General features: G+C 42.9%; 2 protein-coding genes and 1 long non-coding RNA gene across 4 annotated transcripts; 2 read left to right on the top strand and 1 right to left on the bottom strand.

Moving 5' to 3' along the window:
• Positions 1 to 51,946: 51,946 nt before the first annotated feature.
• LOC146776459 (solute carrier family 66 member 2-like) lies at positions 51,947 to 224,495 on the bottom strand. Its single transcript, XM_085638538.1, has 5 exons — positions 224,361 to 224,495; positions 186,114 to 186,350; positions 169,800 to 169,933; positions 74,667 to 74,883; positions 51,947 to 53,200 (listed from the first exon to the last, which is right to left on the bottom strand). The coding sequence occupies exons 2-5, from the start codon at positions 186,317 to 186,319 to the stop codon at positions 53,026 to 53,028; spliced, it is 732 nt and encodes a 243-aa protein (XP_085494664.1). The 5' UTR covers positions 186,320 to 186,350; positions 224,361 to 224,495; the 3' UTR covers positions 51,947 to 53,025.
• LOC146776458 (uncharacterized) lies at positions 136,663 to 540,977 on the top strand. 2 transcript variants are annotated; one of them, XR_014972211.1, is made up of 4 exons: positions 136,663 to 136,891; positions 519,976 to 520,161; positions 524,081 to 524,161; positions 540,833 to 540,977. It is a non-coding gene; the product is annotated as an uncharacterized LOC146776458 (long non-coding RNA). The 2 variants fall into 2 exon arrangements; XR_014972212.1 differs by having other exon boundaries at positions 136,673 to 136,891; positions 540,829 to 540,977.
• A 91,652-nt stretch (positions 540,978 to 632,629) lies between these two features.
• On the top strand, positions 632,630 to 644,472 carry HSBP1 (heat shock factor binding protein 1). Its single transcript, XM_085638537.1, has 4 exons — positions 632,630 to 632,805; positions 639,475 to 639,541; positions 642,968 to 643,062; positions 644,218 to 644,472. The coding sequence occupies exons 1-4, from the start codon at positions 632,761 to 632,763 to the stop codon at positions 644,236 to 644,238; spliced, it is 228 nt and encodes a 75-aa protein (XP_085494663.1). The 5' UTR covers positions 632,630 to 632,760; the 3' UTR covers positions 644,239 to 644,472.
• Positions 644,473 to 1,019,940: the final 375,468 nt, after the last annotated feature.

The raw sequence follows: 1,019,940 nt of genomic DNA, 5'->3' as shown, positions 1-1,019,940 counted from the left end.
TTTGTCATTGACTTTGTCTCTAAGAAGAAAAAGCGTTTTCTTCAGAAGCAGAAAACTACGTTGGCTCATATTAAATCTTTGGAACATAGGTTTTACACTTCTCCCAATAATCCCGTCCCCCCGATCTTATTCGTGCCAAGCTCGAGTACAATAAGTTTTCTACTGACAACGCCTCATCGATGCTTCTTCGCAGTAGTGCGCGTTATTATGGTGGACGCAATAAGGCAGGTAAACTTCTTGCCAACTATCTTAGGTCCCGCAAGGAGCGTTCCTTTATTGATTCCATCTACTCATCTGAGAACACCTTATTACATAAACCTCAGGATATTCTGGACCAATTTCAATCCTTTTACTCTGCGCTTTATACTCCGGAAACTTCTCCCCCTCCCTCTTTAGTCCAGGCTTATTTTGATAAACTTCCTAAACTGTCACACTCTCATCTCAACCTCCCAGATTTGGATGCGGATCTCTCTTTACAAGAGCTATCTACGGCTTTGAATATTCTTACCAAAGGCAAAACCCCAGGTCCTGACGGTTTTTCGGTTGAATTCTATCTACACTTCTCTGATCTCTTACTCCCAAAACTTCTTTCTCTTTTTCAATCGTTTTGTTTGTTGGGTAAGGCTGAGGGTACATTCCAGGAAGCCACCATTTGTCTCATTCCTAAGGATGGTCGCGATCCCAAATTTTGCAAGAACTATCGTCCGATCTCTTTGGTAAATGTGGACTACAAGTTGTTTGCTAAAACTCTTGCGTTGCGGCTTGACCCCCTTATGCCTCATCTTATTGGGAAGGAACAATGCGGTTTTGTCAAAGGCAGACTTACCTCCGATAATTCTCGTCTCTTTCTTAATGTTTTAAATAAAGTCCCATCTCTCTCTATCCCCTTGGCGGCTATTTCTGTTGATGCAGAGAAAGCCTTTGATAGAGTTGATTGGTCTTTCCTTTTTGCTTCCTTGCGTTGGTATGGTTTTGGCCCTCGTTTCATCTCTCTCATTTCTCTCTTGTACTCCTCTCCCAAAGCTGCCGTCCTGGTTAATGGTCAAGTCTCTTCGTACTTCCCTTTACAGCGGGGTGTCCGTCAAGGTTGCCCCTTATCCCCTCTACTTTTTGTCCTGGCCCTTGAACCCTTTTTATCCTCCATTCGTAATAACGACTCTATTCTTGGCTTTCCATATGGGACCAGTCAATTGAAGCTCTCTGCTTATGCGGACGATATCCTTCTTTTCATTTCTGCTCCGGAAACCTCTATCCCCCCTTTACTGTCTGAGTTTGATTCCTTTTCCCAGGACTCGGGGTATAAAATTAATTCGGATAAAACTGAGATTCTCCCTCTTACCAAATTTTGTACTCCTTCTGTATTTTCTTCTACTGGATTTGCTTCGAATAGTTCCAAAATTAAGTACCTAGGAGTATGGTTTTCCAACTCTATTTCCTCCTCTATTTCTTTAAATATGTCTGCGGTTTTATCTCGTATTGATCATTTGTTTTCCACCTGGAATCCCCTCTTTCTTTCTTGGTGGGGACGTATGGATTCAATCAAGATGATGATAGCTCCCATTTTAATTTATATTTTGTCTATGTTGCTTGTTCATATTCCCGCAATTTATTTTAAACGCATCGACTCTTGTTTGTCGAGATTTCTTTGGGGTAAGAAGAGGGCTAGAATCTCATTAGCGTGTCTTCGTAAGTCCAAGTCCAATGGTGGGACTAATTTCCCAGATTTTCGTCTCTACCATAAATCTTTCTCTCTCCGCCAGGCTTCCAGGTGGCTGCCTTCTACTCCCTCTCCTCTTGCTCCTCTGTGGCTGCATATTGAACAGGCATTGTTGCTGCCTTTTTCTTTTATGGAGACTATTCGTTTCTCTGCCAAGGCTCCGCACTCGTCACTCCCTTTATTCAAACATACCTCTTCTCTTTTAAAGCCTCTCTTTCACCCGTTACCTCCTACTCGGGAATCTTTTCTGGACTCCACCGTTTGGTATAATTCACTTATTCTTATAAGGAATAGACCCATTTTTTGGAAGGTTTGGAGGTCTAAGGGCATCATCTGGGTGAATCAATTCTTTGACGGTCTTTCTCCCTGTTCCTTTCCTCAATTTCAGAGGTCTTTTTGCTGTCCTCGCTCTTTTTTGCACAAGTTTGTCACTCTAATGACACTTATTCTTGATGTTTTCTACTCTCTCCCTTCTTCCCCTTCTTCTGCTCCCGGCGCTCCTCTTCTTAAGGTGCTCTCTATCCTCCCCAAGGCTTCTCTCATCTATAAATTCTTTTCCGCTCCTAACCCGGATCGGCCTAAATCTAAATTGGAGCTTTCCTGGGAGGCGGATTTGGGTTGTGTTTGGTCCGTTGCTGTGTGGGATAAACTCTGGTCCAGATCTCTAAAAAATTCTCGTTCTGCTTCTCTCTCTCAATCTCTCTTTTATCTGTATCATAGACTATACCTTTCTCCACTCTCTCTTGCCCGTTTTTCCTCCTCTTCTGTTTCTCTCTGTTGGACATGTTCTTCCCCCGATGCCAACCTTTTTCATCTCTTCTTCTTATGTCCCTCTGTTTCTCACTTTTGGGACTCTGTTGGCTATACATTTCTCGCATTTTTGATATTTCATCTCAATACTCTATACCTATTCTTTTTCTCGGCAGTTTATCAGACCTGCTAGTTCTCCCACCTCACTCTCGTGGTCTTTTTGACCTCATGCTTGCATTAGCCTTTCAACATATTTCTTCCAACTGGAAGTCCCTCACTAAAGTCTCCATACGCTGCTGGTGGAACTCTTTATGTCACTTCCACAGACTTGATACCGCTTTTGCTTCCTCCTGTAATCCCTCCCATAATAGGGATCTCTTTTGGTTACCCCTTACCTCTTATCTGGATCGGATGGTTCGTAAGGAACTATCATGCACCAATGCAGAAAATTTTGACCCGCCTTGAGGAATTTACATCTTCTTTGCTTGCAATTTCACTACAGGATTTATTTCTTGTTATATTTGCTCTTGTATTTGCTATTTTGATTATTGTTTTCACTTACAGCATTTACTTTTTAACCATGTTATTGTATTTTCCTATTGTATTGCATTATTTCCCTTTTCCTTCTCTCTTCTTTATTTCTTTCTCCCTTCCCTTTTTCCCCTTTCCCCTGTTTTTCCCTTAAAAACTCTCTATAAAATGCTTTTGCTCATTGTTTATGATGTTGGCTTTTTTCATACCATTGGACTGTATTTGTACTGTTGCTGATATCTTTGTACTACTATTTTCCTGAAATAAAGCTTTTCAAACAGAAAAGACCAGTCAAGCTAGATCTCAAAATCCTCATGTGGAATGCCCACAGACTGGGGCACAAGGTGAAGCATGGGTTTGTGATGAAATTCATGGTCCACCATGACTCGGATTTGATACTGCTTCAGAAAACACACCAGGTGAACAACAAATGTGAGTTCTTGGGTAGACAGAGGTATAGAGTTCTGGCTCACTCAGATTTTACCTTCTGTTTGTATGGGGTGGGAATCATGGCCCATAGGTCTCTCCCCTTTACAGTCATACAAATATGGTCTGAAACTGGGGATGTTACATGTCTGGTGACTGGAATGGGGAGAAGATTCTAGTGACCTCTTTGTACTTCCCCTACTTCTCCTATTGAGTTCCAGTCGCTGATTCTAGAGAGAATGGGAAAATGGATCACATAATCCCGAGATGGCATCCTGGTCCTGGGAGGGGACCTCAACCTTACAATGCAAGCAGACATAGACAGGATTTGACCTGTTGCACATCCAGCGAAAGAGAACAGGAAGATCTTTACCCTTACCAGTGCCCATGGTTTGATGGACCTCAGGTGATGGTCCCCACAATGGTCCTGACAATACTCATATGTCTGTGGGGGACTGCGCTGTTGCTATAGGCTGTACTACATTCTCGTGCTGCTGACAGGAAGGGAGATATGTGGAAACGCACTCCCTGCCAAGACTTATCTCTGACCATTCCCCATCATTGTTTACTAGTTTGATAAACAATAAGCTTGTGTAAAGGGTTGACTCGAGGCTTAACTACTGGTTTTTGAAAGATTGGAATACAAGGAGGTGCCTGGTCACCACCACAAAACAGTACTTTGTAGAGAACAAGGGAATGGTTGATTCAGAGGTGTCATTGTGAGAAGAATATAAAACGATGATCAAGGGACACCTCATAGGCAACTTGATGGGGAAGCATAGGGAAATGGATGACAGGTTACACAATGTAGAACAAATGTTTGGCAAACCTTGAGCTACGAGATCGCCCATAATGTAACCATGGTACAAGAAGAATATAGAAAGGATTCAAAGAGGAGTGGACTAGACGACTGCAAAAATCAAAGGCGAGTGGATTGCCCCAGAAAACTCTTATTGGACTTAGAATCACTTAAGAGTTTTTAAGAGACCTTCACCCACCAGAGTTCTCCAGTAGAATGCTACATTATCAGGTCAGCACTCAGGCACCTAATGTGGCTGAGTTGGCTCACCCACCTCAAGTTGAGAGCACTTCTAAATGGAATTATTAGTGGTATCTGTGTGTTAAAATTACCTCCCATATCCCAATCCAGTTTTATTGTGTATCTGGGAATTGGGGTAAGGTTTAAAAAACACAAGAGTTGTGCTTAGGGGTGTTAACGATCCCTGACATCATATAGGCTGTCACCCTTGACAAATGTGTGACTACAAGGTTGGCCTACCTCTAAGTTGCCCTATGGGCCCCAATTAGCCCCATTAGAAGGTACAGGGCCAGCATACCCAGGAATTCTGTTAGTCAGTGACTTGCATGAATTATTAGGTTCACTTTGCACACTTACACTTTATAAGTAGTCATTTTTTAACACCCAATACAGGATAGTGTCCACTTTTTTCTTGATATATTGGGATCTGTCACAGTAAGATCCTGCGGAAAGCCATGAGAGACGTGGTTTGAGCCTAGGTGGCTGAAACATGTAGATGAAGATCACATAGATGAGTAGAGAAGGGTCTGCAAGACGTTTAGGGGATTCTTGACTCCCAGGAAAAACACTAGGAAAAAGAGGAAAACTCCAATGGGATGAAAATACTATCGTAGACACAAATGGGAGAAAAAGTGGCTAGAAGAAATGCCCATGCCTGCCTCTTCGTAAACACTCTAAACATAAAAATGGAGTGATGCCCTCTTGCAGTGCATAGGAACCTGAATCCCTAGCATTACTTATGTACTCCTTCCTACTTACTGGTAGTGTCCCTAAGGAAAAAAAAATGCAAATCCAAGAATTGGAGGAGGTGGGCTTACTCATGTAATGTAACATGCTTCATCATAGGCCACCGCATCCCACCCTGGTGAGATAGTACTACCAGCGCTGACTCAACCTCGGAGGGGGGGGGGGGCTGGCCTGATGGAGTTCTTAGAAATTAATTTTTTCTCTGGATAAAATACTTGGATCCAGTTAGTGTTAAAAAACAAAACCTTAGGGTAAACCACAAAGTGTCCTTCATCCCAGTGGTACCCTAGGCTTAGATGTAGAATCCATAAGGTAGTCTCAGAGGACTTTCGTGGTTACTATGAGACTTACGTACCTCTGAGGCGCCGTGCCAACATGTTTCTGCTCTTTCAATAAAGCCTAAAAAAGGTATTTGGCATTCGTCAGGGCGGAAAATATGTAACCCTAGAACTTATTATTTCTAGTGAGAGATACAAGCGTAAATGTAGAGAGGACCTACCTCTTTTCAAGCAGTTACAAGATCATAGTACCTTGTTGGGCGCATGGCCAAAGTTCAGCCGAATGCAAGGTGATCTTTGGGTTTGAGTGTGTGATACCTTTTCTCCTCTCCTCCATGAAATCTCAAAGAAAAAATAAAAATAAAATAACTGCAAGAGCTCCCTCCTTGTTCTCCATTTCCTCTACCCCCCCCCCCCCACAAGATGAGATGTGGACACTAGGCAGTCAGTATCTTTTCCCTTTTTTTCATGTGTACATGAACAGCAACAAGCTGTACTATGGGGTGTAAAATCTAAACCTAACGAGCACCCAAAGAAAGGTACTCCTGTCAACACTATGTACCACCAGTATTGAAAAGTCATGTGTAAATACCTAAACGAGTGGGTGAGGCTCACTAACGTGGATGGTAAGAAGTCCTTTTCTGAACACATTCCCTTGATATAGGATTAGGAAATTTTAAAAAAATCTGAAGGATTCCAAAACAAGAAAAAAGAACAGTAAGTGGCCACTTTTTCTTTGGTGACATAAGACAGCAAAGACCCTCGGGAGGGGGATTTGCTGGAAATGCTCCCCAAAACAGCCAAGGAGGTCGGGGGTGCAGCCGCAGATGTACTTGAAATCAGAGCAGAATAGAGGACAGAGAGATAACATGCAAGTACTGGGATTTGAATTTCGAAGGGTCAAGCACCGAGGAGATTGATGTGAGTGACCAGACAAGACAACGATTTCACTACTATGGATCAGTCCAGAGAAAGAGTGCAATCCATCCTGTGGGACTGTGATTGGTCAAGAGAAAGAGCGCACTTCATCCTGAGGGACATACAGATTTCTTAGAGTGCTGCCCAACAATTACAACATAAAGCTTAAGATGGACAGCAGATTGACTGGGTAGGAAACATTTCCCCTAACCTTATTTTATTAACGCAGATGATGAGGAGTGCTCTCCATCTGTTCCTGACACTTTTCTGCCATTGAAGGACTACCCCACTGTGGGGTAGATTTACAATCCATGTCCCTTGCACCCCCTTTGATTTGATGAGTATTAAAAAATTGTCACCGAATATGGGAGAGAAGACAACATTGTTGTGAAGAGAATTACAAAGTGTGATCGAACTACCTAGACCTAATTGGGTGGATTTGAGCCAGTTGTTACAATTTGTGGCACCAAGTCAAGTGAGGGGTTGGTCGGTGGAGAAGCCAGTATGACCTAGACTGGACCCCACAAATGAAGGCGCATTGATAACAGCTAAGAACACGTTATTAAATGTGATGGCAGATGTGTGTAAGGTGAAAACAGATTGAGCTAAGACGTCAAATTGCAAACAAAACAAGGGCGAGTCACCCACAGATTACTTAGACAGGCTTAAGAATGTGTTGGAAGGTATTCAGGAATTGGCACCCAACGGAAATGGCTCATGAAGCTGTAGTTGCTGCTTTTGTACAGGGATTCTTCCAGAATGTGAGAAGTCAGTTGATGACAATATGCACTGGATGCAAACAAACAAGTTAGCTGAGTTAGTAATGGTTAGGAATCATTGTGTATCTTTGCAAGTAAAAAAAGAAAGAGAACATTGATTCAACATTGATATCATTCAAACTGCAAAACATGCAACGAACAGTAAAGGGAAGAGGGTGGGGACGCCCTCAAAGGGGATCCAATGGGGAGGTGAAGGGAGCACTGGATGGAGGGAGAGCAAGAAGGAGCAAAGAAAGAGGCAGAAGAGAGGCCCAGGGAACTGGAGAATCTTGCTCTGCATGCATGCTTAAATAGAGGGTTTAGATGCCTATTGTCAGTAGGTGTAATACCCCAATTATGTCAATACAGAAGGCAGATAAGGCCAACATTCACAAGGTGATACAAGCCCTGCAACCATGCAATCATGGAACCATGCGGTTATCTCTAGCTTCTCTATGGTCCCCAGCCCTGACACCGTCCTTTCCTGCGTCCAATATGAATACCAAATGGTTTACAGCAGTAGACCTCTGTTCTGCATTCTTCTCCATCCCCTTACATGCAGAGAGTCAGTTCTTTGCATTCTCACTTCGGGGGTTTTAACTTTCATGGCAGAGGCTTCCTCATGGATTTACGGGGTCTCCGACAATCTTTCCCAAGAGTAAAAGAAGAACTTGACATTCTGAGTTTTCCTCAGGGTTCTACTTTTTTCAGTATGTTGATGGCTTACTCTTGGCATTTGTTAATTTAGATCACTGCAAGGTAGAATGATTCTGGTTACTCACCAAATTGACTAAAAAGGGGCACAAAGCTTTAACCCAAAAACCGCGATTTTGTGACCCCGGTGTGTGATACATTGGCCTCAAAAAGTCTGCTGGTGACCACAACCTGTCACCACATTGAACCCATTCATAAGTTGCCCTGTTGCTCTGTAGACAAAGAATCCTGGGCTATGCTGCTATGCAAAGTCCTTGCAAGACTATGCCAGAAAAGACACCCCTGAATCCTTGCAGTGGTTTAAAAAGGCCAAAAATGCAGTTGGACAAATCAAACAGGCATTAACTTCTGAACCTGCTTTGGGGCACCATGGTTATGCTAAACCATCTATTTTATATTGTCATTAATGTAATGGTTTTGACCTTGGGTCCCGGTCCATGACCACAAGGATTAGAAAAAAAGCCTGAAGTCAATTATTCTGTAGCCTTAGACCCAGTCACTTCTGGGCTCCCACCATGTCTCTATTCTGTGACTGCTGATGCACAAACAAAGGTGACCCAATAACCCTTTGAGGGCTTGAGTATCAGTATATGCTGAGGTAAATGGCCAACAAGGAGGCAATTTACGAAGATGCTCAAGAATTACTTCAGGATTTATTATGTTTCTACATATTTATACAGAATCAATCAATCAATGTTAGTATGAATACGAGTAGAGCAATAGGTGTACAAATGAAAACATGTTTAATAAATAAACTTCAGGATTATAGCAAAGAACAAGCAAATAATTAAGAGGTACATATTCTTCATTGCAACATACACCTGTTCTAAATTATAAGACAATACATTGAGGAATCCAAGTTAAATTTGACAATGTGCATGATGATCCACTCTTGTTGAAAAAACAGTCTGTAGAATAAATCACATGGGTTATGGGTGGTCATTTGATGTCGCTTTAATTTAGACACGAAGTGAAATAACAGTTGACATTTCGGTTTCTGACATAATGGATAAATGAACCATCCTCAAGACGGTATTGCATAAGGTGCGGATGATTGACTCCTAAATATTCTTAAGGAAAAGAAAGATATTTATATGTACACCTAATATTAAAATTGTCGAATGGTGGGATTACTCTGCAAATGTGAGCAGGACACTGCAGCATAATAATATAAGTGCAGTGTTCACAGTGAAAAAGGATTTATAAATTAGTAGCTCACCGTACAAATTCAAGCATGAGATAAAAAAAACATTATTCAAAATGTGCAAGCATTTATTCTGTTAAACATCAGGTTTTGTAGTAGAGAATTACATACCAGTGTCATTAGAATAGTGTAGCTCAATTGATTAGCTTCACTTTATGGGAAGCCCCCTCTGTCAACCATTACTTGCATCCAAATCACAGAGGAAAAGGTAGGTAGTTGAGGTAACCAAAATGACTTCATGCAACAACGTTGACTACCTTGTCTCGGGTTCATGAAAATAAATAGATTAATAAATTAAACAGTGTTGTTAAAGATCTTAATGTTGTGGCAGAGTGGTCTTCTGGGTGGATTTCATAGAGTACTCCAAGACAGCACTGGGTGGGTGGGTGAAGGGCAGTAATGTGGGCAATTATGGAGAGCTGTACAATCTATTTCTCAGAGGACGCATGTTCACTCCTTGTTTTACAGAGCTGCATTTTTTTCCAACCTCACTGTTTACAGGGAGTTTGCAAAGGAAGCAGACTTCTGGCTCAGCACCAGGGTCCACAAGAAGGTACCTGGGAGTGACCCCAAGAAATATGGTTCAGGTTCCCCCCAGCAAATTTAACGGAAGTTCCAAGGTGACACAAACAGTTCCCAGAATAAGGTGGGAGGAAAGGGTTCCCATTCCCATTCTGAGAAACAGGGAGGATTCTGGTGGGCAGTGGCCCAGAGCACCCCATTTCCAACCCCGGTACTTTGATTGTTTCCAGTTAGGAATCAAGCTGCGGGACCCTGTATGTACTAAGAAACCATCTACTGGTCGGAACTCCAAAAGGGTGGCCAGTGTGGCATTAGAGGAAGTAGACCCCAGGAGCAAAGAGTGGAACATGCCAAAGTGTCCCTTAGTTGGGAGGTAGACTCAGAGGGTAACTTGTGATTCCTGAGGGTGGGAGTCGTCACTTCCATTAGATCACTGGTTAGCAGTGGTAAAGTGCACAGAGTTTTAGGGCCAGCAAAAACTAAGTCAGCAAAGCAGGTGGTCTGAAGGCAAAAAGATAGCAATAAATCCACACCTAGGATGCCAGGTCTAAAAGTTGCCAAATGCCTGTAAATTTGATTCTTGCAGGAAACTCATGCCAAGGTTAAAAATAGATAGAAACCACAGGGAAAACAATGGGCTCTGGGTTTTCATAAGGTCAACATGTTTCTTGCCTGGTATGCTCAGAAAGGCTCGATGAATTTTTTTTAGGACCTGATTAGATGCCCTAATCTACTTTTGCTTTAGAAATGCTAGTCGAGTGTGTGTAATCTTTGTGCCCACAGGCCATGTGGTGATAGTTTGGTTTGGTGGATTTTTTTACTCTCTGCACATTCTACCTGCTAACCAGAAGTAACGTGCTTGTGCTCTCCCTTATAAACATGGTAAAATTGTCCCACATCTGATTGCTATATTTAAATTACTTGTAGATCTCTAGTATATAGTACCACCTGTACCCCGGCCCGTAAATGAAATGTTAAAAGTGGGCAACAGCGCTTATTGTGCCACCGAGTAAAACAGCCCTTTTAAAACATGTCTCAGGTCTGCCACTGCAGCTTGTAGCACAGTTTTAAACTACCATTTTGACCTGGCAAAATAAACCTTTAGCCAGGCCTAAACCTTTATTTTTAGGTCGAGCCTGAGCCAGCGCGCATGTGCTGCTCTGGCGATCTGCTGTAGTAGAGTATGGAAGAGAAGCCCTGCCCATATTTGTCATTAACTTCTGTGTTTGTCTGTCATAAATGCAGGCTTCTGATTCAGTAATCGGCTTGTTAGTCCCTCCTTGGTACTGCATTTTCTTTATTTGTAACCTCCCATGGCTACTGGCCTCTTTACTTCGGTTGTTACACTGTACGTGTTATTTAGTCTTGTGAGCACTATTTTGTTAATTGAGTTTCTTTATTTATTTATTTATTTCCACGGAGGTACCAATGACAATACCGATTAAATTCATACAGTTAGTACAATTATGAAAATAACAATTGGGTTCATACAATTGAAACAGTTGTGAATAAGACAAAATAAAACACAGGAGGCATCTTTAAGGGACAATACGATTCAGTAATCATCAAACATTTGGCAATTGAAGTAAAATATTAAGTACTACTAGGCTCATCATGCCTCCAAATAATCTGTGAAAGCACCCCAAATTAACAAACCAATTTGTTTCTTCCTGGCCCCCTTCAGAGCATATAAACTCCATTCCATTTCATAAATATTGTAAAGCTTGGCCCTCCAAAATTCAAATGTCGGAGCCTCCGGCAATAACCATTCCGTTGCAATACATAAACGCGCTACAGTCATTGCCAGAAATAGAAAATATTTGTGCTCACCTAATGTAGGATCGTTACATACATTTTGTCCTACTCCCAATAGCATAAGTGCCGGAGAAATCTTAAGCGGACAATGCAGCACCGTTGAAATAAATGTCTCAATGCTGGTCAAAAAATGCGACAACTTAGTACAATGAAAAAAAATATGCGGCATATCAGCATCCGGGTCACCAAAGCGGAATCATTTCCCGTCGTATTTATTACCCCAGGTTGCCATCCGCTTAGGAGTATAATATAACCTGAAAACCGTCTTATAAATTTGAGCTTTTAAATTAGCAGCCAGACATATCTCCTTAGCCATACATAAAGTGTCTTGAATATCCGATTCAGAATCTCCTAACTGATTTTGCCAGTAGAGGTTGTATTTTTGCATGTCATCCTCTCTAAGCTCCATCAAAATCAAGTAAAGTGAACCTATCCTTTTTTTAAGACGAATCCCCTCCACTAATATATTAGGAGAAGACTTGATCTGTTTTTTTAAACAAAAGTCTCGCATTTGAAGGTATTTAAAAAACGATGATTGGGGCAGCTTATATTTGTCTACAAGTTTTCCATATGTAACAAATATTGCATTTATATCATATAAATCTCCAATTTTGCATACCCCTTTTTTTGACCAGCACTTTGCCACATTGTCCCAAAAAACAGAAGGGAGTATTTTATCAGCACTGAAAGGGGTATAATATGTAATTCTTCCCAAATTTATTAGTTTCCTAACACTTCTCCATACTTTAAAAGCTGAATCTAATACCTTGAAGCGGGTATGCTTGTAATAATTGCCCTCCAACTCCTTTAATAAACATCCTTTTGCCTGTTCTCCTAATAGCAAAAAACAAACATAATAATAAAATAAAAAATCCGGTAAACCACGTCCACCCCTTTCTTCAGGTAGCGTCAGCCATTTCATAGCTCGTCGAGTTTTTCCCGGGGCCCAAAAAAATTTCAAACACATGGACTGAAGTTGTTGTATATATTTTGATGGAAATTCCAGTGGAATGCTCCGAAATAAATATAATATCTTAGCAAGAACGTTCATCTTAATGATGTTCCCTCTTCCTATTATAGATAATTGCAATCGCCCCCATCTCTCTAGTGATTGCTTAACTTGATATGTTATCTCTTCCCAATTAGTGTCAACTATCTCTTGCATTTGAGTTTTAATTTTTATACCTAAATATGTGACCTCAGTTGTTACCCTTGAATCATTAAGTTGTATATTCTCTGTGCACAGAACTTGAGTTTTTGCTGAATTTAATTTATAGCCAGACATGGCTCCAAAGTCTCTAGCTAATTGTTCAATCTCCCCTATTGCCTCTCCAGGATCGATTGTTGCTATCGCAATATCATCCGCATATGCGAATACTGAATATGCGATTTCTTTAACTACAAATGGTTTGATATGAGTTGAATTTTGCAAACTAATGATAAAAGGATTAATAAATAAGGCAAAAAGCAATGGGGAACACGGACAGCCTTGCCGTGTCCCTCTCGTTATGATAATCTTTTCAGATTTTAAGCCCATAGCAATTATTCTAGCGTTGGGTGTCTTATATAGAACCTGAATTGTAGTCAAGAAAGCTTTCCCAAATCCCATCCTTCTCATCACTTCCCATAAATATACCCACTCCACACGATCGAAAGCTTTCTCAGCATCAAGCAATATCAACGCTAGATCTCTTTTTTCCACTTCCGCTATATCAAATAAGGTGACAACCCTGTTAATATGTGTAACCGTGCCTCTTTTTGGAATACAACCATGTTGATTTATTGCTACAAGTGGTGTTATGACCTTAGATAACCGGTTCGCAATCATTTTTGAATACAACTTGCTATCACAATTAAGCAAAGATATTGGGCGGTAAGATCCGGATAACTCCGGAGGCTTCCGTTTTTTACTACATACAACAATTGAAGCATCATTCCATGTGGTTGGAGCTTTCCCCCTTTGTGCCATTCTGAAAGTCTCCAGCATAACCCTTTTCAATGGTTCAAAAAAACATTTATACACTTCTCCAGGAATAAAATCAGGGCCTGCCGCCTTACCATTCGGTATACTTCTAACTGCCACCTCTAATTCTTCCATAGAGAAGGGGCTGTCCAAAAATTCCGCCTCACTATCATTTAATTTATTAAACATGCCCTCTTCCCATTCCTGACCTGCTGCAGAGTTTGACGGATGAGTATATAGTTCCGTGTAGAACTGCTGGAGTATATCTAATATTTCCCCCGACTCCTCATGAATCACCCCAAACTGATCCTGTAGTTTGGGGATCAAACGAGAGGTCACCTTCATTTTTAATCTTAAAGCCAGGGACCGGCCAATAGACTGTCCATATTCATGAGTATGTCTTCTATTTACTAAATATTTCCGCGCTATCTCTTCAGTCCATACCCCAGTTATACTCGCCCGACATCGTGCTACTCTGCCCTCCTCCTCAGATATATTCAGTAAATTATCCTTTTTCCCAATTTCTTTAATCAGCTCTTCTTCCGCTGCCCTTAAGCAGTTATACAGCTCCCGCATTTGAAAGCGTAGTTTATTTTGATGATACAGCCCATAACTCACCGCCTCCCCTCTAAAACAAGCCTTAAATGTGTCCCATACCGTTTCAATATTGGCCGAGCCAAGATTAATATTGAAAAATTCTACTATCCACTTATTCATATGTGTTCTATACTGTTCATCAAGACAGAGATTCCTATCGTATGAAAAGCTCCTTAAACAATCTATCTCTTTTGGGATTGGACACTCAATTAGAATTGGGGAGTGGTCCGATGATACTCTAGGGAATATCTGTATCTTTGTCCCACAATGAATAGATGTAGAAGTTAAAAAATAGTCCAACCGGACAAATTTCTTGTGCGGAGCTGAATAGTAGGTGTATCCTGGGAGTGTCGGGTGATTTTTACTCCAGATATCTACCAGACCGTGATCAGTAACCAAGTTATGTAAGGCTTTAAAAACTCGTGGTTTGCGGCCCCTATAATTTTCTAAGCCTGCAGCTAACTCCGTGGTATTTAAGTTGATGTTCAAATCTCCACATATAATTAAAGGAGATCTCCAATTGGCAAGTTCTGTATTTAACCATCCCAAAACCTCGGCCTCATCCATGTTAGACCCATAAATTGAACATATTGTAAAAAATCCACCTCCCACTTTTAATTCTGATATTGCCCATCTACCCCACTTGTCGGTTAAATTGCAAACAGCAGTACAGTAACCCGGTCTGGACAAAATCATTACCCCTCTAGTCATATAAGTTTGTTGAGAGGCGGCAATTAAAGTGTACCCTAAGTCTATTATGAGCTTACTTTTGTCCCATGCCAAATGGGTTTCTTGTAGACAAAGGATATCTGGTTGAATAAAGCGGATTTCAGCTGCAATTCTCCTCCTTTTATTACCATAATTGAGCCCGGATACATTAAATGAACAAATTTTAATATTTTGTGACATACACTATTAATGTCAAAATCCTCCGATCAGTATTAATTCTACCTAAACACGTGTGTGTTAATTTAATTAGATTACTTAGAATAATGTCCCTATACCGGCAATATATATTTTTTTCAGTATTGCCACCCGAAGTCTCCGTGGATTTTTCCCCTTTTACCCCCTCTACCCTCGGTACCCTCCACCATCTACCTCCCTTCCTACCCCTCACTCCCTCCCCCCCTTTTTTTTTATATGTTCATCTTGACTTTTAGCTTTTCTGCCAGCCCTCTATACTCATACAACAACTAAATCATATTAAACTAAGAGCCTAAACGAGAAGAAAAAAGGCATTATTAATACAACAATAACAATGATATAGTTCATATAATTCATATGGCTAATTCTATATTAACTAGTGTTCCAATTTAATGAACCTGAGAAGCTAAGAGTCCTTTATAGACTGCAAATGTTCCTTTGCTGCCGCAACATTAGTGAAGAACTGAACATTCTCCTTATAGATCACTTTAAGTTTCGCCGGGTTCATAATATAGGCTTGAGCACCCTTTATTTGAAATTGATTCACCAGCTGTCGCAGCTGCCCGCGATTGTCCATTGTATATTTAGAATAATCTGGTGTAGCAAAGAAGGTAAACCCTTCAGCCATAGATTTACTGTTTGGTTGAGTATGCATATATACATCTTCTCTGTCACGAAAGTTGTTGAAGGCCACAAGAAAAGGTCTAGGTTTAGTGGCATTCTGCCCAGATCGAAGATGGATATTAAAAGGATATCTATGGGCCCGCTCAATCTCCCGCTCCCAATCCCATTTGCTCAAATCCGGAAATGCCTTCTGAAATAATTGCACTATAAATTTACGTGGATCTTGCCCTTCTTTACCTTCAGGAATTTGCATCAGTCTTAAATTATTGCGCCGAGCGCGGTTTTCGAAATCGGCCATTTTCCATAATAAATCCTCTTTATTAACACTTAAGGTCTCTGTGACCGCTTTCTATTTTCCCAGTTCATCCTCAATGTTAGAAACTCTGGTTTCCACCTCAGTGAACTTTTCTCCGAAATCAGACTGTGCCTTTGCTAGCCTCCGAATGGAACCTTGCAGCTTTCGGCAGGAGTTCTGAATTTTGTGACTTTCTAGCTCGGTTTTGTCCATATGGCTCAAGATGGTCTGATACATCGTAGCTAGAGTAATATTGTCCGACAGACCTTCTTGAAACCCTCCAACCACCCCCTCTATCATAGACAGATCCCCTCCACCCCTCACTGTAACCAGGCTTTCCTCTTCACCAACTTCACCAATGAAATGTTAAAAGTGGGCAACAGCGCTTATTGTGCCACCGAGTAAAACAGCCTTTTTAAAACATGTCTCAGGTCTGCCACTGCGGCTTGTAGCACAATTTTAAACTACCATTTTTTTTTTTTTTTTGAAACCGTTTATTACAATCTCAAAGAGTTACAAGTATGGGCCTACAACCGTCTGGCCGGCCGCTAGAGTGGCAGTAGCATATGACATACATACAGAAAAATCTCTTGGCGGTGCAAAAAGGGTAAATCAGGAGATATCAGTAGTGCAGGCCACATAACTCCAAACCAACAATACGGTTTCCTTTTGTCAAAACACAACAACACAAAAACAACCACACCCGCAAGGCAACCCGCAATCCCAAGTGACAGCACGCGCTCCTTAAGTGGGGGACCCCAACCAATCGCCAAACTCTGAAGAGGGGAATGAGAATAGACCAGGGACTGGGGAACCACGTGCCCATGGCTGGGGGAGGGGGTCGGCTAGGGGGACGGAGCTGGTGAAGCAGCCGGCAGCAGCGGCGGCTCGCAAATACCCCCGCGATAGGCGTTCCAGGGGCCCCAGATTTTCACCCACGCCCCAGGCTTACCCCTCGCAACATACACCACCTTTTCACGAAACATACACCAATCCATGTGTTCTTTCCAGGCCGACACCGCCGGAGGCCTCTGGGATCCCCACAATTGAGCAATGTCACGCTTAGCGATCATGTATCCCAGAGTCACCCACCGCGTCTGCGGAACCGAGTAGTCAGTTGACTCCCACACATTCAGCAAGCATCTCCTCGCTTCAGGCAACAGCACGACACGCGTAACCACTCGCAGGACCTCATGCACACCACGCCAGAATCGCTCCACCTTTGGGCATTCCCACAGAATATGCAAGAAAGTTGCCAAAGCACCACAGCCACGCTTACACAGTCCATCCTCAGCTAAGCCCATACGTAGAAGCCTTGGCCCCGTCACGTAAACCCGGTGGAGGATCTTAAGCTGGACGAAGCGAAGGCGAGCCGGGATGGCCACCTCCTTCGGAGAGGCCACCGCGGACATCCAGTCCTCGTCGTCCAACTCCAGCCCATCGGCAACCCAGGCCTCGCGGAGGCCAGTCAGCAGGCCCGATCGGTCGTTAATCAGTTTTTTATATATAAGGGAGATCGTGCTGTCTGGGACATGGCCATCCAGCACTCTGTCCTCCAGGGGGAAAGACTCCGGAATGGACGCGACATCCGGGAAGACGGAGCCCAGCGCGTGGCGGACTTGTAAGTACCGGAAGTACTCACTGCCTTGCAACTGAAACTCCGTCTGCAGCATCTCGAAAGTTTTGAATCCCCCCCTCGTCCAGAGATCTCCCACTGTGCTGATGCCGATCGTGTCCCATTTCTCGAAGCCCTTCGAGGTCCACAAGGAGCCCAACCTCGCCGATGCATATAGCGGTGACGCCCGGGTCAAACGGTCCTTCCACCCCATAGCTGCGTTAGCCGCGTGCCATACACGCACCATGACACGCGTCGGTCCCGTCAGGCGAGGGTCCGGCGCGCCAGAGTAGAGCGCCCGATTGTAGTCGCCACCGGGCAGGAGCATCTTGTCCATTTCAAATGCCGGGTTCAGGGCGGGCCCGTAAAGGCCATGATTAATCGCAGCTAGCTGGGAGGCCCAGTAATACCGTTTAATATCCGGGAGGGCAACCCCCCCATCGTACCACGGGAGCGTCAATTTAGCCAAGGCGATACGTGGCCTCCCGTCCCAGAACAGGCGACGCTGCAAACTCTCCACCTCTCGGAAGTAGCGCGCCGGAACCAAATCCATAGTGTTCTGGAGAGCGTACAGAAAGCGCGGCAACGACATCATCTTAAACAAGGCCGCTCGGCCAAGCGGCGAAAGCGGCAGACGCCGCCAACGCACCACGTCCTCCTGCAAGCGCTGGAGGGGGGGCAGCAAATTCCACTCGTAGCGGGCCTCCGGGTCCAGAGTAATATATATACCCAGGTACCGAAACCCCTGGGAGGCGACCTGGATCGGACAGTCCCGTGGTAGGACCGGAGCCTCCCCGGCAAGCACATATACACAGGATTTCGCCCAGTTGATGACGAGGCCTGAGTTGCGACCGAATGAGCGCAAAACATCAACTAGGATGATCAGTGATTTACGCGGGGAGGCGAGATATAGAAGGATATCATCAGCGTAGAGGGACACACGGTCCTCATGCTCGGGGGTCCAACGGAGACCACGGATGGAAGGATGCCACCGCAGCCACTCCGCCAGGGGCTCCAGGGCCAGTGCAAACAGGAGAGGCGACAGGGGGCAGCCCTGTCGCGTACCCCGTCCCAGTGCGAATGGGGCCGAAACTCGTCCATTCACCACCACCTGCGCCAATGGGCCGGAATACAACAACTTGACCCAGCTGATGAAGCCCGGTCCGAAGCCAAACTTCGCCAGCATCGCCCAAATGTATGGCCACTCAAGCGTATCAAACGCCATGGTGGCGTCCAAGGACGCCAAGATGGCCGGTTCCTGCACGAACGGGACACGCGCGAGCACCCCGTGCAAGCGTCGCAGATTAAGGGCCGTGTTACGATGGGGTATGAAGCCGGACTGGTCTTGGTGGACCAGGTCGCCCACCACGCCGACCAGCCGGTTGGCCAGCACCTTGGCGAGGATTTTGGGCTCCGCGTTCAAGAGCGAGATAGGCCTATAGGATGTGACCCGCTCACGGGGTCTCCCCTCCTTGTGGATCACCACGATCGTGGCCAGACGCTGGTCCGGCGGAAGGGAACCCCGCGAGCAGGCCGCCAGAAACATCGCGCGCAGGTGGGGCGCCAGCACATCCGGTCGCAGCTTGTACAGCTCGATAGGAATGCCATTGGGGCCCATGGCCTTGCCAGCTGCGACCGAGCGGATAGCAAGGGCAATTTCGTCCGAGGTGGGAGGAGCGTCCAGCGAATCCCTGTCCTCCACCGAAAGGGAGGGCAGCGCGATGTCCCGAAGCAGGGCATGGGAATCCTCCTCCGAGCAGGGAGAAACCGGGGAATATACCTCGCGGAAATAATCCGCGAAGCAGGAGACAATGGCGTCCGGCTCGGTGACACATACACCATCCATCCTCTCGATCAACGGAACCACACGACTCGCTCTCTCCTTTTTATCCAACCACGCTATCAATTTACCAGCCTTATCACCCACATCATACAGTCGCCCCTGTTGCTCTCTACTGAGGCCCCTGGCCGCCTCCGTGACGAGGGCCCTATAGGCCGCCTGCTTGAGGTGTAGAACATGCAATGTGGCATCCGTCACCCCGCTCCCCAGGTCACCCTCTAGTTCAGTAATTTCGGCCTCCACCCGGGTTACCTCCTCCCGCTCGCGCCTCCGGGCATGGGAGATAAAGGAGAGGGCCTCCCCCCTAAGAACTACCTTAAAGGCCTCCCAAAGGGAGATGGCAGAAGGGACAGACCCCACATTCTCCTCAAAGTACCGCTGCAAGGATTTGATCAATTCGGCTCGAATAGTGGGGTCGCGCAGGTACCAGGCATTGATTGGGGCTACCCTGCCCTCCCCCCTCGGGAAGACACCAAGATGCAGCAGTAGTGGGGAGTGATCTGAAATACCCCGCGCCAAATGGCGCACCTCTCCCACCCTCCCAGCATAGGCCGCAGGAACAAGGATATAATCAAGCCGCGAGAGGCTACCATGGGCACCCGAGTGGAAGGTGTATTGCAGCTGCGCGGGATGCTTTAGTCGCCAGCAATCCACCAATCCTAGTGCATCTAAGAGGCCGGGCAGCCACGCCTGTGCCCGGGGGAGGTCCCTGGGGGGATGACGATCCATAGACCCTGAAGCCACCGCATTGAAGTCCCCCCCAACTACCAGAAGCCCATCCGGGAGGTCAAGGAGGAGGCGCCCCAGGTCCGCAAACGTGGTAGATTGCAACCCCGGCGGAATGTACACTGATACAAAAACGACCACTCTGCCCTCCATTCTACCCACCAAGACAGTGTAACGTCCCCTCTCATCATGGCGCACCTCATCAATCTCCAATGGGAGCGAGTTCTTAATCATGATGCCCACCCCCCGCGAGCCCGAGGTGAAGCCCGAATGGGCCACCAAGCGATAGCCTCTCCGATTCATGGCATGAAAGGAATTACCTATAAGGTGTGTCTCCTGCAGGAAGATCACATCTGGTGAAATTCGTTTCAGATACTGCAGGACCACACCACGCTTAATCCTATCCCCCAGTCCGTTAACGTTCCATGATAACACAGTCAGATCCCTACCCCCCATCATACATGGAAGCCATCAATCGTCCCCCAAAGAGCATCTCAAAAACAACAATACAGTAAAGGGTTCGCCTTGCGGTGCAAACAAACAACACTCCACCCCCACCCACCCATCCCAACAGAACTCCCCCCTCCCTGCACCCCTGCATGAGCCCAGACAGCCCCCCCAAAGTGCAGTGTGCCTGTCGCCCCATAGATGAAAAACTAACTAGTCCCCCAGAGGAGGAGGGAAAGCCCCCAACGGACCCCGTACGACCTCCATAGGAGGGGAACATACACGATCAGTGAATGGTAACCAAAATGTTGTCCAGAGCAAGGCCTACTATTCACCCCTCAGTTCTGATCCGGCGGGCCCTCCCCGCCAACCGCACCCCCCCCACCCCTCCGGCCCCGATCCCCAGGCAGAGTATCCAACCAGTCCCCAGCCGCCTCGGGACGGTCAAAAAAGTGCGTGCGACCATCCACCTCCACCCTCAGCTTAGCTGGAAAAAGCATTGAGTACTTAAGGTTCATGTCCCGTAGGCGACGTTTAACTCCGAGAAAACTCAGTCTCTGCTTTTGGACCGTCGGAGTAAAGTCAGGGTAGAAATTCACGTCCATATTATCAAGCTTGACCGGTCCCTGTAGCCTGGAAGTCTGCAAGATAGCGTCTCTGTCCCGAAAGTTAAAAATCCGGGCAATGAGAGGCCGCGGCGGAGCTCCGACCTTAGGTCTTCCTCCGGGGACCCTGTGAGCACGTTCCACCGCAAAAAGTTTACTCAGCCCCCGGGGCTGAAGATGGGTGAGGATCAGGTCTTCCACAAACAAATCTGCCGCCTCCTCCTCCCGTCCCTCCGGCACCCCGACAATACGAACGTTGTTCCTCCGGGCCCGACCCTCGGCGTCCTCCAATCGACGGTCCATCATGGCGCTCGCCTGGCCAAGCCGGTGCACCTCCTTTTGAAGGGCCGCCACGTCTGTAGTGAGACTTGAGGTGGTGTGGGCCAGGGAATCGACCCGGTCATTTGTCTTAGACAAGTCGGCTCTCACCAGGCCCACCTCCACCAGGGCCGAGTCTATCTTCTGCGCCAGAGTATCAAAGCGCTGGTCCACCGAGGCCTTCATCTCGGCAATGGCGCCCATGACGTCCCGGAGGGTCAGATCCGCGGGTGGAGCAGACGCCTCAGCCGGGCCCGCGGGGGATGTACGCTGTGCCTCTGGGGATCCCTTCTGGAGGGTGTAGCGGTCCATACTGTTTGACTGATGTGCCGGGCCGCGGCGGGTCGATTTCACCTTGGCCCGGTCGCCATCTTGCTTTGTGGACATGTCGCACTCCCAAAGTCGTGCCAATCTCCTCGAAAGGGCCGATAAACCAGTTCACGGGTTCCGGGGGGGGGGTGACCACTGGACCGCAGGACAACTCACAGCCGGCGGGTCAGCCGGGCACAGGGACAAGGCCACACCACCGCACCCCGCTCCGCAACCCTACCTCGCTTGAGGGCAAGGAGGGCGCAAAAGCGAAAGTGAAAGCGCGGGGTACACGAGTCGCCCAGCCCTGCCCGCCGCTGTTGTTCGCTTTGTCCCCGGATCGCCCCACAACTCCAATCCGGGGGGCCGGCGCGGAGAAGGCCGCAATCTTCGATCGGTGCTCCCACCAGTGTCCGGGGTCCGAATCGAAAACGGAAAACGGGTGCCGCCTCAGCTCGGGTACACAGACACAGTCCCCTCGTCAAAGACTGGATATAATCAGGATTAATTCAGGAGGTCGCGGAGGTCCTCGGGAGCTTCGCACCTACGCGGCCATCTTGGTTGCGCGCTAGGCTCCTCCCTTAAACTACCATTTTGACCTGGCAAAATAAACCTTTAGCCAGGCCTAAACCTTTATTTTTAGGTTGAGCCTGAGCCAGCGCGCATGTGCTGCTCTGGCGATCTGCTGTAGTAGAGTATGGAAGAGAAGCCCCGCCCACTCTTTGCCCATATTTGTCATGAATTTCTGTGTTTGTCTGTCGTAAATGCAGGCTTCTGATTCAGTAATCGGTTTGTTAGTCCCTCCTTAGTACTGCTTTTTCTTTATTTGTAACCTCCCATGGCTACTGGCCTCTTTACTTCGGTTGTTACACTGTACGTGTTATTTAGTCTTGTGAGCACTATTTTGTTAATTGAGTTTCTCTTACTGCAGGCACGACGTGCTTTTCAAGCATCCAGGACAATGTATTTTTTTAACATGGCCCCTGCTTCACCTGGCAGCCATGCATTTACTGGGGGCCGCACTTTTTTCACCATTGCTGCTTGACCTAAAATTTAAATCAGTGTGGCGCCGATTTTACAAGCGCCGTTCTTTCATTTTATTTACAGCTTCAAAGCGCCGCACTTTCATTTTATTGCGTGCGCTGCGCTTTTTTCACCATTGCTCGCCGACCTCCAATTTTAAAAGGCTCAAATTTAAATCAGCACGGTGCCGATTTTACAAGCGTTGCGCTTAAATTTTATTTGCCATTAGAGATAATGGGGTAACCCAGTAACCCTCAGAACCTGGGTGAATGCACTAAAGAAAACAGTGATTCTGTCGGGTAGATCAACTGATTTGCACCAGGTATTTGATACATTAAAAGGAAAATATGCCTTAGTCATATAAACAAGTAACACACCAAGAAAAACCAACTTGTTTATACAAAAAAAACAATTTCTTTACTTTATATTTATATATTTTCAAATCGTTGAAATGGCTGTCTGTGACATAAAACACATACGGTGAAGAAACCAATGGCTATGGTGTATAATTAGTGACTGGTAGTGATATTTGACAAAGTGCTATACAGAGGAGACATAAATAACATATATATAACACAGAGCGGTATTTAGCTTTCAAGTCCAGAACTCAATGCATAAATCCCAACAGTAGATATGATTTTTGTTCAAGTCAGGGAAATTGCGTGGACTAATTGAGACAACAACGTCGACGTTTCGATCCTTAACAGTTGTGCAGATTATTAGGCATCAGAGGCGGGTCTTCATCAGGACGGGGGGGAAAGAAGTGACAGCCTGTTGAATAAAATATATAAGTGAGAGGTGTGTGTACTTGGTGTGAAGAAAGCAAGAGGTGCAGTAGCAACATCATGCTTACCAACAACTTGGGGTCCTAATTTATGCGCATCCAACTTTGCAGCAATATGCAGGAAGGTGTCAGCCGACACCTCCGACTCACATCTGTGGATTGTGGTCTGGAAATAATGCACAGCATTAATCAAATGTGGTACAGGGTCCTGTGCCACAATGCATGTCAGTAACTGTATATTGTTAGAAGAGGCACTGTCAGATGCCTACATCCCTGTTTAAAAACATATAATTCTGTCTTCACCAGCCGGTGGGAATAATTAATGAGAAGCCGCCAATGCGATCAAGTGACTGTGGAGACAAAGGAAGCAATCAGTACAGTGACTGGACGGCTTGTTGATAACAATACTGTTTCTCACACCCGTGTTATTATAATGAAGGCAAGAGGAGTGTGCCGTCGGTCTGCACCAATGAATGCCAAGGAGATTAAAATAGAGGCGAATACCTAGTGCGCAAAAGGCCTTAAAAGGAAGGGGTCAACTGTTACACAAAAGTGAAATGCGAACCCGACTACTGAACGGGTTCAACTAAGGCACCTTACAAAGTGGCAGTGATGGCATATATGAAGCGAACGGTCTTAATAGAACCGGGAATCATTAAGGAATAATTGCAGTGAAATAACGTGAACGGGTTGCTTCTATGGGCGAAGGTTCCAGGAGTCGACCAAGGTCAATTTCATGAATAAACGAAGAAGCGCAGTGGAACATTGTGATATGCGATCCATACTCGCAAAAACGAGGCTTACGCTGCTTCTAGAAAGGTGGGGCGGGCATCAGACCCGCCGATAATATGACGGTCCTGCCGGCCTCCGACGATTCAATGGAGGCAGGCCTGTCGCGCACAGTAGTGCCCCAATGGGCGAATCAGGTCGTGGCCCGGAAGTGGAAGTAATCACTTCCGGGTCACGCAAGTCGTCAGCTCCCGCCCCCTCTGAGGGGCTAGTACTCGCCCCGAATAAAAGGCTGGGGAGCAGAGGAATCTTCCTCTTTGCCCTTCGCGCTCCCCAGCCTTGTCGTGCGACCTCATTAGGAGGTTAATATTTGCCCACCCACCATCCCGTAGAGCAAAAGTCGTCTTCTTTTTTCATCCCAGGTTGTGATGTGTAATAACTTGTTTTTTCCAAAATGTTCTTTTTCATATTTGAAAGTAAGATTGTCGTATTTTAGTGCGATTCCGTGGTCAGGCGGTAAGGTCATGATTGGTGAGCAGTAAATTTAAGGTCCTTAGGGGGCGGCGCCATTTCTTGAATGGGGTCGCCCAAGGGGGAGGGACAAGTCGTCCCTCCTAGAACTCTCCAGGGGCAATTATAGCCATTGTGGCTGTATGGGTGCGGGGGAGGGGGGAGTTACGCTTTTCCTAGGCTGGTTGGCCACCCCGCACGTGCATAATCGCACCAGTAAAGGGTGCAGAACTGCAAGGGCCCCCGGTGGAGATAGTATACAGGGCGTACGGGGGTAACTGGGGGAGGGAAGCACCCTCACGGTGAACGGGCCCCCTGCGCATGCGCACTCAGGTGGGAGGGCGGGGTTTAATTGATAAGGATCTGACACCAGTTATTGACCTTGTCGTAGGCTCAAACATGGATACGCAGAAAATAATTGCCATGATGATTATGAATGATGTTATGCTTCGATTCGGATAGGAATAACTTGTATTAGAGTTATGTTAAGGATAACCATCTGAAATCTGTTCATGTCAAATGTCAATTATATGATTATCTGCGTAATTTTTGTAAAATTAATATTCACTGGTTGATTAATTTTGTTAATAAATACGGCCGGGGGTTATCTACAACCCCCTTTTCCAATTAAACTCTTGTTCCTGATATTCTGTGGATCTGAACAAGGGAGGAGGGGGTATAGGTAGTACCAGGCCATATACACTGAGCGGAGGGGCCGAAATGGCGTGCCAGCTTACTTGAAAGAGATTCGGTAGAGACGTCCTCGTTCGTCCATATATCAACCGCGTACGTGCCAGAGTTAGCGTGCCGGCAGGTGCAGCAGCTAAGGCTTATGGTGTGTCTCGAAAGTACAAAACATGGCATGGATTCCATTGGCAGTGGAATGGAGGCCCCGGGTTATATCTCACACTCAAAATTACTAAATTTACCATGCGGGAAAGACATAATACACATACTACGGATAATCAGAGAATCGTTGTACACTTGGACCTTAAAACATAGTATACATACTACGGATAATCAGAGAATCGTTGTACACTTGGACCTTCAAACAAACATTGTAGCCGTATTTCTAGCCCTACATTTGGTAGGAAGTTTTAACATAGGGCACATTAGTACAGCATTATACATACACAGTGAAACCTAGCTCGGATATCGTGGAGTGCAATCGAGGCACCGGGTTCATATTCCGCATTCAAAATTACATTCTTCCATACGAGAAGGAAATAGTGCACATTTGCTCTTCTGAACAACAAAATAGCCACTTGTTAGGTAGTAAGTTTTAACGTTGGACACATTAGTGCAGCATTATATATATACAGTGAATCCGAATGTGTACCGATATCTTCTGTGATAGCGTCATCATTCTCTTATATGTATACAGAGATGTGTATGTTTCAGGCTGGACAAGGGACATTGATATAGATGTATATATTTAGATTGATCAGTTATTCATATATAGATCAAAGTTTTAACTGAAGGTGATGAAATGTAGGTATCACGAAAGGAAACATGGGTTCATCAGCAGGTACAGGATGTGTTAGGCTATGGGTTATAACCTGCCCATCTGTTTACATGTTTCCTCATGCTCATTAAGACCTCGGCTCAAAGCATCTAGGATATGGATCCAAGGGCACTCTTTGTAGTCCAAAGTGGTGGTAATACTACCTCCCCTAGGATGTCGGGTGAATCTTTTCAGAACCCACAATTCAAGATTGTCAGCAGTATGTCCCGCACTCGAATAGTGTTTGACCAATGGGGCTCCCTGAACTTTGCATTTGATTCTGCTGGTATGTTGCAAAATCCTGTTTTTAACCTTTTGTGTGGACTGTCCCACGTAGATCTTTTGGCAGGGGCATCTGATAGCATAAATGACATTCCAGACTGCATAAGCCGCCTTGAGTATCTTAAATTTATTTTTTTTAAAGTAACTGGGCTCAATTACCTTAACTAAGCAACCATTCATCTCTTCTCCCAACCCAAATTCGTAAATTGATGGTCTATGAAAAAAGGGGATCTCAGCTTTAGTCTCAACTACTAAGGGCCCCATATATTGCATCAGAGCTGCCCAATAATACATTATAAAATGTGGAATGCCCCAGCCCACCTGATATCTAGGTAAAACCATTTTCTTATATGCCCTTCTCTGTCTTCGATACCCCCACAAAAATCTAGAACATATCCTCTCAAATTTAATAAAACACGACAAGGAGAACTCTAAAAGGATTGTTCTAAACATATCTAAAAATTTCGGAAGAACCAGCATTTTTAATACATTACATCTACCATGGAGGGATAGATGAAGATGATCTACCCTTTCCAGGGTAGCGTTCACCTTCTTCATCACAGGGAGAATATTCAAATTGGGGGTCTTATCCACCACAGATGTGATTTTTATTCCCAAATATGTTGCTTCAGGAACAATTGACATATCTGCCGGGGGATCCTTACTTGAATAAAGTACCTGAGTTTTTTCTACGTTCAGTTTATAACCAGAAAAACAACCAAACTGAACAGCCAATGATTTAATTGCAGGAAGGGCGGTAACAATATCGCTAGAAACTACAACTATATCATCAGCATAAGCTAATGCTCTGTACTCAATATTACGAAAACTGACCGGTTTAATACCTATGTGCTGGTTTAGTTTATTCAAAAATAAATCAATAAATAATGCAGATAAAAGAGGGGAGCACGGGCACCCCTGCCTTGTGCCCCTGCTGATATTAAATAAGTCTGACTCTTATCCGGATATACGTATATTGGCTACCGGGCGTATATATAGGGTCTTAACTGCTTGTATAAACTGAGAGCAAAAACCTTTCCATCGCAAAACCTACCACATATATTGCCAGGAGACCCTGTTGAACGCCTTCTCGGCGTCCAACAGGATCACCCCCATGTTGCAATTCATGAATTGAGTAAGGTCATATGTTTTTCCAAGGTGCGTGAATGTGGATTCCTGTTAGAGTGAATTGGCACGCCTTGCAATGGCCACATCTATGGTGGCCTGTCACTGGGGGTAAACTTAATTGCTGTCTGATGTCTGGTGCAGATGGTGTATCTAAATACGAGGAGACCACATAGTCTTTGACATTGTTGGCACATTTAAAGGAGAACATAGGTTCTTCTGTCATGTTGATTTCGGTTCCAACAAGAATCCAGTGTTTTTTGATTACTTTTTTAATGTCATGACTTCTGATATTAAAGGTGGTCACACATATTAGTTTGTCTAATTTTTCATCACGAGTTTGTACTTCCAGAAGGGATTCTCGGGGTCTGTACCATGCCCTCTTCCTTGCTCTGTTAAGCTGTCCCTTTGGGTATCCTCTATCTCTCATTTTGGAGATTAAGATGTTAGTTTTTTTAAATAAATTGGTACGTCTAGAGCAATTGCTGTGCAATCGTAAGAATTGCCCATAGGGCAAATTATCTCTGAGATTTCTCGGGTGATGTGAGTCATATTTTAGGAGGGTATTGTGGTCTGTTGGTTTCTTGTACAGGTTCATCACAATTTTGTCATCTTCAATTTCCAGTGTAAGGTCCAAGAAGGGCATTGAGTCTCTATTGTAAGACATAGTAAATTGGATGTCCTGTGAGCATGCATTCAGCCATGTTATAAAATCGGTCCGTTGATTTTCCGGGCCTGTCCATATCATCAAAATATCAGAACCACTGTTTTCGTTAGTAAATTTTATTTGCAGCTTCAAAGCTGCATCTGCTCCCCCTCCAGCCACCAAAAATAGGCTGCCCATTTGACGCTCCTCCTACGTCTTCATCAGTGGCAAAAGCCTCTTCCGGCCATAGTGATCAGCCGCTGAGCCGGGCTCCGACCTGCCCGCCTCCCCTCCTCCCCTGCAGCAGCTGATCAGCAGCCCACAACACCAGAACGAGTTGTGTGGCTGCCAGGAACCCGATACATGTGAGTACTGCTTTTGTTAAATACATCTTTAAAATATCAACTTACTTACCGTGTGACATTGTCCCTTATTTTAAATAAGGGACTTAACTTCCCCTCTGCCTGGTTTTCATTGTGTCAGAACAGACTATGTCACTCAGTGAGTAAGTTGATATTTTAATGAGATTTATGCCGTTATAGTGCAACGGCATAAATGATCCATTTTTCATCTCTCCCCTCAGCCCCCACCTCCTGTGTTTGTGTGGACGCGATGCGTGGCAGGGAGCGAAGCCTCTTAATTTTCCCTTTCAGACATTCTGTGCTCTGTTTAAAATTCATTTTCCACAGCATGATTGTGTTGCAGTTTTTTATATATATATCGCAAACTGCCTGCTTCGCTGCACCTAGGGGCCTTATGTAGGTGGGCTGGCATTTACCACTTCATAAATACCGAATCATACCGATTCGGTATTTATGAAGTGGTAAATGCAATGTAGGTAATGAGTCGGTAAATATTACCGAATCGGAAAAAATCGGTAATTACCGAATCGGTAATGAGGCATACCTTCCCATTGATGGGAAGGTATGCCTCATTACCGAATCGGTAAATACCGATTCGGTAATGGGGGAGCACATGCAAGGGTGGCAGGGTATCACATTGACACCCTGTTGCACCCCTGATTCGGCCATGTGTGCACATGTGGCGCACATACATGCCCTAAGGGCATGTATGTCTGCCACATTGCACACTTAAACGTGCACAAAAATGCTTTTTTACACATATTCGTCATTTACCACCAACCTTTAGTTGGTGGTAAATAACGAATCCCCACACCCACCACACACTCCCCCTACATCTCATTTCATGATTCGGTATTTACCGAATCGGTAATATTACCGAATCGGTAATATTACCGATTCGGTAATTTTACCGATTCGGTAAATACCGAATCATGAAATTCTCCCCTACATCTCAAAAGCCAAAATACCGGTCGGTAACGGTATAATTACCGAAAATCGGCCGTTACCGACCGGTAATTGGCTTCCTACATGAGGCCCCTAGTGTTTTACTTCTCTCTCCTGCAGCCCGTGTTCTGCCTTGCCCCAGGGCTGACAGGTCCTCTTCCTCCTCCTTTTAGACCATCATTTCCAGTCCTGTTATTTTAGCATTTTCTATCTCTCTTTCTTTAGACTTCTTTAAAAGTTTGTTATTTGTTGTTGTCTTGCTGGCTGTGTGTTCAAATATAAGGAGTAGCAGAGCCTTTCTTTTCGGTACAGCTTTCCAAATACTCCATCATGCAAGCAGCCGCAGCACTTGCTTCCGTACTACTAAGCAATGAAGGGAGTTGCAGTCCTTTCACGCTACTCTCTTCACATGATCTCCAGTCTTAATCCTGGCCACACTCAAATCCTTTCTTTCTTCTGTAATTGTTGACCTGTCCATGTTCACTGTGCCATTCTCAGGGATCACAATGAGACATTTTGTTGACAAGGATATTCTGTGCAAAATGCGGGCGGGCGGGCGGGCTTGGCTGTTGTCACAGCCAGCAGGGCGAGGAGTGTTTGGTGCACCTGAATGCGTATGACAGTTTGGCTGCCCGTCTTGGGCTGGCCAAACAGTCATGCGCACTGTTCTCCACCCGGCTGTAATACACAGCCTTGGGCGGAGAACATGCACAGGCTCCCACTCCCTGTCTGAGCTCCACACCAGGCCGCTAAGACCAATCACAATGCTGCTGTGATGCTGGTAGCAGCAGCCTCGTGATTGACTTAGGGGAGACTGTGTGCTTCCTGCTTCCGTGAAGCGGAGGAGAGACAGCAGCCATGCAGAGGACGTGAAATGTTCTTTTCTTTTCACCCCCGCCCAACCACCTGTGTTCCGTACCAGCCGCCATTGCTTTCTTCCTGCTGGATTTGCTATCACTTGCATGCTTACGTTGGGAAAGTGTTCTTTTGATCGCAGTACTCATCAATAAAAACAAAACTCGCCTTGATTTATTCTATCATGGGCACAGACTGTAAAAATATGCTAACCTCTCCCCCCACCCTTCCATTACCGACTTGATTTTACTCACCTTGCCTCATCAAAGAAGGGATTGGTTTTTGAGCACCACAGAGCAGAGAGCTGAAGTGCCTTCAGGGTCTGGAAAGAGTGTGATACTGTTGTAGAGACCAAAAGCTTGGAGTCACGACTTATGACGACAGACTCCCTGCTGGTATAGTGTTTCACAACGTGTAAAGAAACTGCATTAAATTAAAAATGAATTTGATTTCAACCTGAGTGGCGTCTGGTCTTGGGTGTCTACAATATTTAGGAATGAAGACTTTTTAAATGGTGATTGCAATAATTATGATTGTGCTTACCTTATATGTATTAGTCAAACTAATGATGTGAGTAATTAATGCTCCTGCAATAATAAAGGCTTGGGGCCAGATGTACGACCTGCCACATAGAGACTCACAAATTGCGTTGCTTTTGCGACTCGCAATTTGCGACTCATAATTTGTGACTCGCTATTTGGCATGTACAAAAGTATCTTGGGCACTGTTTACGATTCCCAATGGGGTCGTAAATGCAAGGCTCATGAATATTAATGAGCCACTCGCATTTTGCGACCCCATTTGGAATGGCTGGCCCTCCCAGGGATGGTGGCCTGCTGGGCTCAGAAGACCACCATGTCTTGGACTGCTTTTAAATAAAGCAGCTTTTTTTTTAAATGCAGCCCGTTTTCCTTAAAGGAAAACGGGATGCATTTAAAAAAAAAAGAAAATGAAATGTTTTCATTTCATTTCTTAAGGGCAGGCAGTGGTCCCTGGGACCACTGTCTGCCCTTAAAAAATGATTTTGCATGCATTTGCAAAGGGGGAGGGGTCCCATGGGGACCCCTTCCCATTTGCGAATGCATTATCACCTACTTGAAGTAGGTGGTAATTTGCGAGTGTTTTGCAACCGCAATTGCGGTCACAAAACATTCGTACATGGCTATGGAGTCGCTATTTGGGAGGGAACGCCCCTTCCAAATACCGAGTAGCAAAACAGTATTTTGCGAGCTGCAATTTATTTGCGACTCGCAAAATACTGTTTGTGATTGGGCCCATGGTTTTTAACGTGCGCAAACGGGTCTAAGACCGGTTTGCACACGCTAAAAACCGTCGTACATGTGGCCCTAAGTCCATACTTATCTGCTAATACATTTGAGGATGATGAAGATAGTGGCAATGAATAAATCAATACTGACATTATTGTCAGTAAGGGAGGCCTGAGAAAGTAGATTTACTTCTATAAGTGCCATAATACTGCTATGTGAATTACAAAAAGGCCAATGGACATATTATTATTGAATTGCCTTGTTGTTTCTGTATCAGCTTAAAGACCACTACAATCCTCGTATGTTTTTGCATTCCTATATGCACCACGACCATTTTATTTCATGCTTTATAACTGCACATTTTCTGCACTGTGTAGTGCGCCTAGCTTCATTCTGAGGATTGGGACAGCGAAGCAAGAATTTCCATAAGTACTGACATCACCTCCAGACTGTGCCTTCTGTATCATTCTGTCAAGGTTTTCTCACATTCTTACTCATGAGAAGAATTTGGCACCCGCATATAAATGAATATTAGTTAGGTTTATTCTCAATCACATGTTCCCACTTCCATTCTCTTGTACTTGTAAAATTGTATAATTACAGAAAAGTAATCAATAAAGTCTATCATTAAATGCTCCAACTGGTTAAGGGTGGAAGCTTAGGTCTGCTGAAACGACCATTTAATTTTGCTCGCCTAGCGGCCATTTTCCATTAAACTCTTTGGACTTTATAGGCTATCCCAAATGTAATGAAGTACAATTAATCATAGCACAAAACTAGATCAAAACCAAGGTGAAAATGATCAGAAATGCAATCGATCGCACAGGAAAAAAAACAGATTAAAGACCCACATGAAATTGTGGCACAACCACAATTAAACGCAGAGTAAATTAAATCACCACAATTATAAATGTAATCCAAATGTAATTGATCATAGTACAAGTCATAACGAAAGAGTACTAGGAGGAAAATGGCGTGACATTATCCGGCAGCTATTAAAGCAAAGATGCAGGTGCACGCACGGTGAGTACAAAATTGTGAATAAGATGCTATTACTTCCTGTAGTCAGATCATCATTAGACGGCCTGGCCTTTACCTTGCTCAAATGTTATATTACAGTAATTACATGAAAGGTGTACTCACATATGGCGCTGAAGGAGCTTTGGGGCTGGCCCAGGCCCCAACTATTGCTCGAGCAGGCCCATAGTGGTGTGGTTGGAAATATCTGAACCTTTTCATGAATGGGATCTGGCTTTTGGTGCAACCTGGACAAACCTGAGGTGCTCAGTTTTACTTTAAAAAAAGCTCCAGAAATACTTTCATGCAAAAACCCACCAGCCAGATTACAAAGATTCCACGAAAGGTAAAGTTAATGGTAAATTTAACATACCGGTTCGTCTTTTGAACACAACCACTGTTTGTCCTACCTTTGCAGCTTGTTCCTCGAGTGCTGCCATATCACCAGTTCCTGCCGCCTCCTCCCTCCCGCCGCCGCGTTTCCAACCCCGCGGCCGCAGTGTGGAGGGAGGTTGAGACTACAATACCCAGGCTCCCTCCTTGGTCCCACCCCGGAAGCAGCGCAAAGCCATCTCCCGCGCCCGGAGGAGTTTAAAAAACGGACACCACCTCGGCAGAGCGGGCGTCTTTTGAACACAACCACTGTTTGTCCTACCTTTGCAGCTTGTTCCTCGAGTGCTGCCATATCACCAGTTCCTGCCGCCTCCTCCCTCCCGCCGCCGCGTTTCCAACCCCGCGGCCGCAGTGTGGAGGGAGGTTGAGACTACAATACCCAGGCTCCCTCCTTGGTCCCACCCCGGAAGCAGCGCAAAGCCATCTCCCGCGCCCGGAGGAGTTTAAAAAACGGACACCACCTCGGCAGAGCGGGCGTCTTTTGAACACAACCACTGTTTGTCCTACCTTTGCAGCTTGTTCCTCGAGTGCTGCCATATCACCAGTTCCTGCCGCCTCCTCCCTCCCGCTGCCGCGTTTCCAACCCCGCGGCCGCAGTGTGGAGGGAGGTTGAGACTACAATACCCAGGCTCCCTCCTTGGTCCCACCCCGGAAGCAGCGCAAAGCCATCTCCCGCGCCCGGAGGAGTTTAAAAAACGGACACCACCCCCGCGACACGGGACCGCGCGCGGGCGGCGCCGGGCTGAGCCCGGGCAGAGGGCGGGCCGTCTGTGGCCGTCAGGGGCCAAGGGAGGCCAGGCCGGGCCCCCCCCCCTTGCTCTGGAATTGTGGACTGAATGCAACATCGATAGTAAGACTTATCCATCTTTGCCATAATATCCATACTGCTATTTACGATTATTTGCCATTTTGCTTATAGATTTTGCAAGTTGTTGCCACTTACCAATTCCACTCTGCCTGTTACACATCCTAAAATGGCCCTTAAAGCGCCTGATAATGTAACTAAAGTGATATCTCCCCTACTAGGACCTCCACGGAAAGGTACTCTTGATCATTTTTTAGCAAAGGCTGTCTCGAAACTAGACCATCAAATAGCGGACACAGAGCGGCGTCTGTCGCTCGGCCCATTTCCTAATAAACGTTCATCGCTAGGTCCCACTCAAACAATTCCCTCCCCCACACTACTACCTACGACCAATACCTCTATCCAAATAAGCGATCCAGGCATTCCCTTGCTTCTACAAACTCAGCCATTGATAGCGGATACTCCAACAGAACCTGTGATCATTAATACTAACTTGGGCCCCTCTGTATATTCCACTCCGTCAGAGGCCCCACTCATCATACCACCCAAAGAACAATCAAAACCTAATAATCCTCAAATTAAATTAGGACCTGGGGCAACAACAAAGAGAAAGCGGGGGGGCGAGGGTATGAAAGGCAACCGACCAAAAACACCAAGACTATACCCTGCACAAGCCATTAAGGACCAACCATCTGCTGTCCCTGACTTAAATGACGATCTAATTAAGAGGATCGAACATTTAGTTAAATCCTTATTACTCCCACTTTCTGAGAGACTTAAAAGGCTAACCGAACAATTAGACACTTTAGCAGCAGCATCCTCCTCAAATACAATCCTTTTGAAAGATCTTGCAACCTTTAAAACAACTGATACTCATAAATCCCCTGCTACTATGAGCCCAAGGGACCCTCCACCATCACCTAAAGCTAACGCACATCCCCTGCCTAAACCTAGAACCGTATTAGGCACCACAGCAGAAGGGAAACAAATACCCCCATCCAATACCTTAGGCTGTGAGCCCACTAACAATATTAGGGTAGTTCCTCCGATTAAGTCTCCAAAAAGAACGGACGTGCGTATAGATCTGCCACCTGAGGCGGCACCTTATGCCGCTATATTGACAGGAGTCCCAAAATTAGCATCGGGTAAGAAAGAGGGGTTCATAGAACTTAAAAATAAAGTAATTGATTGGTTAAGCAAGCATAGGCCTTTGCCTCCAGATATCGGTGAGATATTACATGTGAGAAGGCTGTCCTGGCTGGGATGTAGGCCCAAGGACATAGAGGGTGACATCATAATTACTAACTTTAAAGATCCAAGAGCAGTAACCCACATAGCGAACTGGTTCTCAGAGAGAGGAAGGGAAGGAATATCAACCCGCGTTTTGAGTTATTTCTATCCCCAATCTCTTCTCACCCCTTGTAACAATGAATTCACCTCTAAACCACTTAGAAACGTGAGACATTCGTCATTATCTCAACATCTTAATACAACAAGACAGTGGACGGACCACTTTCCCCCCCCACTCCTCCCACACAGGTCTTACTCTTATCAATATCTAAACACCTGTAATCCACCTCAATATCCCTTATGGCCTGTCCCTATTACTAATCGCTTCGAAGTACTGACAGACTTAGACGATCCGGACTGACAGTTGGAAGTACTCCCGGAAACTCACTCTTATGAACAGTCTTTTGTGAATCCCAATCTCTACCCAAACATTGGAAGCCCTGATTTGGACGCCTACAACCAGCGTGCTCAGGGAATTTTAATTAAAGAGGCAGCCAATGACCAGATTCATACCGATTCTGATAAACCTCCTTTGGAAGTTATTCCCCAACTGGATCTTATCATTGAGCCTAGTTCCCTTACAACTTTAAACCCTACATCTAGAGATGAAATTATCAATGATTCCGTCACAAAGAAGCCACTGCTGGCTCATAACATTATCTCATGGAACATTGCAGGTCTCAGTAACAAAATATCCCATCAACCCTGGCTAGACATCGTATCTACTTTTAGTATCATCTGCCTCCAGGAAACGTGGGCTGCTGATGAACTCCACATATTGGGATACCAGACCCTTCATGCACCTGCACAATTCACCCCACAGGGGAGAAACAAAGGAGGCCTGGCCATATATCTCTCTACGACACAGGATATAAAAGTTGTTAAATATTCATTTACTGATTTCTATCAGATTTTAGTTATTAGTTGGGGCCACGTAAAATCTGTGACCCTTATTAATTTTTATAATAATATCCCAATTAACAGCCTAGAAAGCCAGATCGATATACTTATTCAGAGTATAAATATTACTAAGACCCAGAAAGAAGACGACTCGTTACTAATTTGGGTGGGCGACTTCAATTGTACAATCTGCCCTTATGGATCCAAAGGCATTTGCGGCCTTGGTCAACACAAGGACGATAACCCAACCCATTTTGTGCACTCTAAACTGGGAAATCTTCTTAATAATGCGTTTTTTCATTTTAACTTGTCTTTTATAAATGAACTATGTACCCCAAACATCCCCTTTCAACCCACTTTTCAAGGGCGGGGTTGTAGCTCAATTATTGATTTTACTCTTATTTCCTCACCCAACGCAGGGTCAATTGTAGATTGGGTAACACATGATGCCCTTTTTGGCGATCATTACCCGATCTCCTTCAATCTAAAAATCAAAAATAAACATCAGACCTTCACAGAGAAGTTTACTTATCACCCTAACATTAATTTAGCCACAAAAAATGGCTACTCGATAAAATGGGAAAGGGTAAATCCCGTAGATTTCCTTTATAAACTAATGGAAATCTCCCGAAATGACATATCTGTCTGCTTAACAGAAAAAGAGGAGTCACTAGTTATTATGACCTCCTTCTCAAAAATCCAACTCGAGCTTAAAAAACTGCTAACCAGAGAATATCGTTCCAACCCTAAAAACAGCCACGGCTGGTTTGATAAAAATTGCACTAGAGCTCTTCAAGCTCTCAAAAGGGCGCTACATGAAACAAACAAATCTCCAGTCGAGATTCGCAGCTGTAGAAAAGTATATAATTTGGCTGTAAAATCGAGGAAACAAACACTACGTAAAGAGGCCTGGTTGGCTCTAACTGAAGCCTCTAAAGCTAAGGACAACACTGCTTTTTGGAAAGCTGTCAATGCTCCTTACCTACGAAATAACCAGTCAGATATTATAGACATAGCCATTAATGGGGAAACCTGGGTGAATCATTTTAAACTTCTATATGATAAACATGAAGATCTCAATTATAGCAATTTACTGGCGGATGGGTTACATATCCAAAAACCTACAATTTTATCCTCCTCATTTCCTATAGACATAACCTTTTCCAGCCTGGAGATCACAAAGGCAATTAAAGATAGCCCCTCAGGCAAAGCTCCAGGTCCCGATGGCGTTCCGACAGATGTGTACAAAGCCGAACCTGACTTGTGGGGCCCCCTGCTAACAAATGTCTTAAACCATTCTAATCGACATGGGTTCCCACTGTCTTGGTCTGAAGCCATAGTCGTTCCGATTTTCAAGAAAGGAGACAGAGACGACCCCACCTGTTACCGGCCAATATCGCTTTTAGACGCATTAATGAAGGTAGCAGCTCGGGCAATTTTAGACAGAATAAAACTCTGGGCGGAAGAGAACAAGATAGTGTCACACTTACAGTACGGATTTAGCCCTGGTAAAGGTACTATAGAACAGAGCCTAAGTTTGGCCTTAGTTCTATCAAAATATAATCAGGCAAAAAAGGGAAAACTTTTTGTTACGTTTGTGGACCTGAGTTCCGCTTTTGATTGCGTGAATCACGAGATACTATGGTCCATTTTATCAGAGATGGGTATAGATTCAAATATTTTACACTTTATAAAAGCACTTTATAGCGACGCAGGAGCCAGGGTACGCTTTGGAAATAAAGGGGAGTGCTCTGGCAAATTTCCTATTAAGAGAGGGGTGAGACAGGGGTGCATTTTAGCCCCCCTCCTTTTCACCCTATACATAAACTCCATTGGCAAACACTTAATGGAATCTCAGTATGACTATCCAACAATTCTGGGCACTCCTGCTCCATTATTTCTTTACGCTGATGACGCTGCCATCATGTCTCGAACTAACATCGGCCTCCAGAGGGCCGTTCAGAAATTTTCTAATTATATGAAAGAACGAGGGCTAAAAATCAATATTTCAAAAACCTTCACGATGGCCTGTGGACCTGACACAAAGAAAATGTCCTGCCCAATCTTCTTAGATAATAAGAGGATAGAGACCACAGACCAATTTTCTTACCTAGGTATAAATTTTGATAGGAAAGGAAACTGGCTAGCAGCAATTAATGCCAGAAACTTAGCCTTCACTCGAGAAATAGGCGCCCTAAAAAAGTTCTCCTCGAAAATAGGTGGCAGGCCAGTGAAAGAGCTGATTGAAATCTACAAAGCTAAATGCGTTTCTACTGCCACCTATGGAGCAGGCCTTTGGGGGATTGAAAATCCAGCTTTGATACAACAAACAGAAAATCAGTTTTTACGTTACTTACTTGGAGTCCCTAAATCAACATCAACTTATTTTATACATATTGAGTTGGGCATGCTGTACATCTCAGATGTTATTAAAATTGCGCCCATACTCTTGTGGCATAAAATCTGGGTTACTCCAGAGACCTCATTAAATAGAGATCTAATTACTGACTGTTTTAGCCTCGATGGTCTGACAAACATTAAATGGCTTGCATATGTAAAAAATATGTTGATCGATCTTGGCCATTTGGAGTTTTTTGTGAGGCCATCAAGCATGGAAATGGTGCCCAGAAAAACTCTAAGAAAGTTGGCTCTCAACCATCTAATTTCTAAGAGATGGACTTTAGAAAAAACCAAAACTACAGTCACTGATTTCCAAAAAGTAACTATCAACGAAGGCCCTCAAAGGTACCTCTTAACTCAGCCAAACTGCTATGCCCGAACGCTATTGACCCGTCTTAGATTTGGCAACTTTTTTCGCATGATTACATTCCCTGTCTGTAACCTCTGGTCTAATGAAATTTTATTGTGCCCTTGTGACAATATTTCTGCCCAATCAAATATACATTGTATTCTATTTTGTAAATTTTATCAGCTGCCCAGAGGAGCCTTCCTAAAACCGATTTTAAAAGCCTGGGGAATCCGTACCTGCAGACCTGCCATGATTAGGCTCCTACAATTAGAAGATGAATGTGTTACTTCTGCAGCATCCAGTTTTTTAAAACTGGTCATCAAATTTCGGAACTCAATGCAACCATCCTAAAAACCATATTATGTCTTTTTATCCTTTTTAATTGCTCTTATCTGTTTTAAATATGCAATGTATCTTTATTTATATGTATGTACGCTTTTATGATTTTACTCTGAAAATCGAATAAAGCTTTCATGACTGACTGACTGACATACCGGTTCCAGTAGGGTTCCAGGCATTCCATTATGATCTTCCAGTTGAGACATAGCTCTTTTCGAGACCAGCTAATGACCCAGATGTTTGCAACATTGTCAGATCAGGGGCAGATGTAGTAGTGGTTCAATACACACTATGGCTTTCTCAGGGCTACCAAATATCTACCACATATCTCAAAAACGACTTTAATAAATTGGGTTGTTAGTTGAGAGTGGTGAGTGCCCCACTCAAGTAATAACCACAATCCTTGTCAGGATGAACCACAAAGGTCACTCAATAAATCTGGTAGCTTGGCACTAAACAATCATGCTTAACGTAGAGACAATATGTAAAGTATTTATGCAAAACTTAAACAATAGTAAAGTGAAAACACAACACATGCAAAATTCCAAACCAATTAAGAAAATTAAAGTAAATTCCAATAAATAAAATGACACCAAACACAAAAATCCAATAAGTAGAACCAGAGATATAAATTTTTAAAGTTTTTGTCAGTATAGCGCCGAGAGGGAAAAAGCCCTGATTGCAGTTATCTGGTCGCATTGTACCAGGCCAAAGTCAAAAGTTCATGCCAACAGAGATGAAGTGTGAGTCAGATACAGACAACAGGTTTTGTCCTGGTGGAAGATTACCTTCTAACTTTGTCTAGTTCCACTTGAGGAGCCTCTGTCAGAGCTTCATGTTAGAGGTTCAGTTGTTGTCGGTGGTATGGGCTGGGCCCCAGTCAGAGCTATGCGTTGAAAGAAAACACAGGGCTGTTATTGTTGAAGCGAAGAGCACTGTGCAGGTGCAGTACGGAGTATGTAGCCATGAGGGTCGCGTCACCAGTAGGATGCAGCTCCTCTGTCTGCCTCAGAGAAGTCCTCTTGTTTTCATGAGGAGACCAGGGACAGTACTTCTCCGGTGTGAAGAGCTCAGCACCTCTGGATTTTTACCCAGAATCCAGTTCTTGCATTTGCAGGCCATTCTGCTCAAGAGAAGAGCATCCCCCCACAGCCAATGCTGTTTTGCACCCTATTTGGAAGGAATACACGTCAGACCACAGGAGACCCAATGATGGTAATGTGACCCAGGGCACTGACATAGAGCCACATTTGGTTTAGCCAGGAAAATGCCAACTTTCTAAAAGTGGTAATTTCAGATTAGTAATGTAAAATCCACTTTACCAATAAAGAAGATTTTAAATTACAAATCAAATGAGTTGAAGACGTATTTCTCTAGCTGCTCCCAAACTGAAGGTATCACTTATTAAGAGTAATAAGGTAACACAGTGATATTCTACCCCTGCTACAGTGGAAAAACGACCTTCAGAGTTTTTCACTGTTAGGACAGGTAAAACAAGTACACATTTTCTATTTTTTAAATACCATGCGTCCAGTCCTAGAGCATTTAGGGTGATGTATAAGTATTAATAAAAAAGAAGGCTTAAGCATGGCAAAGGTCGAAAGAGCAGTTTAAAAAATCACTACAGGATGCAGAGGTAGGCCTGAGACCTGTTTTATAATGTTACGTTAGGAGGTGACACAATGAGTGGTGCTGCCCACTTGTGCCATTTAATTATCAGGCCCTGAATGCAGGTAGTACCATTTACCAGGGACTTATAAGTAAATCAAATATGCCAATTAGGTGTATACCAATTGTTCTGGGTTTGGGAGGGAGATCACAATCACTTTACTGCTGGCTAGCAGCGTAAAGTGTGCAGAGTCCTAATGCCAACAAAAACGGGTTCAGCCAAATCCAGGGCAGTGAAGGCAAAACATCTGAGGGAATACCACGCCAAAGGTTGGTAGGTCTAAAAATGCCCAGCACAAGTCAACATTTTCCAGTAGCAGTGGCACCTACAGGACAGGGAGCACTGTCTGCAACCTAAGGATCTGAACATTAGGCTTAAGAACAAATTATGACCTTAAATGTTGATGTCTCTGTTGCAATAAGAGATAGAAAGATGGTTCAAATGGTTCCAGGAATGGGATGACCAGCAAAGGCTCGGTCCAGGTAAAAACCTGCTCTAACCTGTTGTTTGGAGTCATGTTGATGTCCATATGAAGTTCTTGGCCAGAAAACCAGTTTTTATTAACCCCGGGCCTAATACTCCGCTCCGCCAGTGGGGTTTGTGGAGTTTTACCAACTCCGCGCTCCGCTGGGAACGCTAAGTTGCGGCAAAACTCCGACTCCATGGCGGAGCGGAGTATGTGCCAGCCCCTTCAAAAAAATGTAAAGAAAAAAACACTTACCTTCTCTTCTGCCCACCCTCCTCCTCGCCGCGGTGTCTCCTTCCTTCCGTCGTCCACCTCCTTGCGTCCGGGTACGTATTACGTCTTGCATGAACTGCGCAAGACGTAATGCGTACGCGAGGAGGATGATGACGGAAAGACGGAGATACCGTGGCAAGGAGGAGGGCGGGCAGAAGAGAAGGTAAGTGGGTTTTTTTTACATTAAAAAAAACTTTGGTGGGTCTGGGGCAGAGCGGAGCGTAGTTCCACTGAGTTTTTCTAAAACTCCGTGGTACTACGTGGAGCATCACTCCGCATACTCCGCCCAGGGTTAGTTTTTATACTATTTGGAGGCTCTGATGCTGTTTTATCTAAGTGTCAAAATGTTTGCCCAATCATGTAGAATTGCACTGTGTACCTCTGTCCTTGCTTTTCATGGGCTACTGCTGTTGGTACTCTAGGTAGCTACAGGCTGAACACGTTTGAACTGTACATGGCCAGAATGCTTATTAGAGTCAAAAAGGTGTAGCCCGAATCCCCACTACTAAGTAAATGCCAACAGCACACTGAAAATGGCCAAGAAAAAGTTTCACTAAGAAGAATAAAACTTAGCCTGAGTAGTGGAAGAGATGGGTATCATTCCCCATCTCCTCCAACAGGCAACTCCAGTTTGAAGGAAAGGGGGTTAGAACAGAACAAGTATGGGCTATAATGTCCACTATGGAATAGACAGTCTGGAAGACCGCCATCACATTGTGTACCTGTCTATGGTGCCCCCACTGACACCCACCATTCATTCCATACAGTGAAGCACTCATATCTACAACACACACACACTACCTACACACGCAAGGCTACACAAATTGTATCTATACCCCATAGGGTATGAGTAAGAAGAGCTAAATATCTGGAATATCAGTCAGATGCCACTGTCATCAGTCTCCATTTAGCAGGCATAGGGATACTCTGTTCTGAGGGCACTTTGAGTTTACTGTGACATCAGAGCCTCACTCTGCTGAAAATGGCAGTGTTACAATGGGGAGTCCCTCTAAGAGAGTTCAACAAAGAAAGGCTGATTTTACAGCTGAATTTCCTGCACAATGACTGGCCAAAATTCAGTAGGTGGATCCTTCATTCGTGTCAGCATTTTCCTCCTGCAGTTGGAGGATTTTCCATTAGTACCGAACTCCACTTCAAGTCTTTTTTCCATGTTGTTTTTCCCTCAAGCAGAAGCTGGGGTCAGTGGGGCATAGTTACTTTAGTTTTCAGCGTTTGTTATTCAGTTTATTTCATGGTATTTTGTCAATTGTAGTTCAGTTTGGCATGCAAGGCATTGCTGACAGTCAATGGCTGGTATTCTTTCTTTGCATTACACTGCTTCTGGGGTGTTTGGTTGAGGCTCACGGCATATTGTTTAGACTTTGTACTGTCTTCCCCTTCTAGTATATGTACGGTTTATATTTTCAGCAAAACCTGTTCTTTCTGTAATGTTTTATGGCATGCAAACAACAGGCTTCTTTTAAACCCATGGAATGTTAGAACAATTGTTAAACATTCTGAATGGTGCAGATGATTTTGTTGGGGTATGTTACTTCATTTAAAATGTATTATTCGCTAATCAACATTTTCCAAAGTATTTTTACATAAACCTTCTCATCTGCATGTAGCCTTCTTTTGATGCTATAGTGAGCATGCATTGATGTCCTTAGAATTTCAAAGGGTGTTCTTTGAAAATCTCTGGACATCAATGCATGCTGACTATAGCATCAATAGCTTTTATTTACCCTTAGGAAAATGAATTTCAGTTCAGAAGTGCTTTGAAAAATTGTTTTGCTGAGTGTGCTGGATCAGAAATTCAACAGAACAGTCTGCCACTGTCCTGCAGGGACAGTGGAATCTGAAGCAAATTTCCACAAAGAGAATTTCAAGCACTCCCTGGTGCGTTTTGACCTCATCGCTAGGCTTCAGATCGAGCTATCAAATCCTAGCACACGTGAAAAGCTCCAAGTGTATGTCTAGCATTGCAGAGGTACATGCTTTTCTATACAGTGTCTGTATCAGGGAGATTGCATAGAATTATCATCTTTTCAGCTCCTTCTGGGAAGTGATGGGGTGGGTATATGACACAAAGTCTGAGTCCCTGTGGGGATAATGGGAGGTGTCTATGTGAAAGTATCCAACCTCATGGTGACCTGGATGTGATATTATTTTAAATGAGTCCTTATCAGATCTTCTCTGACACAAACGAGGCGGGTCAAGGGTGATTTGTCTAGGGCATCTAAATTAAGGGTGTATAAAATTACACCTTTGCAAAATGCATCATATCAATGTCACTTGAGTTGTTTTTAAACAAAAAGAGTACATGCTTCATGAGTGGGTCTCAGAATAGGCCCATGGCAACCTAGAATTTTAGTATTACTCTTGACATTTGATCAAAGACGGATCTTGCCAATGACCAATAGCAGCAGTTCTTCTCTGAAACCCGTTGATCATGTGTTTTGTTTGTTCACAAAACTTCACCAGAGTAACTAATTTAGCACAGGTGTAATTTCACATACTCATGATATAGAAGTCTTCGACATATCATCTCTCACCCTACTCCTCCTCTTTCCTATACTACAAAGGTGTAAGCTGTTGCCTTTCTCACTAACCAGACTTTGCACAATCTTGACAGCCCGATGATGGACTGCATTTATTCATTCTAGAGATGTGGCCTCCAATTGATATGATACTTTTCTGGTAGTTACACCTCATTTAATCTCATTTTAGCATTGCCCTTGTTACATCATGTGGCTTTTCAAATGCCTGTATTTATGAGGTCAATACATTGACTACACTTCATAGGGCGCCACTGGAATGATAATGTTATGGTTCAGGAGTTTTGATGAGAGTTAAAGTAAGGACATTAGTTTCAGATTGGGGCTTAGGGTGAGGGGCAGGGTTATGGGTTAGCGCACAGGGTGGTTTTAAGATTAGAGTATTGGTTAATTTTAGGATTAGCATAAGGTTTAGGGTTAGTGTTAGACTAACTGCTTTTTTTTTTCTTCAGGAAGGGCACATTTATACAGTAAAACATAAACTGGAGGTTTAGGATTTATACATCAGGCAAAAGCCATAAAAATGAAAATTACAAAAGAGGAGAAGTCATAGGAGACGCAAATTATTTCATATAATACTAACAAATACTAAGTTATTCCATCCAAAACCATAGGTCTCCATAGCGCTTCTAACTTGGCTAAGGAGCGAATTCCCCTTGCCTTCGCCAAGGCTGCCTCTAAGCCATAAATTTCTCTAATGATAGCCCAGCATTCCTCGACCGAGGGCGGTGCCGAGGAGACCCATACCCTGGCAATAGCCAGTCTAGCAGAAGCCATCAGGATTGAGAAGAGGGGTGCGGCAGCTGGATTACCCTCCTTATACCCCAACATAATTTCAAGATCAGTAAGTGGATGATCCAGCCCAAGTTTAGACAGGAGTAGATGTTCCATTTTTTGCCAATAACACCTCAATACTGGGCATGCAAAAAACATATGTAGCAGATTAGCAGCATATAGTCCACATTTAGGGCAGTTTATCTTATCCCCCGTCATATTACCCTGAGCCCATTTAGCTATTTTAGCCTGGGAATAATACAGCATACAGGTAGTACGAAGTTGCTGAAGTTGCAAACTAGCAGAGTGAACCGAATCCTTAACGTAACCTAAGGCTTGTTTGATCATTCTAGATGAAACCGCTATACCCAGGGTTTGGCTCCAGCGCTCTGCTAATTTCTCGCTACCATCTGATCTAAAACTATGTAAATATTCATACATTAGCCCTATCAAAGATTTGGTTTTCCCTCCATATATACAGTCCCAGATGCTTGAATGCATTATTTCTGTTACTGCCAAATTAGGAACCAAATAATCTCTAATCTGTAGATATTTAAAGAAAAAATGAGCAGGAAGTTTATATGCTAGGCGCAAATTTTCGAATGATTTGATTCCTCTCTCATTGTACATTTCTCCCAAGCAAGTAACTCCATACTTCACCCAAGATTTGCCTGCTTGGTCCTGAAACACCTCAGGGAGCAGAGGATTCCCCCATAATGGAAATTTTTCGTGGAATATTGGTAATTTCCACCTAGCGGCCATATCTCTCCAAATATATACGGTATCTCTGACAGTCTTAAACTTCACTCCCTTGAAATAGTTTGGGTCCCTTATTCCATATAAAAACATGTCCCTCTGGTTTCCTAAAATGAAATCAAACACTGAGTCTGTCTGACCCAGACCCAGCAGACAACGGAAACGACCCGTAAAGGAAGCCCAGAAATACATTTTTAAATCCGGAAAGCCAAGTCTGCCTTGTTCAAATGGAGATTTCAGCAGCTCAATTGCTCTCCTAGGTTTTTTATAGCCCCAAATAAAGCAGCTACAAATCCCCTCAAGTTTAAAAAAATATATATTAGGAACTTTTAAAGGAATCGATCGAAACAAATATTTGAACTTAGGGAGTATTTTCATTTTAATTAAATTACATCTGCCAAGCAGTCCTAGAGGAAGCCTATGCCAAGTTTTGAACAGTTTGATAGTTGCATTTACGAGTGGTACGTAATTTAAGTCAACGATCTGATTAACTTTGGCTATTATCTTTACCCCCAAATACGTCACAGTTGTACAAGCCCCAGTAATAGATTTTTGAATCCTGGCCGTAGTAAGTACCTGAGTTTTGTTAGCATTCAATTTACAGCCTGAAACATTGCCATATTTCTCAGCTTCTTCCTTAATCCTTATCACGGCCTCGCTTGGATTGATTGCATAAACCGCTGTATCGTCAGTGTATGCCGTGATCTTAAGTTTGGAAATCCCAGATTCCAGTGGTTTAATATGCGTGCAGGATTGTAAGGTGCGTAAAAATGGCTTTATGTATAGGGCGAAAAGTAACGTTGACAGGGGGCATCCCTGCCTAGTTCCACACAATATCCGAAATGGTATTGATCGGGACCCCATATAAGACAACTTGGCCTGAGGGTTACAGTATAGAGCCTGTACCCAGGACCGAAACTGTACCCCTAAACCAATCTTAGCCAATACGGCCCATAGGAATTCCCACCTGACGCGGTCAAACGCCTTTTCGGCGTCTAGAAGGATCATTCCGAAGTCAGTTTTGTTTTTCTCTGCGAAATCGAATGCTCCAATAGCCATTTTGACGAGGGTTAGACTAACTGCTATGGAAAGTGTGAGGATGAGGATCAGGATTAGGGTAAGGGTAGGTTTGGAGTTCTTTTAAGGAGCGATATGGGTCTAATAATAATTTAGTACTGTTGATGTATTAGTTAAATACACTGTATACATAATTAATAAATAGAATTCTAGGTCAAAGAAGTGGTGTCAACGTAGCGGTATGTTGGTGCAGTAGTATTTTAAAAATAACATACAACAATCTTGCTAATTTACTATTAAGTACAGTGAAAGATATTTAAAAGAAAAATGCGTACTGCAGTAGAGAACACAAATAAGCATAGAATTATCTTTTATTTAACACAAAGGTTAACACTGATGGAAACACATCCTATGAGCAGATTAATAAATTATTAAAAATACAATTAGAAAGTGACCTATTATTTAACCATGAAGCAGAAACACACTGAAGAGAGGAAGTGAACTGAACAAACGCAGCAGTTTCCCATTATCTCCCACAAGAAGATTCTCACTGGTGAATGCTGCTCTTACATCGCCTCCAATTATACTCCTTACAATCCCAAATACAATATAGTTCTGGGGAGTTTGTCAAATCGCGGCAGTAAGCTATGGTAATCAATGCAGGCATCAGTACATGAGATCCTATCTACATTTGTAGATAATTTAATTCCATAACCATTTGCACTTGGTTGAATTCTATAGATGTTGGCACTTAATAGCATTCTATAAAAAATGGTACATGATGGCTTTCACTTGCTATTGGTACATGATTGCATGACATAGACACTGCTTCACAAATGTTTCATTTCATTGGTTCACAGTGGTAAAAATTGAACTTTTCACCCCTGCCAGTAGCCACAATTAAGCAATGGAGTGTTAGATGATAAAGGCACGTCTTTTACACGTTTTGAGATACATTGTGTACATTTGGCTTGACATAAATCTTATAACATTCAGTGTCTGTATTTGATAATAGTACAAAGGAAAATATTTTTGTTTTAAATAAATAACACAAATTGAAGATATTACACATACGCATAAAGTCATAGCTTGTACTGATAGTGTAAACTAATCTAACTTTGATGCCCTAATTTGGCTGCATGTTATCACAGCAATCATTAATCCTGATAAAATGCATGTTTTATGGTATAGTTATAAATTACATCTTACGTTGTTTGTGAAGTAAATAAACAATAAGAGACCTATTTCATCACAGCCATCAACTATCTACACACAATTATATGATTTATGGTAAAATGTCAAAGAAACATACTACTAAACTTATTTTACTGCTACGTCTAGGTAAACTATGGACAACAGCAAATGGAGAAAGAGACAGAAATTCATCATTATACAGAAGATCAGGTAAATCATGGACTGCAACAGTGCTCCCCTATACAGTTTGATTGGAATAGAATTCAACAGACCATGTCATGTCGAGATGAACAGTTAAAGACGTGGGGCTACAAATGTGTTTCAGGTCTTGCATTTGCAGGTTAAAGGGACTTCACTTTGGTCCTGAACTTGGATAACTGAGGACAATGTTCCTAATGGCAAGTGTGATATCAACAGTTCTAATCGCATTCCTGGCTCCAGTGGATGGTGTTGCTTTTTCTGGCCAGTCTAGTGAGCCTATCAGTTGAGTTGACTATGGACATACAGCAGAACAGGTGTTATACCTACTATTGAAGTGTCAGCACTGTTGCAGCCCCTCATACCATCCGGTCTATTTGATTGCCTTGCTGGGATCAGGCACAGATGTCTTATATAATGACCAATTTTCCAGACTTGAGAGTGGAGATCTGGCACTTTAACTTGACAACAGATCAATTATATCACTCAACTACAGATGATAACCTGGGCTTACCGTATAGCAATTGTGAGTGAGAATTTTAACATATAGACAAGTTGAACTGAAAACAGCGAGCTACGACTTTCTAAACCTGCAGAAAATCGGTCAGGCACACAAAAACTGCACATTTCTGGTTGTGACACAATAAATTACATTTTAATGTACTGCTTCTCTAATATCACCTACACCTCACAAGAGGCAGTAGCATTTAATACGTTTGGTTTTAATTTAATAGCATTAGTGAATATTTGCAAACAACACTGCAGAAAGAGATATATATTAATCTCTCTTGAAAAATAACAATTCGTTATAGATTGCTTTTACCCAAAGCCATTTGCATAGATATACATTATATGAGCAATGTGTTCTTTGAGTTCTATGTGTGATGGTTCAATTTTGAACTCATAGACTCGATTTTGACCTGATTAGGACATATGCATGAAATCAGTGACGAGTGTAAGAGTCGGTGTGTTAAATATCATTTTAGAAAAACAGTATCCATAAATTTCATGGATGAATTTAAATGAGCCTATGAAGTTTAAGCAATGACCTTATCTGATGAAGTTGGGTTCTGAACCTTTTTCTTCCAACATGTCAAACACTGTAGAAAACAGGTTCACATCATGTTTTTTGATTGAGGATGGTGGGGAGGAAGGGTCTTGAGGGTGAACGGGTATGGTATGTAAAATGAAGACGATAGAAAGAGGAAGTATAACAAAATCCCGAATAGATTTTACATGTCAAAAGCACATTCTTGAAAGAAATTCTGGTAACTCATAGATCATAGAATGTTATCCACATTTTCTGTGATGTGAAATTATGTCTCCCCAAGGGGTACCATAGATTCATAAATATGAGATTTCTCTGATATCTGAAGTTGATTTCCAGGCAAAATAGCAACAATTAGTAGCATGATCTCCCTCAATCCAAAATCCAGCTAAAGCAATATTGTATTTATCTGTTTTAAAAATTCCTGCAGTAGCAATCGCAAACATTTTCTGGTCACGAACCTCACTTTGTGAACTTACACCTACTCTGACCAAGTTGAAATATTGGGTCATTTAAAGTTATTCTCACTTGAATAACTTGTCCCTATGAACTACCTTACCAATAATATATTTATTTAGGCATATTGTATTCACTGATGGGGTTTAATGCACATCATTAGGTTTAAGTATTGTATTTTCTGACAAAATTCTTTACATTAGGCTTGAATGTTGTGCAACTGCAGATTTTTTGAAGATGTATGTTTTCAGTAGTTACATTATTGCCAGCAGGCGTTCAATAATAATATATGGTGGGATGGAGATACAGAGCAGGAACGTGGACTTTTAAGGAACTAGCTTTTCTTTCTTTAGCTTAGGGCTCTTATCTGAGTGATAGGTTTTTAACGCGGGTGAGTTTTTGCACAATACCTGCATGTAAGCTTGTCTTCCAGAAAAAAGTATTTTCATGCACAAGGGTTTGTGGCAATTGGTGGGTACTCACACATTATGTTATTATATTATGTAAAGTGCGCTCCTGCCAAATTAGTCATCCTGTCACTAAGACTGAATGTATGTACCAATGGATAAAACCCTCCAAAGCTGCAATAAACCATTAAGTACTACACAATATCCTGAATATCAAGTGATCCTCAAAATTCTGAACTTGGCTAGGGAATGCATTGCAAAGAGTAAATGCTGCATTAAAAAATGCTATTTTCACCCCATTCCTTTCTGGTGATTCTCATCGATATTAGTCTACAATACATGGCTTTATGGCAAATACACAAGGATATAAAGTTGGCAGCCAAAGAAGTTAGACAAGATGATGTGACGCCAAAATGGAACGGAAATTCTCAGCATCACTCTGAAGCTCCAAAGTTTGGATAGTATAAAGCTTTTTCGATGTACCTTTTGGCAAAGCAAAATGTAAGGTGTTGCGGTAATCAAGGTGAAAGACCACTATTGCTCCGATGACAGCAAACGTTTGCTCACCCGGTAAGAAACGTAATATTTTACGCAAAACTTGTAAAAGCAGAAAACAGGTTGCAGGCAATTTTGCTATTTGGCTGTTATAATCAAAGTTGTTGTCACAAATGAAGCCCAGGACTCTGATTTCCTTTACTGGATCTGGACATTTTCTTAAGGGGGTTGGCCACCAATACTGCAATCACATTGTTCTTTCTTCCCCTAAGGAGACCTCTACCTTATCGGCACTTATCAGAAGACAGTTGGTTCTCATCCAGGAGACTACTTCAGCAAGTGCTAAAATTTAACCTTGCCATGTCTGAGTCACCACTCACAATGAAAATAATTTGATGGTCATCCACATATGTCATACATTAGAGCTACTAAGATCTTATTAAATGGGTCAGAATTGCAACATAAATGTTAAACAATGATGGCCCATACAGAACTTTACACTCAATATTAACAAACTTAGAAGTGTAGAGAGGTAGAATGACCGTCTGATCACGACAATCAAGAACGGAGGTGAGCCATACTAAGCCTTGATCTCTTAGTCCAGTGTTCTCTAGCTGTAAAACTAATATCATATTGAAACTGTGTCAAATGTTGCAGATAAATCTAACAGGACAAGGGCAACAAATCCTCCCTTGTCCTGACTCAGTCTCAACATATTGGCCACGGCTGCTGCCATGAAATGCACAGAACCTGCCTGATTATCATCTAGCCTGGCATAGTCACTGATGAATTTAATAATTTGGTTGTTCACCACTCAAATGCTTTATTTGACTGTGAGCCGGTGTAGTCATGCTGGTTATTTGTATAGCGTTTTGTGCTAATCTCGGGTCACCCCAAAACAATGAGAAGGAACAGGAGAGATGTAAAAGAGAGAAAAGAAGCTGGGAAAGCAAGGTTACAAGATGAGGGAATGAGAAAGGAGGTCTGCGGATGGAATTGTTACCAAAATAATCTAGCACCTCATCAGACAGAGTGATAGTGCATTGTTGTTAGACAATCTGTTTCATCTGGTTGGCAGGTAGGGAGGGAGGGAGGAAGGTAGCATGAGTGGGAAAGAAAGTTGCGAAAGCATGAGATTTAAAAATGAAAAGGAAGAAGACAGATGTGAGGGAGTCGACAGTGTGTCGCATCTGAGAAGAACTAAGGCTTGACAGTTATAAATCGATGCACCCTTTTTGAGAGATGAGAGGAAAGGCCAGGGAAAGTCTCTCAGTGGTATATGACTATCTCCACTCCTATCTACACAATGTCTACAGCTAAGATCTCATGCATCCTCTCTCTAACAGGTGCCTCTCTCTAACAGGTTTATGTATTCATATGCCAACAGCCAAAGCAGGTGCTGGAGAGGAACACTCAAAGGGCTTTTCATTGATAAATGCTTTGGCTTTTGGAAGAACAGATGTTAAAGTTTTGAAGATGTGCCTTCCAAAGAGGACTGAAGGTTTGGCCTTACAATTTGCAGACCTTAGTGTGGCCTGTCTCAGGCATTTTGGCATTTAGTACCTTGCTATAAGTTGTTTGGATAGGCATTCCAGTAAGGCACAGTGCTCTTTGCCTGATAAAAGTTGAGTTGGAAAGGGCTGGAGGTTCATATTTGAGATATGTGGTAGACTTAGGGTCTAGGGCCATGTGCGTATGAACAAGAATGACTGGGGCACCAGCAAAAAGAAAACATTTGCTGTTAATACAAGGCAAGGAAGGTGTGATCTCAAAGAATGACACTGACTATAACCAACTGATCATGAGCCTTATGAATGAAGTTGAAAATGTGTATGAGGATTTGAGAGCTGGTGGTTAAATGTGGACCTATCGCTGCAGCATCACACTATCCTATACACATCCTTGATTGATGCAGACTAAACAGGTAAAGCAGGTGGGCTGATGGGTGAGACCACTGAAGTGAAAGTGGTAAAAAAGAGGGCGTCATTACCCAGAGAGAGGGAATGAACCAGTGTATCTTTCATTAATCTAGTGTTTATACACTAGCAGAAAAATACCTGTATATTATATATATATATATGTTGAACCATATAACTCTATCAAGTGCCTTTCTAATGCCTGGTTCTAATATGAGAAAAGGAAGATGAAATATCTTCTCAGAAGAATGATATCTTGCCTGAATTTCAAACTGTATTATGCACGTACTGATAATGTTCTGCTACGAAGGATGGTAAGGCAACAAGGGCATGGTGGTCCAACCATTAGGGGAAAGACTGTATTACTTAAAGATGGTAGATTTAGAACTTGAGAAATAATGAAACTGAGAAAAATATAAATTAATAAAATACAATATAATATACCAAAGTGTTGACCTATCAATCTGACATTTGACCGTCTTTCCTTTTGGGAACCAGGAAATACACATAAATAGTAGTGCTAGAAACATGCTCCTGGTGGTCCATCTCTGGCTTTTTCGGGCGGCTTGGAAGGATTCCGTCCACCCTCCCTAGCCATATTTGGAATGTGTCTGGAGATCGTAGGCATAAACCTGGATAAGTATTGCAATGTCGATACAAATCTGCAAAGTACCGCAGAGCCAAAACTGGGCTGGAGATTCGTTGATGATGAAGTAGGCTGTCTTGAAGGTGTCCCCCGCTGTCCACAAGAGCACCATTGCCACACTGGGGGAACAAAAAAGGAGACAAATAAACATATTAGGTCATTTGCCATTCATTCATCTGGATAAAAACAGTGTGTACAAATCAATTGAGGGTGCACTTAAAACACAGATAAAACATTTTCATCTTTAAGAAGGAATTATACCTCAGGCATGCAGGTGCCCACTGTCAGCTTTAGGACAGGCATGGGCATATTTTTAGACTTAAGTATTTTATTAATCTGCTTATGTAATCAGTGTTGACGTACTAATGTACCCCATTCACCTTTGTTGTCCTCCTGATTGCAAGCTTCTGTTGTGCCCTAAGAATTTCACATACTAAACAACTAACACTACCTCTTTGTAAATGTATTATGCCTGGTGCTTACCACAGAACAATGCCAATAAGAATGCAGAACTGGCTAATGTACATGTTGCAGAGACAAGCATGTGTTCGGCAGGTCTTAGATGACAACTTCATTATGATACTTCAGTGGTTCTTAAGCTGTGGTCCGTAAAGCCTATTCAGGGGGTCGGCTACTTGGAAAATTAAATAATATGAACAGATTAATGAAGTGTATATTAATAAAGAAGCAAAATATATACATTTTAAAATATTCTGTAAATGCAAAGGAATTTCAGATTGGAGGCTAAGAATTAAGTTAGGTTCCTCAGATTGAATAATGGGAGCACTGCAAGTGCATGAAACAGAATACAGTATGGACAATGATTGTCCTCAATTAAATTTAGAAACACTCCAACCTTCCAATTGAAATAAACATTTTAATTTGTTTTATATTTGTTTGGGAATTAAAAAATATATTTTGTCATTTGTGTCTTTGTTTGATGACTGTTTGCTCTGTATATTTTGTGTATTGTTTTCTGGTTCAAATCAACAAAAACGATTAAACTGTGGTTCTTGACTGCCTGTAATCACTCAACGGGGGTCCCTGGGTTCCAGTAATGATCCAGTGGGGGTCCCTGTGTTCCAATAATGATTAAGTAAGGATCCACAGAAGTCAAAAGGTTAAGAAACACTGGGATATGTCAGTTAGTTAATACTGTGTCACATGGAAGGTCATCATTGAGTAACATTGACAGATATTGGCTTACGCTAGATTTAGGTCTGCTAAGAGGGACCGGTAGAAATCACCGTAAGTTAAAAATTGGTTGATTCGGCAAAGCTAAGCACAGTACCCATTTAAGGCTTCGGACTTTTTGCAAATAGTTCAGTTTTGATGTACATTTGCACGTAGCACTTAATGTAACTTTACGGGTGGCACATTACTGTAGGGCCATTGGTCTCTACTCTGCTACCTCCTATATCATATAGTCAGGGCCACTTGAATTATGCAATTCTGCGGCTGCGGCGATTTTCGCATAGTTATAGATTTGCTGCATTTTCCACATTATTCCATCATCTGCTGCATAATCTGCATCTTAAGCTAGAAACAAAATATTTGTTAAGTTACAAATGGTTCAAAATTTTGTAAAAACACAGCGGCACATGTTGCAGCGCAGTGGAAGGCCTTTTGCAAAGGAGGACTGGTCACCTTTCTGTTGCTTATTGCTATATTTGGGTGTTAAAATGGCTAGACAGTGTTAACAAGTGTAAAAAGTACAAAATAATTAAGTAATACTGCATAATTTGGCCCTCACCTGCCACATAATTCCAGTGGCCCTGCACATAGTTTAACCTCCCTTGAATCCATCTCTTCATCCTTAAGATTCCCCAAAATCCCACTACCTGCTTATCACTAATTTCTCCACCAACTACCCACCCTCAGAAGGGTATAATTCAATGATTCATCACCAACCTCACTGCATTGTATGTCCTAAGACTCACAGCTGGTGGACAGTTTTCTACATCTTTTTCAGCTGGCATCAAGACCGCCACGAACACCCAATGACCTAAGTTTCATGTCCTTTCCTTGCTTGAATGGGTATGTAACACGCAACTCACTCAATACCCTTTTATTGGTGATTTTCACTAATGGACTGGTAGGAAATCTGTGTATCTATAATGTAATGTTTGAGTATCCCCTTTATTTGGCTCTAAATTGTTTTTCTCAAAACACACACAACTAATTATAAAATTAAATCAGTTCATCTATCTCAACTCAACAAGAAATCTCAGAAGTAACACACGACCCTAAAACAACAGCACACATCAGACACAGCCAAGGACACTATAATGCATACAAGACTGCTTCAAGCCATATATGTGGATATGTGTTATTATTACACCCTTAACCACCAAATTAACCATTTATGTGGTTCCTATTGCTCTATGACCATCTGCTTTACAGGCTGAGACTTGTACAACTAATCAAAGAGTCAATCCCATTGTGGTAAATAAATTAATTACCAGATCGGAATTTCTATAAATTAACAATACCAATAAAATAATGAACTGAGGAGTCCGTGGTGTGCGAGTTAAATGGGCCTTTATTCATTAACTCGAGTTAAGGGAGAGCTCCATCACCTCAGCAGGTTCAGGAGTGGTCTGAAGCTTTATTCACAGAGTACAGCTTTTATACATTTACACAGCATTTTGCAAGTCATTGGGAGGAGCACTCCTTCTTCGTAGCAAATGTCTTTGCAAATCAGCATTGCTCAAGGCGCATAAGCAAAACACAGATAGCACATACTTTTCAAGGATGTAGTTTGAGGGGAGGCTATCAGAGGGTGGGGGAGCTTGTGTGCCTGAGAGATAAGGGTGTGGTGTGTGGGTCATGAACAGACAACCTTGGAGGGAACTGAAATATGTGACAATCTGCGTGGCCCCAGTGAGTCTTAGGCCAGCTGGCTTCGGAGAGATACGAGATAAACTTCTTTTCTCAGAAAAAGGGAAGACTGGTGGGCCATTTCTCAGAGTCGGCCTAACCACAAAAATGCATGGGTGTAACTGACTGAAAACAAGGGGCAGCTTGAGGAGATACGTGAACTGGCTGACCCTGGGCAAACTGAAGTGAATTCTAAAATGGATGCTGTGTCTAAGATGGATGCTGTATAGAATTGTTTTTAGAACAGCAGAGAAAGGAAAGTGTGCGAGGGGACAGAACCGGGAACGCGATCTTTTAATTAATTAATTTAATTTTTATTTTCTCATTCCCTCCTTGTCCCCAAGCGCAGCTTATTTTCTTTTTAGGCCACTTCTATGGCCATGAGACCGTCCACATGGGCTTGCAGCATCATTTTCTCATTTTCTCCAATGCTATCCTTAATTTAGTCTTGACAATCAGCACCAACAATGGCTCTAACATCTTAATGGAGACTACTAACTTGTATGTCAGTTAGAAAATACGTCAACATCCATAGACTTAACATCGTCCCTATGTCTAAACACCATTAATCTACAGTTTGTAGTTTGCCATTTACCCATACTCCAGATATCAGCTTTACAAACATGCAAGGCTGTAACAAACGGCCAGGTGGTAATCCTAAATAACACTCACATTGTGAGATGAGCAATTTACGATGTATCTACTTTAATAACATTAAACCCATCTGTAGCATGCATTCAATAATCTCTGTCATATTAAAGGGAGGGCTTAATGAAGTTTATTTTTTCTCCAAATGAGACTGGTTCCTAAATTAGAAATTTAGGAAAGACTGAAGCCCTCAAGAGGCTCAAATCCTTGGGGAAACGTAACAATTAGCTGTTTGGGTCAACTTTCTAAACTCAGTTATAAAAATACAATGAAACATGCTCATAGGGGACGAAAACATATTCTCTCAATCCAATATTCTTAAATCCAGACCAACATTACTCTTGCCATGCTGCCTACTGTTGATGCATATTGTAAGGAAATAACTCTTTTTGCATGATCACCCCCAAAGTTTTGGACTGATGCTGCTGGGAGTACACCAAGGCCTGCAAACCCGACCTAAGTGCCAGTGTTCCTAACCCTTACAAAGTGTATGATGAATTGGCTACTCCCAATTGGTATTAGCTGACTTACTTATAAGTCCCTAGTATTTGGTACCAAGGGTACCCAGGGCATGTAAGACAGGGTGCCCTCCCAGGGCTGCAGCACTGGTTATGCTACCCAGTGTGGGACCAAGTACAAAATCACTCCCAGCATGTCACTGAGGCCCTTAAACTAATGGCAAAGCCCACACGTCTCTTAATAATAAATGAAAGTCTACCCTATGGAAGGCCCATGGAACCCTGAGACAAGGACCCTATATATTATTAAGTATGACACATGCTTTTAATCTGCCCTGACAGCAACACTTCCAAACAGTTGTTTTAATGTGGAAAAGTTAGTAGCCCGATTGGTTATCACAGAGTTACCGGGGTCAGAGCTACCGGCTAACCCCTCACTTTAGAATGGACTTCTAAAATGGGTACTTCAATAAATCAAATTAATCGTGGAATTAAGCCAGACTTGATGTCCCGGTCGAATTTAATGTCACTTTTTTAAAGAAAGGCAACTTTGAGAAAGTTGCCACACTGTAGCCCAGCTTGTCCAGTGACCTCACACGGTTGCTGGTCACCAGACAGCTTTTTGCTCTCCTGGGGAGTAGTGTGAATGACCACCAGAATTAGGAACATTAGTAGCCTGCAAAAGAGGGAGGTCTTACCTCCCCCTTGCAGCAAGCCACTCAGGGTGGTGGCCCAAAAGGTGAGCTTCAAAGGTGAAGCTGCCTTCAGTGGGCAAGTAGAGTTGGGGCAGATTAGTTGCCTTATCAGTCTCTCCCTTGTTGGAAACAACACTAGAAATTTGACAAGTCGAGGTAAGGTGGAAACCTTATGGTGCCACCTAATTTTGGCAACAAATTACAAAAAACACCATGAAATTCCCAATTCTTCAGTTTAAGGAGAACACACCCAACTGGCAAAAATGATATTAATGCAGTTATGCTGAAAATCTTTGCACAGTTTCTGCATGGAAATGGCTGTCACGCAGCTGAAGGAGCTATTTAGAAGCATTGACATTTCAAGGCACCGCTTAACAAAAGCGTCCCTTCGTGTTCAATGAAACAGTCTTTCCTCTCCTGCTGTAGTTGCAACTTTAATTCATCATATGACTTGAAGACACTAGGGGCAATATTTGTGCCAGAAAAAAACCCAAGAAAAAATACATTTCCACAAATGTATCCTCTTAGGCTCCCAATACAAGTGGCCTCTTAATTCCGAGGGGGCGGGTAACAGCAGTTAGAGAACTAATTTATTATTAGAGGACCCGAAAAATTAGTTAAGATTGAAGGTAGGGCACTTAGATTTGAGTTTCCACCAGTTCCAGAGAGTCGGAGAGAGGCCTTCTCAATATATGGGAATGCATCTGCACAGAAAAAAGGGCTAAATGGCCCAGAACTATGCTCACTCAAGTCACCACCATGCATCTTCTTCAAGGGCCTCCAGATCCTGTACCATCCCTGCAGGTTCGGAAGTAACTGAAACTGATTACAAGTTATTTTAATTTTTGACCAACTAAATTCTTGCAAGACAGTAATGTATGAGGCAATGCAGGTTACCACTATAGGGCCCCTAACATAATGGGCTGGCCCCGAAATAAGTAGGATACTATTCCTATGTCAAGTGAATACGGCATACAGACAGGTTGCAAGCCAAAGTTTTTCTCACAGGGGTGGTAGGAATTACCACACATTTTAATGGATCTGGGAGAGACACAGTAGGGACAAGCCCTCACACATAACCCACATAATCCTGACATTGTGGAACGTCTCTTGTCCACACCCTAGGTAAAGTAATTAAGCCACCTAGGATCCATTTTGAGGGTCCCTGTCCCAATCGATGGGAGAAGATCAGTAAAATAACTTCATCCTTGAAAGAAGCAGAGTCACTAGTGACAGATCTGATTTTGAGAATGGATGTCTGCTTACTTGTGTGGCTGTTTCATCTGTGGCAGGACTCAGCAATACAGATGGCCGTGCTGTGTAAATATATAGCTGGGTTGACTATCTCCAAGGGGACAGTCAGATGGCGTAAGCTAATCTTAAACTTCATCACTGCCCCAGTTGTAACAATAAAGACAAGTGTGGCACGTAGCCAAACTCCTGTCTTTATTGTATAGAGATGTCCGTGTGGCTGGTGGAATTTACTGCCTCTTCTCCGCCTGCTAAATTTATATATGCCCACCAGCCCTATGGTACTCTCTACAGATTGGTAGGAATTGCCATCATGGCGGTTCCTGTCACTACAGGAAAAGTTTGATGGGTGGCTTTGTCAAACATGACTTCTGGCCATTAAACTTTTCCAAAGTTTCTACTGTTCAAAACAAACTCCCAAAGCGTGGGTTTGTTTTTGAAGAAACAAAAAACGAATGATACCCACACCATGGGTGTTTTCTCCCTTGATGTTTGGGTAATTTTTTTTTTTTTAATGTCCCTCACCACCAGGTATATCCTGGCAGTGAGGGAAAGTAAAACAAAAGCCATCTGACAGTTCTCTGTAAATAGGGTAGATGGTTGGATGGTAGCATCTACTCTGTAGGCCTGTTGGCGAAATGTTACACCAACAGTAAACTTTACTCTATTAAAAATTGCATTCTGCCTGACTCAAATTCGGGCTGGCTAACCTTGAGTTTGGTAGACGGGGTACTGTGTTAGCATTCCAATCGAGTATTTGTATGTCAAACTCTAAATCAGCTCCAGAGGCCCACATAAGTACTGACTCTGGTTATCATGGGAACAGCCTGTCCAAACCTTGATCACCTCACACATTCACCCTGTTGCCCACTGCTTTTTTGGCTGGGAAATTTGAGATTCACAGCCTCCGGAATCTCATTGACTAAGCAACACACCTGTGAATGCTAGAAGGGACAAACCAACAAACCATGGTGACACACATAGATATTTTTAATAGAGTTGAAAAAGTCTGGGGAAGAAATGCAGACCAGATGAAATACTATCATAGCCTCAAATGAATAGTATACATGTTGCCATACTTCATATTTTTCAATAATAATTGTGATGTCGCCATGGACTCCTGATGATACTGGGTAAATAGCCAGGATATAAACCAACACAAATACCGGTCACACCAAAAATGGAATTATAACTGAATGTGTACATAGCAAACAAAGTAAGATCTGCATAGAGGAGCAGAGTAAACACAATCTGAATCCCTTCTGTCAATCCCTGTTCAATAAAACACTGTAGAGTCAGACTGACAAAATAATTTGCACAAAAGAAGAGGGGCCGTAATATGGATAAAGCACACTATGCCACTTTGTGCAGCAGCACTCACTTAAATCGGTTCTCTGGGCACAGAGTCGGATATTGTGGCATATTATAACAAATGTGCTCTTTCCAGTGCAGGTGCGAACCTAAGCCTGCTTTGGGAACAGCGCATTAGTGAGAGGCAGAACAGCTGTTTGAAGCCGACTACCTACCTTTCACTACACACTTCAACTCAACCTCACATTTCAATGGGCAGTAGACATCATCCTGGAAGTGGGTGCTGTGAGATACTACAGGCACCGGCAGGGGGAATGCCTGAAAGTACCCTGGGACCACCTTTCCCCTTTTTCAAGGGGTACCCTCATGGGGGGCACAGAAAGTAAGACTCCTCAATGGAGTCCTACATTTGTAATACAACACAAAAAGATGATAAGCAGAATGTTGAACATTGTCATACAGAGATCTCAGCCTAGATCCCTCATTTGTTTGCTCACCATGTCATTCCATTTTAGACCCAGCCATATGGAAATCAGTCTTGACCCTGCTTCTCATGGAAACAGTCCAACCCGAACTGCCAGGCCAGGTCCTGCCTGGACCGGAAACAAGCATCCTGCGACCGGTTTCAAAATAGCGCTCCTAAGTGTGGCTCAATGGTTAGAGCGGCAAACCCTTATGCAGAGGTCTGGCCCAAGACAAGGGTTCAATTCCCGCTTCGGCGGGTCTTGGGCTTAATTTCCTCGGACCTGATATTTCTCATCTCGGTACGTATTCTAATCATGGGTCCCACTCTGCAACTCTGGGCAATAGCTTGCCCCAACAGCGCAGGGGATGCCTGGCTGCACCTTGGGGGTGCCCAGGAGTGGACACTTCACAGGGAAAGCCAGGATGGGTTCCTCTGCGGTATAAGTACAGCGCCGGGACACCTCCGTTGGTAGGTAGCTGCGCGCTTTACAAATGCCAGATTATTATTATTATCAGACAGGCTAGCTTGAATCCAGTGGCATAGTGAGCAAGGGACACACGGCTTGGCATACTCTTCCCACTTAGGGCGACTATAACAACACAAAAAGATGATGGACAGAATGCTGAACATGGCCAAACATTCACCCCAATACAGAGATCTGGGTATAAATAATTTTCTTTTTGCTCACCATGCCATTCCAGATTGGACCCAGCCATATGCAAATCAGTCTTGACCCTGCTCCCCATGGGAACAGTACAGTCTGAACTGCCATGCCAGGTCCTCCCTGGACCAGAAACAAGTATACTAGGAACTGTTTCAAAGTATTTTCCCTCATCAGCAAGGCTAGCTTGAATCTAATGGCATAGTAAGCACAGGACCCACGTCTGGACATACATTTTCCACCTAGGGTGACTATAGCAATACAAAAAGATGATGGACGGAATGCTGAACATTGCCAAACATTTACCCCAGTACAGAGATCTGGGCCTAAATCCATTATTTTTTTGCTCACCATGCGATTCCAGCTTGGACCCAGCTGTATCCAAATCAGTCTTGACTCTCAATCAATCAATCAAATGCTTGTCAAGTGCGGCTATTCACCCGTAATGGTCTCAAGGCACTGGGTGAGGTGGGGGGGGGGCTGTTGATCTCTCTAGGCACTGTGGTTCAGTCAAAGAGCCAGGTGCTGAGGTCCTTCCTGAATTGGGGCAGTGACGGTGATTGCTTGAGTTGGAGAGGCAGGGTTTTCCAGGTCTTGGTGGCGATGTTGGAGAAGGACCTTCCTCTGTCCCTGGTCTTATGGATCCATGGGATAGTAGCCAGGGCCTGATGGGTGGAGCGGAGGTGTCTAGTGGGTGCTCAGAATAAGAAGTGGTTGTTGAGGTATGCAGATCCTGCATCATGGACAGCTTTGTAGATGTGTGTGAGGAGCTTGAAGGGGACCCTTTTGTTGACTAGGAGCCAGTGGAGTTCTCTCAGATGTTCAGTGATGTGGCTGGGGCGGGGGTGTTGAGGACGAGTCTGGCTGCGGCGTTTTGAATGTTCTGCCGTTTCTTGAGGAGTTTCTGGGTGACTCTGGCGTAGAGTGTGTTGTCATAGTCGAGTCTTCTGCTGATGAGTGCGTGGGTGACCGTCTTTCTGGAGTCGGTGGGGATTCACCAGAAAATATTTTGAAGCAGGCGAAGTGTGTGAAAGCAGGATGAAGAGACAGCATTGATCTGGCAGTTCATGGTGAGCGAGGAGTCCAGTATGATGCTGCAGTTTCGTGCATGGTCCGGGGGTGTTCTTAGTGCGGCAGACCACCAGGAGTAGTCCCAAGTGGAGGGGGTGGGACCCAGGATGATTAGTTCGGTTTTGTCTGAGTTGAGCTTGAGGCAGCTGTCTCTCGTCCAGGGGGTAATGGCCTTCGTCCCATTGTGGAAGTTGCTACTGGCGAGGGAGAGGATCAGATGGGTGTCATCGGCGTAAGAAATTATGTTGAGTCCATGGTTCCTGACAGTGGCTATGAGCGGGCCATGTAGATGCCCCATGGTAACAGTCCAACCCGAACTGCCAGACCAGGTCCTCCCTGGAAAGGAAACAAGCATCCTGGGATCAGTTTCAGGGTATCACCCCTCATCAGCCAGGCTAGATGTGGGTCCCTTGATTGCTGTGCCACTGGAATCAAGCTAGTCTGGCTAATCAGGGGTGATACCCCCTGAACCAGTCCCAGGATACTTGTTTCCGGTCCAGGGAGAACCTGGCTTGGTATTTCAGGCTAGACTGTTCCCATGAGGAGCAGGAAAAAGACTGATTTGCATATGGCTGGGTCTAAACTGGGGTGGCATGGTGAGCAAATGAAAGATGGATTTAACCCAGATCTCTTGAATGGGGGTGAATGCTTGATTTCTCAGCATTCCATCCATCATGTGTTTGCGCTACATTTCTAATACAGCGTAGGAGCAAAAGCAAAAGATTCAATTGTTTGCGTGGGACTAAACCTGCATGGAAATAGGGGAATGCCCTGTTGAGATCATGGCAAAACATATTTTGTCCCAGCAAGATCTGTATTACAGAAGGGGATGCACAAGCATCCGCAGTCTCTTTTCATAACCACAACTGCCCTATGAGTGCCAAAAGTTGGGGCACATTCTGGTTGCATACCCTGGGGACTTTCTATAATACAGCTCAAGATGCACACATACAAAATGCACCATGTATGAGCTATTACTTCTGCTGTTAGGTCACCTAAATATTTATTACGGCACTGATGGCTGAATAAAATGGGGGAAAATTCATTCTAATTCTGTTTGACAATCTATTTACCACTAAGCCTGAGCAGAATGTAAATTACATTGGCAAAAAATTGTGTAATTCCCGAATTTTATGTTTCATGGAATTTGGAAAAGTACTCACAATTTGGAATACTTTTTGTATGCTAGAGACTTGCTTGATCAGAAAATATCTTGCCGAGAAACTTTCTGCTTTAACCAGTCTCCAGCTCCTATCTTGCAAGACTTTTACCCAGAGTGGGGGCTGATGTACAAAAAAGGCACACATTATACCAGCGAACTAAATCTCACTCAAATAATCTAATTTTGCATAATTTTGTGAATTTTTGTGAAATTTCATAAAATCTCAAATAAAAATATTCAATTTTGCACACTACAAGCAGCCTTTTATCATGGAATTTCACTCCAGAATTAAGACACAAGAATGATCTCTGGATGTGAAAAACAGAATTGTTTTAGCTAAAATGAGTTCAGCTCAGAACAATATTCTAGAACAGTAATTTTGAAATGTCACTTTTTCGAATCAAAGACAGACATCCCCTAGAGAGGGCAATATTCATAAATACTGTGACATGTTAAAAAAACAGGCCAATAGTATGTATTCTACTGTATCTGCAATGCAGGACAGAAGGACATGTTTAGATGAGTCTACTGGACTGCAGGCGCTGGTACATGTCCAACGTTTTGCGATTCCTTCTCATTAAACAGGGAATAGTGTATTTGTGCAAATTTCTCGTTCCTTGGGGGCCAACAGGGTTGTAAAATCTCTGATGTGGTTATCTACCTCAAAACATTCTGACATTACCTTGTGCAGCCTCAGGTTTGCAATGGAAACCGGCTTCATGAATCTGTCCTAAAATTCCAAAAATGAAAACCAATTGTCCAGCAGCAAAATGTCACCTACCCACGCATAAGGGTGTTCTTGGATCACTAGCCGGCTCATCAGAGGTCTCGTGCAAAAGCCATGTCTGAGCCACAAGCAGGTCAAAGGTAAGTGGCCCTGATGACAATGGAGCAATGTTGATAAATGAATGCGGCACCTGAAAGTGTACGGTGAGTGTGGCATATATGTCATGGTGGCAAGAACACATGCAAACTTACATAATGGTGCCTGCAAAATGTCCCAGTGAGTTACTTGGAAAGATCAAGATGGACTTCCGGCCTTCCACAGTGGGTAAACTGAGCACCATCACAATGGAGCATAGAAATGCCTGTTGTTAGCACCACTTAAACCAGTTCCCAAGGATGTCTTTATCAACTTATGCAGTCTAGCCTATAAGCTTGTTGTGAGATAAATCCATTCAGTTTGAGGGTTAAGGAAAATGCTCTATCTACACTTTTGGCTGGACAGCGAGCTCACCACAGCCGAGTCACTAAAGAATGTCCTTTTTCAAATTCACAGGCTAAGGGTAAATTGGAAAAGAAAAATGTGGCAGCTGATCACATGTGGGCAAACCTTAGGAACTGGTGTAGGTGGGTGCAAAGAAAAAGGTGTTTCTTACTTACGTTATTTTTACCCAGTAAAACCTGGTGCATGCACATCGTGTAGGCAAATATCGCAAATCTCGAGATGGTACACCTCGGAATAAGGAATAATGCACCTTATTAGCGTCTTTTCCCCATTCTGTGATGTGTAAATTGAATAGGGTGTAAATTGCTCAACCAGAAAACACTGGACCCATGCTGTTGGTAAATACTGGATGCGCAATTTGTGTCATGGATTAGGCCAACTGAGAAAGAGGTTTACCCTCAGAAATGATTACCTCAAAAGTCATCTGTGGTATTGTTTCGAACAACTGTCAAGATGAAATCAAGGTCTATGCTGAGGACTGTGATAGAAAGGTCTTACATAGTTTGCAATGTCCAATAGTAATTTACTTTGTCTAGGGAAGATGATAATTCTGGAATATGCAGGTATCTAGCTTCTGGAATCATCTGCCAGACAGGGTGAGATTACAATAAAGCATCATAGCTTGTAGAGGTTGCTACAAACATCGCCTACTTCCTCCTTCTGTCCTCTGCCTCACCTTGTAAGTGAAGGAGGCCTATGCAGAAAGGTAGCGAGGCACAACATGAATGTTTTCACTCAATGAGTGTTAGAGGGACCCCTTTGCTTGTGAATGGAGGACACAGTAACGGTGCAGTGACAGTGGAGGTGAACTGCTGGTCAGTATCAGATACAAAGACAGCGAAGGGTCTGGGAGGATGCAAGGCGTTGTACCAGGGTTGATTAAAGCATAAGCCCAGCCCCAAATTCCATCAGGTGTTATCTCGTTCGTTTGATTTCAAGATAGGAAAACCAGATTGACTGAATATGCTCCACTTAGGTGATGATCGGTTCTATAAAACTCAGAGGGTGCTGTGTGGTTTGGGGAATCGGTTATTTGAGGCTGGCACCATTTCCACTGTTGCATCATTCTTTCTACTGCATTATTTCGTTTAGCACTTTAGAAATAAAGTGTTTTAATTTCGATATGCTGGATTGGATATTTTTTTGTTGCATCTTTTATATAGCGCGAACTCGACCCGAAGGTATTGGAGCGCTGTACATGAGCACCGTATTTACATTACATATTCAGGCACAGGGAGATTAAGTGATTTGCCCAGAATTACAGGACGTGGACGCGACCTCGAGGTTCGAACCCTGGTTTCCTGCACCAAAGTCGGCAGCGCAGAATGATGCAACAGTGGAAATGGTGCCATCCTGTTCCGTACAGCACATTCCTTGGCCATCCTGTGCAGTATTTTTGGCGCCATGCAGCGCCAGTGGGACTCGTTCTTCAAAAGGCAAGTCTAAGGCTGCACCCTGGAGGGCTGGCAGGTAATGTTCACGCTGGTAGACGTTGTGCTCGGTCAATCAACACAACAAGATAGCTCTGGATTTCTTTTGCAAAGCTCTCTTCAGCTTCCCTGCCATGCTGCTTCTCTCTGGGAGGCCGCCATGTCAGCATCTCACGACAAATCGTGAACCTGCAGAGTACTGACAGAGAACTAGCAGTTGCAAGAAAGATGGGAGGGCAGCTTGCTGATGGCCATACCTCGGCCTCTGAGACATGCTGTGGTGAATGTTAGTCTGCAAGAGAAGGTTTACCTTCCACTAGAACTTGGAAAATCATGAGCTGATATCATTAGACTTGCCAATGCTTTATCTTATTGTAACTCTAATCTGATTAATACTGATGTCGCGAAACCAGCTCAACGAAGAAAACATTTTGATGAAAATCATTTCACAGGGAAAGTTATGCTGTTGAAAAACCTATTTTTTGTCATTAAAAAAGCCAATTGTGGGTTTTGAATCTGGGATGTAAACCGTTTTTTAAATAAAAGCAAAGACCTAATCAGAAAGCTTGCAGTATAAGGCTGGGTAAGAGGCATTAATTTAAAGAAAAATAAACATGGGAGACTACAGTAAAAAAAAAAATATATAAGAACCCAGGTTTGTGGTAGTCTGTTTTTCATTTCTACAACAAATGGCACGACAATGACAAACTACTAGGAGCCAGTGCAGGAAGGACAGGAAGTGCAAAGGTTAAGACAGGCAAGGACAGGCATGGGTAGGTTTTAAGGGGACATAAAAAGTAAATAGTAAGAAGTTTGGAAAGAGGTACAAATGGAGAGATAGGTGGGGGGAGGGGGAGAGGATGTGGTCTAATGGCTAGAGCGGACTACGTCAAAGCTGGGGAACCAGGTTTGAGCTTAGGCAGGGACACTCAACATCCTGTGATTCTGGGCAATTCACATAATCTCCCCATGTGTAACAAAATGAATGTGTCCTTCTGTAGCAACTAGTGCTCATGTAAAGCGCTCCAATACCTTTGGGTCAAGTTCACACTATATAAAACTCTAGAATAAAATGTGGAAATATGAAGGAAAATTAGAGTTTAAGCCTTCTTATTGGTCAGGACGCTACTGGGCCTTCATTAATCTAAAGAAAACATTGCCTTAAGGCAAAAAAAATTGGGACTCAAAAAAGCATAAATTACCATAGTCCTTTTTGGCACTGAAGGGAACTACTTTGTATGTGGATGTGCTTCTTGTGAAAGGGCTGCATGCCATAACTCATAGGGAAGTTAGACAATGGCTGAAGTGGGCTTACCTATTACCCTTTGATGCATACTGGACACGACCACAGCCTAATGGATGAAGTTTGAACACCCCTTTCAGTTACTATGTCATACACATAATTTTAGTAAAATCAAAAGGTCTTAACTAGCACAGACCTGAAAACAGCCAGTCGTTCTGCCATTGGGGATGGGTTGGAGGGAGGGAGGGAGGGAGGGAGGGAGGGAGGGAAGGAAGGAAGGAAGGAAGGAAGGAAGGAAGGAAGGAAGGAAGGAAGGAAGGAAGGAAGGAAGGAAGGAAGGAAGGAAGGAAGGAAGGAAGGAAGGAAGGAAGGAAGGAAGGAAGGAAGGAAGGAAGGAAGGAAGGAAGGAAGGAAGGAAGGAAGGAAGGAAGGAAGGAAGGAAGGAAGGAAGGAAGGAAGGAAGGAAGGAAGGAAGGAAGGAGGGAGGGAGGGAGGGAGGGAGGGAGGGAGGGAGGGAGGGAGGGAGGGAGGGAGGGAGGGAGGGAGGGAGGGAGGGAGGAAGGACAACAGCTGGAAATTAAACACAATAGATACTGTTTTTTCCCTGGGAGAATTGTATTAAGGAACCATTGGTGAAACTGAGTCCAGAATAAACATGATCTGAAGAACTGCCCGCTAATGACAGTTTTGAATGGACAGAATTAGGTGTGCTGTGACATAGATAAACAAAGGACACCCCAATAGCATTTTACAAGAGCATTGGCAGGAAACAGGAACTAATAATGCAGAAATGTGCCCACCGCTCACTTCTGGTAGAAAGCTCCTGTTATCACATCAGACTCTATACACAAAGGCAACACTAAAGCAATTATAAAGTAAAAACAAAAACACAGGCACAGAAGGGAACTATGTTCTGTGCAGATCTGCTCATTGTGAGAGAGCAAAATGCTATCACTCAAAGTAAAACTAAGCAGTGGCTTTATTGTTAATAATAAACGTTACTGATGGTTATGCCACAGGTATGTTAAATGTTGACTAGTGTTGTCCTGCATGAATTTCTGATAGCTATAAAGGCATCCTTCAAAGGGCATTTTGGAGCCAGGTAGGAGCAGAGTTTCTGGTGTGATCATGGAATGTTGGGCGGCCAATCTCAAATCTTGTAATGAGGCAACTGCTTAGAACTGTTTGAAGTTACAACTGTCTAATACCTTAGTTGACTACCAACTTCTTCAGATGCTTGAGGAAGCAGAGAAATAGGTAGTTTAACTTATGGCATGTGAACAGCAGTGGTTGTTTTCATTTATAAGGATGCAAATCCAAACCAACTGCGACTCATACAGAGCAAGTTCTTCATTAAACTTTAAAAATAAGATTCTAGCCAAAATGGTAATGGTTTAACTCATGTAGTGATAGATCAAGTGGTCGGTAAGAATGATTCACGAGTGATGCCCTACATGTGCACTAGACATAACCTCAGACATGTGTATGAGTGTAAGGAACATATATGTGGGAGGATGTAGCCAAGCTCAGTTCTGTCATTAGAAGCTGCCTCTGCCATGAACTCAGTTTAATAGTCCTATATGCAGAGAGTTTTGGAGGAGATCGGCCTCTGCCCATATTGTTTACTCTTAGATTAAACTTCTTTACACCACCTCTTTGGTAATAATGTTGGTGAATAGGGTCCTGCGGATCTATTTGCCCCTTAAAGGGGCTAACTGAGAAAATAATGCTCAATTAGAACCCTGTTCTTGTTTTTAAATATGCCCATGCTACCCTGTCAATAAAGAGTCATTCTTTTTGGGTATACATCGAGCCACTTTTAAGATTCTTTTTTCAACTGGATCTCTGCTTTATCCAGGAAGATACCTTATATGAGAACTCCCATTACTGGTTGGTCCACCCTGGTGCCACTATTTAGAGGGTGAGGCATCTACCCCAAAATCTTTGGATATCCCAGGAGGCCCTCCAAGCGGTTTTCATCCCCTTTCTTGTAGAGATGCAGTCAGGTACTGCCTTGTAAATTGGCACAAAGTCATGAACTGTAATGCTTTCACAATGGGAAGACAGTGCAGTATTTTCAGGTCCAGAGCGATATGATTGCATCATCTCATGCCAAATAGAAGCATGAGGACGTAGCCAATACAGATGACATTAAAGTAGTTCAGACTACAGAACACCACAGTGATTGTATGGAGGGGTGCACTGGGATTACTTGCAACCGCGAAGGTGGAAAATGCAGTAGTTATTTCCACAGTAATGCTACTAGTACTAAGCTTTCTAAGCCCCCAATTCCGTACTTTTGATTCTAGCAATTCTCAACTGAGAAGCAATTTCAGTGAATTCCATACAGTTCTTCCACACACCTGTTTGGGAAGCGAAGGTTAGCAAATACTCCAAACAGGCATAATTTAACTAAAGGCATTGTCATAAATTCAGAGTCATAAATTACACTTGTTGTAAGTTGGGGCCATAGTGTTTTAATCCCTCAGACCGTCTGATTCGCCTGCTGTGAGCACTTATGTCTGTTAAAGCAGTGTTCTACTGAAACTAAACTTATGTACATACATTACAGCTTAGAAGAGCCCTCAAACACTATGCAACCTATTCCTCATAAGGTCCACGATAGTTTATTGGTCGGCTATCAGTAACACTCTCTGCTTCAACGTACAGGATCCTATCACTCTATTGCGCATCTAACACCATAATGAAATGACCCAATCTTCGCATAAAATGCCACAATCCGCTGATTATGCTTCCCTGTGCTATTTTGATCCATGAGTTATTGGGCAATGATTTCACTGCCTCCTAGTCATAGTCATAGTCATAGAATTTTATTAAGCACAACATATCACCAAAGGGTCTCGAAGCGCCAGCGAAAAACCGGTGAAGGGAAAGAAGGACAACAACAGTAGAAGGAGAGTTATCAGAAGAGCCAGGTTTTTAACCTCTTCCGAAACTGTTTGTGATCGATGACCATACGAAGCTGCAATGGAAGCTCATTCCAGAAAGCAGGGTCCAGATAAGAAAAGGATCTACCGCCATTCCTGGAGGTACGAATCCTGAGGGGAGTGAGAAGATGATTGGTTCCTTACCTAAGGGTCCTATTAGGTAAGTACCAGTTTAGTTTTTGGGCAAGGTAACCCGGCCCGTTTCCACACATGGTCATATGTACCAGACAGATGATCTTAAAATGGATTTATTTCCTGACGGGAAGCCAGTGTAGAGCTTTCAGTCTAGGTGTCAACACGGACCGTGAAGGGAGATTTAGCACCAGTCTAGCGGCAGTGTTCTGTAAGACTTGATTGATTAATTGATTCAACTGGGATCTATTGAAAGATCTTAAGTAGGCTTCACATTAGTCCATAGCAAGTGCCCGTTATATGGTTTATGTGATCTTTCATAGACAGCTTATTGTCGATCTTCACTCCAAGATTATGTACCATGGGTTTAGGAGAAGGACACGGACCAAGACTCTGAGGCCACCAGCCACAAGACCAGAATTCATGACCTTCCCGAAAAGGATGATCTCTGTCTTGCGGGCATTAAGTTGAAGGTGGTTGGTTTGCATCCAGAAGTTAATGTTGACCATGCATTTTATAAATCTGAGTCTAGTGTTGTATTGGGACCAAGAGTGATCAATAGTTGTGTGTCATCAACATATGACACTGTGTTGAATCCATAGGATCCGAACACCTTGGCCAAAGGTGACACATAGAGGTTAAAAAGCATGGGACTTAGAATGGATCCCTGGGGGACTTCCTTATCTACCGACCGGCTGTGAGAGACCAGGGTGCCCAGTTGTACCGTTGAAGTTTGGTCAGTTAGATAGTTATTAAACCAGTCTAGGGCCGTTCCCCTGATTCCCATCTTCCACAGTCCATGCTCTAAAATCCTGTTGGAGATGGTGTCAAAAGCAGCCGACAGGTCTAGTAGGACAAGCATTGTTGACTGCCTGCTGTCCTAGGCAAGTCTTATATTGTCGACTACTACCTCCACCAGCTATGTTTCAGTGCTGTGGGCAGCCCTAGACCCTGACTGGGAGGGGTCCAACAATTTGTAGCTTTCTAGATAGGTTGTAAGTTGCTTGTTGCCCAGGGACTCGTGTACCCTTCCAAAGTGAGGAAGAAGAGAATTGGGGCATTAGTTGCTAGGTTCCTTGGGTTCTGTGGAAGGCTTTTTCAAAATTGGCTTGACCCTGGCTGCTTTCCATTTTATAGGGATTGTTGCTCGGTTTAAGGACAAGTTAAAAAGGTCAGTGAGACTCTTGAGGAGTGCGGGGGCAATGGTGGACAGAATATGAGGTGAAACTGGTTCGACCGGGGAATCCGAGTTGACCTTGGAGAGGGCAGTGCTAACATCTTCTTGAGTGAGTATGGTGAACTCTTCTAGGAGTGTAGTAGCAGATATCTGATTACTGTCGGGTTCATTATAATGATTTTCGTTAGTATGATTGAGAAAGGAGTTATGAATAGTGTTGATCTTGTCCTCAGGTGGATAATGTGTCCATCCAGTCTTTTGAAGAGGGATTATCGGACTGACAGGAGGGAGGGTTGGTAAATTCTTTCAGTATTATATAAAGCTCCTTATTTGAGTTAGTAGTATTGTTGATTCTATTACTAATATACGTTTTTTTGGCTAACTTGATATTATCTAGGAAACGTCTGTAGATGAGTTTGTACGTCTGTCTATCTTCAGTGCTTTTGTTTTCCTCCATTTGTGTTTGGCTTTCCTACTGGCTAGTTTTTCGGATTTTAGGGATTAAATAAACCAAGGTGACACTTTGGACTCAAGCTTGACCCTTGACAAAGGTGCAGAGATGTCGAGGGCCTGGGTGATTGCCTTCTCAAAGGCGTCCACAGCGTGATCTATATTATCGGTGCTTGTTAGGAGCGTGGGGCTGAAGTAGGGTGAAAAGATAGCTAAACTGATTTTCCTCCAGGGCCTGCTCCATTTCTGTTCACTATTAGGATTGTTTTAGTAGTAACTATTTGTAAAGAATATATCCACTGATGAAGTAAGAGACATTGACCTTCTGACACGTAAAGCCAACACTATCTTGTATGATTTATAGTCAGAAATACTAATTTAAAAGGAACAATAAGATTTGCAATGTATTATGAAACAAGGAAGCCCAATGACTATAATGGGACAATGGGAGGTGGAATGACCAGTTCGGCCCTGTTGACATGTTCAGTTACACAATATCTAGGGAACGTCCAACGGTCTTGTGCGGCTTCCTGGTACCTTCAATCAGTGGTGTAGCATGGGTTGCCAGCGACCAGGGCAAGGCAAGTATCCTTCCACTTTTCTTTTCAAATTTTGCACCCCTATTGAAATTTCGCACCCCTAACAATGCCCCTAAGAATTTTGCTTCTGGGACAACCGCCCCTGTTGCCCCGCCCATGCTAATCTACTGCCTTCAATGGCCATACACGAGCCATCTAGTTTTCAGATAACATCAGCTCTAGAAGTCTTTGATGTGGTCACAAATGTTATAGTTATTATAATCTGTGCCAAAGAAGAATTCTTCCTTTGTAACTTTGGTAAAATTATTGTACTAATTTTTTGGGCAAGCGCAGAGTGGTATAATGCTACACAAGCACCAAGATATAAAAAAATAAAAGAGATAAGTGATGTTACTGTTAAATATACTGGTGTTCATGGTGTTTCATTACAAGAAACACCTTCAACACCAGGCTTTACTATTACCCAACTCACAGGACATCTGAGGATGGAAGGCTAAGTGAACCTGCTGGGACTGAAACATGTGACTTACTGGGTGGATCACTACTTAGCCCCCAGGATATCCAACAGGTTTTTACCTTCCCTAGAGCCTACAAGTGAGAATCCAGGGTTTGGTTTCTCTGCTCTAAAAGGATGAATAATTTCAGCTTCCCTATGGAACTCAGCAGAGGGCTGTATCTATAATTCATTCCATCTGTGCCAGCCTTTTCATTTTGCAGTTGATGTAAACTTTTGGTAGAAATAATTCTTTGTAGTTGCCATCCTTTCTTTGACACAATGGCACAGTTAATTTCATATTTTACTTCAGCACCTTTTTATTGCTGTTATTGATGCCACCTATGTATAATGAGCATCAAAATATTCCAACATCTGAGTTTTGGTTCAAAATGCTTTGCTGCAGTGATATGCATACATTATGCCAGGGACGAAACAGTGCATGCAGCTACACGGTGCTGCAATGTTGCAATTGTCTCTTTGGGGTTGCTGTTTTCACCTGCTGGAATGCTTGTGGCATACATGCAATCACAAATGAAGCTTGCCATGATTCGGAGGAGGGTAACTTACAAAAGGACTCCACATCATGATATTCTGGTATAGGCATTCATTTAACTACTCAACCTTGCATTGTCTTTGTGCACAGCAGCAGCTCCTCCACCAAGGTGGATGAGCATCAACCCACTTCTCTAAGAACAGTGCAAAGGAAAAAATAAAATTATAATAACCCCGAACATTATTATCATTTTATTTTTAGTCTGGCTGCAAGCTCCATGCTAGGGCGGGCAGAGCTGGGTTCCCATGACTCAGAGAGAGGAGGAGTGGCTGGTGCACCTTAAGTGCGCACGGCGGTTCGGCCCGCCCAAGACGGCCAAACCGCCATGTACACTTTGCATGTTCTCCTATATTGTACAGCCTGGGTGGAGAACATGCACAGCCTCCCAGTCCCCATCTGAGTGCCGAATCACGGTGCTCAGACCAATCACAACACTGCTGTAAGGCAGCGTCATCATTGGCTAGTTGAGTCTAGGAACCTGGGTGCTTTCTGGGAGGCAGAAAACAGCAAGGACGAGGAGAGGCGGTGGCTGGCAACCCACAGGTAAGTTCTATTTTTATTTTTTACGAACCCTCCCGTCACTGCCCCCCGCCACCGTCCCCAACCAGCCGCAACGGTTTGTGGAACAACTTTAACTGGAACATGTGTCCATCACAACACATCTAGCAACCTTACTGTAGGCTAACATTCTCCTATGCACACGGCCAGACTACACATCATTCATAATGTCAACTGGTCAAGGATGAGATTTGCAAAGGATCCCCACAAACACAAAAGTTAGCTTACCTCATGCCCTGCGTAGAGCGCTTCTGGAAATTCTGCCAGAGCTGAGGAACGCCCAGCATGGCCTCCATCAACACCGCCACAAAGCCGAGTCCTTCCACAAAGATGGCAGAATCTATGAAGATATAGGTGACCAATGTGCACACAATGCTTACAAAGAGGCAGAACTGGAGATAATCCACAAATCGACTCCATTTCCAGAAGTATTGAAGATCAAAATCTGATAGAAAAAACATAAAATAAATTTCCAAGCCAGTGAATATTGTAAGCCATTGATTTATAACTTTAGCATTTCACTAAGCATAATTCACGATAGGGTAAACCACCTAATTCCAGGTCAATACTGCCACCAGACCTACGTTTTTCACATACAAATCATTGTTTTCAGGTGTGTTAGTCTATTAAGTTTAATGAAAGCAAAACAAAACTACAACACTCAGAATGCATTTGGCTGAAAAATAGAAGCCCTGAACTGGAAACAGCGTCCATACTGACATGGGGAATTTCGACTTTATTAATTAATTTAGGCCTCATCTGATGCCAACAATTCTTTAAAAAAAACATGCAATAAACAAGGAGGGATTAAATCTCCTTCAAAATTGAAACCACATTATTGAAAAAATACTGCAATACATGAACATTTTCAAAAATAAAACATTTATATAAACTACAGCACACTTGTTCAAATTCGTAAAAGTAACACACTAATTTTATAGATTTTATGTTATACTTTAGAATCACTGCACATAAATATCATCATAGCAAAACATGTAATGCTGGACAGGTATAAAGCACATTTAAGCCCTAAATACCACCTTGACAGATAAGACAGGTATAATAATTGTGTGATTGACCTGCCCACTTCCTGGTAAATACCATTAGCTGCAAATTACGTGTTTAAAGTAAAAATCTACTTTTTCTTGCAATATGCTCTAAAATGTATGAAAGGTTGGTTGGGCCTCCATGTCCAGTACTCTATCTGGGAAAGTATTACGTTTTTGGGAATTTATACAGTGCTCACTATCATATTTAAAACTATTTAATGAGGATGTTCTCTTTAAAAATAATCACAGTGACCTGGAGACAATTCTGGAGCTACTCAGTGCTGAAATCACACCTTTCCACTTCATAGTAGACATTAGCTGCAAGAGTATCTTGTTTACCAGCCATGCTAGACATGTCATACTTCAAACATTATTTAAAGGATCTGCCTGGGTTATTAACTAAATGGTAGCCCCTTTAAATACCTTGCAAGTGCCTGGATTTAAGTGCTACATAGGACAAATTCAAGAGGCAAAACTTGCACTGGAACACAGCAACCTAAGGAACAGAACTTTCAAAGGACCGTACTTTCATATTTATTTAATGAGGACCAAGTATTAAAAAACTTAAATTCTAAACTATAGGTTAGAGTCAATGTTATTATGGTTATATAGATTTCTAAGAAATATTTAAAATGTCTCCTGTTTGAAGTGGAAGATCTAAAATAACTTGTAGAAAAGAATGGTCGATGTAAATTGAACCACAAAGCATAATTCAGAGATCATTGTGAATGGCTGATAGGTGGCAAATACATAGTCAATTATTGGTGTTCCATAATTGCCTTTTCCAGTTGGGAGGGTGGGTATATCAGATTTAATATGGCCATTAATCACCACAATACTCATTGCTCTTAACTGTTCCAGCAAGAGAACTTCAGTTTATCAGCTATACTGTTCCTTTTTAGGTCTCGCCTGGCGAACGCAGCGCGAAGCACTGCTGTCCGCCAGCGAGATCTATTGTTGCTGACTTGCCTCGGAAGTGGGGCAGGAGATGGGCACGCACAGGCTTTTGGCGGATTTGAGTTAGTGTACGCGCACGTGAACACGCACGCCCACACACGCGATGTGCACATCTCCTGTCCCTTTCCGTGGCAAGTTGGAGCGGCCCTCTGCAAGACTGGGCTGCTCAGAATGCTAAAAGGACACTGTGCCTCGATGAGGCACCAACAATAGCCCACACGGAGCCCCCCAGCTGTAGCACTTCTCTTGCGGGGGTTCCCTGCACTCCTGGGAGCCCCGCGCTGCCGTGGGCTGCCTCGGCCACCGCACTCTTCACCCGGGCCCCCTCCTGGGACCCGGGTCTTCTCTCCAGTCCGGCCGCCACCGTGGGGCTCTCCCTTCAGCATGGGAGCCCCGCGTTAGCACGGCACGCCGGTTTATGTTTTGCCGGAGCAGGCCCCGCCCACTTCCTGGCCAAGGGCGCCTGACTTCCGGCTTGTTTATGTCAGATCCTCTAAGGGTGGCATGCACATCTATCTGGATCCGTTTTTGTGTCAGAGCCCTCAAGAGTCACTTGTCCAGGCTTGTTATATTACTGGGGACGACTAGGGCTTACACCCACCGAAGAACCCAGCGTGTTGACGAGATTTGCAGAGACATTTATAGTGAAGGTTAGTATTCATTGTTGTATTGTCCAGAAAGTGGTGAGACCCGTGTATGGTGCTTAATATAAGTTATGCCGGACTGAGAAGACCGAGCGGGGGAGTTTTTGACTGAATTTGAGGTGAAATTGGAACTTTGTCTCGCTGTTTGGCCACAGTTTGCTGTTTGGTGCACACACTGCCGTTAAGCGCATGAGCAACGCATTTAAAGGAAAGCTTTCCGTGAGGCTGATTCCAGCGAGCAGGCATAGTTAGACGCGCGGAGTTGGGCGCGAGTAGTTGCTGAGTCTATACAGAGACGCGCTCACGATGCGTGCGCACAAGTGAACGGAAGGGAATGATGCATGCATGTTTAATGTGCCGACGAAAGAGAATAGACTGGGAATCACAGTCTAACACCAACGCACAGGACGTACGAAAGAATGAGGAACTTCACGCTGTGTTTCCAGCTTTGAGGCATCGCAGTGTCACTCGAGTCCTCTGAGTGTGTAACTCGAGACATACCATAGTGCTGTTATCAGTGTGCTACATCGGCACAATAAAAAACAAGCATTTGCAATGCAATAGGTCTTGCATTTACGCGAGTTTGAGCTATTGACATTGCAAATGACAATGCCTTTTATTTTTGTTTTCGTTTTTAAAACATAAATAAAAGGCATTGTCATTTGCAATGTCAATAGCTCAAACTCGCATAAATGCGAGACCTATTGCATTGCAAATTCTTGTTAAATAATGTTTCTTCTAATTCCATTTTGTTCTATGCTTGTATAGCCTCACTAGAAAGATGTGCATTAAAATCCCCTACAATTAATACCAACTGAGCTTTAATTTTATCAATAGCTCCATGAATAAAATCAAAGTAGCGAATTAGGTAGGAATGATTTTGCTATCCCGAAAGGATTTATATAATAAAAAGCAAGAGAGAATGTTCCACTAAAAATCTGATGCCAAAGAAAAATCAATCCCAATACACTGTAGAACATCACTAGAATGGAGAGCAATCTCATACTTCCAAGTAAAACTCGTTAATATGTCTATTGCTAATACTCCTTTTGCATAAACCTTTTTGGAACTTTTGGCTGGTCATTTATTACATAGTGGTTTTCTACTAAAACATTTTAAGTTTCCCGTATACATATAATGGAAATCCTTAGATTCATTACACATTTAATTTTATTGAAATTAGTTCCATCTGAGTTCCAAGAAATTATTTGAAATTTTTGCTTAATTTAAAGGTCTAGTTTGCATGCATAATTTGTTTTAGTTTAATTCTTTTTCCAAGAAGGTCCAGGATTCTTCTTTATTTAATGTGGATGGGATGGGTTATGACAAGATCGTAACACTACCATCTACAGGTGTTTAAAAATTCATTTTCCTTGGAGTAATTATTTGAGATTTATTGAAACCTTTTTTACAGAAGAAATCACAGTTTAAGCCAAATTCATTATGAAACATAATTAATGTAATATTGGTAGAAGACAGTAATAACTATTGAAGGTGTATATGTGTGAGACTGAGTACTGTATATCTGTGGAATGGGCAGATATCAGCAGAAAAACATTGTCAAACTCAATAAGTGGAAAAGTGAAAGGGCGAGACTTAATGGATGTGACAAGTGAAAATCTGTGACAAGTGAAATCTGATGCCTCGCATTCCATTGATAAACGGTAGGACCTTTCACATGCCACTGCTGCCGCTTCACCTGCAGCTCAGAACCTCCGGTCATCACGGAAACCCTCACCACACCCAACTCACCGACCACAACTGCCCCAGAACTACTCCACTGAGACCTTCTCAATGCCTGATCGCTCTGCAAACACACAAGCAGAATTTGCGACACCATCACCACCCTCACCACGACGTAATCTTCATTACAGAGACCTGGCTCAATCCCACATCCACCCCTGACATCGCCATCGCCACTACGATGCCCATCGGCTGCAAGATGATACACCAGGACAGTAGCAACTACCACAGAATTGGCATCACCATCATCCACAAAGAAATCATATGCTGCACCTCTACCGAAGACGACACTACACCAATCATGGAACACCTCAACTTCCAACTTCAATTCGCCGGCAGAACTACCATCAGAGGCACCGTTGCCTACAGACTCCAAGTGCCATTCCCAATTTCATCGCCCCCAATTGCCATTGACTCCAAGCACTACATCCTCCTCAGTGACCTCAACTTCCACCTCGACAACCCCAAAGACGGGAACACTGGCAAACTCCAGGAAAGCATGAGCAATATCCGCCTCACTCAACTGGTCACCAACTCTACACACGGCTCAGGACACCAGCTTGACCCAATCTTTACGTCCGACAGATTAAAGTACAGTCATGTCAACAAACTCACCTAAACCGACAACGCCACTGTTCACTTTGCCATGACAGGATCCTCAAGCACCACCACCAAGCCTCCCAGTTCCTCCCACCACAGCTGGAACAAAGTGACAGAGTCCCAACGGATGAACACCCCTAACACCAACCAACCTTGAACAGGCTGTCAAGAATCTTTCCGGCTGGATCGATTCTTGACAGCCTGTTCAAGGTTGGTTGTGGAGTCGGGATGGATGGTGTTAAGGGTGTTCATCCATTGGGACAGAGTCACCCCTATCAATCCCACCATGGCCAGAAGACCCACTAAATAAGCCAGCTGGTATACACCAGAACTCAGGACAATAAAAAGCAACTGCAAGCGGCCAGAAAAAAGAAGTCAAATTAGCAAAGATCCCAAAGACCTAGCCACCTTCAAATCTGCCCCCAACAAATACCACCATCTCCTAAAGGACACAAAAAGAGATGCCCTGACAGACCACATCGAAACCAGCTCCAGCCATAGCAATGGAATCTTCAGCATCGTCAGAGAGTTCTCCTGCCCGCCAGCCACCGAGAACACGATTGCCCCTTTTCAGGAACTCTGTGACATCTTGACAGGCTACTTCCACAACAAGATATCCACCATCTACAGAAACTTCAAACTCTAACTCACCAACCTCTACAACCTTCTAACACCAATGGGCACCACTCACAACCACCCACTTACCGCACAGGAACAACTCACCACACAGAGACCTCAGCCATCATGATCTCCATCATGGACCCTTGCCCCCACCACTTCTTCAACTTTGAGTGCAAGGAAATCAGCTGCAAGCTCACCTCCATTCTTAATGCATCCATCACCACAGCCACCTTCCCTGACGAATGGAAACACGTAGAGGTCAAACCCCTCCTCTAGAAACCCTCCGCCGACCACAGTGAACTCAAGAACTACCACCCCATTTCTCTTCTCCCCTTCCCCGCCAATGTCCTCAAGAAAGACATCAACCAGCAACTCACCGAACACTTGTAGAGAAACACCCTGCTGGACAAATCCAAATCTGGTTTCCATACCAACCACAGCATCAAAACCGTCCTGATCGATACCATCAACGACATCAGAACCCTCCTTGACTGGGGGGGAAACAGCAGTCTTGATCCTCCTCGACCTCTCAGCAGCATTCGGCACTGTATCCCACCACACCCTCAACAAGAGGCTCCACCACATCGGGATCCAGGGAGACACCCTCAGATGGATAACATCCTTCCTCACAGGACGAACCCAGAGAATCCGCCTGCCACTTTTCACCTCGGAACTCAAGCGTCACTTGTGGTGTGCCTCAAGGTTTATGCCTCAGCCCTACTCTGTTCAACATCTATATGATGCCCCTGGCCAACATCTTCAGAACCCATGGCTTCAGCATCATATCCTATGCAGACGACACCCAGCTCATCTTCTCACTCTCAGAAGACCCCTCTACCTCTAGCACAAACTTCCACAACTGCATGACGAGTGTCTCTGAGTGGATGAAGACCACCGGTCTAAAGCTCAACACGTACAAGACGGAAGTGCTGATTTTTGTGAAGGACACCTCTCCGTGAAACGACCCATAGTGGCCCTCAGAATCCGGTCCCACACCGACAGACCATGCCCACAACCTTGGCATCATCCTGGACAGAAAATTTACCATGAAATGCCAGATCAATGCAGGCTACTCCACCTGATTTCACACCTTCCGTATGCTCTGAAAGATCTTCAGATGGCTCCCAGTCAACACCAGGAAAAAAGTCACTCAAGCCCTAGTCACGAACAGGCTCGACTATGGCAATGCGCTCTATACTGGACTTTTCAACCAATTCCAGAAAAGGCTCCAGACGATACAGAACTCTTCTGCCAGACTCATCCTCGACCTCCCCAAACGAACCTATATCACCTCCAACTCAGGAACCTCCACTGGCTCCCCATCCAGAAAAGATGACAATTCAAGATGCTGATACATACCTTCAAAGCCCACCACAACCAAGGACCAGCATAGATCAACCACAGTCTGAACTTTCACTAACCCACCATACACCTGAAGTCTGCCCCCACACCCTCCCATACACTCCCTGCATTTGCTGAAGTTACAGTGGAGGATGCTCCTTTTCCTAACTCGCCGCCAAGTCCTGGAACGACTTTCTCCTCCACCTGCAAACATCATCCTCTCTCTAGGAATTCAGAAAGGGACTCAAGACCTGGCTGTTCGACTGATCCCTGCAAGAACCTAGCCCCTGGATACCCTCATCGGCGACAAGCCAGACTTTACAAATCCTGACTGATTTATTGATTGATTAATTTATTGAACAACATTAATAAAATGAGGTCTTGCCTGAACTTGCAATTATTTATTTCCGACAATAAGTGAACACTGACTCTGAAATTCAACAGCCAATTGATTATGCTCTTTATCCTTAGAAAAGGGTTTTACAGTCCTTTTGAGGCTTTATTGGTGCAAGAGGATTACGCTTGAGTCTATATATAATATCATATCAGAGAGCTCAGATACTTGCTGTTCCAGAATTAACATAACATATCATGAACATATTTTGTTATTCTGTATTTCTTTAATCTTCCTTTCTTCTTTTGGATATTTACTTGTTCTTTTCCTCTATGTTTTATTTTCTACTGTAGGGAAGATTCAGGTAAGGTTTGTGGCATACCTTTAACTTATTTATTAAAAATAAGAAAACGCTGAAAGGGAACATTAGGTTCTATAAAGGAAATGTATTTGTTTTTAATTGATCTTCTGTAAATACATTTCACAATTAGCATTCTTCTGTTCCTTATTTTTCCTCATTGCTGCATTCCCAGTCTGAATACTTCTATATGTACCTTTTTAATATACTAATTCAGTAAACCTTATCTTGTGTTTTGGGGTCAGCATAAGCTTGAACATAAGGTTCTATAAGCTTTCATGAAAAATTAGGCCAGTTAGCAAGTGTAACTAATATTGTAGATAGGACTTCAAAGATGTGATCTGAGCTAAGTGTCATGTGCTCCAGGAGATTTAAAAGGGAGTCAAGTATTTTCTATAATATCTGTTGATCCTCTGATAACTGAAGATAGTTCCCTGGGAGATTTGAAGAAACATTTAAGGGGAAGACCAGAGTATTACATACTTCTTCTTTAGGGAGTTGGATATCACTAGGAGTACTGTTGAAGAGCCCTAATGTTTCTTGTTTCTAATAGGTACTAAGGGTTTTGGGAGATTTAACTTAACATCCCGAAAAATAAATTCCATTGAAATTGGAGACAGCATAGCAAACTCGTTAGCATGCATAGGCATCTTAAGTGGGGCCAAATGTATGAAACAATTTTGCATTTGAAAATGGTGCGAATCGCACAATTTGGCTGATTGCGAATGAAAAATTGCCTTTCATGATGTATGGAAGGCTTTGCAGTTGCATATTTAGGTAATCTCTATTCTTTACGATTACCTAAAATTGCAAATGTAAATGGGGACTCACAATTTGCTATTCTGTAAGCACATGTATGAAGCATTTTCCAAATGCAAACTGTTCATGTAGGAAAATGCAATTACCATCGACTTCAAGTCGATGGTAACAATGTGCAAACTTTGAAAAATGCACAAAACTAAATTTTTCAAAGTGCCATGTACCGCACACATGCCCCTAGGACAGGTGTGTGCTTTACATGTGCATGTTTATTTTGGGGGGGGGGGTGCTGTAGAGGGGCCTTAGGCCCCTGGGCACCATTTGCTTTGCATTCGCTAATTTGTGATACCAATCAGCCCATAGGAATAAATGGAGTACTATTACCTAATAGCGATTCGCTAATTACCAAATCGCTATTAGATAATATTAAGGAATCACAAAATCTTTGCGATTTCTCACATACATTGCATTTTGCGATTACCAAATAGCGATTTGGTAAACATCTCCATTTGGTAATCACAAAATACTATTTTAATACATGTGGCCCCAAGTGAGGAGACTACAATTCCATCTGCCATTGGCAAAAGTTGAAATGTCAATGTTTGTGTAGACACTATACAGCTTTATGGCAGATGCCTAAAAATAATCTAGGACAGTTGTCATTATTCCCTTACGTTCATCAGGGTTGTAGTAGTAGAAACAGAATCAGAATTCTCTTTATTTGGCTGCAAACAACCATAACAGCATGCAAGATGTGCAAAATAGCAATAGAATGCATACAGATTAATTAAAACATGCAGATAAAATAAATAAAATCATCAGGTTTAGGATATTAATGACAAACAATCTAAAAAGAAAACAGGCTGGGGTGAGCAAAACCATGATTAGGACTGAGGTGGATACTAATTAATTAATTAATCTAAACATATCGACCTTTTGGAGTGGACTGCGGCTTTGAGAAATAGTCATATGTCCACACGTTTCATCACCTGCTAATGCCAGGAAAAAATTATATGCTTGCATACAAAGCAGTAGAAAAATGGTATGAGGACATTTTTGGTATACATTTTATAATATTCACAAAAGACAAGAAAATGTACCATAGTTTGCATGTGCAAATTAGTACAAGGGCATTCTCTAGAGTCGAACTGCAGTTGGTGTTCATCCAGAAAACTAAGAAAATATTTCACTATACCAGCCCGAACTCTGTACAAAAAAAAAAGCCTTTCCTAGGTCTTATTAGTATTCTGCAGGTAGTTCGTAGAATGGCCCCGGGATAAAGATATAAATAATGCTTAACACTTGATTTTTGTCTTTCAGCCCTCGTCCTCTCTTCTTTAGCTCGCTCTAGCAACAAAATTTGCATTTGCTCTCTGACGGGGCTACCCGCGGCGTTCTATCTAAAAACATATCGGCCAATCCAATAGCTTGCAGAGATTTTTTGAGGTGAGCTATCCAGGGCATCAAAAAACTCTAATCACATTCCAAACAGTCTAAAACTATCTCTCTGGTTAATTTTGCTTCTTCTGAGGTCCAGAGAGATAGCCACAAGAGAATTGACCGGCTACAAATAGAATCTCTCAGTAAGTCTAATCCTAGTTTATTGGGGCAAATAAAGCTAGTGGTTGTAGTAGCAGTAAGTGTACCCACTCTAACTTGGAAAAGAACATAAGGATTGTGAGCCACCACAAATGGATTTTTTCTAGTACCCTTTTGTCTGCTTGAGACGTTGTCTGATTTTTAAGTAAAATAGTTCTGCAGCACAATTTTTTATTAGTCATGTTTATATGATCTATTAGTCCTTAAATAACAAGAGCTGTTTCTTATCCCCAATAACAACTAAAATTAATGTCAAAGCTTATAGGAATTGCTGTGTTTCAAAAGAAAAATACCAGCCAACGCCCAGTTTTATTACCCAGTAATAACAATAAAAATATTTATTTCCTTAAATACTATAATACTTCCATGAGAGTCCACCATTTCCAAATAGAAGTGCCAGCGATTACCACTTTCTTACTTTCTCTACCAAATGCCAGCTTCACACAACACTACAAACTAAGTAAATACCACGAGGACGGCCAGTTGTTTTGTCCCTTTTGTTAGCAGCAGTTCCTCTGTACCTTGACGATTCAAATTATCCAAAAGCACAGCAAATAGCAAACAGTTGTGTTAAACGCCAAGGAAAAGAGAAGGAAAAGGTAGTTTCCAATGACCCCATAAGTTAAAGGGATGCCTTGCTGCATGCCCACCGGTGCCGACTCCTCAATGCGGGCTAACTCACTGGCATTGGAGCCTTGGGTACAGAGGGGCCTCATAATCTAAGTAGCCCCCTGAATGAGCACTGGGGATAACAAATGGCTATGGATAATAGTGCTGCTCTGCTTGGATCCACTTTGATCCTTTCAATCAGAGCCTTCCCAATCATAGACAAATAAATCACAAAGTCCCACCGCCCACCTCCACGGTCTGCAAAAGCAGTGGATTAATAATGTAAGGACTTGGACATCAATACAATCACCACAGCACCCAACAGCAACTCTAGTTGCTCAGTCAAAATAGACCAGCAGAATCCGCAGCAAAATTGAAGGCTGGCCTCAGGCATCAAACATAAGACATAACAAACATAAAAAGTTCAATGATGAAACACTGGGTGCTAGCGTTAGCACTTTGAGGGCATGAGAACATTTGGCGGAAGGAGCCAAAAACCATTCTACATCACCACAGTTACCTGGAGCCTTCAACCACCCCCACCAGCTGTCAGTTGAGCAATCACCCTATTTCAAGGTAACTTTTTCACAAGTGTTGTACTAAAAAAAAAGAGTGGCTTGTAACCAGTAGCATGAGAGTGACTCAGTGCAGGAACTATGCTCTCAGCAATGTTCACAAATATAGTAAAAGTGCTAGTTGTTGCTAGTGAATGGGCTCATAATGAATTGCCAGATTAACGCCATATCCTCATCATGACATTCAGATGGATCCCCACCGAATCCAGAAAGACAGTCACCCATGCACTCATCACCAGCAGCCGCGACTATGGCAACGCACTCCACGCTGGTGTCACACAGAAACTCCTCAGGGCACTACAGAATGTTCAAAACACCACAGCCAGACTGGTCCTCAACATACCCCGCCGCAGCCACATCACTGAACACCTTTGAGAACTACACTGGCTCCCAGTCAACAAAAGAATCAATTTCTAGCTCCTCACACATGCCTACAAAGCCCTCCACGATGCAGGACCAGCATTCATGAACCACTGCCTCTCATTCCACGTACCTGCCAGACACCTTTGCTCTGCCGAACTGTCCATGGCCATCGTCACACAGATCCACAAGATCAGAGTCGGAGCAAGATCCTTCTCCTACCTCGCCGACAAGACCTGGAACATCCTATCTCTCCACCTCAGGCAATCCCTGTGGCTAACCCAATTCAGGAAGGATCTCAAGACCTGGGTCTTCGACTGAACCTCTGCACGCAGATGGATCAGCAGCCCCCACCCCCTCAACCCCCACAGTGCCTTGAGAACCTTACGGGTGAGTAGTCGTGCTATATAAACCCCTGAATGATTGATTGAATGGAGGATTTCTCACTTTTGCAGTTTGCTTTTTAAGTTTGCAAATAGCAATTCACATTTTCATAGTTTGCAAAATGAAACTGAATTTGGCTTTGACCAAAAACCAGTGTTCCTAGTTTCTTGGCTTTAGCAACTCTGTGAAGGCAGCCTTTTTGGCTCAATGCCAATTTATTATTTTTTTTTAAATTTTCTTAAAACAAACTTCATTTTTTTAACTTTATCCAAAATATTCCCAAGACTAGAGTTAGAATACTATAAAAGCCTCCCAGAATATGTGAGGAAAGTTATATTTTCCCCAAATATTCTAAGACTGGAGTTAAAGTAGTAAATCTGACCTCTGAGTGTCCCCCACACCCACTGCTGACCTGAGGGTGCAACTCAAGAAGATATGAGCACAACTCAAGGCAAGCATTTTCACTTCAACGGTTGGAGGTTTTTCAGGTAAGCTAACCATGCCTACTCGAGGACTAATTTTGACTTCAAATGTGTCAATTTAGCCGTCAAGTCAAGTCAAATGATCTTTATTCGGTTTAGCTGTCAGTTTATTTATTCTATGTATTTTTGTTATTTTTTACTGGGACAAACAAGACGCCAGAGGTGTAAGAGTGCCCTACTGTATTTTGATACAAAGGTGTAGCAGCAAGAATCATCATTGAGGCAGCCCATAATGAGTTTACAAATAACCGATTAAAGGAATAATACAGTAAAACATATAATGGGAAGTCTTTACAACAGTACAATTGAAGAATAACCAAGAACATTCAAAGATGGAATTGTTTACTTACATCATCAACACCGATTAGATGAGGAGCTATATTTCCACAGCTAAAGTCTGGGTTCAGCTTCAAAACCTGTGCAAACAGAAGTCTGCAGAGCGAACAGATTTGCTAACTGTTTGATAAGTATTGCAGTCCCAATGATTTCCCCTGACAGATTCCAGCATGTCGAACCGCAGACTTTTATTGGGGGGAAAAGGCACAGAAATTGGCAAAGCATGCAAAATTCAGTGCTTTAAATATTGACTTTCCACATTGTGCCTCGTTTCCAAATGAAAAACTTGGATTAGGAGCTATTTGCCATACCCAGTAAATACCACACCCTGGATTAATGGTATTTACCAGGTGCAGTAACCACCTCACCAAATTCCCACCCAATTGATGTTGGCCCTTGGCCCTTGGTCTTATCCTGGATTCCCACACACTTGAAATGGCATTAGTAAGCATTCATTTAATAAATTTATTTTTATGTCTGCTCTTGTCTATGGCCGGCAGAATTGCCATTATTAAAATAAAGATTCTCCCCTTTTTTTCTCTTTGCCAACATTCCCATCTCATAGGTAACATGATTATGCAGAATTTACTGCGATGTACCCCACTATGCGATTATTAGTGCTTGTAATTCCCAGTAGCATAGTGGTTAGTACTTGAATTGATTCACATAACTGCATGGGATTTGGAAACGATACTAATGTTTGGTCTGTTACACCATATTGGACTTACGCAAACCCCAATAAGTAATGTACTGCTTTAATAAGAGTATGTGATGAATACAAAATGAGACGTCAACTGTCAATAGGAATGTGTCATTAATATTATCATCTTCTAATTGTAATACACTGTTGGACTCAACGAATGTGTTTATATGCTAAATTGATTTGGTAGGATGCAATTGATCCTTTGACCGTTCAAAGATGGCGACCATGTAAGGGGATAGCCTTTGGACGTATAGTCCTTTGTTTATTTCATTGACATTAAGCTTATGTGCAACTTTATTTAAATGTTTGGTGTTGAGTGTTCACTTTACACGTGATCAAGGCTTTTGCCGAAACGCGTAGTGTAAATAAATATTTGGACCTGGATACGTGGCTGCCGTGCCTCTTTTCCTGAGAGCATACTTTATCGTATTGTATTTGGGACATATATATATATGTGTATATATATATATATATTTATTTATTTATTTATATTTTATAACATCAGTTAGGGTCAGTATGCAGAGTAATCATTATAGGTCCCATGTTTAAATTAAAAAAAATAAAAAGGTGTTTTGTATTATTTATTGAGTACTTTTGTGTACCACACAATTTAAGTAACTTCGGAGCGCTAGACAGTGCTAAAGGAAAAGGATACCGACTAAGCCTGGGTGGAGTTCGCTGAGTTCCGTGTAGCGGAACTCCGCGAAGTAAAAAAAAAAAACTCTGCCTAGCTACGCAGAGCTACGCGAGCAGCGGAGTGCATTAGATAAATGCCATTCGCAGTGATTTTCAGTGCCAGGTGCTTGTCCGCACTGTGCAATCATTGTTAACGGCACCATGCACAGCATTGTTGATCACTACCCGGTACTAGGTAAAGAAAACATTTTTTTTTTTTGGGCTGTGGTGTCGGCCCCCTTTACTTTCTTGCACTTTTGACTTGCAACCACATTGGATACTCACCAAGATGATGTCAAAAGAGGCACCCACAAGATCTGAAAGGCTTTTTATCTCTCTAGTAAATCAGTGAGATATCAGAAGCTTGTCCTCATTATCATGTAGACCGTTCATGTGACTGCCAAGGAGACCTAATATATCTGGATTTAAACGGCCAGAAACCAGGTACTAAACAGGATTGAGAAGGAGAGTGTTGATAAATGTATGTGACCGAAATGATCCCATTACAGCATGTCTAGTCTTTTCTACTCGAACGAAAGGCACAATGTGTTCGAACTCCTAAAATATAAAAGGAAAAATGGAGTCAATGATTAGAAAGTTAAAAGTTCCAACGGTAATCAAAATCTTTATCTTATATGCTAGTGAGGGGATATTTTACCTCCTTTCCTTTCCCTTAAACAAAATAAAGTTGCCGGTGCTTTCTATTTTTAACACAACTTATGTGATCAGGACGATCTTAATGAAACAATTATTGGAATGTAGCCCATTGGCAAAACATTAAGTCACTGAGACGCATAAACATATTTCGGTAGATTGTTGTCCAACCCCGTTACTGCATGCCACGTCCTTTAAATAAAGGGGGGAGGGGGGACTTGCAGTGGGCGCCTACCTGGGAGTTCAGTGGTGATTTTGACTTGTGAATCTTGCTACCCCAGCCTGAGTCTCAACGATGATAAATGTCTGTTTTTCTCCTCAACTGAGTCTTTGAGGTGCAGAAGGTGTTTCGAGGTGCTTGGGTGCCAATCCTGTATCCGCGTATGCAGTCACTTATTGCACAGTGTTGGTATCGGTTCAAGAGTATTGAATCAAGGAAGGGTGAAGTCTGAGGCTGGGACATGCAGCAGCATCCTTGGTGTCTTTCTTCTTACAATCCAGGTCCAACTTTGCTACCAACAAACAAATGATGGACGGAATGCTGACAATGCAGACATTCTCCCCCAGTCAAGAGATCTGGGTTAAATCCATCGTTCTTTTGCCCACTACGCCACCCCAGTTCAGACATGGCCATATGCAAATCAGTCTTGACCCTGTGCCTCATGGGAACAGTCCAGCCCGAACTGCCAAGCCATGTCTTCCCTGGACCGGAATCAAGCATCCTAGGACCGGTTTCTGGCTATCAGCCGTCATCAGCCAGGATAGCTTGACTCCAGTGGCGTAGTGAGCACGGGTCCCACGTCTGGGAATACCCATCCCACTTAGGGCAAAAAGCGTTACAACAAACAAAATGATGGACGGAATGCTGACAATGCAGACATTCTCCCCCAGTCAAGAGATCTGGGTTAAATCCATCGTTCTTTTGCCCACTACGCCACCCCAGTTCAGACATGGCCATATGCAAATCAGTCTTGACCCTGTGCCTCATGGGAACAGTCCAGCCCGAACTGCCAAGCCATGTCTTCCCTGGACCGGAATCAAGCATCCTAGGACCGGTTTCTGGCTATCAGCCGTCATCAGCCAGGATAGCTTGACTCCAGTGGCGTAGTGAGCACGGGTCGCACGTCTGGGAATACCCATCCCACTTAGGGCGAAAAGCGTTACAACAAACAAATGATGGACGGAATGCTGACAATGCAGACATTCTCCCCCAGTCAAGAGATCTGGGTTAAATCCATCGTTCTTTTGCCCACTACGCCACCCCAGTTCAGACATGGCCATATGCAAATCAGTCTTGACCCTGTGCCTCATGGGAACAGTCCAGCCCGAACTGCCAAGCCATGTCTTCCCTGGACCGGAATCAAGCATCCTAGGACCGGTTTCTGGCTATCAGCCGTCATCAGCCAGGATAGCTTGACTCCAGGGGCGTAGTGAGCACGGGTCCCACGTCTGGGAATACCCATCCCACTAAGGGCGAAAAGCGTTACAACAAACAAATGATGGACGGAATGCTGACAAAGCAGACATTCTCCCCCAGTCAAGAGATCTGGGTTAAATCCATCGTTCTTTTGCCCACTACGCCACCCCAGTTCAGACATGGCCATATGCAAATCAGTCTTGACCCTGTGCCTCATGGGAACAGTCCAGCCCGAACTGCCAAGCCATGTCTTCCCTGGACCGGAATCAAGCATCCTAGGACCGGTTTCTGGCTATCAGCCGTCATCAGCCAGGATAGCTTGACTCCAGTGGCGTAGTGAGCACGGGTCCCACGTCTGGGAATACCCATCCCACTGAGGGCGAAAAGCGTTACAACAAACAAATGATGGACGGAATGCTGACAATGCAGACATTCTCCCCCAGTCAAGAGATCTGGGTTAAATCCATCGTTCTATTGCCCACTACGCCACCCCAGTTCAGACATGGCCATATGCAAATCAGTCTTGACCCTGTGCCTCATGAGAACAGTCCAGCCCGAACTGCCAAGCCATTTCTTCCCTGGACCGGAATCAAGCATCCTAGGACCGGTTTCTGGCTATCAGCCGTCATCAGCCAGGATAGCTTGACTCCAGTGGCGTAGTGAGCACGGGTCCCACGTCTGGGAATACCCATCCCACTTAGGGCGAAAAGCGTTACAACAAACAAATGATGGACGGAATGCTGACAATGCAGACATTCTCCCCCAGTCAAGAGATCTGGGTTAAATCCATTGTTCTTTTGCCCACTACGCCACCCCAGTTCAGACATGGCCATATGCAAATCAGTCTTGACCCTGTGCCTCATGGGAACAGTCCAGCCCGAACTGCCAAGCCATGTCTTCCCTGGACCGGAATCAAGCATCCTAGGACCGGTTTCTGGCTATCAGCCGTCATCAGCCAGGATAGCTTGACTCCAGTGGCGTAGTGAGCACGGGTCCCACGTCTGGGAATACCCATCCCACTTAGGGCGAAAAGCGTTACAACAAACAAATGATGGACGGAATGCTGACAATGCAGACATTCTCCCCCAGTCAAGAGATCTGGGTTAAATCCATCGTTCTTTTGCCCACTACGCCACCCCAGTTCAGACATGGCCATATGCAAATCAGTCTTGACTCTGTGCGTTACAACAAACAAATGATGGACGGAATGTTTCCAGTCCAGGGAGGACCTGGCTTGGCAGTTCGGTCTGGACTGTTCCCATGAGGCACAGGGTCAAGACTGATTTGCATATGGCTGGGTTCAAACTGGAACGGCATTGTGAGCAAAAAAACGATGGATTTAGGCCCAGATCTCTGTACTGGGGTGAATGTATGACATTGTTCTACATTCTGTCCATCAATTGTTATTTTTGCATTTGTCACCCCGAGTGGAAAGGGGAGGCCCAGACGTGGGTCCCTTGCTCTCCATGCCACTGAAAATCAAGCAAGCCTGGCTGAAGACGGCTGAAATGCCAGAAACCGGTCCTAGGATGCTTGTTTCCAGTCCAGGGAGGACCTGGCTTGGCAGTTCGGTCTGGACTGTTCCTATGAGGCACAGGGTCAAGACTGATTTGCATATGGCTGGGTTCAAACTGGAACGGCATGGTGAGCAAAAAAACGATGGATTTAGGCCCAGATCTCTGTACTGGGGTGAATGTATGACATTGTTCTACATTCTGTCCATCAATTGTTATTTTTGCATTTGTCACCCCGAGTGGAAAGGGTATGCCCAGACGTGGGTCCCTTGCTCTCCATGCCTCTGAAAATCAAGCAAGCCTGGCTGAAGACGGCTGAAATGCCAGAAACCGGTCCTAGGATGCTTGTTTCCAGTCCAGGGAGGACCTGGATTGGCAGTTCGGTCTGGACTGTTCCCATGAGGCACAGGGTCAAGACTGATTTGCATATGGCTGGGTTCAAACTGGAACGGCATGGTGAGCAAAAAAACGATGGATTTAGGCCCAGATCTCTGTACTGGGGTGAATGTATGACATTGTTCTACATTCTGTCCATCAATTGTTATTTTTGCATTTGTCACCCCGAGTGGAAAGGGTATGCCCAGACGTGGGTCCCTTGCTCTCCATGCCACTGAAAATCAAGCAAGCCTGGCTGAAGACGGCTGAAATGCCAGAAACCGGTCCTAGGATGCTTGTTTCCAGTCCAGGGAGGACCTGGCTTGGCAGTTCGGTCTGGACTGTTCCCATGAGGCACAGAGTCAAGACTGATTTGCATATGGCTGGGTTCAAACTGGAACGGCATGGTGAGCAAAAAAACAATGGATTTAGGCCCAGATCTCTGTACTGGGGTGAATGTATGACATTGTTCTACATTCTGTCCATCAATTGTTATTTTTGCATTTGTCACCCCGAGTGGAAAGGGTATGCCCAGACGTGGGTCCCTTGCTCTACATGCCACTGAAAATCAAGCAAGCCTGGCTGAAGACGGCTGAAATGCCAGAAACCGGTCCTAGGATGCTTGTTTCCAGTCCAGGGAGGACCTGGCTTGGCAGTTCGGTCTGGACTGTTCCCATGAGGCACAGGGTCAAGACTGATTTGCATATGGCTGGGTTCAAACTGGAACGGCATGGTGAGCAAAAAAACGATGGATTTAGGCCCAGATCTCTGTACTGGGGTGAATGTATGACATTGTTCTACATTCTGTCCATCAATTGTTATTTTCGCATTTGTCACCCCGAGTGGAAAGGGGAGGCCCAGACGTGGGTCCCTTGCTCTCCATGCCACTGAAAATCAAGCAAGCCTGGCTGAAGACGGCTGAAATGCCAGAAACCGGTCCTAGGATGCTTGTTTCCAGTCCAGGGAGGACCTGGCTTGGCAGTTCGGTCTGGACTGTTCCCATGAGGCACAGGGTCAAGACTGATTTGCATATGGCTGGGTTCAAACTGGAACGGCATGGTGAGCAAAAAAACGATGGATTTAGGCCCAGATCTCTGTACTGGGGTGAATGTATGACATTGTTCTACATTCTGTCCATCAATTGTTATTTTTGCATTTGTCACACCGAGTGGAAAGGGTATGCCCAGACGTGGGTCCCTTGCTCTCCATGCCACTGAAAATCAAGCAAGCCTGGCTGAAGATGGCTGAAATGCCAGAAACCGGTCCTAGGATGCTTGTTTCCAGTCCAGGGAGGACCTGGCTTGGCAGTTCGGTCTGGACTGTTCCCATGAGGCACAGGGTCAAGACGGATTTGCATATGGCTGGGTTCAAACTGGAACGGCATGGTGAGCAAAAAAACGATGGATTTAGGCCCAGATCTCTGTACTGGGGTGAATATATGACATTGTTCTACATTCTGTCCATCAATTGTTATTTTTGCATTTGTCACCCTGAGTGGAAAGGGTATGCCCAGACGTGGGTCCCTTGCTCTCCATGCCACTGAAAATCAAGCAAGCCTGGCTGAAGACGGCTGAAATGCCAGAAACCGGTCCTAGGATGCTTGTTTCCAGTCCAGGGAGGACCTGGCTTGGCAGTTCGGTCTGGACTGTTCCCATGAGGCACAGGGTCAAGACTGATTTGCATATGGCTGGGTTCAAACTGGAACGGCATGGTGAGCAAAAAAACGATGGATTTAGGCCCAGATCTCTGTACTGGGGTGAATGTATGACATTGTTCTACATTCTGTCCATCAATTGTTATTTTTGCATTTGTCACCCCGAGTGGAAAGGGTATGCCCAGACGTGGATCCCTTGCTCTCCATGCCACTGAAAATCAAGCAAGCCTGGCTGAAGACAGCTGAAATGCCAGAAACCGGTCCTAAGATGCTTGTTTCCAGTCCAGGGAGGACCTGGCTTGGCAGTTCGGTCTGGACTGTTCCCATGAGGCACAGGGTCAAGACTGATTTGCATATGGCTGGGTTCAAACTGGAACGGCATGGTGAGCAAAAAAACAATGGATTTAGGCCCAGATCTCTGTACTGGGGTGAATGTATGACATTGTTCTACATTCTGTCCATCAATTGTTATTTTTGCATTTGTCACCCCGAGTGGAAAGGGTATGCCCAGACGTGGGTCCCTTGCTCTCCATGCCACTGAAAATCAAGCAAGCCTGGCTGAAGACGGCTGAAATGCCAGAAACCGGTCCTAGGATGCTTGTTTCCAGTCCAGGGAGGACCTGGCTTGGCAGTTCGGTCTGGACTGTTCCCATGAGGCACAGGGTCAAGACTGATTTGCATATGGCTGGGTTCAAACTGGAACGGCATGGTGAGCAAAAAAAACGATGGATTTAGGCCCAGATCTCTGTACTGGGGTGAATGTATGACATTGTTCTACATTCTGTCCATCAATTGTTATTTTTGCATTTGTCACCCCGAGTGGAAAGAGTATGCCCAGACGTGGGTCCCTTGCTCTCCATGCCACTGAAAATCAAGCAAGCCTGGCTGAAGACGGCTGAAATGCCAGAAACCGGTCCTAGGATGCTTGTTTCCAGTCCAGGGAGGACCTGGCTTGGCAGTTCGGTCTGGACTGTTCCCATGAGGCACAGGGTCAAGACTGATTTGCATATGGCTGGGTTCAAACTGGAACGGCATGGTGAGCAAAAAAACGATGGATTTAGGCCCAGATCTCTGTACTGGGGTGAATGTATGACATTGTTCTACATTCTGTCCATCAATTGTTCTTTTTGCATTTGTCACCCCGAGTGGAAAGGGTATGCCCAGACGTGGGTCCCTTGCTCTCCATGCCACTGAAAATCAAGCAAGCCTGGCTGAAGACGGCTGAAAAGCCAGAAACCGGTCCTAGGATGCTTGTTTCCAGTCCAGGGAGGACCTGGCTTGGCAGTTCGGTCTGGACTGTTCCCATGAGGCACAGGGTCAAGACTGATTTGCATATGGCTGGGTTCAAACTGGAACGGCATGGTGAGCAAAAAAACGATGGATTTAGGCCCAGATCTCTGTACTGGGGTGAATGTATGACATTGTTCTACATTCTGTCCATCAATTGTTATTTTTGCATTTGTCACCCCGAGTGGAAAGGGTATGCCCAGACGTGGGTCCCTTGCTCTCCATGCCACTGAAAATCAAGCAAGCCTGGCTGAAGACGGCTGAAATGCCAGAAACCGGTCCTAGGAGGCTTGTTTCCAGTCCAGGGAGGACCTGGCTTGGCAGTTCGGTCTGGACTGTTCCCATGAGGCACAGGGTCAAGACTGATTTGCATATGGCTGGGTTCAAACTGGAACGGCATGGTGAGCAGAAAAACGATGGATTTAGGCCCAGATCTCTGTACTGGGGTGAATGTATGACATTGTTCTACATTCTGTCCATCAATTGTTATTTTTGCATTTGTCACCTCGAGTGGAAAGGGTATGCCCAGACGTGGGTCCCTTGCTCTCCATGCCACTGAAAATCAAGCAAGCCTGGCTGAAGACGGCTGAAATGCCAGAAACCGGTCCTAGGATGCTTGTTTCCAGTCCAGGGAGGACCTGGCCTGGCAGTTCGGTCTGGACTGTTCCCATGAGGCACAGGGTCAAGACTGATTTGCATATGGCTGGGTTCAAACTGGAACGGCATGGTGAGCAAAAAAACGATGGATTTAGGCCCAGATCTCTGTACTGGGGTGAATGTATGACATTGTTCTACATTCTGTCCATCAATTGTTATTTTTGCATTTGTCACCCCGAGTGGAAAGGGTATGCCCAGACATGGGTCCCTTGCTCTCCATGCCACTGAAAATCAAGCAAGCCTGGCTGAAGACGGCTGAAATGCCAGAAACCGGTCCTAGGATGCTTGTTTCCAGTCCAGGGAGGACCTGGCTTGGCAGTTCGGTCTGGACTGTTCCCATGAGGCACAGGGTCAAGACTGATTTGCATATGGCTGGGTTCAAACTGGAACGGCATGGTGAGCAAAAAAACGATGGATTTAGGCCCAGATCTCTGTACTGGGGTGAATGTATGACATTGTTCTACATTCTGTCCATCAATTGTTATTTTTGCATTTGTCACCTCGAGTGGAAAGGGTATACCCAGACGTGGGTCCCTTGCTCTCCATGCCACTGAAAATCAAGCAAGCCTGGCTGAAGACGGCTGAAATGCCAGAAACCGGTCCTAGGATGCTTGTTTCCAGTCCAGGGAGGACCTGGCTTGGCAGTTCGGTCTGGACTGTTCCCATGAGGCACAGGGTCAAGACTGATTTGCATATGGCTGGGTTCAAACTGGAACGGCATGGTGAGCATAAAAACGATAGATTTAGGCCCAGATCTCTGTACTGGGGTGAATGTATGACATTGTTCTACATTCTGTCCATCAATTGTTATTTTTCCAACTTTGCTACCAGCCATGAAAGTATGTCACTGTCAATGTAAAGAGGAAGAGGCAGTTAGCAGACCAATCCGATATGGCTGCTCTGCTGTGCAGTGCTCATGACAGATTTGCATTAAGCACGGTGGTAGAACGTCCTGTACTTCTGTAATGATTCGTTCCGAGTGCTTTCGTGTCCACCACTAGGAGACATTCTTAGCGGGCTTTTCAGTGCTCAACTAAGCTCTGAAGTATGATTTATCTGCATACAGATTTCTAGCCTCTAGGACAATATTCTCAATTTACCTTTTATTTCAGATACAAGTGAGGTTTTGTGATAACCAAAATTATATTTTTCCCAAAGACTAAATATCCTACAAGCCTTGACTTTGGGGGTATATCCCAGAATTGATTTTCCAGTTCCTGAAAAACTTTCCGAACTCCACTTACATTCAAGATCAATGATATGTTTGGTGTTTTTCTTACCAAAGCCTCCATTTCATAGAAATACCTGCTCACTGCTTTCTATGCACACATGCAGGCAATGGATGGAGGAATCAGCACATATGTGACTGGTCCTAGCTTGATCACACCTGAGGAGTGCAATCATTAAAGAGTTCTTTAAATGCCTTATTTGCTTTAGTCCAGCGATGGTCATTGGTGCAGTGTTCCTGTTTAGCTGACACGCTGTTTCCAGAAGAATATCCGATTCCTGAAAAAGAGCAAAATCCTGTTCTTTGAACTAGCACTGCAGTATTTCCTTGTTTCCAGAGCTAGCGCTTATTTAGTGCTTCCTTGTTTCTTGAACTTCTTCTTTTTGAGCAGTTACACTTTTCCCAATTCCTACCTTGCTTTCCCTCTTCATTAATTCCTGTTTCCAGAATGTTGCCTTCTTATCTCTGATGACTTAGCTGCCAGTTTACTTGTGTGATTTCTTTAACCTATGCTTTCCCCTCTCTCCTGATAACCAATTTCCTTTCTCACTCCTTGTCTATTGTGGCTGTGCATCTTAGAGCTCAACACTTGCTGTTATTGCCTTTCATAATCCTGTGTGATTGCCAGTATATGTGGACACAGCCAACAACCTGAGGTGATGGTTCTTGTCTATTGTGAGTGTTGTCTTTATGTTACCTTTATAACATAACCATAGGCATCAGATCCGAAAGCCCGGTCTTTGCATGTATACCCTACATGCAGATAGTTTGCAGTCAGTATCAGGTGTTGAGGGTGAGGAGGCTCAGTCTCAGCACATGGAGATCCTCAGTGCTTTGCCCCAGATTCCTCTCACTAGGGATCTTGTGATCTGTATGTCTTGCAGACCATGGGTGCTACTTTTTCTGATGTTGAATTGCCTCTTTACGCTCCTTTACTTTCTGAGCTTAAATTTTCTTTGTTACCTTGTGCAGAGCTTCACATTGGATCCCTTTTCACATTTGACTCCCAGTATGATATTGGGTAGTTGTGTAGCCAATATTCACTTCACTTGCCTACCCTGCCGCCAGCCCTTGCCACATACCTGAACCTTCTCGTCCGATTCCTTCAAACACACATATCCTGTCTGCCATATATAAGGGGCTGAGATATTGAGAAAAATATGCCACAACACAGTCATAAGTATTGTGTGGTGGAACCATCATCCCTTAAGTTTTCTATTTTGGTCCATTTTTCTCCATTCTCCCTTAGGATTCCCAGCAAGCTTTCATCCTGCCCCTCATCAGCACTCTAGCAAGCCGAACAAAAGAAATAGGAACAACCATTATGTTCAGCACTGTGACAATTACCATTAGGTTCAGGAAGACTCTATTCTCTGTCACGGGAGCTCATCAAATTTTGTCAATTCGCCAGACCTTCACTTCCTCCACGCAGTCACTGCACGGGCCCTGCCAACCTTGAATAATCCACCTTCAAATAGCCATGGAGAAATTCTAGGAGTGTGTTCCTGTGGCCTCTCTGTGTGAGGAGTCCTGCATATTGAACTCTTATGGTCTCACAGATAGGTGCAGGGGGCCTGTTTCAAAATTACCTCCACAAACGTTAATGCTCTGAGATCATTTAAACAAATTCCATCTTCTGACATCTCTGAGAAAGAAGCTCACTGATGTCCTTGGTCCTCTTATCCTGGCCAGCTAATTACAAATTCTTGGTGTTAAACAATGGAGCGTAGGAAACTAAGTGGCATTGCAGACCCTGGTTTATGGGCACTAAAATAGGCATGTACCTTTCTTATGTGCCCCTGCTCTCCGCCATTTGGAGAACATACATTTTTACCACACACACTTTGCACCTACACCTTGCTGCTCTGCTCAATGTAGGCACCATCGGTCACAATTGTGGAAGTTGCTACGTCACCTAGAATTGCTATGGCCTGCTACATAGCAAACAGGTTCCAGCCACCATCACTCCTATAGACAAAAGAAACCCAATGAAAAGAAAATATGCACAACTAATTTAAGGATAAGGGTCTCTCACCTTTTAGCAGTGGCAGAAGATGATTTTTGAACGTGGTGGGGCGTAATACTTGCTTAGAATTCGAGCAAGCAAAGAAAATGAGCCCATCTTCTTTCTAGGAGGGCTTCGGTGGGATTTAATGCCAAGAATCACCTCAATCACACAAGCATCAATATATTTGCCACTGATGTCACACACACACACACCAAGAATTACTTCTAAAGTGACAGCAGTAGCATATTCCATGGGTGCCCCTAACGCCAAGAATAGCCTCCAATATTCCAGCACAAGCATTTTGCCATGGCTGCCCTAAATGCCAGGAACGGCCGCTAGTACGCTAGTGTATGTATTTTGCCATGGGTATCTCATAAGCCACAAATGACCTCCAGTATGCCAGTGCCAATGGCAAACTAACAAGCTTAACACACTCACATGCACTCATTTGAACTTGCTTACATTCACTCACTTTCACTCATTCTCATTCACAGTCACACACTCATTCTCACTTTCTCACATTCACTTATTTCCAAACATTCATTCTCACACACTGATTCTCACCCACTTATACTCCCTTTCTCTCACACACTCACATTCATCCTCACTTACTCGGTCCTTACTTTGCTTCCAGAACAGTGCACCAATAACAGTTAGAACTAAAATCCCTGCATCCCAAAGATCGCCTCATCTGAAACCATCCGATTGGCCTAGAATCCTCAGCACATCATCCAGCCTGATGGAAAGAACACCTGGGTGCTGTGTTGACACACACTAAATACATACTCCTGCAGCCGAAAGAAGAAGACAAAGGGGCATTTAGAGTTGGGCAGTAAAGGGGCATTAGCCAAAGATTGTGAGATGCCCAGTGCATCCACCTCTTGGTTCCCCTCCTTTATAGGTGGAGGAAGTGATGTGCTTTTGAGTCACAGCAAGCTGTACTGTAGAAAACATCTAGTCCATGCAGTACTTTCACTATCAAATACATTGCCAGGCCCACCGCTGCAGAGCAGGCCTTCCAATGATACTCCACCCGCCATTTTTTTCTGCCTGGGACTGCCATTCACTGCCCTGATCATGGGCAGGAAAAAAGGAAAATATTCCACAGCACTGGGAGAAAACTTCCAGCGTCAACAATATTGCTTTTTTTATTTTCCAAAAAGAAACTCATACTTTGGGGAGTTTTCTATGAAAAATAATAATCGCGTTCCAACCCACCATGCCTACATTGCGTTACTTTGCTGAAAGGTCCGGTGCCCTGTTTGGCGACCAGCCAGTAGACCTATAAATGAGGTCCATAGTCTCTTAACCGAAATTAAGATCTTAACACAATAGTCATAACACATCCTCACACGATGGAAAAAACACTTGAGTTAGCAATGGTAACTAGACTCCCAAATGTGATTTGCGGCCATACCAGGGGCAGAATGTGTGCTACTGAAATAATGCACAGCATACTGTAACATGATACAGAGAAGGAAAAGAAGGGTCTTCTTTCTGTGATGATGCTCACCTCAGAAAAATGTCACTTTGTAGGTTTTTGAAGTAGCTTTCCAAGACCTCAATCTTCATTTTGCCATTAAAAGCAGCAAATATGTGGGAGGGGGTGGGTACATGAATTGGGAAATTAGGCAGAGATAAAGCTGGAAAGAGGGAACGAATCCCTCCTTTATTTAATGACTCTGATCCCCTCCTAGAGCAGGTCAATAATGGCTATTAATTACACGTCGTGCTTATTATTCAACCTCAGCATAAATACTTTTTTAGTTTCTTCTTAAGATCTTCCATTTCCTTATCAAATGGTAACTCCCTTAAATACTAATTAAAATGGTTTGTTTTAGTTTAAAAACACCCTCAAGCGATCCAGGGGGTGTAAGAGCTTTGCCCCGCCCTTCTGATGGCATGTAGCCATTCATGGGCGTGGCTGGGATGTTGCCAAGCAACAAATGGGAAAAAAGTGAGGTTCACAGCCAACAGGTTTCCATTGTTGAAGCAGCTGATTTAAGCTCACGCATCTTCTTTTTGGTTTCCACGTGTGTGTACCCCGGTACCCAATTTAGAAACCAGCCACAAATACTTGCATCTCACGTCACAGATCTTTGAAGGCATGAGAGGGCATCATACAAGGCCTCTTTGCTGTTTGCATCCCGTCACATTGCATTTCAGCTGCTGTATTTGCACAGACACGCTGACAAGCCGTGGCCTGCCAACAAAAGCATGCCAACCCTAATCCTACCACAAAGAGCAGATGGCTCACTAACACGAGGCTGTTTCTGTGCAATAATGGAGTCAGCACGCCTTCAGGGAACAAGTCACCGAGCCCCTGCACGTGCCGCGCCTTTGAAATGTATGCATCATTTTTTATGGGTGTCACCACTTCTTATGAAAGCACAGTGGAGTGGTGCAACGCTGTCTTCTCTGCAACAGCTATATGGGTCTGCTATGAAAATGCTATGAAAATGATTGTTAATCGAAAAATAATTGAGGAGAAAGCCGGCTCGATGGTATTCTCGTTACCGTGTGCTAATGTGACGTTTAGGCAGTGATTAATTAAAACAAAATGTGTAGGAGACCAAAGTTTGCCTTGGGATCCCGCCACTAATACTACCCAATGTGGGGTTAACGAATACCATGGCTGCCTAGGCTAGGTTGGACCTTGCGACTCTTTACCCTATACTTCTTGTCCAATTACCTCACTTTTGCAGAGCACCCTTTCCTCCCTATTTTCTCACCTTGTTACTGCTGTCCTTTCTCTTCCTTATTTTTTCTCTTCCTTCCTTCTCTTTTTCTCTGCTTTTATTCTCTTTCTTCTGCCTCCCTCTCTCTGGCTCTGGGCCAAATTCTAATGATAAGTAGCAGATCATCAGCAAAAGAGTCGACTACGGAAACACACTCTATGCCGGCGTCACCCAGAAACTCCTCCGGAACCTCCAGAACGTTCAAAACGCCGCAGCCAGACTGGTCATAAACATCCCCCGCCACAGCCACATCACACAACCCCTGCGTGAACTCCACTGGCTCCCAGTGGACAAAAGAATAAACTTCAAGCTCCTCACCCACGCATACAAGGCCCCCCACAATGCCAGACCAGCATACCTGAACCACTGCTTCTCATTCCACGCACCAAACAGACCCCTCTACTCCATACAACTGCCACTGACCACCATCCCACGGATCGGCAGGACCAGACCAGAGGAAGATCCAATCCTACCTCGCCGCCAAGACCTGGAACACCATTCCTCTCCGCCTCCAGCAATCCCCATTGCTGCCCCAATTCAGGAAGGACCTCAAGACCTGCCTCTTCGAATGAACCCAGCGCCCAGATGGAGCTGCAGCTCCCCTCCCCCAGTGCCTTAAGACACTCACGGGTGAGTGGAGGTGCTTTACAAACCCCTGATTGATTGATAAAAAAGACGTTATTTGGCACCTGCAGACACCAGAACAAATTACGCACTGGGGCCTAGATTTGCTGATATTTAACTGAAGGCAGCACAGCAGACCGAGTTACTGAGCTCCCTTCAGTCATAGGGAGAGTGAAAAAAATGTGCCACACTTATTAAGATATGATGCATTTTTTCGCCCCAGTGCACTTTTGGCTGCTATGCAGTAACCCACAAACCCTTCTGCAATGGTACACAGGCATGTGCGTGGTCTAAAGCATAGATTTTGTATTGGAAGGGATCCTTCCAGTACAATAAACTATCCGTTAATACTTTTCCCACTTTGTATGAGTGCTGCACAATTTAGCACACATGCAAATTTGGAAAAATAAGGAGAAATGAAAACATTTCTCCTCGTTACACCTGCCTGGAGGAGCAAACCTCTTTCTACTAATGTAAGTGGATAGGTATTTGAAAAAAAAAAACATGGGTTGTTGCATGGGAACACCCTTGTACCTCCCATGGAGCGGTAGCGTGGAGATGCTTACCCCGCAGGAGGAGTGCAGGGAGCCCCCGATCGCAGCTGAAGTATGACCGCGATGGGAGAGCGAGCCTGCACCTGCCGAGGGCAGCCTCTAAGTCCATGTGCAGCCGACTCACCTAATCAGGACTTAATCCACTGCCAGCACCCTCAGACAGGTACATTCTAGGACTCTATACACTTCACTCCTACCGGAGCAGGGGAGACTTGTTTCGGACACTTGTGACTTAGATTTAAGAGTCAGAATAGACTATCGCTAAAGAGGGAGTTCGGAGAGGAAACTGCCATTGAAATACTAGAGCCCCAAACTTGAGGAATATTGTGGAATTGTTTAAGAATGTCATATTTTTCCTTTGCGTGGGAAGTGGATACTGATTAACTGCTGCTGCAAGCATTTGGAGGTACGAGCCTGTGTTCACTAATGTGTAGTCACTCCCCCCCCCCCCCCCCCGCGGTAGCCTTGGACTGCTCTGACCATGCAACCCTGAGAATCAAGTGCAGAAGAGGTAGTTGACCCAGTTACTCAGACTTCATAGCAGGTCTGGCTCCAGGATGTCAGAAGTAAAAGGCCATATCTCCATGTTGACCCTGAATGCCCCTGGCCCTTTGAAAGGGGTTTTTGACAAAGACGACTTGTCAAACATAAGTTCTTTACCCACCCTACCCACAGAAAGATCATACACGCCCCCACCCCTCCACCCATAGTCTATAAAATAGTACTGGGGACATAATATAAATTGTGCCGGGGGCACAAAGGGTGTGTGCCCCAGCTTTGTGCGTCGCCTGGGCACACTGGCATTACTGAAGGGGCCGCAGATGCTTGTGCATCCCCTTCTACAATACTGATAGCGCTGGTGCACATCTAGTGCTAGGGCTATCATGAAAGGGGGCTCCCTTATTTGTATAGGGGTGTGGCCCCATGCAAATGAGGAAATCTCTTTGCCTCTTTGACAGCGGTGTATTACCAATGCAGGCACAGAGGCAAACATGCCTTTAGGAGGCGCTCTGAAAGTACATCACAAAAAGGTGGTGCACTAAAAGTGTGCCTCCTAAAAGCAGACCTCTGGAGGGGAGAAGGGGGTCCCATGGACCCCCACACAGTCCCCTGCTGGCAGGTGCAGTCAATCGCTGCACCTGCCTGCAAGGGGATCTCTCTCTCCTCATGCAGCCTGCACTGTGAAACACTGAGTTATGCAGCGGCTCTGTATTTCACTTGAATGCACTGCCCCCCGCACAGCATAAGTTAGTGGCTACTCTAAGGCAGCGCTTTCTGCAATATAAGGCACACGTTCCATGTTTGCACCAGGATTTATATATAAGGTTTCCAGTCTACTTCATATGCCTTTAAATTATTTTCCATCACTAATGCTATTTTTGCTATAGCCAGGACATCCGATATCTGGGTTATCCATGCAGAGAGTGTACGTGCAGTTGCTTTGCCCCAGAGTGCTAGGAGGTACTGTCTCCCTGCTGCTATGGCCATGGCTAGCTGCCTATCCCTGAGGGAATTTAGGGATCTTTGTGTGTCATAGGGATGACCTAGTAGAATAACACTTGGTTCCTTCGGGATCTGGGTTTCAAGCGCTTTATTCAGTTTGTTAATGATTTTCACCCAATATCGCCCCAATTGGGGATCTGGGTTTCAAACACTCTATTCAGTTCGCTAATGATTTTATCTCAATATCTCTTCAATTTGGGACAGTGTCAAAGTAAGTGGAGTACAGTACACAATGAGCTGCACGCCCTCCAACATCTATCACATGTGGATACATCCCACTTAGCACTCTATTCAGGAGCGCAATACCAGCATGTCAAAATTGTATTTTACTTTTCAACCCAGCAGCAGGGCCGGCTGGCATGGATGAGTGTGAGGGACGTTGACCTACAACTCTGGGGGACTAACAAGAGGATGAAAAGAACTCAGAGCAGCTGGAAACAAATTGCATTTGCTGCTCAGAGACAAAGTGGACTGAATCTAAGGTATTTTGGGAGGTGGGAGGTGGGAGTTGGGAGAGGAGGCCGGGTTGGAAGGATGGCCTCCTGCACATTCACTGTCACTGGCTGGTTGAGATCTCCCTCACCCAGGACAAACTAGCTACAGCAGTAATGTTGTAGTGGTGGGTTTCACTGTTAAGTATGGGGTTTCATTTTTGGGTTTAACATGAATGGCCTAGGGCGGAACTGCACAACTGCATTAAACAAAAGGTTGGGGTGGAGCTGGTGGAGAGATAGAATATTAGAGTGGGTGAGGTGTCAGTGACCTCTGCTCTGCCTGCTTCATGCTGTTGTTGCTTATTGAAAGGTGAACTGGAGTTTGGGGGAAGAGACCACGAGGTTCAAAGAGAAAGTTACTGCATGTTTTTCAGGGCACACAGTTGAACGCACACGTTCCAGACCTGGCTGGATGGAACACGTGAAGGGAAGGGCAGGGCAGAGTTGATCCCTCTGAGTCTCTGCCAGTTCTATCACCTCAAAGGTGATTTCCCAGTCTGGAGGGGCTGTGGGTCGTGGTCTCCCAGCTTGAGCAGCCTCATGCTCGGCCTGGTCTGCTAGAGCTACAAAGGGATGGGTGTCTGGGACCCTGATGTCCTACCCTTCCAGAGGCGGCTCCTCCGATGGAGCGGAGGAGTGAAGCCCACTTAAAAGCCCCCCAAAGCCCCAGAGATTACAAATAAAATGGTAATTTATTACAATTTTATTTTTCATCCACTTCTCCCGAACAGAGAGTCAGGACAGGACAAGGCTTGCTGAGTGACAGCAGCAGGGAGGAGGATGGGCTGTCTGTGCACTGTTTAAAGTGCACCTGGCTTCTTGCGACGGCCAGCCAAACATGCACACCTTACACATCTCAAGCCCAGCTGTCTTAAGATAGCTCGGTTAGAGAGCAAATGCAGGCCTTCAGTGCACTGGGGAGTGCCAAGTGAGGCCACTACCTCCAATCAGGGTGCTGCTCTTATGCTGTGAGCAGCAGCAGGATTGGTCAAGGGAGGTGCAACATCCAGTTCTAATTCCTGTAAAAAAGAGGTCCGGGCGGAGAAAGTCGCATTCGTTTTCAGTAAGTGCTTTTAAAAAATATATTATTTACGTGTGCGCCCACCCCCCTCCCCGTAGATGCCAGCTGCCACTGGTCACTACTGCAATCTGGAATTTAGCGCTGTCTTCCCCGTCACTTATCTAAATGGGGTGTGGACACTGCACTATTTTGAAGTACCACAGCAACTCTCTCCAACTGGCTTTCCCCTGAGTTAAATACTGCCTTTCGGTGCTTACCTTCCCCGTGTTATTTTGTTTCATTTTTTAATTGTAGCGTTTCCAGGGGAGGGTGATGCCTTTCTCTCTTGCATTGTAGGCCATTAGCTAGAGGGAATCTCAGCCCTGTTTGTTGACATTGGCAACACAACAAAGGCTGCAATTTTGTTATTCATATGCACACTGGCACTGCTGCATGGAATCGATGGCATCTGTGAGCAATTTCTCATTCACAATTGTAACAAGATTAACGGTGGAGGCGAGTATTTGTTAGGGATTTAGTAGAGGGTTACCAGTGTGAGTAAATGCACTCAACAGTCCCAGATAATGGATTTAGGGTTTCCCACACAGCAAGACGTGTTAATTGCCATTATGCTCTCCGTAGTCTCCGATTATGCCGTACAATGATGTGGACCCCTCACGCCCCTAGGGCCTAGGCCTGAGTACCACTGTATCTGTTGCAGAAACTTTAGGCACACCACCTAAAACCACGTATAATTCAAGGAAACCAGGTCACCAAATATTTCTCGATGCTTTTTAGGTGAGCCTAGGCAGCACGCATGCACTGTCTGCAAGACCTACAGTACTCAGTAAAGGACTTTACTCCCCCTTCTGCTGCTGACTTGTTCAGTCCAGTGTGGTTCTTATTTGCTGTCTCCTTACTGGTTCAGGAAGGGATAAGTTACTTTTATTTTTGCTCACAGGCACACAAGCCAAGTACTGTTTTTTTACACCTGCATTGGTCTTTTCGGAGAAATGTTTTTGCTTTTGTGCCCATCACTTTTTGCCCGTGGCCTCGCTTACTCCCTCTCTCCCACAGCTGTCCCTTCTGTGTCACAGCATTTGATGCAGAAACTTTAGGCACTCCACCTAAAACCGCGTATAATTCAATGAAACCAGGACAACGAATATTTCACAACCCTTTTTAGGTCTTGCCTGAGCCAACGCATGCGCTGTCTCAAGCAAGACATTTAGTAAGCGGGTTTTGAAAGTGCTACCCAGAGGCTGCCGGCCACCAGCTTGCTGTTACGCGGACAAGCGCGCGCAATGCGCACAGTTGCCGTCGGGCTTTTTTTTTCTTTTCGCGTGCTTGTTTAAAGTTGCTGAGAGTACAGAAGCCATTAAAACGTCTTTTTCTGTGGAAAATTCAACATTGAGCCATAGGAGGGCAGCAGATAATCAAACATTTCTATTGCGGAAAACTTCAAACAACACTAAATACACGTGTTCAAAAAACAGTGCCAAGCCCCTCTTACCGTAATACAGGAAGTGTTGCGAACTGATGCAGAAGCAATGTTATTTACTTTAGTTAACATACACTCCTTTCTTCCATTCCACAAAGGGCATATTGAGCAGGCAACTGTTCATACTTTATAAAAGAACTACGCAGACTATAAAAACTACCAGCCAAGCGAGCACGCAGAAGCCCAAACTTTAAGTCAATAACAACATTTGATTACACATCGCTTTAACCCATATTAGCAGTTAGAACACGGTCTGGGTCGCTGACTAAGCAAAGCAGCATAGTTAGTATTCTAGGATGAAATCTACTACTTTACAGCACTTTTGGGTTACCCGAAATGAAGTAAACGAGGTAAGTGGGCATGTTCATCTACTTGAACTAAGGCTGCTCAACTGAGAACAAGCGTTGGCATAGCCAATAAGTCTCGCCTATTGGATGCTAATGCAGACCTACTAGATTTGCCATTGTTTTTTGACGATATTGTTCATCATGAGCATGTAATTATAAGCTGGGGAGGTGGAAGAAACGGCAACCTAGAACGAGCAAATGCATTACTAACTTATTATTTAACCCTATACTGCATCTTTAAAATTCCATGCAAGAAGGGTTGTCTTTAATCCGGAATGTAAGTGGAAGCACTATGCTATGAATGGTGTTCTTATATTTTGGCGGAGAGTTGGGTGAAGGACTTTATCACCACAATAGGATTGTCGGAAACCCACAGATGTATTAAACAAGCATTGGCATAGCCAATAGGTCTCGCTTTTGGGACCTTATAAATATTTAGTTATGCAGCACAATATCCTTGGTGCAACAACATCAACTGTTGCATGGCTAAACACTTATAAGTTCCCAAAGGTGAGACCTATTGGCTATGCCAATGCTTGTTACCTTTAATATTACTACACAATACAGCTTATGTTTCTCTCACCAATAGCAGCAACATATCTATTTACTAGACAATGAGTCAGTATTCCCTCACTAATTTTGGATTTCTAATTCAAGTTCGGACTGAGACAGAAATTCGGTACAAAGCAAAATTCAAAGTGTTCCCAATTAGCAACAATCAGATAGCTAAATATAGTAGTCCACATTTACAAATCAGGGCAGTTTTAAACATCTAAATGCAAGCTGTATTGTATAGGTATTTTGTAAAGGATTGGAGATGGAATGTATTTGTGGTTGCTCCGTTGCTGCAGACAATGTTTGTGGCAATATACGAGAAATCAAAAGCAATAAAAACCGTCTCACCAGACCATAAAAACAGGCTAACGAACAGCCAAAACAACAGCCTATACATTGCTCTGTCAGACCGGACTCTCAGGCACTGCCAGACAAGTTTCGATTGGGATACAAAATAGGCCCAGGCACAGTAAAATAAAGTGGCCCAAATTTGCGAATTGAGCCTTTTCGCAGAACATTGCTTCAGTGTTTTAAGTATTATGAAAAGAGGGAGGGGGAAGATTCTCTAAAACAGCCATGTTTCTTAACTTTGCTGGAACAAAAAAAAAGCAAATATTGCCCTTGCTCTGTGCACGGATTAGTTCACAATGGTGAACCATATCTAAATATAAGTGAGGCCACTTCTACACAGGCCCCCTTCCCCTGCTCAATCTGCATACATAAATCGGCCGGCCCAGCGAGAGATTGGGAATGACACCTCCACCCCCTTGGTAAAGGAGGTAATAGAGGCCCATCTGGCTCCGGAAAGGCCTACATGATGCCCAGAAATGCAGCCCACAGCTTCCACTCAGATGCCGGACCATGGCCCAAATGCCCACCTTACCAATCCAACCCTGCTGCCAGATTGCCCTATAGGCCAGTCCTATTATAGTGTAATTTCTTCAATTATATTTTACACTCTGTTTTGTTGAAGCCCTAATCATTATGGTGAATATATTTTTTTGCCCTGCCCATCTGCAGTCTAAAGACAAATATCGACTCAATTTGTGATAGAATCCCAAAAAATCCATCTATAAAATTCAAAAGGACACACAATAAAAGCAAAAAGTGCTTGCGTATGTTACTTTGATACCGAAAAAATCTCAAAATGTTCAGGCTCTTGAAAATAGTTTAAATATATTTTATGTGAAAGAATATTTAGACCTCGCGTCCCACCTACAAACTTTTAAGTGTTGGCTCTTTAGGGCAAATAACTTTGAGAGGCAACTTCATCCAGAACAGACCATGTGCCCTTTTGCAGCAGTGACCACTGAGGCATCTGGTCTTGGAGAGGAAGATTAGTTCAATATCAGAACCCCCACAACCCCCTTGCACACTCCGTTTTCAGTTCCGGCCCACTTGATGTGCTCACTTATGCATTAAAGTCATATCTAAAAATGTTCACCTCACAACTTTTAAAATACACCAGCCTCCACTGGCCAGTAGCAAATGTTCCTGCCCTATCAGAGCTTGCCCCACACTTTTAAAATGATTTCCTGCCCCAGTTCTCGCCCCCATCGCTTTTGCCATGTTGTTTTAGGACAGCTGGCGGATTCGGTGGGAAATGTTTGGCGAGAGGAGATCAGGGCTCTGTCATGTGTTTCATCTTTGATTCATCTATCTAGTCCATAAGTGGTCTGGATGCTCTGTGCTGCTTGATTGCAAGCTTTTATAGGCAGTGTCAGAGTGAAGTATAAGCAAATCTCTCCAATTCCGGATGGCTGAATTTTTGTTTGAGATCTTCGAACTGGAGTATCTATTGGTTTCAAAGATGGAGTTGACCTTAGACATTTTCCTTCTCACCATACCTTGAATTGGTGGAGAATAAGTGCAGGTGTAAAGTCAGTGTTATATGAGATAAATGTAAAAGGTCACAGGAAACACGTGAACCTTTATCTCCCACACACTCTGTCCCAGATTGCCAGAGTAGTAACTGTAGTCACCGGTGACGTATAAAGGCCCACACTGCATTATAATCTCTTCAACCATGGAACTTGCCAGAGAGATATGCATGCTATGATATTTTCTCTGAAGCAACACTGTTTGAATGTTTCTTTTTTCTACCATTCTATGATGAAGCGGAGTTGGGTGGCCTGGAAGAATGAGGTGATGAGAGATACTGCCAATCTACCCCATGCCACTGGTCTGTAGAGTATCTTACTTGCGATCCACGTGGGTTTGTTTTGTCGAATGATAGAACTGATTAGTCTGAAGCTGTTGAAGTACCAGTATCACTGGAAGTGCCACCATTTGGAATAAGTAATGATTCTGGGGTAGAACCCTCATTTTTATAATCGCTATTCTCCCTAGCCATGAAAACTGATTACTGACCCATTTCTGGAGTTCTTTTTTTAGGTCTCAAATGAGTGTAGAGTAGGTTATGGCTACTAAGTGGAAGGTGGTGCAACCATTAAAATACCCAGATACTTTATCTTGTCCGAAGGCCAAGAGATAGGGATTAGTCACTGCAATTGGTCTATTTCCCCGGGACACTTCATGGAATTCCGTTAATTTTTCCAAGATCCATGGAATGGAGTTCAGAAGATCCATAAGTGAAAGCAAGATACTGTCTGCAAACGTGGTGAGTTTTGCCAGTGTTTAAGCCCTTGATAACATCCCTACTTCAAATCACATTGGCAAGGAGTTCTAATGTTATGGCACAGATGGATGAGGAGAGTGGACATCCTTGTTTAGTTCCTCTCTCCATTAAAATTGGGAGTGAGAGTATCACATTTACTCTTATTCTCGCTATAGGTGTCTGGTGGTTCACCATGGTCCATCTAAAAATCACATGGTCCCAGGCAAGGTGTTGTAAGACAACTCCTATATAGGTTCAATCTATGTTGCCTAACACATTTTTGGCATTGAGGGAATGAAGGAGAATGTTCTTTTGTTTGGATCGCTGTTGAGTGGGGTAGAAAACAACGAAAGTAGTGGTATCAGTGCGGTACTTTACATGTTAGAGACACTTTTCATTTCTGGCTTAGCAAGGAGCATTTCATGCAGAGGGCAGTTGCGAAAACTGACATAACTTTGGTGCTAGTTTTGATGAGTCAGGTGTTGATTTTGGCCAGGCGGTAGTGCCGTACATGCTGGGGACACGTGTGACTATGGTGTGGTTGTTGGTTTTTTTACTGGATCTTTATATAGACACTGGGTTCATCACAGTATCTTTATCATGATGGATGACATATACTGTCTGACGCCAAAGCCTGTAAGACTAGTAACTTGAGTATGGCTTTTATATGAGGCAAGGATTCGTTTGAAAATTGTTGGCATGACCCATAAAGCCATACATTGCAACACTCCAAGATACCATGCAAAAAAACTAGAGCTGTCAGGCAGCGTCAGAGCATCTAGAGGCACTAATTCCCTACTGCTGAAACCACCCAAATTTTACAGAAAGAAAACATATAACTGAGCCTTCTCACGTATGGCTGCAAAAATCTGGAACGCACTTACCCCTAAAATCAGAATGGACCCCTCAACTGCTTCATTCAAGAAATAAGTTAAAAGGCTCGTGATGGATACATTCATACCACTGCATCATCTGACACCTCTTTTACTATACCGATCCCCAAAAACAAGGCTTTCTAAATTCTTCCCTCTGACTTTTCCCCTCCACAACCCTTTTTACTTATCCCAAGCCTCCTCCTGCTGCTATGACCTCCAAAACAAATGAAAAAAAAGTGTAAATCCTTCCCTCTTCTATCCCCCCACTATCCTTTTCAATCAAAATAACAGACTAATATGTCCACTTCTCAAATTTCATATTTTACTATACTAATTCACCACTAATCCTTTATGGGTTCCAGAGTAGCATGCTACTCACCAAAACAGCGCTTCAACATCTCGTCAGGGATAGCAAGCACTATATAAATGCAAACATTTTCCCTCTTCTATCCCTCCGCTACCCTTCTCTATTCAAATAACTGAATAACATATCCACCACTCAAATTACTTTCATATTTCACTATACTAATTCAACACTAATCCTTTATGGGTTCCAGAGTTGTGTGCTACTCGCCAAAAAAGCGCTTCAACACCCCATCAGTTGTAGCAAGGGCTATATAAATGCAAACCTCTTTCCCTCTTCTATCGTTCAGCTATCATTCTGAATCGAAATAATTGACTAACATATCAATCACTCAAATTACTTTCATATTTCACTATACTAATTCAACACTAATACTTTATAGGTTCCGGAGTGGCGTGCGACTCACGAAAAAAGCCCTTCAACACCCCATCAGGGGTAGCAAGTGCTATATAAATGCAAACCTCTTTCCGTCTCCTATCCTTCTGCTATCCTTCTGAATCCAAATAATTGACTAACCTATCCACCACTCAAAGTACTTTCATATTTCACTATACTAATTCAACACTAATCCTTTATGGGTTCCGGAGTAGCATGCTACTCGCTGAAAAAGCACTTCGGCGCCTCGTCAGGGGTAGTAAGCGCTATATAAATGCAATTACAATACAATACAATAGAACACAGTAACTGTATTCTGGGGCAGGATTTACCCCTTAGCTTGCACCCATACCTATTTCTCGTAGAGTAGAAGCAAATTCTGTTTTACTGGTTGTTGTCTACCTAGAACCTGAGCTTTTCTCTCTAGAGATTCGCTTTGTTCATTGTAATGTGCTCTGTTACCCCGCAAGGGCCATGTTCGCGTTATATAAAACTTTATAAATAAATAAAATAACAAGTGATCTGGGTCAGTTCTAGTATCCTCAACAGCCCCTGGCACAGTGATTAGCCTCCTGACCCAATGAGAAACGCTGACCTATTGGAACATCAAAGACCTTGACAGCTGACCATCACTATTTAATATTTGATCCGCATACTGTGTAGAGTAGCACCTTTTGCGACACGTTGTAAATAGCACCCTGAAATACTTGACACCACAAAATCAAAAATGGCCACGCTTTAGCACTGCCCTCATAAGCACAGCCTGTACCCCAAACATTAATGGCATAAACCTGGAATATATTAGTATCAATTGAGACAGTGTTTAATTTCCAGGTAGAGAAGATAAGATGAAGTTCTACCTGGCGCTAAGTACAGAAACACCCATATGACCCGAAAGGTATTTAATAACATCTTGTGTCTCCTGGCGAAGTATTATCAAACAGCATGTTTTTTTTTCCACTGACTGAGTACATTGTTTCCCTTAGGCACTACGATTCAGGTAGCATAAAAACCTGCACTGTCATCTCAAAGGTAAATTATTTAATGCAAGTGCCTTCAGGTAGCAGCCAGTCTCATCCCAAAACTCGTGTAAAATGTTCTCTTTTTGCCTCTCTCCTCGGGCTCTTTTAACAGATCCGCGGAGCTTTGATGGGCGTAAAATCACTCTAGCACATTGGCCCAGGACACTGGATGAAACCCATTTATTAAGAAATTACACGGAGTCCGCTGACGTCCAGCCACTTTGTTGATTACAATTGGCAGCGCTGGCAGCTTTTCAAAAACTCCATTAGAATGTTTGCTCGCCGCTGGATTTTGCGCAAAGAAGTGGGTTAGGAAGCAGCGCACACACGTCAGCGTGACGGCATGCCGTGAGAGTGGAGGAGACGCTTGCCAAGCCCAAGTGAATTGATGCTAAATCTCTCCTGCCCTCTCTTTTTCGTGTAAACATGCACATCAGTGCCAGTAATGATTCTGTAACAAGGTCATTACTGGTGTTATGGGCTGTCAAGGGGGAAAGGCAGTGGTGAGGAACAGCTGCCATCAATGTCACATCACTGAACTCATGGAATGGTGAAAAATCCTGGTGTCACTCAAATACCAAGGCCCTGATATGAGTTAATAGGAATCAAGGGCCATATGTATCAAGCAAAATTGCGATCGCAAACGCCGAAATTCGCCGAATTTCGGCGTTTGCGATCGCAATTTTGCTAAGTGGTATGTATGAAGGCAAATCTGCGTGCAAAATAAGGAATCGTATTGCATTTAAGGAATCACAAATTTTGCGATTCCTTAAATGCAATGTAAGAAGCACCAAAAAAGTGCAATTTGGCCTTAAGGAATCGCAAATTACCACTAACTACAGGTTAGTGGTAATTTGCGATTTCTTTCAAAAATGCATATTTTTGCATTTTTCAAAGTGGCATGTGGCGCACACACATGCCCTTAGGGCATGTATGTGCACCACATGTGCACCCATGCTCATTTCAGGGGTGTCCGTTTGACATCCTGGCACACTTGAAATTGCATTCTCAATTTGCGATTCTCTAATTGAGAATCGCAAATTGAGAATGTCTTCCCATTCATTCCTATGGGCCTCTAGGCCCATATGAATGAATGGGGAGGTATTCCTTAATTGCGAATTGCAATTTGCAATTCGCAATTAAGGAATATGTAGGACTCGCAAAATGTATTGCAAATCCTACATACATAGCGTTTTGCGATTCTCAAATAGCGATTCTCAGAAATTTGCTATTTGAGAATCGCAAAACCTAACATTGATACATATGGCCCCAAGGTGCTATTTATTGCATCTCATAAATAACCATAACTCGAGGTACATTATTTATCGGGATGCGATTATTAGAGCTTATTCCGAGTTTTGGGGAAGTAAGTGCATATCAAAGCTTAAAGAACCAAAAAATGCACATGGTATGGTAAATACTGTACACTTTCCATTGTTAAATCGCGCTAGGCTTAACGTATCGAGATATAATGAAGGGTGAGATAATGAACCCAGTGATTACTGGGTGCTTTATATAACATCCAACTCGGAAATCTGACCCATGTGCGAAAAAGAGTTTGCGCAGGGGATGGAAAACACCAACGCACTCATAATCTGAGCCAAAGTGTTGAAAATGAGCCATCCCGTTTCAGCAAGAGAGTGGTAAGGGTGTAGCTGGTGGTGCCTTTTGGAGCACACTGTTGCAAATATATTACTAAAGCATGGTGTATTAGCACACTGTCATTTACAGACAGCACATTCTCCATTGAAATGGCCACTTAAATTGTACAGATGCATTTTACTAATAAAAATACACAGTGCAAATATTTGTAATTTGTGCAACACTAAGTATAGTGCCTTGAATTGTTTTGATTCTATTCAAATCTCTGTTTCCATCACACTTCAGAATGACAAAAAAAATCTTAATTTGTGGTTTCGTGGCTCCTGGCACATTTTGAAATATGCAGAGTTATATATAGGTATTTACATCTCTGTGTTTGAATGAAAAGACACCCTATCGATTTTTCTTTTACACCAGCAAGATTGCCACATAGCTCACATTTCAAGATCCTCTCACTTTGCAGTCACACAAAGAAAAGCAAACATCAATCCATATGTTAAAATTAAAAACAGCAAATTTTCAGACGGCATAGCCTGACATTTGAACTCTGTCTTTCAAATAATAGCAATTGTGACAAGATAAAACTAACATTTAGAGGCATCTCCATTGCTTATTCACCTTTGGAACTCCAGCCCAGATGTTTTGGGGATGTTCCAGCACCTTTCCTCCAACACCTACTTCCCGAGACTATGGGAATGATGGATACCAATATCTTAAAGCCCTCCCAGGGAAATTTAGGCATGGGCAGGTGCGAAAAATGCACGAGAACACACAATTTTACCAGGTGAGGGTCGTAGATCTCCTGTTTTCATACTTCAGAATTTGAAATATAGTTAGACAAGCATTGGCATAGCCAATAGGTCTCGCCTTTGGGACCTTATACGTGTTTAGCCATGCAGAACATTATAAGACTACCCAATGCATAAAAAAAAAACTAAAATAATTCAATGAAAAACGTCTGATAATCATCATCTACCTTCCGGGGAAATCCTGGACCGCGTAATGAGCTTGTGGCATACTCCAAAACAATCGAAAGTATGTGTTGCAGGTTATACCCATGCAAACGTGAGAGCAACACGGTAGTCACAGTGAGGTTTAATCTGCACAAACACACTACTTACATTTTACTCTCCATGTCAAGCCACTAACAAGAAGCACAGTAAGTGGGACAAAAAGGCCCACCATGCACTACTTCGCTACCAAATAATCAGCCCACAAACTAGCTACCTTTCCTATCCCCGATTGACTTTGACAATGTGCAGCACTCTGCTGCCCTTTGGCTAGGATAGCACTAACGAGATACTACATACACACACACAAAGCAAGAAACACAAGATGAAAACATTCGAATACCAGCTTATAGCCCTTCCAGAATCGCAGAACACGTACAAATGGGCAATACATTTCTCTAAGAAAGTGAAAACTTTCTGATCCTCTGCCAGAAGTGGTACGTTTCCAGACAAGCTCATCTTCCTGCCAGGGTTACCATAGCACTTCATATATGCCACACAATAAATGTACGTATTCTGTAATTTGCCAAACTTGTACATTCTGTGAGCTTTAGTTGCTACAAACATTTGGGGAAATGTGTATGCATATTAACATACTTATGAACTCGAATGTGCGCTTGCATATGAGTATGTAGAGGAGCAGCCATGCAGCTACCACACTTAAATGCATGCTTGGATACCAACACACAAAAATGCACAAACATACACACACAGTTACAGACACAATTATATATATCCACAGGTAAAAACATAAGTACACGCAGGCACATGCAAATTTGCAGACACAATTACCTATAATTAGACAGAGAAGCAGACAAAATAAACCTGGCCTAAAGAAACATTCTTGATTATTTGCCCATGAGTGGTACTTTCGGTTTACAAAGTTCGTTTTTCCTGTAGGCACATATGTAAAACTATACCCATTTAATTAAAAAAACTCACCAGCAAGGCAAAAAAATACCCCAAAATATAGACAAGTACCTCCGCCGCTGAGTGACACACTTGCTTGGTGTAGAATCCGAACCCATCGTTCTTTTGCTCACCATGCCACCTCAGTTTGGACCCAGCTATAGGCAAATCGCCTTGACCCTGCTCCTCATGGAAACAGTCCAGCCCGAACTACCAAGCCAGGTCCTCCCAGAATCGGAACACAAGAAACTGAGGGCCGGATTCCCACTAATTATGGCCTCATCCGCCGGGTACAGCTTGGTTCCAGTGACACAGTGAGCATGGGCCCCACATCTGGGTATTCCCATGCCACTTAGGGCGTACCATCAAACACACAAAAGGTGATGGGAGGATGGCTTGCAATTTGTCTAACTACTGGCAATTGCTCGGGTAGCATCTGAACCCAGTAGTTGAACTTATTTTCAAGCAGCCTTCCATCACCTTTTGTGTGTTTCATGTACCACCCCACACTCACTGTGCCACTGGAACCAAGCCGTACCCAGCTGATGAGCCAGTAACTAAGGCAAAACCAGTTCTGGGTTGCTTGTCTTCTGGTTCAGAGAGGACCTGGCTTAGCGAACTGCTGGACAGTTCCCATGAGGAACAGGGTTTAAAACATGATTTGCATATGGCTGGGTCCAAACTCAGGTGTCATGGTGAGCAAAGAAACAAATGATTGGAATGCTAACCGAGCGATTCCCAGTGGTTAGACTTCTTGTAAGCAGCCTCCCATCACCTTTTGTGTTTCATGCTAACATTCTTATACCATGCTACTTGTGACTAATTCCATTGCAAGTGTGGTCTGTGCATGGTTCTGAATATATACCTACAATGACATGGTTTTGTAAAGGGACTCGTCCTTTGAAAGAGCAAAATCCCTGGAAAATGAGTAATCAATTTTTATTCAGAGCGCAGTCTTAAACAGGCATAGCCAAGCAGGAGGCGTCAGTAAAAGATGATGTTTAAGACCAAGAGCAAAAAAAAAATTGTTCCATTGTAATTATTTTTGTTGATTAGTGACCAGCACCATTCAGGTAATGAATGGAAGGCGTGAATAAATTACACACTGGCTAGGCAGAGTATACAGCCAACACGAGACAGCTTTGACAGTAGTGGCACAGAATGCAGCACACGTACCTTAGTACCTTCAAGAGAAAGATGTTCAAAGAAACCAGTTTTTCACCAGGAATGAAGATTGCTTTATTTCCATATGCATAGTGAGAAAGCTCACGACCAAACCATTAATACTGGTGACAACACTCTTGCCATGAAGCCACCCTGGTATGAAAGTGGCAAGTCAATTTGATGGCAATGAGAGTAGACCGATGTATGAGTTGGAAAGAGTTGGGAAAATAGCATGCAGTCACTATGCTACATGAATACGTGAGAGAATAGAAGCCTTCACTAGCTCTGGAAAAGGGAAGTAATGGAAAAGGGAAACTGGGGGAATGCTATCAGTCAAAAAAAGGTAAAGGTGCCTACAAGGGATTCATTTAAAAGATATACTTTCAAATCATTTTCGAATAGAGGTTCCACTCTGTTTGGATTCCCGCTCTGTGTTCTTGAGACAGACGCTAAGGCAATGTAAAACAAGGAATTTATTTCCTTGTTCTACGCAAGAGGCCAATTTATTTCTTTGAAAGATTTGCCCTCATCTGCTTTTTGAAGAAATCAACTGTGAAAGAATAAATTCTCACTCGATCCTTTAAAAGGGGTAAAACAACTACAAAAGTTCAACGTTTGCCCTGAAGATGGACTCACTGACTTGACACAATGAAGACGGAAACATTGACGCCTATCCCATCCTTCTTCTTGAGTCATTGTTAATTACTCTTTCTTGAGTTTTGAATCCTGTGTTTAGGAGAGACTCATCACATTACCTAATGAAGATGGGCAGGCATACACTGACAATTAGGATATTTCTGTATGTTTCACTTACATGTTGTCTGTTATCAATGTATGTTTTATATTGTACTGATGTTTCTGTACCCCTATTTTTATGCTTTTTTAAATATAAACTTGTTTATCCTTTTTGATACACCCGGCTGTAATTAATTTATTGCTTAACCCTGCTAGAGCTGTTTTGAATTATTTCCATAAGTGTCATTAGATGTCACTATTTATACAATATAAAATGGTTCGAAATTATATCTTTTAAATGAATCCCTTGTAGGCACCTTTACTTTTCTCACTTTATTACCCAAGCCCACAACGGTCGAGTGGGTTGCCCATCTTTTTGTTATATCAGTTAAACTATCTAGGCAGTACCATAAAAGACACACGAGGAATAGGCAACAGGAAGAAAAAAGCAAATAAGAGGACGAGAAATGCTACCTGTTCCAACACTTCATAAATGAAGCGCAAAGACATACACAGCCATCAGTACTGTAAGTAGGTGGTAGACAGTCGCTTAAGGGCGAGACATCACAGTTGTGCTAGATTGTGATAAAAGGAGTAGGTGATTACATAAAGTTTTATCTCTTTCTTTGTTATTCTGAGCTGCATAACTCAGAAAGATGTGGGACTACTGGATCCGGGAAATACCAAATTGTGTGGTATCTTCGATGAATTTCCCTGGTGTGGTATTACCGCACCAAAACAAAATGTGGAACTTATAATTAAAAACTTTACGTTTTTCAAGAAAAGTAATTTCCTTCACCCTGTATCTCATCCACCTCTTTCCATCAAACCTTCGGAAATAAATTAAATGTTTGATTTTTGTTCCTCTTTCTACATTTTTTCTATTAGCACCTAGAAGCATCCTGTACTTGCATTATCGCTTTAAAAAGAAATAAACAAATACATAAGGTGACTCAAAGATATCAAGGGTGGAAGTGGCTAACCAGAAATGGGCTGCACTCAGACTGCCAGAAAGAAGGTGCCATTTGGGGGTGTCCATAGATAGCATCAGCTACCCCTCGCTAACCCTTTGAAATCCCTGGCACTGCCCTTTCTACCTCTAGTGTCAAGGGCCCCGGCACCTGCAGCAGGAGGGGAAACATTACTTTATGTGGATTACATCTATGTGCTGTGATTGTGACCACGCTTCCGCTACCCCCTGCAACTTTGGTACATCCAAGTTCGTGGAAGCCACATCCCATTCCAAACATAAAGAGCTTTAACGGTTAAGAACCAGCCTGTCTTCCATTCAAGTCAAAATGTAGGCTAACATCAGCCAATTAAGCCGAACAAACGTTTTATAATGTATTGCTACTTTAATTTTCAAAATGTAAGTGTCTGGCGTGGAAATCCTGTTTCATTTTCAGACCCGAGAATGACCGGCTGTTTCTTTGACCCACAATCGAGAAATACCCGGCTCCGGCTCCACAGGGCCGGCCACGTGCGGCCTGATTACCAGAATCCCTCAGTTATTGGAACAATCTCCTTTCATCACAAAACATCTTGCTCATTAATCCCAGGAGGGATTTACAGGCGGCCATGATGCATGTGTACAAGCTGCCATTGTTGAGGGCAGTGGCGTAACACATTTCCCCTGCAAACCATGAGGTGCGGGGGGAGGGCCGAGCTGCAGGGGGCCCCCTCTGCACAGTACTCTGGCTGGAGAGTTGCTGATTAAAACTGGAGCAGGGGGCCCCTCTATGTCCCATGGGGGGCTCAAGTTTCGATACGCACGTGGTTTAGGGCATAGAGAAGTGAGCACAGTTGCACACGTTTTATGTTTTTTTAAATAACGTTATTAATTACATGGGACGAGTAGCATCCAATTTTGCACGAATGTTTCAAGATTATATATATTGCAATGGTCAAGTTGGTGCATTTCCACACATTTGCACGAACTAGAGGTGCAAAAAATGACATTTGCCCTGGCTGACCAGTGCAACAACAACAGAACGTGTATATATCAGTAAAACGCGCTTTCATTCTCCAAGGGGTCTCGTTTGCTTTTCTTAGATAACAGATTTTTATGGTTACCCGGCTCAGTGGTAAGCATATATTTTCCAACTTCCGAAGGATAAAAAGCTGAGGGTACTAGTTGGAATTTAAAACTGATACACTGTGGTCAGACAGAGATCCCTGCAGTCAACGCATGAGTCCAGAGAGCCACCAGATCTGACATAAGAACATTTTACTCAGGTTTATTGGTGCAAATATGGATGCAAAATGGCGCCATCGCTGATACTATGTAATCTATAAAATACTGGTGCATAGTGCAACGCTGCTAAGCCTGTATCTCGACCATGTACTAATATATATATTGAAAAACTATTGGACAATGCTCTGAGGCCCTGCAAAAATCCTGTCTTATCAAGCCCTCTATTTAATACCTCATCAGGGGTACCAAGCGCTATATAAATGCAAACCCTCCCCTCTTCTATCCCTCCACTACTTTTCAACCCAAATAACAGACTCACATGTCCGCCACTCAAATTAATTTCATATTTCCCTATACTAATTCACCACTAATCCTTTTTGCGTTCCAGAGTAAAGTGCTACTCAACGAAAAGTGCTTTGACACCTCATCAGGGGCAGTAAGTGCTATATAAATGCAATGGCAATGACAATGACAATTAAAACACATCGGAACAAGTTATATGAGTTAGCAAACTAGTACCCCTGTCACTAAGGGCATCATTTAAAGCTGGCTTCCATTATGTCAGACATTTCCACCTATAGTATCCCCACTTGCAGGTTAGGGGCTGCTTCGGGCAAAGAAGACCAAGGCGGTATGACATTGCAGAGGGTCATCACATATTTACGACCTGGAATAAGACCCCCAAAAGTGGGGTGTCACTTTCCATGACCGTATTACCATGACTATTATTAATTGCAAATGCTCTTCCCTGAGGTAAATAGGTGGAATAAAGTATAGTTTAGTTGCTTACCTTAAAATGTAGTGGTAGATCGATGTAGTTGATGCAATGTTACCGCCATGCCATACATCGCTTTCGATGTAACTGACCCGCACTGGGCACCATCTAAACATTGGAAGGTAACACCACCACTTGTTATTTGCAGTAAACAAGCTACAGGGACTGCTGGGAAAATATTGCTTTTCCAAACAAGGTTTGATTGAGGTGGAACCTTTCCCAAGACTGAAGAGGTTATTTTATGGAGAATTTATGCCATTGGTCCATCTCATACGTGTTGGACGTGAATTTCCATTTTTTTTACAGTTTTATATATAGCGTGAACTCGACCCGAAGGTATCAGAGCGCTGTCCATGAGCACCGGTTGCATTACAGCCGATCACGTTATTTCTAGGCACGGGGGAGATAGAGTGATTTGCCCAGAATCACATGGATGCTCGAGCCTCCCCTAGGATCGAACCGGGTTTCCACCTTCAAATTCGGCGGTTCTAGCCGTTAAGCCACATATGTTTGTATTCATGCCTATGCGCTCTGTTTCGTTTCCAAAACACTTTGTTGCCAAGAGGGGGCCCCTGGGAAAAGAAGCCCATGGCCCGCATTCTGGGTAGGCCAGGGTCAGGGATCAAGCAGCCGCCTGAGAGTAGAATCTTGCTTCAGGTTACTGTATGGCCTGTGGAATGTTTTACAGTGGTTCACACTGGCCAGTGATTGGCGCGAGGTCAGCAGACTGCAGCCATCAGCTTTAGGTGATTCACAGCAATGCACTGTGTCGAGCAAAGCCCGTGTGAAATAATAGCACAGATAGCCCTTCTCTTGATTGGAGGGCAGGCAATTTCCCAAGGACACGGCACATATTTTCCTCGAGGAGCACGTGCACGTCATTTCCTAGTTCCACGCGCCGGACGTGTCTTGATGCAACAATCTCAGGACCTTGGACAGAAACTGAAAGGGGGCAGATGCTGTTCCTTCAACCCAGCCTCTTCTGAGGAGATTGCTTCCCTCAGATTGATAGTATGGTGATTCTGTAAGTGCTCTGAACTTGCCATTCATTTATTTCAGTCTCTGAAACTGCAGTAACTTTATGACTGCACATTGTGAAAAAACAGAAGGTAAAGAATATTCGGTGAATCTGACCCAGTCAGGATGTTATTCCATGAGAAGCGGGAAAATATGCGGCTTTGCGGGCATGGCGTTTTCTGCATAGTTAAGCATTTGTCCCATTTTAATTAATGCCATCACCTACACAGAAAGAAGCACCTTTCACATCCAGGGACTGGTGGTCCGTGTTCAAATGGATCAAAAATTATAAACAAAACGTGTCACACGTAGTACAGTGCTGAACTGTTTACAAAGGGCAACTGGCCTGCTATCAGTTGCTAATTGGTGCATTCGGGTGTTGATATGGCGCTGATGAGGTGAAAGTTTTTTCCCAAACGCTATTAATGTATTATAAAATTACAAAACCGAGAAATAATTCTGTTACAGAAAGTGCTGTATTACAGAGCATAGTTTGCTTCTTCGGCCACGTAATTTAGACAACCATGCCGCATAATTTGGTCTTTTTTATTGCAATGTAATTCCAGTGGCCCTTGTTCGAACCATGCCTCTGCCAGGGTACACTATTATCTTCAGACCACCAAGAACCAGGTGGTGCATCTGCCTTAAATTCTGTTCCCGCCATCAGGTTAGATAGGGCAGGAGTGCCCCAGCTCTGGACCATGAGCCACCCCTGCGCGGACAGCTGGCGGTGCTGATGGAGATGGAGGGCTTCCTTGGGCTACCAAGGTCAAGCCCTTATCCACCCTCCACTAGTGGCGGTCCATGCAGGTAAGTGCAGGGCGGTGGGGTAGGGGTGGAGGGGGGATGGAAGTGACACACAACGGAATAGTGAAAATAAATAAATAAAACCAATTACCTTGCGCTCACCGCATCGACAACTCGGCGATGCGGCTAACGCAAGGTAAGTGGTTTTATTTTCATTATTCTGTCTTTTGTCGCTTCCACCTCCCCCGCACACCGCGCTTACCTGCACAGGCCGCCACTGCCCCCCACACTACAGTGATTGCTAGACTCTCTGAAACCATTATTGTCCCCTCCTTTTACCAGAGTAATGAGTGGGATACCCCATGACTAACAGCCCCCAAAACAGAATTACTGTATTGTATAGTTAAGTGCTTAATTTGTAAAAATGTAAGTGCCAGGGCCCTCATCAGGAGGCCACTGCAGCCTACACCACACATTGCCACTGTCAGCACTGCCAATGACAGTACCAGCACAACTACTAACCATCACACTCCTGCAAGTGTGACAATTCAGACTATTCCAGGCCGTCAATGCTATAAGATTACCCCAGGCGGCAGGTGTTAGTCATTTTTAAGTCAAATTGAATTAGTAAACAACTGTTGTTGTGCTCACTCTAAATCAGACAAACAGCTCACCATTTAGCAGACTGTTATAAGTGCCAGTGCTATCAGTGAAGTGCTGGTGCCGAGCTCCGGAAACCACGGGCTCAAATTAAGCTCTGATATAGTTGCACTCATATAGCGCTTTATACCCTATTGAGGGACTGGGATTGAAGTGCATTTTCATACTTTGGAATGCACAGTTAGCCACCATTCACCTACCTCAAAATGAGGAATACATGGGACAAACTTTCCCTCAAACTGTAAACTGGACTCATTGGCAGTGAGCCCCTCTGAATAGCTTGATCTTACATCTATTTTGCCTCTTATCTCCTCTACTGAGCTATGCTTCCATATGTTCTCAGCCACCTGACACTTGGTCCTCTTTTTAACTCTCTCGTTTCTCTAGGCTGGATACTAACATTTATGTATATTTCTCTGTAAGAGATCACCATTTCAACAACAGTCTTTTAATGCACAGAATGCTGACACCTATTTAGGCAGAGTTGATTTTTAAAGACTGCTGCACTCAGTCCATTGTGTGCCCGTGGTTTGGGGGAACAACGAAAAGGTAACACAATTTACACCTTTGGAGCAATGAATAAAATTTGCCCCAACAATCGACTTACCCTGACAATTTTCATAGCTAGATGTGCCAGTTCAACCCTACTAAGAACTCCAGTCCACTGCTATCTCAGGTCAGGGGTAACGCCCAAGATAAAACTGATGTTGAATGAAGGATTTTCATTGCTAGACAGGCCATTAATATAGCCAGGTAAATGTTTTATTGGCTGGACGTTGCCCAGCCTACGGGACTTTTCCCTCTGCTCATGTAGAGCTGTATCACATATGTGATCATTTCCTATCACCAGTTCAAGGGTTCCCACAGAAGAGACAGCACGCTCATGTTTTATTAGCTAAAGAAAAAGGGCTGCTAAAGCTAAGTTGTGGATGAGGTCTACTGTGCTTCATCACTTCTCCACACAGCCATCCCTGTAAAGTCACGGCTGACCACTCACAAGTGACTTCTACACGATAGTCCATAGTTGGGCTGCATCGGGTGGCTCAGTGGACTAATGCGTCCACTGTAGGGCCTTTGTTTGACCACATGTTAATAGGTTAAAATCCTGGTGGGCCCACTCAGCCTTTCATCCTTCTGAGGTCGATAAAATGAGTAGTGTTGAGTTGGGTAACAATAAACAGCTGTTATTCAGCGGCAAGATACCCATCTGGGTGAACCTGCACCGTACAAATACACATTATGTTAGTTGTGTTTGTGGAGAGGGATGTGGTAAGGATCACAAAACCACTTTACGGAAGTATTTTGCTTGACATGTTAGTGGCATTCCAATCAAATCTTTGGGATTCCACCCAAACCTTCATTACACCCATTGTGTGCCCATAATTATCTATCCGTATTTTTGTGGCAATTTATATCTTACGAACCCAGTCAGCATCACTGTTGCTCGAGTCCATTCACATCACACCAATAGGTATACACTCTCCTGTAGTATGTATTACTTATGTACCTTAGGCTTAGTGGAGATTCCATATTTCAAGCTTAACTGCTCGCTACTTAATTTTTTCAGCATGTTTATCTTGCATTAACAGCGTGCCACCTGTTGGAATAATCAATCCCACCTTCCCTACCAGACAGAAGCTTTTTGTAAATATTTAAACAGAGTTTTAATGTTTCATATTTCCACAGCATCACTTTTTGCAAATATATAACTTTTTCCTCTATGTACGCAGATAATGAAATCACACCTTAGGCTTTTGTCCGTATGAAGACACCAGACATCACCAATACATAGGTATTGAAACGTGTAAAATTTTCCAAGAACATTTACTTGATTTTGTACCACACAGCCTTAGAGACAACCGCACGTCATCCACATCACATTGATCCTCCAGATATGCCAATACATTATTTTACAGCATCACAGAGATTAAAGTCAACTTGGAGACAATTGTACTTGAGTCTGTCGAGAACCTTGGCCTGATCTCTGGATTGAGGGTGAACTGAGGTAAGTCATGCCAGTTCCCTCTACATCAGGAACTGAGCTGCAAATAGAAGTCCACCCTTCTCTTTTGATTTGGGCCACAGACTCCCTCAGATACCTTATGTTTTAGCTTATCAGGGGAAAAAGTGTATCCTGAAAATGTATACAATATACTGGGCCGATCAGCAAAATCAGTGTTATTTTAGGATAAAACTCCGATTTGCAGTAAATGGGAATGGTAGCCCCCACAAAGATGTTAAGCCTCCCCTAACTTCTACGCATTTTCTGCACATTACCAGTTACCCTGCAACCACCCACCTTCAATGAGCAAGAACAAACCCTCCAATAAGGAAAGATCTGGTGTAGGGACAAATGTGGGTGGGGCTTAATAAACTTAAGTTATCAGGACATAGGGAAGGCCTGGGCTACGCTGAACTTCAGTCCAAAAATGTCACAAGTGGCCATGCGGCTAGCCAATGAACTCTTTTTGGAAGTGTTGCTGCTATAGAATGTTCTGGGCTGTGAACTTAGGAGAAGTGTGGTTTGGTGAGTGGTAATGGAGGGCTCCAGGCTGGTAGAGGTAGCACATTATTCCTGGAAAAGCTGTCAAGAAAATCAACTGTAGGTTGGGATATGCAACCATGGGCACACTGTGGTCACTCCTGTGCCAACATATTCTGCAGAACAGATGTTACACCATGCCCGTACTACTGATTCTACAGACATGTGTGACTTGCATACCTCCAGTCTGTTGTCATGAACCACGGGCCTGGCACACCTCTTTGTGCTGGCTCTGCAGCAGAAGTGGATGGGGGTGTGCACAGAATGTGGCACCCTCTGGGAAAGACCCTCTAAAGGATGCACTACACGAGATGCGCAAGTAAAGAAAAGGTGGAGTACATGTCTCACAGAGCCACAGGATTCTCACAAAACTTGCAATGGTGGTGGCAATCTTGAGCTCCTAGAGTTTAGGTTCCCCAAGGCCCAGAACTGGACAATTGAGAAAAATGGTTGCTGAACCCAGGGCCTTGTTGTTAGAGTGTGAAAACCCTGCAACCTGTCCATATATTTAGAAAATGATAAAAGACTGAACTGGATCAGACACGTATCCTAGGACTACAATTGTGTGTATGGACATTAACTTCTATTTGAATGCTATTTTCAAGGGTCATCCATTGAAGATTATGAACGCTTATTTGCACTTGTTGATTTTCATGAGGAGAAAAAAGGATTCTCATCTGAGCACAGACTTTGTTAAACTTCTAAAAGGAACAATACAGTATTACCCGGCAGTGCCCATTTTATTATAATACTCCATATCCTTTTCAAACATGTTTGCACATTCAAAACTGTTTTCTTCTGTCGTTACATGGACTTTACGGAGGCAATGTTTTTAAGTAACCATGCTACAAAAGCTATTATAATTTTTTTTACAAACAGTGTGCTACTGTGGATTGGTCACTATGTCTCAAAATTGATGTAGCTGATTGCAACTAGTCAACACATTCTTCCGGAGGACCACCTTTTGAGTTGTTCCTCAAAGCCAACTTTATAGAAACTTGCACTGCCCTAGGAACTTGTAGGTGAATGGACTCCAAATTCGACATTTTGCACTTTATTACAACTCCTTTTGCGCTTTACTGCACGCACTAAATGCCAATTTTTATACTCCTCTTGTAGTTTTTTGGAATCATTGTAATTTCTCAAACTTATTTTAACTAACTCTACTTATAAAAAGGGTTGTTTTAGGCACTTTTTAAATGTAACCTACCATGCAGCTAACTGTAATGGTTTTTATCAATTAAGCATTCTTACATGTGTCGTTCTATGTAGCTGATTACAATGGTTTTTATTAACTAAACAATAAAGATTATTATTATTATTTAGGTTTTAACTGAGGTGTGGAAGTGAACACTATAATATTAAAGTGCATTTCTTATGTTGCATTTTATGGATCTGTAATCTTAAAAGTAATTCAAAGCTAAGGAGATATTCTGAAGATAGTTATCCATAGTAATAAATGGAAATTAGCTCAAAACACTCCTAACACAATTTACACAGTTTATATTGTGTTTTCAGCTATAGGAAGACAGAAGAGATTCACCAGACCACATTGAGTTGTAGATAAAGAGATTGTCACAAGGCTTATTATATGCAACACTAGCATTGATACAGGAATTAGATGTATTAGATGTAAAAGTCTGGGCAACAAGATCACTAAAGCTTTCCTATTTTCTTTACATATCCTCACCACTGCAGTCAGTGGCTGCCGGTGGGGAACAGGAGTGGCAGGGCGGGGGGATGGGGTGGAGGGTGGAAATATTAGAAAAGAAAATGTACCTTTTCTGGCGCCTCTCCATCTCCACTTCTCTTCTCCAGTTCGGTCCAGAAGAAGCTGCAGAAAGCACACAGGCTCCCCTGAGTCAATCACAACGCTGCAATGCAGTGTTGTGATTGGCCGGAGCACCAAGGATCAGTGCTCAGATCGGGACAGGGAGCCTGTGCATATTCCACACCAGGCTGTCCATTACAGCCTGCTGGGGAATATGCATAGTGCGCATGGCTGCTTGGCCAGGTCAAAACGGCCGGCTAAGCAGTCATGAGCACTTAGTGTGCACAGTCCACTCCTCCTCCCAGAGCCACCAGCCGCACCCTGCCCTAACCCAGCCCCACAACAACCAAAATTAAAATGATAATAACTTTCAGTTAATATTATTTTATTTTGCCCTCTTTCACTTGTTTAAGAGCAGTGGGGCGATGCTCCTCTGCCTTAGTGGCTGTCTGCAGTGCAGCCTGAGATTAGATGCACTATCAAGTGGTCGACCTTGAAGCTGTGGAACCAGTTCAAGTCTCAGCAGGGATGTTCAACATTCTGTGATTCTAGGCAAATCACTTAGTCTCCCCGGGGTTGGCAAAATTAACGTGTCTGTCTGTAACGCACCTGGTGCTCATGTAAAGCCCTCTGATACCTTCGAGTTGTGTTCGAGCTATATAAAACTCCCCCCCAAATTGTTTTTTGTTTTTTACATTATCTCTTTTTCTCTCGCTTATCCAATTCCCCTTTCCCCAGGTCTACTTCTAACCAACATATCATTACACACACACATTGTCCTCTTGCATCTGAATTGCAACGTTAGTGTATTCTGACAAATCAATGGTTGAGGACTACCAGGATGACTTGCTGTATGGATACTAAGAAACCAAAAACACACACTGATAGGCAAACGCTCTCTGGCTCAAAAAATAAGGACAATCACAGACACATACCAGTCACTGCTAAAAATGAAGGTTTACAGGATGAAATATTTGGGTGACATGTGAACTCTGGACATAGATGGAGAATTAGCAGATAATGCGTAGGAATCAATAGTTACACCAGGGACATACATCCGAGATGCCGCTCTGATGGTGTGGACCTGGCCCACATAGTCGGGTCACTCATGCCCAGTGGTCCAGCTCTTTTGGGCCTAAACAGGAACTACAATAGGAGACCTAACAGGCATATCAAAAATAAGTACTACAGAGATCTGCCTGCTAGGCATACTCACATGACCTCAGAAATCAAATCAGGCATCCACATTTACAGACTTGGTGTTATTGCTGAACAAACGTAGAATTTCTATGTTGTAGAAGACAATGCATATCCCACACATTCTAAGTTGGACAAGATGTGTACACATGAGGGCCTCTGCCAAGTGTACGGTGTTTCACTGTTAGGAGCGATAAGAACTCAGATGACAGGCCTCCGTGAGCAACCAAGGGACGAATATTTTCAATACAAAGAAGAATAAGTAAGCCTTAAGTGGCGACCTCCAATAAAGAAATATTTGTCCTCTCTTATGTAGAGAACCAACTAAGATGAAACTGAACCATACTTTTGGACCGTGCTACATTAAGCTTTGTACAGCAAATTCAATCTGGTTTACTAGGGTTATATATAGATACTAGGTTGGGGAGTTTTAATGTACTCTCTTGTTGTTGGGCATAATATGATGGTGTACTGTGTTTCACCTAAATCAAAATATGTGATATGTCTAAAAGTTCTTACCTATTTTACTAAATCAATACAAATTATTTAAAATAATAGAACAAAAATGCCAACTCTGAAAAAGCTTGAAGTCAACTGAATTCATTCTTGATAATACAGGATCTTTATTGGCTAATGAAAGATATATCATTAAGAGGCCAGAAGAACAGTGACAGGAACACATTGTTTGGCCATTGTTACTTCTAGAAGTAAACATTGGATATTTACCCATAAATACAAATCACCAGTCGACAGACACACAGGGATGTACTAACCAGTACATTTTTATATGTTTTCTAGGTGATGAAATGTATGAAATTGGGTTACTGGCTGAGTGAGGTGTAGAGGGGTTAAAACCCTTTTCAAGCAGCAGCCACAACTCTTGCCAGGGTGAGGCTAAATTAATCTGGGATCAACCTTCTGGTAGCTTTACACCAAGTAGTCAGGCTTCACTTAGAGGCAACGTACAAAGTATTTATGCAGCATTTCAAATTGTAATTAAGTGGAAGCACAATGCTACAAGGATCCCACACCAGATTTGGAAAATAGACTAGATTTTAATAAATAAAGCAAGACCAAAATGAAACAACTCCAATCAGTAGAAGCGGAGATATGCAATTTTAAAGATTTTAGTGGTAATAGTGCCAAAGAGAACAAAGCGCTAACTGTGGATATCCAGTTGTGCCGGACTGGGACAAAGTCACACGTTCACGCCAGCAGCGGTGGAGCATGGGCCAGCTACAGGGATCCAATTAGCCCAGCTGAACAAGAGTACCTTTAATTCTGGTTGCGGATTTTTCCACGGTCCAGCATCGAAGATGCGTCGTGCAGTCGGAACGATGCATCGGTTGTGAGGAGTTGCAAGGCTGTGATGAAAGATCCTGCAGCATTAGGGATCCCGCCGATAAGTGGCTTGCAATGCGAAATAGGGCGTTGAGGATGCATTGCACGGACTGGGCGATATGTCATTTTTGAGGAGCTGAGAAGCAGTGATGCGGAGTCCATTGTTGTCGTCAAGACTGATGTCAACGTGAGGCTTGTGATGCGAAGGCCTGCGTCGAGGATGCATTGTACAGCGGCTGTTCCAAAAAGTCTGCATGTGGTGAGGGTGATGCAGAGTCCTTGCAACTGGAAAGTCCACACAGCAGAGGCGATGCGTCGGTTCTGCTTGGGATTGCCCAGCAGACGAGATGCATCGGTCCTGCTGGATCCACAGATGTGCTTGCAGAGCACCCTGAGGCCCACTACTAAGGTCCCAGAACTGGGAAGGCACCACTTGACCAGGTAAGACTCACAATTACAGAGTCCAAGTGCAGGTTACAAGAGACTTGGCTCTTGAAGTCACTCTGGGAGTCCTAGGTACAGGTCGCAGGTCCAGTCCTTCTTACCCAGACAGGAGAGCAGCAGGCCAGCACAGCAGGGCAAGCAGTCCTACAGGGAAGCATTCCAGCACAGTGACAGACTTTGCAGCAGCACAGCTATGCTTCTTCCTGGCAGACTCTTCCACGGGTCCAGAAGTTACTGAAGAGTTGGTGTCTGAGGTCCAATATTTATACCTGGTGCCTGATTTGAAGTAAGAGAAAATTCTAGAGGGATTCCTTTGGAAGTGCTCAGGTTTCCTGCGTCCCCTGCCCTGGATCTAGACTAACTACAGGGGGTATACAGCCCTTAGTGTGAAAGCCGGACACGGTCTATTAAAGTTTTAGTAGGACTGTGCCCAGCTAAGCTCTCTATTGTGTGTGGCTGTCTAGGAGAAATACTCAAAGCCCAGTTGCCAACTACACCCAGTGATGTGACCCAGAGACAGGCTGCAGGCACTAAATTGCTAAAGTAGGAATATGTCAACTTTCTAAAAGTGTAAATTTCAAAATTGCAATTTAACATCTGACTTTACCATAAGAAAGGATTTTTCATTACAATTCCAACGACACCAGTCATATACTGGCTACTTGTTCCCATTTGAAAGTTATCACTTATTAAATGTATTAGGTAACTCCAATGTTATCCTATGGGAGAGGCAGACCTTCCAGTAGTGAAAAACTAGCAGGACATGTAAAACTTAAAGGTAAATGTTCTACTTTTCTAAATACAAGGCACTCTGCCCTGTGGGCTGTTTAAGGCCTACACTAAGGGTAACTTATGTGTATTAAAAAGCAAGGTTTGAGGCTGGCAAAACATATTTTGCAAGCTTGAGGTGGCAGTTTAAAAACTGTAGACACAGGCTGTAATGGCAGGCCTGAGACATGTTTACAAGTGCTATGTAAGTGGGTGGCACAATCAGTGCTTCAGCTCCACTAACAGCATTTAATTTGCAGGCCCTGGGCACACATAGTACAACTTTACTAGGACTTGTGAGTAAATTAAGTATGACAACTGGGAATAAGCCAATGTTACCATGTTTTAAGGAGTGAGCATATGCACTTTAGCACTGGTAAGCAGTGGTAAAGTGCACAGAGTCCTAAGACCAGGAAGAGCTGGATCAGTACAAATGGGGGAGGAAGGCAAAAACCTTGGGGGAATATCAACCTAAAGCTGACAAGTCTAACATGAAACAATTAAGATAAACTTCCCTGTCAAATATTTTCCTAGGTTATAATCCATACCAGTACAAACGGTCATTTAGGCCAGTGGATTGATTGTAGCTCCTCGCCTCTCTATTTCAATCTCTCTCATTGCCTAGGTTTCCAGTAGCAATAATCAGTTGACCTCAGCATCTCTAAGTGCTCAAGTTAACCTGAGACATCAAGGTTGCATGCACCTACTAAAATACTCCCAAACTAACTTCAGGACCCCTGTGGTCCCAACCCATGGGTGCACCAGTACCCAGGGATCAACTTTCTGGCATTTAGCTGAAACAAATGCTAAACTGTCCTGCAGAGATATCCCAGGTATTGGATTTTTGCTAACTTTTAGTTTATCTACCAACTTTATTGAGCATTTGTTCTGTATCAATCTTCAAAACAAAAGCCCAAATGCATTTTCCAGAACTGATCTCCACTCACTAGATCCTACAATTCTAGATGGGGAAATGCAGCAAATCAAATTTCTCTCTTTCTAGAAGTTAACTACCATTCACTCTCAGATTATTGATAAATTGAAGGATTTCAAGTATTCGGTGTGTAAATTACAAATCACATTAGCTTAACCTCTCCACCAAAAATATCCTCAGAGAATTCTTTGAAGTAAAACCTATTTGATATATCCTTCAACATTATCACTCTTAATCAGGGGAATACCGATAAAAGGTGAAGTATTAGCGGAGATTTAATTTATCCCAGATGGCATAAGAAACTATTTGCATAACAACAAAAAACTTTGAGTGTGGGCCAGGCTTCCTTTTATCATTGTAGCTAGCATTTTGCCCTCTGTTGTCACTCCTAGGGCTGTCTAAAACAGAACGTGAGCCTCAAATAAGCCTCCCCAATGGGTTAAACAAGGAAGAATGAACATTCCAGGTTCATGATCATCCAGCACCTGCATCAGTGTATCATGGTGCAAATTCTCCGGAATCCATGATGAAATCCCCTCTGTAGGCTATTTGACGGATGTGCAGACATGTGGTGGCTTTAGCTATCAAGTTGGTCGACAGAGGTGGGACAGCCAATGAAAGAAACAGGACCTATGATGTTAACTCAGTATTCAACCTTGACAGCTGTTAGGAGCTTATTCTAATTACCACTGACGTTTTGTTTGCTCTCAGTCTCTAAACTGTATTATCTTGAATAGAAATATATATATGTATGTGTGTGTGATCAAGACCTATCTAGGTCGACACGCGTCTTTCTTTTGCCTCAAAAAAACAATTTTGAGGAATTGCTATACTGGAGTATATATATATATATATATATATATATACACACCAAATATTAGGCTTTCCACAAGGTTTCAGAATATTATTCGATGGTCCAATAGATTCATTGCATGTTTCCAACAAATATGCTAACATTTCGTGGTTGGTCAGAATCACAAGACTTTTTTTCCAAAAGTAGATCTGACTAACTCCTAGAATTTCAGGATTCAATGTGGAAGAAGTGACACACAATAAAGGTCTTTGGAGAATACCTGCTCCTTCTTTCACAGCCGAGTGCAGTTCTTGGAAATAGAATTATTCAGTTGTAAACAGGCTCTCACAGTCATCTGCGTCATGGGAGTCAGAGCAGATGATTGGTAGGTTGCCGCCAAGCGCTGTGGATGCAGGATGATCTGTCCCTCCCGGTCCCTCATCAACCTTCCCGCCATAGCTTGAGTCCCCCCCCCCCCCCCCCCACCCCCACCTGACATGGCAAGAGCACTTTTAGCAAAATTGCTCAATGGTGGTTGGCTGAGAAACGATGACGGCATGGTGGTCTAACTTTCATTTTTTTTTTTAAATAGTGGGCTGGGGTTTAAAATGTAGTATGAGTCTCCCTCACATGCTGCGAGTTTGTTCCTGTGAGTTGGGGCCAGTGGTCTTCTTTTCCTGCCTAGGACCACCATCCTATGAGTGACATACTGTGGCAGAAGAACCCTCCGTGGAAGCCCCGCTCCATACAGGGGCCCTATGGGCCAGCAGAACTGCAGCAGTTGGCCCCTCGTGATTCTTGAAGGTTTTTCCACCGCGGGGCCAACTGGGGCTCCAGGCCCAGAAATACATCATTTACCTCTAAATCCGCCAATGTTTGGTCGACATCTGTTAAGTACCACCACCTCTAAATGAGGCCCTAATTATCCAGAAAACGAATACTTTACTACTTTGGCTGGGAGTGCTTATTTGCATGTATCCAAACAGTTTCAAAATGTGCGGTACCTCAGACTCTAAGTTTATTTTAAAATCATTACCCGGGATTAAGAAGTAAAGTCACATTAGTATTATGCTTGTCTTTGGTCACATGGAGAATGCAATATGCAATCTTTCTATCCATTATGGGATGAAAAGTGGCATTACATTTCTGGCTAAATGAACATTTTACTTAGAACTTTAAAGCATTGTTCCTGTGTGGGAGGTTGTTCCTACAGCTTTATCATGCATTCCAAAACTTCCGAATTAAACGAGAAACTCACAATTTTTAAAGCTAAAATTAGTTAATTTGAGCTTTTTCTCGACTAGAAAATATGCCACTGCAATGTAACTCAATGGGGAAATTAACACCCCCCAATTTGTTTCTAAATCTCCCACTTCTCTATTCCCACATACTGGCGTGCATGTATTCTTAGAAAGGCAAACAGACATGCACGCCTAGCACTGTCCACTTCCGCATTCCTGCAAACCACAAAGCAACCTATTGCAAACAGCATTAAAGCAAATGGATTCATAAACCACCCGACTCGTCAAGATGCAGAACAGAGAATTGGGAGATCAGTAAAAAAGCAGGCCTTCTGGGGAGCTTTGGGTGGAGTGAGGAATGACATCAAGAAACCAGTGCGAGTTGCACTACTTTCATAGCTCAATAAAGTATGTGTGCAACACGCCAATATCCCTCTGCACCCTAACTGCTCCAACTTTGTCCCTGTACTTCAATTTTGATGCGCCATTGATGCATGCCAGACTCCTCTCAGTTCAAGCTATTTTGCTTTCACGCGCCTGCGTAATTTTCTAGGCGCATGCATGCACAATGATATGTAGGGCTGAATCAAAAGAGTTTTACATTTATTTTTTAGCCATGCTGGATGCTGTGCAGCATGTCTAAAACCCATTGTCAAAGCAAATAGGTCCCAAAGATGGGACCTGCTGGCTTTGGGAATGCTTGATTCTACCGCTGAATCGAGCCTTCTGAGTTTGGAAACAAAGGATGGTTGTTGCTAGTTTCAGATTACACATCGGGCGGAAGTTGTGCATGGAGTGGACCTGCAGATTTGCACCGGAAATCCGTCTCAGTTGCAAAGAGTTCGAAATGGGGAAGCATGTTCTTACCGGTGCCACAAGTTATTCTCCAGAGTGAAGTGAGAAACTCAGATGTAGGTGGTAAAACAACACCTGGCCTAAACCGCTCGTACCTCCTCGCTCTCCCTCCAGCCGCATCTCAACCTGCAGGATGGATTGATGATTCTCACGTGCACTGCACCACCCGCCCTTCACCGCTATGTTTTACAATGATCAAGTGTGAAACGCTCCACCCCACAGAAGGGGCTAACCTGGCCACGGCTCCACCTTTCATGCACAGGTATATTTTCTATTTCCTATTGTTCTGTTCTTGCTCTGTGAAGCGCTCTGATGCCTCCGGGCTATGTCCATGCTATATAAAATCGCAACAAAAAACAAACAAAAAAAATGCCCAGTTACTTCTGTTACTTACTACACTAATGTGGTAATTACGAAAAGAGTTTGGCATTTTAAATGTCATGCTTCCAGAACTTACTAACAGCTCTTCCAGTTTCGTTCAGCTTGTATGAGCATACTGCATGCAAGCATTTTTTGCTCGTTTTTGCACATCCTTTCCAGGGCTTGGGGCAAATACTCCACATTTATCATTGCATTTTTAAATACCCAGTGCTTAATGTGTGGCTGCACGTGGTTGGCACCAACGCTCTTTTTTTATCATCAGACTTTGACAGGGAACAAGAAAGAGCAAGGCAGAAAACAGAAAGAGGAAAATGAAGCTCAACATAGAAAAACAAGCAGTGGCGGATGGTACTGAACGAGGGTGGTGAGCGGACCGGGGTTTAAAAAATAGATCTCACTTCCCATTGTCGTCTCTCGTCCACTTCTCTTTGGTCCGGAGTCATGAAGCACACAGGCTCCCCTAAGCCAATCACAACACTGCTGTTAGCAGCATTGTGATTGGTCTGAGCACCGTGGTGCGGCGCTCAGACAGGCACTGGGAGCCTGTGCATGTTCTCCACCCAGGCTGTACATTACAGATAACAGAACATGATAAGTTCGCATGACTGTTTGGCTGGCCCAAGACAGCCGGTCAAACTGTCATGCGCACTTAAGTGCACATATTTCCTCCTCCCCTGCGGGCTGTGATGACAGCCAAGCCCCGTCCCAAAACCGGCTGCAGCACAGAAAACTAAAATAACAAAATCGTGTTATCATTTTATTTTTCCTTCTTTGCACTGCTGAAAAGCAGTGGGGCGGCGCTCTGCCTTAGCGGAGGAGCCGACACTGCAAACAAGACTAAAAGGAGAAATCACAAATGCAAAAGAACCCGGAAGAGTGAAATAGACAGGTAGAGTAGGGTGGTGGAACACATGAGGCATGAGGTGGAATCAACACAGGCAGCATTCGAATTCAGCAACCTAGGCATTTAAAAACACCAGTCAAAAATATTTGGTTCCTGCAATTGCTGTTTTTGCAAACTAAGCACAGTAATTACTCTTTTTTTACAGTTTGCGGAAAGACCTCTTTTCTTTCTGCAGAGACTAGGAGAATAACAAGCTTAACATGAGCTAATTGTATCTGTGTTTGTGTCACTGCTTCTACCGAGTAGCATGTCACTCTGCTTGTAGAGTCCGCATTGCAAACTGCAAAATAGAGTTTAAAAAAATGCAACAATGTGACCTGCTTTTACAGGAATTTACTATATGTATTGGCCACCCAACCTCTCTTGTGGTCCTTTATGTGTTGCTGCATTGTTGACACATTACTCCAAACTATTTTCAAGGTCCACACCACCCTTCTAATACCACATCATTGTTGGAGGATTTAACCTCAGGATTTACCACCAGAAAAATGATGTTAACTACCATTAAAACACCCTACCACAAAAAGATGGACAAGAAAAATATGTGGTGTTTGGTGTCCATACCCAAGCGTTTTATGTATATTGTTCAAAAAGACAGTGACAATGTTTTAAAAATGTAATAGAAAGAGGCGCTAAAAAGAATTACCTCCATTTTTGGTGAAGTATAAAATAGCCTTTACAAAAAGAACATTTAAGAAAGGATCAGAATACTGCTTCTATCAAAGTTGGTCTGTTAGTCGTCCGTGGCTGCTTGACTCGGAGAAAAAGTGTAATTCAGTCCCACTCTCTTGTTCTGTTGCGGCGCCTTCTCACCCAGCTGAGCACGTATGAAGGTACGGACTCCTAACAAGTGCTTCACTTACCAACAGTGGCATAATGCATAATGATGGGGCTTCCCGCAGGATGTGATGAGGGGCCCCTGAGTCTCCCATATCTCAGAGATATTCATTGACTTTGGGCTGAATGGGCCCTCTTGAAGGGTTAGGGGCCTCCTGGAGCATTGCCTCTCCCCCGCCGCACTGCAGGGGCTGCAGCGGCTTCCGTTACGCCCCTGCCCACCAAAGCCTCAATCCTGTCAACACTCACAATGACGAAATATCTCTAACCCCCTGCATCCCCATAGATGAGATGGAAGCAGTGGCGGCTGATGATCTCTGAAAGTGGTCACATGTAAAATACCCGCCACAAACTGCAACTAGCGAATGATGTGAGCAGGCCCGAGAGGACCAGAGAAAAGTTTGAAACTCCAGCCAAATAGAACACTTTAGACGGAGCACAATGTTCAGAAGATTGCACTACTTGAATGGTGTCTCAAGCAAGCTTAACTCTTCCCAATGGGGTCTGAGGGTCTCTAACCACAAGATAACTAAGACATAGCCATCTGAGGCATAGGTTATACAGCTAATTCGGGAAAATAATATTTTACATGACCAATCTGTTTCTATAGCATCCTCTTACAATTCCAAAGTTCACTTCTGTCATTTTTCAATGGTTCCCCTTTTAGCAGATGGTCATACCTTATAACTGAAAATGTCCTTAGAATGAGCACAGAGGAACAGAATAAAAAAAAGGAAAAGAATAAAAAGAAATACAAAATCGCGCAATCTCAAGTAGCACACAACAGAGTCCGGCTCGCAGGCTCATACTGCACTGCTGTTAGTCAGGTTACAGAGATCTTACAGGTTTAGACAACTGACAGGTTGGGATTGTTAGGATTCATAGGGAGAAGTACAATCAAAGGAAAAAGTTCATTTATGCTATCAGTGTAGAGATCAACAGTGAGGTCTTATCCGACAAATTATGAGTAGTTCTGGAGAGAATACATGGAGAAGTTCGTCTAATTCTAGAGATAAAATCAAGAGATATTCAGTCTATGTCAAAAATATTATTTCAAGTTCTAGAAGTCTAATCTGATTATGGTGTCCAGTTCTAGAGGCACTATCAGAGAGACTATGGCATGTCCCAGCAAAGCATAACTGGTGTATTTTGACCATTTCAGTACAAAAATCTTGGAGAGTTGTTTCTAGCTCCAGAGACCAGAGCTTAAGATCTATGTCCACTTTGGTGTAACCGTGCACTTTAAAAGCATATGCAAATACCGTATTTTTCTAAAAATACACACATTTTTAAATAAAATTTAGTATCAAATTAAACAAGGACTGTGTGGGAACAAGTGATATGTTTGGCAGTTAGATGAAGCTGGATCAATGGAAAAGCAGAGTGGTTGGTTTTACCTATGCATGGAGAGCCCATTTAATCTTGGGTTTATACATGTGTACACACGTGTCTTCCACATTCTGTCATAAATTACATATTACCCTTTCTTTCTAATTAGATTCTTGACTATTGGTTAACAGCAGTCTCCATGTATGTATATATGTGGCATTTCTACTACGGGAGCCTAGTCAAAAGGCAGCAGAGTGCTATAGAGGGTCAAAAACATAAAGTCAATGAATAGCAGGAGAGGTAGCTTGTTTAAGGACAGTTATTGTACTAGGATGTAGTGTTCTTAAAGATGTGCATCTTCCATGACTTCCTAACTTGGAGCACTATTGGGATGGTCATGGTGGATGCAGAGATGCTGTTCTAGATCCTGGGTCCATAGAGGAAAAAGGACTGCTACCCTGTTTTTTCTTCTTTGTTGTTCTTAGTCTGCAGTCTGTTGGAGTCCTAGCTGTTGATGTGCTGATCATGATGGCTTTGTAAATGGTGCAGCTGGTTTTAAAGTTGATGAGGTTCAGCAAGGAGAGTGATGTGATGATATTGCTTCATACCCTGGAGAAAAAGGTGCTATGGCAAGTATGATGCCCTTGAGGAGTACAAGTGTGAAATCTGCGAGTCCATGGAGCAGCGCATTACCACCCTTGGTCCGAATGCCATAGTCTAACCGCCATCATCTGACCGCCATCGTCCGACCGCCACCGCCATGGGCAGGTGACCACCCGACAATATGTTGGCGATCCTGCCCACCCTGTTATGATATGACAGCTGTGCCGGCAGACGTAAAATGCATTTTTCTAATGCAGTTTCTGCTGATGCCCAGTCGCATAACAGGCCACACTAGAAAAAGGCACTTTACTAACATCCATGCACCGTGTGCCCGGCACCATGTGCATGGATGTATGCATGGGCATCACATGTGCCCCCCTGGCCACTTAGCACTGTCCCGCGGGAGACAGGGGCCCTCCTTGTGGCCCCCAAAGTCCGTTTCTGTCTGCCTTTTCATATTGGTGGGACTGTCATGAAAAGGCATTCGGAAAGGGACATTGTGATCCTGACAGCGCTGCCTGAGCAGGCACCGCATCCATTCCAGATCACGATTCCAACAGCTGCCCGACAAGATCAGTAGATCCTGTCAGAGGCGGCGGTCCGTCCCCCGAGGTTTAACGGTCCGACTGCCTGAATCGTAATGCGGCGGATGGCCCGAAGGGCTGTCTGTCGGTGGGACCGCCACAGATGGCCTGTTTGTTGCGGTTCTGCCAGCATTGTGATGATGCCCTTAATTACTACATTTAATTAACTGAATAAGTCATGCTTAGAACATGGAGAATTGTTTAGATGCCAGTGGTAAATAAAACTCCTCAAAGTGCTGGTGGAAACTCTAATTCTGATTTATAATTCCTTCTTTGATTTACCTACACTCAAGGATAATGCTGGAGAAAATTCAACCAACGGAACTTACTGATCCAGGTGGAGGATATTCAGTTATTAGTGAACCCTAAAGCTGGTCATTTCTCAGTCTTCTCGGTTTCTTAGTCAGCTACCTAACCATAACACATTATCATCATCTGCATCAAGCATACATTTATTACTAGTTTTAATTAATTAATTTACATTGTAAAAGGTACAACATGCATTTGTTCAGAAAAGCCTATAGTGCAATACACAATGAAAAAAAATATATAGAAAAATGAATGGCATATTTTCAATGCAATCCAAAACTCAAATGAGCTAATTCATATAGTCAGTAAGAACATCTTGTGTAAGCGCTTCGTGCAAGCTAAAATGTCATTTTATAGCCCTGTGAGAGAGAGATAAACAATGCTTATTTAGACCATAGTCTTTAAAACCATACACAACTATAGCCCTGTGGTTTAAGGTAAGCTCTCAATGTAGAGATTAGCACAGTTTGTAAGTTGAGCATCTCAAGTGTAGCATGCTGCACGGAAGTCTTTAATGTACTCATAAATCTCTCAACCATTCCATTGGCCTGAGGCCACAGAGGAAAGTGCGCTTTTGATGCTTTATACACGGATGCTCTAAGAATTCTTTGAACTCCCGACCATCAAGAGGTGGGCCATTGTTAGAGTTTAGGATGGCTGAGCCATGCCATGTTGCAAAGATGCCATCCAGTCTCTCAATGACTCATTCTTGAGTGGTGGATGAGAGATGCTCAATTAATAGAAATCGTGAGTATTTGTCCACATCACCATAAGGTGATGTCCGTTGTCGAGTGGACCAAAAAAGTAAATGGCTTTTCTCTCCCAGGCATGCTTGGGAGTTGTGACATGTTTTGTGTGTGTTGAATAACTTTTGTAGATAAGCAGTTGCATAAATGACAAGCTTGTAACTCCTTCTCAACTCGCTCGTAGAGATATGGAAGCCAGACTCGGTCTCAGAGAGCTTGTTTTGAGGCAACAATTCCCCTATGTCCTTTGTGGGGCACTTAAATCAAGTTCTGCCGTAGACTCACTGGAATCAAGATTCTCAACCCTTGCAATATAATTCCGTCTTGAGTTATGGACAGTTCATTTTCGACATTTCAGTATTCATGATATTCACTGGTGAGAGGTCGAGTGTGCTGGTTCCATGACTGATGTGTAATTCTATCTTTCAACGTCAGCATGTCACTATCTTGTCACGTGGCAATGATAATCTGGGCTAACGAAATGGCAGCTGGTGTGCGTCATTTTACAGTGAAGTTGATATAAGCTTCAGCTGGCTTGAATGGAGTGCCATGACCTTGAATGGGCACTCTGGGAAAATAGTTGGCAGGGTTCTGATCCTTTTCAGTATGATGCACAATGTTATATTGTACTCTTGTAGTCGTAGTCCCCAACGTTCAATGCAAGAAGGCATCTTGGACTTTGGATTGCCAAATATTGTTAGTAAATCTTGATAATCAGGTACCAGAGTAAAAAGGCATACACAAATACAGGGCAGTTTTCACATGCCCATACCACAGATAAACTTTATTTCTCAGGTTGTGAGAAAGCACGTTGTGGTTGGGACAAACTCCTAATGGCATATGCCACAATATGCCATCGAGCATTTGGGTGTCTGCTGTGCTGTGCAAGGATAGTATCTAACCCACTGGGGCTATCGTCAACAGCAACCTCTGTATGAAATTAAATTAATCAATACCACCCTAGACATATTGGTTCCTCTAAGAGTAAGCAAGAAGCCCTAATCCAGTGATAAAGCCCAGTGGTTTTCGACGGAGCTGGTTAAGTTAAAGAAAGCATGTAAGAGATCAGAGAATAAGTGGAGGACCCACTATAGCGATAGCGATAAACAGGCCTATAGACAGGCCCTGAAAATATATCAAAACACTATTCAAAGAGCCTGGTTGAATAACTTTGCAAGCAGGATCAGTCAGGCAGAGAACTCCTTCAAGGAACTCTACACTTGAACAGTTTCTGTGTAATTGTCATACAATGTCTGAACGACTTTGGTGCTGTGGCATTTAGACTTTTCTTTGTGCATGCTTTTCTGAAGTAAAATCGGCATGGCACAACCATCTTCTTCACTTTCGCTAACTACTGATATGGAGGAACTGTTAGATGATGATTTATCTGACAATCAACTTTGTTCAGAGTTGATTGGTCATACCTGACGTCTCCCCAGGGCCTTGTGGGTGTGTGCCGGGCGTTGCTTCTGGAATGTTGCAATGACCATTATGTTTTCACGCCGTGATGTACTTGTTTTTCCCATTGCTTTGCACACCGTCACAAAATTGTTCCCCTTCCCACAGCCCTTACATTTCTGTCCAATGGCGGGCATTTGTTGTTGTGTGGAAAAAAAAATCCACATCTAAAACATAACTTTTTTTAATTGTAAACATCACCTTGTGTCCTTCAGTCTTTTGCTTTGACTTGCTTTTCACACTTATGACTGATTCATTCTGGGCACCTCCGGCTTCCATATCAGCAGCTTGTCTATCGGCACGCTCTTCAGCTCTAGCAGCCATTAACACTCAATCCAGACTCAGAGTTTCTCTCAGCATTCGCTGTCTGACATTAATTGTACAAGTATCCATCAATGACCCTGACACATACGGCTTCTTCATCATTAAATTCATTAAACTTAAAGTGTTTGATGAGTGTGTCAAGTCTATAAATTCATCCAAGGTTGTGCCAACTATCTGTTGTTCTTGACTGAAAATATATCTTTCGTAATCAACATTATGCATTGGATTCATTTTATTGTCAGTTCGTGGCATTTTCTTTCTGAATGCCTTTACACCATCACCAGCAAGATTTTTGGGGTATTTGGTCATCTTTTTGTTATCAGTCTCTTCAAGTGCATCAATGAAATCTTAAAATACCTCTATTAAAGTAGTCTATCGGTCGCCAATATTTGGCTTTTTGGAGGTATTGAATGATGATGGTGGTTTCAATTCTCTTACAATGCAGCTAAGCTTTGGAACCCCCTTCCTCTTCACCTACGAAAGGAATCCAACCATCTGGCCTTCCGTAAATTGTTAAAAACCTGGCTATTCCCCTAGTCTGGTTGGTTCTCTGCTATTCACCGCTACCAGCGCTGGGATGCCTTCGGGTAGCCATGCGCTTTCCAAATGTATTTTTCATTTAATTTTTCATTTCATTTCAGTGGTGTAGACCAGTGTGGAACTTAATGAGGTGGGACGTAGAGGTCTATTGGCCACTGTTCCTAACTCATGCTCTCAGAGATCTTGTGGTGTACTGGCCTCTGGATCATCCTTAATGATAACTGGAAACTGGATTTTCTTCTTGGTCTCCATTGGAACAACAACCTGCCACTATTTCAAACCCCTCACTGACTTTCACTCTTCAGAGATCTGTGAAGTTGTTTTAAGCCCCACTCAGTGGCTTTGGTGGCTCGCCTCTTCAGGTATGGACAGCTCCGTAAGCACAAGCCCAGACACTTCTTCTGGGCGGCTTTATCCTGTGCTGCGGTATGAAGACCCTCTATAATTACTTCTGGTAAGCAGACAACCATTTCTTGCATCTAAGTTGTTTTGCTTCTGGTGTCTCGGTGCACTTGCTTACTCCTGGTTGATCTCTATTGCAACCTTATTAATCCATACTAGGTATGGCTCTATTTTGCATAGTAGCGTGATTCTGTACTTTGATGACTGCACACGTGGTAAGCACAACCAGTTTGCCTGCACCACGACAAACTTTCTGAGAGAGCACTGTCAATCTTCGGGTTACTTATCCACTATTTCTTCCCAGCCAGGGTACCCGTAAATGACTACGCTACACACGGAGCTTGATATCACACGTCTTTATTCGCCAGCGTGTAACTGCAAACCCAACATTCTAAAGCAACCTTCTATGCAGTATACTCTATCCATTACATCATAGCTCTACATAGTTCATCAGGAGCCAAAATGGTTCCGTCATTGTTAACTCGCATCACACTACAAAATGGGCTTCAAGTCTCAGAGGGCTACTGAGTGTTTAAGTCAATCTAATTGCCCAACCTGTGACTTAACCAGCTGTCATAAATTCTTCACTTGGCAAAACCATCTAATTTGACATAGGTCCACCATTCAGGTTGCTCATATTGCCTCCCAGACCGCCGAAAAAGGTTGGATGAGCATGAGAGAGAGGAAGCAGAATGCTGAGTATTCCAATACAATGATGTGGTAGGCACTTCCACCCCCTGCAGCCTTTTTCTCCACCTTGCTGGAGTGTAATTAGCTCACTTCAGATTTATTCTTTAATTTAGTTCCTTGGTCACCAGGTGAAACGCTTAAGTATGATTACTTTGACAGTTTGAAGGATAGGATATCCCGATCACCATATTGCAAGTGCCATAGGCTATAATTCACTTGTAGTACAAGCTCACCAACCTTTAATTAAGGCCCTTTGCCATGACTTCGCTCTGGTGGAACCACAGTGCCATGTGTAGATGAACTCTCCCGGCACAAGTCATCAAAACTTGCAGCCCCGGATGACTGGAAATTCTGAAGGCGAACAGCAGTCGCGTTGTTGGGTCACGGTAAGTGAGATGGCAATTAGCTAGAGTAGTGCATCCCCATTGGGAATATTCTCAGTCCCAATCCGACTAAACTTTGCTTTTAAATAGCAGCTTAAAAATAGCAGGCAAACTCTTGATAATAATTGCTGCAGTCAAAATCTAATCATCCACTCCAATTTAGCACAAGCGTAATTAGTCCTGTCTCCATGACAAATGGCACAGGTTCTTTGAATCCTAAATTAGATGCCCGCTGGAATGGTTATAATTGACTAAGAGCTTAAAGGGTATTTCGAATCTCATATCCACCATTAAAATGTCAATTAGTTATCACGTGAAACAACGATGAAAAAAGTGCACATCATATGTGAGACTAATGGGAGCACAGCAGACTACTAATACCCACTCAGCTCTTCTGTTTTCAAAATAGTCCACTTTAAGTTGTAGCATATGATGGCGAAGGGCTGGACCAATGGCCTAGGAGAGTGTCCAAGCATCAGGTAACAATCATTAAACAGAATCATATTAAACAGTAATGGACCCCCTCAGAGAACAGATATGTGATGTCAGAATTTCAGAGGGACACATACAGTGGAATGTGCATAGTGTAAAGACAAACACGCAGCAGTGTTGCAACAGCCAATTAAATTGGGTGTATAATAAGGGGCTGGCATAGCATCTTGCAAATCAATAACATGTGTTGATGTATTTGGGTTCATTTGAATGAGTGCTCATATCTCAGTGAAGCCTTGCCAGGGCTCTGGTGTAAAAAGAGGGATGGGCCACCGGGACTGAAGGTTGGCTGATGGCACACAAAGAATTCAAAATGGTGGCACCCATGTGTCAAGAGGCTATTGGCCTCTTGGGGCACCATAATGTTGGAAGAATCTTGCTAATGTAGTCAAAGATCTCCAGTTTGTTGGTAAACTGGTTGGCCGGCATCCAACAGGTTTTGGGAGGCCAGCCATAAGCATCTGGTACAAGTGGAATGCTTTGATGTGGCATGGAGTCATGGCACTACAGACGGCTTTACAAGTCAAGTTAAGTGTCTTGAAATCGAGGCAATCCTAGACCAGAAACCAGTGGAAAGTCGTGAATGCTGAAGAGATGTGACTGAGGCGCTTTAGCCCAAATATGAAGGGAGTGCTGCCCTCTGCAGCATCTGACCGAGAGATAGAATACCTTGCAACAGCCCTGAGTGATTAAAGGCTGATTTTTTGATGTTGTTGACTTGTAGTAAAACTACTTGGAAGCAATATATAAAGTTGGCAGACATCTGCCATTGTTGGACTCTAGGAGACAGGCGATCCTGTGAAGGGTAGAGGTATTCTGCACACATGCAGGGGTCAAGAGTTTTATTTATTTATTTAATTTATTTTACAGAGTTTTATATAGCGCGAACTTGACCCAAATCAGGTATCAGAGCGATTTACATGAGCACCAGTTGCATTACATGAGGACTCATTAATTTTTGTTAGGCACGGGGAGATTAAGTGATTTGCCCAGAATCACAGGATGTTCAGCGTCAGTTAGAAAGCCTTTATCATAAACTTTGTTGCCTATGCAAAACAAGAAGCATATAGGGGCAGAGCAGGACCTTTTGGAATACAGGTAGTTTCTAAGATCTGTTCTACGTTTGCTTCTTTTACTGTACAATGTATATGTAGGTCACTCAGAGGTGGACAGTAAAGTGTCACATGCCATCAACTGGCAGAAGCCCAGCCTGCCCAGTTCTTACATCCCCAACTAATTTAAAGGTCTGGGTATTGCAGTGTTCCTGATGGCAGAGGTGCCACTCGCGCTGCCATCAGGAAACCCTCTCCCTGCAAGGGAATTGCAGGTGGTCATAGGGTCGTCAACATCATGCCTTCTTGCCTTTTTCCTGCCCAGGTCCTCCATCTGCATTGGCAGTACCAGACATGAATAATGTGCAAATGTCCCAAAGGCACTGTGGGAAAACCTCCAGAGTGTCAGACCACTGTTATGGGGGTCTGTTTTAAAAAAAAATAAAAAGTGCTGGGCGGTCGGCCATGCTGCTTTGGAAGAGCGGGCAGGCTGACTGTACCGAAGCTCCTCCCACCATGGAAGCAGTAGATGCTTCACTTAAAAAAAGATACTGACGGCATTTTGAGACCCTCATGGGTGAGTAGCGTGCTTTATAAACCCCTGATTGACTGAGTGATTTACAGAGCCGCTACTTCACAGTTTGGGGATCTGGAATTATTGGAACCGGTGAAGGCGGAGTCTCTGCCACTAGAGTCCCATTTAAGGGCAGGGGTCTAATTTAGAGACCCATACGGTTTTGAAATGATGCTGTTTTTCTCCTACCCAGTTTTCTTCACTCAAACACATCACAATTACAAAAAGGTCTTTAACTTTCCCTACTAACCTTGACTCCACACTGTCCCAATTCAACTGGAACTCGCCTAATAAATACTAGGAGTCTGGCTCCTCGGCTTCTAGTTGGAAGTTGGTCTAATCTAGTCAAAAATTCACGTCTGACATCAGTAAAATGCTTTCAGTTTGCCCATTCGAAGGCAGATAATTGAACGCTGGAATTCTTTAACTTGCTGTTTCAAATGAAAAATCATTCCAGTTCAAAAAACAACATTTTAGATGAAACTGTTGTTTGTTTCCAACTTGTTTTTTTTGGAGTCTGTAATGCTTTCCATAAATTGTGCCAATGGCAATCTGTGAACTTAAAGAAACAAGGGAATGATAATATCTCCTATAGTTTGTATTGTTCTCATAAAGTGTGTCTATCTTGTAGGAACATTCAGTTAAGAAGAAATAACTACTCAACTTCGGCCAAATATTAAGGCAAATATTTGTTACTAAGTCAAATAATGATGTATGCTATTCTAAAGTCCACTACCATTTCTAAACCACCCCTAGCCCAAATATTTGCCTGCTATACATATGGAGAAATATAAATTCTCATATTGTGCAGCTGATAAAAAAGACACACAGTTCATCGAGCTCAAACTTCTAACAATTCCAGCAACTGGGCTGTGATCTAGCCCTAGAACTTCTTCAATCTTTTTCCAAAATTGAAAGCAAAGAATTACTTCAATCCCAAAGTGTTACAATCTCAAAAGTACAGGATGAGACCTTAATATTTCTAGCTAAAAAGCCATATGTGTCCTTGCATGTGCTTTAGGAGCCCCAGGCCCCTAGAGGGAAAACCTTTATGCAGGTGGAAACAAGTACTACTTCTAGAGAGAGGCCAACCCATAGTTTAATTTACTGCACTGTAAGCATTTTTTTAGGAGTACTGTAAGGTGCAGCATGTATCTTTATGCTTGCTTCATCCTCTCTGTGCAAGAAAACCGATGTCGCGGACCAGTGGTGTAGCCAGTCTCTATGGCTATGGTCCTGTGGCTACTCACTTGCTGCCTTTTCTCCACGATATTCAGGTTGTTGGGTACAGAAGGTGTTAGTGCTACCTTGATAGATAAGCAAACTCAGAGTGAATAGCAGTGCCCACTTTATTTGGATGAAGGTGGAGAGAGTTCTGTCATGTTCCACAACTAGCCAAATTACTATTTGAAATTTGAGGCTTTTAGGCCTTTCCAGAAAAAAGCCAAGACCGGCTGAAGGTGTCATGCATTTGCTTGACTGCTTCTGTAAGCCTTGCTGACTTATTTCCATTTTGTTCTAGAACATGGAGATTAAATAAAATATTTTCTGTACAGCAGCTTCATGGCAGCAGGGCTGGTGGTAGATTAAGGACATTGAGTGTGGCCGCAGAAGAAATAATTCTCTTCGGTCTATGAATAATGTTCAGTGCCAAAGAAATAGCACGGGATGATGGTTATAGGGCTCATCTGGGCATTAGTGGCCGCTTCACAAAACATTTTGCACAGGTTGGTATGTTATGATAGCCACGTTTTAGAATGTATGAGCCAACATGCGAATTCTTATTGGATCATGGTAATTTTTCATTCCCAGACATTTGCAAATCACGTACATTAAGAATCCCAAGGAAGTAGAGAACGCTTTGTCTTGTTTGCCATCAACAGTTTTCTTGTATGGTCCCTGAAGGGCACATAATCAGCTTTCTCATTATTCTGTCTAAAAAAAGATGCCAACTCAGTTTTTATTGTCTTTTTTAGATGTTTTGTAATGGTTAGGTCGAGGCTAGACAACACATGCGCTGTCTCTCGAGACATGCTGTACCTACTGTATGGGGTTTCATAGCCCCTACCTTTTGATTGGTTCCTTCAAGTGCTTTTCGAAATTTCCTTGGTTTAGTTTACAAATAGGTTACATTTGTCCTTCCTTTTGTTCTTTTGGTCACACCCTGGACACTGGCCCTGTTACATGGATCATCTCACGATCAGCCATACACGTTAGTTTTGGCACAATACTTTTTAATTTGCCTTCCCTTGTGGTTCAAGATTGTTGTGCTTAATGGTGGCCTCAGGAACCCAAGGAGCCCAAGCGCATGTGCTAATGTTAATATGCTTGCCATGTGGTTTTCCCACACCTTACTATGTGACACGTACCCCTTCGGGACTACAGTCTTCATTTAGGCACCCCACGTGTAGGTAGTTTCTTCTCAAGCTAATTCTCAGCTTGTGGACAGCACTTCATGCAAATTTGATGTGCTTCCTCTGTGAACGTACATACGCCACACAACCTATTTTCTCTTCAGGCATCCCGTAGGTCTCCTCATGACGCTGTTGTTACATGCGTCGGCCGCTGGCTCGCTTTAGCTTATGAACGACACTCGGTCGGACACAGCACTCCATTGATTTTAATTTTATTTGTAGATTTATATAGCATGGCTTATCACACGTGAGGGTATCCATGAGCTGTCCATGGGCACAGGGAGATTAACTGATTTGCTCAGAATCACTGGATGTTGAGCCGACGTGAACCCAGATCCCTAGCTCCAGAGTCAGCAGATTTGGCCACTGCGCCACATCCTCTCCCTCATTCAGCAGTCCAGTCTTTCTTGCCCCCAGCTGCTTCTGTGTACATGACCGACGCAGGCACAGATGCCTTTAATTACCGCAATCCCTGCTCGACTGTCAGCATGCAAGGACTCACAGCGGCGCTTCCGACAGTGGATTCCTTCCACTACTACGCTCCACTTTCACTCTGTGCCTCGGCCCACTGGTATTCTTACCCAGGTGAGCGAGCGACTCTCCTGTTTGGCGCTTGTAACGATCATTCACTATTGTAAGCTCTTACATGTAAGAACGCAGCAGTAGTGTCCAAAGAATGCACTGCAAATACTGTTTTTATTTGTTAAGAATGGGGAGTTTAAGTGATTTGCCCCGAGTTACAGCATGTGGAGCCAACACCGACACTCTAACCTGGTACCCGAGTTTCTTAGCAGCTAGTAGCCGTCCTCACCCCTTTCTCATGAAGCCCTAAATATGAACCCAGGCCGCTGTCAGCCCGGTATGGTGTGTGCACTGGGCACGTGAGTGGCAAATTTTATTGCATCCCCCAGATCATCCTTCTACCTCTGTTCACGGATTGCCCGCCTTCTGTTGATCGCTCTCGTTTGACATCCACATACATTGCCATATGGTACCCCTGGTATCATCCCCTGATCAACCCTGTTATTTAATTGCTCTCTGTTCCTCTTATCTGATCGACTTCCCATGGCCTTCTCCCATGGGCAATGCTGCAGCTTTGCAGATTATATGTTAATGCCCCCAGGATGTTCAAGCCAACTCTTTTCACACCCTGACAGCTTATAGGGTTTGAGGAATGCGAGATATTCAGAGATAGCGGCCAGTGGTGGCTGGTGGTTTTTAAAAGTGGTAAGACGGGAACTTTAGAGACAACTGTAATGTGCGAACGAGCGCAGAGACTGTTCCCGAAATTAAAAAGAGGAATAAGGGACTGGGACAGATAATAGGCCAGGCACCAAAATTAAAGTGCCCCCCCATTAGTGAACTAGATACGTTAAAATGTGGCCCATGTTGACAAATTGGGGCAATTTTTAACTTGTAAAGACACTATGTGTAATTGCTTTGGAAGATATAGAAGACTGCACGCATTTGTGGTTTGCTGCAGGTGGTGTTTGTTTTATTATAAGGGAAACCCCCAGTAAAAAACCTGCCCAGCAGACCATAAAACAGGACCACAAACAGACAACGAACCGACCCATACACTGACTAGTCAGACCAGCTCATTGGGCACTGCCTAATTGCCCTGTAGGCCAGCCTGTCCATGAATGGTGGATTTTAATGCATACGTTTACAACAATTTTTTGTAAACAAATGGAGATCCAAAAGGGGCATTTCACAGCACAAGTGGCAACAACACATTAGAAGCAACTTAGTGTTGCTGCTCCTCTCCGTCCCCACGTGGTTGTACAGTCATACTGCATGATGTCATAATGGATGCAGTATACTCTGTGCCTAACCTGTGTAGTGAGAATGTCTGATTTTGTAACATCTTAAAGTGTTGCTCCAATTGGTGCCCGTTACTAGTTCACCAGCTGTACTATTGATAACTGTGCTCCTGCAATAAACCAAAAGTCCACTTTCTATCTCATGAAGGGATAGAAATCGATTTCTGCATGTGCCTAAGATCAATTCACAAGAACACTGCCTTCTGTTTCAGTATGTTTGAGTGTGAAGTTTGACTCACCCCAACTGCTAATCTAGCGCTGACCCCTGCACACTGCTAATCTAGCGCTGACCCCTGCACACTGCTAATCTAGCGCTGACCCCTGCACACACTTCTGCCAGTCTACGTGTAAGTGGAGAACAGGTATAGGTCGGGCACTGCGCCCCTAAGCAGCATGCACTTCACTTATTGCGGTAATGGTAGAAGAGCAACGCTTTCCTGTTGCTCCTGGTCTGTGGTGCCTCTTTGTGGTACCTCAGAAAGGCTCAACAACATCATACCCTGAACTTGCCTTTAGTCTGTGGTGCTTTTTTTATTACCTGATTTGGTGCTTTGTTTTAAAGAACCACAGATGAATGAAAGTATGAATCTTCCCTGCAGAACACATGCTCGTCACCACTGTAGGCCATATGTTCGGCAGGGAAGACTCCTACTTTCATGGTTACAGTTGCCCGCCTCTAGTGCATTCGGCTCAGTGTGCAGTGAGCCCTGGCCCCTTCCTCCGAAAGGCCTCCCAACCCTCTGCAGCTCTCACAACCCCATCCCAGTATGATACTGTCCCGAGTGAGCAGACTAAGGCCCACATCCCCTCTTTCGCAGCCTGAGCCCTAACCTCTGTTAGGGCTCAAAGGGCCGACCAAACAGTCAGGACCCACTACAGTGGGCTAGCCACGCCTCCCCTGCTTTCCAGCAGACCTGCCCGCCAACAACCAGGCACTTCTGCTTTCTTGCAGTGCGAGAAGCAGAAACATAAAATGGTAGTTTTACCATTTTATATTTCTGCTTCTTGCACTGTGAGCAGTGGGGCACCGCCCCTTCACCCTAACGGAGGAGCCGCCCCTACCCCCACACCCTGAGACTCTCCAACTAATTCCAGACCCCCTTTCTCCCTGCCCCAAGCAGGCTGCGGTGGTGACCTCAGGGTTCTGCTCTGCTTACTCAAATGGGGGCTGTGGGCAGTGGCTGCAATACTTCACTGCAGGGAGTTGGGAAATATTTCATGTTTAGTTTATAAAAAACAGTCGGAACCCCAGTGGTTGGTAGAGCACGCTTGCCATGTTGGTCCAGTGGCATGCGTACCCCGTTTTTCACATGCATCTATCTCTGTGTATTTTTTAATGATTCTTTTTAAAAAATTTCTTGTTATTGTAACATGTGGTGCCTAGAACCCTTTATTTTCTCCAGAGACTAGCTGGTGTCTTATCTAGGACTTCAAATTCCAAAGTGTTTTCAGACAAAGAGATGTTGAAAACCCCCAGGATCCACAGTGCTGAGTAGCTGGAGATGTCTTCTCCTGTGAAGGAAACCTCCACGAGCACTTCTCTTAAAAAGGCGTTAAATACCCATCAGCAGCACTGAGGTAGAAGTGGCAGTGTTGCGTACGAGGTGTATGATTTTTGGTGAAGTGGGCTGTGTTTATGTTTTTCTGAGAAGAGGATAATGCTTCCTTGAGTAAATCTCTTGCATAACGGGGGCGTGGCCAGCTGGCAACCAAGATGGCCACATCGGAGTAGGGCTCCGAGGATCGAAAATCTTAACCCCCAAATTCCGACACATTAATCCTATTTAGCCATAACATAAACCCCCCCGTGACTCCCAACCCATCGGGAAGTCACAGACTGAAACTAACAGACTCCCGACTCGGAGGGGAAGGGCACAGCTGCATCTGGCTGCATTATCCCCGCGGTCGTAACAGCTTTTTTGCAATCAGGCAGATCTGGCTGGAGGGTGTCGCGGGAGTACCGAATGTGCACCAGACAACAGTTACGCACTCAGGGAGAAAATAGGCCCAAAGTCCCCCAGCGCGCCGCCATTTCAAGTTTGTTGGTGGAAAAAAGTCAACAAACGCCCACAGTGAATCAAGTGGGCTCAGCTAGAAGAAAGAAATCCCCACTTTATAGGACCGCCCATGTCACAAACTGGCTGAATTGAAACACCGGGACTCACTGGACGCCTTAAACAAGTGACGCTGAAATTAACACTGCGCAAGTAAAAGTGGTGTTTTGTAACAGTGACTGGCACAGTGTCGACAGTAAAAAGGCCCAAACAAACACATCAAACAAAATTGGACAAGTACGCTCATTCCAAAGCTGATGCTGCAGAGGAGAAAGATGAAGTGCAAAGCAGCACACAGAAGATGGCACCCTAACCCTACAGGATATTATGGCAGCCATACAAGGAGTCCACACAACACTAGAAAATAAAATAGAATCGGTTACAACGAAAGTGACGCTTATGCATGCAAACCTGCGAAATTTGGGTAGGAGGGTAAAGGCCATAGAAGACTCGGTCACTATGCTTCAAAAATTCTACAAAAACTTTTGAAATAACTGTTAAGAAGCTCCAAATGACGTCGGCAGACCTGGAGGCAAAGCTCAAAGACTACAAGGGGCGTGCACGGAGGAACAATGTGCGAATTTTGGGAGTCCCGGAGAGGGCGGAGGGCCAGGCCATGGACTTATTTGTAGAGGACTTGACACAGAACCACCTACAACCCCGTGCTCTCTCCCAATACTTCTCTGTGGAGCGTGCCCATCGGGTACCAGGAGGCCCACCAAGACCGGGTGCGGCCCGCGTCCTATCCTGGCCAGAATATTCAATTATAGGGACAGAGACATCATTTTACAGACAGCGCGTATGGCACCCCAACTGAAGTTTGAAAATTCTACAATAACCATTTTTCCCGGATTTCACTGTAAAGGTCTAGAAGTTGCGACGATCCTTCCTGGAGGTGAAATGAGCGCTCTGAGAGAAAAACATAAAATACGCGATGCTCTTCCCAGCCAAGTTGCGGGTGGTGGCGGGGGGGAGTCATGGTTCTTTATGACCCTAAAGGAGATCTGGGATTGGCAGGAGCATGAAAGTCGGCAGGATAACCGTGGACTTAAAGAAGGCCCAGGAAAGGAGCTGGGTCAGAATGACACTTTTAAGCAGCGGAGAGGGTCTCAGGACAATCAATGAAGTAAGACTGGTCCCAATGGGCACTGTAGACAACTGTTCGATTGGTAATGAAGATATAGGAGACTGTGAAGAATATTGAATTTGGGCGGGGAGAATAACTATTGAGAGGCTGGAACAACCAGCTTATCGTTGCTAACATAGTGCAGAGATTTGGGGAATTTTGTTCGCAATGTATTTGGTTCAAACTGATCTGATTGAAAATGTAAGATTAGGGCTTAAACGACATAGGTCTTAAGGGGATAGAGATCCTTGGCTGGGAACCGACTAGGCCACGTTCCCCTACGTTGTGTTCAATGGGCAAGGGTATACAGGCACTCTACACAGTTGGGGGGTGGGCAGTTATATACTATGTTGCAGGGAGACAGGGAGGGGGGTGGGAGTGGGTAATTACAGGCGGGACAGTTATAGAAATGTTCAATGTTTAAAGTGGTACATGGAAAAACAAGTATGCAGTGCAAAGAATGTACAGATACTAGTAGTAGGAAGACCATGATCACGAGTGTTTAGAAGAATGACTGCGATGCCGTTGGGCACTTATTGGAGGGCAAAGGTATAGAAACTTATACACATTGTCCGGAGTCTGCCGGGACGGTATTAACAACGACTGCATAACGACTCTAAGGTAACTCCACCAGTCGGCCAATTTAAAATACTTGTGTGGAATGTATGTGGGTTGGGGGACAGAATTTAATAGGGAATAGTGCTGCACTATCTGAAGTGACTGGCCCCAGATGTGGTGTTGTTACAAGAAACCCACATACAAGGAACCTCTTATAGTGCACTTAATAGATGGGTGTATATGCTGGTAGCCCACGCTGGATACACCAGGGGGTCGAGAGGGGTGGGTATTCTCCTCCATAACTCATTCCCTTATAAGTCCAAACTGTGACACATGATGCGCTGGATAGGTTTGTGACCCTGTCTGGGTCTTGGGAAGGCAGGTTGCTTAATATTACGTCTCTCTACGTGCCACCCAAACTGCATTCCTCGGCCCTGGCGGATTTAGGATTGCACAAACTTAATCTGCCCGACGAAGAGTTGTTGATAGGGGGAGACTGTAATGCAGCCCTTCACTGGGACTTGGATAGCAAAACGCCTAAACAAAAAGAGGCGTCTGGGAAGGCACTGGAGGACTTTTTGAGAGCAATGGGTCTGATGGATGTCTGGAGAGTTTATAAACCCTCAACCCTCCAATATACCTTCCACTCAGGGGTACATGGGAGTTTGTCCCGAATAGATTATATCTTTGGTAGAGCCGACCAACTCCCTATGTTTAGTGCTGTGAGGCACCTCCCTAGGGGTATCTCCGACCTCTCCATGGTGATAACAAATTATGGAGGTAATCTCTTTACAAAGTGATATGTGATGGCACTTAACCCTTGGTACTTAAAGGTACCGACTATATGGGAGGGCCTTATTGAGGCCACCACAAACTACTTTAAAGAACATGAAGGGTCCGTGGACTCAGCCATAACTTTGTGGGTAGCATATAAGACAGTGGTTAGAGGGCAGGGAGTTTCAGCGACTGCGGAACATAAGAAGGAATAAAGAAAGCAACTGCATGAAGTAGAAAATGAAATTAGCCAACTAGAACAGGAACTAATAATATCAAATTCCCCAAATACTAAACATAGATTGCAGATGAAGCAGAAAGAATATAAGGATATTGCTGAAGAAGCGGCTAAAGCTCAATACCGCGCTACTCAGCATAGAGTATATGAGACTGGTGATAAGGCGGGTAAATTGCTGGCATGGTTAGACAAGCGAGAAAAGGCCACTAGATGGGTGTTTGAGATTAAGACGAGAGATGCTACTCTACTCAAAGACAGGCAAAGCATAGCGAAGGCTTTCGCCGAACACTTTAAACAGTTTTACATGCGTGAAGGGGCACAGGAGTTGTTGGCCCCCCTCAAACTTCCTACCCTGGATAGTAAGGATATCAAAGATTTAGACTCAGCCTTGACTAACGAAGAAGTGACCAAGGTGATTGGGGTGTTACAACCCGGGAAAGCAATGGGTGCAAGTGGTCTTCCAAATGAACTCTATAAAACAAATGCATCTACAGTTGCCCCATACCTGGTTAAAATGTATGACGAAAGTATGGTGAACGGTATCCTGCCCGAAACTCAGAGACTGGCCAATATCGTTGAAATACGCAAACAAGGAAAACCTACCGAGCACTGCAGCTCTTATCGGCCTATATCCCTACTAAATCCAGAGGTTAAAATACTAGCCAAAATCCTAGCCACACGTCTGTCCCCCCCTGCTTCATAAATTGATCCACCCAGAATAATCCGGCTTTATGCCGGGTAGCAATACCGCACTTAATCTGTGATGTCTTAACGGTGTAATGGGTAGAGCCGGGACTATTAGAGAAGAGTCAGTAATAATGTCCCCCAATGCTAAAATGGCATTTGACATGATTGAATGGCCCTTCCTGTTCACGGTGCTTGAAAGATTTGGTTTTGGTGGAAAATTCTTGTAATGGGTACGGCTCCTCTACACTGGGTCCCTTGCACAAGTGACAGTGAATGGTGGACGGTCAACAGTTTTTGAACTACAGAAAGGGATGAGACAGGGCTGTCTACTTTCTCCACTAATATTCGCATTGGTTTTAGAACCTCTGGCAATCTGGATCAGAGGGGACCCCCTTATCAGGGGATTAAATTGGACGGAGGAATGGGAAGACAGAATTTCCCTATATGCCGATTATATTTTGCTCTATCTGGCCAAACCATATTCCTCAATACACAGAATCTTACACATATTTACCCTTTTCCAAAAGTATTCTGGGTACACTATTAACTGAGATAAATCACTCATATATATTGTGTGCGGTGAGTGCCCCAATCTTCCCAGAGGTTGTGGAGTTAGGATAGTTACTGAAGGATTTCGGGATCTACGTCACTGCAAATCCTATAGTATTTTATGATAAATATGTAGCCCCCCACTGCGTCGCCTACAAAACGACGTGCAGCATTGGAAGATCCTACCCCTCACGCTGCTAGGTAGAGCTGCTTTATATACAATGATGGCACTTCCCCGCTTCGTCTATGGCTTACAAAACTCGCCATATTTTGTACCGACCAAATATTTCCACACAATAAAGTCAGAAATATGAACACTTCTTTGGAATAACGGTATCCCTCGTATAGCGTTGGCCAAACTCATGAAAAGCTGGTATGATGGAGGAATAGTCCCCACAACAATTAACAGTTATTAAAGGGCATCTCAATTAGTCGTCACTAATCATTTGGTACACTGGCCAGGAACAGATCCAGCCTATAGGATGGACAGACGTAATATGACCCCTGGGAATTATTTGAGAGTAATTTACGGGGGAGAAAGAATGCGCCAAAGTATACACCAACTTCAACTGCCGTCACTTTATAGCATATGGCAATGACCGCATTGGGGTGGAAAAACACAACAACGCAGGTCACTCAACTCTTGGAGACGGACCGACTGGGACAAATGTCCATGATTTGATAAATGGGACTTGATTGGTCTTTCGAAGGTGGGTGATTTGTGGTCAGGGGGGAAGGTTGTCCCCTACAGCGACCTCCAAAGAGACTACGAACTAGGTTTAGGGGAAACTTTTCAGTACCTTCAGTTTCGCAGTGCACTACAAAGGGCAGTCCCCAGAGGTACTGAACTCCTGGTCTCTTCGTCCCTGGAGGACAGACTCCTTGATGACTATATAAAGGAAAAGGCCATTTCATTGACTTACTGGAAGATATTAAACAATACACCTGACAGACTGGGGAAAATACGGGCAAAAAAGGTGGAAGATGTGGGCGATAGGAGTGATGAAGATTGGCAAGAGACACTGGCATCCCCCCGGAAAGTGGCGATTCATTCCCGGTTTAAATTAAAACAACTGAATATTTTATATAGAGCATACTAAACCAGTATCACGCTAGTTAAAATGGGTACCCTAAGCACTTCACTGTGCCCTACGGGCTGTTGTCAGGTGGGAACGTTTATTCACCAATGGTGGGAATGTCCTATTCTCCAGGCATACCGGGGGAAAATAACAACGAAAATGTTGGCAATCTTTGGGGAAAAAAAGTGGAAGTCTCACCTCGATGGTGCCTCCTCAACGTATGGGATGCAACTGACCTTACGGCAAGGGAGATTACTTGGGTTTCCCTTGGGTGTGGGGTCGCTAAGTGCAATATTGCAAGAACTTGGAAGGGCATCACCAGGTTAAAATTCCCAGATTGGGAGACAGACATGGATTGCTCCATGCAGGCAGAGAGGGTGATATATGAAGGGAGAGGATGCCCACAAAAATAGACTAAGGGGGGCATGGAAAAAGAGTAGAGGGATGATATGTACTCCATTCATTGACTTTTCCCCACAGTAATGAAAATGATTTGGACATGGGCATGTGAATCGTGGCTGAAATTGTATGGAATGACACAGGAACATTGGTCCTTGGTGACGATATAATCACAAATTGTACAAATGCACTGTGATCGTTTGATATCAAATGTAATTGTATCGCATTTACTATTCAATAAAAAGATTACCACAAAAAAAACTCTTGCATAGAGTAGGTTGGTCTGCTGGATCTTGTGTTAGTAGCATATCGGTTTTGGGATATAGTGCAGAACAGAACAAATTGTGTGTGCTAGCTCCAAGAAAGGAAATCATTGAAGAGGTGCTAAAATGCCAAAGGAAACCAAAAATACAGTTGCTGGTACACTTGTATTAAAATTTGCCACTGGTAATTACCATTTCCAATGTATCGGGTTGTACCCTCTGCTGCTCCAGACTGAGGCCGGCCATGCACAGATCTAACTTGGTTCTATTCTAGTAAAAACTGTCCGGCATCAACTGCCAGGCCAATTTTCCTCCATACGCGGTCACCAGCAATCCCAGACAGGTGCATCGTTTTGGGTCTCCTCAGTGGAGTTTAGCTTGAGTTCTGTGGCACATTAAGCATGTACCCTGCTTCTGATCAGACCAGTCACACACACTTATGATGTCTCATATAGAAAATCCAAAAAGTGATGGGTCGAATGCTTTAATCTCAGCTACTGGTAATTTACGGTGTCCATAATCCACTTCATCATTTGATGTGTGCTATTCCACTGCAGACCAAGATCAGCCTCTGCAAATTAGATTTGGCCCTGCTGTAATTGGAATAGTGAAGCTTTAATTGCCAGGTCACATGCCTTCTAGATGGGAACACAAGTAGTCCCAGAAACCTGGTTATATGCTTCTGTTTCCTCTTCTGTGTTTGTCTTTCTGAAAATGGTGTAGCTCTAGAGTGACCTGTTGTAAACCCTATCCTCTAGGTACTGACAGCCCTCAGCCTGAACCACAGCTTCTGTTCTGCATTGGCAGTCTGTGTTCTGCTTGTATGTGCACATCTCTGCAAATAAACCTGTACCCATCTCTTCACTTCTTGTAATATGTGGGCAGGTACACTCGCTTCACATTACGTCTGTTACTATTACAAGATGTTCTACCCAGCAGCGGCTCATACCGGTAAGAGCAGTGGGGCTGGGTGGGGGGTGATTTCGACAGACAGCGACGAAGGCAAATTAATTATTTATTTAATTTTCTCTTGTGGTCGTCTGTCGGATCCCTCCCAACCCGGCCCCACTGCTCTTACCTGCATGAGCCGCTGCTGGGTAGAACATCTTGTTATAGTAACAGACGTAATGTGAAGAGAGTGTACCTGCCCACATATTACACTCTTACCTGCACGGGGGCACTCCTGGTTCTACCCACATTTCCATAGTGTAGTACCTGACCCTCGCAGCTTGTTCACTCTCTTGTGGTTCATACCCTCCCCTTCTGGCTTAATTGGCTTCTCTAGCTTAGCTCCCCTGTCCACCAGTGGCACGTGAAGTATCAGTAGAGGCTGTAGTATCCAGGATAATGCCAGCTTGACTAAATAATTACAAAGTCCCACAGCGATGCATATCGGCTATGCCAATGCTTGTTTTTATTAATCTTACAAATAAAATAAATTTGAATTTAGTTAAACTTACTAACCCTGGTTTACTTCTTTTTCTCACAAGCTAGTGCATTTATTTAGTGGAGGCATTACACATCACCTTTTCAATATGAAAAACATGACTGGAAATTTAAACAAAACCCAAACTTTAATGCTTGCTCAATACATTTCCTGGCCAGAAAAGCTCTACGCCTGCATATTAAGAGCAATTTGCATACCCAAATATCACGAGGTAAGAGCGCATGAGGTAATTTTGCATGCATGAGTCACGCATAGTCTACAACCATATGTAAATGTACAGCATATTATTTGGCACATGCCACAGTACATTAAAACCACAAGCTCACTCTCTTCATCTGGAACCCCAAAAACAACGACCAGAAATGAGCAGTATCTAAAACCAGCGAAACAAACGAGAGTAGCACTTTCAAAAGTATATCAACGCTATCAAGCTAACAAATAAAAAGCATCTGTTTACTACACAACTGCAAAATAACAACAGCAAAACATGCATGAAAATTCATAAGATTTCAAATAAAATGGATTATGGCACAATACGTGCGGGAAATGGGCAACAAGGAAATGCAAACATAAAATGGTGATTGCCATAACAAACAAGCATTTACAATGCAATAGGTCTTGCATTTACACAAGTTTAAGCTATTGGGATTGTATATGACTATGCCTTTAATTTGTTTTGAAAACCAAAACATAAATAAAAGGCATTATCATTAACAATGCCAATAGCTCAAACATGCCTAAATGCGAGATCAATTGCATTGGAAATGCAATAGGTCTCGCCTTTGCTTGAGCTATTGGCGTTGTAAATTACATTGTCTTTGGCAAGGGGCTCTCTTTATCTTGGATGGGCAGCGGTTGGAGGTGCGTCTCGGAAGGGTATCTCCACCCTGAGCCCTGTCCATTCTGAGGCCAAGGTGCTCAGATGTTGCCTTCAGCGACATGCACCGCCAGGCACGTGAATGCAATGGAAAAATGATTAAATATATAAGTAGCCTGCTACTGCAGGAAAACGAAAATAAATGTTGAAAGACAAATAAAAAAGAAGAGAGCAAGGGAAAATAATAAACTTAGCCTGGGACAGAAGGGTGGAATGAAGTGCGATAAACAATGGATATGTAAATCTTGGACAAAAGGTCAAGACAAGAGAAGGCAAAATGGACAGGTTAGAAGTAGAGAGGAGAGGAACAGACAGCCAAGTAGAGAAGAGACAGCAATGTTAGAAGGACTGGGAGCAAAGAGAGGAAGTAAGAGAGGGAATGTCTGTAAAAGCAGAGAGCTAAGTTGCAGAGAGAGGCTCACTTGTGAAGGGAGAATGGCCGTGCCAACATGTGCCTCGACAGATAAAGCGCTGTCTGCTCGTAAAAATAGTATCTGAGATGCGCTGTGCAGAGGTGTAAGGATGCGAAACGTAAACATTTGCCCACATCCTTCTGCGAACAAGCACCTGCACAAGCTGACACTTTATCAAAAATTGGCTAATGGCGGTACTCGATGTCCCAGTTTTGCAGCATTACGGTACTCTCCGGGGATGGCCTCTGCCGTCAATGCATGGCTATCTGGACTTCCAGTCCACCGTCAGCATGTACCGTGTGCTTAGACAAAGCTGATGCCTGTAAGAAGCACTAGTCAGCCAGTTGGCCACCCTGCTGCACTACACATGCTCAGGCAAAAGGGTGTAAGCATCGCACATGCGCATAAGACGGGTACACAGAGACCTTTTGGAGCGCTTGTGTGCAGATAAAATAACATCTTTTGCGCAGTCATAGTAGCACACGCTGTCGCTCAGGCTTAAAAATGACATGCATCTCTTAACCACAGAGAGCATGCTCAGTGCAGGAGGCACCAAATAATCGCATGCACAATGACAAGGTAGCCACACAGGCTAACGGTGGCTGAGCCCCTTACCTCTTTTTGCGAGACACGAGTATTGCGCCTCTGTCAAACAAGACAAGCCCTTGATGTCACCCAATATGCACACTCACTCCCGCTGAGTAAATACGAACATGTATAAATAAACAAGTGATGTGGCGTGAGGAGTGAGGGACGGGACAGGAGCACCAGGCATACGTGAGTGGGAGGGGCTGCTTTACCTCAGGGTGCCACACAAACCAGGAGCAACGCACTTATGCTCCGAGTGTTGCAAGAAGCAGAACAATGTGTAACTAAACTCCAAGGTAAACAAGCCCAATACCCCATAAAAGGAAGCCCAAAATGAACCAAATATCCTACAAAAAATGAGCCCAACTGCCATACACATCAAAAAGTGGAAAAAGGCTGAATAAATACAATCAACAGAGTGGGAGGAACAGCGAGGAAGGCAGTGCTGACACAATTGTGGCATTAAGAGGAGATGGGAGGGAGGAATGAAATATTTACATGTAAGCAGCTTTGCCTCCAAAGCTAAACACAGGCAAACAGTAACAGACCAGGAAACAAAGAAAAAAATAGTCACCCCAAGAACACATGAAGAGCCATAGCGGAATGAGACAGTACTTAGTCCCTGGTGCACAGGAGGAACAGAAGGGAAAAAAGAGGAACAAAGAGGCAGGGCTGACCACTAGCAAGCAAGGATTTCTAAAGTACACTGAAACAAGCAAATCAAAAGCAGGGTGATGGTTTTAAGCCAACATGAGAAATTATAACAGGTCCCAAAGGCTCGACCTAATGAAAGCACTCAGCAGTCAACGAGTGCTAAAGCCTAGTCGTTTGAATGCACATGAGAAGGACTTGCACCTAATGTATGACTACCAACATTCCAAGGCTGCCTTCAGAGCGAAAGCACAGTGCACAAATCATTAAAACAGTGTAGTGAGAAAAATACATAGTTTCGCAAATACAGCCCAAAAAATGAATGATTCAATCCTACAGGACTATTCTTAATTGTAAGGAACAGGCACATTGAGAACACACCAAGCATTCTCAAATACACACTAAATTAGGCAATCTTTATAACTAAGTATAACTAAAATTCACATTCTGACCACTCCTAAAAACCAGCAATCACCCTTCAAACACACCACCGACAACACAGGCGGCAGCAGAACACTTCTTTGCTTTAGGGTAAATGGTGGAGGAGGAGGATCAAGACCAAAACAAGCATTGGTTAATGCATTAGATAATGCCTTTGTGATTAATAATATATATATTTTTCAAGTTTTAGCTTGTTGAGCAGTTGTGCAATATAATTTAAAGGAACTACCAGATTATATGATTGAGGCGGCAGATAGAAATTTAGGTTGAAGAGTGAAGATATGCAGTCTATGTTAAAGGCGCGAGGGAGAGTGCATTGCGTTGATCTGCGCTACTAATGACTGTGAGTCACCTTTTAAGTAAAAGTTTGTGACAGCTGAGACTGAAGACAACTATTGGTGTTGTGTTTATTTAAATATTAATACTGCACCGAAAACGGGAGGGGAGAGAGATAGAAAGTCCTGGCTAAAGGAGAAAGAAAAATGTAGAAGCAATGAAACAGGAGTCCGAAAAAGGGGAAATTAGAGAGAGAGAGAGAAAGAGAGAGAGAGAAAGAGAGAGAGAGAGAGAGAGACATTGGGCATGAAAATGAGATACACAGGGAAGTGGAAAGTACATAAGAAATAGGACAAGAGTAAAAAATATGGAGAAAATTTGGACAAGACTGACAAATGAGAGACAAACAAAAAATAGGAAGTGATAAAATGTGAGTAAAAGATACTGCTTTGAAACAAGAAGAGAGAAAACTGGGCTATGACTTCTGGCAGAAATATAGACGGAGCACAATTGAGAGTGTTTGACACACAGAGTGATATAATGAGATGGAGCAAGAGAAAAGAGAGTGAAACAGAACGAGTGAGATTTGATGAGGAGGGAAAGAGTCCGCTTAGGCATGGAGGACAGCTGAGGGATAATCAGTTAAAAGAGCTGTCATTTGCGAATTAATTTTGTTTTGTCATCATCACACAGGTAACTAGGAAATCAGGCCTGGCACATTTATTAGAGCAATGATTAATCGGGGCAAAATTTATTTAGAATTCCGCTGATTATTGCATTTTTGACAATAGCATTTGAGCTCACGCTGTTTGAAAATATATGACTGAAGAGGCTATTCCAAGGTAGCCTAGAATGTTAATACAGTAAAAAGGTTGAAAAATGCCTCTTCATCTCGGCTCCCCTCAGGCTCGCTAGCTTGCCTTTTAGGCTTGCCCCAGCTTCACTCATGCCATTGCTCCGCAACAACGGTGCATGGATTGTCGTAAGAAAAATAGAAAAAAACAAGATGGTGGGCGCTGCTTTGGAATGTATTTTAATTGTGCGTTCCAAAGGAGTGCCAGACATCTTACATACTACACCTAATCTCTCCGAGAATGCGTCCATCTCTCATGGAAGTGGTGCTCGTATAAAGCACTCGGATCCTACTATGTCAAATGGCACAAAAGCAGAGGGGGTGGTAAAGTAACAGAAGCAAAAGAAACAGGCGTGGACACATGAAACAGTTTGTTGAAAAAGGTTCTCCCTTGAGGGGAGTTATGGAAGATTCTGCACACACTCGGCGAGTTTCCAAAAAAATGCGGCTGTGAAAGATGGCCGTAGAAAGACGAAACCCTGAAACCAGTCCTAGGATGCCTGTTTCCAGTCCAGGGAGGACCTGGCCTGGCAGTTCGGGCTGGACTGTTCCCATGAGGCACAGGGTCAAGACTGATATGCATATGGCTGGGTTCAAACTGGAATGGCATGGTAAGCAAAAACACAATGGATTTAGGTCCAAATCTCTATACTGGGGTGAATGTATGACATTGTTCTGCATCCTGTCCATCAATTGTTCTTTTTGTAGGTGATTCCTTTCAAAGCACAGTTGCATCTGGCTCCTGGAGAATTACAGGCTACGTTCTCTGTAAGTACTGACACGAGTAATTATGTATGATTAAAAAAATCTGATGATAAGTACATCACTTACTGGAGTGATCAAGATGAAGGGACTGGTGTGACGACAAAGTTCAATAGCTTTCTGAATGACGTTCCTGCATGCAGACTTCACAGGTATGCCAGCCTCCCCCACCGTGGGAGCTGGCATAATGTGACAGGAAGGTATAACACACCATCAGCATCAAAATCATTGGTGATGCAAACCTCTTTATCACATTGATGTGACCGACTTCTGGGTCCAACTTTTAATGACATGATTCCAAAAAACAGTCGGACACCATGAATACTGGTGATGCAACACCATTGTACGATATGGCACACTGACATACAATGCCCCAGTATGTGAACCAGCACATTGCAGCTGCACCCTCAGAAAACACTGGCCAGCTAGAACATTGCATGTCCCAGTCAATCACAGGCACACACAGCAATAGACTTTTAAAGGACACATTGCCGAGTGGCATGGCAAACACAATACATAGCACCGGTGCCAGGACCACTGAATGCTGGTGCTAATGCACACAAGATCCACAATGAATGTTTACCCAATGAGTTCCTTCAAAAAACAAACATTACTTAATAAATCAGAGTGCATGGCACCCATGACTTTGGTGCATCCACTTACAACAAAATGGAGAAATGTCCTTCACTAATTTCTGCAAGTGGTGTTGGACTTCGATGTCATGGTTGTTGCCCCGCTGCATCACCTAGCAATCGGCCAAGAAGAGCACCACAACATAAAACACTTAAGGAGCAGAAACATGTTGGAACACCTGGCTGTGCTGTTGAAGAACCAGCCTCACTGTCTCCAGAAGACTGGAGAACAACACAGTACAGCTTGAAAAGTGTTGTCAGATAGTGGTGCTATATTGAATGTTACCCAACATGACCATGTGACTCAGTGAACCAGCACCACATGAGAGCACCATACAAGAGGCTGTGGCTAGACCTATAGCAATTGGCTATACAGTCCGACACTTCTTTACTAATGGAAAATTATGAAATTACATTTAATGAAAAACAAATTAATGGAAATCATTCACCATTCGTCACCATTCACATTCTACTCTCTATAATCACACTACACCCAGTGAGAACAGCCTTAGCATCCTATTCGCTCACTAACTCTCCTAGTGTTTTTTCTTCTCAGAGAGAAATATTACTTCCTAACTGGCTGATCAGAAGTATGGGAAGGGGAGAGGTGAGAGACAGTCTAAGAGATCAGAGAGGGCACTTTCCCGAAGCTCTGTAGTTAATGTTTCAGATGATTGTGCTATGCCAGTACAGGCATTTGAGATCTGCTCGCTGAGGGTCATATTATGGCATGCTTTGGAGCTTAGACCCTGTGTCATTAGCTTCGAAGCATCCAGATGTGCAAGAGTGTCTTGCCCCCAGACAGATGGCACAGAACTGTCTTTAACAGCATCACTTACAGATGCTGGTTTAGCTGCTATCTTCAGAATGCTGGTATCCACCTCCCCCCATCGCCTTTCCTAAAGGCAATAGACAGATTGAATACACGTCAGGTGGGTTTTTGTCTCAGTAATGAGGTAGGTGTTAGGATGGGGGGGCGCAGAACTCCTGGACCTTTTAGACCATAGGCCAGAGACCCTTGACAAGAGGCTCTGCAGAGGCATTTTTCTCATCCTCTGCTCCCTGGCTCCACTCCCATGACCTACACAGCAGGAGAATGAGTTCTGGAGCTTTGAAGGGCTTGCGATATCTGAAGCGTGTATGGGAAAACCTGATTGAGGCCAATGTGTTGTTTGTGTAGTTCCCTACTTAATGCCCGTACATAATGGATAGGGCTGATTTTGTCTGCTATCAAACTCTCTCCTTCAGCTCCAACCCCGCTAAGTTGCTTTGTGCTGATCTCTTTGTTAGTGATGAAAAGTGCCCTCATCTACCATGGCTTGAGGGTCAAGTGAAGGGTGGAGAAGTCCTCCTGTGGCAATTGATCCCCGGTGTTGCTCAGTCCCCTTACTTAAAGCACTTTCTCCTTAAGTTGCTGCAACTCTTCTTTAGGTCATGACAGATGCAAGATGGACAACCACAGCACTGGCTTTAAACCAGTGGTAAGACTGTCAAGCCATTGACATCAAAATCCTGTTGGGTTTCCAGAAAAACCAACAGGCACACAAATGATTTCTACTAAAACATATTCTAAGTAAATTGGACTCTTACTTTTTCTCTCTGGATATCTTAAGAACCTGACAGGATGTTACTATTTAATCACTTGATCAGCCTGGCACTAACATGGGGCGTAGATGGCCAAAGAACCGGTGCCAAAGCATGGCCATCAGTGAAACCATCAGTTTCAGTTGCTTTCTGGATCTTGCGGGGGCTCAGCATTATGTCTGGAGTCGAGCATGTGATGACTGTAGAAGGATGAAGCCTAAGGTTCCGTCTTATGTGGATGACAAAAACATCTACTGCACCCAAGTTAAAGAAAGAGTAAGTCCACAGCTGGGGCTGATGTGCCTGCCCACTTCAGTACAGGCAACAGCACTTCCAGGCCAGTGCGGATTAAACACTGTGGAGGCCCATAGGCAGTCGAAATCTTATCCCACCCCCTTGCAAATTATCTCCTAATACCCAATTCACCGGATTTTTTTACAAACTGGCAGCTGCCAGAAAATGAGCTTTTAAGAGACAAACTTTTATGTAAATCTGATTTTTCTGGTTTATGTACTTTGACTTGTTAATGGGTACATTACATTAATACAGTATTGTCTCGATCGGGTCTTTAATGTAAACTTTTTGTTTCTTTGAGTTGATTCATTTTTTTCTATCTTTTGGAAACAATATTTCAGATAGCTTGATTGAAATTTTCCTTCAATATCAAATCAATATCATTTTGATCCGTTGTTGCGGGCCCCTTAAAGTAGTGGGGCCCGTATGCCGGTGCCTACTTTGCCTATTTGTTAATTTCGGAACAGCTCCAGGCTCTCTGATGCAGCGCTGTTTGCCACTGAATTAACCAGAATGTATAGAGGCCATGCTCTGTGGTTGCTCACAAACTCCAAAGCTGTTTTGTTAGGCAATCTTAGAGCCTATAAATTTATTAAAATCACATGCAAAATTTACACATGCACTTAACATTTATAATGGTAATCACAGACAAATTCAGCTTAGCATATCAAGTATCAAGTATATGTATTAACACGTTAATTTAATGTGACATGGGGGAACCCAAAACTGACAGCCTATGAACCTCTGACATTGCCATTTTCTGAAAGGTCAAATTCTTACCTGTGAAAAAGTGACTTTTTGTGGAGACCTTGTTAAAACTGTGCACGGAGCAACAGAGGTGCAGCATGGCCTGCATAGTGGCGATCATAACAATGCTCTGCAGAAGGAGTGGGAGTTCAAAAAACTTTCCACACCTAAAGGTGATGGAGAAACCAAGGATTAGAGGAAGGACATACAAAAGTCAGAATGTATACAAATAACTAAATCCTTCAGACCATTATTGTAACCGCACAGGTACTGAAACACAGGCAAAAGTAATGCAGTGCTGGCGCTTTATGAACACGTCAAACAAAAAAACTGTTTATCACTTTATCAAGGGGGCAGCATAAGGGAGTTTGGCTTTTATTCTCTTAGTAAACTCACCTCTTAGTGGTCAGATTCGTTATAACTTAGCTTTCTTTTTATTTTTCTTCTTTGTTTTAACTTGGCCTGCTTGGGCCCTGCCCTGCCCCAAGAGGCAAAGAAAAAGACACAAAAACACATGTTGTTCAGCATGGGACTGCCCTTTCTTGCTTGTTGTTTGGACGTTTCCAAAAACCCTCAGGTAAGCCTTTAGATAGTTACAGGTGAGCTCTGGCCATGTTCTCTCTGGTTTAGGCCTCTTCCTAGGTCTACTGCCCTGTCTTCTTGTGGCAGCTGATTGCCCAGTTTTTGCCTTTGATCTCCCATATGCCATACCCCACACCACCACTCGAGCTATCACCAGTGCTTAATTAGAACCGGTGGTTTCGGAGTTCGGCAGCGACACCTAATTGTCAATACCAGTACTTATGACAGTCTGCCACATGGTAATGCTGTTTGTCTAATTTAGAAACAAGCACACAACAACTGTTTATTAATTCAAGAAACTTTAAAAAGTGATTAATAGGCGCCGCCCACGCCATTCTAATAGGTTTGGGGGCCTGGAATAGTCTGTATTGTCACACTTGTATGGGTTTGATGGTTAGTAGTTGGTTTGGTGCTGTCATCGGGAGCCCTAACAGGGGCAATGGGTGGTGCAAGCTACAATGGCCTACTGACTAGGGCCCTGAAACTAATTATTTTATAAATTAAGCACAGGTTAGTTGTTTAGTGAATAATAAGAGAACATTATGTATTTATGGGGCTCAAACTAATGACAATGCCCTTTCTTGACAATTCATTTACTCTAAACAACTGTCTCCCCTAATCATCCTCATCCCTACAATGATTGCTGGTACATCATTCTGATGCCAAATACTGGCCCGGTCCGCATTATATATAAATACATAAAGTATGTGGAGTCGTTGTTTGTTTGACTTGGTAAACAGAAGCCTTATTTTTATATTTTTATGGGTGGGTTAATTTTGATATTTTGTGCCTTCCTGTGGATTTTCAGCAACTGTTTCTTAAGGATGAGTATGTCTGTTTTTAAAATTGTCTCCATGTATTCATTTTGTTGTGGTATGAAGGGATAATGTGCTCGTGTTAGGGCTCAAGCGCTGGGGGAGGTGGGGACGATTGCCCATCATGTGTAATAAACTGAACATTATATTTGTAGAGAGATTGACTACGTGTCAAATTTTGCTCATTATTCAGGTAGGGAGATAGAGAGGAAAACAGGGAAACAACATTGGAACCACAATAGACTGTTCTGTTTTTTCTAATTACACATACAACTTGTTAAACGGAGGGGGTAATCCTTTTTATTTGAAAAAGTGAGATAAGTTTGATTTTGCATTTATGAAATTAATATGAAATAGTCTTGGATTCTGAACTTTCAAATTTATTTTTTATAATATGTGTATATATACAAAACTAATGTATAATTATGGGTGGAATGTGAAAAATCATTGTGTGGGATAATTGAAAAAAAAACAAAAAATATTTCTAGATTTTGTTACAGAGAAAGAAGAAACGATTTTGAGGAAAATATGTTATTTTAACCACATGCACTGCATATCAAAGTTAAAGTATGGAGGCGTTGTGGTTGAGGTCATTTCTACAGATAAGACAAAAAAGAAAGGAGAAGCAGCTCTAAACAGTTAAGAATGTATCAATCAGCTGATAATGAGGCCTGTGACAAATTAACTTGTTAAAGAAAATTGATCTGCGTACTTAGTAAGCAGGGAGCATTTGTAGCCATAATAAAGTTGATCCCTTGCAGCATTTTCTTCCAACAAATTAAAAGGATTTAGTTCTCTAATTAACAGAATTAGTGAGGAACACAACACTAAAGTGCGTCCTGATCATGTGCTAAATCACTACATCCCAGGTCATTTGTCTACCAGTCAGAACTAAAGGAGATTTTGGGTCTCCCAGGTGTGTGTAAATTACCATGGTTTTTACATATAAGGGATGTATGCTATAGGATAGGTCTTCCAAACTTATGGAGTAACCTGGAGGTAGTGTGCCTGGTAGTTTCCCACCTAGAACTAGTAGGAGCCTATAGATCGCTCAAACTAGCTGATATCCAGGGGAACACCCAACGTGGTCACCTAACAGCTGATTTTCTAAATATTAAAGCTGAGTATAACATCAAGCCCTTTCTGGATGACATTCAACCTACCTTGGCAAGGAAGCTATAAATCCAGTTTAGAATAGGGACCTTGCCTTTTCGTGCCTTCACTAACAAATGGCTAAAGGCCTCCCCCTTGGGTGCCCCGATTGCAACTGGGTAGATGAGACTGTTATTCATGTCTTTTTCTTTTATCCTAGCTTTAAAACAGCCAGACAGCGATGGCTAGTCCCACTTTGCAGAAATCTGGGGTGTAGGCAGTCCATGGAGGCATTTAGAATATTGAGAACAGACACTCACCCACCCATTGTTTTTGCCGTTTAACGTTTTTTGAACTCCATGTGGCATAATCGCAGGGTGTTAAACTCACCACTCCAAGTATAAAACTCTCACAGAGTACATTTGGTCACATTCTAACTATTTTAATCATTTACATTTTTTTTAACTCATTCTTAACTTACTCTTTACCCTTTTTACATTCCAAAAACTAATATTATTGATGAACTGAAGCTTGACTAAATCAATATGATTTGTGGTAAATGTCAGAAGACGAGAAGAAGCTTTGAATTTTATTAACCCCCCCCCCCCCACCCTGTGATGAATTTTAAAGCTGTTTATAATTAAGTTTTGTTTGCATTTTATTTTCATGTATTGGTTTTGTCATGTGTTCTTTTTGCTATTGTTCGTACTATTTACTTTTTATGGTCTACATTGACCGAAATAAAGTTTGTTGGAATGGAATGGAAATTAATATGAAATAGTCTTGGATTCTTGACTTTCAAAATTATTCTTTATAATATGTTTATATATACAAAACTAAGGTATAATTATGGGTGGAATGAGAAAAATCATTGTGTGGGATAATTGAAAAAAACAAAAACAAAAATTCTAGATTTTGTTACAGAAAAAGAAGAAACGATTTTGAGGAAAATATGTTATTTTAACCACATGCACTGCATAACGAAGTAAAAGTATGGAGGCGTTGTGGTTGAGGTCATTTCTACAAATAAGACAAAAAATAAAAGAGAAGCAGCTCTAAACAGTTAAGAATGTATCATTCAGTTGATAATGAGACCTGTGAGAAATTAACTTGTTAAAGAAAATTGATCTGTGTACTTGGCAAGCAGGGAGCATTTGTAGCCATAATAAAGTTGAGCCCTTGCAGCATTTTCTTCCAACAAATTAAAAGTATTTAGTTCTCCAATTAACAAAATTAGTGAGGAACACAACACTAGAGTGCGTCCTGATCATGTGCTAAATCACTACATCCCAGGTCCTTATGTGACCTCCAACATGCACTGAAACATTCATACCGTCCATCATAATTTATATTTATTATTTATTTTTTTATTTTTTGCTTGAGTTTTATATAGCGCTGGCTAGACCCGGAGGTATCAGAGCACTTTACATGAGGAGAGTTACATAGGTTACAAGTTACACATTGCTACAGAAGGTACATCAATTACAAGTTGCATCCGTTGGTTCATGGCGTGTGGAAGGGTGAGGGGTAATGTAACAGGGCGATGGGAGGGAGATTAAGCAGAGAAAAGGCACAAGGATAAACAAAGCAGGCAGGGGGAGAGTGATTCAAGGGAGAGAGGAAAGAAATAGGGGAGGCAAGCAAGGAATGAAGGAAGGAAGAGGTGGGGGTAGGAGACACAGCGAGGAGGAAGTAACTGTGTCTGATGTCCGGCTGGGTGGGAGACAGCTCCCTGCGGCAAAGGGAACATTCCCAGTCTTCCATTTAGTGTGATTCCCTTCTTGCGGTGGACTCTCTCAACGGGGACGCTGAGACTCCAGGGCATAGATGCTGGATCCCTCCCCAACAAGGGGACAGGAGTGCATAGGTCACGGGCACACTTAGAAGAATGAGGGAGGGAAGAGGAGAGGGTAGAAAAACCCAGCGTGAACACAGTGTCCGACTTCCTGCAGGGTAGGAGACGGTTTCCAGTGGTAAGGGGATCAATCCCAGCACGCCACTATGTGAGACTCCCTTGTCACTGTGGACTCTCTCAGAAGGGTCTCTGAGACTCCAGGGCAAAAATGCTGGATCCGTCCCCAGCAAGGGGAGTAGGAGTGCTTTGGACAAGGGCATACAATAGGGGGCCATTTTAGGGAGTCAGGTTGGTAGGGTTACATCGGTTACAAGTTACACATTGTTACAGAAGGTACGGCAATTACGAGTTATATCCGTTGGTTCATGGCGTGTAGAAGGGTAAGGGGGTAGTGTAAAAAGAGCGACGGGAAGGGAGATTGGGCGGAGCATGGGCAAAAGAATAAACAAAGCAGGCAGGGGGAGAGAGATTCAGGGGAGAGAGGAAAGGAATTGGGGAGGAAAGCAAAGAATTAAGGAGGGAAGAGTATGGGGAGGGGGTAGGAGACACAGCGAGGAGACGAGGAAGTCCAGGCTAGACTCATACGTATCAGAGCGCTTTACATGAGGATTAGGACATGTTACAGCATTACATCAGTTACAGTTACATTAACCCCTTCCCTGCTCATGACGGAACCGTTCCGTCATGAGTCACGGTTGTCGTGTGCTCATGACGGAACGGTTCCGTCATGACAATCCTGCCGGCGGCCGCTCCGCCTGCGCGGCGCTGTTTCCCCGCCTGTGCGGGGCGACAACGCAAATGGGCGGAGTCATGACGGAACCGTTCCGTCATGAGCACAGCTCAACTGTGGCTCATGACGGAGCGGCTCCGTCATGAGCACAGGCCCGCCGCGCTGCCCCCCTGCCCCCCCCAGCGCTGCAGCGGAATGTCCGCAGCAGCGAAGGGGTTAAAGTTAAGTCCGATTGCTAGTGCATTCAATAAACATAGAAAATTAAGATTGATGGAGGGAGGGAAGGGAGCATAACGGGGAGATGAGGAAGAAGACGTTGTCTGATGTCCAGCTGGGTAGGTGCCTTCCCAGGGGGTGAACTAGAGTCAAGTTCCTCTATGGCTATATATAAAAGCTCCTTTTTGGTAAATAAACTACAATGTGACCTTCTCTACCATCCACTGACGATCGTGACAAGTGAATCAGAGAATCCACTAGCACCAATGTACTCTGTGCACTCACAATGTGAGCATCCTTCCCACACCATGCCTTCGCAGTCTTTGCCACTCTGTTGAGTATGTAGTGAATATCTGTCACCCCACTCTTGTTAAGTTTCATGTCTTCCATGGTGAAAAGCTTGCTCTAAAATCACCTTTCCAGACTCTGTGTGTCATTGTGACTTGCTGTTGTATTAAATGGTTGTTGCCCTCAGGTAGCACCCCTTTGGGAATATCTTCAGGCTCTACAAAGCTTGTGAAGTTTACATAATTTGCAGCGTTTTAAAAAGCACATAGTGCAGGAAGATATCCTGCATAAGTAGGCTTTGCATGAAAAGGCCTGTGCAAACATTCGCGTTCACCAGAAAAATATTCCTCGAAAAACACACTTATTGGCACAATCGTTGAACAAGATTCGTGAAGTTGACAAATTGTATGAAGTGTGAAGTAGGTTAACTTTGTAAAAGTGTGCTAGTGGAATTCAACTTTGCATACCTGTACCTGATCTGTGGGAAGAAAGAATAAAACATAAGCCAGCCGCCAAACCACTGGGCAGCACATTTTGGGGGCTTGTCAAACACAAATATCCAACACAGGGCTTTCCTTTGAAAAATAAAAATACAATGTCTGCAATAAGCTGGGGACCTTTTCCCAGCATGTTGGGACATTATTCAATTTTTCGTGCGTGGCACTGCCATGCACGGTGGTGGCAGGAAGGCAAAATCATGGCAGACAGGGTGTTAAAAAGCCATGCTGAGTTTTACAACAGTATTTTGCCAATGTTTACAATTTTTCCAGCAGCAGAGAAGAAAGCTCAACATTTAGAAAAACAGCATTTCTCACAAATGACTCTACCATCCAAGAGTCACTGTAGTGAGCATCTTAGATTGACAAGTACTTCCTCTATAATAATGTAATAGATTACCAAGAACTGAAATAATTTAGAAAGAAACAGCCAACAAACTTAATATACAAAGTAGGCAAACAAGTTCTTGAGTAAGTCTTGCGTGCGCTATGAGAATGAAACCGAGTGTCCAATACATACTTATAAACGAAACAGTAAAACAACCCATAGAGCAGCCATACCAATGATGTCTTAGTGCACGCATAGCTGGACTACCATAAAGGCGACCTTGATGCGTTCTCGCAAGAGTGAATGTCTTTAGAAGAAGGAAGATATTTCACTTTGCAACATTTTATAATACAGTGCACAACCCCATGAGCTATAGTTGACTTCAAAGCATTTCTCCCAGGCAAGGCATCTATAACAGTCACGAAGACCCTTTCCCTGATTCAGATGTTCATAGTATGCGCCACTGTAGAAATGAAGAGCATTTCAACATCCAGATTACAGATGGGCCACCTAGCCTTAGTGGTTGGTGAAGAGAAAAATACCTAAGACAAATTTTCTATTGGATATCAAGAGCAATGTCAACAGGAAGAATGGATGCATCTACTGACCTTTGAAAAATCAAGCATGTTTGCAGAGATTAGAAAAAAACAGAAGATCCCTAGCATGGTGGTCAGAAGTGACTGCCCTTAGAACTTTCACTTTCCACGTCATCAGTCTGAGTATATGGACACCATAGGCTCAAAGATCTTAAGGAAAGAAATGAAATCACATTAAGGCCCCATATGTGATTGTATTTATGACCTGGGTGAAGCTGGTGCACCAACAAATTGGAATACCTCCTAAAAACAGTGTTCTCAATTAAAAGATATTGTGATTAAGAATTACTGTTGCCAAAAGATAGACATTATCCTTCCTGACACAAACCATTTTTATTATCTATTGCACCGGAAATCTTTGCCCTAACTCTAACATGAAACCATACACAAACGCTCACCTTTATCAGATCCCCAAATATACTCCCAACACTTACCCATACTCTAAAACTAGACTGAAGATTATCCCTTCCACTAAACGTAGCTGAGGGCTAACCTTGACCCTAACTCAACTCTCATACTACCCCTAACGCTAATCTTTTTGTAACCTTGACCATAACAATCTACATTGCCCAAACACATATCCCTATTCTAATCCATATTTCTTACCTCTTTTTGAAAACATTTTCAAATTAAAAAAATAATAATTTCATGCTAATAGTTTCAAACTTTCAATTTTTCAGCATTTTAAATTTCAACTTTTGACCTTAAAACGCGGTACATGCTCTCCAATGGGTGAAACTTGAAAGCAGTGAATCCCAGGTATATGCACAAGAGTGGTTGGAACAGCTGAGGTTGGACCATGGCTTTTAGGGAGAGGCAACATAGGAAAAGAGAGCTCTTGGGCTGGTGAGGCCACCTGCTCCGGAGAGGGTGCATCGAGCTGTGCGCTGCTTGCACCCTTAACAGTAAGCTCCTTAGACAATCGCTTCTTGACTGACCCTTTCATGAAGGTTTCAATAAAAGGATCATATGTGGTCACCCTCAGATTACTTGAAACACAGTGGTGAATCCATGCAAATGTTGTTGCCTGACTTTTAAATGGTGGCGGGAGGATAGAAATCCCCAATGACACTGGCCCTGCTGGATGCACGGGGGAGTCTAAGAAGGCACACCTAGAGTGTATGGTGCACAAGTCAGGGGACATAAAGAAGCCTGAGAAAGATGTTGTTAAGCTGCTTCATGGCAGGATCACTGAGGATAACCCCAGGGCTCAGGTGACAAGTGGGGAGAACATCTGCATTAGTAGGTGTTAAGGGAATATATGTCGTTACTACGCATTCCGTTGCAACGCATGCCTTTACCACGCATGCGTTACAACGGAATGTTTTTTCTTCGCATTGCCCTTACCTCGATTTTGCCTTTACCCCGCCTTTTCTTTTTTGGGGGGGAGACCCCCCCAAGCCCCCTTTCTTCTTTTTTTTTCCTTTTTCTTAGGTCTTCGCCGACACTTAAGAAGGACTGACGCTTTTTTTTCCGACCAGGAAGATGTTTTTCCGTGATGACGTTGCTTGCGTGGTAAAGACGTCGTTGAAGCAATACGCTTTGTGAAGACATTTACGAGGTAAGTGTACCGTTGTAAACGTAACGCGTAGAAAATGCTTTGTGGTAAAGGCTGTTTCCCGTGTTAAGGTGCCTCACTTGTTCAGCCACATGGCAACTAATGCAAAGAAGCAATAAATGTTCGGCTTCAGTCTTGACCTCTGATAGAAGGATGGAAGAGTCAATGGTCATGACCACCGATGGAACTAGAGCTATTAGCAGATCGGCAGTAGCCATTAATCTTGCAGAGGATGAGTCTGAAAGATGCCTGCAATGCAGACTTCTTAGTCTCAGACTGCATAAGGACTTTTCCACCCTAGATGTAAGGTGCTTTTCTGAATGAGGCCCTTCAACATCCTGCCCTATTTTCAGAATCGAGGGTCATCAGAAACTGGAAGCATCACTCTATCTAAACTGAACAGTTCTTCCAAAATGATTAAAGTCTGCAAAACTCTGGTGCAGGCTTAAAAAGTTTAAGATGGTCTTTGAGATCTCCAGAATAGGGTCTTACCCGGGTGTGACTAAGTGAGTGATAGCTCGGAGCAAGCTCTCAAATAAGTCTTGTGTTTCAGTACCACTGGACAAGCTCCAGTTTAAGACTGCCTTTGTGGTTGCTCAAATAAGTAGAGGCAAGGTTTGTCTCAGTGTAGGATCTGCCCCAGAGGGTGAGGGAATTCCAGGAAAAGGACTATATCTTTGGAAACCAGCCCTTGAAAACAGGAGTCTCAATAAATTGGTATCAGCTTGCTTTACTATTGTTTATATTTGGTACATGAAAATACAACAACCCCTGTTGTAGTGGACATGGAAAGATCACAGTTTATTTCTTTATGTGGTTCATGATACCCAAACGGCAAAGGAATCACACTGAGAACAAGAGGGCATCCATTGCTCTGCCCACAAGCAATCAGGGCAATATGTTTAGAGGTGATTAAGAGTAATATGAACCACAAGATTCATATTCTCTGAATGCTGTGACCTGGGGGATAGGTGAGAGCCCATAGAGTGGGGAAGCTGAAGGGGGCATGACAATTTCACCCGAAGACCCTAATCTTGGGAATTCAGGAAGAATCTAAGAAACATGTGTTCACTTTTATTAGACCAATCAGGAAAGGGATAGGATATCGGTCTGGGCATGAGCATCATTTAGTGATGGTCTGACTTGCAATATATTCAGCTTTGTTTCAAAAAGATCCCTTTGATTCTTTCATATGTTGTACATTTTCAAAGACAAACAAGAATGTCATGGTTTCTCCAACATGCAGAATAGATCCAAATTCTTTAAAACAACTATACAGCTGACATGAATTTGCAGGACAAACCCCCACTTTTCAAGGCTGTAAGAGATTACAGTACATAGAACAATAATTGATATGCGTAAAGATCCCAATGATATAACGATAACACATATCAAATTTACTATGATACATGTTTAGCATATACTGCAGTGGTTCATACCAAAACTTATTTATTGGTGAGAGAGGATAGCTGAAAAGCTTGGCACCATTTGTAGCACAATTTACCTCAGAACCAGACACCTGTCCTTCTTAGTAAATTTATTTGCAGAAAACGTAATATCTTACTCTTAAGTGCACATTATGACTAGTTTCCTTAAAAAGGGTTCTGTAAATAGTGATGCATGGAAAATATGTGCTTGGAGTAAGAGCGCTCTGTTAGCTGTAGTACTTATGTATTAATTTCCTTGAGAGTGCTTGGAATTGTTTATATGGCAATTTCAGAACCCTTTACAGTGGTGCCTTACTAGGCGGCGTAGAGATTACACTAACCACATGTGGACAGTAACACATTGAGTGTGAAGCCTCTGCAGAATCACAGTCTAATATATGTGTGCAGTAGCAATTACTATTCTTTGAAAGTGGTAGAAATTGACCACAACCTCAAATTTGTAGTGAACATGCGTGTGAAGTTGGGACCTTACTTCTCCCCGGGCAGTTTGGAGTGTTCTCCCCTTGAAAGGACTTTGAAAATATGTCACATACATACGTAAATACATACAAATTACACAAAAATGTAGTAAAAAGTCATAGTTGTGAAATAAGACTGTTCATGATGTACCAAACAAGCTTGGCCCTCAGCAGGAGGTTTGGAAGTTTACCCACCCCAAGAAGGAAAAGTTGGAGAAAAGGAAATAAAATGGTGCATTTTCACTATTACTTCTCACATCACTAAAACAATGGGCAATGCAGGTAGTTCACAGATTTGTTTTTCAGATGGCCCGTCATTATTCATAGCACCTATCTAAACTCCTGCACTGAACTTCCTCTATTTTTTTTCCATTCTGATCCTTCCAAGTACATTCCCAATGTTATGTTATATTTATTTATAGCGCGCACGGCTACTCACCAGAGTGTCCTGGCCCGTGCAGTGGAAAAGGAAGCTAAGGCCTAGCAGAAGAGAAGGGTTTTTAGTTTTTTATTGAAGATTATAGGATCCTGGAGGCCGCGCAATGTCAGCGGCAGTGCGTTCCAGGCCAAACCAGCTATCCGAACAAAAGAGCTCCCGCCAAGCCTTTGGCGGTTAAACCTGGGGGTCTGCATCAGTAACTGAGAGGAGGAACGCAGCTGTCTCCCTGGGTTGTAAAAAGCAAATCTCTTCTGTAAGTAGATGGGGCCAAGACCATAGAGGGCCTTATGAGCAATGGTCAGCATTTTGAATTTTATCCGAGACTCCACTGGGAGCCAGGGCAGGGTGTGCAGATGTGCGCGCACACTACACCTATTCGACAGACCCAGTAGGAGTCTGGCTGCCGAGTTTTGGACAACTTGCAGTTTCTGTAGGAGGTAGCCACAAAGAGTGCGTTAGCATAGTCTAGACGGGACAAGATCAATGCACGGATCACCATTTCTTTGGCATATCTAGGGAGAAGAGGAAGAAACTTCCTCAGTGCCTTCAAGGTGCCAAAACAGGTCCCCGCCAGCTTCTTGACCTGTGTTGAAAAGTTCAAATTTTCATTGAACCAGATGCCCAGATTTTTTGCGGCATTTCTCTCTGCACTAGGCAGGGGGAAGCCAGGGCGCCACAGCCTCTCTCTAAAGTTGGCAGGAAACAAACCGTATAAGAGGACCTCAGACTTCACCTCATTGCACTTCAGCTGCGCCTGAGCGAGCCAATGAAACACAGAGGATAAGCAATGTTGTGCAGAAAGGACTGAGTCATCGTGCCTGCCCCAAGCGAACAGAAGCTGAGTATCATCAGCGTAGGCCATCACCTTAGCCCCTAGTGATTCCGCTTGATAAACCAGGGGAGTGAGATAGATGTTAAAGAGAAGGGGACTAAGGGAAGACCCCTGCGGAACACCAGTGTCCACCTGCTGAAGCACCAAGGCAAACGGAGGAAGCCAGACCAGCTGAGACCGGCCCTTCAGGAAGGATCTGATCCAGCGCAGCACAGACCCAGAAACACCTATCTATGAGAGGTGATCAAGGAGTAAGGAGTGGGGCACCTTGTCGAACGCCGCCGATAGGTCTAGCATAACTAGAGCTGCTCTCCCGCCGGCGTCCAGACACTCCCAGATCGCCTCCAACACCTCCAGCAATGCCGACTCTGTGCTGTGCAATGGCCGGAAACCAGATTGTGCCGGGTGCAGCAGACCCGATACCTCCGCATGATTGGTAAATTGATTCGTAACCACCTTTTCACAAACCTTAGCCAAGCTAGGCAGAAGCGAAATGGGACGATAGCTACTGGGTAGCAACGGGTCAAGAGATGGCTTCTTAAGAAGAGGAAGAATTAGTGCCTGTTTCCAAGACAACAGGACAACAGCCTCCCGGAGAGACATGTTAACCATTACATTGACTTCGGGATTAATGACATCCGCAGCGGCAGCCAAGAGTCTAGCAGTGCAAGGGTCATTTGGAGAGCCTGACTTCAAGCCCTTAAGAATTTTAAGTGAGCAGGCCGGATTGATTGGTATAAAAGTGGAGAGCAACTTGACAGGGGCAGCCGCCAATGGCCCCTGTGCGGCAACTGCGGACCACCTAGAAAGGGCCGCAAGAGTATCTTGAATACTGAGTATTTTATCCAGGAAAAACTCAGAAAGAGTGTTGCACCAGGACTCCGAAACTGGCGCAGCATAAGCCTGAGGAGTGGGGGACATAAAACTCTGCACGATCGCAAACGTCAATACGTGATGTATAGTATCCGCCTTTAGCGACCACAATGGCAGCTCTAAGAGCGAGTTTAGCTTTGGAGCAGTAACCACTGGAGCGCCTCGCCCTCTCCAATACTTTGCAGTCGTGTTTCAAGGCTTTCAGCTCTGGAGAGAACCAGGGTTTGGAAGGTGAATCTCTTGTCAGTTTAGACGGACGCGACGCGGATAGGGCAGATACCGAATCAGCAATCTAGTCTGAAAACCTGAACACATTCCCCTCAAGGCCTTCTTGGAGAGAGGGCCAGGAGGCAACCGAAGAACTGATGAACTGGAGAGGATCAATTCTACTATAAGTCGGACGGCGCAAGCTGCATGCCGGTTGCGCAGGCCGCGTAACTTCCCAAGAGAAAAATATAGGGAAGTGGTCCGACCAAGAGACTGGCAAGGGCTTTACAACCAGGATAGGAAAGTTCTAACAAATAGGGTCTAAAGTGTGGCCCCCTTAATGGGTAGGGTGACTAACCCTTTGCGAAAGCTGCACCGTGTGAAGAGAGTCAAGAAAGACAGCAGAGTCACACACCTCAGGTTGGTCAAGGTGATGGTTTATATCACCAATCATTTGTGCTAGCGGCTCTTTGGAAGGACAGTATAAAAAACAAAGAAAACATTATACTACCATCTTGCAATCTCATACAGTACACAGGAGAGCTAGAAAGATTTTATAGGCTCATACGGGAATTCTATTGCTCAGTTTACAGAGACCTTACAGGCTCAAGCTGCTGACAAACTGTACCATGCCTATAAGCCTGGGTCTCAGAAAGCATTGGGGATTAACACTCAAAATCAAATTTTAGATGTGGTTGAAAAGTCAAACAGATTATGCCTAACCATCAGCCTATCATTTAATAAAAAAATACACACATTTTGCAGTCAAATACAAGCTTTTAATTTTAGAAAAATAAACTCAATTTCCCAAAAGCTTAGAATTGTCATGAACCTATGTGGGAAGTCTTTTCATGTAGTGCGTGATGACCAGCAAGGTGGGGTTGCTGTGAAATGGGATGCATCCCTTAGCAGTGTGATGGATGAAGAAGTGTGAGAGACAGGCACACATGCTTTGCGCATCCCTGCAGTCGCCTTTGTGGCATTTCTTATGTTCATAGCACACTTAACTGGTTACTGTACTGGGTTGTCTGGTCTGAGAAATTTAGTTTAAAGGTAATGGTCCTGAGCAGGCATAGGTTACAATGGTGGCTTCTCCAATAAGGTGGAGGAGCGTAACCCCACTGCTCTTCCGGCAGTGAAAAAGAGAAAAATAAAATGATAATAAGAATGTCCTTATTATTTTATTTTTTGCTACTGCAGGGGTGGGTTATGGTGGGGCGGGCTGGTGGCTCAGGGAGAAGGAGTGGTTCATGCACTTACGTGAGCGTGACTGCTTGGCCAGCCGTCTTGGCCCAGCCAAACATTCATGCGCACTTTGCACATTCCCCACCAGGCTGTAATTAACAGCCTGCTGGTGAATATGCACAGGCTCCCTGTCCCCATCTGAGAGCCAATCCACGGTGCTCAGACCTGGCTCAATGGAGCCTCCGGTGCTTCCTGCAGCTTCTTCCGGACTAGAGTCGGGAAGATAAGCGAAGCAGAGACGAAGGTGAGGTGGCTGAAAAGGTAAGTGAGTTTTTATTTTATTTTTTCAATCCCCCAATTTTCCCTCACGCCTCGCCATCCACGTTCCCTCCCAGCTGCCACTGATAGGTTAAAGGGAGAAAGTGTGGAGGGATATGCTGAGATGGACTTTGTTAGCATCATCCCATATCTGATTCTGATTGCGAGATGTCAAGAAGTGGACATAGTATGTAGCTTCTTAGGACCTGCAGTGGTAGACTCAATTAAATTGTTCTGTTGGCCAGCAGCATGTTTGTGATGGGTGATTTATTTGCAGTGGACTGATACAATACTGGGTGATGAACATTAGCAGTTTTGTCTTATGTGAATGGAAGTGTTTCAAGCAGTAAAAGGAATTATTATGCAGCCTGTATGAACTACAATCGGCCGCCCAACTGCTAAGTGTTATGATATTACTATTAGTGCACGTTATATATTGTATTAGTATTGTAATTGCAGTTATAAAGTTCTAACTACCCCATAGGAGATGTCGTAGCGCTTTACGCCTGACAGCATGCTGCTCCAGATCCCAGGCCCAGGGCGAGCCTTGAGCCCCAAGACTGTCCTTTAAATCTGACACAAAAGAGCAAATGTTTCAAATGTTTCAATAAGAGAAAGTAAAGTTGCAACTGTTCTGCACTTCCTGGTGGTGGCGACAAATTACTCGAAAAAAAGTCCGAAAATTCACGTTTTAAAGGTGTATGGGGTTTTTCTGGACCGTCAAACCTAATTTTTACCTTGTATTTTCTTCCTGTGGAGGTCTACTTTAATTTTTTCCCACTCACTCACTCCTCTTTTTATACAGATCCTCAGCGCTTCCACTCAGGTCCCACTTTCCCTATGTGGCATACCTTTGCACTCACAAGTGTGCCTGATTCACATATTGAACACCACTCCTGCACTTACAAAGTGAAAGCACTGCTTTATTGAAACAGAAGTTATATGGAAAGTGAGTAAGTACAGCTTTGTGGAGAAAGTTTCAAAGGTCCATTACTGTTACTTGATTTCTTGCTAATATCCAGACTGAAAATCCTAACCTTCCCCCCTCAAGCTTGGCCCCATTAATAATTGAATGCAGAGCTCATTATGATGCCTTTCACTTGTTCCAAGGACATTTGATGGCGGAGAGACGTTTACAAGAGTTCTTTGCAGAAAGAACAAACGCCAACTTTTAGAATTCCTTTTTAATTAAATGCTGAAAGGACATTGATATTCCTCTCCTAGCAATCATTAAAAATGAATCCGGGAGAGGAGAAGCAGATTTGACTCCTCGCCAGGTCGGGTAATTTCCATCAGTGTCAGAAGATGGAAACAGACCGCTGCTGACCCTATCAGTCATTCATCGCATAAACTCCTTATTCGCGTCCCAAGTGGGGTTCAGGATAGAAGTGACCTAGAGAGAGGGGAAGATTCTACAGTAGAGAAGGCAGATTTGGGAGGGTGAGTTTAGTGTGGGGGGGGGGGGGGTTTGAGTGGACAGCAGTGCCTCTGAAATGCCCATAAGTCTGGGGCACAGCCTGGCATGAGGCAGTGGCTTAACGCAAGTTGAAGGGGCCTCCCTGCAAGTTCCATGGAGGGTCCACCTTCGGACTTCACCAGGAGGTCTCAGGCAAGGGTACTGTGCTGAAGGGGGCCCGTACAGCTCAGGGCACCCCACACTGTGTGGGCTTTGGGGGCCTGTATTATGCCACTGGCATGAGACTGATTCTATGCACCCCCATGCAACTTCTCTCTGACCCAGCCTCTCAACCTTCCACCCAATCTTAAAAAATTACCTCCCCTCAGTGGCCATCCCAGCTACGTATCCCAGGCCATCCCAGCCACGTTTCCCAGTCTGTTGCTTCTGTGATTTCTATGAATTTGTAATTTTTGTACCTTATGTGCTGTTTTTCATTCGATGTCGATGGCATTGAGAAAAATTAAGATTCTCCTAAATAAATGGCAAGAGAATCTGAATTTCATTAAAGACACGGAGCTCTGTACAAGCTTCAATAAATATATTAGTAAATAAACGAGGCAGTAAATCCTACCAGAAGAAAATCCTGAGGATGTTGGCCAAGAGCAGAACAAGACAGACCCATGTAGAGAAGCCCTCAGCGTTGTTGGTTCTCTGGATATCCTTATACTGAGGGACGTACGGAAGGACGCCGCCAAATACCATGAAACAAGAGGCCATCCATGACAGCAGTGACGGCGAGCCAGGGTCACTCAGATCTTCCATGTTCAACGTGTCCATTGCTTCATGCTGTGGTCAGGTAGCTCCTTCCCTGATAGAAAAGAAGACAATATGGTTACTAGGGAGCACCATTCTCACTCTCACAGGAAACAGTACTCTTCCATCGAATGAGAACTACGACAAAGGGGATGGAGGGCACGGGCAATGATAGCACAAAGACGGAACTGAAAGGGAAGTCTTAGGTGGCAGAACAGGAAATGACGTGAAGGGCTGACCTACATAATTTCCTACAAGGGTCAAGGACTCTGAAAGGTCTGTAAGGCCGGGACAGTCAGTCTTATGGTAGCAATGTCACTGGCTATGTCCCATGCCACAATTTTACAGAATCAATTATTGTAATGCATTACACTACTCCACAATATCAATTACCAGATTGCTTCATATTATACTGTCAGTGAATGGAATGGAATGACTCGTAATAAAACAGGATTAAAGAACTGAGATGCGCCATATTTCACAAAATGGTCGCCCAGTGACTGAAAAACTTAAAATGCCTCATATTACACGGAGGCAATTTATTTAACATCAAACGCCACACAGAATAAAAAAAATGGAGCGCCTTGCATTACACAGTATTGCTAATGGGATGACACGAGAGTCAGATTTTTATTTATTAAGATAGCTCTCATCCTGCACATACTTTGTCTTGGAATGCCTTATACTGTACATAATCAGTTATTGAAATATATAGTATTGAACGTTATCAATCATTGGAGCGCATCCCATTTCACAGTGTGAGTTACTGGAATGCCTGGCACTGCAGAGAATCTGAACACCATGCAGTGCACATAATTCAGAATTTCTGCTGCTAACCTTTCTGGGATGACTTTTGTTGCTAATAGGAATTGTTGAAATGGCACACTATGAACATATTTATTGCAGTATTATATAACAAATATACTTAAATATTGTAATGCTTCCAAATTCAAATAATTAATATCAGGAAGTCCTCATGCAGCATCTAAATAATTTTTCGAAAAGCCCACACAGACAAGTAATTATTGGAGTGCCTTATTTCATGCTTCTTAACTATAGAAATGGTGCATTATTTATAACATACTAATTAGCTGTTGGGATACCTCTTGTACCCATACTTTATTACTGGAATTTCCCATGTTACACACTGCTAATATTGTATTGCTTCGCATCCCACATAATTATTTTTTATGAGCTATCTGCACCAAATTATATCACTGCCTCATGTTTTATCTAATTAAATATTTAAATCCCTCATATTGCATATAATTAACAATTATAGAGCATCGGTTTGGATAGAATCAAGGGGCCTTATTCACAAAGAGCCTCCGCACTCGTGGCAGAGGCCCCGCAGTCGTGGTGAGTCTCCAAACTCAGGGCGGAATCTCCACAACGAGAACTCTCATTGCCAGTGCCGCATTAAACCCTGTGGAAGCCCCTAGGAAGTCGAAATTTCAGGGGCCCCCCTCACAAATTATCTTGTAATACATTTTGATTTTACCAACCAACAATTTTAATAAACCAATTTTATTACACAAAACTAAACATTAGCAATTATTAAAGTTATTAAACAAAAATCAATTGGAAATAATTTAAGAAAGCTTGATTGTAATTTTCTTTGAAGATCAAATAATATTATTTTGATCCGTTGTCGCGGGCCCTTGAAAGGAGTGGCGCCCATTGGGTGGTGCCTACTTTGCCTATTTGGTAATCTGAAACTGCTCATTGCGGAGATTCCGCCCAGAGTGCAGAGACTCCCCCACGACTGCGGGGCCTTCACTACGAGTGCGCAGATCCTTTGTGAATCAGGTCCAAGCAGTAGGTTGCCACTAGCACAAAATCAATAGCAAGCTGCTTTGTAATTCTGGTTGTGTGCATGCTCAAGTGAGGCTCTTGAGATGGTGATTTGATTATTGCAGTTATTGCATTACTTCATGAGGTCCTGCAGCAGCACTTCATGGCCATTTTCACTAAAGGAACCATCCAGTGAATGTGACAGAGTGTCACAAAATCCAATCAGACGTCAACAGACAACGAAACATTCTACCCCGCGTATTGCTGGTGATTTCCAGATTGGGTAAAGGATTGGCTACTCTAATTCTTCAGAATTCTGATACCGTTGTGGCTGTGAACTAGAAAGACACAATTCAGCGAGTGGGATCATAGGATTATAATTTTAAAACTGAGACACAGACCCAATAAAAAGACAAAACACTTGTAATCGATGCTTGAAATGGGCAGGCGCTGTCAGTTGTTAGAAGAATAAGAGTACCAGGACGCGAGAGCTGAGGTACAATACTTTGAATAAAAAAGTACCACCAGTTCTCAATAGTAAACAGGTACAGAGCCCCAGTATCTCCAAATCAGAGAGAAATAGTTGCATTTAGGGGGTCAGAACCCAGTTCTTTTTTGGCGAGGGGACGAAATACTAAAGCACCTTTCCATTGATCACCAGACAGAGTCTCTAGATTAAAAATGCAGATCTCCAGCCATTCCTCACAGAGTGGCATTTAGGGTAACTTTGACTGGGTTGCCGAAGACGAAAGCAACTCCGTCCCTTTTAGGTCTCTCCTGACCCAGCGCATGCGCTGGTCTGGCGAGACTTATTGAGAGGGCTCCAAAAAGTGCTACCAGGCCAGCCTAGAGCCACAGTGCATGGGCGCGGGCGCGCACGCCGCGCTTTACCGCGATTACTTTCACTTTCGCCGCTTTAATGTTTGATCGTGATCACGGCCGCTTTGCATAGCCAATAGGTCTCGATTTTGGGACCATATAAGTATTTAGTTATGCAACTGTTGCATGGCTAAACACTTATAAGGTCCCAAAGGCGAGACCTATTGGCTAAGCCAATGCTTGTTTTGTCTTCCTATCAAGTTTGAGCAAATATTCATTTTCCAGAATGGCTATGTGGATGCAGGAATAGCCGACGGGGGAAGCCAGGTTTCAGTAAGAAAGCATATGTCTGGCTGATGAGTGGTTCCAAGGTCACATTTTTCGGTAGTAGTTTTAGGGAGGGAATTTTGGAGTTGTGGAGCCTTTGTTTGTTCTCATTTAATAATGCTTCTCTTAGCTGACACCTGACCTCAAAAGTGTTGACTTTTGGTTAATGTTGTTGATGCCTGAACGCAGACCTGACACCCAGAGCCTGTTATTTTTTAATATACAATTCTATGCATAGCCATCCGTATGTACGTTACTTCTGGCTGCTAGAAGTGCACATCTTGTATCGTATTGTTTGTGGCGAGCTTTGTATAATGTGTAAATATTTGTGGGGGGTTTTTGCACACCAGGGACTCACACTCATTATATGCAGCTCAATTTGAAATATAAGTCCAAAGGTACACTGTAACTAGAGTCAGGCCTACAATTGAAAAAGGAAACAAAGACTGTTTGTTGACAGTCTGTAAAAATGTGTATTGGGTGGAAATCTTGATTTTGTGAACCGGGGCAGATGTTAGAATACAATGTAGCAAAGTATGTACAGTAGGAAACAGCTCAGGACACACACTCCCAGCAGGCTTGTACATTCCCAGCAGACATAGCTTACCAGGCTAGGATGCTACAATTAGGGAAGAGTGGATGCAGGTACAGATCAGGTAGGTAGGTGCATATGTTGAAATAGTTATTATCACGTAGGTCAGCATATATGTTTGGGAGTCAGTTATGTAAGCCAGTGCCCCACCAGCAGCGTGATGGTGTCAGCTCAGTTCATGGGGTGCTGCCCCTCCTTCCAGCTGACACCCACAGAATCCTGGAGACCCCTTGGCATCAGAAATAGATTCATGGAATATGTTGCATCAGGGCAAGGTAGCGAACGAGTGATAGACGCAGGACTCAACATGGAGTCATTCTGATTATTGCGCCTAAATGTGTCTACCCACACGCACACATTTGCCTTTGCGTTGTGCAGGGTTGCTTTGAAGTCCCTTTTGGAGACTGCATTAACTTCCTTCCACAGCAGAGGCTACTGTGATAATTTGGGGTGTAGCATTAGCAGCGAATGTGGGGTGTGGCACACCCCAAATAAATGCGTTCTCGGCTTGTAGTTGGGTCTAGGGGTCCTGAGTCAGGTCTGCTATGAAGTCATCCTAATTCCAATGAGGCTTTAACTTATTCATTTTTTGGATCAGCTACCGTGCCTTTACTCCGCCTGCCAAATTTCCTTGAGGACATTGGTAGAATCCACCATCATGGCGGTTTCTGTCAGTCTAGAAAATGTTTACTGAAGGGTTCCATCAAACAGTGGCTGCCAGCCAGCCAGAAAACGTTTCCAAAGTTTTTTATTTTTTAAAATAATAAACTCCTAACACCACAGTTTGTTTTTGATAAATAAAAAAACGAATGAGCTCTACACAATGGGAGAGTTCTCTCAGGGTGTAGTGGTCATTTATCTTTTTTTTTACTGTCCCTCATCACCAGGAGACACCTGGCAGTGACGGTCAGTTAAAAATAAACATCTGACCATCCACTCTAAATAGAGCAGAGGGTCTGAAGGCTTACGTATGACAGCTCCTACTCCGTTGGGCACTTGGAGGTAATTTTGCACTGACCGAGCATATTTTCCTCCATCTGCATAAAACTTATGGTCTGTCTGACTCAAAATCTGGTGGGCGGACCTTGCGTTTGGCAGACATGGTACAGTTCTCAGTCCGTCAAACTCTAAACCAACCGCAGAGGCCCTTGAAATGCAAATCAGTATCGACTCCGCTCCTCCTGGGAACACTCTATCGTTTACATTGGTCATCTCACCCATTCACCCTGTGGCCCACCCCTTTTTTAGGTAGTAAATTTGAGATTCACAACCCCAGACTAAGTTACGCCTCTAGTGATAATACCTGGGTTGGACCACCAAGGACACATGAGTAGTTTACTGTGAAATCCTAGCCTATAGGTCTTGTGTCTGTCTGCCCTTGTGAGCCTGCAAGAGTCCTGCATATTCAGAAGTCCAGACAAATTATCATTGCCAAATGTCACTCATTTGTTGAGCACCAACTGCAGGCCTGTCTTGCTGAGAAGTTGCCTCTTTGTGTTGTTATTTCTAAAAGTGAACCATCAGATCTCTTTGATGGCATTTGGGACCCAGTATCTCCTCCTTCACTGAGACAGTAGTAGCACACCTGGGCTGAAGTGCATATCAAACACACCTGAATCTGAAGAAGCTGAAGTAGCGCTTAGAAGATACCCCTAGGTTAACACTTATATAGCACTTCAGGCCACTGTGCATGAACAGCCATGAATGACCTTCTGAATGTGCTCTTAGAAAACTCTAGTATTGAATATTGGAATGTTGGCCACATCCGGAGCCCACTCGCTCCTATAATGGAAGTAGGAGCAATGAGCTGCTGTAGATAAAAACACAGGAGGAACCAATATTACAGAACTATATATCTACACTGTACAACAATCTATGAGGTTTTTGTGCTGAAGTAATTGCTTAAAGTAGAGATTCAGCATCTTGGAAGAAGCAGAAGACTTCGGTGCTGTTACAACTAAGTTTAACATAAAAGCACCAATTATAACTCCATATGGTCTCTGTTGAACCGCTAGTTAATTTGGGGTCATAGCTCTAGAAAGATATATGAGTAAATACAGACAGCACACTAATGAATCCAAGATGGCAAAAATGAGCAAGAATGAAATAGCAAAATGAGGGAAGGTTTCTTCAGTCAAAGCAAACTTCCTATTGAGTCTGGTGCAGGAAACAGGGTCAGCACACAGTTGCAGGGTGGCTTGAAGGGAGGCTGGTCCAGGCTTCTGCCACGGTCACAGTGATGTGCCTCTAAATCTTGTGTGTTCAACTTTGACAAACATTTTTCCTTCTTCTACTGGACAGGCGCATCGGCCAATATGTAGTGTGGGCCAATCATGAACTAAGAATCACCAACATGTTAGCGACAGTCGAAAGTGACATCACACAACGTTTGACCCCTCAGATGACACAAGGCAAGCTAGACCTCTTGCCTCACTCTAAATCCCTACAGAGAGTCTGGTTTGCTGTGGACAGGTTAAGGCAGGAAGGAGAGGCTGCTAGAGTAAGTAAGCAGGTTTCAAAGAACTTTATTTACATTCTGTTCATTTCGATGCCCAAGAGCTGGAGTAGTAAGGGCGATGTCAGAGATACCAAGGACAAGTCAGTGTTAGGTGCTCCTATCCCCAGCAATTTCTAATTGACGTGTATGCGTCACATCTGAGATCTTGCAGGCTTTCTGAGTTAGGTGAAGCATCTCAAAGATGGCTCTGTTTTTCCCTAGAAGCCGGTCAAAGATGTTAGGCAGATGTGTTGTGGTACCCGTGCTTCAGATGCAATATTATTCTGGCCCCTCTCATCTGGATAACTTGAAGGTGTTTTAGCTCCTTGAAGAAAATTGTAGCTACCATTGAAGTAATTTAGGCAGAATAGTATCTGTGCCAGAACATACTCAGTCCTTTGCTGAGATAACATGCAGTTATGAGCATGTGAGTGAGCACAGATAATTGTCATCATGGTTGCTTGCAGTAGGGAGGACATGGGCGGGGTCTAACTAGATTCCAAAGTTTCTGTTTCTTTGTTTTTTGTTCAAAAATGTTTAGTCTGCTTTTGCCCACAAGACAAAATATTATACATTCTACATACATATATACATACAATCATATATATATATATATATATATATATATATATATATATATATAAATATATATATATATATATATATATAGATAGATATAGATAGATATAGATATATATAGATATATATAGTTTTCTAAGCTGTGTATTATCAGACAATGTTTAATTTAATGCAGCGATCTGCAAGATGCAATTTTCTTATGTTGTAAAATAATGGGTACGAGAACACATACATCAAATGATTCACTTCCTCACGAGTGCAGTCGTCATTTGCAGGCATCGAAATCCACATAAAAGGACATTTCTACCAATGTACCTGTCACAACCTAATGTTAGAAAGGCTCCATGGGGCCATTCTACAGGGAGTTCCAGCACATAAAGTTCAGGGGCATTGTTTTATTCAACATTCTATTATGGGGTGAAAGGTTGTGAGCATCCCATGCACTTAGTTCAACACAGGGCCAACTTCTCATTTTTAACCTTTCTCGTAAAAAGAAAATAATTTTTATCAGCAGACTTATAAAATGAACAATATAAACATTTGAGAAGGAATCAATCAAGAGCAAATTAGGACTAATTGTGTGCCTAATTCATTACCATTCATCACTTTGGTCTAAAAAACTGTCCAATTGATCATAAATATACACTAATACAGTTTCCCCCTCTTCAAATGGATACTTCCTTGGAGAATATGAAAAGCCTTAAGCCTGGCTCCCCCTCGGACCCCTGCCCAGCAAATTTGCTGGCTTCGGTGGCCGAGGTCATTAATCTAGCCGCTAATCATGTCCTCAATTCCTCACTGAGGACCGGCCATGTCCCCAGCAAATGGAAAAATGCCAAAATCCTGCCATTGATAAAAAAGTCCTCAGCTGACCTCTTGGTAGCGCATCCAATTATAGACCTATCTCACTGCTCCCATGTTTTTTCTAAGACTCAAGAGAAATATGTTAACTCAGTCATTTCGGAATATGTGGAAATTAATAATCTCCTCCATCAGAGCCAGTCTGGTTTTAAATTTAATTTTAGTACAGAGACGGCTCTGCTTGAACTTTCAAGATGAGGCTGGATAAGTGGGGGAAAGCTGTATTGATTTTGCTGGACGTCTTCGCGGCTTTCGACACCTCGCCACATGACCGACTCCTGCATAGATTGCAGGAGTGTGGCCTAGGTGGCACGGTTCTAAAGTGGCTGTCCTGCTTTTTGGAGGATAGATACCAAGAGGTCTGGTCTCCCCCTTTTGCCGTTCCCATTCCTTCTATGAAGGTGGGTGTGCCTCAGAGCTCAATCCTGAGCCCCACACTTTTCAACCTTAATATGTGTCCCCTTGCTCCCTTGGCAGAAGCTTGCGGTGCTACAATAATTTCCTATGCTAACGACACGCAGCTTCTGTTCACCTGTGACAAGGGTGAGAACTTTGCTGGGGAGAAGATCAACCAATGCCTGATTGGGGTTTTTGCCTGGCTGAGGGAGAACCAGCTCAAATTCAACCCAGAGAAATCTGAGGTAATTTTCTTCGGCTCTCCACCTTTGGATGAGTGAAAACAATGGTGACCATCAGACATGTCGCCTCCCCTCTCCTCGGTTAGTACGGTTAAGAACATGGGTGTCAAGCTGGACGATACTCTGTCTATGAAAGCCCAAATCCAGTCAGTCGCAGGATCCTGTTTTGGCCTCCTGCGGATGCTCAGGAAATTTCTTCCCCTCCTGCCTCTTGCCCACAGGAAGACCATTGTCGAGGCTCTTATTATCTCGAGACTGGGCTATGTTAATGTCCTTTACCTAGGCCTCCCGGAGTACCTACTGAAGGTGGACCAGAATGCGGCTGTCAGGGCAGTCCTCCTGCTCAAACCTAGAACCCAGATCTCTCCTCACCTGAAAGCTTTGCACTGGCTTCCCATGAAGAAAAGAATTTGCTTTAAGGCATTGGTCTTGGCTTTTAAGGCTCTACAGGGTACGGGCGCACATTATCTCAGAAGGAGAGTCACACACTATGCCCCCCGCAGAACCCTGGGGTCATTCTAACTGCATCTGGCTGCAGTCCCCAAGAATTTCCGCACCCGTATAGGAGGTCGCTCTTTCCAAGTGCAGGTCGCACACGTCTGGAACCTCCTGCCGGTGACACTCAGACAAGTGATGGACCTACTTACCTTTAGGAAGCTGCTTAAAACCTGGCTCTTCCAACACTTACCTTAAGTCTCCCCCTCCCTCTAGGGTTAGCTGCAGACTAGCTCTGAGGTTCTCTAGCGCCGGGACACTCTTTCTGAGTAGCTGTGCGCTTTATAAATACCCCCTCATTCATTCATATAAGACCATTGCCTTGTGATATCTGGCTTCTGGGCTGTGTATGTTGCCTTTTGGAGTTATGTGATTTAATCTCTGAGTGTTTGCTCCAACTACTCCATACTTTTCATGTTTTTTCCATGCAACCTCTGTAATCACATGCCATTGTTTCCAAGTAAGGGAACCTGTCCATCGTTTCCCTCTAATATTTCACCGAGGTTCATCTTTGCATCACCACTGTTACACAATGTCCCTTCTAGCCACAATGAAGGACATTGCCAAGAGTCATCAAACTAACTGTGTATCTTATGTTTCTTCACGTAGTCCTAGACAGAAACATCATCTTTGCATAAGTAGTCACTCTCCATACCACCACGCATGAGATGCTGTGTAGTATCTCTTGTCAGTATTTCTGGATGTGAACTCAAGCACCCTACAAGAAAACCCTGTGGCATTATTACAGTGAATGGATCATGCATCCGTTCTGCATCCTATTACATGTACATTTCACTTTCAATATAGTCTTCAGAAAGTTGGAGACTGCCAACTCATCCTGAGATCTTTCAGAGCACTCTCAGATACAATACATTCAATCAATCAATGTCCTCTATGCAGCCAACCAATCAGTCTTGGGTGTTGTCAATTCCTCCAAAAATATATTCAAATCATGTGATGAGTTTTTTGTCACACGGCCAACTTCTAAACTAGCGCTCTAATTGTTTTTCAAAGGTGTGGTCCCTGCCTATGACAAATGGCAACTCAAATCACATTACTGTTCTGTATAAATGTCCTCAGAGATTGACATTCATTTTCTTTACATGAAAATTAGTCTGACTTAGTGGAATTGAGTACCAAAAGGGGATCTGTCCCTGTGGTAGTACTTTCAATATTCTGGTATTTATTCAAACAAAGATTACTCTTGGCGATTTTAGCATATCAGTTACCCATAGAGAAATGGGGTTGCTATTTGGGCATTTCTGGTTGGTCACCCACTACTTGATTCTGGCAAAGAAGGGTCTGGTGTCTTTAGCAAACTGTGACTGTCGGGGGTCTTAGCAACACTCTCAGATAATTCATACCATGACTTATAATTCCCTTACAAATCACTACACTCAAGAGTGTTAATCTATATGTTCTCTTCAGATCAAGAGATCAGTTGCATGGTCCTTAGTATATCCCTAGAGAATGAGAGATCCACACCAGGTATATAAGTGAGGCTCTGGCATATCTTGGATATTTTAGCAGGATCCTCACCCACAAGTACCACCTGTGGCATTCTTCATCAATGGATCCTCACCCACTGAATCTAGTGTGAGTGGTTGGGCTCAGCACAGTTTGTAATCAGAGCCAGGAACGAGGGATTATGGGTGAATTAAAAATGCCTTCTGGATCGTAACAACTTTTACTATAAATGTTCTTGAGCAGAGTTAAAACAGCGAGATGTCTCATGGGTATGATGACCCAGAGTGTCACTATGTCAACATGTAATTGCAGCTCACTTAGCACATCATTGCAGTTACAGTTCACATAGTATTCATATTTTCAACTATAATAAATATTCTTTCTAGTTGCCGCTCACTGTTAACACGTCCCTGCAGTCTCCAGTTAGAAAAGCATAGCAGTTTCCAGCTAGCACATTTTTACTGTTCCCAGTTAACACGTAGTTAGTTATATTTCCTAATTAGTACCTCATCGAGGTTCTCGGCATGCATTATAAGTCATAAGAGTAACATCATAGCAACAAATTTCCCAGTAACCTCATTTGTTGTCTGTTTCCTTATGGCCTCCACCAAATCTTTTGTGACTGCTGGAAATGGGGAGGCCAAGTCACCCAAAAGGAGGTGCTGTACTTATATGTCGCCTTCTCCCCTGGGTAACAGCAACTCATGACTTGGGAGCAGACGCCGTGTCCACGGTCTCGTGTTGTGACCCACATCATGCATCTTATTCAAAGAGGAAATGAGGGTCTAAGACTCCATTTTTAGCCCATCAACCAACCAGCAACAATGCTTATGGTTCTGTACAGTGGAAAGATGACAAACTGAACTACTTGGGGCATGGCCGGATTGTTGAGCAGCTGGCACAGCTTGAGCAGAACTTTCAACTTTCTTCTGAGTGAGACAAACCCAGTACTATTGAGCACTTCAATCATCAGAGATGCCTCTTCATGGAAAGAGTTAAACTATTAAATGAAATAAGGGGCAGAAACATATCCTGTACATTCATCAGTAGCAAAATGACCAGAGAGAGCCATGTTACCAGAACACTACACTCAAGGACTGGGCATTCCGACATCAAACCAATTCATTCTGGATAATTTGCTCTTTATTTACAATTTAACCAATTGGGCAGGTTTCATGCAGCACAATGCAATGATTTGTAAAAATATCCCAATCCAGGATGTTCAGCTGAGCAGCCAGCTGTATGCCTGTGCACTCAGTCTGAGTGAAGACCCCGTGTGCATGCCTGCAGAACAGTGCAGGGTTTGTAAATAATCACTGGGAATGCTTCATTTCTGGTGCCCACTATGGTGACCTTTGCCTTCCCCACAAACGCTCCAGCTTATTTTACCAACTCATTGAGATTGGAAGAAAAAGTGCTAGTTTGGAAGCATACACATTGATCAGCCCAGCACTCTCTGACCCCACCAGTGTCTCCATTCTGTGAATAGGTATGATGTATAATGAATGTTCCTACTATCTCAGCTTTTAATCTATTAATTATTTCTTTATCCAGAAGAAAATCACACAGTATATTTGAAGCTGCTTAATCAACCCTTTCGCCTCCCTCTTTTACAACACATGCATTGAAGCTTATTTCAATCATTCCTGTATGTCTCGCTTTGCTATAACTCTTTGAAATATGTCTGTTTTGATCAAAAAATGCCAAACCTTCTATTCCTTTCCCAGTAGCTCAGCTCAATACACCTGCAGATAATGTCTGAGGACCTGAACAATGCTTTTCAATTATCCTTTGAAGAAGTTGCACCTGTAAGAAACCAAACAAGGCCTCCAGACAGACTCAAGCCTATTTTAAATATTTCATGGGTTTCAAAAGCGAGGAATGTCCGGACTGCATCTGATTGGTCAGAAGAAAACTATGGCGGTGCAGAAGTGGGAAGAGCTACAGCTTTTGCTAAGACTTGGCACACTGCAGTTGCGGCTTGGGCCTATATATTTCTGACACTTAAAACTATAGCGATAATTACCATTTATATTAAATTAAAATCATTGTTAAGTAATATTAACTAATAAGTAATTTAATTGTAAAAATGAATGATTGATTGGGGTACTTATAGAGCGCAACTATCACCCTACGGGCATCTTGGCGCTTGCATTGGGAACCCGTCCTGGTTTTTCCCTGTAAGATAACCCATACTGGGTATCCCCAAGGTGAAAGCCAGGCATCCTGCCGCGGGGGGCCGTTGTGGAGATTAAGCAGGCTTGTTGCCCAGAGCTGCATAGTGTGAACTCATGCTTAGAGTGGGCACCGAAGCGAGAATTATCGAGTCCGTGGACAATTGGGTTCTGGACCCTGCCGCGTCGGGAATCGAACCCAGGTACCAGGCCTGATCTCTGCTTCAGGGTATGCCTCCTCTAACCAGTGAGCTACACTTCTCCAATAAATGATAAGTAATTAATTTTTAACATTAGATTAAAATAATTACTTTTGAGCAATTATTTAGTAAAACTAATTTAATTTTAAGTAACTTAACGTAAACAGTTATTATAATAAATAAACACATTTTTAGAAAATTAGAATAACATATGCTTTAACTATTTCAATTTGTTTAAATATAAAAAACAGTAGTAATGTTTTATGTAAGGTTTGGGATGGGTAATCAACAGGGATATCAAAGTGTTTTGGGGATATGGAATAGGTAGTGTATAGGGGTAGTAAGGAGTTTTTAAGGCTTAGGCATGGGTAGTGTATAGGGGTAATATGGAGTGTTTAGGGCACAGGGATTGTTACTAGGTATAGCAAGGGTTTTTAAGACTCGGGAATGCCTATAGAGTTTTTAGGGTTCAGGGATGGATAATGTGTAGGGGCAGTAAGGGTTTTAGGGTTCAGTTATGAGTAGTGTATAGAGATAAGAAGGGGGTTTAGGTTTTAGGGATGAGTGGTGTATATGGGTAGTAAATGATGTTTTGGGTTCAGTGATAGGTGTGTATATAGGTAGTAGAAAGTCTTTTCGGGTTCAGGGATGGGTAGTTCATTGGGGGGCGTAATAATGTTTTTAGGTGCAGGGGTTGATAGTGTATAGGGGTAGTAATGAGTTTTTACAGTTCAGAGATTAGTAGTATAAAGTGATAGTAAGAGGATTTTAGATTTCAGAGATGGGTAGTTTATAATTGTAGTAAGAGGTTTTTAGGGTTCCAGGAGTTGTAAATTCAAACACAATTATGATGGACGAGGCTTAGTCGTTGTGAATCGACGGGTGTGAATCTCAAATTTCCCAACTACAAAAGCAGTGGTCTGCAGGGTGACTGTGTGAGGTAACTAAGGATCGGATGGATGACCTGTTCCCATGACTTCTTAGTCAGTACTGATTTGCGTTATGTTGGCCTCTGGGGCTGATTTACAGCTTGGCTGAGGTACTTTGCTGCAAAGGCGGCGGAGTAGTCTGTCCACCGAACTCAAGGTCCACCCACCCGATTTAGAGTCCGGCATATTGCAAGTTTTACGTTGACGGAATAATATGTACTCTGTCAGTATAAAACTTCCTTCAATGGCCAGACACAGTATGTCCCATTGGAAGTAATTCACCCAGATGTCCACCCTATTTAGAGTACACAATCAGATAGCTTTTTTTCACTGTTCCTCACCCTAAATTATTGGTATTACAATTTCCTAATTTAATTGTATGAATGCCCTTTTGGGGGTTACAGTCTATGTCCCACGTTTGCAGGGTGGAGGTTCCCAGGATATAAAGTTTTGAGCAGTGAGGCCAATGATTGTTTTCTGGAACAGGCAAAGCAACTTTTAAAAGGTAGTTTTTAATCCTCACCTCGTAACAGTACACGTGAAATAGTCAAAAAACACCCAACCACTTTTCAATAAACTAAAACTCAATCCCAATGAACATACCATGTTCAGTTCAATGAACCGAGTTGTATCTGACAAAACGGTTGCTATCAGGACTGATTTGGCACCTTCCCTATAATCCCCTTATAACACTCCCAAATATCTGTGACGAATCAAACTCCTCCAAATGGTGTGCTTTCACAAATTGCCATGCACACTATCAGCAGGACACAATTTGGTGACAAAGGGGGTCATTAATAGGTTGGTAGATGGGGGGCATCTGCCAAATCGCAGCAGATGCCCTTCCACCCAATGGGATGGATATCCCATCCACCTTATTACAAGTGCATTATATATTGCGGCAGAAGGTATCTGTCATGTTGTCACGGAGTAGCCCATCTGCCAAACTCTAAATCAGGCCCATAACCTCTAGAAACAAAGTGCTCTCTCATCTAGAAATCTCAAAAATGTGGAAACGGTTCATTATTACGTATGTTTTCCTGGTAATGCAACAACAATATGGAATTAATTGGCCATCCATGTCCTACTCCTTTATTACAGACTTTTATATAGCGCGAACCTGACCCCAAGTTATCGGGTATCAGAGCGCTTTACATAGCACCAGTTGTGTTACATGAGGACACATTCCTTTTTGAGAGATTAACTGATTTGCCCAGAATCACAGGATGTTCAGCCTCATTGCCAAGACTCGAACCCCGTTCCCCAGATTCGAGGTCGACCGCCCTAGCCATTAGGCCAACTCCTCTCCGTAACACACTAAGAGAATCCAAAGGTGAAGAGTCATCTTCTACACCTGCACAATGAATGTGCTCCTCACTCAGCTCAAATATGTACCAGATTTGCTAAACCTACAATCTTTTAGGATCCACCTGTAAAGGTAACTGCCTCTAGTTTATGTGTGTTACATAGGACCATAACTTAAGTGCTCAGTAACAGCAAATTTAAAAAAAGAACTTGTATTTATTTTGTTTAGCTTGCTAGAATCACAAACACTATAGCAGAATGTTCGATTCCAATATCTTACCCAGACACTGTATAATTTCCCAAAAGACAAGTGGCCTGGTGTCGTCTAGTGGTTGAGCTGTTACCTTTACATTATATTAAAGCTGCTGAAATGGCTACTCTAATTAAAAAGTCTTCCCACTGCAGCTACTTACCACTCATGGTGCAGTGTCCCTGCGGATGAAAAGAAGGAGGCAGTCCCTGAAGAATGGCATTGGCAGTCATTCTTTTATTTCTATTATGGTCCATGGTATTAGAAAAAGAACTGCTAAGACACGTAATCAGTCACAATTCAGTGTATTGGAAATACTTAATTCCACTTCTAAATGCCACAGCGAAAATAAACTAAAACTGCCAATAAATTACTCCAGTGCATTGCCTGCTGATGTCCCACAGCACCCCCTCAGAAAATGGCAGGATGTTAGAGCAGCAGAGCTCGGCAAGAGAAAAGTGATTGCAGCTAATTAAGGACAGGCATGACTACTGCTTTCTAAAAGAACCAGGGATAGAGCCAAGAAACAGCTGTAAAGAACTTTGGGCCAGATGTATGACCTGCCAAATAGCAACTCGTAAATTGCGTCGCTTTTGCGTCTCGCAATTTGTGACCCACTATTTGGCATGTACCACAGTGTCTTGGACACTGTTTGCGATTCCCAATGGGGTCGTAAAATACGAGGCTCATGAATATTATGAGCCACTCGCATTTTGCGACCCCATTTGGAATGGCTGGCCCTTCCAGGGATGGTGGCCTGCTGGGCTCCGCAGACCACCATGACTGGGACTGATTTTAAATAAAGCAGCATTTTTTTTTTAAATGCAATCCAGTTTCCTTAAAACTAGTGTGTTATTAGGATAATGTCAATAGGTGTGCAAATCCTTAGTTGAATTTTTGTATTTTCAGTTTCTTGTCGATATATTTGCTGTTTTTGTAATTTGTATATATGTCCATTGTTTGTAAATGAGTTTTGAACAATAACGTGAAGCCCTTTATGATGACATGACTTAAATGCATCAAATATTCTTCTGAATAAGATGAAGAAAAGTGAAATAGATCACATGGGCTTGTGAATTAATTACATCGGCTCGTTTTTTGTTAACAATTTTGGATTACAAATGCAACTAGATACAAAGTGTGTATACAACTTTTAGAAAGTGGACATTTCTCTGCTCTTATCTCACCTCTGTGTGCCTGCAGCCTATCTCCAATACATGTGTGGGATGGGTGACAGCTACACTTTGTGCATTCTTTCTAGACAGCGACAAACACATCTGCATTTATCTGCATTCTGATAGTTCTTCCTGAGTAGGAAGACAGGGGGGAGCTGACACTTACACCTGAATAGGCAGTGTCATGTTTCCCACACAAGGGGGTTGATTACACCCCATAGATAGCCTGGCAGAGTGGGCTGGGATGAAAGGGGACCTGTGCACTTCAAGGACCTGCTTTGAAGTCACCCCCACTTCAAAGGCACATTTTGGTATAAGTACTGAGGCTCCCACCCTACCAAGGTAGTACATACCTGGACCTGTGAAAATCTCTGCCAGGCGTAAAGACTGCTGTGCTACAAGGATGGCCACTCTGCTTGACTGTTGCTCTAGAACTGTGTTTCTGCTTTGCTGATCTCTGCCCTGCTGAGGACAAGGACTGGACCCACCTCACTTGAACCCAGAGTGACTCGAAGGGCTTGCTTCCATGCCCCCTGTTCTGAAGTCTCAGGGCCATAAAAGACTTCCTTCAACTCTGCAAGAGCACCTGGACTCTGTCATCTGTGAGTCCTGCCCTATTAAGTGGTGCCAATTCAGTCCTGGGCACTTGAAAGGTGATTTCTGTTGTCCAGAACCATCAAAATCGATGCAATGATAACTTTGCACCGTTCAGAACTGACGCAGTGCCCTTCATTGCCAATGCAGTGCTGATTCGAGGACATCCCTGCGTGGCTCAACATCGATGTGGGACCCAGCTGCGAGGTTTGAAGACGATGCAGCACCTGCATCTTAAGGGGTTCAACACGGAGGTGGGACTTGACTGAGAGGCTCGACACAACGCATCTACCGAACTGCATGGATCGGAACCGATACATCTATTCTTCAACGCCACCACTTGCTTCATCCAAGATACTTTTCCTGAGGGCCCTGTGTGGGTCCTGTGGCCAGCCTGTCCTCTATGGCAGTCGGCCTGAACTTTGGATTTATCCTGGTCCAGCACAACCTCAAGTAACCCCTAAGCGTTATTTGACTCTAAGCACTATATTTTGATTTACTCTTTAAAAACTCATAACTCCGGTTCATTTTATTAGATTTTTGTCAATCTGGTCTTGTTTTATTCATAAAATTATAGTCAATGTTTCTAATCCTGTGTCGAGTATTTTTGTGGTGCTTTCATTGTGCTACTGTGTGTGTTTGTGTGTGTGTGTTGCACAAATTCTTTACACATTGCCTCTTTAGATAAGCCTGCCTGCTCTGTGCCAAGCTACCAGGGATGAGCACAGATTATCTTTTAGTGTGTATTTTGTTTACCCTGAATAGAATTGAGGTCCCTTCTTTGGCAGGGTGCATAACTCTGACAATTTCTAACATTAATGTTTGCACAAAAATGGCTGTGTTTCCAAAATATATGTAAAGCTGATATTCTGATATTTAAGTAATACATCATGTGGTATAGGGGAGACTTATAATTACATCGGTACCAGAGGCGATGCAGCTATGGCTACTATGTATCATGTGGCATAGATGACAATTTAAAATTATGTTGTTTCCAGGGGCATTACAGCTCTGTTTAATATATATTAACCATTTGAGCATTCAAAATTGAAACAGTATTTTTTTTTAAATACTGATGGCAAGCCTGCCTGGTACACCAAGGTGATTACTAATAGTAATCTTGCATATGGTGGCCACTGATGTAATCTTGTCTGATGTGGTTAAAACACTAATAATATTATTAGCTTAGGGTGATTTTCACTGAACATGAGTAGCTCTTAATATAGAAAAGGTAGGCGCCCCTGTTCTACATAGAGATGAAACCCACATATCCCGCTCTTGCCCTTGGGATAAGATCTCACTGGAAACAATCATTCTCTTTATTTTATTGTAGTGATCATATCTCAATCTGGTTGAAATGTCTTCCACTAGATCACAAAAAAGGACAACTTAGAATATTGGTAGCCCTTGCATACGTTTATTGCTAAAGCCCTGAGAGCCAAGAATGAAACTTAGCAGTCTTTTATAGATGCTCTCTTCTGAGGTAATGAACTGACATTTGAGGCTATATCACATCATTCTTCTAAGAATTTATTAAAATGAAATGATCGCTAGGTTGAAGTTGGTGTATTGCTTATCTATGGTATTTTTTATTGAGTTTCGGAATCATACAGCATGGCACACCAAGGTTATTTCATAGCTTTGTTTATATTGTGGATTGTATCTTATTATGTGACATAACATTAAAGACAGAGTGGCCTGCTTTGGATGACTGTTCATTATAAAATGAACAATTCTGACTCAGATTATAAAGCGCTCTGATATCCCTCGGGATCATGTTCGTGCTATATAAGACTTTATAAATAAATAAATAAATCTTGAACCGAAAATATGCCGAAGAAACATTGCATTATTTTGGGCCTTCTTAACAAAAATGCCTCAGCCTACCTAAAGTAGAAAGAAAATGATGGGTGGAATGCTTGAATTAATCCCATAATCTGGTAGTTACTCAGGCCACATTCCAGTTCATTCATTATTTTCCTACTATGCCACTCTTGAGAGTTATCAGCCATTTGCACAAATGAGAGTTGGTCCTGCTCCAACCGAAACAGTATTCCGAAGTGCAAAATCAGGCCCACTACAGATAGAAATACAAGAAACTGGGCCAAAGAATTGGCTTCACTATTTGGTTTTGGGTTACCCCGCATGGCCACATTCTGTAAATAATTTTCTTATGATTTTTTTTAACTGCTTGGGGCTGTGTGTTGATGGTACTTTTTGCATGTTTTTATCTTAAATGTTTTATTATGAATTTATTTAGTTCATGACTGTCTGAGTTTCCAACTTGTTTTTATGCTGCTTTCTATATTTGTATTATGCTTTTATGACTGTGATTTACTGCCGAAATAAAGTCTATTTGACTTGACTTGAATTTCTTATGCTTTTTCAACTCCATCACAATATAGCCACAGTGCATGTGTGCAGATGCACGGTGGTAATCTTTTTGTGGATTTACGTTGGTTGTCTTGCATTTGTGAACACGTACGACTGTCATCTTGTACTGGATTTTCTCATTTTTTGGAAAGTCAATTACAAGATTGCTACTGTGTATTGCTGTGTATGTTCATGCATGCATGACTATAATCTTGTAATGTACTTCGAAAACATAAGATAAATCATTACAAGATGGCTGCTGTGTATATGCATGCATGCAGGGCAGCCATTTTGGAATGATTTGGCTGTGCCAATGCTTGTAATGAAATTCAAGAAGCACATGCAAAACCATAACCAAGACCAGTGCTGGTGCCAGGAGCCAGGTGGCAGCCACAGACCCTAGTGATCATGAGATGTTGGGTCAGGTACAGAGACATTGTTGGAGTGAAAGAGGGCACAATGGTGGAGAGGTTGTCTTAGGAGACTATAGAAAACCCCATGTAACCTTACGAGGAATGCTATCACAGCCTACCTAGTCAATGGCCACCACAGCAAAAATTTATATATTTGTTTAGAATCCCTGGCAAAAAATGTTATGGGTCATTGAAGTTTTGAGCTGCAAATTAGTCCCTCCTGCATTGTAGCGATTTACTTCCATGGAAGAGAAACGATACATCAAACTGCCAATAGCATGAGGTGAGAGATGTTTGCTCCTCTGAGCTCACTGTATGCGTATTTTAGATGAGACGTGACAAAAGCTCTTGCCGACATATGCACTGTCAAGCCAGACCTAAAAAGTGATGGGTGGAATGCTTGAATGCTGTAATGCTTTATTTAATCGCAGCCACTGGTAATTACTCAAGGGCACTCTGTAATGTGCTTGGCAAGCACTGATATGATGGTAATGTAATTGGTCTGCTTTTTCAATTATGCACTTTCAAGAGTATTATGTCATTTTTGTCAAAGGTTGAAAACATTGTTTTAACAAGTCACTTGAGATTTTTATCATAGTTCTTAAACTTGTATCGAATTGCAGGGAATATGCCACGCAAAACCAAAACCAGGTTTCTGCGGCAATGCAAAATAATTACACTTCCTAAAGTATTATTGCTCAGTGTTCCCTTAAATACATGTTACAAAGTAGTTTAATTGGGTACTGGAAAGCATCATTATTTCTTACTCAAAATAATCTTAGGTTGAACTACCCAGCGTATGTAAGTACTGAATTCACAAACTAGAGGGCTGATCATGACTTTGGCGATATGGGAGCATTGTGGCACGCCAATGCCCCGCTCCCGCACCTCCAAAGTCGACAGCCACCCTCCCACCAGACTAGGAGTTTTCTCTGGATCTGGCGGCTTGTCATTTTGTATTCCCAAGGCTGTGCCTTTGAAAAAGGCATCACAATGGGAACGATAAAGTAAGTTCCTGCACGGCATGGACTGTTTAGTCAATGTCATGCAGAAACTGGGCGTGCATGCACACAGGGGGGGGACACCAGATGCCCCCCTGCATGCATCCCAGTGTACAGGGGCAACAGGGGACCTGTTTTCCCACCAACAGTCTTTTCATGATGGGCTCACCGTAATGAAAATGCTGGCAGTGGGGAAATTCAGAATATGCTTGGCGGTGACGCAGCGGCACTGGCAGGCATATTGTTGCCCCAGACCGCTGCACCACCACCAGGGAATGCGATTCTCTGGTGGTTGCGGCAGACCCAAAACACTCCGACTGCCGTACTTGTAATACGGCAGTCGGACAAATGTTGCGGTGGTCCCTGACGGCAACCGCACCCCCACTACGGGTTTGGCGGTCTGATGGACCCCCGAACTCGTAATCAGGCCCTAAGTTCAGAAATCGTCAACATTTAACAAAAATACTTTTTATATGATTTTATATGTTCACTGACAATACATTGTTGGACATGCCATGTTTTTCTGGTCTTTTGCGAAATAAAAGGCACTAAATTACTATGAAAGATTCTTAAATGAGACTGCTTAAAACTCTATTGAGAACAACTATCTAGGGTCTGAGCTTGAAAGTTCTGTGGGTCACCTGAGTGATAGCTCTGCCATCGGATGCCTGAACCTGAAAATTCTGTATCATCTAAAGACTGTCTCTTATGACTAAAGCAAATGTCTGGGCATTCTCTCAGTTGAAGGATAACTCTGCTGTGTGAGGCTCGCGTCTGTAAGATTCATGGAAGCAGAAATATAGGTCATCATCTAAAAGCTAACACCCATAACACTGGTTTTACAAGAAGGAAATATTTCCTGTCCACATTTACAACTGGTACATCTGTATAATATGAGCAATAGATCTTTTGTGTTAGACCTGAGCCCATAGATCCTTTGGCTCCTGCTGTAGTCATACATCAGAACATCAGAATCCATAGTAAAATTTGCTGCATTAGGACAAGCCTTAAATTCACTGATACCACATTCAATCAATAATTATTTTTTTGTGGGTAGGTGGGCAATACCACCCCTTTACATGGTGACCCTTCAATAATATTATTATTTCATATCAAAACCCCTCTTTCAAAATCTTGTTTGCCCCTGCTCACCCCTTCTATGTGTCCCTTCAAGACGTTTTTTTCATCTTCTCTTTGCTCTTCACCTACTCCTCATCGACACACCCTCTGGGGGACCTTGCCCACACCAGGTCCTCACCCACCTTGACCCTTTTCACTTTTACCAGCTAGTTTCTTGATATTGATATTCTAAAATTTGAATAATTTCCTTCAGAATTATCATTAACTCCTCGATGGAAATTTACTTCAAAGACATGATATTTAATTCAGCATTTCTGTCGTGTTTGATGAGTATTTTTCTACGAACATTTGCATTTTGCTGTTTTCTCAAATACTACATGTTTTTCAAAGCTGCTGCTGAATTGCCACAAGCCACTGTACATGGGTGTTAGGAAATCATCCCTTTGCCCTTTTCAACCCCATTTCTTGCTAAATGATATTGGTGGTAATTGACTCTGACTGTACCCTGGACTCTACTAACCAGACCCGGGGCCAGTGCTATGGTTAAAAAAGGGAAAGTATAAAAGGGTACACTTACAATTTGATATGACAGACCCTATAAGTCCCTAGTGGAAAATAGGACCAGGGGGTACAACCTACCATTAAGTCCTTAGTCTATAATAGGGTATGGAGGTTTTAGGGGAGCAGCAGATTTCCTGTGCTTGCATGTGTGTACTGTTGAAAGCCTGCTGTCATTCTAAAAGCAGCCTGGCTTTGCAGACTGTCTTTAAAAGTAAACTGTATGCAAACTCATCTTTGGTGGTATGGGCAGTGATCTGACCCTGAGTTAAGTTAGTGTTTGATTACTTAAAATCATAACAATTGTTTGGAACATAATAAATTGACAATATCAGAAAAAGACCATAAGCCAAAGTACAGTACAATGTTAATATGAGCATGAGTTCAGTATAAAAAAAGACAAAACACAGTAATTCTTATCCAATAGCTCACCCCAGCAAAGGGATATGGTTGAAGGGAATATCTTGAAAGTGCAGTGTGACTATTGCTAAGCAGATAGATTGACATTACCTTATCAACAGGATTAATACAGGTGGCAATCTAGAACCGCTGACTTGCAACCATTCATTTCTTGTCGACAGAACATGTGCAAATCTTTAGGTGTGAAATTGCATATGAGCTATTTTGCATATTATTAGGGGAGTTCTTATCTGTTACTTAGGTGGCGGAAAGATTTTTACAGCTAGCCTAGTTTTAAATGTAAAGAATCATGTACAAAGGATTACTATGGACTGAATTATTTCTCCCTCATTTCAGCCTGTTGAAACTGTACCGAAAAAAGTGCTTTGTGCAAGTGTGCGGGCTGATAATCTTGACTCTACCTGTGGGCGGATCCAAAGATGATTAAAGTACGGTGGTGCAAAATAGTGGTCTCTGGCTATCTAGTAACAAGCATTGGCAATGCAATAGGTCTCGCATTTACGCGAGTTTAAGCTATTGGCATTGTAAATGACAATGCTTTTTATTTATGTTTTGGTTTTTAAATCATAAAATAAAAGGCATTGTCATTTACAATGCCAATAGCTTAAACTCACGTAAATGCGAGACCTATTGCATTGCAAACGCTTGTTTAGGACTTGTGCCCTCACAACAAGCAAGCAGGGCATCAACCCTTGGGTTCTCCATAGTGACCATAATGCAGGGGGCACCACCTCCCCTGGGTGGAAACAGAGGAGAGGGTGTGGCTTAAGGGCTAGGGCGGCCGACTTTGAAGCTGGGGAAAGAGGATCGAGTCTGGTGGGACTCTCAAACATCCTGTGATTCTGGGCAAATCACTTAATCTCTCCGTGCCTAAAATTGAATGTGTCCATCTGTAATGCAACTGGTGCTCATGTAAAGCACTCTAAAACCTTCGGGTCAGGTTTGCGCTGTACAAAACGCAACAAACAAAAAAAATAGACAATGCAGGAAGACATTCAATGACTCGAGGCGGGGAGAACGAGGAAGCGCCATCCGTTATGTGGTATTTACTGTGCCCCAATGAAGTGCTACTACAAACCATTGCCTGCTTAACCACAAAGTGGCGCATTCGCCGGCCCCTACGCGGGTTGCACCAACCCAACCTCACATTCGTAGAGTGCTTGTCAACTACTGTTGCACTGACCAGACACGTTGTGAAAAGGAACTTAAAAATCTTGTTTTGCAGAAACACTACGATCTGCTCCCCATTGCCCATACATGCTGGGCATTTAAAAAATATATTTATTTCAAACGAGTTCCATGCCGCCATGCCACAGCGCCGGAGCGCACAGCCTGGAACGATACAACATGCACAACGCCCTTGCAGCCGGTCTCTGTAGGGTTACAACTGCAAGCATTCAGATTTGGTTGTGAACACAAAGATTTGTGTTTCTATGTCTAATGTTACTAAGTGCTCAAGTGATATTTTAACACATTGATGTTCGATCCTACCCTTTTCCTGCTTGTTCGCTCAGACAGCGTTATGAGCTTTGTGCTAGGCGAGTACTTACTTTCACTTTCATTTCTTCAGCATGGAAATCGACTGAACCATTTAATTTCAGTTTTGTAAACAAAAATATTTTACCCTGTGGAGTAAACAAAACTCTTTCCTAGATCCCCCCACCAGATCTCTTTGTGATCCATTCGCACATTGGAAGGGGAGTAAATCTCCGATCATTTCAAGGGTGGAAAGGAGTCATATCAGAGAACAGACAAATGTCCATCTTGGTGAGCCTTCTGATGCTTCCAAGGCAAACCAAGCCTGGAATGCCCCTTTCCCATCCCTTGAGTGGAATTTACAAGAGTGGCCATCTCTGCACTGGTGGCACAGATTTCTGCCCATGTAAAATGGTTTACACCGGCCCTGAACCCTCTGTGAATTCCTGGCAGGCGTAAAAAAAAGCTGTATTTTAGTATTAAACATACTTTTATGACCAACTAGTAATCTGTGAACAGGTCCCATTGAAGTTGGTCTGTTTAGTTATTTGCCTCCAAACCCCATGAAATGTATATTTCTAGAGATTCGTGAACCCTTCGATGGTTGAGAGATTGGATGACTAAAGTATCTGTGAATGACAAGTATTTTATTTCTGGACCATTCAGTGAACGGCCTTAGGGCTCTGGGTATTCATTCAGAAAAGGGTTGTCCCCTGTAGGTCCAGAAGGGATTAATTTAGGCCCGATCCAGCATTACCGCTATAAACACACCCTATTTACATTAATTGGTAACTGTCTGTACATTTATCCTAAGTGGTTATCCTGGAAGTCGTCCAAGTCCTTGATGTAGGAGGCACACAGGCTAGGCTGGGGCACTGTTTCTTCTCTACGCTCTCCCCTTTGACGCCCCCGCGCCCCACATCTCAGACACAAATTGCCTGATTTTGAAAGGACCCCACAGGTCGATCACTTAATTACCAAATGACTCCCTACGAGCCCCCACCAACCCCTTGAGTCAACTGCCAATCCCCAAAGGTCCCCAAAAGGTTGATGACTTGATGCATGCAGCACATACGGGGTCAATTACCCAATTATCGAACGACCCGAGCACTAAACTCGAAACATTCCTAAGTAGAGGGACATTAAATGTGCTAATTTGCACCGACATCCGAGGTCACGTCCAAACCACAGTGCAAGCAAACTGGCTTTAAAATTAATTGTTGGCTTAGTGTCACTGTACACGGGGTGCAGCTCGGAAAGTCCAGGAATGTACAAGGTAATATTTTTGTGCTTTCATGCTTTTTGTACCCTCACAAGTCAAACGCTAGTTTAGGTCACGGGAAACAATATAGGTCTCGGTGACATCACGGAGCGTGACATCACTCGCCGAGTGGCACATCCCTGCTAGACCCTATGCAGTAGTAGCTGAAGAGTCTTATACTACGTTCTCGACAGCGCTTCAAAATAGAAATCAGCACTAAAGCGCTAAAAAGGCATAGTAAGGCACAGGGAAAGTTCTTTCCTACTGAGGACATCCCGAGCTGAGCGTGTGTGCGCATTAACAAAGCGAAACTGCTTAAAGCTTGTGACGACGTCTGGCAACCTTGCCTGGGACATGGGTGGGGCATGGAGCGTGCGGCCGGAAGTGTCCGGGGGTCCCGTGAGCTGAGGAAGCCCCGCGTGTTGCAGCCCGCGTGTAGGAGAAGCGAGGCGGGAGCCCACCCCACAGAGGGAAGTCCGGCGGGAGCCCACCCCACCTTCGTGAATGCCGCAAGGTGTGTCCGGAGCAAGATTTCAGGCAGGGCCCTGTGAGCAAGACAGAGCCCCGCGTGTTGCTGCGCATGTGAGACCAGCCTGGGAGCAGCGCAGAGTCCCCACAAGAGCTGGCGATTGGGGTTGAGTGGGAGGCATGCTGTACGTGCCCACCGGCTATCTGATATACATGCAGCAGACAAAGGGCGCCGCGCCTGGACAGGACATGTGCACGCGTATGGTGCGAGCCGGAGTTGTGATAAAGCCGCAAGCCGTACGCATGCACATCTCCTGTCTGTTAAGCTTCGGCACAGACAGTTGATGTGCACGCGTACGGCTTGCGGCATTATTACAACTCCTGCTCGCACCATACACGTGCCCATCTCCTATCCAGGACTTGTCGTACGCATGCACAGGTCCTGTCCCCCATCGAGAGCAAGTCGACAACAATAAATCTCGCATAGCGAGCAGCGCTTTGCGCTGCATCGCTAGGCGAGACCTAAAAAAGGGTGATTAATATAGCCTGTAGACCATTCACCATATGGTTAGACGTTTCTGGATTTCAAAATGCAGCAGTCAGTTATGAGCCTTTGTGTGTAATTGACAGGTTGAGAGTCATTTGTTTGATGCTGGGGATGAGCTCTAAGTTCTTTGACGAATTTGCCACACCTTGATAAACATCTTGCATCCAATTGAGAGAAGCATATCAAGGAGGCCTCCTGGCAAGTACAAGCCCTCTTCATCAAGAAGATTGGTTTCAGAAAGAACCTTATAATGGCACCAAGAGAGGGGCAACATCACAGGAGATGTAACCAGGATTCTCGCTTAAAAATGACAATCTTCATGTCCCCTCCTTTTCTGGGTTGACCTATGCTGGGTTGAAGTCTGCTATCGAAAGACCAAGGAATGGGCAGGGGTCATGTAACTATAAGCAGGGACATTATAAAATATGTTTTATATGCCCTAGTGAGGGAAAACTGCCCATTTCCTTTTTCCCCATTGTAGATACTTACTTCGATGGGTTAACATTGCAATATTTTATTTAGGTATAACTATTACCAGGAAAGGAGTAAAACATATTATTCAAAGACTTAAAAGATTGGTCTTGATAAATTCAACAACTTGCCACTTTTGAATTTATAATAACTAGTATAGAGGAGAAGGTATAGAACGTTCTCTTCTGTAAGCCAAAATCCAGCCTTCTAGTGGACTCTGCTGATCGGTGAGCCCTAACAGGCTTAGGCAGGCTGCTTTGATTACGTGATAAGTGGCCTGGCCGGAGCAGAGGTAATCTAATAGAGAGAGCTCTGAAGCTGGATGGGTCCTACAAATCGGGGCTGGGGAAATCAAACTAAGCTCAAAGAGAGAGTAGATCAGGAAGGAATGTCAGGTGTACCTACCCCCACAACCTGTGCCGCAGCCAGATTGCAGGCTTAGGACAGGAATTTGCAGCGGTCAGGGGGAGGAGAGCTAATGGAAATTAGCCACACTGTGCATTGGTTTAGCCAGCTCTTACTCCTCTGGAGAGAAATCATCCATGTTGGAATTTGGAAGTGCAGTGCTTTGTGTGACAGGAAGATGCCACACTTTGGAGGAAGTTGTCATGCTTTTGGGTGGCACCCAGCATCTCAATGGACAGAGGTGCTCCCCCTGATTCTCGCCCCAGAACACTGAATAAATATGTGAGAGCTGCATAGTCTATCAGATCTGCTGCCTGAAACTACAAGGAGAAGAAGGACTGCCCTGATGGAATTTGGATCTGCACCCAAAGGTTTGCGCTCTGAATGACTGCACCTGCTGCACAATCTTGTAATACAGCCCTGTGGACTGTGCATTGCTTCATGAAGTATTAAAGAGTGGACTCCCTACAAGTTACAGGTTACCAGAGCCCACCTGCGTCATCTACACCAAGAGTTCCCATCCTAGAATGCATCCAGTGGACTTTTAAGGATTTGACCAGGTGCATTGTGAGAATTGTGGTTGAGACTTCCCAGAGACCATCTAGGAGATGCCAGACCTTGGGATTGGTGTTTTGGACACTTTGAACCTATAAGGATGCCTTCAGGAAGCACCTCCTGAAGTATGGAGAACTTGGGAGACACCTACTACCCGCTTGGCACTTCACTACAGGTATGCACTAGGCCTGTGTGAAATTTGAGCAATTTCCTTGGTAGAAATTAAAATACCTGAAATATTGTATGAAATATTGATTCCGCATTTTGCATCAAAACAATTGCAAAATTGCACGAGACTAATAGGTGCTTGTGTTCTGTTTGCATTGTTCCTGCACTGCAGCAATACTTTTGTCCCATTAATGACATCCCAATTACGCGATGTGTTGTATCGGTGTATGCTCGAGCATTTTGCATAGCTAGTGTAACGCAAAATGCCTTTTATTATGCAAGATTACACAAGCTTAAATGAAATTTCTCCCAGACTTAAATTGCACAAGATCCTCTCCCGGCTCCACAACCACAAACCTTTCCATAATGTTCCCCAAGAATGTTAATTAGGTGAGGTGGAAATGAGCTTATGGCAGTCAAAGCAACTTATGTTTCAGAGAAAACCCTTTCAGACTCACTACAAGAAAAGTGGTGGTAATAAGCATCAACAGAACCTACCTAGAAACCATGCATAAGCAACACACTGTATCGTAATGCATACATGTAATACGAGTTCCTTTTCTGAAAAAATGGGCTCACGTTAATCAGAAATTATGAAAAAATAATTACTTCCATTATTAGAATGCAGAAAACTATCTGCCCACAATGGAGACAAGTGATAACATCTTTTTAACACTTCCATGAAAATTATTTCTGGGGCCAGGTCACAAAACCTTTTATGACTGACACAATTTCATGTGCTCATTGTTGGTAAATTAAGGCAGTACTTGGTGCATACACTTTTTTACAACACTATTTTGGATGCAGGCTTCTAAAGGTTGCCATGTTTAACAAGAATGTGTGTGCATATTTAATGTGTGGCATTTTGTTGTGGTGATGGTGTGTACTGTTGTGGTGAAGTGTACTGTTCTTTGGCTGCTGGTTTTTGGTGGGCAGTACCACAATGTGATGTTGCTGTGTTGTAGTGGAGCATTCTGTTTTGACTGTTTCGTTGTTCTGTGCCCGGTTATATTGTGTGTTGTTATGTTGCTGTGTGTATGTTTTTGTGATATGTTCTGGTTTTTGATTATGTATGTCAACAAATGTTGTTAGATTTCGAGGCAAAAGCAGCAGATACTTTTAAAGTTCCCGTGACAAGCAACCATTTACCACTGTCTAATGTGGTAAAATATAGTTTCTGCAGATCCACAACTGATTTTAACAACAGTCCAACATCTGTGGAAGAGGCAGAGTCTTAATTCAAAACCTACAGGGCTCACTTTATGGGAGCAAAATCTTACTCCTAAAACACTGAAGTTTGGAATCTGAAGAACACTCCCAGCTTTGACACCTGGCAAAGGATGTGTGTGATTCTAGGCACATGGCTTCATCTCTCGGTGCTTTGAATTGTAAATACGACTAATCGAAGTATGTAAAAACTAACAGCGCATTGTAGGACCCCAAAGACATGTTCCCACTCATTGCCCTAATTACTGAATTCAGTCTGAATCTGACTGAATCGGGGCATTGTTCCATGTACACCGCCTCGAATTTGAGAGACTCCTGGTGCAGTACAATTGTGACTTGTACAGTGCTTTGTTTCTGTCTACATATATGAGTGGGTTGTGTCAAACACCTGAGAATTTGTTTTACACCACGTGACCCTTAAGCTCTAAACAATCTATAACCAACATTCTGGACTAAAATGCCACTTTGAAAGTCTGCACATACATAAATCTGAGTGTTAATCTTACGTTTCTCAAATTAAGGACTACAATGTTTTCTTGTACCACTGTCTTGCTTTAGTAAAGATTTAAAAAAAGATGTGCCCCTGCTGTTCGCAGCCTGGCGACTTCACAACCACAATCCTTTGCAAGCGCTGCCCGAGCTTGTTAAGCAGGTGAAGTGGGAATCACTCCAGATTGTGACAGTCCAAGCAAGTTCCAGCGTGTTCCTGTGGGAGCATGAGACATGGGTGCAATGTTTCTAACAAGAATGCAAAGGCGATAGGACAAGTACAACACTAACCAGGATTAACTGGAAAGGTTTCTCCTGTACAGATCATACAAATGGTTTGGTACTGACAGAAAAAAAATCTCTCTCTCTCTCCTGCATCTGCAGGTCTGGGTTGACAGCACAGCTGTCTAAATAGATCTGTTATTCCCAATATACACTGAGTGGGCTTTGGGCCCGCCCCATTCAACCATCGACTTTTTTTCACCAGCATCTTTCTGGTATTGGCTTTCAGACTTTATTGATCACATCTTGGCTCAGCCCAGTAGAGTACATGTCTCCTTCACCTAATGCTATTAGATGCTTACGTGTATCTTTCCACCTCCAATTAAGTGAGTGCAGGCATTGCCAGGCATGAGGGACTATTTTACATCTCCCTGTCCCTCACTCTGTTGGATTATAATTGCTAACGCATTGCTAGTGCATGCATACACAGCCATGTACAAATGCACGCTTATGCATGCCTGTCATTCTATGTGTTCGCACGTTAAACCCAGACTTATTGGCATTGCTAGTATTGGATAATGTTTTGGTTGTTTAGAAAGAGGAAGAAAGCTCCTAAAGTAGCTGCCACTGGTGTCTGGAATGCTCTACCCCACATTTGCATCCACACACAATAAATAGCATTGAATTCAGGAAACAAACAGAGAAACGCCTTATATACCATGCATATGCATGGTAAAAGGCGTTTCTCTATTTGTTTACTGAATTCAATACTATTTATTGTGTCGTGCATGCTGGGGAGCAGGGAGTGCTATGCAGGTGCTGAGTCATTTAGACCCATGCATGCTGCTAAAACAGGGAGTATGCACAGTTTGCGTCCATTTTAACATTACTGCCCATAAGGATGTGAGTGCAGATTGAACTAGCATATACCCTTACCAGTCCTCACCCAAAACTAGAACAAGCATTGGCAAAGCCAATAGGTCTGGCATTGGTTGCCAGCCTTCTGGCAATTCTTGTTTTGTTTTGTCATGGTTTTCGCAAAACCTTATTGTTTGAAAATAAGCTGGGTCCTCAACAATCTAAAAAACAATTATCTGCTAAAGACAGAAAGGTTTTTCGTTCTCAAAAAACACACATTACCATAATACTCCCTGGCACTGAAGGGAACTACTTTGTATGCGGGAGTGTTTCTTAAAAGACGGCATGGCGTAACTTGTAGTGAAGTCAGTCAGTGGCTGAAGTGAGCTAATACATTGCCCCTTAATGTATGCTGGTGTGGGTGGAAGAAAAAGCCTAATGACACCAACCACAGACTAATGAGTAATGTGTGGCTGAAACCACTATAAGTAATTGTGTTATACACATAGTTTTAGCAAAAAAAAGGTCTTGGCTAACACAGACCCAAAAAGATCAGTCAATCTGGCAGAGGCTGCAAACCTCCTGGCTTTAAGAAAGAAAGAAAGAAAGAAAGAAAGAGAAGCAAAAAAAGAAGGAAAGAGAATAAGAAAGAGGAAATGAGAAAAAGAGAGAGGAAAGGAGAAAAAGAGAAGGAAAAAAGAAGAAAAAATGCAAAAAAGAAGGAAAGACAAAAGAAACGAGAAACAAAGAAGGGAGGGAAAGTAAAAAGAGGATACGTTAATACACAACAGTTTAAAATAGACACAATCTGGTCTGGTGTGCTGTGCAATAGCAGCAGTCAGAAAAGAAAAACCCTCTGAAAGGAATTTACAACAGCATTAGCAGGAGATGGGATCTGATAAAGATGAAAACTGCATCAGAAGTATAGCTTGCCCATCGAGCTATACAGGGGCAAGGTCTGCCTCTCCTTTGGCAATTGGCTACCCTCATACCCCCAGTAGATCACTTTGATCCTCGAACCTCCATCTGACTAACACACTTCTCATTAAAAGGGTCAGAAGGCACGGTCGGTCCATCAGCTTCAATGTAGTGAAGCTCTGGAATTCTCTTCCCTTGGCCATCCGCATTATAGACACTGAACTACGGTTTCAAAAAGCTCTTAAAACTTGGCTATTTAAATAAGTTATACTCTTTAGGCTTCCTCTTTGTTTTGCATGGTGTTACCTCTAATTCAGCGCAGGGATGCCTGCTGGTTGCCATGCGCTTTACAAATCTGATAGTAGAATATAGTAAGTGTCCTGCTATCACAACCTCTAAACACAAAGGCGACACTAAAGTAATCATAAAGTAAAAACAAAAACACTGCCACTGAAGGGAATTAGCTTGTGTGTGGATAAGCTCATTGTGAGAGTGTAAAATGCAGTCACTCAAAGTGACGTTAACCAATGGCTTAAGTAGGCTGAGCCCATGCTGTAGTGGGGAAAGCAAAATGTGAATGACAGAACAGGCCAATGGATGAAGAAAGGTGGCTGTAAGCCCCAATATGTAAGGGTATTACACATAATTTAGTAAAATCAAAAGGTCTTGGCTAACGCCAATCCTAAAAAAAATCTACAATTAGAGCAATCATTTGTTTGTAATCTTCTGCATTTTGATGTGCAACTCAAGCACTAAAAACTTCAATCAACCACTGCAAATGTCAATTGCACCAGAGAGTTTCAGCACCTGCATCTACTACTCATGCCTTAATTATGTTCACAAAGGAAGAATTATCTTGGGCAATGAGTAATGACTTCAGACTGTGTTTCATGAAGAGATTAGGGAGTTGTTTCTGTTGCAAGGCCAGAAGCTGGACAAGCGGGGAGGGCCCGGAAGTGATCCTTGAATAGGTGGGTCTGTAGCGGGAAACATCATTTACATCACATGAGATATATTGCATGCCATTCCAAACCAAAAGGCATCAGCTGCAGCTATGTTTCAGCGACTGATGTATAGAATTTTCAAAGACATGGAAAACATTGTTTTCTTTCAGGATGACATTTTGGTCATGGGTTCGAACAAAGCTGAGCATGATAATACTTTGATCAAAGTTCTTGAAGTTCTAGAGCGCAAAGGATTAACTGCTGAAGAATCTAAATGTAAACTAGCAAGAAGTAATGTTACCTACTTAGGGCATGAAATTAGTAGTAAAGGAATTTTCCCGAAATCGGAACTAGTGAATGCTATTATAAATGCTCCAGTTCCCCAGAACAAAGATGAAGTCAGATCCTTTTTAGGTTTAGCCGAATTTTATTCTAAGTTTGTACAAAACTTCTCAGGAAAAATGTACAGTATTAGACAACTAATGAAGAAAGGGTGTACATTCTTTTGGTCCCCCGAGTGTCAGAGAAGTTTTGAAAGCATAAAAAAGGATATATGCTCTGCACCAGCACTCAAAGGTTTCTCCCCAGATCTGGAGAGTATAATCACCACAGATGCCAGTGGGAAAGGTTTAGGCGCAGTTTTGTCACAGATTCAAGATAATGGGAGTGAGTCTGTTGTCGCATTTGCTTCTAGAGCTCTCACTGAGATAGAAGAAAAATACTCAGTGATTGAAAGAGAGGCTTTAGGCTGTATTTGAGCTGTAAAGAATTTCAGACAGTATATTTGGGGTACTTGTGTAACAGTTAGGACAGATCACAAACCTTTAACTAAAGTCCTTACTTCAAAAGGTCTGAGCAATGTTTCACCCAGAGTTTCACGAATGTCAATTCAACTACTAGATTACGTCTACAATGTAGTGTATGTTCCAGGTGTAAAGAATAGAATTGCTGATTTTTTAAGCAGATGTCCACTTCACAATATTAATGATGATAAGAATGAATGGGATGAATGGATGGTTGCCTCTGTGTTTGGTAATGAGTTACAAAGCATTTCCTATTCTGAGTGGACACAAAGCTTAAGCAAAGATTCAAACTTGACATTAGTGGTTGAGTATGTTCAAAAAGGATGGCCAGCAAAGGCACTTATACACAATAGTCTATTTGCCTTTTGGGAGGTTAGGAATGACCTTTCAGTGGAAGAAGACTTATTACTTAGAAGTGGAAGATTGATTCCTCCCTTAGAGTTTCGCAGCAAAATCATTAACCTTTGTCATGAGGGTCACTTAGGAATCGTAAAGTGCAAGGCCAGGGTAAAGCAGTCATATTGGTGGCCTGGTCTAGATAGGGATATTGAAAAGGAAATAAGGAAATGTGTCCAATGTTCTAATTCGGACAAGAGTTTAGTGACTCCCAAAACTCCTTTACACCCCATTGTTGTTCCCCATATGTCTTGGGAAAGAATTGGCATCGATATTTTTGGCCCGGTTCAACATAACCATAACTTTTTGAAATACATTATTGTCATTGTCGATCATTTTTCAAAATGGCCTGAATATAAGATTGTAGACAAAGCTGACACTGAAGCTATACTTTTATTTCTAGCTGACATATTTGGTCGTGAAGGTCTTCCCAAGGATATTATTTCCGACAATGGAGGACAATTTGTCAGTGAATCATTTAAAAAATTTGTAAAAGAAGCAGGTATCAACCATAGAACCACCTCTCTGTACCATCCAGAAGGAAATGGTTGCGTGGAACGCTTTAATAGAGTAATCAAAGGTATTATCGAACTTTCTGGCAGTAATCATTTAGACTGGGTAGATGAACTAAGAAAAACTGTAAATGCATATAGAGTAACTCGTTGTGAGTCTTCAGGTTATGCCCCGTTTGAATTGATGAGAGGTAGATTACCACGCACAAAAGATAACATGGGTTGGTTAAAAAATACCAGATCTGTAGCCTGGTCTCCTAATATGGTAAGGAAAACTTTAGTAGATAATCAACAGAAACAAAAAGATTGCTTTGATCGCATGCATAACGTTAAAAAAGTACAACTTTGTGTGAATGACATTGTTAAAGTAAAAAAAGGAAGGTTAGTGCGTAAAGGAGAAAGCAAATTTTCGACTCCTTTAAAGGTAATTAAAGTTTTATGCAATGCTGCATTGCTTAGCGACGGAAAGGTGTGGCATGCTAGCAAGATTGCCAAATTCAGAGGTGATGTTGATTATTCTTTCATAGATGAGACTAATAGTCGTCCCATTGAGTATGATTGGATTGAGGATTGTCCCTCTGAAATTGATTCATCTCCTTGCACTACTGAAAATATCACCCACAATGTACATTCAGGTAATCCTGAACAGGCTTCTTCTGCTATAGAAGGGGAAGAGAGTGTTGATGACACAAACGCCTTATCAAACGCCTTGTCTGAAGAGTGTACCATTCCTAATTCTGATGTTACCAGAGCTGGTCGAGTTTGTGTAAAACCGCTGTATTTAAAGGATTACATTACACATATTTGTTCTTCGTGAATGAGCGTGTTATCACATACAAATTTATTCACAAAGTGTTATTCAAGCTTTATTGTTATACATGTATTGAAATTTGTATGAGAAAGAGGAAGTGTTGTGTTTGTGCTTGAAGCAAGATGACCTCATTGGGTTCCAACTAGTATATTCTGTAACTATGGAATCCAGTGAGATCACTTGCTGGCTGACCGACGCTGGAAGAGGAGTGTCCATACTGTCCTCCTCACTTCTGCTGGGTTTTACCGAATAAAGCTACTATTCACATTGGAACGTGGACCTGTCTTATGTAAGACTACCCACCCACAAGTGCGTCAGCGCCTTGTCAGAGTTGTATTGTAAAATTTCTATATTGCTTCCTGCCCTTGACATGGTCAGGCAAGAAGCTACTTTCTTTGTTGTGTGAAGTAGGTGGAGTGTGGGTTCAAAAGGAAGTCTTTAAAGGGAAGTCTATGTGGAAAAAGTTTGTGAGATATGTGGAAGTTCCGAGCTTGCTCGAAACACATGCCAAATTTTTGGCTCCGCTTAAGCATGGAGTAAAGCAGAGAAATGCAAGAGTTACAGCAATAAGGAACTGAAAGTAGGCCAGCCCGCCTCTGCAAAGGGCCTTCCACTGCGTGGGAAACACGTGTTGCTGCGGTACCAGTAACTTTGGTCAATTTGAGATGGAACTTTTTTCAATTAAAATTTGTAAATTATGTATTAGATGATGGATTATGTGACAAATGCAGCAAATTCATAATGAGGCAAAAAATGCCACAGCTCCTAAATTGTATAATTCCAGTAGATTTGTTCTTAGCCAACTGCCTAAAAATGGTAAGTACAAGCAAAGATGACTTTTATTAACTATGTTGAATCTTTGCCCAGGCACTGGCTAAGGAAACTTGAGGGTGCCCCCTGCAAGGTACTTGGAGGGTGTAAAGTGAATATCCTTGTATATAATCATGAAATAAATCCAATGTAGACTGAAGTAGATGGGCCTTGATGCTTTATTCAGGAGGCAATCAACACAGCACTGGAGTGCGTCCTCCCTATCTGAAGTACGACCGGCACCGTTCATACTTCAGAAAGAAGGTTAGACGCACGGGAATGCATCTTCGAGAGATGCTCATTTGAATAACATCAGACAGCATGCGCATGTAACCTCACCACGCGCATGCAAGTTACACGCCACAAGCTCTACAAGCAACACGAGCTCATTACAAATATAAACACATGTGAAGAATATTACAGAGGGGCTCCCTCCGGACTCAATCAGGAGCTTTCCGCCCAGAGTACTGGGCAGCGGGGCTGAGTGGGCCTGTGTTACGCCACTGTGTCCAGGCAGTGTTAACGTGTGTGACAAGCACTGGCAAAGCTAATAGGGCTCCTCACCCATGCAAGATCCATTGTCTTTCTCAATGGTTTTTTTTTTACATGTTTTACAAGAGTGCTTCTGCTGTGCAGAATGGCAGAGGGAAACAGCCTTTACAACGCAGGCATTAACACGCAATGCCTTTACCACGTATCCATTACCATGCAACGCCTTTACCATGCACACTTTGGTAAAGGCATGAGTGGTAGAGTCACGTGTTGTGTAGTCATACAACCCATGGCTGATTGTAAAAAAAAAGAAAAATCGCTATGACGCAGTTAGTGCCATAGTGCTTGTTTTAACTTTCTGTATGCACTTTTTTTGGCTTACGAAAGATTGACAAAGCCTAACAGTGGAGCTATTTGACTTTCTCCACGTTTTTTCGCCATGTTGTACAGCCGCACTGCAGCAGCTGTGCAGCATGGCTGAGAGTTAAAAAAAAAAGTTGCTTTCAGTCATGCTGCACATGTACAACATGGCTAAAAAACATGGACAAATGTAATAGTTCTCGCATAGGCGCGACCTATTGGGTTTGCCAATGCCTGTTTCCCACCATATTTTACACAAACTCTTCCATCAAGGTTCACTTCCGATATCGTCAAACCACAGCTTAAAATACCGTCCGGAAATGTCAGTGCATGAAAAATGCACTAAGAGGCGTGGTTACCCACTTGTGAAGCGATGACTAAATTTGCGGAATTCTGAATTATTTATACACCAGAAATAAATGATAGGAGATTCTGCCTGCCTGTCTTGGAACAACGCTTGCTAGCCAGACTGCTGCTAGGAGGCATTCATTCTGTGTATAAGAGTCTCAATATATGTATGTATGTGTGTATGTATGTATATGTCTATGCATGTTTATATGCATGTGTAGATTTAGCGCAGTTCTATACCGTATCGTACGTATGTTAGTGTGTATGTGTTTACATGTTGTAGTACCAGTATATTGGTGTGGTGTGTCAGAGTACGTTATATGCTCGTATGAATATGTCTATTTACAAATGTATGTGTGTACCGTATATTTGTATGGGCATATGCATGCAAACATGTGCCAAGAGAAGTATTTGCATATGTAAATTAGTATGCGGGTATATACATTTGTATATGTACCTATAAGTTTATGTCCGCATATTTAAAGTCTTTTATACATAAGTATAGGTGTATGTATATACAAGTATGTACGTGTACGAGATGCATGCACTCATATATGAATACATCCATTCAAGTATATGAGCGCACACGTGCATAAGTACAGGTTTTAAAAAGGGAAAAGGTGACAAAGAAGTAATTTCTATAGATGGTTCTGGAGGTGACGCACAGCAGCAGCCGTGCGCTCCTCCTTACCTTCCTGCTCACATGATGCCTGGCCCCTCGCTGCTATGCGGGAAGTCACAGATTAACAGGCACATCCATTACCGCACATGCCAGTCCTGAAATGCGGCATTTGGGGAGTTAATGTTTAGCAGACGCGGCAGGCAGGGGGGCAGCAGCCTCCTGGCAGCCCCAAGCCAGACCCCTCTGCTGGGAATCACTCCCCGCGGGACAGCTGGTCCCGTGTGAGCTGCTCCGCGTGTGCACCCCTCCGCCCCCCGCTCTGCTGCAGGGGTGGGGCAGCAAGGAGAGGTCACTCACTCACCTTCCTCTCGCTCTTCCTCACACCGGGGTGGTCCGATAGTAAAGGGGCGATCTGCCAGCTGAACCCGGACCCACGAGCCTGCTCTGCCCCTAGAATGGTTCCCCCAGGTTAGACAGGAAAGTATTTGGCGAAGTCTGCAGAGTAAACAGGCAGGAGGAGCAGGGCTTCCTGCCCGGGATGGAATTACACACGGGCTGCATCCTGACTCCGAGCCAGGAACCTGAGAGGGGGCAGGGAGGGGCCGCGAGGCTGCGGCAGCCGGGCAGCGAGGAAACCTGCCAAATGATTAGAGCTGCCCCGAGACCGAAGCAGCGCGCGAGCTCTGATGTATCTAATGACCATCATAATGGCCTCGGAGTATGACATCACAGGTGCCGTGTCCGTTGAGTTCTAATCTACGTCACTAGCTCTCTGCATTTAGATGGTTCTTAATAGCTTGGCTAAAGATGGCGGCGGTTCAGCACCCTGTCAAAAGTCACAGATCCATACCCACGAAGGGGAGAGCGGTGACACGGGGCCAAGATACCCTCTCTCTCAATCAATTTCCACAAAAAAATATCTGATCCCTGACATTATGGACCACGATTGTTTAAATAACCACAGGTCCAGACTGTTATCTATGTGTTAGGCTCAGGGGGTTTCCTAAAAAGTCCAAAGGCCTTCACCCACCAAGGTGACTTGCTTCCTCATTGGACTCCCTCCTCACTGCATACCCTGTGACTGGTGGGTGCAGTACGTTCCAACCGGAGCCCATTAAGAGTTTGTGTTATTTATTTGTTCTATATTGGACGCTTTCCAAATGATAAGGTGAACTGGGACCCTACTTCAACATTTAAAAAAAATGCATCGATTGAAGCTGTTTAGATGTATTGGTTCTTCTCAGATGCAGCAATAAAACCAGGATTCACAATGTAATTGTATAATGCAGGTCCGTGGTATGTTATATCGTCAACATGTTTCTGCTCATATTTGTAGGCCCATATAGGTCTTGGGCCTTCATCAGCACGAGGGTCCCTGGGGCTAATAGGTCACTTGCTGACTCACTATAGTTCCCTTATATTCCCAACAGGTCACACATCGCAGACAGGGAAAAGAATAAAAATCGTATTCCTTACTAGGTTTTCACATATTGGCAGAAGGCCTAAGGAAAATTCTCACAAGTCAATATCAAACACCACAGCCATATTGCCTTGGAAAACATGTATACACAAAGTATTAGGCCAAGTTGTGGCTCCATTGAGCCAGGTGGCTCATTTTACACTTTAGTCACACTTTAGATTAGGGGAGATGAACATTGCGGGTGTTTACAGACAGCTGAGGACTATATTACTGATAGGGACCTAAAGTTGTGTGCTGTCTGTTGTGTTTTAGGGAGCACTTGTCTGTATTTGCAGTGATTTGAGTGTTGGGTTAGTAAACACTCATGTTTGACATTGAATTTCTACTGATGTTTGATGTTGGCATGTGCCCATTCTTAACTGCCCTGTCTTCCACAGTTTCCAACCTTGTGAATAACTCAAAGCCTGAGTCCTATGTGACCCCCGACACACTCTTCTGTTCATTTGGAGAAAAGCGTCAACACAGGCAGGAAGTAGAGGTTCAGGCTATGCAGTTATTAGAGTGAGGTGCAACTCAGAAACAAAGCTCCTTATTTTATGTTTATTGTGTTCTTTTGATGCGCCCCATCTCTCTGCTTCATTCCCTTACTTAGTTTTAGCAGGGTTTCCCATTCTGCTATGCCCTCTAATTACAAACATTTTCTTTACTGTAGGAGGAGGTGAGGGATTAAAGCTAGCGTTAAGTGCATGCGCATCAAGGCACATGTAGTGAGACATTTTCCTTCATGCTCTCTGTTCATACTGAGACTACTAGTCTATGTGTTTCATGATTATTTCCTTCTCCCTGCAAAGGTGCATTCACTGTGTTCCCTTGACTGCATCTGGTCCTGATATACTACACAGTTAATATTAGCACAGAATAATATGCTGTCAGTTCTATGTGTGCTCTTGTATCCTTCCCTAGACTTTATGATTGGAGCAAGAATCGTGGTCCCTGTTGTATGACCTAACTTGTATAAATCTTCCACAATATATTAAATGTACAAGGCAGGTGTTGTCCATCAAAGGATAAGTATTCACATCTTACAGCATTGACTGTCAATGATGGCTGATAACCTGGAACACTGTCTACACAGTTAACTGCCTTTCTGGATGCAACTATAACAGGCAGTGATGATGCTGTATTACCTGGTTGGGTGGTTTACGAATTCCCCCATTCCCTGACCTTTTAATTTCTCTCCCTCTTTGGTATCCTTACAAATTAAAGGCTCCAATTTGAGTAGAAGTGTACCAGTGGTGGGTGTTGTGCCACAGAACACGAAAATCCTGCAGTTCATTATGTATCCACATATTATGAAAATATTGTTATCTTGATCCCTAATTTTTTTTAAACTTAGCCTCCCATTCTTGAATGTTTTCTTTTATTCATTTATAGAGCACATGCCTGTACAGTGGAGCAGCAGAGCAATGCACACAGTACCAGGAATTGAAGGCACAGGGCAGTGGTACCCAAAGTGTAGCTCATGAGCAACCTGTTGCTCTCAGCACCCTAAAATGTTGCTCACCAGATGATGCAAACGCAATAGTATTTTTGGTGGGTGTTACGCTGTGCAAGCATCATTTTCTCACAGACACTGGGTTGCCCTCCTGCTGCTGACTGAAACTCGCAGTGGAGGAGGCCCAACAATAGGCATCCTGTCACAGGGAGGTGTCACCACCTTCCAGACAGGATTTAGTGTATTGGGGCTGGGCTGGGTGGGTGCCCTTCTAGAGTGCTTTGAGGTCCTGCACTGGGGGAGCAGTAGGTTCCTCTGTGCATATGCCAGCTCAAACTGGTTCAGGGGCTACCTGTCCCTGATCTGGCGCAAAACTGGACAAAGGGAAGTGGGTATAACCACCCCCTACCCTGACCCTCCCAGAGGAGTGGTCATAGAGCTAGTCCCTCACCTATCTTCAGTATAAGATAGGAAACCTTGCCATTGCAAAGTAGATAACCCTGGACGACGCTTTATAAGAAGAATCCTGGTCCTTCGACGTTCCACTACCTTTGGAAGATGGAAGAATCTCCCTTGGAGTCAAGGAGTGACTCCCCTGCTTGGCAGGCACCAAAACCTGAATCAAGAGTCGCAAACTTTCCCACTTCCGCTGGAGTCCGAAGTCCCTGCAGCCCCAGAAGTGGATTTCCTGACTTCTCGACGGCCATTGTGAGTCCCCAGCAAAGCTGAGGAAAGTGGACCCCACGAGTGACGAGGAACTGCAATACCTGGGAACTGTGCACTATTGTCAAGTACAACCCCTTCACAACGTTCTACGAACTTGTGCTTTGGATAATTTGTGGCCCAAGCCTCAAGCAGGTAGAGCAGCAAAAATCAGAGGCCTACCCTGTCCCGAGTAACCGTGGGCTCCTGTGAAGCATTTCCTCAAGAGGCGTCTTCGCGATCCCTTGCCTGTTGGCTTGTGGGTCCCCTGAAGACTTTCTGAACAAACAAAAGGGTTCCCCTGGTCGCTCCAGACCTGCCCTCACTTACCCTTGCTGGGTGAGTCCCACAGACCTTGCTGGTCTGACACCATTGACTAAATTCACTTTCCACAAGACTTGCTGTTGCCAAGGCTTGTTGGCTCCAACCCAGTTGCCGACACTGCAGTCAGCTGTAGACATTGGGGGATACTCCGAATCCAGCTGCTGGTCATCGTCGATCTCTCCTGGACCTCGTGAGCGAAGAGTCAAAACACCCTTGATCACCTGAAATCACCCGACATCCGTGGGCATCCATCTTCCTGCCCTCGGGTCACTGGCAAGTGACTGTGAACACTGTCCCTTCAATTTTCAGGTCTTCTACATCTTGAATCCAGCCTTGGATTCCACCGGACACTTCTTCAGTCTTCGCAAGCAGCAAATCTTCTTTGGTCTCCATAGAAAACAGCGAAGCGACCCGACACCAAAAGACACCTATGCACCCGGCTTCCCTGGGTGAGGTAACTCGTGCACTCCGGTGCCCTAGTGTGTGTTGGCCCTCGAATTACTTACCTTGTAAGTGGCTTGCTTGTAGACTTCCTCGAAGTACCCTAAAACTTTAAAAATCAAACTGCGACTTGCTCCATTGAAATCAATAGGGAACCAGCGGCTGTGTTCACACACTGCACGCGTCTCCTGTGGGCCTGTAACTTACCTGCTATCACTGCAGTAGTGAAGCCCCAGCGATTCCCCAGGCCCTAGGCCTTGTCATTTTGCAAGTCGACATTCTTACACCATTTTTTTAGTATATGGTCTGGTACGCCTCTAGGGCTCCAGCCATATTTGTGCTTAATTTATTGTGAAACGTTGACATTGGAATGTGTATCTGGCTTTTAATCTCATAAAGAGATTAGTAGAGTGTGTCTAGTAATAAATACATATATATTTGATATATATACCTGTGTGGTGTCCTTTCATTTGGTAATTCAAGAGATTATAAGGTAAAACAAGCTGCTTTACATTCCTCTGAGACTTAGCCTGAAGGCTGCTCTCCACAGCTACCACTAGGATAGCTTTCTTTAAAAGGTTGTCTTAAACCTATCTACCATAAGAGTCGAATTAGAATGGTGCAAGGTGGCCACTATAACTAGTGACCAGCATATGCCAGGCCAACTTCTCACATGGAGGTAATCAATATAAGCTTTCCTTATTGTTCCTGGGTCTAACTCTGACGAAACAATACATAGCAAGAGAGTGGAAGGTCACAGCTCCCCGGTCCATGGCAGAATGGAAAAATAACAGATCACTGTATGGGTCATGCTGACCACAAAATAACCAGAAAATATGACAGGCGTGGGCGGATTACAGGAGCATCAAGTTTGAACCTTTCAGCTCTGAACGACAACTGGTAAAATGATTAGATTTGTCTGTTTATGGGATAAGATGGGGTCAGAAGGGAATGGACCAGGTGATCTAGTTACTGGACATACTCTATACCATATTGCTAGAATGCGGGGGTGAAATGTGCAGGCTTTTGCTTTTTCTCTGCATTCTTATTTACGCCCAGGTTTCTTTCTTTGTTGGACTCTCGGGCCGTGTATACCTTGTAAAACAATAAAATTTGATTTAAAAAAGAAAATGGGATATCCAAATATTACTGTGCTAGAGAAACGAAGCGTCAGCATTTTCAAAGATCTTGTTGTTGAATCCAAAAAAACAGAATGATTTGGCTCCCCATGAAAAAAGGGATCGAGTTTAAATCCCAATGTCTATCCTTCAAAGCTTTACATGGCTTAGGGATGCATTTTCTGAGGACGCACCAGAAATGGTATGCGCCGGCCAGAAGCTTAAGATCAGCCGATACAAAACTTTTGCAGCCACCTAAGTATAAGAAGGCCCACAGGAACTCAGTTGATAATATTTAACTCTGATTAGCAACCCATTGGTATAGTTGCTCAATGCTTCCCAACTCATTAAGTCTAAGCCCACCTTAAGATCTGCCCAATAACATATACCCCCCGATTTCAAAGGCTGACATTAGATGATCCCTAAAACATTCCGGGGTACCTGGAGAGACCCAAATCGGTGCCCATGATGAAAAATATGGGACTCTCAATGTTTTCCGCACATACATCCACGTATTTAATGCAGACTTCAAAATCTTGAGCCTCACCTTTTTAAAGAACTTTGGGTTTCCGTATTTGAAACGAAAATGAGTTTGACCTTGTGGGATATCAACTAACATTGCCTCAAAAAGTAAGCCGATCATTGGCTTATCAGTCTTGTTAGCAAGCATGCGAACATTCTTAAACTGGTTTTGAATGATTTGAACTGGTTTTGACTGGTTTGAACTAGTTTAAACTGGTTTTGACTAGTTTAAACTGGTTTAAACTGGTTTTGACTGGTTTGAACTGGTATAAACTGGTTTGAACTGGTTAAAACTGGTTTTGACTAGGTTAAAACTGGTTTTGACTAGTTTAAACTGGTTTTGAATAGTTTAAACTGGTTTTGACTGGTTTTGTTTAAACTGGTTTGAACTGGTTTAAACTGGTTTTGACTGGTTCTAGACTGGTTTAAACAGGCTAAAACTGGTGTTTGACTTGTTTGAACATGTTTGAACTGGTTTTGACTGGTTTTGATTGGAGAGCAGTTTGTGGTTTTCAGTACTACGATATCAGAGAGTTTAGGACTGAGGGGCATTGAAAGAGCGCCTGTCAATATTCACTTTCATATTTCTTACTGCGTTTTTCTGAACTGCTGACTTTTGGTTAGGCCGATTATAAGGAACAAGGAGACCCTAGGAGTCAGAAGGGACCAAGGGTGTAAACATTATTATAAAGGAACAGTGGTCCCATTCAATTCGAGTAAATTAAGGTGCCACAATTAGTACAATGAAAAATTGGGTTTTATGTTGGAAGACAATGCAGAAATAACTAGTAAATTACAGTAAATAGTGAGAAAAGTAAAACAGTGAGTGAGTTGGTGGCAGGATAATAGGAAATCAGCCGATTTCCGGTACCCAGGCAAGTGATTTAAGAGGTGACTTTTTGGTGCTCAAAGGTAATTGTTAACAAAAAGTCAGTAAAACATTTCATACTCCGACATTTCAATTTGCAATACACTGGAGTTTAGAAATGGTTGTCGACGACGTTTCGATCCCTTAACGAGTGGTGGGATCTCTTCAGGACAAGAGAATGACAATTAATTGCCTGGGAGGTAGCCTAGTGGGGAGGGGGAGAAAAATAACAATATGCAAAGTTAGGAAGGGAGCATAGGAAGAGTAAAAGAAGGCGAAGGGAGAGTGGATTAAATTAGTAATATGCGGGAAGAGAGGAGTGTCAAAAGGGTGGTGCAGAGAATTAATTCATCAAGGTGGAGGAGACTTACAGTGCCCGGAACGGGAAGAAGATGAACCACTAATGGTAGTGTGTGATGCGCAATTGCATCTCAACCAACACTAGAGAATGTTGGTGTTGAAGTCCGGAATCCGTAGAATTACGTGTAGGCGGGAAATTGAGCCTGTAGGAGAGAGGGAGAGTCAAGGCGGGGGGGGGTTGGTTAGTTCGGGGAGTGCGAGAGCGCAGGGTGCAAGTGGAAGAGAGTCGGGCTGAGGCTTACCAGAATTACGGTGAGACACTTGAATAGAAAAATTGGCCCGTCAGAAAATGTCTCAGACCGGGACTCGAAGGATGTTGCAATTCCGTGTGGGCGGAGAAGTGAGCCTGCAGGGGAAAGGGAGGGTGAGGAGGAGGTAAGGAAGTGCCTGAATGCATGGAAAAGGGGGAAAAAACGGCGGGCTAAGGCTTACCAAGGTAACGGTGGATCAATGGGAGAAGTAAAAATGGTCCGTCAGATGCGAGCCAGGTCTATGCTTGATTACGATGGGAGTTCCGAGGCAGCCGGACCGAGCGTGTAGAAGCGTTCGGAAAATTACAGCCTGTGGGGAGAAGGGAGGGATAGTGAGCAAGGAGGGGGTGGGGGGTGGAGTGATGGTAGCGGGACACGAGGAATTAAACTCACCGTGGGGCGGGAGCCCAGATAATGAAAGCATGGAAGATAGTCGATAGTTCCGTTGCAACCCGTATGATACCGCGATAAACCTGTGGGGTGGAGGGAGGGAATTGAGTAAGGATGGGCGAGTAATATAAGGGAAGGGGAAGGAAACGAGCGAGTGTGTCTCACCTGAGGAGCTTGCGAGGATCCGGCTAAGCGTCAAGGTGCGGGCTGTGTGAACGGAGCCTCAATGGGACGGAAGTGCACTAGGAAATAGAACCGCCCAGTGATCGACAGCGAAGAGGGCCACGGTGGGGTAGGATATGAAGGCGGCCATGATGGAATGGTCAAGGTCGCCCATGGAGATATGTCAATGGGAAGGAAGAACAGATAGGGAAGATGTAAGGAAGGAAAAAGATGTAAGAAGAGTGGCGCCTCAGGATGAGGGTCGAGGAACAGTTGAGAAGAGGAAGACAGGGGGGATTTGTTAGTATAGTGTTTCAATTATTCAGTTATAAAAATTAGGAGTGGAAAGAAAATTGGCATAGGGCATGGAAAAACCGGAAACATGCTCAGTTCTTGGTACATAAAATTACAGAGAACATTTCAGTCAAATAGCGCAGGGCTAAATGTACATTTTGGAGATATTCAAGGATTAGAGTAGATTAGACCAGTCCTCAAATCGGTTCAGTCCAGAGTGATGGCTATCACAGCGAATTATCCATTTGAGTTCCTCTTTGTTGAGGACAGATGCAATATTCATGTTCCTTGAGGACTGTGTGATAACGCTGATCACCTGCCATGTCAAGTCGTCCTCCGTATGATTAAGTTGTGTGAAATGTTCAACAAGAGGGGCGTTAGCCGTCTTGCAGCGGATTCTGCTTCTATGTTGACAAATGCGAATCCTGATTTTCTGCGTAGTTTGCCCCACATAGATCAAATTACAGGGGCATGTTATGGCATATATAACATTATTAGTGTTACAATTAGAAAAATTGTTCAAGGTGACGTTAATGTTAGCATGCACGAAGGTTTTAGTATCCAATGTGAGGCAGCAGACACTACAGCTTGTACATTTGAAGTGGCCCACCAGTCGTGGTAGATTGCAAAAGGTTCTGAGTGTAGAATCCCTTTTAGGTTCTGGAATTGCGGCCCTGACTAGATGGTCCTTAATACTTTTGTTCTTTTTAAATGCAAAGAGGGGGCACTCTATATGGAGATTGCCAGCATTCAGTGTTGGCCAATGTCTCTTGATACATTTTTTCACTACGCTAGAAATGGGTGTGAAAGTAGTAACACAAACAAGTTTGTCGTTCTGTTTCTTATCCTTGGGGGTGAGTAGAGTTTCCCTCGGGCAATACCAGGCTCTCTTGAGCGATCTCTTGACTAATTTACGTGGGTAACCTCTGTCAGTCAATTTTTTGAGTAGCAGGTTAGCTTCAGAAAAATAGTCTTGTTTGAAGAAGCAGTTGCGCCGTATCCGCAAGAATTGTGAGTATGGAAGTGAGTCGCGAAGGGCTCTGGGGTGGTGACTGCTGTATGCCAAAAGAGTGTTTTTCTCAGTGGGTTTGCGGTAAAGGGTGGTGTAGAGACCCTCATTGTGAGCAATGATAGTTAGATCCAGGAAGGCTATTTGTTCTTTACTGCTGTTAATAGTAAATTTCAAACCATTGCTGTGATGATTAAGCCAGTTATGGAATTGAGCGAGGTGGTCTGTGTTACTGTTCCATATAAGGAAAATATCATCGATGTAACGTTTCCATTCTTGTATGTAGGGCCTGAAGGGATTATGGGGGGATAGTATGGTATTGGTTTCTAGCCAATCCATGTACAGTATCGCGAAATTTGGAGCGAAAACTGCGCCCATACTGGTACCTTTCACTTGTTGGTAAAAGGTACCGTCAAAAAGGAAGAAATTCTTAGTGAGGCAAATTTTGAGAAGGTGAATGATAAAGGAGGTAGGGACGGAATGGGGTTGTGGCCTAGTATTGAGAGTGGATCTTATAACGTCAATGCCTTCATCATGGGGAATGTTGGTGTAGAGTGACTCCACATCGAGGGTGCAAAGGAGGTTACTGAGGGGATTAAAGGGAAGTCCCTCTATAAGATTAACCATCGCCATGGTGTCCTTAATGTAACATCGAGTGACGGGGACGAAGTCTCTGATAAAGAAATCAATGTACCTCCCCAATGGTTCCAAGATTGAGCCACAACCCGACACAATGGGGCGACCCGGGGGGGTGGTGGGGTTCTTATGTATCTTGGGTAGGGTGTAAATTACTGGTGTCCGGGGGCTTTTGGTGTTGAGAAATTGAAATTCATTCTTGGTCAGAAAGCCTTGGGCTAGGCCTTCTTCAGTGATATCAAGGATGAGTTTTTGAATTTCTATGGTGGGATCAGAGGGCAATCTCAGATAGTGATCTGTTCTAGAGAGTTGTGTCAGTATGTCCTGTTTGTAGGAGTCAGTGTTTTGAATGACAATCCCTCCTCCCTTGTCTGCTGGTTTGATGGTCAGGTCATTCATTTTCTTGAGATTCTTCATAGCTTCTTTCTCGGTCAATGAGAGGTTGTAAGGGATATACATGCGTTGGTGTTCAAGTGTGGCGATTTCGTTTAGAACCAGCTTTTCGAAAGTCAGAACTTCAGGTGGGACACTGTACAGAGGCGGGGAGAAGGTAGAGGGAGGACGAAATGTGGTAAATGCTGTCGAAGTGGTGAATGGTCTTTTCCGAACGCTTCTACACGCTCGGTCCGGCTGCCTCGGAACTCCCATCATAATCAAGCATAGACCTGGCTCGCATCTGACGGACCATTTTTACTTCTCCCATTGATCCACCGTTACCTTGGTAAGCCTTAGCCCGCCGTTTTTCCCCCTTTTCCATGCATTCAGGAACTTCCTTACCTCCTCCTCACCCTCCCTTTCCCCTGCAGGCTCACTTCTCCGCCCACACGGAATTGCAACATCCTTCGAGTCCCGGTCTGAGACATTTTCTGACGGGCCAATTTTTCTGTTCAAGTGTCTCACCGTAATTCTGGTAAGCCTCAGCCCGACTCTCTTCCACTTGCACCCTGCGCTCTCGCACTCCCCGAACTAACCAACCCCCCCCCCCGCCTTGACTCTCCCTCTCTCCTACAGGCTCAATTTCCCGCCTACACGTAATTCTACGGATTCCGGACTTCAACACCAACATTCTCTAGTGTTGGTTGAGACGCAATTGCGCATCACACACTACCATTTGTGGTTCATCTTCTTCCCGTTCCGGGCACTGTAAGTCTCCTCCACCTTGATGAATTAATTCTCTGCACCACCCTTTTGACACTCCTCTCTTCCCGCATATTACTAATTTAATCCACTCTCCCTTCGCCTTCTTTTACTATTCCTATGCTCCCTTCCTAACTTTGCATATTGTTATTTTTCTCCCCCTCCCCACTAGGCTACCTCCCAGGCAATTAATTGTCATTCTCTTGTCCTGAAGAGATCCCACCACTCGTTAAGGGATCGAAACGTCGTCGAAAACCATTTCTAAACTCCAGTGTATTGCAAATTGAAATGTCGGAGTATGAAATGTTTTACTGACTTTTTGTTAACAATTACCTTTGAGCACCAACAAGTCACCTCTTAAATCACTTGCCTGGGTACCGGAAATCGGCTGATTTCCTATTACCCTGCCACCAACTCACTCACTGTTTTACTTTTCTCACTATTTACTGTAATTTACTAGTTTTTTCTGCATTGTCTTCCAACATAAAACCCAATTTTTCATTGTACTAATTGTGGCACCTTAATTTACTCGAATTGAATGGGACCACTGTGACTTTTGGTTAGGCCGGCACTTTCTGTTCACTCTGGACATGTGCAATTCATTAAAAAAATATGTTTTCATACTTAGAAAATGCATGGGATTTGCTTACTTTCACGCAGGTATTCTCTTCCATCTCTGACTAGGAAGCCTACGTGTCTGGGCAAATATACCCATTTCCTATTTTTGGCTGTGAGAACAAAAGTGTTGCAGATTTGTCCCCTTTTAGTTTGATTTAATGTATAGTTGTTCGTCAGACCAAACAGACATTAAATCTTCTTGCCCTTGACAGAATTCAACAGGTCCCGGCCGGGCGATATGAATTCCCCGGGCCTGCTGCATGGGTATTAATGCAGCAGATATGAAGTTGTATTATCAAGAGTCGCAGCACCTGGTCACTAATTACTGGTGGTTAGATATCCAGGCCAATCTCGCCTATGCGTCTGAAAAAAGTGCGATAAAATGGAAACTGACAGTTGACACCGCTGTAGCAGGGACGCCTGCTACCTCAGGTGGCTTTATTGAGGGTTTCGAGGGATGGGATTTGATCTCAATCTCCACTCTAGGAGATATCATGAGCGGGAGAGTCCAAGTCCATTCAGAACCAGCAGGCAGAATACCAACTCCATAGTAACCTGTTTCATTGCTACCTTCAGCTCCACCATGCACTGGCCCCATATTTCGTTGCCCCATCTGACCTTCCTGAATTTAACCCTTTGAAGGGCAAACTTATTATGGGGGATCTGCACGACCACAATATTGCAAAGATTTGGTAGACGCTCTGAAATGTTCATTGCTCTCCGACGGGCTTGAAGGCTGTGGTAGGGGCTCTGGAGGATGAGGATTGGACCAAGGATCTGGGGGCACCTAGGGCTGCGGACACTGCAGCCAGACTTGGAATGATCCACCTTAAATATCTCCATAGGGTATATCTCACCCATCACCGGCTGTTGCAAATAGGGGAGACAGCCTCCCCGACATGTCACAGCTATGATGTAAGGGTGGCACATATTTGCATAAGGAATGGGGCTGTCCTGCCTTTAATTGGTTCTGGATCAGCATGGCATCCTGTTTGGGTGAGGTCTTGATCTGGATAATCCTAATGGACCTGAAACTCACACTCCTTCACATCACATATGCACCGGGGAGGTAATCAATATAAGCTTTCTGTGAGAAGTTGGCCTGGTATATGCTGGTCACTAGTTAAAGTGGCCACCTTGCACCAGTACAATTCTACTCTCATGGTAGATATGTTTAAGATAACCTTCTAAAGAAAGCTATCCTAGTGGTAGCTGTGGCGAGCAGCCTTCAGGCTAAGTCTCAGAGGAATGTAAAGCAGCTTGTTTTACCTTATAATCTCTTGAATCGCTAAATGAAAGGACACCACACAGGTAAAATATATATGTATTTATTACTAGACACACTCTACTAATCTCTTTATGAGATTAGAAGTCAAGGACATATGCACAAATCAACAGTTCACAACAAATTAAGCACTTATATGGCTGGGGCCGTAGGGGCGTACCAGGCCATATACTAAAAAAGAGGTATAAGAAGAATGACTTGAGAGGGGAGAAGGCCTAAGGTCTTCAGAAGCGCTGGGGCCTCCCTAATCCACCCAAGGCAGGTAAGTAAAGGACCCACGGGAGACGAATGCAGTGTGAGAACACAGCCGCGGATCCCAATAGACTTCAATGGAGCAAGTCGCGGTTGGAATTTTAAAGTTTTAGGATACTTCAGGAGAGTCTACAAGCAAGTCACTTACAGGGTAAGTAGTTCTAGAACCAACACACACAGGAGCACCGGAGTACCGGAGTACTTGAGTTACCTCGCCCAGGGAAGCCGGGTCGCCGCGTCGTTTTCAATGGGAGCCAAAGAAGACTTGCTGCTTGTGAAGACTGAAGAAGTGTCCGGTGGAATCCAAGGCTGGATTCAGAAGAAAGAAGACCTGAAAGCAGAGGAGACAGTGTTCAAAGTCACTTGCCAGTGACCAGGGGCCAGGAAGCTGGATGCCCACAGATGTTGGGTGATTTCAGGTTATCATGGGTGTCTTGACTCTTCAGCCACGAGGACCAGGAGGCGTTGACGACAACCAGGAGCTGGATTCGGAGTGTCCCACAAAGTCTGCAGGTTACTGATGTGTCAGCAACCGGATTGGAGCCAACAAGCCTTGGCAACAGCAAGTCTTGTGAAAAGTGAAGAAAGTCAGCGGTGCAGACCTGCAAGGTCTGAGGGACTCACCCAGCAAAGGTAAGTCGGGGCAGGCCTGGGGCAACCAGGGGAGCCCTTTGGTTTGATGAAGAAGTCTTCAGGGGACCCACAAGCCAGCCGGCAAGGGATCGCAAAGACGCCTTGTGAGGATTCGCTTCATAGGAGCCCGCGGTCACTCTGGATGAGGTAGGCCTCTGATTTTCAAGGGAAATCCTGCTGGAGGCTTGGACCACATGTGGTCCAATGCACAAGTTCGTAGATTGTCGTGAAAGGGTTGCACTTGACAATAGTGCATGGTACCTGGGTATTGCTGTTCCTCGTCACTCGTGGGGTCCACTCACCTCAGGTTTGCTGGGGACTCACAATGGCTGTCTAGAAGTCAGGAAATTTACTTCCAGGGCTGCAGGGACTTCGAACTCCGGCGGGAGCAGGAAAGTTTGCAACCATTGATGCAAAGTTTTGGTGCCTGCCAAGCAGGGGAGTCACTCCTTGACTCCAAAGGAGATTCTTCAGTCTTCCAAAGGTAGTGGAACGTTGAAGGGCCAGGATTCTTCTTCAACAGCGTCATCCAGGGATATCTAGTTTGCAATGGCAAGGGTTCCCTATGTTTTACTAAAAGAAAGGGATGGACTAGCTCTATGACCACTCCTCTGGGAGGGTCAGGGGAGTGGGTGGTTACACCCACTTCCCTTTGTCCAGCTTCGCTCCAGAGCAGGGGCTGGTAGCCCCTGAACCGGTTTGAGCTGGCATATGCACAGAGGAGCCTACTGCTCCCCCAGTGCAGGACTTCAAAGCACTCTAGGAGTGCACCCACCCAGCCCCAATACACTAAATCCTGTCTGGAAGGTGGTTACACCTCCCTGTAACAGGATGCCTATTGTTGGGCCTCCTCCACTGCGAGTTTCATTCAGCAGCAGGAGGGCAGCAGAGTGTCTGTGCTGGTGGCCTCCATTTTGTGATGCCAGTGATATTTAGGATTCTACTGTGTTTCCACAGTGGGTACATGTCTATCCCTCTAGAAGGGTGGGATCATACTCTCACACCAGTTACTGGTGTGGGGGTATGATTCCAAGGCGTTTGACACCAAACACCACATGTTTTGATGCAGCCATCCCAAAGTTAGCATTTACCGCTAGGTTATAATGCACTTAAGAGTATATGGTTTAACCGCATCCACAAACAGCTACAGAGAATAGACTCTGAGAGCTTCAGAGGGGCCCTGCTCAGGCAGAGGCACCCCCTCACATGGAAGCCAAGCACCCTGCCCTCAGGATTGATAGGGCCTACCTTAGGGGTGACTGATAGGTTTATAAGTGTGTGTAAGGTGAGGTATAGGGAACCTATACCTCAGTGAGGAGTGCTAACACTACCTCACCCAGGCTGCAGTAGCAGGCCTGTGGTGTCAGATGTAGTCTGCTTCCCAGGAGTGGCATAATACATGCTTCAGTCCTTGGGAGGCCTGTGAAGTACCTATGCCCTTGGTACCTAAGGTACCAGGTACTAGGGGCTCATAAGGTACCACAGTATCCAATCACCAGTGCATCTAATATGCACTCCAAGTTGTATAGAGAGAACAGAGAGGCTGGGGCCATGATTAGCAGGGACCCAGCCAGACTATAGCCAGAAACCAGTGTGAACATCAGAAAAAAAGTGGGGGCAACATAAGTGCAGATACTACTCTCCTACACAACCCCCCCCCCCAAACGCAGGGACACTAAACTAACCTTGACCAGTTGAGTCTTCGTGTTCTAAGTGCAAATACGTTGAGAGTCCATCTGCATTGGCATGTTGGGTCCCAGGTCTATGTTCCACTGTATAGTCCATCCCCTGTAGGGAAATGGACCATCTTAAACGTTTTGGGTTTTCACCTTTCATCTGTTTAAGCCATAGGCTTGTGGTCAGTCTGAACTATGAAGTGAGTGCCAAACAAGTATGGCCTCAGCTTCTTCAGGGCCCACACCACAGCAAAGGCCTCCCTCTCTATAGCTGACCAAAATTTCTCTCTAGGGGTCAGCCTTCTGCTTATAAAAGCTACTGGCTGGTCTTGACCTTCATCGTTCAGTTGAGACAGTACAGCTCCCACACCCAGCTCAGAAGTATCTGTTTGGACAATGAACTTGTTGGTGTAGTCTGGACTCTGTAAGATGGGGGCAGTGCACATGGCTTGCTTTAGGTCTTCAAATGCCTTTTGACAGCTAGCTGTCCACTGAACCTTTTTTGCATTTTCTTTGAGGTAAGATCATTTAAGGGGGTCACTATAGATCCATATCCCTGAACAAACCTCCTATAGTACCCAGTCAGGCCCAAAAAGGCTCTCACCTGTGTCTGGGTGGTTGGAGCAACCCATTCCATGTTGGTTTGGATTTTGCTCTGTAAAGGATGAACCTGGCCTCCACCTACAAGGTGGCCCAGGTACACAACCTGACTCTGCCCTATCTGGCACTTAGTGGCCTTGATAGTGAGGCCTGCTTTTTGCAGAGCCTCCAAAACATTTCTGAGGTGGACCAGGTGATCCTGCCAGGTGGAACTAAAGACAGCAATATCATCTAGATAAGCTGAGCAATACGTTTCCATATCTGTCAGAACTTTGTTCACCAATCTCTGAAAAGTGTCAGGTGCATTTTTCAAACCAAAGGGCATCACCACAAAGTGGTAGTGCCCACCAGGGGTTGAAAATGCTGTTTTGGCCTTGGCATCCTCAGCTAACCTGATCTGCCAGTAGCCAGCTGTTAGGTCAAATGTACTCAGATACTTGGCTGAGGCCAAAGTATCAATCAGTTCATCTGCCCTGGGAAATGGATAGGCATCAGTCCTGGTGACTGCATTGAGGCCTCTGTAGTCTACACAAAACCTCATTTCTTTCTTACCACCCTGGGTATGAGGTTTAAGCACAAGGACTACTGTACTAGCCCAAGGGCTATCTGAAGGCTCAATTACACCTAGTTCCAACATTTTCTAGACTTCAGTCCTGATACAGTCCCTGACATGGTCAGGTTGCCTGTAGATTTTACTCTTGACAGGCAGACTGTCTCCAGTGTCTACCTCATGGGTGCACCAGGAAGTCTGACTAGGGGTCAGGCTAAACATATGTCTAAACTGTTGCAAGACTTGTCTGCATTCAGTTTGCTGATGATCAGCGAGGCTGCTTGCCAAAGCAACACCATCTACTGACCCATCATCAGGGTTCTGTGAGAGCAGGTCAAGGAGAGGGTCACTCTCCTCCTCCTGTTCCTCATCAGTTGCCATGAGCAAGCCCATGTCAGCCCTGTCAACATATGGTTTCAATCTGCTGACATGGAGCACCCTAAGGGGGCTCCTGTGAGTTCCAAGATCCACCAGATAGGTGACTTCTCCCTTTTTCTCAACAATTGTATGGGGGCCACTCCATTTGTCTTGGAGAGCTGCTGGGGTCACAGGCTCCAACACCCACACTTTCTGTCCTGGCTGGTACACAGTCAGCACAGCCTTTTGGTCATGCCAAGTTTTTTGTAGTTTTTGGCTGGCCTCCTGGTTTTTAGTTGCCTTCTTCATATATTCGGCCATCCTGGAGCGGAGACCAAGTACATAGTCCATCACATCCTGTTTGGGAGGTTTGAGAGGTAACTCCCAGCCCTCCTTCACCAAACATAATGGACCTCTTACAGGATGCCCAAACAGAAGCTCAAAAGGGCTGTAACCAACCCCCTTCTGTGGAACCTCTCTGTATGCAAACAGAAGGCAGGGAAGTAAAAGGTCCTATTTTCGCCCAAGCTTTTCTGGGAGGCCTTTAATCATTCCCTTTAGGGTTTTGTTGAACCTTTCAACTAACCCATTGCATTGTGGGTGATGGGGGTAGTGAATTTATAATTTACACCACACTCCTTCCACATTGCTTTAAGATATCCTGACATGAAGTTGATTCCTCTGTCAGATATAACTTCCTTTGGGAAACCCACTCTAGAGAAAACTCCAATGAGGGCTCTTGCCACCACAGGGGCTGTGGTGGTCCGCAGGGGAATTGCTTCTGGGTACCTGGTGGCATGATCCACTACCACCAGGATAAACCTGTGTCCAGATGCTGTTGGAGGGTCGAGGGGACCAACAATGTCAATCCCTACCCTTTCAAAGGGCACCCCCACCACAGGTAGTGGTTTCAGGGGGGCCTTTGTTGTGCCACCTGACTTGCCACTGGCTTGGCAAGTGACACAGGAGCGACAAAACACATTGGTGTCCTCTGACATATGTGGCCAATGAAAATGTGGAACAAGCCTGTCCCAGGTCTTGTTTTGGCCCAAGTGTCCTGCTAAAGGGATGTCATGTGCTAGGGTCAAGAGGAACCCCCTAAACCTCTGAGGTATTACCAACCTCCTGGTGGCTCTAGGGGTTGGATCTCTAGCCTCAGAATATAGGAGTCCCTCATCCCAATAAACTTTATGGGACCCACTAGCACTCCCAGCAGCCTCAGCAGAAGCCTGCTGTCTGAGGGGTTCAAGAGAGGGGCAGCACTGTTGCTCTTTGCTCAGATCTTCCCAAGAAAGTCCCCCTGCCCCCAAGAACTCAACCTGATCAGGCTCAAGTCCCTCTGGGGCAGTTCCTTCTTCAGGATCTGCTTCTCCTCCCTCAGGAGGGGAATCTGTGATTTGAGACAGAGGGAAAGGCACTGCCTTAACCCTACTGCTCCTCCTCTTGGGTAGCATCTGGTCCATAGTTTCAGGATCCAGAGCTGGTTCAGCTTTATGCATTTTGGCCTGTGACCTGGTCACAGCAAATACCTCTGCAGGTTTGCCCAACATCTCAGCATGAGTCCATAACTCTACTTCAGACCAGGCTGAAGCCTCTAGATCATTGCCCAATAGACATTTGACAGGGGGGTCTGCACTGACTACTACCTTCTTGAGGCCAGTTACCCCTTCCCAGGAGAAATTCACAACTGCCAGACTATGGTTGGTCCTGACATTTCTTGCATTGGTAACCTGGTACATTTCACCCAGGATGATCTGCCCAGGGTCCACAGGATCCTCTGTCACCATGGTGACACTAGCACCTGTGTCCCTGAATGCCAAAGCCTGTTTGCCATTTATTACAGGCTGCTGTTTGTATTTGCCCAGATTACTGGGGCTCACTAGGAATGACATATCAATGTCTCCATCACAAATCAGCAATGCCTGAGTGGGTACTCTGACTAGGCCAGAGTCCACTTCAGAACCCAGGGTCAACCCTACTACACCCTTATTCTGATTACCACCTCCACCAGTAGCTGTACTAGGGGGAACAGTTGCCTTAGGGGCAGGAGTGGTGGTGGTTTGGTCTTTGGACTTGTTACAGTCAGAAGTCCAGTGCCCTTTCTGTTTACAGAATTTGCACCGGGGCTTCTTTTGGCCTTTCCCGTTGTTAGACTGTGAATTCCCATCAGATGCAGATTTTTGGAGCCCTTGTGAAGACTTCTGGTCTTTTGACTTATCCCCACCTTTCTTAGAGCCTTTAGGATCTTGCTTCTTAGTGCCACCCCCTTGGTTCTGGGTTTTCTGCCTCACCCTGGTTCTGACCCATTTGTCTGCCTTCTTTCCCAATTCTTGAGGAGAGGTCAGATCAGAGTCCACCAGTTACTGATGCAACAACTGGTTTGGCAATTATTAAGGATCTGTTCTCTCATCATAAGATTATAAAATCCCTTAAAATCAGTAACTCTACTACCAACCAGCCAACCCTCCAGAGACTTGGTTGCACAATCAACAAAGTCAGTCCAGTCCTGAGTCTGTGCTTTCTGGGTGTCTCTGAACCTCAACCTGTGCTGTTTAGTGGTTACGCCAAACCCATCTATTAATGCACTCTTCAGGACTTCATAATCATCAGCATCCTCTTCTCTAACAGTGGGGAGCTTGTCTCTACCTTTATCAGAAAAGGAGAGCCACAAGATTGCTGCCCACTGCTTCTGGGGGACCTGTTGTACTCCACAGGCCCTTTCCATAGCAGTTATCTATTTGTGGATATCATCCCCACTCTGGTAGGGAGGAACAACCTTGGACAGGTTCCTATGGTCTGGAATATATTCTCTACCTCTAGGGACACTGTTGCTGCCACCAGGGGGTTCTAACCCCTCTCTTCTAGAAGCTCTCTGGAGCTCAAATGCTTCTTTGTCTAATGCCAACTGCTTGGCCTTGAGGGCTACTCTGGCTTCCTCATACTGCAGCAGTTTGTACATCCTGTCAGAAGAGGTCTCTCTTCTATTAAAGTATGAGTTCCTCTGCTGGACAGATTTTCTGCCATTGATATGAGTGGTCAGATTCCCTTGAAGGGGACCTACGCCTCTCTTCCACTCTGCCAGCTCTCTTAGGGAGAATTCCTCTGTCCTTTTCAGATCCTTTGGGATCTGGCCCTTCAATCACAGAGTCCAGGTCATCTTGATTTTCATCATCTGACCCAGAGACTATGGCTGACCCACCCCCTGATCCAGATCCACTAGCTCCTAGAGCTAGTCTAAGATCATCTGCTGTCAGCAAATCTATTAGGTGTAGTGTGGAGGGACTCTGTCCTAGCTTCAGGTGTCTTGCAACACACATGGCTTTCAAGTCAAAGAAAGTCATGTCCTTATACTGAGGCTGGGTGGACCCACTGGCTCCATCCCCTGAGGACATTCTAGTGTTGTGTAGTGTTGTACTACCTACACTAGTTTGTGGCCTACTGATCCTAGCTTGAGCTGTAGCAAGGGTGTGCTACCCCTTCACAAACAGCTCTAAGTTCAGTAGAACTTGTTGATACTAAGCTTGACTTTATATGTACCTTGAGTACCTTTAGTGGTTTTCAGTTAGCAATTCAAATAGAGATTTTCTGGTAAAACAATGGCAAGCTGTAATCCCACACGCTGCCCATCAATGTGAGAAGTTGGCTTGGTATATGCTGGTCACTAGTTAAAGTGGCCACCTTGCACCAGTACAATTCGACTCTTATGGTGGATAGGTTTAGGACAACCTTTTAAAGAAAGCTATCCTAGTGGTAGCTGTGGAGAGCAGTCTTCAGGCTAAGTCTCAGAGGAATGTAAAGCAGCTTGTTTTACCTTATAATCTCTTGAATCACTAAATGAAAGGACACCACACAGGTATATACATAAAATATATATGTATTTATTACTAGACACACTCTACTAATCTCTTTATGAGATTAGAAGTCAAGGACATATGCAAAAATCAACAGTTCACAACAAATTAAGCACTTACATGGCTGGGGCCCTAGGGGCGTACCAGACCATATACTAAAAAAGAGGTATAAGAAGAATGACTTGAGAGGGGAGAAGGCCTAAGGTCTTCAGAAGCGCTGGGGCCTCCCTAATCCACCCAAGGCAGGAAAGTAAAGGACCCACGGGAGATGCATGCCGTGTGAGAACACAGCCGCGGATCCCAATAGACTTCAATGAAGCAAGTCGCGGTTGGAATTTTAAAGTTTTATGATACTTCGGGAGAGTCTACAAGCAAGTCACTTACAGGGTAAGTAGTAAGGGTGGGCAGAAATTGCGTAATCGCGTTACGCAAATCTTCGCGAAAACGCAAAAAATTATCGTGAATGTGCGGTAATATCGCGAAGACGCAGAAGTTTTTGTCCCGCCCGTTCGCGATGTTTTTTGCGTGATCGCATTGGAAATGTGTCGCCAACTTGTCCATGCGGTCGCTAATGGGTGCAGCCATCTTGTTTTCACTTGTCCCGCCCACTCGCGATGCTATTTCCTGTTCCAGGTCGCGTAATGCAAGCTCGTGCATGTTCGTGTTAGATATTTCCTGTTCGGGAACGCGTATTGCGTATTCGCGATGCTTTTTGCATGCTCGGGGGGAAAATATCTTGCGAACTTGCCCATGCGGTCGCAATGGGTGCGGCCATCTTGTTTTTCACTCTATGCTATGGTTCTGAGGCCTGCTTTTCAATCCTCCCTATATCTTTTCAATCCTTTGCTTCTGAAAACTTTTTTTTGAACTTTTTTATTTATTATCTCTCTCTCTATTTTCCTGACTCTATATTTTTTGTTTTTGTCTACTTTTTTTGTCTTTTTAACTACTTTTTCACTCTTTTTCTATTACCTGCTTTTTTCATTTCTTTTACTTACTTTTTTAATTTTTACCTTTACTTTTCCGCCCCCCGCCTATCCCAGAACCATGGCAAAGGGCAACAGGCATCGCAGCCTGAGCCGCGACCAGGCGCCCCCAAGGGGTGTAGGCACGGGCCTTATTTGGGGAGGTGGAGTTGGCTGCACTGGCTTTTTTTGTGCAGCGCCACCTCCCCTTAACCCTGGCAGCAGGCGGCAGGCCTGGTTCCGGGTACGGGCTCCAGGAGCGTCGGCAGCGGTGGGGGAAGGTGCGCCGGGCAGTGTTTCGCTGCTCGGGTGTCCGGCGCAGCCAGAACCAGCTGACGCACTGGTGGTCCGATATCCTGGACCGGGAGCAGGACCTGCTGGACCTGCTAGGAGTGGAGGTACCGGGTCTTGGTGAGTAGCTATTTAATTATTACTACTTTGTGTCTGTTCTTCTGCTGTGTTATATATTGCGAATATATTTTTTTTCCGACCAGCTAGAATGCTGCTGCTTCTGTGATTGTTATGACACTGGTGCTCTGCGCTACTAATATTGTTATTTGCACCTTTGCATTTGCGCTCGTTTTGCGTGATTAAGAGTTTATTTTAGAAAACTTAAGTTAGGTAATGCTAGAGTGACTCTGGTCCTTCCTTTGTCCTGTCACTGAGATATAGGGGTGGATTGATACTAAAGTTTGTAATTTTTTAGTGGTCTGCGACGCCCCCTCTATTACGTCACGTGCTGCTGAGTGCTGCTACTGCTTACCCCAGTCCTTAGTAGAACCTTTTGTAGTTTTTTCAGTGAGTGCTAATAGGCTTAGCACTAGCAGAACATCTGCATCAACGAACCAACAATTTTGTATATGCAAAAATACAGGCATATGTCCTCCATTTATGCATTTTTGAGGACTAAAAGAAGTGGAAATGCTTACTTAATGTACAATTGGCACACCTGGAATAGGTGGGCTCGGTCCGGTGGTACGTACTACTTAGGCTTAGTTAGTATTCTGTAATCACAATGGAACACTGGATTAGTGTAGATAAATAATAACTAGTCGGTCCGCGAATCCCAAGATACTACTTGTCGACCAGATTAGATAGGTCAATTTTATTGCAATTGTTGTTTACACAAATGTTTTTTTGACAGTCTTATAAAAATATTTTATTTGTTTCACACCAATCTTCAATGTGTGTCTCTTCCTTTCCTATATCTTTCATGATCAGCACCCAGGGGCAAGAATACGGGGGCAGAGTCGGCGGGAGCAGTTCCAGTCCAGGAGGACCAGAACGAGGGCTCTTCTGCTGGCCCCAGTAAGTCTTCCTGTTTTTAATATTAATTCTTATTCACTAACTTTTACTGCACCGTATTTTTTTTCCCGAACTATTGTTTCCGTTTCCTAATGCTATTTTTTACCAACAATTACCCTTCGCATCGATCTAGACTATCTGTTTCTAGATTCTTGTTATCCCTGCCTCTAACTGCCTCTGCTATGACTCTCTGTACTACTACTATTAGTCTGTCTGTAGCTAAGCATGCCCAGTTGGCCACTCTTGAAAAGGTTTTAAATAAAACTCTGATTCACCAGTAGCTCTAGCCATTGATGAGTCCAGTCCTTTGGGTTGTCCTCTTGTACTCCTTCTATTCTTCTTAATCTTTGAGGCTTTATTAATCTTTTTCGACAATTCCCACCAACAAAATGCCCAACCAGATTTTACTATTTTGATAGGATAGGACATACTACTACTGTTGTAGGGATTTTCCACATACAGAACATTGCAGTTGCACAAGAAAATAGGATGTTGGTGATGGGAGGTTGGACCTTCCTCACACTCACACCTCAGTCAGAACAGAACCCACCACAATCCCCTGCCCGACTAGTTATAATAGTGTTTTATTACTATTAGCTCTCCGAACCCCCCCCAATACCCAATAAGTAGACAACCCAGAACATAACACTCCCGACCTCTCAGTCGTGGAAGCAATGCACAAGCACAGTTTGCACACCCTTCCTTTCGCTCGCTCACTCGTGTAAGTCCATCCACACCAAATACCACAGAGTCTATGTAAGTTCAAAAATTATTTTATTTGCAACTGAGAAGCTATGTACGCTGTTCTATAATCAACAGCAAAATCCATAAGATTAAAACTATAAACATTATTGCACTTAGTTACACTTACAACAAGTACAAGTCCATAGAACGAAGAAAAAAAAAGCGAAATCAGGATTAATAAATAATTGAACAGTTGTAGGAATAGGAATATAGTTTATATATAAGATCAGAGCGAATTATGTGGACCCCTCACCTTAGAAGAAGCTTGTACTGGTTACATCATAATCTCTGCAAAACACTGGTTCTTAGAATGGAAACTTCCGTCTGTTAGGAGAAAAATAGTGCGCGTTAGTATATTGCAAGCATTTCTCAGTCGTGGCAAAAAGTGTAGCATTTTGGATAAGCAATATGGACTAACACCAGAACTCCATAACAAAGTGGCTTGTTTTGATTGACCTTGTACGCAGCGCTTAGACAGTAGCAGTATGAGCTCATGGGGGCTCAAAGGCGTCATTCTTTATACAACAAGCTGCGAGGTAACGACGCGTGTGCTAAAATAAAAGACACAACGGTAAAATGGTAGCATGGCTCGGGCTAACTAAGCAAAGATTAGAATGACTCTAGGGACCATATAACTAATAGTGTCTACTGTACTACTACCTGATTTGTACTAGTGATGTATGTGTGTATGCATTACTATTAACTCATTTTTCAATCTTGCTAGTGAAAAATAGGGGGAGGTGGATAATGACACCTAAAAAATGTGTCATGTTTTTTCAAGGCGCACTACCAACCACCAGTGCTAGGGCCAGCGGCGACGCGGCTGCTGACGGAGGAGAGAAGGAGGCGGCACTTCCAAGGAGGAGCTGCAGGGAGTGAGCCAGCAGCAGTGGCGGGTGGTGGTAAGTTAGATACCTAATCCTTACTTATTGACACTCACTGCAAGGGTGTACTGTATGATACTAGTGTACAGTTGACTAACTAAGTAAGAGGTTGTTATGAACAATTGAAGACACTCTTTACTTAGCATTAGTAAAAGCATTAGTGGCAGGAGTGTTGTTGAGTAACCAATGGCCTTTTCTATCTGATGATTTCAACTCAGCTGTGAAAGTTTTATGGAGAAGGCTAAAAATCAGATCAGATGACCTTGATAGATGGGTTGAACGAAAAAGGAAAGAAGAGTGGAAGGAAGAAGGATGTGCGAGATTTAAGATTTATGACTGGCAGAGAAGGATTCGTGGGATGCATGCAGTATGCATACTGGTGGCTGATAGGAATCAGATGCATGGTTGGTTGAATGCCTGAAACTCCCACAATTGTTGAAGTCCAAGAAAGTTGGAGGATAGTACATACATACCACAAATGTTATGTGCTTGCTAGTGCTACCGTGACACTATGTGTAGAAATATTTGTCTTACTGCTTTGCTAAGAGTATATTTTACAATAGTCTTGTTTTTTCTTCTTCATATATAGCTACTCCTTCCAGGGGGAAACCTGACCGGAAGGAGTTGGCAGCCAAGGCACGGCGTCGGAAACTGGAGGCAATTCAAAATGAATATCGACGGCTGGTGGTCCTGGAAGAGGAGGAGGAGGAGGCGGCAGCAGCTGCAGCCTCCTCCAATGCCACGGGCCCCAGCCACCGCCCTCCAGTGGTACGGCACCACCGTCTGGCAGCCACCCGCTGATGCCCCTCCATCAGTGCTGCCCCCCGTGGATGCAACTGCAGCGCATTGAAGCATCGTGTTGCCCGCCTGGAGGAGCAAGTTCGTGTCCTCCTGAAAAAAGCCCGCCGAACTTAGACCCCGTTCTTATTGCCCCTTTTAAAATTATTCTTGGGGTGGGTGGGATCCGGGCATTGGGTTTCCTCTTTTGGACAATGACATTTTCTTTACGGACATTGGTTGGGGTTAGGGAGAGGGTGGGTCAGTTGTGGGTTTTTTTTTTACATAGTTTATTTTTGTTAGGTACTATTAAATATATTTATACTTAAGTTTACATACGATGTTGTTAATGTTTTCTGGGTGGGGTTACTGTTTTACATCACACTGTATCCTTCTTTCCTTGCTGGCGCAGGGCCGCACACAGCCAGTGTTTGATTTTAATAATTGGATGACTTTGTAAGACAGAAACAGATAGATGCGGCACCCCTCACTGAGTGACTTGTCCTACTACTAGTACTGTCAGTCTCTTCTACTCTAGACACTCTGTAACAGGACTCAAAGGGGTGTGTGAAATTGAATTAATGAAAACATGTCCATTATTTTATTTATTTATTTATTTATTTATTTTTTTTGGAAAACCTTTATTTAAAAATCAGGACACAGCTATTCAGCCGACAGCCCGGAGGTTCGGCAGCATCGATGATTAGAAACAGTGATGCGTCCCCAGTAAAGTACAAAGAGAAGTGCAAAGGTTCAATTTTAAACAAACATAAAAAGCACAGCAAACCCCAGCAAGGCAAGAACACTAAAAAACCCATGGTGAGAGCCCCGAGGGGAGGCCAGACCCCACTCATCTACCAGTTACAAGATAGTGTAAGGAGGAAGAGGGGGGACAGCAGAGGCCCAAATAATTCACAAATCAGTCTGTGCTGGAAAGAAGGTCAGGGGGAAAGCTGTTCCTCGGGCGGTTCCAGATCAGGGGCAAGGCATATTCCCCCCCTGTATTGATTCCACCGCCCCCAGATGGCGTGCCACTTCCGGGGGCGGCCTCTAGAGCAGTAGACTGTCTTCTCCCTAAACATGCTCCAGTCCATGTTCTCTTTCCACGCAGTCAGTGTGGGGGGCCCCGAAGAGCCCCACAATCGCGCGATATCCCTCTTAGCGACCATGTTACCCAGTGTCACCCATTGGGTCCGCGCTTCATCGAGGTCAGTGGGCCCCCAGATATTCAGGAGACAGCACCGCGCCTCCGGTTGCAGAGCAATGCCTGTCACCTCCCCCATTACTGCATGGACTCCCCTCCAGAATTCCACAATGACACCGCACTCCCAAATGATGTGCAGGAAAGTACCCACCATACCACACCCCCTCCTGCACAGACCGTCCTCCGAGAACCCCATGTGGACCAGCCTTGGCCCCGTCACATACACTCGGTGCAGTATTTTAAGCTGCACCAGCCTCAGGCGCGACGGGATCGCGACCTCCTTAGGGGAAGAAACAGCTGACTGCCAATCCTCATCATCTAACTCGAGGCCATCACTAGTCCACTGGTCCCTCAGCCCCAGAAGCATGTCCGCCCGGACGTTTATAAGTTTCTTATATATGAGCGAGATCGTGCTTTCGGGCATGTGGCCATCAAGGACCCGGTCCTCCAAGGGAGAGGACTCAGGCACCTTCTCACCCTCCACGAGGACTGATCGGAGGGCGTGGCGCATCTGAATGTATCTGAAATACTCGGAGGGCCCCAGCTCATACTCAGTCTGCAACTCCTCAAAGGACTTCACCCTCCCCTTATGCAGCACATCACCCACCCTGGAGATGCCAATCAGGTCCCACTTATCAAAACCTTTTGAATGCCAAAGCCTTCCCAATCTCTCCGATTCAAACAACGGGGTAGCGAGGGTGAGCTTATCCTTCCAGCCCAGCGAGTCAGTTGCCATCTTCCACACCCGCACTGCCACAGTGGTGGGCCCCGTGAGGGACGAGTCTAGGGATCGCGAGTACAACGCCCTGTAATAGTTACCACCACGCAGCAACCACCTGTCCATGGCATACCCAGGGCTGAGAGCGGGGCCATAAAGCCCATGATTGATCGCGCTCAGCTGTGTGGCCCAATAGTACCGACGGATATCTGGGAGCGCAATGCCCCCGTCGTACCATGGAAGCGTCAGCTTTGCAATAGCAATTCGCGGCCGCCCATCCCACAGCAACGTCCGTTGGAGGCCTTCGACCTCCCGAAAGTATTTGGCCGGCACCCAATCCAAGGTATTCTGTAAGGCGTAGAGAAAGCGGGGGAGAGACATCATTTTGAACAGGGCCGCCCGCCCAACGAGGGAGAGCGGCAGCCTCCGCCAACCTTCAACATCGCGCCTCAGGCGTGCCAGGGGGGGAGCAGATTCTTCTCATAGCGCACAGCCGAGTCCATGGAGATAAAGATCCCCAAGTACACGAAACCCTGCTGGGCGATCTGTATCGAACATGTTCTAGGGATCGGTGGAACCTCGCCACTAAGAACATACAAGTACGATTTGCTCCAATTGATGACGAGACCCGAGTTCCTACCAAAAGATGTGAGTACGTCACAGACCACTATAAGTGACTTCTTGGGTGAGGCAAGATACAACAGGATATCATCGGCATAGAGCGAAATACGGTCCTCGTGTTCAGGCGACCACCGAAGGCCCCGTATATCCGGGTGCCAACGTATCCACGCAGCCAGCGGCTCAAGGGCGAGGGCGAACAACAGAGGCGACAGGGGGCAACCCTGCCGAGTACCCCTTCCAAGCTGAAACGGAGTCGACGCCCGACCATTCACCACAACACTAGCTAGCGGCCCCTCGTACAGCAACCTCACCCAGCTCACAAAACCGCTGCCAAAACCGAACTTGGCCAGCACGGCCCACAAGTATGCCCACTCCACCGTGTCAAAGGCCATCGTGGCATCAAGAGACGCCACAATAGCCGGTTCACGCAACGTTCCCGCCCTGGCGATTACGCCATGAAGACGCCTAAGATTCAGCGCTGTGTTTCGGTGCGGGATGAAGCCGGATTGATCCGGGTGGACTAAGTCGCCAAGTACCCTAATCAAACGGGTCGCCAGGAGTTTAGCCAGAATTTTCGGCTCCGCGTTAAGAAGTGAAATAGGCCGATATGAGGCGCACTTATCGCGGGGTTTACCCTCTTTGTGTATGACCACAATCGACGCCAGTCGCTGATCCAACGGGAGGGCCCCACCCCCCCGCGCCTCCAAAAACATGGCGCGCAGGTGAGGGGCGACCCTATCCGGGAACAGCTTGTACAGGTCGATCGGCAAGCCGTTCGGTCCCGAGGCCTTACCCGAGTTTAACGCGCGGATAGCCCCCGCCACCTCGTCGACCGTTATGTCACCATCCAGATCGTCCCTATCTATAGCAGAGAGGCAGGGCAACTCGATATCACGGAGGAGGTCACACGAGTCCTCGGTTGGCCTATCCGACGCAGAGGCATAAACCTTACAGAAATAGTCCGAGAAACTCTTTACAATCCCCTCAGGTTCCACAATCGCCTCTCCCCTCTCTCCCGTCAACTCTGGCACCACTCTATTGACCCGTTCTTTTTTGTCCAGCCACGCCAGGAGTTTCCCTGCCTTATCACCAACATCATACAGTCGGCCCTGCTGTTCCCTACTGAGGGTCTTAGCGGCGTTGGTCACCAGGTCTTTATACTCAGTTTGCTTCAAACAAAGCTCATGCAGTGAGGACTCTGTAACCTCCTCCTCCATCGCTCCCTCCAGAGCCGCGATCTCCTCCTCCACCTGCAGAATCTCACCATCTCTACGCCTCTTTGCAGCCACTACTAGGGAGAGGGCCTCCCCCCGAAGCACGGTCTTAAAAGCTTCCCACAGCGACACTGCCGAGTCAACGGTTCCCTGATTGTCCTTGAAATTTTTTTTACCTTCTTTACCAGGGCGCTGCGCATCTTGGGGTCTCGGAAATACCAAGGGTTGATAGGGGCCACCCTTCCTCCTCCCTCCCGACCTAGATCCAGCCGGATCCACACTGGCGAGTGGTCAGATATACCGCGCGCCATGTGCCTCGCCTCGGATACCAACGAGGCATGCGCGGCCAGAGTGAGCAAGTAATCAATCCTGGAGAGGCTACCATGTGCCCCGGAGTGGAACGTGTACTGGCTCTGTGTGGGGTGCCGGAGCCGCCAGCAGTCTATCAGGCCAAGCGTGTCTAGGAAGTCTGGAAGCCATTTCTGAGCCCCCCCTATGTCTCTGGGCGGGTGTCTATCCAGCAGGCCGGAGCAAACAGCGTTGAAATCCCCTCCCACCACAAGCATTCCTCCCGGGAGATCCAGCAGGGCCCTACCCAGATCTGCAAAAGTGGAGGCCTGCAGGGCAGGCGGGACATAAACCGAAACTAAAACCACAGTCCGTCCTTCCCACCGCCCCGCCACCGCCACAAACCTCCCCCTATCATCAATAATGGTGGAGTCCACCTCAAATGGCAACGAAGCTCTAACTAGGATGCCCACACCCCTGGACCCAGATGAGAATCCTGAATGTGCAATGAATTTATACCCCTTCCTATTCAGGGCATAGCACGTATTTCCTATAAGATGCGTCTCCTGCAGCAGGGCAACATCCGGCATTGATCGTTTCAAAAATTGCAAAACAATCCCCCGCTTAATGCGATCCCCCAACCCATTAACATTCCAGCTTATAACACTTAAGCCCCTACCCCCCATCCTCAAACGAAAAGAGGCCCACCCCACACCCGAGGAGCCACCATGGAACAGCCCTGGATATAAGCATCATGCCTTGCAGAAATAAACCCCCCAACAACAACCCCAAAATCCCTAAAACTCCCCCCACCCTGCACCCCTGCTGCAGCTTACAAAGCCCCCCCAACTTGCAGTGTGCCTGTCGCCCTACAAAAACAAAAAGTCTACAAAAAGTACCCTAAGGGAGGAAAAGAGCAACCCTCGTCCTCCCGCAACCCTCCACAGTTACTGCACTCTATGCAAGTCTTCAAGTATAGTCAAATCAAGTCAGACCGGCCCCGAGATGTCAGCCCTGCCCATCCCGGCCACTGTCTCCATCCTCGGCTGTGTCGTCCCCCGTCCGTCGCCGGGGCAAAGCGTCCAGCCATTCGTCGGCCATAACAGGAGAGTCAAAAAAGAATGTCCGATCGTCGTGCACCACCCGCAGTCTGGCAGGGAAGAGCATGGCATACTTCAGGTCTCTTTCCCGGAGCCGCCGCTTCACCCCCAGAAAGCCCTGTTTCTGCCTCTGCACCTGCTGGGTGAAGTCCGGATAGAAATTCACCGACGCGTTCTGGAAGGGGACCGGGCCCGTCACCCTCGATGCTTGCAGAATAGCGTCCCGATCTCGAAAGTGAAAGAGCCGGGCCACGATCGGCCTCGGCGGGGCACCCGCCTTAGGCCTCCCGCCCGGCACTCTATGGGCCCTTTCCACCGCAAAGAACTTCCCAAGGCCCTTGGGCTTCAGATGGTTGAGGACCAGGTCTTCAACAAGCAGGTCAACCGAAGCCTCATCCGAGGACTCCGGGACCCCGATAACGCGCACATTGTTGCGCCTGGCCCGGCTCTCAAAGTCCTCCAGCCGGCGGGCGACGAGATCACTCTCGGACCTCAGCTTACGAACCTCGGTCTGCAGTTCCGTAACATCATCAGTGAGGCCCGTGGTCTTGAGGTCCAAGTTCTTAACCCGTTCATTCGTTTTGCCCAAGTCCGCACGGATCAGGTTGACATCCACCAAAATGGCATCCACCTTATGCGCCAGGGCCTCAAACTGCCTCCCAATCGAAGTCTGCATCCCCTCGAGCGCGCCCATGACATCCTGCAGGGAGAGCTCCGGGGCCACAGGCGAGTCCTCCTTCTGGGCATCCGGCACCTGGCTCGATCCACTCGGTGATCCCTTTTGCAGAGCATATCGGTCCATGCTGTTGACTTGGGTGTAGGTTCCCCGCCTGGTAGACTTAGGCTTCTGCCGATCCCCTTCTGCTTTGCCCGACATGGTTGACTCCAAGCAGGTCGGTTCAGTTAAGACGGGTCCCTCTCAAGGAGAGGAATGAGGAGTGATCAGTTCTACCGTGGACCGCCAGAGTAGCCTACAGAGCGTCCCCGGGGTAATAAAGCCATCCAGAGCTCTCCAGTAGCAGGGCTGACAAAGGGAGCGAAATTGAAAGTGAAAGTGCGGGGACCTCCGTCCGGCAGTTCACACCTCGCCTGGCCGTTGTTGTTCAACTAGGAGTCGGGCATCCAGCCAACTCTAGCCCCTGGCTTCCCCGGGAGATAGGCCGCAGTCTTCCGCCAGGTGTAAGTCCGGTTCCCGGTGGACGATCCGACCGCGGGTAGCATCAATCGGCTCCCTGACCAATCATCTACACGATGCCATGCATGCAGACAGGATTAGAGACAGGATAGTCGACGGAGGGCGTGAGGGTCTCGGGAGCCCTAAGCTCACGCGGCCATCTTGGTCAAGCGCTAGGCTCCTCCCCAACATGTCCATTATTAATTATGCCTCCCCCAAACTTCTCTTACCATTGCTTGATATTGAACTTAGGCACATTGATGGCTGCAAGGTGATGATGATGGTTTTCTTTCCTAACATGCCATGGTTGTAGTGGTGGTAGTAGTAGACACTGGCAGCAGCATTTGCCAAAATAGAAAATGAGACAGTCAGTAGCCTGAGAGAGAGCCTTCGAGGAGAAGTAGAATGAAGTACAGTACAGAACAGAACTTACTGCCAAACAATAATATGCCCAAATACAACAAAACATAATGGTGGTGGAGATAGCCTAGTAGTAGTACACAGCAACTCTAGTTGTGTCGACTCGAGTCACTTGACTAGGCCTACAGCACACTGACACAAACGTAACTGTTAGTGTTGTGTAGGAGGATGACAACGAATGAAATCCATTAATCCAATCAATGCCGTGAATTAATCCTGATGTACTATTAGCCAGTTCCTTTGGTAAAAAAATTACCTCACAAATATACTGCTCAGGTGGGCAAGCAGAAGAAGATCCCCGCCCTGCCTTGAAATTGAAGTACTGTTGCTGTGCCACATCCGCCCCAGCAAGCGTGTAATAAATTATTGATGTAAATTTAATGTAGTCATACCTCAATAAGTCACACAGCCCGGGGGAAGAGGGTTAGGGTTTGTTGAATGGTTGGGAAGGGGGTTTTGGGGAGAGGTTCGAGAAAGAAAAACAGTATGCATGGACAAACATCAAACAACAGAATCTTTGTAGATTACCATATCCATATCAATATGTTAAGGGAGAAAAATGAAATAAGGCATGCATGATTATTGATGATAAGGAGAGACCCGGATTACATACAGTTTGTGTTCAGTGTTACCGGGCTTACTTTTACAGACAGCAAAGAAAATTTTAAAATATCTGTAGGGATGAATTATAGACAGAGAGCAAACCTAATAATAACAGTAACTAATAACAACAAGAACACAATGTTGTAATGATTGTAGACCAAAAAAATGAATCAAATTATTTAAAAGATGAAAATTGATACTGTGTTATCCGGGAAATGGTGAGTTGACTCTCGGCATTCCTCTTGGTCCTCCCTTCCATGGATGCTCCGTCCAATCTTGGGTGACGCCACTGCTTGCCTGGCAGATGTAGATTAATTGGTAATGTAAGTGTGCATTGTTGTTTTCCCAAGTATAGCACAGGGTAAGGCCCGGCCTGTAATTGTAGATGCAAAAACAAAAGGGATATTGAGATTGAAACCAAGTTGGAAAAAATAGACAAGTTAATGTTGCAGTGCAACAAGAACACTTTCCGAGGTGGCATGGATGCATCATCTCTACTCTAGTCTGTTTCCAGCATTAACCTACAATACCAACAGGACAGAGCAGGCCCACGGTGACGGCACCCTTTGCACATCCTCCATTTAGCGTACATTTTTTGAAAGAGTTGGACAAAGCAACATAGCATTTTACAATTTACCGCAGTCATACCACCGCTACACTTGACTCCACCGCTACACAGACATTTAGGTCTGCTGTGGTTGTTGTTTACTAGTTTACCTTAGATGCCACTCATGAAACGGCTTGACTTATTCCATCAATCATCTCCGATCCGTGTACTGAGTGACTGTGTGAAGAATACTATGTCACTGTGGTCACCATGATGGTGTTGTTCAACTCAGTCTGGGTGTACCGAGTGAGTCCCCTTCCTATATTCAAAATGCAATGTATCGTACTGCAGTAGAAGTACAAATTTGGTATTAAAAAAACAAGAAGGGAAAAGGGACTTGAGTTACTTTTAGTGTGTAGAATATTACATAAAGTACACAATGAAGTAACTTCATGCACAACAAACAACAACAAAATCACTCAGTCAGCGTCCAATGCATGGCATCATTCAGTACCTGTTCCTTCTCATCTTCAGTTAATGGGCAGTCTCTCTCGGATCACAAAGCAGGATAGCTATAGCAGTCATCATCAATCATGTTCCACTTATTTTGGAGGGACTTGGAAATATTTTTTCTTCTTTCTTCTATTTTGCATCATCCAATCATCATCATCTGACTTCTTGAGGGCAATGGATTTAGGGAGATTCAGGAGGATGGAGGAGCAGGATTTTGAGGAGTGTACTGTGATATATGCAGCGCAGCCAGCCGAAACTTGTATATGGCAATAAAACAATTAGAAGACGGTGTCGATGGATTTGTTGTGATTCAAAGTTTCTAACCAGAAAGATAAATACACCAATAAAAGAAAGTAAGTGAGGGAAGGGAGACAGTAAGAACTGGAAGTGCAAGCCCAATTGTCAGGGAAGTATAGCTCGTCCTCAAACTCTGGGGGTTCAACCAGAAGTACGTAATCATCATCTAACATACCAGTTCCGTCACCTGAGCCGCTGTCCTCATCTTCCTCCCTTGATTCATGTATTGTGTAATTCGGTGGTATAAAGTGCCGATTCATTTTGATCATTGTTAACCTCTCCATGTTTTTGGGGGAGAGACTGGTCCTTCTCACTGTTACAATGGAACCAGCAGCACTGAAAACACGTTCTGAAGAGACACTTGTGACAGGGCAAGCCAGATAAGTTTATCGCCAGCCTGCTGAGCACTGGCCATTGGGCCCTTTTCCCATACCAATACCTCAATGGGTTTTGATCAATGTACACCTCTGTTGGGTCGTCCAGATAGGCCTGAACCATCCGCTCAATGTTCAGGGGTGCAAAATGTTTTTCGGGCTCTTTTCTCGTTACATCAGCACTGGACTTACCAATGCCTTGCTTTAAATACCAATCCTGCAACGATTTTACTGGGCCTGAAGATACAGCTCTTGCTGTTGTAGATAGTGTTGGTGAGTGTTCTGAGCCAAACGCACTGCGCACAGGCTCCCAAGTTGAACTTGATGCTGGATGCCCTGCTGCAGTACTTGTTGTGGGTTTATCTAGCGGGCTTTTAATTAGCAGCCGTTCATTTTCCAACTTACTCGCTGACTCAGCTATCCACATTTTGTACCGGGCAACATCCATTTCTGAAAAAGGAATTAATGTCTTCAGTGCCCATTTTGTCCATGGATTCAGAATTGTGGCACAAATGTAATGTTTTTGGGACAAAATCTTATTTTGCACCCTTGTATTGTCAGCTAAGCGACGAGCTAAGCTCTCCACCAACTCATAGGCTTCTTTTTTTTCCTCTAAATCTTTGTATGCTTCTGACACCTCCTTCAGCTGATGCTCTAGCATTTGCAACAATGGGATAGCTTGGCCCATAGTACAGTCCTCCTTGCTGACTTCACGTGTGAAGACCTCGAAAGGAAGAAGCATCTCAGTCAGGCATTTAACTAGGCATCATTGGTCCATCTGAAGGCTCATGCCTTTCACAGTAGCATCCCCTCTTCGCATGACATATTCACTGATTGGCCTGTACTGCTCATATAGACAGTCAAGCATGTAATAAGTTGAGTTCCAACGTGATGCCACCTCCTGGACGAGTGCTTTTACTGGCATTCTATAGTCACGTTGAATGATCCTCAGCTGCTTCCGAGCTTTAAAAGAATGGCTAAAATGAGTGCATATTCTTCTGCAGATGGTCAATAAGTTGCTGACTATGGCTTCTTTTTTCAGAAATTCTTGAACAATAATGTTAATGCAGTGCGCCAAACACGAAACCCTGAAATAGGAACCAAGTTCCATGGCCTTAAGTACATTACTGCCATTATCCGTGGAAACAAAACCAATCATAAGCCCTCTTGGGCGCAGCCATTCAAAAACCTTGCTCTGAAACTCTTCCAATATGTTTACAGCAGTATGAGATTTCTCCATGGCGAACATGGATACAGTTGCATGTTTCCGAGTAGCTTTAAAAATCTCAGCTGCGTCAACAGCACCTTCAGATAGCTTATCTTTAACCCCCACAAATGAGACCCAGTGTGCAGTGATGCACATGTAATCAGTGTCTTGGCAACTGGTCCACATGTCTGTTGTTAGGTGGATATTGTGAACAGCACTCTGCTGCAAAGCTTGTCCAACCAATTCCAGCACATCATGATGTAGTGCTGGAACAGCAACTCTTGCAAAATAGGACCGGCTGGGAACCTTCCATTTAGGGCAGATGGTTGACACAAATTCAAGGAAACCCACACCTTCCACAAATGAAAAAGGGAGAAGGTCCAGCGCTAACATTTTAGCCAGCTTTGCATGGTACAACCGTGCCGTTGGGTGGTTGCGTTGGTACTGCCCCTACAACCTAAGCATGCTGTCAATGGTAGTCTGGATTATTTTCCTTTGTGGTGCAGTTTTCTTCAACCCAGTTAGGCTCAACGATGCACTTTGTTTCATAATCATTGCAGCACTACTTGGTCGCCTTGGTGTCTCAGCCTGACTCAGACTCTTACTGCGGTGCTACTGAGATGTTGCTGAGGAGGATGTGGGCGGTACTACTACACTACTGGGGACAGGGCTAGAATTGTCTCCCTCTTGTTCACCTTCCACCACGATAATATCGTCCCCTGATTCTTCATGCCCAACAACAATGGGTTGAGTTTTACTTTGTTCTAAGCGAAGTAGGTGAGCCTCCCACACGATAGTGTGGTGTATTTTGAGATGACTTGTTTGGCCTCCGGTACCATAGTTTGTACCAAGCTTACCCCGCCGAATAGCATGGCGACAAATTGAGCATATAGCAATGTTCTCCTCCTTACTGCTAACGGAAAAGAAGTCCCAAACTGGGGAGGAGAACTTTCTGGTGCTGCTGGATGTGCCACTTTCAATACCAGATGAACTGGAGGGTGTGCTTGGAATGTGACTCTGAGCAGCTACACTGCGACTTCTACCACTACCTACTGAGGTGGTGGTTGAGCTGGATGTAGGTCCCTGCCTTTCCTTTGCAAATGAAAATATGGAAGCTGGAGGTCGTGGTAGTGTTACCTGTGTTGGTGGTATCCGTGCTACATCCCTTGCAGCCATTTTGGATAGGGTAATAATGTTGTTCTCCATATCCTTTGGGCCGGGAGTGATGTCCGTGATGATTGGCTCGTCATCATCATCATCTCCCTCTTGTACATCTACCTCCATAACTCTAAGCCTTTCTGGAACCTTCCTTTTCACTAGCCTTATCTTGTGGCGTGCATCACTCTCAGACTGATCTGATGGCTTCCAAGTGTCATCAAGATCATCAGAAGCGGGGCTTGAAGAAGAAGATGATGGAATAACCCTCCTTTTCCTTGCTGGGGGTCTGGAAGACAATGGATCTTCAGAAACAGTGGCTTGACCCTCTTTGTCTGCAGGAAGCTCGATTTCCTGAAATGCCCCTACTTCAGGAGGAACAACTACCATTGTGGGCTGTTGTTGTGGTGGTTCTTGCGGCTGCTGCGGTTCTTGCGGCTGCTGCGGTTCTTGAGGCTGCGCCAGCTGCAGCGGTTCTTACGGCTGCGCCGGCTGCTGCGGTTCTTGCGGCTGCGCTTGCTGCTGCAGACTTATCTGCTGAGTTGCCGCATGCGTTGATTGTGTACTACTTTGCGATACTGACATTTCAACATCGCTGCTTGTTAGTAGATTGGCTACCTCTGCGACACTCACGGGCTTGGGCCTAGGTTGGTGGGGTTGGCCCGCTGGAGCGGATGTGCTGCTCCCAGCTTGGTTCCCGCTGTACAACGATGCTGCAGGCGTGTGTTTTTGGTCCCAAAAAACACTTTTGCCGGCACACCAGTCGTGGTTAGTGCCTCTTGCTTTTTCTGTTCCTTCTTCTCACTGGCAACTTTCTTGGTACTGGAGGACCTGGTACCTTTCTTTGGGCCCATTTTCTTCAGAGGTCAGACAAGACGCAGGTGCACAAGTTGCAGAGATGTCTGTGGTCACAGTTGGACGTGATGTGGTCCGCAGCAGGACTTCTGTCTGGCAGTACAATGGATGATGTTGATAGTTACCTCCTCCTGTTTCTTTTTGTGCACCTAAATGCAAATAAGCCAGGAGAAGAACATCAGTGAAACGTTGCATTTGTTTTAGTGGTTCAATTTCTACTAGTACAAACATAAAAATAGAAGATATAGTGTAGCCTTTTGTGAGACTTTCGCAACAAGGGCTATGGTATACTACTTAATGTGTACAGTATACACACACACACACTACACTCTCAGGAAGGATAGGAAAGAATAAGAACAACCACAAAAATACAAATGTAATGGAAGGGAGCTGCTGCTGGCAACGGGGATGGATGGAAGCAGTAAGCCAATAGGAAAACCATGCAGGCCCATATTAACTGCCACCAGAAAAGGCCACAAGCCACATGGACACTCACAAGCAATGAAGCAACATGTTGGAGGCCTGGCAATCAATGAACTGCCAAAAGGCCTATAAAGAAAAGAGGCAAAGAATGCATGCTAAACCACACTGCTGTGCCTTTTTAATGCGATAAAATACAAAAACGAAAATCCACAGGGCAAAACAAGGTCTGCAGGGTGCACACCGACACAACAGGCACACACACCACAAAGGCATTTCTTTAACACACCACCAAAAACAGAAATCCCCCCCAAAAAACACATTTTCCAACTCAATCCAATGCCATCCAGGCCCTACATGATGTTTAAATTCAACAGGACACACAGATAAACACTTGTTTAATGCACTTCTGGCTACCTGCTCTGAGCCTACTGAATGAAGGCAGGCCCGTGGGCAGACAAGGCCACACAAGCTTGCAGGCCTAGGCTTCAAAATGGCCACCAGCCACATGGCCAGGCCCACCCAACTACAAGAAAGAGAAGACGGACAATGTAGGCCTGTTGCAAAAAACACACTGCCTGCCTTCAAAATGGCCACCAGCCTCATGGTCAGGCCCACAACAAGCAGCCTAGGCCACAAAGGAATGCCATGCAGGCCTATATATATATGGCAAAAGCTGCACACTAATAACTCCCACCAGAAAAGGCCCACAGCCACATGCACACTCGCAAATCACAAGTAACAAGCTGGAGGCCTGGCAATCAATGAACTGTCAAAAGGCCTATAAAGAAGTCAGGCAAAAGATGCATGCTAAACCACACTGCTGTGCCTTTTTAATGCAATAAAATGCAAAAACGAAAATCCACAGGGCAAAACAAGGTCTGCAGGGTGCACACCAACACACCAGGCACACACACAACAAAGGCAATTCTCTAACACACCCCGAAAAACCGAAATCCCCCCAAAAAAACACATTTTCCAACTCAATCCCGTGTCGTCCATGCCCTAAATGATGTTTGAAAAACATTCAACACACACCAAAGGAACAGTTGCTTCATCATGCACCCACCCATGACTAGCTCTGGGCCCACTGGCTACCCCCAACAATTTAAAAAAAGAATGATAAGTACCAAAATTGTAGTTGCAGGCAGCAACTGCAATGCCCCCAATCAAAGAGACACAACACCAACTAACTTGTAAAATATCAAATTTAAAAGTCCTCAAATCCAATGATAATGATGCAGCAGACACAAAGAGTGATCCTTCCAGCTGAAATTCAAAGGCAGAATGAACAGGAGATGGACAAAGCACTGGGCGGAGCCTGATGGACAGGAACAGGCAGTTGGAGTCTCTGTGGCACTTCCTCCCTCTCCCCCCCCAAAAGTTTTTTTTTTTAAAAAGACTCCTTGCACAAAAAAGGACAGCCTAATGTCCATCATAGAGAAACGAAGCGTTAGCATTGCTGTATGCTCATGTTTGAGGGCATGTCAAAGATCATGTCTTTGAATCCAAAAAAACAGAATGATTTGGCTCCCCATGAAAAAAGGTATTGAGTTTAAATCCCAATGTCTGGCCTTTATAGCTTTACATGGCTTAGGGACGCATTTTCTGAGGACCCACCTGAAATGGTATAAGCTGGCCAGAAGCTTAAGATCAGCCGATACAAAACTTTTGCAGACACCTAAGCATAAGAAGGCCCACAGGAACTCAATTGATAATATTTAAATCTGGTTAGCAGCCCATTGGTACAGTTGCTCAGTGCTTCCCAACTCATTAAGTCTAAGCCCACCTTAAGATCTGCCCAATAACATATACCCCCCGATTTCAAAGACTGACTTAGATGATCCCTCAAACATTCCGGGGTACCTGGAGAGACCAAAATCGGTGCCCATGATGAAAAATATGGGACTCTCAATGTTTTCCGCACATACATCCAAGTATTTAATGTAGACTTCAAAATCTTGAGCATCACCTTTTTAAAGAACTTCAGGTTTCCGTATTTGAAAAGAAAATGAGTTTGACCTTGTGGGATATCAACTAACATTGCCTCGAAAAGTAAGCTGATCATTGACTTATCAGTCTTGTTAGCAAGCATGCACATTCTTAAACTGGTTTTGACTGGTTTTAACTGGTTTTGACTGCTTTGAACTGGTTTAAACTGGTTTTGACTGGTTTAGACTGGTTTAAACTGCTTTTGACTAGTTTACACCATAGTTTAAACTGGTTTAAACTGGTTTTGACTGATTTAAACTGGTTTAAACTGGTTATGTTTTCTTTAAACTGGTTTGAACTGGCTTAAACTGGTTTTGACTGGTTTGAACTGGTTTAAACTGGTTTTGACTGGTTAGAACTGTTTTTGACTGCTTTGAACTGGTTTAAACTGGTTTTGACTGGTTTAGACTGGTTTAAACTGCTTTTGACTAGTTTAAACTGGTTTGAACTGGTTTTGACTAGTTTAAACTGGTGTAAAAAGTTTTTTACTAGTTTAAACTGGTTTAAACTGGTTTTGACTGATTTAAACTGGTTTAAACTGGTTATGTTTTCTTTAAACTGGTTTGAACTGGCTTAAACTGGTTGTGACTGGTTTGAACTGGTTTAAACTGGTTTTACTGGTTAGAACTATTTTTGACTGGTTTAAACTGGTTTTGACTGGTTTAAACTGGTTTAAAATGTTTTTACCTGGTTTAAACTGGTTTCGACTGGTTTTGGACTGGTTTGAACTGGTCTGAACTGGTTTAAAATGGTATTGAATGTTTGACTGGTTTAAACTGGTTTGAACTGGTTTGAACTGGTTTAAACTGGTTTGAACTGGTTTTGACTGGTTTGGACTGGTTTTTGACTGGTTTAAACTGGTTTTGACTGGTTTAAACTGGTTTAAAATGTTTTTGGCTGGTTTGAACTGGTTTTGACTAGTTGTGACTGGTTTTGATTGGAGAGCAGTTTGTGGATTTCAATACTACGATATCAGAGAGTTCAGGACTGAGGGGCCTGGAAAGAGCACCTGTCAATATTCACTTTCATATTTCTTACTGCCTTTTTCTGAACTGCTGACTTTTGGTTAGGCCGGCACTTTCTGTTCACTCTGGACATGTGCAATTCATTACAAAAATATTTTTTCATACTTGGAAAATGCATGGGATTTGCTTACTTTCACGCAGGCATTCTCTTCCATCTCTTACTAGGAAGCCTACATGTCTGAGCAAATATACCCATTTGCTGTTTTTGGGTGTGAGAACGAAAGTGTTGCAGATTTGTCCCCTTTTAGTTTGATTTAATGTCTAGCTGTTTGTCAGAGCAAACAGACATGAAATCTTCTTGCCCTTGACAGAAATCAACAGGTCCCGGCCGGGCAATATGAATTTCCTGGGCATGCTTCGTGGGTATTGATGCGGCAGATATGAAGTCGTATTATCAAGAGTCGTAGCGCCTGGTCATTAATTACTGGTGGTTAGATATCCAGGCCAATCTCAGCTATGCTTCTGAAAAAAGGGCGATAATTGGGAAGCTGACAGTTGACACCGCTGTAGCAGGGACGCCTGCTGCCTCAAGTGGCTTCATGGAGGGTTTCGAGGGATGGGATTTGATCGCGATCTCCCCTCTAGGAGACATCATGAGCGGGAGAGTCCAAGTCCTTTCAGAACTAGCAGGCAGAATACCAACTCCATAGTAACCTGTTTCATTGCTACCTTCAGCTCCGCCATGCACCGACCCCATATTTTGTTGCCCCATATGACCATACTGAATTTAACCCTGTGAAGGGCAAACTTATTATGGGGGATCTGGATGACCACAATATTGCAAAGATTTGCCAGATGCTCTGAAACGTTCATTGCTCGTCGACAGGCTTGGAGGCTGTTGTAGGGGCTCTGGAGGACGATGATTGGACCAAGGCTCTGGGGGCACCTAGGGCTGCCGACATTGCAGCCAGACTTAGAATGATCCACCTTAAATATCTCCATAGGGTATATCTCACCTATCACCGGCTGTTGCAAATAGGGGAGATAACCTCCGCGACATGTCTCGGCTATGATGTAAGGGTGGCACATATTTGCATAAGGAATGGGGCTGTCCTGCCATGGATTGGTTCTGGTGCAGTGTGGCATGCTGTTTGGGTGATGTCTTGAACTGGATAATCCTAATGGACATGAAACTCACACTCCTTCACATCACATATGCACCAGGGAGGTAATCAATATAAGCTTTCCTTATTGTTCCTGGGTCTTACTCTGACGAAACAACACATAGCAAGAGAGTGGAAGGTCACAGCTCCCCGGTCCATGGTGGAATGGAAAAATGACAGATCACTGTATGGGTTTGGAGATAGGGGTGCATAAGGCTCATGCTGCCAACAAAATTACCAGAAGATATGACAGGTGTGGGCGGATTACAGGAGCATCAAGTTGGAACCATTCTGCTCTGAACGAAAACTGGTGAAATGATTACATTTGTCTGTTTATGGAATAAGATGGGGTCAGAAGGGAATGGACCAGGTGATCTAGTTACTGGACATACTCTATACCATTTTGCTAGAATGCGGGGGTGAAATGGGCAGGCTTTTGCTTTTATTTCTGCATTCTTATTTACGCTCAGGTTTCTTTCTTTGTTGGACTCTCGGGCCGTGTATACCTTGTAAAATCAATAAAATTTGATTTAAAAAAAGAAAATGGGGTATCCAAATAGTACTGTGCTAGAGAAACGAAGCGTCAGCATTGTGAAAGATCATGTCTTTGAATCCAAAAAAACAGAATGATTTGGCTCTCCATGAAAAAAGGGATTGAGTTTAAATCCCATTGTCTGGCCTTCAAAGCTTTACATGGCTTAGGGACGCATTTTCTGAGGACGCACCTGAAATGGTATGCGCCGACCAGAAGCTTAAGATCAGCCGATACATAACCTTTGCAGACACCTAAGTATAAGAAGGCCCACAGGAAATCAGTTGATAATATTTAAATCTGGTTAGCAACCCATTGGTACAGTTGCTCAATGCTTCCCAACTCATTAAGTGTAAGCCCATCTTAAGATCTGCCCAATAAAATATACCCCCCGATTTCAAAGGCTGACTTAGATGATCCCTCAAACATTCCGAAGGTACCTGAAGAGACCCAAATCGGTGCCCATGATGAAAAATATGGGACTCTCAATGTTTTCCGCACATACATCCACGTATTTAATGCAGACTTCAAAATCTTGAGCCTCACCTTTTTAAAGAACTTTGGGTTTCCGTATTTGAAAAGAAAATGAGTTTGACCTTGTGGGATATCAACTAACATTGCCTTGAAAAATAAGACGATCATTGACTTATCAGTCTTGTTAGCATGCATGCGAACATTCTTAAACTGGTTTTGACTGGTTTGCATGGTTTTGATTGGTTTGAACTGGTTTAAACTGGTATTGACAAGTTTAAACTGGGTTAAACTGGTATTGACTGGTTTGAACTGGTTTAAATTGTTTTAACTAGTTTAAACTGGTTTAAACTGTTTTTGACTGTTTTCTTTAAACTGGTTTGAACTGGTTTAAACTGGTTGTGACTGGTTTGAACTGGTTTAAACTGGTTTTGACAGGATAGAACTGTTTTTGACTGGTTTAAACTGGTTTTGAATGGTTTAGACTGGTTTACTGTTTTTGACTAGTTTAAACTGGTTTGAACTGCTTTAAACTGGTTTTGACTAAGCTGGTTTAAACTGGTTTGAAATGGGTTTGACTAGTTTAAACTGGTTTAAACTGGTTTTGACTGGATTGAAGTGGTTTGAACTGGTTTTGACGGGTTTTGATTGGAGAGCAGTTTGTGGTTTTCAATACTACGATATTAGAGAGTTTAGGACTGAAGGGCATTGAAAGAGCGCCTGTCAATATTCACTTTCATATTTCTTACTGCGTTTTTCTGAAGTGCTGACTTTTGGTTAGGCCGGCACTTTCAGTTCACTCTGGACATGTGCAATTCAATACAAAAATATGTTTTCATACTTGGAAAATGCATGGGATTTGCTTACTTTCACGCAGGCATTCTCTTCCATCTCTTACTAGGAAGCCTACGTGTCTGGGCAAATATACCCATTTCCTGTTTTTGGCTGTGAGAACAAAAGTGTTGCAGATTTGTCCCCTTTATTTTGATTTAATGTCTAGTTGTTCATCAGCCCAAACAGACATTAAATCTTCTTGCACTTGACAGATATCAACAGATCCCGGCCGGGTGATATGAATTCCCCGGGCCTGCTGCATGGGTATTGATGCGGCAGATATGAAGTCGTATTATCAAGAGTCGCAGCACCTGGTCATTAATTACTGGTGGTTAGATATCCAGGCCAATCTCGCCTATGCGTCTGAAAAAAGGGCGATAAATAGGAAGCTGACAGTTGACACTGCTGTAGCAGGGACGCCTGCTGCCTCAGGTGGCTTCATGGAGTGTTTCGAGGGATGGAATTTGATCGCAATCTCCACTCTAGGAGTCATCATGAGCGGGAGAGTCCAAGTCCTTTCACAACCAGCAGGCACAATACAAATCCATAGTAACGTGTTTCATTGATACCTTCAGCTCCGCCATGCACTGACCCCATATTTTGTTGCCCCGTCTGACCTTCCTGAATTTAACCCTTTGAAGGGCAAACTTATTATGGGAGATCTGCACGACCACAATATTGCAAATATTTGCCAGATGCTCTGAAACGTTCATTTCTCTCCGACGGGCTTCGTGGCTGAGGTAGGGGCTCTGGAGGACGAGGATTGGACCAAGGCTCTGGGGGGCACCTAGGGCTGCGGACTTTGCAGCCAGACTTGGAATGATCCACCTTAACTATCTCCATAGGGTATATCTCACCCATCACCGGCTGTTGCAAATAGGGGAGATAGCCTCCCGACATGTCTCGGCTATGATTTAAGGGTGGCAAATATTTGCATAATGAATGGGGCTGTCCTGCCTTGGATTGGTTCTGGCACGGTGTGGCATCCTGTTTGTGTGAGGTCTTGAACTGGATAATCCTAATGGACCTGTAAGTCACGCTCCTTCACATCACATATGCACCGGGGGAGGTAATCAATATAAGCTTTCCTTATTGTTCCTGGGTCTAACTCTGACAAAATAACACATAGCAAGAGAATGGAAGGTCACTGCTTCCCGGTCCATGGTAGAATGGAAAATAACTGATCACTGTATGGGTTTGGAGATAGGGGTGCATAAGGCTCATGCTGCCCACAAAATAACCAGAAGATATGACAGGCGTGGGCGGATTACAGGAGCATCAAGTTGGAACCATTCTGCTCTGAACGACAACTGGTGAAATGATTAGATTTGTCTGTTTATGGGATAAGATGGGGTCAGAAGGGAATGGACCAGGTGATCTAGTTACTGGACATACTCTATACCATATTGCTAGAATGCGGGGGTGAAATGTGCAGGCTTTTGCTTTTAATTCTGCATCCTTATTTACGCTCAGGTTTCTTTCTTTGTTGGACTCTCGGGCCGTGTATCCCTTGTAAAATCAATAAAATTTGATTTAAAAAACAGAACATGGGATATCCAAATAGTACTGTGCTAGAGAAACGAAGCGTCAGCATTGCTGTATGCTCATGTTTGAGGGTATGTCAAACATCATGTCTTTGAATCCAAAAAAACTGAATGATTTGGCTCCCCATGAAAAAAGGGATTGAGTTTAAATCCCAATGTCGGGCCTTCAAAGATTTACATGGCTTAGGGACGCATTTTCTGAGGACGCACCTGAAATGGTATGCGCCGGCCAGAAGCTTAAGATCAGCCGATACAAAACTTTTGCAGACACCTAAGTATAAGAAGGCCCACAGGAACTCAATTGATAATATTTAAATCTGGTTAGCAGCCCATTGGTACAGTTGCTCAGTGCTTCCCAACTCATTAAGTCTAAGCCCACCTTAAGATCTGCCTAATAACATATACCCCCAATTTCAAAGGCTGACTTAGATGATCCCTCAAACATTCCGAGGTACCTGGAGAGACCAAAATCTGTGCCCATGATGAAAAACTATGGGACTCTCAATGTTTTCCGCACATACATCCACGTATTTAATGCAGACTTCAAAATCTTGAGCCTCACCTTTTTAAAGAACTTTGGGTTTCCGTATTTGAAAAGAAAATGAGTTTGACCTTGTGGGATATCAACTAACGTTGCCTCGAAAAGTAAGCCGATCATTGACTTATCAGTCTTGTTAGCAAGCATGCAAACATTCTTAAACTGGTTTTGACAGGTTTGAACTGGTCTTGACTGGTTTGAACTGGTTTTGACTAGTTTAAACTGGTTTTAACTGGTTGAAACTGGTTTTGACAAGTTTAAACTGGTTTAAACTGGTTTTGACTGGTTTTGACTGGTTTTGACTGGTTAGAACTGTTTTTGACTGGTTTGAACTGGTTTAAACTGGTTTCGACTAGTTTAAACTGGTTTGAACTGGTTTTGACTAGTTTAAACTGGTTTAAACTGGTTTTGACTAAGCTGGTTTGAACTGGTTTTGACTCGTTTAAAATGGTTTTGACTGGTTTAAAATGGTTTTGACTGGTTTGAACTGGTTTTGACTGGTTTGAAATGGTTTAATCTGGTTTTGACTAGTTTAAACTGGTTTGAACTGGTTTGAACTGGTTTTGACAGGTTTTGATTGGAGAGCAGTTTGTGGTTTTCAATACTACGATATCAGAGAGTTTAGGACTGAGGGGCATTGAAAGAGCGCCTGTCAATATTCACTTTCATATTTCTAACTGCGTTTTTCGGGACTGCTGACTTTTTGGTTAGGCCGGCACTTTCAGTTCACTCTGGACATGTGCAATTCATTACAAAAATATGTTTTCATACTTGGAAAATGCATGGGATTTGCTTACTTTCACGCAGGCATTCTCTTCCATCTCTTACTAGGAAGGTGTCTAGGCAAATAAACCCATTTCCTGTTTTTGGTTGTGAGAACAAAAGTTTTGCAGATTTGTCCCCTTTATTTTGATTTAATGTCTAGTTGTTCGTCAGCCCAAACAGACATTAAATCTTCTTGCCCTTGACAGATATCAACAGGTCCCGGCTTGGTGATATGAATTCCCCGGGCCTGCTGCATGGGTATTGATGCGGCAGATATGAAGTCGTATTATCAAGAGTCGCAGCACCTGGTCATTAATTTCTGGTGGTTAGATATCCAGGCCAATCTCGCCTATGCGTCTGAAAAAAGGGCGATAAATGGGAAGCTGACAGTTGACACAGCTGTAGCAGGGACGTCTGCTGCCTCAGGTGGCTTCATTGAGGGTTTCGAGGGATGGAATTTGATCGCAATCTCCACTCTAGGAGCCATCATGAGCGGGAGAGTCCAAGTCCTTTTAGAACCAGCAGGCAGAATACAGATCCATAGTAACCTGTTTCATTGCTACCTTCAGCTCCGCTATGCACTGACCCCATATTTTGTTGCCCCGTCTGACCTTCCTGAACTTAACCCTTTGAAGGGCAATTTTATTATGGGGGATCTGCACGACCACAATATTGCAAAGATTTGCCAGACGCTCTGAAACGTTCATTGCTCTCCGACGGGCTTGGAGGCTGTGTTAGGGGCTCTGGAGGACGAGGATTGGACCAAGGCTCTGGGGGGCACCTAGGGCTGCGGCCATTGCAGCCAGACTTGGAATGATCCACCTTAAATATCTCCATAGGGTATATCTCACCCATCACTGGCTTTTGCAAATAGGGGAGATAGCCTCCCTGACATGTCTCGGCTATGATGTAAGTGTGGCAAATATTTGCATGAGGAATGGGGCTGTCCTGCCTTGGACTAGTTCTGGCACGGTGTGGCATCCTGTTTGTGTGAGGTCTTGAACTGGATAATCCTAATGGACCTATAACTCACGCTCCTTCACATCACATATGCACCGGGGGAGGTAATCAATATAAGCTTTCCTTATTGTTCCTGGGTCTAACTCGGATGAAATAACACATAGCAAGAGAGTGGAAGGTCACTGCTCCCCGGTCCGTGGTAGAATGGAAAATAACTGATCACTGTATGGGTTTGGAGATAGGCTCCTGCTGCCCACAAAATAACCAGAAGATATGACAGGCGTGGGCGGATTACAGTAGCATCAAGTTGGAACCATTCTGCTCTGAACGACAACTGGTGAAATGATTAGATTTGTTTGTTTATGGGATAAGATGGGGTCAGAAGGGAATGGACCAGGTGATCTAGTTACTGGACATACTCTATACCATATTGCTAGAATGCGGGGGTGAAATGTGCAGGCTTTTGCTTTTATTTCTGCATCCTTATTTACGCTCAGGTTTCTTTCTTTGTTGGACTCTCGGGCCGTGTATCCCTTGTAAAATCAATAACATTTTATTTAAAAAAAGAAAATGGGATATCCAAATAGTACTGTGCTAGAGAAACGAAGCGTCAGCATTGCTGTATGCTCATGTTTGAGGGCATGTCAAAGATCATGTCTTTGAATCCAAAAAAACAGAATGGATTGGCTCCCCATGAAAAAAGGGATTGAGTTTAAATCCCAATGTCTGGCATTCAAAGATTTACACAGCTTAGGGACGCATTTTCTGAGGACGCACCTGAAATGGTATGCGGCGGCCAGAAGCTTAAGATCAGCCGATACAAAACTTTTGCAGACACCTAAGTATAAGAAGGCCCACAGGAACTCAATTGATAATATATTTTTTTTAAAACCTTTATTTATGCCAGTCTGGAACACAGCTATTCAGCCGACATCCCGGAGGTTCGGCAGCCCATTAAGTAGAACACATGAAAGTGTCCACAGCTCTGGAACAGGAAAAACAAAGGTTCCTTTTTAAAACAAACCTAAAGTAAATAACACAAGCAAGGCAGTACACACAATGAACTCGTGCCAGTTTCCGGTGGGGGCGAGGCCCCATTCCCAAAATCAGAGCAAAGCCACCAGACGGGTGGATGAGGGAGAAGCAGAGGCGCTAACATTCAAGCATATAATCTTCATAAAAATCCCAATTTTGAAGTGAAGCTAGGGGGAAAGTTGCTCCTCTAACGGTTCAGAGACCGGGGGCAGACATATATCACCCCTATACTGGTTCCATCGCCCCCATATCTTATGCCATTTCTTAGGGCGCCCCCGGGCACTATACACCGTTTTCTCCCTAAACATGCTCCAGTCCATATTTTCCATCCATGCTTCCATAGTGGGAGGTCTCTGGGAACCCCACAATCGCGCAATATCCCGCTTCGCCACCATATTTCCTAGGGTCACCCATTGAGTCTGCGCCGCATCATAGTCAGTGGGACCCCAGACATTCAAAAGACAACGCCGTGCCTCCGGCAGCAGTGCAATACCCGTGACCTCCTGCATCACATTATGAATTTGCTTCCAGAACTCCGTGATCACACCACATTCCCATATGATATGTAGGAAGGTTCCCACCGTCCCACAGCCTCTCTTACATAAGCCATCCTCGGAGAAACCCATATGAATCAGTCGGGGCCCCGTGACATAGACTCTATGAAGCATCTTAAGCTGCACCAGCCTCAGTCGTGCCGGGATCGCGACCTCCTTAGGAGAGGAGATGGCATACTGCCAGTCCTCATCATCCAGTTCAAGGCCATCCCTAGTCCACTGATCACGCACCCCTAGGAGGAGGTCAGTCCGGACATTAACAAGCTTCTTGTAAATTAAGGAGATTGTACTCTCCGGCATATGGCCATCCAGGATCCGATCCTCCAAGGGAGAGGACTCAGGCACGGTCTCCCCCTCGACGAGGACGGACCGCTGAGCGTGGCGTACCTGTGCATACCGGAAATATTCCGTACCCTCCAGTTCGTACTCCGTCCGCAGCTTGTCAAACGATTTCACCCTGCCCTTAACCAGCAGGTCCCCCACCCTGGATATCCCAATCAGGTCCCATTTCTCGAACCCCTTCGTGTGCCAAAGTTTCCCCAATGTATCAGATTCAAACAGCGGAGTAGCGACGGTAAGCCTATCCTTCCAACCCAGCGAGTTCGTAACAGCCTTCCACACATGCACCGCCGTCTTGGTTGGCCCCGTAAGGGACCCATCCATTGACCTGGAGTACAGTGCTCTAGAATAATTACCCCCGCGCAACAACCACCGATCCATAGCGAAGCAGGGGCTCAATTGATAATATTTAAATCTGGTTAGCAGCCCATTGGTACAGATGCTCAATGCTTCCCAACTCATTAAGTCTAAGCCCACCTTAAGATCTGCCCAATAACATATACCCCCCGATTTCAAAGGCTGACTTCGATGATCCCTCAAACATTCCGGGGTACCTGGAGAGACCAAAATCGGTGCCCATGATGAAAAATATGGGACTCTCAATGTTTTCCACACATACAGCCACGTATTTAATGCAGACTTCAAAATCTTGAGCCTCACCTTTTTAAAGAACTTTGGGTTTCCGTATTTGAAAAGAAAATGAGTATGACCTTGTGGGATATCAACTCAGTCTTGTTAGCAAGCATGCGAACATTCTTCAACTGGTTTTGACTGGTGTGAACTTGTTTTGACTGGTTTGAAGTGGTTTAAACTGATTTTGACTAGTTTAAACTGGATTAAACTGGTTTTGACTAGTTTGAACTCGTTTAAACTGGTTTAAACTGGTTATGACTAGTTTAAACTGGTTTAAACTGGTTTTGACTGTTTTAAACTGGTTTAGACTGGTTTAAACTGGTTTTGACTAGTTGAATGGTTGAACGGGTTTTGACTAGTTTAAACTGGTGTACTGTTCTAGACTGGTTTGAACTGGTTTAAACTGGTTTGCACTGGTTTAAACTGGTTTGCACTGGTTTGAACTGGTTTTGACTGGTTTGAACTGGTTTTGACTAAGTGGTTTGAACTGGTTTTGACTGGTTTAAAATGGTTTTGACTGGTTTGAACTGGTTTTGACCGGTTTGAAATGGTTTAAACTGGTTTGGACTGGTTTTGACTAGTTTAAACTGGTTTAAACTGGTTGTAACTGGTTTCAACTGGTTTTGGCTGGTTTTGACTGGTTTTGATTGGAGAGCAGTTTGTGGTTTTCAATACTACGATATCAGAGAGTTTAGGACTGAGGGGCATTGAAAGAGCGCCTGTCAATATTCACTTTCATATTTTTTACTGCGTTTTTCGGAACTGCTGACTTTTGGTTAGGCCGGCACTTTCAGTTCACTCTGGACATGTGCAATTCATTACAAAAATATGTTTTCATACTTGGAAAATGCATGGGATTTGCTTACTTTCACGCAGGCATTCTCTTCCATCTCTTACTAGGAACCTATGTGTCTGGGCAAATATACCCATTTCCTGTTTTTGGTTGTGAGAACAAAAGTGTTGCAGATTATTCCCCTTTATTTTGATTTAATGTCTAGTTGTTCGTCAGCCCAAACAGACATTAAATCTTCTTGCCCTTGACAGATATCAACAGGTCCCGGCCGGGTGATATGAATTCCCCGGGCCTGCTACATGGGTATTGATGCGGCAGATATGAAGTCGTATTATCAAGAGTCGCAGCACCTGGTCATTAATTACTGGTGGTTAGATATCCAGGCCAATCTCGCCTATGCGTCTGAAAAAAGGGCGATAAATGGGAAGCTGACAGTTGACAACACTGTAGCAGGGACGTCTGCTGCCTCAGGTGGCTTCATTGAGGGTTTCGAGTGATGGAATTTGATTGCAATCTCCATTCTAGGAGCCATCATGAGCGGGAGAGTACAAGTCCTTTCAGAACCAGCAGCCAGAATACAAATCCATAGTAACCTGTTTCATTGCTACCTTCAGCTCCGCTATGCACTGACCCCATATTTTGTTGCCCCGTCTGACCTTCCTGAATTTAACCCTTTGAAGGGCAATTTTATTATGGGGGATCTGCACGACCATAATATTGCAAAGATTTGCCAGACGCTCTGAAACGTTCATTGCTCTCCGACGGGCTTGGAGGCTGTGTTAGGGGCTCTGGAGAACGAGGATTGGACCAAGGCTCTGGGGGGCACCTAGGGCTGCGGACATTGCAGCCAGACTTGGAATGATCCACCTTAAATATCTCCATAGGGTATATCTCACCCATCACTGGCTTTTGCAAATAGGGGAGATAGCCTCCACGACATGTCTCGGCTATGATGTAAGGGTGGCAAATATTTGCATAAGGAATGGGGCTGTCCTGCCTTGGACTGGTTCTGGCACGGTGTGGCATCCTGTTTGTGTGAGGTCTTGAACTGGATAATCATAATGGACCTATAACTCACGCTCCTTCACATCACATATGCACCGGGGGAGGTAATCAATATAAGCTTTCCTTAGTGTTCCTGGGTCTAACTCGGATGAAATAACACATAGCAAGAGAGTGGAAGGTCACTGCTTCCCGGTCCATGGTAGAATGGAAAATAACTGATTACTGTATCGGTTTGGAGATAGGGGTGCATAAGGCTCATGCTGCCCACAAAATAACCAGAAGATATGACAGGCGTGGGCGGATTAAAGGAGCATCAAGTTGGAACCATTCTGCTCCGAACGACAACTGGTGAAATGATTAGATTTGTCTATTTATGGGATAAGATGGGGTCAGAAGGGAATGGACCAGGTGATCTAGTTACTGGATATTCTCTATACCATATTGCTAGAATGCAGGGGTGAAATGTGCAGGTTTTTACTTTTATTTCTGCATCCTTATTTACGCTCAGGTTTCTTTCTTTGTTGGACTCTCGTGCCTTGTATCCCTTGTAGAATCAATAAAATTTGATTTTAAAAAAGAAAATGGGATATCCAAATAGTACTGTGCTAGAGAAACGAAGCGTCAGCACTGCTGTATGCTCATGTTTGAGGGCATGTCAAAGATCATGTCTTTGAATCCAAAAAAACAATGATTTGGCTCCCCATGAAAAAAGGGATTGAGTTTAAATACCAATGTCTGGCCTTCAAAGATTTACATGGCTTAGGGACGCATTTTCTGAGGACGCACCTGAAATGGTATGCGCCGGCCAGAAGCTTAAGATCAGCCGATACAAAACTTTTGCAGACACCTAAGTATAAGAAGGCCCACAGGAACTCAATTGATAATATTTAAATCTGGTTAGCAGCCCATTGGTACAGTTGCTCAGTGCTTCCCAACTCATTAAGTCTAAGCCAACCTTAAGATCTGCCCAATAACATATACCCCCTGATTTCAAAGGCTGACTTAGATGATCCCTCAAACATTCCGGGGTACCTGAAGAGACCAAAATCGGTGCCCATGATGAAAAATATGGGACTCTCAATGTTTTCTGCACATACATCCACGTATTTATTGCAGACTTCAAAATCTTGAGCCTCACCTTTTTAAAGAACTTTGGGTTTCCGTATTTGAAAAGAAAATGAGTTTGACCTTGTGGGATATCAACTAACATTGCCTCAAAAAGTAAGCCGATCATTGACTTATCAGTCTTGTTAGCAAACATATTTAAACTGGTTTTGACTGGTTTGAACTGGTTTTGACTGGTTTGAACTGGTTTTGACTGGTTTGAAGTGGTTTCAACTGGTTTTGACTAGTTTAAACTGGTTTTGACAAGTTTAAACTGGTTTAAACTGGTTTTGACTGGTTTTCACTGGTTTAAGCTGGTTTTAACTGTTTTTGGCTGAACTGGTTTAAACTGGGTTTGACTAGTTTTGACTGGTTTAAACTGGTTTTGACTAGTTTAAACGGGTTTGAACTGCTTTTGACTGGTTTGAACTGGTTTGAACTGGTTTTGACTAGTTTAAACTGGTTTGAACTGGTTGTGACTGGTTTAACCCGGTTTTGACTGGTTTAAACTGGTTTTGACTGGTTTGAACTGGTTTGAAATGGTTTTGACTAGTTTAAACTGAACTGCTTTTGACTGGTTTGAACTGGTTTTGACTAGTTTAAACTGGTTTGAACTGGTTTTGACTGGTGTGAACTGGTTTTGACTGGTTTGAAATTGTTTAAACTGGTTTTGACTGGTTTGAACTGGTTTGAACTGGTTTTGACTAGTGTGAAGTGGTTTAAAGTGATTTTGACTAGGTTAAACTGGGTTTGAACTGGTTTTGACTAGTTTGAACTGGTTTTGACTGGTTTGAAATGGTTTAAACTGGTTTGAAATGGTTTTGACTAGTTTTGACTGGTTTGAACTGGTTTTGACAGGTTTGAAATTGTTTAAACTGGTTTGAAATGGTTTTGACTAGTTTTGACTGGTTTGAACTGGTTTTGACTGGTTTGAAGTGGTTTAAAGTGATTTTGAATAGTTTAAACTGGTTTTGACTAGTTTGAACTCATTTAAACTGGTTTAAACTGGTTATGACTAGTTTAAACTAGTTTAAACTGGTTTTGACCGGTTTAAACTGGTTTTGACTGTTTTCTAAAAACTGATTTGAACTGGTTTAAACTGGTTTGAAATGGTTTTGACTAGTTTAAACTGGTTTGATCTGCTTTTGACTGGTTTGATCTGCTTTTGACTGGTTTGAACTGGTTTTGACTAAACTGGTTTTGACTGGTTTGAACTGGTTTAAACTGGTTTTGACTGGTTTGAACTGGTTTGAACTGGTTTTGACTGGTTTGAAGTGGTTTAAAGTGATTTTGACTAGGTTAAACTGGGTTAAACTGGTTTTGACTAGTTTGAACTGGTTTTGACTGGTTTGAAATGGTTTGAACGGGTTTTGACTTTTAAAAAAGAAAATGGGATATCCAAATAGTACTGTGCTAGAGAAACGAAGCGTCAGCACTGCTGTATGCTCATGTTTGAGGTCATGTCAAAGATCATGTATTTGAATCCAAAAAAACAGAAGGATTTGGCTCCCCATGAAAAAAGGGATTGAGTTTAAATCCCAATGTCTGGTCTTCAAAGATTTACATGGCTTAGGGACGCATTTTTTGAGGACGCACCTGAAATGGTATGCGCCGGCCAGAAGCTTAAGATCAGCCGATACAAAACTTTTGCAGACACCTAAGTATAAGAAGGCCCACAGGAACTCAATTGATAATATTTAAATCTGGTTAGCAGCCCATTGGTACAGTTGCTCAGTGCTTCCCAAATCATTAAGTCTAAGCCCACCTTAAGATCTGCCCAATAACATATACCCCCCGATTTCAAAGGCTGACTTAGATGATCCCTCAAACATTCCGGGGTACCTGGAGAGACCAAAATCGGTGGCCATGATAAAAAATATGGGACTATCAATGTTTTCCGCACATACATCCACGTATTTAATGCAGACTTCAAAATCTTGAGCCTCACCTTTTTAAAGAACTTTGGGATTCCGTATTTGAAAAGAAAATGAGTTTGACCTTGTGGGATATCAACTAACATTGCCTCGAAAAGTAAGCTGATGATTGACTTATCAGTCTTGTTAGCAAGCATGCGAACATTCTTAAACTGGTTTTGACTGGTGTGAACTGGTTTTGACTGGTTTGAAGTGGTTTAAACTGATTTTGACTAGTTTAAACTGGGTTAAACTGGTTTTGACTAGTTTGAACTCGTTTAAACTGGTTTAAACTGGTTATGACTAGTTTAAACTGGTTTAAACTGGTTTTGACTGGTTTAAACTGGTGTTGACTGTTTTCTTTAAACTGGTTTGGTTTAAACTGGTTGTGACTGGTTTGAACTGGTTTAATCTGGTTTTGACTGGTTAGAACTGTTTTTGACTGGTTTGAACTGGTTTTGACTGGTTTAGACTGATTTAAACTGGTTTTGACTAGTTGACTGGTTTGAACTGGTTTAAACCGGTTTGCACTGGTTTAAAGTGGTTTAAACTGGTTTGAACTGGTTTTGACTGGTTTGAACTGGTTTTGACTAAGTGGTTTGAACTGGTTTTGACTGGTTTAAAATGGTTTTGCCTGGTTTTGACCGGTTTGAAATGGTTTTGACTAGTTTAAACTGGTTTAAACTGGTTGTAACTTTTTTCAACTGGTTTTGACTGGTTTTAATTGGAGAGCAGTTTGTGGTTTTCAATACTACGATATTAGAGAGTTTAGGACTGAGGGGTATTGAAAGAGCGCCTGTCAATATTCACTTTCATATTTCTTACTGCGTTTTTCGGAACTGCTGACTTTTGGTTTGGCCGGCACTTTCAGTTCACTCTGGACATGTGCAATTCATTACAAAAATATGTTTTCATACTTGGAAAATGCATGGGATTTGCTTACTTTCACGCAGGCATTCTCTTCCATCTCTTACTAGGAAGGTGTCTGGGCAAATAAACCCATTTCCTGTTTTTGGTTGTGAGAACAAAAGTGTTGCAGATTTGTCCCCTTTATTTTGATTTAATATCTAGTTGTTCGTCAGCCCAAACAGACAATAAATCTTCTTGCCCTTGACAGATATCAACAGGTCCCGGCCGGGTGATATGCATTCCCCGGGCCCGCTACATGGGTATTGATGCGGCAGATATGAAGTCGTATTATCAAGAGTCGCAGGACCTGGTCATTAATTACTGGTGGTTAGATATCCAGGCCAATCTCGACTATGCGTCTGAAAAAAGGGCGATAAATGGGAAGCTGACAGTTGACACCACTGTAGCAGGGACGTCTGCTGCCTCAGGTGGCTTCATTGAGGGTTTCGAGGGATGGAATTTGATTGCAATCTCCACTCTAGGAGCCATCATGAGCGGGAGAGTACAAGTCCTTTCAGAACCAGCAGCCAGAATACAAATCCATAGTAACCTGTTTCATTGCTACCTTCAGCTCCACTATGCACTGACCCCATATTTTGTTGCCCCGTCTGACCTTCCTGAATTTAACCCTTTGAAGGGCAAACTTATTATGGGGGATCTGCACGACCACAATATTGCAAAGATTTGCCAGACGCTCTGAAACGTTCATTGCTCTCCGACGGGCTTGGAGGCTGTGTTAGGGGATCTGGAGGACGAGGATTGGACCAAGGCTCTGGGGGGCACCTAGGGCTGCGCACATTGCAGCCAGACTTGGAATGATCCACCTTAAATATCTCCATAGGGTATATCTCACCCATCACTGGCTTTTGCAAATAGGGGAGATAGCCTCCCCGACATGTCTCGGCTATGATGTAAGGGTGGCAAATATTTGCATAAGGAATGGGGCTGTCCTGCCTTGGATTGGTTCTGGCACGGTGTGGCATCCTGTTTGTGTGAGGTCTTGAACTGGATAATCCTAATGGACCTGTAACTCACGCTCCTTCACATCACATATGCACTGAGGGAGGCAATCAATATAAGCTTTCCTTATTGTTCCTGGGTCTAACTCTGACGAAATAACACATAGCAAGAGAGTGGAAGGTCACTGCTCCCCGGTCCATGGTAGAATGGAAAATAACTGATTACTGTATTTGTTTGGAGATAGGGGTGCATAAGGCTCATGCTGCCCACAAAATAACCAGAAGATATGACAGGCGTGGGCGGATTACAGGAGCTTCAAGTTGGAACCATTCTGCTCTGAACGACAACTGGTGAAATGATTAGATTTGTCTGTTTATGGGATAAGATGGGGTCAGAAGGGAATGGACCAGGTGATCTAGTTACTGGACATTCTCTATACCATATTACTAGAATGCAGGGGTGAAATGTGCAGGCTTTTACTTTTATTTCTGCATCCTTATTTACGCTCAGGTTTCTTTCTTTGTTGGACTCTCGGGCCGTGTATCCCTTGTAAAATCAATAAAATTTGATTTAAAAAAAGAAAATGGGATATCCAAATAGTACTGTGCTAGAGAAACGAAGCGTCAGCACTGCTGTATGCTCATGTTTGAGGGCATGTCAAAGATCATGTCTTTGAATCCAAAAAAACAATGATTTGGCTCCCCATGAAAAAAGGGATTGAGTTTAAATCTCAATGTCTGGCCTTCAAAGATTTACATGGCTTAGGGACGCATTTTCTGAGGACGCACCTGAAATGGTATGCGCCGGCCAGAAGCTTAAGATCAGCCGATACAAAACTTTTGCAGACACCTAAGTATAAGAAGGCCCACAAGAACTCAATTGATAATATTTAAATCTGGTGAGCAGCCCATTGGTACAGTTGCTCAGTGCTTCCCAACTCATTAAGTCTAAGCCCACCTTAAGATCTGCCCAATAACATATACCCCCCGATTTCAAAGGCTGACTTAGATGATCCCTCAAACATTCCGGGGTACCTGAAGAGACCAAAATCGGTGCCCATGATGAAAAATATGGGACTCTCAATGTTTTCTGCACATACATCCACGTATTTATTGCAGACTTCATAATCTTGAGTCTCACCTTTTTAAAGAACTTTGGGTTTCCGTATTTGAAAAGAAAATGAGTTTGACCTTGTGGGATATCAACTAACATTGCCTCAAAAAGTAAGCCGATCATTGACATCAGTCTTGTTACCAAGCATGCAAACATTCTTAAACTGGTTTTGACTGGTTTGAACTGGTTTTGACTGGTTTGAAGTGGTTTCAACTGGTTTTGACTAGTTTAAACTGGTTTTGACAAGTTTAAACTGGTTTAAACTGGTTTTGACTGGTTTTGACTGGTTTAGACTGGTTTTGACTGGTTAGAACTGTTTTTGACTGGTTTGAACTAGTTTAAACTGGTTTTGACTAGTTTAAACTGGTTTGAACTGGTTTTGACTAGTTTAAACTAGTTTAAACTGCTTGTGACTAAGCTGGTTTGAACTGGTTTTGACTGGTTTAAAATGGTTTTGACTGGTTTAAAATGGTTTAATCTGGTTTTGACTAGTTTAAACTGGTTTGAACTGGTTTTGACAGGTTTTGATTGGAGAGCAGTTTGTGGTTTTCAATACTACGATATCAGAGAGTTTAGGACTGAGGGGCATTGAAAGAGTGCCTGTCAATATTCACTTTCATATTTCTTACTGCGTTTTTCGGAACTGCTGACTTTTGGTTAGGCCGGCACTTTCAGTTCACTCTGGACATGTGCAATTCATTACAAAAATATGTTTTCATACTTGGAAAATGCATGGGATCTGATTACTTTCACGCAGACATTCTCTTCCATCTCTTACTAGGAAGCCTACGTGTCTGGGCAAATATACCCATTTCCTTTTTGTGGCTGTGAGAACAAAAGTGTTGCAGATTTGTCCCCTTTATTTTGATTTAATGTCTATTTGTTCGTCAGCCCAAACAGACATTAAATCTTCTTGCCCTTGACAGATATCAACAGGTCCCGGCCGGGTGGTATGAATTCCCCGGGCCTGATGCATGGGTATTGATGCGGCAGCTATGAAGTCGTATTATCAATAGTCGCAGCACCTGGTCATTAATTATTGGTGGTTAGATATCCAGGCCAATCTCGCCTATGCGTCTGAAAAAAGGGCGATAAATGGGAAGCTGACAGTTGACACCGCTGTAGCAGGGACGTCTGCTGCCTCAGGTGGCTTCATTGAGGGTTTCGAGGGATGGAATTTGATCGCAATCTCCACTCTAGGAGCCATCATGAGCGGGAGAGTCCAAGTCCTTTTAGAACCAGCAGGCAGAATACAGATCCATAATAACCTGTTTCATTGATACCTTCAGCTCCGCCATGCACTGACCCCATATTTTGTTGCCCCGTCTGACCTTCCTGAATTTAACCCTTTGAAGGGCAATCTTATTATGGGGGATCTGCACGACCACAATATTGCAAAGATTTGCCAGACGCTCTGAAACGTTCATTGCTCTCCGACGGGCTTGGAGGCTGTGTTAGGGGCTCTGGAGGACGAGGATTGGACCAAGGCTCTGGGGGGCACCTAGGGCTGCGGACATTGCAGCCAGACTTGGAATGATCCACCTTAAATATCTCCATAGGGTATATCTCACCCATCACTGGCTTTTGCAAATAGGGGAGATAGCCTTCCCGACATGTCTCGGCTATGATGTAAGGGTGGCAAATATTTGCATAAGGAATTGGGCTGTCCTGCCTTGGACTAGTTCTGGCACGGTGTGGCATCCTGTTTGTGTGAGGTCTTGAACTGGATAATCCTAATGGACCTATAACTCATGCTCCTTCACATCACATATGCACCGGGGGAGGTAATCAATATAAGCTTTCCTTATTGTTCCTGGGTCTAACTCGGATGAAATAACACATAGCAAGAGAGTGGAAGGTCACTGCTCCCCGGTCCGTGGTAGAATGGAAAATAACTGATCACTGTATGGGTTTGGAGATAGGCTCATGCTGCCCACAAAATAACCAGAAGATATGACAGGCGTGGGCGGATTACAGGAGCATCAAGTTGGAACCATTCTGCTCTGAACGACAACTGGTGAAATGATTACATTTTTTTGTTTATGGGATAAGATGGGGTCAGAAGGGAATGGACCAGGTGATCTAGTTACTGGACATACTCTATACCATATTGCTAGAATGCGGGGGTGAAATGTGCAGGTTTTGCTTTTATTTCTGCATCCTTATTTACGCTCAGGTTTCTTTCTTTGTTGGACTCTCGGGCCGTGTATCCCTTGTAAAATCAATAACATTTTATTTAAAAAAAGAAAATGGGATATCCAAATAGTACTGTGCTAGAGAAATGAAGCGTCAGCATTGCTGTATGCTCATGTTTGAGGGCATGTCAAAGATAATGTCTTTGAATCCAAAAAAACAGAATGATTTGGCTCCCCATGAAAAAAGGGATTGAGTTTAAATCCCAATGTCTGGCATTCAAAGATTTACATGGCTTAGAGACGCATTTTCTGAGGACGCACCTGAAATGGTATGCGCCGGCCAGAAGCTTAAGATCAGCCGATACAAAATTTTTGCAGACACCTAAGTATAAGAAGGCCCACAGGAACTCAATTGATAATATTTAAATCTGGTTAGCAGCCCATTGGTTCAGTTGCTCAATGCTTCCCAACTCATTAAGTCTAAGCCCACCTTAAGATCTGCCCAATAACATATACCCCCCGATTTCAAAGGCTGACTTCGATGATCCCTCAAACATTCCGGGGTACCTGGAGAGACCAAAATCGGTGCCCATGATGAAAAATATGGGACTCTCAATGTTTTCCGCACATACATCCACGTATTTAATGCAGACTTCAAAATCTTGAGCCTCACCTTTTTAAAGAACTTTGGGTTTCCGTATTTGAAAAGAAAATGAGTTTGACCTTGTGGGATATCAACTAACATTGCCTCGAAAAGTAAGCCGATGATTGACTTATCAGTCTTGTTAGCAAGCATGCGAACATTCTTAAACTGGTTTTGACTGGTGTGAAATGGTTTTGACTGGTTTGAAGTGGTTTAAACTGATTTTGACTAGTTTAAACTGGGTTAAACTGGTTTTGACTAGTTTGAACTCGTTAAAACTGGTTATGACTAGTTTAAACTGGTTTAAACTGGTTTTGACTGGTTTAAACTGGTTTAATCTGGTTTTGACTGGTTACAACTGTTTTTGACTGGTTTGAACTGGTTTTGACTGGTTTAGACTGGTTTAAACTGGTTTTGACTAGTTGAATGGTTTGAACGGGTTTTGACTAGTTTAAACTGGTGTACTGTTCTTAACTGGTTTGAACTGGTTTAAACTGGTTTGCACTGGTTTAAACTGGTTTAAACTGGTTTGAACTGGTTTTGACTGGTTTGAACTGGTTTTGACTAAGTGGTTTGAACTGGTTTTGACTGGTTTAAAATGGTTTTGACTGGTTTGAACTGGTTTTGACCGGTTTGAAATGGTTTAAACTGGTTTGAACTGGTTTTGACTAGTTTAAACTGGTTTAAACTGGTTGTAACTGGTTTCAACTGGTTTTGACTGGTTTTGATTGGAGAGCAGTTTGTGGTTTTCAATACTACGATATCAGAGAGTTTAGGACTGAGGGGCATTGAAAGAGCGCCTGTCAATATTCACTTTCATATTTCTTACTGCGTTTTTCGGAACTGCTGACTTTTGGTTAGGCCGGTACTTTCAGTTCACTCTGGACATGTGCAATTCATTACAAAAATATGTTTTCATACTTGGAAAATGCATGGGATTTGCTTACTTTCACCCAGGCATTCTCTTCCATCTCTTACTAGGAACCTACGTGTCTGGGCAAATATACCCATTTCCTGTTTTTGGTTGTGAGAACAAAAGTGTTGCAGATTTTTCCCCTTTATTTTGATTTAATGTCTAGTTGTTTGCCAGCCCAAACAGACATTAAATCTTCTTGCCCTTGACAGATATCAACAGGTCCCGGTCGGGTGATATGAATTCCCCCGGCCTACTACATGGGTATTGATGCGGCAGATATGAAGTCGTATTATCAAGAGTCGCAGCACCTGGTCATTAATTACTGGTGGTTAGATATCCAGGCCAATCTCGCCTATGCGTCTGAAAAAAGGTCGATAAATGGGAAAATGACAGTTGACACCACTGTAGCAGGGACGTCTGCTGCCTCAGGTGGCTTCATTGAGGGTTTCGAGGGATGGAATTTGATTGCAATCTCCATTCTAGGAGCCATCATGAGCGGGAGAGTACAAGTCCTTTCAGAACCAGCAGGCAGAATACAAATCCATAGTAACCTGTTTCATTGCTACCTTCAGCTCCGCTATGCACTGACCCCATATTTTGTTGCCCCGTCTGACCTTCCTGAATTTAACCCTTTGAAGGGCAATCTTATTATGGGGGATCTGCACGACCACAATATTGCAAAGATTTGCCTGACGCTCTGAAACGTTCATTGCTCTCCGACGGGCTTGGAGGCTGTGTTAGGGGCTCTGGAGGACGAGGATTGGACCAAGGCTCTGGGGGGCACCTAGGGCTGCGGACATTGCAGCCAGACTTGGAATGATCCACCTTAAATATCTCCATAGGGTATATCTCACCCATCACTGGCTTTTGCAAATAGGGGAGATAGCCACCCCGACATGTCTCGGCTATGATGTAAGGGTGGCAAATATTTGCATAAGGAATGGGGCTGTCCTTTCTTGGACTGGTTCTGGCACGGTGTGGCATCCTGTTTGTGTGAGGTCTTGAACTGGATAATCCTAATGGACCTATAACTCACGCTCCTTCACATCACATATGCACCGGGGGAGGTAATCAATATAAGCTTTCCTTATTGTTCCTGGGTCTAACTCGGATGAAATAACACATAGCAAGAGAGTGGAAGGTCACTGCTCCCCGGTCCATGGTAGAATGGAAAATAACTGATCACTGTATGGGTTTGGAGATAGGCTCATGCTGCCCACAAAATAACCAGAAGATATGACAGGCGTGGGCGGATTACAGGAGCATCAAGTTGGAACCATTCTGCTCTGAACGACAACTGGTGAAATGATTAGATTTGTTTGTTTATGGGATAAGATGGGGTCAGAAGGGAATGGGCCAGGTGATCTAGTTACTGGACATACTCTATACCATAGTGCTAGAATGCGGAGGTGAAATGTGCAGGCTTTTGCTTTTATTTCTGCATCCTTATTTACGCTCAGGTTTCTTTCTTTGTTGGACTCTCAGGCCGTGTATCCCTTGTAACATCAATAACATTTTATTTAAAAAAAGAAAATGGGATATCCAAATAGTACTGTGCTAGAGAAACGAAGGGTCAGCATTGCTGTATGCTCATGTTTGAGGTCATGTCAAAGATCATGTATTTGAATCCAAAAAAACAGAAGGATTTGGCTCCCCATGAAAAAAGGGATTGAGTTTAAATCCCAATGTCTGGCCTTCAAAGATTTACATGGCTTAGGGACGCATTTTCTGAGGACGCACCTGAAATGGTATGCGCCGGCCAGAAGCTTAAGATCAGCCGATACAAAACTTTTGCAGACACCTAAGTATAAGAAGGCCCACAGGAACTCAATTGATAATATTTAAATCTGGTTAGCAGCCCATTGGTACAGTTGCTCAGTGCTTCCCAACTCATTAAGTCTAAGCCCACCTTAAGATCTGCCCAATAACATATACCCCCCGATTTCAAAGGCTGACTTAGATGATCCCTCAAACATTCCGGGGTACCTGGAGAGACCAAAATCGGTGCCCATGATGGAAAATATGGGACTATCAATGTTTTCCGCACATACATCCACTTATTTAATGCAGACTTCAAAATCTTGAGTCTCACCTTTTTAAAGAACTTTGGGTTTCCGTATTTGAAAAGAAAATGAGTTTGACCTTGTGGGATATCAACTAACATTGCCTCAAAAAGTAAGCCGATCTTTGACATCAGTCTTGTTACCAAGCATGCAAACATTCTTTTTTTTTTTTTCTTTTTTTTTAAAACCTTTATTTTAGATCAGTGACACAGCTATTCAGCCGACAACCCGGAGGTACGGCAGCTTTAGAGATTCAACACATGCTTGCGTCCACATATCACTGACAGGAGAGCCAAAGGTTCTATTTTGCATAAAAATAAATACAACCCTAAACACAAGCAAGGCGAAAGGTACTGTAAACACCAAGAGAGGTTCCCCTCAGGGGGGACGAGCCCCATCACGTCCAACAGGCACAGATCTATAGTAAGGGAAAGGAGGGAAAGGCAGAGACTCTAGAAACAATCACATATCAGCGGGAAAGTCAGAGCCGGAAAAAGACTAAGGGGAAAGTTGCTCCTCAGGCGGATCCGGGTCGGGGGGCAGGCATATGTCCCCTCTGTACTGGTTCCATGGCCCCCACACAGCATGCCATTTCCGAGGGCGCCCCCGAGCACAATACACTGTCTTCTCCCTAAACATGCTCCAGTCCATGTTTTCCATCCACGCTGTCAATGTGGGCGGCCTATTGGAGCCCCACAGCCGAGCGATATCGCGCTTGGCTACCATGTTCCCCAGGGTCACCCACTGAGTCTGCGCCGCGTTGTGGTCAGTAGGACTCCAGACATTCAGGAGACAACATCGCGCCTCAGGCTGCATAACAATTCCTGTCACCTCCCCCATCACCTCGTGGACTCGCCTCCAGAACTCCATAATCGCACCGCATTCCCAAATAATATGGAGGAAGGTACCCACCATACCACAGCCTCTCTTACATAGGCCCTCCTCAGAGAAACCCATGTGGACCAACCTGGGCCCGTCACGTAGACCCTATGGAGTATTTTAAGCTGCACCAGCCACAGGCGCGCGGGGATAGCGACCTCTTTGGGAGAAGAAACTGCGGACTGCCAATCCTCATCATCTAGTTCAAGGCCGTCCCTTATCCATTGGGCGCGCAACCCTAGCAGAAGGTCCGCCCGAACATTGATAAGCTTCTTATAAATGAGCGAAATCACGCTCTCTGGCATGTGACCATCCAGGATCCTATCCTCCAACGGAGAGGACTCGGGCACCTTCTCCCCCTCCACAAGGACTGACCGCAAGGCGTGGCGCACTTGTGCATATCGGAAGAACTCCGTGCTCCCCAGCTCGTATTCCTTCTGCAGCTCCTCGAACGACTTTATCTTACCCTTTACCAAAAGGTCTCCAACCCTGGATATGCCGATCAAATCCCATTTCTCGAACCCTTTTGTGCGCCAAAGCTTCCCCAGAATCTCGGAGTCAAACAGAGGGGTGGCAAGGGTAAGCTTACCCCTCCAGCCCAGCAAGTCCGTCGCCACCTTCCACACATGGACGGCCACTCTGGTGGGCCCCGTGAGGGTGAGGTCCGACGATTTCGAATACAACGCTCTGTGGTAATTACCCCCACGGAGCAACCAGCGGTCCATGGCGAAGCCAGGGCTAAGCGCCGGACCATAGACACCATGGTTAATCGCGCTCAACTGGGTGGCCCAGTAATAATGTCGAATGTCTGGAAGCGCGATACCACCGTCGTACCACGGAAGCGTCAACTTAGCGACTGCGATACGCGGACGCCCGTCCCATAAGAGCGCGCGCTGGTGGCTTTCGATCTCACGGAAATAGCTGGCCGGGACCAGGTCAAGGGTATTCTGCAGGGCATAGAGGAAACGGGGAAGGGACATCATTTTAAACAGTGCAGCGCGGCCAAGGAGGGAGAGCGGCAATCGCCGCCAGCCCGCCACATCCCGCCCCAGGCGCGCCAAGGGAGGGAGCAAGTTCTTCTCGTAGCGCAAGATGGGGTCGGTGGAAATATAGGTCCCCAAATACAAAAAGCCCTGCCGGGCTATCTGGATCGAACAGTTACGCGGAACAGGCGGGACATCCCAACACAGGACATACAAGTGGGACTTCCCCCAATTAATGACTAGGCCCGAGTTTCTACCGAAAGATGTCAAGACGTCACAAACCACTATCAGAGATTTCTTAGGCGAGGCAAGATATAACAGAATGTCGTCAGCGTAGAGTGAAATACGGTCTTCGTGGTCAGGCGACCAGCGAAGCCCACGTATATCCGGGTGCCACCGTATCCACCCCGCCAACGGCTCAAGAGCAAGGGCAAACAGCAACGGCGACAGGGGGCAACCCTGCCGGGTGCCTCTCCCGAGCTCGAAAGGTGCCGACGCCCGCCCGTTCACCATGACGCTTGCAAGAGGCCCCTCATAGAGCAGCCTCACCCACCCCACGAATCCAGGCCCGAAGCCGAATTTGGCCAGCACCGCCCACAAGTATGCCCACTCTACCGTGTCAAAGGCCATCGTGGCGTCGAGGGACGCCACAATAGCCGGCTCTCGTATCGTACCCGTCCTGGCAATCACTCCGTGGAGGCGTCTAAGGTTTAGTGCAGTGTTACGGTGCGGCATAAAGCCCGACTGATCCGGGTGGATCAAGTCGCCAAGTACCCGGACCAGGCGGCTCGCGAGAATCTTGGCAAGGATTTTCGGCTCGGCGTTGAGAAGCGAGATCGGCCGGTAGGAACCACACCTATCCCGGGGCTTTCCGTCTTTATGTATTACCACGATCGTCGCCAGCTGCTGATCGAGTGGAAGAAACCCGTTCCTCCGCGCCTCCACGAACATGGCGGTCAAGTGAGGAGCAAACTTATCCGGACAAAGCTTGTACAGCTCCATCGGCAGACCATTAGGGCCCGAAGCCTTGCCGGAGCGCAACGCACGGATAGCACCTGCCACTTCGTCTACAGTGATATCACCATCGAGGTCCTCCCTATCCATGGCGGAAAGGCAGGGCAGAGCGATGTCACGCAGAAGATGACACGAGTCCTCAGTCGGTCTATCCGAGACCGAGGCGTATACCGTACGAAAATAGTCTGAGAAACACCGGACTATACAGTCGGGATCAGTGACAACCTCTCCCCCATCCATCAACAACTCCAGCACCACACGATTAACACGCTCCTTTTTGTCCAGCCATGCCAGCAATTTCCCGGCCTTATCACCAACATCATACAACCACCCCTGCTGCTCCCTGTGAAGGGTCTTGGCGGCATTTGTCACCAGATCCCTATACTCCAATTGCTTCAGGCTCAAATTGTGCAGCGTGGACGTCTCAACATCACCCTCCAAGGCCAACTCTAAAGCCGCTATCTCGTCCTCCACTTGTATCACCTCGGCGTCTCTCCACCGCTTGGCGGCCACTACCAGGGACAAGGCTTCTCCTCTCAGTACAGCCTTAGAAGCTTCCCACAAGGACACCGCGGAGTCAACTGAGCCCTGGTTTTCTCAAAAATAGTGGTCAACTGTCTTCAGCAACGCGCTGCGCAGCTTGGGGTCCCGAAAGTACCATGGGTTAACGGGAGCCACCCTGCCCCCCGCCACCCGGCCTATGTCCAAACGTGCCCATACCGGTGAATGATCTGATATGCCCCGTGCCATGTGCCTAACCTCAGTTACCAAAGAGGCGTGTGCCGCCAGAGTGAGCAGATAATCAATCCGGGAGAGACTCCCGTGGGCCCCGGAGTGGAAGGTGTATTGTCGCTGAGTGGGGTGCCGCAGCCTCCAACAATCTACTAGGCCAAAGTATCAATAAAGTCGGGAAGCCACTTCTGAGCCCCTCCGGTGTCTCTGGGCGGGTACCTATCTAGCATTCCGGAACCAACCGCATTGAAGTCCCCTCCCACCACTAGCATCCCTTCGGGGAGTTCCAACAAGGCCTTGCCCAGATCAGCAAACGTGGAGGCCTGCAAGGCAGGGGGACATAAACAGAAACCAAAACCAACGTTCTGCCCTCCCACCTCCCCGACACGGCCACAAAGCGCCCCCTATGATCAGCAATGGTGGAGTCAACCTCAAATGGTAGGGAAGCTCTGACAAGTATGCCCGCACCCCTGGATCCCGAGGAAAACCCAGAGTGAGCAATGAATTTGTAGCCCTTTCTGTTAAGTGCATAACACATATTCCCTATAAGGTGGGTCTCCTGCAAGAGGACCACATCTGGCAAGGTCCGTTTAAAAAATTGCAGGACTATCCCCCGTTTTATACGATCCCCTAAGCCATTAACATTCCAGCTGAGTACGTTTAAGCCCCTATCCCCCATCCCTGAACACAAAGAGACCTCCCCCCCCCCCCAGAGAACCACAATCGGACAATTCTGACAGTCATTGCTACGCCTTGCAAGAAAAAACAACAAACCCAAACAACAACCCCAACAACCTGAAACCCCCCCCCACCCTGCACCCCTGCGTCAGCTTACAAAGCCCCCCCAACTTGCAGTGTGCCTGTCGCCCTACCAGAAACAAATCTACAAAAAGCACCCCAAGGGAGGAAAGAGCCCCTATCTTCCCCCCGCCGCCCTCCCATTACTGCAATAAGGTGCGAGTCACTGTCCAGGGCTGAATCGAAGCAGGCCAGCACCGAAGGTATCACTTCTGTCCATCCCGGTCGCCTTCCACCCCATCCACGCTGTCCCGGCCGGGCTGTCGCCGAGGGAGTGCATCCAACCAGTCCCCTGCCATGTCCGGCGATTCGAAGAAGAAAGTCCGATCCTCATATACCACACGCAGCTTAGCGGGGAAAAGCATGGCATACTTCAGGTCCATATCCCTAAGCCGCCGCTTCACCCCCAGGAAACTTTGCCTCTATTTCTGCACCATCTGGGTGAAATCAGGGTAAAAGCTCACAGAGGCATTTTGAAAAGGCACCGGGCCTGTCACCCTCGATGCTTGCAGGATAGCGTCCCTATCTCGAAAGTGGAAGATCCGGGCGACAATCGGCCGCTGGGGGGCTCCCACTTTAGGCCTACCGCCAGGCACTCGGTGAGCCCGCTCCACTGCGAAAAACTTGCCGAGGCCCTTTGGCGCAAGATGATTCACCACCAGATCCTCGACGAGGAGGTCCACGGAGAGCTCCTCCGAAGCCTCCGGGACCCCAATAATGCGCACATTATTGCGCCGGGCCCGACCTTCAAAGTCCTCGAGCCGGCGAGCGGAGAGGTCATTCGCGGTTCGTAGCTTGCGGACCTCAGCCTGGAGTTCCGAGACATCGTCCGCGAGGCCAGTAGTCTTGAGGTCCAGGGACTTGACCCGCTCATTGGTTTTTCCCAGGTCCGCGCGAATCAAGTTGACATCGACCAAAATCATGTCCACCTTGTGCGCCAGGGTCTCGAACTGTCACCCGATCGAAGATTGCATCCCATCTATCGCCCCCTTGATATCCTGCAATGATAACTCCGAGGCTGGGGATGAATCGGCCTTCTGTGCTTCCAACGACTGTCCCGATCCACCAGGCGACCCCTTCTGCTGGGCATAACGATCCATATTGTTGGATTGGATATAGCCTCCCCGCCTGGTAGTCTTAGACTTCGACCTGTCTGCCTCCGATTTGGTCGACATCTCGGACAGCAGGACGGTCAGTCGCAAGAGGACGTCCCTCACTCAGGTAGAGGAGACAGGTACGACTAGGTCTTCTAACAGCCAGTCAGGACCGGGTGGAGGTCTTCCAGACAACAGAGGATCTGTATGACGCACTCCCAACCCGGAGCAAACAAAGGGCGAGAAAGTGAAAGTGCCACGGCATCCGTCCGTCAGTTCACACCTCCCAGGGCCGCTGTTGTTCAATTAGTGGCCGGGCATCCTGCCAACGCAAGCCCCTGGCATCCTTCGGAGGTAGGCCGCAATCTTCCGCCGTGCACAACTTCGGTCCCCGGTGGGCGATCTTGGCCCGGACAACGTCAATCGCCCCAGCTGTGACTCATCTGCAGGATTCCGTGCATGAAAATCAGGATTTAGGACAGGATGATTGCCGGAGGGCGCGAGGGTAGCGGGAGCTCAAGGCCATCTTGGTCAAGCGCTAAGCTCCTCCCCTCCATGCAAACATTCTTAAACTGGTTTTGACTGGTTTGAACTGGTTTTGACTGGTTTGAAGTGGTTTCAACTGGTTTTGACTAGTTTAAACTGGTTTCGACAAGTTTAAACTGGTTTAAACTGGTTTTGAATGGTTTGAACTGGTTTTGACTGGTTTGAACTGGTTTGAACTGCTTTAAACTGGTTTTGACAAGTTTAAACTGGTTTAAACTAGTTTTGACTGGTTTTGACTGGTTTAGACAGGTTTTTACAGGTTAGAACTGTTTTTGACTGGTTTGAACTGGTTTAAACTGGTTTCGACTAGTTTGAACTGGTTTTGACTAGTTTAAACTAGTTTAAACTGTTTTTGACTAAGCTGGTTTGAACTGGTTTTGACTGGTTTAAAATGGTTTTGACTGGTTTAAAATGGTTGTGACTGGTTTGAACTGGTTTTGACTGGTTTGAAATGGTTTAATCTGGTTTTGACTAGTTTAAACTGGTTTGAACTGGTTTTGACAGGTTTTGATTGGAGAGCAGTTTGTGGTTTTCAATACTACGATATCAGAGAGTTTAGGACTGAGGGGCATTGAAAGAGCGCCTGTCAATATTCACTTTCATATTTCTTACTGCGTTTTTCGGAACTGCTGACTTTTGGTTAGGCCGGCACTTTCAGTTCACTCTGGACATGTGCAATTCATTACAAAAATATGTTTTCATACTTGGAAAATGCATGGGATCTGATTACTTTCACGCAGGCATTCTCTTCCATCTCTTACTAGGAACCTACGTGTCTGGGCAAATATACCCATTTCCTTTTTGTGGCTGTGAGAACAAAAGTGTTGCAGATTTGTCCCCTTTATTTTGATTTAATGTCTAATTGTTCGTCAGCCCAAACAGACATTAAATCTTCTTGCCCTTGACAGATATCAACAGATATCAACAGGTCCCGGCCGGGTGATATGAATTCCCCGGGCCTACTGCATGGGTATTGATGCGGCAGATATGAAGTCGTATTATCAAGAGTCGCAGCACCTGGTCATTAATTACTGGTGGTTAGATATCCAGGCCAATCTCGCCTATGCGTCTGAAAAAAGGGCGATAAATGGGAAGCTGACAGTTGACACCGCTGTAGCAGGGACGTCTGCTGCCTCAGGTGGCTTCATTGAGGGTTTCGAGGGATGGAATTTGATCGCAATCTCCACTCTAGGAGCCATCATGAGCGGGAGAGTCCAAGTCCTTTTAGAACCAGCAGGCAGAATACAGATCCATAGTAACCTGTTTCATTGCTACCTTCAGCTCCGCCATGCACTGACCCCATATTTTGTTGCCCCGTCTGACCTTCATGAATTTAACCCTTTGAAGGGCAATCTTATTATGGGGGATCTGCACGACCACAATATTGCAAAGATTTGCCAGACGCTCTGAAACGTTCATTGCTCTCCGACGGGCTTGGAGGCTGTGTTAGGGGCTCTGGAGGACGAGGATTGGACTAAGGCTCTGGGGGGCACCTAGGGCTGCGGACATTGCAGCCAGACTTGGAATGATCCACCTTAAATATCTCCATAGGGTATATCTCACCCATCACTGGCTTTTGCAAATAGGGGAGATAGCCTCCCCGACATGTCTCGGCTATGATGTAAGGGTGGCAAATATTTGCATAAGGAATGGGGCTGTCCTGCCTTGGACTAGTTCTGGCACGGTGTGGCATCCTGTTTGTGTGAGGTCTTGAACTGGATAATCCTAATGGACCTATAACTCACGCTCCTTCACATCACATATGCACCGGGGGAGGTAATCAATATAAGCTTTCCTTATTGTTCCTGGGTCTAACTCGGATGAAATAACACATAGCAAGAGAGTGGAAGGTCACTGCTCCCCGGTCTGTGGTAGAATGGAAAATAACTGATCACTGTATGGGTTTGGAGATAGGCTCATGCTGCCCACAAAATAACCAGAAGATATGACAGGCGTGGGCGGATTACAGGAGCATCAAGTTGGAACCATTCTGCTCTGAATGACAACTGGTGAAATGATTAGATTTTTTTGTTTATGGGATAAGATGGGGTCAGAAGGGAATGGACCAGGTGATCTAGTTACTGGACATACTCTATACCATATTGCTAGAATGCGGGGGTGAAATGTGCAGGTTTTGCTTTTATTTCTGCATCCTTATTTACGCTCAGGTTTCTTTCTTTGTTGGACTCTCGGGCCGTGTATCCCTTGTAAAATCAATACCATTTTATTTAAAAAAGAAAATGGGATATCCAAATAGTACTGTGCTAGAGAAACGAAGCGTCAGCATTGCTGTATGCTCATGTTTGAGGGCATGTCAAAGATCATGTCTTTGAATCCAAAAAAACAGAATGATTTGGCTCCCCATGAAAAAAGGGATTGAGTTTAAATCCCAATGTCTGGCATTCAAAGATTTACATGGCTTAGAGACGCATTTTCTGAGGACGCACCTGAAATGGTATGCGCCGGCCAGAAGCTTAAGATCAGCCGATACAAAACTTTTGCAGACACCTAAGTATAAGAAGGCCCACAAGAACTCAATTGATAATATTTAAATCTGGTTAGCAGCCCATTGGTACAGTTGCTCAATGCTTCCCAACTCATTAAGTCTAAGCCCACGTTAAGATCTGCCCAATAACATATACCCCCCGATTTCAAAGGCTGACTTCGATGATCCCTCAAACATTCCGGGGTACCTGAAGAGACCAAAATCGGTGCCCATGATGAAAAATATGGGACTCTCAATGTTTTCTGCACATACATCCACGTATTTAATGCAGACTTCAAAATCTTGAGCCTCACCTTTTTAAAGAACTTTGGGTTTCCGTATTTGAAAAGAAAATGAGTTTGACCTTGTGGGATATCAACTAACATTGCCTCGAAAAGTAAGCCGATCATTGACTTATCAGTCTTGTTAGCAAGCATGCAAACATTCTTAAACTGGTTTTGACTGGTTTGAACTGGTTTTGACTGGTTTTGACTAGTTTAAACTGGTTTTGACAAGTTTAAACTGGTGTTGACTGGTTTGAAGTGGTTTCAACTGGTTTTGACTAGTTTAAACTGGTTTTGACAAGTTTAAACTGGTTTAAACTGGTTTTGACTGGTTTTGACTGGTTTAAGCTGGTTTTAACTGTTTTTGACTGAACTGGTTTAAACTGGGTTTGACTAGTTTTGACTGGTTTAAACTGGTTTTGACTAGTTTAAACTGGTTTGAACTGCTTTTGACTGGTTTGAAGTGGTTTGAACTGATTTTGACTAGTTTAAACTGGTTTGAACTGGTTTTGACTGGTTTGAACTGGTTTTGACTGGTGTGAAGTGGTTTAAAGTGATTTTGACTAGGTTAAACTGGGTTAAACTGGTTTTGACTAGTTTGAACTGGTTTTGACTGGTTTGAAATTGTTTAAACTGGTTTGAAATGGTTTTGACTAGTTTTGACTGGTTTGAACTGGTTTTGACTGGTTTGAAATTGTTTAAACTGGTTTGAAATGGTTTTGACTAGTTTTGACTGGTTTGAACTGGTTTTGACTGGTTTGAAATTATTTAAACTGGTTTAAAATGGTTATGACTAGTTTAAACTGGTTTAAACTGGTTTTGACTTTTTTCTAAAAACTGGTTTGAACTGGTTTAAACTGGTTTCAAATGGTTTTGACTAGTTTAAACTGGTTTGATCTGCTTTTGACTGGTTTGAACTGGTTTGAACTGGTTTTGACTAAACTGGTTTTGACTGGTTTGAACTGTTTTAAACTGGTTTTGACTGGTTTGAACTGGTTTTGACTGGTTTGAAGTGGTTTTCTGAGGACGCACCTGAAATGGTATGCGCCGGCCAGAAGCTTAAGATCAGCCGATACAAAACTTTTGCAGACACCTAAGTATAAGAAGGCCCACAGGAACTCAATTGATAATGTTTAAATCTGGTTAGCAGCCCATTGGTACAGTTGCTCAGTGCTTCCCAACTCATTAAGTCTAAGCCCACCTTAAGATCTGCCCAATAACATATACCCCCCGATTTCAAAGGCTGACTTAGATGATCCCTCAAACATTCCGGGGTACCTGAAGAGACCAAAATCGGTGCCCATGATGAAAAATATGGGACTCTCAATGTTTTCTGCACATACATCCACGTATTTATTGCAGACTTCAAAATCTTGAGCCTCACCTTTTTAAAGAACTTTGGGTTTCCGTATTTGAAAAGAAAATGAGTTTGACCTTGTGGGATATCAACTAACATTGCCTCAAAAAGTAAGCCGATCATTGACTTATCAGTCTTGTTAGCAAGCATGCAAACATTCTTAAACTGGTTTTGACTGGTTTGAACTGGTTGTGACTGGTTTTGACTAGTTTAAACTGGTTTTGACAAGTTTAAACTGGTTTTGACTGGTTTGAACTGGTTTTCAATGGTTTGAAGTGGTTCCAACTGGTTTTGACTAGTTTAAACTGGTTTTGACAAGTTTAAACTGGTTTAAACTGGTTTTGTCTGGTTTAAGCTGGTTTTAACTGTTTTTGACTGAACTGGTTTAAACTGGGTTTGACTAGTTTTGACTGGTTTAAACTGGTTTTGACTAGTTTAAACTGGTTTGAACTGCTTTTGACTGGTTTGAAGTGGTTTGAACTGATTTTGACTAGTTTAAACTGGTTTGAACTGGTTTTGACTGGTTTGAACTGGTTTTGACTGGTTTGAACTGGTTTTGACTGGTGTGAAGTGGTTTAAAGTGATTTTGACTAGGTTAAACTGGGTTAAACTGGTTTTGAATAGTTTGAACTGGTTTTGACTGGTTTGAAATTGTTTAAACTGGTTTGAAATGGTTTTGACTAGTTTTGACTGGTTTGAACTGGTTTTGACTGGTTTGAAATTGTTTAAACTGGTTTGAAATGGTTTTGACTAGTTTTGACTGGTTTGAACTGGTTTTGACTGGTTTGAAGTGGTTTAAAGTGATTTTGAATAGTTTAAACTGGTTTTGACTAGTTTGAACTCGTTTAAACTGGTTATGACTAGTTTAAACTGGTTTAAACTGGTTTTGACTGGTTTAAACTGGTTTGGACTTTTTTCTAAAAACTGGTTTGAACTGGTTTAAACTGGTTTCAAATGGTTTTGACTAGTTTAAACTGGTTTGATCTGCTTTTGACTGGTTTGAACTGGTTTGAACTGGTTTTGACTAAACTGGTTTTGACTGGTTTGAACTGGTTTAAACTGGTTTAGACTGGTTTGAACTGGTTTTGACTGGTTTGAAGTGGTTTTCTGAGGACGCACCTGAAATGGTATGCGCCGGCCAGAAGCTTAAGATCAGCCGATACAAAACTTTTGCAGACACCTAAGTATAAGAAGGCCCACAGGAACTCAATTGATAATGTTTAAATCTGGTTAGCAGCCCATTGGTACAGTTGCTCAGTGCTTCCCAACTCATTAAGTCTAAGCCCACCTTAAGATCTGCCCAATAACATATACCCCCCGATTTCAAAGGCTGACTTAGATGATCCCTCAAACATTCCGGGGTACCTGAAGACACCAAAATCGGTGCCCATGATGAAAAATATGGGACTCTCAATGTTTTCTGCACATACATCCACGTATTTATTGCAGACTTCAAAATCTTGAGCCTCACCTTTTTAAAGAACTTTGGGTTTCCGTATTTGAAAAGAAAATGAGTTTGACCTTGTGGGATATCAACTAACATTGCCTCAAAAAGTAAGCCGATCATTGACTTATCAGTCTTGTTAGCAAGCATGCACATTCTTAAACTGGTTTTGACTGGTTTGAACTGGTTTTGACTGGTTTTGACTAGTTTAAACTGGTTTTGACAAGTTTAAACTGGTTTAAACTGGTTTTGACTGGTTTTGACTGGTTTAAGCTGGTTTTAACTGTTTTTGACTGAACTGGTTTAAACTGGGTTTGACTAGTTTTGACTGGTTTAAACTGGTTTTGACTAGTTTAAACTGGTTTGAACTGCTTTTGACTGGTTTGAACTGGTTTGAACTGGTTTTGACTAGTTTAAACTGGTTTGAACTGGTTTTGACTGGTTTGAACTGGTTTTGACTGGTTTGAACTGGTTTTGACTGGTGTGAAGTGGTTTAAAGTGATTTTGACTAGTTTAAACTGGTTTTGACTAGTTTGAACTCGTTTAAACTGGTTTAAACTGGTTATGACTAGTTTAAACTGGTTTAAAGTGGTTTTGACTGGTTTAAACTGGTTTGAACTGGTTTAAACTGGTTTGAAATGGTTTTGACTAGTTTAAACTGGTTTGATCTGCTTTTGACTGGTTTGAACTGGTTTTGACTAAACTGGTTTTGACTGGTTTGAACTGGTTTAAACTGGTTTTGACTGGTTTGAACTGGTTTTGACTGGTTTGAAGTGGTTTTCTGAGGACGAACCTGAAATGGTATGCGCCGGCCAGAAGCCTAAGATCAGCTGATACAAAACTTTTGCAAACACCTAAGTATAAGAAGGCCCACAGGAACTCAATTGATAATGTTTAAATCTGGTTAGCAGCCCATTGGTACAGTTGCTCAGTGCTTCCCAACTCATTAAGTCTAAGCCCACCTTAAGATCTGCCCAATAACATATACCCCCCGATTTCAAAGGCTGACTTAGATGATCCCTCAAACATTCCGGGGTACCTGAAGAGACCAAAATCGGTGCCCATGATGAAAAATATGGGACTCTCAATGTTTTCTGCACATACATCCACGTATTTATTGCAGACTTCAAAATCTTGAGCCTCACCTTTTTAAAGAACTTTGGGTTTCCGTATTTGAAAAGAAAATGAGTTTGACCTTGTGGGATATCAACTAACATTGCCTCAAATGATTTTGACTAGGTTAAACTGGGTTAAACTGGTTTTGACTAGTTTGAACTGGTTTTGACTGGTTTGAAATGGTTTAAACTGGTTTGAAATGGTTTTGACTAGTTTTGACTGGTTTGAACTGGTTTTGACTGGTTTGAAATTGTTTAAACTGGTTTGAAATGGTTTTGACTAGTTTTGACTGGTTTGTACTGGTTTTGACTGGTTTAAACTGGTTGTGACTGTTTTCTATAAACTGGTTTGAACTAGTTTAAACTGGTTTAAACTGGTTGTGACTGGTTTCAACAGGTCCCGGCCAGGTGATATGAATTCCCCGGGCCTGCTACATGGGTATTGATGCGGCAGATATGAAGTCGTATTATCAAGAGTCGCAGCACCTGGTCATTAATTACTGGTGGTTAGATATCCAGGCCAATCTCGCCTATGCGTCTGAAAAAAGGGCGATAAATGGGAAGCTGACAGTTGACACCGCTGTAGCAGGGACGTCTGCTGCCTCAGGTGGCTTCATTGAGGGTTTCGAGGGATGGAATTTGATCGCAATCTCCACTCTAGGAGCCATCATGAGCGGGAGAGTCCAAGTCCTTTCAGAACCAGCAGCCAGAATACAAATCCATAGTAACCTGTTTCATTGCTACCTTCAGCTCCGCTATGCACTGACCCCATATTTTGTTGCCCCGTCTGACCTTCCTGAATTTAACCCTTTGAAGGGCAAACTTATTATGGGGGATCTGCACGACCACAATATTGCAAAGATTTGCCAGACGCTCTGAAACGTTCATTGCTCTCCGACGGGCTTGGAGGCTGTGTTAGGGGATCTGGAGGACGAGGATTGGACCAAGGCTCTGGGGGGCACCTAGGGCTGCGGACATTGCAGCCAGACTTGGAATGATCCACCTTAAATATCTCCATAGGGTATATCTCACCCATCACTGGCTTTTGCAAATAGGGGAGATAGCCTCCCCAACATGTCTCGGCTATGATGTAAGGGTGGCAAATATTTGCATAAGGAATGGGGCTGTCCTGCCTTGGATTGGTTCTGTGTGAGGTCTTGAACTGGATAATCCTAATGGACCTGTAACTCACGCTCCTTCACATCACATATGCACCGGGGGAGGCAATCAATATAAGCTTTCCTTATTGTTCCTGGGTCTAACTCTGACGAAATAACACATAGCAAGAGAGTGGAAGGTCACTGCTTCCCGGTCCATGGTAGAAAGGAAAATAACTGATTACTGTATCGGTTTGGAGATAGGGGTGCATAAGGCTCATGCTGCCCACAAAATAACCAGAAGATATGACAGGCGTGGGCGGATTACAGGAGCATCAAGTTGGAACCATTCTGCTCTGAACGACAACTGGTGAAATGATTAGATTTGTCTGTTTATGGGATAAGATGGGGTCAGAAGGGAATGGACCAGGTGATCTAGTTACTGGACATTCTCTATACCATATTGCTAGAATGCGGGGGTGAAATGTGCAGGCTTTTACTTTTATTTCTGCATCCTTATTTACGCTCAGGTTTCTTTCTTTGTTGGACTCTCGGGCCTTGTATCCCTTGTAAAATCAATAAAATTTGATTTTAAAAAAGAAAATGGGATATCCAAATAGTACTGTGCTAGAGAAACGAAGCGTCAGCACTGCTGTATGCTCATGTTTGAGGGCATGTCAAAGATCATGTCTTTGAATCCAAAAAAACAATGATTTGGCTCCCCATGAGAAAAGGGATTGAGTTTAAATCCCAATGTCTGGCCTTCAAAGATTTACATGGCTTAGGGACGCATTTTCTGAGGATGCACCTGAAATGGTATGCGCCGGCCAGAAGCTTAAGATCAGCCGATACAAAACTTTTGCAGACACCTAAGTATAAGAAGGCCCACAGGAACTCAATTGATAATATTTAAATCTGGTTAGCAGCCCATTGGTACAGTTGCTCAGTGCTTCCCAACTCATTAAGTCTAAGCCCACCTTAAGATCTGCCCAATAACATATACCCCCCGATTTCAAAGGCTGACTTAGATGATCCCTCAAACATTCCGGGGTACCTGAAGAGACCAAAATCGGTGCCCATGATGAAAAATATGGGACTCTCAATGTTTTCTGCACATACATCCACGTATTTATTGCAGACTTCAAAATCTTGAGCCTCACCTTTTTAAAGAACTTTGGGTTTCCGTATTTGAAAAGAAAATGAGTTTGACCTTGTGGGATATCAACTAACATTGCCTCAAAAAGTAAGCCGATCATTGACTTATCAGTCTTGTTAGCAAGCATGCAAACATTCTTAAACTGGTTTTAACTGGTTTGAACTGGTTTTGACTGGTTTAAAGTGGTTTCAACTGTTTTTGACTAGTTTAAACTGGTTTTGACAAGTTTAAACTGTTTTAAACTGTTTTTGACTGTTTTTGACTGGTTTAAGCTGGTTTTAACTGTTTTTGACTGAACTGGTTTAAACTGGGTTTGACTAGTTTTGACTGGTTTAAACTGGTTTTGACTAGTTTAAACTGGTTTGAACTGCTTTTGACTGGTTTGAAGTGGTTTGCTGATTTTGACTAGATTAAACTGGTTTGAACTGGTTTTGACTGGTTTGAACTGGTTTTGACTGGTTTGAACTGGTTTTGACTGGTTTGAAGTGGTTTAAAGTGATTTTGACTAGGTTAAACTGGGTTAAACTGGTTTTGACTAGTTTGAACTGGTTTTGACTGGTTTGAAATTGTTTAAACTGGTTTGGAATGGTTTTGACTAGTTTTGACTGGTTTGAACTGGTTTTGACTGGTTTGAAATTGTTTAAACTGGTTTGAAATGGTTTTGACTAGTTTTGACTGGTTTGAACTGGTTTTGACTGGTTTGAAGTGGTTTAAAGTGATTTTGAATAGTTTAAACTGGTTTTGACTAGTTTGAACTTGTTTAAACTGGTTTAAACTGGTTATGACTAGTTTGAACTGGTTTTGACTGGTTTGAACTGGTTTTGACTGGTTTGAACTGGTTTAAAGTGATTTTGACTAGGTTAAACTGGGTTAAACTGGTTTTGACTAGTTTGAACTGGTTTTGACTGGTTTGAAATTGTTTAAACTGGTTTGGAATGGTTTTGACTAGTTTTGACTGGTTTGAACTGGTTTTGACTGGTTTGAAATTGTTTAAACTGGTTTGAAATGGTTTTGACTAGTTTTGACTGGTTTGAACTGGTTTTGACTGGTTTGAAGTGGTTTAAAGTGATTTTGAATAGTTTAAACTGGTTTTGACTAGTTTGAACTCGTTTAAACTGGTTTAAACTGGTTATGACTAGTTTAAACTGGTTTTGACTGGTTTAAACTGGTTTTGACTTTTTTCTAAAAACTGGTTTGAACTGGTTTAAACTGGTTTGAAATGGTTTTGACTAGTTTGAACTGGTTTGAACTGGTTTTGACTAAACTGGTTTTGACTGGTTTGAACTGGTTTAAACTGGTTTTGACTGGTTTGAACTGGTTTGAACTGGTTTTGACTGGTTTGAAGTGGTTTTCTGAGGACGCACCTGAAATGGTATGCGCCGGCCAGAAGCTTAAGATCAGTCTCGGCTATGATGTAAGGGTGGCAAATATTTGCATAAGGAATGGGGCTGTCCTGCCTTGCACTAGTTCTGGCACGGTGTGGCATCCTGTTTGTGTGAGGTCTTGAACTGGATAATACTAATGGACCTATAACTCACGCTCCTTCACATCACATATGCACCGGGGGAGGTAATCAATATAAGCTTTCCTTATTGTTCTTGGGTCTAACTCGGATGAAATAACACATAGCAAGAGAGTGGAAGGTCACTGCTCCCCGGTCCGTGGTAGAATGGAAAATAACTGATCACTGTAGGGGTTTGGAGATAGGCTCATGCTGCCCACAAAATAACCAGAAGATATGACAGGCGTGGGCGGATTACAGGAGCATCAAGTTGGAACCATTCTGCTCTGAACGACAACTGGTGAAATGATTACTTTTTTTGTTTATGGGATAAGATGGGGTCAGAAGTGAATGGACCAGGTGATCTAGTTACTGGACATACTCTATACCATATTGCTAGAATGCGGGGGTGAAATGTGCAGGTTTTGCTTTTATTTCTGCATCCTTATTTACGCTCAGGTTTCTTTCTTTGTTGGACTCTCGGGCCGTGTATCCCTTGTAAAATCAATAACATTTTATTTAAAAAAAGAAAATGGGATATCCAAATAGTACTGTGCTAGAGAAACGAAGTGTCAGCATTGCTGTATGCTCCTGTTTGAGGGCATGTCAACGATAATGTCTTTGAATCCAAAAAAACAGAATGATTTGGCTCCCCATGAAAAAAGGGATTGAGTTTAAATCCCAATGTCTGGCATTCAAAGATTTACATGGCTTAGAGACGCATTTTCTGAGGACGCACCTGAAATGGTATGCGCCGGCCAGAAGCTTAAGATCAGCCGATACAAAACTTTTGCAGACACCTAAGTATAAGAAGGCCCACAGGAACTCAATTGATAATGTTTAAATCTGGTTAGCAGCCCATTGGTACAGTTGCTCAGTGCTTCCCAACTCATTAAGTCTAAGCCCACCTTAAGATCTGCCAAAATAACATATACCCCCCGATTTCAAAGGCTGACTTAGATGATCCCTCAAACATTCCGGGGTACCTGAAGAGACCAAAATCGGTGCCCATGATGAAAAATATGGGACTCTCAATGTTTTCCGCACATACATCCATGTATTTATTGCAGACTTCAAAATCTTGAGCCTCACCTTTTTAAAGAACTTTGGGTTTCCGTATTTGAAAAGAAAATGAGTTTGACCTTGTGGGATATCAACTAACATTGCCTCAAAAAGTAAGCCGATCATTGACTTATCAGTCTTGTTAGCAAGCATGCAAACATTCTTAAACTGGTTTTGACTGGTTTGAACTGGTTTTGACTGGTTTTGACTAGTTTAAACTGGTTTTGACAAGTTTAAACTGGTTTTGACTGGTTTTGACTGGTTTAAGCTGGTTTTAACTGTTTTTGACTGAACTGGTTTAAACTGGGTTTGACTAGTTTTGACTGGTTTAAACTGGTTGTGACTAGTTTAAACTGTTTTTGACTTTTTTCTAAAAACTGGTTTGACCTGGTTTAAACTGGTTTTAAATGGTTTTGACTAGTTTAAACTGGTTTGATCTGCTTTTGACTGGTTTGAACTGGTTTGAACTGGTTTTGACTAAACTGGTTTTGACTGGTTTGAACTGGTTTAAACTGGTTTTGACTGGTTTGAACTGGTTTTGACTGTTTTGAACTGGTTTTCTGAGGACGCACCTGAAATGGTATGCGCCGGCCAGAAGCTTAAGATCAGCCGATACAAAACTTTTGCAGACACCTAAGTATAAGAAGGCCCACAGGAACTCAATTGATAATGTTTAAATCTGGTTAGCAGCCCATTGGTACAGTTGCTCAGTGCTTCCCAACTCATTAAGTCTAAGCCCACCTTAAGATCTGCCCAATAACATATACCCCCCGATTTCAAAGGCTGACTTAGATGATCCCTCAAACATTCCGGGGTACCTGAAGAGACCAAAATCGGTGCCCATGATGAAAAATATGGGACTCTCAATGTTTTCTGCACATACATCCACGTATTTATTGCAGACTTCAAAATCTTGAGCCTCACCTTTTTAAAGAACTTTGGGTTTCCGTATTTGAAAAGAAAATGAGTTTGACCTTGTGGGATATCAACTAACATTGCCTCAAAAAGTAAGCCGATCATTGACTTATCACTCTTGTTAGCAAGCATGCAAACATTCTTAAACTGGTTTTGACTGGTTTGAACTGGTTTTGACTGGTTTTGACTAGTTTAAACTGGTTTTGACAAGTTTAAACTGGTTTAAACTGGTTTTGACTGGTTTAAGCTGGTTTTAACTGTTTTTGACTGAACTGGTTTAAACTGGGTTTGACTAGTTTTGACTGGTTTAAACTGGTTTGAACTGCTTTTGACTGGTTTGAACTGGTTTGAACTGGTTTCGACTAGTTTAAACTGGTTTGAACTGGTTTTGACTGGTTTGAACTGGTTTTGACTGGTGTGAAGTGGTTTAAAGTGATTTTGAATAGTTTAAACTGGTTTTGACTAGTTTGAACTCGTTTAAACTGGTTTAAACTGGTTTTGACTGGTTTAAACTGGTTTTGACTTTTTTCTTAAAACTGGTTTGAACTGGTTTGAAATGGTTTTGACTAGTTTAAACTGGTTTGATCTGCTTTTGACTGGTTTGAACTAGTTTGAACTGGTTTTGAATGGTTTGAAGTGGTTTTGACTGGTTTGAAGTGGTTTTCTGAGGACGCACCTGAAATGGTATGCGCCGGCCAGAAGCTTAAGATCAGCCGATACAAAACTTTTGCAGACACCTAAGTATAAGAAGGCCCACAGGAACTCAATTGATAATGTTTAAATCTGGTTAGCAGCCCATTGGTACAGTTGCTCAGTGCTTCCCAACTCATTAAGTCTAAGCCCACCTTAAGATCTGCCCAATAACATATACCCCCCGATTTCAAAGGCTGACTTAGATGATCCCTCAAACATTCCGGAGTAGCTGAAGAGACCAAAATCGGTGCCCATGATGAAAAATATGGGACTCTCAATGTTTTCTGCACATACATCCACGTATTTATTGCAGACTTCAAAATCTTGAGCCTCACCTTTTTAAAGAACTTTGGGTTTCCGTATTTGAAAAGAAAATGAGTTTGACCTTGTGGGATATCAACTAACATTGCCTCAAAAAGTAAGCCGATCATTGACTTATCAGTCTTGTTAGCAAGCATGCAAACATTCTTAAACTGGTTTTGACTGGTTTGAACTGGTTTTGACTGGTTTGGAGTGGTTTCAACTGGTTTTGACTAGTTTAAACTGGTTTTGACAAGTTTAAACTGGTTTAAACTGGTTTTGACTGGTTTTGACTGGTTTAAGCTGGTTTTAACTGTTTTTGACTGAACTGGTTTAAACTGGGTTTGACTAGTTTTGACTGGTTTAAACTGGTTTTGACTAGTTTAAACTGGTTTGAACTGCTTTTGACTGGTTTGAACTGGTTTGAACTGGTTTTGTCTGGTTTGAACTGGTTTTGATTGGTGTGAAGTGGTTTAAAGTGATTTTGACTAGTTTAAACTGGTTTTGACTAGTTTGAACTTGTTTAAACTGGTTTAAACTGGTTATGACTAGTTTAAACTGGTTTAAACTGGTTTTGACTGGTTTAAACTGGTTTTGACTTTTTTCTAAAAACTGGTTTGAACTGGTTTGAAATGGTTTTGACTAGTTTAAACTGGTTTGATCTGCTTTTGACTGGTTTGAACTGGTATGAACTGGTTTTGACTAAACTGGTTTTGACTGGTTTGAACTGGTTTAAACTGGTTTTGACTGGTTTGAAGTGGTTTTCTGAGGACGCACCTGAAATGGTATGCGCCGGCCAGAAGCTTAAGATCAGCCGATACAAAACTTTTGCAGACACCTAAGTATAAGAAGGCCCACAGGAACTCAATTGATAATGTTTAAATCTGGTTAGCAGCCCATTGGTACAGTTGCTCAGTGCTTCCCAACTCATTAAGTCTAAGCCCACCTTAAGATCTGCCCAATAACATATACCCCCCGATTTCAAAGGCTGACTTAGATGATCCCTCAAACATTCCGGGGTACCTGAAGAGACCAAAATCGGTGCCCATGATGAAAAATATGTGACTCTCAATGTTTTCTGCACATACATCCACGTATTTATTGCAGACTTCAAAATCTTGAGCCTCACCTTTTTAAAGAACTTTGGGTTTCCGTATTTGAAAAGAAAATGAGTTTGACCTTGTGGGATATCAACTAACATTGCCTCAAATGATTTTGACTAGGTTAAACTGGGTTAAACTGGTTTTGACTAGTTTGAACTGGTTTTGACTGGTTTGAAATGGTTTCAACTGGTTTGAAATGGTTTTGACTGGTTTTGACTGGTTTGAACTGGTTTTGACTGGTTTGAAATTGTTTAAACTGGTTTGAAATGGTTTTGACTAGTTTTGACTGGTTTGTACTGGTTTTGACTGGTTTGAAGTGGTTTAAAGTGATTTTGACTAGTTTAAACTGGTTTTGACTAGTATGAACTCATTTAAACTGGTTTAAACTGGTTATGACTAGTTTAAACTGGTTTAAACTGGTTTTGACTGGTTTAAACTGGTTGTGACTGTTTTCTATAAACTGGTTTAAACTGGTTTAAACTGGTTGTGACTGGTTTGAACTGGTTTTGACTGGTTTGAAATGGTTTTGACTAGTTTAAACTGAACTGCTTTTGACTGGTTTAAACTGGTTTGAACTGGTTTTGACTGGTTTGAAATTGTTTAAACTGGTTTGAAATGGTTTTGACTAGTTTTGACTGGTTTGAACTGGTTTTGACCGGTTTGAAATGGTTTAAACTGGTTTTGACTAGTTTAAACTGGTTTAAACTGGTTGTAACTTGTTTCAACTGGTTTTGACTGGTTTTGATTGGAGAGCAGTTTGTGGTTTTCAATACTATGATATTAGAGAGTTTAGGACTGAGGGGCATTGAAAGAGCGCCTGTCAATATTCACTTTCATATTTCTTACTGCGTTTTTCGGAACTGCTGACTTTTGGTTAGGCCGGCACTTTCAGTTCACTCTGGACATGTGCAATTCATTACAAAAATATGTTTTCATACTTGGAAAATGCATGGGATTTCGTTACTTTCACACAGGCATTCTCTTCCATTTCTTACTAGGAAGCCTACGTGTCTGGGCAAATATACCCATTTCCTGTTTTTGGTTGTGAGAACAAAAGTGTTGCAGATTTTTCCCCTTTATTTTGATTTAATGTCTAGTTGTTCGTCAGCCCAAACAGACATTAAATCTTCTTGCCCTTGACAGAATTCAACAGGTCCCGGCAGGGCGATATGAATTCCCCGGGCCTGCTGCATGGGTATTAATGCAGCAGATATGAAGTTGTATTATCAAGAGTCGCAGCACCTGGTCATTAATTACTGGTGGTTAGATATCCAGGCCAATCTCGCCTATGCGTCTGAAAAAAGGGCGATAAATGGGAAGCTGACAGTTGACACCGCTGTAGCAGGGACGTCTGCTGCCTCAGGTGGCTTCATTGAGGGTTTCGGGGGATGGAATTTGATCGCAATCTCCACTCTAGGAGCCATCATGAGCGGAAGAGTCCAAGTCCTTTTAGAACCAGCAGGCAGAATACAGATCCATAGTAACCTGTTTCATTGCTACCTTCAGCTCCACCATGCACTGACCCCATATTTTGTTGCCCCGTCTGACCTTCCTGAATTTAACCCTTTGAAGGGCAATCTTATTATGGGGGATCTGCACGACCACAATATTGCAAAGATTTGCCAAACGCTCTGAAACGTTCATTGCTCTCCGACGGGCTTGGAGGCTGTGTTAGGGGCTCTGGAGGACGAGGATTGGACCAAGGCTCTGGAGGGCACCTAGGGCTGCGGACATTGCAGCCAGACTTGGAATGATCCACTTTAAATATCTCCATAGGGTATATCTCACCCATCACTGGCTTTTGCAAATAGGGGAGATAGCCTCCGCGACATGTCTCGGCTATGATGTAAGGGTGGCAAATATTTGCATAAGGAATGGGGCTGTCCTGCCTTGGACTAGTTCTGGCATGGTGTGGCATCCTGTTTGTGTGAGGTCTTGAACTGGATAATCCTAATGGACCTATAACTCACGCTCCTTCACGTCACATATGCACCAGGGGAGGTAATCAATATAAGCTTTCCTTATTGTTCCTGGGTCTAACTCGGATGAAATAACACATAGCAAGAGAGTGGAAGGTCACTGCTCCCCGGTCCGTGGTAGAATGGAAAATAACTGATCACTGTATGGGTTTGGAGATAGGCTCCTGCTGCCCACAAAATAACCAGAAGATATGACAGGCGTGGGCGGATTACAGGAGCATCAAGTTGGAACCATTCTGCTCTGAACGACAACTGGTGAAATGATTAGATTTGTTTGTTTATGGGATAAGATGGGGTCAGAAGGGAATGGACCAGGTGATCTAGTTACTGGACATACTCTATACCATATTGCTAGAATGCGGGGGTGAAATGTGCAGGTTTTGCTTTTATTTCTGCATCCTTATTTACGCTCAGGTTTCTTTCTTTGTTGGACTCTCGGGCCGTGTATCCCTTGTAAAATCAATAACATTTTATTTAAAAAAAGAAAATGGGATATCCAAATAGTACTGTGCTAGAGAAACGAAGCGTCAGCATTGCTGTATGCTCATGTTTGAGGGCATGTCAAAGATCATGTCTTTGAATCCAAAAAAACAGAATCATTCGGCTCCCCATGAAAAAAGGGATTGAGTTTAAATCCCAATGTCTGGCATTCAAAGATTTACATGGCTTAGGGACGCATTTTCTGAGGACGCACCTGAAATGGTATGCGCCGGCCAGAAGCTTAAGATCAGCCGATACAAATCTTTTGCAGACACCTAAGTATAAGAAGGCCCACAGGAACTCAATTGATAATATTTAAATCTGGTTAGCAGCCCATTGGTACAGTTGCTCAATGCTTCCCAACTCATTAAGTCTAAGCCCACCTTAAGATCTGCCCAATAACATATACCCCCCGATTTCAAAGGCTGACTTCGATGATCCCTCAAACATTCCGGGGTACCTGGAGAGACCAAAATCGGTGCCCATGATGAAAAATATGGGACTCTCAATGTTTTCCGCACATACATCCACGTATTTAATGCAGACTTCAAAATCTTGAGCCTCACCTTTTTAAAGAACTTTGGGTTTCCGTATTTGAAAAGAAAATGAGTTTGACCTTGTGGGATATCAACTAACATTGCCTCGAAAAGTAAGCCGATGATTGACTTATCAGTCTTGTTAGCAAGCATGCGAACATTCTTAAACTGGTTTTGACTGGTGTGAACTGGTTTTGACTGGTATGAAGTGGTTTAAACTGATTTTGACTAGTTTAAACTGGGTTAAACTGGTTTTGACTAGTTTGCTCGTTTAAACTGGTTTAAACTGGTTACGACTAGTTTAAACTGGTTTAAACTGGGTTTGACTGGTTTAAACTGGTTTAATCTGGTTTTGACAACTGTTTTTGACTGTTTTGAACTGGGTTTGACTGGTTTAGACTGGTTTAAACTGGTTTTGACTAGTTTGGTTTGGACGGGTTTTGACTAGTTTAAACTGGTGTACTGTTCTTGACTGGTTTGAACTGGTTTAAACTGGTTTGCACTGGTTTAAACTGGTTTAAACTGGTTTAAACTGGTTTGAAATGGTTTTGACTGGTTTAAACTGGTTTTCACTAAGTGGTTTGAACTGGTTTTGACTGGTTTAAAATGGTTTTGACTGGTTTGAACTGGTTTTGACTGGTTTGAAATGGTTTAAACTGGTTTGAACTGGTTTTGACTAGTTTAAACTGGTTTAAACTGATTGTAACTGGTTTCAACTGGTTTTGACTGGTTTTGACTGGTTTTGACTGGTTTTGATTGGAGAGCAGTTTGTGGTTTTCAATACTACGATATCAGAGAGTTTAGGACTGAGGGGCATTGAAAGAGCGCCTGTCAATATTCACTTTCATATTTCTTACTGCGTTTTTCGGAACTGCTGACTTTTGGTTAGGCCGGCACTTTCAGTTCACTCTGGACATGTGCAATTCATTACAAAAATATGTTTTCATACTTGGAAAATGCATGGGATTTGCTTACTTTCACACAGGCATTCTCTTCCATCTCTTACTAGGAACCTACGTGTCTGGGCAAATATACCCATTTCCTGTTTTTGGTTGTGAGAACAAAAGTGTTGCAGATTTTTCCCCTTTATTTTGATTTAATGTCTAGTTGTTCGTCAGCCCAAACAGACATTAAATCTTCTTGCCCTTGACAGATATCAACAGGTCCCGGCCGGGTGATATGAATTCCCCGGGCCTGCTACATGGGTATTGATGCGGCAGATATGAAGTCGTATTATCAAGAGTCGCAGCACCTGGTCATTAATTACTGGTGGTTAGATATCCAGGCCAATCTCGCCTATGCGTCTGAAAAAAGGGCGATAAATGGGAAGCTGACAGTTGACACCGCTGTAGCAGGGACGTCTGCTGCCTCAGGTGGCTTCATTGAGGGTTTCGAGGGATGGAATTTGATTGCAATCTCCATTCTAGGAGCCATCATGAGCGGGAGAGTACAAGTCCTTTCAGAACCAGCAGCCAGAATAAAAATCCATAGTAACCTGTTTCATTGCTACCTTCAGCTCCGCTATGCACTGACCCCATATTTTGTTGCCCCGTCTGACCTTCCTGAATTTAACCCTTTGAAGGGCAAACTTATTATGGGGGATCTGCACGACCACAATATTGCAAAGATTTGCCAGACGCTCTGAAACGTTCATTGCTCTCCGACGGGCTTGGAGGCTGTGTTAGGGGATCTGGAGGACGAGGATTGGACCAAGGCTCTGGGGGGCACCTAGGGCTGCGGACATTGCAGCCAGACTTGGAATGATCCACCTTAAATATCTCCATAGGGTATATCTCACCCATCACTGGCTTTTGCAAATAGGGGAGATAGCCTCCCCGACATGTCTCGGCTATGATGTAAGGGTGGCAAATATTTGCATAAGGAATGGGGCTGTCCTGCCTTGGATTGGTTCTGGCACGGTGTGGCATCCTGTTTGTGTGAGGTCTTGAACTGGATAATCCTAATGGACCTGTAACTCACGCTCCTTCACATCACATATGCTCCGGGGGAGGCAATCAATATAAGCTTTCCTTATTGTTCCTGGGTCTAACTCTGACGAAATAACACATAGCAAGAGAATGGAAGGTCACTGCTTCCCGGTCCATGGTAGAATGGAAAATAACTGATTACTGTATCGGTTTGGAGATAGGGGTCCATAAGGCTCATGCTGCCCACAAAATAACCAGAAGATATGACAGGCGTGGGCGGATTACAGGAGCATCAAGTTGGAACCATTCTGCTCTGAACGACAACTGGTGAAATGATTAGATTTGTCTATTTATGCGATAAGATGGGGTCAGAAAGGAATGGACCAGGTGATCTAGTTACTGGACATTCTCTATACCATATTGCTAGAATGCGGGGGTGAAATGTGCAGGCTTTTACTTTTATTTCTGCATCCTTATTTACGCTCAGGTTTCTTTCTTTGTTTGACTCTCGTGCCTTGTATCCCTTGGAAAATCAATAAAATTTGATTTTAAAAAAGAAAATGGGATATCCAAATAGTACTGTGCTAGAGAAACGAAGCGTCAGCACTGCTGTATGCTCATGTTTGAGGGCATGTCAAAGATCATGTCTTTGAATCCAAAAAAACAATGATTTGGCTCCCCATGAGAAAAGGGATTGAGTTTAAATCCCAATGTCTGGCCTTCAAAGATTTACATGGCTTAGGGACGCATTTTCTGAGGACGCACCTGAAATGGTATGCGCCGGCCAGAAGCTTAAGATCAGCCGATACAAAACTTTTGCAGACACCTAAGTATAAGAAGGCCCACAGGAACTCAATTGATAATATTTCAATCTGGTTAGCAGCCCATTGGTACAGTTGCTCAGTGCTTCCCAACTCATTAAGTCTAAGCCCACCTTAAGATCTGCCCAATAACATATACCCCCGATTTCAAAGGCTGACTTAGATGATCCCTCAAACATTCCGGGGTACCTGAAGAGACCAAAATCGGTGCCCATGATGAAAAATATGGGACTCTCAATGTTTTCTGCACATACATCCACGTATTTATTGCAGACTTCAAAATCTTGAGCCTCACCTTTTTAAAGAACTTTGGGTTTCCGTATTTGAAAAGAAAATGAGTTTGACCTTGTGGGATATCAACTAACATTGCCTCAAAAAGTAAGCCGATCATTGACTTATCAGTCTTGTTAGCAAGCATGCAAACATTCTTAAACTGGTTTTGACTGGTTTGAACTGGTTTTGACTGGTTTGAAGTGGTTTCAACTGGTTTTGACTAGTTTAAACTGGTTTTGACAAGTTTAAACTGGTTTAAACTGGTTTTGACTGGTTTTGACTGGTTTAAGCTGGTTTTAACTGTTTTTGACTGAACTGGTTTAAACTGGGTTTGACTGGTTTAAACTGGTTTTGACTAGTTTAAACTGGTTTGAACTGCTTTTGACTGGTTTAAACTGGTTTGAACTGGTTTTGACTGGTTTGAACTGGTTTGAACTGGTTTGAACTGGTGTGAAGTGGTTTAGAGTGATTTTGACTAGGTTAAACTGGGTTAAACTGGTTTTGACTAGTTTGAACTGGTTTTGACTGGTTTGAAATTGTTTAAACTGGTTTGAAATGGTTTTGACTAGTTTTGACTGGTTTGAACAGGTTTTGACTGGTTTGAAATTGTTTAAACTGGTTTGAAATGGTTTTGACTATTTTTGACTGGTTTGAACTGGTTTTGACTGGTTTGAACTCAGGTTTAAACTGGTTTTGACTTTTTTCTAAAAACTGGTTTGAACTGGTTTAAACTGGTTTGAAATGGTTTTGACTAGTTTAAACTGGTTTGATCTGCTTTTGACTGGTTTGAACTGGTTTGAACTGGTTTGAACTGGTTTTGACTAAACTGGTTTTGACTGGTTTGAACTGGTTTAACCTGGTTTTGACTGGTTTGAACTGGTTTTGACTGGTATGAAGTGGTTTTCTGAGGACGCACCTGAAATGGTATGCGCCGGCCAGAAGCTTAAGATCAGCCGATACAAAACTTTTGCAGACACCTAAGTATAAGAAGGCCCACAGGAACTCAATTGATAATGTTTAAATCTGGTTAGCAGCCCATTGGTACAGTTGCTCAGTGCTTCCCAACTCATTAAGTCTAAGCCCACCTTAAGATCTGCCCAATAACATATACCCCCCGATTTCAAAGGCTGACTTAGATGATCCCTCAAACATTCCGGGGTACCTGAAGAGACCAAAATCGGTGCCCATGATGAAAAATATGGGACTCTCAATGTTTTCTGCACATACATCCACGTATTTATTGCAGACTTCAAAATCTTGAGCCTCACCTTTTTAAAGAACTTTGGGTTTCCGTATTTGAAAAGAAAATGAGTTTGACCTTGTGGGATATCAACTAACATTGCCTCAAAAAGTAAGCCGATCATTGACTTATCAGTCTTGTTAGCAAGCATGCAAACATTCTTAAACTGGTTTTGACTGGTTTGAACTGGTTTTGACTGGTTTTGACTAGTTTAAACTGGTTTTGACAAGTTTAAACTGGTTTTGACTGGTTTTGACTGGTTTAAGCTGGTTTTAACTGTTTTTGACTGAACTGGTTTAAACTGGGTTTGACTAGTTTTGACTGGTTTACACTGGTTTTGACTAGTTTAAACTGGTTTTGTCTTTTTACTAAAAACTGGTTTGAACTGGTTTAAACTGGTTTGAAATGGTTTTGACAAGTTTAAACTGGTTTGATCTGCTTTTGACTGGTTTGAACTGGTTTGAACTGGTTTTGACTAAACTGGTTTTGACTGGTTTGAACTGGTTTAAACTGGTTTTGACTGGTTTGAACTGGTTTTGACTGTTTTGAACTGGTTTTCTGAGGACGCACCTGAAATGGTATGCGCCGGCCAGAAGCTTAAGATCAGCCGATACAAAACTTTTGCAGACACCTAAGTATAAGAAGGCCCACAGGAACTCAATTGATAATGTTTAAATCTGGTTAGCAGCCAATTGGTACAGTTGCTCAGTGCTTCCCAACTCATTAAGTCTAAGCCCACCTTAAGATCTGCCCAATAACATATACCCCCGATTTCAAAGGCTGACTTAGATGATCCCTCAAACATTCCGGGGTACCTGAAGAGACCAAAATCGGTGCCCATGATGAAAAATATGGGACTCTCAATGTTTTCTGCACATACATCCACGTATTTATTGCAGACTTCAAAATCTTGAGCCTCACCTTTTTAAAGAACTTTGGGTTTCCGTATTTGAAAAGAAAATGAGTTTGACCTTGTGGGATATCAACTAACATTGCCTCAAAAAGTAAGCCGATCATTGACTTATCAGTCTTGTTAGCAAGCATGCAAACATTCTTAAACTGGTTTTGACTGGTTTGAACTGGTTTTGACTGGTTTGAAGTGGTTTCAACTGGTTTTGACTAGTTTAAACTGGTTTTGACAAGTTTAAACTGGTTTAAACTGGTTTTGACTGGTTTTGACTGGTTTAAGCTGGTTTTAACTGTTTTTGACTGAACTGGTTTAAACTGGGTTTGACTGGTTTAAACTGGTTTTGACTAGTTTAAACTGGTTTGAACTGCTTTTGACTGGTTTAAACTGGTTTGAACTGGTTTTGACTGGTTTGAACTGGTTTGAACTGGTTTGAACTGGTGTGAAGTGGTTTAGAGTGATTTTGACTAGGTTAAACTGGGTTAAACTGGTTTTGACTAGTTTGAACTGGTTTTGACTGGTTTGAAATTGTTTAAACTGGTTTGAAATGGTTTTGACTAGTTTTGACTGGTTTGAACAGGTTTTGACTGGTTTGAAATTGTTTAAACTGGTTTGAAATGGTTTTGACTATTTTTGACTGGTTTGAACTGGTTTTGACTGGTTTGAAGTGGTTTAAAGTGATTTTGAATAGTTTAAACTGGTTTTGACTAGTTTGAACTCAGGTTTAAACTGGTTTTGACTTTTTTCTAAAAACTGGTTTGAACTGGTTTAAACTGGTTTGAAATGGTTTTGACTAGTTTAAACTGGTTTGATCTGCTTTTGACTGGTTTGAACTGGTTTGAACTGGTTTGAACTGGTTTTGACTAAACTGGTTTTGACTGGTTTGAACTGGTTTAACCTGGTTTTGACTGGTTTGAACTGGTTTTGACTGGTATGAAGTGGTTTTCTGTGGACGCACCTGAAATGGTATGCGCCGGCCAGAAGCTTAAGATCAGCCGATACAAAACTTTTGCAGACACCTAAGTATAAGAAGGCCCACAGGAACTCAATTGATAATGTTTAAATCTGGTTAGCAGCCCATTGGTACAGTTGCTCAGTGCTTCCCAACTCATTAAGTCTAAGCCCACCTTAAGATCTGCCCAATAACATATACCCCCCCGATTTCAAAGGCTGACTTAGATGATCCCTCAAACATTCCGGGGTACCTGAAGAGACCAAAATCGGTGCCCATGATGAAAAATATGGGACTCTCAATGTTTTCTGCACATACATCCACGTATTTATTGCAGACTTCAAAATCTTGAGCCTCACCTTTTTAAAGAACTTTGGGTTTCCGTATTTGAAAAGAAAATGAGTTTGACCTTGTGGGATATCAACTAACATTGCCTCAAAAAGTAAGCCGATCATTGACTTATCAGTCTTGTTAGCAAGCATGCAAACATTCTTAAACTGGTTTTGACTGGTTTGAACTGGTTTTGACTGGTTTTGACTAGTTTAAACTGGTTTTGACAAGTTTAAACTGGTTTTGACTGGTTTTGACTGGTTTAAGCTGGTTTTAACTGTTTTTGACTGAACTGGTTTAAACTGGGTTTGACTAGTTTTGACTGGTTTACACTGGTTTTGACTAGTTTAAACTGGTTTTGTCTTTTTACTAAAAACTGGTTTGAACTGGTTTAAACTGGTTTGAAATGGTTTTGACAAGTTTAAACTGGTTTGATCTGCTTTTGACTGGTTTGAACTGGTTTGAACTGGTTTTGACTAAACTGGTTTTGACTGGTTTGAACTGGTTTAAACTGGTTTTGACTGGTTTGAACTGGTTTTGACTGTTTTGAACTGGTTTTCTGAGGACGCACCTGAAATGGTATGCGCCGGCCAGAAGCTTAAGATCAGCCGATACAAAACTTTTGCAGACACCTAAGTATAAGAAGGCCCACAGGAACTCAATTGATAATGTTTAAATCTGGTTAGCAGCCCATTGGTACAGTTGCTCAGTGCTTCCCAACTCATTAAGTCTAAGCCCACCTTAAGATCTGCCCAATAACATATACCCCCCGATTTCAAAGGCTGACTTAGATGATCCCTCAAACATTCCAGGGTACCTGAAGAGACCAAAATCGGTGCCCATGATGAAAAATATGGGACTCTCAATGTTTTCTGCACATACATCCACGTATTTATTGCAGACTTCAAAATCTTGAGCCTCACCTTTTTAAAGAACTTTGGGTTTCCGTATTTGAAAAGAAAATGAGTTTGACCTTGTGGGATATCAACTAACATTGCCTCAAAAAGTAAGCCGATCATTGACTTATCAGTCTTGTTAGCAAGCATGCAAACATTCTTAAACTGGTTTTGACTGGTTTTGACTAGTTTAAACTGGTTTTGACAAGTTTAAACTGGTTTAAACTGGTTTTGACTGGTTTAAGCTGGTTTTAACTGTTTTTGACTGAACTGGTTTAAACTGGGTTTGACTAGTTTTGACTGGTTTAAACTGGTTTTGACTGGTTTGAAGTGGTTTAAAGTGATTTTGAATAGTTTAAACTGCTTTTGACTAGTTTGAACTCGTTTAAACTGGTTTATCTGGTTATGACTAGTTTAAACTGGTTTTGACTGGTTTAAACTGGTTTTGACTTTTTTCTAAAAACTGGTTTGAACTGGTTTAAACTGGTTTGAAATGGTTTTCACTAGTTTAAACTGGTTTGATCTGCTTTTGACTGGTTTGAACTGGTTTGAACTGGTTTTGACTAAACTGGTTTTGACTGGTTTGAACTGGTTTAAACTGGTTTTGACTGGTTTGAACTGGTTTTGACTGGTTTGAAGTGGTTTTCTGAGGACGCACCTGAAATGGTATGCGCCGGCCAGAAGCTTAAGATCAGCCGATACAAAACTTTTGCAGACACCTAAGTATAAGAAGGCCCACAGGAACTCAATTGATAATGTTTAAATCTGGTTAGCAGCCCATTGGTACAGTTGCTCAGTGCTTCCCAACTCATTAAGTCTAAGCCCACCTTAAGATCTGCCCAATAACATATACCCCCCGATTTCAAAGGCTGACTTAGATGATCCCTCAAACATTCCGGGGTACCTGAAGAGACCAAAATCGGTGCCCATGATGAAAAATATGGGACTCTCAATGTTTTCTGCACATACATCCACGTATTTATTGCAGACTTCAAAATCTTGAGCCTCGCCTTTTTAAAGAACTTTGGGTTTCCGTATTTGAAAAGAAAATGAGTTTGACCTTGTGGGATATCAACTAACATTGCCTCAAAAAGTAAGCCGATCATTGACTTATCAGTCTTGTTAGCAAGCATGCAAACATTCTTAAACTGGTTTTGACTGGTTTGAACTGGTTTGAACTGGTTTTGACTGGTTTTGACTAGTTTAAACTGGTTTTGACAAGTTTAAACTGGTTTAAACTGGTTTGGACTGGTTTAAGCTGGTTTTAACTGTTTTTGACTGAACTGGTTTAAACTGGGTTTGACTAGTTTTGACTGGTTTAAACTGGTTTTGACTAGTTTAAACTGGTGTGAACTGCTTTTGACTGGTTTGAACTGGTTTGAACTGGTTTTGACTAGTGTAAACTGGTTTGAACTGGTTTTGACTGGTTTGAACTGGTTTTGACTGGTTTGAACTGGTTTTGACTGGTGTGAAGTGGTTTAAAGTGATTTTGAATAGTTTAAACTGGTTTTGACTAGTTTGAACTCGTTTAAACTGGTTTAAACTGGTTATGACTAGTTTAAACTGGTTTAAACTGGTTTTGACTGGTTTAAACTGGTTTTGACTTTTTTCTAAAAACTGGTTTGAACTGGTTTAAACTGGTTTGAAATGTTTTTGACTAGTTTAAACTGGTTTGATCTGCTTTTGACTGGTTTGAACTAGTTTGAACTGGTTTTTACTAAACTGGTTTTGACTGGTTTGAACTGGTTTAAACTGGTTTTGACTGGTTTGAACTGGTTTTGACTGGTTTGAAGTGGTTTTCTGAGGACGCACCTGAAATGGTATGCGCCGGCCAGAAGCTTAAGATCAGCCGATACAAAACTTTTGCAGACACCTAAGTATAAGAAGGCCCACAGGAACTCAATTGATAATGTTTATATCTGGTTAGCAGCCCATTGGTACAGTTGCTCAGTGCTTCCCAACTCATTAACTCTAAGCCCACCTTAAGATCTGCCCAATAACATATACCCCCCGATTTCAAAGGCTGACTTAGATGATCCCACAAACATTCCGGGGTAGCTGAAGAGACCAAAATCGGTGCCCATGATGAAAAATATGGGACTCTCAATCTTTTCTGCACATACATCCAAGTATTTATTGCAGACTTCAAAATCTTGAGCCTCACCTTTTTAAAGAACTTTGGGTTTCCGTATTTGAAAAGAAAATGAGTTTGACCTTGTGGGATATCAACTAACATTGCCTCAAAAAGTAAGCCGATCATTGACTTATCAGTCTTGTTAGCAAGCATGCAAACATTCTTAAACTGGTTTTGACTGGTTTGAACTGGTTTTGACTGGTTTGAAGTGGTTTCAACTGGTTTTGACTAGTTTAAACTGGTTTTGACAAGTTTAAACTGGTTTAAACTGGTTTTGACTGGTTTAAGCTGGTTTTAACTGTTTTTGACTGAACTGGTTTAAACTGGGTTTGACTAGTTTTGACTGGTTTAAACTGGTTTTGACTAGTTTAAACTGGTTTGAACTGCTTTTGACTGGTTTGAACTGGTTTGAACTGGTTTTGTCTGGTTTGAACTGGTTTTGACTGGTGTGAAGTGGTTTAAAGTGATTTTGACTAGTTTAAACTGGTTTTGACTAGTTTGAACTTGTTTAAACTGGTTTAAACTGGTTATGACTAGTTTAAACTGGTTTAAACTGGTTTTGACTGGTTTAAACTGGTTTTGACTTTTTTCTAAAAACTGGTTTGAACTGGTTTGAAATGGTTTTGACTAGTTTAAACTGGTTTGATCTGCTTTTGACTGGTTTGAACTGGTATGAACTGGTTTTGACTAAACTGGTTTTGACTGGTTTGAGCTGGTTTAAACTGGTTTTGACTGGTTTGAACTGGTTTTGACTGGTTTGAAGTGGTTTTCTGAGGACGCACCTGAAATGGTATGCGCCGGCCAGAAGCTTAAGATCAGCCGATACAAAACTTTTGCAGACACCTAAGTATAAGAAGGCCCACAGGAACTCAATTGATAATGTTTAAATCTGGTTAGCAGCCCATTGGTACAGTTGCTCAGTGCTTCCCAACTCATTAAGTCTAAGCCCACCTTAAGATCTGCCCAATAACATATACCCCCCGATTTCAAAGGCTGACTTAGATGATCCCTCAAACATTCCGGGGTACCTGAAGAGACCAAAATCGGTGCCCATGATGAAAAATATGGGACTCTCAATGTTTTCTGCACATAAATCCACGTATTTATTGCAGACTTCAAAATCTTGAGCCTCACCTTTTTAAAGAACTTTGGGTTTCCGTATTTGAAAAGAAAATGAGTTTGACCTTGTGGGATATCAACTAACATTGCCTCAAATGATTTTGACTAGGTTAAACTGGTTTTGACTAGTTTGAACTGGTTTTGACTGGTTTGAAATGGTTTAAACTGGTTTGAAATGGTTTTGACTAGTTTTGACTGGTTTGAACTGGTTTTGACTGGTTTGAAATTGTTTAAACTGGTTTGAAATGGTTTTGACTAGTTTTGACTGGTTTGTACTGGTTTTGACTGGTTTGAAGTGGTTTAAAGTGATTTTGACTAGTTTAAACTGGTTTTGACTAGTTTGAACTCATTTAAACTGGTTTAAACTGGTTATGACTAGTTTAAACTGGTTTAAACTGGTTTTGACAGGTTTAAACTGGTTGTGACTGTTTTCTATAAACTGGTTTAAACTGGTTTAAACTGGTTGTGACTGGTTTGAACTGGTTTTGACTGGTTTGAAATGGTTTTGACTAGTTTAAACTGAACTGCTTTTGACTTGTTTAAACTGGTTTGAACTGGTTTTGACTGGTTTGAAATTGTTTAATCTGGTTTGAAATGGTTTTGACTAGTTTTGACTGGTTTGAACTGGTTTTGACCGGTTTGAAATGGTTTAAACTGGTTTTGACTAGTTTAAACTGGTTTAAACTGGTTGTAACTGGTTTCAACTGGTTTTGACTGGTTTTGATTGGAGAGCAGTTTGTGGTTTTCAATACTACGATATTAGAGAGTTTAGGACTGAGGGGTATTGAAAGAGCGCCTGTCAATATTCACTTTCATATTTCTTACTGCGTTTTTCGGAACTGCTGACTTTTGGTTAGGCCGGCACTTTCAGTTCACTCTGGACATGTGCAATTCATTACAAAAATATGTTTTCATACTTGGAAAATGCGTGGGATTTGCTTACTTTCACACAGGCATTCTCTTCCATCTCTTACTAGGAAGCCTACGTGTCTGGGCAAATATACCAATTTCCTGTTTTTGGTTGTGAGAACAAAAGTGTTGCAGATTTTTCCCCTTTATTTTGATTTAATGTCTAGTTGTTCGTCAGCCCAAACAGACATTAAATCTTCTTGCCCTTGACAGATATCAACAGGTCCCGGCCGGGTGATATGAATTCCCCGGGCCTGCTACATGGGTATTGATGCGGCAGATATGAAGTCGTATTATCAAGAGTGGCAGCACCTGGTCATTAATTACTGGTGGTTAGATATCCAGGCCAATCTCGCCTATGCGTCTGAAAAAAGGGCGATAAATGGGAAGCTGACAGTTGACACCGCTGTAGCAGGGACGTCTGCTGCCTCAGGTGGCTTCACTGAGGGTTTCGAGGGATGGAATTTGATCGCAATCTCCACTCTAGGAGCCATCATGAGCGGGAGAGTCCAAGTCCTTTTAGAACCAGCAGGCAGAATACAGATCCATAGTAACCTGTTTCATTGCTACCTTCAGCTCCGCCATGCACTGACCCCATATTTTGTTGCCCCGTCTGACCTTCCTGAATTTAACCCTTTGAAGGGCAATCTTATTATGGGGGATCTGCACGACCACAATATTGCAAAGATTTGCCAAACGCTCTGAAACGTTCATTGCTCTCCGACGGGCTTGGAGGCTGTGTTAGGGGCTCTGGAGGACGATGATTGGACCAAGGCTCTGGATGGCACCTAGGGCTGCGGACATTGCAGCCAGACTTGGAAGGATCCACCTTAAATATCTCCATAGGGTATATCTCACCCATCACTGGCTTTTGCAAATAGGGGAGATAGCCTCCCCGACATGTCTCGGCTATGATGTAAGGGTGGCAAATATTTGCATGAGGAATGGGGCTGTCCTGCCTTGGACTAGTTCTGGCACGGTGTGGCATCCTGTTTGTGTGAGGTCTTGAACTGGATAATCCTAATGGACCTATAACTCACGCTCCTTCACATCACATATGCACCAGGGGAGGTAATCAATATAAGCTTTCCTTATTGTTCCTGGGTCTAACTCGGATGAAATAACACATAGCAAGAGAGTGGAAGGTCACTGCTCCCCGGTCCGTGGTAGAATGGAAAATAACTGATCACTGTATGGGTTTGGAGATAGGCTCATGCTGCCCACAAAATAACCAGAAGATATGACAGGCGTGGGCGGATTACAGGAGCATCAAGTTGGAACCATTCTGCTCTGAACGACAACTGGTGAAATGATTAGAATGGTTTGTTTATGGGATAAGATGGGGTCAGAAGGGAATGGACCAGGTGATCTAGTTACTGGACATACTCTATACCATATTGCTAGAATGCGGGGGTGAAATGTGGAGGTTTTGCTTTTATTTCTGCATCCTTATTTACGCTCAGGTTTCTTTCTTTGTTGGACTCTCGGGCCGTGTATCCCTTGTAAAATCAATAACATTTTATTTAAAAAAAGAAAATGGGATATCCAAATAGTACTGTGCTAGAGAAACGAAGCGTCAGCATTGCTGTATGCTCATGTTTGAGGGAATGTCAAAGATCATGTCTTTGAATCCAAAAAAACAGAATCATTTGGCTCCCCATGAAAAAAGGGATTGAGTTTAAATCCCAATGTCTGGCATTCAAAGATTTACATGGCTTAGGGACGCTTTTTCTGAGGACGCACCTGAAATGGTATGCGCCGGCCAGAAGCTTAAGATCAGCCGATACAAATCTTTTGCAGACACCTAAGTATAAGAATGCCCACAGGAACTCAATTGATAATATTTAAATCTGGTTAGCAGCCCATTGGTACAGTTGCTCAATGCTTCCCAACTCATTAAGTCTAAGCCCACCTTAAGATCTGCCCAATAACATATACCCCCCGATTTCAAAGGCTGACTTCGATGATCCCTCACACATTCCGGGGTACCTGGAGAGACCAAAATCGGTGCCCATGATGAAAAATATGGGACTCTCAATGTTTTCCGCACATACATCCACGTATTTAATGCAGACTTCAAAATCTTGAGCCTCACCTTTTTAAAGAACTTTGGGTTTCCGTATTTGAAAAGAAAATGAGTTTGACCTTGTGGGATATCAACTAACATTGCCTCGAAAAGTAAGCCGATGATTGACTTATCAGTCTTGTTAGCAAGCATGCGAACATTCTAAAACTGGTTTTGACTGGTGTGAACTGGTTTTGACTGGTATGAAGTGGTTTAAACTGATTTTGACTAGTTTAAACTGGGTTAAACTGGTTTTGACTAGTTTGAACTCGTTTAAACTGGTTTAAACTGGTTATGACTAGTTTAAACTGGTTTAAACTGGTTTTGACTGGTTTAAACTGGTTTAATCTGGTTTTGACTGGTTACAACTGTTTTTGACTGGTTTGAACTGGTTTTGACTGGTTTAGACTGGTTTAAACTGGTTTTGACTAGTTTGGTTTGGACGGGTTTTGACTAGTTTAAACTGGTGTACTGTTCTTGACTGGTTTGAACTGGTTTAAACTGGTTTGCACTGGTTTAAACTGGTTTAAACTGGTTTGAACTGGTTTGACTGGTTTAAACTGGTTTTTACTAAGTGGTTTGAACTGGTTTTGACTGGTTTAAAATGGTTTTGACTGGTTTGAACTGGTTTTGACTGGTTTGAAATGGTTTAAACTGGTTTGTACTGGTTTTGACTAGTTTAAACTGGTTTAAACTGATTGTAACTGGTTTCAACTGGTTTTGACTGGTTTTGACTGGTTTTGATTGGAGAGCAGTTTGTGGTTTTCAATACTACGATATCAGAGAGTTTAGGACTGAGGGGCATTGAAAGAGCGCCTGTCAATATTCACTTTCATATTTCTTACTGCGTTTTTCGGAACTGCTGACTTTTGGTTAGGCCGGCACTTTCAGTTCACTCTGGACATGTGCAATTCATTACAAAAATATGTTTTCATACTTGGAAAATGCATGGGATTTGCTTACTTTCACGCAGGCATTCTCTTCCATCTCTTACTAGGAACCTACGTGTCTGGGCAAATATACCCATTTCCTGTTTTTGGTTGTGAGAACAAAAGTGTTGCAGATTTTTCCCCTTTATTTTGATTTAATGTCTAGTTGTTCGTCAGCCCAAACAGACATTAAATCTTCTTGCCCTTGACAGATATCAACAGGTCCCGGCCGGGTGATATGAATTCCCCGGGCCTGCTACATGGGTATTGATGCGGCAGATATGAAGTCGTATTATCAAGAGTCGCAGCACGTGGTCATTAATTACTGGTGGTTAGATATCCAGGCCAATCTCGCCTATGCGTCTGAAAAAAGGGCGATAAATGGGAAGCTGACAGTTGACACCACTGTAGCAGGGACGTCTGCTGCCTCAGGTGGCTTCATTGAGAGTTTCGAGGGATGGAATTTGATTGCAATCTCCATTCTAGGAGCCATCATGAGCGGGAGAGTACAAGTCCTTTCAGAACCAGCAGCCAGAATACAAATCCATAGTAACCTGTTTCATTGCTACCTTCAGCTCCGCTATGCACTGACCCCATATTTTGTTGCCCCGTCTGACCTTCCTGAATTTAACCCTTTGAAGGGCAATCTTATTATGGGGGATCTGCACGGCCACAATATTGCAAAGATTTGCCAGACGCTCTGAAACGTTCATTGCTCTCCGACGGACTTGGAGGCTGTGTTAGGGGCTCTGGAGGACGAGGATTGGACCAAGGCTCTAGGGGGCACCTAGGGCTGCGGACATTGCAGCCAGACTTAGAATGATCCACCTTAAATATCTCCATAGGGTATATCTCACCCATCACTGGCTTTTGCAAATAGGGGAGATAGCCTCCCCGACATGTCTCGGCTATGATGTAAGGGTGGAAAATATTTGCATAAGGAATGGGGCTGTCCTGCCTTGGACTGGTTCTGGCACGGTGTGGCATCCTGTTTGTGTGAGGTCTTGAACTGGATAATCCTAATGGACCTATAACTCACGCTCCTTCACATCACATATGCACCGGGGGAGGTAATCAATATAAGCTTTCCTTATTGTTCCTGGGTCTAACTCTGACGAAATAACACATAGCAAGAGAATGGAAGGTCACTGCTTCCCGGTCCATGGTAGAATGGAAAATAACTGATTACTGTATCGGTTTGGAGATAGGGGTGCATAAGGCTCATGCTGCCCACAAAATAACCAGAAGATATGACAGGCGTGGGCGGATTACAGGAGCATCAAGTTGGAACCATTCTGCTCTGAACGACAACTGGTGAAATGATTAGATTTGTCTATTTATGCGATAAGATGGGGTCAGAAAGGAATGGACCAGGTGATCTAGTTACTGGACATTCTCTATACCATATTGCTAGAATGCGGGGGTGAAATGTGCAGGCTTTTACTTTTATTTCTGCATCCTTATTTACGCTCAGGTTTCTTTCTTTGTTTGACTCTCGGGCCTTGTATCCCTTGTAAAATCAATAAAATTTGATTTTAAAAAAGAAAATGGGATATCCAAATAGTACTGTACTAGAGAAACGAAGCGTCAGCACTGCTGTATGCTCATGTTTGAGGGCATGTCAAAGATCATGTCTTTGAATCCAAAAAAACAATGATTTGGCTCCCCATGAGCAAATGGATTGAGTTTAAATCCCAATGTCTGGCCTTCAAAGATTTACATGGCTTAGGGACGCATTTTCTGAGGACGCACCTGAAATGGTATGCGCCGGCCAGAAGCTTAAGATCAGCCGATACAAAACTTTTGCAGACACCTAAGTATAAGAAGGCCCACAGGAACTCAATTGATAATATTTAAATCTGGTTAGCAGCCCATTCGTACAGTTGCTCAGTGCTTCCCAACTCATTAAGTCTAAGCCCACCTTAAGATCTGCCCAATAACATATACCCCCTGATTTCAAAGGCTGACTTAGATGATCCCTCAAACATTCCGGGGTACCTGAAGAGACCAAAATCGGTGCCCATGATGAAAAATATGGGACTCTCAATGTTTTCTGCACATACATCCACGTATTTATTGCAGACTTCAAAATCTTGAGCCTCACCTTTTTAAAGAACTTTGGGTTTCCGTATTTGAAAAGAAAATGAGTTTGACCTTGTGGGATATCAACTAACATTGCCTCAAAAAGTAAGCCGATCATTGACTTATCAGTCTTGTTAGCAAGCATGCAAACATTCTTAAACTGGTTTTGACTGGTTTGAAGTGGTTTTGACTGGTTTGAAGTGGTTTTGACTGGTTTGAAGTGGTTTCAACTGGTTTTGACTAGTTTAAACTGGTTTTGACAAGTTTAAACTGGTTTAAACTGGTTTTGACTGGTTTTGACTGGTTTAAGCTGGTTTTAACTGTTTTTGACTGGTTTAAACTGGGTTTGACTGGTTTAAACTGGTTTTGACTAGTTTAAACTGGTTTGAACTGCTTTTGACTGGTTTAAACTGGTTTGAACTGGTTTTGACTGGTTTGAACTGGTTTTGACTGGTTTGAACTGGTTTGAACTGGTGTGAAGTGGTTTAGAGTGATTTTGACTAGGTTAAACTGGGTTAAACTGGTTTTGACTAGTTTGAACTGGTTTTGACTGGTTTGAAATTGTTTAAACTGGTTTGAAATGGTTTTGACTAGTTTTGACTGGTTTGAACAGGTTTTGACTGGTTTGAAATTGTTTAAACTGGTTTGAAATGGTTTTGACTATTTTTGACTGGTTTGAACTGGTTTTGACTGGTTTGAAGTGGTTTAAAGTGATTTCGAATAGTTTAAACTGGTTTTGACTAGTTTGAACTCGTTTAAACTGGTTTAAACTGGTTATGACTAGTTTAAACTGGTTTTGACTAGTTTGAACTCAGGTTTAAACTGGTTTTGACTTTTTTCTAAAAACTGGTTTGAACTGGTTTAAACTGGTTTGAAATGGTTTTGACTAGTTTAAACTGGTTTGATCTGCTTTTGACTGGTTTGAACTGGTTTGAACTGGTTTGAACTGGTTTTGACTAAACTGGTTTTGACTGGTTTGAACTGGTTTAACCTGGTTTTGACTGGTTTGAACTGGTTTTGACTGGTAAGAAGTGGTTTTCTGAGGACGCACCTGAAATGGTATGCGCCGGCCAGAAGCTTAAGATCAGCCGATACAAAACTTTTGCAGACACCTAAGTATAAGAAGGCCCACAGGAACTCAATTGATAATGTTTAAATCTGGTTAGCAGCCCATTGGTACAGTTGCTCAGTGCTTCCCAACTCATTAAGTCTAAGCCCACCTTAAGATCTGCCCAATAACATATACCCCCCGATTTCAAAGGCTGACTTAGATGATCCCTCAAACATTCCGGGGTACCTGAAGAGACCAAAATCGGTGCCCATGATGAAAAATATGGGACTCTCAATGTTTTCTGCACATACATCCACGTATTTATTGCAGACTTCAAAATCTTGAGCCTCACCTTTTTAAAGAACTTTAGGTTTCCGTATTTGAAAAGAAAATGAGTTTGACCTTGTGGGATATCAACTAACATTGCCTCAAAAAGTAAGCCGATCATTGACTTATCAGTCTTGTTAGCAAGCATGCAAACATTCTTAAACTGGTTTTGACTGGTTTGAACTGGTTTTGACTGGTTTGAAGTGGTTTTGACTGGTTTGAAGTGGTTTCAACTGGTTTTGACTAGTTTAAACTGGTTTTGACAAGTTTAAACTGGTTTAAACTGGTTTTGACTGGTTTTGACTGGTTTAAGCTGGTTTTAACTGTTTTTGACTGGTTTAAACTGGGTTTGACTGGTTTAAACTGGTTTTGACTAGTTTAAACTGGTTTGAACTGCTTTTGACTGGTTTAAACTGGTTTGAACTGGTTTTGACTGGTTTGAACTGGTTTTGACTGGTTTGAACTGGTTTGAACTGGTGTGAAGTGGTTTAGAGTGATTTTGACTAGGTTAAACTGGGTTAAACTGGTTTTGACTAGTTTGAACTGGTTTTGACTGGTTTGAAATTGTTTAAACTGGTTTGAAATGGTTTTGACTAGTTTTGACTGGTTTGAACAGGTTTTGACTGGTTTGAAATTGTTTAAACTGGTTTGAAATGGTTTTGACTATTTTTGACTGGTTTGAACTGGTTTTGACTGGTTTGAAGTGGTTTAAAGTGATTTCGAATAGTTTAAACTGGTTTTGACTAGTTTGAACTCGTTTAAACTGGTTTAAACTGGTTATGACTAGTTTAAACTGGTTTTGACTAGTTTGAACTCAGGTTTAAACTGGTTTTGACTTTTTTCTAAAAACTGGTTTGAACTGGTTTAAACTGGTTTGAAATGGTTTTGACTAGTTTAAACTGGTTTGATCTGCTTTTGACTGGTTTGAACTGGTTTGAACTGGTTTGAACTGGTTTTGACTAAACTGGTTTTGACTGGTTTGAACTGGTTTAACCTGGTTTTGACTGGTTTGAACTGGTTTTGACTGGTAAGAAGTGGTTTTCTGAGGATGCACCTGAAATGGTATGCGCCGGCCAGAAGCTTAAGATCAGCCGATACAAAACTTTTGCAGACACCTAAGTATAAGAAGGCCCACAGGAACTCAATTGATAATGTTTAAATCTGGTTAGCAGCCCATTGGTACAGTTGCTCAGTGCTTCCCAACTCATTAAGTCTAAGCCCACCTTAAGATCTGCCCAATAACATATACCCCCCGATTTCAAAGGCTGACTTAGATGATCCCTCAAACATTCCGGGGTACCTGAAGAGACCAAAATCGGTGCCCATGATGAAAAATATGGGACTCTCAATGTTTTCTGCACATACATCCACGTATTTATTGCAGACTTCAAAATCTTGAGCCTCACCTTTTTAAAGAACTTTAGGTTTCCGTATTTGAAAAGAAAATGAGTTTGACCTTGTGGGATATCAACTAACATTGCCTCAAAAAGTAAGCCGATCATTGACTTATCAGTCTTGTTAGCAAGCATGCAAACATTCTTAAACTGGTTTTGACTGGTTTGAACTGGTTTTGACTGGTTTTGACTAGTTTAAACTGGTTTTGACAAGTTTAAACTGGTTTTGACTGGTTTTGACTGGTTTAAGCTGGTTTTAACTGTTTTTGACTGAACTGGTTTAAACTGGGTTTGACTAGTTTTGACTGGTTTACACTGGTTTTGACTAGTTTAAACTGGTTTTGTCTTTTTACTAAAAACTGGTTTGAACTGGTTTAAACTGGTTTGAAATGGTTTTGACAAGTTTAAACTGGTTTGATCTGCTTTTGACTGGTTTGAACTGGTTTGAACTGGTTTTGACTAAACTGGTTTTGACTGGTTTGAACTGGTTTAAACTGGTTTTGACTGGTTTGAACTGGTTTTGACTGTTTTGAACTGGTTTTCTGAGGACGCACCTGAAATGGTATGCGCCGGCCAGAAGCTTAAGATCAGCCGATACAAAACTTTTGCAGACACCTAAGTATAAGAAGGCCCACAGGAACTCAATTGATAATGTTTAAATCTGGTTAGCAGCCCATTGGTACAGTTGCTCAGTGCTTCCCAACTCATTAAGTCTAAGCCCACCTTAAGATCTGCCCAATAACATATACCCCCCGATTTCAAAGGCTGACTTAGATGATCCCTCAAACATTCCAGGGTACCTGAAGAGACCAAAATCGGTGCCCATGATGAAAAATATGGGACTCTCAATGTTTTCTGCACATACATCCACGTATTTATTGCAGACTTCAAAATCTTGAGCCTCACCTTTTTAAAGAACTTTGGGTTTCCGTATTTGAAAAGAAAATGAGTTTGACCTTGTGGGATATCAACTAACATTGCCTCAAAAAGTAAGCCGATCATTGACTTATCAGTCTTGTTAGCAAGCATGCAAACATTCTTAAACTGGTTTTGACTGGTTTTGACTAGTTTAAACTGGTTTTGACAAGTTTAAACTGGTTTAAACTGGTTTTGACTGGTTTAAGCTGGTTTTAACTGTTTTTGACTGAACTGGTTTAAACTGGGTTTGACTAGTTTTGACTGGTTTAAACTGGTTTTGACTGGTTTGAAGTGGTTTAAAGTGATTTTGAATAGTTTAAACTGCTTTTGACTAGTTTGAACTCGTTTAAACTGGTTTATCTGGTTATGACTAGTTTAAACTGGTTTTGACTGGTTTAAACTGGTTTTGACTTTTTTCTAAAAACTGGTTTGAACTGGTTTAAACTGGTTTGAAATGGTTTTCACTAGTTTAAACTGGTTTGATCTGCTTTTGACTGGTTTGAACTGGTTTGAACTGGTTTTGACTAAACTGGTTTTGACTGGTTTGAACTGGTTTAAACTGGTTTTGACTGGTTTGAACTGGTTTTGACTGGTTTGAAGTGGTTTTCTGAGGACGCACCTGAAATGGTATGCGCCGGCCAGAAGCTTAAGATCAGCCGATACAAAACTTTTGCAGACACCTAAGTATAAGAAGGCCCACAGGAACTCAATTGATAATGTTTAAATCTGGTTAGCAGCCCATTGGTACAGTTGCTCAGTGCTTCCCAACTCATTAAGTCTAAGCCCACCTTAAGATCTGCCCAATAACATATACCCCCCGATTTCAAAGGCTGACTTAGATGATCCCTCAAACATTCCGGGGTACCTGAAGAGACCAAAATCGGTGCCCATGATGAAAAATATGGGACTCTCAATGTTTTCTGCACATACATCCACGTATTTATTGCAGACTTCAAAATCTTGAGCCTCGCCTTTTTAAAGAACTTTGGGTTTCCGTATTTGAAAAGAAAATGAGTTTGACCTTGTGGGATATCAACTAACATTGCCTCAAAAAGTAAGCCGATCATTGACTTATCAGTCTTGTTAGCAAGCATGCAAACATTCTTAAACTGGTTTTGACTGGTTTGAACTGGTTTGAACTGGTTTTGACTGGTTTTGACTAGTTTAAACTGGTTTTGACAAGTTTAAACTGGTTTAAACTGGTTTGGACTGGTTTAAGCTGGTTTTAACTGTTTTTGACTGAACTGGTTTAAACTGGGTTTGACTAGTTTTGACTGGTTTAAACTGGTTTTGACTAGTTTAAACTGGTGTGAACTGCTTTTGACTGGTTTGAACTGGTTTGAACTGGTTTTGACTAGTGTAAACTGGTTTGAACTGGTTTTGACTGGTTTGAACTGGTTTTGACTGGTTTGAACTGGTTTTGACTGGTGTGAAGTGGTTTAAAGTGATTTTGAATAGTTTAAACTGGTTTTGACTAGTTTGAACTCGTTTAAACTGGTTTAAACTGGTTATGACTAGTTTAAACTGGTTTAAACTGGTTTTGACTGGTTTAAACTGGTTTTGACTTTTTTTCTAAAAACTGGTTTGAACTGGTTTAAACTGGTTTGAAATGTTTTTGACTAGTTTAAACTGGTTTGATCTGCTTATGACTGGTTTGAACTAGTTTGAACTGGTTTTGACTAAACTGGTTTTGACTGGTTTGAACTGGTTTAAACTGGTTTTGACTGGTTTGAACTGGTTTTGACTGGTTTGAAGTGGTTTTCTGAGGACGCACCTGAAATGGTATGCGCCGGCCAGAAGCTTAAGATCAGCCGATACAAAACTTTTGCAGACACCTAAGTATAAGAAGGCCCACAGGAACTCAATTGATAATGTTTATATCTGGTTAGCAGCCCATTGGTACAGTTGCTCAGTGCTTCCCAACTCATTAAGTCTAAGCCCACCTTAAGATCTGCCCAATAACATATACCCCCCGATTTCAAAGGCTGACTTACATGATCCCACAAACATTCCGGGGTAGCTGAAGAGACCAAAATCGGTGCCCATGATGAAAAATATGGGACTCTCAATCTTTTCTGCACATACATCCAAGTATTTATTGCAGACTTCAAAATCTTGAGCCTCACCTTTTTAAAGAACTTTGGGTTTCCGTATTTGAAAAGAAAATGAGTTTGACCTTGTGGGATATCAACTAACATTGCCTCAAAAAGTAAGCCGATCATTGACTTATCAGTCTTGTTAGCAAGCATGCAAACATTCTTAAACTGGTTTTGACTGGTTTGAACTGGTTTTGACTGGTTTGAAGTGGTTTCAACTGGTTTTGACAAGTTTAAACTGGTTTTGACAAGTTTAAACTGGTTTAAACTGGTTTTGACTGGTTTAAGCTGGTTTTAACTGTTTTTGACTGAACTGGTTTAAACTGGGTTTGACTAGTTTTGACTGGTTTAAACTGGTTTTGACTAGTTTAAACTGGTTTGAACTGCTTTTGACTGGTTTGAACTGGTTTTGTCTGGTTTGAACTGGTTTTGACTGGTGTGAAGTGGTTTAAAGTGATTTTGACTAGTTTAAACTGGTTTTGACTAGTTTGAACTTGTTTAAACTGGTTTAAACTGGTTATGACTAGTTTAAACTGGTTTAAACTGGTTTTGACTGGTTTAAACTGGTTTTGACTTTTTTCTAAAAACTGGTTTGAACTGGTTTGAAATGGTTTTGACTAGTTTAAACTGGTTTGATCTGCTTTTGACTGGTTTGAACTGGTATGAACTGGTTTTGACTAAACTGGTTTTGACTGGTTTGAGCTGGTTGAAACTGGTTTTGACTGGTTTGAACTGGTTTTGACTGGTTTGAAGTGGTTTTCTGAGGACGCACCTGAAATGGTATGCGCCGGCCAGAAGCTTAAGATCAGCCGATACAAAACTTTTGCAGACACCTAAGTATAAGAAGGCCCACAGGAACTCAATTGATAATGTTTAAATCTGGTTAGCAGCCCATTGGTACAGTTGCTCAGTGCTTCCCAACTCATTAAGTCTAAGCCCACCTTAAGATCTGCCCAATAACATATACCCCCCGATTTCAAAGGCTGACTTAGATGATCCCTCAAACATTCCGGGGTACCTGAAGAGACCAAAATCGGTGCCCATGATGAAAAATATGGGACTCTCAATGTTTTCTGCACATAAATCCACGTATTTATTGCAGACTTCAAAATCTTGAGCCTCACCTTTTTAAAGAACTTTGGGTTTCCGTATTTGAAAAGAAAATGAGTTTGACCTTGTGGGATATCAACTAACATTGCCTCAAATGATTTTGACTAGGTTAAACTGGTTTTGACTAGTTTGAACTGGTTTTGACTGGTTTGAAATGGTTTAAACTGGTTTGAAATGGTTTTGACTAGTTTTGACTGGTTTGAACTGGTTTTGACTGGTTTGAAATTGTTTAAATTGGTTTGAAATGGTTTTGACTAGTTTTGACTGGTTTGTACTGGTTTTGACTGGTTTGAAGTGGTTTAAAGTGATTTTGACTAGTTTAAACTGGTTTTGACTAGTTTGAACTCATTTAAACTGGTTTAAACTGGTTATGACTAGTTTAAACTGGTTTAAACTGGTTTTGACAGGTTTAAACTGGTTGTGACTGTTTTCTATAAACTGGTTTAAACTGGTTTAAACTGGTTGTGACTGGTTTGAACTGGTTTTGACTGGTTTGAAATGGTTTTGACTAGTTTAAACTGAACTGCTTTTGACTTGTTTAAACTGGTTTGAACTGGTTTTGACTGGTTTGAAATTGTTTAATCTGGTTTGAAATGGTTTTGACTAGTTTTGACTGGTTTGAACTGGTTTTGACCGGTTTGAAATGGTTTAAACTGGTTTTGACTAGTTTAAACTGGTTTAAACTGGTTGTAACTGGTTTCAACTGGTTTTGACTGGTTTTGATTGGAGAGCAGTTTGTGGTTTTCAATACTACGATATTAGAGAGTTTAGGACTGAGGGGTATTGAAAGAGCGCCTGTCAATATTCACTTTCATATTTCTTACTGCGTTTTTCGGAACTGCTGACTTTTGGTTAGGCCGGCACTTTCAGTTCACTCTGGACATGTGCAATTCATTACAAAAATATGTTTTCATACTTGGAAAATGCATGGGATTTGCTTACTTTCACACAGGCATTCTCTTCCATCTCTTACTAGGAAGCCTACGTGTCTGGGCAAATATACCAATTTCCTGTTTTTGGTTGTGAGAACAAAAGTGTTGCAGATTTTTCCCCTTTATTTTGATTTAATGTCTAGTTGTTCGTCAGCCCAAACAGACATTAAATCTTCTTGCCCTTGACAGATATCAACAGGTCCCGGCCGGGTGATATGAATTCCCCGGGCCTGCTACATGGGTATTGATGCGGCAGATATGAAGTCGTATTATCAAGAGTGGCAGCACCTGGTCATTAATTACTGGTGGTTAGATATCCAGGCCAATCTCGCCTATGCGTCTGAAAAAAGGGCGATAAATGGGAAGCTGACAGTTGACACCGCTGTAGCAGGGACGTCTGCTGCCTCAGGTGGCTTCACTGAGGGTTTCGAGGGATGGAATTTGATCGCAATCTCCACTCTAGGAGCCATCATGAGCGGGAGAGTCCAAGTCCTTTTAGAACCAGCAGGCAGAATACAGATCCATAGTAACCTGTTTCATTGCTACCTTCAGCTCCGCCATGCACTGACCCCATATTTTGTTGCCCCGTCTGACCTTCCTGAATTTAACCCTTTGAAGGGCAATCTTATTATGGGGGATCTGCACGACCACAATATTGCAAAGATTTGCCAAACGCTCTGAAACGTTCATTGCTCTCCGACGGGCTTGGAGGCTGTGTTAGGGGCTCTGGAGGACGATGATTGGACCAAGGCTCTGGATGGCACCTAGGGCTGCGGACATTGCAGCCAGACTTGGAAGGATCCACCTTAAATATCTCCATAGGGTATATCTCACCCATCACTGGCTTTTGCAAATAGGGGAGATAGCCTCCCCGACATGTCTCGGCTATGATGTAAGGGTGGCAAATATTTGCATGAGGAATGGGGCTGTCCTGCCTTGGACTAGTTCTGGCACGGTGTGGCATCCTGTTTGTGTGAGGTCTTGAACTGGATAATCCTAATGGACCTATAACTCACGCTCCTTCACATCACATATGCACCAGGGGAGGTAATCAATATAAGCTTTCCTTATTGTTCCTGGGTCTAACTCGGATGAAATAACACATAGCAAGAGAGTGGAAGGTCACTGCTCCCCGGTCCGTGGTAGAATGGAAAATAACTGATCACTGTATGGGTTTGGAGATAGGCTCATGCTGCCCACAAAATAACCAGAAGATATGACAGGCGTGGGCGGATTACAGGAGCATCAAGTTGGAACCATTCTGCTCTGAACGACAACTGGTGAAATGATTAGAATGGTTTGTTTATGGGATAAGATGGGGTCAGAAGGGAATGGACCAGGTGATCTAGTTACTGGACATACTCTATACCATATTGCTAGAATGCGGGGGTGAAATGTGGAGGTTTTGCTTTTATTTCTGCATCCTTATTTACGCTCAGGTTTCTTTCTTTGTTGGACTCTCGGGCCGTGTATCCCTTGTAAAATCAATAACATTTTATTTAAAAAAAGAAAATGGGATATCCAAATAGTACTGTGCTAGAGAAACGAAGCGTCAGCATTGCTGTATGCTCATGTTTGAGGGAATGTCAAAGATCATGTCTTTGAATCCAAAAAAACAGAATCATTTGGCTCCCCATGAAAAAAGGGATTGAGTTTAAATCCCAATGTCTGGCATTCAAAGATTTACATGGCTTAGGGACGCATTTTCTGAGGACGCACCTGAAATGGTATGCGCCGGCCAGAAGCTTAAGATCAGCCGATACAAATCTTTTGCAGACACCTAAGTATAAGAAGGCCCACAGGAACTCAATTGATAATATTTAAATCTGGTTAGCAGCCCATTGGTACAGTTGCTCAATGCTTCCCAACTCATTAAGTCTAAGCCCACCTTAAGATCTGCCCAATAACATATACCCCCCGATTTCAAAGGCTGACTTCGATGATCCCTCACACATTCCGGGGTACCTGGAGAGACCAAAATCGGTGCCCATGATGAAAAATATGGGACTCTCAATGTTTTCCGCACATACATCCACGTATTTAATGCAGACTTCAAAATCTTGAGCCTCACCTTTTTAAAGAACTTTGGGTTTCCGTATTTGAAAAGAAAATGAGTTTGACCTTGTGGGATATCAACTAACATTGCCTCGAAAAGTAAGCCGATGATTGACTTATCAGTCTTGTTAGCAAGCATGCGAACATTCTAAAACTGGTTTTGACTGGTGTGAACTGGTTTTGACTGGTATGAAGTGGTTTAAACTGATTTTGACTAGTTTAAACTGGGTTAAACTGGTTTTGACTAGTTTGAACTCGTTTAAACTGGTTTAAACTGGTTATGACTAGTTTAAACTGGTTTTGACTGGTTTAAACTGGTTTAATCTGGTTTTGACTGGTTACAACTGTTTTTGACTGGTTTGAACTGGTTTTGACTGGTTTAGACTGGTTTAAACTGGTTTTGACTAGTTTGGTTTGGACGGGTTTTGACTAGTTTAAACTGGTGTACTGTTCTTGACTGGTTTGAACTGGTTTAAACTGGTTTGCACTGGTTTAAACTGGTTTAAACTGGTTTGAACTGGTTTGACTGGTTTAAACTGGTTTTTACTAAGTGGTTTGAACTGGTTTTGACTGGTTTAAAATGGTTTTGACTGGTTTGAACTGGTTTTGACTGGTTTGAAATGGTTTAAACTGGTTTGTACTGGTTTTGACTAGTTTAAACTGGTTTAAACTGATTGTAACTGGTTTCAACTGGTTTTGACTGGTTTTGACTGGTTTTGATTGGAGAGCAGTTTGTGGTTTTCAATACTACGATATCAGAGAGTTTAGGACTGAGGGGCATTGAAAGAGCGCCTGTCAATATTCACTTTCATATTTCTTACTGCGTTTTTCGGAACTGCTGACTTTTGGTTAGGCCGGCACTTTCAGTTCACTCTGGACATGTGCAATTCATTACAAAAATATGTTTTCATACTTGGAAAATGCATGGGATTTGCTTACTTTCACGCAGGCATTCTCTTCCATCTCTTACTAGGAACCTACGTGTCTGGGCAAATATACCCATTTCCTGTTTTTGGTTGTGAGAACAAAAGTGTTGCAGATTTTTCCCCTTTATTTTGATTTAATGTCTAGTTGTTCGTCAGCCCAAACAGACATTAAATCTTCTTGCCCTTGACAGATATCAACAGGTCCCGGCCGGGTGATATGAATTCCCCGGGCCTGCTACATGGGTATTGATGCGGCAGATATGAAGTCGTATTATCAAGAGTCGCAGCACGTGGTCATTAATTACTGGTGGTTAGATATCCAGGCCAATCTCGCCTATGCGTCTGAAAAAAGGGCGATAAATGGGAAGCTGACAGTTGACACCACTGTAGCAGGGACGTCTGCTGCCTCAGGTGGCTTCATTGAGGGTTTCGAGGGATGGAATTTGATTGCAATCTCCATTCTAGGAGCCATCATGAGCGGGAGAGTACAAGTCCTTTCAGAACCAGCAGCCAGAATACAAATCCATAGTAACCTGTTTCATTGCTACCTTCAGCTCCGCTATGCACTGACCCCATATTTTGTTGCCCCGTCTGACCTTCCTGAATTTAACCCTTTGAAGGGCAATCTTATTATGGGGGATCTGCACGGCCACAATATTGCAAAGATTTGCCAGACGCTCTGAAACGTTCATTGCTCTCCGACGGACTTGGAGGCTGTGTTAGGGGCTCTGGAGGACGAGGATTGGACCAAGGCTCTAGGGGGCACCTAGGGCTGCGGACATTGCAGCCAGACTTAGAATGATCCACCTTAAATATCTCCATAGGGTATATCTCACCCATCACTGGCTTTTGCAAATAGGGGAGATAGCCTCCCCGACATGTCTCGGCTATGATGTAAGGGTGGAAAATATTTGCATAAGGAATGGGGCTGTCCTGCCTTGGACTGGTTCTGGCACGGTGTGGCATCCTGTTTGTGTGAGGTCTTGAACTGGATAATCCTAATGGACCTATAACTCACGCTCCTTCACATCACATATGCACCGGGGGAGGTAATCAATATAAGCTTTCCTTATTGTTCCTGGGTCTAACTCTGACGAAATAACACATAGCAAGAGAATGGAAGGTCACTGCTTCCCGGTCCATGGTAGAATGGAAAATAACTGATTACTGTATCGGTTTGGAGATAGGGGTGCATAAGGCTCATGCTGCCCACAAAATAACCAGAAGATATGACAGGCGTGGGCGGATTACAGGAGCATCAAGTTGGAACCATTCTGCTCTGAACGACAACTGGTGAAATGATTAGATTTGTCTATTTATGCGATAAGATGGGGTCAGAAAGGAATGGACCAGGTGATCTAGTTACTGGACATTCTCTATACCATATTGCTAGAATGCGGGGGTGAAATGTGCAGGCTTTTACTTTTATTTCTGCATCCTTATTTACGCTCAGGTTTCTTTCTTTGTTTGACTCTCGGGCCTTGTATCCCTTGTAAAATCAATAAAATTTGATTTTAAAAAAGAAAATGGGATATCCAAATAGTACTGTACTAGAGAAACGAAGCGTCAGCACTGCTGTATGCTCATGTTTGAGGGCATGTCAAAGATCATGTCTTTGAATCCAAAAAAACAATGATTTGGCTCCCCATGAGCAAATGGATTGAGTTTAAATCCCAATGTCTGGCCTTCAAAGATTTACATGGCTTAGGGACGCATTTTCTGAGGACGCACCTGAAATGGTATGCGCCGGCCAGAAGCTTAAGATCAGCCGATACAAAACTTTTGCAGACACCTAAGTATAAGAAGGCCCACAGGAACTCAATTGATAATATTTAAATCTGGTTAGCAGCCCATTCGTACAGTTGCTCAGTGCTTCCCAACTCATTAAGTCTAAGCCCACCTTAAGATCTGCCCAATAACATATACCCCCTGATTTCAAAGGCTGACTTAGATGATCCCTCAAACATTCCGGGGTACCTGAAGAGACCAAAATCGGTGCCCATGATGAAAAATATGGGACTCTCAATGTTTTCTGCACATACATCCACGTATTTATTGCAGACTTCAAAATCTTGAGCCTCACCTTTTTAAAGAACTTTGGGTTTCCGTATTTGAAAAGAAAATGAGTTTGACCTTGTGGGATATCAACTAACATTGCCTCAAAAAGTAAGCCGATCATTGACTTATCAGTCTTGTTAGCAAGCATGCAAACATTCTTAAACTGGTTTTGACTGGTTTGAAGTGGTTTTGACTGGTTTGAAGTGGTTTTGACTGGTTTGAAGTGGTTTCAACTGGTTTTGACTAGTTTAAACTGGTTTTGACAAGTTTAAACTGGTTTAAACTGGTTTTGACTGGTTTAAGCTGGTTTTAACTGTTTTTGACTGGTTTAAACTGGGTTTGACTGGTTTAAACTGGTTTTGACTAGTTTAAACTGGTTTGAACTGCTTTTGACTGGTTTAAACTGGTTTGAACTGGATTTGACTGGTTTGAACTGGATTTGACTGGTTTGAACTGGTTTTGACTGGTTTGAACTGGTTTGAACTGGTGTGAAGTGGTTTAGAGTGATTTTGACTAGGTTAAACTGGGTTAAACTGGTTTTGACTAGTTTGAACTGGTTTTGACTGGTTTGAAATTGTTTAAACTGGTTTGAAATGGTTTTGACTAGTTTTGACTGGTTTGAACAGGTTTTGACTGGTTTGAAATTGTTTAAACTGGTTTGAAATGGTTTTGACTATTTTTGACTGGTTTGAACTGGTTTTGACTGGTTTGAAGTGGTTTAAAGTGATTTTGAATAGTTTAAACTGGTTTTGACTAGTTTGAACTCGTTTAAACTGGTTTAAACTGGTTATGACTAGTTTAAACTGGTTTTGACTAGTTTGAACTCAGGTTTAAACTGGTTTTGACTTTTTTCTAAAAACTGGTTTGAACTGGTTTAAACTGGTTTGAAATGGTTTTGACTAGTTTAAACTGGTTTGATCTGCTTTTGACTGGTTTGAACTGGTTTGAACTGGTTTTGACTAAACTGGTTTTGACTGGTTTGAACTGGTTTAAACTGGTTTTGACTGGTTTGAACTGGTTTTGACTGGTTTGAAGTGGTTTTCTGAGGACGCACCTGAAATGGTATGCGCCGGCCAGAAGCTTAAGATCAGCCGATACAAAACTTTTGCAGACACCTAAGTATAAGAAGGCCCACAGGAACTCAATTGATAATGTTTAAATCTGGTTAGCAGCCCATTGGTACAGTTGCTCAGTGCTTCCCAACTCATTAAGTCTAAGCCCACCTTAAGATCTTTCCAATAACATATACCCCCCGATTTCAAAGGCTGACTTAGATGATCCCTCAAACATTCCGGGGTACCTGAAGAGACCAAAATCGGTGCCCATGATAAAAAATATGGGACTCTCAATGTTTTCTGCACATACATCCACGTATTTATTGCAGACTTCAAAATCTTGAGCCTCACCTTTTTAAAGAACTTTGGGTTTCCGTATTTGAAAAGAAAATGAGTTTGACCTTGTGGGATATCAACTAACATTGCCTCAAAAAGTAAGCCGATCATTGACTTATCAGTCTTGTTAGCAAGCATGCAAACATTCTTAAACTGGTTTTGACTGGTTTTGACTAGTTTAAACTGGTTTTGACAAGTTTAAACTGGTTTAAACTGGTTTTGACTGGTTTAAGCTGGTTTTAACTGTTTTTGACTGAACTGGTTTAAACTGGGTTTGACTAGTTTTGACTGGTTTAAACTGGTTTTGACTGGTTTGAAGTGGTTTAAAGTGATTTTGAATAGTTTAAACTGGTTTTGACTAGTTTGAACTCGTTTAAACTGGTTTAAACTGGTTATGACTAGTTTAAACTGGTTTTGACTGGTTTAAACTGGTTTTGACTTTTTTCTAAAAACTGGTTTGAACTGGTTTAAACTGGTTTGAAATGGTTTTCACTAGTTTAAACTGGTTTGATCTGCTTTTGACTGGTTTGAACTGGTTTGAACTGGTTCTGACTAAACTGGTTTTGACTGGTTTGAACTGGTTTAAACTGGTTTTGACTGGTTTGAACTGGTTTTGACTGGTTTGAAGTGGTTTTCTGAGGACGCACCTGAAATGGTATGCGCCGGCCAGAAGCTTAAGATCAGCCGATACAAAACTTTTGCAGACACCTAAGTATAAGAAGGCCCACAGGAACTCAATTGATAATGTTTAAATCTGGTTAGCAGCCCATTGGTACAGTTGCTCAGTGCTTCCCAACTCATTAAGTCTAAGCCCACCTTAAGATCTGCCCAATAACATATACCCCCCGATTTCAAAGGCTGACTTAGATGATCCCTCAAACATTCCGGGGTACCTGAAGAGACCAAAATCGGTGCCCATGATGAAAAATATGGGACTCTCAATGTTTTCTGCACATACATCCACGTATTTATTGCAGACTTCAAAATCTTGAGCCTCGCCTTTTTAAAGAACTTTGGGTTTCCGTATTTGAAAAGAAAATGAGTTTGACCTTGTGGGATATCAACTAACATTGCCTCAAAAAGTAAGCCGATCATTGACTTATCAGTCTTGTTAGCAAGCATGCAAACATTCTTAAACTGGTTTTGACTGGTTTGAACTGGTTTTGACTGGTTTTGACTAGTTTAAACTGGTTTTGACAAGTTTAAACTGGTTTAAACTGGTTTTGACTGGTTTAAGCTGGTTTTAACTGTTTTTGACTGAACTGGTTTAAACTGGGTTTGACTAGTTTTGACTGGTTTAAACTGGTTTTGACTAGTTTAAACTGGTGTGAACTGCTTTTGACTGGTTTGAACTGGTTTGAACTGGTTTTGACTGGTTTAAACTGGTTTTGACTTTTTTCTAACAACTGGTTTGAACTGGTTTAAACTGGTTTGAAATGGTTTTGACTAGTTTAAACTGGTTTGATCTGCTTTTGACTGGTTTGAACTAGTTTGAACTGGTTTTGACTAAACTGGTTTTGACTGGTTTGAACTGGTTTAAACTGGTTTTGACTGGTTTGAACTGGTTTTGACTGTTTTGAACTGGTTTTCTGAGGACGCACCTGAAATGGTATGCGCCGGCCAGAAGCTTAAGATCAGCCGATACAAAACTTTTGCAGACACCTAAGTATAAGAAGGCCCACAGGAACTCAATTGATAATGTTTAAATCTGGTTAGCAGCCCATTGGTACAGTTGCTCAGTGCTTCCCAACTCATTAAGTCTAAGCCCACCTTAAGATCTGCCCAATAACATATACCCCCCGATTTCAAAGGCTGACTTAGATGATCCCTCAAACATTCCAGGGTACCTGAAGAGACCAAAATCGGTGCCCATGATGAAAAATATGGGACTCTCAATGTTTTCTGCACATACATCCACGTATTTATTGCAGACTTCAAAATCTTGAGCCTCACCTTTTTAAAGAACTTTGGGTTTCCGTATTTGAAAAGAAAATGAGTTTGACCTTGTGGGATATCAACTAACATTGCCTCAAAAAGTAAGCCGATCATTGACTTATCAGTCTTGTTAGCAAGCATGCAAACATTCTTAAACTGGTTTTGACTGGTTTTGACTAGTTTAAACTGGTTTTGACAAGTTTAAACTGGTTTAAACTGGTTTTGACTGGTTTAAGCTGGTTTTAACTGTTTTTGACTGAACTGGTTTAAACTGGGTTTGACTAGTTTTGACTGGTTTAAACTGGTTTTGACTGGTTTGAAGTGGTTTAAAGTGATTTTGAATAGTTTAAACTGCTTTTGACTAGTTTGAACTCGTTTAAACTGGTTTATCTGGTTATGACTAGTTTAAACTGGTTTTGACTGGTTTAAACTGGTTTTGACTTTTTTCTAAAAACTGGTTTGAACTGGTTTAAACTGGTTTGAAATGGTTTTCACTAGTTTAAACTGGTTTGATCTGCTTTTGACTGGTTTGAACTGGTTTGAACTGGTTTTGACTAAACTGGGTTTGACTGGTTTGAACTGGTTTAAACTGGTTTTGACTGGTTTGAACTGGTTTTGACTGGTTTGAAGTGGTTTTCTGAGGACGCACCTGAAATGGTATGCGCCGGCCAGAAGCTTAAGATCAGCCGATACAAAACTTTTGCAGACACCTAAGTATAAGAAGGCCCACAGGAACTCAATTGATAATGTTTAAATCTGGTTAGCAGCCCATTGGTACTGTTGCTCAGTGCTTCCCAACTCATTAAGTCTAAGCCCACCTTAAGATCTGCCCAATAACATATACCCCCCGATTTCAAAGGCTGACTTAGATGATCCCTCAAACATTCCGGGGTACCTGAAGAGACCAAAATCGGTGCCCATGATGAAAAATATGGGACTCTCAATGTTTTCTGCACATACATCCACGTATTTATTGCAGACTTCAAAATCTTGAGCCTCGCCTTTTTAAAGAACTTTGGGTTTCCGTATTTGAAAAGAAAATGAGTTTGACCTTGTGGGATATCAACTAACATTGCCTCAAAAAGTAAGCCGATCATTGACTTATCAGTCTTGTTAGCAAGCATGCAAACATTCTTAAACTGGTTTTGACTGGTTTGAACTGGTTTTGACTGGTTTTGACTAGTTTAAACTGGTTTTGACAAGTTTAAACTGGTTTAAACTGGTTTTGACTGGTTTAAGCTGGTTTTAACTGTTTTTGACTGAACTGGTTTAAACTGGGTTTGACTAGTTTTGACTGGTTTAAACTGGTTTTGACTAGTTTAAACTGGTGTGAACTGGTTTTGACTGGTTTGAACTGGTTTGAACTGGTTTTGACTAGTTTAAACTGGTTTGAACTGGTTTTGACTGGTTTGAACTGGTTTTGACGTTTGAACTGGTTTTGACTGGTGTGAAGTGGTTTAAAGTGATTTTGAATAGTTTAAACTGGTTTTGACTGGTTTAAACTGGTTTAAACTGGTTTTGACTGGTTTAAGCTGGTTTTAACTGTTTTTGACTGAACTGGTTTAAACTGGGTTTGACTAGTTTTGACTGGTTTAAACTGGTTTTGACTAGTTTAAACTGGTGTGAACTGCTTTTGACTGGTTTGAACTGGTTTGAACTGGTTTTGACTAGTTTAAACTGGTTTGAACTGGTTTTGACTGGTTTGAACTGGTTTTGACTGGTGTGAAGTGGTTTAAAGTGATTTTGAATAGTTTAAACTGGTTTTGACTAGTTTGAACTCGTTTAAACTGGTTTAAACTGGTTATGACTAGTTTAAACTGGTTTAAACTGGTTTTGACTGGTTTAAACTGGTTTTGACTTTTTTCTAAAAACTGGTTTGAACTGGTTTAAACTGGTTTGAAATGGTTTTGACTAGTTTAAACTGGTTTGATCTGCTTTTGACTGGTTTGAACTAGTTTGAACTGGTTTTGACTAAACTGGTTTTGACTGGTTTGAACTGGTTTAAACTGGTTTTGACTGGTTTGAACTGGTTTTGACTGTTTTGAACTGGTTTTCTGAGGACGCACCTGAAATGGTATGCGCCGGCCAGAAGCTTAAGATCAGCCGATACAAAACTTTTGCAGACACCTAAGTATAAGAAGGCCCACAGGAACTCAATTGATAATGTTTAAATCTGGTTAGCAGACCATTGGTACAGTTGCTCAGTGCTTCCCAACTCATTAAGTCTAAGCCCACCTTAAGATCTGCCCAATAACATATACCCCCCGATTTCAAAGGCTGACTTAGATGATCCCTCAAACATTCCAGGGTACCTGAAGAGACCAAAATCGGTGCCCATGATGAAAAATATGGGACTCTCAATGTTTTCTGCACATACATCCACATATTTATTGCAGACTTCAAAATCTTGAGCCTCACCTTTTTAAAGAACTTTGGGTTTCCGTATTTGAAAAGAAAATGAGTTTGACCTTGTGGGATATCAACTAACATTGCCTCAAAAAGTAAGCCGATCATTGACTTATCAGTCTTGTTAGCAAGCATGCAAACATTCTTAAACTGGTTTTGACTGGTTTTGACTAGTTTAAACTGGTTTTGACAAGTTTAAACTGGTTTAAACTGGTTTTGACTGGTTTAAGCTGGTTTTAACTGTTTTTGACTGAACTGGTTTAAACTGGGTTTGACTAGTTTTGACTGGTTTAAACTGGTTTTGACTGGTTTGAAGTGGTTTAAAGTGATTTTGAATAGTTTAAACTGCTTTTGACTAGTTTGAACTCGTTTAAACTGGTTTATCTGGTTATGACTAGTTTAAACTGGTTTTGACTGGTTTAAACTGGTTTTGACTTTTTTCTAAAAACTGGTTTGAACTGGTTTAAACTGGTTTGAAATGGTTTTCACTAGTTTAAACTGGTTTGATCTGCTTTTGACTGGTTTGAACTGGTTTGAACTGGTTTTGACTAAACTGGGTTTGACTGGTTTGAACTGGTTTAAACTGGTTTTGACTGGTTTGAACTGGTTTTGACTGGTTTGAAGTGGTTTTCTGAGGACGCACCTGAAATGGTATGCGCCGGCCAGAAGCTTAAGATCAGCCGATACAAAACTTTTGCAGACACCTAAGTATAAGAAGGCCCACAGGAACTCAATTGATAATGTTTAAATCTGGTTAGCAGCCCATTGGTACTGTTGCTCAGTGCTTCCCAACTCATTAAGTCTAAGCCCACCTTAAGATCTGCCCAATAACATATACCCCCCGATTTCAAAGGCTGACTTAGATGATCCCTCAAACATTCCGGGGTACCTGAAGAGACCAAAATCGGTGCCCATGATGAAAAATATGGGACTCTCAATGTTTTCTGCACATACATCCACGTATTTATTGCAGACTTCAAAATCTTGAGCCTCGCCTTTTTAAAGAACTTTGGGTTTCCGTATTTGAAAAGAAAATGAGTTTGACCTTGTGGGATATCAACTAACATTGCCTCAAAAAGTAAGCCGATCATTGACTTATCAGTCTTGTTAGCAAGCATGCAAGCATTCTTAAACTGGTTTTGACTGGTTTGAACTGGTTTTGACTGGTTTTGACTAGTTTAAACTGGTTTTGACAAGTTTAAACTGGTTTAAACTGGTTTTGACTGGTTAAAGCTGGTTTTAACTGTTTTTGACTGAACTGGTTTAAACTGGGTTTGACTAGTTTTGACTGGTTTAAACTGGTTTTGACTAGTTTAAACTGGTGTGAACTGGTTTTGACTGGTTTGAACTGGTTTGAACTGGTTTTGACTAGTTTAAACTGGTTTGAACTGGTTTTGACTGGTTTGAACTGGTTTTGACTGGTTTGAACTGGTTTTGACTGGTGTGAAGTGGTTTAAAGTGATTTTGAATAGTTTAAACTGGTTTTGACTAGTTTGAACTTGTTTAAACTGGTTTAAACTGGTTATGACTAGTTTAAACTGGTTTAAACTGGTTTTGACTGGTTTAAACTGGTTTTGACTTTTTTCTAAAAACTGGTTTGAACTGGTTTAAACTGGTTTGAAATGGTTTTGACTAGTTTAAACTGGTTTGATCTGCTTTTGACTGGTTTGAACTAGTTTGAACTGGTTTTGACTAAACTGGTTTTGACTGGTTTGAACTGGTTTAAACTGGTTTTGACTGGTTTGAACTGGTTTTGACTGGTTTGAAGTGGTTTTCTGAGGACGCACCTGAAATGGTATGCGCCGGCCAGAAGCTTAAGATCAGCCGATACAAAACTTTTGCAGACACCTAAGTATAAGAAGGCCCACAGGAACTCAATTGATAATGTTTAAATCTGGTTAGCAGCCTATTGGTACAGTTGCTCAGTGCTTCCCAACTCATTAAGTCTAAGCCCACCTTAAGATCTGCCCAATAACATATACCCCCCGATTTCAAAGGCTGACTTAGATGATCCCTCAAACATTCCGGGGTAGCTGAAGAGACCAAAATCGGTGCCCATGATGAAAAATATGGGACTCTCAATGTTTTCTGCACATACATCCACGTATTTATTGCAGACTTCAAAATCTTGAGCCTCACCTTTTTAAAGAACTTTGGGTTTCCGTATTTGAAAAGAAAATGAGTTTGACCTTGTGGGATATCAACTAACATTGCCTCAAAAAGTAAGCCGATCATTGACTTATCAGTCTTGTTAGCAAGCATGCAAACATTCCTAAACTGGTTTTGACTGGTTTGAACTGGTTTTGACTGGTTTGAAGTGGTTTCAACTGGTTTTGACTAGTTTAAACTGGTTTTGACAAGTTTAAACTGGTTTAAACTGGTTTTGACTGGTTTAAGCTGGTTTTAACTGTTTTTGATTGAACTGGTTTAAACTGGGTTTGACTAGTTTTGACTGGTTTAAACTGGTTTTGACTAGTTTAAACTGGTTTGAACTGCTTTTGACTGGTTTGAACTGGTTTGAACTGGTTTTGTCTGGTTTGAACTGGTTTTGACTGGTGTGAAGTGGTTTAAAGTGATTTTGACTAGTTTAAACTGGTTTTGACTAGTTTGAACTTGTTTAAACTGGTTTAAACTGGTTATGACTAGTTTAAACTGGTTTAAACTGGTTTTGACTGGTTTAAACTGGTTTTGACTTTTTTCTAAAAACTGGTTTGAACTGGTTTGAAATGGTTTTGACTAGTTTAAACTGGTTTGATCTGCTTTTGACTGGTTTGAACTGGTATGAACTGGTTTTGACTAAACTGGTTTTGACTGGTTTGAGCTGGTTTAAACTGGTTTTGACTGGTTTGAACTGGTTTTGACTGGTTTGAAGTGGTTTTCTGAGGACGCACCTGAAATGGTATGCGCCGGCCAGAAGCTTAAGATCAGCCGATACAAAACTTTTGCAGACACCTAAGTATAAGAAGGCCCACAGGAACTCAATTGATAATGTTTAAATCTGGTTAGCAGCCCATTGGTACAGTTGCTCAGTGCTTCCCAACTCATTAAGTCTAAGCCCACCTTAAGATCTGCCCAATAACATATACCCCCCGATTTCAAAGGCTGACTTAGATGATCCCTCAAACATTCCGGGGTACCTGAAGAGACCAAAATCGGTGCCCATGATGAAAAATATGGGACTCTCAATGTTTTCTGCACATAAATCCACGTATTTATTGCAGACTTCAAAATCTTGAGCCTCACCTTTTTAAAGAACTTTGGGTTTCCGTATTTGAAAAGAAAATGAGTTTGACCTTGTGGGATATCAACTAACATTGCCTCAAATGATTTTGACTAGGTTAAACTGGTTTTGACTAGTTCGAACTGGTTTTGACTGGTTTGAAATGGTTTAAACTGGTTTGAAATGGTTTTGACTAGTTTTGACTGGTTTGAACTGGTTTTGACTGGTTTGAAATTGTTTAAACTGGTTTGAAATGGTTTTGACTAGTTTTGACTGGTTTGTACTGGTTTTGACTGGTTTGAAGTGGTTTAAAGTGATTTTGACTAGTTTAAACTGGTTTTGACTAGTTTGAACTCATTTAAACTGGTTTAAACTGGTTATGACTAGTTTAAACTGGTTTAAACTGGTTTTGACTGGTTTAAACTGGTTGTGACTGTTTTCTATAAACTGGTTTAAACTGGTTTAAACTGGTTGTGACTGGTTTGAACTGGTTTTGACTGGTTTGAAATGGTTTTGACTAGTTTAAACTGAACTGCTTTTGACTGGTTTAAACTGGTTTGAACTGGTTTTGACTGGTTTGAAATTGTTTAATCTGGTTTGAAATGGTTTTGACTAGTTTTGACTGGTTTGAACTGGTTTTGACTGGTTTGAAATTGTTTAAACTGGTTTGAAATGGTTTTGACTAGTTTTGACTGGTTTGTACTGGTTTTGACTGGTTTGAAGTGGTTTAAAGTGATTTTGACTAGTTTAAACTGGTTTTGACTAGTTTGAACTCATTTAAACTGGTTTAAACTGGTTATGACTAGTTTAAACTGGTTTAAACTGGTTTTGACTGGTTTAAACTGGTTGTGACTGTTTTCTATAAACTGGTTTAAACTGGTTTAAACTGGTTGTGACTGGTTTGAACTGGTTTTGACTGGTTTGAAATGGTTTTGACTAGTTTAAACTGAACTGCTTTTGACTGGTTTAAACTGGTTTGAACTGGTTTTGACTGGTTTGAAATTGTTTAATCTGGTTTGAAATGGTTTTGACTAGTTTTGACTGGTTTGAACTGGTTTTGACCGGTTTGAAATGGTTTAAACTGGTTTTGACTAGTTTAAACTGGTTTAAACTGGTTGTAACTGGTTTCAACTGGTTTTGACTGGTTTTGATTGGAGAGCAGTTTGTGGTTTTCAATACTACGATATTAGAGAGTTTAGGACTGAGGGGTATTGAAAGAGCGCCTGTCAATATTCACTTTCATATTTCTTACTGCGTTTTTCGGAACTGCTGACTTTTGGTTAGGCCGGCACTTTCAGTTCACTCTGGACATGTGCAATTCATTACAAAAATATGTTTTCATACTTGGAAAATGCATGGGATTTGCTTACTTTCACACAGGCATTCTCTTCCATCTCTTACTAGGAAGCCTATGTGTCTGGGCAAATATACCCATTTCCTGTTTTTGGTTGTGAGAACAAAAGTGTTGCAGATTTTTCCCCTTTATTTTGATTTAATGTCTAGTTGTTCGTCAGCCCAAACAGACATTAAATCTTCTTGCCCTTGACAGATATCAACAGGTCCCGGCCGGGTGATATGAATTCCCCGGGCCTGCTACATGGGTATTGATGCGGCAGATATGAAGTCGTATTATCAAGAGTGGCAGCACCTGGTCATTAATTACTGGTGGTTAGATATCCAGGCCAATCTCGCCTATGCGTCTGAACAAAGGGCGATAAATGGGAAGCTGACAGTTGACACCGCTGTAGCAGGGACGTCTGCTGCCTCAGGTGGCTTCACTGAGGGTTTCGAGGGATGGAATTTGATCGCAATCTCCACTCTAGGAGCCATCATGAGCGGGAGAGTCCAAGTCCTTTTAGAACCAGCAGGCAGAATACAGATCCATAGTAACCTGTTTCATTGCTACCTTCAGCTCCGCCATGCACTGACCCCATATTTTGTTGCCCCGTCTGACCTTCCTGAATTTAACCCTTTGAAGGGCAATCTTATTATGGGGGATCTGCACGACCACAATATTGCAAAGATTTGCCAAACGCTCTGAAACGTTCATTGCTCTCCGACGGGCTTGGAGGCTGTGTTAGGGGCTCTGGAGGACGAGGATTGGACCAAGGCTCTGGATGGCACCTAGGGCTGCGGATATTGCAGCCAGACTTGGAATGATCCACCTTAAATATCTCCATAGGGTATATCTCACCCATCACTGGCTTTTGCAAATAGGGGAGATAGCCTCCCCGACATGTCTCGGCTATGATGTAAGGGTGGCAAATATTTGCATAAGGAATGGGGCTGTCCTGCCTTGGACTAGTTCTGGCACGGTGTGGCATCCTGTTTGTGTGAGGTCTTGAACTGGATAATCCTAATGGACCTATAACTCACGCTCCTTCACATCACATATGCACCAGGGGAGGTAATCAATATAAGCTTTCCTTATTGTTCCTGGGTCTAACTCGGATGAAATAACACATAGCAAGAGAATGGAAGGTCACTGCTCCCCGGTCCGTGGTAGAATGGAAAATAACTGATCACTGTATGGGTTTGGAGATAGGCTCATGCTGCCCACAAAATAACCAGAAGATATGACAGGCGTGGGCGGATTACAGGAGCATCAAGTTGGAACCATTCTGCTCTGAACGACAACTGGTGAAATGATTAGATTTGTTTGTTTATGGGATAAGATGGGGTCAGAAGGGAATGGACCAGGTGATCTAGTTACTGGACATACTCTATACCATATTGCTAGAATGCGGGGGTGAAATGTGGAGGTTTTGCTTTTATTTCTGCATCCTTATTTACGCTCAGGTTTCTTTCTTTGTTGGACTCTCGGGCCGTGTATCCCTTGTAAAATCAATAACATTTTATTTAAAAAAAGAAAATGGGATATCCAAATAGTACTGTGCTAGAGAAACGAAGCGTCAGCATTGCTGTATGCTCATGTTTGAGGGCATGTCAAAGATCATGTCTTTGAATCCAAAAAAACAGAATCATTTGGCTCCCCATGAAAAAAGGGATTGAGTTTAAATCCCAATGTCTGGCATTCAAAGATTTACATGGCTTAGGGACGCATTTTCTGAGGACGCACCTGAAATGGTATGCGCCGGCCTGAAGCTTAAGATCAGCCGATACAAATCTTTTGCAGACACCTAAGTATAAGAAGGCCCACAGGAACTCAATTGATAATATTTAAATCTGGTTAGCAGCCCATTGGTACAGTTGCTCAATGCTTCCCAACTCATTAAGTCTAAGCCCACCTTAAGATCTGCCCAATAACATATACCCCCCGATTTCAAAGGCTGACTTCGATGATCCCTCACACATTCCGGGGTACCTGGAGAGACCAAAATCGGTGCCCATGATGAAAAATATGGGACTCTCAATGTTTTCCGCACATACATCCACGTATTTAATGCAGACTTCAAAATCTTGAGCCTCACCTTTTTAAAGAACTTTGGGTTTCCGTATTTGAAAAGAAAATGAGTTTGACCTTGTGGGATATCAACTAACATTGCCTCGAAAAGTAAGCCGATGATTGACTTATCAGTCTTGTTAGCAAGCATGCGAACATTCTAAAACTGGTTTTGACTGGTGTGAACTGGTTTTGACTGGTATGAAGTGGTTTAAACTGATTTTGACTAGTTTAAACTGGGTTAAACTGGTTTTGACTAGTTTGAACTCGTTTAAACTGGTTTAAACTGGTTATGACTAGTTTAAACTGGTTTAAACTGGTTTTGACTGGTTTAAACTGGTTTAATCTGGTTTTGACTGGTTACAACTGTTTTTGACTGGTTTGAACTGGTTTTGACTGGTTTAGACTGGTTTAAACTGGTTTTGACTAGTTTGGTTTGGACGGGTTTTGACTAGTTTAAACTGGTGTACTGTTCTTGACTGGTTTGAACTGGTTTAAACTAGTTTGCACTGGTTTAAACTGGTTTAAACTGGTTTGAACTGGTTTGACTGGTTTAAACTGGTTTTTACTAAGTGGTTTGAACTGGTTTTGACTGGTTTAAAATGGTTTTGACTGGTTTGAACTGGTTTTGACTGGTTTGAAATGGTTTAAACTGGTTCGTACTGGTTTTGACTAGTTTAAACTGGTTTAAACTGATTGTAACTGGTTTCAACTGGTTTTGACTGGTTTTGATTGGAGAGCAGTTTGTGGTTTTCAATACTACGATATCAGAGAGTTTAGGACTGAGGGGCATTGAAAGAGCGCCTGTCAATATTCACTTTCATATTTCTTACTGCGTTTTTCGGAACTGCTGACTTTTGGTTAGGCCGGCACTTTCAGTTCACTCTGGACATGTGCAATTCATTACAAAAATATGTTTTCATACTTGGAAAATGCATGGGATTTGCTTACTTTCACGCAGGCATTCTCTTCCATCTCTTACTAGGAACCTACGTGTCTGGGCAAATATACCCATTTCCTGTTTTTGGTTGTGAGAACAAAAGTGTTGCAGATTTTTCCCCTTTATTTTGATTTAATGTCTAGTTGTTCGTCAGCCCAAACAGACATTAAATCTTCTTGCCCTTGACAGATATCAACAGGTCCCGGCCGGGTGATATGAATTCCCCGGGCCTGCTACATGGGTATTGATGCGGCAGATATGAAGTCGTATTATCAAGAGTCGCAGCACGTGGTCATTAATTACTGGTGGTTAGATATCCAGGCCAATCTCGCCTATGCGTCTGAAAAAAGGGCGATAAATGGGAAGCTGACAGTTGACACCACTGTAGCAGGGACGTCTGCTGCCTCAGGTGGCTTCATTGAGGGTTTCGAGGGATGGAATTTGATTGCAATCTCCATTCTAGGAGCCATCATGAGCGGGAGAGTACAAGTCCTTTCAGAACCAGCAGCCAGAATACAAATCCATAGTAACCTGTTTCATTGCTACCTTCAGCTCCGCTATGCACTGACCCCATATTTTGTTGCCCCGTCTGACCTTCCTGAATTTAACCCTTTGAAGGGCAATCTTATTATGGGGGATCTGCACGACCACAATATTGCAAAGATTTGCCAGACGCTCTTAAACGTTCATTGCTCTCCGACGGGCTTGGAGGCTGTGTTAGGGGCTCTGGAGGACGAGGATTGGACCAAGGCTCTAGGCGGCACCTAGGGCTGCGGACATTGCAGCCAGACTTAGAATGATCCACCTTAAATATCTCCATAGGGTATATCTCACCCATCACTGGCTTTTGCAAATAGGGGAGATAGCCTCCCCGACATGTCTCGGCTATGATGTAAGGGTGGAAAATATTTGCATAAGGAATGGGGCTGTCCTGCCTTGGACTGGTTCTGGCACGGTGTGGCATCCTGTTTGTGTGAGGTCTTGAACTGGATAATCCTAATGGACCTATAACTCACGCTCCTTCACATCACATATGCATAAGCTTTCCTTATTGTTCCTGGGTCTAACTCTGACGAAATAACACATAGCAAGAGAATGGAAGGTCACTGCTTCCCGGTCCATGGTAGAATGGAAAATAACTGATTACTGTATCGGTTTGGAGATAGGGGTGCATAAGGCTCATGCTGCCCACAAAATAACCAGAAGATATGACAGGCGTGGGCGTATTACAGGAGCATCAAGTTGGAACCATTCTGCTCTGAACGACAACTGGTGAAATGATTAGATTTGTCTATTTATGCGATAAGATGGGGTCAGAAAGGAATGGACCAGGTGATCTAGTTACTGGACATTCTCTATACCATATTGCTAGAATGCGGGGGTGAAATGTGCAGGCTTTTACTTTTATTTCTGCATCCTTATTTACGCTCAGGTTTCTTTCTTTGTTTGACTCTCGGGCCTTGTATCCCTTGTAAAATCAATAAAATTTGATTTTAAAAAAGAAAATGGGATATCCAAATAGTACTGTACTAGAGAAACGAAGCGTCAGCACTGCTGTATGCTCATGTTTGAGGGCATGTCAAAGATCATGTCTTTGAATCCAAAAAAACAATGATTTGGCTCCCCATGAGAAAATGGATTGAGTTTAAATCCTAATGTCTGGCCTTCAAAGATTTACATGGCTTAGGGACGCATTTTCTGAGGACGCACCTGAAATGGTATGCGCCGGCCAGAAGCTTAAGATCAGCCGATACAAAACTTTTGCAGACACCTAAGTATAAGAAGGCCCACAGGAACTCAATTGATAATATTTAAATCTGGTTAGCAGCCCATTGGTACAGTTGCTCAGTGCTTCCCAACTCATTAAGTCTAAGCCCACCTTAAGATCTGCCCAATAACATATACCCCCCGATTTCAAAGGCTGACTTAGATGATCCCTCAAACATTCCGGGGTACCTGAAGAGACCAAAATCGGTGCCCATGATGAAAAATATGGGACTCTCAATGTTTTCTGCACATACATCCACGTATTTATTGCAGACTTCAAAATCTTGAGCCTCACCTTTTTAAAGAACTTTGGGTTTCCGTATTTGAAAAGAAAATGAGTTTGACCTTGTGGGATATCAACTAACATTGCCTCAAAAAGTAAGCCGATCATTGACTTATCAGTCTTGTTAGCAAGCATGCAAACATTCTTAAACTGGTTTTGACTGGTTTGAAGTGGTTTTGACTGGTTTGAAGTGGTTTCAACTGGTTTTGACTAGTTTAAACTGGTTTTGACAAGTTTAAACTGGTTTAAACTGGTTTTGACTGGTTTTGACTGGTTTAAGCTGGTTTTAACTGTTTTTGACTGGTTTAAACTGGGTTTGACTGGTTTAAACTGGTTTTGACTAGTTTAAACTGGTTTGAACTGCTTTTGACTAATTTAAACTGGTTTGAACTGGTTTTGACTGGTTTGAACTGGTTTTGACTGGTTTGAACTGGTTTTGACTGGTTTGAAGTGGTTTTCTGAGGACGCACCTGAAATGGTATGCGCCGGCCAGAAGCTTAAGATCAGCCGATACAAAACTTTTGCAGACACCTAAGTATAAGAAGGCCCACAGGAACTCAATTGATAATGTTTAAATCTGGTTAGCAGCCCATTGGTACTGTTGCTCAGTGCTTCCCAACTCATTAAGTCTAAGCCCACCTTAAGATCTGCCCAATAACATATACCCCCCGATTTCAAAGGCTGACTTAGATGATCCCTCAAACATTCCGGGGTACCTGAAGAGACCAAAATCGGTGCCCATGATGAAAAATATGGGACTCTCAATGTTTTCTGCACATACATCCACGTATTTATTGCAGACTTCAAAATCTTGAGCCTCGCCTTTTTAAAGAACTTTGGGTTTCCGTATTTGAAAAGAAAATGAGTTTGACCTTGTGGGATATCAACTAACATTGCCTCAAAAAGTAAGCCGATCATTGACTTATCAGTCTTGTTAGCAAGCATGCAAGCATTCTTAAACTGGTTTTGACTGGTTTGAACTGGTTTTGACTGGTTTTGACTAGTTTAAACTGGTTTTGACAAGTTTAAACTGGTTTAAACTGGTTTTGACTGGTTTAAGCTGGTTTTAACTGTTTTTGACTGAACTGGTTTAAACTGGGTTTGACTAGTTTTGACTGGTTTAAACTGGTTTTGACTAGTTTAAACTGGTGTGAACTGGTTTTGACTGGTTTGAACTGGTTTGAACTGGTTTTGACTAGTTTAAACTGGTTTGAACTGGTTTTGACTGGTTTGAACTGGTTTTGACTGGTTTGAACTGGTTTTGACTGGTGTGAAGTGGTTTAAAGTGATTTTGAATAGTTTAAACTGGTTTTGACTAGTTTGAACTTGTTTAAACTGGTTTTGACTAGTTTAAACTGGTTTAAACTGGTTTTGACTGGTTTAAACTGGTTTTGACTTTTTTCTAAAAACTGGTTTGAACTGGTTTAAACTGGTTTGAAATGGTTTTGACTAGTTTAAACTGGTTTGATCTGCTTTTGACTGGTTTGAACTAGTTTGAACTGGTTTTGACTAAACTGGTTTTGACTGGTTTGAACTGGTTTAAACTGGTTTTGACTGGTTTGAACTGGTTTTGACTGGTTTGAAGTGGTTTTCTGAGGACGCACCTGAAATGGTATGCGCCGGCCAGAAGCTTAAGATCAGCCGATACAAAACTTTTGCAGACACCTAAGTATAAGAAGGCCCACAGGAACTCAATTGATAATGTTTAAATCTGGTTAGCAGCCCATTGGTACAGTTGCTCAGTGCTTCCCAACTCATTAAGTCTAAGCCCACCTTAAGATCTGCCCAATAACATATACCCCCCGATTTCAAAGGCTGACTTAGATGATCCCTCAAACATTCCGGGGTAGCTGAAGAGACCAAAATCGGTGCCCATGATGAAAAATATGGGACTCTCAATGTTTTCTGCACATACATCCACGTATTTATTGCAGACTTCAAAATCTTGAGCCTCACCTTTTTAAAGAACTTTGGGTTTCCGTATTTGAAAAGAAAATGAGTTTGACCTTGTGGGATATCAACTAACATTGCCTCAAAAAGTAAGCCGATCATTGACTTATCAGTCTTGTTAGCAAGCATGCAAACATTCCTAAACTGGTTTTGACTGGTTTGAACTGGTTTTGACTGGTTTGAAGTGGTTTCAACTGGTTTTGACTAGTTTAAACTGGTTTTGACAAGTTTAAACTGGTTTAAACTGGTTTTGACTGGTTTAAGCTGGTTTTAACTGTTTTTGATTGAACTGGTTTAAACTGGGTTTGACTAGTTTTGACTGGTTTAAACTGGTTTTGACTAGTTTAAACTGGTTTGAACTGCTTTTGACTGGTTTGAACTGGTTTGAACTGGTTTTGTCTGGTTTGAACTGGTTTTGACTGGTGTGAAGTGGTTTAAAGTGATTTTGACTAGTTTAAACTGGTTTTGACTAGTTTGAACTTGTTTAAACTGGTTTAAACTGGTTATGACTAGTTTAAACTGGTTTAAACTGGTTTTGACTGGTTTAAACTGGTTTTGACTTTTTTCTAAAAACTGGTTTGAACTGGTTTGAAATGGTTTTGACTAGTTTAAACTGGTTTGATCTGCTTTTGACTGGTTTGAACTGGTATGAACTGGTTTTGACTAAACTGGTTTTGACTGGTTTGAGCTGGTTTAAACTGGTTTTGACTGGTTTGAACTGGTTTTGACTGGTTTGAAGTGGTTTTCTGAGGACGCACCTGAAATGGTATGCGCCGGCCAGAAGCTTAAGATCAGCCGATACAAAACTTTTGCAGACACCTAAGTATAAGAAGGCCCACAGGAACTCAATTGATAATGTTTAAATCTGGTTAGCAGCCCATTGGTACAGTTGCTCAGTGCTTCCCAACTCATTAAGTCTAAGCCCACCTTAAGATCTGCCCAATAACATATACCCCCCGATTTCAAAGGCTGACTTAGATGATCCCTCAAACATTCCGGGGTACCTGAAGAGACCAAAATCGGTGCCCATGATGAAAAATATGGGACTCACAATGTTTTCTGCACATAAATCCACGTATTTATTGCAGACTTCAAAATCTTGAGCCTCACCTTTTTAAAGAACTTTGGGTTTCCGTATTTGAAAAGAAAATGAGTTTGACCTTGTGGGATATCAACTAACATTGCCTCAAATGATTTTGACTAGGTTAAACTGGTTTTGACTAGTTCGAACTGGTTTTGACTGGTTTGAAATGGTTTAAACTGGTTTGAAATGGTTTTGACTAGTTTTGACTGGTTTGAACTGGTTTTGACTGGTTTGAAATTGTTTAAACTGGTTTGAAATGGTTTTGACTAGTTTTGACTGGTTTGTACTGGTTTTGACTGGTTTGAAGTGGTTTAAAGTGATTTTGACTAGTTTAAACTGGTTTTGACTAGTTTGAACTCATTTAAACTGGTTTAAACTGGTTATGACTAGTTTAAACTGGTTTAAACTGGTTTTGACTGGTTTAAACTGGTTGTGACTGTTTTCTATAAACTGGTTTAAACTGGTTTAAACTGGTTGTGACTGGTTTGAACTGGTTTTGACTGGTTTGAAATGGTTTTGACTAGTTTAAACTGAACTGCTTTTGACTGGTTTAAACTGGTTTGAACTGGTTTTGACTGGTTTGAAATTGTTTAATCTGGTTTGAAATGGTTTTGACTAGTTTTGACTGGTTTGAACTGGTTTTGACCGGTTTGAAATGGTTTAAACTGGTTTTGACTAGTTTAAACTGGTTTAAACTGGTTGTAACTGGTTTCAACTGGTTTTGACTGGTTTTGATTGGAGAGCAGTTTGTGGTTTTCAATACTACGATATTAGAGAGTTTAGGACTGAGGGGTATTGAAAGAGCGCCTGTCAATATTCACTTTCATATTTCTTACTGCGTTTTTCGGAACTGCTGACTTTTGGTTAGGCCGGCACTTTCAGTTCACTCTGGACATGTGCAATTCATTACAAAAATATGTTTTCATACTTGGAAAATGCATGGGATTTGCTTACTTTCACACAGGCATTCTCTTCCATCTCTTACTAGGAAGCCTATGTGTCTGGGCAAATATACCCATTTCCTGTTTTTGGTTGTGAGAACAAAAGTGTTGCAGATTTTTCCCCTTTATTTTGATTTAATGTCTAGTTGTTCGTCAGCCCAAACAGACATTAAATCTTCTTGCCCTTGACAGATATCAACAGGTCCCGGCCGGGTGATATGAATTCCCCGGGCCCGCTACATGGGTATTGATGCGGCAGATATGAAGTCGTATTATCAAGAGTGGCAGCACCTGGTCATTAATTACTGGTGGTTAGATATCCAGGCCAATCTCGCCTATGCGTCTGAACAAAGGGCGATAAATGGGAAGCTGACAGTTGACACCGCTGTAGCAGGGACGTCTGCTGCCTCAGGTGGCTTCACTGAGGGTTTCGAGGGATGGAATTTGATCGCAATCTCCACTCTAGGAGCCATCATGAGCGGGAGAGTCCAAGTCCTTTTAGAACCAGCAGGCAGAATACAGATCCATAGTAACCTGTTTCATTGCTACCTTCAGCTCCGCCATGCACTGACCCCATATTTTGTTGCCCCGTCTGACCTTCCTGAATTTAACCCTTTGAAGGGCAATCTTATTATGGGGGATATGCACGACCACAATATTGCAAAGATTTGCCAAACGCTCTGAAACGTTCATTGCTCTCCGACGGGCTTGGAGGCTGTGTTAGGGGCTCTGGAGGACGAGGATTGGACCAAGGCTCTGGATGGCACCTAGGGCTGCGGATATTGCAGCCAGACTTGGAATGATCCACCTTAAATATCTCCATAGGGTATATCTCACCCATCACTGGCTTTTGCAAATAGGGGAGATAGCCTCCCCGACATGTCTCGGCTATGATGTAAGGGTGGCAAATATTTGCATAAGGAATGGGGCTGTCCTGCCTTGGACTAGTTCTGGCACGGTGTGGCATCCTGTTTGTGTGAGGTCTTGAACTGGATAATCCTAATGGACCTATAACTCACGCTCCTTCACATCACATATGCACCAGGGGAGGTAATCAATATAAGCTTTCCTTATTGTTCCTGGGTCTAACTCGGATGAAATAACACATAGCAAGAGAGTGGAAGGTCACTGCTCCCCGGTCCGTGGTAGAATGGAAAATAACTGATCACTGTATGGGTTTGGAGATAGGCTCATGCTGCCCACAAAATAACCAGAAGATATGACAGGCGTGGGCGGATTACAGGAGCATCAAGTTGGAACCATTCTGCTCTGAACGACAACTGGTGAAATGATTAGATTTGTTTGTTTATGGGATAAGATGGGGTCAGAAGGGAATGGACCAGGTGATCTAGTTACTGGACATACTCTATACCATATTGCTAGAATGCGGGGGTGAAATGTGGAGGTTTTGCTTTTATTTCTGCATCCTTATTTACGCTCAGGTTTCTTTCTTTGTTGGACTCTCGGGCCGTGTATCCCTTGTAAAATCAATAACATTTTATTTAAAAAAAGAAAATGGGATATCCAAATAGTACTGTGCTAGAGAAACGAAGCGTCAGCATTGCTGTATGCTCATGTTTGAGGGCATGTCAAAGATCATGTCTTTGAATCCAAAAAAACAGAATCATTTGGCTCCCCATGAAAAAAGGGATTGAGTTTAAATCCCAATGTCTGGCATTCAAAGATTTACATGGCTTAGGGACGCATTTTCTGAGGACGCACCTGAAATGGTATGCGCCGGCCTGAAGCTTAAGATCAGCCGATACAAATCTTTTGCAGACACCTAAGTATAAGAAGGCCCACAGGAACTCAATTGATAATATTTAAATCTGGTTAGCAGCCCATTGGTACAGTTGCTCAATGCTTCCCAACTCATTAAGTCTAAGCCCACCTTAAGATCTGCCCAATAACATATACCCCCCGATTTCAAAGGCTGACTTCGATGATCCCTCACACATTCCGGGGTACCTGGAGAGACCAAAATCGGTGCCCATGATGAAAAATATGGGACTCTCAATGTTTTCCGCACATACATCCACGTATTTAATGCAGACTTCAAAATCTTGAGCCTCACCTTTTTAAAGAACTTTGGGTTTCCGTATTTGAAAAGAAAATGAGTTTGACCTTGTGGGATATCAACTAACATTGCCTCGAAAAGTAAGCCGATGATTGACTTATCAGTCTTGTTAGCAAGCATGCGAACATTCTAAAACTGGTTTTGACTGGTGTGAACTGGTTTTGACTGGTATGAAGTGGTTTAAACTGATTTTGACTAGTTTAAACTGGGTTAAACTGGTTTTGACTAGTTTGAACTCGTTTAAACTGGTTTAAACTGGTTATGACTAGTTTAAACTGGTTTAAACTGGTTTTGACTGGTTTAAACTGGTTTAATCTGGTTTTGACTGGTTACAACTGTTTTTGACTGGTTTGAACTGGTTTTGACTGGTTTAGACTGGTTTAAACTGGTTTTGACTAGTTTGGTTTGGACGGGTTTTGACTAGTTTAAACTGGTGTACTGTTCTTGACTGGTTTGAACTGGTTTAAACTAGTTTGCACTGGTTTAAACTGGTTTAAACTGGTTTGAACTGGTTTGACTGGTTTAAACTGGTTTTTACTAAGTGGTTTGAACTGGTTTTGACTGGTTTAAAATGGTTTTGACTGGTTTGAACTGGTTTTGACTGGTTTGAAATGGTTTAAACTGGTTCGTACTGGTTTTGACTAGTTTAAACTGGTTTAAACTGATTGTAACTGGTTTCAACTGGTTTTGACTGGTTTTGATTGGAGAGCAGTTTGTGGTTTTCAATACTACGATATCAGAGAGTTTAGGACTGAGGGGCATTGAAAGAGCGCCTGTCAATATTCACTTTCATATTTCTTACTGCGTTTTTCGGAACTGCTGACTTTTGGTTAGGCCGGCACTTTCAGTTCACTCTGGACATGTGCAATTCATTACAAAAATATGTTTTCATACTTGGAAAATGCATGGGATTTGCTTACTTTCACGCAGGCATTCTCTTCCATCTCTTACTAGGAACCTACGTGTCTGGGCAAATATACCCATTTCCTGTTTTTGGTTGTGAGAACAAAAGTGTTGCAGATTTTTCCCCTTTATTTTGATTTAATGTCTAGTTGTTCGTCAGCCCAAACAGACATTAAATCTTCTTGCCCTTGACAGATATCAACAGGTCCCGGCCGGGTGATATGAATTCCCCGGGCCTGCTACATGGGTATTGATGCGGCAGATATGAAGTCGTATTATCAAGAGTCGCAGCACGTGGTCATTAATTACTGGTGGTTAGATATCCAGGCCAATCTCGCCTATGCGTCTGAAAAAAGGGCGATAAATGGGAAGCTGACAGTTGACACCACTGTAGCAGGGACGTCTGCTGCCTCAGGTGGCTTCATTGAGGGTTTCGAGGGATGGAATTTGATTGCAATCTCCATTCTAGGAGCCATCATGAGCGGGAGAGTACAAGTCCTTTCAGAACCAGCAGCCAGAATACAAATCCATAGTAACCTGTTTCATTGCTACCTTCAGCTCCGCTATGCACTGACCCCATATTTTGTTGCCCCGTCTGACCTTCCTGAATTTAACCCTTTGAAGGGCAATCTTATTATGGGGGATCTGCACGACCACAATATTGCAAAGATTTGCCAGACGCTCTTAAACGTTCATTGCTCTCCGACGGGCTTGGAGGCTGTGTTAGGGGCTCTGGAGGACGAGGATTGGACCAAGGCTCTAGGCGGCACCTAGGGCTGCGGACATTGCAGCCAGACTTAGAATGATCCACCTTAAATATCTCCATAGGGTATATCTCACCCATCACTGGCTTTTGCAAATAGGGGAGATAGCCTCCCCGACATGTCTCGGCTATGATGTAAGGGTGGAAAATATTTGCATAAGGAATGGGGCTGTCCTGCCTTGGACTGGTTCTGGCACGGTGTGGCATCCTGTTTGTGTGAGGTCTTGAACTGGATAATCCTAATGGACCTATAACTCACGCTCCTTCACATCACATATGCACCGGGGGAGGTAATCAATATAAGCTTTCCTTATTGTTCCTGGGTCTAACTCTGACGAAATAACACATAGCAAGAGAATGGAAGGTCACTGCTTCCCGGTCCATGGTAGAATGGAAAATAACTGATTACTGTATCGGTTTGGAGATAGGGGTGCATAAGGCTCATGCTGCCCACAAAATAACCAGAAGATATGACAGGCGTGGGCGGATTACAGGAGCATCAAGTTGGAACCATTCTGCTCTGAACGACAACTGGTGAAATGATTAGATTTGTCTATTTATGCGATAAGATGGGGTCAGAAAGGAATGGACCAGGTGATCTAGTTACTGGACATTCTCTATACCATATTGCTAGAATGCGGGGGTGAAATGTGCAGGCTTTTACTTTTATTTCTGCATCCTTATTTACGCTCAGGTTTCTTTCTTTGTTTGACTCTCGGGCCTTGTATCCCTTGTAAAATCAATAAAATTTGATTTTAAAAAAGAAAATGGGATATCCAAATAGTACTGTACTAGAGAAACGAAGCGTCAGCACTGCTGTATGCTCATGTTTGAGGGCATGTCAAAGATCATGTCTTTGAATCCAAAAAAACAATGATTTGGCTCCCCATGAGAAAATGGATTGAGTTTAAATCCTAATGTCTGGCCTTCAAAGATTTACATGGCTTAGGGACGCATTTTCTGAGGACGCACCTGAAATGGTATGCGCCGGCCAGAAGCTTAAGATCAGCCGATACAAAACTTTTGCAGACACCTAAGTATAAGAAGGCCCACAGGAACTCAATTGATAATATTTAAATCTGGTTAGCAGCCCATTGGTACAGTTGCTCAGTGCTTCCCAACTCATTAAGTCTAAGCCCACCTTAAGATCTGCCCAATAACATATACCCCCCGATTTCAAAGGCTGACTTAGATGATCCCTCAAACATTCCGGGGTACCTGAAGAGACCAAAATCGGTGCCCATGATGAAAAATATGGGACTCTCAATGTTTTCTGCACATACATCCACGTATTTATTGCAGACTTCAAAATCTTGAGCCTCACCTTTTTAAAGAACTTTGGGTTTCCGTATTTGAAAAGAAAATGAGTTTGACCTTGTGGGATATCAACTAACATTGCCTCAAAAAGTAAGCCGATCATTGACTTATCAGTCTTGTTAGCAAGCATGCAAACATTCTTAAACTGGTTTTGACTGGTTTGAAGTGGTTTTGACTGGTTTGAAGTGGTTTCAACTGGTTTTGACTAGTTTAAACTGGTTTTGACAAGTTTAAACTGGTTTAAACTGGTTTTGACTGGTTTTGACTGGTTTAAGCTGGTTTTAACTGTTTTTGACTGGTTTAAACTGGGTTTGACTGGTTTAAACTGGTTTTGACTAGTTTAAACTGGTTTGAACTGCTTTTGACTAATTTAAACTGGTTTGAACTGGTTTTGACTGGTTTGAACTGGTTTTGACTGGTTTGAACTGGTTTTGACTGGTTTGAAGTGGTTTTCTGAGGACGCACCTGAAATGGTATGCGCCGGCCAGAAGCTTAAGATCAGCCGATACAAAACTTTTGCAGACACCTAAGTATAAGAAGGCCCACAGGAACTCAATTGATAATGTTTAAATCTGGTTAGCAGCCCATTGGTACTGTTGCTCAGTGCTTCCCAACTCATTAAGTCTAAGCCCACCTTAAGATCTGCCCAATAACATATACCCCCCGATTTCAAAGGCTGACTTAGATGATCCCTCAAACATTCCGGGGTACCTGAAGAGACCAAAATCGGTGCCCATGATGAAAAATATGGGACTCTCAATGTTTTCTGCACATACATCCACGTATTTATTGCAGACTTCAAAATCTTGAGCCTCGCCTTTTTAAAGAACTTTGGGTTTCCGTATTTGAAAAGAAAATGAGTTTGACCTTGTGGGATATCAACTAACATTGCCTCAAAAAGTAAGCCGATCATTGACTTATCAGTCTTGTTAGCAAGCATGCAAGCATTCTTAAACTGGTTTTGACTGGTTTGAACTGGTTTTGACTGGTTTTGACTAGTTTAAACTGGTTTTGACAAGTTTAAACTGGTTTAAACTGGTTTTGACTGGTTTAAGCTGGTTTTAACAGTTTTTGACTGAACTGGTTTAAACTGGGTTTGACTAGTTTTGACTGGTTTAAACTGGTTTTGACTAGTTTAAACTGGTGTGAACTGGTTTTGACTGGTTTGAACTGGTTTGAACTGGTTTTGACTAGTTTAAACTGGTTTGAACTGGTTTTGACTGGTTTGAACTGGTTTTGACTGGTTTGAACTGGTTTTGACTGGTGTGAAGTGGTTTAAAGTGATTTTGAATAGTTTAAACTGGTTTTGACTAGTTTGAACTTGTTTAAACTGGTTTAAACTGGTTATGACTAGTTTAAACTGGTTTAAACTGGTTTTGACTGGTTTAAACTGGTTTTGACTTTTTTCTAAAAACTGGTTTGAACTGGTTTGAAATGGTTTTGACTAGTTTAAACTGGTTTGATCTGCTTTTGACTGGTTTGAACTAGTTTGAACTGGTTTTGACTAAACTGGTTTTGACTGGTTTGAACTGGTTTAAACTGGTTTTGACTGGTTTGAACTGGTTTTGACTGGTTTGAAGTGGTTTTCTGAGGACGCACCTGAAATGGTATGCGCCGGCCAGAAGCTTAAGATCAGCCGATACAAAACTTTTGCAGACACCTAAGTATAAGAAGGCCCACAGGAACTCAATTGATAATGTTTAAATCTGGTTAGCAGCCCATTGGTACAGTTGCTCAGTGCTTCCCAACTCATTAAGTCTAAGCCCACCTTAAGATCTGCCCAATAACATATACCCCCCGATTTCAAAGGCTGACTTAGATGATCCCTCAAACATTCCGGGGTAGCTGAAGAGACCAAAATCGGTGCCCATGATGAAAAATATGGGACTCTCAATGTTTTCTGCACATACATCCACGTATTTATTGCAGACTTCAAAATCTTGAGCCTCACCTTTTTAAAGAACTTTGGGTTTCCGTATTTGAAAAGAAAATGAGTTTGACCTTGTGGGATATCAACTAACATTGCCTCAAAAAGTAAGCCGATCATTGACTTATCAGTCTTGTTAGCAAGCATGCAAACATTCCTAAACTGGTTTTGACTGGTTTGAACTGGTTTTGACTGGTTTGAAGTGGTTTCAACTGGTTTTGACTAGTTTAAACTGGTTTTGACAAGTTTAAACTGGTTTAAACTGGTTTTGACTGGTTTAAGCTGGTTTTAACTGTTTTTGATTGAACTGGTTTAAACTGGGTTTGACTAGTTTTGACTGGTTTAAACTGGTTTTGACTAGTTTAAACTGGTTTGAACTGCTTTTGACTGGTTTGAACTGGTTTGAACTGGTTTTGTCTGGTTTGAACTGGTTTTGACTGGTGTGAAGTGGTTTAAAGTGATTTTGACTAGTTTAAACTGGTTTTGACTAGTTTGAACTTGTTTAAACTGGTTTAAACTGGTTATGACTAGTTTAAACTGGTTTAAACTGGTTTTGACTGGTTTAAACTGGTTTTGACTTTTTTCTAAAAACTGGTTTGAACTGGTTTGAAATGGTTTTGACTAGTTTAAACTGGTTTGATCTGCTTTTGACTGGTTTGAACTGGTATGAACTGGTTTTGACTAAACTGGTTTTGACTGGTTTGAGCTGGTTTAAACTGGTTTTGACTGGTTTGAACTGGTTTTGACTGGTTTGAAGTGGTTTTCTGAGGACGCACCTGAAATGGTATGCGCCGGCCAGAAGCTTAAGATCAGCCGATACAAAACTTTTGCAGACACCTAAGTATAAGAAGGCCCACAGGAACTCAATTGATAATGTTTAAATCTGGTTAGCAGCCCATTGGTACAGTTGCTCAGTGCTTCCCAACTCATTAAGTCTAAGCCCACCTTAAGATCTGCCCAATAACATATTCCCCCCGATTTCAAAGGCTGACTTAGATGATCCCTCAAACATTCCGGGGTACCTGAAGAGACCAAAATCGGTGCCCATGATGAAAAATATGGGACTCTCAATGTTTTCTGCACATAAATCCACGTATTTATTGCAGACTTCAAAATCTTGAGCCTCACCTTTTTAAAGAACTTTGGGTTTCCGTATTTGAAAAGAAAATGAGTTTGACCTTGTGGGATATCAACTAACATTGCCTCAAAAAGTAAGCCGATCATTGACTTATCAGTCTTGTTAGCAAGCATGCAAACATTCCTAAACTGGTTTTGACTGGTTTGAACTGGTTTTGACTGGTTTGAAGTGGTTTCAACTGGTTTTGACTAGTTTAAACTGGTTTTGACAAGTTTAAACTGGTTTAAACTGGTTTTGACTGGTTTAAGCTGGTTTTAACTGTTTTTGATTGAACTGGTTTAAACTGGGTTTGACTAGTTTTGACTGGTTTAAACTGGTTTTGACTAGTTTAAACTGGTTTGAACTGCTTTTGACTGGTTTGAACTGGTTTGAACTGGTTTTGTCTGGTTTGAACTGGTTTTGACTGGTGTGAAGTGGTTTAAAGTGATTTTGACTAGTTTAAACTGGTTTTGACTAGTTTGAACTTGTTTAAACTGGTTTAAACTGGTTATGACTAGTTTAAACTGGTTTAAACTGGTTTTGACTGGTTTAAACTGGTTTTGACTTTTTTCTAAAAACTGGTTTGAACTGGTTTGAAATGGTTTTGACTAGTTTAAACTGGTTTGATCTGCTTTTGACTGGTTTGAACTGGTATGAACTGGTTTTGACTAAACTGGTTTTGACTGGTTTGAGCTGGTTTAAACTGGTTTTGACTGGTTTGAACTGGTTTTGACTGGTTTGAAGTGGTTTTCTGAGGACGCACCTGAAATGGTATGCGCCGGCCAGAAGCTTAAGATCAGCCGATACAAAACTTTTGCAGACACCTAAGTATAAGAAGGCCCACAGGAACTCAATTGATAATGTTTAAATCTGGTTAGCAGCCCATTGGTACAGTTGCTCAGTGCTTCCCAACTCATTAAGTCTAAGCCCACCTTAAGATCTGCCCAATAACATATACCCCCCGATTTCAAAGGCTGACTTAGATGATCCCTCAAACATTCCGGGGTACCTGAAGAGACCAAAATCGGTGCCCATGATGAAAAATATGGGACTCTCAATGTTTTCTGCACATAAATCCACGTATTTATTGCAGACTTCAAAATCTTGAGCCTCACCTTTTTAAAGAACTTTGGGTTTCCGTATTTGAAAAGAAAATGAGTTTGACCTTGTGGGATATCAACTAACATTGCCTCAAATGATTTTGACTAGGTTAAACTGGTTTTGACTAGTTCGAACTGGTTTTGACTGGTTTGAAATGGTTTAAACTGGTTTGAAATGGTTTTGACTAGTTTTGACTGGTTTGAACTGGTTTTGACTGGTTTGAAATTGTTTAAACTGGTTTGAAATGGTTTTGACTAGTTTTGACTGGTTTGTACTGGTTTTGACTGGTTTGAAGTGGTTTAAAGTGATTTTGACTAGTTTAAACTGGTTTTGACTAGTTTGAACTCATTTAAACTGGTTTAAACTGGTTATGACTAGTTTAAACTGGTTTAAACTGGTTTTGACTGGTTTAAACTGGTTGTGACTGTTTTCTATAAACTGGTTTAAACTGGTTTAAACTGGTTGTGACTGGTTTGAACTGGTTTTGACTGGTTTGAAATGGTTTTGACTAGTTTAAACTGAACTGCTTTTGACTGGTTTAAACTGGTTTGAACTGGTTTTGACTGGTTTGAAATTGTTTAATCTGGTTTGAAATGGTTTTGACTAGTTTTGACTGGTTTGAACTGGTTTTGACCGGTTTGAAATGGTTTAAACTGGTTTTGACTAGTTTAAACTGGTTTAAACTGGTTGTAACTGGTTTCAACTGGTTTTGACTGGTTTTGATTGGAGAGCAGTTTGTGGTTTTCAATACTACGATATTAGAGAGTTTAGGACTGAGGGGTATTGAAAGAGCGCCTGTCAATATTCACTTTCATATTTCTTACTGCGTTTTTCGGAACTGCTGACTTTTGGTTAGGCCGGCACTTTCAGTTCACTCTGGACATGTGCAATTCATTACAAAAATATGTTTTCATACTTGGAAAATGCATGGGATTTGCTTACTTTCACACAGGCATTCTCTTCCATCTCTTACTAGGAAGCCTATGTGTCTGGGCAAATATACCCATTTCCTGTTTTTGGTTGTGAGAACAAAAGTGTTGCAGATTTTTCCCCTTTATTTTGATTTAATGTCTAGTTGTTCGTCAGCCCAAACAGACATTAAATCTTCTTGCCCTTGACAGATATCAACAGGTCCCGGCCGGGTGATATGAATTCCCCGGGCCCGCTACATGGGTATTGATGCGGCAGATATGAAGTCGTATTATCAAGAGTGGCAGCACCTGGTCATTAATTACTGGTGGTTAGATATCCAGGCCAATCTCGCCTATGCGTCTGAACAAAGGGCGATAAATGGGAAGCTGACAGTTGACACCGCTGTAGCAGGGACGTCTGCTGCCTCAGGTGGCTTCACTGAGGGTTTCGAGGGATGGAATTTGATCGCAATCTCCACTCTAGGAGCCATCATGAGCGGGAGAGTCCAAGTCCTTTTAGAACCAGCAGGCAGAATACAGATCCATAGTAACCTGTTTCATTGCTACCTTCAGCTCCGCCATGCACTGACCCCATATTTTGTTGCCCCGTCTGACCTTCCTGAATTTAACCCTTTGAAGGGCAATCTTATTATGGGGGATCTGCACGACCACAATATTGCAAAGATTTGCCAAACGCTCTGAAACGTTCATTGCTCTCCGACGGGCTTGGAGGCTGTGTTAGGGGCTCTGGAGGACGAGGATTGGACCAAGGCTCTGGATGGCACCTAGGGCTGCGGATATTGCAGCCAGACTTGGAATGATCCACCTTAAATATCTCCATAGGGTATATCTCACCCATCACTGGCTTTTGCAAATAGGGGAGATAGCCTCCCCGACATGTCTCGGCTATGATGTAAGGGTGGCAAATATTTGCATAAGGAATGGGGCTGTCCTGCCTTGGACTAGTTCTGGCACGGTGTGGCATCCTGTTTGTGTGAGGTCTTGAACTGGATAATCCTAATGGACCTATAACTCACGCTCCTTCACATCACATATGCACCAGGGGAGGTAATCAATATAAGCTTTCCTTATTGTTCCTGGGTCTAACTCGGATGAAATAACACATAGCAAGAGAGTGGAAGGTCACTGCTCCCCGGTCCGTGGTAGAATGGAAAATAACTGATCACTGTATGGGTTTGGAGATAGGCTCATGCTGCCCACAAAATAACCAGAAGATATGACAGGCGTGGGCGGATTACAGGAGCATCAAGTTGGAACCATTCTGCTCTGAACGACAACTGGTGAAATGATTAGATTTGTTTGTTTATGGGATAAGATGGGGTCAGAAGGGAATGGACCAGGTGATCTAGTTACTGGACATACTCTATACCATATTGCTAGAATGCGGGGGTGAAATGTGGAGGTTTTGCTTTTATTTCTGCATCCTTATTTACGCTCAGGTTTCTTTCTTTGTTGGACTCTCGGGCCGTGTATCCCTTGTAAAATCAATAACATTTTATTTAAAAAAAGAAAATGGGATATCCAAATAGTACTGTGCTAGAGAAACGAAGCGTCAGCATTGCTGTATGCTCATGTTTGAGGGCATGTCAAAGATCATGTCTTTGAATCCAAAAAAACAGAATCATTTGGCTCCCCATGAAAAAAGGGATTGAGTTTAAATCCCAATGTCTGGCATTCAAAGATTTACATGGCTTAGGGACGCATTTTCTGAGGACGCACCTGAAATGGTATGCGCCGGCCTGAAGCTTAAGATCAGCCGATACAAATCTTTTGCAGACACCTAAGTATAAGAAGGCCCACAGGAACTCAATTGATAATATTTAAATCTGGTTAGCAGCCCATTGGTACAGTTGCTCAATGCTTCCCAACTCATTAAGTCTAAGCCCACCTTAAGATCTGCCCAATAACATATACCCCCCGATTTCAAAGGCTGACTTCGATGATCCCTCACACATTCCGGGGTACCTGGAGAGACCAAAATCGGTGCCCATGATGAAAAATATGGGACTCTGATTGTTTTCCGCACATACATCCACGTATTTAATGCAGACTTCAAAATCTTGAGCCTCACCTTTTTAAAGAACTTTGGGTTTCCGTATTTGAAAAGAAAATGAGTTTGACCTTGTGGGATATCAACTAACATTGCCTCGAAAAGTAAGCCGATGATTGACTTATCAGTCTTGTTAGCAAGCATGCGAACATTCTAAAACTGGTTTTGACTGGTGTGAACTGGTTTTGACTGGTATGAAGTGGTTTAAACTGATTTTGACTAGTTTAAACTGGGTTAAACTGGTTTTGACTAGTTTGAACTCGTTTAAACTGGTTTAAACTGGTTATGACTAGTTTAAACTGGTTTAAACTGGTTTTGACTGGTTTAAACTGGTTTAATCTGGTTTTGACTGGTTACAACTGTTTTTGACTGGTTTGAACTGGTTTTGACTGGTTTAGACTGGTTTAAACTGGTTTTGACTAGTTTGGTTTGGACGGGTTTTGACTAGTTTAAACTGGTGTACTGTTCTTGACTGGTTTGAACTGGTTTAAACTAGTTTGCACTGGTTTAAACTGGTTTAAACTGGTTTGAACTGGTTTGACTGGTTTAAACTGGTTTTTACTAAGTGGTTTGAACTGGTTTTGACTGGTTTAAAATGGTTTTGACTGGTTTGAACTGGTTTTGACTGGTTTGAAATGGTTTAAACTGGTTCGTACTGGTTTTGACTAGTTTAAACTGGTTTAAACTGATTGTAACTGGTTTCAACTGGTTTTGACTGGTTTTGATTGGAGAGCAGTTTGTGGTTTTCAATACTACGATATCAGAGAGTTTAGGACTGAGGGGCATTGAAAGAGCGCCTGTCAATATTCACTTTCATATTTCTTACTGCGTTTTTCGGAACTGCTGACTTTTGGTTAGGCCGGCACTTTCAGTTCACTCTGGACATGTGCAATTCATTACAAAAATATGTTTTCATACTTGGAAAATGCATGGGATTTGCTTACTTTCACGCAGGCATTCTCTTCCATCTCTTACTAGGAACCTACGTGTCTGGGCAAATATACCCATTTCCTGTTTTTGGTTGTGAGAACAAAAGTGTTGCAGATTTTTCCCCTTTATTTTGATTTAATGTCTAGTTGTTCGTCAGCCCAAACAGACATTAAATCTTCTTGCCCTTGACAGATATCAACAGGTCCCGGCCGGGTGATATGAATTCCCCGGGCCTGCTACATGGGTATTGATGCGGCAGATATGAAGTCGTATTATCAAGAGTCGCAGCACGTGGTCATTAATTACTGGTGGTTAGATATCCAGGCCAATCTCGCCTATGCGTCTGAAAAAAGGGCGATAAATGGGAAGCTGACAGTTGACACCACTGTAGCAGGGACGTCTGCTGCCTCAGGTGGCTTCATTGAGGGTTTCGAGGGATGGAATTTGATTGCAATCTCCATTCTAGGAGCCATCATGAGCGGGAGAGTACAAGTCCTTTCAGAACCAGCAGCCAGAATACAAATCCATAGTAACCTGTTTCATTGCTACCTTCAGCTCCGCTATGCACTGACCCCATATTTTGTTGCCCCGTCTGACCTTCCTGAATTTAACCCTTTGAAGGGCAATCTTATTATGGGGGATCTGCACGACCACAATATTGCAAAGATTTGCCAGACGCTCTTAAACGTTCATTGCTCTCCGACGGGCTTGGAGGCTGTGTTAGGGGCTCTGGAGGACGAGGATTGGACCAAGGCTCTAGGCGGCACCTAGGGCTGCGGACATTGCAGCCAGACTTAGAATGATCCACCTTAAATATCTCCATAGGGTATATCTCACCCATCACTGGCTTTTGCAAATAGGGGAGATAGCCTCCCCGACATGTCTCGGCTATGATGTAAGGGTGGAAAATATTTGCATAAGGAATGGGGCTGTCCTGCCTTGGACTGGTTCTGGCACGGTGTGGCATCCTGTTTGTGTGAGGTCTTGAACTGGATAATCCTAATGGACCTATAACTCACGCTCCTTCACATCACATATGCACCGGGGGAGGTAATCAATATAAGCTTTCCTTATTGTTCCTGGGTCTAACTCTGACGAAATAACACATAGCAAGAGAATGGAAGGTCACTGCTTCCCGGTCCATGGTAGAATGGAAAATAACTGATTACTGTATCGGTTTGGAGATAGGGGTGCATAAGGCTCATGCTGCCCACAAAATAACCAGAAGATATGACAGGCGTGGGCGGATTACAGGAGCATCAAGTTGGAACCATTCTGCTCTGAACGACAACTGGTGAAATGATTAGATTTGTCTATTTATGCGATAAGATGGGGTCAGAAAGGAATGGACCAGGTGATCTAGTTACTGGACATTCTCTATACCATATTGCTAGAATGCGGGGGTGAAATGTGCAGGCTTTTACTTTTATTTCTGCATCCTTATTTACGCTCAGGTTTCTTTCTTTGTTTGACTCTCGGGCCTTGTATCCCTTGTAAAATCAATAAAATTTGATTTTAAAAAAGAAAATGGGATATCCAAATAGTACTGTACTAGAGAAACGAAGCGTCAGCACTGCTGTATGCTCATGTTTGAGGGCATGTCAAAGATCATGTCTTTGAATCCAAAAAAACAATGATTTGGCTCCCCATGAGAAAATGGATTGAGTTTAAATCCTAATGTCTGGCCTTCAAAGATTTACATGGCTTAGGGACGCATTTTCTGAGGACGCACCTGAAATGGTATGCGCCGGCCAGAAGCTTAAGATCAGCCGATACAAAACTTTTGCAGACACCTAAGTATAAGAAGGCCCACAGGAACTCAATTGATAATATTTAAATCTGGTTAGCAGCCCATTGGTACAGTTGCTCAGTGCTTCCCAACTCATTAAGTCTAAGCCCACCTTAAGATCTGCCCAATAACATATACCCCCCGATTTCAAAGGCTGACTTAGATGATCCCTCAAACATTCCGGGGTACCTGAAGAGACCAAAATCGGTGCCCATGATGAAAAATATGGGACTCTCAATGTTTTCTGCACATACATCCACGTATTTATTGCAGACTTCAAAATCTTGAGCCTCACCTTTTTAAAGAACTTTGGGTTTCCGTATTTGAAAAGAAAATGAGTTTGACCTTGTGGGATATCAACTAACATTGCCTCAAAAAGTAAGCCGATCATTGACTTATCAGTCTTGTTAGCAAGCATGCAAACATTCTTAAACTGGTTTTGACTGGTTTGAAGTGGTTTTGACTGGTTTGAAGTGGTTTCAACTGGTTTTGACTAGTTTAAACTGGTTTTGACAAGTTTAAACTGGTTTAAACTGGTTTTGACTGGTTTTGACTGGTTTAAGCTGGTTTTAACTGTTTTTGACTGGTTTAAACTGGGTTTGACTGGTTTAAACTGGTTTTGACTAGTTTAAACTGGTTTGAACTGCTTTTGACTAATTTAAACTGGTTTGAACTGGTTTTGACTGGTTTGAACTGGTTTTGACTGGTTTGAACTGGTTTGAACTGGTGTGAAGTGGTTTAGAGTGATTGTGACTAGGTTAAACTGGGTTAAACTGGTTTTGACTAGTTTGAACTGGTTTTGACTGGTTTGAAATTGTTTAAACTGGTTTGAAATGGTTTTGACTAGTTTTGACTGGTTTGAACAGGTTTTGACTGGTTTGAAATTGGTTAAACTGGTTTGAAATGGTTTTGACTATTTTTGACTGGTTTGAACTGGTTTTGACTGGTTTGAAGTGGTTTAAAGTGATTTTGAATAGTTTAAACTGGTTTTGACTAGTTTGAACTCGTCTAAACTGGTTTAAACTGGTTATGACTAGTTTAAACTGGTTTTGACTAGTTTGAACTCAGGTTTAAACTGGTTTGGACTTTTTTCTAAAAACTGGTTTGAACTGGTTTAAACTGGTTTGAAATGGTTTTGACTAGTTTAAACTGGTTTGATCTGCTTTTGACTGGTTTGAACTGGTTTGAACTGGTTTTGACTAAACTGGTTTTGACTGGTTTGAACTGGTTTAAACTGGTTTTGACTGGTTTGAACTGGTTTTGACTGGTTTGAAGTGGTTTTCTGAGGACGCACCTGAAATGGTATGCGCCGGCCAGAAGCTTAAGATCAGCCGATACAAAACTTTTGCAGACACCTAAGTATAAGAAGGCCCACAGGAACTCAATTGATAATGTTTAAATCTGGTTAGCAGCCCATTGGTACAGTTGCTCAGTGCTTCCCAACTCATTAAGTCTAAGCCCACCTTAAGATCTTTCCAATAACATATACCCCCCGATTTCAAAGGCTGACTTAGATGATCCCTCAAACATTCCGGGGTACCTGAAGAGACCAAAATCGGTGCCCATGATGAAAAATATGGGACTCTCAATGTTTTCTGCACATACATCCACGTATTTATTGCAGACTTCAAAATCTTGAGCCTCACCTTTTTAAAGAACTTTGGGTTTCCGTATTTGAAAAGAAAATGAGTTTGACCTTGTGGGATATCAACTAACATTGCCTCAAAAAGTAAGCCGATCATTGACTTATCAGTCTTGTTAGCAAGCATGCAAACATTCTTAAACTGGTTTTGACTGGTTTGAACTGGTTTTGACTGGTTTTGACTAGTTTAAACTGGTTTTGACTGGTTTTGACTGGTTTAAGCTGGTTTTAACTGTTTTTGACTGAACTGGTTTAAACTGGGTTTGACTAGTTTTGACTGGTTTAAACTGGTTTTGACTAGTTTAAACTGGTTTTGACTTTTTTCTAAAAACTGGTTTGAACTGGTTTAAACTGGTTTGAAATGGTTTTGACAAGTTTAAACTGGTTTGATCTGCTTTTGACTGGTTTGAACTGGTTTGAACTGGTTTGAACTGGTTTTGACTAAACTGGTTTTGACTGGTTTGAACTGGTTTAAACTGGTTTTGACTGGTTTGAACTGGTTTTGACTGTTTTGAACTGGTTTTCTGAGGACGCACCTGAAATGGTATGCGCCGGCCAGAAGCTTAAGATCAGCCGATACAAAACTTTTGCAGACACCTAAGTATAAGAAGGCCCACAGGAACTCAATTGATAATGTTTAAATCTGGTTAGCAGCCCATTGGTACAGTTGCTCAGTGCTTCCCAACTCATTAAGTCTAAGCCCACCTTAAGATCTGCCCAATAACATATACCCCCCGATTTCAAAGGCTGACTTCGATGATCCCTCACACATTCCGGGGTACCTGGAGAGACCAAAATCGGTGCCCATGATGAAAAATATGGGACTCTCAATGTTTTCTGCACATACATCCACGTATTTATTGCAGACTTCAAAATCTTGAGCCTCACCTTTTTAAAGAACTTTGGGTTTCCGTATTTGAAAAGAAAATGAGTTTGACCTTGTGGGATATCAACTAACATTGCCTCAAAAAGTAAGCCGATCATTGACTTATCAGTCTTGTTAGCAAGCATGCAAACATTCTTAAACTGGTTTTGACTGGTTTTGACTAGTTTAAACTGGTTTTGACAAGTTTAAACTGGTTTAAACTGGTTTTGACTGGTTTAAGCTGGTTTTAACTGTTTTTGACTGAACTGGTTTAAACTGGGTTTGACTAGTTTTGACTGGTTTAAACTGGTTTTGACTGGTTTGAAGTGGTTTAAAGTGATTTTGAATAGTTTAAACTGGTTTTGACTAGTTTGAACTCGTTTAAACTGGTTTAAACTGGTTATGACTAGTTTAAACTGGTTTTGACTGGTTTAAACTGGTTTTTACTTTTTTCTAAAAACTGGTTTAAACTGGTTTGATCTGCTTTTGACTGGTTTGAACTGGTTTGAACTGGTTTTGACTAAACTGGTTTTGACTGGTTTGAACTGGTTTAAACTGGTTTTGACTGGTTTGAACTGGTTTTGACTGGTTTGAAGTGGTTTTCTGAGGACGCACCTGAAATGGTATGCGCCGGCCAGAAGCTTAAGATCAGCCGATACAAAACTTTTGCAGACACCTAAGTATAAGAAGGCCCCCAGGAACTCAATTGATAATGTTTAAATCTGGTTAGCAGCCCATTGGTACAGTTGCTCAGTGCTTCCCAACTCATTAAGTCTAAGCCCACCTTAAGATCTGCCCAATAACATATACCCCCCGATTTCAAAGGCTGACTTAGATGATCCCTCAAACATTCCGGGGTACCTGAAGAGACCAAAATCGGTGCCCATGATGAAAAATATGGGACTCTCAATGTTTTCTGCACATACATCCACGTATTTATTGCAGACTTCAAAATCTTGAGCCTCGCCTTTTTAAAGAACTTTGGGTTTCCGTATTTGAAAAGAAAATGAGTTTGACCTTGTGGGATATCAACTAACATTGCCTCAAAAAGTAAGCCGATCATTGACTTATCAGTCTTGTTAGCAAGCATGCAAACATTCTTAAACTGGTTTTGACTGGTTTGAACTGGTTTTGACTGGTTTTGACTAGTTTAAACTGGTTTAAACTGGTTTTGACTGGTTTAAGCTGGTTTTAACTGTTTTTGACTGAACTGGTTTAAACTGGGTTTGACTAGTTTTGACTGGTTTAAACTGGTTTTGACTAGTTTAAACTGGTGTGAACTGCTTTTGACTGGTTTGAACTGGTTTGAACTGGTTTTGACTAGTTTAAACTGGTTTTAACTGGTTTTGACTGGTTTGAACTGGTTTTGACTGAAGTGGTTTAAAGTGATTTTGAATAGTTTAAACTGGTTTTGACTAGTTTGAACTCGTTTAAACTGGTTTTGACTAGTTTGAACTCGTTTAAACTGGTTTAAACTGGTTATGACTAGTTTAAACTGGTTTAAACTGGTTTTGACAGGTTGAAGCTGGTTTTAACTGTTTTTGACTGAACTGGTTTAAACTGGGTTTGACTAGTTTTGACTGGTTTAAACTGGTTTTGACTAGTTTAAACTGGTGTGAACTGCTTTTGACTGGTTTGAACTGGTTTGAACTGGTTTTGACTAGTTTAAACTGGTTTTAACTGGTTTTGACTGGTTTGAACTGGTTTGAACTGGTTTTGACTAAACTGGTTTTGACTGGTTTGAACTGGTTTAAACTGGTTTTGACTGGTTTGAAGTGGTTTTGACTGGTTTGAAGTGGTTTTCTGAGGACGCACCTGAAATGGTATGCGCCGGCCAGAAGCTTAAGATCAGCCGATACAAAACTTTTGCAGACACCTAAGTATAAGAAGGCCCACAGGAACTCAATTGATAATGTTTAAATCTGGTTAGCAGCCCATTGGTACAGTTGCTCAGTGCTTCCCAACTCATTAAGTCTAAGCCCACCTTAAGATCTGCCCAATAACATATACCCCCCGATTTCAAAGGCTGACTTAGATGATCCCTCAAACATTCCGGGGTAGCTGAAGAGACCAAAATCGGTGCCCATGATGAAAAATATGGGACTCTCAATGTTTTCTGCACATACATCCACGTATTTATTGCAGACTTCAAAATCTTGAGCCTCACCTTTTTAAAGAACTTTGGGTTTCCGTATTTGAAAAGAAAATGAGTTTGACCTTGTGGGATATCAACTAACATTGCCTCAAAAAGTAAGCCGATCATTGACTTATCAGTCTTGTTAGCAAGCATGCAAACATTCCTAAACTGGTTTTGACTAGTTTAAACTGGTTTTGACAAGTTTAAACTGGTTTAAACTGGTTTTGACTGGTTTAAGCTGGTTTTAACTGTTTTTGATTGAACTGGTTTAAACTGGGTTTGACTAGTTTTGACTGTTTTAAACTGGTTTTGACTAGTTTAAACTGGTTTGAACTGCTTTTGACTGGTTTGAACTGGTTTGAACTGGTTTTGTCTGGTTTGAACTGGTTTTGACTGGTGTGAAGTGGTTTAAAGTGATTTTGACTAGTTTAAACTGGTTTTGACTAGTTTGAACTTGTTTAAACTGGTTTAAACTGGTTATGACTAGTTTAAACTGGTTTAAACTGGTTTTGACTGGTTTAAACTGGTTTTGACTTTTTTCTAAAAACTGGTTTGAACTGGTTTGAAATGGTTTTGACTAGTTTAAACTGGTTTGATCTGCTTTTGACTGGTTTGAACTGGTATGAACTGGTTTTGACTAAACTGGTTTTGACTGGTTTGAGCTGGTTTAAACTGGTTTTGACTGGTTTGAACTGGTTTTGACTGGTTTGAAGTGGTTTTCTGAGGACGCACCTGAAATGGTATGCGCCGGCCAGAAGCTTAAGATCAGCCGATACAAAACTTTTGCAGACACCTAAGTATAAGAAGGCCCACAGGAACTCAATTGATAATGTTTAAATCTGGTTAGCAGCCCATTGGTACAGTTGCTCAGTGCTTCCCAACTCATTAAGTCTAAGCCCACCTTAAGATCTGCCCAATAACATATACCCCCCGATTTCAAAGGCTGACTTAGATGATCCCTCAAACATTCCGGGGTACCTGAAGAGACCAAAATCGGTGCCCATGATGAAAAATATGGGACTCTCAATGTTTTCTGCACATAAATCCACGTATTTATTGCAGACTTCAAAATCTTGAGCCTCACCTTTTTAAAGAACTTTGGGTTTCCGTATTTGAAAAGAAAATGAGTTTGACCTTGTGGGATATCAACTAACATTGCCTCAAATGATTTTGACTAGGTTAAACTGGTTTTGACTAGTTCGAACTGGTTTTGACTGGTTTGAAATGGTTTAAACTGGTTTGAAATGGTTTTGACTAGTTTTGACTGGTTTGAACTGGTTTTGACTGGTTTGAAATTGTTTAAACTGGTTTGAAATGGTTTTGACTAGTTTTGACTGGTTTGTACTGGTTTTGACTGGTTTGAAGTGGTTTAAAGTGATTTTGACTAGTTTAAACTGGTTTTGACTAGTTTGAACTCATTTAAACTGGTTTAAACTGGTTATGACTAGTTTAAACTGGTTTAAACTGGTTTTGACTGGTTTAAACTGGTTGTGACTGTTTTCTATAAACTGGTTTAAACTGGTTTAAACTGGTTGTGACTGGTTTGAACTGGTTTTGACTGGTTTGAAATGGTTTTGACTAGTTTAAACTGAACTGCTTTTGACTGGTTTAAACTGGTTTGAACTGGTTTTGACTGGTTTGAAATTGTTTAATCTGGTTTGAAATGGTTTTGACTAGTTTTGACTGGTTTGAACTGGTTTTGACCGGTTTGAAATGGTTTAAACTGGTTTTGACTAGTTTAAACTGGTTTAAACTGGTTGTAACTGGTTTCAACTGGTTTTGACTGGTTTTGATTGGAGAGCAGTTTGTGGTTTTCAATACTACGATATTAGAGAGTTTAGGACTGAGGGGTATTGAAAGAGCGCCTGTCAATATTCACTTTCATATTTCTTACTGCGTTTTTCGGAACTGCTGACTTTTGGTTAGGCCGGCACTTTCAGTTCACTCTGGACATGTGCAATTCATTACAAAAATATGTTTTCATACTTGGAAAATGCATGGGATTTGCTTACTTTCACACAGGCATTCTCTTCCATCTCTTACTAGGAAGCCTATGTGTCTGGGCAAATATACCCATTTCCTGTTTTTGGTTGTGAGAACAAAAGTGTTGCAGATTTTTCCCCTTTATTTTGATTTAATGTCTAGTTGTTCGTCAGCCCAAACAGACATTAAATCTTCTTGCCCTTGACAGATATCAACAGGTCCCGGCCGGGTGATATGAATTCCCCGGGCCTGCTACATGGGTATTGATGCGGCAGATATGAAGTCGTATTATCAAGAGTGGCAGCACCTGGTCATTAATTACTGGTGGTTAGATATCCAGGCCAATCTCGCCTATGCGTCTGAACAAAGGGCGATAAATGGGAAGCTGACAGTTGACACCGCTGTAGCAGGGACGTCTGCTGCCTCAGGTGGCTTCACTGAGGGTTTCGAGGGATGGAATTTGATCGCAATCTCCACTCTAGGAGCCATCATGAGCGGGAGAGTCCAAGTCCTTTTAGAACCAGCAGGCAGAATACAGATCCATAGTAACCTGTTTCATTGCTACCTTCAGCTCCGCCATGCACTGACCCCATATTTTGTTGCCCCGTCTGACCTTCCTGAATTTAACCCTTTGAAGGGCAATCTTATTATGGGGGATCTGCACGACCACAATATTGCAAAGATTTGCCAAACGCTCTGAAACGTTCATTGCTCTCCGACGGGCTTGGAGGCTGTGTTAGGGGCTCTGGAGGACGAGGATTGGACCAAGGCTCTGGATGGCACCTAGGGCTGCGGATATTGCAGCCAGACTTGGAATGATCCACCTTAAATATCTCCATAGGGTATATCTCACCCATCACTGGCTTTTGCAAATAGGGGAGATAGCCTCCCCGACATGTCTCGGCTATGATGTAAGGGTGGCAAATATTTGCATAAGGAATGGGGCTGTCCTGCCTTGGACTAGTTCTGGCACGGTGTGGCATCCTGTTTGTGTGAGGTCTTGAACTGGATAATCCTAATGGACCTATAACTCACGCTCCTTCACATCACATATGCACCAGGGGAGGTAATCAATATAAGCTTTCCTTATTGTTCCTGGGTCTAACTCGGATGAAATAACACATAGCAAGAGAGTGGAAGGTCACTGCTCCCCGGTCCGTGGTAGAATGGAAAATAACTGATCACTGTATGGGTTTGGAGATAGGCTCATGCTGCCCACAAAATAACCAGAAGATATGACAGGCGTGGGCGGATTACAGGAGCATCAAGTTGGAACCATTCTGCTCTGAACGACAACTGGTGAAATGATTAGATTTGTTTGTTTATGGGATAAGATGGGGTCAGAAGGGAATGGACCAGGTGATCTAGTTACTGGACATACTCTATACCATATTGCTAGAATGCGGGGGTGAAATGTGGAGGTTTTGCTTTTATTTCTGCATCCTTATTTACGCTCAGGTTTCTTTCTTTGTTGGACTCTCGGGCCGTGTATCCCTTGTAAAATCAATAACATTTTATTTAAAAAAAGAAAATGGGATATCCAAATAGTACTGTGCTAGAGAAACGAAGCGTCAGCATTGCTGTATGCTCATGTTTGAGGGCATGTCAAAGATCATGTCTTTGAATCCAAAAAAACAGAATCATTTGGCTCCCCATGAAAAAAGGGATTGAGTTTAAATCCCAATGTCTGGCATTCAAAGATTTACATGGCTTAGGGACGCATTTTCTGAGGACGCACCTGAAATGGTATGCGCCGGCCTGAAGCTTAAGATCAGCCGATACAAATCTTTTGCAGACACCTAAGTATAAGAAGGCCCACAGGAACTCAATTGATAATATTTAAATCTGGTTAGCAGCCCATTGGTACAGTTGCTCAATGCTTCCCAACTCATTAAGTCTAAGCCCACCTTAAGATCTGCCCAATAACATATACCCCCCGATTTCAAAGGCTGACTTCGATGATCCCTCACACATTCCGGGGTACCTGGAGAGACCAAAATCGGTGCCCATGATGAAAAATATGGGACTCTCAATGTTTTCCGCACATACATCCACGTATTTAATGCAGACTTCAAAATCTTGAGCCTCACCTTTTTAAAGAACTTTGGGTTTCCGTATTTGAAAAGAAAATGAGTTTGACCTTGTGGGATATCAACTAACATTGCCTCGAAAAGTAAGCCGATGATTGACTTATCAGTCTTGTTAGCAAGCATGCGAACATTCTAAAACTGGTTTTGACTGGTGTGAACTGGTTTTGACTGGTATGAAGTGGTTTAAACTGATTTTGACTAGTTTAAACTGGGTTAAACTGGTTTTGACTAGTTTGAACTCGTTTAAACTGGTTTAAACTGGTTATGACTAGTTTAAACTGGTTTAAACTGGTTTTGACTGGTTTAAACTGGTTTAATCTGGTTTTGACTGGTTACAACTGTTTTTGACTGGTTTGAACTGGTTTTGACTGGTTTAGACTGGTTTAAACTGGTTTTGACTAGTTTGGTTTGGACGGGTTTTGACTAGTTTAAACTGGTGTACTGTTCTTGACTGGTTTGAACTGGTTTAAACTAGTTTGCACTGGTTTAAACTGGTTTAAACTGGTTTGAACTGGTTTGACTGGTTTAAACTGGTTTTTACTAAGTGGTTTGAACTGGTTTTGACTGGTTTAAAATGGTTTTGACTGGTTTGAACTGGTTTTGACTGGTTTGAAATGGTTTAAACTGGTTCGTACTGGTTTTGACTAGTTTAAACTGGTTTAAACTGATTGTAACTGGTTTCAACTGGTTTTGACTGGTTTTGATTGGAGAGCAGTTTGTGGTTTTCAATACTACGATATCAGAGAGTTTAGGACTGAGGGGCATTGAAAGAGCGCCTGTCAATATTCACTTTCATATTTCTTACTGCGTTTTTCGGAACTGCTGACTTTTGGTTAGGCCGGCACTTTCAGTTCACTCTGGACATGTGCAATTCATTACAAAAATATGTTTTCATACTTGGAAAATGCATGGGATTTGCTTACTTTCACGCAGGCATTCTCTTCCATCTCTTACTAGGAACCTACGTGTCTGGGCAAATATACCCATTTCCTGTTTTTGGTTGTGAGAACAAAAGTGTTGCAGATTTTTCCCCTTTATTTTGATTTAATGTCTAGTTGTTCGTCAGCCCAAACAGACATTAAATCTTCTTGCCCTTGACAGATATCAACAGGTCCCGGCCGGGTGATATGAATTCCCCGGGCCTGCTACATGGGTATTGATGCGGCAGATATGAAGTCGTATTATCAAGAGTCGCAGCACGTGGTCATTAATTACTGGTGGTTAGATATCCAGGCCAATCTCGCCTATGCGTCTGAAAAAAGGGCGATAAATGGGAAGCTGACAGTTGACACCACTGTAGCAGGGACGTCTGCTGCCTCAGGTGGCTTCATTGAGGGTTTCGAGGGATGGAATTTGATTGCAATCTCCATTCTAGGAGCCATCATGAGCGGGAGAGTACAAGTCCTTTCAGAACCAGCAGCCAGAATACAAATCCATAGTAACCTGTTTCATTGCTACCTTCAGCTCCGCTATGCACTGACCCCATATTTTGTTGCCCCGTCTGACCTTCCTGAATTTAACCCTTTGAAGGGCAATCTTATTATGGGGGATCTGCACGACCACAATATTGCAAAGATTTGCCAGACGCTCTTAAACGTTCATTGCTCTCCGACGGGCTTGGAGGCTGTGTTAGGGGCTCTGGAGGACGAGGATTGGACCAAGGCTCTAGGCGGCACCTAGGGCTGCGGACATTGCAGCCAGACTTAGAATGATCCACCTTAAATATCTCCATAGGGTATATCTCACCCATCACTGGCTTTTGCAAATAGGGGAGATAGCCTCCCCGACATGTCTCGGCTATGATGTAAGGGTGGAAAATATTTGCATAAGGAATGGGGCTGTCCTGCCTTGGACTGGTTCTGGCACGGTGTGGCATCCTGTTTGTGTGAGGTCTTGAACTGGATAATCCTAATGGACCTATAACTCACGCTCCTTCACATCACATATGCACCGGGGGAGGTAATCAATATAAGCTTTCCTTATTGTTCCTGGGTCTAACTCTGACGAAATAACACATAGCAAGAGAATGGAAGGTCACTGCTTCCCGGTCCATGGTAGAATGGAAAATAACTGATTACTGTATCGGTTTGGAGATAGGGGTGCATAAGGCTCATGCTGCCCACAAAATAACCAGAAGATATGACAGGCGTGGGCGGATTACAGGAGCATCAAGTTGGAACCATTCTGCTCTGAACGACAACTGGTGAAATGATTAGATTTGTCTATTTATGCGATAAGATGGGGTCAGAAAGGAATGGACCAGGTGATCTAGTTACTGGACATTCTCTATACCATATTGCTAGAATGCGGGGGTGAAATGTGCAGGCTTTTACTTTTATTTCTGCATCCTTATTTACGCTCAGGTTTCTTTCTTTGTTTGACTCTCGGGCCTTGTATCCCTTGTAAAATCAATAAAATTTGATTTTAAAAAAGAAAATGGGATATCCAAATAGTACTGTACTAGAGAAACGAAGCGTCAGCACTGCTGTATGCTCATGTTTGAGGGCATGTCAAAGATCATGTCTTTGAATCCAAAAAAACAATGATTTGGCTCCCCATGAGAAAATGGATTGAGTTTAAATCCTAATGTCTGGCCTTCAAAGATTTACATGGCTTAGGGACGCATTTTCTGAGGACGCACCTGAAATGGTATGCGCCGGCCAGAAGCTTAAGATCAGCCGATACAAAACTTTTGCAGACACCTAAGTATAAGAAGGCCCACAGGAACTCAATTGATAATATTTAAATCTGGTTAGCAGCCCATTGGTACAGTTGCTCAGTGCTTCCCAACTCATTAAGTCTAAGCCCACCTTAAGATCTGCCCAATAACATATACCCCCCGATTTCAAAGGCTGACTTAGATGATCCCTTGAACATTCCGGGGTACCTGAAGAGACCAAAATCGGTGCCCATGATGAAAAATATGGGACTCTCAATGTTTTCTGCACATACATCCACGTATTTATTGCAGACTTCAAAATCTTGAGCCTCACCTTTTTAAAGAACTTTGGGTTTCCGTATTTGAAAAGAAAATGAGTTTGACCTTGTGGGATATCAACTAACATTGCCTCAAAAAGTAAGCCGATCATTGACTTATCAGTCTTGTTAGCAAGCATGCAAACATTCTTAAACTGGTTTTGACTGGTTTGAAGTGGTTTTGACTGGTTTGAAGTGGTTTCAACTGGTTTTGACTAGTTTAAACTGGTTTTGACAAGTTTAAACTGGTTTAAACTGGTTTTGACTGGTTTTGACTGGTTTAAGCTGGTTTTAACTGTTTTTGACTGGTTTAAACTGGGTTTGACTGGTTTAAACTGGTTTTGACTAGTTTAAACTGGTTTGAACTGCTTTTGACTAATTTAAACTGGTTTGAACTGGTTTTGACTGGTTTGAACTGGTTTTGACTGGTTTGAACTGGTTTTGACTGGTTTGAAGTGGTTTTCTGAGGACGCACCTGAAATGGTATGCGCCGGCCAGAAGCTTAAGATCAGCCGATACAAAACTTTTGCAGACACCTAAGTATAAGAAGGCCCACAGGAACTCAATTGATAATGTTTAAATCTGGTTAGCAGCCCATTGGTACTGTTGCTCAGTGCTTCCCAACTCATTAAGTCTAAGCCCACCTTAAGATCTGCCCAATAACATATACCCTCCGATTTCAAAGGCTGACTTAGATGATCCCTCAAACATTCCGGGGTACCTGAAGAGACCAAAATCGGTGCCCATGATGAAAAATATGGGACTCTCAATGTTTTCTGCACATACATCCACGTATTTATTGCAGACTTCAAAATCTTGAGCCTCGCCTTTTTAAAGAACTTTGGGTTTCCGTATTTGAAAAGAAAATGAGTTTGACCTTGTGGGATATCAACTAACATTGCCTCAAAAAGTAAGCCGATCATTGACTTATCAGTCTTGTTAGCAAGCATGCAAGCATTCTTAAACTGGTTTTGACTGGTTTGAACTGGTTTTGACTGGTTTTGACTAGTTTAAACTGGTTTTGACAAGTTTAAACTGGTTTAAACTGGTTTTGACTGGTTTAAGCTGGTTTTAACTGTTTTTGACTGAACTGGTTTAAACTGGGTTTGACTAGTTTTGACTGGTTTAAACTGGTTTTGACTAGTTTAAACTGGTGTGAACTGGTTTTGACTGGTTTGAACTGGTTTGAACTGGTTTTGACTAGTTTAAACTGGTTTGAACTGGTTTTGACTGGTTTGAACTGGTTTTGACTGGTTTGAACTGGTTTTGACTGGTGTGAAGTGGTTTAAAGTGATTTTGAATAGTTTAAACTGGTTTTGACTAGTTTGAACTTGTTTAAACTGGTTTTGACTAGTTTAAACTGGTTTAAACTGGTTTTGACTGGTTTAAACTGGTTTTGACTTTTTTCTAAAAACTGGTTTGAACTGGTTTAAACTGGTTTGAAATGGTTTTGACTAGTTTAAACTGGTTTGATCTGCTTTTGACTGGTTTGAACTAGTTTGAACTGGTTTTGACTAAACTGGTTTTGACTGGTTTGAACTGGTTTAAACTGGTTTTGACTGGTTTGAACTGGTTTTGACTGGTTTGAAGTGGTTTTCTGAGGACGCACCTGAAATGGTATGCGCCGGCCAGAAGCTTAAGATCAGCCGATACAAAACTTTTGCAGACACCTAAGTATAAGAAGGCCCACAGGAACTCAATTGATAATGTTTAAATCTGGTTAGCAGCCCATTGGTACAGTTGCTCAGTGCTTCCCAACTCATTAAGTCTAAGCCCACCATAAGATCTGCCCAATAACATATACCCCCCGATTTCAAAGGCTGACTTAGATGATCCCTCAAACATTCCGGGGTAGCTGAAGAGACCAAAATCGGTGCCCATGATGAAAAATATGGGACTCTCAATGTTTTCTGCACATACATCCACGTATTTATTGCAGACTTCAAAATCTTGAGCCTCACCTTTTTAAAGAACTTTGGGTTTCCGTATTTGAAAAGAAAATGAGTTTGACCTTGTGGGATATCAACTAACATTGCCTCAAAAAGTAAGCCGATCATTGACTTATCAGTCTTGTTAGCAAGCATGCAAACATTCCTAAACTGGTTTTGACTGGTTTGAACTGGTTTTGACTGGTTTGAAGTGGTTTCAACTGGTTTTGACTAGTTTAAACTGGTTTTGACAAGTTTAAACTGGTTTAAACTGGTTTTGACTGGTTTAAGCTGGTTTTAACTGTTTTTGATTGAACTGGTTTAAACTGGGTTTGACTAGTTTTGACTGGTTTAAACTGGTTTTGACTAGTTTAAACTGGTTTGAACTGCTTTTGACTGGTTTGAACTGGTTTGAACTGGTTTTGTCTGGTTTGAACTGGTTTTGACTGGTGTGAAGTGGTTTAAAGTGATTTTGACTAGTTTAAACTGGTTTTGACTAGTTTGAACTTGTTTAAACTGGTTTAAACTGGTTATGACTAGTTTAAACTGGTTTAAACTGGTTTTGACTGGTTTAAACTGGTTTTGACTTTTTTCTAAAAACTGGTTTGAACTGGTTTGAAATGGTTTTGACTAGTTTAAACTGGTTTGATCTGCTTTTGACTGGTTTGAACTGGTATGAACTGGTTTTGACTAAACTGGTTTTGACTGGTTTGAGCTGGTTTAAACTGGTTTTGACTGGTTTGAACTGGTTTTGACTGGTTTGAAGTGGTTTTCTGAGGACGCACCTGAAATGGTATGCGCCGGCCAGAAGCTTAAGATCAGCCGATACAAAACTTTTGCAGACACCTAAGTATAAGAAGGCCCACAGGAACTCAATTGATAATGTTTAAATCTGGTTAGCAGCCCATTGGTACAGTTGCTCAGTGCTTCCCAACTCATTAAGTCTAAGCCCACCTTAACATCTGCCCAATAACATATACCCCCCGATTTCAAAGGCTGACTTAGATGATCCCTCAAACATTCCGGGGTACCTGAAGAGACCAAAATCGGTGCCCATGATGAAAAATATGGGACTCTCAATGTTTTCTGCACATACATCCACGTATTTATTGCAGACTTCAAAATCTTGAGCCTCACCTTTTTAAAGAACTTTGGGTTTCCGTATTTGAAAAGAAAATGAGTTTGACCTTGTGGGATATCAACTAACATTGCCTCAAAAAGTAAGCCGATCATTGACTTATCAGTCTTGTTAGCAAGCATGCAAACATTCTTAAACTGGTTTTGACTGGTTTGAAGTGGTTTTGACTGGTTTGAAGTGGTTTCAACTGGTTTTGACTAGTTTAAACTGGTTTTGACAAGTTTAAACTGGTTTAAACTGGTTTTGACTGGTTTTGACTGGTTTTAACTGTTTTTGACTGGTTTAAACTGGGTTTGACTGGTTTAAACTGGTTTTGACTAGTTTAAACTGGTTTGAACTGCTTTTGACTAATTTAAACTGGTTTGAACTGGTTTTGACTGGTTTGAACTGGTTTTGACTGGTTTGAACTGGTTTTGACTGGTTTGAAGTGGTTTTCTGAGGACGCACCTGAAATGGTATGCGCCGGCCAGAAGCTTAAGATCAGCCGATACAAAACTTTTGCAGACACCTAAGTATAAGAAGGCCCACAGGAACTCAATTGATAATGTTTAAATCTGGTTAGCAGCCCATTGGTACTGTTGCTCAGTGCTTCCCAACTCATTAAGTCTAAGCCCACCTTAAGATCTGCCCAATAACATATACCCCCCGATTTCAAAGGCTGACTTAGATGATCCCTCAAACATTCCGGGGTACCTGAAGAGACCAAAATCGGTGCCCATGATGAAAAATATGGGACTCTCAATGTTTTCTGCACATACATCCACGTATTTATTGCAGACTTCAAAATCTTGAGCCTCGCCTTTTTAAAGAACTTTGGGTTTCCGTATTTGAAAAGAAAATGAGTTTGACCTTGTGGGATATCAACTAACATTGCCTCAAATGATTTTGACTAGGTTAAACTGGTTTTGACTAGTTCGAACTGGTTTTGACTGGTTTGAAATGGTTTAAACTGGTTTGAAATGGTTTTGACTAGTTTTGACTGGTTTGAACTGGTTTTGACTGGTTTGAAATTGTTTAAACTGGTTTGAAATGGTTTTGACTAGTTTTGACTGGTTTGTACTGGTTTTGACTGGTTTGAAGTGGTTTAAAGTGATTTTGACTAGTTTAAACTGGTTTTGACTAGTTTGAACTCATTTAAACTGGTTTAAACTGGTTATGACTAGTTTAAACTGGTTTAAACTGGTTTTGACTGGTTTAAACTGGTTGTGACTGTTTTCTATAAACTGGTTTAAACTGGTTTAAACTGGTTGTGACTGGTTTGAACTGGTTTTGACTGGTTTGAAATGGTTTTGACTAGTTTAAACTGAACTGCTTTTGACTGGTTTAAACTGGTTTGAACTGGTTTTGACTGGTTTGAAATTGTTTAATCTGGTTTGAAATGGTTTTGACTAGTTTTGACTGGTTTGAACTGGTTTTGACCGGTTTGAAATGGTTTAAACTGGTTTTGACTAGTTTAAACTGGTTTAAACTGGTTGTAACTGGTTTCAACTGGTTTTGACTGGTTTTGATTGGAGAGCAGTTTGTGGTTTTCAATACTACGATATTAGAGAGTTTAGGACTGAGGGGTATTGAAAGAGCGCCTGTCAATATTCACTTTCATATTTCTTACTGCGTTTTTCGGAACTGCTGACTTTTGGTTAGGCCGGCACTTTCAGTTCACTCTGGACATGTGCAATTCATTACAAAAATATGTTTTCATACTTGGAAAATGCATGGGATTTGCTTACTTTCACACAGGCATTCTCTTCCATCTCTTACTAGGAAGCCTATGTGTCTGGGCAAATATACCCATTTCCTGTTTTTGGTTGTGAGAACAAAAGTGTTGCAGATTTTTCCCCTTTATTTTGATTTAATGTCTAGTTGTTCGTCAGCCCAAACAGACATTAAATCTTCTTGCCCTTGACAGATATCAACAGGTCCCGGCCGGGTGATATGAATTCCCCGGGCCCGCTACATGGGTATTGATGCGGCAGATATGAAGTCGTATTATCAAGAGTGGCAGCACCTGGTCATTAATTACTGGTGGTTAGATATCCAGGCCAATCTCGCCTATGCGTCTGAACAAAGGGCGATAAATGGGAAGCTGACAGTTGACACCGCTGTAGCAGGGACGTCTGCTGCCTCAGGTGGCTTCACTGAGGGTTTCGAGGGATGGAATTTGATCGCAATCTCCACTCTAGGAGCCATCATGAGCGGGAGAGTCCAAGTCCTTTTAGAACCAGCAGGCAGAATACAGATCCATAGTAACCTGTTTCATTGCTACCTTCAGCTCCGCCATGCACTGACCCCATATTTTGTTGCCCCGTCTGACCTTCCTGAATTTAACCCTTTGAAGGGCAATCTTATTATGGGGGATCTGCACGACCACAATATTGCAAAGATTTGCCAAACGCTCTGAAACGTTCATTGCTCTCCGACGGGCTTGGAGGCTGTGTTAGGGGCTCTGGAGGACGAGGATTGGACCAAGGCTCTGGATGGCACCTAGGGCTGCGGATATTGCAGCCAGACTTGGAATGATCCACCTTAAATATCTCCATAGGGTATATCTCACCCATCACTGGCTTTTGCAAATAGGGGAGATAGCCTCCCCGACATGTCTCGGCTATGATGTAAGGGTGGCAAATATTTGCATAAGGAATGGGGCTGTCCTGCCTTGGACTAGTTCTGGCACGGTGTGGCATCCTGTTTGTGTGAGGTCTTGAACTGGATAATCCTAATGGACCTATAACTCACGCTCCTTCACATCACATATGCACCAGGGGAGGTAATCAATATAAGCTTTCCTTATTGTTCCTGGGTCTAACTCGGATGAAATAACACATAGCAAGAGAGTGGAAGGTCACTGCTCCCCGGTCCGTGGTAGAATGGAAAATAACTGATCACTGTATGGGTTTGGAGATAGGCTCATGCTGCCCACAAAATAACCAGAAGATATGACAGGCGTGGGCGGATTACAGGAGCATCAAGTTGGAACCATTCTGCTCTGAACGACAACTGGTGAAATGATTAGATTTGTTTGTTTATGGGATAAGATGGGGTCAGAAGGGAATGGACCAGGTGATCTAGTTACTGGACATACTCTATACCATATTGCTAGAATGCGGGGGTGAAATGTGGAGGTTTTGCTTTTATTTCTGCATCCTTATTTACGCTCAGGTTTCTTTCTTTGTTGGACTCTCGGGCCGTGTATCCCTTGTAAAATCAATAACATTTTATTTAAAAAAAGAAAATGGGATATCCAAATAGTACTGTGCTAGAGAAACGAAGCGTCAGCATTGCTGTATGCTCATGTTTGAGGGCATGTCAAAGATCATGTCTTTGAATCCAAAAAAACAGAATCATTTGGCTCCCCATGAAAAAAGGGATTGAGTTTAAATCCCAATGTCTGGCATTCAAAGATTTACATGGCTTAGGGACGCATTTTCTGAGGACGCACCTGAAATGGTATGCGCCGGCCTGAAGCTTAAGATCAGCCGATACAAATCTTTTGCAGACACCTAAGTATAAGAAGGCCCACAGGAACTCAATTGATAATATTTAAATCTGGTTAGCAGCCCATTGGTACAGTTGCTCAATGCTTCCCAACTCATTAAGTCTAAGCCCACCTTAAGATCTGCCCAATAACATATACCCCCCGATTTCAAAGGCTGACTTCGATGATCCCTCACACATTCCGGGTTACCTGGAGAGACAAAAATCGGTGCCCATGATGAAAAATATGGGACTCTCAATGTTTTCCGCACATACATCCACGTATTTAATGCAGACTTCAAAATCTTGAGCCTCACCTTTTTAAAGAACTTTGGGTTTCCGTATTTGAAAAGAAAATGAGTTTGACCTTGTGGGATATCAACTAACATTGCCTCGAAAAGTAAGCCGATGATTGACTTATCAGTCTTGTTAGCAAGCATGCGAACATTCTAAAACTGGTTTTGACTGGTGTGAACTGGTTTTGACTGGTATGAAGTGGTTTAAACTGATTTTGACTAGTTTAAACTGGGTTAAACTGGTTTTGACTAGTTTGAACTCGTTTAAACTGGTTTAAACTGGTTATGACTAGTTTAAACTGGTTTAAACTGGTTTTGACTGGTTTAAACTGGTTTAATCTGGTTTTGACTGGTTACAACTGTTTTTGACTGGTTTGAACTGGTTTTGACTGGTTTAGACTGGTTTAAACTGGTTTTGACTAGTTTGGTTTGGACGGGTTTTGACTAGTTTAAACTGGTGTACTGTTCTTGACTGGTTTGAACTGGTTTAAACTAGTTTGCACTGGTTTAAACTGGTTTAAACTGGTTTGAACTGGTTTGACTGGTTTAAACTGGTTTTTACTAAGTGGTTTGAACTGGTTTTGACTGGTTTAAAATGGTTTTGACTGGTTTGAACTGGTTTTGACTGGTTTGAAATGGTTTAAACTGGTTCGTACTGGTTTTGACTAGTTTAAACTGGTTTAAACTGATTGTAACTGGTTTCAACTGGTTTTGACTGGTTTTGATTGGAGAGCAGTTTGTGGTTTTCAATACTACGATATCAGAGAGTTTAGGACTGAGGGGCATTGAAAGAGTGCCTGTCAATATTCACTTTCATATTTCTTACTGCGTTTTTCGGAACTGCTGACTTTTGGTTAGGCCGGCACTTTCAGTTCACTCTGGACATGTGCAATTCATTACAAAAATATGTTTTCATACTTGGAAAATGCATGGGATTTGCTTACTTTCACGCAGGCATTCTCTTCCATCTCTTACTAGGAACCTACGTGTCTGGGCAAATATACCCATTTCCTGTTTTTGGTTGTGAGAACAAAAGTGTTGCAGATTTTTCCCCTTTATTTTGATTTAATGTCTAGTTGTTCGTCAGCCCAAACAGACATTAAATCTTCTTGCCCTTGACAGATATCAACAGGTCCCGGCCGGGTGATATGAATTCCCCGGGCCTGCTACATGGGTATTGATGCGGCAGATATGAAGTCGTATTATCAAGAGTCGCAGCACGTGGTCATTAATTACTGGTGGTTAGATATCCAGGCCAATCTCGCCTATGCGTCTGAAAAAAGGGCGATAAATGGGAAGCTGACAGTTGACACCACTGTAGCAGGGACGTCTGCTGCCTCAGGTGGCTTCATTGAGGGTTTCGAGGGATGGAATTTGATTGCAATCTCCATTCTAGGAGCCATCATGAGCGGGAGAGTACAAGTCCTTTCAGAACCAGCAGCCAGAATACAAATCCATAGTAACCTGTTTCATTGCTACCTTCAGCTCCGCTATGCACTGACCCCATATTTTGTTGCCCCGTCTGACCTTCCTGAATTTAACCCTTTGAAGGGCAATCTTATTATGGGGGATCTGCACGACCACAATATTGCAAAGATTTGCCAGACGCTCTTAAACGTTCATTGCTCTCCGACGGGCTTGGAGGCTGTGTTAGGGGCTCTGGAGGACGAGGATTGGACCAAGGCTCTAGGCGGCACCTAGGGCTGCGGACATTGCAGCCAGACTTAGAATGATCCACCTTAAATATCTCCATAGGGTATATCTCACCCATCACTGGCTTTTGCAAATAGGGGAGATAGCCTCCCCGACATGTCTCGGCTATGATGTAAGGGTGGAAAATATTTGCATAAGGAATGGGGCTGTCCTGCCTTGGACTGGTTCTGGCACGGTGTGGCATCCTGTTTGTGTGAGGTCTTGAACTGGATAATCCTAATGGACCTATAACTCACGCTCCTTCACATCACATATGCACCGGGGGAGGTAATCAATATAAGCTTTCCTTATTGTTCCTGGGTCTAACTCTGACGAAATAACACATAGCAAGAGAATGGAAGGTCACTGCTTCCCGGTCCATGGTAGAATGGAAAATAACTGATTACTGTATCGGTTTGGAGATAGGGGTGCATAAGGCTCATGCTGCCCACAAAATAACCAGAAGATATGACAGGCGTGGGCGGATTACAGGAGCATCAAGTTGGAACCATTCTGCTCTGAACGACAACTGGTGAAATGATTAGATTTGTCTATTTATGCGATAAGATGGGGTCAGAAAGGAATGGACCAGGTGATCTAGTTACTGGACATTCTCTATACCATATTGCTAGAATGCGGGGGTGAAATGTGCAGGCTTTTACTTTTATTTCTGCATCCTTATTTACGCTCAGGTTTCTTTCTTTGTTTGACTCTCGGGCCTTGTATCCCTTGTAAAATCAATAAAATTTGATTTTAAAAAAGAAAATGGGATATCCAAATAGTACTGTACTAGAGAAACGAAGCGTCAGCACTGCTGTATGCTCATGTTTGAGGGCATGTCAAAGATCATGTCTTTGAATCCAAAAAAACAATGATTTGGCTCCCCATGAGAAAATGGATTGAGTTTAAATCCTAATGTCTGGCCTTCAAAGATTTACATGGCTTAGGGACGCATTTTCTGAGGACGCACCTGAAATGGTATGCGCCGGCCAGAAGCTTAAGATCAGCCGATACAAAACTTTTGCAGACACCTAAGTATAAGAAGGCCCACAGGAACTCAATTGATAATATTTAAATCTGGTTAGCAGCCCATTGGTACAGTTGCTCAGTGCTTCCCAACTCATTAAGTCTAAGCCCACCTTAAGATCTGCCCAATAACATATACCCCCCGATTTCAAAGGCTGACTTAGATGATCCCTCAAACATTCCGGGGTACCTGAAGAGACCAAAATCGGTGCCCATGATGAAAAATATGGGACTCTCAATGTTTTCTGCACATACATCCACGTATTTATTGCAGACTTCAAAATCTTGAGCCTCACCTTTTTAAAGAACTTTGGGTTTCCGTATTTGAAAAGAAAATGAGTTTGACCTTGTGGGATATCAACTAACATTGCCTCAAAAAGTAAGCCGATCATTGACTTATCAGTCTTGTTAGCAAGCATGCAAACATTCTTAAACTGGTTTTGACTGGTTTGAAGTGGTTTTGACTGGTTTGAAGTGGTTTCAACTGGTTTTGACTAGTTTAAACTGGTTTTGACAAGTTTAAACTGGTTTAAACTGGTTTTGACTGGTTTTGACTGGTTTAAGCTGGTTTTAACTGTTTTTGACTGGTTTAAACTGGGTTTGACTGGTTTAAACTGGTTTTGACTAGTTTAAACTGGTTTGAACTGCTTTTGACTAATTTAAACTGGTTTGAACTGGTTTTGACTGGTTTGAACTGGTTTTGACTGGTTTGAACTGGTTTTGACTGGTTTGAAGTGGTTTTCTGAGGACGCACCTGAAATGGTATGCGCCGGCCAGAAGCTTAAGATCAGCCGATACAAAACTTTTGCAGACACCTAAGTATAAGAAGGCCCACAGGAACTCAATTGATAATGTTTAAATCTGGTTAGCAGCCCATTGGTACTGTTGCTCAGTGCTTCCCAACTCATTAAGTCTAAGCCCACCTTAAGATCTGCCCAATAACATATACCCCCCGATTTCAAAGGCTGACTTAGATGATCCCTCAAACATTCCGGGGTACCTGAAGAGACCAAAATCGGTGCCCATGATGAAAAATATGGGACTCTCAATGTTTTCTGCACATACATCCACGTATTTATTGCAGACTTCAAAATCTTGAGCCTCGCCTTTTTAAAGAACTTTGGGTTTCCGTATTTGAAAAGAAAATGAGTTTGACCTTGTGGGATATCAACTAACATTGCCTCAAAAAGTAAGCCGATCATTGACTTATCAGTCTTGTTAGCAAGCATGCAAGCATTCTTAAACTGGTTTTGACTGGTTTGAACTGGTTTTGACTGGTTTTGACTAGTTTAAACTGGTTTTGACAAGTTTAAACTGGTTTAAACTGGTTTTGACTGGTTTAAGCTGGTTTTAACTGTTTTTGACTGAACTGGTTTAAACTGGGTTTGACTAGTTTTGACTGGTTTAAACTGGTTTTGACTAGTTTAAACTGGTTTGAACTGGTTTTGACTGGTTTGAACTGGTTTTGACTGGTTTGAACTGGTTTTGACTAGTTTAAACTGGTTTGAACTGGTTTTGACTGGTTTGAACTGGTTTTGACTGGTGTGAAGTGGTTTAAAGTGATTTTGAATAGTTTAAACTGGTTTTGACTAGTTTGAACTTGTTTAAACTGGTTTAAACTGGTTATGACTAGTTTAAACTGGTTTAAACTGGTTTTGACTGGTTTAAACTGGTTTTGACTTTTTTCTAAAAACTGGTTTGAACTGGTTTAAACTGGTTTGAAATGGTTTTGACTAGTTTAAACTGGTTTGATCTGCTTTTGACTGGTTTGAACTAGTTTGAACTGGTTTTGACTAAACTGGTTTTGACTGGTTTGAACTGGTTTAAACTGGTTTTGACTGGTTTGAACTGGTTTTGACTGGTTTGAAGTGGTTTTCTGAGGACGCACCTGAAATGGTATGCGCCGGCCAGAAGCTTAAGATCAGCCGATACAAAACTTTTGCAGACACCTAAGTATAAGAAGGCCCACAGGAACTCAATTGATAATGTTTAAATCTGGTTAGCAGCCCATTGGTACAGTTGCTCAGTGCTTCCCAACTCATTAAGTCTAAGCCCACCTTAAGATCTGCCCAATAACATATACCCCCCGATTTCAAAGGCTGACTTAGATGATCCCTCAAACATTCCGGGGTAGCTGAAGAGACCAAAATCGGTGCCCATGATGAAAAATATGGGACTCTCAATGTTTTCTGCACATACATCCACGTATTTATTGCAGACTTCAAAATCTTGAGCCTCACCTTTTTAAAGAACTTTGGGTTTCCGTATTTGAAAAGAAAATGAGTTTGACCTTGTGGGATATCAACTAACATTGCCTCAAAAAGTAAGCCGATCATTGACTTATCAGTCTTGTTAGCAAGCATGCAAACATTCCTAAACTGGTTTTGACTGGTTTGAACTGGTTTTGACTGGTTTGAAGTGGTTTCAACTGGTTTTGACTAGTTTAAACTGGTTTTGACAAGTTTAAACTGGTTTAAACTGGTTTTGACTGGTTTAAGCTGGTTTTAACTGTTTTTGATTGAACTGGTTTAAACTGGGTTTGACTAGTTTTGACTGGTTTAAACTGGTTTTGACTAGTTTAAACTGGTTTGAACTGCTTTTGACTGGTTTGAACTGGTTTGAACTGGTTTTGTCTGGTTTGAACTGGTTTTGACTGGTGTGAAGTGGTTTAAAGTGATTTTGACTAGTTTAAACTGGTTTTGACTAGTTTGAACTTGTTTAAACTGGTTTAAACTGGTTATGACTAGTTTAAACTGGTTTAAACTGGTTTTGACTGGTTTAAACTGGTTTTGACTTTTTTCTAAAAACTGGTTTGAACTGGTTTGAAATGGTTTTGACTAGTTTAAACTGGTTTGATCTGCTTTTGACTGGTTTGAACTGGTATGAACTGGTTTTGACTAAACTGGTTTTGACTGGTTTGAGCTGGTTTAAACTGGTTTTGACTGGTTTGAACTGGTTTTGACTGGTTTGAAGTGGTTTTCTGAGGACGCACCTGAAATGGTATGCGCCGGCCAGAAGCTTAAGATCAGCCGATACAAAACTTTTGCAGACACCTAAGTATAAGAAGGCCCACAGGAACTCAATTGATAATGTTTAAATCTGGTTAGCAGCCCATTGGTACAGTTGCTCAGTGCTTCCCAACTCATTAAGTCTAAGCCCACCTTAAGATCTGCCCAATAACATATACCCCCCGATTTCAAAGGCTGACTTAGATGATCCCTCAAACATTCCGGGGTACCTGAAGAGACCAAAATCGGTGCCCATGATGAAAAATATGGGACTCTCAATGTTTTCTGCACATAAATCCACGTATTTATTGCAGACTTCAAAATCTTGAGCCTCACCTTTTTAAAGAACTTTGGGTTTCCGTATTTGAAAAGAAAATGAGTTTGACCTTGTGGGATATCAACTAACATTGCCTCAAATGATTTTGACTAGGTTAAACTGGTTTTGACTAGTTCGAACTGGTTTTGACTGGTTTGAAATGGTTTAAACTGGTTTGAAATGGTTTTGACTAGTTTTGACTGGTTTGAACTGGTTTTGACTGGTTTGAAATTGTTTAAACTGGTTTGAAATGGTTTTGACTAGTTTTGACTGGTTTGTACTGGTTTTGACTGGTTTGAAGTGGTTTAAAGTGATTTTGACTAGTTTAAACTGGTTTTGACTAGTTTGAACTCATTTAAACTGGTTTAAACTGGTTATGACTAGTTTAAACTGGTTTAAACTGGTTTTGACTGGTTTAAACTGGTTGTGACTGTTTTCTATAAACTGGTTTAAACTGGTTTAAACTGGTTGTGACTGGTTTGAACTGGTTTTGACTGGTTTGAAATGGTTTTGACTAGTTTAAACTGAACTGCTTTTGACTGGTTTGAACTGGTTTTGACTGGTTTGAAATTGTTTAATCTGGTTTGAAATGGTTTTGACTAGTTTTGACTGGTTTGAACTGGTTTTGACCGGTTTGAAATGGTTTAAACTGGTTTTGACTAGTTTAAACTGGTTTAAACTGGTTGTAACTGGTTTCAACTGGTTTTGACTGGTTTTGATTGGAGAGCAGTTTGTGGTTTTCAATACTACGATATTAGAGAGTTTAGGACTGAGGGGTATTGAAAGAGCGCCTGTCAATATTCACTTTCATATTTCTTACTGCGTTTTTCGGAACTGCTGACTTTTGGTTAGGCCGGCACTTTCAGTTCACTCTGGACATGTGCAATTCATTACAAAAATATGTTTTCATACTTGGAAAATGCATGGGATTTGCTTACTTTCACACAGGCATTCTCTTCCATCTCTTACTAGGAAGCCTATGTGTCTGGGCAAATATACCCATTTCCTGTTTTTGGTTGTGAGAACAAAAGTGTTGCAGATTTTTCCCCTTTATTTTGATTTAATGTCTAGTTGTTCGTCAGCCCAAACAGACATTAAATCTTCTTGCCCTTGACAGATATCAACAGGTCCCGGCCGGGTGATATGAATTCCCCGGGCCCGCTACATGGGTATTGATGCGGCAGATATGAAGTCGTATTATCAAGAGTGGCAGCACCTGGTCATTAATTACTGGTGGTTAGATATCCAGGCCAATCTCGCCTATGCGTCTGAACAAAGGGCGATAAATGGGAAGCTGACAGTTGACACCGCTGTAGCAGGGACGTCTGCTGCCTCAGGTGGCTTCACTGAGGGTTTCGAGGGATGGAATTTGATCGCAATCTCCACTCTAGGAGCCATCATGAGCGGGAGAGTCCAAGTCCTTTTAGAACCAGCAGGCAGAATACAGATCCATAGTAACCTGTTTCATTGCTACCTTCAGCTCCGCCATGCACTGACCCCATATTTTGTTGCCCCGTCTGACCTTCCTGAATTTAACCCTTTGAAGGGCAATCTTATTATGGGGGATCTGCACGACCACAATATTGCAAAGATTTGCCAAACGCTCTGAAACGTTCATTGCTCTCCGACGGGCTTGGAGGCTGTGTTAGGGGCTCTGGAGGACGAGGATTGGACCAAGGCTCTGGATGGCACCTAGGGCTGCGGATATTGCAGCCAGACTTGGAATGATCCACCTTAAATATCTCCATAGGGTATATCTCACCCATCACTGGCTTTTGCAAATAGGGGAGATAGCCTCCCCGACATGTCTCGGCTATGATGTAAGGGTGGCAAATATTTGCATAAGGAATGGGGCTGTCCTGCCTTGGACTAGTTCTGGCACGGTGTGGCATCCTGTTTGTGTGAGGTCTTGAACTGGATAATCCTAATGGACCTATAACTCACGCTCCTTCACATCACATATGCACCAGGGGAGGTAATCAATATAAGCTTTCCTTATTGTTCCTGGGTCTAACTCGGATGAAATAACACATAGCAAGAGAGTGGAAGGTCACTGCTCCCCGGTCCGTGGTAGAATGGAAAATAACTGATCACTGTATGGGTTTGGAGATAGGCTCATGCTGCCCACAAAATAACCAGAAGATATGACAGGCGTGGGCGGATTACAGGAGCATCAAGTTGGAACCATTCTGCTCTGAACGACAACTGGTGAAATGATTAGATTTGTTTGTTTATGGGATAAGATGGGGTCAGAAGGGAATGGACCAGGTGATCTAGTTACTGGACATACTCTATACCATATTGCTAGAATGCGGGGGTGAAATGTGGAGGTTTTGCTTTTATTTCTGCATCCTTATTTACGCTCAGGTTTCTTTCTTTGTTGGACTCTCGGGCCGTGTATCCCTTGTAAAATCAATAACATTTTATTTAAAAAAAGAAAATGGGATATCCAAATAGTACTGTGCTAGAGAAACGAAGCGTCAGCATTGCTGTATGCTCATGTTTGAGGGCATGTCAAAGATCATGTCTTTGAATCCAAAAAAACAGAATCATTTGGCTCCCCATGAAAAAAGGGATTGAGTTTAAATCCCAATGTCTGGCATTCAAAGATTTACATGGCTTAGGGACGCATTTTCTGAGGACGCACCTGAAATGGTATGCGCCGGCCTGAAGCTTAAGATCAGCCGATACAAATCTTTTGCAGACACCTAAGTATAAGAAGGCCCACAGGAACTCAATTGATAATATTTTAATCTGGTTAGCAGCCCATTGGTACAGTTGCTCAATGCTTCCCAACTCATTAAGTCTAAGCCCACCTTAAGATCTGCCCAATAACATATACCCCCCGATTTCAAAGGCTGACTTCGATGATCCCTCACACATTCCGGGGTACCTGGAGAGACCAAAATCGGTGCCCATGATGAAAAATATGGGACTCTCAATGTTTTCCGCACATACATCCACGTATTTAATGCAGACTTCAAAATCTTGAGCCTCACCTTTTTAAAGAACTTTGGGTTTCCGTATTTGAAAAGAAAATGAGTTTGACCTTGTGGGATATCAACTAACATTGCCTCGAAAAGTAAGCCGATGATTGACTTATCAGTCTTGTTAGCAAGCATGCGAACATTCTAAAACTGGTTTTGACTGGTGTGAACTGGTTTTGACTGGTATGAAGTGGTTTAAACTGATTTTGACTAGTTTAAACTGGGTTAAACTGGTTTTGACTAGTTTGAACTCGTTTAAACTGGTTTAAACTGGCTATGACTAGTTTAAACTGGTTTAAACTGGTTTTGACTGGTTTAAACTGGTTTAATCTGGTTTTGACTGGTTACAACTGTTTTTGACTGGTTTGAACTGGTTTTGACTGGTTTAGACTGGTTTAAACTGGTTTTGACTAGTTTGGTTTGGACGGGTTTTGACTAGTTTAAACTGGTGTACTGTTCTTGACTGGTTTGAACTGGTTTAAACTAGTTTGCACTGGTTTAAACTGGTTTAAACTGGTTTGAACTGGTTTGACTGGTTTAAACTGGTTTTTACTAAGTGGTTTGAACTGGTTTTGACTGGTTTAAAATGGTTTTGACTGGTTTGAACTGGTTTTGACTGGTTTGAAATGGTTTAAACTGGTTCGTACTGGTTTTGACTAGTTTAAACTGGTTTAAACTGATTGTAACTGGTTTCAACTGGTTTTGACTGGTTTTGATTGGAGAGCAGTTTGTGGTTTTCAATACTACGATATCAGAGAGTTTAGGACTGAGGGGCATTGAAAGAGCGCCTGTCAATATTCACTTTCATATTTCTTACTGCGTTTTTCGGAACTGCTGACTTTTGGTTAGGCCGGCACTTTCAGTTCACTCTGGACATGTGCAATTCATTACAAAAATATGTTTTCATACTTGGAAAATGCATGGGATTTGCTTACTTTCACGCAGGCATTCTCTTCCATCTCTTACTAGGAACCTACGTGTCTGGGCAAATATACCCATTTCCTGTTTTTGGTTGTGAGAACAAAAGTGTTGCAGATTTTTCCCCTTTATTTTGATTTAATGTCTAGTTGTTCGTCAGCCCAAACAGACATTAAATCTTCTTGCCCTTGACAGATATCAACAGGTCCCGGCCGGGTGATATGAATTCCCCGGGCCTGCTACATGGGTATTGATGCGGCAGATATGAAGTCGTATTATCAAGAGTCGCAGCATGTGGTCATTAATTACTGGTGGTTAGATATCCAGGCCAATCTCGCCTATGCGTCTGAAAAAAGGGCGATAAATGGGAAGCTGACAGTTGACACCACTGTAGCAGGGACGTCTGCTGCCTCAGGTGGCTTCATTGAGGGTTTCGAGGGATGGAATTTGATTGCAATCTCCATTCTAGGAGCCATCATGAGCGGGAGAGTACAAGTCCTTTCAGAACCAGCAGCCAGAATACAAATCCATAGTAACCTGTTTCATTGCTACCTTCAGCTCCGCTATGCACTGACCCCATATTTTGTTGCCCCGTCTGACCTTCCTGAATTTAACCCTTTGAAGGGCAATCTTATTATGGGGGATCTGCACGACCACAATATTGCAAAGATTTGCCAGACGCTCTTAAACGTTCATTGCTCTCCGACGGGCTTGGAGGCTGTGTTAGGGGCTCTGGAGGACGAGGATTGGACCAAGGCTCTAGGCGGCACCTAGGGCTGCGGACATTGCAGCCAGACTTAGAATGATCCACCTTAAATATCTCCATAGGGTATATCTCACCCATCACTGGCTTTTGCAAATAGGGGAGATAGCCTCCCCGACATGTCTCGGCTATGATGTAAGGGTGGAAAATATTTGCATAAGGAATGGGGCTGTCCTGCCTTGGACTGGTTCTGGCACGGTGTGGCATCCTGTTTGTGTGAGGTCTTGAACTGGATAATCCTAATGGACCTATAACTCACGCTCCTTCACATCACATATGCACCGGGGGAGGTAATCAATATAAGCTTTCCTTATTGTTCCTGGGTCTAACTCTGACGAAATAACACATAGCAAGAGAATGGAAGGTCACTGCTTCCCGGTCCATGGTAGAATGGAAAATAACTGATTACTGTATCGGTTTGGAGATAGGGGTGCATAAGGCTCATGCTGCCCACAAAATAACCAGAAGATATGACAGGCGTGGGCGGATTACAGGAGCATCAAGTTGGAACCATTCTGCTCTGAACGACAACTGGTGAAATGATTAGATTTGTCTATTTATGCGATAAGATGGGGTCAGAAAGGAATGGACCAGGTGATCTAGTTACTGGACATTCTCTATACCATATTGCTAGAATGCGGGGGTGAAATGTGCAGGCTTTTACTTTTATTTCTGCATCCTTATTTACGCTCAGGTTTCTTTCTTTGTTTGACTCTCGGGCCTTGTATCCCTTGTAAAATCAATAAAATTTGATTTTAAAAAAGAAAATGGGATATCCAAATAGTACTGTACTAGAGAAACGAAGCGTCAGCACTGCTGTATGCTCATGTTTGAGGGCATGTCAAAGATCATGTCTTTGAATCCAAAAAAACAATGATTTGGCTCCCCATGAGAAAATGGATTGAGTTTAAATCCTAATGTCTGGCCTTCAAAGATTTACATGGCTTAGGGACGCATTTTCTGAGGACGCACCTGAAATGGTATGCGCCGGCCAGAAGCTTAAGATCAGCCAATACAAAACTTTTGCAGACACCTAAGTATAAGAAGGCCCACAGGAACTCAATTGATAATATTTAAATCTGGTTAGCAGCCCATTGGTACAGTTGCTCAGTGCTTCCCAACTCATTAAGTCTAAGCCCACCTTAAGATCTGCCCAATAACATATACCCCCCGATTTCAAAGGCTGACTTAGATGATCCCTCAAACATTCCGGGGTACCTGAAGAGACCAAAATCGGTGCCCATGATGAAAAATATGGGACTCTCAATGTTTTCTGCACATACATCCACGTATTTATTGCAGACTTCAAAATCTTGAGCCTCACCTTTTTAAAGAACTTTGGGTTTCCGTATTTGAAAAGAAAATGAGTTTGACCTTGTGGGATATCAACTAACATTGCCTCAAAAAGTAAGCCGATCATTGACTTATCAGTCTTGTTAGCAAGCATGCAAACATTCTTAAACTGGTTTTGACTGGTTTGAAGTGGTTTTGACTGGTTTGAAGTGGTTTCAACTGGTTTTGACTAGTTTAAACTGGTTTTGACAAGTTTAAACTGGTTTAAACTGGTTTTGACTGGTTTTGACTGGTTTAAGCTGGTTTTAACTGTTTTTGACTGGTTTAAACTGGGTTTGACTGGTTTAAACTGGTTTTGACTAGTTTAAACTGGTTTGAACTGCTTTTGACTAATTTAAACTGGTTTGAACTGGTTTTGACTGGTTTGAACTGGTTTTGACTGGTTTGAACTGGTTTGAACTGGTGTGAAGTGGTTTAGAGTGATTGTGACTAGGTTAAACTGGGTTAAACTGGTTTTGACTAGTTTGAACTGGTTTTGACTGGTTTGAAATTGTTTAAACTGGTTTGAAATGGTTTTGACTAGTTTTGACTGGTTTGAACAGGTTTTGACTGGTTTGAAATTGGTTAAACTGGTTTGAAATGGTTTTGACTATTTTTGACTGGTTTGAACTGGTTTTGACTGGTTTGAAGTGGTTTAAAGTGATTTTGAATAGTTTAAACTGGTTTTGACTAGTTTGAACTCGTCTAAACTGGTTTAAACTGGTTATGACTAGTTTAAACTGGTTTTGACTAGTTTGAACTGGTTTGATCTGCTTTTGACTGGTTTGAACTGGTTTGAACTGGTTTTGACTAAACTGGTTTTGACTGGTTTGAACTGGTTTAAACTGGTTTTGACTGGTTTGAACTGGTTTTGACTGGTTTGAAGTGGTTTTCTGAGGACGCACCTGAAATGGTATGCGCCGGCCAGAAGCTTAAGATCAGCCGATACAAAACTTTTGCAGACACCTAAGTATAAGAAGGCCCACAGGAACTCAATTGATAATGTTTAAATCTGGTTAGCAGCCCATTGGTACAGTTGCTCAGTGCTTCCCAACTCATTAAGTCTAAGCCCACCTTAAGATCTTTCCAATAACATATACCCCCCGATTTCAAAGGCTGACTTAGATGATCCCTCAAACATTCCGGGGTACCTGAAGAGACCAAAATCGGTGCCCATGATGAAAAATATGGGACTCTCAATGTTTTCTGCACATACATCCACGTATTTATTGCAGACTTCAAAATCTTGAGCCTCACCTTTTTAAAGAACTTTGGGTTTCCGTATTTGAAAAGAAAATGAGTTTGACCTTGTGGGATATCAACTAACATTGCCTCAAAAAGTAAGCCGATCATTGACTTATCAGTCTTGTTAGCAAGCATGCAAACATTCTTAAACTGGTTTTGACTGGTTTGAACTGGTTTTGACTGGTTTTGACTAGTTTAAACTGGTTTTGACTGGTTTTGACTGGTTTAAGCTGGTTTTAACTGTTTTTGACTGAACTGGTTTAAACTGGGTTTGACTAGTTTTGACTGGTTTAAACTGGTTTTGACTAGTTTAAACTGGTTTTGACTTTTTTCTAAAAACTGGTTTGAACTGGTTTAAACTGGTTTGAAATGGTTTTGACAAGTTTAAACTGGTTTGATCTGCTTTTGACTGGTTTGAACTGGTTTGAACTGGTTTGAACTGGTTTTGACTAAACTGGTTTTGACTGGTTTGAACTGGTTTAAACTGGTTTTGACTGGTTTGAACTGGTTTTGACTGTTTTGAACTGGTTTTCTGAGGACGCACCTGAAATGGTATGCGCCGGCCAGAAGCTTAAGATCAGCCGATACAAAACTTTTGCAGACACCTAAGTATAAGAAGGCCCACAGGAACTCAATTGATAATGTTTAAATCTGGTTAGCAGCCCATTGGTACAGTTGCTCAGTGCTTCCCAACTCATTAAGTCTAAGCCCACCTTAAGATCTGCCCAATAACATATACCCCCCGATTTCAAAGGCTGACTTCGATGATCCCTCACACATTCCGGGGTACCTGGAGAGACCAAAATCGGTGCCCATGATGAAAAATATGGGACTCTCAATGTTTTCTGCACATACATCCACGTATTTATTGCAGACTTCAAAATCTTGAGCCTCACCTTTTTAAAGAACTTTGGGTTTCCGTATTTGAAAAGAAAATGAGTTTGACCTTGTGGGATATCAACTAACATTGCCTCAAAAAGTAAGCCGATCATTGACTTATCAGTCTTGTTAGCAAGCATGCAAACATTCTTAAACTGGTTTTGACTGGTTTTGACTAGTTTAAACTGGTTTTGACAAGTTTAAACTGGTTTAAACTGGTTTTGACTGGTTTAAGCTGGTTTTAACTGTTTTTGACTGAACTGGTTTAAACTGGGTTTGACTAGTTTTGACTGGTTTAAACTGGTTTTGACTGGTTTGAAGTGGTTTAAAGTGATTTTGAATAGTTTAAACTGGTTTTGACTAGTTTGAACTCGTTTAAACTGGTTTAAACTGGTTATGACTAGTTTAAACTGGTTTTGACTGGTTTAAACTGGTTTTTACTTTTTTCTAAAAACTGGTTTAAACTGGTTTGATCTGCTTTTGACTGGTTTGAACTGGTTTGAACTGGTTTTGACTAAACTGGTTTTGACTGGTTTGAACTGGTTTAAACTGGTTTTGACTGGTTTGAACTGGTTTTGACTGGTTTGAAGTGGTTTTCTGAGGACGCACCTGAAATGGTATGCGCCGGCCAGAAGCTTAAGATCAGCCGATACAAAACTTTTGCAGACACCTAAGTATAAGAAGGCCCACAGGAACTCAATTGATAATGTTTAAATCTGGTTAGCAGCCCATTGGTACAGTTGCTCAGTGCTTCCCAACTCATTAAGTCTAAGCCCACCTTAAGATCTGCCCAATAACATATACCCCCCGATTTCAAAGGCTGACTTAGATGATCCCTCAAACATTCCGGGGTACCTGAAGAGACCAAAATCGGTGCCCATGATGAAAAATATGGGACTCTCAATGTTTTCTGCACATACATCCACGTATTTATTGCAGACTTCAAAATCTTGAGCCTCGCCTTTTTAAAGAACTTTGGGTTTCCGTATTTGAAAAGAAAATGAGTTTGACCTTGTGGGATATCAACTAACATTGCCTCAAAAAGTAAGCCGATCATTGACTTATCAGTCTTGTTAGCAAGCATGCAAACATTCTTAAACTGGTTTTGACTGGTTTGAACTGGTTTTGACTGGTTTTGACTAGTTTAAACTGGTTTAAACTGGTTTTGACTGGTTTAAGCTGGTTTTAACTGTTTTTGACTGAACTGGTTTAAACTGGGTTTGACTAGTTTTGACTGGTTTAAACTGGTTTTGACTAGTTTAAACTGGTGTGAACTGCTTTTGACTGGTTTGAACTGGTTTGAACTGGTTTTGACTAGTTTAAACTGGTTTTAACTGGTTTTGACTGGTTTGAACTGGTTTTGACTGAAGTGGTTTAAAGTGATTTTGAATAGTTTAAACTGGTTTTGACTAGTTTGAACTCGTTTAAACTGGTTTTGACTAGTTTGAACTCGTTTAAACTGGTTTAAACTGGTTATGACTAGTTTAAACTGGTTTAAACTGGTTTTGACAGGTTGAAGCTGGTTTTAACTGTTTTTGACTGAACTGGTTTAAACTGGGTTTGACTAGTTTTGACTGGTTTAAACTGGTTTTGACTAGTTTAAACTGGTGTGAACTGCTTTTGACTGGTTTGAACTGGTTTGAACTGGTTTTGACTAGTTTAAACTGGTTTTAACTGGTTTTGACTGGTTTGAACTGGTTTTGACTGAAGTGGTTTAAAGTGATTTTGAATAGTTTAAACTGGTTTTGACTAGTTTGAACTCGTTTAAACTGGTTTTGACTAGTTTGAACTCGTTTAAACTGGTTTAAACTGGTTATGACTAGTTTAAACTGGTTTAAACTGGTTTTGACTGGTTTAAACTGGTTTTGACTTTTTTCTAAAAACTGGTTTGAACTGGTTTAAACTGGTTTGAAATGGTTTTGACTAGTTTAAACTGGTTTGATCTGCTTTTGACTGGTTTGAACTAGTTTGAACTGGTTTTGACTAAACTGGTTTTGACTGGTTTGAACTGGTTTAAACTGGTTTTGACTGGTTTGAACTGGTTTTGACTGGTTTGAAGTGGTTTTCTGAGGACGCACCTGAAATGGTATGCGCCGGCCAGAAGCTTAAGATCAGCCGATACAAAACTTTTGCAGACACCTAAGTATAAGAAGGCCCACAGGAACTCAATTGATAATGTTTAAATCTGGTTAGCAGCCCATTGGTACAGTTGTTCAGTGCTTCCCAACTCATTAAGTCTAAGCCCACCTTAAGATCTGCCCAAAAACATATACCCCCCGATTTCAAAGGCTGACTTAGATGATCCCTCAAACATTCCGGGGTAGCTGAAGAGACCAAAATCGGTGCCCATGATGAAAAATATGGGACTCTCAATGTTTTCTGCACATACATCCACGTATTTACTGAAGACTTCAAAATCTTGAGCCTCACCTTTTTAAAGAACTTTGGGTTTCCGTATTTGAAAAGAAAATGAGTTTGACCTTGTGGGATATCAACTAACATTGCCTTAAAAAGTAAGCCGATCATTGACTTATCAGTCTTGTTAGCAAGCATGCAAACATTCTTAAACTGGTTTTGACTGGTTTGAACTGGTTTTGACTGGTTTGAAGTGGTTTCAACTGGTTTTGACTAGTTTAAACTGGTTTTGACAAGTTTAAACTGGTTTAAACTGGTTTAGACTGGTTTAAGCTGGTTTTAACTGTTTTTGACTGAACTGGTTTAAACTGGGTTTGACTAGTTTTGACTGGTTTAAACTGGTTTTGACTAGTTTAAACTGGTTTGAACTGCTTTTGACTGGTTTGAACTGGTTTGAACTGGTTTTGTCTGGTTTGAACTGGTTTTGACTGGTGTGAAGTGGTTTAAAGTGCTTTTGACTAGTTTAAACTGGTTTTGACTAGTTTGAACTTGTTTAAACTGGTTTAAACTGGTTATGACTAGTTTAAACTGGTTTAAACTGGTTTTGACTGGTTTAAACTGGTTTTGACTTTTTTCTAAAAACTGGTTTGAACTGGTTTGAAATGGTTTTGACTAGTTTAAACTGGTTTGATCTGCTTTTGACTGGTTTGAACTGGTATGAACTGGTTTTGACTAAACTGGTTTTGACTGGTTTGAACTGGTTTAAACTGGTTTTGACTGGTTTGAACTGGTTTTGACTGGTTTGAAGTGGTTTTCTGAGGACGCACCTGAAATGGTATGTGCCGGCCAGAAGCTTAAGATCAGCCGATACAAAACTTTTGCAGACACCTAAGTATAAGAAGGCCCACAGGAACTCAATTGATAATATTTCAATCTGGTTAGCAGCCCATTGGTACAGTTGCTCAGTGCTTCCCAACTCATTAAGTCTAAGTCCACCTTAAGATCTGCCCAATAACATATACCCCCCGATTTCAAAGGCTGACTTAGATGATTCCTCAAACATTCCGGGGTACCTGGAGAGACCAAAATCGGTGCCCATGATGAAAAAGATGGGACTCTCAATGTTTTCCGCACATACATCCACGTATTTAATGAAGACTTCAAAATCTTGAGCCTCACCTTTTTAAAGAACTTTGGGTTTCCGTATTTGAAAGGAAAATGAGTTTGACCTTGTGGGATATCAACTAACATTGCCTCAAATGATTTTGACTAGGTTAAACTGGTTTTGACTAGTTTGAACTGGTTTTGACTGGTTTGAAATGGTTTAAACTGGTTTGAAATGGTTTTGACTAGTTTTGACTGGTTTGAACTGGTTTTGACTGGTTTGAAATTGTTTAAACTGGTTTGAAATGGTTTTGACTAGTTTTGACTGGTTTGTACTGGTTTTGACTGGTTTGAAGGGGTTTAAAGTGATTTTGACTAGTTTAAACTGGTTTTGACTAGTTTGAACTCATTTAAACTGGTTTAAACTGGTTATGACTAGTTTAAACTGGTTTAAACTGGTTTTGACTGGTTTAAACTGGTTGTGACTGTTTTCTATAAACTGGTTTAAACTGGTTTAAACTGGTTGTGACTGGTTTGAACTGGTTTTGACTGGTTTGAAATGGTTTTGACTAGTTTAAACTGAACTGCTTTTGACTGGTTTGAACTGGTTTTGACTGGTTTGAAATTGTTTAATCTGGTTTGAAATGGTTTTGACTAGTTTTGACTGGTTTGAACTGGTTTTGACCGGTTTGAAATGGTTTAAACTGGTTTTGACTAGTTTAAACTGGTTTAAACTGGTTGTAACTGGTTTCAACTGGTTTTGACTGGTTTTGATTGGAGAGCAGTTTGTGGTTTTCAATACTACGATATTAGAGAGTTTAGGACTGAGGGGTATTGAAAGAGCGCCTGTCAATATTCACTTTCATATTTCTTACTGCGTTTTTCGGAACTGCTGACTTTTGGTTAGGCCGGCACTTTCAGTTCACTCTGGACATGTGCAATTCATTACAAAAATATGTTTTCATACTTGGAAAATGCATGGGATTTGCTTACTTTCACACAGGCATTCTCTTCCATCTCTTACTAGGAAGCCTACGTGTCTGGGCAAATATACCCATTTCCTATTTTGGTTGTGAGAACAAAAGTGTTGCAGATTTTTCCCCTTTATTTTGATTTAATGTCTAGTTGTTCGTCAGCCCAAACAGACATTAAATCTTCTTGCCCTTGACAGATATCAACAGGTCCCGGCCGGGTGATATGAATTCCCCGGCCTGCTACATGGGTATTGATGCGGCAGATATGAAGTCGTATTATCAAGAGTGGCAGCACCTGGTCATTAATTACTGGTGGTTAGATATCCAGGCCAATCTCGCCTATGCGTCTGAAAAAAGGGCGATAAATGGGAAGCTGACAGTTGACACCGCTGTAGCAGGGACGTCTGCTGCCTCAGGTGGCTTCACTGAGGGTTTCGAGGGATGGAATTTGATCGCAATCTCCACTCTAGGAGCCATCATGAGCGGGAGAGTCCAAGTCCTTTTAGAACCAGCAGGCAGAATACAGATCCATAGTAACCTGTTTCATTGCTACCTTCAGCTCCGCCATGCACTGACCCCATATTTTGTTGCCCCGTCTGACCTTCCTGAATTTAACCCTTTGAAGGGCAATCTTATTATGGGGGATCTGCACGACCACAATATTGCAAAGATTTGCCAAACGCTCTGAAACGTTCATTGCTCTCCGACGGGCTTGGAGGCTGTGTTAGGGGCTCTGGAGGACGAGGATTGGACCAAGGCTCTGGATGGCACCTAGGGCTGCGGACATTGCAGCCAGACTTGGAATGATCCACCTTAAATATCTCCATAGGGTATATCTCATCCATCACTGGCTTTTGCAAATAGGGGAGATAGCCTCCCCGACATGTCTCGGCTATGATGTAAGGGTGGCAAATATTTGCATAAGGAATGGGGCTGTCCTGCCTTGGACTGGTTCTGGCACGGTGTGGCATCCTGTTTGTGTGAGGTCTTGAACTGGATAATCCTAATGGACCTATAACTCACGCTCCTTCACATCACATATGCACCGGGGGAGGTAATCAATATAAGCTTTCCTTATTGTTCCTGGGTCTAACTCGGATGAAATAACACATAGCAAGAGAGAGGAAGGTCACTGCTCCCCGGTCCATGGTAGAATGGAAAATAACTGATCACTGTATGGGTTTGGAGATAGGCTCATGCTGCCCACAAAATAACCAGAAGATATGACAGGCGTGGGCGGATTACAGGAGCATCAAGTTGGAACCATTCTGCTCTGAACGACAACTGGTGAAATGATTAGATTTGTTTGTTTATGGGATAAGATGGGAATGGGCCAGGTGATCTAGTTACTGGACATACTCTATACCATAGTGCTAGAATGCGGGGGTGAAATGTGCAGGCTTTTGCTTTTATTTCTGCATCCTTATTTACGCTCAGGTTTCTTTCTTTGTTGGACTCTCAGGCCGTGTATCCCTTGTAACATTAATAACATTTTATTTAAAAAAAGAAAATGGGATATCCAAATAGTACTGTGCTAGAGAAACGAAGGGTCAGCATTGCTGTATGCTCATGTTTGAGGTCATGTCAAAGATCATGTATTTGAATCCAAAAAAACAGAAGGATTTGGCTCCCCATGAAAAAAGGGATTGAGTTTAAATCCCAATGTCTGGCCTTCAAAGATTTACATGGCTTAGGGACGCATTTTCTGAGGACGCACCTGAAATGGTATGCGCCGGCCAGAAGCTTAAGATCAGCCGATACAAAACTTTTGCAGACACCTAAGTATACGAAGGCCCACAGGAACTCAATTGATAATATTTAAATCTGGTTAGCAGCCCATTGGTACAGTTGCTCAGTGCTTCCCAACTCATTAAGTCTAAGCCCACCTTAAGATCTGCCCAAAAACATATACCCCCCGATTTCAAAGGCTGACTTAGATGATCCCTCAAACATTCCGGGGTAGCTGAAGAGACCAAAATCGGTGCCCATGATGAAAAATATGGGACTCTCAATGTTTTCTGCACATACATCCACGTATTTACTGCAGACTTCAAAATCTTGAGCCTCACCTTTTTAAAGAACTTTGGGTTTCCGTATTTGAAAAGAAAATGAGTTTGACCTTGTGGGATATCAACTAACATTGCCTCAAAAAGTAAGCCGATCATTGACTTATCAGTCTTGTTAGCAAGCATGCAAACATTCTTAAACTGGTTTTGACTAGTTTAAACTGGTTTTGACAAGTTTAAACTGGTTTAAACTGGTTTTGACTGGTTTAAGCTGGTTTTAACTGTTTTTGACTGAACTGGTTTAAACTGGGTTTGACTAGTTTTGACTGGTTTAAACTGGTTTTGACTAGTTTAAACTGGTTTGAACTGCTTTTGACTGGTTTGAACTGGTTTGAACTGGTTTTGTCTGGTTTGAACTGGTTTTGACTGGTGTGAAGTGGTTTAAAGTGCTTTTGACTAGTTTAAACTGGTTTTGACTAGTTTGAACTTGTTTAAACTGGTTTAAACTGGTTATGACTAGTTTAAACTGGTTTAAACTGGTTTTGACTGGTTTAAACTGGTTTTGACTTTTTTCTAAAAACTGGTTTGAACTGGTTTGAAATGGTTTTGACTAGTTTAAACTGGTTTGATCTGCTTTTGACTGGTTTGAACTGGTATGAACTGGTTTTGACTAAACTGGTTTTGACTGGTTTGAGCTGGTTTAAACTGGTTTTGACTGGTTTGAACTGGTTTTGACTGGTTTGAAGTGGTTTTCTGAGGACGCACCTGAAATGGTATGCGCCGGCCAGAAGCTTAAGATCAGCCGATACAAAACTTTTGCAGACACCTAAGTATAAGAAGGCCCACAGGAACTCAATTGATAATGTTTAAATCTGGTTAGCAGCCCATTGGTACAGTTGCTCAGTGCTTCCCAACTCATTAAGTCTAAGCCCACCTTAATATCTGCCCAATAACATATACCCCCCGATTTCAAAGGCTGACTTAGATGATCCCTCAAACATTCCGGGGTACCTGAAGAGACCAAAATCGGTGCCCATGATGAAAAATATGGGACTCTCAATGTTTTCTGCACATAAATCCACGTATTTATTGCAGACTTCAAAATCTTGAGCCTCACCTTTTTAAAGAACTTTGGGTTTCCGTATTTGAAAAGAAAATGAGTTTGACCTTGTGGGATATCAACTAACATTGCCTCAAATGATTTTGACTAGGTTAAACTGGTTTTGACTAGTTTGAACTGGTTTTGACTGTTTTGAAATGGTTTAAACTGGTTTGAAATGGTTTTGACTAGTTTTGACTGGTTTGAACTGGTTTTGACTGGTTTGAAATTGTTTAAACTGGTTTGAAATGGTTTTGACTAGTTTTGACTGGTTTGTACTGGTTTTGACTGGTTTGAAATGGTTTAAAGTGATTTTGACTAGTTTAAACTGGTTTTGACTAGTTTGAACTCATTTAAACTGGTTTAAACTGGTTATGACTAGTTTAAACTGGTTTAAACTGGTTTTAACTGGTTTAAACTGGTTGTGACTGTTTTCTATAAACTGGTTTAAACTGGTTTAAACTGGTTGTGACTGGTTTGAACTGGTTTTGACTGGTTTGAAATGGTTTTGACTAGTTTAAACTGCTTTTGACTGGTTTAAACTGGTTTGAACTGGTTTTGACTGGTTTGAAATTGTTTAATCTGGTTTGAAATGGTTTTGACTAGTTTTGACTGGTTTGAACTGGTTTTGACCGGTTTGAAATGGTTTAAACTGGTTTTGACTAGTTTAAACTGGTTTAAACTGGTTGTAACTGGTTTCAACTGGTTTTGACTGGTTTTGATTGGAGAGCAGTTTGTGGTTTTCAATACTACGATATTAGAGAGTTTAGGACTGAGGGGTATTGAAAGAGCGCCTGTCAATATTCACTTTCATATTTCTTACTGCGTTTTTCGGAACTGCTGACTTTTGGTTAGGCCGGCACTTTCAGTTCACTCTGGACATGTGCAATTCATTACAAAAATATGTTTTCATACTTGGAAAATGCATGGGATTTGCTTACTTTCACACAGGCATTCTCTTCCATCTCTTACTAGGAAGCCTACGTGTCTGGGCAAATATACCCATTTCCTGTTTTTGGTTGTGAGAACAAAAGTGTTGCAGATTTTTCCCCTTTATTTTGATTTAATGTCTAGTTGTTCGTCAGCCCAAACAGACATTAAATCTTCTTGCCCTTGACAGATATCAACAGGTCCCGGCCGGGTGATATGAATTCCCCGGGCCTGCTACATGGGTATTGATGCGGCAGATATGAAGTCGTATTATCAAGAGTGGCAGCACCTGGTCATTAATTACTGGTGGTTAGATATCCAGGCCATTCTCGCCTATGCGTCTGAAAAAAGGGCGATAAATGGGAAGCTGACAGTTGACACCGCTGTAGCAGGGACGTCTGCTGCCTCAGGTGGCTTCACTGAGGGTTTCGAGGGATGGAATTTGATCGCAATCTCCACTCTAGGAGCCATCATGAGCGGGAGAGTCCAAGTCCTTTTAGAACCAGCAGGCAGAATACAGATCCATAGTAACCTGTTTCATTGCTACCTTCAGCTCCGCCATGCACTGACCCCATATTTTGTTGCCCCGTCTGACCTTCCTGAATTTAACCCTTTGAAGGGCAATCTTATTATGGGGGATCTGCACGACCACAATATTGCAAAGATTTGCCAAACGCTCTGAAACGTTCATTGCTCTCCGACGGGCTTGGAGGCTGTGTTAGGGGCTCTGGAGGACGAGGATTGGACCAAGGCTCTGGATGGCACCTAGGGCTGCGGACATTGCAGCCAGACTTGGAATGATCCACCTTAAATATCTCCATAGGGTATATCTCACCCATCACTGGCTTTTGCAAATAGGGGAGATAGCCTCCCCGACATGTCTCGGCTATGATGTAAGGGTGGCAAATATTTGCATAAGGAATGGGGCTGTCCTGCCTTGGACTAGTTCTGGCACGGTGTGGCATCCTGTTTGTGTGAGGTCTTGAACTGGATAATCCTAATGGACCTATAACTCACGCTCCTTCACATCACATATGCACCAGGGGAGGTAATCAATATAAGCTTTCCTTATTGTTCCTGGGTCTAACTCGGATGAAATAACACATAGCAAGAGAGTGGAAGGTCACTGCTCCCCGGTCCGTGGTAGAATGGAAAATAACTGATCACTGTATGGGTTTGGAGATAGGCTCATGCTGCCCACAAAATAACCAGAAGATATGACAGGCGTGGGCGGATTACAGGAGCATCAAGTTGGAACCATTCTGCTCTGAACGACAACTGGTGAAATGATTAGATTTGTTTGTTTATGGGATAAGATGGGGTCAGAAGGGAATGGACCAGGTGATCTAGTTACTGGACATACTCTATACCATATTGCTAGAATGCGGGGGTGAAATGTGGAGGTTTTGCTTTTATTTCTGCATCCTTATTTACGCTCAGGTTTCTTTCTTTGTTGGACTCTCGGGCCGTGTATCCCTTGTAAAATCAATAACATTTTATTTAAAAAAAGAAAATGGGATATCCAAATAGTACTGTGCTAGAGAAACGAAGCGTCAGCATTGCTGTATGCTCATGTTTGAGGGCATGTCAAAGATCATGTCTTTGAATCCAAAAAAACAGAATCATTTGGCTCCCCATGAAAAAAGGGATTGAGTTTAAATCCCAATGTCTGGCCTTCAAAGATTTACATGGCTTAGGGACGCATTTTCTGAGGACGCACCTGAAATGGTATGCGCCGGCCAGAAGCTTAAGATCAGCCGATACAAATCTTTTGCAGACACCTAAGTATAAGAAGGCCCACAGGAACTCAATTGATAATATTTAAATCTGGTTAGCAGCCCATTGGTACAGTTGCTCAATGCTTCCCAACTCATTAAGTCTAAGCCCACCTTAAGATCTGCCCAATAACATATACCCCCCGATTTCAAAGGCTGACTTCGATGATCCCTCAAACATTCCGGGGTACCTGGAGAGACCAAAATCGGTGCCCATGATGAAAAATATGGGACTCTCAATGTTTTCCGCACATACATCCACGTATTTAATGCAGACTTTAAAATCTTGAGCCTCACCTTTTTAAAGAACTTTGGGTTTCCGTATTTGAAAAGAAAATGAGTTTGACCTTGTGGGATATCAACTAACATTGCCTCGAAAAGTAAGCCGATGATTGACTTATCAGTCTTGTTAGCAAGCATGCGAACATTCTAAAACTGGTTTTGACTGGTGTGAACTGGTTTTGACTGGTATGAAGTGGTTTAAACTGATTTTGACTAGTTTAAACTGGGTTAAACTGGTTTTGACTAGTTTGAACTCGTTTAAACTGGTTTAAACTGGTTATGACTAGTTTAAACTGGTTTAAACTGGTTTTGACTGGTTTAAACTGGTTTAATCTGGTTTTGACTGGTTACAACTGTTTTTGACTGGTTTGAACTGGTTTTGACTGGTTTAGACTGGTTTAAACTGGTTTTGACTAGTTTGGTTTGGACGGGTTTTGACTAGTTTAAACTGGTGTACTGTTCTTGACTGGTTTAAACTGGTTTGCACTGGTTTAAACTGGTTTAAACTGGTTTGAACTGGTTTGACTGGTTTAAACTGGTTTTTACTAAGTGGTTTGAACTGGTTTTGACTGGTTTAAAATGGTTTAGACTGGTTTGAACTGGTTTTGACTGGTTTGAAATGGTTTAAACTGGTTTGTACTGGTTTTGACTAGTGTAAACTGGTTTAAACTGGTTTTGACTGGTTTTGACTGGTTTTGATTGGAGAGCAGTTTGTGGTTTTCAATACTACGATATCAGAGAGTTTAGGACTGAGGGGCATTGAAAGAGCGCCTGTCAATATTCACTTTCATATTTCTTACTGCGTTTTTCGGAACTGCTGACTTTTGGTTAGGCCGGCACTTTCAGTTCACTCTGGACATGTGCAATTCATTACAAAAATATGTTTTCATACTTGGAAAATGCATGGGATTTGCTTACTTTCACGCAGGCATTCTCTTCCATCTCTTACTAGGAACCTACGTGTCTGGGCAAATATACCCATTTCCTGTTTTTGGTTGTGAGAACAAAAGTGTTGCAGATTTTTCCCCTTTATTTTGATTTAATGTCTAGTTGTTCGTCAGCCCAAACAGACATTAAATCTTCTTGCCCTTGACAGATATCAACAGGTCCCGGCCGGGTGATATGAATTCCCCGGGCCTGCTACATGGGTATTGATGCGGCAGATATGAAGTCGTATTATCAAGAGTCGCAGCACCTGGTCATTAATTACTGGTGGTTAGATATCCAGGCCAATCTCGCCTATGCGTCTGAAAAAAGGGCGATAAATGGGAAGCTGACAGTTGACACCACTGTAGCAGGGACGTCTGCTGCCTCAGGTGGCTTCATTGAGGGTTTCGAGGGATGGAATTTGATTGCAATCTCCATTCTAGGAGCCATCATGAGCGGGAGAGTACAAGTCCTTTCAGAACCAGCAGCCAGAATACAAATCCATGGTAACCTGTTTCATTGCTACCTTCAGCTCCGCTATGCACTGACCCCATATTTTGTTGCCCCGTCTGACCTTCCTGAATTTAACCCTTTGAAGGGCAAACTTATTATGGGGGATCTGCACGACCACAATATTGCAAAGATTTGCCAGATGCTCTGAAACGTTCATTGCTCTCCGATGGGCTTGGAGGCTGTGTTAGGGGATCTGGAGGACGAGGATTGGACCAAGGCTCTGGGGGGCACCTAGGGCTGCGGACATTGCAGCCAGACTTGGAATGATCCACCTTAAATATCTCCATAGGGAATATCTTACCCATCACTGGCTTTTGCAAATAGGGGAGATAGCCTCCCCGACATGTCTCGGCTATGATGTAAGGGTGGCAAATATTTGCATAAGGAATGGGGCTGTCCTGCTTTGGATTGGTTCTGGCACGGTGTGGCATCCTGTTTGTGTGAGGTCTTGAACTGGATAATCCTAATGGACCTGTAGCTCACGCTCCTTCACATCACATATGCACCGGGGGAGGCAATCAATATAAGCTTTCCTTATTGTTCCTGGGTCTAACTCTGACGAAATAACACATAGCAAGAGAATGGAAGGTCACTGCTTCCCGGTCCATGGTAGAATGGAAAATAACTGATTACTGTATCGGTTTGGAGATAGGGGTGCATAAGGCTCATGCTGCCCACAAAATAACCAGAAGATATGACAGGCGTGGGCGGATTACAGGAGCATCAAGTTGGAACCATTCTGCTCTGAACGACAACTGGTGAAATGATTAGATTTGTCTATTTATGGGATAAGATGGGGTCAGAAAGGAATGGACCAGGTGATCTAGTTACTGGACATTCTCTATACCATATTGCTAGAATGCGGGGGTGAAATGTGCAGGCTTTTACTTTTATTTCTGCATCCTTATTTACGCTCAGGTTTCTTTCTTTGTTGGACTCTCGGGCCTTGTATCCCTTGTAAAATCAATAAAATTTGATTTTAAAAAAGAAAATGGGATATCCAAATAGTACTGTGCTAGAGAAACGAAGCGTCAGCACTGCTGTATGCTCATGTTTGAGGGCATGTCAAAGATTATGTCTTTGAATCCAAAAAAATAAAATGATTTGGCTCCCCATGAAAAAATGGATTGAGTTTAAATCCCAATGTCTGGCCTTCAAAGATTTACATGGCTTAGGGACGCATTTTCTGAGGACGCACCTGAAATGGTATGCGCTGGCCAGAAGCTTAAGATCAGCCGATACAAAACTTTTGCAGACACCTAAGTATAAGAAGGCCCACAGGAACTCAATTGATAATATTTAAATCTGGTTAGCAGCCCATTGGTACAGTTGCTCAGTGCTTCCCAACTCATTAAGTCTAAGCCCACCTTAAGATCTGCCCAATAACATATACCCCCCGATTTCAAAGGCTGACTTAGATGATCCCTCAAACATTCCGGGGTACCTGAAGAGACCAAAATCGGTGCCCATGATGAAAAATATGGGACTCTCAATGTTTTCTGCACATACATCCACGTATTTATTTCAGACTTCAAAATCTTGAGCCTCACCTTTTTAAAGAACTTTGGGTTTCCGTATTTGAAAAGAAAATGAGTTTGACCTTGTGGGATATCAACTAACATTGCCTCAAAAAGTAAGCCGATCATTGACTTGTCAGTCTTGTTAGCAAGCATGCAAACATTCTTAAACTGGTTTTGACTGGTTTGAACTGGTTTTGACTGGTTGGAAGTGGTTTCAACTGGTTTTGACTAGTTTAAACTGGTTTTGACAAGTTTAAACTGGTTTTGACTGGTTTAAGCTGGTTTTAACTGTTTTTGACTGAACTGGTTTAAACTGGGTTTGACTAGTTTTGACTGGTTTAAACTGGTTTTGATGAGTTTAAACTGGTTTGAACTGCTTTTGACTGGTTTGAACTGGTTTGAACTGGTTTTGACTGGTTTAAACTGGTTTTGACTGTTTTCTATAAACTGGTTTAAACTGGTTTAAACTGGTTTTGACTGTTTTCTATAAACTGGTTTAAACTGGTTTAAACTGGTTTAAACTGGTTTTGACTGGTTTGAGCTGGTTTGAAATGGTTTTGACTAGTTTAAACTGAACTGCTTTTGACTGGCTTAAACTGGTTTGAACTGGTTTTGACTGGTTTGAAATTGTTTTGACTGGTTTGAAGTGATTTTGAATAGTTTAAACTGGTTTTGACTAGTTTGAACTCGTTTAAACTGGTTTAAACTGGTTATGACTAGTTTAAACTGGTTTAAACTGGTTTTGACTGGTTTCTAAAAACTGGTTTAAACTGGTTTGAACTGGTTTTGACTGGTTTGAACTGGTTTTGTTTGGTTTGAAGTGGTTTAAAGTGATTTTGACTAGGTTAAACTGGGTTAAACTGGTTTTGACTAGTTTGAACTGGTTTTGAATGGTTTGAAATGGTTTAAACTGGTTTGAAATGGTTTTGACTGGTTTGAACTGGTTTAATCTGGTTTAATCTGGTTTTGACTGGTAAGAACTGTTTTTGACTGGTTTGAAATGGTTTTGACTGGTTAGAACAGTTTTTGACTGGTTTGAAATGGTTTTGACTGGTTTAGACTGGTTTTGACTAGTTGAATGGTTTGAACGGGTTTTGACTAGTTTAAACTGGTGTACTGTTCTTGACTGGTTTGAACTGGTTTAAACTGATTTAAACTGGTTTAAACTGTTTTTGACTGGTTTGAACTGGTTTTGACTAAGTGGTTTGAACTGGTTTTGACTAAGTGGTTTGAACTGGTTTTGACTGGTTTAAAATGGTTTTGACTGGTTTGAACTGGTTTTGACTGGTTTGAAATGGTTTTGACTGGTTTGAAATGGTTTAAACTGGTTTTGACTAGTTTAAACTGGTTGTAACTGGTTTTGACTACTTTGAACTGGTTTTGACTGGTTTGAAATGGTTTAAACTGGTTTGAACTGGTTTTGACTGGTTTTAACTGGTTTTGACTGGTTTTAACTGGTTTGAACTGGTTTTGTTTGGTTTGAAGTGGTTTAAAGTGATTTTGACTAGGTTAAACTGGGTTAAACTGGTTTTGACTAGTTTGAACTGGTTTTGACTGGTTTGAAATGGTTTAAACTGGTTTGAAATGGTTTTGACTGGTTTGAACTGGTTTAATCTGGTTTAATCTGGTTTTGACTGGTTAGAACTGTTTTTGACTGGTTTGAAATGGTTTTGACTGGTTTGAAATGGTTTTGACTGGTTTAGACTGGTTTAAACTGGTTTTGACTAGTTGAATGGTTTGAACGGGTTTTGACTAGTTTAAACTGGTGTACTGTTCTTGACTGGTTTGAACTGGTTTAAACTGGTTTAAACTGTTTTTGACTGGTTTGAACTGGTTTTGACTAAGTGGTTTGAACTGGTTTTGACTGGTTTAAAATGGTTTTGACTGGTTTGAACTGGTTTTGACTGGTTTGAAATGGTTTTGACTGGTTTGAAATGGTTTAAACTGGTTTTGACTAGTTTAAACTGGTTGTAACTGGTTTCAACTGGTTTTGACTGGTTTTGATTGGAGAGCAGTTTGTGGTTTTCAATACTACGATATCAGAGAGTTTAGGACTGAGGGGCATTGAAAGAGCGCCTGTCAATATTCACTTTCATATTTCTTACTGCGTTTTTCAGAACTGCTGACTTTTGGTTAGGCCGGCACTTTCAGTTCACTCTGGACATGTGCAATTCATTACAAAAATATGTTTTCATACTTGGAAAATGCATGGGATTTGCTTACTTTCACGCAGGCATTCTCTTCCATCTCTTACTAGGAACCTACGTGTCTGGGCAAATATACCCATTTCCTGTTTTTGGTTGTGAGAACAAAAGTGTTGCAGATTTTTCCCCTTTATTTTGATTTAATGTCTAGTTGTTCGTCAGCCCAAACAGACATTAAATCTTCTTGCCCTTGACAGATATCAACAGGTCCCGGCCGGGCGATATGAATTCCCGGGTCTGCTGCATGGGTATTGATGCGGCAGATATGAAGTCGTATTATCAAGAGTCGCAGCACGTGGTCATTAATTACTGGTGGTTAGACATCCAGGCCAATCTCGCCTATGCGTCTGAAAAAAGGGCAATAAATGGGTAGCTGACAGTTGACACCGCTGTAGCAGGGACGTCTGCTGCCTCAGGTGGCTTCATTGAGGGTTTCGAGGGATGGAATTTGATCGCAATCTCCACTCTAGGAGCCATCATGAGCGGGAGAGTCCAAGTCCTTTCAGAACCAGCAGCCAGAATACAAATCCATAGTAACCTGTTTCATTGCTACCTTCAGCTCCGCTATGCACTGACCCCATATTTTGTTGCCCCGTCTGACCTTCCTGAATTTAACCCTTTGAAGGGCAATTTTATTATGGGGGATCTGCACGACCATAATATTGCAAAGATTTGCCAGACGCTCTGAAACGTTCATTGCTCTCCGACGGGCTTGGAGGCTGTGTTAGGGGCTCTGGAGGACGAGGATTGGACCAAGGCTCTGGGGGGCACCTAGGGCTGCGGACATTGCAGCCAGACTTAGAATGATCCACCTTAAATATCTCCATAGGGTATATCTCACCCATCACTAGCTTTTGCAAATAGGGGAGATAGCCTCCCCGACATGTCTCGGCTATGATGTAAGGGTGGCAAATATTTGCATAAGGAATGGGGCTGTCCTGCCTTGGACTGGTTCTGGCACGGTGTGGCATCCTGTTTGTGTGAGGTCTTGAACTGGATAATCCTAATGGACCTATAACTCACGCTCCTTCACATCATATATGCACCGGGGGAGGTAATCAATATAAGCTTTCCTTATTGTTCCTGGGTCTAACTCGGATGAAATAACACATAGCAAGAGAGTGGAAGGTCACTGCTCCCCGGTCCATGGTAGAATGGAAAATAACTGATCACTGTATGGGTTTGGAGATAGGCTCATGCTGCCCACAAAATAACCAGAAGATATGACAGGCGTGGGCGGATTACAGGAGCATCAAGTTGGAACCATTCTGCCCTGAACGACAACTGGTGAAATGATTAGATTTGTTTGTTTATGGGATAAGATGGGGTCAGAAGGGAATGGGCCAGGTGATCTAGTTACTGGACATACTCTATACCATAGTGCTAGAATGAAGTGGTTTAAACTGATTTTGACTAGTTCAAACTGGGTTAAACTGGTTTTGACTAGTTTGAACTTGTTTAAACTGGTTATGACTAGTTTAAACTGGTTTAAACTGGTTTTGACTGGTTTCAACTGGTTTTGACTGTTTTCTTTAAACTGGAATGGTTTAAACTGGTTGTGACTGGTTTCAACTGGTTTAATCTGGTTTAATCTGGTTTTGACTGGTTAAAACTGTTTTTGACTGGTTTGAACTGGTTTTGACTGGTTTAGACTGATTTAAACTGGTTTTGACTAGTTGACTGGTTTGAACTGGTTTTGACTGGTTTGAACTGGTTTGAACTGGTTTTGACTAAGTGGTTTGAACTGGTTTTGACTGGTTTAAAATGGTTTTGCCTGGTTTTGACCGGTTTGAAATGGTTTTGACTAGTTGAAACTGGTTTAAACTGGTTGTAACTGGTTTCAACTGGTTTTGACTGGTTTTAATTGGAGAGCAGTTTGTGGTTTTCAATACTACGATATTAGAGAGTTTAAGACTGAGGGGCATTGAAAGAGCGCCTGTCAATATTCACTTTCATATTTCTTACTGCGTTTTTCGGAACTGCTGACTTTTGGTTTGGCCGGCACTTTCAGTTCACTCTGGACATGTGCAATTCATTACAAAAATATGTTTTCATACTTGGAAAATGCATGGGATTTGCTTACTTTCACGCAGGCATTCTCTTCCATCTCTTACTAGGAAGGTGTCTGGGCAAATAAACCCATTTCCTGTTTCTGGTTGTGAGAACAAAAGTGTTGCAGATTTGTCGCCTTTATTTTGATTTAATGTCTAGTTGTTCGTCAGCCCAAACAGACATTAAATCTTCTTGCCCTTGACAGATATCAACAGGTCCCGGCCGGGTGATATGCATTCTCCGGGCCTGCTACATGGGTATTGATGCGGCAGGTATGAAGTCGTATTATCAAGAGTCGCAGCACCTGGTCATTAATTACTGGTGGTTAGATATCCAGGGCAATCTCGCCTATGCGTCTGAAAAAAGGGCGATAAATGGGAAGCTGACAGTTGACACCACTGTAGCAGGGACGTCTGCTGCCTCAGGTGGCTTCATTGAGGGTTTCGAGGGATGGAATTTGATCGCAATCTCCACTCTAGGAGCCATCATGAGCGGGAGAGTACAAGTCCTTTCAGAACCAGCAGCCAGAATACAAATCCATAGTAACCTGTTTCATTGCTACCTTCAGCTCCGCTATGCACTGACCCCATATTTTGTTGCCCCGTCTGACCTTCCTGAATTTAACCCTTTGAAGGGCAAACTTATTATGGGGGATCTGCACGACCACAATATTGCAAAGATTTGCCAGACGCTCTGAAACGTTCATTGCTCTCCGACGGGCTTGGAGGCTGTGTTAGGGGATCTGGAGGACGAGGATTGGACCAAGGCTCTGGGGGGCACCTAGGGCTGCGGACATTGCATCCAGACTTGGAATGATCCACCTTAAATATCTCCATAGGGTATATCTCACCCATCACTGGCTTTTGCAAATAGGGGAGATAGCCTCCCCGACATGTCTCGGCTATGATGTAAGGGTGGCAAATATTTGCATAAGGAATGGGGCTGTCCTGCCTTGGATTGGTTCTGGCACGGTGTGGCATCCTGTTTGTGTGAGGTCTTGAACTGGATAATCCTAATGGACCTGTAACTCACGCTCCTTCACATCACATATGCACCGGGGGAGGCAATCAATATAAGCTTTCCTTAAGATGGGGTCAGAAGGGAATGGACCAGGTGATCTAGTTACTGGACATTCTCTATACCATATTGCTAGAATGAGGGGGTGAAATGTGCAGGCTTTTGCTTTTATTTCTGCATCCTTATTTATGCTCAGGTTTCTTTCTTTAACTCGTTTAAACTGATTTGAACTGGTTTAAACTGGTTATGACTAGTTTAACCTGGTTTAGACTGGTTATGACTGTTTTCGTTAAACTGGTTTAAACTGGTTGTGACTGGTTTGAACTGGTTTTTGACTGGTTTAAACTGGTTTTGACTAGTTTAAACTGGTTTGAATGGTTTTGACTTAACTGGTGTAAACTGGTTTTGACTAGTTTAAACTGGTTTGAAATGGTTTAAGCTAGTTTAAACTGGTTTTGATTAGTTTGCTAATTTAAACTGGTTTAAACTGGTTATGACTAGTTTAAACTGGTTTTGACTGGTTTAAACTGGTTTTGACTGTTTTCTATAAACTGGTTTAAACTGGTTGTGACTGGTTTGAACTGGTTTTGATTGGTTTGAACTGGTTTGAAATGGTTTTGACTAGTTTAAACTGCTTTTGACTGGTTTAAACTGGTTTGAACTGGTTTTGACTGGTTTGAAATTGTTTTGACTGGTTTGAAGTGATTTTGAATAGTTTAAACTGGTTTTGACTAGTTTGAACTCGTTTAAACTGGTTTGAACTGGTTTTGACTGGTTTGAACTGGTTTGAACTGGTTTTGACTGGTTTGAAGTGGTTTAAAGTGATTTTGACTAGGTTAAACTGGGTTAAACTGGTGGAAGGTCACTGCTCCCCGGTCCATGGTAGAATGGAAAATAACTGATCACTGTATGGGTTTGGAGATAGGCTCATGCTGCCCACAAAATAACCAGAAGATATGACAGGCGTGGGCGGATTACAGGACAACTGGTGAAATGATTAGATTTGTCTGTTTATGGGATAAGATGGGGTCAGAAGGGAATGGACCAGGTGATCTAGTTACTGGACATTCTCTATACCATATTGCTAGAATGAGGGGGTGAAATGTGCAGGCTTTTGCTTTTATTTCTGCATCCTTATTTATGCTCAGGTTTCTTTCTTTGTTGGACTCTCGGGCCGTGTATCCCTTGTAAAATCAATAAAATTTGATTTAAAAAAAGAAAATGGGATATCCAAATGGTACTGTGCTAGAGAAACGAAGCGTCAGCATTGCTGTATGCTCATGTTTGAGGGCATGTCAAAGATAATGTCTTTGAATCCAAAAAAACAGAATGATTTGGCTCCCCATGAAAAAAGGGATTGAGTTTAAATCCCAATGTCTGGCATTCAAAGATTTACATGGCTTAGGGACGCATTTTCTGAGGACGCACCTGAAATGGTATGCGCCGGCCAGAAGCTTAAGATCAGCCGATACAAAACTTTTGCAGACACCTAAGTATAAGAAGGCCCACAGGAACTCAATTGATAATATTTCAATCTGGTTAGCAGCCCATTGGTACAGTTGCTCAGTGCTTCCCAACTCATTAAGTCTAAGTCCACCTTAAGATCTGCCCAATAACATATACCCCCCGATTTCAAAGGCTGACTTAGATGGTTCCTCAAACATTCCGGGGTACCTGGAGAGACCAAAATCGGTGCGCATGATGAAAAAGATGGGACTCTCAATGTTTTCCGCATATACATCCACGTATTTAATGCAGACTTCAAAATCTTGAGCCTCACCTTTTTAAAGAACTTTGCGTTTCTGTATTTGAAAAGAAAATGAGTTTGACCTTGTGTGATATCAACTAACATTGCCTCAAAAAGTAAGCCGATCATGCGAACATTCTTAAACTGGTTTTGACTGGTTTGAACTGGTTGTGACAGGTTTGAACTCGTTTAAACTGGTTTGAACTGGTTTAAACTGGTTATGACTAGTTTAACCTGGTTTAAACTGGTTTTGACTGTTTTCTTTAAACTGGTTGTGACTGGTTTGAACTGGTTTTTGACTGGTTTAAACTGGTTTTGACTTGTTTAAACTGGTTTGAATGGTTTTGACTTAACTGGTGTAAACTGGTTTTGACTAGTTTAAACTGGTTTGAAATGGTTTAAACTAGTTTAAACTGGTTTTGACTAGTTTGAACTCATTTAAACTGGTTTAAACTGGTTATGACTAGTTTAAACTGGTTTTGACTGGTTTAAACTGGTTTTGACTGTTTTCTATAAACTGGTTTGAACTGGTTTAAACTGGTTTAAACTGGTTGTGACTGGTTTGAACTGGTTTTGACTGGTTTGAACTGGTTTGAAATTGTTTTGACTGGTTTGAACTGGTTTGAAATTGTTTTGACTGGTTTGAAGTGATTTTGAATAGTTTAAACTGGTTTTGATTAGTTTGAACTCGTTTAAACTGGTTTAAACTGGTTATGACTAGTTTAAACTGGTTTAAACTGGTTTTGACTGGTTTAAACTGGTTTTGACTGTTTTCTAAAAACTGGTTTGAACTGGTTTAAACTGGTTTGAAATGGTTTTGACTAGTTTAAACTGGTTTGATCTGCTTTTGACTAGTTTTGACTGGTTTGAACTGGTTTTGACTGGTGTGAAGTGGTTTAAAGTGATTTTGACTAGTTTAAACTGGTTTTGACTAGTTTGAACTCATTTAAACTGGTTTAAACTGGTTATGACTAGTTTGAACTGGTTTAAACTGATTTTGACTGGTTTAAACTGGTTTTGACAGTTTTCTAAAAAACTGGTTTGAACTGGTTTAAACTGGTTTAAACTGGTTGTGACTGGTTTTGACTGGTTTGAACTGGTTTTGACTAGTTTGGTTTGAAAGGGTTTTGACTAGTTTAAACTGGTGTACTGTCCTTGACTGGTTTGAACTGGTTTAAACTGGTTTGCACTGGTTTAAACTGGTTTAAACTGGTTTTGACTAAGTGGTTTGAACTGGTTTTGACTGGTTTAAAATGGTTTTGCCTGGTTTTGACCGGTTTGAAATGGTTTTGACTAGTTTAAACTGGTTTAAACTGGTTGTAACTGGTTTCAACTGGTTTTGACTGGTTTTAATTGGAGAGCAGTTTGTGGTTTTCAATACTACGATATTAGAGAGTTTAAGACTGAGGGGCATTGAAAGAGCGCCTGTCAATATTCACTTTCATATTTCTTACTGCGTTTTTCAGAACTGCTGACTTTTGGTTTGGCCGGCACTTTCAGTTCACTCTGGACATGTGCAATTCATTACAAAAATATGTTTTCATACTTGGAAAATGCATGGGATTTGCTTACTTTCACGCAGGCATTCTCTTCCATCTCTTACTAGGAAGGTGTCTGGGCAAATAAACCCATTTCCTGTTTTTGGTTGTGAGAACAAAAGTGTTGCAGATTTGTCCCCTTTATTTTGATTTAATGTCTAGTTGTTCGTCAGCCCAAACAGACATTAAATCTTCTTGCCCTTGACAGATATCAACAGGTCCCGGCCGGGTGATATGCATTCCCCGGGCCTGCTACATGGGTATTGATGCGGCAGGTATGAAGTCGTATTATCAAGAGTCGCAGCACCTGGTCATTAATTACTGGTGGTTAGATATCCAGGGCAATCTCGCCTATGCGTCTGAAAAAAGGGCGATAAATGGGAAGCTGACAGTTGACACCACTGTAGCAGGGACGTCTGCTGCCTCAGGTGGCTTCATTGAGGGTTTCGAGGGATGGAATTTGATCGCAATCTCCACTCTAGGAGCCATCATGAGCGGGAGAGTACAAGTCCTTTCAGAACCAGCAGCCAGAATACAAATCCATAGTAACCTGTTTCATTGCTACCTTCAGCTCCGCTATGCACTGACCCCATATTTTGTTGCCCCGTCTGACCTTCCTGAATTTAACCCTTTGAAGGGCAAACTTATTATGGGGGATCTGCACGACCACAATATTGCAAAGATTTGCCAGACGCTCTGAAACGTTCTTTGCTCTCCGACGGGCTTGGAGGCTGTGTTAGGGGATCTGGAGGACGAGGATTGGACCAAGGCTCTGGGGGGCACCTAGGGCTGCGGACATTGCATCCAGACTTGGAATGATCCACCTTAAATATCTCCATAGGGTATATCTCACCCATCACTGGCTTTTGCAAATAGGGGAGATAGCCTCCCCGACATGTCTCGGCTATGATGTGAGGGTGGCAAATATTTGCATAAGGAATGGGGCTGTCCTGCCTTGGATTGGTTCTGGCACGGTGTGGCATCCTGTTTGTGTGAGGTCTTGAACTGGATAATCCTAATGGACCTGTAACTCACGCTCCTTCACATCACATATGCACCGGGGGAGGCAATCAATATAAGCTTTCCTTAAGATGGGGTCAGAAGGGAATGGACCAGGTGATCTAGTTACTGGACATTCTCTATACCATATTGCTAGAATGAGGGGGTGAAATGTGCAGGCTTTTGCTTTTATTTCTGCATCCTTATTTATGCTCAGGTTTCTTTCTTTAACTCGTTTAAACTGGTTTGAACTGGTTTAAACTGGTTATGACTAGTTTAACCTGGTTTAGACTGGTTATGACTGTTTTCGTTCAACTGGTTTAAACTGGTTGTGACTGGTTTGAACTGGTTTTTGACTGGTTTAAACTGGTTTTGACTAGTTTAAACTGGTTTGAATGGTTTTGACTTAACTGGTGTAAACTGGTTTTGACTAGTTTAAACTGGTTTGAAATGGTTTAAACTAGTTTAAACTGGTTTTGACTAGTTTGCTAATTTAAACTGGTTTAAACTGGTTATGACTAGTTTAAACTGGTTTTGACTGGTTTAAACTGGTTTTGACTGTTTTCTATAAACTGGTTTAAACTGGTTTAAACTGGTTGTGACTGGTTTGAACTGGTTTTGACTGGTTTGAACTGGTTTTGACTGGTTTGAACTGGTTTGAAATGGTTTTGACTGGTTTGAACTGGTTTTGACTGGTTTGAACTGGTTTGAAATGGTTTTGACTAGTTTAAACTGCTTTTGACTGGTTTAAACTGGTTTGAACTGGTTTTGACTGGTTTGAAATTGTTTTGACTGGTTTGAAGTGATTTTGAATAGTTTAAACTGGTTTTGACTAGTTTGAACTCGTTTAAACTGGTTTGAACTGGTTTTGACTGGTTTGAACTGGTTTTGACTGGTTTGAAGTGGTTTAAAGTGATTTTGACTAGGTTAAACTGGGTTAAACTGGTGGAAGGTCACTGCTCCCCGGTCCATGGTAGAATGGAAAATAACTGATCACTGTATGGGTTTGGAGATAGGCTCATGCTGCCCACAAAATAACCAGAAGATATGACAGGCGTGGGCAGATTACAGGAGCATCAAGTTGGAACCATTCTGCTCTGAACGACAACTGGTGAAATGATTAGATTTGTCTGTTTATGGGATAAGATGGGGTCAGAAGGGAATGGACCAGGTGATCTAGTTACTGGACATTCTCTATACCATATTGCTAGAATGAGGGGGTGAAATGTGCAGGCTTTTGCTTTTATTTCTGCATCCTTATTTATGCTCAGGTTTCTTTCTTTGTTGGACTCTCGGGCCGTGTATCCCTTGTAAAATCAATAAAATTTGATTTAAAAAAAGAAAATGGGATATCCAAATGGTACTGTGCTAGAGAAACGAAGCGTCAGCATTGCTGTATGCTCATGTTTGAGGGCATGTCAAAGATCATGTCTTTGAATCCAAAAAAACAGAATGATTTGGCTCCCCATGAAAAAAGGGATTGAGTTTAAATCCCAATGTCTGGCATTCAAAGATTTACATGGCTTAGGGACGCATTTTCTGAGGACGCACCTGAAATGGTATGCGCCGGCCAGAAGCTTAAGATCAGCCGATACAAAACTTTTGCAGACACCTAAGTATAAGAAGGCCCACAGGAACTCAATTGATAATATTTCAATCTGGTTAGCAGCCCATTGGTACAGTTGCTCAGTGCTTCCCAACTCATTAAGTCTAAGTCCACCTTAAGATCTGCCCAATAACATATACCCCCCGATTTCAAAGGCTGACTTAGATGATTCCTCAAACATTCCGGGGTACCTGGAGAGACCAAAATCGGTGCGCATGATGAAAAAGATGGGACTCTCAATGTTTTCCGCATATACATCCACGTATTTAATGCAGACTTCAAAATCTTGAGCCTCACCTTTTTAAAGAACTTTGCGTTTCTGTATTTGAAAAGAAAATGAGTTTGACCTTGTGGGATATCAACTAACATTGCCTCAAAAAGTAAGCCGATCATGCGAACATTCTTGAACTGGTTTTGACTGGTTTGAACTGGTTGTGACTGGTTTGAACTCGTTTAAACTGGTTTGAACTGGTTTAAACTGGTTATGACTAGTTTAACCTGGTTTAAACTGGTTTTGACTGTTTTCTTTAAACTGGTTGTGACTGGTTTGAACTGGTTTTTGACTGGTTTAAACTGGTTTTGACTTGTTTAAACTGGTTTGAATGGTTTTGACTTAACTGGTCTAAACTGGTTTTGACTAGTTTAAACTGGTTTGAAATGGTTTAAACTAGTTTAAACTGGTTTTGACTAGTTTGAACTCATTTAAACTGGTTTAAACTGGTTATGACTAGTTTAAACTGGTTTTGACTGGTTTAAACTGGTTTTGACTGTTTTCTATAAACTGGTTTGAACTGGTTTAAACTGGTTTAAACTGGTTGTGACTGGTTTGAACTGGTTTTGACTGGTTTGAACTGGTTTGAAATTGTTTTGACTGGTTTGAACTGGTTTGAAATTGTTTTGACTGGTTTGAAGTGATTTTGAATAGTTTAAACTGGTTTTGATTAGTTTGAACTCGTTTAAACTGGTTTAAACTGGTTATGACTAGTTTAAACTGGTTTAAACTGGTTTTGACTGGTTTAAACTGGTTTGAACTGGTTTAAACTGGTTTGAAATGGTTTTGACTAGTTTAAACTGGTTTGATCTGCTTTTGACTAGTTTTGACTGGTTTGAACTGGTTTTGACTGGTGTGAAGTGGTTTAAAGTGATTTTGACTAGTTTAAACTGGTTTTGACTAGTTTGAACTCATTTAAACTGGTTTAAACTGGTTATGACTAGTTTGAACTGGTTTAAACTGATTTTGACTGGTTTAAACTGGTTTTGACAGTTTTCTAAAAAACTGGTTTGAACTGGTTTAAACTGGTTTAAACTGGTTGTGACTGGTTTTGACTGGTTTGAACTGGTTTTGACTAGTTTGGTTTGAAAGGGTTTTGACTAGTTTAAACTGGTGTACTGTCCTTGACTGGTTTGAACTGGTTTAAACTGGTTTGCACTGGTTTAAACTGGTTTAAACTGGTTTTGACTAAGTGGTTTGAACTGGTTTTGACTGGTTTAAAATGGTTTTGCCTGGTTTTGACCGGTTTGAAATGGTTTTGACTAGTTTAAACTGGTTTAAACTGGTTGTAACTGGTTTCAACTGGTTTTGACTGGTTTTAATTGGAGAGCAGTTTGTGGTTTTCAATACTACGATATTAGAGAGTTTAAGACTGAGGGGCATTGAAAGAGCGCCTGTCAATATTCACTTTCATATTTCTTACTGCGTTTTTCAGAACTGCTGACTTTTGGTTTGGCCGGCACTTTCAGTTCACTCTGGACATGTGCAATTCATTACAAAAATATGTTTTCATACTTGGAAAATGCATGGGATTTGCTTACTTTCACGCAGGCATTCTCTTCCATCTCTTACTAGGAAGGTGTCTGGGCAAAAACTCCCATTTCCTGTTTTTGGTTGTGAGAACAAAAGTGTTGCAGATTTGTCCCCTTTATTTTGATTTAATGTCTAGTTGTTCGTCAGCCCAAACAGACATTAAATCTTCTTGCCCTTGACAGATTTCAACAGGTCCCGGCCGGGTGATATGCATTCCCCGGGCCTGCTACATGGGTATTGATGCGGCAGGTATGAAGTCGTATTATCAAGAGTCGCAGCACCTGGTCATTAATTACTGGTGGTTAGATATCCAGGGCAATCTCGCCTATGCGTCTGAAAAAAGGGCGATAAATGGGAAGCTGACAGTTGACACCACTGTAGCAGGGACGTCTGCTGCCTCAGGTGGCTTCATTGAGGGTTTCGAGGGATGGAATTTGATCGCAATCTCCACTCTAGGAGCCATCATGAGCGGGAGAGTACAAGTCCTTTCAGAACCAGCAGCCAGAATACAAATCCATAGTAACCTGTTTCATTGCTACCTTCAGCTCCGCTATGCACTGACCCCATATTTTGTTGCCCCGTCTGACCTTCCTGAATTTAACCCTTTGAAGGGCAAACTTATTATGGGGGATCTGCACGACCACAATATTGCAAAGATTTGCCAGACGCTCTGAAACGTTCTTTGCTCTCCGACGGGCTTGGAGGCTGTGTTAGGGGATCTGGAGGACGAGGATTGGACCAAGGCTCTGGGGGGCACCTAGGGCTGCGGACATTGCATCCAGACTTGGAATGATCCACCTTAAATATCTCCATAGGGTATATCTCACCCATCACTGGCTTTTGCAAATAGGGGAGATAGCCTCCCCGACATGTCTCGGCTATGATGTAAGGGTGGCAAATATTTGCATAAGGAATGGGGCTGTCCTGCCTTGGATTGGTTCTGGCACGGTGTGGCATCCTGTTTGTGTGAGGTCTTGAACTGGATAATCCTAATGGACCTGTAACTCACGCTCCTTCACATCACATATGCACCGGGGGAGGCAATCAATATAAGCTTTCCTTAAGATGGGGTCAGAAGGGAATGGACCAGGTGATCTAGTTACTGGACATTCTCTATACCATATTGCTAGAATGAGGGGGTGAAATGTGCAGGCTTTTGCTTTTATTTCTGCATCCTTATTTATGCTCAGGTTTCTTTCTTTAACTCGTTTAAACTGGTTTGAACTGGTTTAAACTGGTTATGACTAGTTTAACCTGGTTTAGACTGGTTATGACTGTTTTCGTTAAACTGGTTTAAACTCGTTGTGACTGGTTTGAACTGGTTTTTGACTGGTTTAAACTGGTTTTGACTAGTTTAAACTGGTTTGAATGGTTTTGACTTAACTGGTGTAAACTGGTTTTGACTAGTTTAAACTGGTTTGAAATGGTTTAAACTAGTTTAAACTGGTTTTGACTAGTTTGCTAATTTAAACTGGTTTAAACTGGTTATGACTAGTTTAAACTGGTTTTGACTGGTTTAAACTGGTTTTGACTGTTTTCTATAAACTGGTTTAAACTGGTTTAAACTGGTTGTGACTGGTTTGAACTGGTTTTGACTGGTTTGAACTGGTTTTGACTGGTTTGAACTGGTTTGAAATGGTTTTGACTAGTTTAAACTGCTTTTGACTGGTTTAAACTGGTTTGAACTGGTTTTGACTGGTTTGAACTGGTTTGAACTGGTTTTGACTGGTTTGAAGTGGTTTAAAGTGATTTTGACTAGGTTAAACTGGGTTAAACTGGTGGAAGGTCACTGCTCCCCGGTCCATGGTAGAATGGAAAATAACTGATCACTGTATGGGTTTGGAGATAGGCTCATGCTGCCCACAAAATAACCAGAAGATATGACAGGCGTGGGCAGATTACAGGAGCATCAAGTTGGAACCATTCTGCTCTGAACGACAACTGGTGAAATGATTAGATTTGTCTGTTTATGGGATAAGATGGGGTCAGAAGGGAATGGACCAGGTGATCTAGTTACTGGACATTCTCTATACCATATTGCTAGAATGAGGGGGTGAAATGTGCAGGCTTTTGCTTTTATTTCTGCATCCTTATTTATGCTCAGGTTTCTTTCTTTGTTGGACTCTCGGGCCGTGTATCCCTTGTAAAATCAATAAAATTTGATTTAAAAAAAGAAAATGGGATATCCAAATGGTACTGTGCTAGAGAAACGAAGCGTCAGCATTGCTGTATGCTCATGTTTGAGGGCATGTCAAAGATCATGTCTTTGAATCCAAAAAAACAGAATGATTTGGCTCCCCATGAAAAAAGGGATTGAGTTTAAATCCCAATGTCTGGCATTCAAAGATTTACATGGCTTAGGGACGCATTTTCTGAGGACGCACCTGAAATGGTATGCGCCGGCCAGAAGCTTAAGATCAGCCGATACAAAACTTTTGCAGACACCTAAGTATAAGAAGGCCCACAGGAACTCAATTGATAATATTTCAATCTGGTTAGCAGCCCATTGGTACAGTTGCTCAGTGCTTCCCAACTCATTAAGTCTAAGTCCACCTTAAGATCTGCCCAATAACATATACCCCCCGATTTCAAAGGCTGACTTAGATGATTCCTCAAACATTCCGGGGTACCTGGAGAGACCAAAATCGGTGCGCATGATGAAAAAGATGGGACTCTCAATGTTTTCCGCATATACATCCACGTATTTAATGCAGACTTCAAAATCTTGAGCCTCACCTTTTTAAAGAACTTTGCGTTTCTGTATTTGAAAAGAAAATGAGTTTGACCTTGTGGGATATCAACTAACATTGCCTCAAAAAGTAAGCCGATCATGCGAACATTCTTAAACTGGTTTTGACTGGTTTGAACTGGTTGTGACTGGTTTGAACTCGTTTAAACTGGTTTGAACTGGTTTAAACTGGTTATGACTAGTTTAACCTGGTTTAAACTGGTTTTGACTGTTTTCTTTAAACTGATTGTGACTGGTTTGAACTGGTTTTTGACTGGTTTAAACTGGTTTTGACTTGTTTAAACTGGTTTGAATGGTTTTGACTTAACTGGTGTAAACTGGTTTTGACTAGTTTAAACCGGTTTGAAATGGTTTAAACTAGTTTAAACTGGTTTTGACTAGTTTGAACTCATTTAAACTGGTTTAAACTGGTTATGACTAGTTTAAACTGGTTTTGACTGGTTTAAACTGGTTTTGACTGTTTTCTATAAACTGGTTTGAACTGGTTTAAACTGGTTTAAACTGGTTGTGACTGGTTTGAACTGGTTTTGACTGGTTTGAACTGGTTTGAAATTGTTTTGACTGGTTTGAAGTGATTTTGAATAGTTTAAACTGGTGTTGAACTCGTTTAAACTGGTTTAAACTGGTTATGACTAGTTTAAACTGGTTTAAACTGGTTTTGACTGGTTTAAACTGGTTTTGACTGTTTTCTAAAAACTGGTTTGAACTGGTTTAAACTGGTTTGAAATGGTTTTGACTAGTTTAAACTGGTTTGATCTGCTTTTGACTAGTTTTGACTGGTTTGAACTGGTTTTGACTGGTGTGAAGTGGTTTAAAGTGATTTTGACTAGTTTAAACTGGTTTTGACTAGTTTGAACTCATTTAAACTGGTTTAAACTGGTTATGACTAGTTTAAACTGGTTTAAACTGATTTTGACTGGTTTAAACTGGTTTTGACTATTTTCTATAAACTGGTTTGAACTGGTTTAAACTGGTTTAAACTGGTTGTGACTGGTTTTGACTGGTTTGAACTGGTTTTGACTAGTTTGGTTTGAAAGGGTTTTGACTAGTTTAAACTGGTGTACTGTTCTTGACTGGTTTGAACTGGTTTAAACTGGTTTGCACTGGTTTAAACTGGTTTAAACTGGTTTTGACTAAGTGGTTTGAACTGGTTTTGACTGGTTTAAAATGGTTTTGCCTGGTTTTGACCGGTTTGAAATGGTTTTGACTAGTTTAAACTGGTTTAAACTGGTTGTAACTGGTTTCAACTGGTTTTGACTGGTTTTAATTGGAGAGCAGTTTGTGGTTTTCAATACTACGATATTAGAGAGTTTAAGACTGAGGGGCATTGAAAGAGCGCCTGTCAATATTCACTTTCATATTTCTTACTGCGTTTTTCAGAACTGCTGACTTTTGGTTTGGCCGGCACTTTCAGTTCACTCTGGACATGTGCAATTCATTACAAAAATATGTTTTCATACTTGGAAAATGCATGGGATTTGCTTACTTTCACGCAGGCATTCTCTTCCATCTCTTACTAGGAAGGTGTCTGGGCAAATAAACCCATTTCCTGTTTTTGGTTGTGAGAACAAAAGTGTTGCAGATTTGTCCCCTTTATTTTGATTTAATGTCTAGTTGTTCGTCAGCCCAAACAGACATTAAATCTTCTTGCCCTTGACAGATTTCAACAGGTCCCGGCCGGGTGATATGCATTCCCCGGGCCTGCTACATGGGTATTGATGCGGCAGGTATGAAGTCATATTATCAAGAGTCGCAGCACCTGGTCATTAATTACTGGTGGTTAGATATCCAGGGCAATCTCGCCTATGCGTCTGAAAAAAGGGCGATAAATGGGAAGCTGACAGTTGACACCACTGTAGCAGGGACGTCTGCTGCCTCAGGTGGCTTCATTGAGGGTTTCGAGGGATGGAATTTGATCGCAATCTCCACTCTAGGAGCCATCATGAGCGGGAGAGTACAAGTCCTTTCAGAACCAGCAGCCAGAATACAAATCCATAGTAACCTGTTTCATTGCTACCTTCAGCTCCGCTATGCACTGACCCCATATTTTGTTGCCCCGTCTGACCTTCCTGAATTTAACCCTTTGAAGGGCAAACTTATTATGGGGGATCTGCACGACCACAATATTGCAAAGATTTGCCAGACGCTCTGAAACGTTCTTTGCTCTCCGACGGGCTTGGAGGCTGTGTTAGGGGATCTGGAGGACGAGGATTGGACCAAGGCTCTGGGGGGCACCTAGGGCTGCGGACATTGCATCCAGACTTGGAATGATCCACCTTAAATATCTCCATAGGGTATATCTCACCCATCACTGGCTTTTGCAAATAGGGGAGATAGCCTCCCCGACATGTCTCGGCTATGATGTAAGGGTGGCAAATATTTGCATAAGGAATGGGGCTGTCCTGCCTTGGATTGGTTCTGGCACGGTGTGGCATCCTGTTTGTGTGAGGTCTTGAACTGGATAATCCTAATGGACCTGTAACTCACGCTCCTTCACATCACATATGCACCGGGGGAGGCAATCAATATAAGCTTTCCTTAAGATGGGGTCAGAAGGGAATGGACCAGGTGATCTAGTTACTGGACATTCTCTATACCATATTGCTAGAATGAGGGGGTGAAATGTGCAGGCTTTTGCTTTTATTTCTGCATTCTTATTTATGCTCAGGTTTCTTTCTTTGTTGGACTCTCGGGCCGTGTATCCCTTGTAAAATCAATAAAATTTGATTTAAAAAAAGAAAATGGGATATCCAAATGGTACTGTGCTAGAGAATCGAAGCGTCAGCATTGCTGTATGCTCATGTTTGAGGGTATGTCAAAGATCATGTCTTTGAATCCAAAAAAACAGAATGATTTGGCTCCCCATGAAAAAAGGGATTGAGTTTGAATCCCAATGTCTGGCATTCAAAGATTTACATGGCTTAGGGACGCATTTTCTGAGGACGCACCTGAAATGGTATGCGCCGGCCAGAAGCTTAAGATCAGCCGATACAAAACTTTTGCAGACACCTAAGTATAAGAAGGCCCACAGGAACTCAATTGATAATATTTCAATCTGGTTAGCAGCCCATTGGTACAGTTGCTCAGTGCTTCCCAACTCATTAAGTCTAAGTCCACCTTAAGATCTGCCCAATAACATATACCCCCCGATTTCAAAGGCTGACTTAGATGATTCCTCAAACATTCCGGGGTACCTGGAGAGACCAAAATCGGTGCGCATGATGAAAAAGATGGGACTCTCAATGTTTTCCGCATATACATCCACGTATTTAATGCAGACTTCAAAATCTTGAGCCTCACCTTTTTAAAGAACTTTGGGTTTCTGTATTTGAAAAGAAAATGAGTTTGACCTTGTGGGATATCAACTAACATTGCCTCAAAAGGTAAGCCGATCATTGACTTACCAGTTGTTAGCAAGCATGCGAACATTCTTAAACTGGTTTTGACTGGTTTGAACTGGTTGTGACTGGTTTGAACTCGTTTAAACTGGTTTGAACTCGTTTAAACTGGTTATGACTAGTTTAAACTGGTTATGACTGTTTTCTTTAAACTGGTTTAAACTGGTTGTGACTGGTTTGAACTGGTTTTTGACTGGTTTAAACTGGTTTGGACTAGTTTAAACTGGTTTGAATGGTTTTGACTTAACTGGTGTAAACTGGTTTTGACTAGTTTAAACTGGTTTGAAATGGTTTAAACTAGTTTAAACTGGTTTTGACTAGTTTGCTCATTTAAACTGGTTTAAACTGGTTATGACTAGTTTAAACTGGTTTTGACTGGTTTAAACTGGTTTTGACTGTTTTCTATAAACTGGTTTAAACTGGTTTAAACTGGTTGTGACTGGTTTGAACTAGTTTTGACTGGTTTGAACTGGTTTTGACTGGTTTGAACTGGTTTGAACTGGTTTTGACTAGTTTAAACTGAACTGCTTTTGACTGGTTTAAACTGGTTTTGACTGGTTTGAAATTGTTTTGACTGGTTTGAAGTGATTTTGAATAGTTTAAACTGGTTTTGACTAGTTTGAACTTGTTTAAACTGGTTTAAACTGGTTATGACTAGTTTAAACTGGTTTAAACTGGTTTTGACTGGTTTGAACTGGTTTTGACGTTTGACTGGTTTGAAATGGTTTAAACTGGTTTAAACTGGTTGTGACTGGTTTGAACCAGTTTTGACTGGTTTGAAATTGTTTTGACTGGTTTGAAGTGATTTTGAATAGTTTAAACTGGTTTTGACTAGTTTGAACTCGTTTAAACTGGTTTAAACTGGTTATGACTAGTTTAAACTGGTTTAAACTGGTTTTGACTGGTTTGAACTGGCTTGAACTGGTTTTGACGTTTGACTGGTTTGAAATGGTTTAAACTGGTTTAAACTGGTTTTGACTGGTTTGAACTGGTTTGAACTGGTTTTGACTGGTTTGACTGGTTTGAAATGGTTTTGACTAGGTTAAACTGGGTTAAACTGGTTTTGACTAGTTTGAACTGGTTTAAACTGGTTTGAAATGGTTTTGACTAGTTTTGACTGGTTTGAACTGGTTTGGACTGGTTTGAAATTGTTTAAACTGGTTTGAACTGGTTTTTGACTGGTTCAAACTGGTTTTGACTAGTTTAAACTGGTTTGAATGGTTTTAACTAGTTTAAACTGAACTGCTTTTGACTGGTTTAAACTGGTTTGAACTGGTTTGAAATTGTGTTGACTGGTTTGAAGTGATTTCAAACCAGTTTAAACAATTTCAAACCAGTCCAAACCAGTTCAAACCAGTCAAAACTAGTCAAAACCATTTCAAACCAGTTTAAACCAGTTTAAACTAGTCAAAACCATTTCAAACCAGTTTAAACCAGTTCAAACCAGTTTTTAGAAAACAGTCAAAACCATTTCAAACCAGTTTAAACAATTTCAAACCAGTCCAAACCAGTTCAAACCAGTCAAAACTAGTCAAAACCATTTCAAACCAGTTTAAACCATTTCAAACCAGTCAAAACCAGTTCAAACTAGTCAAAACCAGTTTAACCCAGTTTAACCTAGTCAAAATCACTTTAAACCAGTTCAAACCAGTTCAAACCAGTTCAAACCAGTCAAAACCAGTTCAAACCAGTCAAAAGCAGATCAAACCAGTTTAAACTAGTCAAAACCATTTCAAACCAGTTTAAACCATTTCAAACCAGTCAAAACCAGTTCAAAGTGGTTTAAACTGGTTTAAACTGGTTTGAACTGGTTTAGACTGGTTTGAACTGGTTTTGACTGGTCTGAAATGGTTTTGACTGGTTTGAACTGGTTTTGACTGGTTTGAAATGGTTTAAACTGGTTTGAACTGGTTTTGACTAGTTTAATCTGGTTGTAACTGGTTTCAACTGGTTTTGACTGGTTTTGACTGGTTTTGACTGGTTTTGATTGGAGAGCAGTTTGTGGTTTTCAATACTACGATATCAGAGAGTTTAGGACTGAGGGGCATTGAAAGAGCGCCTGTCAATATTCACTTTCATATTTCTTACTGCGTTTTTCGGAACTGCTGACTTTTGGTTAGGCCGGCACTTTCAGTTCACTCTGGACATGTGCAATTCATTACAAAAATATGTTTTCATACTTGGAAAATGCATGGGATTTGCTTACTTTCACGCAGGCATTCTCTTCCATCTCTTACTAGGAACCTACGTGTCTGGGCAAATATACCCATTTCCTGTTTTTGGTTGTGAGAACAAAAGTGTTGCAGATTTTTCCCCTTTATTTTGATTTAATGTCTAGTTGTTCGTCAGCCCAAACAGACATTAAATCTTCTTGCCCTTGACAGATATCAACAGGTCCCGGCCGGGCGATATGAATTCCCGGGTCTGCTGCATGGGTATTGATGCGGCAGATATGAAGTCGTATTATCAAGAGTCGCAGCACCTGGTCATTAATTACTGGTGGTTAGACATCCAGGCCAATCTCGCCTATGCTTCTGAAAAAAGGGCAATAAATGGGTAGCTGACAGTTGACACCGCTGTAGCAGGGACGTCTGCTGCCTCAGGTGGCTTCATTGAGGGTTTAGAGGGATGGAATTTGATCGCAATCTCCACTCTAGGAGCCATCATGAGCGGGAGAGTCCAAGTCCTTTCAGAAACAGCAGGCAGAATACTAATCCATAGTAACCTGTTTCATTGCTACCTTCAGCTCCGCCATGCACTGACCCCATATTTTGTTGCCCCGTCTGACCTTCCTGAATTTAACCCTTTGAAGGGCAATCTTATTATGGGGATCTGCACGACCACAATATTGCAAAGATTTGCCAGACGCTCTGAAACGTTCATTGCTCTCCGACGGGCTTGGAGGCTGTGTTAGGGGCTCTGGAGGACGAGGATTGGACCAAGGCTCTGGGGGGCACCTAGGGCTGCGGACATTGCAGCCAGGCTTAGAATGATCCACCTTAAATATCTCCATAGGGTATATCTCACCCATCACTTGCTTTTGCAAATAGGGGAGATAGCCTCCCCGACATGTCTCGGCTATGATGTAAGGGTGGCAAATATTTGCATAAGGAATGGGGCTGTCCTGCCTTGGATTGGTTCTGGCACGGTGTGGCATCCTGTTTGTGTGAGGTCTTGAACTGGATAATCCTAATGGACCTGTAACTCACGCTCCTTCACATCACATATGCACCGGGGGAGGCAATCAATATAAGTTTTCCTTATTGTTCCTGGGTCTAACTCTGACGAAATAACACATAGCAAGAGAGTGGAAGGTCACTGCTACCCGGTCCATGGTAGAATGGAAAATAACTGATTACTGTATCCGTTTCGAGATAGGGGTGCATAAGGCTCATGCTGCCCACAAAATAACCAGAAGATATGACAGGCGAGGGCGGATTACAGGAGCATCAAGTTGGAACCATTCTGCTCTGAACGACAACTGGTGAAATGATTAGATTTGTCTGTTTATGGGATAAGATGGGGTCAGAAGGGAATGGACCAGGTGATCTAGTTACTGGACATTCTCTATACCATATTGCTAGAATGCAGGGGTGAAATGTGCAGGCTTTTGCTTTTATTTCTGCATCCTTATTTACGCTCAGGTTTCTTTCTTTGTTGGACTCTCGGGCCTTGTAGCCCTTGTAAAATCAATAAAATTTGATTTTAAAAAAGAAAATGGGATATCCAAATAGTACTGTGCTAGAGAAACGAAGCGTCAGCACTGCTGTATGCTCATGTTTGAGGGCATGTCAAAGATCATGTCTTTGAATCCAAAAAAATAATGATTTGGCTCCCCATGAAAAAAGGGATTGAGTTTAAATCCCAATGTCTGGCCTTCAAAGATTTACATGGCTTAGGAACGCATTTTCTGAGGACGCACCTGAAATTGTATGCGCCGGCCAGAAGTTTAAGATCAGCCGATACAAAACTTTTGCAGACACCTAAGTATAAGAAGGCCCACAGGAACTCAATTGATAATATTTAAATCTGGTTAGCAGCCCATTGGTACAGTTGCTCAGTGCTTCCCAACTCATTAAGTCTAAGCCCACCTTAAGATCTGCCCAATAACATATACACCCCGATTTCAAAGGCTGACTTAGATGATCCCTCAAACATTCCGGGGTACCTGAAGAGACCAAAATCGGTGCCCATGATGAAAAATATGGGACTCTCAATGTTTTCTGCACATACATCCACGTACTTATTGCAGACTTCAAAACCTTGAGCCTCACCTTTTTAAAGAACTTTGGGTTTCCGTATTTGAAAAGAAAATGAGTTTGACCTTGTGGGATATCAACTAACATTGCCTCAAAAAGTAAGCCGATCATTGACTTATCAGTCTTGTTAGCAAGCACGCAAACATTCTTAAACTGGTTTTGACTGGTTTGAACTGGTTTAAACTGGTTTGAACTGGTCTAAACTGGTTTGAACTGGTTGAAACTGGTTTTGACAAGTTTAAACTGGTTTTGACTGGTTTGAAATGGTTTTGACTAGTTTAAACTGGTTTAAACTGGTTGTAACTGGTTTCAACTGGTTTTGACTGGTTTTAATTGGAGAGCAGTTTGTGGTTTTCAATACTACGATATTAGAGAGTTTAAGACTGAGGGGCATTGAAAGAGCGCCTGTCAATATTCACTTTCATATTTCTTACTGCGTTTTTCAGAACTGCTGACTTTTGGTTTGGCCGGCACTTTCAGTTCACTCTGGACATGTGCAATTCATTACAAAAATATGTTTTCATACTTGGAAAATGCATGGGATTTGCTTACTTTCACGCAGGCATTCTCTTCCATCTCTTACTAGGAAGGTGTCTGGGCAAATAAACCCATTTCCTGTTTTTGGTTGTGAGAACAAAAGTGTTGCAGATTTGTCCCCTTTATTTTGATTTAATGTCTAGTTGTTCGTCAGCCCAAACAGACATTAAATCTTCTTGCCCTTGACAGATTTCAACAGGTCCCGGCCGGGTGATATGCATTCCCCGGGCCTGCTACATGGGTATTGATGCGGCAGGTATGAAGTCGTATTATCAAGAGTCGCAGCACCTGGTCATTAATTACTGGTGGTTAGATATCCAGGGCAATCTCGCCTATGCGTCTGAAAAAAGGGCGATAAATGGGAAGCTGACAGTTGACACCACTGTAGCAGGGACGTCTGCTGCCTCAGGTGGCTTCATTGAGGGTTTCGAGGGATGGAATTTGATCGCAATCTCCACTCTAGGAGCCATCATGAGCGGGAGAGTACAAGTCCTTTCAGAACCAGCAGCCAGAATACAAATCCATAGTAACCTGTTTCATTGCTACCTTCAGCTCCGCTATGCACTGACCCCATATTTTGTTGCCCCGTCTGACCTTCCTGAATTTAACCCTTTGAAGGGCAAACTTATTATGAGGGATCTGCACGACCACAATATTGCAAAGATTTGCCAGACGCTCTGAAACGTTCTTTGCTCTCCGACGGGCTTGGAGGCTGTGTTAGGGGATCTGGAGGACGAGGATTGGACCAAGGCTCTGGGGGGCACCTAGGGCTGCGGACATTGCATCCAGACTTGGAATGATCCACCTTAAATATCTCCATAGGGTATATCTCACCCATCACTGGCTTTTGCAAATAGGGGAGATAGCCTCCCCGACATGTCTCGGCTATGATGTAAGGGTGGCAAATATTTGCATAAGGAATGGGGCTGTCCTGCCTTGGATTGGTTCTGGCACGGTGTGGCATCCTGTTTGTGTGAGGTCTTGAACTGGATAATCCTAATGGACCTGTAACTCACGCTCCTTCACATCACATATGCACCGGGGGAGGCAATCAATATAAGCTTTCCTTAAGATGGGGTCAGAAGGGAATGGACCAGGTGATCTAGTTACTGGACATTCTCTATACCATATTGCTAGAATGAGGGGGTGAAATGTGCAGGCTTTTGCTTTTATTTCTGCATTCTTATTTATGCTCAGGTTTCTTTCTTTGTTGGACTCTCGGGCCGTGTATCCCTTGTAAAATCAATCAAATTTGATTTAAAAAAAGAAAATGGGATATCCAAATGGTACTGTGCTAGAGAAACGAAGCGTCAGCATTGCTGTATGCTCATGTTTGAGGGCATGTCAAAGATCATGTCTTTGAATCCAAAAAAACAGAATGATTTGGCTCCCCATGAAAAAAGGGATTGAGTTTGAATCCCAATGTCTGGCATTCAAAGATTTACATGGCTTAGGGACGCATTTTCTGAGGACGCACCTGAAATGGTATGCGCCGGCCAGAAGCTTAAGATCAGCCGATACAAAACTTTTGCAGACACCTAAGTATAAGAAGGCCCACAGGAACTCAATTGATAATATTTCAATCTGGTTAGCAGCCCATTGGTACAGTTGCTCAGTGCTTCCCAACTCATTAAGTCTAAGTCCACCTTAAGATCTGCCCAATAACATATACCCCCCGATTTCAAAGGCTGACTTAGATGATTCCTCAAACATTCCGGGGTACCTGGAGAGACCAAAATCGGTGCGCATGATGAAAAAGATGGGACTCTCAATGTTTTCCGCATATACATCCACGTATTTAATGCAGACTTCAAAATCTTGAGCCTCACCTTTTTAAAGAACTTTGGGTTTCTGTATTTGAAAAGAAAATGAGTTTGACCTTGTGGGATATCAACTAACATTGCCTCAAAAGGTAAGCCGATCATTGACTTACCAGTTGTTAGCAAGCATGCGAACATTCTTAAACTGGTTTTGACTGGTTTGAACTGGTTGTGACTGGTTTGAACTCGTTTAAACTGGTTTGAACTCGTTTAAACTGGTTATGACTAGTTTAAACTGGTTATGACTGTTTTCTTTAAACTGGTTTAAACTGGTTGTGACTGGTTTGAACTGGTTTTTGACTGGTTTAAACTGGTTTGGACTAGTTTAAACTGGTTTGAATGGTTTTGACTTAACTGGTGTAAACTGGTTTTGACTAGTTTAAACTGGTTTGAAATGGTTTAAACTAGTTTAAACTGGTTTTGACTAGTTTGCTCATTTAAACTGGTTTAAACTGGTTATGACTAGTTTAAACTGGTTTTGACTGGTTTAAACTGGTTTTGACTGTTTTCTATAAACTGGTTTAAACTGGTTTAAACTGGTTGTGACTGGTTTGAACTAGTTTTGACTGGTTTGAACTGGTTTTGACTGGTTTGAACTGGTTTTGACTGGTTTGAACTGGTTTTGACTAGTTTAAACTGAACTGCTTTTGACTGGTTTAAACTGGTTTGAACTGGTTTTGACTGGTTTGAAATTGTTTTGACTGGTTTGAAGTGATTTTGAATAGTTTAAACTGGTTTTGACTAGTTTGAACTTGTTTAAACTGGTTTAAACTGGTTATGACTAGTTTAAACTGGTTTAAACTGGTTTTGACTGGTTTGAACTGGTTTTGACGTTTGACTGGTTTGAAATGGTTTAAACTGGTTTAAAACTGGTTGTGACTGGTTTGAACCAGTTTTGACTGGTTTGAAATTGTTTTGACTGGTTTGAAGTGATTTTGAATAGTTTAAACTGGTTTTGACTAGTTTGAACTCGTTTAAACTGGTTTAAACTGGTTATGACTAGTTTAAACTGGTTTAAACTGGTTTTGACTGGTTTGAACTGGCTTGAACTGGTTTTGACGTTTGACTGGTTTGAAATGGTTTAAACTGGTTTAAACTGGTTTTGACTGGTTTGAACTGGTTTGAACTGGTTTTGACTGGTTTGACTGGTTTGAAATGGTTTGAAGGGCAATCTTATTATGGGGATCTGCACGACCACAATATTGCAAAGATTTGCCAGACGCTCTGAAACGTTCATTGCTCTCCGACGGGCTTGGAGGCTGTGTTAGGGGCTCTGGAGGACGAGGATTGGACCAAGGCTCTGGGGGGCACCTAGGGCTGCGGACATTGCAGCCAGGCTTAGAATGATCCACCTTAAATATCTCCATAGGGTATATCTCACCCATCACTTGCTTTTGCAAATAGGGGAGATAGCCTCCCCGACATGTCTCGGCTATGATGTAAGGGTGGCAAATATTTGCATAAGGAATGGGGCTGTCCTGCCTTGGATTGGTTCTGGCACGGTGTGGCATCCTGTTTGTGTGAGGTCTTGAACTGGATAATCCTAATGGACCTGTAACTCACGCTCCTTCACATCACATATGCACCGGGGGAGGCAATCAATATAAGTTTTCCTTATTGTTCCTGGGTCTAACTCTGACGAAATAACACATAGCAAGAGAGTGGAAGGTCACTGCTACCCGGTCCATGGTAGAATGGAAAATAACTGATTACTGTATCCGTTTCGAGATAGGGGTGCATAAGGCTCATGCTGCCCACAAAATAACCAGAAGATATGACAGGCGAGGGCGGATTACAGGAGCATCAAGTTGGAACCATTCTGCTCTGAACGACAACTGGTGAAATGATTAGATTTGTCTGTTTATGGGATAAGATGGGGTCAGAAGGGAATGGACCAGGTGATCTAGTTACTGGACATTCTCTATACCATATTGCTAGAATGCAGGGGTGAAATGTGCAGGCTTTTGCTTTTATTTCTGCATCCTTATTTACGCTCAGGTTTCTTTCTTTGTTGGACTCTCGGGCCTTGTAGCCCTTGTAAAATCAATAAAATTTGATTTTAAAAAAGAAAATGGGATATCCAAATAGTACTGTGCTAGAGAAACGAAGCGTCAGCACTGCTGTATGCTCATGTTTGAGGGCATGTCAAAGATCATGTCTTTGAATCCAAAAAAATAATGATTTGGCTCCCCATGAAAAAAGGGATTGAGTTTAAATCCCAATGTCTGGCCTTCAAAGATTTACATGGCTTAGGAACGCATTTTCTGAGGACGCACCTGAAATTGTATGCGCCGGCCAGAAGTTTAAGATCAGCCGATACAAAACTTTTGCAGACACCTAAGTATAAGAAGGCCCACAGGAACTCAATTGATAATATTTAAATCTGGTTAGCAGCCCATTGGTACAGTTGCTCAGTGCTTCCCAACTCATTAAGTCTAAGCCCACCTTAAGATCTGCCCAATAACATATACACCCCGATTTCAAAGGCTGACTTAGATGATCCCTCAAACATTCCGGGGTACCTGAAGAGACCAAAATCGGTGCCCATGATGAAAAATATGGGACTCTCAATGTTTTCTGCACATACATCCACGTACTTATTGCAGACTTCAAAACCTTGAGCCTCACCTTTTTAAAGAACTTTGGGTTTCCGTATTTGAAAAGAAAATGAGTTTGACCTTGTGGGATATCAACTAACATTGCCTCAAAAAGTAAGCCGATCATTGACTTATCAGTCTTGTTAGCAAGCACGCAAACATTCTTAAACTGGTTTTGACTGGTTTGAACTGGTTTAAACTGGTTTGAACTGGTCTAAACTGGTTTGAACTGGTTGAAACTGGTTTTGACAAGTTTAAACTGGTTTTGACTGGTTTGAAATGGTTTTGACTAGTTTAAACTGGTTTAAACTGGTTGTAACTGGTTTCAACTGGTTTTGACTGGTTTTAATTGGAGAGCAGTTTGTGGTTTTCAATACTACGATATTAGAGAGTTTAAGACTGAGGGGCATTGAAAGAGCGCCTGTCAATATTCACTTTCATATTTCTTACTGCGTTTTTCAGAACTGCTGACTTTTGGTTTGGCCGGCACTTTCAGTTCACTCTGGACATGTGCAATTCATTACAAAAATATGTTTTCATACTTGGAAAATGCATGGGATTTGCTTACTTTCACGCAGGCATTCTCTTCCATCTCTTACTAGGAAGGTGTCTGGGCAAATAAACCCATTTCCTGTTTTTGGTTGTGAGAACAAAAGTGTTGCAGATTTGTCCCCTTTATTTTGATTTAATGTCTAGTTGTTCGTCAGCCCAAACAGACATTAAATCTTCTTGCCCTTGACAGATTTCAACAGGTCCCGGCCGGGTGATATGCATTCCCCGGGCCTGCTACATGGGTATTGATGCGGCAGGTATGAAGTCGTATTATCAAGAGTCGCAGCACCTGGTCATTAATTACTGGTGGTTAGATATCCAGGGCAATCTCGCCTATGCGTCTGAAAAAAGGGCGATAAATGGGAAGCTGACAGTTGACACCACTGTAGCAGGGACGTCTGCTGCCTCAGGTGGCTTCATTGAGGGTTTCGAGGGATGGAATTTGATCGCAATCTCCACTCTAGGAGCCATCATGAGCGGGAGAGTACAAGTCCTTTCAGAACCAGCAGCCAGAATACAAATCCATAGTAACCTGTTTCATTGCTACCTTCAGCTCCGCTATGCACTGACCCCATATTTTGTTGCCCCGTCTGACCTTCCTGAATTTAACCCTTTGAAGGGCAAACTTATTATGAGGGATCTGCACGACCACAATATTGCAAAGATTTGCCAGACGCTCTGAAACGTTCTTTGCTCTCCGACGGGCTTGGAGGCTGTGTTAGGGGATCTGGAGGACGAGGATTGGACCAAGGCTCTGGGGGGCACCTAGGGCTGCGGACATTGCATCCAGACTTGGAATGATCCACCTTAAATATCTCCATAGGGTATATCTCACCCATCACTGGCTTTTGCAAATAGGGGAGATAGCCTCCCCGACATGTCTCGGCTATGATGTAAGGGTGGCAAATATTTGCATAAGGAATGGGGCTGTCCTGCCTTGGATTGGTTCTGGCACGGTGTGGCATCCTGTTTGTGTGAGGTCTTGAACTGGATAATCCTAATGGACCTGTAACTCACGCTCCTTCACATCACATATGCACCGGGGGAGGCAATCAATATAAGCTTTCCTTAAGATGGGGTCAGAAGGGAATGGACCAGGTGATCTAGTTACTGGACATTCTCTATACCATATTGCTAGAATGAGGGGGTGAAATGTGCAGGCTTTTGCTTTTATTTCTGCATTCTTATTTATGCTCAGGTTTCTTTCTTTGTTGGACTCTCGGGCCGTGTATCCCTTGTAAAATCAATAAAATTTGATTTAAAAAAAGAAAATGGGATATCCAAATGGTACTGTGCTAGAGAAACGAAGCGTCAGCATTGCTGTATGCTCATGTTTGAGGGCATGTCAAAGATCATGTCTTTGAATCCAAAAAAACAGAATGATTTGGCTCCCCATGAAAAAAGGGATTGAGTTTGAATCCCAATGTCTGGCATTCAAAGATTTACATGGCTTAGGGACGCATTTTCTGAGGACGCACCTGAAATGGTATGCGCCGGCCAGAAGCTTAAGATCAGCCGATACAAAACTTTTGCAGACACCTAAGTATAAGAAGGCCCACAGGAACTCAATTGATAATATTTCAATCTGGTTAGCAGCCCATTGGTACAGTTGCTCAGTGCTTCCCAACTCATTAAGTCTAAGTCCACCTTAAGATCTGCCCAATAACATATACCCCCCGATTTCAAAGGCTGACTTAGATGATTCCTCAAACATTCCGGGGTACCTGGAGAGACCAAAATCGGTGCGCATGATGAAAAAGATGGGACTCTCAATGTTTTCCGCATATACATCCACGTATTTAATGCAGACTTCAAAATCTTGAGCCTCACCTTTTTAAAGAACTTTGGGTTTCTGTATTTGAAAAGAAAATGAGTTTGACCTTGTGGGATATCAACTAACATTGCCTCAAAAGGTAAGCCGATCATTGACTTACCAGTTGTTAGCAAGCATGCGAACATTCTTAAACTGGTTTTGACTGGTTTGAACTGGTTGTGACTGGTTTGAACTCGTTTAAACTGGTTTGAACTCGTTTAAACTGGTTATGACTAGTTTAAACTGGTTATGACTGTTTTCTTTAAACTGGTTTAAACTGGTTGTGACTGGTTTGAACTGGTTTTTGACTGGTTTAAACTGGTTTGGACTAGTTTAAACTGGTTTGAATGGTTTTGACTTAACTGGTGTAAACTGGTTTTGACTAGTTTAAACTGGTTTGAAATGGTTTAAACTAGTTTAAACTGGTTTTGACTAGTTTGCTCATTTAAACTGGTTTAAACTGGTTATGACTAGTTTAAACTGGTTTTGACTGGTTTAAACTGGTTTTGACTGTTTTCTATAAACTGGTTTAAACTGGTTTAAACTGGTTGTGACTGGTTTGAACTAGTTTTGACTGGTTTGAACTGGTTTTGACTGGTTTGAACTGGTTTTGACTGGTTTGAACTGGTTTTGACTAGTTTAAACTGAACTGCTTTTGACTGGTTTAAACTGGTTTGAACTGGTTTTGACTGGTTTGAAATTGTTTTGACTGGTTTGAAGTGATTTTGAATAGTTTAAACTGGTTTTGACTAGTTTGAACTTGTTTAAACTGGTTTAAACTGGTTATGACTAGTTTAAACTGGTTTAAACTGGTTTTGACTGGTTTGAACTGGTTTTGACGTTTGACTGGTTTGAAATGGTTTAAACTGGTTTAAAACTGGTTGTGACTGGTTTGAACCAGTTTTGACTGGTTTGAAATTGTTTTGACTGGTTTGAAGTGATTTTGAATAGTTTAAACTGGTTTTGACTAGTTTGAACTCGTTTAAACTGGTTTAAACTGGTTATGACTAGTTTAAACTGGTTTAAACTGGTTTTGACTGGTTTGAACTGGCTTGAACTGGTTTTGACGTTTGACTGGTTTGAAATGGTTTAAACTGGTTTAAACTGGTTTTGACTGGTTTGAACTGGTTTGAACTGGTTTTGACTGGTTTGACTGGTTTGAAATGGTTTTGACTAGGTTAAACTGGGTTAAACTGGTTTTGACTAGTTTGAACTGGTGTAAACTGGTTTGAAATGGTTTTGACTAGTTTTGACTGGTTTGAACTGGTTTGGACTGGTTTGAAATTGTTTAAACTGGTTTGAACTGGTTTTTGACTGGTTCAAACTGGTTTTGACTAGTTTAAACTGGTTTGAATGGTTTTAACTAGTTTAAACTGAACTGCTTTTGACTGGTTTAAACTGGTTTGAACTGGTTTGAAATTGTGTTGACTGGTTTGAAGTGATTTCAAACCAGTTTAAACAATTTCAAACCAGTCCAAACCAGTTCAAACCAGTCAAAACTAGTCAAAACCATTTCAAACCAGTTTAAACCAGTTTAAACTAGTCAAAACCATTTCAAACCAGTTTAAACCAGTTCAAACCAGTTTTTAGAAAACAGTCAAAACCATTTCAAACCAGTTTAAACAATTTCAAACCAGTCCAAACCAGTTCAAACCAGTCAAAACTAGTCAAAACCATTTCAAACCAGTTTAAACCATTTCAAACCAGTCAAAACCAGTTCAAACTAGTCAAAACCAGTTTAACCCAGTTTAACCTAGTCAAAATCACTTTAAACCAGTTCAAACCAGTTCAAACCAGTTCAAACCAGTCAAAACCAGTTCAAACCAGTCAAAACCAGTTCAAACCAGTCAAAACCATTTCAGACCAGTCAAAACCAGTTCAAACCAGTCAAAACCATTTCAAACCAGTCAAAACCAGTTCAAAGTGGTTTAAACTGGTTTAAACTGGTTTGAACTGGTTTAGACTGGTTTGAACTGGTTTTGACTGGTCTGAAATGGTTTTGACTGGTTTGAACTGGTTTTGACTGGTTTGAAATGGTTTAAACTGGTTTGAACTGGTTTTGACTAGTTTAATCTGGTTGTAACTGGTTTCAACTGGTTTTGACTGGTTTTGACTGGTTTTGATTGGAGAGCAGTTTGTGGTTTTCAATACTACGATATCAGAGAGTTTAGGACTGAGGGGCATTGAAAGAGCGCCTGTCAATATTCACTTTCATATTTCTTACTGCGTTTTTCGGAACTGCTGACTTTTGGTTAGGCCGGCACTTTCAGTTCACTCTGGACATGTGCAATTCATTACAAAAATATGTTTTCATACTTGGAAAATGCATGGGATTTGCTTACTTTCACGCAGGCATTCTCTTCCATCTCTTACTAGGAACCTACGTGTCTGGGCAAATATACCCATTTCCTGTTTTTGGTTGTGAGAACAAAAGTGTTGCAGATTTTTCCCCTTTATTTTGATTTAATGTCTAGTTGTTCGTCAGCCCAAACAGACATTAAATCTTCTTGCCCTTGACAGATATCAACAGGTCCCGGCCGGGCGATATGAATTCCCGGGTCTGCTGCATGGGTTTTGATGCGGCAGATATGAAGTCGTATTATCAAGAGTCGCAGCACCTGGTCATTAATTACTGGTGGTTAGACATCCAGGCCAATCTCGCCTATGCGTCTGAAAAAAGGGCAATAAATGGGTAGCTGACAGTTGACACCGCTGTAGCAGGGACGTCTGCTGCCTCAGGTGGCTTCATTGAGGGTTTAGAGGGATGGAATTTGATCGCAATCTCCACTCTAGGAGCCATCATGAGCGGGAGAGTCCAAGTCCTTTCAGAAACAGCAGGCAGAATACTAATCCATAGTAACCTGTTTCATTGCTACCTTCAGCTCCGCCATGCACTGACCCCATATTTTGTTGCCCCGTCTGACCTTCCTGAATTTAACCCTTTGAAGGGCAATCTTATTATGGGGATCTGCACGACCACAATATTGCAAAGATTTGCCAGACGCTCTGAAACGTTCATTGCTCTCCGACGGGCTTGGAGGCTGTGTTAGGGGCTCTGGAGGACGAGGATTGGACCAAGGCTCTGGGGGGCACCTAGGGCTGCGGACATTGCAGCCAGGCTTAGAATGATCCACCTTAAATATCTCCATAGGGTATATCTCACCCATCACTTGCTTTTGCAAATAGGGGAGATAGCCTCCCCGACATGTCTCGGCTATGATGTAAGGGTGGCAAATATTTGCATAAGGAATGGGGCTGTCCTGCCTTGGATTGGTTCTGGCACGGTGTGGCATCCTGTTTGTGTGAGGTCTTGAACTGGATAATCCTAATGGACCTGTAACTCACGCTCCTTCACATCACATATGCACCGGGGGAGGCAATCAATATAAGTTTTCCTTATTGTTCCTGGGTCTAACTCTGACGAAATAACACATAGCAAGAGAGTGGAAGGTCACTGCTACCCGGTCCATGGTAGAATGGAAAATAACTGATTACTGTATCCGTTTCGAGATAGGGGTGCATAAGGCTCATGCTGCCCACAAAATAACCAGAAGATATGACAGGCGAGGGCGGATTACAGGAGCATCAAGTTGGAACCATTCTGCTCTGAACGACAACTGGTGAAATGATTAGATTTGTCTGTTTATGGGATAAGATGGGGTCAGAAGGGAATGGACCAGGTGATCTAGTTACTGGACATTCTCTATAGCATATTGCTAGAATGCAGGGGTGAAATGTGCAGGCTTTTGCTTTTATTTCTGCATCCTTATTTACGCTCAGGTTTCTTTCTTTGTTGGACTCTCGGGCCTTGTAGCCCTTGTAAAATCAATAAAATTTGATTTTAAAAAAGAAAATGGGATATCCAAATAGTACTGTGCTAGAGAAACGAAGCGTCAGCACTGCTGTATGCTCATGTTTGAGGGCATGTCAAAGATCATGTCTTTGAATCCAAAAAAATAATGATTTGGCTCCCCATGAAAAAAGGGATTGAGTTTAAATCCCAATGTCTGGCCTTCAAAGATTTACATGGCTTAGGAACGCATTTTCTGAGGACGCACCTGAAATTGTATGCGCCGGCCAGAAGTTTAAGATCAGCCGATACAAAACTTTTGCAGACACCTAAGTATAAGAAGGCCCACAGGAACTCAATTGATAATATTTAAATCTGGTTAGCAGCCCATTGGTACAGTTGCTCAGTGCTTCCCAACTCATTAAGTCTAAGCCCACCTTAAGATCTGCCCAATAACATATACACCCCGATTTCAAAGGCTGACTTAGATGATCCCTCAAACATTCCGGGGTACCTGAAGAGACCAAAATCGGTGCCCATGATGAAAAATATGGGACTCTCAATGTTTTCTGCACATACATCCACGTACTTATTGCAGACTTCAAAACCTTGAGCCTCCCCTTTTTAAAGAACTTTGGGTTTCCGTATTTGAAAAGAAAATGAGTTTGACCTTGTGGGATATCAACTAACATTGCCTCAAAAAGTAAGCCGATCATTGACTTATCAGTCTTGTTAGCAAGCACGCAAACATTCTTAAACTGGTTTTGACTGGTTTGAACTGGTTTAAACTGGTTTGAACTGGTTTAAACTGGTTTGAACTGGTTGAAACTGGTTTTGACAAGTTTAAACTGGTTTTGACTGGTTTTGACTGGTTTAAACTGGTTTTGACTGGTTAAAACTGGTTTGAACTGGCTTAAACTGGGTTTGACTAGTTTAGACTGGTTTAAACTGGTTTTGACTAATTTAAACTGGTTTGAACTGGTTTTGACCAGTTTAAACTGGCATAAACTGCTTTTGACTGGTTTGAACTGATTTTGACTAGTTTAAACTGGTTTGAACTGATTTTGACTGGTTTAAAATGGTTTTGACTAAGCTGGTTTAAAAAGGTTTTGACTGGTTTAAACTGGTTTTGACTGATTTGAACTGGTTTTGACTGGTTTGAACTGGTTTTGACTGGTTTGAAATTGTTTAAACTGGTTTGAAGTGGTTTTGACTAGTTTTGACTGCTTTTGACTAGTTTAAACTGGTTTGAATGGTTTTGACTTGACTAGTTTAAACTGGTATGAAATGGTTTAAACTAGTTTAAACTGGTTTTGACCAGTTTGAACTCATTTAAACTGGTTTAAACTGGTTATGACTAGTTTAATTTGGTTTGAACTGGTTTAAACTGGTTTGAAATGGTTTTGACTAGTTTAAACTGGTTTGAACTGGTTTTGACTGGTTTGAACTGGTTTGAACTGGTTTTGACTGGTTTGAACTGGTTTTAACTGGTTTAAACTGGTTTGAACTGGTTTTGACTGGTTTAAACTGGTTTTGACTGTTTTCTATAAACTGGTTTTGACTAGTTTTGACTGGTTTGAACTGCTTTTGACTGGTTTAAACTGGTTTGAACTGGTTTTGACTGGTTTGAAATTGTTTTGACTGAAGTGATTTTGAATAGTTTAAACTGGTTTTGACTAGTTTGATCTCGTTTAAACTGGTTTAAACTGGTTATGACTAGTTTAAACTGGTTTAAACTGGTTTTGACTGGTTTGAACTGGTTTGAACTGGTTTTGACTGGTTTGAAATGGTTTTGACTAGGTTACACTGGGTTAAACTGGTTTTGACTAGTTTGAACTGGTTTAAACTGGTTTGAAATGGTTTTGACTAGTTTTGACTGGTTTGAACTGGTTTGGACTGGTTTGAAATTGTTTAAACTGGTTTGAACTGGTTTTTGACTGGTTTAAACTGGTTTTGACTAGTTTAAACTGGTTTGAATGGTTTTAACTAGTTTAAACTGAACTGCTTTTGACTGGTTTAAACTGGTTTGAACTGGTTTGAAATTGTTTTGACTGGTTTGAAGTGATTTCAAACCAGTTTAAACAATTTCAAACCAGTCCAAACCAGTTCAAACCAGTCAAAACCATTTCAAACCAGTTTAAACCAGTTTAAACTAGTCAAAACCATTTCAAACCAGTTTAAACCAGTTCAAACCAGTTTTTAGAAAACAGTCAAAACCATTTCAAACCAGTTTAAACAATTTCAAACCAGTCCAAACCAGTTCAAACCAGTCAAAACTAGTCAAAACCATTTCAAACCAGTTTAAACCATTTCAAACCAGTCAAAACCAGTTCAAACTAGTCAAAACCAGTTTAACCCAGTTTAACCTAGTCAAAATCACTTTAAACCAGTTCAAACCAGTTCAAACCAGTTCAAACCAGTCAAAACCAGTTCAAACCAGTCAAAACCAGTTCAAACCAGTCAAAACCATTTCAGACCAGTCAAAACCAGTTCAAACCAGTCAAAACCATTTCAAACCAGTCAAAACCAGTTCAAAGTGGTTTAAACTGGTTTAAACTGGTTTGAACTGGTTTAGACTGGTTTGAACTGGTTTGAATGGTTTTGACTTAACTGGTGTAAACTGGTTTTGACTAGTTTAAACTGGTTTGAAATGGTTTAAACTAGTTTAAACTGGTTTTGACTAGTTTGCTCATTTAAACTGGTTTAAACTGGTTATGACTAGTTTAAACTGGTTTTGACTGGTTTAAACTGGTTTTGACTGTTTTCTATAAACTGGTTTAAACTGGTTTAAACTGGTTGTGACTGGTTTGAACTAGTTTTGACTGGTTTGAACTGGTTTTGACTGGTTTGAACTGGTTTTGACTGGTTTGAACTGGTTTTGACTAGTTTAAACTGAACTGCTTTTGACTGGTTTAAACTGGTTTGAACTGGTTTTGACTGGTTTGAAATTGTTTTGACTGGTTTGAAGTGATTTTGAATAGTTTAAACTGGTTTTGACTAGTTTGAACTTGTTTAAACTGGTTTAAACTGGTTATGACTAGTTTAAACTGGTTTAAACTGGTTTTGACTGGTTTGAACTGGTTTTGACGTTTGACTGGTTTGAAATGGTTTAAACTGGTTTAAAACTGGTTGTGACTGGTTTGAACCAGTTTTGACTGGTTTGAAATTGTTTTGACTGGTTTGAAGTGATTTTGAATAGTTTAAACTGGTTTTGACTAGTTTGAACTCGTTTAAACTGGTTTAAACTGGTTATGACTAGTTTAAACTGGTTTAAACTGGTTTTGACTGGTTTGAACTGGCTTGAACTGGTTTTGACGTTTGACTGGTTTGAAATGGTTTAAACTGGTTTTGACTGGTTTGAACTGGTTTGAACTGGTTTTGACTGGTTTGACTGGTTTGAAATGGTTTTGACTAGGTTAAACTGGGTTAAACTGGTTTTGACTAGTTTGAACTGGTGTAAACTGGTTTGAAATGGTTTTGACTAGTTTTGACTGGTTTGAACTGGTTTGGACTGGTTTGAAATTGTTTAAACTGGTTTGAACTGGTTTTTGACTGGTTCAAACTGGTTTTGACTAGTTTAAACTGGTTTGAATGGTTTTAACTAGTTTAAACTGAACTGCTTTTGACTGGTTTAAACTGGTTTGAACTGGTTTGAAATTGTGTTGACTGGTTTGAAGTGATTTCAAACCAGTTTAAACAATTTCAAACCAGTCCAAACCAGTTCAAACCAGTCAAAACTAGTCAAAACCATTTCAAACCAGTTTAAACCAGTTTAAACTAGTCAAAACCATTTCAAACCAGTTTAAACCAGTTCAAACCAGTTTTTAGAAAACAGTCAAAACCATTTCAAACCAGTTTAAACAATTTCAAACCAGTCCAAACCAGTTCAAACCAGTCAAAACTAGTCAAAACCATTTCAAACCAGTTTAAACCATTTCAAACCAGTCAAAACCAGTTCAAACTAGTCAAAACCAGTTTAACCCAGTTTAATCTAGTCAAAATCACTTTAAACCAGTTCAAACCAGTTCAAACCAGTTCAAACCAGTCAAAACCAGTTCAAACCAGTCAAAACCATTTCAAACCAGTCAAAACCAGTTCAAAGTGGTTTAAACTGGTTTAAACTGGTTTGAACTGGTTTAGACTGGTTTGAACTGGTTTTGACTGGTCTGAAATGGTTTTGACTGGTTTGAACTGGTTTTGACTGGTTTGAAATGGTTTAAACTGGTTTGAACTGGTTTTGACTAGTTTAATCTGGTTGTAACTGGTTTCAACTGGTTTTGACTGGTTTTGACTGGTTTTGATTGGAGAGCAGTTTGTGGTTTTCAATACTACGATATCAGAGAGTTTAGGACTGAGGGGCATTGAAAGAGCGCCTGTCAATATTCACTTTCATATTTCTTACTGCGTTTTTCGGAACTGCTGACTTTTGGTTAGGCCGGCACTTTCAGTTCACTCTGGACATGTGCAATTCATTACAAAAATATGTTTTCATACTTGGAAAATGCATGGGATTTGCTTACTTTCACGCAGGCATTCTCTTCCATCTCTTACTAGGAACCTACGTGTCTGGGTAAATATACCCATTTCCTGTTTTTGGTTGTGAGAACAAAAGTGTTGCAGATTTTTCCCCTTTATTTTGATTTAATGTCTAGTTGTTCGTCAGCCCAAACAGACATTAAATCTTCTTGCCCTTGACAGATATCAACAGGTCCCGGCCGGGCGATATGAATTCCCGGGTCTGCTGCATGGGTTTTGATGCGGCAGATATGAAGTCGTATTATCAAGAGTCGCAGCACCTGGTCATTAATTACTGGTGGTTAGACATCCAGGCCAATCTCGCCTATGCGTCTGAAAAAAGGGCAATAAATGGGTAGCTGACAGTTGACACCGCTGTAGCAGGGACGTCTGCTGCCTCAGGTGGCTTCATTGAGGGTTTAGAGGGATGGAATTTGATCGCAATCTCCACTCTAGGAGCCATCATGAGCGGGAGAGTCCAAGTCCTTTCAGAAACAGCAGGCAGAATACTAATCCATAGTAACCTGTTTCATTGCTACCTTCAGCTCCGCCATGCACTGACCCCATATTTTGTTGCCCCGTCTGACCTTCCTGAATTTAACCCTTTGAAGGGCAATCTTATTATGGGGATCTGCACGACCACAATATTGCAAAGATTTGCCAGACGCTCTGAAACGTTCATTGCTCTCCGACGGGCTTGGAGGCTGTGTTAGGGGCTCTGGAGGACGAGGATTGGACCAAGGCTCTGGGGGGCACCTAGGGCTGCGGACATTGCAGCCAGGCTTAGAATGATCCACCTTAAATATCTCCATAGGGTATATCTCACCCATCACTTGCTTTTGCAAATAGGGGAGATAGCCTCCCCGACATGTCTCGGCTATGATGTAAGGGTGGCAAATATTTGCATAAGGAATGGGGCTGTCCTGCCTTGGATTGGTTCTGGCACGGTGTGGCATCCTGTTTGTGTGAGGTCTTGAACTGGATAATCCTAATGGACCTGTAACTCACGCTCCTTCACATCACATATGCACCGGGGGAGGCAATCAATATAAGTTTTCCTTATTGTTCCTGGGTCTAACTCTGACGAAATAACACATAGCAAGAGAGTGGAAGGTCACTGCTACCCGGTCCATGGTAGAATGGAAAATAACTGATTACTGTATCCGTTTCGAGATAGGGGTGCATAAGGCTCATGCTGCCCACAAAATAACCAGAAGATATGACAGGCGAGGGCGGATTACAGGAGCATCAAGTTGGAACCATTCTGCTCTGAACGACAACTGGTGAAATGATTAGATTTGTCTGTTTATGGGATAAGATGGGGTCAGAAGGGAATGGACCAGGTGATCTAGTTACTGGACATTCTCTATAGCATATTGCTAGAATGCAGGGGTGAAATGTGCAGGCTTTTGCTTTTATTTCTGCATCCTTATTTACGCTCAGGTTTCTTTCTTTGTTGGACTCTCGGGCCTTGTAGCCCTTGTAAAATCAATAAAATTTGATTTTAAAAAAGAAAATGGGATATCCAAATAGTACTGTGCTAGAGAAACGAAGCGTCAGCACTGCTGTATGCTCATGTTTGAGGGCATGTCAAAGATCATGTCTTTGAATCCAAAAAAATAATGATTTGGCTCCCCATGAAAAAAGGGATTGAGTTTAAATCCCAATGTCTGGCCTTCAAAGATTTACATGGCTTAGGAACGCATTTTCTGAGGACGCACCTGAAATTGTATGCGCCGGCCAGAAGTTTAAGATCAGCCGATACAAAACTTTTGCAGACACCTAAGTATAAGAAGGCCCACAGGAACTCAATTGATAATATTTAAATCTGGTTAGCAGCCCATTGGTACAGTTGCTCAGTGCTTCCCAACTCATTAAGTCTAAGCCCACCTTAAGATCTGCCCAATAACATATACACCCCGATTTCAAAGGCTGACTTAGATGATCCCTCAAACATTCCGGGGTACCTGAAGAGACCAAAATCGGTGCCCATGATGAAAAATATGGGACTCTCAATGTTTTCTGCACATACATCCACGTACTTATTGCAGACTTCAAAACCTTGAGCCTCCCCTTTTTAAAGAACTTTGGGTTTCCGTATTTGAAAAGAAAATGAGTTTGACCTTGTGGGATATCAACTAACATTGCCTCAAAAAGTAAGCCGATCATTGACTTATCAGTCTTGTTAGCAAGCACGCAAACATTCTTAAACTGGTTTTGACTGGTTTGAACTGGTTTAAACTGGTTTGAACTGGTTTAAACTGGTTTGAACTGGTTGAAACTGGTTTTGACAAGTTTAAACTGGTTTTGACTGGTTTTGACTGGTTTAAACTGGTTTTGACTGGTTTTGACTGGTTTAAACTGGTTTTGACTGGTTAAAACTGGTTTGAACTGGCTTAAACTGGGTTTGACTAGTTTAGACTGGTTTAAACTGGTTTTGACTAATTTAAACTGGTTTGAACTGGTTTTGACCAGTTTAAACTGGCATAAACTGCTTTTGACTGGTTTGAACTGATTTTGACTAGTTTAAACTGGTTTGAACTGATTTTGACTGGTTTAAAATGGTTTTGACTAAGCTGGTTTAAAAAGGTTTTGACTGGTTTAAACTGGTTTTGACTGATTTGAACTGGTTTTGACTGGTTTGAACTGGTTTTGACTGGTTTGAAATTGTTTAAACTGGTTTGAAGTGGTTTTGACTAGTTTTGACTGCTTTTGACTAGTTTAAACTGGTTTGAATGGTTTTGACTTGACTAGTTTAAACTGGTATGAAATGGTTTAAACTAGTTTAAACTGGTTTTGACCAGTTTGAACTCATTTAAACTGGTTTAAACTGGTTATGACTAGTTTAATTTGGTTTGAACTGGTTTAAACTGGTTTGAAATGGTTTTGACTAGTTTAAACTGGTTTGAACTGGTTTTGACTGGTTTGAACTGGTTTTAACTGGTTTAAACTGGTTTGAACTGGTTTTGACTGTTTTCTATAAACTGGTTTTGACTGGTTTGAACTGCTTTTGACTGGTTTAAACTGGTTTGAACTGGTTTTGACTGGTTTGAAATTGTTTTGACTGAAGTGATTTTGAATAGTTTAAACTGGTTTTGACTAGTTTGATCTCGTTTAAACTGGTTTAAACTGGTTATGACTAGTTTAAACTGGTTTAAACTGGTTTTGACTGGTTTGAACTGGTTTGAACTGGTTTTGACTGGTTTGAAATGGTTTTGACTAGGTTACACTGGGTTAAACTGGTTTTGACTAGTTTGAACTGGTTTAAACTGGTTTGAAATGGTTTTGACTAGTTTTGACTGGTTTGAACTGGTTTGGACTGGTTTGAAATTGTTTAAACTGGTTTGAACTGGTTTTTCACTGGTTTAAACTGGTTTTGACTAGTTTAAACTGGTTTGAATGGTTTTAACTAGTTTAAACTGAACTGCTTTTGACTGGTTTAAACTGGTTTGAACTGGTTTGAAATTGTTTTGACTGGTTTGAAGTGATTTCAAACCAGTTTAAACAATTTCAAACCAGTCCAAACCAGTTCAAACCAGTCAAAACTAGTCAAAACCATTTCAAACCAGTTTAAACCATTTCTAACCAGTCAAAACCAGTTCAAACTAGTCAAAACCAGTTTAACCCAGTTTAACCTAGTCAAAATCACTTTAAACCACTTCAAACCAGTTCAAACCAGTCAAAACCAGTTCAAACCAGTCAAAAGCAGATCAAACCAGTTTAAACTAGTCAAAACCATTTCAAACCAGTTTAAACCATTTCAAACCAGTCAAAACCAGTTCAAACTGGTTTAAACTGGTTTAAACTGGTTTGAACTGGTTTAGACTGGTTTGAACTGGTTTGAACTGGTTTTGACTAGTTTAATCTGGTTGTAACTGGTTTCAACTGGTTTTGACTGGTTTTGACTGGTTTTGATTGGAGAGCAGTTTGTGGTTTTCAATACTACGATATCAGAGAGTTTAGGACTGAGGGGCATTGAAAGAGCGCCTGTCAATATTCACTTTCATATTTCTTACTGCGTTTTTCGGAACTGCTGACTTTTGGTTAGGCCGGCACTTTCAGTTCACTCTGGACATGTGCAATTCATTACAAAAATATGTTTTCATACTTGGAAAATGCATGGGATTTGCTTACTTTCACGCAGGCATTCTCTTCCATCTCTTACTAGGAACCTACGTGTCTGGGCAAATATACCCATTTCCTGTTTTTGGTTGTGAGAACAAAAGTGTTGCAGATTTTTCCCCTTTATTTTGATTTAATGTCTAGTTGTTCGTCAGCCCAAACAGACATTAAATCTTCTTGCCCTTGACAGACATCAACAGGTCCCAGCCGGGCGATATGAATTCCCGGGTCTGCTGCATGGGTATTGATGCGGCAGATATGAAGTCGTATTATCAAGAGTCGCAGCACCTGGTCATTAATTACTGGTGGTTAGATATCCAGGCCAATCTCGCCTATGTGTCTGAAAAAAGGGCGATAAATGGGAAGCTGACAGTTGACACCGCTGTAGCAGGGACGTCTGCTGCCTCAGGTGGCTTCATTGAGGGTTTCGAGAGATGGAATTTGATCGCACTCTCCACTCTAGGAGCCATCATGAGCGGGAGAGTCCAAGTCCTTTCAGAACCAACAGGCAGAACACAAATCCATAGCAACCTGTTTCATTGCTACCTTCAGCTCCGCCATGCACTGACCCCATATTTTGTTGCCCCGTCTGACCTTCCTGAATTTAACCCTTTGAAGGGCAATCTTATTATGGGGGATCTGCACGACCACAATATTGCAAAGATTTGCAAGATGCTCTGAAACGTTCATTGCTCTCCGACGGGCTTGGAGGCTGTGGTAGGGGCTCTGGAGGACGAGGATTGGACCAAGGCTCTGGGGGCACCTCGGGCTGCAGACATTGCAGCCAGACTTGGAATGATCCACCTTAAATATCTCCATAGGGTATGTCTCACCCATCACTAGCTTTTGCAAATAGGGGAGATAGCCTCCCGGACATGTCTCGGCTATGATGTAAGGGTGGCAAATATTTGCATAAGGAATGGGGCTGTCCTGCCTTGGATTGGTTCTGGCACGGTGTGGCATCCTGTTTGTGTGAGGTCTTGAACTGGATAATCCTAATGGACCTGTAACTCATGCTCCTTCACATCACATATGCACCGGGGGAGGCAATCAATATAAGCTTTCCTTATTGTTCCTGGGTCTAACTCTGACGAAATAACACATAGCAAGAGAGTGGAAGGTCACTGCTCCCTGGTCCATGGTAGAATGGAAAATAACTGATCACTGTATGGGTTTGGAGATAGGGGTGCATAAGGCTCATGCTGCCCACAAAATAACCAGAAGATATGACAGGCATGGGCGGATTACAGGAGCATCAAGTTGGAACCATTCTGCTCTGAACGACAACTGATGAAATGATTAGATTTGTCTGTTCATGGGATAAGATGGGGTCAGAAGGGAATGGACCAGGTGATCTAGTTACTGGACATACTCTATACCATATTGCTAGAATGCGGGGGTGAAATGTGCAGGCTTTTGCTTTTATTTCTGCATCCTTATTTACGCTCAGGTTTCTTTCTTTGTTGGACTCTCGGGCCGTGAATCCCTTGTAAAATCAATAAAATTTGATTTAAAAAAAGAAAATGGGATATGCAAATAGTACTGTGCTAGAGAAACGAAGCGTCAGCACTGCTGTATGCTCATGTTTGAGGGCATGTCAAAGATCATGTCTTTGAATCCAAAAAAACAGAATGATTTGGCTCCCCATGAAAAAAGGGATTGAGTTTAAATCCCAATGTCTGGCCTTCAAAGATTTACATGGCTTAGGGACGCATTTTCTGAGGACGCACCTGAAATGGTATGCGCCGGCCAGAAGCTTAAGATCAGCCGATACAAAACTTTTGCAGACACCTAAGTATAAGAAGGCCCACAGGAACTCAATTGATAATATTTAAATCTGGTTAGCAGCCCATTGGTACAGTTGCTCAGTGCTTCCCAACTCATTAAGTCTAAGCCCACCTTAAGATCTGCCCAATAACATATACCCCCCGATTTCAAAGGCTGACTTAGATGATCCCTCAAACATTCCGGGGTACCTGGAGAGACCAAAATCGGTGCCCATGATGAAAAAGATGGGACTCTCAATGTTTTCCGCACATACATCCACGTATTTAATGAAGACTTCAAAATCTTGAGCCTCACCTTTTTAAAGAACTTTGGGTTTCCGTATTTGAAAAGAAAATGAGTTTGACCTTGTGGGATATCAACTAACATTGCCTCAAAAAGTAAGCCGATCATTGACTTATCAGTCTTGTTAGCAAGCATGCAAACATTCTTAAACTGGTTTTGACTGGTTTGAACTGGTTTGAAGTAGTTTCAACTGGTTTTGACTAGTTTAAACTGGTTTTGACTGGTTTTGACAAGTTTAAACTGGTTTTGACTGGTTTTGACTGGATAGCACTGTTTTTGACTGGTTTGAACTGGTTTAAACTGGGTTTGACTGGTTTAAACTGGTTTTGACTAGTTTAAACTGGTTTGAACTGGTTTTGACTAGTTTAAACTGGCGTAAACTGCTTTTGACTGGTTTGAACCGGTTTAAACTGGTTTGAACTGGTTTTGACTAGATTAAACTGGTTTGAACTGGTTTTGACTGGTTTGAACTGGTTTTGACTATGCTGGTTTAAACTAGTTTTGACTGGTTTGAACTGGTTTTGACTGGTTTGAAATTGTTTAAACTGGTTTGAAATGGTTTTGACTAGTTTTGACTGGTTTGAACTGGTTTTGACTGGTTTTGATTGGAGAGCAGTTTGTGGTTTTCAATACTACGATATCAGAGAGTTTAGGACTGAGGGGCATTGAAAGAGCGCTTGTCAATATTCACTTTCATATTTCTTACTGCGTTTTTCGGAACTGCTGACTTTTGGTTAGGCCGGCACTTACAGTTCACTCTGGACATGTGCATTTCATTACAAAAATATGTTTTCATACTTGGAAAATGCATGGGATTTGCTTACTTTCACGCAGGCATTCTCTTCCATCTCTTACTAGGAAGCCTATGTGTCTGAGCAAATATACCCATTTTCTGTTTTTGGCTCTGAGAACAAAAGTGTTGCAGATTTGTCCCCATTATTTTGATTTAATGTCTAGTTGTTAGTCAGCCCAAACAGACATTAAATCTTCTTGCCCTTGACAGAAATCAACAGGTCCCGGCCGGGCGATATGAATTCCCGGGCCTGCTGCATGGGTATTGATGCGGCAGATATGAAGTCGTATTATCACGAGTCAAAGCACCTGGTCATTAATTACTGGTGGTTAGACATCCAGGCCAATCTCGCCTATGCGTCTGAAAAAAGGGCAATAAATGGGTAGCTGACAGTGGACACCGCTGTAGCAGGGACGCCTGCTGCCTCAGGTGGCTTCACGGAGGGTTTCGAGGGATGGGATTTGATCGCAATCTCCACTCTAGGAGACATCATGAGCGGGAGAGTCCAAGTCCTTTCAGAACCGAATTGACCGAGGCACTCCTCAGCTTAAATTTGACCCAGCATGTTACCACTCCCACTCACATCGGGGGTCACATTCTGGATCACATCTGGACGCTGGGGGTATCACTCTCTTGCCCGATCATTTCCCCATGTGTCTGGTCAGACCACTTGTTGATTGAGACCTCCATTTCTGTGAAGGGCCTGGTTAGACTGCCGCCTTTGGAGGGTGGGGCCGCTAGGAAATGGAATGCTCTCGATCTTCCTGCCTTCCTCTCCCTTCTCGCAGAGACTCAACCCCCTCCTAGTAACAGCTTAGGGGTCGAAGTCCTGGATGCAAATATCACCGACTGGCTCACAATGGCTAGCGACCAACTTGCCCCCTTCTCTCGGTTCCCTCGCTCCCGACATAGTAAATCTCATAAATGGTTTACTTCAGCCCTGAAATTTCAACATCTTGAGCTACGTCAAGCAGAGCGTAGGTGGAGACGCAATTACCTTAGTACCGATAGGGAGGCGTACGTGCTTGCACGTAAGGAATATAAAAATGCCATCACCACCACTAAGGCCGCCTTTGTCTCTAAGAGAATACTAACTGCCCCTAATAAATCCAAAGAGATATTCAAGGTTCTTGCTGAATTAACATCAGACGATAGGACACTCCCAACCAGGCCCCCTCTGCCGAGTCATGCAATGCCCTGAACTCCTTCTTTATCGATAAAATCCTGGCAATCAAAAATTCTATCCCTTATTCTCCCTTCTCGGCTATTGCCGCAGCCCCTTCTATTAATACATCTACTCTGACTTGTTTCCCGACTCTTGACTCCGACTCTCTGGCCAAATTGGCTACGCGTGTAAAATCTGGCTCCCCCAAAGATTGCTGCCCTCCCTCAGTGTTCCGTGAGATCTGTCACACTTTCCCGCACAATGTTTTATCCCTACTTAACGCCTCTCTTAGCTCCGGAATAGTTCCAAGGTCATTCAAGGAAGCTATCCTGGTGCCTTTGCTGAAAAAGCCTGGCGCGGACCCTGCTGTCCTCGCAAACTATCGGCCCATCTCCCTTCTGCCTTACCTGTCTAAAATCTTAGAGGCACATGTCACTGCTTGCCTCTCGCAATTCATTGAGGAATCCCATTTCTTGGAAATAAATCAAGCGGGCTTTAGACCAGCCCACTCTACCGAGGCTGTCATTCTTGCTGTGCTGGATAACCTCAGAAGTAATGCTGACAGAGGTCTCTCCCAGGCACTGGTCCTACTGGATTTGTCGGCAGCTTTCGACACGGTGGATCATGCCATCTTACTCCACCGTGTCGAGTCAGCTGGAATTCGTGGGCTCGTCCTGACTTGGGTCAGGTCTTTCCTTGAGGGAAGATCTCAAGCTGTCAAACTGGGCCCCTTCAGAGCTACTAGTGCCCCGTCGCTGTGCGGTGTTCCCCAAGGATCATCTCTGTCTCCCCTTCTCTTTAACTTATATCTCCAACCCCTTATCCACTCCTTGGGCAGGTGGGACGTCACCGTGTTCAATTATGCAGACGACTTACAAATTATTTTCCCCTTCACCTCCCCTGACGCCATCACCAACTTCCAGGCGGTCATGACACACATCCAGCACTGGATGAATCAAAACCAATTGAAGCTCAATCCTGGGAAAACTGAGCTCCTCCTTCCTGGGAGGAGCGTTTCCCACTGGGGTCCTCAGTTCTGGCCCTCTGAGCTCGGTCCTCCGCCTCTTCCAGCTGATTGTGTAAAGAGTCTTGGGGTCATTATTGACTCTGAGCTCAATCTCAAGGCTCAGGTGAGTGCTGTAATCTCCGTCTGTATGTTCCAGCTCTACAGAATACGGAAAGTCGCCCACCTTTTGACTCCGGAAGCCTTGCTACAGGTCATAATAGCATTGGTGATGTCCCGCCTGGACTTCTCCAATTCCCTTTACTTTGACCTCCCAAAATCCCTGCTTTCCAGGCTACAGATTATTCAAAACCAGGCCGCAAGACTTGCCTTCAAAATCTCAAGATGGCAGTCGGCTAGACCTCTGCTCCACCAATTACACTGGCTGCCTATCAGTGAAAGAATAGCCTTTATGGTCTGCTGCCTGGTTTTTAAAGCCCGTACCGGCTCCTCCCCGGTTTTTGTGAAGTCCTTGGTCACCCCTTACTGTCCTTCCCGTACTTTGAGGTCCTCCAATCTCCATCTTCTGGTTATTCCTCGCTTCAGACTCTCTAGACTAGGCGGTCGCAGCTTTATCCACTTTGCACCTAAGCTGTGGAATTCCCTTCCACTCTCCCTCAAGACTGAGCCTTCTCTTCTGTCTTTTAGGAAATCTCTGAAAACCCTGCTTTTTTCACATCCCCGCTAAGTCTCCTCTGCACAACCTTGGTAGTCTATCAGCGCCAGGAAACTCATGGTGTCAGCGCGCTTAATAAATTCCCCTTAACATTAACATTAACCAGCAGGCAGAATACAACTCCATAGTAACCTGTTTCATTGCTACCTTCAGCTCCGCCATGCTCTGACCCCATATTTTGTTGCCCCGTCTGACCTTCCTGAATTTAACCCTTTGAGGGGCAAACTTATTATGGGGGATCTGCACGACCACAATATTGCAAAGATTTGCCAGACGCTCTGAAACGTTCATTGCTGTCCGACGGGCTTGGAGGCTGTGTTAGGGGATCTGGAGGACGAGGATTGGACCAAGGCTCTGGGGGGCACCTAGGGCTGCGGACATTGCAGCCAGACTTGGAATGATCCACCTTAAATATCTCCATAGGGTATATCTCACCCATCACTGGATTTTGCAAATAGGGGAGATAGCCACCCCGACATGTCTCGGCTATGATGTAAGGGTGGCAAATATTTGCATAAGGAATGGGGCTGTCCTGCCTTGGATTGGTTCTGGCACGGGGTGGCATCCTGTTTGTGTGAGGTCTTGAACCGGATAATCCTAATGGACATGTAACTTACGCTCATTCACATCAGATATGCACCGGGGGAGGTAATCAATATAAGCTTTCCTTATTGTTCCTGGGTCTAACTCTGACGAAATAACACATAGCAAGAGAGTGGAAGATCACTGCTCCCCGTTCCATGGTAGAATGGAAAATAACTGATCACTGTATGGGTCTGGAGATAAGGGTGCATAAGGCTCATGCTGTCCACAAAATAACCAGAAGATATATATGACAGGCGAGGGCGGATTACAGGAGCATCAAGTTGGAACCATTCTGCTCTGAACGACAACTGGTGAAATGATTAGATTTGTCTGTTTATGGGATAAGATGGGGTCAGAAGGGAATGGACCAGGTGATCTAGTTACTGGACATACTCTATACCATATTGCTAGAATGCGGGGGTGAAATGTGCAGGCATTTGCTTTTATTTCTGCATCCTTATTTACGCTCAGGTTTCTTTCTTTGTTGGACTCTCGGGCCGTGTATCCCTTGTAAAATCAATAAAATTTGATTTAAAAAAAGAAAATGGGATATCCAAATAGTACTGTGCTAGAGAAACGAAGCGTCAGCATTGCTGTATGCTCATGTTTGAGGGCATGTCAAAGATCATGTCTTTGAATCCAAAAAAACAGAATGATTTGGCTCCCCATGAAAAAGGGATTGAGTTTAAATACCAATGTCTGGCCTTCAAAGATTTACACAGCTTAGGGACGCATTTTCTGAGGACGCACCTGAAATGGTATGCGCCGGCCAGAAGCATAAGATCAGCCGATACAAAACTTTTGCAGACACCTAAGTATAAGAAGGCCCACAGGAACTCAATTGATAATATTTAAATCTGGTTAGCAGCCCATTGGTACAGTTGCTCAGTGCTTCCCAACTCATTAAGTCTAAGCTCACCTTAAGATCTGCCCAATAACATATACCCCCCGATTTCAAAGGCTGACTTAGATGATTCCTCAAACATTCCGGGGTACCTGGAGAGACCAAAATCGGTGCGCATGATGAAAAATATGGGACTTTCAATGTTTTCCGCACATACATCCACGTATTTAATGCAGACTTCAAAATCTTGAGCCTCACCTTTTTAAAGAACTTTGGGGTTCCGTATTTGAAAAGAAAATGAGTTTGACCTTGTGGGATATCAACTGACATTGCCTCAAAAAGTAAGCCGATCATTGACTTATCAGTCTTGTTAGCAAGCATGCGAACATTCTTAAACTGGTTTTGACTGGTTTGAACTGGTTGTGACTGGTTTGAACTCATTTGAACTGGTTTAAAATGGTTATGACTAGTTTAAACTGGTTTAAAGTGGTTTTGACTGTTTTCTTTAAACTGGTTTAAACTGGTTTGAACTGGTTTAAACTGGTTTTAACTGGTTTTGACTAAGCTGGTTTGAACTGGTTTTGACCGGTTTAAAATGGTTTTGGCTGGTTTTAACTGGTTTGAAATGGTTTAAACTGGTTTGAACTGGTTTTGACAGGTTTTGATTGTCGAGCAGTTTGTGGTTTTCAATACTACGATATCAGAGAGTTTAGGACTGAGGGGCATTGAAAGAGCGCCTGTCAATATTCACTTTCATATTTCTTACTGCGTTTTTCGGAACTGCTGACTTTTGGTTAGGCCGGCACTTTCAGTTCACTCTGGACATGTGCAATTCATTACAAAAATATGTTTTCATACTTGGAAAATGCATGGGATTTGCTTACTTTCACGCAGGCATTCTCTTCCATCTCTTACTAGGAAGCCTACGTGTCTGGGCAAATATACCCATTTCCTTTTTGTGGCTGTGAGAACAAAAGTGTTGCAGATTTGTCCCCTTTATTTTGATTTAATGTCTAGTTGTTCGTCAGCCCAAACAGACATTAAATCTTCTTGCCCTTGACAGATATCAACAGGTCCCGGCCGGGTGATATGAATTCCCCGGGCCTGCTGTATGGGTATTGATGCGGCAGATATGAAGTCGTATTATCAAGAGTCGCAGCACCTGGTCATTAATTACTGGTGGTTAGATATCCAGGCCAATCTCGCCTATGCGTCTGAAAAAAGGGCGATAAATGGGAAGCTGACAGTTGACACCGCTGTAGCAGGGACGTCTGCTGCCTCAGGTGGCTTCATTGAGGGTTTCGAGGGATGGAATTTGATCGCAATCTCCACTCTAGGAGCCATCATGAGCGGGAGAGTCCAAGTCCTTTCAGAACCAGCAGGCAGAATACAAATCCATAGTAACCTGTTTTATTGCTACCTTCAGCTCCACCATGCACTGACCCCATATTTTGTTGCCCCGTCTGACCTTCCTGAATTTAACCCTTTGAAGGGCAATCTTATTATGGGGGATCTGCACGACCACAATATTGCAAAGATTTGCCAGACGCTCTGAAACGTTCATTGCTCTCCGACGGGCTTGGAGGCTGTGTTAGGGGCTCTGGAGGACGAGGATTGGACCAAGGCTCTGGGGGGCACGTCGGGCTGCAGACATTGCAGCCAGACTTGGAATGATCCACCTAAATATCTCCATGGGGTATATCTCACCCATCACTGGCTTTTGCAAATAGGGGAGATAGCCTCCCCGACATAATTCGGCTATGATGTAAGGGTGGCAAATATTTGCATAAGGAATGGGGCTGTCCTGCCTTGGACTGGTTCTGGCACGGTGTGGCATCCTGTTTGTGTGAGGTCTTGAACTGGATAATCCTAATGGACCTATAACTCACGCTCCTTCACATCACATATGCACCGGGGGAGGTAATCAATATAAGCTTTCCTTATTGTTCCTGGGTCTAACTCTGATGAAATAACACATAGCAAGAGAGTGGAAGGTCACTGCTCCCCGGTCCATGGTAGAATGGAAAATAACTGATCACTGTATGGGTTTGGAGATATGGGTGCATAAGGCTCATGCTGCCCACAAAATAACCAGAAGATATGACAGGCGAGGGCGGATTACAGGAGCATCAAGTTGGAACCATTCTGCTCTGAACGACAACTGGTGAAATGATTAGATTTGTCTGTTTATGGGATAAGATGGGGTCAGAAGGGAATGGACCAGGTGATCTAGTTACTGAACATACTCTATACCATATTGCTAGAATGCGGGGGTGAAATGTGCAGGCATTTGCTTTTATTTCTGCATCCTTATTTACGCTCAGGTTTCTTTCTTTGTTGGACTCTCGGGCCGTGTATCCCTTGTAAAATCAATAAAATTTGATTTAAAAAAAGAAAATGGGATATCCAAATAGTACTGTGCTAGAGAAACGAAGTGTCAGCATTGCTGTATGCTCATGTTTGAGGGCATGTCAAAGATCATGTCTTTGAATCCAAAAAAACAGAATGATTTGGCTCCCCATGAAAAAGGGATTGAGTTTAAATACCAATGTCTGGCCTTCAAAGATTTACACAGCTTAGGGACGCATTTTCTGAGGACGCACCTGAAATGGTATGCGCCGGCCAGAAGCATAAGATCAGCCGATACAAAACTTTTGCAGACACCTAAGTATAAGAAGGCCCACAGGAACTCAATTGATAATATTTAAATCTGGTTAGCAGCCCATTGGTACAGTTGCTCAGTGCCTCCCAACTCATTAAGTCTAAGCCCACTTTAAGATCTGCCCAATAATATATACCCCCCCGATTTCAAAGGCTGACTTAGATGATTCCTCAAACATTCCGGGGTACCTGGAGAGACCAAAATCGGTGCCCATGATGAAAAATATGGGACTCTCAATGTTTTCCGCACATACATCCACGTATTTAATGCAGACTTCAAAATCTTGAGCCTCACCTTTTTAAAGAACTTTGGGTTTCCGTATTTGAAAAGAAAATGAGTTTGACCTTGTGGGATATCAACTAACATTGCCTCAAAAAGTAAGCCGATCATTGACTTATCAGTCTTGTTAGCAAGCATGCAAACATTCTTAAACTGGTTTTGACTGGTTTGAACTGGTTTTGACTGGTTTGTAGTGGTTTCAACTGGTTTTGACTAGTTTAAACTGGTTTGAACTGGTTTTTACAAGTTTAAACTGGTTTTGACTGGTTAGCACTGTTTTTGACTGGTTTGAACTGGTTTAAACTGGGTTTGACTGGTTTAAACTGGTTTTGACTAGTTTAAACTGGTTTGAACTGGTTTTGACTAGTTTAAACTGGCGTAAACTGCTTTTGACTGGTTTGAACTGGTTTTGACTAGATTAAACGGGTTTGAACTGGTTTTGACTGGTTTGAACTGGTTTTGACTAAGCTGGTTTAAACTAGTTTTGACTGGTTTGAACTGGTTTTGACTGGTTTGAAATTGTTTAAACTGGTTTGAAATGGTTTTGACTAGTTTTGACTGGTTTGAACTGGTTTTGACTGGTTTTGATTGGAGAGCAGTTTGTGGTTTTCAATACTACGATATCAGCGAGCTTAGGACTGAGGGGTATTGAAAGAGCGCTTGTCAATATTCACTTTCATATTTCTTACTGCGTTTTTCGGAACTGCTGACTTTTGGTTAGGCCGGCACTTTCAGTTCACTCTGGACATGTGCAATTCATTACAAAAATATGTTTTCATACTTGGAAAATGCATGGGATTTGCTTACTTTCACGCAGGCATTCTCTTCCATCTCTTACTAGGAAGCCTATGTGTCTGAGCAAATATACCCATTTTCTGTTTTTGGCTCTGAGAACAAAAGTGTTGCAGATTTGTCCCCATTATTTTGATTTAATGTCTAGTTGTTAGTCAGCCCAAACAGACATTAAATCTTCTTGCCCTTGACAGAAATCAACAGGTCCCGGCCGGGCGATATGAATTCCCGGGCCTGCTGCATGGGTATTGATGCGGCAGATATGAAGTCGTATTATCAAGAGTCGAAGCACCTGGTCATTAATTACTGGTGGTTAGACATTCAGGCCAATCTCGCCTATGCGTCTGAAAAAAGGGCAATAAATGGGTAGCTGACAGTGGACACCGCTGTAGCAGGACCGCCTGCTGCCTCAGGTGGCTTCACGGAGGGTTTCGAGGGATGGGATTTGATCGCAATCTCCACTCTAGGAGACATCATGAGCGGGAAAGTCCAAGTCCTTTCAGAACCAGCAGGCAGAATACAACTCCATAGTAACCTGTTTCATTGCTACCTTCAGCTCCGCCATGCTCTGACCCCATATTTTGTTGCCCCGTCTGACCTTCCTGAATTTAACCCTTTGAGGGGCAAACTTATTATGGGGGATCTGCACGACCACAATATTGCAAAGATTTGCCAGACGCTCTGAAACGTTCATTGCTGTCCGACGGGCTAGGAGGCTGTGTTAGGGGCTCTGGAGGACGAGGATTGGACCAAGGCTCTGGGGGGCACCTAGGGCTGCGGACATTGCAGCCAGACTTGGAATGATCCACCTTAAATATCTCCATAGGGTATATCTCACCCATCACTGGATTTTGCAAATAGGGGAGATAGCCACCCCGACATGTCTCGGCTATGATGTAAGGGTGGCAAATATTTGCATAAGGAATGGGGCTGTCCTGCCTTGGATTGGTTCTGGCACGGGGTGGCATCCTGTTTGTGTGAGGTCTTGAACCGGATAATCCTAATGGACATGTAACTTACGCTCATTCACATCAGATATGCACCGGGGGAGGTAATCAATATAAGCTTTCCTTATTGTTCCTGGGTCTAACTCTGACGAAATAACACAAAGCAAGAGAGTGGAAGGTCACTGCTCCCCGTTCCATGGTAGAATGGAAAATAACTGATCACTGTATGGGTCTGGAGATCAGGGTGCATAAGGCTCATGCTGCCCACAAAATAACCAGAAGATATATATGACAGGCGAGGGCGGATTACAGGAGCATCAAGTTGGAACCATTCTGCTCTGAACGACAACTGGTGAAATGATTAGATTTGTCTGTTTATGGGATAAGATGGGGTCAGAAGGGAATGGACCAGGTGATCTAGTTACTGGACATACTCTATACCATATTGCTAGAATGCGGGGGTGAAATGTGCAGGCTTTTGCTTTTATTTCTGCATCCTTATTTACGCTCAGGTTTCTTTCTTTGTTGGACTCTCGGGCCGTGTATCCCTTGTAAAATCAATAAAATTTGATTTAAAAAAAGAAAATGGGATATCCAAATAGTACTGTGCTAGAGAAACGAAGCGTCAGCATTGCTGTATGCTCATGTTTGAGGGCATTTCAAAGATCATGTCTTTGAATCCAAAAAAACAGAATGGTTTGGCTCCCCATGAAAAAGGGATTGAGTTTAAATACCAATGTCTGGCCTTCAAAGATTTACACAGCTTAGGGACGCATTTTCTGAGGACGCACCTGAAATGGTATGCGCCGGCCAGAAGCATAAGATCAGCCGATACAAAACTTTTGCAGACACCTAAGTATAGGAAGGCCCACAGGAACTCAATTGATAATATTTAAATCTGGTTAGCAGCCCATTGGTACAGTTGCTCAGTGCTTCCCAACTCAGTAAGTCTAAGCCCACTTTAAGATCTGCCCAATAATATATACCCCCCCGATTTCAAAGGCTGACTTAGATGAATCCTCAAACATTCCGGGGTACCTGGAGAGACCAAAATCGGTGCGCATGATGAAAAATATGGGACTCTCAATGTTTTCCGCACATACATCCACGTATTTAATGCAGACTTCAAAATCTTGAGCCTCACCTTTTTAAAGAACTTTGGGTTTCCGTATTTGAAAAGAAAATGAGTTTGACCTTGTGGGATATCAACTAACATTGCCTCAAAAAGTAATCCGATCATTGACTTATCAGTCTTGTTAGCAAGCATGCGAACATTCTTAAACTGGTTTTGACTGGTTTGAACTGGTTGCGACTGGTTAGAACTCGTTAAAACTGGTTTGAACTGGTTTAAACTGGTTATGACTAGTTTAAACTGGTTTAAACTGGTTTAGACTGTTTTCTTTAAACTGGTTTGAACTGGTTTAAACTGGTTGTGACTGGTTTGAACTGGTTTTGACTGGTGTAGACTGGTTTAAACTGGTTTTGACTATAAACTGGTTTGAACGGTGTAAACCGGTGTTGACTAGTTTAAACTGGTTTGAACTGGTTTTGACTAGTTTAAACTGGTTTAAACTGGTTTGAACTGGTTTAAACTGGTTTTGACTAAGCTGGTTTGAACTGGTTTTGACTGGTTTAAAATGGTTTTGACTGGTTTTGACTAGTTTAAACTGGTTTAAACTGGTTTGAACTGGTTTTGACTGGTTTTGACTGGTTTGAACTGGTTTTGACCGGTTTGAAGTGGTTTAAACTGGTTTGAACTGGTTTTGACTAGTTTAAACTGGTTGTAACTGGTTGTAACTGGTTTGAACTGGTTTTGACTGGTTTTGATTGGAGAGCAGTTTGTGGTTTTCAATACTACGATATCAGAGAGTTTAGGACTAAGGGGGCATTGAAAGAGCGCCTGTCAATATTCACTTTCATGTTTCTTACTGCGTTTTTCGGAACTGCTGACTTTTGGTTGGCGTAATCGCCGTCGCCACTACATGGACCACAGTTCCTTGGGGTAACATGCTGGTAGGACGAGCAGAGTGCGGCCAATTGGATTTTTTTAATTAAAGCTCCCTTGAGCCATTGGGCTGACGAGCCCTGGATCAGCACCTGCGCGCCATGAGTGGTACTTTACCTGATAATACTTTTTTGGCAGTCTACGCGGCAACCCCACACACTCACCTACTCCCTGCTGACGAGAGGCAACTACCTCGAAACACGTGTCCAGGAATGGCTAATGCGACACTTACTTTCTTCGAATACTTTTGGCACAGGCGTAATCGCCGTCGCCAGTACATGGACCACAGTTCCTTGGGGTAACATGCTGGTAGGACGAGCAGAGTGCGGCCAATTGGATTTCTTGTTAGCAAGCATGCGAACATTCTTAAACTGGTTTTGACTGGTTTGAGCTGGTTTTGACTGGTTTGAACTGGTTTTGACTGGTTTTGACTGGTTTTGACTGGTTTTGACTGGTTTTGACTGGTTTTGACTGGTTTGAACTGGTTTTGACCGGTTTGAACTGGTTTAAACTGGTTTTGACTCTAAACTTGTTTTGACTGGTTTGAACTTCTTTAAACTGGTTTAAACTGGTTTAACTAGCTTAAACTGGTTTTGACTGTTAAACTGGTGTTCACTGTATTCTTTAAAGTGGTTTGAACTGGTTTAAACAGGTTATGACTGGTTTAAACTGGTTTAGACTGGTTTAGACTGGTTTAGACTGGTGTTGACAAGTTTTAAACTGGTTTGAATTGGTTTTGACTAGTTTAGTGGAAACTGTTTTTGACTGGTTTAAACTGGTTTGAGCTGGTTTTGACTAGTTTACACTGGTTTAAACTGGGTTTTTACTGGTTTGCTGGTTTAAACTGGTTGTGACTAGTTTAAACTGGTTTGAACTGGTTTTGACTGGTTTGAACTGGTTTAAACTGGTTTTGACTAGTTTAAACTGTGTTGACTGGTTTGAACTGTGTTGACTGGTTTGAAATGGTTTGAACTGGTTTTGACTGGTTTGAACTGGTTTTGACTAGTTTTGACTAGTTTTGACTGGTTTGAGATGGTTTAAACTGGTTTGAAGTGGTTTTGACTAGTTTAAACTGGTTTAATTTGGTTTTGACTGGTTTGAACTAGTTTGAACTGGTTTTGACTGGTTTTGATTGGAGAGCAGTTTGTGGTTTTCAATACTACGATATCAGAGAGTTTAGGACTGAGGGGCATTGAAAGAGCACCTGTCAATTTTCACTTTCATATTTCTTACTGCGTTTTTCTGAACTGTTGACTTTTGGTTAGGACGGCACTTTCAGTTCACTCTGGACAAGTGCAATTCATTACAAAAATAGGTTTTAAGCTATTTAATCCACTGAAACCACTCAAAAAGTACAAAAGCTGATTTCTTGTGTTACGTCTGTTTGTTAAATAAAAAAAACAAATGTATTCAATACCATATGATCTGTGATTGAAAGAGCAAGAGATAGTTGTATACTTATATGTTTTGTATTGTATGTTGATACAATCTATGAGATATGTATGTTATTACATTTTAATAAATAATATAGTTTTGTATGTTTGTTGTATATTTGTGTTTTTGCAAAGTTTGGACATGGTCTGTTATGTTATTCATAACAGCTTCAAGGGAAATCCCTAGTGGTTTTCATGGGAGTACTAAGCACATGGGCAACTTTAGAGCGTGATTTCTGGTGTGTGCTGAAGAATCAGGCAGGTAAAAAAGTTATCCTACTGGTAGAAGGAAGTGCTTAAAATGTGGCTACATTGGCCTTTCCCAAATTGGCATATTTAATTTACCTGTAAGACACTAGTAAAGAGGTACTAAATTTACCCAGGACCTGTACATTAAATGCCACTAGTGGGCCTGCAGCAGATATTGTGCCACCCATTTAAGTAGACCTTTGAACATGTCTCAGGCCTGCTACGGCACCCTGTGTATGCAGGTTTAAGCTGCCATTTTGGTCTGGCCAAATAAACATTTTTCTATGAACAAACCTTCCCTTTTAATACATATAAGTTGCCCCTAGGGTAGGCCCTGGACAGACCAAAGGGAAGGGTGTGCTGTATTTAAAAGGTTGGACGTGTACTTTTAAATTTTACCTGTCCTGGTAGTGAAAAACTCAAATTCATTTTTCACTACTGCAAAGTCTTCTCTATCATAGAATAACATTGGAGTTACCTTATTACATTTAACAAGCTACAACTTCCAAATGGGAAAGGTAATCAGTTAATATTTGGTGTCTTTGAAATTGTAAAGAAAAATCCTCTCTTATGGTAAAGTTGGTATTTAAATTACAGTTTTGGAAATGTCACTTATAGAAAGTTGGCATGTTCCTGCCCTAGCCACTTAGTGTTTACAGCCTGTCTCTGGGTCACATGACTGGGTGTAGTTGGCAGTTGGGTTTTGTTTATACCCCCCTAGATAGCCACACACAATAGAGAGCTTAGGTATGCCTGGATGGGCCATCACTGGTAGGATGGAAGGGAGGAGCTGGGCACAGCCCTACTTACACTTGAATAGGCAGGGTCCTGCTTCCACACAAAGGACTGTATATCCCCTGTAGTTGGTCTGGAGCCAGGGCAAGGGAGGCAGGAAACCTGTGTACTTCAAAGGTAAAACTCTAAAATCTTCTCCCACTTCAAAAGGAGACACCAGGAATAAATATTGGACCTCAGACACCAACTCTTCAGTGCACTTCAGGACCTATGGACACTTGGCCAGCCATGAAGGACTGCTGTGCTACTGAAAGGACTTCTGCCTTGATGGATTGCTGCCCTGCTACCCAGCTGCCCTCCTGCCTGTGGTAGAGGGATTAGCACCTGCAGCCAAACCCAGGACTCCAAGAGTGACTCCAAGGGCTAATCTGCTGGCCTCCTGATCGGAGCCAAAGGGACATAGCAGGATCCCAACCATGAGTACCTGAGTACCCCGATCCAACTGCAGCAAGCCTCTGACATCCAAGTGGTGCTCCTCAGGTACTGGACCCTTGGTGTAGTCCTAGAGAGTCTGAATTCATGTTTTTGGGGTCTTTGCAACCGCAAATGGGCCAGTTGGCTCCAAAACCTAGTCACTTGCACAGCCCACCAACGCATACTTCCGTCACCCAACCCTTTGCCTACAGCATTGACTGCTCGCAGAAGCACCACAGCAAAGCACCAGCATGACCATTCGCAACAACAACAGGATCTTTGTTCTACAGTGATGCCTGTCTGTGACACCGGGTCAGCTCTTCGCACTACATCAATGACCAGCACTACATTAACGATCATCTGCAACGCTTGATTGTTGCTTGTGGACCCTCAACTGTGAACAGGACTCTTTGCGCTGGACTGAGAAAGTAACTTTTCAGCTGGACTAACCATCACAGTCGGCCTGAACTTGTGACTTTCCCCTGGTCTCACATGACCAGATAGCCACGAGTGCCTCTTAGGGCTTTTTGGTGCTATTTCCACTAAAATCTTTAAAATTGCATATCTCTGATTCTACTGATTGGATTTTTGTCATTTCAGTCTTGATTTATTTAATAAAATCTACTCCTTTTCCCAGTCTGATGTGGGATCCTTTTTGTGGTCCTTTTCACTGTGTTACTGTTTGAAGTGTTTTTCACGAATTTGGAGTTCACTTGTGACTTCGCCCTTGCAGGAATTGTGATTTCTGCTTGAGAAGAGATTCACTCTCATCAACCAATAACCTGATTTCGTGCATCCATAAATTAACAATTAATTAAAAATCAACAAATAATTTACATAATTGTCTAATAAATAAACAAACTAAATTAAAAAGTAATTAAATGTGGAAAAAATAATTTACATATTCAAAAATTCCAACAAAAATTCCCTAAAATCCCAGCAACCCTGCTACTAAATTAACAACTTCTAATTAAAACACTATATTAAATGCCTAAAAACACAATATTCTCACTCTTTTACATTCTGCATTGTGTTCCACAATCTTTGTGACACACTTTTTTTGTGTCTCACAATATTTTTTAGATTATAATTTGTTGGAATGCCGTGCTCTTTCGTGAACCTTTGCTTATTTTTTAAATTCAGACTTGTAAACATTCCTGTAGTTGCATTGCTGTTACACGCTGGGAGCTCACCTTTTCAAGTTAGCTCTTTTGTAGTAAGTTTTTGAAGAGATAGCAATGTGGTTCTCCTAAAGCTTATTTCTGTGCTAGCAGCACAAGGGTTTAAGGTGGGGTTGATTAGATGTTGTTGAGTGTTTATCCAGAGAATCTGGCATCAACAGTTTCTTTATTTACATTCAGAAACTGAAAGGGCCATAACTTAGGTCAACAGGAAATGTGGAGAGTTCCTAAAAGGTTAATGCTAGCAAAGTAGCTGGTAAGGCTTGAGTCAGTGAATAATAGTAAGCTTTGCTTGACCTATGACTGACTCTGCCCTGTTATAGCATGAAATAAACTGTCTGTTTTTTTTTCCCGAGGCTGACAGAGGGAGAAATACATTCTAAGGCGACTTGGTATTACATTTTGCTGAGGCTCTATGATGGGGTTGGGATGTGGGAAGGGGGGTATTAACGAGACAACACTTTCCGAGCTGGAAACATTGCACAGGGAACATGCACTGGCAAACCCAACAGGTCTGGGTTTAATGTGCTAACCAGTCTCAGCTGGTTTTTGGGCAAAATGACAGGCGGGACAAATTTGTTTTTTAAAAAGCATACCTGAATCCCGCTGCATCACCATCTCCACTATCTCCACTGCAGGCACAGGCTCCTAGACTGCCATCCGGCCAATCCTGACACTGCTCTCACAGTATAAGAGCAGCATCAGTACCGGCCTGAGCACGCTCCATTTGCGCTCCCTGGGAGACTAGGAGCCTGTGCCTGCAGTCTCCAACCCGGCATTGCAGCTCGGGTTGGAGACAACTTCAGTGCGCATGACAATTTGGCTGGCCTGAGACAGCTGACCAACCCATCACGCGCACTGTTAACAATGCCCACCACTCCTCCTCAGTGCCTGTCATCCCCTTGCCCCGCCCCCAAGACTCCACAAGAGGAGAAAAACAAGACGGTATTAAACATGGTTTATTATCATTTCATTTTTCAAGTATTGCAGCTACTGCTGGTGCTAATGCATGCAGCATCATTATATTAGTGTGAGGTATGCAGGCAAGAAACACCAAGAGTAGAAAGAGATGGCTAAAATTGAAAAGGAGTCCCTCACGCAGTTCAATGAAGTACTTGAGTTGAGGTGAAAGGAAACACCAATAGCATTAGGTAAGATGAATGCTTCATGGGGCTGAGCAAAGATGTGATCGACAAAGTCTCAATCTAATAGCTGAAAGACGCTAGTCAAAGAAAGCCAATGGTTGAAAGGGGCAAACCAAAAACCTACTCTATTTATATTGTGAGCAATAGGCCTTTTGGACAGATGCAGTGTCAACTCAAAACCCAGTGGTAAAAAGAAAAGTTGCTTCATTGATAGAGGGAGCACTAGTTGTGCACTGCAAGCAGAAAATTCCACAAATGGGTACTATAAACATATAGTTGCCTTGATTTGAACTTCTGAAATGTTGGCTGCCTGCAGGACAGGCATTACTTTAGGGAGATTGCAGGCAGAAGCGTTGGGGGCCTAGAAGAGGACACTAGATTGCAACAAAAGCCATCAATAAAAACCATGTTGCTAAGGGTGAGGGAGTGCACAAATAGCAAAATGCCACTTTGCTTGGTCCTCTAAAAATTCTTGCACCGGAGCTGAATGAGGACATAACCATATTGTCCAATTAATTTGTACAAGACAGAAGTAGGAGTAATGGAGGAGGGAATTAACAATTGTGATTTCTGTACCACTGCTCTTATTTTGGCATTATAGAGCACGAAAAGGAGCATTTAGACTAACAGAACTCTTTAAAGAGGCAATCCAGTGGTTTACAATATGAGGAGACAAGATACACAATTAAATGAAGCCATCATTAATTGCAAGATGCCAGATAACAAGTAGTTTCATCTCTCACTGGATAGTGGTCCAGAACAAGAGAGGATTGTCAGAAAGTAGTGCGAGACCGGGCGACCAAAGCAATGTGGAGCCCTCTGGGTGCTTTTTCACATTTAGCAGGTGCTTTAACCCTTTTACCACGGCGGTGCAGGCAAAATAATGAGTGGGCGTGGCTCGGATGGACCCCGGCCGTCCTCCGCACACGCCCACCGTGACGTCAGATGGCCGGGGGCCGTCCAACGCATGGAACGGGTCAAGTACCAAAGGCCCATGTGTAAACACCTGTCTATGCATGGGCTGGACTTACGAGTTTGTAAGTATTTAATGCATCCAATTAATATCAGATGGGTTAAATACCTCAACTGTCGTTACATTTTGGCAGGTCAAAACGTGACGAAATTTAACAGGGAATATCATAAGGTATTTACCGTACCATGTGGTTTTGGTGAGTTAAACACCAAAATCTGCATGTTATTACCCACCAGCTCGAAATAAGTGTTATTTATGCCACCCAAAAAATAATGTACACCATGGTATCGGTATTCATCATATGGGATAACACCAAAACTCATAATCACGTCCTACGTCTAAGGCCCTGATTACAAGTTCAGGCATTATTTATTGCCCCAGATGCCCCTGAAAAATAACGATACCACAGGGTTCGTTTTTTATCGGGTGCGATAAATAACATTATTATGAGCATATGGGGAAGGGCATGCAGATTTTGTTGTTTAACAAACCAAAATCCGCATGATAATGTCAATTTCCCTTCGCAAGTAAATTTAAATTAAAAAAAGTGTTGAATGCCACCTATTTCGCATTTCACAAAATAGTTGTGCCCACCCCCACCAGTGAGCAGTCTAGTTGCTGTTGGCAAAGCTAACTTGTAGGGAGGTGGTATTGCATTGCTAGTGAGCTAGCTGAGATGGGCTCGCCTTGTGACTTCACAGTAGAGATAGTCAAATAACTTACTAAGGGCAATCCAAATCCTTAAAACAGTGGAAATGTTTTCAAATTTCTGCATGGAAAAAAGGGAAATTTACAGTGGAGGCCTAGCGGCCAGTAGAGATTATTGTACATTTATCATTTTCAATTTAGTGCTGAAACCGATGAATAAAGCAAATTCATTGGCACCCTTTGTATTTATTTTTGGTATTCCTAAATGTTTATGATGCAAACTGAGAAACATCCTTGTAAACCTTCCTCATACTCAGGTTTCTTTGTAGTGATTCTGCAGGCATTCTTCAAAATCTGTGAACTTCACAAATTCACAAAATTGGCATTAAATGTCCAAAATGCCCAAAGTATCTGAACAACAAACAAAAAAGGGGCTTCTGCATATTCCTTTGTATAAAGCGTTTCCTGGCTCGGGTCTGCTTTGACACTCACAACAAAATTGACACTACCGACTTGGTTTTTGCTGAGCCCTGCCACCGATGTTTAGGGTTTGTCTACAACTACTGGCCGGTCAACGGTTTGAATCCCAGCAGGACCAACTCAGGCTTTCATGCATCTGAGACCAGCATTAAAGTACCATTTATTGGTTATTCAGAGCACCTATTATTACCTCCTCAGCCCATACAATTACTGAATGAGGTGTGTCTCCCTCCCCCAGGAATCACATGACTTATCTAAAAACAAATTACAGGCCGCCTTTGGACTGCAGCAACACACACCAAACAGAAAAACCTCATACTATACTCAGGGCTTTAAGTCGGCCGGGTCCCTCCGGATCCCAGACCCGGTAATAATTTAAAAGGGACATTGAAACGTTCCCTTTTGGGCCCTGTATTAATGTCCTTAACTCTTCATGCAAAAACACTGATAGATTTCTGAATAATGAGTGTGAAAAACATTTAGTAATCCATGACGTTTCGGTGTATGCTGCATAGACTGTACTTAATCTTATATTCCCTATAAATGTTTGCTTTTCCAGGATACAGTGTTACTTTTTTTGAAGGCTCAGGTCAGTGCGAGTTTCTCTCAGTGCCTTTCAGGGACAAAAGGTGTTCAGAATACCTGGTCATCCACGACTTGGCCTCTCTGCAAAACGCACAGGTCACATATGCCATTTGCATTTGTGATTCTATTCATATGTGGGGCGTGAGTGACACTCTACCTACATTTCAATTAATATGTTTAAGCCACACCCTTAATTATATAGTTGCTGCCCCTTTTAGGGACAACTGCCACAACCCCTTTTTTCATCCCACTTCAAGCCCTGACCATGCTACTGGCCGAAAGATCCTAAAAAGGAGAGACTTGGGGATCTGCAACTCAGAAACAATCTAGGAACAGTGAAATATTTATAGGGATCTGTATTATCTATAATTTTATTTGCATATCACGCTACAGATTACTTTCAAATGCTGCCATTTTTCAAGAAAAAAGAACAGACAAAATCGAGGAGTCAGTTTGATACATTAACATTAATTCTGCCACGGACTGAAATGCCTTTAGCCAAATCTTTTTATTTATGCAGTTGTATATAGCACAGACACCGCCCGAAGGTGTTGAAGCGCATTTAATAAGGAATGATGAGTTACACGATTAGCCTAGTGAGCACAACAGTAACAAATGCAAGCAATAAGGTAAAGGGGAAAAACAAGCATTGGCAAACTCAATAAGTCAGGCCTTCGGAAGTGTGCCACGTTTTTTAATGTGTTTTTTTCATTTTTCAAAGCATATGCAATAGAAATAAAAAGTTCAAAAGTAACTAAAACAGAAATGCTGCTGTTTAAATGTAGTGGTCACATGTTTTCAAAGAACAATAGGTGAAAATTGCACTACCTTTCAGGCTCTTGTGCACATTTGATCTGGCAAAACAGCATCACACTCAGTGCAAAACATCCAGTGGTTGAAAATGGTTGACCCATTGCCGAAATCTTTATACTGTGGTGGGCGGAAGTAAAATGTGGATGTCACTTGAATAGACCAATGGATATATACATTTTTCTTTATGAAATTTTTGTTTTAAAACATGAAGGCAGAGACAATAAGCAGACAAAAATCACAATGAGAACAATACCCAGTTGCAACAAACTGAAAGTACTGAGGAAAAAAAGATGAAAGATAAACTCATTATTACACTTATTAGACAGTGCATCACATTGATCAGATAGAATAACCCTGTAGTCCCAAATAAATTTGTGATAGATGAAGTATCAGAACACATAATCATATGTCATGGCAAAAGTCACCTGATATTGATAATAAAAGAATACCACATGTAGGCCAGGATAGAGTAAGGATGGAAGTAGTATGATGAAAAGCCAGAGAAAGAGTAATTGGATGACCAGGGATAAAAGGAGGAGTTAGAAGTTAGGGAGAACTATAGAGAGTAGTCTTATGAGTCAGTGAATAAGGCAGACTTAAACAGAGCAGGGTCGCTTCAATCTCATTAAAAGTACAATTGGAAGGGAAGAATGTTCAGTTCAGACTTGATGGAGACAGAGAGATTGTGGTTTACAAGCCTAGGGCAGAGATTTCCAAATTCTGGTAATACTGCCCGATAAGGATTGTGCCATTGTGCAAATATTGTCAAACTCTGGGCGTCATACATGCAGTTTGATACCACTATGTTAGGTTCTGGCCTGCCCGTATATTCTCAACTTCGATACCAGGTAACCAGGAGTACAGATGTGTAGGATCTTAACGAATACATTTGATTTTGCCTTCCCTGCCTCCACTTTTATCCCATATTTTATCCCTGATTGCAATTTTCTTTGCACAAACTCTTACCAACCGAGTGAAATTTCTAGCATGGACTAATAACATGTGTGCCTTTAAAAAAACCCACAAATTGACCTTCTCTGAATCAGCATATGGAAGTTCTGAATTTACTTTCCATTGTTTGCTATTCTAAGGTAGACTTAGATCATAAATGGATTTGTGAAGGAGACTCGGTATGCTCACCAGAGTGCTGCAAATACAGTTACATTTGATCTCAGATATATGTGAGTACGAGTTATCATTTTAAGTGGCATTATGGAAATGTTAGTAGTCAATTAAGACTCTGTAATATATCAGGTGGTACAGTAACACCAGCTGGTTACTGGGTTATCACCCAGCAGTACTGTACCACCCATTACAAAACAGGTAGCACTGACAAATAGTGCGTTCCGCTCTTAGAGAATTTCCATCAGTGGAACATAACGCTCAATGCTGCTGCATTGCTGAGTAAGGTGGAAGCCATTGCACAGAGGCATACATATGCAAATGAATCTTGCCCTCTGTCTCTATTGGTGCAGTCTGGCCAACCATTATTAACGTGCCAGTGGAGATAGAAGAAAAACTGCATGTTAATGACATCTTGTTTTAGATACGTAGAGATTGTGACTTTAAGGATACTGATGAAATAGGAGTACTGAATTTTGCCAGGAAGCTAGCTAACTATTTAAAATACCAATAAGCATTGGTGAAGGCAAGAGGTCTGAGTTCAATGTGCTAACGCGTGTAAAGACAGGCATACAGAAATTCTGTTTGAATGAGTAAAAAAAAATCCAGCCAAACTAATTGCCTTTTAAATGCTTGTTTTATGATGGAGGCTGGGCTTCTAAAAGTATCAGTAAAACCATTAGCACAACAATAATTCTTGTTAACAACGTAGACAGAATATAAAAATGAAACTAAATAGTACAGTTTAAAACTGTAATGCCCATGATGTACTAATGTCACGTTTAATCTTCTTGACCCTGTAAAATGCGATTTATCAGCTCTGTTTATTCTGTACTGAGAAGCACTTCCATGTCTATCCCACACCAAAGCCATCTTCTAAATAAATGCACACATAAGATAAAAACGTCTTGATGTTACCACTTAATTCTATATTGTAGGTAAAAAGAACTCTGTAATCAGGCCTGGTAAACTTTTATAGGCTTTTTAATTTCATTCTGAAAGCTTGACTCTGAGTCTGCAACTTATAAAGGCTTTTAGTCTGTTTCGTAGCCTGACCAAGTATAATCATTCTTCACAATAATAAATGGATTTCAGACTCCACTTAGCAACCGGAATGAATTATATCATTATCATTTGGAAACTGCAGAAAGTTATTTTTATAGTGGTAAATAACATCTGTATTCTGTACCTTCTGTGCTGCATTCAGACAAAAAACAGGACTTGATTACTGTGTGCTCCCCCTTGCTGATGTATGGATGTCTCTGCAAGGGTACGCCCATGGCTGTGTGAAGATACAAAGCCTGACAGCTCTCAGCTTCTTGCAGTTTTTAAAGTTCGCAAGCTCCATTAATTGTGAAGGTGAAAAATGTTTTTCTTAAAAACTGCAAAAACGGGCCACGTACTACAGCAGAAGGGCAGCAGAACGTTCCCGCTCCATTGCAGGGCCACAATAGCAAACCAGAGCTTACTTTGTAAAAAAAAAAAAAAAATGCCAGGTCCCTCATCAGAAAGCCACTGCACCTTGCACCACATATTGCCCCTGCCATGCTGCCAAGGCTAGTAGCAACACAACTACTAACCTTCACACTCCTACAAGTATGACAGTCAGACTATTACACCGCCCTGAAAACTATAAGAATGACTTGGGCAGAAGATAATAGTCATTTTTAAAGTATATTTTATTAATAATTAACTGCTGTTGTGGTCATCTCTAAATTGGATAGACAACGCCACCTTGTGGCAGACTGTCACAAGTGCCGGTATTGACAATTAAGTGCCGGTGCTGAGCACTGAAAACCAGCGGCTCAAATTAAGCACTGCTGCAAACACTCTCTTACTACGTCCAACCAGCCAGATCTTTCCCCCTTTCCCGGTGCTGGAAGTCCCAGGGCAGGACTCTTAGTAATTGCTTTCTCCTCTGGCACTCCTAGGAGCCCTGAGTGCCAGAGCAGAACACAATTGCTACAATTATACAAGGTTCACGCTGCTATAAACAATATTAGGACTAATTACAAAGTGACAGTGGCACATCTTTTCACTCCTGGATTTCCCCGGTCAGTTACATTTGAATGAAAAAGATGTATAGAGCGCAACAAATGCTAAAAGGTGTCAAGGCGCTAATATCAATTAGTCTCTGGAAGAAGAGAAATAAAAAAAAAAAGGTAATTCCATTTGCTAGCATTTCCAATGGAGTGGTGAACCAGGAATGGTTCCCTGCCACCCACTTGGAGTCAAGTGTGCAGTTGTGATGTGTAACACAAAGAATTGTGCACACAACACCAACCATATGAAACTGACTATAAAAAAGGTAGCCCACCTAATATCAATTCCCATCCATCTCCTGAGACGTTGTATAAACATAGATTTTTAACAGATATGATCTTAAAATATCTAAGTACTCTTTATATTTGTTAAACAGTTATGGGGTTCCATCATCTGTTTATTACATTCACAAATCCTGAATTGCAAACACGTGTTTCTTTTCATCCCTACCAATTGAGATTTTCAAGGTATGAGTATCAAAATAAATTAAAACTTTCAAACACAATATACAAATATATTTCTAGTTCTAAAATTGATTAGGAGTATTCCAATCAACTTAATAAACACAATCTGGTTTAGATACAACACAGTTCTAAAAGAATCTCTGCTGAAACCCTGGTATCACTACCACTGGCTCAATAAGCAGGCAATTACCCAGAGTATTCTGCGTTAAATTCAAGCAGTACCAAGCAATTTCAAAGAAATAAAGCAACACAATCAAATTCCCAAACTAAGTGAGAACCATCCAGGAAAATGCAATATGTGAAAAAACACCAAAATGATTAGAAATATTTTAAGAGAACCAGAAATATGAAAGGTTTGATCAAAAAAGCACTAAGAAAAAACGAATTACCAACTGCAAGCCACAGTTTGTGGTTGACTGGGAACAAAGCATAATTTCTGGCTGACAGTGATGGAGCTATGGTCAGGCAAGCCAAGCAGGTCATGCCAGTCAGAGCTTTTACCTTCTAATTCAGACGTTTTTCAGGAGCTCCAAGTCCTCCTAAGGACTGAGCAAGAAGCTGAAACGAACAACGATCCTTTGAAGCCGGATACGTCTTAGTCGAACTATAGATAAAGCCTTCAGTTTTGGAGGCAATGGCTCAGAGCAAGGAAGAGCAGCATTTCATTACTACCAAAGTCGCTTTGCTGCTGGGGCAGATATGTTACATCATCAAGTCATGTCACTGCCAGGGATTTACCTTCATCCTTAGTCACTTTTTTGGTTCTTGAAATGCTCCAGCGGGACAAAGCTGGAAGCAGGCTGTATGACACAACCACACTTTACTTTCCCACGTGTTCCTTAACAATGGCTACCATGGCTTTACTGAAAAGCTGAACAAGCTATTTATTAAAACTAATGCACAATATGTGTTTTGGGGGAAAAGTGCACATGCAGTTACACTGTTCAGTGGTGTCATGTACCCAGAGTGCTACAACCAACAAAATCAAAGAGCAAAAAGTAGGAAAACCATGGCAAAATTGTTTCTCTTTCTTACATTGCTGAACAAGGCATATCATATTTGTAAGAAAGAATGGAAAGTTATTGGATATAAAATGTGGAATGCACAGATTTATACCAGATAGAAGATGATTCCTGATTATTTTATTTTCACTATGTGTTTGTCATCAATAATACAGAAAAAAGATAACAAAAATCATAGTGCTCTACTATAGCACTTACAGATTTTCTCTTTAAAAAGTGGTAAACACATTCCTCATCTCGCCCTTCTGCTGCCCTTTATTGTGTTTCCCTTGTTTTTTTCTGTTTAATAGTTTTTATTAAGTTTTCAGATAAAGGAGAAGAGAAAACACATTATCAAGCAAATGAACACATTGTAAATAAAATACAACAATTAATGTATAAGAAGAACATGGGCAAATAATTTAAGAGAAAAAGTAAAAAGAAAAGAGTCGGAAAAAATAGAAAGGAAAAGGGATGGGAGAAAAAGAGGGGGAGAAAAGAGATGTATAAAGTATAAAATAAATATATAAAAGGGAGAGAATGAGGCTAAGATAAAAAACTAAGATGCAGGTGCATAGGTAGAAACTTAAGAACTAAAGGGTAACCACAATAAGTCGGATTTAATTTTCTGAGATAAAGAAAGAGAAGAAACATTCGCAATCCTGTGTTCATCACAAATATAATTCCACCAAATTAACGATGATAATTTAGAATTATCTTTCGAGCAAGATAAAATCACTTTAAATGCTAGGGAAATAAAAAGGTCAAGCAACAAAGAGGTAGGGGAAGAAACATCTAAAGTAGGTGAGGCGGAGCCAAGAAAAACATTTTGCAATGATAATGGAATATTGCATTGAAATCTTTTCATACATTTAGACCAAACAGATTGCCAAAACTTTAATACATTAGAACATTCATATAATTGATTACTTAAAATCCCAGTGGACGCAGAACAGGACCAACAAAAGGAAGAAGAGCCCCTGGAACGCCTACCGCGGGGGTATCTGCGAGCCACCACTGCTGCCTGCTGCCTCGCCAGCCCCGTCCCCCTAGTTGACCCCCGGCCCCGGGCACAGGGTTCCCCCGGTCCTTGATTTGTTTCCCTTCCCCTCTCTAGGTTCTTGTGGATGGTTGGGGTCCCCCGTTCGAGGAGCACGTGCTATTACTTTCGTTCGCGGGTTGCCTTGCGGGTGTGGTTTTTATGTTGTTTGTATAAAATGAAACCATATTGTGGGCTTAAAGTCATGTGGCCCACGCCGTGGATACCTACTGATTTACCTTCTTTGCAACGCCAAGTGCCTTTTTGCATGTATATCGTATGCTCCTTTCATTCTAGCGGCCGGCCGGAAGGTTGTAGGCCCATACTTGTATATATTTGAGATTGCAATAAACGGTTTAAAAAAAAAAAAACAAAAAAAAAAAAAAACAAAGGGAAGAAGAGGTAGGGGAGAACTTGGATATACATGCAGGAGTAATAACAGCTTTATTATACATAAAGTATAAGGATTGAGTAATGCGGGCTACAATAGAAGTTTTAAATAACTTGAGCCAGAATTTATTCCATGAAGGAATAGCAAGCGATAAAGATAAATCCGCTTCCCATTGCAAATCGGTATGAGATTTAGAACGTTCAGTACTTGGCAATAACAACATCTCATAAATAGAAGCAGGCTTAGGCCTGTGGTCTTGAGAAGCACCATATAACGGTGTGGGAGGAACGAGTTAAGGATTAGCAAATGGACAATTATTAGTTGTTAAATAGGACTGCAAAGCAGTTGATATTAAGAGGTATTCATTAAGAAATGAGTCAGGCAAGTTATACTGCAACAGTTACTGGGGGAAGGGAATGACAGAATTATGAATAATCAACTGATGCATAAACATAATTCCCTTCTCCTTCCAGTGTTTGTAGTAAAACGATTTACGTCTATATTTAATAAATTTATTATACGAAACAGTAGAGGACAAAAAACATTGATATGGCTCAAGACCCACTGATAAAATATTATATAAAAATTGTTGGGAATATTTTAGAATAGGGTTATCTGATATGAAAGTACAATTAGACATATAAATTATATTCTCGAAAAGAAAAATGTTTTAATAGGGAACATTCAAAAACAATCCAACGAGGGATAGGGTTAGCAGCAAACTCATAAGTTAAGGCAAAAAACTGACGAATTAAAAATGCAGAATGGTATAATTTAAAGTCAGGAAAACGCACACCACCCTCTGTTTTGGGGTGTTTGAGTTTCACAAGGGCAATGCGGGATGTTTATTATTCCATAAAAACTTAATGCAAATAGAGTTAATTTGTGAAAAATATGAAGCAGGAATCCGAAAAGGTAACATGGATAATGTATAAAGGACATGGGGGACAATCATCATTTTAATAGTATCCAATCTACTCCACCATGACAAATGAAGAGGCGACGAAGAATGAAGTAGTGTTTGTATTTTTGAAAATAGTGCATTAAACGTGTAACTGATGGTAGTAGATAAGGAAGAAGAAAACCAAATACCAAGATATTTTATTTTTAAAGGACACCAGGTAAAGTTATTGTTATTAAGCATATATTTATAGCAGAGAGAGTTGAAGGGTAAAACCTCTGTTTTAGAGAAGTTCAACTTATATCCAGAAATACTGGAATACAACTGAACCTCATATAAAAAGGGAGGAAGAGAGGTAATAGGGTTAGACATATATACCAGAATGTCATCAGCGTACGCTGACAATTTGGTTTCTATAGAATTATGCGTAAAACCAGAAATAAGAGTGTTAACACGAATGCGCTTAAAGAAGGGTTCTAGACATAAAACAAATAACAAGGGTGAAAGAGGACATCCCTGACGGGTACCCCTAAATAAAGGAAAATATTTAGGAAAGTGGTTGTTCACAAAAAATACTGGCACGAGGAAACGAGTACAACAATTTAACATAGCAAATAAAATTAGAACCAAAACCATACCACTGCAGAGTAGTAAACATAAATTGCAAGTTAATACGATCAAAAGCCTTCTCGGCATCTAAGGACAATGCAGCAAAGGGAGACTTATACTTTTTTCCAAAGGAGATGACATTAGCAAACATTCGGGCATTATCCGCTGCCAATCTGCCCTTAATAAAGCCAGCTTGATCAGTTTTAACCAATAGACGGATAATATTCTCAAGTCGAGAGGCAAGAATTTTAGCATAAATCTTACAATCATAATTAATTAAAGAAATGGGGCGATAATTTTTACAGAGGATGTGATTTTTATCGGGTTTAGGAATAAGTACAATCAGAGCTTCCATAAAGGAACAAGATGTCTTGGAGTCATCAAGGAAGGAGTTAAAAAGAGCAAGGAGTTTGGGAGCAAAAATAGATGAAAAAGTAGAAAAAAATTCAGCAGAGAGGCCATCAGGACCAGTTGCTTTTGATCTTTTTAGAGATTTAATGGCATCCGTTATCTCTTGGAGAGTGATCTCTGTTTCTAATACCGCAAATTCGTCAGACAACGATGGAGGTTTAGGAAGGTCTGTAAAAAAGGTGAGTAAATATTGACTAGATGGATTTGTGTCATCAGAGTATAATGATTGATAATAATCATGAAAAGCAGTAGAAATATCTTCATCGGAGGACACCAACTTGTTAGTGGATTCATTCACGATAGGGCCAATATTTTTACATTCAGATTTAATTTTTTTTAAATTGGCCAGCATCTTGCCAGCTTTATTTTGACCCCGTGGTACTTCAACTTAATATTAAGAAGGACATTAAAGGCATCAACTGTTGCAAGTTTGTTAAGAGAAGATTTGGCCTTAATTAATTCATGAAGTATGGAAGGGGATCTGGAGGTAAAATACTTATGTTCCAGCAATTTGAGTTGTTGTTATTGAGTTGTTTACTTGGCCTTTGTGTTTTTCTTCTTTCGTGCTGAATATGAGATAGTGAAGGAACAAAAGGAGGCCTTAAAGGCATCCCAATTATTAGGCATGGAGGTATCCAAAGGATTATTGATAGTAAAAAACTCATTAATAAAAGCAGGAGCTTCAGAAATTAAGACAGTATCTGACAATAAAAAGTTGTTAAGTTTCCAGCGACCAAATTTAGGAGAGCTCAGAGAAAAGTCAAGTGCAGAAAAAAAAGGAGCATGGTCAGAAATGAAAATAGATCCAATCTCGGAAGATTGAATAGTTGGGAGTAAGGGTTTACTAACCAAAATATAATCAATCCTAGAACGGATCTGATGTACATTAGAGAAGAATGTAAATTCAAGGGAGTCAGGGTTACAAGTCTTCCAAACATCAAACAATGGACGAGAGGTAATGGCGGATTGAAATGATCTGTGGGATTTATCGGGATTAAATTTGCATTTGGACTGTCTATCAGAGAATGGGTCTAACCATTGGTTAAAATCTCCAGCAACAATAATATGTGGACCATCAATGGAGGAAAGTAGAATCTTGATATTATTCCAAAAGTCAGGATCTGGCTTAATAGGGCCATACATATTTAATAAAACAAGTTCTTTATTGTGTATAACAACCTTGGCCATTACCCAACGTCCATCAGAATCACATTGATTAGATAGAATTTGTACATGTAATGACTTATGAAAAAGTATAGCAAGACCAACCTTCCTATTGGAGGCTGGAGAATAGACAACTTGACCCACCCAGTGTCTTTTTAACTTAAGCGATTCAATATTTTTAAAATGAGTCTCATGAATACGAAACATGAAAATTCAGTTTGGACAATTGGGAAAGTAACTTTTGTCTTTTGATGGGGTGTCCAAGACCACGAACATTCCACGTAACAACATTACACATATTGGAGGGAGGGGTAGCTAATACATGAATGGAGATGATACACTTCAGGAGAACAGCTGATAACAGAAAAACAGCACTTATTAGATGAATACAAAAACCAATATGTATAACAACAAAGAACAACAATAAGCACATGCATCATACAAAATATTGTCAAGAAGAAAAAAGGTAGATCAAGGAAAGAGATCCAGATCTAAGAAAAAGAGTAAACAAAGTGAGCATGGGGTGCAAAATGGGTGAGGGGGGATAATTTTTAACTCTCTTCGGCTTTGTACCAGAAGATGAAGCTCTTACAGGAGGAGAAATGTCACTAGCCATCAGGGAACGTCGAGAAGGGTGATAAACAACTTTAAAACGAGATCTCAACCTGCCCATATGCTGTGAAACCACACTGCACCTCTCAACAAAATTATTTAAAAGATGCGTGCGACAAGCTCAAAGCGATGACCACACATTTTAATGATGACAATGTTGGACCTTTAATAGAGACCACAATCAGAACGTTGAGGCGAAATTAATGGAGGTCACGACCTGACCATATGTTAATTAAGCACACTGTAGAAGCTGACAGAGACGCAGCAGAGAGAAACGCATCATCTCAGTCCCTCATGGTACAAGAAAAGGGGGAAAAAAACTGAGCAGACATAAGGAAAAAGAAGGAAAAAATATATTTTCCCTTCCCTTCCCTTCCTTCTTTGTAAGGAGAGTCAATCCAGCAAGAAAATATGTCATTAACGCATTCCCATGTGACAGGCAGGAGCTGGGAGCTCAAAAAACCCCAAAATGCCTATTAAATAGGCAATGCTACTTGAAAATATCTGCATGAAAAAAGGGCGGCCAAAGCGACATTGAAATTGCAGAGAGAAAAAAAAAACGTTGCCGTGCGTTACATAATGAAACGCCGGTTTAATGCAGTGAGCGGCCGGCATAAAATGGCGGCCGCTCGCATCCACTTATGAGGAATATCACCGCCCTGCCGCTGGGTTAAACAGTGAAGGACACCAAGTTAAAACGGCTCCAAATGCGGCTTCAACTTCTCGAAGGCATCCGGGCGGCGTCTTTTGATCTCCGACGCTGAAGAAAGAGGTTGCAAACTCAAAGCGAGCACCGCGTCCGAGCAGAGCTCAGCCGAAAGCCGCCATCTTGTAGCGGCATGCGACCACGCCCCCGTGTTTCCCGTTTTAATCTCTTTCAGTGACTGAAAACACAGGAAGGGATTAAAAGAATAAGAAACTCATTTTTTAGACATGTGTTTTTGACTAGTAAAACTCTGTGTGGAGAGCAAACCCTACGGAACAATTCTCTGTTTGTAATATTTGTTGCATGGTAAGCACTCATGGACGTTTATGGACTCTTTACATTTTTGTTGTATCTCAGAGCAAGATTCAGAGTAGGACTCATTGGCAGAGGTGGTGTTCTTTGGCCTTGCCTATTCCAAGGTACAGATAGTGTGTCTCTCAGCTCAGGGTTTGATAAGAGGTTCTCCTTCACTCCGTATATCCAGCCTCAGTGTATCCAAGGTCGTGCCCACTTTGCGGGTCATTTGGAGTACTGAGTACAGGGATTGGTTAGTAAGATGCAGAGGCATGAGATATGTAAAATATGAGCTTTTTCTTTCGCCACTCATTATTAAGAAACATCAGTTTCCTGAAAGAGTAGTTGGAAATAATGTTATACCTATGCCGGTTCAAGATGGCGGTCTCTCTTATGTTTTCTGTCCGAAAATCCCAAATCAAGAGGGCCTTTACCTTTCTTCCTGACACGATTTCCTGTCTTAAGCATATATAAGCATGCTTATGCTTGAGAAGAATGTATCACAGTTCAGTTGTTCCCTGATATTTCATCACCATCATTTCCAATTTAATAGACATCGTTGTCCCTTATGTTTGCGTTTTTCTAGCAAATTTGTCCTACAAGTAGACTTATGCTGGGCTCTTTGACAACATGAATTCAAGGTGATTTTGTTGCTTTGCTTATCAATTTTATTCTTGCCTCTCAACTACCTTCAAGAGCCATCAAGGTTGCCAAGAAGACCACAGATGAGGACGCCAGCACAGCCTGACCTTTGCAGGCCCGTGATGTGCCTCGACATGCCTCTAGCTAACTCTTCTAAGTAAGTCTTCCCCTTGCCCCCATTACCTTGCTAGCGCCCTTACCACTCACTTAACCCGTTTTCTAACTCTGCAAGGATGCATCCCATCTTGAACACGGCAGCCCGACGGCTGCCTACCCCGCGATGGCTAGATCATCATGTCTGCCTCTACGGAGGCTAGAACATGCAGCGCCACCCCTGAGGAACAGCACAAGCCCACGCCGGTTCCTCACTCCCGGCCACTCCACTCCAAGCTCCGTAATTGCCACAGCATTATGCATACCTTCGCAAGATCCTTAATCTTGCCTCACGCACCCCCGGGATATGTTACCTACCCGCCCTGGTGTCTCGCCCTGTACACAACCCTTCCTTGATTGAACTATTCCTCTCCTTTCATGCAGCCACCTACTCACCAGGCCCCTTTACTCTCTAGGTAACCTGCCCAGCAGCTGTTTGCTTTATCGCTACTGAGAGCGATCACTCGTGATTCTTGCTGGATCCCCTGGGACTGCCATATCCACCCCTTCCAGTAAGTTATGTTTATTCCTCTCGCCCACCCCCACCCTTGCAGGCGTCGGTTTTTCCCTAATTATTCCCATTCTCTCTATAGACAGAACCTTCTCAGTTCCAATTAGTACCGCTTTTGGACCCCACCCAACCTGGATTTTTTGCCAGCTGCGACACGTCGCTTAAGTCGTTTTCCTCTCTCTGGTACAAGCGCTTTTCCCACAATTCATCTTTCTGAGCCTAGTCATGCAGTATTCCTCTTATACTATTGTTTGCCGCGTCCTATTCCTGTCCCCCTTTTCCACCCCCTCCTCTTTTACCCTCCTTGGGCTCATTTATTACACTTCTACCCCTGAATTCATACTTCTACAGGCCGAAACACCGTCAACTTCTACAGTGGAAATCTCAGTGCTATTTCCCTAAGGATACCCCACTTAATTACTTTTGTATTCATTATCATTTATTGTTCGGGCATCCTAACTATGTAAATTTTACTTTAATTTGTTCTTTGTTGCGCCCCTTCCTATCGCTGTTTATACTTTCTCACGTGTCACTTGCGCCGTCACAATTCTTCACGAGCACTTGTGCACAGTATACCACAGGTTACATGCCATTTAATGTAACGCAGTGTCACCCTTCAATATGTTTTATTATATGTAGCTGAATATGACAGGTATATGTATTTACTAAAATACAATTTTACCCAAAAAATGTCTCCCTGGTTTACTCCCATTTTCCTTCCACTCTCAGCAATTGATTGTGCTGTCTGAGACTGACCTTTAATTAATACCCTATGAGACATTGTTGTATGTCACAGATGATCGCCTTAGTCTCTATAGGATTTATGGGCTGCTTCCTGTAGTCTGCTACTGCTTAAAGTAAGTACTACAACATTAATAATGTAGATTTTTTCAAATTTTTCAACGTTCACGAAGTCTGGATTCTATTGAAGATGCACAAGCTCAGATTATACATAACTCTTATTTCTAAGCACTAATACTCTGAGTAGAAACAATTTCTATAGGTTTAAAGACATATTTTAAACATTATCATTACGGAAATCTGCAGCCATAACTGTCTTTTCAACACAGATAACTCTAAAATATTGAAAGTATTCAAACCACCTTCAAACAATACACCAAACTACAAGGTGCATGAAATATCTCCCCTGTTCAAAATGAATCCACTTCTCCTTCAACCTAAATGAGAGTTTTCCGAAGATTAAAACCTACAAAATGATGTCACTGATCTGAAGGATATAAAATATACAATCAATTCCAAAAGATATTTAAGTGATCATATATTTCCTGCATTATAACTTTATTCAGAGAACATAATATAATATTTAAGCATCATAAAGCCACATAATAAATAATCCAAAGTCTTTGAAAACAATACATTAAAAACAATCTCACACCAAATAAGTATGCCTTTCTTTTACTACTGGATATTAATTAAAGACCAACCAAGCTCCATATCACAAAACAAGTGCATTACATTATAATGCACTTCTATTAAAGAAGCCGGGGTATCTTTCACATGTGTGATTGTGTACTTGTTTGCAATATTCAAAATCAGTCCCCTTATATCTTCTGATCTGCAACAGCACCCTTGAAATCAGTTGCAGGTCATTCTTTTTCTGGTAAAAGTGCATCTGAATTGACTACAGCACAGCAACTACATGAGGAATCACCTTATATCGCAACTTTGCAGGTAATCAATTTATGTATTTACTCCTAACGCCTTCACCAATGGATAGATGGATAGATAGATAGATAGATAGATAGATAGATAGATAGATAGATAGATAGATAGATAGATAGATAGATAGATGGATAGATAGAAAGAAATGTCCATAAAATATATATGTTGTTCTATTATTAATACTTTAAATCCGTATGTGTATATGTATATAGGACAGGGATGAACTTCTGGAACAAATAAAGGAAATACACAAGGAAATTGATAGCAATGAAGACAAGGAAATAGTAATGAAGTTCAAAACTGGATTGACAGAAAGATTGTCTAAACTGGAGGAATCCATAAAGGCAAAAAAGCTGAACAATTTCAAAGTGACAGACGTGACTCTGAGCAAGGAAGAAGCTTCACATTTGCAAAGAAATTTGATAGCCTAAGAAGGCAGCGCAAGGCAATTTAAAACAAGACGGGAGCGTCTCCGCCGTCATTAAAAGATGGCAGTGGAAGTGCATTAAAACAAGCAACAATGGGGGGAGGGTTTGGGACGGACAAGCAGCGATATGGGAGGGGTGGTGGAACCTTCTGAAAAATACAGGCACTTTGCAATAATAAAAAGAGTGTGCAAACACAAAGGGAAATGCATTAAAGCTAAAGGATACCCGTAATAGGCCAATACACTGGTGGAGGAACAAGACACAAGAAGGGGGGACTTATAACGCAAAGAACCACATGTAAGCAAGCGTTTGCGAATGACACTCTCCTTAACCAACCAGCAGCTAGGGACGGAATTAAAGCCCACATACTGAATACACCGTGTCTCAAAGACAGCACATGCGCGCTGCCTAGGCATAACCTAAAAAGGAATTCTACTGTGGGCTAGAAATTATATTCTCAATCTATCTCTAACGATTTAGAGATGCACAAATACCCTTTCCTTTGTGATTAACCCAAAGGACACCTTTGTGTCTAATTTTGAAATATATCTACTTTCCAGCCTTCCTAATGTGATGTTACGCTTAAAGTCATTAAAAGGAAATCTGATTCCCAACCCTGTGCGGGTATTATGGGTTTGCCAGGAGGGTTCATTTTATTCTTATGTATCTTTGGAATTCCGAGGGACCAACGCATCGCCACACTGGTGGCCATCCCTAAAGAAGGGAGACCTAGAGAACTGTGCGCCTCCTATAGGCCAATATCGCTACGGAACGCTGAACCCAAAATCCTGGCGAAGCTCCTGGCAAACAGGATCAAGCCGATTATTACCAAACTGGTCCACCCAGATCAGTCGGGCTTTATGCCGCACCGTAATACAGCGCTCAACTTGCGACGTCTCCGTGGAGTATTGGGGCGCAGCCATACGATCCAGGAAGATGCGGTGGTCGTATCCTTGGATGCCGCTATGGCTTTCGACACGCTCGAGTGGCCCTACATGATGGCGGTCCTCAAAAAGATGGGCTTCGGTCCTAATTTCATCGGGTGGGTACGCCTCCTCTACACTGAGCCACTAGCCCAGGTGGTAGTAAATAACAAGATCTCAGAAGTCTTTACTATGGAGAGGGGGACACACCAGGGTTGCCCCCTCTCGCCCTTGCTCTTCGCCCTCTCCCTGGAGCCTCTGGCGGCCTGGATACGACAAGACCTTTCATTCGGGGGCTTAGATGGGCGGATGGGTGGGAGGACCGGATCTCGCTTTATGCGGACAACATCCTTCTATACCTCGCCTCCCCCACAACATCCCTACGAGTCGCACTAGATAGTGTCGGGAGGCATTCGGGCTATAGTATTAACTGGGGAAAATCACTCTTCTACGTCCTGCATGGGGCCCACCCCTCAATACCGCGTGCTTGCCCGATTAAGATGGCCACGGAGGGGTTCAAGTACCTCGGAATCGTTATCTCCTCAGATGTGACAACTCGCTACGAGAAGAATCTCCTGCCACCACTACAGAGGTTTAAGAGGGATACTGCTATTTGGAGGGGGCTCCCACTGTCCCTGCTGGGTCGGGGAGCTCTGTTCAAAATTATGGCACTGCCGCGTTTCTTATATGCCTTGCAAAATTACCCAGATCTAGTTCCACAAAAGTACTTTGCAGATATCGAGGCCACTCAGAGAGAGCTACTATGGGCGGGAACACCACGCATATCGCTTCGAAAACTCACACTGGGGTGGTACGATGGGGGTATAGCACTTCCAGATATTCGGAAATATTATTGGGCGGCACATCTCTCAGCCGTAAACCAGGGAACGTACAGTGGCGGAAATGAACCCGGCTATAGTATGGACAGGTGGCTCCTCCTGGGGGGGGAATTTTGAGGCAGCGCTCTACTCTAAACCTAATACATTCCCACTCACGGGCCCTACAAAACACTCAGTCCAGCTTTGGCATATTGTGAGCCGCAATCTGGGATGGGCTAACACACTTACTTTGGCCACCCCACTTTGGGTCTCCGAAAAACTGGGTACGTTGGTGCGTACAAAAGGGTTCCGTAATTGGGATCTGATAGGGATCTCCCGCATAAAGGATCTGTGGGGGCCCACGGGGATGGTGACTTTTGCTTCACTACACCAAACCTATGACTTAGCGCAAACGGAGTACTATCGGTACATGCAGATCAGGCACTCACTCCAGTCCAACATCCCACCCGGCACAACGCTCCCGGAGTCATCTCCCCTTGAGGACAAGCTGCTTGACGGTCATTTGCCAAAAAAAGCTATCTCCCTCACATATAAAAAACTCATAAACCACACCCCAGACCCCCAGTTGGCACTCAGAAGGAAATGGGAGGCCGATGGTCTGGAGATTGAGGATGAGGAATGGAGGGAGGCTCTCTCCTCCCCCAAAGAAGTAGCAATATCGGCGAAGCTGAGACTGATACATCTAAAAATACTGCACCGAGTCTATGTTTCGGGTACACGACTAGTGTTGATGGGGAGAAATACAGACGGGTTATGCAGGAGACAGTGTGGGGAGGTGGGGACGTATCTTCACATAATTTGGGAGTGCCCTATAATACAGGCATACTGGAAGCGGGTGCATGAATGTATGCGTACAGTCTGGGAGGTTGACTTGTGACCCAAAGTTAAAAGGTGCCTCTTGAACATCTGGGAGCCCACGGACCTATCAGCGAAGGGCAAATTATGGGCAACGCTCGGACAGGTGATCGCAAACCGTAATATAGCACGCTTATGGGGAGCGTGCACACCTCCAACGCTTAGTGAGTGGAAAATAAATATAGACTAGTGTATGCTGCAGGAGAAGACAGTCTATGTGGCTCGGGGGTGTCCCCAGAAATGGGTGGCAGTTTGGTCAAAATGGAATGAATATCGTGGACACTTGTGTGAGACCCCCGTGATCCCCTCCCTTGACGAACCACTAACGCAGTAAGGACCCTTGTACTGTCAGCAAAATGTATGCTAGGTCATCTTAAGTAAAATGTGTGTATACGAATCTGTGATTGCCGCAATGTACGAAATGTGATTGTGAATGTGTAATGACCAACGAGTTGCAATTTTTGTTTTGCAAATAAAAATAACTATAAAAAGAAAACGGTAAATGAAGGGAGTACAATGTCACTTTAGTCGTAATGCATGGGTTGTAAGTGGGCTTTCCATGTCTAGCTGCCATCTTGTTGTTTTTTTTCACCAGTTTTCCTCCTAACATCATTTTCCTTCTTTCTTACATCTGTTCCATATATGGTAAGCATCTTTGTAGCTTTTCGGTGCTACTAACAATCAAAATATGTCAGTTGGGCTCAGAGGTCACCACCACAGCTGCATGATTCAAGGGAATAAAGCTACTGGAACTGTAGTTGTAATGTGTAGTTTGTGCCTCACCCTCCACAGAAATCCTAGGGTAACCTGATCTTGGGAATCTTGGTGTAATTGGCCTTTAAGGAACAACTTCCATAAGTCATCAGACATAATAGTTGCGTTACCAGATGAACATACTGTTCACTTGGCCGCATTTGCCAGAGGTCGAAATTGGGAGAAAATCAAAACAAATAATTGACAGGATTATTCACCTCCACATGATATTGTATTGCAAAACCATACTTTTGCAGCTGTAGTGCCACGTTTTCAATCTTGGGTGGCAAGAACAGATTATGGTTGAATGGACTCATATGTAATTGTATTAGTATAGTGCTTACTACACTCGATGAGTCTTTGAATCATGTTATGAGTCGCACGCCACTTCCAGAACCTTTTTTGCTAAACTCCCTAATATTTCACAGTAAATCTTTCATCACAGGTTGGGCAGACACACATCATAGGTAGGGCAGATGTATGATCTTACGGAGTTAAAAAAAATGTTGGCACATTTTATTTGAAAGCACTTCCAGATATGTGAGTTCAGACTACCAGTTGTACAAAAATAACACTTCAAATAAGTGCTTCTCAATGCAGTTCTATAATGTGCCTATTAGAGTCAAAGCTTCCATGTTAAATCAACAATAGTTGTTGTAGCACCCAGGATAATGTGCTGTATGGCTAAATACTTGTAAGGTCACAAAGGTGACACATATTGGCTATGCCAATGATTATATTTACAGCAAGTGGTTTTAAAGATATCTGTGTTTTATTTATATTTCAGAAAGTCAGGAGAATTTTATAAGATTAATTATTTGAAGAATGCAATCTGCAACAATGTTATGGGATCCAACACAGACCCCGGGAGCTAGACGTAGTATGAAAATATTAACATGAATACCATTGTCTGATAATTTGTAGAAAGTACTTTCCCCATTTGAATATAACAAAGTGTACTTAGCCCACTGGAGCTGGATACAGGGTTACTTTGTTACCTCTTGAAAAAAGTTTTTTTTACCTGTTATAAGAAAATCAAGCCCATTGGGGATTTAGAAAGATTGGGAATGTAATTAAGAATACCACGTGAAAACTCCTCGCGGAACCCGCTGGCGCGGGTCCCGCATCGCTCTCGAACTTACCAGGACTCTCGCTGCCATCTGTTGTGTTGTCGCCCTAGGAGGGGCTCTGCTTGTCGTCTGCTGCCGGGTGTGGTTATTGCATCGAGGGGAGAAGGCACTACACGGGACTCAGGTTCCCAGGAGTCCGTGTGGTGTAGCACCTGTGCTTCCCCCCGCCCACTCGCCACAGAGAGCTGAAAACTCCTCGCGGAACCCGCTGGCGTGGGTCCCGCATCGCTCTCGAACTTACCAGGACTCTTGCTGCCATCTGTTGTGTTGTCGCCCTAGGAGGGGCTCTGCTTGTCGTCTGCTGCCGGGTGTGGTGATTGCATCGAGGGGAGAAGGCACCACACGGGACTCAGGTTCCCAGGAGTCCGTGTGGTGCAGCACCTGTGCTTCCCCCCGCCCACTCGCCACAGAGAGTTAACGTCTTATTTAAGTCTTGCCTGCGACCGCTACGCGGAACGCGAGCGGGACGCGCCGGACGAAGCCCGGGCAAAGGGCGGGCCGTCTAAGGCCGTCAGAGGCCACAGAAGGCCAGGCCAGGCCCTCCCTCTTGGTCCCATTGTTTCGCTTCGAGTTACTATTCCTTCCTGTGGCCCCAGTGTGGATACTGTGTTCTTAATATTCAGGCAAGCGTACTCTATGCTGTGACTTGTGCCTCTAATTAGTTCTTATGGCAATGTCTACGCGCTCAGGAAAGGGAGGCGGGTCGGGGGGGACCGGAATTAGCGGCACCCTAGATCATTTTATAATACGTGCCTGCTCAGTGCTTGAAAACGAAATTGCTATCACTGAACGTCGACTTTCCCTTGACCAGCTTAATCATAAACGTTCTTCATTGGGCAAAATTGCATCTGTTGTCTCCCCTGTTCCAGAAACCATTCAAATAAATACCATTACATTGGGGGATACCCATAGCACGGTGGCTAGTGTGGACAAGCATCCTCACAGCCCTGTAGGTCATGGTTCTATAGCACACATAGATTTGTCGTATTCACCCTTGTTGCCTATTTCAGCAATGCCCCCTGAGTCTACTTCAAATACAACTTTCTCTCCTGAAATTCCGGTCGCCCTTGTGCCAAATATAACAACAGGTCCCAAAACTGCTCCGAACAAAAGGAAAAGAGCGGGTAGTGGTCACAAGGAGGACCATGTAAAAACATCTAAGAAATGTAAAAGTAAATTACGCAATGCCGCAGACAGGAAAGCGGGTGGCTTAGCGTCTCTTTCATCTTTGCAACAGAAGACCAGGTTACCCTCTGGGCATCCTACACACCCGGCCCTCCAAACTCCCGCAGTGCAGCCTTCCCCAACTCCTGGACCATATGGTCCTGAGCTCCAATATTCCCTGGTTAGTCAATTCGAATCACTCATTAAACCTCTTTTACTTCCTTTGATTGAAAGAGTAAGGACATTGTCTGAGAGGCTAGAGAGATTTGAGCAGGCCTCTTTAGATAACTTCTTCTCTCTCAAATCTCTAATCAAGTTACACTCGAAGATTGGCCACGATAATCATGCTACTGCTGCTCCCCTCCCAATTATTCATAATGAGTCTTCTCTCCAAATTGCTTCCTCACACCCAAGTACTCCCCCATCTTTAGGGCCCATTAATGGACCTATTTCTATAGGATCTAAACCTTCAGTACCCCTACCTAATTTGCGTAGAAAATCCACACAAAATAAGCTAGTATCCGGTCTAACCGATAGCCAAACAAACCCCGAAATACCTGGTCATGAGATAGAGCCCACACAGAGTTTACCTATATCATCTAGCAAGGATATTGCACTTGCCCAACCGAATGAAAATGTCACCTGTACCCAACAAAATCTACCTCACATCAATCTGCCACCACGGAGTTCCTCAGCTTAAAGAAGGTAAGTCAGAATCCTTTACAGAATTAAAAAATAAAACAACTCATTGGCTGAATACCAACAGGCCGCTCCCCAGGCATTTGGATGGTTGTGTCCTCCACGTTAGAAGGGTTTCTTGGGTGGGCAGCAGACCCAAGACTACACCTGGCGATTGCATCATCGTAAACTTTAGGGATCCTCGCGTCACAAGGCTAATTTGTAACCAACAATAAAGTCTTGTCGCTAATGGCATGGGATGTTTTGATTTAAGCCAATTTTACTCAGACTCTGTGTATTCCCATTTCTCACATTCCTTTTTCCGTTTGACTCACGACGGATATCCCAAGAGGGCTTGGATCAATGGCGCAAATGACTCTTTTGTAACTGCTCCCATCAGATTTCAAGAATCTTATGGTCCTTTTAACTACCATTGACAAGGAACCCCTGCTAGAGTTCGACCTTTCTCTCTCGCTGGCGCTTTAAACAAAAAAGATGCAGAAGCATCTACTAAACTAGATGGGGATTCCTCTCCAACTAATTTGAGCCCTCATGTCCAGCAGCTCAGTTTACAACTTGCCCCAGAACCCCAGGCCACTAACTACCTGCTATTGCTCCCCAAACCCACCTTGTTTCAGGCTACTCCCAGCCCTTCCATCCTTCCTCTATTAGGTGATGTAGCTGCTATTGTTCCTTCCTTAAAGGTTCTAAGTTGGAATGTAGCTGGAATTGCCAGCAAATTAGATCTTCCATATTGGAATTCCCTAATAGAACCCTATAGCATTTGCATTTTCCAGGAGACCTGGAGCACAGTGCCCCATCACATGGTTGGTTTTACCACCTTTTTTGTACCGGCCACTCTATCGCCATCGGGGAGAGGACGCCCTTCGGACGGTCTTCTGATTTGGGTTAGCACCTCTCTTGGGTGCTCGTCCAAGCAGGCTCATAACATCTCTCCTGACATACTAAGGCTCACCCTCAAGGGAACCCAGGCAAGGATGTCTCTAGACATATTTAATGTCTATATCAGGGGACTAAGTGGCGGAGCTTTGTCCCCTACACTCACTCTCCTTGAGGGCGAATTAAGGAAGTGTCATCATGCATCTCATGTCCTGATGGCAGGAGATTTCAATTGCTCTTTTGAGCCCCTTGCATCTCTTGACCTTCCCGATTTACTGGAAGATGACGCTAAAAGAGGCATCCCGTCATTATCATTGCCCCCTATCAGGAGATGGACAAAATCAGTTATACACCTGAACACCATGACCCTAGAGTTTGGATTAAGAGCGGCAAATGGTAGAACACCTTCAGATCTGCAAGGTGCTCATACTTATAACAGGATAAATCATACTTCGAGGATTGATTACATACTCCTCGATTTTAACCTCTGGACATATGTGGCGGACATGGAGATAATTCCTTCATATGATAGCGACCACAACCAGTTATCCCTAAGTATGAAATCCTTTTGGGAGAAAGCCCATGGGCCTCTGCTTTCCACAGTAGTCAGCCCTATGCAGACCCACGAGGTGTGCCCCGCAAATTGCGAGAGGCGCCTTAAATGGCGTAAAGTAATGCTTGATGACGGGAAAGTCCAGGCGATTGGGGCAATGTTGCATGCAGCGCAAGCCGAGCTGGCTTCGTTTAACAACTCTGAGGCTGCTTGTGATAAGGCTCTTTCCATCTTCCAAGGCACCATTGCAGAACTGGGTAACATATTTCGACTCCATGTCATAGGCGGGCCCTTTAGGGGGGGGGGTTAAGGATACTTTTTTGAGTGGTTGGTATACTCAGAATTGTAGGCGGACGAAATCTGCTCTAATTATGGCCCTTAAAAATAGGATTACTTCAAAGATCCAGAAGGCTAGGAAGGAGTATAGACTCTGTGTAACTAATGCCAAAAAGGCTTGGGAGGAACAGTATTGGCAGGCATTAAGGGAGGCTTCCCTAAAACGTGATTCAGGCTCTTTTTGGAGTATAATTAGAACTAAGAATAGACCAGCCCACGATCTTTTGACATGCAACATAACTAGTGAGGTCTGGTACGAACATTTCTCCAAACTTTATTCTTCCGGGATAGAGGTAGCGAGGGGGTTCTCTCCCGAAATGGCTTTCTCTTCCACGGACGAACCGAGCGTTGAGCCTTTCTCCGAACGGGAAGTTCTCTATGCGATTAAATCTATTGTCCCTCAGAAGGCAGCAGGTCCTGACGGTATCCCAGGTGATGTCCTCAAACTAGATCCATCTAGCTGGGGGAAGCTTCTTTCTACTTTAATCAATGCCATAACTAACGGTGCCTCGGTCCCTGAATCTTGGAAGGGGGCCGAGGTTGTGCCGATCTTTAAGAAGGGCGGCAGAGAGGACCCAGCCAACTACCGCCCAATTAGTCTGATTGATTCATCCCAGAAGGTGGTTGGGAAGGTAATCTTGGAGAGAATCTTATCCTGGGTGAATGAAAACAACATCCTCTCAGACTACCAGGCAGGCTTCAGGGCCGGGACAGGCACCATAGAACAGGTCTTTAGATTGCTCCTTATATACTGGAAGGTTGTCCTTCTTGGTAAGGGCAGCCTTTACATCGCTTTTATAGACCTCAAAACAGCATTTGATCTTGTGCCTCGCAACACCCTGTGGGGCGTTTTGGCCAACATGAATATTCCCCCCTACTTATTGGCTCTACTAGTAAAACTCCATGAGGGTAATTACGCCCAAGTACGATGGGGCTCGCAGGGCCAAAAAACAGAGAGAATTCCAGTGAACAGGGGTGTCCGCCAGGGATGTGTCCTTGCCCCTACGCTTTTTTCACTTTATGTGAATGGTGTAGTGGATCACTTGATGAAAGTTCCTTCCGATGCACCATCCCTGGCGGGCGAACGTATTCCAACTCTCCTGTTCGCTGATGATACTCTCTTGCTGTCCAAAACGCCTATGGGTCTCCAAACCCTTTTAGATAGTTTCCAAGTCTTTTGTAATTGCAGAGGCCTTTCAATAAATTCCGCCAAAACAAAATATTTAATACTGAACCCTCCCAAAAAATTAGGACGGCCCCCAGCTCTAAACGCGGCTACCCTCGAAAGGGTTAAAGAATTTGATTACTTGGGCATCCGCATTGCAGATACTATGCGTTGGACACCCCACATACAAAAGATGCTTTTAAACCATAAGAGGGTCTCCGGTGCCCTCCTCAGAGAACATCGTTCCTCCGCGTCCAGACCAATAGCCCCAGCCCTCGAGATATATAAAGCGAAAGGTGTGAGCTCGGCACTTTTTGGCGCTGAACTCTGGGGCCTGAATAACATGGACGAGCTTGCCAAATCCGATTTCAGTTTCTATAAGGAACTGATGGCACTCCCCCAGAGTACTCCAGTAACACCTCTACTAATGGATCTGGGATGTCACGCGCTGAAAGATTTGGCAAAATTACGCCCCTTGCTCCTATGGGCCCGGCTCTGGCGCACCCCTGAGCTAGCCAAGTATGCGGAGGGATTATCTGAAATATTGTCTATATCCTGCTGGTACAAAGTCAAAGGGCTGAAAGATGTAAAGACCCTGCTTTTTGATCTTGGCCTTAAAGACGCCTGGGAGAATAGAACGTCGCCCCCGAAAGCCATATTAAAGAAACTTTATTGGAATTGGGTCATCGCAAAAAGGAACTCTAGTTCTCAGGGTGGCAGATGCACCATTGAGTTCCTAAGGCTCAAAGACGAAGTGCGCTATGAGCCCTATTTCGACATTATCCAGAAGCCCTTTGATCGAGCCCTCTATTTTAAATTCAGAGTTGGCACTCTTCCGGTGCGAGAATTGACCGCGCGCTGGAAGCCACCTTCCCAGACTTCACCATTTTGCCCCTTTTGTGAGACCCATGTTGAGTCAATTGCACATGTTTTGTTTGCATGTCCCAAATACAAAACTGCAAGGTCTTATTGGCTTAAACCCCTGTGCAGAGAGTTGGGCACGCGAGACCATCTCATAGCTCTGCGCATCTTAAAATCAGATACACGATCCTTGTACGTGTGCGCCCTATCGAAATTTCTGAGGTGGTCTTGGCTCATAAGATGCAAAACTCTTGTAGCTCCCACATAAGCAGTCTCTTTGTTCTACCATTGCTATTTAAACTTTTTTTTAATACTGTCTTATTTATATTGTATATATGTATTTTTATCCTGCTTGTTGTGGAAATTTGACAATGCTATAGTCTCACGGCTCGCCTCTTTTGATCCCACATGTTTGTTTGTATGTGCTTTTAAGATATGTTTTATCGAAATAAAGCTTATTTCAAAGATAAAATATATTGGGTGATCGGGTGAGACCCGGGGTGTTGATGTACTGCAAAGTATTAATAGGAATATATTTGTTTGAAAATTAGTTAATAGTACTTTCCCCATTGAGTGAGACAGTGTAGTATGCACACTAGGTCTAGACTATGTGTAAGTCATTAATTGTGTTAGCCTTATTGTATTTTTTAATTGTTATAAGAAAATCATGTCCATTGGGGAGCTAGAAGATTGTGAAGAAATTTAAAAGTATCAAGAGATTTCCTGAGTGCTGAATAAATGTTATGTAATAATTCAGCTTGGGGAAAAAACTGAAGAAAAATGATTTCTAGTGATTATCCATTGTTACTTTGTTCTGAGAACATGCAGCTTGCACACAAAGGAATTTTAAAGTTTTTCTTTAATGTTAATAACACATGGTGTATATAAAAACAAGTTACAAGATGGTGCTCACTATCGTGATCAAGGCTACGTAGCTAGCCAAAATGCATTTAGCCAGTGTTGTGTTGGTGAACCAATAAATAACTCTGAGCACAAATGGAAGCGTGCCGGCTCCTCTTTTCGAATGGTGAGCGGAGGATGATGTGGTAAATTACCGAGGACAGCCAAACCTCAAATTGGAAGGGGCAACATTTGCGATCTGGTGCTTTTTCCCTTTTTTACACTATCCCTAAATGACCTTTAGTTTTACTTTAGCATTTCTAAATTTATATTATATTTAAATTTTTGTGTGTAAATTATGTTAAATGTAATCTATATAATAAATGTACTTAATCTTTTCTTATACATTTCCTTTATATAAACAGAGATGATATGAAATGTAGAGTACCTTTTTTAATACTTATATATACCTGTGAAGCAATGTACCATGCGATGTAGTGACTCCAGAAAAAAACTTAGCTACAAGGTACTGCTATGCACTAACTTTCAATCTACTGCCTTTGATGTAATGACTCCTAATGTACTGCCTGCGATGTAAAGAACGCCTTGGAATTATTGAAAAGGGAAGGAAGGCATAACACATTTAACCTGTACAAGCCTCTAAAACTGTATCTGTCGTGAAAGCCTCTGAATCTAGTCCCCAAATGAAAAAATGCTCATATGTGAGGAAACAAATCCACCTCCAGTGGGCCCCACCAGAGATCTACCTCCTGCAAATTTTTCCTTGCTCAAGGCTTGAAGATTTGCCACTGCATTTAACAACCTTGGGAAATGCTCTGCTCTTACAGAAACCTGATGTTCCATACAAAAGCGCAAATCCTACAGTCTTGTCCCCATATATGGTTGATGTACCAAAATGCCAGAATTTTGACATTCTCAATATAAACGATCAACATGTGTTCTTATTAGCCATTTGATTGAAAAGGTCCCCACTAGAAGCTCTAGAAAATTGAAATGTGTCTCCTGCCCCGGACAGGAGCATTTCCTTTCTGTCATCTGACATCCTCTACATGATCCCCAGGCCACACCACTGGCATCTGATTAATCTAAGAGGCCTGGCTGTTCGCCATGTGTAGCATAACAATTCATTGCTTCAATCTTCTGGAGCCACCAATGAATGCTTTCTTCACCACCACATTCAGATTTACAGAAACATAACACTAGAAACCAACTCTGAAATAAAGAGTCTGTAGTACAATGCAGTGCAAGGCATTGTAAAGGAAAGTTACAAAGTTCGAGGAAAAATTGTAGCAAATACAACAACTACTAACTTGCCAATTCCTTCAAAGGTAAACTGTCTTTCTTCAGTAACATTATTAACAGTGTATTTACTCGTCTGATCTTCTCTGCTAGCAATTGAAGAAGGGCTTCTCTGCACTGATCATGAAACCTGGACATGCTATCTGCCGCATGTATTCCAAAACCATTTCTCCCTGTTCATATAAAACCATATTCCTCTACAAACTGTGCCTCCAATCTTATTTTGTCCTGAAACATCATAAGATTATCATCAAACCTGCAGAAATTTCAGATAACTTTGATGTATTGATACTGTGAAATAGTGAAAACCTGAATAAAGTTGAACCACCAATTCTATTCCTCCTTTTTTCTGTTTTCAAAATGTCTTTTGACACGAACGCCCCTGTCTCATGAGATACCTTTCGGGGTGACCTTTTCTGAACAGGAACCTTGATGATCTTGCTGAGCCCATCTGCTCTGGATAAAAGGTCTGAAAGAGCCTCAGAAAATCAAAGACTGAATCTCACCCAGTCATCGATCTATAGTAATTGCCTCCAAAAAGAAACCTATGCAGAACCTTAGGGGAAGCATCTTCAGAAGCTGGCAACTGGATAGCTCTAAGCTCAAGAGGAGGATCTCAAGTTGGAATATGAGAATGGACCTTTAAAACCAGGTTCAAGCATAGGCTCCAGGTTAGTCCCCTAAAAATTAACATCTTATAAAGCAGCAAACTGGTATCTCAGAGCAAATACTGCCAAATGCGAAAGAAAGCTATCTCTCAACAATTCCCAAAAGGTTACGGGGTCACAAGAGTGGGGTGCAAAGTTCTTAGTAAAACAGTACTTAACACATGAATGCCAAAGCTTACTGTAGAAGTGAAGGGTAGAATACTGCCCAGAATGTTGCCAAGCCATACTACTCAGGAGATAATTCAAGTGTGCACAAACCTATTCTTTCAGAAGCCACACCTTCAATATTATGTCAAATAGAGGTGGGAGAGAAAGAACTGGCCATCGGAGAGGAGATGGGACACAAGAAAACAACCATTGGGGAGCAACTATCAGATATGTGATGGGAGGAAACCTTGGCCAAGGTGGAGCTACCAGGATCACATGGGCTTGTTACTTTCAGAGTTTTAAAAGTACTCTGTGTACAAAAGAAAATGTATGAAAGGCCAGTAGAAGACCCTGAAGCCACGGAGCCCTTGGAGGGGACAAATCCTCTACTGTGAAAGCCCCCGAATTCCTGCCCTTAGAGAAGAAGAGGTGCTAAGTTTTAAAGATGCTTTAAAAAAAACTTGATGTGCAACTCTGAAACAAATACATAATTCCTGAAACAAATCCACCCACATAGAAAACAGCAGTGCGGATAGGAATATTCTGCTGCAACAGCCTCCACCCCAGAATGATCGCATGACAAAATATTGTGCACAAAAATATTGAGGCAAATAAATATTGTGTCAAAAATATTGCTTACCTTAATATCGTCTTCCTATATTTATGATAGGAGGGGCAAAAATATTATGTGAAGAATATCATGGAAGAGAACAAGGTAAGAATAATGTTTTACCATAAATATAGAATGTAAAATAATATATTTACAATATTATTATACTTAAAAGTAAACTACATATTTTTAATTAAATAGTTCAGTATAAACTGTTAAAAATACAATGTAAATACAATAACAATTAAAAAAATTCAATTTATTTCATGATTAATTAACTTTCAAAATCTATTACCATTAGTATAAAATTATTCAGAATTTGATAAAATATCCACCCTATTCCTCTACAATCCCAACAACCTACTACTAAAAACAGCATAATGAACAAAATTAAAAAGTGTAAATAAACATTCAAAATAACAAATTCATGTTAGAAAACATAAAATAACCATTGCACAATAAAACAATATACATAATTAATAATCAATAAATTACTTATGGGCTGACTGTCCGCTCCTGTTCCGACGGGTTCTTTGAGCTCATCGGAGCATCAGAAATGCTCATGATGACATATGATGTCAGAGCCAGCCTTGGCTTCGCTGTCGGTATTATGATGTCATTTTCCAAAAGCCTTTCCATGTCGGCCTTTCCGACATGGAACGGCTGTCGGAAAATGACTTTGGGGGCCCCTAGCAGGGACCCCACTCCCCCTGGCCTGGGGGCCTGGGGCACTTGGGTGGCACCTATAGTGCCACCCTAAACATTCCTGCACCATGTGGCAGGCACCTCAAGGTTTCCCAACATCCATTTTGTTATGGCAGCTTGTGCTGGAGGCCTTTTCCACCCACCACACAAGCTGCCATAAAAAATGGATGTTTCTGACTGCCCTATGGGCAATCGCATCCAAATTGTGAGGTTGGAACCGCCGAACTATGGTTGGGCAGCTCCAGACCGCTACGATGTTGGGCAGACGTGCATCCACCCGACATCATAATGAGGCCCTTAATATACAATGTCAAATTAATTTAAAATGAATTAGAATAATTGCAATTTAATGTATTTTTCATGCTATTTCCCTACAAACCCAACCCACTACTACATCATAATTCACTAATTTAATGTATAATACAAATGAATTAAACACGTTAAATAACAAACCATACATTACAAAACAATTCCACTAGCAATATTAACACCCACAATTAATATTTTGTCCAGTGTATATATTAAATTAATCATAGATATTTTTACAACTATATTTAAGTGAAGTATACAAATGAATTAAACACGTTAAATAACATACTATACATTTAAAAAAATTACACTACCAATAGTAACACCTACAATTAATATTTTGCCCAGTGTATATATGAAATGAATCATAGATATTTGGACAACTATTTTTAAGTGGATAATACAAAATAATACAATGTAATTCATAATTATATTATTTACTACAAAAAAGATATTCTTGACAATGGTATCCTGTGCCACAATATTTTCAGACTAACAATGTTTTTGAAATCATATTTATGTATCGCAATATTAAAAACTGTGTATTTTGTGCATTTACCCCAAGAATGTATTTTGTTGAAAAGACAGAAGATAAATCTCAGCCAAGCACAGACCATGTGTGTAACATGGCCAGAGAATGAGACTGAACTGCTTCCCTACATTTCACATACCATTTTGGCAGCTATTTGTCAGTCCAACGCTGAACTAAATAGCCTTAGGGAGGATAGAATGTGAGGAAGAACCCTTGGGATAGCACAGTGTTCTCTCAAGTTCGATGCATGTGTCTACCCTATTCTAAACCAAAGACCCTGTAATAACTCCCGAGTCATTCATAAACCTGTGGCTATTACCAAGATGAAACGATCAAAGAATGTGGAGGGGCAAGTCCATCACTCTGGGCAGATGATTTGTCTGTAACTATCATTGGATGGAGTGCATGATTGACCAGGAAACAGCAATTTGAGTTTCAAAGTTCATGGATACCAGGGGCCGTACTACACAAATGCTCTGAGGGTGCTCTTTGGTTTTACAGAATGGGCCACATATGCTTATGCGGCACCTTCTCTTATACTGATATTGCTGGTGCACAAGTAGCACTAGTGCTATCTTGAGAGGGCATTCCATCATTGCATGCAAGTGAAGGTATTTCTTTGCCGTTGCGCCTGTGCCTTATTACAGATGTAAATGCAAAGGCAAAGAAGCTGCACTGACAGTGCAACACAAAAAGGTAGTGCACTGCTAGTGCACCTCCTGAGGCCAGACCTCTGGAGGGACATCCCCCTGCAGGCAAGTGTAGTCACTCACAGCATCCGTCAGCAGGAAGATCTCTGTCTTCTTTCTAAAGTGCAGGCGGGTGCCGCCCGCCCAGTGAAACACAGAGTGCCTGATTAAAGCATCCACACCATATTTCACTGAATGTGCAGCCCCCATGGCAGCACCAGTTTGTGGTTGCCCTAAGAGTAGAGCATTCTTTGTAATCGGGCACAGTGTTTATGTCTGCACGCAGCCACCTGTTTAATGGTGCACCATAGACCAAACATGAACACGGCACCGGATGCATAATACACCCCAGATGCCAGTGAAATAGAATATGTCTAAGAAAGGGCTTCATATTGAATCATGTCCAGGGTACCACAAAGACTGATGCTGCCATGTCTCTCTGAAACTGTAACCATAGGCAAGCTGTTACAGAGGAGGCCCTCAGGAGAGGGAGGAGATGAGATTGAAGTTTCTGGATTCTAGAAAGAGAAAAGAAAACCCTACCAAAAGAGGAGTTGCACCACCCCTATGAACTGTATGCAGGGGCGTGGCTGGCAATAAGATTTTGTCAGTTGAGAAGTAACCCATGATCTTGAAAAGGGAGTGTTTCAAACAGCCTGATGGTAGGATGGATCATGGGTGGATGAGTATGAATACCATCTTGATGTAACACAGATACCCAGGAAGCCAGCACCTTTGTAAATACCTGTGGGGCAGATGTGAAGTATTATGGGGTCATTTGAAATTGGAAATGGTGCTCCTGGACTACAAACTGTAGGGAGCATTGCTGCTCTCTTCTCTTGTAGGGATGTGAAAGTAGGCATCTTGAAGGTCTAGGAGTATTATTATATCACCTAGAAAGACATTTTGGATGTTAGAATAGGGTCCATTTGACAAAGCAAGAACTGAATAAATATATTCAGTCCCTTTGGATCTATAATGGGTCTTAATTCCTCTGACAGTTTAGGGAACCGAAAAAGAATGGAATAGACTCCTTAGCCTCTTTCCTCCAAAGGCCATGAGAACACAGCCCCCTTTTTCATGAGATCTTCAATGCCACAAATCAGGGCAGACTATTTCTTCAGATTACATGGCCATTGGTTGATCTGCAATTCCTGAGGACAGAATGGAGAAAAATCTTTGGACTAATCTCTTGTTACAGTGTCCAATACCTAGGGATTCAAAATATCCTGAGCCCATATACAGTAGGAAATTTCATTCAGCACCCCAGTGGAGAAAGAGAAGGAGGAAGAGAAGGGCGAGTAGCCATTCAGGTATAGTGAGAATCGTGCGAGGAAGGGTTGTATCCTTTAAAGTCAGTACCAGCCTCTATACGTTTACTACAGCTCCAGAACAATCAAGCAGGGCACAGAGGAGGATATTTGGTAGGAGGTCAGTATCAATTTACAGGAGGAGGATGAGTATTGAAAAGAATGGCTGGTTTATGGTCTTCAGTTTAACAGTTCCTCCAGCCAAGAACCAAACAGATGCTGACCCAAGAAGGGGAGTTTTAGATGAAGGGATTTACTGTGGTGTGTCCCCTTTCATTGTAGGTGGCCAGAAAGTCCCATGTGATGCCACTGAAGAAACAGCTAGCATCTATAGGGTAGCCTGTGAGATGTCTGGGACAAATTGCAGCTGTTTTTCCATAATGTGTAAAAATGGCAGCACAACCTGAACCCTCATCTAATGCATCCACTCATGATTGTTCATCCATCAGTAATGACTGTGCAGTCTTGGCTCTGATAGCAGAGGTTTCAGCTTTCATCAAGTGGATCAGCTGGAGCAGCATCTTCAGGTGCAATAATTGATTGGTCTGATAAAAAAGGTAGAAAAGAGTCGGCTGTAGATGAATCTGGAAAATTGTGAGAAACGGCTATTGAGGAATATTTTTTGCTCAGTGACATGGAATAAATGTTTTACTGTATCCTTCAATTACTGAAGTACTACCTGCTGAAAGTCCAAGTGAAGATGCCAGCTCTGCCATACTGCAGGCAGATAATAGATAAAACATTAGGAAAAGATTGACCCTCAGAAGTGAATTTTCCAGGTTTCTTCACGGATTTCTGAACATCATGGTTAGCAAAGTGAACCAATATATATGTTTTCAAAACATTCCCTAATATTTGCAACAGAACAAATTAATGTGTTTCTGGGTGCCTCAGTTTCTCAATGTAATTGACTGTGTTGATGACACACATATTTCCATATGTCCCCCTGTACTCCTGTGCAAATTAATTCATTTATAGAACTAGGACAAGCACCTACTCACTCAATGTACAGGTAGTGTGTGATGCCTCATGCATCATAACTGACCTTGTAGCCAGATTCCCAGGCAGCAGACAACTCCTTTATGTTCTGCCACAGTGGAATACATAACTGTCTGTTGCAGGGTAATTTTGGTGATGACTTTTTACTTAGTAAGAGAATTGCAAGCTCTATTCATACAGTGTCCAAAAGTGTGTTTGTAATGTGACCTAATGGTTTCTCCTTTTCTCACTATTTAGGGAGACAGTGCATATGCCTTGCGCCCTTCGGTACTGACACCATACTTAAATCCAAGAACCCGTTGTGCCTTCAGAAAACAAGTCTGTCAAAGAGCCATGTGAGTCCTGTAGCCTGGCTAGCCTATGGAAAATAAAGACAAAAGTTGGATTATGGAGCTCCACAGATACTTTACTGGAACCTCTCTGGTAAGTCTGCATTATCCTCGACCCTTCCTCTATATCCCTGCCAATTTTAGGTCTTTTCCTTCCCAGTTCCACATTGGAAGGTAGTTACTCTTGACAATGACATGGGTACATTTCTGAAAATTTCCAAGGTGGGTGAGAATGGGCCAGGGAAATGATACCAATATTCCCAAAAATTCCAGCATATCCTCACCCAGGAAGGCCATGGAGTGTGATTTATTCTTGTGCAATATTATTCCATCATGGTGTAATAATATGCATGAGTAAATTGATTTAAATGCACAAATGCCTTCATGAGTGGGAGCCTCATTGTCCTTTCCACCTAGAGCCTGCAGTTTATTGCTTGTTTATAGTTGATTTTCAGCTCCCTCTGTAGGTTATAAATTTACCTAGAAGTTATACATTGACTACAACTATAATTTTATGCTCTTAGCCATCAGTATTGACTTTCCCCTACACCCGACAGGAGACAAATTATTGTTTTCAGATGTAACATTATCCGATATCGGGTAGCAGGGAGACTCATCAACTTATTGCATAATGGTGGATCGACAACTGAAACTTCAACAGCTATCACTTCCTTACTTTTGAGGAAAAGTGTTTAGTGTTTAATCCCAGTCTATGATTTGCGTATTCCTCTGCCCATGTATTTCAAAAGCAATGCATTGCAGAAATCAAACTTAGCTCCCTTCTCTTTTCTTCCAGTCAATTCTATTTAGATGCAGCCTCTGCTCCACTGAAGGGTTGGTGGTGATAGTTCCTCCTCCATTTGAGTGGATGCAGACATTACATTTTCCTTTTTGGTATGACATGGACCTTAGTTCTAGTGTGTTGTTGCAGCAACCTTCGAATACTAAAAAGAAATCCCTTTTCAAATTATCAGTTTGGGGAATGATGTCTGCAATCTCCTGGAACATCAACACCAGTACTTCGACTTTAGTTGGTTTTCATCCTAGAAAGATGAACACGGTTGCCAAGATTGAAGTCATAGAGACAATCAGTTTTATTTTAGAAGACATGATGTCTTGCTCAGATCCATCAGCTCATGGGGGAGCAGAAGTGGACTTTAAGTTATTTCATGCACTTTAGTAAGTTCTCCATGAGTATCAACGAGAAAGGTAAGGCGTTCCAGGGACATCACCATTGTACTTGGAATGGCCTTTTTGCAGATCTGTTCAGCTTAGCTGGGAAAACACATAGTAGCTCCGAAGAGGCTGATCTTTTTCACCTGGAAGGATAGTATGGACAAATAAACTTTATTGTGAAGTAGTGAAGCTAAGCAAATCCATACTCTACACACCAAAAATAATGTATTCTAATCAACCATTATAGAATGTTGCTGTGCAAGACAGCGCTCACTCCTGAGAAGACTAAGCATCTGACAAGACACCACTGCTGTTGGAGCTTGCCTTGGGACTAACTCTACTGCCATCTTCGTATGTCATGTATTGTTTTTTTCAATACATGAAGTGCAGCATGGTATGTAAAACACCAAATGCACAGTAAAACAACCACATATATCGTGTACCTTAAAATTAAGAGCAAGAGCATTTCATAACAAGACTAAAGACAAAAATATTTTTTTTTGGTAAAAAACATAGCATAAAATAACTGAACTGCAACAGACTTCCAGCAAAAAAAGTTCCCTTATTTTTGTAATAGTTTCACAGAATGAAAAACAAAATCTCAGCTAACTATCCTGGATACGATTCACAAAGCCAACAATAGCTTAATTTATGAACTTGAAGAATTCTCCAACGTGAGTACAGAAATATCTGCAGAAGAAAATCCCCACACAACGGGTGGAGAGTTGGTGGATTGAGATGAGGTTTGCATTGAAAGTTTGTGAATGCCAAGAAACTCACAAGTGTGTTGGCATTCAGAAACTCTGATCCAACACTTTCCAGTCCTGGAAATGTTTGGAGTTTTACTTCAACATAGAGTTGGAGTAACTCTCCTCAGAAGGTGGGAAGGGGTATTGAACACCTCCAATGTTGGAGGGGATGTAGGATAAAAGGTTCCTCCATTGGGAAACAAAGTTAAAAGAAAAGAAAATATGTGCAATTGCACATCGGGCTTCATCTTCTAAAGGAGATGTTCCAGGTAGAACTAAATACCAGAGGGAAAGGGAAGAGAGCAAGAGAAACAAACACACTAAGGTCTTCTGTGGTACCACTCTCTCTCATCTCACATTAGGTACAACACCAATTTTAGAAATGTAACCAAAAAATGGAAGGGAACCCATAAAGGACCAATCAAGTGACATTGGATGTTGTGGAGTTCCTTCCTACCTCTACCGAAATAACTAATGGAAAAGACAGGTATCGAAGTCAAAAAAAATTTAAAAAATGTTGCAAGTCTACAAATTTTATTTAGACTTTTCTTTAATTAGGTTCATTGCAAATTTAGCTCAAGCCAACATGATGTGTTACAAATTTAGCTCAAGTCAACACGTTTCGCAACCTAGTAAACAGAGTTTCTCTTCATCAGGGTTTCCAACATAAAAAACCACTACAAGGACAATAGTAGGCAAATCACAAACATGAGAAAATAACTTGAATCAAATTGATTAGAAGGAGTTAAGTAGGATAGAAAGAAACAAATTAAAGCTAATAATGGTACACACATTAAAATATAAAGGAATTTGCGATAGATCTTTTGTTAATGCATTCAAAGGTTTTTGAGAAAATGAAATACAATAAAATTATATGTACCAATTAGTTTAGTTAACCACATGTGACAAGTTACAACATATATGTTTGACCTTAAAGAGGTAAGTGCAGAGTTTTTTAAAATAATATTCCAGACTTCAATTAAAATTAATACAGTGTTTTATAGAAAAAAGAGTCAAGACCTGACAGATAATTCTGCTCCCTGCAACTTTAACCTCCAAGATCTCTGTACACTGAAGAATATATATTTCTTAGGAATGATCTCCATAACCAAATACCAGCTGAGGGATAGTTTTGCAGTCTGGAATCTTGGCCTGTAAGGTATTTGCAATATGAAGGACAGCTTCTCTATCTGTGACCTTAGCATGTAAGACCACTGTATGGGACAGATAGCTTTGATATCAGAATCCTGTGCCTGTGGGATCTCTGTACCCTGAAGGATAGCTCAAGTGCTATATGTCTGCAACATCTCTGTAACCTGAGGCAGAGCTTGTTGTCAGATACCATGACCCTGAAGGCTCTCTGTAACTAAAAGGATGGCTGTGGTTCCATATGCCTGGTCCTGTGAGATAAGATTGATCTACCTACAAGGGTGAATTTATTGTCATATGCATGAGCCTGGAAGATCCTTATACTTGAAACATAGCTTAGGTCCCATATTCCCACCCCTCTAAAATATGTTTACCCGAGGGACACCATGTTGTCTCATGCCTAACCCTGTAGAATACTGCTGTAACCTGAAGGATAACTCTGGTGTCTGTGGGATCTCTGCAACCTGAAGAACACATTTGCTGTCCAGAGGTTGAGATGTTCAGTATAATATATGGTTTAGTTCTGCATTCTTGTGTTGGTGCCTGTGCAATGTGTTACTTGAGAGGCAGTTCTTATCCTAACAGATATTTAACCTGACAGATTACTGCCTGCGAGTGTAATAAGTGCTAAGGCAGAGCTTTGCTTCCTAAAGTGTGAGGAATCTGTGTGACCTAATGGATAACCTGATGGATTTATTTTTTAGATCTTAGCCTCCATGTTTTAAATTACTTGTAGACTAAGTGTAACATGTCGCACCGCGCTGTGTCTGAATCATGAGCAATTTAAATCTCTGCAACCAAAGTGACAGCTCTTGATGCCTGTGCCTAGGAAATGTGCATAACCTGAAACATGTTCTGCCCAAGCAGCACAAAATCTAAGTAACTGTTGCCAATAAGAATGCTTTTTTGTGTATGGTCACTTGGATTTATTTTGTGCAGGCTACATCCTGAATGTGCTCGCATTGAAGCAAACCAGATCCATAGGATTCTTACAGAAACCAGCCGCTACTGTGCACTGAGGTGAGCTATACCCCCAATATTAACTAATAAGCAATGTAACTCTTGTGTTCCTGAGAAATGCCACTGTCTGCACATGCAAACTAAAACGGGGCAGCAATGACAGAGAAAAATTCAAAATAACCACTGGACCTTTAAGACTAAATCATGTAGGCATGTCCAACCTTTTTTGTAATAAAAGCTACTTTTGTTCAATGGAAATCATCTCGAGCTTCTAGCATCAGTTTTGTAATAGTGACCACATCAGATGAAATTACATTATTGGCCACCCTAAGCACAATCATCAGCAGTGATCACCTTAATCAATGCATCAAGTAGGGTGGCCAGCAGTAGTGTAAAAAAGGCTTTGTTAATTTGGAATGCCTTTACTTGGTAATACATAACAACTATACCTGCAATGCCCCTGGCACCAAGGTAATAATCTCCACATGTTTTTTCACCCAAATATCAGTTTCAAATACATTTTGGAAATGCAACCATTTCTCTCTGAACATCAGCTTATGAATTCTGAAAATACACACTTTTATGTCTAAAATATACACTTTAGAATGTTGGCATACATATATTCAGTCAAGCAAAAGCTTCGTATTTAGTAGGCTGGGCTGCACACAGGAGAGCTACTTACAGGTAACTGGAGCTCTACCAGTAGCTCATGAGCTTCTCGTTGGATAAGCCTGGACGACTAGAGGTATATGAATTCAGCCCTTCCATGTAGCCCCAGAAAAAACCCTGGTCTCTGTTGGTATCTGGTCTCGGTGGTTTTGAGTGAGGAAGAGCATCCAGGACAAGTGGTATACAGGCATTATCTAATAGTTCGTTCTGAACAGAATTAAGACTAGGATCTGCAATTTTTGCTGCTTAGTTTGTTTGTCCATAAATCAGGCCCTTAGTCAACTTTTTAATAAAACCGAATATTTACCCCACTGTACAAGAAAATGAGGAGAATTTGGTGACTTCTCTATAACTACCTCTCACTTGTGACCAACCCCTTGTCCAACAATCACTGCATGGTCCTGTCTGCTCCTCCCTCTCTGTCCCCAACTCATCTCACCCAGCCTTCCCTTTCACTTGAGTGTACTGCGCTGAAGAGTACTCCAAACCGCTGAGCACTTATGCTCTGGTCTCTCCCTCCCAGTCCATTCACCTTACTGCCCCTTTACCACCATTCCACTACTATCGAGCACAGCCCTACCTCTCCCTCACAATCTCATAATAGTTCTGCCATACCACCTCCCGTGAAATCCTCGACACTCTTACCATATCTCCTTCATCCCATCCTCTGGTCAGTCCAGCTCCAAGCCCTTACCCCAATCCATGAACAATACTGCCCCATCTCTTCCAACTAGCATCTTGATCTGCCTTCTCCACCTCCTCCCTTCTAGGCACTCTACAGTCTTGTTCCACCCCTTCACTCTCAATATTGTAGAACGCAACACATACCTTCGGGCAACAAAATGATAAATTTGCTCCTGGGTGGAAGCAGATGTTTACAGTGTGCCTGAATTAGACGAGGGTGTCCTCTTTAATAAACGTGATGCTACCCTCATAATTTAAATATTAACTTGTTACCCCTATATGTCTCACGTCTGCTATGTCTTATGTGGCTGTGGATGGAAAGAAAAAACTTTCTTTACTTTGACTTTGCTTTTATTTCACAAATAGAAAGTTCAGTGCCTTCCAGGACTAAATATTTCATCAGGTTTCTCATTAATGGGGAAACATTTTAGCACACTCCATAAATGCCTTTTATTGCGAAATCAAATGTGTCTATGGCTTAAAATCAGTAACAAAAAAAGACTTTGCTATTAATGAGCATGCTTGGGACATCAGCCCTCCCAGCAAATTCTACTTTATTTCTGTTCTTATGTTTCTTTGAAAAAATTGCTTTGCAGGAGGAGAAGCCTGCCAGGGGATCATTAGTCTTGGGTGCACTTCTTTGCATAGCTTTGGCAAAACAATTGAAATATGCAAATTTGCACGCCTGTTGGGTATTCAATTACTTCAGCATCTTTTGGAAAATATTTTTACTCTAATAGTGCATTTCCACCGAAAATCGTTGGTAATACCTTTGATATGTATCGAAGCAGATCCTATTATGAAGAGAATGACATACTGTGCCCGGGGATACATCTTAAAAAGCAACCTATGAAAGAGGATGAAAGACTGATGTATGCTTAAGCAATATGAAGTCCAAATGGGACTATTTAGAATGTTTTAATGCTTTGAGTTAATCATAAAATTTGCCTAAAGTGCCCCTCCTGATTCTAGTTGTTTTGCCTAATTTGCTAAAACAAACAGCATTATAAATAAATCAAGAACAAAGGTGCGATACCTTATTGGAACAGTGCAGGGAAGTTAGCACCTGCATATTCCGTTAATAAATAAAGCAGGGTGGCTGTTTCAAAATATATACGACACTGAGCCGGCTTAATATGGCTCAGTGGGTTGAGCTCCTACAGCAAAGATCTGTCTGTAGGCTGTAGTTTCCAGTCTCGCCATGGCAGAGGTTGTTAAATAAGCACTTTTGTGTTGGGTGGTAGAAACGTAATACATATTAGTGCATTCTCTAACTTTACACTCACAGGGGCAGGATTTGCACAGAAGGAAACCTGGGTCTGAGTGTGCTTGTTCTGGGGTTCTCCAGGACGGAGGAGGTCATTGCAACTTCACTCAGTAGAGTCTGCTGGCTCAGTGGTCTAATGCATCCACTCCAGAAATCTGTGTTGGATCTCTTGGTCTCAGGTTTGAATTCTGGTACTTCCACTTAGCCCTTCATCCTTTTGATTTTGATAAAATGAGTTCCATTGAGCTGAGTAACTATCAACATGGTATTTAGACAGAATATCAGAAACAGAAATATAATTATTGTGTCAATAGCGAGGACAAAAATATTATGAAGTTAAGGTTCTATAGGTCAGCTAAGTTTTACTATATACAATTATATATATATATATATATATATATATATATATATATATATATATATATTCACTGAAAAAACCATAGGTTTCAAGGACGTTCTAGTTAGTTGGACATTTCACTCGTACAAAACCTGAGAAATTATGCCGTTATAGTTAGTTCAGCTAACTATAACTCACGCCCCCGCAATGCACTACTGATGATGTCACATATTACATCATTCATGACATGGTTAGTAACATCACTGATGACATCACTGATGACATCTAAAATGACATCACTGAGGACATCATCCAGTGACTGTGTGTTTCTATGAAGTTTAAATATGTTTTATATATATGCCAAGGTGTATTGAAGAATGAGTGGGTGTATAAGTGTCTGGATGGAAGATTTAATAGGTGCGTGACTGACTGTATAAGTGAGTGATTAAATGTGTCTTACAGAATGCATGGCTTAGTGACTAAACTGTGTGAACATCTGTATCAGTCTGTCTGTTGTTGTGTAAGCTGCTGCATGGGTTGGTGAGTAGCTACATGAGTGTCTATATGGGTTATTGATTGGTTGCCTGAGTATTTGTATGGGTGCCTGTGTGGGTGTGTTGCTGAGTGAATGGATGTCTCAGTAGTACATGTCCAAGTAACTACATATGTAAAAGGCAGTGTATGTCAGAGTGAAAGTATATAAATGACTATACGTGAGAGTCAGTGATTGTGAGAGTAGCTGTATGGATGAGTGTGTACTTGTATCAGTGATTGTATAAGAGAGTTAGTATGCGTTAGTATCTGTATGAATACGTGAGGTGGTGTGTGTATAACTGTGTAGGTGAGTAAATGGAAGTGTGATTGATTCTTTGCATGACTGGCTAGGTGTGTGAGTAACTCTGGATGAGTGGTGGTGTGTAAGTGTCTGTATAGGTGTATGAGTGCATATGATAGTGTTGTATTGATGAGTGACTGCATGTATAAGTGACTTCATGGGTGAATGAGTAGATGTGTGTGTAGACCTAGGAATCAGTGAGTGCAAATGTAGTAATAGGTATTGGTGTGTCTATGGTTTTGAAAATGGTAATCTGTATTTTAGAGTGGGTGTATCAAAGGTTATATTAGGGTGTGAGGAGGTGCATCAGATTTTTATGTGGATGATGTCATTTGAGATGTCATCAGTAATGTCATCAGTGATGTCACTGACCATGTCATGAATGATGTAATATGTGACATCATCAGCAATGCATTGCGGGGGCGCGAGTTATAATTAGCTGAGCTAACTATAACGGCAGAATTTCTCAGGTTTTGTACGAGTAAAATGTCCAACTAACTATAAAGTCCCTGAAAACAACGTTTTTTCCAGTGAATTTCTAAGGTTTTTCAAATGCTAATTTCTAACTATAACGTGCCTGAAACCTATGGTTTTTCAGTGAATTTCAAAGGTTTTTTAAATGCTAATTTCTAGCTATAACATAGCAGTCATGTTTACGGACCCCATACCCCGGGGCCTGAGCATTTTCTTTTCACTTTTTTTTTAAAACAAAGAAACGGGAAGGGGGCCGCTTGGCCCCCTTCTCTTGGGGCCACTATTGGCCCCGGGGACCCCGTCCCCCGGGGCCCGGCCTGGTTCATTTATTTTTATTATATTTGCTGGGAGGGGGGGGCCACATGACCCCCCTACCCTGGGACATTTCTGTCCTTGGGGACCCCATCCCCCGGGCCATCCCATTTTGTTTTTTTTATTAACGGAGTGGGGTCGCGTGGCTTCCCTGCCTCGCCAATCCTGGCCCAGGGACCCCATCCCCCGGGGCCGGCCCTTTGCATTGGGGACCATGGGGGGAGCCCCAATGCCCCCACAGTCCAGATGGCTACCTGCCTCCTGCAGGAGCCAGCATTGCTTTTGAGCAAGGGGAGCTGCTAACATGCATCTCCCCTTGTTATGTTATGTTAATTACATTTTTAAAGCGCATCGATTACCCGGAGGTGTCCTTGCTCAAAAGCAATCTTCTTTGCTTCATTGAAGCGAGAGCAGGCTTTCCTGCTCTTGCTTCAATGAAGCAAAGCAGGGTTTGCTATGGCAGGGCGGGAGCCGTGCCCCCGCCCTGCCATAGCAAACAGCAATGTCCCAGGGGTGGGCACTCTGGGACATTGCAGGAGCCGGCCCTGGGGGATGGCGGTCCCCAGGGCCTTCAAGGGCTCCTGGAGGGGGGCCACACGGCCCCCCTCCCAAATCTTTAAAGGCCCGGGGACATGGAGGTCCCTGGGGCCTGAAGGTCCGCTACAGACCCGCATTTTAAATCAGTATGTGCTCCGGGGAGGTGGTGGTCCCCGGGGCTGCGGGGGGGGCACATGCCCCCCGTGGTTCATTATCAAAGCCCCGGGCAGTTGTCGGTCCCCGGGGCAGTGTGGGGGATTTTGGGACCCCCCACGCATTGTTTTTTAAAAGCCCCGGGGAGGTGGCAGTCCCCGGGGCTTCAGGGGGCCGCAGGGCCCCCGCATACAATTAAATAAGCCCTGGGGAGGTGGCGGTTCCCGGGGCTGCGAGGTCCCAGCGGGCCCCTGCAAATTAATTGGTGAGTGCCCCCGGGGCCTGGCCCACCCGGGGGCCTTCAAAAACGAAGCGCGGGAGACCACGCTTTGTTTTTAAAAAAAATTTCTTGGCCAGATTTGTGACCCCAGCGCGAATTCGGCCGATACATTTTTTTTTTTTAAATGTTTAAATGCTTTTTGGGCCCTGGGGGTCCTTGTTGGAACCCCTGAGCAGGCCTAGGGGGTCAGGGTGTTTGTACCCTGCCCCCCTTTCATGTTTTTTTATCTTTGTTTCACCCTTTTTTTTGTGATTCGGTTACCGAGTCACAAGATGGCTGCCAACACTTCCTGATTTGGAGTGTTGGCAGCCATTCAGAATTGAGCTTGTGCTTGGGAGGGTTCGCGACTCCTCCTCGGTGCTCAGATATCAATATTTTTCTTTTTTAAATTTCTCAGGAACTGCTGAACGGATTTACACCATTTACAAAAAAGGGCGCACTCTAAACCAAGACCTACCTTTTTGCCAAATGTGGTGTAATTCCGTTCAGCAGGTCGGGCTGTAGCCTGTAATAAAGTTTCCTATGGAAAATAACATGGAGAAAACGCGCTTTGGGACCCCCCTTTTTTCTTGACTCCTGCTTGACGAATCACCCCGAAACTTTAAACACACAAACTGGGCAGTCCGGCCCTATTTTTGGGAAAATTTCACACTGATTCGTCAAACGGCGCCAAAGATATTGGCTAATCAAAAGACGCTTTTCCTATATATATCTTCAAGGTATGTAGATGTGGAGTTTAGAATAGTAAATCTATACTTATCTATTTCCATTTAACTTCTCGATATTTTGGTCTTTGATATCTTTGACACAATATTACGTCCACACACTATTTCTGTTTCCGATATTCTGTCAGTGATCCAATAAACATCTCTTATTCAGCGCATAATGTTTCTAGCAACTTAACTGTTCATTTTCTCAGGTGCTGTGAAGATGTGCCTGATTGTCTCAGTGTAGGGGTTCTCTCATTGCCCTCCTACTGCTAGACCTTTGTCCCAACATTCAGTGACATGGGCTGAAAGGCACAGAGGCAAATCACATAAAGGTTTTTGGGCAATTATTATTTGCACCCAGGGAGACCCTCTAACATATGCTCGTACTCCTAAATGACTTATAACGCTTTATAAATGACTTGTAAAGGCTGTTTGCCTGTCAGTAAGAAAAGCAAATCAAACCTTCTTCAATCATCCTCCTCCCACTCTCTCGCTCAAGCTCCCCCGCAAGTCAAATGATTCTAGAATGGAACTCTCCACACTACACCAGGCATTCACTACATTCACTAATGAGGTTAACATAATATCACTACAAATCTTCCCTTTTTTGTTCAACACAACTAAGTGAAAAGAAACATCTGAAGCATAACACATGTCTATAGATATTAAAGTGAATTATCAAAATGACTATCCACATATTATTACATTTGAACAATAAAATCTTTACATTTCAAAGGTCATTTGGTTTTCCTGCCATATTGGCTAACTTGAGCAGAATGTCCCATGTCCAAACAGGAAGAAGTCATACTCAGTTCCTCATCACTTTGTTGTACACTCATTGGATCATTGTTTAGTTGAGCTTTTCCAGGAATTTCAAAGGACTGATTAGATTATGGTCCATATTCATTCCACAACAAGGATCATGAGAGTATGAGTGGTTCGTAACACTCTCATCCACATCCAAATCACTTTGAAGCTCATCATCATCCATAAGCACCTAAACTTACTTTTTGTTGTCAGATGCAACTTCCTTCTTATTATCTTACCCCATCCAGCAGTCATAATTCTACTCAAATGCTGCGCACTATCATCATTATCTTGTGAATTTACTCTCTCCTGTGGATACTTTTTTACCAAATTTCACACAAACCTACTAGCCTACCTGCACATGAGCATCTTTAACTCCATGACGAGCTTATAATAGGTTTTATATTTCAAATGAGAAACGGATTTAGTTTTCTTTATGTTATATAAACTCCATTGTATAACACTGATTCCATTCATACGACCAGGATTATTCTTGGAATATGGAATGTGTCCTCTCATAATCACAAACGGACTTTCCACAGTAGACTTGCGTTTAATAATTCAGCATGCCCATAACAGTTTTTCCAATATATATTCGCAGTTCTTTGCAGCAACTTTGCAAGTTTAATAGTGGCCTTAATAACATCTCTACAGCACAATTTAGGATGATATAATGAGGTAAATGTGTGCTTCAACCAGAAACTTCAAGAAATTCAACCTCTTCATAGGACTTGAACTGCATACCATTATCAGTTAAATACTTTATTCACAAAATTTCTCTCGTAAACATATTTGCACTTTTGGTATCAACCTTGTTAACCACCTCGATTTCAACGAGAACGATAATGTATTTGTGTGATCCATCCTCCCATGAAATTGGTCCCATTAAATCTAACGCTACACACTCCCCTGGCTAAATAGGGCACTCTATGGGACATAAAGATGCCCTTAGTGTTCTTTGGGACTTACCTGAACTTTCACACAATTTTTCAAAAGCCTCTTAGTTTCTAAAACGGTTTCAGGTCACCAGTAAAGTTCTATAATTTTTTTTTTCGTCTTAACAATTCCTAACTGACTCTTGTGGCTCTAAGCAATAATTTTCTTTCTCATTTTGGAAGGAAGAATAACTCTGTTGCCCCTCAACAAAAGTTGTCCATCCACACTCAACTCATTCCTGAATTCCCAATACCCTTTCTCCTATGCGTCACTTTTGATGGTATTATCCCAGCCAGCACATGTGTACATTTTTGCATTCTTCAAAAGGTCATCAGACTCAAACGCCAAATACCATTACTTTTCAAAATCAGCTTTTTTACAATCATGAAGTTCTAAAACACTTACAATGCTACACTCACTTCATATATTGTCATCAACGTCTACCACTGGTAGATATTCTCCTGAGAAAATTGGCAGTAAAATGTTTTGTTGCAGGAACATATTGAACATCATACAAAACATCTTGAAGGCGCATAGACATTCTAGCAATTCTAGGAGATGCTGTGACTGACCCATCTTTTGTCAATAATTTTGGCAAAAGTTTATTATCACTCAACAATGTAAACTTCCTTCCTCATATATACTTCTGGAAATATTCTAAAGCCCTAATGCAACCTAATGTCTCTCCTTAGATTACAGAATATTTGATCTCAGTATGACAATGAATGAATTAATGAATGAGAAGACACTTATAGAGCGCATGGCTACCCGGGAGTGTCCCCGCGCTGAGAACCAACACGGAGGAGAGCGAAACTAAGGAAACAGAAGAGTCTTGAGTTGCTTGCGGAAGGACTGGTGATTGGGAATCGTGCGCAGGTAGAGTGGCAGGGAGTTCCAGAGCTTGGCGGCATTGTAGGAGAAGAGCCGACCGCCACTTCTGGCTCTCTTTATTCTGGGGACCTCGGCCAGATGCAGGTCGTCTGACCGCAGTTCTCTGTTTGCTTTATAGGGGTGGATCAAGGCTGAGTTAATAGGGGGGCCTGTCCCTGACAATGTTTGATGAGCAATACACAGGGTCTTGAATCGGATAAATTCTTGCACTGGGAGCCAGTGGAGGGAGCGTATTGACGGTTTTGTCTATTAAATAAACCCATCAGAAGTCTGGCTGCACTGTTCTGGACTAGCTGGAGTTTGGAAATAACTGAGGAGGGGGAACCCAGGTATAGCGCATTCCCGTAATCGAGCCTAGAGAGTATAAGGGATTGTATCAATACCTTTTTTGCTAGAGGGGGGAGAAGAGGGATGCTTTTTCGGGCCATTCTAAGTAGGCCGAAACAGGTCGCTGCTGTCTTCCTGGCCTGTGTCCTAAAATTCAGATCCTGATCCAGCCATATGCCCAGGCTCCTGATCTCAGTCTTAGGGGCAGGAGGGGGGCCCTGGCCGTAGGCCACATCAGACTAGGGTTAAAACTGATGGAGTTACCCAACACCATGATCTCCATTTTTCCGCCATTGAGTTTGAGCTGGGATGTGTCCATCCACTTCGAGATGTCTTCTAGGCAGGAATGGAGACTGTTGGTTTTGTGGTCGACCTGGTTGAGTGTGAGCACTATTTGCGTGTCGTCCACGTAGGTCACTATACGGATTCCTGAGGGGGCTACAATGGTTGCCAGAGGGGCCATATATATGTTAAAAAGGGTGGGGCTAAGCGATGAGCCCTGGGGGACTCCACTTGTTAAGGGGGTAGGTTCGGATAGGACATTATCCTCAAAAACCTGGAAGGTTCTTCCTACTAGGAAGGAGCATAGCCATTGAAGTACGGTGCCTGTAACTCCAATATTCCTCAGACAGTGAATTAGGGTCTTGTGGTTCAACGTGTCAAATGTTGCGCTTAGGTCGAGGAGGATGATAGCTGTGGAGCCTCCTGAATCAAGGATTTTTCTGCTTTCCTCTACCACTGCCAGAAGGGCCGTTTCGGTACTCTGACGCAGTCGAAACCCTGTTTGGGAGGAGTGGAGCAGATTGTGGGTTTCGAGAAATCCTGAAAGGGTTTGATTAACATACTTTTCTGCCACTTTACTTATTCCTGGTAGAAGGGATATTGGGTGGTAAATGAGAGAATGACGCAAAAGCATTAACTCCTTCATTGCCATTCTCATTAAGATGGGTAAGGATTGCAACGAAACCCTAGACACTGGCATCTGTAGTAACAAGGGTGTCTGCTTTGGGTTCCTAACGTTGCAAATTTGGCGTTTTGGTAATATCTTCTTTAATTTCATTGGATGACATCTGATGAAGGTCCAAAAACTCAAATTCAGATTTGCTCTTAAGCAAACCTCTTAAATTGTACATTTTAGCAGAGCAATTCTTAACAAATTTCGAATACAATTCTGCCATGCCTAGAAATGACCTCATGTCGTCCTTAGATTGAGAAGCAGTTGCATTTTTGATGGTTTCAACCAATTTAGCTTTGGAACTAATTACATCCTTACTGATCTTTGTCCTGAAAGCGTTTTCCATTTTCTAATTTCTGCAGTAAAGCCTTTTATTCTAAAATTTCTAACACTTTAGTTTAGCTAACATCATGTTCTTTTTGTTTTTTCAATTATCAAGATGCCATCCTGCAAACATACAAATAACAGCATAGGACCAATTAATTCCCCCTTCAATCTCTGAAAGACAGCCCGCGCAGAGGCAAGAACAAATGGCATGCATTGAAACTGGTAACTCCCTAAGGTATATTAAACACAGTCAATGCACAGCTTTCAGGGTGTAAAGGAATTCGGTAACATATGCTTAGGATAGATCCAATGTTGAAAAACATCTACCATTCTTTGTAAGTGACAACATTCCATCAATCCTAGGTAATGGAAACTGATCAACAACGTTATTATTAAGACTTCTAAGGTCGACAGAAAAACATGATCATTCCACTGGCATGGCATGCCACTAACAATGAAGAGATCCACTCTGAGGATTCAATTGGTTCTATATTTTTCTTACCTTGTTACTTTTTGAGTGCCAGCGTTTTTTTTTTTTGATTCACATGCATGTACGCATGAAGATGAACATGGACCCGTACAATGACACTTTTTGAATGGGTTTTCATTAAAAAAATCTTCACTCCAAGATAGCCATGGGCACCACGATGCATATGCATGCACACATTGTGATATCAGCAGCCTTTTTCTATATACCAATATAACAAAGCGGAAACCAATGTTAGATCAGTAAATTCATATATTATAAAAAGATTAGAAAAGGTTTGTGAAGCGTGGACCATATTAATTTAATACCTGGATTGGCACTTCTGCTAATGGATTGCCCTTTAGTCTTAAGCAGTTCATTTAAAGAAGGCTCAAGCTGCAACATCCATTTCATATAGAAAGATTCTCCTCACAGATCTGACAGTTTAAAAGCAATGAGGCTCTTTGTGAACGAGAGAAACAGAACACTCTTCTACAAACCTTATTAAAGGTTCTGAGAAAATGTTGATTCTCCGAGGTTTCACTGCATAGAGAATCATGATTTTATTAAAGACAAGGAGGTTAGCATTATGCATAACCCTTTATTTATGGCTTCCAAGCACCAACTTTAAAGAACCTCAAATAGAACACTGACAACAAAAGAATAGAAAACTACAATCCAATAAAAGCCTGGTAAAAGCCATCTTCTTCCTCTTTTGTTCTAATGCATTCAGTCAATCCTCTTCTCATCCTTTAATCAGACATTGACCTTTAATTCTCTGTAAAAACGTAGAACACATCACGATTCCATTCTTTTGCCTTTTCTCAACAACAAGAACTCTTTCCAACTGAAACAAGTAAATATTCAACAATAATTTCAATGTAACCACTTATAATCCAAATCCCTCCACACCTGGGTGGGTGAGAGAGATAATGCTATGCTCCTTGTCTTTAATAAAATCACAATTCTCTGCGCAGTAAACCTTCTGATGATCGACTGTTAGACCTGGCATCATTGGCATGAGTCTCTCCTCCATTTTTTTCCGTTTGCCTCCTCTGTTTACAATGTTTTTGCTGGATTATTGCTTTGGGCACTGTGCCACTGCTGATCAGTGCCACAGTGCAAGTGCTCCCTATGTTAAATTGTTACATTGATTGGTGTTACCATGATTGGCTTGGTTGACTTACTGTTCAGACCCTAGTCTAGTGCACTGCGTGTGCCAAGGGCGTGTAAATTAACTGCTGCTGGTGGGCTTGCAGCACTGGTTGTGCCACCCACAGAAGCAGCGTGTAAAATGTGTCTCAGGCCTGCCATCGCAGAGCCTGTGTGCAGTCCCTGACTGCCATGTCGACTTGGCAAGGAAACCTACTTGCCAGTCTCTAAAACCTTCACTTTGCCACATTTCAGACACCTCTATGGTAAGCCCTAGGGCTGGGTGCATTGTGGGTAAAAGGTAGGTCATGCCCTGATGTGTGTGGCATGACCTAATAGTGAATTACAGCCATTTTCGTTTTTCACTATTGAAGGGCTACCTGCCTCCAATAGGCCAGACTGGGCAGACTGACTGATTATTAACTCCATTATAATCTATCTGACTCAGGGAGCATGGTAGCAGGTCGAGTTTAGTATCCCTGAACTCAGAATTTAATAACACACCCTTTAGGATGGATGGTTTTTAAATTCCGTGTTTGAAAATAGCCCTTTTAGAAAGTGGCTATTTTCTTGTCCAACTATCCACCGGTCTCTGCTGGTTTCGTGTGTGTGTCAGGGGCTGGGTGGCTCCAGAGGTCTGAATGAGTCAGTGTGGGGTGAATGAGGCATTTACACTTAGAGTGAGGGAAGAGTAGCCTGCCCTGCCTGACACAATGCTGGCTCCACCTCCTGCCGGGCGACTGATAGCCCTGCTCCTGCCAGTGACAATACTGGCTCCGCCTCCTGCTGGGCGGCTGAGGACCCTGCCCTGCTCAGTGAATAGGCCAGGTGCCTCTGCCTGGCAACACCCACAACAAACCCAGGATGGGGGGAATTTCCCTGCTTGGACAAAGGGAACAAAGGAGAGATGGGGTATAAAAGAAGGACCCCTGAACCAAGAAGTCAGATCACTTCTGACAAGGAAACCTCTACCAAGGACAAGAAGCCTGCTGATCTAAGGACTTGCCCCCCTTCTGCCAGTGTGCTGTTTGCTGTGGGGAACCTGAAGCTGCTTCTTTATTTTTGCCAAGGAACAAGGAGAGAGGAACTTGGTGTGTACTCTCTAAAGCTTGCTAGAAAATCTCCAAGGGCTGGAAGAGTGCCAGCCTCCTGTTGAAGTCACAGGGCCAAAGGACTTCACCCTCTACTGAATTGCTGATTGCTGGAAAGTGTTGTTTCCAGTACACAAGGGGAAATCTGCAGTCTCGACGCCGCCGAATCCAGCTCGACATCGTGAGTAACGGCTCCAGTGTTCCGAGCCTTCGACGCCGGCCGCCGGGCCCGATCGACGCCAGCAGCGACGCCAGGAGTAGTGAGTATCGGCTCCAGCTCCGAGTGACCCCGTCTTGACGCCGGTATCGACGCCAGTGAGTAGTGAGTATCGGCTCCAGCTCCAAGCGACCCCGTCTCGACGCCGCTGCTGATCGCATCGACTCGATGCCCTCCTCGACGCCGTGAGCGCTGCTCCGGCCCGCCATCCCTCGACGCCGCTGCAGATTGACCCGACTCCGAGGTACGATCGACGCCGATCTCGTAGCCGTGAGCGCTGCTCCGGCCCTCGACGCCGCTGCGGATCGACCCGACTCCGAGGCACGATCGACGCCGACCTCGACGCCGACATCTCGACGCCGTGGATCATCGTTTTCTTCATTGCCAAAGGTACTGTGTTTGTTGGGACTGTTGCAACTCCAGGCTCGACGTAGCGATCCTCGCGGTCGACACCGAACCTTGGGAATATCGTAGACTCGACGTCGTGTGACTACTGTGGGGGTCATATTGTTGCCAAAGAACTGTGTTTCAGAAGAATACTTAATTTTGTTGCTAAAGAACTATTTGCCAAGAAGAAACCTTACTTGAACTATCATTTTTCCTTCCAAAGAGTATTTATTAAGACTGTGGTATATTTTTGTCATTATTTGGTCTTGTGCTAAGCCTTATATAAAAATACTTATTTTTATAATAACTTCTGTGTCGTGTCCATCTGTAGTGTATTCACTGTATTACTATATGTGGTCATAAATGCTTAACACACTGCCTCTGAGATAAGCCTGTCTGCTATGCCAAGCTACCAAGGGGGTAGCAGGGGTTATCTGAGTGTGTAATCCCCTTGTCCTGACTAGAGTTGGTGGGTCCCTATTTGTCAGAAGTGTATACCTCTGCCAACTAGAGACCGCCGGTTCTAACATCGACATTTTATGGCAAGACAGTAGGCTAGCATTATGGATGTTCAAAACTTTGTAACACCTTGTTTAAAACATGATCCACTGGTCTGAAATAACATTTCCTGAACACTTCTGCATTACTCCAGTCAGCCACTTTCTGAATTTCTTCCAATCTTCCTCCAAACATATATGCCTTGCTAACCATCGCACCTCTAACAGAATGCAGTTTAAACTGTGATATATTCACTTCAGCCCCCTTCATGACTGCTTTCACCCATCTTGCTATAGTAGCTGTTGTTACTCCATGATATGGTTTCATATAAGAAATCAATAACTGATCTGTTCCATGACTCCTATGTTCATTCACTCTAGACTCGTATTCTCTTAGCACAAAACACATAACTTTGGATTTCCATCAAAACTTGGATAAAAGACAGACTCTAACATTGTATTTATTATTTTCCAAACCTCAGAAAGCACTTCTTCAGGTTGAAAAAAACCATCAACTTACCTCCAAAGCCTTCACATCCGAAACCCTTTCAAAAGAGATAAAGCATAATAAGGTAGTTAACTTCCAAGTTAAGTCTCTTAAAACGAGATATTTATTCACTGGCCAATCTGAAACAATCTAAAAATCAAATCGAGATCACATACTGAATCCTATCTTGCCAAAGGAGGTCTCTTTAACCAAACCCTCTTCATAACTCTACAAATCAGCAGATGTCTACTAATCAAGACTCCTTTCGCTAAGGAATGTCCCGCTGCAACTGCAGACCTATAACAATTCACAGTTCTGTACTAGAAACCTCTCCGAAACAAATACGCAAAAGAAATTGCCACCATCACCTCATCTGCTTCCATGAGATCCAAAACCATTGCCACACACCAACCTAACCATGCACCCCATGCGCTTTTATATACTTTGCGTGTCCCTGGAGCCCAGGACTCATCAAGCAACTCTGAAGCTGTCCCCAAAAGACCTGTGAATATTCCTGATCTCCTGTTATTTTCCATACTAGAAGGTTGAGAGAATTTGCATCTACCAACGGATGTTCTACTCCTTCCGCTTCTCTGAGCAGACCCTTGTAAAATTGCATTAAATATGATATGTCCACCACCATCTCCATTACCGATGGGAACCAAGCCTGCGCCATCCAAAACAGAGTCACTAAAACCAATTGACACCACTGCTTCCTTACCTGAAGCAACATTCTCTGAATCATAGAAAAAGGAGGGAAAGCATAACCCTTCCTCTCTGACCAATCATGGGTAAACCCATCTACTGCTAGTGCACCTGGATCAGGTCTCCAACTGTAATAACTCTTAAACTGATGAGTCAACCTGGGTGCAAATAGATCTACCTGCAATGGTCCTAAATACTCTTGAATCCTCATGAAATAACTCTCCCTCAACTTCCAATCGCTGAAATCCACTACATTCCAGGAATTACAATCCGCAATCCAGTTCTCCTTTCCTGGTAGGTACTGTGCTCTCATACCAATCTTGTGTGCCAGACAGAACTCGCACATTTTTTGTGCTAAATTTGCCAATCTTTTGGACCTGCTGCCCCCTTACTTGTTTATGTATGTCACTGTATGTCAAATTCTGACTTACGATTCCGCAGGGACGATATGCAAGATGAGAGTTCCAAACTCCCCCCTAGTCACTCACCGTACCCAACTGAGTCAAAGCATCAGTAGTAAATCAGGGAAAGAAGGGAAGACAAGAAGAAAAGGTGAAATTGTCCCACGATCATTCCCACTCAAGTATAGGACTGGTCAGCAGGGAAGATGTCCTATAAAGAGAGATAGCGTATATATGTGTGCAGGAAGGAACTGTATTGCAATAATGGTATAGGCAAGGTTTTTCTCTCTAAACTACCTTAGTGTTTCCCTTCTTCTATTATACTTCAAAAACTGTTCGAGTGTAATCTGTGTCTCTTATCTATGGAAAAGATAATTTGGCAGTGTCTGTGGATGAATGCTATATAAAATGACAAGAAAATAAAAGAAGAACCCAGCAGCACCCACCTATGTATTACTGGAAATGTCCCATGACAACAGGAGATCTGCAGTGAACACTAATATCCTCTAGCAACTTGCTAGTACAACTTAGAAACCTTACACCAGGAATTATGAATAGTACTCCTTAACTTCAGGAGAAAGTAATACTGTGCCCTTTTAATTTAGGGGGGAAATAGTTAATGTCCTTCTATTTTACAGGAGAACTCTAGGTTCAGCTAAGTCAACAAAAGGACGAAACCGATCTCCAAGGATGAGAGCATCTACTTTACATTATTACTTGTGTTTAAATGTTTTTGCAATACAAAGATTTAGCAGTGCATAAACGCTGCTACATTAATACAGAATGACTGGTTTGTTGTGTTTTTTTTTCTTTCTTTTGCAAGGCAGAAGAGCATTATTAAGCCGATGAGAGTACCAGGATCTCGCCGCAACAGAGCTGAGAAGGACTCCGGATCTCGCCGCAGGAGCCGGGAAGAGAGCTGGATCTTGCCGCAGGAACTGAGAAAGATTCCGGATCTCACCACAGGAGCAGGTAAGCAACCTGGAGGCAGACACTGACTAAATCCCGAAATGCTAGAACGCAAAGCTTTCAGCTTCGGGATCCGGTCCTTTTTTTGTAGTCTTCCGCCACAGCCCGCAGAGCAGCAGGCAAGACACTGTAGTAATATTGTCCATTTAACAAAACTGTAGCACCCTGGAACTGTGATCTGAAACTTTACAATGCAAACATTCATCCCTTCATTTCTAAACAATGTATATGTTCCTTCCGCTCGCTCAAACTCCAAACATCACCTGTTTCCTCAGCTGAGTACAAAGCTCCCCATCCTAAACTGCTCGCATCCGTCTCCAAAACAACATTTGGATGCATTCCAAAAATTGCTCAACCATACCAGGCTTCCAGTTTCTCTAAGCACCACTCTAACTCCTTTCTTGGCTCTTCTGATAACATCAGCACGTGTCCGTACCACAGACTTTTTGAAAGTTCCAATGTCTTCAGACGCTGCAAGGCCATGTAATGAAGCGGACCCAGAAACATTGCCTGAATTGAAGATGGTAAGAGACATCTCCCTTGCTATGTCTCTCAACTTTACCAAATCTCTTCTCAAGACCATTGTCACCTCTTTCCTTATCTTTAAGAGCTTCTTCTCTGACCTGACCCTTTATTGTTTCTGCAACGAAACCCAGAATCTCTAGGCTCGGAGTAGGCTACAAAATCAACGTCTCCTGATTCATTACAAACCTTAGGGAATCCAAAAGTTCTTTTACCATACACATCTGTTTCGCTAAAACAAACTGACATTGATTCAGTATCAAAATGTTGTCTAAATAAATTATCAGATGAACATGGGACTGAAGGCAAACCAAATGGGAGGCACTGAAATTGAAATAACTAACTTTTTCACCTGAATTGTAAAAATCTTTGACACTCTTCTCCAATTGGAATGATAAAATAGGCATCTTTCAGATCCATCTTTACCAACCATTTTTTTTCCAACAACACCTCTCTGAGAAGATTAATTCTCTCCATTTTAAAGTGTCTGTATGTTACAAAGAATTTAAATTCTCTTAGGTTTATTACCGGACGCCATCCCTTGTTCTTTTTCTCCACCACAAATAGCGTACTTACAAAGCCTACGTCCTCGTTGCTCACTTCCTTTATTGCTCGCTTCACCAACATCGAATGTATCTCGCAACTCACCATGCAGTGTAATTGCTTGCTGAAGCAATGCTCCCTTGGCTCTCAAGACTGCTGTGGATTTAAACTGAACTCTATTTGATAACCCATAACCGTGGCTAACACCCATGTATTGTTTGTAACCTGTCTCCACTTCTCTACATGGAATCTCAACCTTCCTCCCACCTTTATGAGTATAGATCCAGAAATATTGTTCGTACTCACCTGTCCCTGAGGTAGTAGACTGTCCTCTACCTCTATTTGATCTCGCTCTGGACAATCTCCTTGGCCTCTATATGCTCCTCCTCCCACATTCTGGGGCTTGTAAAAACCTCAGCTGAGACGTTGCCCTCTGCTCCCAACACTGCCATATAAAGTATTCCGGAAGACTTTGCGCATTGAATAATGCACCTTATCCAGTGCTGTGACGTCTGCACATACTTCCCTAGTGCTTTTACCATTCTTTCAACAAAAAGAAGTCTCTTTGCTTCTTCACTTGACTCCTTCCTGGCCAATTCACCGTATTTAGGACTAATCTTAAAAAGCACTGCCTTCCGGTGTTCAGCAACCAACCCAGCATTGGCATTTCCTAAAAAACAAATAGCTCGCTGGCACCAACATCTGAGTAACTGAATATCCACATCTGCCCCTTAACATATGCTTCCTCCACCATATCAAATATCCTCACCAGAAGACCTAAAGCCTCCAATAATTTGTCCTCACACTATTTAATCGAGCGCTCCAAACCCTTGCAAGGATTTCTTCCCAATTTGTAAAGATAAATTATTAGTGTGGGGTCAAAATTTTTCTAGTTAATGTCTCCTTCTCCCCAATGACAGGGCAAGCACATTCAGTCCTCAAAAGATTGAGATCCTCCTTTTCCAAAGGTTTCTTGATCCACTTTTTAATGTAATCAGTCAAATGTGCAAGTGTCTAATAATCAGATCCATTAAGATGCCTTATTTTCTTTGGATCAAATAACTTCTGTCCCAGCTGTTCAATAATTGACCTCTTGCTAGACTCTACACTAAGGGCTCCCCTCAAATTCCTCATCTAAGGAATCTTTGTAATCTATATTCAGGATGCACTTGACAACATCCTCTTCTAACGCAGGGTTAAACTGCCCCTCAGTTATGCCACTTAGGGCACCAACTCTATGTGAACTGCTTGAGACTCCACTCTCATCCAGGGGTTCTACCACGTTTTCTTTTCCTACAGCATTTACCCCCAGGACACCTCATCACGCTGTCCTCACCTTCCGAAATAGAGAAATATTCCTCTTCCACAATGGCATCTTGTTTACTCTCCTTCAACACCAACCTCACTGAATCCTGAAAAATCTCCTTTAATTTCTGCGTGATCAAAGACTTTACATCAATTCCCTTACTAGAATCTCAATCCATTTGCTCTGCCATTATAAGAAATTCTCCTATCAATCCTAAAACAGAACACCTCTACTGATAATAAAACCAATAAAAACACCCACAGTGCGAAGAACAAACTGTACTCACAAAATCTGACTGCCAAACCTTCCTCTCATAAATCTCTGACAGAAAAAACTCTCAGCAATGACAGTTGCAAGCTACACTGCCTAGCAACCAAAATCGCCCTCTATCTCTCCTAGAAAAGCACCTAAACCCTCCTGACCAGCCAAAAATGTCTAATAGGCATTTAAAACCTTAAGGTTTGAAATATGGTAAAATGTTCTTGTTTTATATTTGTAAAATGTACTTTTCTGTTTCTAACTAGCACCTCGTAGAAATTCCTAAATCCTTGCCTTTATCGCCGCACACAAGGGACGAAAACATTCTGCTCCCCTGCGCACGATTAACAAGGCCTATTTCCTCCAGAAAACAGCCTTAGATGTGGTGCATCCCACAACACAGATGGCCGCCTGCTATAAGGCTGTACTGAAGCCACACTATGCCAAATTCCCCTACTTTGTTGATATCACAAGAGCGAGACATGCTCCCCAACTGCTGGCCATATTAACGGTAAATCAACATTGTTTATATTACCATAAATACTTGTAGTGTGACCTGAAAAAAACAGAAATACCTACAAATATTGTGAATAGCAATCATTCATGAATCAAAAAATGATTAACACCCCAGTCTACCTCATTAACCTTAAATCCTTTCAAGAGAAAGTCTTATGAATAATATCTACACCTAATATGAATCCATAGATTGGATTAAAATACCTATTATACAGTATATACAGCATATATATAAACATATATAACTCTCACAATATTCCCCAATTAAAATCATATACTTATCTGCTCAGAAGCTGCAAACAAAAGAGGAAGAAGATGGCTGACAGGAGACTTTTATTGGACTGTAGTGTCCTACTCTATTGTTTGGTTGTTAGTGTTCGATTTCAGTTTCTTTAAAGGTGCCACTTGGAAGTGGTAAATAAAGGTTTATGCATAATGCTAGCCTCCTGTCTTGTTATAAAATTCTAATGCCACCAGTTACATGAGTAACCATCCAGGATCATATTTTTGGCTTTACCCCTGGACACATTCACCTAGTAAGATCAGAAAAAATGTATGCAGGAAAAATATAAGGCCAGGGCAAAATAGAAATTATGCTGGTGTATTTTGCATAATTTTGGAAATGTTATGTAACATTTATTACATGAAATTTCAGAAATTATGCCATTGCAACATGAACAACTAGAATGCAAGTTGCAGTTTTTTATGGCAATTGTGGTTTTGGTGCGTTTTTTAGCATGAGATGTGTCATTGCATCAAAAACTGACGTGAGAGCTAATTGTTTTGCTAAAATATAGCACTAAATGACTGATTTGCTTTTAGCATAGTTGTGTAATTTCAAGTAATTACAATGACATGAGGAAAAACATACAGAAATCAGTACACAAAAGCAAATCCCACGGTTAAGAAGCATTTATAAGGGTAAAACCTATAATGGTGCAGTAATACAGTATCCACCATTTAACATAACCTTACAGGTGCGCTACCAATGGAGTCTAAAGGCACTAGCACTAGTTTCTCTAGCATTCGTAGGAAATTTCAGATTTGCTGCCTCTATTCAGAACAAAGCAGTTGTAGAAAGAAAGCCGAAATGTCCCTTGAGTATTGTTTGCTTTATTTACAAAAATGTGAAAAGCATTTGAATCACAATGCATCAACCACCAATCAGCAGTGGGTCAAATCACACTTAATTGCAAGCTCTGTTCTTTTGGATATAATGTAATCCCTGCTCTGTGAACCATTCAGTTTGCCCCCTGAGCATCCACTGCATGACAGCCCTGACCTACTTAGAGGGTGTATTGCTGAGTCCCTGTTATAAATGGAATTCCTGGTTGGCTAAGGTATGCAACCAGGCCAGGCAGGAACCACCAATCTGGTCTGGGTAAGCTAGACACAAACTAAAAGATAACTTGTACTCACCCACTGGTAACTTCGCACCGAGCAGTCAGGCTTCTCTAAAGAGGCAATGTGTAAAGTATCTGTGCAACACACATACACAGTAACACAATGAATATACTACAAAAAACACTTCACACAGGCTCAGAAAAATTGATTATTATATTCTGAACAGAACAAGACCAAAACAACAAAATTACAATGTACAGAAGTTGAGAAATTGAATATTAAAAGAATAAATGTAGTAAAGCGCTTAGAAGCATGCAGCGCTAAAATGGTTACTTTAGATTGCGCTGGACTGGGGCAAAGTCAAAGTGTGGCCCAATAGTAATAGAGCAAGGGCCAGCTACAGGGCCTACGCAGGCCCCAGTGAACAAAGTACTTTTCCTAGTCGCAAACAGCGAGAGGCATCAATGTCGAGGCCCGCAGGTGCAGGATGCATCGATCTTCTCCACGCAGTGAGGGTGATGGTTCAGATCAGTATACGGGTGCCAGAGTAGAGAGGCATTGAGCAATGCACCAGATTCTGCCACGTAGTCAAGGGATGCATCGATATCACCAAGCTGAAGAGGCGGGAATAAACTGTCCGATGCATCCATCTCTATAGGCTAAGCTCAGGTCCCGAGGAGATGCACCAATTTTTACTCCTGCAACCAGGTCGATGCACTGGTTCTGCTACACTCAGGCAGGAGATGCATCAAAATCCATGTTGCAAGTAGCTGAGCCACTTCCAGTGAGCCAGGCACAGAAACAGGGGTAGATACTTTGAAATCCCTGAATCTCAAGCAACAGGAGACAAGCCAACAAGCCCTTGTAGATAACTTGGAGTGAAGGCAGAGTTCAGCTCTCCTTCAGCAGAGTCAGAGAACAGCAGGCAGCAGGGCAACGAACAGAAAAGCAGGCCTTCCAGATCAGCAGTTCAGTTGAGTCCTTTAAGCAGCACAGCAGTTCTTCTGGCAGAGCTTCAGTTACAATGCCTGGTTTTATGGGGTAAGAGACCCAGTACGTATACCCAAAAGTGTCTTTGATGTGGGGTTGACTTCAAAGCAGCTCTCTGAAGTGCACAAGTATCCTTTTCAACCCAGTCCTCTCTGCCAGGCTATCTGTGGGGGGTAATCAGTCCTTTGTGTGGAGACAGGACAGAGCTTATTCAAGTGAAGAGTTAGCCCCTCCCTTTCATTCTGCCCAGTCAAGGCCATCAAAATGCACATGTATGTAGATGGGTACTTCAGACACACCTATACTTTCTGTGTTGTGGCTGTCTAGAGGGAATGCACAAAATGTAGCTGTCACCCACCCCAGACGTGTATTTGAGACAAGCTGTGAGGTATACAGAGGAGCAAGTGCAGAGAATTGTCCACTTTTTAAAAGTAGCATTTCTTAAATAGTAATGGTAATTCCAACTTCACCAGTAAGAAGGATTTATCATTACCATTCCAAAGATATGAACATGAAAAAGTTACTTCTCTCTGATCAGAAATTACAGCTTAAAAGTGTATTAAAGAATTCCCAATGCGAGCCCATGAGAGTGGCCTCACAGTAGTGAAAAACAAATTTGGGGGTCTGTCACTTCGAGGACATGTAAAGGTTAAACACACATGTCCCACCATTTACTTACATGTCACCCTGCTCTTAGGGTTATTTAGGGCCCACCTTAGGGGTGACATATGTAATAAAAGGGGAGTTTAAAGCTTGGCAAGTAGTTTTAAATGCCAAGTCAAAGTGACAGTAAACTGCACACACAGTCACTGCAGTGGCAGGCCTGAGACTGGTTTCAAAGGCTACTTAGCGCTGGGTCCAAACAGAGGTGGCATGGTGAGCAAAAGAACAATGGGTTGGAGTGCTACTCAAAGCTATTGCCAGTGGTTAGACATATTGCAAGCAGCTTCCCATCACCTTCTGTGTGTTCCCTTTTGATAATGTGAGCTCGGGTTCCTGTAGTTACTCTATCAATCAATCAGTACATTTATAGAGCGCGCTACTCACCCGTGCGGGTCTCAAGGCGCTGGAGGGAGGGGTGCTGCTACTGCTCGAATAGCCAGGTCTTGAGGTGTTTCCTGAAGGTGAGGTGGTCCTGGGTCAGTCGTAGGTGGGCGGGGAGGGAGTTCCACATCTTGGCAGCCAGGTAGGAGAATGATCTTCCCCCGGTGGTGGCTCTGTGAATCCGTGGGACGGTGGCAACGGCGAGGCTGGTGGAGCGGAGCTGGCGGTTTGGCATGTAGAACGTGAGGAGGTTGTTGAGGTATTCGGGGCCCATGTCGTGGAGAGCTTTGTGTGCGTGGGTGAGGAGCCTGAACGTGATCCTCTTGTTGACGGGGAGCCAGTGCAGGTCTCTCAGGTGGGCAGAGATGTGGCTGTGGTGAGGGATGTCGAGGATGAGTCGCACGGATGCGTTCTGTATGCGCTGGAGTCTTTCCTGCAGTTTGGCCGAGGTTCCAGCGTAGAGGGTGTTCCCGTAGTCCAGTCGGCTGGTGTCGAGGGCCTGGGTGACCGCCTTTCTGGTTCCGGTGGGGATCCACCGGAAGATTTTCCGGAGCATGCGCAGGGTGTTGAAGCATGTGGATGAGATGGAGTTGACTCTATCTGATGATTCAGCCTCTTTGGAATTTCAGATTATTCTCCTCTCAGGTATCCAATTTTACGAGAAAAGTCACTTCACTGTCTCTTTGAGGGTCTAGAGTTGGAGAGGCAGAGGCTACAAGCTCTGGGATATTCTTCTGACATTACCTCCTCTATTCAAATCTCAAGAAAGGACAGTAACCTAAAAATCTACGAAAGACATTGGGGATATTTGTCTAGGTGGTATATTGTCACATGTGTTCTTATTGTCCCTTACGAGGTGGGAAACATCCTAGAGCTTTTTAGGAATGAGTTTCTCCTTGGGTTGGCCGTGTCAACTTTGCATATTTAGTGGAGTGTCTCGATTTAATCCTCTGGCTTCTTGCCTTTTAGGAAGCTTCCATTTGAAAAGACTGGTGGTCAATCCCCCTGTCCCTTCTTGGGACCTTCCTATGGTTTTAAACTGGCTGCAAGAATTTCAATATAAACCCCTTTCATCTGTTTTCTTACAGTTTTCTTAAAGTTTAGAACTTCAAAAGTATTCTTTCCTGTGGCTTTATCTTAAGTCCAAAGGTTGGGGGCAATTAGAGCTCTTCCTTTTCATGAGACACTTCTAGACGTTTTTCAGGATAAAGTGGTCTTAAGACCGGACACTTCTTTTGCCTCAGGTTTTTTTCTTTCTTCCATCTCTCTCAGGATTTGATCCTTCCTGCCTTTTTTCTGCTCCTTCTTCATAGCAAGAGATCCTATGCCATTCCTTATATTTAGATTCACCATTTATTTGGAAAAACTGCTCCTTTCATAAAGGTGTACTTTTATTTGTCACATTTGAGTTGGCCAATAAGGGTCAATGGCCTACTGTTTCCATTTTGAGACACTGGATTAGGACAATAATTTCTATTGCATATCAGAAAGCTGACCTTTCCCTGCCTGCTAACATTCAGGGCCATTCCACGAGGAAAATAGCATCCTCAAGGCAGTGTTCAAGGGAGCATCTCTGAAAGACATTTGTACAGCAGCGATGTGAGCCAACCATCACAACTTCAATGGCCACTATAAATTGACAATTGTAGATGTTTTTTCATTTGCTTTTGGATCTGCTGTCCTTTCTATATTTCTGTAATGTTATGGTGATGGGGTGGACCTGGCCCTTTTAGCAGGCTTATCCCAAACGTTTTGCCTTCCTGCTGTATTTTTTCTGATCTGTTTTTGTTGGCTTTAGGACTCTGGGTACTTTACAACTGCTAATCAGTGCTAAAGTGTATGTGCTCTTTCCTATAAACATGGTATGATTGGTTTACACCTGTTTGGCATATTTAATTTACTTTAAGTCCCTTGTACAGTGGTATACCATTTACCCAGGGCCTGTAAATTAAATGCTGCTAGTGAGCCTGCAGCGCTGCTTACGTCACCCACAGACGTAGCCTTTCAAACCTGCAGGGCCTGCATGCGCAGTTTACTGCCACAATGACGTGGCCTTTAAAGTTACTTGCCAAGCTTGAAACTCCCCTTTTACTACACATAGGTCACCGCTAAGGTAGGTCCTGGGTAGCCCTTTGGGCAGGGTGATGTGTAGGCAAAAGGTAGGACATGTGCCTTTACTCTGTGGTATTTCCTGGTAGTGACAAAAACCCTATTTCGTTTTTCACCACAGTGAATGCTGCTCCTCTCATAGGTTGGCATTGGGAATTCCCTTATATGTTTGTGAGTGGTAATTTCTGATCTGAAAGAAGTAGCGTTGGCATGTTTAGTATGTTTGGAATATTGGACATAAATCCTGCTTATTGGTGTATGTGGATTTTTCTTTACTATTGTAGAAATGTCACTTTTAGAAAGTGGGCATTTCTATGTCCTAATGACTCTGTGATTTGCAGCCTGACTTCAATCCACGTCTAGGGCAGAGGGGCAGCTAGGCTTTGTGCATACTTTCCAGATAGCCACCACACAGGACGGGTTGGGTGTAACAGGGTTACATCTGCATACTGAATGGTCTTCCTGGGCTAGGAGAGAGTGAAGCAGGGCACACTTACATTTGTATAGACTGTGCCCTGCCCTCACACAAAGAGCTTGTTTGCCCCCTACTGTATTTCTGGAGCCAGGGCTGGGTTAAAAAGGGATGTTGTTCACTTCTAAGTTTCTTTTAAAGTTATCTCCACATCAAAGACATTAAGAGTACAGGGGCTCTGCCCCCATGTTTTTAGACACTGCATGGGACTTGTAACCAGACGCTGCTGGCTTTACATGCTGCACCTTGCCAGCGGACTACTAGGAGGAGTCACCATTGGACTTAATTGCTTGAATGCTGACCTGCTGCCTGCTGGGCTATGAGACAGACTGCCACCTTGCTTTAAAGCCTCTTGTGCTGGCAGGCCTGCCTGTGCCCTGCTTTTGGTGCCCTCTGTGTTTTTTTTCTTTTTTGGCAACTCTATTTTATTGCAATGAAAAAACACATTACAACAATGACAGCAACCATCAGCATACAAAGCACTACGATACAGCAATGACAAAGAGAGTTTACAAGTATTGTCTAATGTCCTAGGTATTAACCTCCGCCTTCTATCCTTCAGCGAGGCCATCTGCCTTGCTTCTATTACTCCACGTAATTCGGGTCCAGTCTACCAACAGGTGTACATAGCATCCCCCTCTTCTCATTCCATTGTCCCCACACCCCTGTCCATTCATGCGGACACCCCCGTTCGGACACCCCCTCTCCTCATAGACCACATTCACTGCTTGCATGCACTAATCCATGTCAGATTTCCACTCCCACAGTGTGGGGCAGAAGCTGCTCTCCACAATCTTCCTATGTTTTGCTTGGCTACTGCTAAGCCAAGGGTGACACACAGTTTATCACCAGCTGAGAGATCAGTTGCCTCCCATACATTTAATAAACACCATTTTGGTGAAATCTCAACGTCTCCCCCACATGTGTGCATCATACATGTTACCACTGCCCTTCAATCGTGCTGGAGTACTGGGCACTCCAACAACAAATGGAAAAATGTACCTTCCAGCCCGCACCCCCTCGGGCACTCCACCGACTCAGTCCTCCCCATTTTTGCTATGGTCGTGCATGAATAGTAAATTCGGTGTAGAATTTTCAACTGTACCAATCGAAAATGGGAGTGTATGGCCACTTCTGTAGGGGATGCCAGCACTTCCTGTCACTCATCGTCAAGTGGTCCCAGGTCCACCCCCCCATTTGTCATAGGTGCCCCCAGTTTTATTCAGGGGCTTGTGGGATTGCCTTCCCTCCCCCTGATCTTGTGAGGGGTTTTCTGGGATCCAGGAAGACCCCCACCACTTTCTAGTGGGTTGTTTTCCCCTAGTTATGAGCACATGTTGAGCGCTTTTTTGTGCCCAGGAGCAATGTCTGGGGAGAGCATCTTGTAGGGAAGTGCAAGTGGAGCACATTTCTCTTGAGGGAGATGTTGCCTGGACAAGCATGTGAAGTGTGCTTCCTTTTGCCTACAGCCGGGGTGTGTTTCTGTGCACCACTGTGTTGCCGAGCCGGAGGAAATCGCGGCTGGGGAAGCTCCTCGTCGCATAGGGTGAGACCAGGGCTCGAGTCGGGGGTACACACAGGTAGACGGCGTCCCCCCACTCTTTTCACAGGGTGGACACCGTCCCCCCTGCCAAGAAGTTGGGCCCCACAGAAATATGCTGAACTTGTCACGGTGGGACACGTTCAGCAGCACCTGCACGTTGCCTGCTTTCCATTCCCAGCAGCAACGTCCAGGCAGCGAGGGAGCCTTTTTTCACCTCCAGCTGGGCCAAAGTTAAGGGACCATCCGGCCTCCTTTTGTTTGTATATGCTGTCTGGGGGCCACCTGGAACCTTACATTTAAATGTAAATGCCACAGAGGGGTACAAAGGCACACAGCTTGCCTTCTCTTCACAGGTACTTAAGAGAGGCGTGCTTTTGCCTTTGTTCTGTCCCTGTATATAAATGTAGACACTGTAAGACTGTCAGATGGGTTAATCTGTCCCAGTATTTACACAAATAATTTTAAAAGCACTATTTTATTGCTTTTATAGCGCTAAGTCGTGACGTCATGAGGTCATTTGCATATTGCCTTACTTGGTCAGTCCCCCCACTTCTTTTTATAGGACTTGTGCCCTGGGTGAGACCTCCACTGGGCTGCAGCGGAGGGAAACGATGGATGCTTCGCTGCATACTGCGGCTGATCTTGGCCCTGAGGAGAGCCCATGGATGAGAGAGCGGAAGGCTCTACTTCGATTGTGGTGTCCCCCCCAGTGAAGCCCCGCACCACTGCTCGGAGCTGATTAGGACGCCAGCAAGCACAGCAGTTGCTGTGCCGGTCCCAAGGGACCAAGGCTGACACACCTGTTTGTCCGTATGGAGTGACAGGGCCAGAGGGCTCGTTTCCCAGTACCATAACTTCCCTAGTCGGAGAACTCGACAGCGTCAGTAGGGGCCTTGCACCAATTGGTGCAGGGAACCAAGTGAGGTCTCCCTGTAAGGCCCTTCCGTGGGGATTGCCCCCCCCCCCCATATTTTGCCACCTCGGGCATTGGTCCTGCTGTTCTGAGAGGATCTCAGCATGAGGCAGGGCTGGCAAGGTGCTCCAGACAGTACTGTATACCAGATAGCAGGTGTGCAGTTGTTCCTGCACTCTATGTTGGGAACCTGATATTACTGCATTATCCCCACTAGGAACACAGGAGCGATGTAATCTATCGCTTGACGGGGAGATTGTCGGGGTAATGTGTATATGGTGATGTTGTGATGATTACTATATGTTCCACAGGTATCTGCTGCCTTTTCTATGCCCTGATGCTATCACATATGTTGTGTTCTACCTTGTATTGTCAGGATCACAAATACTGTTACAGGGTTTACATAATATGCACAGTGGGTTCAATTCATGTGTTCCTATTTCATTACCTGTCCCATCACTAGTCCTGAGGTGTTGATTCATATAATTTTGCCCTGCCCTGTTTAGGATAACAAATACTGTATAATAGGCCAGCATAGTATGCGCAATAACGATTTTCATAATGTTTGTAACATATCAGTCATTCTCTTATTGCACACATTGTGATGTTTTGACAATTGTCTAGTTGGCAAAGTGATCGTTGATTTATGTTGTTTTTGTCTATGACTTATGTATAATGTACTTTATATTTTTATATAATATTGTGTGAAGTCTCTTTTGTGGTGTATTTATTGTGTTACTGGTGTGAGTGTGTTGCGCATACGTTTCACACATTGCCTCTGGGATAAGCCTGACTGCTTTGGCCAAGTTACCAAGGGGGTGAGCAACATGGCCGGACTGGGCAACCAGACAATCCCCCGGGAGGCAGGAGCTCCTGGAGGCTGGTTTCGGACCATGGAGGCTGGTTTCAGCACCCGGGAGTCCGTTCTTGGTCCTCGTCGCATAGTATCTTGCAATTGCTGCCCGTTTTAATTGTTTGGAGCTGTTTTAGGACACACACACATGCCTGTACATGCGCACCAAAAACAGTTACCATGGCACTTCACCTCATTAAATGAGAGCACAGGAAACAGAAAAATTACGACAAATAGTGGATGGCAGGTAAAACAGCCTGACTCCTGCACTCCCTCATCATTGTGCCTACGGTAGGTATGTGACTCACGCATATAGGCAGGCATTGGTGCTGGTCACATTCCTGGCTGGGGGTGACTGAGGGCGTGGGGAGGAACTCGGGCAGGTTTTCCTGCCAGGAGAGTGAAGAGTGCATGTGAGCGGCGCTTTAAAATAAAATGAAACTCCCTTGATTTAAAGCACATGCGGTCAGTCGCTGTCACTGTGCAGCAGGTTCAGGCTGCTCCAGCCTCCCACAGTGCAGTAGCATCAGGGGCTCTCACTGCTGGCCTAGCGGTCTCACTAAGGGCTAGGAGGGCGCTCTGAAAGTCGCAGGCGAATACTACCAGCTATATATGAAAGGCCACTCCACAACGGAAACAGGCCTCTCATCTGTGCGACGGGCTCTGAGCAGACCTCAGGCCTTTCTTCTGTTCTCTTGAGCAGAACTGACTGTAAAATACAAGTATAATAAATCCAGATGCAGGTTTCAAATGAAGAAGAGAGAAGTTTATTGTACAGAAAATTAGATCCCATCCACCTTGTCCAATCAGTCAGGTACAACTGACTCATCCCCACACTAGTGTGTTCCATCACCATGGAGCTTCTTCAACAATAACAACTTCACTGTATATTTCCCTTAAAGTGGTACTACAGGTATTTACAAACCACATCCACAAACAACATGCACATTCCTACAAAACTTCCTCTTTCTAAAAGAAGCATTACATAAGAAAACAAAACTTAATCCCTAACGTAATCATTGAGTTTTGATGGAGGCTTTACAATCCTTTTACTCTTATCTCTCAAAGGAATAGAAACAGAGTTATCACCTGACGTAACATTGGTTTCACTTATATTCTTGTTTTCTCCAATTTTTCTAACCACAACCACTCTATTTAGATTCCAGATCCTAGAGTCTTCAGTTTTGATTGCATTGGAAAAAACTTTTTTCACTTTGTGAGCAATTTTAAACATTTCAGAAGACTGCCGTCCAGAAGGTGCTCTAATCATTACTAAGTCACCTACATTAACAACAGTCCTTTTTACCGCCTTCTTATTGTCAAACCACTTCTTGCGATCAACAATTTTGTCTGCCTCCCGCTTTCTCCATGAATCTGAACAAAGCTCAACTCTGTCACTCTTCCCTACCTTTTCATTTACCCAGAAAGGCGTGATGAAAGTATTGGGATGCCTCTTTTTTAGGAACAGGAAAGGTGTATTTCCCGTGGTTGCATGAGGTGTAACCCTATACATTTCTACCACCTTATAAACTCCCTCCTTCCAATCTAGATTGTTCTGTTTGGATAAAGAGATTGACTCTTTAAGAACACGCACAAACCTTTCCACCATTCCATTACTCTCGGGATGGTACAGAGAGCAGCGTTTATGTTTAATACCACACTTCTCTAGAAAGTCCCCCATTTCTTTGGAAACAAATTGTACTCCATTATCCGTGAGGAGGTAACCCAGGAGACCCTCTCTAGTGAACACTTCCTTGAGGAAAGTTGGAACGTGTTTGGAGTCAATGCTTTTCGTGATTTTTATTTCGGGCCACCGTGAAAATAAATCAATAAGGACAAACAAATAGACCTCACCATCATTGCTTTTGACAGGACCCAAAATATCAAGAGCTAGTTCCTCCCAAGGTGCATTCGGTCTATCTCTTATAACCATAGGTTGCACCCTTGGTTTGAAACATTTCTCGCTTAATGTGCAAGGAATGCATTCTCGCACAAGTCTCTCAATATCTAGGTCCATGCCAGCCCACCAATAGTTGAGCCTAATGCTTTCTTTAGTTTTGGAGATGCCTTGGTACCCCTGATGGGCTAAGGTAATTAGCTCTTCGCGCAGACATTTCGGGGGAATTTATCTAGTGCCACGGAATACAAATCCGTCAGATATGGATAACTCATTCCTTACATTCCAATATTTCTCAGAGACACCTTGGTTTTTCTTGACCCATCCATTTTTAATAAAGGAGGACAACTCTATAAGTTCTCTGTCCACTTTACTTTCCTCTCTCCACCTATCCTCTTTAATACTACCACTCTCTATGGCACACACCCATTCTAATTCCTCTTCTTCTTCTAGATCATCACAACCATCATCCTGTTTAGCCAACCTTGACAAAGCATCAGCAGTATAATTACGTACTCCCGGTAGATATTCTACCTTGAAATTGTATCCTTGTAGGTCAACAATACATCTTGAAATTCTGCTGGATATAGCATCAGTTCCTTTACTATTAAAAAACTTCAACCAGAGGCTTGTGGTCAGTACGAACCACACACTCAAAGCCCCACAAAAAATTCTTTAGTTTTTTCATTGCCCAATGAACAGCCAACGCTTCTTTCTCTATCACAGAGTAGCGGGATTCGGCTCCTCTGAGACTCCTTGATAGGAAAAGAATGACTTCTGTTTTACCCCCACTTTCTTGTTGTAGCACAGCACCCAAACGTTTCATGCTAGCATCTGTTACCAACACAGATTTGGCTGCAGGATCAAAGCTCCCTAATCTGGGAGTCTTTTTTAAATATTCTTTAATCCTGTTAAATTCTGCTTCACATTCCTTACTCCAAACAAATTCCACGCCTTTGCAAAGAAGGGTACGCATGTGAACACACTTTTCAGCAAACCCTTTAACAAACTTGCTGTAATACTCAGCCATTCCCAAAAATTTCATGAGGTCCTCTCTATTTTTTGGTGAATCCAGATTTTCTATGGATTTCACTAAGTCACTCTTAGGTTGTATACCCTTGCCAGATATGGTGTGTCCCAAATAATCGATAGATGACTTCCGAAACTTGCACTTATCTATCCTGACGGTGAGATTATGTAAACTAAATCTCTGCAACACTTCCTTAACTCTCAGATCATGTTCCACTTCGTCTTTCCCATAAATTAAAACATCATCTTGATAAATTTTGACACCTTTCTGATCCTTTAGAACCCGCTCCAAAGCTCTCTGAAAAACCGAAGCAGCGGAGACAAGCCCAAACGGCAGTCGCTTGAATCTGAATGTTCCAAAAGGAGTGATAAAAGATGTATAGTCCTTAGACCCCTCTTCTAATTTAATCTGGTGGTAGGCCGACTTCAAGTCGACTGTGGAGAATACTTTTGCTCCTTTCAGTAACATGAGCATGTCTGAAATCTTTGGAAGAGGATATCTGTCAACCACCACCTGTTTATTGAGTTCTCTGAGGTCAATGCATAGGCGGAGACTTCCGTCCGATTTTCGGGCAGCCACGACCGGAGCCAACCACTGAGTTCCCTCTACTTCCTCTATTATACCTTCTGACTTTAATTTTTCTAGTTGATCTTTTATCTCTTCTCTGACAGATAACGGAACCCCACGCAACTTGCGAGCAAAAGGAACAGAACCAGGTTTTAACATGATTTTATGCGTGTAATCATTCAGACAACCCAGTTCATCCTTGAAAACTTTCGGAAAGGTATTCTTCAACTTCAACTCGTATTCATTCTCACATAATTGTAAATCTACCTTATTTATATTAAAGTTCTCTTTTAACAAAATGGGTGGTCATTATTAGGGTCTAACATCACACCAAGGTCCTTTTGGTGTAACCAACTCAATAAGCTGACCTCTTTATGTGACACATACACCTTCCCAGATATGTACCTCCCTTTATATTCAATGAGGCCATTAAAGTACCCCATTAATTTTATAGGCTCTCCCCGTACGAATATGGGTTTATGTCCGCTTTCAATAATTTCGTTTAACCCATTAAATGGAGTTCATAAAACCTTTTGGACACAATAGTAATCTTTGCACCGGAATCAAAAAGTACACTTGTTTTACAATCCTCCACCACAATTTAATCAACGGGCCCTTTTTTTTATCATCAGAAACTTGAGACACAACCTGACTACAAACAATGTCTGAGTTAGAGTCACTGTCGCTTCCAACATTCTTGCATACCATATTGACTTTAGACCCGTTTTTTTTTAATTTACAAGAGGATGAAAAATGCCCGGTCTTTTGACATTTATTGCACTTGTCCTTGAATGCTGGACACCTCTTATCATTGGCTAGGTGATTGGGACTCCCACACCTATAGCATTTAAAATTCCCATCATGTTCTTTAGATGCAACCAAGGATTTCTTTCCAGAAGTAAAATGTTTTGACTTTTTGTCATTCTTTTCTTTGTAACCTGCATTTTCTTTCCCTTGTACCTTTACCACATGAACTTTCTCACTTTTACACTCATTTTTAGTTATGGCTTCTACACATTTAACAGAATGTTCAATCTGTTTCACAATGACTAGCACTTCGTCAAGGGTAGGATCGTCTTTCTGCCATATATCATCTCTCACTTTTTGTACATTGCACCCTAACATGAATTGATCTCTTTCCTCTAAAAGACCTCCAAATTTGCAAAATGAACATAATTTTCTGAGAGCAGTGACATAATTCTCAACTGATTCACCCTCATTTTGTGTACGTCTACCAAAATGATAACGCTCAAGAATTGTGCTGACTTTCGGTAAGTAATGACGATCTAACTTTGGAATGCAGATCTCATATTCATTCAGGCTAGAGTCATCTATTTTGGGTAAATGATCAAATACCTCTTGGCCTTCAGACCCTAGGCAGTGAAGAAGCAAAGCCGTTCTTCTTTCTGCACTTAAATTTGTTCCACATACCTTAGCATACCTCTCGAAGACTTTCTTCCATTTCTGCCACTTGATTGGTGGATCACCAGGATTAGAAAGGAAGAAGGTAGGGGTAGCAACGTTCTGCATAATGGATTAGCAAAGAGAAAATTGTAAACCTATGGCAGGTACCTATTGATATAGTTTTCCTTTTTTGTAATACAGTATAACATCAACCTTTTTCCAGAGATGAAGAAATTGCATTCGTTGTATTAGTACCTATAAAGTAAATTGAAAAAAAAAAAAAAAAAAACGATGCATGGTAGTATTAAAGAGATAATTTGACTCAAATGGTATGTTCAACAATGACAAAGAACAAAGTTCACCAAGGAGAGATTTTCACAAAACAAAGAAAAAGCCCATGTTAACATGTTCCAAAATAAGCCACAAGATGGCACTGTTGTATGAAGTCTTATCCACGAAGGAAAGAAAAAAATGACAGTACCTCAAATGACACGTAGGATGTGGTTACGTTTGTAGGCAGCCACTTAGACAAAAAATGCAATGTTGAAAATATTCACGTCTTGATATTTAGCTTTATTTGACTCCCAGAAGTAAGTTTCCCAAAGTCTTTCCTTGCTCCCAGAAGGAAGTTTCCCAAAGTGTTTTCTTGCTCCTTCCAAACGTCCGTGTATCGACGTGAGACTAACGTAACGACGTCAAATCCAGCTACGGATGCCGCCGCCGAACAATCACAAAGCGCTTCCAAAGAACTGGAGTCGTATCGGAGAACGGAGTGCGGAGAGGATTCTCATCGTGAGAAGGTAGGAACGATCCATTAAACATCGTTAGGCAGCACGAGAGATGAAATTTAAAAGAACACACTTTCAAAAGCAAATGCTGCAAGGCGAAATCAAGTTGTTTTGTACCCTCTTTTTTTTCATTTTTAAACTTTGCTGCCTAACAATGCGCCACTGAGGTTTACATGAAAGCCTTGCCCTCACGAAACACACGCAGGCGCTGCTATATGTCTCTGGCTTAGCAATAATTAAAAAGAGCACTGCACTTCACCACATAGCGCTGTACCAACGCGGAGCACACCAGTATTTACAACTTCAAAGCATGAACTTTCATCAAAGGCATCATTTTGAAGGTAGCACCAGAAAGACACAATCCAGTATGTAAGCACGTTTGAAGAATAGTAGCGTCAAAAAAAAAAGTCTCAGATCAGCATGGATTTAAACCCTTTCTAAAATAGGATTTTGCTGATAAGAAATGTACAGTATATGTACGCAAATCCTTACTTTGATGAGAGAGATAATCAAAGTTTCCAGGATTAGCATAAATTTGCGCCAAACTTTAATTATTTCCAATCCTCCAATAAAAAAATGTTCCCTTAGTTCAAGGTTTGAGAGGGAAAATAAATGAAGCACTTACAAGCAAGTAGACTGTTCCAGAAAGAAAATTAGATGTTGGGATCTCCTTTGAAATTTAAATTCTTCATAAATTCAGCAGAAGAACAGTTGAGTAGAGGTTTCACTTCTCAGTATCCCACGTTCGTCGCCAGTGTAAAATACAAGTATAATAAATCCAGATGCAGGTTTCAAATGAAGAAGAGAGAAGTTTATTGTACAGAAAATGAGATCCCATCCACCTTGTCCAATCAGTCAGGTACAACTGACTCATCCCCACACTGGTGTGTTCCATCACCATGGAGCTTCTTCAACAATAACAACTTCACTGTATATTTCCCTTAACCTCTTCTATGCCCAGGACGAGATAGTCTCGTCATGGAGCACGGTTGCGCTGTGCCCATGACGAGACTATCTCGTCATGGACCCCGCCCGCTAATGAAAGGCCCGGCACAGGAGGGGGAAAGGGCGGGGCACTGAAGGGGTTAAAGTGGTACTACAGGTATTTACAAAGCACATCCATAAACAACATGCACATTACTACACTGACCTTTTCCCTTGTGGCCTGGTGCACCATATTCACAATTTTTTCCCAACATTTCTTGGGAGAAATACTCCCCAAATCCCACCTTGTAGTTGTTGAGCTCGCTCATTGTGCTTACCTGCTGCACGCAGTATGGGGGCTGGTCTGACAACATTTTCCAGGGCTTGTTTTGGTTCCCAGTCCGGCCCTGGTGAGCAAGAGTTATCTTAGGCGCCTTACCCTGATTAGAGTGGTGAGTTCTGTCTAGCTTAGGTGCATAGCCTAGTCAACCAGAAAACCCATTTCTAACATGATGGTTTTATTAAGTCTTAAAATAAATCCACTTCGTGTAGAATTGATTTAATGTGTTAAGCAATTTTTTTCACAATCAACTTGGATAAATGGCCATTTAGTCAGGACTGTGGTGAGAAAGACAGATGAGGCAGGTAATGGATACTTAGAAATCCATCTTCTTCACTCCAAGTCATAGTCTTCCTCTCCACAGTCCTACATTCCCTCCTGTGGAAAAGAGAAAACATTTGGTTTTATTTCAGGAAGCACACATCAGGCCCCGCCTATATGGATCTGGAACCATTCACTTCCTGTGGGGGCACATTGGTTGAGGTAGGGTGTGTGTGTGTGTGTGTGTGTGTGTGTGTGTTTTTTCAGCTTAATGGATAAATGATGTGCACGAAGACTGACTCGGATTAACAAAGATTAAAAAAGTCATTTTCTCATACACTGACCAAAATAAAACAAAATAAGTTCTCCTTCAAAACCACTAACTTTAACAAGTAGAAGGATCCAGATCACCCTTAAAAAGCCATATATGGCAGAAAAAGGCTCAGAAACGCATGGGCCTTTAACAGCATCAGATACCAAAGTTTTGTGAAACTATACTGCAGTAACAATGAACCTCAAATATTCTGACTTTGCTTACAAACCAGTCAGTTGTGCGAACGAAGCACTTACGAACTGAAACGAAATTAACTAAACTGAGTTATATTGAATACCACTGTTGATGGCTTTCTTTTCAAATCCTTGCAGTAGTGCCCTACAGTAGGTTACCATTGTGGACTCTTGTTTCTATGGACTTCAGCACTTTGAAAGGTTTCGTTTTATTAATCTCTTTTGCCATCTACTGGACGGCGAGGGGGTGGCAGGAAGGAAGCATCTTTCTATTTGAACTTCAGTTAAAGTTAGCAGCTTTAAGTGGCAAAGTGATTGCAGATGTATTTATGTATGCCCATCAGGGCACAAATCTGCTCTTATGTTCCACGGTGCATTTGAAAAAGATGCCCGGCTTTTTTCTGACCTTCATTAATGAGAGAAAAATGATTAATGAATGTGAAGAGAATGTCAATACAGAGTGACTGACCAATTTAGTCAATTCTTTTAAAGTGCAATACTGCAGGAAAACATTAATATTGTTGAAAGTGAGGAAGAGCCTAGCGCGCAACCAAGATGGCCGCGTAGGTGCGAGGCTCCCGAGGACCTCCGCAACCTCCTACGTTTATCCTGTCTTCATCCTGAATCAGTTGAGGGGACTGTGTCGGTGAGCCTGAGCCGAGGTGGTACCCGTTTTCCGTTTTCGAATTGGACCCCGGGTGCCAGAGTGAGCACCGACTGAAGTTTGCGGCCTACTTCTCTCCTGACCCCAGATTCGAGTTTGGGGGCGACCCAGTGGCGAAGTGAACAACAACGGCGGGCTGGGTCTGGCGAGTCGCGTACCCCACACTTTCACTTTCGCTTTTGAGTCCCCTTGCCATTATCGCAAGTGGGATCACAGCGCTTCTTTGTGTTGGGGTGGCCTCGCTGGGAGACCCTGCCTGCCTGCGGTGGCCCGCTCTGCCATCCTGGGGTGGCCCCCGAGGCTCTTGGCCTTGATTGCCTGCTCTCCACTGCGTGGCTGGTGCGGGTGCGAGATACACGACGATGGCCACGAAGCAGGATGGGGATCGGTTGAAGGCCAAGTCGACCCGGCGTGGCACCGCACATCAGGCCAACGTCATGGACCGCTACACCCTCCCGAAGGGATCTCCCGGCGGATCGCACAAGTCCTTTGAGTGCCCCCCGGATGCCCCGGATTTGCCTACGGATCTGACTTTGCAAGACGTCATGGGCGCCATTGCTGAGATGAAGACCTCGGTGGGCCAGCAATTCGACACTTTGGCACACAAACTCGACGCGGTCCTCATTGATGTCAACCTTGTGAGAGCTGATCTCTCCAAGACGAATGACCGGGTCGACTCCTTGGCCCACACCGCGTCGGGCCTCACGACTGAGGTAGCGGCCCTTCAAACGGAGGTGCACCGGCTCCGTCAGGCAAGTGCGCTCATGGATCGGCGCCTGGAGGACTCCGAGAGCCGGGCCCGGAGGAATAATATCCGTATTATCGGAGTACCCGAGGGACGGGAGGAGTCGGCGGCGGATCTCTTTGTGGAGGACCTGATCTCTACCCATCTCCAGCCTCGAGGACTGAGTAAATTCTTTGCTGTGGAGAGGGCCCATAGAGTTCCCGGAGGCAGACCGAAGGTCGGAGCCCCTCCGCGGCCTCTTATTGCCCGTATTTTCAACTTTTGGGACAGGGATGCGATTTTGCAAGCTTCCAGACTGCAACGGCCGATTAAGCTGGAGAACATGGAAGTGAACTTTTATCCTGATTTCACGCAGGCTGTCCAGAAGCAGAGACTGAGTTTCCTGGGCGTCAAGCGGCGGCTTCGAGGCATGAACCTAAAATACGCCATGCTCTTCCCGGCCAGGCTGCGGGTGGAGGCGGATGGTCACACTCACTTTTTTGATCGTCCTGAAACGGCCGGGGACTGGCTGGACACTTTGTCTGGGGGTCATGGTCGGGATGGGGGGGGACGGGAGGAGAGTGCCCACCGGACCGGGTCTGAGGTACTGACACGGGGGCTCACTCCGGATGATGCCACTTTCGGCCAAGCTTAGGGTCTTTTGTCTGTTGTGTCTTGTCCCCCCTCCATTGGAGGAGGTGCTGGGTCTCGAGGGGGTTCTCCTTCCTCCTCTAGGGGGTCTTAGTAGTTCAAATCACATAGGGGCGACAGGCACACTGCAAGTTGGGGGGGCTGTTTGGGCTCATGCAGGGGTGCAGGGAGGGGGGAGTTTTGTTGGGGTTGTTGGGTTGGGGTTGGGTATTGTTTATTGTTTATTTGTACCACAAGGCAGAAGTATTGTTGTGCTATTTCTAAAGTGCTCTCTGGGGGGCGATTGATCGACTTCGGCTATGATGGGGGGTAGGGGACTGAGTCTTTTGTCCTGGAATGTTAATGGACTGGGGGACAGGATAAAACGGGGGGTGGTCCTGCAGTTCTTAAAACGAATTTCACCAGATATAGTCTTTCTGCAGGAAACACACCTCATTGGAAACTCCTTTTGTGCCATGAACAGACGGGGCTATCGCCTTATGGCCCACTCGGGCTTCACGTCTGGTTCGAGGGGTGTGGGCATTATGGCTAAGACCTCGCTCCCGTTGGAAGTTGATGAGGTGCTCCATGATGACAGGGGACGATACACGGTTCTGGTGGGTAGATTGGAGGGTAGAGTGATTGTTTTCATTTCTGTTTATGTCCCGCCAGGGTTGCAAACGACTACTTTTGCGGATCTGGGGCGCCTCCTCCTTGGCCTTCCGGAGGGGATTCTAGTGGTTGGGGGGGATTTTAACGCTGTGGTTTCCGGGACTGAGGATCGTCACCCTCCTAGGGATCTCCCCCGTGCCCAAGCATGGTTGTCCGGCCTCCTGGATACCTTGGGGCTGGTGGATTGTTGGCGGTTGAAACATCCTACGCAGATACAGTACACCTTTCATTCCGGGGCTCATGGCAGTCTTTCGAGACTTGATTATGTCCTGATGCCAGCGGTACAGGCGGGGCGGGTTGGGGAGGTACGACATTTGGCGCGGGGTATTTCAGACCACTCCCCGCTCCTGTTGCACTTCGACATTGTCCCGAGGGGGAAGGGGAGGGTGGCCCCGATTAATCCCTGGTACCTGCGTGACCCCACACTTCGCGCAGATTTGGTTAAATCTCTTAAGCGATATTTTGAAGACAATGTGGGGTCTGTGTCGTCTGCGGTTTCTCTGTGGGAGGCGTTTAAGACGGTACTCCGGGGGGAGGCCCTGTCCCTTATTTCCCATTCCCGGAGGCGCGAGCGGGAGGAGGTGACCCGTATTGAAACTGAGATAACCGAGTTGGAGGGTGATTTGGAGTGTGGGGTGACGGACGACAAATTGCATGCTCTCCGACTCAAGCAGGCGGACTACAAGGCCCTCGTCACGGAGGCAGCCAGGGGCCTCAGTAGAGAGCAACAGGGGAGACTGTATGATGTGGGTGATAAGGCTGGTAAACTGATTGCGTGGCTGGATAAAAAGTAGAGAGCGAGTCGAGTTGTCCCGTCGATTGAGAAATTGGATGGTGTGTGTGTCACTGAACCAGGAGAGGATTCCCATGCCCTGCTTAAAGACATTGTGCTGCCTTCCCTTTCGGAGGAGGATAAAGTGTTGTTGGACGCGACCCCAACATCTGAGGAGATTGCCCTCGCCATACGTTCGGTCGCCTCCGGCAAGGCCATGGGTCCTAATGGCCTTCCCATCGAATTGTACAAACTACGACCGGATACGCTGGTGCCGCATCTCCGTGCTATGTTCCTCGCGGCCCGCTCGGCGGGTTCCCTCCCGCTGGACCAGCGTCTGGCCACTATCGTGGTTATTCATAAGGAGGGGAGGCCGCGGGATCGGGTCACGTCTTACAGGCCCATTTCGCTGTTGAATGCGGAACCCAAAATTCTCGCCAAGGTGCTGGCTAATCGGCTGGTTGGCGTGGTGTGCGATCTGATTCACCAGGACCAGTCCGGCTTTATCCCTCATCGCAACACCGCGCTCAACCTGCGGCGTTTGCATGGGGTGCTCGCGCGGGTCCCGTTCATACGAGAGCCGGCCATTTTGGCGTCCCTGGACGCCACTATGGCGTTCGACACGCTTGAGTGGCCATATATTTGGGCGACGCTGGTTAAGTTTGGTTTTGGCCCGGGATTTATTGGTTGGGTGAAACTGTTATACTCCGGACCGCTGGCGCAGGTGGCGGTGAACGGTAGAGTGTCGGCTCCATTTGAGCTGGGCAGGGGCATGCGGCAGGGCTGCCCGCTATCGCCGCTCCTCTTCGCGCTTGCCTTGGAGCCCCTGGCGGAGTGGCTGCAGTGGCACCCTTCTATCCGTGGTCTCCGATGGACCCCCGAGTATGAGGATCGCGTATCCCTTTACGCTGATGATATTCTCTTATACCTTGCTTCCCCGCGTAAATCGCTGATTGTACTTGTGGATGTTTTGCATTCATTTGGCCGCAACTCCGGCTTAGTCATCAACTGGGCTAAATCCTGTGTGTATGTCCTTTCCGGGGAGGCTCCTATCCTTCCGCGGGGTTGTCCTATCCAGATCGCTCCGCAGGGATTTAGGTACCTGGGTATCTTCATTACCCTGGATGCTGAGGCCCGATATAAACAGAACTTGCTCCCCCCACCTCCAGCGCCTGAAGGAGGACGTGGCGCGTTGGAGGCGCTTGCCGCTCTCACCGCTCGGCCGTGCGGCATTGTTTAAGATGATGTCGCTGCCACGTTTCCTATACGCTTTACAGAACACGATGGACGTTGTCCCGGCGCGCTACTTTCGCGAGGTGGAGAGTCTGCAGCGACGCCTGTTCTGGGAGGGTAGGCCGCGTATCGCCCTTGCGAAGCTGACGCTCCCGTGGTACGACGGGGGGGTCGCCCTCCCAGACATCAAACGATATTACTGGGCCTCCCAGCTGGCTGCTATAAACCACGGCCTTTGTGGGCCCGCTCTTAACCCGGCCTTTGAAATGGATAAACTATTACTGCCGGGTGGCGACTATAATCGGGCGCTTTATTCTAGATCGCTCGACGCACGTCTGACGGGCCCTACGCGGGTCGCGGTACGGGTGTGGCACGCGGCAAACTCGGCGATGGGGTGGAAGGATCGGTTGACCCGGGCGACGCCGCTGTATGCATCTGAGTGGCTGGGCTCTCTGTGGACCTCGAAGGGCTTTGAGAAGTGGGACATGATAGGCATCAGCAAGGTGGGCGATCTCTGGACGAGGGGGGGATTCAAAACGTTCGATGTGCTGCAGACTGAATTCCAGTTGCAGGACAGGGAGTACTTTCGATATATCCAGGTCCGTCACGCGCTGTGCTCCGTATTCCCGGATGTTGCCTCCATCCCGGAGTATTCCCCTCTGGAAGATAGAGTGCTAGATGGGCATGTACCGGACGGCACGATTTCATTGATTTACAAAAAGCTCATCAACGATCGCTCGGGACTGCTGACTAGCCTTCGTGAGGTGTGGGTGGCCGATGGATTGGAGCTGGATGACGAGGATTGGGTGTCTGCGGTGGCCTCCCCGAAAGAGGTGGCCATACCGGCTCGCCTTCGCTTCGTCCAGCTCAAGATACTCCATAGGGTCTATGTTACGGGGCCGGGTCTGATGCGTATGGGATATGCCGTGGATGGGTTGTGTAAGCGTGGGTGTGGTTCTTTAGGGACCTTCCTCCTTATTTTGTGGGAATGCCCGGAGGTGGCGCGATTCTGGCGTGATGTGCACGCGGTGTTGCAGGCGGTCACGCATGTGACGCTGCTTCCCGAGGCGAGGAGATGTCTGCTAAATGTGTGGGAGCCGACTGACTACTCAGTGCCGCAGACGTGGTGGGTGACTCTGGGATATATGGTGGCCAAGCGTGACATTGCGCAATTGTGGGGTTCCCAGAGGTTGCCAACGGTCTCGGCGTGGAAGGACAACATGGATTGGTGTATGTTTCGGGAAAAGGTAGTGTATGTTGCGAGAGGTAAGCCTGGGAAATGGGTGAAAGTGAGGGGCCCCTGGAACACCTACCGTGGCGGAATTTGTACCCCGCCGCTGACGCCTGACACTGGCCCCGTCTCCTTAGTCTGCTTGTCGCCTTGGTTCTGGGCTTTGAGTCCACTTTGTCTCCTATCCCCCCCGCTATTCCTGTGGATCGGTAGGGTCCTCCCCAGGGGAGCTCATACTGTTGCTTTGACTTCTGGCTGCCTTGTGGATTTGTCTGTCGTTTCTTATATAAAAATGGAACCGCCATGTGGGGGGTCCGGACGGTGTGGCCGCCAACGCTTCTTTCAACTCCTGTGACCTCTCTCACGCTGCAGCGACTGTTTACTGACTGTATTCTATGCTCATACTGTTTACTAGCGGCCGGCCCGAAGGTTGTAGGCCCATCTTTGTATATCTTTTGAATTCTGTAATAAAGGTTTCAAAAAAATAATAAAAAAAAAAATATATTGTTGAAAGTGAGAACATAAAGTCTGTGAGTCTCATTGGCAAAAAAAGCAATATGCACGTGCAAATCTGATTTGCACGAATATCTTTAATTTTTTGTTTAAAATGTTTTTATTCAATAAGTAAATAATGTGTTTTCCATTTGAACAATTGGCGCAGGTAGGATACAACAATAACTATAATATCACTTCACCCAGAAAAATGATAAATGTAAAACAAGACAAACAATATCAGTGAGAACCAGAATATTTCAAACTGTGTTTTTAAGAGTGCAAAATGACCTTTGTAATTCATCGGGTAAGCACACTCCTGGAAAGGGAGGGTGTCACTCGTTGCACTCATAAGAGAGAATCAATTCTCCTTGTCCAAAGATTTAGTTCCAAACACTGAAACGGTGATTCAAAGTCAATTAAATTTATTTATGAAGTTCATCCAAAGATGTAGAATTATCATCATTCTATCAATCTTGACTCATATATCAAATATTCAAATATTCATTTATCAAATGCCCAATGCATTTCGGGCCGTTTGAGCCCTTCATCAGGGGCGGCACTGTGGAGGAGACAAGGGAGCAGCACTCATTTATCACGTTATACATAAGTTTAAATATGCATGACAGATTAAAACATGACTTGTGTAGCAAGGTGCGGTGAACAATAAAGTTATTTAAATCGAAAGTAAAAGAAACTGGTAGTGCTGGTGAACGTGTTCAAATAACAGCGGGTTTCCATTGTGTTGCAAACCACCGGGTGTGTTGGCGTTAGTGAATGAATTCAAATAGTACAGCTGGCTCTGAAACGCGTGGTGAGATTAAGGAGAGTCTTCATAACGAACAAACATGCTATGTTCGAAGGTGGGGATGCTAAATGGGTGTGAGTTACGGAGGTCATGGAGTGAATCTCCATTAAGTTACAGATCGTAGATCGCTAGGGTAAAAAGTGGGTTAGTAGGGAGCTTTCGTCAAGCAGTATCAGCGCGAATGGAAAAGCGTTCACTTACGTTCGAATCTTAGAATCAGAGTCCCATCACTTAGCAAGACGGCGCTCACGAGTGCTGCGGCAGTAGTGAGGTTAGTGAATCGTAATCATGTGATCAGGGCACGTGACCATTTAAAAGAGAGTAAATTGCACGTGTGCGTGAACTACGGCGGTGGTGGACATAGAAAACAGATTTGTAGTTCGTGAAACGGACGGAGGAAATTAAATCACCTGAGTGAGTAAGAGGAGTCCCTGGAAGTGCTGGGGAAATGTAAAAATGAGTGAACGAAGAGTGAGTGAGTAGTATGAAAACACAATATATCTCGTAGAGAGAAACTTGTAATGAGTAGAATTAAAAGGAAACCTTGTCGCATTCAGAAAATTAAGAAGATGTAAAATAAGTGAACAGTGAATTCCAGAGGTACATTTTATATACAATCATCAGCTTATCAATGTAGGAGGTCAGATTACAAGTAACAGCCTAAATCATAACGTTCATTCAAACCCTTGGGCTGGGTGGAATTCAGTTTGTGGATCCAATAAATTTCTCTCTGTAACAGGAATCTGTTATTATCTCGTCCTTTCAATATAGGAACCTGTTCAAGGATCAGGAAACGGAGTTGACATATGTTGTGATGATGTTCTTTGAAGTGAGTCGCAATTGGTGATTTAGCCTGTTGCGTTCTTATGTTGCTTTTATGTTCGTTTATTCGAATGCGGATTTTTCTTTCGGTTTTGCCCACGTATGCAAGGCCACATGGGCATTTCAGTAGGTAAATGACATTTTGGCTGTTGCAGGTAGCAGTGACTCTGAGCTTAATGGGGTAACCATGTAGTGGATGTTGGATTGTGGTTCCCTTAATGATGCAATTGCAGTTTCCACAATTGAGACAGGGTTGAGTACCTTTGTAAGGACTTGTAGTAGAATCCCGAGGTTTGGAAAGGATTTGTTTAAGATTGCGTGATCGTTGATACGCAAATCTAGGAGGTGTTTCAAAAATGTTGTTGAAGTCCGCCTCAGTGCTTAACATGGGCCAGTATCTCAATATAGTTTTTTTGATGGTAAAACTCTCGGTAGAGTATTTGGACACAAATGTCATTCTCTGTGGTGTAGACATCGGTCGTTTGGGTTGAAGAAGTGTTTGTCGGGAGAGTCTGTCTGTCTTCAGTACTGCTTTTTCCAGAATGTCACTCGGATATTTACGTTGTTTGAATTTAGAAATACACATGGTTTTACTTGACTCATACAGTTCATTGGTACTGGAAATCCTTTTTAGTCGAAGCAGTTGTGAATATGGCAGGTGATTTTTGAGTGATGGCTGGTGAAAACTGTGAAAGTGAAGAAGGTTATTGCGATCTGTTGGTTTTGTGTACACTTGAGTGGTAAGATTGCCTTGTTGGATGGTAACACGGGTGTCCAGAAAAGTTATAGATTCTGTATTAGTAAGATGAGTAAATTCAATGCGTTGGTCGATGGTATTAAGCGTGGTAATAAGAGATTCCAGTTGTTGAATTGGACCATTCCACAAAAGAAAAATATCATCTATGTACCTTTTATAGAGGATCAGGTGTTCAGTCCAGTCGTTATTGGTTAAGATGTTGTCCAATTCGAATCTGTGCATGAAGAGATTTGCGTACGATGGGGCAGCGCAATTTCCCATGGAAGTGCCTGAGCATTGGATGTAGAAAGTGTTGGACCATTCGAAGTAGCTGTGATACAGAGTGAAGTGCATCAGTTCCATGAGGAACACTTTAAGATCATTAGGTTTGTCTGTGTTGATCAAAAAAGATTCAATAGCTTCAATCCCTTTGTCATGTGGAATGGAGGTGTAAAGTGATTTCACGTCGATTGTACATAAGATGGTATCTGTAGTTATCAATCCGCGGATGGATTCCAAGATGTTAAGAAAATCAGTAGTGTCCTTTATGTAGGTAGTCATGGATTGTACTGAAGCCTGAAGATGTTTATCTAAATATTTTCCGATAGGTTCATGGAGTGAATTGATGGTAGAAACAATGGGTCTGAACGGAGGTTTTGTGGCGTGCTTATGGATCTTAGGCAGCATGTAAATGTAGGGAGTAGATGGATTAGTTTTGATAAGATATTTTTTATCTTCTTCAGAAATAGTCCCTTGTTCAAGAGCGGTGTTGATGATGGTTTTGAGAATGTCAAGAAAGTTATTTGTGGGGTCCGTAGGTACGGGCATATATGTTCGTGCGTCCTTGACATGTTCATCCACACTTTCAACATAGAAGGTAGTATCCATGATTACTAGTGCCCCTCCTTTGTCAGCTTGACGTATGGTAATTTCAGACCTGTTGGCTAAAGTATTTAGAATTTGTTCTTCTTTTTTTGTGATGTTTTTGAATTTGTTTTTCTTGTGGTAACCAATTTTTTGGAGCTCTTTTAAGACGATTGTCTCGAAAGCGTCAAGTACTTTATGGCTAGTCGGTGCGTTGTAGGTGCTTTTATTCCGAAGTCCTAACAAGGTGTTTTGTCTTGGAATATCCGGCAATTTTAGTATGTTGTTAAAATAGTGTTTGAGTCTGAGTACACGCAAGAACTTAAAGAGGCTGATTTCAGTCTCCAATGCGTTTGAATGGTAGGTGGGAACGAAGGAAGTTCCTTTCTGTAGAGTCATAATTTCAAATTGGGTAAGATCATAGCTAGAGATGTTGATCACAAGATTTTCTGGCTGCGTGTATTCTTCGCTACCGATTTTGTGTGAGTTTTTCCTCCTGGATCTTCTAGTGGTCTGGTGCCTGCCCCTAAAAAATGCGGTTGTCTTGGTGCACTGGTGGTAGGTTCCTCATTGGCTGCTGATTGTAGATCTCCTGTTTCTGCTGGTCTTTCTTTTGGCTGTGAGGTTGAAAAAGTTCTGGGAGCCCTGTCCCTGGAAGAAGAATCATCAGAGGACGTTGCGTACGCAAATCTCTACATGCACAGATTCGAATTGGACAACATCTTAACCAATAACGACTGGACTGAACACCTGATCCTCTATAAAAGGTACATAGATGATATTTTTCTTTTGTGGAATGGTCCAATTCAACAACTGGAATCTCTTATTACCACGCTTAATACCATCGACCAACGCATTGAATTTACTCATCTTACTAATACAGAATCTATAACTTTTCTGGACACCCGTGTTACCATCCAACAAGGCAATCTTACCACTCAAGTGTACACAAAACCAACAGATCGCAATAACCTTCTTCACTTTCACAGTTTTCACCAGCCATCACTCAAAAATCACCTGCCATATTCACAACTGCTTCGACTAAAAAGGATTTCCAGTACCAATGAACTGTATGAGTCAAGTAAAACCATGTGTATTTCTAAATTCAAACAACGTAAATATCCGAGTGACATTCTGGAAAAAGCAGTACTGAAGACAGACAGACTCTCCCGACAAACACTTCTTCAACCCAAACGACCGATGTCTACACCACAGAGAATGACATTTGTGTCCAAATACTCTACCGAGAGTTTTACCATCAAAAAAACTATATTGAGATACTGGCCCATGTTAAGCACTGAGGCGGACTTCAACAACATTTTTGAAACACCTCCTAGATTTGCGTATCAACGATCACGCAATCTTAAACAAATCCTTTCCAAACCTCGGGATTCTACTACAAGTCCTTACAAAGGTACTCAACCCTGTCTCAATTGTGGAAACTGCAATTGCATCATTAAGGGAACCACAATCCAACATCCACTACATGGTTACCCCATTAAGCTCAGAGTCACTGCTACCTGCAACAGCCAAAATGTCATTTACCTACTGAAATGCCCATGTGGCCTTGCATACGTGGGCAAAACCGAAAGAAAAATCCGCATTCGAATAAACGAACATAAAAGCAACATAAGAACGCAACAGGCTAAATCACCAATTGCGACTCACTTCAAAGAACATCATCACAACATATGTCAACTCCGTTTCCTGATCCTTGAACAGGTTCCTATATTGAAAGGACGAGATAATAACAGATTCCTGTTACAGAGAGAAATTTATTGGATCCACAAACTGAATTCCACCCAGCCCAAGGGTTTGAATGAACGTTATGATTTAGGCTGTTACTTGTAATCTGACCTCCTACATTGATAAGCTGATGATTGTATATAAAATGTACCTCTGGAATTCACTGTTCACTTATTTTACATCTTCTTAATTTTCTGAATGCGACAAGGTTTCCTTTTAATTCTACTCATTACAAGTTTCTCTCTACGAGATATATTGTGTTTTCATACTACTCACTCACTCTTCGTTCACTCATTTTTACATTTCCCCAGCACTTCCAGGGACTCCTCTTACTCACTCAGGTGATGTAATTTCCTCCGTCCGTTTCACGAACTACAAATCTGTTTTCTATGTCCACCACCGCCGTAGTTCACGCACACGTGCAATTTACTCTCTTTTAAATGGTCACGTGCCCTGATCACATGATTACGATTCACTAACCTCACTACTGCCGCAGCACTCGTGAGCGCCGTCTTGCTAAGTGATGGGACTCTGATTCTAAGATTCGAACGTAAGTGAACGCTTTTCCATTCGCGCTGATACTGCTTGACGAAAGCTCCCTACTAACCCACTTTTTACCCTAGCGATCTACGATCTGTAACTTAATGGAGATTCACTCCATGACCTCCGTAACTCACACCCATTTAGCATCCCCACCTTCAAACATAGCATGTTTGTTCGTTATGAAGACTCTCCTTAATCTCACCACGCGTTTCAGAGCCAGCTGTACTATTTGAATTCATTCACTAACGCCAACACACCCGGTGGTTTGCAACACAATGGAAACCCGCTGTTATTTGAACACGTTCACCAGCACTACCAGTTTCTTTTACTTTCGATTTAAATAACTTTATTGTTCACCGCACCTTGTTACACAAGTCATGTTTTAATCTGTCATGCATATTTAAACTTATGTATAACGTGATAAATGAGTGCTGCTCCCTTGTCTCCTCCACAGTGCCGCCCCTGATGAAGGGCTCAAACGGCCCGAAATGCATTGGGCATTTGATAAATTAATATTTGAATATTTGATATATGAGTCAAGATTGATAGAATGATGATAATTCTACATCTTTGGATGAACTTCATAAATAAATTTAATTGACTTTGAATCACCGTTTCAGTGTTTGGAACTAAATCTTTGGACAAGGAGAATTGATTCTCTCTTATGAGTGCAACGAGTGACACCCTCCCTTTCCAGGAGTGTGCTTACCCTATTTTCATTAGTCCCAACCCAGGGGGACATACTCGTTTTGCACCTGTGACCTGATCAACTCAACTACTTTGTTTAAAACACGGAGTGCGCCCATTTCTGTTCTTTTCTTACTTTGTAATTCATCAACATCAGTGTTTGCACTTGTAAAAGGATTTACTAAAGTTAAAGTTTTTGTTGGAATGAATCTTCTGTACGAGGGAAGTGGAGATCCATGGCAGGAGAGCCATAGACATATATACACATTCTTTCTATTCTTAAATCATTTTATGGCCCCTTCCCATATTATACATTGTTCAGCTATTTACTCCTTTCAAAGTGCAGGAGTAGATCTCTTTTCAAGGGGAGTGTATCCTTGTTAAAATTGTTGGCTGGGCAGGAGCAGAAAGACAATTCTTCATAGAGGAAAAAAGAAAATTGTGTGTTTGTACTTGTTTTGGTTTCTTCCCATGTGAAAATATACGTTTGTGGTTTTTTTCATGCCTTCCCAAATCTTTCATGATTACCAAGGAAGCTGTGATAGGTGTGGGATTCCACAAGTAGCCTGAAAACGTTTTCTAGACAGTGGAAATCCGCACCTAGGCGTGGTCAAAAACCTGATGGGGCTGATTTCCAACTCTAATTAAGTAAGGGTGTGTGTGCATGCACATGTGCAAGTCCGTGTGCACGTGTGCATGACAGAAGGAAACATTTCTGTCTGTGGTTGAGATGATGGAGGGGTGTCTGGGCATATTTCTCTTTACTTCAGTCACTAACTACTTGCCTGATTCCTACCTCAGAGGCACTACAAATGTTACCTGACAACACATTTGGCTCAGAGATTATAAATATCTTAGAACAGTGAGGAGGCATGGGTGTGCCTTTAAGATGCATGAGGGCCTGATGGAGAAGAAAAATCAACACAGAATCTTGGAAGAGCTTGTTACAGACACTGAGAAAATCTGTTCAAGCTTGACCATTTCTAAGCAACCGAAACTATATACGTTGGATGTAACTGACATTTTGCTTACTTAGCAGATTCTTTATCTTTGACTAAGCCCTGTAGTGAGGCTGACATACCGGGCGACTATTTATGCTTTCACAGAGTTCTGTGCCCAACCAGCACTATGGACAATGTTGCTGGGCACAGAGCATAGTTGTTGACTTTGTCCTGTGCCCAGTTTAATGAAGCAGCCATCCAGGTACCAAATCAACTCAGCCAGTTACATACCCATAGCAGGTTCCCTCTTCACTCGAGAAGGTATCATGAGACATCTGATGTCCACTGGGAGACAACTAACTTCTGGGGAAATTCCTGTCTTGTTTTAGACTTCACCAAAGTATCAAAGCAGCTCTAGTCAAGGTGTAGGAAAGTTTGTTGGAGATGTGGACTGAAGGCAGGTAGCACTACTGGTGCTGCTTGATCTTGTTGGAGCAAAAAAGTACCCCATAAAATTAGATATCCCAAAATGTACCTCTATCAGAGTTCCTACATTTCACTGGATTGGAGACAGTGTTAAACCCCAGTTTCATGGCTCAACGTCTTTCTGTGTTAATACACCTCCCAAAGCATCAAAAGTCAGAAAATACAATCAATCAATACAATCAGTTTACTAAATGGTGACTACCCAGTGTACATTGTTCCAACCAGAAGACATTTTGATGGTCAAGTATCTGTCACATTGTCACGTTACATTGGCTTGTGTTGAGAGAAACTGTATATATACTTGGTCGATCCTACAAGTTTTCAGCTCTTCGCTCCAACTGACCATTTTATAGCGAGAGCCCTTGCCAGCTGTCATTTGATCTTTGGCTTTGCTGATCGCTATTTTGCATTAAGTGCTAGTTGGACTTCAGAATTCCTATGCTGCATTTTATTTTTAACTCTCACCATTATTGTTCTGTAATGATGAGTGTGGAGAGAGCAAAGACCATGGTCTACCAAAGTCAGCCATGCTGGATCTGATACTGGAATGCTGCTCATTTGCAACTATATGAACAACAACAAAGGGTGTTACCTTGAATAAAATGTTACCCTCTTTTGTTGCTGCCCTTGACAATCGGCAACATTGGACCAGCCTGTGTTTTTTTTTTAGGATGGAGAATGACACTCAACCTAATCCAAGCATGCATGCCCAAGGCAGAACAGCTTGGCTAGACTTCTGGCCAGAAATTGTACTAGGCCTTTGTTGAAATGAAGTCAAGGACACTGTGTGAAGGAGAAACAGTCTGTATACGTCAGACACCTCCAAGTAGCTTCTCCAGAATCCTAGGAGTGCCACCTGAACATTCAAAGGTACACTCCCAGGTGTACCAATGCGGAACAAAGAGACGGGGGGAAGGAAAGAAGAGAGGAAAGAGGTAAAAGGGGATAACCAGGTGAAAAGCAGGGAAATACCATTCCAAGTAATATTATAACACATGTCCCTCTTAAACAGAACAACAAAGATGGATATACAGTTATGATAGATGTGCAAGAGGCTCGCACCTCAATTTGAGCATAAACATTCCAGAAGAATAAGGTAAGGTAAATGAATATTCAAAGTCAAGTTGTGACATAATCTTTGAGATAGCCTGATTCACAGCCTATTCCTACTAGAATGGGATGTGGGAACCTCCTTTTCATTACTTTCCTTAAATTCCTGATTGCATAAGTTGTTGTGTTCAGCCTCGGGACATCTTGCAATTCTGCCCATGCTCCACACCTTACCATCGTTCAAAACTACTAAATGATTCCATACTTCTGGTATAAACTTCGGTACAGAAAATATGCTGTAAGCATTCCTGCATGCTACAGAAAGGTGTACCATTACCTTGTTACCTACCATCCATGTCTTTTTAATAGTATTGTGATTGAAATTATATTGTGTAGTGTAGGCTCTCTGATGTTGTTGTACCCTTGTGTCAATTCTCTCTCTTTGTACCTTTACCGGTTGACACCCTCCTAACCAATTGGGTTTTAATTTAGTGTCTGGTATTTTCCCTTTCAGTGATGCAAAAGGAGAAACCCCAGTAACAGTATTAGGAGTAGTGTGGTAGGTCCACAACAAGTCTCTTAAGGAATCTTCCAGTGGTATGCCTGAAATGGTGGGCAGTTGCAAGTTTTTTTTGATCATCCTGTTAACTCTTTCCACCAAGCCACTGGAGATGGGAGAATAAGATGCTGTGGAGAGATGGATAATAGACCAGTATTTTAGCACATCCTTCATCTCTTGTGAAGTGAATTGTACACCATTGTCGGTTATAAGAACACTTGGAACACCTTCTACAAAAAACTTGTCTGTTGGGAAATCGTTCATGACCTTGGTGGTAATGGTGGGTGTATACCTACCATGCCAGGTAGAGAGCTTTACGGGATCTATAATATCAACAGATAATTTGGCCCAGGGTGTATTAGGGAATTCAACTGGAGACATAGAAGAGTTCCTGATTATCTTGGATTTCTCACTCTGAGCACAAGAGCCATGCAATTTTTTTAATTGTCTTCTAATATGGTATCCATGCCCGGTAACCAATAATATGATCTAGACTTATTCTTAGTCAGGCTCCTACCCAGATGTCCCTCATGAGCTACGTCAGCTATTCTCTCCCACAACTTTCTAAGAGGAACAACCTTGTCACCCCTTTTTGTTAAGTTTTCTTCAATTTTCAATTCTTCAGGTTTGTAGGTTTGTAAACCTTCATCCAAGACATTTTCTTTTTTTACGGGCCATCCCTGAATTGTTCTGTCTTTGACTTTATTTAAGACTTTGTCATTTAGAGTGTTCATTTCCCATTCTTCTTTGCTTATGCCTGCCAATCCCGCTTCCCAAATGGAATTTGCACTCTGCCTTTCTAGAATACTCATTCCTGGAGGGTAAATCAGCTGCAAAGTTTTTCTCACACAAATGTATACCATATGGACATTGTATCCCTTCAAAACCTAACACCCATCTAGCCATTCTAGGTGTTGAATTTTATATGCCTTTGATGGTAAAGGTGTGTCAGAGGTTTGTGATTGGTGTGTACGGTGAAAGGGAGACCCCACAAATAGTATTTGAAATGTAGATTGGCCCAGTAGCACGCTAGATCATCTCTCTCTATGGTAGAATTATTTAATTCCACCTCCCTGAGAGAACGAGATGCAAAGGCCACAATTTGTTCTTTGCCATCTTCTACTTGTGTTAATATAGCTCCCATTCCCTTGGTGCTAGTATCAGTGGAAATAATGGTTTTCCGGTCAACATAAACATTTCCTAATGTGGGGGCAGAAATGATGGCATCTTTATCTCCTCAAATGTTTTTTGTAATTCACCATTCCATGTAAAATGAGTACTTTTGTTTTATATTTCACGCAGTGGGGCTACCCTGTCAGCAAAGTTTTTGATGTACTTTTACATATACTTCACAAGACCTAAAAAATATCTTAGCTCATCAATATTGAAGGGTGATGGTGCTTCCTTCACTGCTTCTATTAAATCGATTTTAGGCCCAATTCCTTCCTTGGAGATGGTGTGCCCCAAGTAATCCACCAAACTCACACCAACCGGGCACTTGTCCAAACTTAATGGATGTCCAGCTTCTTTAAGCTTTCCAAAAACCAATCGTAGAATCTGGTCATTTTCTGCTTCTGTTTTTGCATGAACTAAAACATCATTCTGAAACACTAGAACATTTTTGATACCTTCCAAAATTTGCTGCATACAATAATACATTCAGCTACAGACACTGCAGAGGCGAGGCCAAATGGCATTCTTCAGTACCTGTAAGCACCAAATGGGGTGATGAATGAAGTGTAAGACTTAGGCTCGGAGTGAAGTTCCACCCGGTGGTAAGCTTGTGAAAGATCAATTACATTGAAACAGCTAGCCTTCCCCATTGTGCTCAACATCTCGTTTATTCTTGGTAAGGGGAAACTCCCACCTCAGATATTGGTATTAAGGTCCCTGAGGTCTATACATAGTCTGATCCTCTTGTTGCCCTGTTTTATTTGTGACTCCAATAGGTGCAAGCCATTCAGAACACTCAATTGTTTCAATTATCTTTTGATGTTCTCATTTCTCCAGTTCTTTTTTTAATGGTTCTTCCATAAGATGGGGAACATGTCTAAGTTTGTGTACCACAGGTTGTGCCCTTGGTTTTAATTTTATTGTGTGTTGGAAATCTCTGAAACAGACCACCTTGCCCTGGAACAGTTCAGGAAACTCACAAACAGCATCTACTCTTGTGTTTGACCTTTCACACAGCAACACTTGATCGGGACTATTAGAGTCCACTTTTATCCCTAACTCCCTAAAAGGTTAGATCCCTGTGTTGTAATGTAAACCTTCCCTACTGTGGAACATTCTTTAAACTAAATGAGCATTACAGACATTCCTAGCAAGCTAATAGGGTCTTTGTTGTATCCATGGGGATTGATATCAGCATTTTCCAAGATACACACTTACATACATACAACTTTTTCATCAAAAACATGTTTTTCAATAAACGTGTATGGGGAACAGGAATCCGCATATACCATAACCTCTTCAAAATCCAATGCTACAGAGCAATTGCATACTTGTCTTTTGAACAACGTTCATCTGTTTCGACCTGAAAAACGAACTTACTCCTGGATTCCACTCCCTCACCTATTATATGTATATGTTGGAATCTGTGTTATTACATACTTTAGCATAGTGTCCTCTCTTATTACACTTTCTACAGACACAATGTTTAGCTGTACAATTAGACTATTGGCTAAGTGGTTAGAGTTGCCGCACCTATAACACTTGGCTTTCCCACTGTTTGTGTTTTGTTTCGGTCTATTTCTGCCAGTCTGAATTTTTTGTCAGACTTCTAAGATCAGGTTATCCGTCTTCTCACGCTTGAGAATTTCTTTCACTTCCTCAGCAGAACTAGGTTGCTTCATGACTTTAATGCATTCTGCAATATGCTCAATACTTTTTGATAATTCAAGGGCTTCTCATATACTAGGATTGAGCGCAACTAATTTCTCCTGTATTCTCAAATTATTAATACACCTTACCAATTGGTCACGTATTAATGAATCACACCACCCCCCGAAATCATTTAAGTATTAGAGAGTCCTCTTAATACTACCACATAGCTCATGGCCTTTTCATTTTTCTCCTGCACCCTACTGAAGAATTTGTGTCTTTCAAGTACCACATTTATTTTATGCCCAAAATGGTCTTCTATTTCCTTACAGTTTCCTGGTATAGGTCTAACTGTTCTCCCCCTTCCTCGTTGCCACTACCACTCTTTGGATTCCCTAGAGTCTCAAAGATTTTCCTACCCTTTGTACCTAAATTACCAAATGAAATATGATTTTTCCTATATGATGAAAACCTTTCTCCACCAACAGCTATTAAATATGATTCAATGATTTTAATCCACTCCTTCCATGGTAGCAGTGGATCACCTAAGACATTTAGGAAAGTACGCGGTTGGTTCATGTTTGCTGATGTCATGGACAATAAGGATATAAAAATACACTGTGAGATATTACAGGATACTGAAACCTCCCAAGTTCACCCCCCAAAATAGTATACAGGACTTACTCTGTAGGAAGTACAAACTGTTAATATATGCTCAATTGGAAGATATTTTTTTTTGCTTTCCCAGTAACTCATTCAAACACTATGACATTTACTCTCCTAATATGGCTGCCCAAATTGCCAAACATTGTACTATGGTTTGTTATCACTGTCACCAGGTGTACAATAGAGAAGGCAGAAGAGGACTGCAGGAAGTCCGGGAAGAACCAGAGGGAACTCATGTAAGAAGAATGTTATTTGTAGTAAGATCTTTACAGTAATAGTTATGTAATGTGCTGTGCCTGTCAACGCAACAGATTGCTACAAGCACATTGCGCACAGTAAAAGTGAGGTATCGCAGAATACGGACAGCAGTGATATAGAAACACCGTCAAGGAATGGACAGCAGTGCTATAGAAACACCGTCAAGGAATGCTGTGCCTGTCAGCGTGCAGATCTGAGAGCACACGATTGACATGCCTGTCAGCGAACAGGCTCTGGAAAACAAAATGGCGGACCAGAAACATCAGTGCTGTGCCCGTCAGCGAACAAGTTTTTGTGAGAATGGTAACGGGGTTCGGAATGATGGGACAATGAAACACAAATGCTTGCTCGTCAGTGAACAGGTTTAAAAAAAAAAACAGGGCGTGGAGATCACAAGAGCTGCGCCCATCAGCGAAAAGGCAAATAAGAAACCGTCAGACAGAGTCTACGATATAAACGCCGGCCATAAGACTCCTCACAGTCCAAAAAGAGGTGCTGACTGGGGAAGGGCGCACTCAAAGGACAGATGACTGAAACTGACCAGGCTGCATTCAAAGAAAGGCGCTCAGTAAAGGCCAAAACTCTCTTCAGCTGAAGGCCTGAGCGCAGAGAACACACCTCAGAAACTTGTGCCCTGAATGTGACTGCTCCGTGGAAGGCTACGTCTGGAGGTAGGGTGGCACAGACGATGAAGGCGGAACCAGAGTCGCACTTGGCACACCAGTGAGGACTGTCTGCAGTGATGCCAATGGCATAAATGGAAGTTACCATGTCATTTGAACCAACGTAAGGGAATCGGAACAAGGGTAAAGCTACCCCACCCTGCAGTGGTGGAAAACATACACACTACTGGGCTGGTCATACCCGGGATTCCAGGAAGAAAGTTTCCCTACAGATAATAAAATAAAGAAAAATAATTACTGAGTTCCAGGATGTCAGTGGGGGTAATTAATTCACTCACGATTTCCTAATAACGGAAATCCTCCAATATAAAGTACAAGTTACAGACTTCCAACAATTGATGTACAGGAGTGAAGGTGTCGTGCTGACCCCTGCTCGGCGTATCCCATCCTCAGTCGCCAGTGTTGAAATGAAGTCACGGACAATGTGTGAAAGAGAAACGATCTTTATTCATCAGACACCTGCAAGTCACTTCTCCAGAATCCTAGGAGTGCCACCTGAACATTCAAAGGAGCATTTCCAGGCGTACCAATGTGGAACAAAGAGAAGGGGGTTAAGGAAAGGAGAGGGGCAAGAGGTAAAAGGGGATAACCAGGTGAAAAGCAGGGAAATAACATTCATAGTAATATTATAACAGCTTTATATGAACCTGATATGCAAATGTCCATTTTGCTATCTGCTCATGGCACTCAGGATCTACCAGAAATGTTTGCACAGAGAGCTTGTCAGAGGCAGATAAAGGTATTTCTACAATGCTGTTAGGCTGAAGGAGAACAGACATTCTGTCATTTATGGGCACATACCTTGAGTGCCTTCAAGGTAGACCTAGCTTCAAGGTAGTTTTCAGTTGCACTGCGGACTGTGATTTGGCCCGTGGTGCTGCCCGCTTCTTCCTCACGGGCCGCGATGTAGCCCGCGGCGCCTCCCTCTCTTCTTCGGGCGTGTCGCGGTGCTGCACGGCGGCCCGCTGTTGTTGTTTTGACGTCGCGGGTGCGTCCTGTGGCGCCTGCTCTCTTTTTGTGTCGGGGATGCCGCATACCTATGCGGTGGCCCGTTATCTAACAATTTGCATGACAGGAATGCTGCAGCTCCAGTTTTGGAGCTGTGGCTTCCTATTTTCACATGTTGGGGCACTATAGTCTTACCTTCCTTCCACTGGATATATTTCTTTCTTCATGTCCTCTTGGGGCCATCTTGCATTCCCATGATTCCACAGTCTTCTTCCCAGAAGGCCTTAGGAATTATCTGCTCTACCAAATCGAGATGGCGACCTTCCTATTCCGCCCACTGTCCTTTTCCAAGATGGTGATCACTTACATCCTGTTTGGTCACTTTCTGTTCCTGTTTGGTCACTTCATGTTCATGGGTATTTAAAGGGCTGGATTCTTCATTTCCTTGCGTTTCAACACTCTTCACTCCTGCTGGTGTGTCCTCACTCCTGTTGGTATCCTGTGCTCCTGCCTGGTGTATCTGTGATTCCTGTTGGCCTACCGTGTTCCTGATTTAGCCTTCTACTTCGGTTCGGATTCCTGGCCTTCTTTTTCTCCTTCTGAAGGTTTCTTTCCTCCCTCTTCATTCCTGGAGTTCCCACTTCCACCAGAGGTTTTCCCTAGGGGGTTTTTTCCTCTTGGGACTCCTTTTGGCGGGCACAGTCTACTTTGGCTATTTCATGGTCAGTAGCACCGTGGCTACCAGAAAGGGTTGCCCTTACCTCGGACAGACCAGAAGCCTCAAGAACCGAGGTCGAGAATCTCTCCAACACGCCACAGTCAGTAAGAACATCACAAGTCTTGATAGTTTCTTCGTGGATGGGCCACAATTTCTTAAAACTCACTGTGATTAAGAAAGAGGTATTGATCATATGCCATAAAGTTACATATATATATATATATATATATATATATAAGTATAGCAAACCTATATGTTCATATATAGACTCTCCACAGTAATATTTTTGAAGTCAATATTTTGACAACAATATTTTTGCAACACAACATTAAATTCACGACATTCTGGTACCATACCATCACGTGCCTGGCCTCGTAGGTGCTAATGACATCAGGTTATGTAGGCACAGGAGAGTGCAATAAGGCAGATGAAGGGGTCAGGATGGGTTGACCCTCAGGTGCAATTATTTTGTGAACCCACAGGATTTAATAAATTGAAGGATACACATTAGGAATGTAACAAAATGATGTAATAAGTTCTCTAACTTAGACACAAAGCAAAGTCCCCATTTGAAAAGAGCTGCATGACCCCATTGTAACTTTTGATACAAGGCCCATAAATAACACCTTTCATTACACTATCAAACAATGTATTATCAAACATTGGTTCATATTATATTTTTCATTGCACACATCTCAGCCTGTGAAAATGCTGCATCAATGAAAACACAATATCCTTGTAAAGTAGGGGCTTTGTCCTGGGCTATGCATGTCCCCTCCGAAACACTGAGCACTAGCAAATTAAGTCAGATCATGCCCATTCTACTCTGCAGGTTGGTTAGTTGGTTACCTGATTTCTTTATTTCTAAAATAAAAGGAAGAAAATAAGCTTAAACATCAGGGGTCATATTATAGGAAGTGGCCTAGGGGCACAATGGGCATGTGTACCTGCTTTGTGCGCCCTCGGCCACTTTGGTATTACAGAAGGGGGCACAGACATTTGAGCACCACCTTCTTTAATACAGATAGAGCTGGTTCGCATGGAGTGCCAGCACTATCTCAAGAGGGCATTCCTGCATTTGCATAAGGACATGGCCCCATGCAAATTTGGAAATCACTATACATCTGCGCCCAGGCAGTATTATGGATGAGGGGGCAAAGGCAAAGAAGCAGTCAGGAGGAGTACTGATAATACGCCACAAAAAGGTGGCACACTGTCAGTGCACCCCATGATACTAGCCTTTTGGATGGGCCAAAGGGGGGGTTGGGGACAAAATTATGGAAAAACGAGTGACATGCATGGTAGGATTCACCTTGACATTTATATTCTTACACTTTACTGACTGATGGTAGATAGGTTAGTCTGTTAGGGAACTCTTGGCCCTAATGAATGCCCATGACTTGAATTGGCTATGAGTAGAGCAGAAACATGTTGGCATAACATGGATGGTTTTGGCCATTTAGCATGTATTCCATCCTGTTATTGATTTTAATCGTACCTGAGACTCCCAATAATAAAGTCAATAGCCTGGGTTACCTCTAGGTATTTATAGCTGTCTGGATCCCACTTTGTCCCGTAGAAGTTTATTTTAGACCTTCCTCCCCCTTTTGCCCAAGTGGTATCACCCAACCAGGGTGGTGACAGGCTGCCTATGATGAAGCATGCCACAAATAATGGGTGAGGCTTCCTCTTCCAAAACGATTGGTTTCTTGCTAGGAAATTTCCTAATGTTTAACTATGACTAGCATCTGGGTATGAACCAAATCAGCTAAACCTGTTTTAGCCACTATGCCTGCTTGTTTTGTTTTTGTCTCTAAGGAAGGTGTGCGGTGCCTTACCTCCTCCTCTCCTCTTGTGTACTTAGAGGTCCTATGGACCCCCCAGACATTCCTTTGCAGGTGGGTGCAGTCACTCGCTGCCCCCGCCTACAAGGGATATCTAATTCCTCTTAAAAGTGTAGGCAGGTTGCTGCTTGCACAGTGAAACATTGAGAGGTTTTGAAGCCGCTGCTCTCTATTCCACCTCAATGAGGTGCCCCTAGGGGGGACAGGGAAAGGGGGTGAGGTGCCAGTGGCAAAGGAGAGCCCAGCAATTTTAGGGGGGTGGGGTTGTCCAACTGGGGGGAGCAAGAAGGAGGGCAGAGATGGATATCAGGGTGGCGGACAAAGATGCATGTGTACCTGGAGCAGTAGGGTCTGCCACTACTAGGGACTGGTCACTTGAGGAGGCCTCAGAAGAAGATGTCGAGCTGGGGGCCTCCATGCCATTCCCCTCACCATCTGTGGCACTGTGTCTTTCAGTGGTGGTGGTCTCACCAGCTGAGACACAGTGGCCAGCTGCTACCCCGTTTACGTGGCCAACGTCTCCTTTGTCTGCTCCGGGTGATGCTGTAAAGACATATACCATAGTTATATTGTAGCTGTGAATAGAACTGATCAATAACTTTGAGCGCAAAACATTTTTCTAGTTTCCATATTGCACCTGCTACAAGGCTCACAAACATTGATTATTTACATCATCATCTCATGCATGTAGGGAACATCTTCTGAAACCATCTGGTCACAGTTTTGTAACTCTCCATGATAGCTCCCACATCATATATGATCTTGTGTCTTAACCATGTTGATTTCTCCATAGGAACTGTTGCACACCTCTGAATGGTTGGCCTTTATTCTCCAAAATAGTGAACTTATGTCACCAATAAGGATACACACCCAAAATACCTTCGGACACTGTGTGTACAAGGGCCAAAAAGCTGCATTAATGATGCACTAAAAGTAAAATATAAATCAATGTGTCTCAACAAATACTGCAATGTTATACCAATATGTATAGAAACTGAAAGCCTTTGTTTGCCCATTTCACAATGGTAACACTTACCTCAAGTATAGTACAAATGTACAACATATTATATGGTTTCAGTACTAAAGTAGCTTATCAATGTATCACGCACTATGTATTTACAAAAGCTGTTGAAGAAATTTATAGATATTGTTATTGTAGATTGACAAATGATTCCAATAGCACAAATGACTTGATACATTTCTAATCCACTTAAGTATAGAGCAACTACTTATTCACATTTGACTCCAGAATATCTCAAATTATTTCAAGGTTGTCTCACCATTGTGAAATTGTTGAGCAAGATATGGTGGCTTTCAACTTAGGAAAAAAGTGGTGCCACATCACAGTACATATGACATACACTGATTCACATATGATACCCATACGCATTTGTGAAGGAGTAAGACATCATGCACATTTGTTTATTTTAACATTGATGAAACAGTATATCTGATGCAAAACACAATTGGGATATATGTAAACTCCGAAATGTAGCCATTAATTCTCATGTGAATAGTGATTTTGGCTCACATGCTCACTCTTGTTTGTGTAAAATCCCAACTTACCAATGTGACGTTTGAAACATCCACTGTATCATAAGTGCACTGAATGCTATGTCACATGCAATTTGTCTACCATTATATCATCCACAATAGTGAAGGAGCATCACAACTGACACAACAAAGACTAGTGGCCTGTTTGGTACCACTGTCCCTCATGACGTCAAGAAACCTGATGTATATGTGTAGTCTAGCAGCCATATGTCTGCTTGGAACAGTCCTTTGGTAGTGAACAAGAATCCAAAACATTAATAGACAAAGCACATCATACACATTGTGCAAAACGTACACCTTCAAGAACTCTTCTTGTGCGCTGGACAGAGGTCACCCTTAAAGTTGATGGGAAAAATCCTGGCTGTAACAAACGATTAGTCGTGTAATATGTGAAAATCAAATAAGAACTTACCTTTACCCCCTTGTTGCTGCTGTTGGGCTCTCAACTGCCCATCAAGCTGGGGATAGGCCACCTCAAGAATGTGGGCCATTAGGGTGGTCAGGGTGCGGCTCACACGTTTCCCACACTGGGAGGACTGCCTGAGCTGGACTTTGGCTGACTTGAATTGTGGTCCAGTGTCGTAGGTCCTCCCACCTCTTCCTGCAATGGAAGCTGCACCACTTGTAGACCCCTAGGGTCTGCACCTTCCTGGTGATGGCCTTCCAGATATCCAGCTTCTGATGGGTGTTGGACTTTTTCTTTGTCTGTATTGATGTAACACAATTTTACTACATCTATCACAAGCATGACTCATATGCTACCATACAACATGTGTATTTTCACATGCTGACCAAAAAATATATATTAATGCACACTGTTGTAGTGACCTGTTGACTACCCTCGTCCATTGTCATGTCCTAAACTCACTAATCCAGGCCAGTTACATGATCTAGCTCAGGTGGCTCCTTTACTTTCCGTGATGCAAGTTGCTTCAGGTCAGTGCAAACCATTGTGCAAAACACTGCGAACTACTGAAGGCTAAACAATTTGCGCATTGTTTATAGATACCCTCACAGCCAGCATCATTAACTTGATGCCTAAAGTCCATAGAACCAGCTAGTATGGTTTTAACTACATACTATGACTAAGGGCACTCTGAAAGGGCTGCCATGGGTCAGTGAGAGCGTGCTCTTTGGGGATGTATGAACTTGTGTACGTATAAATGGGATATAATTGTACGGGTGAAACAGTATGTGTGGTATGTACTTGTAGCACAGGACACACCATTTTCCATATGTGGCACCGATACATGGATGACACAAACATACAATTGTATGTCCTTTTGAATGTTGGAATTGACAACTGCAGAGAAATATTCTACCAAACACTTCATATCACAGAACATTTTTCTGCACCTTAAAATTATCACATATAAAAAAGGGCTGTATCTTGCATAAATACTTATGGCACAGTGAACACTGACCACTGGGAGTAAGGGGCCTGCAGTTTGGAAATGAAACACTTTGAAATGGGAGTAAAATGAAATGAAGTGTTAGCTCAAGAAGCTAGGTAAATCTCTATTTCAATTGTTGTCCATTTAAAAGCATCCTGAGGCATATTTTTGCTCACACCTCCACATTTGAGTTGACAAGGAAATATTTTTATGAGAGATATGCCACAGTGCTTTAGTTGTTGGGTGTTGTGACTGAGCCCCAGCCTAGGCCATGATTCTGACAGAGCACTGCTCATTGTCAGGCCCTGCTATCTGCAGCCTGATGATTAAGGGTGGGCGTAATGTGCGTAAGGGACCTACGCGGAGAGGCACGGAGATGGAACCAATCTCTGCACTCTCCGCATAGTTCCGTTACGCACATCTCGCCTCCCGCCCGCCTCCCGCCCGCAGAATTAAATATATTAATAAAGCAATTTTTAAATACCCTTACCTTATCGGCAGCGTCCCCGGGCATCCATCCTCCTCCAGCGCGTCTTCATCTGGGAGCCCGCGCATGCGCATTCCTGCCGAGGAATGCCCATGTGCGGGTTCCCGCGCATGCCCAGTTCCCAGAAGAAGATGCGTTGGAGGAGGATGGAAGCCCGGGGACACCGCCGATAAGGTAAGGTTACTTAAAAATTGCTTTATTAATGTATTTAATACTGCGGGCGGGAGGCGGGTGGCCAACTTTCGTTATGCCCGAGTGTGCGGAGATTTGCCCTGTTTCTCCGCCTATTATCGCGGAAGGCGGAAGGGCAAATCTCCGCATATTCCGTGGGTGGAACGGAGTTGTCCACCCACCCTTACTGATGATCATGATGTCATGTGAACACAGCCTTCCCTTTCCTTTTATATGAAATAGTGACTTTGTGGCTATCTAGGCTCAAGACCTCAAGGCTGTGTGCGACTTTGAAAGGGTGTGGGAGCTACAAGTAGCTCTCAATCAACTGTTTGGAGACCCCTGGTCCTTGAGATGCAGCAGGGATCCCCAACTGCCTCATGCCAGTTCTCATGGATCAGTGGACTAGTGTATCCACTGTATGGATCAATATTTGAGCCCATTATCACAGGTCCACATCCCATCAAGCCCAATAAATCTTTGATCTGTCAGAAGTTGATAAAGGGAGTACCACTAAGTTGGGTAACAATAAACAATAAACATCTGTGATTCACCATTACATGTGAATGAGCACTATGTTTTTATTAATGAAAACAGAACTTTATTACTGACTTTAGAGCAGCAATCACTCAAATTTCACTTGCAAAAATAAGTGTGATCTGGACAATAGTAGTAGATAATGTCAACTGGTGTGGAACCTAGTATAGATACACTTGCATGCACTTCCACTTCTTAGCGATTCAGCAGATCATCGATAAAATATTTCTTATCAGCGAATGCACCAAGAGTTAGGGAAAGAATTCAAATCAAATTAGCACTGAAGTCCATGATTATAGAGAACATTCAGAAAGTTGATTATAAGAGTGCAGATGAGAGACCTTCTACATCTGAACTAACATCAAAGAAAAGCAAACTAGGCATTTCTCAGACTAAAATTTACAGTACACATTTTCAGCAGGAGTGGGTGAACAATCGATTCGGTCTAAATCAAAATAACACCTTTGCTTAGTGCACCCTTTGTAAAAGATCATTTAGAATTGCTCATCAGGGACTGAGCGATGTTAAGCAACATTTTAGTTTGAAAATTCTTTCATACGAAAAAGGTGAGATTGGTATTGTCTTCTGTTAAATGACTGAAAGTGTAGTATATCGTTTCAAGGGGGAAAAACCCCAAAATAATAGAAAACCATTTCTAAGAGACAAAATAATGGAAAACCCATTTAGTGGAAAACCAAATTAACAGAAATATATGCTAGTCAAAAATAAGAGAAAAAACACACCACAGCTAGAAAAATACAATTAATTCAAGAAAATAAGTCATGGTTAATACAGTTTTAAAATTAATGAGAGACAAGAGATACAGAGATAACGCTAGAAGGAGGCAGCAGTGACAAATAGCTAAGAGAAGGAATGGCAATGGGTACCCCAAAAAATGAGAAAAAAGGGGGATCATGGGGAGTGGTAAAATTAATTTTACAAATAGGTGAAAAGACAGGTTTAGGGGTTGCTCAAAAAAAAAACTACGGAGAGTGAGATAAGGTAGGAGTAGAAAGAGATGGGTAGAAGGAACGTAGGAAGGAAAAAGAAAGCAATGTAAAGAGCAAAGTGTGCTTGGAGGAGTAGACTCCCAGAACAGAAATTTCAAAATAGTTGAATCTTATACAGTAACAGGATGCAGAGAGGAAAATTGGAGACGGAAAAAGGTTTCAATGTAATCCTTGTTGAAAACCACCTGAGAAATATCCAATTTTCAAGGTAAACAGAATCAGCACCTCAAAAATATGCAGAAGGAAATTTTAAAAAGGAACATTCCTTGAATAGGTTTCCATCAAATGGTTAATGCCATCCAACCTGAAATTTCTGATCAGACCCTTTGGTTCATCGGCAGCACCTGAAAGTTTTATCCTGCCTTAGGAATGTTCCCTTTTATTTAACTGTGGATGGCTGTCGTGAAAATTCATATGAGAAGTGACATCACCCAATTGCCTGTAGTTTTGAGCCATATTTAAGCAATATCTACATTGTGACACGTTTTCTAGGACTGGCTGTTTGTTTGTAATGCAAAGTCAACAGCACATGCCTTGTGGAGTCTTTTGTGGTGCCCAGGTCATGAACTTTAGGGGGGCCCAACTCAGCTTTTCCTACAGGGAGCACCTCGTTCTCTATGAAAAACATATTTGTGGAGAAACTGTTTTTTTTCTAAGAAGCTCCAGACTTTGGTGCCATGTAATGGCAGACACTCCATGGGGTGCCATGATGGAACAGGCCAGGCCTGATTTATATAAAATAAATCTAGTTTCTAGCTGGAGTGTGGGATTCTAGAAAAAGGGCACTGGCTGCCTTCCATCTGTGACAGAACTACACTGCGCAGCACATATATACATCAACTGTTTTGAAGATTAAATTCCTTAGATTCCTTTGGTTAGCATCTTGTGTGATTATACAAATATTAATACAGAATGACAGTCAGGGATTAAAGTTACACTTGAATTAAAATATACAGAAGTATCCGCACTGAGCTGACCTATAATAATGTGTGCAATATAACAAAGCAGCTGGATGGGAATACAACGCGTACTCAGGGGGTCCGCAACTGCTTCGGAAATGAAATAAGATTAACAGGTTGATAAAGTGTTTATAAATAAAGAAGCAAAATGTAAAATTGGAAATGTTAAAACGTTTTGTAAATATGAATGAATTTGAAATTGCAGGCTAAAAATTAAGTTGAAATCCTTAGATTGATCCATGGGACCAGTTCAAATGCATCAACCAGTATATAATATGGACGATGAGTGGCCTCAATTGAATTTAGAAAAGCATCAACCTTCCCATTAAAATTAAAATGTGGATTTTTTATTGAGTTCATAGAAAGCATTTAATATGTGCATTTGTTTGAAGAATATTTGTTTCTGTATTTTTGTGTATTATTTTGTGGTTCAAATCATTGAAATTGCTGAGGCTGGTATCCTCTGCTTCCGGTAATGACTCCGTGGGGGGTAGTTTCAGATTCCAAAAATGATTCAGTAGAAGTCCACTTTAGTCAAAAGCTTAAGAACCACCTCCTCAGTTTCTCTGTTTTCAATGTGATACGCACGCCGACCTATTTTAAAGTTAGGGCTCGCCCAATTAAATCACCCTACTCCACCATTGTGATTGATTGTTTTACAAATCTGATTTTATTATATCTTAAGTGTCACAAATGTGTATTTTTAAAATATTTATTATACTTGAATTGTGTTGTACTTCTTTTTAATTGTGCTTTTATGGCATTGTTGGGCCGAAATAAAGAATTTCTTGACTTGACTTGATAAAAAGCTTAAGAACCACCTCCTTAGAGAAATTTCTGAATTTTGAAAAGTCCTTAGTCACATTTCAGCCAGAAGGTTTAGCTTTATAAAGGCGATGTCAAGAATGCTCCTTTTGTCTCAACCATTGGGGTTACATTTTGCTCAATGGATAAGGATACAGCAAATGGCCAAGGAGGTAAGATTAATTACAGCTTTCCAAGATCCTTTTCTTGTGATCCACTTTCTTTTCTTTCATTCAGTGCTTTCACTGTATGACCAATTTCACACTGTACATCAGAGGGAGCCTCCATGCATTCACTTTAATCAAGTAAACACTGAGCGTCTTCTGAAAAGGTTACCAAGTCAGTTTGTGAATACCGAAGTGCTGCAGAGCTACAAACATTTCTTGACAGCAGAATTTAGGCTCTAGGCAAAACAACTTCAAGATGAAAAGCTTTTTGTTAGACTGCTCACTTCAAATATGCAGCTGAACAGGCAACAGGTAAGATATCTTTTAAAAATCTTGTAAAGCTAGCATAGCTGGTTTTGTCTCTTCCTCATTCAAATGCTTGTGAGGAGCAAATGTTCAGTCTCATTAGAAAGAACAGAACAGAAAACTAAAAACCTTTAAATGAAAAAAAAACTATCAACAGGTTACTATGGTGAAAAATAATTTTTTTGACTCAGTGCAGTGTTATACATGTTCTACTTCTATAGATGCTGGCAAAACATCAAAAACAGCAATTCTGATGTATAATTAAGAAATGTGAAAAAGGGTACTCTTTCATTTTTATATTCCAGTAATTAAGTATACTAGTATCACTTTCATGGTATTAAGCATGCACTTGCATCTGCTGCTCACCTGTAACACGCTGAGAAAAAGGAATCTGTAGCCCAGTGCAAACAGATTCCAGAATCAGGTTCAGAAGAGGACATTATTCAATTTTGACTCTGCAGTGTTACACAGTTTTTCCTAATACAGATGTTTATGTTTTGAAAGCATCAAAACAGCTACTATGATGTATAATTAGGAACTTTCAAAAACGGGTGCTCAATTATTTTGATGTTTAACAAAATATATTATCAAACTTACACCTTATATTGTGCACTTACATCTTTCTTTAAATAAAAAATCTATTTATATACAATAGCTTTTAGCGCCTGTAGTAAATATTGATCTTTTCTCTGACAAATGATAGCTACTATATATAAGGGAGACAATCAGATTTGTGTATTATGTAAAATAGCATAGATGTCAATGTGTTTTAAAGCTTTCTGAAAAATATAATACCTTTAACTTAATAGCAGGAGTCCTTTGTTGCACTTCGGCTTCATTCTTTATTAGCAGTGGATTGACCAGCTGTTTGGTACTGCACATTATATGAGGACTCAAGTGGAGATGTAAGTCTAATATGTACCTATAATGAACATTGTTTAAATATTAAGCATAGGTTTACTGGTTCAATGTGCTTGAAAAACACAGTATGTACTCCATTATTCCCTAAAAGATTATTTGGGTGAAACTGCCGATCTCGCTCTCCCCTGTAGTATCTCATTTGATCTTAAAGGCCAGCGAAGATATACCGACATATACCAACTTACGGCAAGGGTTGTTATACAAAACCTGTACCCATTTATGAAATCGGTCACCAAGCCCTATAGCCCCATTATTTTCCATAGGCATTCCCAGGCTACTCAATCGAAAGCCTTCCTCTCTGCCACATCGAAAGCAGCAATTGTCATGTTAATATGGCTGGTGGTACCCCTACCGGCGATAAAACTACGCTGTTGTTTAGAGACCAAGGGCCAGATGTGATGTACAAATGCTATTTTGCGAGTCACTGACTCCCAAAATAGCATTTGCGACTCTCGCAATTAGGAAGGGGCGTCCCTTCCTAATTGCGAGTCAAAATGCTATGTACTAATGTGTTGAAGCCGCAATTGCGGCCGCAAAACACTCGCAGTTTACCACCTACTTCAAGTAGGTGGTAAACCACTCGCAAAGGATAAGTCCTTTGTGAGTGTGTGGGAAAATACTTTTTAAGAGCAGGCAGTGGTCCCAGAGACCACTGCCTGCTCTTTAAAAAGTGAAACTGAAAAGTTTAATTTTTCTTTTTTAAATGCATCCCGTTTTCCTTTAAGGAAAACGGGCTGCATTTTTTTTTTTAATGCTTTATTAAAAAAGCAGTCCCAGACATGGTGGTCTGTGGACCCCAGCAGGCCACCTTCCCTGGGAGGGCTGGCATTCCCAATGGGCTCTTAAATTGTGAGAGGCTCATTAATATTAATGAGCCTTGCAATTTGCGACCCCATTGGGAATCGCAAAACAGTGTAATAACACTGTTGTACATTTCATTTAGCGCCTCGCAATTTGCGACTCGCAATGAGTCGCAAATTGAGAGGCACAAAATGAAAGGGTCGTACATCTGGCCACAAATCCGGTCAAAGGGAAGCCAGCCGTATAGCTAGCACTTTGGCAAAAATCTTAGCATCTGCATTAATGAGAGATAGGTCGATACAACCCCATCTCTTCTGGTGGCTTATCCTTTTTTGAAAATATTGCCATGTTGGCCATGTTCCAGGTGTCCGGAACATTGCCAGCCTTGTCAATATAATGTATTACCCTTAAGAGTGGAGAAACAAAGATATATCCTTGAATATTTTATAAAATTCTAAGGCCGCTTTGCCCGAGAGCAGAGGTAAAATGGTGTCCTCTAACTCATCAGCAGTAATATCCATCTGCAGCAGTTCAACCTGTAATTCCCCGCCCCCTTCTTTGGCATCCTACTACCTTTAAAATAAGCCGTAGCTTCCAATGAAGGAAGGTAAGGTGACTGTTTGTATAATTCTTGATAGAACAAAGAGGAATGCTCACCAATAGCATGCGATTGGGACAATTTCCTCTATTTTTAAGCAATTTATTGGCAAGGAGATCATAGACCCATGTAAACCGGTGGTTAGGATGTTCAATGACCTTTAAAATGTTCCATTCCCCCACAAAAATAAAGTCCAGATAGTTTCTTGGGGAAGGCTTTTAACCCCATCTGTAAATTAATCTTTAAGTCATACCAGCTCTGGGAGGAGGGCATGGCCAAAAAAGGTGGCAGAGCAGTTGAGATCTGTGCTATTGCCCCCAGAGACCTGGCATAATCCTTAAAAAGATGCAACCAAATCTACTGAACATGGTCAGAAAACATTACAAAACATTGATGTGGCAGCTCGACACAGTTGCTGCGCTAGGAAGACCTCACCTAGCTGTAGTACCTGTAACAACATCCCAGGGCCTCTAGGGGCCTAGGAAAGAGGTGGGAGACACAACATGGTGGATCTGGGGGGGGGGGGGCAAGGATTCTACCACTGCCCCACTGCTAGTGTGTTCTGCTCAAGTGCTTCCTCCCCTATAATACCCCTCCATACCTAGGAGATAGTGGCCCCCAGGTGTTAGTGGGTCAAACACGCAGGAAACATCACCAGAGCACCCTGGAAGCGACTTTCCCAAATTGCTCATGGCACTCCTGAAGCAGAAACAATATGTTTGCACGTCCCTCCCATAAACCCTACCCTCCCTGTCCCTCAGCTATATTAACCACGGCCCCTAAAGCCTAATGTAACAGTCAGTGATGCCACTTATAGGACTACAGAGACTACTGATTCTGTTGCCAGTAGTTTAAAGAAATGGGCCATGTTTCCTACCTTACGGAGCGCCCAGATGGGTTCAGACTGGCATTAAACCTCTATGCTGTTGCATTGCTCCTGAATCATTGTTATGGAGTGTGAGAGCAAGCAAAAGTCTACAGCGTAATCCAAAGTCCCAGGCTTTCAATATTGAGAGGGCAGACACTTGCTGGAGTTTTCCTCTTAAAATTATGATAAATATAGCCGACGATAGATACCATTGGGGCCTGAGGTTAAATGAGAAGCGCCCTTTAAAACTGTATCTAGGTGAGCAGGACACAATTATGAACAACATCAAGGAATGGCTTATGTGCAGCAGGATTGCTATTAGTGCCATAGCCCACCATACCAAGCATTTCAATGGAATAGGTCTCGCATTACTGAAAGTTTAAGCTATTGGCGTTGCAAATAATAATGCAACAACAATAGCTCAAACGTTCCGAAATGCGAAACCTATTGCATTGCAAATGCTTGTTAATTCACTTGAGGCTCCACATGCTGCTAACGTTTTAGGCTTCTTTCTACATGACTGTGTTTAGAAAAGTCAGCCTGTCCTACCTTCTCTTATGAACCTACATTTAAAAATATGTTAGCTTGATTTTTCTACACAGACTTGCAGTAATTCACCATTTTTGCATACTTCACGGCTGTGCTGTCCACTATACCTATCCCGCAAATATTGTGTCTGCACATCTCGTCGTGTGGTGTGAGCAACTGTACTATACTTGTATATCCCTCCACAGATCTGTTCAATCCCAGCATCTCTAGTGTTGTGTGAGGGAAGGACTGTGTTCTTCCTTGTTCATATACCCTGCACACCTACCATCATTTTAGAGTGTCCTAGAAAATGATTAATTTTCAGAAAAATGGATCAGAAGGTCTGTTTTCTGTAGAAAAAATGAATATGCGATGTTACATTGCAGGTGGTACTACACATGTGATTACAACGCGGTCATTACAAAGACCGCGGTGTTACAACGCATACCATTACATTGCAAGTCATTTCTACGACTTGCTGTAGGGGGAGCGCTGGACTTAGAAATAGTATAACTTACTATTCTAACTCCAGCGTGCGCAACAGTAGGGAAGGTGTTTGAATAGTAAATTATACTATTCCTTGGTTTAGAGCTCCCCCTACAGCAAGTTGTAGAAACGACTTGCGTTGTAATGGTTAGCGTTGTAACGATCGCATTGTAATCACATGCGTTGTACTGCATGCAATGTAAACACTGCTTCCCTGTGAGAAGTTGGCCGGGCATATGCTGGTCACTAGTTATAGTTGCCACCTTGCACCAGTCCAATTCGACTCTTATGGTAGATAGGTTTAAGACAACCTTTTAAAGAAAGCTATCCTAGTGGTAGCTGTGGAGAGCAGCCTTCAGGCTAAGTCTCTGAGAAATGTAAAGCAGCTTGTTTTACCTTATAATCTCTTGAATTACCAAATGAAAGGACACCACACAGGTATATATATCAAATATATATGTATTTATTTCTAGATACACTCTACTAATCTCTTTATGAAATTAGAAGTCAGGAACACATTCAAATATCAACGTTTCACAATAAGTTAAGCACAAATATGGCTGGGGCCCTAGGGGCGTACCAGACCATATACTGAAAAAATGGGTTAAGAAAGTTGACTTGCAAAATGACAAGGCCTAGGGCCTGTGGAATCGCTGGGGCTTCACTGCTGCAGTGAAAGCAGGTAAGTAACAGACCCACAGGAGACGCATGCAGTGTGTGAACACAGCTGCGGGTTCCCTATTGATTACAATGGAGCAAGTCGCGGTTTGATTTTTAAAGTTTTACGGTACTTCGAGGAAGTCTACAAGCAAGCCATTTACAAGGTAAGTAATTCGAGGGCCAACACACACTAGGGCACCGGAGTGCATGAGTTACCTCACCCAGGGAAGCCGGGTGCATAGGTGTCTTTTGGTGTCGGGTCGCGTCGCTGTTTTCTATGGAAACCGAAGAAGACTTGCTGCTTGCGTCGACTGAAGAAGTGTCCGGTGGAATCCAAGGGTGGATTCAAGATGGAGATGACCTGAAAATTGAAGGGACAGTGTTCAAAGTCACTTGCCAGTGACCGGTGGCCAGGAAGATGGCTGACCACGGATGTCGGGTGATTTCAGGTCGTCGATGTTGTTTGACTCTTCACTCACGAGGTCCAGGAGAGATCGACGATGACCAGCAGCTGGATTTGGAGTGTCCCACGACGTCTGCAGTGAGGTGTCGGCAACCGGATTGGAGCCAACAAGCCTTGGCAACAGCAAGTCTCGTGGAAATCGAAGAAGGTCAGCGTTGCAGACCAGCAAGGTCTGAGGGACTCACCCAGCGAGGGTGAGTGAGGGCAGGCCTGGAGCAACCAGGGGAGCCTTTTGAGTCGATAAGAAAGTCTTTGGGGGACCCACAAGCCAACGGACAAGGGATTGCAAAGACGCCTCTTGAGGAAATGCTTCACAGGAGCCCACAGTCACTCGGGACGGGGTAGGCCTCTGATTTTCGCTGCAAAACCTGTTGGAGGCTTGGGCCCCAAATGGTCCAATGCACAAGTTCGTAGAACGTCGTGAAGGGGTTGCACTCGACAATAGTGCACGGTACCCGGGTATTGCTGTTCCTCGTCACTCGTGGGGTACACTCACCACAGCTTTGCTGGGGACTCACAATAGCCGTCGAGAAGTCAGGAAATACACTTCCGGGGCTGCAGGGACTTCGAACTCCGGCGGGAGCGGAAAAGTTTGCGACCGTTGATTAGGGTTATTGGTGCCTGCCAAGCAGGGGAGTGACTCCTTGACTCCAAGGGAGATTCTTCTATCTTCCAAAGGTAGTGGAACGTCGAAGGGCCATTATTCTTCTTTGTAGAGCGTCGTCCAGGGTTATCTGGGAGGGTCAGGGTACGAAGTGCTTACACCCACTTCCCTTTGTCCAGTTTCGCGCCAGAGCAGGGACAGGTAGCCCCTGAACCGGTTTGAGCTGGCATATGCACAGAGGAGCCTACTGCTCCCCCAGTGCAGGACTTCAAAGCACTCTAGTAGTGCACCCACCCAGCTCCAATACACTAAATCCTGTCTGGAAGGTGGTGACACCTCCCTGTGACAGGATGCCTATTGTTGGGCCTCCTCCACTGCGAGTTTCAGTCAGCAGCAGGAGGGCAGCCCAGTGTCTGTGCTGGTGGCATCCATTTTGTGATGCCAAGGCTCTTTCAGATTTCTACCGTGTTACCACAGTAGGTACATGTCGTCCCCCCTAGAAGGGTGGGATCATACTCCCACACCAGTTACAGGTGTGGGTGTATGATTCCAAGTTGTTTGACACCAAACACGACATGTTTTGATGCAGTCATTCCAAAGTTAGCATTTACCGTTTGGTTATAATGCACTTAAGAGTATATGGTTTAACCGCATCCACAAACAGCAACAGAGAATAGACTCTGTCAGCTGCAGAGGGGTGCTGCTCATGCAGAGGCACCCCCTCACATAGTAAACCAAGCACCCTGCCCTCAGGATTGATAGGGCCTGCCACAGGGGTGGCTTATAGGTTTATATGTATGTGTATGGTGAGATATAGAAACCTATACCTCTGTGAGGAGTGCTAACACTACCTCACCCAGGCTGCAGTAGCAGGCATATGGTGTCAGATTGAGTCTGCTTCCCAGGGGTGGCATAATAAATGCTGCAGCCCCTGGTAGGCCTATGAAGTACCTATGCCCTAGGTACCTAAGGTACCATATACTAGGGGCTCATAAGGTACCACAGTATCCAATCACTAGTGCATCTAATATGCACTCCAAGTCATTTAGAGAGAACAGAGAGACTGGGGCCCTGATTAGCAGGGACCCAGTCAGACTATAGCCAGAAACCAGTGTATACATCAGAAAAAAGTGGGGGCAACATAAGTGCAGATCCTACTCTCCTACACAACCCCCCACCCCCCACCCCCCCACGCAGGGACATTAAACTAACCTTGACTAGTTGGGTCTTCATGTTCTAAGTGGAAATACCTTGAGAGTCCATCTGCATTGGCATGTTGGGTCCCAGGTCTATGTCCCACTGTATAGTCCATACCCTGTGGGGAAATGGACCACCTGACCAGTTTAGGATTTTCACCTTGCATCTGTTTGAGCCATAGGAGGGGCTTGTGGTCAGTCTGAACTATGAAGTGAGTGCCAAACAAGTATGGCCTCAGCTTCTTCCGGGCCCATACCACAGCAAAGGCCTCCCTCTCTATAGCTGACCAACGTTTCTCTCTAGGGGTCAGCCTTCTGCTTATGAAAGCTACTGGCTGGTCTTGACCTTCATCATTAAGTTGAGACAGTACAGCTCCCACACCCAGCTCTGAAGCATCTGTTTGAACAATTAACTTTGTTTTATAGTCAGGACTCTGCAAGATGGGGGCAATGCACATTGCCTGCTTGAGGTCATCAAATGCCTTTTGACAGCTAGCTGTCCACTGAACCTTTTTTGGCATTTTCTTAGAGGTCAGATCATTTAAGGGGGTCACTATAGATCCATATCCCTTAACAAACCTCCTATAGTACCGAGTCAGGCCTAAAAAGGCTCTAACCTGTGTCTGGGTTGTTGGAGCTACCCATTCCATTAGGGTCTGGATTTTGCTCTGCGATGGTTGAACCTGGCCTCCACCTACGAGGTGGCCCAGGTACACAATCTGACTCTGCCCTATCTGGCACTTAGTGGCATTGATAGTGAGGCCTGCTTTTTGCAGGGCCTCCAAAACATTCCTGAGGTGGACCAGGTGATCCTGCCAGGTGGAACTAAAGACAGCAATATCATCTAGATAAGCTGAGCAATAAGTTTCCATACCAGTCAGAACTTTATTCACCAACCTCTGAAAAGTGGCAGGTGCATTTTTCAAACCAAAGTGCATTACCACAAAGTGATAGCGCCCACCAGGGGTTGAAAATGCTGTTTTGGCCTTGGCATCATCAGCTCACTTAATTTGCCAGTAGGCAGCTGTTAGGTCAAATGTACTAAGATACTTGGCTGAGGCCAAAGTGTCTATAAGTTCATCTGCCCTGGGAATTGGATAGGCATCAGTCCTGGTGACTGCATTGAGGCCTCTGTAGTCAACACAAAACCTAATTTCTTTCTTACCACCCTGGGTATGAGGTTTAGGCACAAGGACTACTGGACTAGCCCAAGGGCTATCTGAAGGCTCAACAACACCTAGTTCCAACATTTTCTGGACTTCAGTCCTGATACAGTCCCTGACATGGTCAGGTTGCCTGTATATTTTACTCTTGACAGGCAGGCTGAACATGTGTCTGAACTGTTGCAGAACTTGTCTGCATTCAGTTTGCTGATGATCAGTGAGGCTGCTTGCCAAAGCAACACCATCAACTGACCCATCATCAGGGTTCTGTGAGAGCAGGTCAGGGAGAGGGTCACTCTCCTACTCCTGGTCCTCATCAGTTGCCATGAGCAAGCCCATGTCAGCCCTGTCCACATATGGCTTAAGTCTGTTGACATGGAGCACCCTAAGGGGGCTCATGGGAGTTCCAAGATCCACCAATTAGGTGACTTCTCCCTTTTTCTCAACAATTGTATGGGGGCCACTCCATTTGTCCTGGAGAGCTGCTGGGGCCAAAGGCTCCAACACCCACACTTTCTGGCCTGGCTGATAAACAGTCAGGACAGCTTTTGGTCATGCCAAGCTTTTTGTAGTTCTTGACTAGCCTCAAGGTTTTTGGTTGCCTTCTTCATGTACTCTGCCATCCGGGAGCGGAGACCAAGTACAAAGTCCATCACATCCTGTTTGGGAGGTTTGACAGGTAACTCCCATCCCTCCTTCACCAAACATAATGGGCCTCTGACAGGGTGCCCAAACAGAAGTTCCAAAGGGCTGTAGCCAACGCCCTTCTGTGGGACCTCCCTGTATGCAAACAGAAGGCAGGGAAGTAAAAGGTCCCATTTTCGCCTAAGCTTTTCTGGGAGGCCTTTAATCATTCCCTTTAGGGTTTCATTGAATCTCTCAACTAACCCACTGCATTGTGGGTGATAGGGAGTAGTGAACTTGTAATTGATACCACACTCCTTCCACATTGCTTTTAGATATCCTGACATGAAGTTGGTACCTCTGTCAGATATGACCTCCTTAGGGAAACCCACTCTGGAGAAAACTCCAATGAGGGCTCTTGCCACTACAGGGGCTGTAGTGGTCCTGAGGGGAATTGCTTCTGGGTACCTGGTGGCATGATATACTACCACCAGGATAAACCTGTGCCCAGTTGCTGTTGGAGGGTCAAGGGGACGAACAATGTCAATCCCTACCCTTTCAAAGGGAACCCCCACCACAGGTAGTGGTATCAGGGGGGCCTTTGTTGTGCCACCTGACTTGCCACTGGCTTGGCAAGTGACACAGGAGCGGCGAAACTCCTTGGTGTCCTCTGACACGTGTGGCCAATGAAAATGTGGAACAAGCCTGTCCCAGGTCTTGTTTTGGCCCAAGTGTCCTGCCAATGGGATATCATGTGCTATGGTCAAGAGGAACCCCCTAAACTTCTGAGGTATTACCAACCTCCTGGTGGATCCAGGGGTAGGATCTCTAGCCTCAGAATATAGGAGTCCCTCATCCCAATAAACTTTATGGGACCCATTAGCACTCCCAGCAGCCTCAGCAGCAGCTTGCTGTCTGAGGGGTTCACGAGAGGGGCAGCACTGTTGCTCCTTACTCAGATCTTCCCTGGAAAGTCCCCCTGCCCCCAAGAACTCAACCTGACCAGGCTCAAGTTCCTCTGGGGCAGTTCCTTCTTCAGGCTCTGCTTCTCCTCCCTCAGGAGGGGAATCTGAGATCTGAGACAGAGGGGAAGGCACAGCCTTAACCCTACTGCTCCTCCTCTTGGGTAGCATCTGGTCCATAGTTTCAGGACCCAGAGCTGGTTCAGCTTTATGCATTTTGGCCTGTGACCTGGTCACAGCAAATACCTCTGCAGGTATGCCTAACATCTCAGCATGAGTCCATAACTCCACTTCAGACCAGGCTGAAGTCTCCAGATCATTGCCCAATAGACATTCGACAGGGAGGTCTGCACTGACTGCTACCTTTTTGAGGCCAGTTACCCCTCCCCAGGAGAAATTCACAACTGCCAGACTATGGTTGGTCCTGACATTGCTTGCATTGGTAACCTGGTACATTTCACCCAGGATGATCTGTGCAGGGTCCACTAGATCCTCTGCCACCATGGTGACACTAGCACCTGTGTCCCTGAATGCCAAAGCCTGTTTGCCATTTATTATAGGCTGCTGTTTGTACTTGCCCAGATTACTGGGGCTCACTAGGAAGGACATATCAAGGTCTCCCTCACAAACTAGCAATGCCTGTGTTGGTACATCAGAACCCAGGGTCAACCCTACTACACCCTTATTCTGGTTACCACCTCCACCAATGACTGCACTAGGGGGAACAGTTGCCTTAGGGGCTGGAGTGGTGGTGGTTTGGTCTTTGGACTTGGTACAATCAGAAGTGCCCTTTCTGTTTACAGAATTTGCACCAGGGCTTCTTTTTGCCTTTTCCCTTTGTAGACTGTGAATCCCCACCAGATGCAGATTTTTGGGGCCCTTGTGAAAACTTCTGGTCTTTTGACTTATCCCCACCTTTATCTGAGCCTTTAGGATCTTGCTTCTTGGTGTTACCCTCTTGGTTCTGGGTTTTCTGCCTTACTCTGGTTGTGACCCATTTGTCTGCTTTCTTTCCCAATTCTTGGGGAGAGGTCAGATCAGAGTCCACCAGGTACTGATGCAACAACTGGTTTTGGCAATTATTAAGGATCTGCTCTCTCATGATAAGATTATACAATCCCTTAAAATCAGTAACTCTACAACCAACCAGCCAGCCTTCTAGAGCCTTGGTTGCACAATCAACAAAGTCAGTCCAATCCTGAGTCTGTGCTTTCTGGGTATCTCTGAACTTCAACCTGTACTGTTCAGTAGTTAAGCCAAACCCATCTATTAATGCACTCTTCAGGGCTTCATAGTCATTAGCATCCTCTTCTCTAACAGTGAGGAGCTTGTCTCTACCTTTATCAGAAAAAGAGAGCCACAAGATTGCTGCCCACTGTTTCTGGGGCACATGTTGAACTTTACAGGCCATCTCCATAGCAGTTATCCATTTGTGGATATCATCCCCACTCTGGTAGGGAGGAACAACCATGGACAGGTTCCTATGGTCTGGAGTGTACTCTCTGCCTCTAGGGACACTGTTGCTGCAACCAGGGGTATCTAACCCCTATTTTCTAGAAGCTCTCTGGCGCTCAAAGGCTTCTCTATCTAAGGCCAATTGCTTGGTTCTGAGGGCAAGCCTAGCTTCCTCATACTGGAGCATCTTGTACCTTCTCTCAGAGGAGGTCTCTCTATGTAAGTATGAGTTCCTATGATGGACAGAATCCCTGTCAGAGTGATATGAGTGGTTAGATTCCCTTGAAGGGGACCTAGGCCTCTCTTCCACTCTGCCAACTCTCTTAGGGAGAATTCCTCTGTCCTGTTCAGACCTTTCTGGGTCTGGCCCTTCAATCACAGACTCCAGGTCATCTTGACTTTCATCATCAGACCAAGAGACTATGGATGACCCACCCCCTGATCCAGATCCACCAGCTTCTAGAGCCAGTCTAAGATCATCTGCTACAAGTAGATTTATCAGGTGTTGTGTGGAGGGACTCTGTCCTAATCCCAGGTGTCTTGCAACACACATGGCCTTCAAGTCAAAGAAGGTCATGTCCTTATACTGGGGTTGGGTGGACCCACTAGCTCCATCCCTTAAGGACATTCTAGTGTTATGCAGTGTTGCACTACCTACACTAGTTTGTGGCCTACTGATCCTAGCTTGAGCTGTAGCATGGGTGTGCTATCCCTTCACAAACAACTCTAAGTTCAGTAGAACTTATTGATACTACACTTGACTTTATATGTACCTTGAGTACCTTTAGTGGTTTTCAGTTAGTAATTCAAATAGAGATTTTCTGGTAAAACAATGGCAAGCTGGAATCCCACACGCTGCCCACCAATGTAAGAGTCGATTTCGACTGGTGCAAGGTGGCCACTATAACTAGTGACCAGCATATGGCAGGCCAACTTCTCACATTCCCCCCAAAAATATGAAGTGAACCTAAAGTAGAACCCATCAGAATTAAAATTAACAAATTGATTTATGCCTGGATTTCATTGACCACTTGCTTATTGATCAATAACTTTTTCCTGTAAGGTATTGATATTTAATGCTGTACTCCCTAAACTGATCATGCTGGTGTCTTTCTATAACAGTCTGGGTATGTGACCTCTGTAAATGTCCAGGATGTAATGACCACAACATGTATTTTGGATGCATCAACATAAAATGAACATTTGGCAAGGCCAGGCCCACTGGCTTGGCTAATGCTTGTTACAAGTTGTAGGAACAAAGGCACCTCCACCCTCCGGATAGCAGTACCATCCCTGCTATCTGGTTGGCTTTGACTTATTTATAACATACAAAAAAGTGGTAGGAACGTTTCCGGTGGTGGCACGTGCTCAGTAAGTGAAAACTGCCCTCACTCACAAATTTGTGACATGCTTCATCATCGGGCTTGCTAACTAACACCCCTGCGCAGATGAACTCTTGGGGTGGGGCAAAAGGGATAGGGAGAAAATAAACACATAGGGGCATATTCTCAAGGATCTATCACTGAGTTTTCGGCACTCTATCGCAGCCAAAGCCGCGATAAATGTATCGCCCCATTCCCGAGCTGGTGCTAACTGCCGATACCACCAGTTTACCTGCGATAGCATCCGCAAAAAACATCGCCACAGATGACCCCGGCAACTATTGCTAATGAGATGCAGAGTAGGCATTCCCGAGCAAAACACCGCAACAACACCACACCGCAACATTTTCAACGACCAGCCAGATCGACGATAAGACCACAAAACAGGCGCTAAAGCGCGTTAGCAGCAGGAAACTAACACCTGCTCTGACCTGGTGCAAAGTCAGACGACAACCTGCACCAGAAAAGGGAGCCCAGCCCAGAGCCACACCAGAAGAACAACAGATGCCATGGAACTACTCATCATGTAGCTCAGAGCCCCAACAGGGCCATAACACCCACCGCAACCACCCCCAGGCCCGCCACCCCCCCGGCCCCCTCCCCCTTCCGGACCACCACAGAGGCAGCGCAGACAAAGACAGCAGACCTTCAGGAAACGCGCCAACCTCACAGACTTAACACCAGAGAATGTCATTGCCCACTACAAACTCAAAAAGACAACCATCCTCCGCATCCTGAACATCATAGCCCACAGGCTGATGGTACCAACACAGAGGACAACCAACATCCCACCTCAGACAAAGCTGCTGGCTGTGCTGCACCTGTTGGCCTCTGGGACATTCCAACCAACAACCGCCAGAGTCGGAGGTCACAGCCAGCCCTATCCAAGTTCCTCACACCTGTCCTGGATGCCACCATCAGCTTGGTACCCCAGTACCTATACTTCCCCCCCACTGCGCAGGAACAGCTGGAGACCAAGCAAGGCTTCTACGCCATAGCTGGATTTCCGCACATGTTGGGGGCAATTGACTGCATACATGTCCTACTTGTGCCCCCTGCCGACACTGCACACAATTACCGCAACAGAAACCACACGCATTCCATCAATGTGCAGACAATAGTGGACCACCGGGGACTCTTCACCAATGTCGTCGGCAACTACCCAGGCAGTGTGCATGATTCATACATATTCCAACAGGCCATCATCAACCGGCGCTTTCAGGATGGCACCTACGGAAATGCAGTGCTCGTTGGTGAGAACCAAATGAACACACCACACACCTCCACTCCACAATCATGCAACTCACAACTCTGGGAATGCACACGTTACAAACTCACATACAACATGCCAAACAACATGTCCACCCACCATACACGGCAGCACAACGTACTGCGGTAACCTGGGCTAGCCATTTACAGGAGCCATCAACGGCATGACACCTCAGCCACAATAGCAGAATGTGGGGAGAGGCATGTGCAAGGAGGCAAGTGACCCATGAATGAGAATGCATACAATGCCAAGTGTGGCGAGGATGTGCAGGGCAGACTGCGGTATGCAGACCACAGAGATATCCATGTGGCCCTATCTCAGTGCACTGCAAGTCACCGTCCCTTGCGGTTATGCCTGTGCCGGCCGCAGTGCATCCAGGGCCACTAACTCTGTGCAGCTCAAGTCATGGACCCTTGCTGTTTGTACTTTGAACTTCTGATTGTCTGATCACTGTTGTAGTTGTTGCCAGCACCATCCAACCCCTGAGGGGTGACTTACACTACCCAACCAGGGTGGTTCAGTCTCACAACAAATCCGCCAACTAGAATTCATCACACGCAGGGCTTTAAGTCAGCGGTTGCACGCTTCTACCCTCATTCAATATCATAAGGCCCAACGCATTCCTCGTGGTCTTCGATTACCTATCAAACCACTCTTGTACAAATTTCAGTTCAATAAGGCATTCATGGAGAAATGGCAGGTTGTTTTAAACAAATGTTCACTTGACCTTATCCTTTTATTGATTGAAGAACTTTCCCGCACTATCAGGGAATTAGAGGAAGAAATTGATACCATCAAATCAGATCTGTCTACTCGATGTGAGCCTGATTACTGGAAATTAACTCTAGATGACCTTAATAATAAGCTTGAAGTATATGGTAAAGAGTTACAAGAAAGAAAACTTTGGAAATTCCGTCGTGACACCATAGATTACAAGCTTAATGAAGTATATACCTGGGCAGAGGTATATGCCCGTAGGCGACCGTATCAAAAACCAAACACTTCATCTGAAGAATCAATAGTTTCTGATCGAGAGTTAGATTCTATACGCACACCACTCACATCACAAGATGAAGTACCAGGCACAAGCACACAGTCACTGGGAGCAGATACATCAACTCAACCGAAATCTTTTTTAGTCAGCGGGTCAATTGCAGGACGTCCACCAGATCCAAGAAAATCAGGAGGAGCAAAAGAAAAAGAATGGAAGCACTCAGTCTGAGGAGCAAGGGCAAGGTCTCGTAATTAATATCTCCTCAGTGGTACTATCACCAGTTCAGCAACAAATCCTAAATAAAGGCACTTCTTTTGTACCAGTGTATCACACTAATTCTTTTGAGCTAGAAGTGCGGTGTTCAAGTTCATGAAAAACTTGAGGTTGAAACACTTTTTTTCCAATATAATGCCCACTCAAGAATCTGCTGATTCCATTATAGATGAAACTAAGTTTGAAATGCGTGCATTCAAACCTAAAAGTGTGTTTATGCCACCAGTTTCACACAAAACATTAGATTCTTTTGAAACATCGATCCGCAATGATTTGGCTAACTTGAATTTGAACACACCAGCCTAAACTAATTTGAAAAAACATGAAGTTGCCACTATCAAACAATTTGCAAGGGACGAGAGACTCACATTTCAACTGGCAGATAAGGGAGTAGCCCTGGTTATTATGGATAGAGCTTTTTACGAACACAAAGTGTCTTTACACCTACAAGACACCGCAACTTATATTAAGTTAGACCAAGATCCCACCTCCATGATACAAGAGACTCTCTTGCAAATTTTGGAACACGCGGAAAACATGTCATGGATCACCTCCAAAATTCGTAGCTTTTTGTCTGTGTCTCATCCTAGAAGACCTAAATTATACATGTTGCCCAAGGTCCATAAAAATCTACATGATCCTCCGTTTCATCCTATAGTTTCTGGCTGTGACTCCATCTTTATGCCAGCGGGTCAATTCGTAGATCATTTTTTACAGAAATTTGTACAAACATGGAGAAGCTACGTCAAGGACACTACCCATTTTCTTAATCTCCTTAACAATGTTAATGAACAATGCTCAGAATCATGGATAATCTGTACCATCGATGTGACATCACTGTACACATCCATACCATTGAAAGAGGGCATAGAGGCATGTGAATGGGCCTTACTGCAATTACCAGAGATTGGTGTCAATAAAGTTTTTGTTTTAGAACTTCTCACATTCTGTTTGCAACACAGTTATCTTCAATGGAAAGATGACTTTTATTTACAAACGAGCGGAACTTCGATGGATTTTTCTGGAGCTTCATCTTATGCCAATACATTTATGTCAAAGTTTGAGTACGACCACATTTTTTCTGATCACTCATGGAGTTCCAATCTGGCATTCTATGTCAGATTCATAGATGACATCTTTCTCATCTGGAAGAGTTCTAAGGTGTTACTTGAAACACAAATCAGAATCTGAAAAACGCTCGCATTAAGTTCACATACAACATCAGCGAAGAGAATTTATCATTTCTGGATGTATTAATCACTAAAAAAATAATACCTTAGTAACCTCAATGTATTCTAAACCCACAGACAGGAATAATTTATTGTTGTTCTCGAATTTTCATTCTCCATCATTGTTACGCAACTTCCCTTATTCACAGTTGCTCAGGATAAAAAGAATTGTATCAGAAACTAATCAGTCAGAAACAGCTTTGAATGAGCAATGCAAAAAATTCAAGCAACGAGGATATCCTGATAACGTGTTAGAGCAAGCTATCATGAAAACGCGCATAAAGGACCGCACTGAGTTGTTATCTACACAACCTAAAACCAGTCAAAATCGCCACGTTTTTGTTTCCAAATTCTCAACCAACTCAGTTAAAATCAGCAAAATTATTAAGTCAAGATGGGAATTACTGAAACATGAACCTGACTTCAACGGATGGTTTGTTCACGAACCCTCATTTGGATATACGCGTAGCAAAAACATTAAAGACATGTTGACACAAACTATCGTACAAACAAAGAAGAATTCAAGGGTATGCGCAAGTGCCATAATTGTGTAAATTGCCACAATGTAATAACAGGCAACATCATCAATCATCCTCATTCAGGGAAAACAATCTCATTGATATAATGGTGATTGTAACAGCAATAATGGTATTTCACTATCAAATGCCCTTGTGGCTTACTGTATGTTGGGAAAACGTCTCGTAAAATTAAAGTGAGAATTTATGAACATAAGAGTTCTATACGCACCAAAAGTGTGATGTCACATTTGGTGACACATTGGTTAGAACACCAACATACTAATGCCCAGCCGAGATTCACTATTCTTGAAAAAATTCTGATGAATCCTGAAAAGAACACCGCTAGGTTATTAGCTCAAAGAGAAGTGTGGTGGACTAAGTATCTCCAAACTTTACTGCCAGGCGGACTTAATGATAAATTAGAAATGCAATGTTTTCTGTAAACTTCTAGATTGTGAGTAGGCTTCATCCCAGGCAATTATCATTTTAGCACTATTCACTTTTTCTTCACACCATGTTTCAGTCTCACCTTTATGTTTTTATAAGATAGCAGTATGGTCTCACTTTTCACCAGCACAAGTAGTTACAGCTCATCACTGTGAGCATTTATTTTTCATTTTGCATTCACCTTTATATATTCATTTTTAGGTCTCGCTGAGCCAAAGGCTCGAAGAAACATTTTATATGTGGGATTTTCAAAGTGCTACCCACAGTCTTTTGGCTGGCCTAAACCTTGAGTGCACGATCACATGCACGTGCACAGCTGCTCCTCTGCTCATTGCATTCCCCCCTCCCTTCTCACCCAGCCCTTTGATGCTCTGCTCGATTACTTTCACTTTCACCGCTTTGACCCTTGCATTCCCCCCTCCCTTCTCACCCAGCCCTTTGATGCTCTGCTCGCATCTCTCTCCTCCCTGGGCGTGAAGGGAGACAGAGCCATCCTGCTTGATTAATGGCTTTGCATTCCCATGTGTTCCCGTAGTAAACATGCCCGAGGCGCCAGCCGAGCACAAGGCTCACGGAGACATTCTCTTTACCCTCGTTAGTCCCTGTATCTCTATTTCCTTCAGAAGCTCCTGCTTTTCCTACCTTTCTGCCCAGCGATTTGCTTATCACTTTATTCACTGACCCTGCATCCTGTGGTGCCATCGGGTGGATAGTAGCGCTTTCCAAAAACACAAAACAAAATAAAACAAGTCAAGAGATTTCCTGTCTTTGAACCGTGTATTTCCCTATCTAACGACTAGGACATGTGAAGAGAATTAAAAACACTCAGTGACTCCAGGGACAATAAAGAAACGCGTTTTTTCTGTCTAAAGAAGAGAAGCTCTGCGGAGGCCGTCCTTTCAGGCGCTACAGGCCTGTCCTGTCAAGGATGAGTACTCTACGGTCTGTTTTAGGCGCCTCTACAGCGCATACACCTTACTGCTCGAGGCGAGCGGATTCGTAATAATAGGCGGGAGCAAAGAGGTGCTTATGTTTGTCTCCCATCACTCACTTACTCACTTTCTATCTCCCTGGGTCTTTTCTCTCTCTCTTCCACCCCTCGCTTTATCCTACTGACATTCACTACTTCTCCCTTTACTTCTCTTCGCTCCTTACCTTCTGTGCTCCTCCACCAACTTTACAACAACCCCACCCACTCTGCACAGCCCCGCCTGTCTCCACCTCCCTTCCCTCCACTCTGCCCCCTATTTCTCTCCTTCCAGGTCTCCTCGTTTCCCTCGGCCCCTTCCCACATTTTGGGAATAAATCTTGCTGGTCGTTCTGCCGCGGGATGTGATGGGATTGCGTTTCCTCGGACAGCGCCGCGCCGAGTCCTCGGACAGCGCCGCGCCGAGTCCTCGGCCACTTCAGATTGCTTTAGACAAAACAAGAGGGGGTAAAAGAAACTACCAGTGTGTGTACATATGACTATCGAGAGAGGGATCCATGTTTGTTATCCGTTGCTTATTTGTGCGTGTCTTCTATTTATATTGTAAATAGAATAAATAAAAAAGTTAGTACGGTATGAGGAGAAGCTTAATAAATCTATTTTGCAGAATACCATTCGCATATATAGAAAATTACCGGTTTTACCAGTAAGAACGTGCACAAGTAACTACGGTTCGTGTGCCTCACCATCCATTCCCCATGCTGACGGAATAGTTGCTAAAGATTATGTATGTGCTACAGATGTCACTCTGCCTTATTACAATAACTTCCTTTTTATATAGCGCTTGCTACAGTTTTGTCTTTTCATAGCACGCAAATAAAATGCATTCATATTACAGGACACAATACCACTACATATATCGATTTCCGATGCATTTAAGGTGAGTGAGGCCTGTCGGAATAAAACGCATTCTGCTCTGAATCTTCGGGTATGGGGGGTATTAAAGTAAAAACACATTGATCGGACTCCGATCTCTCGGATCTTATGTTGTAACACTATAAACCTTCTTTCGTACGGGGACATATTTTGAAGATTCTGTGCGAGTGCGCCAAGAGGCCCTCTCTGCTGTGAGCGGCTTTAGAAATAAAGGATAACAATACATAGTTGGTTGGTAAACTTGACTCGAATTGTCTGATAGTACAGCCCCTCCCAGCATGTCACCCCACAGTCACATGCTAAGCTTAGGCCCCCTTCATCTTTCCATCAGTTGCTGAAATATATTGAGTCAAATCAATAACATTTGGAGATGGCGCTATAAGGCACCCTGAAGCGGCACGGGCGGCAGATAGTGCTTTCTAACATTGCTTATACATACCTGATAATTCTGCCGTATTCAGGACCAACTCACTCACAGCGTGCACACAGACCCAACACACTCATTGCCCTCACACTGACCCAACACACTCACTGCTCGCACACAGACCCAACACACTCACTGCTCGCACACAGACCCAACACACTCACTGCTCGTACACAGATCCAACACACTCACTGCTTGCACACAGACCCAACACACTCACTGCTCGCACACAGATCCAACACACTCACTGCTCGCACACAGACCCAACACACTCACTGCCCGCACACAGACCCAACACACTCACTGCTCGCACACAGGGGGGCAAGGACCCGCTCTCCTTGAGGTGCGAACACCCATTGATTCTACTCTGCCATGTATTTTATGTCAAGTCATGGGACCCCTGGCGAAGGGAAGCCCGTGGAATATGCAGATCAGTGAACGGAGAGGTATGCTTCCGTTGAGCACCCCGCCTGAACCCGCACCCTCAAGGCACTTCTTAGTCCGTGTCAACAAAACAACAACCGCCGATATGAATTTCTTTTATCCGCTTGCCTCATCTCCGCTCCTGGCTTCGGGGTGGAAGTAGGTACCCCCACGTCCCCCTCTAATCTGCAGCTGTAGATATGAGCCCTAGATCCAGTGTACGAGTTCGGGCAAATGTCTGTCCCCACCCGAGAAGACCTCTGCAAGGGGGGAGCTCTTCTAAGCGTATTGTTGTTTAATTTGTGAAACAGCGACTGCGCCTTCCCCTTCTACACCCTCTCCACCCCTACAATAAATACAAGCATTGGCATAGCCAATAGGCCTCGCTTTTGGGACCTTATAAGTGTTTAGTTATGCAGCACAATATCCTTGCTGCAACACATCAACTGTTGCATGGCTAGACACTTATAAGGTCCCAAAGGCGAGACCTATTGGCTATGCCAATGCTTGTTTATTTTGCACTTGTCTATATAATGAGCAACATGTTCGTTCACTGCTATCTACCGCACCTTTGTCACTGATGTCCAGTTTGTAACATATATATATTGTTTTCATTTTTTACTTTTGATTTTGATTTTTATTCTTAATTTTCCTTCCCTATTTTACATACCCTGCAGGGTCATTTTTAGTTTCGCGCATTTTGTTTCTTTCAACATACGTTATTTCAGTTTTTTCAACACTATTTTAACAATTTCTCCCCATTCCATGGTGGCGTCTATACTCGTAAACGCTTAGTCTCTCTCTTATGTTTAACCAGCCTAACGTCACATCTCGCAGTGACGTGATTACATCTTAATTTATCGGTGACCATGCCCCACGCTACTTTCATTTCTTTGGCTATCCACTGATTCACGTCTAGGCATACGGGTGAACGGACAATCTCCACAACACTCTCGGTAAGCTGGATTCTATGTCAGGACCGGAGGCTCCGATTATGCTTCTCATTTTCTTTACTGAAAATCTCAGCAGCCAATCAGAAAGTAGAAAAAACATAACAAGTACTACAATACCCATAAACCTAGAGGGTATCACGTCATAACCATAGAGTAGTCCCCTATAAATACATCACAAGAGAATACCACTTCCTCTTTCTTTGCTGCTCCGCAGCCAGTTAAGTTCTTTCACCTTTGCTAATGCATTTTTACTGTTAATATTGCTTGCTTACTTGTTGTACTTTGTGGTTGCGGCGCGCGCTGCTCGCCTTGCTGATTATTCACGTTCTGAAACCTTCGGCGGACTCCGCCTCTTTGCCTCGCGCTCCGTTGCACTTTTGCAGAGTGTCGGAGCTTCTCGCTTCGTTGCTGCTTGCGGTCGCGGTTGCTTTGGGAGCGCGTCTCTCGCCTCCCGCTTTCGGGCGCTTTTCGCCTGTTAAGCTCATTAGTGGAGTGGGAGCAGGGGGAGCGAGGACACGCGCGCGTTACTAGCGCAGTCCTTCTTCTGGCTTGTTTGGTCGTCCGCGCATGCGCGGCGGCCATATTTGCATATTGTGCATTTACCGGCGTATTTTCTCCTCATAACACCGGTGTTGAACGCAGGGGCAGCGTTTGTATTGCTCTAAACCCACGAACTTGCCAGTTTTTGCTCCCCAGTGACGTCCAAGTCCACCAGAGGGCTTGGGCTGTATAATTTGCATAGGCTTTGCCTAGAGTGGCATTATTTGGCAAGCCCTCCCTCCACATTTTAACAAATTTGCATAATTCACATTGGAATTTACACATTCCTATGTGGTTTGGCTTGCCAAGGGTTTGGCCACTCCCCTTATTTATCACTGTCTCATTTATTTATTTATTTTTTTCCAGTTTGCTATCTCGGACAGTGCATATTACTCCTTTAATTTCTCCTGTGGGTAGATTTGGTCACTTTTTAGTGCTTATAATGTCCGATTATTATGACGATGAGGCGGACTATTATGAGGAGGAACCCTCTGGGTCTTTGGAGTATGAGCTCGTCGAAGCTCTTGATGTGGGAGTTCAGCACTCCGTTAATAAAGCGATGGTCAGGGCTATTGCACCCTTGAAGCGCCATCTATGCAACTATGCCTTACAACAGGGGTGGCTTCCAGCCTCCTCGCCGCGCACTTCTTCTGGGGTAAAACGCAAAAACCCACATTCTTCAGATTTTGCGAAACTCGCTAAAACCATGAATTCAGACCATTCATATGGATCCACGTCCAAAATTACTCCTTCTAGCTCTCCCCCCGGAGATGATGGTAATACCTCCTCTGGTACTTCTTCGGAGTCCGAGTCTTCTCCTCCTCCAGCAAAGAAATCACGCAAGGAGCGCTTTGTGGACGCCCCCTCGCACCCCTCTTTATTGACCTTTGAACCTTCTAAAATTGTTCATCCGAACTCTTCTTCATGGCTCCCCTCGGATGAGGTTGCGTCCTACGTCCATTCCCACTTGCGTCAACCTTTTGACAAGGATGTCAGAGCACGTTTGCGCTCGGAATGTCCACGCCCAGACCTGGCGGACAAGATAGCGGATACCCCGGATGTGGATCCTTCCATGTTTACCTATCTTAAAAAATATACTAAGGATCCGAAGAGGGGTCTGGATCGGGCATGGAGATCCTGCCAAGATAAGTTGCTGGATTTATCCGGCCCCCTCACAAAGATTTTGGATTTGGGTTATCTTGCCAAAGCCTCAGGGCAGATTATCAACCCTGATGATTTAATTGGTTGGGCCCAACGGGCAATATGCTTCCTAGGCAACGCAAACTGTGCCATGTCCAGTGAGCGCCGTCGCTCTATCCTTTTAAAGCTTGATCCCAAACTAGCTGAATTGTCTTCCTCGGAGTCCGGCCCTTTGGCTCAGGGTCTTCTTTTTGGTCAACCCTTTTTAAAAGAACTGACTAAGTTTGTCGCGACCTTCAGTGGTCTGGATAAAGCACAAGGCTCATTAAAGCGGGCTTTCCGCCCGGTTTTTGGAAGGGCCGGACGATACAGGGGGCGGTCGTTCGGCCGAGGTTTCCAAAGAGGCACCCAGCGAGGCTATGACACTCACCGTGGCAGATATCAGGAGTCCACTTCGTCCGCCAATTTCTACCCCACACGGGGATCCCGTAACTCCAGCAGAAAAGGACGTTTTGGAGGCAACCAAGGAGGTCACCGCGATGCCACTCCTTCAGGTGAGCTTGATTCCCTTTTCAGAGGTTCTCTTGGGGGGCCGTCTCCAGTTTTTTCTCCACAAATGGCAAGAAATCTCGCAGGATGCGTGGATCCTGGATACGGTGCAGGGATACAGGATAGAGTTTCTTCATTCTCCCTTTCAGAGTCTTGCCCCCCGTCTGATGTTTTTTTCCCATCTAGATCGGGTCTTCATTTCCAGCGAGATAGATTCGCTTCTCCAAAAAGGGGCCATAGAGCGGACGGTTCGTCACCCTCAGGGTTTTGTCAGCAACGTCTTCCTAGTTCAGAAGAAGGGGGGTGGATCCAGGCTTGTTTTAAATCTAAAGGACTTCAATGGATGGGTCGGCTATCGTCATTTCAAGATGGAGGGAATCCATCTTCTTCGCGATCTTCTTCAGGAAGGGGACTGGATGGTCCGTCTAGATCTGAAGGATGCTTATCTGTCAGTTCCCATCTTCGGACCTCATCGTCGATTTCTCCAATTCCAATGGCAGGGTCTATGGTACGAGTACAAAGTCCTTCCTTTCGGCCTCTCGTCAGCACCTTGGTGCTTCACGAAGCTCCTGAGGCCTGTGGTCGAGTTTCTTCGGGCCAGAGGCGTTCGCCTCATTATTTATCTGGACGACATCCTCATCATGGGTCAATGTCCTCGTCTTCTTTTACAACATCTTGCCTGGACCACGGATCTCTTGCAGAATCTAGGATTCTTGATAAACCCTCAAAAGTCAAGGTTGACTCCATCTCAGTCGGTGGAGTTTCTGGGCTTTCTTGTCAATTCCCTATCTTGTCAGCTCCTCTTACCCCAACAGAAGATCAGATCGATCAAGAGAGAGTTGAGGTTGATTTTGAACAAGCAGACTGTGTCCTTGAGGTCTGTAGCCCGGGTCGTGGGGTTGTTAGCTTCTTCTATACAAGCGATTTTTCCGGGTCCTCTTCATTACCGAGCACTTCAACGCCTCAAAATCCGCCATCTCCAGAAAGGCCTCAAATATTCCGATCAGATTCCTCTTTCAGAGGAGGCGAGGTGGGAGATGTTATGGTGGCTGGAACATATGGAATCTTGGAACGGTCGAGCTCTTTTCGGCACCACTCCGGAAGTAGTGATCGAATCCGACGCCAGTCGGTGGGGTTGGGGAGCCCGATGCGGTCAAGTGTCGACGGGCGGCCGTTGGTCTCCGGAAGAATTGAACCTTCACATCAACTGTCTGGAGCTATTAGCGGGCTCCTTTGCGATTCGTTGTCTCTCTCCCCGTCAGACAAATTGTTGCATCCTTCTCCGCATGGACAATGTGTCGGCGGTTCGGTATGTCAACAAGCTGGGGGGGACTCGGTCCCGTCTTCTGGCAGAAATTGCCAAGGACTTTTGGCACTTTTGCCTTCAGAACAGTCTTTTTGTAGTAGCGGAGTATCTTCCAGGGTGCAGCAACCAAGTTGCGGATTGGAATTCCAGACATCTCCGAGATTTCAGCGATTGGCGGCTTCACCCTCGAATGTTCCGATTGTTGGACAGGTTATGGGGCCCTTGCCAGATCGATCTGTTTGCCTCACGACTCAACAAACAACTTCCGGACTTTTTCAGCTGGCGTCCGGATCCGGAGGCTCTGGTCACGGATGCTTTCCTACATATATGGCCTCCAGTGATGTGTTATGCATTTCCTCCGTTTCTAATGATTCCCAGGGTACTAGCCAGAACCAAATGTTATCGCTCAGACTTGATTCTGATCACTCCTCTATGGAGGGCACAAGCATGGTTCCCGGTACTTCTAGAGATGCTCTGTGCAGTTCCGGTTCTTCTTCCCCTTCGTTGGAATCTGTTGCTAGACCCTCTCCAATCTCCGCATCCGTTGATAACCTCAGGTCAATTAAGGCTCGTCGCCTGGCGAATTTCGGGGATCGTTGGAAAGTCCCTGGCCTTTCGGGAGACGCTACCAGATTTATCAATGAGGCTTGGTCCCCCAACACACACAAACGTTATGCTTCAGCATGGAAACGATGGTGTGATTGGTGCTCTTCACGGGATTTGGATCCCTCTGCAGCAGATGTCTCCTTGGTAGTGAACTTCTTAGCGTCCTTAGCCGCTTCAGGACTTGCTTATCGTACTGTTAATAATTTTCGATCGGCCATCTCGGCAGGTCACGTGGCCCTTGAGGGCAAACCTATTGGTGATCATCCTTTGGTGTGTAAATTACTTAGGGGTATCCGGTTGGTGAAACCTCCGCGTCCTCGATATTCCGAGCTCTGGGATGTCTCCATTGTACTCCGTTTCTTGGATTCCTGGCCTGTCAATCAGTGTTTATCTCGCAAACAGCTTTCTGCCAAACTAGCGATGCTACTTTGTTTGGTATCATGTAAACGCGTATCTGATATTCGCGCTCTCGATCTAGCGGGTCGTAGTTTTTCCCCTGAGGGGGTTACTTTTTTGGTCACCAGACGCACAAAAACCAACACCAATTCTGTCACATATCCCGCGTTTCCTGACAATCCCAAACTATGTGTGGTACAATGTATCCGAGATTATGAGGTAAGTACTGCAGGTTTTCGTCAAGATTTGACTGGACAATTGTTGATTGCTCTCCAGAAACCTTTTCGTCCAGTGACCCCAGCTACACTGGCACGTTGGGTGCGTTGGCTCATGAGCGAAGCTGGTATTGATGTTTCCAAATTTGGTGCTCATTCTGCTCGTGGTGCTATGGCATCCAAGGCTTTTTCTAAAGGTGTCACTTTAGTGGACATTATGAAGACTGCTGATTGGTCCTCTGAATCTACTTTTAAAACTTTCTATTATAAACCTATTGTAAATGTTGCATCTGTTGTGGTGGCACAGCTTTGAACAAGCATAATCGGAGCCTCCGGTCCGGACATAGAATTAAAAATTTGCTAACATTCGTGACAAGAATTTTCAATTCTATTAAGGACACGGAGGCGAGGATTATCCCACCCATACTCAGTATTGTACTGTTGATTTGCACTGTTTTATAATGCAATGTATATTTATGCTCATGTTTTTCCCCCCCTTTTTTGCTATATTCCTTCTTGGGACTATGGTATTACGGCTTTATATTTCTATTTCCAGGTTCTGATCTCAAGTGAGCTCTGCTGCCTTTTTTTCATCCTAAAGAAGAATTTTCGTCGTCTTCCAGGACATGCTGTTCCTTTGAAGTTGTCTTCACATTCGTTGCTGCCTTTGGCCCTTGGATTCTCTTGGTTAAATGGACTTTTCCAGTTCCTCGCGTTCTGGACTGTGACTATATTTTGCCTTAACTTTTCATACAAAGAAAGAGGAAGTGGTATTCTCTTGTGATGTATTTATAGGGGACTACTCTATGGTTATGACGTGATACCCTCTAGGTTTATGGGTATTGTAGTACTTGGTATGTTTTTTCTACTTTCTGATTGGCTGCTGAGATTTTCAGTAAAGAAAATGAGAAGCATAATCCTCGCCTCCGTGTCCTTAATAGAATTGAAAATTCTTGTCACGAATGTTAGCAAATTTTTAATTCATTTGTTCCAGGTTATTTTATAGCATCCAAGTGTTTAGGCGTACGGTAACACTGACCGTATACCATCTCACTTTCATTTATAGGAGTCCGGGTTGTCACGACAAGTGCAAGTTTCGTACTTGCGTTTAGTCATGCCAACATTATTTGTTGTCAGAGTAAGCTCCAAGTTTCATGAGATTCGGCGTGTCAATGAGAGTGCCCTTGTTCCTCAGGTACCCGTATAGTTGTAAAGGGTGTCTACAGTAGTTGATTTTATCATACTTAGACACTACTGACACTCCTGTTTTCTCTACTGGTGGCAGCTCCACTCTATTTGTTTCACGCCTCGTTGTCCACGAGTTTTCTAGCGTGGTTCACTCACCAGCAGTAAGTCCATTCCGCACCAGTTGCGTTCCTCCTCTAAAGCTTTCTTTTTTGGAGCATTTTCACCTAGTTTACACTCTTCTTTTTCTACTACAGAGACCCAGCCAGCACACACGTTTATCTCTCATTTAGAAAGTTTACAGCTAGCAGCAACTTTCAAAGCTTCTTTTCAACAGTAAGCACTCAAGAGTAGTCAATGTAGATTTTCACTAAAGTGTGCCTCACATCAGTATCTGACACTTGTCACGCGTCCATTTTGCTTCACCTTCTCAGCATGTCCACTTTTTGGTTTTCACGTTCCACATTTCAAATCCGTGCACAAATTTTTGCCCTTTTTTTCACGCTTTACTTCACTTTGTGTTGATCATTGTTTCGGGTTGAATACGTACAGGAACTATTTTACACCCTGGTCACTGACTATGCATCTTCAGCATTGTTATCATTCTATCATATTTTAATTTATCATGATGACAGTTTCAAAATGATTTTCTGTTTTCCTTTCAGAGGCCCCTGAAGAAGGGATTTATTGCAATCCCGAAATGCATTGGGCAGAACCTTTAGATTTTCTGTAATATTTGTTGTTAGCTGTCCCGTTTGTGTACGATTTGTTGATGTACACAAACATGAAAATGTCATAGATTTGACTACTGTAACATGTATGTACAACCTCAATTTTGATTTTAATTGATGACAAACAATAATTTGTTAGACGTGAGAATAATCAATTCCAGATAAATATTGTCATTTGAAATTGTTTTTGATTCTCTTTGGTCTTTTCGATTAATGTGTTGAAACGTTTATACATAATATCGTGCTGTGCATCCAGTATACTGGTGGCAGTCCACTAGATCTTTGTATTCTTAGCATAGGTTGGCTACCTTTTTTCTGGCTTGCACACTATCTTTTTGTTTATTAAACAATGAATGATCATTCTGTTCACGAATAGGTGTGCGCTAATTAGTTTAGATTTGTATTTTACACTACCCAACACCCATCCAGCACAGACGTCACTGGGCATGTGACCCTGGCAATAAAAGGTGCCGGGCGCACATGCCCATAGCCAGTTCCACAAATTATCTCAGTGTATCTGTGTGGTCATTATGTATGCGTGAGGGCCCCGGGCCATATAACATTACATTTTGCTGTGTACAGCGGGCGCAACCTTGTCACCTCAGGCAGTGGGGTAGACCTGGGACGTGTAGCTGTGTCAGACCCCCCTGTGAGCATAAGGGAGTGGACCAGTGTACGGCAGTACGGCGTAGGAGTGTGGTCATTCAACACGTGGCTCTGGGCGTGTTTGAGTTTAGGCCTTGCCAAGGAAGTTACTAATGCGTGTGTCTCTGGTGTAGTGTCAGCGCCACCCGTCACGCAATAAACAATGTTGCTATGTAACATGCCACCGGAGTGCGGGCTCGGCCGAGGGGTACATGAGGGTGTGCAAGCCCGCTCGGGGTCAAGGATCAGACATGCCAACTGTTGTGTGTGTCTCTATTTCCGCAGCATAAGCCAAAGGTCTACCCTGAACCGCATGGCGAGTTCAGCCAAGCATGAACTCTACATCTGTGTCTGCCCTGTCCTTACCATAGGCCTACACACACGTGGCCGCCCACCTTCAGCGCACAACATCACTGTGTCGTCAGGCTTGTGGACATGCGCAGACAGGCATGACAATGGTGTGCTGTAGGGGTGCAAGTGATGCAACCCCGCTGCGCACACTGGTGAATGGGCTCAGGGGCAGGGAGGAGCAGCAGTGAGGCTACGTACTACACATTGATGCCGGTCATTTGCAACAAGCAGTACATGTCATACAGGAATCACAAGGTCACACATATCACACACCTATGAACCAGTGAGCCTGCGAACACATCATGCAGAACCAACTATTGACTCATGTCTCTTTGCACTGTCACAGGTGACCCAAGGATATGCACTCTGCGCTTGGATGATGACACCCCTCCGAACCCCGAACACACAGGCCCAGAGGCTGTACAATGTGGCCCACAAACGCACCATCGTGGAACGCACATTTGGTGTGTTGAAGGCCCGTTTCAGGTGCCTGGACTTTACAGGTGGAGGGCTCCTGCACAGCCCAGACATCGTGTGCAAGATGATCATTGCATGTTGTGTTGCACAACATAGGTGTACGCAGCAATGCCCCATGGATACAAGTGCCAGATGCACACTACGATGATGATGAAGATGAGGCAGGTGGACCACATCCCACTGCATCCGCAGCAAGATTAGCCTGTAGGAACATCTTCATTGACAATTTCTTCACATGAGCACGTCACATTGTGACAGTCCTTAGCAATCATGGGACAGTACAAAATGACCACAGGCACAGCATGTGCAAATAAATGCATTCCAATAACACATTCCCTGAGTGCATGTCACTCATCTGTACAGGCACATCACTCAGACAAGTGTGAGTGTGACATGTAGTGCTGACAATTTTATAATTTGTTCATGGATGGTGGGAGTGTCACCTCTGTGCAGAGAGGTTGTTTAGGGTGTCACGTATTCGAAATGCCTGCTCTGTGTGTCACAGTTAGTAGGGAATCCCATTCTTCGGCTTTTCACGTGTCCAACATCATTCAATTATGGCTGCCATTTGTGACCTACAGATGACAACAGGGCTCCTTTTGGGGTCAGGTATGTACCACCATGATGCAGGGATGCCCCCTGTGACTCAAGTCCCACAACATGGGCAATATGTACGTAAGTGGGAGTCACTGCCGCTACATTCTTCCACGCTTTCATAATTGATTGATCATGGTCATGACAAGTCTATGTGCAAGAGGGGTTGCTTGTCCCTCGGTTTCACAGTGTGCTCCATGCATGTTTCAGCATTGGCGCAGTTTACACGCAGACTGCATGTCAATGTTATGTTATCCACCATTTGTAACGCGCACGGATACTCGGAAGTGTCCCGGCGTGAAAGCCAACTTGGAGGAGAGAGGATGGCGTATGCCATAGCTGGAGAGTTAATTAAAAAGCAAAGTTTTTTGCTGCTTTTTAAACAGCCTAAGGTCCTGGATGTTCTTGAGCTCAAAGGGCAGACTGTTCTCGGCCTTCGCCGCCCTAACAGAGAGGGAGCTGCCTCCCATTCTGACAAGGCGGTGGCGAGGAATGTACATTGTGACTGTGAGGAGATGCCTATTTGATGCGGGACAATGGTCATTTGTTCTACGCCACGGATGTGGGGCTGTGCTCGTACATTGTCATCTAACCGTTTTTTTTTCTCTGCTTTAATGGTTCATTTTCCCGCATGACGCATAGGAATTGCAGGCCTAGCGCTGGTTGTTGCTGATTTTTGTATCGCGATTGGCCTCATCGCAACTTTTTTCGCGTTCGTGTTTCACATTATTGCAGCATTGCGTTGATTTTACGGTGGTCATTTGACGCGTTATCATGGGACTATCGCATGGTGCCGTCGGGTTGAGAATACTTTAACACGGCATTGTTTTCCCGTGATAGACTGCGATATACAAAGTTGCGTTAAGATAATTTTGCGATGATTATCACACGTTCTTGAGAATATCCCCCATAAAGTTTCTGAGATCACCCAAAAAAATTATGTTCATTTTGAAGACACAGCAGACCTAGATCTAGAGTGTGGTTCCAAGCATCAGTGTATTGACCATTCCAGATCTCCTATACTTGGAACATCACAGAGACCCTATAATGGCTTCATCTACCTCTACCCAGCAACATCTCATCTCCACTTAGGATGCCTGGCTTGTGACTTGATGGAAAATCATTTGAACAGTTGTAAAATGCATACAAATGGCCTTTGAGTTTAATGAGAGTGCACCTCTGGTTCGGTCAAAGAATGCCACCAGTGCTCCCAGTTTGGAATAAATATTGGCCTTGCGGAGTCAGTATCCTGTATACGGCATCTTAAGCTCTGAAGCACCAGTTGAGAGAAGGCAAGGCTCAGCACCAAGATCACGTAGCAGCCAAGTGACTATGGCTTTCCAGCAAGACATGCAGCTGAATGTCTTGAAGAAAGCAGGACCTCGCCTTTCGTTGAGAGCAAGTACAGGCCCAGCTGACTGAGACTTGCCTAATGCATAAAGGTGAGAGACAGCCTGCTTAAAGATCCTGAGGACCAGCAGCTCAGATGGCCAGGAAGAGACCCTGAGAAGCAAGACAGAGGTGCATCACAAGAGAGCCAAAGAAGTGCTGAAGAGACTGAAAGACAAAGCCTTCGAATGACCCTGCACGCCCTTCAACATTTTCGATACGGAGTACCAGGGCCTTTGACCCAGTGGTCACAGGGTGTACGGCATTAAGAAGGCTCTAGGCCCACATTGTAAAGATGTATGTATTACATGTGTCTGAGCATGAGAGGGCCTTGCTTTCACTCCAGGCACTTGCAGTGTAGGAATGCTTGAAACTATCTACGGCCCACTGGAACTTTCACGAGGTGTGATCAGAAGTTCCAGTGTCAACTTTACCCTTTTTTAGGGATCCCTAGTCATCAGCGTGGGTGTGTTGGAGCCCACCGGGGCTAGATTGAAGGAATAGCCCAACTTTTTTGTGTGCAGGTGCCTGAAGGTTTAGGCACAATGAGGTCCCTTGATATGCTGCGAGACATTTGACATGCTGAACTTGTTAGAAGCCAATGATTCTACCCTTACTATGTCTGGTAAATCTATCATGGTACTGAAGCCTCTATGAACTGATATTTCAGAGCTCCCATTGATTAGAGATGCTGTGTAGTGTTCTAGTGCCAGTACCTCCGCTTGAAATATGCTAGGATGCCATTCACAGCTGGATACTGTGTTTGTTGGGCTGCAGCATAGACATGCAGTCCTAGCTCAGTCAATTCTTGCTAAAGTCCTTAACCCCAGAGCTGCTGAAATACTAAGAAATGGGGAGATGGACCAGAGCCCTGGAAGCTAGTTTAGCATTCAGCCTGGCTCTTATATTCCCGCTCTAAAGCTGCGAAATCCAACTTTATTGACAACTGACATGCCACAATGCCTGAGAAATTCAGGGTCTGACAAGCCTTTGTGATCCCTTCCCATATACCAAAATTGTTCACTTGTTAACAGAATTGTAGCACCTTGCTGCCTAGGCACTATGATGCAGTCCCATGGGACCTCTTTTGGCCACATATGGTACTGCACCCTGCAACATGGCTAGGTAAGAAAACATTGGCATTTATAATGCCAATAACTCCAACTCCAACCAATGTGAGACCTATCGCACTGTGGACATTCCGGGAATAGATTTGCTAAATAAATCAGTGTCGGCAGGACACTGCTATCCAGTCTCTTGTTTCTATTTTACAAACCATTCATCTATTAAAAAGCAAGCTGTGGTTATGGTTAGGTAAGTGGTTATAGTAAGAAAGCACTTTTTTTGCAGGACAATCGGAGGGTACTCTGGTTTAAGGTTCTTCAGCCCTCCTAGTCCTATTTCTGACTGAAAACAACAAAATAATCATTCCACCATGAATTAAAATAGAGCCGACTTTTGGTGGAATGGAGACGGATCTGAATGCAGAAGGATCTATGTCTTATTACCTAGATGAAGGTTTTCTTTCCCCGTTTCCCTACACAGCCAAGCATCAGACTGTCTGCAAAAAGAGTTTAATAAACAAGAATGGGCGACCTAACCTCTTTTGCTTCGCATGGTGTTAGACGTGGCACCATTGGTGTGGGTCTCCCCTGCATTTTTTGCCTTTGACTGCTTTGTTTTTGCTGTGTGTTGAACTCTGTTTTGCTGGTCTAGATGATTTGGGCACTTTGCCACTGCTGTTCAGTGCCAGAGTGCAAGTGCTCCCTTTGTAAATTGTTGTTATGGATTAGTGATACCATGATTGGCATATTTGCTTTACTTGTCAGACCCTAGTATAGTGCACTGTGTGTGCCCGGGCCTGTAAATCAAATGCTGCTAGTGGGCTGCAGCACTGATTGTGCCAATAACAGAAGCAGCCTGCAAAATGTAACTCTGGCCTGCCATTGCAGAGCCTGTGTGCAGTCTGGACTGCCATGTCGACTTGGCAAGGGCACCCACTTGCCAGTCCCTAAACCTTCCCTTTCCTACATATTAGTCACCCCTAAGGTTGGCCCAAGGTACCCCTGTGGGCTGGGTGCATTGTATGTGAAAGGCTGGACATGCCCTTGTGTATATGGCATGTCCTGATAGTTAATTACTGCCAATTTGGTTTTTTACTATTGCAAGGCTGCCTGTTCATAAAGGACAGAACGGGGAGTTTGTTCATAACATCTTATAAATATAACTGGCCCTGGGAACAAAGTAGAAAAATAAAGTTTAGTATGCCTGAACTGAGAATGTTAAAATGCATCTTTTAGTGAGGGTGATTTTTACATTCTGTGTTTGAAAATACCACTGTTAGAAAGTAGGTATTTTCTTGCCTAACCATCCAGTGCGCCTCTGCTAGGTTTGTGTATTGCATGTCTGGCTTTTGGATGACAGGTGCTGGAGAGGGGCAGCAGCTCCAGAGAGCCTGATGAGTTAGGGCTGGGCTGAATAGGCCTGGTCTACATTTGGAGTGGTAGGAGGAGTAGCACCTGCACCAGAATGGGGCTGTGCCTGCCTTCCACAATGATGGTGTTGCCCCCCTGTGGCGTGTCTGGAGCCAGGGCTTATACAGACAACAGAGGTTGTTGTGCACTTCCAAAGTGCCCCACAAAACTGGTTTTGGCTGGGTACAGACACTCTCTGCCTTCAGAGAACAAAGGATTTTTGTGTATAAAAAGAGGGGCCCAGACTTTTAGATCACTTCTGGGAAATCAAGAGGAACTTTTGCCAAGGAGAAGAGCAGGAGAAGCGGAGGAGGAATACTGCCCCTGTGCTGTTTGCTGTCTGGGGTTGGCCTGCAGTGCCTACTTGCTGCCAAGGAAAGGAGAAAAGGGCTTTGCTGTTTGCTGTGTCCCCTGCTTGAGGAAGATCTCCAAGGGATTGAAACTGAGCTTGTATCCTGTTCTGAAGTCTCAGAGACACAAAGACTTCACCACCAGCTCCCCTGAACTTCCTTTCTGGGAGTTCTGACCTGCCAAGAGGTGCCTGCTGTTGTTTTGGACCTCTAGAGACTGTTTTCCACTGGGAGCTTGAAGAATCCAGGGATTGTCCCAGATCGTCGCATCGCATCGTGGCGCCAAGTTTGTTGCATCGTTAGGGGACGCAGTAAGAAACCGATGCATCACCTCCCCACACAGTAAGAAACCGACGCATCACCTCCTCTTCGGTAAGGAACCAACACATCACCTCCCCTGCACAGCAGTAAGGAACGGACGCATCACCTCCCCCGGAGCAAGGAACCGACTCATCACCTTCCCTGAGTGTAAGGAACTGACGCATCACCTTCCCTGCGGCCCGTTTTGTTTGTTTGCGTGATGCATCCCAGGTACTTTGCGTGAAAAGTGTTGCATCTGCAATTTGCTTTGAACTGAACTATTTCTACCATCTGAAAGTCATATTTGTATTACTGTATTGTTGATTTATGTTGTTTGGTCTTGGTTTAGATAAAGATTACATATTTTTCTAAACTGGTGTGGTGTCCATTTGTAGTGTTCTTACTGTATTACTGTATGTGTTCACAACTGCCTCTGAGATAAGCCTGTCTGCTAGTGCCAAGCTACCAAGGGGGTGAGCAGGGGTTATTTTAGAAATGTATCCCCTTACCCTGGCTAGAAGCAAGTGTCCATATTTGGACAAAGGTACCTACCTCTGCCAACTAGAGACCCCTATTTCTAACACATGGTAAAAGCAAAACTGAATGACTACAATCTCATCTGCTGAATTCTGCATGAGGCATTCACTCCCCTCCCAGCCACAACCCGACAAATATTAGTGGCATGTAAATTGTAATGCAAGTGTGCCTGCAATAAGACAATGATGATTTCACTTAATCTTTCAAGCAGAGCAGAACTTTCAAGCGCAGGACAACTGAACTCAAAAATCAAATGTTACCCACTGTTCTCGATGTTCTTTAAAATGTGACTGTAACATTTCCTGTTTACAATTGCAAAATGCAATGCTATGAAAAGAAATATTTGTTTCCATTATACAGTAACACCCATTAGGAAGGAATCTGGTGGACTCTAACATGCAATTTTTTTTTATAGCATGCATAATTGTCTATTGGAATATTAAACCTAATTTTTTTAATTAGCTATGGCTACTTTTGTAAAGCGTTATAATAAATAATGGTAGCACAACTCGCCTCGCTACTACATAAACAAATAGGTTTTTTAACGTATGGCTACAGACAGATTTATCTATCTGTTGAAAAGCTAATGAGATCCATAATACCGACACAAGGTATATCACAGATGTAAGCATTGTGTGATTGATCCCATGATGTCATAGGTAAAGTGGCACAATTTACCTATGACACAAATTGGAATACATGGAATAATGGCACCACCACTGCAAACGTCTTCTTCATTTAATGATATTTCCTGCCCAACTCCCAGATATTAGAAAATAGGAATGACCTAACTCCTGGTTAACTTTGTGTCCTATTATACTGATTTTTTGTCTGTTTCGCAGCTCAGATGTTTGCTAGGATATATTAATGGTCATCCAGTGCCTCCCTTCAGGCTTTTATACCTAGGTTATACTCAGCAGCGCCAGCAATACGAACCAACTGCGCTTAATTCTACTGTAGGCTTCTCTCGGGCTGCATGTACAGTAAGTGCTGCTTTCTCACCAAAGCTGTTCAATTCAGACGCTGTGATAATCTGCTCTGATGACTGCTTCAGCTGCATATGTCACTCGCCCAAGCAAAACAATATATAATTTATAAAGTCACACCTATCTGAGAAAAAAATGAACACCTCTTTCTCTACACTATAGAAAATATGTCTAACTAACAAAATGCATTCTCATTAAAACAGAACATACTATGCACAGCTTCAAAGGAATACAATATAAAATTGCCCTACAAAAACAATTGCTTGCATCTCTCCGGACATCTACAACTATAGTATTTGACCTACAGTGTAAAGCTTCCTGATAATTTTAATTAACTGAACCTTCCAATATGGTAAAGCCTCCATGTAAGCACGTCCGCCTTGCTTAAGTAGTTATATGCTGCATATTTTATTTGTTTTTTCCAGTAGTAACAAATAGACAGTTATCGTGCCCATCATAACAATTAGTAACTTTGCAATTGACCAAAGAACGCTTACAATAGACAGTAAGTGCATAAAATATAACCCGATAAGTCAAATTTTGACATTTTCAAGTAAAAGAAGATAATTCTATTCAACAACACGAGCAAAGAAGACCAGAGAAATTTAAAAGACACACAGTTGGTTGTAAGAAAGCATGGACTGTATCTCAAACATAAACAATTGTGATGAGGTGCTACTGCGCAGAAAAATATATAAAATGGCGAGAAAAAGAATGCATATAAAGAAGAAAAACAGCCCATCTACCTCAATTTCTTAAGGTAATTATGGGACCGCTAGTCATACTACGATATAATGGGATGCCTTCAAATTGTTCCTAAGACGCATGTGCATACAGACAACATACTCTTTGCAAAGATGTAACTAGATTTGAAGAGGATATAGGACAATTACCAATAACGGCAGTTGACCATAAACAATCAGTGAACACCTGTAGCACGCAAGGGTCACTTACACAGATACAGCTGACAGACTGGGCTTACATGACTATAACAAATCACACTGCTTGGCAACATTAGAGGCAGATAAAGCTGGCATATTACTGGTCTGGTTGGTGCAGAATGAAACCCCTAACTACGCCATTATTGCATTAAGTGGGGACTAACAAAAGACTACACTTGTATTACAAGAAATTATATATATGGCCACATAACGATAATACCGCAGACATTCAACAATAGCTAGTCCAGTTGAATTTATGTAAATTGACACAAGTTTAGACATATAACCTCGATGCACCCTTGAGTTGAACTTTGAAGAATTAAAGATTGCAAGTAATGGTATGCGGAATCACAACACGGTCGTTGTAACGACCGCGTTGTGATTCCAAGCGGGGAAAAGGTGGCGGAATAACGTCGTAGATTCACACGGCAGTGATGTCTGTTATTTCCCCTTGAAATCGCTTTGGAGATAAAGCCCTTAGCCGTGAGATTCAGGTAAATAGGAGATATCCAAGACATTAGTATTGGAACTACAAAACACACTATATACTTATATGCAGATAACATCTTACTGTACTTTCATAATACCAAGCAAGATGTAGGAAAGGCAATAGAAATACAAAGATATTTTGCAACATATTGGGGCTGCATATAAATAGAAAAGGTCCTACTTGTTCCAGCTCAGAGCAGTGCCTGATGTTGCTACTTAACAGATACCCAAACTTTCACTGAAACACTAGAGGGACATGTTTAAATATTTGGGTTTACAATATTTCGACACAGGCCTGACCTGAAAATTAGCAACTTGATAAAGACACTTGCTAATATACGAGCATTGCAACATTTTGGAACAAGCTACCCCTCTACGTGGTTGGGAGGATTGCCATTGCCAAGATGGTCATGATACTCATCTTCCTATATCTTTTTGCAACTTCCCCGAGATGCTTATTCACTGGAGATGATAAAGTTAAAAAAAAGAGTTGATATTGAATAGTGGTAGGCAGAAATAAGCACTACCTAAACTTCAGGACCCACTGGTGGGATGGGGCCTACCCATGTCCAACATGGAGAACTACTACCGTGAAGCACAGCTGCAATGGGTGGCATGATGAATGACAGTATCAACTTTTCCAGAAGCAATACTGCTCCAGGAGAAAATTGGAAAGTTGCCCTTGTTGGTAAGCTTATTGGCACTACTAACACTACAATTTATAGACAATATATTATTAAAGGTGGCCAATCGCTGCTGGCACATACTAATATGCAAGATTAAGGGAGCACCAGCATATGCTCCGTTTCTTTCCCTGTAATGCTTACCGGAGTTCAAACAAATAGTATATACAACAAATATACACACTTGTTTTGAGGCAGACATCACAACATTTTAATACTTGTTTAATAATGGAGACCTACACACTTTCCAGGGCCTACAAGAGGTACAACCAATACCAACAGGCACCTTTCCAACTTTTATTGCAAAAGTGAAGTCAATCAGAACCAGGTGGTCTTATGTTGAGTAACCCCTCCCACACATACAGTACTTGAAACACTACTGGAACTACGCACCATCAGAAGCCAGGGACTGGGCTTTACTCGGCACTGCAACAAATGGCCACATAAAACCTACAAACATTAAGACCAAGATAGGCATCAAATCTAGAGGAAGATATAAGAGACCAAGAGTGGAATCAGATTCTCGTTTACCACAAAATATTTCTAGTAGTGATAGCTTCCAAAAAATTGAACACAACATTCCACATCATGTGAACTTAAAGACCAATCGGCTCCGTCAAACACATGCAACCACGAAGGATTAATGGCCCACATTTAAGAAGACTGAACAACTTAATAACAATGTTCTGGTTCTGTACCAAAATAAAGCCATTATGGGAGCAAATTATTCAGACATCTGGAAAAGTAACTAAAATTAGACAGGTAACCCGAAAGCTAGTTTATTGGTCCCAATCCCTTGATTAAAATAAAACATATGAATGTAAGTTGATTTATTTAGCATGTGTGCTCTGAAAATGACTCGTTGTCCTACATTGGAAAAACTGTGCAAATAACAAAGAAAATCCACACAAATAAATGCATGGAATACGATGCTGTTAGTCCTTGAACAAGATAAGGACAACAGACCACCTTGAACATTCCTCCAGAGAATTAAATAATGTAATAGTCATAGCTGAGTCAGCTTCAAAGTTAACACTTCCTTACAGTTCTCAGTACTGGACCTGACATGCATACCAGAATTTAGCAGGCTACATGTTAATAGGAATGTTCACCCCAATCACAGTTAACGTTCACCACAGAATGAAACATTATATTAAGTCCACAAGTGAACTAAAAGGGAAGTCAGTTGACCTCGGCATCCAATATGTGGCTTAGACTCCTAGTGTTTATGGGGCAACTTTATAGCATACTAAATCAAACAAAACGTTTTTATACAGTGCACAACCTTTTTTCATTATCCAATAAGAGAGCTCCTTCAAATGTGTTCAGGGTGTGCACTGTATAAAAACGTTTTGTTTGATTTAGTATGCTATAAAGTTGCTCCATAAACACTAGGAGTCTAAGCCACATATTGGATGCCGAGGTCAACTGACTTCCCTTTTAGTTCACTAATGGCTTGGGAAGTTCTTGAATGTTCTTGTCCATCTGTCTTTTATAACCATCTCTTTTAAGAAATGCCTCTCAATGCCGCAATATAATACTGATGTACTAAGGTGAAATCTTCCAGAATGTTAAAGAAATATACTTTTTAATTTTTAAGCTTTTTTATCATAGTTTTACATGATGTTTGTTGTACGTTTTAAATGGCAAACTTGTTTAGGGCTTGGTTCGTACTTCGTACCCAAGCCAAGCCAAGCCTTTAAAGCCAAAACAACCCCTTGCCTCCGCTCTCCCAATTAATTTGCTGTCTCGTCCACCTCTAGTATATCTGGCTAACATCTCTTTCTGATTTAACGAGATTCAGTTCTGACCACTGTTATTTCCGTGCTTTAAAATACTGTTAAATGTAGCAAAATATCCACGGGTAGACCATCGTAGTATATCCGCGACCACCGAGTGCATTCATAGCACAACACAAACATCACTGTTGCTTTGTCTTGCCAAGTAATTGTGTGAAATTACATTTAAAACTTTTGGGTGGAAAATTCGTGCCCGGAAGACCAAGCAAAACCCCTCATTGAGCTCTCCCTGTTGACATGGTTGCACACTCCTATCTACACGGCCGCTTTTATGCTCGAGTGATGCGATACCGAATAAACGAAACCAACTTGGGCCACACTAACGCGGCGTCACCCGCGTATATTTGCATAAATATAGGCAGGGTTTCTTTTGCTAATAAAATGGCCATCTCGAAATGGTAAAGTAGCCATCAAAACTCACCTAGAAAAGCGTTGTAAACTATTAAAAAAAAAGTTCACTTTTAGTTGAACGACACTACCAATAAATAAAACATGTTTTTTATTTTTGGAACGCGTCTAAAATGATTTCTACAAAATTATAATCTTAAATAATTCTAAAAAAAATTACTTTCTTCATACTAGAAATGTGTCGAGTTTAATTTAACTTCCTACCCTATAGTTTGTTCTCTAGTGGGACACTGAGCAATTGTCCTAATCGCGAAATAACGCCCTGCTTTCATGGGCGCTCAAGGAAGGACAGAGTTACTCGGTGACTTTAATGCGTGCGTGAGCAGTCTTGTTCTCGCGAGATGTGAGTAAACGCGTCTGTTGGACTGTCAGTAGAGATCGCCTGTCGCCTGTCGAGTGTTTCTGTTACTGATCCATTCCTGCCAACAGTCTTAGCGGCGCGCCCTTCAAAACGATAGCGGCCCGAGACATGGCTGAAACCGATCCCAAAACCGTCCAGGACCTGACGGCGGTGGTGAGAAAGGCTGTTCGGCTCGGGAGTGGGGCACTGGAACGAGCGGGGACTCAGGGGAGGGGGTGTGGTATCGGACGGGATTGCTATGGTTTCCGAAGCTCGGTACATCAACGCCGGCCTCCGAACATTCTGGGCATATTTAATATGAGACGGATTGTTATTTGTGCTCTTCTATCGTCCCGCCTATCATACAGTATACGCGCATCGTTTTTGTATATAGCCTTGTGATTTCTAAAAAAAAAAAAAAATCCTCACGAGTATCCTCGCGTTTTTTGGTAATGTAAGATGGATTGGTGGAGGGCTACTTGTCACTCGTGAAGGTATCCAGGTGGTGAACTTTAAACTCTCATCGTTGTTTAAAGGTCTGATTTTTACGACACCGTAATGCATTAACGGAATTCTGTTTTGTTTCTCATGCAAATTATTTGTGTTGTTGCCTGACAACCGCATACTTTTTTTTAGTTTATTCAGTCTCTGCTTTAAACGAGTTGGTGCATCCTAGACGTTTTTTCCCCACACGGCAATAATGTTGACAACGTTTAATGTGTTACACGTTAAAAACCGAGAAATTTAACCCAGTCCATATTGCTGACTGTCCTATACACGTAAGCTTATTTACTGGGAATACTGTTGGAAAGTTAAACGCCAGTAAAATCACGTGCCTATGACTGTCGCTTTAGGCGGTTCCGTGGTGTTTACTTTGTCTCAACAGGAGAGTATTTCTGAGATTTGCTTTTTGACGTCTCATTATAAAATGGCTACTAGCCCCGCCTTCTATGAAACTGAGAACAAAGTGAAACCAATGATGCGTTTTGAATTGCGAAACTTTGAAGAAATGGAAACTAAAACTAACCAAAGATCCGGATATGCAAGATTTTACTGCCACCCATGGTTTTGTAATAACTACAAAAAGGGTGGCGCTTATATTTTGCAGCGACCCTAAGACTTTCTGGGTTATATTAATATCATGACAAACAGCTATTTAATTAAGTGCATGTGGAGGGCGGGTTCTCAAAAAAGAAGACTGCAGGTTGATACATTTTAAGTTTTGTTATTGATTAAGTTGTCTTGATTAGTCCAACACTTCGCTGCTTACATAAGTGTCTACTTTTATTTTTGTGATATCCAGAATTATAAGACATGGATCAGACAAAACTCTCCCATTGTGTCTGTCTTTTAAAGAAATAAATCCCTAGTTGTGTCCTTGTTCTGTAACGTATTGGGGACTTCACACTGGGTTGAGGTCGGTTTTAACCTGCTCACGTTGGGATATAAGGTATGTGCTGCTTGTACCAAAAGATCTGATATTTTGTGGCTTCAAAGCGTACGGTGCAGAAGGCATGTTCGTTGTGTGCACCCTCTGCTTCGAACATCTACACCTCTCTGCTGTGTAAGGGCCACATCTGTGAGTGAATGGGTGTGTTAATTGGAGGCAACCCCCGGCCCCCCTGTCGCTTTTCTGGGGACTTTTGTGTATTTTCAACCCTGCATATGTCTTTTTCACTAAATGGAAGCAAGCACATGTAATGTTGAAGGTCAGTCCATAGCTGATGGGTCTGGGTTTAACATGAACTTAGCATCTTTTAGAACACGTTGATATGACTGTGCAGAGATGAAAAAGCCGGTCTCACCGGTTGTGGCACAGAGGAGCCAACCTGCTCTCAGTTCCTGCAGTGATAATTTGATCAGTAATTTGTGCTCACTTGCTAGCATCTTGATTTGTGTAGAGGAAAGCAGTGTGGTGGCCCAGATGAAATGCTGATCCAGGAAGAAACTCCAGAAAATAATATGTCGGCTCTCCTCCGGCCAAAACAGGGACCAGCTTTTTTCTAAACTAAGCAAGAGTAGTACATATGATGTTCCAGTCTATAGGTGACAATGTTCTCAATTTCATTACCTTCTTGCTCACCAACGAAGATGCTATTTATTTAGAACTTTGAAAGTGGGAGAGGTTTGCAAATATATGGCGAAAGATGTACTGAATTTAATTTGGCATATTTGAGACAACATGGGTTCCAAGTGGCAGAAATACTCTTCCAGCCTTTGAAGTCACTTCAGACATCGGGATCTCTTTCCCTCCATGAATCCACTTGCAGGCAATCACAAATGTGACCATGGCAGAATAGAAGCATTTCAACAAGATCTCAGTCCTGAATTAATGAATAGGAAACCAAGGAACCAGACTAAGACTTGCAGGTTTCCTTGAGGGTGTTTGCCATACATAGATTTCGATGTTAGGAAGGGTTCGGATTGGATTCGGTATTGTCGGATCTGGTTCGGAACCCTTGTTTCCTACGGAATTGGTCACCTTTCTGTATGACTTGAGTACAATGGAAGGAAGCTATTCGGGCTGTCTGAATTGGTTCTGGATAGGAATCAGGCAGCCCGAGTCATTCAGAGCCGAATCGTACAACCCAATGGAGCGAGTATGATGACCGATTCGGACTGATATTCCAAATCGGGTTGACTGAGCTGAAACAGCTTTCGGAAACGGTCTATGGGGGCCTGTTGCGGGCGACTGAATGTGGCCCTGGGTGTACCCAAGGGACCCCTCTTCCCAACCATGCACAATGTGGCAGGCACCATGGGGTGCCCGATACAGGGAGCAAGGTTTCTCTCCCCCCCCCACCTCTTTTTCCAATGGGTGCCTGGGTTCTCGTTCGGGACACAAGCTCCCATTGAAGTTAATGCGAGTCCAACCAAGCCGAGTCCGTAAGCATCCGGACACATCGTAATCGGTTGGTAGGACACCCCACATATGAATCGTTCAGAAAGCATTCCTAAACCGATTCGGAGGGATTGCTTTCCTAACGACAACGTAATCGGGCCCATAGTCTGAAAGGAATGCCTCCAGTAGCCTCGGAAATTGCCTCGATCACTGGATCCCACTAAATAGTGACAACAACTTTAAATGACAAACAGACCTAATCTAACTGTGAAAGAAACCTAGCCTCTGTACACATCTGGCTTTCTTAAAGATTTTCAGTCCAACTTAGTTATTTTTGATGGTTCTAAATCCTATAGTAAGTGAAATAGGTTGAGAAATAATTGGACATGATCTTGATGACATTCACGTTATAGAATTGATAGGAGTGAGGGAATCAATGACTGCCTATTGTCGCAGAGTCTGATGCAGTACAGTAATCTAGCCATTTGTAAGGAATCTCCAATGGAAAATGTCATCTTTGAGTCAAAGACTGGGGAGAGGAGTTGGCCTCACGGCTAGGGTGGTCGACCTCGAATCTGGGTAATTGGGTTCGAGTCTCTGCAATGACGCTGAACATACTGTGATTCTGTGCAAATCACTTAATCTCCCTGTGCCTAGCAAAAATGAATGTGTCCTCATGTAACGCAACTGGTGCTATGTAAAGCGCTCTGATACCCCATCAGGTCAAGTTCGCGCTATATAAAAACTCTGTTCAAAGACGTTTCCCGAACCCAGCTTGGTGGGGACATTCATAAAAGACTAAGTCAAAGCTGGGAGCAACACTGTCAGAACCCCTTTCACAGGGCAAGCAGAAGCAACTGAACACAACCGTGGAGGTTAACGCTTTTTACTCCCGATATCCCAGGGCCCCACTTAATGAGGGTCATGAGCAACTGGGACAAAGTAGCCCTTTAGCAATTGACTCTCAGTATTTGCGTGAGTCGAGCAGTTAAAGCCTGGCTTTCTTCCTTCAGCGTGTGTGTCACACCAAGCTCACAGAAATGCAGCAATCCACTACTTACTGGCCATATGCCTCTACCTCAGCACGCTCCTCCAGTCAGCCTGGGGTCTCCCAAAATGCACCCCAGAGTCTTCGATATATAACGCACCACACATCACATGCATGCAACCACATGTGCGCTGCACAGCACTATATACTGACCTTATGTAGGCCAAGGATGAGTTAAGCACACAGCAGCCAAACCTTACATGAGTGGGCCTGTAGGCCTCACTCCAGTGACATAAGTAAAAGTTAACAAGCCTTTTTCTTTTTACCTATCACTACACAGTATGCTGCCACCTCGACGCTCCTGCTACTTAACTTCTGACTAAGGCAGTAGATTTTCACCATCATGAGGGTAGCACTTTGTGTGCCACTCCCAGTCCACCTGACCGCAATCTGTGAGACAGGCCTATATCGTGGCATACACACTTGATCCTTGTTTGCCCATGACCTCAAAAAGCAGCACCGGGGATACAGACATCGGTGCAGCTGGGGCACTCGGGGTAGGGGGGTGCACCTTTGTTTCAATGCAAAGGACTTTTCCGTCCCCCAAAAAGTGACTCATCATTGATTGAGAAATCTGTTTAATCCAATTGGTTCCTGCAGGCTATCAGAAGAGGGTAGTCTGAGTTTTCCTAAGCACCTTATGATTTCAAAACCATCATCTCACCTTGTTCAAGGTGCAGCCAGAAAAGAAAGCTGGTATAAGGCACTTTACTAACAATACTGCTTGTCCGGTAAATGGCATCTAGGAAAGAGAAAGGGCAGAAAGAAAAGTCTCCACCAAGCCTGCTCGAACTCTACTTTGCCCTCACCATGTTTGGCAAAGTTCATGCACTATTTTTAATATATACCACTCACCCCTAAGTAAGGCCTCCTAAAGTCCAGGGGTAGGGTGCATTATATTAAAGTCTTGGACATGTAAGTGCAAGCTTGTATGTCCCTATAGTGCCCTTTATCATTAAAGGACACTGTAAATGATAGACGGTCCATAGGCTAACATGGGCTGGTGCTCGGGCAAAACTGAGGTTGGCATCTCTATTATGGTATTGCCTAAATATGTCCTGTTTGGTATCTGACAACATGCCGCCTCACCCTGACCTGAATCTCGTGTCGAGGACTTTGTGGCATGCACCCAGGTGGCTACTTTAGAGGTTGCCCCAGCCTTTCCTGTGCTCTGGCTGCCAGCCCGCGCTGGCTACTGCCTAGAAATCAAACCCCCTGCTAGGAGGTGTGAACTCTCTCAGGAGTCAAAAACAATGGCCTGGACGGAAAGGAAGTCCCGCTTCCTCCCTGACAGGCTAGCTAGTGAAGTGGCACTTCAAGGCAGTGAGCTTCAAAGGCTGCACAGCCTGTGATATGCAACCAGTTTGCCTCCCAAAAGAGGAAACGGGCCTACCATTGGCACATTTGCACCCGGGCAGGTGGAAAAATTTGGTAGTCTGGAGGTGTACATCTCAGAAGACTAGCCACACCTCTAGAGTGGGCTACCTGGTTTGTACAGCTGAGGAACACTTCTGCCATTTTAAAAAGTGGTAGAATAGTGGGTTCTGGGTAGAAAAGGTGATCTGTAGCCCCCAGATGTGAATACTTCAGGGGTCGGATTGGCTGCTAGAGTTAGCCCATTGACCACTTGCACCCACACCTCCTAAATCTAGAATTTAGGAACTAACCCCTGGCACCAGAACCTCAGTTATGTTCTAACTTGCAACAAGGATAATAGAAGAGACCTGTGTCTGTGACAACGAGGCTGTATGAACCAAAGGCATGATACTCTGCTCCTGTGGCAACCTTCCTGGAATTGCACAAACGCGGCTCGTCCTGGGCCATAGATCAGTTGCCCCCCCCCCCCCCCCTCAGCAAGAGGGACCCATTGAAGAGCAAAAGGCATTACCAGACTCCCCTGGACTAGTGGCACTTGTCCCCTGCATCAGAAGGTAAAAAGAATGTACCAGAACCAAAAAATCGCTGGCCATGGGCCCTGTGAGGGATTGCACAGAAGGCCCTGCGAGGGATTGCACAGAAGTGGATGGCCCAGTGCATTGTGAGAATTGTAGTCCTGCCCTCCACGAATTTTCAGCCGGCTACCGTGTTCCCCCGGACGTTGAAATTACTTTGTGTTGTGCTTATTGCTGCCCAAGCATAGTGGCCGTCAGTCCAGCAACCACCACCTTTACTCGACACTGCACCTAGAGGGAACTCCGTAAAACCTTTATCCGGCACCAACAATGGCTTCGTTGGCAACATTTGCACCCTGTTCCCCAGCAGCACCATGAAAGCAGTAAAACCAGCTCTCGCGCTTTGGCATCAAGGACAGCCCAGATAACTCTCCACCCGGGCTTCTTGAGACCGGTGAAATGTAACTGACTGTCAGGGCTCGGTACTGGGACCTTTAACCACCTTGGGTTCCACATGGCTTGACCTGCAAGTGATTGTCACTAGTAGTTTTTAGCATTCATCGCAATGATTAAGTTTTACAGTATTATTTTGCTCTGATTTGATATTGCGTCTAAAATCCCTAACTCTGGTTATATGTATCTGATTTTATTCGTTTTGGTGTCTAAGATCAAATCTGCTTTATAAATTAGTGTCAGATTTTTTACAATTTATGTCAATTACTTATCATCCGTGTTTGTACTCTGAAATGCTTAACACATATTCCTCTATTAAAGACTGACTGACTGCTCTTTGCCTCTCTCTATCAGGACTGGGCTAATGATTTATTATTGTGAATCCAATGACGATCTTTGGGGTTTGCGAGAGTATTGCATGGTGAAGCCTAACCAGCATTACCACATAATACTCCACATTCCTACAGGAAGTTTCAGTAGGGAAGAATATTAATGATGTAGTGATAGACCTCTTTTCTCTGACTTTAGAGATCTATATGATTACGTTCTTTGTCAACTTTTATTTTATACCTAGGAATTAATTTCATATTATTGCTTTTCACTTATAGGTGCAGACACTGCTTCAACAAATGCAAGACAAATTTCAAACCATGTCGGATCAGATAATTGGCAGAAATATCCTTTCATTGTCTGGTTGTCTCCTGGAAGTTTAACCTGGGTGCCTGAAGCCCTTGCCCATTTCTTCCTCACCACTCTCGTTGCTCCTACTTTATATTGCATGATTGTATGTTGTTAGCATGGCCTACCATCTTGGCAGTCTCATCTCTTGTCAAAATGGGCTATATATTGAATCGGCCTTTGAAAATGCATGATTTAAGCCAGGTTTATAAATTAGCTATATTCTGAGCACACAGTTTTAATTTGCTTGGCTGTTTAAAACTTTATTCAAAGTGTTTATAACTTCACGTCTTTAGAGTAAATGCCCACCAGGCAGGCCGAGATCTCTAAACATGGCTGCTGCTCTTTCACCATGGGATCGGAGACCACTCCACTGACCTGACGAGCTGGTGGGCCTCGCATCATAGCCCAAACGACTTCCTTATTTTAAGATTTTTCTGTTGAAACTGTAAAGCATCTACATCAAATAATGTATTGCTATTCCTTAGAAAAACATTCACCAAGTGCTGCAATGATACCTGCAGATAAGGTGCTGCGAGAAATAACCTAACAAATAATTGCCATTAAAAAAGCGAAGGTATTACCTTTCCAAATTAAAGTGTTAAATGTGTCTAGACGCAGGATGTGGCATTTTGGTAATTTAAATTGTTACGTGAATGTTTCCATCATCCTTTTAGTGGCTAGAATTTGTAACTCTTGCTGTAACTTGTTCGCTGGTCATAGTTCTGCTAATGTTTCCCCGTTAGTGAGCGAGCAGTGTTCGATAAACAATGGTGGCCAGAAATGTTTTTGTTCTATTGTGCTCCTACGCTTTCTTTTTTAGGTCTCGCCTGAGACAGCGCTTTAGCGCTGCTCTGGCGAGACTTATAGTAAGCACTTTTGGAAGTGCAAACGAGTGCTTTCAGGCCGCCAACTACTGTGCATGTGTGCCGGGCGCGCGCACCATTTGGCAGCCTGAAAGCACTCGTCTTTCGCCTGTCACACAGCCGCGCTTTGAAGTGTGATCGCGATTGCGATCACTTACATTTCGAGGGCGCTTTGATGTTTTCAGTGAGCCGCGCGGCCACTGAGGACATCAAAGCGCCCGTGAACACCATTTGCCACCCCCACCTCTTCAGCCAACTTACTCGCCATGTCTGCTCTGGATTCTTGTGCCTCTTTTTGTAACTCAGGAGCAGTAACATTGTCGTGGTGTCACTAGGGCTTCAAGTGGATGCTTTTTCAATATTATATACAAGCCACAGTTACTGCTAATTTATCTTATGCAACTAACAACGATTGACAAAGCCAATAGTCCTAACTTGTTGTAGGTATCATGTTACTTGTTGTGTGTAGCTGTAAACACGTAGCTACAGCCGCCCACCTAGTGCTTAATTTGTAACAAATAAGTGCTGGTGTTTTAATGAGGCAGAAGCTTTACACTTTATACTTTTTTTTTATTTTGCGTAACACAGAGGACATCAACTGAAATTTAATAGTGGCTTGGCTACAGCCACTTTCCCAGTGCTTAATTTGTAACAGAAGAGGTGCCGGGGCTCTGATTAGGTGGCAACTTTACACAGCATGTTGTTTTGTTTAGCCTGCCTAACACAGAGCACACAAACCGGAAAAATGGGGAGGGGATGTTCTTTAAAGGCCACTACTGCTAACTTACGAGTTTTGAAACCAGGTTTTAATGTCTGAATATGCTTAATAGCCTGTGATTGTGGACAAATTAGTTGATATTTCTATAGACACAAACATAAATATGACCTAAAGTGGAGCTACGTTATTATTTTATTTGTGTGTAGCTGCAAACACGTAGCTACAGCCACCCTCCTAGTGCTTAATTTGTAACAAAGGAAGTGCCGGTGTTTTGATGAGGCAGCAGCTTTACACTGTATATGTCTTTATTTAGTTTGCGTAACACAGAGCATATAAACTAAAATTCAATAGTGTCTTGGCTACAGCCACTTTCCTAGTGCTTAATTTGTAACCAAAGAGGTGCCGGGGCTTTTATCATGTTGAAGCTTTACAGAGCATGTTTGAATGGTTAGCCTGCCTAACACAGAGCACAGAAACCCTACAAATGGGGAGGACATGTTGTTTAAAGGCCAAAACTGCTACATGCTACACACTGATGCACGCCACACACTGTTGCATGCCGCTGCACACCACACACTGCTGCACGCCACACACTGCTGCACGCCACACACTGCTGCACGCCACACACTGCTGCACGCCACACACTGCTGCACGCCGCCGCACACTGCTGCACGCCGCCGCACACTGCTGCACGCCGCACACTGCTGCACGCCGCACACTGCTGCAACCGTGACACTGCTACATGCCACACACTGCTGCACGCCACACACTGCTGCACAAATGGGGAGGACATGTTGTTTAAAGGCCAAAACTGCTACATGCCACACACTGATGCACGCCACACACTGTTGCATGCCGCTGCACACCACACACTGCTGCACGCCACACACTGCTGCACGCCACACACTGCTGCACGCCACACACTGCTGCACGCCACACACTGCTGCATGCCGCCACACACTGCTGCATGCCGCCACACACTGCTGCATGCCGCCACACACTGCTGCATGCCGCCACACACTGCTGCATGCCGCCACACACTGCTGCATGCCGCCACACACTGCTGCATGCCGCCACACACTGCTGCATGCCGCCACACACTGCTGCATGCCGCCACACACTGCTGCATGCCGCCACACACTGCTGCATGCCGCCACACACTGCTGCATGCCGCTGCACGCCGCACACTGCTGCACGAAACACTGCTGCAGGCCACACACTGCAGCACGCCACACACTGCTGCATGCCGCTGCACGTCTCACATTGCTGCACGTCTCACACTGCTGCACGTCGCACACTGCTGCACGCCGCACACTGCTGCACGCCGCACACTGCTGCACGCCGCACGCCGCACACTGCTGCACGCCGCACACTGCTGCACGCCGCACACTGCTGCAAGCCACACACTGCTGCATGACGCTGCACGCCACACACTGCTGCCCGCCGCACACTGCTGCACGCCGCACACTGCCCACATATGCTGCACGCCGCACAATGCTGCACGCCGCACACTGCTGCACTCCCCACACTGCTTTTATGCGAGTTTATGCTACAAACATTGTAAATGACAATGCCTTTTGTTTGTTTTAAGACCAAAACATAAATAAAAGGAATTGTAATTTTACAATGCCAATAGCTCAAACTCTTATAATTGCGAGACCTATTGCATTGCAAATGCTTGTCTAATTTGCTTAAAGGGGGCACAGTGCAAGATTTTAAGCGTAAACTCTGCTACTTCATTTTGCAAGTAGCACATAATGTTTCACAACTGTGTCAAGGCGTGAAAAGTAAATCTACATTGCTTTTATAATCGTTTGAGTTTTCTTTGACCTTTGGTACTTGATGACATGAGCGGGCGTATTGATGACTTGGAGAAGAATATTGCAGACCTTATGACACAAGCAGGAGTTGATGAGGAGGACGAATTTAAAAAGGTCTGTTCTGTAATACTTGTACTTAATTATATCGACCCTAAACTTTTATATAACTGCTTTGATGGTTATAGTGACTGGCATGTGAGAAATGCAACTTATATAGAAATACCCAGGAAATGTTCAAGTTCACATTATGCTAGTTGTAAGGCCTGATCATTGAAGTACCTACGTTTGCAGTCTGTTGCCCCACATGGGAATTAATATAATTTGTACTCTTAAGTAAGGCTCCCTGTTTTCCGTTTTTACTGATTTTTACAGATAAATACAGACCGAAAAACATTTATTTTCCTGTCTGTATTTATTTTTAAATGTGGATAAAAACGGAAATATGGGTTGTTTTTGAGTGATTCCAAATTTTGTCAATCATGACTGCCAGGCCAATAGCTGTGCGGATTGACAGGCAAGAGGATAAAAAATAGAGATTTTAGTAAAGAGCCTTAAACAGCAGTAGATATGCCCAACCTTGATACTAAATTTACATATTTTCTTACAAGTGCATATTTTACCATCTGACCGTGTATATATCATTGAAACCTGTCGGGCGCTGTGGCACGAGTGCTCATTAACTGGTTAAATAAATGCAGAAATATACACATTTCAGCTTATTTTTTTCACAAAACTAGAATAAATGTGGATAAATACAGGTAAAATTTGTAAAAATAAATAATCTGTATAAATCCAGACGGAAATGACAAAAATATAAAACTGGGAGCCCTAGTTATAAGCAGTTTCCTCCCATTGGAAAACTATCACTGGGTGTTTTGTTTCTAAAACAGTAAATTGAGCAATAGAATTTGAAGTGGGTTAGGAAGTCAATGAAGAGCAATTAGTAATGGACCAGGTGTTAAATGAGCATTGTTATCAGTCACCGAATGAGTATCGGGAAAAAACTAATTTTGGTGCTCAGGCCAGGATTTGAAAATCTAATCTTAGTGATTTTCCTGTTGCCCTCTCGTAAAAAAAAAAAACGGATCATTTCTGAATGTTTTAGGCCGTTTTGTAGATTTTAGAATTCTCTTGGTTGTTTTCTTCTTTGACGATGAAACCTTATAATGACCTTCTATATTTAACCGTGACAGAATATTCATATGTTACGTTACAAACCAATTAGATTTGTTTTTTTAGTGAAAATATCTTCTGTTTTCTTTGTTTCAGCCTGACGTGAAAGCTGAATGAGTGGATTTTGGAAAGTTTTAAAGAAGCCAGATCAATCGTCGAAAATGTCTCCAAATTGACAAATTGTGTGAACAAGAAAACATTTTTATATATCTACTTGTTATAGAGCTGCATTTCTAAAGTTTATTGTATATTTAGATTTACAGGTATGCTGGTTGTGTTAACTTTTATTTCTCATGATTAGCCTGCATCTGTGTTTGAAGATGTTGATTTATTAAACGATGAAAATGTCAATTTGATCTGTTTTAATTTTGTTTCATGTGGGATATGTGCGCTTCTGTTTACTTGTATGAGGCATTTTATGACAACTGTAAAAGAACTTTAAGGTATCTAAATAGTTGACACAACTGTACAGATAAGCCAATGTGTACATGGCAAAATCGACCATTATTTATGCAGTCTTATTTGACTGAACTGTAAGTAGCGAAATCCCACCCATTATTCACAGCCTCTTAAACAAATTTTAGTCCTTTTCTTCAATCGACCCCACTGGAGGTAAATACTCTAGTTTCACAGCCCATGGAAGGGTTTACGGTTTACAAACGCTGGTTTCATTTGACCAATACAATTACTAGGCAGTGTAAAATGTATAAAGACATCTGATTATTAACAACTTCTGACCAGTGTCTGCCTAAAGTAAGTTTACTTCTCCTTTTTGTTGGATGCGTACCAGTGCTGCAAAGAGGTGGTTAATGTCTAATAGATGTACTGTACAGAGCAGAGGTGTATATTAGCAAAAATACACTTCATTATCTTCATCTTCAAGAAATATTTTTCCCTAGCTGGACCCTATTATACAAGAAAGAACCAGTTGACCAGTGACTAATACCTCTCTGCATAGGTTCTAGCTCCATGCACTGGAGTTTTGACTTCTTGTGTTAGGGACTTCGCTTTCCAAGCAAACCCCTCCTGTTTAAGATATTGTAAGTGATGATGTGATGATGTTAAGGACTTCGTGCAGTGACTGGAAAGGCCACATGAAACCAACTGCAGGTAGTGAAACTAAGCACCTAGCTGAGAGGATTTTGTATGGAGTTTTACACCTTCAAGGGCTAGGAAGTAATACTCGTCATGCTCAGTTTTAATTGTTTTATTAATCTTATTTTCCTAAAATAATATTTGTAAGGCATGTGGGCAAAATTAAAACCTTAGATTGTGAGACCTGGTTTGGAGGACCACAGGGCAGACGGCGGATACAGATCCCAAACCGTAGTGGTTGAGGTTATTTGTCACTGATGTTTTGGGGTCTGTCCTACTATGACTCTGCAAACTGGACCAACTGAGGCTCTTTCTGCACTTGAGTTTTTAATCTCTCAGCAGTACTAAATTCAATCCTGTGTACATGACCAAGGTCCGGGTTACGAATCTCTGTTGTGGTATTACACCCTCTGATTTCCCCTTGTACTAATCCTACCCAGGTGATCCTTGATAAGCTTGCTCCTCCCCCCTCCATAAGCATGAATCGGTTGCAATGTTCAGTGTCTCAGAAGTCAAAAGTGTACTCCGCTCACATGTTTCAGAAGTTCTTATCCTGTTGGTTTAGTGGGTAACAAGTTAGTCTCTCAGTCATCCACTGCGGATCTGGCAGCCCCTGCTCACTAGCAGAGGCCTGTGGCAGTTCGTGGTTGTGTCAGAGGCTGCCGATTAGGCCGGGCATGACCTTCAACTCTGTACACACTGCGACCAGGGATTAGTCCTGCAGTGAGTGGCAGTCCCAGTGCTTGAGTGCAAGTGCGGACACGTTTGCTATGGTCGGTCTATACATGGAAATTGATTTATGCCCTATTTATGTGTTCAGCCTGTGGCAAAGAAGCTCAATTTCTCGATCAGGACATCAGTCACCACCGCAGTTGCAGTCCCAGTTGGACCGATGCAATCACCACGGCAGTTCTAGGTCTGATTGGGTGAACACAGCCACCATGAGAGTTGCATCAGAGATTCAGTTAGCACAGTCGCTAAGGCAGTTGCAGACCCATCAGGCTGTCACAGTTGGGAAGCAAATTAAGATGTTATACCAGGAACCTTTCTGAGAAATTGGGGGAACCCTCTACAGCACTTGTTGCTTCTGGCTTCGCAGTGCAAGAGTGGTATGATCAAAGCTAAATCGCAGTGTAATCTAAGAGGTGACCCAGACTACAAGAGGCCATAAAGCTTAATGACCTCCTTTGAGCCTTCTGCACTTTGTGGCACAATCTCAAGAGTTTAGGTGAATACTTTGTCTTCACTACCATCGCTTGATCAAGACAAACACTGATGCATGGTCCTGTCAGTGATTAATTATATCTGTGCTCTACTGCACCTACAGCGAGCAACTGCGCTTGTACTGAGGGGATAGTTACTGGGAGGAAGCCATTAAAACACAAAGAAGAAAGACAAGAAAATGGATTACTTGCAGCCAAAACTAGTGGTGAACCAAAACTGGGCCTGAAGGGGAAGGATGAAACTGGCATTGGCAAAAGCAGCAGGTCTAGTTCATCACTGAAAGTGTGTGTATATATGTGTGTGTATATGTATGTATGTGTGTGTGTGTGTAGATATATACAGAATTCCCTCACGCTGCTCCGATGAAAGAGGCGAGCCACTTCAATTGTAGAGATGCAAAATTAAGGTTTAAAGGCACAAACAAAGAAGCGTTTCAGCCACTCACGGGGTCTTGGTCACATGACCAGGTTCAAAGTTCAAGACCTGATATAGGAGCGGTGTCATGCACGTCGCAGCGTGCAACATAGCCATGGTAAAAAGACTGTACGGAACTTACATGCATGATTAACAATAAATATTAACATAATCCAAACAATTGATTCATCGTCAGGGATTCTGTTCGCTATACACAAATGCATAATTCAAAATAAATGGTTTACGTCAGACTGACAAATTTATCGACGTGCGTTTAAAATTATCTGAAGACCAGCAATATGCTCGCTATATTAGCAACTTAGTTGCAGGTAGGTCCTGCATACGTGATTGTTCATGTCACAATCAAATAGCACGTTTGTTCAAGTACTGAGGTGGTCTACCATCACAAGGGTACTATGTGTCTTTGGGTCTGATAGCTATCGAACGGACACATGGTGTGTTATCAATAGGGAATCTCCGCGCTATTTTAAACGGGGAGCCCGTGTTAACGTGTGGAGGATAACTTGGTTAATGTGAGAAAGTGAGGGTATAGTACCCATATACTCAAACTAGCTATGCAAAGTAGTCGTGATCGATAGACCGTGCTGGTGTAGTACCCATATAAAGGGGCGGTAAACCAGTTATCCGGACGACAGCTACGCTTTACTACGATACTGAACGGTATGGCACCTGGTATCTATAATCCAGAACAGGGACTAAAGCATTCTAGTTTCATAAATATCTTCTTATAACCCACTATGAAAAGGTGACTTCATAAAGAAGGGAGGTGAGGCGCTCAGTAAACCTATTTCTGCCCCTCGTGCTCTTAACAGTGATAGGTGGCTATCCTCCAATGCGGATCACTGTCCCCAGAATTCTGTCAAAAACCGATAAGAAATTTAGTTAAAATCAACACTCTATTAGTCCATTCTAAATTCTTCTGTTCCAGAGCCTAGGCATCATTCCTCAACGAGCCATTCTGTTTATCCAATGAGCCACCCACATGTTGCAAGGTGTCCTTACATTCTGTGATAACCCATGCTTCAAAGTTATACATCTGCACTAACAAAATGTTAAAACAGAAAAACGAATTACAAAACAGTAACGATCCCCGTACAGAATACATTCTGATAAAAGATATTCAGTTTAAAATAACCAGAGATTTGGAAGCAAATCCTGAACTTTCTAGAGTTGGGCTAGGTAGGGTATGATGTTTCTATAAATGTGAATGTAGCTCCTCCTCCTTGTTCATCCCCATGGGAAAAATGCTGCCTACTTGCAGAATGAAATGTGACTTGAGTCTGCGTAATGCTTGGACATGGTTACCCCCTCTGGGGTGTTTAAGCACCGTGTCCAACGCAAAATACTTGCCCAATGTCCAGTCGCTGTTGTGGACATCGTGAAAGTGTTTCTCTGTGTTACAGCTAAAATCTTGATTAGTTATAGCTCTTCAATCTTCCAAACTACTGGGAAGGTCGTGGATCTGATATGCCACTTGTCACAGGAACAAGTGATTATGTACACCACAAAGTCCTTTCCACAGCTGATTGATCTTGGTATTCTCCACAGTCTCCCTAACCTCTCTAGTCTCACTTCCTTGACATTGTTGCTGTGACTGCATGCCTTGCACTTTCTGCTTTTGTAGAATCCTCCACCCTGATCTAGCCAGTTGTTTTCAGGTGATTTGAGATGACTGTTGACTAAGATCCTTTAGGGATAAGTCCTTCCTGTACGTGACTGATGGTGTGCCTCCTAACTCTTTGGGTTAAGGATATCCCACATCTTTCTCAGAATCTGTTTGAGATGGACTGTGTGCTGAAAGTAGTTATAAATCTTATTGGGGTTGTGTTATCGTGTGTGTGTGTGTGTATATGTGTGTGTGGTATGTGTATATATATATATATATATATATAATACACACGCAGAGGGATCGCACTGCCGATAAATGAGAGGACCCGCAGGAGTGAAAACTTTCATTTCTTTTGGGACGCGGCAAGTACTTCATTAAAACAGGCGGGTCTTATCCTGGAGCCCACTGGAGGGTAGTTGAACAAAATGTCCTAAATTATAATGACTGTAACAAAACCCACTGGAGGGATATATAAAAAAATGTGCAAATGAAACTCCACATACCAGCATGCACTGAAATGAACTTTAATTAGAAGGCTTACCGGAAGCCAGCAGGTGTCAAAAGCATGCGGGGTAGGGTGGAGTCACATATCGGAAATGGCTACAGCATTCTGCCTCGGAAGAAGAAGCATGGAAGGCTTCGAAACGCGTCAGGCAACAGGACCCTATGACGGGATGAGATAACCGCTTGTTGTGCAAATAAAGGTTGATGCCTTACCTGCTGTGGTGTGCGGCCTCGTGTCTGAGCGACTTAGTGGAAAAATATATATATATATTATCAGATAGTTATAGTTAGGACCGAGTTTCCATAGGAAATCGGAAAATTCTATTTTGAATAACTTTGGCGCCGGTTGACGAATCCTCGCGAAATTTTCAAAACTAATGGGGCGCTCCGCTCAGCTCCTACCCTGAAAGTCTCAGGGTGATTCGTCAAGCGGGAGGCTGAGAAAAAAGGGGGGTCCCAAAACGCGTTTTTTCCCATGCATTTTCCCATAGGACCTTTAGTCGAAAGTACAGCCCGAACGGCTGAACAGAATTAATTGAAATTTGGCAATGAGGTAGTCCTCAGGTCAGGCATGTGCCTTTTGGATATATGGTGTCAATCTGTTCAGTAGTTTCTGAGAAAATTGCAGTTAAAACTACATATCTATAAGCGTGCGCGAGCGTAATTCTGATTGGTGGTTACATGTCAGTCAACATTCAAATCGGTCGAAATCAGGAAGTGTCGGCCGCCATTTTGTGTGTGACAGTGAAAAAGAGAGGTGGAGAACGTGAAAAGGGGGCAGGGTAGAGAGTTCCTGACCCCCCTAGCCTTTGTCAGGGGGTCCCTGAAGGACCCCGAAGGGTGAAAAAAACATTTTATTGTTTCTGAAAAAATCGCGGGGTGCGCGCACCATGAAAAAACCTTAAAAAAAAAAAAAAACATTTTAAACTTTATAAGTTTATAGAAGATATTAAGTATGCTGTTCAACTTTATCCAAATTAAAAAAAAAAGAGCTGAGCCATTCCATATTACAGGATACAGTCAATCTATAACTATATACATAGTATTAATCCACAAAGATGCTCCTTCCGGATTGCGAGGGACCCATGAAGGTTGGCGTACATCCCGGCGGAGCGCGCCGGGCAATCAATATCCAAAAACGAGCCAAAGCAAGTATAGCGTACGCTCTCAGTAGATAAAGACGGATACCAAGAAGAGTGGGTAGTCGAGTGTTTATTTCACACAACGCGTTTCGGCGAAGAGCCTTGATCACGTGTGATTGTAATTCAAACTGCAGTCTTAGATATACATTCGGCCATTTTTTCAACAAATGAAATCAACAACGGATTCGGAGTGGCTACATGCAGTGTCAATTGAACAGTGGCGGCCATCTTAGCCTATGCAAGCGTTAAGTAAAACAATAAGGTCATTATGTTGTTGGCACTGATACACATTATCATACCGAACCGGCACAATACAGTTTGTAATTTCAATCAGAAAGAAACTCAATTTGAATAATCAAATGAAAGTATGCATGTCCGCCCTGTGTGAGGAATGAATAGGGGTGGCCATGTTGGATCGGTAAGATTCTAGCAAGATTATACTAGTAATGCCGAAAAATCTAAGCTACCCGTAGTGAGTGCCCAGATCATCCCACTGCAGGATAGTGTTGTAACCTTAGTGCCACTGAGTAGAGGGTTAATGTAAGCCACGTATAGCTGGATGAATGTACCTTTGGTTGTGTAGCCATGGCAGTATATCTTGTGTACAAGAAAACAACCTCAGGAAACACCCATGTGATCAGAGACAGTGCTCCTACTATTACAGATAGAATGGTGCATCCCTTAATGATGGCACGAGGCATCAAAATCAAGAATTACAACGAGACAGTGCTCCGACTATTGGCGTATGTGTGGTTCAAGATCTCCCACATCCCGATGTATGGTAATTGTCCCAATGACCACATCAGCTCAAATGATATGTAGGTTATCTGTTGACACCCACGTCGCATGCCAAATGTTCACTTCCTAGTGTACCCACGGAGAAGTCTCCTGAAAACGAAATCACAGAGCCAATGCTCTTCCTTACGGTGTTCGACATGTGCATATTACTGAGGGAAGCAAAGGGCATCAATTGTGTATTGAAGTCCAAGTGGTCACATAAAAATAAATGACATCATCCTCGTCAAAATCATACATCTATTGTACCAAATGTAGGTATACATATCTCCGATGCAGTAGAAGAGCTAGTGCTTATAATATTGCTAATAGTCAGACTATTCTGTGTGGTTAGGTATGCATCAAACAACATATTAAAAAATGGAGAGAAAATTGGTAACAAACACACCTGAGGCTGGTCTATCCTTCCTTAACTGCTGATCTGAATTACAAAAGTGAAGACTTGTGAGGAAAAGGAACGGAGAAAAGGGGCAGGATGCCCGTGCAGGTGCAGACATGTGAAGGGGCCCCTTAAAACCATGAAATATTTCATCCAAAATCACAGTACATATTAAAGGTACAAATAACAAAGAGAGGTTCATGCAGTCTGAAAACGGCACCAGCTTAACCATATAGTACAAAACATCAAAACTGTATAATGCAACAAACTGAAAGGCAGCATGTATTAAAATAAGGTTTTAAGGTAAATTGACAGTTCTTCATCGATATTCAGACCTCCCGGGAGTTTGGTCTGAAAATCTATGATGTACTTCGATTCTTTTTGTCTCAGAACCAAAACTGTATCACCTCCCCTCGGATTTTTAGGGATCTGTTCTATGATCAGGTAACTCATGTCAGCGACGTTAGAACAGTGACGTTCATGAAAGTGTCAGGCAACAGGGTATTTGGGGTCGTTGTTAATGATAGCTCTGAGATGTTCAAAGACCCTCTTTTTAGCTGGACATGTGGTGCTCCCTATGTACCAAAGGTTGCAAGTGCATATGATGGCGTATATGACAAAGTTGGTACTGCATGTCAAAAATTTTTTAATTGTTCTTGTCACACCATTATATTCAAGAAAACCTTTGTATTTGCTGTACTTGCAGGCTTTACAATGGCTGCATGGAAAAAATCCCATGAGGCCATGATTGGCTGGATTATGATAGTTGGTAATATCATTTTTTACAACCAAATCTCGAATATTTTTATCCCTTCTGTAAGTTACAGTAGGTCTGTCAGGAATGAAATCCCCCAGTGTGGTATCTGCCTTGAGGATGTTCCAGTGTCTCGACACTGTGTTGGATTTTTTGTGCATTGGTGTTGTATGTGAGAATTAGGCGAGTGCCCGCATTTTCTGGGTCTTCCTGTACCACCACTTTGTCTTTTAGGGTTTCCAAGCGTTCTACCCCTTCAGCGCAGTCTTTGGCTTTGTTGAGGACCCACTTTGGGTAGCCTCTGGCGAGAAACCTGGTAATGATGTTGTCCCTTTCGTCCCAATAAGATTCAGGACTATTGCAGTTCCTTTTTGCCCTCGGCAGCTCCCCAAAGGGTATACTCCACTTGAGTACATCTGGGTGGCTACTGAGGGCATGTAGGACACTGTTGCCTGCAGTTGCCTTTCGAAAGAGAGTTGTATGCACTTTGCCTTGTCGAACCTGTAAACTCACATCCAAAAACTCAACCTTATGGGCGTCTATGCTGCCTGACAGAATGATGTTATATCTGTTGATGTTCAATTTGGTAATGAAATTGTGAGCTTCCTCTTTTTGACCATTCCAGATGATGAATAAGTCGTCTATGTAGCGTCGCCACATGACAACTTTCTGTAAGTCTTCCTGAAAGGTGTTGTTAGTGAAGATCTCCTGCTCCCAGTAGCCCATAAACAGATTAGCAAAACTGGGAGCAAAGCAGGAACCCATAGCAGTACCGTTTACCTGCCTGTAGAGGGCGCCGTTGAATGAGAAAATGTTATTTTGTAAACAGTATCTGATCATCTCGATAATCATTTGACTATGATCTCGATATCTGAGGGGTCTCTGTTTAAGGAAGAATTCACATGCTTACACTCCCTGGACATGGTCTATTATGGTATAGAGAGACTACATCTAAAACAATAAAGAGGTAATTCGGTTGCCATAGTAGTTCATTGATTTTGCAGAGAATTTCTTTTGTGTCTCTAAGATAGCTGGGTAGTAATACCACAAATTCTCTTAGAAAATGGTCGACATATTTGGAGATGTGCTGGCACATCCGATAGATGAAACAATAGGGCGTCCTGGAGGTTTGATGTTATCTTTATGTAGTTTTGGCAGAAGATAAAGAATGGGAAGTCGAGGATGATCGTTTTTTAGATAGCAAAATTCTTCCCACTCTAGTAGCCCCTTATCCCTCCAGGTGATCAGTTTGTCCCAGATCTCCACTATACTTTGATTATAGATGTCCCAAGTCACCAAAGCATAGAAGTTGGTGTCATCAAGTTGGCGTAAAGCCTCATTGATGTAGTCCTCTCTATTCAAAATGACATTTCCTCCCTTGTCAGCAGGGCGAATTATTATCTCAGTATCTTTAGAGAGGGCCTCTAATGCCTGTCTTTGTGTCCAAGAAAGATTGTTACATTTTTTAGTCTGATGTTTTTTGTTCTTACTGAATCTAAGCTCGATGAGTGATTTAACAATACAGTCCTGGAATGTATCTATATTGTCATGGGGTAAAGGAGGTACAAAGGTAGACTTGTTTTTGAAATGTGTCTTGGGCACTGCTCCTGTATTCAGTTCCATCTGGTTAAGGACCTGTGTTGTACTGGTCTCCCCTAATGTATTCTCACTACCCTGTGCTAGTTCAACCAATGTGATTAAGGTGTCAATATCACCTATTGCCAGGGTTTCATTACTTTGAGCTTGACTAGATATGTTCGTAAGGTGCCGATTTTGTCTTTTAAGTATGTGCCATTTTTTTAGTTTTAATTTTCTCACATAACTTGTACAAGTCTATTCTGGTTTCAGTATAGTTAAAAGAGGAAGAGGGACAGAACGACAATCCTAGACAGAGTTCTTTTTTCAATGTCAGTCATAGGTCTTTTGGATAAATTTACCACAGTCTGATTTACCGTGTTCATATCCATCAGTAATTTTTGTTGGAGCGTGTTCTCCGGTTTCCCATGATGCCCCTTCCTCTGTCTGTTGTACCACCATTGTGCAAGTCTCTTTTTTCTGTTCCGGCGTTTCCCCTGCCTCTTCCTCGTCCCCGTCCCCGTGTTCTTAGAGGTGGGTTCTCCCGTGTTGTTTGTCGATCCTTCTGTAGGACCCGAAACTCCTCTAAAAAAAAAAAAAACATTAAATTCACTTGTCTCTGGCTGCGTTCTTCCCCAGATGTATTGCCTCCAGAGACATCAGATTCGGTGTCCTTATGATGGTATTGTCATTGGTTAGGTTAGTATTCGCAGATGAGGTGGATGCCAGAATGGTATCCTGCACTTTGTACAGATGGTCATATTTTTTACTAAAGGTCAGGATTCTTCCACTCTCGTAATCTGCGTAGTCTCTATTCATCTTTCTTAATTTCCTTGCTTTGATCTCCTCTTCATGTCTCCCCAAACGTTCTTTCATGGGATCAATAATCTTTTTTTTTCCTTTTTTTTCAATTCACCTTAAAACCTGATTTTAATACATGCTGCCTTTCAGTTTGTTGCATTATACAGTTTTGATGTTTTGTACTATATGGTTAAGCTGGTGCCGTTTTCAGACTGCATGAACCTCTCTTTGTCATTTGTACCTTTAATATGTACTGTGATTTTGGATGAAATATTTCACGGTTTTAGTTCCATTTTTATGTTTTATATTACTTTACAGGAGAGAAGGAAGGGGCCCCTTCACATGTCTGCACCTGCACGGGCATCCTACCCTTTTTCTCCGTTTCTCTTCGTTTTCCTCACAAGTCTTCACTTTTGTAATTCAGATCAGCAGTTAAGGAAGGATAGACCAGCCTCAGGTGTATTTGTTACCAATTTTCTCTCCATTTTTTAATATGTTGTTTGATGCATACCTAACCACACAGAATAGTCTGACTATTAGCAATATTATGAGCACTAGCTCTTCTACTGCATCGGAGATATGTATACCTACCTTTGGTACAATAGATGTATGATTTTGACGAGGATGATGTCATTTATTTTTATGTGACCACTTGGACTTCAATACACAATTGATGCCCTTTGCTTCCCTCAGTAATATGCACCTGTCAAACACCGTAAGGAAGAGCATTGGCTCTGTGATTTCGTATTCAGGAGACTTCTCCGTGGGTACACTAGGAAGTGAACATTTGGCATGCGATGTGGGTGTTAACAGATAACCTACATATCATTTGAGCTGATGCAGTCATTGGGACAATTACCATACATCGGGATGTGGGAGATCTTGAACCACACTCACACCAATAGTCTGAGCACTGTCTCGTTGTAATTCTTGATTTGATGCCTCGTGCCATCATTAAGGGATGCACCATTCTATCTGTAATAGTAGGAGCACAGTCTCTGATCACATGGGTGTTTCCTGAGGTTGTTTTCTTGTACACAAGATATACTGCCATGGCTACACAACCAAAGGTACATTCATCCAGCTATACGTGGCTTACATTAACCCTCTACTCTGGCACTAAGGTTACAACACTATCCTGCAGTGGGATGATCTGGGCACTCACTACGGGTAGCTTAGATTTTTCGGCATTACTAGTATAATCTTGCTAGAATCTTACCGATCCAACATGGCCACCCCTATTCATTCCTCACACAGGGCGGACATGCATACTGTCATTTGATTATTCAAATTGAGTTTCTTTCTGATTGAAATTACAAACTGTATTGTGCCGGTGCGGTATGATAATGTGTATCAGTGCCAACAACATAATGACCTTATTGTTTTACTTAACGCTTGCATAGGCTAAGATGGCCGCCACTGTTCAATTGACACTGCATGTAGCCACTCCGAATCCGTTGTTGATTTCATTTGTTGAAAAAATGGCCGAATGTATATCTAAGACAGCAGTTTGAATTACAATCACACGTGATCAAGGCTCTTCGCCGAAACGCGTTGTGTGAAATAAACACTCGACTACCCACTCTTCTTGGTATCAGTCTTTATCTACTGAGAGTGTACGCTATACTTGCTTTGGCTCGTTTTTGAACTATATACATAGGTAGTTTATTGTAAAATAAATATATAAAAAATATAATAATGCATACATAAATTAGCATTTAAAAAACCTTGCAAATTCACTTAAAAAACCATAGGTTTCACACATGTTATAGTTAGCTGGACATTTCACTCGTAAAAAACCATTGAAATTCCCCCGTTATAGTTACTTCAGATAACTATAACTTGCGCGACCGCCACTCTATCACAAGGATGATGTCATCAGTGATGTCATGAGTGATGTCACTGACCATGTCATGAGTGATGTAATATGTGACGTCATCAGCAGTGGATTGTGGTTGCGCGAGTTATAGTTATCTGAACTAACTAATAACGGGGGAATTTCAATTGTTTTTTACGTGTGAAATGTCCAGCTAACTATAACGTGTGAAACCTATGGTTTTTTAAGTGAATATATATATATATATATATATATATATATATATATATATTCACTTAACAAACCATAGGTTTCACACACGTTATAGTTAGGAACTAGCATTTTAAAAACCTTGCAAATTCACTGAAAAAAACATAGGTTTCACACATGTTATAGTTAGCTGGACATTTCACTCGTAAAAAACCATTAAAATTCCCCCGTTATAGTTAGTTCAGCTAAATATAACTCGCGCGACCGCAATCCACTGCTGATGACGTCACATATTACATCGCTCATGACATGGTCAGTGACATCACTCATGACATCTCAAATGACCTCACTGATGACATCACTAATGACATCATCCAGTGAATGTGTCTTTCTGAAAAATAAATATTTTTTATATATGTATATTTAAAGGTTAATGGAAGAATAAATGGGTAAATAAGTGTCTAAATGAATGTTTTTTTTTGTAAAATTAATTGTATAACTGACTTATTAACATTATCCTAGTGAATACAGTGATGTGATATCATCAGCAGTGGATTGCGGTCGCGCGAGTTATATTTAGCTGAACAAACTATAACGGGGGAATTTCAATGGTTTTTTATGAGTGAAATGTCGCTAACTATAACATGTGAAACCTATGGTTTTTTCAGTAAATTTGCAAGGTTTTTAAAATGCTAATTCCTAACTATAACGTGTGTGAAACCTATGGTTTTTTAAGTTAATTTGCAAGGTTTTTTAAATGCTAATTTATGTATGCATTATATTTTTTATATATTTATTTTACAATAAACTACCTATGTATATAGTTATAGATTGACTGTATCCTTTAATATGGAATGGCTCGTTTAAAATGTTTTTGTTCTTTTTAATGGTTTTTCACCCCGCGAATTTTTGGAAAAAAAATAAAATGTTTTTTTTCACCCTTCAGGGACCCCCTGACAAAGGCTAGGGGGTCAGGAACTCTCTACCCTGCCCCCTTTTCACGTTCTCCACCTTTGTTTTTCACTGCCACACACAAAATGGCGTCCGACACTTCCTGATTTCGACCGATTTGAATGTTGACTGACATCTAACCACCAATCAGAATTACGCTCGCGCACGGCACTGTGTGCGCACGGTGTGCGCTTATAGATATTTATGTACTTTTAACTGCAATTTTCTCAGGAACTACTGAACAGATTGACTCCATATATGCAAAAGGCACACCCCTGACCTGAGGACTACCTCTTTGCCAAATTTCAAGTAATTCTGTTCAGCCAATCGGGCTGTACCTTCGACTAAAGGTCCTATGGGAAAATGCATGGGGAAAACGCGTTTTGGGACCCCCCTTTTTTCTCAGCCCCCGCTTGACTAATCACCCCGAGACTTTCAGGGTAGGAGCTGAGCGGAGCGCCCCATTAGTTTTGAAAATTTCGCGAGGATTCGTCAACCGGCGCCAAAGTTATTCAAAATAGAATTTTCAGATTTCCTATGGGAACTCGGTCCTAACTATAACTATCTACTGGCGACCGCCAGTAGATAATATATATATTCACTTGAAAAACTATAGGTTTCACACATGTTATAGTTAGGTGGATATTTCACTCGTAAAAAACCAATGAAATTCCCCCGTTATAGTTAGTTCAGCTAACTATAACTCGCACGCCCGCAATCCTCTGCTCATGACGTCACATATTACATCACTCATGACATGGTCAGTGACATCACTCATGACATCACTCATGACAATCATCCTTGTGATAGAGTGGCGGTCGCGCGAGTTATAGTTATCTCAACTAACTATAACGGGGGAATTTCATTGGTTTTTTACGAGTGAAATATCCACCTAACGATAACGTGTGAAACCTATGGTTTTTAAAGTGAATTTGTAAGGTTTTTTAAATGCTAATTCCTAACTATAACGTGTGTGAAACCTATGGTTTTTTCAGTGAATTTGTACGGTTTTTAAATGCTAAGTTATGTATGTATTATAATTTTTTTAATATATTTATTTTTCAATAACCTACGTATTAAAAATATATATATATATTTTTTATGGTTTTTCACCGTGCGCGCACCTCCTCAATTTAAAAATAAATAAATGTTTTTTTCTGCCTTTGGGGTCCTTCAGGGACCCCCTGACCAAGGCTAGGGGGTCAGGAACTCTCTACCCTGCCCCCTTTTCACGTTCGCCACCTTCCTTTTCCACTCTTGCACTGAAAACAAACAAAATGGCGTCCGACACTTCCTGATTTCGAACGTTGACTGACATGTAACAACCAATCAGAATTACGCTCGCGAACGTTACGGTGCGCGCACGGTGCGCGGCCATAGATATGTATGTGCTTTTAACTGCAATTTTCTCAGGAACTACTGAACAGATTGACTCCATATATGCAAAAGGCACATCCCTGACCTGAGGGCTACCTCTCTGCCAAATTTCAAGTAATTCTGTTCAGCCGTTCGGGCTGTACCTTCGACTAAAGGTCCTATGGGAAAATGCATGGGGAAAACGTGTTTTGGGACCCCCCTTTTTTCTCGGCCCCCGCTTGACGAATCCCCCCCGAGACTTTCAGGGTAGAAGCTGAGCGGAGCGCCCCATTAGTTTTGAAAATTTTGCGAAGATTCGTCAACCGGCGCCAAAGTTATTCAAAATAGAATTTTGAGATTTCCTATGGAAACACGGTCCTAACTATAACTATCTACTGGCGACCGCCAGTAGATAATATATATATATTTTTTTCTTTTTTCTTCAAAGGAGTTAAAGGTTTACACACTAGTTGCGCTTCACAACCCTACAGATCATTTATTTACAGATGACTATGGCATTTAGCATGCTTAAAGCACTACTCTTATGCATTCATTTACCAACCTTGATTCACATGACATCTTTCGGTCTCACAGATTACAGGTGCAAATTGGAGAAAAATGTACTAAGAAAAGGGTCCTTCAAACCTTCCTGTACGGGACCATCTAGGGAAACTCATTTCTTTGCCCATAGAGTTGTCAAATGGGAATCCCAGAAAAATAGGGGCACATCATAAAAGTACAGTTAAAGAAGACCAAGATCATAAATAAGTTTACACATTTGTACATAGGATAAGGTCCATACACAAAACATCAAGACGAACCGCTAAAGCAGATCCTACAATATGAAATACATTAGAACAAAACATAGTAAGACAGCATATCCTCGCACAATCCAAAAAGCACGTCCTTAGGCCAAAAATCCCCTAGGAGTCTTTATAGTGTAAAATGTGATGACAGGGTTTTATAAAGAGCAATGTATCATAGATCCATATCGCTTTGTATAAAAATCCCCCTATGAGTGTATAAAGGAGCATGTTTAAAGTAGAAAAATAAGGAATACTGCTGTCAATTTGACTTTCCTTAAAACATCTCGCAAAGATCTTGAAGCAGCCAAGGACTGGGAACCGGATAAGTTAAAAACCTATAAAATAAGTACAATCAGCCGTTAAAATCAGGCATCGTATACAATTAGAAGACTTCAAGGACATGGCTCCTTGCCAAAAAATGAAAATTTCATAAGGCAATTACAGAATGTAAATGTATGGCCCACTGAATAAAAACTGTAGTCAAATAACTTGTACTCACAGTTGGCAGCTTTTGCAATGCTCCACATCAGCTCTACATTGCCTTAATGTTGCCTGCTTCAAGAGTGGTAAATTAACACAGACCTTAGCGAAGAGTAACATTACAGAAGAGGAATAAAGTGCAAGGTGCTCTGTGTAGAACGTCTGTCACAAGAACATAGGCAAGGTAGCAGTAAACAACAAGGAAGTGTACGGTCTTACTAGCAAAGAAGCTGTGGTGTAAATTATTAACCCATGAAAGATAAGGCTCAATACCAACATAAATACTAATTTGGCATAGGCGACAACTGCAGGCATTTTTGAATCGTCCATTCCTCTGAGCATTTTGCTAAGAAGAGTTTGGTCAAATGTTTACAGAAGCTGGCCCTGGAGGAGCTTGGGTTTGAGAACACATTTAGCTCCAGCATTTTACTATTCTTGACTATATATATGCAATGCAAGGGATTTTAATACTTCTATCCAGATTCAGACAGTCAGCCAGAATTGAGTGATTAAGTATGGTTTCCCCCGTGGTCCATATTTTTAACCAAAGTAAAAGTGACTGGAGCTTCACAAAATCTCTTATGTTAGGATTATTTATTAAGTGCACATATCACCCCGAAGGGTGTCATGGCGCTGTAGCAGGATGAAAAGAGGAAGTTGCCATGGCATAAAAGGAAGTTAAAACAGCCAGGTTTTCAGCTCCTTTTTAAACAATATGTGGTCTGTGATGGCTCAGAGGTTCGTTGGAAGCTCATTCCATTGTTGAGGGGCTAGATGAGAAAAAGATCTACCCCCATTTCTAGTGGTGCGGCCCCTAAAGGGGTTCAGTAGGTGTCTTCCTCCTGACGTGAGATTTTTATTTTTGTACATACCAGTTGAGTTTCTTATCTAGATAACTTGGCCTATATCCGTACAAGGATTTGTGTGTAACACATATGAGCTTGAAGCGAGTATGTTTCCTGATTGGGAGCCAGTGTAGGGATCTCAAGCTGGGAGCAGATGGAGACCAAGATGGATGATTTAACACTATCTGACAACGGTGGTCAGCAACACCTGGAGTCTAGTATATAGTTCCTCGTTAATGGATGCCATTAGTATGTTTTCATAGTCTAGGTGACTGATTATCAAACCCTGAACCAATGATTTCCTGGGCTCCAAAGGTATCCATTGTAAATTCGTTTGTAGCATTCGCATGATGCCATAGCAGGTGGCCAGGGTAGGGTTTACATGGTCCTTCATGGACAACTTGTCATGTAAATCCAGTATTTGTAAAGCGCGAACAGCTACCCGAAGGCATCCAGGCGCTGGGGGCCGTCGGGAAGATTAAGCAAGCTATTGCCCAGAGTCATATGGTGCTGGGCTGGCCGGTGCCGGGGATCGAACTGTGAGCCCCAGATTCCAGCGTCCGTCACCCTGGCCGCGGCGCCACACCTCTTCATCTATTATCTTCATTAACTGTCATCTAATATTATACCTAGGTTTCGTACCGTGGATGTAGTAGGGGATGGACAGAGGCCCAGGCTCGTCGGCCACCAGTCATTTGATCACAGTTTTTGGTTTTCCAAATAATATTACTTTGGTCTTGCGCGCATTAAGCTGTAGCTAGTTATTTTTCATCCAGTTGATTATGTGAATCGTACAGTATTTAAATCTGGTTCTTGTATCCTCTGGGTTAGGTCCCAGGGTAATTAACTGGGTATTGTCTGAATACGAGATTACAACGAACCCATACGATCCAATTACCCTTGCCAATGGTGTTACATAGATGTTCAACAGCATGGGGCTGAGCGTTGATCCCTGAGGGACCCCTTTATCAACCATTGAACTGCGGGAGACTAGGGATTCTTGCTGTACAGTGTTTGTCCTTTTAAGTAGTTTCTCAGCCAATTAGGACTTTGCCTCTGACTCCTATCTCTTCTAGCCTCTAAGATTGCGTGAGAGATGGTGGTGAAGGCAGCCGATAAACTTATTAGGACCAGCATTGCTGACTGCCCGTCATCTAAAGAGTCTTATGTTGTCAGCTACCTTTACCAGGGCCATTTCGGTGCTGAAGCCACCCCTGAAGCCTAACTGGGAAGGGTCAAACAGGTGATGGCTTTGTAAAAATGCTGTTAGTTGTTTGTTGACTAGGGATTCAATTCCCTTCCCAAAACATGGTAGCAGGGAGATTGGCCGATAGTTATTAAATTCTTTCAGATCTGTAGATTGTTTTTGTAGAATAGGTTTAACTTGCTGATTTCCATTTAATAGGAACGGTCTCCAAATTTAAAGACCTGTTGAAAAGATCTGTGAGGCTATTAAGTTGCGCAGGAGATAGAATAGCCAAGATGTGAGGTGGAACTAGGTCATCAGGAAAGCCTGATTTGGTCCTTTTAAGTGCGAGTCTGACCTCCTCCTGAGTTAGTTCAGTGAACACATCAAAATGTGCTGTCCTAGGTACAGTCACAGTCAACCTCAATATTTAGTTCTTCTATCCTGTGTTTAGGAAAAGTGTTGTAGATGTTGTGTATTTTATTCTCAAAAAAGATAGAAAGTTCGTCAAACAGTTTTGTGAGGCTGGGCTGATGCTCAGGCAAGATGGGGGTTAGTAAATTTTCCTTGGATTCATTATAGTTTCTTGTGAGAATTAGCTGCCTTGTCAATTCTATCAGTGTAAGTTTTTCTGAATTTCTTAATGTTATTTAAATAATGCCTGTAGGTGTGTTTATAGGCTATACTGTCCTCCATCACTTTTGTTGCTCTCCACTTGTGTTCCGCTATCCTACTTGCCTGTTAGTCAATTTTCAGAGAATCTGTCAACCAAGGTGAAATTTTGGCCTTGCAGTTAACTTAGCTACTGACTTTTGACACAGGTGCAATTATGTCCAAGGCCTATGTAATTGCTTTATCAAAGATGTCTAGTGCAAGGTCTATGTTCTCTAGGCCTTCCAGTATAGGTGGACTAAAATGAGTGGAAATAGATGTGTGACTGATTTTTCTCCATGACCTGGCTGATTTCTGTTCTGGGATTTTTTTTTCCTTTAGAGGTTCCAGCTTGAATGTGGAATTTTAATAAACTGCGGTCTGACCAGATCAGGGGGATGGGAGGGTCCACCATGACATAGGCTACATTTGTGAACAAAAGGTCTAGGGTGTGTCCTGCAGTGTGTTTGGGTCCAATCACCCTCTGCACTAGCCCTTGCTTGTTGAGATTGGTGATTAGCTGGCTGGTGTCCGTATCAGCGGAAGGTTCTGCATGAAAATTGAAGTCTCCTACGAGAAGGAAATTATCCGACGCTAGTATATGAGGGGCGATATATTCAATCAGGCATTTGCTAAAATTGATTTTTGGACTGGGGGTCTATAAGCGAGAGCACCTCTCCAGTATCCCTTTCCCAGTTTCTCTATTCTAAAAATACAAAGTTCGATCCAGTCAGAGATGAAAGATTCCATTGTACTGATCTTTAATCTTGCACCAAGGCTATTGCTAGACCACACCCTCTTTTCTTATTTCTGTCTAGTCTAATTAAATTGTACTCTGAGGGGAAAGGCCGTTGCCACATCCGCAATGGATGTACAATGTAAACCTGATTCTGTAATAAAACAGAAATCCGTTTCTCTGAGTTTAACAGACTCCAAACCTCTAGTGCATGTTTGGGGATAGATCGTGCATTAGAATAGAGCCCAATAGTTTTCTGTTATGTTCCACTGTATTCCTGCCCCCAGAACCAGTGGAAGAGGACCTTTGCGGAAATGTGAACTTGCATTGACTGCACTTGAAAGAGGGTTTGCTGCTGGATACTAGCATAGCTGGATTTACAGTACAGTGTGTGCCTTTAAGATCGTCCTGCTCATTTAGTTGTGTAAGTTCCCTGTTAGAGTAGCCTTATGAGGCATAGTATGAAAGACAGTCATTTTATCCAACTCCCAGGTTGGGAGAAAACGGGCAGGTGTCCTGGTGGCGGACAGGTGCAGATGGGCTTGTCTTTGGCACGCATTCAGCGCGTGGATCCGCATCTCTAGATATACATAAATCGTTTTTCTTAAATAACTCCAAAACTACTGAACAGATTTACAAGATCTAGCTTTCTACCAAATGTGGTGTAATTCCGTTCAGCGGTTCGGCCTGCAGCCATGTCTAAAATCCCTATGGGAAATTGCATGGGCGAAACGTGTTTTGGAACCCCCCCTCTTATTCTTGGCCCCACATAACAAATCACCCTGAATCTTTCCAGACATCAGCTGACGTAACTGGCACACTAGTTTTGAAAATATCGTAAAGATTCGTCAAAAGGCGCCAAAGCTATTAGCAAAACAAAAAATGCTTTTCCTTTGGAAACTAGGTCCTAACTATAACTATCTACTGACGACCGCCATAATGTGTGTGTGTGTGTATATATATATTCACTGAAAAAACCATAGGTTTCACACACGTTATAGTTAGGAATTAGCATTTAAAAAACCTTGCAAATTCACTTAAAAAACCATAGGTTTCCCACATGTTATAGTTAGGTGGATATTTCACTCATAAAAAAACAATGAAATTCCCCCGTCATAGTTAGTTCAGATAACTATAACACGCGCGACCGCAATCCACTGCTCATGACGTCACATATTACATCACTCATGACATGGTCAGTGGCATCACTCATGACATCATCCTTGTGATATAGTGGCGGTCGCGCGAGTTATAGTTATCTGAACTAACCATAACAGGGAAATTTCATTGGTTTTTTACGAGTGAAATATCCACCTAACTATAACGTGTGAAACCTATGGTTTTTTAAGTGAATTTGCAAGGTTTTTTAAATGCTAATTCCTAACTATAACGTGTGTGAAACCTAGGGTTTTTCCAGTGAATTTGTACGGTTTTTTAAATGCTAATTTATTTATGTATTATTTTTTTAATATATTTATTTTACAATAAACTACGCATTACATTTTTTTTTTTTTTTTTTGGTTTTTCACCGTGCGCGCGATTTTAAAAAAAAATGTCTGCCTTCGGGGTCCTTCAGGGACCCCCTGACAAAGGCTAGGGGGTCAGGAACTCTCTACCCTGCCCCCTTTTCACGTTCGCCACCTTCCTTTTTCACTCTCGCACTGAAAACAAACAAAATGGCGGCCGACACTTCCTGATTTCGACCGATTGGAACGTTGACTAACATGTAACCACCAATCAGAATTACGCTTGCGCACGTTAGGGTGCTCGCACGGTGCGCGCTTATAGATATTTATATGCTTTTAAATGCTATTTTCTCAGGAACTACTGAACAGATTGACACTTGGCACTTCCCTGACCTGAGGACTACCTCTCTGCCAAATTTCAAGTAATTCTGTTCAGCCGTTCGGGCTGTACCTTCGACTAAAGGTCCTATGGAAAAATGCTTGGGGAAAACGCGTTTTGGGACCCCCCTTTTTTCTCGGCCCCCGCTTGACGAATATCCCCGAGACTTTCAGGGTAGGAGCTGAACGAAGCGCCCCATTAGTTTTGAAAATTTCGCGAGGATTCGTCAACCGGCGCCAAAGTTATTCAAAATAGAATTTTCAGATTTCCTATGGAAACTTGGTCCTAACTATAACTATCTACTGGCGACCGCCAGTAGATAATATATATATATATATGACTTTTGGGTCAGACTCGCAGAAAATCAAGAGAATCATTACAAGAAATTGGAACATCCTTAATAATGACTCTGTGATTGGAGGTAGTATGCCAGACAGACCCAGTATTACCTACCGCAGAAACAAGAATATCAGGGATTTGCTGGTACACAGTGATATTACTACATACCCACCCACAAACATTCAAGGATTAGAAGGTTTTTACCCTTGCGGCCACTGCAAGGCGTGCAACAACAGTGTATCACGCAAAAAAGTAACATAAAAGGGGATTAATAAAAACATCACCCAGTTTCTGACATGCAGCTCTGGATATGTCATATATGCCATTGAGTGCACCTGCAATCTGTGGTATATTGGCAGCACCATCTGCATGGCTAAGAAACGTATACTGAAGCACTGTAGAGCCATCACCAACTTTGACCCCAAATACCCTGTGGCACGCCACTTTAGGGAAAGGCATTCCTCCAATACCAAAGAATTGTGTTTCATCCTCCTAGAACAGGTAGAGAAAAACCCCAGAGGGGGTAATAGAGTTCTCAAATTGAGACAACGAGAATCAAAGCTAATAATTGATTTCCAGACTAAGACCCCGGGTGGGCTTAATCAGGAAGAAGAATTGTCCGTACATCTCAGGGAATAAGGCATATATCCAAAACTTAAATTTATAACATGACTTTGTTGATCGTTTTCTTCCTTTTGTATTGTACCATATGTAAAAAAATCTTTCCCTCATATTCATGACTGTACAGATATAATGCTTGCAATTTGTACACAAGAAGTATACACTTTTATTTTTTCCACTGGTATGATCCTAACTGGTGGTTTTTTGTTTCATTTCAGGATGTGAAGACTGGGCTTAGAGATGTGAGGTCTACCAATGTGGTTCATGCAAATTTCCTCCTCTTCAACCGCCTTCATTTTCTTCTCACATTCTCCCTTCCTGCACTTGTCTAAAAAAGATCACCACATTCCCATTAACTATGTTATAATTCTGTCTTAATAGTTATATCATCGCACGTGCACTTTTATCACTTCTTGTTTGAGCACGACACACTGACTATTTCCTGACCGCTTGGCATATGACACAGATCTAAGTCTGTAAGCATCTATGAGCACTTGGCCAGTGACCACAACAGAGTATTTATATGTTCTAGGCACTTGCCACCAGGCTCAGGTGGGCGGACGTCGTGGACATGAGTGGCATTGATATTCACAAGTGACACTTGCCACTTGAATATGCTGATATTGCAGTTTCCTCTTTCCCCTTTATTTTTAATTTTGATTGAGATGTTACAAGATATGTACGCACGTACTCTGATAGACGATCTCAACACTATGTATTGATTAATCGAGATTATCTTTTGCGTTAGATCCAATGTGATCGTAACTTTATGCGTAGTGCACTGTCTGTCTCTCTTGTTTACCCTCTTCCAAGTATTTTTAACTTTATTGAGAGGCGACAATATACAATGCCTCTTAGAGGAGACCTTTTCCAACACTCAGGGCAGCCCTTCGTCGCTGTTTATCTTGTCAAAACATTGCACGTTATATATATAATTTCTTTCGTGTTTTTACTGTTATTATGATTGAGGTTACTAAAAGACAATGCATTTGTGTTACGCTTAACAACAAGTATGTTTTCCATTTATGAATTCATTTATGCATTTGTTAGTAGTATCATTTGCATTACGATGTCCTCTTTCTATGCCCATTGCATTGCGTTGAGATTTATGTGGTCATTTTCAGTGTTGTCACTTACACGTGATCAAGCCGGACGTCGAAACGCGTTGTGTTTATTAAATCAGCAGTTTTCCAGCACTCTTTTCTGGGTCCAGTGATTTCTGAGAGCGTACTCATTGGAATAGATTAAATTACTATATATATATATATATATATATATATATATATATATATATATATATATATATATATATATAATAGTGTTCACTAAAAAAACAAAGGTGCCAGGGTTGTTATAGGTACGCTGAGATTTCTCTTGTACAAAACCGGTGAAATTCAGCAGTTATAGTTATCTGAGCTAACTAGAACTTATGCCCCCACAATGCACTGCTTATGACCTCAAATATTACATCACTTAAGACCTGGTCAGTGACCTTACTGAGGACATCTCGAATGACATCACTGATATCCTCCACAGAACCACTGACACCCCCATACAACCTCTTGTATGCCCAATTACACACCCATACTACCACTCACACCAATACCCGTGCTCACATACCCACTCACTCCTCCACAGAGGCACTCACTCACAACATTCACTCACCCATACAGCCACTCCTACAACCAGCCACTCACCTGTACAGCCAGTCACCAATACAGCTACTAACACCCACTTATTTACCTACAGTCAATTGTGCTGGAAAAGTGTGCGAGAAGGGAAATACCATGTGAAGAAAACCGCGCCAAAGACTGTTTTTGCCACTAGTTATTCCCTATTTAATGGTGCAAAGGTTAGATACATGCACAAAAAGCAAACTGATACAAAAGCAAAGCAATGATATATGTCTACAGTAATTCCCTTGATGGTTCCTTCACCCTAGACTAGTGCGGCCCATGTAATGGGGCTTGGTACTGCCTACAATAAGGAACTTCTAAATCTTGGCCCTACATAGCAATAAAACGATTTCAAGTGACATTCCCTGAGGTAAACAGAGTTTGTATCTGGAAAAAGGACAGGCAGCAGTGTCAATAACAGAGCACTTGCTGAGTCACATCTTGCTATACAGTCATAGCTTTAAGTATTTCAAGTAAACTTGTCTCACTTCCCAATGGCATTGGCCTAAATGTCCTTTAGACATTGGTAACATTTTTTTTGTCAAATTAGAAGATGGCAGTAGTAAGCATTGGCAAAGCCAATATGTCTCGGCAATCCGAGAGCTATTGGCGCTTTCAATATCAATGTCTTTTTGCCATGTTAAATGACACAGCTGTTGTTCAGCATGGCTGAAAGTCATGTAAACAAGCATTGGCATAGCCAATAGGTCTTGCCTTTGGGACCTTATAAGTGTTTAGCCATGCAACACTTGATGTTGCACCAAGGATATTGCCTGGATAACTAAACACTTATAAGGTCCCAAAGGCGAGACCTATTGGCTATGCCAATGCTTGTTGTCTCTAGCAATGCTAATCTCTTGTGCTCAATCAATGGACAGAGATTGGGTTTTGGTGCCCCCATCAGCAATTTGATTGAGAAGCTGCCAGTCCCATCTTGGATCAGCCCAGAAGTGTATAATAGTTTTCTTTTTAAGCTCTTGGCTGTTTAGGTGTACCCTTCCGCATACTAAGAAGAGCTTACTTTGGAATTTCCAACTGTAACAAAATGCAAGCAATCATCCCTTTTTTTGTCACATTAATTTATCTCATACATGGATTGTATGCAAAAAGTAATGGTTTCGTATTGTTTTTAGGTCTTGCGCCTAGCGATGCAGTGCACAGCACTGCTCGCGCAGCGAGAGTCCTTTTCTCCGGGGTTCCGAAACGGACCCTGGAATTGTACTCGCTCATGCGTGTGTTTTTAGTTTTGGCTTCCGCTATTGGGCTTTGAGTGCATGTTTTTTTTAAACATAGCACGCAATAGGCCAAAGGCTGGCGCATTGCTCCGCCCCTGGCCTATTGGTGTCTGTTACGCGCACCAAAGCCCATGTGTTTTCAATTATCGTGCCCAGACACGGGCGCGATAATTGAAACCACGTGTGTCGCTGTTGCGCGCGCACCACTAGCGGGCGTGTTTTTTTCTTTCTCTTTTTTTTCTTCAATAGCGATCGCTTTCAGTGCCGCTTGTTTTATGAGCGATGGGTTAGGTCCAAGTGAGCCCTTTTTGGGGCTCAGCCCTGGAGGCAGCATTTTCCTCAGCCCTGAAGAAGGATGCAGTGAGTCTGAAACCTACAATTTTTTTTTTTGTCCAAAAATAACCTTTATTGTACCTTCAAAGTGTACACTGCTGTTCAGCCAACAACCCGGAGGCAGGCAGCTTGTGCACGCAGCGCTCCGTCGCTAGCTCGGATCCAAGTCATACACTTGAGCAAAGTTCCAACAGCATCGTTATCTTGGTTTTCCCCGTTTTACTTTTTTAAAATATTAACTGTACAAACTACAACAGCGGCTGCAATCGAGATACGGAGGAGAGCAACTAGCACCTGAACAAAGTGTCTTGTAGTGAACACTAAGCGACCATGCGGTTACACTCCTGCGTGGGTACGAGAGCACGCGCACACACAAATCTCCTACTATCCGTCCGGACACTAACATCCCCTCCCCCCCACCCCGCCCACCCGCCCCGGCAACATCACGTGGGGGGGGACCACAGTGCCCCCACCTCCCGTCAGCTCCACATCGCAGCTGCACGCCAGCCCTGCTACAGTGCCACACATCCAGCTGTCACTCTCAGTCACTGTCAGTCACCTCAGACTCTGCCAACCAGTCCACCAGCGGCTGCCAAATGTCCGCAGGCCTCGATCGCAGCGGCATCTGATCCCAGTAGGCAGTCAATTGCTCCTTGCAGTATACTGCTGATCCCACCCATCCCGAAACTTTCGGCGGAGCCTTTTTCTTCCAGTGTAACGCTATTTGGCGCTTAGCAAGCAATAGGAGAAGGGCCACTAACCTGCGCGACGGACTGGGTACGATCATCACAAAGCCCAGGAGGGCCACGAGGGGGTCCGGTACAATAGTTAGTCCTACTATCCTCCCTATGGTGGTGAAGACTGCCCCCCAAAAGCCATATATCGGACCACACTCCCAGACTAGGTGGTAAAATGTAGCCTCTCTTTCGCCACATCTCCAGCAATTCGCATCAACCTGTAATCCCATTTTAAAGAGCTGCATGGGTGTACGATATGTCCTATGAAGGAAATTAAAGTGTATAAGTCTCAATCTATAATTAGGAGACAAGTTTTCAAGTTGGGTGCAGCAAAACTCCCACTTTTTCTCTGTAATTTGAATGCCTGCCTCCCTCTCCCACAGGGACCGCGAATCCGCATGTGCAATAGGCGTTGTGTTTTGCGTAGCCCTGTATATACGCGTTATCAGCTTGCGCGAGGAGTTATTCGAGAGTATGTCTTCCAGCGCTGCCACCGCCGGTGGGGCCTTCGGGAACATAGGATACCTGTGCTTGCACGCCGCCCTCAGCTGGTAATATAGTAGTAGTTCTGATGCCGTCGGCTCAGATGCGACGACCATGTTCTGCATGGTGAGAAACATATCGTCTGGGTATAGGTCACCCGCTAATTTCAGGCCGCAGCTACTAGCACGTTGCACAACCGCCGCATCAGTCAGCGGTCCCAGCAGTGGGTTGCCCTCCAATGGCATACTCGGGGCATATAGGGCAGTCACGCCCGCACGCTTCGCAATGTTCGACCAGGCCCAGCGCACCATCTCCACTGTGTTAATGTCTTCCTGGGACCTCTTATATCTCTGGTAAACCGCCGTCCGGAGGGGGCAAGGTGCCGCCACGTCCGTCTCTATAGCTACGTGGGGCTGGTAAGGAATCGGATGATGCCAGTAATGTAAATATTGGGCTTGAGCACTGTAAGCATACAGCTCAATGTCCGGGGCTGCCAGGCCCCCTTGACGGAAGGGGAGGGCAAGGAGGCTCCAGGCCACTCTGGGCTGCCTGCCCGCCCAAACCAGCTCTATCATGGCAGAGCGTAGTCGGCTGAAGAACGCCTTTGTTAAAGGTAGGGGGATGTTAACAAACAGATAGAGAAACTTAGGCACCACAACCATTTTGATTATAGCTATGCGGCCCGTCAACGATAAAGGCAGCGTTTTCCATCTCTTTACTTTACTTTCGAACCATGCCATAGCCACACCAAAATTTGCCAGCCATATCTCATGAGTAGTGCGGCTTATATTTATACCTAAATACTTGACCTCGTCTGTGACCCAATCTATTGGGAATTCAGTGGGGCATGCGGTGGTGCCATCCGTCAGTGGCAGCATCACCGATTTAGACCAGTTTATGTCTATGCCAGTGAGGCCGCTATAGCGCACCATTTCTCGCATAAGCGGGTCAAAATTTTCCGATGGGTTGATCATGTACATGGTGATGTCGTCGGCGTACAAGGAAATGAGCAGCCCGCGCGACGTGAACCCAACGCCGCGCTGGGCATGGTGCTGTCTCATGCGGGCCGCTAGTGGTTCCGTCGCAATAGCAAACAACAACGGTGACAGGGGGCACCCCTGTCTTGTCCCTCTTGTGATGGGGATTGGAGCAGACGTGTGTCCATTCACCCGTACCCGGGCCTTCGGATCGTTGTAAAGTACGCCAATGCTCCTGGCAAACAGCGGGCTGAATCCCATGCGAGTGAAGAGCGTAAGCAGGAATTTCCACTCCAGTGAGTCGAAAGCCTTTGTAGCATCCAACAGTGCAGCCGCAGCCTGCACCTTTGGGTCTAGGTAGTGGAGGATCCCAAACAGCACTCGCAAGTTATGCGAAGTGGATCTCCCCATCACGAAACCCGACTGGTCAGAGAGCGCTATCTGCGGCATCATGTACTTTAAACGATCTGCAAGCAACTTGGCATATATTTTGGCGTTGAGGTTTATTAATGAGAGTGGGCGATAGGATTCGGAATTAGCGGGGTCCTTCCCTGGTTTGAGCAGGGCAATTATCATTGCTTCCCGCATCGATGGAGGGAGGACACCCGTCTCAATGGCCTCCTCGTACACCCCGTGGAGTCTAGGAACCAGGATATCCGCGTATTCGTTGTAGAAGGCCGCCGTCAATCCGCCAGGGCCCGGTGCTTTGCTAAGTGGCATACTCGCTATTACAGCCCGTATGTCATCTTTCGTGAATGGTAAGTCCATGTACTGTCGGGCTCTATCATTGAACCATGCTAGAGCTATGGTGTCCAGGTATTCCTTCAGCACCTGGTCTTCCGGTGTCACTCTAGTGGTGTATAGGTCTCGATAGTAGTCTGTCATGGTTTGAAGTATGGCCTGCGGCTCCCTGACCACGCCACCCTCTTTATCTCCAAGTTCCAGAATGTAATCCGACCCTCTGGGCGCCCTCAGCATAGCTGCTAGTGTGCGACCAGCGCGGTCCCCCTCTCCGTAACGTCTAGCCTGACTGTCTTTAGACAGATATGCCACTTCTCTGTCCGCCTCCTCTTGATACTTAGTAAGTTTCACCCTAAATTCTGCACGTAGGCTGTCCGTTGGCGCATCCAACAATGCCGACTCGAGGTCAGCAAGTTCAGTTTCTAGTTTGCGCAGTGTGTCACGTATGGACCGCAGAACTCCTGTTTTCAGCGACATGCAGTAGCCCCTAGTCACCGCCTTACAGGCCTCCCAAAGTGTGCCCGGCGAGTCCACCGTGCCCTCATTAAATTCAAAATACTCCTCTAACCTCTCGCGCAGCGTCTGCTGAAAGACTGGGTCGCGAAGCGCCCGGGAGGGGAATCTCCAACTAAACGGTTGAATGTATTGTGACGGTGTGGACAGTGTCAAGCATACCGGGGCGTGATTAGACAAAGACCTCGGCAGATGCGCCACCTCCAGCACCATAGTGTGTAAGTCCCGTGAGAGCAACCAGTAGTCCAACCTGGACCACGCCTCTCTATGCATTGTGATGCAGGTGCCAGCGCGAGTATCGGGGTGTAGTCTCCTCCAGGAGTCCACCAAGTCTGCATCTCGTATGATGTCGCCCAACGCCTCCGATGCCCTAGGGTGATGCGTTCTAGCTGCGCCCTGCCTATCCATAGCATCTGAAAGTACAACATTGTAGTCTCCCCCCCACATAATCGCAGCCGGGCCGCATGCCTGCACCCTATGCCATAGATCGCAGTAGAAGTCTGGGCTATCATCATTCGGGCCATAGACATTCACCACCACCGTTCTCATACCACACAGCGTGCCCACCAACATGAGGTATCTACCTCCAGTATCCTGGATTTCTTCATGTGTCGTCCATTGCAGACCCTTTCTAATCAGTACCGCCACCCCTCTGGAGTAGGCAGAGTAAGCAGAATGCGCTATCTCACCCCACCTGCCATGACGGAGCATTTGTACAGCTTTATCGGTCAAATGTGTTTCCTGCAGGAGGCAGATGTCTATGTCGTTTCTAAGCAAATATGCCTGCACCAGCCTGGCTTTACGCCTGTCATTCATGCCACGCACATTCCAGGTGAGACATTTAATGTGCTTCACGGCGGCAGTAGTAGCTGTATCCCCTGTTCCGTCAGCACGCCAGCAGTTCGCCACAGCTCTCGCCCCCAACCACTCATACATCGCGCTTCATGTCGTGTCAGCCCAACTTGTTCCTGTGCATATAAAGTGCCATGACAATGTGCGCAATGACCTGGTCGACTGGGTATTGTATAGCGCACAGTATGTGATTCAACACAGTGCCTCACTCCATCCAACCTCTCGACGACAGCCAAACAATCAACAACAAAACCCCCCAAACATAAAGTGTAACCCCCTCCCGCTCCAACCCCCCAATCAGGTTGTGCATTCACCCACCAGGTCGCCCACCCAACCTCAACGACTTCAACTACACACAAAAGCGATATCCAGTGATTGGGAATCATCCCTTGGGGAACGCAGGTCAGTCCGCATCCAACCCCGTACTCTTGACAGGGTGATCGAGCGCCGGCCCAGCATGTCAGCTCAAGGACCACCCGCCCCCCAGCACCCGCACATTTCAGCGACCCCTCCATCGAAATCAGTTATCCACCAATGTGACAAGCAGGCCTTCAACCCTGAACCAGCAAGGGCAGAAAATCCAACGCGCAATGATAAGCCCTTAACCCCGGCAGTCACTCAACGTCGCTCAGACTGTCCCTCGGGTCCGGTCCCTCTGTATGCGGTTTGTTCTTTTGATCTTTTGCCAATTGCTTAGCATACTGCAGGGCTGCCTTTGCATCCAGAAAAAAGGTCGGTTTCCCTGGGCCCTGCACTCTTAGCTTCGCGGGGTAGATTAGGGAGTATTTTGTGCCTGTTTGTTGGAAGACTTTCTTTGCTGGCATGAACTCTCTACGTGCGGCCTGGACCTGCACGGTGAAGTCCGGGTATATGGCGATGTGGTTGCCTTTGTACTGCACGTCTTGCATTTCCCTCGCCATGCGCAGTATCGTGTCTCGGTCTCTGTAATTTAATACCCGCGCAATAATGGGCCGGGGCGGTGCCCCCGGCTTAGGCCTCGGCCCCAATGTCCTATGCGCCCTTTCAACAAGGAACATCTGTGACAGCCCCGCACCAAAGAGGTCCCTCAGCATCTGCTCAACGTATTGCGCCATGTTTGTGATGTCTGTGGATTCGGCCACACCCGTTACGCGAACGTTGTTTCGCCTCGAGCGAGCTTCCAAGTCCTCATTTTTTTGCTGGATCAGCTCCAGAACCTTGTCCATGCCACGCATTCTTTTGTCTAGGTCCGTGTGGCTTTCTTCGATGTCGGTTACTCGCGTTTCCAGCGCCTCCACTCTGCCCTCTTGCTTATCCATCCGAGCCGTAATGTTATCCATGCGTGCCGCCAGTGCATCCATTTTAGTGTCTATGCCCTGCAGGCTCACCTTCAGTTCCTGGAACATCGATTTAATGTCCGAATCACGGGAGCCGCCCTGCTCCGCCGCGTCCGCGTCTCTATGTTCCTGCTCCGTCTGCTTCTGCCTGGTTTTGTCGAAGGTGAGCTTCGGCTGTCTCGTGTCCGGCTTGCCCATCGCCGCCACCCAGCACAGCCGCCCGCCGAGGGCGAAGCCCAATGCCGATTTGTTCCGTCAGGCCTCACCCACCGGGTGCCCAACGCAGGTATCCGCAGACAGCACTACCAGCTAGTGGCTCCAAGACGCTCCCCGGCAGAGCAGCGCGGCAACAGGCGAACTACGCCGGAACCAGGCAGCCGCAGCGTGACTTTCTGGGGCAGCAGCACCCCCTCTAGCTCTCAACGCAGAGCTGCGCAGCTCCCCAGTGCTCCCACGACGGCACCCACGGTCAAGGATCTCCAAGTCAGGCAAGGCGCTCCCAATGATTGAAGCGCTGCTCCTCGGGCAGTCCCCACATCCCACGAGGGTCACGAGCGTGGACACGGGGCGTCTCAGCCACAGCAAACCGTTGCCGCTAATGTTCACCGCCCGATGCCGTCCCGTGCGGGGCCCCTCGGCGCGGCCAGGAGCCCAATGGTGACTCTGTTCAATATGGCCGCCCACCGTCTGTTACGTCAGGTCCGGCCCGAACAGCGCCGATCCCTAGGGGCCGCGTGTATCCCTCGGGGATTGGGCCGCAGGCGCCCCTGGGGGCTCGGGCGCTCTTCACTCGGGCGCTCTACCCCAGCATGTTTAGGCGCTGCACTCACCGGACGCCAGTATCTGCAACAGCTCCGACCTCAGTTACGCGCCGATACCTCCAGGCCCACCGTCTCCACCAAGTCAGCAGCCGCCAGCAGCGCCAGATCCGTCTCCAGCGCTCCTAGGTAACGCCGGCCTGAGGGGAATCCAGATATCCGGCCGCTTCACACGGGCAAGGCGAGGCAGCAGTCCGTCACACAGCAGCACAGCATTCCTCCGGGCTCGGCTCTACGCAAGCCCCCGGCTCACACAGGCGATCCAGGCCGCCCCGCCGCCGCCCGCCCGCTAGCTCGATTTTCTCAGCGGCTCCAGCCACAGCTCCAGGGGCGCCGTCGGCAGCACGCAGGCAACGAACTCAGTGCGGGGGGGTCAAGTGGACCGAGTCCAGCATCAGGTATGCAGATAATTAACGGATTAATGTGCTCGATCGGTGGAGCTGCGGTTTCAGGCAGCCATTCCGCTTCGCGGCCAAGCCACGCCCCCCTGAAACCTACAAATAACGGTAAATGCGATTTAAAGCTAGAGCAGCCACGATTGAATTAATTGTATACAGTTCTTTTGGAGAATACCTTTCAGAGTGTTACAGCAAAGTAATTTAACCTTTGGTGAGCATGTGTCCTCTTTTCTTATGTGTAATTTTCTCTGTTGAAGACACCAATGTAACAGTGTTCGTTCTAAGCCACTTCGGGGTGCTGGCTTGGTGAAGGCTAAAGAAAGGCAGCTTTGGGGATACACCCAGTAGCTGTGCCAAAATGACTGTAAAATACCTGGCTGAAAATGCCCTTTTCAGCGTGTGAGGAGCGCTCCAACAGGCAAAATGCTGTATCGACAGCAACGTTATACATTCTGGCATAGTTCTTCAACAGCATGAAAATTCACTGTGCGGAATTGTTGTTGTTACAGCGGGTTAAACAAGGGATGGGGCGATGATGGCTTGTGTCTTACGTGTTCGCTCGGAAAATCGATTTTCAGTACACGGATGGAACTACATTTGAGGTACCGCTGACTGCCCACCCTTCTGAGGTCGAGAAACATATTGGAAATGGAGCTATTTACAGCGATACAAAACTTAACGCAACATAAAACAAGTCATTTTTTGTTTAAGCACAAAATATGAACTTGAACAAATATTATTGAAAGGTAAATATTAAGTTTAAGTTCGCTTACGTAACCGCACAAGAGGATGTGGTCTCACGGCTAGTTTCTTTTTCTTTGTATAAAGACCCTGCCTAACAGTTCAGTTCTGTCTTTCTCTGGCCACCTCCTCCATGTCTTCAGATGCATTGGCTGGATTTTTTACTATACACGGAGATCTAACATCTATTATTGCGCTGGCTCTAGACTGAAATCTCAAACTAATTACCCCCTACATGGGAAAAAGCTGGAACCCACACACTGAAGTCCCTACCGCTATTAATGTCTGCTAAGCCTCCTGGACTTCTGGTCTCTCTGCTATGCTAGTTCCAGTAAGATAGCTCAGTGGGTTAAAGTGCCTTATGCAGATCCGCACAGGCCAAACTACAGCATAATTAGTTAAGTAATGATCCTAGTTGTTATTGAAGTACGCTAAATAAATAGGCATTCGTGTCATTCAGTCTTCCTGCCTCGCCGATATGAAGGGCTTTCAGGTCTTTACGAGTGTGTTTAATGCTATTTGTATTAAGCACAAAGAGTGCACTCGTGTGGAAAATGATGCAAGACACTGGCAAATTTCTTTGCTCGAAAAGGGTACTTAGAATTTCATGAAAAATATAAAGCTGTTTCTCCACTCCTAGGGAATCGGAAAAAATGTTTTTTCTTTAACCGTGGCAAGATGCTCTGCTGTATTGTATACGTGGTTGGACAAGTGAAGTGTGTGACGAGTAGTCATAATTTCGAGGTCTTTAATTCACAATGTTTGAGGTCCTGATCTGAGCTCAGGAACCTCTGTGGAATATTTCAAACTTGTTGCACCCAGATCCGTTGAGTTCCACCTGCACCTAGAACCCAGTGGTTCCAGATTTATTATACAATCGCACTACATAAAAACCACAGGACGACGTCTTTTTTTCTTTAAATAATAACTCCACTGCAACAAAAACGTTGTCATTTACAGCAACGCTAGCTCTAACTTTCACAAATGCGAGACCTATTGCATTGTAAATGCTTGTTTTAACTGCAAGCCTCTCTGGTTCATTGTATGGCAAACCAAAAATTGTTATGAAAAATGAATGTTGGCGCCCAACAAGTATGCACCAAACAAACCAGTTCCATTTTGCGTGCAACTGGTAAAGGAAGCTAATTCATGTAGGCCGTGCAGCACCAGTTTGTTTCATAAAGACCCGATTGGCTCGACTGTAGCATGCGTTTCTGTGGAGCACGAGGGCGAAAGGAAATGAAATAGCCCTATATAGAGAAAAATAAACAAAGAAAAGAGGAAAGAATTCCACAATTTCGAAGAACGATAGCCAATAATTAAAGAAGTCTATTGTGCATATGTTCAACGAATGAATGGGAAGGCGTAAAAGGTTGTTGAGACGGCAAGAACCCAAAACGTGGACAAATTGTTAACCATCATTGAAATTAAAAGAGTGACTATTGAGAAACAACATCCCTTGAATGAATCTTTCAGTTAAATATACATTTTTTGCTTTAATACTTTGTCCTGATGACGGTGGGGTAAGCCAGCTGCATACCACCAAAACTCTGCATCGACAACTTGTGATTTAAAAAAATCTTTTGAATTTGGGTAATTTATTTTTGACATAAGAATACATTGTATCATGGTTTGAGATACAAATAGTAACAGAATAATAGGCAACAGATTGATTTAATCTGAGAAATTTTTGTGATTACATAGATACAAAAAAGACCCGAAAGGATGTTAATATAAATGACAGAGCGAGCCGAGGTTTACAATGATATGATTTTTTTTAAATTTAATGTATACAACATGTATTAGAGTATCTAGCTGGGTAACGTTTTAGATTATTTTAGTGATACTATTGCATTGTCAAACTGTACTTATCAAGGAGGATAATTTTAAAATAAAGGATAGATATTTTTGCATTGAGTAGGTCTCAGTGTATGTATGGATATATGTTAAATTGATATGTGTTTTCTTTCTAAGCGAATAAATTGATGAGTGAATACACATGTGTTTCACAAGAGAGACTTCCTATTGTTGATAAGTATTTAATCCCCGTTCCTTTTGTAGTAAGGGTTCTCTTGCATATTTGCGAGGCCATTGTCCAATCAAGACACTATTCCTTTCATCCTACCTCACCCATTTTTGCATGCGCGGCATCTCCGTTGTAGTGGAGGAGTGTCGCCCCACTTAAATTCCCCCTAAATCCCCGCGATGAAAAATAAATTGGTAAGTAATTTCGATGTTATTTTTCATACCCCGTCCCGAACAAAGCGTCAGGACGGGGGCGGTGCTACTGCTGAATGGCAGCAGCAGGAAGGAGGATGGGCTGGCTCTGGCTAAGCACTTTTCAAAGTGCACATGTCCCTTTGGCCAGCAATTTTGCAATGGCCAGCCAGACATGAGCAATTTGAAACCTCTAAGTGCAGGCCTCAAAGGACCTGTGGAGTGCCGAGTGAGGCCGCACCCTCCAATCAGGGCACTGCTCTCACAGCATGAGAACAGTGCCAGGATTGGTTAAGGGAGTTGCACCATCCAGATCCTGTGGGCGTTGGCGAAAGAATAGCTCCGGAGCTTAGGGCGTAGTACGGTAAGTCTTTTTAATTTAATTTTACACACGAGCTTGTCCGCCCGCCTTCCCTTCCCAGTAGATGCCAGCCGCCACTGCCAATTTTAGTTGGGGGGGGGGGGGGGGGTCTAGTAATGGTTATAATTAGACAGTCTTAATCTTGAGAAAAATATGCTAGAATCAGTGGATATAATTTCACTTGTGAGAATAAAGTTAATTTCAACAGAGAAAAATGAAGACATTTCTAAAAACAACTGTGAAAATACCATCATGACTCCATAATTTCTTATTTCATATTTATTTTCGGTCTTGCACACATCTTCCCACAGCCACTCTTTGTGCACTTACAGATGCTCAGTTTAGATTTTGCCTGTACAATGATTGTGCTGTCCTTGTGAAATCTCTTGTACATGAAAAAAAGCTAAAAACTGTCTTAGAGTCCACCCATTACTTACCATTGGTTGGCTCCCATGTCACTCTTGTTTCCTTGTTTCTTATTGGTCACAGCCTCCTCCTCGCCTGGACTTACTCCTGGGGCGTTGTGTCCCTGCCAGGCAGCATAGGCCAATTACAGCTTCTTGTCTGTTTCCGCTGTCTGCTGACTCCTGCAGTTACTCTTTTTGCACTTTTTATCATGCACTAAAGAATGCATGTCTCTGGAGTCAGACTTCCTCATCCCGCCCACCCCCCACTGTGGTCATTCCCCACTGCCTCCCTCCTCCTGCTGTTCCTGGTTTGTTTCACCCCTCTCCCTCCTCCCTGTGTCTGTTTCCCCACCACCCCTTATTCCTCTGTACCTGGTTTGTTTCTGTATGCCCTGCCCTCCTCCCACTCTCCGTAGTTTAAGCCACTCCCACACCCTCCACCAGATGTCTGTGGTTTCTTTCACACCCACGCCCTTATCCCTCTTATTGCTGCCCACCCTCCAACTAGTTGCACAGTAGCATAGGCTGCTGCACAACAGCTCAAAGGAAAAAAGGCGATATGACATGGTCAATGCTGGCCGCATCATAGCACTTTTTTTTTTACTTTCAGCAATGTTGCACTACAGCTCTCGTTGCTGTGCAACATGTAAAAAAAACATTGACAAAGCCAATAGATCTCGTATTGGCAAAACCGATTGGCTTTGCAAACTCAACATGACCAGCCAAGTCAATTCAGTCACTGCCTCATGATCCCTAACCTGAAGATGCTGAGGAAGATTTTGAAATGTCTCCCAATCAGCAACACATAATCAGAGGTGGCGGTCGGGCCTTCTCCTACATCGCTCCTAAAGCACAGTACGACCTGCTGCTGCACATAAGAGCCTCCATTTCACTGAAGACCTAGCTTTTTAGGTCTCGCTGATTCAGCGCGCATGCGCTGCTTGGAGAGACATTTTCTATCTGAGTTTTTAAAGTGCTGCTGGCTGGCCTATCGCTTGTGTGCACGCGCACAGCCGCAAGCTTTCAGCATCGCATTGCACACCACTCGCCAGCCTACTTTTGCCATCACACACGCACCACTCGCGCGGCGCGCGCTTGTTCTAGTTTAAATAGCAATTGCATTAGTCAGTCACCTTACAGATTGCCAACATCTTGAATCCTCTCCATCCCACTTTATACCTAGTTATGTCATTCATTCTACCACCTGGTGACTGGTGTCCCCATTTTCGCTTATTAACGCTTCCTAGGCATTTAGTTGGCACCCCTCGAAGCCTTACATGGCGACAGGCTTGCAGTTTGTTTCTTTAATCAAGGACCGCAATTTGCAATAATACAAATACAAAATGTACCCAAATAAGGCTTTGCCTTTTTTCTCAAAGAGTACATTTTTAATTCTGGGGTTGTGCATGTCAATTATGGGCACATATCAAAAGCGTGGCCCGTAATGGCAGCACGGGGAGAGGATGTGGTCCGTCGTCTTAAACTGCCGACTTTGGTGCAGGAAACCAGGGTTCCAACCTCGAGGTCGCGGCCACATCCTGTAGTTCTGGGCAAATCACTTAATCTTCCCGTGCCTGAATGTGTAATGTAAATACGGTGCTCATGTACAGCGCTCCAATACCTTCGGGTCGAGTTTGCGCTATATAAAAGATGCAAATTTTTAAAAAACAAAAAAACGCAAAAGCACCCTGAATCACATGGGCGATAATGTTAATAGCCCTCTTTGCTCTAAATACTCATTGTTCTTGTCTGATTCATGCTCCTACCTCATACTTCACTGAACTAAGAATGCAGTCAAAAACTAAGAGTTCATCCAAGGTTTCTGATTGGCTGAGGCAATTTGAGCATGAGAATGAACATTGAGAACGCGCAAACTTTTTTATGTATGCAATTTTTAGGCTCCTTCTAAGTTGAACCATAAAAAATACAATTGGGATAGTCAAGCTTAATTAATAATGTTATTCATACAAGTTGTTGCAAGAATGTCATCCATTTTCATTTGGATGATTATTTGACTGATTCTTGAAAGTTCATTTTTGTCTAATAGTTTATCTATCTCACTACTCTAAGAACCTATTACCTGACTTCCGCAGCATAATGTAAAAGGTTTTGCATTTTTGATTAAAGTGATAAATGCAGATGTGGATGTTAAGTTTTAATCCATTCCCTTGGACAGTTGAGGTCATTTTGTATTTTCTTTATGATTTGTTTTTTTAATGGTCAACTTTTTTTCATACAATCACAGCACGTGCAATAGTTTGTCGGTATGTAAAATATTTTGAAGATGAACTATTGATTGAGAATTCTTGGATTTTGTGATGACCCAAGAAATGCGCCTCACCCTCCCATCATGTTCCATTTTAGCATCAGTTGACAACTTGTATTGGTTTGAGTCGGAACTAATATTTTCCAGCAATTGACATCTCCGGAGTAGGACTGAATTGCCCCACAAGGGAAGAGTTGAGTGAATTGGTGAAGAGAAGTTGCTTCTTTGAGTTTTGATCCTAAGTTCCCTACTCAGTGTCAAACATTCAGTAATGGTGTAAGTGAACGCCAGACACAGCATAGCTCAGGATACTCTGTTAGCATGAAACCTATTTGTCTAATTGACCACAATTAGCCTGGTACCATTCTAGACAAGGTCTTTCTCAGTTCTGTTGAAATTTAAATGCCATGCATAGAATTTATTATTTTCCGGCTAGCACATCGGAAGTGTCAGCAGGATAGCAAACTGAAAGTGGCAACAACAGGAACGACGTGTTTTTGCCTAGAAGATGATTCAGAATTATGGACCCTCTAGTGCCGTATAGGGTGACTTTCACAAACTGATATTGCTCAATAGCAATAATTGATCATTTATATTGTGCTAAATCTGTGCAGCACTGAAAACAGTGGTACTTTATTAATTCATTTTTTTAATAAAAGAAGGATGAAAAGCTAAGACAGTCCCATCAAGCGCCAAATCTGTGGCCAGCAGTTTACACTTATTTGGCTTCAGCAAGCATTACCACTCTGAACTAATTTGCCTCTTTTTTTGGGGGCAGAATATCTCAAATATTTTAATCTAGAGTCAAGTATCAGATAACTGCTATGTATATATGTAATTATGTGGAAACCGTTATCCATGTATGTAAGCATCAGGAAACCGTTATGGATTAATGTTATCCTCATGTTTTGCTTACTTATTATGTTAGAGAGGCCCTTGGAAATAAAGTGTGACAGTCTCAGTGTTCTGGCCTTCTCTCCCATTAGCCAGCTTCGCTGGGTGATTTCACTTAAGATCATACCTGTGGTGTGTGTGCCCCCATGAATAATGAATCACTGTGTCGATGGGAAAGACTACAGAGGACATAATATTAAAAATAAAATATCAACAGGTAAGTAAGCATAGAGTTTCTTTAACGAACTCCAGATATATGTACATATGCAGTACATATGTTTTCAAGATGCGTAGATGTGCAGTTAGGAATAAAAAATCTCTATACTGTGCAGTTAGGAATAAAAAATCTCTATACCTCCCTATATACACTTACTGTACAATATTTCATCCTTCAGTTCTTGATATTAGTATGCCGCAATATTGTTGGTGTTGATCTTCAGTAGTACAACACTTTCCTGTCCTCTTGCAGTTGAATACTACCCTAAACTGCCCAGTGGACAGAGCAACTGAAATGCAGGATTGTGTACATGCAGCTTTTGTGTGTGCTCCTATTCAAAATCTGTCATGGCAAAGCTTGGCTGCACAATTTCTCACCAGTGACTATCCTTTTGGGAGGAAATAGAGATTCTTCTTCCTCTTGCTTTAGACAATTAATAGCCATTAAATGACCTACAGATCTGAAGAGTGAGACATCAAGTAAACCATCTAACAATGACTCTATAAATAGCCTGACCAACAAAGTGGCAAGACATATTTTCATCTATAGCCATACTCAAATGAGCAGTTTGGTCTATTTAAGTTACTGGGGGCACCTTGCCAGAAATTCCTTTTTAGGTCTCGCTGAGCCCAGCGCATGCGCTGGCTCGGAGAGACATTTTGTAAGGGAATTTTCAAAGTGCTACCGCTGGCATTGAGATACAGTGCACGAGGCGTGCACGCGCGCAAAGCAGCCATATGGCTTTACTTCGCTCTCCCTCATAGCCTCCTCTCCGCTCCCTTCCCTGCGGCTATTTCACGCCAGCAATAAGCCGTTCAGTTCTCAATATTGCCGATCGAAACGTCAGCGTCCAGGTCGTAACCGCAGGATTCCCAACCACAGTCCAGTGCTCGTGCACTACTCTCGTAGGTTGTTTGGTGATTGGGCCCGTGCGTGTGGTGCACCTATGTTTTCATGATTCACATTTGTGTTCCGTGAAAGCTGCGCCGCTTGTCTTTCACTTGTTCAAATACAACCACTGGGCGGCGGTAGAGAGACAACTTTGGAATTTCTTCAGCCAAAAACACTTGTTTCATAGATAAAGCTGAATGAGCATATTTAACCCGTGGCTTCAGCAGAGCATTACTATACATGTGAGCTACTATGTTGTACCGGTGATATTAAATATCGAAATGGAGCGAACGGCTGAGCATAACTACATATGTATACTACCCACAAAGTGCTGCCTGGTGGGTTACTGGAAGAACAAGTCTTCGGAAAATGCCTACTCTTGCCCCTCCCTGGCAACAGAGGCAAGTCCGAACATCCAGCTTGCCTTTTGGTGCAAGGGAGACGGCCAGCATAGCAAGTTTGCAGGGCTGCAGGATGCAGTAGCATAGCAGAAGCAATGGATTCCACTGCTCTTGGAATCCCAGCAAAGAAAACTGTGTTGGTGCACGCTGAAGCTATCATAAACAGCCTCTCCTGACACCTGATAACGATTTTAGCAGCTTACACAGCAACCCTACACACTTTCCTACTCCCTGCTGACGAGAGGCAACTACCTCGAAACACGTGTCCAGGGATGGCTAACGCTACTCATACTTGCATGCATTACACGGGCATAGGCGTACTCGCCGACGCTGACCTCAGGGACCATTTTTCATTGGGGTAACACGCTTGGTAGGTGGAGCAGTGTGCGACCAATTAGACTTAACTTTATTTCAGGCTCCCTTGAGCCGGTGGAGCCCACGGGCTCATGGTTACGCACCTGCGCACAGCGAGAGGTACTTGACCTGATAACGATTTTAGCAGCTTACACAGCAACCCTACACACTTTCCTACTCCCTGCTGACGAGAGGCAACTACCTCGAAACACGTGTCCAGGGATGGCTAACGCTACTCATACTTGCATGCATTACACGGGCATAGGCGTACTCGCCGACGCTGACCTCAGGGACCATTTTTCATTGGGGTAACACGCTTGGTAGGTAGAGCAGTGTGCGACCAATTAGACTTAGCCTCTCCTGACAGGTTCCTCCATTTGAAAGATGCTTCCTTGCTGACCTGCTTCCAGCAGGCCTTCCAAGAACCTCTAGTGACCAGACTGCAGCAGCTGCTCAGGAGTCTTTCTAGTTTTAAATGGGATGGTGCCACTTCCCATCAGGGCTACTATACACCTTGACTACTGCAGCTGTATTGGGCTCGTGGCAACCTTTTCCAGTTCTTTTGGGGCCATCTTCGCCTTGTTTTTATATTGAAACCATACTTGAGGGAGTGAACCACTCCAGAATCGGTGCAAGGATTTTTGGCGCTCCTGGCAAAATATTATTTTGCAGTGGAAGCTTTCCGCATTTAACTAGAAACTGCGTCTATCTGGGCTTTCTTTGTTATTTGGCACCATCTAGTGTTGGTCTAATAATCCACACGTACCACACTTTTAGGTCTCCCTAACCCTCTCTGCCTTTTATGCACCTCAGTACTCATGAACAATGTAAGACTCCACTGTTTAACTCGCTGACTAAAATTTGGGGCATTATCAAATCTCGTCACCGTTTCTTTTATCCACCAGTCCAGCCATGGCCCATCAGGATTATAGCTGAACTCTGTGGCTTTGAAGTTAGGCAAAATCTGTTTCCCCCTTTTCAAATTCGAAATATTTCTAATTGGTTAAATTTCACTACTTACGAAGCAAGTAGTCGCTGGCCTTTATTGGTTAATTCAAATTGTTCATGTCTTTATCTTTGTGTGTAATTTAGTGAGGTGCTGGAACTAAAAGTAGGAATGAACTAAAAGTAGGAATGAACTGAATGTCGCCAAAACCTGTTTAAATCGATCAGGGTGGCTCGTTGACTTACATGTTTGCGCCAATATTTACTCTGATCGGCAGGTCTGACTAACGCAGACTTCCATCCTTACGAGCACTTAAGTAGCCAGAAAAACATAAATACCCCTCACTTGGACACTGTCAGACCTGACATCCTTGGCGTGGGTTTTTCCCCTATCTTTTGCCTCTGCTACCTGGATTTTTGATGCTGTGATGGATTTCGTTTTTGCTGGTTTAGATGCTTTGGACACTCTGCCACTGCCAATCAGTGCCAGAGTGTAAGTGCTCCCTGTGTAAAATATCATATTGATTGGATATACCTGATTGGCATATCTGTATCACCATGAAGTCCCTAGTAAAGTGCACTGTGTGTGCCAGGGCTGGTGATGACAGATGCTACTAGTGGGTCTGCAGCGCTGATTGCGCCACCCACCTGTGTAGCCCTAAAACGGTGTCTCAGGCCTGCCACCGCAGGCCTGCCTGCAGTCCCCGGACTGCCATGTCCTCCTGGCCAGTGTCCACACTGACCGGGCCTAACCCTTCCCTTTTTATACACGTCAGTCATCCCTATGGAAGGCCCAAGGTACCCCCCTGGGCAGAGTGCAGTGTGTGCAAAAGGTAGAGCATGTACTAGTGCAGGTAACATGTTCTGGTAGTGAACAACGGCCATTTTGTGTGTTCACTGCTGCAAGGTTATCTTGATCCGTAGGCTAACATGGGGGAGGCTGGTGCCAATGGCTATCCGCCTATCTTCTCATAGGAACAAGATAAGACATGAGTGTTTGATATCCCTGAGCTCAGCATTTAATAACACATCTTTTAGGAGAGGTTGTTTTTAAATCCTGAGTTGGAGAATAGTACTTTTTAGAGAGTAGCTGTTCTCTTGTCTGACCCTTCTGTGTGCCTGGGCATGCTTGTGGATTGACTGTCTGGCTTGAGAGTGACAGGGGCTGGGGATCCCCCGGGAGGTTGGCTGAGTCAGCCCTCTGCTGAATAGTGACATTTGCAAGGAGAGTGGAGGGAGGAGATAGCACCTGGGAGTGAATAGGGCTGTGCCTGCCTGCCACGGTGCTGGCTCCACCTCCTGCTGGGCGGCTGACGACTCTGCCCCTCACTCTGAAAAGAAAGTAGAAGCCAGGAAAACAAAGTGCTCCAGCAACACCCAGAACTGGATCAGACCGGGCTCAGGACCCACTTGCACAAAGACTTCAAAGACTTTTAGGGGTATAAGTAAAGGACCCCTGACAACAGATTTTCAGATTCTACCATCAAGAGGAACCTCTGCTGAAAGACGGACCGCTGAAGAACTAAAGGAAGATTGCCGTGCTGTGTGCGCTAAGGGCTGACCTGTTCTGCTGGACAACTGAAGCTGAGGAGGAGAAGGGGTCTTGCTGTGTGCTGACCCTACCCACTTGACTAAACAAGACTTTGCTGTGTGCTGTGTCTTACACCGAATCTCCAAGGGCCTGAGAAGAGCTGGCCTCCTGTTTCGCAACCCAGGGATAGAAAGGTTGCCAAAAACTCAAGACTCTGCTGTGTCCCCCCCCCTGCGCTGCTGTGTGCCGCAGGGACCGTAGACTGTTCTACCAAGCTTCTCAACATCTGCCTGTAAAGTGGGCTGGCTGCTCTCTGTCTTGCTGGAGAGTGCCGCACTGATCCAGGCCTGACACCGGTTGCCGCATCAAGAAGACCGACGTGCTCATCGGCACGTGCCTTGCCACGACCCGGAGGCCTGAAGCAGATCGAGAGTTGTACTTCCCTGCTCTACCAAGCCGCGCTGCGAGTGGCTGACTCCGGTGACGTCGACATCGTCACTGGGGGCTCGTCGAGGGAGTTGTGGAAACCTTGCACCGAACAGCCAGAGGAGCGCTTTGTACAACGAGCGCAGTGACACCGTCGGAGCAACGTAGCTGCCTAAACAACAAGAGCCTACGAACTGATTCATTCTCAGTGAGTATCGAATCACGCAAGAGACTAGAGACTATTGTCTTGAGATCCCGACCAACCAAGAAAGCGAATATAGTGTAAACCTGTGATGCTTGATTTCAACTGCGGAAACTAGATAAAGATATTATTTTTGATATAACTCACCTGTGTGGTCTAAGTTTGTGGTGTACGGAGGGGGGATCATTGTGGTGTCTATGTGCAAATACCTTAAACATTGCCTTGGGGATAAGCCTGTCTGCTCGAGCCAAGCTACCTAGAGGGTGAGCAGGGGTTATCTACCGTGTGTGTCCTTGTACCCTGACTAGAAGCAAGGGTCTCTATTTGGTCTAAGGTGTATACCTCTGCCAACTAGAGACCCCCAGATCTAACATTGGTGTCAGCGGTGCGGATTAGAACCAGTATTTGCACTTGACCTGCAGTGATTCTTCGTACATCACTAATCTAGTAAGCAGTTGCATTGCACGAAGTTTTTGCGAAGACTATTCTTGGAGGATCGACGAAGCATCATGTCTCTGAATGGAGTAGGTGAGGAGTCGGAATTGCAATTCGATGTGAAAAAGTTGCTCGAATATAAGAAGGAGCAACTCAAGCAATTCTGCAAGCAGCTTGGATGCCCAGTGAAGGGCGGCGCCAACAAGACGGAGCTACAGAAAGCTCTAAGGGCCTGGTGGGAGGCCAAGAATGGCGCAACAGAAGAATCTACTGGAGGGGATGGCACACCGGAGCACGGATTTGGATCCGATGATCTGCCAGTGAATAGGCCAGCGTCGAGGGCTGGCAGCACCCATTCCAGTAGGAGCCTTTCTCCAGAGGAGCTGGAGGAAAATCAGAGGATTAGGGCCCATGAGATTGAACTTTTTAAGCTCAAAGCTCAAGCGGAAGAAAGGAAACTGCGCCTTGACAGTGAGAAAGAGGCGGAGGAGAGGAGGAATGCACTCGCTTTGGAAGAGAGAAAACTCCAGTTGGCTCATGAGTTGAGCATGAGGGAGCTGGACATTAAAGCCAAACAAGTGGAGTCCAGTCCGAATGGTGGCAGCGCACAACCAGTACAGGCGGGTAAAGTATACATACCGAAAGATTTGGTACAGAATTATCAGAGGGGTGAGGATATCTATGCATGGTTTAGATCCTATGAGCTTGCCTTGAGGATGAATGAAGTGCCTGAGAAGAGTTGGGGAGCAGGTTTGTGGAAGCATTTTGAGGCCTCTGGGAGGGATGTCTTAGCACCCTTAGAAACCGCAGGGACCTTAACCTACCCCACTATGAAGGAGGCCTTATGCCTCAGGTATGGGCTTACACCAGAACAGTACCGCCAGAAGTTTAGGAACTTCAAGAAGCTCGATTCAAGTACTTGGGTGGAGTGTGTGAGTATGTACACGCGTGCACTGGAAGGTTGGATAAAGGACAGCAAAGTTACTGATTATGTGGGGTTGTGTCACTTGATTAGTTGGGAGCACTTGAGTAGTCTATGTGTTCCAGAGCTGCGCCAGCATCTTTTAGACAGCAAGTTAACTGATCCCAGTGAGCTTGCTAAAGAGGCAGACCGCTGGACTAGCACCAGGGTCAACAAAGGGGTGGTAAGTATCCCAGCCAAGGGTGGACAGGGTCCCCAGCAGAAAGGTGGGGAGGACAAGGGTAACAGTAAGGAGTTCTCTAAAGGGCCCCAAAACAGTTCCCAGGAGAAGGAGTCCCAAGCCCCCAAGCCTAATAGGTCTTGGCCCCCTAAGGGCAACAGACCACCGCCTACTTGCTATGCTTGTAGGGAAGTGGGGCACATCGCCCCTAAATGTCCCAAGAAACCCCCAGCACCAGCTGCTGCTCCAGTCCCAGGGTTAACTAGTGTAGCTTTGGGAGGGGATTTGATTTCCAGTGGGGAAGAGGGATTAGCTATGATGACCCTTGTCTCTTTAGGAGACCAAGAGATGGTCCAGGATACCTTGATACCCGCTAACACTAAGAAATACGGGCAAAAGGTGACCATCAATGGGAGGGAGATAGAGGCTCTGAGAGACACCGGGGCGAGTGTGACATCTGTCAGGTGTCAGTGGGTGTCTGAAGAGCAAGTCATTCCCAATGTGCTTCGCCCAGTAGTGGCCGCTGACACTTCAGTGCGCCTCTGCAAGATGGCGCGTGTTCCCTTTACATGGGGGGAGTCTCTGGTACCTTGGAAGTCTGTGTCAGTGATGCCTTGCCGGTAGATTGTCTGTTGGGTAACGACCTGGAGAATTCTCCATGGAAGGACGTAGAGCATCGAACTCACTTGGAAATGTTAGGACTGCCAGCATGGATCTGTGTATCCACACGTGCCATGACAGCCAGTAAGGGTGGATTAGTAGAACTGGAGCCTGGAACAATGGCCCAGGAACCTGCCAGGAGAGGAAGGGGCAGAGGGCGCGGGAAACCGGCCCCCACTGTTCCCACGGTCCAGGAGGAAGCAGAACCTGAGGGGGATGCCCTGGAACCTACAGGGGAACAGGTGGCCGAACTGGGGGAATTGCCTGAGCTGACCCATTGGCAGCAAGAGGGTGGTCCCTCCAGGGAGGAATTCTGCCAGGCTCAGAAGGAGTGCCCTTCTCTCGTTGGTGTGCGGCAGCAGGCTGCAGACCAGGCAGCAGGCCTAGGGTCCAAGGAACATTTGATTTACTGGGAGGATGACTTACTTTATAGTGAGCCTAAGTTCGCTGAGCCCGGTGCAGCCCGTGTGCTGGTGGTACCCGAGCGCTTCAGGAACTTCTTACTGGGTCTGGCTCATGACGTGCCTCTCGCAGGACATCTGGGGCAAGACAAGACCTATCACAGGCTTGTCACCCACTTCTACTGGCCCCAGATGAAGAAGCACGTCGGTACCTTTTGTAAGTCTTGCCAAACCTGTCAAGCCAGTGGTAAGAGCGGAGGGAAGTGCGTGGCGCCCCTCCAGCCGTTTCCTGTAGTGAGCACCCCTTTCGAGCGGGTGGGCATTGATATCGTAGGGCCCCTGGATCCCAAGACCGCCTTAGGCAACAGGTTTATCCTGGTCTTGGTGGATCACGCCACTCGGTACCCGGAAGCAGTCCCTCTCAGGACAATCACAGCACCCGTGGTGGGCCGTGCATTGATGGGGATCTTTTCCCGCATGGGGTTCCCCCGAGAGGTGGTCTCCGACCGGGGTACCAACTTCATCTCTAGGTATATGAAGTCTCTGTGGGAGGAGTGTGGGGTAACTTATAAGTTCACCACTCCTTACCACCCTCAAGGAAATGGGTTGATTGAAAGGTTCAACCGCACCCTGAAAGGTATGATTATGGGCCTAGCGGAGCCCATGAGACGGAAGTGGGACGTCTTGTTACCATGCCTGTTGTTTGCCTACAGGGAGGTGCCTCAGAAGTCCTTAGGGTTCAGCCCCTTTGAACTGCTGTATGGCCACCCTGTTAGAGGACCTCTCACATTGGTGAAGGAGGGGTGGGAGAAATCCCGTGGGAAAACCCCCCAGGATGTGTTCAGCTATGTGCTGGCCATCCGCAACCAGACGCAGCGCTTCAGGAAGCTCGCTCAGGAGAACCTAGAAGCCAGCCAGGAGGAGATGAAAAGATGGTACGACCAGAATACCACCCTGGTTGAATTTCATCCTGGGCAAAAAGTGTGGGTGATGGCACCGGTGGAGCCCTGCGCGCTCCGTGACAAGTGGACCGGGCCATATGAGGTGGTAGAACGCAAGAGTGAGGTGACCTACCTGATCAACATGAAGACTCCTAGGCAGCCCCTTAGAGTCTTGCATGTGAACCGCCTCAAACCCCACTTCGAGAGGTCTGAAGTGACGATGCTCCTGGCTACCGATGACGGTGGGGAGGAGGATAGTGATCCTCTCCCTGACCTCCTGGCAACCAAGGAGCAAGACGGGTCAGTGGATGGTGTGGTCCTCTCGCCCACCCTGACCCCAGAACAGCAGAGAGACTGTCGCCAGGTGTTGGGTCAGTTTGCCTCCTGTTCTCCCTGACCCCAGGTGTCACCAATTGGTGCGTCCATGATGTGGACACTGGAGATAGTCTGCCTGTGAAACAGAAGTTTTACAGAGTAGCTGACAAGGTCAGGGCCAGCATCAAGGAAGAAGTTTCCAAGATGTTGGCGTTAGGGGTAATTGAGCCCTCTAGCAGTCCCTGGGCTAGCCCAGTGGTCCTCGTTCCCAAGAAATCTGCTACACCCGGTGGCCCGTCAGAACTTCGGTTTTGCGTGGACTACCGTGGGCTCAATGCGATCACCAAGACTGACGCGCACCCCATCCCCAGAGCTGATGAGCTCGTGGATCGGTTGGGAGCTGCCAGGTACCTCAGCACCTTCGATTTGACTTCGGGGTACTGGCAGATTGCCTTAACTGAAGGGGCTAAGGAGAGGTCGGCATTTTCAACACCAGAGGGGCACTTCCAGTTTCGTGTCATGCCCTTTGGATTGAAAAATGCCCCTGCCACCTTCCAGAGACTGGTCAACCGGGTACTGACCGGGCTGGAGCAATTCAGCGCCGCGTACTTGGATGACATTGCTGTGTTCAGCTCCACTTGGGAGGAACACTTGCAACACCTCTGTGAAGTGTTGAGGGCGCTGCAAAAGGCAGGCCTCACTATCAAGGCCAGTAAGTGCCAGATAGGGCAGGGATCGGTGGTGTATTTGGGACACCAGGTGGGGAGCGGCCAGGTGGCGCCCCTACAGGCGAAGATTGATACCATTCTGGCTTGGGAACCCCCCAAGACACAGACAGAGGTGAGAGCCTTTCTAGGACTCACCGGGTATTACAGACGGTTCATCAAGGGATACGGCACCATTGTTGCCCCCTTGACAGAACTAACCTCTAGAAATCAGCCCAGGAAAGTGAATTGGACCGAGGCCTGTCAAACTGCTTTTGATGCCCTGAAAACTGCAATGTGCACAGCACCGGTGCTTAAGGCGCCTGACTTTTCGAGTGAGTTCGTAGTGCAGACAGACGCTTCAGAGCAAGGCGTGAGAGCAGTACTCTCACAGATGGACGACGAGGGCGGGGACCAACCCGTAGCTTTCATTAGTAGGAGGCTACTTCCCAGGGAACAGAGGTGGAGCGCTATTGAAAGGGAAGCATTTGCTGTGGTCTGGGCCCTGAAGAAGCTGAGGCCCTACCTGTTTGGGACTCACTTCCGTGTTCAGACCGACCACAGGCCCCTCAGATGGTTAATGCAGATGAGGGGTGAGAATCCAAAACTGTTGAGGTGGTCCATCTCCCTACAGGGAATGGACTTTACGGTGGAACACCGTCCCGATGCAGAACACGCCAATGCTGATGGTCTGTCCAGGTTCTTCCGCCTTAGTGATGAGAACTCCCAAGAGGGTGGGTAGTTCTCCCCACTTTCAGCTGGAGGGGACACGTGTTAGACCTGACATCCTTGGCGTGGGTTTTTCCCCTATCTTTTGCCTCTGCTACCTGGATTTTTGATGCTGTGATGGATTTCGTTTTTGCTGGTTTAGATGCTTTGGACACTCTGCCACTGCTAATCAGTGCCAGAGTGTAAGTGCTCCCTTTGTAAAATATCATATTGATTGGATATACCTGATTGGCATATCTGTATCACCATGAAGTCCCTAGTAAAGTGCACTGTGTGTGCCAGGGCTGGTGATGACAGATGCTACTAGTGGGTCTGCAGCGCTGATTGCGCCACCCACCTGTGTAGCCCTAAAACGGTGTCTCAGGCCTGCCACCGCAGGCCTGCCTGCAGTCCCCGGACTGCCATGTCCTCCTGGCCAGTGTCCACACTGACCGGGCCTAACCCTTCCCTTTTTATACACGTCAGTCATCCCTATGGAAGGCCCAAGGTACCCCCCTGGGCAGAGTGCAGTGTATGCAAAAGGTAGAGCATGTACTAGTGCAGGTAACATGTTCTGGTAGTGAACAACGGCCATTTTGTGTGTTCACTGCTGCAAGGTTATCTTGCTCCGTAGGCTAACATGGGGGAGGCTGGTGCCAATGGCTATCCGCCTATCTTCTCATAGGAACAAGATAAGACATGAGTGTTTGATATCCCTGAGCTCAGCATTTAATAACACATCTTTTAGGAGAGGTTGTTTTTAAATCCTGAGTTGGAGAATAGTACTTTTTAGAGAGTAGCTGTTCTCTTGTCTGACCCTTCTGTGTGCCTGGGCATGCTTGTGGATTGACTGTCTGGCTTGAGAGTGACAGGGGCTGGGGATCCCCCGGGAGGTTGGCTGAGTCAGCCCTCTGCTGAATAGTGACATTTGCAAGGAGAGTGGAGGGAGGAGATAGCACCTGGGAGTGAATAGGGCTGTGCCTGCCTGCCACGGTGCTGGCTCCCCCTCCTGCTGGGCGGCTGACGACTCTGCCCCTCACTCTGAAAAGAAAGTAGAAGCCAGGAAAACAAAGTGCTCCAGCAACACCCAGAACTGGATCAGACCGGGCTCAGGACCCACTTGCACAAGTACTTCAAAGACTTTTAGGGGTATAAGTAAAGGACCCCTGACAACAGATTTTCAGATTCTACCATCAAGAGGAACCTCTGCTGAAAGACGGACCGCTGAAGAACTAAAGGAAGATTGCCGTGCTGTGTGCGCTAAGGGCTGACCTGTTCTGCTGGACAACTGAAGCTGAGGAGGAGAAGGGGTCTTGCTGTGTGCTGACCCTACCCACTTGACTAAACAAGACTTTGCTGTGTGCTGTGTCTTACACCGAATCTCCAAGGGCCTGAGAAGAGCTGGCCTCCTGTTTCGCAACCCAGGGATAGAAAGGTTGCCAAAAACTCAAGACTCTGCTGTGTCCCCCCCCCCCTGCGCTGCTGTGTGCCGCAGGGACCGTAGACTGTTCTACCAAGCTTCTCAACATCTGCCTGTAAAGTGGGCTGGCTGCTCTCTGTCTTGCTGGAGAGTGCCGCACTGATCCAGGCCTGACACCGGTTGCCGCATCAAGAAGACCGACGTGCTCATCGGTACGTGCCTTGCCGCGACCCGGAGGCCTGAAGCAGATCGAGAGTCGTACTTCCCTGCTCTACCAAGCCGCGCTGCGAGTGGCTGACTCCGGTGACGTCGACATGGTCACTGGGGGCTCGTCGAGGGAGTTGTGGAAACCTTGCACCGAACAGCCAGAGGAGCGCTTTGTACAACGAGCGCAGTGACACCGTCGGAGCAACGTAGCTGCCTAAACAACAAGAGCCTACGAACTGATTCATTCTCAGTGAGTATCGAATCACGCAAGAGACTAGAGACTATTGTCTTGAGATCCCGACCAACCAAGGAAGCGAATATAGTGTAAACCTGTGATGCTTGATTTCAACTGCGGAAACTAGATAAAGATATTATTTTTGATATAACTCACCTGTGTGGTCTAAGTTTGTGGTGTACGGAAGGGGGATCATTGTGGTGTCTATGTGCAAATACCTTACACATTGCCTTGGGGATAAGCCTGTCTGCTCGAGCCAAGCTACCTAGAGGGTGAGCAGGGGTTATCTACCGTGTGTGTCCTTGTACCCTGACTAGAAGCAAGGGTCCCTATTTGGTCTAAGGTGTATACCTCTGCCAACTAGAGACCCCCAGATCTGACACACATCCTGTATAACTGTGAGCGAGGCCGTTTCTCACTAAAAGGGCTATCCTTCCATATTTTCTATCATTTCTCTCTTCACTCCCTTCTAGTAGCACTCCCTTCCTCTAATCTTCCTCTTTTCATCTCTCTTCCCCCTTGCCTTGTCTGCTATCTCATTTTGTCTCTTCCCTCTTCCATTTACACCCCTTCCATCCTCCTTGTCTTACCCTCCGTTTCTTTTCACCACTCACTTGTCTGCCTCCTTCATATTTACTAGTTCCCCTTCTCTCATCTCCCCCTGATTGTTTTGCCCAGTTTCTCACTTCCAATCACACATTTGTCTCTCCTCATCTCTCATCCATCTTTCTATTCCATTTTTCTCTCTTCCCCTTTCTCCCTTGTAACGCCTCTTCCTATTTGTCTTCCTCTCCATCACACCCCTCCATTTAGACCGTTTTTTTCCTCTCATCCCGCTGCTTTCCTTTGTTCTCTCCCTTCCTTCTGGACAATTGAAATAACCCCTGATTTGTGACCTGTGTTCACAAATTTGGACTGCAAAGTAATGCTGTTGGTTAAATAAAAGCCAATTAGACAAAATCTTGACATGTTTGGTATTTTTCCTCCATAAAGGGGAAGAGTAATATAAATAGGTAATATGAATCAGCATTGGCATAGCCAATAGGTCTCGCCTTTGGGACCTTATAAGTGTTTAGCCATGGAACAGTTGATGTTGTTGCACCAAGGATATTGTGCTTCATAACTAAATACTTATAAGGTCCCAAAAGCGAGACCTATTGGCTATGCCAATGCTTGTTAAGTATTGCCACTAGGCCCTGGGTGTGCCTTGAGTCACTGTGCTCGGCTCCAGGATACCGCCCGGATGATAGTGCACTCTAAAACTCGTCTTAACACACCAACGCTTGTTCCAGACTGAGGCTGTGGATGGGCAAAATGTAGCTTGCAAATGTGCAGCTGCATTTGGAACACAGGAGAGGCTAAGTGAACAAGATAAGATTTGGGACTCCCATTTCTCACCCAGTACCCCACACATATCATACTAACTATGCATGCTCACTGCACTATTATTCATTGACTTCCATGGGTCATGTAGACATATTGACTGGACCAGCTGATGTCACCACAATACATCATCTTTGAGAGCAGAATGAACAACTAAAGGTCTTGAAGGACCTGTTCCTGCCAAAGGTTAGATGTAAATTACCACCTCTAAGGTAGGGCAAGAATGTAAATCATGTCTCCACCTACCATGTCACACATGAGTAGTAGAGAATGAGTCCGCAATGCTGACAGGAGCTATTTCTGCTCCCTGACTCCACTACGTTTTCTACGGCTCTTCATTTTTTCACAACCTTCTGTGTGATGCAAAATTGAAGTTGAGATAAAATCCTGTTTTATCACCTGTGAGAGTTTCTGCAGGCTCATACTCCTCCAACCACCCATCACAGCCTCCTTCTCTTTGCATTGTGTTTTTTAACTTCAAAGCTACATAAGAAATGAGGTGGAATTAATTTGATAGTGTATGTAAACCCTGCAAATCATTAGCACACAGTTGTCTGGTGTTATTGTATATGTGTCTCTCTGATTATGTCGGCCTCTAGGCCTCACAGAACCTTATCTGTCCTTCAGATACAAGCTGAGATTACAAGATGCACCACAGCCAACCATAAGCTAGATCTCGTCCACCCTAAGAGACCAGCAGCTCTCCTCAGATGCCCTGAGCCAGCTCTGACACAGTCCTCATGAAACAGCAATCGACAATCAGAAAACGTTTACTTCCCATTAAACATGTTCAGATGACCTTCAGGCCCACTCTGCAGATACTAAGACCAACTATATGAGTGCTCATAGTCTATCAAACCCATCCAGTGATCTAACGCTTTTTCAGAGACACCCTCAACCTGCCCTCAGAGGACCCAGGAGAAGCTCACTTAATCCTGGAAACCCCTATCATTACCTAAGCATACCTACAAAGAACCTTAGCAGATCCTCATTGACCCTCCCTCCCACCCTACAAGTTACCAAAGCAGAGACGCAGGAAATTCTATTATTAGTTGAGGGGGATGAGAACCCACCTCAAATAATCACAATTCTTGTCAGGGTGAACCCCAAAAGTCACCAAATAAACCTGTGCTTAACCCTCTGGTAGCTTGGCACACAAGCATTCAAAACTTAGAAGCAATGTGTAAAGTATTTATGCAGCACTCAAACAGTAATAAAGAGAAAACACAACACAAGAAAAATTCAAAACCAATTTAGAAAAATAAGGAATATTTTAATATATAAAATGACGCCAACATGACAAAAATCAAATAAGTAGAACCAGAGTTATGAATTTTAAAGTTTAAGGTTCAGAATGGCACCATAAAGAGTTAAGCACTAAACATGGTCATCTGGTTGCACTTGACCAAAACAAAGTCAAAAGCTAAGGCTTACCACCAAGGAGAGCAGGTTGGATACAGTACTCCTCAGTAGTATATTCTCTGCTGGGCAAGGCAGCGGCTGTGGCCAAAGAAGGCACCAAGCTGTCAGATGGCCACTGGACGAGGTATTGGTGAAGCTGTTGACTTGAATTTCACTCCCAAGGTAGGTCCCTTTATGGCCGGATTCTTTTAGTGTCTTTACCGATTGAAGATTTCTACCTTCGGACATAGTCATTCTGTTGTAACTTGGATACTTCCAGTGAAGCAAGGCTGCAGACTGTAGCTGAAGAGGGCTCCATGAGACCAGACACCTTCTCTGCGAAGTTCCACTGGATCAGCTTTGCTGCTGCAGAAAAGAAGGTAGCAGGAGCAACCTGAAACTTTGGCTCAGCAGGATGCACCTTTGTCGGATTGGCTTGATCCCAGTCCCCCACTGCTTCTCAGGGCAAAAAGTTTCGAAGTCTCAGGTTTCGGGAAACTCTAGGAGGAGTACACTTTGACACAAGCCAAGGGTCCAGGACCTGCAGGACAGCAATTGGAGGGTCAAGACTCACTGCAGCAAAGGTCAACTGCAGGGTCCCGGGCAAGTCCAGTTTGAACTGGTCAGCTGGGCAGTTGCAGGAAAAGTCTCTGGTCATTTGTTGTGTTCCTGTTGCTCAAACAGGAGGTCAGTCAGCTAAGCCTTGGAGTCACTTCTGGGATCATGAGTTCAAGACAAGCATGTCCAGTCTTCCTTCACGTACTTCAGACAATCAGGCAGTCCTTCTTCTGATTCTTCACAAGTCCATAAATGTTCTGAGCTAGATACATGGGATGCCACTTTTAAGCCCAGTGCCAGACTGTGGGTGGGAAAACCTGGCCACTCCCCAAGCAATAGGGTAACACTTCCCAGTGGTAGCCCTATTCGGTTTTGAACACCATTCCGTGTGTGCTACTGTAAACTATCCCACAATGCCCTTCTCTACCTATAACCGCTATCACAGAACACTTCTGACTGTGGTCAGAAATTCCTGTGCCCGCTCAAAGATGTGGCTGTGATAATGGACAAACCTTTCCTTGTAGTCACTCCATAGCAGTTCTGGGGCAGTTCCCCCTTGCACTGGGCCTGGAGCCAAGCTGACTAGGAATACAAAGGGAGGGTGTGAGCTATATTTGCCAGTGACTGGGTAGGCACCCTTTTAAGCTCACAAATGGGCTGAACACAGCCTTCCAGGCCATCCTGCTCAAGGAAGAAAACAGTCTCTCCACCCATAAGCCTTTTGGCCACTGTTTGGGAGCAATCCACATCTCACCACAGGGGAGCTATTCAACAGTCAGGAGACACTGTAACATTGGCACAAAGGCACATGTGGCTGCTGCAGGAAAATGACAACTTTCTAAAAATGTCACTTTTAAGATAGTAATATAAAACCTGACTTTACCATTAAGTTGGATTTTACATTGCTATTAAAATGAGTCCTTTAATAATGTACTATATGTGCCCAAAATAAAATTAAGCATTATAAGTTATTATATAACCCAAGGTTTTCCTTTGGGAGAGCCAGTCTTGCGACAGCGAAAAACAACTTTGAGGGGTTTTCTTTGCTGGGATATTTAAACATTAAATATACATATCCTGCCTTTTAAATACCATTTAGGGCCTACTTAAGATTGACTTATAAGTATCAAAAAGCAAGGTTCGGCTAGCAAAAGATTTTTTTCTTGGCCAAAGTGACAGTTTAAAACTGCACACAGGCTGCAATATCCAGCCTGGAGGCATGTTTTACAGTGTTACTTTAATGGGTGGCTGTTGGAAAACGGGGCAGTATCTGTGAGGCCTGCACAAATAACATGACTACATTGGTCCTTCACTGGGAACCAAACACCCAATTGTAGTGCCTGTCTCTCCGAGGGTAGCGTTGCAGAGCAGTCTAAAGCTTACTCAAGGGAGGTGGTGTGGGCTAGTAATCGCTATTTGCAGGTGCGCAGGAATAACACTCAATAATTGATTGTCCAGTCTGTACTTTGCTTTATAAAAGTAAGAGTACATTTATTAAACACACACACACTACTCAATTCTATTCACCAATTTACAAACATACATAAGCTGTTGGAATTACTTTGTGACATTGCATAACATCTCCACCCCTCCTGCAGAGGGGGTGGGGTCTAGTACCACCACTCCCATGTATGCATATCATCTTGCCCCCTAATGCAGTTAGTTGAACATAACCTGGAGCGAGGGCCCTGTGCACTGGCACCAGCCTAGTGGCGACCCACCCCATTACCTCAGCCAGCATTTAACACCTGGGCTGGAACTTTTGTTCTACAGCTGAGGATGTATTGAGAAGTGCATCAAGGAGTGAGAATAACCCCTCATGGGCTCAGCCAGCATTTAACACCTTCTAGGCTGGAACTTTTGTCCTACAGCTGAGGGTGTATTGAGAAGTGCATGAAGGAGTGGAGGGCTTAGCTGGGGATGTCTGGAGAAGGGCATCCCCTGGAGGTGAAGAGGTGTAATTGCACCAGAAATGCAGGCTGGATTGATAACCTTTCTTCCACGAGCTAAGGCCTCCTCTCCAAGGAGGAGAAGATGTGTGGAGCTACAGGCTCATCCATCAGCAACCATCACTGGGTGCCAGGTACCAGGCTGCACTAGGGAGGAGGCAGCCCTGGGGGGAAGGGGCTTTTTCAGAGACCATGCGGTGAGAGACCCTGGACGAAGCCATCTTGAACCAACACAGAGGCCTGGGCAGGAAGGAGGGAGCAGGGGCAGAGAAGTGATGTGTCGCTGTGTGAGAGTCAGGCGCTACAATTGGGTGTTTGGTTCCCAGTGAAGGACAAATGTAGTCATGTTATTTGTGCAGGCCTCACAGATACTGCCTCGTTTTCCAACAGTGGCACAATGAGTGCTGCAGCCTACTTGTAGCACTCAATGTTCAGGCCCTAGGTACACACACTACCATAAACGAGGGACTATAGGTAAATTAACATGAGCCAATTAGGGTATAACATTTTTTGCAAGGTTGGATAGAAAGAGCACAAGCACTTTACCACCGGTTAGTTATTGTAAAGTGCGCAGAATTCTATGGCCAACAAAAATGGGTTCAGTTTAAAGAGGCAAAAATCTGGAAGAATACCCCAAAAAGATGGTAATTTCCCACGATACCTTTTATGCTGGCTCTTAGAACCTATCTTCCAGGCCTGAAGAGCACCTCAGCTGGGTCATAGTTCCGTTCTGCTGACCTTCAGGTATACTCTGAGTATCTTTAGTATCTCTCAGACCCTCAGTGATAGCCATAGATGACCATGCGACTCTTAGAGCCCTTAAGACGCTCTCCACTAGCCTCCAGAGACACCTTACCATCTCTCACAGCCAATATAACTATGTCAGTCTGCCCTCAGCTGCCCAGGCATTTACTTCGCCAGGAATAAGCATTCACTGTGCAGCCAGATACTTCACTAAACTTCAGTTCCTGGAGTAGCCACCTCTGTTCAAGCAAAATGCGAATTGTAAACTGTCCACATGAAATTGCCATGCTTGTTTGTTCGTTTGTTTTCTCGCCCCTTCTCTCCCCTCCCCTGCCCCCCCATCCGTTAGCTCTCCCTTCCCCCTCCCTCTGCATGCAAGCTGACAATCATGTGCAAATGCTACAAAGATAGATCGATGGGTTCAGCCATTATTGCACACATACCTGTGTAAAATTCTTATCACATATTCAGATCCCGAGAAATAGTTTACTGGATTACGCACTAAATACAATCATCTGCATGTGGTCTGCATGGCATCTGTTGGAATTCTAGCATGGCTTCAGTCTTTGGATGTTGATGAATACACCATGGAGCAGGAAGTCAATGTTCTTAGATTCCAGAAGACAGCCATGTTTGTGTTGTGTGTTATATACATGGGTATTTAGATCATGCACAAGTATTATGCTTCTTTCTATGCATATAATGGACATTATGCCGCATGTGTGCCTTCTCTTTCTCGTTATTTTAGATTTGCACATTTTTTATTCACTTCTCTTCTTAACCCTTTATTTAGAGACCATGGGCCATATGTATGAACACATTTTCCCATAGACACAAAATGGGTAAAATCCTTTGATACATACGGCCCCTAATCATATTAGAATGCTGTAATGTCCACGTAGATCTCTTGGGTAACTTGTGTAATGAAAAGAGGGGATCTTTAAACAATTGGAAAGGAGTGCAAGGTTAGAATAAGATGCAAATGAAAGTAAAGACTTTGAAATGTTTCTCATCCAGAAACACAAGGAAGCACTTTCTTAAGTTCGAAATAGCTTAAAATAAATTCAGTCTCTAAAGGTGAGTTACTGAAGCGGTCTTCTGGCTTGTGAGACGTGTTCCCTTTTCCTAAATCCAACAACTGCGTTAGAGATTTCTGTTAGTAATTTAACTGCATAACAGATGAACTGGGATAGACGACGTTGCAGACGACGTTGCAATAATCCCTCCTAGAATTAATTACACAGCTACCTTCTGAGGGTCTCATCTACACAAAAATGACACCGCTAGGCACTGTAAGTCATTTAGCTGCTCTGTGCTGCATCATTTTCAAAACACAGGGATGCGTCATATTAACAATACGACGCATCCCTGTGCTTTCCCCTGCGCTGGAGCACAATTGGCTGACATGCACCAGCGCAGGCACCCTTGCATTATTTTGCGAGGGTGCCTGCACTGCGGGGATGATTGTTTTTGTGCAGGAAGGTTTCCTTCCTGAACAAAAACAATCATTAATGGCATTTTCCTCCTTCTATGCATGCTGCAGAAGGCAGCACGCATAGAAAGAGGGAAAAACGAGGAGAAATACAAGTATTTCTCCTTGTTGCGCCATTCCAATGCCACCCCTTGGGAGGCGTAGGATTCTGACACATTTCCAGTTTTACAAAATGTTGTAAATCTGGGAATGCATCAAGTTCCATGGATGTTGCATGGGAACACTCGCAGCAACTTCCATGGATCGCCGCTTTCATGCAGAGTAATGCATGAAAGCGGCCCATATTTGCAAGGCCACGTAAGGTGACTTTACTTGGCCTTGTAAATATGGGCAAGTCCATTGCGCCAGCTGGTGCTTCAAAAAAAGTGACTCACTGACACAATGGGCTTGTAAATAAGCTCCTAAGGGACTCATTTACAATGTTTTGACACACAGCAGTGAGTGGAGCAAGCCTTCCTGCTGTGCTGCTGTGTGTCAGAATGAAAGGGCAGGAATGTGCCATATTTCCAAGATACAGCGCATTCCTGTCCTTCTCCCCAGCGCCAGTGCACAAACAACTGCCGTGCGCCAGCCCAGACACCCTTGCGTCATTTTGCAAGGGTTCCTGTGCTGAGGGGATAATTGTTTTGTACAGGAAGGGACACTTTCCTGCACAAAAACAATAATTAAAGGTATTTTCATCTTTCTATGTGTACTGTAGAATGCAGCACACATAGAAAGAGGAAAAAACGAGGAAAAGTATTTCTCCTCGCTGCGCCTTCTTATGCCTCCCTTGGGGAGGCACAAGATTGTTACGCATTCCCAGATTTACAAAATGTTGTAAATCTGGGAATGCGTCAAGTTCCATGAATGTTGCATGAGAACACCCACAGCAGCACTCATCAAACGCCCCTTTTACACTAAGTTATGTGTGAAAGGGAAACATATTTACAAGGCCATGAAAGTCACACAGGGTGACTTTTCATTGCCTTAACATTATGGGGAAGCCCATTGCGCTGTCTGTGCATCAGTAAAAGTGATGCACTGGTGGCGCAATGCACTTGTAAATAAGCCCCTAAATGTGTAAGTGCGGGGAGCAGCCGAGGCTGGGTCGCTTTGTTTTGGTGGAAATATTTGCCCAGCACCGTTCCTTTGTGGGGGCAGATTCATGCCAACATCGGATGTAAATCTAATAGAGAATGCCTGGAGACTGTGTAGTACAATTCCCTTCTAACATAATCATCTCTATCTTGGCTTTACTCAAGGGACGGTTATTGGGATTCATTTAATCCTCTATCTTTTTCAGGGTTCTCTGAAGCTCATCTAATGGTGATTTTAGCAGGAGAATATGATATAAACGCACCTCGTCAGTGTACATATGAACCCCCACCAGAGTTCTACTAAAGATATGAAAAAAGGATGAGAAAGATGTTGAATAGGGTAGGGGACAATAAGGAACTCTGAGGGTCTCTACAGGATGGAGAAGCTTCCTATGAGAAAAAACACCCTTGGAAAAAAATAAATGGAAACTCTCAATGGTGTTTACATTGACATGTGCCACGAAATCATGCATCCACCATGGATATTATCACAGAATTTTCATGTTTGTGAATAAATATGTAGTGAAGTGTTTGTCGCTCAAGGCTACATTACTTGATTACCCGTGAAGATTGAATAAAATTGATTGCTCTTTGTTTTAATGGAATATAGTGATGCAGCGTGAAGCTAGGCAAAACTATTTACATATATACGTACATTATTTTCATAACTTCTCGAGCTATTTCCTCTCTGGGCCCATACCAAAATACTAAACAAACCATGAATCCTCCAATGGATCTTTTATGTGAGCCAACAGGGACTCTCATATAAAGAGAACATGTGGCAAATCCTTATGAGGACCTGGAATAAGAAAATGCAAAATTCATGCAATGCTCAACTTTCCAATAGACATTTAATTGATAAAACTTTCGACAAGAAGTTTCACACCAAGAATGGCACAAATACGATAACATTTCTCATGTAAATCGTTTATCTAACACTCAGTTTGAATTGTCAAGAAACACAAATCACATTTATGCTTTTGTTTATATTAATCATTTAGTACAATTAGTCCACAATGTCATACAGATTCAGTAAATAGACCTAGGGGAAAATAGAGAGAGAACATAGGGAAAAGTCAAGCTCAGCATTTAGGTTATACAAACCAAATGTGCAGAGTTGAAGCATAAGGAGTCACAGGATTGAGTCCATAACTCTCCAGCTGAAGAGTTACACCTGCACACTTTACCAGCCGGTAAAGTACAGGTTGAGTCAGGTCAGAAGGTTCAGTTCAAATGAGTTTGGGATAGGAAAAGAAATCAAAGTTCAGTCCGACAGCATGCCAGGAAAGGAAATTGAAAATGATAATTGTGGGTACTAAATTATTGCGTGTCCCCTTAAATATGTCTATCTGTAACATAACTTTCACTATACACTCTATTATCACCTTTCACTTTGCTACATTTGAGCACAAAAACATCACAGTTTTTATTAATCTTAGAAGAGCTAATCGAATGACATTGTATTTTATGAAAATATAAATGAATATAAACCCAGTGTACCTCTCAGTTGCTTTCAGGAAATCGTGTGGCATTCCTGACGAAGGTGCGAGTGCGCCGAAACGCGTGTCAAAGACGATTCTGTGCCACAAACCTTTTTACTTCCTTATTGTATTTTACGAATTGTTGATTTTTGGTATAATTGTACATTCTTTTGTCACTATATTATACTTAGATGTTGCAATGGTTTGCAAATTAAGGATATGACTAGTGATAATAGATTTTAACATTTGATGTATGGTCTTCTTAATTTTGTGTATGTATGTAAAAGACCTCATGTTTTAAAAAAATATTAGCTATCTTTTACAATAAAGAAAAAAAGATTTTATATAGTTGTGAACTGGTACACTGTGCTTTATTATTTGATTTATTGATTGCTTGTTTTGAAAAATATAACTATATTGTGTTGTTTATCTTTACCCGATTGCCTAGGAATTTAGTACCCACAATTGTTGTTGCCCTGTCCTAGGAATTGTTAATTCTACCTTACAGGGGGTCCTTGTTATTCTCAAAGGACATTGAAAATGATAACCAGCCCGACTCCTCCTTCATGGGGGCAATTATACTTCCAAATGCCTCTCTTCGCCACTTTGTTGATAATATGCCCCGGTGTCTATTCCACTGACTCTGGTGCTAAAGTTACTTCAGTACAGTCAAACCTAGTATGTCAAAAACAAATACGCAAAGGGCGCTTCCACTCATCTGGCTTTTATGGACCTGACCAGTGCGTTTGACTATGTCTCAAGCTCTAAGTTGTGGGACATCTTAACTAACATGGGAGTCAACGCGGGTCTGGTCTCCTTTCTGAGGATTCTCCATCACAATCTTTCTGCTTCAGTGAGGTATTGCAATGCTGGGGAGTGTTCAGAGCTGTTTAATATCAAGCACTGGGTGCACCAAGGTTGTTTCTTTGCCCCAAGAAAAAGGCAGAGCCAGTGCTTTTCTATACGGATGACGCAGTACTTCTGGCAATGACTGCGAATGGCCTAAAAAAACTCACTGCCAGTTACGTCTGTTTTATGAAGGGGCTGGAGCCAAACTATAAGAAAACTTTTATAATGATTTGTGGCCCCAAAAATACTAAATCCCACAGTTTAAACATGGAGGACAAGAAGCTGGATAGAGTTAGCTCCTTCCCGTATTTAGGTCTGGAATTTGAGGAAGGTTGCACATGGCATACTTGTATAAAAAATAGAATAATATGCTACACGCAAGCATTTGGGACCACCTTCTCCCTTGCAATGTCCATAGGTAAAAAGCCCATTGCCCAATTTTAGAGATCGATAATCGTAAATGTATACCGATTTTAACGTATGGCATGGGTATGTGGGGAAGTAGGGATGTACATGCTATACAGACCAAGGAGAATAGATTTTGTCGCAGAGTTTTAGGAGTTCCTCCCTCATCACAGCATTTTTCTCTTCATTTGGAGCTATGTCTTGATTATGTACAAGATATTATAAATGCAGCACCTTTAACCACCTGGTGTTCCATTTGAGCAAACGAAGAAGCTGAACTAAACCGGGCAATTATTAGAGACTGTTTAAGTTGTTCCTGAGGCCTTTCTATTCATTGGCTACAATATATTAAAACTTGCCTTATGGAACTTGGTTGTCTCTCTCTGTTTGAGCACCCAGAATCAATTGGCAAAGTGGACCGACAAAGGGTGTTGGACTGCTTCCGAAAGCATAAAGAATCCTCTAGGGAACTGTTTGAAGTGTCAAAACCCACTGTCAGAGATTCTTGCCTGATTCAAGAACCTTCTACTATTGCCCCGTATCTTTTATATGTAAATAATGACCACGAAAGGAATTTACTGATGAGATTTAGGATGGGGTCTTTTCGCTGGTTGTTATGCTTCCCTTTGGGCCAGTATTCTTTTGAAACTATTACCACTTGCCCTTGCGATGAACATTCGAGCCAAAGTATTTGAAATTTTGTCTTTTTTTGCCAATTTTATCTTCCATTTACTAGGAAAAAATGTATTTCCACTTTTGTGCAGGTATAAGTTTTCTAAATGTGAAGCGGCTTTGTATTTTATACAGCAACTTAATGACTGTGATGTTTGCTTTGCTGTTGCGAGCTTTCTGAAGTGCACTTTAGCAAAGAGAAGGAGCATGTTTTAATATTAATGTATTTTAACAGCTCATGTATGTACTGTATTTGTATTGCTGCTCTAATGCGTATTCCTGCTGCTAACTCTTCTATAAGACTGATTTTAATATTTTAATGCTACTGGTTTTTATGTGCTGGTATCCAATTCATATTTTGTTAACCGACTAGAGGTGCTGTGTTCGAGTTTGTGTTAACAAAATCTCAACTGAATGTGGCACATACACTTTCAACGGATGTACCTGTAACAGGACAAACCACAAGAGTATGCTATAGTTTTTTTATCAAAGCAGTTTTTATTAATCGTCTGTGAAGTGCCGTCAGGTAATCTGTTGGGTAAGTTTCTGGTACTTGGTCTATGTCTTTTCCTCCTTGCGGGTCGCTCGTCATCTCAGCGGTTGGCATTGTCAGTCCTCGGTCGGGGTTGGTCCTCCCTCGGGGAAAAGGAGTAAGGACAGGCAATTAGTTCATGGATTACTCCTAGTACGTATTGGTTCCTTCACCAATATCCCCAGGAAGTAGGGTCGTACGATGGGCAGAAGCTCCCTAGGGTTTACTGGGTGACTTCTTGAGGAAAACAGGGTATAGCATTAAAGCGCAAAACGCAGGCGGGTGGCATTCCCCTCCTTGGGACCCAAATTCCACCATCTTTCCCCAGCCCCGGGTTCTTTTCACCACACGTGCTCACTCACTCAATTCAGGTAAATAATAACGTAATGGAATATGCGGGAACACCCCTCCCAAGACAAAAAGGAAAATAAACAGGTTCCGCCTACAATACCCTGAAGGTGCCCTTTTACAACCCGGTAAGGTATGCGTGGGTAAGAAACCACCTGCATATAACACGGCCGGTCGTTCGAGCCACTTGCCTGAAGCCGCAGCTTGATGACAGAGCCATGACTGCCTCGTCTGGGGACCATTCCCCTGGGATAACCGACAGCGCTTCCTCACTCCCGTAGTCCTCCTCCAGGGGTGCCCTGTCATAGTCCCATCACAATGTTCTCACACTGTTTCAGACTCACACATATTGCAGCAACAGCCTTCAAACATCCAGGTAAAGCAGCAGCCACAGGATCTAATGTAGCTGAAAAATATGCAACAGGTCTGCGTGCAGTTCCATGCATTTGCGTTAGAACGGACAGTCCACAACCTTTGTGCTCACTGCAAAACAGAGTAAAACTCTTATTAAAGTCAGGCATTCCAAATGCGGGTGCTCGTCACAAACTGTCTTGCAGTTCGAGGAAAGAGCGCATGCATTCCAGTATCTGACACGTCTTTGTGTGTCAATCTCTGAAGTGGCTTGGCTATCAAGGAAAAGCTCGGTATCCACTGCCTGCAATAACCAACCATTCCCACGAACATTCGAACTTCCCTTTGTGTACTTGGTAGATTCATCTGCAATATAGCAGTGATTCGATCTTGTGACACTTTCCTGACTCCTTTCTCAATGTGATGTCCCAAATAGAGAACTTCTCTCTTGCAAAACTGCAGATTTGCTGGTGACACCTTATGCCCTCTCAATGCCAAATGATTCAGCAGGGTCACAGTATCTGTAGCTCATTCTTTAGTTCCAGATGCCGCTAAAAAATCATCAATGTACTGCACTAGCACAGAGTGATTCAGCATTTCCAGTGACTTCAAATTTCTATTCAAAATTTGGTTGAAAATCGTGGGGCTTTCCGTACACCCTTGTGGAACTTGGCACCATGCCAAAACACGGTTTCCGAACTGGAACGCAAACAATTATTGGCTATCCGGATGCAAGGGAATGGAGAAGTATGCTTGACACAAGTCAATCACCGAAAACCATTCAGATTCACATGGAATCTGATATAGAATTACAGCAGGATTTGGTACTATTGAACAATAGGGTATCACAAACTGGTTAATTTTCTGGAAATCCTGAACTATTCTATATTTTCCATTCGGTTTTCCTATGCCCATGCTAGGTGAATTACATAGACTACCCAAAATCTCTCTCAAAATTCCTTGTTTAATCAGAGTCTCGATCAACTGGGTTATTCTAGCAGTAGTTTCAGGACTAACATTATATGCTGGAGTTCTTGGATATTCTGCATTTGGTTTCACTGTGATTCGAATTGGAGCTACTCCCCTCATTAGTCCAATATCTTTACCTGAAAAATCCCACACTTCAGGCAGGATCACCTCTTTCAATACAGGAGGTAAGTCATTTTCTGTAAATAAGGGATACAAACTCTTCACTTGTGTCTTCTGTCTAGCCATTTTAAACACTACATCCTCATCTTTGGTATGAAATTCTATTCCTTCAGGTGTACAATAAATGGAACAATTTATTTTGCACAATAATTCTCATCCCAAAAGATTTACTGGACTGGTGTCGCACACCACAAAATTATGCATATCCTCAAAAGTTCCAATCTGTATTTGCACTGGTTCTGTCACTGGGGTTGAAATTAATTGATTCGATACTCCTACTACTTGGATTGTTTCTCCCGAGAGGGGTAGGTTGGTAATTTCCACAGTTCTCACAGTGGATCGCGTTGCACCAGTATCTACAAGGAATAAAATAGGTGTTCTGTTTACCTTGCTGTCCACATAGGGACCATTCTGGTCAACCTCTTAGGATGCGCCAAGCATGCATTCCTCCTCCCCTCTCAGGCACCATCATTGGGAAGTATCTGAATCACTGTCATCCATCTGTGACAAATATTGTGAAGCCATTTGTACATTTGGATTTCCTTAATCATTGGTATGGAGACCCATATTCGCATTGTATTTCTGTATTTTTCCATTCAAATTTTGCATAGGAGTTCGAGGCATATTCTGATTCTGACCCCCTACATTTATCGTTGACTAATTTACCATATCACTGGTCACCTGTGATTGAATCAATCCATCCCCACTTGTCACAATTGCTTGTCCATTCACCTGATTAGCCAGATTTAACTTACACTCGCGCTTTTAATGCCTGAACTTACCGCAACTGTGAAAAGGGAAAGTCTTTTTCAATTATTCTATATTTGATCCACGTCCCCTTCCTTATGGCATCAAATTTGGCATAGGATTTACCATCACTCATTTCATTCCAGTGGTAGTCTGACCATTTCCCTGTATCATGCCTGTAAAATCTAAATCGAAACCCACATATCCTTTCTTGGCTGCCCTCATCTGTACCAACATCAACTTCTCTTTTAACTTATTTCGCATTTCGATGTCATGGCCACAATATTTTGCCTAACTCAGTATCTCATATATTGATTTGCTCTGCCAACAAATCAAATGCTGTTGTTTCATATCACTTATCTCAGGCCTCAAACCATAAACAAATCGATACACAAAATGTCACATATCTTTCTCTGACATTTTCAATTCCACTGTACTGTTTGAATGCCTGCAGGAGCCTCTCATAGTAAGCATGTACTGTTTCTTTTATTTCCTGGGTAGTCCTATCTATTTTCACCCAATCTGTTTTTTCGGCGAAATCTTTCCTTACAAATATGTAATGACCTGATTGTATTTTTTCATCACTTCTGCTGACAGTGCACCTGTTTTGGGATCTCTAACATATTCTGTTTCTGTCCAATCGACTGCAATCTTACATTCCACCCACACGTCTGTAGGAACCACAATATCGAATAAAGCATCCAAATCCTTCAACAAGACTTTTGAAACCTTCACAAATCTTTCCACTTGCTTATACTATTCAAATGGTTTTTCCCTCAACCTTGGAAAATCATTTGTAAAGGACAATATGTCTTTTCTACTCCATGGAACATGTACATACCCTCCTCCTGGGACTTCTCTCATAGGAAAAGCCAACTCATCTGCCTCGTTCTTTTCTTCTACCCTCTTCGGATAGCAGTACCACCGCAGCATCTTCCTTCTTTTTAGCCCATCAGCCTTCCCATCTTTCTATCCCTCCCCATTGCTTCAGGATTGTTATTAATTCTTTAATTTGCAATCTCCTTCCAGAGGAATTTAGACTCCCCAAATCATCGTCACTAAAATTCAACCAGTATGTTTTCTGTAGAGCCTTGGACTTTTCAACATCCACCCCATATTTCTGTGCTACCTCAACAAATTTCTCATGAATATTTCTCGCTTTCCGAGTTATATCTTTATACATGAATAATAATTCTTCATCACAGTATTTTCATAGTCTCTCTGGACTAATGGTTCCCAATATAATTTCTTCTAATTCCACCTTTAATTTGCTTATATCTATATTCGTGCTTCGATTCACATTAGTCAACGTACTTCCTGTAGCAACTATGTCTATAATCCAGTCATCAAGTTCTTCTGGGAATGGCCCTATTGAAGTACTCGTTTCCGATCTCTGCGATTCTCTACTAGTCTCTACAGGCTTCAGCAATATTCGTGAATCTTTTTTCTGGCACCCCTTTTGCAAAACTCTCCCAGTAATCATTCACTGTCCTCGACTATACATTTCAAGAGTTTTCTCTGAAATATTTATTAATGAATCTATTCCCCCTTCCATGGTGTCATTCATTTTAATACACTCTTCTGCACTATTCAAATGAATCTCTATTCTTACTGGTGTACCCATCGTTCCCTGATCTCTCACAATCTCTCGTGTTCCAGGTATAGTATGTATTTCCCCTACATTCTTACTTGGGACCGTTATTGCATGAATCTGTGTAACTCCTTGCCCTGTCGGATAAAGAGGAACACCCGGACCAATTGTTACAGGTACTGATAATGCATCAGGATTATTCATCATTACTATATTGGAAAATCCTGCTCTCTCAGGGTCTGATTTTCATCTAAAAATATTCTTTTATAAGCTGGATTTAAATCTGCAGGTGGAGCGTCGGGCCTTAAACCTACAGATGGATTGGTCTCTGAATTATTCTCTTCTTCATTATAAAGTGGGGGCCTATTCAAAGTTCATTCAACAACTCATCTATATCTTCTAAATTTTCATGTGCTCCAGGGAGTACTTGAACCTTTTGCTCCTCTACATTTTTCCTCTTTTCCTTACGTTTCTCTCCTTCCTTTTGTTCTTCTACCATTACCGGATACATTCGGGCTCCCAAAGCAACATCTTGTCTCCATATATTTTTCTGGGAATCCCATTTTGCCTGTTAATATTGACTTATTGAATTTCTATATCTTCCCTGGCATTTCTCTTTTTCTCTCCAATATGGTCCATGCTCCCACCCTTCAAGGGCTTCATACTGTATAGGCCTAGGGTTAGGTTTTAAATCATTTATCTGTCTTCTCAAATTTTCTAAAATTCTAACATTAACTGCCCCATACTGTGGAAACGCTAAGGGACCATCTTTCTCGGTGTATACTACCCAGTTCTCTTACCAAATACAAGGATGATATCCTTTCTCTAAAGACATCTGCAAAGCAGGTGTACTTTCTGGAGCCACAGGAACTCCTTCCCTTGTTGGTATCGGCTCATCTTTTCGCACTAAAGCCTTTAACAGCTTGAAAAATGTCATGATGCCTTTCCTCTAACTGAATCTGTTGTTTAAAATCACTAAATTCCCATCCGTATTATTATTTTCTATCACCAATCACTGTTCATTCTTGTCCACCAATACCAGCTTGGCGTTACACCAACCACCAATAGCCTTGAGGCACTTTATGACATTAGTCTAACTTCTCACTGCACTGATACTCCCATCACAATTTGTTTGTCGTCTTTTCTCTTCTTTTAAACAAACATCACAAAACAATACAATGTAAAACAACTTTGTTTGCTCAACTAAAAGAATTATAGATACCCACTCATTCAGAAAATCTCCTTCGCTTCCTGTGAAAACCTCGACCAGCGCGATTTCACTCATTAAGTAAAACCTCTTAAGATCTTTCCCAGTGAGCTCCCGGAAGAAATCTCAACAATTCCAACTTGTCATGCATCAAGATCTCTTTCTCCCGCTATGGCGTTTCATGCACTGTACTCACAAAACAGCAGACAAACACACTTAGTGTATGCCACACTAACACTGCCTGTAGGCTTATCTCGGGATCTTAGGCCGCGACAGACCCGTACTCATTTAGGTCACGACGGACCACAACATGAACATACAATTTTCACAAACGACAATTTTCTGTGATCACAATTCCATTTTCATTTTTTCGTCAATGTCAAAACTCAATCACCTGTCAAAACCCTAATATTCTCTTCACCACTATAAAACACAATCATTTTTAATCCTATCTCTTCATATCCTAGTTTAATTAGTCAAACTAATCATCCGACAAGCTACCAGATAACTGATGCAGCGTGAAGCTAGGCAAAACTATTTACATATACGTACATTATTTTCATAACCTCTCAAGCTATTTCCTTTCTGAGCCCATATGAAAATACTTGACAAGCCATAGATCCTCCAATGGCTCTCTTCTGTGAGCTAACAGGATATTAAGAGAACATGTGGCAAATCCTTATGAGGACGTGAAATAGGGAAATGCCAAATTCATGCTAACAGAAAACAACCTTCTAATAGACATTTAATTCATAAAATGTTCGGCAAGAAGTTTCACACCAAGAATGACTCAAATACGATAACAATTCTCATGTAAATAGTTTATCTAAGCCTCAATTTGAATGTTCAAGAAACACATATCACATTTATGCTTTTGTTTATAGAACTCATTTAGTACAATTAGTCACACAATGTCATACAGATTCAGTAAATACACATTTGCTGTTTACCTAGGGGAAAAGAGAGAGAACATAGGGAAAAGTCAAGTTCAGCATTTCGGTTATACAAACCAAATGTGCAGAGTTGAAGCATAAGGAGTCACAGGATTGAGTCCATAATTCTCCAGCCGAGGAGTTACACCTGCACACTTTACCAGCTGGTCAAGCACAGGTTGAGTCAGTTCAGAAAGTTCAGTTAAAATGGTTTGGACATAGGAAAAGAAATCAGAGTTCAGTTCGAGAGCATGCCGGGCAGGGAAATTGAAAATGATAACCAGCCCCGACTCCTCCTCCATGGGGGCAATTATTCTTCCAAAAGTTCTCAGTTTACACCCACAAAGTATTGGTTCTATTGTACATTACGGTTTGCATTGGTTGTCCACAGTGGGCTGCTCATGGTGCGATCAATATCTCACTAAGAAATCCAGAAGCATTAGGTAATCCTTTTGCAAAATCATCAATTTCAACAACTTTATATCTTGCATCCTCTCCTCGGAAGTAAGGACATTTGTTTTGTTCACTGTCTGTCCGTTCCCAGGTGCTCTCTCTGGGTTTGCAATTGTATTGATACATTTCTGTCAAAACTGTTGCTGAATCAGATGGGGACCTATTGTTCATAAGCATTAAAATGAAACTCTCTGAAAAGTTCTCATAGCGTCTGAAATGACTACTTCAGCTAGATTCTGCTTTTCTAAACGAGGAAGAAGCAGCATTTGAGGCCTACATGAAAACTTGTTAAGATCATTACCACAGTATGATTAATATAAAGCATACATTAAAAAGAATTATTCAGTTCTCTTAGTAAATTCATTCATTATTAGGTACTAAAAGAACATTTCACACGTTTTATTTTTCAAACAGATTAATGCGTGTCACTTTTGTTATTCACGTTTGTATTTCACATTTTACTAATGTAAAACAACAAAACTTGTACTGTTAAGCATCTTTAAACTAAACACTTTAATCGTTTTCAAGTCTTTCATTACGTAAGTATTCTTTTTATTTGTCACGTTAGGTAATCAGCAGCACACTTTCTAGGTTAACTACGTTTGATTTCTTAAGCGCGTGTTTACATTACATAAGCAAATAACTGTTTTTCTCTCTCTTTATTTACGTTTTTCACATTTTCATGTTTCAGAACACTTCTGCATGCTTTTACAATGCAGTAAGAGATCTCATTTTTCGTCATCAATCTATTTTGCACATTTTATTAAAATGAAGTCGTAAATCTCATTTAATAGTGAGAATTGATGTCTTTAAACTTTTATGCTCCGTCAATAGTGAATCCAAGGACCCCTGCTGTCCTGGTTTAAAACAAGGCTGTATTTTGGCAACCCTGCTTTTTCACTATATCCCTGTGATTTTCCAAACATATTTAAGTGTACTGTGATGTACCTCGCCGGAGCAGGGTGTGCCTTACTCCAGCTCTTGCTGATACTGGATTTGGCCCTGAATGGGCTTCAGAGAGGGTAGATGCATGGTCTACTTTTCTCAAAGCATTATTCTAATGTTAATCAAAGTGTAAATCTATGTAAAGAGTCAGAAAAAGATGCAATTTGCATTGTATCACAGTAGGGATAAGTTGAATCAAGTACAAAATGACATAATTCAGTGTCTCACTCAAACGCTGTCGCCAGTTTACCACACCACAGTTGCTAGGGACACCCTGCTAGTGCAGCAGTAAACGACCTGGTAAAGTACTTCTTCAGATAATGCCATGGTCTCCACCATCTTGGGTGACATCCTATTTTGTGGCACGCTAGTCTGATCCTGTGATACATGATTGGAGGCCACTCAGTGCAGAAAATCAGGGGGATCCCGCTGGATCCTGGTTCCAACAGCTATTTCTGAGGCAGAGGCTGGAATCTGACCAACTCAGTGATATATGCTGAATTTGTCCTGCTGTAATTTTACACTGGACAAAATTGCGCCTGCAGTTTGTTTGCTTTTTGTTAGGAGGAGCAACCTGCAGATGGCCAGAGGACTTTCTTATTTTCACTTCCAGCTGGGCCCAAAACAAAGGAGTGATTTAAAGGGCAATCAGCCCTTTTTTTTGTTCACATATCATCCTGGCTGGGTGTCATCTGGTGCTTAACACCTAAACGCAAATGCAATGGAAAGAAGCGGGCACACACCTGTTCATTTCACGTTTCAAGTATTTTAGAGAAACTGATATTTCGAGGCAGGTTTCTTAAAAACTTTTTTTCTTTCCCCCTGCCATGCAAAAGATATGCTTGCACTGGAAGAATGCCAGATTTATCTGTGCATTCGAGTAATTACACAAATGACGATTTAAATGGCACTTGTTAAATTTATTTATTTAATTCTTTTATCATGCTATTTATTCCAGTGTAGGCTGTCAGAGCACTATACATCACACACAGAGAAACAATAAATCATGCAAATGAATAAATCAATATACAGGAAATGTTACATAAGACAATGAGGGTTATGAGGTGTAGGCGTCTCATTTCCCCATTCTTGTATTATATGTTAAAAGAGCATGGTCAGGAGAAACATCAAGTCAGGATTTAAATTGTAAAGCAGTTAAAGAGGTTGTCTGTACTAACAAGACTTTATTACTATCAAAAGGAACCCTTCTTTAGAAACTTGGAAAAATAGCAGATTTAGAAAAATAATCAATAAGGATCTAAACACAAGACCTGCAGTTTGCATGCAAATCCTTGATGTCAGTTCATAGCTCACTGCTCTATACTAGAAGGATTGCATTTTATGAACTGGAAGGAACAAAAAAACTCGGTGTCAAAAGCAGTAGCCCATTTATCTATCTCTTATTACTGAAGGTGGTGAACTATACCTGAACATTACTACATCTGAGATCTATGTATTTAAAATTCCGGCTTGGCGTTCTACTAGTTCGTAAAGGCAAAATGGCCTGTAAATCAGAAAACACTTGCCTTCTAATCTGGGGGCTGGAAACTATTGCCACTTCGTGCTGCTTTGCTCAAAATCTTTGACTGTGAGAAGGGGCATACTTTTACTGTTGTTTAAACAGTACAGTATTGTGTGTTCCAGACTCGATGAAGCTGTGCCATTTGATATTGTATCTAAGCAGCCATCTTTCTCATTGTTTCAGTCTATATTTCTTAAGCATGACAACTTATTAGGTATAAGCTTATTGGATAGAGGTAGCCACCTTCCAGTAGCACTGTTCTGGTACTTTTAGATTTTTATTATTTTATTCTTTTTATTTTTGCTTTACAAACAAGCACTTGCATATTCAGTTTCTAATAGTTGATAAGCTAGTGTTTTTTTATATGTCAAAACAATACATATGACATGACAAGTTGTATAATGGAACAATGCATGCCTGAGCCACGCAGTCTTAACCACAACTGTATCTTTACCACGCATGTCTTTACCACGCAAATTCGTGGTAAGGGCATGATTGGTAAAGGGACATGTGTGCTAAAGATCATACCCCTGCCCCCAGCCCTGAAAACTGTCTCTTTTCCACACCCCGTGCCCTACAAATTAGCCCCACGCCCTAAAAACGACTCCAGCCCCCCCTGCCTTGAGCCCTAAACACTGTCCCCTACATCCGTAAAGTACGCCGACCCAGCCTCCCACCCTGAGGCCTAAAACTGCCCCCAGCCCTTAAAACTTTCCCTTTTCCCCCACTCCGAGCCCTAAAAACTGTCCCTCTGACCTAAAAACTACTCCAGCCCCCCTGCCCTGAGCCCTAAAAACTGACCCCTATCCCTGTAAACTACCCCAGCCCAGCTCCCCCCCGCACTAAGACCTAAAACTGCCGCTAGACATGAAAACTAGCTCTTCCCCTGCCACGCCCTGAGCCCTACAAACTGACCCCATGCCCAAAGAACTACCCCAGCACCCCCACCCTGAGCCGTAAAAACTGTCCCCAACACCTGCAATGTACCCCGAGCCAGTCCCCCGGCCCTCAGTCCTAAAACTGCTCCCTCCCCTATAAACAATCTGACCCGAGTCCAAAAAGCTACTCCTCACACCCACAAGACCCGGCCCCAGCCCCACTTGCCTCACTTTGTCCTCTCCCGATCCTTCCTGTGCCTGCCCATTCACTCTGCTTCTAGACTGCGCAGTGCCTACCACGCATATGCATTGTTATGGCATTTGCGTGGTTAAGGCACGCATGGGGTGGCTTGCTGGGAAACGGCACGCATGGCTGAGCCCGCATTGTTAGGGTCGTTTTCCGATTTGACTTGATGTCTGAAAGTCTAAACTGTTGCTGTTCTTTCTTTCTCCCTGGTTCTTCCCTTTCGTTTCTCTTTTGCCTCCTTTTGCTCTATTGCCGTTTTAGTTTGCTGTTTTGTCCGTTTTTATAATAGTTAACAACTTGTAAAGATTATCTGTTAATTTTCTTAATTGAATAATACTCCCATCACCTAAAGCTATTATTTACATTTCTGTAACCCCTAATACCCTCCTGGTCTCTAGGCGAGGTCAGTGCACATTATACCTCATCACAGGACAGAAAAAATTAGCTGAAGGTTTAGAAAAGATGGAGTTTTTGGCGCTTTGCTTTTTTGACCTTAGAATAGGGGGTTAGGCCACTCTGTCTAGAGAAAAGCTTGAAATAGGGCACGGCTGGTAAAAAGTTACTGGAACCATAAGCGGACTGACCTATAATGGGGTAATCAATCTGTTAGGTAGGTAGGGCTCAGTTTATGCAAGCATTTAGAGGCTCTACAGCAGAGCCAATGTGCCATAGTCTAGATCAGTGGTTCTTAACCTGTGGTCCGAGGACCCCGGAGATGTCCACAAGACCTACTCAGGGGGTCCGCGACTGCTTTACAAAATGTAAAAATATTAAAATGAATCAACAGAAACTAATAAAGTATATACAAATAGGGAAGCACCATTGAAAATTGGAAAACTTTTCTACATTTGATTCTGAATTACACAAAATATTCAAATATTTGAACATTTTGTTAGGTGTGTACTTGTTTTTGTGTTTTTGCTTTGAGGCCAAAATCATTGGAGTTGCTTCATTGGGTGGTCCCTGGATTCCAGTTATGATTCAGTGGGGGTCCACAAAAGTCAAATTGTTAAGAACCGCTGATCTAGATGCTTAGATGTGGTCCTTTTACGTCACGTTGAAGATCTGTCTAACTGCTGCAGTTTCAGCCAGTTGCAATCTTTTGAAAGCATTTATTGGTAAATCAATGTATATGGTGCAAAAGTAGCCCATGTGAGACTTCACTGCTGCACCTACAATTACCTCGCTGTGCTTTGTTGACAGTAGGGGGCAGGCATAGCTCTTTTCAAGAATATTAAGATTTATATTAGCTGAAAAAAATAAAGGGGCCATCCAGTGCAGAGAAACATAACAGTTCTCTTTGCCCAGAGTCCTGCATCTCTAACAGACACCAATAATAAGCATTCTAGAGTGTTTGATTGATGTGCACTCATTCACTGGATGTCCCGTTTAAATAAAAATGCCAGCTACCAGAGAGGAGTTCAGAAAAGTGGAATTAAGGTTATTCAGAAAGAGGTAACAAGTGTGTAACATCAAGCAGTTGGCTCTGGTGTAGTTTGACTCTGGATCTTTAGACTGGCTTTTTTGGCAATCCTCTGGCAGTATTCATAAGTGGATTTTTTGATCCACTCAGGAGTGTTCCATTCTGGCCTAAAAAGGATAATGAAACACTTGTGCAGGTACAGGAATGCCAAGGAGCTATAGGCTGATAAAAGGATCACTACAGCAGATACCTGGTTCACCTGTGTCCCTTTACCGGACTCAAGAACCGGCAGGACAGAGAGCCAGGTTACAAAAAAGACCATCATGGCGTAAGAAACCCCTTGGGCCTCATTGAAGTTTGAGGGCAAGGACTGGCTTTTCATGGCAATCACAAGGGTGCATAAGGCCAGGCCACACAGGTAGCCATGCATCAAATAGGAACACACAACCGACTCACTGGCACAGTTGAGAACTATATAAGGCTCATCTTCAGGATACACCACTGTGACCTTGGATGGGTCTAAAGACATCCAAAGCCCACAAATGATACACTGGATCAAGGGCCCCGCTGCCATGATAACAAAACACAACCTGGTCTGGAACTCAGTTGGCCGCCCCAATGGGCTGGAAAAAGCGCACAGGTTACGGATCGTCTTGGCAAGCGCACTAGAAAGACAGAGGGCAAAACTAATGCCGAAAATTGGTTTTCTTAGTATGCATTTCCAGTCCCTCGGCTCTCCAATGATGAAGGCTATGCTGGCAAAAGTGCAAAATGACCCCAGCAGGTAGCAGTGAAATAAACACCCGCCTGCAATTTTGACGATGGGCGTGTCAAGGTGCTTCATGTACACAGCCAGAACGAAGACGGTGAGCGCCATTCCCAGGATGGTGAAGATCACTACCAGGACACTGACAGGGTCAGACCAGAAGAGGTACATATCGGTCTTCCTCCAACAGGAAGCACTTCCAGGGTGAGACCAGTCATCAATGGGGCAGGGCAGGCATTCGTCATCAACTGTGAAAAGGAAAGAGATGGTTATGATTGGATCCTCACCAAGTAGATCTGCTTGTATGGTTAATAGGAGGCTCGAAATGGTGCCTTAATATATCAGACTTTATTAAAAAGCAGACTTGTTTATAACATATTTATTGTGTCTCTAACCTCTGAATTCTAATCCCCCTGGTAAACTACGCCTGCAGGTAGAAATAGATGGGGGTCCAAAGTTCTAAACAAAGTACCTGGGTAGTTTGTATTTGAAAAGCTTTACTGGAACTCAGAATAAACACAAGCTACTGGGCAGCTCTTGTTCGATTAACAAGATGGCTGAGGTAGCCAGCAAAATTGCGAGAGATGGATTTGCCCCAAATATACTGCATTCTGTATCCGTGGATATCTTACTATATCAGCCTTGAATAGCTGTCTGAGAAGCAGTGTTTTATTATCAGTCTAGTGAAACTTAACTTTGCAAACCCTGGCTTTCTCACTTGACTTATAACTGGGGCGTGTTGCAAGACTCTATCTTTGGCACCTAATGCTATAGCAGACTGTACCTAATCAGATTTGTAGTTTCGAAACAGAAACAATGACTAGACAAAGTGTCCACGCAAAAGACAGATTGAAGGGAGTGACTCGCGTTTTATCAGTTCTGCCTGCATTAGAGCACGTTGCATGGACAGCGCAAAATCTATGAACAATGGTTCATCTCCAACTACAAAAAGTCTATAGCACAACTATATTTTTTTCAGGCAAAGTAAACAGGAATAATATACATTATTTCGACATACAAATCCAAATGTACGTTCTAGAAAGCACAGCTTAAGCCAAAACAGACATAGCTAACAACACCAAGAGTTCATCTTCATAATATTAATATATCCAGGGCACATATCTAACAGTTCATGCTTCTATGTCCAGTGTTGATGTTTCAGCATGTCCAACAGATAAAGGCTGCCTTCTTCAGGACAGAAAATGAATCACAATTTAAGAAGTCAAATAAATGTAAAGCTTGGGATTTGATCTAATTTTTAGGGATTTAGCCAGGCAGTTTTGGCAGGCACTCATTTCCAAGCATATACCTACTGCAAGGTTGATACTCCTTATTCAGGGGATAATAACATCCTCAATGAGAGATCAAATGAGTAGAATGCCTAAGGGCTACTAGTTTCTCCATGAACCTGTTATCTGAAGAGAATCTAACCGCATGAAAGAAAGACGAGGGTGAAGGATACTAGAACAGACAATAAACTACTGTCCTCCGATTGTGCGCAATATCAAATATTCGAAAAATGCTTCCTAATCTGCTGGGTCTAAGGCATTTGTATTACTCACTCTACTGTCCACCATACTCAGACTCAGCCCAACCAGATCCTTGACGCCTTTGGGTAACTTCTGCTCTTTATAATTTTAAAATCAAATCCACGTCAAAGGTGGAAATCCGTGGATATTGCTTGGCGGCCCGGCTTAACCGTCAGCAGCATCTAATGTGGAGAAATCTACAATGGCTCCCTAGGAAATATTTAAAGTCAATATAAATATATATGGCTATTAAAATTGTAAAATTCTAACCCATAGCTTCCTTAGACTTACTAGTCATATTCCACCTTCCCATCTTATAAAATAAAAAGCATGTTGCTTTCAGGAGTAAATAATAATATTGATGATTATGGCATAAGAATGTTCTGGATGGTGTCCTCTTCATTCTCAATACCTGTCATTCAGATCTGCATGGATGGTATGTTCTCCTTCAGGGTACAATTGCAGACAAGCGTGTTGTATTGTTCAATGTTTATACGCCAAATGTGGACAATCCCAACTATTTTCAAGACCTTTTTGCCCTTAAGGGATGGGTGAACGCTGATCATGTGCTATTGGGAGGTGACTTCAATATGCCACAATTCTTACACACTGATTCCACCAGTATACAGCCTACTAATAAGCCCCATGCCAGAGATGTACTTAGCCATATCATTGATACTTGCGCATTGTGAGACACTTGCCGCACCCGATATCTGTCCACTGTTGAGTATACATTCTACTCTGCCTCCCACTCTGTTTGGATGAGACTAGATTATTGGTTCTTCTCACCTACTATCTATTTTTGGGTATCAGAGATCACTGTACTCCCTTGGACATTGTCTGATCCCAGCCATGTCCTGGTTCCACTGCAAATTCCCTATGGCTGTGACCTGGAGTGCAGCTGGTGGTTCCATAGTTGATCCCACCATGACCCGGTGTTCCACAGTGAGGTTCTCACCTTTGTAATAGAGTATTTTGCATTGAACACTGAAATGGTTGCTATGCACGCCACCCTTTGGGTGGCCTTTAAAGCCTAAATGTGTGGGGTGTGCATCTCCGAATATACAGTTATCCTTTGGGATATCCATACGCAATTACAATGCATCAAAGCAGAGCTGTGAAACATCGACAGTGCATCTGTGACTGATTGTAGTTCTCATCTACATTGCAATTCTGTATTGCTGCCGCAGTTCCAATGTCTTGCTGAGAGAGAGGTTGCTTATCTGGGGCAGTATGTTTGAGCCCGTTGATACAGTGAGGGGGGGGCACCCTGGTCATACCCTCACACGACTGTTGTGCCTAAACATCACACATAACTATGTCACGGAACTGCGGATGGACTCTGGAAAACGAATTATGGGCGGTGAGGGAAACCTAGATGTGTTCCAGCAGTATTATCAACGACTCTATGCCTCCTGTATATCGAAAAGACCTGAGATTTCTTCCTATCTGGATGATGTTGCAATGGTCTGGCTAACGGATGGTCAGCAGCAGTTTCTTAGTGAACCAATTAATTTGGAAGGAGTGACCCAGGCTATCAATGCACTTGATAGCTCTAAAGAACCGGGTTTGGATGGTTTAACAGGGGCCTTTTATAAGGCCGTCAAACAGCAGTTGACACCCCACCTTCTGCCACTTTAAAACAAATCCTTGATCACTGGTGCTTTATATTCCTTGCTGTGTGAGGCTGTTCTTACCCGTTTGTTGAAGCCTGGCAAAAATCTTCACCTCTGTGTTTCTTATAGCCCATTTTCTTTGCTGAACCTTGACAATAAAATCTCAGCTAAAGTCCTTGCTACCAGATTGTCGTTACTGATGGAACAGATCATTTCACTTGTTCAATCTGGATTTGTTCCCCACCTGTCCACTATATTACGCACTAGTTTTGCAGTTCTCAGTAAGCTAACCCCTGCCACGCCTGCAGTTGTCACCTTATTAGATGCTGAGAAAGCATTTGACTCTCTAGAGTGGCCCTTTCTGAATGCGGTTCTAGGTAAACTTGGCATCCTGTCATCGTTGATATCTTTAATAATGCTTTTGTACTCTCTTCTGGTCGCACGTATCCGAATCAATGGTCACCCACTGAGGCTTTTCCTGTAATGCGGGGGACCAGACACGGTTGTGCCAATGCTGGGCCATGGTCCCCTTTACTCTGCTGTCCTCCCACTGCATGATAACCCATGGTTCCCGCTCTTGTGGGAAAGATTGGTTCAGCATATGCTCCAGCGTTATAATCTATCCACTGTGGGAGATCTTTTTCCTGACAGCCATGTTATACAACCATCGGTTGACCCTCGTCTACATGACGTGTCCCATATGGACCTCTTCGTTTTCTGGAGACTACGTAATACTTTACAATCTCTTCTCCCATGATATCCATTACCCCTGGGGATTTCCCCCCCCCCCCACCCCACTTAACACTTGTAATATTAGACAGGAACAGCAACCAGATGACCGCTAAATTGTACCAATTTTGTCTTACAATGAAACCAGATACTACTGTGTGTGTTCATAGGGTGTGGGCAGAGGAACTGGGAATTTCCCTTAAGGACAAGATATGGTCATATTGTTACTTGCAAATTCAGCGCATCTCAATTAACCATAGGTATAAACTCCTACATTTTAAATTCCTCCACCGTGTTTATTTATCTCCATCCGACATTGCTAAATTTGACCCTACCATGTCCGACCACTGTCCCAAGTATCACTCTCCAGGAGCAGACTTTGCACACCTCACATGGACATGTACTGCGATCTCTACTTACTGGGCCGCTGTTTTCTCCCATATATCTGCAATGAGAGACATAGTACTTGCACCAGATCCACTACTCGCACTTCTGGGATACACTGGGAACCTCCCACGCTCCACGCGCAGACTCACCTCATCTGCCTTATTGTTGGCTTAAAGAGAGATTGCACTACACTGGGGAAGCAGCAGACTGCCTACCCCGCCCAAATGGCTTAGGAGTATATGATATTTCGACAATCTTAGTATGACTTATGCCCTACTTTATCCTAGGGATATTCGGCAGCCTTTTCGTTAATATCTCCATACACTTAAACTTGATGCTACTGAGTAGAGCCCTACTTCCCCTTTATCCTTGATATCTTACACGTAGTTCCATACATGCATACATGGTTTTCTATGACCTTGTATCAATACTCTCTGTGATAATGTTTCCTATTGCCCCTGGGTTGTCATAATGTACTTGATGATGTGATTCAACAGCCTGTAACTGTTGTCTGTTTGTTACTCATAAAAATCAATAAAAAAAAAAGAATGTTCTGGGTGTAAAGCAAAAATCATTTTCCTTTGAAAAAGCATAATTTCTTCAAAATGACACAGCATACAACTAAAGAATATAAACCAAGAAAAACAGGGTGTAACAGGTGTGTTTGGTGAAAGCTGCACTGCAGTTTGTAAAGGGTGCACAGTGAACAGTGCCAATATATATGTTGGCAGAAAAAAAAGAAAACATCCCACGCCCCATAATTTTTATGGGAAAGGTCAGCAGAATTATTAAGGCTTGACTCGGGTATTGTGTCCGGCAGGGTCATTGATTTGACTCATGAACAAATCTATCGGGTCTTCAACAGGAAAGGATGCACCCCTCAGTTTCCAACAAAAAAGACATAAAGAAAGGTCAAGAGATGTCTCAAATTAAGTGAATGTCTATTTATCATTATAAAGTGGACACAGATTGTGGTAAACATAAAGGGAAAATGTATTTATAATGGAGGCGTTGAGGTTCCTAAAAATGTTGACAGTATTGTGTCGTACTGTAAAAACGACCTATATTCACTCTTAAATCGATGGGGATCAAATATCCTGGAGAACTCACCTTTTAAGTGCATGGGTAAAGGTGAGGAAACCACTCTCCACTGGGGGAGTGTAGGAGTAGACTCTGCTTACCTTCAGAGCGAGGGACTAATAAACCAAAATCACCAGCATGGACAGGCAAGACATGAAAAGATAATTTGATGGAATGTTTTCCTAGTTCAGCCCATCTCCCACAGAGCCTCACCATTCGGACCCCGAACATGATATAGAGCATGCACTCTGGCTACGAAGCATGATGTGCTGTTGCCCACTCCTTGTTCCTTTGAGGCAGGGCCCCCCCTCTCACGCTTTCACCTTTAATGAAGACCCAGCTTGATGGCTGTGAAATGGTTGTTTGAGACTCACTTTCACTCCCCCACTTCGCAGTCTCATCCCTTTCCCTCCCTCTCACTACTACTGTCTCGTCATCTGTCTGTCCCTTCCTTTCTAGCTACTTATTCCTGGAGTCGCACCATGCTTTCTGGCACTTCTAGAAATACACATTTCCCCTCTGTTTCCTTGCCCTTTGGGCTGACCCCTCTTTTCCCTCCTCTGCACTCCTCCTCTGACTCTTCCCAATCCCAAGTATCACGTCACTCTGGGCCGGCTTTAGCGCTTGTGGCACCTAGTGCAACAATCATTTTTGGCACTGCCCCACCCCCCTTTCATTTTGACCACCACCTCAGATTCCCTCGATGCCACCAGGGAAAAATGCTCCTCATTTCTCCATAGCCCCCCTCTCTGGCTTTACTATTCCACTTAGCTATCCACATAAAATCCAGATCTGTTCTTTGCAGCAGGTTAGGTATATTGACCAGCTGCGCTACTTTTTGGCTGCCAAAACTGTCACTACACACAACTCCCTTCTTTCTCTCTAGCAGGAACATTAATCTAAAAAGTTATCATGGCGATTTTCTTGACACTTGAAAGCTGGAGACACAAGGAACTCTGCAGCAGGTGTTATTAAACCCTATGTTATTGCTGAACAGACTGCCCCGTGAGGTCAGTGCCCCCTCCCTCCAGGTCAGCGCCCAGTGCGGCCGCCCCGCCCTAAAGCCGGCCCTGACCTCACTCAATGTAGTGCTCGCATTCTTGATGACGCCTATTAACTCGTGGCCCACTACGCCGCCTGAGTCGCTTATCACCGCCGTCTCTCTCTTGTCTCCGCGCCCCATCGACAGTTGTCTTTTATCCCTCACTGTCCAAGTGTCTCAGACTCCTGCTGTCCACCTCCCGATCCTTTTGGTTGTCTGTGCTCACTTCAGCCATGTCCCTTGTGGCCCCTTCTTGTTCCCAATGTGAGTTCATTCTCTCCTCCAGTCTCCATCTTCTGGCAAACTGCTCACACAGCACACATTTCGTTCTCCCTGGACCATTCCAGTGTGCCCTCTTCCAGGCCTCCCTACTCCCTAGAACCACATCCATCTTGCCAGTGGTGCCATCCTCAGTGCCGCTTAGCCTGACTACTTTCCCTTGGCCTCTGGTACAGTATAGGGGCCTTTTGCCCTTGGCCTATAGCGAACCATCTCTAATGCAGTCAGGGCCGGCTTCAGAGCAGTGCGACAGGTGTGGCGGCACTGGGCGCTGACCTGTGGAGGGGGTGCTGACCTCAGGGAGGACGCTGTTTTTAGCAATAACTTATGATTGGAGAGATGAGGAGTACTTTTGCCTGGTGGTAGTGAGAGAATCTGAGCAGGCTGTCATGGTGTGTGGGGCGCCCAAAAGTGATTGTCGCACCGGGTGCCACCAGCGCTACAGCCAGCTCTGAATGCAGTATCTTACCACTGACGTGGCCCGCTCTGCAGACCCATCGCCTGCCCTTCTGGGGCTGTTCCTCCTGCCTACTCCCTCTGACTCTTTGTCTCTTGTGGAGTTGTTTTTGGAGGCCGGTGGAACTCCAGCCTGTTCTGCCTCTTCTTACCCCGGGCACCCGCTGCACTCTGCTGATTTTCTCAGAAGCGGCCTTTGCCAACCTTCTCGTTGACCTTATCCACCTGGGTGTCTGCAGAGCTTTAAGTGGGATGAAAAAAATGAGGGGTTTCTCAAATATGATACATCAAGTAACATTATCACTACAACAAGCCAGGAGTATTGGCTTTGTCAATGGCTGTTAGTTGCATAAAATAGATAAGCAACAACTATGGCTTTGTTGTATATAATATTGAAAAGGCTTCAGTTCTGAAATGATGATGCTGAAAGAACTAAAAATGAGTGTCTTTGAAGCTACATCAAAGGCTTTAAGCAGTGGTACCGCTGCAGAGTTAAGATTTTTTTTCCATTTTAAGGATGAGGGCCCGATAGGTACCCGTTTCAGCACCTGCTTTTAAGAACTCCTGGAGCTGAGCACCAGTAGGACACGGCCCACTTAAAGCACCTTCTCTATAGGCACCCATAAACTTGAGAAGGTAAAAACCTTTAATTATTTGGGAATTATGTTTGACAAGGATCTTACCTTTAAACCCCTTGTAAAGCACAAATGCAGTCAACATCCGAGAGCTGTAGGGTCAATTATGAACTATGCAAGCAGACTTGGCCGTTGGTCGCCTAATGAATTAGTAAAGCTATATAGGTCAGTTTGCTGCGCTAAGACACTGTATGGGAGTGAGGTGTGGGGCTTCACAGATGGACAAAAAATCCAAGTGGAAGAAAACAAGTTTTTAAGGAGACTCCTGCAAGTGCCCCAATGTATCCCCTCATATATTGTCCACGAGGAACTGGGCATTCCCCACCTCAGTGATAGGGCACAGCTCAACCCGATAATTTGTTGGGTCAAAATCTGGACAAATCCTGAGGCATTGCTAACCAGACAAGTTTTGGAGGATTGCATGAGGGGGGATAAGGGTTTGCAAATACCCTGGCTTAAATATGTTAGGGATGCACTAGATATATTGGGCCACGCACATTTTTTTAATAATCCATCCACATTGGCCAAAAAGGACCTGGGCCTTATAAAGGCAGACTATCTACAATACACACTCAGGGCCAGAGAGGACAGAGAAGGGCGGAAACATAGTGTTAGTGATTATCAGCTCACAAAAACCTCTGTGGGGATGGAATTCTACCTGTCTAATATATATAATAGACAGGATAGATTCCTGATGACCAGATTTAGGTTAAACCTCTTGCACCACATCCTGTCAGTCCCTGCTGGTTTTGTAAGCGATGTTAGGTTAAAAGGGTGTTGCGGCTGCGATCTACGATCTCCGCAAGACACCCTACATTTCATCCTACTCTGTCCCTTTTATGCATTCCCAAGGTCCCGGTTCCTAAAAACTGTCTTAAGACGAGTTAAAATCAGACAGGCCAAAGTGGCCCTTTTGTTTCTCAAAATGTCCACTGACCCTTTTGTTTTATCTAGTACTGTGCACTTTTTGCGATTGGCAGTTAAATTAAGAACGACCAGAGGAGAGGCCCATTGAAGTAGGCAGTGGATAATTGTGCAGGACTCATTGGCTGTTTTCAGATACATTCTATATTGTCAATGCACGATTGTCGCATATTAAGGTTTACTGTAATTGATTGTCCCGTTTTTATCTTTTTAATCTGTTTGTACATAGGGGTTTTAATATTAATGATTTTACACGGTATGTGCATAATCGATTCAAACTCTTTTAATGGATTGTATGATTGTTTTATGACGTGCATCTTTCATGGATATCTTTTTTATCCGAATAAAGATTATTGAAATTGAACAGCATTGTATTGAGTGGTATGCATATGTACAAAGTGCTGGTTGTAACTTTGAAAAATAAAAGTACAACTTTCGCAAAGGTTAAATAGTATCGGAGTAGACACTTTGTGAATAGTGCACAGCTATACACAGGTTCTCATCCTGTCTTTAACTTAGTTGTTCACTTCGTAGAAGGGGACAAACTTCTACATAACTGATGCACCACAGTTAAACTATCCAATCCAGAGAATAAGAATCAGATTAATAAAGGAGTGCTCTCCTTCAGCATAACTGCCGATCACCATAACATCGCCAGTGAGAGTAATCACTCATATCTAGCATACCTGTGCCTCTTTTACGAGTTATATGGTAATGTGAGCACCAAGCATAGGTTACAGGGCACCTGCCCACCTACTCCTGTGCATATGGTAATGTCCAAGATGGTCCCCCCTCTAGGGACCTCCGTCAAGGTTTTCCCCTATCCTGCTCTTGCCGTCAACAAGCAGTGCCCCCCAGGTATACACCAGGAAATGGAGTGACGGGGTTAAGGCACAACTCAGAGGCCTGCCAGATGCCTTGTGGCCCTTCCCTAATACTACACCCAACTGCAGCTGCCTGCAAGCTTGCAAAGCTGCTGTCTGACCCCCGTACCTTTCAGCCTCCGAGGAGAGGGGGCAATGTAGTGGTGGGGCAGGCTCACCCACTCGCCAGGACCCCCAGGCCACCCCAACACGGTGATCTCCCGCCTTGGCCGGGCTCCTCCCACTGAGAGCACACAGCTGCCCTGGGTTGCAGCAGGGAGACCTCCCCAAGTCTGGAAGGTAGCTGCCCATGGGAGTGGGTCAGTTGCGTCAGCACCTCTCTGATCCCTCGTTGCTACGGCAATCTGCTGGGGCCACATTCAGGCTCCTTCTGGCAATGCAGCTTCAAGAACGTGCCCCGCCCACTGGTGCAGCTGCTTCGGAAGCTGGGCCGCGCTTGGCGCTTCTTTACAGTGCGGTGGTCACTCTCCCCTAAGGTGGTATGCTGGCAAGGTGCCTCTCCCTCGCTGGAGAGTGAGGCGAGGGCACCAAGAAAGCCAGCGCTTCCCACGTACTTTACACTCAGTATGCGCTGGTGGAGTTCCTCTGCTCTAGTTCAGCCACGCTACCTTCGGATCATCCAGAAGTAGGGTCCAAACACAACACCCAACCTCACTGCTCCATGGACATGATGATAAATGCGCACAGCCCAGCCCATGTGGTGTGAGGACCAGGGGAGAAGGGCAGAAGTTATAGACGGGCTGCTCTCAGGGATCCAGGAACAGCGCTTCACCATGCACTGGTTTAAAGCTGAACCGCTCACCTTGCGCTAACTTTCCAAGGTGTAAAGGACAGTCCAATCCTTGTTCTGCACAAGACAGAAGCAGCAACTGCTGCCCAACCCACCCTACACACATCAAGGGGCAGCGCTCCTCACACTGTTTTTCCAGCTCTCCTTCCAAGCAGGCTACTTTTAGATCTTTTGAAGTCTTTGATTTCCTTGAGACTTCGAACAAGAGGCAAGCACACACAAGCACTTGGAGATCTTCTTATGCAGGATCCCACAGCACTGTAAAAAGAGTCAGTCCTTTTCCTCTACCACAGACAGAAGCAGCAACTCCAGGCCAACCCAACCCTCACACAACAGAAATGGTAGCACTCCTCGCACAGCTCTTCGTCTCCTCTTCTTGGCAGGGTCCTCTTGTTTCCAGAAGTAATCTAAAGTCCTGGGGTTTAAGGTCTCATACTTATACCCCATTTTCTCATTGTTCGCTTTGCTTCAGAGTCTCTGAGCTCAACACAAACCAGTTTTGTTCTCCCTGGTCCAACTTGACCACAGGGGGTGGAGACAGCATTGTGCAAAGGAGACACAACCTATAAAGGTGCTAGCGAAACTCCCTTCACCACTCTAAATCCAGACAAGGTCCATTCAGCCTAGTGATGAGTCACCCAGGCAAGGCAGGACACACCTCAACCCCCCCCTTTTGAATTTCTAGAGTGAATGCACAGCTCCAGCTCCAGCTCCTGTCACTCCAAAACCAGACAGTGAATACACAAACAGGCAGAGGCACACAGAATGGTAAAGCAAGAAAATGCCCACTTTCTAACAAGAAAAACTGCAGGAGAAGATCTATAGACCCAGTTGAGACCCAGGAAGATTAATTATAACTATCAACAATGTTTCAACAGGTTACATTTACATAGACAGATTTTTAAAAAAGGCATATAAATTGCAGAAGCACAGAACAAAGGGAAGACAACCAAGGATGTTCTTTGAGTACTTATAACGGTCTGTATTTATAGGATTGGTATACATCATTAGTTACAACAGCACAATTTTCAATGTATGTGGGTGTAACGCTGAAGAATACGTGCACAGATGTGCTTATGCATGGAGTGATCGTGCTAGTGACACATGCAAAAAAAATTGAAAAACAGTGAAATATAAGGCCTTATATTTCTCTGTTTTTCCATGTTTTTTTGTACGTGTCACTAGCGCCGATCACTCCATGCATGAGCACATCTGGCATTTTCAAACACACAATTTAAAAAACACCTTTACTAAAACGGTGTGTTGTTAAATTTTGAGTTCATAAAGCCTAAACTCCATTTCTCTATCTTGTCTCATGGGAAAGTTACGCTTTTAAGATGTTACAAGGCAACTCCCATGTTAACCAATGGGACAGACAGCCTTTCAACAGTGAAAAATGAAATACACAGTATTTCACTATCAGGACATGTGAAACACACCAGCACATGTCCTACCTTTCACATACACTGCACCCTGCTTATGGGGGTACCTTGGGCCTACCTGAGGGGTGCTTGCATGTAAGAAAAGGGAAGGTTTTGGCCTGTCAAGTGGGTGCACCTGCTGGAGCAGAGTTTTCAGTTTGAAAATTCTGGGGCTTTTGAAGCTCTGGCATGTCTATTCGCTGTATTAATTTATTAATAATTAATAATTAATTATTTGTCTTGTGCAAGTGCGTTTATATTAATCAATCCGTTTGTTTTAACAAGAGAGAGTTACACGTGTTTATTTTTGAGCACAAAACGCTTTTGAATTAATGCTTTTCTATGTTGCAAGTGCTAGATAAATGCATACACATAAGGGTATTAGTGGGGTTAACACTGTTTAATCACTATGCTGTAGTAACGTTGTTTTTGTCTCTTTTAATTAAGATGGTCTATTAAGGCCTATGTTGGCCTGAGAAAGAAGGCTGAATAGTGAGCCTGACTGTGATTATAATTTGAAAACTGAGACGAGGGAGACCCCTGCTGGAAGTGGTCCTGAAGCTAACTGACCATGGTCCTTGTCGAAAAACTTTCCATGAGGACAGCAGCAGTTTTTGGGAGTTCTCCAAGAGAAGTGAAAGTGTCCTTGGCAGCCTTGGGAAACAAAGGAGCCTTAGAAAGAAGCTCTGAACTGTGGCTCGATGGCCGAGGAGAAGCAGGATAATTGTGATACATGTTTTATTTTCTTGGTTCCTGTTCCGTAGTTTTCGCTATGTGTATTTTTCCTGAGCGGAGATTCTCAAATGTAGCAATGTTACATCCTTTCCTTCTCGCTCTGCTCAGCAAGTCTGGTGGACATTACAGCTTTTTCTATGTTCCCAATGTATCTTTCTATTGTTTAGAATATTATAAGATGTTAGCCTAGAGAGGGTCTCTTGCCACTTGCCATTTTGCCTTTGCCGCGTATCGAACCTGCGTTGCTGAGGATTGATGCTGAAGGGACTTCGTCTTGAGAGACATTTACCGAGAGACTTGCCCTGACCCGTTCTGACATTTAGCTAGAATAGGTAACTATGAGAAATGATTTACTCTGCTTGATTTTTCTTGACTAATTTTAGATAAATCAATATAATTTTAAACATGGTGTTGGATATTCTTTCTTGTCAATTATTGGGTTTGCGTTATTGACTATTGTTGTATATATTGTATAGACTATGTTTAGGGACAGTCACAAAAACCAGGTCTTATCGACCTCGATATAGATGCAGGGTGTTTAGGAGTGTTTTCTTTCCACAGGTTTATTGCTGGTAGAGTATTTGAGCGTATGTTAGTGAAATGGGCCCTAGCGTATGATGTATGCATGTGCGTGTAACTGTAAGATTACTCTATCCGTGGTAGTGGGAATATTGTACACACCCTGATCTCTATCAATTTCCTGGTAGCAGAGATAGGATGGTTTTTGATGATTGTCTTGATTAGATAAGATTGTTTTTATTGATTATTGATTATTGGTTCATGTTGGTATATGTACTAATACTATATGTTGGAGTCGTAATGTTGAGTTATATGTAGTGCTTCTGGAACTTGGAAGCTGTAGCAGTTCCGTATTAGGGCAGAGGGAAGTATATGCTGCTCTCGGGAAAGACGGAATTGGGAATAACGTGTGACAATTGAAGTTGCGCGTCACATTGTCTGGGTTCGGAATCAGTGACATCGTCGTATGTTACTATTAGATATTTCTGGTATATAAGGAGTGTGAATGATAGTGAAGGTTATCTGTGAAACTCTGGTCTTAAGTCCCAGGGATCCGTAAGGATTTCCGTTAAAGCTTATCGCGGGAGGAGTAATAGGTATTCTCTGAGCTTATTTGAAGAACTGGGCAAAGAAAGCTTGCTTAGTTGATGTATGTTATAATTCTGTAGTGGAGCAGATTGTCTGTTCTCGGGAAGCAGGATTCTGTGCGTATGTACTATATTTCCTTTGTATGAATGTGCGTGAATGTTTGTACATTTAGTTGATTGTAAGACTCTTTGGACAAGTCCTAGAGGAAACATTTAATGAATGTATGTTAGTAGGGCAGAGTAGAAGAAGTGCTACTGTGTCAATGAAAGGTTTCTTATGAAATAGACTCTTTTTTACTATTCTGTGGTTAGCGAAGCAGACAATGGAGATGTTTTTATGTTGTAACTAATAGATTTTGTAGTAATTTTGACACGAAGTCTACTGAAAAGATTTTGTAAAGGAGGGGTAGACGAGTGACAGAAGACAGAGACAAACTGCAGCGACTGTTGACGTCAGAAAGACCGCGCTCTGATTGGATGGTAGATCAGAATAGTGCTCGCGCTAGGATTGGTGCGTTAGTGTGAGCCGCGCAAGGGTTGGAAGAGCTATCTAGTGACGTAAACGTTCCAGGATTGGTGCGTTAGTGTGAGTCGCACTGCAATTGGTTGAAAATTCGTATTGTATATTTATAATACGGAAAGAGTAGAGAGTTCTTTGTAAACGCTAAAATGTATTATCAAGAAGAGAAGAAGAAGAAAACATTTTTTGGTAAAATTAAAAAGTGGTTTAGCAAGGATAAAGATGTTAAAACAAGAGAGGGTGAGTTGTTACCTCCACCGAAAACACCTGCATCCTTCATGGCTGCGAGACATGGGTTTCATACCTGTATATGGTTGGAGAATTGGGTTAGGTATACTAAAGAAGATGGTGTTCTAGCATTTCCAGAACATGGTTCATTTAATCTGGCAGTGTTGAGAAACTTACGGGAAAAGATGCTATGTCTTGACCCGAAACCGAGACCTACACAGTTCGAGGCTTTAGTGGAATGGGAAGAGGAAGTACATGAGAGAGAGAAACAAAGATCAGGAGGGTATTATAGGTACATGTTTGGGAGGAGACATGATCGTGAAACTCATCATGATCGAATGAAAAGGTGGCGAGATGCTAGTATGTCAGAGGGATTATATCCGATGAGAACAGTTGAAGGAGGAGCAGAAAGGGTTCCTGAGTCAGAAATAAGAAAATATGGAGTTAATGAGTATGAGGATGAGGTCTTGAATGATATGATTTACAAAAGACCACCTCCATATAGACCAGAACCGGACAAAAGTACACCAGTTGTTTCTCCGATAAGGGATACAGTTTGTGTTAGTGAGACAGAAAATGAGACACCTGAGGTAAGGAGTGAGCATTACCTTGATGAGAATGCCAGACAATTAGCCAGAACTACAACAGAGTTGACTGAGAAGATTAGGGAGTTAACGAAGAATCTAGAAGCTGTTACGGTGCCTGTAACAATAGGTCCAGTTATTCCTGTGTTTGACAAACAGAGAGCAGGTGAGAATGGACTGGTGATTCCATATGTTGGGAATAATCTGACAAATTCAGTTGGTCCTTCAGGAGATTCAGGCAAAAGAGCAGAAAGAAATGACCTGAGACAATCAAGACATGACACATGTAGTGAAATATTGGATGCTAGTGAAGCTAGTTGTTCAGGGATGCCGATTTTAGAACCGCAAAAGAGAGTGGTTCCAGTGAGAAAAACTGCTGAAATAACAGTTGATGATTTGAATGATTGGATGAAGGTTCTACAGAAAAAGGATAAAGATTCACAAGTAATTGATGTAGCTAAGTTACGTGTAGAACTAGAAGAGCTTGTTACAGGAACAGTTCCAACAGAGATTCTGAAGAGTCATCATGATGGTGAACTAATGTTTATGTGTAAGAGTGTTACCTGGAGAGCAAGGAATACAAATGACAGGCTAAGAGCAATAGCAAATGAACAGGGAGTTGACATTGATAAAGTGAAAGCTTTACAGAGAACTTACAGGATGGATTTTACAGAGAAGGACATTGAAAATTTGAATGCTACTGGTAGAACAGGACAGATTAAGGAAATGGTAGCATTATTGCGAAGATGGGGTGATGTTGAAAAGTGGAAGGATAGGTGGTATAAGAAAAGAGATGAGACTGAAGATAGAACAACTTATTCAGCATTTCCAGTGAGAGAAAAGGAGAAACCAGTGGATAATTATCCTATGAGAGAAATACCTGGAGGAGGATATGTACATGTTCCATGGACCAGACAGGATATTTTATCATTTACGAATGATTTCCCTCGATTGAGAGAAAAGCCCGTCGAGTGGTATAGGCAGGTAGATAGGTTTGTGAAATTGTCAAAAGTGCTGTGGGTTGACCTGAATAGTCTGTTTGATATAATTGTTCCAGCGGACTTGTGGACTGAGTGTAAAATAGTTGTGAGTTGGCCTACTGAGGAATACCCAAGAGACCCAAGAACAGGGGCACCAGATCCAGAGGTAATGAGAAAGTATGATCAGGTGATGGTATACCTGAAGAGTAAAGTACCTGCAAAAGAGACAGATTGGGTAAAGATAGATCGAACACAACAGGAAGCGAAAGAATCAGTTCATGCTTTTTACGAGAGGCTGATACTGGCATTTAAACAATTCAGTGGAGATGAACACCTGGGTGACAAAGATTTGAGTCACTTTGTATACAGATTTGTATATGGCCTTAGACCTGAAATTGGTGAGAGAATTCGTGAGCACACAGTGGATTGGCAGAGTAAGAAAGTAGATGAGATCCTGAGACATGCAAAATACTTCAGTGATGAAATTGAAGCAAAACAAAGAAAGCTGAAAGAGAAAGCAATGTGGGCACAAGTGAAAGTTGCGGAGAGACAGGAAGCACAGTTAGTGGAACAGGCGAATAATCCAGGAAATAATGCAGGAAATAGACCAAGATATGCAGGAAAAGGAAAAGGAAGTCTTGAGGAAGCGAAGAAAAAGTTCCCTTGTCACAACTGTGGCCAATTGGGGCATTGGAGATCGGAGTGTCCTAATCCACCATTAGTGAGTAATGAGAGTAAACCTTTAAATCAACAGGTGCAGAACCAGAACGAAGGAAATAATCAACAACAGCAACAACAGAAAGTTGTGAGACAGCAGAGTCAAGAGCCAAAACCGCCCTTGCCGCAGAATAGAGGGTTACAAAAGTATAATCAGGATTCAGGATTCTACAATGATGAGCAGGTAAACAAACCAAGACGTTCTAACAAAGTACAGCAGTACTTGTTAAAGAGTGAAGGGAGTGAGTCTGAGGGTGATTATTGACGGTGCCGAGGAGAGGAAGAAGAGTGCATACTTGGTGCAACTCTAGAAATAGACCAGGCAGGACCATTTGTGGATGGGAAAATAAATGAGGAGAGTGTTACTTTTTTGGTAGACACAGGTGCGACAAGATCAACTGTCAGGTCAACAGATGTTAGAAATCTTCCTCTCTCGGATGAAGCAATCCAAGTAGTTGGTGTAGCCAATACACAAATCAAAACACGTCTTACTGATCCGGTAAGAGTACAGATAGGGAAATTTTCAGGCATGCATAGATTCATTGTCTGTGACACGAGTCCAGTGAACCTATTAGGTAGGGACTTGTTGTGCAAGATGAATTGTACAATTTTTTGTACACCGGATGGAATAGCCTTTGAGACACCAGATGAAGATGCTTTGTACCGAGTGACTCTAGAAAATAGAGAAAGTGAGTTAATTGGTGCATTTGCTGTGTTTAATCCGGAGGATTTGCCTCAAGAGCTGAGAGACACAGTGAAAAGGACAGTTTGGGATTTTACTGGAGAGGATGTGGGATTGATGAATAATGTAGATCCAGTGAAAATTGCAGTAAAAGAGGGAATCACATATCCTAACATTCCTCAATACAAAATGACACCAGAAATAATTGAAGGGATAACTCCTATAATTGAGAAAATGATTCAGCAAGGAGTCCTGAGAGAACTACTGAGTAGTCCGTGTAATTCACCAATAATGGGACTAAAAAAGCCCAATGGGAAATTTAGGATCGTACAGGATTTGAGAAAAGTTAATCAAATTGTGGTGGCATGTTGTCCTATTGTGCCAAATCCATCAGTGATTCTTTATCAAATTCCACATGATGCTGAGTGGTATACAGTGATTGATTTGTGTCATGCGTTCTTTTCAATTCCATTGCATCATGATAGCCAGCCGATTTTAGCATTTAGGTTTGGCCAGCGTATCTTAGCATGGTGTCGAATCCCACAGGGGTATACGGAGAGTCCTTCGATATTCAATCAGTTATTGAAGAAATCGTTGGAAAGTTTGATCATGCCCGAGAGTTCAGTGCTAGTGCAGTACATTGATGACCTACTGGTGGCATCGAAGACACGTGAAGCTTGTGAAGTAGATACCATAGCTTTACTGAATCATCTGGCAGATGGAGGGTTAAAGGTATCTCCAGCCAAATTGCAATTTTGCAAGAAAGAGGTGCATTATCTTGGACACAATATTGAAAAGGGTCTGAGAAAAGTGACTACTGACAGGATCAGAATAATCAGGGAAATGAAAGCTCCAAAGACCCAGAGAGAAGTGAGAATGTTCCTGGGTATGGTGGGTTATTGTCGTCAGTGGATAATTAATTTTTCCCTGATAGCAAAGCCACTGATTAAACTGACAAAAAGTGAAATGACAGATCCATTGGATCTAGATGCAGAACAAATGGCAGCATTTGAAGAGCTCAAAAGTAAAATGTGTGAGGCTCCAGCTTTGGGTATGCCTGACTATGAGAAAGAATTTGAGCTGTACTGCAGTGAAAGAAATGGATGTGCACTTTCAGTGTTAATTCAGAAACATGGATTACTGAGAAGGCCTATTGCGTACTTCTCATCGACACTTGACCCTGTAGCTGTGGGTTTACCAGGTTGTCTGAAATCTGTGGCTGCAACATGCAGGAGTCTGGAACAAAGTGAAGGAATCATAATGGGATATCCTGTAAGGGTATTCGTACCTCACAATGTGGCAATTCTTTTGACAAGAAGCAGAACTCAGTACATGTCACATAGTCGTTTGACTAAATATGAAAAAGTGATTCTGGGAGCATCAAATGTGACTCTCGAGAGATGTGTGAATGTGAATCCAGCGACGCTTTTGCCAGACATTGAAAATGTGGGTGTGAAAATGGAAGATGATCATGATTGTTTGGATGTGCTTGAGTACTGTACAAAACCAAGACCAGACATAAGAGATCTACCCTTGAATGAGAGTGATCATGTGTTGTTTGTGGATGGATCATGTCTGAGAAATGATGATGGTGTGCTATGTGCAGCATATGCGGTATGCAAAGTTTCAGAGGTCATGGAAGCATCACCATTGAAAGGAGTGAAATCTGCGCAAGTTGCTGAATTGATAGCATTGACAAAAGCTTGCGAAATTGGGAAAGATTTGAGGACGACTGTGTTGACTGATAGTCAGTATGGATTTGGAGTGGTGCATGATTTTGGCCAACTTTGGCTACAAAGAGGTTTCTTGACATCGAGTGGAACTCCAATAAAGAATGCTGAAATGATTGGTAAATTGCTTGAGGCGATACAGCTGCCTAAGGAGTTAGCAGTTGTAAAATGTGCTGCCCATGGTCCAGGGGAGGATTTTATAACGGTTGGAAATAGATATGCCAACGATGTTGCGCAATACTGTGCCAAGACGAATCAATCCATCAACAGGGACAGAAAAGGGGAAATGTCTTTTCTCTCTGTGATGTTTACTAATGTCTTAGAGACCTGGGATGAAGTGAAACAGTTGCAAGATGAGGCAGGAGAGGAAGAGAAAAAAGATTGGATTAAGGCAGGATGTGCTCCAAGAGAAACAGACCATGTTTGGGTCTACAGAGATGGCAGACCAGTGATGCCCAATTCCATCTTGTCGTCAATGGCAAGGATGTATCATGGCCAGGGACATTTGGGGAGGGACGCGATGGTTAGGTCGTTCAAGCAGACCTGGTACAATGCAAAGTTCAGGACAATTGCAGAAAGCATCTGTCAGAGGTGTTTAGTTTGTCAGCAATTTAACACTGGGAAAAAGACAGTGGTGAGTCTGGGGACAATAGGCAGAGAAGGAGGTCCTTTTACAAGAATGCAGATTGATTTCATTGAAATGCCCCAAGTAAACAGACTGAGGTATGTTCTAGTGGTAGTCTGTTTATTTTCAAGGTGGGTGGAAGCTTACCCGACTAGAAGAAATGATGGATTAACAGTGGCAAAGTTACTGTTAAGGGAGTTGATTCCTAGGTACGGGTTTCCAGTAACAGTTGAGTCTGATAGAGGTGGACATTTTCAAAATGAGCTTATGGGTTTGATTTGTGAAGCATTGAAAATACAGCAGAAGCTACATTGTGCATACCGACCAGAGGCTTCTGGTGTGGTTGAACAGATTAATGGCACAATCAAGAATAGGATTGGAAAAATGTGCTTAGCCACTGGCATGAAATGGCCAGATGTTTTGCCTCTAGTTCTGATGACTATGAGATCTACTCCAGATAGAACTACTGGTTTGAGTCCGCACAAGATAATCATGGGACGTGCTATGCGCCATGCATTCGTGCCTGTCAATAAGTTGGTGACAATAACTGATGACATGATTTTGGATTACTGTAAAGGCCTGGCTGACGCAGTTCATTCTGTGTTTCACCAGGTTGGAGAAGAAGCTACCACACTTGAGAAGAAGCAAGCCCATGATCTGAGTCCAGGAGACTGGGTGAGGATAAAAGTTCACAGAAGAAGAAATTGCTTGATTCCAAGGTGGGGAAGGCCAAGACAAGTTATTCTGACTACGACGACTGCAGTAAAGTGTGCTGGAGTGAAGCACTGGGTACATGCAAGTCATACTCTGAGAGTTCCAAACCCAAAAGAAGGGACTGGTAAAGAGTATTTTGAAGAGTCAGATTCCAGCGATGATGAAGATACAGAATCAGTGGGGAAAGAAGTAGGAAGAGCTTCGAATGAACCACTGCGAGTATCAGAGAGGAGATCGAATTCTGTAAGAGAGCCTGAGGTTTCAAACAGCAGCGAAGGAAAAAGAAAAGAAAAGAGAAATCACACAGAGATTACTCCTGAATCAGAAGAGGAGGAGATTGAAGAACCACTTGAGATTATTCTTGAAGAAGTAGGGTCAGAAAAAGATAGAGAGGGACAGATTGCGGAAGACCCCCGAGGAGGTGTAGGGAACATTCTTGATGAGTCAGGTGAAGGGACAAGTAGACAGCAAGAAGATTGCGTGTCGGAGACCCGAGGAGGGACAGGAGTAGGGAAGTCTCAAACAGTGGTGAAAAAATCTGTGGAGAAGAAGAGAGCTGCTGGAAAACGGAAACAAGAGGCACTTGAAACAGATGATGAAGATGAACAAACAGAGGGTCGAGTTCTGAGAAAGAGAACTTGGATTGGAGAAAGAAATAATAAAGAAATAAAGCTGAAAAAGGTGTTAAGAGGAGACCGTTGGCCTAACAACAGAGTTAAGAGGCTGAGATACAAAATAATAAGAGCAAATACATCGAAAGCTGAACAAGTGAATGAAGTTTCGAGTCAAAGTTCAAAAGCTGAAGGAGAAGAATTAAAGGAGTCAAACGAACCAGTGGAAATAAAAAGAGTAAGAAGACCCAACCAAAAGTACAGATCACCGGAATGGTCTTATGTGGCACTGTCTGAAGGAGGAAAAGAAGAAGCAGTGACTCGAGATAATCCGGAAGAGATCTTGAGAGAAGTGGTTGAGGAAGATACTGGTGAAATTCTGAAAGTACTCTTGACTGACATTGGAGAAGAGTCGAGTACTGAGGATTTTGATGTTGGAGATCTGATACAATTTGATGTTGAAGAAATTGAAGTGAAGAATGACAAGTATCCAAACTGAGTGAAAGAAAGATTCACTTGGATCAAGTGAACGAAGAGATCATTTGGATAAACTGAAAGCTGAAAAATTGCTGAAGAATTGAAGAAGTTCAAACAGTAGTGGAGTAGTAGAGGCTAAACTAATATGGCTAACATAGAGGATGATAGAAATAGATGTGCCTTCTTTAAGAGGTGGTGTAGGATGTGCTGCTGCTGTACTGGATTATTAATGCTTCTATGGGGTGTTTTAGTTTTATTAGTTACTTTTAAAGTAGAGTTTGAGATGCATACGGAGAATGTGACAAATGTAGAGAAGAATTCACAAAAAGTAGTTCCAATTAGAATTAGTAATGCTTACACACACAAAGATAGATCAATTAATAATTTTTCTAGTAATGTTTTTTCGAAACTGTTATATGAATATGTAAAGACAATGGAAGTAAGGGATTGCTACGTCTGTATGCAATTACCTGCATCCGTCTCAGAGGGTGTTACTTATCATCATTTACCAGCTACATATGGTATTTCCTGTAGTATTTTAAGTAGTGTTTTTTATTTGTTAGGGAAAGTAGATTATAAGATGTCTAACAGAGATAGTATTTTTGGGCACTTGCCAATGAACAAAGAGCTGAATCCAGCTAAAGAAGCTAACACTTTTGGTGAGATTTTTATTGAAGAAAAAGGATTAACATTAGATTACATTTTTAAGAATAATTTAACTTGCAGTTTGAAAGGAGAGGAAAAAGCTTTTCTGGATATGGTAGAAGAAAGGAGATTGAATGTGCATGAGAAAGCAGGAAAATATAAAGTGAGTGAGACAATTTGGGACATTGAGATGGGAAAAGAGTTGAAGAATGGGGCTAGTCCAACTTTAGCTCTAGATGCACCACAGAAGGGTAAACTTTGTATTACAAGAAGGAAATCCCAATATGATACATATTTTGTCGGGACTAGTGAGTGCCATGATACATACTTCATTGCAACAGGTTGGGGTTTCAGAGGTGGAGAAGATACAATTTTTCCAGGAGTATATTATGTTTGTGGGAATAAGGCTTATTACAAGTGCCTGACCATTGGTATGGCACGTGTTATGTGGGCCTAGTTTTTCCAAAAAATTTTCATATAGATAAAGTAACAGATGTAGAAGATGTTAACTTACTAATGCGTTTTAAGAGAGAAACTTGGTCTGAAATAGTAGGTGATATTTTTGGGGTTTTGATTCCAGCAGTGGGAATTTCTTTGAATGCTTATGGAATTCGGAAACTGTCCACAGTGGTTGATCGCTTATCGACAAATACCGCTGGAGGGTTTCTTTTGGTGAATACGGAATTAAGTGCCGTACGTGCCATGTCTATGCAAAATCGACTTGCCCTTGATATTCTATTGGCCAAGGAGGGTGGAGTCTGTGGAATGCTGAAAGTTCAACATTGTTGCACTTACATTCCAGACGAAAGCAGAGACCTAAAGGTCTATATCAAAAATATTACTGATTTGCATGAAGAATTAGTACCACTTGAAGCTGAGAGTTTGTGGACTAAAATAGCTAATAAAATGATAGCTGTTAAGGATTTTATTGCAAAGATAGGTAGTACTATTATAGGTATAATATTGTTTCCCTTGTCTTGTATAATTGTGGCTTTATTAATAATAAGATTGGTGTGTGTGTGTTGTAAAAACAAGGGAGGGAGGAAGAAATTGAATAAAGAAAAGAAAAACAAGAGGTTGAAGAGAGAACCTCAAGAAATTGAACTAGAAGAATTGAGGGAGAGTGTTTACTTAGAGACAAAAAGGGATGATGAAAGAGTGACTGGTGTTTAATGTTGTGTAAAGGGGAAAAAGACATTTCCGATTTCTCCTAAAATGGGACTAAATTTTCACTAATTTTTTTTTTTTTGGGGTTTATTTGGTGATAAAATCACCAAAGGGGGGATTGCTGGAGCAGAGTTTTCAGTTTGAAAATTCTGGGGCTTTTGAAGCTCTGGCATGTCTATTCGCTGTATTAATTTATTAATAATTAATAATTAATTATTTGTCTTGTGCAAGTGCGTTTATATTAATCAATCCGTTTGTTTTAACAAGAGAGAGTTACACGTGAGTGTGCTTAAATGTGCTGACTGATAACACGCGAGTTAAATGTGTTTTCATGTTTAAACGTTGCTATGTGCTGTTTATTTTTGAGCACAAAACGCTTTTGAATTAATGCTTTTCTATGTTGCAAGTGCTAGATAAATGCATACACATAAGGGTATTAGTGGGGTTAACACTGTTTAATCACTATGCTGTAGTAACGTTGTTTTTGTCTCTTTTAATTAAGATGGTCTATTAAGGCCTATGTTGACCTGAGAAAGAAGGCTGAATAGTGAGCCTGACTGTGATTATAATTTGAAAACTGAGACGAGGGAGACCCCTGCTGGAAGTGGTCCTGAAGCTAACTGACCATGGTCCTTGTCGAAAAACTTTCCATGAGGACAGCAGCAGTTTTTGGGAGTTCTCCAAGAGAAGTGAAAGTGTCCTTGGCAGCCTTGGGAAACAAAGGAGCCTTAGAAAGAAGCTCTGAACTGTGGCTCGATGGCCGAGGAGAAGCAGGATAATTGTGATACATGTTTTATTTTCTTGGTTCCTGTTCCGTAGTTTTCGCTATGTGTATTTTTCCTGAGCGGAGATTCTCAAATGTAGCAATGTTACATCCTTTCCTTCTCGCTCTGCTCAGCAAGTCCGGCGGACATTACAGCTTTTTCTATGTTCCCAATGTATCTTTCTATTGTTTAGAATATTATAAGATGTTAGCCTAGAGAGGGTCTCTTGCCACTTGCCATTTTGCCTTTGCCGCGTATCGAACCTGCGTTGCTGAGGATTGATGCTGAAGGGACTTCGTCTTGAGAGACATTTACCGAGAGACTTGTCCTGACCCGTTCTGACATTTAGCTAGAATAGGTAACTATGAGAAATGATTTACTCTGCTTGATTTTTCTTGACTAATTTTAGATAAAGCAATATAATTTTAAACATGGTGTTGGATATTCTTTCTTGTCAATTATTGGGTTTGCGTTATTGATTATTGTTGTATATATTGTATAGACTATGTTTAGGGACAGTCACAAAAACCAGGTCTTATCGACCTCGATATAGATGCAGGGTGTTTAGGAGTGTTTTCTTTCCACAGGTTTATTGCTGGTAGAGTATTTGAGCGTATGTTAGTGAAATGGGCCCTAGCGTATGATGTATGCATGTGCGTGTAACTGTAAGATTACTCTATCCGTGGTAGTGGGAATATTGTACACACCCTGATCTCTATCACACCTGCCAGGTCGACATGGCAGTTAAATGCTACACGCACAAACATTTCAGTGGCAGGTCTGAGACACATTTACAGGGTTACTCATATGGGTGGCACAACCAGTGCTGTAAGCCTTCTAGTAGCATTTCATTTACAGGACCTGGCACTCTCAGTGCACTCGACTAGGGACTACCAATACATCAAATATGCCAATCATGGATAACGAATCATAATCACAATTTACACAGAAAGCAAATGCACTTTTGCACTTATCAGCAGTGGTAAAGTGCCCAGAGTCCTATAGCCAAAGAAAACAGGGTCGGAAAAATAGGAGGCAAAAGGCAAAACGTTTGGGGATAACTGTGCAAAAAGGGCCAGATGTAACGCAAACTTGCAAAGAGGCAAGCGTCGGATGTTCTGAACCAGAGATAAATATTTATATTTAGTTATTTTCAGGTGAGGGTCAGCAATACAAGAATACCATTTATATAGCTGGCTGTACAAAAGACAAGACATATGTAGATGAGTCAGAGTTTGAGACTTTCTAATGTCTTCTGCAATGAGAGATGATTGTTTTCTAATTGCTCAATTGACATTCTTCATAAAAATGTTAGGAGACACACAAATGAGCTGGGAGTGCATAACAAGCCATGTACTATGCCACTTCATCCTTTTTCGGTGTGCCTGAACGTGGCAACTTCAAACCTGGTTCAACGACCAAGCACCCAAGAAAACATCAGCGACCTGAATACCAGAAACAGTGAGATTTTGGAGAAAATAAGTTACACAGCAGGAAAAATGCTTGAAGAATCTGGTCTTTATTTCCCTGTGCTTCCATACCCTTATCAGTCGCTATTGTCAATGGTTAGAAAGGGGACTTATCTTACTAATAGTGTTAAGTAATAAAAAGTACATATACCTTTTACATCATTTTCTGTTGTTTTTTATTATTATTATTTTTTTTTTACCTGAGCCGTTGCTGTATGTTCCAGCTTTACAAACTGTGCATTGGTAACAGCAGTTGAGTGGGAGGGAGCCATCAGGCTTTCTGCAGTGCCCAGGGGGACAGCTCCGCTTGCAGAAGGAGGTAATCCTCTGTAAGGGAAATATAGAACATTAACAATGTTTTTTTTTTTTTTAAATGTGTTTGGTACCATAGAGTTGCACGTTAGTACCACTATACATAACTAGTGGGACTGGTATTTCACTCAGCAGTACTGATTTTATCAACCACAGAAAGATAAAAGGACAACAACCTGAGTCTTCCTTGATGAGACTGAACATGTGGCCTCAAGTTGTAAGACTAGTTTGCCTCAGATGCCTTATTTTACCAGATGAGGAGCAATGCTTAGTTCAGATCAGCTGGCCCAGCCTCAGTGGGCAGTCTAGCAGGGCCTGTTGAAAATTGACGTCCAGTGATGGAGAACAGTCGCAGCATGGCGTAAGGTGGGGTTTGTTCTGTTTTGTCTGTGATTAGATTACAAGTAAGGTATGTCCCTAAGTGATCCCTTAATATGGACATGATTCCAATTGACACCCTAGAGAAAATTGACACACAGGACACTTTGCCATGTCACATGGCATCTTCACTGCATGATCATGCCACCAAGACTGGCACACAGAGTAGGACACGTCTCATCTTCACAATAGACCAGGGCACACGAACACTCAGGGTGGGACACATTTTCCTTCTACATAGACAGAATAGGTCAGACCGGTGGCTTCTGGTTGCCATCAGCGTCTGTGCATCTGAAACTGACAGCAAAGCGTCTAGAGACTAACATCAAACAACCCCAGTGACGCGACTGGAGGAGAATGAGCAAGCCATGCACTGAAAGGTGCACTATAGAGAAAGAGGCATTCCAGATAAAGCAGATACCACACGCTGCCTGAGCCCACCCCTCAGCTATGTCATCTTAGAATACAGGCACGCGTACATGCTGCCAGTAAGAGGAATCTCACTGTAGAGCACCACATGTGTAGCTTTAATTAGTCTAAGGAAAATCAAAAAAAAAAAAAAAAAAAAAAAAATCCATTCAGCCGACTGGAAGATTTTGAGGCATATTCTTCAGCTGCAGTTCATGCATTCTGACACATGAGGGTAGTGTTTCACCGTTTATCTAGGTGACCGTGTTTATTAGTGAGCTATCCCAATTCTGAAAATTGGTGCCCTGTAATTTTCTGTAATATGTTGGGAAATATTATGGGCTGCCAGAGCGTCACTTTTTGTGACGTTCCGTGGCGCAGGAGCCTGCTATATATTTTTGAGGCAGCACAAAGCCACTTTTTTTGGCTTAATGCTACCATGTAAATGTTGTTCCCTTTAACACAGTTTTCTGCGTTAAAGGGGAATGCAATGGGTGTTGCTAGGGGCGTTCCCAGCAACATCCATGGCTTTTTGACACTGCCCCAGATTTAGGAGAGATGTAAATCTGAGGCAGCGCCAAAAACGTACGCCGCCTCAGGGGAGGCGTAAGGGAGGCACAGCAAGGAGAAATATCTTTATTTCTCCTTGTTTTTCTTTCTTCTCTGTATGCTGTATTCTACACCACACATAGAAAGAGGAAAAAGCTTGTTGTGATTGTTTCTGTGCAGGAAGGTTCCCCTTCATGCATAAAAATAATCATCCAGCAACGCAAGCACCCTTGCACCATGGTGCAAAGGTGCCTGTGTTGGCGCACGGCAGCCCATTGTGCACCGGCACATGGGATAAGGACAGGAATGTGCTGTATCTGATAGATATGATGCATTCCTGCCCTTTTCTTTTGCCGTAGGACAGTGCAGCAGGAAGCCTTGCAGCCCTGTCCTACGGCAAAACCTCATACATTTTGTGCAGGAAGGGATACTTTCCTGCACAAAAACAATCACAAGAGACTTTTTCCTCTTTCTATGTGTGCTGCAGAGGAGGGGTTCGAGTACTCAAAGGAGAACATTCAAAAAGTGCAGGTACTCAGTACTGGTGAGTACCGTCTCCTTTAAAGCATTGGCTATTGAGCAATACCAAATAGTGTTTACAGTTGTGCAAACACTGCCACTTAGAACTTAGTGAGTACGGTCCTGCACATTTTTTTGCTGTTTATTTAATGCATTACTGCAGATTTCAGGGTAGGTTGCATTTCACAAAGTTTGTAAAATTTTGCCTGGCATGCCATAGTTTTAAAGGTTTATGCTGTCTCTCTTCCTACATGCTTATCACTCACATCACAACTACTACTAGAGTCAACGGCCGGACTGGGAAGAGAAACCTGCCTTGGCAATTCCACTCGACCAGCCCCTGGGTGGGGGCACTGAGAAGCTCTAGTTGCGAGCACTGCTGCGCTTTTATTTTGTAACAGGGAGCCGATATTGAAGCACTGCTGCAAAACCGGCCCCCATGGCCGCAAAACCAGCCCCCACCCTTCCGGCCCACCGGGTAAACACCCGGTACCCGTTACGTCTAGAGTCTTGCATTTCCTTTGCACGTCTCAGCCGGAAAGGTTGCCCAGTTTGCAGATAATGTGACTCACGTTGGTGCGGGTGGCACGAGGCCCATCTGTGATATTGACGTCATGGAGCACCACTATACTGTCTTCTGGCACCTCCCAGTACTTCACGTCAAATGCATTCCGATTCGGTGCTGGGAAGAAATTTTGTACAAAAAAGTCTTCAAACTGTGACAAAAAAGAAAAAGCAGAAAAAAATTAGATGTCAACAAAAATGCCTGAAAAGAATGTCATAAAATGCAGACATTTTGATGGAATATAAATACATTTCTTTAAATAAAGAAAGACACCTCAGACTTTGACAAACCCAATGGTTGCGCAAGGGACACACTAGAGGGTGTGCTACTAAACAAAGCTAGATGGTAGAATGCATGACATTGTTCTGCATTCTGTCAATCAATTGTTCTTTTTGCACTAAACAAAGCTGGCATTCGGGGGCAACTAGCATGATTGTCCGATGTCGGTTTCAATGACAATTCCTGGGCAACTGTAGTGATCAGATTAGCCTCCATTACTTGTTTTTTTTTCCATCTGTATGGCAATGTCTGGCATAGTACAATCCTCCAAGTCCCCAGGTACAAGGCTGCAGTCTATGATCTTTGGTATTTGGGGAGTCATTTTAAAGGGAAAGTGGCCAGGAGATGGCTTTACAACATTCAAAAGGCCAGTTTTATCGACCGAGGTCAACGGTCCCACAGATTTGGACAGCAACTTAGTGGCAACATTTATTTCAGTTTCAGTTTGAACCTTGACATCTTCCATAACCATATCCATGTCCATCTCTGTATCCTCGACCGCTATTGTTAAAGCATGCTCCTCAGTGGGCTGTTGGAGGAATTACTGCCCCGTTATTTTGATAGGTGAACTTGAGGTAATGTGGGACAGTCAGCTCGGAAAGAGCAGAACATACAAATCACTTAGTCTCCCCGTACCCTCATGTAACGCAACTGGTGCTATGTAAGGTGCTCTGATACCCGATACCTTCGGGTCAAGTTCACGCTATATAAAACTCCGTAAAAAAAGAAAAAAATACACCTGCCTCATCCGCATTAACTACACCTGAGCCATTCCCAGTTCCTTGTCTTTTAACACTGTTGCCCTCAGGCCCTTCAAGAACATTGACAACACAGAGAGATGGGATTTCAATTATGACAGGTGATCCCTGGGTTTCTTTCGCCAGATAGTCTATTGTAATTTAGGGGGACTAGTGTGATCATATGCACACCTAGCAAGCACTGATGCGGACCCTGGCGACCCTGCGGAAGATCCTGAAGGAGCAATTGAACGCCCTGAGCGCAGGCACCTGGAGGGCATCACCAGCAAAATGTGTGGGTTCACAAACCTTAACTGACCTAGTTCCTAATCTACGGATATCCACGGTAACTAGCGTACCCAACCAACAATTTCTAAAAAGGAAAGGAAAAAAGGGGATCCAGGAGAGGGAATAAAAATGGCCGGTCACTGGGAACACTTAGAGCACATTAAACAACGCTTTAAACAGCACTTTAAGACAGGGGGGATTTATACAGACCCCCCGTTTACCGTCCAGGTAAGTCCTTTCAATAAATGCATGTAAATGCAAGGAAACAATGTCTCAAATTGCCTCGCAATGGGTGAGGGCCGATAAGGGCCAATATTTGAGTAAAAAATATGGTTGAGGAGACCAGATAAACAGGTGAACAAGCAAACAAACAAGCGGGCAAATACGCAAGCCGGGGCTGAGTGGAGCTCACCAGTCCCTCCCACAAACCACACCCAGTCCTAGCTGGGCTGTCTCTGCGGGGGGCCTGGGATGCTCTCCACAGAGGGACACTACACCCTCCACACTCAGCCTCCTCACCTTCTTCACAGGCTGCCTAGACAAGAAGCTTAGAGATGGTGGGGATGCAACTTTAACTTGCGGCTCCAACACTGACAGTGGCAATGCAATGCTCTAGATCTATCCAGGAAATTAATGAATGAAAGAATGAAATGAAAAAAACATTTGTAAAGCCGGTGGTTACCCGTGGGCATCCCAGCGCTGCCTGTGGTGCCACTTAAGCTTTGAGAAGATCAAGGAAAAAGAAAAGTTTTCCAGTAGTTTTCCAAAAATCAGATAATTAGGTTCAAGCCGTATGTGGTGCGGCAGGTGGTTCCAGAGCTTAGCCGTGTTATATGAAAACAGACGGCCACCAGTTTGTGATCTCCTGATATTCGGGACTACTGTTAGGTCTTTTTTGTCAAATCTCAATGCCCTACTGGGTCGGTAGGGCTGAATCATAGAATGGATCATTGGTGAGCCCTTCCCAGTGAGAGCTTTATGTGCAATGCACTACGCCTTGAATTGAATTCTTTCTTGGATTGGTAGCCAATGTAGGGTGGCAAGAGCAGGTTTCGCTGAACGGCATCTAGGGATGTTCAGTAGAAGTCGAGCTGCATAATTCTGTACAGTTTGCAGTCTTTTAGTTGAGGCCTGAGGGGCTCCTAAGTAGAGGGCATTAGCGTAGTCCAGCCGTGATAAAATCAACGCCTGAACTAGTAGCCGTCTAGCAACAAAAGGCAGCAGGGGAAGGATCCCTTTAATCATTCTTAGAAGACCATAGCAGCTGGCTGCGACTTTCCGAGCTTGTGCCTTAAAATTGAGATTACTGTCGAGCCAGACACCCAGGCTCTTGATCTGTTTTTTTGGAGCAGGAGGTAAGCCCAGACAGCTGGGCCACAGGGAATCTATATTTGATGGGGCAGAGTGGCCCAGGAGCATAAGCTCAGTCTTTGCGCCATTGAGTTTTAAGAATGAGTTATCCATCCATCTGGATACCTTCTCGAGACATGAGGCCAGGCCAGGACCAGAATTGTCCTGCTGATTAAGGGAGACAACTAGCTGGGTGTCATCGGCATACGTGACCATCTGTATCCCAGCTGAGCATACAATTCCTGCCAGAGAGCTCATATATATTAAACATAGTTGGACTAAGGGAGGATCCCTGGGGGACTCCGCATGTCAGGGACATTTGCTTCGTGGTGAATTCCTCCTCGAAGACTGTGAAGACTCGAGTTTCCAGGAAAGACTGTATCCATTTCAATGCTATTCCAGTTACTCCTATCTCCCTAAGTCTTTGGATCATCAATTGGTGATTCACCGTATCGAAGGCTTCGCTGAGGTCTAGTAAAATAAGGGCAGCGCAGCCTCTGTCATCGAGGATTTACCTCGCTCCTTCTACCACGGCTAGGAGAGCGGTGTCCGTGCCCTGTTGGGATCTAAATCCTGTCTGCGTTGGATGAAGGCAGTTGTTATCTTCCAGGAATCCTGAAAGAGCAACATTTACAAGCTTTTCTGCTAATTTACTGATTCCAGGTAGCAGAGAGATGGGTCGATAATTTGCCCTCTCTTCAGGGTCCAGGTTCGTTTTTTTCAGGAATGCTTTAACCCTGGCCTGTTTCCATAAGGGGGGCACAATTCCTGTGCGGACTGAGGTTTTTATCACATCAAGTATGACTGGTGAGACAATATCAGTAATTTGATTTAAAATGGTGGGGGGAGCGGGGTCAGTAGGGGAACCCGATTTTAGCTGTCTCAGATAACCTTGAAGAGAAGTTAGATCCAAAGAGGGGAATTCTTCCAGCAGGGCTTGTGCTTTTGGAATTATAGTATCTGTTGGTAAAACAATTTGTTAGACTGTGGCCTGGGGAAAAGACCTCTAGATATTTAATATTTTGGTGGAAAAAAAATTCTGCTATCTCATCGCACCATTGTTGAGGGTTGTCAGAGGTAGTGGGAGGGCTGGGGGGTGTGAGAAGAGTTTTGGCAATATTACAAATTTCACGGGGGAGTTTACCGCCGATGTGATTTTTTCTTTATAGTAGAAGGCTTGAGCAGATTTTTTTCAGCTTTGTAAAGTTTTAGCATCTCTCTGTATTTAGTTTTACTGGTGGCGGAGAAGTCCTTCCTGCAGTTTCTTTCCTTGAAGCCTCCACTGAGCACTTGGCGCCAAAACCGCTAATGGTGGCACCACGGTCACTCCCGCTACTACGCACAGTGGCACAATGGTGGCAGATAGGGTGCAGCAGTTGGTGTACGATATAAGGCCGCGCCTGCCGAGGGCTACAGTGGAGGACTACGGCGGCCAAGCTGCAATGACCCTCAATCCTTGGCCAATCCTCGGATACTCTTGATGACTCTCGGCAGTGGAGGCGGATGGGGTGGCTGCCCAACTCCACGTTCGACCAGCTACATGCCACCCACTGACTCGTAATGCAGCTCCTCCTCCTAGCATCTAATTGATCTATAAAACACCAGTATTGTTTGCTTCCACCCCTATTCCATTCTACCATATCTCCATGGTGGCAGATCATTTTTCTACCTTGCCCCTCAATTGTGGAACCAGCCCCCTATTCACCTTCGGGCCATTACGTACCATATATTATTCAAAAAAGGACTAAAACTTGGATGTTATAAGTATCCCTAACTCTGTGGTTAATATCTGCTGATGTTTTCGCAACATTGCCATGAGACCCCAACAGGGTGATATGTCTGCGCTCAATAAAAGCCATTAATAATAATAATAATAATAATAATAATGTCTCACAGTGTGTGGTAAATATGGTTCTCCCTCCTCCACTGGGTGAAACTTAGCCTTCTTAACCAACCTAGAATTTTCCCACCACCCACACAAATCTATTGAACAGTTGTCTTATTTTCTCAAACGTGCCCTTTGAGAGTCGTACGGGCAATGTTTGCGACAAGTACACAAATCTGTGTATTCCAACATTTTGATAGCAGCAATTCTGCCCAACCATGACAGCAATGCCATATGCCAGGCTCGGCAAATTTTGACCCAGCTCATTATATTCAGTCATTCAGTCAAAATAGCTTTATTTCGATAACAGGTATCTTAAAAGCGTTAGCAATCTTACATTCATCATTGTATAAAAACAATACAAGTTATCAAAAAGCATCAATTAAGAGTATAAAAATGCATCACTACATTAAATTCATTAAATTCTCATTACCCAAGAGTGACAGGAGCAAGCTGTAGAAGATAAAAACCTGCGACATCGTTAAAATAGATTTGATTCCAGCCCTCTTTGCATAATAAAGGCGTAATAAAGGCGTTTTTTAGAAGAAGAGGGCTGTGATGTAAAGTGACAATGCAATATAGACTGTGCAAACCATTTAGACTAAAAATAACATAAAAAGATGATAATTCATTAGGATACCCCACGTAGGAATTTGAACCTTACCACCCAAACACAGCCGAGATACTTGGCCACACCACAGGTAAAAAGGGTCTGTGCATCGGATTTTAAATTACAGAAAGCAGTGCGATGTTCGCATATGCCCAATTGTCTGCAGATGGGTTTAAGCCATCTCGTTCCAGCGCTTTTATGGCCAGGGCAGGCAAACATAAGATGGGCTACGCTCTCAGTCGGCGCCTTGCAGCAGGGACACCCATTATAGTTGTCTGGTGTTCTTTTCTCCAGATGAGTGGATAATTTAATCCCTAAACCCCCCCCCCCCCCCCCCCATTACAAGTTGCACTGTATTGGGGCAGATCTATTGCACAGTGGATATTACACCAAATTCACAATTAACTGGCCCTGCCATGCAAATGATTAAAAAACTATAGATCTATAAATCAGGCCAGCACTTTTTTTATTATTATGATTAATTATGAGTTGAGGGGCGTGGCTTCGGCGCCTGAGAAGATGGCTGCCACTCCTTGAGGCTCCGTGGTGGTGTGGCGAATAGAGGCATTTCTGGGACGTCGCAGCTTGATGTTTCCCTGCCATAGTGACAGTGAGTTCAAATGAAGCTGTCTTGCGTCCATTGCAGCGTTCCTGAACATGGGGGGTGAGCGTTTTGTCTATTTTTCCTGCTGACTTCGTTTTAGTCAGCTCAGCTAGGCTCGCGGCCGCCATTTTGAGCATCGATATTGCTCGACTATGGTTCCCTGCCTCACAGCTGTTTAAATTTGGACAAATGTGCGCTCCCCCTATTTTATGGCTGGCTACTGTACCTCCTTGCCGTTTTTCTGATTTTCGGCTACTTTTAACTGCTTTTCCCATTTTTGCTGCCTACTATGTTTCTGGAATCCTGGAATATACCATCTTTTACCTCATGTGCTTTACCATAAAAGTGATGAAGTCTGCCTGCAATACTGGTCTTTATGATATTTTTTCTTGAGGAGGTGTGACCTTATTTTTTAGTCTAATTTCCCTTACATGGCAATTTTGGGACGTTGCACTGTGAACTGTTTATGACACCGCTTCACCTTCTTAAATGAGACTCTTTTCCATGAATTCTGTTCTCTACTGAATGTTTGTGTAAACTCAACATTATAAATCAACTCTTTTACGAGGGTGTTAACATCATTGGTGCACAGATTTATGGCGAAGGCACGAGTTAACCATGGTAAAAATTTTAATAATCCACATTTGTAAAGCGCGAACAATCACCCGTAAGGGTCTCTAGGCGCTGGGGGCTGTCGGGAAGATTAAGCAAGCTATTGCCCAGAGTCACATGGGCTAATCTGCCGCCGGGGATCGAACCGTGATCCCCAGATTCCGCAGTCAGTCGCCCTGGCCGCAGCACCACACCTCTTCTCTGGATCCTGCTACTTTGGTTGACTACAATCCTTTCAACATTCTACAAGACAACATGGAGGAGATTGATTCTAACTCCGTTTCTTCCACCATCAGTGGGGCTACTCCTATTACTCCGCGAGTTGCGCCTAAACCAGTCTCTAAACTACCCTCTGCATCATCATCAGCAACAGGGAAATGGGTCAAGAAAGATCCCCCTTCCAGCTCTCCATCATCTATATCTATGGAACTACTTCAGGATGAAATTCGTGCTCTCAAGCCTTATATGACAGAAACAAATGCTCGTCTCCAAAGTCTCGAAGATAATTGGTCCCATACCAATCAAAAAGTTATTCATTTGGAGAGTAGAGTAGATTATGTTCAAATGATTGCCAACCAAGTGCCTTCCATGCATCAGGAAATATGTTTATTGTAGGCGGAAAGCAAGATGGCTGACGCAGCATAGTTCGCCGCAGCAGCTCCCTTCTTCAGCCCTGATGTGCCCGTAATCGGTCATCGCTAGAGGGAGAGAAAGAGTACCCTCTGTAACTCACCTTTTCCCCTCTTTTGCCGCGGGTTGGGCGCTGCAGTTGTGAGCGCAGACTGGTTCGAGTCGGATGGGCGGCTTGTCTCGATCGGCCGCGGGACTCCATCCAAGTGGCGGGGCTCCGGTCGGTGCTACGAGCGAGACCTCTGGACGACGACTCATGGAGGCGGGGCCAGGCTGTGAGCCGATCGTCACTGCAAGAAAGCAGTATAATCCATTAATTACCAGCTCCCTGCCGCTCTGATTTTGCTGGAGGGTCTGGCTGGATCTTGCCCTAGTCTTTGGGCATAAAGTGGCACAGAATCTGCTGAAATTGCAGAGAATAGCCTTTGGCCCCAGTCATATTGAAAAATACAGAATTATGCCTCCAAAACCCTTAAAAGAGAAAAGAGCATATTGGGAAGAACCTTGTGCAGACTCAAGGCGTAAGTCAAGTGCCTAAGCTTAGTGAATTACGTAACCTGGTTGGAAAAAATAAAGTGGGGCGGAAGACAATAGCCTCAAAAACGTCAGAAGAAGGAGGGGCTGTCTTCAATGGTGGTCCTGCTCCAAACCCTGTACCGCCACAGCCGGCTATTACAGAATTTTTTACAACTAAAGATGGCTCACAAAAGCTATGTATTTCTGAATCCTCGCAAGCTATGAATCCAGAATCTCAGGTTCAGTCCTTTTGTGAGATACAAGGGGACTCCCCAGGCGAGCTCTTGACGCAGTCTGAAATCTAGGAAGAAGATGGGGGCAGCACGCCAAACGAGTCAGCGCAGGATGCTACGGTTAGCAAATCCTGCGTTATACCTGACCTCTCTGCTGGTACATCCATAACTATTCAAGAAGGTATTATTGATGACATTATCTCAGACAATACAGATAAATTCTATTCACTTCCTGAAGATTCCTTATCAGGACTTTCGGACTTGGACCAAAGTGGAAGCGAGGATGGTATCTTGACTTCGGACTCTAGCATTCTTGAGGCACCAGAGATTGCTTTAAAGCGTCAAAAACAGCGAAGGCCCTCTAAGGGGAGTACAGGCTTTGCTGAGCTGCAGAAAAATCAGGGAAGACGGCCTACCGGTACTGGTTTAAAATGGGACTATTCTCATAAAAGGATCATCGGTCCTACGGAATCAGAGATGCCTGGGACCACAGTTCCTGTGGAGGATCAACATAAGGAGACAACAGATGTGAACTCTGCATTAAGTATGATTTTAGAGTCAATAAAGGAACACTGTGCAGAGACTAGAGCGGATGGCAAGAAAGTTAGACAAGCGACAAAAAAGCTAGAAGGTGCAGTCCGCAAAGTTGGCAAAGCCTGTGCAGAGATCGGGGAGCGGATGAGCGCTATTGAGGAGAGAACTGAAGCCGTAGAAAAAGAACTATCTGTTGTAAAGGGAGACTCTACATCCCATGAAGCTCAATTAAAATACGCAATGTGAAAGCTGGAAGATATGGAAAATCGCCAGAGAAGGAACAATCTCCATTTTCTTGGGATTAAGGAAGGACTGGAGGGGGAGGACATCCGTGCTTTTATACTTGATCTACTTAAGTCAGCCTTCCCAGAGTTGGGGGGCTGGGATTGGGAGCGAGAAATACAGAGGGTACACCGATTTCCAGTTGTCCTCCGTAAAACCCCTGGCAGGGAGGTTAATCAGCCATGGGCTATTTTAGTCTTTTTTCGTAATTTCCTGCTTAGACAGGCTATTTTTGAAAAAGCTTGCCCCGAAGCTAGAAGACAGTATAAGGACTCTTCCTTCCTTGTTCGCCCCGATTTCTGCCATATCACGGTGGAACGTAGGTGGCGTCTGCAACAGTTAATCAAACCCTACCAAGATGCAGGCTTCAAGGCTTATTTACTAGCTCCAGCTAGATTGAAGACTGTTGTCAAAGGCACTTTTAAGTTTTTTTCCTCAGAAATTCAGGCGAGAGAATACTTGGAACAAGTTATCAGGAAATAAGTAACGAGACAAGGACTAGATTAGGCCATCCATGTCTCTAATGGGCTTTATGGGTTGTATGTGTTTTTTCTTTCCTTTTCTTGAATAGAGGGCTAGAGAAGAGGTACAGAAGGGGCTGGGGAAGGGCTGCGGTGTCCTAGCTACCTCCACCACTCGGACCCTATGGGTCCGGCTGCTTTCAAAGGGAGGGTAGGGGTGGGGGAAGGGGATGTTCAGGGTGGGGGAGGGAACAGGCGAGGGGGGCACAGGTTCAAATGGTGAAGGGTGATCAACAGCTGAGATGTTTTTTGGTGGATTTTTGTGTTTCTTTTGAGAGTACTGTGTATCATGGACTAATTGTATTGAATGTCAGAATTAGTGGATCTGACAGGCAATGCAATATTCAAGTTAAAGTAAAGTGGTGGTACAATCTGAAATTTTCTAAAAGATATAATGGCTAAACTACGAATTGCTACTATTAATATCTGCGGGCTCAATGATGGCAACAAAAGGAGAAAGATACAAGAAGATCTTAAAGTCCTTAAGGCCGATCTGTATTGTTTGCAGGAAACACATATTGCACGGAAAGATTGTGTTCTGTATGAATCCCTGGGGTTGAAGGTCTTAGCATATACCTTGCAAGATGTTAAAATTAAAGGGGTTGCTATTCTCTCAAAGAGTAGCTTAGCCTCTCTGGGGGGGAAAAGATGGTGGATAGGAATGGTAGATGGGTCATAATGGAGTGCAAGAATGGTGCAGGCTCTTTTACACTCTGCTCTGTATATGCTCCAGTGTTAGACGACCCGGAGCTATTGCATTTCCTAGCTAATGAACTACCTTCCTGGCCAGCACCATATTTGGTATGTGGAGATCTAAATATAAATGGCTCAAGGAGAACCTCAGGTGATGTTGGAGTTTCTAGCAGAGGGCGCAAACCACGTTCTATGAGGGCCTATATTAATTTATTAAAAGGTATAGGTCTGGTCAATGTGTGGGCTAAATTAAAACCTGATGACCCTGGCTATACTTATTATTCGTCCCCCCATGGTAAATTTGCTCGGCTTGATTATTTTTTAGCCTCTCCCGAACTTATGCAGCAGGCGTGAGTGGAGCTTTTCCCTAGAGTTATGTCAGACCACAACCCTATTGTCTTGGAGTTAACACTCAGTGGGGTACGAAAGGAACATACTGGCTGGACATTTGAGAGGGCATTGCTGTCAGATAGCGAATATATCGAATATATGAGAGGCTGGATTAGAGAGTTTTCTGAGAATAATATCGGTAGTACCCCTTCCGGGATGATGTGGGATGCGTTTAAAGCAGCAATGAGAGGGGAGACATTGCTATATAGTCTAACTAAACAGAAAAAAGGGGCCGCACAAATCAAATCACTCTATCACAAGCTTGCAGATCTAGAAACAGAACTAATAAGTAAAGTAGCTAAGGGAGAGGATCCCTCCGCAACTTTGAATTCTATTTCGGTAATTAAATCTTGTTTATCTGATTTCAATGTTGAAAAGACAGCAGGGAAATACCAAGCCAAAAGGCAAGACTGCTATGAATTTAGTGAAAATGTTGGCCGTTTATTGGCAATCAGGGCTAGACAACAGGTCGCTTTAGGTCCTATTGAACGAGGGGGGAGGTGGTTACAGACCCAGGGGATATCAGGGAGGCTTTCAGAGAGTTTTATGAGGATTTATACAGTACCGCTTCTCCTGATACTCTTTCGGAGGAGGATCTTTCAGTATTCCGCCCGAGCGGAAGAATATCATTGGAGGAGGGTATACAATTGGGGCTGGCAATATCGCAAGAGGAGCTATTTTGTGCAATCCAATCTCTACCTGCAGGTAAGGCTACTGGCACAGATTGTATTCCTATGGAGTTTTATAAGGTTTTTTCTACAGAGATATGCCAGGCCTTGCTCTGGGTATTTAAGGAGGTTAGGGAGGGTGCTTTACCACCCGGCTCCCGGGGTACAGCTAATCTTGTTATTTTTTTTAAAAAGGGTAAAGATCCTATCAGTTTAGACTCATATAGGCCAATCACTTTGCTTAACAGCGATGCTAAACTATATTCGAAGATCTTAGCCACCCGGTTGAACTCGGTGATGCATCAATTGGTTTCAATTTGGCAACATGGATTTATACAGGGTAGGGGGACAGAAGATCATGTCAGAAGGCCAAATACACTCTTTGATGCCACTGAAGTTCTCTCCAAGCCTATGGGTGCTGCCTTCTTGGATGCTGAGAAGGCATTTGACCGGGTGGCATGGAACTTTTTATGGAAGGTTTTGGATCTTAATGGCCTTGGTGTCTCATTTATTAATGCATTACGGGTTTTGTATATAAACCCCACCGCACGTTTAAGAATAATGGGGGAAGATTCAGTGTCTTTTTTAATCAAAAGGGGGACTAGACAGGGTTGCCCGTCCTCCCCTTTGCTGTTTGCATTATATATAGACCCTTTCCTTAGACAGCTAGAGGCCTCATCTTGCATCTTCCCGGTGAGTCTGCATGGCTGGGACACCAAGATCCTTGCCTATGCTGATGATGTGGCTGTAATTACCTCTGACCCCGACAGAGCAATGCGAGCCGTCGAAAATTTAGCAGAGGATTTTGGGATACACTCGGGCTATTTACTGTATAAAACTAAAACTCAGATACTGATAAATAGATTTGTCATCGCCTCAGATGCTCGAACTGTGGAGAAAGCCGTCTATCTAGGGATCTGTATCACAGCAAAGGTTGAGGATATAATCGAGTTAAATATGGCTCCTATCATGGGGAAAATTAAAAACGATCTCCAGCGCTTGGACAATCTGAAGCTGTCAATAATGGGGAGATGCAATATCATTAAAATAATTGTCCTCACAAAGCAGTTGTACATTTTTCGCACAATTCCCCTCGAAATACATCCTTTTTGGCTTCATTTAATAGAGAGGGAAGTAGCGAGATTTATTTGGTTGTACGGCAGAACAAGGAGAGCTAATGCATTCTTTTCCCTCCCAAGGGAGAGAGGGGGATGGGGACTTCCACATTTTAAACTATATTATATAGCTGCTGTTCTGCAATATTATGGATCTCTCCTAGGAGTTAAGGGTAGGGAGAGGAACGATCCTAGCTATGTTCCCTCAATATTTGAAATCTTGATAGATACTCGGGCTAACGGATGTCTTTTAAAATTCTATGAGCCTAGCTACTTAAAAAAAAAACGATTTAAGGTTCTAATAGCTGCCTTTCGTAATTGGGCAGGTATAAGAAAAACAAGCATTTGCAATGCAATAGGTCTCGCATTTACGCAAGTTTATGCTATTGGGATTGTAAATGACATTGCCTTTTATTTAGTTTTTAAAAACCAAAAAACATAAATAAAAGGCATTGTCATTTACAATGCCAACAGCTCAAACTTGCGTAAATGCGAGACCTATTGCATTGCAAATGCTTGTTCTTCATTATCACATCTGAGAGCACTGACAGATATGTACGTCCAGGGTAGGGGGTAAGCTGAACAAAAACTTGTTTTATTTAAAAGCCCACAATTCTGCACCACCTACAATAGGAACATAGGCTACATTTAGAGTGTGTATGACAACTGACTTGCCTCTTGGTTAACTAAGGGCATTGTCAACAATTCAGCGCTGGTGAAGACATTTTCTAAAATCATATTTAAAAACTATCACTTTCAATAAGTACTCCTCAATGCGCTTTTATGATCTGTTGAAAAAAATGTGTTAAATAAATTTGAGTGTTGAAGAGACTTTGGAATTTTTTTAGAGTACGTTTTTTGCATGTTGTACATGGCAAATATTTTCTGGGACTCGGCTCGTGCACAGCTCTTGGGAGCCGGAGCTGCCCTTGGCTTGGCTCTGGCTTGGCTCTCTCAGTTAATTTGCCGACTCGGGCAAAGTGTGTTTTCTACTGCTGCTGTAGGAAAACAAGCACTGGCAGAGAGGCAAAATGCTGACTAACGGCTTTGCCAATGCTTTTCGGCAATGTTGTGTAGCATCGGCAGGATGCTGTGCAGCATGGGCAAAAGGAAAAAAAAGGGAGCAATTACGTGGGTATTTTTAAAAGTCCGCGCATGCATGCGCAAATGAATAATGAGGCAGGCACCATTTTTTTATTCACTGATCCAAAAAGGATCTATTTTTTTTTTTAAAGTAGGGAGGGCTGGCATGTAATTTACTGCCTTTTCTTCCTCCAACCTACCCAAAAATAAGTAAATAAAATCTTTTCAAAAAGCCTCATGTCGCAGTAAAATACTTTCGCCGAATACTGTAGAGGTACTTGCGCATACCTCAATTATTAAAATAGTCAGACTGATAGATTTATTCAGTTTCAGGAGAGTGTAGAGTATAGCCAGATATAGCGCTGACTGTCGGCCAAGGAAACAACTTTCCGCGGAATGTAAGGGCGATTTACTTTACTAAGTTCATCATTGATAACCCTTCAAAATACAACCAACTTGTAATAAGCCCTGTAATCCGGAAAATTGACAAAATACGTGTTGCCACAAACGAAACCACAGCAGGACGCACCAGTGACAAGGAATTCAGGGTATGTAAATTTCGTCGTACGTCAAGTGACAGGAAAGGCTGTAACACTAGTCCTAACGTCGGCTCCTATTACTCTACACATTCTGAATGGTGCAGCGTTTGGAGCCTCGCGCAGGCTTTTGTGAGGCTCGGTGGCTCCCAAGAGGAGGACTTTTACATGCCACCATCAAGGCATGCAGGCTGGCTCGTTTATTTGTGTGTAAATTTATATAGCACGAATTCTTCCCGAAGGCATTGGAGCGCTTTACGTGTGCACTAGTTACGTTACACATGGTAAGCGGTAGGTGCCAACAGTAGAGTGACAATTATTTACGCCATTGCGCATTGACTGCACACCAATGATCGCAGGAGGCTGTCTAATAACAGTAGCTATCCCTCTTTGGTGTTTCCATGTAGTGACCCTTACAACTAAGAAAATAATATCTTTCTTGCTCTGGTGCTAAGTGCACAGAGAGAAAGAGAGAGCTGAAGATATTAACAAACAAGCATTCGGCCGCGCGGCCGAAAACGAAAGTAATAGCGATCGCGATCAAAGCGAAAGTGATCGCGATCGCTTGGACGGGAGCGCTGTGTGGCAAGCACGCGAGTGGTGCGCGCGCAGCAGTGATTGGCGGCTGCGCGCGTGCACGTTCACGTGCACTGTAGCTTTAGGCCACGGCAGCACTTTGAAAAACCCAGTTATAAAATGTCTCTTTCGAGCCTTTGGCTCGCGAGACCTAAAAATGGGAATGGGCAGATATAATAGATATACCCCTTTGATTGGGAATGCCCGGCTTCCTATTGCCATACAAGATGTGTGCTTGGCAAGATGGTCCAGGAGTGGCTTTTATCGGATCGCCGATTTTCTGGAAGGGGATCATGTAGCTCCCTTTGATATAATTTGTGAACGATTTAGTATAGGCCACCGTGACTTCTTTAAATATCTACAGTTAAGGGACTTTCTTCTCAAAAAAAGCGGTGGCTCTACAGGCTTTGGAAAAGTGGCATTAGTTGAATTGCTGACTCATAGATCTGGCTCCTCTATCTCACAACTTTATTGCTGTCTGCTTGAGGGATTGCCAGATGATTTAGATAAACATAGCCAAAGATGGCAGGATAAATTGGGGGTCTTGGACTCCCACTTTTTGGAATCAATCGAACTGGGGAACTCAGTGCTGTGTGCAGCTAACTTGAAATCTCAACATTTTAAGACCTTGTTTGACTTGTATATCACGCCTGCTAAAATTATGAAATGGGGAGGTGTGGAAGGAACTCATTGCTTTAGGTGTAAGGCACAGGCGGCAGATATAATACACATTTTTTCCACATGTCCCTGCATTGAGCCACTTGGCAAATAAATTTCTGGATTTCTTCAGCTTGTTTTAAAAGAGGAGGTCCCCCTTTCACCACATCTTATGCTATTGGGGGTGAGCGAATTAACAGGGAAGAAGGGAGAAGAGTTGATCTTTATTGCAATGGCAGTTTTAAGATTGTGTATTGCCTCTGCCTGGTTGGATCCGCAACCTCCGACTTTTCAATAGTGGAAAAGCCGCTTTTTACATATTTATAATTTAGAGAAAGCGCTTTACGAACGAAGAGGAAAAAAGGGCAGGATAAAAGGGAATAAGATCTGGGGCTTGTTTACAAATTGGATTTCCCTATTTATCCTGCCAGAATGAATTGTATGGCTATGATCGTTATAAAAGGCTGCCCTTATATATATCTTATTGCCTGTATTCAGATTTTCATATTGTTATTGGTTTCATATCAGTATATGGTTTCTTTTGTTAATGGACTTTTATATACTTTATATAGATACTTATCCACTGTATTATAAGTATGGAGAATCTAAGTCTCAGCTGTATTTCTTTTGTGTTCTGAATTTTGAAAAAAAAGATTTAAAAAAAAAAGAAAAAAAGGAAATCTCCCATCTAAAGCAACAAGTGGAAAACGTGGAAAATAGAAACAGGCGTAACAACCTACGCATTTATGGCCTTGTGGAGGGTCTTGAAGGCTCTGACCCTCTTGTTTTCTTCCAGTCTTTTCTTCCAAAGCTTCTAAACATCTCAGATTCTCCTCCTTTGACTATCCAAAGAGCACACCGTCTGGGTCGTGTACCGTAAAATTCTTCTTCATCATCTAAACCAAGAGGCGTTATTTTGTACTTTTTGGAATATACTGTTTTATTTAAAGCATCACTGGCAACCAAACTTAAAGGTAAAATTCCTTGGCAAGGTTCTAACCTGTTTTTTGCTCAGGACTATGCAAAAGCGACAGCTGATCGTCGGAAGCAGTTTCTCAATATGAGACCTGCACTTCGAAGCTTGAATGCCAGATATGGTTTGTTTCACCCATGCCTCTATAAGGTGACTCACAAAAACAAAACTACTAAATATGAAGATCCTGCTCTTCTACAGCGCTTTTTGGATACCTGCAGGGAAGAAGATATGGACATTCATCGCTCTTTGTTGATTTAAATGTTGTTGTGTTAATATCGTTGTTCTCTATTTTTCTCTTCTATTTTCATATTTTTCTAGTTTACTTGTTTGTAGTAGATGCAACATGATGTCTTACTGGTTCATTTTCCATGGATCTGATTGTGTTGTTTTAATTTGTTGTCATTCATTTTCCTCTAGCTGGCATATGTTTCAGAGTTTATGGTTATGTATTATGTATTCTTTTTCTTTTTATCACTAGGTAACATTTCCATGGTCCCCTGATTTTGTGATCGTTTTCCAGTCTGGGTGTCCACCTCCTTTCCCCGTCCTCTAGTTTTTCAGGTAGCTGTGCCGTCTTCCTTATGTGGCTCCACCACCCCCATTTCGCATTGTATGTTTGTGGTTTGTTCTTTTATTTTCTCTTTATCTTTTCTTTTTTCCACCCTCTTTTGGTCTTTCTATTTGACTATTAATTTATTTCTCAGTTCTTTTTCCTTCTATTATGCTCTTCCTTCCTCATTACTCCTCTCTCTTTTATTTTCATCTCTTTTCGCACAGTTTCTACATCTTCCCTCCCATCCATCTCTTTCTCACTACTTTATTTGCTGGTCTTTTTCTTCTCTGCTCATCAATACTCACCTTTTGCTTCACTATGATATTCTTTCCTACTTTATATCCCCCCTCTGCATAGTATTTTTCTTCTTGGGTTCTTCTTCTTGGGCATGTTATTCATGATGTGTTATTACATTTATTATTTGCACCTCATATAAAGTTTTCTTCAAAGTTTCTGCTTGTATAAATGTTGTTAAAAGTTATATCTTGGAATGTTAAAGGTTTGGGTTCCCCCATGAAATGTCAACGGGTTTTATGGCATATTGCTGTGTTGAAAGGTGATATAGTTTTACTGCAAGAAATTCATGTAACAAGTAAAGAAATTTCCAAGCTTCAACGTCAATGGGTGGGTCACGTTTATGCATCACCGGGTTCAGGCAAACAGAATGGTGTGGCTATCCTTTGTCATAAGCGCTTAGGTATTCAACTTTTACGTCAGTATGCTGATTCTGAAGGCAGATGGGTTTCAGTTTCATTCCTTGTTAATACAATTCCTCTAACTATTTTTAATGTGTATGCACCCACCACCCCAGATGAGCTCTTCTGGCCTCAGATTTTATCTAAATTGATGTTATATACTTATGATCACTTAATATTGGGAGGAAATTGTAATATGGTTGTGGACCCCTTCCTTGATAGATGCTCCAAATCTAAGTTTATCCCCTCCTCCATACACACTCAATTTACAGCTACTATTACTCAAATGGCCCTAGTTGATTCATGGAGGCTATGTCACCCTACTCTCCAAGAATATTCATTCTTTTCGCCCGTTCATTCCTCACAGTCTCGTATAGATTATCTATTTATTTCCAAAGCCCTTACTCAACATATTTCCCATTCTGACACAGGGTCTATATTATTTTCAGATCATGCTCCTATAACTTTAGATTTATATTCACTCCCTCCCATTGAAGGAACTAGGAGATGGAGATTTAATAATGCCCTCCTATTAGATCCTAACTTTACACCTGTTTTTCAAAAATTCGCAGACACTTTCTTTTTGGAAAATGAATCTCCTCATACATCTCCTTCTCTCATTTGGGACACAGTCAAAACTGCGTCTAGAGATTTCTTTATTTCATTTGTTGCTCAAAAGAGGAGAGCATCTGCCCAAGTCATGAACTCCATTACTTCACGTATTAAACAGCTGGAGCACTCTTATTATTCCACAAAAGCCCCTTCTGACTTGACTGAACTTATCAAAGCCAAGTTTACCTTTAACAAACTCTCCACTGATTCTGCCAACTTATACTTTCTTAAGTCTAGTGCTAAATATTATAGCGCGCAAAACAAAGCTGGCAATCTTCTTGCTTATTATCTCAAAATTAAAAAGGAGCGCAACAAGATTGAATCTATTTTATCTTCAACCAATACTACAGTCCACAAAAACGAAGATATTCTTTTAGAATTTTTAAATTTTTATCAACAGCTTTATACCCCTGAGTCTCCTCAGCAGGCTGATATTACTTGTTATCTATCCTCTATTCCTCCACCTTCATCCCTTAATGTAGATATCTGATAGAGACTACTAGCCGCAGATTCCTTAACGTAGAATATTCCCCAGGCGATCCACTCTCATGCCTGGGGATAATTCTACGTTAAGGAATCTGCAGCTAGAATCGTCTCTACCAGATACATCGTTTCCGAAGGTAAGTAACTTGCAATTTTCCTCTTTGGAGGAAGATATTCAAACTTCTGATATTCTTACTGCTAGTCAAGCTATTAAGAAAGGAAAATCTCCTGGCCCCGGATGGGTTTACCATTGAATTCTATTCGCACTTCTCCCCTTTCCTTCTTCCCAAATTACATCAATTATTCACGTATTTTATTTCTATTAAAAAATCGGAATGTTCGTTTCAAGAAGCGATGATTTGTCCTGCTCCCAAGAGAAAATAAAGATCACACACTTTGTAAGAATTACAGACCCATTTCTTTAATTCATTTAGATTACAAAATCTTAGCAAAAATTCTTGCCCTTCGTTTAGACTCTTTTTTTGCCTCATTTGATTGGAAAGGAACAATGTGGTTTCATTAAAGGACGTCACTTATCGGATAATACTAGATTGTTTTTTAACGTTCTAAGTAAATCTAAATTGTACAAAAAATTGTTAGCAGCAATTTCATTAGATGCTGAAAAAGCTTTTCATAGGGTTAGTTGGCCCTTGCTTGGTTTGGCCCAAAATCCATTAATTATGTCTCTTTACTTTATTCCTCTCCCAGGTCCTTTATTTTAGCTAATGGACTTGTATCACCTTTTTTTCCTCTTCTTCGAAGAGTTCGGCAAGGATGTCCTTTATCTCCACTTTTATTTATCCTTTCCCTAGAGCTTTTTTTAATAAAAATCCGGCCAAACACGAACATTACTGGCTTCTCTTACGGAGTTAATCAGTTAAAACTTTCAGCATAAGCAGATGACATTTTATTATTCATTTCAAATCCACAATCCTCTTTACCAGCTTTTTTATCAGAAGTAATTGACTTTACCCTTGTTTCAGGTTATAAACTCAATGAGGACCAATGTGAGATTCTCCCTTTGAACAAGCTTTGTTTTCATGCTGACTTCTTATCTTCCTCTTTTCATTGGAACCCAGTTAAAATAAAATATCTTGGAATTTGGTGTACTTCCTCTATTAAGGACACTGTCACTTTAAACTTGAAAGAATTACAAACCACTTTATGTTCCTCTACTTCACGTCAGCATCCCTTATTTTTATCCTGGTGGGATAGATTAGATTCTATAAAAATGATGCTGGTTCAGTGATACTGTTCTACCTATCAAATATACCCATTAATATTCCTAAGTCTTTTTTTATAAATCTATATATAGCATTCTTTCAAATAATTTATGGCATATTAAACCTCCTAGGATGTAAACTTAAAAAACCTAAGCATATGGGTGGTGTTAACTTTCCGGATTTTTACCCTTATCACTCCTCCTTTCTTCTTAGACATTCCTCTTTCTTATTGTCTGAGAGTGAGGCTGATTCTTGCCTTTCCCCCATTGTGGGTAGACATCAAGAGTGCCTTTTTTCTTCCTTTCTCCTTCGAAGAATGTATTTCTCTTTCTCATGTACCTTTATCATTTTCTCTCCCTATTCTTAAAAATGCTCGGAAAATGTTCCAACCACTTTTCTCTTCTGTTTTAGATGAACGTACACAATCTTTAAATTCATCAATCTGGTACAATAAGCATATTAAACTCAACAATAAATATATCTTTTGGAAAGAGTGGTTATCCTATGGTCTCAAATGGACTTCCCAACTTTTTCATGATGGCATTTGTATACCTTTTTCGGTATTGCAATCTCGCGTTTCTCTTCCCTCTTCATTTCATTCTAAATATATATCTTTAACAGCAGTTGCTCAGGCCTCTTACAATACTTTCTCCACCTCTCATACTCCTACTCCCTCAACCCCTATTACCACATCATTTTTAAGTAACTCTCCTTTGGCTTCCCTATTATACAAAAAATGTATGGATTTTCCGCTTTCACGTAATAAGTCCAACGTAGAGGGTAGTTGGGAATCTGATTTGGGGAAATCTTTCCCTATTTCAATGTGGAATAAAATCTGGGCTAAGGTAAAGAGATCTTCTAGAGCAGCTAACTCAAACTACTACTCAAACTTTATTATTTACTTATAATAAACTTCTCACCACTCCAGCTAAATTACATAAGATTGATCCTAAAATTTCCTCTTCCTGTTGGACATGTAATGCTCCGTCAGCAGACCTCAAACACATGCTTTTTAAGTGTCTAGCAATCCATACGTTTTGGACCAAAGTCCGGCGGCAGATCAACGTCATTTGTCATTCTCATATTCCTTTTTCTTTTTCACATAATTTCCCAGGTAGCGTCTTTGAAGTTTGGCCCCCTTCATTTCATATTATTGACTTGCTCATAGCTGTCGTATTTCAACAGATCACCAAATCATGGATAGACACCTCTGCGGTACCATTTCAAGCATGGTGGTATAGTGTTTGATATAATCATAGATTTGACAGAGTTTATGTACACCCAATCTCACTTGCCATTAAAAGAGAGACTCTTTGGGTGCCCGTAACTGACTTCTTAAATACTTCAGCTAAAAAGCTTTCATCGCATAACCCCTGCATTGAAGAAGTACCCAAACCCCCTTGAATTTAAGCTTACTGCTGTTTTTATTAAAATGTATCTTATGGTCATAGAATATTTCAATATATGTAGGACATTTTTATATATAATTGTTGCTTTTTTGGTATATTATGCATAAAGTGGATATTCCTTTCCCCCCTTCTGTTTTTTCTTTCTTTACATCTTTCTGTTTTCCCTCTTATTTTTACAAGGTTATTGTATACACATGTGTAAATCTTTGTTTATTGCATTATATCTTATGTTTTTATCAAATAAACTTCCTTTAAACTACAAAAAAATGATTAATTATGAGTAAGCTAACATGGAAATTCTACTAGATAACACCAGATGCTGTATACAAGACTATAAATACCTGTTCTCTTTCACTGGAGAATATTTTGTGTATACTTTGAATGAAGTGCTCTTGCCACTTGGCATAAGGTGTAAAAGTGGGGCTCTACTTGTATTAAAAACGTCTGACAAGCATGGGCAGCGGGCTTGTCTCATGGTTGAGTAAGGGTACCTGAAAGAATAGAGAGGGCTACAACCCAATTGAAAGTCTCAAAGAGCCAGCTGAAGGTCTAGGTGGGTCTGCTTGAGGTTTCTGAGAGCCCGCAAATTTTCTCTGAGTGTCAGTTGGGAGTCTCTGGGGCCTGCTGCGCGTTTCCAGGGAATAACTGAGTGTTTTTTTGCTTTGCTGGGCAGTGACAGGCATTTGGTCACATCACAGATATTGACTCATATATGTGCAATAACTGGAGGTCGTCATGGGCATTGAAATCTTAAGTAGGAATAGTCGGGGTACATTTTGTCCATTTGGGAATGCCGCACATCACATATATTGGCTGGCAGTGGCGGCTGCTACTTAATGGCGGTGGGGAAGGGAGGGTCACTGGTGGGAATGAAAACAAATAATTAAAAAAATCACTTACCTGCATGCCAGTCACCTCCTCTCGGTACACTTTGCCTGCTTCCAGGACTCCAGAAGTGGGAAATTCCCAGGCTTCATGACTTCCCTAGCCAATTATTACTCTGCTGATAGCAGCATTGTGATTGGTCTGAGTGCCGTGGTTCGGCACTGAGACGGGGACTGGGTGCCTGGGCATGTTCTCCACCCAGGCTTGCAATACAGCCGCTGGAGAACATGTTAAGTGTGCATGACTGTTTGGCCGGCCCAAGACGTCTAGCCAAACTTTGATGCTTACCTACAGAGTTCCCAAAACTCCTCCCCCTCCTCCTCTGACACAGGCCAACCCCACCCTCCCTTAACCTGCTGAGTAACGACGGAAAAATAAAATGATAATAACAATGCGTTATCATTTCTTTTTTCTTTTTGACCTGCTCACAAAGCAGTGGGGCGACACCTTAGCGGAGGAGCTCCCCTGTTGGCTGGAATGTGGAGGTTTTAGGGGGCAAGCAGATAGGAGGCCACTGATTGCAAGATGTAAGAGAAACTTGAACACATACTGACAATGACTAACCTACGGGGGGCACCTGATTACACAATGCCTGGGTTTGACAAAAATGACAAACCGATTTTTGGGGACACAAATGGTGTATGGTAGGGGAAAATGTGTTGATTTTCCTAAAATTATAATAGAAGGGTATTTTTCAAAAGAATGACAGGCTGAAATTAGTTTATGTATTAAATAATACTAAATAATTGTTGGGGGATGTTTTGTTTGTTCATACCATGATGGAGCGGATACGTTTGGACAAACTTTGTGCATTAAAAAACATAGTTCAGCCTGTTATTATGGGCTGATAATTCATTTTGCTTTAGAGACACTCCTGGTTAAGTTGAGGCATCTCATCCTTTTTACAGGGACACGTTATTATTTGTTATTATTTCAGGACTCTGGCGGAGGCGCTTCGTAGCACAGTTGTATAGCTATTTATGACATGATGATCACTAATTGCTGTCTTAGGCTGGAAGGTGTAACCTAATTCACTTATCTGAGCCATGAACATTTGCCTATGAGCAATAGTGTTGCTGTCTAGGGCTGGGAATACACAATTTCTGCAATTTATTCTACTATCTCTTACCTTCTAAGTAGATTTTCAGTCACATTGTAAAAATATATATCCCCATGTCTAGGACATGGCAGATGTGCAGGTCGAATTGTTTGCATGATCAATTCTCACCTTTTAAGGACAGAAGTAAATCTAGTTCTAGAGTTGCAATAGATGTGCAGCACCTCCTAAAAACCAATGGGTGTACGGCAATAAATTTCTCCTCAGGAAAATTTTTTCTGAGTGGAGAAAAAAGCAAAAGAAAAACATTTGGCAAATGTATCTCCATAGTGCTTTTCCCATAAGCAAATGTGTATACTGCATCATCTAAAAATGTACTTCAGGAACAAACTCCAACATTCTTCCAAAACGTTGTTCAGCCCAAAAAATTAGACACCTGCACCCAAGCGATGTGGTAGTAAACCTGCTGTGCATGTTTAGTGTTTGGATAACTTATAGGGCTGTTTTTAAAGTTAGGGTCAGTATTCAGCTTAGGGTCCAGACTTGGCTTTTGAGTTAATTTGAGTAAATTGAGCAATGTCCAACAAATTTTCTAAGTTCTGGCTAATGTCATTTCAAATGTGGTTTGCTGTATTTTCAAGATGTTATTTGTGAGGTTAGATTTTTAAACAACATTCATTTTCAAACATCTCACCTGCAGCCATTTGGAATGACTGCAGCCAAGTCCCAGGATACAATCCCCTCCACTGCCAAGCATCAATGTGAATAGGTAATAGATTCTGGACGAAAAGAACATTCAAAGAGACGAGAGAAACAGAGCAAACAAATTAAAAAGCAAAACATTTTTGTTTCATTTTAAACTCTAGAAGTCAATATATAATGGATATCTTGTGCTGCTGATCAGTTCACAGCACAGTCCTACCTGTCTTTTGAAAATGTCTGAAGTTCCAATCTGTTCACAAGAGGTGATGTTCCCACTACAGAAGTTTTTAATGGCAACCTGCAGTGTAGTCAGAAAGGAGTAAAGCTGGAAGACGACATCCTGGGCTGCCAGCTCGCGAAGACATGGCATACAATCATTTGTGAGATCGCGGGAGCAATTTGGGAGCTCGTGGGAGCAACTTGTGAGATCATGGGAGCAATTCGCTATCTCCAAAAAGCCGTAATAGCTGAGGCATATCTCTTGAGCCCAGGATGCATTTGCTTCACAGACCAAGCATAGATGTTTGAACAGGTGCTCAGTGGTGGTATACGCCGGTCCCATGAGGGAAGTCTCTAGGAACTCTAAGAAGCCGGGTGTGTGGCGCGGCTTCTTGTGTAGGGCCATGATACCATCATAGTTAGTGGTTATGTCCTGCCGCAATGGTGGAAGCCTGGTCCAAAGGCAGCAGACAATAATTTGCTTGGCCCCAACACTCTCAATCAGGGAATCTTTCACCACAAATCCATTGTAATCGAAGATGACCGTGAGATTTCCCGTGGCAGACACGATGTTCTGATGTGAGCTGGATTTGTTGAGGGATCCTTTGTCAAAGAACTCCATGCAGATCTCTCTCTTGTCTCTCTGAGTGAAGTTTGTGGCAATGCCTGTGACTTGCTCCTCGTTGGTCTGAATAACACCCACCAGATTCCAATCGAGGTGCTGGAAAAGACTCAGCAGGGTTTCTACAGCCCCCTCACCATTACTGTATTTTTGGCGGCCATAGATCGTAACCTCCTGTATATCAACAAAAACCTGCAAACAGAAGATGTTAAATGAAGTTACTTGCTGTTACGTTTATAAACTTTATAACTTTGGGGCGTGAATACCACATCCTGATAAACCAGAATAATAATGGTGTTATCTCGTGTTATCCTTATTACCAGAACACATGGGGCCAGCTGTATGAAGCCATTTAGCATTTCTTAATGGACTAAATCTATATTTCGCACTGTTGAGAAATGCAAAATGAGCTTCTCATATGTACAAAGCCCTTTAAGCTGTTGCAAATTGCAATTTCTACCCAGGAGAAATCGCAATTTGCGTTCTCCTAAATAGCAAAATACAATTAGGGGTTTCCTATTTGCAATTTTTATGTACACATACAAAGCATTTCCTAAATGTGAATTGGGCATTTAGGAAAAGCAATTACTATCAACTCCAAGTCAATGGTAACCATGTGCAATTAAAAAATGAACCCAAAGATGCGTTGTTTGAAGAGCGCACACATGCCTCTAGGGCATATGTGTACTCTACAAATGCACCACTATTTTTGGGGTGCATCTTGGGGGGGGGGGGTCTTATGCCCTTAGCCATCCTTGGTTTGGCATTTCCAAATTAGTGATTTCCTAATAGGAAATCACTATTTTGGAAATGCTAAACTGGCCCACTGGAACGAATGGCATGGGATTTCCTATTTGCGATTTCCTAATAGCGATTCTTACTATGTAGGAATCGCTATTTCATACATATCATTTTGCATTTTCTAAATCGCATTTTCGTACATCTGCCCCATGGATCTTCTGGAGGGTTTCCATTTTCAAGGGCTTTATTTTCTATTTAAGCCCCAAATCTCATGTTAGAAGCAGACGCTAATAACATCAGATCTCACAGGAGCCTGCTATCCCTGCATAGAAACCTGTCTCTGATTTCCTTATGCAGTGAAGTTGCGATGTCTCTAATCACCGGTAGTAAGAAATTGCTACAGTAGCTCAACTGTAATGTTATTACAGCTGAGCTGTAACTTCATCATGCCTGCTGCTCGAGGCAGCAGTCAAGGTGACAGACAGGTCACAGAGTATAATTATAGCTGCAGTTTAAACATAAAAATGAAAACTGGTTTTTCGTTCTTCTGATTTGTTTTTTTGGAAAATACAATGTGATCAGCAGATAGGCAACGTGGTTATATTCGTTCACGGCACTCTATAATTCAAATACTGGAAAGATGGACTTTCTCTGCAAACAGTCTGATCCTCAATGTTTTCTTTGATCTGATTCTAATATGTCTTTTCAACAAATTACTGTTTTTTGGTGTGTTTTATTTCGCACTATAGAATTTATTCTTTGTGGAAAGGATGATGGTGTGATCATATATTATAAGGACTAAAATACCCTCTGCTATACTTTAAAAGCATATTGCAAGTCATCTCAGAGTTTCCTAACCTTAAGAACTCAGACTTACGCCTTACTTCTCTATATGATCATGGAACTCCTTTGTGACTTGGAATATCCTTATAATATGCAGCAAGGGATTCTTTATCTCGTATATTACAGCCAGTTTAGTGTATCACACTGCCGTCTTCCAGAGCTTGCAACAGATTTAGCCATCTTTATAACAGAATTAGCAATTGCCAATTATAAAAAATATATAAGGAAAGGGACAGCTTGTTTTCCTTGGCAAATGTCTTCCATCTAAACAGTATTTGACAATGCAGTGTCTTGAAAAAGCAAGTTGATTTTGTACACTTTATGTTTGCCTATATGAACATTTGAAGGATGTGTGCATCTGGCAATAATGTCTGTGAAGGCAAAAACAACCAGATATAATAAACTATTACAAACAGTTGTTTCCCAAAATTCACTTGTCATAAACTTGAGGCTGAATATGGCTTCTGTCTGCATTACAATTTCACATATCATTAGTACATCTGTTTGTGGTGAGGCGTGACCAACGATAGCCGTATATCATGAAGAATATTTAGTCATAGCACCAGTCAAGAAGTGATATTGTAAGATATATCTTTTATGATTGTCTTTTATTAGTATGTTCCTTCTTACAATCTGCTCCTTTTCTCTTCCCTGTTTTCTTTGCCCCTGCACATTTCCTACCAGTTTCCCAACTCCTCTGCATGGCATGGGTTTTACTATGAATATTTCATCTACAAAGCAATTGCCGTGAGGTAGTCCTGTGACAAGGTGGTGATTATGCTGCATCTTACATTTACCCTACCTACATCCACTTCTGCCTAGACCATCTATTTTTGTGGCTGAGAAACTTTACTTCAAGCTTCAGGCCCGTGATCCTTGAAAGAAGAACTATACCTTCTTCCACAAAGCTATTCATGGATAGATCTTTACCCTGGCGTTGTAATCTGAAGATAAGACTTGTTGGAAGGTTAGGAGGAATTGAGTGCTACAGTTTTGGAACCGTCGAACAGGAAATGATTAGGATGAATTTGGAGGAGACGACGCTGTTGAATGCTGTTGCCTGTAGACGCTCCCTGAGGCTGTTCCTATTTGGGAATACTTTTTGAAGTGCATGGCTGTTGGCAATGTGAATTAATGGAAAAACGAAAACTGATAAACCACACTGGAGGTAACCAAATCATTGAAGTCCAAGTTTAAGGAATGACAATTGTAAAGGAATAAAATACATTGAAAATTAAAGGAAACACTTTAAAGGAAAGATAATGTTAAGGAAACATTAAATTTCACACACATGGGTGAAGATGAATGGTTGTTGGGGTCTTTTGGGTTCAGGGTTGGGTGATTTTTAGGGAGATGTGTAGGGGCTATGAGGGTGTTAACGGTTTTTAGGCTTTGTGGATGGGTGGAGTTTAGGGGTGTTGTGGGACTTTTTAGAATTTAAGGATGGGTGGCGTGTAGGGTTGTTGAGGTTTTTTAGGTTTTAAGGATGGGTAAAGTTTAGGGCTGGTGAGTGTTTTTAAGTTTCAGTGAAAGGTTTTTAGTGTTAAGGAATGGGTAGAGTTTAGGGTGGAGTGGGGTTTTAAGGGTTCAGGGATAGGTGACGTTTATGTAGGGAGGGTTTTTGGGATTCAGGGATGAAGGAGATTAGGGGGGTGAGGGCATTTACGTGTCATGAATGGGTGGTTTTAAGGAGGTGGTGAAGGTTTTTTTTCTTAGCGTTCAGGGATGAGTAGAGCCAAGGGGTTGTTGCAGGGTTTTAAGGGACCCTGGATGGGTGGGGGTTAGGTGTAGAAAGGTGTTTTAGGATTAAGCTTAATGGTTGCAAAGGGGTTTTAGGTTAAGAGATCAGTAGAGTTTAGGATGCGAAACGGGCTTTGGGGATCCAAGGGTAGGTGTCAGAGATGGGTGGAGTTTAGGTGTGGTGGGTGGTTTTTAGGGTTCAGGGATGAGTGAAGTATGGGGTTAGATAGTGATTTTAGAGTTCAGGGATAGGTAGAGTTTCGTAGGTCACAGAGGTGGAGTTTATGCATGGGGAGGCATTTTTAGGGGGCAGATACAATGGATTGTGTTTGGGGTGGTGAAGTTTCAGTGAATTAAAAGTGTCCTAAGTTATTGGTTGGCAATATCCAAAATGAAGTTCCCTGACTTAAAGGATTGAAATAAATACCAAAATACCAAATACCAAAAATGTTTCTGAAAGTAAGACCTGCAACTATTTCATTTACACCTTAAAAAATAAGTATGCAGAAGCCAATTTCGAAAAAGTAAGACATTCTATAATTTCGTTTCTATAAAATGGTAAATGCTATTCATCCTAAAAATTTCCATTAAACCATTTAGATGAAAGTGTTTCTCAGTAATGGAATTCCATTAGATCGTTTTTCCATGAAATCACGTACAACAATTTGTGACTGCCTATTGGCTTACCCCAGCTGGTAAACATCAGACACAACAATACAAGGAGTAGGCATCCAAGAACATCAGGAACATTGCTGGAGAAGGGCAGACCTGTTCCAACTACAAAGAGATGGAAATAGGAACCCAGGGTAGCATGTTTACATTAGAACCTAGATTAACCCCTTGGCTGCGGCAGGAATTCCGCCGCAGCGCTGGGGGGGGGGGTTGGGGGCAGCGCGGTGGCGCTGTGCTCATGACGGAGCCACTCCGTCATGAGTCACGGTTGAGCTGTGCTCATGACGGAGTGGTTCCGTCATGACTCCGCCCACTGCGCTAATCGCCCGCACAGGCGGGGAATTAGCGCCGCTTGGGCGGAGCGGCGGCCAACGGCCGCAGCATGACGGAACCACTCCGTCATGAGCACACGGACCCATGGCTCATAACGGAGTGGTTCCGTCATGAGCGGGCAAGAGGTTAAGTATAATACACCTGCAATAAGTTTCGTAATCATGACAATTTATTCAGAACTATGTACTATTCTCAGTGCTTTACATATAATGACTGTGGAGAAAGCCTTTCCCGCTTTACCTTGTTGGCACTATCAATGGGAATGACAGGAGAAGCTGCCTTACTCTCTCAACAGTATGGCTGTCGCTAAGTCACCCAAAATTCTTTAGAAACTAGTATTTGTTTACGTCATAGAAAACAAATATTCACACCTAAGGTGATGAACAATGATCCTTTGTGAGATAAATACATTATGTGAATACATCTTTCTTAATTCTATATAGGTATGTAGATTATATGTATCTAATGTAATATGGCCAAATACATTACTGTTAACATAATACGCACAGTAAACAATTGTCAGCATTTTTCTTATATTAAACTTTTACAGGTGGCTGAAATTTTAGGTGAAAATCGTTGCTGGACCCCAATCATACTTTAAAAATCTTTGCCCCTCATAGGTGGAAACCTATGGCTATGGAAATAAATGTCACTTTGCCTAGCTACATGTCTGAGAATTCATATTGAGTTTATCTCCTGAAACATGCACAATGATGATATCACCATACAAATAATTGATCAAGAATTCACAGCAATGAAACACAAAGGGTTCATATTTAGTCAGATTTGCAAAAATATCCAGTTCTTTGAGAAGATTGTATAGTTATGTGTTTACTGTGAATAAAAGGGGTTGAGTGATGTGGATATGAATTATTTCTGCCACTGGAGAAGGCAACCGCCTGCTGCACTGGCCAAATACTAAAAGGCTTGTGTATGAAAGACTTTCCAAACTAACTACTATCAAATCAGGATATAACACTGAAATCCACAAATGATTATTTACAAGTAGCACATAGTGCGATACAAGTTACGCACATGTTGAAAAGCAGCCTATCCATCAATATTTATTGAGACTCAAGAAATCTGAATTGGTTCCAATATTACTAATAACAATACACACAGGCCCCCATTTCTACCCGACTGGACTACGACAACACTCTCTACACAGGGATCGCAGCTCACCTCCGACGATGAGTACAGACCATGCAGAACGCCGCAACCAGACTCGTCCTGGATCTCCCTAGACGAACCCACATCACACCATACCTCAGGGAACTCCACTGGCTCCCTGTACAGGAAAGATGCCAGTTCAACTTCCTGACCCATGCATACAAGGCCCTACACAACTGGGGACCTGCATATTCGAACCACCACCTGAACTTCCATCAGTCCAACAGACACCTTGACCCTGCCTACCTTTCTCTAACCCTCACCCCCCGCATCCGACGTAACGGAGGTCACTCCTTCTCCTACCTAGCAACGAAGACATGGAATGAGCTACCCTCTCATCTCCGGACTGCCCTATCTCTTCCAGAAATCCGAAAGTCTCTGATGGCGTGATTATTCAGCTAATCATCTAGACCATCGTGGAGCCGGGATACCCTCACGGGTAACAAAAAGCGCTCTACAAATCATCTGATTGTTTGATTTATTGTGTAATACTAATGAAGAAATGACTGTGCTCAGTGGAAGGAAGAGGTGTTCAAAGACTGAATCTGAAGATAAAGATGCTGGTTTATGAATAACCTGCGGCACTGGAATTATGCCACTGTGAGGCTGCTACATTTATTCGCATAAATATAGGTTTTCCACAGTTGCCACATAATCCATCATCTGCTGCATAACATGTAGATTTTAACACAAAGTTTTTTTTTAGCTTAAATAGTTCAAAAGTTACTAAAACACAGTGACACGGGCTGCGGCGAAGTGGAAGGCCCTCTGCAATGCTCGACTGGTCACCTTTCTGTTGCCCTTTGCTATATTTGGGGGATAAACGGGTACAAATAAAGTGCATCCAATGCCCAGACAGTGTTAACAAGGGTAAACATGAAAAAGTAATGAAGCAATACGAACACAGAATGTGCTGCATTACGTTGCATAATTTGTCTTTTCATGTTGCATACTTTTCTCAACTCTGCCACATAATTTGGCCCTCCTCCGCCGCATAATTCTAATGGGCCTGTGAATAACCTATGAAGTACCAGTAAAAAAAAGTAGTTGCCATCAATTTGAGCGTTACTTGTGTTTACACACAAGTGCACTAAGAACATGATTCAGTGCTCGATTTATTTACTGAATGATAACACTATAAAGAAATGATGATCAGAAGAACTGAGCTAGGCAAAACCGAGAGCACATTGTACAATGTTTTCATTCATTGAGAGCCACATCCTTATACTAAGCACATAGGCACTTAGAGCTAAAGAACGGCACTTTACGTAGATATGAAAATGAATTGTTAAAGTATCAATGAGCATAAAAGTTGGGGGCAAATGACACCTTTGAAGATCCGCGTGCTAGACGAGGGTGATATGTGGCAAGGCTTCTACATGTATTTTTGTGTGTTAGATGCCATACAGGACTGGTTACACGTGACACAAGCGAACATAACAAATTGCTTCTGAATTTAAAATGAATGAAGTGTGTGGTACAAGTATAGGGCCCAAAAAGCAGGATGCCTTGTCACTTGTGCAAGTAATAAAAATGTACTTGGCTTGCCCTGTTTTTTCCAATTTATTCTAACAAGATGAAGAAGGAGCATTTCCATTTTCTGCAACTCTGGGCAATAGCTTGCTTAATCTCCACAATGGCCCCCACAGTGCTAGGATGCCTGGCTTCACCTTGGGGGTGCCCAGGAGTGGACATCTCACAGGAAAACCAGGAAGGGTTCCACAGCGGTATGAATACAGCGCTACGAGACCCCTGGGTAGAAGTGCGCTATATAAGTACAAATACATTTACATTTACATTTACATTTGTATCATCCTTGGAAAGAAGGGGGAAAAGCAGCAGCAAACTCTCATGTATATTTTTGAACAAGTAGCATTGTAGAAATATCTTGTATAATGGTTTCTAGTCGAACATAAGCTGAATGTCCTTGTTCCATAGGTAATCATGCGTAAGAAAGGTGTATAAGTTAATGGTGAAAAGTGTAAGGAAATACTGGGACCAGTCGCCGAGGGAGATGCTGAAATATGAAGCTACAATTCCAGGTCTAAAGGCACAAGAAGATATGCAGTGATTCATTGCATGCCTTGGCATACTGAATAGAAATGGTATAACTGTGCCATTAGATAGCTAGTTAAAACCTGGGTAAACTAATAGAATAGGGAGGTTTGATGAGATTTGACTGTGATTTATTCAACCTTTGCCCATATTCTTCCAATTTTGGCTGAGTTGCTTACTCACAAAACTCTAATACATATCATTTTTAGATGAACAGTGCTTAATAATCATATAACATGAAATAACAACTATTGTATACACAAACTCCTTCAGGGATACAGGGATGGGCTCTATGTATATCACCTGCGGATGAGAGATTCTCTGATAGGTTTGTTTGACTTTCGCTTAGCAGAGTTTAATACTAGCCAGTCCTTCTTTTCTCGAAAAAGGTCACGGTTACATTTTCGGGCTTTGGTGACCAACCCGGAAGACCCTCATAATTTGGTGGAAACACAACAATTGGTTAAGTGTTTCTAAAAAATTCTCTGATGATTTTCCATGAATCTGGATCCATGGCAATATTAGTAGACCAACAGAGAAATGCATAGATGGATATGTACACTCGCATTTGATCATCCAACCATTGCTAACAGCAAGGAATATAGAACAGTGGCCAGCACAAAGCAAGCTCATAACCAAATATGTCTCATGTCCTAGCACAAGCCTTCCTTCCAAACTTGACTTCAGTGCAGTCTGCTCTATCTTCGGTAACAGAAAGATCAGTCTGGCAGCTAACATTTTTGAGATGCTAGTAATGCATAAACGAACCAGCATTTACTTCCACAGGTATGTGCTGGTTAAAAAGAGCCATCACATACTTCAGAGTAGTCCAAGAAGATATTGCCCATATTGAAGCTGCTTGCTTGGGTCATGATGATAGCAGAAGGAAGCACTGTTAATTAAATGTTCTTATACCTGTCATGATCTACAGCCCAACACTTTCTTTGACATTGCACATGACATGCCCACTGTGCAACTAATTTGATAAAAACAGCGATACCGATAAGTAGAACACTGACTTAGTCTGGGTCTTGAAGTCAGCGCAGGAATATAGGATACCCCATCTCCTGCTGGAAGCAACCTGCAGCACTAGCAGACAATTCCAATGCTGATGTGTGGCATAATATTGTCAAATTACATAACATCATAATGCCTCCATCTAAAATTGGGATGCTCTTATTTGAAACAGGGGGTTTCTTGCTCGTGCCAAGATAGGCCATTTACAAGGCATGGCTCCCGGTCCATGATGTCACACTAGTTGTGGCATGGTTGTTAACCAGTGTGCCACACACTGGTTTTGCGTACTATTTCCTGGACATGCTTGGTCCACAAAACCCTGTTGACCCACTTCAGTATCTTTGCTCTACATCTGGATTTGTAGTGGTTAAAGCAGGCCACCTACTCATAGGATATGCATTCCCTCATCCTCGGCACCCAAGGTAGGATGAACCTCTAGGAAAATAATGAACAGATGCCTAAAATTAGAAATACAGGAAGTCATGCAGCCTAAACACAAAGCTGAAATTAGATTAGAGACTCAGCTACAGTGTTTTGCTAGCAAGTAGTATATAAAGAGCATGCTTAATGCACGTTAAGAACATCAACTCCCATCTTCATGATACACATGTGCATACATGGGGGCTAATGCATCTGTTGCAGTTTAATCTGTGTAACACAGTATTTTGCAGAGATTTCTAAGTGCAACATCCAGTAGTAGAGACATAAGCAGCTCCTACCTTCTATATCCTGCGCCGCGCTGCGTCTAGTTGCATCACGCTGCGTCGGTTCTAAGGAAACCCACAGTTTGGCAAGGAGGAGTACACTCTGATGACAGTCAAGAGTCTAGTACCTGGAGGGGGCACCTTTTGGGGTACAGGACGCACTCCAGCAGAGGCCAGCAACAGGACCCAGGCAGATCCAGTTGATTCTGGCCAGCCGGGCAGATACAGGGGAGGTCTCTGGAGCTTGTTAAGTCCCTATTGCTCAGAAAAGGAACCCAGTCAGCTAGCCCATGGAGTGATTCTGATGGTTTTAGGTTCAAGGAAAATGTCCAATCTTCCTTCCTGAGACAACAGGGCAGCAGAGTAGGACTTCTTTGCTGCCCTGCTGCCTCTTATGAGTGTTCCACAGGTCCAGAAGTGATCTGAAGAGTGGTTCTGAGTGTCCCATGTTTATATCTGATGCCAGCTTTGTAAGTGAGAGAAGCTTCTCGAGTTTTCCTCTCACAGAAATGTCTGGAATTTCCTGCTTCCGAGCCCTAATTCCAGTCTGTCTGCTGTCACAATAGGCTAGTATTACGTTTTTTGTGTGAGCTGAGGCAGTGTCTTTGAAGAGAAGTGTGACAAGTGACAGCTCTGTGCACCTCATCAAGTCAGGATGGCCCATGCTGCCAACACTCAGGCCCTCTGTTGTGATACTGTCTGGGAGGAATACACAAAGACCAACTGCCAACTACCCTCATCATGTGACCCAAGATAGAGGCTGTCGGCACCAAGTGGTTAGGACAAGAAAATTGTAACTTTCTAAAAGTGGCATTTTCTGATTTGTGATTTAAAAGGCAACTTTACCATTAAACAGGGTTTTAAATTGCCATTCATTAAAGGAACTTTTCCCAATCAAAGGTACTAAACACATACACATTAAAATGTAATTACTGCAGAGTATGCAACAATGCCAAATGGTACGCAGTGGATTCTAAACTTTGAAAAGCACTGCTATACTATAACTCCTGCCGGCGGAGTAGCAGCATTTTAATTAATCAGTAATCCCACGTTACAAGAGTAACATGGAATTACCGAAATTCATCTGATTCCGCTGGTGGAAGTGAAACCTCTCGCCTGGGACTACTTATATGTTTTAAAAAGGGAGGTTTAGGCCTGGCAAAAACGTTTCTTATTGCCAGGTTGAAATGGCAGTTTAAAACAGCACACGCTGGCTGCAATGCCAGCACTTAAACATGTTTTAAAAGACTACTTAAGTGGGTGGCACAATAAGTACTGCAGACCCACTATTATCATTTTATTTTCTGGTTCTAGGAACATGTAGTACCACCTCACTAGGGACTTAAAAATAAACTAAATGTGTCAATTAGGGTTCAGCCAGTTTTACCATGTTTAAAGGGGAGAGCGCACAAACACTTTAGCACTGGGTAGCTGTGGTAAAGTGCACAGAGTCCTAAAAGTCAACAAAAACAGGTTCAGAAAAGAGAAGGTGTGACAGCAAAAGGTTTGGGGGACTACCACCCAAGGGTGTCGGGTCTAACAGTGACACAAACTCCTCCTTATCTACAGAATACCGGCCCCCCTTTTTAGATTGCCACTGGCCACCTTATTTGGAGCCTGGACTAACAAAGCTGTACCCATGAATCCTTATGTGATTCATACATATTTTCACAACTATTAGATGCGAAGACTGGATAACAGCTGGTCAATAATCCTGGGATCTTTTGATGAGTATAGCCGTGCAGGCAAGTTTTTACTAATTAGTAAATAATGCTTAATATAAATGTGGTACTGTTTGCACAGCAAGCCCTCTGTCGGCTTGCACTGACATATTGACATCTTTTCAGAATAATAGTGCATGTTTATTTTATGTGAGCAATCCTTTCTCTCTCTCTCTCTCTCTCTCTCTCTCTCTCTTTCTCTGTATGCTTTTGAGTGTTTTCATATCAGGCAAATCGTTGAAAGAAGCCTTATTCTGTGGTAGAAATAATGTAATATTTGTGTTCTGTCAAGGAAGCTGTGTGCAGAATATTCCATTGTTCTGTAACTTTTCAAGGTTTCCTGCCGATTCTGTGTGTATACCATTCATTACCTGAACAGACCATTTTATTTTTGTATTACATGAAATGCCAATTCATTTCCTTAGCTATTTATGCATAACCTCACTGATGTAATTAATTAGGCGTAGGTGTCTATGAAAGTATCTTGTTTACTCATGTTTTAAAAATATTGCTAGTATGTCATAAAATGCGATGAAGTGTGTGTGGCTTCTATACTGTGGTATTTTGGAGATGAGCCAGGCTTTATTTGGCCTTCTTATTGAGCAGACTGCGCTAGTTTGCTTATTGATCATTCTTTTGGCTTACTTCTTTGGGAGCAGACTCTATGTCTTTCTGTTTATTTGCTTTATACTTAGTTCTTTCCTTTAGAGGGTGACCTTATGTTAGCCCTCTTACAGAATATGGGCTTGACACTTTTATTGATGTTGATTACTAATTAACGAACTAATTACTTTAACGTTTTCAGTAATAACTATATTTTTGCATAAACCCATACTGATTAAACCTGGAATCCTTGTCTCGCAAAGGTTTGTTTATTATTTTTGTACTAGTCTTATGAAGACTCTCAAGGAGACTTAAAAAGGCTCAGACATTACCACTCTTGCAAATCGACCCTCTTAATTAATTAATTTGAGTGTTGCAAGATTTTTGGTGGCGATTGCAGGTAGTGGCCAAATCCAGTGAATTATTGAACCTTAATTAAGCAAATTAATGACTATTTTTGGTTTGCGGAAAGTTGGAACATCTTGAGTGGATTTTATGAGTGTAAGTAGGTTTTTTGCACAGTATGTAATGTCAAAAAACGTGTGAGATGTTATATTGATTTGGAGATCAAGTTTGTGTCATTTTGAAGTTGTGATATTGAAATGGATTGTGCATTTTTATAATGCATCATGGGTTCATATTTTACTGAAGAAATTGATGATTTTATTTGATATACATAAAATGATTAAATGTATGAATTACATTTATGAAGAACACGAGTTGGATATAAAGTTACCTGCTGCATTAGGTGTGGTGCCAGATTAATTATAATTTGAAGTTCATGAAATCCTTAATGGTCTAATTGTGAATGAGCACTAATTAGTAATTGTGAGATTGTGTCTCTGTGTACGAGAATAGACTACACAGATTCCAATCTGGGTTAGACTCACTGGACGAGAACCCTAGCTCAGAGTGCATGTAAGTTGTATTTTGAGGTACTCTATCCCTTTCATTGGTGAATTTATTTCTCATCCAGTATTTTTGTAAACAGACAAAGGTTGATTTGATTCTGTAGCATTGTGTATTGTGTTTAAAGTTTGTTTTAAAATTGTATTGTGATTTGTTATATGTTTTGTGAAAGTTTTGCTGAACAAGCAATGGTTACGCATATGGCAACATCTAAGAAATCGATCTATGGTGGAGAAGTTCCGCCTCCAGTGGGAAGGGGTACATATGAGATGCTGCTGAAGTATTTTTTTTACATATGTGTCTGTGACTCAACAAATGGTATAAGGCTACTGAAGGTAACAAGAATCTGCAATATCCTTAGAATGGAATGTTTGATGTGAAGGAACTTGAGTATTTGAGGAGTGTCATGTTTGATAAGACCGCAATCAAGACCTGCACAGTCTGAGGAATTGAATGAATGTGACTATGTGGCCAACGAGAAAAGACATCAGAAAACACTAAAGGGTCAAATTAGAAAGGCTATGAATAATTAGCTGGAAGCAAGATTGTGTTTATGGGAAAAGATGTGCCGTAAAAAAATTTTAATGTAGTCTTTTTCCTATGACTGCTACTGGTTCAGAAAAAAATGAAAACAAAAAAGCATAAAACAGAAAGCAAAAATAAAAAAAGAATGAGAATATAAGTGATTCTGAGGAACAAGATGAGTTTGTAGATGATTGGACAATCATGATGAGACCACCTCCATATAATGAGGCCCATCCAGAAGAGCGAGAAATTTGAATGAATGAGACTAATGAAAGGCATTCTGAATCAATGTTGGAGGGGGCACAGTCATGTAAAAAAGGATTTAGGCCAAATTGTGGATTCAAACATTTATAGGGATTACATTCTAAAATGTAATTAGGAAGAATTGACTTGATCAGAGACTGGGAGAATGTGAAAAGGTACAAAGATGACTGGGCTCAGACTTCTGAGGCGCTGAAAAAGAGTAAGTCAAAAGAGTTGTGAGTGTGAGGGATTCTGAATGCAAAATGCAATCAAATGAGTTCCCGTTACGAGAAGCACCTGAAGCAGCAAATTTGCATTTCCCTTGGACCTGTCACGATTTTTGGACCATTATGAAGAATTTTCTGAAGCATGGAGAGGACCTACAAAAATGGTCTATTCAACTAGCGAGAATCGCGACTACTTTGAAGGTGCTTTGGTAAGATCTGGATGAGTTGTTTCTAATTATTTTACCTAATGATTTGTGAAATGAGCACAACGCAGTGGTTCAATGGCTGGATAAAGTATAGCTGAGAACGTTTTCTAGTTTTAAGCCTTTATCATTTAGCATGCAACAGTATACTCAGGATATTGAACATTTGAAAGAAAAAGTTTCACAGAAACAGTTTAATTGTTCAAATACTATGAAGGAAGGCATGCTGGGATTTATTCCTGTTTATGTGATGGGTTTGTATCCAAAGATCAGTATTCATCTTCAGCAGTGAGTGATGCATTGACAAGCAAAATCACTAGATGAGATCCTTGCGCACATGAAATATTGAAGTGATTATTGCGTGTGAAAAAGAATTGGACAAAGGAAAAGTTGATGGTAGCACAGACTAAGATCTGTTAGAAAGATGATTCTCTTTCTAGTCAATGTACATTTGAAGGTGGCATGCGAGGTGGAAGTGGTGGCTCTCGAGGTAGACACTTTACTATCAATGAGCCAGATTCACAGAAGTAACTTAAGACAAAATCCTAAACTTACTACCATTTTGGTATTCACAGAAGGCACTTACTCATTTCGGTATTCACAGAAGTTAGGAGTCCTAACTTTAGGACTCCTAAATGCCTTTTGTGAATACCGAAAGTCTTAAAGTTAGGATTTACTACTCCTAAACTGAGAAAAATCCTAACTTTAAGACTTTCGGTATTCACAAAAGGCATTTATGAGTCCTAAAGTTAGGACTCCTAACTTCTGTGAATACCGAAATGAGTAAGAGCCTTCTGTGAATACCAAAATGAGTAAGTGCCTTCTGTGAATACCAAAATGGTAGTAAGTTTAGGATTTTTTCTTAAGTTAGTTCTGTGAATCGGGCCCAATGTGAACAATTCTAACACTGGTCAAGTGAAGTTAGGAGTGCATCACATTTGTGGTAGGGACAGGTACTGGAAGAGAGACTGTAAATTGAATGTAAATAGATTTCAATATGAGACATAAAAAAATCCCTTAAATTAATCCGTACACCATAATAGGAACTGGAACCCTATTTCAAGGGCCCAGTATGGGATGATGATGTGAGGGGTCTCAGCTCTACCAGCATTTGTTCAAAACATGCAGAGCATAAAGCAGTTTAAGGTTAATGTGACTTCATCCCCAGTCCTGCAACACCTACACACAACAATAGGATTCCAACAACATTTTAAATTTCAGCAAAAACATTTAGTAATAATTGATAATTTTCCATAATTTGCAGCAACACTCCAAGTCCTTTCTGGACCAAGATAGGCACAATGGGGTGTATCCCCATACTCCTCATTATAAACGTACTTGTGAAGCCGAGGAGAAAACTGCACCTGTCATTGAAAAGATGATTAACAGGGTATTTTGAGAGAAATCCTAGGGAGTACATGTTATTTACCTATAATGGGCTTGTACAAAACCAAATGTGATATAGTGATTAGTACAAGACCTGCACAAAATAAAGAAATTGTTATCTTATGTTGTTCCTTGGTACCAAATCCAGCATTAATTTTATTTCGAATCCCAACAAATGTAGGGTGGTTTACAGTGATTGATTTGTGTTTAGCATGTTCCTCTATTGCTGTCCGAGAGACTGGTCAATTTCTTTTTGCGTTCAGATTCAAAAATAGAATTCTCATTTGGTGCAGAATTTCCCAGGGGTATACTAGGAATTCCTCAATCTTTTCTCAAATGCTTAAGGTTTACAATCTTTTAAATTGCCTTGTTACTCAGTAGCAGAGCAGTACATTGATGATTAGATGGTTGCAGCAAAAACAAAGGAGGCATGTAAATTGAACACAATTGCTTTGCTATATCATTTGGCTAAACAGAGGCATCAAGTGTGCCTCACTAAGGGGGGACGCCAGCGAGCTATGCTGCAAGATGGCCACAAACTAACTCAGCTCTGCTAGCAGAGAGGCTTTGCCTATATTTATCCTCACTTTGAGGCCTTGCCTCCCCCATCCAGCTGTCCGGGACAGTAAAAGACATTCATCGACGTCCACGTCGTGAGCTTCCCTTACCAATGGACCTCGCTACCTGTTCATTCTTCCCGTGGCTCTACCTTGTTTCCTTGTGGCCAGATTGAACTAACGCTTATGCGGCATAGTGGCTGCTCACCTATAGCCCTTTCCAGCCTCCAGTTATGTTGTGACTCTTTCCCCTGGTCCCTCCCTGCCTTATCGAGGCTGGCTCGTTTTGTGGGGCCATGTAACTGGTGTGTCTGGAGGCTTGATCACTTCCCGGCTGAGGGGCCATGGACAATTTCTCTGTGGATCCTGAGCGGCTCTCCCTCGGAGCTGTGTGCCACATCTGAGGTGAGACCTGTTCAGTGGAAAGTTTGCCAGGATAGGCCATAGTCAGGGGGACTGGCAGTGACCCCGCTTTTACAATTCGTGAAGTGTGTGCCATGTTTGAGCGGCAGTAAACGGGGGACAGCGTTCTTGAGGAGTTGGGATCAGTCCTGTTCATCCACTGGCCCCCTTCAGATCCCTACATAGAAGCCTCTGAGTGAGTTTTGAGCCCTGGGTATGCTCATGCCTCCCGCTTTGGATCTGGGGGGTAGGTGTGATAGGTCCTGGGCCATTCAGTGCTACCCCGAACAGGGGTGCTGGGGCTTTGATTTTGTGGTGGTGTGTGGAGCCTTGCCGTCCCATGTAGGTGCCCCCTTCGACCCGAGCTAAATCGGTACCTCTTCTGCAAACAACAGTCCTCCAGTTTGCTCTGCCCAAGGTCTTGGGTCTGCTTGTGACCCTCATTTTGAAGCATAGGGTTATGGCGGGACCTGGTCCTCCGAATTAGGTATTGTCTCAGAGGGGAGGGTCATATTCTCACCCATACTCACCATCTGCTCACTGCTGTGAGGTGCCTTCATCCAAAATATGCCATGGGGGAAAGTGATAATAAGCATATGAAGCTTTCTTTTGAATTTAAGCGACTAGCTAAACCAGCATTCACAGATCACAAGGACCGGCCGCAGGAGTCAGATGCCCTGGCCACTCCGCCCCTAGATCAGAGCGTCAGGGACATGTTCCATGAGCTTAAGACTAGCCTTTATACAATTGATACTAAGATCAACATTGTGGCCAGTAGGGTCAACCGTATGAAGGAGAGTTTGGACAAACATAAGGATCACATTGATGAGGCCGAAAGCTGAGTTTCCGAGGTTGAAGATCCACATATGGCAATTAATGAGCACCTGCTCCACATGAAGAAAGTACTGTTCCTAATCAAAACCAAAAATTAAGATTTGGAAGTAATGTCTAGTCCTAATAATATTAGTTTCTTAGCCATTCCGGAGTCCACTGCTATGATCCCTTTGTTGAAGATATGTTTAAATCTTTGTTCGTGGATTCCCTATCCCCTGTGTTCACAGTTGAGTGGGCGCATTGCTCACTTGGCCCGCGCCCCCCTACCTGGTGCTCTGGCAAGACCGATCATAGCCCATCTACTCAATTACAAAGATAGGCACGCTATCCTGAGATGGCCAGAGAGCACATCCGCCTACAATATCAAGGCAATGCCATTTCCTTGTATCTGGACTTCACACTTGCAGTGCAGGCAGCCCACTGAGAATTCCTACCTGTAAAATGCCTCCTCCAGAAGTCCGGTACTGCTCACTCACTTGTCTACCAGTCTAGGTTCCATATTACCCTACAAGGTAAAACATACCTTTTAATTGACCCCAAGGTAGCCATTAAATTCTCTTAGGAACTCGCAGGTCCCCATGTGGGTAACACCGCCTCACAGAGCTCTTATTCTAGTGGCCCCCTCAGCAATATTGACTAATGGTTCTCCTGTACCTATAACACCTCACTGGCAATGTGGCTAAAAGATACATCTGTTTCGACACATACTCTTCACGGTCACTTTCTGGCTGAACTACCTGGCTGCTGAGCTCTAAACTCATATGGATGCATGTTCCATTGTTGGACCTGGCCCTTTTTGCAGGGTTATCCCCAAACGTTTTGTCTTTTTCCTCCTATTTTTATGATCCTCTTTTTGTTGGATTTAGGACTTATCAGTGCCATAGTGAAAGAAGGGACTATCCTACGAAAATTGCTGAAAGTGGCCCAATCAGTCCCCGTAGAATGGAGATCTTCAAACTTTTTTACTCTGAGCCCCCCTAAGCAAAATGTTTTGAGATCAGGCCCCCCTCCAAAACTTTATGGCAAGGATTGGGGAAGTAGGAGGGACATGGCTGCGTGCAGGGAGCGGGGCTTATGAGATTGTTTCAGGAATACTTTTTCTATAGTTTATGAACCACACTAAATATAAAACAGCAAATGCTTCAAACAACCCGACGGGTTGTAGGCCAAAGCTGTGTATCGTAAACATAACAATAAAGGTCTTTATAAAAAAAAAAAAAAAAAAAAAAAAATGCTTCAAACAAAACCAGATATTATGCCAAACAAACTGCTCCCCATAATTGGGTTGTTGTGAGCCCCTCACACTCTTTGACCCCCATGCAACTACACCTGCTGCACTAATGATAACTGCCGTCCTGAGTAGCAGGCTATCACCTTTGCATATTGTACCTCTTCCACACCATGACAGATCATCACCTCGGTCCTAATGCTTGAAAGGAAAATAAGCTCCGATGCCCCTTTTTTAAAGGTAGACAGTCCTAACTGTGATGCAGTGGGCCTCTCAAATCCCTGGGCCCAAGTCCTGCTGCATCTGCTTCATTACTGATAACCAGCAGTGGCCACATACACACTTGGCAGCAGTACAAGCTTTACTAATGAATGCCCATTAAAAAAAAAGAAAATAACATACACACTCCTATATTGTCCCCTTCTTTGGGGTATCTCTCTGAAGAAACTGTTTCTTGCCATTTGTAATCATAAAAATAAATCCCCATACACTGCTCACAATTCTGGGCCATCTTTTTGACAATATCTATGAATCTCACTCCTTTCGTTTGTCTCATGGACCATTACTGTGAGGCTCCTGGGATTGAGAGGATTAGGGCTCTGCATCTGAATGCAACCGTTCTGGCCTTCGACCTGCCACCACATGGACTCAGCTTTCACACAAAAACTGCCCTTGAATGGTTAATACTGACTTTGAGGTGACCCTGCCTGAAAGCAAAGGGTATGGTGGTAGCGCAGAAAGTTAAAAAAGAAACCAGCCTTCTTGCCAGCCATTAATTGATTGAGTTACTTTATGCCAGGGCCACTGGAATTGTGAGTTTCTGCAGCAGCAGCGTTTTCCACATAATTATCAGTTTACTGCATTTGCTACATAATCTGCAGATTTCAACAAAGAAACTTGATTCTAGCTCAAATGGAACAAAGTGTTCCGGAGCAGTGGAAGGCCCTTTGCAAAGATTGACTGGTAATCGTGTAGTTGCTTACTGCTACATTTGGGTGTTAAACTGGTACTAATGAGGTGAATTTTTTCCTCTGCGTTACCTTGAGTTAAAATGACAAAATAATGAAGTAATGCTAACCTCAAAATGTGGCGCATTGTGCCACATAAATAACCTTTTCTTGCTGCATAATTTAGTCAAACCTGCTGCATAATGTGGTCCTCTTCTGCTGAATAATTCCAGTGGCTCTGCTTAAAGCTTCATGGTGGCAAAGATGTATTCTTTTTGAGATGTAATGTAAGGGTGATATCACCTGAGATTTGGAATGGTGGAGACACTTAAAAAAGGGCTGCATTAGATACAGTTTGATTACTTAGTACTGAAAAGTATATTTTGTAAGAACTTGTTTTATCTCAATCACTGCTTCATTTTGCAGCAGCCTAGTTTAGAGTATGTAAATACTGTTTTAATATAATGACTTACATATTCACAGTGCTTTCTGCCACAGGCTAGGACCTCATAGCACTATAAACAGGGCCACTGGAATTATGCGGCAAGAGGCGGCCAAATTATGCAGCAGATGCTGGACTATGTCCCATAATGTGGCAAATGTGTGAAATCCATAACTATTCGCAAAATGCCAAAACCATACAATTGCATAATTCCAGAGGCCCTGACTATAAATACAAAGGTCACTATTCCTCTGCACCAACTAGGGTTCAATTATGTTTTGCTCAACTTTAACACACACAGACTTCTGCAGTGATGGTAGTCGCTAACTGAGGTTTCATAACCTAAAAGAGTGCATTTATCACTAGTTAGTTCAACTTGCATTTATTATCCAATTAAGCTGTTATTGCATTATTTTATACACACTTGCATGACTGTGAAAACACAAAACACTTAGGCTTTTAATTTGTTTTAGCAACCTCTTTGACCCTGCCAACACACCAGGGGCGCAACTAGACCCGAACACTCCCAGCCAGGGCTGGCCCTAGCACTGGTCGCACACGCTGCAACATTCTTTTTTGGCGCCCTCCCCCATTTCCTCCTTCTCCACGAATTCCCTCACTACCACTCACCAACAATGCAACTCATCTCTCTATAGCACCATTCAGACAAACATTGCATTTTTTTTTATAGCTCTACTCATAGTTTACTCACACCCAGTTCTGTGATCTGCATGGTGCACGTTCTTTGTATCAGGCACATTAACCCTCTGCACAGCGTGGGTGGCAGGGGGGCCCATGCGAGTGCACGGTGAGTGATGCGACAGTGTGAAAGTAGGGTAAGAGGAGTGACTGCAGTCTGAGTGAGGTGGCCATATGATTTGGGTGCGGATGTAAGTGCAGAATAGGACGATTTAATGCATAGTTAGTGATGGGCTTGTTTGAGTGAGATTGCAGATTGAGCAATGAGGGGGACAGGTGAGTTAAGTGTCCTATGAGTGCAGGGTGAGCAGTGTGCTTGTGTGACTGCAGGGTGAGGTACAGGGTGAACAGCACAAGTGCAATGTGAGTGCAGAGTGATCACTGTGAGTGCAGGATGAGCATGAAAGTAAAGGGTGAGAATGAGGATTGAGTTGTCTGAATGCAGGGTGCATTCCCAGACACTTGAAGTAAATCAGCATGTTATTGACGGAAGCGTAGGGTTTCAGATATAAGTTAAACTCTTGGTATTATGGCATTAATCAGGGTTTGAGAGTGGCGGAAATAAATAATATGCTGATCCTGCAACAAACTTCCAGTCTTATGATTAGGGTTGCTAGCTCATTATTTTGAAGTCGCAGACGGTACAAAAATAAACAGTCACCTAAAGCCGTATTTTCAGCACTTATCTGTGCATACTTCGAATAGCAAATATAAATAGAAAGCACTTTTAATTGTGTTCTGGGGCTACCTGAATGATTCATGACTGATAATTAAAGGGAAAAAAGACAGAAAAGTCACATTACAAATGAATACATACTTTTTTTTATTTATAATGCTTTTTAGTGTCAAGAAAAGGTCTTTGCAGGCTGTTTAAACAACACATGGATGGCATTTTTCTTTTGGCAATCCTACATTATGTTCCTTTTCATGAAATGCATTCTCACACTAATAAATGTAAAATACAAATGCAAGGAATAGGCAGAGTGAGGGCCTGGGGGTACTGGAACAAGAAAGAAACTAAGCCTTGGTAACCAGTTTACAAAGGCATGTAAATATGCAAATGGTCTTTAAAGACCCGTGAAAAACTCGGGAGTGCCGGATTGAAAACTCTAGACTCTGCCCAGCCAAGCCCACAGCAGCTCACTCACTGACCTCTGGCCCCACGGCACTCTGATCTCACTTCAAGGGCTTTGGAGTAAATGAAGACAGCCTGGAAATGCAGCAAATAAACATTGCTGTACTTCCAGGCCCTCTTCATTTACATGTGCTTGCAGAGGCATTTGCGCCCCCCTGGGAACCCATCCACGCCCCCCCAGGTTGGCTCGCCGACCAGTTTGAAGACCTCTGCCATAGAGGCTTTACGCCTCAAGCTGTCTTTAACAAGTATATACACCCGAGCCATTTCTAATATTTGACGGTGGGCCTTTATTATTTTACATGCCACCCCAGGCTCCTGAAGACATGTATTAATACAGGAGACTTTTGGAGAAGGTTCAGCATTGTTCACAATATAGCCCTTGAGGTATCTCAATGCACTGTTGCACTTTTGCAGGCTTGGTCCTCAGCCCATTTGAAGATCTTTTTAAAACATGTGACTCCAAGAATAAGCTTTGCGCTAGATAGGGAGCACTGTATCCAATTAAAGCACTTTAAAAAGTTTGCAGAAAATTCAGTATATAAAACTCCCGAGCATTATCTACAGTTTCAACTAGAACATAGAGTTAGGCTCTGTATTTTTCTTCTATGACTGTGAATTCTTCCTTTAAAATTTTATTCATCTAGATGGAAGTCTCTTAAACATCCCTCAGGCGTCTGTTACTTGTGTAACGGAGTAGTACAAAATCTTTTTAACGTACTTTTTGTTTGTCAAAATCAAACTTTTGTAGAGGCACGACAACATTTCATAAACCCTACACATTTCAAACACAATGTCATGTTAACTCAAGACTTAATTACGCTGTGCAAGTCTCCTACTAATAAATTTGTTTGCCACAACTTGTTTCAGTTTCTAAAGAGTTTCTTAGAATTGTTTTAAAAATGCTCTTCCAGATTAATTATAAATTTATGTACTTTTATTCAACAATTTTAATCTACTATGTGTATAATGAGATTTAAAGCAATCTTAAAAGTTTAAATCTAATTATCTTATATTTGTTGACCTCAGTCAAGGTCTAAATCAAATAAAATTTTGACTTTGACTAAGACAAACAGGAATATCTGGTTGATCAAAGTTAATAACAACACAATCTCCCTCCCACCCTTTCTGCCTACTGCCCACCCATTCCGTTCTTCCGACCATGTTAATATATGCAGCTATGTAATGTCCTCCTCCCAGTTGACTGTTACACCAATGAACATTTATTTTTAAGTTGAGGGTTAGTTTCCTTTACTCTTGCTCTCAATGGTGGAACTCTAGTAAGGATGGCTACTAAAGGCGTAGAATCTGGTGGAAGATGTATTTGTGGTGCTGGGCTTACTAACATAGTTTGGGGATTCCAGTTTGCTTCCCAGGATCTTAATGTTGGTTAATCTAACTTCTTGGGGGTAGAGACAGCTTGAGAATTCCTGTTTCCTTTCAAGGTTTTCTGTGTGAATTGGTCTTGCTGAGAGAAAAGACTTACAGAATCATCCCTATCTAAAGTAGTGAGAGAAGCTCTCTTACATACTCCTCTAGATGCAACATTCAAAGAACTCCCCTGTCCCACTTTCCAAGACATTTCTAAATTGCAGGTGCATAAAGGATTATTTAGGGAAGAGGGTTTGGCGTTGGAGTAATGTTTTCTCCAAGAATTTTACTAGATGGTTGTGAAGAAATTAGTGCCTCTGTAACCATAAGGCTTGTATTTTCAACTGACAGAAAACCCAAATATTTATTAAATGACTCAATCTTAGATAGCAATATTAGTAATCCTTCCACAACTCTGTTAAATTAACACTTCCATCTTCTGATATAGTTCGATCATCAGGTTTTTTTATATACTTCTCTGAGACCCTCTGTAAGCAATTTAAGTCAGTGATCCATTCATTAATACCGGATTGCACACTTCCCAGGGTGGCGTTCTTTTCCTTACTGGGGTTAGGTCACAGGGTGACTAATCTCTTTTTAATTCCCATATACTTCTTTTTCCTTGCCGATTGGTCTAAACTGGGAGAGTTAGCTGGATGAGGATGAACCTCTGCCACCGTGATAACTGTGTAAGAGGCTGTCTCCTGTTGACAGTCTTCTTCACCTCTCTTGGTTATCAGACCTGTCTCTTCCCTTTGACTTCTCTCCTTAGATTGAGTAATGTTGGATGGTATTGGCAAATCACTCCCTAGACCCAGTTCTTCTTCTACAGAAATAATTTTGTCATTTGAAACCCCAACTGCTGAGATGAGAAATGAAATCATAGAAGAGCCTTTCCACTTTCCCTTAGAAACAGCAGGAGCAAAGGGGCAGGGAGATTTTCACCTGCCTATCTTGGGATATACACCAGCACATTCTGTAGCTGTAAGAGGGTTGTCCCAGCCCAGCCTCCTCCAGATTCTGATGGGTGCAGATGTGCCCACTTTTGGCCTGGCCTGTGCCCGTGCTGAGCCGATGCGCCACTCACTGCGGGAGAGGAAACGCACTTTAGAGCACTGCGGCCGGGAAAGAATGGCAGAGAGCCTTCACCCTACTCTCACACCTCTGGTTGAGTGTTCAAAGGAATCCTGGGACATGGAGTTCCATACCATTTTGTATGGCCCCCCACGCCGCTGGAGATAAAATGCACTTAAGATCGCTATGGCCGGGAAAGAAAGGCTCGGTGCTTCTGCACCTCCTCGCACCTCTGGATCAGTGTCCAAAGGAATCCTGTAGCATCGTGTATGGCATCCTACGCCTCGGGAGATGAAATTCACTTAAGAGCGCTGCAGCTGGGAAAGAAAGGCTTAGTATTTCTGCCCCCCTCTCACATCTGTGGCTGAGTGTCCAAAGAAATCCTGGGACACGGAATCCCCATGCATCATGGATGGCAGTCAATGTGATGGAGGTCCCTCCCCCAGCTGAGTTTGACAGCGATATGGATGACGATGAGGGTAAATTGGGATGGTCCATGTGATTCATGCTGTTGAACCAAGTCAGCAAATGGACAGAAGCACCCCCAGGTGCAACATCAAACTGGCAGGCCACCCGGTGTCAGCGCTCATAGACATAGGAGCCTCAATCAAAAATCTGGCTTACAGTTTGTTCAAAATGCTACCTTGTCAGCCGCAGCTCCACTCGACAATGACTAAAGTGTACACTTTCAGCACAGACACACCTCTTCCACTCGCTGGCATGTTCACAGCAGACATCACCCATGAAATTAGGTCAACACAAGCCAAGGTGTCGCCAAAGGAGGCACCAGCATGCTCCTCAGCTGTTAGACGGTTGAACGCCTGCAATTGGTATTGCTTGCATTGAGCATCCAGGCTGCTGGGGTTGCCATGTTACTAGAGGAATTTGCACTCCTATTCATTGAAATAAGATGTCTGAAAGGCCGATGGTACACTTTCATATAAATGAGTCCATACAACTGGTTGTCCTTCACCACAGGCGAGTGGTGTTCCATCTTCGACTTAAGTTGAGACAGAGCTTCAGAAGCTTGAACATGCAGCAATAATTGAAGCAGTGGATGGTCTCACCCCGTGGGTCACTCCCAATGTTATAGCCCAAAAACCCAAACATCCTGGAGAGGTCCAGATCTGTGTGGTTACCCGACATGGCCATTAAATATAAGTGACATTTAACACCCATCGTTGACAGTATTCTGACAGAGGTTTCTGGCTCCAAGTAGTTCTCCAATATGGACTTAAGATCTGGAAACCATCAAATCATGCTAGCCCCTAGTCCAGGAAGATCACTACATTCTCCACCCATGTAGGCCTCCGAAGATATTTGAGTTAATGCATATCCAGTGTAGCGGAGAAATTCAAAGAGGTCATTAGGGATGTGATGTCAGGGCTCCCAGAGGTGAATAATGTCAGTGACAATATCCTTGATAATGCAGACACCATTGTAGAGCATTTGGCCTGCCTTTGAGCAGCATTTTGCCAAACTGCAGGAAAATGGGCTCCCTTTAAATCGTGAAAAAATTGAATTCCTACACACTTATAACTGTTTCTTTGGGTACTGTTTTTAAGAACATGGGGTCATGCTAGACCCAGCCAAGGTCTAAGACATATAAACAACACCTGCCCCGTCAATGTATATGGTGTTCAAAATTCCTCAGTATGGTCACATACTGTGGGAGATGCATTCCCAATTTGACATCCCTCACTGACCCACCCAAAGAGCTGACGAAGGTTAACTCGCAGTGGGTCTGGGTGGTACGCAGGAAGCAGTCTTCCAAGTCACCAAGACTGCCTCATCCAAGCATACAACCCTGGTATATTGTGACCCACAAAATGAATCTGAACTGTCAGTAGACGCAAGTCCAACAGGCATGGGAGCAGTACTGTCACAGAGACAAGAAAATGGTAAATGAGCCCCAATTGCATATTCCAGTTTTGCCCTTCCAAAAACTGAACAGAGGTATTCTCATATTGAGAAAGAGGTGATTGCTATACTCTGGGCCAGCAGGCATTTTCATGTTTGCTTATACAGACATTTTTTATTTGGTCCACACTGACCATAGACCTCTTTTGCCATTTTTCAAAGGTTCATTCTCCAAGTCAGCCCCGCTCATTGAGAAAAGGATTCTTCAGCTTCAAAAACACAGCTTTCCTGTAGAATACTGCTCAGGCATCCACAATCCCACTGACTAGCACCCTCACCACACAAGACCGACCACCAGCAAAGAACAGTTGGAAGAAGCAGAAACTGAAGAAAATGTCAGGCTCATAACTGTAAGATCAAGGCCTCTTCCCATGTCGTTGGCAGATGTTACAAAGACTAGCAAACATCTACAACTAGCCATGGAAGCAATCAAGTCAGGGACCTGGAGGACCCTCACCCGGCACCTGACACAGAGGAGGCACAATAGGCTTGCTGTCGCTTCACCATATAAAGGATGAACTGGCATTGATGTGATATGGATGTCTCCTAGGAGGGCCCGTTTGGTCATTCCAAGGTTATTGATGCAGCTAGTCATGGGTTTGGCCCGTGCAGCACACCAGGGCATTGTCAAAACAAAATTTCAATTACGGCGCAAGGTTTAGTTCCCTGGGCTGGCCAAAAAGGTGGAGCAAAGGTGGAGCAAACTGTGCAGCAGTGCCCTCCACTCCAGTCCATGGGACCTCCTGATCCACCAGCACCGGTTAGCACGAGGACATTCCTGCAATGCCTGGTACAGTGCCAGTGCAGATTTTGGGAGTTTCAGTGATGGCCGCCAAATGTGGGTGGCAATTGATGATTTCTCCAAATATCCAGAGTTGGAAATTGTTAACTCAATGACTGCTGCCACTACTGTATCAAGTCTGGAAAATGTCATAAAGACCCATGGGTTGTTAAAAGAGCTGCACACTGACAATCACCCACCTTTCTCGAGTCAGGAGGTCATTGAATACCTGAAGTCGAGAGGTGTCCTCCACCTCTGTATCATCCTGCGATGGCCCCAGGATAACGGCAAAGCGACACACCTACTTTTGCTTCAAATCGAGCATTGTGGACATGATCCCCATCACCTGGGGAAGACATTGCACCACTTGAGATGCATCAAGCACTTAGGGGCGAAAGGCCTTCAACACTAAGGTGTCTCAAAGGAGAACAGCCAAACTCTACAGGTGGGAGAGCATGTGTTGGTGAAAGAATGGCACCCCAGAAGCAAATTTTGTTTTCCGTTCAAAGTGGACTCATGAAGGATCATCCGCATAAAGGGGGCCATGATTTGCTCAGAAAGGCTCCGAGACAATCACCAGGAACATGTCATTTTTTTAACGGATCTTTTCCCCGTCTGAGGTCAGACAAGAGGTGGTGCCTTGTGATCTACTGGCCCTGGGAACCGAGGCTGCAAATGAGTATCATGTGGATGTCCACAATCCACTGTGGAGCAAGGCACCTGATCCTTCAGATCTAGGCACGCAAAGTTTGAGAGCCCCGAACAGTCCGCACATTTTCCAAGGAGATGATACTGAATCAAGTCAGTCATGACTGACCAGCACGGAGGATGCAAGCCAGACTGATCCCAGGTTCGAGGAATGGAGAGCTATCACCTGAGACCAATGCCTACTCCCTTGCAAAGGCTCCAGGATTTTTATATTTGACTGGCTGTTGACTCATTCCGTTGTGGGTTTTTGGTCATGGTCCTTTGCAGACAGAGGACTTTGTTTGTAGTGCCAGAAAGTTTCAATTGGTTCCCATATTTGGATGTCCAGAGGCAGAGTGATGCCACGAGATCTATTGCCTGTGGTGCTGGACCCCATTTTGTGTTTGGTATGACTGCCTGTTTTATTTTTGTTCTGTTTGATGTCTTCATTGAAGTTGAGGAGGAATATAATGTTGGGGGCAGTAGACCCAATCTCCCTTCAGCTCGAAGGGGTTTGTGTTTTGTTGCCCCTTTGATCTTGGCATGAGATGGTTTGGCCAGGTCATGTGGGGCAAACATAATAAATAGAACCCAAGAGCAAAGCTCGTGGTCAGAGAATAAAATCACAGTGTGTCATGTGTTTCTGTGTGTGCTTGTTTTGCAAGGTTGGGCCTGTCTGGGACCAGGAGCTAAGCTGTAGCCCTTGCCGATGACACAACAGTACTCATGTAGAGAGCCATTAGGATTCCTGGTATTCCATCATCTGCTTCACTTCTGAATTGTACTAATGAATTAATCTTGTATTACTGCAAAAGGTTGTTTTTCACCAGGTGAAGTTTGAAATTTGGTGGAGAAACATGTGAGAAACTGGTGTCTACAAGCCAGGCTGAGTGGACCATATCAAGTCATATTAGTGAAAAATAATGCTGTGAAATATGGAGGCTTGCCATATTGGATCCACACATCTCAGACAAAACAAGTGTGTGCTGCTGATGAAGGAATGGTGACACAAACCATTGATTCACTGAGTCACGCTCGAGTTTTCTATATGGATCCAGAGAGATGAGAGCAAAGAGTTGAAGAAGATAATTAAACTTTTCAAAGCCAACAAAAATGCAAAACCTCTCTTGCTTCAAACAGTGCAAATCCAGGAGAAGAAGAAAGTAAGTCAGACCAAGCAAATTAACTTAAAGATGCTTGCTTGCTTGATCCAAGCTAAATGGACAGGAAGTGAAAAAAGATGCTGAGCACTGCAAAGCAAAGAGAGTGTGGAATAAACTGATGGAAGTCCAACTGAAGCAGTAACAGAGCTGATTGGCAAAGAAACTGGAGAGGCAAAAATCATAAAATCATCAAAAGTAAGAGTGGCAAACAAGAAATGCATAGCATTTGAGTGGGCATATTTGACAAAGATTGTGCCAGAAGAAAGAGACATTGACCAGAAAGATTTTCAATTGTTTCTTGAATAAAGTCCGGGGACCTGCACCGGACCAAGAAATGAAATAACTAATGGTAAATAACTTCCTAATGAAGGAGTGAACTCTGAAAATGAGTTTTTGATTTGGACTTTTCAAAAGGCTCATTTGGTTTTGAGAATATTTTTGATGTCTGCATAGAATTTGAGAACTTGGATTTCAAATTCTGCTCTAAACTCTTCTTTTTAACTGCCTGCATTCCTTTAACTGCTGCATCAAAATGCTTACATGTCTAATAATCTGCCCGAATTTTACAGCCCCCATTTAATATTTTTAGCTTCTACTTTTGATGTTTTTCCTCTGCATGCCCGCATAAATGGTCCCTTTAAATTATGAATTTTTGGATAAAGTGCAGCAGCTTTGCTTGACTGTATGAATTTAGTAGAATTTTGTAATGTGCACATTTCTTTTGAGTTTAAAGATATATTGATAGACTATATTTTGAACGAAAGAAGATGGCTCCAACTAGAGAAAATGTTTGCTTGTCTTTCCAAATAGTTATTATGATTTTCATTTCGGTAACCCTAGTGGGTATCCTGTTACATCTGTATTTCCCTGTTGGATATGTTCCAATTAATAGTAATTGTTCAACATATGTTAATAACACGGGGAGTTATACATTAGATCATAGAGGGAGTCATAATGAAAAGAAAATTCTTACCTAAACCTACAAACCTACAATAGGGAGATTTTAAATATGTCTAATGTATATGTTTGCATGCACTTACCTACACCTATCTCTGAAGGTGTGACTTATGTTCAGTAATATTTTATATGGAGTGGTTTGTTCTGCGATATACTATGTCGTCCGGATTATTCAGAAGAAACTAATGTAGATTATGATGTTTCTGTTGACAATTTCCTGTGCATAAACACTTTGAAGAAACTGATCCTTTTCGAGGTTATATATCACTTTAGAGTACTAATGCTAAAGTAACTGGTGCAATGAGTTTATGTAAGTTGAGTGAATTTGAGTGTGAATTTATTAGAGAATGTAACAGGAAGAGATCAGAGGAAATATTTGAAGAAGTGAAATATAAAAGAGAGAAGGGATTGTGGTCAGGAATTTACAAACACATCCTAGCCTTAGATTTAGAAAGAGAAAGAAGGAAATGTGTGTGTGACATGAATGAGACGAAATGAGTAAGACAGACCAGTTTAAGCTGAAAATAGTGAATGTGTTTATAGTTAAATTATAGATAGGTTTTACATGTCGAGTATGGTTGACATTATGTTTTAAGGTAGCTATTATGTTTGCAATGGAACTGCTTATTTTACACTTCTGCATGGTTGAGTATATATTTGCTATTAGCATTAATTTTCCCAAAATATATCATGTGAATAGTTTGGAGAAAGTAAGTCATAAATAAGTGACGAGAGAAAGTGTTAGCAGTTGTTAGATGTGTTTGGTGTATTGCTTCCCTTTAATGTTGTGGCTTTGGATTATACTAAAATTAGAGAAATCTCTTCTTTGGTAGAACACTGGGCTGACAACAATGCTGGTGTACTAACTTAAATTCAAGAAGAGATGTTTGCTTTGCGCTTCATGGTTATTCAAAACTGCCTTGCCTTGGATATGCTTCAGGCAAAAGACGGTGCTGTATGTCATGTAATTAAGTTACAACAATTTTGCACCTAGATCACTAACAACAAGAGAGCATTTATAAATATATTGATAACATAACTAATTTTGTGAACGAAATTCATCTTATGGGTGACCCAGGGTGCGGGAGAAAATTGATGCTTGGTTTGGTGAATGGGTTAAGGGCTTACTAATAAAAATAATGATGATACTAATAAAAACAATGTTAATTATGCCAAGCAACATACTATTTTTTAAGGTTTTAGAAGCCATTTGTTTCGGAGGTTTAAGTTATAATTTCAGAAGTAAGAAGAAGTCCGCAATACAAAAGAAGGAGGAATTTGTGCAAGAGTAGAAGAAAGTGAAAGCCTATGATGGCCTGAAGGCCTAACAGAAGAAGTCGGCAAAGTCAAGAATGATGGAAGAAATGTCATAATAGGGTAGTTTGATAATTGTTTTGATAAAATTATTAGCGGGGAGAGTGTAGGTGATTTTTTACTAATTAAAAAATATGGCTTAATATAAATGTGGTTCAGTTAGCATGACCAGGCCTCAGTCAGCTTGCATTGACAGCTATCTGCAATTGGAAAATAATAGTGCACGTTTATTTTAAGTGAGACACCCTTCCTTTCTCTCCCTCTCTCGCTCTCTCTGTGTCCTTGTATCTTTTTCCATTTCCAGCAACTCAAATAGGATCCATTCAGTGGTGTATGTAATGTAATATTTACGTTCTGTCAAAGAAGCAGTATGCACATGCTCCTATATTATGTAACTTTTCGAGGTTTCCTGCCAATTCTTCTCTGAATGTCATTCATTGGCTGACAACCCATAATATTTCTATATTATATAAAATGTTAATCCATTTCTTTAATTAGTTATGCATAGCCTGTCAAACTCTGCATTAGCATGTTTATTGATTAATCTTTTAGCTTACTTCTTTGGGTGGAGACTCTATGTCAGTCTGTTTATTTGCTTTATACTTAGGTCTTTCATTGTGTTTCTGTAACGCCCTGAACGTCTCAGGATCGTTTAACAGACACGACAATGAGGACGCAACCACTAGTGAAGGGTTAGTTGTTTTAATGAAGGCAAATATAATACAAAGAATAAACAAGTTATAGTCACTGGAATCCTCCAGGCTAAGTACGTTACCAGCCCACAGCACGGATGGTCCTAACCGTCCTCTGCATATACGCCGGTCCCGGCGTATGCCAACAGAGGGCAGAAATGAAATGGCCGACAACGCCAATCGGTAGGCTGTGAGGGGCACGAAGAGTGTTGGGGAGAATCGAGGAGTCAGGGAAACACCCAGCCGGGGTCTCTACCTGAAGGGAGCAGCCGCTCAACCTCTTCCTCAGACTGCACCGGGACGCGGAGTCACCTCCTGGTGATGCGTCACCGATACCCCAATCACAAGCAAGAAGACTGAACCGAGAGCAGCCGCTCGATCGATCCTGTGGACTTCCGAGTCTGTAACGCGGCAAACACCTCCTGGTGTGCGTTACAGCTGGCAGTCCCTGTGTCTCTGGTCGGGCTGGGAGTTACGACTCCAACCAGCAAAAGCGCCACTGCGCTTGGACTCAGCCGAGTCAAAAAGCGAAGCTCAATGGTTGACCGGTAGAGCTTCCGGGTCCTTCACAGGTGACGATGGGGCAAGACACGGCCCAGGGAGTAACGACTCGACCTACCTCCGTTCTTGCCTTACTGGAGCACCACTCCGGAACACTGCTCTTCACGAAGCAGGTACGTCGGTGTGAACACAATATCCGACAGCGTTGTACCTCCCGGTTCCTCCCTTTATAGGGCGTGTTTTCCTTGAGTTATGTAACAGCTCTCCTGTTTACATAAGGGCGTGTTTCCTTGAGTTATGTAACAGCTCTCCTGTTTACATAAGGGCGTGTTTCCCTTGAGTTATGTAACAGCTCTCCTGTTTACATAAGGGCGTGTTTCCCTTGAGTTATGTAACAGCTCTCCTGTTTACATAAGGGCGTGTTTTCCTTGAGTTATGTAACAGCTCTCCTGTTTACATAAGGGCGTGTTTCCCTTGTATGACAGGAATTCTTGACAGTTTCCTTCAGAGGCTGGCCTTATTGTAGCCCTCTTGCAGAATATTATTTTGATTATTATATTGATGTTGATTGCTAATTGACTAATTACTTTTTGCTTTTTGTTATGAATATATTTTTTAATAAACCATTAGGTTTTAACCTGGAATCCTTGTCTTGCTCAGATTTGTCTATTAGCCTTGGACTAGTCTTACAAAGTCTTACACGGGTGTTACGAAGACTCAGACAGTCCCGATCCTTCACATTGACCCTCATAACTAGCTAATTATAGTGTTGACAGATGCAAATAATCACTGGTGAGGGGGGGTCAAATGTAACCAAAGAGTGATATGAAAAATGGAAAAGAGGCTTTGCAGTAGATAAAACAGTTAGAATAGCAGCTTTGAAGCACCAGATGAAATGAAATATTGCCAAGATAAGACATGGACATAGAGATTACAAAAGAATCAGGCAAGAAGGAAGGGGAAAGCAGAAACAAGAATTAAAGATAGGGTAGGAAGAGAAATATGTGGTAAAACAGGAGTTTATGGTACTGCAACACTGCAGTAGTGAAGATCAATTTATTAGAGAAAAAAACAACACACCAGACGGTGGACTATCCTTCCTGCACCTCTGTACCAGTTTTCTATTTAATTAAAGTCCCATGCTACAAACCCAGACACCATATGCCCTGTGGTGCCACTGTTATCCAGATCCTAAAGCTTTATTTTAAACGGTGTGCGTAGGGATAAAAAATGTCCAGGGATTTGCTCTGAAAATATCCAATGTTTCTTTATTGTTCAAAATTCAACAGTTCATAAACAACAGGGAATTTCAGCCAACGCGTTTCGTTCTCATGGAGAACTTCATCAGGGCTGAAAATATCAACAAAAACATACATATAAATATAACCATGTGTAGGGAAGAATCACAACAAAACATATTTGATTTGCACAAATAACAGAATAAAAAAGTTTTTGTTAGAAATCAATAGTGCATTATACATAAAAAAAAACACATATATATAAATTACAATAAACAAAACATATATAATCCTAAATTCTGACATCAGGAAACTATCCATACTTTCTGTATACATATAGATCTTACAATGAAATTCCTATTGATCTGTCCTGATCAAAAAACAAAAAACCCTAACCATCTCATATTAAAAAGTTTTCATAAACCAATGTTTATAAACAAGTTTTTTAAATCCTATTGAACACCAGAAAGGAAAAAATAAATAAAAAATAGTCACCTACAAGAACAATCTGAACAATTAATGAGACAACACAGTCCATTACCAGAGATATAGACTGGATGACACTCATGCCATTCGGGTTGAATAAAGCAACTTTGCCCCATAATAGTTAGTCCAAAGAGCTGTAACTCTACATTAATTAAAAACCACTGAGGGTTCATAGATTTCACAGAATTCGGGTCTAAACTCAAAAGAATATAACCAAATGTATTGGTCAAGACCATTGAAAGAAGAATTGTATACATATATAAACTCACCTTCTCAAAGAAAACCCTTCTTGAGGGAGAGAACATATAGGTTCTCATAGATCTTTAAGAATACAGTGATGTTCTGTGACGAACTTGAGCTAGCGAAGGTCGTGCTGCAACCTAATGAGAGGCAAAGAATTATATAATACTTAATAATTTTCCTCCCAAAAATTAGACAAGGTCACAGAAGAAGAACATACATAGTGCTTCTAACCGGAAGAACAAACGTATTCCAACTAAAATTGTAGCCCTGAGTTTTTTCAACGAAATCCGAAGTGAAAATATTCCACCGACAACGTTTTTAACCAATCTGTCCAGAAAAAGAAGTATTAGTAGGAAGACACCATGACCGTTTTTAGTATGGACTAAAAATAATCTTCAAAACGTTTGAATTATATTAAATATGGTCAATATATGAAATCGAATTTAGCCTTTTCTTTTTTGAATTTAGATTGGGAGCTGATCTTATTTTTTAAAGAAATGTGGACAGTGGCAGTTATTAGATTATTCAGCCAAATATAGGTCAGATATATCTCCCCCTCTCATTGTATTTTATCTATATTTTTTAGTCCATACTAAAAACGGTCATGGTGTCTTCCTACTAATACTTCTTTTTCTGGACAGATTGGTTAAAAACTTTGTCGGTGGAATATTTTCACTTCGGATTTCGTTGAAAAAACTCAGGACTACAATTTTAGTTGGATTACGTTTGTTCTTCAGGTTAGAAGCACTATGTATGTTCTTCTGCGACCTTGTCTAATTTTTTGGAGGCAAACTATTAAGTATTATATCATTCTTTGCCTCTCATTAGGTTGCAGCACGACCTTCGCTATCTCAAGTTCGTCACAGAACATCACCGTATTCTTAAAGATCTATGAGAACCTATATGTTCTCTCCCTCAAAAAGGGTTTTCTTTGAGAAGGTGAGTTTATATATATATATATATATATACAATTCTTCTTTCAATGCTCTTGACCAATACATTTGGTTATATTCTTTTGAGCTTAGACCCGAATTCTGTGAAATCTATGGACCCTCAGTGGTTTTTAATTAATGTAGAGTTACAGCTCTTTGGACTAACTATTATGGGGAAAAGTTGCTTTATTAAACCCGAATGGCATGAGTGTCATCCAGTCTATATCTCTGGTAATGGACTGTGTTGTCTCATTAATTGTTCAGATTGTTCTTGTAGGTGACTATTTTTTATTTATTTTTTCCTTTCTGATGTTCAATAGGATTTTAAAAACTTTTTTATAAACATTGGTTTATGAAAACTTTTTAATATGAGATGGTTAGGGTTTTTTGTTTTTTGATCAGGAGAGATCAATAGGAATTTCATTGTAAGATCTATATGTATACAGAAAGTATGGATAATCTCCTGATGTCAGAATTTAGGGTTATATATGTTTTTTTTATTGTAATTTATATATATGTGTTTTTTTATGTATAATGCACTATTGATTTCTAACAAAAACGTTTTTATTCTGTTATTTGTGCAAATCAAATATGTTTTGTTGTGATTCTTCCCTACACATGGTTATATTTATATGTATGTTTTTGTTTATATTTTCAGCCCTGTTGAAGTTCTCCATGAGAACGAAACGCGTTGGCTGAAATTCCCTGTTGTTTATGAACTGTTGAATTTTGAACAATAAAGAAACATTGGATATTTTCAGAGCAAATCCCTGGACATGTTTTATCCCTACGCTCACCGTTTAAAATAAAATGAAGATCAAGTTATGTCTGTTAACAATTTTATATAACTGGAAATTTGATTGTTAAAGTGTTCATGGTGCACATATGCGGAGTGATTTAGCTGTGCTGAAATTTAATTTCCTGGTGGTTGGTACGATGCAAGAGACAGAGACACTAATTCCCTGCTCATGCAGGAAAACATCTTCCTCCAGCCCTTTGCCATTTTCAAAAGGGCCTGCCTTTGTAATGACCAGCTACCAGAAATGCGGTGTTGGGCATTACCAATTAAAGAATACTTACTGTCAAGATGAAATTCTACGAATGCAGACAGAAAGAACAGCCTATAATGAGTACACTCTGAGAACACTGAGACCTCCGGGTCCTGACAAAATCTTGTCTTCTTTTGCTCATGGCATCCTTTTTCCTCAAATTGGGAGCAGTCTTTTCTCAAAGAAACCTCATATGAAAGCCCCCAAAAAGCAATTTCATTACAGAACTCACTGAAGGAGATTCCAGTGAGAACACTTGGTTGGTGTCACTTATATTCATGCCTCTACAAAGACATCACTCCCAGGAAAAGTAAAATGCACTTGATTATCTGTTGAAACTGAAATGTCTCATCCCTGCTACAAATAATTACCACTGTAAGATGTAAGTGAAAATACTATTGTTGCCTCAATACTATAACCGCGTACCAACTGGTTATTACCTTGTCAGTACTCCCCAGCAACTAAAATAGGAAGTTCAGAGAAATTTTTCCCATTTCGCTTCCTTTATAGATGCAACTCCTACCGAGGAAAGGGAGAGGGAGGAAATATTTTGCGCTGGGTTTGTGACACATAAGTGATGCCAACGTTTGCAAAATATATATAGTTTCTTATTCACTTTCCAGCTCAAAAGTGGTCCTGGAAAGTTGGCTGAAAGTAAAGCAAACCAGCACTAAGCACTGCTTTGTATTACTCTGCGTCAACAGGGTTTCCCATGGGTGATACATTGGAATTCCCCTGCAACCACCAAAGTTTTTTGCTGCAAAGCGCTATCTACTAACAATAGTAGACAAGGTTTTGCAACAAAAAGTAGCGCCACATGTCAGCAGGCATTAAAAAGATGAAATGCTTTTATTTTTCATAACTTGCCCTACTTTGCATGTGTATTGCACTATATAGCACACGTACAATATGGGAAACATTTTAAAATAAGTCTAAGCATGTTATTTTGTACTGGAAGTACAAAATCTATGCTAGACTCACACAGACACCATTGCACTATGGCGCAAAGGTCCTTGCCATGGCACTTGGCTGCCTAGTTGTACATCAACGCTAGAGAAAGAGCAGGATAATGCCATATCTCAGTAGATATAGTACTTTTCTGTTCTCTTCCTGTAACACAAAGCAGCACAGCAACTTTGGGTGGGAACTTGCTGCGTTGCGTCAAAAGGAGAGAGAGCGGAAATGCTCCATATTTACAAAGATATGGAGGATTCCTGCTTCCTTCTTAAGATGGTGGACTGTGTGCTGCCTAGCGTCAACACAATCACCCTAGAACCATAGTGCCGGGGTTCCTGTGTTACAGACAGGATTGCTCTTGTGGAGAAAGGTAGACCTTCCTCCATAAAAACAATTCTTACAGCCATATTCCAATTTCTATATGTGCTGCAGAACATAGAGATATGCAGACTGCAGATATGCAGACACTGAGAATAACAAACATGGATAAGAAGATGGGAAACAGTTACAGCACCCCATTTGTCTGGTCAGCATTACCTGAGGACATAATGCTGCCTCGTCCTTGAGGAAACAAATCACAGGGCTGTGAGGCCATGTCAATAGAAGAGGCGCACCATGCAAACTCCAAGCAACATAACTGAACAATGACTCAAAACCAATCGCATTATAGTCCATACCAAGTGCACCTCACGCTTGTGGAATGTCTTTGTCCAAAGAGAAGTGGCATATACTAATGAAATTTAGATTTTGTAGTCCAGTGCTGTAGAGTTCAATGTTTTTAGAGGACCATATAGTTTTGATTTTGACTACACAAAAAGTGTCTAATGTTTTTGAGAGATCAGTTACCTTTCCTTTTCCCTCTAAAGCATCCGCTGTTATATAGACGGCAATAGGATTACAGGGTAACACTAAGGGCCTGATTCTGATGCTGGTTAGGCCGCCGTCCTCACGAGCCCTTTCCAACCGCCGAGTCTGGGGAGCTTTCCTCCCACCTTATCACAATGCAACCACTGCCACTTTGTTGGGCCATCTACCGAAGAGCACATATCCCCAAATATGTTGCTGCAAATACACACAAAGCTCACAGAAAACATGTGAATTGTACACACATGCATGACATTTGAGGACATATGCTTTGTGCACCATGTACCCCATTGCAGGAGTGTGGCGGAATGTGCACAGCCCAGCCAATTGGGATGCATACCTGGATTCCGGCACTCACAGGATCATAGTCATCGGGGTTCAGCTGGCTAGGTGTAGGGTTACCTGGAGGAAGGGATCCATGGTGGAGACTGCTGGAGAGAAGTGTATTTGGGTCATCCCAAATCCTTTAGTTTCCAACTACTCAAGGCATCCGCTTGGACCTCCACAGTCAGGGTGTCGGAAATGCACATTGTAATTCATACAACAGTCGGAGAACCCTGTACAGCCCTTTGGATGTTGTTTTTCTCCGACTGACATCTCGGGGGTTGGAGAAAAGCTGTTGGAGTTGGCGGACTTTCAGCAGTCGATCGGAGTACAGGATGCATGCATCGTATTCCGGCTCGCCGACAGACTGCTTCCGACGAGACCACGGTGGTCTGACACACAGGACACACAGGACTGCGGAAGGCGGTCCGATCGGCATCGTAATCAGGCCCTTAATGTCAGATGTATTATGTAATCTCAGCAGTACTTATCCTTTTTAATGGTGTCCAGGACTAGTATTACGTTGAATTTTTCTGACCACCTTGGACTTGAAGAGGTAAGCTCATTGTCCCTACTTCACTCCAGCATCCTTTGCATGCAACATGGCAGATGAGGCAGGCCACTTCCTTATTTAAGACCCCATCTCTCCTCTGGCTGCTTCTATTACATGTCATCTCCTCTCTGGTCAGACTCCAAAATGTAAAAGGACACATAAAACAGAACAAATACCAAAAAATCAGAAATCTGTAACTGCAATTTAACAAACTTACATTGGTTAAAGTTTTAAAGGAGTACGCTTGGAATATGTTTCTGAATTCCCTTTATGCCACACGTGCAATTGTATAATTATGCATGGAAAAATACATTTATATTTCTACAGGTGCACGTTTTTGTCTTTTTCTTCTGAAGGGGTAACATATTTTTCCTCATAGAGAAGAACACTACCATAAAGTAATTCACTGCTGTCCTTCTCAATAAAACACCTCCAACCATCTTAAAGGAGGAAATGGGTCAGAAACTCCCTGCCCATATAGTAATATTTATTTGTGCGCAATGTTAAACCATTTGGGACTAATAAGGCATGGGTAGATCTACTGATATGTGGAATTTACCATTTTGTGATTTCTTGCATTTGCAGATCAAGTTATTGCATGCTTAAGTTGGACCTACACATGTAAATTAGATTATGGCTCTGGCCCAGTGAGTCAGGCACCCTAAAGCAGAGAAAAAGCAAAATATAGCAATTTTATGTACAACCCAAGCAAAAGTGGGGCTAATTTTCAGGGCCAAACCTCTGAAAAAGCTCTGCAGATAAGACCTTCTCTTTCAGGGTTGTCTGGCTCGTAACACTCTGGATCTCGACAACCCGAACTTGTCACAGAAAATAGTGAGAGACACCCATCTGTTCCTCGCCTCTTGAGACTTCTGAAATCTTTCTGGTATTCCCTTCGATTTGTCATAATCACAACTGCTTTGTGTGCACCCTGCAATAGGAACAGCGGTACTTACAGTGGTACTTACCTCAATTCAAAGTAGAACGTTCTACAGCTTGACTAAAGAACAGCAGAAGACATGAGGCTGCTTGAAGTTCTACAGATCTATTTCTATGACAGGGTTGGATGAGAGGGTTATGTGTTTTTTTGTGCTTTATTTATTTAAATAACATCTCAGTGAGCATAACAAAAGCAAACAGACAACAGCCTTTACAACGTGTTCATTACCATTGAATACCTTTACCACACATCCATTACCACACATATACCTTTGCCACTCAAATTTTGTACCACACATATACATTGACCACGCATGACTTTACAACGAAAGTAAGTGTGTGTGTGTATATATATATATATATATATATATATATATATATCTCCAAAAACCTCCTCCCGAAAGAAAGAGCAGAGGCCACATCGGGAAACAGAGGAAGCTTCTTTATTCAAATTGCTTGGCGAATGCATTTCAGCCTTATCCGGCCTTGGTCAGCGACCATGATGTAGCAGGAGGCTTTTTGCGCTATGCATTTAAATATATCTTGCCGCACTGCGATTGGTGCGTAGTCCGCTCCACCCCTCTAATGATGTGCACACCTATCACAGTTCCCAGATTGCTTAAGGACTGCGATTCCCAGGATGCACTTGTCGGCTCCCAGGTAAGTGGTGCATGGAGTTGTGCTCGGAATAGTCTGATTACTTAGCGGAAGGCAGGATATTCCACATAGCGTTCAAAGTCCCCTGCTAATTAAAATTCAAGATGCCGCCTCGGGTCCCCTTTGACCGCTTCAGCCCTCTTGTTCAGGATTCCAATAGGCGGGGCAGATATGGCAATGCATCCTGCCCAGGCCGAGGTTAATAACCTCGCTGTACCACCGCATATTCACCCAAACTTGAAGGCGGGCCTGGATCCTTCAATACCTTGAAGAGAAAAACGATGCCGAAGCAGGAGCCAGTGACATCCAGGCCTGCTTAGGAAATGGGGGCCTCTGTACCGCGTCTCTGGTTGACGCGTTTAACATCTCCAAAAACCTCCTCCCGAAAGAAAGAGCAGAGGCCACATCGGGGAACAGAGGAAGCTTCTTTATTCAAATTGGTTGGCGAATGCATTTCAGCCTTATCCGGCCTTCGTCAGCGCCATGATGTATCAGGAGGCTTTTTGCGCTGTGCATTTAAATATATCTTGCCGCACTGCAATTGGTGCGTGGTCCGCTCCACCCCTCTAATGATGTATGTATATATATATATATATATATGTTTTTTCTACATTTCTAGCACCAGCTTTTGTGCACCACCAGCGATCAGACAGCACGCCAGTTTATCGCACTTTGGAGATAATATATATATATATATATATATATATATATATATATATATATATCTACTAGCGGTCGCCAGTAGATAGTTATAGTTAGGACCGTGTTTCCATAGGAAATCTGAAAATTCTATTTTGAATAACTTTGGCGCCGGTTGCCGAATCCTCGCGAAATTTTCAAAACTAATGGGGCTCAGCTCCTACCCTGAAAGTCTCGGGGTGATTCGTCAAGCGGGGGCCGAGAAAAAAGGGGGGTCCCAAAACGTGTTTTCCCCATGCGTTTTTCCATAGGACCTTTAGTCGAAGGTACAGCCCGAACGGCTGAACAGAATTACTTGAAATTTGGCAGAGAGGTAGTCCTCAGGTCAGGGAAGTGCCTTTTGCAGGTCTGGTGTCAATCTGTTCAGTATTTCCTGAGAAAATAGCATTTAAAAGCATATACATGCACATGTTATAGTTAGGTGGATATTTCACTCGTAAAAAACCAATGAAATTCCCCCGTTATAGTTACTTCAGATAACTATAACTCGCGCGCCCGCAATCCACTGCTCATGACGTCACATATTACATCACTCATGACATGGTCAGTGGCATCACTCATGACATCACTGATGACATCATCCTTGTGATAGAGTGGCGGTCGCGCAAGTTATAGTTATCTGAAGTAACTATAACAGGGGAATTTCATTGGTTTTTTACGAGTGAAATATCCACCTAACTATAACATGTGTGAAACCTATGGTTTTGTAAGTGAATTTGCAAGGTTTTTTAAATGCTAATTCCTAACTATAACGTGTGTGAAACCTATGGTTTTTTCAGTGAATTTGTACGTTTTTTTAAATGCTAAGTTATGTATGTATTATTTTTTTTGTTATATATTTATTTTACAATAAACGACGTATAAAATTTGTTTTTTTGGGGTTTTTCAACGTGCGCGCACGGTGCGTGCACTCCCGCGATTTAAAAAAAAAAAAATTAAAATGTTTTTTTCTGCCTTCTGGGTCCTTCAGGGACCCCCTGACAAAGGCTAGGGGGTCAGGAACTCTCTACCCTGCCCCCTTTTCACGTTCGCCACCTTCCTTTTCCACTCTCGCACTGAAAACAAACAAAATGGCGGCCGACACTTCCTGATTTTGACCGATTCGAACGTTGACTGACATGTAACAACCAATCAGAATTATGCTCGCACACGTTAAGGTGCGCGCACGGTGCACGGCTATAGATATGTATGTGCTTTTAACTGAAATTTTCTCAGGAACTACTGAACAGATTGACTCCATATATGCAAAAGGCACATCCCTGACCTGAGGACTACCTCTCTGCCAAATTTCAAGTAATTCTGTTCAGCCGTTCGGGCTGTACCTTCGACTAAAGGTCCTATGGGAAAATGCATTGGGAAAACGCGTTTTGGGACCCCCCTTTTTTCTCGGCCCCCGCTTGACGAATCCCCGCGAGACTTTAAGGGTGGGAGCTGAGCGGAGCGCCCCATTAGTTTTGAAAATTTCGCGAAGATTCGTCAACCGCGCCAAAGTTATTCAAAATAGAATAGAGATTTCCTATGGAAACACGGTCCTAATTATAACTATCTACTGGCGACTGCCAGTAGATAATATATATATATATATTCAGTGAAAAAACCATAGGTTTCACACATGTTATAGTTAGCTGGAAATTTTACTGATAAAAAACCAATGAAATTCCCCCGTTATAGTTAGTGCAGGCAACTATAACTCACGCGACCGCAATCCTCTGCTGATGACATATGTGTCTTTATGAAAAAAAAATATTTGTAATATATGTATAGCTAAAATTTAATGGAAGACGACATGGGCAAATAAGTGTCTAAATACAGTATTAGCATCAGCAGAAGATTGCGGTCGCGTGAGTTATAGTTGCCTGCACTAACTATAACGGGGGAATTTCATTGGTTTTTTATCAGTAAAATTTCCAGCTAACTATAACATGTGTGAAACCTATGGTTTTTTCACTGAATTTGCAAGGTTTTTTAAATGCTAATTCCTAACTATAACGTGTGTGAAACCTATGGTTTTTTCAGTGAATTTGTACGGTTTTTTAAATGCTAAGTTACTTTACGCCATTCGTGGCGTGCGCGCCCACTTAACGCAGTTCGTTCCGTGCGCGCACGGTGCGCTTCGTGCAACGTGCGCGCACAGTGAGCACGCGGGCGCTTCGCGCACCGCGCGCCCACTTTACGCAGTTAGTGCCGTGCACGCACGGTGGGCACGCGGTGCGCTACGCGCACCGCGTGCCCACGTTACGCTAGATGGGCCATGTACGCACGATGCGCTTCGCGCACCGTGTGCACATGGAGGACATATGATGCGCTTCGTTGTGAAAGGTAATATTTTAATTTTTTACCACTATAAGAAGCCATGCACAAATCGTGCCCTTCGGGCACCATTTGCACATGGGGTGGGGAGGGTATGGATAATTTTTTTTTTTAGTATTAATTTTTACCGTACGCATACGGTAAGCGTAATCGGCGAAATTATCGAAAAAATTAAAATTCCGTTTTTGGCCTTGGGGGGTCTTTGAGGACTCCCTCAACATGGCTGGGTGCTTAGGAGCTGTCTAAACAGCCCCTTTACATGTTTTTGGCCTTTGTTTTTTAACCCCCTCTCAGACTGCGAGAGAGAAAATGGCGGCCGCCGCTTCCAGGTTTCGACCGATTCGAATGTTTACTAAGATCTAACAGCCAATCAGAATCGCGCTCGCGCACGGCGGCGTGCGCGTACGGTAAGCGCACCGTAAGCGCACCGTAAGCTGGCTCAGATATATATATTGATTTAAAGGCTATTTTCTCAGAATCTACTGAACAGATTTACACCAAACCTACAAAAGGCACTTCCTTGACCTGTAGACTACCTCTCTGCCAAATTTCAAGGAACTCTGTTCAGCCGTTCGGGCTGTAGCTGTGTCTAAAGGTCCTATGGAAAAATGCATGGGAAAAACGCGTTTTGGGACCCCCCTTTTATCTCAGCCCCCACTTGACGAATCCCCCCGAGACTTTCAGGGTAGGAGCGGAGCGGAGCGCCCCATTAGTTTTGAAAATTTCGCGAGGATTCGTCGACCGGCGCCAAAGTTATTCCAAATAGAATGTTGCAGTTTTCCTATGGAAACAGGGTCCTAACTATAACTACCTACTGGCGACCGCCAGTAGGTAATATATATATATACACATATATACACTGACAAACAGTCCAGATTGGTAGTGGTGTAATATGCGCTTGAAATAAAGCTTTAAACACAGAAAGATTTGTGGAGTGCGGTATCCTGTTTGTTGGTAGATATATATTACCTACTGCGGTCGCCAGTAGGTAGTTATAGTTAGGACCAAGTTTCCATAGGAAGAGCATTTTTTGTTTTGCTTATAACTTTGGCGTCGTTTGATGAATTTTCATGAAATTTTCCAAACTAATTCTTTGTTCATATCAGCTCCTATGTTGAAAGTTTGGGGGTCATTTGTCAAGGGGGTGGGGCCGAGGAAAAAGGGGGGTCCCAAAACGTGTTTTCTCCATGCAATTTCCGTAGGAAACTTTAGACAAGGCTACAGGTCGAACGGGTGAACGAAATTACCCCAAATTTGGCAGGGAGAAGGGTCTTGGTCTAGAAAGCACGCTTCTGTTTATTTGGTGTGAATCCGTTCAGTAGTTTTGGAGAAATATCGAAATTTACAGATATTGATACTTGGGAATTCTGCCATCTGATTGGCTGAGGCGTTACGAGCACGAGCTTGCTGGTTATTGGCTGCGAACAGTTGCAACTAGGAAGCGTAGGCAGTCATTTTGTGATTCCGTTGAAGCGAGTAAGGGGAAAAAAGGGTGAAAAAAATAGGAAAGAGGAGGGTAGGAGCTCTGTGGGGTGGTTAGGGTGTGCTATACAGGGAGTGTGAAGCGAAGTATTCATCCTTACCGGTGTGAAAGTGTTGTTTTGCCCGAGTGAGATGGTGCTGAGGTGAGGTGCCGGTACACTCGGGGATGAAACCGTGAGCTGAATGCTGTAAACTGATGTGGTCTGGGCGCTGTAGCATACTGGCCGCTGTAGCATAGCTGTGCAAGTGGTGTTAGTATGCGTTTAGACTATAGCGCTGTGAGCTCTGTGGGGTGGTTAGGGTGTGCTATACAGGGAGTGTGAAGCAAAGTATTCACCCCTACCAGTGTGAAAGTGCTGTTTTGCCCAGAGTGAGATGGTGCTGAGGTGAGGTGCAGGTACATTCGGGGATGAAACCGTGAGCTGATTGCTGTAAACTGATGTGCTCTGGGCGCTGTAGCATACTGGCCACTGTAGCATAGCTGTGCAAGTGGTGTTAGTGTGGGTTTAGACTATAGCGGGAGAGGGAAGCAAACTACTCACCCCTACCAGTCTGAAGACTCGAATGGAGTGTTTTAGCAAGCAGGAATAAAGAAATAATCGTGAAGAATTTAATGCAGAATGTTGCAATGCCACAGAAGACAAATGGTGAAATCAGGTGTGTTTAAGAAAGTTGCTGTGTGTTATACAGCGATGGAGTCTGCAAGTTATATAAAAAGTGTCTTTATTTAAGTGCCATAAATGGACCCACTGGTGCAAGAGCTAAGGCATCCAGCTGAGGCAAACTCCAACCACTTCTGCTGTATTCAAACCTAAGCTCCTGCATCAGTCAATTCCACATCACATGTTACAGTTCCATGTGACATAAACAATACCTATTAGACATGAATGACTGTAAATTGTATAATGAAAATAAAGGTAGGATACGATTACCACACTGTGCCAACCAGTTCCTAAACAATGCCATGTTTTTTTATCTTGATCGCTAGCTCGTGAGCAGAGGCTGAGGATGAGCTAATTTGTCTGAAAGGGCTTTGTGGATAACAGGCAGGCAGAGAGACGTGTGCACAAAGAATAGACATGGTTTCAAAATGGATGCCGGGTTTAGGGTAATTTAGCAAGTAAATAGCGTATTTGCATAGGCCATACATCACCCATCCCTGGTTAGTCTGGAGACATAAGGGGCAATAATAAAAACAGAGTTCAAATGCCTAAGCATACTTAGAAAGTTATTATATGAAAATAGTTCAATTGAAGTGTATTAAAATAAAGTATAGGAAAAAGTCAAAAAAGTTGGAAAAAATCAATCCAAGAATAAAGTGCATTTCTTACAAGTCTTGGAGATTGCAGTCCGGAAGTTCTTCAGCGGCTTGAGATGCGTAATGTTCCAAGAGGCGATTGTTGCCATCGTGTGAGAAAAGCGAAGCGATCCAATTCATATCCTCGAAGGGACAGTAATGTTCCTCGAATGTTGGAGCGTCAATTTGAATTGGCAGGCAATCTGCGATGTTGTCAAAGGTTGCTCTTTGCAGGATATCTTTTGCGGCTGCGCAGAAATCCTATTCCGCCAGGATACCTTTTTGCGTTGCATCCGCCATGTATATAATTAATTTAATTCTGTTTCCAAGCGCCGGATTAATTTCCCATTCTCTACCCCTAGGTTGCGTTGCCCCGTCCTGATGAAGACTCGCAGCTGAGGTCCCCACTTTCCCTCCTTGCGTTAGTCGAGTCGAAACGTCGACGCTCTCCACCTTAGACCTGTCCCTGTTACCCCGTTCAACCTTTTCATGAATATGCATGTTTGCATGACTGAATTAAAAACATTTTTGTAAAAATATGTTTGTATTACGGACAGGTCTCTTGACACTGGTCTTCCTTACAAGTTGACTGTTACAAATAATTCGAACTGTCTACTTCTGAACCCACGATTCTCTCCTTCACTACCCCACACATGCACGTCCTAAATTCCTCTTTTCTTTTCTCCCATGCAACCTATCACTGAATGCATAAAATTATGTTTTGAGTTTAATTAAGAAATAAATGCATTACAAATGATAATTGTTTCTTAGGCGCTTCTGTAATTGTGTTCTTATAATATAGTACATGTACTCATAAGATATTACAATATCGTAGTGGTTTCTATTTGGGATTTAATACCAGTGTTGTAGCTTAGTCACAACACATACTTAGTATATTTGAATTGAGTTCAAGTTGAAGATAGACATGGACCATCCTTTATATTCCCGCATTGTACCCAGGTCCGGTGATGATTATTGGGCTACCCCATTATTTATAATGGTTATCACAGGTGGAAGGCTACTTTACAGAGCATGAAAATTGATGAAGATGATGGTTGCATGTTGTGTGTAGTGTCAGATATGTGTACATAGCAAACCGTTTTCAAAAAAGCTCTCTAAGCAGAAGAGGAGTCTCTCATCAAACGCTGTAGAGAGAATGACTAAAATGGGTGGGGTCCTCCAACTGTTACAATAGGAAATGTTATGAACCAGTCAATGCTTTTCTTTAAGGTCACATGGCAATCGCGCACCGAGCGCGCAAGGAGGCCGCACCCGACGCGATTTTGAGAAAATATATTTACCATAATATAAGTTTATTACAGTTAGAAATATATAAATGTTTAAAATATTTTAGATTATCGCTTCTTCTCATATACACTTTAAACTTATTTAGATATAGTTTTGAGACAAAAAAAATGAGGGAATGGCATACTCGGCGCGACACCATATGTCTATGATGTAACACAGGGCCTGGCAGCGTGCACTCATTGCATACGCAACGTGCAGTGGGCGCGACCCCATATGTACATAACGTAACACGCGGCTTGGTACTGCATACCCGTCGCATACCAAAGTAGCAACTGGCGCGACCTCATACGTATATGATGCTATGCGGGACGCGGTGCCACGAACCCATTGGATATGAAATGCGCATCATTTACGAGTTTAGCAATATGGCGGATAGGATTCACATGCTGATGGAGCTTGGTACACTACCGGTAAGGGACTCCAGATTTCACCCCAAAAAACAAAAAGATATACATATTTTTTTTTGAAGATATAAAACATTACATAATTTTTAAAATTAATTAAAAAAAGGATAATAGAGTTCCAAAATATTACAACAAAAAAATAGAAAAAATATAGGTTTTATAAATATTAAAATATGAATTTAACATTTAAAAAACCTTTGAAATTCACAGAAAAAACATAGTTTTTACAGACGTTATAGTTAGGAATTAGCATTTAAAAAACCTTTGAAATTCACTAAAAACCCATAGGTTTCAGGGACGTTATAGTTAGTTGGACATTTGACTCGTTATAGTTAGTTGAGCTAACTATAACTCGCGCACCCGCACATGATAATCTGATGCACATACTGATGGCCTCATATAAACTTTGATACACGCACTCTAAAATACAGACTACTATTTTTGAAACATACACACAACAATGCTAGATACTACATACCACCCACTATTTACTAGGTCTACACACACATCCAGTCACTTATACATGCAGTTACTCATCAATACAGTACTATAATATGCACTCATACACACATAGATACAGTCACACTCCACCACTCATCCATAGAGTTACACACACACCTAGTCAGTCATGCAAAGAATCAATCACATACCCATTTACTAATGTATACAGTTATACACACCAATTGCATTATTTATACAAACACCACATCACTTATTTATGAAGATACTAACACATACTTACTGTCATATACAATCACTGATGCAAGCAGACACTCATTTATACACCCACTCTTCAAATAACTTACTCTCATGTATAGTCATTTATATACTCCAACACTCACATATACTGCCTTAAAACATATGTAGTTACTCACACATATACCACTGAGACATTCACTCACCAACACATCCATACACACACTAAATCACCCATACAGCCATTCCCAGATGCACTTTTGAATCCATACAATCAGTGAATCACCCACTCAGACATCTATGCACAGAGTCACACCCCCCCACCCACCCACACAGACACTCAGGCACTCATACAGATACTCAGACAACAAATCAATAACCCATATAGACACTCATGTAGCTACTCACCAACCCATGCAGCTGCTTATACACCAACTGAGAGACAAATACAGACTTTCACACAGTTTAGTCACTAACCCGTGCATTCAGTAAGACACGTTCAATCACTCACTTATATAGTCAGTCACGCACCTACTAAATAATCCATTCATTCTTCAATACACCTTGGCATAGATATATATGAAAAATATTTAAACTTTACAGAAACCCACATTCACTGGATGATGTAATCAGTGATGTCGTTTGAGATGTCATCAGTGATGTCATCAGTGATGTCACTGACCATTTTGTGAGTGATGTAATATGTGACGTCATCACCAGTGCATTGCGGGCCCGTGAGTTATAGTTAGATCAACTAACTATGACGGGCGAATTTCTCTGGTTTTATATGAGTCAAATGTCCAACTAACTATAACGTCCCTGAAGCCTATGTTTTTTTTAGTGAATTTCAAAGGTTTTTTAAATGCTAATTCCTAACTATAACGTCTGTAAAACCTATGTTTTTTTCAGTGAATATATATATATATATATATATATATATATATATATATATATATATATATAGGGTGTTTTTAGGGTTTAGGTCTGGGCGAGAGTATTGGGAGCTAGGATATTTTTAGGGTTTAGGTGTGGTGAGGGTATTTCCCTGGCAAGGCTGATTTTAGGGTTTAGGGTGGGTAAGGGTATTTGGGTAGCAAGGAAAATTTTAGGGTTTAGGGTAGGTAAAGGTGTTTGGGTGACAAGGGTATTTTTAGGGTTTATGGTAGGCAAAGGTATTTGGGTGGCAAGGGTATCTTTGGAGTTTAGGGTGGGGAAGGGCATTTGGGTGGCAAGGGTATTTTTTGTGTTTAGGGTGGGTAAAAGTATTTGGGTGGCAAGGGTATTTTGGGTGTTTTAGGGTAGGTCATGGTATTTGGGTGGCATGGGTGTTTTTACGGTTTAGGGTAGGTAGGGGTATTTGAGCGGCAAGGGTATTTTTAGGGTTTAGGTGGGTAAGGGTATGTGGGCGGCAGGATATTTTTATGGTTTAGGATGGGGAAGGGTATTTAGGTGGCATGGGTATTTTTAAGGTTGAGGGTGGGTTGGGGTATTTGGGTGGCAAGGGTGTTTTTAGGGTTTAGGGTGGGTAGGAGTATTTTTGTATTTTTATTCCAGGACTTTGACAAGACCTGTTTCTCTGATGTTTTTCCAGTAACATGTGGAGTTCCGCAGGGCTCATCTCTTAGCCCTACCCTGTTTAATGTGTGCCTGCAGCCCCTGGCTGATATCGTAACTGCCTTATATGAGCTGAATTCCTAATATTATGAAGACCGAAATCATGTTTTGATTTACCCGAGTGTGATCTTTCACAAAAAATATTCTTTCATGAAATATTGACTGAAAACTTAAACTGGCTATTTTAACCAGTCTGATGCATTCTGTTTATTTCTAATTATTTTGCATTAGCTTTGTACCCTTACAAGATGGCGGCTGTGCTATCAGGCAAATGTTCACCGAGTTATTCTCCAGTTTGTTTTCTCTTTTCACGAATTGTTTTTACTGTGAGGTTTTATAATCATTATGGGTATACACAGTCCCTGACCCGTAAGCAAGGAGATGTGTTCTCCAAAATGCATTGGGCTTACATATCACCGAAATAAAGGTTTGCTGGCATTCAACCATTGGACTACGGCAGTTTTTTTTTTTTAAGCTGCCTGGACTCAGGGCAGACTATCAAGACAACTTACGATTGGATTTCAGGGGATTCACATCTCAAGATGCTGAGGAATAGTGTGTAACTAAGTACAAAGTTGATATTAATATATAAAATACATAAATAAATATATATATACATCACCTACAGTAAAGCCCCATCCGTGAAGGACAGTCTCGTTAAGACTAATCCCGAAATCATAGAGAGTGCCAGCTGGCTGCAAACTCACAAGGGGTTTTGTCTAAATGCAAAACATGCAAGGCATGTATACATGGTATTAACAAAGACACATACTCCACCCCATTCAGCAGCAGGGAATATAAGATCCAAAAACTTTTAACGTGTAAAACAGAATTTGCAGTTTAAGTGCTGCAGTGCCCATGTGGCCTTCAGTACATTGGCAGCACAAAACTGCAAGTTCATAAACAGATTTTACAACATCTACGCGCAATCACCAATCAGGATAACACATAACCAGTGGCCAGACGCTTTAGGGAGTTCCACAGATCTAACAACAAAGAACTCAGCTACTATGTGATTGACGCAATTCCCCCTTCAGACGTGATGGAGACAGGGAACACAAGCTCAGAAAACTTGAGACCAGGTACATTTTACAAACATCCAGGAGGTCTTAATGTTACTGAGGATCTGTACATGTGTCTTTAATGCATTTTACTTGTTTCGCAATGGGTTGAGCAATTTTATTGTTGAAGCATGTTCACAGCTGCTAATTTTTTGGAGGTCCACATGTTCCATATGACTCTGTGAGATTGATCATTTGTGCAAACCTATGTAGATGCTGCTATATATATATGATGTATATATTTTATATATTTATCTGTTTATCTATATTTATTCATATTTATTTAGATATTTATTGTATATTCATACATATTTATTTATTCGATTACACATATTTCATGTGGATTATAATATAATATATGCATCTTTTGCACAACATCAACAATTTGGCTCAAATACACCCACTATGATTTCCCTAAGCCATGGTCTACAGATTTATAGATCAAAAAGCCAACTATCCTTTGTTTGTTACAACTTTTTATCCATCTGAGTTTTAGGATATTGTAACCTTGCACTATGATGAAATTGACAACATGAGATTTTAACTGTTACCAGTGTGTTAGGAACCTAGTATCTTCAACAGTTGAATAAGAGTGGGTTTTTTCTTTAATGGGTCTACTGTATATACTTTTTGATTTTTTTTACATATGAATTGTGTTTACACAATGTATTCATTTTTGTCAGTTTGTTATATGTCACGACAGCACTTTAAGTATCACCTGTTCAACCGATTTGAGGAACAGCCTTTAAGGAGTTTAGATATATTGCACACATTATTGTCGAGGATTCATCCTCACCATATTTAACAAAATTTACTTTTTTAGTTTGTGCAGGATATTTAGACATTAGACACTCAGATGTTATTGTGTCAACTTTGAGATTTTTATAGATCCATACTGTATCTTACAGGGGGCAATTGGTTGAAGGCTCAAGGTATTTAACAAAAATAGCCTTTCAGACAATTATTTTGATATGCCAATTGATTTTTTTTTGCAATTCTGTTTTTATTGAGTTTGAATTTAAACATTTGTACAGGAGAACCATGTACGGCATCATGTTTCACATTCAGTAAGTCATAAGCTTGTACAAACTTTCAGGACATGCCAACTGGCCGGACGGTGGGGGGGGAGGGGGAACAGCCTGGTGCCTGCGCGCGCACCCACCACCACCCCCCCGGGAGCCAGCCACCCCACCCTTAACAATTCCGGTGTCCTCTATGCAGGGGGGGCCAGCACCACCACCCATCAGCCATTGAGCCGTACGAGGGCAACTGATCACGCCTACACAACTGAGGCATCAATAAAGTCGGGAAGGTTACATGTTATACAAAAGGAAGAACCCATAACAATGGCAGCGGTGACAACGGTTCGCTTGGTGCGCTCCTACCCCCTTTCCCACCCCGACCTCCCCCCCCCGAACTCCAGGAGTACCCCTCAAAGTCCCAGTGGGCGCAGTTGTCGCCGCGCGTCCCCATACGCCCCATCCGTGATCCAGCGATAATGGGGGCCATGCTATCCCGTCAGCGATTTTGCCTACACTACGCCGCCGCCTGCGCCAGTGTCATCCTGTCTGGCCTCGCCTGTGCAGCCTGTGGCACCCTCCCCCTCCAAGCGCCGGAACTCAAGAAGCAACTGTTCCCAGCGGTCCGCCATGGGCTCCCTCCGCAGCCCCAGGGTGTCCTCCCTACGGATAGCCGTCCCTTCCGCTCTGGCCCATGCCTGGAACGATAAACTCCAGGCCCGCACGTGCGGCGGGTCGTGTGCCTTCCATCTTCGGGTGATGAGGCGCTTCGCCACCACAAGCCCCAGATCCAGGAATCGCGACGCTACCTTATCCTTGGGCGGCCTGGTGAATTGGTGCAGGACATGCTCGGGCCAGTCGAAGGGAATGCTGCGTCCTGTGCTCCCCCGCAACTGCCCACTGACCGCCCTCCAATAGGTGTGCAACTCTGGGCAGCCCCACAGCAAGTGCAGCAGCCCCGCCCCTAGCTCACGGCACCGAGGACAGTGCGCGTCAGCACGGTGGAAGTATCTATTAATCAGCTCGGGTGTGAGATAGGCCCTGTGAACTATGAACAGCTGGATTTGACGGAACCGCATATTACGGGGGATACGCGCTGGGCTCTTGAGGACTCTCTCCCACTCCCTGTCCGTCAGCGGCCTCCCCAGATCCAGTTCCCACTTGCCGCGGAGTGGGCCCAGATCAACCGCCGCGTGCTCTCGCAACGAGGCGGCGAACCAGCGAACCAGGTGTCCGCCCCTCCCCATGACATGCAGGTATTGCATGGTTAGGTGTTGGGCAGGCTCTGTGGCCATGCTTCCCCATTTGGCGGTGAGGCTCGCCAGCAGTGAGCGGTGTGTGAGGAACCCGCCGGGTGGGAGCCCGTCCTCCGACACCAAGGTTTCGTACGGTATCAGCTCGCCGTCCCTGTACAGGTCCCCCAGCGTGTGCACGTCCGCCGCCCACCAGCTCGCCAGCGCGGGGGCCGCGAGTACCCCCCCACCTCCAGGAGAGCCCTCCAGGGGTATCGCCGGTGCATATGGCACCACCGCACGCGTGAGGTATAAGGCCCTCCGGAAGCACCTGTGCGCCACCGCCAGGAGGAGCGGCAGCGGTCGCGGGGCCGCAGCCAAGGGGTGGAAAAGCCCGGTCACACGCTCCAGCGAGTAGGGGGCAGCCACCGTGGCTGTGTCATCCCTGCCCCTGTCTGCCAACCAGCGGGCGATCCATTGCAGCTGGGCCGCCAGGTAATAATGCTCAAAGCAGGGTGCCGCTAGACCTCCCCTGTCCGTCGGGAGGAAGAGCTTCGCAAGCGCCAACCTGTGCCTGGCAGTGCCCCAGACAAAATCCCGCAGCATCCGGTTGAGTCTGCCAAAGAAGGCGGGGGGGACGTACAATGGCAGGTTGGCAAAGTAGTACAGGAGACGAGGCAGCATGACCATTTTGGCGAGCGCCACCCTGCCCGTGGTCGTCAGCGGGAGCGTGTTCCAAAAGGCCACTTGCGACCTAAGCGCCGTGACCGCCCTCCCCAGGTTGCCATCGAACAGGTCGGCTGGGCAGCGGTAGATGTGTATCCCCAGGTATCGAAAGGTGCCGCCCCTCCACTGCACCAGCGTGCCATTCAGGCTGTAGCCCGGGTCCTCAGTCTCCTCGCCAAAAGCGTACAGGCAGGATTTACCCGCATTCACTCGGAGCCCCGAGATAGTGGCAAAGGACCGCAGCAACGGGGCCAGCCGCTCCGGCATGCTACCGACATCTCTAACGTACACCAGCAGGTCATCCGCGTAAAGCGACACCTGGTGAACCGCGTCTCCCAGTGGTATACCATCTCCCAGGGTCGTCCGCAGAGCCTCCGCCAGTGGCTCCATCGCCAGGGCGAATAGCAACGGGGACAAGGGACATCCCTGGCGGGTGCCCCGGCCCACCGACACCGCCTCCGAGACATAGGGGCCCAACCTAACACGGACCGTGGGGTTCCGGTAGAGTAGGTCGACCATCCGGAGGAAGTCCCCATCCAGCCCGTACTGCAGCAACACCGTGGACAGATAGCCCCACTCCAGGGAGTCAAACGCCTTCTCCAAGTCTAGGAGGAGGCACCCCGCTCTGGGCCATCCATGCACTGCCTCACCGGCCACCCTAAAGTATCGCCTGAGGTTGAGCGACGTGGACCTCGCAGGGACAAACCCGTTCTGGTCAGTGTGCACCAGGTGCGGGACCACCGTCGCTAACCGGTCCACTAGGGCCTTCGCCAGTATCTTGTAGTCGACGTTGAGCATCGCCAAGGGGCGGTAGGAGCCCAGGGCCGTGGGGTCGCGGTCCGGCTTCGGCAGGGAGACCAGGAACGCCTCACGCATGGAGGGTGGGAGCGACCCCTCCTCCAACGCTTTGCTGTAAAGCTCGTGCAGCAATGGTACCAGTGTCTCACGATAGGCCTTGTAGTACTCCGCGGGCAATCCGTCCGGTCCCGGAGTTTTGCCCGTCGCCAATGATTGGATTGCCTCCCCAATTTCGTCGAGGGAGAGGGGGCCACCGAGTGCCGCGTTATGCTCCCTGGTGGCCACAGGGAGGCGAATGGAAGCGAGGAACTCCCCAAGAAGGTGCCGAGGGACCGTCCCCCGAGCCGCGTACAAGCGTTTGTAGTGGCCTACGAAGGCCCTATGGATTTCACGCTGCGTGTGCACCATCACTCCATCCTCCCCCCCGGAGTGCTCCGATCGGGGTCCTGCGATCCCCCTGCTGGATGAGCCAGGCCAACAGGCGGCCCGCCCGATCCGCCCTGGCATGCGTTCTGGCGGTGTGCGCCGCATAATTGTGGCAGCGGAGCCGCTCCAGGAGCTCCGCGTGTCGCCCGCGGAGATCCTCCAGGCTGCGTGAGTGCCTGCCCCCACCTTCTCCTTCCCTCTCATATTGTAGGAGGTCGTTTTCAAGGCGCGTCAGGGAGTCCGAGAGGGCCCTCCGTATATTCCACTGGGCCCCCAGGCAGTGCCCCCGAATGGCCACCTTATGGGCGTCCCACTCCACCAAGGCACTGCTCGCCGTCCCCTCATTGGCGTCGAAAAAGGCCAAGACGGCCGTACCCAGGGAGGAACGGAACTCCGGGTCCTCCAGCGCACTCGGTTGGAGTCTCCAGGTGGGCACCGGGGAGCGGTCCGCCACCCAGTCGAGCCGGAGCCATAGGGGGTTATGGTCGGAATGCGTCCGCCCCAGATATTCCGACTGTACGATAAGCGGGAGCAATGAGTGGGACCCCACTATCCGATCCAGCCGCACATGGAGATCGTGGACCGCCGAGTAATAAGAATATAGCCGGTCCGTCGGGTGGAGTGTGCGCCACAAGTCCTGCAGCGACCAGTGCGTGAGCCAGTCTCCCAGCGCCCGGGCGTTGGATTCCACCCCCGCGGCACGGAGGGGGGGAAAGGATCTGTCCAGCTGGACGTCCAGTACCATGTTGAAGTCCCCTCCCAGTAGCCAGGGGAGCCCAGCATATGGGTGCAGGAGCTGCGTCAATTGCGCCAGGAAAGAGGCCTGGTCCACGTTAGGTGCATACAGCGAGCCCAGCAACAGTTCTTGGCCGTTCAACTTCCCCCTCACCAAGGTGTACCTCCCCTCATGATCCACTATCGCCTCCGTGCACTCGAAAGGGACACCTGCCCGCACCCAGATGAGCGTGCCCCGCGCGTGCGCCGAGTAAACGGTGCCATACGTGTGCCCCCTCCATCGCCTAGAGAGCCTGCCCAGTTCCGTTGGGGACATGTGCGTCTCCTGTAGGAGGGCAATCCCAACGGAGTGTCGCTGCAGATAGGAGAAGATGGCATAGCGCTTGGACGGTGTGTGCATGCCCCGTATGTTCCAGGTCACGATGTTGGTGTGCGTCTTTGCAAATCTAGGTGAGTGATTCGGGACGGGACCGGGGCGTCCGCGTCAGAGACAGGGGGGGGGGCCGCAGTCGGGGGGGAGCATGCAATCGCGCTGCCATGTAAACAGTAGAACCATTATAAACATTGCAACAACAAACAGGGCGTATTCCCAACGGGGCATCCGTCCAAACTTCAGTAACGCCATGAAACATTAGGCTATTGCAGTGTGGCAGCAAATGGGGTCCGTGTAACCGCAGCAACCTCCTGACCCTAGTACCCCTCCCATTATCCCATCTGGAAGAGGAAGGAGCAGCATCTGGTCCGGAGCTGGATCGCCACGTAGGTCCGAGGTGAGCCCCCAGCAGAAGGCCCTACCAGGCGTAGTGTCAGGTGGTGGTCGCATCATCCAGCCCGCCCCCGCAGGGTCAGGCTCCCCCAAGTCCGGGTCCACTGGCCCCCCGGAATCCTCCGGTGTTGCGCCGAGGCGGCCGCGCGACCCCGGTTTGGCACCTGCAGAGTTTGTCCAACCTTCGGCAATCAGGCATCCGGTCACGCAATCAGGTCCGCCGTCTGTGGGGTCACCACCGGCAGAAGCAGATCCTCTGAGACCACTGTGGACGGGGACGACGCCCCACTCGCTCCCGCCCCACTGGGCGAGCAGTCCTCCCTGCGGTCCCCAGCAGGCGGCGTCCCAAGCGTCGCCACCGCCTCCAATGCCCCCTGCCGCTCCAACCGGATCCTCTCCGGGCTAGGCGCCACCGGTCCCGGCCGCGCCCGCTGCCGCACCCCCCGGCGCCCGCGTCTTCTGGATCACCTCCCCGGGCGGCCGGCGGCCTCCGAGTCAGTCGGCCGCGCCCCCGACCACTGTCCCGACTCCTCCAGCCAGTCCCACACGTCCTCCGGGGAGTCGAAGAAACGGGCCCCTTCTTTTGTCACCACTCGCAGGCGAGCCGGGAACAGCAGGGAGTAGGGCAGGGCCATCTCCCGCAGTTGTCGTTTCACCGCCATGTAGTTGCTGCGGCGCCGCTGGACGGCTGCGGTGTAGTCGGGAAAAAGCATGACTCGGCTACTGCCCACAGTGAGGTCACCAGTTCTTCTAGTTTCGCTGAGGATCGCGTCCCTGTCCCGGTAGTTTAGGAGCTTGAATAGAAACGGTCGGGGCCGAGCTCCCGGCTGGGGCCTCTGTGCAGGCACCCTGTGCGCCCTCTCCACCACAAAGTGCTGAGACAACGCACCCTGGGGCAGGAGGCCCCGCAGCCAGCTCTCCACGTATTGCTCCGGGTGCCTGCCCTCCACTCCCTCCGGAAGACCCACTGCTCGGATGTTGTTGCGCCTCGAGCGTCCTTCCGCATCATCAACCCTGTCGTCGAGCGCATGTACCCGGTCCAGGACATCCTGTAGCGCCGCGCCATGACTCCGCACCGTAGGCGGTAGTTCTTGAAGCGTCTGGCCATGCGACTCCACCCTCTCGGCCAGTTTGCGATGGTCAGCATGGAGGAGTGTGAAGTCGGACGTGACCTTGTCCATCCGTGTTTCCAGTGACGCCCGCGTCTGATCCAGGGTGGCGCCCAACCTCTCCACCGCCGCTAGCACGGTATCCATTTTGGTCGAGAGGCCGCCGCGTGCAACTCCGCGTCCCCCCCCGGCCGGCTCTGCGCGGTGTCCGCTGTCCCAGCCCGCGGCTGGCCCTGCTGTGTCTTGTCGCGCAGCCTGCCCATTACGTACTGTTGGGCGGTCGGCATTCACAGTTCGTTACCAGGCGCCGCGCTCTCCACCTGTCGCGGGTCCTCCAATCCACACCAGCTCCCCGCTCCGCTCTGCCACTAGGCCTTTACACAGCCCTGGGGTCCAGCCACCGGGTCGAAGACAGTGGGGGGGGGGATCAGGGGCACCCCGCAGCCCGCAGTAGCGACCGGCCTCAGCGCGGTGGATCCCACCGGCAGCAGTCCTCCAGTGCCCGGCAGGGCTCCGCTCGCCAATACTCCAGTCGGCTGATTGTCAGTCTGGGCCCTCGCCGGCCCCGCGGGTCGCGCCAAGGCGCGAAAGCCCCCGCCGGTCAGCACCACATCCGGGGCCCGCTCAGTGTCCAGGGCACCGCCCCCCGCCGGGGCCTCCCACGGCGAGACGCCCCGCAGGTGGGGGCCTCAGTCCCAGGCCTCAGCGCCCGCTCCCCTGCCTCCGGGCCCTCCCACGTGGCGACTGTCCTCTCCCGGCCGCTCCCGTTCAGTCTCTGCTGCCCAGGCCCCGACAGCTCAGGGTCCTTCGCCACATGCGGCTTACACCCATGCACGCCGGACTCACCACCGCAGGCCCCGGGTCACAGCACTCCGCACCGCCGCGGCGTCCTAGGTTAATGCCACCCCAGTGGCGCCGGGTACACCCGACAGGTGCCCGCCGGCCCGTCGCTGGGTCCCCAGGCACACGAGGCGTCACCAAGTCTTCAACACGGCCGCCGGGGGGGCCCCACCAAGCGCGCAGCACCCAGGCCACGTAGAGGGTCTCCTACCTCCCTGTCGCCGAGTCTTCAGCACTCGTTCGGGGCGGCCGTCGCTCCGCTCTCAGGGGCTGCCAGCGCCGCTCACAAGATGGCGTCGCTCTCAGAATGGCGCCCGCCTCCGCCTTCGCCGGTCCACAGGCGCCCAGCAGCGAGCGCTCCGCATCAAGGTCTCCAGCCTGCACAGGTGCTCCTCCACGCCGCCTCCGCGCCCCGGATGGGCCGCTCCTCTCCGCCTCTCTCGGTGCGCACCCGCCTCAGGCACCACCGGCCAAGCACCTCCGTTCTCGTCGCACCACAGGCGCAATCGCAGTGCCCGCAGGCCTCCACGCTCTCCTCAGCAGCGGCGCAGGACGCTCCGTAGGCTCCACGTGCTCCAGCAGGTCACGGCGCACCCCTGCGCCCCAGTGCTCGGCGCCATCTCAGGGCCCAGGTTCTCCCTCCGGCAGTACCTCAGCAATGGCTTCAGCTGCGGTACCCGTCCCCACAGCTCCGGGCGGCGAGCCTCTCCACCTGCAGATAGTACAGGCCTCCGGACCTCGCCTCTCCCCTAGGCCTCGGCTCCGCCTCTCGCAGCTCGGTCCCAGGCTCCGCCGCTCCGCAGCTCTCCTCCGCAGCCGGGCCGTTCGCCGCACCTCAGCCTCTGGTCAGGAGCCCCCAGGCGGCCCCCGCAGCGACCGCACGGGTCTCTCCGCTCACCGCTCTCCGCTCGCCCTGTGCGTCCGCGGATCGGCGCCCGGCCGCGCTGCTGTACCTGGCCTCGCGGGCAGCCGCACACGTCCTCGCTTTGCGGGTCCCCGCCAGGAATCGGCTCCCCGCAGCTCCCGGACCCTGGAGATCGCCCCCGTCACTGCCCCGCACCGGACCAGCGCCACACAGGCCAGGGCTGCTCCTCGCACAGGAGAAAAGGCAGGATTTAGCAGGTGTATCGGACGGAGCCTCAAGCACTGGCGTCCGCCATGTTCGCCGGTTGGCCACGCCCCCCCTTTGATATGCCAATTGATACATGCAATACCAAAAAATCAAACAACAATATTATTTGTATTTGCTATCTGTTTTTGAAAACCTTTGTATTTAACAAATCATGCCTCAGTATAACAGTCTGATTAACACATCTCTTCTGTGTCTATGGAATTGACTGTCACAAGTTTTGCACTGTCTCTTTAAATATGACCACAATCCAACAGCACCATGTCATGTGAACAAGGCTCGCGTGAGCCAAACCGCGTTATGACAACGATGGAATAAAAAGATTTGTTTTGCACCTACTTTGGGTCTGTGTCCGTTCTTGGAAACCATCCGACTGCAGACGGAAAGAAAATGATATAGATATATATTATCTACTGGCGGTCGCCAGTAGATAGTTATAGTTAGGACCGTGTTTCCATAGGAAATCTGAAAATTCTATTTTGAATAACTTTGGCGCCGGTTGACGAATCCTCGCGAAAACAAATGGGGCGCTCCGTTCAGCTCCTTCCCTGAAAGTCTCGGGGTGATTCGTCAAGTGGGGGCCGAGAAAAAGGGGGGGTCCCAAAACGCGTTTTCCCCATGCATTTTTCCATAGGACCTTTAGTCGCAGCTAGAGCCCGAACGGCTTAACAGAATTACGTGAAATTTGGCAGAGAGGTAGCCATAAGGTCAAGGAAGTGGCTTTTGAAGGTCTCGTGTAAATCTGTTCAGTATTTCCTGAGAAAATAGCATTTAAAACCATATCAATATCTATATGCGCGCACCGTGCGCGCACTGTGCGCGCACCCTTACGTGCGCGAGCGCAATTCTGATTGGTTGTTAGATGTCGGTAAACATTCGAATCGGTCGAAACCAGGAAGTGTCGGCCGCCATTTTGTCTCTCGCAGTCTGAGGGGGTGAAAAACAAAGGTGGAGAACGTGAAAAGGGGGCAGGGTGGACAGTTCCTGACCCCCTAGCCTTTGTCAGGGGGTCCCAGAAGGACCCCCAAGGGCATAAAAACGATTTTTTTATTTTTCGAAAAATCGCGGAGTGCGCGCACCCTGCGCGCATGGTGAAAAAAACGGAAAAAATTCCGCGAAGTTCGCGAGTGCGCTCACAGTGCGCGCACGGTGCGCGCAAGCTGAAAATTCCATTAAAAAAAATACATACATAAATTAGCATTGAAAAAACCTTTGAAATTCACTGAAAAAACCATAGGTTTCACACACGTTATAGTTACGAATTAGCATTTAAAAAACCTTGCAAATTCACTTAAAAAACCATAGGTTTCACACATGTTATAGTTACCTGGACATTTCACTCGTAAAAAACCAATGAAATTCCCCCGTTATAGTTAGTGCAGGCAACTATAACTCACGCGACCGCAATCCTCTGCTGATGACGTCAGATATTACATCACTGATGACATATGTGTCTTTCTGAAAAATAAATATTTGTAATATATGTATAGCTAAAGATTAATGGAAGAAGACATGGGGAAATAAGTGTCTAAATACAGTGATGTAATATCTGACGTCATCAGCAGAGGATTGTGGTCGTGTGAGTTATAGTTGCCTGCACTAACTATAACGGGGGAATTTCATTGTTTTTTTACGAGTGAAGTGTCCAGGTAACTATAACATGTGTGAAACCTATGGTTTTTTAAGTGAATTTGCAAGGTTTTTTTAAATGCTAATTCGTAACTATAACGTGTGTGAAACCTATGGTTTTTTCAGTGAATATATATATATATATATATCCACTTCTCCTGTTTTCGCTACGAAGACCAAAGCCACTTGCAGTAGTGGGCCACGGCGGGAAAGCGACTCCCAATATCCAAACGAATCGTTACGCCGTTTTTTTCAAGAAACGATGCAATGGCCACAAACTTTTCTCAGCGTGCATTTATTCCGATGGTTCTGTCACTCTACGCGTTTCGGAGAAACACCTCCTTGATCACGAGTAAGAGCGTCAGTGAAACAACTACATTTAAATTGATCATGTGACACCACAGTGATAGACAGTGAAAACAGAATCTACATATGCATGGGTTTTTCGAGTTGGGAAAACAGACTCTGTTTTCAACAGAAATAAAATACAAAATAAACATGAGCAATGCTCACAAATGAATAACACATTTTACCAATAGCCACCTATGGCAGTGAAGTGCAGTTCTCGCATTATATTTAAACACTAACATGATTATATCAGAAATCGTATTCGAGCCCAAGTGGGCATACATGTCGATACTTGGAAAGTAATGTAAATTAGAAAATCAAAAGCACAGTTAAACATATTGGTATTAATGAGATATCGCTTCCGTTTCAGACAGTACAAACATTGACTTAGAGAACCAAAATGAGGTTCAGATGCTACTCATGCCACCGTGGGCAACCAAATCATTGTTAAATAATCTTATACAGGACTTATTTGATGGATAAGTTTGACCAAATAAATGAACGGATTGCTGATAGGTTCAGCCCTAGTGGGCATACCAATCACGAGTATCTGTGTCTCAACAAATAATGAAAAATAACCAAACATTTCCATAAAAAAGATATAACATGTCTTCTGAGACGGTATTTCGCAAAATCTGCACTTGATAGTGAGTCAATTCAGTCGTGTCCCACTCTCTTTCAAACCACATTATAGACCTGTGAAACACAATAGAACAAGGTGCAATTAAAACAAGGGTAAGTATTTAGTTGTTTACATAGCTATTATGTCTTTTTTAAAAGAAATGAGCACTAAAAACACTTAAAAACTAAGAATCATTCTTCTTATTACACTAAGGCTTGAAGTTATTCAGATTTCCAAAATATGCTGATAATCATAATAGATTACCCTAAATGAACTGATAACCCTTCATCCCCATTGTGTCCTGAAGGCTGCATTGTGTGGTATTTAATAATCATTCTAGACTCTAACCGTCTTAGTTCTTGGGTTCTGTCACCCCCTCTTTCTCTCACGGGGACACAACCAGCGCAACCAGCACCAATAATGACGTGCTCATTTCTTTTAAAAAAGACATAATAGCTATGTAAACAACTAAATACTTACCCTTGTTTTAATTGCACCTTGTTCTATTGTGTTTCACAGGTCTATAATGTGGTTTGAAAGAGAGTGGGACACGACTGAATTGACTCACTATCAAGTGCAGATTTTGCGAAATACCGTCTCAGAAGACATGTTATATCTTTTTTATGGAAATGTTTGGTTATTTTTCATTATTTGTTGAGACACAGATACTCGTGATTGGTATGCCCACTAGGGCTGAACCTATCAGCAATCCGTTCATTTATTTGGTCAAACTTATCCATCAAATAAGTCCTGTATAAGATTATTTAAAAATGATTTGGTTGCCCACGGTGGCATGAGTAGCATCTGAACCTCATTTTGGTTCTCTAAGTCAATGTTTGTACTGTCTGAAACGGAAGCGATATCTCATTAATACCAATATGTTTAACTGTGCTTTTGATTTTCTAATTTACATTACTTTCCAAGTATCGACATGTATGCCCACTTGAGCTCGAATACGATTTCTGATATAATCATGTTAGTGTTTAAATATAATGCGAGAACTGCACTTCACTGCCATAGGTGGCTATTGGTAAAATGTGTTATTCATTTGTGAGCATTGCTCATGTTTATTTTGTATTTTATTTCTGTTGAAAACAGAGTCTGTTTTCCCAACTCGAAAAACCCATGCATATGTAGATTCTGTTTTCACTGTCTATCACTGTGGTGTCACATGATCAATTTAAATGTAGTTGTTTCACTGACGCTCTTACTCGTGATCAAGGAGGTGTTTCTCCGAAACGCGTAGAGTGACAGAACCATCGGAATAAATGCACGCTGAGAAAAGTTTGTGGCCATTGCATCGTTTCTTGAAAAAAACGGCGTAACGATTCGTTTGGATATATATATATATATAGATATTGAGATATCTACACACACATACATATATATGTGCACTATGTACTAAGGGGATAGATAGTCCAATCCTGATATCTTGCATTTTTGTCATATAGAATACAAGCACCAGGTGAGTCACAGTACTCCCGGGCAGAGATGAGGACTATCATTATAGTAATAGTGAATGAGCTTCACATACGATCTTCATACTATTCTCTCATCCAGAGTTGCTTTACACGTAAAGAGTAGACTGATGTTAAGTCTTTCTTTCTTTCTCAGTTTTTCCTTGAATTAAAGTATTTTATGTTAATCACTGATTTACTGCCTATACTGAGAATATCACTGTATGTTGTATAACCTTTATTTTACTTTCACTAATTTTCCTTTCATTAATGGTTAAACCTTTATGTCAATTATGACTTGCGGTTGCTGTGACAACCCTGCTGAGTGACTTTTCATTTAAGGGTGATTTTTAATGGCGCCCAACATTGTGAGCAAGGCAGTCGGCCACCGAAACGCGTCAAGGCTTTCTTTTGTGAATAATGAATCACAGTGTCAGATTTCCACGGTGTCGGCGCCTATCATTTGGATGAAAGTAAAGGACTGGTTATATATATATATATATAGGCTTTGTACTTACACGTCAAATAGCGGAATACTTAGATACTCGTAGTAAAGGCATATGCATGGCAATGGCCGCGTTGTAAAAACATGCATGCTAATGCCATGCGTGGTTCTGTCATACATCCAAAGCAAACTTACAACATCTAATAAAATTGAACTATTGAACACATGGCCCATGACTTTTACTTCTTCAATGTCTTCACTTCCTAATTTTGCTGCTTGGCAGCTCATAAAATGCACTCCCTCTATTTCATTTTATCTGTATTCAACTGTTCAGCTGTTTAACTGTAAACTTTTACTCATTTACTGTTTCTTTGGTCCAGTATTTGTGTACCCCAGCTCTGCCAGTCTAACACACATTAGCACATTCCCACGTTTGCCCCACGGGAGCATGTGAGCACTTCAGCCTCTTTCTAGTTCTATGCCTATCATTTCAGGCCCTCGGGTGTTAGTCATGCTTGTCGCCCAAGGAATCTGTGGAGACTGAGCTTGTGACTTCTGTGCTAAAGGTATTTTTTCAGATAAACAGTCATGAATTGACCTACATACGGAGCTCCATTAACAAAAGGGATGTGCAAATGATATTGAGAGTGGCATGGCCGCTATGGGAATAGGGCCAGTATCTACTTCATCTGAGCAGCTGCATAGCAGGTACCCAGCCTATCCTCACTCCCAAGGTGGAAGTGGAGTTGTGCTATCCTAACCTCTCTCTAAAGAAGTGTAATTGTGCAGGGGCATATTTGAGTTATTAGCAGGGCATGAGCCAGAAATATTCTGTTCCCTGCAAAAATGGTTCTGATGGCTTCCAGGCATTAGGTAGCCTCACCTCGCAAAAGCCTATGGATTATTAACAAGGGGGCAATCTGTCCCAATTGATTGATTTAATAGAGCAGGAGAGGGTTAAGCTAGCACTAAATAATGCCCTCAAGCATCTCCAATCTCAGCTTTAGTCCCTCCCTTCGAACACTCTTTCAGAGGCTCATAATAAGAACCACAAGCAGAATGTGGTCCCTGACCATGATTACAAGGCAGGATCTCTGGAAAGAAATCTAAGGATAAGACGTACGGTGACGATCATGAAGCAATAAGTACTATTCTCCCTTAAATGCAGCAGGTGGTGACTCCAATCTGGGAGTGTGTTGACAACTAATGGGATACGGATGCAGATGCCCAGCCTGATGCACCTATCAAGAAGACAAAATCAAGGATCCTGGCGCCCCCACGTGGGCAAAAGGAAATTTGAAGATAGCCCAGATATCTCTGGAGCCCAAAAGTCTGCAGACCATGACACTTAGCAGACTGCCCTAAAGGTCATGGTTTCCCCTGACAGTATAGTGCACGTGAGATCTTTAGACTAGATGCCATCAATGAAAACAGCAGCATATGTTTAAACGATGTTATGCAAAAAGAACAATTGATGGATAGAATGCAGAACAATGTCATACATTCACCCCAGTACAGAGATCTGGGCCTAAATCCATTGGTATTTTGCTCACCATGCCATTCCAGTTTGGACCCAGCCATATGCAAATCAGTCTTGACCCTGCGCCCAATGGGAACAGTCTAGCCCGAACTGGCAGGCCAGGTCCTTCCTGGACTGGAAACAAGCATCCTAGAACCGGTTTCAGGGTTTCACCCCTCATCAGCCAGTATAACTTGACTCCAGTGGCATGGAGACCACGGGACCCACGTCTGGGCATACCGGTCCCACTCGGGTGATAAATGCAAAAAAAACAATTGATGGACAGAATGCTGAACAATGTCATACATTCACCCCAGTACAGAGATCTGGGCTTAAATCCATCGTGTTTTTGCTCACAATGCAATTCCAGTTTGGACCCAGCCATATGCAAACCAGTCTTGAGCCTGCGCCCAATGGGAACAGTCCAGCCCGAACTGCCAAGCCAGGTCCTCCCTGGACTGGAAACAAGCATCCTAAGACCCATTTCGGGGTTTCAACCCTCATCAGCCGGGATAGCTTGAATCCAGTGGCATGGAGAGCACGGGACCCACGGGTATGGTAGGGTATGCCCAGACGTGGGTCCTGTGCTCACTACACAACTGGATTCAAGCTAGCCTGGCTGATGAAGGGTGATGCCCTGAAACCGGTCCCAGGATGCTTGTTTCTGGTCCAGGGAGGACCTGGCTTGGCATTTCGGGCTGGAGTGTTCCCACAGGGAACAGGGTCAAGACTGGTTTGTATATGGCCCGGCCCAAACTGGGGTGGTGTGGCGAGCAAAAGAATGATTGATTAAACCCAGATCTTTGTGACTGGGGGTGAATGTTTGCATTGTCCAGCATTCCATCCATCAATTGTTTCTTTTGCATATGATGCCCTAAGTGGGAAGGGTATGCCCAGACGTGTGTCCTGTGCTCACTACACCACTGGATTCAAGCTAGGCTCGCTGATGAAGGGTGATGCCCTGAAACCGGTCCCAGGATGCTTGTTTCTGGTCCAGGGAGGACCTGGCTTGGCAGTTCAGGCTGGACTGTTCCCACAGGGAACAGGGTCAAGACTGGTTTGCATATGGCTGGATCCAAACTGGTGTGGCGTGGTGATCAAAAGAAGGATGGATTTAACCCAGATCTTTGTGACCGGCGGTGAATGATTGCATTGTCCAGCATTCCATTCATCAAGTTTTTCTTTTACATATGATGCCCTAAGTGGGAAGGGAATACCCAGACGTGGGTCCCGTGCTCACTACACCACTGGATTCAAGCTAGCCTGGCTGAAGAAGGATGATGCCCTGAAACCGCTCCCATGATGCTTGTTGCTGATCCAGGGAGGACCTGGCTTGGCAGTTCGGGCTGGACTCTTCCCACAAGGATCAAGGTAAAGACTGGTTTGCATATGGCGTGGTCCAAACTGGGGTGGTGTGGTGAGCAAAAGAATGATGGATGTAACCCAGATCATTGTGACTGGGGGTGAATGTTTGCATTGTCCAGCATTCCGTCCATCAATTGTTTCTTTTGAATATGATGCCCTAAGTGGGAAGGGTATGCCCAGACGTATGTCCTGTGCTCACTATGCCACTGGATTCAAGCTAGCCTGGCTGATGAAGGGTGATGCCCTGAAACCGGTCCCAGGATGCTTTTTTCCAGTCCAGGGAGGTCCTCACATGGCAGTTCGGGCTAGACTGTTCCCACAAGGAACAGGGTCAAGACTGGTTTGCATATTGCTGGATCCAAACTGGTGTGGCGTGGTGAGTAAAAGAATGATGAATTTAACCCAGATCTTTGTAACAGGGGGTGAATGCATTGTCCAACATTCCGTCCATCAATTGTTTCTTTTACATATGATGCCCTAAGTGGGAAGGCTATGCCCAGACATGTATCCTGTGCTCACTACACTACTGGATTCAAGCTAGCCTGGCTGATGAAGGGTGATGCCCTGAAACCGATCCCAGGATGCTTGTTTCTGGTCCAGGAAGGACCTGGCTTGGCAATTCAGGCTGGAATGTTCCCACCAGAACAGGGTCAAGACTGGTTTGCATATGGCTGGGTCCAAACTAGTGTGGCGTGGTGGGCAAAAGAATGATGGATTTAACCCAGATCTTTGTGACTGGGGGTAAATGTTTGCATTGTCCAGCATTCCATCAATCAATTCTTTCCTTTGCAAACAATGTTATGCCAATCCATTATTAAACAGAAATGAGTCACCTTAAAGCTAAGTGCACCCATCACACCCCGGACAGGGAAGTTGTCATAACTATTGAGATTGACCTAAATATGGCCACTTTCCTTATCAAGTTTTCAAAGTGCAAAGTTCCCTGAAGGAGATTTTTAAACCAAAGCCTTTCATCCATAGACAGTTGTAGTCAAGGACCCTCCGCCAGCTAAGGTTCTGCCCTCAACAACCGCCGTATGCCAAGAGACGTGCTGGTAGGGTCCAAAGTTGGTTCGCAACCGTTTTCTGCTCAAGGCCTCAAGATAGCAAAAGGTGCACCAGAGGAGGTTGCAGGGGATCCACCATCTACCAATCATACTCAACAGGTTGCTATAAGTGGTAGAACAAGTCAGTTCTTGCATTTTTGGATAGAATTCACATTAAATGTTTGGATTATCTTAATGATGCAGGGTTCCAATCAGTGTTTTATATGACTTCAAGGCAACCTTGTATTCTTTCTCACTCTGCAGTTTAATCTAGGATGTCCTCACTGACAGATTCCAAGGTTCATATCTCACTGCAGAAACAAGCAATAGCTCTCAGCCACCTTTGATCAAATAGATTTATCAGCGAGATCTTCTTGGGTAAGAAAAATGCAAAAGGTTTTGATTAGTCAGATGCTTAATGAAACTTAATGCCTTGGCCCATCACCAACACTTAAAGAAGGAGGGCATACACCACCTGAGAGATGTTCTGAGGCAGATCAACCTAGATCTCAAGGATTCTTGTCTGACCATACCTATTTTTCTCACTGCAGATTTCTGCAGTTCCTTTGGAAATATCACCTACATGAGTTCAGAGCCATTCCATTTGGTGTTTGGACAAAATATCAAATTTGAAAAAGAAGTAAAAAATTAATATAAATTAAAATATATATTTTTATTAATATTAATAGTATTACATTATATATATATATGTATATATAAACAGTTACATGTGTGTGTCTTTTTAAATAAGTTTATATGTATTTTTAAATATTATTTAATTTACATTATATTAATGTTATATGTTAAAATATTTAAGATCTGCTATTTTATATTTTATGTATATATATATATATATATATAATGAAAATCCATATTTTTGCATTACTTCCTAGTATATCAGTGTGCATTATTTATATTTTTTTATACTTTTGTACCTACCATTATAAGTATAGGGAAACAATATATTTGTATTCGATATTTTTGACACAATATTCTTATAACACAATAATGTTGTGATCTATACTTTGTCAGTGATCCTCCCATTCAGGTTCTCATCAGCACGTTGATGCCTTACAAAGGTGATGATGTAACTGATGTGAGGTGTGAATGAGACTTTCAGTGCTCAAGGTTTTCATATTATTTGTCTACCAATGCAATATCTCAGTCTCAGGTGGGGCCTACCAGCACTCATTTTTGGGGACTGGCACTTATTTTCTTAAATAGACTTTAATTCAGAGCTAAAGTGAGAAAAAACACACAACAGGAAAGAAGGTAGAATACTGGAAAACAGTGACAAAGGGAGAAAGCAGAGATGAAAAGAACCTGCATGAGTCAGCTAAAGAGGTACGGAGTGTCTGGCGATGATTTAATGAGCCATGAGGTGGAATAAAGGCTATGCAGTCTGAATATTCATCACACCAACATTTAATAGCGCAAGTTGTGAGCTTCAGAACAAAACTTTGGACCCTGGCACATTTAATTTTAACAAATCAAATTAACACTGTCTGATACCAATGTCTTAGGACCCAGATTTACTTGGACACCAACAGTCTTCCACGACAGACCTCTGAGCAGTATGATATATAAAAAAACTAGGTGGCTCTACATCTCAAACATTGGTGAACCTTGGAAATGATTTTTGGCACTACTTTCTAGAAAGAAACTATAAAGGAACTTCTCCATCTCAGCAGAATATCTGCCTGGCAAGTACAATATGGTGTCAAATTGGAATTCCAGGTTCCTGAAGGAAACCAGCAAGTGGAAGCTGCAGAAATCACTTTTTCAAAACCTGATAAGTTTACAGTCACCTTGACACATGGATTTTTGCTTTGTGGCTGTCATGTCAGCTGTGCTGATTTTTCCATTAGCAGTCAGATTTGGAGGCAGTGGCCAGAGATGTATTTATGCAGGGCTGGTCAAATGTGTATCATTATGTGGCACAGGTTGCCACTCTGTTCCCTCCATTTATATTGTTCCCAAGAATACTGGCACAGGTTAAGCATCAACAGCATTGACAAGTGGAGGTATTCCTGGAAATGCCATGGTGGCAATCTCAGATGTGCGTCCCAATACTATTGAAGTTGGCATTTATCCCTCTGGACCTGCTTCTCTAGAGCTCAGAGCTTCTGATGAACCCTCTGCATCAGTTTCATCCTCCGATGTTGCCCAATCAACCATGGAAAATATCTGGAATCACTGGGAATCTCTGGTTTAGAGAGAGTCTTTAAAGTGCATCCTTCAAGCCCTGACTTCTGGCACCCAAACATCTAATAGGTCAGCCTCAATCAGGCGGGCCTCTTGGAGCGAGAAGCACCAATGGGTGTTGATGAAGTGCCAGTTGTTAGTTTCTCAGAAGAGTTACTGAGTTCAGGTTTAGCCTAATTAACATTTAATACTTGTCGCTCAGTCATCTCACATGGTCATGTCCCTATAGTAGAATAGGTGAGAGAAGATTCATTTATCTGAAAGTTGTTGAAAGGCATTTGCATGATCTTGTACTTCCGGGATATTAGTATGATCCTAAGTGTGAATTAGATTACAGTAAATACTTATTATCTTATAAGGAATGATGTGAAACAGAAGGAAGCTGGAAGTTGTGAATGACCCCTAAGAAGAAATGAAGATTTTGCCCTAGTATTTTAGGGGCTGAGATGACGGAAGTGTTGTCATGGGCCACATGTTCTTTAGTTCAATGTTAGTGGATGCTGTAATTTTTTTGTATTTAAATTATTATATTATATATTATAGTTTGGTACTAAACTGCTATGTTAAATACAGCATACTCCTGATCTCCATGTCCTTAAGAGAATGCAAAGATTCAGAAGTGAAAACTAGGAATTTGTGTTTTCCACTTACCCCTACAAACTTCACGGGACAGGAAGCTAAAGGAGATAAATGGTGGAGGAAACCATTTTTCTTCTCTATTTGCTCCCAACTCCAATATGGCCACTAGTAACAATGTGAACTAACTGTGAATGTCTAGGTGTGATAGCAACAATCATATTGGACTGAACACCAAACACTGAAATGCAATTTCCATTGTGAAAATTAATTGAGAGAATCCGCGAATTAGCTGATGACGTAGAAGACTATTTAACAACATAAGTGTTACAATTGTTTTCCTCTTTTACTGAGTCACCTGTTAAACCTGTAATCTTTCACTGAGTCAAGTTATTTTCATTATGTGAGCTTGCCACAGTAGCTGCACATAATTAAACAGGAGGCGTGGCAGACCAGCAGAGCCCTGCTGCTGTCTGCAAAGTTTGATCATGGAAACTTTCTTCAAGTGACAATATTGTTGCTACTTGTTTCAGTGTTTGAAATGAGACTTCCAGATGTTCCTTCTGGAACTGTAAGAAAAGGTCACTTATCCTGTAGCTCCATAATTAGAGTGACCCAATGGCACAGTTAGGAGGAGGGACTCCTTTGAGAGTTATGGTGCTCAACATTTCCACGTGCTGCAGCAAAAATTATAAGTGCAATAGGATTCTCTGCCTGAATCTGAAAGCAACCTGTGGCTATCTTTGTGAGCTCGCATAAAGTGTGAATAACACTTGCAGAGGAACCAATCGCTAAAGCTGCCTGACTGACTGCTAACTATGGGCCAGATTTAGATCTTAGCAAATGGGTTACTACATCACAACGGTGACGGATATCCTGTATGCCAAAATATAAATCCCATTATATCCTATGTTATTTATATTTTGGCGGACGGGATATCCATCACCATTGTGATGGAGTAACCCGTCCACTGAGCTCTAAATCAGGCCCATTGTTTGCTGTGTTAATGGTTTCCTGTGAGCTGATCCAAAATGTGAATGACACTCCAAGCAGGCAAGGGCTTAAGCAGGTTGACCCAGGATGAAAGAGGATGTCCCAAAGCTGATCTTTAGATATCTATGTGTTGTTGCATATTTCGTATTGGTAACAGAAGTCTGGAGAGACAGCTGCATCTGTCTCTAGCCTAGTTTGGACCTAAAAAAATGCTTTAAGAGTTTGTTCTTATAAAACTAAAAACAAATGCGGACCAGTCAGTCAAGCAGCCATGAAACACCGATCTGGATAGCATTGAGCAATTTCTCTGGTCATGCCTATGGAAGCACTTTTGGTAAAAATTCCTGGCTGTACCAGCAGAGATGCATAAATATGGTAGGGCATCTCCAGTGGATTGACAGCCCGTCTGACAGGCTCTAAATAAGCCCTTACTCTCTATATGGCAGAGACTACATGGATGCCTTCACTGGTAAGGTCTAGACAAATAAGGATACTAGCAGAATCTAAAACTAAAAATTTGTTTTCACAGGATTTACCGTAGGAATGTACTGTCGGAGGGTATCAACAACTTCATGGTATTTAAGATCAAATGGCGCAATTAAGGTGATGATCTGCCTCATATTTTCCTGATGATCATTCCAGATCTTGTTAGCAGCCTTGAAGAAGCAGTCAATGGGCTGTTCACAGAAGGTTAGTATAAGGTAGCCGATGCGATGAGGACCACTGTCATTCTGGTAGGCGAACCGGAGCAGCTGAGCCATGACAGCATCCTGCAAACTGCAAAATGAGAGAAACCTTAGTGCACCTTCAATGATCGAAGTAAAAGAAAATTTTACAGACAACATTTATTACTCATATTATTTTAGAGCTTTGTTTGACAGGGACCAACCCGAGAGCATTGGAACACTGTATGAGATTGCAACAACCTAGCTGCCCTATTCACAAAATGATGTGAGTAGATTGACTTACTCTTGCAGTAATCCTGACTTTCTTCTGATTTCCTTACTCCTAAATTCCATGAGTAAGCCATTCTGCCTTACTCCTTGAATTGAGGAGCAACGCATGAGAAGTGCAAGAGTAACACAGCAAAATCTTTGGTACTCAGGCTAGAGTGTTCTGCAACAGGTTACACATCAATGTGTCTTTTTTCTATTTATTTGCCTTTTTTAAATAAATATTTGTGTCTGTTTTTTATTTTTAAATGTCCAGGCTGCACTGGCTATGCCTTCATCAACAGTAGAAAGTAAGATTTTCTTACATAATCTTCAGGCTAAGACATTAATGCCTCTAGGCAACTGAAACTCTTCACATATCTGGCTTACGAGTGCTGAAAACATAATGGATACATTTTACTCAATTCTGATGTACAGCTTGCTTTGGGTCTCCTACACTCATAAATCACTCTTTTGGCCTCCATACACCGCTATGGATTAATAGATCATTGCTCCTGAGCTGTCATGCCACTACAAATGCTACATTTGCAAAGATTTATGATAACTAGAAATCTTAAAACCTTCTCATAAGATTTGAAGGTGGTCATTGAAGTAGACTTCAGATGTATACCAAGAAAATGCCTGCCGTTAAAATGTCTACTGTAGAAGAACACAGTTAAAATGTAGTTTTTACACTTCCTGGTGGGGAACAAATCTAGATTTTATTAAAGAAACAGAGGCTAAGATTATGCATTTTCTCTCCGTTGCCACTACTCTCAGCAGCACCCTTAAAAGTACAACAAACTTCACAACATTCCACAGCACAATAACAACCGTGTACATACAGCCATCTTCCTTAATTGGAATCTCCGAGCACTCAATAAGTCAAGAAATTGTTATATTTTTAGTAGCCACTGTCCTTTATTCGAACATCCAGGCATTTCACATTGCTGTTTATCAATACAGCTCCTTGCCAACACGTGTTTCGGCTGGTTTTAATTTAAAACAAGACTTCATCAGGGCATCAAAGTAATAACAGGTACCACATCCTATAAGTCACAAATTTATCAAATATCTCAAAAGTCTGTTTGCAAAAGAATTTATAATATGTTGTCAGTGCATCTTTGTATCAAGGGAAAAGGTCAATGCCGCCGTGCAACCGGCCCGGGGCGTGGTCTCCCAGCCACCACCCTATTTCAGCCATCCTCCTTCTTGCTCATGCTACAAGCAAACAGAAACAATGACATCAATACAAGGATCCCACTCCTCTTCACGGACAACAGCTAAAATCTTTGCACCGCCAATATGCTCCACCAGCCATAGTCTCGCAGGTTTGAATGGAAACAATGAAAAAACAGACAAGCTTTAAAGGCTCAGAAAATCAGGGAGGGATAATCTTATCTTCCTTTCTTAAATAAAATCCACATGTTGTGCCCACCAGCTTTGGAAATTTTACTTTTATGTCAGGACACAGAGGCTAACTGTATAGAACTTCAAAGCCTTTTAATCACATTTTCACAGCATTCTCAATGGGTTTAAATTATAAATGTCTAAGTAGTGAGTCACTAGGCCACACTGTGCCTCTCAAAATACACTGCTTACCTCCTTCCATCATTAAAGCCATAGATGCAGAAGCACCCTTCACTGAATGAACCCCAAACATAAATATATCCACAAGGGCCTTGCACATCACCTCCTTCACCCATTTTGACATTGTTGGTGCCAATTCTACCTTATACGGGTACTTGAAAGAAATGAACAACCGCATGACCCCAACGACCTCACCTCCCTGGTTAATTCATCACACTCCTTCATTCAATGAATCACACACAGTCTGTACTTTTCCAGAAAAGATGAGGAACAAGGTGATTGCTAAACCTTAGTTCTCCCTCACCAAGTTACTACATTCCTCTTCAGGACTAAAAACACTACTTGACACATCCAAGGTCCTCACATCAGACACTCTCCTGAATGACACCAAACATAAGAACATCATCATTCTCATAGACAAATTGTGAAGTGTCTAGCACTCATTCGGACCCCAACTTTCTAACAGAGTCAACACCACGACCACACCCCATAAAGAATTCTACCTGGATACGGGAGCTTTTGAAACCTGAATGCTGCTTAACAGTCTCCTAGCCAACACATATTGACTCCGTGAAAAACCATTCACCAAAATGTGTCCGGCTGCAAGATCTGATCAATACAAATTTTTATTGTTCTATAAGACAAAACTTTCTGAAGCATCTCAGATGTATAATTTACCACATGCCTTATATCAGCTCAACAAGATGTGGAGCGTATTACGCGCCATTTCCAGTTGCACTGCTAAATTGCGCATTACGGCGCCTTATATGTTCAACCATTGTACTCAAAAGTAATCCATGTACTCAATATTTTTAATTCCATTTATTTCTTCTCTCAAATCCTGTTCAATCCACATGCAGGAATATTTTGCCATTTCCATAGCTTCCCATGTTTAAGTTGTGCCCATCCGGACCTCTTTACAAAAACACGCACTGATGCATAATTCGTCCAAGGCAGTGTTTATTAAAAACCCAATGCATTTCAGGCTACCAGAGCCCTTCTTCAGGGGTCACTATAAATGAACAATAAAACATTTATCATTAACTTAGTGATCATTATTGTACATCTTACATGTTCAGTTAATTATTATTGTGCATATTTGCAAAAGAAATCCTGGTTGTGTAATATAAAGTTAGCCTGAATCCCATATCATTATTGCCCCCGTCCATTATTCTCCGTTAGTCGGCCTCTGTAAAAGCAGTTCTAATTTTACCCTGCCATTTAACTAACACACCATTATCGTTACAAAATGAACCACTTTCTTTCGTCATCTTCACGCTCCCTACTCTCTCAATCCTTCACATTTATCATTCACCACCATTAACGGTTCCCCACAACCTCTCTTCCTCACCTATTTTTACAAATCTCCCCTAACTCAAACATACTTGTCATGTACCCATCTCACCCTCTTGCAATTACTACATTCATTTTGCTCTCATCACAACCATCCCTCATCCATTTATAAACAACCACCCTTCCACCCTTAAACACACTTTACTCACGACCCCTGTCATCATGCACACCAACACTCACACGATCACTCGTAATCTACCTCTCCCATATGTTTAACTAGCGCACTTTCTCACCATTCAATTATCAACCAATTATCCGAGGTCCTCACTTCAGACACACTCCTGAATGACACCAAACATAAGAACATCATCATTCTCATAGACAAATTGTGAAGTGTCTAGCACTCATTCGGACCCCAACTTTCTAACAGAGTCAACACCACGACCACATCCCATAAAGAATTCTACCTGGATACGGGAGCTTTTGAAACCTGAATGCTGCTTAACAGTCTCCTAGCCAACACATATTGACTCCGTGAAAAAACAATCACCAGAATGTGTCCGGCTGCAAGATCTGATCAATACAAATTTTTATTGTTCTATAAGACAAAACTTTCTGAAGCATCTCAGATGTATAATTTACCACATGCCTTATATCACTCCAACAAGATGTGGAGCGTATTACACGCCATCTCCAGTTGCACTGCTAAATTGCGCATTACGGCACCTTATATGTTCAACCATTGTACTCAAAAGTAATCCATGTACTCCATATTTTTAATTCCATTTATTTCTTCTCTCAACTCCTGTTCAATCCACATGCAGGAATATTTTGCCATTTCCATAGCTTCCCATGTTTAAGTTGTGCCCATCCGGACCTCTTTACAAAAACACGCACTGATGCATAATTCGTCCAAGGCAGTGTTTAATAAAAACCCAATGTATTTCAGGCTACCAGAGCCCTTCTTCAGGTGTCACTATAAATTAACAATAAAACATTTATCATTACCTCAGTGATCATTTTTGTACATCTTACATGATCAGTTAATTATTATTGTGCATATTTGCAAAATAAATCCTGGTTGTGTAATATAAAGTTAGCCTGAATCCCATATCATTATTGCCCCCGTCCAATATTCTTCATTAGTCGGCCTCTGTAAAAGCAGTTCTAATAATACCCTGCCATTTAACTAACACACCATTATCGTTACAAAATGAACCACTTGCTTTCGTCATCTTCACGCTCCCTACTCTCTCAATCCTTCACATTTATCATTCACCACCATTAACGGTTCCCCACAACCTCTCTTTCTCACCTATTTTTACAAATCTCCCCTAACTCAAACATGCTTGCCAAGTACCCATCTCACCCTCATGCAATTACTACATTCATTCTGCTCTCATCACAACCATCCCTCATCCATTTATAAACAACCACCCTTCCACCCTTAAACACACTTTACTCACGACCCCTGTCATCATGCACACCAACACTCACACGATCACTCGTAATCTACCTCTCCCATATGTTTAACTAGCGCACTTTCTCACCATTCAATTATCAACCAATTATCCAAGGTCCTCACATCAGACACTCTCCTGAATGACACCAAACATAAGAACATCATCATTCTCATAGACAAATTGTGAAGTGTCTAGCACTCATTCGGACCCCAACTTTCTAACAGAATCAACACCACGACCACATCCCATAAAGAATTCTACCTGGATACGAGAGCTTTTGAAACCTGAATGCTGCTTAACAGTCTCCTAGCCAACACATATTGACTCCGTGAAAAACCATTCACCAAAATGTGTCCGGCTGCAAGATCTGATCAATACAAATTTATTGTTCTATTAGACAAAACTTTCTGAAGCATCTCCGATGTATAATTTACCACATTCCTTATATCAGCTCAAACAGGATCCTGATTCCTCTCTACACACTTGCAAACCCATTTCTGCCAAGCCAATCTATACTCCCTCTATGTGCCCGGACCCCAGGACTCCTTAATGAGCTCTGTTGTCCCTTTGGAAAAGACTACCAGACTCTCCCAAAATTCTCCAAGTCAGCATTGCCAACTAACCTGTTCTCAACAACTTGTGAATCTCCCCTGTAGAACCCCAAATCATTTTCTAATACACTGGGAGTGAGAATGGATAGTCTCTTGTCATCTCCAACATGACTGGATACCTAACCTGAGACCTCCACAGGAAAGTTACAACCACCACTGATTTCTTCTAAAGTTTCTAATGTTTCAGTATCATCACCACTCTTGGTATCTTTGCAGATGGAGGAAAAGCATAGGGTTTGAGGCACCAAATTAAAAACTTCTGCACTTGAGTGTTTAGTCTAGCCACAAAAATGTCAACCCTAAATTGACCCCATCTTTCACTTATTCTCAAGTAAATCTCTCTGCTCATCCTCCAGTTGCTGAAATTATAGATTTGTCTTCAATTTCAGTCTGCAAATCCCGTTATCCCTCCATATGCCTGGACTGTAATGGGCCTCACTAAAAAACACTGCCAATACATCTTGCCACCTCTAACAACTCTCATGACTGAGTACCTCCTGTCTTGTTGACATATCTCACCACTAGCATGTTGTCCATTCTCAGCATAATGAAACAGTTCACCATGCCTTATGAATAACATCTTATTGCAAAAGAACCAGCTAGTAATTCTATACAACTGGTATGCAATGACTTATCGTCCATTGTCCAACACCCCTATGTTGCCTTAGTGCCACATCGCATACCCTAATCCATCTAAACTAGCATCTGACTCAATAACTGGATAAAGAATGTCCACAAAAATGGCCTGACCATTTCAGGCCTTAACCACCAAATAATTTCCGCTGGCACTACTTGTGGTAAAAAAATCATCTTATCTAAATGCCTCACTTTATTCCTAAAATGCATTGGCTTTAACCTCTGTAAAGCTCTATAGAGCAATGGTCCAGGAAAAATAGCTTAAATCATAGATGAAAGCAGATCGTTAACTCATCATACAATCCTCAAGGTAATTTCATTCCACCTAAAAAAAATGTAATTTCTCTTTGCCTCTTTCTCGGTTTGTCTTTTGGGAGTCTCGTCATTGCTTGCAATGCATGAACCATGAAGCCTTATAACTGCCTACACGCATTGGACAAGACTTGCTTTATTCTTGTTCACAACAAAACCCAAATTCTGTAACTGTCATCGCAGTCTTCTGTAATAACTCTACCTCATCCTGAGCCAATTTTTAAACACCAAAGGGCTGATTACAGGCCTAAAGCTGAATAGCACTTCTGCATTTCTTTCTCCCAGTCAAACTGAAGTCTGGTATTTCACCCATAATGGAACCATCAAATAAGCGACCGTCAGATCCAGACTCATCATTCAATCTCCTGGTGGTGATTCCAACACCAAATCTTCAAATCTCGTAACTTTATTACAGGATGCATACCTTTGTCCTTTTCCACCAGGAGTATGTTGCTTATGAAACCATGGTTCCCTTACTCTGCCCTCACAATGTCTTCTTTCATCTTTAACTTCAAACCCATTGATGCATTAGCATTCTCTCCTGTATGCTGAAACGTAGCTCCTTTGGAACATCTACCTGTATGAATACACCACAAATTATTTTCTGAATCTGAGAACCATTTCTAAAACCCAAGAATCTTGAATTATCTGAAGCCCATTCAGATTTAAAAAAAGGGTGAGTCTGCTGCCCAGCCATAGCTGGATAAGAGAAGGGTTTGATTGCACAAAACCAGCAGTACCTTTTGTGCGACCCTCCAGGGGCGTAACAAACACTCCCGCAGCCTCCGCAGTGCGGGGGGCCCCCGGTCATCAGTATGTGAAGGGGGCTCCCTCAGCTCATCGGGAGAGAGCTGTATGTCTCTTGCTCTAAGCAGCTGCAGTGCGCAGCCTGCTCTGAGCTCCTCCGCTGACCCAGGACTGAAGAGAAACAAAGTAACAAGTTACATTGTTTCTCATCAGTCAGAGCCGGGCCCGGAACAAGGATGGGAGTTGGGGCCCTCAGAATTACAGGCCTGGGATGTGAATTTAGAGGGATCTCTGTAAGTAGTGTTAACCCAGTGATCAGGGACATTTTAAGGAATTTTGGGGGCCCAGGGCCAAATGGATTTTGGGGGCCCCTGTTCAGAACAGTTTTCGTATCCTGTTTCAGCTCTATTATAGCATCTTTGGCCAGGTCACTGAAAATGCACAGACTCACTCATCCAAATTCTAAATGTGTTTATTTCTAAAATTCAGGGACAGTGATGTGTTTTCAATATTGTAACACAGCAGCAGCTCACTAATATTACTGCAAATATTCTCTTGAGACCCCCTCCCATTTCTCATACATTGGATCTGGTTTTGTTCTAAAAGAAAAATATTTATGGATGTTTGATGAAACCTAAACATGACATTTGTCTGCAAAATGCCCGTAATAGACTCTCGCACATCACCCACATTAAAAATAAATTAAAGGTAAACTGTATTTAAAAGAATTTGTTTAAAAATTAGTCATGGTCATCAGGGCAAGACTCTGCAGAACAGAACTGGCTCTGTAAAGGGGCCACTTGAAAGGCTGGGGCCCTGGGCCAGATCCTCCTTTGCCCATGCGTTAAAACATCTCTGCCAGTGATCTTTCTGCGTGGGGTGGAGGCTGGAAGAGGGTTTGGGGGACCAGGATTGCCTCCTCATCCCAGCTTTGAGGCTGGAGTGAGGTGCAGTTTCTCTGTAGCTCATTCCTGGCATCTATCGGATACTCTGCTGTAGTCTTGTAAACATGGAAGCATATAATGTTGGATGAAAATGACACAAATTTTTAAAAAAGTAATCGCATTGATTGTTAGACTTAATAGTCAGGGCCAGAGTTATGTTGAAGTGGAAGACTGATTATGCAGAAGGTTTCACTCCGTTCTGCGTCAAGACAGGGCAAGTTATTCTGCACGATGCCGGGCATTCTGCTGAAGTATTATTTTGCATTTTTAACACAGAGTGCTTTAACAAATGTGGTGCTTTTTTGTAACTTTTGACTTACAGGAGCTAGTACATTTTTTGCCAAAATCAGCAAATTATTCAGCAGATGGTAGTTTATGTGACAAGTACGGTAAATGGATAATTACGCTGGATACACATAATTCCGGTAGCCTTGATAAAAATGCTTCTTATAAAATAGAACACTAAAATATGCGTATGAGGAATACAAGAGCACTGCACATGTAAGTATTTTCTTTTCCGATTCCTTTCTAGTACTCGGTTCGGTGAGGCTGCTTAGGAAACTTTGCGTCAGAGTGCCTTCTGAATAACGTTTGCAGACAGTCCTCCATTAGTAAATACATTCATTGCCATTTCAGACGGCGCCACTACGGCAGCAAAGGGTTATGTGGAGTTGTTTATCCGCACCACTGGGGCCCACAGTCTAAGCTTTGTCGAGGTTTTCAGAAGTTCAACACTACAGTCCCTCGTGCAGGCGCTAGGCTGGCCCTTTAAATCATGCAGCTTCACTGGTAAACAGGGCTGTGCTTCCTGCAGACTGCACATGACAAAGCATGCCCCGTTGCCCCCGCCTCCCTGCACACCCTGAGCCCACCCACCCCCTGGTGCCAGCACAGCCTGGCAGGCCTCAGACCCTGCACATCAGAGCCCTCCCTTGGTGCAAGCACAACCTGGCAGGCCTCGGACCCTGCCCACACCGAATCCAGGAGGCCCACCGTCAGGACCCAGCCCCGAGCCATGGTGGGGCCCTCGCTGCTGCTGCCCCGGGCCCTGCGTGGCCCCCGCCTGCTCCTACGCCTGAGGACCCCCTCTGCCGTCCTGCAGCGCCCCCAGGTAACCCCTGCTGCTTTGTAAGTGTGGGTGTAGCGCTTCCCACCAGCTGAGCTGCTTCAGAGCACTGGAGGGCGAGGGGGAGTTGGCAGTAGATGAGAGGATAAGTGGATGGCAGAAGAGAAAACAGTTTGAGTGTAAAGTAGACGTGCCCCCTTCCCTCTCCAATACCTAGCAATCCCTCCCGACCCTGGCTTTTCGGTACTCTCTGCAAAACCAGATGCACAACTAATTCAAATCATGCTCATATGTGCCCCAGCCTTGCACAAACCTGCATGCACACACTTGATTCCACCCATGAACCCCTACCTTCATATACCCACGTGTCCAACCCATGAAACCCTACCTGCTTGTACCCATGTGCACCTACTTGCATACATCCGCGTGTCACACCCGTGCACCTACCTGCATGCACCGGTGTGTAGCATCTGTGCACCTACCTGCATGTACACACGTGTCCCACCCATGAACCTCTACCTGTGACTGCACCCCCCCCCCCCCCGGCCACCACCTGTGGTTCAAATTTATGGCGTGTCCCCTACCTACAGGGAGCAGGAGACATACTGTGCGCCCCAGACGTAGCTCCACCCTCACTCCCGGGCGAGAGAGGTGCTGCCCACACACCCTATGCAAGGCCTTATCAGTAACTAGGAAGTGCCTTTGAGGAAAAACGGAAGACGGCCAATCAACAAAAGCCGCCCAGGCACCAGCTGCAGGGGCACCTAGCCGCTCACTCCTCATCATCCACACGGTTTAATAATCCTACGACCTTCCTGTTACTGGGTCGAAAAAGTTGTTCAGAAGTCAGCCATCCAATCGATGGCCTCTCTGTAGAGTGCACAGAGCAATTGGTCACTATTCCAGTTGCCATTTTGTGTAATGTTTGCGCTGGAGATACACAGCTGTCTAAAGGCTGATAAGGCAAAATAAAATACAGTGTTTATAGGTGAGTGGGTGCGTTGTGTGTTTGAGCGAATAAGACACTCTGAAGATCACCACAGCTGCCACAGGTCCCACAATTTCAGAATTTAAAAAAATCAATAGTAATTATTTACAGCAAAATAATCGCTGTTACTTATTTATCTTGAAGAGCTAACGATCATTGATAAAGCCAATAGTCCTGGCTGATTTTAGGTTGTCAGTTGTGTTATATATCTGGCTCCAAGAACAGAAAGCTCAGAGAGGAACCAAAATACCGATTGGTTGGCACACTATCAGAATCACAGAAATTTAGTTTACTCCTTTAAGTCACACCCTTAATTACATAGACCACCCCCGTTTCAGAGACCCCCGCTTTTTTGCATACCACATAAAGCTCTTGTCAGTGGCGTCAAGAAGGCTCCGCATGGGACTGGCTGCATCATTTTGTATTAGGCCGGTTCCTACACATTCTTCTGCTGTATCTCGATTCTTGTCGGTGAAGTCTTTTATAGCGCTTCTTAATCAGCTCTAGTTAGGGTAACCAACTGGCATGGGGGCAATTTCAGGACCGTAAGTATAAAAATTCATGACAAAGGGTCAAACTTCAGGGCAAAAATTCAGGACAGGAAGTCGAATTTCAGGACAAAAGGTACGTTTTACAGACACACCAGAGGAGGTTGCGCAAAAGTATATCAGTAAGAAAATAGACAACCACTTAAGTACAAGTGGAAATACGTTTATTTTAGGTTGAGCCAATTGTGCACTTCATGGTTTTTCAGTATGCGGGCAGCTTTGAGCAAATGTGCAGGTCTTTTTGTGGTAACAAAACCGCCCCCACCCCACCTTTCCAGCCTCCAGGGAAAAGTATGATGCCCGGTCCAGCCGGTCCGGCCTTGCAACCACCCTCCAATGGTGCCCCTCATCTCCACAAAGACCCTCTCTCATGTGTATTTAATTTCTTTTATAGTGCTACTCATCCCAAGTAAGTAGGACAGGGTGTTGGGTGCGTTACATCACACACATATTATATAGAGACAATGACTCATATAAATGTGAAAGTCAATGTATAGGAAATGTTACTTAAGATAATGGGGATTACAAGGTGTAATTCTTTCATCCATCAATCAATCTTTCACCATTCATTCTGTCCTTCCATCTGTGTGCCAATCCATATCAATATTCAACCATTTGCAAACCCATCCATCATCTATCCTTCCATCCAGCCATCATTCCACTCATCTATCCCTCCATCCACCCTTTCACTCATCCATCCCTCCATTCATCCTTTCACCCTATCCATTCGTACACTCATCCATCCATTCTTCCACTCATCCATCTAGCCATTTTACCTTTCACCCATTCAGCCATACTTTCACTTACTCATTCACCCATTCACACTTTGTCATCCATCCATCCTCCCTTTCTCTCTCCATCCCATTTCACTTAGTCATCCATCCTTCCATCCACCCATCCATCTACTCATTCACTCATGAATCCATCCATTGACCCTATCACTCATCCATCCTGTCACTCATCCATCCATCCTTTCTCTCATCCATCCACCCTTTTACTCCTTCACTCATCTATCCACCCTTTTGTCCATTTACCCCCTTTCACTCACTCATCCAGCCTTACATCCACCCTTTCACTCATCCATCCATCCTTTCATCCTTTCACTTATCAATTCATCAATCCTCTCATCAGTTCACTCATGCATCCACCCATTCACTCGCCTATCATCCACCCTTTCACTCATCCATCCATCCACTCATCCATCCATGTACCCGTCCATCTACCCTTCCACCCATACATCCATGTATTTACCTTCTCTCATCCATCAGTGCACTCACTTATCCGTCCATCCTTTCTCTCATTATCCATTCATTCACCCATTCACCCTTTCACTAATCCATCCAGCCATCCACCCATCCCTTCACGTATTCACTTTTTCACATTAATTATGAGCTGAGCCTTTGTGTGCAGAGTTGCAGACAGAAGGGGCCCATCAAGGGCTCCACCCCTTCTGTAGTTCCTAAAGCAAAGGGTGGGACGTGGAGGGCTCACTATACCCCTGTACATAGGCAATCCAAAAAAGTGGAAGTCATGAGTCATGCGTGAAGCACAGTGCCACTGTGACATGGAGTTGTTTTCAGGGCTTTAAGTGGGATGAAAAAACTTGGGGTCTCTCCAAAGGGGGTGTTCGATGTAACTAAGGGCATGGCCTAAAACAACTAAGCTAAAAATCTGTGCTTAGCATAGTGTGCCGCCCGACTGGTAATTTGCTGCTTCTGTCATTGCATCCAGATATATAACACAACAAGTAGAGTTACACCTACAAGCCAGAACTATCAGCTTTGTCAATGGTTGCCATTTGCATAAAATAAAAAAGCAGAAGCCATGGCTTTGTTGAATACAAGACTGAAAATGTGTCCTTTTTAAAATGATGAGACTGTGAAAGACCCATAACCTTTTTTTTTTATAACTTGTTTCACTGCCTTCTTTTCGTGAACCTGATTCTCGTGTAGCAGCATTGGTGTTCTTGTGCATTTCTTCCACCTGACTGAATGCCCTACCGTAGACCGAGGCTGCAGGAGGCTCACCACATGCATTTAGAGTACAGACTGTCCCATTGTCATTCTGTATGTGGCAATCAGCCCCATACAGAATGACAATGGGTGGATGGGGCTTGCCTTGCACTCAGTGCACTCAGAGGATGAGTGCATGGCGGCCCCATCAGGGAGGTGAGGCTTTTGGCAGGGGAACAGTGATGTTCCCCAATACCCAAAACTACGGACAAAAGGCGTCCGTAAAAGGGATCGTCACGGACAACGGACGTGAGATGCAAATTACGGACGGTCTGTGAAATTTACGGATGTTTGGTCACCCTAGCTCTAGTTGAATCAAGCGGATCAAGTTTCTCTGAAAGAAGTATTTGCATTCTCTTTTTTTACAGAGCACAAAACGCAAAGCCAACCTGTTAAATGTATATAGATTTAGTCTTTTGTTTGTAAAACACAAGCACAAAGCCGGTCTGCTTTTAGTTATTTAGGCTCCGGTCTGCTTTTAGTTATTTAGGCTCCGGTCTGCTTTTAGTTATTTAGGCTCTCTCAATACAAAGAAAGGTGTTTGATGTATTTCTTCACTAGCTCTGATATATTGTGCCGTTTTGATTTTATTCCTAATTAATTTTGTAACTGTACTAGATTGTACCGACTTTGTTTAGGGAAATGAATAACATCTCCAAAAATGCAACATGCTATTGGCTCGAAGGTCAGGACTGTCTGGAGTTTGTCAAACCTGGTATAGCTGACTTGGTGGGGTGTCACATCATTTATTTTTAAAAAGTTTTTATAATTGAAAAGTTTGGCTCTGTTCTCAATATCCATCAGATAGATATATAATCTCCTCTTCATCAGGCCCTTAGGCTGGTATTAATGTATAGTAAGTTTACCAGATAGGCCATGTCACCAGGAGCACCCTATTCAGAGCCATCTATTCCTTATACAAAGCATTGTAATTTGGAATCTATTTATCTGGCCAGAATAGAGAAATAAGGCTTTACATTTTTAAGGATCGTATATTGTATTAATCTTTGCAATCAAGACAACCGAGGAAAGTTTTTCAGAGCGTACACTGCCAGGATAAATATATTTATTTCACAAAACAGAAAGCGGCTGACACAAGAAGTTTCTGAAAGTAAACAGTTCTTATCGGCATCCTGTTTGCCTTCTGCTCTTCATTTTGATCTACCTGCCATGGGTCGCAAGGGGAGTGCCATTGGTAGCAAGGTGTCGCAAGTGCGATCCCTAGAAACTTCTAAATGATAGTCCATGGCTGAATCCTTCCTCTTGGTAGTTTTCATTGGCTCCTGCCTCTGCTGCAGTGCCTCAGTAGGAGACCCTGCCTCTCAGCTAGCACTGACTACGAGAGTAGAGCACAAGCCACCAACCTCTGGAGGGTCTAGGATGACTAGGTGTCCTGGACTCGCCAGGACAGTCCAGGTTTTTCACCAGCTGTCCCATTAGATTTCGACAATTTTAGCACATGTCCTGGTTTTCAGAGAGGGTCGACTAAAGAAATAGGGAGGCACGTTTTTATGTGTTTCATGGGCAGTATGGCGGGTCGCTGGCTTGAGAGCTCTTGACTGGCACGGAGAATGGGGCACCCCCTCAAGTTTCGTTACGCCACTGCAACCCTCTACACATGCACCTCTTTCTTGACCTCTGCAAGAAGAAGCTTCCACCTTGCAATCCACTCTGAAAGAACGATTCCTTTTGATAGTATCTGTATCCATGAGGGAAAAGCCCTTGCTATTGTGTTAGAAATGGGATTTCTGGTTGGCTAAGGCTTGTGCCCAAGCCAGGCAGAAACCACCACTCTAAGTCAGGGCTGGGGAGTTACACACCAAGATAACCCCTGCTCACCCCCTTGGTAGCTTGGCACGAGCAGTCAGGCTTATCCCAGAGGCAATGTGTAAAGCGTTTGCGCGCGCACACAGCCACAACACCCTAGGCCCACCACAAAAGGAACTCCACACAAGGATATATATAAAAATAGCCTTTGTATTATAATAAACACATTAGATGATATTCACACAATTTACACGGTGCCAACTGGCACTGGCAGAATTTACAGGGGACTATTTACACACGACAGGGCCACATGGACCACTGTCCGAATTAGCACAAATCACCAATTGTAGATGTAAGACATATACCAACTGTAATACAAATTATCACTGTAGAGCACATCCAGTAATTACCGGCGCAATAATGACCCCAGCATTATCACATTAGGCATAAACACATTAGGAGGCATAAATACATTATGCACACGCACCATCATAAACACGGTATGCCATAAACTCCTAAGCATAAATCACATTTGACCAAAATCATATTTAGGCAAAACCCACAGTAGCATGAACATACTATATAATAAAACGCTGAGCACCATAGACACTACTTAGGTGCATACATCACCTTAGCGTAATTTTCTGAACTGACCCCCAGGCCACCTGGCCTCTTACTGGGGCTCAAATGCCCTATGTCCCAAAAATGTCAGGGCGTAAGCGGTGGGCCTTCTACTGGCCTCTGGGGCAGCGGAAAGCAATGTGCCCCAAGCGCAGGGGGGCGGGGGAGTGTATCTCACTCCGCTCTCGTGCAATCCAAAATGAATGCCCCACATTGCAGCTGCCCGCTCTCTCGCGCGGTGCAGCTGTGGGCAAAGCAAGCACGGGCGCTACGGTGCCTCCAGGGAACACCAACTCGGTAAGGGGGTGGAAAACAAATGCCCCCAACGTTGGAGTGGTCCGCTGCCCTGCGTGACTGCTCAAGAAGAACAGGGACCGGCCATGGGGGGTAAGTCCCACTCACCTGGGACTCCCTCGCGGTCTCCTCTTGCTGGCGTCTTCAGCGCTGCCGGTCTCCTCAACATGCAGGGCTCTCTGACCACCCGGAGCCCTGCGTGCGTCGCGTTGTTTCCTCCCGCGTGTCCAGGCCACAGGCAGGCGGGGTAGGCTCCCACCTGGATTTCGTCTTCTGGGCCACTCTTGGACGTGGAGCCGGCCAAGCTCCAGACCTCTGCTGCAGCACGTCCCCGTGCGGGGTGGGCTCCCGTCGGGGTCTTTAAACGCGGCGCTTCTTCTCGGCGGCCATCACAGGAGTGTGTGGTAGGCTCCCGTCCGCTTCCTGGTTAAGCCCCGCCCATGTCCTCACACAGGTTGCCTGGCTTCCTGTCCGGGCCGGGCTGCGGCGGTGATCCTCTCTTCTTCCTTCACCGAAGCACGGGGTGGGCTCCCGCCTTCGTCCAAAGTTAAATATAATGAAATAAGCGGGGTGGGCACCCGCCAACGAGCACCGCAATGCGGGGTGGGCACCCGCTTTACGATAGGCAAATCCTCAAGGCGGCAATAGTGCGGGGTGGGCTCCCGCTCAAAAGGCACAAAGCGGGGGAATCCCTACGTCGGTATTCCCTCGGAAATTATCGCAGCTCAGCGCTGCTGTTCCCCACGAAGGCACTCCTCGGGCCCAAAAAACAGTGCTTCTTGGCCATGAGAGTCACAGCGCTCCTCCAAATAAGGCAAGGCTCAGGAACAAAGTCTTTCAGGAGGCAGGGGGGCAAGGGCTGGGCCCAGGGGCCAGCTCACAGGGCCCTCCAGGCAGGGAGGCAGTCCCCAGTGGCGGTCTCTCCTGGCGCCCAGCAGCAGCAGCAGGCCCCCCTCCAGTTAGGATCAGAAGAAGAACATTTCACATGGGGTCACAGCCCCTTTTTATATACACATTTCCTTTGTCTCGGGCTGCAGGGTTAAGGAAAAACCAGATGCAACTGGTTTTGGAGCACTCTGTTGTGCTCAGCCCCTCTCCCCATTCACTGGACAGGCTAGGGACATCAGACGCACCACAGGGGGCGGAGCCAGCATTGTGTAGGGAAAGCCCAGACCTATTCATGTCCCAGGTGTACTCCTCCCTGCCATCAGCATGCAGATCTCTCCATTCACCACCGGGGCAGACCCATCCTGACTCCTGGAGCCAGGCACACCAGCCAATCACAAGCCAGGCAGTCACTTCACATTTATTACACAGACATGCCAGCTTCTAGAAGTGGCACTTCTACACTAGACACAGTAATGCCGCACACATCATCGCGCAGCATTCAATCGCACGAGTTCGCACATACCAAACTCGACCCTGCACTCCCCACGCATCAGGAACTACCATGGACACACACATTCCCCATGCATTCCTATGGGAGGGCAGGTCAGTCTCACTCAATGTAACACAGCGCGCACGCACTTTACACGGAGACATCGTGCTAAAGTGCCTAGGGGTCTAAAACCACTAACACTCCATAGGGAAAAAGCTAGGATAATTGCAAAAAGTTTAGGGGTGAACCTGCCAGAAGGGCCAAGTCCAACATAATGCCTTCTTTCAGCCAGGGAAACAGACCCCTTATGCTTCCTGACCATCCAACTTATAAAACACTATTTTGATTTCTCTTTGTAACTTCTGGAAAGAGCTGAAAGTGGCAACACATTTAGACATGTCTTTAATAAATGCACCCCAAATAACATGCCCTGAGCTGATGGGCCACCTTTGTTTGGGGGCTAATTCTACACATTTTGGATCACTTTGTAAAAGTATACTTTTCCCTCTTTTCAAAGCCATGAGGCAAACTGCATGCTGTACCCATTGCCTCAACTCTGCAACATCAGAACTACTGTCATTCACATTGGCATCTTCAGCCATGTCAAAAATCTTATTTAAAGACCAATGACATCCAAATGCCTGTCTTGACAATTAAATAAGCCTTGAACACAAATATTGGAAGGGTCTCTGCCTCTTTTTCCAATAAACACTATAATATTAGCATCAGATTCTGGGGCGAATACCACCGTAATTGGTAGAGTGGGTCTCAGGCACTCAGATCTTAGACACACCCTAACTTCATACTTTATCACTTTCAGTAGCAAAAATTCTACATATTTGTCCACATGATCAATGGAAGACCACTCTGGAGATACATATTTTTTTGCAATAATAAAGAATCAAAAATACTTCTTCCCAGAGGATCCAGACAAATATATTTACTTATTCTTTATGCCTGAATGACCTGCCTTTTCTTATTTCCAGCTCCTATCCCGAGAGCATCAGAGTCAAAATTTTAATAGCAACTCAACTGCACTTCAGTGCTCACAGAAGACTCATCATGAAGCACCACCGTGTGTTTCTTTATATTCTCTTTTTTCAACTTATCATTGCGTGAGCCTTTATTTTGCCAAACTTGAGTATCATCACTATCAAAACTGTATCCATCATCTACATTATTCACAGACCTCTTCCTCTTTCCCCCTATGATGTTTTCTTTTCCAAGAGACCTTTACACCTATGGTTCTTTTACCTGTATCAGCCTCTCTTCTAGCCAGAAATTCTCATCCTGCAAATATGGGACCACAAGGTGAGAGCTAAATACCTGTTCCAATATTTTCTCCATTCTTCTGCCAATTTCCACACAGATATACTATGCAGCCTTGTTAATGCTTTCTTCTATTTTAATCTCAGTGTCCTTATCTGCCTTCCCTTCTTTTCTAAATGCTATCAAAGTTTATCCAAATGTGAACAAATAATACCTGCCTTAATCAATCTCCAAATGCCAAAAGTATTGAACGACTCAAAATGCCTAAATGTCGGAACAAAACACCTGTTGCCCCCGCCGAAGTCAGATTGATCAGTACCTTACCTCACAACCACTAAATGACTGACACTGACTAACAGGAAATGTCCTCAATGTTGTTAAATACTTGCAAACCCAATCCTTCACGTTGGCCACTGCATGTACGCAAGCCCTGGAAGACAAAATTGCCCTTTACTCCATGCTCACAGTGAGCCCAACCGCAAACGCCTACAAGAACTGGCTCATGCATAGAACCATCTCCCCCCTTGGGATCAACTGATCAAAGAATGCCTTGAACAACTGCCCTGTAACAATGTGTTTCAAAGGGAGGGTCACTTGCCACTCCCCTGGATTTTTCACTTGCACTTTAATGACTATGCCCCTGTCCATTGACATTGTCAAAAAGCATAAGAGGATGGATGAGGTTAAAAATATGCCCCCTCTCCCCTGAAAACATTTCTGAAGACGCCATTCTTGTAACAGATCTCTATGAGCCCACGGCTCAAGAGGTGAATTAAAATAAATGAAACATGTCCCCTCCGCAAAAGAAAACGTGGACAAACTGAGCCTGAAATAAAATTCACATATCAAATTTGCAGAACACCAGTATAGCCCTTGGCAGTAGGCTACAAGCCTATATTAAAACATTGAGATGGCATTAGTTCTTTTGAAGACGACCGAATGCCTCAGAGCCAATAATGCCTGGTATAGACCTTCTGATCCAACATTCCATTGTTTGTCTTTCTGCTAGACCAATGGGTGAAATGTTCTAATACCCATATAATCAATTTGCCTTGGGTTATAGTGTTAGCTACAGGCTTACTCCTTTGTGACAGACCTTTGCCTGCAGCGTGGGCCTATAACTCTGGTAAAGGGCCTGATAGTTTTATAACTCTGGTAAAGGGCTTGACAGTTGTCTATGATTGCAAGACCTTCACCCCAGAGCTACTGTTATAGGACTTGACAGGAGTTCGCTGCTTTTGATAATGCCCTCAATGGAAAAATGGCTATATGGCCAGTTCAGGTAGAGGGGGGAGTGGGGAGAGAGAGGGAGAGAGTAAGAGTTCTCAATTAGATTAATTCTGCCCATTTCTTTCTTATGATCTAAATAGACGTTACAGCCAATATGTTTGTTCTAGTACCCAGTTCCACCAAAGGGAAAATGAGTTAGGTAAAGGTAAGAACAAACTAGAGATTGAGGCTAATGAGGGATGTACATTGGAAAAATGTAAATAGGAATAGTCAGAATAAAAGCACAAATTGACCTTAATGTCTAAATGTTGATAAGTGGCAGTGATGCTACAGATGCTATCATGAAACATAGCAGGGCTGTGTTCATGGTATTCCTAAATTGGATGGCAAGTAAGTCCCAGCACTTCTATTTGTTGGAAAGGCAGTCATGGTAAAGGCATACGTGTGGTAAAGAGTTGAGTGGTAACAGCATAGGGTGGTAACATCATAGGTTTGGAAAGTCATACATCCAGGTTGGTTGGACCCAATCACTGTTTTAGGGATGTTGTTGTTGTTGAGTCTTATTTGATATATGAAGTTTAATTGGTTTAAGATATTGATAACGATATAGACTCTTCAAGAATAATTATTGACAAGATAAGATTTGAGAACAAAATAAATAATTATTCGTTATATATATAAAAAAATTGAAAGATACACAAGAGGACATTACATAAAGCCAGAGTGCACATAAACTAGAAGAGTTAAACTATTCACCCCACCAATTTCCCAGAGTTCATTCAATTTGACAAAAAAAGCACAGAGGTGATCAGCAGACCGTCACACATTTTGGCCAAGGAGGCTAAATGCATTCTATTAAAAAAAAAATTTAAAACGAGAGGAAACTCCACCCCTTTTAATACCTGTCTCCAAAACCAGTCCAGTTTTCACTAGGTATACAAATGGGGGCTTTGAAATACATAAAAACACATACCGTACCAGAGATTTCTATGTACTGAGCTAGAGTAAGTGAAATATCTGGACTCCACTTCCCAATTCGAGTGATAGCACTGCACCCCCAACTTCCGCCAACAGTCTGCATCTGAGTGCTTCCCTGTGAAACACACTATTTATAGGCAAACATGTGGAAAAAACAGTTAAACGGACCAAGAGACAGCTGAGTTTTGCAAAACAACTTACCTAAAGTAGGGATAGTCGCGCCAACAAATTTTGAAGATGCCAAGCACATAGACGTCTCCCTCTTGTTCCCAAATGCCTTCACATTCCACAGAGTCTCCTGGGGTGCCAGCAAGGCTGCATAAGAGGAAAACCAGAGCAAACCATGAAGTTAGATGCATGATGCCAGGAGTCCAGCCTCCTCTATGAGTGAGAAAGCAGAGCAAGATCATATGTGGCAATTAAAAAAACCTCTAAGGTTACAGAGGGGTCACTAAGCCTTTGCTTCCTGTACGCAAATCTTTCAAGGACTGCAGGACACCTAAGCAAATACATATTGTATGTGGGGACATCTTGAGTAACTCAACGAATGAGCCTGTCAAGGACAGGCAGCCCACACCATTTGCAATATGTCAGAATTAGGCACTAGGCAAATGGGGTGGGATGGTTTGCAAATGATGATCCTGTGTGCAGCTAGTACATGTTTTGATTGTGGGCTGTGTCATTTCAAAAGCCTCTCTCCCACTGTTGTCACCCAGATTTTTTTTTTCTTGGGGGGGGGCTTTCATAGATGAATTGTAATGTAATGAGCTTTAATGGACTACTAGGTCGAACGGTTTGGCAGGTTCAGTGACCCAAGGAATTACAAATGGCAGCCTTAGAGGGTGACCAAATGCGTCTACTGAGCCCACTTACTCATGCTCATGTCTTGATATCTGCTATTGACCTGGAATAGAAATGGCAAGCTGAATAAGAAGGTACATTCTTGACATCTACTCAGGAACTAGAATACAAATAATTAGTGGAACAGGAATGGAAATTAGTGTAGGCAATATAAATTCCCTTTGAAATCAGAGACATTAAAAATATGCTATATTAACTAGCTGTTTAAAAAAAAAAAGTTTTACTGTCATTTAATGTCACTTTTAAAGTTTTGCAAACAGTTTCTTAGGGCAATAAAATGCCTCCCATGCAATCAATAGGTTGTTACTGACAATGGGTACATTATAGACTCTAATTAGACATTACCCCCGCCCCCCCCCCAGTTTGCCCTTTGTATCCCTTTGTTTTCGCCCTTCTGTTGAGTGTACTAAAATAATTTAAATTAACCAGATAACCCTGCATTACGTAACTAATTTTAGCGACCAAATTACCCAACAGAAACATTAGTATCTTAAAATACTCATTTATTTATTGGCTTTAATTAAAAAAAGTTATTCTTTATATTTTATTTATCATTTTTAGTGGCTATCTACGCTAGCTTTCTGCTGAGTTTCAAAATCTAAGACAGAGAAGATGAATTTTGGAGTCTCTGTGGATTGCATCCGGTTTGGATAAGTAGGACAGCCTGGTACTGGGTGTCAAATTTAAAAGTGACTGGTAGGTATGCCACCTCTGGTCAGAACCCTGCCAATAGGACCCATACACCATGGCAAAGCCCCACTACAACGTCCACACCCATTCCACGTATTGCTATGCCTTCAGACCACTACTGCCACGGCGATGGATGCCTCCACCCATCAATGGCACAGTTTTGAGGGAGGGAAATCCCACCCTCAAGATGCCCTTCTGAAATGCCATTCCAAAGATGTATTTGTTTTATTTATGCTTATTTTATAAATTAAGCATAGTTGTTCACCGCAGAAGTACCACTGCACTGTAAGAAACCAGTGCTAAGGTCGATACAGATCCCTCACAAAAGTTATTCAGTAGATGTGGGAGAAAATAAACACATCTCTGTGGCTTTCCTGAACTTATATAAGATAGCTGAGACAGGACACTGCCTTATATCACCAGTGATCCTACGGATTAGTGTCACCAGCATACATAAGCATCGAAAACAACAAGAGATTACACAAGGTATGTCAAAGGGACAGGAGCAAGCCCCAAGAGACTCTATAAACCAGCGACCCAACTTTGGAGAGGAAAGGGGTAAGAAACACCTGCAGAGTTCTTATAGATAAGAAATCCTGAAACCAGGGTAGAGCTCTGCTTTTGGACATTATGACTCTGCAGACAACCTTGCAAGATCTGCTGGTGTACGGTGTCAAAGGCCACAGAGAGATTTATCACATCAGCAGGTACATCTTGGACAGTACAAAGTTGCAACTCACCTAAGGCACCCACTACTGCAACCGTCTTCCAGGGCAGTCTGCATAGAACTGTGCAAGAAATCAGACACTCAGGAAAACTCATAGAAGTCTAATACATGTTTAACAAAACATAACATAACATGTGTATTTGTAAAGTCCACGTTCACCCCTACGGGGTCTCTTGGCGCTGAATAACAGATGTTTATTGTTACCCAACTCAATGGTACTCGTTTAATACAAAAATAGCCGGCAAGAATCAAAAATATTCTAACTGCAATAGGCAATTCAACAGACCAGCACTTCACCATCTGATCAGTTGAAGCATGAGTCTCAGGAGTAATGTAGGACAAACAGTCAGTGGTGGGATTGAAATATTCCTCTAGACTTCTATACCTTGCCAAGACTCAGAGGAGGTGCCTGCAGCCAGCGCCAATGGTAGAACAGAAAGAGACAAGTTTAATTTTTGCTGAGGGCCACTCTGATCAAAGGCCTCAGACATCAGTGGACATAGGAGTGCAAATACAGCAGGAAGAAAGATTAATTGTTGGCCGATATTTCTCAAACAACAGCAAGTAGATTTTGTTCTCATATACTGAGAGGTGGCTGCATTCAAGTACAGCTGCAGTACAATTTGACTTTCCAGCAACACCTCATTCAACAGTCATGATCTATCCCACAAGGATCCAGAGGTTGAAGGTTGCAGCAAACCCACAGAAAGATCCATTATCTAGGAGACAGTAGCTCATGTCAGACAGAGGAGAGAATGATGATGGGTGATGAACACTTCAATTGGGCTTCGTAGCAGAGCAGAGCTATCTTATTCTTAAGTGTACCACTATTTCTCTCTACTTTTCCTGCTCAATAAGGGAGAAAGACACAATGGAAGTGCGGGTTGATCCCTGAAGCTTTGCAAGCCTCCTGCTATACTGCTGAATTGAAATATTCTTTGGGTTAGGTGACTCAGGATTCTGACATTGGGGTTGAAGTCCCTTAGTGTGTACTTAGCTACAGTCATGGAATATGCTCCTGCATGTTGATAAGCTTCCACCCACCCGGAGAACATGAAAATAATTACATGTACATATGAATATGAGGCACATTTCAGCATCAGAATGAAGTTAATTTGAAGAAGGACAAGAGGTTCCTAAGGAGGAGATGTGCAGCGGGGTTTTCTTCATCCCCTTACCTATACTGTGAGATTGACAAATGACACAGGCAATAGTTCTGGACAATAAAAGAATGGTTCAACCAATTTGCAGCGGCGTGGACCATCTAACCCTACCAACATGGGAAGCCATGATACAAGTGGTCAAGGTTTGTGAGCAGAAATATTGGCGCAATCACATGCCCTGAGCTGGCTTTCCAAACTCTTTCCGGGTAACTTTGTATTTCTGTTTGGTCCAAGTCTGTTTTATGCTTTCTGAAGGTTATGGAAACAAATCAATTGGTATGACATACAGAGTAGCATCACTGATTTGAGACAAAGCAGTTATTCTAATCACAGGTGTCAGCGAGGGCATCCCTTAAGACACTTCATCCTGAGAATTCTGGGGTGAGGCACATTTCACAAAGGCAATTTGCTGGGGTAATAGTAAAGTGTTCAATAGATACTGCTCATTCATGCCATTTTGAGTTGAACTACAAGCAGACGTCAAGGAATCCAGAGAAGCCCAAAGTCATGCAGGACTCTGAACACACATACTGTCAGTCTGTGAATACAGTTACAATCTTTTTCTCAGAACAAATACAGGCTAGGTTGAGGTTGATGATTTCAGCACCTACACCCAATTAACATTTGGTAAGTGTTGACTTTCAATAACTGGATATACATTACATAACCAGGAAGCAGCTCACAGTCCTCATTTCTAAAACATGATCCGTTCAGAAACTATATTAATGCACAATTTGGCGTTTGTAAGATCAATGTGGGGCTTTATTACATGATAGGTTTCCACATTCCAGTCATGGGTTTCTTCCTCCTGGCTGGTAGCATCAGAGATGCAGGGTTTATTAGTTATTTATCAGGATGTTATGGGAGGCAGACAACAAAAGAATTTCATATTGGGACAATCTGACAGTGGAATTAAGTAGAATTTTGGTGGTGAGGAGAAGAGCAATGTAGGTGCAACAATCAGGGTGGAACTTAGTGCACTATTTTCAAATGCTTCAACAGGGTGGGTAGATGTGACTACAGAGCAGAGGCATGCAGGAAGACCTGCTGCTATGTGGCCTAAGAAATAATGTGCTATGGCTGTGTGTTTTTTATCCAAATGGTCTTGTTCAAGTACTTCAAGGTCACATCTATATTGTTCATAACAATACAGCGTAACTGATTTTGCTAAATCTGGGAGCCCTAGAGGGGGGAACAAAGGCAAGAGCCTTCTTTATTTGTACAAAGGCATATTTGGCTTCTGTAGAGCAATGCAAGGGTTAGTGGTTGTCCTTTTTAAATATACTTTGAATGGCCTTTATCCTAGTAGCCAAGGATCCATTGTCTACAGTCCCCTAGCCATACCCAGTGAAGTTTGTACATGGGAGATGGTCACTGGATGGGCAAATTTACATATGGCTTCAATCAGTTCTGATGATAAGAGGCGCTTTCCAGGAGAGATCTGATGGCCAAGCTAACCCATGCAGGGAAGACAAAATTGCAATTTCTCCTTTGATGCCTTATGCCTTTTCTTAGACAATTCAGAGGAGGTAGACAGGGTCAGCCTTGTATTGCTCTACAGTAAGAGAGGCAAGCATAATGCAATAAATGTACTAAACTCCAGTAGAGCCCTTGAAAAGAAGGAGGCATCCAAATTTTACTGTTTTTTTGCGGCCAGGGAAAAAAAATCGATGGAGACTTTATTAAGAATTGTGGGAATTTCTACCGTCCAAGCTGATATCTGCCGAATGAGAACATGAAGAGAAGGTGGCTTTGTTTGTGAATGGATGTGGAAAAGAAGGCGGAACACAGATCTACCACCGTAAATCATTGGGCATTTGAAATAATACAGAAAAGAATGGTGGTAGGGATGGGAACCATAGACAACTGGGGAGAACCTCATTACATTATTAATTGAATGTAGGTCCTACATGGCTCTATACACATTGGTCTTTCCTGCCTTCTGCATAAGAAGTACATGAGTATTACAGGTACTAACAATTGCCTCCAAAACACCTTGTTTGGTGAGGTCTGCAATGACTGGACTGAATACCTGCCATCTTTATCTTTACAGGATCCATTGTTGGACTCTGTGGACCATAACATGGAGGGCACTTCAAAAACAACCCATAGTTCTTAAGAAATATCAGGGTCATCAGTAACAGGCTGACAATCTGTTTCACACAGCAGAGCGCAGATTTTCTTTCCCCTGTTCTGAGGTACATTGGGGTAAAAGCCATCAGGAGTATAGAAAATGGTGCAGTTTAAAGTTCACAGAATGCCTCAACCCAATAGATTAGTTGGTGAAGCAGGGTTTAAAGCATACTTGTCTGAGGGGGGGAAGGCTAAGCACGCAACGAAGATGGCAGCACCTCCCTGAGCTCCGTGATATAATTGGTGCAGAAGCTCGCTTTTACCATGTACTCGGGGTGATTTTCATACTTCCTTGGACACCGAACAGCAGCGGAACAACTTGGGAGTGCGTGGGGCGGCTTTGAAATGTCTCCAGTGCCTCTCTCAAGGTGGTTTCTGATGAGAAATGTTCTTTTACCGCAACGACCCCAAAATGGCGGCCGGCACGACAGTCCCATTTTGACTTGAAGAGAATAGAGTCTGTCTGCACGCGGGTACCGGTCACTATTTCCAATGCTGTTCATAAGGTACTGTGCATATTTTTGCCAATACTGCATAGCTGGTTATGGAATGTTCACTGTTATGTGAAGGATATTTTTACACCATGAAAATATTCAAGATAGCGGCTTCTGACTGGATTTTCTTCGTGTGCTATAATTTCTAGTCACAAACCCAGTAACTTTGTTGGCCTTTTCTTCAACATTTGCTGCCACTAATGAATATTTGCATCTGTGAAGCTATTCTAAGAGGTTGCCTACTATTATAATAGTATTATTGCTACATACTGTCTACTGCTGGCATGATCCTTGCGCTTTGTCTGCTGTTTGTTTCTGGATTTAATAGTGAACTATACGTCAGCGCCTGATTTATACTACATTTCTTTTTCAAGCTCGCTTCACTGAAGCTAAACTCCAAGATATATTTGTGTGTTACAATATAATCTGTCTAAACACAGCACGTGTTTTTTACACCTTGTCCTTCAGTGGTTTGATATTGCTCAGGTTAAGTCTATTTGATTGTGGTTTTTAACAAGATTTTACTCAATGGCGGAAGGTATGGGTGTAAGTATCAAAGACAGAGACTCCAAGGCGAATCTGAAATGCTCTAAGCAGACCTCACCTACTCCGGAGTCACCAACTAAGGGTAATCCTGAGTCTGCTTCAAATTTGGATGCAATATTACTCAAGCTCAATACAGTCCATGACATTTCACAAAGTACCAAAACAAATACTGATTTGCTTCAAGTAGAGGTGGCTGCAATTCGTAATGATCTCAAATCCCTTTCACTGCGTGTTTCTAATGCCGAAACAAGGATAAGTAATGTGGAAGACTATACAAATAAACAAACAAAGCACATTCAAAGTCTGGAACGTTCCATTACTTCATTGAGGAGAGATCTCACGGAACAGAAGGATCATAATAGACAAAGTAATCTTCGGATTTTTGGGCTACCGGAGGACTATGAAAAATCGGCTCCTTCAGCAATTCATTTTTTACTTACATGGATCCCAAATACCCTGAAAATGTCCTTCCTCAAGGACTTTGAGATTGAGCAAGCTCACAGGGTTCCAACCTTCAAACCAAGATCGATGTCCTCCCCAAGACCCCTGATTTTTAAACCTCTGTATCATCAACACACAATTCTGGCACAAATGAGGAAAATTAAATCAATACAATGGGAGGGTCACAGAATATCTATCTCACAAGATTTTGCCAGAGACACAGTGATTCGTCGCAAAGGCTTCCTGAATCTATGCAAGAGACTCATTGACCTAAATATTCCATTCTCTTTCGCTGGTCCCTCAAGATTCCGGATCACTTTCAAAGTTCGTACACAGATTTTTTATGAGCCTTCAGATGTATCGTCATTCTTAGATAATCAATCTGAATCATAAATGGACTCAGAGTCACTTCCTGGTACTTCTTGTCCCTAATGTTTCTATTTTTACTGACATGGTCTGTACCTTATATTTTTTCATTTATAAAAGGTCATGCCTTTATTACTTCTCCCTCAATTATTATTCTCTCTTATAAGACAATATAGTTTGTTGTACTATATTTAGTTTTACTGGAGATTACCTCTGGTTTGTTCGTTAGAATTAAGGGTGGGCGTAGAGCTCCGCTCTGCCCGCGGAGTGTACGTAGTGCTGCCTGCTTCGTGGTCCACGAAGTAGGCGTAGAAGGCAGCGCTACGCACATGCCACGGCGGAGCAGAGCTGCCCGCCACCCGCCTCCCACCCGCCCTCATTTTAAAATAACTGAAAGTATTTAAAAGTAAGAAAATGCCTTACCTGAGGTGCGGCGTTCCGGGGCTCCCTCTTCCTGGTTCAGCGGCAACTTCTTCCTCACAAATGTGCATGCGTGGACGCCCGCTGAACCAGGAAGAGGGAGCCCTGGGACGCCGCACCTCAGGTAAGGCATTTTCTTACTTTTAAATACTTTCAGTTATTTTAAAATGAGGGCGGGCTGGAGGCGGGCGGCGCGTAGTGGGGCTACGCGGAGTGTGCGTAGATTTGGCCACACTACGCGATGCTCCACGTAGCCCCTCTACACCCACTACGCCCAGGGTTAGTTAGAATACCGTCTGGCTAACTTAGATTTGGTATTATTTTGGTCTCAAATTCTGGGTTTGTACTGTTCTTTGCTGGTTGACCTAGTCTATTTGATCCCCTGCAGTAATGATGTTACAATTGTTTATTGCTAATATACTGTTAAATTATTTTTGTCTCCCTTCTTTCTAAATTTCACATAGTACTCTTTGGCGACTTTGTCTTCAATTCTAGTTGTTCCCCTTTTCTAAAATCTCTTTGTATCTGGACATATTTGGTTCTTTGTTCACTTGCTTTTTCTACTTTCTAGCCTAAGCTATTGCTCTGCCTTTTTCTTGTTCGTTGGCTTATTTGAGTGTTACTCTAGTTATATGGTTGCATTTATTCCTGACTTTATTGATTACCAATGACCTGATTGTCATACTGTTGCCTAATGGTATAGTTACGATGTCTTACTTGTAAGATCAGTTTATGATAATGATTTTATTTACTTCTCTTATTAACTGTTCTAAATAAGTAATATAATTAATGACATTTTTCTCCCGCAGTTTTTTAGTGATTATTTATGCTATATATAATATGTTCAGCTATTATTATGATGGACTTTCGTGTTTGGTACTCTCCTTTTTGGGAAATGTTTCTTTAAATATTGTAAGATTATATTCATCCCTCCATTTTTGGAACTAGCATTAACCTTTTCTCTTATTATTCTTTTAATGAGCTTAATTTCTTATTTTCTATTTCCTATATTCTTCTCTCTTGCTATTTCTTTTTCTTTTATCTTTCTTTTTACAGTCTCTGAGTTAATGTTCATTCACTTATATGTTTATAGTATTTATTGATCTTCATTGAGTTATCAGATTATATTTGCTGTTCTTTGTCATTGTAGGTTCCAACTTAATAACTATTTTTGTGTTTCTTGCTTTATTTCCTTTTAATGTATATTTAACTGTTTATTCTATACTACTATAGTCAGGATAATTCTTTTATGAACTGCGGTTTGCGTTAAATTGCCTACTTGTATTTAATTTTTATTTTACTATGTGCCTCTATTATATGAGATTTTTCCTCATTCTTCTTATTTCATCTTTTTAAAGTTGCTTATTTATTTCCATGTATTGTATTCACATTATTTTTATATTTTATTTGGATACCTTTTAGGCTGGGTTATGGCTCTTAGACTGTTATTTATTTATTAAAATATCAATCAACCAGTCGTTTAAGCACGACAACTCTCCCGTAAGGGTCTCAAGGCGCTGGGGGGGGGGGTCTCCAGTCCATCAAGGGGTGGTCCGTCAAAGAGCTAGGTTTTGAGTTTTCTTTTGAAGATGGGGAGCGATGCTGTCTGTCTGAGGTGGAGCAGAAGGGCGTTCCAGGCTCGGGCCGCGAGGAAGGAGAAGGAGCGGCCTCCCGATCTGGTCTTTCTGGTGCGGGGAACCACGGCGTACGAGAGCTGGGCTGATCGTAGGGTCCTCTGGGGTGCGTGGAATTTGAGTCGGCAGTTCAGGTATGCTGGTCCGGTGTCGTGGAGGGCCTTGTGGGCGTGGCTGAGCATCTTGAAGGTGACTCTAGCATCGATGGGGAGCCAGTGGAGTGTGCGTAGGTGCTGGGAGATGTGGCAGTGTCTTGGCAGGTCAAGGACCAGTCTTGCGGCAGCGTTCTGGATGTTCTGCAGCTTGCGGGTTAGGTTTTTTGTTTATTCCGGAGTGCGTTGCCATAGTCGAGTCTGCTGGTGACCAGGGCGTGAGTGACAGTCTTTCTGTGTTCGAGGGGGATCCATTTGAAGGTCTTACATAGGAGGCAGAGGGGGTGGAAGTAGGAGTATGAGACGGAGTTGATCTGGTGGTCCATTTTGAGCTCGGAGTCCAGTATGATTCCCAGGTTACGTGCGTGGTCCGTGGGGGTGGGCGGGCTTTCAAGGGTGGGGGGCCACCAGGTGTCGTTCCAGGCATTGGGGTTTGGGCCCATGATGTGTACTTCTGTTTTGTTGGTGTTTAGTTGTACGAAGCTGTTTTTCATCCATTTGGCAAAGGCTTCTATGCCTTCTCGAAAATTGTGTCTGGCGGTATTGGGTTTGTTGGATAGGGAGAGGATGAGTTGGGTGTCATCGGCGTATGACATAATGTTGAGTCCGTAGGTTCTGACGATGGGGGCGAGCGGAGCCATTTAGACGTTGAAGAGTATAGGGCTGAGGGAGGACCCCAGGGGGACTCTGCAGGTGGTAGGTGTAGGATTCGAGAGGAAAGGGGGGGGAGTCTGCCGCTGCGTTCTGCCGGAGAGGAAGGAGTGGATCCAGTTGAGGGCCTTGTCTTGGATCCTTGTGTCGTGAAGTCTGCGTATTAAGGTGCAGTGGGAGACTGTGTCGAATGCCGCTGAGGGGTCGAGGAGGATGAGGGCTGCTGTTTCTCCTTTGTCCAGTAGGGTGCGGATGTCGTCTGTTGCAGCGAGTAGAGCGGTTTCCATACTGTGATTTTTTCTGAAGCCGGATTGGGAGGAGTCGAGGATGTTGTGCTCTTCGATGAATGTGGCGAGTTGGCTGTTGATGGCTTTCTCGATGACTTTCGCTGGTAACGGGAGCAGGGAGATGGGTCTGTTGTTTTTTAGGACGGTGGGGTCCACTAAGGGTTTCTTCAGGAGGGGATTGACCTCGGCATGTTTCCAGTCGTCGGGGAATGTGGCGGTTGCCAGGGAGCAGGGAAGAGTTATTTGCTGTTGTATGCGTGAGTGGATATTCTGTCTTCAATTGCTTTTTTCCTTGTTTTTCTGATGAGTTGGTGGTGGGTGTTGGTGGCAGCTCTGAAGTTGTTGTGGGCTTCTGTGGATTTGGTGTTCCTCCAGGCCTTTTTGAGGCGGCGGTAAGTGCGTCTGGACTCCCGAGGTTCGGTGGTAAACCAACTGACTTTCTTGGAGTGGGTGTTGCTGTTTTTCTCAAGGGGGGCTATGGTGTTGGCGCTGTCGGAGATCCATCTGTGCAGGGTTCGGGCTGCGGTGTTGGGGTCGTCGTTTTCCGCGATGGTTAGGATGGAGTTGCTGAGTGATGAGGTTAGCTGGTCGTCAGTGATTCTGGTCCAGTTTCTTCGTGGGAGCAGGTGCAGGTGTCTGTGGATGGTGGGTGTTCTGAAGGTGAAGTGGACGCATCGATGGTCAGTCCATGGGAGTTCGGTGGTGTGGCTGAAGGTGATAGAGATACTTGTTGTGAAGAGGGGGTCGAGGGTGTGTTCTGCTGAGTGCGTGGGTTCGGTCACGATCTGGCAATGTTGTGGAGGTTGTCTGGGAGGGATGTGGTGCTGGGGTCCAGTTGGTTGTCGAGGTGGTAGTTGTGGTCTCCCAGTAGGGTGTAGTTGCTGGACGCGATGGCATGCAGGGAGATGATGCTCGTGATGGAGTTAGCGAAACGTCCGCAGACCAGGAGGTCGGTAGATGAGGATTTCTCAGAGGGTGGTGGTAGGGCTGGCCAGTATCTTGAAGCGAAGGTGTTCCATCATGTCTGTGAGCTCGTCAGGGACTGTGGTCAGGTGGAGGGTGGATTTGTGGACAATGGTGATTCCTCCTCCCGGGCAGGTGGGGCGGTCCTTCCTGGAGATCTTGTATCCTTAGGGAATTATAATGGCAATGTCCGGTCCCAAGGTGGTGTTGGTCCATGTTTCGGTGAAGAACGCTGCGTCCGGGGTGGTGCTGTTGAGGAGGTCCCAGATTTCGGTGGCGTGTTTGTGGAGAGATCCGATGTTGAGGAGGATGCATTGCAGGGTCTTCGGTTGGGTTGTGGTCTTGCGGGCGGGTTGCGCCGGGTCCGTGGTCTTGGTGGTGCTGCAGGTGTGCCGGCAGCGGTGACAGCTGAAGGGTCCATGGGTGTTGGCTGGTGATGCTAGCTTGCAGTTGTTGTTGCGTCCTGGGTTGTGAGCGTGGAGTGCCGCTGGGTCGTAGCTTTGGCGTTGTGGAGGTCCAGAGTTCCCAGCGCTGGCCGCCATCGGGTCATGGACGGGCGCAGATGGGCTCGCCTTTGGCACGCCTTCGGTGCGCCAGCAGCACGCCCACTGGCCGCGGCCACCATTAAGTAGGGGTCGGGGAGGGCTGGACGGCTGGGAGCGGGGAGGGGAGCTGGATTGGGACGGTCACGTTGGTCGTGCTGGGGGAGAGGGGCCGCGGGGGCAGCAGCGGCAGGAAAAACGGGCAGAAAAAAGCAAAAAGAGTGGAAATGAGGCAGTGAAAGGTGCAAGAAAAGTGGGGGAAAGACACAGAAGGAGAGTGAGAGGGGGAGATTAAATCAGTGAAAAACAAGTGAAAGCGGAGGAAAGACACAGAGGGGGAGTGAAAGGGGGAAATTGAAATCAGTAAAAAATGAGTGAAAACGGAGGGAAGACACAGAGGGGGAGTGAAGGGGGAGATTGAAATCAGTAAAAAACGAGCGAAAATGGAGGAAAGACACAGGGGGGAGTGAAAGGGGGAAATTGAAATCAGTAAAAAAAACTAGTGAAAACGGAGGAAAGACACAGGAGAGTAAAAGGGGGAGATTGAAACCAGTGGAAAACGAGTGAAAACAGAGAGAAAGAGCAGAGCGAGAGAAAGGAGACAGAGGTCCACTGGACCACCAGGGATGAGGCGCAGGTAAAACCTGCGGGTGGAGGAGGGCCTCGAACACCAGCACTTGAGAGTGCAGGGGCTTGGGGGAAGGCCTCACTTGATGGTGGAGCTGCGCGGGGGAAGAACAATTTCACTGGCAATGAGTCAGTGCTCATGCTCTACACTACAGTATGTACACTACAATATGTATTTATTTATCTATGAAATGTTATCTATTTTCTCTTTTTTATCAAATACTTAACTAAGTTATATTTATTGTATTTATATTATTTATTCTCGTTAGTATAATGTGGTAATATAATAATCCACCCAAGACAGTTTTGCCTGTTTCGCCGCTCTGTGGACTGTTTATCCTTGAGCTCTCCATACCGAGGTTGCTTGCCTTCTTTGTTGCTCTTCCACAATGTTCCCCCCCATACTTTTTGTCTCCTACAGACTTCCCCTGGTGGGGGTGCTTTTGGTGGAGACTCCGCTTCCCTTTGGAGTCCTTTTGCTCTTTATTTTCTTCCTTCTATTCTTCGCTCCCCTCCTTGCTCTCTATTCTAGTTTTTGGGATATCTGCTTCATTTTATTTTAGGATACATGATTTATTTTCTTTTGTTTCTTATCTATCTTGGTTACCCCTTTTTCTCTTTATCAGATGTTTTTACTTGCATTGTTTTATGTTTATCTATGACTGGTTTAAATGTAGTTTCACTTAATGTCCGTGGGCTGAATCACCCTGTTTCAATTTCAATTAGCTTTATTCGATTAAAAATTTCAATCATAAAAGCACAAGGTATTATAAAACATTAAAAACATATTAAAATATACAATAAGTCATCCAAAGGATATAATTCATGTTTCCTACTTTACATTTTAGTAATGACTTCTGCCACAATACTTCGGATATTAGCCAGTGCACATTAAAAGACACACAGGGATTCATATGTTCACGGAGGAAAACTTTACATAGTTTTTCTACAACGGAGAACTCCTTTCAAGAACTTGGCTATGTGGTTGATGAATCTTTTATCCTCTAGGAGTTGTAATTTACAAAAGGCGGGTCGGCATTGTCTAAGGCCTAGCACTTTCAAAATCAGCAGGATCCACCTTTTCCTTAATAAGGAGTAAAATGTACAAAAAACATTATGTGAATGGTGGTCTGGGCAGATAGATCATCACATGAGCATAAGCCCAATGTGCAAGACCAGTTGGGAATGTAACCATGGCATGAAAATTGCCCAGTTTAAATTGTGTCAGTAACATCTTTTCATAACTCCCTTGTGTGTACGTTAGGTATGGCTGTATCCCTACTTGCGTCCGAAGCAGTTGGTTTTCTATGACAGAATTTTTTTTATTGTTACTTTGAAATCTAACCGTCTCCAAGAGCTTTGCACAAGCGGTCTTTAGGTCTTTCCTGGTAATGCAGACCATGCGCTCGGGATTGCTGAAATATTCCAGGCAGCCGAGCTTGGCCACAAAATCTTTGACATAATTCAGCCAAGGGATGCAATTTGCCCGCTGCATATTAAGGCAATCATTGATTATATCCGGATTAAGGACGGTGGCTGTATTGGTCCATATTTTATACCACAATAGCATAGGTTGCATTTTGATCAGGTCGAACAGATAAGGCATTCCCAACTCAGCGTGGCAAATGTACATTGCCATACTGTTTGGGGCTGCCAGCAGGTATCTTAAGAACTTGTCTCTATGATTTGAAGTGAGTCCACGTTGGCAAATCCCCATATACCAGCTCCGTAGATTGCCATAGAAATACATTTGGCTTTGTACATTTTTATCAATTTGTATATTGGGCGCTGTCCCAACTTTCTAGCAAAATTGACAAGCGCACCTGTAGCTTTTGCAAATAATAATTTTCTCGTGTTAATTGCATTTGCTCATGAACCCCTGCGTTTAAAAACAATTCCCAAATAGGAAAAACATTTGGTAAATTCAAGTTTCTTATCATCAATAATGATATTGTGACACTTAACTCTAGATTTACAGCACCTCATAACGTATGTTTTTGAAATGTTTACTTTAAGGTCCAGACTGGACATATTGGTTACAAACCTTGTAATACTTTTCTGCAGCCCTACCTGTGTACGACATAAAAGAACTGCATCGTCTGCATACATTAAAGCGCCAATTGAGTGTTTACCTATGCGAGGGAGATCTTGACATTCCTGTGACAATATATCACCCAGACCATTTATGTACAATGTAAAGAGGAAGAGGGCTAACACACACCCCTGTCGGACCCCTTACCTTACTAAGAAATTTGCGGTGCGCTCGCCTGCCCTGCCATACCGGACGCTGGCCTGTGTGCCTTGATATGTTTGTCTTAAAAAGTTAATAAGCGGAACTTCAACACCCATGATCTCTAATGTACCTGTACGCGGGGGTGGAGCACGTGGAGGACCTTTCCACTTGCCTGAGGCCCACAGCCGCACTCCCTGACCCTATCCCATTCCAAAGGATTGAGAAGAAAGAGGTTCAAATTGCCATTGACAAGATTGTATCTGCCAAGGCCCCAGGACCAGATGGTATCCCGGGTGACCTATATAAAGCCAACACTGATGGCTGGGCTACGTATTTCACAATTTTTATCAACGGCTTATTGAATGGATCACCGGTGCCTGAGTCTTGGAAAGGTGCCGAAGTAATTCCCATTTTCAAGAAGGGCTCTAGGGGAGACCCAGCGAATTACCGCCCAATTAGCCTTATAGACTCTGGGCAGAAATTGGTCGGTAGGGTCCTCCTAGAAAGGATTCATTCCTGGGTGGACGATAAAGGGATTATGACAAAGTTCCAGGCAGGCTTTAGGGCCTGCACCAGCACAATAGACCAAGCGTTTAGGCTAATGCTTCTCTATTGGAAGGTGGTCACTATTGGCAAGGGCGCCCTATACCTCGCGTTCATTGACCTTAAGACCGCCTTCGATCTGGTCCCTCGTGATTGCCTGTGGCTGATTCTGGAGGAGTTGGGGATCCCATCTTATATCTTGAAACTTCTTATTCGGATGCACAAAGATAATTTCGTTTGCATCAGATGGGGGACCCAGGGTCAAAAAACCAACAAAATCCCGGTGAATAGAGGGGTTCGCCAAGGCTGTGTTCTGGCACCAACACTCTTCACATTGTTCGTGAATGGCGTAGTCTCCTATCTGCTCGAAGTTGACGCGGATGTCCCCACACTGGCGGGTGACAAAGTCCCCGCCCTTCTTTTTGCGGATGACACGCTTTTAATTTCAAAAACGCCCACAGGACTGCAGAAGCTTCTAGAGCGCTTCTCTTTGTTCTGCGAGCTGAGAGGTCTTGTCATTAACACTTCGAAAACCAAACTCCTCTATTTTAATCCAACTAGATCCTCTGGCTCCACCTTGACTCTAGACGGGAAACCACTTGAGCGTGTCAGGGAGTTTGATTACCTGGGGATTAGAATCTCTGACAGGCTCAAGTGGCAGCCCCACATAGATAAAATGGCCCTCAACCATAAACGGGTAACTCGAGCCCTTGGAAAGGAATTCCGTGCCTCTACTACCAAACCTATTGCCCCAGTACTAGACATTTATGCTGCAAAGGCGGTAGGTAGTGCCCTCTATGGCGCGGAACTATGGGGCTTCAGTTGTGTAGATGCCCTTGTGACCAATGAAAACAAGTTCTTTAGAGAACTTGCATCACTCCCTAGGGGTACCCCAACCAAACCACTATTGAGCGACTTTGGAAGGCGCTCTATTAGAGATTTAGCCACCCTTCGCCCTCTGTTATACTAGGCGCAGTTGTGGCGTACCCCTGAGCTTTCCAACTATGCCGATGGCCTAAGGGAGGTTATGAATATGCGAGGAGCCCATAAAATTGAGTGGCTCACAAACATCAAAAAGCTTTTGGTCGCAACTGGTCTTGCATCTGACCGGGCTTTGGGGGCACCAATATCCAAGGAGGAAGCCAAACGAGCATTTTGGGTATGGATGGATGCCTTGGAACTCAGAGATCCTAATCTTGGAAGGTTGACAGAGGCATTTCGCCAGCATAAATCTATCCCTCTCCTAGAACCCTATCTGGACTTCATCACGAACCCCAAGGACAGATCTCTTTTCATCCAGTTCAGATTCGGGACCCTCCCCCTCCGTGACCGCACCAGCAAATGGAATCCCCCCCATAAGACTCTTCCAGATTGCCCATTTTGCTCTGGTGCTGTCGAAAATATCTCCCACTTCTTTTTTGCCTGCCCAGCTTATTCACCACCAAGAATGAAGTGGCTTAGGCCTGTCTGTTTACACCTAGGAACAAGGGATCACATTGAAGCCTTGAGAATCCTCAAAACATCCACTAACACCACTATAGTTTGTGGGGTGGCCAAATTTTTAGGCTGGGCATGGTTGATAAGGCAGAGATTTATTAGTCCCAGTTAAATCCCCTCTTTTTTATTTCCAAAGCTGCTAAATTTAATACATTTTTAGATATTTATTGTATATTAGATAACTAGATCTTCTTACGACATGTTTTAAAATGTATTTGTTATGAAATTGTTTTTATGTACTTTGTGCTTTTATGACATCACATGTCGAAATAAAGCTTTGATTGATTGATTGATTGATACTCCATAGCTTTCCATGATTAACACAATCAAATGCTGAACTTAAATCAGCAAAGCATAAGAAAATGTTTCCCTGTTTGGCATATACATACTTCCCCCAGATCAAACTCAGGTATAGGCCCTGCTCTACTGTTCAAGACCTTGTCGAAATCCATATTGGAGTTCTGAGATCACGCCCCTGATTTCAGCCCATGTCTGCATTCTATTTAAGACAATCCGTCCAACCACCTTCGCGAGAGAGTCCAGCAACGAGATAGGCCTATAACAGGCTGGATCGTTGTGGTCTCCTTTCTTGAAGATTGGAACTAATATGGACTCAACCCAGGTAGAGATGAATCACACTGTTAAGAGGGCCAAAATCTTGTGATGTTGTTCTAGTTCAGGAGACTAAGACTGTCTTTAAAGAAGCTCTTCTTATGCGGAAGGAGTGGGTTCTTGATATTACTTGTTCCGAAGCTTCAGGTAAAAAGAATGGGGTTGTTACTCTGATTTCCAAAAACTCTGATTTCTCTATTGTTACTGCTGAGCATGATACCAATAGCAGATGGTTACCTACTCGGTTGTCCAATGGTTCAGATGATTTATATATCATGAATTTATATGCCCATAACATCGATGATCCTCTTTTTTGGCGTTTCATAAATAAAAAACGTTCTGATATCCCACAGAATGCAAGAACAATTGTTGGTGGTGATTTCAATCTGCCCTTGGATCCTATTTTAGATAGACATTCTGCTTTTAAATTCCGTCCCTCTACGTAGCCTAAACACATGCTCAATATGTGTTCATCTCACCAGCTTGTTGATGCATGGAGGTTGCAAAATCTTACGGGTAGTGATTTCACGTTTTTCTCTTCTCCATATTGTTGCTTTTCTCGTATTGATTATCTTTTAGTTGATGCCGTTCTTTTAAAACATACTATAAATGTTATGATCCATCCAATAGTTGTTTCTGATCACGCAGCGGTTTCCTTGACTATCCTTAATCTTACAGATACGAGAGGCCCTCGTAATTGGCGTCTTAATACAGAAATTTTGGATGCTAAGGATGAAGTTAAATAGCTTAATGAGGAGATTGATAATTTCTTCAAAGATAACGAGTCTTCAGTGAATTCCCCAATAGTTCTGTGGGATGCATTTAAATGTACTATTCGGGGTCATACTATCAAAAGAGATTCAAAAAGAAACAGTGACATCAGAAAGTCGCTGCAGTCTTTGGGAGTTGAGATCAAGCGCAAAGAGGTGCTAAATAGACGCTCTAATGAATAGTCTCTCCTACAGCATATCAAGCATTTAAAATACTCTTTTAACTCTATAGTCACTAAAAGAGCTTATATTGGTGTACACGCTCAAAAATCTTGGCATTTGTTATTGCATAATAGAGCTGGTAGGGTATTGGCCGCCACCCTAAAATATCAAAATACGAATATTAAAGCTGCCCAGATTTCTCATATTAATAATAAAAATGGTTCAAAGAAATTCCATACTCAGGAAATACTTGAAGTCTTCCGTGATTTTTATGAAAAGTTATACACTCCTAAAGATCAATGTAACATATCTGCTTGTCAGCAGTTTCTGAATTCGATTCCTACTAATACTATTTCGCACTCCAATATGATTGAATTGGGGAAATCGATTGAGACTGATGAGATAATTCATGCTATTAAGGGGAAGGCTCCGGGACCAGTTGGGTTCCCTATTGCTTTTTATAAAACATTTTCCTCCGCAATAATCAAATATCTTAAGGAAGTTTTTGACAATTTTGTCCATTCTGGCAAGGTCTCAGGCTCAGCTGCTGAGGCTACTATTGTAGTGATTCCGAAAGATGGCAAAGATCATTCTGATCCTAAAAAGTTCAGGCCAATTTCATTAATAAAAATGGAAGCTAACATTTTTGCCAAGATCTTTGCTAAGCGCTTAGAGGGTCATATTCCTAGTCTTATTCATGATTCCCAAACTGGTTTCGTTAAAGGGAGACGTGCTAGAGACAATAGCCATACCTTTTTTCATATTTTAGACAAAGCAAAACTTTCTGAATTGCCATCGGCTGTGATCGCCCTTGATGCTGAAAAGGCTTTTGACAAAGTCTCTTGGTCTTTTTTATGAGCAGTGCTACATTCACATAACCTTGATGACTTTATTAATATGGTAATGTCTCTCTATGCGCAGTCAAAAGCTAACATCAGAGTTAATGGGGCTACTGCTTCCTTTTTTAATCTATGTCAGGGCACTAGACAAAGGTGCCCTTTATCATCCCTTCATTTCTATTGTCTATAGACCCACTCCTTTATCTACTGAACTTGAATCAGGATATTAAAGGTTTTCAATTTGGTTTGCATACGCTTAAAACAGCCGCTTATGCGGATGACGTTGTTATCTTTTCAGAGGATATTGTTGCTGCGATTCCTGTTATTTCTAACATCATTAGAGAGTTTTCGCTTGTTTCTGGATATACTCTTAACAAAGAAAAAACGGAAATGTTCCCCCTCAATTCGGTGTGTTGCCCTGCTCACAAGGGTGACTCAGGATTTAAATGGCAATGGACTCATATTAAATACTTAGGAATTTGGTTTTGTAAGGACCTTTTGGATACTATTTCTTATAATGAATCCCATATCATAGCTAAAGTTAAAGATCTTTTGTCCTCCTGGTCCCCTAAATATAAGATTGGGGGGAAGATTGCAAACTCTAAAGATAACCCCGATTATTGATTTTCTATCTTCCATGTTACCTATAAAGCTTTCTTCTTCCTTTTTCCATGAGATTGATTCACTCACATCGACATTTTTGTGGAATGATAAGAGAGCTAGAATTGCTTATAAATATCTTAGAAAGCCCTCTGTCCTGGGTGGTTGTAATCTTCCGGATTGGAACTTGTATCAAATCGACTTCTTAGCCTCTCATGGTGCTCTTTGGTTCTTACCAGATTCCCAGCATACACCCCCTTGGATTTATATTGAGCGAGAATTGTGTACTCCTCGTTCTACTTCCTCACTGCTTCTAAGCTTGTTCTTGGTCATTCTCATCATATTATATTTGATACGATTAATGCACTAAAATGTATTGATAAAAAAGTATCTAAACCTATTCATAAATCAAGGTGGTCTTGGTATTAGACTGGCAAAAGATCTTTATGATTCCAATCACGACCCTCTTCCCTTCTCTTTTTTGGCTAGGGAATATAATCTTAATAACATGATTTTCACTCTTTTTTTAAACTAAAAGTTGTACTTTCTAAATTATCCCTTTCTACAGATTTGGTTACTGTCTCACTTCTTTCTCTGTGGTCTCGCTCAGGCCATACTCCATCAAAACTTTATACATTTGTATCTGCTCCGCTTCCTTCACAGTCTACTATTACATATGATAAATGGTCTTATCACTTTGAAAGTTATATTTTTAAACATATTTCACAAGAGACCTGGCAATTGATTGGGAAGTTATCCCTTCGCAATAAGATTGCTCCTTCTCTTATTCAATCTGCATTCTTTACATTAAATCTCCTTCATTGGACCCCTGCTTGCTTACACAAATTGAAACTATGGGATAACGATCTTTGTTGGAATTGTAATTTGGAACCAGGCACACATCAACATATTTTTTTTTAATGTAAGTTATTGCAATCCTTTTGGGGTTTGATACGGAAACATTTACCATTAATAGTTAATATTTCGTTAGAGTTTTCTTTACCTATGATTTTATTGGGCCCATGGGCTACAGCTATTCCTTTACCCCTTGACAATACGGATATGTAGTTATTGGATTTACTTACATCCATTGCTGTCAAAATTATACTAACAGAATGGAAATCTTTTCATCTTCTGTCTTATCATACCTGGTGGGCCTGGGTATCATACCTCCGTGGAGCTCATACTTTTGTTGGGGAGAAGCATTACTCGCCTTCCATTTCTAGTAATGTATGGTGGTCACTGGACAATTATATGAATTTGTCCTCTCAGGGGTTGGTAGCTCAGTATCCTTTTGACTCTACTTTTTAAGCTAATTCCTTTATTGAAGCAGATGTCCCCACCTCTTCCTTTCTTCTTTTTTCCTTTCTTTACTTCTTTCTGTCTTTTCTTTTTCTCCCCTGCTCTCTTTTGTTAAGCAATCTTATTTATTAAGCAATACAACTGGTTTATGACATTATCCTTATTTCAGCTGTTGATTTTGTTTAATCCACCTATCTGGGTTCTGCAATAGTACTTGATTAGACGTAATATGTGTCATTTATATATTTTGTTTCTCTTGCCGGAATAACGATTTGTTCACACTTCTTTTTATCCTAGTTCATTAACTCTTGGTATAAAATCTAATTTTGATTTTGTAATTCTTCTATTTTAACCTAATATATATCTCATATTGTCATGTTGAATTGCAATGTAATTTAATCGTATTTTCTCTTTTAAACAACAAATAAAGAAATTTGAACAAAAAAAAGCATACTTGTCTATGATGGGACTTACGGTGAGAGAAACAGGGTCTCAAATGTTGTGTGGAACATGCTGATTTAAAATACCAACTCACTGTCCTTTTTTATCTTGTGGTTTAGTGTTCAGGGGAATAAATAGGGAGGACGTTGGCAGTAGGAGCACAAGCCTTAACTCTGTCCCTCCGGTGGCATACTTCGTATCAAGTTTCTTATGGTTCCGTTTCATATCTTTAGACTTGGCAATCATGTTTGCGTTTGTTTACTTCCTCAAACTAATGTGAACATGTGGCTATAGTTCATCTTCTATTTTTTTATTTTTAGGATTGAGATACTTTTTTCGTAAGTTACCCAGGCAGTATAAATCGAAGGTACCTTGTTCAAAAAGCACTTCTCATTAGTGAGTCCCACCCACTGTTTACAGAAATGTGCATGTGAGTTTGCTGCACTGGTGGTCCACAGAGTAGGTAAGAGTCACTTTCGTGGGGGGTCGCTATGCTTAAATTTTTCTGCCCCATTACTGCTCCTTCAGACATATAAAACAAGAAGAGATCTGCTGGCCTTGTGCTCCCCGCTCAACCCATGGAAGAGGGTGGGAAGGAAATAGAAAGTGGGGTAAGTGGTCCCTCAGTTATTTCCCTAACTGATTTTGTGGCAGGAAGAAGGAAAGAGCTTTCTTCTGTTGTGCGCCAGAGGTGTTAGTGAGAGGGCTGATGCAGCTGGAAAGATGGGCCTCTTTCTCTCACACGTTCATCTTTCAAGGGTGTTTTCTTCAGGTCCTAGCACTTTTGCCTGTCTTCCTCGTTCCTCCACTATTGTTTTTGAGTGAGCTCGCTCTTCTCCATGGATTACACACATACACACGTCATAACTATAGGATTCCTCCCATTGATATCTACCCAACCACTCTATTATTCCATCGTCTCCTACCTTGACAACATTTTCTATGCATGTTAATAAATTACAGACATCATGAAACAATGCTTGCAAGCAAAACAAAGCAACGAATGATAAACACAGTTAGACTTATCAGATTATTTCACTATGCTTACACTGTCCACCTAATTTACCAGGCCCAGCACTGTGCTGTGCTCCACCCCAGTCCACCTGGAGAAATCTGATACCTTGGTACCCGGGGTCATTGTGTGGAGTCTGATCCAATGCTTGGCCTCTCTTCTCTAAGTGAAAATATTTCCTGGCACATAATGCACCAGGTTTTGCAAAAGAAATCATACGCTTGGGAAAGCTCATGGAAGTCTAACACATGTTTCATACAAATATAGCCATCAAGCATCAAAAATAATCCAAGTGCTAAGGTAGTTCAGCAGACCAGCATTGCACCGTCAGATCAGTTGCAGCATAGGATGCTAAATTCTATACATTTTTGAACTATATTGATACTCTTTTTCTCGATGCAATAAGAGGAGGGAAGCACAGGTGATAAAACTGAACCCACTGATAGGCACTAAAGAGCAGGTGCCGCATTCTTCTTATGCGGAGAATGTGAGAAGACATTAAAGAAAAATACAACAAACTAAGGGTAAAAGGAATGACTTCACTAAATCTGCAGTTCTTGCTTTGTTGTGTCATCTTCAGAATGAGGCTACTCTTACCAGAACAGTTCGGCTAAAATGCGCATTGTACACCACAGGATAACACAATGTTACTGCACTTGAAAAACATGTAAATGTGCAACAATGCTAATACTTTACTGTGCTTTAATCAAGTATCAGAATGAATTCACAAGTGTTAATAGAAACAGCTAGGTATACGAGAAATTAAGTCCTCAGGGTGCAGACTTTCCTTGTTTTCTACAGAGAGATGATTAAGCTCAGTCTGCTCTAGTAGCTTAGCTATACACAGCAGTTGGGTGATTGATCTAGAATTAGACACATTTTGAGGATCCAAAGAAGATTTTATTACCAGCAGCATTATACATATTGTTTTAAACTCTGGGGAACAATGCCAGAGGCTCGGAAAGTATTTACCAAGGATCTCACAAGAGTGTTTTCCAACATTAGAAGTTCCTTATGGAGTCACCCGGCCAATATCATCATCAAACGCAAAGGCTTGTTATTCTTCACCAGAGAGATAAAGTCATCAACCTCAAGAACAGAAAAATGAGTAAGAAACTGTGATGGTTTGGAACATGTAGGATCGCAGTCTACAGGAAGGGGGAGAAGACCTTTCAGCAGTGCTAGTCTGACCTTGGAAGCCATCATTGTAGAACCATATGATCGACATATCGATGGCACTTTGCAGCTCAGCCCAAGGACTGCGCTGGGGAGAAGGGAATTATTAACATCTTAACAGAAGTGAAGATAGTAGCTTTAATGTTGGGTTTGTATTTGATATGTATGCTCTGTAACCAATACACCCCTGTGAAAACTCTGTGAAGTTACCGATCATGCTATTTAAAGGACTATCCAACACATCTCACTATATCTGGAGATTTACCATGGATCATCATTCAATCCTTATTTATAGATCCAGTACTAATTCATTTGGTCAAACTGTTATAGGTTGGCCATCCTGCCTCTGTTATGTATAAGCTACCAGGAAAATGCACTCGTGATTGCCTGATGGAAAATTTAAATTTTGTAAGTTTTAATGTAGGAAAGTCCTAATTTCAGAAGAATTAGGAGTGAGTATTATGTGTTTCTTCTTTGCTTTATTTTTCATACCAGCCAGAAAGAAAAATAAGCATTGCATAAACCAGCAGGCAAACAGCATTTATGCATGCCTGTCTTTCATGTGTTGGTACCAGTGGTGGCTGGCTTGTACCAAGGGTGGTGAGGCAGGGCACACAAAAAAATGAAAAATTGACTTACCTTTGCAATGCTACTTCCTCCTCCCTCTAGTGTCTTCAGGAAGCTCCAGAAACAGGAAATTGCGCAACCCAATCCTGGCGCTGCTCTCACAGTATAAGAGCAGTGCCAGGATTAGAAAGAGCAGACTCTCTCAGTGCTCCTAAGAGCGCTGGCGGACTGTTTTTTCTAACCGACCTGTCTAAGACAGCTAGGTTAGAGAACTTTAAAATGTGCATGTCTAGCTGGCTGTCCCAAGCTGACCAGCCAAAGAGACAAGCGCATTTTAAAGCGCACAGCTCCCTACTGCTGCCATCCGGCAGCGCTGGCCCCACCCCGTCCTGACACTTATGTCAGAATAGGTTGCTGAAAAATAAAATGGTAATAAATAAACTTTATTACCATTTTATTTTTCAGCTCTGGGGTTTGGGGGGGCGTTGTTCCTACGCTCAAATAGAGGAGCAGCCCCTGCGGTTAGCACATTACATTTTTTTATTTTACGTATTTATAAAACACGAACCTTGCCAAAGACTGACCGAGAGCTGCCCGTAAGGATGAACACCACCAGTATAAATCCTAAATCAACAACATGTAATAAAATCATTGCAGAATTTACAAAATTAAAAATATCAAATTAGAATCACTCGATCAAGTAAATAATTGTCTAAACAAAAAAGCTTTCCATTCCCTTTTAAAGAACAAGAGAGCAAGAGGAAGTTGGATGGAAGTTAGCACAGTTTCAGAGCATAGGAACAGGTGAGAAAAAAGTTTGCTTGTTCATGCATGATTTCTTGGACAAGGGGATTTCCAACAGCCCAAGGACATGCAACAGCTGAGTACAAACCCCCAGAGATCTGAAATTTGGTTGTCAAGTTCAAAGGTTGCCTCATGATCAAAACGTTATATGTATGGCAAGCAGATTCAAATTGTATTTAAGCCAGAAATGGTAGCCAATATAAAGCTTCAAGAACATTAAAAGAAGGCCTATTATCTGTACCAGTGCTTCTTTCTGGAAATGCCAGGCTGTTACCACTCTGCAGTGGGTTTTTTAATTTGATACTGATATATATTTCTTAAAGCCTACAGAACATTCCTTCCTGGCATTACTAAATGATTGAAGTGTGTACTGTGAGTACAACTTTAGGGGTACTACAATACATATACAGATTTCTGCTGCTATAGCAGCAGATTAAGTCAGTGGTCAACAGTAAATAAAAATCTGTCTACATTTACCCACAAAACCATGGCTGAAAGGAGCACATTCTACTAAGTGCCTGCAGGTCAACATTTCAACAATATGAGACCTGCAAATGCTATGCTATTCATTATAAAGCTTCATATACCTCCTCTTCTAGGATTTTGCCCTTCACCATCATGATAGCACCATAAATTCACCACTTCCCACTTAAGAAACATTAATCCTAAAGTCACAAGTTTGTGAAATGTTAAGGAAAAATTAGCATTGCATCGTTCCGAAGTCTGCAAATTCAATACACAAATTGCATTATTCACTGCACTCGAAAATGGCACAAGTGTCTGATGAAGAGGTAGTTAAAATGACATTTCTGATTATTATTAAGATTATGGGACATGGATGATCAGCCCAAGCAACAGGACAGTGCGTTCACTGTTTGGGTCTAATACATCGTAATACATGAAAACAACATGAATGTATTCACTTTCCCACATACTGTAGTATACTTCAACTTTAGAGGCTGTACTGTCTGTATTTATTTGAAATGATCTCGAAAATACAGCGCAAATGGGAGAAATGCAATATGTAGCACTACATAAACAATATCATTATTATTAAGAATAAAAGAAGGGAAATAACGGGCCATCGAATAGTATCACCACTCTACAGGCTATTGTCAGTCTGCAGGAGCAAGCTCCAAATAATGATGGCCTTTAATCCCCAAATATTGATATTTTTTCAGTTTTAAAAGTAAAGTTTATTAAGTAGGAAAAAGGGAAATAACAGGTAGCAGGTTCACAATGTAATATAATAACAATGTATTGAAAACATTTGAACAATAATAAGATAGAACAGGAACATTTTTGCAATTATATGTAGAAAACAGGATAAGAAGGGGAGTGATAAAGAAAATAGAAAGGGCCCCAAAAATATAATAATAAATAAATAAAAATAAAAGCACTTTTCATGTAATGAAATTAGCGTAATTATAAATAGTAGTGGAATTACAAAAATCATAGAATACATATTATCAGTGAAACAAAAGGGCAAAACATATTACTATTAGTATGGAAGCTCTAAGAAGAAAAATAATATATTCAAGGAGGTTTAGATACTTCATCGGTTAAGGGTTGATGTATGAAAGTCCTTGAAACTGAGGAATCTAGAAAAATGGTTACTGGAGACCAGAGAGAATTTCGTTTAATAGTAAGAGACATTGGGACAGTACGCACTCTATCTAGTCTATGATTATAACAAACACCATACCACCATGGTTGAAAGGAGAAATGCAATCTGTTGAAATGCAACGAAAATTAATAAGTCTACAAACTGTATATTAAAAGTACAACAATGCCAGTCATCAGGACAACTACCTAAAAATAAATTAGTAAAGGAGAAAGGTATATGTGTATGAAAAATAGAGTTAATTTGTTTCTACAGTTGTAGCCAAAATTGATAGGTGGTGGGACATTCAAATAAAATATGTTTAATATCAGAAATTGATGCAGAACAGGACCAAGAAGACGATGAAGTAGCGCTATCAAATTTGTGTAAAGAAACAGGAGTGATTAGAAGGCATTATAAATGAAAAAGAGCGTTTGAGTTGTGTTGGCAGCACTTGATGTTTTGCAAATTTTAAGCCATAATTTGTTCAACAAAGGAATAGGAAAGGATGTGTGAAGATCTGCTGCCCATTGTAATTCTAGGGCTGTATTTTTGTCGATCAACTGGGGGAGAGGTAAGGTGGGTATATATATGAGAAGCAGTAGGAGCAGTTAGCAGTAATGTTGGTATAGGTGAAATAGGAAGAGGGGAAATGGGTAACGATAAAGTGAAAGGTGTGTGGTAGAAATAGAAGAGATCAGTGACCAAAATTTGTGTTGATATGGAAGAGGGAACTGAAAGATGGATTAAGCTTGCGAAAAAGAGATAGGTGAATGGTTATGTATCAATTAAGGAGTCCATAATATACCTTTATCACTCCAGGCTTTCCAAAAGATAGTTTTATTATTAATTTTAATTATTTTTTATACCAGATCGAGGATTGAAGGAATTGATCTAGAGGTGAAAGAAATGAAAGAAAAGAAATATAAAATGGGCGTAATATTCTACAAACAGTTGTGAGAATAGGAATAGACATGGAAGATAGGTGTTGAGTAAAGGACACAAATTCTGCAAAAGAGAAAGTTTGAATACAAGATAATTCCAATGCTGACCATAAGGGAGATGGAATTGTGGGTGGGCCATCTCAAAAATGTATTGACTGTTTTAAAAAGAAAACATTTTGATAAGACTGAAAATAGGGACAATTAATGCCCCCTTGCTGCTTTTGCCTTTGTAATTTCGACAAATATATTCAATGCTTTTTATTATTCCATAAGAATGCAGTGAGAATAGAATTTAAGAAAATAAAATTAGAGGTGTGAAAGTTCATTGGAATTGCTAAAAGATAGAAAAGAATGATAAGGACTAACATCATTTTAATAGAATCTAACCTACCCCACGAGGAGAAAAATAGTGGATACCATCATAAAGTAAGGTTAGATCAAGTAGACAGTAACATAGTAGTGTTGAGTGATATAGTGTCTTTTATAGAAGTATTGAACCAAAGGCCAAATAATTAATTTTTGTTGGGCTCAAAAGAAATCCTGAAGGGAGGAAAATGTGTTTGATACACCATTTGTTAAGTGGAAGGATTTCACATTTGTCAGAATTAAGTTTATAACCTTAAAGTGAGGCAAAAGTGTAAACCCATTTAAAAAAGGTTGTAAAGAAGAATCAGGAGAGGCCATATATAAAATCAGTGTAGACTGAAAATTTAATTTGTTTATCTCCATATTTGAATCCTTGTTTGGCACTATTTTGTCGAATTTTAGATAGAAAAGGTTTGAGAGCCAGAATAAAAAGAAGAGGCGATAGGGGACAGCCTTGTCGTACACCTCTGTGTAAAAGAAAAGAGGAGGAGATTAGGCCATTGACAAATATAGATGCATAAGGGGAAGAATATAAAAGAGAGACTAATTTAATGAACTTTTCCCCAAAATCAAACCAGTGTATCCAATTTAAAGCTTTCTCAGCATCCAAGGAAATGGCTGCTAAGAAATGTTTAGAAGCTTTAGATTTACTCAGAACATCTAAGAAAAGTCTGGTATTAGAGAGTTGTCTGCCTTTAACAAAACCAGCTTGTTCACGACCAATTAAATTGGGGAGGAGAGGATCAAGGCATAAAGCCAGAATCTTGGCAAACATTTTAAAATCAAAATTAACTAAGGAAATAGGTCTATAATTTTGCATAACTTATGATCTTTATTATCTTTTGGTATAAGGCATATTAAGGCTTCTTGAAATGTCCCAGTAGCAGAATTAGAGGAAGTAAAGAAAGTAAATAATCGATGTAATTTGAGGATTAATTGTTTAGCGAAATGGAGGTAGAATTCAATAGGAAAATCAAAAGGCCTTGGAGCTTTACTTTTTTTAATAGAGTTAATGGCAGTATGGTATGGATATCATAAATTGTGATATCAGAATCAAGGGGAGAAAAATCAGTGTTATCAGATTGGAGAGGATCTAACACTGGCGTATATAGATTTAGTAAATTCATTAAGGATATTATTGTCTCTCTCATTGTCTCTAAAAAGAGGCAATGATTCATCTCTTAAAATTGTTTCTATTTTACTTTGCTCTTTTTTAATTTTAAGATAATTTGCAAAAAGTTTATCTGCTTTATTTTGACTACCATAGTATCTGTAACTAGATTTAAGGAGATAAGAGTTAGTCAGCCTCTTCCGTGGAGAGTTTCGTGAAATCAAATTTAGCCTTAATTAAATCATCTAAACAAGTGTTGGATTTGGATACGAAGTATGATTGTTCTAAGGATTTAATATGTTTAATTAAATCTAGTGCATTTTTGAATTTATTTTCTTTTTAGTGGAAACATAAGTAATGATAAAATTTCTAGAAGCAGCTTTGAATGTATCCCAAGTAATTGGAAATGATAAGTCAGGAGATTCATTCAGAGCAAAACATTCTGTTATAAAAGTATCAAAGCATTGTGTGAAAGGGGTATCCAATAAAAGAGAAATATTAAAGCGCCAATGTCTAACTTTTGGAGGGAAGGGGGAGGAGGTCTAGATCTAGAATTAACAGTGCATGATCAGAAATTAAAATGGTGCCTATCTCAGCTTGTAAGATGTGTTGAGCTAAGGGTTTAGAGACAAAAAGGTGATCAATCCTAGACTGATAGAAATGTACAGGGGAGAAAAAAGTATATTCCTGTAAACATGGGTTGCAAATTCTCCAGGAATCAATAAGGCATCTTTGTTTGATGGCTGTGGTGAATTGTTTGTGAATGTAGGAAGGGACAAAAGAAGACTTAGAGGAGCGATCTAAAAAAGAATTCATTACCAGATTGTAATCACCACCAAAAACTAAGTAGTCATCAGAAATAGACATCAGTTTGGTTGTAATTGAGGGCCAAAATATTTCAGGATGTGTGGGTGCATAAATATTAGAAACAGATATTGGTATGTTGTTTACTTGTAATCTTACGAGAAGCCATCAACCTTCTTTATCTGATTCTTGTGATAACAAGGTAACATTCAAAGACTTTGTACACAGAATAACAACTCCATTACGCTTCCCATTACCTGATGAGGAAAATGCATATCCCACCCAATGTCTGAAAAGTTTTTTGGTCTCCAATTCAGTAACATGAGTTTCCTGTAACAAAGCAATATCAGCATTTAATGTTGCTAAATGAGTAAGAACTCTTTGTTATTTAATAGGCGAGCCTAACCCTTTTACATTCCAAGTAAAAATGTGTAAAGTTATGAATAGAGAATTGCAGTGAAATTAGCATTCTCTATAAGTAAAGAATAACAATTACGTAAATTGTTTAATCAAGTTAGAAATAGTACCATGCATTTCTTATCAGAGAGAGAAATAGAACAAAAAATTGCACATTGAAAGAGAAGGAGCAAGAAGAGGAATACAAAATAAAGAAAAGAGAAAACATAGGAGAGAGTATAAAAATAGAAGGAAAGAAAAGGAAATACAGATAGGGAAAAGAAAACATGAAAAGGATAAAAGAAATAAGGATATTGACAAAAGCAAATAAGACAAAAGACATACCAAGTACCAGGAAAAAATAATCGTGAGTGGTGCAACCACAAAAGGGAAGATGACAACAACAGGTTTCCAGAGGCAGCTGGAAAGTAGCCATCCAGGCCATAGATATGGGTATAAATATAGGAGGATTTGTTGGATACAACACTAAAATAGGGCACCTAAAAAGTGAAGAAAAAGATATACATTACTATCTTACACAAAGATATGCCTTTAAAAGACTAATAAAAACATGAAATTAAATGGTAGGTTAACCTACACATTAAAAAATAAAAAAAGAACAGCAACAACAATGAGAAACAAAAACAGAAAGTTATATTAAGCCTTCAAGTAAATGGGTATTTAGAAGTGTCCATTGTTTCCATTTTGCAGTTGTCAATACATTTCCGCAGCATGGAGCGATCTCCATACGCTGTTGTTTTGTTATTGTAAGTTACTTTAAAGAAGCGTGGATGGAAAAAAAGACCAAATCTGGCTCCAAGGAAATGTAATGCAGTCCGCACGTCTAGAAATTTCTTCCGTCTGTCTGCTGTAGCTTTAGCAAGATCTTGAATAAAATATAATGGATTTCCTGACGAAGTATCACATCCTCTGGTTTTTGCTGCTTTGATAACTGTGAGAAGATCCTGATATTCCAGAAAAAAATATTATGACACCCAAGGTTTTTGTGCTGAGGAGGCATGCTGAGAACGATGACCAAGTCCATGAGCACGTTGTATGTTAAGCTTAGTGGATTCAGGCATATCCAAAACTTTTGTAAGAAAATTTGGGGAAAAGGAAATAGGTTGAGAGCCCTCCATTTCCTCTGCAAAGCTGTAGATGTAAAGGTTGTTCTGCCTGTTCTGATTTTCTAAATCTTCAGTAACTTTCTTAAGATATGAGACTTCCGCTTTGAGGTGAGTAACATCTTGAGCAGTATCCTGTCTCCAGGTTTGGAATTAACCTTAGAATTGAAAGTGGCAAAGGATATCAGATTATGTGATTTGTATTTGTGGAATTGTGCATAGCCTTAGGGATGCGACGTGGTATCAACTGAGCCTGTCATCCTTGGTTCTTGAGGTAGCTAGAATAATTTATTGGAATGCTAAAAAGTTACCTAAGATATGTGAAGAGACTCGAATTAAATGACCCCCTACCTTTAGACTTAATATTGATTAACCATTCTTACCCAAAAGCCTAAGTAAGATTCTCTCGTCACACCCCTCCAGTCTCTCCAACTTTACTTTATGTGCACCTGTAGGATGATGTGACTTTAGAATATTGCACAATCTCAACAACTTTCATTTCTCATGTATAGACTGCTTTGCCCACTTGTCTGACCAAAGTCTGCCTGAATCTGCAGCAAAGAGACTAGATGAATATGAACGTTCAAAAACAAATTTCATTACTTCAACCTAGTTGCTGAGGTCTGTATCAGGTCCTGCTCATCATCAACACTGCTGTGAAGTGCCAAGGACTGCCCTCCTTGAACCACGCATCACATGGCAAACAGACCACTGACCCGAGTGACCCTGGACCCGTTGAAAGAAGAGCTCTTATCCAGTGAAGGCACAATAAAGATACTGCCCCTACTTCTGCTGATGGCAGTGACCTACAACCCTGGTAGCAAGAAGCCTCCCACATACCTGAACCATCATTGGGTCTGGCCGACCATCTTTGCATCAAGCTTGTTTGGTTGGTTCACCTTGTAACTAGGTCAGTAGGGAATGGGCAGTGGGCTTGAAGAAATCAACCAGATGGGGCACACTGCCCTCTCCTAAGTATAAAGTCCATCTATAAAGATAAAAAGTTCCTGTAGGTCATGGATTATTACAAACGGAACCCAGACCTACTTATGTTACCCTTTATGCTGGGTGTGTTTCCATGTATTCATTTACTGAAACCTTGTAATGGCTGAATGATTGTGAGAATTGCTTATTTGTAAATGACAAAACTGGGGTGGCATGGTGAGCAAAAGTATAATGGATTAAACCCAGATCTCTTGACTGGGGGTGAATGTTTTGATTTGTTCTGCATTCCGTCCATCAATTGTGTGTCTGTTGCTTTCTCGCCCTATGTGCGCCAGGTATGCCCAGACGTGGGACCTGGGCTCACTGTGCCACTGGAATCAAGATATCCTGGCTGAAGAGGGGTGAAACCCCGAAACCGGTCCTAGGATGCTTGTTTCTGGTCCAGGGAGGACCTGGCTTGGCAGTTCAGGCTGGACTGTTCCCATGAGGCACAGGGTCAAGACTGATTTGCATATGACCAGGTCTAAACTGGGGTGGCATGATGAGCAAAAGAATAATGGATTAAACCCGGATCTCTTGACTGGGGGTGAATGTTTTGATTTGTTCTGCATTCCGTCCATTAATTGTGTGTCTTTTGCTTTCACGCCCTATGTGCTCCAGGTATGCCCAGACGTGGGTCCTGGGCTCACTGTGCCACTGGAATCAAGCTATCCTGGCTGAAGAGGGGTGAAACCCCAAAACCGGTCCTAGGATGCTTGTTTCCGGTCCAGGTAGGACCTGGCATGGCAGTTCGGGCTGGACTGTTCCCATGAGGCACAGGGCCAAGACTGATTTGCATATGGCCAGGTCTAAACTGGGATGGCATGGTGAGCAAAAGATTAATGGATTAAACCCAGATCTCTTGACTGGGGGTGAATGTTTTGATTTGTTCTGCATTCCGTCCATCAATTGTGTGTCTTTTATTTGTAAATTACATCATATAATATTCTTGAAATCACATATGGTCTTGATTCTGGTAAGAATTTGTGCAGTTTTTCCACTGACGATAAAGGCAGAGTTGATTCTAAACCATCTGTGGTTATACTGTTTTAATAATGGCAATATGCGAAATATACTTACACTTGTCTGCCCTATCATTTGAATAACTAGCGATCAAATCAAATCCAAATATGTGATTATACTGTGAATTGACCATTGTGTGAACTTCATCTCCCTCAATACTTTGTGTTTAGTGGTTCAAAATGCACTTAATTTATGCTTTTAAATTGGTAGCTCTGCTATCAATTAGGCCACATCGGTTTTATATAGGCCAGTGATGGTGGTGTAGTTTGACCTTAAAAAATCACACATCTCAGTAATTGTCCTCACTCACCTTTTTTCTTTATTTTTTGCACAAGTAACAGAATTCTATGAAATGCACTTTTCATAACAAAGTACTTTATATTTTTGCATTCAAAATGGAGCATTTTGTTTTTTCATATAATTTTGATTTGTGTGATGATGCAAGAAACATTAATGACTTCCACACTGTGGCTTTTTCCTTGACCTTTTGGGTTCCCATGCCCAAACTGATTTAAGGGGATATGCCCATGATCCCAATCACTTTCAATTGAGAAGAAGAATGTGCTGGTTTACACCCATGGGTACTTTATTTCTGAATGTGACCACTATACCACTCTTGAGTACCTGACTGTGCCCCTGCCTGAACAAGAGTGTTTGTCTTCTGACATTCGCCTAGCTTCATCTGCCAAACGGCTTGTTTGTGAGGAAGGAAACTTGCATTTTCATGGGGCCCAGTGAATGTAGCGTGACTGTACAAAAACATACAGAACTTTCTGATTTTCAGCTAAATTGATAGCTCCAAAGCAATTATTCCTTCTAGAGGGCAATTCTCCATGAGTTATTTGTGAAATTGGAACTAACTATGTCTGTGGCAACCAAGCCTATGTGTGGCTACCCAAAGACTGGCCTGGTTTATGCTATCATGGGTACGTTTCACCCTCCGTCAGACATTTACTACACCACTTTCTGCCTTGTGCAGAAAAAAAGGATGTTTAGACAGGAATTTCCCCTGCACAGTATAAAGTCATTTTTCCCAGCTCTGAATGTCAAACTGCAAGCAAAACTGATATCCTGGCTTTTATCCTTTGCCCTGGTTTCACAATACTTTAGCATGAGCGCATGGGTCTATGCTAATCATGTGAAGTACAGGGACCGTCCTTTGACCTGAAAGGACACATCAATTGTGTCCTCAAAGTTGACAATATACTACTGTTCCAGAGTGTATCATACATAGCAGTGGTGGCTGAGTACTGTGTTTTGTGATCTGCAGTGTGATCAGACCTCTTTCTCTGTATTAGTGACAACACCGTCTACTGAAACGTCTTGGGTAAAGTTCTCTTGCAATATGAATGTCAAAACCTAGTGCTGAAGTCACGTGACATCTGATAGTAGAACTGCCCCTGATTGTAGCATGGCACAAGATGAAAGGTGATTAAAGCTTTCTCAGATAGTGAAAGTGTATTGCCTACATTTCTGTAGCTGGCAGGCAGAGACCCAGACACTGAAGTGAGGAGAATGGAGAAAGGGCTGCCTTTAGAAATTCCATGAAGACTTTGGTATCAAGGAGGCTGTTGATTTGTTCTTCCTGTGCACTGTCATTTGGTATATTGGTGAAGGGTGTGACTGCAGTTCCTGATGTTCAAGGTGAGGAATTTTCTAGTAAGGGCTTACTCTTTTGTCTGTCTCTGATTCCTACTTTAGGAAGGCTGATAACAACCAGGTGCAGAGATCTCACACTTCATTGTGTCCTTATTGTGTCTACTGCAGCTTGGAGCCAGCCCTATTTCTAACTGCTGTGTGAGCTATCACTTTGGACAGGGGGGCCAAGAGCCCGGCTGAAAGTTGGGTGCCCCAGTCTTTCTTATTGCCCCTCCCCCACCGGCTGCTGCAACAGGAGGACACCCATTCCACCTGGACACTTTATTGTTGAACAAATCCATTTTCACATGGCTCACACCTGCACTCCGGTCTTGGGATTGGGTCTTTTCCACCATACATCATTTGGCCACACATCTACACCTGGATGTGTAGCTCGCTGCCTCTCGGATCCTCTCCATGATGCCTCCCAAACTTTATCACCACGTTTGGCCCTCTCAGCTCTGCTGCATCTTTGTTGGTTTGTTTTTGTTGTTGTGGGTGGGTGGGACTATACTACTCAATAAGTATGGGCTTTTGTAGTGTGTGGGGGCAATGGGGCTGGGGGTTTTGTTGTTTTCTCTTGCATGTTTCATATACACCATCACACTAATGACACTTAGTGGCAACACACCAGGGACATCCAATCTGTGCGTGAGGCCCACACTTCACTCACGATGACCTCCATATAAAGCTATTTTCTTGGAATATCCGTGGACTGAACGAACTTGTGAAAGGCAAAACAAGTTTTTGCCTACTTCCACTGTCATAAGACTGACATTTACCTGCTCCAAAAGGTCCATCTGACGTCCGTGTCCCAGTCCAGAATCAGAGATAGATAGATAGCAAAGACACACATTGTACCATACTCTGCTTACACCAAGGGGTAGCAATGGTGATCCATAGGGGGTGTTCTGTGGAAGGCCATGGACAGAATACATGGCCCCAACACCGAAAGCCCTTTCCTCAAGATAGGAAAGGATTCTCAGGCTTGGCACTAGGGCTGTATCAGGGGGGTGACTTAAATGAAGTGCCGCTAGATGCAGCATTTGACAAGTCTGGCACTGCACGGTGGCCCCACCCACAAGTGGTCCACCAACTCCAACTTTTTATGACCAACTATGACCTTGTAGATATCTGGTGTGAACCACACGGAGACACCTGAAAAGACACATGTATCTCATACCCTCACGCTGCTTGGCCAGGGATCGATTACTGGCTGGTGTCCCAAGATCTTGGGGTGACCAACATGGAAATTCTCCACTTACTATGGACACCCTCGGATCACACCACGGTGTTCCTGGCACTACAACCACCCATTCGCACTCAATGTGGACTCTCCTGGAGACTGCCCCCTGAATGCACTGTGGGATGTGTTCTTCCGGGAGGAAATCAAGTAGGAAATCCTAGACTACTTTGCCAATAACTCCCAACCCGTGTCATCAATGGGCACACTGTGGGAGGACTTTAAGGCTGTCATTAGAAGTTCCTGCAGCACCAAATGATCTGCAATCCTTTGATCCTTGCATGGTGACCTGATGGTCCTGGAAAGTGACATTAGATCCCTTGAGACTGCATACTCAGCCTCTGGAGACCAGCGAAATATAGGGAATATTTGACTCAAACTGACACAATACGGAAAGGCAGTGAAACAGGAGACCCAGTTGCTTTGTAAAGATGCCACCGTGCAAAGGTATGGGGAAGGGGGCAGAGCCAGGAAAATGCTGGCCCATCTTGTACTCAAGTCTCAGAGTAGTGCTTAAATGGTAGAACTGTTTGAAAACACTGGTGCACCACAAATTGGTCAACAAAATGTGGATCTTAACTACAAAAGCAGATCTCACACCCAAGCAGATCTCACAATACCTGGACACTATACAGTTTTTTTAGCTGGACATGGCCCATCGGCAGTACCTTAACTTTTTCCACTGGTGACATTTACCAGATAATCTGCACCATGCCTAAAGGCAAGGCGTCTAAAGCAGATGGTCCCACAAGCTTTCCTATTTTCAAAATATTCTCAGATCCTAGCACAATGCCCTGGCCATGTACAAAGAGACTAGGGAGGTGGGTTGTTTACCACCATACGTTCGCGAGGCATTTATAGTCATGATCCTAAAGCCAAATAAACCACCAAACAACTGCAATTCATACCGGACTTTGCCCTTGATCAATGTGGACAATCCAATATTGGTCAAATTGATTGCCATTAGACTACTTCCTCTCTTTGCAGGTATTGTCTGACATGGCTAGTCGGGCTTCATACCCAGGTGCTCCACCACCCACAACTTCTGCATCCTGTCTGCTTTAATATATTCCCTTGATTCCCCAGGTGTGTGCTGCAGCAATATTCCTGGACACAACTAAGGCATTTCATTCACTCAAATTGAACTACCATTTTGCACTTCTCAACCGAATTGGCATAAGCTGCCAATTTACTTCCTATATTAGGTTATTGTATGTGCAGCCCACTGCCAGACTCCGCATAAATAGGAGTGTATGATCTTCTTTCCACATAGAATAGGTAGCTCGATGGGGTGATCACCCCTACTGTTTGCAATTGTTATGGAGTCCTTTGCAGCCAGACTATGCCAACACCACTCGGACAAGGGGCTAAACTTCACAACCAGATGACTGGTCATTTCTATGAACTCTGACAAAATTACACTTTATGTCCGGAACACAGGCATTAATACTGCTGCGATTCTCCATAAATTTACAGGCGTTGTTGGTCTGGCGGAAATTACTGTAAGTTGGTCCAAATCGGTTATGTTCCCTCTTATGCAGGCTACTACTTCCATCAACCTAGAATTCCCACTCCGGTGGGTGGGAGATATGGTTAAAATACTTTGGGGTTTAGGTTGAACATGGCTTGGTCGATGTCACACATGAGAACTATGGCATGGCGCTCTCGTATTTCATGGATAGAGTACCTGCATGCACTGAGATACCAATCCCCATGGTAGGGCAGACTGTCTTTACAAAGATGATTGTCCTTCACACATTTTCTTTCTTGTTCATTAACATGCCAGTTCCCCTCACCAGGCTTTTTTCAGTCACCTCTGTTCCCACCTTATCAGTCTTGTTGGGGTGGACAAACAACCCAAAATCTACTGGGAAGTACTCATGCTCCCCTATGCCCAAGTTGAATGATGCATATGAAGTACTAACGGTGGATAGAAGGTATTTATTAAGATGTTTGGATTCTTGTGAAACTCTTAAATAAAGTTATAAAATCAGTTTGCACAAATGCTGTGCCTTAAGAGCAAATGATGTTTGATGAGGAACCAACCTAAACTGGTTCAGAAGCATAAGATTGTGGATTCAGACCCTTGTATGGAAAATGTGTATAGAAGCGGCATCCAAACCATCACAATTTGTTCCAGTTAACAATTCTTCATCCAGGAAGGGAGTGCTCCACAGAGTACTTAAAAAACTGTTGTTGAACCAGGGTTGCTATCTATCTGACAGTCAGTCTCCAAGAGGTAGGAAGAAATCACTTGAAGACCATGCATTCTGCTAGGAGAAGATGAGGATCTGCTACAAAGCCAGAAGCTTGTTTGTCTTCCGAGAGTGGTAAGGAGTCTGCCTGACTTTGCAGGAAGACAGAGTGTGCAAGAAGAATATGCCAATGTGATTGGGGCGAGAGGAAGCTGCAAATCCCAGGAGATGATTCAGGAGTGACAGGTGTTGTGAAGAGCTCCCCTGCCCAGTTAGAGGTACTCTAAATAAAACTGTACCAGAGCTTTTCGTTGTATGTCACCAGGCAGACTGCCACTGGCAAAGTGATTGCTGCTAACACAACAAGATGATGGACGGAGTGCTGGAACTTTTCAACCACTCACCCCTGTCACAGATCTGGGTTTAATCCATTGTTCTTTTGCTCACTATGCTACCCCAGTTTGGACTCAGTCATATGCAAATCAGTCTTGCCCCTGTTCCCACGAGGAACAGAGTCAAGACTGATTTGAATATGGATGGTTCTGAACTGGGGTGACGAAGTGAGCGAAAGAACGATGATGGATTCAACCCAGATCCAATAGTGACTGAGGGTGAGTGTCTGAAAATTTTCAGCGCTCCGTCCATCACCTCCTTGTATTTGCTTTGTTCACCCTATGTTGGTGGGGTATGCCCAGATGTAGGTCCCAGCTCACTTTGCCACTGGACTTAAGCTAGTCTGGCTGATGAGGGGTGTTACCCAGAAACCAGTCCCAGGATGCTTGTTTCCGGTCCAGGGAAGAACTGGCTTAACAGTTCGGGCTGGACTGTTCCCATAAGGAAGAGGGTCAAGACTGATTTGCTTATGGCTGGGTCTGAACTGGGGTGGCAGAGTGAGCTAAAGAACGATGATGGATTCAACCCAGATCTAACAGTGACTGGGGGTGAGTGTCTGAAAAGTTTCAGCGCTCTGTCGATCACCTCCTTATGTTTGCCAAGGGATTGGTGCTGCCACTGCAAATGAGGAGAAGGACAATAAAGACACAACCTAGAAGCATCAACTTTGGTAAGCTTAAATGCTTGCCTGCAGACAGCCCCAGAAGGCAGCTGCTGCAGAAGACTGGTGCCACTCCAAAAGCATCTCCCCAGTGCCAGTGCTGAGAAGATTCTTCTGCTCCCAGCAGTCACTGGGAGGAAATGCCACCTATGACCGCTGCATAGCCCAGATGACCACTGATCTCCAGCAAGTAACCACGGGGTTAGCTGCACATGGGGATGAGAGGAACACTGAGATGCACTGGCAAATCTGCTGCACCTGCCAGAGACCTGATGGGACAAAAGCTCCCAAAGGCATTGAACTGAGTTGCGCACTTAGCTCTTAGAACTTTTCAATGATCTGCACTTGAAACTAATTCTTGCCTATGCCATAATTTAGTGGGGGCACTAATAGTGGTATCTCTACCATAGCAACTACAACGCTCATTAGCTCCTGCCTCCTCTGTGACCCCCATAGCAGACTCTCATAAGAGACATTTCAGAAACTGCATGATTTTCTACCATCTTATTTCCAAGCTATAGAATGGGACTAACCATTAAAGAGATTTGACCAGCAACAAATGTTTGGATTTTGTTTTTTACTAAACAAATATATCTCTTCATCATTATCATCAAAAATTGTTTCTTTCTGGGCAGATCCCCATTAAAAACATGCAATGTTTCATACGATCTTAATATCTGCAACAGCAAAGCAATAGAATACATTATTATTATTATTATTATTATTATTATTAAAACACATTTCCATTTTAAAATTCAATCAAGCTTATAAGTCTAAGTACATCTTCACCTGTACATTTTAAATAAAGCAAGTGTGACTTTAAAATATTTTTAAACAGCTTAAGATCATATTATACAGAGTGCAATGACCAGGCCCAAAGTAAAAACTGTGAGAGTGCATAAACAATCATTTCCGAAGTATCTTATTTTAGAATCCTCAGCACCTCCCAAAAATGCCTCAAGCCACGCATTAACACGAGAAAATGATCAATTTTTTCTTGGGGCTCTATATGCTGGGCAGAAGAATAGAAAATGATGTTCTGGTTCCTTTAATGTAGGACATGCTTGAAAAGTGTCATTTAACACTATTATTTGTCTATTTGGCTGTGTAAGAGTTTACTGGCAAGATATCTATCCTAAATTGTACATACAGATGTTTCACTTTATGTGGTACAATTCTATTTATGTAGGGTGCATATTCTGGGATATAATTGTGAGATAGGAATTTTTCAATTAACCCTAAACCTTTCTCTTCAAATCATGATATCTCATAGCATGCTGCCAATAACATTCCTTTACCCTTAATGTTAAATCCTTCTTGATAGCTTCTGGATTTTCACATACCTCCTCAACATTCAGCCTCAACAGGCAAGATTTAATGTAACTAAGCCACTGAGTCGTACTGTGTTTGTCCAAATTATTCAGATCTTTAAACGAGGCTCTATACAGTTCCAATCCTTGCACAGACCACATTCTAATCCAATACAACAGTTCCCTAAAGTTCACAACATGGTCCATCATTTTCAGTGCTAGATCAAGATGTAGTGGGAACAATAGGGGCACTATTTAACAGCTTAAAAGTGATCTTACAAAGGCATTTCTACATAATCTCAAAGGGCCAAATACCCAATGGCTTCTGTCCCGTATAGTGCCCCTCTTAATGCCTTAGTCCTATGTACATCTAGAACTGGAGATATTAGCCTGCATGATGTAGCATTATACTTTTTGCTACTAGTATTGATCTACATTGCAATACCAGCTTCCTTTTCTTTATTTCCAAGACAGGGCATCTGCTCATTTGACCCCTAAATGATTAAAACTCTTCCCTTTCTCTATCAAGGCTCCTTCTATTACCATCCTACCCCTAAATGAGCGATGAAGGTTAAAACCATATATCTTGTCTTCCGCAAATTGATCTGCAGCCCTCAACAGAAGCAGAAGTGAGAGATGCAACAGTGCTTGCAAACTCAGGAGCTTCCTTGTTATCAGCAGGATATCTTCTGAAAACATTAGTGCAGGAATGCTATATATATATATATATATCTCTATCACTCTGTACTAGTGTTTTCTCTGCTCGTTTAATCTTTTATGATTTGTTTTAGTTGCTTGTTCTGCTTTAATTTTCTGTGTTCTATTAACCCTATTTTCTGTAATGTTTTTCTTCCAGCTGTAGTATCTTTCTGAAGTGCTTCTTCTTTTCCCACTTTTATTTATACATACTTTTAAATATCATTATTATGTGATTTCTTTGGTTTTTGATTTTTTCACTAACAACTATATCTCTCTATCTTTCGGTGTTACTGTGTTCTCTGCTCATTTCATTTTTGTATATTTTTCAAATACTTGTTCTGCTTTTTGTGTTCCTTTAAACATATTTGCTGCAAGTGTCACTCTGAAGTGGTTCCTCTTTCCTGCTTATTGTTACCTTGTTTCTTTGCTGTCCACTGTTTTATTTTTTCTTTACCTGTCCATATTGTGTTTTCTCCCTTTTTATTTTGTTTTCTTTTTGCTTAGTCTTAAATATTTGCTAGTATGTTTACTATTGCTGAGAATGTGCACACTTTTATTATTGTTTACATGGAAAAATGAATATACTCCTAAAGTAAAACATTACATTTTTATTAGGATTTAATAATTATTAAAAGTGATGTTTAAGGTTAATTTAATTATATTTAATAAAATATATTGTTAGAATAACTATCAAATAAAAAAACCTTCTTAAAATATTTAATAATTAAATAATATGTACTATTTGTATAGTTTTTAACATTAAGTTATAAATATTTACATCGTTAACTATTTCATATAATTTTAATTAACATTATTTGATGTGGAATTTTATTTTAAGTCCCTACCTACATTGATTTCTATGGAACGGTGCTGCAGTATCAGTGGTTAGGTATGTGTAGTGCTTGGAGGATCGCGGGTACAGGATCCACCGATTTCCAGGATGAGGTTCCCACATCCTGGAAATCGGTGGATCCTGTACCCGCGATCCTCCAAACACTAGATTCTATATAGCCATTTACCCTTGTGGCTGGGGCCCACCGCCCCCTCCTTCACCTTGTTGGGAGGTCGTTCCTTACGCACCGCACCCCTTTGCCTTTTGTGCTCAGGAACTGTCTCCATTTACAAATTCATCTGCAAAACCAGCCCTGAAGAGTCATATCTTTGTTTTGTATTGGTCAGATAATGACATACATAAAGTACACTTTGCTCTGATACTTCTGATGTCGACCTTCATTATTTCAAAGTCCTACAACCTTTGAGCCTTACTCATTCTCCTATCAGTTACTATCGAAAGTATTATCCTATACGTGTGTGCAGGACCTCATTTACTGTTCTTTTGAGTGGGTCTGACCCACTTAGTGGCAGGGGTTATTTCTCTGGGTTAGTACCCCTGACCTGCCTGCACCGTACTTACTCTACGCTAGTGTAAACTCACATTGCACACGCTTGAGCGCCATCTTCCTTGATCCCTACCTAACCCTTTCACATTGTGAATACTACAAAATGCAGTTTGTGAATATGCGCCTAAGTGTGATGGATGTACCAAAGCATAAATCCAATGCTTACTGTACCATAGGGTTCAAACGGCGCCTCACAGGTTAGGCCCAACAAGGCCAAAACTAGTCTGGAGCTCCTTTTGTTCCCATTCATAGATGATATGGCCTGGCTGTTCAGGGTAGACTTATCAGGAACTTCACTATTCTCTGACAACATTGATGCTCATTACTTCTGCAGAGCTCTAATACAAAATAGTGACTACAACACAAAATGTTGAAAGACAAAAAATACAGCAGTTAAGGTAGTAAATTAACCATAACCCCCTCTCCTTATGTTGCACTGTATGACCGTAGCATATGCATTGTAAGCTGGTGTTTCATGTTTCATTTATTTCTAAGTGTCATTCCATCCGTTTGTAAACATTTGTTGTGATGTGGCATTGTATTTGTGAAATTATGTATAAAGTTATAAACCTGTGATGACCAGGATGGGAGTTAAGTTTAAATTATTTCCTTAACTGTTGTATTTCCTGCTATTGAAGGTTTTGCATTCATCTCAGTTCACTGGAAAATGTTTTCTACTGTGAAAAGTGAAATCTTCCTTTGAGACAGCAATTCCGGGGCTCAAGCTTTTGCACTCTTGCATTTGGTTGGCAGTCACACTCTGATCCACAAACTCCCCATTGCCCCCCACCCAAATGCATGTTGTAACATGCCTCCTCAAGGGCCTGATGAACTATTACCACATCACCAACACACAATGTAGCTCCACTGGCACCTGTTGCCAGCCCACACCATCTTCAAAATCAGATGCATCATCTACAAAGCTATCACAATCTGCACCATCCTCTAGCTCGCTGACAAACTAACCACCTATGTGGTGCCTGGCACACCCATAGCTAGGGCACCATGTGACTGGAGACAAGCCTACAGGACGTCTCCCTGTATGTATCCAGGATCTGGAACAGCACCCCTGTATCCATCAAGACTCACCCAACCCTGGTCCAATTTGTGAAATATCTAAAGACACATCTCTTTAAAAATGCAGTCCAACTCTACTGTAAGAACTAAGCTTCTCCTGCAAACCCTCATTGGTTGTATATTTGCCTTTTTAGATAGCTTCATGCTATATAAATCGCACCAACATACATACAGGGTGGAAAAGGGTTGGATTTACCCTACACGCTAACAAAATCTAGGCGTGTTCCATTCTCATTTCTATAAAGTAAAGAACGTTACTCTGGTAAATGGTTGAAACAAATGTCTGACCATTTTTAGGGTGGAAAAGGTCCAGAATTCCCACAAATGTACAGGTTTGTGGGAATCTGCAAACTTACAAGGCGAAGCAAGTCTTGTCCTGCCCACTTCCCATTATTGTGTGGGATTTACCACGGCAGATTTCTCCACATTTTAGCCGTGAACATAGGGTTATGGCCAAAAATAGCTTTGTGAGTCAGGCTCATAGTATCTCCTTAAGTCAACCCATGTGAGATGTTAAAGTGGCATATTGAAATCCCAACACGTAGCGTTACTGAATATACGGACATTTGACTTGCGTTAATTATGTTAATTTCACATTGCCGCAAATGTGGATGGCGAAATATTCCCTGTGTAAAAACGAAAAAACGGCCACCACCACGGGGCAAACACCGGTGTCAAGAGTGTGTCAGTGTATGTCCTGCAGTGAAATGTCCAAAAATCACCTTCCTGTACGGAGAAACACTATGGTGGTTTTTAACACACCGAATATTACATGTTTTGCCTTTTCCACAATAAATTTTGGTGGGTCTGACATGTTGGAATCTACCAGGGGAAAAGTGTACAGGTGTAATAATTATCACACAACTTGTAATTCCAAACCCAGTGTCCCCATTATTTTGGCATAGGGATCAAAATTATGCCTCTAGCTAAATTGTGGTCTATGTTGGCAAGGTTTGGCAGCCTCAAATAATGTGCTATGACATGACATTAAAAAACGTATTCTCTTCTCCATTGATAGCCTCCTGACCTATAAATTAAATTTCAAGTTGTCACAGAAAAGGAATAGATATTTTTTATGTTTAATTGTGTTCATATACAACTGTAATTAGGAGTCTTAAAACTGTTGATGTTAATGCTTCCCTTGAGTGTATGCAGCGCAAATTGGTACTCCCCTGCCTCTCTACCTACCTCCCTCACCTTACAGTGATTTCTCCATCACACTCGTTCTCTCTGCCTGTCTGCCTATATATCCTTCATGATTTTTTGGTTTAAAGCACCCCCAGTACCCATCTTTCTTTATATCTCTCCTTCCTTCTCTCTAAATCGCAATCTCTCTTTATCTACTTTTACCTCTATCTCTTCTTCTTTTCCTCTCTCTTCACAGTTTTCTGTAACCTTCACTTTAGAGTTTGATTATGTGTTTAAATATGCATATAAAAGTAAAATATGTGGTTAATGGAAACATTTCATGAATCTATATACATTATAATGACTTGGACATCTTCAATTAGCTGATGCTGCAGATCACTGCAGGTATCGATCGATTCAGCCATCTCTTCATCTTACCTTTCAATGGTTTCTTTTTTGCCTTCAGAGAATGGCACAGTAGCTGGCCCATCAGATTAAAAGCTGTCAATCAGCAGTCAAGCAGTCATAAATTACAAATCATGTCCACAGGTCACTTTGTAGATGGTACCAAACTATCACAAATTACATTAAACAAATATGGTAAGCCAAGTGTTTTTAATGCTACGAGACATAAACATTACAGAGATCAGTCTAAGGGGCCGATTACGATGATGGCGGAAAGGGAACTGCTGTTGCTTTTCAGTGGCCCTACCGCCCGCTTCCCTGGTCATCCGGCTGCCTAATTATGCAGACAGTGGGAAGCCCGCCGCAACCGCGGACTTTGCTGCTACCGTGGCGGGAGAGGCTGAGGCGGTCCATGGAGGCGGTTGCGGCCTTTACACCACCAGCATTATTACCAACTGCCTTTCCGCCAACCTTTGCCTGGAGCAGGCGCGCAACACCCATTGGACTCAAAGGGCTTCAGCACCCCGCTCCCCTCGTGTGTGGCAGCCCGGGCTGAGACAGCTTCCCGGGCACACACACAGCCGCACCCGAGCACTTCACAGGTCTTTAAAAGACCATTTGCATGTCAATGAGGCCTCGCTGTTGTTTCACCCCTTCTATGAGCCCCTGCAGCGCCACTCTGCCTATTGCTTAAAGTTTCAGCCCCCCCCCGAAATTTTTTCTTAGCCCCCCTCGAAATTTGGCTCTAGTTGCGCCTCTGGCCTGGAGGGAATACCACCATGCGTGAGTTGGCGGAAAGGCAGTAAAAGTGCTAATAAAATGTGCCGAGGGTGATTTTGCCCATGTATACTGGCACTGGTACACATGTTAAGCCTACAATACCTTTTGTTTGGCTTGCCAGGTAGTTTACAACTCCTCTAACAATGTATACATATGGCTGACTGGCCGGAATCACATTGTGGGCATGTTAAGCAGTCAGCAGTCCAGCAAGCATTGTATTCTGGCTCGCGGCGACATGTACCGCCATCATCACAAGGCTGCAGTAACACCCCCAGCCCCGCGGTAAAGTTGTAATGCGGTAGGCGGGGGAGGCCGCCTGCTTGGCGAAGTATTCGGTCCCGCCACCGCGGTGGAATGGCGGTCAGAGTGATGTCATCATAAGCAGCCCCTCAATCTGATTTTCAGAATTCACGGGGCACTGTAAAATCTTCCCATTTGACAAAAGAGCAAGGTTAATTGCCCAATAAAATTGAAGCATACATATGAGACAGAATTGCGAGAGTGGAAAGTTCCTTTGACACTCATAAATGTACTTTACCATTCAAATTTAAAACATAAATAGAACAACTACATGATTAACAAAATGTGTGCAAGTAAAGATAACCACAAAAGTGTTGATTTTAATTTTCACCCATACAGTAAGAAAACGATATCCCAAAAGCATCACCAATCACTCCTTCTGGTTACATGCACAGCACTCCCCACTGAATAAAAATGGAAACGAAACATGGCAGAAATCCACCAAGAACAATTTACTTAAAATATTTATAGAACAAAAACAGACTGAGAAACACACTATTATATAGATAGAAATAGCATTCTGAATGGTTTCGTACATCGCTTGGCTTTAACACACATCACTAAAATAAGCTCTCAGAAAGTTTACATAATTATAATGAGCAATGCATAGTTACATCGAATGGGGTATATAAAAAGGAAAACAATGTGTGGATCCCCATTTAGAGCTAGACAACTGAACATTAAATCAGTTTCTTCTCTATAAAGAGCATTTTAAATATAATGCTTTCTGCACAAAACAGCATGTTGACAAACAGCAAACACCAGTTGAAAGACTAAAATAAATGAAGATATGAAAAAACAGTATTATAGAGTGAAAAAAAGATGCTGCTACAGAGTATGTATTGGTAATAATTGTACACAATTAAAATATACATTTTAGGTTGATATTTTGTTACTAAAGTATCAAGCATCAGTTTGTAAATAATAACAATATAAGACACAAATGTAATTCAACTATAAACTTGCTCTTACAGCCATGTTAATGCCTATGAAAGAGAAACACGTCTGCTAATGTAAATTTTTTATTTATAATAAAAATAAATGAACACAGGGTGGCCTTTGAATGCACAGTTGTACTGCCCTGTAAATGGACTAATATCACTTCTGTATGTGAATATGACTAATTCAGAGTATGATACATTTACATCTTTGGTTGCAAGAGGGCATATTGTAGCAGAACCCTAGAATTACTTACAATAAAATTAAAAATGCACATATCCTTATCCCTGGAGCATCATACAAAGATTATAAAATATTCAAAGTTCATATTTTACTTTACATTACTCAAAATCTCCTATTTGTGTGCATTCCTATATATATGTATCTGTAATGCTATAAGAGCGGGGAGTATACAGATTACAAACACTCATTACAACAATATTGTGAACACCGTTTAAATAACATTAGCAAAAATACGGCCATTGACTTAATTGGGGTAACAAAATGAGTTATTTGTAAGCTTTCGTGACTTCAGAGAGCCACTTCCACAGTGGTGAATGAAAAAAGTGAAAACAGCCCAATATTTGCATGAGGCACACCTTAAATGATTGCATTATCTAACAGGTGATTGGGCATCTGAGATTATGTGAAAGCATTACTGTCTCCTGCTCAATGTTTCTGAAAAAGTCTAGAACTTTCTTAGATATGGTAGTTCATAGTGCAGAGCAGAATGTTTAATGCAGCAACAGGTATCAATGCATATGGCAATCTAAACTAGATGTGTCTGATACAACACGGTTTGCATTGTTAACATGCACCAGGTGGTTCTGCATGGAGGTTGAAAAGCTATGAACAAGTCATGGATATAGAAAAGTGCATACTTAATCTTAAAACAATAGAGAATAAAATAATAGCAGCATGATCTGGCAGAAGCACATTGAGTAGTGTTTTGGAAATGTATTACTTAAAGTTAATTGGTAGAAGGAAATCAAACAAACAATGTTCATGAGCTTTAGTAGCTAATCTAGCTCATCCTCTTCCAATAGAGGATAGTAGTGTGTGCTTTAAAAGAGTGCATGAGCACAATGTTGATACATAGAAGGTTAATCAAGTTAAGCTTCATTTAGTTGCTGGAATTTAAGCAAGTAACAAGTGATGTAAAGCCTTGATCTTGCTTCGGGAAAGGAAAACAAAGTTACTTGATGATGATGCGGCGGAGGGTAAATAGGATTTAAGTTAGTGGGAGAAAATTCCTACTTTTTGCAGAGAGGTAGGAGAACACTTGGCCACCATAGCGCACATGCTTGACCTTAGGAATAATAAGGAAGTGTGCCAAACTGGAGTTCAAATGGCATCCTGGTAGATCCCAGGAGAAGTGAAGTCTTTTGACAGATACAAAAGCTTAAAAAATGTATTCTTTTAAAAAAGCACCTCATGAAGAGGATAGGATGTTTGAAGTTATAATATGTAGGTGAGAGGCCTAAAACTAGTCTCGCTGTGGCATTCTGTATGGTCTGCAACTGGCCAGCAAGAGACTTTAGGGGACAATGTTAAATCGAGTTAACTGAGGGCCTGATTTTGAGTTTGGTGGACGAAGTATGTACATAGGGTACTCCTCCCACCAAATTTGGAGATGTCTGCTAGCCCAGAGTGTATGCATTGAAAGTTTGCTAAACAGCTCCTTCAATATGATGGCGCTGTATGTCAAAATCCCAAAGCGGGATTTTGTTTTTGAAAATAAAAAAACCAATGACGCTCCCTAGCCATGGGAGTTTTTCCCCATGACTCATTTATAGTTTTTGCCTTATTATACTGTCACTTTTTGTACGGCGGTATGTGAAAGCAAAAACTGCCCATGTGTTCACTCACTCTTAATAGGGTGGGCGGACACATGACAAACCTCTGACGACCCTTATTCCATCGTAGGTGTGTATAGGCAGCCTTGTTCCTCTATATGGCAATGGAAATCCTCAGTGACTTGCAATATCCTTATAATCCATGGCAGAGGGTACTTTATCCCATATATTATGTGTTTTCAGGCAAGGAAAGGGGAATAAACTTGAAACTCTATAGTTGTGCACCCACTTCTGATTATTTTTCCATATTAAACAATTAATTTCACCTGATTTTACCAATTCTGCATAGGAAAGCCCAACACTTTGGATCTTCCTGCACAATTTATAATCCTGATTCAGATAGTAATTACTGTTACTATTTGAATCTGGAATTACAAGTCACTCATAGTATGAATCTAGGAAAAATACTTATTCTTGTTCCTTGGTTCTCTGCCTAGTCCAAATTAGGAAAACAGGCCTAGAAACTGGCTAACCACACCATACACTCCAATTCACAAGACCTTTAAAGATATATGTATTACCATGGAAGGAATTACATAATTTAGTAAATGTGCAAGATGTTTCCCTTGCTGAGTTGAAAGCCAGTGTAGTTCATAATTGTGTGCTATTGCTAAAGCTGTGTTGAAGTAATCAACACATTAGAGAGGACAACTTAATATTGATGTAGAATGCAAGAAGGAATTTTGATAAGTGAGTGTTGAGTTTTAACAAAGGCAATGGCTGCCTCCACATATGATGGCGCCATTAGCCGGAAGTTTCCATCGTGTCAATGCTGCTCAGTGACTTGCAAAATCTTTATAATCCATGGCAGAGGGTACTTTATCCCATATATTATGTGTTTTCAGGCAAGGAAAGGGGAATAAACTTGAAACTCAATAGTTGTGCACCCACTTCTGATTATTTTTCCATATTAAACAATCGATTTTACCAATTCTGCATAGGAAAGCCCAAAGGTTTGGGTCTTCCTGCACAATTTATAATCCTGATTCAGATAGTAATTACTGTTACTATTTGACTCTGGAATTACAAGTCACTCATAGTATGAATCTAGGAAAAATACTTATTCTTGTTCCTTGGTTCTCTGCCTAGTCCAAATTAGGAAAACAGGCCTAGAAACTGGCTAACCACACCATACACTCCAATTCACAAGACCTTTAACGATCTATGTATTACCATGGAAGGAATTACATAATTTAGTAAATGTGCAAGATGTTTCCCTTGCTGAGTTGAAAGCCAGTGTAGTTCATAATTGTGTGCTATTGCTAAAGCTGTGTTGAAGTAATCAACGCATTAGAGAGGACAACTTAATATTGATGTAGAATGCAAGAAGGAATTTTGATAAGTGAGTGTTGAGTTTTAACAAAGGCAATGGCTGCCTCCACAGATGATGGCGCCATTAGCCGGAAGTTTCCATCGTGTCAATGCTGCTCAGTGACTTGCAATATCTTTATAATCCATGGCAGAGGGTACTTTATCCCATATATTATGTGTTTTCAGGCAAGGAAAGGGGAATAAACTTGAAACTCTATAGTTGTGCACCCACTTCTGATTATTTTTCCATATTAAACAATTAATTTCACCTGATTTTACCAATTCTGCATAGGAAAGCCCAACACTTTGGATCTTCCTGCACAATTTATAATCCTGATTCAGATAGTAATTACTGTTACTATTTGAATCTGGAATTACAAGTCACTCATAGTATGAATCTAGGAAAAATACTTATTCTTGTTCCTTGGTTCTCTGCCTAGTCCAAATTAGGAAAACAGGCCTAGAAACTGGCTAACCACACCATACACTCCAATTCACAAGACCTTTAAAGATATATGTATTACCATGGAAGGAATTCCATAATTTAGTAAATGTGCAAGATGTTTCCCTTGCTGAGTTGAAAGCCAGTGTAGTTCATAATTGTGTGCTATTGCTAAAGCTGTGTTTAAGTAATCAACGCATTAGAGAGGACAACTTAATATTGATGTAGAACGCAAGAAGGAATTATGATCAGTGAGTGTCGCGTTTTAACAAAGGCAATGGCTGACTCCACAGATGATGGCGCCATTAGCCGGAAGTTTCCATCGTGTCAATGCTGCTCAGTGACTTGCAATATCTTTATAATCCATGGCAGAGGGTACTTTATCCCATATATTATGTGTTTTCAGGCAAGGAAAGGGGAATAAACTTGAAACTATTTAGTTGTGCACCCACTTCTGATTATTTTTCCATATTAAACAATCAATTTCACCTGATTTTACCAATTCTGCATAGGAAAGCCCAAAACTTTGGATCTTCCTGCACAATTTATAATCCTGATTCAGATAGTAATTACTGTTACTATTTGAATCTGGAATTACAAGTCACTCATAGTATGAATCTAGGAAACATACTTATTCTTGTTCCTTGGTTCTCTGCCTAGTCCAAATTAGGAAAACAGGCCTAGAAACTGGCTAACCACACTATACACTCCAATTCACAAGACCTTTAAAGATATATGTATTACCATGGAAGGAATTACATAATTTAGTAAATGTGTAAGATGTTTCCCTTGCTGAGTTGAAAGCCAGTGTAGTTCATAATTGTGTGCTATTGCTAAAGCTGTGTTGAAGTAATCAACGCATTAGAGAGGACAACTTAATATTGATGAAGAATGCAAAAAGGAATTATGATCAGTGAGTGTCGCGTTTTAACAAAGGCAATGGCTGCCTCCACAGATGATGGCTCTATTAACCGGAAGTCTCCATCGTGTCAATGCTGCTCTCCAGCTGGATGCTCAGATCAGCTTTGGAAGCAATTTGCTGGCAATACTCAAAAGTGGACTTTTTAATCCACTCAGACGTATTTTGATGGGGTTTGAACAGAATGATATAACACTTACTGAAAAAGAGAAAAGCCAAACAGCCAAAGGAAGACAACCAGGTGGCTACAATGCAAACCATTTCAGCAGCTCTCTCTTTCCCTGAGTCCAGCACTGGCATCACTGACAACCAAACTGCAAAAAAAGTCATGATCATGAATGAGATGCCCTGAGAATCATTGAATGTTTTAGGAAGAGCATGCCCCTTGATGGCAACTGAGATACAGATGAAAGCAAGGAAACAGAGATAGCCAATGAGGAAAGAGAACCCTATTCCCACTTCATTAAAGCATTCAATAATCACATAGGGCTGATTTTTGGGATATGCACGCCGGACTCCGGGAGGATCAAGGAAAAGCCAAAAGGAAATGACAATGAACTGCAGAGCTGACCCAGTGCCCAATATGACTTGGTACAGAGTGGCCTGCAGTTTTGTGGGTCTACCCACAGGGCTTGCAAAAGCACACAAGATCCTAACACACTTAGCAAGAATGCTAGAAAGGCATACTGCAAAGCTCATGCCAAATATAGATCTCCGAATTTTGCACTTCCATAACGTGGGCTCTCCAAAGTAGAGAAGAATGCTGGCAAAGGAGCAAACAAGTGAGGCCATGCTACAGTAGAAGACAGGGCCTCCAGCGGCTTTTACAATTGGTGTATTACTATGTTTCATATGAAGCACCAGTACCAATATGGTGAGTAATATTCCTGAAATTGACAATATCACAAAGAAAATATTAATAGGTTCACTCCAAAACAAATACACTACACTTTTCTTCCAGCAGGATTGTTCTCCTTTGTGGGACCACTCATCCATCGGACAACTCCAGCACTCCTCGAATGCTGAAAAAAACATGAATGAAAACGGATTTTTTTATCATTAAAAACAGAAAAATCTTTTTTTTTTAAACAGTATTTTATTTAATCTTAAAACAGAGAAGTCATCTTGTGCGGTGAAGAAACAATTAAGTTCCATATGAGCAGTAGCGTCGTCCCACTGTCTTGATACAGCAAAAGAAAGGAAAAAATAAAATTATAATAACTAATGTTATTATCCTTTTTTTATGTCGTCCTGCAGCTTGCGTGAGGGGGCTGGGCTGAAGAGAAGGGGAGTAGGATACAACCCTCCTAAGTGCACAGTGACTGTTTGGTCAGCCCTCTCGGGCCGCCCAAAACAGTTTGGCGCACTTTCCCTGTTCTCCATGCAGGCTGCATGGAGAACATGCAAACCGCTCCAGCCCCGGGCTGAGCGCCGTGTTGCAGCATTGTGATTGGCTGCGTGGAGCGTGGGAGCCCTGATGCTTCCTGTTTCACCCAAGAAGGAAGAGGACGCAGGAGAGGTGGCCAGCCAGGCAGGGCCGGACTGGGAACTAAAACCGGCCCTGGCAAAGTGCTCGGCCGGCCCCCGCCGAGCTCTTTGCCAGGGCCGGTTTTCGGCCGATTTTGTTACAGGGCCGATTTTGCAGCTAAGCTGCAAAAATGGCCCTGTAACAAAAACGGCTCCCAGGGGCCCAAAACCGGCCCCCACCCATGCGGCGCACCGGGGGATTGGCCTGTGCCCGCTACGGCCAGTCGGGCCCTGCAGCCAGGCCGCAAGTGATTTCTTTGTCTTTTTTTTACCTGTTCCTTCCGCCCCACTGTGGGTGGGAGGTAGCAGCCGTGACTGCATACGATAGACCACTCCATCCCTATTATGCCTGGTTGAGCAGGAATAGAGCAAGCCGAAATATTAAATCGTGTTTTAAAATTTGGGATATAAAAAATGGAAACAACTGTAACGAGTTCCATAAAATGGATGGATGTATTCACTTGTCATTTTTAGTTTTACTTGGCTCACTGGAACTTCAATACATGACTTGAACATCCATAAATTGCATCTCTCAGACTAAAACTAACAGAAATTATGAAGGCTTCTGTATACCAACGCTTATTAAGAGTACATTTGAGAACTCATGGTCTTTTTTAGGATGAACAAGAAAATCATCTGGTGCAACAAACATGATGACTTTTGAGTTTGTATAAAACTTGTATACTGTGATGGTCCTGATGAAGGCCACCCAATTAGTGCAGTGCTTGAAGCACTGTTTCAGCAGCTTTGAAGTTTAGGTCTCCATGATAACAGTATTTCTTTGAGTACCCATCCAAATGTGCTTGAAGTGGGTTTTAAAACATGTGTTCAGGTCAGTTTCTTAAACTCCTGCATGCAAGGGGTTTCATGCGAACTCAAAGTTCAAAGGATGCTTATAAATATCTTAAATGGATATATCCATTCTTACAGGGGCACAATTGAACCAATTTAGTGTCTTGATTATGCGGTGCAGCTTAAGATTTACTTTAGGCCCTGATGCTCTCTCCCCAACTTCTGACCACAGTGAGTGTTAGTGAATGATGATACCATTTTTACATTTTTTGTGTGGAGTTTTTTATAGTGCAAACTAGACCTAAAGGTATCAGAGCGCTTTACATGAGCACCAGTTACGTTATAGACGGACACATTCATTTTTGTTAGGCACGGGGAAATTAAGTGATTTGCCCAGAATCACAGAATGTTGAGCGTCACTGCCAAGACAATCCCAATTCCCCAGCCCCAAGGCCGACCGCCCAAGCCGCTAGTTCACATTCTCTCAATTTAATGAGACAATGAGATACCTCAGTATGTATTACTCTGATATATTGGAGTAAGTGCCTGAATTTGTGGAACCAGCTGTTAGTGTATTCCTGATATAAATATTGCCTGATAGTTACAGATACCCTGACCTGTCTACTACCCATTTAAAGCAGGTTGTACATTAAACGAGTCCTGATTTTCAATACTCTTTAGTGTATCCAGTCCATCTTTAAGATTATTCTGAAGCATGAAGACCTAATCACCAAACCAGACAAGGTAAAAAACTTTGATGTGAATTAAAACTATGCCTATCACAAAAATGCAACAATTACTCAGTGTGAGAGTAGTAGATGTGCGTGTAACAGGCAACAATGAGGTAACTTAAATACATCATTTCATTTTAAAACTCCTATTCCTATGTTTTTTCAATATCGGTACGTTTATATTTATTACAAGCTAGGTGAAGTAGATTGGCATTGGAAGCTTAGTATTTATTTAGATTGGTTAACTCTATTAAATACTCATTAAAGATGGCTAACTAATAAATAACTATTGCCTAGAACATGCAAAGTATCCAGACCTCCAAGCAAAACTGCAGAAAGCTGGAGAAGAAATGGCGTCACGAACAGACACCAGAGGACCAAGCAGCCCACAAGAACGCCACGTGCCAACATCACCACCTCATCAGATCCACCAAAAAGACCTCCTTCAAGGACCGCCTCGACAACAACGCACACAACAGCAAAGAGATCTTCAACATTGTGAAGGAATTCTCCAACCCCAGCTCCAGCACCAATGACATCCCACCTTCGCAAGACCTGTGCAACTCCCTGGCCTCCTTCCTCCACCGCAAGATCGCAGACATCCACGACAGCTTCGACAACCAGTCCACCACGGCAGCCAATGACACCTCAGACCCCACGGCCACCACCCACGGTGACCCCCTACTCACCTGGAACAACATCAACGACAACGAAACCATCAAAATCATGAACACCATCCACGCCGGCTCCCCGTCAGACCAGTGCCCTCACCACATCTTCAACAAAGCCAGCGCCAGGATTGCACCCCACCTCCGCAAAGCCATCAACATCTCCTTTGAGACGCGACCTTCCCGGAGAGCTTGAAGCACGCCGAGTTCAACGCCCTGCTCAAGAAACCCAAAGCAGACCCAAAGGACCTCAAGAACTTCCGGCCCATCTCCCTGCCCCCGTTCCCGCCAAAGGTCATTGAGAAAACTGTCAACAAACAGATGACCCGCTACCTCGAGGAGAAAAACATCCTGGACCCATCCCAATCCATGTTCCGCAGCAACTACAGTACCGAAACTGCCCTCATCGCCACCACCGATGACATCAGGGCCCTGATGGACAACGGCGAGACTGCGGCACTCATCCTCCTCCTGGACCTATCAGCCGCTTTTGACACAGTTTGCCACGGCACCCTACACACTCGCCTCCACGATGCAGGAATCCAAGGCAAAGCACTGGACTGGACCACCTTCTTCCTCTCCGGCAGAACACAGTGCGTCCGCCTCCCCCTTCCGATCCGAAGCCACCAAGATCATTTGCGGCATACCCCAAGGATCCTCCCTCAGCCCGACGTTGTTCAACATCTACATGGCCGCACTCGCCCACGTCGCCACACTGCACAACCTCAACATCATCTCTTACGCCGATGACACACAACTGATCCTCTCGCTCACCAAGGACCCTCTCACTGCCAAAACCAACCTCCATGAAGGAATGAAAGCCTTCACCGAATGGATGAAGAACAGCCGCCTGAAGCTTAACTCAGACAAGACGGAGGTCCTCATCCTCCGCTCCACACCCTCTGCCTGGGACGACTCCTGGTGGCAGACCGCCCTGGGAGCAGCACCAACACCCACCAACCACGCACGCAACCTGGGATTCATCCTCGATTCAACACTCTCCATGACCAAGCAAGTCAACGCCATCTCATCCTCCTGTTTCAACACCCTCCGCAGACTGGACTAGGAAACACCCTCTACACGGGTGCCCCGGCCAAACTACTGAAACGAGTGCAACGCATACAGAACGCCTCTGCAAGCCTGATCCTCGACATCCCACGCCACAGCCACATCACACCCCACCTGAGAGACCTGAACTGGCTTCTCGTCAACAAGAGGATGACCTTCACGCTCCTCACTCACGCACACAAAACCGGACCAGCATACCTCAACCAAAGACTCACCTTCTACACCCCGAACCGCCAGCTCCGCTCCGTCGACCTCGCCCTCGCCACCGTCCCCCGCATCCAGAGAGCAACCACCGGCGGCAGATCATTCTCCCACCTCGCCGCCAAGTCCTGGAACACTCTCCCCATCCTCCTACGGCGAACTGAAGACCTACTTACCTTCAGGAGGCTACTCAAGACCTGGCTATTCGAGCAGTAGCAGCAGCCCCCCCACCAGCGCCTTGAGACCCTCACGGGTGAGTAGCGTGCTTTATAAATGTCTTGATTGATTGAATGTACTATATAAATATAGGGACATTGAAAACATGGAGGCCATTGCATAATTAAGCATGTCCTTGTTTGTATGAACCATGCTATCCTGGAATTAAAAGTTCTTGTGGCAAGAGTCTAGTTTTGTTATCTTTTTTGGATATCAGCTATAAATGAAAGCACCACATACTTTAAATTCAGTACTTCCTTAGTTAAACTGACACATGTTTGGAAGTGATGCTTCACCTTGACGACTTATTCATCTCACTGACTTGTTTTCCTATGTGTGCACATATGAATTATTAAAAAAAAAAAATCATTCACCAGCTAAGCATCCTGTGTCTATTTCCTTCTCTCATGTGAGTCACTTGGAATTACATCTGTGTTTGATCTGGCATCACTGTCAGTACTGTTCCCTGATATGATGTTGGAGACAAAGAACCATATTTAGAATCTGGTAGAAAGGATACGCTGTTGCAAGTGTGGACAATGTCCCATTTGCTCTATTACAAGTGTGTTAAAGAATATGGTACTTGTAATACCCTGCACGTTTTTGAAGTAGTATCCCAACCACCACCCTCTAAAGAAGGTGAAAAGTGTTGACAGATTAAGGGGCTTATTATGACTTTGGTGGTCCGACCGCCAGACCGCTGAAGATCAACCAAAAGACCGCAATGCTGGCTGTCTTAAGACCGCTGCATTACGACTGAACCACTAGGCCAGCAGTGTGCCAGCTGTAGTTTTGGCTTTCTGCGTTCTTCGACTCACTGAGTGAGCCTGAAACATATGCAGCAGCCAGCCCAGCAGTGTCTGCACTGCTGTGCCCGCTCTGCTGGCATGCACCATGTCATGCATGCCAAACAGTGCATGCACAACAGTGCTGGCATAGGGGGGGCACAACATGTGCCCCCAGTCACATGACAAAATGTGCAAAAATGCCTGGGAGCCCTGTTTGGGGCCCACTTCTTGCCGTTGAACCAGCTTTTTCATGGTGGTTTCACTGCCATGAAAAAGCTTGGAGTAGGGCAAGCCGGAATATGGTCAGAGGTGCCGTGTTCAGCACGGTCTCCTTTCCTCCCCACTCTAAACACTGCCAGCACCGCAGGATTAAGGATCATGTTGGTGTTGGTGGTGTTGCAGTGGGCTGGTGGTGGTCTGACCACCAGATTTGTCATCAAGGCGGTTGGACTACCTAGATTACGGCGGTCGGACCGCCACCATAGGTACGGTGGTCTCAAGATCGCAATACTCGTAATCAGCCCCTGAATCATCTTAGTAAGTAGGAAGACCTTTAAAAATATTTCTTCAAGCCTCTCGGGAAAACAACCTCTAAGCAGAATTGTGAATATTTTAAACTACTTTGGTTTACACCATTTGGAATCACAAGAAATTCATCTGTTTGCCAAGAAAGTAAAAGGAACCATATATCATAATTTAGGTATTTACATTTAGAGTTTTTGAAATTGTATTTTTCAAATGTGAAAATGGACAGATGACTGTATTTAGACATAAAAACATATGCAATGTGTGTTAAAGTGAGAGAAATGAAGCACTGCATAACTATGACTGATCCCTGTACAGGCTCAGGGACATGTTAATAAATAAAGGTGCCACAGATTAATGTCAGCACTTATTATTTATAATTAAGGCATAGGGTCATTTAAATCCTCCAAAAGTTCGGACAAACTCTGAATGAGTTGCCTGTGTTCAACTGGGTCAGTTAGTCCCCCCCCCCCTTGCTATTCAGTGGAATGAATAAAGACTTCCTCAAGAAAAATTACATCTCTTATTTTTTTTATAAATTTCTGTTTATTAAATATACGACTTGAGAGCATAATTGACATATATTTGTGCATGCAATTCCTGCTGACTATCGATATTACATTCCGCTTTCGATTTGGTTATTTGGAAGTTCACATCAACCTTAACCACTCTCTCACACTGCCCACAGTACATCATTCAGGTGTTTTCCAATCTGGGACTCCCCGCCGACAGTGTACAGATGTTCCCACGGAATTTGTTCCACCCTCCCCATATCCGTTCCCCTTTCTTGGGGCAGCCGCTGTTGATATATACTGCCTTTTCGGCCACCATGACCCAGTCTGTGTGTATTGGCACAGTTTGAACTCCCCAGTGTATGGCAATATCACATTTAGCTAATATCATGTTTAGTGTTGCCCAGTCTTGGGCTGTGTGATTGAGGTCAGTGGTTTCCTCTATATGTTTAAAATACAGCGTTTAGGTTCTGATGGAACCGGAGCACCACTGACTCTCGTTATTGTATTCCTGATTGCTTCCCAATATGCTTGAATGTCGGGACAGTCCCATATCGTGTGGAAGAATGTTCCTACAGCCCCAGATTGTCGGAGACAGATCTGGTCATTAGCTCTCCCCATTTTGGTTAAAGTCAGCCTAGAAAAGTACATCCTGTGGAGCACTTTGAGCTGCACCAGTCTCAGTCTGGTGGGTATTGCCACCACCTTCGGAGATTCTAGTGCCTCCTGCCAATCTGTATCGTCTAGTTCCCCCACGTTTGCCTGCCATTTCTCATGGAGACTTACTGTGAGGGCTGGTTAGTATTTTTTGTAAATTTTTGATAAGTCAAGGAGATGGCACTTTGATCAATAGGGTCCGTAAGAAGCCTGTCCTCCAAGTGTGAAGCCTCCGGGAGGGCAGTCTCTGGAGGGATGGTGGCCATCAGTGCATGCCGAATTTGGAGATATCTGAATTTTTCTGTTGCCGCAATTTCATACTTTTCCTGCAATTGTTCAAATGAGATAACCCTCCTCTTGTTCCAGAGGGCGCCAACCCTGGAGATCCCAATTAGATCCCATTGTCTGAACCCGTTGCAATTGCTCAGCCTGCCCAGCTTCCCAGTTTCTCAGAGTGGAGTGAATTGCATTGTTGTATTGTACCATTCCAGTTTCTTGTGGGCGGTATGCCATATATGGACTGTATGTGCAGTAGGTCCCATGAGGCTTTTCCTGAGTCTTGTTGTAAAGTGCCCTCAAAACCCCTCCCTCTCCCAGGACGAATCGGTCCATACGGAATGCGGGTTCCATCTGGGGAGAGTGAATCCACTGGTTAAGGACAGCTAGCTGGGCGGCCCAATAGTACATTTGTACGTTGGGAAGCGCAATACCCACATCATACCACCCTCTAAACCAATTTGTCCATGGCTATCCGAGCCGGTTGCCCCTCCCATAGGAGGTTACGCAATTCTGACTTTATCACCCTAAAATATGATGGGGAAACTGGAAATGGTGTGTTTTCCAAGGCGTAGAGAAATCTAGGCAACGCCATCATTTTAAAAAGTGCAGCTCATCCTAGTAGTGTCAGGGGAAGGGACTGCTAGTGTTTAGCATCCCTGCATAGTCTTTTAAGGGGTTCTTGGAGATTCTTGGTCATGAAATCTTCTGGGCTGTCTGTTATAAATATCCGGAGGTATCAGAAGCCTTCCTCCACCACCTTAACTTCACAGCCCCTAGGTAGTACTAGAGGGGGGCTGCTCAGGTCATATAGTATGGATTTGTTCCAGTTAATAACATAACCCGAGCATTCCCCCTAGATCTCAATGATGCTCAGAAGTCTAATTAGGGAGGCCTTCGGAATGCCATATATAGCAGGATGTCGTCTGCATAGAAGGATATCCGGTCTTCCCATTCCATTGCCCATTTGAGCCCGCAAATAATTGGGTCTCTTCCAATCCAGGCTGCCAATGGTTCCAGCACCAGGGAAAAGAGGAGCGAGCGCAGCGGGCAACTCTGTCTCATACCTCTACCTAGCTGGAAGTTATCAGAGAGCCTGTCGTCGACCACCACCTGTGCTAGTGGCTTTGTGTAAAGTAGACTTATCCAGGATCTAAATTTGGGACCTAGTCCCATGTGTTCAAGGACTGCAAAAAGAAATCGCCATTCAATCGTATCACAGGCCATGCAGGCGTCAAGTGACAGGATAATGGTGTCTTCTTGGATAGTGTGTCTGCGGCTCACCACTCCGTGCAAGCGACGTAAGTTAAGCGCTTTGTTCCTCTTTGGCATAAAGCCGGATTGGTCTGGGTGCACCAGTTTTCCGAAGTATGGGGTCAATCTATTTGCCAGTACCTTGGCCAGGATTTTTGCCTATGCATTTAGCAATGAGATAGGGCGATAAGAGGCACATTCATGGGCCAGATTTCCTGGTTTGCGAATGGCGACAATTGTTGCCTTGCGTTGGTCTCTGGGGAGTTCTCCCACTTCTAGACTGGCTGTATACATCTTTTGCAAGTATGGCGCCAATCGTGTGGCCGCTTATTTGTATAATTCAATAGGATTGCCGTTAGGGCCTGGGGCCTTCCCTGATTGTATACTGCCTATGGCTATTGATATCTTCTCATGTGTGAGCTCTGTCTCAAGTATTTGGGCCTCCTCTGCCATAAGTGCCGCAGTGTAGATATCCCTCAGGAGGCCAGTGGCTTCGTCAGGTGTCGCAGTGGCTACAGGGGCGTATATCCGCTGATAATATTGCGCAAAAGTGTCAACTATGCACTCTGAGTCTGGAATGGTCTCCCTCGAATCAAGTTGGAGTCCAGCTACCCATCTATCGGCACATTCTCGTCCATCCAACCAGGCGTGAAGCTTGCCCGCTTTGTCCCCTATCTCATAGACTCTATGGCGAGTGGATGCCACCGTAGTCCTGGCGCCCTCCCACATGTGTTCTTTGTATTCTTTTTTTTTTTTCCGTATTTAAGCATGCTGTATTGGCTTCAGAAGGGTCCTGGGAATGTGTTGTTTCCAGGTCACTTACTTCCTGTTCTAGGGTCTCTATGATCTTGGCCTTTTCTTTGTTGTGGCCTGCAATAAGGGAAATTTCCTGTCCTCTAATGACTGGAGTATAGGCCTCCCACAGGGTGAGGGGAAATGAGACAGAATGCTAATTTTCCTCAAAATAATGTTTGGCAGCAGCGGTAAGACCTTTCCAGATCTTAGGGTTTTTTAGATAGCCTGGGTAAATGGGGTATATGCGGCGTTGGGTCGGGCCGTTGAGCGTGTATTTTGCGAAGATTGGGGAGTGATCCAAGTGACAAATCTCACTGAATTTTCCAACTATGTCTGCTAGTGTGAGTACATAAACATAATCAATTCTGGAGAGGTTATTGTGGGCGCCTGAGTGGAATGTATACTGCTGTGTCTGTGGGGAATGGAAGCGCCAGACATCTACTAGGCCCAGTGTCTCTAATAGGTCAGCTAGACGGGAAGTTGTACGGTGTTGTTGTCTAGGGGGGCATGCGGTCTACTAGGTCATTCAAAGTGGTATTGAAGTCGCCTCCTACTATTAATTCACCTTCGGGAAGCGTAAGAAGAAATGCGCTCAGTGCCGGGAGGGCAATCAAGTGCAACACTGGGGGGGGTGTATACAGTGACAATGTTAAATTGTCGTTCTTCCCACTGGCCTGTAACTGCTGCAAATCGTCCCTGGTCGTCTGTCCACGTCTGTTGGATAATAATTGGAAAATGTTTTCTATTCAGGATCCCTACCCCTCTTGAGCCTGACGTGAACCCTGAGTGTACCACTAGCTTAAATCCCCACCTTTCTAGGGCTTCACATGTTGTACCTACCAGGTGTGTCTCCTGGAGCAGGGCCACCGCTGGTGCCTGACATTTAAGGTACTGTAGCACAAGCCCCCTCTTTTAATTTATCCCTCAGACCGTTCACATTCCATGAAAGGAGCCCTAAGTGGGGGGTGCTCAGATGGCGCGAGACTGGTGTGGGAACAACCCGATCACCCAGGTTGGACACCTGCTTCATTAAGGTCTACTGATGGAATGAGATTGGTCAGATACTGAGGTTGGACTGCCATGTAAGTTCTGTAAAGTTGTGTCTTGGGCAATACTAAACAGGTAGAACTACAAATACAATAACTGTGGACCCCTATCTCCATTCCCACCCCACTTCCTGCCTCCCTGAATGACGGATTTAAAACTACCCGCTTCCCCAACTGTGCAGAGCGCCTGGTACCCCAACCCCAATACCGCTGCAGGGGGAGCATTTCCGGTATCCTTCCAAGTCCATTTCCAAGTAAGAAAAAGGTATCTTTCTGGCGATAACTAGTAAGTCCCGATCAATACCTATAGATGAACAAATGATCAGAACCTGCAACATAGTACACAAGTCTGGAACAGTTCTCTTGGGTATCTCAAGGCGACATCATTCCAGCTCAGTTGCCTGTGACTGATATTCGTCATTTTGAGTTTCCTGGGCCATCTGTTGCAGATATAGATGCTGCATCTTCTTGTCCCAGATTCCCAGCTTTCAACTGGTGCTTGTTTTGCTTTTTTCCCGGCTGTCCGTGGCTCGTGACTTGACGCCTGCCTTGAAGCCACTCCTGGGCCTCCTCCGGCGTTGTGAAAAACAATGCCTTCCCATCCACTCTTGACTCTCAGTTTTGCGGGGAAGAGCATGGAGTATTTGAGCTCTTGGTTTCTCAGTTCTTTCTTTACTTCAAGGAAGCTGCGCCTTTGTTTTGTAACTGCTGCAGTGTAATCTGGGAAGAAGGTTACCGTGCCGTGTTCGAAGCACAAAGGCGGGGTTGCCCGAGCCGTCTGCAGGATTAAGTTTTGGGCCCGGAAATTGAAGATGCGAGCCAGGATAGGCCTTGGAGGTGCCACCAGCTTGGCTCTGCCACCCGGAACACGGTGGGCTCTTTCCACTGAAAAGTATTACGACAAGCCTTTAGGTTGCAAGTAGTTCAGGATAAGGTCTTCCATGAATAGGTCAGTTGCCGGGCCTTCTGCTCATTCGGGAACCCCAATGATCCTGACGTTGTTGCATCTAGAGCGGCCATCATATTCGTCTAGCTTCAAGGCCATCGCCCTACTTTCAATTTGTAGTTGTTGCATCTTGGCGTTTCAAAGTTTCGGAATCGTCACGAAGGGCCGCTGCGGTGGTTTCTACCTCTATCACTCTTATGTTCATGTTTTTGAGGTCTGCTTGGACCCGTGCAATTTCCACAGAGATGGAGCTGAGGCGTGCGTCTAGGCACGTGTGCACCCTGTTCAGATTGGCCATTATATCTTGTCACGTAACTTCTTTTGCCTCTGCCGCTGCACGGTCCTCGGCCTGCGTGTTTGTCAGGTCTGTCTCTTCCGATTGTTCTCTGGCCCAGGTGAACTTGTCTAGTTTTGTTTGGTGCATATTACGTAGGCCTCTACCCCCGTCATCTTGGGCCCAGCGCAGTCTGGGGCGGATGCTAGGTAGTACTCACAGCAGCCTGCTTGTGTGGCGAGCTACCCCACGCGGCCTCTTGGGTTTCCTACTTCTAGCAGTTGATGCTGAGGCCCCACCTGATGGCAGGAGATGGGTGAAACCTTCCACGGAGTGGCCGGTCTTCTCTCTTGCCACTCCACAGATCACCACTGAGGGGGGGAGGGAGGCCCAATCACAGTATGTCCAGTTCCCTGCATTTGTTGCACTGTACTATATGGCATCTGAAGTGTCATTTTATTAATTAATCTTCTATGTTGCTGTGACTGGGCCCCCTCCCTCTCTCCGCCCGGCGACACTTCTTTGCTATCTTCAAGGGCTGCCAGCAATTTTCCTGCAGCCGTCCAGTGTCACTGGGGACCCCACATTCAGGCCGTCCGTATTTGGGGATAGCAGATCTCGCTCTTACTGTCCATCTCCTGTTCTTCCACTCCTTGCCCCCTCCAGGCGATCCCATTCCGCTTCTGCGTCTAAAAATTACATCTCTTGACAATAATCGCTAACGATAATAGAGTCCGCTTATGTAACTTCCAGGCATAAAGTACATAGTCGTGACATGACATGACATGGGGAGAAGGAAAGTCTTTCCCTCAAAGACACTGGAAAATGTTTACACCATATTTGCCACAGTCAAAGTAATATTATGAAAACTTAATGTAATATTATGAAAACGTAATATCACTTATGTTCATGCTGACGACCTCCACAGTCACACATCTGATATAAATTGTTCTCCCACTGCCTACTCAACTAATTTTGGATGCAATACAAATACCTGAACCATTGCTGTAGGTTCCTGGCTCACAGATCTCACATTTGTAGCAGCACAACTGGGGTAAGTTATGGCTCAACTTCTTCTTTTCTCCAGGTTGGCAGCTTTGGAGGCAATGAGATGGAAGCATCTGGAATGCAAACAAGTATGCCAAATCATCATGTGGTAGGAAAATGAGAAAGCAAAAAATCTTAAAGACAAGACCTACAGCTGATCAATAGGGATCATAGCACATACTTTGATCCTTGCTCAAGAATTCGGGAAAATCTCAGGGTACGCACTTAACAAAAATAAAACCCAGATTATTTTAAACAAAGAAATTAATTGGGTGGACAGGCGCGTTGTTCCAAAGGCAAAATACCAGGGGGTGACCGTGACAGCAAACACAGATGAGATTGGGGAAGAAAACCTAGTCCCATTGGCAGCTGATACTAAGAGAGCGCTCAATCGGGTCAACAATCTGCATCTGACCATAGTGGGTAGATGCAATGTCATTAAGATGACTTACTTTCTCAAGCTACTCTACATCTTACGGGCTATCCCACTAAAGTTCAATAAAACTATGCTACAGAAATTTCAACAACTTTTTACACAATTCGTATGGGCATACTCACAGCCCAGACGGGCTCTCAAGCAACTTTCTCTTCCCAGGGAGAGGGGGGATGGGCACTCCCTAACATAACACTTTATTACTGGGCCTTGGTCCTACAGTATAGCACGGAACTACTGGGTGAACACTCCTTTACTCCAACCATTGGGCTCCCTTTGCCCTTCCAACTACTACTTGGAGAGGAGGCTCATGGTTGTCTCTGGCGACAAACGTCCTTTGGATACTACAAATGAGTCAGATTTAAAACTCTGATGAGCGTTTTTAAAGTCTTCTCCAATGTTCGTAGGATTTATGGGCTGGGGAGATTGAATTATTACTCCCCCATTAACATGAATTCTAATTTGCCTCCTATTTTTGGGAGCTCTTACCTTCAAGACTGGTATAAAGCCGTTATACTAAAACTGGGTGATTTCATTACCACCGAAGGAACGTTGGGGCATATTATCAAGGACGACGTTAAAAATTATCGCCGTTTTAGCGGCAGAAAACTGCCGCTAAAGCGGCGATAATGGGCTTGATAATATGCCCTTGAGAATTCCAATAGAAGTCCACGTTCTGGTGTGAACATGGGCTTCTTATCAAGCCCATTATCGCCGCTTTAGCAGCAGTTTTCTGCCACTAAACCGGCAATAATTTTAACGCCGTCCTTGATAATATGCCCCTAAGTCATTTATCAACCTTAAAAACCAATATGGACTGCGAGACCAAGATGCCTTTAAATATATCGCCATTAGCAATTTTCTATCTCGAAAGGCTGGTGGCTCCACAGGGTTTGCGAAAATAGACTTCATCGATAAATTAAAGGCCCCAGTTCCACCTCATATTGGCTTCTATTCTGCATTGAATGGCCAAGCGCTTGACGACCTGCTCAAAATAGCAGACAAATGGCAATCGAAATTGGAGGTTCCTCACAGCACTTTCAATTAATGCTTTGAAATCTGCTCAGAGCGATCTACTCTCGGCTAAATTACAGGCGCAATTCATTAAAACCGCTCTTTTTTTATATATTACTCCTATCAGAGTTGCCAAATGGGGAACAGGCAATGGGACGTTGTGTCCTAGATGTTCGGAGTTTAGTGTAGACTCAGTACACATGTTTGCTACCTGTCCCAAACTCACTCCACTCCTTGGTAAAATACAGGATTTTCTTAGGAGAGTTATCTTTCAGGACAAGGAGCTTAATCCCATGACTATCCTGCTAGGGACCCAAGATGAGGTTAGTAGAAAGAGTGGTGGGGCACTCATCTTTGTTGCAATGACAGTTTTGCAAATCTGTGTATCCTCTGCATGGATAGATGCAGATCCTCCATTGTTCTCTCAGTGGCTGGCCCGATTAGTCTTGACTTGTCATCTTGAGAAGGCTATCTATGCTAAAATGGGAAACAAGGGTCAAAGGAAGGGCCTAGCTATCTGGGAACCTTTAATTGTATGGTTTAACCAGACAGGACTACAGGGCGATTGTAGGTTAGGCTCCTTGTCCTCCTTTTTTTTTTTTTCCGTAAAGCTCCAAATTTACATTAATGTTGCTAGCACTGGAGGCAGAACTCATGAGTTGTTAGTCAAGTCGTGGGTTCTTTCTCCCAGGTAATGCTTAGCTCACTACGGCTACTAAGAAATTCTTTATCTTGACTTTTTAAGTGATTTTTGTTTAGGGTACATTTTTTAAATTATTAAATTTAACCAGAGAAATGACATAATTGGTTCGTTCCATTTAGCGTTTAACCTTTCTTCCTTTCTTTTTGTCTGAACAGGGTGGGGGTGGGAAGGCGGGCTTGGGGTGGTATGATACTGTTTTATTTCAGTATTTTTTGCTCTCTGGTGTGGAAACTTCAATAAAAAAAACAAAGGTTATTTTGCAACTGCAGTTAAGTAAAGGCATGTGAAGACAATCTCATGACTTAATATTAATCATACTCCTCCTTTTCAGTTATAGACTTACATTTAGCATAAACGTACATTCTGGAACTAGTAAATTTGAGCATTTTCAATTATCAATCTTGTTTAGGACAGTTGTGTGTGCCTTACAATAAATCATATGGTCGGTTATCAAGTTTATAGCTTTAAACAAAATGCAGAGTCAATAAAGACCATCAAATGCATCACAACAATTGATCAAAGAAAAAGATATTAATAAAAAAACAGAAAACATTTGCATCGAACGAGCTCCTGTGATTACCCGTACTGTAAAAGTTAAAAGGTCCATATATACTGAGATCAATTACATGTGTATGCTCAAATGTCCTACAGTAGGGCTACCTTTGTCCTGAGGTTGAGGATGGATTTTATAAAATTGTAATTTAATCATAAGTTTGTGGGAATCACAAGGACCATCACATGCACAATAAGTATTAATAAAAGACAGTGAAAATTTGCTTTGAAAGAGATCCTGTATTTGCCCATACTTAAATTAATAAATAATGGTTTACAACAACCAATTTGGATCTGTGTGCACTGCCTGTCATTAAGTCGACTACACCTATGCATTGTATATTAATTTTGAAGAGCGGGCTGGTCTTATAAGCACCTCAATGTTCACCTCCTATAACCATCACTTAGATTTGATGACATGAGGGGTGGTTAGGAGCTGCCTTATGGCTGCCATCAAGAAGGATTTTCCGTTTGTCAGACTATTATATCCTTCACCACTCTCCTACCTGCCTTTCAGACATTCACTCTATGTAGAGAACATAGAGTTGAAATGTACTTTTTACACCTCTTATGTCTATTCTCTTTGACTGACACCAGGACAGCACACTCAATGTTTTTCCATTTGGAAACAAAATGCCTGCTCTCTTTAATCTAAGCACTGCCTGACATTATCAGCTATCAGACAAAATGAGGGTAAGTGGGCAGCCATCCATGTCACTGGGCAAGGCCAGTATTCAAACTCTCCTCTTAATCGCCAGCCACATACTTTTCCTCTTCAGAGAATTTGCCTAACCACTTGTATCTATGGCACAGCTATCTTCACCAGTAAGGTACCAGCGTTTCATCATAGAGCTCACAGCCACTCACTGTCATATCCCCAGTAACACCCAACAAGGTGAGGAGCCATCTATGCCACAGCAGGAAGTAAACACAGACCCACTAGAGGCCTGTTGGCACAATCTTAATTGTTCCCTGTAGTTAAGCTGCAGGGAGTGTCACATTTGGCATGCGGGGGAACACTTTCAAAACTCAAGTCAGAAATGCATCAATTGAAGAATTGCTACTTCCTCTCCTTAAAACTGTTCCCAGGAGCCCCACAGTCCAGAACCACAGGTTAAAATATTCCAGGCATGGAAACCTGCATGGGAGGCCAAAATGTCCATTTTCAAAGGCCATTCATATATTCATAGTTTGACCTAGAATAATATCTTCTTTTCTTTATCGGGGGAAGTGGTAGATGCTCCACTGTGTCTCACAGCTCCCAATACCTATGAGAAACTGCAAATCCGCAAGTTCTACTAATTAAGCCTGTTTTTAGACAATGGTAGAGGCCCAATAAGTGTGTGCTGGTGTTATATGAGGTTAGAGTAGTCTCCACCCAGTGGTATTGGAGAAGCACTCTATACAACCAATCAAGTAGTTCAATCTCCAAAGGAATCCCCAGTCCACATCCAAGTTCCCATGTCTTTGTTGTTCTGCTAGAGTTTTCACCATGATGTACATTTTTATTGATATACCATTTATGACACTCCAGTATTTATTATTTATACCCCTGGAAAGTTATTGGAAGTCATCTACACTAACATTCAGGCTACATCTGCAGCCTCTGGAGGCAGGTCTCTGATGTATATGCTAATCATAATTGTGCCCTTCTGTTCATATTTGGTGTGCATTGATGGCATTCATCTTTAATTACAGGACATGTGGCACACAACCTGCATGTGCACCTTGTTCTGGTTAAATAAAGTGTTATTTATGAAGAAATAGAAGCCAATCTTAAGGCTGATTCAGCTTTAAGCTAGGGATAGATAGAGACACCCTAGGTTGTATGTCATTTCTACCTCCTCTTCAAATGTTTGTTCTAGTACTTCAGTAAGTAGAATAATTGACTGACAATTATTCCCTTAAATACCGATTATATTTCCCTTGGGCTCTGTGACTGTCTGAAGTGTTCTTTGAAGTCTACTGTAGTGCTTGACACTTGAAGGCAACCATTGTTACAACTTCCTCAATAAAAACAACAGCCAGCTATGACATATTGCTAACTTTAAACCAATTTCTCTCCTTCCCTATGCAGCCATGTCATTAAAGAGTGATAATAATATCCAAATAGCTGCATACATTGAACCAGATGATATTCTAAACAAAGGCCAGCCAGGTGTAATCCCACCCATGGGATGCTAACAATTCTTGTAGCAGTTCTTGGTGATCTAGGCCTCATTTTGGCAACAAGAGGTGCGACATCCCTTGTTTTCTCAGACCTATCAGCTGTAATTGATACCATGAGCATTCAAGATTTCTCTCCTAGCACAATTGGCAGAGGTTACACTCTTTGCATGAACACTGGGGACAGGTTTTAGCACTGCCACTTTGAAAGGTGATTTATTTTTGTACGGTTCCTCAAGTTTATCTTTGTGTCCACAATTATTTTACATTTATGTCGCTGCTCTAGCCAATTTGATGATATCACAAGGGTTCACCTTCTATGCTTGTGCCAGCAGCATCCAGAACACCCTTCCACTTAACCCAAATAAGGAGAACGGCAGTGTTCACTTTCTCTCCTGTATGTCAGGCAGTGCTTAAGTTGTAACAGAATAAGTAATAAGGATCAACGTTTTGCTCGGAAGTCAGGTTCTATTGAAGGTCAGGTTCCTGAATAACAAGGTTGAATAGTTTTGATTCCACCTCATACCTCTTTAATCCACTCCCAGACACTCCCTGACTCTTTAGCTCCCTCTTGTAGTTTCTTTTCCATCCCTGCTTTCCCTCTTTATCACTGTGTTCAGTTTTTTTCTTCCTCCTTATTTCCCCATTTTGTGTTTTTCTCTCTCGTGCTCTGGATCAAAGTTTATTATGTGCCGGTCCCCAAAACTGAGTGCCTCAAGAAAGGAATGTATTGATAAGTCACACAGAGGTGCACAAAAAAGAGATTTAGAAAAGACATTAGTGGTCACACCTACCAGTAATAATTCATGTGGACCTTATATTGAATATGATCTATGTTATTAGTATACTTCCTTATCAGTGTAAGTACATTTTGCTTTAGTATTGCTTGTAAGGAGCTATCTCTTGCATGAAGCACAGAGGTGAAAGTTTTGTTCAAACATAATTTTCCATGAATTTATATTATGAAACATAGCAGCAAGTTTAAACAAGAATTTGCAAAGCCAATAAGTCTTGCCTCTGTGCAAATTGCCAATGGCATCTTGTGATGCTGTACAGCATCGTGGGAAAAGCAAATCGATGCTGTGCAATATCAGTAAAATAATTTGCGGAAAGTACTTCACAGCTGTAGGATTGTTTTTCTCAAGCTAAATTTAAACTTAACTCATGATTACTTTATACATGTTAAATGTTTTATTTGCCCACACATTGGCGAAATGAGCTGTTCTTGGAATCGAACTTAACCATTAAAACATTAATCTAACGCTTACCTTTACTACTCTTCCATTGCTCAGCTGAATAGATCTGTGCACAGGATCATAGGACTTTGATATTCCGGATCCCAAGTCAATATCCATCTTAAGGAAGACCATTTCTCCATCAGCTGTGATATTCCAGTAGTAAACATCAAAAGGATTCTGGTTGATTGGTTGGAGTTCGGTGAGTCTGTTTCTCAAATATTTTGAATACTACAGAAGATATATTGGGAAGAGATCCATAAGATTTATGACAAGTAAAAGTCAGTCAATGTACGATGTCACATGCACAATACTGTAGCAGTACCAACTAGGCCATAATGTAGAGTTTGGCAGACAGAGTACAGTGCATAATGGGGCTTTGGGGGTGGCGGCCGACCAGCAAGGAGTCTTGCACACCCAGGGGTTTTGGGCCGCTTGATGCAGTCTGAGCCCAATGGGCTCTTTTTGAGCTTGGTTTTTGGGCTGTCGGGCGGGGGGGTATTCAACCAGCCAATTTGCAGACCGTGTCACCATTTTGGCAAGGTAACACAGCAGCCGGTGGTGTTTATAGGTGTTTTTGTAGAGCACAGGTGCCCTGGGGGGATGAAGCAATGTATTGGCTGTTGCTTGAAGCAGGTGTGTTGCGTCTGGTAGCTAGGTTTTCACATGCTTACAGTTTACTTTATGGTTGGGATCAAGTTACTCCAGGAGCAGGCAATAAGGTTAAGTAGGAGATAGTTAGGTAGATCTTTAGAGAAGAAGAGAAGAGGTTACAGGGTTAAAGTTAATGACAAAGTTGTTTTTAAATAGTTGCAAAGAAAGTAGAAGGGTGGGGAAACCTTAGGGGTGGGGGAGGAGGATATGTAGATGAATTAACATATAGCGAGGTGTAGTTTTTAAGGCAAAGGCCAAGGGTATTTTGAGGTGCACTTCTTCAATAAAGCGGCCTTTTCACACATTAAGAGAGTCTTAGTGGTCTGTGCTGCTCTTTTGGGGTACAAAGGTATTGGAGGACATTACCTCACCACCCTGATGGACTAGCAATCCATCTGTCATCTCTGTACATTGAAAGAAACTGCAGTTCCTTTCAGTGAACTAAAAGTTTGGCGGAAGGCAGTCATCAGTTTTGACGGCCATTAACCAAACTATTAACTTGTTTTGGTCTTCAAAAACCAATTCCCAAAGTGGTTGTTGGTTTTTGATAAACAACAGAAAGCCTATGACCCTCACACCCTAGGAGTTTTCTCCCAGAGTGTAGAGTTTATTATAATTATTTTCCTGTCCATCAACGGCAGATTTTTCCTTTCTGCCCTTTCTGCAATGGCCCCTACTCTGTTGGGCCATTAGGAGAGGTAGTCCATAAAGGGAGTCAACAGGGACTACATTGACAGAATATTTAATCCTCATTTAGAGACAGGCAGACTGAAGGTTTGGCAGACAGAGTACTCCCTCATGTTTGCGATGAGTTACCCTGTCCACCAAATTCTAAATCTGGCCCTAAGTTATAAATATTGTACATGGTAAATGTTTAATTGTCTGCATTGCTTAACAATACGTAATTTGTCCATCTATATTTTCTCATGCATTTGAAGAAGATTCCTGACTTTTTGAACTTATAAAACAATCAAAAGAGCACACATTGAAAATCTATGGCAATGATACTTCTACTATCCAAAAATGTACTTGTGCAGATTTTCCAGTAGCTGGAATATCTGCAGTAATAATACCTGTATATCTCTGCATTTGATCATTGTTTTTTCACCACTGGGAGAATATTTTGCCCTGAGGACAAACCCATTTAGGTCCAATCCCTTGAACTAAGGGCATGTCCTTGAATTGGAGTAGCCATGCATGTATGAGCAGGATAGGAAACTACCTAATTTCACAATGGTACATTTATGGTCATATCCCTTCAATCCATCCTTGCATCCAACCAACATCCACTTGTGTTTGCAGGTGCCCTGTTGTGTGTATCACTGTGTTTGTGTGCTGCATGTGTTTTGTGTGTGTGTTCTGAGTATTTTAGGTGTGCTTTTGTGCGTGTGTGCATATATGTGTGAGCATGCATACATATGGGTATTGTTGTCACCATCAACTGTAACCTCTGATCTCTGTTACCACTGAAGGTAACATTAGCAAAATCTAACATACACCTTTACTTCTCTGTATTTGCTTACTCTTTCAACACTTTAATTATTTACATATTATTTTCAAATGTATTCAAAGTTCTTGACCTCCCCATCCTTCTTCTTTGCACTCTTGATGTGCTCTAACTATCTAGTTGCAGTCAATTCAACAAAGTCTAATTATTGCCTCTCATCCTCCTTGCTTTCACTCTCCTTCGGAACATTCATTTTAAAGAACTCCTCTTATCATGCTATTTGTTCCGATTACATACAGATTTAATCACTCCTCCTCTCTACCTTGTCCTTTGGTCCTTGTTTCCCTTCATCCCGCTGAGTTATATTTATTATGGTTTATAATTTCTCCTAATTTCTCTATAACTGATGTAAAGTGCTTTAGCATAAAATGCTATGTAAAATTATTAAATACCTCAACTCCATCAAAGGAAGATCCATTCTGTGCAAGGGTTGATTGTTGGCTCTTAAGTACATCTTCTGTTTCCATTGCTATGGTATTTATAAGGGAATTCATCAAGAAAATTGTGTCCAGCGATGCTAAACTGGACAGACATTCACTGCAGATGTCAATAGAGCTACCAGGGCAGTCCATGAACTCTTTTATATTGAAAGGTCCAGCTTTGGTGTTGGTTGTCATATAGGTCTTAAAATTCCTGCAAGGCTTGAAGGAGTTGGGATTGGATGTGCAGGAGTGGCATATGCTATTGTAGAAATAGTTAGATGTTGTGTTTTCAAGACCACGTGTGCCAAAACCTAGAAGGTAATCTTGAAATCCAGAGAGCTGACGTGGCCTTTTGAATAGAGATAACACTCCTTGAAAAGCTGAAGGTGCGAAATCCTCCATCTGAAAGATGGTGTTCCCACAGCAGTAAACGATCTGCTTGCCTGTGATTTGGGGGGCTTCTCCACTTTCTATAGCAGTTTGCATATAATATATGGCCCTATAATCTCGGTCAATGGCGACTGTTACATTGGATTGAGAGAACAAAATACTTTCAGCCAAGTGTTTGCCTCTATAAGATTTCTTCTCTTGGAATTCCAGACAAATGTCCACATTGACCCTTTGATCAAATTCTGATATCAAATCTTTAAACTCTGAGTCATAATAATGAATGAATCCGACCAGATTCCACTGAAAATGTTTCATCAAAGCAAGAAGACTTTCCAGAGCATCGTGGTAGACTTCCATATAAACTGTGCCTTTGAACTGAATGTGATCCATGAAGACCGAGACCTACAGAAAACAAAAACAATTAATACTTTACATGGCTGTGGTTCAGGGACTGAGTGGAAGGTTAGAAAGGCAAAAAACCAAGATGATGTGTTCATTGCTCAAGTTGTTCTTATGTTACCTCAGATCCTGAGCATTGCCTAATAATTCTCCCTGATGAGGAAGGTTTTCAGGGTTTTCTAAATGTAATTATTTCAGGTTCAATATTAGGGCTTAAAGACCAACAAATCTAGGACTAACAAAGCAGCAGGGGCAAAGGGGTGATTACATTTAAATCCTTCAAATAATAGATAACATTTATCAATCACTTTTTATAAAATCCTTAGGGCCTGACTCATAGCTCGGCAGATGGGAAACTCCATCACAAATATGACGAAAATCCCATCTGCTGTCTAACTAGCGCTATAGGATATAAACCGCTTGTAATACGACAGACGAGTACCTGTCAATTAGTCCATCTGCCAAATTCTAAAGCAGGCCTTACAATTTCATGAAATACTACACCACAGACCTCTCCAAATGTAAATCCGCTTGAAATGTAATTCTTCTACAATTTGTGGAACATTCAACTATTGTCTTCAAACCAGTTTCATATTATTTAGGTCAGAAATGACAAACAAGCCCCACCCCCCCTCTCAATATTGCATATTTAACAGCTGTGAATCTGCTAAGCAGGAAAGGAAAAGATTAGCTTTGCTTTGAATAGTACTGCATTTTGCACAAGAGGTACTGAGATTTAAGTAAAAACAATTGAAAACAAGAATTATAAGTGAAAACAAAAATATGCTTTGATGCACTAGGTCCTCGTTTGTTTTATCATCCCCATCTCCAAAGGGTTAATCAGAGGTAAATGTAATGTTTGGGAGCACTAAACTATTTAATTGAGCTCTCAGGATCTGCACCATGACTAAAGATACAATGAATAGCTTGGACTTACCAGACATTTGCTATTATTGACACATTTTGAACCCAATATATGATCTTGTATTAGCCTAAAATTATTTGAAAAGTTTATTAAACAAGCAAAAGGGTATACCTATATGATATTGACTCAATGAGGCTGTCACTTAATGTGAGCTTTGCTATCAGGGGCAGAAGAAATGTTCTTCACATGCAATATATCAGGTGTGGCCAATCATATCATAATTCAAGGGCACTATGGGCCTTATTTAGAATAGGGGAGAGTGGAACATTCACCCTAAAAGTGCCAAATGTCCTGTCTAATATATGAAGAGTATATTGTTGTCAATGCCCTGTAAATACACCAGACAGGACATAAACCACTTTTTGGTGGATGTCCTGCTCTGTTCAACTCTAAGGGCCAAATGCACAAAGCATTATTACAGTCGCAAATGTCCCGATTTGCCTAATTAGGCTGTTATGTTTGCGACCATGCTTTTTCAAATGTACAAAATGTGATCTGTGATTCGGAAACTCGCTCACGAATCGCAATTTGCATTTGCGATTCGGTACTTGGAAGGTGCATGTTTTGGGTGCCCTTTGTAAATGCCAAATCAGTATGGTATCTACTACCTACTGTTTTGCAACCGAATTCCGGTTGTAAAACATTAATAACATACCACCATGTTAAAAGTAGTGGTAATTCATTTGCAAATAGGAAGGGGTCTGCTTGGGACCCCTCACCTTCTAAAAATTTTGAAAAAATATTTGTAAGAGCAGCCAGTGGTCCCATGGACCAGAGTATGCTTTTAAACAATGAAACTTCAAAGTTTCATTTCTTTTGTTTAAACACATCCCATTGTCCTTTAAGGAAAATAGGCTGCATTTAAGAGAAGAAAATTGCTTAATGAAAAAGCAATCACAGACATAGTGGTTTGCTTACCTAAGCAGACAACCATCCCTTTGATGGCTGCGATTTCTACTGGGTCTCAAATTGCAACCTAGTGCATTAATATTCATGAGGTAGGTCGAACTGCGACTTACTAGGAATCGCTAGTTGAGGAAAAATAAACTCTATACCAATTTCCTAATTGCAGTTTGGAGATAATTGCAATTAGGAAATTGGCATTTCTAAGGTTTGTACATCGAGCCCTAAATTACCTAAATCTCAGAGCGATAGAAGTAGGGGTTTTCTTGTGTTAGTCAGTCAATAAGAACAGGTTTTTGCAAAGCAAGCTGATGCCTTTCTGCGGATAAGTCATGTTTTGACTTGATGTCCTTCAAGATCACAAAAGTTCCATAGCTTAGCAGTTATCAAAAAAATGTACCTTGAAGGGATAAGGAAATTCAACTATATCAAATGCCTCTTCTTAAGTGTGTACCAGTGATGTCCATGTTTGATCACAAGGGCCATACCTGATTTTTACAATATTAAGATGAGACAAATTTACATACAGCGAGTGAAAACATTACATAGTCTTTGAATATCCAGAAAATCCAGTATGGATAAGACTTTATATGTGTGTACATGTGTATATATATGTATGTGTGTTTGATGTGCATGTGTGCGGTGTATGTGTGTGCGCATTACTCTGAGTTGCGTAGGACCTCAGCTCCTTTCTGGAACATTTTGGGGTGATCTGTTAAGCGGGGACTGCAAAAAAGAGGGGGTCCCAAAGCGCATTTTGCCCATTCATTGTTCCATAGGAAATTTAGTCACAGCTAAAGCCCAAATGGCTGAAAGGTTTTAGATCAGATTTGGCAGAAAACTAAATCTTGGTCCAGAAAGCATGCTTTGTGTCGTTTGGTGTAAATCCATTCAGTAGTTTTTGAGCAATTAAGGTTTTAAAACTTTGTATATTTCATGCAGTGGATGGTCCATGTGGCTGACAGATCTCGAGACGAGAACTGATTGGCTGCCACCATTTCAACAACAATGTGGCAGCAACCATCTTAAGACTCAGAACTCATCCCAAGTCCAAGAAAAAAGGGTATAAAAGTTATAAGGGGGCAGGGAAGGGATACTCCGGACCTGGAGGGGGGGCTTACTTGGCCTAACAAAGCTGCAGCAATTGTTTTTTTTTAAAAGCACAGGCTGTTAAAAAATGAACCCCCCTGGAGCGGTCCTGGGCTCATGTGGGTGCTGCAAGTGATTTTCAAGGAGAAGGGGGTGTGCTGCCCCTCTTCCTGATTCTATTCAGGCCCCGGGGACCCCATCTCCCAAACTCCTTCCCCCGGGCCCATATTTTCTAAAGGGGAGGAAGACACATGGCCTTCCTCTGTGAGCTTCTTCAGGCCCTGGGCACCCCATCCCCAGGGGGCTGAATTTAATTAAAAAGCAAATGGGGCCTGCTCGCACCCCTCCCAGAGATAAGTTTAACCCCAAGTTCCGATAGCTAACAGTGTCATGTGAAGCCCATCCCCGGGACACTGTGATTACCTGCTCCGGAGAGTGTGTTCATACCCTGCCCACACCTTCCATGGCAGGGGATACAGCTTGGTTCCCTACCAGGTGGACAGGAGCAGATAAAAAGTAATGCTCCTGCCTGGGCGGGAGCAAAGGAAAGGTGCCGGCTCCCACCAGCACCCAGTATGGTGCTGGTCGGGGAACCAGCAGGGGCTCCCCCCACGGCCATATACGTGCCCAACATTGTGGGTGCCCCAGTTGGGCACTGGGCCACTCACCAATGGGAAATGGGAACGCTCCTGCAAAGAGAGCAGGTTAGGGCCACAAGGCTCTCCCACAGCCTCCAACAAAACTTACACTGTGGGTGCCCCAGGTGGGCACCGGGGCACCCACTTACGAAGAATATGCCAGCCCCCACTGGTATCCATAATAGGTGCCGGCTTGTGAGCCAGCTGGGGCCACAGAGGACCCTGGGGCTCTTCCAGCTGTCCCCAAACAAAGTTTAATATGTGGGTGTCCCGGGTAGGCTTGGGGACACCCATAAAAATATTTATTTATTTTAAATGAATAATATATAAGCAGCAGGAACAACTCATTTGTTACTCACTGCTCCTTGAAGGAGTGCCCCCTAATGCCCTGCAAGGGCTCTGTACACTTTGTTTTAGCTTGGGAATTGCTTTAGAATGGGCAGCGGCACCACCAAGCATTTTCTTAATGTGTGGGGCTGCAGGAAGTGCAGCAGTGACTCATCAACCTTAAAAAAACAGTAAAAACAGTAAGCCTCCTGGGTCATTAAATACATGACCCCACGAGAATTTACCATATTTTTCAAAAGCCTTCTTAGCTGGAGCTCTATACTCTTGAGCTAGAGTACAGGGCCCTCTTGTGGTTATTTTTATGATTACCTTTTGTGGTCTTAAAAATATAAAAACACGACTCGGAGACATGTTGAGTTTATCAAAAAAAGACAACAAAAGATTTGTCTCTGAGTCTTTTTGTTAACATTTTTCAGTTCACAAAATGGAACCATAAAAACTATGTTAAATGAAAGACTCAGAGACATGTCGATGTAAGTTTTTTTTATAACAACTTTATTAAACATTTTTCTAGTAGTCACTCTAATTAAACATTGCATTGTGTGAGTGCGGCCAGGTCCTCTGAGATCAACCGCACACCGCACCAGCAGATGGTTGTGCGCTCTTGGTTGTAAGGGTGCTTGCAGGTGGTCGGGTGCAGGGTCTGGCCATGGGCCAGACCCTGCACCCAAACCCACACCACATATGGCTTAAGGCTGCATGCAGCAGGGAGTAGAGTGCTCACAGGGGGTTGAGAAAAATGCCTGGCAGTTGAAGGCAGGGTGGATTTGCCTTCGGTCAGGCCATGCATCCTGCCCAAGGTGGTGCACGGGCAAATGCCATATATGGCATAGGATTAGTGTTAGGGATGGTGATAAAATATTATTTCATGTTTAAAAAAATCCCTACAAATTCACTGATAAAAACAAAGGTTAAAGTGCTGTTATAGTTAGCTATGGTAATATCTTTGCATTAAAAAAAAACCTTGGAAATTCACTGGAATAAACAAAGGTTAAAGGGACGTTATATTGAGGTTAAAATGTGAGTTAAATATACCTTTTCTAAATTAACAAAACCACTGAAATTCACCAGTTATAGTTATCTCAGGTAACAATAACTCATGCCCTAAAGTAATTATAATTTGTGCCCTCGCCATTCAGTCCTTATCACCTCACATATTACATCGCTCATGACATGTTCTGTGATTTTATTGATAAAATCACTGCCGCATCTGAAATAAAATCATTAGTGACAAGAATGTGCATACGGGGTGTGTGTATGTATATATAGCCCTTACCCGATAGGCTTGAGAGCCCATCGGGGCGGGTCCAAGAGGTATTTAACTAATGGTTGCCGGGACAATTGTTGCATTGCCAGTGATCAAGGGCTACGGTTGCCCGAAACGCGTATGGCATATTTACCGAAGGTGTGAGCACGACTTTTCTGCAGCCCGCAATAAAGAAGGTGAAATCTTCCATGTGTGCAGGCGTTCTCACAAAGGTGAATTTTCTGTGTGGTGATTTGAAGTGCGGCGTGCCTCGTCGCGAGAACGCCCCGCCGCTCAATAGCAGACCTGCAGCGCCTGAAGTTTTGAGTGCTGCGAGGACATGGAAGTCCATGATTGTGGGACTTGGAAATGGCAGCCAAGTTGATGGCTTTCCCTGAAGTAAACCCACTTGGGTAACGACATTTTAATGCACGAAATCTTAGCAGCACCCACTGTGGCGGACTGAATGAAACTACCTCTACCACAAGGCATTGGGGCTTAAGAGCCCATCGGGGCGGGTCCAAGAGGTATTTAACTAATGGCTGCCGGGACAATTGTTGCATTGCCAGTGATCAAGGGCTAAGGTTGCCCGAAACGCGTACAGCATATTTACCGAAGGTATGAGCACGACTTTTCTGCAGCCCGCAATAAAGAAGGTGAAATCTTCCATGTGTGCAGGCGTTCTCACAAAGGTGAAATTTCTGTGTGGTGATTTGAAGTGCGGCATGCCTCGTCGCGAGAACGCCCCGCTGCTCAACAGCGGACCTGCAGCGCCTGAAGTTTTGAGTGCTGCGAGGACATGGAAGTCCATGATTGTGGGACTTGTAAATGGCAGCTAAGTTGATGGCTTTCCCTGAAGTAAACCCACTTGGGTAAAGACATTTTAATGCACGAAATCTTAGCAGCACTCACTGTGGCGGACTGAATGAAACTACCTCTACCACAAGGCATTGGGGCTTGAGAGCCCATCAGGGGGGGTCCAAGAGGTATTTAACTAATGGCTGCCGGGACAATTGTTGCATTGCCAGTGATCAAGGGCTAAGGTTGCCCGAAACGCGTATGGCATATTTACCGAAGGTGTGAGCACGACTTTTCTGCAGCCCGCAATAAAGAAGGTGAAATCTTCCATGTGTGCAGGCGTTCTCACAAAGGTGAATTTTCTGTGTGGTGATTTGAAGTGCGGCGTGCCTCGTCGCGAGAACGCCCCGCCGCTCAATAGTGGACCTGCAGCGCCTGAAGTTTTGAGTGCTGCGAGGACATGGAAGTCCATGATTGTGGGACTTGGAAATGGCAGCTAAGTTGATGGCTTTCCCTGAAGTAAACCCACTTGGGTAAAGACATTTTAATGCACGAAATCTTAGCAGCACCCACTGTGGCGGACTGAATGAAACTACCTCTACCACAAGGCATTGGGGCTTGAGAGCCCATCGGGGCGGGTCCAAGAGGTATTTAACTAATGGCTGCCGTGACAATTGTTGCATTGCCAGTAATCAAGGGCTAAGGATGCCCGAAACGCGTATGGCATATTTACCGAAGGTGTGAGCACAACTTTTCTGCAGCCCGCAATAAAGAAGGTGAAATCTTTCATGTGTGCAGGCGTTCTCACAAAGGTGAATTTTCTGTGTGGTGATATATATGTAGGACCTGTTTTCCATAGGAAATCCGCAACATTCTATTGGGAATTTCTTTGGCGCCGATTGACGAATCTTCGTGAAATTCTACAAACTTTTGGCCAGCTCCGCTCCGCTCCTACCCTGAAAGTTTCGTAGTGATTCGTCAAGCGGGGGCCGAGAAAAAAGGGGGGTCCCAAAACGCGTTTTCCCCATGCAATTTCCCATAGGATCTGTTGTCGCAGCTACAGCCCGAACCGCTGAACGGAAGGACACCAAATTTGGCAAAGAGGTAGTCCTCAGTTCGGACCCGTGCCTTTTGCATATTTGGTGTGAATCTGTTCAGTAGTTCCTGAGAAAATTAGGGTAAAAAAGTTAGTGATATCTATGGCCGCAGAGGATCCGCGGACTCTACCCGCACCGTACGCGAACCCTCCCCGAACCGAGCACGCACCCTCCCGATCGCGCGCTGAATGCTAATTGGCTGTCGAGCGTCTCTCTACATTTTAAACCAGGAACTGTTGGCGGCCATTTTCTGCCTCGGTAGAAGCGAGGCTGAAGAAGCAAGGGGAATAAGTCCGTAAAACATATAAAGGGGGCAGAGTGGGAATACTCTGACCCTCTAGAGGTGCTTAGGGGGTCCCAGAAGGACCCCCTGGGCCCCCCTTTTTTTTACAAAAAAAAGCGGCGAAATGCGCGCACGGTGCGCGCATCCTATCGCGTTGGATGCACGGATTCTCTCGCGGTGGGTGCGCGGATCCACGGCAAAGTTTTTGGAAATCATTGGTTGTATAACAACTTTCTACACTGAAAGGTAGGGTGTATATTTTTGTTTTTTAAAGGTTTGATTGTTATTGGTTAACAAAAACAGATTGTAAGGAACATTATATATGATAAGCTGATATGTTGAAAAGTCAAGCACACTTCCTGTCTTGTGTAGGAACATTGTGTGCTGAACTTGTGACCTGTGAGCTCAGTGCAGTGTTCCATGACCTGTTTCTATGGTAACAGGTAGAAGGCAGATTGGGGGAAGGGTTGAAATGTATTTCAGTTGGAAAGGGTTGAAATGTTTAACCAATAGAAATGTGTGTTTGCTTTTGAGTTTATGTGCGAAGGATTGTGATTTGATGTTTACATGTATATGTGTGGAAAATGAAAGGGAAACTTTTCCATTCTTTGCTTTTGCTGAGAGGTACACAGTGCAGAGATTCTGTAAAAGAAAATATGGTGAGTGATTGATATACTCCTTAATCTACAAAAGAACTTGAAAGATGAGTTATTTAATTGTGAGGGGATGTATGTGGACTATTTTGATTTTAATCAGACTAATGTATTTTTCCTGCTAAAGAGTAGGGAGTACTTTTTTCTCTACAATGTGTGTGCATGTAGAAACCATTCTGTGATTGATTGGCATTTGTGTTTTTCATGTGTTTGTAGAGAGATAACTGTGCAGTTTTTATATTTTGGTAGAATTAGAAACCAGTCATTGTTTATGAATTTGTGAAATGAGTTATGTTATGTTTCTATACTAAAATGTAGTACTACTTCTAGATGAAGAAATGTGTTTTCATATAGTGCAGGGGACAGTGTTGTTTGTCTAGAATCACACAGTGAGTCTGTGTGCATTTGGGAACCACTGTGAGAGAAGCATTTGGTTATATCGTGTATTTGCTGAGAGATAAGTGTTTTAAAACTAGTCAGGTTGTCAAGTTTTAGTAGCATTAGAAGACAGTTATGGCTTATGCTTTCATTAAATGAGTGAGGCATTGACAGTAAATTGCAGTCGTGAAATATGTAGATTGTGTGCAGTTCCCTTACCACTTGCACTGTAGTGAATGAGTTTTGGTAAGCTCATAGGGATAGTGGTGCTTGTCTAGAATCACACTGTGAGTTAGTGTGTATTTGGGATCAGTGTGAGAGAATCATTTGGTAACATCATGTATTTGCTGACAGATAACTGTTTTAAAATCTGTCATGTTGTGAAGTTTTAGTAGCAGTAGAATCCAGTCTTTGCTTATATGTTGATTAAATGAGTCATGCTTTGACACTGTGTGCTGTACTTAAATATGTAGATTGTGTGCAGTACCATTAACTCTTCCAGACTAGTGAATGAGTTTTGGTAAACTCCTAGGATAGTGTTGCTTGTCTAAAATCACACTGTGAGTCTGTGTGCATTTGGGTAAGGATTGTGAGAGAAGCATTTGGTAACATTGTGTATTTGCTGACAGATAACTGTTTTAAAACCTGTCATGTTGTCAAGTTTTAGTAGCATTAGATGGCAGTTTTTACTTATGCTTTGATTAAATGAGTCAGGCTTTGATAGTAAATTGCAGTCGTGAAATATGTAGATTGTGTGCAGTTCCCTTATCACTTCCAGTGTAGTGAATGAGTTTTGGTAAACTCCTAGGGATACTGGTGCTTGTCTAGAATCACACTGTGCGTCTTTGTGCATTTGGGAACCACTGTGAAAGAAGCGTTTGGTAACATTGTGTATTTGCTGACAGAAAACTGTTTTAAAACTTGTCATGTTGTCAAGTTTTAGTAGCATTAGAAGCCAGTCATTGCTTATGCGTTGATTAAATGAGTCAGGCATTGACACTAAAGTGCAGTCGTGAAATATGTAGATTGTGTGCAGTTCCCTTACCACTTCAACTGTAGTGAATGAGTTTTGGTAAGCTGCTAGGGATAGTGTTGTTTGTCTAGAATCACACTGTGAGTCTGTGTATTTGGGAACCACCGTGAGAGAAGTGTTTGGTAACATCGTGTATTTGCTGACAGATAAGTGTTGTAAAACATGTCATGTTGTCAAGTTTTAGTAGCATTAGAAGACAGTTATGGCTTATGCTTTCATTATATGAGTCAGGCATTGACAGTAAATTGCAGTTGTGAAATATGTAGATTGTGTGCAGTTCCCTTACCACTTGCACTGTAGTGAATGAGTTTTGGTAAGCTCATAGGGATAGTGGTGCTTGTCTAGAATCACACTGTGAGTTAGTGTGTATTTGGGATCACTGTGAGAGAATCATTTGGTAACATCATGTATTTGCTGACAGATAACTGTTTTAAAATCTGTCATGTTGAAAAGTTTTAGTAGCATTAGAATCCAGTCTTTGCTTATATGTTGATTAAATGAGTCATGCTTTGACACTGATGTGCTGTACTTAAATATGTAGATTGTGTGCAGTACCATTAACTCTTCCAGACTAGTGAATGAGTTTTGGTAAACTCCTGTCATGTTGTCAAGTTTTAGTAGCATTAGAAGCCAGTCTTTGCTTATGTATTGATTAAATGAGTCAGGCATTGACACTAAAGAGCAGTCGTGAAATATGTAGATTGTGTGCAGTTCCCTTATCACTTCCAGTGTTGTGAATGAGTTTTGGTAAACTCCTAGGGATACTGGTGCTTGTCTAGAATCACACTGAGTCTTTGTGCATTTGGGAACCATTGTGAAAGAAGAGTTTGGTAACATTGTGTATTTGCTGACAGAAACTGTTTTAAAACTTGTCATGTTGTCAAGTTTTAGTAGCATTAGAAGCCAGTCATTGCTTATGCGTTGATTATGTGTTGATTAAATGAGTCAGGCATGGACACTAAAGTGCAGTCGTGAAATATGTAGACTGTGTGCAGTTCCCTTATCACTTCCAGTGTAGTGAATGAGTTTTGTTAAACTCCTAGGAATATTGGTGCTTCTCTAGAATCACACTGTGAGTCTTTGTGCATTTGGGAACCACTGTGAGAGAAGCGTTTGGTAACATTGTGTATTTGCTGAGAGAAAACTGTTTTAAAACCTGTCATGTTGTCAAGTTTTAGTAGCATTAGGAGCCAGTCTTTGCTTATGTGTTGATTAAATGAGTCAGGCATTGACACTAAAGAGCAGTCGTGAAATATGTAGATTGTGTGCAGTTCCCTTATCACTTCCAGTGTTGTGAATGAGTTTTGGTAAGCTGCTAGGGATAGTGTTGTTTGTCTAGAAACAGACTGTGAGTCTGTGTGTATTTGGGAACCACCGTGAGAGAAGTGTTTGGTAACATCGTGTATTTGCTGACAGATAAGTGTTGTAAAACATGTCATGTTGTCAAGTTTTAGTAGCATTAGAAGACAGTTATGGCTTATGCTTTCATTATATGAGTCAGGCATTGACAGTAAATTGCAGTTGTGAAATATGTAGATTGTGTGCAGTTCCCTTACCACTTGCACTGTAGTGAATTAGTTTTGGTAAGCTCATAGGGATAGTGGTGCTTGTCTAGAATCACACTGTGAGTTAGTGTGTATTTGGGATCACTGTGAGAGAATCATTTGGTAACATCATGTATTTGCTGACAGATAACTGTTTTAAAATCTGTCATGTTGAGAAGTTTTAGTAGCATTAGAATCCAGTCTTTGCATATATGTTGATTAAATGAGTCATGCTTTGACACTGATGTGCTGTACTTAAATATGTAGATTGTGTGCAGTACCATTAACTCTTCCAGACTAGTGAATGAGTTTTGGTAAACTCCTAGGATAGTGTTGCTTGTCTAAAATCACACTGTGAGTCTGTGTGCATTTGGGTAAGGATTGTGAGAGAAGCATTTGGTAACATCGTGTATTTGCTGACAGATAACTGTTTTAAACCTGTCATGTTGTCAAGTTTTAGTAGCATTAGAAGACAGTTATGGCTTATGCTTTCATTATGAGAGTCAGGCATTGACACAAAAGTGCAGTCATGAAATATGAAGATTGTGTGCAGTTCGCTTACCACTTCCACAGTAGTGAATGATTTTTGTTAAACTCCTAGGTATAGTGGTTGTTGTCTAGAATTACACTGTGAGTCTGTGTGCATTTGAGAACCACTGTGAGAGAAGCATTTGGTAACATCGTGTATTTGCTGACAGATAACCAATTTAAAACCTCTCATGTTGTCAAGTTTTAGTAGCATTAGAAGCTAGTCTTTGCTTATGCATTGATAAAATGAGTCAGGGTTTGACACTAAGGTGCAGTACCATGTACTATTCTGTTCACTGTGGCAGAACTGAAAATTTAAAAGTTTTACCTAAGCACTGTCCTAGAAGTAGTCTGATTATTTAGTCAGTTTCTAAGTACCAAATAGATTGCTTCAAATAAAAGTGTTCTGACATACTATACACTTGTCTTTTACACATTCAATTCCCTAGTCAGTATCCATACACTTCCAGGAAACATCCTGTCACTTCCTTTGCAGTCCTCTAGAGACCCATTCAACAGCATGTACTAATCCATTGCCTGTGCCAAAACTCAAACACTTATAAATTCACCTAGACACTGTCTTTCCAATACTCTAATGATTCAGTCACTGCTTAAGTATTCATGCACTGAGCCAGTTCTTAGCACATGGACTATGTCAAACCCATATCCACTATGCATGCAGTCCTCTAACCACCTACACACTTGTCTTTCACACCTTTAATTCCCCAGTCAGTATCCGTTCACTTCCAGCAAACACCCTGTCACTGCCGTTGCACTCCTCTAGTGACCCATTCAGCATCATGTACTAATCCAATCACATCGCCAAATCCTAATGAATTCACCCAGGCACTCTCCTTGCAGTACTCTAATCATTCAGTCAGTACCCAAGTACTCATCCAGTGACCCAGGCCTTAGTATATGGACTGCTTCAAACCCTTATCCTCTATGTATGCAGTCCTCTAACCACCAACACAATTGTCTTTCACACCTTCAATTCCCTAGTCAGTATCCATACACTTCCAGGAAATACCCTTTGACTCTCTTTGCAGTCCTCTAATGACCCATTCAGCACCATGTACTAATCCATTCACTGTGCTAAAACCCAAACACTTATAAATTCACCAAGATACTATCTTTGCAGTACTCTAATCATTTAGTCAGTGCCTAAGTATTCATACACTTAGCCAGGCCTTAGCACATGGACTGCTTCAAACCCCTATGCACTATGCATGCAGTCTTCTAGCCACCTAGACACTTGTATTTCACACTTTCAATTTCCTAGTCAGTATCCATACAGTCCAGCACTTGTCACTGCCTTTGCAGTCCTCTAGTGACCCATTCAGTACCAAGTACTAATCTATTCTCTGTGTGAAAAGCCTAGCACTTATAAATTCACCTACGCACTCTCCTTGCTGTACGATAATCATTCAGTCAGTACCCAAGTAGTCATGCAGTGAGCCAGGCCTTAGCACATGGACTGCTTTAAATGCCTATGCAGTATGGATGCAGTCCTCTAATCACCTACACAGTTGTGTTTTGCACCTTCTATTCCCTAGTTAGTATTCATACTCTTCTAGCAAACACCCTGTGAGTCACCAAGTGTGTCTCCTTATACTACTGTAATCATTTAGTCAGTTAGCATGTAGTCTTTTAGTGAGGTAGGCTTTAGGGCATGAACTGCTTCAAAGTAGTATGCACTATGCATGTAGTGTTTTAATGATCGTCACACTTGTGGTTCAGGGCTATAGTTTCATAGTCAGTTTTTATATAAAATGTGTTTGTACAGTAATGAAATAGTATAAATTTGAAAGTTATTAATATACATTTATTTGTGATTCTTTTTTACAGATACAGAACAGGAGTGTTTCTCATCTGTTTGCACTCTTCTCGTGCAAGATTGTTTGGATGAAGGGTCCTTAGGTGTTTCATCATACTTGCTGTGCCGCACGAGTATTTTTTGTTAGGATCTCCTCGTAACAGAACTCTTTGGCAAATCTTGTGAGTGAAGAAGGTGGCATTGGCCTTTGTTTGCTCCTTGGAAAAAGTTAAAAATTTCCTCACCACTGAAGAAAAACGTTGTTTGTGTGGTGCCTTCTGCAAAAATTTTCTTCAGATTCGGTAAATATTTTAAAGCGGCAACATTTACAGTTTTTGTAAGTTAAACGTATACAATTTTGTTAGCTGTATGCATTTTATATGTCTGTGATTTGTTTCTTGTGGTATTTTGTTGAGAATACACTGTTGTTTTTTTTTAACAATCTTTCTTATTTTCCAGGTCTGTCGTCGACATTCATTGTCCCCACAGTAGTGTTCCGCCTTGTTGTTTTTTATTATTGTTGTTACATTTTGTTTATTAGTCTATTGTTCATATATATGTTAATAACAAAATAAAGTTTGAAAATAGTTTTTCGTTTATATATTTATTATCATAAAAAATAAAGTTTGAAAATATAAATTAATAACGTTTTCGGTTGTTCTCTTAACTGCTGTGTGACTCTTTCTTGTTCTTATTACTGTTATTTGATGGAGTCCACCATGGTGTTACATTTTGGGGGACTTATCGCTGGAATACTGGTGATATCTGCAGTTTGCACTAACTTCTGAATAGTGTGTTAGATTTATCTCAACTTTACTTCCGTTAAAGTGCTGATAATGAAATGGAGAGTAGCCGTTCCCGTGCAAAAAGACACGAGGTGCACCTTTCCGATTTATTCTAAATACTAAAATCCTGTATTGAATTGCACTGAGGTATTGGCTGCAGTTACAGTGTACACACAAAATCTATTAAGAAATCTCATTGTATTTATATTGATTGGGAATAGTGCGTCAGGTGCTGGATCTTGATGAGATACACTGCTCAGTTCGTATATTGTTCTGCACACTAAAAAAATCACATCACAACTTTCACACCAATTGCAATGCGAAACAAATTCCGGCGATAACACACGTTAGCACCAGGGATTTTACACCTGCTTTCTGCTGGTGTTAAGCAGGACAACTACCTGCACCATGAAAGGGAACACAGCCAAGAGCCACACCAGAACACCCACAGGTACCATGGAGTCAATGAGCATGATACAGGGATACCCATGAGGGACAGAAGACTCATCTCAACAACTCCAGGACCGCCAATGCCCCCCAAACCCACATCTTAGTAAGTGTGTCCCTGTGGTCATTGTCTTAGCATGATAGGCACAAGCCTTGCAACATCACAGTGTGCTGTCACCTCAGCGTTGGCAGTGAGCCTGGATGTGTAGCTACACACGCATCCTCCTGCATGCACAACTGGCGTGTGCTGGTCTGGGGTTCACAGGTCAGTGCAGGGGTGTGCCTATCCGGCAAGGGGAACGGGGTGTCTCGGACATGTCCGTGTACAGGAAGTGCGGTAAGTGTGTCTCTGTGTTCTGGTGTGGCCTGCTACAAGTGCTGCAGCAGTTGATGTTGTAAACTGGCATGCACCACCTCCAAACGGCACTGTGATGTTGTAGTTGGAATGTAGCAGGACATGCGCAAATAGGCATTACAATGGTGTGCTGTACGAGTGCACGAGATACAACAGCGCACCGTACAAAAGTGTGGGGGCTCGTGGGAGGGAGGTGCAGCCGTTTGGCAACATAACACACAGTGAACTCGAACATGTGCCAGATGCTGGGCATCTCATCCATGATGACCATGGTCGCAGACATCCCACAACACCAACGACTGGCCTTTGTACACATCCTGTATGAATGCAGCGTGGTTTTCACTTCTATGCTCGTTCAGTGGTGTGATGTTGGCGGGTTGTGTGACTTGTGCTGCTTGTTGGTGTGTTTCATTTTGGCCATTGTTAGTCTATATGTGTGTTGTACTTAATTGTGCATGTGTGCCATTCTGCCCATCTCCCCCCTCCCCCCACTCCCTGCTTCTTCCTCTTCCTAGTGCTGTTGTGTCTATAATTTTGTTGCTGCACACATAAATACATGTAAAGAATAAATTAGAATAGTTCCTTGATTCTGTTAGGTTTCAAAACTTCTCTATTGGTTTCTTTTTAATTTTCCATATGAACCGTTTTTTTAATATTGAACAACACATAGAAGTCAGAAGTGCAACGTATTCTATCAACACACTTTCTAGAACATTCTACAACACGTTCAGGTTAAAAGTTCATCAATTTTTTAAAACTTAATGATATTTTTTTGTAACATTTTCTTGAATATTTAACGACACGTGCAGGTTAAGAGTTGACGATTGTTTTAAGTTCGAACAGTGCCTTTCAAATGCAAGTAGCAGGTGTGGTTGATCAGTGCAAATTTTATCCTTTGATATGTACTCCACGTTGAAACTGCTTTTTCTTAACCAATCACAAAGATGCTTTTCCACAAAACTAATGTGCACCCTACTTTTGAAAAAGAATGCTTTTCATGATATCTTCAGAGATAGGTTATAGATAGGAATTAGCATTTAAAAAACCTTTGAAATTCACTGAAAAAATCATAGGTTTCAGGGGCGTTATAGTTAGGAATTGGCATTTAAAAAACCTTTGAAATTCACTGAAAAAAACAAAGGTTTCAGGGGCGTTATAGTTAGCTGGACATTTCCCTCGTACAAAACCCTAGAAATTCCCCTGTTATAGTTAGTTCAGCTAACTATAACTCGCGCCCCCGCAATGCACTGCTGATGACGTCACATATTACATCACTCATAACATGGTCAGTGACATCACTGATGACATCACTGATGACATCTCAAATGACATCACTCATGACATCACTGATGACATCATCCATGTGATAAATTAGTGCATCTTCTCACACCCTAATATAACCTTTGATACACCGACTCAAAATTTCAGACGGCCATTTTGAAAATCATTGATACTCCAATACCAATAACTACATACCCACTCATTAACTCTTAGGTCTACATACACCTCCACTCACTCACCTGTACAGTCACTCATACTTACAGCCACTCTGTACAAGACTATCATATGCATTTATACACCTATATAGACACTCACACACCGCCAATCATCCATTGAGGTACTAACACACCTAGTCAGTCGTGCAAGTAATTAAACACAGTCCAATTTACTCACCTATACAGTTAAACACACTCAAGTTCACTTACTCATAAAAATAGTACCACATTCTTACGCTCTAATTGAATCATTGATACAAGCACACACTCATCCATACAGCCACTCTCACAATCACACACTCTGACATATACCCACTTATATACTCTTACACACATAGATACTGCCTTTCACATATCTAGTTAGTCACACATGTACCACTGAGATATACATTCAATCCCTAACACACCCATACATACACTCACCCAACCATACAGTCCATCACAGATGCACTCTTAAAACCATGCACCCATAGAATCACCCACTCACACATCTATGCATAGAGTCACACACACCCTACTCACACAAACACTCAGGCACCCATACAGACAACCAATCAATAACCCATATAGACTCTCATATAGCTATTCACAAAACCATGCAGCCACTTATACACCTACACACAGACACGTACAGACATTCACACAGTTTAGTCACTAGTCTGCAGTAAGATACATTTAATGACTCACTTAAAGAGTCAGTTACGCACTTACAAAATCATCCATTCACACACTTGTACACCCACTCATTCTTCAACAGACCTTTCCCTATATATATTAAACATATTAAACCTGTACAGAAACACATACCTACTGGATGATGTCATCAGTGATGTCATCAGTGATGTCATTTGAGATGTCATCAGTGATGTCACTGACCATGTCATGAGTGATGTAATATGTGACGTCATCAGCAGTGCATTGCGGGGGCGCGAGTTATAGTTAGCTGAACTAACTATAACCGGGGAATTTCTAAGGTTTTGTACGAGGGAAATGTCCAGCTAACTATAACGCCCCTGAAACCTTTGGTTTTTTCAGTGAATATATAGATATAGATATAGATAGATAGATAGATAGATAGATAGATAGATAGATAGATAGATAGATAGATAGATAGATAGATAGATAGATAGATAGATAGATAGATAGATAGATAGATAGATAGATAGATATTTGTGATTTTTTTTCCAACCACGACCTGTCCATGGATGCAACAGGTAATGACACAGCACAGGATACTAGTTTCTTCAACCACTGATTTTTATTTCAAAACTTCAGCCAAAATGACGCATTTCGGCTAAGGCACTGGCCTTGCTCTCATACACTTACATGAGAACTAAGGGCTAGAAGGGTCTCTAAGAGGGATTTCTTCTGACAACAACAACATGAATATCTTCCGTTATTTGTATAGCTCGTGTTGTGATATAACAAATGAAAAACATCACTTGTGCTTAGTACATTACTGATTTGTTTTTAACCTATGTTTTATGCTTCTTTCACTTTCACTGGAGTAAAGGAATGGACCTACTGCCACAAGGAGAAACTGTAGAGGTCGCCTAACCTTTTCTTCGTTACCAAGGAGAGGTGGAATTGAGCACTGTCCAAGATAAGAGAACACTTTCCTTTATTATTTTTCTTCTCTATCTTTCAAATTTCAAGTTTATTACGGTGGAAGGAATTTACACTATAGGGTGATTATGAACTATGAGTTCTAAAGCTTATGACTGGAGACCACTTTATCATGGAAAACAGAACAACATAACAGAGGAATGTAACTTCGCATAGACGAAAACACAGTTTGCGCAGTGTTCTTGCGCATGTCTAAGATAGCTGATTTAGACTTATAAGGTGAAAAGACAGTTTCTCTGGGTGACTTTGATTACACTGAGCCACTTGGCGCCAAAAATTCTGTAAGGGGGTACATAAAACATAGGACCACTTAGAGACAGAGTATCTTTTTAACAAGTACAGCAACCCAGAATTAGGACTTCCCCAATAAAGCAATCCGGGGATATGAGAATTTTCTCAAATCACTTCCTTGGCCTTTTTCATCTCTTTCCTCCCTAAACTTTCTCTTTTGCAGATATTTTACATGAATCAACAACATTGTTTTATTGTTTCCGCAAATATCCATTATGTATATGTACATCCGAAGAAAGATTGGATATTGGCTAATAGCACCTAATATCTGGAGGTTATGTTCATACGGCAAATATACCTGGCACTTTACTTTAGCATGTATGTACTTTACTTCAGTCCAAAATGGATGCCACAGTAACTGTGATCACAATGAGATGCGATAAATGTTTGTCCTTTGTTGCTACCGGTGACATTAAGAAAAGTGGTTTTGCAAACCAGCCAGTGTGTGAACAAGGGGACTGCGTACCCCGAAACGCATTACTGGATTAAAATCTTCTGTCGCGCGCACTGCTACCTAAGATGGCCGCCTAGCAGGAGAGCTCTGAGTCGGACTTCCTACAATTATCGGAGTGGTTTTGCTGTGCCGTTTTTCATCAGGATGGTATCTTCTTGAATCGGAATGCCAGCACTTTCTGCAGATACCTTTTTCTTCCTCCAATACTCAAGAGAAGAGTTGATTGTTTTACCCTGCCTTATAGCCGCCATTTTGTTTCTTCCCTGCCATTTTTCTCCTCACATGATGCCTCTGGCTATACTATTTCAATGACTATTGCGTGTTTTTGGCATTTTTTCCTCATGACTGAACTTTTGTTGCGATGAACATTTGTTTTTGTTGATTTTACAACGTCCTCTGAGGCGCTCTATCCTTTATCCTGTGTGGTGTCACTGCTCTCTATGCACTCTCTCTACCACACTTCATGGGTAGGAGCAAACGTCTACTACATCATGCTAGAAAACTGGATTTGAATACTCCTGCTTCTTCTGGGTCCAACGTCACCACTTTTAACAAATTTTCCTGTTTATCTGACCTACCACCACACGGAGACTGCTCCATTCTTGCAGAGTGTTCTCTCAGCATGGCGTCTAAAGTGCCGTTACCTTTGACTACTGGCAAGAGACTTAAACAGGACCCTCCCTCTCCTCTCTTCTTCACCGGTTTCTTTGGACATGGTTTGGGAGGAACTGCGGGCCTTCCGACCCTTTTTTGAGGAAACCAATAGCCGTTTACAAACGTTGGACAATAAATGGTCTTCTATGGATTTACGGTGGTGGAACATCAATTCACTGAAATACAGGATTCATCTGCTAAAATATCCTCGTTGGAGAAGGAAATTTTGCAACTGAAGATTTGGAAAACAGAAATCGCCGTAATAACTTACGTATTTACGGCCTTCCTGAAGGTCTTGCAGGGGATGATCCTGTTACGTACTTTTCCTCTTTTTTGCCACAGTTTCTGGGTCTCCCTCGCACAATGAAATTGAATATACAACGTGCTCATAGACGGGGCCCTCGTCTCTCTTCCTCATCTGCACCCTCTAACCCTCGTGGAATAACTATTTTATTTCTGCAATTCACTGACCTTCTGTTGGTACTAAATGCCGCCAAATCCAAAAAGAATCTCTCTTGGCATGGTACCAAAGTATTTATATCCCAGGATGTTTCTACGGTGACTGCCAAGTGACGAAAGGAATTTTTGGATCTTCGTCCGGCTCTTCGCTCCTTAGGTGCAAGATATGGACTGTTTCACCCCTGCCTCTTCTAGGTTACCTACCTCAACAAGACTTCCACCTTTGAGGATCCGGCTGACCTTCGTAGATTTCTCCAGTCTCACTCTTCTTCTTCAATGGAAACAAATCTTTCTTCCACTGGATCTTGACTGCCATATTTCTACTGTTTTACTATTATGCCGTTGTTAGTGTTACAATTTGTTGCTTCTTGATATCTATTGGTCTTCTGTTCCTATTTTAAATTTTTTTATCTCTTTTTACAGGTTTGCTGTTAGTTTATCTTGAGGCTCTGTGTTGTGTTTTTTGACTTCATTGCTCTGTCTCGTCTTGTTTATATAATTATATAATTTTTTTTGTTTCCCCTTACAGGTTCATTGAACTTCCTTGTGCCTCCCTTCATGTCACTCCTGATCATATATTATTTCTTTTCTGATTGAAAGTCTGGTGTGACATGTTGCCCCTTGTTGAGTGTGCTAGCTCCATTGTCCCTTGCCGCCTCTCATCCCTTCCTTTTGTTCCCCGTAAGGCACGTATTACATTCATCGTTTGACATGTACTGTCTTCTTTTGCTTTTGTTCCTTCTCTCCTTCCTCTTTTCCATCCTTGTTGTCTTTTTTTCCTTCTCCCCTTATTTTTATATTTTCCTTCCTTTTGCTGGTTTCCCATCTTTCTCTTACTCCACTTTTCTATTATTACACATTTTGTTCTTTATGTACTTCTAATGGTTTCAAATTCAGAGTTATCTCCTGGAATGTAAAAGGTTTTGTTAATCCTATTAGAAGACAGAGAATTCTTTCTCATCTTGCCTCTTGCAACCCTGATTTGGTTCTTTTACAAGAGACTCACCTCACAGAAATCGAGGCATTAAAATTAAAAAGAGGTTGGGTAGGTTCTGTTTTATTCTCTCCTACTACCAGCAAGAAAAACAGTGTTATAATTCTGTGTCACAAGAAATTGAACTGTAAAGTTATTTTGCAAAAATCCGATACAGAAGGTAGATGGTTGTGAGCTAAATTGCTAATTAATAATATTTCTTTAACTGTGTTTAATGCTTATGGTCCTACACTTTCTGACTGTTCCTTTTGGCCTTTGATTACTCAAAAATGTATTCAATTTAAGGATGATCTTTTTATATTAGGAGGCGATTGTAATCAAGTTGTTGACCCTTTTCTCGACCGTCAGTCCCAGGTCCGCTTCACTCCTCACAAAACTCATAAACTTTCTTAACACTATTTCTCAAACGCATCTCGTAGACTCTTGGAGACTTTCCCACCCGATACTCTTGACTTCTCTCTCTTCTCTACTCCTCACAACTCACTCTCTCGTTTAGACTATATTTTTCTCTCTCAATCTTTATCTCAAAATCTGTAATCCTCTTCTATTGAACCTATCGTTATCTCTGACCATGCTCCAATTATTACTGACCTTGAATTGCTCCCTCCGCATCCCAGGTCCTCCCGTTGGCGTTTTAATAACTCTCTTCTCCTTGACCCCCCTTTTCTCTTCCTCTTTCACTTCTTTCGCTAATTAATTTTTTGACCTCAATAAGGATCCCTCCTCCCCCCCTTATATATTATGGGACTCCTTTAAGGCTACCGCGAGAGGCTTTATTATAGACTTTGTCTAAAAAAAAAAAAGAAACGTTTCCTTCAACAACAAAAAGCCACTTTGGCGCATATTAAAGCTTTAGAACATCAGTTCTATACTTCCTCGTCTGACTCGATCCCACCAGCCCTGATACGTGCTAAACTAGCATTCAATAAATCTTCGACCGACAATGCATCCTCAATACTCCTCCGCAGTAGCGCTCGATACTATGGCAGTCATAATAAAGTAGGTAAACACTTGGTAAACTATCTTAAAACTCGTAAAAAGACCGAACTTTGATTTACTCCATTTACTCTTCCGATGGCTCTCTCTTACACAAAGATCAGGACATTCTTAATGGATTTAAACTCTTTTACAAAGATCTTTGCACCCCAGAATCTCCTCCTTCCAGTTCCCTTAACCAAGCTTATCTTGATAAACTCTCTGCTCCATCTAATTCTCAAATCTATCTTTCTGATCTTGAAACAGATCTATCCCTTACTGAGCTGTCCACTGCTTTAAATTCCTTAACAAAAGGGAAATCTCCTGGCCCTGATAGTTTTTCTGTTGAATTTTATTTTCATTTTTCTAATGTATTACTCCCTAAGCTCTTAAATCTGTTTCATTCATGTTTTCTTTCCGGTAAGACAGAAAGCACTTTTCAGGAAGCCACAATTTGCCTTATACACAAAGATGGTCGCGACCCTATGTTTTGTAAAAATTATCGTCCGATCTCTCTAGTTAATGTTGAGTTATTTGCTAAAACACTTACTTTACGTTTAGATCCCCTCATGACCCATTTAGTTGGTAAGGAGCAATGTGGTTTTGTTAAAGGTAGGTTGACCTCAGACAACTCTCGACTTCTGAATGTTTTTAAAAAAATCCCCTCCCTTTCTACATCTTTAGCGGCCATTTCTGTTGATGCTGAGAAAGCATTTGATAGAGTTGACTAGTCCTTTTTATTTGCATCTCTAAAGTGGCATGGCTTTGATCCCAAATTGATTTAGCTTATCTCTTTATTATATTCTGCTCCCAGAGCCTCAGTATTAGTCAATGGCTGTGACTCATCTTACTTCCCTCTTCAGCGTGGAGTCCGCCAAGGCTGCCCTCTCTGCCCCCCTCTTTATATTTGATCTTGTGAACCTTCCATTCCTCAATTCGCAATAATGACTCAATTTCTGGTTTTTCTTATGGTGATCACCATTTAAAACTTTCTGCTTATGCGGATGATATTCTACTCTTTATCTCCGCTCCAGAAACTTCTATTCCCCCTCTATTACAGGAATTTGCTTCCTTTTCTCTTGTATCTGGTTATAAAATCAATTCCGATAAAACTGAAATCCTCCCTCTCACTAAATGTTGTCTCCCTCACGCTTTTTCCTCCACTGGTTTTGCATGGCATAATTCATAAATCAAGTATTTAGGTATGTGGTTCTCCAATTCCATCGCCTCCTCTATTAAATTAAATATGTCTGCAGTCTTATCTCGAATTGACAAACTTCTTTCCTCCTGGAACCCCCTTTTTCTCTCCTGAAATGATGGTTGCTCCTATCTTGATTTATACTCTCTCCATGCTCCCTGTTCATATTCCTGCCTACTATTTTAAATATATCGACTCTTGTCTTTCTAAATTTCTTTGGAAAAATAAGAAAGCCAGGATCTCCTTATCTTTACTTCGTAAGACTTAGTCTAATGGAGGTGTGAATTTCCCTGACTTTCGCCTATATTACAAATCATTTTCCCTTCGTCAAGCCTCCAAATGGCTTCTTTGTGAACCTTCTCCTTTCACTCCTCTTTGGTTCTCCAAGGAACAAGCCTTACTATTACCCTTCTCTTTAGCCTTTTCTGCCAAAACTCCTTTTTCTTCTCATCTTTTGTTTAAACACACTTGCTCCCACTTGAAACCTTTGATTCAACCTAACTCCATTTCTAGAGAATCCTTTTGAGAATCTCCAATATGGCATAATTCTCATCAATAACAGAACTATCTTTTAGAAAGCCTGGAGGTTAAAAGGTATAATTTGGGTCAAGGACCTTTTTTATGGATTATTCCCATGCTCCTTTCCCCAATTTCAAGTCTTATTCCACTGGCCCGGTCCTTCTTACAGAAATTCACTATTTTGATGTCGGTCATTCTTGATACTTATTACTCTCTTCCCTCTTCTCTTCTCCCTGTTGTTAAAAACTCTCTTCTTACAATTCTTCTTTCATCACCTAAAGCTTCTCTTATCTATAAATATTTGTCTACCCCTAATCCAGATCGCACTAGAACCTAAGTGGAGCTTGCTTGGGAATCTGACCTGGGATGTGAATGGACCACCGTCTTCTGGGACAAATTTTGGTCCCGTTCTCTCAAAATCTCTTGATGTGCTTCTCTTACCCAATCTATGTCTTTTCTCTATCATAGACTTTATCTTACCCTTCCTCTATATCCCATGTTTCCCACACCACTGACTGTGGATCTCCTAATGCTAATCTTTTACACCTTCTTTTCCTTTGCCCTTCTGTTTCTACTTTTTGGGGGAAAGTTTGGACCTATGTTTCTAACCTGTTTGATATTTCCATTCCTTACTCCTCTTCTCTTCTTTTCTCTGGAAGTCTATCTGACTCCCTGAATCTCTCTTCTCTCAATCATGGTCTTTTTGATCTTATGCTTGCCTTGGCTTTTCAACACATCTCTCTCAACTGGAAATCTCTTACAAAACTCTCTATTCAACACTAGTGGAATAGTCTATGCCATTATCACCGTCTTAACATTGCTTTCCCCTCCTCCTGCAAACCAATGATTTATAGAGATCTTTTTGGTTGCCACTTACTACTTATTTAGACAAATTAGTATTAGCAAATAATTCTCATTTCAATTCTGAAAATGTTAAGCCTCCTTGAATGTACATCTTCTCTGTTCTTCGTTCTCTACCTATGTTGGCTTCTTATGCTTATTAAGTTTATATTGGAGTTTGTTAATATTCCTTGGTAAATATGCATTATCTCATTCTACCATTGTGCACGTTTTTTCCCTTCCCTACCCTTCCCCTTTCCCCCTTATTTTCCTCACTCCTTAAAAAAAGAAAGAAATTAAACAGCTTTCACTTTTATTTATATACTAGCCATGTTTTATGCTATATTTTGATTAACATGCTTAATTTGTATTGCTGGTCTTCTGTATTTTTTACCTCTATCTAAATAAAGCTTTTTAAACTGAAAAAAAGACATCTTCTAAGTTCTAATTGATCCTCTGAGAGAGCATTCTACTTCGTTTGCTGCGTATATATACACAGCAAACGATATATATATTTTCAGTGAATATATATATATATATATAGATATAGATATATATATATTCACTGAAAAAACCATAGGTTTCAGGAACGTTATAGTTAGTTGGACATTTCACTTGTACAAAACCATAGAAATTCCGCCGTTATAGTTAGTTCAGCTATGCAATGCACTGCTGATGATGTCACATATTACATCATTCATGACATGGTCAGTGACATCACTGATGACATCTCAAATGACATCACTGATGACATCATTGATGACATCATCCACGTGAAAATCTGATGCACCTCCTCACACTATAATATAACCTTTGATACACCCACTGTAAAATACAGACTACCATTTTCGAAACCATCGACACACCAATACCAGTTACTACATACAAACAGAGCAAACAGCAATGTCCCGGGGGTGGGCACCCTGGGACACTGAATGAGCCGACCCTGGGGGGTGGCAGTCCCCAGGGCCATCAAGGGCTCCTGAAGCGGGCTGCACGGCCCCCTCCCTTTGTCAGAGCCACGGGGAGGTGGTGGTGCCCGGGGCTGGGGGTCTGCTACGGACCCCCAAACTTAAATAAGTATGTGCCCCGGGGAGGTGGTGGTCCCCGGTGTAGCGGGGGAGCCGCGTTCCCCCCGCACATAATCTGCATAGCCCCAGGGAGGTGGCAGGATTAAAAAATATGCTTTTTGGGCCCTGGGGGCTCTTGTGGGAGCCCCTGAGCAGGCCTAGGGGCTCAAGGTGTTTCTACCCTGCCCCCTTTTCTTGTTTTTTAACCTTTTTTTTACTGTTTTCTTGTGACTTGGTTCTATTGAGTCACAAGATGGCTGTCAACACTTCCTGGTTTGGAGTGTTGGCAGCCAATCAGAGTGAAGCTCCTGCCTGGGAGTGTTTGCGAACCCACCGCGGCCACAGATATTGAAACTATTTTTTTTCAAATTTCTCAGGAACTACTGAACAGATTTACACCATTGTAAAAAAAAAGGCTCTTTCTGAACCAAGGGCTACCTTTTTGCCAAATGTGGTGTAATTCTGTTCAGCAGTTCTGGCTGTAGCTTTGTATAAAGTTTCCTATGGAAATTAACATTGGGAAAATGTGTTTTGGGACCCCCCCTTTTTTCTCGGTCCCCGCTTGACGAATCACCCTGAAACTTTAAAGACAGGAGCTGCCCGGACCGTCCCACTAGTTTTGAAAATTTCGTGAAGATTCGTCAACCAGCGTTATTGGGAAAAGAAAAAACGCTTTTTGAATAGAAACGAGGTCCTAACTATAACTACCCACTGGCGACTGTCAGTAGGTAATAAATATATTATATATATACATATATATATATTCACTGAAAAAACCAGAGGTTTCACACACGTTATAGTTAGCTGGACATTTTACTCGTAAAAAACCAATGAAATTCCCCCGTTATAGTTAGTTCAGCTAACTATAACTCGCGCGCCCGCAATCCACTGCTGATGACGTCACATATTACATCACTCATGACATGGTCAGTGACATCACTGATGACATCACTGATGACATCTCAAATGACATCACTGATGACATCATCTAGTGAGTATGTGTTTTTGAAAAATTTCAATATGTTTAATATATATATACGGAAAGGCCTGTTTAAGAATGAGTGGGTGTACAAGTGTGTAAATGGATGATTTTCTGTGGTGCATAACATGATTCTTTAAGTTAGTCATTAAATGTATCTTACTGCAGACTAGTGAGTAAACTGTGTAAATGTATGTATGTGTCTGTATGTTGGTGTATAAGTGGCTGCATGGTTTTGAGAACAGCTATATGAGTGTCTATATGAGTTATTGATTGCTTGTGTGAGTATCTGTATGGGTTCATGAGTGTTTGTGTGGGTAGGGTGTGTGTTACTCTGTGCATAGATGTGTGAGTGGGTGATTCTATGGGTGCATGGTTTTAAGAGTGCATCTGTGAGGGACTGTATGGTTGGATGAGTGTATGTATGGGTGTGTTAGGGATTGAATGTATATCTCAGTGGCACATGTGTGACTAACTACATATGTGAAAGGCAGTATATATGCGTGTAAGGGTATATAAGTGGGTAGATGTGAGAGTGTGTGATTGTGAGAGTGACTGTATGGATGAGTGTATGCTTGTATCAATGAATCTCTAAGAGCGTAAGAATGTGATAGTATTTTTATGAGTAAGTGAACTTGAGTGTGTTTCACTGCCTAGGTGAGTAAATGGGAGTGTGATTATTTGCATGATTGAGTAAGTGGGAGAGCACCTCTATGGATGATTGGTAGTGTGTGAGTGTCTATATATGTGTGTATATAAATTCATATGATACTTTTGTATGAAGTGACTATAAGTATGAGTGACTGTACAGGTGAGTGTGTGGAGGTGCATGTAGACCTAAGAGTTAATAATTGGTTATGTAGTTATTGGTATTGCAGTATGTATGGTTTTGAGAATGGAACTCTTACATTTTTAGTCGGTGTATCAAAGGTTATATTAGAGTGTGAGAAGATGTGCTACTCTATCACAAGGATGATGTCATCAGTGATGTCATCAGTGATGTCATTTGAGATGTCATCAGTGATGTCATCAGTGATGTCACTGACCATGTCATGAGTGATGTAATATGTGACGTCATCAGCAGTGGATTGCGGGCGCGCGAGTTATAGTTAGCTGAACTAACTATAACGGGGGAATTTCATTGGCTTTTTTACGAGTAAAATGTCCAGCTAACTATAACGTGTGTGAAACCTCTGGTTTTTTCAGTGAATTTGCAAGGTTTTTTAAATGCTAATTCCTAACTATAACGTGTGTGAAACCTATGGTTTTTTCAGTGAATTTGCAAGGTTTTTTTAAATGCTAATTCCTAACTATAACGTGTGTGAAACCTATGGTTTTTTCAGTGAATTTCAAAGGTTTTTTTAAATGCTAATTTTTTTCTTTTTTTATTATATTTTTGAAATATTTCTTTTTTTAAAACTTCCCTATGTATACATTTATATATTATCTGTATCCTTTAATATGGTGTGGCTCATTTTTTTTTTAAGTTTTATTTATTTTAAAGTTGAACAGCATAGTTAATATCTTCTATTAAGTTATGTCCACTTTTTTTTTTTATATAAATTCTTGGGGTGCGCGCTCAGAGCGCGCACCTAGTACGTTTGCGTACATTTTTCATGAATTCCGGCGTACGTTATTTACGTATGCATACATACGTTTTACTGTGCGCTCGGAGCGCGCACCTAGTACGCATGCGTACGTACGCATGCTTACGTGCGTCGTACGTACTCCACGCGGTACACTTCCGTATACGCGTAGAGTACGCGCGCTGACGTTTACGCATACGCGCGTGCTGCGTATGCGCATTACGTTTGCGCATAGTACGTAAGCGCATGCGCGCATACGCATTTGCGCATGCGTAATTGTACCGTGCGCGCAGGGAGCTTGCTCGGTGCGCGCACCTCGGGGTATGTGATGAATAAAACAACACTTCTAATTGGTTTTCATTACTTTCAGTTTCAGATTGTTTCAACACCACACCCAATCCCCTCATGGCAAGTCATGTGATCCAGAAACATCACTTTTCATTGGTTCAAAGTACTTTCATTTCCAGATTCTTCCAAAATCACACCCACCCCCCTCATTGTTAGTTCTGATTCCCTAGGAGAAGGAGCTAATCTGTGTGTTGAGATACAATGGCAGAGCAGCAGCCATCTTCTGAGAGTGAGCAGGACACTCTTGAGAGACAGAGGCAGAGGAAGCAGAAAGACTCCTTTATATGGCAGTTTTTCACTTTTCCAGAGGGACAAAAGAAGGTGAATGCACCAAAGGTCACCTGCAAACTGTGTCAGCGCTTCTTGTCACGTGGGAATCCTAACAAGAAGTATTCTTTTAGTATTCATACTATGACGAGGCACGTTGAGAAAATGCATCCAGTGACTTTTCGTCGAGCTTCTGGAGCAAACCCTCCACCTGCTCAGCCGACGACATCTGCAGCAGCTCAGCCGAGCACATCTTCGGCAGCTCAGGCAAGCACTTCTTCTGCAGTGGTGCCTTCACCTTCTACCACACCTCTGGATATTCGTCCTTGTTTTTTGAGGATGAGTACTCACTGCATGGATTGTGGTCGTCTTATTACTTTGGGTGAGAGCAGTATTGATCTCATTCAAAGAAAATTTGAGGAGCATCCTTGCGAGAGGCCATAATTTTCTTATTTTTTTTTCGTTTTTCTCTTCCTCTGTCCCTACATTAACTCAAGGGCTCTTTTTAGAGCCACCTAAAATCAAAACACCACAACTTGTTTTTTACAATCTATTTCTTTTTTTTTTTTTAGAGTGCGCGCACCCAGCGCGCACCCAATGTTTTTTTTTTTTTTTTTTTTAAACATTTTTTTTCACCTTTAGTAAACCTTCAGGAACTCCTTGAGAAAGAGAGGGGAGTGGCAAAGTAATTAAAAAAGAGATGGTGTACATTGCACAGATGAACGTAAGACAGTCTTCCTATTAAACTTTAAACTCTGCATCAGTATTTATGTGTAGGTACCCAAAAAACATAATAGCTCATTTTAGTGCTGCATTTGAATTGCCTGTATTTACAAGGAGAGGAAAAGACAAACAGAGAGGCTTATCCTCTCTTTGTAAATATGGAGGAGCACCCTGCGCCAGTAGTTCGTCAAGAAAATTGACGTAGTGGTGGCGCAGGTGGCTTGTAAATGTGCCCCAGAGATGTTAAGGAAATTAAGGGTGAAACAGACAAACCAAGAGTGACAGATACAGACACAGAGAGCAAACAACTGACAAGGAGTAAGGCAGTTAAAAAGACTAAGACATATGGATACAGAAAAAGAAACATGGATGAAAAATTATTGATGGAGGTAGTAAAGGTAGGGGAGTAGTATAGAAGGAGTGAGGAAGTTACAAAAGAGTAGTAAAGCAGGAAGAGAGAGTGAGAAGAGAAATGAGAAAAGTAGAGTAAGGAGAGGTGAAGAAAAGGAAGCATGAAACGAAACCAGTGACACATACAGATATGTTAAACTTACCTGACCATCAAAATAAATAATTTAGATTTAAATGTTTTTATTTAATTGCAAAGATAACTGAATAACATCTTCTAAATGTTCTTTCTAGTTCTGAAAAAAAGAAAAAAAGTATAATATTCAACAATACATTGTATTAAACAGTACATGTTTTTTCATATTTAGCAAAGCAATTTTTTGCTGTTTTCAGAATGTTTTGATTTTCACTGAAAATAGTGAAATCAATTGTATTCATCATTTAACAGCGGGCAAAAAAAAAAACAATCTGAAAGATTGTTTCAAAAAGGCCCAAATGTATTCTCACTAAAACATACTTTAATAGAAATGTTAAAAATACCTTTTAAGAAGAATAACAATTTCCAAAAAATAACGTCTGTAAACCTTGTTGCAAAAGAACATTTTCCAAAATAATATCTGTCAAAGAAGTCCACAATTGTTTGTTTTACCTTTCCTTACGGCCAAATGATAAGTTTAAAATCTCTTTTGAGCGAAATATCCAATTTAAATCCTTTTAAATTTTAATAATGCTTTCTTCCAATGATGATGTTAGTATTTAAAATGTGGGTTTCAGAAAAATTAGGTAACAATTGGGTAAATCATAAGGCAAACGTTGCTTGAAAATCAATTGAGAATCATTACACAGTGTCCATCCTTTTTCACATTTAAGATAAACTGTGTAATGACCAGAAGTTATAGAAGGTCCATCATGAAAAATGATTGCAACTGCAACAAAAGTTTTTCCAGATATTGATAATTGTTGTCCTGTAAACTTCTTTATTAAAGTGTCCAATTTTGAACCATCAGCTCTACAACGTTGCATCATTAAAATTACATACTGTCCATATTTCTTTAAAAATAACGTTGACAACATGTCTGATTTACATTGAGAACATTCCATGTTGTGATTAGCATCTTTAACTAATTTACTAAAAGTCACTGTTTTACTCTCTGGTAATGGTAAATATATGAACCTTTCAGAATCAACATTACTACTGCTTGTGTTCATACAGTTATCACAACAATGTTCCCATTTATAAGAGACACCAAATACATTTTCTACTTCTACCCCTTCATCTTCCAGTACCATCAGGATATACATCAAGAATTCCTGTGCATCTTGCTGGACATTTTGTGTAAACTGTGTACGTCCAGAACATACATCTAAAAGATTTCTAACATCAGAAGCACTTTCTATTTTAGTTTTATCATTACTCAGTTTCTCATAGAGGAGACTCAGCAAAGTACAGAATCTTTTTCATGATTTAGTGTTATCTGCTCTTGCAAAAATTCAAGATAAAATACAACATTCAGCACTACATTTGCGTAGCAGTTGACACCAGAGCTATTTTCAAAATGACAACCAACAACCTCTTCAGCATTGTCCTTTTTCTTTTTGCTTGCAGTCACATCACTATCTTTTTGTTTTCTCTTCTGTACACCCTCATTACAGATATCCTCAAATCTCCTTTTCCGACAAACAACATGTTTTTCAAACACAGGATACTGACCTAAATGAGGAGCATAACTTCTTCTTAATCTATTATACTCCTTTACACAGTTTGTATCAGCACTTACTTTTGAGTCATCAAAGTCTATCATGAATAAACCAGATAATTTTTTCACGCGTGACAAAGCAACATATGCCATACCTTCTTTAAACACACTAGATCCAATGTTTACAAAAGCACTATCAACAGTTAATCCTTGAGACTTGTGAATAGTTACAGCATATGCTAGAGAAAACGGAAACTGCTTCCTACGCACATATAAGTCTTTCACAAGCAAGAAACGAACTGAACAACGACAAATGTCTTTAACCTCTTGTATCTGATCAAATTTTATTTTTAAACATTCAATTCCAACTTTTTTCTGGTAATTAATAAAACCCACAACTCTTCCCATAGCTCCATTCACTAAACCTTTCTCTACATCCAAATTCCGTCTTAAAATTACTCTACAGTTCATACACACATAAAGATTATTTTCCAAACCAGCTGTTTTTGAAAGGTTTTTCTCCAGAGAATCCAATTTAGTACCCAATTTGCCTGTCAATATAACAGTTATTCGTTCATGTTCTATTTTATCCACAGCTTCCAGTTTTATGATCTCTTCATTTTCCAATTTCAAAAGTTCTTGATTGAATACAGAGCATTCATGTAGTGTTGGCATTAAGCAGATTACAGTATTTTTTTCTGCAATTTCCTTGTATATTTTCTCTGGAACTATTTGTTCTGTTGGAAACAAATTACTCAGCAATCGACTCTGTAATGCTTTTCTGCCATGTTCTGTGAGTAGTCCAATTCTTATATCTTTCAGAATACTTGCATAGTCCTCATCATTGGCTTGCCTCATATTGGTAATGAGTTCCTTATACTCAAAATATGTCCAAATATTTACATTGCCTATACTTCCTAATGACTTTTTTGTGTCTTCATGTGTAAGTGTATGGAATACCGGTTGTCCTTTAACTGGAGTAAGTTGCAAAAGATCTCCAAAAACTATGACGTGTTTTCCTCCAAATAGGACGTCAAAGTCTGTCTTCAGAATTTGCTGCATTCTTAAATGCACAAAGGCAAGCATTAAGTTTGATACCATGCTTACCTCATCAATAATCAGTACTTTCATTTTCTTCAATACTCTTGAAACTTCCAAGCATGCTTCTCCTGCTAGTTTGTGGTACTGTATTTTGTTCTCATGCTCTACTGGTAACATTAGCAAACGATGTAAGGTAACTCCTTTGATGTTATACGCTGCTAACCCAGTTGGAGCAGTAACAACACAAGACAAAATGGAATCCATTTTCTTCTGTAGGTAGCTTCTAATTACATTAATTAAGAAACTTTTTCCAGTTCCTGCTTGTCCACTTACATACATTCTCATTGGTTCAAAAGATGTGCATGAGCACTCTTTATTTTCATGTAGTAATCCGTGATCAATTTTTTCTCTGACTTCTTCATAAATTTGTTTTTGTTCTTCATTCAGTTGCTCCTCCAAATATGTTAAGTCTACTAAATCTTCCTGAGCTTGATTCATAGCTGTTTCCACTTCATTCATAGCTATTGCTGCTTCATTTTCGATGATCGGTTGTCCTAGAGGATCTTGACTGAATGTCCCAGAACTTTGACTGTCTTGAGAACTGTCTCTAGCTACTTCAGCTGCAATTGTTGCTTCTTGTTCAATTTCTTCATTTAACATTTGAACATAAGTTGTGAAAGTACTGCATTCGACGCTGTCTTTGCTAGCATTGAAGGAATCTTCATAGCTCTGAAATTCTCCAAGTAGTTCCTCCTCTGAACGCCATGGTTTAAACAGCTGCAAAAGTGCCAAGTAGTAAAATTCCTTTTTATCAGGAGTGTTGCAACTCAGCTTCCGGTGATTTATCAAACTTCCTTTTGTTTGCTTCACCAAACATCCTTCCTCACCAATGACTTTATATTTTCCATTGTTGATATCATCTGTGACATTCCGTTTAAAAATAAAGTTCTGCAGCACTTCATAGAGACACATGTTCTCAAGGTGATGACTTCTTTGTGGATAATATGTGTCCAACATGTTTGTTCTTAAAATGCCTGTACTTTCTGGTTCGAACTCTGCTAAATATTCAATTTCTCGAATAGATTTCAGTACCCGATTTCGCATTCCTGCAAGGCCTAAACTTGCCCAAATTATTCTTCTGGATTTGGAGTACAGACTTGCAGATGATAACCTATCTGAGCATTCGTAGGATCCAATTTCTCGATGCAATAACATCTTTAAACTGATACTGTATAGCTTCTTACTGACAGTCTTCTCGTGAGAAATCTCTTCCCACATTTCCTTCAATTCCGTTTTCTCAGATTTAGTCATGTAAGATGTGACATACCGAGCAACAGCAATAGAATTGTCAGCTACATACTGAATATCCATGTTAGCATTCCACATGGATAAAATGACTGGGTTGTAGTCATTTATATATTTTGACTCTTCTTTTCTTCTTAGGTTGTAGGTATTTTTAGGCGATTTTCTTGTAATGGTATGTCGCACAGCTGACATAAAACTGTTTACTCTTCCTTTTGAAAGAACAGGTCGTGGAAATCCAAATCGACATTTTGTGTAGAATTTATCTTTACTCTTGTACTTCCGTCGACAGTATTTTCCACACCGATGACTTTGGAAACGTAAAACTTGCTCTTTTAAATTTTTCTCTTCTGTGCTTTTAGGTATAGCACATGTTGCATATCCTTCGATGAAACTTAAAACTGCATCATCAGAATCTGTTCCAAATTTTGGAGCATCCTTGATCCACAACAGGATATGAATATGAGGAGCACCTCTTGCTTGGTACTCTTTTCTCCAAAAGAAATCCACAACTTCTCCAAGAGGTGGATTTTTTTATTGCAGATGAAGGACATCATAGCCTCAAATCTATGATTGAAATATCTGCAAACATTAACCGGATCCAATGAGCACAATTCTCCTGCTGTCTTGTATTGGATGTTTTCAATATTTGAATTTGCCTCTCGAAGAAAATCCAGAAGATCATCCCAAGCGTACTCAGCACAGCTTAGGGTAAGGAACCATGTAGGAGTTCCTAAATTCCGTAACATACATTTCAATTCTCCATGGCATCGGTACCAATATTCATTCGTCCCACGCTGACAAGCCATCAAATTGATCAATTGAGATTCCAAATGATCATCTCGCTGTTGCACTTTGTTCATAAAATCCTTTGCAGTCACATTACGTAGATGTACTCCAGTTTTCAAAATGTGATTTACTGCATAAGATAGTGCTGACAAGTCACTTTCAAATAAAAGATGGAACAAATAAGGAATACTTTGACGAAATCTCGGATCTTCTGCATATAGTCTTGTAGTCCGATACTCAGAAGCAGGAATCTGTACTGGACATTCATCATATCGTCCTCCTTTTCCTGTAGGAAACAGCTGGGGAAAACAACGAGCTTCCAAGCTCTCCTCCCATACACTCACGGGAGTGCCTTGTGCTTTCTTCATCTGAAACAGATCAATAGCGTTTCCCATAACTTCTTTAGAATGTAGAGGATGTATGCTGAAATGTTCATAAATTTCTTCTTCTTTTGACTTATCCACTTTTTCAAGTTGCCCAGTTGGTATTCCTGTGTCTTCTAGTATTTCTTCTTCATCTTCATCCATATAAATGGCTTCATACCATTTATTATTTTTTTTCAAATACAAATTTGCTCTTTGTATTTTGCGTACATCCACCAGCTCCTGCCAAATTTTCTTATTCTTTGTAGGTACACCATTAACCAGAATACCTAATGGTTCAGTTTCCAAAGTATCTGCATCAATTGTTTCCATATTTTTTTTCAAATCCAATGGCAAATACACAACTCTTCCTTTTAAACCTCTTTGTAAATCCGAAGGAGGTAATTTACCAGTTTTTGGCTCCATACGCACTATGGTCTGAAACGGATGGACACATTGAATGAGTATAGACTCATACGTATTTAAATCAGAAAGTTATGGAGGAATATCAACCAATTCTAAATTATTATGTACAGCTCTAGCTGGCATTCTATTTTCTTCTAACTTGTTATAACAGTATTTACAAATACGCTGATCTTCACCCAAATCAAAACAATTTTCCAGAAATATATATGTGGCAAAATCTTTCCACTTATAATTATCTTCATTTTCACTTTTTTTATACAGATCCACATTCCTTGTTTGATTTTTGTAATGGCTTCTCCGGCAACATATACAAGTAATATTTGGTCTTTCATTAGAGATGATAGCAAATTTTGTCATTTCATCATCAAAATTTTTACTAACAGTGAGTTCTACATTCTCTTCCACATTTTCATCAATAACTGTGTCATTTTCTGCACTTTCTTGTTCTGGACCAAAGTAACAAAACTGAATCTCATCAGTAACCTTCACTACATCTGATACAGGTCCACGGAACAGAGCATTATTCAACTCATTTAACTTTAGTGCTTGACTTTTAGCAAAATACAATGTTCTCACAAACTTTCTCATTTCAGTATGATGAACAGCCAGCATCCTAAAATGGTGAAAAACACTTTGACACACTTTCCTAGATAGACAAGCCAGAGAATGTCCTTGCAAACCAGTATTCTCTCTCACTCTGCATGGATCTAGTCTTTGAAGCACCTTAATTTTCTGTTTAACACTCTTTTTACTATATTCTCTTAGAAACTCACGTAATTTATCAATAGATTCCTGACGCACAGTACAAATACTACTACAATTCCAAGTGTACACTGGGGCTTTAGGACGTCTTCCCATAACCTCATCAGCCATCACTTGTTCCTCATTTCTTGGAACCATTTTCTCCTTTTCCATTACACAACCATCCTTAACTTCATAAGCTCTACCATTGGTGTCAACTGCATGCAACAAACTATTACTTTGAAAATAACTCTCTTCATTAAAAAATGGTTCAGTACTTGAACTATGTTTCCATTCTCCTAAGAACACTTTACAAAAGTTTTTTTTTTACTTCTCTTTTCCTTTTGCTTTGTGACTTCATTGCATTCACTAATTTATCTAATCTACGCATCCTGTTCAAAATTAAAATGAATAGTTTTTTTTTATTTCTAATGCCTTGGTAGCAATAATTTCAATAAATTTCTTTTTCTTATAAAATTTTGTTTTTTTCTTATATTTTTTCACATCCTTCAGCAAATTTAACATCACTCTTCTCTGAAACATTTTTCGACGAATGTTTTTAAAATCTATTTTCCGTGTTACGTCACTCTTCCTAACTTCTGAGTCTATATTAGCATTTTGTTTTTGCTGTCGACTCTGTTGTAGTTTTGTACTTGTAACACTGTTTGAATGTATTTTTCGATCATTTTTTTTTTTTTGAAGATATTTTTTAAAAATTCTTTAGTGTGCTTACCAGATGACTTTTTCTGTTTTCCAACACGTGCTTCGCCTCCTATTTTTTTTTATCAGTCGTCTTCAAATATAGTTGTTGTTTCTTTTCTTTTCTTTTTCTTGACTTTATAGGCATCTTTATATTTTTTCACTGTTGCTCACCAATACCTGCAAAAAACTAAAAAAAAAATACCTTTATGTAATTTAAATTCATTACATTTTCTTTTTAAAAACTTTTCAAATCCTATCACATGAGCTGATCCTTTCCTACGAGTCAAACTCTTACAAAATAGAAGAAACATCAATTAAATCTCTGACAACAATTCCTGTGTGCACACAGACTCAAGGTCTGATTCTAGGCAGAAAGCGATATTTCTTTTGGCAATTTGAAAGCACATTTACTACTGGGGTAGACCAAGTGATCATTACTGTAACAGCCTGACACATGTTCCTTCTAGTTTAGACAGGCAGAAAAGAGCACATGTCCTAACAGCTCCTTGAGACCATGACCATGTGTTAGAGGGTGACTGATTAGACTAGAGCAAAGGAAGTGAGCCCTGGTGATTTAGAATCTGTTTGCGTTACACACTGCTATCTGAAACAGCACACAGAGCTGACTAATACACATGGGACTGTAGCAGAAGCTGCTGCATGTGTGCAAAGAGTGTGTTTCTGGAGACTGTGTATTGTCAGCTGCAAGAGAGATCTGCATGGAGACTCCCACAACTGCATGAAGAGTACAGACATGTGTGTAAGAGTACATGTGTGGTAAGGGTTAAATGGAGTATTCAACATGTAGGAACCACCTCAGCCATTGCAAGAATTGATGAAAAATCTACCATGCTATTTTCAAATGTGTTTCAATTTGCATCACATTTTTGAGATACTGATTTCTGCTGATTGCTAACCAACACATTGGAAGAAAACAAGCTGAGCCTTTCCTGAATGTGCAAGTTTTACAGAACAACAGCAACACAAATTAAAACGCTAACAACAATTCCTGTATGCACACAGACTCATGGTCTCATTCTAGGCGGAAAGCAATATTTCCTTTGGCAATTTGAAAGCACATTTACTACTGGGGTAGAGCAAGTGATAATTACTGTAACAGACTGACACATGTTCCTTCTAGTTTAGACAGGCAGAAAGGAGCACATGTCCTAACAGCTCCTTGAGACCATGACCATGTGTTAGAGGGTGACTGATTAGACTAGAGCAAAGGAAATGAGCCTTGGTGATTTAGAATCTGTTTGCGTTACACACTGCTATCCGAAACAGCACACAGAGCCGACTAATACACATGGGAGTGTAGCAGAAGCTGCTGCGTGTGTGCAAAGAGTGTGTTTCTGGAGACTGTGTATTGTCAGCTGCAAGAGACATCTGCATGGAGACTCCCAAAACTGCATGAAGAGTACAGACATGTGTGTAAGAGTACATGTGTGGTAAGGGTTAATTGGAGTTTTCAACATGTAGGAACCACCTCAGCCATTGCAAGAATTGATGAAAAATCTACCATGCTATTTTCAAATGTGTTTGCATTTGCATCACATTTTTGAGATACTGATTTCTGCTGAGTGCTAACCAACACATTGGTAGAAAACAAGCTGAGCCTTTCCTGAATGTGCAAGTTTTACAGAACAACAGCAACACAAATTAAAACGCTGACAACAATTCCTGTGTGCACACAGACTCATGGTCTCATTCTAGGCAGAAAGCAATATTTCCTTTGGCAATTTGAAAGCACATTTACTACTGGGGTAGAGCAAGTGATAATTACTGTAACAGACTAACACATGTTCCTTCTAGTTTAGACAAGCACAAAGGAGCACATGTCCTAACAGCTCCTTGAGTCCATGACCATGTGTTAGAGGGTGACTGATTAGACTAGAGTGTTACAAAAAACAAGCTGCCCCTTTCCTGCGAGTGCAAGGGTAATAGAGCAAGACCAACCGGAATGAAATCTCTCTTTACATTTCCTATGTGCTCACTGTCTCATGGTATGATTCTAGGTAGAAAACAGTATTCCTGAGTGATACCAGTACACATTAACTTATAATGAAGACATACTCCATAATATATAACATGTTCAAGCCACTTAAATATCTTCCTTAACATAAAATGTAAAACACAACTTTTAAAGTGGTAGGAAAATGTACCATACTATTTTCAAATGTGTTTGCATTTGCCTCTCACTGATCAGTAAATGATTTCTGCTGAATGCTAACCATCACACTTTAACATAACAAACTACCCCTTTTCTGCGAGTGCAAGGCTAACAGAACAAAACCAACACAAATTAAATCTCTGACAACAAATCCTGTGTGCAGACAGACTCATGATGTAATTCTAGTCACAAAACAATATTCCTCACTAATACCACTACACCTTAACTTACAGTGAAGACATACTCCATAATATCTTACTAGTTCAAGACAGTTAAATTTCTCCTAAATCACAAAATGTAAAACACAACTTTAAAACAAGAATGACAATTCTATTATTTATATCAAAATACACCACATACTTCCCCTCTCAAACTCATAACTCACCTTTAAAATTAATTAGTTGAGAAAGAAATGTGGGACTCAAACAGCAGATTATCAGAGCCAGAATCTCAGAGCTGTACACCTCTCTCCTCTCTCCACAACCAGTAAATGGCAATTTTCCCCTCTCTTTTTTCCCCACATATACATGTTAATGTAAAATCACAGTCCTTCCCACATTTTTTCAAATGGAATCACACATTTCTATTGGTTGCAACTTTCAACCCCTTTGCAAATCATCCCTTCCCCCAACATGACTTCTGCCTGCTACCATAGCAACAGCTCATGGAACACAGGTGTGAGCAGAGAGGTCAGAAGTTCAGCAGACATTGTTTCAAATCAAAAGAGCAAGAGTGCTTGACTTTTCAAACCTAACAGCAAATCCAAAGTAATGTTCAGTGGGAACACATTTTTCTGTACCAATCCAAAACATGCTTTTAAAAATTTAAGCATACAGCCTAGTTTTAACTGTAAAATGGTTTGAATCTGCCAATGAGTTCTTTTTATCAAAAAAAAGTATGTATGCCTCCATTTTTCAACTGTGTTTCTTTTCATATTGTCATTCTACTGAAAGACACCTTCTGAGTGCATCTAGATCTCCTTGAAAGATGTTCACAGTGTGGATTGTAGGTCATAGCTATGTCTTCTGGAGTGAAACATTTGCAGAAAAAAGAGGTATGGTGAGAGACCTTGCTTTGCCAAATGTAGACATTAAATGGATTGGTCAGAGAGGGTTAAAGTGGCACCAATTAATGCCTTTGGTGAAAACCTTTCTACATCTCCCATAGCCTAACCTTATTATTGTGCACTGTGGTGGAAATGACCTAGGCACTTTAACTGGGGTAGGTCTGGAAATGCTTATTAAGGACACCTTTGTGCAATTGATGTCGCTTTTTCCTCAATCTGCCTTTGTATATTCTAACATATGCCAAAGGAAAAAGTGGAACTGGTCCAACCAATTTTGTCCACAGATTGACAAAGCAAGAAAGCACATCAATAAGTCTGTTTCTGCTTTCCTCAGAGACTATGGTATGGGTTCTATATACCACAACAACTTGCGTTACAACATGCAAGACATTTATAGAGGAGACGGTGTACATTTCAATGATGAAGGGAACAGAGTCTTCCTCTTGAACTTTAGACTCTGCATCGGTACTTACTTGTAGGTACCGAAAAACACTCAATGAACACAAAGGCTCTTTTTAGAGCCACCTAATATCTAAACACTTAAATGTGATTTTTATTTCTATTTTTTTTATTAATTTTTTTCGGGTGCGCGCTGGGTGCGCGCACCTCGTGATGTTTTTAAGGTTTTTTCGGGTACGCGTAGAGTGCGCGCACCTCGCGATGTTTTTTAAAAAATTAAAATCTTTTTTTTGCCCTTCGTGGTCCTACTGTGCCCCCCTGACAATGACTAGGGGGTCTAGAACTCCCTACCCTGCCCCCTGTTCACGGTCTCCACCTTTCCTTTTTAGTGCGACAGACAAAATGGCGGCCGACACTTCCTGATTTCGACCGATTCGAATGTTTACTGACATCTAACAACCAATCAGAATTATGCTCGCGCACGGCAAGGTGCGCGCACAGGGCTTGCTCAGTGCGCGCACGGTACGCGCGTATAGATATTGATATGCTTTTAAATGCTATTTTCTCAGGAAATACTGAACAGATTTACACCAGACCTGCAAAAGGCACTTCCTTGACCTTATGGCTACCTCTCTGCCAAATTTCAAGTAATTCTGTTCAGCCGTTCGGGCTGTAGCTGTGTCTAAAGGTCCTATGGAAAAATGCATGGGGAAAACGCGTTTTGGGACCCCCCTTTTTTCTCGGCCCCCGCTTGACGAATCACCCCGAGACTTTCAGGGTAGGAGCTGAACGGAGCGCCCCATTGATTTTGAAAATTTCACGAGGATTCGTCAACCGGCGCCAAAATTATTCAAAATAGAATTTTCAGACTTCCTATGGAAACACGGTCCTAACTATAACTATCTACTGGCGACTGCCAGTAGATAAGATATATATATATATAGGGTTAGATGGCGGGAGGTGGCGGCCAACGATATGTCCCTAGCAAAAATAGATTCTGACTTGGCTGGTGCCATCTTGCATTTAGAGGACGCATTGGCCTCCGACGAAGGTTTGTCCCAAGTTACAGGTATCCATGAGTTATTCTTTGAAAGACTAAAAGGTTACTTTTTGAAGCCAGCGGTTAAAAACAAAACACGCCCTTCTGGGCGGCTTCGTTGGTTTGATAGGGAATGCAGAAAGGCAAGAACGAATCTAGCTGCAGCCCTCTCTAGTGGCAATAGGACTCGCACTCAGCTGGCAAGGCAGGCCTACAAAAAATGCCTTGTGCAAGCAAAAAAGACCTGGGACGAGCTCTTTTGGCAAGATTTAAAGGGAGCAAGCTATGGGAATGACCCAAGAAAGTTTTGGAATATTATCAAGTGGAACAGGGGTGGCCTGCCCGATACCCCTTCAAACCATGTGGCACAGGAAGATTGGCTCAGGTATTTTATGCCTCAATACGCCTGTAGTGCTTTACATAGTGATTTGGTTACAATCCCATATGTTTTTTACATTAAAGGTCCTTTCAGTCCCAAAGATGTTTCTGTGGCCCTGGCCTCGGTAGCCACTGGACGTGCACCTGGATCCGATGGGGTCCCGTCTGATGTCTTTCTCCAGAATAGAACTTGCTGGAGTAAGTACATTGCACTAGTGGCCAATGCGGTGGCTGAAGGTGCCCCTGTACCAAAATCTTGGGGGGCCGCCATTATTATCCCAATCTTCAAAAAAGGTGATAAGGCTCTCCCGAGTAACTACAGACCCATTAGTCTGATAGATACAATACAGAAGGTCATCGGGAGGATGGTCCTGAATTTAATATTAGATTGGGAAGAGGACAATGGGGTTTTATCCACATTCCAAGCAGGATTCCGCAGATCGATTAGTACAGTGGACCAGGTTTTTCGTTTCATCCAATTACATTGGAAGACTGTGACTTTGGGGAAAGGCAGTCTCTTTGTGGCTTTTGTTGATCTGAGAGCTGCCTTTGACCTAGTTCCTCGGTCAAGGTTGTGGCTCGTTTTGGCAAAGCTGGGGCTTCCTCTGGAAGTTCTGACTCTGGTTATGAGACTACACGAGTCCAACTTTGCTAAAGTCCAATGGGGAGGTTATGATGAGGTTACTACTGAGTTTCCAGTCGAGCGCGGTGTACGCCAAGGCTGTACTATGGCCCCGACGCTCTTCTCTTTGTATATTAATGGGATTGTAGATCGGATGCTCAGTGTTCCCACAGATGCTCCTAAACTGGCGGGGATAGCCACCCCAATACTGATGTTTGCGGATGACACTCTTATTGTGTCAAAAACACCAAATGGTTTGCAAAAAGCTTTGTCCGTTTTTGATGATTTTTGTTTAGCCCATGGATTAGAAGTAAATGTATCGAAAACCAAACTTATGGTTTTTAACCCACCTCCTAGTTACAGAGTAAGGAAGTTCTTCATGAATGCCCAGCCACTAGAGGAGGTTAACAGCTTTATATATCTTGGCATGCACATATCCAATGATAATAAGTGGAATAAGCATGTCATGATGTGCTCCTTGAAGTTACAGCAGACTACTGGGGTTTTACTCAAGGAGTTTAAAACCTCCTTTACTAAGCCAATTAAACCTGTCCTTCAAGTCTATGAGGCAAAGGCTTTAAGCTCTGTCTTGTATGGGGCAGAACTATGGGGTTTCGACTCCTTGAGATCCCTAACGGTAGTCGAAAATAAATTCCTACGCAGTATTACAGGTCTACCGCAGAGTACACCATTGGTCCCCTTAAGATATGATTTAGGTAGGAGAGCTATCCTGGAATTAGCTAACCTCCGTCCTGTTTTATACTGGCGGAGGTTGTGGTCTACCCCGGAGCTCTCCTCCTACGCCAGGGGACTCTTGGATGTTATCAAGTCTGACACTTCTCACAAGATTGGCTGGCTTAGGAAGATACGTGCTGCCTTGGTTGACTTGGGCTTGGTGGGGCTGTGGAGTGATCCACTGACAATGACATTCCCTTCTAAGAGCTCCTTGAAAATGCTGTATTGGGAACATATTGATTTTAAGATCTGGAGCCAAGTCAATAGCTCCTGGATGACTAATTGGTTCTTAGTGACAAAAATTACTCCAGCCCTAGAAATTTACTGGGACCTGATTACCAAACCCAGTGACAGGAAATTATATTTTCAGCTACGAATAGGTTCCTTGCCACTCAGGTCACTGACTAGTAGCTGGTCAAATGCTGGTAATGATGCATGCCCTGTATGTGGCATGCAGCCTGAATCGATTGGTCATTTCTTGTTTGTATGCCACGCTTATATTGTCCCAAGACGCATTTGGCTGTCTCCATTGTGTAGGGCTTTGGGCACTAGGAGTAGTATTGTGGCCTTGAGGATTTTACGTACTAATACCCTACCAATTATTTCCATTGGTCTTGCCAAATATCTGGGCTGGGCATGGTATCTAAGGAACAAATTGTTACGCCCTCTCTGTCATTCTTAATTGAGCTTTGTGTAATAGAGTTATGGAATACTTTTACTGTTTTAACTCCCCTTATTTTATATGATATTCTATCATCTAGTCGTCTGCTTTACTGTTTAATTCTTTTTTAATACCCATTTTAATATTTATTATATGATGTCTTTTATGATCCTGTTACATTTATTTTTGTGTTTTTAATGAATTGTAACTTTGTGATACTTGTGTCTTTTATGAATTTGAACTTTCGAATAAAGACTATGATGATGAGATATATATATATATATATATATATATATATATATTCAGCAAATCCAATGTCAGTCGACAATAGTATAATGAGCCCAGATCCGTTCAAGTGTAGTTACTTTTAATCAAACAAGTGGCAAAGACAAACGCCCGACGCGTTTTGGTGCTGCCACATCTTGGTCACGGGTCAAAGACTGTTTGGATTAATCAATTACATATAGTGCACTATACTAGTAATGAAAATAGGAGCTGCAGTGATTCTTAAACTGTGCATTTCTAGAGTACGTTTCCAAGTGATTTAAACTCATTAGATCATAATAATGTTACCTCTCAGGTGAGTATCATCAGAAGTAAAGCATTATGGGGCTTGTAATACAACTTGTACCTTAATCCTCCAGTGGATACCTTGACTGCCACAGTTCATTTTCACGATTTCATTAACCCTCCAGTGGGCCACAGAGTGTTATCCGAGTTCCAATTATGCTCCCATCATGCCGCTATTACCACCCGGCATGATTCCAGGCTCAGCAGCCCCCAGGCATTTTCAAGGGCGGTGCAGTCTTCCGCAGCCGGACTGCCGCGAATTACATTGTTTCCAAATTTGCCCTGAAATTGAAGACGCACTCCATGGTGGGTGACAACAATCCATTTATTGCAGGAACTCGGCATTACACTCCGTGTACAATCCGCCTGACGCGTTTCGGGACCTCTCGTCCCTTCCTCATAGGCTGTGCTGCGCAGTCTCAGTGTTACAAGCCTCCATTTTATGCAACAGATACAAATGTTACCTCTCAGGTGAGTATCATCAGAAGTAAAGCCTTATGGGGCTTGTAGTACAACTTGTACCTTAATCCTCCAGTGGATACCTTGACTGCCACAGTTCATTTTCACGATTTCATTAACCCTCCTGTGGGCCACAGAGTGTTATCTGAGTTCCAATTATGCTCCCATCATGCCGCTATTACCACCCGGCATGATTCCTGGCTCATCAGCCCCCAGGCATTTTCAAGGGCGGTGCAGTCTTCCGCAGCCGGACCGCCGTGAATTACATTGTTTCCAAATTTGCCCTGAAATTGAAGACGCACTCCATGGTGGGTGACAACTAGGGGTGGGCGGAATTTGCGGAATTAACCTTCGCAAATTATCGCGAGAATGTTTAAAATTATCGCAAACAAGCAGAAATATCACGAAGATGCGGAAGTTTTTTTCCGGCATGTTCGCGAGATTTTCTGCATGGTTGCGGGTCGCCAACTTACCCATGTGGTTGCTTGCGGGCGCGGCCATCTTGTTTTGAGTTGTTCTCGCGGTGCATGATCGCGAGAAGAAAGACATGATCGCGCGACGCATGACGTCACTGCGGGCGCGAACTGTCGCGAGACAGCGCAAATGGCTAAAAACAATACAACATCTCATGGAGAACGCGACCGGATCAAGAAAACTTGTCGGCGAACGCAGGGATTCAGGTAAGGCGATCGCGCGCGCGCGAGAATGTATTATTTTACAGCGCGAGCAAGAAACAAATTATCGCCAAGCTGCGGAAACCGGAATTTTTGACATTTTCGCGCTCTCCGCGGAACGCAAAAATGTCAAATTATCGCAATTTCCGCGAACGGAACGAAATTTTTGCCCAGGCCTAGTGACAACAATCTATTTATTGCAGGAACTCGGCATTACACTCCGTTTACAATCCGCCTGACGCGTTTCGGGACCTCTCGTCCCTTAGGCCGTGCTGCGCAGTCTCAGTGTTACAAGCCTCCATTTTATGCAACAGATACAAATGTTACCTCTCAGGTGAGTATCATCAGAAGTAAAGCATTATGGGGCTTGTAGTACAACTTGTACCTTAATCCTCCAGTGGATACCTTGACTGCCACAGTTCATTTTCACGATTTCATTAACCGCCGCGAATTACATTGTTTCCAAATTTGCCCTGAAATTGAAGACGCACCCTGTGGCGTGTTTTAAGTTGGGGAAATAATTCCCCTTCAATCCTGAGTGCCCCTGGGGGCCAACTAGCCCACCAGGTGCTTCCAGTAAGGGCCACTGCGCTGTGTTTCAGAGAGGTGGCCCAGGCCGTGCCCCTTTTTACACCTCTCTGCAACGCAGGTCTGTGGCGCTTACTGGAGGTACCTAGTGGGCTAGTTTGCTAGTTGGACCCAAGAAACACTCAGGATTCAAGGGAACTTTATCTCCCAACTTAAAACGGCCACAGGGCGCGTTTACCCAGTGGTGAAGGGAGGGGATGGGGCCTGAGGTGACGTGTGAAAACACGCCCTGTGGCGCGTTTTAAGTTGGGGAAATAATTTCCCTTCAATCCTGAGGGCCCTTGGGGGCCAACTAGCCCACCAGGTGCTTCCAGTAAGCGCCACTGCGCTGTGTTTCAGAGAGGTGGCCCAGGTCATGCCCCTTTTTACACCTCTCTGCAACGCAGCTCTGCGACGCTTACTGGAGGTACCTAGTGGGCTACTTGGACCCGAGGGACACTCAGGATTCAAGGAGACTTCATCTCCCAAATTAAAACGGACACAGGGAGCGTTTACACAGTGGTGAAGGGAGGGGATGGGGCCTGAGATGACGTGTGCAAACACGCCCTGTGGTGGGTTTTAAGAAGGGGAAATAATTCCCCTTCAATACTTAGGGACCCTGGGGGCCAACCAGTCCACCAGGTGCTTCCAGTAAGCGCCACTGCTCTGTTTTTCGGAGAGGTGGCCCAGGCCGTGCCCCTTTTTACACCTCTCTACAACGCAGGTCTGTGGCGCTTAATGGAGGTACCTAGTGGGCTACTTGGACCCTAGGGACACTCAGGATTCAAGGGGACTTAATCTCCCAAATTAAAACGGACACAGGGTGCGTTTACACAGTGGTGAAGGGAGGGGATGGTGTAGGAAAGTGGCTCTATGTATACTGGACCAAAGCAAGGTACGGTGTGTATAGAGTCCCCAGAGGTTTGGCAGAGGTTAAAGTTAGATATAACCTTACTCTCTAAAGTGGTAGCTTGGCCGAGCAGTAAGGCAGTATCAGAGGGAAGTGTAAAGCATTTGTTGTACACACTCAGTCACCAAGTGATCTCACACACTCAAGAACTGAACTCTAGGCCAATTGTTTTGTATCAAAAGATATATGTAGCATCTTTATTCGATTCAAAGAATCATCAAAGCAACAATAAATATAATACATTAAAATAAAAAAGAGTAAAAATATATACAGTTCATTAATCCTCCATTCAATTGCAATACAGTACAAGGGATGTAGTCTATGGTTATCAGCACATACATAGAAGTACAAGGTGCAACATTTCTGGTAACCTCTTTCTAGTTGCAGAAAAAAGTTTTACCACAACTAGCAGCTATTCAATGAATTTCATAAAGTACAAGATACAAAATGCCAGGAACTTAGCCATCAACAACGCATAAGCATATTCCACTATAAAGTATGGATGCTATCTTTTCATTCAGCATCAATAAAGTTGGTTTCATAAAAGTGCAAAGTGCAAAGTGCGATTTCATCAAGGATTTCTGTATCATCATATAAGTAAAATAGGGGTTTCCACATTGTGAAGTTTATGATGTCATTAACTATATGCGACATCAACATTTTAGAATTACATATGGTTCCCATAAAAACAAATAAAGTTTAACATTTTATAATTTTAAAACTTTAAAATTCAAGCCTTTTCTTCATCCTAATAAAATTGGCAGCCAATAAGAATCTGCCAGTACCAAATACAATTAGCCTAAAACTGTCCGTTTTTAAAATGCGCAGCATTTCAGTATATTTCCTAATGCACAACTTCCTGCCCAAGGCTTTTATCCATTTCTTTCTGGCATTTTCATATGCAGGGCAGAAAAATAAAACATGCACAATATTCTCTTCACTATCTTGATGGCACTGAGTGCATTTACAATCATTTCCCTCTAGCTGCTTTTGTCCCCACCTCGATGTAAACAACTTTATTTGAAGGGTACCGTACCTAAATTTCAGATACAATACCTTGGCAAGTAATGGTTTGATCTCATCTAGAAACGATTCGAAAATGGGGTTTGTTTTAAACATTAGGAACTGGGCTGTGAGTGTACCAGATCTACAAGTTAGGATTACATTATGCCTAATAAAATTCCAATAAACGGTTTTGATTTCCTGTTTTGAATCAGAAGTCAACAGATTCGGTTGTTCCCAAAACTGGCTTAAACCCAGATCCAAAAGCCATTTACGAATGGTGACCAACCAAGGAAAAGTTACGTGAGTATCAAGGGCCAATAATTCACTCAATGCTTGTCTATAATTTAACAATTTCTCGGTGGTTCATATTCTTATCCAGTATGATAAAGTCATCCAAACTGCCCTTTGTTCAATTCACTTGATACCCAGATCAAGCGTTAGGGGGATTACAGGTGTATTTTGGGGTAAGGCAATAAGCCTCCTCAAGATCTTATTTTCCCCCGTAATTAGAGGTAAAAGTGAGCCCCCCCCCCCCACAATTCTGAGCCATATAAGGCGGTGGTTTGGCTCCTGGATTTATACACTTCAAGAGCTGGTGTAACAGCTTTTGTCGTGGTGGCAAAGAGTTTTTTTACGACTGGTGCTGCGTATTGCGTTAAAATTTATCTGGATTTCATGATCTGGGGGTTCCATGACAGTTTGGAATCAATAGTTACCCCAAGATAAACAAAGTTAGAGACACGCTCCAAAATTGCTCCATCCAACTTTGTTATTTTTAAAACACTTATGTGGCCTAATAGTCATATATTTTGTTTTTAGTGGATTTATTTCCAACCCCTTTTGTTTACAATACTGGTCTAGAGTGTTTAAAAGGTTGTGCAGGCCCTTTGGCGTTTGCGACAACAAAATTGTGTCGTCAGCAAAAGTTAGTGCACAGATATGATTCCCTCCTAATTTCAGGGAGTCATGATCGGATTTTTGGAGGAACTCAACCATGTCATTAACGTATAGGAGGAACAGTGTTGGCGCCAGGACACAGCCCTGGCGCACACCTCTCTTGACAGGTATCTCCTCTGTGATTTCCCCCCCTTTACCCCAACGCACTTTTGCATAGGTGTTCTCATGGAGCCTAAAATCAGCTAGACAATAAGATTTTTTGGCACCCCCAGTTGTAGTAGATTTGACCATAATAGGTCTCTAGGGATTGAGTCAAATGCGGCATTTAGGTCTATAAAGGCCACATATAAATGACCGGATCTTAACCTTGTGTATTTCCATGCTCTTATTAGCAGCCTGAACACTTGATCTATGGTGCTTGTCCTCCTTCTAAACCCCGCCTGGTACGGAGAAAGTACATCATTTACAAGCATCCAGTCATTCATCCTATCTAGTATATATTTGGCATAAAACTTTTGCGGTATTTCGATCAAACTGATAGGTCTATAATTAGCGGGATCGTCCCTACAGCCCTTCTTATATTTCGGGACGGTCTCCGCACCTTTCCAAGAGTCTGGGATGGGCTCACCTTTAGCGATTGCATTACATAGAGCATTAATATATGAAGCCCATACCTCAGACGCGTGTTTGAAGAGGTCTCCTGGGATCTTATCAGGGCCCGGAGCTTCTGCTGGCTTAATAGCATATATGGCCAATTTAGTATCTTCTACACTAAATTGTAATGGGGCTATCTCATTTGATGACATAAGGTCCTCAATACTATGCGGGGGTCCTTATCATTGAGGCCGGGACGGCGTAAAGCTTAGAAAAATGTCCACACCAAGTCCCGGGATTCAAATTATAGTCCTGAGCCACATGATTTGCTTTGCTACCATTTGCAGTAATCCGCCAAAAGAGGAATTGATCGCCTGTCTTTGAAGCCATTATCAGTTCTTCCCAGCTTGCATCTTCCCAATCTCTGTGGGCTACTTTCAAGGCTTTGTTATACACATTCCTTAATTGCCTAATCCGGGTTATATCCTTGGTATGCAAAGCCCTGATTAAACTTTGTTTAGCAAATGCACAGTCATCATCGAACCATGGGTTAGACGACCCAATCTTCTTTGTACATCTAGTCTTCCCAGGCACGGATTTAGTCAGATGGGGTTTTACACATTCAATCAACTTTTGATGAGTCTGCGTTATTAATAACCTTTCAGGGTACCCTTTTAAGACGTGCATTATAAGATCGCTAAAAATATTATAGATACAAGTGAGGGGTTCAACCTTTCCTAGTATAGATGGCCATTTCACCGCCCTCCTATTATTACTCACTATAGGCTGTGTGGCTTCCAAGTCCAATCCCAGTTGCATTAGTGGATGAAGCAGAAAATGTTTAGCTATAAGATCTAAGCACAAGGGAAAATGATCGCTTTCTCTTCCGCAATCCACTTTAAAATCCTGCACATAATCCCAATGAGTCGCGCTTATCATAATATAATCTATCCGAGATGAAGAAAAACCTCTTGAAAAAGTGTCAGAGCATCCAAGATCAAAGGGAGTTCTACCATTGCATGACCTTAGACCCTTTTCTACAGTAAAGTTAAATAATTGTAATGCAGAGGCAGAACATCTCATGGTCTTTTCCATCCCTAGGGAAGGAATACCCGTTGCTAAATCTGCTTCTTCAAGGATTGTATTTAAACCCTGCAAGGGTTCATAACAACAATTGAAGTCTCCTCCAATCACAATAAGCCCATTAGGTGTCATAGGGTCAATGACTTCTTCTAGGTGTAGAATTATTGGCGATTCTTTTGAGGGTTCTATTGGTCTTATATAAATATTAAATACATGTAAACAGGATTTACTTGGAAATTTAAAGCTCAGGCCCAAGATATCGTCAGTGGCCGTGGTTACAATATCTATGGAAGCATTTATATTATATTTTATCCAAATCCAGATGGTCTGCCTCTAGTTGGTTGATAAGCCTCGATACTAAATGTTCTATAGCCAACTTTAAATAATGGTTCTGTTGCCCATGTCTCTTGGAAGAGGCAGAGTTCAAATGTTTCAATATAATCCTGCCAGTCTGGTTCTTGCAAGACAAGCTATATTCCAGGACACCATCCTTATTCGATTTCCTATTAAACCTATTGGCAGAGTATCGGGGCAAACATGTTCAGTTACTACACTTGTGGGTTTTTTAATAGAGAAACCAGCATTGGTGACACATTTAGGCCCTCAAAAGATATAGTTGTTTTATTTTAGAACTGTTAGACCTGGCACCATTGGCGTGGGTCTCCCTTCCATTTTTCGCTGTTATCTCCTCTGTTTTTGCTGGTATTAGATGCTCTGGGCGCTGTGCCACTGCCATTCAGTGACACAGCGCGAATGCTCCCTGTGTAAATATGACATGTGAATTGGTATATCCATGATTGGCTTATTTGGTTCACCTGTTAGTCCCTAGTAGCGTGGCCTGTGTGTGCCCAGGGCTGGTAAACCAAATGCTGCTGGTGGGCCTGCAGCGCTGGTTTGCGCCACCCACAGAAGCAGCTTGCAAAGTGTGTCTCAGACCTACCACTGCAGAGTCTGCGTGCAGTCCAGAACTGCCATCTTGGCTGTGAAGTGCACCCACTTCCCAGCCCCTGAATATTACCTTGGCATCATGTGAGTCACCCCTATAGTAGGGTGCATTGTATGTGTAAGGTAGGACATGCTCTGATGTGTGTAGCATGTCCTGGTAGTGAATTACACAAAAATTTCATTTTTCACTACTGTAAGGCTACCTGTTCTCCATAGGCCAGAATGGGCAGTTTGACTATTACATTCTATAGTCCTAACTGACCCCCAGAACATGGTAGACAAGCATTTGCAATGCAATAGGTCTCGCATTTACGAGAGTTTGAGCTATTGGCATTGTAAATGACAATGCCTTTATTTATGTTTTGATTTTCAAAACATAAATAGAAGGCATTTAACAATGCCAATAGCTTAAACTCTCGCAAATGCGAGACCTATTGCATTGCAAATGCTTGTTGAAACTTGCGAGTAAATGAAAAACTATCACGCAACAGTACAGTTTTTTAGGGTTTTTTGTAATTTTGCTCATGCAGTACTTTATACATATATACCGCAACGCTAAAATTTGTAGGAATGGCAGACTCTGTACAGGAAACTGCACTGATAAAGGGTCGGCAAAGAGCTTGTTCCTACTGAGGATTCCACTGGTCCCAAGGAAATTCAGGACTACACAGTACCCGACCACGACTATCAGCTAGGCTGCGACGGACGACACAACACTGTCTCATGAAATGCGCTCTCAGGAAGGTGGCGGGCGCAGGGAGAGGGCATGCATGAAAGCAGGAGCGGCTGTGAACAGGAATGCCAGGGCCCCTTATCGTTAGATAATATTATAAACGTGTATTTACGCAGCTGAGAGGTAGAATGAACAGGATCCGATGTCATGACACAGGATTCGATGTCATGACAGTATCACCTTTATATACAAACAGGTGCTCTTGTGGTGAAGCGTACTTCCTTTTGTATCTAACACCCATATTGAATATCAAAGTGTACAGGAAAGACTAAAGCTCTTACCCAATTGAAATGGACAAAACACTTCTCACAAGTGCAGAGAAGAAGGGGCATTCCTATAGTCAAACTCTAGGGAGGCAGTCAATGTGAGAAAAATTATAACATCGATTCAATAAACCCAATGCTGAATGCTCACTTGCACACCCATATATCCATCTCTGTTGGATCCTCCACTTACTACTTCAAGGATCCTGGCCCCGCGGCGACACCTACTAGGGTCTGCTACTCCCAGCGTGAGTGCCGGTGGGCCGGGCTCAAGTCTCTTATAAAGTATGAGGAGAGTTAGGTAGAAAAAACCCGCATCTGCAGGTGAATTCAATCTCACTTGACTCGCGTGCATAAACTGCGTCACGTTACCACAGGGAATACAAAACCCCGCAGAATCATGGGGGATGTATTTCCCGTTGATAGGGATTCAAATGAAGTACAACAAGACTAAACATTAATACTGTTGCACAATGTAACCTCTCAGTCCACCAGATGTCCGGACTTGGTGGCACTGATTAATAGATTAATTCGGATTGCAACCACAGAGAACACAGAATGCATTGTGTTCGATGTGGTGATCAGAAACTACCATAACCCCAAGGAATCATGGTTAGTATGGTTCTAATCATGGCCATGCATTATTTATAGGTTCTCGGGACCAGAGATTTTGAAAGGACCAAAGTTTATTAGAATAAAACACCGTAAAAATAAGTTTTACAGTGTATGCCCCGAGACCAAATCAATTGCACAAAGTTTCCAATACGGTTCATTCACTGCAACTAGCTCACATGAGGCTTCCAGCATTCTCCTGCAGCAGGCTCTTCTCGGCTACTAGACATATAGAAACAACATCCTATGCAAGGTCCAGCAGGCTTCTCTACACTCAATATGTATGAAATTGTTTCGTGTTTCTGGCATCTACACTGAGAACTGAATCATGTAATAGGCCACAGGCTTCTGCTAGTTGTAACGCCTTCTGAAACCCCATCAATTATGTTTCCTCCAGGAGTGTATACGCTTTAAAAGTTAAAGTGAACTGGCTACAGAGACTGGTGTAACTAATTCGGCACAGTATGAGTTTTTCCTGCCGTGTACGACTGTGCAGGAAATGTCACCACTTTCAAAACAAAACACTCTCACGAAGGAATAATTTACTGGGAATAATCAAGAAATTGAAGGAGGCTGGTTTCAAAAGAATACAACCAACTGGAAGGAATAGATTACACAGGCAAATAAACAAAAATGTTGTCACAAAGTACTCTGTGTAGAACCAGACTACATACAACATATAAGGTCATTATATAATGGCGGATGCCTGCCAGTGCTTCTGTTTACCACGGTTGTATGACTGATTGCTTCTGGCTGTATTTGTTATGCAAGGTTTTATTTGCCTGGCAGCCCTGAAAATTACGGTTTCTGTGTATAAGACTAAAGCTTTCCACCATCACGTGATCTGCCGGGATCGCTGTCCCAACAACCAGACAAGTAAACAGCGCCGCCTGCACAGAGACACACAACACGGGCGGGAGAGACAAGTGAGGCCGCAGTATCATACTGTATCAGCACTGGTCACACTTTCAAAATAAAGACAAGCTCTAGGAAACGCCGTGTGAGCTGCCGTACATACTTCAGCGAGATTTTGTAGTAGCTGATGAGCAGGTTGAACAAGAGGTAAGAAAAGGAGCATGGCACAGAAAAAAATGCAGGCAGGGTCGATACGTAAGTTATAAAAAGGAATGAAGTAAAGTAGGTAAGTAGGGAGAATAAGGAAGGTTAAGAATGGAAGGCATAGACGAGAAAGCGGATGAAGGAAGGATGAAAAAAGTAAGGAAGGTTGTAAAGAAGGAAGGGAGGAGAGCAAAGGATATACGGTGAAGGCAGATTAAAAGAAGAGGAAGGTAGAGGAGAAAGGGTAGGAAAGTAAGAAGCAACAAGTGGCGTTGAAGGTGATTCAATGAAAACAGTGGGTGTGCCAGCAGAGGAGGCTGGGTCTGCGCAGCAAAGCCGCGAAAGTGAAAGTGATCGTGATCGCGATCAAAGCGGCCGAGAAAGTGAAAGTAAGCAGTGCAAGCGCGCGCCCGCGCACATGCACTGTAGCTCTAGGCTGGCCTGGTAGCACTTTTTGAAGCCCATATACAAAATGTCTCTTCGAGCCTTTGGCTCGCGAGACCTAAAAAACGAATTTAGTATGCCTGAGATCAGAATACTAAAATACATTGTTTAGTGAAGTTTATTTTTATATTCTGTGTTTGAAAATACCACTTTTAGGTCTTTGAGACAGAGGCAAGAGGTCTTTGAGACAGAGGCAAGATGGCGGCCGCAGCAGTGGCTGGTTAAGCTGGTGCTCCTCATCTCCCTACCTCTGCGGGTTTTCCGTCGTGTTGGAGTTAATGGCGATTTAAGGCAGTTAAAGCGGCTCACGAATATCGAGTACGGCTGAAAGATATCTCCGGTGCTGCCCTTTCTGCTCCCTTTGTACTCCCTTGATACTTGATACCGTACATGAGGCTATCCTGCTATCCCGCTATTCTGCTAACCTGCTTCTTTGTGGTCTTTGCCGGCGTTGCTCTCACCTGGTTTGAATCGGAGGATTGGCGGCGTTGACAGCTTTTCTCTGGGCTTCCTGACGCGTACGGCATTCTCTCTGTTGGAGTTGTGTGTGTTGGGCAAATGGCAGGGAAGAATCTGCATCAGCGGTCAGGACGGAACAGAGGCAACGCCCAAGGGACAGGCACTCCACCGAGAACATGGCAGATGGCGGCCGGTGGGAGGCCGGTGGAGAGAGCAGAGAGGGTGGGAGACGGACTTGCCGATCCCTCAGACAAGCAGCAGGAGGTAAATGGTACAGTCAATTTGCCTAATGTGGCTACGGTGGTGGTCGAGGCGCTGGGTGAGAGTACAGCATCACAGCATATCCCCGCAATGTTTAGATTAAAAAATGTGCCTCGTAAGGAGCAAGGTTTGATTAAGGATCCTACCCCAGTAGTGGTTGGAGCACAGAAGAGTACAGATATTCAGGAATTTCAGATTATTAAAGCGATACCGGCAACTCTGACTTTAGATAATTTAGGGAATAGGATTCTGGGAGATGGAGTTCTGGAGAGTGCTGATCAATTATCAGCTCATTCGAAGGAGGGGGATGTGGATGCGGTGAAGCAGTCTACTCGGCATGTCGACAAGGGGTTGTTGAAAGAGCCATCTGACTTGCCTGATAAGAATTCAATTACGGAAGACTTTTTTTCATTATCAGATAGGTCCTCGAATGAGAGTGCAGTACAGGACTGGCTCGACGGGACAAGTTTGATGGCTGAGGAAGAGGTCCTTGAGGATTCTGCTGAGCTCCTGGTGCGACCTCATGGGGAGCTTAGATCTGAGACCACGAGAGGCTCAGAGGCTTCGTCTACTTGGGATGAACGGAGCTCACCTAACTTTGCTGGGACTGCTATATCGGGCGAAGTCCCCTTTCAGGAAGGGGCTCAAACAATAGAAGGAAAACCAGCATCTGGAGAGATCACATTAGCTACAATATATGACCTTATAATGACGCACAGGGCAGAGACTCAGGCTGGTCTAACCCGTACTCAGAATGCCTGTAAGCGCTTACAGAATGCTGTGAGAAGAGTTGCCAGATCTTGTTCAGATATGGGCATAAGGATGAACGAGGCGGAGACTAGGATCTCCATGGTGGAGGACGAGCTAGGGGCCCAAAAGAAAATGGTTGAATCCTTCAAAGCAGATAGGGATGATGTTCAATCGAAACTTATTGATCTTGAAAATAGACTTAGACGCAATAATTTGAGAATACTGGGTGTGCCGGAGAAGAAAGAGGGATCGGATACGTTGGAATTTGTGATTGAACTGCTAACAGAAGCCTTTCCGGACCTTGGACATTGGGAGTGGCGGAAGGAAGTTCAAAGGGCTCATAGATTCCCTTTTGTGCAGAAGAAAGCACAAACCACAGACTACCCTAGGGCTATTTTGATTTCCTTGAATAACTTTCGCGCAAGAGAAGAACTGTACGATCTGGCACGACCGAATAAACGGAGAAAGGCTAAAGGGTGTCAATTTTTTGTTCGGCCGGATATTTGCCAGCCTACAGTCAAGCAACGCTGGAGGCTCAGACAGCTTATCCCGATGTTTCAGTCCAAAGGCTGTCAGGTGTTCCTCCAAAACCCGGCTAAACTGAAGGTGGTCAGGGGTGGCCACAGTCAGTTTTTCACATCTGAAGTCAAGGCTAAAGAATATTTTCAGTCTATTTAAGTACCTTCTCCTTTGATATTGGGCTTCACTTTGCTTCATTTTGTTTTGAACCAATAAATGGTTTATTTTGGATGAGCACGCCGATACATGGACATTAATTGACTTTAGTGTGCCTTTACTGTGATTTCTGTTTTTTTTTGGGGGGGTCAACATATCTCAAGTTCTGGTTTTCTTTTCGTTTATGTTGATATGTTATTGCAGCTGTAACCCGCAGAGGAGGAAGCTGGGCATCAAGCTTACCATCATTAGGGAACAGGTTTTCCCAATGCCTCATGAGGAGGGTAAGGGGAGGAAGGGGAGGGAGGTAGGAAGGGTAAGGGGTGGGTTCAGGGCAGTTGGGAGGGTTAGGGTCAGGGGGGTTTTGGTGGTGGAAAGGGGTGTAAAGGATTCTGCGAGGAGGAAAGATTCTATGTTTAATGTTAATTTGGTCTATGGCAAAAATGGAGGCATACAGAATAGGCTGGATTTAGGTGCTGGACCACAGCAATTGTATTGCGATATAATGGGTTTTTTGATAGGAATTACTCGGTTTACGAAATTTTATTATATAAAAATGGTTTTGGAGATAAAATTTGGAAATGTTAAGGATTCCAGATGAGGAAATTAATATGTTGTACTTTAAATATCTGTGGGCTGAACAATTTTAGGAAAAGACGGGTGTTAGCCAGGATTATATGTTCTTGTTCCTGGGACTTGTTATTCCTACAGGAAACTCATATAGCTTGGTCCAATAGGGCTTGGCTGGGCTCGCTTGGACTCGATTTAATAGCTTGCACATCCCAATCTGTTAATATAAAGGGAGTGGCAATACTGGCTAAGAAAGGGTTGATGGAGGTAAGGAAGCAAAAGGTAGATAGATTGGGACGATGGGTTATGATTGAGGTAGTTATATCTCAGCAAGTTATCACACTGTGTTCAATATATGGGCCAAATTTGGATGCTCCTGATATCTTTCAGGAGATTAGTTCAGAACTCTCACTGTACTCACAGCCTATGATAGTATGTGGCGACTTAAATATCCACCTCCCGTCAGGTTTTAATTTGAGATCAGCTGAACCTTATATGGGAAGGAAGCCGAGAGGGTTTAGGGGTTTGCAAGCGTTTGTCTATGACCAAGGGCTTTATGATGCCTGGGTTGAGCTCAATCCAGGCCAAGACGGTTACACATTTTTTTCTGCTCCACTCCAAAAGATGGCGCCATTGGATTATTTTCTGGTTTCTGACATTATTTTATTAAAGTCATCTATAAAGATTTTACCTAAAATAATATCGGATCATAACCCGGTGATATTAGAATTTGAGTGTACTGGCTTAATGTCTACGACAAGGAAATGGACGTTCGACAGAAGGCTTCTTCTTAATGAAGATTATTGTAGCTGGATGAAGAAATGGTTTCTTGAATTTCTTCAGACGAATATAGGTTCAGCAAGGGCTGACGTTGTCTGGGACACATTGAAGGCGGGGGTGAGAGGGGAGACACTTAGGTTTGCCGCAAGGAAACGTAAAAATGACCGTTTGAAGTTTTTAAAGGACTTGATGGCTCTATCTCAGGTGGAGCAGAGATTGGCTCAAGAAATAAACGTTGGGGGTAGGATCAAGGAGGTACAGGCGGAAGTTGCGGCTACTCGGGCGAAAATATATCAAGAATTTGCAGATGTGGCGGCAGCAAAATACCAGGTACATAGGAATCAGTTTTATGAATACGGAGAGAGGGTCGGGAGAGTTCTGGCTAATAGACTACGCCAAAAAGAGGCATATTCTAGGATAGTTAAAATTAAAGATATGGATGGAAAACTTGTAGAGACTCCATCTCTGGTTCAGGATGCCTTTAAAAAATATTATGAAACATTATACATGGCCGAACCAGTCTTGAGCCCTGAGAGCTATCTTCATAAAATGCCCTGTGCGGGTTTAGAGGATACGGATAAGGAATTTTTGTCAGACTCCCTTTCTTGGGAGGAGATTAAAACTGCAATGCTTTCATTAGCTCCGGGGAAGGCGATGGGACCAGATATGATTCCTCTGGAGTTCTATGTTAAGTTTAGAGAGCCTTTAGAGGAGATAATGATGTTAGTATTTCAAGGGGCGTTTGAAGGGGTACCCCCAGCATCCTGGTCTCAAACAGTAATTGTGGTTTTTCAAAAAAAGGGAAAGGATCCTCTTGATCTATCCTCGTACCGACCAATATCTTTAATTAATGCGGATAATAAAATCTATTCAAAATGTCTAGCCAAAAGATTGGGGGTAGTCATCCCTTCATTAGTTTCATTACGTTAGCATGGATTTATTGCAGGGAGGGGGACCACGGACCATGTTAGACGGGTTATCTCTATATTTGACTGGGCCCAGGCGATGAGTTTACCTGTCGGCGTGGCCCTTTTGGACGCTGAAAAAGCGTTCGATAGGGTCTCCTGGGAGTTTCTCTGGGCAGTGATGAGGTGGAAATCATTTCCGGATGGTTATATACGGGCGATACGCTCAATGTATTTTGCTCCAGGGGCAACAATACGGCTGACCGGAGAGGAGTCACAGAGGTCTTCGATAAACAGGGGCACCCGACAGGGCTGTCCCTGTTCTCCACGTTTATTTGCTTTATTTATTGACTCTCTCATATCCAGTCTGGAGGCGGACCCTGAAATTAGACCAGTAATGGCGCATGCGTACTTTGTTAAAGTCCTGGCATATGCTGATGATCTGGCTGTTTTGTCCAGTGATATGAATAAGGCACTGCAAAGAATTGAGGTTATTACAAAAATGTTTGGGGCAGTGTCTGGCTACAAATTAAATCTGGGTAAAACCCAGGTGCTACATACAGAAGTTGGACTAGTATCTGGGATGGAGGTAGTTACGGAGGCCATCTATTTAGGCATAATTATTTCACCTCAAATCCAAACTATCCCAGAAAGAAATGTGGAGCCGTTGATTGCTTCCGTTAGTAAAACTTTGGAACGGTTAGATCGGCTCCACCTATCACTGTATGGAAGAGGTAATGTCTTGAAAATGTCTATTTTCCCAAAATTTCTGTACCTCTTCCGGGCTATTCCAATTCTTTTTTCCAGATTGCTGTTCACTAAAATAGAACGAATGTACACACGTTTTTTATGGGGATACCACCGATCAAGAAGAGCAATTAAATTCCTCTATCTCCCAACGGAACAGGGAGGCTTGGCTCTCCCAAATTTTTATTTATATTACTGTGCAACATTACTTCAATTTATGGGCGTTTTGGTTTGTGGCCCGATAGCGATTCTGGATGCTGCTTTTTCACCTTCAATATATGAATGGTGTCTTGGTGATTCAGCACAAGGCTTATTGTTGAAAATTTTGGAGCCAAGCTATTACAAAAAAACTAGGTTTAAAATTATTCAGACAGCTTACTCAGTCTGGAAGGGGTTGCGTAAGCAGCTGCATATTCCGAGTATTTTATGGGATACACAATTAGATTCTATGGGTATCTTACCTGGGATATTTCATGACGTGGTCATGCTGAAGGTGGGCCCATTATGGTATTAAAAGAATTGGGGATCTGTTGGTGCAGGGAGAGATGATCTCGTTCGTAGCCTTGCAGGGCAGGTTTAGTGTTAGTAATGCTGATTTTTTTAAATATCTGCAGTTGAGAAGCTTTCTTCAGGGTGCAGTCACGGGGGGTAGATGTCAGATTCGACAGATTCGTATTTTGGATTTAATACAACAGAACTCTAAAATACGTCAGATTTATATGGAGATTATGGGTATGCAACGGGATGATATGGCTAGGCAGGAAGCAATATGGAAGGAGAAACTATCAGTTAGTAATTTAGACTTAAAGTTGGTAACCCAAATTGCTGGTTCCATTTTGCTGTCTGGTGGTCTTAAGAGCCAGTCATATATGGCTCTGTTTAATTTGTATGATACCCCGGCAAAGATAGCAAAATGGAAGGGAGGGAGGGGTGATAAATGCGCAAGATGTGATCTCTATGCAGCAGACTCAATTCATATGTTTTTTTCCTGCCCTGCCCTTCAGCCTCTGTTACTAGAGATAGAGGGGTTTATGATGCAATATCTGGGGATACAGATAACTATTACAGCAAGTCTGGTATTGTTTGGAATGGAACCTGAATCTATCTCAGATCCGATTGGATTACTGGTGCCCTACAGAGGCTTTAAGTTTATGTCTATGTCGGTTTTGAGGTTATGCATAACGTCACAGTGGCTTGATCCGGACCCCCCCTCCTTCTGTGGTTGGAGGGCCAAGATAATCTCAATATATAACACCGAATCAGCCCTGTATAAATTAAAAGGTCTCTCAAAGAAAAAGCTAGGGGCTCAGATATGGGAGCCAATGAGAAAATGGATACAAGAATGATGGTTATTATATGTTTATATGCTTTTATGTATGCATTACCTTGCTTCTTTTGTGTTGTGTACAGGAGAGATATCTGTATATTTTTGTTTTATTATGTAATGCTTCCTCGCTGAATCAATAATAAAAAAATTAAAAAAATGAAAATACCACTTTTAGAAAGTAGGTATTTTCTTGCCTTAGCCTTCCAGTGTGCTCTGCTGTTGTGTGTATTGGCTGTCTGGTTTTGGAGGGACAGGGCAGGCTGAGTCAGACCTGGGTTGAATAGAGAAATCTGCATTGGAGTATGGGGAGGGGTAGCTCCTTGACCTGAATAGGGCTGTGCCTGGCAAGGTTGTTAGACCTGGCGATTTCTGGTTGGCTGAGGCTTGCGCCAAAGCCAGGCAGAAACCACCACTCTAGTCAGGGCTGGGGAGTTACACGCCAAAGATAACCCCTGCTCACCCCCTTGGTAGCTTGGCACGAGCAGTCAGGCTTATCTCTGAGGCGATGTGTAAAGCGTTTGCGCGCGCACCCAGCAACAACACCCAAGGCCCACCACAAAGGAAACTCCACACAAGGTATTCTATAAAAATAACCTTTGTATTATACACAACACATTAGATAAAAACACACACTTTACAATGTGCCAACAGGCACGGGCAGAATTTACAAGGGATTATGTACAAGACAGGGCCACCTGGACCACTGTCAGGAAGTAGCACTTTTGGATATTTAGCACATAAAATATGTGAAATCACTGTAGCACAAAAATAATATGTATAGCACACAACCAGTACTTACTGGTATCAAGAAAGTATCACCTACGCAACCCTAACCACCCTAGGAGCGGTCACGCAGGGAACTAGAACCTCACTAGCACCACCTGTACTAGGAGAAAGCAACAACCACCTACGTATCACAATACCGATAGGGGTAATAGAACGTTACACATGATGCATCACATTCAGGGGTGTAGGGAAGGAAAACACATGATGCCTAAAACATTCAGAGGTGTAAAGCAATGGCACATGATGCATCAGCACACATTCAGAGGTGCAAGTAGGAACAATTGCGCAAGACTCCACATGAGCCACCACCTGTGGCAGTCCCTGGGCCAATTGGCCTGGTAGGGGCTAGGACGCCCTGCGTTCAACAAGTCAGGGGCAAGGCTGCGCAGGAGGCACAGTCCAAAACTCCGAGGGCCCCAACCTAAACGATGCAGCTGCCCACTAAGTGCTGGGCAGCTGGAGAAAGCAAGCGTGGGCACCACTGTGCCTGGGAAAACAAATATGGCAATTGTGGGAGCCTCGGGGCCCTACACGAACCTTCTCCCACTGGAGCGCACTCGCGCTCGGAATTGAACAGTGAGGGGCGCGTTGGAGCCTCACAGGCTCGAGACCAATGCCGAACACTGACCCCAATTACGTTGGAGCGGCCCGCTGCCTTCCGGGGCCGCTCAGGACACACAAAAAGGAATGGCCCCCGTATACAGTGGGGCCTCGGGGGCTCACAGTCAATACCCCCTAGAACGTTGGAGCCTCGCAGGCTCGGGGACACAATCACTGCCCCTTAAGAATGTTGGAGCCTCCCGGGGCTCGTAAGCACTGCCCCCGCACCCCCAGCACATGCGTGGAGTCCCCCAGCCCTTCTGCACTCACCGGGCCGTTGCTCTGGGGACTCCCGCGTCGCCTCCGTTCTCTCTGCTCTGGGGCCGGGAAGTCTCGTCCTCTTCTCCGTGGGGAAGCACGGGGTAGGCTCCCGTCCGCTTCCCTCGATCCCTACGCGGCTTCCTCCTCCTTCGGCGTCAGGATCCCAGGAGCGCGGGGTAGGCTCCCGTCTGCTTCCTGGTTGGGCCACGCCCCCGTCCTAGTCAGCGCTGCCTGACTTCCGGGGCTTCCCCGGCCGCGGCGGTGATCCTTGGCTCGTAAGAGGGGTAGGCTCCCTCGATAACCACTACCAATAAGCGGGTTAGGCACCCGCCAACGAAAGGGTCAGATAAGCGGGGTGGGCACCCGCCAACGAACACACAATGCGGGGTGGGCTCCCGCTCGATCCGATGCCCAAGGGGGGAATCCCTACGCCGGGGATTCCCTCGGTTGTGACGGGGCGACACCGGAGCGCGCTGGCAGCGCTCGGGCCTCAAAAATAAAGCGCTCCTAGCGCTATGCAGTAAATCACAGCGCTCCCAGGTGCTACAAGCAAAAGGGTCCAGCAATAAAGTTTTCAAAAGCCAGGGGGGCAAAGACTGGGCCCAGAGCCAGCTCACAGGGTCCTCCAGCAGGGAGGCAGTCCCCAGTGGCGGTCTCTCCTGGCGCCCAGCAGCAGCAGGCCCCCCCCTCAAGTGGATCCTGCAAGAGAACAACATGTAAGGGGACACAGCCCCTTTTTATACAGTACAAGGCTTTGTCTAAGGTGCAGGGAAGGGGCGAACCAGTTACATCTGGTTCCTGAGCACTTTGTTTTTCTCAGCCCCTCTCCCTATTCACTGGCAGGGCTAGGGTCATTAGACGCACCACAGGGGCCGGCGCCAGCATTGTGTGGGGGAAGCCCTGTCCTATTCAGGACCCAGGTATACTCCTCCCCAGCCATCCACATGCTAACTCCCCATTCACCACTGGGTGACTCCTCCTGACTCTGGGGAATTCCCTAGTCCGTCACCTGACCTCACCAGCCAATCGCCAGACAAGCCACACATTTCAGACTGCACACTGAAGTGCCCACTTCTAGAAGGCACTTCCACACTAGGTACATGCACGCCGCACACATCAACGCGCAGCATTCACTCACACGAGTCCGCACATACCAAACATGGGCCTGCACACCCCACGCATCAGGAACTACCGGGACACATACATTCCCCCATGCATTCCTATGGGAGGGCAGGCCAACCTCACAACACGCACGCACTTTACCCTGGGACACAGCGGTAAAGTGCGCAGAAGTCAATAAAATCACTAAACCAAGTCACAATATTAAGCAAAAAGTTCTGGGGTGAACCGGCCAGAAGGGCCAAGTCCAACAAAGGTGAATGCTGGCTCCACCTCCCACTGTGCGTCTGATGGCAGACCCCCTCTTTCTGAAAGGAAGGATGCAGCCTGGTGAACAAAGTGCTCCAGAACTGGGCAGAACTGGTTCTGGCTGGGTTCAGTGACTTGTAGCTTCTGAGAAATCAGACTTTTGGGGTATAAATATCTGTGCTGAAACCCCTACAATTTGTATTGCTCCTGGACAACAAGAAGAACCTCTGTCCGTGTAACTGAAGGAATCTGCAGGAGAGGACTGTCCTTGTGCTTGTGTGCTGTTTCTTGGACTGGCCTGCAGTGGTTACTACTGGACTTGGAAGAAGAGGAAAAGGACTTTGAAGGAACTTTTATTTTTGCTACAGCAATCACCCAAGGGCTAGAAGAGAGCTAGCCTCCTGCTGGAGTCTCAGGCACATCAGACTCCACCACCAGCCTCCTGTTTCCTCCCAGCGAGTATTTATATCTGCAGGTGAGGCTCCTGTGAGTTCCAGGGCCTCTTGTTCTACTGTGGAGAAGTGAGTGCTGAAAATCATCGCTAACGCCTGTTTGCGAGCCGCCGCAGCTGAAGAGTGTAAGGAAAATCATCGCACTGCTGCCACTGAGTGCTCGCTACCGGAGATCATTGTATCACCTGTTTGTGGGCTGCCAAAGGCCCGCTGACCTCAAGATAATCGCATCACCTGTTTGCGGGCTGCCAAAGGCTCGCTAACCAGAGATCATCGCATCGAGTTCATCACTTCACGACATCGCAGTGCGGACGCTGAGCATCCGCCATTTTCATCGCATCAGGAACGTCGCTCCCTAGCGGAGCGCCATTTCTTTTCATCGCAACAAGATCGCACACGCAACAGGCTCGGCGCATCATCCTCCCTTCGCGGCAAGGATTTCAACGCATCGCCGGCTTAGCGTGGAGAAGTTTGTCGCTTTGTCCTGCACACAGATCAGCGCATCATCCTCCCTTGCGGCAGGGATTCAACGCATCGCTGGTCACAGGTGAGGAAAATCATCGCTACAACTCCTTAGCGACATTTTGGTTGCTTTGTTACAGAATCCAGGTATTTTGTGAGTAAAAGGGTCGCAGAGACCACTGCCTTGAACTGAACTCCTCTTTGCACACTTTGAACTATTTTTGCAGCATTTTAAGAGTAACTCTATTTTCCTAGTATTGTGGATTTTTACTGTTATTGGTCTGGTGTTAAGTCTATATATAAAGAAGCTTATTTTTATGGCTACTTGTGTGGTGTCCCTTTGTAGCGTTCTTCACTGTGTTACTGTGTATGGTCATAAATGCTTCACACACTGCCTCTGAGATAAGCCTAGCTGCTCATGCTACGTTACCACAGGGTTGAGCAGGGGTTATCAAAGGGTGTAGCCCGCTTACTCTGACTTAGGAAGAAGGGTCCCTACTTGGACAGTGGCCAGCCATTGCCAACTGGAGACCCCCATTTCTAACATTGGTGGTCAGCGGGGAGGATCTGAACTTGCATTTATGATCGCATACAGTAATTATAGTATACACTACTAGTAAGTTTTTTTAAATATTATTTTTGAATATTATTGCCAGTTATTGCTACAATGGGCAAGTCCAGATCCAATGCCTCTGAGGATCTCTCCTGAGAAGATGAGAAATTAGAAACCTACAATTCCAAGCAGCTCAAATATTTTTGCAAACGCTTCACAGTCCCTATCACAGGTCTCACTAGAAGGGAAGAGTATTACAAGGCGCAGAAGGCCTGGTTAGAAGCCAGGGATGCCCCTAGGAATATGGGAGAGCCTGTGGAGGGGGAAGAGAATGCAGGAGAGCAGCAGGATGAAGTGGTAGATTTGGTGGGGGATAAAGCAGTTTCCAGCCCGGGCACTAGTGTGTCCTCAAGGGGTCTGACTCCAGAAGAGATGGAGGACAGGGAGAGAGATAGGCGGCATAATATGGAGATGGCTAAGCTTAAAATGGATGGTCAGAGGGACCTAGTGAACAAGAAGTTGGAATTTGAAATTATGAAAGTGAAACTTGAGCATGAGAGAATATTGAGGGAGTTGGAGATTAAAGCAAAGAGTGTAGCGATCTCCCCCTCTGGTGGCAGCATACCAGTAGTGCATACTGAGAGTAGAGTATATATACCTAAGGAGGTTATTAAGGATTTCCATAAAAGTGAAAATATTGGGCAATGGTTTGCCGCTTATGAATTAGCTATGGTGTCCCACCGGGTCCCTGAGAAGGATTGGGGAGTGGGGTTGTGGGGACGCTTTGTGAGCAAGGGGAGGGATACCTTGTTGTACCTGCCCCCAGAAAGTAGGATGGTTTATGCCCACATGAAAGAAGCTTTGATTACCCGCTATGGTTTGACCCCTGAAATGTACAGGCAGAGATTTAGAACCTGCAAGAAGCTAGAGGGTACCACGTGGGTTGAATATGTGTCTTTTTTTGCAGAGCAATAGAGCGCTGGGTAAAAGGTAGCAAAGTAGAAACATTTGAGCAACTTTATGATTTGATTGTATGGGAGCATTTATCTAGTAATTTTTTTCCTGAGCTATGCCAGCACCTGATTGATTGCAAGCTAACTAACCTAGGAAGCTTGCTGAGGAGGCGGACTGCTGGGTGAGCACCCGGGTTCGCAAGGGTCCAGTGGGAGACTTCGCCAAAGGTGGGCAGGGTCCCCAGCAGAGAAGTGGGGGGGACAGGGGTAAACCAAGGGAGTTCCACAGAGGGTCCCAAAGTAATTCCCAAGGGAACCAAGCAGTGGTGTCCCAGCCTCCCCAAGATAGGAAGACAGTGCCCCCCAAAGGTAGGCCTGTTCAGAGGGGGCCCGTTACTTGTTTTAAGTGTGGTCAAGTGGGCCACAGATACTTTGATCCACAGTGTCCTCAAAGGGATGCTCCTGCACCACCCCGTGTACCACCCTGCCAGCTTGCTAGTGTAGCCCTGGGTGGGGAGGAGATGGGTGCCCAAGGTGGGTGGAATCCTGTAGAGTTGACCCTTGTCTCACTAGGAGACTTTGAGATGGTCCCTAAGCCTGCACTGCCTGATAACACTAAAAAGTACAGGCAGTGGGTGACCATCAATGGCCATAGAGTGGAGGCTCTAAGGGACACAGGAGCCAGTATAACTGCTGTTAGCTCCCGGTTGGTGTCCAAAGAGTAGGTTGTCCCCCATGCAGTCTACCCAGTAGTGTCCGCAGACAACTCAGAGAGCCAATGTGAGGTGGCTCAGGTTCCCTTTGAGTGGGGGGGGGGGGGGGTCTCAGGAACTCTTCAAGTGGCTGTGAGGCCCGCTATGCCTGTAGACTATCTGTTGGCCAATGATTTAGAGAACTCCCAATGGGCTACGGTGGAGAGGAGATCTCACTTGGAAATGTTGGGCCTGCCTGAGTGGGCGTGTGCTACCACTCGGTCCATGGCAGCCAAGGAGGGTGTTGAGAAAGACCTGGAGCCTGAGGGTATAGCCCAGGTCCCTGCCTTGGGGAGAAGGGGCAGGGGGTATGGGAAGCTGGCCCCCTTGGTTCCCACGGCCCAGGAGGGAGCAGACCCTGAGGGGGATGCCCTGGAGCCTACCGGGGAACCGATCGCCGAACTGGGGGACCTGCCTGAGCTGACCCATTGGCAGCAGGAAAGAGGGTCCACCAGGGAGGAGTTTTGTGAGCAGCAAAGAGTTTGCCCTTCTCTTGAGGGTATGCGGCGACAGGCTGCAGCCCAGGCAGCAGGTGGCATGTCTGGTTCACATCTGATTTATTGGGAAAACAGTCTCCTGTATAGCGAGCCTAAGGCTGCTGAGCCGGGGTCAGCCCGTGTGCTGGTGGTACCCGAGTGCTTCAGAGCCTTCCTACTGGGGTTGGCTCATGACATTCCATTGGCAGGACATCTGGGGCAGACCAAGACCTTTGAGAGGCTGGTCACCCACTTTTATTGGCCCCAGATGCACAAGAGCCTAGATGCTCATTGCAAGACATGTGAAACTTGCCAGGCAAGTGGGAAGAGTGGGGGGAAGATCAAGGCCCCACTCCAGCCCTTTCCAGTTGTTAGTACCCCATTCGAGCGAGTGGGCATTAACATTGTGGGGCCTCTGGACCCCAAGACAGCCATAGGCAACAGGTACATCCTGGTCTTGGTGGGCCATGCCACCCGGTACCCTGAAGCCATCCCTCTCAGGACAGTGACGGCCCCTGTGGTGGGACGTGCACTGATGGGGATCTTCTCCTGTGTGGGGTGCCCCAGAGAGGTGGTGTCTGACAGGGGGACCAACTTCATCTCCCAGTATATCAAGTCTCTGTGGAAGGAGTGTGGGGTAACTTATAAGTTCACCACTCCTTACCACCCCCAAGGTAATGGTCTGGTTGAAAGGTTCAACCAGACCTTGAAGGGCATGATCATGGGCCAAGAAGAGCCCCTGAGGTGTTAAGTGGGACGTCCTCTTGCCATGCCTGTTGTTTGCATACCGTGAGGTGCCACAGAAGTCCTTAGGGTTCAGTCCCTTTGAACTGCTCTATGGCCATCCGGTAAGAGGGCTCTGAGTCTGGTCAAGGAAGGCTGGGAGCAATCTCCCAGGAAACCTCCCCAAGATGTATTTAGCTACATGTTGGCCTTCAGGAACCAGACTCGGCATTTCAGAAAAATTGCTGAGGCAAATCTGGAAGCCGGCCAGGAGGAGATGAAACATTGGCACGACCAGAATGCCGCTCTGGTCGAGTTTTAACCTGGTCAGAAGGTTTGGGTAATGGCCTCAGTGGAGCCTTGTGCGCTGCAAGATAAGTGGACCGGTCCATTTGAGGTGGTAGAGCGCAAAAGTCCAGTTACCTACTTGGTGGACTTTAAGTCTCCCAGGAACCCCTTGCGGGTCCTGCATGTGAACCGCCTGAAGCCCCACTTTGAGAGGTCTGAAGTGGGCATGCTTCTTGCCACAGATGCTGGAACGGAGGAGGAGAGTGAGCCTCTTCTTGACCTCCTGTGCGCAGGAGAGAAGGATGGGTCAGTGGAGGGTGTGGTCCTCTCCACCACACTGACCCCAGAGCAGCAGAGAGATTGTCGCCAGCTGTTGGGGCAATTTCCTGATTTGTTTTCCCTGGTGCCTGGTGTCACTGAGTGGTGCGTCCATGAAGTGGACACCGGGGACAGTCCTCCTGTCAAGCACAAGGCTTACAGAGTGACTCACCAGGTCAGGGCCTACATTAAGGAGGAGGTCTCCAAAATGTTTGCCCTAGGAGTGATTGAGTCCTCCAGCAGCCACAGGTCCAGCCCCGTGGTCTTGGTACCAAAAGCTGCAGCGCCTGGTGACACTGCTGAACTTAGGTTCTGTGTGGACTACCGAGGTCTCAATTCGGTCACAAAGACCGACACGCACCCCATCCCCAGAGCTGATGAGCTCATAGATCGGTTAGGGGCTGCCCGGTACCTCAGCGCGTTTGATCTAACGTCTGGGTACTGGCAGATCGCCTTAACTGATGGGGCAAAGGAGAAGACCGCATTCTCCACAGCAGATGGGCACTACCAGTTCCGGGTGATGCCCTTTGGGATGAAGAATGCCCCTGTCACCTTTCAGAGGTTGGTCAACCAGGTGTTGGTTGGGCTGGAGGATTTCAGTGCTGCCTACCTGGATGACATTGCAGTGTTTAGTTCCTCCTGGGAGGAGTACTTGCGCCACCTCTGGGAAGTGTTGATGGCACTGCGCAGAGCAGGCCTCACAATCAAGGCCAATAAGTGCCAGATTAGGCAGGGTTCTGTGGTGTACTTGGGACACCAGGTGGGGAGTGGCCAGGTGGCACCTCTACAGCCCAAGATTGAAACCATCCTGGCTTGGGAGCCCCCAAGGACCCATACCCAGGTGAGGGCCTTCTTAGGACTCACGGGTTATTACAGAAGGTTTGTCAAGGGGTATGGCAACATTGTTGCACCCTTGACTGAGCTGACTTCCAAGAAGCAGCCAAAGATTGTGAACTGGACTGACACCTGTCAGAAAGCTTTTGATGTCCTCAAAACTGCCATGTGTACAGCACCCGTACTCCAGGCGCCCAACTTTGCTGAGGAATTTATTGTCCAGACAGACGCTTCAGACCATGGGGTGGGGCCGTTCTGTCACAGATAAATGAGGAGGGACTAGACCAACCTGTAGCCTTCATCAGTAGGAGGTTACTTCCACGGGAACAGAGGTGGAGTGCAATTGAGCGTGAGGCATTTGCTGTGGTCTGGGCACTGAAGAAGCTGAGACCATACCTGTTTGGGACTCACTTCCGGGTTCAGACAGACCACAGGCCCCTCAGATGGCTGATGCAGATGAGGGGTGAGAATCCCAAGCTGTTGAGGTGGTCCATTTCCCTACAGGGTATGGACTTTACGGTGGAACACTGCCCTGGTACAGAACACGCCAGTGCTGATGGTGTGTCCAGATTTTTCTGCCTTAGTGATGAGAACTTCCAAGGGGATGGGTAGTTCCCCCACATTTCAGCTGGAGGGGACACGTGTTAGACCTGGCACCATTGGTGTAGGTCTCCCTTCCATTTTTCGCTGTTATCTCCTCTGTTTTTGCTGGTATTAGATGCTCTGGGTGCTGTGCCAATGCCATTCAGTGACACAGCGCGAATGCTCCCTGTGTACATATGACATGTGAATTGGTGTATCCATGATTGGCTTATTTGGTTCACCTGTTAGTCCCTAGTAGCGTGGCCTGTGTGTGCCCAGGGCTGGTAAACCAAATGCTGCTGGTGGGCCTGCAGCACTCGTTTGCGCCACCCACAGAAGCAGCTTGCAAAGTGTCTCAGACCTGCCACTGCAGAGTCTGCGTGCAGTCCAGAACTGCCATCTTGGCTGTGAAGTGCACCCACATCCCAGCCCCTGAACCTTCCCTTGGCATCATGTGAGTCACCCCTATGGTAGGGTGCATTGTATGTGTAAGGTAGGACATGCTCTGATGTGTGTAGCATGTCCTGGTAGTGAATTACACCCAATTTCGTTTTTCACTACTGTAAGGCTACCTGTTCTCCATAGGCCAGAATGGGCAATTTGACTATTACATTCTATAGTCCTAACTGACCCCCAGAACATAGTAGAAAAACGAATTTAGTATGCCTGAGCTAAGAATATTAAAATACATCTTTTAGTGAAATTTATTTTTATATTCTGTGTTTGAAAATACCACTTTTAGAAAGTAGGTATTTTCTTGCCTCAGCCTTCCAGTGTGCTCTGCTGTTATGTGTATTGGCTGTCTGATTTTGGAGGGACAGGACAGGCTGAGTCAGACCTGGGTTGAATAGCGAGATCTGCATTGGAGTATGGGGAGGGGTAGCTCCTTGACCTGAATAGGGCTGTGCCTGGCATGGTGAATGCTGGCTCCACCTCCCACTGTGCGTCTGATGGCAGACCCCCTCTTTCTGAAAGGAAGGATGCAGTCTGGTAAACAAAGTGCTCCAGGACTGGGCAGAACTGGTTCTGGCTGGGTTCAGTGACTTGTAGCTTCTGAGAACAAAGACTTTTGGGGTATAAATATCTGTGCTGAAACCCCTACAATTTGTATTGCTCCTGGACAACAAGAAGAACCTCTGTCCATGTAACTGAAGGAATCTGCAGGAGAAGACTGTCCTTGTGCTTGTGTGCTGTTTCTTGGACTGGCCTGCAGTGGTTACTACTGGACTTGGAAGAAGAGGAAAAGGACTTTGAAGGAACTTTTATTTTTGCTACAGCAATCACCCAAGGGCTAGAAGAGAGCTAAAGAGAGCTAGCCTCCTGCTGGAGTCTCAGGCACATCAGACTCCACCACCAGCCTCCTGTTTCCTCCCAGCGAGGATTTCTATCTGCAGGTGAGGCTCCTGTGAGTTCCAGGGCCTCTAGTTCTACTGTGGAGAAGTGAGTGCTGAAAATCATCGCTAACGCCTGTTTGCGAGCTGCCGCAGCTGAAGAGTGTAAGGAAAATCATCGCGCTGCTGCCACTGAGTGCTCGCTACCGGAGATCATCGTACCACCTGTTTGTGGGCTGCCAAAGGCCCGCTGACCTCAAGATAATCGCATCACCTGTTTGCGGGCTGCCAAAGGCTTGCTAACCAGAGATCATTGCATCGAGTTCATCACTTCACGACATCGCAGTGCGGACGCAGAGAATCCGCCATTTTCATCGCATCAGGATCGTCGCTCCCTCGCGGAGCGCCATTTCTTTTCATCGCAACAAGATCGCACACGCAACATGCTCGGCACCCCATCCTCTCTTCGCGGCAAGGATTTCAACGTATCGCCGGCTTAGCGTGGAGAAGTTTGTTGCTTTGTCCTGCAAACAGATCAGCGCATCATCCTCCCTTGCGGCAAGGATTCAACACATCGCTGGTCACGCGTGAGGAAAATCATCGCTACAACTCCATATTGACATTTTGGTTGCTTTGCTACAGAATCCAGGTATTTTGTGAGTAAAAGGGTCGCAGAGACCACTGCCTTGAACTGAACTCTTCTTTGCACACTTTGAACTATTTTTGCAGCATTTTAAGAGTAACCCTATTGTCCTAGTATTGTGGATTTTTACTGTTATTGGTCTTGTGTTAAGTCTATATATAAAGATACTTATTTTTATAACTACTTGTGTGGTGTCCCTTTGTAGTGTTCCTCACTGTGTTACTGTGTATGGTCATAAATGCTTCACACACTGCCTCTGAGATAAGCCTAGCTGCTCGTGCTACGTTACCACAGGGTTGACCAGGGGTTATCAAAGGGTGTATCCCGCTTACTCTGACTTAGGAAGAAGGGTCCCTACTTGGACAGTGGCCAGCCATTGTCAACTGGAGAACCCCATTTCTAACAAGAACCAACAAGGTATCAAAATATACTTTCTCAGGATGAGTTACTTTAGTTAAATACTTTTCAAATAGGCAATAGACTTTTTGAATGCAATAGTTACCGTTTGTTGCAATAGGCAACACAATTTCAAACACAATGCAACATTGAGCTCAATGGGAATCTTTGGTTAAAAGCAATTAGTTACTTTGTAGATTACTTTTCTAACCACAGGACTGGATCCTAGATTCAGGCCAGGGACATGAGCTGTAAACAGTTAAGTAAAAGTGTTTTGGTTACAGTAGTGATTTTTAAGGAATATTATTTTATTTTAAAAGTTGACACAAACTTTTTCAGTTGGAATTACCAATGTTATCCTATGGAAGGAAATTCAATTTGCAGGTAAAGTATGTTCATGATACTTTTGTAATCCAGTGCAGGGAAGTTATTACGTTTTTATCGTTGACACGATTTTTAGAGAATATTTGTAAGTTTCAAAAATCGACAGAAACATTTTCAGCAAAAAGCAGGCAATGATATCCTATGGAAGGAAATTCAAGTTACTGGTAAGTACGGTTAGAATTACTATTCAGGATCAGTACTGGGCTCAAAGATGCAGCACTGAGGTCTCTCCTGATAACAGGTGAGTAAATCAGATTTCGTAGTTCGGCTGATTTTAGAGGAATATTTTAAAGTTCCAAAACTCCACACTTAGAAGAATTTCCAAGTGAAACAAGTCAATGTTAGCCTATGGAAGGAAATTCAAGTTACTGGTAAGTACGGTTACAATTAGTTTTCAGGATCAGTACTGGGCTCAAAGATGCAGCACTGAGGTCTCTCCTGATAACAGGTGAGTAAATCGGAATTCGTAGTTCGGCTGATTTTAGAGGAATATTTGTAAGTTTCAAAAATCGACACAGAAGAATTTCCAAGTGAAACCAGTCAATGTTAGCCGATGGAAGAAAAGTGAGTTATCGGCTCTTACATAACTACTCAACTGGCAGAGTAAAGGTTCTGGGCATAGACTCAGGGGTCAGGTAGGTACAGTTGGTACACGCTCAGCGGCACAGGGGCAGCCGGGTGCAGAGGTACTTAGGCCCAATGTTATCCAATGAGAGGCAGGGGACCTTCGGTTGGTGGCTGCTGGCTAGCAGACCACGCGGCTGTGGGAGCTGGGCTCCTGGTCATTTGCTCAGGGCAAATGTGGAAGTAGGATAGGACAAAGGTTGCACTGCCAGGGGCACTCGGGCGGCAGGGTGCTTTTGAGCCGTCGGGTGCTCAATGTTATTCAATGGAGATCTTTAAAAGGGAACTGGAGGTACCTAGTGGACTAGTTTGCTAGTTGGACCCAAGGGACACTCAGGATTCAAGGGGACTTTATCTCCCAACTTAAAACGGCCACAGGGTGCGTTTACACAGTGGTGAAGGGAGGGGATGGGGCCTGAGGTGACGTGTGAAAACACGCCCTGTGGCGCGTTTTAAGATGGAGAAATAATTCGCCTTCAATCCTGAGGGCCCCTGGGGGCCAACTACTCCACCAGGTGCTTCCAGTAAGCGCCACTGTGCTGCGTTACAGAAAGGTGGTCCAGGCCGTGCCACTTTTTACACCTCTCTGCAACACAGCTCTGTGGCGCTAACTAGAGATACCTGGTGAGCTAGTTGGACCCAAGGGACACTCGGGATTCAAGGGGACTTTATCCCCCAAATTACAATGGCCACAGGGCGTGTTTGCACACGTTAGCGCAGCCCCCCCCCCCTCCATTCACCAGTGTGCAAACGCGCCCTGTGGCGCGTTTTAAGAGGTCGTTTTAATCCCCCTGCCCTATTATGTACTAGTGGCTTACAGAGGAGGTCATTGTTATCACAGAGGTACCCCAATGCATAGTGTTCCCTAGTGTATGTAGGCGTTTAAACTGTATTCTAAGTGTCTTTTAGCATAGCACTGGCTCTAGGACTGGTTAGTCAGAGTCAGTTACCATCAGTACCCATCTGAAAAAATTGTAAAAACTGCACCAAAACCCAAATACTTATAAATTCACCCAGGTACTCTCCTTGCATTACTCAATCATTCAGTCACTACTCAAGTACTCAAGCACTGAGCCAGGCCTTAGCACATGGACTGCTTCAAACGCCTATCCACTATGCATGTAGTCCTCTAACCACCTACACACTTGTCTTTCACACCTTCAATTCCCCAGTCAGTATCCATACACTTCCATCAAACACCCTGTCACTCCCCTTGCACTCCTCTAGTGACCCATTCAGCACCATCTACTAATCCATTCACTGCACCAAACCCCAACCACTTATAAATTCACCCAGGCACTCTCCTTGCAGTACTCTAATCATTCAGTCAGTACCCAAGTACTCATGCACTGAGCCAGGCCTTAGCACATGGACTGCTTCATAAGCCTATCCACTATGCATGCAATCCTCTAACCACCTACACACTTGTCTTTCACACCTTCAATTCCCCAGTCAGTATCCATACACTTCCAGCAAACACTCTGTCACTCCCATTGCACTCCTGTAGTGACCCATTCAGTACCATGTACTAATCCATTCACTGCGCTAAAACCCAACCACTTATAAATTCACCCAGGCACTCTCCTTGCAGTACTCTAATCATTCAGTCAGTACCCAAATACTCATGCACCGAGCCAGGCCTTAGCACATGGACTGCTTCAAACGCCTATCCACTATGCATGCAGTCCTCTAACCACCTACACACTTATAGTTCTGCACTTATACATTCAGCAAAAAAAACAATATTTCAATTTCAATATTTTAAAAACATTTTTATTTCCATTTATATTAAAAATATATAATGTAATTTAAAAAACAAACAATGTAAAAATAAACAGTTAAAAAACTGTAGAAAATCAGTATAAAAAAAATACATATAACTATTATTAAACTCACCTGAGGCCCACTGGAGGGCAATTAGGTGTCACGAGGCAGAGGAGAGAAAATGCGTGCGTGCAAATCTGTTACCTCACAGTGAACCCTATGAGGAAGGAGCACACAAGGCTCTGAAACGCGTCAGGCATTAAAAGAATATCGGACTGTAAGTGCCTGTTTCTGTCATTTAATTTCCTAATGGAACTTCCAATGCTGAGTGCGTCTCTGCTGCAGGGCACATTGTTTCTCATAACTATTATTACATTTAAAAATTATCTTTTAAAAAACGTTCGAAATTCACTGAAAAAAACATAGGTTTCAGACATGTTATATTTAGGAATTAGCATTAAAAAACATAGAAATGAGAGAGCAAGTCCCTGCTAATGGAGTTCTTCTGCCTGGTCTAAGTTTCCTTTTGTTGTTTTTATTTATAAAACAGTTAATAAGAAACCTTTCTGTAGTGCTGGGTTCAGTTGTGGGCGGCTGCAGCCGTAACGCGTGCTGCAGTGTCATCAGTGATGTCACTGACCATGTCATGAATGATGTAATATGTGACATCATCAGCAGTGGATTGCGGGCGCGCGAGTTATAGTTAGCAAAACTGACTATAACGGAGGAATTTCAATGGTTTTGTACGAGTGAAATGTCCAGCTAACTATAACAGCCCTGAAACCTATGTTTTTTTCAGTGAATATATATATATATATATATATATATATATATATATATATATATATGTGTGTGTGTGTGTGTGTGTGTGCATATATATATCTATATACATATATAATAACCTGTCTGAAATGTAGGGCATATAAAAACAGTAAGAAAGTTCTAAACTATACAGTGCCCGGTCTGGACGAACCGAGAAAAATCAAGAAACTGATGAACTGTAACACAAGCTATACGGTGTACTGCTTGGTGTGTCCGTGTGGTTTGCGCTACATAGGTAGCACTATACACCCCACCAAAATGCGTATCTTAGAACACCTGAGAGCCATCAATAACAGAGATGTAACTTATCCGGTGGCACTGCACTTTGAGGCATTCCATCAGAGCAACAGGGACCTGTTGAGATTCTTCTGTATGGATCATGTACCTCCGAGCGTGAGAGGTGGGGATAGACAGTTGCAACTCCGCAGATCGGAGTCGAGACACATTATTGATAATCAAACGAAGATGCCACAAGGTTTGAATAGTGGGAAAGAGATGGCTGTCAACTTGTAGATTCAGAAAGTGATTAGAGAGAATAAGGAATGTGTTTAGGGAATCTGGAATTTCAATGATATAACATCAAATAAGATAGACATGCTGGTTGTTTTGAAGCTCAAAGATTGGAGAGCAAAAACTCATCAATGGTGGAATTAGTAATTTTGTGGGATAATGGCCCATTAAGGGCGTGATGATAATTAATAGCACAAATTATGTACAATGTTAAGATAATTTTAAGGATGTCCATTCAGAGCGACAATGGAATGCTATGAATTGTGCTTGGCTAAACAATGAAAATGTATGTTTAGAAATGGCCCACACTGTGGGACTGAAGCAAGTCCTATGTTGATGTTGATTTCATATTATTTATGTTTGCCTCATGTCGGCGCCGGCCACAATTGAGAAAGGCTTTAGCCGAAACACGTTTTATTGTGTTTTGATTTGTCCCAATAAATATTGGGTATACAACTGTTCCCAAGAATGCTAGTATTATTGATGTACCGTGAGCCTGATATTTACACGCAGTGTCCGTCACCACGTTACAGAGCACCCGACCTCGAGTGAAGGGGGAGAGATGGAAACCGGAGCGCGATATATAATAACCTGCACACCTTCATGCACACTGTTTTCAGCTCACTAACCACACAACTATAACTCGCCCCTCCATGCACTGCTTATATCCTTACATATTACATCACTTATACCATATGAATGCAAACACAGTGCATGGTAGAATGGCAATGGCAAGTTAAAGCTCTAGTTCTGCAGTTAGTGATCCGAAAACAGTGTAATTGGGGATGCACTAGTTATAATAATGTGAAGATTGTGCATCATTTTAAATTAAAGTTATAACTGTAACTTTACAAATTCTAATGATTGTGTAGTTTAAGTTTGGTTTGTTTAGAAAGAAGAAATAAAGGTATAGCAAATTAAAGGTGTAAATGATTAATGTAAGGTAGAACAATAACTTTAGAATTTCTAATGTTTGTGTAGTTGTTTTTTATTGAATTTCAAGGGTTTTAAATTTGTAATTAAAAAGGGTTTTTAAATCATACAGTCCAGTGTCCTCGAGTGGAGTGTCATTATTTGGAGTGCCGTACAGTACAGTGGAGGAGACTGCTGTAGAGTGGAGTGTCTTAGAGTGTAGAGCTGTATAGTAGAATTGAGTTTAGAGGATTTCAGTGAAGTGGTGTAGTGTTTAGTGGAGTAGTGCCATACAGTGGAGTGGTGTCTCATGGAGTTGAGGGGGGGGGGGTAGAGTGCATAAGAGTTGGGTGGTGTAGCTTAAAGTCAAGTAAAGTGTCTTAAATTGGAGTGGTGTCTGAAAGCGTACAATTGAGTGCTGTGTCTTAAAGTCTTGTAAAGAGTGGAGTGTATTTGTATAGAATAGAGTAGAGTCTCATAGAGTGGCATAGAGTGTTTATAGTTTTGTAGAGTGGAGTTGCATAGAGTGGAGGAGAGTGTCATACAGTTGAGTGGAAAGTAGAACAGTGGCGGCGTGGAGTGTGATAAAGTATTGTCGAGTAAAGTTTAGTCAAATGGATCGCATAGGATAGAGTGGAGTAAAGAGTCATAGTTTGGAGTTTATGTTGTAGAGTAGAGTAGAATGGTGTGGAGTGGAGTATAGTGACCTGGCATAGCATACAATCGAGTAAAGTGTAGATAGTGGAGTGATGTGTCATATAGTGGAGTGGTCTGGCGTGTCGTAGAATCTTGGATAGAGGGGAGTGCCACAGAGTGGATTACAGTGTTGTACAGTGGAGTGACGTGGAGTAGAGTGTGGTATGGTAGAATAGAGTGGCATAAAGGGGAATATAGTTCAGGGGCATAGAGTAGCGTAGAGTGGAGTACAGTGGAATACAGTAGAGTAGAGTGGAGAAGTGCGTCATAGAGTTGAGTGCAGTAAAGTGGCATGGAGTCGCAGAGAGGGAGTTTCATACAGTGACATGGAGTAAACTAGAGTGCAATATACTTTCCTAGACTAGAGTACATTTTTGTACAGTGGAGTGCTATGGAGTTGAGAGCTGTGTGGTAGAGTCAAGGGATGTGAAGTGTTGTTGAGTGGAGTAGAACGTCGTGGAGTGGCATACAGTGTAGTAGTGGGGTATGGTGGAGTAGAGTGCAGTAGTGTGCTATTGAGTGGAGTAAAGTGGTGAGTAGTGGTGTACAGGGAGTTGCGTGCGTGAATTTCCCGCTGCCCGCTGCTTCTTGGAATTTCCCGCCGCTGCCTCCCTGCAGCCCCGCCCCCCTGTGATTCCATTCGCCGCCCCGCTCCCGCCACCCAGCTGCTCCTCCCTCCCGGCTCC

The sequence above is a fragment of the Triturus cristatus genome, chromosome 12 (assembly GCF_964204655.1).
Source record: "Triturus cristatus chromosome 12, aTriCri1.1, whole genome shotgun sequence".
Taxonomy (NCBI): Eukaryota; Metazoa; Chordata; class Amphibia; order Caudata; family Salamandridae; genus Triturus; species Triturus cristatus.
The sequence above is the reverse complement of the archived record's forward strand: the minus strand, read 5'-3'. Positions and strand labels throughout refer to the sequence as shown.

What these genes read in the sequence shown, in the direction of transcription:
- HSBP1 (XM_085638537.1), top strand. Translation starts at nt 632,761, where the DNA reads ATGGCTGAAACCGATCCCAAAACCGTCCAGGACCTGACGGCGGTG. An exon ending in GGATCAGATAATTGGCAGAA is followed by an intron (nt 639,542 to 642,967) that starts ATATCCTTTCAT and finishes GACCTTTGGTAC; the next exon opens with TTGATGACATGAGCGGGCGT. An exon ending in AGGAGGACGAATTTAAAAAG is followed by an intron (nt 643,063 to 644,217) that starts GTCTGTTCTGTA and finishes TCTTTGTTTCAG; the next exon opens with CCTGACGTGAAAGCTGAATG.
- LOC146776459 (XM_085638538.1), bottom strand. Translation starts at nt 186,319, where the DNA reads ATGGACACGTTGAACATGGAAGATCTGAGTGACCCTGGCTCGCCGTCA. An exon ending in AAAAAGTCACTTTTTCACAG is followed by an intron (nt 74,884 to 169,799) that starts GTAAGAATTTGA and finishes TTTTTCTATCAG; the next exon opens with ATTTTGATCTTCAATACTTC. An exon ending in CGCTCTACGCAGGGCATGAG is followed by an intron (nt 53,201 to 74,666) that starts GTAAGCTAACTT and finishes TTGTTCCCCCAG; the next exon opens with TGTGGCAATGGTGCTCTTGT.